Source organism: Canis lupus, chromosome 34 (assembly GCF_003254725.2).
Source record: "Canis lupus dingo isolate Sandy chromosome 34, ASM325472v2, whole genome shotgun sequence".
Lineage (NCBI taxonomy): Eukaryota > Metazoa > Chordata > Mammalia > Carnivora > Canidae > Canis > Canis lupus.
This window is the reverse complement of record NC_064276.1, coordinates 37,445,412-38,453,714: the sequence shown is the minus strand read 5'-3', so window position 1 is coordinate 38,453,714 and position 1,008,303 is coordinate 37,445,412. Positions and strand designations below refer to the sequence as shown.

Genomic DNA, 1,008,303 nt, shown 5'->3' with positions numbered 1-1,008,303 from the left:
TGCGGGGAGGAAGCGACAAACGAGGCAAGGACTCGTGCAGGCGGCGTCAATCAGACGGATGTCCCCATGGAAGAAGAAGTGGAGCCTCCAAAAAATATATAAACCAAGCCAAGAGAACAAAGAGAAAAAGAAGGAGGGGGGAAAAAAAGAAAAAAAGAAAACTAGGTGCAGCGACCCAAAATCTGAAGCTTTATGGGGAACGGGTGGAGGAGGGTGTTTATTTGCTGCTTAGAAAACCATGACAAAGTCCCTCTGCTGAGCGAGATTTGGAAGAAAAAAGAAAAAAAAAATTTTTTTTTTTTTAAACAGATGAACAAGCGTCCAAAAATGAGCCTCAAATGAGGAGGCTTCGGTCCCGTGAAGGAGACTTGGCAGTTGTGCAAAATGAGGAGCCTCCCTCCGTCCTCCGTCCTGCGGAGTCTGGTCCCCCGAGATGCTCCCGCACCGTGCACTGGGGTGCAAGGAATCTGGGTGAAGACGGAGCCCTGAGCTTGCACACAAAGGCCCGCCTAGTCTCTTAACCCAGGAGTATCCACCCACCGTGAGCTTCCAGTCAGACATCACACACCAAGCAACCGTTTCTCCCACTTTCCATCTCCCTCCCCTTTGTTTCTGCTTTCAGTGTATTTCTTTTTATCTCCTTGCTTTCTATCACTTTTGTACCATGGAACCGCCCAGGGGAAACGTGGTTTTAATTAATACCCAGGCATGGAAGGAATGCTAGCTAGGCCTCTCTGAGTAGGGTCAAACTTTTTGAAAGAAAGGTTTTTCGGTTGAAGTTTTAATGAGACCAAGGGTAAGTTGGCAGATGTGAAATCAGAAGTTGTTCTAGACGGACAAGAAAAAGGATTGAAATGAAAGAGAATGAAATAGGAAGCAGAAACTGTTCCATCCCCTAATTACCGTAAGCACCGAAGACCAGAGGAAGCTTTTCTCTAGCAGATGGAGAAAACTGGGTGCCTTGCTTTACCACCCAGCCTTTCAAATAGAAACAAAGGAAGGAAAAGAGAGAAGTGTAAAACAAAACAAAACAAAAAACTCTATCAGATTCTTGAAATTATTTTGTAGGCGGCCTCCTGCAGGGTAAAAGACTTGGAGGTGCGTCCTTCAGGGGAAAAATACTAGCAAAATATTTGAGGGGATTAATTTCTGCAAGAATTGGGGAAAACTCTAAGTAAGATAAGAATCCCACTCTCTTTTGTTTCAGTTTTGCTAAGCATTCAGGCTGAGGCAAACATGATCGTTAAACCTTTATTAATGTGAAACAAAGAGATAAAATCTTAAATGGTGTGAAGCCCATAAACTAAAAGAAGCAAGAAAACTAGACCGAGGCCCAGAAGATAGAGAGATGAGGAAGCTTTCCTAAGGGGAACCTTTGAACTTTTGGCTGAAATATGAATGTTTGTGCTTTAGATAAATGGGAAATGCAAACTAAAGCTGGAAACCAAAAAGATCTGGTTAGTTCAAATAAAAAAGCTTACCTTGCCTGAAATGTTTTGGTCCCAGAAGATAATTACGTTCATTTTAGGTAGAGACAAAGACTCACCACCTGATTTGTATCCCCATTAATATCTCAATCACCAAATCTACTTAAATATACTTTTTAGTAGGACTCACGGCCCGTTGTGAATCAAACCTTAGCTCATGGGCCTGTGAGCATTTTGTGAATTTATCCAAAGGTGGATTTTGACTAATAAGTGTTTGCTTTTAAAACTCTTTAAAGCCATCATTAATTAATGTTGATAATGTAAAGCACAGAGAGAAACCTGTTTTTTAATGTTTTATAGATAAAACAGGTTATTATATCAATTGGACATTACAAGTTCCTTTTACGCAATAGAATTTAACCTTGCTGTGCTAATATGATTTTTATTTAAGATTTCGTAGAAGATTATATTGGAAAGGATTATTTGGGCTGGAAAAGACAATGCTGTTCCTTCTAACTTAAAACCTCACCGTAGTGAAGATTTCATGCCACATTCCAAACACTTACGACATTACCTGTTGCTAAATCACTGCATAACAGAAGCAAGCAATAGTTAAACAGCCTCAACAAATTTAGTTTTGGAAACTAATTTCAGGCATGCTCCTGCAGACTATATCAAAGTTGAAGTGAGATTCTCGAGCCAAATTTGAGCTTTAGCTGTGAACATTGTGTTACAAGATTGCTCGCTAATCCAGCTCAACGAGGCAGGACAATCTTAAAGATACAGATCTTTGTCCTCTTTTGTTAACAACAACCTATAAGTATTTATGAAGTCTATTGTACATATTTTAGAAGAGGTCTACTTGAAATTATTCAAATCTATAGCACTCTGATCTTTTCTACAGATTTGAGGTGGGTTGAAGAGTGATTAGTTATGCTTTTGGAAAATGTCACAACTGCAGATTCTCAGGTAAGTAAAATTTTCATTGGAAAAATAACCAATTGTAGGAAATAAGCATTCACATACATTTCTTATTATTACCAGCCCCTACAGAGAACACTTTAATAGCAAAATTAAAACAAAATTATATTCTCCTGGAGCCAGCAAATGACTTTTGAGAATTGATTCTACAGAAACAACACATGTACGACATTATTCATTATAACAACAAAAGTTTGGAAATAACATAAAAGTCCACCTATTGGAGACTAGTTAAATTAATTATAGTACATTCATCTGGGATGTACTACATGCAACTGTAGTTGTAGTGGGAGAAAAATAGAATGAACTTTCTGTAAACAGTTTTGAGAAATATGAGATATACAAGGTGTACAAAAAACAAAGTACAGAATAATGTGTAAAATAAGAGGAGATATGTTTATGTTTTTTGTACATGCATAAATTGAGGGGAACATAAGAAACTAACAATAGTAGTTACATAAAGGGGTGCTCATATGTATCGATTGGACTGAGGAACAGGGGCAAAGGAGACTTCATTGCATAATTTTGTTTTGTTTTCTTTTCCGTTGGAAGGCCATCTTAGTATATCACCTTTTTGAAAATTAATTTATTTCTTTAGACTTTTTAAAGTAATCTCTACACATAACACAGGACTTGAACTCATGACCCCAAGATCGAGAGTTGCATGCTCTTCTGAGCAAACCACGTGCCCCTGAAAATTAATTTTTTTTAAAAAAATATATATATATTTTTTAAATTTTTATTTATTTATGATAGTCACAGAGAGAGAGAGAGAGAGAGAGAGGCAGAGACACAGGCAGAGGGAGAAGCAGGCTCCATGCACCGGGAGCCTGATGTGGGATTTGATCCCGGGTCTCCAGGATCACGCCCTGGGCCAAAGGCAGGCGCCAAACCGCTGTGCCACCCAGGGATCCCTGAAAATTAATTTTTAAAAGGGAAAACAAATATCAGATAGTACCCATTAGGTGTAAAGACTTAAAGTTTGAAAACTTATTCTGAAGTTGAATAATCTCCCTGTCATTACTCCAAAAGTACTAAAGTTCACTATTAGGAATTCCTGCTAACCAAATGTGAATTCTGTCTATATCTGTTTTGAGTATAAAGATCCATAGTATTTGAAAATAGCAGATAAACCTCCTCACACAGATGAAATTCATTTTCATTTCTAAGAACTTTGAGGTCCCCAGTAATAGAGAAATTGATGCATAAAATATAGTGTATTTTATGCTAATGAATTATCCAAATTTTCTACAGTTCACTATTCTTTTGCTGAAAATACTGTGCAGTGGCAAGTACTAATACTTTAATTCTATAATGGCTTGAAGAGGATCGTTCTTAACATAAATACCTTTGAATCAATCATAGACTTTCTTTAAGTGTTGCCTATATAAAATTCCTGTTATTTCCAATGTTTTTTGGGAAATTAATGGCCTCAATGTGAGGAACTTAATGAAAATGAAGAAAAAAAAGAAATTCAAATGACTCTGCTTACAAGTGTTTTGATTTTTTGCAGGAATTTATTTGTGTAGAAAAAGTTACTTAGCTGAGAAAGTGGTATCCAGGAGGTGTTGACAATGTGTGTATGACTTCTTAAAAATTAAGCAGTGTGACAGAAACTGCTAATCTCACTAATATTTGTGCACTCCATACATTTCTCAGGCTCCCTCGTGGTTATGTTTGTCATATGACTGGGTTCTGATCAATGAAATGTGGACAAAAGGGTGCCATGCTCTCTTTAGTTGTTGAGCTGGGTGGTTGGAGAAATTCCAACAGAGGACTTTAAGTATTATACCCCTCGGTATCAAGTTAGTAAAAATGAACCACGTTATTGAAAGATAAGAGATATGATATTAGGGCAATGATTATACAGTGTGTAATCTGTGAAACAGAAGCAGAAAGGGAACCTCCAGGTAACTCAGAAATAATTGCAGGCACCTACTTCCACCTCTAGGGCTGGGTGTTATAAAGAGGTTATAAAAGGGCCTCTAAAACCTCCACCTCCTGGTATTCATCTCCCTGGAAAATGGGCTAGACATAGAGACATTCACAATGAAAAGAATAAAGCAGAAATCATACAATGTCACTTCCAAGTTCAGGATAAAAAAAGAAAAATACCATGGTCTCTCTCTTGGCATGATTTCGTTCATCCTCTCTTGGGTTACTTACCTGGGGAGAGCCAGCTGCCAAGTTGTGAGGCAGTCTTTTAGAGAGAAAAGTTCACATGGCAAGGATGCAAAGCCTGCAAAACCACATAGAAGTTGGAAGCTGATTTCTCCCTCTCCCAGTCAAGCCTTCAGATGAGACCACAGTGCCTGCCAACAGTTTGAGTGCAGTGTCGTGAGAGACTTTGATCCAGAGGCATCCAGCTAATTTGTGTCCATATCGCTAATACTCAGAAACTGAAATATGTGTTTACTGTAAGACACTAGTTTTTGGTAATTTGTTATGTAGTAATAATGACAAATCCAGCAGGGAAGCAGAAGGGAACAGATGAGATACCAAAACTCAGAATGACCATATGTAATTTGGTTCTCAGTCCACTGAGGAGGAACTATATTTATGGTCATCTCTTAAAGGTGGGATGGACTCCCTCCCAATTATAGGTAAGATAGAGAAGCTGATGATACTCTACACAACAAGAGAATTTGAGAAAAAGCTTATTACTAAAACAAGGACTCCTGGGGAAAGAACAGCATGCACAAGTAGGTCCGTGCTGACTTGGATGAGGCAGGCGGAGTGGGCTGGGCCTTTAGAGTGGCTCCAGTATTGGGATTGGGAAAAAGTTCCTGTGCCTGGGATGGAGATTTGCAAGGTTTGAATTCCTCACCAGTGCCAAAGGAGGAGCCACGCTCAGGCCTTCTTGTTAGCTTGTTCAAGTGTGGGGCCAAATGGGAAAGGGGGAGTGAGGCTTAAAAAAAAAAAAAAAAAGAAAGAAAGAAATCAAATATCAAAAAATGAAATCAGACTTTATTACAACATGTCTCCCAGCTACTGATTACACCTCAGGAACTCAGAGGAGGGATTTCAGGAGGTGGTACTCTGACCTCTTAACAAGGTGCAAAGTTGGCAGCAGCTGATACCCCTGAGACACTGCAAGTCCAGTCTTGAGGGTGACAAAACATATTTGAAGGTTGTCTGACTGCTGCTCTTCAAACCATGCTGACAGGAAGAAAGAAAGTCTCTTCTCTCCTTTTCCACTTTGCAAAGCCCCTTTAGTGCTGCTATAAGCATTGCAGGAGACACCATGGAAGGATGGATTGGGAGCAGAGCCCATACCCAGAAGACTGCTTACCTTTGTCATCTCAGCATCTGTGCACATCCTTTCCCACATTTTAAACCTCTGTAGCAACTTCATGCTTCTGCATTTATTCCAACGAAAATACTTTAACCTTCTCTCCCAAAAGAGAAGACACGCACAAGAACATCAACATCACCCTATTGATTCACTGGTCAGGTTAGTTCCTCTACTGGTCCAATGATAACCCTACCTCGGATACTCTATAACTACCACAAAAATAAAAGCACTAACCGTTGTTACCAATCCTGATTTATAATAAGAATGTAATGGAAAAAGAGGGAAAATAGTGCATGCAGCAGTTATTACTAAAGTCATTGTTTCTGTAACAAATCAGAAGAAAGTTTATAGTTACAACTTATTCCATTACCTGCTGCGTATTCCTCTGACCTCAGCCGGTATCTTTGCCGCTTATGGATATTAGGCTGATAGAGTGACTCAAATCTTTATTCCTGAAGAATCTGATGCCTCAGCAATTCTATCTTTATTGCATTTCTGTAGTTTTCCATTAATTTTTACCATTAGAGATGTATGGGCTAAGAGGTAATCCAAAGAATCCACTTAGTTCCAGATGTAGTCCTCTCTGTGCCCCGTGTAGAGCAGCAGGCTAATTTCTCCTTGATAATCAGGGTCAGTAAAGTATGTTCCTCTTTGACAATTAATTCAGTGATATGAGAAGCTCACAATGGCCAGATGGCAGTCTCAACTTTCAATTAAATGGAACAGTGGTGACGTACCCTGATGGGAACATTCCTTAGTTCCTTGGGAACTGAGATCACTAGATCAGAAAAGTCCAAAGCTTCAAAGATGGGAAGCAAACTTTTGCAAAGAAATAATTAGGTGTACTAGTGAGACGAGCTATTCATATTTCTCCCTCCTGATTCTTGAAGCCATACATTCTGATGTTGGAGAAACAGCATCGTATGTATTCAAAACATAGACTGTAGGCTGTAGGAGAGCATTGAGTTTTCTTTCTTCATGCAGAAATTGTTTCCTGGGTCACCTGGATGGCTCAGTGGTTGAGCATCTGCCTTAGGCTCAGGGTGTGATCCGGGAGTCCTGGGATCGAGTCCCACATTGGGCTTCTCACAGGGAGCCTGCTTCTTCCTCTGCCCATATCTCTGCCTCTCTCTGTGTGTCTCTCATGAAAAAATAAATAAAATCTTTAAAAAAAATTGTTTTCTATGTCTGAAATAACGAGGATAATATTTTTAAATTTTTTATTGTTCCTATTACTGTTAACACTATTACTATTACTGTTGGTTAACTTTCTTTCAAAATATTGATATTTCAAGTAGTTCAAAGGGTTTCTTTCTCCCTGTCCAAAAGACATGTTTCATTAAAAAAATCAGAGGACTATATATAAAATCAAAATTTTAATTATGCAGAAAATTAAAGTCAAGTTTTCTTTACCTTGATTCCTCTTTTCCTCTTATGCACAGTATAATTTGTTTCTTTATTATATGTGATATTCCCAAATGGCTTATTAACTAAAAGAATAACTGTATGATTGCCAATTTTCTTTTTCACCATATTACAAACACATTAAAATATGACCACATCTTGAAAATCCACTTTTTATTGGTACGTGGTTAGACTAAAGGTGGAAAAAAGACTTGAGAATTCCTCTTTCCTGCTCTGTAAATATACCAATTGAACCAGGAAAAAAAAAATGTTAAATGGCAAGTGCAGCCCAAGCTCTGTTTATTGGATGGATGGCTTAGCATGAGTAACTGTGAGAGTTCTCCATACTACAGTATGGCTTAAATAGCTATAAAAAATAGTCCTAAATATTATATAAGTCCTCTTTGATATAGAAATAAAATGATTCTTTAATGATTAAGAGGGGAAAAAAGACTACTAGAATACGGATTGATTTCAATGACTTCACAAGTCTTATATAACCCACCCAAATATTACATAACATTGGTCCTCCAACCTTCTTCGTATAGTTTATATATTTGAGATTTCCTCAATTCAGCATTATTTTTTCCACTAAACATACAATTTTATCTACTAATGTAACTTTCAACATCTTCCATTCAAACACTCCATCCAGTCTGTGCAACGGGCATGTTCATTATTCCCCCTGCCTTATTCCGTTGCCTTTGGGGAAGTGGTTTTATCCATCCATATGAAACGGATAGGACTACCTAGGAAAGGAAGGCCTTGCCTCCATCAATAGAGGCAAATTCGTGACCCAAAAGTACCAATTATAATTCTTAGCAAGGAGAAAATTATAAAGCCCCGCAGGCTCTAGGCCTAGAGCAGCTGAGGGCCAGCTTCTTCATTTCATGGAAAGTCTGTAGAGTAAAGCAAAGCTGAGACATAAAGTGCTCTGATAACCCAGAGATCATGACCTGAGCTGAAACCAAGAGTCCACCACTTAACAAACTACACCACGACAGGTGCCCCTACCAAATTTAAGTTTAATGAATCATTACACAGTTGCCTTCCAGGTGCCTTTTTACCAACACCAATTAAAACAAAGATTTTTTAAAAGATTTTATTTATTTATTTATTTATTTATTTATTTATTTATTTATTTAATTTATTTACAGCTAAAGCTGTAGCAGCTTTAGGCTCTGCCCATAGCCTTACACATCTCAGGTATGTGAGCCACGTATCCAATTTTCCTTAAGCTGGTTTCAGATGGATTTCTGTCATTTGCAACCAAGAATCCAGAAATTAAAGCTTTCGCTTACCACCCTTCCACTGCTTATTTCTTCATGCCTTCTAACTTCCATTTTAGAGTATTCAGAAATGCAGTGGAGTTCTGGTTAAGATGGCGGGATAGTAGGAAGATCCTATGCTTCCTACTCCTTGCCTCATCCTGCAAACGCAACTGATACATATCATATCATTCTGAAAGCCCAGGAAATCGATCTGAGGACTGAGAAAACAAAATGCACTAGAGGGAGAAAAGAGGGCACACTGTGGAAGGTAGGACATGTGCAGACATGATTTGGGGGAGAAAAGAATCACCAGTGCTATGGAAGGGACAGAGCCCTGATCAGAGAGAGAGAGGAGAGAAAGAGAGAGGGAGAAAGAGAACAAAACATAGGGCATTGCACAAGAAAAACACTTCCCCAATTGACAAGGAAAATGAAAGGGGCTGATTTATTGCAAGTTTTCACAAGCAGTGGAGCTCAAAGAATAAAGTTTTAGAAGTTGCCCAGTGGAGCCTGGTGGGCATAGAGGTGCTCCTATGGAGAAGGAGGGCAGAGGCTGGGGATTGTGCAGCGTGATCTGAGAATCCCTTGGGTCAGACTGAGAGACACTTCCCCTTCTTGGAATCCATCTGGGAAAGGTGGCACTGCCTCTCCGAGGACACAAGTACCAGTGGGTACCATTGATCTATTAGTATATGAGCAGAGATACCTGCTAAGGGCAGGTAACCTGGATGCCAGTTTTTTTTGCTGAGCTTTACCATAAACTCCAAGCCCCTGTGCATTTGTGCAACTGCCTTCTGGGACAAACTGGTCCCAGTCACGGTGTGGCAACACCCTCCACCAGAGGATCAGTATGGGCCTATGCTGGGCTGCGTCCATAAAGTTTATTAGAGTTTGAAACCCAGCTGGCATGCCTGAGACAAAGCACAGGAGTATTGCACTTGGCAAGCAGACAGTTGGTTCAGACACAGAGGGTGAAGACAGGGATCTGAGGCATACCTGGGACAAATGAGGAGGAAATGGTTTGCCCTTTTGTGAGGAATTCCTCAACAACAGCAAGCTCAAACTGCTCTCTCCAAGGAAGACAGCAGGCTGATCCCATCACCATCCCCTCACCCCTCCACCCCAGCCCTACATGTTACCATGGATGGACTGCAGTGAGCAGCACTGTGTCCCATGGTGGAGCTTGAGATACTACAGCAAGCCCTCCCCTACTGTGCTCTTCAAGTGCTTCTGAACTAGGGCAAGTGTGTTTGACAGTCACAGCAGCAGCAGCAGGCACCTCCCCCAGAAGAGAGCCCCCTCCACACACCAAGTCTACTGACCAGAGAGTGCTACAAAACTTAAGCTGTAGGGAAAATAGGATCTAGCCTCTTCTAACAAGCTGACCAAAACACACTTATTTAAAACTCCCCACACACTGGACAAGGTCCAAACACTCCCAACTGTAGGCAAAGAGAAACTCTCCACAGAGGTGACCTGAGGAAGAAAGCAGCCAAAATACAACAGCAGAGTGCACACCACATACACCAGAAACACCTCCTGAAGGACCAGGCCCTGGACAGTACGGGACCTTTTCTTAATATTGCCATTACTCTCAAAAGCAGGAAACGTAACAGACTTTACTAACACAGAGAAGACAGAGACCTAGACAAAATGTCAAGATGGAGGAATTCACCCCCCAAAAAAGGACAAGAAAAAGTCATGTCCAGGGATCTAATCAAAACAGATATAGGTAAGATGCCTGAACCAGAATTCAAAACAATAATCATAAGAATACTAAATAGGCTTAAGAAAAGCATAGAAAACACCAGAAGACCTAAAAAGAGATAAAATACCTAAAAACCTGTCAGGCCAAAATAAAAAATTCTGTAACTGAGATGCAAAAGTGACTTGATGTAAAGACCACAAGACCACAAGAATGGAAAAAGCAGAGGGACAAATAAATGATATAGGAGATAAAATTATGGAAAATAATGGAGCTAAAAGAAGAGGGGAAGAAAAATATTGGATGATGAATGTAGACTTAGGGAACTCAGTGACTCCATAAAGTGTATCAGCATTCATATCCTAGGAGTCCCAGAAGAAGAATAGAGGGAAAGAGGGGTAGAAGGTTTTTCTGAGCAAATTATAGCTGAAAACTTCCCTAATTCAGGGAAGGAAATACACATCCAGATCTAGGAGACACAGAGAACTCCCATCAAAATCAACAAAAGCAAGCCAACACCAAAACATATTGGAGTAAAAAATTTGCAAAATAGAGAGATAAGAAAAGAATCCTGAAAAACAGCAAGGGAAAAGAAATTCCTAACCAAGGGAAGACAAATCAGGTTGGCAGCAGACCTGTCCATAGAAACTTGGCAGACCAGAAGAGAAACGTATGATATATTCAATGTGCTGAATGGGAAAAATATGCAGCCAAGAATACTTTGTCCAGCAAGGCTGTCATTCAGAATAGAAGGAGAAATAAAGAGTTTCCCAGACAAACAAAAGCTAAAGGAGTTTGTTATGACTAAAGCAGCCCTGCAAGAAATATTGAAGAGGACTTTTTGAGTGGGAAAGAAAGACCCAAAACAACAAAAGGCTAAAGGGAACAGAGAAAATCTCCAGAGACACCAACTGTACAGGTAACACAATGGCACTAAATTCTATATTCATCAATTATCCCTCTGAATGTAAATGGACTAAATGCTCCAATCAAAAGACACAGGATATCAGAAAGGATAAAAAATTTTAAATTTAAATTTAAATTTAAATCTAAAAAAGCACAAGATCTATCTATATGCTACTTATAAGAGAGTCATTTTAGACCTAAGAACACCTGCAAATTGAAAGTGAGTGGGTAGAGACCATCTATCATGCCAATGGATATCAAAAGAAAGCTGGAGTAGCCATGCTTATATCAGACACACTAAATTTTAAACCAGACTGTAATAAGAAATGAAGAAGGGGACTACATCATAATAAAGAGATCTATCCAACAAGAACATCTGAAAATTGTAAATATTTATGCCCCCAACTTGGGAGCACCCAGATGTATAATTAATAACCAACATAAAGAAACTCATGAATAACAATACAATAATAATAGGGGACTTTAACTCCCCACTTACAGCAATGGATGGATTATCTAAGCAGAAGATCAACAAGGAAACAATGGCTTTGAATGACCCACTGGATCAAATAGACTTCACAGATATATTCAGAACATTCCATCCTAAAGCACCAGAGTACACAGTTTTCCCGAATGCACATGGAACATTCTCCAGAATAGATCACATGCTGGGTCGCAAATCAGTTCTCAATAGGTACAAACAGATTGAGATCACATCATGCGTATTTTGAGACCACAACACTATGAAACTTGAAGTCAACCACAAGATAAAATTTGGAAAGACCACAAACACTTAGAGATTACAGAACAGCCTGCTAAAGAATGAGTGGGTTAACCAGGAAATTAAAGAAGAAATATAAAAACATACATGGAAGCAAGTGAAAATGAAAACACGACAATCCAAAACCTTTGGGGCACAGCAAAAGTGGTCATAAGAGGGAAGTATAAACCAATTCAGGCTTATCTCAAGAGGCAAGAAAAGTCTCAAATATACAACCTAATCTTACACCTAAAAGAGCTAGAAAAGAAATATCAAAAGAACCCTAAAGCCAGCTAAAGAGGAGAAATAATAAAGATTAGGACAGAAATAAATGATATAGAAACAACAACAAAACAGTAAAACAGATCAATGAAACTAGGACCTGGCTCTTTGAAAGAATCCATAAGCCAACTTATCAAAAAGAAAAGCACGTACATAAATAAAATAATGAATGAAAGAGGAGAGATCACAACCAATGGTAAAGAAATATGAACAATTAAAAAAAGAATATTATGAAAAATTATATGCGAATAAATTGGGCAATCTGGAAGAAACAGATAAATTCCTACAAACATGTAAATTACCAAAATGGAAACAGGAAGAAATAAAGATTTGAACAGACCCATAACCTGCAAATAAATTGAATCAGTAATCAAAAATCTCCCATCAAACAACAGTCTAGGGCCAGGTGGCTTCACAGGAGAACTCTACCAGACATTTAAAAAAGAGTTAATACCTATTCTTTTCAAGCTGTTCCGAAAAATAGAAACAGAAGGAAAACTTCCAAATGCATCCCGGACCAGAATTACCTTGATTCCAAAATCAGAGAGACTCCACTAAAAAGGAAAATTGCAGGCCAATATTCCAGATGAACATGGATGCAAAAATTCTCAATGTAATACTTACACATTGAATCCAACAGTCCATTAAAAGAATTATTCACCAGGATCAAGTGGGATTTATTCCTGGGCTGCAGGGGTGGTTCAATATTCACAAATCAATCAATGCGATACAACACATTAATTTTAAAAGGATAAGAGTCATTTGATCCTATCAAAAGATGCAGAAAAAGCATTTGACAAAATACAGAATCCATTCTTGATAAAACCCTCAACAAAGTAGCAATCAACATCATAAAGGCTTTGTATGAAAGACCCACAGGTAATCATCCTCAATGGGATGGAAAACCTGAGAGTTTTTCCCTCTGAGGTCAAGAACATGACAAGAATGTCCAGCCCAACCACTGTTGCTCAATACAGTACTAGAAGTGCTGGCCTCAGCAATCAGACAATAAAAAGAAATCAAAGGCATCCAAATTGGCAAAGAAGTCAAATTTTTACTCTTCACAGATGACATGATACTCTATGTAGAAAAACCTGAAAGATCCATCAAAAAGTTCTAGAACTGGTAGATGAATTCAGCAAAGTTGCAGGATACAAAATCAACCTACAAACATATGTTGCTTTCTACAGACCAACAATGAAGCAGCAGAAACAGAAATCAAGAGATCTATCCCATTTACAATTGCACCAAAAGCCATAAAATACCTAGGAATAAATCGAACCCAAGACAGGAAACTACAGATGCTAGAGAGGATGTGGAGAAAGGGGAACCCTCTTGCAGTGTCAGTGGGAATGTGAACTGGTGCAGCCACTCTGGAGAACAGTATGTAGGTTCCTAAAAAGGTTAAAATACAGCGACCCTATGATCCAGCAGTTGCACTACTAGTATTTATCCTGGTAGGGATAGATAGATAGATAGATAGATAGATAGATAGATGATAGATAGATAGATAGATGATAGATAGATAGATAGATAGATAGATAGATAGATAGATAGATGATATACGGCTAGAGATAGAGATAGAGATATATGCAATGGATTATTTGACATAAAAAAGAATGGGATCTTGGAGTGTTTGGGTGGTTCCATCAGTTAAGCGCCTGAGTCTTGATTTCAGTTCAGATCATGAACTCAGGGTTGTGAGATCCAGCCTGGCATCAGGCTTCATGCTGGGCTCAGAGCCTTAAGATTCTCTTTCTCCCTCTCCCTTTGCCTATCCCTGCTCCTTCTCTTAAAAAAAAAAAAAAAGAAAGAAATCTTGCCACTTGCAATGATGGGGATGGAGCTAGAGTGTATTATGCTGAGCGAAATAAGAGAAAAAAATCAAACACTGTATGATTTCACTCCTATGTGGAAGTTATGAAACAAAACAAATGAATGTAGAGGAAAGGGGGGGAAAAAGAGAGGGAAGCAAACTATAAGAGGCTCTAACTATAGAGAACAAACTGAGGGTTACTGGTGAGGAGGTGGGTGGGGGATGGCTAAAAGGGTGATGGGCATCTCTCCTTTGTCGGGGAGAAAAGTTGCGGAGGTTTTCCCAATGGCTACTCTTTCTATTGCCCTGGCAATTGCACGTAGGGCCTTTCTGGCTTCCTCCTGTGAGAATCTGGCAGGGCTCCTGAGGAAAACCCTGCAAGCGTGTGCGGTCTTCCTATGACTCTAACTTCTGGAGGTCTTCCACTCTTATGCGAGCATGCACTAAGCCTCCAGCAATTTCTCAATGATATTGTTGAAATGTTCTTACCAGTTTATGAAGTTCATTGGCTTCTACTCCAGGGAAACAAATATTTGCTGATTTATCTCCCTGGATATATCTGACTATAGCTTACAGGGTGGATATCTGCCCTGTGTTCTCCACGTTCTCTCATGTGTCCAACCTCCAGCCCAAGTAACTTCTTCTTTTAATGGCCATTTCTCATTATTCTTTTAAATCAATTCACAGCATTAAAAATCTAGCTACAAAAGTAATTCATCTTCATTGAAGATATTTAGAAAATACAGATGCAAAGAAAGGAAAATAAAAATCAACCACAAATTCAACATGCAGATGCAACAACAGATATATTTTGACGTCTATACATCTAGGAGATTTTGAAAGCTTTTTAAAGCCATAATTCATTTATGTAGCATCAAGATATACTTTGAATTTCTCCCTGGCCTGGGCCACATGCAGATGCTTGGATCCGTTGTCTCAATATCAAATGACCTCATTTGGCTGTGCAGATTGGTCCCAATGGCTGATCCTGGGCATCTCACCTTGGGGGCCTAGGCTTGGTGCACATACCCCACCCCGGTAAGCCTATGTTGGGAGCTACAAAACTGAGAGCAGCCAACAGAGGGCAGTGATGCTCCAGTCTGCACGGGACAATGTTTTACAAACCAGTTTAAGAGACTGGAGACAAAGGCAAGCCCAATGTGGGTCCTCTTCAGGGGACATTTTCCGTTTCTCTCTCTGCCTGGGGTTTAGGCCCACTTATCAGGGGAGGAGCCCTTAAGAAGGAGATCCTGGACTTCCTGATAATGTGAACATTGGGGTTTTAAGCAAATAATTAACATGAAAAGCTTTGTTATCAATTTTCTCCTAAGATTAAATGGGTCACATTTATAGTTTGCTGCCTTTTTTTTTTTTTTTTTACAAACTATACTTCCATTTATTTTTATTTTTTTAGCATTTCTAAAGACTTCTAAAAATTAAAACTATGCCTAGATTCATACAAGCTTTTCTGATTTTATAAATTCATTCAAAAGGTTAAGAAAAAAGAAATGAGGATAAAGGAGACTAGGAGTTTGGTTGTGCATTAACTTAGGGACCTGATGTGCTCATGGACGGTCAATGTCAACTTCTCCCTCCAGGGTCCATTCATCCTGAATGCCAGTCTTCTAATGGGATCCAGAGATTTCTGGTCCTCACTGCCCGGCTCTGTCTCAGAAGTGTCTACCAACAGGATGAGCAGGGATAGAGGAAGGGGAAACATGCCATACTACTATTCTCCACAAGAGCCAGTATTATTTAGTTTGCAAGCTAGGCTACTGTAACAAAGGGACCTCGGATGCTCCAATGAGATAATAGTTTATTCCTTGCTCATGTAAATAGTCCAAATGTAAAGCAGATAGTCTTGGCCTTGTGGTCATCTCTGCCATGTTTAGCTCATGGCTTACGCCTCTGCACATAACTCAGGGAAGATGCTCCAATGCTTGCCATTTTCCAGTGGAAAGGGGAGCCTGTGCCCAATTATTTTTAGTAGCTGACTCAGAGTACTTGTTTTTTACATTTCCTTAGACTAGACTCTGTCATGTGGCCACCCTTAACTGCAAGATATCTGGAAACTATAATCTTTAGTTGGGCAGATATACAGCCACTTAAAACTTTATTGCATGGAAAGAAGAGGATGATAATAACAGACAACCAAAAATCTGCTACAGATCTCGATGACATCCCAGGCTTCACCAACACCCAGTTGCTTATTCATATCAATTATATCTCAGACTTGAAGTGTAAGAAAAGAAGGAAAGGAAAACAGCAGTAAAGTCATGATGTTCCTCCTATTATCTTTTTATCTCTTTTATATATATTAGATGAAGTAACACATAAAAAGTATTCTGAAGGTTTCCATGGAGAGAATGTTATATGTTACAGCTGTTTTGTATCAATAGTATTATTAATATCGATATAGTAGGTTGAATTATGGTCCCTATATATTCATTGCCACAACTTTGTAGGAAGATTTTTATATTCCTACAATTGCTACAATTATAATTGTGATCCATGAAGGGCCTCCCTGGGAAGAGTATACATAGCAACCCTGTTCATGCTATGCTTGATCAATGTGACATGTGATATGGGCCACAGCTAAGCAGAACCTTTGAGAACTATATGACAACAGCATATCCCAAATAGGGGCTCAGGCTCACATCCAACTCATAGTGACCCACAGTTGACATGAAATCCAAGTGACTAATAAACCCTTCTTGTTTGTTTTAAGGTACAGAAACTGTGAGATCATCTCTTATTTCGAGGCAAAGCTGATAAATATGAATGTTATTTTATATGAATTTGGAGCCTTAGAAGACGGTACAGGGAACAGTGAGGTAGAAATAGTGTAGAATAAGATAGTGACCAAAGAGACAACGTAGAATAAGAAGAGAGGAGCATCAAAGATCATCAATATGTAGGGACTGCAGAAAGGTAATGAATACCACAAAGGAATCAGAATGAACAGGCTGAAACATTGTGGAGGGACAGAATGGACACCAAAGTGCTCCTCATGGGAGCTGACTAGTCAGTCTTTTGTCAGAACAACTTAAACACCTCTAATTATTATAAGAAAAGAAATGTGATAGGAGGACTTAGGTAGATACAAAACAATTAAAAGGGGTAAAGTCAGAGAAGGCCTTACCCCAGGGAAGCAGGAAATTTCCACTGCTGCCTGGGTCAGGAACTGCCAGGAATTGCTGCTAATAGTCACAACATTTTATACACATGTGTGCAGAAGCCTTTGCACATACTCACTGATTTCACAGGAAGGATCACTGATTTTTGCTTCTTTTCTGTCTTTCAAATCTTGAGCAAATTTTCTGTATTACAATGTAAATTACTTCAGCACTCTGGTGGAAAGGGAATTTGGGAAACACAGGTCCTAGAGTTTCTAGTTGCAACGCAAAAGGGAAAAGAATAAAAAAGGAGACGTGATGAATATTTGTTAACAAAAAGCAAAAATAACAAAATAAAGCAAAAAATAACAAAATTTCTGGCACAAAAACCAAAGGAGAGCAGGATTTGAGAAAAAGTGCCACTGTTGCCAAATAATCTGAAGAAATGAAATATGGTATCAAATGGCAGGTGGCAATTAGAATTATGAACTCGGCAAGGGAGGTAATTAGATATTTTTTCCAAAATAATTGTAGTGAGAAGTTACACACAGAAGTCTTATTTCAGTGATTGACTTCTACTTCTAAAAGAACTTTGGATAAGGACAGAAACAAAGAGGTGGCAAGTTCCAGGTAATGCAAGATCAGGAAAAAATAATGTTAAGATGGTACAGACTCAATTATATTTCAGGCATAAAGGAAGTAACAAGTGGAGAAGAAAGAGTTGAAGTTACCAGTGAGAGACTGAAACTAATGTAGCAAGTTCTAGAAGAAAATGTTTGGGCATAGGAATCAGATCATAAACAATAAGTTCATGTCGAAGAGAAGGAGGGATGCCAACAACTTTTAAGGTGTAAGGGGAGGAGATAAAGAGAAGCATAATTATAGATAGCCTTAAAGATATGAAAAAGAGAGTTTAAGGAATTTATTCACAAGTCATGTCTCTTTTATCAATAAAAAGAAGGATATGGTCATATGCCTATCAAGGGAACAACGATGAAAAATGGATAATTCACAGTGCTGGTGAGGACACTTAAAAACTGGAATCTTAACACATTATTGGGAGAAGAATATAAATAATCTATTTTTCCAGCAATAATATGGTAATTTGGATGAAGACCCTTATATAATTTAAATATAACTAGGCCTCTTTGTCAATCTCTGCTCTTACCCTGAATCTATCCTGAGGACAGTCTAGCATTCTTACAAAACCCAAAAAGTCAAGAAACTAATTCTAAAGGCACTGATGAAGGAGAAGAAGAAGAAGAAGAAGAAGAAGAAGAAGAAGAAGAAGAAGAAGAAGAAGAAGAAGAAAGAAAAGAAAAGGAAAAGGAAAAAGAAAAAGAAAGAAAAGAAAGAAAAGAAAAGAAAAGAAAAGAAAAGAAAAGAAAAGAAAAGAAAGAAAAAAAAGAAAGAAAATGGGTTGTATTAATGAAGACAGCATCACGTTCACACTGAAAAAATTCCTCCAAATCTTCTGTCTTGGGAAAGGCAAGGAGAGTTATTAGACCAATCTTTTAATGCCTCTTAGATTTATCACAAGTCTTGGGGATTTTTACTATAAAGGAAAGGAAAGTCACACAGTGTTGACTACTCCCTTCCCTTACCATGCTGGAGTCCTCCAATGTCTCAAGGTCGAAGGATGGCCTTCGTTATCAGATGTCCAAGACAGCGTCTTCTCTCCATGTTAATAAGCAGATTGTCCAGGCAGACAACTAGAACTTGATGGGAAGCATATCTAGTGGATGCAGAAATTGACTTGAGAATTTTTCCCTTATCATCAGACAAGTTCATAGTCCTCCTTAAAGGGCTGCGGGGCACAGACTTAAAAAAAAAAAAAATCCTAATACAGTGCTTACTCTATGTCAGGAACTCTCAAAACTACTTTATATGTGTTTAACTCAGGCATTTCTCTTTTTTTTTTTAATTTAAATTCAGTTAGCCAACATACAGTACACCATTAGTTTCAGATGTATGTTCAATGATTTTAACTCAGGCATTTCTAAAAATAACCCATTGAGCTATTTAGTATTATGATCTGCATTCTATAGATGAGGAGATTGTTCCACAGAAATGTTAAGTAATCTGCCCAAAACTGTATAGCTAGGAAATGCTGGAGACTGACTTCAAAAGAAAATGAAAAAAACTTTCATCATTGAAATTTTAAACAACATTCAAAAAAATAACATAGTGGGCCCCTATGTACCATTCAGTTCACTTCAAGAACTGCAAAATTTCGACTGCTCTTGTTTTATCTATTTATCCCTACCATTAATCTTTCCCTTTCCTTCCCTTCTTTCCTTTTCCTCACTCTTTCTATCCCTCTTCCATCTCTCCTTTTTTTTATTTATTTATTTATTTTTTTTTTTTATTGGAATCTTTTAAAGCCAATCTTAGGTATCACATGTTTTCCCCATTGGAGTTCCACATAGATACCCTTCACCAGCTGGTGTACCCCCTCAGGTTCTGTGAGTGTAGGCTAATACCTTACAGCCTCTTCCCTTTAGTGGAGAATTGCCTTTGACAAAATTGGAGTTACCTTGGCAAGGAGACTGTGCCTCCCATCACCACCCACTCTCTCCTCCCATCCCACTGCACACACACCCAAGTAGGGGAATAACCTTGGCTGATCTAATGACTGACTGACACATGCATTCAAAAGTTTCTCCAGAACTACTTTGGACATCATGTAGAAGCTTGTCTCTAGCTGAGGCCACATTCTTACTTAGCTGTTTTTCACTGGCCTAGACTGCTTCCCTCATTCTCCAGTAGACACTCGCCCATTGTTTTGAACAATCATGTGAACACAAATCATTGTTCTAGGCTCTGCTTCTAATCTAAACTAAAATAGTTAATACTAAGAGTTGTGCTAGGAAGCAGACTTTAAGTCTGGAATCTGGGGTTGGATCACTTACAGTTAGGTGGCACAGAAGACCCAGAGATGGATGGGAGGTAGAGTATTTTATAGCAAAGTGATTGCTAACACTTTCACCTATGGTTGACCAAGCTTATGGGAGGAGATGCAAATTCCTGATACGCTCTCTCAGGAATTTTAGAGGTATGGGATTAATGGCAGTTAAATACTGTGGAATTGGTGGCTATTGCTAAATGCCATTGACATACTGAAAAAAAAATAGATATTAATGTATTGATAGGGAAAGCGACAAGTTCAGATCCATTAATCAACAACTTAAAGCTAATTGTGAGAATCAAGGAGCCTTCTTGACAGCATATAAAGAAACCACTCATTTGCAGCTGGATACAGACAAAGCTGAAAATGAAGCATAAGACTTAATTTTTAAAACTTCAGAAAAGGCTGAATTCACAATTTGAGTCTCCTATCACCAAAGTCAGAGTTTTGATAGAGAACTGGAATTCTGAAACTTGCGGTAGAAATGTCTGGATAGATGTTGAAAATTTTGAATGCTCAGATCCTCGGAAACCTCTTGGTTCGTTGAATTGGCCCCTTCTTCCTATCGGATTGTAGAGAACCCCCTTCCCATGCTTAAAGATGATGCAGAATGAGTCCAGTGTGTTAGAAGACTACTTACGCTCAGCTGAGGGTAATTTGTCAGCTCAGCTGAGGGTAATTTGTCAGCATTTAGCATAACGCAATTGAAGAAGTGCTGGACTTGAACAGGTGGGAAGAAATTGTACACCAAAATAGCTGTAGGATGTGGCTAACATGTATGCGTGCAAGTGTGGGGAAAATATGCCTGAGTGTGGTTCCCAGGAATGATGAATGGGGTGGGAGTCAGGAGCTGGGGAATTGGGGGTGGGGCAGTGAGTAGCAGAATATAAAATTGGACAAGTGAAATTTTGTTGATATTGGGGAACATCCCCACGATGCAGAATTTATTATTCTGGTAAGATCCCCAAATGATGGTTCTAGTTTACTGGTGGGTTATCTTTTCAAAGCTTGAAAAAAGCAGTGTTCCCTAATGAATGAAGTAAATTGTGGAGGAAAGAATCTGAAGTGTTAAGTGAAGTCTTAAGAAGTCTTAAGGTGTTAGAGTATATCAACTATATAAAGCTAAAAGATATCTACCCGTTGACCATATTCCTTAGGAGGGCCTGGAGGACACTGTCCATCAAGTGAAAAAAAGAATGCATGGGTGAAGGGTCACTAGTATTATTAGGTAGGAGATGTGGGCTTTCCTAGTAGCAATGGAAGTGGGAGGGTGATAGGTATTGGAATAGGACTTGGGAGGCAGCATTTAGCCACCGAAAAGCAAGGTAGATGCAATTATTTTAATGAGCAGCAAAGTTAGAATATTGGTTAGTTAAATCGACTAATTTAAAGGACTTTATGAAAATGGTTCAGGAAACATGGTTCCTAAGGGTCGATATTGATGGGCAGCCAATATAAAGTTCGAGCTTAATATATACAATCGATATGTAAATATATAATCAAACAGTTCAAAAATGAATGACCAGAAGGTCAAGATCAGCTGATCTGAAAGTTCTAATTTCATTTCCAATTTTCAGACCTTAGCCAGCACTCAGATGCACAGTTCATTCATCTAAAAAGAGGCCTCTCACGAGGAATAACTCAACAATTTCACAACAAATGTATGCAGTCGTAATTCCTCTGTCATTATCCAAAGCGACCTATGGCTATTTACTCAGATAAACATACACTAGGAAAAGAGGAATGCCTACATGTTTTGGGGACTTTTGGCTACAGGGTATGAATTTTTTGCTGGACCCAGAGGTCCATCATGGATTCCCCCAATTAGAATAGGAGATCTGGTTAAGGTCCATCTTGTAGCTGGGGCAATAACCCAAGTGGCGATAATTTCCCCAGTCCTGAATGTAAAATTAGAATGTATATACCTAGCAATTTGAAGATCCCACATGTTGGTTGACTGAACTTAAACTAAAATCTACTGTACTAAGAAATTCTCATCATACTCCCCATCTAATTTCCCTGGTTGGCTACTGCAAAAACTGGACGGATCATGGCAGATGGCAGTAAACTGCTTCAAATTTACTCTGTGGTGGTAGCACTAATCGGTGCCGTAGCTGCTGCACCAGCTGCGGTATCTTCCCAAGGTAGATTACCAGAGCCTCTAGCACGTGGAATGAGTTCTCCAGTCCCACCAGGATGAAGGGTCAGAGGCAGTATGCATTCATTGAATGGACAACAGCGTATGTTGGTGGTCTTGCCCCAAGCCCATGCTAATTCGCACACCCTCTGTCATACTCTAGTATCAGTAGATCTACTTGGACCATATAACCCCACAAACACAAAGACATTAGAGTTATCTGTGGCAGAGGACGATGCTCTGGGGAACTGCTGGTAAGCAGGAGAAGCAGAGTCCGTGCGTAGACCCCGACATTCTGGATCTTGGTCCACGTCATCTTGATTGTCAATCTATTTGCTCTCAGTTCTGAATTCACACATTTGCCTGTGCTGCTTTAAATAACTACCTTTTGGAAGCTGGCACGAGAGCCTTGTCAGTTGAGGGCACCAGAGAGACCCTGCAAGGACAAGGGGGTGTGCCTCCTGCTTCCATTGGCCCCAGTAGGAAGGCTCCTGCAGCGCATGTCATGTCCCAGGGCTACTACAGCCTGTGAGGCCTTCGCTAGCCTCGGCCTCTGGCAGCACTTGCCTCTTCTCCAGTGCCCGGCTCCTGCAGCACACATGGCCTTGTCATCGCCCAGTGGCCAGCATCTTCCCCCAGTATCCCTCCTTGGGGAGGAGCGTGGGGACTTGTGCGAAATTACCTCCAGTCAGTGCTGTGAGTAACAAAGCTGTCTTTAACTCCAGAGTCTGGTGTTTTTCTCCAAGCTCTATGAATTTGTGGCAGGCTAATCCGTTAGCCTACAAGGAGGACAAAATATCGAATGCTTCTCAGTTCCTGACAGAGGCCTGGATCTCATCTCTGGGGTGGAGTGGTGAGACTCTTCCCTTGTTACTTGATCTCAGCCCCAGGCTATACTGGATGATCCTTATATTTGCTATTTCTATATTCTGTTAAGTTTTCTCACTTCTTACTAATCAATTACTCATTATTCTAATCCTTCTGGTTAATAATTCTTTGTATTGCGATCCCTGGGGGGCTCAGCAGTTTGGTGCCTGCCTTCAGCCCAGGGCGTGATGCTGGCGTCCTGCGATCGAGTCCCACGTTGGGCTCCTTGCATGGAGCCTGCTTCTCCCCTCTGCCTGTGTCTCTGCCTCTCTCTCTCTCTCTCATGAATAAATGAATACAATCTAAAAAATATATAATAATAATAATAACTCTTTGTATTAAGCTTTTCCTGTTCCAATGACTCCTTCATTTCTTTCTTTTAATAAGACTAAGACGGATATGCCATTTGCAAAAGAAAGCTATGCAGCACTTACAACAGTGCTGGCAACACTAGCAACAGTCCCCGGCATAGTACTGGACTCTGACCCAAGAACATCAAATAGCCATGTAGTAAAAACGATCTATCTTGGGTCAGACCCATCAAGTCATAACATTGGGCAAGCCTGACAGCAATCTCTTGTAAGATGGAAGTGGTATGTTGGGGATCCCTGGGTGGCGGCTGGGGGCATGACCCTGGGGTCCAGGGATCGAGTCCCGCATCGGGGTCCCCGCAGGGAGCCTGCTTCTCCCTCTGCCTGTGTCTCTGCCTCTCTCTGTGTCTCTCGTGAGTAAATAAATAAAATCTTTAAAAAAAAGAAAAAAGAACAGATGGCTCAGACCCCCAGGCCAGCTGCAAGGGTCGCTCGCATTAACAGCTATCCCTCAGCCCTGTGGGAGGGGCTCTCCAATGCCAGCTGTTGGAGGAAGAAAGTTAAAGCTTGATTCATGATGGATCGTCTTGGTATATGGCTGCAAGTTGAAAATAAACTTTCTAAAAGTGCGTCCCCTACTCAAGAACGGCCCTGAAAGACAGACGGAAAAGGAGATGGACTGCAGGGCCAGAACCCCAGGCGGTTCATCTAGCCGTGCACTTGGTGTGGAGGCGGACATGGTCCACAGCCAGGGCCCACCTGGAACCTTAGGCAGCGGTGAGTGGGGCAGCTGTTTGGTCAGAAGTTTGGAAGGAGCATGACTGGAAAACTGGGGTCCAGGAGGCCCAGGAAAGAGGCTCGTGTTTAGGCCTCTGCGCGTGGGTGTGCAGTGTGAGCATCTCTGTACTGCATGCTGACGGCTCTCTCACCCCCTTTATGCCATTTGTCGCTCAACCTACCAGATTATTTGGTACTTCCCAATGTCTCACATTTTTCGCTGGACTGCTTATGTGGGGTATTAATTAACATGTTCATCCACACCCATGTTTTTGCAGTAATCTGGCAAGAGACCCAGACTTCATTAGATCGGCTTTGCTTTTCTTCTTCTCTCTCTCTTCTTAAGCTCTTCTTAAATAACCCTAACATTTATTATTTTTTTAGGAGTGGCGAAATGGTGATGTTCCACTTCTAATACTCCTCCTGAATTTGCTAGTTTTCATTCTTCTGTAAAAAGAACTGCCATCTTTTTTGGTGGGAATATTCTTAAATACAATCTGAATAGAGAGGATAGAATAAGTAAATGTTTTTTTCTTCTTTTACTCATACAAGTTCCTGTCTTAGCAGCCATCAAAGCTGCCCAAGGAGTTTCTTTTTTAATATAATTATGAAGTTAGGGATTTGTATATATAAATTATATTTATATATAATCATATATATGTGTGTGTATATATATGTGATATATATATATATATATATATATATATATATATATATATATGACATTTTTTGATCTAGTGCAGTCATTTCCTTGTTTTGAATTTTGGATTTGAACCCAGGCAGTCTGGTTCTTCAGTCCCTGATCTTAAACAAAATGCTAGAATGAAACTGCTTCCATCAGAAATTACCAAATCTTTTTGTGATGGGGGTAGGGGGTGGGGAGTGGGGAGTGATGTAGTTGAAAATTGCATCTGTTTGTAGCTAGTTCTTAAAATGTAAACTTAGAGAAAATCATTCCAGGGTTCTCCATAAGCCCCACTTCCACCTGCACCTCCCAAATTCAAAACCACCAGGCAGCCGCTAAAAGCCTCTTTTATGGCTTTTTGTGTTCTAGAAGCTTACAGCCTTAACCCAGATACCTACTTTATAGATTCATAGCATGCAAGCTTTGCAGATATTCTTTTGAAGTTTGCATTTATAAGCCTTTGTATACCAGGCTCTGTAAATTTCCATGTGACCTGTCTGAACTTCTTGAAGACAGAGTGTGAACAAACATTACAAGCTTTTTGTGAAAGAGAATGTAGGCTCCATATAAAAAGATTTTTCCCAAATCCCATTAGATCTCCTTTCACCATCCCTGTTCATTCTCACAAAGTTTCACTCCTCTTGGTTACTCTCACATCTGTCTCCTCTTCTACTTTTGCTTCACTCCTCCCTCCTCACTCCTCCCTCCTCCAGAACTCCGAGTTTCTCAAAAAGTCCATTCAGTTCACCAAGCCCACTCAGCATAATAAAAGGCTGCTGGCTGGTGGAACAGCTTTAGACAACAAAAGCGCCAAAGGCGGGGTTGTTAGCTACTTTCTTTGTTCTTTAGAATGCCCCTGGGGAGTCCTCAGTTTATCCAGCTACACTTCAAATTATTTCATGACCTTTATGACTTTGGCATAGAAGCTCCTCTTCTGGGAATCTAGCCCAATGAAGTAATTCAAACTGGTACAAAGATGTTCATTGCAAAAATTATACAATAATAAAATTTTATTACTTTGTAAGTGTCCAACAATAGGTGGATGATTAAATGATGGCATTTATTTATACTAGGTTATTAAGGATTAGTCATACTATACTCTAAAGACAGACAACTTTAATAACATAAAAACTCTTAAGATGTACTCTTAAGTGATTAAGTATAAGCAAAGTAATATCAGTAATAATCTGAAGAAAATATGACAAACTATTAGCAGTGTCTAAAAAACATTAACAATGATAAACAGCATTAATTTCTGTATTTACCAAATTTTCACAAATGGAGAAATATTACTTTTATTAGTAATACACATCCACATGTACACAGACTAACCACAAGAATATAAGCCTGTGAATTGATTGCTGAGGATTTTTAATGTCTATAAGATGTGGATCCTCTGAAGGACAATAGTCCACAGAGAATAGCTGGGGCTTATAGAGCATTACAGTTTGAAGATGTTTCCAGATGAAGTCAAACAAAGTCAAGATCTGGGAAAGATAATGAGAGAATGGAACTGACATCTCCTGGCCTTATGGTAGCTGGGATATAAGAGAAAGCACCACACACACTGGAGAAAAGTAACACTGAAATTGAAGTTTTCTTTTTCTTTTTTTTTAATTCCTAGATTTTTGTTTTTATTGAAGTTCGATTTGCCAACATATAACACCCAGTGCTCATCCCATCAAGTGCCCTCCTCAGTGCCCATCACCCAGTTACCCTGTCCCCCCACCCGCCTTCCCTTCTGCAACCCTTTGTGTGTTTCCCAGAGTTAGGAGTCTCTCATGGTTTGTCTCCCTCTCTAATTTTTCCCACTCAGTTCTCCTCCTTTCCCTTATAATCCCTTTCACTATTTCTTATATTCCACATATGAGTGAGACCATAAGATGATGAAGTTTTCCATGGAAAATTAAGGTAGCACTTCTTAAATTGCAGTCATTTGGGATGGTTGCCATTTCTACTTTCTATATAAACTGCTGGTTTTTTATTTCAGTATTTTTCCTTAAATCAACTCACCAGGCCGCGTGGGTGCCTCAGCTGACTCAGTTGGTTAAGCCATTAAGTGTCTGCCTCCAGCTCAGATAATGATCCCTGGGTCCTGGGTTGGAGCCCACATTGGGCTCCCGGCTCAGCGGGGCATCTGCTTCTCTCTCTGCCCCTCCCCCCTGCTCATGCTTTCTCTCACTCCCTTGCTTGCACTCACTGTCTCTCAAATAAAATAATAAAATTTTACAAGAATAGATAAATCAACTCACGATCTCCTTTTTTTAAATCAAAGGGCTTCCTTTAATTTTGACCTAAGCAATAGCATGTGTGCAAAGATGACTCTGATAACATATTTTTCTAATAACATTTAAAATGTAATTATTAGAATTGAACTATTTATCCAATGAACAGCCTGAAAGCATCTTTGAAGCACTACTTTAGAGAAGGAGGTGAAGAGAACTTTCTCTGAAGGGATTGAATATACAGAAAAAAATAATTAACAATGAAATGAGACTCCAAAGAGCAAAGTGAAAGTTTTTGGGTGGCAGTCAACAACAAGAAATTGGGAGAGAGGTTGGGGTAGGTAGTGTAAATCTTCAGATGAGAGAACAGAGAAGAATCTACGTTTTGGATGGTGCTTGAGTTTTAAGATGAGAAGCATGAGTGAAATCATCTGATGTATAAGCATTCATCTTTGGCTAAAAATTTTAAAAAGGAGAGGGGCACAGAAAGAGGAAAATTTGGGCCTCAAGCAATAGGAACAGATAGTGGTACCCGTGGTGGACCAACCTAGAAGTGCATGATACATTTATAAATGGGGAGTGTGTTGGCCAACCAGGCAACACTAGGACCTGCAGATATTGTTGCCATAGGGAGAGGTAACAAGCAGAAAAGACCTTGCAAGCACTGAATCCAGGGTAATGTTGGGGGAGCAGACTTTTAGTTACCAAGGTAAGTGACACTGCTCACTTGCAAGATAGTGAAGAAAAACCTGATCTCACACGTGGGCAAAGTAAAAAAAAAAAAAAAAAAAAATTCAGTCTCAAATATTTGGGTTTACTTGTACATATATTGAAATTAATATTACTTTATTACATTTGGGCATCAAGTAGATATAGCAATGAAATAATTATAATAACAGATACTTTGTTAAACATTGACGGTCACTATTCTGTTTATATCCCTGAATAGTATCTTATTAATTCCCCTGAGATTAGGAAATTTGCCTGTTTTGTTTCCTATATCTTCAATGCCTAAAAAAGGAACTGGCACAGAATAGAGGCTGAATAATGAGTATTTCTTATGTGACTGACTGATGGAATGAAAGAAGGAAGGAAGGAAAGATGGACGAGTATTCCAAGGACTTGTCTTGAGCTTTGGTGGGGGGAGGGGAAGAGAAGATAGAGTAAAGCAGAGGTATCAGGGATGAGAGAAAAGTATCCAGGATTCATGGTGGGACATATGAATCATAAAGATTCAGAATTCATGAAGGATATAATTGCCTTGGTTTTTACTCAATACTCAGCGCTAAGCACTATGCCATGTGCTTTGCAGATGTTCAGTAACTTTGTTGACAGCTGTGCAATGAGATACAACTAGTAGTTCTAGCCATTGCATTCACATGAGTTCATACTACCTCTATCCATTTTTCTTAAATTGGGGAAGAAAAGACTTATTTTGCAACTTAATCTAATAAACTGCCATCAAAGTTAAGCGAAAAGTTACACAAGGATGGATAGGGTGACAGATGGGGTTTGGGAAGTTCTTTGTTGAACTGCAGTTGAACAGATATAAAAGGCAAGGTTTTTTCCCCACACAAGACAGAATTAGCTTTTAATGATATAGGGACAGTGCCTAAGTTATTATACTTGCACAGAAAGAAATTTTTAAGAATTTTCCTTGATATAAACTTGAATATCTGGTAGGATGTTTAACAGTGTTTTCATACACATACGTTGGTATATTGCTCCTTATTAATTTTCCCTTGAGATTTTTATTTCAAAATGGAGATGAGGAGGCAGGTAGTAGATGAGGATAAAAGAAAAAAAAATTAAGCTACAGAGGGGAAATTTGCCAAGCTTTTGTGTTCACAGCCTTTATAACTCTTAGAATACTTTATATTCTTCACTTCTATTAGGAGAGACGAGATTTATCAGGGGCAGTATTAATTGGTCCTAAATATCCTCATATATTCTCTCCTAAATTTATAAAATTCCTGATAATTATAATAACATACAAGATATCACCCAAAATTCCTGACTGAGATTGTTGGATAACAAGGGATAAAATTTTCAACTAAAGTGTCATATTTATAGAGGCTTCTTTTCATTCTCTGTTTTCTGGGTAGGAACAAAGGACTGAAGAGCAGTTGTAGTTGCACGTCACACCATCTCCCTGTGATTCATGTTGTACGATGGGAGCTCTGTAGACACGGCCCTGGGAGGGTAGCAGAGAAGGAATGAGTTTGTGTTTAGAAGTCAAGGATAAACACATCTGTCGTTCGCCAAACAATTTGAATTTTTCCTGAAAACTGTAATACAAAAGCTCTTAAAGTAAACCAATTTTCCACTAGTTTAAAGGGGAAATTTTATGATGTGCTCTATCTCATTCCAAGGTCACCAAAGAATGTTTATAAATAGAAGACATTTCAATTAAACAGCAAAACAAGCCAATATAAATCATAATAAAAATTTTTGAAATTAAATGCAGTTTGTGCTTAAACTGTGCCCATGGTTTATTTCACCTGCTAATAAAGGGAGAGAAGAGTTGATGGAAGATGGTGAAGAAGAGAGTGTGGAGAAAGGGGTGCAAGCAAACGACTCATTCTTTGGCAAGTGTATTCTTATTCCATTTTAAACCATTTTTTCCTGGTCTTGAGGCTCATTATTATTTTATATAAAACTTCACTTAAATTATAGTTCAGGCAAAAAACTTTAGGACAAAATAGAGCAAAAATGTTGAGTGCAACAAAACATGTGAAAATAGCCCAAGTTCACAACAGAGTGAAAAATCGAAGACGATCCCACCTCTGAGTTCCTTTTGTGGATATCCAAGCATAGAGCACAATTCAAATTCGTTCATATGATATTCTCTCACTAGAAAATCTTGTGATAAATAAGTTGGTGTGTCTTTGCCTGAAACCATAGTGTCAAGATTATCCTTTCATGTAGAAAATTTATTAAAAATTATTTAAAATATTTTTGGGTTAAGAAAAGAGTTGTAACCCTGAAAAAAAAGTGGTTGTCTGAAAGTGGTATAAGTTTTCAAGGATCTTAATGATGAAAGTAATTAACTGAATAGTCGCTCCGCGTGGTTAAGGCTGTAGTTTTCTACTAACTTCTTTTCTGGATTCCCATTTGGAGATGAAAGAGAAAAAGACTTTCTGAAGCCATTCGCAGGGCTGCTGAAGCATCTCTGCTCAGATTTTTGCATCTGGAGATAGATGCATATACTATGAGACATCTTCTCATCCTGTTAAGCAGAAATCTTGAAAGAAAAAAAATCAGGAAGCAAAAACAGAAACTGGATTTGAAAATGCCAGGTACATCTTAGGCTCCCATTTTTTAGAAAGATTTTATTTATTTATTCATGAGAGACACAGAAAGAGAGAGACAGAGACACAGGAGAGGGAGAAGCAGGCTCTCTGTGAGGAGCCCAATGTAGGACTTGAATCCAGGACCCAGGGATCATGATCTGAGCTGAAGGCAGACGCTTAACTGCTCAGCCACCCAGGGGCCCCTTCTGCTCCCATATAATATGACAACAGACGTTACCGCATTTGATACGGAATCATAACTTAGTCTTATTCTATCCTAACTTACTGTTTGTGTTAGATGTCTACATAATGTTGGCTTTCACCGTAAGAATATTCCTAGACATAAGTGGGGTTCTGGGCATTCACATTCCCAAAGCTCTTTCATTAAAAAAGGTTATTTCTGTGATCCTGTGCAAATTACCTAGCTTCTCAGTGTCTCAATTTTCTCATCTATAAAATGAGATGAAAATTTGTATTTCCCTCATAGCAGAGATAAGCTGAGGGAATAGAACGAAGTTTTAGACCTGTGCCTTGAACAGATAATTATTGTCACACACCTTCTACCACAGCAAGAACAATTCTATTTTACTTATTTATCCATGGAAAACTCAACTTCTTTGCTTAATAGCTAATTTAATAGTTTAAATGCCAGAGTTAGACTGAGTTGAGTCTTTATAAAAGCATGATTATTGGTGATAGGCAAGACACGCAGAAAAGATACAAATGATTGGAGTTATTCCAAGTATTCCTTTAGGACGCACCTTAGGCACTGGACAGACCAACGTAATTGGGGGTGCAGAAGAGACTAATCAGCTTCAAAATGAGAATCTTCTTTGAGTAAGTAAGTCTCTATTTAGCCCTTTGGCCATTATTATGGATTATTTGTGAAACTAGAAGGCAGTAGTGGTCATCCAGGGAGCGTTACGGGGCCCTCACCAAGCAAAAAGTGGCTGTTCTACAAATTATACCAGTGGTTCTCAACTGTATCCAGGGGGTCCTTTTTCAAATAAAAATTTTGTGATACTCTTTTTATCATGCGAAAGTTATATTTGTAGTTAATACAACCTATCTACACAATAATAAAAGTCAATATGTTTAATGTAATATAAAGGAAGAATGAGAGGAATACAATTCATGAATATGTACTCCAATATGTAAATATCCCACCAATTTGATTACTAGAATATATAATAAAGTGTACAAATGTTTGCACCTGTGTGTGCAATCACTGTGAATGCTGCAACTACTCATACAGGCTGATGAAACATGTTTTAATACCAAATCAAGGATTACAACTAGGAATGTCATTGTGAATTGCAGCAATGATGAACGCTCTCAGCAAGGTCTTCAATGTAATTGCTTTGTTGGAAAATTCAGTGTATGTTAAACTTGCAAGAAATATATTTTTCAACACATAAAATGAAGTCAGGTTTCTGGTTAGATTATTATAAAGAGATTTTATATCCATGGAAACATTTGGTGGGACATTATAGGGTCTTATATGATTTAGGACAATTTTTTGTTTTGCAGAACCTCTAACCCTCTAGCCCTTTTCCACCCAATGAATACCAGTATCATCTACTGATCAATGTTGCAAACAACACTAATTCTCCCCCTCCCCCCGGAATATTTCCAAAACATCCCCTAGAGGGTAGTACTACCTCCATGGAAAACCACTGGTTTATATTCAGCAGATTCCAACCACAATTGCTATTAGGGGAGTAGTAATCAGACAGACAAGAAGTATTCTCTGAAGAAGAGATAGTGCCAAAATAACATAAGTACATTAAAGGGATTAAAGGATCTCCATTTATCCTCACTGCCAAGAATAAAAAGGAACTCCCTACTCTGTGCTGAGGTGTCATCTTGGAGAGGTTTCTGGAATGGCAATAGGTTATCTGAGAAACCAGGATTTTTTACCTAGAGAAAATGAGGCCTAAGAATGTACCTTAACTTACTACATAAGACTACAATTTCTCCCCCATTTCCTATTAGGTGAGGACTTTGGTGTTCCAGACAGCTTAGCTCTGCCCCCAAAATATTAATTATCAGTAGTGTGAAATGCCTTAGGGGAAAACACAAAGGCTAATTAATTGCAATATTGGGACCCCTGGGTGGCTCTGCGGTTTAGCACCTGCCTTTGGCCCAGGGCGTGATCCTGGAGTTCCAAGATTGAGTCCTACATCAGGCTCCCTGCATGGAGCCTGCTTCTCTCTCTGACTGTGTCTCTGCCTCTGTCTCTCGTAAATAAATAAAATATTTTTAAAAAATTAATTGCAACATTGAGAATTCTTGTGAGCTAAGGGAGAACAATTTTCATGAAGTTATATGTTGCCAGAGGAGATGTCTTTAGGAGATGAGGATATGGAGCCAAGAAAGCCTAGCTGTGAAAAGGGAAAAAAAAATTTTTTTTCTCTTGCTAATCTACCTCTTGTCAGTTTAATTTGCAGCCCCCAGATACTGAACATAAGAGGGTAGAGAATACATTTTTTTTTCTACTCTACAATAGGTATACTAGCTAGAGGAAGCTGAGAGCAAAGAGGATTTTTGTTTGTTTTTGAAGATGGAAGAAACTTAAACAGATTTATAGGGTAAGGGGAAAGGGTCAATATCAAGGAAATTGCTGAGATAATGAAAAATGGAGCTGATCAATGAAGGTGCATTCCTTGGATACACAGCAGGATGAAATAGGAATCCATGGTAAAGGAATTGCTCTTGAATTACAGGAAGCAGCAGCCATGGGAGTTAACCAAAGTATTTGGGGATTTGAAATCAATTGAAGGGAAAACCTTGGGAATTCTTAAGTTTTACTCAACATATGTAATAATTAAATTTGAATTATACTCTGAGTAGGTCTTCAGGGGGTTATTAACTTATTAAGTAGTTTCAATTAATTCTTCATACTTGAATTTTTTATTGAACTTTGAAATGAAAGTTTAACAGATATAAATAAAATCATATACATTGTAAAATTTTAGCTCAAAAACTTTTCACAAACTGAGTAAACCCCTATGACCACCGTCCAAGTCAAGAGACAGAATGTTATGAGTACCCCAGAAACTATCCCCTTGCCCTCTTCCAGTCACAGAGGTAACTATTAATCTGACTTTGAAATCATAGAATAGTTTTTAATGTTTTTGAACTTAATAAAACATATGGAATCTTACGGTATATACTCTTTTTTTAATCTGACTTCTGCTAACATGTTTTTGAGATTTGTTGTGTATGGTTGTAGTTTTTTAAATTCTCATTGCTGTATAGTATTCCATTGTGTGTGTATATATATACCCCCAATGCATTTATCCATTCTGCTCTTGATTTGCATTTGGATAGTTTCTAGTTTGAAATGTTAATAATGTCACTGTGAACATTTGCAGTCTTAGTTTTTCATTTATACACTTACACATTTCTGTTGGTATACACTTAAGAATAGAAATCTAAAGAAAGTTGGGTATTTTTACCTGCCAAAAATCTGTTGGTCCATTTTTTTGGCATGGAGAAACAGTGACATCTGGTGCATGAAATAATGAATTTCAGGTCTTAGTATATATTTGGAATTTTTAAAGAAATCTGTTCTCATAGGTAGTCTAAAGTCTTATAAGAATCCATATGTACTTTGAGCTTACAGTTCCTACTTTTAATATTAAAACTAATACAAAATATATTTGCTTTGAGCACTTAAATTGAGAATAAAATTCTTGAACCCTTTTAAATAATCGATAAAACCAAGTAATTAAACCGATAAATAGATTTTGGAAGAAATGCTATTTTGATATGTACTAATAATAGCATTTTTAATGCAAATTACTCCCCTTAAATCTGCCACACAGTGAAAGATTTTTAGGGTTTATGAAGTACATAATTTATTTTCTAACCTAAACCAGTGAAACCGGAAAAAATGCACATATATAATATGTTTATAAGGTAACAAGAAAGTAAAACTAATCTATATATTGAAATTCTTTAAGATTCAATTAAGGAATCTCTCCTTTAGTAACTTTTCTTTCTCTGCTGAAAAGACTATTTTTTATTACATTATGTGATTAGAAAACATATACATGCATGCCATTTTAATTTTATATTTCTACATGATTTTGCTATGACACAAAATAGGGAGAGAGGTTAGGTATGTCATTTAAGGCTTTATTTTGATTGATCTCTAGAGTTATGGAAGGATATAGTATAATTTTCTTTCTTGACAATGTGAAGCTCATGAGCAGTTTTATCTCACCGAAACTTAATGCTTTTAAACACTTACTCCAGAAATGCTTATCACGATCTTTTATCTGCCAAGAATATTAGCTAGTGGAGTCCTGGATTAAGTTCTCTTTCTGACCTCTTGAAGGCCTTCCTTTTCTTCTTTTCTTCCTTCTCTCTATCTCTTTTTAATATGAGAGAAACTTGAGTAAAGTTAAATTCTGACAAAAGTACCCGACCACTGAAGAAACTGAAGATTCAGGAGAGGATTGGTATGATTAATGGAGCAGAGAAAGTAGAAAAGCAAGGATGGAGGTCATAAACTTTAGTTAGGAGGAAGAATGGCTTTCTAATTGTGTCAAAGAAGAAGGAAAAAAAGAAGGGAGAGAGTTAAACAATGAAGTGGCAGGAAGTCAAGGAAGATCTGGCTGGTGTTTTCCATGAGGTAATGATGGAGACTATATTCTAAAAGTGGCATTAGAAGAGATATGTTGGTAGTTTGAAGAAAGTGAAGAACGGCGGCAGTAATTGTTGACAGTTGGAGGAAGTGGAAGTAACTAGAGGAAATACAAAGGACTCCTGAGGAACCCCGAAAGCCCAGCTGAGGAAAAGATCTTGAATTTGTAATGGTGCCAATGATCAGCTGTGCTCATCAAGCAAAACTTAGGCAGAAGGAGGATAGGTGAACTGACCTGGGTTGAGTGTTTTAAAGAAAATATGTAATAGAAGACAAATGGGCCCGAGTGATGGGTCTACACTATGATTCTGGAAATATTTCATGGAGTTGATGTGGATCTGAAGATAAGGGCTGTTTTACAGATAGATTACAGATAGGTATTGATGGACGGAGAGAATGTTGGTGACTCATAAGTACTTGGAAATTAAATGAAGACAAAGTGTTACAGTAATAATGAAGTAGGAAAGTTGATAGGATGAGGGAAGTTAAAGTCAGAAAAATTGTGAATTTATGACTTTATAAAGCATTTGCAATGATAAGTGAGGCAGGATAGTGTGGCAAATGTGAAATTGGGATGGAAGTCACTAGAAGTTAGAACGTCAATAAAATGAGAGGCAAAGATATTAGATAGACATTGATAGATAACCAGAATAATTGCAGAACTTAAGGAAGTTTGAGTGATTTTATGAAGGCTTTAATAAGTGAGGGACAGTGATCAGTATGTTAGTAGATGAGAATAGTATTGGTAAGGATAAAAAATAACTGATAGAAAGACATTAATAATTTGCAAAAGAAAAAAAATTAACTAATTAAGGAGTCTATAAAACAGTCTGAATTTATAATTAATAAAATAACTGTAAATTAGAGAAATGAGAAATGAGAAACCATTTATTTTGCCTATGAAATCAGCAGAGATTTAAAAAAATAATTGTCAAGGTTGTAATGGAATAGATAATGAGTGCAAAGTTTAAAACATATTAAGAAACAATTTAGCAATATTGACTAAATAGGTATCAATGAGTTTTAACCAAGTACTTCCATTTCTGAGAAATTATTATAAATTAATTGTACGAAGTCACTACAGTGCTATTTAAAATAATCAAAATTGAAAAGCATCTGAGTATTTAACAAGAGAGGAAATGCTTTTCATGTAATGTTAAGTGGAAAAGTATCTTACAATGTTTTGTATACGATATGATCAAATCATTTAAAATCAAAACCTGTGCATATAAAAAAAGATTGGAAGAAGATATCCTAAGAAGAAAGAAAAGGAATGCTTTATCCCTTTTATCCCAAAAGAAAAACATTTTCTTTTGTGTTTTTAAAAATTTCCCCAATAAGTATTTTATTAATATACTGGAAATTTAACTTTTTTAACAGTAGAACTAAGCACTAACAGCACCATCTACAACAAAAATTCTGAGCTAAAAATATAAGAAAAAACAAAAATAGGTGTAAAACATATAAATACATAAAATAAGGAAATAATCTAAATTTACGTTCTAATGGTATATGTGCTGCCAATGTGAGCACTACATTCTAATGGTATATAAGGAGAATTTGATAAATTGATTCTCAAGGAGTAAATGGAACAGGAAAATATATACTATAAAGTTTAATTTGGTAAAGCCTATTTTTAAGTATAACAATTTTAAATATTTAGGCCTTTTGACACAGTAATTCCTCTTCTGAGATGTTAACCTATAAAATTGTTAGAATGAGTGAAAAGAAACATTTGTAAGTCTGTTTATCATAAGATCTTTTCTAATGGCAAACTCCTAGAGTTGATTGTTTTTCTCTGAAGAACGGTTAAATAAATTGTGCTACGCGTGTGTTATGGAATGCTATGCAGGCACTAAAAAGAATGAGATGTGGTATGAGACATTGGTGAAAAAGATCTCTAGGACATATTGTAGGTAAAAAACAAAACTATGGTGTTCTGGGTTCAAAGGAGTATTAGACTCATCTTCTTGCTGATAACAATTACAAATCTGGGGAAAACATTTGAAATAAGATGGTTCAAAGACAACCAAAATCATACAGAAACTGGCGGGAGTTTGAACTGTGGAGAAAGGGACCCCATGTAGATTGACAAAAATTTCTCTGTTGAATCTCCTTATTCTGAATTCTGAAAATTCCGGCTGCATTGATCTCCAATCTGTCTCCTCAATTTAGTAAGAGTATTGGACTCTTCTGGGGTTTGCCTTCCCTGTGCCAAAATTTAGCAATAACTTCCAGTCAGATGGCCAAAGCCATGATAGGACTCATCTCATTTGTTTTCCTTTTCTTAGGGGTCACGGTCCTGTGCTACCTTTTGCCCACTATCTGAAAATACCTGTTTTCCATAATTTTTCCATTTTCTAGTTGATAGCAAGAGGTAATCCTAGACTGTCCTATTCCCTCATGGTCGTAAGTAGAAGTTTCACCTAGAATTTTAGATCCAGCAAAAATATCTTTTGAAAATGAAGGAAAAAATAATATACTTTCAGAGAAATGGAAGCTGAGGGAACCTGTTGCTGGCAAAATATGCCGTTGTATAAGAAATGCTAAAGGAATGTCTTCGGGCTGAGAAAATTGATACTAGCTGGGAATTCAGATATACAAGAAGGAATGAAGAATGCTGGAAATACAAGCTACATAAGCAAATATAAAACCTTTTATTCATTTTCTTAAATTCTTTAAGTCATAAGCCACTTAGAACAAAAGTAAAAAAATACATTGTGGGGTTTATAACACATGTAGAAGTAAATATATGACACAATATCGCAAAAGATAGGAGCAGTACAAATTCAATTTTACCACTGCTTCTTACATAACATGTGAAGTGACATAATAATCATTCAAGAAGACTTTGATTACTTACGGATGAATATGGTAACCTCTAGAGGTAGCATGACAAAAACCCAAAACCAAAACAAACAAACAAACCAAAAACCTTCTACAAAACTGTATTAGCTGAACAGCCAATAGAAAAGAAAATATGGGATATAAAAATTGTATTAACCCAAAGAAAGACAGAAAGGAAGAACAAAGAAAAGGAGCAAATAGAGAGTAAATACCATAATGGAGACAGTCTCAATTATACCAATAATTTGAATTCAGAGTTTATCGGACTGACAAAAGAGAGAACCCCAACTATTTGCTGGCTACAAGAGATCTGCTGTACATATGATGAAAAAGACAGAACACAAAAGATGGAAAAGATATACTGTGCAAACATTAAGCGTATGAAAGCTGTGTGCTATGTCAGTGCTAGGCAACACTGACCTCAAGACAAGGAGCATCATCAGACGTAAGAGGGGTCATTTTTATAATCATGAGAGTCCATTCATTGAGCAGAGACATACAATCTAAAGTGAACACACTTAATATTTAAAAATACACCAAGCAAAGGGTACCTGGCTCACTCAGTCGGTAGAGCAACTGACACTTGACCTCAGGGTTGTGAGTTCGAGCCATATATTGAGTGTAGAGATTACTTAAAAATAATATCTTTAAAGATGTATTTACCAAGCAAAAATGGACAGAATTAAAGGGAAAAATAGATAAGTCCCCAAAGCTGGAGATTTTAATACTTCTCTCAGTAATTGATAAAATAAGTAGGCCAAATATCTATGTAGATGATCACAGAAGATTTGAATAACATTGTCAATCAACTTGATGTAAGTTTCATTTATGAAACACTTTATCTAGTAACTACGGCATATACATTTCTCGGAAGAGCACATGGAGCGTGCACGAAGATAAATCATGTTGAGTCATAAAACAAATCTTCACGAATTTCGAGGTCTTGAAATCATGTTCCCTGTCCACAATCAAGTTAAAATTTAAAAAGTAGTAGAACAATGTGTATAGTCTAATCCTATGTATGTTAAACAATATTGATCACACAAATCGGCATGCTGTAAATATACAAAATATGCATGTGATGTATGTTAAAAAAAAACCTCTAGCAGAATAGGAGAATGAGAATGAAAGGCGATTTGAAGGGGAACATTGAAGCTTTATTTATATGTATTTCTTTGCTGTTGGATTACATTTATTCATAGGTCACTCGTGTATTTAGGATTGATAAAAAATAAGACTTGTACGGACAACTGGTAAAAGTTTTGATGTAGAAATAGAAGAATAGTGAGGAAGAACCTGCCTTACTATGAAAGGTTTTGAAGAGCTGTGGTTCTTGAGGTACGATAAGAGGAAGCAAAAAGGAGCTAAATGGAATAGAGTCCAGTAACAGAATTATTACATATGAGAATTTAGCAGATAATAGAGGGGGGCATGTGAATTTGCTGGGCAAAGGATGTAATCTTTAATAAATTGTGTCAGAAAAATTGGCTAAATGCTAGGGGGAAAAATTAGGCCCTGTTATAGTCTTTAGTCCTCTCCTTCACATACTTCTGGCTCTCTATTTTTGGGCACACGGTAGGACCGTATTTTATCACCATCTTTAAAGTTAGATACGGTCTTGTGACTTGTTTTGGCCAATGAGATATAAGCATAAGTGGGAGGTGTCATTTCCTGCTGGAAGTAATGTGTGTCTGTTCTTGGCAGTGGATGTGCAATTCACCATTTCCTCTCCTGCTGTTGCAGTGATAACTGAAGTGCATCTTGAGATAATACCTCCGTAAGCCTGGATCTTTAAGTGGCATATAAGCAGAATGTCCCCTACCTGCCTGCCTGGACAGGATGCACAAGGGAAAAGTAGATTTTTGTGCGTTTGCCACCATGACATCAACTGATTAACATAAAAAGTTATTATCTAGAATACTGGAGATATTTTAATAAAAACCTGAAATTCCTTACATTGGCATGGAGGCTGGGAAGCAGGTAGGGAAAAATTATTACTGGAGTTGGAATATTTCTTCATACTCTGCAGTAGCAAAACTTATCATAAAACTGTTGCTCACAAGGATGTGGATGACTGATTATATATCTAATGAACTTTTTGTCCTGGGGGAAAAGATTAGAAAACAGAATGATAGTTGCAAGCTTTGGCTGACATAACCTGAGTCAGGCAAGATATTATAAGAAAGTTAGTTCAGATAGAAATTGCCACTTTGTAAGCAGAAATGAAGGGGACTATAATAGAATCTGTGAATTTATAGATTTGTAGGGATGGAAGAGGCGACTACTTCTCAATCTCAAATAGTTGAATATAAAAATGAAAAAATAATTTAAACAACAAAGGCAGTGTAAAACTCACCTTTGGTTTATTTATAATTGCCCAATACTGGAAATAATTCAAATACCTCTCAACTATAGAATGGAGAACACACACAACTAGAGAATACACGGTAGTGTGTTGGTTCAGTGGAATAAAACTTGAGAGGCGGAAATGACAGATACAGCTTACAATGTGGATGGATTTCAAATGTGTTATGTTAAATGGAAGAAGTTGGGTTATGTGACATACATGCAAAAGCAATACTATAGGGACAGAAAGCACATCAGTGATTGCCCTAATCTGGGGGTGACGGGAAGACACAGAGGATTTTGGAGGGTGATTGAACTTTAGTTTTATGATGATGGTGGTTTCATGACTATGTATGTTTGTTAAAACTCACAAAGCCATACACTAAAGCCTCTAAAAAAAAGATAGACCTGACCATGTTTGTCAGTCCAAGAGGAGCCCTGCTTTAACCATTAAGGGCCCAGCCGGAGTGGCGGCCGTGTAAAGATGGAAGAAGTTAGCCTTGCCAGAGAGGAAAGACACTTTGCAATAACCATTTATGGAGTACCTATGATGTGCCAAGTAGAGCACCTCTACTAAAAACACTTACACAGAGAAATATTCTGTATCTCCAATCCTTACAGCATCCTGTGGAAGAAACATTGATATTATCATTTTAAGGAAACTGAGGATCAGAGATTAAATAACTTTAATTACTTAGATAATTAAATATTATCTAAATAATATTTAGAGGTTGCTTAGTTAGTAAGTAACAGACCCAAGAAAAGCTGTCTGTTAAACTCTAGCAGCTTCCTCCAAATAATGTAGACGGTAAAATGAGTGATGATAGAGGTTTTTAGGTAGGAAAAAGGGTGGAAGCTGAGGAAATTATAATGAGGAAATGTTATTATAGCAACATTAGAAGACGGAGCCATCTGTTGACAAGAGGGGATTAATGGAGATAAGTAAAGTTGAAGCCCTGAGTACAGTGGGGGAAACTGAAGGAGGTTGTGATGATTTTGACATTGTTCATTCTACTCTTTGTCCTAGTACCAGAGGGATGAGATACCATTCCATTCTTAGTTACGTTAGCAGAAGAAATCCTGCCGCAGGATGCAAGAGACCCACAATAGTATTCACTGAGTGCAGATTATCATAAGATGTGCAACTTGAGAGCCTCTTATTTTGCAAAGACCAATTCTTATCCATTCCCCAAGTCCCCTTCATTTCTGTGTTCTGTTTATAAAGAATATGTCATTGAAATTATAGTGTATTCCTGAGGGTGGGAAAGGAACTTTGAAGTATAAAAAGGAATCATAACTTGTAGATGACTGTCACACTAATCTCTGATGGATTGATTAACCTTGATTTCTCCCAAGTTCTTTAGGATCTCAAAAAAGAACTGGAAGACATAAAGTGTAAGATCATAATTGCAAACCCACATCTATATCATTAAGGAAACATAGGCTGGTTTCTGAGAGATCACTACTGGAAATTGTAACGTTCACGCTAGTTTCCTTTTCTGAAGGTACATATCATGGAGCCCTGGATATTTTCATGGTGGGTATGATGGGTGACATTTAATGTGGAAAGCATTAGGAAAACTTTCATAAAATAAGATTAAAATGATGCAAATAGTGGTAAAATGAATCTTAGAAATCATCTAGTTCAATTTTTTCATTTTGCTTATGGGTAAAATAGTCTGGATTAAACAATTTTCTTTCACTCATGAGAACTTGTTAACCAATCACAGCATACCTCTTAAAAACTTTTTATTAGATTTATATGTTCCTCTTCCAACCTCTTCTTATATTTTGCCTACAAGGACAGCACTCAGGATATAAAAATTAAAAGACAAAGTCATTTTGAATAGTAGTGGATGAAGGTATTTTAAAATATTATTGCATATGTAGAAGAGGTAAAATAAATTTCCCTCTACCCTTCTAGGTTCTTGGCTGAGAACTCTCCCCCAATCCCTCATTCCCAACACTCTGATAAAAAAATAAAGTAGCAGATGTAAAACAAACAACTTTAATAAAATGAATACCTGCTGAATACACAAGAGATTCCAGGAAAACTGAGTAACTCCCTGAAATGGCCCACAGCACCACCTTAAATATCAGCTCCAGCTAAACACAAAAGAAAGATGTTGGGTTGGGGGTTGGGGGTCCAGTTATGGGAGGTTATCAGGAAAAGCACACTAAACAAGGTTAAGGTTGTTATGCAGATTGAAATTGTTGTCTTCCTCATTGTTAAGAGTTTCAGATCTGGTCATCCTTTTCTTCCCTAGCACAGAGAGGGGGACATTTTGCAGAGATTTCCCTTATCGATGCACATGTCTCTTACAAGAGGGTAAATTCTACTAGGTTTTCAGAGCTTTCCTGCATCTGCAGTTCCCTAAAAATAATCAGCTCAAGATAATCCTTATGCCCAAGAGACTTTGGGGGAGGGTGGGGGGACAAATTCTGTCCTTCCTCATATGCATTCTACGTTTTGTCCACTTGAAGTGGCATATTATACTGGAAAGAATGTTGGGTTAGTAGTCAGAAGACAGAGTTCTCATCTTGCTCACTCTCTTCAGGACTCAGTTTCCTCATTTTACATCCCTGGTGACCCCAGAAAATAAAAATCCTACTGGTTTTAAAAAATACATATTAAAATAAATGAGATTTTAGATGGATAAATAAAAGCCCTTCTTATAAGTTGGATATAAAGAGCTTGAAAATTATGGAATATCTGTTCTGGAATATGTTTATGAAGAAAACAAACAACCATCAGTCAGGAATGGTATTGAGATATTTGGAGGGAAATGGATAAATCTGAGAGTCTCTAGCGGTTTCTTCTAGATCCATAGTCTTATGATTATGTCTCCAGTGTAGTAGGTGAAATATAGCTTAACACATGAATTCTTATCATTGTAGAGTTTATTACCTATAGGTTCATGAAATTTTACTGCATTGCTATTGGTTCACACATGTGCCACAGCATCCCAGAGGTGGTATCAAGGCTGGAAATAGACGATCTTTTGAACTTTTATAAGAAAATAATTTAAGTAGCGCAGCACGGAGTAGCCGAAATTGAGTATTTACTGTATTAGACCTGGTGTATTGGTTAGAAGCAGAGTCCTAAAATCATATTTAAAAGTTTTCAAAGAGAGACATCTTATCAAAAAAAAAAAAAAAAAAAAAAAAAAAACCACCTTTAGAAGTAAAAGGTTTTTCCTTTACACAGGAATGATAATGACAACACCACTGCTCTTTTATAGTCTCTCTGGGAGTTTTTCTCACCACAGCAGTTACAGAAGAATGAAAGCTTCGTGCCTTGGGAAGGCTGGGTTTTTATGTCTGGAGCTCTTCCATTAGGTCACACTGTTAAAGGAACAGTTCTTTCCTAAGGGAGACCTTCCCTGCTTCACAGCAGCCCCGTTTATCCTGCCTGCAGCTGCTCTGTTCCCTTGTACTCCACGCAGACCAACCTTATTAAAACAGGGGGAAAATGATTCTTATGGAAAGCGCATCACTGTTGGTTTAACCAGCTATTATAAATATAAAAAATATAGTTTGAGTTTTGGGGAAAAAAAAAGAAAATGTCTTACAAGTTGTATCTGGACATCTCCAGGAATGAAGAGGCATAAAAATAAAAAGACTGCCAGCTTTTGACAGCGTGGACGTTTGGCTTTCTCTTTTGTGGTGCAAAGGAAAGGAACAAAAAGATGATGCCACACTCCCTAGATTTCATGGAGGGAAAAACCCAAGGTACAAACTTCATTCTCATTTACCCATATGGCCAACACTGTCAGGATCCCCCCATAGAAGACAGAGGGACTAGAGAATATGATGACTCTGTGCACTTTTCAATTTTCTTTCTTTTTTTTTTTTTTCAGTTGTTCCAGGACCCCAAGATATAAAACACCATCTTGACTTTCTTCAGTGGAATGTCAAAGGGAGTCTCCTTTAACAGAATGCTAGTGCTTTCTCCTTGAAGCTCAGTGATGTAATTTCATCTGATCTTTCCCTTCTTTCTGCTTAACATCCAGGCTCTTTATAGAAGCCTAGATCAGACTCACAGATATTAAACTTAAAAAATATGTATATATTCCTTATTATCATGAAAACAACTTCCTGGCTTAAAGAAATATAGTGGAGGCATATGGCAACTTGAACATGTGCTCCAAATCCAAATCAGTAGTAGACAATCTTTCCTGAGCCAAATAGCTGTTGGACCAACCGACTGGGGTCCTGCAGAGTACGAGCCAGGTCTCAGCTCTTCCAGACAGATGAAAAGAAATGGTAGACCTTTGACCTTCTGGTTTTATGATCCCTTTGGAGACCAACGATGGAGAAAGCTATGAAATGCTGATAAAAATTATTTGTATTCTGGAGAGAGTTTGTTTTATAGAAGTCCACAAATCCCCAGGAGGATTTCCCCTGGGGGGAAGATGAATGTTCTTGGGGAAACCAGTTGGTCATCCCTATCCATCAGAGAAACCAAGCACATGGTATTGGTCTTTACTGACACTAGGGCTTGCAAAACACTGGCTTTTGAACAGAAGGGGGGTGCAAGGAGAAAGAAGTTTTTTTGTGATGCTTCCATTTGGGACTGACAGACTGCTGACTGATACATGCTAATCTCTTGCTATGTTTACTGTGGTCCTTGACCCCGGTGACAATGGTATCACCTGGTTGCTTAATAACAATGCAGGGTCTCAGGCCCCAACCCAGATCTACTGAATCAGAACCAGGATTTTAGCAGTCCCAGATGGCCTATAAACACATTAAAGTTTGAGAAGTCTACAGAGGCAGAAACAACTGTATCTCCCCTTACCTGTGGTATTATCACCACTAAGTTAGATTAGAAGCTATACCCAACTCTCATGGAGAAAATTAAAACCCCACCAATTATGGTTCTTAGCTAAGTAGTGCTGGAGGGGACTGATGAGCACATCAGGAGATAAATTATGTTCTCTCTCTCTCTCGAAAACTTTGTATTTGAACTAAAGAGTTAATAGATGATTTTAAAGAAAAAAGGTCACGGTTAAGAGTTGACTGAGTGGTCTTGAAGATGAAGTGAAAAAATTCTCAAAACAAAACAAAACAGAAAAAAATGTAAATAAGGAGGGAAATCATAAAAGATAAAAATCCAAGAACACTGAAATGCAAATTATATGGGTACTAGAAGGAGAAAGAGCAATAGTTAGAGAAGGAGAAATTACTTAATTTTATGAGCAGTAGAAGAAAATGGCCTATTCTGAAGCTAGGTTGGAGCCTGTAGATTGAAGGGATTGAGCAAATTCCACACAAGATTGATGGAGAAGAGAGATCAGACATTTCATGATAAAATCCCTGGAGCCTAAGAATAAGGAGAGTATTTTACAAAGTAAAGATGGGAAGAAAAACATTGCTTACCAAATTAAAAAATGTCAGATTGACATTGAACTCTTCCCATGAGCAGAAGCTGGTGGAGTTACCACCACAGACACCTGAATGTAGAGCATGCGATCCCCCCTAGGGTGCTGGCTTGTCAATAGTACCAAACCATCTCAGGAAAAAGTAGGGATTGGCTGGCTAGGGATGTGTGGTGGGAAGTCAAGGCATGCTAAGTTCTCATCTTATGGGATGGGAGGATGCAGTAGTTGGGGAATATTGTGTCTCTGTTGAGAAGAATAACCAGTATCCTGTTTTCATAATTTGGAAGATATATATGATTATGGTTGTCTTTAAAAATATGGCAATAGTTAGTAAATAGCTATAGAAAAATGAAATAAAAGTTTAAATTAGGGGAAAATAAGTAAAGAGAGAACAGTAACTTAAAAACAGAAAAAATAAGTAGAAGGACAGGGAAAAAGAGAAAATAGTAAAGTAGGAAGAAAACAAAGTCAGATGAAAGGAGAAATGTCAATTATAAAGTTATTACCTAAATATGAATGTACTGAATTTTCTCCTTTAAATATAGAAATGACACTAAGAAACAGAAATTGCAGTTAAGAAAACAAAACAAAATTAGGTACATGTTGTTTATAAGCAACAGTGATAAGGTGAAATATGATAAAGAAAAGAATAGTTGAAGAGAAATCTGTCAAAAACAAACAAACCCCAAAACATGCAAGAGGTGTAGTATTAATCAATCTGGAACTTAAAGTTAAGAGGATGAAGAAAGGCATGTTTTAGTGAATAGATGTACAGTAAATCTCTATGCATCAAATAATGTAGCAGCAGCAAAATGAATGAAACAAAATATTAAAAATGTAATGAGGGCCCAGCAAAAACAATTGCAGTGGACAATTTTAGATTTTTTTTTTTAAAGTATTATTTGAGAGAGAATGAGCAAAAGCTAGCACACACACAGGGTTGAAGGGCAGAGAGAGAGGGAGAAGCAGACTCTGCTGAGCAGGGAGTCTGATGCAGGGCTTAATCCCAGGATCTGAGCCAAAGTCAGATGTTTAATCAATTGAGCCACCCAGATGTCCCACAGTGGAAAATTTTAATACATATTTTTTTCCAGAAATTTAACTAAAAAGACAATGCATAGCCATAGAAAAAGCAGATAATCAACCAACTTGATTATAAATACATATATGTATGTATACCCATATATAACTTTAGATCCTTTATAAGAAAATATTTCATAAGCCAAAAAAATTGCAAAAACAAATTCCTCCCTGACCACAAAGAGAGATTTTTACCATACATTTTATAATATAATTATAATCCAATAGAATTAGAAATAAATAATAGAAGTTTACCTTGAAGCCCTAATTGCTTGAAAATGAAGGAATATATCTTAAATAATTCTTAGCTCAAAGATAATACAAAACCTTAATTACAAACTATTCAGAAATAAATCATGAGTTTCAAAAGCCTGTGGAACACTGCAAAAATACTCAGGGGAATATACTTAGTTTTAAATGTCCTCATGGTTAAAAGTACAAAAAAAGGAACTTAGTATCCAAGTCAAGGCATTTTTAAAACTAGCCACAAAATCAAAAGAAAATAGATGAAGGGAATGCTTAAAGCTAAAAGTTGAGATAGTGAAATGGGAAAAAAACCACAATTATAAATAGGATAAATAAATCCAAAACTTGGTTCTTAAAGGGCTCAATAAAACAAATAAATCCTTTAGAAGCTTGATTAATACATTCCTGATGGAATATTTAATAGTTTTTTTTAAAGAATAAATAATACAGGGCACCTGGGTGGCTCAGTTGGTTGGGCATCTGCCTTCAGCTCAGGTCATGATCTCCGGGTGCTGGGATGGAGCCCAGCATCAGGCTCCCTGCTCTGCTCAGCAGGAAGTCTGCTTCTCCCTCTCCTCCCCTCTGCCCCTCCCTGGCTTGTGCTCTCTCTCAAATGAATAAAAAAATCTTGGGATCCCTGGGTGGCGCAGCGGTTTGGCACCTGCCTTTGGCCCAGGGCGCGATCCTGGAGACCTGGGATCGAATCCCACGTCGGGCTCCCGGTGCATGGAGCCTGCTTCTCCCTCTGCCTGTGTCTCTGCCTCTCTCTCTCTCTCTGTGTGTGACTATCATAAATAAATAAAAATTAAAAAAAAAAAAAGAAAACAGGAAACCTCAAAACGGGCTTCCTTCTAGTTTCCTTCTATCTGGGAAAGAGATCTCTCTCTCTCCCCCTTCAAGTGCTTGCTCGATGTCACCTTCCCAAGGAGGCCTACCCCAACCTGCTACCAATGCTGCAACTTGCCCCGCATTCTTTAAAAAAAAAAAAAAAAAAAAATCTTTAAAAATAGACTAAATAATATATATTTGGAAGAAAAATTTGAGGACTATATGTACAACTTAGGTTTTGGAGAAAAATTTTTAGCCAAGATGGGAAACCCAAAACAACTAAAGGAAAGATAGACATATTTAGCTATCTATATGTTAAGATATATTGCCTAGAAAAACATGCCATCAACGAAGTTTATAGGCAAATTATAGAAAATAAAACACGTTTGAAACACACATGACAAATAAAAAGTTAATGTCTATCACACAAAGAACTCATAAATTGGTAACAGGAAAATAAATATCCCAAAAGAAAAATGTTAAGAATATTAAAATGCAATTCACAAAGGAGCACATCTAAATGATTACTCATCGCTGAAAATATCCTAAACAACCCTAGTAGTAGGGAAAATGCAAATTAAAAAACAATGAGCTACATTATTTTATATCTACCAGATGGTAAACTTTAAAAATAGTATTAACCTCAAATGTTGGTAAGCATGACAGGATAAAGCTACATACCTTGCTGATGGAAATGTAAAAGGTTACAAATTTTTTGGAAAGAAATATGGCAATAGATGTTAAATTTAAAAAATGTATATACACCTTTGATCTAGCAACCCTACTTTTTGAAATCTCTTCTGTAGAACTGAAAGAAAGCATTAGTATGTAACACAGTATATATATATATATATACTGCTTATGTTAAAAAAACAGAAGCAAGTAAATGTCCCTTGATATGGGTATGTTTGAATACAATTTTAAAGAGAAAACCTCTTAGTATGGAAAATGTGAAGTAAAATAGAGAGTAGATGGCATCATATAATGAATCCCTACAAATTCATAAATCATATCAAACAATTATCAACATTTTTTCCAATTTTACTTTATGTATCTATCCCTTCACTTTTTTCTTCTTGGAATATCAAAACATATCCCAGTATTATGTCATTTCACCCATGAACACTTCAAACAAGAATTCTTTTTAAAAAGTAACCACCACAACATTGCTATATCTAGGAAAATTAATAGTAGTTATTTAATATCTAATACCTACTTGGTGTTCAAATCTCCTCTTTGATTCAAAAGCGCTTTTTTTTTTTTTTTTTTTTTTTTTTAACAATCGGTGTATTTGAATCAGAATCCAAACAAGATCTACACACTACATTTTGTCGGTGTATTTCTCAAGTTTCTTTTAACCTATGAGATTTCTCTCCCTGGTTTCTTCATGCAATGTATTTGTTGAAAGAATTTGGTTATGTTGTAGCATTTTCTACATTCTTGATTTAGTTCTTTGTTTCCTAGTATGTTTTATTTAACATACTATTTAATTCCTCCCTTTTTTGAAAACTAGTCAGTCATTAGATACTTAAGGTCTCCAGGGTCTAGTTAAATTGTTTAGATAGAAATAAGTCATAGGTGGTGCTAAATACTTCCTTTGCATCACATTTGCAAGCATATAATATCTAGTTATGCCATTTTTCATGTTAACATTGATTAATTAGTTCAATTATGGTCTACGTGATGACCAACCTACTCTTTACCCAAAAGTATCAGCATCCTTTGATGATCATTGCCTAGATCCATGATTTCATTAGAGGTTTTCTGCTTGAAAACATTTGGAGCATCTATGCCATGAAGTAATATTTTGCAACTATTGCAAATAATAGAAGTTAAGGCTTTTATAGAGCTTATTTTGAATAATGTACTCTTCTAAGCACTCTGTATGTATTTATTATACCTAATAACAACCCAAGGAATTAGCTACCATAATTATCCCCATTTTACAGTTGAGGACTCAGGAACAGAATGATTTGCCCAATAACTACTGAGTGTTGGATTAGGATTCAAGAGAATGCAAAGAGAAAGATTCAAGAGTTGCACATAAGATGATTAAAATTTTGTGAGATAAGCTATGGTAGGTACATTTGCCTACATGCTTTTATGAGAAGGCTAAATATTACATTACATTATGAATTGGTTACATGGTGGGGGAGAGATGTAATACTGGGGGTGCATAGAAATGGAATAGGGGAGTAGAGGGGAAGAAGAGAGACAAGCAAAGAAACCCCACAAAAGACAGCTTTATGGAAACTTGAAGATAAAAGAGCATCTATGATAATATGTCTTTTATATAAAATTATATATGTATGTTTACAAATATATGCACATAACTACTTATGGATGTGTGTAGGTTTATATTCATAAAGAAATACGTTAATACACAGTGGCTAAATGACTAATGGTTTTTACCTCAGGCTGGGGGTTTTAGGTGATGTTTAATTTTTTCTTTAGCCTTTTATATACTACTCAACTATTTTACAATGATCGTGTATTTATATAACAACCAAAAAACAATAAATCTGCTTTCACAGCAGAACAACACTTTAAGAGAGTTGGGAATGAATATTACTTTCTAAGCTACTAATACATCAGTTATATAAACCACAAGTTCACACCCCTTGAAATTATAATTATGAAATACTTAAGGTAATAAATAGTTAACACAGAATTTGGGTCAATAGTAAAATTTCACTCATTGATGTTATTTATTAAAGATTTATCCAAATTCACGAGAGCTCTGAAGTATAGAATGGCAAAGAAAAGAATTGTCATTTTATTATCAGCTCCAAACTATTTACAACAGAGATAGCATCAGCCCATGTAGAACAATTACATTTATCATTTCACTATAGTTGTTACAAGAAAATGAGACCTTTATGCTAGTGTTTCTCAAAATGCAAGCTTCTGCATGTTACCTAAGACTTTATCGGTTGAACAAACTATCTAGGAGATTCTTATGTTAATATAAGTTTGAGAGTTACTGGGGTTTTTGTTTGTTTGTTTGTTTATATTTGTTAAGATTGTGTAGCACAAGTATGTTAATTTTCATAGTTGTAGTAATCCAGCCTGGAGAGAGAGATGACTGGTTTGTATCGTCATTTAAGAAATATTATATTTTTTTATTTGTCATTATATTTTTAGCTTTATTAGTCCAAAAGACTAAACATTCATAGATAATGCTTCCGGAGGTCTGAAGAAGTTTCTTCAAATATTGAGGACTTACACAGTCCCAGGCGGTATTTAGGTATGCTTAATGCATCATCTTATTCTTTTTTTAGCAAGAGAGAGAGAAAAATACAGAGAGGGAGAGGGAGAGAGAGAATCTCAAACAGGCTCCATGAGGAGTGCAGAGCCCCATCTGATGACCCTAAATCATGACCTGAGCCAAAATAACGAGTCGGCAACTCAGCCAACTGAGCCACCCAGGCACCCCTAATGCGTTATCTTTTGCAATGTACACGGTACACTTTTAAGGTAGTTATTCTTACCTTCCCTGAGCAGATGAGAAAATGGAGCTTTATTAGTGGTTAAGTAGCTGCTAGAGGAGGTTGTGGAGAGGATGTGAAGTGACTGCGAGTTGACCCGGGAGCTGAACCCTGGGAGGCAGAGGGAAGGTCCACACCGCAGCTGTTCTTGGAACGAACTGCCCCTGCTGTTTCTAGGGCTCAAGCAGTTTTCAAGGACGCTGCTTTGAGAGAGCGATGTGTTGCTGAACCCACTTAAGGCCTCTATAAACATTCCAGATTCTGGCTGGCGGGCACGGAGATTTACAGGACTTACGGCCACGCAGGAGAGGCCTTGTCTGTCAGGTCCCTTGTTTTGCTTCTGAAATCTGCAGCCTACTAATCTGTAGTGGTCTGCTTCCTTCTTCAGTCTCTCCCTGCCCTCTGTGTTCAGGGCCCAGTGTCGGATTTCAAGGACTCCCAAGGTTTCAGACCAAGTTTCAAGGTAGAGAGTAGCTCATACTTCTCCATCATTTGCCATAGAAGGGTCCTTAGATTCCTCTACCCACCAGTCTGTAGGAAAATGCTCTGGATGCGCTGTCTCTAGGCCCTCACCTACATTGGACAGTCTTTTTAATGGTTATTTGAATTTTATAGATTGAAATGGTTGGCTCGGGGCACCTGGGTGACTCAGTTGGTTTTGTGTCTGTCTTTGGCTCAGGTCTTGACCCTGGGGTCAAGACGGAGCCCAGCAACTGGCTCCCTGCTTGGTGGGGAGTCTGTTTCTCTCTCTTCCTCTACCTCTGCCCGCCCCCACACTTGTGCTCTTTCTCTCAAATAAATGAAAAAAAAAAAAACTTGAAATGGTTGGCTTACTCTGATTTGCATCTAATTTCTCTAATCTTGTCAGTGTATGTGTGCCATGTGTGTGCATGAATATATATGTGTGTATATATGTCTATATATTGTGCTCTGTAAGTTCTTTTATGCAACAACTTGGGGAACAAATAAATAAAAATAAACACTGTGCTTTCCCTGGGGTTGTTTCTGAATCCTGACTCCCTGCTCGAGGGGATTGCCTGCTCCCTGATTTTTCCACTTAATCAGGCTTGTTTCCTCCATCTCTTATTGAGTTGGTTACTAATTACATATTCTTGGATCTAGTGATGATGAGTCTTGTAGATACTGAAACGACTCAATTGGGCAGAGACTGTGGGATTCGCAGCCTGGCAACGCTAGTTAGTGTGTGTAGTAGCAGTCTTCTGTAAACTGGGATATTGGAACTGGGAACCCAACATTGGCCATATAGGGTCTTAACATATCCAGTAGTCTCAGTCAGAACCTCCCTTAGGTAAAAAGTCAGGAGAAGAGAACTTATGATTTTTCTCCTCTGGAAGAGTATTATCTTCTTTTTTTAAAAGCAACTTATAATTAGCAACCTCAAAAGCTTGGGCTTTGAATTACCTCACATGTGCACAAAAGCAGAGGGGTTGCAACCATTGGTTCTGGAGTAAGACAGACCTTGATTTGGATCTGGGCTCTACGACTGACTAGCTAGACATTAAAAACCACTGTACCTTTTTTTCATCCATAGAATGGTAGAACATCGTCATTCCTGCGTAACAAATTTCTTGAAGGCTCAAAAAATAACAATGCCACAAAAGATCTGAATAGCCAAAGCTGTCCTGAAAAAACAAAGCAAACCTGGAGGCATCATGATTCTGGGCTTCATGCTATGTTACAAAGCCATAGTCATGGAGACAGTGTGGTACTGGCACACAAACAGACACATAGATCAATGGAACAGAATAGAAAACCCAGAAATGAACCCACAACTATATGGTCAACTAATTTTTGACAAAGTAGGAAAAAAAATACTCAATGTGAAAAAGATCTCTTCAATGAATGGTGTTGAGAAAACTGCACAGCCACATGCAGAAGAATGAAACTGGACCACTTTCTTATACCATCCACAAAAATAAATTCAAAATGGATGAAAGGCCTAAATGTGACACTTGAAACCGTAATAATCCTTGAGGAGAACACAGGAAGCAATTGCTTTGATCTCGGCCATACCAACTTCTTACTAGACATGTCACCAAGAGGCAAGGGAAACAAAAGCAAAAATGAACTATTGGGACTTCATGAAGATAAAAAGCTTTTGCACAGTGAAGGAAACAGTCAACAAAACTAATAGACAACTGATGAAATAGGAGAAGATATTTGTGAAAGACATATCTGATAAAGGGTTAGTATCCAAAATCTATGAAGAGCTTATCAAACTCAACACCCCAAAACCAAATAATCCGGGTAAGAAATGGGCAGAAGACATGAATAGACATTTTTTCCAAAGAAGACACCCAGATGGCCAACAGACACGTGAATACATGCTCAACATCACTCATCACCAGGGGAATACAAATCAAAACCATGATGAGATACCACCTCACACCTGTCAGAATGGCTAAAATTAACAAGTTGGGAAACAACGATGTTGGCAAGGCTATGGAGAAAGGGGAGCCTTGTTACACTGCAGGTGGGAATGAAAACTGGTGCAGCTATTCTTGAAAACAGCATGGAGGTTCATTAAAAATTTAAAAATAGACCTACCCTATAACCCAGCAATTGTACTACTAGGTATTTACTCAAAAGATACAAAAATAAGATTCTAAGGGGTGCATATACCCCAGTGTTTATAGTAGCTTTACCAACAATAGCCAAGCTACAGAGAAAGCCCAGATGTCCATCAACTGATGAATGAATAAAGAAGTGGCCTATATACATAATGGAATATTACTCATTCATCAAAAAAAAAAATGAAACCTTAGAGTACCTGGGTGGCTCAGATGTTAAGTGTCCGACTCTTGATTTGAACTAAGGGCATGATCTCAGGACTGTGAGATCCAGCCCAGCATCAGGTTCCATGCTGGATGTGGAGCCTTCTTAAGATTCTCTCTCTTCCTCTGCCCCTTCCTCACCCTCTAAAAAGAAAAAAAAAAAAAAAAAAGCACGAAACCTTGCCATTTGCAACAAACGATGAGGATGGTGCTAGAGTGTATTATGCTAAGTGAAATAAGTGAAATATATGCTAAGTGAAATAAGTCAGTCAGAGCAAGACAAATACCCTATGATTTAATGCCTATTTGGAAGTTAAGAAACAAAACAGATGAACATATGGAAAGGGCGAAACAAAGAAAGAGGGAAGCACATCATGGGAGACTCTTAGCAATTGAGAACTGAGGGTTTATGGAGGGAAGCAGGTGGGGGATGTTACATGGGTGATGGGTATTAAGGAGAATTCTTGTTATGACGAGCACTAGGTGTGATTTGTAGGTGATGCATCAATAGATTCTACTCCCGAAACCAATATTACACTATGTGTTAACTAACTAGAAATGTAATAAAAATTGGGGGAAGAAAAAGAAGAAATAGCGATGCATGTAATGGACAAGGCACAAATCCTAGAATATGTTTAGAACCTAATTCATTATAGTTATTATTAAAATTAAGATTATTATTTCAGGCTTCTCATTGCCCCCATCATATGTAAGTCATTGTATTTTGTCATCATTTCAAAAATCTAACCATAAACATTTTTTATGTGAGATGGCAGAGATTTTTATTTTCCTTTTCTGTTTTTAACCTATAAGGAGTCCCAAGTAAAAAAAGGAAATACTCCTAGATTTTCTTCTTGAGTTATAACAGAGAGGATGGACGAGTATTTTTTTTTTTTAGTTATTTATGATAATCACACAGAGAGAGAGAGAGAGAGAGAGAGGCAGAGACACAGGCAGAGGGAGAAGCAGGCTCCATGCACCAGGAGCCCGATGTGGGATTCGATCCCGGGTCTCCAGGATCGCGCCCTGGGCCAAAAGCAGGCGCCAAACCGCTGCGCCACCCAGGGATCCCGAGGATGGGCAAGTATTAAAACATACACCCATTATTCACCTGTGGAGAAAGATGCTGGTAAGAACACAAAGAAAGAAGACCTCTCCCCAAAATGGTCTGAATGCTTTAGAGAAGTTCTCTCAAAGTCATTGTGAATATTAGTTCCTGTCCAGGTTAATATTAGACTTTTCATTTATAACCAGAAGGAAGCATTTATTAGTAATGCTTTAAAATATTAGTAATATTACTTATTTACTGTTAACATTTGTTAACATGCATTTATTGATTATAGACACAATACCTGGTAGTGGTGTTTTAAAAAGACAGAATATATAACTAACAAAATAAAAATTACTATATTTTAACCACCCAAAGATGACAAAATACATATTTATATTTAAAGATATTCATTTGTATGCCAGATAGTGTATTTGGAAAACCACATGCTCAGCTTTGGAGAGCAATTCAGACCCTTCATAATATATCTTGGTGAACTTCCTAAGTTATTACATGTAAGTAAACTTTATTTTTAATAGCCACCCAGCATTTCATCACATGGGTATAATTTATCTATTTCTATGTTATAGAAAATTAAGACTGTTTCTACAGTTTTACATATTTTAAATAAGACAAGAATATAATATTCTGGAGGGCAGATGCTTTTTCTATTCTGCAATCCAGCTAAAAATAACACTTGAAACTTAGTGGGCAAAAAAGAAATTAGCTTAATGAATATGCTGAATGAATAATGTCATACTGAGTATCTGTGTATAAAAACTCCATCTGTATTTCTGATTATTTCTTTAAATTATTTCCTGAAAGTAGAACTTTTTGACCAAACAGTAGGAGTTTTGTATCCATTCCTCACTATGCACTTGCCAGTCTCTTTGACTTTTAAAACATTTATTGGAAAAAAAGGGAAGTAAGTTTTTTACCATTCACATGGTAAAAATGTACAGGGCAGGCGGTGCCTGAGTGGCTCAGCTGGGTAAGTGCCTGGCTCTTGATTTCAGCTCAGGTCACGATCTTAGGATCATGAGATTGAGCCCTGCTTTGGGCTCTGTGTTCAGATTGGAGTCTGCTTGTCCCTCTCCCTCTGTTCCTCCTCAGCCCTCAAATAAACAAATGAATAAATAAAATATTTTAAAAATAGGCACAGAACAGTACCTCATTATATTCCTAAATACAACCATCTTTTTCAACTTTCCTGTTCATACACAAAAATTTAAAAATTACATATGTGATTTATATGTACTTTAAAAGATTTTTTCAGAAAAGTAGTATAATAGGTGGAAAATACCAAAAAACAAAAAAAAAAACAAAAACAAAATAACAAAAAACAAAAAACAAAAACCAAACCAAACCAAACCAAACAAAAACAAAACAAAACAAAACAAAACAAAAACACAAAAAACAGAAAGTAAGAGAATTAGAATAAGGAATTCAAGTATCAGTCCAGGAAGAGCAAGACCCAACTAGCAGACATACCAGAAAGACAGATAGAACATATTAATAAGATAACATAAACAAAGTCCCCAAATCTGAAGACACTTAGGACCCCTACTACACTTTCAGGCTAATTGCTCCAGTATTAAGCAATTATTTCCTCCATTACAGTTTGTACTATATTTAGCTCACTCATCCCTGTCAGTGCATAGGGGTGTTATCTCAGTACCCGGCCTGATAATACCCAAGAGTCCTTCTCCTTTCACCTCCCCCCCGCCCCAATCCTGCTGCCCTCTGAGAACTGTGTCTTCCATCCTCTAGTTTCAGCCACTCTCCACCTTAACCAGAGATTGAGGATGCTATTCTTCAACATTTTGTTAACTAGAAGGCTTCCTCTCCCAATGCTACCTGAAAAACATTTCAAAGACCTCACAATTTAGGGGGGCAGCCCGGGTGGCTCAGAGGTTTAGCCCCACCTTCAGCCCAGGGCGTGATCCTGGAGACCCGGGATCGAGTCCCATGTCGGGATCCCTGCATGGAGCCTGCTTCTCCCTCTGCCTGTGTCTCTGCCTCTCTGTGTCTCTCATGAATAAATAAATAAAATCCTAAAAAAAAAAAAAAGAAAGACCTCAATTTTTTTGCTTCATTCCAAGGATATCTACTTAGGTCTACAGCAGTAGTTTCCCATTATTTTATCTTCTCTACTACCAGTTGCTATACCTGGTTTCTAGAATTTATATACTGAAGACCAAGCCTAAGCAGAAGTCAGGATTGAACAACGGAGCATACAATTTAGCTGATGATTCCCAAATTTATATCTCTGGTCTGAATTCTCTACTCAAATCCCAAACTCAATTATTCAACTTCATCCAACTGTTTATTAGGCATCTCGAACTTATCAGGTTCAGAAATTGCGAACAAAATTGTAGGCATCATCTCTCTACCTTTGGCCTATTTTTTGTACCACTCTCTTCCTGATTCATAACATTCTTGCCACAATGCCTTTTATTACTAGAAAACATCCATTTTGTGACAAACTCAGGAACTTTCCGTTGTCTGTTCTCTCTGCCCTGAGGACTCTTCTTCCCTCAGACCTGGACTTGGCTGGCTTGTTCACATATCATTCAGGCCTCTGCTGTAGTGTCATATCCTCAAGGACTTGTCCCCAACTAAGTTAAATAAGGCAGCCCCTTCTCATTTTTCTCATTTTTCTCGACCCCACTATGGTTCATTTTACTCATAGCACTTTCATTACTTGAAATTTTATCTTATGTGTTTATTGTCTGCTCCTCTCCATTATGTACATGCTCTGTTAGAGTAGGGACATGATCTGTCTTCTTCATCATGTATCTCTAGGCAACAGGAAAATACAGTGTGGTTCGTGGTTGCCGAACAGTGAGAACTGTTTTTCAATAAATGATTGAATGATACAATCTTTCAATAAGTCAAATAAAACCTTTTTTTTTTTTTTTTTCTGTAGACTCATTGCTATTTCTTGGGTTGAACATTCAAGGGAGTAGTTGGTTTGTTTAAAGGCCACATTGTACAAATAGTATATATCTTTAATCTAAATTGAAGTGATAAAATGTGGCATAGGGGGTCTGAGACCTACAAAGGAAAAAGAAGATTCATATCTTCTGTTTCACTCTCACTGTATGGTTTTTCCAATTATAGCGTTAGCCTCACTTTAGTCTGTCCTATTGATAAAATTTATTGAGATACCCAATTACAGAATTATCCCTTCTTTCTGACAGCACACAATTCACAGCAAAGCCCTACTTCCTTGGACCTTGTCCAAAATCACTCAACCAAAATCCAAATCCTTTAATAATTCCTTTCTGGCATCCTCTAACTGAGACACCCCAGGATTCCTCATGATGCGTGTTCTCTCTTCAGGCAACCAATAATAAACCCAACTTGTTCAATTACTTCTTCTTGGGTCTTTGGCCGGAGGGCATTGTTACACCTGACAGCTTGTTACACCTGCTGGCAAATGGTAAAATCTCATCTATATCCAGGTAATTCCATATAAAGGGAAATTGTAGGATGCCTCTTTGGGTTACTTGATGCAGCAGTAATACACTATATGACTAAGCAGAGACCTACAGCTGCTAAGATCTGCTGATGGAAATACTTCTTCCTTTCTCTTAAAAGACCAAAAATCTTATATCTGAGGGCAGTGACACCCAAACTATAATGTGCATATGAATCATCTGGAGATCTTATTTTTTAAAAAATGTCAGTTCCTAGTCAGTAGGTCCCAGCAGGATCTGACATTTTGCTTTTCTAACAAGGTCCAGAGTAACATTGGGGACAAAATGTTGAGTAGCAAGTTTTAAAGGAACTAGAGGCTGCAAACTTGAGCTTCTAGTCCCCATTTTCCCTCAGTTAGGATGCTCAGATGACCAGATAGGTAAGATGTGAGTTGTGTCCTGAAATTATAGACTTTTCCTGATCTCCCTTCCTATTTTGGGCCACAGAGTGAAAAAAGATGGAAGTCTTTGTGTTAATGTAGAAGTGTATATATGTTTGTTTTCCAAATCTTTAGGTACAACCAGGAGCAAAAATATTTTGAGATTGGTTTGTTATTGAGTTTCTCTGTTTGGATCCCCCCAGCAGCAAACACTGAGACAAAATTAGAGGTTCAATAGGAAGGTGGTCCCAGGAAACACCCACAGGGGAGTAGGGAAGTCCAATAGAGGAGAGGAGGCCAATAGAGAGGAGGCCAATGGAGAGTAAATTATCAACCAACAACTGTTGGCAACTGGAGCTTAATTCCCTTGGGGAACTTTGTGCAGCCCATACATAGAATTATCTCGAGAGAGATAAGTTTTCTTTATTGGAAAACTTCTAAGGAAATTAATTTTTTAAATCATTTTTGTCCTGCCTTGATAGCCAGCCTATTGTGCTACAAGCCAGGGCAGGTGGGGAAAGCAGCCCTCCAGTAGGGAGCTGTACGTGTTCAGAGTAAGCAGCCTTCAGCTTAGAGGGGAGCACTGAGAAGATAGATGGGTGGGACAGGAACAGCAACCGCTCCTTGAGTTGGGGCCTTTGCTAACAGAAGCTGAGAAGTAATTCACCTCTTACCCTCAAGAAACATAGATGTTTCTGATCAAGAGAAGAACATGCCTGAAGCTAGTTCTTGTCACAAACAACCTTTTCTATTAAATGTTGACAGCAGGGCCTCCTGAGAGACCCTGAGGCATCATTGCAGATGGGTGAAACCTTTCTCTGCAGCTAAAAGTGCTCCTCTCTTCATCTGCGTCAGCTGGAACTGCGATCAGGTACTACCCATTCGGCAAATCTAACAAGGTGAACTCTAGGCGTTCTTTCCAAGTAGTCTATTGATCACTCTTAGTTCAGCTATTAACAGTATGATCATTCACACACTCATTTTTTTCCAGACTCCTTTCTCACTACCCAAATTGGAGAGGCACATGGGCTATGATTCAGTAATGATCCTGTTAGCCAACAGCTCTTTAACATGATCCCTCAGGTAATTAATCTTTCACCAAGCAATCTTCCTAGATTGTTCCGGAAATGCCCTTGAGTCATTTAAGAGGATGGTGTGCTGCTCCCCTTGGGCATATTCCCACAGCCAGGCTTGCGGGGGTTGACTTCAATTTTTACCTCAATCCATCCTTATGCTCAGATGCTGAAGACACCACAATGTGCAGAAAGACTGGGCTCAGGTCGTGGTGTTTCTAGGATCACGCTAAGGAGGAGGGAACAAGGGGTTGTTTTCTTTTCTGGCCTCCTCATGCCACTAAGGCATTGTACACTAGGCACCTTGGTGTGCTTAAACACCTCCTAGTGCTTGGTGCCGGTCACGTGCTCTAGAAGATCCAGGGAGAGTTATCCCTCACCAGATCCTCTATTTTCAAACTTGGTGAAGCAGAGCACATCACGGAACTACTTACTACTTCTTCTTTAACAGTGTCTTCAGGGAGAAGAGACTTCTTTCTTATATATGTAGCCAACCTATTCTGTTCCTCTTAGAAAATTTGCCTAACTAGTCTGCACCAGTTAAGATCCATTGCTGTGTCTTCAAGAACATCTATATTTTCACCATAGCTTCCTTTATTCGTTATAATGTACACTGATTCCTGTCCTTCCCTGACGTAAAATATTGAAGCTTAGGAAAGAACTGGAAGGAAAAATGTTAACATTTAATGCAACCTATCCTTGCATGGATGAGGAGGCCCGGAAAAGTTGTGAGTAAGCAAACGGCAAACAACTAGTTAGTGGCGGTTACTGGGACCTGAATCCAACATACCTGAGTTGCATCAAATGTCCTTTAAAAATAGAAGCTCAGTAGGTTGTAAGCACTTGACTTTTTGTCAGCATATGACACTTTTCATATCCTGCCACTTATTTATCACTGTTTGCTATGTTGTCTTATGTCACTGATGAGATTGTAAACTTTTTTCGGGTGGACGTTGTGTCTTCCTTATCTGTAGTTCCTTTTATTTTATTTTATTTTATTTTATTTTATTTTATTTTATTTTATATTTTATTTTATTTTTTTTAATCTTTTTTTTTTTAATTTTTATTTATGATAGTCACACACAGAGAGAGAAAGAGAGGCAGAGACACAGGCAGAGGGAGAAGCAGGCTCCATGCACCGGGATCCCGACGTGGGATTCGATCCCGGGTCTCCAGGATCACGCCCTGGGCCAAAGGCAGGCGCCAAACCGCTGCGCCACCCAGGGATCCCTATTTTATTTTATTTTATTTATTTATTTTATTTTATTTTATTTTTTTAGGTTTGTTTTTGTTTTTGTTTTTTGTTTTTTTAGTTCCTTTATTATTAAGCACAGTGCTTTGTCCTGGGAAACAGCTGGTGCTTACTAACTGCTTAACCAGTAAACAATGCATGAACGAATGAGTGAATGCTCCTTCGCTAGCAGTTATAAGCAATACAATTTAATTGGAAGAAGTAATGGGTGGTTTGGAGTGCCAGTTGTTTTGTAACATGTTACTTAAACAGCTGGTTAATTTAAAAGTAATATGAGTCAAACCAATGTTTTGTCATCACATAGACAAAAATTGGCTCATTAACGGGATGGTTCACTTTCCAGTTTGTTGTTATTCGTTCATGTAGACAGGAATTCATGGTGTTTTGTCTTTTTCCTAGATAAGGCAATGTTTAATTGGGTGATCTTGACCAAGTAAATTGAAATCTCCCTGGGTCTTCTTTTCTCCATCTGCTGAGCAGTATAGTCACCTCGGCCCGCTCATTGCCTCACAAGGAAATCGTCATGCCAGGATTTTCATAAAAGAGGATTTTATGGAGTGAGAGAGAGGACCAAATGGCTTAGTTTCTATCTCTTCCCAAGGAAGATTTTGTAAGTAACTCTCTTCTGATTTATCAACCCAGCTTTCTGTTAGAGTTATGGCAAGTTGTGAGTCATGAAATCCTCAGCATCATCCTTATTTTCACATCCTCATTCTTTGGGTTGATTCACTAAGTAATATGATTACAAATAAAGACACTTGATGGATATTCTTGGGTTCCATGGTTTGTGTGTTTCCTTGGACAAGTATCACACACACACAGTGAAAGTGAGAGAGATTTGCTTTAAATATCTTTAACCTCTTTGGTTATTGAATTTTATTTTATTTTTTTGGCCAGAAAAGAAAAATAGGAAGAAAAAAACCCCAATCATTGACTTAAACTGACACATAATCTTTTCTTGTGCATTTTCAAAAGGTTAATTTCTAAGATTGAATTCTAAAGGAGATCAACATATGATTGAAAAACCTAACATAGTCATACTTGATATACACCGGTCCTTTTTCTTCATGTCCTAAATGCCTGTTCAGTCTTAGTCTTCTTAAGGTTTCTCTGTCTCTATTTCCTCCCTCCTCTAAATTTAAGTATATATTATTACCAAATCCATCTTCAAAAACACATCTTTGATCAAATTCTCCTCAAGCACCTTCAATCACTTACAATTTGACTATAGCAGAAGTTGGACCACCTAATCCAACTTACTGTTTTTATAAATGGAGTTTACTATAACACAGGCATGTTTATTTATTTACATATCCCACCTAGGGCTGCTTTTCAGCTCCAGTAGCTAAGTACTCACCATAGAGACCGAATGTCCCACAAAGCCTAAAAATTCCACTATCTTGCCTTTTACAGAAAAAAGTTAGCTGACCTCTGGACTACAGGATAAAATAAAAACTCTACAGTCTGGCATTTATGGCCTTTCATAAATGGTAGTTGGTATGTAGCAGGTGATCAATAAAAGCATAATCTAGGTAAAAATTTATGCTGGAAATATATCCTGCACTATTAATTTCTAGCACAGTCTCTTAACTCCAGCAGTCTCTTGTCCTGTTGGGAGACATTGGGCAGCAAAATGTCAGGGCGTAAGCGCAGTCTTTGCAGTCAGACAAATGCCAGACAAATGCCAGACAAATGCCTGGGTTCAAGTTGAAACTTTGGTATTTACTAGCTGTACCTTTAAGCAAGTTGGTTTTCTGCATCTTGGTTTTCTCATTCTGTAAAATGACTTCATGGGGTTCTAAGAATAAAATGAAGTACACTTAAAGTACCTAATACAGTGTCTGAAATACAACATTTCACACTCAAGAAAGGCTTTTGCATAGTTTCTTGTCTAGTCCAGGAACTAGGATTGCCTAGAAGATGCGGCCTGTCAGTCAGCTTGGGCTGCCATTGCAAAGTACCTCAGAATGGGTGGCTTCAACCACAGAAATTTATTTTCTCACCACTCTAGAGGCTAGGAAGTGTGAGCTCAAGGCATGGGACAATCTAGTTTCTGGTGAAGGCCGTCTACCTGGCTTGCAGATGGCCACTTTCTCACTGTTGTCCTCATACGGTGGAGAGGGAGCAAGCTCTGTGGTATCTCTTCTTATAAAGACACTAATTCTGTGAAGTTAGGGGCTTACCCTTATGGTTTCATTGACCCTAATTATCTCCTTATAGGTCCTTTGTCCAAACACAGTCACACTGAGGTTAGAGCTTCAGTGTGTGAGTTTTAGGGGGACACAATTTAGTTTATAATACATGGCAGATAGAGGGTGGTGACTCAACCTATCCATACTTGGTGGACTCTTTATCATATCCCCCAATAGAGTGGGTTTCATCTTTCATAAGGCGAGCAGGGAATCCCTGGGTGGCATGGGGATCCCTGGGTGGCGCAGCGGTTTGGCGCCTGCCTTTGGCCCAGGGCGTGATCCTGGAGACCCGGGATCGAATCCCACGTCAGACTTCCGGTGCATGGAGCCTGCTTCTCCCTCTGCCTATGTCTCTGTGCCTCTCTCTCTCTGTGTGACTATCATAAAAAAAAAAAAAAAAAAAAAATTTATAAGGCGAGCAGTTGGTTTTCAAACTTTAAAACCATGTCATCTTTTGGCATAATATGACACACATATATAAATATATTTCATATATATATATATATATATATATATATATATATATATATATATTAAGCCACAAAAGTGTATTATGGGACTATAGATATAGTATGAGTACATTTTTTTTTTTTTGGTAAAAATACACAGAAAAGAGACTAGTAAGATATATGTCCAAAAAGTAACTGAGGTTATTGCCAACTTAATAATGGACAATTAAGAAGCTTTTTCTTTTTCACTTCCTGCTTTTTATATAATGAATATGAATTGCATATATAAAAATAAATATATGAATAAAACAAACTTAAAAATACATTAAAAACCCTACGTATTTCAAAAGTGTCCATAACTTGTTAGTTATTTAGTTTTTATTTAGGTGAAATTCCTATAACATAAAGTTAACCATTTAAAAGTGTGAATTCAGTGGTATTTAGTACATTCAAATGTTGTGCAACCATCACCTCTATCCAGTTCCTGTCCATAAGTTTTTAAAACAGCTTTACTGAGATATAATTTACATACCATACAATTCCTTCGTTTAAAATGCCCCATTCAAAGGCCTCTGTATACTTACAGAGTTATACAACCATTACCACAATCCAGTTTCAGAACATTTCCATCACTCCAATAAGATTCCTCGTGTCCATTTAGATTTTACTCCCATTTTCACTTCTAGCCCCAGACAAACACTAATCAACTTTTTGTCTTTTTAGATTTGTCTTTTCTGGACATTTCACATACATGGAATCATGATGAATTGTTATCTTTTGTTTTCAGATTCTTTCATTTTGCATAATATTTTTTGAGGTTCATCCATGTTGTAGCAAGTGTCAGTATTTCATTCCCTTTTTTTTTTTCTGAATAAATTTCATTGTGGGGATAAACCATGTTTTGTTTATCCATTCACTCATGAACACTTGAGTTGTTTCCACATTTTGCGTATTATGAATAATTCTGCTCCGAACATTCAAATGTTAGTCTTTGTGTGATTATGTGATTTCATTTCTATTGGGTAGTATCTTAAAAGTGGAATTACCAGGTTATATGGCAAACTTATATTGAACTTTTAATGAAACTGTTACATTGTTTATTTCATAATTTCGTTTTTCATTTAGACAAACATCAACAACTACATCTTTAGTTCCATAAATTGTGTAGCCTGAGTAAGTTTCTTGTGACTTCTTCTTCTGTTTCCTCATCTATAAAATGGGAACTCATACCATGGTGTTGTTGTAAGACTTAAAGTTAATATGCAAAACACTTAGAACTGTGCTGTTTCATAGAGTATGTCCAGATGTTGGATTCCAAGTTGAAAGTCTTACATAGACATAATAGAAAGCCATAGTAAAAACATAATTTAAAGACGTAACATAAATAATACAAAAATTTTAATTATTTACTATTTGCTATAGTTTTTTTTCAGTAAAATATACTTGCAGACTCTTCTATATTTTTAGAATTTTTTTTTAGCTAAATCTTTCCATTCCACAGCTTATTCCTCATTTAATGATCTTTACTTAGTTCTTCCCAAAGTATTCAACTTAGTTTTTATGTAAATTAATCTTCAGAGACATCAACTCTCATTCATTCTGTACTCATATATCATATTCATGCTTCCTTATTTTATGCTATTACATGCCTCAATCTTTAGAGCTGAGTAGCTTACTGGACATGAGAGTTCATATGCTGGGAATATTAGTAAGTTTTACAAAGTGAATGAATATTTCTAGTAAATTTGGTAGCTGATTGAAAAGAACTTGTAAGGACCTTCTACTTTATATGGCACTGCCTGTAGGAATTTCTATCAGTTGCAAAATTAAAGGAGAGGAAATACTAATACACGCTTAGCTCCACATTCTGCAAAACATGAAACAGAACTTGGCATCTGCATTATGCAAGATAAAATGAAGCAATATTTGTGGGTGATTTTTTAAAACAGGGGAAATATAATTCTGAGATTAAGAAATTGAACACAAACAAGTCTTGAGGAGGAAACTGTGGCTTTAAGTAATAGAATTATGTGTTAATTTTTCCTCTGCATCTCTATACTTTTCTCCATTAAAACTTATAAAATGAATAGCTATGATAAATGGATAAGAAGTAAATATAACTTATGGTTCCAACATTTAAAAAGCTTGGAAGTTTGCCCCCTTATCCTTATATGAAGAAGCTCAACAAATGGAAAATCAACCATTCTTCTTGAACCCATCGCAGGGCAAACTGCTACCCAGAAATTTGTAGCGATGGATAAATCCAGAGTTACAGCCAAGTTCTCCTCACGTAAAGTAGAAATAACTGGAGCTGTAAACTAGTAGAAATGCTTAAGTGAGAATGTTAATGAATTGGTGGAGGTTAGGTATAGACACGCATGAATATTTATAGCAGTTTTATTCATAATTACTAAAAACTAGAAAAAATAAAATATCCTTCAATAGATAAATGGATAAAAAGTGGGTGGTACATCCATGTAACAGAATACTACTGAGCAAGAAATAAAAGGAAAGGAATTCTCAAGCCACAGAAAACACCTGTGAATCTTAACTGCATATTGCTAAGTTAAAGAAGCTCATCTGAAAAAGCTCCATACTGTAGGAGTTCAACTGAATGTCTTTGGAAAAGGCAAAGCTGTAGTGACTGTAAGATATCAGTGCTTTTCTGGGGTTCGGTGGCGGAGGGAAATAAGTGAATCACAGAGGATACATTTAGGGTGGTGAAATTATCTGGTATAAGACTATAGTGGTGGACATATGACACTCTGCATTTGTCAAAACCCATAGAACTTTATAGCATAAAAGTCGAACCTTAATGGATATAAATTTAATTTTAAAAATTTTAGGAGGTTATAGTTTCCCAGGAAGGACTGCACACTGCGACAAGAGACTGTAACCATATTACGAATGTATGAAATAACCTCACTGAGGGGGGTGGGAGGGAAAGGAGCTGACCTCAGTGCTTTTGGAAATGAGTGGAGTCTGTACGACTAACAGCAAAGGGAAATGCACACAGCACTGTTCTCTAGTTGGCAAATTTTTTTCCCCATGAGAGGTTGGGTTAATAACCCTGAAATTTCTATACATGTATACTGGAATTGACCAGATACATAAATGAATGGTAGGTAGAGGGAGCCAGATGTCTCACTATCGGAGTATGAATGTACAGACGAGCAAGCGAAGGAAGCCAGAATAACCCATGTGGTAATGGATTAGAGATGACTAAACAAACCTTATAGTTGAACGAGATTGATATTATTACTTACAGAAATATTTATAGCTATGCGCGTATTTATGAGTTCATGTACACACCCTAACTTCCTTCCTTGCTCTGTCAGCTGTGAGGACCTAGAAACAGTGACATACTTAGTGCCCAGATCTTATTTCTAATACCATTCTCCAGTAAAAGGATCCAGCGTGGCTTGGAGAAACGGCTGATTCTAGGACTAAAGCCGGAAATATATAAGGCAATCCTGGAGAATCCAGTAGTGCCAAAAAAAAAAAAAGTGTTTAAAAAGAAAAATCGAAATCTACAATAATAAGGATATGTCAACGGAACACAGGAGCCAATTGAGAGAGCTCTCTAGGGCCAAGACTGAGGAAATCTGAGCAAAGTAGTTCTGGATTATAACACACCATATAAAATAAATATCCATAAGAACATATGGATATAAATGTTAAAAAGATGATGAATTTGAAATGAAGAAATAAATAATATAAAGCTATAGTAAAATTAGTACAAAATTTTCATACTATTCTCTCAAACTTTCTCATGTGGTGGACTGAGTATTTTATCTGAGTTTCCTAGTAGTCAAATCAGAGAATGAAGCAAGTTATAAGACAACTATAAATTAGTTGTTCAGAGGAAGGCCAGCATCTCTTGAAACTAAGATTCAAGGGGCATCTGGTTGGCTCAGTTGGTTAAGCATCTGCCTTCAGCTGGCATCGTGATCTTGGGGTCCTGGGAGCTGGGTGAGGAGTCTGCTTCTCCATCTCCCTCTGCCCCTCCCCACTCCTGTTCATGTTCACATGTGCTCTCTCTCTCTTTCAAATGAATAAATAAAATCTTTAAAAAATAATAAAGTAAAAAAAAGAAAATGAGATTCAAGAGAGCTTTCTTTCTTGGGTTTTCACACCATCTTTACAATAAAGATAATAAGGAATTTTAAGAATATCTTTCAGTATAGACTAGTTAATAGGAAATTTGTTTAATTAATTTCTTCAGGGACATTTATGATAGATAATGTTTAGGGATACTATAATCTCTACCTCTATAAAATCTAAAATTATCCCTTGTCTCTAAAAGATGAGATTTTAATTAATTTGAATTCTTGAAATCATATAGGTGGCAGAAACAGGCAAAAATTAAAATATTCAAAGATGACTTCAAACTTTATTTTCATGATCCTGACTTATTCCTGATAATCAAGAAATCGACTTGTTAAAAATACATATTTCCAGTTTTAATCCTGAGTGTTCCATGCATGTATTTAAGAAATAAGACCCCAACTGCTGACATGAATCCCTCCTTTTAATTTTATTCCATCCCATTGTGGTCACAAGCCTCTGTGTATCTCCAGTTACTGTCATAGCTTCATCTAAAAGCCAAAATGGTTCCAGATTTATTTAGAATAGGTTGTTTATAGATCGAAAGGCAAGTGTTTTCATCAAGTCTGAATTTTTTTCCTAAGATCGACTTGACTTTCTGATCTACAAGAGTTGTAGATCAAAGCTGTGAGATTGCCCTGGAAGCGGTCAGTGGGTGCCCTGCAGTGCTGACTTCCCTAAGACAAGCTAAGAGCCACTGGTGGGGTGGCTTACGCAGCATTAGGTCTAAATAAAAAACATAAACAAAAACAATCTATATTCACCCCCATGGACGATTGAAACTAGGAGGGCTAATTTGTTCCCAGTGGGGAAGAAACACTATAGGCTCCCTGCTCTAGGCTCAGTGGGTGCTTAGCATTTAACTCACCATGGGGCGTCCCATAGAAGCTGACCTGGAATTGTTTCGGAGTGAGACTACGAAGAGATGTCTGTGATGGGACTCTATAACCAATTCCATCAGATGTCACATTTAAGTCACATTACTTTTTTTTTTTAAGATTTTATTTATTTATTCATGAGAGACACACAGAGAGAAACAGAGAGGCAGAGGGAGAAGCAGGCTCCATGCAGGGAGCCCGATGCGGGACTCGATCCCAGGACCCCGGGGTCACGCCCTGGGCCCAAGGCAGATGCTCAACCACTGAGCCACCCAGGTGCCCCTACATTATATTTTAATGGCCATTCAAGTATTGTTTCTGTAAACAAAGCTGCTGCTCAATTTGCAATCCTTTTTTACTTGTAACATTTTGTCCAACATGAGAGTCTGCATCTAAGTAAATGATTGGCAAGTTGACTGAGACGACTTTTCCTCCTGTTGAAGGACCGAGACCTATATACACTCTTCACGGTGTAATTTAGTAGCTTATGATTTTAATTATTGTCTTTGATCCAATCATTTTGTCAGGTATCACACTCCAGTAAAACCCAGCCTTACCCTCTTGGTGTTTGTCGGGAGGGTATCATTCAATTTAAGGTAGCTTTATCTCCTATCAAAGCTTCAGCAGACACTTTGAGAAATGAATACTTCAAAGTGTGTCCTTCCCGTCATCAAACCTCTGTTATGGTGTGTTTTATTTCCAGGGGACTTCTAATATAACTCTGCTTTTTAAAGTTTCTTATCACTTGGGGACATATTTTCTTATTTCTTACCTGGGAATCTGAAGAGAACAAGGTAAAAATACCAGCTTAATCAGCAGCATACTAGTATAGAACCTAATTATTTATATTTAAAGCAGGTCTTTTTAAAATATTTACTGATGTGTAATAAACAGTCTGATACACTAGCTCACTAGAACGGTAGTGGGTGTTGTACTGCTAGCACTTAGGTATGGACTAGGAAAACCAAATATCAAACGTAGAAGGGGTCGTTAAATAACTAGAGTGGAAGGATAGCAACAGGCGTATAACTTTGAAAAGATAATTGGTAAAAATGTCTCCTGTATTGAGGGGACTTTTACTCACATCATAATTGGATTCCAAATATTATCCTCTCTTTCCACTTTTAGCAGGTTTACCTCCCTTACCCTCTTTCTTATATCATCTTACCTTCTCCTCTGTGCTAGCTACTTTTATAAACTTTCTTAGATAGTATTAATTAAAAAAACACCTTCTTCTGAACCTTTCCCTTCTTATTATTGCATTGTAACTCCTTTTTCATTCACCTACAGACACGGTGAAACTTTACCTCCTTTACTTTATTCATGTTTAAATCCTTCGCAATCTGTTTGCAATGGTTTCTGATTCATTATTATCTTCATATGGTCAGATCTCCTTATTTTTAATTTTTTTAAGAAATAACCTATTTTTTTAAAAGTCAACTCTCTCTCTCTCTCTCTCTTTAAAGACTTTATTTATTTATTAATGACAGACAAAGAGAGAGGCAGAGACACAGGCAGAGGGAGAAGCAGGCTCCATGCAGGGAGCCCAATGTGGAACTCGATCCTGGGATCCAAGATTAGGATCCCAGAGTTTAACCGCTGAGCCACCCGGGGCATCCATCAACGCTACTCTCAATGCGGGGCTCCAACTCCCAACCTCAAGATCAAGAATCAGATGCTTTAGCAACTGAGCCAGCCAGGCACCCCTGTCAGATTTCTTTAAATTGTCTTCTGACATGAGCTCTGTTCCCTGTCTGTGCCCCATCCCCATTTCCCACATGAAGTATCTCCTTTTTCTTCGCTTCCTGGTCACTGCTCTATTTTTTTTTCTTTACTAAACTGTTTTTGTTTTGGTTTTATTGTTAACAACAACTTTTGAGCTCTTTCTTCAATGTGTCCTCTATTGCCTGACCCTAACGTGTTGGTCTACTCTTCCCAGCCTTCTTCTCAATCTGTGCTCATCCTGAGTGATCCCATCTATTAGCAGGGCTACAGCACCCATTCCCGTGCTGATGAATCCAAAATCTAAATGGACCAGACAAAGAAAAGTTGGACTACTTTGAGAAGAAAAAGTGTACATTCTGAGCAATCAAAGCGGAAAGATAATTTTAGGCAGATTCTGAAAGAGCACTCCATACATTCAATTACAATAGATTTACTGGCTCTAGCTATTAAAGAAAAAAAAAAAAAGGAAAGCACTAAATTCAGAAGCTGTACAAGAAATAGGATCACTAAAATTAGGATCAAAAAGTCATCATAGTGTTTGAGAACTCAAAGATGCTCTCTCTTCTTTGGATGGAGCAGGAATTCTTGGCCTATAACTTCCCAGTAGCTTCTACTAAAAAACAGAGAATGACATGTTATGGAATTTTCTCGGTATGGTTGCTTGTGGTGTAGAGAGAGGAACTAGCAAACAATACCAAACATCGGGATTTCAGAATAGCTATAAAGTATGCTTTAACCAAATCTCAAAGAGGCGAAATGAGATGAGTAGCAGAGAAGTTAAGGTATTAAGATAAAAAAGGCCAGGACTTGGTTGCTGATTCATTGGGAGATAGATTAGCTACACTGCTTTGAAAGCAAAGCCCGAAAAAAATCACTTGAATCAGAAGTGGGTTTCGTGGGGTAGCAGTAGTTTGCATGGGGTGGGGGGGGGGCATATGAAGTCTAGCAACTCTTCATATTTTAAAAAATAAAGGCAAGTGAGTCCTCCGTGGATTCAGTAAAGTCACAGCAAGGGTTTACTAACAGACATAGTATCGGAATTCAGACTTCTGTCTTGTGAGCCATCATAACTGTTAGCCTCTAAAAAATGAGGAAAGCTTAGAGAAATTTAAGTCAATTCTTTGTTTGAAAATCACTTTAACAGTGCTTTGCCCCAACCAAGTAAATATCAACATTTATTAGACAAAATGTCTTAATTCACAGGGAAAACGGTACGTTCTCGGGTGGCTCCTTCTGTTCTGCATCCTGGAACCCGCCGGTCCAGCATGACTGGCCGCAGGGACAGTTTCCTCCTTTCCAAGTTCTCTAGATTTAGAGCTGAGATGCTTTGAAAATCCTTCATCACACATAAATAAACAGCCTGATTGCGATTTCCAAAACACTGAAAATCTTGGAAAAGAACAAGAACACCAAGTTTCTTTGAAGACTGTAGAGTCTTTGCTGGGCGGACCGCACCAGCTTAAGAGGCTGCTTGGCTCCTGCTTTAGATAACTCAGAGCTCATCTCCATTTGACAAATCAAGTACATTTCTCAGTTGAGATTATCTTTCTGCAGAACTTTCTTTCTCATTTAGCTTGGCTATTAGCAATTTAGAAACATTTACAAATGCTGCAAATGATCCAATTTAATTAAAAATACAATATAGATGAGAGGTATATATTGAATGAGATTTTGTAATAAAGGAAGTCAGTCTTCTTTTTCTTTTTCATAAAGGAAGTCAACCTTCAAATGGGAACGGCCCATTTCATACTCAGCCTCTGCATTATATACGTTGACTGCTATTTCCATTACTCCATCCTCCCGGCACAGGAAATCCATTGCTTGGGCGCTGTCTGAAGACTTAGAGCTTTAAGGCGTAGGCCATGTCGATTGGGTTTTGGTAGTTGATGTTGTTTCGTTTTGTTATGCTACCTGAAATTCCTATAAATAGAATATTTGGACAAAAAAACAAAAACAAGAGTCTGATAAAATTGCAAACATTTCTGGGAATAGCAAACGGCTTTTAGGCATTGACTTTCCTCATAAACTCAGCCGGCCCACGGCAATAGGAGTCTTTGGAGAAAGGAAATCATTTGAAAGCGTGACACTCGGGTTGTTGCAGACCAGGATGGACAACATCGTGCGACAAGAGACATACTAAAGAAAGGTATTAATTCCAAGAATAGAGATTTAAAAATAAATAAATAAATAAAAGCACCCTCTCTCTTCTGTGCACAGACAGACAGACACAGACAGACACGCGCACGGGCTATATTCAAGATCTCTGTTCTGCCAGGAAGTAGAACTCAGGAAATGCCAAGAGCACCATACGGATTAGCTATATCGTGGCTTAAACAGCTTTTATGGACTGACTTAGAGAGAACATTTTTCTGAATTTCAAATTATAGATAAAAATAATAAGTGCTTATGATATAACTGGATTATAAATTTTGGAATTTATAGACAGCATAAGTAAAAGGAGCGTCTTTTGGGTAATGCTTAATATAATAAAATTGTTGGACACCTGGGTGGCTCAGTGGTTGAGCGTCTGCCTTCAGCTCAGGGCATGATCCTGGGATCCTGGGATCGAGTCCCACATTGGGCTCCCTGAATGGAGCCTGCTTCTCCCTCTGCCTGTGTCTCTGCCTCTCTCTCTGTGTGTCTCTCATGAATAAATAAATGAAGTCTTAAAAAAAAAAAGAAATATAATAAAATTGTTTTTAGGTTTTAGTACCCCATAAGAACATCTCTCTTTGAAGAACTGGAAAGTTTTCTTTAATCAGATGATAAGAATTTTATCACTCTTTTGTTCTGGTCTCTAATAAATTCAAATCCGAGGCCTAATCATATTACAAATCTGACTCCCTGTTGATTTATATGCCACTCAACTTTTTTTTTTTATTATTTTGCTTTTCAATTTCTAAATAAGCAACCTAATTATAAGTGGCCTTAGCTCTTTTTGTTTTAATATGGTAACCAGGAGAAGAAAGAAAAGAAATAGAATGTTATTGTGAATGATGTATTACATGTTATATATATATATATATATTACCTCATTATTCCTCCCAACAGCCTATGATGTAGCGCTTCTCAACCCATTTTTATAAATGAAGCTCAGTTCAAACAGATCTGAAGTGACAGCATTGAAATTCAGACTTCTCTGTATATAACCATTTTATAGAAAAAGCAATATTCTGATAGGTCATAACCAGGGTACATCTTTCTTTCTTCCATATTTACATTTGAAAACGGTTTTTTGTGTCTCCCCACTCATTACTTGATCTGGAGGTTGCACAGCTTTTAAGTTCACTTTCAGCTTAAGGATGTTGTGCCCAAGATTGCGAATCCGAGAAACCACCGAGGAGCCGACACCGATGCAAGCACACAAGGGTCTATTTACAAGCTCGAGCTTGGGTCCAAGTGCACCCGACACAGTGGAGCAGGGACTTGGGCCCCGAGGTTAAGAGGCATCGCAGTTTTATAGGGGCCAGTGGCCAATGAGATTGTAACACACAGAAAGTTGCACAGTCATGTCAGTCCACACGCAGGTGGTAAATTGAATTACAATTTACCCTATAGTGACCGTTTGCACTAGCCTATCACTCTGGTCAGAACTGGTGCGCAGGTTTGGTGGGCACAAGGCAGGGTTTACATTCTCTGGCGGCTAGGGGGTCCTCATTCCTATATGAGCCCGTTTCTAGTAAGGGTGTGCTCAGCAGCCTGACTAGGGTGGGGGTGCCTCAGTTAGTACTGCTCTGCTTGTCCAGGGGTAGGGGATTTTTGTTAAATTCCTTGGGTCCCAATACTTTTGATTTTCAGGTGTTCCAGAGTCTAATCCTTCCTAAAACAAAGCTCCAAACATCCAACTAATTCAGAGTTTTTCTCCTGCCTCCCCTAAGGCCTGAGATGGGCACAAGAGTTGGAAGTGACAAAGCCCATGGCAGCTTTGTCACTCCCTCTCCCCACTTACTCTGTAGTTGGTTTCTCCAGAGTTTGGGAGTGGGGGGTCCTGATGAGGGATGGGGGTAGCAGGGCCTCTTTCGCAGCAGGCTTTAGTAATTCGTCTTCCCTTCCCCGTGTCCTCTTTGATGGCAAGCTTCCAGATGCTGGCTGACACAGGAGAGTCACTTTCTGGCTGGCTTCTTGAAACTTCACTCCTTCTACAGCAAGGCACTTTTCCAGCTTCTTCCTGTGGGATGCCCTTTTGGCTGGGGTCCATCAATATGTTTTAGAGCCTATCTTCTGAGATATCCATTTGGCATGAGGAGACTCACAGCAACTTGTTTCACAAAGCAGTTTGCTTCTTGCTGCCCTCTCTACCCGTCTTGCCATTCAAACCCGTTTTGCCATCTTCCCACCTTCAGCACCGTCTGGGGGAGGGCCAGGTGCCAAGCTCTATGTTTGTACAGACCCTAGGAATATATGTCAGGTTCTCCCAATAGCCAGCCGGAGGGAGATTTCCAGTGTCCTCCGTGAGACACTCCTGATATTGATGCCAATTGTCTTATTCCTTGTGACTTGTCTTGATGTGTATGAAGGGGAATACTTCAACAAGGCTGATAACTCTTTACCTGGATTAACCTCTTCAATAAATCTCACTGATAGTGCACTTTTATATAGCTAAGGGGTAGGGGTCAAATGCTGCCCTGAGGTTGCTGCCTTACATTGATCCCCCATAGATGCAGCTAACACCTTTCTTTAAAATGTGAGTTTTCTTTTTCAACATTCCTTTGGCTACGTGGGGTCTTTTCTGGGTCCATACAAATTTTATGATTATTTGTTCCAACTCTGTGAAAAATGTTGATGGTATTTTGATGGGGATTGCATTGAATGCAAAGATTGCTTTAGGTAACATTGACATCTTAACAATATTTGTTCTTCTGATCCATGAGCATGGAACGTTTTTCCATTCCTTTGTGTCGTCCTCAGTTTCTTTCATGAGCGTTCTATGGTTTTCAGAGTACAGGTCCTTTTCCTCTTTGGTTAGGTTTATTCCTAGGTATCTTACGGTTCTTGGTGCAATTGGAAATGGGATTGACTCCTTAATTTCTCTTTCTTCTGTTTCTTTGTTAGCATATAGAAATGCGGCTGATTTCTGTGCATTGATTTTATATCCTGCCACTTCACTGAATTCCTCTATGAGTTCTAGCAATTCTGGGGGGGAGTCCTTTGGGTTTTCCACATAGAGTATCTTGTCATCTGCCAGGAGTGAAAGTTTGACTTCTTTGCCAATTCAGATGCCTTTTATTTACTTTTGTTGCCTGATTGCCGAGGCTAGGACCCCCAGTACTAGGTTGAACAATGGTGGTGAGAGTGGACATCCCTGCTGTGTTCCCAACCATAGGGGGAAAACTCTGTTTTTCCTCACTGAGAATGATATTCACTGTGGGCTTTTTGTAGACAGCTTTTTTGGTATTGAGGTATGTTCCTTCTATCCCTACACTGTGGAGAGTTTTAATCAAGAAAGGATGCTTGCTGTACGTTGTCAAATGCTTTTTCTGCATATACTGAAAACCAAAGCTGGTGGCATCACGATGCTGGACTTCAAGCTGTATTATAAAGCTTTAATCATGGAGGCAGTATGGTCCTGGCAGGAAAAAAAACACATAGATCAGGACACCCGAGTGGCTCAGTGGTTGAGCATCTGCCTTTGGCTTAGGGTGTGTTCCTGGGATCCTGGGATCCTGGGATCAAGTCCCACATCAGGCTTCCCGCAGGCAGCCTGCTTCTCCCTCTGCCTATGTTTCTGTCTCTCTCTCTGTGTCTCTCATGAATAAATAAATAAAATTTTTTTTATTTATTTATGAGAGTCACAGAGAGAGAGAGAGAGAGAGAGAGAGAGAGGCAGAGACACAGGCAGAGGGAGAAGCAGGCTCCATGCACCGGGAGCCTGATGTGGGATTCGATCCGGGGTCTCCAGGATCGCGCCCTGGGCCAAAGGCAGGCGCCAAACCGCTGCGCCACCCACGGATCCCAATAAATAAAATCTTAAAAACAAAAAACAAACCCCATACATAGATCAATGGAGCAGAATAGAGAACCCAGAAATGGACCCTCAACTCTATGGTCAACTAATCTTCAACAAAACAGGAAAGAATATCCAATGGAAATAAGACAGTCTCTTCAAAAAAAAATGGGCAGCCATAGGCAGCAGAATGAAACTAGACCATTTCCTCACACCATCCACAAAATAAATTCAAAATGGATGAAAGACCTAAATGTGAGCCAGTAATCCACTGAAATCCTAGAGGAGAACACAGGCAGCAGCCTCTTTTACCTGGACGACAGCAACTTCTTACTAGACATGACTCCAAAGGCAAGGGAAACAAAAGCAAAAATGAACTATTGGGACTTCATGAAGATAAAAAGCTTTTGCACAGACAGTCAAGGAAACAATCAACAAAACTAATTGACAACTTACAACATGAGAGAAAATATTTGTGAATGACATATCTGATAAAAGTCTAGTATTCAAAATCTATGAAGAGCTTATCAAATTCAACACCCCAAAACCAAATAACTCAGGTAAGAAATGGGCAGGAGATATGAATAAACATTTTTCCAAAGAGGACACCTGGAAGGCCAACAGACACATGAAAAGATGCTCAACGTCACTCATCACCAGGGGAATACAAATTAAAACTGCAGTGAGATACCACCTCACAGCTGTCAGAATGGCTAAAATTAACACAGGAAATAACAGATGTTGGTGAGGATGTGGATAAAGGTGAGCCCTCTTACACTGCTGAGGGGAATGAAAACTGGTGCACCCACTCTGGAAAATATATGCAGATTCCTCAAAAAGTTAAAAATAGAGGTACCCATGACCCAGCAATTGCACTACTATGTATTTACCCTAAAGATACAAATGCAGTGATCCAAAGAGGCACCTGCACCCCAATGTTTATAACAGTCATGTCCACAATAGCCAAATTGTGGAAAGAGCCTGGATGCCCATGGACAGATGAATGGATAAAGATGTGGTCTATATAAAAAATGGAATATAACTCAGCCATCAAAAAAGAAATATTGCCATTTGCAATAACATGGATGGAACTACAGGGTATTATTATGCTAAGTGAGGGTTGCTAGATGGAGGGGGTAACTGGGTGATGGACATTAAAGAGGGCGTGAGGTGATGAGCACTGGGTGTTATATGCAACTGACGAATCACTGAACTCTACCTGTGAAACTGATAATATACTAAATGTTAATTAATTGAATTTAAATAAAATAAAATAGAATTTTTAAAAAATATGAGGAGTACCTATCACCCATTATTCTCCTTTTTGGGACTTTAGCTGAAAATCAGAGGCAACAGGACAAAACCATTTAACAAACACCCTTTTATACTATTTTTAGAGTTCCTAGCCTTTTCACTATGATATGCCGTTTCCCAAAATTCTTCTTATGTGGATCCACTCATATTCTTTAAAACCCTCCCTTAATCTGGAAGTTCAGTAGGACAATAAATATCTATGTAATAAAAAATAAGCAGACTTTATATTCTGAACCTCTGTTTTATCTCTATTGTCTTTTATGAGTGTGAGTTATGTGTTTTCTGCTGCAAATATATTGAATTGCAGCCATAGATTGTCAGAATGTCAGTATTTGCTAAATTCAATAATATTTCTATGGAAATAGTTGCAATCGAGCATTAGGGAATTTACCACTTTATTCTGGTTTCTTTCCACCCCGACCCACTAGTTGGTTGGTCAAAAGTGTTCTGCAAAGAACTGCTAATTGAAAAAAGATATAGATCTTACTCTTGGCCTTAGTGCTACAGAGCTGTATGAGGCTGGCAAATATGTTAACCTCCCTTCCACTCAGGGTTCCTATAATTAAAGACTCTTACTAAGTAATCTTTATAGCCACAAAAGGTTAACCACGCACATAGTGTTTCGATGAACCGTTTCAACGAAGCACTGAAATCTTTCTAAATAAAGCCAGAGCCATTGAAGCTGCTGACTAGAAAATCACCCCTGACTGATAATATGTCTGGACAAGCCATTATCCAGGATGGGTTGCTTTGATTTCAGTAAAGTGAAGTGCTAATCTAAGCAGTTAGTTCTTCTGAGTTCCCGGAGACTAAGGAGGATACATGCCAACGAAACAAGCACATTTACAGAGCATGTGATTCCCTAAACTGACAATGTATAGGGTATGTGTGTGTCCACAAGTTAACAAGTAATGTTATTTTTTTTAACAAATAATATTCTGACAACATTTTCACAAGTAATAAACTAATCTTTACAAATAGGTATGTTTCAAAATATGGATGTGCATCCATTGACGCCGGGGCAAAAACCAAACTCCTTGGCATGCATTACCAGGACTTCCATGACCTGGCCTCTGCTGATCCCTTTAGTCTTTACTCTTGCCTTGCCCCGACTCCTATTCTGTCCTCTGCCCATACTCAGCTTCTTGGTCTTGCTTGGAAACACCAGCATGTTTTAAGCCTCCACAGTTTTTCACAGGCTGTTCCCATTGTCTACTGTTGTAGTTACCGACTGCTGTGTTATAAATTATGCCAACACTGAGTGGGGGTCCTAGGACTTGGCAAGGCTTAGCTAGGTGGTTATTGCTCCACTGAGGTCTCTCACATAAACGTAGTCAGATGATGGCTGGAACTGGAATTGTCCGAGACTTGCCAACTCACATATCTTATTGCTAGGCTTGGAGGTCTTGAACAGCTGGTATCGGGAATAGCTGACTTCTTGGGAGTCTCTCTGTGTGATCTCTTGAAAAGGTTTCTTCATCATGGAAGATTTGGGGAGCTAGACATCTTACACGTTGGTTGGGCCTTCAAAATACATGTCTCAGTAGAGTGAGAGAGTCAGGTTATAGCTCTATCATCTTTAGATGAGCCTTGCAAGTCATTTATTTTTATTTTTAAAATTTTTTAATTTTAATTTTATTTTTGTTTTTGTTTTGTTTTTTGCAAGTCATTTCAATTCATTCTGTTGCATTCTATTCATTAGAAGTGAGTCACTGAGGACAGTCCATGTTCAAGAAGAGGTGAATTAGACTCCCTCCCTTGATGGAAGGAGTGTCAAAGAATGTGGATACGTTTTTAGACCACCACATGTACATGGCAAATACCTGTTATCTTTCAAGACTCCTCCTGATAGTCATCTTCACTATGAAGCCTTTGGATCATGACCATCCTCCACCTGTCTCCTTCCCTTTCTCAAATTGACCATATGCTCCACTGTACCTCTACTCTTCCTTGTACCCATTGCTATTACAATATGTATGATATCTTTTTTTGTATCCATATTAGTATATGTTTACTTGGATCTCATTCATTCATTCATTCATTCATTCATTCATGTCAGTTAACATACAGTGTTTCAGGTGTACAATATAGTGATTCATCACTTCCATACTATCTGACCTATTAAAATATACATTTCTTAAGGGCAGCAATTATTTCTATGTTCTCCTCTTTAGCTCATTTGGTTAAACCAGTGCCTAAAAAAAGGGGGTGGAAGATCCTTAATTGAATAACTAATGAATTGAATAGAAAATTGAATAAGAAATATGAGAACATATGTGAAGCTTATCAGTACCATAAATTTATTTATTACAAAGAAGATTTACTTTAAAAATAACGTTAAACCATTTCTTCCAATGCTAAAAGCATTTGGCTTGGGGCATTATGAAAAATTATCATTTGCTTACTATTTTGTTTCTATTGAGTAACAGGTGACTGAAAATTCTAAACTTATTTTTTCCTTGCTAGAAACATGGTCATTGAAAGCAAAGTGTCAAAGCAGATTAAGAGCTCGTGCTCTTAGTTTTGAGGCATTGAAAAAAATTAGAGTATAATGTAAAATACATTTATTTTTTTTCTCAGAACTTTAGTCCACGTTAATCTTGTAGATCCTTCAGTGCTGATTACTGTGAGAGCCATCAAAGATCCATAAAAGCCCAATACAATAATGGAAGAAGGAACTTTTCCAAGATGAATTTAAGATGTGATGGAATTGAAAATATAATGGTTAACTTCCTGGCAATTGTGTAATGAATGATAAGCAGAAATTAAGCAATGCACTTCTATTTGCTTTAGATTTATATGTTTGCCTTGTGGATACATGCTGGCCATTGAAATTGACAGCATTAATCTTTGGCATCTTCATTTCATTTCCTATATAAAAGCTAGTTTAAAAAGATCTTGCAACTCTCACCCAAATTAGTGAAAGCAAAGTTATTTATATTTAATTTTCCCAAGAGCCATACTTTTTATTGCGTATGTATTTCTATATTAATATTAGCATTTTGTATATTGAGAAATTTTTAAAATTGAATAGTTTACTGGCATATTTTGGCAACTCAAGATCTCTGCTGCCCGCAATTGCAATTGCATGGGGAATGGGTAATTACTCTTTAATAGTAGAAGAATAGTAGGGGTCACATTTGGCTCAGAGTCATAAGTAGCGTTTTCATTAAATATCACCCCGTAATCATTACTCATTGCACACTTTAGCCAGACAGCTGATGAGGAAGGACGATAGAACAGAGACATTGCCATCAGTAGGCAGAGCACGCACAGGCTCAAGAGTATAATTTGGTTCTACTAGTACTTGGAGACACTTACTGTCACATTATGCCACCCTACAACTAAAAAGAGTTTAGGGGATAAAAATTGTTGTTTAGGGAAAATGTGTGGTTGTGTGATGGCACACACTTCAAACTCTGTTCAAATAAAAACTAAGATAAATGAGATATTCCACTCATATTATTGTGACTTCAATGAAACTTAGGACACTGAATCCCACAATTTTATGTGTCTTCAGGCAGAACAGGCAATAGTGTCCTTCAGGTAAGTCAGGTGACATGAAGTGAGAGATATTATTGCCTAGTCATTACACATAATACTTGAATACAAAGGGAGGTAGAAGAGGGTTTTTAAAAATTTTTTTAAAAACATTTTATTAACTGCTTTCTCTGCACCTTTAAATATAATATAAAGAAAACTTTTAAACTGATTCCTGCTATTGTCATTTTGTACATTTTTAACTTTTCTGGTTTAGGAATAGCCATGACTGAGATCACTCAGTCTCATCATCAGATATTTTAATTCTAAATCCTTTGCTTATTTTGGGGGTGTGGGTTTATAGCATGAAAAACAAAACCAGAAATCCCACTGATCCATGTACACATGGTGTTCAGTGTCAGCACACATGGATGGTTTGAGATGATTTATCCCTTTCACAATCTCTGTTGACCGTGTTCCTTTCCTTGAGCTTCCCCACCAAAGCACACTCCAAAAAAACAGTGAGCACGTATGTCCAATATATCTCTCACAAAAGTTTCTGAGCCTCTCATTTCAGCCAAATTACTTCTCCCGAGTCCTTTCTATATAGAAATTCTCAAGTTGCTTCTGGTTACATTTTCATTGGAATGCCTAGCTCTCATGAGAACCTTCTGCTTCTTCAAAGATAATCTCAGAGGATGAGAAAAATAGTAAGTCCGGATATTTATTATTTGTAGTAGTCTGTGATTTAAATTATGACAAAAAGAGAAAGTCAGAATTCTATGAGATCCCTAAGAGGTCTGGGATAAAAACTGTTCAAAGAGAATAAAAGGATGGATAAGGTCATTTGTACGTAACAATATTCACTTGAAGCAATTTTAGAGGGTTTTATAAACTTGGGGGAATTTTTTTTCTTTTACTCCATGTTTTTACTTGTTTCTTATCTGTATGTTGAGTTAGACTGATTAATGTTTGTGTAATGGTTCTGGCCATTGGGGGCTTTCTTTCACTCTGGATGGGAAAAAGCAACAGGAAACAAGGCAAAAGATTCATTTCAAGAGTGGTCATAATTTGGAAAGTGACAGATAGTGAACAGACTGTGCTTGTCTCGTTGCCTTATCTATGGTTGTTCATATACTTCTCTTTTTCCTACCTATTGTTTGTTTTTAATTTTACTTCTGCCTTTCAGATGATCTTAATGGCTCTAAATAGTCTCTTTTTCACTTTCCCTTTATTTTGAAAGTTGTGAGCTATCTTATATAATGCATAAAAATGTACTGTCACTTAAAAAATGATTATATATACCTTGTATCAACATCTACACCCAGTGTTGAATCACAACTAGGTCCATTCTTCAATAAATTTACAACTTTAGTGGAAAAGTGGAAACAGTGAATGACTGAATGTAATGAAGTGTTATAGATACTTTAAAAGACCCATGCCTGCGTATAAAGAGTGAATACCAAAACAAGGCATAGTTAATTGTGTTCATTGGAGAGAGGAGGGAAAGGACAGGGATGCCTTCATAGATAAAATTAGAGGAGAGTCTTAACAGACCAATGAGTGATTGCCAAGTGAACAATCAAGTAGTCTAGAATTCTAGACAGAGAAGCTGCAAACCACTGACATGTGAAAAATCTTAGTATATTTTGAAATCACAAGTGGGATTGTGGGATGTAGGGCAGGGACAGGGCCTTAGTATCTTAAATTTTATCTGGAATATCAATCCTAAAGTTTGAGTAGGACAAGTTGGAGGCCAGAGTGACCCAATAGAGGGAGTTTGGATAATCCAGGAAAAGACTAAGGTAGGGATTAGGGAACATGAAAGCACTATGCAAATTTGAGTACTTTTAAAGAAGTATAATTTAAAAGAAGTACAACTTTAAAGAAGGATAATTTTCAAAAACTGTTGATTAATTGGACGTAGAGAGTAATGAAAGGAGGAGACAAGAATCAGCCCCAGGTTTTATTCTAAGCGGTACCATTTAGGTTGATGGTGATACCATTAGGTAAGATAGAGAATTCAGTAAAATTGCTCAGTAACATGAATTTGGATATAATGGAATTTAGGATTGGTTCTAATTTTCCTCCCAGGCTTAGTTCTGAAGCAGGGAAAGATGAGGGCAAAAAAATCAGGAGACAGGAAAGCAGAGCAGAGAGTAATTAGAAACTGAGTGCCTTGTGCTCATTTGAGATTTTCTCAGTGTATAGTCATCTATATTCAATATATGTTTCACTATCTTTACCTTTGTTCCTATTACAATTTTATAGCATAACTTTTTAATTAACCTTGCAATAATGTGACCTTGAATTTTAGCTGACACAACTTTTGGACACCACATTTGGTATTTTGGTGGGGCTCTACTGCATAGGAGGGGGATAGTGCCAAAGATGTTGAAATGAATTTTAATACTGAGTTTGTGGTGCTTGTCGTGCATGGAAATGGAACCCATTAAATAGGTATGTGAATACATATTGTTTCAATATCAAAACTGAGCTGGAAATGGAGATTTAGTAGCCATCAGCATATATTTGGTACTTGAAATCATGATTTTATATATATATATATATATATAGTGAGAAACTGACATTTTAAGAGTAGGCAGAAAAAGAAGAACCCACATGGAAAATAGGAAAAATATGATCATGATCAAAAGCACTTCAGGAGATCAAATGAGTGCAGAGTCATGGAAACTAAAACATAGGGAGTTGTTTCAAGAAGAAAGAAATGAGCTAGTAACAAATGACTAGAAATTTCCCCTGCATTTGATAATTAGGCAGCGATCTGTGGCCTTGGTTAGAGCCATTTTAGTAGCATTCTGGGGGTGGAGAGCTGATCATAATAAGAACTGAATGACGCTAACAAAGTCAGAATACTGAATGTATTCTTTCAGAATGTTTCCATGAGAAGGGCAGGATAGAATTTGGAGGCAGTTATTCAAGTACACAGGGTCACATGGTTTTAAGATGGAAGAAAGTCGAGCCTACTCGTGGTGCCAGCACCTAGAGGGAGGGCTGAGCCTGGGGAGAGAGAGAAGACAGACCATAGGACAAATCACTTGGATACTGACGAGAATTAGATCAAATGCCGGGCTAGCAATGTTGGCCTTGAAAAGGAAAAGAAACATCTCTTTCTCGAAGGTTAATAGAGAGGACATTAGATAAATTTGTGGATCAGAAGGAATCAGAAGTAAAACGGGACCTTGCCTGATGGCCTCCATTCTTTCAGGAGGGAAGGGTTAATGACAAACCATCAAGAGTGGCTCTTGAACGTCCGCTAACAACAACTCAAGCCTGGTTGACGTGTATTAGTGAGAAAGCTACCCCAATGTACCAGAGTGCTTTGTTTTCTGAAGCATCGTTATAAATACACCTTGTTGTCCTGATTACTAGAAGGAAGTGATGAGAAAAGGCTTGCTGTAAAAGGAACACTGGAGATGGGCTTCTGATTACAGTCTTGCCATATGTCCAGCTCCGTTATGCTAGACAAGCCAATTTAATAGGCTTCTCATCTGGAAGGGATACTTGAACTGAATGACCTCTAACTGTCCTTCCTAATGCAAACCTAATGTTATCAGTTTGAATTTCCACAAAGGCAACTAAAAAGCCTGGAGAAATGCATAAGCACCCTATTTAACATGTACGCCCATGCCATGCTGCAGACACCTAGTAGCCGGGGACTTAAATTAGAGCTTCAGGTTTAGGGTAGAATTTTTAATTTATCTTAAAAGATATTTATGGCCTTCCTACTTTGAGTCAAACACTGTGCTAGGTGTCGTGTGAATAAAAAGATGGATTAGATGGGTTTGGGTCCTCAAGGGAGCTTACAAGCCAGGAAAAGAATGGAATATACATCTTTCAAATGTTGAAACTATAAAATCGAAGACATGAAGAGACAATAAACGTTCCAGGACTGAGAATAACAACAGAGAGAGTCTTTGTTCCCAGGCTGTTTGTTAATTGCCACAGACATTTGCTGTTAATTGGCCAGGACATTTTCCAGTTCAGTTCACGTGATGTGCTGCTCGATCCCTCTGGTCTACTAAATCTGTCGCCACCATAGCCTGGAGAGATTCTAAAAGTATCATAGAAGCCTACAGAAATGTTACCTTCCTGCAGAGGGAATTGGTTTGGGCAGGAACCCATGAGCAGTTTAATGTCATTCAGCTTATGTCGTGTGTTATCCTTAAGCTAACTAAACTCTGCCACCAGAACCGGGGTTGCGGCTTGGGGGTGAGGATTGGGGGTTTGAAGGGGTAGTAATTCTATTACACTTGGCATGAACTCCTCTGCATATCTGCAAAGCAAATGAATTTTCAACACTCCCTCCCTCCCTTTTTTTCTTCTCTCCCTTCTCTCCTGCCTCTCTCCATCTCTCTCTTCTTTGTTTGCTCATGTAGTTTATAAATTTTTGTCCCAGTCTTACTCAGCCCTGTGCTAGATGATAGATAAAAATAATACGGTTTCTTTTCTCATAGAACTCATAGTCAGGAGAATAAAATACATATCAACAGTAATATGACGCCTTGGTAACTATTTGAAGGGTGTTGCGCAATAAATACTGGCGAGGAGAGAAGGAGGGGATAGTGGTCAGGGAAGACTTTCTGAGTTGAGTCTTGAAATACAGCTGTGTGCAGCTATGCGCATGTGCACTCACTTTCTTGGGAGAAGTTACCGCATCTGCAGAAATCCTGAGGCTAGAAGGCCACGTGGAAGAATTTGATGGAGCTCTGAGCTTTCTGTCCCTGCTCCAAATTGTAGATGAGAAATGGAGCTTCAATCCTACTTCTTTCACTCACCTGCCAAACTAGAGTTTATTCCTCTTTCTCTTATATCTTATCACATCTTCTCTACTCTTCAAATGATATTTCATCAAGAGACAGTCTCTACAATCATCCACAGGTCTCAGGACTTTGACTTCATCTATTTGTACTGCTCAAAGGGAAGAGAAGAAAGGGATCTTCTTTCTTTCTTTCTTTCTTTCTTTCTTTCTTTCTTTCTTTCTTTCTTTTTCTTTTTTCTTTCTTGTGTTGACTAAGTGTCTGTGTGCTATCACCGATTTTTACTATTTAGGCAGCTGATGGGAAGGAAACAGGATCATCATGAGAAGTGCCAGAAATTTGGAGAGGCCATAAGGTACAAAGAAGAATGAAAAGAATGAGACTGGGAAGGTAGGGAGGGGAAAGAGCGTGAGGTGCCTAGTGTGCCATTCTAAAGAGAATAGATCTTATCCTGAAGGTGGTAAAAGCCAACGAATATTCAAGGAGGGGAAAGACAGTTGTAACAGACATGATTAATCATGTTGTGTAGAATATAATTAAGAATTTGGCATTGCCCAGAGAGAGGTCTGGCTTTTGCCCTCAGCTTGGGAGTTCGTCTACTCAAACTTGAGAGAATTATCTTTGTTCAGGGTGGGGGGATGACCAGACCAGATCTTAGGGTGGAGCCAGTCACAAATGATAATCTTAGGGCAGGGGGTGCTTGGGTGAGGGTGAGAGTTATGTCAAAGAGACTAATTATATGATTTAGGATGGGGTCATGCTATATCATCAACTCCAAAACTGAGAATGACCACATGGATAATCCATCAATCCCGTTTAATGAAACTACAATGAAAACTCTGAATTCTTGAGTAAGCTTCCCGGGGTTGGCAATCTTCATGATTGCCCTCCATGGGGAGGGAACCTAGGAAGTTAACATCTGGAATTCCCCTGGACTCTGCCCTCGGCGTCGCTTCCTTTGATTTTAATCTCGAAGGTTTCCCTGTATTTAATTACAACCATGAGTATAATAAATTTCAGTGAGTTTTATGAATTGCTTTAGTGAAACTAAAGGTGGGAACCCCCCTGAAACTTGCAACTGCTGTAAAATTGAGGGCAGTCTTGGGGACTGTGCTCTCTAACTTCAAAGTTGGCTAAAACTTTTTGCGTATAGTAATTAAAAACACAGGCTTTGGAGTCAGACCTGAATATAAATCCTAGGTGGTTATTTTGTGATCTGTGTTACCTCTCAAAAAAGCTTTCTTTATGAGAAACAGATGACTTTGGTGCTTTGTGTCACCTCCCCTTGGCTTACCTTGGATTTAGTTCCATGTGAGCTCAGACTCAACTTTGCCCTGCTAGTATTCCAGCTCAAATGAGTGCTGTGTATTTTTTCTCTTCTTGTCTCTGGGCTCCCAGCCCTCAATCAATGCAAAAATAGCCCAGAGTCAGCCCTCTGAAAGGCGGGAGGCAGCGATAATACATGTTCCAGACTTTCGTATGTTGAGTGGTCATTTTTGGAGGGCATTCTGTTCGTTTCTCAGGTAGTCCAGCTTCTGTTGTTTATGGCAGCAATCATGACAATGCACCTGGTATTGGCTTTCCCTTCCCATTCCCTCACCTCTGCTCTCTAGCTGAGGCTTCTCTTGTGCTCTTAGAAGCTAACTTAAGTCACTATCATACTCTTGCTATGAAGATTGAGATATTTGCTTAAAAGCATTTTAATCCTTAGTAGATAAAGGCTGCTATTAGAAAGGGACATAAATCAAGATAGTAGGGATGAAGAGAAGGAGATTCATTTGAGAGAGTTGGGGGATTCATCTGAGAGTTTTTAAGATACTAGACGGGTATAGCACATGGATAGATGTGCTAAGGGATGGTGAGGAATCTGAGATGACTTTCAGAATTCTGACTTTGCCATTTTTTGAGGAAAAAGACTAAGAGAGAGGCAGGTAAGTGGTGGGAAACACTATCTGACATATGAAGCCTGATATTCCTGTGGGTAGATAAATGTAACCGTCCATTATGATAGTCTTTCTACATATCTAAAGCTAAAAAGACAGGTGGTCTAAAGAACAAATTACTGTTGATCCTAAGTAACCCTTGACATCATCAGAGAAATGTATATAGAATAGCGGTTACGAACTGGACCCCACAGGCCTAGAAGCATAAATGGGTTTTGTTTAGTCTGAATACTATTTCCCCACATATTGGGTTTTTTGTTGTTGTTGTTTGTTTTCATATATCTGGAATCATTTTCTAACTTGTTTTATATAAAAATCCAACACCAAGCTTACATTTCTGAATGACAATGCTCAGATGAGTCTGAATAGCGCGTCACCTTTAGAATACAATAAGCTCACTCCAATCAAACACAGGCCACACCACCTAGTCTACCTTTGAACTGGAGGGTCAGTTGCTATTTATCATGAAGGTATTTGTTAGTTTTCCTTATAACAGAACCACAGCACGCATTTTTGTCATATATTTGCTTCCTTGGAGGCATTTGTGATTGAAATCTGTGCAGAATAAGGGAGTAGAGGATGAGGGAAACCCTGGAGAAGCTTCCTTTAAGGGGAGGATTCTTCGGAAGAAGATCTAAGAAAGCAACCTGCACTGGCTTGAGTCGTGTCCCCTTAAAATTCATGTTCACCTGGAACTTGTGAATGTGATATAATCAAGTTAAGATGAAGTTATACTGGATTAGAATGGACCCAGTGAGAGTGAGTATTACTGGTGTCTCTTTTTAAAAAAGATTTTATTTATTTATTCCTGAAAGACAGACAGAGAGGCAGAGACACAGGCAGAGGGAGAAGCAGGCTCCTTGTGGGGAGCCCGATGTGGGACTTGATCCTGGGGTGACCCGGGGTCACACCTGGGCTGAAGGCAGACACTTAGCTGCTGAGGCCCCTGGGCGTTCCTACTGGTGTCTCATTAAAAAGAGGGAACACAGGTGTAGAGCATTTGACTTCAAAAAGAAGGAACACACAGATACATAGACACACACACACACAACACCATGTGACAGCAGAGGCAGACGTTGGAAAGGTGCTTCCACAACCAAGGAGTGCCAAGGATTGCCAGCAGCCCCTGGAAGCTACAGAGGCTGGAAACATTCTCTCTTAGAAACAGCCCCACTGATGCCTTGATTTCAGACTTCAGGCCCCTAGAACTGTAGAGAATAAATTTCTTTCGTTTTAAGCCACCTATTTCATGGTAGTTTGTGACGGTGGCCCTAGGAGACTAATAAGAAGAAGACGAAGAAGAGAAGGGATCAATAGGAAAGACTCCAAGAAAAAGAGTGTTATTATTATGATCAAATGCTGAAAAGTGGTCAAATAAAATAGAGACTGAGATTGTTGGAGGCGACCAGCAGGAATTTAGTGCTAACCTTGAGCGGAGCCCTTTCGAAGCAGTGCTGGGAGTGTAATCCAGGTGGAACTGAGCAGAGGGAAGAATATAAATTGAAGAGATGGTGACAAGGAGTAGATTCAAGAAGCTTCCCTGAGAAGGAGTTGAGAGTAACAAGACAATAGAGGCACATGGGATTCATGGGGTTCAGACAGCTTTTTTCAAAGATCCATACTTGTGCATTTCTGTGGTGACTGATTGCTGTGTGCCCCTGCCACTGCCCTCAGCACCCTTCTCTGGCATTCCTCAGGAGCCTGGCAGGCATGAAGGGCATCAGTGGGTTCTCTTGCTCTCTGACTTCTGATTAGGTTTGGACAATGGGAGGCACCAGCAGAAGATGAAAGGTTGTCCAAAAGTAAGATCAAGGCATGCATTCCTTGGCTTTCCTCTCAGTTGGGGTGATGGGTTAGCAGGGCTATGTTCTCCCCAGCTTTTGTCTGGTGGGCCTCTCCTACCACAATGGTTCTCTTCCTGCCTTCTGGTAACTGTCCCTTCTTCTTTCTCCTTCAGATTCTATGGAGAATGGAAAGCCTCACTTTCTGTTGACGGTCTCCCTTTCCCCTCTATGTTTTCTCACATGCCATCCATTCTTTAAAGGTTTTCCAGTTACCTCTTCGAACGTGTCACCTATCGGGAAGAAGCCCCTGCAGAAGATAACCCACAAGGGTTGAGACCATGATGAATATGCAGAGATAAATCCTGAGAAGCTGAGAAGACATGGTTTGGAACTTCTACTTACAGTGGAACCTTCACACTCAGGCACCAGAGTGATGGCCCTAGTGACACGGGTCAGATTACACAGTTGCTCTACCCCAGGCTCTCCAGGGACTTCCTGTGTTACTGGGACTGAATCTACAGCTTCTCCCACAGCACCGAGCCTATACAACCCGGTCCCCAGCAAATTCTCTGATCTGACTTTGCTCTTCCTAGAGCAAGACAAGCAAACTCACTCCCTGGAAGCTTTGCATTTACTCTTCCCTCTGCCTAGAATGTTCCCTCCCAGATACCAAAGTGAATCACTTGATTCAAGCCATTGCCTGATGTCACCTATCAGATGACAGCTCCCTGAAAATAGTGATACATATGTTATATCCCCAGGGATTACAGTGTCCAGATGATCATTTACAATAAAAAAAAAACACACACACACAAAATCAACTCTCTAAGGATGGCGGAGGCTCAGGGGCCTTGCTCACCTGGCTCCCCAGCTCATCTGGATACCTGTCAAAACATCCCCAACACCTATGCACTTGACCTGAGACTTCAGGAGAGGGCAGCCCATAGCTACAGAGAGGAGTTTTTGCTTCTAACAAGGTAGGAAGGCTGGAAAAAATAAAAAAGAACCAAGTGGGGGAGGGGCCGAGGAACTGGGCCAAGGGGGGCAGGGAAGTCCCGCTGGAGAAGCAGGAACTTTAAAAATCCTCCAGATTCTTCCTCAATGGAAAAGTGCTCAGCAGGGCAGTCAGGCAGGGCTGCAGGAGGGGCAGGGACGCCTCTATTCCCGGGGTCACCAGGAGAGGAGGGGCCCGGGGAGGGGGACCTCTGGGTGGGGGCAGGGGAGGGCACAGGACAGCGAGGACACTTTCCTGTGGGCACCCCTAAGCTGTGCAGGTCAGCCACCCTGCACCCCTGGAGCACCTAGGCCAGTGCAGACTGGCAGCTGCAGGTGGTTACTGGGGGAGCTGACTCCAGGGCTGGAGACCTGGCCGCTACCAGTGCTGTTGTCCCTCCTGGTGTCACCCTGTGCTTGGGAGGGGCGGGGCCCCCAGGGGAACAGGGCCCTCACGGGGTCAACAGCTCACCTGAGCCCAGCACCCGGTGGGGGTGGGGAATCCCCTGCAGATGCACACACCTGAGAGTCAGCACAGCAGCCCTGCCCCCAGAGACCAGCTAGAAGGATGGGGAGGAGCAAGGTCTCGACCAAACAGTGCTGGGAAGCTCCAGGGAGAGGGACTTACAGTATATAGAACCAGAGGGTACCCTCCTTTTCCCCCCTTTTCCCAGTATAACTCGTTTTTATATCAGACTAAAAATTTCCAATATTTTTTCTTTTCCCACCTTAACTACAACATTTTACCACCTCTTCATGTTTAAGTTTCTTCCTTTTTGACTTTCCTATTTCTACAATTACAGGTCCTAGATATATTTTTCACTTCTTCATTCCCTTCAATGTACTCAATTTAATTTTGGGAGATATACGAGATATGGGATTTTGTTTTGTGGTTTTTGTTTTCTCTGCCTCATTTTGTTCTATGATAGTGGAAGTTAATACCTTCTAAAACATGACCAGCACGCACCCAGAACCAAGTGGTACACTGGGCTGGTTTATTCTGTGAGATTATATTCTTTCTTCCTTCCCATTCTTACCCCCTCTTTTATCTCGTTTATGTTCTGGTGGTCAATGTTGGGCTTTCTACAAGTATTGCTGGTTTATATAAATTTGGGACTGAGCTCTTCTAATACACAGAACTTAATATACTCAGAACCAAGAGGATCACACTCTAGGACCCCTCAGGTAGACTACAGTCTCCCTCCACTACAACTTTGTCACCACCACCATCTCCCAGTGCCCTTCCTTTTATTTCTTTTCTTTTTTTTCTTCTTCTTTGGGATTCTTGGCCTTTTATTTTTTACTATTTTGTTTTAAAATTTGTTTTTCACTTTAGTGGTCCTTTTGTTTTATTTCGTTCTGATCTTTGTTTTCATTTTCTAGTCTCTGACTTCGTCAGAATCAGGGTGAAATTTACTTAGGTCGTGGTTGATATTCTTGACTCAGCCTGCTCATACAACCACTCTGCACTGAGCAAAATGACTAGAAGTAAGAACTCACTACAAAAGAAAGAATCAGAAACAGTACCCTCTCCCATAGAGTTACAGGATTTGCATTACAATTCAATGCCAGAAAGCCAATTCAGAAGCACAATTGCAAAGCTACTGGTGGCTCTGGAAAAAAGCATAAAGGATTTAAGAGACTTTATGACTGCAGAATTTAGATCTAATCAGGCCGAAATTAAAAATCAATTAAATGAGATGCAATCCAAACTGGAGGTCCTAACAATGAGGGTTAATGAGGTAGAAGAATGAGTGAGTGGCATAGAAGACAAGTTGATGGCAAGGAAGGAAGCTAAGGAAAAAACAGAAAAACAAAAGACCATGAGGAAAGGTTAGGGGAAATAAATAAGAGCCTCAGAAGGAAGAATCTACATATAATTGGGGTTCCAGAGGGCGCCGAGAGGGACAGAGGACCAGAAAGTGTATTTGAACAAATCATATCTGAGAACTTCCCTAATTTGGGGAGGGAAACTGGCATTCAGATCCAGGAGATAGAGAGCCCCCCCCCCCCCCAAATCAATAAAAACTGTTAAACACCTCAACATTTAATCATGAAATTGCAAATTCCAAAGATAAAGAGAAAATCCTTAAAGCATCAAGAGACAAGAGATCCCTAACTTATATGGAGAGAAATATTAGATTAACAGCAGACCTCTCCACAGAGACCTGGCAGGCCAGAAAGGGCAGGCAGGATATATTCAGGGTCCTAAATGAGAAGAACATGCAGCCAAGAATACTCTATCCAACAAGGCTCTCATTTAGAATAGAAGGAGAGATAAAGAGCTTCCAAGATAGGCAGAAACTGAAAGGATATGTGACCACCAAACCAGCTCTGCAAGAAATACTAAAGGGGACCCTGTACAAGAAAGAGGACACCCAAAGACACAATCCACAAAAACAAGGACTGAATAGGTATTATGATGACACTAAATTCATATCTTTCAATAGTAACTCTGAACATGAATGTGCTTAATGATCCCATCGAAAGATGCAGGGTTTCAGACTGGATAAAAAAACAAGACCCATCTGTTTGTTGTCTACAAGAGACTAATTTTAGACCTAAGGACACCTACAGCCTGAAAAATGAAAGGTTGGAGAATGATTTACCATTCAATGGTCCTCAAAAGAAAGCTGGGTAGCAAACCTCATATCAGATAAATTGGGATATTTAAATCTGGGATATCTTTTGGGATAAAGTTTATCCCAAAGACTGTAGTAAGAGATGAAGAGATGAAGAGGACTATATCATATTTAAAGGATCCATCCAACAAGAGGACCTAACAATCATGAATATTTAGGCCCCTAATGGAGAGCTGCTAAGTATATCAATCAATTAATAACCAAAGTAAAGACATACTTAGGCAATAATACACTAATACTGGGAGACATCAACCTGGAGCTTTCTGCAAATGACAGATATTCTAAGCACAACATCTCCAAAGAAACAGGGCTTTAAATGATATACTGGACCAGATGGATTTCACAGATATATACTCTCCTTCCGAAACGCAACTGAATACACACTCTTCTCAAGTGCACATGGAACTTTCTCCAGAATAGACCACATACTGGGTCACAAATCAGGTCTCAACCAATACCAAAAGATTGGGATTGTCCCTTGCATATTTACAGACCATAATGCTTTGAAACTAGAACTCAATCACAAGAAGAAATTTGGAAGAAACTCAAACACGTGGAGGTTAAAGAGCATTCTACTAAAAGATGAAAGGGTCAATCAGGAAATTAGAGAATTAAAAGGATTCATGGAAACTAATGAAAATGAAGATACACTGTTCAGTATCTCCGGGATAAAGCAAAAGCAGTTCTAAGAGGGAAATGCATTGTAATACAAGCATCCCTCAAAAAATTGGAAAAAACTCAAATACACAAGGTAACTTCGCACCTAAAGGAACTGGAGAAAGAACAGTAAATAAAACCTACACCCAGCAGAAAAAAAAGAGTTTAAAAAAATTCAAGCAGAACTCAATGTGGAACCGATCAACAAAACCAGGAGTTGGCTCTTTGAAAGAATTAATAAGATAGATAAACCATTAGCCAGCCTTATTAAAAACAAAAGAGAAGACTCTAATTAATAAAATCATGAATGAAAGAAGAGAGATCACAATCAATACCAAGGAAATACAAACTATTTTAAAAATGTATTATGAGCAGCTATATGCCAATAAATTAGGCAATCTAGAAGAAATGGATGCATTTCCGGAAAACCACAAACTACCAAAACTGGAACAGGAAGAACTAGAAAACCTGAACAGGCCAATAACCAGGGAGGAAATGGAAGCAGTCATCAAAAACCTCCCAAGACACAAAAGTCCAGGGCCAGATGGCTTCCCAGGGGAATTCTATCAAACGTTTAAAGAAGAAACCATACCTATTCTACTAAAGCTGTTCTGAAAGATAGAAAGGGATGGAATACTTCGAAACTAATTCTATGAGGCCAGCCTCACCTTAATTCCAAAACCAGACAAAGACCCCACCAAAAAAGGAGAATTATAGACCAATATCCCTGATGAACACGGATGCAAGAATTCTCAACAAGATACTAGCCAATAGGATCCAATAGTACATTAAGAAGGTTATTCACCATGGCCAAGTGGGATTTACCCCTGGGATGCAAGGCTGGTTCAACACTCGTAGAGCGATCAATGTGATTGATCATATCAACAAGAGAAAAAACAAGAACCATATGATCCTCTCAATAGATGCAGAGAAAGCATTTCACAAAATACAGCATCCATTCCTGATCACAACTCTTCAGAGTGTAGGGATAGAAGGAACATTCCTCAGCATCTTAAAAGCCATCTACGAAAAGCCCACAGCAAATATCATTCTCAATGGGGAAACACTGTGGGAGCCTTTCCCCTAAGATCAGGAACACGACAGGGATGTCCACTCTCACCACTGCTATTCAACATAGTACTGGAACTCCTAGCCTCAGCCATCAGACAACAAAAAGAAATAAAAGGCGTTCAAATTGGCAAAAAAGAAGTCAAACTCTCCCTCTTCACCAATGACATGATACTGTACATAGAAAACCCGAAAGTCTCCACCCCAAGATTGCTACAACTCATACAGCAATTCGGCAACATGGCAGGATACAAAAATCAATGCCCAGAAGTCAGTGGCATTTCTCTACACTAACAATGAGACTGAAGAAAGAGAAATTAAGGAGTCAATCGCATTTAGAATTGCACCCAAAAGCATCAGATACCTAGGAATAAGCCTAACCAAAGAGGGAAAGGGTCTATACCCTAAAAACTACAGAACACTTCTGAAAGAAATTGAGGAAGATGTAAAGAGATGAAAAAATATCCCATGTTCATGGATTGGAAGAATTAACATTGTGAAAAAATTAATGCTACCCAGGGCAATTTACACATTTGATGCAATCCCTATCAAAATAGCATGGACTTTTTTCAGAGAGTTGGAACAAATCATCTTACGATTTGTGTGGAATTAGAAAAGACCCCGAATAGCCAGGGGAATATTGAAAAAGAAAACCAGAGCCAGGAGCCTCACAATGCCAGATTTCAGGTTGTACTACAAAGCTGTGGTCATCAAGACAGTGTGGTACTGGCACAAAAACAGACACATAGATCAATGGAACAGAATAGAGAATCCAGAAGTGGACCCTCAACTTTATGGTCAACTAATATTCGACAAAGCAGGAAAGACTATCCACTGGAAAAGGGACAGTCTCTTCAATAAACGGTGCTGGGAAAATTGGACAGTTACGTGCAGAAGAATGAAACTAGACCATTCTCTTACACCAGACACAAAGATAAATTCCAAATGGATGAAAGATCTAAATGTGAGACAAGATTCCATCAAAATCCTGGAGGAGAACACAGGCAACACCCTTTTTGAACTTGGCCACAGGAATTGCTTGCAAGATACATGAAGGCAAGAGAAACAAAAGCAACAAAAGCAAAAATGCACTATTGGGACTTCATCAAGATAAAAAGCTTCTGCACAGCAAAGGATACAGTCAACAGAACTCAAAGACAACCTACAGAATGGGAGAAGATATTTACAAATGACGTATCAGATAAAGGGCTAGTTTCCAAGATCTATAAAGAACTTCTTAAGCTCAACAGCAAAGAAACAAACAATCCAATCATGAAATGGGCGAAAGACATGAAGAGAAATCTCACAGAGGAAGACACAGACATGGCCAACAAGCACATGAGGAAATGCTCTGCATCACTTGCCATCAGGGAAATACAAATCAAAACCACAATGAGATCCCACCTCACACCAGTGAGAATGGGGAAAATTAACAAGGCAGGAAACAACAAATGTGGGAGAGGATGCGGAGAAAGGGGAACCCTCTTGCCCTGTTGGTGGGAATGTGAACTGGTGCAGCCACTCTGGAAAACTGTGTGGAGGTTCCTCAAAGAGTTAAAAATATCTGCCCTACGACCCAGCAATTGCACTGCTGGGGATTTACCCCAAAGATACAGATGCAGTGAAACTCTGGGACACCTGCACCCCAATGTTATAGCAGCAATGTCCACAATAGCCACACTGTGGAAGGAGCCTCGGTGTCCATTGAAAGGTGATGGATAAAGAAGATGTGGTTTATGTACACAGTGGAATATTCCTCAGCCATCAGAAATGGCAAATACCCACCATTTGCTTCAATGTGGATGGAACTGGAGGGTATTATGCTGAGTGAAGTAAGTCAATCGGAGAAGGACAAACATTATATGATTTCACTCATACGGGGAATATAAAAAGTAGTGAAAGGAATTAAAGGGGAAAGGAGAGAAAATGAGTGGGAAAAATCAGAGAGGGTGACAAAACATGAAAAGGGGAGGGGCGGGGGGATGGGGTGACGGGGTGACGGGCACTGAGGGGGGCACTTGGCAGGATGAGCACTGCATGCTATACTATATGCTGGCAAATTGAATTCCAGTAAAAAATATACCACCTCCCCCCAAAAATGGAAAAATAATCCCTAGACTCTATTATCCTCAAAGTGAATCTTGTCCCATTTTTACCCCAAATGTCAAGTTCAGGACAAGTAAGGTGTCGTGGCCATGGAAATGCCTAGCTCAGGTCGCTAATGAGGGAGAATATAATTCATGTATGACCCCAACTGCTGCACCCTCAGAGACATCACATTTATGACAGTGCTGCATTCTGGGGGCCGCTCCAAGCACTCCTCTGAGTGCAACAGGGAAGCCGGGGCAGGCCCAATCCTGAGGAAGGTGCCATTTTTGGCCAGATAGCTTTGGCGCAAGGACTCCCCACTGACATTATTGAAGCCCTTAGAATTGCACCCTAATCCAAGACTCTTCCAGTTGACCTTCATTCCTTCCCTGTCTCTCTTACAAGAGTCAGGCTTACAGTGCCGTCTCTTGGCTCCTCCAAGCTCCCCTAGCCTCCTCCTCTCTTTCCGTCATAGACGCTCCCCCCTTGTAGATCTTCTCCACATTTAATCGCATCTTGCTGTCTGCTTCTCAAAGAACCTGGACTAATACGTAAAGGAATATTTTCCCTAGGGCCCATGACGTTGTCTCTTGCTCAGGTCTTTGCTTTTCTGGAAAGCATGTTGATGACAAATCCCAAGGTGTTCAGAAATTCACCACCCAAATCAATGAGTTCCAAAGAGGAACCTCCTCCCATATTTTCATGTAGTGCCATCATTCTATTTCTCTCTCTCTCTCTCTTTTGTCTTTCTTTCTTTCTTTCTTTCTTTCTTTCTTTCTTTCTTTCTTTCTTTCTTTCTTTCTTTCTTTCTTTCTTCCTTCTTCCTTCCTTCCTTCCTTCCTTCCTTCCTTCCTTCCTTCCTTTCTTCTTTCTTTCTTTCTTTCTTTCTTTCTTTCTTTCTTTCTTTCTTTCTTTCTTTCTTTCTTTCTTCTTCTTTTTATTTATTTATTTATTCATGAGAGACACAGAGAGAGGCAGAGACACAGAGAGAAGCAGGCTCCCTCCCCTGTAGGGAGCCCGATGTGGGATTTGATCCTGGGCCGGGCCGGGGATCACACCCTGAGCTGAAGGCAGACGCTCAACCACTGAGCCACCCAGGCGTCCCCATTATTCTATTTTCTGATCTTTCCTCACACGTCACATATTTCCCTTTTTTCCATTCCCGTGCTCCCCTCTGCCAGAGAAAGCAAAAACTCCACCATCGTTCCAAGCCATGGAATGTGTCTTGCATGCCTCCTTTGACAGAAATACAATACATCACCAACAGCTGATGGGGGAGCTACATATGTAGAACCAAAGCTCATTATTTAAAGTGTGTGTGCGTGCACGCATGCACGTGTAGGTATAAAAGGGATTTGTTGGCATTCTAGAAGCAGCAGTACAGAGAAGTTTGATTTAATGTGGCTGAAGTGTCAGGTTCTTGGCTCTAGTCCATGCTCTGCTAACAAACAGCATATGGCCCCTGACAGTTCCCAGTTTAGGGTTTTTCTTCTTCTCTCCTGCATTCTGGGTTCCTTTCCCTTATCCTCCTCGGGGGCCTCACTTTTAAATCCTTCCCTCCCTCTCACATGCTGCATCTGCTGCCTCTCAAATGAGTTCTTCTCTAACGCCTCTAAGCATACTTAGTTGTCTCCCATCTTACCAAACAAACAGATAAACAAGCAAAACTCAGAAGACCCTTCCTTCTGTACCTACCTCACAGGAGTGTTATGGGTGCCCTAGGCCGGCGTGGCTACCAACTCCACGTACGCAGGATGACAGATACTTTAATCTGTGTTGCACCCCCAGACCCTTGCTTACTACCTCGATCATGACAGAAAAGAAATAAATGATTACTGAATGAATGAATGAAATGAGGTAATACATGTGCTTTGGAAGATAATGCACGTGCTTTGAACGTGGTGCTCAATACACATAGAAAGGCATATATGATAATTAATTTTTATCTTCTTTTTGAGCAATCTTTACTAAACTATAGAACACACGCAGAAAAGTGCATGCATCATAGCACAGTTCAGTGGCTTTTCATGTGTTCATAGTTGCACAGCCAGGACCGAGATTAAGGAAAAGAGTGTTATTGGCACCCAGCACCCCAAAGTTCTCCATACTGTTCTCTTAAAAAAATATATACTCATTTCTTTGAGACAGGAAGAGGGAGAGAGAGAGAGAGAGAGAGAGAGAGAGAGAGAGAGAACAGGCAGGGGAAGGGCTGGAGGAAGAAGCAGGCTTCTTGCTGAGCACAGTCCCAGGAATCTGAGATTGTGACTTGAGCTGAAATCAAAAGTCAGACACTTAACCAACTGAGTCACCCAGGCACCCCCATTCTTCTTAAATTACTACAGCTCTCCATACACCAAGTATCTTGTGTCCAACTTCACTAACTGGACACTTTATTCTGGAAGTTCATCCCCAGTATTTTGTGTGGTTAATTCATTCTCATGGCTTTGTGATATCCTATTGTATGAATATACTCAAATCTATTTGCCAATTCCACTGTTAATAGACATTAGGGTTTTATCTCCAGTTTTTGGCGACTGTGAATCGTGCTTCTCTGAACATTTTTGAACAGGTCTTATAGCGGATTATATCCAGGGGGTAGAGTTGCTGGTTTGTTAAGGCCACATATTAAAATGCCTCCTGTAAACACTCCTAAAACATCTAATGAGGAATAGCAACTCACTCGATTCCACCCAAATAAGAAAGGTTTTATTGAAAAGTGCACAAATGCCACAGAATTTGAAAAAAATGGGAAGCTATCAAAAGAAGCCATACGAATTCACAAAGCACACACTTGAGTTTAAATAATTTGACATGTTATAATAGAAGCATTTTAAATTTTATAACCCAGAAGGTTGCTCATGAAGATGCCACTAAGTTATTAAGGGCAAATTAAATTGTCAGGGTTGTGTAATATACTTTAGGAAAAAAAATTATTGACAAATTAATATAAATCTTAATAAGTAAAACATTCAGCAATGTGGGGGTAACTTCTACCCCAATCTTGCTTTACTAAAGAGTCTAAATAGCTGCTATTTTATTCAGAGAAAAAAAAATACGACAATCTTTTTATATAATGAGGAAAAATACGAGGAACATTAAAATTTACTTTTAGCATATTTCAATTTTATATTTTCATATATTTAAATATACAGTTCGCAAGGACTTACACATAATAACCATTTGTTAAATATTATTATATTTATGAATTATGTAATTATCTTACATATAATATACACATAATGAAGTAGACGGGCTTCCATTAAAATGTGTCGATTAAATATCTATAGAGTGCACATAATGCGTACCACGTAAATTTTATCTCCCTGTACCCACATTATTAAAAGTTCTATTGGCCACCCAGTTCCTCACAGGTGATGAATTTGTGCTATAATCTTTATTCTGATTTCCACAGCGATATCCTACCTAGACCATTGGGGAAGTAATTACTGTTTTCTCTAGGTGCTTACATAGGTGACCTCGTGCTTTGTTATTCAACCTTCACGGAAATGTGTCATGAAGTGCAAGAGAGAACAGGACTATTATATTATTAGATAAGCATACCTGTCCCCTGGCTAGTTCAAAAGGACATTGTAAGAATTAATGAGATTATATCATTGAAGTACCTTTAAATACTGGAAAAATTCGAACTATGTAAATGGTTATGGCTTTAAAATGATCACCAAAGGTATATTTCGGGAGTGTGATTGTATTCCATTCAAAAATTATTAAGTCAATAAATTAGCTTTATAATGTCATTTTTACTAAATTCAAAGGGTAGAGTCTTGAATTAATTTAACTTTTGTGAAAGAGACCTTTCCTATAAGGCAGGATTCTTTTGGTTGCCACTTGGAAAACCCAGGCCCAAAAGAGCTTAACCATTAGAGGGAATTGATTGGCTTGAGTAACTGAAAAGGCTGGGGCTGGTATACCTTCGGCCTGGCCAGGTGCAGGGTTCAAAGGTCGGCATACTGAAATGACCGCTCTCTTCTCAGGTCTGCTTTCTCCTAGGTGACTGAGCAAATGTGGTCCAGAGCAGGTTCGGGGGGTTCTCAGTCCCTGGGGAAACCCCGGGGGGAAAGGACAGTGTAGAGTTCTCAACAGTTTTATGAAAACCCCAGATAGTTATTGGCCCACGATGGCAATGAATTTCCCACTGTGGTCGGGGTCAGCTGGGCCAGGTCCCAGGTGTGCCCGGAATCAGAGGGAAAGGGGCTGTCTGCCCACAGGAAGAACCAGTGCTGCCACCAGAGGACAAGGCTGAAGGGAACCCAGCAAGGGACCCAGTATCCTTTAGCCTAGTGTGTAAAGTATCCGTCAGAAAGGCCAAAGAACAGAAATTTGTCCACTGTAACCCCAGTTTTGTTTTTAACATTTTCTTTAAACAATGATTTCAGTCTTACTTATCTGAGGAGAGACCGAGAGCGTGCAGGAGCAAGGGAGTAGGGGGCAGAGGCAGAGGGAGAAGCAGGCTCCCCACGGAGCAGGGAGCCCGGGATCAGGACCTGAGCCAAAGGCAGACGCTTCACCGACTGAGCCCCCCGGGCGCCCCAGTTTTTAACGTTTCTTGAAGATTGATAAAACATTGAACAGTTTTGGCCTGAATGTCCTGCCCTTGGAAATTACCTCCTGGGTTTAGCAAAGCTACCTGCCAACATCTTACTGCCTGGGGGATGCGGAGATTGACACTGCTACAGTTCTCCCCAGCAAGATCGCCTCGGTACAGATCTTAGGACGTTGGGGACCCATAATCGAACATTCGGTGGGTACGTGAGGTGAACCGAATGACCCCGTCAAGTCTGAGCGCATATTGGCCAGGGACGCTGCGAGGTTTCAGAGAGCAAGTGACAGGTTAAACCTCCCATAAAGGAAAACCAGAAGACCAGTGAACCCGATTTTATTTGTAGAAGAGAATCTGTACAAATAAATAATTTAAGCGGAATTTAGAGCCTCAAGGGGAAAATTAAAGATCTTATAGAATAGTAGGAAAAAGTAACAAGGGCGAAGAAAGTCAAATCACACCAGATGTACTTGTTGGTGGGTCATTTGGATTTTGCTGGCGGGGCAACCCCAGCAGGAGGGGTATTTTCACATCGTTTAGCCGAGGCCACAGCAGGGATTAGGAGTTCTAGTCCCTTTATTAGAATCACAAAGTCATTAGAGGAGGCATGGGCATGTGGGAACTATTTATGGAAATAGTCAATGAAATGCTTGTATGACCACAAGAAGTAATGGAAAGTGCATGTTGCTTCTGGACACATTAAGAGAAAAAAAAACTGATTTATTTTGGCTGAAGAGAAGGAGTCAGGAGCTTCCCTTTGGAGAGGAAAACACGTGTTCCGGGAATGAGGCATGTGCTGGCAGCTTTGGGGCTCCCGCCCCAGCCTTCGACTCCAATTAGGCCCTTTGGCCCCTTTGCTAAGAGCGATTAAAATATTACCTTACAATGTTGATTGTAGCATATAAACTTGCTCCAAGTTTTTAAAAATCGCTTCTGAGGGGGGAATTTTGAACTTTTGGGGCTTCTGCTTTTCCTACCAAGGATTTCTTAATAATTTTTTTTTTTTTTTAACTGAGACACAACAGCCCTTGGTGATTCTGTAAGACTAACCTGGACCCATAAAATCTGCGGGCTCATCACACGGATCTCAGCACCCCCACGGCCCGGGAAGTGGGAGCTTCCTAGGGCGGCGTGGCCCGGGCTGCGCACCTGCCCGAACCGCGCACCTGCCCGAACCGCGCACCTGCGTCCCACCGGCTAGCTCGGCTCCTCTCCTGCCCGCCTCGTGGCCGAGGAGCCTCCGGGTCCGACCCTCGTGCGGGTGGCGAGGGGCGCCCACCTGTGGGAGCTGAATCCCTACTCGTGTAGGGGGGAGGCGGGCACGGCGGGGACAGGTGGGCGCGGAGTGGGGCCAGGTGGGCACAGGGGGCAGATGGGCACAGAGGGGGGCAGGTGGGCACGGAGGGGGCAGGCGGGTACGGAGGGGGGCCAGGTGGGCACAGGGGACAGGCGGGCACGGAGGGGGCAGGTGGGCACGGGGGGCAGGCGGGCACGGAGGGGGCAGGTGGGCACAGGGGGCAGGTGGGCACGGAGGGGGGGCAGGTGGGCACAGAGGGGGCAGGTGGGCACGGGGGGGCAGGCGGGCATGGAGGGGGGCAGGCGGGCACAGAGGGGGCAGGTGGGCACGGGGGGGCAGGCGGGCATGGAGGGGGGCAGGCGGGCACGGAGGAGGAGGGGGTGCCAGACGACCTGCAGCTGGAGCCATCCCGGGGGGCGGGGGGAGCCCAGCCGTCCCGGGGGAGCCGAGCTCTCCCCCCCAGAGCTGGCTGCAGGGCTACGGCCGTGTCCTCACCATCATCACCCAGGCTCAGAACCTCAGGAAATTCCTCGACGGCAACAATCAACAACAAGCCGTTGGATGCGGCCCAGGGGACCCAGGCCACGTGCTGCTGGTGCGAGGAAAGGCCTAGAAGCAGCCGCGGAAGGGGCGGCGATGGTGGCTGTGCAGGCGCGGGCTCAGGGCCGGAGCGCAGACTTCCGGGGCCCATTTGGTCTGCACCGCGCGGCCCTTGCAGGTGAAGGGGTGGGGGCGGGGGGAGGGACGCAGAGGGAAAGCGGGGTCCAGGTGGGGACGGAGCTGGCTCTGGGGACGCGGAGGGTGGAGCGGAGGATGCGCGTCCCCAGCGGGCGGTGCAGCGGGGACCCCAGGCCAGCGCAGCCCCGTCGCTCCTCGTTTCGGGGACCTCGCCTTGCTGAGCTCGGTGAACACGCGCGGGGGGCGGGGTGCCCCTGTGGCTGCGACCCACCTCCAAACACGCGCTGCAGCCGCCCTGGGACAGACAGTACCTCCCATTCATGCGGCACCTCAGAGGGCTTTTTTCCAAGCTGGACATGAAAAACAACTTGTTTTCATATTTAAGACTTTAAAAATATATATAATTTATTGATTCATGAGAGATACAGAGACACAGGCAGAGGGAGAAGCAGGCTCCCACTGGGGAGCTGGATGCAGAACTCGATCCCAGGACCCCAGGGTCAAGCTTGGGATCCCGCTCAACCAGAGGCCCCCCTGGGCGCCTCAAGACGGTTATTTTTATAGGAATTTGCTACAAGACTATTGAAGAGCCAGCCCGGTTAATGATAAATCAGCCTTACTGGGCTTGTTAAAAAGAAAAAAAAAAAGGTCTGCACCGTGAGACCACTCCCGTGGTGCAGCTGCCCCCCTGGCTCCCAGGAGTGGGCTCACCAGGCTGGCTCCTACTGACAGCACAGGCCAGGAGCGCTCTGGGGCAGAGCATGTATGGGGTTATGGGGTGTTACAGTGTGAGAAGAACACTTGGGTTCCCTTCCTGCCAACTGAGCCACCATGCACTCAGCAGCCCGAAATCACACCCGCTTCTTTGATGGGCCACGGGGTGCAGCTCGGAAATCCTGACCAGACACTGGATTCCTGGCGGGACTCTCTGCTCAGGGCCTTGCCCACCCACCAGCACAATCTGGGCCAGCCCTGTTTTCCTGCGGGAGGAACCTTGGGAGGAACCTTAGGTCCATGTCCATTGAGGCTGTTGACTGAAATCTCATCCAACCTCCGTTTGGTGTTGACCTCTGACTGCAGGAAGAGCCTGGTCCCCCCTGCGGGTGGGCTCCCCCAGGGAATCCCCTTCCTGACAATCAGCTGCCCCATATACCAAACCTAAGCGTGGAGTAAGATCCATCATATGCACAGATTCAGGGGTTATGCGGGTGATACGGCAGTAGGTGTCTTGGGGGGAATCACCTTAAAATCATGCCTTACATCAGGCAGGACAATACCTTTCCTTCACCTAAACGTAGTGGCCACATCTACAAGGGCCTGTAGTGCAGGCAAAGCAGCCATCCCTCTGCCGTTGACTCTGTTTCTACCTGCCGGCCTACCGCTGCCCTCCCTTCCCAAGGACTGCGGAAACTGCCAAACCATGACATGACAACAGGCCATGGCTCCCAAACCTTAGGGCGCGAGAATCCTCTGGCAAAACTCTTAGATTTGCAGCACTCCTAAGGTGCTACAAATCAACAGGTGTCAGAGAGAGCATTCCAGATAATACACGTTAGCGGTGCTTCCGATGTGTGCGGTCACGAGAACACCGCTCAAGACTGTGTAGTGATCTTGACCGTCTAGTGGCCCCTGTGCTACTCCTAGTCTGCTGTACACAGCATGTTTTTAGACTTGAAAACTAAGATTTCTGAAAATATTTGAGGACTAAATTTGAGATTCACTTTATCGAGTTCTTGCAAATGACAAATTATTTTAATGTAAAACAACTTTGGATGTGAGACATAAAACAGCCAAAAAAACCAAAAAAACCCACAAGCCACCAAATATCATGGAGAAATTGCTTCAAAAAAGAGTTTTAATGTTGTTTGAGTGTCATCATTGAAAATGTCATGTTTTTCATCCGCGCTATATTTTGTTAGGTTTACAGTAGGCATTGAGATGAAGCATCATGAATATTGACTGCATTTTGCTTTCATTCATGCATAATGATGATCATGGAGCAAAACATGAGGAAAAAAGTGCAGTAGATTGTGCACTCCGGCTGAAATAGACATTGTATTTTGGGATCATTGGTTAAAGTCTAAATGCAGAGTTAGAGTCTTGATTTATGAAGAGAAATGAGAAATGAAGAATGAAAAATAGCATCATCATAAGCAACACAGTCAAAAAGACTGCTTTTTTTAGGGAACAATTTTTTAGAATTACTCTGAACATAGGATTGTTTCATTTTTTCTTAATTACAGTGACTTCAGTTTATTCATATTTTACTTTCACAAGTCTTTCATCCCATCATTAAATTAAACCCTGTTTGTCTCTGGAAAGTATTAAACACTTTAAAGTAGAGATTTGTGCATTTCGACTAACATTTGCAATCAGGCAGGCAGTGAGTTTCCTTCATGATTATGCCTCTCTTTGAAAAACAATGTAGTGGCTACAAATTCAAATACTCTCTTTAGGAATTGTAATTTATATAAAATGCTTACCTTGTCTTACCTGGTGAAATGCCAATAAATCTTTCCAATTGCCATTAGCCGCAATGATTGCGGTAATAAATGAATATAGATATCCAGCATCACTTGTACTTACCCATTCACATAAACCAGTATAACATAAATTTATCACATTTTTATGCCTGCTAATTCTACTATTAGATAAAAATCTTGGCTTTTTAAAACCAGAGTTCTGTTTGACATCTAAATATTTTATATTATTACTGAACTTACTAATTTCAAAATATATGATAATATTTAAAGATCACCAAAGCACGTGAATTCTAAAACATAGTAATTTCAGCTAGTATGGTTGAAAATGTAGCATATATTAATGTGGTTTTTTTTTTTTTTTTTTGTACTGCCTTTTCATATAAATTTTTTCTGGAAAAATAATTTTCTTTTTCTTTTATTTTTTTCCTTCCTTCCTTCCTTCCTTCCTTCCTTCCTTCCTCCCTTCCTTCCTCCCTCCTTCCCTCCCTCCTTCCCTCCCTCCCACTCTTTCTTTCTCTTTCTTTCTTTCTTTCTTTCTTTCTTTCTTTCTTTCTTTCTTTCTTTCTTCTTTCTTTCTTTCTTTCTTTCTTTCTTTCTTTCTTTCTTTCTTTCTTTTCTTCTTTCTTCTTTCTTCTTTCTTTCTCTTTCTTTCTTTCTTCTTTATCATTATTATTTTAATTACATGCTCTAAAGTAATTCCTCAATGGACTGAAAGGGCAGATTTTTTCCCTCAAGTTCAGATCTTTCTTCAATATCTCCCTTAGGCATATGTCCCTTTCTTTTCTATTTCCTCTCCTCTTTTCCTTTTTGGTTTAAATTCCTGGGGTTTTGAATTTCACTGAGGTGTTGGAAGATAAAGGTGCTACTTTACGAAATTTCCATAATCTTCATCACCTTTCTCATCATCCTTATCACCTAAAAACAGCATATGATCTTCCTCTTATTTTATTGAGTAAAATCTAAGCTCTCACACATACACTCCTTCTGAATTTTTCTCCGCAACTCAAAGTATATTCGTATAGCCTCCTCTGCTTGCCTGACAGGAGGAATGCATTAATGCAATAGTATATTAATGCTAATGCCTTTGACTCTGGTCCAGATTCCAAATGATAATGTCTTTTCTGAGAACTGTTCTATCGCCACCTGCTTTTGGATCTTCAGTCTAACCACTAACTTTTTCTCTTCAGTTTTGTAGGAGAGGAAAAACAATTTTTCTCCCTCCACCCTTCTCGAGTTCTTGGCTAAGGTGCCCTATAATAAAAAACAGATTAACAATAGAAAAAAAAATTACATATGTAATGTATGAGAACCTCACAAAGATATGAGACTCAGATGGCAGGCAGACAATTGAGGCTTATACACCATCCTGAGCTCAAGAAAGGCACAGGGGTCTGGATCTTAAGTGGGGGGAGGTAATTTTGAGGAAGATGAGAAAAGGAAATATTGGGTAAAAGTTGCTCTGCCTTGCAGATGTCTCAGGCCAAAACAAACAAACAAACAAACAAACAAACGATAATCTTTGATGAGAACTCCCTTCCTTGTACAGGCCCCCTTTCTAATGTAAATTTTCTCTACAAAAGGGGAATTTTTACTGTTTTCAGAACTTCTCTTGTGCCTGCAGTTTCTCAAAATAGTTGGTTCAAGAGAATCCTTAATGCCAAAGAGGCATATTTTGGGTTGGCACAATCTGCTACCCTTCGGGTTATAAACACTCAAGCATCTCTTAAGTCTCCCACAAAGAACCAAGATTACCCCAACCTACTGACTCTTCATCCTGCTACCAAGTTTCCTTACAAGGGTAGTCTGTCTACATGAACTTTCCCCATTTCTAATCTTGAACTAACAATCTCTTGTATTCTGGCCTTTTTTTTTTTTTTTTTTCCTTAAACTCACACTTTCTTTCTAAAACATTTCTCTTTCTGGTCTTTTTCTAGTCGAATGCTACTCATTTTGATACTAATGACCCCATCCCTTTGGAAACTGTTTTATATAGGTCAATATCACTTTGATGATATTCTAGTATTTTTCTTTTCTATTATTTTATATCCATCTCTATCACTATTCTAATTTAGTCTCATTCACTTTTACAGTTTTATTTATAAATATCAGTGTTCAATTTCTGTATGTCGCCTCTATTCTATTCTCTTTCTCTTGGTAATTTCATATATGATAAGAACTGGAGATTTACTTCCTAATCGGATTTCTCTTGGCCTAACTTCTCTCTTGAATTTCAAAACCACCTCTTCAGCTGTTTTGTTGGATATTGCACAAGGATGTCCTGTCTGAATCAAAATTTCAGCTTGTCCAGGACTGCTACCATCATCATACCAGTAACTTTTTCCAGAATGGTGCTCCTTCCTGATCATCTTGATTGTCCTACTTCCCAATTGGCACTGGGAAGAATTCAACATATGCTGAATAAGTTACCCCTTCTCTATCAATGGATTTTGTATTTTACCTGTTACTTAGGTTTAAGGCCATTTTCTTGAAATTCTTCCTTACTTGACCATCAATATAAAGAGGCTTCTGTAAACTCCATCGTTGCAGTGTCTCTCGCTGTCATAAGTCTTCTTTCCTATTGTTTTTGTTCTCAATTGCTTATATGTGAGTCACAAGAAGGTAGGGAAGTTATATTACTTTGTTCACAAATTTAGCCTAAGCATCAAGAAGGTTATATGATATATAGTCAGTACTCAATAAATATATGTTGAATTGAATTGAATCAAGGGTTCTTTGTTCTTTTTGCATGGACAATTATAATAGACTCAGACTCTCTGCACCCACTCATTTCTCTAATTCATCCTACACATCACTAGGAGTCACCAACTACTGCTCCTCACTCTTAGTATAAAAAGTCTCACTTCTCTAAAGTATATGGCCCACTTTATCCTGCCTCAGAGCTATCATTGACCAAATTCCTGGTTATTTCCCAACATCTGTCCAAGCTTTAGATGCACAGAGTACATTTTTCTTTTCCATTTCAAATTCTTCCATCACTGCGAATACTTTACTATCTATGTGTATTGACCCTTCTACATCAAATATCACAATTTCTAGTCCACCATATCACCTTCCTAGGAATTCTTTAATATCTTTTGATTTGTTGAAAGCATGCAGTCTGAACCATTGTGGAGGTATTTCTGAATCTTTTAGTTTGTTCAATGTAGTTTTAGAAGTTTTTACCTAATATCAGAAAATAGCTTTGATAGCTTAAATGAGCTTTCATAATACTTTGGTTCCATGAAAATGGATTGAATACCCACAAGACTATATCTCTGTCTTTGTGATGTGGAAAAGAGTGTGATGAGATCAAGAAGCTAATTTTTAATCAGATTACAAATTACTATCTTAGTATATTGAGAAGATAATATTCCATAAATGATATTGCCAGACATTGTAGAGGACTGTGTTCTTATGAATAGCACTCCTGGGAAAAATAAATCATTTTTTTGTATCTGTTGCCAATCCATTTATGTTATACTTTGATCAGATTAGTAAGAGTTTATTTCTCATTTTACTCTTTGCATTATACCTAAATATAATATTATTGTAAAACATCACATTTTGACTTTTTTAAATAACTATGATACACCTTGGTCTTGCTCTATGCTCTAGATCTGTTTAGAAAAGGATATATATAAAATGGACACTATGATTTAGAGTCATGCTCGTGTTTACCTCTATTTCATTTCATTCTCACGGAATAGGATTCCTTTGACAATAAGCACAGTATGTTCCTTGAACTCTCCCTATTTCAACTATAATTTGCATGATTTTTGGTATCCCACAAAACAAACCCAAAATAATTTTCTTTTCACATTGAGTTATTTTCACTCATTATAATTGAATAAAGTATCACTTTGAAAATACGCACTCTTTTGCAGAAAGATTGGATTAGAAATGTTATCAGCAGATACTTTGGAAATGGAGCTCATATAACATTAAAAGCCATTACTTGTATTGCCACAGATGCAACAATTTGCATGTTTTAATTCTGATTTGATAGATTAACTACTAAGGTGAGTTGTTTAATGACTCCAAGAAAAAAAAATAAATTAAAATTAAGAAAGACTACAAAAAGAATAAAAGTTTTAATAAATTGGATAATCTTAATAAAATGGGTAGTTTTCTGGCAAAGTATGAATTGCCAAATTTTAATCCAAAATAATTTAAAAGATATAATTAGTACAATATAGGGAAATAGATAATATGCATATTTTTAATTTTATTGATTTATTCATGAGAGACACACAGAGAGAGGCAGAGACACAGGCAGAGGGAGAAGCAGTCTCCCTGTGGGGAGCCTCATGTGAGACTGTGGGACTTGTCCCAGGATCCTGAGATCATGACTTGAGCCAAAGGCAGATGCCCAACCACTGAGCCACCCAGGTGCCCAATAGATAATATTATAAAATAATTATTCCTAGCTTATCACTGGAGTGAGATGGCTTATTAGCCAATTGTTTAAAACTCCAAAAGACCTATAATACTTATATTATATAATGTGTTACATAACATAGCTAAAAGGAGAAAATTAGCTAAGTTGATTTTATAAACTAGAAAACCTTGATAGTTTTGGACTTGACAAAAAACAAAGCTAACTCTAGGTCACTATCATTTAGAAATATATATGTATAAGTTATACATAAAATATTAGCAGGTCAAATTCAGCTCTACATTAAAAAAAAATATCATCTATCATGAACAAGTACAGTTTATTCCAGTAAAGTATAGATGATTCAAGCTTAGGAAATCTATTAACATAATTCATCACTTCAAACTGTCAAGGAAGAGAAGTCTTATGATCATCCCAATTGAGTCCAAAAATATTATTTGCTGAGAATATCTCTAAGAAAACTCAGAAAGAAAAATGCTCACTTAAAATCATAAACAATATCTACTTTGACCAATAGCTCATGTCACACTCAATGTGAAATGTTTAGAAGACTGCCTTTAAAAATCATGAACAAGATAAGGATGGCTTTTGGTTGTCATTTCTAAAGGAAATATAGCTGGGATTCTGGAGTCTTCTAATCTCTTCCAATCAGCAGTTGCTGATATAGTTGCTACTGTCTACCCTAGTTTTTACATGTGAAATATGATAGCCAGGCAGACACCTTTTCTTATATGCTATGGCTTTAGTCATACTATCAGGGAAGATATGTGAATCTAAAGGATCAAACTTAGCCGGTTGTATGGTTTACCTACTAGTGAGAAGGGAGTTAGTGAAGCAGAAAGCCCCATCAGTCTCAATGTCATGAAACTGTTCAGATTAGATAAGGAAGAGGAGAAAGATATCTTGAGGACAGAGAAAAAAAAGAATTTGAAATGAGTGGCCCCTCCCAATTCATTTGTACTTATTTAACCCATTCGTCAGTCAGTATAGTCTTTGTTTTGCTGTGGTAACACGTTAACTCTGAAATTTTAGATACTTAAATGACACACGTTTCTCATTCATGCTACATGTTTAACAAGAGAATTAATGTGGGGTATTGCTTCAGATAGTTACTCAGGGACCTAGGCTGATGGTGGCTTCAGCATCTTGTATTTATATGATCTGACACACATGGCCTCTTCAGATGGCTTGGCCAGAGAAGATAAGGAATGGAGATTGCTCATGACTTTTCATTGTCTCAGTCTAGAAGTAATTGAAGTTGATTTCAATCACATTTCATTGAGTAGAAAGTCTTATGACCCTTTAGAATAGCAAGTGGGATATTTGTTGAGCACAAAATGTTGTCGACTGCAAGATCAAAACTAATTCTTTTCCAGTGGCCCTCAGACTCCAACCGCTATATGAATGAGATCACTGATCGTGATGGAAAAAAAAGAAAAATGGAGTGGCTGTTAGTTCATTTATTCCTTACTCTAAGTAGCTGTGCCCTCTCAGGTGTTACCAAAAAATTAATTAATTTGAAATGTAATGTAAATGTGAAATATATTCTATTCCGGTACCAAACAAGCCATATGGGATGTCAACATTATCAATAACACTGTCAAAACCACAGGTACTATTTGTAGTCACATAACAAATTGCCTCAAAGTATGTGGCTTAAAACAACACAGATCTTGGGGATTCCTGGGTGGCTCAGCAGTTTAGTTCCTGCCTTCAGCCCAGGACGTGGTGCTGGAGTCCCCAGGATCGAGTCCCACATTGGACTCCCTGCATGGAGCCTGCTTCTCCCTCTGCCTGTATCTCTACCTCTCTCTTTCTCTCTCTCTCATGAATAAATTTTTAAAAATCTCTAACAAACAACACAGATCTCTTATCTTGCTGTTTCCATATGTCAGGAATCCTAGTATGGCTTACCTGGGGCTTGTGGTCAAGATCATCACCCCGTGAGATTTGGATCTCAGCAAGGACTACAGTACTACCTGAAGTTCGAGGTCCTCTGCCAATCTCGCTGGCTGTTGGAAGAATTGCACAGATTAATAGCTGTTAAAAGTTATTACTTTTGTTCTGGGACTGATTGTGTGTTTGAAATTTTGTGGATGTGGTGCTAACATACGCTGACTTTGGAAAACATGAAGTTGGTAATGGAGTCTTGGAGCTGAAGTCATGTATGTTATAGAGGGTGTGGAGGAGTATTCTAGTTGTAGCTGCTAAATGAGAAGTCCAGACTCTACCCAGTGACCCTCTGTGTAGGATTCAGCAGAAGAAAGTTGGGCAGGTGGTGGTCGCTTATGTATAGTTAGGTAATTAAAAAGTATACATTAAGTGATTTCTCTGGCTTGAACATCAAATAGGGTTTGAAGCTTTAAATTTTATGGACCGAAGTGTCAGACAACTGTATATTGTTTTATCTGAATTGAAATTATACTACTTTTTTTTTTTGGCGGGGGTGGCAGGGAAGATGGTGTAGAGGGAAAGCACTAACTCTTTGGAGCCAGACTGCATGGATTATAATTCCCTCAATTAATGGATAAATTCACTAGAGGTAGCTACTTAACCTATGTGTTTTCTAATCTATAAAATGAGAATGGTACTAGCATCTACTAAATAGGGTTATATGAGGATCAAATGGATTAATGTCTGTCAAAATACTCAGCATAGTTCCTGACACATGGTAATTAATCAATGTTAGCTTTAAATAGGGTGCTAGTGTAGTCAGACAATAGAGCCAGTAATATTTTGAGAACTGGGAAGAGTCTAAGGGTGACTACTAGACTTAGTATCTAAGATGGGATAAGGTCACTTGAAATACTTCTCTGGCTTCTGAGTAATATCGAGCAGCATTTAAAAATGACTTTGAGGCTGGAAGAAAAAACTGGAAATCATTCACATAAAGATGCAGGCCATTTTCAGGAATAATCCTTAAAAGACAAAAACATCCAGGAAAAGGCTATAGACTCACAAATACATTGGTTTAACTCAGGGAAGAAAATGTGATTGGGAATGTGGGTTATAAGATTTAATATCTAAGGGTAATTGAAGCATCCCCACCCATACCTAGTGCCGGTTTAATCCTCAGGAAGAGTAACTTAGATGAGACACAAATACGAAATGGAACCATCAATCACGTTATCTCAGGCCAATGGCTTGGGGCTTGATTTTCTGTGGGAGAAATACTCATATCACAAGTAAAAGTGAATCTACATTGAATACTTTCTGGAGCAAGTTGGGTAAGAAACAAACAGATAAATCTTTCAAATCTAGAAACAAATTAAATGGATTCATTTGATCGTTTTCTTGCATCCTTCTTTGGGCACTCTCTTAAATCTTTCTTACCCCGGGCTCTTTGATTTCTTTCACTAGCATTTGTGACACGTGGTAGGGTAGGGCTTGGGAGAACACGAGAAGCCATGCAATAGCCTGGATGTGTCCAGAGGAAGGAGGAGCGAGGGCCACACTTGCCTATTGTTACTCTAAGCCTGGGACATAGGGCTCATACCTGGTCCATTTGTCTTCATCAGAGAAGACCTGATGAGAACTCGGATCCATGCACCAGTTGGAAGTGAAGGGTTATATGTAGCTTGGGGACTAACATGTACACAACAAATGTGGGGTGAGTTAATGATTTGTGGTTTTAGGTCTGTTCGGTCCTGATATCTTTCTTTGACCTTACAAATACTCACCATTTTCGGGTATTCGCATTGTTCTCAAATTTCTCCTCTGCGTGTAGAAGTAACACAATGTGGCCCCTCAAGATCCATTTCTGAATCTCTCCAGTACAGAGGTCGGAAAGTGAATATCTAAGGCAGGGGGGCCGTGTAACCGAGTGATGTGTAGGTGAAAGTCCCCAGGAGGGCTTCCTTTCATAACAGAAAGCAAACTGTCACTGGGAAAAACTCCTTCGCTCCTTGCCTTTCAGTCCTTTCCTTGGGGGGAGGACAGAAGTAGCCCCACAAGGGATGGGCTGCTTTGAATGGCCACGTCAGAGGCAACACGCCTGGAGAAGCAGGAAGAATGATGCACAGCTGCCAGGCTGAACTGCCCCCTTCCCAACTCCTTTCGATGAGCTTTTAGTTGAAGTAGTACAGACGTAGAAAAGTGCAGAAATCATGGGTACGGCACATATCTGTGTGGCCACTAATTGAATCAAGAAAGAGAAATTCATTAGCATCAGAGAAATCCCTGCCACGCAATGTACCGGTCACTAACCCTCTCCCCAAAAGGCCATCACCATTTTGACATCTATCATCATGGAGTAGTTTTTCCTGTTTTGAGACTTTACATAAATGGAATCGCACAGTATATAGTCTCTTTTTGAAAAATTAAATAGCAATGTGACTAGTACTTTTCTAGTACTAAATAAATGGGAATATATTTTTGAAGGAATAAACCCAAATGATAAAAGTAAGATATATGTTATGTGGTGATGATTACCATGGAGAGGAACTGCAGGGAGATAGAGTATGTTGCCAGGGGGGCCAGGGAAGATTATAATTTCAAATTTTCAAATCAAGTGGTCAAGAAAGATGACAGTAAGAGGGCAGCAAAGGCTTGGGGGCAGGCAGCGAGACCTAACCTGGGTGTTTGTCAGACTCCTCTATCAGAAATCACGTTCTCATGTACACTTAAAAAAAAAAAAGATTTTATGTATTTATTTGAGAGAGAGATGGGGGGGCAGGGGGGGCGAAGGGGCATAGGGAGAGGGAGAAGCAGAATCCCCGTTAAGCAGAGAGCTCAATGTAGTCCATCCCAGGACCTTGAGGTCATGACCTGAGCCAAAGGCAGATGCTTAACTGACTGAGCCATCAGGTGCCCCTTCATGGACACTTAATAACACATGATAACACCAGATTCTCCATAGGTTGTGGGAATAGACTAGTTGCCCCTTCTTGTGGAGAGCTTCTTCATCTGTCGCTTGGACTTTCATTTTTCATGACCAACTGATAGAATTCCCTTAATTAAAAAAAAATTAAAAAAAAATTTAAAAAAATTAAAAAAAAAAATTCCCTTAATTAGCACAAAGTGGAGAAAAAACAAACAACCCAGCCCTGAATAGGTCAAAAAGCACAGCATGAAAAGGAAGGACACATTGGGTCATCAACAAAGGGAACAGGAAGCACGTGACGTGCAGCCTTTTGCCTTCTCTCCTTACTTAAAGATGACCCCGTGCTATGGGTCGTTGAGTGTTTCTTTTGCAACCATGAGTGGAGGGTATACCCAGTGGATGATGTGTTCCCTTCCCTGCTTCCTAAGATGCCTCTACTGCAGCCCGGCCCCAGCTGTACCTCCAGTCCACATCTATTTCAAGTCTTCGTCTACAGCGCTGTCAGAGGGTCCTGGATGTGACCCAGCTCTCTGCCAAAACGCCTTCTCCTAGAAAAGAGCTTATGTGATTTTTTAAGGCCCTGGAGGTTGGTCTGTGCCTGCTCCTCAGGTGACCCTGTCCCATTCTGCCGCAAGCCCACCGTATTCTAGTGAGACTCATTACTCTGTTGCCTTCCTGCATGGTCTTCAGTGTTCTTCAATGCCCCCTCTTCTTTGCAACCCCCCCCCCCCAATGGAGGGAATGGCTGTGCCTGGCGCCCTGGCAGCTTTGCACACGTCTACGTAAGTTATGTGGGCAAAGGCTTGAGCCACACTCAGCTGACGCTTGGAAGAACACCTCGTGACCCCTCCAGGATGTGAGGACCAGGAGGCTTGTGAGGAGATGCTGTGAAGCTGCCTCTCACTCACCCCTCTGTCACAATCCCTGAGAGGCCTTTACGTTTCTCATCGCCTTCCAAGTTCTGGTGAGGGGGGATGCTTCCAGTCCTGTCTCTTTCAGACCAGAGCTGCAGACCATGCCACCAGTTAGCCGCAGTCTGGAATGGACTCCTCCACAAGGGGGTATCCCACAACTCCTACTGCAGTCAACAGCATCTTTTGCTTTCCTGTCAACCTTTCTTGGTGTGTAGCACAGACTCAGGGAGCTGGCACTTTCAGCTCTTCTTCCTTTCACTGTCAATGCAAGTAAGAAGCTCTCTGGATCTCCTTATATCCTCACGGATTGGGTCTCTTGGCTCTGTTGGTGTTTTGTGCTGAACCCATAGTTCCCATGATTCCTTCAAATCTCAACTCAGTCTTCTCATTGTGAAGACTGTCCTGTCCAACAGGCTGCCTTAAATACCCTTCTCTCCCCACTCTTATTATATTCTGTACACACCTGGATTATAAATAGATTATAGGTATCAATTCGGACATAATCTATTGATACCTGCCCTGTGTAATATCATAGCCACTAGCCAGACGTGACTAATGAGCACTCTAAATGAATGTAAAATACATACTGGAGTACAAATATTTAGTGTGAATATAAGTATAAAATTTTTATTGATACTTTAATGATACTGGTTACATATCAAAATATTTTGGATCTATTGAACATATTATTAAAATTAATTTTGCCAATTTTTTTTCTTTTTTTAAGTAGAAGTTTATTTTCTAGAGCAGTTTTATGTTTACAAAAAAATTTCCCAGAAAATACATAGAGTGTGTTGTATCTTCGCCTCTCTCAGTTTTCCCCATTATAATATCTTGCATTAGTTTGGTACATTTATTATGAGTAATGAACCAAAATTGATACATTATTATTAACTAAAGTCCTTAGTTTACATTAGGGGTCACTCTTTGTGTTGGATATTCTAAGAGTTTTACAAACGACTGGTGTCATGTGTCCATCATTACAGTATCATGCAGAGAAGTTTATCTGCCTTAAAAATCCCCTGTGTTGGACCTAACATTTATCCCTCTCTTCTAACCCCTAGAAACCACTGATCTTTTTACTCCTTAGTTTTGGCTTTTCAGGATGTTCTATAGTTGGAATCGTACAGTCTGTAGCCTCCTCAGACCAGCTCCTTTCACTTAGCAATATGCGTTGAAGTTTCTTCTGTGTCTTTTATGGTTTAATAGATCATTACTTTCTAACTTCATCCCATCGTGATTGGAGAAGATATTTTGTGTGATATATTATCTTTTAAAAATCTATTGACTTAATTTATGGCCTAACATATGATCTTTCTGGAAAATGCCCCATGTGCACTTGAGAAGAAGGTATATGCTCTTGTTGGGTAGAGTGTTCCATATGTTGGTTAGATCCAGTTAGTTTCTTATATTGTTTTAAGTCCTCTATTTCTTTATTTTCTGTCTGGTTGTTCTAACCATTTTTGAGAGTGTGGGATTGAAGTTTCCAACTATTTTTGTTGACTTGTCTATTTTTTCTTTCAGTTCTACTAGTTTTTACTTCATATATTTGATGGTATATCATATTTATGATTGCTATCTTCTGGCTTCCTTGAACCTTTTACTTTTAAAAATATATAACATTATTTAATATATAATGTCCTTCTTTGTCGCTTGGAATCGTTTTTGATTTAAAGGCTATTTTGCCTGATATTAGCATAGCCACCTCTGCTCTCTTTTGGTTACTATTTGTGCAGAGTATCTTTTTTTATCCTTTAATTTTCAATCTATTTGTGTTTTTAGATCTAAAGTGAATCTCTTGTAGACAGCTTATAGTTGGATAGTGTGTTTTTATCCATTCTACTAATCTCTGTCTTTTCCATTTAACTCAGAGCAGAAAACATGATTGGAAGTTTTCCAATCCTGTCACTTTAGTCCTCAGGAAGAGGAACTGAGATATGAGACAAATATCGTATTAAATCTTCCAATTCATGAACATGCGACATCTTTCCATTTGTTTGTGTCTTGCTTAATTTCTTATGTCAGTTTCTGTAGTTTTCAGTGCATAAGTCTTTCACTTCCGTAGTTAAGCTTATTCTCTAGTATTTTATTCCTTCGTGTTATTGGAAATGGGATTGTTTTCCTAATTTCCATTTCAGATAGTTCATCATTAGCGTAATAGAAATGCAATTGATTTTGTATCTTGAAACATTACTCAATTTATTTTTTAGTTCTAACATTTTTATTTATTTAATTTATTTTTTAAAAAGATTTTATTTATTTATTCATGAGAGACACGGAGAGAGAGGCAGAGACACAGGCAGAGGGAAAAGCAGGCTCCACACAGGGAGCCTGATGTGGGACTTGATCCCAGGTCTCCAGGATCACGCCTTGGACTGAAAGCAGGTGCCAAACAGCTGGACCACCCAGGCTAACATTTTTAATTAGAGTCTTTAGGATTTCCTCGATAGAAGATCATGTCAACTTCAAAGATAATTTTACTTCTTCCTTTCTGATTTTAAAGCGTTTTATTTGTTTTTCTTGCTTAATGCTCTGGCTAAAGCTTCCAATACTATGGTGCATAAAAGTGTGAGGAGTATCCTTGCCTTGTTCCTGATCTTAGAGGAAAAGCTTTTACTTGCTAACTGGGTTTTACATATATGGCCTTTATTATATTGGGATACTTTCCTTCAATTCTTAGTCTTTTGAGAGTTTTTGTCATTACTGAGTGTTGAATTTTGACTCTTTTTCTGGATCTGTGGAGATGATTATGCAATTTTTATCCATTATTCTGTTAATGTGATATATTAGATTAACTGATTTGCATATGTTGAACCATTCTCGCATCCCAGGCCTAAATCCCACTTTGTCATCACGTGTGATTCATTTTACATACTGTTGAAATCAATTTGTTAAGTCTTGCTGAGGATTTTTGCATGTATATTAATCAAGGATATTGGCCAGTAGTTTTCTTTTCTTGTAGTGTCCCTACCTGGCTTTGCTATTAGGGTAATTCTGGCTTCATAAAATACGAGTTTGAAAATGTTCCCTCCTCTTCAACTTCTGGAAAAGTTTGACAAGGATTGGCATTAATTTGTTAAATGTTTGGTAGAATTAACCAGTGTGGCCATCAGGTCCTGGATTGGTTTTTGTTGAGATGTTTATGATTACTGATTCAACTTCCATACTGGTTATAGATCTATTTAGACTTTTCATTCCTTCATGATTCAATCTTGGTATGTTGTATATTTTTTAGGAATTTTTCATTTCTTCTAGGTTATCTAACTTGTTGGTATATACTTGTTCATAGCGGTCTCTTAGGATCCCTTTTATTTCTGTGGCATCACTTTTAATGTCTTCTCTTTATTTCTGATATCGAGTCTTTTTTTTTCTAAGTAAGTTGAGTTACGAGTTTGTAAATTTTATCTTTTTGAAAAAATCAACTCTGTTTCATTGATTTTTCCTATTGTTTTCTGTCCTCGATTTCATTTATTTCTGTTCTAATCTTTATTATTTCTTTCCTTTTGCTTACAGGGGGATTAATTTGTTTTTCTTTTTCTAGTTCCTTAAGGTATAAAGTTAGGTTCTTCATTTGAGATCTTTCCTCTCTTTTTATATAGGTGTTTACTGCTATAAACTTGTCTCTCAGTGCCACTTTTGCAGCATTCCTTAAGTTTTGGTATGTTGTGTTTTCATTTTTATTTGTCTCAAGATATTTTCTAATTTCTCTTTTGATTTTTTAAAAATCCATTCGTCGTCCAAGAACATGTTGTTTAATTTCCATGTATATGTCATGGGCCTTTAAATGAATGCTTTGGCGTGTACATGGCTTTTATGGTTGGTTATTTTTAACTTGCATACCTGTGGCACATTTAGCAACTCTTTTCTTTTTTGCAGCATCCTGTACACATTTCAACTGTTATCCACATCACACTCCATTCTAATAGTTAGTTGCTCACACAAATGTACACAGCATCCTGGATTGTGACTACATTGAAAGTACATTCTCATCTAGTCTTCACAGCCTAGCTTAGTGTCTGGTGGTGTATGGGTGTAAGTAAATGTTTCTTGAATCAGCAAATAAATTAATGGATGTAAATATTTGTGTGTCAGGTGTATTTTAATATCCTCCAATCAATAAGAATGTGTGCCAGGAATAATTGTATGCTATAAATGTGGAGTTAAAAAATCCAGCACAAGTTTAAGAATCATGATGTTTTGAAAGGAGAGAGTGCCATCCCTGTCTTAACCCCAGGAGGTACAAGAAGGAATCCCATGTGTGAAGGCATGAATAACCCTTCATGTCAAAAGGTAATTTCCTACCATATCCCTAGAGCAGCTAACACAGGAATTGTCAGTTTTCATCCTATTTGCAACTGCTATATTTTATTTTTCTCTTCAAGGGCAATACGAATTTTGATAATTTTAGGGCTCTAGAGAAGCACCACATTTGAGCACAAGCCTCTGTTCTAATAAAGCAAGTAGCTGACCCTTTAATTCTCAGAATGTTGTATTGTTGTTTTGTTGTTTCCCTTAATGAAATAAAAGATTTTAGAAAATTTTTAGAAGAAGTTTAAGAGTAGACAGTGGGCTAGAGAGAAAAAGAAAAGAAAGAAGTCTGGAACATTGATATATATCAGTCACTTACTCATACTGTTCAGCCCATGGCAATCAAAGCATGTTTAAATTTGTAAAATCAATGTATGATATTGTATTTTTATTTGATTCATATTTCAAAGACAATTTGCTTTAATATTAATTTTTACATTTTTGCACATTTCACCTAATATTTCTATGCTGAAACCATCATAAGTTTATTTATTCTGGTTTGTTACCAGAAGAGGCATTTGTTTATGCCTGTTTATTCTTTGCCTTATGTTTAAGTTTTACGCGTCTAATTTGGCAAGGCTTTGTTCCTACTAATCATAAATAGAGATCCCAGGAATACCCAAGGAATTTAAACATGTGATGTACCTAACACATGCCATTTTGATGGTCAATCATATGATAATTCTCTCTTGAACCTGACCAGAATAATAGCATATTTAATACTATAAGAGAAATTAATGGAGGAAAACAATGGTTTCATCTAGGACCAAAATACTGGAATTTTTTTTTGACACCTTACAAAAATTTTGCCCTAATGGTTGCAAAATGCTTTCATATATTTTTTTCACACATCCTATTTTGTCTTCAGCTCATTATTTTCATCATAAGAGGTTCAGAGGGTCAGAGAAGTTAAGCAATTTCTCCTGCATCACTCAGCTCAAGTGTATAGCAGAGGTGCCAGTTGACCTCAGGTCATGCGAGGGAGCATTTTGTAGATAGTCTGTTAGGAATTTACCTGTTCTGTTCAGTGTGTGTTTTATGAAGCATCTCATTCAGCCTTGAGAAGAAAAGCAAATGCATCTGACTTCCTGGAACAAGCTAACCAATCCCTAACAATTAACAAATACCTCCATGCATAAACAGACTTTATTGCCAGCACTGAAGTAGCTGGCACTTGAATTTCCTCCAGATCTTTTAAGGCTTGTAATAGCAGTATTATAATGTTTCAGTTGAAGGTATACGGAGTCTATCTGCAGTAGCATTCTGTAATGGCATAGGGTCAACTATTTCTTTTAGGACTCCTTGTTAATCACTTTCAAAGGGTCAGCTCTTTACCATGATATCACTTCTGAAAAGTAGTGTAAAAAAGTTTTGTTTTGTTTTTTTTTGTAGAGTTCTCATATATGTTAGATTTGTTCAGAATATCAATAAAGGCTAAAATCACTATTACCTGGAGCAGTACTTCTGTGCCATATACCATCACAGGCCTTTGGTTGTAATTTGTCTCAACTGATGGTTCAGACAAATATTTTATCTTCCAAGCAAACTGTTTACGACGGTTTACCATGGTCTTATTTTGGGGAAATAGGATTTTTCTCTAAGGATTTAAAAAATATTTAAGTTTATTTGAGATTCATGAGGCTACTTTTTGGCTGCCTGGGTCCTAGGAATTCTAGGCCGTGTTGCGTCAAGGTTTGGATCCTTGGCCAGTCCACATACTCACAGAGAAGACAGCACCTCCCTAATGGGACTGGAGTGGTACCCATCCATTCCTCTGCGTGGGCACCCTCCTGACCCTAAAATCTTCACATTTTCCTTATTTCCTTGGGTGAATTGAATCCAGGCTCCAGAAGGGTCTTATTTTTAAGTCCAGAAGTAGCATTGAATTAAAAAAAAAAAATGTTGAGAGTTAAAGGATTAAAAAAAAAAATCCTAAGCAAAGAATTGGGGAAAATAGAGAGAAGCTGACTCCACGCGAGGGGGCAGGATGTGGGAAGGTTAGAGTCAGGAGACTGTGGGAAGCTTGGAGACAACTTGGGAACAGCGACCGAGTTAGATGCTTAGGAGATGTTGTTAGGGCGGTGAGTAGTAAGTAAGTGGTAACTTATGTCACTAAGCTTAGTCCAGCCCTGTGCTAACACCACACATCTCTTTCATTTTAGTAGCCTCCCACCACAACTACAAATGCAGCATTCTTTAGAACACAGTATTTCTCTCTCTCTCTCTCTCCTGCTTTCATCTTTTAAATTTCTCATTTGGTGTGATATTGGTGGTACAAGATTTCCCTGAGCATGTCTGGGTTCGAGTTTAAGACTGTTAAGAGTTCTATTGAACAGTTTACAGATATTGATTCTTAGAAAAGGTCAAAGCCTAGAATTAAATGGATCATATGACTATTCAAATAGGATTTATTTGAAGTTGTGATATGATATTTTTTGGCCTCTAAGAACATATCTCTATAGTTTTGTAGTCATGTAGAAGTCATTTGTGCTACCAGAGTTTTTTTTTTTTATTATTTCTAGTTTATTTATTTATTTTTACATTTGTTTTATTTAACTTTGATCTGCCAACATATAGTATAACACTCAGTGCTCATCCCATCATAAAACCCAGTTCTTATCCCATCGCTATCTGAGCATTAGTTTAAATTCTACTTTAGCCCAGATTGAGGAGTGCCTGGGAAGACTTCTAGAAGTCACATTGCCCCATATTTAGTCAGAGAGCACCAAGTGGCCTTTATAATTTGATTAGAGACTATTATATAAAGACAGGCTAGAGAAGTTGACTAGGAAATATGAGGTCATATTTTGAAAAACATAAAGCTGAAAAAAGATTTAGATTCTAATGGTACTCAAGCCAAAAGGTTTAGTCTGAAATATTAGCTGAAAGTAGGATCCTCTAGATTTAACCAGATGCTAGAAATGTTGCTTCAGGTATATCTTTACTGGAGAAATGAAACAATATACAAAAATGTGTGTATATTCAAACACAGATTAATATAAATATGTAATGTATCTTTCTATATTTTTGAATAGGGGGAAATTCCTATTGGAAATTCTGGTTTGGTTTCTGTTCAAGATTAGTTAGAACCCTGGTGAGCAAATCAGATGTATAAATTACAGTCCCTTGAGTAGCTATATCATTTAAACATTTTTTTAAATTGTAAAATATAATACACACTAAAAAAGACATAAAACACAAATATACAGTTTAAGGAATTATTGTAAATGCAAACATTTGTCTAAGTACCTCTCCGTTCCAGAAAGAGAATGTTGTTAGCACCTCTGAAACCCTCCGTGTACCCCTCAATTATAACTGTCTCCCTCTGAGAAATAACCACTAATCCAGCTTCTATGGTAATCATGTCTTTGTTTTGCTTTATAATTTTAACACCAAAGGCTGCATTGCTAAACAAGAGAATTCAGTTTTGCTTGTTTATGAAGATAATATTTTTTTGACTAGAAATAATTTGCCATATGAGGAAGCCCGGGTCATCACCACTTGGTGCTGATTAAGTCAATATGATATAATGACAGTATAAGAGGCAAAGCATGTTCTCCCAAACAAGCCTCGTTATGTCTTTATTAACAAGAAGTTAATAGATTTTTAAACAATATTCTCTCCCAGTTAGGTTCTTTTTCTCTTGATTCCTCCTTTTAATCTTACTGCTCCTTTAAAAATGTGGCTAGATGTAAACATGAAAACTTATTTTCATAATAGTTTTGTTGGTTTTTTTGTTTTGTTTTGTTTTTGCATCTTGAGCTATGTCTACACTCATGACTGTAGATGGTTCCAACCTTGACTAGATTAATTAAGCTAACTAATTGCTGTTTGTCTACACAACAGTGTGATTGGCAAAAGCTGGAGACATCGTTTCATTCAATCTTGCTGATGCCTGAAAGGGGGTGTTGAGCCATTTGAAAGAAAGTTGTGGCTTGGACCGCTCTTGGTACCATTCTGCCATCTCCTGTGTAGACCAGACTATTGATCTCATAAAACTTATGGATGTACTTCAAATTGTTTTAGTTGTACAAACCAATCTAAGAAGAGTTTAGCCCTTTAAAAAGTGGCTTCTGGGCATAGCGAGGCTAAGAGTTCAATGCCTCAGAGTATATGGGGCTAGTAGAAAAAAACAAAGTTATTTTTCTTCAGATCAAAAAAGACTAAAGGGACAAAGACTCCAACACATTAATAAATGAGACATGACCCTTTCTACTGATCCCAGATATTAAAGTTGCTTTTCCAAAGTAAGAGTTTTATTTTTCAAGAGAGACAGGGTCATGTGGGAAAGAATAAGATCAGAAAATGAAAGGTGATGTCACATCAGAGTAGTTATAATTAATAAGTGCTACTGGAAACACTGCAAGAAATGTCAAGAAGGTAAAAAAACATAATTTTAGATGACTATTGTAACTTAGAATGTTGTTTTCAGAAGAAAAAATATTTTCAAATACAAATTTGTATGTACCTAATTGAATCAAGCTCAGTTACAATTAGATTAAATGCCAAATGTACACTGCCTGATTTCAGGGCACATAGAATTAATCTTTCTTAGTTCATCATGTGAAAAAGATAAGTCACCGTATGGCCAATGTTTCTTCCTTATCTTGAGAATCATATGTAAATGTAACAAGCTTCAAGACTTTGTAGTATTGGAAATTAAAAATACATTCAAAAGTAGAATAATAATGGCTCCATATTTCCATCACCTACCCTCAAAATGAGCAACTCAGGATTGTTGATGCCTTACCTGGGCACCACGTCCTTTCCTTAGAATAACATGTCAGCACTTACTCCCAAATATATTGTTTATTGTTATTTTTATAGTTATCTTTGATGTCTGATGTTTGTAAAATCCTTTCTCTCAAATAATTATTCCATTTTTTCTTCTCTTGCATAATAGTTCTCAAACCTTAGTACAAGTGAGAATCATTAGGAAAGCATCTAGGATGGAACACAAGAAGATGCATTTTAAATACACATACTGAAAATTTTGATACTATTGATCTGTGGAGTCCACTTTAAAAGGCATGACTGGAGAAATTTATACTAGAGTTTCTTTTTTTTTAAGATTTTTTAATTTATTCATGAGAAACACACACACACACACACACACACACAAACAGAGGCAGAGACACAGGCAGAGGGAGAAGCAGGCTCCATGCAGGGAGCCCAATGCGTGACTCGATCCCGGGTCTCCAGGATCATGCCCTGGGCTGAAGGCAGCGCTAAACCACTGAGCCACCTGAGCTGCCCCTATACTAGAGTTTCAAAGTATTTTGGAGAAGTCAAAAGGAAAATGTTTCATGTGAAGGCCACTTTTAAGGGTTTTTTTCCTATGTTCATCATAAGTATTTAGAATTCATCAATATAACACTATTTGCCATTCCCGTTCATGATGATTCTACATTTGTTCTCAGTTTAAATGATTTTTAAGTCTGATGTAAGTAAAATCTAGATGTTATAGTCTCATATAAATTGAGGTTTTATCACTTCTTTTAGGAGATATTTGCTTTAGAAAGCCATTGTTTCTGATCCTGTCTACATTTGCCATGGTAATTATTATTTAATTTTATGAATTGCATTGCTGAAATGCTCTCTGGGAAGGAAGAAATAAATTTGGGTTCTCAGAAAAAAATAAACAGCAGCTAAATATAAAATAGCATTCCTCTTATTAGTTAAAGAAAAGTTAGAAAATTATTCTTCTTCCGATGGAGAAATGCTTGAGCGCTCTAGTTCCACTTTTGACTCTGCTCATGAAGAGAGACACAGAAAAATGAAAGTTGAGGGGAGAGGCTTAAAAGCCAAGCTAACCTTTGGTCAAAATTCTTGGAGTAGAAAGATCATTGTGAGGAACAGCTAATGATGTCTCCTTTATAAGTTGTAAGTAGGCAGGGGTTCTCACTAGGGAGATAAAAGATTTCCCTGTTCAAGAAAATCTAAACAGACATTGAAAAACATGCTCAGTGGGCATCAGATTTGGATTTGATTTTAATGATTTGGATCTCTGTTGACCACACATGTAAGTCTGACAGGCTGAGATGTGTGGTTACCAAACATTCCAAAAGAATGGAGAAATGAAACCAAAGATCAACTTTTCTGCCTGTAAACCACGCTTAAGGATTTGCCCTTTTCTTGACTGCCCATGCTGGCCTCCAAATGAAAGGGTCTTCACATGGGAGATTTAAAATCTCAACTTATTTTCCTAAATATCCCAACAGTGCACATCCTACTTCTCATCTCTGGTCTAGACCAGATCCAAACAAGCCCTTGCTTCCTGCTTTCACTAGAGATGTATTTCAGACTCTTGGAATCATGATTCTGTTGGTCCCCGCCCTTGCCTTGATTCCTGAGTATATAGAGAAAGGACAGTTCAGGAGGTACCTATGAAGGACAGTGCAGGGTCCCTATGTTAGCTCATATGCCACTTCCTGACACCCCCTCTCAGATATAGCAGAAATCAGATTACTTTGTGGAATGTTATGGTCCTCTAAGGGGTGTTCCACATTGTGGAAGGAGAAGGCCTTTTACTACTGGTCCTCGAGGAATAACCATTAGAGAGAGCACCATTTTCTGGGTAAACATGGTAGTTTCTCATCCTACATCATTCATTGGGGGCTCTGGAGCTTGGGGTATACGTGCACTCATGAACAATGGTATGGATATGCCTGTGGAAGAAGATAAATAGGATTGTTAAGATAGATGCTTCTATCATCTTTAGTCCTTTCTGCTTTTAAGATAAAGGTAAGTGTGGATATTGGAGGAAGGCCCAAAGAACATCTCACACCATGGCCTGGTGCTGCTTAGTGTAATTCTTACTCGATTACAAGTATATTTCAGATTCTTCTAGGTCATCAGTTATACAAATTATCTGGAAGTTATTAGTAGATGTAAAAGAAGATGTGGCACTGAAGGTTGAAGAAAAGAATGGAAAAGCAACTCATAATCTCCGTGGAAGCTATATTATGAGTAAACAAATGAAAGGAGCCATATTCAAATTCTATGGTGTTGTCTGGGTAGTTGTGCTATGAATGGGCCAGTAGGCAGTAGAGGAATACAGATCAAGGGATATGCTCCACTAGGCCATGATTTTAATTTCTAAGTAGGTGATTTGTTAATATAGCTGGTGAGTTACTTAAACAATGTCATCAAAAGCCAGGAGACATTTGGGGAAGAATACCCTAATTTTAAAGGATATGTGCTAAAGTATTTGGCTGTAGTATCATAATATGTGTGCGTTATATCCAAATAGTTTGTTGAAAGAGAAGGATAAAACAATGTGGAAAAATGTTAAAAATTGCTGAATCTCTGAAAGATGCCATTCTTTCAATGCTTCTGTGGCTTTGAGAATTTTGAAAATAAAAGTTGGTGAGTAAAAGAAATAATACAAATATATTTATAAATGTGAAGGTAAATGCCACATAAAAGAATCACAAGAGTTGAAATTGTCTCTGGAATCAATTTATCAATTTTATCTGATAAAAGTATCTGACTGCTGTTTTTCCTTATACTCTTTTTAGTACTATTTAGTTTTTAAACAAACTGAATACATTACTTTGACAAAAACTAAACAATACCCTTAAAAGGAAAAAAAAATCAAATAGGCAAATTGAGAGATCAGATTTCCAAATGCTTCATGGGATTGGAAAACTCATTGATAAATATGCTGGAAGAGTTTTATTTACATGTATAAGAGGAAAAAACCCCGCATCTCAGTAAAGAATACAATCACCCCAGAAGAGGATAATAGACATATGAGAGAGTAAATCAAAGGTGAAATAGAAGGAATCTGAGTGTCGGGAGAGGGGACAAGACTCTCTATGGCCACTCAATTCAATCTTTCTTAAGAAGTAATACAGGATTATTTATTCATGAAGAATTACATGATTGGCTATTTCACAGATTAAATGAAATCAGTAAATGCATTTATTGACTTACTATGTCTTAAAGGTCATTGTCTCTATACCCCTTGGTTTCTTGGATAGGCTGTAGGTGTCCTAGAAATCTAATTTACTAACTAGTGGTTCTTGTTGAAGAGACCAGATACTCTTAGGGGTAGAGGAGATACTTCACATTTTCTGATTGTAATGGGAAAATTAATAAGTATTCTAATGTTTGTGTTTTATTTTATTGTTGTTTGTTTAACAAAAACACGAGGTCGCCTGAGGGGAGAGGGAATCCTGATGATACTCTTCTGTGTTCCAAAGGTTATATCAATGTGCTTTTAAATGACCTCATCCTTGATCTCTTAAAAAAAAAGTGTAGTCTGGTGATAGCCAGAGCAGACACTGGACCCTTTAAGTAGCTTGGGCAGAGGGTGGGTGATAGGGCTAAGTGGTTGAAATAGTTTCTACATCTAAATTAATGAGAATTATTACCAATTTCAACAGGAAATTAGCCTTACACGACCAAGGTTTGGACCATTATGCTGCTGGCTATTTCTGAATCTTGGCACCAGTGAGTATGGGCTCCAAGTCCTCTTCATCTGCTCTGTTATTCTATTGCTGCTCTTGGTTGAGGTTCAGAGCTGCAGTTTCATCTGTCACTGATGTTGCCACATATCAAAGCCGGTAAATGTCCTGGAGTGGCCATCTCCGTATAGATTGTCAAAAGCTGCAACTTAGGCCTGAGCTGCCTTGGAGGCCAATTGATCCAGATGACTTTGCTCAAGATGGAGGAGAGATCCTGACCCAAATCAGTCTTTGTGCAAAAGAGAAAAAAATCTTTATTATGTTGGGCCGCCACCGAGACTGAGAATTTGGTGTATCTTTATTATGGCGGCTAGAAATGATTATCCTCATTAAATGCAATATGATTTGGAGAAAGAGCTGGAAGATCTCTGGTCCACAGTGAACCACTACAATGGCATTAGTGACTTCAGAGGCACTTGTGGGCTAAGGGTTCTGAGTTCTAAAGCAAGACAGTAGATTCCACTTCTGTGACTATCAGGTTCCTGGTTGACAGAAATAGGTGAGAGCCTTCAGCAGCTGCCACAAGTCAAGCTGTGTCATAAATCTGAGTTGTTCCTTAGAGAGGGAAAAATCACTAACTTAAGGATACAGAGAGGCTCATGAAAGATATTACTCTAGAATGTTCTTGTATGTGGGTCTCAGATGTCATCCTGAAGATCCCTGGAGAGGGGGGTGTGAAATGACAGCCTGATGTTATTTCTATGTGAAAAGCAGCTCATGACAGTCATTCAGTGTTTGCTCTCACATCCATTCCCAGCCTTCTTTTGCTCTGCTTTGTATTATAAGGGTTTGACCCTGCTGGCTTGCATTTAGTTTGGCCAATTGAAGGAATGGGCAGGAGATTGGAAGGCAGAGAAGTCAAGTAGCCAGTCAAGTAGTCAAGTACAGTTCCCTCCTACTCTGACTTGGGAGAGATTTATGGTACTGCCCATGCCTCTTTTTGTGGTACTAGTTTACCATTCAGTTCTTCCTTCTGTGGTCTCATTTTCTATTGGTATCCCTGGCTTCTGGGTTCTAATAATTCCTATTCTTCTTCTTCTTTTTTTTTTTTTAATCTCAACTACTCAAGGGGTGATGGTGGCTTTCTGCTGTTGCTAACTTAAAAGTTCTCTTATTACCTCTTTTGATTTTACATCTCTTGCAACACTTTTGTAACTGATTCCTGTATTTAAAAGTCCCCTTTGAACTACCTGCCAAAGGCTCTGTTTTCTTGATTTACCCTGGCTAACTTGGGCTATAGACCTTGCTTGAGGTTCCAGGAGCCAGGGCTAGATGAAGGAATGCATGGAAATGGACATCTAGACACAGGCAAAAAGATAGAGGGTGATGCCATGGGTTTGCAGGGGGAGATTTGGTAAATGGCAAAATGGGTCTTGGGGGAGGAAGATATCTTGTATGAGGTGCCAACATTTGAGCTGTTAGTGAGGAGTGTGCATACCCTGCATCATATTAGCCATGTTTCAGTTTTTGACTAGTTGTACTTGGGAAATCCTTAGAGTATCTAGCTTTTCTCCTACCAGCTCATTAGCAGAACATGAATCTGGGTTTCTTTCCTATACTCACTATCCCTCCTGGTGTTTAGGGGAAGACCTAGACCTCAGTAACAGGAAAGTTGTCTTTGGGATGGTTAGGTTGATTTTTTTTTTCTTTTAAAAAATATTATTTATTTGAGAAAGAGAAAAAGAGAGACAAAGAGAGAGAGAGAGAGAGAGAGAACAAGTTGGGGGAGATGCAGAGGACAGAGAGAGAAGCAAACTCCCCATTGAGCAGGAAGCCCAATATAGGACTCTATCCCACAACCCTGGATCATGACCTGAACCAAAGGCAGACTCTTGACTGATTGACCACCCAGACACCCCTAAGCTGGCTCTCTAAGGTCAATTTTATTTTCCTTCCAGATGGTTTGTCTTTTGCAGATGAGAAGGCCCATATACACATTCTGTCCCACTTGCTAGTAAAGGGATTGGACTATGCTTAAAGACCTCAGATTCAGGTTTACAAATGCAATTATTGAAGTGAAAAATAGAGACTAAAAAATAATTAAACTAATAAAATTCTCATTTATTTCTGAACAGTGAAGTATTTTTAAAAGTTAAATGTAATTAATACTGCCTATTAATACAATAAAGTTTTATTTATCAACTTGATTATTGATAAAACACAAAAATACCCTATATCCTACCGATAGTACTTTATAGGCTTAACTAACATTCATTTGTTTTCCAGATCATTTAGTTAGTGTTCCAGTATTATCCTTATGCAGTCACTTAGGAGCTACTTTAATTGGCTTCATTATATTTCTACTTAATCCTTCTGATATTATTTACTATTATTTTTCTTTAAGTGCATGCATGTGTTCATAAAGAACTAATGATGCCATAAAAATATCCTTAAAATTCAGATATCAGTTCTCAGATTTTCTAACCTTAAGTTTACTCTTCACACTGAACTATGAGCAAAAAAGAAAAGAAAAAGGTGAACATAAATGCCATGAACTTAAATTCGTTCTAAGCTTTTGGAGAGAAGGTATAAATTGGTAAGGAAGAACTTTAAAGACCAAACTGAAAAACACTCTATTTCATTGTAGCATGCTTCATTTCATGCATTTTTAAACTTAACCAGGGTGCTATGTACTCATGGTGGCAGAGATGTTCCAGGATTGTTTGTACAATTCCACTCAGGCAAACTGGGTCAGGCAAGGAGGCATGATTGAAATAACAAATCATTCAAGTTCTTTTCAATTCTTTCTCCTCTCTATCTAGTCATCTCTAACCTGTCATTTAAGGCCAACTCAAGAAATAGATATTGAGCTGTAAAGCATTCCACTCATCTCAACACATGCTTTCTGCTAGCATGTGCTCCCTCTTCTTTCCTTATTAAGATTTGTACAAACTAAGTCAGACAAAAGGAAGTGTGGCAGGTGTATAGTCAAGCTAGAAGTGTGTATAATGAAAACAATTAACTCTCACCTACAACCACTATGCATAAGTACAAGGAGTCAGAAAACACTTTAGATAATTGGATATTTATGCTCTCTTGGAAGCTGATCCGAAATAAAAGAAATAGGAAACCTTAGAAGGGTTGGCATTCCTATAATGTCATAGAAATGTTCGCTGGGAGGACTTTAGGGAATACAATGAAAAGACAATTTTTGAAGTGTATCTGCTTTAGATCAGAGCTTCTCAAGTTTTTAATGTGTAAATGAATTACTTGGGGATCTTGTGAAAAGGTGTGTTCTCATTTGGTGGGTTCCTGGGAATTCTCCAGATCTTCCTTATCTAATAAGCACCCAAGTGTGCTGATATTGCTGGTCCATGGACCATTTTTTTGAGCAGGAAACTTTAGACCATGTTGACCATTTCTGGTTTGCTGAAACACTGAGCTCCTCTAAATAGTTACTAATATTTGTATTTTGAAAAAAAAAGGTATTGCCAGCAGTAAATATGTCCAAAAAATGGTGGTTTTATCTGGATTAATGATGGTGAAGGGCCAAATCACGAGCCAAAAGTGAACTTTTTGGGCGAGCTTGAGTGACAGTGAAATCAGCTTCTGAATCTGTTTTAATTCGTATGAAGATAGGTCTGCATTGTTTCTCGTGTCTTTAAGTGTTGAATTATTCATTTGGATGCTTCAGAGCAGCTCTCTATAAATCAAATGAAGAGAAATGAATTGGGAATTATAATGGTGAGAAATTCAGAGCTCCTACTTGATATACCTGGGCACTCTCTCAGTTATCTTTCTCTTGTTCTGACCAAATCATTCCTAGTGATTTAACAGCACCTAAATTTAGCCCCAGAGACTCTTTCATTATGGTATGTGATTTTTAAGCTCTGCAATTTTAAAGCCTTGTCAGATGGATATTAGAGTCAATTTTGAAATCTCAAAGTGCCATGTGAGGAACCTTCTAGAGAAGGTTTGGAATGGTTCATCCAGATGCTTTTTCTCTGTTAACAATGTTGGATTAATGTGGTTGTATCATAACAATGGTTAATTGTGATGAAAGTATTTGGTCCAACTCATTTTAGAGGAACATTTTGTTATTCCATCTACTAGTAATACAGTGGTCTCCCTCCTTCCTCTTAACACTATTTGGCATAGGTAAGTACTGAAATATTTTGTACAGATGAATTTCATTCATTCCTGTTGATTTTCTACTGATAAATGGTTCCTGATTATTAAGGGCTAGAGATTTATTTTGTTTTGTTTTGTTTTAAAGATTTTATTTATTTATTTGAGAGAGAGAGAGAATAGAGGGAGAGGGAGAAGCAGACTCCCCTGAGAGCAGTGAGAGCCTGATGTGGGGCTCCATCCCAGGACCCTAGGATCATGACCTGAACTGAGGGCAGATACTTAACTGAGCCTCCTAGGTTCCCCCATGGGGCTATAAATTTGACCAAAACCCCTAATACACTGATTAAAGTAGTAAGAAATTGAGCACAGTGCAAATTATATGTAAAGCTTTAAAAGTAGATTGAAATAATTGTCAATATAATACAAGTGATTTATGATATAATTGATACTGCTTTGCCTTGGGGCTCCTGGGTGGCTCAGTTGGTTCAGCATCTGCCTTCGGCTCAAGTTATGATCTCCAGGTCCTGGGATCGAGCCGCGCATAGGGCTCTCTGCTTAGTGGCGAGTCTGCTCCTCCCCCTGCCTCTCCCTACCACTCATGCTCTCTCTCTCTCAAATAAATAAATAAAATCTTAAAAAAAAAAAAGAGATGATGCTTTGTCTCACAAGATTACTGTGAGGATCAAATAAGACACTGTCTTTGAAAGTGATCTGTAAAGTATAAATGGTATTTCTGTCTTAAGTTTCACTTCCTGCCAATCTATTTTACATAAGATCACCAGATTAATCTTCTTTGAGCATCACTTTGATTATATCATTTCTCAGTTCAAATTCCTTCAATGCTCATCCCCACCTTCTCATCAATTAGGTTTGGCTTCCCTTGGCATTTAAGAAACATCATGCTGCTTTTCTAGCCTTATCTCCAGCTGTTTCCCATGTTTCTTACATCTCAAGGCTATTTGGTTAAATCACATATCCTGAGTTCCTGGACCACATTTTCCAATGTCTCCTGGACAGCTCCAACTGGTAGTTCCATAGTGGCCCTAGTATCAAACATATCTAAAACTAAGAACATAAGCTTTTTAATACATACTGTCCACTAAGTTGCCTAAACCAGAAAATGGGGAATTTTTATTTTACCTGCACCTCTCTCTAAAGCCCATCTTCGACTAGGAATGGGCAATTTTTCCTTTACCTGCCCTTCTTCCTCAAGCCCATCATCAAATGCTACCAACATCCATTAATTCTCTGATATTTTTTAAACCTAATATCTTGTAGTTCTTCTAATGAGAAAATATTTATGAATCATTTGCCATGTGTTGGCTGTTGTATCAGTTTCATATTATTGCCGTAATATGTTGCCACAAACCTGGTGGCTTTAAACAGTACATTCATTATAGACTTCTGGATGTCAGAAGAAGTCAAAATAGATCTTCGTAGGCTAAAATCAAGGTGCAGGCTAAACTGTGTTCCCCCTGGAGGCTTGGGGGTTGAACGGCTCCATTTTCTTGACTTTTCTGGCTTCTAGAGACCATCTGAATTCCTTGACTTATGTCCCTCTTCTACCCTCAAAGCTACCAATTACATTGTTCCTACATGCCCTCTGTTGTCTTACCTCCTCTTACTGACTCTCTTGCCTCTTTCATTTATAAGGACCCTGGTGATTACATTTAGGTCCCAATTGTATAATCCAGGATAGTATCTCAAGTTTCTTGGTTTAGGCACATCTGGAAAGTCACTCTTTGCACATTAGGTAACATATGTACAGCTTCTGGGGGTTAGGACATGGCCATCTTTGAGAGAGGCTTTATTCTGTTTATCATAGCTATCTTCCTAAGCAGCATGAACATAAAAGTCAATATGATGATACAGTCCCTGCCCTCAAGAGCATCAAAGACAAAGCAGTTAAATGACTGGGCAGCTATAATATACTATAATTACTGTTATGGAATTATAATAAAAGCTATCAGAAATCCTTGGGGATCAGGGAAGGCCTTGGAAAGAAGTGATATGTAAGACATGATTAAAATTCCATTTGAGACTCTTGTTACATTTTAGGGTGGAGGATAATGACACTAAATAAGTTTGATACAGCCTTTTAGGGTCCAATAAAATCAATCAATCTGATTCCTTTTTACAGTGGTGAGCAAATTGGCTTATATAGATACTAGTTATGCTCCAAAATTATAAATACTGGTACTGTATAAACATATTATATTCATATACATAGTCTTTATGTATATATCATATGCCATCCAACAGATAAGCAATAAAGCTAACTAGTATGTGCGAGACACTTTTCTATGGGCAAAGGGGGAGAGCAAAATCATACACAAATTCTGCTCTCTGAAAACTCACGCTTTTGAAAGGATTCAAGACTTGGGTATAAATATTCACAAAAATATGAGGCAGAAAGAAATGACTATCATAAGAACGATACATAGTATAATGTGTATAAAGGGCTGGAAAGAAGAATTTTGAGCTTTAAAGAAAGCAAGAAAGACTTCACAAATGATGTATGATTTGAGCTGGAGTGTCTAAGGATGGGTGGTTGGGCTTTGGCCATGTTGGTGATGAGAGAAAACATAAAAAGGGGCACACACTACACTTTGCTCCTATGTAGGGGACAAAATAGCTCCTGTTGGAGATCTTTGAGTCTTTGAAACAGCAGTCAAAGATATGTGAATTCTAATTCCAATTTCACTTCTACTGAACAGAATTATTCACGCACTTCTATTGCTCTCACCAGGTATTCAGGAGGATTTCTCCTGCAATCTGGTGAGGAAAATATGTAGAAATAAATCACATACTTCCTTGTTAGAATGGGAAAGATTAAGAAATTCAAAAGAGGGAAAGTATTCTTACTGAATATTTTCTGGAGAGAACAGTAAAGTTTATAGCTTTGGGAAATTATTTCATAATAATTCATTCAGTATATATTGAGCACTGACTGTAAAACCATGTGATAGATAATATAGAGAATACAAATATTTTAAGACATAGTTCCTATTTTTAATCCATCTGTTTTGGAAGAAAGAAAGAGATACTGAGTCCATTGCAAAACCATGTGATTCATATTACATGGTTAGGATTTAGATCAGATCAATTTTAGTGGGTCTGATTAGGCTAATGCTCATGAATTAGAGAATGCCTCAATATGACCTTTAAGAATAAGCAGGATTACAATAGACTGAGGAATGTACACAGGGCTAGAGGGAGGGTAAATTTGTAGGAATGAAATTCAGACCAAAAAACGCAGCATGTGCAAAATCATGGAGGTAGAAAAGTCAAGGCTTTTTCAGAGACTGTACATTGCTATTTTTGTCCCTAAATCAGAACTGAGCAGTAAGCTCAGAGAATACAACTGCAAATAAGACAGTCCCTGACTTCAGGAGTTTATGTCCTTGGGAAGGGAACAGAGAAGCAGACAATTACAGTAAAGCGTGATTTATGTTGTGGCTGAGATAAAACAGACTGCCCAGCTTTAACCTAGCCTGGAAGTCGCAAAGACCAGAGAAAGCTACCCAGAGGAGGTACCATCTAAGGGAAGTCCTGATGGATGATTTTGAGTTGGCCAAGTAAAGAGAGGGAGGATGGAGGAGTGTGTGTAGAGAACAGGGAGGCCAAGAACATGATGCATCTGAGGAACTTCAGAAAGTTTCTTTGTATTTGGAATCCAGGATTTATGGGAAGAGGATGAGGAAGCCTATTGATGTAAACAGCAACTGGGTCATACAGGATTTTGGAGGTTAGGGAGGAGGTTGTTTTAACATCCAGATCAGAATGGTTGAGGATCAAAACTACGGAAAGTCAATGAGGATTAATAAGAGAATACATATGAGATAGATAAGAGATCCATGAGAGAAGATCCCCAGAAACCCGATTTATTAAGGAAGGGTTTTCCCACAAGAAGTCACTATGAATGTATTGCTATAGAGGAGTGATGTAGTCATACTTAGGAATAAAGCCAAGGTGAGAAAGACAAGGTGGTACATCAAAGGAGAAAGGATAGAACAAGTTTGCAAATAGAAAAATAAAGGTTGGGGTCATGGAGGGCAGAGGTGAGGGAGGAACTTAGGAAACTTAGGATCTGCAATGAGCTGTTCTTTTTCAAAGAGGCTAGTAGAGACAAATGTAGGTAGAGGGTAGCCTTTGTAACGAAGTCACCTTAGCTGGGTAAATGCACCTTGATGAGTCCTTTTACCTGATGTACAGAAGAGAGGTTAGATGATTTGGACAAGATATCTAAGGCTGAATCCTCATAAGAAAGAAACAATAGTATGAACCTCAAATCACCTCTCCACTTTTCTGTTTTGTTGGTCTACGCGGCGAAGAAGGATATCATATTTCCTGTAGGTGAACATAGTTCCCTTCACGTCAAATGTATGTAAATCTATAGTTTGACAATTCTTGGGTTTGGGTGAAAATAATTTTCTGATTTAGGAGAGGGAAAGCAAATGTAGTTTTAATAATGGATTTTAACTGTGGAAAATTCCAGGGGAAATTGACAAGACTGACTCTTATTGATGATTATTGTCTTGATTGCTTCTTCCCTCTTAAGATTTTTCTCTGTAAATAATGAATTCTTTAGCTTTAGCTCTCATTATCAGAGCTCTCAATCTTTCCCCATGTTTCCCCATGTAGTTTTCATAGTCTTTGAAACAAATATATCAGCTTATTTTTCAAAGAACTTTTTGGTAGCCAGGAGAAAAAAATACTCATAGTTCTCTCTCCTTAACACGTGTGTTCACATCTGCTGGACAGTCCAATTCTTTCCTCCTTCCCTTCCCAAAAATGTTTTGTTGGAAACTGTGCACACATTGCTAAGCTTTTTTGTTTTGTCTCCCAAGACACTGTGTAGACGATGTGCAGAATGGCAACCTGATGTAGACACAAGATAGATGAATGTTAAGTGGAGTTGGGCCGTCAACTAAAGGATTTCTCTATATACAGTCTTGCTCACATGGTACCCAATTAACCTTTTATCACTTTTTAAAACATACAGAGCTTCATGGCATGAGCTCATTCATCTTTGCTAAAAGCCTTCGTGGGAATTTGAACAAAAGTAGTTTCCATTAAATTTTCTTCAACTCTAATGTGCAGCCTTTTATTACTTCCTTTTAGGTTTTTCTTCTCTCTCTCTTTCTCTCTCTCTCTCTCTTTTATTAATAGCTGTTCTTAGGCTTTTTAAGGCTTAGAGTGAAAAAGTATAGAAATAAGTCATGTAGCAAAGTGTGGGCCCTGAGACTCAATCTCAAAAAAAAAAAAAAAAAAAAAAATTATGGCCAGAGAATCAGAGATGCAGTAGGTGTTTTGGGCAATGGATAAGGAAATTAGTCAGAGTGAAATCAGGTCTCTCAAAAAAAGAATCAGAAGACAGTCTACTCTATTGCCATACAATTTGGGAAGAAACCCACAGCCACCAAGAAAGATACCTAGAAGATGCCGAGACAACCACTTGTCTTTAAGACGCTGTACATGGTAGAAATCCCTGGCAGCACTACGGTGGCCTCTACCAAGCATTTGGTTTGGGTCTCTAAGTCCAGGAGCAGATGGAGGCATAACTCCTGTTGTTGCCCTTTCCTGACTCCAATCTAGACCAAAATACTCAGCCACTAGAGTTCTTTTCTTGCTGCTATTTTCTGATTATAGGACTCAGCAAACTTATTATTCTTAAGCTATTTTGATATTGAGTGGCGGTTAGAAACTAAGGTTATAGATAGGAATATTGTTTATAACCCAAAACCCCGTGGCGGCGCACGTGAGAAGACTGGGATCCTAAGCCAGAGGACTTTCCCCTCACTGGATGGATAATTTTAAACTTTTTGGCAGCTTCCTATTTGGAAAAAAGATGTCACAAACTAAGGGGGAGGCAGGTTTAAATCACAGGCCTGTAAGAAGACAGGCAGAGGTCGTGACCGTGCACTATGGTTTAGTTACCATCTTGCTTTTCTACAGTTTTGTAGATTTCAATGGCTGAAAATAAAATGTTCTTATCTTTACAATAAAATGTGTCCATTTTATTCAAGTCTGAAACATATCAAAATCTTGACTTGTTCGGGATAAAATAAAGCTAACCTCCTCCTTACCTGTTATGACAATTTAAATTTCAGATGGAGCAAAGATTTAACTATAAACAGTGAGGCTGTCAATATAGAAGAAAATTTGATTAGATTTAAGTTTGAAATAAGGAACATCTTTCCAAGCAAGATACCAAATCCAGAAAATAGGAAGGAAACACCGATACATTTAAATGCTAAAACGCAAGCATTTCTGCCCTGCACAAAATAACAAAAAATTCAAAGGAAACTTGAGCAAAATTATTTGCAACACACATGACGAAAAGTACTGATTTTATTTATCTATAGACAGCTCTTATAATTCCATAAGAAGAGATTAAAAAACAAATAGAAAAAATATACAAAGTAAAGGAAGACATTTAATATAAAAAGAAATACAATGGCTTATAAGCATAAGAAAAGATGCTTCACCTCAATTTAAAAATGCAAATTAATACAATAATGACATTTCTTTTATGTTAAAATGGAAAGATTAAAAAAGTGATAATTACAATTTTGGCCAGAGTAGAGGGAAACAGGCACTCGAATACAATGTTGGTGGGAATGTAAATTTGTATAACATTTTGAAAAATAAGTCAGGAAATAGTAAAAGAAAGAAAGAAAGAAAGAAAAGAAAGAAAGAAAGAAAGAAAGAAAGAAAGAAAGAAAGAAAGAAAGAGAATATCTTTTGTTCCAACCTGTCCATTTATAAGAATTATTCCTTAAATGTACTTCCACTCATGTGTACAATGTTCAAGGATAACATTCCATTGCTTATAGAAATTTCTGTTTTTCTCTGATTAACAATGATTTTTTTTTGTTGCTTTTTTTTTTACATCCTTCCCAAATTCAGCACAAGAATTATAAAAGTTATACAAATCACACTTTTTTTTTTCACGTGATGGAAATCTGTCAGATACTTTATCACTTTCCATTTTATTCTAGAGCCGTCTCTCCCTGGGTCCCCAGCGTCACATGATGAAGCTGGACTGATTGTTTTCTGGCTGTCTCTCATCAGACATTCGGGTGTTCCCTTGATTTTTCTCCAGGATCCATATCTCCTTGGACTAATAGCACTGCATTCATATTTTGCTTAGACATAAAATTATAGGTTGATCATAATTTCTCCTTAAAAAAATATGAAAGCCTTTATTCAAGGCATTTATTCTTATGGCTTCCAGGGCTGGTGTGGAGAACCCCTTGTCTTCTTCTCTGGAAGCTGTGAGGAACTTCTCTTCTGATGTCCTGACATTTCATGACGGTGGGGCTTGATAGGATGCTTTTTCTAATCCGTTATAGAAGGCAGTTGGAAGGCCCTTTCACTTAATAAACTCATATCTTTTAAATCCAAAACATTTTTATGTATTATCTCTTTTATTACAATCCTTTTTATTTTATTGTAAAATCATAACAGTGGTACAGAGAAAACTTATGGAATAAATGTTTGGTTGAAAACATCATCATAAGAGAAATATTCTGGAGAGAAACACTCAGATTAAGAAATAGAACTTTACAAATCACCCTAAAGTCTTCCCCAAGCACCATCTCAGTCACATCTTCTTTCCTCTCCTATAAATAATCACCATCTTGGGGGCTTGTTATCCACCTTGCTTTTCTTTATAATTTATCACCCAAAAGTACTACCCTAAGCAGTAATTTTTAAGTTTAAGTTTCTTTTAATTTACATATTATCCCACCATATTTTTTAATTTATTTGTTGAGGAAACCAAGAGATGTAATTGGTAAAATGTTCTGTAGTTTGAATTTTGTTGATTTCATCCCCATGGTGTATTTTAACCTGTTCCTTTGTTGTATTTATTTCCTGATTGATGGACCTACAGACTTCATTGGATACATTTTGGGGTGCAAGACCTCTTCAGAGGTAATGTTCAGAGTTTCTATTCAGGACGCACATGGTAGCTGGTTGTTTTTTATGATGATACCAGCCGTTGACACTAGCAACAGTTAGATCCATTAATTCATTAGGAGTGAGAAAGGGTGCAACTCTAATACAATGATTCCTTATTTTATTAGCTGAAATAGCTTCTATAAAGTGTAAATTCTTTTCATCCACTATTTGGCTACTTAGTTATACAGTTCATAGAGGAGTAGTAGGGCAAATTCTTTAATGCTTCTTTTTAGTTATCAGTTTTCCAAACAACGAGTTGAATTCCAATTATCCTCCGTAAGTGACAGAAGAATTTGCCTTTAAACAATTACTAAATTACGGATTTTAACTTGATTTATTTTAATTAATGGAAATTATTCTTATTGATGCTCAAACTGTCTTATCTTTAGATAGTTAGATAGTGAGATATGAAAGTTGGCTTCTGAGTCTTTTTTATGTATCCAAAGAAATCTTTGACAAGATGTTCCATGTTCATCTTGTATAGTTTGTCCCCTGGTTTTCTCTCTCTCTCTCTCTCTCTCACTCTGTGTGTGTGTGTGTGTGTGTGTGTGTGTGTGTACCCATGTGCACACGTGCATAGGGAATGTCATTTCAAGACCACGATCTGAGCTCTGGAGATGCTCTTTGCTCCAGGCTTGGTTATTGTTTGCATAACATTTTTAGTGTTTATTCTAACACTTCCATTTTAAAATCCAAACCATGGGGTTTTAACTTGACCTCTTGTATCTTGCATCAGAATATCCTTTCTTCTGCATTAAGATGGCTGGTTCTCAAGACAGTGGAGATGATAGAATTAGCAAATCACAGTATTCCCCATGTTATGTAATTCTTGTTGTATGGGTTAACAGTCTCAGGGCAGCAATAACACTATTATCAAAACCAATATGATGACTATAATGATGGTTTTTATGTGTGATTTCCCTATTCTCCTCACATTTTTAAAATAGTTGTACCGTGTCTACATTGTCAAAGCATAGAGCTTTCCACCTTACCCTCATTTAGTCATAGTTCTTTGAGCAAATATATATTATTTGCCCATCACCAGTCCTTATATCAATGTCACCATTCTGCTTGGCCAAGGGTGATGGTCTGTTAAATTTCTCAGGAAGTGTTCATAGGAACAATATTACCTGTGCTCTTGAATGTCGATTAACAGTTTGTTGTGGCCTTCATACTTGTGTCCTAAATAAAGTTAGTTTATGGCAAGATATAAAAATCATTGGCTCACATTCTCCTTTCTTGAGCCTCTTCATATGCTATTCAATTTTCTTCTGGCATAAAGCATTGTTTTCAAAAAGTCTGATGGTTAATTATATTATGGGAGTCTCCATTATAAGAGATTCAGCCTTTTTAATCTGGATGTGAATGCTCCAATAATTTTTTCTTTGATATTCAATAATCTTCCTAAATATGTCTTAACAGTGGTCATTTTAAATGTTTTCTCAGATACTGAGTGCACCTTTTCAAAAAATGTAATTTTAAATATTTTTCTATTATTGAGAATGTTTTCTAATAATTGTAGTTTTTATTGTATTCACTCAGGCTCATTTTGATTTTCCTTTCTGAAGACTCCACATATACATATGTTGAGTCTTTTTTGTCTTTTTATTTGAATCTTGAATTCTTTTTCTTTTCTGGATATTTTGCCCTTTTTACCTTCTATTTCTCTTTAAGTATTTTTTAAGCCTTTTAAGGCATTCTTTGGTCTTGTGTAATTTAATCTTTACATTTGAAATCATTCTTTTATTTATAAATCTTTTTTCAGTTTTGTTAAAGCATCTCTTAACTTTTCAAATTCTGATTTATGTTATTATTCATAGGTTGTATTATTTCCTTAATATCTTTTAGTTTATTTAATTTATATCTTCCAAAAATGTTTTAGAACTACTTAGCTATTATCTCTCCTTCTATTCTTCTTGTTCTGGTAGGCTTATTTTTTTTTTTTATACCTTTTATATTTTTATGAGGGTTAGGGAAAGGAAAGAAATAAAGACATGTTCTCAATCCACAATATTTAATCAGCCCCGTTTTCTTGTGGATTATCTTTTCTTATTGATTTATAGAAGCTCTCTATCCAACTCAATAGTTAAGTTTTTATTAATTATACATATTGTAAATATTTATTTTTAGTATGTACCAGTCATTTCAAAATATTATTTAATTTATTGAGATTTTCATTTCAATTTCTTATTCTTTCCTTTATGTTATGCTGTTTTGTGTTTTGTTTAATAAATTCTTTCCTATTCCAAGGACATGGCAATATTATCCTATGTGTTCTTCTAAAACATTTAAAATTTGCTTCATATTTATAGTTGCAATTTATGTAGGATTAATTTTGTATATAGTATGACACAGAGAGCTGTTTCCCCCATATAGATAGCTGAAAAGTTTATCCTTTCCTTTTGATGTGTAATGTTTAGTATACACCAAATTGCTCCTTTTCCTTAGGTCTGTTTAGAAGTTTACTATTATTCTTCATTTGTTTCTTTTGAATTGATACTACTCAGTTTTAATGACAGTAGCTTAATAGCGGTAGGTGAAATAGTTGCTCCTTATTCTTTTGCTTCAAAAGATTTTGGCCAATCTTGACCTTTACCCATCTAAGGTCTAAACACAAACACAGAAACAAACATAATCTGTGGCAATTTTGATTAGAATAGCTTTAGATTTATGGATACATTTGAGACTTATTTTTATTTACTTCAACTTTCTCATAAAGCAGATATCTAGTGTGCTTTCATGGAACATGTCGAGAAGAATTTTAAAAAAACAATATATAGTGATCCCTGGGTGGCTCAGCAGTTTGGTACCTGCCTTGAGCCTAGAGCGTGATCCTGGGGTCCTGGGATCGAGTCCTACATCAGGCTCCCTACATGGAGTCTGCTTCTCCCTCTGCCTGTGTCTCTTCCTTTCTCTGTGTGTCTCTCATGAATAAATAAAATCTTTAAAAATACACAATATATACATATAGTGACCCCAACATATATATGTAGGCATACACATTTGCACATGTTTGTATATGGACAGAATATTTGTAGAAATAGGTATACAAATTAGCAACTGTCAGTGGGGAAGGGGGAGGGGAGAGGAGAATTGGGATCTGAGGTGGGAAGGTTTTTTACTTTTCACTATAAAATATTTTATCATATATGGGTTTTTTTTTTAACCTTGTGCATACTTTTTCTCTTAAGCAATCCCATTTGAAGACTGCAGTTGAATGGCCTATATCAGCCTCTTAATTATGACAGGTGATTGTTGTGAGAGTTGGGGAAAATACCATAGTGACAGAAGCACATTCTGTTTCCATAATTTCTTTCATTTAATAAGCACCAGTAACTCAGAAACCTCTAAATAGGGGTTCTATTTTTTAATGTATTTTTTTAAATAGGGGTTCTAAAGGTAATTATCCCAATTTTATTACTCAGGATGACTATTACATCATTCAAATATTTTAAGTGGAAGAAAACAGTCTTTAAATTTATCTGATAATGTCTCTTGTGCTATGTGTATAGAGAAAACGAAGACTTAATCAGTTGCTTGCTAGTAATTAAAGAACAAAGGCTATCATTTTTCTATCATTGGTAGCTCAGTGACTCATAATAATAGATCCTTAATAAGTGTATCTAAAAGTATTGATAAGCTTGTGAGGGTGGTATTACTGGTTTGTTATGGGGTATGATACAGAATCTAGGATATAGTTAGTGCTCAGTAAATGTTAGCTGTTAATTTTCTCAGTATTATACATACTATTTCTATTACCATTGTTCCAAAACTTTGTCCTCAGCCTGATTCTGCAATAGTATCTTTTTTAAATTATCTGGGTAAAAATAAAAAAAAGTATGTTTATCACTTTATTGGATTTCATTAGTCTGGGATGGATAGAAAGATTTCATAACCTGGAAAAATGTGATGAATCTAATGAGGTGGAATTTAATAGTATCCAATATCCTGAAGATAACACTCAAATGATTAAGGACAGGATGAAGGCATAATTTGCTCAACAGCAGGGCGTGTGGAAATTTTCAGGAGTTTTTTTTTTTTTTTTCTTTTTTTTTTCAGGAGTTTTAATAGGGAGTAGGTCTCAATCTAATGGCCACCAAAGAAGATAACATTACGATAAGTTATATTAAAAGAATACAGTTTCTACAATGAGGAGATTGTTAATAATGCTGTATTAGATAGGGATCAACCTATACCTGAAGGATTTATTATATACAATCCTAGACATCACACATCTTAAGAAATACAGGCTTGAGAGACTATTAAAAAAAACTAGTGATCAGAATGGTGAAGACTAAGCTATTTTGTATTAAAAATGGGAATTTTTCTCTGAGAAGAAAATGACTCATGGAAGATATGAGGGTTGTCTTCATATTTTTAAAAGGAAGTCATGAGATGGAGATTTTATGATTTTTCAAAAGAAAAGATAGAATAACAGATGATTATAAGGAAGAAATTCAAATGGTCTCTAAAGTAACCACTTGCTTTAGAATTGCAGACCAGTGGTGTCGTGCAGTAATAAGGTTCACAACCACATTTTGGGACTGTGGTAGAGGATTAAGGAATCAGCTAAGTGGCTGGATCAGATGAAATTTAAGCTGGATATTTCATGTTTGATTTATTTTGGCATAGTGTGGTGTGGCTTCAGATATGGCTATATTTATTGTTGGGAAGGATTGTCACACACCTGTGTTTATTGATGGACTTGGTCAATAGCATTCAACTAATATTGCTGTGAACTCAGCCAATACTGTTTTATGTTGACTATTTTGAGCCATATTAAATAGCTAAAACAAACTATTGTATAATGATTTGGTATGCTGAGTAGTACAGAAGGAAATCTGAATAGCTTACGTGTTTAAACCTAGTCCAAGTATGGCAATAGTTGTATTTTATTGGTAAGTGTTTAACATTAAGCCTATTGTGTTTCACATTCAGCACATTGGCCCATGGTGAAAACCATTTATTGAATACATGAATGGCTAATTCTTCCCATTGCTTAATGAGGATGCTAGCTGATAGCTTGCCTGAGGAATGGAGGGAGCCAATTCCTAAGGCGCAACTTCTTTAGATCCCCTGGACACAGTCCCCACAAATTCTGCCTTTAGGAGAAGAAGGCATAAAGAGCAATGGGAGTGGAAATGCAAATGGGGGTGGTGGGAAGGTCTCCTCTGGTACAGAGGAAGTCAACTCCAAGACTGAGGCTGAATATTTTCAGGGAGAGAGAGAAATGTTTTAAGGGGATATTCAAGGAAATTCTCCTGAATTGGGGGAGTAGGACGTATTTCAAATTATGGCACTCTGCTGGAAAATACTGTATTCATGTAAACATTTATAGAATATATTTGGGACTGCTTTTTGAACTCAGAAATAACATTCTGCAACCTGTAAAAAACATAGTAAAAATGTAATCATGTAAAACAACATCAAACCCTAGAAAACATCTAAACCTTTTTGTGGAATGTGAAATTCTTTGAAGGTTGTTTGGAACTGTTTACTTGGTACTGATGGCTCTGTGCGGCCAGAGACCAGCAAAACAGTGACAGTTCTTTTATTTAGCCACTTGGAAATAATGATCTTTAGGCCATATTTTGGGAAATTCTATGATGTCTTATTTGTTTAACTGTATTCTTACCCGGGGCTATGTACAGATGAGCGATGCCCACACTTCACTCAGTCCTCCCTGCCGAGATCATTATTGATTAAATAGAACAAGAACAAGAAATACATCATTCTAGATTTTATTTTTCTTTGTTTCCAGGGACACAATTTGAACGAGGCCTGGATCAAGGATTAAATTCATTGTCTCATCCTAAATATTATTAATCTTATTCTCCAAGGACAATGGATTATGGCTTAAAGAGATTTATTTAAGTATCCTCTCTCTCTCTCTCTCTCTCTCTCTCTTTTTTAGAAGTGGCCGTACATCTCTACAAAAAGAACTATTTGGAGGCAAAAAGTCATTAATTTAAAGTTGAGAACTTTTTCTCCCTTTTTTTCCTTCCTCATTTCTTCACTCATTCCCTTTTTTCTCCTTCCTCTTTCTTCTTTCTTCTCTGACAAGCTGTGCAATAAGTGAGCTCAAGTCCCTGAAATTTACTCTCCAGATTCTTTCCCTGCATTCACCAGAGGTGAAGAGACCATAAACTGTCATTGTTTCCATCAAATTGGACCTATCACCACATGTGTGGGCAACACAAAGAAATTGGAAAGGAACATTTATCTTGGAGATGTTTTTGTGTGTCACACAGAGAAGGAATTATTTCTGAGTTTAAAAATAGCCAACACAACTTGGAAAACACGGTAATATTTATTCATGATAATAAACGTGTTTTAATGAAACCCACGGATGTCCAAACACAAACTGAATCATGACACCCGATGGCCTTTTTTACAAAAACCATGACATATGTCCCAGTAATTTGCTAAATGAGATGAGTGCAGGAAAATGAATCAAAAACACTAAAATTCTTTTAAACATTCCATCTAATATAGACATCAACCCTAGACGTGGCATTCTAAAATGTTCCCTTTTCCTTAACTTCATCTGCTGAGTTTTTGTTACTATACCTTTACACATTTCTTTAAAGCTTTAATTGTTATCGTTCGCTTCAACCAAAACTGCTAGCACTTTGGCTTGACCTTCTACAAAAGATTAAAGTCTATAACATTAGTACAGATGTCGTAAGATATACAGAGTCATTTGTAAATGTGTGAGTCTGAAAGGGCCCTCACAAACATCCAATAAACCACGTACCAAATAATGTGTATATATATATATACCATGTGGTATATATGACGGTTGACTAGAAAGAAAAACGATATACTTTCTAACTTATGTTTGTCTCTAACAACTTCAGACTCCTTTTAAGTTAAATTTACCTATTTGGAAAAAAGTTAAAGTTTGTTAGAGATTTAAGTTTCTATACTTAAATACTATTAAATTTGATGTCTAAAAGATTCTTTGTTGTTTTCCAAAAATTCACCTCACTCTTTCCTAGGAATAGTTTGGACCCATTTGCTGCCATACAAAAATCAAACTGAATGCCAGAAGAGACCTTTCTAAATAAGATTTTCTTACTGGAAATTTGTAACATGGTCATCCTGTTGTATCTTTTCAATTGAATTATCAGGATCTGCAAATTTAAAAGAGACAATAAGGTTGATAAGTAAAACTAAATCCCAGGGAGAAAGGCACTTACACCCTGCACACGGTTAGTCCAGTCTGTGTACTCCATAACCTTTGTCAAATGGAATTGATTTCTGGCCTGTGTACAAATACATCAGAGGGCCAGAATAGAGTCAAATCGGAATGCTTTTGAAAGAGAATCAAGGTGGCTACCAAATGTTTCGTATCAGCAGGATATTTCTTTAGAGGCTTCTGTTGGAAATTTGAAGTGTATGGTATCATATCACGTGCAGGAGAGGTATAAGGCTGTTGGAGAAATTCCCTTAGTTTATTGACTAAAAAGCCAACACAATTGTCTTTAACAGTAAAGCTTGACAAGATAATTAAATGAATGATAACAAAATCTCAGCAGGGAAATGCCCATTAATTGAATTTATTTGGGAGCATGTTTTCACAAGTATAGCCAAATTATCTAATTTTCACTCACATTAAAAACTGATAGTCTATAACAACTAATTACTAGAAATGAAGAAAAAGGCCAGTACTTTGAACCAATAACACAGAAGAAAACAAACATCAAAGGATTGCCATGATATTTGACAGCTTCCTAAAAATTCCATTCATCGTTTTGCGCTTTGAAAATCTTTCAGTGAAACTCGCCAAAGAAAAAAATCCCAGTATTTTCTATGTAGCAGTGCCTTTAAAGCTGAAACACATTTGCCACTTTCTTTGCATCTTTTCACAATATTAGTATGTGTGTCAGTTTGAGTATGTCAACAGGTGAAATAACTGAGAAGAATATAACAATTGAGTTTTGGCATTTCTTTTCTGTAAGAAAATTAGTGCATTGTTTTTCTCTTTTGTTTTACATATGGTAACTTATTTTAAAAAATTTGGTTGCAGTTTTCATGTTGTACAGAACTAAAAAATCAGAATTAATGCATCATTATGGTCAACTTTTAAATTTGAAACGAGAAATGAAATAATCTATACTCTGCTCAGATTTTCCTCTTTTAGCTGCTAGCATGATCTCTCCAAATTCAAATTGGATAGTTTTAATGCTCGAGCAAATAACTTTCCAATTTTCATAAAGATAATGATGAACCTTGTGATACATCTGTAGCAGTCAGCCAGATTTTGTTCAGAGTCAACATATTCAGTAGAGATTTAAAACTATGAAATCTGTCACTTTCATATTTCTAACCTCATACTCTGGAACAACTTGAATCTGGCGAAAAACACCTGGCGATAATTTTATTTGATAACAAAACAATGAAATAAAGTCCATTTTGACCTAATGTTTGTATAAATTCTAAGCAGCCTTGACGATCTGCAATTTGATCTGAGGGAGGAAAATCTGAATTAATAAGGAATGCCAAAAATATTCCTTTAATTTTGTAACTTACTTTTTTTCTGAAGAAAATCGTCTGAATAAATACATTTTAAAGATATTGGTTAAAATTTAACAATATTCAAAATATTTCTTACATTTAAAAAGTATGTTTCAGCTTTAAAAACAGTTCTTAATGTTCTGTTTATTGTGGGAAATCATTTTACACTCAGAAAACTAGCTGCTGTAATTATAAAACTAACAACTAACACTCATTCACAATGACTTTATCACGACTTGAGAATAATAATAAAACCTAGAACTGCTTTTTTTTTTTTTATCTTCCACAAAGTTGATACTACATTAATTTAGAAAAAAGACCAGGACTATGCTTTGTTTTCCTAAATCATTTCCCTAAATTAATATGACAAAGATGTCAGTTATGGCATATATAGGTAGATTGATAGGTAAATTTAGAGCAACAGATATGCAGAGAGAGATAAATATGGCCATCATTAAGATATAATAGAATGCTTGATTTTGCCAAGTGAAATAATGTACATGAAAGATTTCACTCATGTCTTATTTTGTTGCCATTTCTATTTCTTTTTATCTTTTGTTTAATCAGTATATTAAAAGACAGTTTTCGGATTAGCAGTATTTCAGATGTTAAGCAATTCTTTGTCTTGGCTCACATTGGCAGTTCACAGTCGAAAAGCACAACCACGTCAGGCAAAAACTGCATGTAGACCGCTCTGGGTTTTGAAGACTTTTTGTTTCTCACAGAGATTTTTATTTGAAGTTATAGAGTAATATCTACATCTAATTGATAGTTAATAATTGGGAGGGGGAATTACAACCAAAGAAATTCCTTGATAGAGAAGGTTTTATCTTTTAGTGTCAGCTTAATGTCTTGCTCGGCACTTTTTAATTCTCTTAGGAGGATAACTTTCTATCCATTACTTTGTGATAGTTTAATCACCCTTCTACTATGAACCTAGCTCTTCTCATTCCATGAAATATTGCACATTTATTTCCAATAGAGCTTTTCTCTGATGATGAAAATTGGAACCTGTGTTTCTAACTGAAAACAATTGGCACATTTTATTTCTACGACACTTGCACATAAGAGATATTTAAAAATACAAAGCTAATACTTTCCATGATTCCTGGGCTTATAAATTCATAATGTCAAAGTTTCATCAGTTTCATCTTAGGTGCGACTTGCCTTCAAATACACTTGTGTTTTCTATAGAAGTTACCTACGTGTCTTCAAAAACCCAACTTGGTCTAGAAAAATGACTCTCTGAGACAGTCATGTTTCTTTTGTTATTTAAAAAAAAGACAAAACAGCAATAAACATTTTAGCTCTTTAATGAGCAAAGATCATGTCTCTTAGCATTGGACTAATAGTCATTATCCAGATTATCTTTATTTCACGCAATGACCAGTGACATGGCCAAGATGTACAAAGTTGTTTCCATCAAGTAGTATACAATTTTTTTTTGTATAATAAGCTTTCATTCTTGAAAAAGAGTAACTGAAAAGAAAGGTTTCTGTTACTGCAGTTAGTTTGTCAGAGAAAGTTCTTTGCATTATCTTACAAACTATCAAAATTGCTAGTCATCTGAAAAAATGTAAAAAAAAATCACATAACTTTAGTCTAATAGAAATATAGTACAGGTAAGAGAGAAAGTATTTATCAGGATGTGCTCTTTAAGTCCATCTCAATTTTTTTTTAATATAAATGTACATCTGATTACATATACAAACATTTGGAAAGGTCTGTGATATACTGTTACTGGTAAACAACAGGGGGATGAAGAGTTTCCTGTGGTCTTAAAGTATTCATTTAAAATCACACATACGTGTAAGACTAAAATCCTCCAGGTGTTGACTCTCCTTCTAGGTTCTGTATCTATGTTGTACTCTACTGAGATCGCGTGGGTAAATTCCAGTGAATGAACCTCAGTGAGAAAGATAAGTGATATGAGGAGGGACATGACTGTATATTGAATTCTTATTAGTAAACATTTTGTCATGCAACATGAGTAAATCAATTAACTGAGAACTGTAATCAGAGTGGTAATTTGGGGCATATCCTCATATCATAAAAGACTGTTGCAAGTAACTCTTTGGACACACTTCACCTTTACCAAAAGGAACAAAATACAGAATAACAAAAACCACAGCAAATTATAGATCCTGTAACACATGTCCAATTAGGGCTGTATTTCTATAAATTATTTAGACTGGAATGAAAAGAACATTAAAAACACAGGAATTTTTTTCCTGGGATTCATATCAGCGAGTATTCACCACTATACCTATAGTTTCTTCAAATACCTTTAATAACTAATTCTTCCTATTATCAAAACTACTGTGAATTATTTACTTCTAATTACTTTTGCCCCTTAAAATCTTCTTTAGGTTTTGCCAATTGATAGAGGAAGCTTCTATTAAAGACTCCAATGGGATGAGAAGAATTTTAATTACGGCTTAATCAGCAGCACAGCCACCAAGCATATAAATTATCATGCACATCGTGCTAAAAATATCCAGTTTCCTTTATCCCCACAACTTTATACTGACAGCACTTATGTGATAATGTTGTACCTGCCAGTCTTTAAACTTCTTTGTTTTACTGGCAAATTTCAGCATGAGCCTCTGCTAAGGCCATTAACAGCATTGGTGCTTTGTGTACTTATCCAAATATGTAAATATGGTCTACACAATAAAACGGCTCCAAATAAAAACTGGTGAAAATTATCTGACATTCCATTGGTGTGTCCCTTGTGCATATTCATGGTTGTTTTTTTATTTTTATTTTTTATATTTCAGACATAGTTCTTTCCCGTTTGGTGTTCCACATGCCTAATTCCATTATGTAACATAAATCTTCAAAAAATTAATTCTTGAATGTGAATGAAAAAGTATCATTCAGAACAATTGCCTCAAGCAATTGAAATTCATTTTTAAAGTTGATTTGTGTATATATGTACAATTGAATTTTTTTTTTCAAAACCCCCAAAGTTCTTGATATGTATATTCACATAATATTCCTCCTTATTTAAATAGTAAGAGTCTTGTAGGTTGAAAGCCAAGGAATCTTCAGTAATCTTTTACTGCAATCCATCAAAAAAATAGAGTTTGTTTCTCTTATCTGGCTATACCCTGGTTGTTGAATGTGAATGGGGGTGGGGGTGGGGGTGGGGCAGAGTATTGTTCTGTCCTCCGGTGAATGTGTTGAATGTGTGTAAGGGTTGAATCCCTGGTATAGTGTTGGGGATCATTGTGATGGTGTTGGGTGTCATTAAGGGAACATCATCAGGTGACCTCCTCATAGCTAGTGTGTAATCTGGGGGGCAGGCGGTCCGAAGAACCACCTCATGTGGATGGATGGACTCACATTCATGATCCAAATCAGTGTGCTTCATTTGGAGGGACATGATCTCCTCTTCTTGTGCGTGGGTCAGATCGTTGGTAGTAGTGCGCTGAGGGCTGCATCTCCTGTGAACATCGTGTCTCCTCTTATCCTTTTTGTAGTATAGGGCTGCAAAGGCGAGGATGTTCAGAAACAGCAGGGAGGCTCCAACTGCAATAGTGACGCTCAGCTCTGTGGAGTAGTCCCTTTGATCCACTGAAAATGGACTCGGTTGTTGTTTGGGATCATCCTGCTTGGCAGTGGGAAATGCTGATGTGACAGGTACAGAATTCTTTCTCGTAGGTCTGAAAGTGATGTCAGTCGATGGCACTTTAGTTGTTGTCGAGGTATACTGGGAAATGTCATTGAGATTATGCAGATGAGGTACCAGCTCCAACCAGAGGTTCACCTTATTGGCTCTGTAATGTTCTTTAACTCTTGGTTTTAATCCAATATGGAGATAAAGTTGATCTTTCTGGGAATATCTGGTCCATGCTACTTCTTCAAAGCGGTTGGGTTTGGTATGGATGAATTTCGTGTCTTGAGGGACTGGTTGATTTGGGTCACTAGGAAAGAAGAAAGCACTGTAAGAGCAAAATTGTTTTAATTCTTTTTCTTAATCAAAATAGTATTAGCTTAACATCGGACTGAAGAGGTAACTTAGCAAGTCAGCAAAGCCTTAGACTGTGTTTTAATAACAATTGGGGTCAATTTAAAAATATAGATCCAACTGCGGGCAGTTTAGATGGATGATAATGTAATGAGAGTAAGAGTCACATTCTTGATCTCTTTGTCCATTTGGGATGGGCTACTATCTACCCAAAGATTTTAAAATTCATATGTGTATGTATTTCTCCTAGGCAAGCTAGCAAGGATGGGATGGAATAGTGTGGTAAAGATTTCAGTTTTGGAATTGGAAGATGAGGTTTTAAGTCCTAGCACTGCTACATACTAGACATATGAATATCTACCTGAGGCTAGGCTCTCATCACCTCAGTCCCTTATTTGCAAAATTGATGAGCAATGCCTGACCTGTCCACCTAACAAAGAAGTTAGAAGGACCAAAGGGTAAACAATACATTGGAAAGCACTATAAAATAATCATCACTACTAAATAATAACAAGTCTTGTGTAATAAAAACCACAAAATAAATTTAATTATTGAGTAATCCAACGGGGGTATTAAGTCTTCCTTTTTTTTTTTAAACCCACTATTCTATTTTTTTTAAAAGAACTTTTTAAAAATTTATTTGAAAGAGCACAAGCAAGGAGAGTAGCAGAGGGAGAGGGAGAAGCAGGCTCCCTGGTATGATGCGGGGCTCTATCCCAGGACTTCTGGATCATGACCTGAGCCAAAGGCAGATGCTTAACCAACTGAGCTACCCAGGCACCCCATAAGTCTTTCTTAACAAACTTCTAAAAAGTAAGAACTAATAAAGCAACGATTTCTGAAATAGCACCATGTAGAATTTTGAATAAAGAAACCTAACATGTTATTGGCATGAACTTATTAAATTAAATCATTTGGACACAAAATTTGTATTATTTTTTAACTCTTACAAGGATATTTTTATTGAATTATAGAAAACTTCATTCATTAGATACATACCCAGTTTTAGCAAAATTTGTCCAGTATGTCATAACAACTGCACTCAGCATCACATCATTTTTGGAGAAATTGCAAGGAAATAACTCTGTAGGTCCAATCATGGGGATTCCTAGTACGTAGGGAACTTCATCTCCATGAGCTGCATCAGCCCAAGCTGGAACCTGATCTGTTTGGCAATGATGGTAAAAGGCATAGAAATATGTAGGTGAACCAAAGTTTGAGTGAAGATCTGCTGTAGCTACAGCTGGTGCCACCCACTGATGATCTGTAAACAAAGCCAATAATGTCTTCCTTCTGGTTTCAGGGTTATGACGGTCAGCCCAGTCAGTGTACATGAATTTAATGGTTTCTCTCAAAACATCTTTGCCTTCAGGATATCCATATAAATTATCAACAAAATTGGAAACGGCGAAGTCAAAATCACTAGCTGATATGCCATCATCACTATCTACTATGTTCTCAACAAATTTTAACCCTTCCCCTTGGTTAACTCCTAACATTATATCATAGTTGAGAAACTCTCCTTGCTCCATCAATATCTGAGGGTCATCTGGTATTACATCGCCATCAATCACGGGTCCGAAGGCTATGTGGTATCGTGCTGGTTGAATATCTTGGTCAACAAGTTCTTTGTAAGGCTTCTTCTGTAGGCATTCCACTAACTCTACTGTATCTGAAACATTGCAACCAACTTTTGTGGCCAACATTCTAGCATATTTTGCAGGTTGGAAACTAACAGCCCAGCTGGAAAGGGCTGTTCCGCTTTGAGCTATTGCTCGCTGAAAAAGTCCTACGGGAAGAACAACAAAGAGTTTGAGATGACTTTTGAATAACATTGTGGTAAAACAGTAACATCTGATTTTTTTAGGTGTGTATATAAAAACCCATATACAACTCAAGAAACAGGAAGATAGAGACATTTTTGTTTAAGAGAAGGTACATTAAGTCATCCCCAGGGTATAAGGAGTCGGAGAGGTAGACTAAGTCTCATGCTTTGAATGGCAACTGTTTTAGGGATCAAGGAGGCAATAAGCAAGGAGAAATGGAGAATGTGTAAATATTAGTGGTACAAAGTCCCAAATATTTTTTTTCACTCAACATATAAACACCTAGGTTATTATAAAAGTCAACCAGATGGGTTTTCCCCCCTTTACTCTTCATTAGACTTTGTATTGTTTTTTGAGAATATTTTTTCCAATTTGGCTGCATGTGTCTTCCATCAAAATGGCTCTGTATGTTTGTTTTATTCAGACTTACTTAAAAAAAAAAAAAAAAGAATTGTTGGGAGCTTACATAGCTACTGGGGCTGGGGATTTGCTAATACCCTGGGGATGGCCCTGAAGTCACACAGAACAGAATATCACTTTAGACATACTCTTTCCAGCTCTTCATGTCAGACATAGTGTGCTGAATATTCATCTTTCAGAAGAAGACATAACATTTGAAGTGTTTTCACTAGGTTAAAGGAAAAACCATCAGCAGAAGGATTCAGTGGGGGAGGTGGGGTTGTGTGATTTAACTTTTTCCACTGTTGAATGTGCACTGCTATATTTTATCATAAAAGATGAAAAATACATGGTCCACTGCTTTTAACTTAATTGCATTTAAGAATTATAAATCATGGTCCCATATGCAGTTTGATAAGAGCTGCATGCCATTCAAATTTACAAATGCACTTTATCTACCCATTAAGGTATTTTCAAACAAAATTCTTGTTTTAAAAACATAATTGGTCTATTTTCTTTTAAAAATTATACTTATTATCAATTTCCAAATATAGCTTTGTAGTTCAGTTATTTAAACACATGCTCAATTATTCATATGTGTTAATGAGATAAGAATTCTTTTCACAAAGGTGCTAAAGCAGTGTCTGAATTAGAAGCAAAGTTTTAGATTTTTCTCCAAACATGTATATGTACTCAAAATGTCTATAATATGCTCCTAGATAATTCTAAAAATATTCAAAAAGTCAAACAGTACCAATTAAATTTGTTTTGGTTTCTGACATCTTTATGAACATATTTTTAGTTTGCCAGAGCAAAGTATGCTAGAGCGAATGATATAAATACAGATAATTTTTAAAAAATTATGTGTGTGTTTGTTAACATTTGTTCAGAGAAATATTTTACTAATTACAATTAAAATAAACCTGGAGGTTATTTCCCATTTCAGGGGCTCAATGATATTAACTAAATATACCAAAAAAGATGTGGCAAAGATGCACGTCATATTAAATGTTGTCTGAGATATGCCGTCTGGATAGTATTGGAAAAACCATATATTTTATCATTAGTGAAAATGCTTATTATGTGTATTCAAGCTGTGGCTGACTCCTGGTATATATGGGGCTAAACACTGCTGCAGCTCTGGGGGGTTTGTAGACTTAAATCTGCGTCTGTGTAGGAGACAGAATTAACCTGATGATTTTAAGGTATCTCCCGGGCATCTCCAGGTAAAAATCAAGCAGCCTTTTTTGTGGAGATAAGCTTATGACTAAACTAAATGTAAGTCCATTTCTCTGGTCCCACAAGGACAGAAGAGTGTGATGGAATGTTATATTTTCAACTGTTGGCATAGCAATTGGCCACTGTTTACCAAAATATCAACAGATGAAAGCAATGCTAGCCAATGAAATAATTGGTTTATCTCTTTATCAATTGCTAGTTTTATACTCGTTGACTGGCTTTGGTGCCCACTTTTGCTCTACATTTAGAAAAACTTCTAGAATAAATAGGAAGAAATAACTTTTGAGATCAAGTGACCCTATGAAGTCTGAACACATTGTCTAATGTTAACCTACGTAAATATTGGCACTAGTATAGTCTTCAGCTAGAACAATATAATCTCCTCAATTAAAAAAAAAAAACAACAACAAAGTTTGCTATTTCAAAATAAGTCACTTCATTACAGACCAAAATCTCTATATAATTAGGAATGTTCTTATATGTGTCATTTTGTCATCTCAAACCAGAACTCTACTAACACAAATGAGATGTTACATAAACTATAATATAAATTAAGTCTATGATAATATATGATTCTCCAAATATATATACTCATTTAACGATATGCTGTTCTTTAGAAATTCCACATCAGTGTATCTTTGATACTGAAAATAAATATTCTATGTCTGATGCTCATATCATAAAACTCAGTCTTACAAATCGACGGGGTATACTTCCTATATATAAAATGACAGTAAAAAAGCAGAAAACACTAAATGGTCTATGTTGATGTGTATTCTCTATCTCCCTATCTATTATGTACAATGGAGAAAAAGTATTTGCTTTTGCAGATTTTTTCCAAAAAACCCACTTCTGTTCTGGTGGATATTTCAAGTTAATAATGAATGCAATTAGGATGAGTGACTTAAATTCATGGTAAAATGGGAATTCATAAAAATACCCAACATGATGAGCCTTGGGCAGGCCTTGGGGAAAAGGGTGTCAAGGCCAGAAAATGGAGACAAGAAAAATATTTCATGGGCTTATGCAGCTTCAGTACTTCATGCTGCTTTAAAGCCAAGCTTTTGGGGGTGGGGAGGGGGGGAATAACACTTTTGAAGTTGAAAAAGCACAGATTCAAACCTAATTTTCCTTTTAATGAAAAGCTCTACTAGTGACCTTGATGCTTTGACAATTTTGGATCATGCATGCAAAATAATCAAACATCCATTCTGTACTCAGACAACAAGTGAAAACCTTGTTTCCGGACAAACCAGCTTATGACTGCCTCCTTATCTTTTTACCAGTAAAAGGTTTTACATGTCTATTGTCTTGAAAATAGATTATACACAATCCTTGCATTTAGAAAGAACCTGTCTTTGATTTTTGATTACTGAATAAACAGAGACGACAGAACTGTGAACATCTTTGATTTTTCCCCAAAATCACCCTTTGAGAGGAAAGAAAAGTAACTGTAATGCTAACTATTCTGAAGTGTGCTTGAAAGGGCATCCTTACCAAGCCCCACAGGAGACAAAGAAAAGAGTTTGACGAAAATTGAAACATGCATAGAAAAGCTGAAGAAACAAAATTTTAAACAGTTATTGAGCTCAACCTAACACTCAGTTTGAACAGAGAAATATATACAGAGCATCACATACTACTGATGGTGGTGGCATGCAGACACCAAAATTGTCAAAATTTGCAACCTGCATAATACCTTTGGTTGAATTGCTCCAACGGTTACCTTCAGAATAATGGGATAAAGTCAGCAGATTGACACATGAACCCCCAGCGCCAGATCCAAAAACAGTGATTCTTAAGGGGTCACCACCAAAGAATCCAATGTTCTCACTAGTCCATCTTAAAGCCTGTATGAGATCAAGGAGTCCATAGTTTCCTTTTGCAGCCTGATCCCCTGTGCTCAAGAAACCTGGAAGACCAAAATGAAAAGATATCTTAGAACACCTTTTTGAGTTGACATGAATCAAATAGACATTCAATATAAATAGAATTGAAGCATGTGCTCATCAAGGTGCGTAGAGTCCAAGTTCTTTTTTTTTTTTTTTTGAGTCCAAGTTCTTTAATAAAAAAATTACTTCCCATCAAAATAAAAGAATATACTTTAGGAAGAATAGTAGCCACTGAAGAATGACATTTATCTTCCCCAGTTACCCAGGTAAAAAACCATCAGCAGAATGTAACAGAAGGTAACAGGGGGCAGGTAAAGAGAACGAAAACATCCTATAAAACCTCAGGAGAGACATACTACCAGCCAGGTTACTTGGAGACATTCGGGATAGTACCACAGGGCATACGAGAAGGTGCTTTTGCATAAAACACTGTGTCAGTCCTCAGGGTGCTCATAGTTTAACATGGTTGGAATTTAAGAAATGGGTCACAGAGTGGCAGGATGTGAGGGTGAAGAGCAGGGGTGTCTTTTTTTTTAAGATTATTTATTTATTTATTTATTCATTAGAGACACAGAGAGAGGCAGATTCACAGGCAGAGGGAGAAGCAGGCTCCCTGCGGGGAACCTGATATGGGACTCAATCCCGGGACCCCAGGATCACGCCCTGAGCTGAAGGCAGACACTCAAAGGCTGAGCCACCTGGGTGTCCCAAGAGCAGGGGTTTCTAAGGCTTGTGCATAAAATTATATGCAACTCTGCACGTAGGTGTCTAAGTGCATTTTAATCAAAGATGGTCCAGGCTTAAGAAAGAATCACTGTGTTAGAGATAATTTGAGACCACATTTTGGAATACCTGATATGCTAAACTGAGCATATTGGCTCAATTAGAAAATAACATAGACTAATTGGAGGTTTTTGAAAGGTTCAGACTCATATACCTGGGATGTTTAAAGCTCCAGTTTTACAGTAAATCTGATGATCAGGAGGGATATATGTTGCATAATAAAAACAAAGTAGAGAAGAGGTTACAGGGATCTGAATTGACAGAGTGGTAAAGGCAATTGAAAAAAAGGAGAAAACATTTTTGTGGCTCTAAGAACTGAGTGACTATCTTTTAATATTTTTTTTAATTTTTATTTATTTTTGATAGTCACAGAGAGAGAGAGAGAGAGGCAGAGACACAGGCAGAGGGAGAAGCAGGCTCCATGCACCAGGAGCCCAAAGTGGGATTTGATCCTGGGTCTCCAGGATCGCGCCCTGGGCCAAAGGCAGGCGCTAAACAGCTGCGCCACCCAGGGATCCCTGAGTGACTTTCTTATATGTGGAGGTTGTTAGGGAGAGAAGTAAAAGATATTACTTTAATAATACTTTAAACATATTCATTCATTTCACTGACTTAATAGCCTTTATAATACACTTATTATAATTTATAGAACAAATATCTACTCTCACAAATATCTACTCTCTAATATATTTCCACATTTGGTATAAATGAGAAGATATAAAGCAATTCATAAAAGATTCCATTTTATTGACTATTCACATATTGTGTAGAAAATATTTAGAGACATATGACATATAAATTGATTATTTTCATGGATGTAATTTCCAATCTCACCATGTTTAGAGAACTATTTTTTCTTTAGATATATTCTCTTACTGCAGACCCATTATAGAAACTCAACATAAAAAAGTATAAATTGTTTTGTTCAATTTGAAATACACCTTTATTTTTTGAATATAATTATTTTATAACTATACCAGGAAGTCAGTTATATTAGTGATAACAGTATCTATCAGTTGAGTCAATCAATCTATACTCAAAATGAATATAGGGACAAGAAATTCTTTAGGGTCATTGTAGGGAGCAATAGATGAAGACAAATCTTGAATAATTTTGAAAAAAGAAAGGAAGAAAGAAAAAGAAAGAAAGAAAGAAAGAAAGAAAGAAAGAAAGAAAGAAAGAAAGAAAGGAAGGAAGAAATGAAGATGATTAGTCATTGTTTTCCTACAAGACCAAAAATTCTAAGAAACAAAAACATGATCTCTAGTTCACTGTGTATGTGCATGTGCATGTGCATGAGTATGTGTATGTGTATATGTGTGTGTAGAACCCTGGAAATCAATCACCTTTGAGATGAAGGTTAACTTTTAAAAAATAGTATCCAAATGAATACATCTTTCTGGTCATATTCATTACTTTTAAAATTAATCTACATAACAATTTAAGGAATTTTCATGGTATCTTCTTACAAAGAAGCCCTTTCAGGAGCACCTGGTTGGCTTAGTTGGTTAAGCAGCCGATTCTTGATTTCTGCTCAGGTCTTGATCTCAGGGTCATGAGATTGAGCCCCTTGGGTTCGTGCTGAGCATGGAGTCACCTGAGATTCTCTCTCCCCCTCTTCCTCTGCTCCCCACCCCCCTTATGTGTTCTCTCAAAAAAAGAAGCACTTTCAAATTCTCAGTAGTCATATAATGAGAGCATATTAAAATACAAAACAAAAACATGACAAAGAACTCTTTTAACTTTACTTGGTATTAAGTGAATTTTGGCGTAAGACAGAACCATTGGTTTAAATTCCTTAAGGGATCCATTACAAATGTTTTGATCTATAAACATGGACTGATGGCATTAACCCTGAAAACAACATTATAGAAGGATTATGGTGTGTTAGATACAAAGGACTCTTGAAGGATAAAGGAGGTATAAATGTGTGTGTGTGTAGGATAGAGGAAGAGAGAGAGAGAAAGAGAATGAATGAGAGAATGAGAGCACACTCTAGGTAGTTTATTACCTAGATTTCTATATCACAAATACATTCAAATAGAAATTTGATTTCTGAATGTAGCTCATGCCACTCAGTGCAAACCCTAGGATTTGTATTTAATTCCTCTTGAAATAATATTGAGTAATTCCAGTAATATTCAAATGAATCTCTATATTCACACAAAAATTGACTTCCCAATAAAATAATCATAATTCAATATGTAGCATGTGGAGAACCATAGTAATAAGATGATTATCTCTACTGTAACTAAAAAAAAAAAAAAAAAATCCACTCTAAAAATCCAGTTTTAGTAGCACCATTTTAAGCACTCTGGTAGGTTGGCCAAATAATTTTGTGTTGATATAGCAAACTTGTGAAAGCAATTGTCTGAAGAGCAACTTCTACTTTATATATAATTTAAAGAAATCTTGTATCATTTTCAAGAAAAAAACTTTTTGAACCAAATCAATTCAATTCCAAGGTTGCACTATTAAGTCATAGCATGGAAAATGGAGCACGTTTTCAGGTAGAAGATATTGTCCTAGGCTTGGAGTGTCCATGCTACTCTGTCAAACTTCATTTTTACCTTTCATTCCTGAGTTTCCTTCACTGTTGATTTTTATTTCATGTGTATGCTGTAGTTTTTGTATCTATGTCATCTATCTATCCAGCTATCTCTCTCATTCTATCAATTTTTTCTCCCCATGTTTTGCAGCCAACCTGCTACCACATTGTTTGGTGAAAGCCTCAGGCTATTGGCCCAGGTGCCTGCCAACTTGGGCAGTGATGGCCGATTTCATTAAACAAGGGAGCATGTCTAACCCAGAGGCAACCAGAAAATTTGTGTTGAGCACTAGTACCAATATCATTGTTTTTCTTCCAAACCACACAGTTTACAGGTCATATTATGGCATCTATCATCTATCTATCTATCTATCTATCTATCTATCTATCTATCTATCATCTATTCAACTAAAAGCAAATGATCATTAGCATGAACTCAGAGAGCCACTATGAGTTTTACATGAGAAAAAATAATAGATGCCTGCTGCCTTTGTTAAGGTCAATCAATCGATCATGTCTATCTTTTTAGACCTGATAAAGTAATACTATACGCTGGTATGAATTCTTTGTTTTCTGATGCTATATTCAAGCAAAACTTTGAGTCTCGGCCAAGGGAGAAAAATGAGGAATGTTGAGCAAATCATGGCCTTACAAGACACAGTGTGCTAATTACCCAAGTGATGTGCAGCATTCTTTAGATCTAGCTGTCCAGTGAGGTGTCATTTAAAGTTCTTTTGAAAACTGACTTAGCTGCTATGTTCTTAATAGCAGAATTATTTCAGGTCACTCTAGCTGGAACTTTACATTGGATTGTTCAACTGCAGTCCAGCCATGGCAGAAATCAATTTTACAAAGATCCTAAAGTGTTGCTTACCTTCATGATTACTTTGGGAACAATTTTTTCCCTTAATGACACTTAAAGTCTTTCTCTATAGTCACTCACTGTATCTAGCCTCTCCTGACCTTCATGTATAAGCTCCTACGATATAATCGATGTCCTGATGCAAGGACACATATTTTGTAAGACAGAACAATAATGATGACAAGATCTTCTCTTCTGGGGGGGATAGCAAAAGAACTTTCCAGAAAACAATATTCAACTATTTAATTTCCTTGACTCATGAATATAGAACCCTGAAAAAATGATTACTTTGAAACTCATGGTAAACTTTCAAAATTCACAATTACAAGTATGCCAAGAATTATTTCAGTGGCTCATAATACACTACAATTCTCATTTGACTATGTGTTCAAATGGAATTTATTTAATACCATTCTTCCCATCTAAAAATTCATCCTATTAAAAAGCGTCTTCAATCATTGTTTTTCCTACATGGACCACTAGTCCTACTGATCTGATTAAATTTACTGAGCAGGTTTGGCATCAATTTGATGTTTACCTAATCTGGCAAGTAGGATTACTTGCAGGTGTTAGTGAGTAACCAAGCAACTGAACATGGGCTCACAGGCCCTTGGAAGGGAAAAAATCAGATCAGGCGTAAAATAAATTGGCAAGGGGAAAATAAATAAAAATAGATAATCACTGTAACTACGTATTGGTTTGGGCTACTGATGTCCACCAAATTCAGATTGGCAGACCAGAAGGAATGTGAGAGAAGCTAAGTTAAGTTGTCTGGCCGCAGCCCTGCAGCTGATTGGTTGATCCATTCTCTAGTCAAGTCTCAGTATAACCACATAGACAACATGTTTACAATGTAAACCAAAAGAAAAGCAGAGTGCTTCTCAGTAGAAAAAAGGATTTAAACATATTCAGGGAGGAAACTGAGACTAGGAAAAATGCAGACTGTTTATACTTGAGATTACATCTAGAATATCAGAAATTGAAGATGTCAGTGATTGTGTACTATAGGTGCTGTACATGTGCTTTCTTTTATGTGGGGGGCAGATTTGAATGTCTGTGCTTATGGTGTTTAATATCTGAAAGATTATATATATATATTTAGAGTTCTCCGTCTGTGTTCATGCTATGAAAAAGTAGGAAAGAATCTTCCGTGTTTATCAATTCTGTTGCCTAGATACAGGTGGTTGTGGTTGGTCTTTGAGGCAAATTGATAAGAACTTCAAAGCAGAGGCCATACTGAGCATTAAAGGGCCAGCCTTGCAGACATGAGACTTTGAATGATAGGTAGGCATCCTTCTAGGGACCTGGGACTACAGATCAGAAAAATAACTCATTAAGGATTTTGCATCTTAAACATAAAAGGATTGAAAAATGTGGGATTAATATCTCAAATTCTCCCAACTAAAAATCCAACTGAAAAGACCATGTGCTGACTCTCCTTATCTTCTTAGCCATCAAATCCAGTTCTTGCTCTGTGCTCTGTCTCTATTTCCTGCCTTCCACTCATCTTCCTGACTTATTCTAGGTCTCCTCTTTTCTTCTTAGACTCATGAAATCCTTCTAACTAGTCACTCAAAAAATAGCAAACAATTCTTCTATTTCATCACCAGAATCAAATTTTGAAAGATATTATCTTCCAATGATGGACACTGAAATATCGAAATAACATCCCTATGTTAACGCACATTGGACAGTTTCCCTTCATTACTCTTTGAGTCAAGATTGTTTAAAATAAGACGGTTTAAAATTCCTCAAATTGGACAATTTGGGGTCTGTGTAGGGAAAAGAACACACATAATATCATTTAATTACCCATCACCTCCAGTTAACATCCTTGCTAATGTGTTCTCTTGAGAGCTCTTGTTCTTCTTTGAAACAACAAAGGATAAAGTCAAAATAATTTCCTTTTTGTATGTATCCTCTGGAAAAAAAATTTACTCTCAAATGGTTGATCTTTTAATATCATATAACTTGGCAGTATTTCCAAAATTTTATATTTTCATACATTTATCTATTGATTATCTAATATCTATCTATCTATCTATCTATCTATCTATCATCATCATCATCATCTACCTATTTATTTATTGTGAGATAATTTGCTTTTTAATGGCTCATCTTTGGGAAAAGTAAACTGAATTACAGGCCAACTCCCCTGATTGCTGACAGCTGGACATGGGGAAGGTGAAAGTGACTACTAACATTCCTGAAGAGAAGATACCAGTAGATGTCTCTCTATTTTTCAACCCCCAAATTTCCCATATTTTTGTCATTGCCAAGGTAAACAGATGAGATTGATCCTTCTGTATTATAGCCAATGCTGACATTTGTGACTCCTTCCCCCATAAATAGGAGTGGAGAAAAAAAGACCCCAGTTTTCTTAGCCTCGAATTGTGTTCATTTTTCCAATTTCAAGAATGGCCCAAGACACTAGGGAAAAAAATCACTCCCAACCCCGGATCCCACACCATTATGCTATTTTTCACTCCAACCTGAGGCTGTTAACATTCACATTTCTTGGACTGTGTGTCAAGAAACGCTTATGGAACATTCCCTGAATTAGGTTATTGTGTACTTCCTGCCTATTTGAATCTGGACAACAGACCTGGTATCAAAACTGACAACATTCCTGTGCTTTCTGAATAACTGTTCTCAAGGAAGCGAAAAACGAGAACTTTCCTTTCTGAAAGAGCTACTTAGAGGAAAGAAGTCACATTGTTAATTTCTAATTGCTCTGATTATGCAGGAATGTGTCTAATGATTTAAAAACATAATTTGCTTCAAAGCATGGCATTCAGGGAGCCACAGTGGCTACCATATAAGAAAAATCTTCAGCAACTACATAGTTCAGAACTACATAGCTTCAGGAGCAGTAAGGAGTATAAAATATTACAAATATCTATCTAATGCATATTTCAGTCTCTCTTATGTGCTCCTGTTCTAAGATGTGTGTGTGTGTGTGTGTGTGTGTGTGTGTGTTGTAATTTATCACTTGTATTTATAATGTGTTCATTTTCTTTATTTTCTCTGCCCTGGATGCTTCACTGTACCTGCCCCCCTCCCCCAATGGCCATTCTGTACATATTTTCTGAATAAAGGCGGACGTTAACGTGTTATGATTGTCACAATATGGAGATCAACAATTAAACTTTCCAAATGAAGGAGGTCTCTGTGTCTTTCTTTGATGACGGCAACAAAGTAGGAATTTTGGAGCCTCTCAGCAGCCAATCTGTTTGGAAAAACATAGAATGGTGGTAGCATCCTTACGAGGAGGAAACTAGGGCTGTCCTGGGTAGGGCCCTCCGGAAGGGAGAAGAGGACACACTGGCCAGCAAACTGACCCAGAATATGCACCCAGATTGTTGGCCTAAGAACACAATGTTTGAGAGACATTTGAGATTCTCTCAGTAGGTAATGTTATGAGAAGAGCACCAGACTTAGCAGGACAACTTGGGTGTACAAGCAAGTTGCTGTGTGAGTTAGTTAGCCACTCGGAGCCCCAGCTTCCTAACAGACAATATTAATAGTAGTATTTGCCCTATGGAGTTCTCATAATTAAAAGATAGCATCTTGGTACACAGGGTGGCTTAATATATGTTGGGTAAAACTCCTCTGGTTTTAATCAACTAAATTTGACCACCTATTTTCAGGGCCAGTGAAAATCACCACCTATTTCATTAAAACTATTTTCCTAATCACCACCTATTTCATTAAAAACATTCTTCAGTCTTTACTGAAAAAAATGAATTTCAAAAGAATTAAAAAATTTCAATCACAAAAAAAGTTAAATGTATGTATATAAACAACAGGGTTAAATTTACCACAGAGGTTTTTATTTTAATTTAATTTTATTTTTTAAACTTTAACAAAAATAATATTTTTAACGTTTATTTATTTATTTGGGGGGGGCAGAGAGAGAATGGGAGAGAGTCTTAAGCAGACTCCATGCTGAATGTACTGAGTGCAGGGCACGGAGCCCTACATGGGGCTTGATCTCACAACTCTGAGATCACAACTTGAGCTGAAACCAAGAGTTAGATGTTCAACTGGCTGTGCCATCCAGGAGCCCATTATTTTTATTTTTATTTTTATTTTTATTTTTATTTAGTTTTATTTTTTTTAATTGTTTTTAGAGAAGGAGAGAGAGAGTGAATTGTGGGGGAGAGGGCTGAAGGAGAGGAAGAGAGAGAATCTTAAGCAGGCTCCATGCCCAGTGTGGAGCACAACGGGAAGCTAGATCTCACAAACCTTGGGCCAAAATTGAAAGTCAGTCACTTGACTGACTGAGCCACCCAAATGTCCCAATTATATTTTTTTATTTTATTGAAGTGTAACTGACATACAATATTATAATAGTTCCAGGTGTACAACATAGTGATTTGGCTTTTGTGTGCATTACAAAATGATCATTTCAGTAAATCTAGTTATCACCCATCACTATGCAAAGTTAATACAATATTATTGTCTAAATTTCCCATACTATACATTACACCTAGATACGACTTATTTATCTTATAACTGCAAGTTTGTACTTGATCCCCGTCAGTCATTTTGCCCAGCCCCTAGACCCCCTTCCCTCTGGAAACCACCAGTCTGTGCTCTGTCATAGAGGTTTTGAAATTGTTCTACAGGCTGTAGTTGGCAAGACAATTAAAAATACGTATGTCGCCCTCTAAATTTTAATTGGGTAATGAGGATATTTGTTATGACATAAACGCATTTAGTGAATCTTCTTAAGTGTAGAAAGCATATTTGTGTTCATTGTAGATAGTTCCTTAGAATTCAACTCAAACATTTAATTGGGTTGTATTGTAATACGAATAGTTTTATAAGCCAAATTACTGTGATGATGATTAAATAGCAGACATTGAGCTTGATTTGATCACTCAAAAACTATTTTAGAATAGTTAGCAAAATGGTTAAAACATCATAGTAGTACTTTTTTTAGATATAGAAGAAAATAGCAGAAAAAGATGAGTGATGAATAACTTTGACTATTACAGACGGCAGGAGTCAACTGCACGTGGCTGAGACCTGGGTGGGAAGGAGAGATGTTGTGTTCTTCAATCCCACACCAGCTGCCCCTGAGAAAGACACAGCTAATAATAAAAAGAAAAAGAAAAAAAAAAGAAGGGTAGGAGATAAAGTCTGGGTAATGAATAAGCTTAACTAATTAACTTAAGACAACTTAACTAATTTCATAAGAATATTGACCAAATAAGATTGTTTTAAATATTTTATTTCTACCATAGCAGGATTTTTTGAGAAGATAAATATTGTCCTAAGGTATGACTAGTAAAATCTGATAGTCACTAAACACTTCTTTCATTATATTCTTCTCTATTAAAAGCTCATCTGCCTGATTTGGCCATTTTAAGACTTTCTATTTTTGAAAACTTCCAAATTACCAAAACATTTCATAAATAGTACAAAAATTTACCATGCACTTTGTCATCCAGATTTCCATACTAACATCCATACTAACATCTTCCTTCCTTTTTCCTCCCTCCCTCCCTTCCTCTCTCCCTTCCTGCCCTCTTTCCTACTCATTCTTTCTTCCTTCTTCCCTCCCTCCCTCCGCTTTATCCTTCCTTCCACCAGCTCTCACTCCCCTCCCCCTATCAAATCTGGAATCACATGTTGAATTTAGTTTTTCACTTAAACTCCTTAATTGTAAACGGTTTTGTTGGTCTTTCCTTGTTTTTCTTGACCTTGATATTTTTCAAAGAATACGGGTCAGTTATTATGTAGAAAGTCCCTTAATTAAGATCTGTCTGAAATTTCTTGAGGATTATATTTCCTCAGGTTATGAATTTTTGACAAAAGGACCATAGAAGGAATGTATTTCTCAGTTCATCAAAACAAGAGCTCACAATGTTGATTTGTCTCAAGACCACTTGGGTAAGGTGGTAATTTTCCATGTTTCTTCAGTTAAGTTACTATTTTTCCCTTTGCAGTTAATAAATTAAAGGTAGGCGGATTATGTTGATCGTGGGTACATGTCCTGCTTCTTACCATACTGTCATTGGCTAATTCTGGCATCTTTTATGATTCTTATCTGAAACAAATATTAATTTCATTATTTACTTTATTCTCAGTTGGAATTGGCAGTAATAAAAATATTTCCTTTCTCCCCAATTTGTATTCATTCATTTACTCATATCATTATGGACTCAGAGATTTTTATTTTATTCTAGGGGCTATCATCTTTTCCTTTCATTTATTTTGATGCCTATGCTATCCCTTATTTGCCAGTAGGATTCCATCCATGGTGGCTGCTATGTCATTTTGACATGTCTCCATCATCTTTGGGCACATCCTCACTTCTCATTATTTTATAAGAAACCCCTACTACTTTTGGGGTCTTGGACCTCCCTTTGGTTAAAATTTTTGAATAGTCTTTTCATATAAAAAGCAATAAAATTTTTTCTTAGTAATTGTGAAAATTAAATTTACAAAGTAATTTAGTAAAAGTAAATTAAGATCATGAAAATTAATTACTAGAATGACAAAACATTTTAGTAATTATAAAAAACAGAAACAAGCTTATCCTGGAATTTTGGAATAAGGGATATCTCATTTGTGAAAAAGTGTCACATAATAAGGTTGAAACCACTAATCTGGAACAATACTAAATAATGTCACCAACACCACATATGAAGTACCAACACACACCACCACACACACAGAAACACACATCTACATACCAAACAAAAATGATGGCAATAACAAATTTGCGACTCACCCTAGCTAAAGATATTTTAATGCCTCAAAATATACAGATTATGGGAAGAACATGGTGACATGAGTTACCTACAGTGAAAATCTACAATATACAGTAGCCAAAGCTACAGTATAAAGAAAATTACACTAAACTACTTCCTAATAGATCTCTGATGAAACTTGAATGAATCCAAATTTTCCACTCTCAAATTTTATTTTTTTTAATTTTATTTATTTTTCACTCTCAAATTTCAAATTACAAAGTTGTCTGTGTTTTCTTTTAAAATCAACTTTTCCCAGGAAGTTTCAATTAGTGATTCTTAAAAGTTTGTGAACCCTAGATTAGGGCCATATGGCATGCCTTTTGGAGCAGCTGCTGAGTGTACATAAAGGCACTAGAACGGACTCCAAATATCCTGAGGCAAACCAATCCCAGAGACCAATGTGGTAGCACCAGCGGCTGGCCTCGGGTAATCTCATTTACTAATGCCGAAGGGATATATGATAGGTTTTACTTAGATGTTAGCAATAAATCCACCTAATATTGAAAATTGGAATGACTTTTTGAGTTGTACTTAAGCATAAGTAACATGGGGATGTTGGCCCCTGCAATCCATCAGAAGTGTTGTCTGGAGCCCCAAATCTATTGCTGTGTTAATCTGTGAAAGCTCACCAAGGAGAAATTACTCATGCAACTTGGCCTTCAGTTGGAGAAATTTTTCAAAAGTTTTCCTAGACCAGCAATTCCTACGGTAGCTAATATGGATCTTCAGCTCAGAGGGTCATGGAATGCTGTTCCATAGTGAAGGAAATATTGAAACAAGTAGAAGGTCAATTTAGAAGAAGCAGTGATCTGAATCTCCCCCAGGGTGCCCTCACATTAAGTTTGGATTTGTAATTGAAAATAAATCTTTCATGTCTGGGTGACAAGTCTGAGGTCCTGTTCTGGGTGCAGTTTTCACTAAGCATTATATTTTCCAGTTTGAAGCCACTGTCCTTTTCAGCTGATTTGACCTGCAATGCCACAGTAGGATGTTGGCTGCCAAGTGATTAGCTATTCAAGAAAAAAGTGAAACTAATCTCTGTATTAATATACATGAGGTGAAATGAGAAAGAATCTGAGACTCGAAGGCATGGAGACCGATGTTACAAGCTGTGCAGTGAGGCATACTCCCCCAGATCCAGTAGCAGAATCAAACCCCACAGAGGAAGGGTGACATTTGGCAGAGGTGGTGCAGGAGACAGCTGCCGTGGGTTGAAGTGACAGCTTGATTTTCTAGCACTTTAATGGAAAGAGTTAGTCCTTTTGCAGAATAAAAAAGAGCATCCTGTCATTACGGCACTTAGTAAAAGGCATACAAGTGCAGGATTCAATTTTTTCCTTTACATTGAGGATTGGAAGGGCGCTAGAGTGAAGAGAAGGTGTGAGATATCCTGCCAGAAGAACCTGCAGGTTCTTCTATATAGATAGAGAAAATATAGATATTTGTTGATCTATAAACCATGTCTATTATCGCATCTATAAAGGCTACGGAGGAACCTTTATATAGACTTTACCTCTGTTAGAAGTATTCCTTCTTTCTCTTAGGGAATCAAATAATCATGAAGACCAATTATTAGCACAAATACGAATCTTTTGACAAAAACAGGTCCATTCAATCCACATTTGGTAGATACCTACTCTTTCCAGGCACTCTGCTAGCTGCTCAATACACAAAGTCTAGTAGGACCTGTCCCCTGTGCTTCAGAAAGTTAGGTTTCATGGTAGGTACCTACCAAATACAGAAAGAGTGTGTGAGAAAGAGTCCCTGAACTCTACCTGTTTAACCAGAATCTCTGGCGGGTGGAATATGTACTTTTAGCAAGTGGCAAGGTGTTTTTGCTGCACACTAAAATTTGAAAACAGTAAGAAATTGGTTGTGGATTTCTTTACTCAAGCAATTCATTACATTGTATATATTTGCTCTTCTTTTTGCTTTACTCATCAACTATTTCCATATAATTCTGTGTTACAGGATGATGATGACGAAAGTTTGGTATATGAAACTCTCTACACTTTTGACCTTTTCTCCAGACTACCTTTCATGCATCCGTAACTATCTAGACAACCAAGGGTATTTTCCCATGCTAAAACTAGATCTCCCACAACAACAAAAAAATGATCATGCAAGGCCTATTCTAATATACTTTTATTAATTTTTCTTGCAGTTAAAAATGATTAATTTTTATTTACAAATAATCCTTATATTTCCAAAGGAAAGGAAAAACTGGACTTTAAAATGTGAGGCAATAAAATATCTAATCTCACTTTTAAGGTCCTAACAACTTTGGGGGAAAAAAGCTCTCCTTTATAAACTAATTTTATTATTTGCTTTGCTAGGAAATTCTTTTCAGAGCTGAAATATCTATGTAGCTTAAGCCAGTTTCCTTTTGTTCTGTGCTCAGAGAAGATGGAAAACATCTGGCAGGTTCTTCTGGCAGGATATTCAAGGAAAATCTTTACTCTTCAGGCAAAATAATCCAATTCCTTTTTGTCTACGTTGTATGGAACTATTCTCCAACTCTTATACAAATGGATAAATTGCATAATGGAGATGGGTATTTGTTGATCAGAGCCAAGTTATAGTAGTTTAATTTGCAATTTCTTTGAATAAAGTTAATTATAACAAAAGCAATGTTAATAAATTCTACAGAAAATAATTTGCTTTTTAGGTTTTTCAGCTGTTACCCATGCCAAAAGAAAATGTAATTATGCAGGATGCTAAGAATTTCTTTTTTAACTTATCTAGGAGGAAACACTGGCTTGTAGACTGCATCTGACCAGCTTTTACCAGGTGCCATAGGGTTTCCCATAAATAACTTCATGGTGAGGAAATCATCATCGCACAAGGGAGGCAGCCTGCACAGGTGCCTTTTTCTAATTTATGCAACGTGCCTTAGGAGTTAGAGGCCGCCGCCAGACTGGTCCACAGCAAGCTTCTGCCAGTTGTTCAGCATTGTCTTTGTGGGTCAACAGGCTTAGACTCTTCTAGATGTTGAGAGAAGGCCATTCCCACCGTTCTTACAAAGAAAAAATACAAATAATATATTGTATACTACAAATTGGTCCAACGTTGAATGAACTTCGTTTGAAAAGTTTTCATTTCTTCGTAACCATTTCTGTGAACATTTTAGAGTTCTAAAATTAGCAGCTTTCTATTTTGTATGTAGCTTCCTTTCGTTTTTGTTTTTGTGTTTTTTTGTTTTTAAATTGGAACTAGTGGATATCGCTCTCATCTAAGATGAAGAATTCCACAAAAGCAACTTGGTAGGCTAACTCTAAGTTTGGCAAAGGAGCAAAGCTCGATTTCCTACTAAGCTGAACTAGTGTAATCATACTGTACTCAATGGAAAAACAAAAAAAAAATCCCTTTCTTTATTAAAAACAGCATGTCAGATTCTGTCCAGAGAAACCTTGCTCACATGAACAAGTAAGGCTCTGAGGGTAGAAGGGGTGATCAATATTTGATTATCTGTATATCCTAGGTCACAGCTGCTCCTCTCCCTGAGCTGGACCATGGTTCTTAAATTATTTACAATCAGAAGGAAGGAACGTTAACTTCTCAAACTCAGCTTGGAGGCCTTGCACCAAGTCTGCTCCACTAATATGACCTCCTTCTCCCTCTTCACTTTCAGCCTCTTTGATGCAGCCTCGGCCGACTTTTCTTACTTTCTTTTCCAGAGTCTTCCTCCAGGCTTTCAGTTATGCCAGTGTCCTTCTGCTTGTGCTTCCTTTGCCATATTAAAGTTTCCCTGTATCAGATTCTCATTCCTCAAACGATCATTTTTTTTTCTTTATAACCTTTTCCCCTGAATAAAAATAAACCTTTTATTTCAAACCAAATAAATAAAAACAAAATTCAGTTAAAAAACTATATATGGAATATGGAATAATTGAACAATTTTTAGTAATGCCTATTCTATTAAAATAACAATTAATAGTAATGGTGATTAGTCCTATATAATATGGCTAGAATCTATTGAGAGCCTCACACAATACTAGGCACTTTGGTTAAGTACTTTGCATACCACATTTCATTTAACTTCTATAATAATCCTGAATAGTAGTTAAGAGTTCAAAGTCATCTAGTGAGTTAATGGCAGAGTAAGACTTAAGGGCTTTGCTCTGAAAAAAAAAAAAAGTATGCATTTAATATTTTGATAATGAAGTACGTCTTTATTGTATGATTCTTTTTTTAAGCAAAATATTCGTCTGCTAGAGCAACATAAAAGGCGGACTTTCCCTGGGCTTCTAAGCACCTCTCTTCTGAACACTTAACATTTTCTCCCTTAACAAATCATCCAGCCTACATAACCTCCTTCTATTCCTTGATAATATAATCTTCTCCTTTCCATAGGTCACACACTGGAACAAATGTATGATCCATTTGTGACAATGAAACACAGCAGCCTCCTTCTTATAATACAAAGGCATAATCAGAGAGGAGAAAAATAACTAAGCAAAAAAGGAAAGTGAGAGAAAACTACTCTGGTTTTAAACATAACTGAATGGAAAATTTGTCTTTCATCAAAAGTATTTCCAGGCTAATGACTTGTGGTTTCTTCAGTCTTCATTTAAGTAGAATAGGACTCACTTTTCATAAAGGAGGTAAGTGGATAAAGTACTCATTCAATTCTACATTAATTTTAAAGGGAATGTGAACTAGCTCCACTTGATAGGAGCACTCAGCTCAAAGAAAGCAGGCTGTCAGAGTTCCTGGGGACAGAACTGTCTAGTCTTATTTCAAGAAAGGGCCATGTTCCCTGGTCATACAGCTCAAAGAGGTGGGCACTGGATCCTGGCCCTGAGGGCTCTATTCTTCATCATTTCAGACCATGTAGTTGGAAGGGAGAGGGGGTGGGGGTGTCTTAATTATATTCAGAGCATTTAGTTTAGTTCAATGGAAGATTTACTGGAGCATGTGACAGGCACAGCACTAGGCACTGAGTTTCGAGAGGCGTAGAGCAATCACATTTTAATGGAAATGAAGGAAGAAATGGCAGTTCTTAACTTATTGCTCTCCATAATGGAGCCATGACATGACATAAAAGATGAGAGAAGGGCAGTATTACAATAGGAGTGTTTTTTAACATCTAGAAAATAAGACTTCAGGTGTGCGTTATCTTATTCAGAGTCTAAGGCTGTAACATGAAGAGACAGATACATGGGCACTGACGCAATTGCTGTATTTCCTTTAGGGCTCCTTACAACCCCCATCTGAATGTATGTAGGGCCACTGCGAATCTCCTGGCCATGGAGGTGGGGGGTCAGAGAAGCAAGGATGCAAGGGGCAAATGACAGTGTGGAAGTAATAGAAAGAACTCTATTATAAACATCGTATATAGGATTCTAGAGTCGACTTTTGGTTCTTAGCTCCCACACTATGATCTGAGATACAATCTTTATATTAAAATTCTTTATTTTTTAAAATTTTATTATTTATTTATTTATTTATCTATCTATCTATCTATCTATCTATCTATCTATCTATCTATCTATTTATTTATTTATTTTGCTGCCAAAAGCTTTATTGTCTCCATTTGGTCCATGGATTGGAAAGGGCTCCGGGATACTTGAGAATTCTTTATTATATAATACAATTAGTGTCCCTAGTACACTTCCTAACAAATAGCAGGTACTCAATAAGTGCTTGCTGAATTGGTGACCATACATATTTACTTCAGATAATCTTTAATCAATTTTTTTTAATTTTTATTTATTTATGATAGTCAGAGAGAGAGAGAGAGAGAGGCAGAGACACAGGCAGAGGGAGAAGCAGGCTCCATGCACCGGGAGCCCGACGTGGGATTCGATCCCGGGTCTCCAGGATCGCGCCCTGGGCCAAAGGCAGGTGCCAAACCGCTGCGCCATCCAGGGATCCCTACTTCGGATAATCTTTATAAATAATTATGTGCACAACTCTTTCCCACGTTAGGCTGTAAGTATTTGGAGGAAATTGAGGAGAGAGAAAAAGAATTCATCTTTGTATCCCCTGCCAGTCTGTGGCACACAGTAGGTCACATTTTATAGAAGCGCAGAAGGTATTGTCGAATCTGGGTACCAGTTCTCCTAACCCCCAGGGGAGCCTTGGCTCTGCCATCCCCTCACTTGCTCCTCATCTAGGTGAGCTCCACTTACAAATCGGAAGGTGGAGCTAGAAGCCTGGCATTTACCAGTTTGGAAGCTGGACTAATTGTGCAGTGATCCACATCCCTCGCTAGCAGGGCCAATGGGAATGAAGGAGGCCTGCCTGGTCTGCTTATTTCCTTGTGCATGGACAGAAGCTAAAAACATGTCCTATGGATCATTTTTTTTCAAGAATCCATAATTTACATACATCACACATCTGCAAATTTTCAGGCAGCTTTATAGACGCTCTCAGCCCTAACTCAGATGGGGTTAGATGTGGAGCAAAGCAGAGGAGGAGCCATCCCTGGAGAGGTTGACAGGGCTCCTCTTTCACAGCCGGGGCGGTTTCCAGCTGAGATGGCTGTTAGTGACTTCGGAGATAGTGGTAATGGCCTGTTGGCTTAGGCTCCCTATCTCATCTCCGAGCTGGGCTGCTTGATTGGTGAATGATGAATGCAACTGGGTCTGGCTGACAGCTGTCTACTGCTGAGGGGCTAGAGATAACTGTAAGTAAAGTTAAAAGATGGGAGAGACTTCTCAGCTGCACTGATAAAATCATTTAGATGAGAAGTCTGAGTAAGAGGTGGAGTCGAGAGATAGCCAGGACCAGAAAGACTTGTCACGGAGGCCCTCCACGAGGGTTTTGGGAGACAGACTCTTAACAGAGGAAGGGAGCTTGGGTTTTTCTCTCAGACACTGAATATACCTTCTGCCAGCTAAAGGCGGAGAAGCCACGTTAGGAAGAAGCTCACTGAGTGGTGAGCCCATTGAGGTCAAGGATTATTTCTGTAGTTTTCAGGTGATGTGGACTCCTAGTGCTAACCACAGAAGGGGCTCTGGATCCACGACTTGAACTGCAAACGGCCACGGTACTGTCAAGACTAGAGCATCACCTTCGATGCTGGCCTCTAATGCCAAGGAAACAATGACAACTCACACATTTTACTGACATTAGAAAGAGACACACGCAACCTTCCCTACTGTATGACTCACAATAATTCAGAGAATGCTTAAGACGGATCAGGGTTTAGATTTGGAAATGCTCCAATTAGATAGGCTCTTCTGCTATTGGCTCTTAAGAATTATTCTCTTCTGTATGCCTATCTGACCCATAACAGAACAAGGATAAGAATCCATGGGCATTTAAGTTGGATTAGCTCAATTACTAGTCATTTCCCTACAATAGACTACCAGTGCTCCTTTTGGTTCTTACTGATCCCATCCATCAGTGTGGACATCTGCTGATTATCAAGAGCCATTTTCCCCCACTGCAAGTGACTTAACCACCCATTCATTCCTGAGTGTATTTCCTCCAGGATCCAGAAAAGGATCTTGTTCAAAATGAAACGAGGGTCATCCCAGTGAGTTTAATCGAAAGCATGTCCTTGCTCACTTTCCCCATGAAATTTCATCTGCACGTAGAAAGCTGGTTTTGCAATGATCATCAGATGGAGTTGAAGATAAGATCCTACATAGAGCAACCAACACAGTGAAAGATCAATTACTTCACTTTCATGAAACTCGACTTAGGTAAAATAAATAAGCGAGAGTGTGGTAGGGATCTTGACATCTCTTTTAGACCTTTCTGCTTTCTTCTAGCCTCAACTGGTACCCAGTGCTGTCCAGGGCCAGCGCTACTGTTCTCATTCATAATAAATTTGTCTGGGACTACATAACTAATCTCATGAATGACTATTGAATGTGTAAGAGTCACCTAACGGGGATCCCTAGGGCTTGTCCCATAATGGGCACCCAATAAATAAATACACACTCCAGTGAATTGTAAATAGGCACAATTTTGTCAAGGCTAAATTCTCTTATCACCTTTGATATTAGTCTTCAAGTAATGCCAGTTAGGTTCCATATCAGATATCATATTAGATTACCATATCAGGGAACATTTTCACGTAACAGGGGACTCTTGGAGACGTCATTCAGGCCTGGGTATAAGTTTAAGAATATGAAAAGTAGTTGGGCAGAGTTTTTATTTATTTTTAATTTTTTTTATTTTTTGGGGGGAGGCAGAGTTTTTAATAAAAAACATACATTGATCAATTTGTTCTTATAGAGAATTTACAACACTAACTTTAGAAAACACCTGGAGGTTTCATCCATGATATTGATAATATTTGCTAATACTGGGGAAAATTGGAGAGCAATTTCATCATTGCTTTATAGTTTTTGTAAAGTTAATTATATCTATATCTGTTTAGTTACCATTGTATTTAGAGACACGATTTATTGTCTTCATGGTTTTTAATTCCAGGTAAAAACTAATAAACGAGGAATATTTTTCCAAATGATACTGATGAAGAAAAAAACAGAAGAAGGGCGCCTGGGTGGCTCAGTCAGTTAAGTGTCTGCCTTCAGCTCCGGTCATGATCCCGGGGTCCTGGGATCCAGCCCCACACGGGGCTCCTTGCTCAGTGGGGAGCCTGCTTCTCCCTCTCCCTCTGCGGCTCCCTCTGCTTCTGCTCAACTCTTTGTCAAATAAGTACAATTTAAAAAAAAAGAAAAAGAAAAAGAAAAAAACAGAAGACCATCATTTTAAATCAGTTACCTATTAATATTCAGTGGCTATTGGCAGTACGCTCTCCCAACAGTTTTTAGAATTGGCCGAGTGGAATGCCTAGTATTGAGTTCATTCGTGTTGCCCTTCCTCGCCATCTAGACAGAAAGCTTAACATGTTTTATATATTAAACAACAGAAACTATGTAGGAGAATTAGTTTCAAAAATAATAGAGGTAGTTGCTTTTTGAATTAAAAATCACAGACTCTAAATGCCACTTTGGAAAAAAATGAGTGCTATTAATCTACCCTTCCCAAATGGAACCCGGGGAGATTAAGCTGCTGTTGGCCGCACATCTGTTACACAAAACAGCTGCATCAGAGGGTATAGATTAAAATAGAAATAGATTGTGTAGATGCTCTTGTGACTCCAGAACATCCTTATAAAACACCTAGTCACACACCAGTCTCCCTCTAATTTTCTAGCAACAATTTAAATAAATACAAGATGTCAGACAATAGTCCCAGTTCAGGGAAAAAAGGGCTTCAATTCCACCCCAGTTAATTGAGGCTAGAATCATTCCTGCAACATCTATGGCAATTTCACATTGGTGCACTTCAATTAAGGAATAATAAGAGTGCAAAGTAATTTATACTCATAGATTAGATGTCGTCTGTGAAAAATTACCGATTAACTCAAAGGCGGCCTCTGGAGTGCTCACCAAGCATTTTAATGGGGGTCTCTCTGTCACCTCTGGTCCTAATATCTGGTCAGAAACTAGCAACACTTGAAATGTGCCTTTTAAAAAACTCAATATATGGGTCTCACACAACTGTTTCGTAGTATAATCAGTTTTAATCATCTCCCACGTTTTCTATTATTTTGCCTACACTGTTTTCTTTTATTTTGGTACTTCTGGATTTACTTAGCATTAAAGGACATTTTCCCCAATAAAGTAGCAACAAAAAGACATTTTTTGGATAACATTGTTATTCAAATGTTCTGGATTGTGTTTTCACCTCAATGAACATACATAACTAACTTTCAACAATGAGAAAATGCGGTGTTTGCAGTAAAGAGAAACCAGATTCTTAATTACTGTTTTCCTCAAACTCAAATTTTAAATCTTAGTAGATGATCAGCATGAAGAAAATTTTGTGCATAATATGTTAAACTCTCCTCGAATTAAGCAGGAGGATTACCACTTGATTATCGGTTCTCAAATCAGTACTTTCTGAAGTGTCTAGAGACATGGCTAAGAAACAGTAAATTAAAGAAAAAGAACTAAAAATAGCTTTATTGAAACCATCCCTTTCTATTCTTGAGTTATTATCTGAAGAAAAACAAACTGAAACATAAAGAAAACTCACATTTATTTCATTAGGAGAGAAAATGGTCCACTTAGTAATTTACTCTTAGAGACAAAAGAGCAAAATTAAACACAAGTTGAAGCAAGATGACCTTTTGCTTTTCCCCATGATGATGGAAATGTCAAAGAGTTGGGACCTAATAAAGTCAGGAAATCTGTGTCCTATGGTGAGCTCTACTGCTTACTAGTGGTATGAATTTTGGCTGAACGTTTTGACTTCTGTGAAACAGGATTCTCTGAAGAATGGGACAATACCTCAGTAGGTTGTTGTGAGGATGAAGTGTATGAGCATACGTGGACTCTGTGTAGTAAGGGCAGTTGTCATTTCTGTAGGGTACTGTTCAAACAGGACACCAGAATAATTTCTAATATATTTCTGAGAACCTGAGGCATTTCTATCTGTTTCTCTCTGTAATAAGTATTCCGTGGTCCTTTTTTTTTTTTTTTTTTTAAGAGTAAGGAATCACATATACTGTAACTAGTGAGCACCTGCAATACCACCAGCCTAATAGGACTTTTAGAGGACATATTAGGAAAGTAAAAAAAAAAAAAGTTGGGATAGAAAAAGAGTTATAGAAGTTAGCTTTTAAAGAGATTTCAAGAAAGAAAAGATCTAGGCAATTTAAAAATTAAAAAGTTAAATTTAAAAATTTCTGCATTTTATAGTCATTAAAATGTGGTCCTGCCTGTGTTTGGTTTAGAAGTCTTGCTTTGTGGCAGCAGTTTATTTATACTGCTGACACTGTTTATTTAAACCTGTCATTGCCAAAGTGACTAAGTCTCCAGCCTGCCCACCCACGAGCCTGAAAAGTTAAGGCTTTAAGTTAAGTTCTTCTGTGAGTTCTGGATCTGGGAAGACAGACACATTTGAAAGGAGGATTTCTTGAAGCAAAGGGCTATCAAAGCAATAGGCAAAGGGCATAATATCTTTTGAGAAATTAGAAATATTTGTAAGTGAATTTTTAAATACACCAGTGGCATGGGCCTGTTTAGATAATTCTATTGAGCTCTGCAAGATCTGTGATTAACAAAGGTATGTGATGAAACCCCAACATACACTCTCTCAACTTCCTTCGAATAACAAAAAACACAGAGAGAGATAAACAGCGTGAAAGGACCAGGAAGTCAAGGCTGGGAGTGATATTTAATAAGCATCTTGGAGGACTTAGAACTGATGGTAAAGTTGATCAAGCTAGATTTGATTTCTTTAACATCTGTAGAGCACATGCAGTGTACCAAGCAACCTAAGCAATTTACAAATGTTGACTCGTTCAATCCCCTAATCCTATTAGGTCAGATTATTAAGTATTATGAACATCAGCTCACACCACTGGTGAAGTAGTAGAGCTTGGATTTGAACCCAGATGCTCTGACTCCAAAGTCCTCTCAAAACCACTCTATTCTGTAGCTGTGGGAAATTAGATTAAGGATTACATTGGGAAACAGTTGCTGTGCTGTGCTGTGGACACACTCGAATTGATGAGAATGTGTGTGCAGGTAGGTTTATTGTTTTAGTACCTGTCTCCCCTAAAGACTCAAATCCTTGAGGACAAGGGCTATGTTGATTTTGTTCCCTTATGCATGTCAGGAACAGGAAGGTGTTCAAATAAATTTTTTATTGGTAGATACATATATACCTGAAGGATGGCTACAAAATGGCTTCCAAGGATTCCTGGCTCAAAAGTCCAAGATCAACACCTGGTTGAGCATCTTTCTCTCTATTGCATGAGAATTGCTTTTTGCAGTTTTAATTCTCAATTGTTTTTTAATCATGAAATCAGTAAACAAAAGAAAATTTGGAGCCTAAAAAGTAAAACAACAAGAATAAAAACATAAAATAGAGAAAAAAATAAATCACTTGGTTCATACTAGAAAGAGACATCATAAATTAGGTCATGGGATAAGAATTTTAAAAAGATAGAGAAATATCAAAATTTCCAGTAAGTAACATGATTAAAAATGAGCCTGGATGGCTCAGTCGGTTGAGCTCCTGACTCTTGGTTTGGGCTCAGATTATGATCTTATAGGTTGTGAGATCAAGCCCCTGGGGCTCTGGGCTCAGGGCAGAGTAGGCTTGAGAATCTCTTCCACTGCCCTCGCCCTGTACTCAAGCGCTCTCTCGTGCTCTGTCTCTCTCTCTCTAAAATAAATCTTAAGAAAACTTTAAAGTTATTAAGATCGAACTTTATTCACCTCCACTTTTCTAGGAGGGAAATGAAGAAAAAAAAAATATTCAGGGGGGAGGAGCAAGATGGCGGAAGAGTAGGGTCTCCAAATCACCTGTCTCCACCAAACTACCTAGAAAACCTTCAAATTATCCTGAAAATCTATGAATTCGGCCTGAGATTTAAAGAGAGACCAGCTGGAATGCTACAGTGAGAAGAGTTCGCGCTTCTATCAAGGTAGGAAGACGGGGAAAAGGAAATAAAGGAACAAAGGCCTCCAAGGGGGAGGGGCCCGCGAGGAGCCGGGCTGAGGCCGGGGCGAGTGTCCCCAGGACAGGAGAGCCCCGTCCCGGAGGAGCAGGAGCTGCACCGACCTTCCCGGGGGAAAGGGGCTCGCGGGGAGGTGGAGCAGGACCCAGGAGGGCGAGGATCTCCTCGGGTTCCCGGGGACACTAACAGAGCAACTGCGCGCCCAGGAGAGTGCGCCGAGCTCCCTAAGGGCTGCAGCGCGCACGGCGGGGCCCGGCGGGACCCGGAGCAGCTGAAGGGGCTCGGGCGGCGGCTCCGCGGAGGGGGTTGCGCGGCCCCGGGAGCAGCTCGGGGGGGCTCGGGCAGAGGAAGAGGCTCCGTGCGGAGGGGCCTGCGCGGTTCCAGGAGCAGCTCGGAGGGGCTCGGGCGGCGGCTCCGCGGAGGGGGCTGCGCGGCCCGGGAGCGTGAATCCAACAGCGCAGGCCCCGGAGCACAGGGCGCCGGGACACAGCCCAGGATCCCGCCTCCCCCGGGACAGGCAGAGGCCGGGAGGGCCCAGGACAGCGAGGACGCTCCTGCCCCAGCTGAGCAGATCAGCGGCCCCGCCCGGAGCCTCCAGGCCCTGCAGACGGAGTTTCCTGCCGGAGCTGAATCCAGGTTTCCAGAGCTGCCCCGCCACTGGGGCTGTTCCTCCTGCGGCCTCACGGGGTAAACAACCCCCACTGAGCCCTGCACCAGGCAGGGGCACAGCAGCTCCCCCAACTGCTAACACCTGAAAATCAGCACAACAGGCCCCTCCCCCAGAACACCAGCTAGACGGACAACTTCCAGGAGAAGCCAAGGGACTTAAAGTACACAGAATCAGAAGATACTCCCCGGTGGTTCTTTTTTTGTTGTTTTGTTTTGTTTTGTTTTGTTTTGTTTTGTTTTGTTTTTGTTTTGTTTTGCTTTTTGATTTGTTTCCTTCCCCCACCCCCTTTTTTTCTCCTTTCTTTTTCTTTCTCTTTTTCTTCTTTTTTTTTCCGTTTTTTTTTTCTCTTTTTCTTCCCTTTTTTTTTTCTTCTCTTTCTCTTTTCTTTGCTTCTTTCTCTCCTCTCTTTTTCTCTTTTTCCCAATACAATTTGCTTTTGGCCACTCTGCACTGAGCAAAATGACTAGAAGGAAACCCTCACCTCAAAAGAAAGAATCAGAAACAGTCCTCTCTCCCACAGAGTTACAAAATCTGGATTACAATTCAATGTCAGAAAGCCAATTCAGAAGCACTATTATACAGCTACTGGTGGCTCTAGAAAAAAGTATAAAGGACTCAAGAGACTTCATGACTGCAGAATTTAGAGCTAATCAGGCAGAAATTAAAAATCAATTGAATGAGATGCAATCCAAACTAGAAGTCCTAACGACGAGGGTTAACGAGGTGGAAGAACGAGTGAGTGACATAGAAGACAAGTTGATAGCAAAGAGGGAAACTGAGGAAAAAAGAGACAAACAATTAAAAGACCATGAAGATAGATTAAGGGAAATAAACGACAGCCTGAGGAAGAAAAACCTACGTTTAATTGGGGTTCCCGAGGGCGCCGAAAGGGACAGAGGGCCAGAATATGTATTTGAACAAATTCTAGCTGAAAACTTTCCTAATCTGGGAAGGGAAACAGGCATTCAGATCCAGGAAATAGAGAGATCCCCCCCTAAAATCAATAAAAACCGTTCAACACCTCGACATTTAATTGTGAAGCTTGCAAATTCCAAAGATAAGGAGAAGATCCTTAAAGCAGCAAGAGACAAGAAATCCCTGACTTTTATGGGGAGGAGTATTAGGGTAACAGCAGACCTCTCCACAGAGACCTGGCAGGCCAGAAAGGGCTGGCAGGATATATTCAGGGTCCTAAAGGAGAAGAACATGCAACCAAGAATACTTTATCCAGCAAGGCTCTCATTCAAAATGGAAGGAGAGATAAAGAGCTTCCAAGACAGGCAGCAATTAAAAGAATATGTGACCTCCAAACCAGCTCTGCAAGAAATTTTAAGGGGGACTCTTAAAATTCCCCTTTAAGAAGAAGTTCAGTGGAATAGTCCACAAAAACAAAGACTGAATAGATATCATGATGACACTAAACTCATATCTCTCAATAGTAACTCTGAATGTGAACGGGCTTAATGACCCCATCAAAAGGCGCAGGGTTTCAGACTGGATAAAAAAGCAGGACCCATCTATTTGCTGTCTACAAGAGACTCATTTTAGACAGAAGGACACCTACAGCCTGAAAATAAAAGGTTGGAGAACCATTTACCATTCGAATGGTCCTCAAAAGAAAGCAGGGGTAGCCATCCTTATATCAGATAAACTAAAATTTACCCCAAAGACTGTAGTGAGAGATGAAGAGGGACACTATATCATACTTAAAGGATCTATTCAACAAGAGGACTTAACAATCCTCAATATATATGCTCCGAATGTGGGAGCTGCCAAATATATAAATCAATTATTAACCAAAGTGAAGAAATACTTAGATAATAATACACTTATACTTGGTGACTTCAATCTAGCTCTTTCTATACTCGATAGGTCTTCTAAGCAAAACATCTCCAAAGAAACGAGAGCTTTAAATGATACAGTGGACCAGATGGATTTCACAGATATCTACAGAACTTTACATCCAAACTCAACTGAATACACATTCTTCTCAAGCGCACATGGAACTTTCTCCAGAATAGACCACATATTGGGTCACAAATCGGGTCTGAACCGATACCAAAAGATTGGGATTGTCCCCTGCATATTCTCAGACCATAATGCCTTGAAATTAGAACTAAATCACAACAAGAAGTTTGGAAGGACCTCAAACACGTGGAGGTTAAGGACCATCCTGCTAAAAGATAAAAGGGTCAACCAGGAAATTAAGGAAGAATTAAAAAGATTCATGGAAACTAATGAGAATGAAGATACAACCGTTCAAAATCTTTGGGATGCAGCAAAAGCAGTCCTAAGGGGGAAATACATCGCAATACAAGCATCCATTCAAAAACAGGAAAGAACTCAAATACAAAAGCTCACCTTACACATAAAGGAGCTAGAGAAAAAACAGCAAATAGATCCTACACCCAAGAGAAGAAGGGAGTTAATAAAGATTCGAGCAGAACTCAACGAAATCGAGACCAGAAGAACTGTGGAACAGATCAACAAAACCAGGAGTTGGTTCTTTGAAAGAATTAACAAGATAGATAAACCATTAGCCAGCCTTATTAAAAAGAAGAGAGAGAAGACTCAAATTAATAAAATCATGAATGAGAAAGGAGAGATCACTACCAACACCAAGGAAATACAAACGATTTTAAAAACATATTATGAACAGCTATACGCCAATAAATTAGGCAATCTGGAAGAAATGGACGCATTCCTGGAAAGCCACAAACTACCAAAACTGGAACAGGAAGAAATAGAAAACCTGAACAGACCAATAACCAGGGAGGAAATTGAAGCAGTCATCAAAAACCTCCCAAGACACAAGAGTCCAGGGCCAGATGGCTTCCCAGGGGAATTTTATCAAACGTTTAAAGAAGAAACCATACCTATTCTCCTAAAGCTGTTTGGAAAGATAGAAAGAGATGGAGTACTTCCAAATTCGTTCTATGAAGCCAGCATCACCTTAATTCCAAAGCCAGACAAAGACCCCGCCAAAAAGGAGAATTACAGACCAATATCTCTGATGAACATGGATGCAAAAATTCTCAACAAGATACTGGCCAATAGGATCCAACAGTACATTAAGAAAATTATTCACCATGACCAAGTAGGATTTATCCCTGGGACACAAGGCTGGTTCAACACCCGTAAAACAATCAATGTGATTCATCATATCAGCAAGAGAAAAACCAAGAACCATATGATCCTCTCATTGGATGCAGAGAAAGCATTTGACAAAATACAGCATCCATTCCTGATCAAAACTCTTCAGAGTGTAGGGATAGAGGGAACATTCCTCGACATCTTAAAAGCCATCTATGAAAAGCCCACAGCAAATATCATTCTCAATGGGGAAGCACTAGGAGCCTTTCCCCTAAGATCAGGAACAAGACAGGGATGTCCACTCTCACCACTGCTGTTCAACATAGTACTGGAAGTCCTAGCCTCAGCAATCAGACAACAAAAAGACATTAAAGGCATTCAAATTGGCAAAGAAGAAGTCAAACTCTCCCTCTTCGCCGATGACATGATACTCTACATAGAAAACCCAAAAGTCTCCACCCCAAGATTGCTAGAACTCATACAGCAATTCGGTAGCGTGGCAGGATACAAAATCAATGCCCAGAAGTCAGTGGCATTTCTATACACTAACAATGAGACTGAAGAAAGAGAAATTAAGGAGTCAATCCCATTTACAATTGCACCCAAAAGCATAAGATACCTAGGAATAAACCTAACCAAAGATGTAAAGGATCTATACCCTCAAAACTATAGAACACTTCTGAAAGAAATTGAGGAAGACACAAAGAGATGGAAAAATATTCCATGCTCATGGATTGGCAGAATTAATATTGTGAAAATGTCAATGTTACCCTGGGCAATATACACGTTTAATGCAATCCCTATCAAAATACCATGGACTTTCTTCAGAGAGTTAGAACAAATTATTTTAAGATTTGTGTGGAATCAGAAAAGACCCCGAATAGCCAGGGGAATTTTAAAAAAGAAAACCATATCTGGGGGCATCACAATGCCAGATTTCAGGTTGTACTACAAAGCTGTGGTCATCAAGACAGTGTGGTACTGGCACAAAAACAGACACATAGATCAGTGGAACAGAATAGAGAATCCAGAAGTGGACCCTGAACTTTATGGGCAACTAATATTCGATAAAGGAGGAAAGACTATCCATTGGAAGAAAGACAGTCTCTTCAATAAATGGTGCTGGGAAAATTGGACATCCACATGCAGAAGAATGAAACTAGACCACTCTCTTTCACCATACACAAAGATAAACTCAAAATGGATGAAAGATCTAAATGTGAGACAAGATTCCATCAAAATCCTAGAGAAGAACACAGGCAACACCCTTTTTGAACTCGGCCATAGTAACTTCTTGCAAGATACATCCACGAAGGCAAAAGAAACAAAAGCAAAAATGAACTATTGGGACTTCATCAAGATAAGAAGCTTTTGCACAGCAAAGGATACAGTCAACAAAACTCAAAGACAACCTACAGAATGGGAGAAGATATTTGCAAATGACATATCAGATAAAGGGCTAGTTTCCAAGATCTATAAAGAACTTATTAAACTCAACACCAAAGAAACAAACAATCCAATCATGAAATGGGCAAAAGACATGAACAGAAATCTCACAGAGGAAGACATAGACATGGCCAACATGCATATGAGAAAATGCTCTGCATCACTTGCCATCAGGGAAATACAAATGAAAACTACAATGAGATACCACCTCACACCAGTGAGAATGGGGAAAATTAACAAGGCAGGAAACAACAAATGTTGGAGAGGATGCGGAGAAAAGGGAACCCTCTTACACTGTTGGTGGGAATGTGAACTGGTGCAGCCACTCTGGAAAACTGTGTGGAGGTTCCTCAAACAGTTAAAAATAGACCTGCCCTACGACCCAGCAATTGCACTGTTGGGGATTTACCCCAAAGATACAAATGCAATGAAACGCCGGGACACCTGCACCCCGATGTTTCTAGCAGCAATGGCCACGATAGCCAAACTGTGGAAGGAGCCTCGGTGTCCAACGAAAGATGAATGGATAAAGAAGATGTGGTTTATGTATACAATGGAATATTACTCAGCTATTAGAAATGACAAATACCCACCATTTGCTTCAACGTGGATGGAACTGGAGGGTATTATGCTGAGTGAAGTAAGTCAGTCGGAGAAGGACAAACATTATATGTTCTCATTCATTTGGGGAATATAAATAATAGTGAAAGGGAAGGGAGAAGAAATGTGTGGGAAATATCAGAAAGGGAGACAGAACGTAAAGACTGCTAACTCTGGAAAACGAACTAGGGGTGGTAGAAGGGGAGGAGGGCGGGGGGTGGGAGTGAATGGGTGACGGGCACTGGGTGTTATTCTGTATGTTAGTAAATTGAACACCAATAAAAAAAAAATTAAACATAAAAAAAAAAAAAAAATATTCAGTATTCACAATCGTGTGTAGCTCTTAAACCTGTTTTGTTATTGTTAGCAAGTACAGAGAGGAGGACAGCTCCTGTTATCTTATTTATTTAATTTAATTAATTTAATTTAATTTTATTTTATTTTATTTTAGCTCCTGTTATTTTAAGTTGTCACCAAATAAGTCAAGAGAGGCCATCTGAGTTGTAAAGTGGAAGGTGTGGCACAAACACCTTTTGGAAATTGGTGGGAGTGTGGGGGCAGAAGAGAAACCCCTGAGGAAAAAAATGAACCCCAGTTTCTCCCCAGGGATGGAAAATTCCCTTAACAAGACATAATCCACCTGGATTCCTGAGTTAGGGCCAAACAAAGGTGTGGAAAGAGCCTTATCCTTTTATATATACCTGATGCTTGAATCCTTACTTTTGTTTCAAGATTAATGCAGGTGTGGTATATATTCTGAGCTTTGAATATCTGAGAATAAGAATTTTGCTGCAAATAATATCCTCAGGTCACAATGTCTTTGCCTAAAATTCTACGGATGCTGCTCTGTCATCTTCTGGAATGAAGTCTCAGAGACGGGGGCAGTGATTTTTTCCCTTTCTAGATATATTATTGTGTGTTGGTTCTGTTGTTTTTTTTGTTTTGTTTTGTTTTAATTTTTATTTATTTATTCATGAGAGACACAGAGAGAGAGGCAGAGACACAGGCAGAGGGAGAAGCAGGCTCCATGCAGGGAGCCCGACGTGGGACTCGATCCCAGGACCCGGGATCATGACCTGAGCCAAAGGCAGACGCTCAATTGCTGAGCCACCCAGGTGCCCCTGGTGCTGTTGTCTTCTTTATGGACTTTATTTTGGGGGGGGGGTGCTGGAAAATGAGAGTTTGGATTCTCAAGCCATCTTTTCAGCTCAAAAAAATTCTTCCACAATATATTTCATTATGCTTCAATTCTAATTTTTATATCTTTCTTAGAAAACTCTTCTAAGGCTAGCTTTCCATATTTTTAATATCACACCTAGTGTTTTCTCCCTCCTTATTTCAGTGCTATTTTCCTTTTTTTTTTCTGTATTATGACTAAGCTTTTAAAGTATGACCTCCACATCGATGAATCGACATCAATCATTGTGAATTTAAAATCTGCCATTATTATTTAATTCTCTTGATATCCTTCCTTATCTCACCACCCATTTTTTAATATCAGCCTGCTGCCTTTTATTTCAATCTGTGTTCTCCAAGTTGATTTATACCTCTGTTTCAAAGGTAATGTATTATATATTCTAGGAAAATGTCAAATTTCTAAAATTATATTCTGGTTTCTATATCATTTTCAGAGGTCTGCTTTATTTGTAGAATGATACCTTTCTCTTGCTTGATAATATTTTAAAGCAGGAAATATATATTTTTTTAAATTTTTTGGTGTTTTCTTTTTTTTTTTTTTTCCATCTTGAACAGGTCTAACGTATTTAGACCTGGAGTTTGTTAAATTACAAGTTTTGACTTTTCTTAGTTCTCCTCAGTCAACTTTTCAACTGACAAAATTCCCTTCTTAGGTCTAACTAAGACTGATTAGTTGGTCAATGTACACTTTCTTTGACCACGTTTTTAGCATCTACAATGTTATGGGCTCTTTTTCTGCCATGCTAAACCACATAAAAAAGTCTTAATTATTGCATTAGCCAGGATTCTTTTGTAAAAGAGGGAAAATTAAAAAAATTAATCAAGCAAAAAAGATAACAATAATAGAAGGAATTTATTGGGACATATGTTGAAATAAACTAAAACTAACTGGCATCAGGCACAGTTGAATACAAGGGTTTCACTCCCACCATCACGGCCCTTTTTGCATAGTTCTAGATACAAGGGGTCAAGAAAAGATCAGTACAGGACAAACACACTAAACCCAAAGATGTAAGTACTCAGATTTAAGCAGCATACCATCATCTGCCTTTCAGCTGTAGGTATGAAATAGGTATTAACCAGCTACCAGGTAGATAGTCAATGATTGGAACCAAAATATTTTCTACCCACACTATTGAGTAGCATTTACACAGTCAGTGTAGATAATATTTCATTTGAGGATCAGTAAAGAAAATTAAAGAGAAATTGGTAGAGAAAAAAGAAAGAAAGAAATTGGTAGAGAGAGAGAGAGAGAGAGAGAATTATCTGCATGACTGAGAATGAGTTTTTATCTCTAAAATTATTTACTACAGGGATTGGAAAACAAATATAGACAGTATTATTTTGCATTCTCTGTAGAGTACAAAAATATATAGTTTATGAAATTGGATTAGAAAGTCATAAGAATAAAATAAAGCCTGCATTGAAAATGGAGTCTGTAAAGGGAAAGAAAAACTTTGGAAGCCTCCCTAGGATAGATAATAAAAGGACAAAGATACAAAAACAAAGAAAGAACAGAAATTAGATATTGAGAAAATGGCTCTGTAACCTTAGAATTATAGATACACATTCCAGAGGAAGGCATCATCAGGGCAGTTACAAAGCACGCAATTAGGAAGCACAAATTACCAAAGGGGAAAAAAAATATATCAAGTACAGGGATACTTGTACTTGATTTAAAAACAAAACAAAACAAAACAAAACAACTGAGTATTCCAATGGGCTAGCATGAAAAGATATGAATAGATAGATACCTAGTTGAGCAGAATATTATAATCACAAGGATAATTAATACATCATACTGTCAACTATACAGGTAAAAAAGCTGTCCACAAAGGAATAAAACTCTGACTAGAAACTGACAACTTGGAGACATAAAATACCTGGAGACAACAGAAAAGGTACTACAGAGTTTTCAGGGCAGGATATCAATTTATGGCTTAAAAATTTTATCCTAAGGGCACCTGTGTGGCTCAGTGAGTTGTACGTCTGCTTTCAGCTCAGGTCATGATCCCTGGGTCCTGGGATGGAGTCCTATGTCAATGGTGTCCTTGTTTAGCAGGGAGTCTCCTTCCCCTTCATCCTTCTCCTCCCCTCCCGCCACTTGTGTGCTCTTTCTCCATCTCAAATAAATAAATAAATAAATAAATAAATAAATAAATAAATAAAATCTTTTAAAAAATTCTCCTAACATAAAAACAATGGGATGATAACTCCATGTATGCTTGGCTCAGCAAATAATGCCCATTTTGTAAATGTTACTTAAAGATGCATTTTACCTGACTGATGAATTAAAACTCAGAATTTAAAAATAGGGAAATTGTATCCCTAAAGGACTAGTGTAATGTAAAATCGTTAAACATAATTAATATTCTAATAATTGGAGATTTGGGTAGGCAAATGAATGAAACATAACATATTACTGAAACAAGATCTGTATAAGCCATAAATAAAAAATAATGCAAACTTTTAGGTCTAAATACATAGAATATGTTAACAAAGCCTTTAAATTGAGACAGCAGCAAATAAAAATGAAGATAAAGTATTTGAAATCTCCAACACTAAATTGGGAAAGCAGAAAGGATTTTATTTACTTGTTGACTTTACCAATGAATTGACTATAACATTATTCTAGAATTTCTTCACAGAAACCCATTAGAATGCAAGTTCCATAAGTTTTGTGTTTTTGTTACTGACATACCTCAACTGCCTACATTTCCTGCACATAATAGGTGCTTAATAAATATGGGTTGTATGAATTAATGAACTTACTTTTAGAAGCACAGTGTATATAAATATGCGTTTACTTTTGTAGATTTGGAAATATTGTACTCACTGGGAAACTAAAAATAAACCCACAGAATCCATATAATAAAAACAAGGATCAAAAAAAAAACAAAACAAAAACTCAAAACAAGGAAAATGAAGATAACAGCCAGAAATTACAACCAAGATAAAACAACAACAAAACAACTAAAGCTAAAATGGGGAAGACCAAGAAGAGTAGCAATGTTAAAAAATGCAAATGGGATGAAGATAAAGAATTTTGACCAGTTAGGAAGGAAAATCTAAATAAATGTGATTGCAAGCGACACATTAAAAAAATGTAAAAATCAATGATGAAAAAACTTTGTAAGGTGAATACAAACTAAAAGCAATCACTGAGGGTGGCACTAAATTTTGACACAGAAAAGACAAGAAAGAAAATATGAAATGACTTGATTTTCTGTTTCTAAAGAGGGACTTTTTTTTGGATCAGAGTTATAACCTGTAATGAAAATAGTTGTCATGAATCTTGTCATGAACAAGCACCCAATAGAGAATATAAGTTCTTTTCAAGCAACTATGTCATCGTTACCAAAACTGATTATACAACAGGCCTTAAACTTTTATAGATTTCAAAAAGCACGTTAATAATTTTCATTCAATTATTTATTACTATTTATTGAAGACCAGCACTCGATATTTGTGAGCCAGTATTTTCCAAGTATTGTTAATATATTAGTGAATAGCACAGACTATTCCCTGACTTCTTGGATTTTAAGTTTGGGTGGGGGAAAGACATGAATAAACAAATAAGCCAGTAAATATATTGTATATATCAGATGGTGGAAGGTAGTATATAAATAAAGAAGGCTAAGGGGAATGAAGGATGATGATTTTGGAAGAGTTCACTTTGTTGCTTCCTTTTTGCCGGAGCGGGGGGGTGGGGAGGGTGGTCCTTTTTCTCAAACCTATGGGGGGTTTGGGCTAATCTTAGTTCTGCTATTTAAGACAACACTATTCTGTTTAGAATTAAGCCTTTTATAATTTTATATAAGCTTTCTGACCATAGCATGGAAGGTAAGTTAACAAATCCACAATTTTAATATGTAAGTAGCAACCATAAATCCTATTTGTAGCCACAAAGAACTAAATCGTTAAAATATCCATATCCAGCCTATTAAGGAGGATTTTCCATTTTTAATTAAATCAGTTTCTCTATTTTGTTTCCTCTGGGTCTTAGGAATCTGACCTTATTATTATGCATCTGACCAGGATATTATAAAAGAATGATTGGGTGACATGTACTTGAAAAGTGGTTTGTTAAACCACTGAGCTAGAGTCCCATTATCTCACATGGATATAGAGGAGTACCGAGGTGTGAACACGTAACTGTATTAAGGAGTGTGTGCTCTCCTTTGTTCACTTTTCCTCACACCAGACTCACTGAAGTTAATTATTACCACTCCCCAGGACAGAGGTCTGAGCCCAGAGGAAAAGTTCCAGGGAAGGGCTGTAGAAGGACTGGGAGTTATATACTTTACATGTTCCAAAGGGGCATAAGGAGGTGACACTTCTTACTCAATTCCCTGTTTTGCTGGGCTAAATGTTCTCATGAGTAGATTTCTAAATGAATTTGAAATTCATTCTTCTAAATGAAGACATCCTTAAAACCTCAGGACATGTAAAACTTTAGGGACAAGGTAGGGAAAATTCAGGTCAAATGCTCTACGTGTTGGTTTCATTTTATGCCAATACTAAAACAACAACAAACAAGCAAACAAAACACCTAGCTATCATTAAAACAGTGAGAGCAATAATTTCTTTTTTTTTTTTAACGAAACCCAGAAGGATAGGATATAAAAACATGCATGAAAGAGAAGAAATGTGGAGGGAAATTATTTTAAAATTCAAAATATAAGATAATTTTGGGAAGAGAAGATTTTTCTTATATATTTTTAAATTGAGGTTATAAACTGCACAATTTTATTTTACATTAATTTGGTGCTAAAAGCATAACTGAGTGATTTAGTGTGGAATGACTAAATTTCATATTCTTTTTATTCATATGGAACTTAAAGTAGGTTACTGAAAAGAACTATAGAAAATTAAAGTTAAATGCCTACATAAAGGATAAAAGGAAAAAGAAACTATATGTCATTATGTCATAGGCACAACCAAATATAAGCTACAAATTAGCATATAATACTGAGTTGTGATAAACACTGAATTTGCATTATTACTAAAGAACTTAAAGACTAGGGTGGTAATGGTGACTACTTTTCAGAGGTTCGGGATTCACTAAATGCCATCTTCCATGCAGAACTCCCTCTGTTGAAATTCCTCAATTTGCTAATCACTTCTACGGCTCCAGAGGATACGCACCTCAATATTCCAGTATTATTATGCCATAAAATCAGGGGATGTGCAACTTCATGATTCTATAGAGGATTAACCCAGAGGGAAAGGCACTGTCATTTCTCCTGGAAGAGGTGCTTCCGGGGTGGAGTCCAAATGAGAAAAGAGTCAGGTGTGGAGCATGTGAGCAACCACCAGGCCAGCTTAACAGGAGAGCAACATCCTTGTTTGGGTTCTGGGATGATAGAAAGGCATGAAAGCCCCAGACTTTGGGAATCATGAAGCCAGAGACACCTGGATTGGGAAGAGCGCTACTGTGCAGAGAAGCTGGGAACTACGTAAGGCAAGTCCACTTATTTTACTGTTCGTTCCTCCAATACCAGTTCTGTTGGTGGCCTGCAACCTTCAGCCGTGCAGACACACTGCCTTGAAAAACCACAGAAGAGTCTATTTTCCAGAGGCTTATGCTCCCATCAGCATCTCCTGTTTGTCATGAGCTAGTCCTCCACCTCTTAGACTCCTAAGGCCCTAATTTTCTCACCTCCCCTTATAAATCCTTCCTCAGCAAGCAGATCTCCATTTGCAGGCAATAAATTGCAAACAGTTTCCTTTGAAGGACTCAAACATCGATCAAAAATGAAATTCCACTTGACTAAATATATATCTTTAAGCACCTACTCTTAGGCACTCCGGGAATACAGAGACAAGTAAGATCCAGTCTTAGCAGGTCAATAAGGAACACAGACTGGTAATAAAATATAGTATGAAAAGTAGAACAGACATCTAATTCTGGGAAACGAACAAGGGGTAGTGGAAGGGGAGGTGGGCGGGGGGTTGGGGTGACTGAGTGACGGGCACTGAGAGGGACACTTGACAGGATGAGCACTGGGTGTTATATTAATGTTGGCAAATCGAACTCCAATAAAAAAAGTATACCAAAAACAAAAAAATAAAAAAGAAAGAAAGAAGAGTCGAACAGTAGAAAAATCTAGAAAACAGAGCAGTAGCACAAGAAAATCTAAGGAAGACTTCCTAGAGGAAATGATATAGCTAGTTGTTGTGGAATAATAATAATAATAATAACAACAAAAACTGGCATTTATTAAGTATTTTCTATGTTGTTGGTAGGAGCCATATTATGAAGGATCATATCTGTCACTCTGAAAGCTTATCTTCTAATCTTACACCAAAGTTCAATGCAAGGCTTTAACGTGCAGGGGAGAACAGGAGGTTACATGGATCATCTATCTAGTTGACAGCAACATGAAAAGTACATTGGGGAAGTATAAGAGGGAGGGAGGACATTTATTTGAAAGATTATTGGATTATTCTTAGTGTGAAATGATGGCAACTAAAATTAAAGCCTTAATAAGAAGGGGGAAATAGTAGCTGTTTGTTTGTTTTCTATAATAATAGTTTAATCTGTTATTCTTTGAGGTTTATTTGTGCAATATCAGGGATTACACCTTCACCAAACCAAGACATTTTTGAGAGTGAAAGGGGGCATTATTAACAACGACATCTAGAGAGGTGGTGTAAATAAACCAAGACTATTCCAGGTAACTTTTCAAATTAGTTTTGAGAAACTCGTGGTGGACTCACAGAGGTCATTTGGGGGTAGAAAGGACAAACATATCAGAATGTCCAAGGGATAAGTGGTCAACTTTTAAGAACTGCCCTGTGGAATCCTAACTCAACATACTTTTTTGGAAGATAGAGGGCAGATATGCAAAATTTCCCAGCTGTGACTATGAGACAAAACTACACCACACGTAGCGGCCTCCAGACTTGCTCTGACAACTAACTTTCTACGGAGGTGATTTCTCGGTGTTTTCACCTTTCTGTGGCTCTAGTTTGCTCATCCTTTGGACATGCACCGATTCTCTTTGAGCTCCTAGAGGGACAGAGCTAATAGGGCGGGACAGTCCATTCGCCTAGCTGAGCTGTGACTGTGCTGGCAGAGGGTTTCACAAAGCTCCCCTTAAGGCTTGAGCAGTGTAGACATTAGAAATGGGTCAGCTGCGCTTTTGGGTGTTCCTGCTGGATATAGCAAATTGACCCTGAAATGAAAGCAGAGAGATCAGTGTTTCCCTTTGGATTCAGTAAAGAACTTCCTGCCGTGTAGATTAGGGCTTAAATTAATTTTCATAAACCAAGAATATGCTAATACCTAAGATATTTTGCTATGTTTTATGTCATTTTTAATCTGATTTCTGTAGTTTTCAAAGGCATATTAGTGACGATAGTAGCAGTGCCTGCCATTGTTGCAGAATTGGAAAAAAGAAAACTATAAAAAAATGAAAAGAATTATCACCCATAATTTATTCACCTTAATATCTACTGTTAAACAAGACAATTTCTTGCACCTGTGTGTACAATGTGTACAACTTTCATGTGGCTTTTTTCACTCAACATTGTATCAGAAATAATTCCCTATGCCATTAAAGTCACTTCAAAATGTAATATGTAATAACAGGATTACACTTTGTCTTATAAATGTACTATCATATATTAATAATTTCTCTATATTTGGATGTTTATATGGATGCCAATATTTCATTAAAACCATGAATGCTGAGGTGAATGCTTTTGTGCATAAATCCTTTTTTTCTGTATCCTGATCATCTTTAGATTTTTCAGTAATGAGAGTACTGGGGAAAATTCTACTCATATTTTAAGGCAGATATAATCTGTGAAATTTCTTTCAAGAAAGTTTATATCACTTCACACGCTAATACCACTGAATGTTGGATCCATATCATTCTATTACCCATAGCACCAGGTATTATAACTTTTGTAATCATCTCTGATAATTTCATGGGGGAAAATATCAGCTCATTTTCTTTTAATCTGTATTTCTTAGATTTTTTAGTGAGGCTGCAAATTTTCTCATGTTGTTCATGAATACATTTAAGCTTCCTTGATTGAAATTTTCCCAGGAAAACACTTTTCTCAATTCTCAGTCATCTTTTGAAGTTGAACATAGTGTTTTTTCAATTTCATACTTCCTCTCCAATGATAGATGGGTCTCCTAAGGCTCTTAGGCTGTGCACATAGTGGGTGTATATATTGAACAGGGTGAGAGCCTTATTTGCATCTCATTATATTTACATGAATGAACATGTAACAGTTTCACTGGTTAGAAATTCTTCTAGAAAAATGTATCTGGAGACAAGAGTGAAATGGGGAAAAATGTATCTGGAGACTATAGTGAAATGGGGAAAAATGTTTTGATGACAAGGATTTAAGGACTTTTCTGAACTTCTTTTATTTATCAATTTGGGATGAGTGTGTTCCTTGTGAAATTAGTATTATACAAGAATTGGAGGCTCCAGTGTATACTGTTCAGACAGGAATGTGTAGACAAATCTCCACAAACAGGCCAATAAACAGTAACAGTAACAGGTTTATGTAAACCAGACCTAAGAAATCCTTTTAAAAGTGACATCACATAATCACAATTACAATAAAATGGAAATTTATTCTATTCTTTTGATTTCTTCTAATGGAATACTTAAATTAATTCACCAAAATTCTGACAGTATTTTAAAGAGATTTAGGAAATCCTACAAATGCATATATCTGTTAGGCTTTTGTTTTGTTTTTGTTTTTTGTTTTTTTGTTTTTTTTTATGCATTCATTAGCAGAAAACTTTCACTTAAGGAAAAGACCCGAAAGAAAATCTATTATGCTTCAAATCAAGCTACTAAAAGAAACTTATCATTTGAATTTTATTAATTTGGCATTACATAATCTGACTTTGTTGCAAGTTTATAAACAAAGAGTTTGAGGCAAAGGGGCAAGGGAATAGGGTGCATGTATATCATGAGCCAGGATGGATGGATATCTCAGTCTTATTTTGAGATGAGGAAACAGAGATTTACCCATTCTAGAAAACTTACACAAGATCTCACAGTTAAAAAATGGCAGACTCACAGTTAAAACCTGCTTCTGCCTGGCACCAAAGCCCATGTTCTTTCTAGTTCGCTTTTTTGTCTCTTGGTATAAGTCCTTGAGGTCTAGTAGTTCTTTTAATTTTTTTATTACTTCTATATGATGGGAGCTCTGATGACCTATTTGTGTGGAAATGAAAACACAGAGAGGTAAGGGATTTGCTCAAGGTCACACAGCTGGTAAGCAGCAGAGGGAGGAATCAATTCCAGGCAATCTGATGACTAGAGTCTGTACACTGAATCGCAACACAGCACTACCACTTGACACGCTAGGAGAGTAGATGGAACCAATGATCTTCAGTGGAAATATGACATTACAGCTTAATTTCTACCATGTGACACCCTCCAGGAGATTATCAGTGTCTGCTTTATAATCGATATAATGTAACAGTTTATTTGCATGATGAATATTTGTACTATTTCTTGGTTCCCACAGAAAGCTACTAGACTAGAAACACCATGTTATTATCTCGTCAATGGATTTGTACAAAGAATGCTTATTTGGGGGCAGGACATACTCAAAAGAAGAGCTGCGAAAAGAAAGCATGTTTCATGCTAGAGTTTGGAATGGAATTTTTTTTTCACCTAACGTAGATAAGGGGCAGCTGGAATTTTATCTGCAGGAGCATATTATTGGTGGAATTAAAATGCAACTATATAGTTATCCTGTGCTGAATAGCATCTATGCCACAGTTATTTTCTAACATATTTTAGAAATTTCCAATTCCCCCTTATATGCACAGTGAAGAAAATACATTGGCATCTCTGGTTCTGTTTCCTTAGCCCCTATTGCATAGTAGTATCCTGCAAATGCATGCCTTTGGGGATTAAGGTAAATGGTTTATGCTAATAGAACCATGATTAGACTCATAATTGAGCCAAATTCTGTTATGTGGAACTTCATGCCATTTGATTTGCAAAAGTTGTTCCATCTGACTTTACAGGAAGATACACTGATGATCTATCATTTTAATTTCTTTCATGAGCACTCACTGGAAAAAAGTAGGAAATGACGAGGTTGTTTATTTGTTACAGTAGTGCTCCTCCAAAATCAAATGAACAAAGGTAATCTTAATTTCATGAATCAATTATCTTAATAAATACTCCCATAATTAACTGAGGAATTCTCTGTGGAAAAGCCAATTGAGAAATGATTTCAATATGAGGAAGTAGAAAGAGACAAAACACAATAATTCTGAGCTAATATTAAACTTCCTACCACCATCATATATGGCATAGAGACGTTCCTAAGTATATGTACAACTATACTTCAAATATCACGTAAGCATACGTAATGTGCAAATTGTCATGTTTGATTCTGTTATTTGGGCTCATTCAATGGCCATTTTACAGGCAACTAACCAACTTAAATTTTAATACATTTGGTATAACTGCATAGGACAACCACATCTTAGATTATGCCAACATTAATTTCTTTCTCCATCTCTGTACTTAAAATATAATTCCACTTGGATTAATTTAATAATGCTATTTAATAAGTATTTTGAAAGATTGTTGGAAACCAGGGTCCTACTACCAGACATATTTGCCACCAGACATCTATTGATTTTTAAGACATTTTCTTTGCCTTTTGTGGTCACAGTTTTCTCATCTGTGAAATAGGTTGAACTAGATGAATTCTGAGGCTTTTTTTTTTAATAAAAATTATACTGTTAAGAAATATGCCTGCACTGATGAATTGCAATGTGATCAAAAGTAAAAATAAAATAATTCTATTAAGAGGTATGACTACTGTGTGCTTTGAAAAATCAAGAAGAGATTAAGGAATAGAAGAGAATTGCGGTTGAATTCCTGTTGTAACTCTGATGAGCTTTGTGACCTCCTGAGTTTTTGAGTCTTCATCTGTAAAATGGAGATAGTAGTAAAAATAAGTTGTTTTCCCCTAGTAAGTGCGAAAAGTGAGAGAATTCTCAGGTGGTTATGTTTTAGTCTTAAAATTTCACAAGATTTTGGTTACTATAATGAATCCATAGTATTTGAAATTATCTAAGTGTTCATTTAGCTACTTGTACAGGTAATACGCATGGATTTATGCTTTTCACATAAAGTCTGTGTGAGCCTGGTAGGTAAGTACACGGATTGTTCATTCCCATTCATAAATTCAAGTAAAGCCTATGAAGCTAATTCTCATTACTCTTAACAACTTGCCTATTATAAGCTTCCTAGATCAGGCCTAGGATTATTTTTAATATTTGGATCCCTAGAAGTCAAGGATCCTATCTCTCCTTGCTTTCATTTCTTGTGTACCAGTGATAAATAATCAGGTCTTTAAGCTATAGCTTCATTAAACTACATATGCTACTTTGCAGCTGGGACAAATGGAAAAAGTCATCACCTCCAGAAGTGAATAATTCCCTGAACTGCCAATTTGGATGGGATGACTATAATCAGGCAGCCTAAGAAATAGGTGGAATATTCACAAAGGAATATTTCAGCAAGTCACTTCTTCATTTTAGTGTTGTTTTAAATTTTGGTCGATGGTATATAGCCCTTTTTAAATTGAGTAACAGACATATAGCACCTGGTTCTTATGTCATAAGATACTTAAAAAGTAGATGAAGTAACTATAAAATTCAGTGCATCATGAGTCTAGTAAAAGTTAAGTCCAATAAAAACTAGCCTAAAAGTATCTTATGCATAGATTGTCTGTAATAGCACCCCAATGTTATAGCAAAACGGAAATCTCACACAAACTAGCACTTAAAATTACCACTTCAGTGTCATGCTAATTGAATCAGGAAAAAAAAATAAAACAAAACTCTAGAGAAAATCCCTCTTAAATAATGACCTGTTTAGTTCTTCATACTGAGTTCTTGCATTGTGTGAGAGATGGATGGTCACAGATACACCTAGATAACCAGAGGGGAGCAGCTAATGGTCCATCTCTTCCCTCTATGAGTCCCTCTCTGATGCAGTATGTGCCTTTAATTAGAAACCATATACATTCTTGGCATCTACAGTTATTTCCTAGCTGTACTCATAAAGAACTTCCATGCTTTCTTCGTAGCTGAGATGATTCCAGCCATCTGTCTCTTAATCATCTCTTTGAACATATTTTGATGATCCAGGGGATAATTAAGTCTAGGTGGCCAGTAGTGAGTTTTAATTTTGTTTCATAAAGGAAACATGACATTCAGTATAAAGGAGAGAACGATATAGAAATTTTGATCATGTCTGCACAAATTTTAATAAAATAAGATCCTTCTGCTCTTTTGCTATATTTCACATTGCTATTCCTGTTCTAGAAATCGTTTCCTTGACTTGTTGAATATACTTTGCTAGTCTAGAGTTTAATTATAATGATACAAAACAAAAGCAACCCCAACTACCAAAAAAAGTAAAGACATTTCATAGTCTTAATTATAAACCTTGCTTTTCTCCACCCTCATATTTCTGATTTCCAAGAATAATCTAATAGCACAGGGATAAACCAACAGTACAAGGCATGTTGTATCACTTTGGTTATCTGTGTTACAAGTTGGGTTGGGCCAGATGCTGGCCATTGAATTTTCTCCTTCCCTTGCCTACCACACAAAAAAATGAATTCCCATCAAACCCTAGGATAGGGTTCCCTGAAAGGGGGTTTACTGGGATTTGAAAATCCTCAAAATTCCAGATATATATATATATATATATATATATATATATATATATATATTTTGTCTGTAGAAAAAGGCCATATTTTTCATTAAAATTTCAAACGAGATTCCAAACTTTTGTATCTGGATTACTTAAGAATATTATTTTATAACTAACATCTCAAGCTACACAGAGAGCTCTTCCTAATTCAGGTATGGAATTAATGAGATAAAAAAGACAGTTGTCTTTTTCTGTTCTGGGAGAGAAGAAGTGGGCAGGAAAGACAGGAAGAGCCCATGTTGAACCCAAAATAAAAACATGGATTATTACTCAGAAGGTTCGGATTTTCCTTTTGATTTAACCCATGAGAAGCTCTCCAAATTTGTACTTATCAATTGTTCCATCTTGGCCTCAGATTCCTGGTCTCTAAACAGAGTGTGTTGGGTTACATCAGTGATGTTCAAAGCATGTTTCATGACGTCCTAGGGGCTTTGGGAGTCTGGAGAAGTATTTTATGACCCTCCCAAGACGAAAAACTAGTGCAAAAAAGCCCAGTTAGCTTCATGCACCTCCTGAAGAGAAAGGTAAGAGTGGTAGAGGCCAAGTAAGGTCTAGTATATAGATTTACATTTTCAAGCTAACAACTCTAAATTCTGTTAGATGGTTCCTTTGGATGCTTACACCATTCCTTTTTTGGAGATGTTGCAATTGCTCAGACTTCTAGGGGAACATTTATATACAGTATGGTAATTATTAGTTTACAGTTCTATTTCCTCCATCGGATTGTCAGTGACTCAAGAAAGGCATTTTCTCTTGCCCGTCTCTGGAACGTGAGAAGTAGTTGTTATACAGGAGAAAGATAAACCGAAGGTGAAGGACAATAACTGGTACAGTGGTATGGAAGACGGATTCAATGTTTTTGAGTCAAATAAAAGACAAGCAGAATGTCAGGACTGTCACGCAGTGATTGTCTATGCAGTGGGACAGAGAGAGGGGATTAAATTTGAGAGATAGTCAAGAGGCATATTGCTTATGACTTCAAGGCCAACTTGGCCGGAAAGATGGGGGAGGAGGGTCCAAAATAACTTTCAAATTTCTGTATTGGAGTGTCATTAACCAGGAGAGGAAATACAGAAGGAGGAGCAATTTGGGAGATAATGATGATGACTTGTTAAGTTATGGTCATATTACTGGGGGTGCCGAGCCTTGTGGCCCTTTTGTGTCTTTGGGTGCCCTTTGTGATTTAAGATGCCAAATGTGGGCAGCAGTCAGCAAAGTTTGAGAAACATTTCTTAAAGAAATACTCATGAGATAGTCTGCTGTCAACAAAGTACTTGTTCTCAACATAGGATACATATTTAGAAGTCAGCAAAAAGGCATCTGGCTGTGCACAATAATTTGAGAGTTGCCAGTGGGCAGGTTAGTTGAAGGCAGGTGAGTGGGTGAGATTAAGCAAAAGAAAAGTGAGAAGGAAGAAACCCTGGAGAATACTCACAGTAAGGGATAGACAGAGGAAAAGGAGACAGGAAAAGAAACTAGGAAAGTATCCTGAAAGCGAAGAGAGAGGACCAAGCTTCTTAGGAAGCTAATTGGGTGTGATACTTAGGTTTTAGGCCAAGAAAATGACATAGATTTGAACTTTCCCTGTAGGAACTTAGCATCAAGTACCAAAACGACACTGGCCACTTTCACAATAAAGATAAAAAGCATACTAGGCACACTAACTTGGCCCAAAGGGAGAGTAAGATGGATAGAGCACATATTTGGTTAGGATGGCAAGGGTAGGAGGAGATGTGGGAGGTGGTGCGAGGGATAAGAACAATGTGAAGTTGTCAGCTCTCCTCTGATCAATGTGAGAACCCTGTGAGCAGAAGGGAAAGTATTCTCAGTGATTTACAGAAGAGATATATAAAACCCCGGAGCTACTCTCTTCTCTGGTGGCACAAAACATGCAAGAATCAAAGCAAATAAATCAGATGAAATGTGAGAATTGATTTTGAAAATGTGAAAAAATTAGTGGTACACTTCAAAAAAGTAAAGTACCACCTCAGAATAGTAAAAGTAGAAGAAAAAAAAAAGATGTATTTTCAAATAAACACTTCCATTTATATCAATTCAACAACTCCATATGGTAAAATAGATACAAACGGCAGCTAGGATAGTCTAATCAACACCCGGGAAGAAATGGATGAACGAAATGAGCCAGTGGTGTGCGAAGGGAGATTACATTTACATGTGTCTTGTGAACCTGAAAAATGGAAGAGAATTGCAAACTCAGAGCAAAGAAAACTTTGCTTGCCCAAACAGGAATCTTATTTGGCCAGATATATTGACTGAGTTGCATCTAATGAGTTCTTGTGCCAATGCAAAAAGGACTCCGAACCTAACCTAGGAACCTTTCATCCTAAAAATGATTAAGTGAGAGAGAACCGTGTTGATTGTCAAGTAGTGAGTTATTTGCTTTGTAAGCCACATATTACCTCTGTTTACTATATGAAATAATGTGTGCATTGATTTGGGGCGAGGAGAATCCGCTCATTTCTAAGTCTTCTAACCTTTAAATTAGATTAACTTTTGCCTACTGAGTCTCCCTATAAAGTAAAAGAATGAACTCTTAACCCTAAAAGTCCTTTGCTAGTTTGAAGTATTCGCAAAATAAAGTATGGGGAAGAATGACACAATCTGCCTCTGTTATAGCTATCTAAGCGATTTCTAATAAAATAAATGCTCGCTGCATAAGTTAACATACCATAAAATCAAGCAGGCTGTGTCTGTGTATAATACATGTATGCAATAACCCATTAATGAAAGACTTACGATTGAAATTATTTGAATACTCGTGTCTAGTCATCTCAAAATATTAAAAGATTTAGGGCCATAAATTTAAATTTATAGGGGGTTGAATAGAGTCTCCTCAAAATTTATGTCCCCTGGGGACCTCAGAATATGAGCTTATTTAGAAATATGATCTTTGCAGATATAATTAGTTAAGATAAGGTCATACTAGTTTAGGGTGGACCCCAAATCCGGTGATTAGTGTCTTTATAAAAGGGAGGGGCATTCAGACACAAGCATGCAGGAGAGAAGCCATGGAAGCAGCGCAGCCAGAAATTGGAAAGATGTGCTGCCAGCCAAGCAACACCAAAGATTGCTGGGAGCCATCAGAAGAGGCAAGGAAGGCTCTTCCCTAGAATCTTAAAAGAGAGTGTATGGCATTGCCAACAACTTGATTTTGGATTTATATCCTCCAGAACTTAGAATAGATTTCTGTTTTATTTTATTTTATTATTTTATTATTTATTTATTTATTTATTTATTTATTTATTTATTTATTTCTGAGAGAGAGAGAGAGCAAGGGGAGGGGCAGAGGTGGAGGGGGAAGCAGACTCCCTGCTGAGCAGCGAGCCTGATGGGGGGCTCAATCGCAGGACCTTGAGATCCTGACCTGAGCTGAAGGCAGACACTTTACCAACAGCTACCCAGGTGCCCCACATTTCTGTTGTTTTAAATCACCTCGTTTGCAGTAATTTATTATGGGAGCCCCCCTCCCCTGCAAAATGAAATACTATCTTCGAAAAAGTGGTTAGGTATGTTTATATAAGTACTGCTTGCTCAGAAATCTGGCTTTAATAAACCTCAAGGACTGTTCATGACGCCCAGAAGTTGAGTGACTTGCCCAAGGTCATTTGGTACATGTGTCTTTGTTGTCACTGGAACCCAAGACCACCAAGTACTTGAAGTCTTTGCGGTAGTCACGGTCTCTTGCTGCCTCTGACTTTACGAGGATAATTCTATAGAAAAATGACTCCAGTAAATTCCACTGTCCGTCAGGAGGAGCGGGCCAAGCGCTCGTGCTGATGGTTTTCGTGATTGGAATGCAGGGCAAACAGCCCCACACTCTGCCTTATAAAACAAGCTAAAGTGTCGTCTGCTTCCTCACCTCATCATTTCTAGAATGGTACTTATCTTTCAAGCCACAAAACAGTGCTGATGCCAAGGCCATAAAAAGTATTATATGGTTCCGCCTGCCATCTTTTCAAGGTGGGCTGGCAAAGCAGAGGACCACAGACAGAAAAATGGAGTAATAAAGTTTAAATAGTAGGCAATAATATTAATCTGCTGTGCTGCAGTGCCGATTAAGAGATTGAACCAACTCCCTGCAGTTCTAATTGGATTTTCCTGTGTTTTCTACAACCCTTGGGGTTCTACCCTGATAAATCCTATTTTTGCTTGCCATTTATTCCCCGTGAATGATTCTATGTAATGGACTTAACTGTAAAAACACACAAATGCTTGTATTACCATAGAATATTTCGTGATTTTCTTTGTAGATTGCTGGCATGTGACTTTCCAAAAAGCGAGTAATTAGGGCACTGAATCGCTGGGCTAATTGCTGCCTAAATATTTCATATGGGTGATAAGATAGAGGGCTATGGCTCAGGTACTGAGAAAGCACAGTCACGTAAAGTGATGTCCTAGAAAACTGTATTATGTTGACACTAGGAAGATAGAGCCATACTTCGTTATGGGTAATATCTGAGGCAATCAGATGTAAAATGAAAGAGGAATAAAGCTTTCTGTATACACACGTCGAAGACATTTCTCAAATCTGCAAGATCAGTTTTGCATGGTCAATTCACTATTTATTTTGATTTAAATTCAATTGGACAACATATAAATAATGCTATCTTTGTCTAAATTTGTCTTCAGGTGTATGTATGTGAAGCCGAAGAGTACTTTTGTCAGAATATTCTAATCACTGCTTGGTTATGATCCCAGTAACAACCATTTGGCTCCAGTTATAAAATATTAATTGCATATTCCCAGGTCTAGATCAGAGATGGAGAGTGTGTGGACCAGCGTCTCAGTAGGCGCGGCTCTTCAGAAGATCTCCATACTGATTCACACCCAAAATTCTGGTTGACTAGGTCTGCTCAATTTGTCTGATTTTATCATACGACTAGTGATGCTTCTAGTTACTTTCGGCATTGCTTTCAGTGTTGGCTTAGTGTGGTACCTGGAACCCCATACTTCCGGTGATTTGTTCAGCAGAACCTCCTGTAGACAAACTCTCCAACTCAGTAAGTTGCCCACGTTTTCTGCTTCAGAGTCTGTGGACAACATCTCTGTTCTCCAGCTTGTGGTGTTCTGCCCCTCAGACTCTGTGGACATCTTATTCCTGACTGCCGGTCACTGTTGCATCATCTCTGTCTGCCACCGAATCCATTCTGTCTTCTAACTTCTTCCTTTGACTCTCCTCCAGATGGCTGCTCTTCTGACCTATGCCGTCATCTGGAAAAACTGAACTGGAGTCAGCAATCCTGCTTATTTGCTGATGGTGTGTCTTGCTTTTATGCTGTTTCACCTGACCCAAACGTCCTCCGACCCTCCCGGTTTCCACTTCCAAGCCCGACCAAGGATTTCTAACGATCCATCTCAACAGACATTTATGAAGCATTTGCCATGTGCCAAGGCATTGGACCACTGGGGCTTCGAGAGTGAACAGGCACTTGTCCCCATTTTCAAGGAGCGAATGGCCTGTCAGGGTAGATCGGTTCTGTTGTACTCCTACTATGTTATAGGAGGTTTACACTTAAATCTCACAGCTGTGGGTTGTCTAGGTGTGACTGACTTGGTAGTCATCCGGGAAGTTTGCTAAAATGTCAAGGATCTGCACTGCATTCTAGATTTGTTGCGTCAGAATCTTCACGAGTGAGGTCAAGGAATCTGCCTCAGCAAGCAGCCCCTAGGACTACGTGATTATGTAGCAGATCATCTGAGGAACCTGCCTTGAGACATACTCTCATAGCAACTCTATGGAGTTGGTTTCATAATCCTCATTTTACAGATGAAGTTATTGGAGAGGAGTGGCAAGGTATGTAACTTTTCCAACTGAAGAGTGGAAGAAGCATGAACCAAACCCAATATATATATAGATTGAAAACCCCTGTCATTTCTACTCTACTCCTTTACAGAGCCTCTTATCTGTGGGTCCTTGATTCTCCTTCCAGAGTGGTCTCCCAGACAATCTGTATAATAATATTAATAGCTGGTATTATGGACAGCTGTGATAGTTAATTTTAGGTGTCAACTCGGCTGGATCATTCGGTGCCCAGACCTTTGGTCAAATTCTATTTTGGAAGTATCTGGGAAAGTATTTCTGGACAAGATTAATTTGAATCATACACAGTTATAGTAGACTGCCCTCCCCAATGTGGGTGGGCTTCATCCAATCAACTAAAGACCTGACTAGAACAAAAAGGCCATGTAGGAAGGCTTGACTGTTGACCTGGGATGTTGGTCTCTCCTGGTCTTTTGTCTTGGACTGAAACACTGCTTCTTTTTGGGTCTTGAACCTGCTGGCATTGGGGTGGGAACTACACATCAGCTCCTCTGGGTCTCCAGCTTGCAGTTTGCACATTTGGGGGCTTCTCAGCCTCCATGACTGCATGAGCCAATTAATCTCTCCTGTTATTTTTGTTTCTCTGGGAGACCCTCACTAATGAAATAGCATTTTCCAGCATTTTCGAAAACAAGGAGCCATCTTTTTGGATATCCTGACAAGTTGCCTGAAATAAACTTGGACATTTCATACTTATTTTAAAGAGTATGCACTGAGTGTGAACAAATATGGCAGAAAATGATCTAGGTCAGAATGAGTCACCAGCTGAACATAAACCAGGATGGTTCTGTCAGAACCAGAGCATCATCCCGATCTTGACAAATGGCAATAACAGCCCAGAGGCAATCCTTGCACTTTAGGGAACTGATGAAATGCTCTCAAACAATAGAAAATGGGCTACTGTCAGCCGGATCCCTGAACAGAGTGGGAGACCTGGAGAATGCCAAGAACCAAGAAACTACAATTACAACGGAGCCCGAGAGGGAAAATAAAGCTTGAGCAATGTAGGTGACGTATCTGATGCAGGCTCAGTGTGCAACGCCTCAGCTATGCGGTTCTTGTACGCTGCTCTTCAGAGTGGTCCTGTTTTAAAGGGTCACTTCAGCTCCCATCCAGGAATTTTCCAAAGATGAGCACATCTCGTTTTGAAGGAGGTCCACAGCATGGACCTCGGCTCCGATACTACTACGGAGTAAGGGTCTCAAGGACATAAGTGCTGTTTCTTGGAAAAGCTAGTCCTTGGATGTGTTGAAAGGCAAAGAAAAGGAGGAAAGATTTTGGTCAAACTAAGAAAAACTTATAAGACTGAGTGGAGTAAGGCAGTACTGAACTTAAACCATTTCTGATAATCTCCTTCCTATTCCTTAATCTCCCTAAGGAAAGATGATGCCGCAATACTGCAAAAAACTACCGGGAGCATTTTTATTATCTGTCTTAAATCCTCCCTAATGCAATTTTACCTTATTACTCTCGGGAAGGTAAGGGGTGGTCAATGAATGGCATTAGTCATAGTTTTCTTGGTAAGCTATATTCCCCTGGTGGCAGATTCTATTACCATGAATATTCTCATTTTAACCTTGCTTGATTATTTAAAGGGAACTTAAGTGGTATGGATTCAACTCGTCTAAAGCATTAATTTTTCCCATGGAAAAAAAAATGGTGTAAGCCATAAAAGAGCTGTGAGAGGGCCAAAGACAATTTTCTGAGGAAATTATTCATTGACTTAATTTACTTTAAATTGCAAAACTCTGCTTCTAAAGTTCATTTATCTTCTGGCCCGGGCAAACTTATGAAGTAGGTAAAGTCTGTCTTCCTCAGCCCTCCTTACTCTTCAAGCTGGCAATCTTTCGGTCCCCGACCCACATGATGCCTCACATATTTATATATGTGGATCCTGGATTGTTGTCATTCTACCTCCCTTGGGCCTGGCATCCCTCCCGCTCTGTTCTAACCTCTCACCCTCCACCTTAACCTCACAAAAGTTTAGCTGCTTTGTTTAAATTTTTTCTTTTTAGGGTTTTTCCTTTCTGCTAGGCGAGGTCTAACTAACCTGATAAACAACTTAATGTGTTAATGGAGACTGTGATGGTTTGAATTACATCCCTGCAAAAGATAATGTTGAAATACTAACCCCCAATATCTTAAGAGTGTGACCTTATTTGGAAGTAGGGTCTTTGCCATCCAGTTAACATAAGGTCACACTGGGTTAAGGTGGGCCCTAAATTCAATATGACTAGGGTCCCCATAAAAAGCAGGCATGTGAAAAGAAAACACCATGAGATGTCAGAGCCAGAGAGTGGAGGTATGGCGCCACAAGCTGAGGAATACCTAAGGCTGCCAGATGCTGGAGAAGACATGAAAGGATCCTCATCCAGAGGCCCTGGGAAGAACATGACCTTGCCAACACCTTATATTCAGACTTCTAACCTCTAGAATGTGAGAGAACAAATTTTTGCCATTTTAAACAACAGAGTTTATGGCAGCCCTAGGACACTAATGCAGAGTCTAACTTGTTAAAATGCTATGTCTCTCTTTTTTTTTTTAAAGATTTATGTATTTTATTTTATTATTTTATTATTTTAAGATTTTATTTATTTATTCATGAGAGACACACACAGAGAGAGGCAGAGACACAGGTAGAGGGAGAAGCTGGTTCCACGCGGGGAGCCCGACGCGGGACTCAATCCCAGGACCCCGGGATCATGCCCTGAGCCGAAGGCAGATGCTTAACCGCTGAGCCTCCCAGGCATCCCAAGATTTATGTATTTTTAAAAGAGAGAGAGCATGAGTGGGAGGGACAGAGGGAGAGAGAGAATCTCAAGCACACTCTGTGCTGAATATGGAGCCCAAGGTGGGGCTCGATCTCACGACCCTGAGATCACGACCTGAGCCAAAACCAAGAATCAGATGCTTAACCGACTGTGCCACCCAGGCGCCACAAAGTGCTATTTCTGAGTAATTTACATATGTTTATTATAATAAGGCCTTCAGTAGACAATGACACAGCAGATGCAATACTACCAATGACCTGACTGGTCAACGGGAAAGGAATTTTGAGATGGAAAGGTGTGTGTGTGTGTGTGTGTGTGTGTGTGTGTGTGTGTGTGACATCCACCGGCTACACACAGATTCTGATTTCTGACCCAGCATCACAACCTAACACTTAAACTATCCTGTGGGAATTCAGTTCCTAAATATTGCAAATACAGAGAAGGGCATGGCAAGGAAGGTAGTTATCGCTGGCAGAGTCTAAAGTATCAGGCACTTTGGTATATCCTTGCTCCCTCCCTGCAGCTGCTCCACAGACAGTCTTCTCTGTTGCAGGAAGGGGCACTTCCATCTACCCAGTTGCTCAAGGCCAACATAACTGGAAGGTGGAAGAACAGAGACTTTTTTTCTTCCCCTCAAATCCCTAGCACTTTGCACAATGCATGGTACAAAGTATGTATTCAAAAGTGTTTGAATGAACGAATGAAATAATAATCAGTCTAGGAGCCTGAACTGGCTTATCCTTGTGACAAGGAGTCACCATTTGTTGTGGCTTCATGTGTTGGAGGACCCTATGCTCCTTTGTTTCTCTATCCCAAGGTTCCATGAAGCCTTTCTTAAAAGAAAAGCTTAGGACACAGATCCATTTGCTGATGGCAGGATGTACAGAAGGAGGTATTGGGGAGCCAGTGGGAGGAGTCTGGATTCTGGCCTCAGCTCGGCTGCTAACCAGACCCAAACCTGGACAGGGCACAATTTAACAGGAATTATTAAAGAACACAGTAATGCAATTGAAAGTGGATCGGAAACCAGTAAAATTGGATTTCTAATCTCAGTACTGCCAAAAACTCACCCCATGGGGTTGTCATGACTCTCCTGTGGGTCACATTTTTCTCCTCGGAATATTAAGGAGATTTGACTATTTAAGAGGAAGCAAGCATAAAGCCATTTGGCTCTGTGGGGTGAGGGGGTTTGGAAGAGTGAAAGGAATGGAGGGAGGAAGGTTGTCACGCTGGGAGGCTGCAGTAGAAAAGATAAAAACACCATTTTATTTGGAGCCAATGATGAGTGTAGAAATAGTTTTCTTTTACTGTCCTCAAGTATATTCATCGGCAACACACTGCCCTTCTGTTAGATTTCCATGGTTTTGTGTGACCTACATTTGCTGTAATGTTTTACTGACTGCTTCATTTGAATTAGCTGCTTTTTTTTACATGCCTTCAAATGCCATTATGAATCACTGAAGCTCAAGACCATCTATCACGGTTACAAGGCATATAAAAGATGACAATCATCAGTCAAATATCTTCACTCTGCCTGAAACAAAATTTTCTCAGTACAAAATAAATACTTTCCCTCCTGCTGGATTAGCTAAGATTTATACTCCTTGTATGCAAATAGTCTTCAAAGTTTCAGATGAAGGAAAGTATTCGGTGTCTTGGCTCAATCTTAGGCAGGAGATATAATTTTAAATAGGTATTTCTGCTTTGAGGCTTATCCACAGCTTCTGGAAGTGTCACATTTTTATTAGTGGGACAGCACATGGCATTCTGTATGCTTAAATATTTCTCCAAAAAGTTCTTAGCTTATGTCTTGAGCATACCAGGAACCTACATTAGATGATGGCTAAATCCACCCCTAATTTTGTTTCATAGACCAAGAAACATGAATAGGAAAATATAAATTGCAATATATCATAAAATTATTGAATTTTGGAACTGGAAGAAACCCAGGATATGTTCACTGTTAAGTCATTTGATGATTTGAGGCTCAAGTGTAGAGGGAAACTGCTAATTAATAATACTTGGACCTGAATTTCAGAGGTCTTGACTTTGATTTGAGCTCCCTGTCAATTCCATCAGATTCTAATAGTTTAAATAAGCATAATAGAAACTGCTTGTTGCCACTGAATATTTGATTTTCTCTTTCCCTGATTTTGTTCTCAGTATCAATGCATCCCACCAAAAAGCTGCATTCTCCAGGTAAGTTTTGAACAATAACATTTAAGTGTAAGAGTTTGGTGCATTTTCTAAGACTTTGACATCTTGGACTAGAAGATGGCTTTCAAGGAGCCCGGGCTAGGCTTATAGAATCATGGGCCCTTAGTAACCACAGGTCCATCCTACTTATCATCTGTGAACTTATTTTACTTGAGAAATAAATAATCATCTATTTTATGAGCAACTATTAGTTTATAGAGCTAAGACCAATTCTAACTGTATACTGTGCTACTGCCATGCTTGAAACAAAACAAAAGAAAGCAAAAAACTTTCTAAAAACTCAGTAACTGGGATGCCTGGGTGGCTCAGTGGTTGAGCACCTGCCCCTGGCTCAGGGCGTGATCTGCGGTCTCAGGATCGAGTCCCACATCAGGCTCCCTGCCTGGAGCCTGCTTCTGCCTCTGCCTACGTCTCTGCCTTTCTGTGTCTTTCATGAATAAATAAAAAAAAATCTTAAAAAAAAAAAAAACTCAGTAGCTGGATGTTTTGGAATCTGCCATTTTGAATTAACAAAAGAGGCAGCTAGGTTTGTCTCAGAAGAGACTAAAATGTGTGCCCATAAATATGTTAAGTACTTATTAGTACGATTAATAGGGACCACTGTGACTGCATGGCAAAGAAAGCTGAGACTTCACTAAAAGCAGTCTGTTTCTCTAAGATAGTTTCACAACAATTTACTAAGCATTTCAGAAGAGCTAATGCAAACCCAGGTAAATAATTGCATAATACAGAAACTGGATACATGGCAAACACAATGAGTCTGATGAAACAGTGAAAATCGTGGGAATGTTTAAATTCTGAAGACATGACAGGCATTGTTAAATTTCATTTCTGATAATCTGGATTCTGATTTGTGTCTGTAAAAACAAAGTGCAAATATTCTAAAAGCCACAAAACTGTAGCTAATAAACTAGAGTAATAAAAAAAAAAAAAAAAACCTCCAGAGTAGGTCAAAATCTTCCAAGTAACATTGTCATAAATGATTTATTGTTAAAGTGCTAAATAAAATGTTTTACATATATTAACTTGCTAATCCTTAAAAAAGCCCTTTCCACAAATAATTGTAAATTAGCTATGATAAAATAGCATCACAAAGCTGGTGCTTCTTTCTTGAATTTGAATCTAAGAGAGAAAAAAATCAATAAATAATCAATCAATCAAAGGGAGACAGACACTATGAATCATCACTAGCAAATGTAATAGTTTTCAAAAGTAAATTGTAACTTTGAAATTATGCACAGCTTTTAATTCAATAGTTCTTTTAGAATTTTATTCTAAAATGTTAAAAAAATGACCTAAGATTTAGAAATAAAACAGAATGAGTGTAGTTCTTTTCAGTGTCATTATTTTAACAGGCACATTGGAGGATTAAAAAATTATCCAAGAGAATGTACCTAGAAGTCTGATGACAGAGTAGACACTGTGAAATGACATCTTCGCTAGTAGATTTCTGTTTGGCAGAAAAGGATAAATCCAAAAGCTTATAATTTTATGGTCCAATAGCACAGTTTGTTTTTTAGTATTAGCAAAACCACTTAGCCTTCTTTGATGGAATATATACATCTCTGCTCCTCATACGCTCCTTTGAACCAGTGTAATCATCGTGACTCTATTATTAATAAGGTGAACAAAATCTTATATGAGAGTCTATTTCTTAACTTTTGATAAAGTATATTTTAACAGAAAAAAATGAACTAGCACAGTTCAGCAGAATTTATTAGCACCAAAAATTGCCTGCCACCCAAATGGTACCACATACTCCAAAATGTAAACCATAATTATTTTGGAAGTGGGAGACTTATCAAAATATATATTTTTTCATATTGTTTCTTGTAGGATGAATAACGCCCCCCCCAAAGATACCCAGAATTTGTGAATATGCTACTTTACACACGACACATGTAATATTAGATAATAATTGTGTTGCCTTAAGATACTACCTTTGAGGTAACTTGGCAACTATGGAAAACTAATAAACTTCTTTATATTTAAAAATGCCTTTTGTAATAAAGCTGGTCAGGGGAGTATCGTTTAGAGCCTCAACATGTGAAGTAGAGGTTGGAAGGGAGAAGGAAAGCAATGCGAAGACTTGGGACTTGGTCTCAGCTCTGCTAACTATGAGCCAGGATACCGAGGATCTCATTTTCTTTGGGCCTCGAGCTCTTTTCGGCTTTTAAATCCCATGACATTTCAGGGCCTTTAGAAAATTTGGCCGTCAGGGAAAATATGCGGTGGTTCCCCCACTACCTCTGCTAACACCGGTCACCTTTATTAATCGTGTCCACGATGCTCGTTGAAGGACACATTACTTTATGCAACAGATATTTGTTGTCCACCTCCTGCGAGCCAGGCACTCCTCAAGGAGCTGGAGTGACAGCCGTGGGGGTGGACCCAGGACCCTTAATGTTACATAGATCTTGACAGTGGAGAAGAGAGAAGTACACGGGGGCCAAATAAGAGATAAGCAGGATACACTTAGATGGCAACACACGAAACGAAGGGCAAGTGACATATAAAAACCCAGGCTAGTGTGTGGGGAAGAGGTCGGGGAGTATAGACGGTACCAGTTTCATGGAAGTGATATATGAGCTCAGAGGTAACTACGAGGAGGGAGCCTGACATGTGACGAGCCAGGGGGAGAACATTCCAAGAAGAGGCAACACAAAGTCCCCCAAATAAGAGTGACCTTGGTGGGTCTATATGGAAAGAGAACTCCAGGGGGTCTAAGACATGGTGATCTAGGGCAAGGTGGAAGGATCTGAAGGCAGAAATGCAGACAGACAGACAGCCAGAGGAGATGCCCCAGGGAGCGACCATGTCCCCTTCTCCAGAGGGACACTACGTCTACTCAAATACACACGTGCTGTCATCTGGGTGAACCACTCCAGTAGGCATGTACTTGTGGGTACCAGTGTGTGGCGGAGTGATGCCCTGGGGAATGCAGGGTAAACGCTGGTCCTAGGGCGCACACGTGGAGAGAGGCAGCCAGCCCCACGCTGCTCTTCCCAAGTCCGGGCCGAGCACCGCAGGGAGGGCCAGGGCTGCTGCAGGCGCAGGAAGGGATGAAGCCAGGACTTGAGAAATCATCAAAATGAAAGTAGCAGCCCCTCAGTTAAAAACCTAGAACTACCACCACCTGCCTGCATCACTAGGCTGACACACCCCCTGCTCCCTGCTGGAAAATGCTAAAGACCCTCACAAATGCAGAAAAGGCAAGAAAGAGGAGCAGGCAGTGCCTTTAAGTCTGCTGCGGATTTCCTCGGGACCTTTGCTGCTTGGATGAGGTTCTAGGCCTTGTGCTTAGTCCCTCGGCTCTCATGATTGATACACGATCCTTTACCTTTTTCCTGCACTATCTTGCGGGGATGGTACACCTCGGAAGGCAACACCTGGGGAGGCTGTCAGATTCATAAATGCAGGCTCCTGCAGGCCGGCTGTGTGCCAGCAACGTCGGAGGGGGTTACGGGACTTTCCGGGAGGGTCTAGACTAGCTGATCCCACACTTGGCTCTCCCAAGTAATGCTGATCAGATTTAAATCTGGTCTTTGGAATGGGGTCATGTCACCTATAGCAATGGTGAATCCTCTACCGTGACACACCATTAGTCTCCTCTTCTTGTGTGAATAGATTCACTGTTGAGCTGTGGCAGCAAATCAGATCTCCCGCACACACACCCCCCCTCCACCCCATTTCTGCTCTTTGCTTCACAGGCTTAGTACAAACTTTGCTAAAAGAAATACAGTCGAACCTGACTGACTTCAGCTAGGTCCCCCCACCTCCCACAGGCTCCTCTCCTTCTGAAATGAGAATACAAAGTCAGGCCGATGCTCTCCTTTGGGTGGTCATGCAGGAAGCACAGAATTGGAATTGAATGCTATTTTCATGATCTGGAAATAATGGGGAGCGGATGCCTTTTTTTTTATATATATCATTCATTCATTCATGTCCCCAAAAGGCATTCTTAAGAAGTCTCTGTTGAAATAAATTGATTCGCCTTTCGCTAAAGCTTTGTTTTAGAATGTGTCAAGGGGTTTGAAAAATATAGGCGGTATTCAAGAAAGCAAAGCAAACACATGCAATGTTTGCATTATTTACCGATTAGAATTTGGCAAGCAGCTCTAGTTTGCATACATTTGAATTAAGAGAAATTCATTTGTACGTCTCTAGCAAGAATATTAATTCAACGTTCACGAAGGCCTAGAAATGTGCAGATTTCCGTGCTTGGCGCAATGAAGGGTTCAGAGACGGGCAAGATTATGGTTTGGTGAGGCACCAGACACACAGAGAGAATTATTAATAGTTATGACAAGTTACAAGCAAGTGTCTTTGGGGACGGTCACTCCTGCCGTCTTCCTTGAAGAACATTATGAGAAAATGATCCAGGAGTGCAAAATATCCTTGCGGTGGAAATTTCTGAGAGCCTGTGGCATCCATGTGTAGGAACCATATACACTTGGATTATAATAAAATTCACTCGGTTCACACACTCAGCTTGGCAAGAGAGTATGAATCGATGTCTTCGGAATAGAAAAAAATAATCATTTTATGTCTAATTGAGCTGAGAACAGAACCGCATTCTGTCCAGATCCTTGTGTATTTGCTGGGAAGATATATATTGAGCACTTACTACCTGGCGGGCCCGGTGCCTGTGGCTGGGGAGCCTGTTGCAGTGCTCCCCTAGGGAGGGCCTGCGTAGGGCTGTTGCACCAGGAGACGTAACTGAGGGGTGCTCTGGCCAAGTACATTATCTGTATTCATTATTATCACTTTGTTCCGAGACCTCGCCTTCTTTTTTTTTTTTTTTTTTTACCTTTTTAAAAAGTGTTTAATTCCAGTTAGTTGACATACAGTGTTATTTTAGTTTCAGGTATACAATATAGTGATTCAACACTTCCATATATCACCCTATGCTCATACAGACAAGTGCTCTCCTTAATCCCCATCACATCTTTAACCCACACACCCACTGGTAACCATCACTTTGTTCTTGATAATTAAGCCTTTTTCTTGGTTTGTCGTTTTTCTTTTTTTTTCTGCGCAAACCTAGATATTATTTTTATTTATTTATTTATTTAATTCTTTTTTTTAATTTATTTTTTATTGGTGTTCAATTTACTAACATACAGAATAACCCCCAGTGCCCGTCACCCATTCACTCCCACCCCCCCGCCCTCCTCCCCTTCTTACCACCCCCAGTTCGTTTCCCAGAGTTAGCAGTCTTTACGTTCTGTCTCCCTTTCTGATATTTCCCACACATTTCTTCTCCCTTCCCTTATATTCCCTTTCACTATTATTTATATTCCCCAAATGAATGAGAACATATAATGACCTTGCCTTCTTCATCACAAAACAATGTAGAGTCCTCCTGTATCCCCCGGATCTCGCAAGGCTCAATATTAATCTACTAGGTCTGAGCACCCAGGTAGTCCTTATTTACTGTTCCTACTCTTTTTTGGACCCCGCCAAACCCTCGAAACACAAGCACCACTCAGTTTTAACATCTCACCACTCCAGAAGAAGAGAAAACAGAAAAAGGATTCTTCATATCCTTTCACTTTTCTCCCAAAAGATAAACCGGCAGGGTCCCTTGGGGCAGGGCGGGGTTGTGTTAGCCCTGGTGACTCTGATGTATATGTGTTTCCAGTGTAACTTTGAGAACAGTCCAGGGTCTGGGGAAAGGGAGGATAAGGCAAGTGTGCAGGAGATCATACCCACACTCCTAACTAGAAATAGGCTCTCTTGGATAATCTAGAAGGTTCACGCCAATTGAGTATTTTTTTTTTTTCCCCAGACCCACTAGGTCTCTGAGGGGAAATACAGGCACACCTCTGCCTTCTGCAGCCTATCAGTTTCGCAGAGATAGGAACATACGGTGCTGCCTGGGTTCTAAAGCTCTTTTCTTCATTCCACACAGGTCTTCTGAATGCCATTTACGATGAGAAGTCCAGCAAAGAATTTGCGGCAGAGAAGAGCTTAACCTACATTATTTACCAGGAGAGGCCAAGAAAGCCTGAGCAGCTCCATGAAGTCACTCCTAGAGAGCAGTGACAGGTTTCCAGAGCAGTTGGAAATGCGAGTGATGAGGGGATGAGTCTACACACAGGGTGCTTCTTCTTTGTCTGGGGCTGGGGTCCCGGTGGAGAGGAGTGATAAGAACTCTTGAGCAAATAAAAGGTTTGAGGGGAAATCTAGGAGTCACAAGAAGTGGTGTGAGGTGGAAGATGGGCTCTTTCCAGAAAGATGGAAAGGTGCTCTGGCTAAAACACGATTTATGATTTTTGTCAAGGAATGGCCCTACTTCTGGGGTGCCTGATAATGCCTCTTTGACCTGCACCTGCCTTCTCGATCTTGGAGGCTGAAAGCTGATGTGAGTGCTGAGCCACCACCTGATTTCTCTCCTCTTGCCACAGACAGAGAGGTGATTAAATGAGGAAAGGAATATGGCTTTAAGGCCTTTGGAACTCCCTGCTCAGGGGATGATCTGTGATTATTTTCTTCATTGAAAATCAAATCGTGTGCTCTTAATTTTTGGCCATATGGTCAAACAAGTATGGTTATCATAGCTGGAGAGTTTTGGTAGACTTATACAGGCTCTAACAATTGAGATATTTGCTCAGTTGCTCCATTTGTTTTTTTTTTTTTTGTGTGTGTGTGTGGGGGGGGGTGGTTCTAGATTGAGCAAATGAACCACACAATTTCCATATCCATTCCATCTATGTTGTTTAAAATATTTAATAAAAATAATCATGACTATAGTCTGTTGGGCACTGGGTACCAGGCACTGGTCAGAGGCACTTTGCATGGAGCTGCCTCAGGGATCCTCACAATAACCTTCTAAAGTTGAACCTAGAAGTTCTGGGACACGACCTTTAAAACTGTAGAGTCCTTCTCTAGAATATAGTGTGGAAACATTAAAATTAAAAGAGCACACATTTTCTAATCAGAATTCAAGTGCTACTGTATTTCTTAAATATATATATATATAACTTAAGGCCACTTATCTCAGTATTCTTTAAAATGCAGAATCATAGAAATTAGAAAGAAGGACAAAAATTCTAATTTATACCTTTGATTGATTTAGTTATCATTTTGCTCCTGTAAAACTTAACTTCCAAATGACTTTGTTAACACAATTTAAAAAGAAATACAAAAAAACTGTGCACAGATACTGTGACTGGAGACTGAAAGTCCTGAAGTATTGAAAACTTTAAAAATGATTGTCATAATAAGCATTAAAATATCCTTTTCTTTTCTCTTTTCTTTTCTTTTTTTTCTTTTCTTCTTTTCTTTTCTTTTCTTTTCTTTTCTTTTCTTTTCTTTTCTTTTCTTCTTTTCTTTTCTTTTCTTTCATTTTCTCCCTTCCCTTCCCTTCCCTTCCCTTCCCTTCCCTTCCCTTCCCTTCCCTTCCCTTCCCTTCCCTTCCCTTCCCTTCCCTTCCCTTCCCTTTTCTCTTTTCTTCTTTTCTTTTCTTTTCTTTTCTTTTCTTTTTTTCTTTTCTTTTTTCTTCTCTTCTCTTCTCTTCTCTTCTCTTCTCTTCTCTTCTTTTCTTTCTTTTCTTTTCTTTTTTAAAGATTCCATTTATTTATTCATGAGAGACCCAGAGAGGCAGAGACACAGGCAGAGGGAGAAGCAGGCTCCCTATGGGGAGCCTGACGCAGAACTTGATCCCAGGACCCCAGGGTCACGCCCTGAGCCCAAAGCAGACGCTCAACCCCTGAGCCACACAGGTGTCCCTAAAATATTATTTTGAGTAAAAAAAAATCCAGCTACTTTGACTTTTCAATGTTAAGTGAAGTTAAAGTTTTCATCGAGTACTAAATTTGGAGACTTGTAGAGACTAATTTGAAAGACGTGCTGAAGTAACAGTGAGCAATGGAATTGAAACATCTCCCTTTTCTTTGTGAAAATTGCAATGATATAATATTTAGCTTTAACCTCAGGCTAATTGTATCCTGAAAAGGGAATACAACAGAATCGATGTTAAATCTTCAAGTGCTTTGTTTTGAATATCGTAGTTTTCTAAAGAGGGAAATTCAGTGGATTTCCTAAGGGTAAAATTACCGCAATTATATTTTCATGTCACTTGAGATATTTGTTGAACACAAAAAAAATGGCTTTTTATTTGGAATTATATTGAAATTAATACAAGTGCCACGACGATTTGCTTACTATTTGTGTCAAGCACAGTTACATAAATCCCCGATCCAGAGACTTTGCGACCACACCAGCACGCGACCAGTGTTCTATGTTCCATCTCTGCCAACTCATTGCTGGCTATCACATTTAAATCCTTCTTTAATAAGCCCCGGCAGGCTAAAATATGATATGTGGAGGTGGGTAATCCAGAAGGACTTACAGGTGGCATCTAAAAAAAAAAAAAAAACCTGTTTGAAGTTTAGTTAATATGCATCTTTATGTTTTTCCTGCCTACGAATTCAAAAGTTGGAAAGTTGTGGTAGATGGCACACCAAGCTGTCTTAGAGATGAAGGCGTGCCCACATTAACAACCAAAGTCTTCATCTCTCAAGCTTTTCTGGGTATTAGTCATGGAAACACCACCATCTCCTGAAAATGTACCACGCATGGATACAAATCCTGCTAATCAGATTACATTTTTGCTTCTTCCTGAGCTTAGGCTGCCTCAGAACTTTCACCCCAAACTTCATTATTTAGGGAAATAAAAAGAAAAAAAACCTACCTATGCTTAGTAGAGCAAATACCAACAGAATCTGACACACTCCACCGAGACCACAAGGACTTCGGTTCCCATTCACGGATGAATCTATCTTATGAACTAAGCCAGTGATTGATGAGCTAGAACCTTCAATAAAGAGTTCTTTACATCAGCAGAAACACAATTAATCTTTTGCTTAATTAAATTTTAAGTTAAAAAATTTTTTTTTGATGGGCAAAGAACAGTTCTCCTTTTGGAAACACGTCAAGAGTGTTCTGGAATGTTAAAATACACTCTGATTCATTGTCCTTGAAGAACAACAAAACTACTCTGGCATTAGAGGTTATTAAAGATTTGAGCGAAAGATATGCTAATTTTGTAAACGTAAAAAATAAAAAAAAGAACAAAAACCCCCACCGCTGTGAAAAAAATGAGAGATTTGGAGAAATAATTCGTATTTAATTAATAATTACTATCTGATTTAATTTGACTTACGTGGATGCCAGTCTGTTGTCTCCTATGTTTAATAGAAAGATATAAAAATGTATTCCTTATAAAAATGAGTTCCTTTCCCTAAAAATTTTAATATTAATGCCTTGAGAAAAATATCTGTACCATCGCTATAATTTTCAAATGACTCTAATAGAAGTTCTATATTATGTGAATCAAATTATACTGACTTTTTAGGAAATTTATTCTGTGTCTGTGTTGCTATGGGAATTTTTTTTTTTTTTTAATAAACAAAGATTGTATTAAGTCTCTAATTGGGATAGAATAGCCACGACTCTTATCATTTGATCCTAGATATTCTGTAGAAATACAGTTTTAAAAATCGGCCTCTTTTAAGATCCTGCTTCATTGACTACAGTTCCACACCTGACAGGCCATATGCATGCAACAGGGCATCTTATGGTGGTCATGTTGGAGAAGAGGGGACGGGAGGGTGCGCTCTGGTCGTTCATCTATTTCCTTCCTACGTCTGGTGCCCTGCTGGATCAGATCTGTATCTGCTTTCTGCAGCTGCAGCAGCATGGCTCGTGATGGAATGACAGTGCCCAGGGCAAGAGAAGAAAGTCCTGAGACAAAACACTACAGGAGACCATGTTCTCCATGGCTTCCTTGTCTCCTAAGATCCGCCAGCCTCCAGCTGTCCAAGAACAAATGTGCAGCTAACTAATCAGAAGGGGTGAATGCCTCCGTGCCCCCCCACCCTTCTACCCATGGCAGGACTTTCCAGTGAGAATTCTAAACATCTCTCAGCAAAGGAAATCCTTAGTAGCAACTGGAATAGTAACCTTTGCTGGCCTGCACAGGAAGGAGCAGAAAATTCCTCCTCCTGTCTAGGTCTCTGCAGCATGAGGAAGTTTCTACTCGCCAGGGATGTGGGTTGGTGTGTAGACATGGCCAAGAGCTCCAATAGTGGGAGAAGAGATCTGAAGAGTGTGTTCAGTGAGCAAGCGCTTCATACAGACATAGCTGTTCAGTGACACGTTCAAATCTGTCCAAATAAACCCCATAAAACTTGGGAAGCAAGTGTTTTCCCTTTGATGAGAAAACAAAATCCAGAAGTTCTAACAGAAGGTAGGGGCGATTTGCATGACGCGTTTCCGCACTCAGCGAGGGCTCAAGAGCCTGCCCTGCACCACTCGCGGGCGACTCCCTGACTTGGGTGAGCGCTGACCTCTATTATTACTGCCGCAGATATTTATTCTCGAGTAACAGATTTTTGGATGAGTCACACTCAGGTTCTCTTCTACTTCTTCCTCACAGTAACACCAGCACTCTTCATTTGCATCCCTGTTGCCATGGAAAAATGAACATTCTGAAAAGCAGGCAGGATTATGAGTTTAAGGCAAAGTCTAATAGTAGGGGACAGAGAGGATGCAGGCTGGAAGCACACCACAGCTAATATTACAGAAAAATGCCAACTTAGTAATGAGAAAAAGAAAATAGAATTCCGTGGCATGTCTGATAAATAAGCCTGTAGATGAAATGCTCTGTTTCAAAACTCTTTTCCAGGGTTTGTTTGTTTGTTTGTTTGTAGAAAAACACCCTCATGCTTAGGAACAAAGGAAGCATGGCATTTTCACCACCTGGTGCACCGCTGGCAGACACAAAGGCCATTGTGCACCCAACAGCAGATAATTGGATTCCATCTACACTGAACCTGCTAGATCATTAGCCATCTTTTCATTTGGAAATAGAAATGGCTATTTAAGAGAAGCAGGAAAAAAAATGAAATACCAAACTCTCTGCATTTAGTTTATTGGACAAGAGGGTTTGTATTTGGATCCAGGTCATTTTATCTCAAATTCATCAGGTACTATGGGTAATGTGTATGGAAGATGTGTTTCGGGAGGTGGTGGTGGGGGGAAGATTTAAAAAAAAAAAAAGGCTGAGAGACATCAAGGGATAGGGACATGTCAAGATAGTGAAACAAGAAGAAAGAACTGGTGTTAAGTGTTAAGAAAAAAAAGAAGAAATACAGAGAAAGAACTGGGAAGTGAAGGAAGCATAAAAGACAGAGAGAGAGAAAGAAAGAGAGAGAGAGAGAGATCAAAGAATAAGATGTAGAGAGGGGGATATAATTGGAAAGAAATTTGAATCAAAAAAGAGAACACAGAGAGAAAATTCCTGCCTTTAACAGGACTTCACCCAAAGGCCTTGACAAATTGGGTAAAGTGGGACCATGGAAAGAAGCGAGAGCGGTGGAATGTGACCATCATCTCAGACTCATTATCTTGTCCATCGGAATGAGGCTCCTTTCCTCGGTGCCCTCGCCCCCACGACACAATCTTTACTGGGGAGCACCTGGCAGTCCTGATGGGAGACTTTTCTAACTGGGAAACCACTTTCGGTGTCGTCTTCTCCTTTTACAGTTAAGCTCTGAGAAGAGCTTGAGCAGCTCCTGACATCTCGATCCTTACATCTGGTAAGATCACATCCGATCAGATGTGCGGTCCCTGGATCTCCAGGCTGCCACTGTCACCCCCAGCCTCGGGTGAGCAAGCTGTTGGCCACCTGCCATGGAAGGGGAGGTGATGCGGTGCAGCAAGGGGAAGGCGGACCCGACAGGCAGGAGACCTGGAATTATTCTCAGCAGTGCCACTAACACAGAGAACAAACCCGAGCCGATTTCTACCACCGGGACGTACACTCGTGTAGATTCTGAGGACGTTATGGCTCTGGGGTGAGAAGAGAGGCTTCTTACCCCATGCGATTGGAATATGCGCACCTGGTGGCTAAGGCCAGTGATAGTGAGGAGGCCTAAGAGGTCTGTTGAGGATTTATTTTATTTTATTTTATTTATTTTATTTTATTTTATTATTTTATTATTTTATTTTATTATTTTATTATTTTATTATTTTATTATTTTATTTTATTTTATTTTATTTTATTTTATTTTATTTTATTTTATTTTATTTATTTATTTGGTCTGTTGAGGATTTAACAATTTAACAGCTGAGAGGGAGGTGGGAGTGAGATTTTAGGCCCAGATAAAAGCCCAGATAAAAGGAAAGGGTTGTTAATATTACTACCTTGCGACGTCTCTAAGTTGAAATTAATCTTTCCTCAACATTTACAGACCTTTCTCTGAAATCTATCCCATTGAAGCATTCAGCCCTTTCTACTATGTGTACCAGTTGTTGACGTTCACACCTCATCTTGTCTGCTAGACTGTAAGGACTCTCGGTGTAGAATCTGTCTGGTTAGTCTTAATGCCTCCATAGAATCTGGTGCACAGGAAACACTCAGCTTACATTTGGTGTATAAATCACAGAAATAGTCAAGGAGGTCTGTTTCTGGGACAGGATATATAAAGACTTAAGCTATGACTTTATCTCTAATTGTATTGCTAATTTTGAGGAAATTGAGTTGAGAACATGGTATTCAAACCTTAGAAATTGAACGGCCAGTGTCTGAGTCATTATTAATAATAACCGTGGAATTGCAATTATGTACTAGGATCTTTAAAGCAGTTACCTTTCTTCCTTGAATTAACACACCGAGCCAGCCGTTCTTGTCTCCATTTTGCAAGTGAGGGAACAGGGAATTAAGTAATTGGTCCAAGGTGACACATTGAGGAAAAGGCCCAGGCAGAGGGCCTGAATTCACATTCAGGGTGGCTGGTGCGTTAATTCTGGACCCAAGGCCCCTGCTGGTCAGACTGGGAATTATGAAAGTTTCTCTTTTAAATCTGGGACTCCAGGGAGGGCTCTCCACGTAGAGTAGACCACAAAAGGACAGGAGCAAGGGTAAAAATGCCAGAGTAGCTTGACTCTAAGTGAGGGCTTGGGCTGATCTTAAACTCCTATGGCATTTGCCTCTTCCTCTGCAAATGATACTACTCTGAGCATAACAGTACTTCCTCCATGGCTGATAAGTACCTTTTTGTGTTAAAATGTGATGCTTGAAAAGCTCCTAGATCGGTGTGTGGGCACATAGTAGGGACCTCAGTGCATGCCACTTGAATCTGAATTTCTGCAGAGAAGTTGAATGGTGGGATTTGTGGCACCACAAGCATAACGTGGAAATCTTTCCTCAACGTTGAAAGCACTTTCTCCAAAATCTGTCTTATTGAAACATTTACCACTTTCTACTCTGTGTCTCAATTATTGTCGTTCACGCCTCAATATATATCTGTGGTTCGGAGCACAAATTCAACACTCCTCCTCTCCAGCCCTAACTGCAAGGCAAATCTCACTTGATTGTCATACTCATTCATTGACACAGTATCTGCCCAGCAAGAGGACAATCCTGAGAGGAGCTCTTCTCAATTTTGAGCCCTTCTAACCCGTCCAGATTTGTTTCTCTCTGCGAGTTAGTGCAGAACAACTAGAATTAGAAAATACTGCTTTTAAGAAAATATAACCTTGAGCACATATCCACCTTCACCGCTCATACTATTACCACCACTACTACTGGTAGTAGCTAACTCTTATGAACACTCCTACTGAGTCACACATTGTCCTAATGCCTCTATGTCTTATTTCATTTAATCCTCAAATAAACCTATGAGATATGGACAATTCTTATCATCATTTTATAGATGAGGAACCCATGGTTTATATCCCTTGTCACAGAGGTACATGCTCTCGGTGTAGCAAGGGTAAATTGACTCCCACAAAGCTGTTCCATAAAATCAGCCTAATGATATGCAGTCCAGCATGTGATCACATCAGAAAGGATTCCACACACATTACCTTTGTCATTAGATAATACCCCAGGGGAAGGAACTAGATAAATATGGGCAGTAGATAAATATGATTCAGGGAATGTCTCTTAATTACTATAAAGATAAAAGTAATTAATGGATACATAGCCAGTCTTACTATTCATTAAAAAATACAAATAAAAGATCTCATATTTTTAAAATTCTCAAATTTGAAAATTTAAGTAATAATTTTCAGTGTTGGGAGTAGTGTTGTGCAATGAGCATTCTCATATTCTGGGAGGAGGAGTATAAATTAGCATATTTGTAGAGGGGAAATGTATCAAGAGCTTTGGACATTTTCATACTCTCTGATTCAATGATTCCCCTTCTAGGGATTTATCTCAAATAAGTAAATCACACAAAATACTTATATGTAAGAATGTATATCATAATATATTCAATAACACAAAGTTATGGGTAGCAACTGAAAATACAGACTCAAAAGACATCAGGGTTCAAATCCCAATCTACAGTCACTAACTCTTTGACCTTTGGGAAGTTTATGTCCCTAATCTTCAGTTTCTACTTCTATATAATGGGACTGTGTGTAAGACACCCTGTAGAATATCTGACATGCAGTATGTGCTTAACAAATATTAGCCATTTTATTTTTATTTTCTCTATTATCATTATTACTTTTTAACCTCAGTGTAGAGCAATGTGGTATGGCTGTATTGTATATAATCATCGATTTAATGAAATCTTGTTTTTCAAGATTAATGATATTTAGAAGTGATAACAATCAACGAAGTGACAAATGTACAGGACAAAATCACAGGAATTATCACGATTTTAAAAATTATATAGTTCATAGATAATATGTGTGCATGTACATCTATATGGGGCAAAGGGAGGGAGAGAGAGAAACAGGATCCCAAGAAGACTCCCCACTGAGTAGGAGTCCGATGGGCTCTATCCCACAGCCCTGTGATCATGACCTGAGCTGAAATCAAGAGTCAGACACTTAACCAACTGAGCCACTCAGGTGCCCTGGACTAAATATAATTTTAAAGCAGTTTTCACAACAGATTATTTTAAACCACACCTCCTGCACCCACACCCACCCCGCCCACACACACACACATGATGATGGCAATTGTTTTGAAGATTGCAACTATGGATATTTGTGGAATTTTGACTGCCCAAATCTATTTCTATTTCCTAACAGCAAGCTCATTGTCTTTAGGAAAGGCACATTGTCCTCACTGAACAGTCTACCAGGATTGTATTCCAGTCCCCAAGGAAGAGTTGCGTTATCGAAGCCAGACTAACTGGGTCCTCCTTTATTAGAATTTGAATCTAGAATTGAGTAGAGCAACAAACAGATTGAAAGTATTTGGAATTCATTCATCATGGTATGATTCTCTTGACCATTCTGTACCTAATGTAAACTGAACCTATAGTTCTGCTTTCCTTCTTCACCAAGTTGATGTGGTCCCTGCAGGTTTCCAATTTGGCTCTCTAGACTTCCTGTGATTCTGTGGCCTCGCACTATTGTTTCAGTACATTTCTGTTTGCTTAGGGTAGCCAGCGTCGTCTTCTAGGGCTTGCAACCAGAGATCACTTCACTTGTACTTAATCTACAGTCTTAAAGAAATGGCTAGATGAAAACTCATAAAGTTATTAGTTAATAGCACAAATAAGTTAGTTCCAAGACATATAGAGATTTTGGCTTATCATTAGAACACAACATATACGGTATGTTGTTGAAATTTATCCTTGTCCTTTCAATTCTATTGGTTAAAACTGGGTCCATAAAACTTTCTCACCTTCTGTGGGCATGGCCTACCCAATATTTCAGATATAAATCACAGCTAAAAAGGAGAGTGATTTTTTTTTCTGCCATTCATGTATCCCTCATAATAAGAACTGTTACAAAAGACTTTGTTCTAAATAGACAGAATGAAGTATTCGTTAAAACCACAGACTCTGGCACTTGACCACCTGGGATGGATTCCTACCTCTCCACTTGCAAGCTGAATGACCTTGAGAAAGCTACCTAACCTTCAGTTTTCTTCAGGTGTAAAACTGAGATAATAACAGTTCCTACTCATAGGGTTGATGTAAAGATTAATAAAGTCAACATACTTAAAGTACTTTTAGGGTAGAGGCTGGAATACACAAAGTTTATGGACAAAGGGGCATAGAACTTTTTAGAATAGGAACCTAGAAATAGCCTGTGCTATTTGTGCTAGGTATGTGGAAACACATGTCAGTCTAGGGAGTATGGAGCAGTCCCATGGGTTAAGGGAAGAGAGTCCCAGGAAAGAATGAAGGAAAGAAGGCCATAACACATCCTTCTCATTGGCAAATAAAAAACCCCCAAAATTTATTGATTGAGTTCTCTGTGGGAAGCACTTTGGGGAGCACAGAAGACTAAATAGCTTTCCCCAAGAGCTTATAGGCCAGTCACAAAGACAAGACAAAAAACACATAAAAACTGAGCAACATATCATGGCAGGAGCTACATCGTCTGCATTATGGTGTATTTCTGGGTGCCTACTTCAGTGCTAAGCTCCGAGCAGGCACTTAATAAATGGAGACAGAATGCATGCATAAATATATCTGCCCCGTTAACTTGCTGAGAACAACATTCGTCAGTTATGACATCCACACAGAATCATTGATTCCTACAAGAATTTGATCTTCTTTTACTGGCATCTTCAATAGGACACCAAAGCAACTGCTTGCAAAGGCAATGTAACCTGAAGAAATTAGTCATCAAGCAGGCAAAACACCTTGTGACTTGGTCTAATTTGTTTTTCAGAACCTAGATTTAGAGCGCACGGGTTTTCTGTATAAGATTTTGAATTTTTAAAGATAAAAATCCTCTAATGTGTTTCAACAATCCTATTACAGCATATCTTTTTTAAAATAAATCAATTTTTTCAAGTAAAGCATTTTTTTTCAATAAAATAAAGCATTTTTGTTTTCAAATAAGGCAATTTCTTCAAAAAAAAAAAAGCAATTTTTTTCACCCTCTGACACTGTCAAAAACAAAACATATATGTCTGCTCTGGATCTACTGCTATGTGGTGAATGCACAACAGTGTTTCTGGGGTTTAGGCTCAATAGACTGAATGAAGTAGAAGTATTGTTGCCTTGGAATAAGCCACAGTCATTTTTGTTAGTTTTAATAAACTTCTGTCTAACAGCATACATGACATTCTAATGGATTTCATTTGCAGAATGGAATAAGAGAAGAAAAAAGAGAGAAAAGAAAGAGAAAAAAAAAAGAAAAAGAAATGGAATAAGAAACCCACTTGACATAAGCTTTCTCGGTAAGCAAATTGCCCAAACGTTCAGATTATATTACTTGAAGACAGACCTTCAGAACTGGAAAAAAAAAATCTGAAAGCCCCAAATCCTGGGAGAGAGCATTTAAGTAATCTTAATGATTCTACTTCTTGATGCTTCGTCACAATTATAATTTTGCTAAGCAGACAACACCTGTCAGCACTTTCTTCATTGCTTGACCAAGGTGGCCTGTTCAAGCAAGTGTATGCACATCATCACACGACGTGTGATTTGTAGTTTCATTTTTGGCAAGAGACACACACTTTTCACATAATGACAAGTCAGAGAGTTGCAAGCCAGCCTCACTCTTTGATCTCTGCTGTCAAGAGCAAAACTGAGAAGCAAAAATAGCTTTGCTCATTTGTCTTTTGCTTATTAGATGTACGATTTGACTAACAGCTTAAAAGGAAGCGTAGCTGTACCGCTCCACTACGTACTAATAAACAACCACATACTTTACTTTGATTACTTCATTTCCCGTGCATAACAGAGCAGTGGTTGTGACAGCAAATGCTACTTTCTAGCAGCAGGTGTAATTTTGATAAAGCAATAATACTTTAGGGAGATCACTATACAAGTCTGCTTATTTGCATAGGAAAATCTCCTTACAGTAAACTCGTTGACACCAGAAGGTGGATTGCTAAGGAAGACTAGATCCATGAGTGGGCCAGACAAGCCTGGCAACTTTGCGGATTCCTTTCACAATGTAGGCCATATTTACCGCATGCAAAGGCTTCTGTTAAGTGAAGGAATAAATGTAATGTATTGGGTGCATGCGAGAGAATAAAAGATATTTATTTGTTGTTTAAATATAAAGATACATTTATATAAGATCCATAAATATGAAGTATGCAACTATATTGATATATAAATGACATAGAAATTTTATGAGTAATGTATAAATTAAGATATGGTTTTAAATATATGTTATACATATGCATATGTATTTTTATATATGTACATAAACAGAAAAGGGAGAGACTCCAATAAAATCCCAGATATCAGAAATTCCTGCCTCCATTCAAACTCGTAATATTTGCCTTTGGAGAGACAGATTTCTGGAAAATTAGTTGTTTTGGCTACATGAAGCATCAAAAATGAGATTCCCTGATGATTGTACGTAAACAGCCTGTTTAGACACGAGGGAAGGGATTCTGAAGTGTGTGGTAACAGTGAAGTGATGAGATGGGAACTCACTTAGGTAATAGTTATAAACAGGGAATAAATGTGCACACGTGTGCAATCCAGTACTTGCATGTAATGAGGAAGAGATTTCTTAAGTGTGTCTATGTGCATACATGAATATCTTAATGGTTGGAAAAAAATGACCTTAGTGAACATAATCCATATTAAAAATGTCTGATGGGGCAGCCTGGGTGGCGCAGCAGTTTAGCGCCTCCTTCAGCCCAGGGCGTGATCCTGGAGACCCGGGATCCAGTCCCACGTCAGGCTCCCTGCATGGAGCCTGCTCCTCCCTCTGCCTGTATCTCTGCCTCTCTCTCTCTCTGTGTCTCATGCATAAATACATAAAATCTTTAACAAAAATAAAAATAAAAATATCTGATGTTTTTTTAGTTAAAATATTTTGTTAAACTAATTTCATAGATGTAGAACAAAAAAACAAATGCATTTCTCTGAGGACTTAAAAAGTTACATGTTTTCATCTTTTTTTCAGATGAAAATTTAATCATTTGATGACCTTTTCTAATACTGTGAGTTTTACAATCGGGTGAGTGGCAGCTAATCAGCAGGTTTATTTTCTTTGCTGTTTAAATTGTGCAAAATTTTGGTAAGTGCTATTTCTGCCCCGGGATTTGTCTTTCTGTAAAAAAAGAAAAATATGGAGAAAATACTGCATTTGAAATCATAAACAAAAGAGCCTAAAACTCTTACTCGCCATGCCACTTAAATATAACTCAACACAGTGGGTAATGTGCCTTCTAAATCATATAATAATTCACTGTTAAAAACTGAGTTGTAGCACAGTGCTCACGTGTTGTACCTTTCTACTCTTAACTCTCAAGTGGCATCATGTTCTCATTTATTGAATGCCCCTGATATTCAAGTCACCTAGCTGTAAATTGGCTTCCCTCCCAGCCTAATAACTTGGAGACTTTTTTGTAAAACAATTGTAATATTAAAATTCAGACAAGTGACCCAAAAATGGCCCTAGAGGGCAGGCCTGCAATTTCCTGATTTGCACTTTCCTTATTCCCTCATTTGTTAAGTTTCGCGACATCAATTTTTATACTGTTGCTGTTTTATCCTGGCCAAATGGTTGTTGAATTTTAATGAACTGTCTCCCTTTGACAAATGAGTTATTGTTTGATATATTACATTAGGGATATAGAGAATAAACTACTTATGGATACTAGATATTTGGATAAAATACATTTACATAATACTAGACTATTAGTGTAATGAGTTCTATTAGTTGTGAAAAAGACAATACACAGCAGATTTTGAAACATGCTGAAGAATGATGGACGTATACATAATTTAAATCCCAGTACCTCAAACGAAATGGGAAGTATTTTCACATTATGTAACTTGATTCTTTCCCCCTTTGTTAAGGTGCTAGAGAAGATTTTGCTTTCATGAAATAGATCTGAAGGATGGGGAAACTTTTCCTGATTATCAGCAATTACTCAAATAGGGTGTCAGTTGAATTCACTATTAATGAAATGAAATAGGTGTTGAAGAGCAATTTAAAAGGTGGAAAACACTACAGCTATGCTCCCTTTCCCCCTTAATGCTTCCATCCCACTAGGGAAAAGTGGTATTTTTTTCCTCTCATGTGAGGGCGTAGGGCTTGGATTAAAAGCACTCTTTGCTCCGTGTCTTCCATTCAGACTTGATTTCAAAATAATTTACCCAGACACTGTTACAGTAAAGGAAAATGGTTCAAGCAAACTCCCACATATTCAGGAGCTAACGGACCCAAAGGTTCAAATACCCACACTTTAAAAATATTATTATATGCTAATTATGTGCATGATCATGAGGCACTTCAAGATTCTGAAGTACCTTTCTCATCATTGTAGAAAGAGGAAATTATATTTGCTATGACTTTAATGTTAAGTATATGTACGTTCTTTTATTCTAGCTATAGTGAAAACTCACATACTCTAAATATAATAATTTTCTCCCAACCAGAATATTTAATTACCATTAGTATAAGGTGGTGATGGAGAACGCTGCTGGCTTTTTGAAGGGAACTTGAGTTCATTCTTCATTCTCTCGCTGACTGGCTTTGTAAGCACGGGAGAGCAGTCAGGACTCTGTAAGCCTCAGTTTTCTCATCTGGGAAATAGGATGACCAAACTCACAACTTCCTATTTTTGCTCTGAGCTTAAGTAAGGCAATGAAGATCCAATATGTAGAACATGGGATGAGTTAAATACTATTCGTTGCTGTTCTTGTTGTCATTTGGGACTGGGGAGTTAGTCGAGAGGAGTGGTTAAGAGTGTGGAATTTGGGGGCAGACAGATGGTGCTCCTATCCTGGTCTTGTTATTTCCTTGCTGTATGATCTTTGACATTCATTTAAGGTTTCTGATTCTGAGTTTCGTCCACAGTAGCGGGGAGCTTGCAATAGTTCCTATTTCATAGAGTTGTTGTGACGATTAAGTAAGATGATACATGGAAAGTGCTCATTGTATTAGCTGAAACATAGCAAATACTCAATGAATGGTAGCTCGTATTTTCGATGTTTTAGTTGTTATCTTTTTTTTTTTTTTACTTTTATTGGCTATTATTTTATATTTTTCATTTCTCCAAGCATCTGGGTGAACAGATACTTATTTTATTCAAATTCGAATATACCATATTTCATAAATATGCAAAATACAAAACTTACCTTCCTACCATAAGAATGTAAAAGAGACTCCACACAACTCTCTTGAGGTCACGAAATAGCAAAAGAAAGGAGTGAGAGAGCCAAAGTGGTTGAAGCTAAATGTAAAACTAAAAGCGATGGGACTGTATAGAACAGCAGGTAGGGGATAGGCAGAAAAAAAAAAGCAATTGTGACTTTGTTTTGGGAAAAGATTTTTGGAAATAACATTTACAGATACCTCAAGCACAAGGTGTAAATGCACATATAACGTGGATGTTGCAGAGTGTTTTATGGATCATAGTCGCTTGGGGCCTTTGCAATGACTGTCTTTTCTTTCAGAACATTAACTCTGCTAGTTTTGTTAAAATAGTTTGTTTTCTGTTTTATCATTCATTCATTCCTTTTATTTATATTAACAATGTAAGATTTCCGAGTTCACAGTACACATTTATTGAGTGCTTACTATGGTCTGGATGTTACATTAGGAACTAGAGATACAGTAGAGATTAGAAGTCCCTATCTCTTCTCATAGAGGTCACAGTCTACTGTGGGAAGACGTGGACACAATGAACAGAGTCCAATATAGGGGGATTGATGCGGTAAAAAGCATAAACATAGCAATTATATTTCAGCAGATTTTTTAGCCAATTTCTATTAGAGGCCACCATTATCGATATTCTCATTTTTCCTTCCTTCCTTCCTCCTTTCCTTCCTAACTAGGCTCCACACCCAGCATGGAGCCCAACATGGGGCTAGAACTCAAGACCCCGAGACCAAGACCTGAGTCAAAACAGAGACTCACACACATAACTGATTGAGCTACCCAGGGGTCCCTGCCAATATTTCTTAAATGTGAACTCCATTCACGTACCATTACTTTCCCTTTGTACTTTTCAGTAATTATTTTTAAGTGCCCTTAAAACTCTGTAACTTTTCCACAGAGTCTAATATTTATTCTCACTACGTTGTCACATACACACTGGGATCCACTCAGATTTGACCGTTCGTTTATTCAATAAAACTTTGTTGAACACATACCACAGCTGAATATGCTGAGGCCTATTCTTTACGATATGAACAACGGTCCATTGATGTTTCTATGTATATTAATTTTTGGTTTAGTGGTTTTTGTTTGGGGTGAGATATAATGAGTATTTTAAATCATTTTCTTCATTGCCAAATTCCTTTTATTTATATTCACAATGTAAGATTTCTGAGTGACAATAATTCTTACAATTTATTCTGGGTAAACGACAAGTAATCTTTTAAACTTTCTCCATCTGTTTGATCGCTTATTACTTTGTTTAGTGCCTTTTGACTTTCATATTTTTATATTGAGCATTGGTTTAGAAAAGATGCTAAAGATATCCTTCTTTTTTTAAAAAAAATATGATCATTTATGTGCCTTTCTCATGAGTTGCTATGGGGCATGATTTATTTTCATTCAGGATCATCTCTGAATTGCTCCCTGACATTCAAGGTTGAGCTTTGCCTTCAACTGAAAAATAATAGTTCACATACGTTGTCTATACACACAGACAGGCCATTTGTAAATAGGAGGAACACTGGCTGCTCTCACCGGGAGGCCTTTCACTTCAGTTCAGCCCAATATTCAAGACACAATTCACAGGACCGAGGCAAATAATGAAGTAACTTGAAAAGGAGGAGTATTCACACATTTTTTTTCTGTTTTTAGTTCTGATTTATGGTGATGGGCTAAAATTTGAAAAGACTTCTCTATCTTTTCTGCTGATTCTGGAGATGGGCTTAAAATCTTTGAAGGCAGCGTAAATTATGAATACGTGCACATGTGCAAGGGAGCAGTGACTTAACGTGGAAGTTACAAATATGTGTTCCCCTCCTTATTGTGGTGTTTCTTACCATTTTTCTCCTCTATTTGCCTTTTCTTCTGCCCTTTCACCTCAACATTTTCTTCCTCGGTAAGTAGCTAGTTAGGATTTATTCACTCATTCATTTTTTTAGCAGTCGTTATTGAAACACCTTTTAAATTTTGCACATAACCCTATGGTAGAAGATGCAAAGAAAGATGAGATTCAGATAGGTGTTATGTGCAAAGGAGCTCAAAAGAACACTGAATACCTAACTCTGCCTGGCTGGGTCAAGGCAGGCCTCAGGAAGAGGGGAGTTACTTTGAAGGATGAGGACAGTTTGCCTAATAAGGATTGGGGACAGAGCTTTCCAGGCAAAGGTGGCCGCCTGGAAAAGAGGTAAGAAAGCACGTGGTGAAGCCCACGTGAGTACAGGTTATGTGTGCTAGCAGTGGTGGCAGGTGAGGCGATGGGGTGGGCAGGGCCAGTGTGGGAAGGGCCTGCAAGTCCGGAAGGTAAATAGCAGGTGATGGAGAGACACTGATGGGCTTTCCGCCCAGGAGTGGTAAAGTCAGATTTGTATTTTATTTTATTTATTTATTTTTAATTAAAAAAAAAAAAGATTGTATTTATTTATTTGAGAGAGAGAGAGAGAGAGAGCATGAGCAGGGGGTGGGCAGAGAGAGAGGGAGAAGCAGTCTCCCCGCTGATCGGGGGAGCCCAAGGACCCTGGGATCATGACCTGAGCTGAAGGCAGACGCTTAACCCATTGAGCTGCCCCAGATCGGTATTTTAGAAAGATCTTTCTGAGTGTACCTTAGAGGATAGGTGAGAAAGGGGTTGGGGAGAGGAGCAGCAGTGTGACTGTGCCAAGGAGATTCAGGAAGTCTTGGGGAGGAGATGAGAAGTGAAGCAAGCCTTATAGGATTAGGGCATGGACCTCCATCTTCTCAGCTTACATTCTTCCCTCGACGTGGCCAGGCTTTCATTAAATGTCCTACTGCCTCCGTGAAGCCTGCCTGCCCTTACAATCTTCACGATGAAGCCACTCCAAGGCACTGAATGGGTTTAATTTCTTCCTATTCAGAGGATGGTTTGTGGGCCAGCAGCACCTGCGTCACTTAGGAACCTGTTAGAGATGCAAAATCTCAGGCGTCTGAGTCAGTATCTTAGTGAGGTCTCTAGGTGATTCGTATGCATGATGCATATGAGAAGCATGTTTCTCAGTTCTCTATGCCCACACTGATTTTTTTTTTTGGGGGGGGGGTGGAGGGGGTAGAGTGGTAGTTTCTATGCTCTGCTTCTTTTGACTCCCCCAAAGCGCATAATAGTGTATCCTGCAGGTGGGCAGCAGGTACTTCCTAGTTGATTTATTTTCAAAATAAGGATGTTACTTTAAATGATTCAACCATTTCACTTTAATAGACATTTATTGCAACTGGGAGACCAGTTAAGAGATTATTGCAATATTGTCTAGGTGACAAATGAAGTGCTGCATTACGGCAATGATGGTAGAGATTAAAAAAAAAAAAAAAAGAAGAAGTGGCAATGGAAAAGAAATACATAGAAAGAAAGATCGGTCGGTTTGATAATTGCAAATATAAAAAGTGAGGGTGAGAGGAAGTATAGGATGTGTGGGTGAGGTGAGGACATCACCTACTGATTTTACTGGCCAACTGAAGACTGGCTAGGATTTCAATTGTATCCAGACATTTTTTTTTTTTTTCCCTACATCAGTCTTTTTTTTTTTTTTTTTTTCCTTTGGTCAATAAACATTTTCTGAGTTGGTACCTTCTCTAGGGCAGGCTCTCTCCCAGGTGTCGTAGATAAAAAGGCTCATCTGATATTATTTGTTCTTTGACCTCAAGGAATTTACAGTCTAATGGAAGAGATAGAAAAACAAACTGGCATCTAGGAGGGCATGAAGGAAGAGCTGTGATAAAGGGAGGAGCCAGGGGCTACGTGGCCCGGAGGAGGAGTCGTAACCTAGAGTGGATGGTCTCAGAAAACGCCTCTCAGAAGAAGGGACTCCCACAAGGACCCCTTGAACCTAACCGATAGCCAGGTATATATGCAAATACTCTGGATAAAAAGAGATGGGGGGGGGGGGGCTTTCATGCACAAAGGAAACCGAGGAGGGGAAGGCCTGGGAGCGAGAGCGTGGATGGTTTATTCGGGAAACTTCTACTGTTCCACGCAGCAGCAGCAGCAGCAGGCTGTGCCAACAGGAGGCTTGCTCTGTTGAAAAATTCAGGTAAATGATGTTATAAAGTTGTCACCGATCTGGTTATTGCAGATCAAGGTACACAGTGATTTCTGGCAAACCGTGTCTCTTGCAAGGAAACCACAGCAACTTAGTGTTAGCCTCGTTCCTTGTCGGTAATGAAATAAATCAGATTTAAATCTGTTTTCTCTGCACTCCAATCACTTGTTAGAATCCTGCTGATCTTTCAAAAACCATTTAGATATCTCGTTTTGTTTTGTTTTGAAAGAAGCCGACCCATATTCTCTCTCCCTTTCCTACAGTTCCCAAGTTTTTCTCCCTCATTCTTCAGGGACTGCCCTTTAGCTTCCTTAAAGTCTGAGGCTTCCCCCTGCTTGTGATCTCCAGGAAGTCAAGAATATGATCTTGTGCATCTTTATAAATATCTCAGTTATGGACATCATGCTTGGCAGAGAGGAGGCCTCCAAAGAGCGCTTTGATGATCTCAAATCAACCGCATTTTTAATGCCTGACCTAGGTGCGTAATTGGGGATGAAGGTGAGAGTTACCATCCTTTTAAGAATAAAATCAGAAGTAAGTCTTTTCCCCAAATTTGCTTCAGATGTATAAATCATTCGTAACGTAGTACTGGGCTTCGAGGGGGAGGAGGGGGAGACTAGCCATCTGTGACCTCTCACTAAAACCTGCAAAATATCTCTGGACTCCAGCTCTGCTTTGGCCATAATTGCATGACACTCTATGAACGGCTCAAAAATAAATCGGCACTTTGTTAATTTTCTTTGTTAGCTCGATGCGATCACTCAGCTCGGCCAGTTTCCCACTGAACTTGGACAACAGGGAAGAGGAAGGAGTGATAAAGCCACAGACTCTCTCAGTGGCCGGCAGGCTCTTGTGGTGACAGAAGGATTGGCGGTGACACGGTGTCCTTGCGATCTTGCCCTCCTCTCCCTAATGTGTGCTAACAGGCGCTCTCATTGTTGCATCGTGTTTAATTTTTCTTTCATCTCTGGCTCTTCCGTGACTCCTCTGCCTCCCTACTCAATTGAAAGAAGGGGCTGCGTTTCTTTTCCTATAGCAATGGCAGCAGGGGGCATAAATAGGGTTTGACAGCCCTTTTATTTTATTTTATTAAAGAAAAATAGATGGTCTCACTGAATCAGCTTGGGATTATATTGCTATAATTCTGTCTCTGTTTTTGGAAAGAACATCCCCCCCCCCCAAATCCCGGGCACCATACATGATTAACTATGAGCACAGATCAAAAGCCGTCACTACGTGGGTTCTACGGAAGGAGGTCACGAGTTCAAACAAGTGTAGTGGAGGGTGGCTTTGTGGACGTGGCTCCTTAGAGATGGATTTCCAAATTAAAACTCTATTCTTAAAAAATAAAATAAAATAAATAAATAAATAAATAAATAAATAAATAAATAAATAAAACTATTCTTGAGCTCTTAAGGGCCTGTGAGAAAGGAGAGATCACCTTTGGATAGCAGTTTGAGGGTAATAACCTCCAGAAATGTTCAATGTCTCAAGAGTGCAAATATACTCATTGGTCTAAAGCAGGATATACGACTCTGGTTTTGCAATGGACTATATGCCTGGACATGTCCCCCTTCCTGCCCAGGGTTGACCAGGTATTCTTTAAAAATATACGGAATAAAAGCTGTAAGCTAAAAATACACTTATACCATACTAACCCTTCTTCCTGCCAACATCTAACATGTAATACTAAGGTAGCATAATCTCTGTCAGGGACACTAAAAACGTCCGCTTGGTATTTGACCCCGGCGAGGTATACATCAGAACCTGAATACTGATGTCTTTCAATATTCTATTGCAACCCTACACTGTATTTCTTTCCCCCCGAGTGCATCGCCTTCTCGATGCACACATCCCGTTTTACCTATTTTTCCCCTGCAACTTCTCATTTCTCTCAATATTCTTGCCGATACTCATGGACCTTGGAATCTCATTTTGTCTCCAGAATTAAAAAAGACCCGAGGTAACCTGCTACTAACCAAGAAGTCAATTTAATCCTATCTAGGCTTTAACTAAGGTTGAAAATGCCTCTGGTGAGGCAAACAATTCATTTCAAAATAAATATGGTGTTTCTTATGTCATAATGTTGGCCCGGCGATTGGCTATTTGAGGAATCCAACGAGAACCCTTGATTTATCACTCTGATGATCGTAGCCTCCGGGGGCATTAATAACCTGCTGACTTCAAAAATAAGCAACAAAACAATGATGTGGTAGGTAAAATGAGTTTGAATTATAAATTCTTTATAGTCTTCCCGGATATATCACAGAATGGTTTTATAACCTTGGGAAAGTCACTGAACCTCTCTGCACTTCTCATCTCTTTAAAATAAAGATAATGACTTCACCTTATTGCCTAGTTCAGTGATGAAGGTGGGAAGACTAATAACCATAAAAAGCACATCGGGCTTTCTGCAAGCCAGACTCAGTATAAACATAAAGTATTTATGAAAGAGAGCACGCAAAGAGTTTGTAAATGCAAAGATGAAGTTTTTATCAAGTGGCTTGGAAAAAGAAAACACATAGAGTGAATAAATCACGTCTTGAGACTCGTTTTCCGAGGTGCTCCTGTGTCCACCACTTCCCCTGCGCTGTTCGTCAAAACGAAAGCCCCGAGGGACTCTTTATGTCACTGCATTTAGCATTCAGCTCGGGCTTCCCATGGCCGGGCAAGTGAAATACTCATCTTCTACTTTAAGCACCAGATTTACTGCTCCTAATGGGAGATTTGCATTTGTTCTAAGATTACAAATAACAATTATGCCAAAGCAATTACTCTTAACCTCAATTTGTAGCTCTTGCTTGCAGCAGGGCGCTTTCATCTGTTCCATTTATTTTCATTCTCATTTTGGCCTGGAGGTATTTCTAAATAAATCAATCACAGGAGATGTTGGAACAGGTCTATTGAATAACACCTAGGCTGACTACACACACTGTGTGGAGAATGGAGAAAATTATAACTATAATTCAAGCATACTTCAGGGGTCAGTTATCTGAATAAATCAAGGCAAAAAACTTTTGCCCGAGATTAGCTAGTTTGCTCTCCTCTCCACTGCATCCTGGAGGTGCAGAGGCGGCCTTTTATGTGGCAAACAAGAGGCAGGTAATGCACCGCCTGTTTAGAGACCATGTGTGAGTGGGTCACGTGGTGTGAATGAGTTGTCTTTGACAATGACGATGACTGGTAGAGATCACGAATGATGACTATCATCGGTGTTCATCCTTATTATGAACTTTCTACCGTGCCAGGCGCTAGGAAGCACTTGCCCACCTGCTTCCCATTCTTACAGATGAGAAAACTGAGAGGAGGTTTGGGTTTGCTCTACTGAAAAATATAGGTAAAGGGAGATTAAATTCATAAAGTTAGTGAGTGGTGGAAGGAACAGTCCATCCCGGGTCCGACTCTCACCACCTCCGGCTCCTCTGTTCTCATGGTGAGCCAGACGCTTCACCGAGCAGCACTGTTGTCTGGGCTGTCTGCACATCATGGTCAAGGACCAATTCCAACATGAAGAATAAATAAAAAATTTATGAATTGTGACTATGCTTCTGTGTCCATTCTTGGGACTACTCCTATTTCTTGAGAAGATGACCCAGAGAGACATCGTGAGTAAATGATTATATTTTGACTATAGGCAGGTATAGTTGAATTTAAAAATCTTACATTTTTCTTTATATTGAGACTTGATCGTCAAGGGACCATCTTTTACTTAGTATACAAATGAGTATTCCTCCTAAAAATGAAAAGAACTGTCTTCCATGAACTTCAGTAATGTTCTCCTTTGCTGAAGACACTGACTTTCATTAGTGATTTCTTCATATTTATCATACATGACATATACGTCAACCCAGTAATGGAGATGGCAAACAAAAGGATCAATCACCCATTATATGGGCATGATTTCTAATTGGAATACTAACTAATGTTAGGTTTTTCAGTAATTATTAAAATTTGGTACTCTGCTGAATGATTTCCTAAGGTAGTTTTTAGTTAATTAATTATTTATTTATTTTTAAAGATTTTATTTTATTTATTCACCAGAGACAGAGAGAGAGAGAGAGAGGCAGAGCCATAGGCAGAGGGAGAAGCAGGCTCCCCACGGGGACCCCGAGGCAGGGCTCCATCCTGGGACTCCGCCCTGAGCTAGGGGCAGATGCTCAACCACTGAGCCACCCAGGAGCTCCCTAGAGTAGCTTTTTGAAACAAGCAAACAAACAAAACATAAAATAGGTACTTAATATAGGAAATTTGGGAGAAAGGAAATGTGAAAAAGAAGGTGAAAAATAACATATAATAACTACAGTTGGAGGAAAATAATGGGCCGACATATTTCTTTCTAAATTTTTATTGAAGATTTTGATAAGGAATTGTTTGTTACTGAAGCTAAGTGCCCATACAGCCAGAAATTCTGAAATAGTTTCCAAATTTTTAGTGTCTTACATAGACAAGGGCACAATTAAATTATAACAGCATATTTTCTAAATTAACTCGGATGTTCTAAAGAGCATCACTTTAAATTAAATATTTGTAGCTTGTCAGATTATAAAAAATCTTACTCTAGGCCTTGATCAGATAACGATTCTGTGTGTTCTATTAAATCTAGCACCTCCCAATTAGCAGCATGCATGGGTTAATTCTTGGAGTTAGCAAAACTAAGGCAACTTTCAGCTGAGGCAAGTCACACATGACTAGGAACTCTCTTTTCTGTCCGAGTGTAATATGTCTAAATTATGGCCAAATTATATTAACCGTGAGTGTCTGTGAGTGACAGTATGATTGCATGCACACATTTGCATTTAAAGATAGATGCTTTTGATCTTTAGGTCTAATTAAAATGGTATTACTGGCCTCTGTCCTTTTCTTTTTGGACAGCAATCTGTAGTTATTCACTGTTTCTTCACTGTTCTACACTTGAACACACAGAACAATTTATAATCCTTCTAAAAAAAAAATTCAGAGTACTAAGCCGTACTGGTTCTCTCCTTCCCAGGGAGGCAAGAACACTCAGTAGAAAAAAAGTAATCTTACATCTGGCCCACAGAAAAGCTATTTACTGTAAATGCAAATTTCTGTTGTTCTATATCTTAGGGTAGGAACTTTTAAAATGCCACTGGTGATTTATTTCATTTATATCTATGCATAGCTAGAGGTGACAAAAGACAATAAACTTTTAAATATTTTTGGAAGATTTTTATCGTAAAAGTCCTGAGTGTGTGTGTACATAACGGAATTAGGGAGATTCTTATTTGACCATTTCCTATATTTAATTGATAGATATATGTTAAATGAGGCTCCGTGGGATGCTCTAAGGTAAAAAGTGAAGATTATTTTGCACTAAAAAATATTCAATGGTATGTTCCCATCTCCCAACGTGACTTGTAAACTCTACAGTAAAATATATTATTCAAAACACCTGATATCAGAGCCAGAAATCTGGCCTGAAAGCAACTCGTGGATGGATGGATGGCAAGTCCAAAAACCCTCCTAATAATATATTCTTTGAACTGCTAGTGGATGTGGATTTAATATGGAAAACATATGCTCAGTGGATGAAGGGAAGAACAACTTTAATATTTTCACCATGGGTGGGAGAAGAGAAATAATCCCAAAGACACTCTCAGCGGCAATCACATGGGTGGTGGCCGTGACTGAGTTGACAGCCCTGAGCTATCTCTAACATGCAGCCACCCAGGATTGCTGGGGCTCTTCACAAGGATTATGTTGGGAAAATATTCATCCTTTTTAAAAAAATTTATTTACTTATTCATTAGAGACATAGAGAGAGAGGCAGAGACACAGGCAGAGGGAGATGCAGGCTCCTGCGGGGAGCCCGATGCAGGACTTGGTCCCAGGACCCCGGGGTCATGACCTGAGCATCTGCTCAGTCACTGAGCCACCCAGGTGCCCCTATTCGTCCTCCTTTGAGTCTTGTTTCCTTCACTCTGAAAATGGTGGGAAATATGTGTGGTACCTCACAAATCTTTTAAAATAATTAAATATTGGGACACTTCATAAATGCTAAAGCCCTCTGCACATGCGAGGTGAAGGGGTGAATAGATGCCACAGGGTTCTGGGAGTGAAATTTTATGATAAGTTTCCATGCAAAAATCCATGCCATTAAAGTGTTTGTGTGTGTGTGTGAGGGGGGTGGTTTAAAGGTGGGGAGAACTTCATAAAATATATTTAGCATGATAGAGAAGGCTTTGGGAAAAACTAAGCATCCAAAGATTCAAAGATCTGAGTTTAAATCCTATCTAAAGATTACATTGGAATTTGGGGCTTAGCAAGGAAATTGGGGAAAGGTTATTATATTAACCAGAACGATGAGCTTGGCAGAAAAATTAAAACTTGAGGGGAGATAAAAAGATCGAGTTATATGTGAAATATGAGCTTCTCAAGGTCACAAAACTCAGATCAAGCGGTGGGAAAACCAGTGAGAAGGAGAGAGTCCTGGGACTGTTGAAGACCTTAACTAATGTGACTAAATGTTTCACAATCTGGGAGTAAAGTAATATCTAAAAATTCAAAGTCCCGAAGTATGATTTATGTGCTGGTATTACGAGAGCTCCATGAAAATGCTTATGAACTCATTTTACCCAATTTTATTAGTGGCCTCACAAGGAAATTAAAGACTTTAATATTTAATTTTTCAACATAAAACATCTTTCTAAAACACTAAGTGAGTTATTAGAAAAGGATAGAAACTAGTTTAAAAGCTCATATTCTAGATCAGAGTTCTCTTTGCCCATAACGTAGTGCGCCACTATTTATTTTTGAACGGCAAATCCTACCATTGAAAAGTGATAACAGCAGGAGCATAGTCAGGATAATAGATACAGCAGGTTGTAGCCTCAAATTCATTTTGTTCATGATGCTTTCTAATTCAGCAGCAAAAAAGAACAGTGTAGGCAAATTAAAATATATAGTAAGTCTTTCAAAGCCCATGTTTTCCACACAACTTTCTGATGATTACCAATAGTGACACCTGATTTTAAATTATTTTTCAGAGTTGCGTAAGACATGCATTTAATTTGTTGGCAGATATACTTGACTTATTTTATTATTCACAAAAACATGGCATTTCTATACATTTCAAACTGAACTTTTTTGTTTTGTTTTTTGATTTTTTTAAAAAAGAGAGATGTGACCTTAGAGGTTTGGTCATGTATTTGCCTGTCTATTCTTTCCACAAACTTACTAAAACCTTACAAAATATCAAGTATTGAGTAAACGGCTAACGGAGTTCATGACTGGTATTCCTTAATAAGAATGAAAGTTTTTGTTTCCCATGTGTCATGTATGTGAATACGTAAATAAATGTGTAGGTAGGTACGTTCAAGTTCAGAGATGCTTCGGCCATCCGACAAGGATACGGAATGCAACACGTAATTCATTAAACATTTGAGTTCCTAGAGCAACAGACTACATTACTGAGGAACCAAAATGCACATAGTATAACATTTTTACTGGTACTACTTAAATCTTTTCTCTAATTCAGATGATCGATCCAAATGTCCCTTTAGGATATTGCCCAACACTGCAGTCACTGCTATGTACATTACCTGACACCAGACTTTTGAAACAAAAAGAAAATTCCATCTTAGGAAGCAAGAAAATTTGGTGCTTGCTCTCTCATGTATATAATTCAATATATAGCTGAAAGGTATAGTGAGTTTTCCTACTCATCCATTCCCTTTCAAACCTTTTTTTTTCTTTCATTAGAACTACAACAATTTATGAAAGAGGTCTGGTTGAAGCACTTTCCTTCCTGTCAGCCCCTGGGCTGGTGATGTAATACAATAATCCATCATGGGGCCGGGGGAGCCCCCTGATGGGTTACAGCAGTGGATCATCGTGTGCCACTCTGCTCTGTAATGCACCATTACTGGGGCCCAAAAGCAAAGTAGCTTTGAAAGAACTAAGAATTCCAGGTAAAGCTGTGTGTATATATATATATATATATATATATATATATATATATATATATTTTCCCCCCATTTTAAGGATGGTATTAAAGGTTGGAGGAGGTGAGAAATGTTGATGGACTAATTCAACAAATTTTAAAGTGTCACAGAAGAGGAAACAGAAAAGTTCCCTAGGTTCTGACCCAAATGGAATTTACTTTGCATATTTTAAGGAAACAGCACAAGTTTGATCAGAGAGATAGGGTTTAGGAAAGTCCACGTGAATGATGGTGAAGGGTGACAGTGAATGATGAGTTCACAAAAGGAGAGAAAAGAAAAAAAAAAAAAAGATGACTTTCTAACCTGCAGAACGTTGATGCTTTTCTTTCCAGTCCTACCTGGAAAACATTCTAGTCTAGCAGACAGAGATGCCCTGTAGTTAGTAAAACTTCATACAGATGGCACTTATCAGCGAGGATTCTCTTTGTAAAGTTTGATCTCATCTGCTCTCCATTTGAAGATGAAGTTTCAGAATGCTTGCTTATAATGCATGGCTAGGAGATGGTGGATAAAGGACGTGAGCCAACGTCTCTGGACCTGAAATCCAGCGTGGCAGTGTACAAGGAGAATAGTCTGTATATATCTACCGCTTAGTGTCAATAAAAACCGAATTCATACCCTTAATCCGGTGACAGGTGAAGAGCAAATACAGATCAAAAGTCATCTATTTTCTTTCCTTTCCCTCATCTTTATTTAATTACATGCCTTTTCCTTGAATTATAGGCCATTATAACATCCTAGATGTGAACTCAGAGAGAGCTTGGATATTCGCAAGATGTTAGAATAGCCACAAGGATGCTTAAAATTTGTCCCATTTCTTAGTGGTAATCCATAGTCAGTCTCCATACCCATTCTCCCATGGAGGGCAATCTGTTTCTTTCCTTCTTCTTCTTTTTTTTTAATCTAATTGTTTCTTAAGGAAATTGCAAAGTAAAATTTACCAGAACAAATAAAAAGCCTTGAATATATTCAAGAAATCAATCGTATAATACAGAATTGGATATAGTTCAGTTGATATAGTTGACCTTAAAAGGCAGAACAAAAAATAATGGTTTCATTGGTCACTGGTTTTTTGTTTTGTTTTGTTTTGTTTTTTTGAAACTACAATCCTTTTATAATTCCATGGCCCAGGGAAGAGGTACTATTAGTAATATTTTCCATCTTGGGTAAAAATGTGGTCACGTCAACCTTCCTCCTATATTAGTAAACCCAGTATCGCCACCCCATGCCTCCCATCCTCCTGTCCCTTTGGGGGGTTCGGTTACTGAGACTAAAGGGGTCATCCTGTCAGTTACTTTGTTAATGAATGAAAAACCCTAAAGTAATTGCTTTATGTGAATGGCAACAGCTTTAACTAGACTTTATAGTCCCATCAAACTCAATCCATACCTGGATTACTTGATGTGTCTCTGGATGTTTCATTTGAACAAATAAAGAATGATGTTAGAGTCTGGAAACCATCTAATGTTAGGAAGACACGGAAAAATTTACTATGTAGGGCCAATGAAAGCGGGACAAAAAGAACCAAAGAAGAATATGAGTACTCTTATTTGTATTTGTGAGTGAGGGGTAAAAGTAGTCATGTGTATAAAGTCACAGCTAGCGCACATGGGTCCAAGATCCTGGGGGACCAGACTGTCCCTCAATTAAAACAATAAGTTGTCTAGAAGGAGGTCGGTCTGCTTTTTTTATATGACTTCTGAGGGACCAACTGTGCTTGTTAAATCAAATGGTAGAAGATTCCTGTGTTGGGTGGAGATTTGGACCAGCCATGTAAGGTCCTTCCAACTCTAGAATTCCTGATTCTGTGGGAACAGATGGAAGTTGAGGCTCACAATGATGAAACCCTTGAATCATACGAAAATGACTTTTTACACAAGCAATATAATCACACATATTTATCAAACACATAATAGGTACTCAATAAATATTTTTCTTCCTTGATTCCTCCAGAAGTTTCATGTAGACACTATCTAAGTCTTTGTGAAGTCCAAATAAAATACCCTTTTCCTTCCTGAGTAAATATCGTAGTTTCTGACAATATCTGTGTGTCTGACAGTGAGTTATGATTTTCAGGTGAATTGTTTGGGTTGTTATTGCATTTCTAAACTATGACCCATTGCCTGAATATCATTTATATAGTTTTCCATCACAGACTCAGAGTTGATTTCACAATGCTTTACTCAACTGAGTAGAAAAAGGGAAAGATAAAGAAAACACAAATCTACATTATCAGACTGTTAAAAAATGGATCACTATTTTCTTCGTGAAAATAGAAGTAGCTATATATATAACATATGCTTATATATTATATATTACATACGCTTATATATGTATAGAAAGTGTTATAATTGATATTTAGTTAACAATTGTCCTTCAGGACAATAATTCTCGGTGTTGTCACATTGGTTCAAGAAGGGAATTTTATAGATAACAATAAATAGAATATTTTACTAACAACTGATTAAAAATCAGAGAATTTTATAATTCTGGAATTAAAATATAGCAATAACAATAACATTCCACAGAGAACTTTATACCCTACAAAGTACATTCACAAATATTCTCTTTTAAAGGATAGATAAGAGAACCAGATTATAGTCAGCAGGAGTATTGGGGTAGGAAGTGACTGAGGTAAAATGCCTTGTTTCCAAGCAGTGTAGGCAGGGGTTAACCTGGGAATATAGTCCCTAGTATAGAATATAGTATCTAGATAGAATATATATGTGTATAGAATATGGTATAGAAAGACTAAATGGAAAAAAAAAAAAAAGAAAGAAAGACTAAATGGGGGAGGCATGATACGGGAAGTCCTGGCCCAGGCAAGTAGCACTAATGATGGGAACAAATGCTATTACAAAAGCAGAAACAATCAGATGCTTTCACCCAGGGGTAGGAGTAGGAACTGGGGTGGCAGTGGAATGGAGGGAAAGTTGATTATCACTCTAAGAAATTGAATCTATGTGGTTAAGAATATTATATAACCATGGAGAATAATAAGAAAATAACAGAAAACAAAACAGAAAAAGGAAAGATGGTTTTGAAGATTTTTTGGATATAAAAATAATAATAGTTGCTCTTAAGCAATACTTACTAGGAAACATTGTTTTTAAATGCTTTACACCAATTAACACATTTAATCCCCACGAAAACCTTACATGGTAGATATCCACGTTGCCATGACTTCAGTGAAGTTAGAAATGCAAAGATTGTTGTTTTAGAATTTTACATTGGCTGACCAAAATAAAACATTTTTAGTTCTTCAAGACACCATTGTTAAAGATGTATAGTATATTATACTGGGATGATTGAAAGTGATTTAGCATCGCAATATGTGTAGGGTCAAGTCTGGAATTTAGGAAGGAGGTGGGAGTAAATATTTGGAGGAAAAGCAAAGTGTTCCCTGAAAGCTTCATGCTTTGCAGTCATCTCCTCCAAAATACATCACAAAACTATAAGAATGAATATGCAGAAATGAGATGTCAGCAACTGAAAAAACACTATCCTGAAAAGAAATATGCAAAATAAAGATTTTTTTTAACCCCTGATTTTATGGTAAATAAGACATTCAGTAGTGGAGGATTCCAAACAATTTTAATAGCAGAAGCAGTCTTTAAATAACTGATTACTTTGGTCAAATGTAAAATGACTTTTTTTTTTGAGTGGGGGGAAATCTGGGTATTTAGGAGAAAGGGAAATCAGGAACTATAGGTCTATAAACTTCCTCACAAATGGCTCAGGAGAAAAAATAAGACAGAGAGAAAATGCAAAGATGGTAAAATATTAACATCTGGAAAATCTCAATGAAGTTTTTTTTTAAGTTTTTTTCTATAATTCTTAGAACTCTTCTATACATTTGAAATTATTTTAAAATACAAATTAAAAAAGAAAAAAAAGTCATGGTTTGTGTTCGTAGAGCTTGGTGTGTGTGTGTGTGTGTGTTTCTATCTGGGGATCCTGGAGCTGCATGAAAGGAAAAATTCCAAGCTAAAAATAAGGGAACAAAATCAATATGTGTTTTGCATGACAAAGAAAATCCCGTAAGAAATTGATTTCATCTGGCCCATTCCAAGTACTTATGAAATAGTATTGCTATGGTTGTAATGCCGCATCTAAGAATAAAATCAATCCCCCATGGAAGCTGTCATGGCATCCTGTTAAGTGCCTGCTGAAGGGGAAGCATAATAAGTATAGTTGAATAGTAGTGGCTAGTGGGTAACTGCAGAAAAGCTCATTGGAATTTCAAAGGATAAGGATAACAGGTGAACACTGACTTTGATGACTATCCTACAAGTTAACTGTGGAATCAGACCAGCAGCTTAACTCAATTAACACATCAACCCCAGTCCTAGGGAACGGTCCCTTGGGTCCCTTGCTGCCTCTACATTTTTCCTTTTCTGTGCAATCTTTGTAAATTTTCTTGTCTCTCCACCTCTCTTAGAGAATCCATTCCTTATTGTTTTTCCCTTTTCTTTTCTGTCTCCTCTAACTTTGTACTAGATCCTGCTGGTGTCTCTCTTATCCATTCCTGTCTTTATAATCAGAACAAACAGAACAAAAATTGAGTTGTTGCCTTTGGTAACTATAATGTAAGCCTCAATGTTTTATATTTAAAGCTGAAGTTTGAAAATGTTTCTTGTGATTAAACCACCCTCAAATGGTTATTTCCTTGGATTTGGCCCTTTATTGATTTTTTTGGTTGGTTGGTGGTTGAGTGACCCTTAATTTTCAAAAATGGATTGAAATTTAATAGTCATCATATAAGGATAGATACCAAGAGTAAAAAATCTCTCAAATATCTTATTTCATACCTGGCTTCAGAGCACCACGCGTCCAGAGAACCGTGGGTAAAGAATACATCTTATTCTATGGTAGTGCGGTTCCCCAGGAGCTAGTGGAGCTATTTTTACCACAGATACAATGGTACCCAGTGTATCCTGGATGAATCTCAGCCTGGCTATTCCTGAGTCGACTCAGTGGTTATTCAGTAAAGAATTCTCTACCCTACAGAAAAACAAAATTATATCTTTCACGTATATCGTGAAGACTTCAGAAGCAAGATTTTATAAAGGGAAGCCAAAAAAAAAAAAAAAAGATGAGGACACCTAGTATTTATGAGCACCTGTTTCCATGGCCTGGATTAACATAGAAGGTGATGGGAAAGGCCTGAAGAGTGAAGAGGGCTGGTTTATAAGGTGGCTTTCAGGAGCTCAGATATGAGCCCGATGTCAGTACTGAGCAATCCATGATCGTCTAGTTAATGGCTTTTTCAAACTATAGTACATATCTCCCGTCCTGGCTCCCTTCATCCCCCTCCCAACTCCCCAGCTCCTCGCCCTACAAAATACATGCACACCCACGTAAGTAAATACTGTTCTACTAGGTGTTTCTCAAACACTGATGTGCACATAAATCACCTGGGGAGTTTGCAAAAATGCAAATTCTGACTCCATAGATCTGAGACGGAATCTGAGATTTTGCATTTCTAATAAGCATCTAAGAGTGCCCAGGGCTTCCAGGGGGTAGACCACCATTTGAGTAGCAAGGCTTTACGTTGCAATGACTTTCTGGTGCTTTTCTACTTTAGATTGTCTCTAATGTTTATGTGATTATAAATGTTGTCCCCACCCCCTTCTCAAATGTATAAACTATTTGGAATTTGGTTTCTACTTATATTTTATCAGCACATATTATACACTTTGGAAATAAATAAAGGAAGCTTCATTAAGAATACAATTGGGAAGCCCTGAAGGGAGAGCTCTCACATGCCATCACTCAGACCCTGAGCAGCAGAAAGCTTACTTTATATACCCCAGAAGGAGGAAGAAAGGATTTCTCCTTGCAACAGTCCATTCAATGAGAAACTGCCACACTTAGCCAATAGGACGTCTTCACCACCTTGAAGTCTTTGAAACAATCCCTCCCAGCTTCCTCCTTCGCTCCAGAAAAGCAAGCCCCTCTCTTCTGTTCTCTGGACTTGCCTACGATTCACCACACTTTGTTGTGAATTGGAATTCTTTGCTATTCCTAAATAAACACGTTTTGATGACAAATAGCTGGTTTTTTTTTTTTTTTTTTTTTTTTTGGTCAATAACCTAGAGGTCCCCAGAGTATCTGGGTGACTCAGTGGTGGAGCAACTGCCTTTGGCTCAGGTTGTGATCCCGGGGTCCTGCGATCGAGTCCCACATTGGGCTCCCTGCATAGAGCCTGTTCCTCTGCCTGTGTCTCTACCTCTCTCCCTGTGTCTCTCATGAATAAATAAATAAATAAATAAATAAATAAATAAATAAATACCTTTTTAAAAAAATGACCTAGAGGTCCAGATGCATAGTAGGCATCCAATAAACACATGTTCATATAAGTTCCACTTTAAATTGTATCACTTCACACAATCTTTGAATAACTTTTTTTTTTCTTCGCACAAGAGAAACTCATGTGTGAAAAGCTGATGGTTAGTCCCTTAAAATAAGAGCAGAAAAATACTTGTTATTATTGGAGGAGAGAAAATGCACTTAACAAAGTCCGTAAATACAAAACATAGTGTTGTTCTTTGTCTAATCTTAATGCCATTTAGACATAGCATTTTATTCATCACAGATATTCTCTCCCACTTATAATCCTCCAGAAGCCTGACGATAGAGGGACTACTGCGCGGAAAATGTGTGTTCTACTTAGGGCAATGGTAAAGAAGCAATTTTGATGAGTGGTATTACAATCTTAGATTGTTGATTAAGGCTAAAGAGTTTTGAAGAAAAATTATATAGAAGTGAATAAGAATGTTGTAAGGGGAAGAAAGGAAAAAGAAAACCCCAATGTAATCTAAAAAAATATTTACTAACATTTATGACATTTTTCCAAAAGCATTGATTTCTTCTCCCCCCCCCCCCCATCTTTAATCTCCTTTCAGAACTCGGTCTTTGCTTCTTCCTTATGCTTGAAGAGGTGGATGGAAATCATGACCATGGCAATCTCTTTCCAGGAGGTGGAGGGGGTTGGGTTGGGAGTAAAAGTTCTCGGGATCACTTAGAGGTAAGAGATATTTGCAATCATCCAGTACAAACATGCAAGTAGAAATATGTATAAAGGTGCAAGTAAAAGTGTGTGTGTGTATATAGATATATATGTATCTCTCTTTATATGTAGATATATGTCATGCAATTTTTAAAAAGCTTATTCTACTTTCACAATGAATATCTAACATTTTTTGAGTGCCACCAATGCATTATGCATTTTGTCTCTTTTTATTTACTTTTTAACGGGGAGAGTGGTTATGTCAACTAATGCCTGTGGGGAAACTCAAAGCATAGTCATACTTTTTAACAGTATGTCTGAATTATCTAAACCTATTAATGACAGGAAAGAAATTTTTAAAGAACTTTCATCAAACATATTTAGTAATATTACTTGTTATGCTTTTTGAGAAGCAAACGCATGCATATTATATAAATATGCAGTGCATTGTTTATTTTTCTTAATATGCTAATACACAACAATGTGAAAGAGGAAAGAAAAAGGATTTTAAGATTACCAGTTACACTGGTCATTGTGTTTGTGTCATCCATTTAATAAGCATCTTGTTAAGAAGCATCCTTGAATATAAATGACCTAAAAATCTTCACAGTATTGTGGTCAAACGGGCTTTGAAATAAAATATCCATTTTCTCTCCAACACACCTCCAGGTCTACTGCTCACCAAGTGTTTTTTAAGTTCCTGTGTTAACGTAATTTGTAATTAAAATACAGGGCATTTCCATTTTATTTAAAGAACATAGAGCTTAATTTTTTAAATCATGTTTAAAATGAATCCTTACACATAATAGTGAGATATTTCTATGTCCCCGCTCAAGTGGTACTCTAGTGTAGAAATAATGTAGTAATATTAAAAAAAAAAAGAAATAATGCAGTAAAATATAGTTTATAATTCACTTGGTCAGCTAGCTTTGCGATTATGTTGTTTTTGATGATTTTGTTTTAAATGTTGGCATTGATTGTGTATTTTGTGCAAAGCTCAGACTCCATTAATATTACCATAGCACACATTTTCAAATTTGCTTATTGCAAACTATATTTACCTCTTAAGTATGAGGACCTCCTTAAGTGAGATATACCCCCTCAGGTTTTATATTTAGACTATCCTAATTAACATCATTCTTAAAACAATTATCTTTGATACGCAGGTACCAAATCTATGTAATTCATAACATAATTTTACATGAAAACCTCACTCTGTTGACAGAGGAGTAATTATATAAAGTCACCGAATGAAAGGGGTTTCTGATTTTTGGTAAATGTGCTGCTGAAGCGAGCACTAAAAGGGGTTTTTAAATATCCCATTTAAATTAAATCATCTTATTTTTATTTGGGAAACTAGGAGCATTAAAAGAACAAAACAACAAAATAAGCCTCAAAGAAAACCCTGGGTGCTCTGGACTAAATTGCATCATTTCTCCAAATTCATGTGTTGAAGCCCTCACCGCCAGTGTGATGGTATTTGGAGACAGCACCTTTGGGAGATGATCAGGTTAGGCTGAGGTCATCGGGGTAGGACCCGCATGATGGGATTAGTGTTTTTGAGAGACCCCAGACAGCTCTTTTCTCCCTCCCAAGCCCTCTCCCCCTCTCTTTCCCTCTCCGTTCCCCACTCTCCACTTGTGGACAGAGTGAGAAGGTGGCCAGCTGCAAGCCAGCGAGAGGACCTCATCAGAGAACTAAATTGGCTGTGAACTTGATCTTGAACTTCCCTGTCTCGAAAACTGTAAGAAATAACTATCTACCCTTTAACCCACCCCATCTGTGATTATTTGGTTATGGCAGTCTGAGCTAAGATGTCAGGCCACCGGGATGAACATGTTTCTGGGAGTCCAAAGACCCTGATTGAAATATTTCCTAGACAGATTTCCTGGAGAAATGAACTGTTCTGGGAATAGCTGTTAAAAAGGTTTACTACAGCATTAAGGCAGCTGACTGGCTTCAAAGATTCCTGAAGTCAAAGCCAGCAAACAATGAGTTTGAGCTGCCATAATGACACACAGGGCTTAGAGCAGAAACAAAGCAGAGCGTGATGCTAATTATTAAAGAAAAACAGTTTTTTTTTTCACCAAAGCTACTACCATTGCTCTTTATGCCTTGACTGGTTAAAGCTGGTAGGTCTTCCCCTCAGAGCCAGTGTACCATGCTACTTAAAATAACCAACATGTGCCCAAAATTTGGCCTCCTGCTGGTTTACTTTGTCATGGAAAGGGTGTTCCAAAGCATTGTAGCCAGATTGTAAATGAAGACAGAAACACTTGTAAGGACAAAAAAATTAAAGGAATAACTTTCTTGTCTGTAAGGCTTATAAAAAGGGATTTCTTTCAGATTTACTTTGCTCTCTGGAAACCCTGGAAGGTCTTCTTTACATTACCAGGAAAAAAAAAAAAAAAAAGCGAACACATACATACTCTAGTTCTTGCTGTCCTCGTTTCTTTATTCATTTTGATTTTGATACTTCCTTATTCACTTTGTATGCTCTTGCTTATTTTTGTTGCAATTTATGCCATATATACGACTTCTATAATATAAAGCAACTCTAGCCAGGGAGACATTTCTTTTGTCTGAAAATAAGAACTAAATGGAGAAAAAAAAATCCATTGCATCCTAAGTAGCTATGTTATTTGACATATCATTGAAACCTGAAAAACATACCAGTAAGATTTTCCTATATTGTTTAATGAAAAGTTTGCAAGCATATTTTCACTGTATATTGTTCACAAATGCTTCACTGTCCCCTGATAAATGGTCTGTAGCAAATCTCTAAAATCTTCTTTTGCAGTACTACAGCTTAAAAGATTCATACCATCAAACACTGCACCTCAAAGGCTAATGTCTACTCTCCAAATTTCAAATACTGGAGCCTAATAAAAATTTAAAGAGTCCGAGCTTCTCTCCAGGGAGCATCTGTCAAGCTTCTCTTGAAAGAAAGAAACATAAACAGCCTCCACCTAGTGTACCAATGTCTTGTCTTTGAGAAAAGACATAGTAAGGGCAAGTTTTTTTAATAAAAAAAAAAAATCCAAGTTATGCTATTTGATGTTAAAATGACAGACTTTTGATCTCTCAATAACTGCGGAACAAAAATATTCCAAAATTATTGGACTTATTTAGGAAGGGAAAATGAAAAAAAAACATATTATTTTATGTATGGATATATGACATATGTAAAACACATATGTACACACAACACATATATAACAAACCTATACAGGACACACAAACATATGCACACACATATATTCTATTTTGGGGACATTGCAGTCTCTTTTTAACTGCTTTCATCGTCAACTTTCTGCACAAAGTTTGATTTATTGTGTTCATAGCTGTATTTCATTAAGTCATGGCTGCCCTGGAGACAAAACAAAGTTCATTTTAGTTCAGCAGCATTTCACATTTTGCTCTCTTCTCAACACATTTCATCAATTATCCTTCATTTACACTTTCTGGTTCAGTAAAATTCCTTGTAGTAATATTCCTTCATAAAAGCCTGATCTGAAAAATCCTGTGTAGAAAGGACCAAACCACTTACTTTATGTCATCTACAGAACAATTTATTTGAGGACCCGGAGCCCGAGATTGGATTGGAAAGACTGCCACTTGCTTCGACAGAAACGCAATCTCATTTTTCCATTATAGCATATTAAAGTGTATTTTTACTATCGCCCTAATAAAGAAATTTATTTAAAATCAGTTTAATATTGGAGATCTTTATAAAATGAAGCACAAACTATCTCTTTTGTAATCCATCTTCTGGCCAAGATGCCTTCCACTGACTTCTGCTTCGAGAAGAAAAAATACCCATCTTAACTAAAGGTACTTCTAGATTCCTTCTCGATTCTGCAATAACCTAACATAATTCAGTAAAGAGGATTTACCTTCAAAATTTTCCATGGGCCACTAACCACCTATGGAAATGAATCACAGTTACATATTATATTGGTTACATTGTGGTTCCTACTTTTGTAAATGTCAAAGACAATAGAAAACACCTATAGGAGAAAAAAAACAAAAAACCCAAAAAACCATTGACAGCCATGTTGAATTGGCCAGCATCTGGAAAAACAATGACTGCTTTAAGGCGAAAAAATTCACTCAAATCATCTACATTTATAAATTCAGTAGTTAAATCATATCCATTCATGGTTTCTTATTCAAATTATTCTGATAATTTGATATAGACAGACATTTTAAGCCAGTGTAATCTAGTACTGTTTTATTCATTATTTTTTTTAATTTTTTAAAGGTATTATTTATTTGAGGGAGAGAGTGAGCAGACAGAGAGAGAGAGAGAGAGAGATCAAGCTGGGGGAAAGGCAGAGGGAGAGGGAGAAGCAGACTCCCCACTGAGCAGAGAGCCTGAAGTGTGGCTCGATCTCAGGACCCTGCGATCATAACCTGAGCCTGAGGTAGATGCTTAACCACTGAGCCACCCAGGCGCCCCCTACGACTGTTTTAAAAATAGCCTTAAAAACGACCATTTGGTAATTGAAATTTGGTAACTGAAATGCAACAATAAAAAAACATAGAACAATGTTTGAGTAAAAATTTAAAATCCCAGAGGTTCAAAATGCAGCTGATTTTAAAGAAAAACCTCATGCTACCACATATTGTGGTTTTATTCTGTGATGCTATGCCAGTTTTAACTCAATTTAAATTTAATAAAATCACAAGCATTTCAAAGATTTTTTAAATCGTAAAAAGTTAAGTATAAATATGAATATGATTATTAACTTGTAGAGTTGACATTAAAGGTGAAGGAAGGAATGGTGAAGACCTCTAGCCAAACTATACGCCATTTTCAGTGCGACTTGCTGAAGAGCATCCACATTTCTACACCTGTGGGTATTTTAAATGTGTGTGGAAAGTATCTCCATGTTTACTTTCACATTTTTTTTTTTTAAACCGGAGTGAAATAGAAGTTAAAATCATCCTGGAAGCATAGCCTAGCTTACATTAAGTATACTCATCACATTCACCATTGTTTTATAAAATGCACCTGTCACAAGTGTCAAAATTATAAATTGTGGTAAGTTCTATGACGTGCTGAGGAAGACTAATAAGTTAGTGACATATTAAGGTAAACCTCTTCAAGGAGGTGCCATTTAAACTAAGACTTGAAGATGAGGAAGTCCACTAATAGAAGAGTCGCGTTGCCCATACCAAGGACCTAAGCTGGTGCTTTAAGGCTGCTTGGGGCACAGCGAGAGAGGGAGATGAGAGAAATGAGGTAAAGTTGGAAAGTTGGCATGGGCTAGATCATACAAAACCTAGCAGAGACTGAAACAGAATTTGTATTGTATTCTGAATGCGTGAAAGGCTATTGCAGTCTCTCTCTTTTTTTTTTAGATTGGATTTTTAAAAATTTAAATTTGATTAGCCAACCTACAGTGCATCATTAGTTTCAGATGTGGTTCAGTAATTCATCAGTGGTGTATAACACCCAGTGCTCATCACATCAAGCCCTCCTTAATGCCTATCAGCCAATTGCAGTCTTAAATGCAAAAGAAAAAAAAATAATTTGATAAACTTTAAGAGATGATCATACAGGCTTATGCACAGATAATAAGGTGGTGGTGGTGGCATGTGGTACACAGAAGTAAATGGTTTAGGATCTTCATTTATATTAATTATCTGGATTTTCTTAGTTGAATATGAAATAAAAAGCAGCTTTCCCGTAATATGGTAAAACTCACAGGATGCAGTGAATACTATGTGCAGGCCTGAACGGTAGGTATATCCTAATATATTTGATAAGCAAAGTACCAATCATCTTTAAATTATTTTGCTTCATTGAAATTGAGAACATCCATTCTCCCCTTCTGGTGAAGAATCCTAAATACGCTAACTATGATTCTGAGCGTATATTTACGCATATAGACAGGCAGGCAGATAGATAAGTATATTTTACATATAAATTTTGCTATATGAATAGTGTAAGGTACACTTGGGACAAGTAGAGATGAAATGTTTAGTTCTGCCTTTTTTTGAAGATTTCAGAGTTTTAGTTAATACTATTTATTTCTCACGACTGTATTTTGCAATAAAGAAGAATATAAAATTCAGACCTATTCTGGTTGGCTGCTTTTGCATGTGATTTGTGATTAAAGCCTTTTCACAATGTTGTGACACGAGAAGGTGTTCGGGGACTTGTATTCTTTCCCTCATAGCCATTTTCATTTCTATTCACATTATGAGGTCTCCCCAAAATGCTAATAAGTGTTCATAGGATATTTTTCCTCAGCTAACTTTTAACTTAGAAACGGATTTCTGAAATAAATATTTTGGTCCATGTGTAATGTGGGAATCAGTTAAAGAGCTGACGATGAACTCTTGACAATTTGAAATACTCTAGGAATATCTGGATCTCATTTAATACACAAATGGTTCAGCAACATATTTGGTCTAAATCAGTCAAGCAGCTCTTAATGCCAAAACCTTTTTAAGAACTAGGTTTCACAAAGGAAATCCATCAACATAACACAATGATCTGAAAAAGTCTGTACCAAGCTGTGCTTGTTTTCTGAAGGCTGTAAGGGTTTACAAAGAACAAATATTCTAGAGACTCATGGAAATATAATCTGTCTGCGATAAGTTCTCATGAGAAATTTATTTGGGAACATAAATATGTTCTAACTTAGAGGCCTGAGGACAATTCAACTTTCCAGAGAAATGTAAACAAACATAAACTATGATGGCGATGTTGGAGGAATTTTGTTAAAAAATGGTGCTCATGACTAGCATGTTCAATATGACAGCAACCATTCCAGCCTGCAAAGGTTGGCAGGAGGCAATAAAGGTAAAAAGTAAAATTTTAAATTATTAACAAGCATAGATTGATAAATCAAGAGATAGCAGTCTTTCTATTTAATAACCTCTCTGTTTGATAAACCCCTTTTTCCAAGTTTTAATACAAAAACAGCTTTTTAAAAGCTGGTTAAAAGTGAGAGTAAGGAATTAACTTCTTTTATATAACTCAGTCTTTCAAAATGAAGATCGCTTTTGTTGTTCTCTATGTGTGAAGGCCAATTGTCGGCATATGACACTGCAGCCCAGCTCTGTTAGACACACGCACTCAGATAAAAAAAGAAAGAGGGAATTAGGTGAGCAATAGAGATGTTTCCAGACTTGGAGAAAAACATGTCTATGGCCAAGGAATTCAAGGGTGGGGGAGAGTTCTTCTATTAGGGGAAAATGCTACTAGGGACAAATGCCCAGCCAGACCAAGTCCCATTAGTTTGCCAGGACTGTGTCAAGTGGCATAACTGATGTGACGCAGCGATAACAGACAACAGAACCCATTTTTGTTTAGAATTTCGATTAGCAAGAACTGGATCACTGACTATTTAATCTTTTCTTATGCCATTGCATTTTCCGATATTAGAACTTTCTAATCTCTTTCCATCTACAGTTTCGACTCCGAAGAGAACCAGTGATCTGCCATCTCTTCCCGTATGTGCCTCCTCAATCTCTGGAGATTGGGCATATCCTCTAACTACAGCCTTCACAGCAATTACACAAGAGGCCTCAGTAGGCACATAGTTTCATGTTTTGTCGGGCTGTGTGACTTTCCTAGTTCCGACTTACCTGCAGCCCATGCTCCCAGCATAACCCTGGGGACACGGAACTGGCTTTGAACAGTGGTTCTTAACCAGATTTTATCCTATAGGAGACAATTTACAAGGTCTGGACACATTTTCAGTTGTCACAACAGAAAGGCTGTATAAGTCAGGAATGCTGCTGAACATCCTGAAATGCACACCCCCCCCCCCCCAACAAATAATTACATTGGCGCAAGATGTCAATAGTACTGAGACTGAGAAGAAACTGCTCTGGGGGCATTTGTTTGTCAATCAACTGTGCTGAAACACATGACTCTCAATATGAAAAAAAGGGGGGGGGATTTTTTTTTGCAGGCGTTAGTAAATATTTGTACTTAAAATATTAATACGTGACTCAATTTCTGATATTTTAGAGGACTAAGTTTATATTAATGGATTGTCCAGACTACATATAATCCAACTTAATAGCTGTGTTCCTTCTTTTATATTTTTAATTACATTGTGACTGTTTTGCTCCTCTTCAGTTCCAGAGTATAAGAGGATGGGGGAAAATAATGCTTTTAAGTTTTCCTGGCAAAAGAGTAGAGATTATCCATCAATAAGGATTAAAAGCTATCCATATATTGAATAGCTAGGTCTTGAGTTTATTTACAAGGAAAGACAAGGTCGTAAGTCACATTTGACAGCATGCAACATCTGTGTAATTCAGCATGTTTTCCTTTTTCTGCCTAGCTGTTCAAAAGCTCTCGAATAAATTTATTACCCAACCTCTGCGATCTGCTTATCCAGGTTTCTTGTAGTACTCAATTTTGTTTTCTTTAGTCTCTATTCTGTTTTACCATTACCTATCAGATATTGTTCTAGCTTTGACTTGTAAATCACTTCAAATATTTTTAGAGATCCTTGGGTTAAAATTTTTGAATTCTATTCAGTTTATCAAATATTTGTTCAGTGCCCATATCATCTTAAGAAAGTGATAAAAGTTTTGAAGGTCATAAACAGAAGAACCAAATTGTCGTCACACTGAAGGATGTTTATGATTTGATAAGCTGCTGATAAGTATTAAACAAAGAAGAAAAGCTAGAGAGGAAGAGAGACTAAATACTCAAAATCCAGGAGTTACTCCTCTTTGGGAAGGAGTACGAAGGCTTCGGGATAAAGCAGGCTACTGAAATGTGGACTCTTTCCAGGTCGAGATGTCAGAGGAAGAAGATATTTCAAAGGAACAGGACGAGAGAAGATGAACATTTAAGAGAAAACAGTTGTTTGGGTGACAAAATAAGCATTTGTGTCGGACACTGCTGGTGGATTACTCAGTGGTTTTGGCTGGAGCATGACTGCGATCCAGTTCTGACCAACGGAATCAAGGGTGAATTTAAAGCCATCCTGAAAAAAAAAAAAAAAAAAAAAAAAAAAAGCCATCCTGGAAGTTTTTCCTCCTTGTTGAATATAAAAGTCTGAGTGCTAGATGAGGTCATGACGGCTGGATGAAGTCATACTTTTACAGCCTCCTTGTTCCCTGGGCCCTTGCAAATAAACGTATTTGAAGTGATGACATAATCAGATGGGATCGGGTCATTAATACACATAGAAGGAAAGTAGGGAATCACGTCAGAAAGAGATTGAATACTATCGTAACCGGTTTTGAATGGTATCCTTTGGCAGCTTGTACTTCATTTGGTAGATCTGTAAGGGTCCATAACAACAGAATAATATAACTGTGGAAATATGTAATATAATAATATGTGCTTTGCTGCTGTGTTGTCTACACTTATACTGGGGTCAGGCCCTAGAGTAGGTGCTAAGTAAACATCTGATGAATAAACAAAAGGATGAAACCACACAAATAGTTATTATAAAGTCATCAGCAATGCTCAATAGCTTATCTTTTACCTCTATTTAATAATAAGTCCTACTTGAACTTATAACACGTATAAATTTCTTACAACACGTGTAGAAGTGTAAATGGTGTCTGTTATCAAACAGATCTATATACTTAAGTGGGAGGACACAATTAAATACTAGTAGATTCGGTTATGCTGTTGAGAATTAATTCGGTTCCTTGAAAATGGATTCAGAGAAATAAAGGCGAGAGAATAGGAAGGAAAGGAAAAACTATAAATGTAGGTATAAGCTTGTGGCAATTGGGCATACATTTCCAAATTAGCAAAGAGGAAAGTGTTGCGAATTTATATTTACTTATTTATGCACCTGCAGAAGTACCTACGTTTTGGGAATAATTACTTATACCCTTCCACGTCCACAGGCAATGTATGGCTTCTATACGAATGTATTATCTGGGACATATTATGTCACTTTTGAATGTAGTCTCAACTAGTGAAACTGAACAGAAAACCAACATATCCCTAAGAGATACATTTTTCTAAGTTCTTCCTGTTTTATTTTTTTAAACCAGAAAAAGGATGCAACGTCTACAAGTGGGAAAACACCTATACGCCTTAATCAAATTGGAGAATAGCTGATGTTTGTCACTGACAAAATTAAAAATTCATTGTTCAGTTTAGTAGCTTGAAACCCTGTTATGTCACATTCTTCACTGAATGACACACATTCTTTTGTAGAAGTGCTCTGCTAAAAGCACACCAGAATGTTGGCAATTGGGGCATGCAAATTTGTTCTGCAACTAAGAACAAGAGGAGGATTTAGAAGCTATTTTAATTTATGTGGTGGTACATTTATGTTTAAAGTACAATAATATTCATGTCATTATCATGTATTATTCATATGCAGCGTTTGAAGTAGAGGTCTTTCCAAATATATTAAGAAACTCTTATTCACAATAATCTAATTAATTCCTACACCTCCCTTCCTCTGGTTTCAGCAAGTGTGAATCTTTGGGCTGAATTATATCACAGACTATAAACTGGCACCTTATGGGCCAGATCAAGCCAGCAATGTGTTTTGCTCACACGGTGTTTAATTTTTAAAAAATTATTTGCCAGAATCTAAAAATAGAAAGCTATGCCACAAAATTCAGATTCCCAGCCTCTTTTGTAACAATTTGCCCTAGATCAGGGCCTCTGTGGTCTGATTTCACGCAGGTCCCACTGCACATGACTTGCCTTGTCTTGGCCAACAGAGGACTTCTCCAGGCACTGGGAACGTGCATGCGTGCTACCCCTGACGTCCTGGCACACACAGCCCAATTCAATTTGATTGTCTGTGGATTTAGCACGAATAAAAAATATTGGTGACAACAGAGTGAACGCCCTTTCTGTACCTGGGGATGGATGGTAATGCTGATCTCAACTATCAAGTGGGGTTCATTGGTTATGGATATCCATAAACCATCCCTATGAAAAAGGTTTCCAGTTCTATTAAAAAACATGTTTTTCACCCTTGTTAAAAGACGTTTCCATGACATGGATTTTCTGTTTCTCCTGAACCTGCTTTATATAAATCCTACTAAAGAAAAGGGTGTACTATACGTTGCGGATGACTTTGTTAAAAGGTCCACTTTGTAATTCAGATTTGTGTCAGTTATTTTATATAAATTTTTATTTGAGTCATCCTAAACATCCAAAAGGATTTGCTTTTGATTTAAAATTAAAACTACTAACCCTTTTGTTGATGTCCAACATTTACGGAGCAGTTACTATTGGTTATAAAATTGTACTGATTGCTTGATAGGCATTACTTCATTTAATCTCACAAAAGACATAGGAAGTATCTGCTATTATTAATCCAATTTTATAGGTCGAGATTAAATAACTTCCCTAACGTCTCAAAGTAGTGAAATCAAGTCTTGAGGCCAGTTTTGTTTGATTTCAGAGTCACATTCCTAACTGCTGTAGCCGTGGGAGAGAAAGATAGGAAGAAGGAAGGAAGGAAAGAAGGGTGGAAGGAAGGACAGAGTAGTGGAGAATAGAATAGAATAGAATAGATTAATAGAGTTAGTTGTATCTAGGTCATGCATATATTAATGATAAATTTTGATTCTGAAATTTTCCGTGCAAGGTCCTTCCGTTACAAGGTTTGTGTGTGTGTGAGCCCATGTGTGCACGCGTGTGCATACATACTAGAAATGATATATTTTTCCTTACTGTGAAATTTGATCAAAAAAAGTTTAAAGGCACTGCACTATAGTCTATTGTCTCCTCCTACTAGAGCTTATAACATTTAATGAAATTATACTCATATTTCAGGTGGATGTGGAGTTTAGATGTAAACATCTTTTTTAAACACATTATGTCCCATAAGCATTACAATGCAAAAATTCACAAATATGTATTGTAACTTTACAGACTAAGAACAATGGTCACACCTTAGAATTTTAGGGCACTGACTAGTCTTATAAAAAAGGGGGATGTTATTGGAACAGAATCAATGTGCTACAAAATGCAAGTAGCAATGTCAGAGATTCAAGAGATTCAAGGCCGATGACTCAAAAAAAAGTGTGATGTAGGTTTTGTCAATGCCTTTTTGTTTAACTGTGTTGTCTAACTGTTTTCTTTTAAACACCTTATTTCTTCTGTGGATACAAGGTAGACACATTAATCAGGTGACATTGTTTTTATTCAGCTCTGTAGATGTTATTAATCAGTAATTAATTTCTGTTGTGAAGAATTTGTTATCAAATCCTGAACTCATTTCTTTCCTTTTTATAAAAGATTTTATTTATTTATTTGACAGAGAGAGAGAGATAGAGAGAGCACAAGCAGGGAGAGGGAGAAGCAGGCTCCCCACTGAGCAGGGAGCCTGACACGGGGCTTGATTCCAGAACTCCCGGATTATGACCTGAGTTGAAGGCAGATGCTCAACCAACTGAACCACCCAGGTGGCCCCTTGAGCTCATTTCTGATGGAGAAAAATAGACACATTGGAGCCTGACATAACTGACCATATTGTCATACTTAAGCTGTTTCCCTGGGATTGTGCCAAGGGGTGTGTTGCAGAGAGGCTTTGGACCTCGGTGGTTTCCATTAGCACCTTGCAAAGTCAACTCTGAATAGAGAAAAGTGAGTTTTGCTCTAACATCAGTGTTTTCTGCTGGCTGCTGCATAGTGAGGCTCCACAGCCACGGAGTCCATTTGGAGCAGAGAGATTCTAGGGGGCACGTCTTGAGGGAGCTCAACGGCATCATATGTTGGAGGAATAATAATTGTAAAGTTATGGCCAAACATCCCTCATTGTACCTTTGCTTTATCTTCCCTTTGGTTTCATAACTTGGAGCTATTTTATAAAACACAAATTTCCCAGCAGCTAATGCTGGTTACAGTTTTCTCCATACTCCAGGTAGCCGGTAGCAGTTTGTAAATCGCATATATATGCAATATTTTTTATTTTATAAATTATTATAAAATTATAAATTATAATTATAAATCATTTTATATCAATGTTATATAAATATGTGTTATACTTTATATATTATACATTAATATGTCATCAATGCATATTATTTATTTATTTATTATTTGATTTTATTTTAAAATTTTTCTCATATTATTGATTAAAATAAACGCATGTACATTTGAAAGTTACCAACAATTTGGTATGGTGCATAAAATCATGTGCACCTTCTCCGGGTCACTAGTTCAAAGGCCATATAGGGCTCCACTTGATCCCTTTCCTAACTTTTAGACTTCTTTCTCTGTTTTGGCTTCTTGGCCCTTCTTTTTCTTCTTAGAACAATACATTTCTGTTGGCAAATTGAATTAAAAAAAACAATAAATTTCATCCCATTTTTGGAACCTCGCTTGTATTCTCTTTGTGTAGAATATTCTCATGCAAGGCGTCCTGTTTCCAGTGTGCCTAAGTACCACTACTTAAAAACACAGAAAAGAAATCTAGGAAATTTGAATACTAACATAGCCTGTGACTCAGAACTTCCTCATCGAGGCACATATCCATAAAGAAATACATATGTGTCAGATTAAACGTATCATAAAAAATGATCAGAGCTATGGTTGCTGTAATAGCAAACAAATAAGAAGCAAACAACCTGGAGACAATCCAAACGCCAATAGAGAGCAGAATGGATAAATACGCCATAATGGGCTCACACACTGAAATTTAATACAGAACATTGAAAATAAATGAATAGGCACCAGCCTGGATGCACATCAGAACAAAATGTAGACTCACAAAAAGCCAGTTACAAAAAACAGCTCGTTTTATTTTTTGGTAATATTTTAAACATGCAAAATAAGATATTTTCAGGTATACATGTGTATGGTAAAATCATTAGGAAACTAAAATGACAAGCACACATTTCAAATGGTAGCAAATTCTAGATGTAGGGAGAAGGGAGGCGTTGAGATCAGAAGGGTACATAGAGGCTTCGGATATTTTCTTTCTTTTTTTTTTTTTTTTTTAAATTTTTTTTTTTTAATTTTTATTTACGATAGTCACGGAGAGAGAGAGGCAGAGACACAGGCAGAGGGAGAAGCAGGCTCCATGCACCGGGAGCCCGACGTGGGATTCGATCCCGGGTCTCCAGGATCATGCCCTGGGCCAAAGGCAGGCGCCAAACCACTGCGCCACCCAGGGGTCCCGGATATTTTCTTTCTGAATCCAGATTTTAAGGACCTGTGTGTTTTAGTTTTACATATGCAGTATATACATGCAATAAATAATATAATAAGAGTATTAAATAATAACTTTTTTTGAACTTTCTTTTGGTTTTATTTATTCATGAGTGACACAGAGAGAGACAGAGAGGCAGAGACACAGACAGAGAGAGAAGCAGGGTCTGTGCAGGTAGCCCGATGTGGGACTCGATCCTGGGACCCCAGGATCATGCCCCAAGCCAAAGGCAGATGCTCATCCGCTGAGCCACCCAGGCGTCCCTAAATAATAACATTTTTATGCATGCAATATTTTAAATTAAAACAACAGGCCATCAGTCCTTTTATATTCATCCTGTTTTATTTTCTTAGAGCTTATCACTATCTGAAATTACTATACTCATTTATTGCTGACCCATTTATTGTTTGTCTCTTTCCCTTTCCCTCCTGGACTGTGGGCTTCATAGAGGCTGGCACCTGATCTCTTTGGCTCAATGCTCAAGATAGAAGAGTGCCTCAGACCTAGTAGGCACTACATATACTTATCGGGTATTTTCAGGAATCACCAGCAGATATGTTATACAAATTAATTGTGGAGCATTGTTGGGGAGGGGGGACATTTTTAGGTATATATGTTTCATGCTCTTCCTCTTCAAGTTCTTAGATTTTAGGTGGATTTGTTCAACATTACTTATCTCCAGTGAGTCAAACCACTTTCTCTCATCAAACCGACTTTCTTGTACATGTACCCATGCTCTTCCTTGCAGAGCTGCCCATGGACATGTGCGACTTTTTTTCCCCCCCAAAGGACGCATTTGAATTTTGGCATTTAATGAATCCTAATGTGACAAGATGAAAGATTAGGAAGTGCTTCAGCAACCCTCCTCTCATCTATTCCATCACTGGGTAGGAAAATTACTCATGAATTTCCTAAAGACTATGATCCTATTCCTGTTAACTGCCTGAAAAATAATTTGCTTGTATTAAAGGAATGTCTTTTTCTTGTTAATTTCTTAATGAAAAACAGTGTAGAAACTATTACTTAAATGGCACAGAAAAGCCTGAAGTACTTAATTACCAAAGAAAGACCAGAAAAATGTTAAGTGAAGTGTAACAACAATTATAAAATGAGCCAAGAAGCCATTAAACAACATTTAACATATGTATTTTAAAATTTTGCCTTTACTCAAATGGTACTACTTGGCTGTTTAATTATTTTAGAAATAATAAAGGATAATACTTTAATGTAGAAATTAAAAATAAATTCCTAACATCGTTCTCAAGAATTGAGTCATTAGCTAATATAATTTTTCTTCCAATCACAGAGTCATAAAAAATCCTTAAACTTTTGGCTCTACAATTTATAAACACTTATGGAAAAAAAATAACCTAGTTGGGATGATTTCTTCCTCCTCGGTTCTTTCCTCAAAATTTAATCTCTGTAAAACAAACAAATAAAAAAAGAAAACAAAACAAAAAAACCCAACCAAACAAAACAGAACCCTGATATTTTGCTTAAAAAAGAAAAATCTACAAGCTAGAAAACTGAAGGAGGTAGCGACTAACCAAGAACAATCATGAATTTTAATGTTCCAGAGAGGAGGAGCATGACCTACAGTAATGAGAAGTAATAGGTAAGTCCGGGTTACTGGACCATATTTCTTAGGTTTGAATGGTATTTCCACCCACGCACAAGTTATATGACCTTCAGAAAGTTACTTTCCCAACGAAAGATGAATGGATAAAGAAGATGTGGTTTATGTATACAATGGAATATTACTCAGCTATTAGAAATGACAAATACCCACCATTTGCTTCAACGTGGATGGAACTGGAGGGTATTATGCTGAGTGAAGTAAGTCAGTCAGAGAAGGACAAACATTATATGTTCTCATTCATTTGGGGAATATAAATAATAGTGAAAGGGAAAATAAGGGAAGGGAGAAGAAATGTGTGGGAAATATCAGAAAGGGAGACAGAACGTAAAGACTGCTAACTCTGGGAAACGAACTAGGGGTGGTAGAAGGGGAGGAGGGCGGGGGGGTGGGAGTGAATGGGTGACGGGCACTGGGTATTATTCTGTATGTTAGTAAATTGAACACCAATAAAAAAAAAAAAAAAAAAAAAAAAAAAGAAAGTTACTTTCTTTTTGCCTTGTTTCCTCATCCATAAAATGGGTATAATAATAATAGTACCTGCCTCATAAGATTTTGAAGGTTGAATGAAATAATACATATAAAATACTTGAGACACCCCTGGCATATAGTATACGTTTTACCACTACCTATATTAAATTGAAACTGAGTGTAAAGATTAATTTATTTGATGCTTAAGTTCTGTGTGAAAGAAATGATAGGTACCTTACAAAGTATATTAGCTAATTCTAGTCAGTGAATGTGTCTAAAATAAACTTGGAAAATACATTAGAAATAGTCAATTTAGCATAAAATTCATCTGGCAAAAAACCATGGATCAATTTGATGCTTAAAGTCTTATAATAAATCTTGGCTTGTCCAAAATCAAACCTCTTCAAAGTTGGATAAAATAAGTAATATATAACAAAGCACCTTAGAGATATAGCTACTATTTCTACAGAGGAGAACTATCTGGTCAATAGACGGAGAAGACAAGTCACAGTCTAGGAGAAAATATTTGCAGAAGACATATCTGATAAAAGACTGTTATCCAAAATGTAAAAAGGAACACTCAAAACCCAACAATTAGAAAAGAAACAACACAATTAAAAAATGGACAGGAGTCCTGAACAGCTATCTCAGTAAAAAAGATATATAGATGACAAGTGAGCATATGAAAAGATCAGGGGCTTGTGAATGACAACAATAATGAGATATCACTACCCACTAATTAGAACAGCCAAAATCTAAAGCACTGACCACACTACATGCTCACAAGGATGTGGATCAATGTCAGCCATTGCTGATGCAAACTGGTAAGCCACTTTAGAGCACAGTTTGACAGTTTCTGACGAAACTACAGTACTCTTCTCCTACAACCCATTAATTACGGTCCTTGACATTTACCAAAATCAATGGAAGATTTATGTCCACAAGTAAATACCTGCACACAGGTATTTGCAGGAGCATTATTCATAATTGTTGAAACTTGAAAGCAACCAAGATGTCTTTCAGAGGTAAATGGATAAACTGTGGTACATCCAGATAATGGAATATTATACAATGATTAAAAGAAATGAGCTTTCAAGCCATGAAAATGCATGGAAGAAGCTTCAATGCATGTTACCAGGTGAAAGAAGCCAATCTGAAAAAGCTGTACATCTTTATGATTCTGAAGGGGAGCAAATATGCCACCTTTGGCATATTACTTATTTTAAATTAAAGTTACTTGGGAAATATCTGGGTTAAGAAGGGCCCTCAGACTGTCCTTCTCCTCCTGGAAGTAGAAACTAAATCTCCTGTGCGAAGGTATCCTTCCTATACCAGGAGAGTAGAAGGGATCCTTATTGTCAGAGATTGGGAATTCAAGGATGAGAAGGCTGCTTAAAAAAATCTTGCTGCTTCCTCACTTGTTTACCACCATAAGTCCAAACTTCTTTGTCTTGTCAATTCTTCACGAACTTCTGTTTTCTTGGCCAAAAAGATACAAAAGCTGCCTATCTTGGTCACTTCTTGGATCCTCCTATCTTTGAGTTTCCCATATTTTTTTTTTTCTCTTGTTAATCTATTTTGTTAATTTAATTATTAGACCGGCCAAAGAATCTAGAAGGGAAAAAAGGAAAAGCTTTCCACCCCTATAATTTTAAACCATGTGACAGTCTGAAGAAGGCAAAATTATGGACACAGTCAAAACAGTGGTGCCAGGGATTATGGGCGCAAAGCACAGTGTACTTTGGGGGTAGTGAAACTATTGCATATGATACTACAATGATAGATGCTTGGCATCATATCTTTGTCCAAACCCATAGAGTGCACAACACCAGGAGCAACTCTTAATTAAACCATGGACGTAGAGAAATAATGATGTGTCAGTGTATGTCCATCAGCTGTAGCAAATGTACCACTCTGGAGCAGGATGTTTGTTTACCCAAAGTTGCACATGTGTGGAGACAGGGGTTAATGGGTATCTTGTGTGCTTTCTGTTGAATTTTGTTGTGAACCTAAAACCATTGAAAACATGAAGTCTATTAATTAAAAAAAAAAAACATCTAGCATGTAAATATAAGCTATATACGGTAAGCTATATACGGTAATGTTAGTAGAATACAGAATCTAGTTTTTCTGAACAAGAATTTGAAACTATGCACAAAAGCACATGTGGACTATATATTCCTTAGCAGGATTATAAAACAAGTAGAGAATGAAGTTCAAATAACTGAACAAAAATGTTTCAAATTTGCTGCCTGAATTAATTGAACAACTAGATGATTTAATTGTTTTACCATCAGCAGCCCACTCTCCCTTTTTTGTCTTTTTATGAACAGCCGAAAATAAATACAAATTTATAATTAAGCAATATACTCATTATCTTATAAAAACACTTAGAACTACATGCAGAATGAAATAAATCTTAATCCAAGAGTAGTAAGAAGTAGTAATAGTAGTAAGTAAAGAATAAATTGTAAAGTAAAAACAATGATTTCATTCATTGTAAATTGCAACTTAGAGTTCAACCTTGAGCAGATAAAGAGCAATCTTATTAAAAATAATTTGCATGAATTTTGACAACCAACATTTTTTTCCTCGTAACTGGAAGCTACTTACCAAGAGACCCTAAACAGTTTGGACACCATATGTACAAATAAACCTATTATTATCTTTCTAGAAATCAGGAGCTGGTATTATTCCTTTCTGCTCAAGAAGACTAGAGGGAATGATTAACTTTTCAAAATCTAAGTTTCCCCACATGTAAAACAGGTGAAATGATTCAGAGGTATGTATATTTTTTACCCAAAGAAATGTCAAAATTAACATGTCTGTACCGATTCGTTACGTGTCTTTATTTGTTATCCCAAGGCATTAACTGACACATAGTATTTCTGGTGGATCAAAGTAATAGTCCGTCCATGTAGGAGTTTTAAAAGTTGTTTCATATCCATGACCTCATCTGGGATTTCCAATGACCCAGCAAGGTTGCCAAAGTAGATAGTATTCCCATCGAAGAGACGAAGGTGAGGTTCAGACTTGGTAGACTTGGTATTGCTCTCCCAAGGTCATATGGCTATAAGTGACATAGAGTCTAGATTAAAACCCAGACCCCTAAACCAGTCCTCTTAACTACAAAGCGTTTTCATTCTTAATGTTAAAGTCTGTTTAAGCAGCCTTAGGAAACGGGGTAGTTCATATCTACTTATAAATGTTTGTGTTTCTCTTGCTGGTATATTTCATTTTATTTTCAATTACATAAAAAAACACATTCCAGGAGATATTATTCAGAGAAATATCATTTAGAGCAGTGTTTTTCAAACTTTATTCGATGGAACCCATGTGTTCTCTGTGACTCAATACGTATTCTAGAAAAACAAGACTTTATAGTTAAATTAGTTTGGGAAACCCAGCACATTAGCATCCTCTGAACCGTCGATGTACTAAGCCCTGCAGTGAAGTTGCCTATTTAGCTTTGTTACGTAGCCTTTGTATACCTATAATATAACCTAAGTTGATTTATCATCTTCTTCTCATGGAATGAATTAATGTATAATTGACTTTGGAACAGTTTCTGAAATACTTCTTAAAAGAAAATGAAATGAAAAACAAATCACTGCAGTTTTTTTTCTTTAACTTTCCTTTTTTCTAGTTAAAGCCTTGACTCTGCTCTGGGTTAATGAGAATGTTTTCATCATCTTAAGCACTCAGCGGGCAGGGCCTGGATGTTAGTCATCCTCTTACCTCCTACTAACTAAGAATTGCTGGACACAAACTGGTAAGCTGTATATGAGGACAATGATTCGACAGACCTGGGTTGAGTTGCTATGAGTAAGGTGCTATTACATTATGAGGAAAACTACATTCATGACCAATTTGTAGGGATTTTCCTAGTACTGAGTAAGTAAATGATGAAGAAGAAAGATTACAGCTTTAACCTTGAGATATTTCTCTTCTTTTCAGATGAGACTACAAATGCATTCTGTTCTGATGGGGAACAGAAAAGAGCCTGTAATCGTAGTTCCCCTGCGAATCCCCAGCTTGAACAGGGGAAAACTAGTTCCACTGTTGACGGGATAGCCTAAAATTGCGCACACGCGCGCACACACACACACACACACACACACACACTTTTTAAGAAAGAGAAGCCCAAAGGATCACCGCGCTGGGGCAGTGTCCTGACTGAAGAGTACGTTCATGATCGAAAGCATGGAAAGCAAGTGGATCTCAGACACTGAGTACAACATTCTCCGCATCGTTCACAGAATGTCAGGACTAACCTCTAACCTTCCGGAGGCTGCAACTTGGCTGGGAGCTGACATAGGCAGACGTTTGTGGAACAAATGCATGAGTGTACGACTGATCTTGCCCTTTTTGGTACAATCCAACTAGTTTTTCCATTGGACCATAGCGTGAAGAGTACCTTCAGGTGCAAACTCCTACTGTTTTCTTCTCGTAGTTTGTTTGCCCTGAATGAGTTTGCCAGAGAATACCCCCTCACCAAGAGTCGAAAAACGGTGACTTCATGCACAATAATGTGTATCCTAGTTAATCCTCAGGCGTGGGGTGCACAGAAGGAGACCTGCAGGGGTAGATCACTGTAAGCTCTGCTCGTGGGAAGTCTGAGCCAGGGCCCCAACGGCCGGTTTGGGTGCTGTTGGGGTCACGAATGGTTGCCCCCCCATTGGTAGTACTTGATTCTAGAGATAGTTAAGGAGCCTAGAGACCTCAGCTAACGCAGGAGCCCAACTCCCTGCCCTAAAGCCTCAGACAAAGCTGCTGTGAAGACCTGCCTTGACCAGACATATTTTCAAATGGAGGAGAGCTAGTTGAGTCATGTCAACTGAGCTGTTTTCCCTGAACCCAGAGAAAAATGTCAAGGAAACGGTATGTCTCCTCTGCCTCTATCAGAACCCCCTCCCCAGGTTTCTCTCAATCAGATGGTCTGTACGAGGTGTGCGTTTCCTAAAACGTTGTATCTGGGTAATTTTCACTGTTAGAGCTATGTTCCCGTGTCTACCCCCAAAAAGTGCAAAATTTCCCCCTAGATTTTATCTGGCTTTGCCACCTCACAATTCAAACACCAAATCTGTTAATTCCAAGACACACTAAAACAGGTTCATGAAGACAGGCTTCGGTGTTCATCTGCCTATCTCAAAGTGGAGGTAACAGACGCCGGTAACATGACACGTATTGCTATGTGCCTTCGTTTTCCTGTTCTGAATATTAATGTGAACATCCCACCAACACATCGGAGATATGCTTTTGTAGCTTACAGACATCCGCCCTATCCCATGAGTTGCAGAATATTCAGTAATTGAAGACTGTCCCAGTCTTGCAATTTTGGGAATTATTTCAAGATTGAGCAAAGATCAAAGCCCTCTGTGTGTGTGTGTATAGCTTTAAACGTATTAGAACAGAAATTAAGCTGTACTTGGTGAGAAAACAGAAGGGTAGAGTTTTAGAATTTAAGAACAATGGCCTGTAAATTATAGTCGCTTTTCACTTTATTGAATTTTGATTTTCTTTTTTTTTTTTTTTTTTTTTTTAATTTTTTTAAATTTTATTTATTTATGATAGTCACATAGAGAGAGAGAGAGAGAGGCAGAGACATAGGCAGAGGGAGAAGCAGGCTCCATGCACCGGGAGCCTGACGTGGTATTCGATCCGGGGTCTCCAGGATCGCGCCCTGGGCCAAAGGCAGGCGCCAAACCGCTGCGCCACCCAGGGATCCCTGAATTTTGATTTTCAATGATGCTCTAACAGTCGTTTATTTCTTCATCTCACCAGATTTGATCTACGTCTGAATCTTAGAAATGGCTTTTTCAGAAGCTACTTAAAATTTAAAATCATTAATAATTACTTAGTCAAGGCAGTTCATCTTCTGTATTTTTTTTTTGCTACATACTTAGCCATAGGTAAACATTAATTTTTATTCTAAATGAAGCTAAAGCATCCAATGACCACAGTGACGATTGCTGCGCTGGCTCTCGTATTCCCTGCCACCCGATAGGCCATATTTTGAATCCCTTTCTGTTCCAGAGAAAATCTGGAAGTGACAAAATAGCCTTTTAAAAGTCAAAACAGAACTTTAAAGCCATGCATCTAGAACCAGAGTAAATAATGAAATATAATTGGGTTATTAACAGAAATCATTAAAACCCTCTGAATGTTAGAAAAATATTTGCTTTAAGCCACATACTGTCTAGGCAACTACCACTCTCCTCCAAGCATATTTAACACTGTTTATCTTGAACCACTTTACACCTTAACGTCATCTGCTTATCAGTAGGATGTAAAAGAAAATGATCCTACTGCAGGTTCTAGCTAACTGTTCCCGATTTGATTTGCCAAAAAACACAAAAATAAAAGTTTTGCCTCATCCACTCAGTATTTTCAGACATTTACTTAATAAATGATTTATAAGATAAAGGTTCTGAGAAATATAATCTGCATGCAATCGCCTCAAAAATGGTTAACTTAGGAAACGAAATGTCTGATTAAGACGCATTAGAAATCTTAAGAAACAATAATGTTACATGTGGGACGGTGGGAACGATAGCTATTACAATAAAGACATTAGGGAAATGGTTTTAATGATCTCAGAACTTTGGCAGAACGTTAAATTGCCTTTTATTCTGGATCAGAAGTAGCTGCCATGGCTTCTCAAAAGAGAGAAGAACTAGTAGGCCTCTGCGCGGAGGGCTGCGGCCAGGCCAGGAGAGCAGCCAGGTGTGTGGGGGCCCCTCGGGACCTCGCTTGCTCTCTGGGAGGCAGAAGCAGACAGACCCAGCTCTGCCTCCCCCTGGGCCCCCACCATGAGGCCTGCCCAGGACGCATGTCACCGTGGATGACAATGGGTCCAGCGCCCACTGGCCTGGTGGCACACGAGTTTTCCCTCTGAGGCGCCAGGTCACCTACCTACAAGCTGCAAGCTCCTTTGGGGCCCTGTGGAAAGAGCAGGATAACCAGGCTTCTCTTACTACTTCATACCCCTCAGGCTCTTCATGTCACGTCACGTTGGGGGCCCACCGTAGGGCTGGTCTCTCAGCCTCTTCGTATAAGGATGACAAGGGCTCAATAAAGGCACATCTCATTCAGGTTCACAGAGGAATATAGATTTTTTATTTTATCCTCACAGTCTTAAATGGAGATATCATTTAAATGATAAAGATTCCTTAAATGATTTCTTGAATTTTTTCAAAATTCAAAAAAAAAATCAAATCAAAAAGCTAAGGAAATTGCTTTATGTGCATGAAAGTATTGAACTGATAACCAGACATATGGGCCATGCTGCTCTCCCATGTTGCTCAGCTTTACCCTTAGAATTTGTAAAAGTGCTCTTGATTTGGGGGCACTAGGTGGTTCAGTCAGTCAAGCATCTGACTTTGGCTCAGGTCATGAATCTCAGGGTCCCGGGATGGAGCCCCGCTTCGGGGTCCCCACTCAGCGGTGTCGGTGGTGGGGCAGGTCCACCCCGCTCATGGGCTCTCTCAAATAAATCAATAAAATGTTTAGAAAAAAAAAGCAGAATTTTTGGTTTTTACCTCACCAATTCCTTATGTTCTAGTCACTCCTTTGTGTTCTGCAAACTGGATTTCTCAGCCACCATTTTTTTTTTTAAGATTTTACTTATTTAAATATGAGAGACACACAGAGAGAGGCAGAGACACAGGCGGAGGCAGAAGCAGGCTCCCTGCAGGGAGCCTGATGTGGGACTCGATCCTGGGTCTCCAGGATCAGGCCCTGGGTCCAAGGCAGGCGCTCAACCACTGAGCCACCCAGGAATCCCCAACCACCCATCATTTTCTATAATGATCTTTTTGATTCTCTTTTTACTCTGTTACTCTTTGATTTCTGTTTTTTAACCACAACCATTCCTTCTTGGTCTCAGGATTACAGTAAAATACAAGTTGTCCTCTTCCTTCACCCATCACCTTCAAGATTAAAACTGAAGAGAAAAAAAAAAAAAAACAAAAAAAACCAAAAAAAAAAAAACAAACTGAAGAGGAGGAAGGCCTTGCCTAAGAACTTACTGTCTCAGACTTTATTGGTACTGGCTTCGAAGCTTCGTCAGGTATAAGAAAACCAAGAATGCTGCCCAGGTCTGTTTCCAAGTCTTATAAAAGCTCAAATAAAGGAGTGTGCGTGCTTGGGGTGTACGGTGGGGCAGAGATTTAAAATTTGCACTGTTTTGTGTGATAACAAGATAGATTCACTCCGTTGTGAGGAAGATGGCCTTGCTAATTAAGAGGGCAGGCAGGGCAAGGTTTTCTCTCTTGGGATTTGACAATCTGTCCCCATTAAGCTATTGCTTCTCTTTGGGAAGTATGTGAATTCCATCTCACAGTCAGAACAGTAATTCAGAATGTCTACAGCTCACACTGGAGGGAAGAGTTTCAGGGGGACTCGACGGGGAGGTCTTGTTCACCGAAGACTATTTTCACCTCACTGAGAGTACCAAGGCCGCGTCCCTCATTCTCCATCTCTTTGATACCTGCAATTTTATGATTTATAAGAAATACATATGTCATTTCAGAGGCCCAAAATATAGTTCTCATGTGTATTTGGTTTTCATCCAGGGCTCCTAGCTCCTAAAACACATGGGATCTCCTGTGATAAGAGCAATAAAGGTATCTACTTTCTTGCTTTTTAATTAATCAATCAATTAATGAAAGGTGTCTTCTATGTTAATGGTGCGACTTTTGTAAAACTCTTGGGTAACCTAAGGGTGAGGGATTGAGGGAACAACCCCAGGTAATTCGAGGGTTGAAACTTTCAGTTTCACCTCCTGACCTTTGAGGAGGGGGAGAGAAGCTGGAGGTTGAATCAATCACCAATGGCCAATGATTTAATCAATCAGGCCTATGTAATGAAGTCTCTATAAATAGCTGAAAGGGCTGGGTTGGTGAGCATGTGGAGATACGGGAGATGGCTGTGCCTGGAGGGGACACGGAAGCTCTGGGCACTTACTTCATACCTTGCCCTTGCATTCTTTCCATCTGGCTGCTCCTGAGTTATATCTTTTCATGATATAACTGGTGATCTCGTATATAAATGTTTCTCTGAGTTCTGTGAGCTCCTCTAGCAATAATCAAACCCAAGGAGGAGTTCCGGTGAAACTCTGATTTACAGCCAGTCTGTCAGAAGCATAGGAAGCAGGCTGGGGCTTGCCACTGGGGTCTGAAGTGGAGAGTGGGGGACAGTCTTGTAGGACTGAGCCCTTAACCTATGGAATCTGATGCCTGCTGGAGCTATGTGTGGGAGAACCCTCTTCCCACTTTGGAACTGGGCCCAGGAAACCCTAGAAGAACACTCTACCCTCCACATCTCTCCCAACAAAAGTCAAAATTGTGCTGGATTCAAAGGGCAAAACCCTCTAAAAATTGACTGACAAGTGACCTGGGCATTAATTGACACTGAATTTCTTAGACTTGGAACTTGTACTGTTGGGAAGAGGGGGATGGATCCTGAAGGAGAGATTAAATGGATGGAGTTTCCTAAAAGATCATTGGAAATTTCGATGTTAAAAGTTAGAAAGACATTTTCCCACAGAGGCTCGACCTGAAGATAAGGAAACGGGATAGAATCTGGAATTGTTTATGACCTGTGAAGGTTTTAACTTCTTGGCTACATATGACTCCTTCCTCATCCTTTAATGTCACTGTTAGAATAGGCAGTTACTTGGCTTTAACAGGATGCTTGGAGACCAGCAAAAGGAGAGTCATGGGTAGCGACTGGGAGAGTTAGAGACCTGTCCTGGCAATACTCCAAAAGCAAAGCCATCAGAAGCCTGATGGAACCAGACAGGCCCAAGACAGAGAAGGCCAGAGCCCCTGACCATGTGAAGAAGAACAGGCATGAAACCCTGTTCTCAAAGAAATCCCCTCCCCAAGTAATAAATATTCTACTCCCTAGTTAACAACTGTTAATAAAAGATAGACACCCAAACCCTGGGGCAAACAGCTCTCCCCTGAGCTCCAGCTCGCTTACTCTTCCACCTCAAGAGCGCACACTCAAAAAAAAAAAAAAAAAAAAAAAAAAAAAAAAGAGCGCACACTCACTTTAATAAACTTTCCTACTTGTACCATCGGACCATTGTGTCTGGTCCATCCTTGAATTCTTTCTTGTGAGGGGAACAAGAACCTTTGGTGACATCCTGAGAATGGGCTGGAGGAAGGCCTCAGGGGCCAAGGGTCTCCTCAGTCCACCTGGCAACATTACTGACCACATGATCTCTCAGGAAATTCTAATGAGTATATACAATCCTTGTTTTCCTATTGAAAATCAAGGAGTGGGATTGAGCTGATATGAATAGAAGAACTGAATTAATTTACCATCAGGTGGGTAGAGCCTGAGAAGACCACGAGAATCTATGGCACCCAGGAATTTACGACAACCTTGGGGAGGGCACTGGACTTTCCACACATCAGGGAGTAAAGATGGAGCCTAATTTACCTGTGGCCAAAGGACAGAGTGATCCTAGCAGATTTTTGAATCCCACGCTTAGTAAACATTCCCCTATAACTGTCTCAACCTCCATTACCTGGATTAAAGCAATCTCATCCACACCCTTGGAAGAGAGCACTGAATCTTATACCTGGGACATATTCAGTCATTTGTTAGATGGAATTTCCCAGTTGAGATCACTTAAAATAATCTCATTACTAAATAAAAAACAGAATCCTTTTGCTGACACCCAAGGCAGTGACTGAGTCTACTCCGAACACTATTAAGCCCACTGTGACTGGTAGAGTGCCTTGATCTCTGGGAAGTGCTTAGTAAATGTTTATTGATGATTAATCCAAAAGGTTCCAGAAGCTTTACAGGAAGTTATAAACAGACTGAAAAAAAAAATCCATAAATCCCCCGAGACAGGGCCAGTCTCACAAGGGTATTCAAACTGTTTTTTCTGAAGCAGTTTTAGAAGAAAGGAACCATGAAAGGAAAATTCTAAATACCCTAATTTTATGATATGGGTTTGCAAGTGCATTCCGAATGCCAAGTATTCATATAAAGGGCTTGTCTCCTTTTTTTTTTTTTTTTGGTTTTAACTTCTCTGATCCCCCATTTTAGTATGAGAAATTTCAAACAGAACATTGAAATAATAGTAAAATGAATGTTCATATGTTTACTATCTAAATTCAACAATTGTTGATATTTTGCTATATTTGCTTGCTCTCTTCTCTCTCATTTTGAGAGGAACATGCCTTGTCCACAACTAAATCAGTGTTCATCTTCTAAGAACAAGCATATTTTTCCTTTGTAGCCATGATATCATGATCACACTTAAAAATTCAGCAATTCTGCAATATCATTCAATGTTCAATTCACATTCAGATATTCTCAATTGTCCCTAATATGTCTATTATAGCTTTTTTTTTTCAAACCAAGATCCAATAAATCTTTCCATATTGCATTTGTTTGTTATGTCTAAGCATCCTCCCACTTGCTTTCCCCCAGTACAGTGACTTTTTGAAGAGACCAGGGTGATTGTTTTGTAGAACGGCCTACACTTTGGATTTCTCATATTGTTTCTTCCTCATGTTTAGGGACCCGTTGCTCTGTCCTCTGTATTTCCCATGAACTGAAAGTTATATCCAATGGCTTGGTTAGATTTAAGTGCAACAGTCTTGATAAGACTACTCTACGGGCAATACTTTGTACTTCATATTACTCCAGAAAGCACATAATCAGCTTCTTCCACTGTTAAAGAAGTTAAATTTAGTCTCTTGATTAAGGTGGTTTCCACCAGAATTTTTTCACAAGTAAAGGTTAGTTTTTCCATTTGTAATTAGCAAGTAATCTGTAGGGTAATATTTTGGAACCTTACGATTGTTCTGTTAACCACCCAAACTTTCATATGATGGTTTCAGTACCCATCAGTAATCCATTAATAGAATCAATTGTTTCACTGGGGATTACTCAGCACTTTTTATTATTATCATAAACACAGTTAAGTGACATCCTAGAGGAAGTACAAAAAGGAAGCCAAACCAATAATAGAAATGTGTTTTCTTGAACTCATTTGGGAGCCTCCAGATCCTCATAAAAATAAACAGATAGCAGATGGGATATGTTGAATACATTGCAGAACATATTTGTTTCTATGCAAAAGATACTTGAAAATTAGTTAACAGATTTAAGTAAGTTTGAAGAGGATAACCTTCATAGTTTGCCATATACATTGTGGTGGTCTTCATTCATGTTTTTTTTTTTTTTTTAAGAGAATCTGAAACAGTTTGATAAGCATGCTAGAATCACCTAACAAGAAACAAGAAACAGAGGTGGGGGGATAACTCAAACGGTAAACACCTTGGAAGTCTGAATAGTAAGATTGTAAAAGTAGGTTTAATTAGAAAGACCAACTGGATCTTCAAAAGTGGAAAGAATTTCTTAATTTCTCTAGTGCAGATCATTTCAACGCTGTCAAAATTAAGAATTGAATGAGTACAAAGGGCTGGAGGCTCCCTGAGTAATTAAGAAGCACAACTCATCTGCAGATCTGAGTTTGTGAGTGAGAGTTACCCAAGTGGTTTTGTCTGCTTGGCTTCACAAGCTGATTTTCTATCCTATGATTTGAGATAGAAATATGAAATTCTCCTCTATTGTTTTTTTCTGAGTAAACATATATTGATTATGTCATTAGCAAAACATACAAAATCATAAAAAGAATAACAATGTCCCTTATTTACTCCTTTTCAGGTATATTCTTTACTGATATTTTATTGTGCATCATTCAAGACCTTTTCCATACATGTATATTTTAAGAAAAATACAGTGATGCTGTTTCACTGTTTTTATAATTTGCTTTTTCATCTAATGTATTTATGGACATCTTTTTCTGTCAATAATATAGTTTTATATTAGCACTGTAATGACGGAAATTATCACATTGTATAGATGTACTACAGTTTACTACATAATAATCTGTTGAAAGTAACAGAGAATTGCCAGCTTTCACTGTTGTGCACGATGCAACAGCGATCATAACTGTATTTCAATTTTTATTTAGTCATGTGATTTTCTCAAAAGTTCTAGAAGTAGAATTGCTAAATTGTACTACGTGCGGTACATTCTAATCTACTTGTTGCTGCACATTTAGCTCCTTGGTTAATTCTGTTTTGTTCAAATCTGACTATTTAGTTTTATTTTGCCTAAATGTAGTTTCTAGAACGTTTTAGCATATATTGCTTTTCAGCTTCCATAAATCTACCAGAAAGCTAGATATGGCTTCACCCTCAATTGTCTAGTTGTTTTGTAAATATCTTTAGCCTTCCAATCTGAGGCAAGTGGAGTTCTATACATCTCCAGGCTGCCAGGTGGTTTATAGCGATGATAGCAAATCTTACACCGAATTCTTTCACAAGGATTGACTGGTAAGCAGACACAAACATCATATATCCTTTTCTTGTAAGTTCAAGACAGCTCTCTCTCTCTCTCTCTCTGTCCTGAGAAACTTTAGAAAAAACTGTGAATGAAAACTCCTTTTCTTTTACATTCTAGGCAACTGCAGCACCGGAAGGACCAGCCAATTTTTGAGCTGGCTCTGGCAACAAAATGCTCCATGAAATGGGACTGACATAGTGCTACATGGAGGTTCAGATCTGGAACACAATTTTGAAAGTACTGAGATGTTGGGTTTCCTGTGTACCAATACTTGCTTAGGAAAGGGCAGTGATGTCCCGACCGTCTTTCCAGGCAACAGTGAACTTTAAACACCTGTCATTTCACTATGTCGATGTCTAACATCCTTCATCCTGATTGGCGAACTTTCTGGTGTTAGTTTCATCAATAATATGTGAAGTGCTTACCTTGGGATGTGGATTCCTGATGAGGGCCTTTCAGAGACTAGGGAACAGTTTATCTTTTATTTAAACAGTCACACATACACACATTTGCTTTTTAAAACCTCTAGTTAAATTGGAATATACACATTCCCACAATTTAACTAGAGTTTTTAAAAAGTAAATTATCTTCAGAAAGTATAACTGTTATTGCTTCTATTAACATTATCACTATTATTCCCATTGTGCAGATGAGAGAACTGAAGCTCAGAGTTTAAGTAACTTGCTCCAAATCCTACAACTAATATGAAAAAAAAATTATGTCTGTGTAAATCAAAACTTGGCTCTGGGCTTTCAATATCCACAATAAAGAGGTAAACACTGTGGGTTATGTAGGTTTCATGGCTAATAGAAGAATCTGGAGGACAAACAGGAATACGTGTGAAAACATATATAAAAATCATTTTGGACAATGTAATAGACAATGCACTTATTGTTAATAGTTTGAACAATGCAGAGATGTTCCCATGGATGATTATTTCTGCTATTAGCCTTGGAGAAAGGCCAGGGTCTCCTGCTATCTCCAGGAGGAGTTAAAATGCATGATGATGCTTAAAAGCTTCTTGGTGACCTGGCTTAATAAAGAGATGAAGCTTAACAAATGAATGATTAATATATTCATCACACTATTTTTTTTTCTCTTCTTAGGAAGAGGGTATGATGAAGAATCACATGAAGATCTTTCTCAATATATACCCTACATCCTCATGACAATTTTTAAACTATTGTCCCAGAAAGCATGTGGCAGGAGCTGAATGCCGGACGCTACAAAACACAATTTCTACACAGTAGTTTCAGAATAGGTATTCTCTGCTATTCACTGAGGGCTATTCTGCAGGCCCTAACCTTTCAGTGTAAAGATAAAATTGTTAAACTCAGTTTTTATTGTCTTTTCTCATTTCTCTTCTCCTTAGTCCCCATTTTCCTGTCTTCATGAATGACAACTCTGCTGACATATCGTCCTGTCCCTTTACTTTACTTCTTGTTGGCTGCTCCATCTGGCACACCTTTCGCCAGGCTGTGGCCCAGCCACCACCTCCCAGCTCTTTCTCTTATCTCTCTGTCCCTTGTATACCACAGCACCCGACATACCACAGGTTCTCAAGACTGTGGAATGAATAAAGGCACGAAGGCATATATTCATTTTTATATATTTATTATATTTTATCTGATCCATTTGGATTTTCCAGGCTTTACAGCTACCAGGAAAGGAACAGATTTTGGTTTGGACACTGGAAAAAGATGTAGGGGCATGTGGTGGGTCCACCACCCAGTAATATGACCTTAAGGAAGTATCCTCTGCCCTCTACCCGGCAATTGTGCACAGCAATCTAGAGACATTATTTACTCTAAAATTACACATGATTTTTTTCATTAAAATTTTGTATTTAAATTCAATTTCATTAACAGAGAGTGTATTATTAGTTTCAGGGACAGAATTTAGAGATTCATCAGTTGCACATAGCCACTCTGGAAAATAGTGTGAAAATCACACATGATTTCTGAATGGCAAATGTGTGTTGGGGTAGACATGGAAAAATTATACTTAAGACCTGTATAACTTATATTTAGATATTTTATGAAGCACCTTAGTTCCTTTATTTTTGCATGTTTTTAAGCAATTGTAATCAAATACAAATATTTCATTACATACATAGTGGTATAGACCGACATAGTTCCCAGTCCTAGGCTTAAAGGTAAAGTTCTACTATTTCATTGGCAAGGGTCCCCTCCCAGCCAGTGGCACAGCCGATGTCTAGCCAGTGCAAATTATAAAAATGTCAAAGTCCTCAACGAACCTAACAAGACCATCTTAATCTAAGTGCCATATCCACCTTGATTGCTAAATTCACCTTTGTGAATTTAAGAAAATTCTCATTTCCTAAGGATATATGCATTTTCAGCTTCACTTAACACTTTTTATTAGTTAGATTTAGTGAATTAATGAATGTGTGCATTTGTGTGTGTGTGTGTGTGTGTGTGTGTGTGTGCGTGCATGTGTTGTGTACATGGTAGGGGGTGTGTTGAAACATATTTACGAATCCATTCCATACCACAGTCTGGGATTCTTATCTCTTTAAATTCTAAACCCCAAAATTGGTTGTTCGGGCCCCACTACTTCTACGTCTTGAAGGTACAGGATAGAAAATTTTCCTGGCAGCCTAAGACATCTAAAGCCAAATGAAGGCTTAATAAGGAGTGGAAAGTCATCCACTTTTACATGACACTTGTCGGCTTGTATTAGGTCTCGCATCTCCAGATTTGACAGCGGGCTAACTATACATGCTTGGACATGTTTGAATTGAAGATTGCTACCTATAATGTCTAGATAATGACCTCAAACAGATGCGGCATTCTTTTGCTCTTCCCAGGACAAGGACACACTCTGAAAATAAATTTGTCTCTAATTTCCTTTGTTTCCCATTTCTATTTTGATTTCCTGAGCCTGCTGTATTTGGCAGGCAGACACATTTTCCAGATGAGGCTGTGAGGAAGGCAACAATCAGGACATGCTTTATGATGTTCTTTTCAGGTTGCTTTATGCAGCACCATATCTAAAGAACCCAGCCTTCCTGAATGTCCAGGCAGGTGGCTCCTTTATGAAGCCCACTGAAATAGCTCATCCCAAAATGGACAAGTTACAAGCTACCAACTGAGCAGGTAAAAGCACTGCACTCTGAGTTCTCTGAGGTCAGTCAGTTTGACTAAATGTACAAAGACGAGAACTACATGGACTTTGGGGCTGCTTTTAAAATGGGTCAATAAATAATCACCATTCAATCAGAACAGCAGTGGAAAGACTGGATGTATTCAACAGCAGTAAAATGGAGTTGAAAGCTACTTTCTTTCCATTTAACTGAGCTGTTGTAAGGATCAAGTGAGAATCCAAATAAAAACGTTTCAGAAGATGTTAAATGTAATTCCTATCTATCCTCCACATTATCTTTTCCATGATTATTTTAGTATTTTTTGATGACTCCAGCTGGAGAGAAGCTAGAAGTAATATTTGAGCTATTACCCTTTTGTAAAATTATTATAAATGAATTCCCTCTTAAAAAAAAAAAACAAATATAGGATGGGTAGGAAATTACTGGCTCTCAGGTCAAGCTTGTAGATGTAGTTGGCCAGGAATGGCTTTTCATTTTAATGGAGAGTTGTCATCAAAATTAAAAATTCAGAATAGTTCCAACAAAAATCTTGGATTTCTCTGCTTTATTGAGAAATTGGGAAATTTGGAAGCAACGGTTTTTCTTTTAGCACTAATTTAGTCATTCATTCAATAATATTTATCGAGGTTCTACTATGTGCCAGGCACATTTCTAGGTATTCAGAAGATGACAGAGAAAGATCTGGCAAAAATCAGCTAAAAATATCAGCAGCTGCTTCTGTATACAAGTACATGCTCTCTATTTCATCACAACACCGCCCCCCACCCCCCGTCCATATCCTGAACACCAGACCTACTGTACTCATTTCCTTTACCTGCCTTGATCCCTGTGAACACTGGTGTTCGTGAGGCCTGTAATACACTCACAGTTTACTCATACACACCTCTTCTCTAGAAGGAGATATTTAATGGGCCAAATGTATCCATGACAAATAATAGTACATGAGAGGTTAAATTAGAAAAAAAAATGCTGTTATTAAACTCAACTCAAGCCTCTATAGAGCACCTGCTACACGTACATTCTTTAAGAGGGTAGTCCTGGGGATCCCTGGGTGGTGCAGCAGTTTGGCACCTGCCTTTGGCCCAGGGCGTGATCCTGGAGACCCGGAATCGAATCCCACGTCGGGCTCCCAGTGCATGGAGCCTGCTTCTCTCTCTCCCTGTGTCTCTGCCTCTCTCTCTCTCTCTCTGTGTGACTATCATAAATAAATAAATAAATAAATAAATAAATAAATAAATAAATAAAATTTAAAAAAAAAGAGAGGGTAGTCCTGGAATTGAGCCTTGAAAGGAGTGGAATTTCCACAATAGAACGTGTTGGGGGGTGGGGGGCGGTGCATAAGGGACACGTCTGGGTAAGGTGAGAGAATGGAACTGTTCAAAAGTATTGAAGAGACCAGCTTGGCAGGGGCATGGGACAAGGGAGGGAAGCGCGCTATTTCACAATACTAGAGAGTCAGAAGGTGCAAGTGCTGCTGCCACTCTGTTCATAGAATTAGCTATTACAGGTAAACAAATACTCCAGAAAATAACAGAAGGATAACATGGAATCAAGTGGTTTTAAGATATTATGGTTATAATGCCTGAAGAATAGAAAACGAGCACACACTTGGATTATGTGGTTGTTACTATACTTGTAAAGCTTTAAAAAGGGGGGAAACAGACGATTGAGAAGTTTTTAAATGTCTACATTATTTAGGCCCACATAAATTCCCACACTCTTGGGCATGACTGAACCATTTAAATGAGATTTCTCACACAGTACTCCAACCTATTAAGCTTGATGAGTCATCATGATGAAAATATTTATTAAGCCCTGGCTTCCGTCTAGGAAGTATTTTTAGCTTGTTCATGTGTCAAGCTTAACCTCTGAAATCATATAATTCCCATGACATTTTTGGAAAGGATGGTAAGATATATTGTATGGTATATGCACATAAACTATATATAACTATATTACAAATAGAGTTTAGAGCAGTAGTTAAGGAGTTAGAATGCCATGCTAGCACATGACATTTTGTAGTTCAGGAGAGAAAACTTCTAATGTCTTTGGAGGCCAAGAAATCTCCTCTTCATCAACATTCAATTTATTTATTTTATTTTAGTAAGTACTGTGTAAATACCATGTGCCTGATGCTAGATTAAGTACAATGGAAATGGAAGCTTAGAGAAATCACAGAACTTGTCCTTGAGGAGCTCATGATTTGCAGAGGTCTCGTTTTCCAGTGTGGCATTTGCGGAGGGTTAAGGGAAAGCAGAGTATCTCATTTTCTATTCTCTTCTCAGTCCCAGGGTAGGGCATGTTTCCATTACCAGCAGTTGATTGACTCCTAAACTATGTTAGCAATTATGGTGGACACAATTAACGGATGAAGAATGCATTAGCACTTCATAGTTTGTTAAGAATTAAATCTGATATCTATTTAATCTTGTCCCGTACAGCACATTGGGCAGAAAGGGAAACAAAAAAATAATAATAAAAATCACATCCATTCGCCACCTGGCTCATCTGTACCTGTCACTCCACTAGACACTTCATGGACATTATAATTTTTAAACTATGACCCAGGTCTGTCAGGTTGCAAAGTCTATTTTCTTTCCTCTTTACACTCTGCTCTGGCGCTGGCCCTTAGCAAACTCATAAATCTATTGGGAGAGGCAAGGCTACCACACACACACAAAGCAATAAAAGAATAAACTGAATCCAGTTCTGTGCCCTTGATTTTAATACCAAAACAACAAACAGCAACAAGAGAAATAACAAAACTAGTTCGGGCAAGGGCTTACGCGGCAAAGCAGGAACATAGGGCTCCATCTCTCCATCCTGGACCTGCGGTTGGACCTTAGATTTTCCACCACCACTTTTTATGTGTGACCTTGAACAGTGATGTTGCTTCCCCATCTACCCCGTGGCAATAATACCTACTGCACTGTGAGAATTACAAGTAGAGGTAAAGCACCTTCGTCTGGTGTCTGTCCCAAAGTAAAACCTCTATGTTATTCAATTCAAGAAGTTTTTTTTTCTTTTTTTTTTTGTTTGTTTTTTGTTTTTTTGTTTTTTTTTTTCCCCCCTGCCTCACATTATTTGACTGCAGTGGTTTCAGTCAAGGTAACTGGTGACAGCTCTCTTGAAACAACCTCATTCCCTATGGCCCGAGATTCTAGTTTCTCTTTTACCTCTTTGGCTACTCTTTGATTTTTTTTTTTTTTCAGGGTTCAGTTTTAGGCCTGTTTCTTTTATCACCGTATACTCTTTTTCTGTACAATCTCATGTACAACCAAGAGTGACATATACATATATATTCCAACAACTCCGTAGGCGACATTTCAGACTTTGACTTCCCATTGAGTCTCAAACTGGATTATGCAACTGTCTATTTACTTGACCAGCATCTCAATGGGAACATGTCCACATCTTGAACTCCCTACATCACACTGACGCCCCCAGTCAATCTTCTCTTCCACTACTTTCCTGTGCTAGTAAATGGTACTCCTAGTTGTTCAAGCCAGACAGCCAGATGTCATCTTTCCTAGTCCTCATTTCTTTGTCCCCGTGTATCAAATTGATTGTTAAGATTCTCACAATATATTTTAAATACACTTTAAATTAAAACTTTGGCTTTTTCTCCTCCCTCATTGCACTCTTGTGCAAGCCAACTTTGCCTCCAGACTGAACTATAGAATTTTATATGCTTTTTATTTTTTGATCCAAGTCATCCTACACATAGCCATTAAAAAGTTCTTTCAAAACTGAAAATCTACTCATATCATACCTCTACTTTAAGCCCTTTAATGGGTTGCTATTGCTTTTAAAATGAAGACAAAAGTCTTAATCTTTGCCTACACTGTAATCTGCCACTTAAGGATGTCTCCACCTTCACCTCATACCATTTATTCTCTATAACCTTCAATAATCTTCAGCTAGACTATGCTTTGTCAAGTTCTTCAAATGCACCAAGTCGCTTCCTGGGTCAAGCTTTTGGTACCTGCTATTCCTTCTACATCTTTGCCCAGTAAATTGCTGGTTAAACTGTAAATTTTAGTTTAAACTTTCTCAGAGTAACTTCCAGACTAAACTTGATCTGTATTTTTTTTACATGCTTTCACAAGAACTCTGTTTCTACTTCCTACAATATTCATGATATATTACATACTATACATAATATATAATGTATAATATACTTGTTTCTTTTCCACTTTCTCCTGAATATTGCTTCATAGAACAAAAACTATGTGGTTTTATTCACCAGTGCCAGTTTATCCCCACTCTCTAGTACAGTGCCTTGTACAAAATAGATAGTCAATAAATATTTGTTGATGGATTTTTTTTTATGTTCAACAAATGGTAGCAAACAAAGAAAACAGCTGGTTGACCACAATCTCAGCATTGATGACTCACAGGCAGAAATCTTTGACTACCGTATTATATTGACTATATAGACTCCCAGCTGTCTATCACCTATAATTCACCTATTTCTCCTATAATTCAGAGCAACAAATATCACTGCTCTTTCTACTCAGGTGACAATTATTTTTTTTCTGCCTTTTATTATTGGTTTTCACTTCCAAAACCTGCCTGCAAATAGTTCTCTTTACTTTGTGATTCTCCATTGTGAATCCTGATGAGATGCCACGGTATAAGAAATATACTTGGTCTTTGTACATGGTTCATGGGACAGAGCTCTCAGAATCTTTGGACTTTCCTGAGTGATAGAAGTGTCTTTTGTTATTTATAAGGAGCCCCTTTTAAACACATCTGAGTTTATACCAATGAAGTGACTTAGGATGGGGTTGATCACCAGAAAGACGAGGTGTTTAGAAAGTAGAATTCTCAGATCACCCACCAACTTTTGGGAAGGAATTGGGGGCAGAAGAAGCTGGAGATTAAGCTCTATAAAAGTACTGAACTACGGGATTTGATGAGCTTCTGGGTCATGGCAGTGGTGAGAGTGGTGCACTCAGAGAGGGCAGGGAAGCTCCATGCCTCTTTCTTTAAACCTTGTCCTATGTGTCTCTTCCATCTAGCTGGTTCTGAGTCGTATCCTTTTACAATCAATTATGAAATATTTCCCTGAGTTCCATCAGCCATTCTAGCAAATTATCAAACCCGAGGAGGCGATTGTGAAATCCCGATTTATAGCTGGTTGGTCAAAGTATGGGTGAGAAAGTGAACTGGTGATTGGCACCTTCAGTGGGAGCAGTCTTAAGGGACTGATCTAACCAGTAGGATCTGATACTATCTCCAGGTAGACAGTATCAGAATTGAGGTAAATTAGTAGGATACCCCGTCGTTGTCAGCTGAAAATCAAAGAACTGCTTGGTGTGGGAAAATCTCTACATATCTGTTATCACAAACACTGAGAATAGAAGAGAAAAAGAATTTTCCCTTACAGTTGGAATCTACACTAAAGAGCCTCATGTTAGGTGAATTTACCTTAAGGTAAATTGTCTGTAGTTCCATTTCCCCACTACTTAAATGCGTAACCAGTAGCATTTGATGTTCTCATCCTTAGTGTTTTCAAATTGTGCTCGAATATTAGTGATTGTTTGAATACAGTTGATCTTTAAACAACATGGGGGTTAGGGTGCCAAAAATCCACCTATGACTTTTGACTCCCCACCAAACTTAAATTTCTAATACAGTTGACCAGAAGCCTACTGCTGACCAGAAGCCTGATCACATAAACAGTCACTTAACATAATTTGTGTATATATTTATACTGTACTCTTACAATAAAGTAAACTAGAGAAAAGAAAATATTATTAAGAAAATCATAAGGAAAAGAAAATACATTTACAGTACTGTATTTCTAAGGAAAAAAAATCCTTGTATAATTTGAGCGATTCAGTTCAAACTCCTGTGTTCAAGGGTCAACCATGTATGCTTACTATCTTGAAAAGCCTTCTCCTTATCACTTTTGAAGGATGAGGTATTTATTTGTGTTTATTTATCTATTTATTTCTTTGTCTTTAAATAACATGGTGCTAAAACAAATTTTCTTTATACGTCTTTAATACAAAAGCTACCAGTGTATGCAGGCATGACAGACCCAGCTATTAAAAAAAGAAAGAGAGAGAGAGAGAGAGAAATCTTCTGTTATTTAAAAACCATAAAATAAGCAAGGCTAGGAACGATTTTCCACGTGAGGGCAAAGCCAGAGCAAGTGATCTTTGCTTTTGGAGATCTAGTTCTAGGTTTTGGCTTAAAAACAATGTCATTGTTAAATCTGAAGGGCAAATTTGCCACATGATAATCACGAGGATGTCGTAAATTGCATTCTTCCCTTCTCCCTGAAGAGGTTATTAAAGAACAAGAATTATTTTGAAAATGTCATCAGAGAGATGGAAAAAAATAATCTTCCCCTCTAGGTAGAAGATAATAAAAGACTAAGGGATCCTGGTGGATTTTTAGCTAACAGAGGGCACAAGCCTTCTTTCAGCTAAAGCAAGAAAGAACGCAGCAAGGTTACATTTCCTTTGTATGACCCTGCTATTTTTATGTTATGGTTATTAAACCTTCATGCTCAAGCTCTTATAGAACATGCAGAAAGCCAGTTTTCAAAATGGGTTAAAACTTTAAGTGAAAAATTTTACTCTTAAGGAGGTTACCTCCTGAAAGAGGAAAAATAATTAGTTGCAGGTGATATTAAATAACTTAGTGTTTTTACGGAGATTGAAAATGGGCAATATCACTAGGCTTGGGAAATATGTTTACTCACTTTTCTTTTCATCTATTTTCTTAATTCCACAGGATGTTCCAAGGCAGCATGATCAAGAGCTGGCCCAGAGGTGAAGTGATTTCAAAGAGGGGAAAGAGAAGTCTTTACTTACAAAAGATGGGAAAATCCTATATAAAATAGGGTAAAAGAATAGACGGAGGAGAGTGTGAGTATAAATTAGAAGCAGGAAAGTCTGCTTGATTTAAAGAAGAAAATGACAAGTGCAAGAATAGTGAGTTTGGTTTTTCATATTTATATGCACATGTAGGTCCAGCTCTTCAAAGGAAAGAAATTAGAAACATATGTTCAGGTAGTATATTCTAGTTTATGATTTTGTCCCCATAAAATCCTATGTACCTTAGATGATGGGTGCTTTAATATATGGGTGTATAATTCTCATTGTGTGAGATCTTGGAGGTGTAGGAGTTGTTTATATTTGATGAAAAATTCAGTGGTGAGAACTGGAGATTGAGCATCCAGAAATGAATCTATTCAGAACTAAATTTCATCCCCCTAGCTAAGGAACAAAGCTTTCTTCCTGTTTTGTTTTGTTTTGTTGTTTTTCTTCCTTCTTCTTCTTTTACTGTGCTGAAAGTCTACCTTAGAACTAATTTCTAGGGCTACTTGAAGCTCAAGCCCCAATCGCTGATTGCATTAATTTTATACACTTGCCAGCTTGTCTGGAATACAAATGTGGATCAATGTGGCCGTGCTGCCCTGTGCTGTGCACACAGCATTTTCACACAAAGCACAGGTCACCTTGTTGGGTGAAAGTGTGTCTGGTCAGTGATCTCAAAATAAAATGCTGCTGTAGACAATAGCACTCTCAGGCACACTCATTCCACTCAGGACCTATGGACAGAGGGGAGGCCAAGTAGAGTTGAAAAGGTCAAGTGGCTCTCAGGCGGAACTCACTGCTTTTGCTCTTTCAAATGCTGTCACTAGTCTCTGCTCCCAAACAGCAAAAATAATGAGCATATGTGCTTGGCCTGAACCCTCGATGTGTTACCAACTGGAGGGCACATGCAAGGCTACCCAGTTGACTCTAAAGGTATCATTCAAATTGCACTTGAATTTCTGTGGCTCTGAGGCACTTCCTAGTGCATAAGTTACAGGAATTTGAAAGCTTCAGACTATTTAGATTACTCAAGGGAAAAGCTAACATAACAAGGCCTGTTGCTCTGAAGATTCAGATACATTGCAGGTCAGAGTCAGACACGTTGCAGGCCGACTAACGACTGCGGGGCCCTATCTTACCCAAAGCCGGGAACTTGGGCAGCCTAGTGGTATGAAGTGAAGCCTGGATTCAGAGTTAAGTAGATCTGCGTTCTAGTCTTGGTCTAGCACTTTTAAAGTGTGGTGCCTTGGTCAAGAAGCTTGATATTTTGAGGTTTAAAACTCTACCTCGTGGGGGTTTAAATTTCCTCTATCAATTCCACCTCCACTCTGGAGGAGGGAGGAGATGGGGAGAGAGAGAAAGGGAGGAAGAGATCTTTTTTAAAACTGAAACACGACCATGTCATATCCTGCTTTAAAATCTCTCATTATTGGGGTAACTGGGTGGCTCCGTAGGTTGATCTTCCAAGTCTTGGTTTTGGCTCAGGCCCATGCTGGGCTCCACAGGGAATTGGCTTGAATTCTCTCCTTCTGCCCCTCCCCCTACTCATACTCCCTCTCTCTCTTTCAAATAAAGAAATAAATCTTAAAAAAAAAAAATCACCAATTATTATTCAATACCACAGGATAAAGTTTAAATTCCTAAAGAAGCTAAAATGGGTCACTGGTTATTCTCTAGAGAGTCAAATTAATAAGTGATTCAATGAGATGACTAGGTAGGTAGAACTAATAATCATAAGACAGCAGTTTTTGAACACTGGCCTGTACACTTGATGTCCTGGTGCTTCATATCATCATTTCATTTCATCCTCACAACCACATACTTACCTTTAATGCTATTCCTAGCTCTATTTTGTGTTATTTGGAATCTAGTTTCTCAACGTTTGTTACTTTTAATGTTAATGGACATTCCATGAAATATCTAGGCATCTGAACCAGTGGTTCTCGAACTATGGCTACAGTATTTCATGAGATAGAGCTATTATTTTTTAAAAGGTTTAGGATTCACACTAAGAAAAACTAGATTAAACAGAGATAAATAAGTTTCTTTATTACAGGAACTTCCTGACTTTTATTATAAGTTGGTGCTCCACGAATGTCCAAGGGAAACTGGGGTGCTACTTACATCATATGACAAGGAATTCTTTTTGATTGAGCACTTGTTGAGATGTATCAGTACTCCACAGGACACAGTTGGGGAAGTTCTAATTTAGATAAATAAATCCTAGAACGGTGAGTCCTTGGCAAATATTCCCAGAGCACTTTCAAAGTCACAAAGAGCTTGCTACCACCTGAGGATTGGCTTCTAAGTAAGTCATGTAGTAATCTTGTAATCTCTCTAAGAAGAAATTCTTGTTCTGAAGCAGTCTTAGAGCCCCGAGCAAGAGCATGTGGTATAGAACAGAGGATCCTAATGCAAATCCACAGAAAAATTAGGCACCTGACAAATCTTTCCCAGATCCATGCGAAATTAGAATATTGTCTAATTTAATGGATTTGCACAAAATGTTAAGGCAAAGAGGATTGAAAAAGAAATTATAATAAATCCAAGCCATATAGTACTACGAAGTGGTTAACTACAGTGAGGTTAGACCCATGTGTACTGCTGCAGGGAAACGAACTGAAGAAAGCACGTTCTAGAATGACTATAATGCTGAGAAACATGTGCATTTAGAAAGACATAGAAATGACATACAAAACACGCAATGGTGTCGGCTGAAGATGAACCATGGGGTTATGAGTTGTGTGGGTGAAGGAAGGCATTCAGTTTTACCCTAAGAACCTTTGTGTTATTTGAGATTTCAGTAACTGGCATGCATTACTTTTGTAATAATTTTATTTTAATTGAATCATACATATTTTAAGCATGAGGAAAACAACGTATTCCAGTTATTGTCTTTTCCCATGTCCTTTGCCTTACCTAGAGATGGAATATCAATTATTATTGTCTTTTAAAAGATTATAGAGAAGACGATTGAGAATGCATAGGGTTATTTACTGTAGATTTTGGAACGCATCAGGCATTGCTCACATCCAACTATGTACCTTATACAAGCCAGGGGTGTGAGTGGGAAAACCCACAGCGTTGCTTTTGGTATGGAACAAAAGACCCCCAGTACCTCACTTTGCATTCCACATGTATGTAAGTTCTTTCCAGAACTTTCCAAATGCTTAGAGATCTTTTCTTTCTTTTAGATCACATGGGCAGGCGGACACGAGAAACATCCTTCTTTCTACTCCCCATCCCACTCCCATGTGCTTGTTCAACATCTAAAAATCCTTCAGGAATAAGTTCGGAGTTTTACTCCTTCATGAAATGTTTCCTGACTTAGCTCCTTCTCCACCACAAGTGAATAAATTATACTTTTAAAGACTTGAACCTTAGAACTCTTCAATGCATTGAAATTATTATATAACCTTAATCTTATCACTAAATCATATACACTTTAAAACACATCTTTATATATTTTTCAATTCCCAGAGCCTGCATACAGCAGGGTTCATAGTCAGTGTCCAATTATAAGTGTTAAGAAAATGGATGGGTTTGGTCGTGAAGCTCGGATGCAATGTGAAAGGTACTATAGTAAGCTCTCTGAGGGCTCTACGGCTGAAACAGGCCCAGATGCTTCCTCTAGGAAAGTAAGTGACATGTGTACAAATAAGTATGATACTAAGAAAAAAGTGATTAGAATCTGAGAGGAATTTAGAGAAAATGCAGTTCTCTTTGCCCGAAAAAAATTGCCAAACAGTGGTAAATGGCCATTTGCGAATTTTAAAAATTAAAGTAAGTTAAAAGAAGAAAATTAGCAGTTTCAAAAGTAGATGAAAAATCAGCAAAAAAAATAAATAATTATTAATGGCACGACCTTAATTATCAGAGAAAGAGAAAGGGGGAAAAAAAAGGAAAACATTCCTTGCGAAACAAATTTATTCATTCCCTGCATAAAGGATTTCTTTGTTCCCTTTGAAGCCAGATTAGAATCAGTTCCTGAAAGAGAGTGTTGGACTTGAGTATGTGTTAAGATTATATGTTAAATAAAGGGCATTTGTAATGTCTCATAAAATAAAATAATCTATGGAAATGAAAGTAATAGAGTTTCCTTCTAATCTTTGGTTAAATCAATCACATCTTTTGTAGGGGTTTCAGAGCTTCCAAGCTGGTGGGCTGCAGTGCGATAGTGTGTTGCAAAGAGATTGCAGGTATATTAGATATTGACCTCCTGCAGCCCTCGTGGCCATTCCTCACCAGACAGAAGCAGGCTGGTTCATTTGTCCTAGTGATTTTCCTTGTGTGCTATGATATAAAAGACTTGAGAAACATTGATCTACTGTCATTTGAAATCTTCATTCTTTCACATGAACCAGTTTTTTGATAAATGCCTATTATAGATGTAATTGAAGAGAATGGCAGCACAACAAAATAGGACATCAAGTCTAAAAATTAATGATCATTAAAAATTCAAAATTATCTATGTCCTTAAAGAAGTGACTTAACTTCTTTCATCCTTAGTTTGCTTGTCCATAAAATGTATAAAATAATATCTGCCAAGCTTATTTTCATATGATTTTTACAAATATTAAATAAAATAAGGGATATTAAAGTGCTTCAAGCATTGTGTATTATTAAATTATAAAGTTGTCAATGGCAGCTTACACTTTCCCCTTCTATGGAATAGAAATCACTTTGTATATATAATTTTGTTAATTTTTTGAAGAAATGAGAAAATATTATAAGTGACAGTCATTCATGACTAAAATGAAATTTGACTGGATTATGGCTCACCTGCCTTCTATTTCAATTGCCATTATCCAAGAATATTTGAATTCTACACTTGCACCAAGTTTAAATTGAAATCCAAAAATCAACATTTAGCTTTCTGGTATGTGAGTCTACAGTTTCCAAATTCTATTTTTGCTCATGTATTCCCAGAATATTACATGTCTCAATTCATTGTGCACTCTATGGAGCTAGTTTTCATAAATGTACGATGGTAGTAATGTTGAGTTTTGATGATGATGATGGTGGCGGTCGGTGGTAACAGTGGTGATGAGGATGGTGATGATAAAAATCTCTTACTTTTGTCTAAACCTTTGAATTGTCCAAAGCCCATAGCATTTATAAAAGTGAATATACAGGTTCCATGGAGGCTATTAAGTTTGAAAATTGAGGGGTTAAGGATTTTCCTTTTTATTGGACTTCCTAGAGGTTTAATATTCCCCAGAGGTTTTCACTGTAAAATTTCAGAAGATAAATGGCACATACAGAATTCTCTATGGAAACATTTCATTCCCTCACCCCAAAGCATCAAGTGGAATATTAAGTAATTAGTGGAATATACTGTATGAATGATGCTGTTGTCTAATGAATCGACACAGAGAACCTTAGCGCTGGAGATGACCATGGTCTCACGTCATTCAGTTCCACAGCTTCACTGAGCAGAGGGGGCTTTGAAGATCGAAGAACTGAAGTGACATCTTCAGGACAACACAGCAAATTAGTGGTAGAGGAGAAATTATCCGTCCAATCTTCTAAATCTAGGGCTATGACTTTTTCATTATGTCATCTGGGACATAGGAATAGCCCCAGGCTTCCTTTATTTCTGTCCAGTGTTCAAGTTAATCCTGCTACCCTTTCCCTTATCACCTAGTCCTAGACTCTCATACCTTTCATTTCTTGGATCAGAGATTCAAAAGTTATCTCCATGACCTCTGGGCTCGCTGGCTTCAAGGACTTCTCCGTGAATCATTTATCTTTATTTGGATCCTGTAATATGGTTTCGTATATCTGTTTAACAGATGAGGAAAACAATATCCAGAAAGTAAGATTTGCTCAAGGTCAGGCAGCCATTAGAGACATGAAGAACCAGGATTGGAGCCCAAGCAATGCCTGATAGCTAAACCTATTTTCCCATGTGCTTTAATTTTTACAAAATAATGGCTATCACTTATGGAGCTTAAATGTCAGTCTTTGTGCTTAACTAAGTACTTTAGTGATCTCATTTGATCTTTCGATTGGCAAACTGAGTAAATTCTGGTGATTAAATCACTCTCCGTGGTCCCAGAACTAGCAAACAGCATTATAGGATTTGAACCCAAATCTAACTCCAGGTACTCCTCTACTTCATACTCGGTTGACTTTGGCATTTAATCTGCAAATAAGCAAAACCCAAATCATAGGAGACTCCACAATCTTGGGAACACTCTAAATGTCAGCGTGGTCAATAGTCCTTTGCTAACCAGGCAGCATGGATGTTCCCATCAAGGTTTGGAAAACCGAGGTTCTGGTTCAACTTTTGCTTTTTTTTGTTGTTGTTGTTGGCTTTATAATATTGAGTGAATTACTCTGAACCTCAATTTCCTTGCCTTGTAAAGGAGAATAATGATGCTTCCTATTTTGTAAAATGGTTCTGAGACCAAGGACTCTGGAGAGCCAGAGACGATCAGGGCTCAGGAGTCCTTATGGTGTGAGAGGGGGAGACTTAAAAGATTTGTGGGGAACCTTCCAGCTGGGGTAAAAATGGGCCACAGGGAGACAGATGCATTGGCAGGGTACCTCTGCTCAGGTGGACAATGATAACAGCACTTCGCAGGTTACACAGAAGTGCGTGGAAAGTACACGGCGTAACACAAATTTGACAAACACAACTAGAGGCTATGTGAGCAAAATCATGTTTCCCGAATTTGTAATTTAAGAGGAAACAGATTTCAAAAGAACGGAGTCATGTTTTTTTTTTTTTTTTTTTTTTGTGGTGTGTTTTGCTTTGTTTTGCTTTGTTTTTGACAGATTAATTATTTGTGTGACTTGGTCTAGTTGATACTGAAAGCCTCATTGAGTGAGGCATCAGCTAAACTGGTATGAAGCATCCACTTTACAATATTTAGAGTACTCCTGGGAGTTTTGGAATTGTTTATATGCTATTTTAAAATGGAAGATTATGCAAAATGAGAGAAGAGATCATTTTTACAACTTCAGTCATATTACTAGGGGCTTTATGTTGATATTTGTAGATTGGTATTTTAATGAGTTACATAAAGTCTCCCCCTTAATGTTTATGACATATGGTTGTTACTGCAAGCTGTGTTTCTAGGAACTTAAATGCCCTAAAAGCCATGTGGGTAAAAACAGCCAGGAAACACAGCAGTTTGGATCACGTGGCATAAAAACCAGAGCCTGTACATGCACAACACGGAAAAATTAAAACCAGTGCCTCGGTCTCAATAAATATGATGCAGAGATATATTTCTGTTACATAAGAGTAGTCCCATTTAATATATGTTGAATATTCCTAGCTAATATTTGTACCACTCAATCTAAAAATAGAGAAGGAGGGGGAGATGAAGTTGGAGAAGAGAGCTTCTGGCAAAATGATAAATTATCTCTATTAGAGTGGCACCTACTACTGCTGGGTGGTAGTTAACTTCTCTCTGAGCTGATGCTATAAATCCTGATTTCCAATGATTTATAGTATGACTATAAAAGGGGCTGATACAGACCCTTCCCATTTTCAGCCTTTAGGATTTAAGTGGATTCATGCACGTTCAGCTACTGATAATACAAACCTAACTGTGCTAATCAAGATATCAGAAATATTTTAAGGATTATTGTTATGTATATATTATATGTTTATTAAATATTAGGCACATAAGACGTGTACAGGTCATTTTATTAAATCTATACAACAGGTCAATGGCAGAACTGTCCTTTGCATTCACATTTTATTTTATTTATTATTTTATTTTATTTTATTTTATTTTATTTTATTTTATTTTATTTATTTTAATTTAATTTAATTTAATAATTTAATTTTCTTATTTTATTATTTTTGTATTCACATTTTAAATAATAAAATTGAGGCTCAGAGTGGTTCGTGATTACTCCAAGGTTGCACAGCTGATAAATGGCAAGGGGAGGATAGAAACCTAGCTAGGGTTATCCTTAGCTGCAATTGTTTAGCTATGTACATGTTAAGCTCATTAATTCTTGTTACCAGATCCGAAACAACACAGGGCATCTCCAGTGGCTGTCACTAAAACAGTAATTGTTACAAAGCCCTTGAGATAGAAAGGGATTTAAATTTACTCTAGATAAGGGAGGCAGGAATGATAAGAAAGTTGTCCCACCACAACATTTTAAATCACATTTTACTGATGCTTTCCAGTAATAAACACTACAGTAGAATATATTTGAATTGAATAATAAATAGTATGTCTCATGAAACTTTGTCTCATTTTGAAAATAAAGCCTATCCTTCTTATTTGCATTGCTTTTACCTTATCATTTTTTTTCTTCAGAAGCATTTGAGGCTCAAAATCACTGTATGGCATTGATTCTTTGAAGACCAGCTTTTTGAAAGTATCTGAAACTAATATCCTAATCTAGTGGCATGTGAAAATGTGTCTTTTGGAGCTTATGTACTGTTGATAAGCAAATGCTCTTAGGAGTGATGCATCCAAGTGAGGAAAAAGATGTCAAAGCACTCACTTGTGGTATAGATTATAAAAAGTAAACACCAAAAATCTTGTATGAGTGGTGAGATTATTTCTTTTTTTGACGGTTCTCATATTCTTTCTCTAATGCTTCTATCCTATAATAACATTAATATTCCTTGAAAATGAGATGCAGAAATTATAGAGGGTACTATGTGCATGTAGGCATATTTTTATATACACTTTATGAAAATCATACACAGAACTACATGCTTATGTTTAGCCGTACAAATGCTGTGATTTGTATCAAGTTGTTTTGAGGATCAATTCAAAGAGAAAAAGGCCAACCCATTAATTCATTTGTTCACTGACTATTTATTGAGTGCCTACTATATGCTAACCAGTGTGCCATATTCAAGATTCATCAATAACAGGCCAAAAATAAAGAATAAATCATATTTGCATGACAGGCTAACATATCTTAAAAATGTGGTATTATTGGTTTGTAAATAAGAACTTCTAAATCAATTTGCTTTTGTCTTCTACTGTTTGAATTCATCATTTTAATAGAGAAGCAGGAGTAATGAGTGACATTTTAGAACGACTTTTCAATACAACTGAAGATATAAAGTACATTCTGCATCTGACTTGGGCCGTTAATCTGTGTCATGGATCTATTGAACAGTGAGCAGAACAGAGTGATATTAGCAAATATCACAGAAATGGCATTGGGTCAAAAAAAAAAAAGAGAAATAGGACTTGCAATGATCAGTTCAGAATAGTCATAATACTGACTTCTCCCACATTTATTTTAATGATTACCTGCGAGGAGTTCAAACTCTATTTTGTGAATTAATTCTCATATTCATAACAGTTTTCTGAAGTACAAGGGAGTTTTTTTAACTTATAGATATTGTAATAGAGTAAAAGAAAGTTTAAATTGATATTGATCTATTTCATTATCCAGGTGACTTTATTTTTCAATTGGAAAATTTGACCTTGTGAAGTTCCTATATACGAGCTACCTATATATCAAAAGGCTTAGTTTTCATACTTCATTTACAAATCTTTCCAAGCCATTAGGGAGTTTGCTAATTCATGTATCAATGGCTTATATATTAATTTGGCAATTGTTCAGATATTACTTTGTGACATTTCTTGGGTCCTTCTATTAAATTGCTGTTTGTCTTATGTATCAACTTCTCACCTACATAATAATCATCTTGCTCGCTGGGTCCTTCTCTTAGAACAGGAGTTGAAAATTGGTGATTCTAGGACTGGGTTCACTGGTAAATCTAACAGTACATGTATTTGGCGTAGTCTAATATATTTTTATTTAGGTTTAATATGCACAGAATTTGACCCTTGTTTCATTACATAGTTCCCCTGTAAGTTTGCATGTGGCACTCATTTATTTAGTTCTCATTTAATTGGTTATTTTTAGTAATGTAATATCACTCAGGAATCGGTCTCCCACTTAAATCATAAGACCTTAATAATAACCTGTATCCAATAATTCATTCTTTTCCTTCCTCCACCAAGTACAATTACCATTCTGTATCCCTTGTGTTCATCAAGCCATTGATTTCCTTTTCCTGGAGTCTTATTAAATATGTATGTATTTATGAAAGGTAGATTTTGTAACTTTAAACTTTACGAAAAGATAAAAAGGCTAAACGAAATATTTGGCAATTCTATTTTTCATTTAATATATTGTTAAGTTTCATTTGTATTTTGCATATTAAAATAATCCATTTGTTTTGGTCACAGTGGGTTTAAAAACACATGAAATAGCTACCACCATTTAGAGACTGGGAGAAATCCAAAGTATCTCTTAAAAATCTGAAGTTCTCTTAAGCAATGTTAAGTTCTGGAGATATTTGGCCCGAAGTTTTACATACAATAGACCAGAGGTAAGAAGCAGCTACTACTTTCCCTTGGGACTGTGCTTTCCAGGCCACACCATTTGCTACATCCCACCCTCTGTCCATTTCACTACCTCACCTGGAATACAAGGGAATATGAGTTGGTATCTCCTTTCTTAGACTGGAGATGAAAATTTAACAAAAGCAATACCTAATCCTTAAGAAAACCATAAAATCTCAACCCTTTATAATAACTTTTTCTCAAAAAAAAAAAAAAAAAGAAAATTAAAAAAATAATCTGCTCTGGTTGACCCATGAGGACAAAGTTACAGCTTCTTAGTGCCGGGTGGTGCCCAAGCATGTACAAGAAAGACTGACAATAAATATTTCTCAGCACTTGCCTTGGGTGTTTCTGAATGCGACCTTTAAAAAGCAGCAGTAACTATTTACCAAAAGCCAGAAAAGGATTGTTCTCTGGAATAATGTATTTCTTGTTTAGTGCTTTAAATTTGTTTAACCTATCCACATTTTACCCTAGGTCTCTCTGGGTTAAAAGAAAATGCTCCAAGGCTCTATGTTTATATAGTCAAAATATATTGAAAAATTGAAGTATTTGTCCAGATAATTTAAGCAAAGAATCATAATATTAGAAAATAATTCTTCGGTCCAAATGACATATTTGGTAGCCTACATTAAGTAAACATTTTTTATCCCTAACTATTATTCATTTGTGCTCATCACAAGTGCATCACCATCCTTACTCCCCATCACCCATTTTGCCCACTCACCTCCCATCTGCTAACCATCAATTTGTTCTCTATAGTTGAGTTTCGTTTCTTGATTTGCCTCTCTCTCTCTTTTTTCCTCCTATGCTGGTTCTGTTTCTTAAATTTCACATTTGAATGAAACCATATGGTATTTGTCTTTCTCTGAAGGACTTATTTTGCTTCGCATAATACCCTCTAGTTCCATACATTTTGTTGCAAATGGCAAGATTTCATTCTTTTTTACTGCTGAGTCAAATTCCATATACACATTGCGTGTGTGTATATATAATGTATATATATTTTTTCCACATATATATTCATATATATACATATTATATATATATACACAATGGAATATGTATGGGCATATTCCATTCATCGGCTGATGGAATGGAATAGGCCCATTCATCAGTCAATGGCCACTTGGGTTGTTTCCACAGTTTGGCTATTGTAGATAATGCTACTCTAACCATTAGGGTAAATATATCCCTTTGAATTAATATTTTTGCATTCTTTGGGTAAATATCTAGTGATGCAATTGCTGGATCATAAAGTAGTTCTATTTTTAACTTTTTGAGGAAATTCCCTATGCTGGATATTTCTTGAGTATTTACTACATGCTAGGCATCGTCCTTGGGGTTGGTGTCATAATAGCTAACTCTCTTTTGATAACAATCATTAATTTTTAGAAAGTACTCAAACCCAAAGGAATAACGCTTGAGAAGCTAATTAGAAAGGAATAAAACCATTTGTTTTACAGTAGTTTCAGGTTTTTAGGCTTTTTTTTTCCTAGATGTTGGATAAGGTAGTATCTTACCTTATCTGAGAAAATAAAAGGAAATAAACATCCCTTTAAAACAGCCAGACAGAAATAAAACCAAGATACAGTAAAAATGCGAGCAACCAAAGTGAATGCTGTGATTAGTTCATGTGGGAGGTAGAGATGTGGAAAAGAAAGTACAAATCTACAGGGAAATGTAGCACAGTATTCGATGGAATAGAGAATTAAATAACTACAAATCAGGGAAATGTTCACGCAGGAGAAGCCACCCAAGTGAACATCTGTAGTTTCAGGCTTTAACAAGTCGGGGAAGTTCTGTACTGGGAGAAGGTTCTAAAAATGACAAATCAAGTGCTGCGTACCACTCTGAAAACCAAAAAAAGTGGAGCATTCCACGGAATTCAATGAAGGCGGTGTTTTAGGTTTTTGTAGTTCTTGAACATGTTTCTAATTCACAAAAAGGTCTTTGCATTTTTTCTCCCTGTTCAATCGACCAAGGGAGAAGCAGTTTAGGAAACTCGTGGACAGCTTCTGATTCTACTTCAGACATAAACGCTACGGCCTCAGCAGACATGGATCCACATTTAAATTTCAAAGGATTTGTTCCTAGAGAGTAACACCAAATGTAACCTGGGGAATGGATTTTTAGATGCTTAAAATATCTTCACATCTTTGCTTATCATAAATATTCTAATAAGGTACAACCCATTAATGGCTAATACTTTTTTCCACCCTGGATAAAAATTCAAAGAATCCAAAATAAAGAAGGATAAAAGAATATTTTTAATATGTCAGTTTCTTTATGGAGTCTTAAGGTCAGCCGGGAGAAAAATGCCATCAAAGGAAAGAAGAGATAACTTTTTTTTTTGACAGAGTAGGACAAATAAAATGTTTATGAAAATTAGGTGACTTAGTAAAATGTGCATGGTCAAAAAAAAAGAGGATGGAGTCCTTCTAAGTTAGGAACAGAGAATAAAAATTCAGAAGCAACTTCCAAAAGCTGTAATGGCCAACTGACAGCATACGACAGCGACTTCTCAAAGCTGGTCAAATCCACATTAGAAAATGATGTACAAGAAATAATGCCCAGTTAATAGAAGGCTGCAAAAAGATATGGGAGGGGGGAATACTTTTGAAAGTTTAAATAAGGAGTTTTATAATCTTAAACAATTTCTCCAGAAGGATAAATCAGCCCCAACGTACAATCATGATAGTTAAGACCATTAGAAGATACTTATTTTAAGATTATGTAATGCTATTAGTCATTCTTCATTTCTCCCTTTCCAAATCAGTTATTTCTAAAAGCTTAGCCAAACAAAAAACAAAACTCATGTGTACACACACAATGCGCGTGCACACACACACACCCCTGGATGAATCTCCAGAGATTGAGTCTGAGTGAAAAATGCCAAACCCAAATCTCAGTTACTACATGATACTAATGTTCCTGAAATGACAAAATTATAGATTAAGGACAGATTAGTGGTTGCCAAAGGGTAAGGAGCAAGGAGCAGTGGAGCTGGAGGGAGGGGGGTGTGGCTACGAAAAGGCACCATGAAAGGCCCTTGTGGCGATGGAATTGTTCTTCATCTTGACTGCATCAACATCAATATCCTGGCTGTGATATTTTACTGTAGTTTTGCTATATTATCATGGCAGGAAATTGGTAAGGGCAACAACTATCTCTTAACAACTATGCATATCTAGCATTATCTCAAGTAAAACATTGCATTAAAAAATACAGTGTTACAGCAATCGTGGCTGTTAATTTCCTTGAGTAGGTGAAATGCAGCAAAATAATTCTTAAAGATTCTAACATCAGTTAAACTTATTCTCTCATGACCCTAGTTGTGAGACTTTGGCCAAATGATCTGAACTTCTTGAACTTCATTTTACACATTTGTAAAAGAAGACTAACGATTCTTATCAAGGATTGAATGAGATATCTGTGTGTGCGTGTGTGTGCATGCGTGCTCATGTGTGAGGGATAGATCTGGTTTTGTAAAAATCATTTTATTTGAGTATAGTTGACACACAGCGTTACATTAGTTTCAGGTATACACCACAGTGCATCGACTTCTCTCTACGTTATCTCGTGCTCGTCACAAATTGTCACCACACAACACTACACCAGTATCATTGGCTCTATTCCCTGTGCTGAGCCTTTCATTTCTATGACCTACTCATTCCATACCTGGAAGCCTGTATCTCCCACTCCCCCTTGTCCCTTTTGTCCACTCCCCGCCCCCTTCCCTCTGGCAACTATTAGTTTACTCTTTGTATTTATAGATCTGTTCAGCTTCTTGTTCGTTTATTCATTTGTTTTGTCTTTCAGGTTCCACATACGAGTGAAATAACATGGTATCTGTCTTTCTCGCTGCAGTACTATTTACCATAGCCAAGTAAGGAAGCAGCCTAAGTGTCCATCAAAAGATGGATGAGATATTTTAATGTAAACATCTCATCACCGCGTCAGGTACAATTCAGATTCCCAATCGATGGCAGTTATTGCATTAATTTCAGGGATTCAAGCATCCTAGGCGAAGACTAATCCTCTACCTTCTTGAGCAGATTACCAATGTGACCCAGCCACATTTTGTGGCCATGGAATATTGCGCCCACTCATACAATGCTCCCAAACCAACTTCACTGACATATATACTCAAGAGGAAAACAGCAACCGACAATCTCCTCAGTAGATTGAAGACACTTGCCCAGAATGAAAATGATCTGGTGTCACTGATTTAAGTGAACAGCAAAATCCTTTGATCCAAACAATCAAGCTAGAAACTCCATTTCAATTCCTCCCCCTTTGCACCTTTCACACAGAGTCAAAACTTAAGTCTTAAAAATGAGACTTTCTAACATACTTTTTGGTCTCTCCTTTTCCTTAGCTCTACCCTACTTTCCAAAATACAAGTTAATTTTTTTTAAACCCATGTTCATGCCATAGCCTCCTCGCCAAAATCTGTGAATCTGCATTCTTTTCCTTTTTTGCTGCTGGTTACAATTTGAGAACACTTATTACGCTGTTCGTCATCTCCCACTCTTGCACAAGCCATATCTTAAAAACTCCGATCAAGTAATGTAATTTCCTAATCAAAAGACAACTTTGCTAGATTCACACTGGCTCCAGAATAATTTCTGAACTCCTCACCATGGCAGTTTATACCCTCTATGATCTGCACCTAATTTCATGTTATCCTTCTCAACACAATCTGCGATCCTGCCAAAAGAAACTGTTACCTCCAACTCTGCTGACTCGCACATCTTCACAAACATGAGTATATGATATGTCTCCACTTCTTCACCACTTACAAAAATCCTACTCACTTGCAAGATGGCACTCCTCCTCCCTGAAGTGCCTTGTAATCTGAGTTAGAACAACAAAAACTCTCAGCTTTCTACGTACCATTACAGCTCATCAAATATATATTCATTCCATTATTTCCTGTATCCTTTAGATTATATTTAATTTTCATGTGTCTAACTTGCATCATGTCATATATTGAATTTTTAAAATAAATATTATAAAATACTCAAAGACACAATTTATAGCTAGTAAGACTATCTTTCAATTTCCAATAATGCTCCATGGTATTAGATACATGCAGGATACTCCGTTCTAAATGTTCAACAGATATTTTTTGAGTAAATAGGTGGATGACTGCACACATCTGTATCCTTCTACAAATATACCCCAGTGCAATATATCTAATATATGATCAGTAAAAGCTGAGTAAAACAGCTTTGAGTGAAATATTATCATAATATTTCTAAAGTTCACATGGTAAATTTGATTGAAGTATTGCTATAATATTTTTGAAGCTCAAAAAGCCAAGCCATAGAACATGGATAGAGGGAAAAATAACCAAGCAACTGCAGAAAAAATAAGGAAATAAAGACTAAAGAAAGATGATTTGTAGCGCTGAAAGAAGAAATGAGAAGCCATTGTGAAAGACTGTGAAATGGAAAATGGTACTAAATATATAAGAGTAAACAAAAGATAAAGTGAAATATCATTACGAGATGCGAAGAAACAGGCAGGTGTTTTTACACTTCTGCCTTTACTCAGAAGATAAACTAGGAAATGTTACCAATAACCTACATGTAGGAAAAGCAAAATAATAAATATAATAAATATCAGTTGTGTGGAGTGCATAGAATTAGTCATCACGGAGAAAAGAGAAAAAGAAAGAAGTTATGATCTGGTCATTTCCCTTCAGATTCTTAGAACGTGTGTATGGAATTTAACAGGTAAACATACAGCTATGCCATTCAGTACCAACTATATTCCAGAACATTGGAAGTGAGGGATTTAGGTCTGATTCTAATAGGTAATGATATATATTTTTTTTAATTTTTATTTATTTATGATAGTCACAGAGAGAGAGAGAGAGAGAGAGAGAGGCAGAGACACAGGCAGAGGGAGAAGCAGGCTCCATGCACCGGGAGCCCGACGTGGGATTCGATCCCGGGTCTCCAGGATCGCGCCCTGGGCCAAAGGCAGGCGCCAAACCGCTGCGCCACCCAGGGATCCCGGTAATGATATTTTTTATGTTATGCACAGCACTTCACCATACCACTAATACGCTACAACATAACAAAAGGCCTATTTTCAAAGGCGTATTTTCTTATAAAATGCAGATGGGTTATATTATTTTACTGTATCGTAACAGCATATTTGAAAATTGCCCATTCACCACAACATTTAACTGCCAACTCCCATCATGGTGTTTAAAATAAAATCTGCCCCAGTTCCAGACATTCAGATGAGACGATGCTCTGGCTCCTGGTGCTGATCCTTCCCCACAGTAAATTTTTAATTTGTGGAAGAGGTGATATTCGGATAAGCAGGAATGAGTCTTTATCTGTAAAATTAACCACGTTGAAATATTTTTGAAAGGATTTTTAAAATGTTAATAGCAATTATTACCCCCTAGAACATCCCCTCTCTGCAGTCCAAAAATTTTTGAGCAAATTGCTTTTTATCTCTAATCGGTTTTATGCTTAATCAAAACCTTTCTTAAAACATTTCAACAAATGCGACACCCTAGGAACTTCCATGTAGAAAAATGAAATGTTACTCACTAGGACTAACTTCCAATGCAAATAAACCAAATGTCAAAACAGTGTTGAAGTTAGAAGTACAACCGCAAGCTGCGAAAAAGATTTAGAGATCTTCCCGGGCCCCCATTTATTTTATAGCTGCCATATGAGATTTTATTTCTGGATGAAAGCTGCATTGATAAAGAGGTTTAATTGTCTGTCAGTGTGCCTTATGGTGAAGTTGCTTCATTTACTTCAAGCCTGAATCTCATTACCAGTTCAATTCTCCAGGCTCCTCTTCATCTTAAGGCGGCGCTTAATTAGTGTAGCCGCGGCGATGAAGGCAAACACTGCGAATCTAATAGACTATTGATTTTCTATCCTTAAATGGATCGGGCACCGTTCAATCATGATATTAGCTGTCCATTAGCTGGAATCCCCCCCCCCAATCGGCTGTCAACACCGTCAAGGCCACCCAATCACCCAATCCACAACGAGGTAGCACCTGCAAGTGGGGATTTCTTTGCAAACCAGGCCTAAAATCCTCCTCTCTCTATTTTTTTTCTTCAGAGGAGCTTCTATTCCTATCATCATTTTTTTCTTATTTAGCATTTGAATAAGGCTTTCATTTCCTAACAACTATACCACTTGGAAAGAGGTGTTTGCTTTTGAAAGGTTGATTGTGTTATCTGCCGACAAGCCATAATTTTACTCAAAACTAATTCTACCCCTTTTCCACATCTGTAATATTTTGAAAATAATCTGACACTATAAACAGTTAGAACTTGTCAAAGCAAATAGATCCTTCTAATTTTAGCAAGAAGATCTTTATTAATTTCTCCTGTAGTTTTAAGAGATGATTATCATATTAAAAAGCAAAAGGGGGGAAACGAAGATTTCACTCCCCCCACCGCACAGATACACAAACATTCTGCAGTTCAACCAAGAGGAAAAAGAGACTGACTGTGATTTTGTGTTTTTAATTGCATATCGACATAGGAGAAATCACAGTGAGCAACACCTCTGTCATCGAACAGAATGGCAACCACAAAAGGCCTTCAGAGGGTAGAAAGTCTGAACTTTTGCTTTCAAATTTAGAAACTCCTTATTGTTTTTTTTTTAAAGTTACAGGACATATTATTTACTAAGCTACTCATTGTATAATGAAAATGATGGTGGCCATGCCCTCCGTCTGAAATGCCATTTCTTCTCACACCTTTCTGACACGCTGAAGTTTTATTCAAGTGCCATTTTCTCTGTGAATACCCTCTAATCACCCCGGTGGACACAAGTGAATTTCTTTACTAATCTCATTATCTATTTTTAGTAGGGCACTTCTGATATATACTATGGCTCATGTAAAAGCACTTTTCTTCCCTTCAGGGCAGGTAATATGCATTCATTCATTCATTCATTCATTCATTCAGTGAGTGAGTCAGTCATTCTTTTAGTCATTCATCCATTTGATAAACATTTACTATTAATCTATAGCGTGGCAGCTAGCATGCTAGGCCTCAAGGAAAAATAGATAAACGACATACACAAGTCTGTTTTCAAGAAGTTCATAGTCCAGTGAAGGAGGTAATGTGTAATTACAATATAGAGCCATTATAATTAAAAAAAAAAAGTGCTGATATTTATTGAGAGCCTACAATGTACCAGAAACTAAGCTGTGCATTTTGTACACATAACTGAATTTAAAATCCCAAACTATTACAAGTAGACTATCATTGTTCTAATTTTATGAGTAAGGAAATCAAGGTCAAAGAGGGCTAAGTAAGTACCTGTGTTCACATCACATAGTTGATAGAAGGTGAAAGTGGGTGGCTTAAAAACAGTCATGCTTTTTGCCTCTTACTTGCTGTCCAAGGGAATCTCTAGAAGTGTGATGGCCTCGTATTACTCAAATTGGGATAATATACTGTACTTTCAGGTAAAGGGATCGCTACCCAAATGGAATGCTGAGAAAATAGACATAGTTAGGAGTGCCTAGTAAACCAGGAGAAATGGAGGGGGGCACCTTCTTACCCTTCCAGGGATTTTCAAGTGTTTTTGGCAAGAAATGACTTTTGAACTGAAATTGGGAGATTCTGAAGAAAGAACAAAAAATAACTTTTTGATATAAACCACAGCTTGTGTACAGGACTGGTGGCTTGAGAGGGGATGGCCATTGGGAGAACCAAGCTTAGAATTCAATATGCCTGGAAGCCAAGATGTGAGAGTCAAGAAATTGAATTGTAAATCAGGTAGGTATGGCCAGATCCTGAGGAACCTTGTATGCTACACTAAAGAGGTGTGACTTCATTCAAAAGCATTGGGAAGCAGAGCCACTGCAGGACTTGAAACCGAGAGACGAGATTAGCTATGCACTTTTGGAAGATGATTCCAGCAGTGGGACAAAGCTTAATAAAAGTATGTTAAATTAAATTCATGAAAATAATTATACTTCACGGTGGTCATAATAGAATAACTGCAATTAGAATAAACCCTTTTAACATCAGAATTTATTGATTCATGCAAGATGTGAGGCCGTTAAAAGATTCCAAAGTTGCATTCCTGTGGCATGGCAAGACAGAAACAGCAACAAGAGCCTGCGGTCACATTGTGGGTTTTCATTTCTAGCAGAACCCTGGAAAGCTCAAGGAAGATTTTTCTTCGCATTTTTTGTTCACAAAGAAGACAAATCCCACACTCAGTAAATGCAAAACCTGAATAAATTAAATTATATCTTCCACCCACAGAAATGTCTAAGAGTCAACATGGGTCATAGCAAAGGTTTAAGGCACATCTTTAAAGATGATGTATCAACCTTGACAGTTGCCCTGAGATGTTCCTGACTCAGCAAAAATGTCAGAACTGCATCCCATCCCATAAGTGAACATTGAGAAACACTGTAACTTTTGGAACAAAAATTCATTGCCTGAGATAATTAGCTCTACAGATATTTTCAGAGCTTATCATTTTTTGAGATACACAAGCTGCCTAACAATACATTTTCCTCTCACAATAGAGCCTATTTCATACTAGCATATTCTTCTGAACTTTTTACTTCTGAGATTAATTAAAGCCTTCTTTCTTAAGTTCTTCACGTATTGTATTAAATAATTAAATTGATGGCATATATACTGCAAGTTAGAATAATCAATGATATCTATGACTAAATAAACTTTAATCATTTTCTTTTTTTAAGATTTATTTACTTATGGGAAGGGGGGGCAGAGGAGAGGGAGAGAGAAACCAAAGCAGACCCCACTCTAAGTGTAGAGCTGGATGTGGGACACAATCACATGATACTCAGATCAAACCTGAGCTAAAACCAAAAGTTGGATGCTTCAACCAACTGAGCCACCCAGGTGCCCCAAGCTTTAATCATTTTCTGTGGCTGTTTACCCAGATATAGAAATGTATTCTCTCCTTTAATCCCAGAACTCCATAGACAGCCTTCAACAAGAACTAGTAATGTTACCACATATTTAAATGGAATCTGATGTTACACCTAATCAATGAATTCAGTTAAGTTGAAGAATATAAATGTAATATTCAAAAATCAGTAGTGCTTCTGCACACTAACAAATTATCCAAAAAAGAAATAAAGGAAATTATCCCTTTTACAATAGTATCAAAACGAATAAAGTACCAAGGAATAAATTTAACCAAGGAGATGAAAGATCTCTACATTAAAAACTCTGAGACACTGATGAAATAAACTGAAGAGTTCACAGAAAAATATTCACTGTTCATGAATTGGAAAAATTAATATTGTTAATATGCCCATATTACCCAAAGCCATCTATAGATTCAATATAATTCCTATCAAGACTCCAATGACATTTTTTTACAGAAGTAGAAACTTATGGAATCACAAAAGACCCCAGATAGCCAAAGGAATCCTGAGGGCAAAGGAAACTGGGAGGCAGTGTGGGGGGAGTATCACATTTCATGATTTCAAGCTATGTTTTACAGCTAGAGTAATCAAAACAGTATAGAATTGGCATAAAGACAGACCAATGGAACAAATTTGAGAGCCCAGATATAAATCTCAGCATATATGGTCAACTAATATTTGACACAGAAGCCAACAATACTTAATGGAGAAAGGATAGATAGACAGGAGGGCCTTGGTTAAGTGCCCGACTCTTGGTGTAGGCTCAGGTCATGATCTCATGGGTAGTGAGTGAGGTCACATCTCCATGCTCAGCAGGGAGATTGCTTAAAGATTCTCTGCCTCTGCCCTTCCCCACTTCACACACACACACACACTCTCTGTTTCAAATAGATAAATAAATCTTTTTAAAAAATAGAGAGAGAGAAAATAGTCTCCAATAAAAATGGTGTTGGAAAAATTGGATATTCACATGTAAAGACTGAAAGCCATATCATATACACCACTCACAAAAATTAACTTGAAATGGATTAAAGACTTTAAAATTGAAAGCCATAAAAGTCTTAGAAGAAAACATAGGGAAAATGCTTTTCTTTGTCCTGGACATGATTTTTTTTTTTGTTATGATACCTAGAACAGAAGCAATGGGATAAAAAATAAGTATAAGTGAGGCTATACCAAACCCAAAAAACCATCAACAGAATGAAAAAGGGAACCTACAGAATAAGAAAAAAAAAATATTTTCAAACCATACATCTGGTAAGAGATTAATAACCAAAATATATAAAGAACTCATAAACTCAATGGCAAATAAATAAATAAATAAATGCCCCATTTTAAAATGGGCCAAGAATCCCAATAGGTATTTTTTCAAAGATATTAAAATAGCCAACAGGTACATGAAAAGGTGCTCAACATCACCAATCATTGGGTCACTAGGGAAATGCAAATCAAAACTATAAGGAGACATCTCATGCCTGTTAGGATGGCTAAATTCAAAAAACCAAGAGGTAACAAACACTGGCGCCAATGTGGATAAAAGGGCTCCCTTGTGTACTCTTGGTGGGATTGTCAAGTGGTAGTCACTAAACAAAACAAAACGCTATGGAAGTTCCTCAAAAGGTTAAAAGTAGAATTACCATACGTTCCAGCAATTTCACTTCTATGTATGTAGGTATGTATGTGACACAAATTCACTATGTTGAAGAGATACATGCCCACATTCACTGCAACATTATCTAAAATAAACAAGACATGCAAACCACCTAAATGTTCACTGACAGATAAACAGGTAAAGAAAAAAGTGGGATATATACACAACGGGCCATTATTTAGACATAAAGAAGGAAGGAATTTCTGCCATTTGTGACAACCCAGATGGACTTCGAAGGCATTTTGCTAGGTGAAAGTCAGGGGGAGAAAGACAAATACTGGGCAACCTAATTTAGATGTATGTAGAATCTAAAAGAGAGAGAGAGAGAGAGAAAGAGAGAAGAGAGAGATCAGATTTGTGATTACCAGAGGTGAGAAGGTGAGGAGGAATTGGGTGAAAGTGGTCAAAAGGTAAACGCTTCTGATAATTAAGTACTGGGGGTGTAAGTTACAGCATGGGGACTAGTTAGGCTGCTGTAGGATATATTTGAAAGTTCGGTGAGAGTAATCCTTGAAGTTCTCATCACAAAGAAAACAACTTTTTTTTTGTATCTATATGAGATGATGGATGTTAACTAAACTTATGGTTTAGTTAACATCCATCATATACATACTTCAAAATATATGTATATCAAGTCATTGTGCTGTGCATCTTAAACTTATACAGTGCTGTATCTCAATTATTTCTCAATAAACTGAAAGAAAAAAATCTGAATGAATGAATGAAAGAAATCTGAGCCTATGGAAACTGTAAGCATATTTTTCAGGTGAAATCAGGGCAGTTAAAAAAGTGCACTGCCAAATAAAAAAATGACCACCCTCTCCCACTTCCTCCCATGTATGAAAACCTGGAGATTATAAACAAACAATAAACACTGCAAATTAGCATAGGCTCTAGCGTGGCCTAGATCATGATCTGTTGTCTACAGCAGAAAATAATATTTGCAATTTAAATAATGTTTTAGGTATAAGTTACTTCAAAATGCATACATGTGGATTTTTCATATTCACACCTCACTACATATTTATGAGATTTGAGCCAGATGTTTATCATCTTCAATTTGTAGATAAAGAAAGCTGTTTCCATGGCAGAGCTGGGATAAAAAGTCCGCTTCCTAACTCCTACTGTTTTCCCTTGGACATCACTTTTTGATTTATACAGTTGTTTGTAAGGGCTGCTTTTGGTTTTAATAGAAATGTCCAGTTTTAATAAAGTAATTTATCTTTAACATGACTAACTATCAGAATTTCACAGCAGGGAACCCGACTTAGTTGATATCTTCATTTTCCGGCATTTTCACTCATTTAATGAGATCCTATTTAAGTTAACAGAGCCAAAGTTTCTAATATATGCATAAAGGCTCCTATTAATGAATTTTCTAATGGCTTCTGTATTTTGAGGGGATTACTCTCTTTTTGGGTCTTCATTATAAGACTCATAGGCTCTATATTCAGTTCTTTAAATGGGATGCGAGTCTACCTATTAATAGCTTTAGTATACCATACTCTTGCTACTCAGAGTATGACTGATTTATGGCCCAGCAGCCTTCGTGAGATTTGGTTAGAAATGCAGAGACTCAGGCTTCACACTGGACTGACTAAATCAGAATCTAAATTTCAATAAGATGCCCAGGTGATCCGGATGCACAGGAAAGTCTGAGAAATACTGTTCCGCACTCAGTTTAAATGGAGTATCACTGCTGAATAGGACTACAGAAAGCAGACGCCACCAGACATCCGACATTTATATCTTCTTATTGTCCACCATACTTGAAAAAGCACTTGAGGTAGCTAGTTTCCTGAATTTGATAAAAATGTTCTCCACTGCACCTCCTCTACCTCCAGCAGATAATCTGCTGGGTGGGTATAGAGGCACATGCACAAAAGCATACATATATTACATAAAGAAAAAATTTATCATGCCCATAAATACTTCGACTTTTCTCTCATTTATCCTAAGAACAAATTTTGCAGATGTGCAAAAACTATGAATTACAAGATGTGAAATCTAGATAATCAAACATGCTAAGTACATAGCCATAAATGAAGGAAAAATGTCTGGGGAGGTTAATGAAACTCTCCATGGACACAGGCTCAATCCTAGATAATCTCATTAAGAGCTTTACTGCAAGTAGCAACAAATTAGCATCATTATGAAGGCGATTTGTATTTAAATTTCCTTTTATTTTTCCTGTGACTGTGTCTGCTTTGGTCTGACATTTATGGGGAACTGGTTTGATTTTATCAGGTGAATGTTAATACCACCTCAGCAAAGAAAGTACTTGGAGGAGAGAGAAAACGGCTCATCCAGGCGCATGCTTAGCGCTACAGTGGTGAAGTGGTGGGCAGTTGCTGGTGACCGCACCACTTACCCACTGACTATGAATCACCACCTTATTAGGGGGAAGTGGTGTGGAGTGATAATGAGCGGGTGTCCTTGTTGCTAATTAGAGCTGTGCCACCCCTCTGACCACTTCCAGCAGCACTTGATCTCTCCATGAAACTCCAGGAGCTATTTCAGTTACTCTTTGTAACTGCTTTCTTTGTAAACTCAGAGCAAAGACTTTCTCCATTATGCACTATGTTTTTATTCACAGCTGGGTACGCTGACTCCAAAACACTACATAATTGTGCCCCATGTTCATATCCGTTGAAATAATTTGGGATTTAATGATTGACTATTCAAAAGGTTGAGTGAGTGACTGGGAGAATGATCTGTTTTTAACACAGACTTGATAGAAATGACTCACGTACTTTATATTAATACATAAAAACAATTCTTTGCAGATCCAAATCCAAACAATTTTAAAAGCTCCCTTTTGGGCAATGAATATTCCATCTGACAATCTACGCTGATCAAATAAATTGAACAACTGCCAAGTTTTCACTTTGGTGCTTGGTGTGTAGACCATCCAAAGTTATTCACATCCATTCACTGATTTTTGCCCTGAGGAATAGATATGAATGATTTCTAAAAGTGATTTGAGTTCTAAGCAGAGCTATACTTGAAAATCTGAATAGTTACAAAAATGAAATGATTAAGCCTTTGAAATTCCTTGCCATGAACGGAAATTTCCCATCTGCTTATTAAGAAAACATTCAGAAAATTGGATAATTATAATCATTTATATGTAGCTAGCATCTTTCTACAATGGTGCTCATAGACCCACTGTTTCATTAACCCTCAAATCATTCCCAGAATGGAGAAATGAAATCCCTTCGAATATATGGTGGCAAAAGTCATTGGTTCAAAAAATCACACACACGTACACGCTATTTACTTACTGACTTAATTCACTCCAGGATATTGTTTCCGAAAAGATGTTATTTGCCTTGTAAGGTATCACCTCTGAAAGTCTCAGAGTTTCTAAATACCACTGTCACTGAGGTTTCTACAAATGCAATCACATTTTAAAAAAATTCTAACAAATATTCTCAATTAAGATGAACAATGTTGAGAGTGCCCACCGAAGTAATAGATTTCAATAAGTTGTCTCAAAAATGATCACTGCTAACAAAAGCCTGAATAACACAAAAAAGACTAGGTGGTTTTTCCTGGTTTTTCCATTGTTGTTAAGTTCTGTTATTTGAAAAGTCACAAAATATTGCTATAAACACTATCTCAGCCAAGGGCTCGTTCTTCATGATCTAGGTATTTATTTGGGAGTTTCCACATTTATAATTTATCCATTTTCAACCTGACCTCCTATCTATTTTTGTAAAGTAGAGATTTAGTTATATCATCTCTTGCGGTTGTCTTCCATGATTCCTATCATTCCAGTTAGGATTGCTTCTGAATAAGGCTTACGGGTAATTTTTAAATGCATATTTTCTCTCTATGCACGAAGGAGATCTCGATGTTAAGCTATTCTGTTGGTATTAACATCTATTTATTAATCCTTATGTATTAGTCGATTAGATGAGCTGACTGTCATCTGGAAGTCTGGATTTTAAAAGAAAGCAAGTAAATCTGGATAAACGAGTGTGATTGTAGAACTGGCTTCCTTAGGAGTCATTCTCAGGCACAGACTGGGGGAACCATGCCCTCTGCTCACCTGCTCACCCATCAGTATTTGAGGGTGTGATCTAATTTAAAGCAGAGACATAAAATACTGGTGCCACTGTGTTCCAAAACATTTTATTGATAGGCTTATTTATCAAGAGTTCTAATTGTTGGCACAATTTGAGTTTATCCATTCATAAAATTAATGTTTCTATATTAATGTAAAATTGAGAACCTCCAATGAACCGGGGCTTGTACTAAATGTTGATGCTATGGTGACAATATTACATGGTCTCTGCCTTCAAGTATTTGTAGTTTACTGGGGACCCCTCAAAACCACCCTTCTCATTCCTTCTCTTTGGGAGTGGAGGTGATGAGAATAAATGCTGACCTCCCAGCTTTGCCATTCAGACCTCTATGTATTAATAGACGTTTACTTCAGTAAAATTTCCAAAGAACTGCACATTTGGGTACTTAGAAATTAATAGAGCTAGATACACCAAATAATTCGAGAAAAAAAATAGCATTCCCTAATTGCATGATTGGGTCTTTTTTTGTCTTCTAATTTGAGACTATTCTAATCTAAGGTCACTGTGAATGTACCAAACTCTGACATAACCCTTGTGATATTCTTTGTGACCCTTGTGGTCATAATATGTTTGCCATCCAAGTTCTGGGTGATGGGATTCTGGTGCTAAATGCAGAAGAACCATTTGACTTTTAATGCCCATGCCCTCTGAGGAAAATTTATGCAAATAAGTCACTATGTGTCTCATTTTCTTCAAAACACCTACTAAATTTCCCTCAAAACCTTCCTGAATTCAATATCTCTTGTGAAAATATTTATTTACTCTCTGATTTGTTGCTGCAAAAAATATAAACATTATACAGATAATTAATACTTCATGCATGTTAGGAAGTTTTATACTGTTAATGTATACAGGTGATATAATTTGTTCTTGATTAAATCAGCCCAAGTTGCACGAAGGACCACTCAAGGGTCACCAAGGGAGAGAGAGGGAAAGACCTAATGTGTGAGGCTTCCAAATATTTCCCATTAACTGTTTTCATAACACTAGTTCCATTTTTATCTATTTTATTCATTCAGGATCCATTAAAAGTGTCACATGAAAAACTACTACTAAAAACGTCTGAAAACTGATTTCTTATGGGTGGTGCTTATGGTAGTGTCTATAAAATATCACACACACACACACACACACACACACACACACACACTATATGTGTATATGGGCTCCTGCACGGAGAGTGACTCTCCAATCCTGTGTATGCAGGCTGATTTAGCATACATCATTGCAACTTCTAGTGACTTTCCAGGAAGGTAATCTATAAGCTGTGTAAGGACTACCCTTAATTTGATTTTCATTGGCTACTTGTTTGTTACCAAAATTAGTTTTTCTTCTTAAGCTTAATCTAGCTCCATACTGTTGTAATTTATTTTTCACAAAACACCTTTAAAACTTTTACTTTTGAAACTTCCTCACCAGGTTCAAGATCTATTTTGTCCATTTTTCAGACTCTGTCCAGTAAGTGACCCTTATATATTATCTTATATCTGTCACGGTGATGGGGAAGAAACAACATGACAAGGGTGCTGAGGCAGGAAAGGCTTGTCTAGTCATAAATGCGCAAATGTCCCAAAGGGCTCCAGAACCTTTGATACAATGGCGTGTGCCTGATTGACTCTCTTTGCCCTTTCCCCAGGGCAGAGAGAAATGGTTGGGTGCGAGAGGCCAATCTTTGCTCAGCCTCAGCCTTCTGATTCTTCCCATTCTCATTAGTTTTCAAAAGGAGGGACTATTGCTCACCTAGTCTCAAAGCTGCTGAGATTTTAAGTTACAGTGTTTGTGATTGGCTCACCACACTTCCTTTTATTAGATGAAAATATATACTCAACTCATTTGTGTGTGTGTGTGTGTGTGTATGTGTGTGTGTGTGTGTGTGTTATGCGTGGAGCCAAGGAATGTTGAGCAGAAAAGCAATTTATTTTCTCTGTAAACACAGAGGGAGGATATTTATAGATGTTTAATAGGGTATAACAAGGGAATCCTAAAGAATAAATAACAGATATTATTGTTTATACTCTCAGGGCATATTGCCTGAAAGAGGGAAGAATCAGGCTTTATAGGTTTTACAATGACAATGTTTGAACGATTACCAAATTACAGCTAAATTATGAGACAAAGGATGTGAAGATATTTGTGATATTTTTAAAGTAACTTTTCCAATATACGTCATAATTACTAGAAATTATAACTTGGCTTTACAATGAATGATGGAAACTACTGAATTTTAGGATAAGTAAGTGAAAGCTAAGCAGGAATTGGCCATGTGTATGTTGCTACATTAGGAACCATGATCTCTAAGAGAATACCTGCCCTTAAGATTTTTATAATTTAATAAGAGATATTACCATGTAAATAAGAATGGAGGAACAGGAGACATGGACGCGTGCCAGAAGTTAATGCAGATTTTCAGGTAAGAGACAAATGAACATGAAATAAGAATGCATCTGAGAGACTTTCAGATGGGGAAATCTATTTGGATGTAGAGAGTGACAAAGATGAAGGACCTAAATATGATCCTCAAATTTATTCTTAGAGTAGGAGGTGGATGGAGTCATTCCAAGAGACAGGCAGTGCATAAGGATAAGCAGCTTTGGTGGAGACTACAGGGAGGAGAGAACAATGAGCTGAGGAGGTTAAGGCTCCTTGAGCTGATATGTTAGCAAGAGTTCTGCAAGGAGATGCTCTGTCAGCAATTAAAACTATCTAATCCAATCATCTGAGATGTGTCTCTGGACAAATGGAACTTCCACAAAGACACTTAAAATGACATCTTCTCTGTTCTCTATTAATGTATGCATTTACTCAATAGGTATTTATTGGCTGTCTTCTAGGAACCAGGCGCTCTTTTAGCTATATGGAGAGGATCAGAAGAGACCTGGTAACCTTTTCTCATGGAATTATAGTCCAACTGGAGGAGGCAAACAACAAATAAGTAGATAAACAAATATATACAACGTGAGAACAAGTGAGATGCACTGAAGGAAAATAAAGGGTAAAATAGGGAGACGTGTTTTTGATTCGGAGACATCCTTTCTGAGGAGGTGACATCTATTCTGAGACCCAAAAGATAAAAAGAAATTGAGTATTCAAAGATTATTTTAGGCAAAGTGAACGCACATATCTATAGATCCTGAGGCCCATAAGAGTGCGTCAAGTTTAGGAATGCAAGAACAATGTGGTGTGAGATGACATTGGTAGATTTGGTAAGTTTGCAATGCAAGAGACCTCTAAAAGGAGTGCTAAAGGATGTGTCAAGTAAGAAGCCAGTTTTGTCCAGTGACTGGAACAGGGAGGGAAGTTTACAAAGAACAAAGGACTCCTTTGAAACTATAAACGTTTTTCTGATTTGCATTTAACTGATATTACTCCTCCTCCCATTTTGAAGCATCTCAGTTAAATGAAGCAGAGCAGGAGTCCACTGAAGAAAATGCAGGAGTCATCCTTCACCAGATAAGTAGATGTGCACTACAAGACAAGCAAGGTGAAGTCCACATGAACTCTGTTGTGGTAGAGAATGGGGAAGCATTGTATTTAGAAAGACTAGTCAACAAGGAATGCATATTTTTAAGATCTGTCATTTCAGATGGGGATACAAAATTTTATTTGCTCTTTATAAAACAAAACTGGTAATAGCAATCTTTAGGGTGAAATTATTGATGACCATACACACCTCAACTTCACCATTCACAAAGAGCTCTCTACACAACCATTTATTTCTTAAAATAATCTAGCGAGGTAGATGTTACTATTATTATTTTTATTTTATCAAAAAGGAAGCTGAGGCTCAGAGAGAAGAAAATTTCTTGGACATTACACTTGCAGATGAATATAGTCCAGATACTACTAAAATCCCACTTTCATTCCACGGGATAATTATGCTTTATAATGAAAGCTTCATGTAGAATTTCCCAGAGAGATTTATTGTGTATTAATAGAAAGTGTAACCTTCAAATGTGAACCCAACAAAAACAAAACCCAATGGATAGCTGTTAAATCTTAAAAGGCAAATGGTATAAGAGTAAGCCTCAATTCCTCTGTGGGAAAACAAAGGCATAATGCCATTGGAAGGACTTAGGTCATTGGCCACACACACTTCCAACAAGCTGCAAAATGGTAACTTCACCTTGTACCTACAGGGCCTCACAAGAGATGATGCATCCTTAAAATATAAATTAATTATAAATTATTAAAATATAATTATAATTAAAATATAAATTAATTATAAATTAATATAAATGCTTATACATATTAGATGGAAAACATTCTATTTATGAAATATATATTATTTATATAAAATATAAAACATATTTATATAGAATTATATAAGTCATAAGATATATATTATTTATATATAATTAAATAACTTAATATAAATAACATATTCAAATATAAATAATATATATTATAAATACATTTATAATATTTATATATCATAAATAAATATAAAATATATCTTATATATAATATATAATATAAATATCCTTATTTATATTTGTGTATCCTTATTATATTATATAATATATAAATATGTTTATATATTATAAATATATAAAAATTTATATTCGTGTATCATTATATATGAAATTTATATATAATTATATATAATTTAAAATATATTATACAATGATACCAATAATGTATAAAATAATATTTAAACATATTTAAATAATATGTTATTTATATTAGATGAATATATAATATGTAGCTATTATATTAACATTATATAAATGTATGATATTATATATAGATAAATTCCTCAAGTTAATTTCAATGGGAAACAGAGTTTCCTTACTTAAATTCCAGGATCATAATACTAAGTTTAATTCTATTGCTCTCTCTAGAGGCATGAGAACACAGAGAGGAAAGGTCATTGGTGAGAAAAATAAATACGTTTATGAAATACTTGAGAATGGGTATATTTCAAGGGTGAGAAGAAACAAACTTTATCTTTATAATAGTAGATACTAACTAAATTAGTCTGACATTGGCTACAAAGATTGTCTAATTATTACATGTAAACCAATTAGCAGAAAAAAATTGTATTCGAAGTGTGGATAATTTAGTTATAAGGTCAAATTTGAAAAAGAGGCAATCCCAATCAAACACATACCTTAAATAAATGTTTCCCATGGTTTCATTTATATCAAACTGGCTAACGTGCTGCATTAACCTACTGATAGGCATTAGCATTATTGATGAATTAGTGTGTGACTATTAATTAGTTTGCTTCAGAAAGACAAACTACTGTTTTAATTTGTTTTCTTAACTACACTCAGATCTGCCTTTATTTCCTTCCTCTAACCAGTATCTCGCCTGTCGCTGGCGTATGCATTTGCAGCTGCTTAGTTGGAAGCTGTACCTCTAAACCGCTCTCATCGCCTAACAGGCTATGTGGGATCTCACTTATTAAAGAAGGTACTATTTTGAAAACATGTATCCTTATTGCTTGCACTTTTTAGCCATAACTGGATTCTGGTATCCGGTTAAATTTATTTCAGATAATATCTCTTCCTTTTCCTTCTTTTCTGCAAAATCTTGTGTGCTGAAAATCAGGCTCCACGTTGGCACAATGCCTTTCTGGTTAATGCAAATAAATGGAAGATTGTATTCCTTTAGATCCCTGATGTGCCAGGCAAGGTTAAAGCTTCATTCTCATAAGAAAAGTAAGCTTTTTAAAGCTGTCCCAGGGTTTGATTTATTTTCTGCAGTCACTGTTGTTAGGTATGGTCCCTGGGACTGGCTAGCTCAGGGGAATAACAATGAGCTGCGGGTCTGCTCCCTTCTAGAATCCTGGTACAGACCCCGGTCATCTTATAATGACTCAGAGAATTTAAAGACTTGATGGATTAAAAATTGGGGGAAGGGAGCTAGACCACAGATTCGAAGTTAGAAACCATGGGCCACATTTGAATTGGGAAGTGTCCATAACTTCTGAATAACCATAAAGCTGAATGTTCAAGTTCTCTTTAGGGACACCACGACTGGACTCACTATATATCTTCATGAGATGACCAGAATTGCCGTGCATTAAAGTGCTTATGTGGCAACAGAGACCCACTTTCCTCTCTGAAGTGAAAGAAAAAAGAGAGAGAGGGAGAGAAATGCAATGAATAATGTCATTTTTTGGTTTGTCTAAAAAATGTGAAACAAAGACCCACTTATTGGTATCAGTTTCACTTAGTTTCTTTACATTATCAGATGGTAACTTATCTTGATGATAGTTCTTAATGGGAGGCAAGCACAGCTCTTAGAGACCTATGGAAAAAAGAGATGTATTGAGGTCCCCAAATTCTCACATGAGCTCCCACAACACTTCCTCTTATGATTGCTAAAAAGACAACAAATCCTATCTGTCATACGATGGTACCTGTCCTCCATTTTTTTTTTTTTTTTTTTTTTGGTGAATTTACTTTCTCTCTCTCTTTCCTTTCCTACTTGTCTATTTTCCTCCACTGACCCTCTTGCCTTGGTTTATCTCATGTGTCTTTCCCCAGATCAGAGTTTCATTCTTTCATTTGCTAGTCCACTATTCATACAAGCTCGGAAGAGTTACCTGTTTTGATTTCTTCTGAGAACAACTCCACTTTATGTCACATATTCATGTGGCTACTAGGTACCTGAGGAGTGCTTTGCACAAAACATAGTAATTTTAATGACAAATATTATATAACATTAAAATTAATTTTATTTCTCTCTTCATTCTTATTTATATTCAATGCATTTTTATTTATAATTATAATTTAGATAAACTTTTCTATTCTATAAGAGACTTACAAGCTCCAAGAGGGAGAATTATTTTTCAACTAATTTATTCCAAGACTTCCTTAGTACAGTATTCTTAGATTCAATTAATTTTTTTTTGGGGGGGAGTTGGCCATATTTGAGGAGGCTGATAATAGGACTGGTATTATTAAAGTCTAGATGGCAGAAAGAGGCAGAGGAACCATCGGTTAGTAATTAATGAATTAGAAATATCCTTTTAAATATATTTATAAAGTTAACTGAAATTAGGTAAGCTTCATAAGGTTTCATAATATCTTAAAGGCAAAAGAACCTCCCCTCAAGCCCCTGCAAACCCACAAATGTATTCCTTTTAGAAAACCAAAGTTTAACACTTTCATGAATATGTTTTTCCAGTTCCCAGGGCAAGGAAAAATAAATGATTCAATGAGCTACTGTTAAAGGATGATATTTCTAGATTAAAAATGATAGTAACCACAGCATGATCTCTTTGTTAGTTTTAAAGAAGAAAACACTGTGAAAGATCAAAGAATAGTTCTGCATCTAGCACGGTCCCTGGCTAGATACTATACTACACTGGCTAAAGAATGTATTTCTGCAATAGGCAAAGAGCGAAGGCAAGCTTATTATTAATGTGAGGTTTCCTTTAAAGTAATTGGAAAGTATTTCCTATCATCAGGTGTAATTAAACATAAATCACCCAAATATTTTTTTTTTAAATTTCACAGAGAGAAAATACATTCTGCAACTGTTAAATAAATCTAGAAGCCACAGGAAGCACTGGTGACCAAAACACAAAGCAATAAAAACCCATAGCTGTTTTAAAAGGTTTAACTAGACATGACCACAACCGAAGCCCCTGAATCATCCATTTGCCAGATTGATTAGGGATCACCACAAATTTCATCTTGGCTTCACAACTCCAGGTTAATTTCCTTCAGGCACCTGGTCAACCAAGATCAATCATTGCTCTGGGCAGGTCAGAGCTGTCTGGAAAAGCACAAATCTACCTCACTGCCTCAGCACTCTACTTCCTCCGGGTACGACAGCTCGTGGTCTAGCAATGTTGCAAAATTATCCACAATCGTGAAAATCAGGAGGGAAAAGCAAGTGTTTTTGAAAGCTAAACATTCTTGCTCTAACTTTAGAGTGAGGAAGAGTCACCCGGATGGGACAGATGAGGGCCTGACATGGGCATTTCGAACTAGCCCCCTCAAGAGATCTATGCTGCTGGTCTGAGGACCACGCTTTCAGTAGAAAGGGGCCAAAGATCACTGAGCTTTCTGGAAGATTGCTGTAATAAGCCAAAAAAAAAAAAAAAAATCTTTGTTCTCTTAAATCTCCCTGAGGGTCATGTACAAATATTGCCAGTCCTCTTAAGGTTCTTGTCCTTATGTGCTCCTATATTCCAACTGAATTCTACTGGTTTGGTGATGGGGAATTCCTTTTAGTTTGGTTCCCAAATGACCAACTCTCATTCTGTATGAATTGATCCGAGTGTATTTCTCCCTGAAATATCTTTGTGAGTCTTTCTAAAGCTATAAACAATTCCTTTTTTTTTTCTTTTAAGATTTTTTTTTTCTTTTCAGATTTATTTATTTGAGAGAGAGAGAGAGAGTGAAAGAGAGACAGAAAGAGAGAGCTCATGAGCCGGGGGATGGACTGAGGGAGAGGGAGAAGCAGGCTTCCCACTGAGCAGGGAGCCTGATGGGGGCTTGATCCTAGGATCCTGGGACCATGACCTGAGATGAAGGCAGACACTTCACTGAGCCACTAAGGCACCCCAACAATTCCTTTCTTAAGTAATTTTGTTTTTCTCTTTTTTTTCTATTTAAAATTCTAACGCAAAATTAATTTTCATTAAGTATATAGAATATGTTGTTTCTTACACATAGGAATGCATGCTCTTCCCTTAGAATAGGCAGCTTGACTTCTCCCCACGTGGACATTGAGTCTATCTTTCATGCGTAGAATTTTTTTTCTTTATTCCTCACTTCAGAGATGAATGCATTGAGTGGATGTCTATGTTATGAGACAAATGATGGCTGGTTCTTAATGAAAAGCACATCTTTATCTATTGGATAGCTTTTTGGTTGATAAAGAGTTAACGTAACAGATTAAATAAAAGTAGTGATAAATCTAGATATAGTGAAGGCACCACTACAAGAACCTGGGTCCCCCACATATTATCTTGAAAGAAAAAGAAATGACCTGTTTATACAGTCTCTAAGGCAAATATTACATAGCATATTTTGCTCTGAATGCATTTGTGACTTTGACATAGAAATTCTGGATGCCTATCAGTGAGAGAATTACTTCTTGAACTTAATTGGATTAAATGGATCCATTGCGCACTCCATGTGAATGCTGCCGAGCTCTCTTGAATGATTTATTGGTGGCCTCACCCTTCATAATAAGAATAAAAGTGCTGTTGAAAGATCTTTTAGATCAATATATATTAATTTCTTCTTTATTTTTTTAAGTAGAGTTTTCTTTTACCCCAAAATCTCATAAACACAAAGGGTAAGAAATATTTTCAGGTACTTGGGAAAGACTGTGTGTTTATAAAATTGTGCACTTCTTTGAACTTATGAAAGTCTGAATGCAAATATTTAGATCCTCTCTTATTCTTTTTTAAGATTTTATTTACTTATTTGAGAGAGACAGAGATCATGGGAGAGAACACAAGTGAGGGATGGGGAAAGGAGGGAGAGAGAGAGAAGCAGGCTCCCCACAGAGCAGGCTCCACTCAGGGCTAGATACCAGGACCCCAGGACCATGACCTGAGCCCAAGTCAGGAGATTAACCCCTGAACCACCCAGGAGCCCTCATCCTCTCTAATTTTTGAACAAGCCTGCTGTTTCTATGGACTCTGGACAACACGTCCTCAAACCTGCAGGATATTCTGATCAAGTTGTAGTTGAAAGAAAGAAAGTTGTAATGAAGTGCAGGCTAGAGGAAGAACCACATACTGAGAATGGCTAGATAAGTTTCCAGGGAAAATATTTTAAGCAAATGGTACCCAAAGCAGGTTATATGTTTATTTATGGGACAGACTTCCACATCTTCCATTATTTTCTGAAGTGAATGAATGCTGATCATGCTCCAGTCCCAGGAACTATATGCATTTAAATTAAAAATCTGGAAACTACAGTATGCATTGAGGTGGGATCTATTGACTGTGTCAGTAATAGCAGCGTTTTCATTTTTCGTTTTGTAATAGAAGTCATTGTGTGTGTTCAGGATGGATTCTCAGTCTTTATTAATCTCAGCAGTGAGAGCATTTGGGATTTTAAAAGCTATTGATTTTTTAAAAAGAGATCGTAGTCCTATTCTGTGTTATCCTCAACTTCTATTTCAAATCTGTCATAAAATGGGTATCCGGTACAGAGGGTCTGGTGCTTGGTGGTGCATTTTAGCCTCCCTCTTTAATATGTCTGGGAAGATTTGAATACTAATTTAATTTTAAGGAGTTAAAAAATCTTGTTTTGATGAATGATTTTCCCTATTCCCCTCCCAGCCCCTTCTTTTGACAATTCGATAAACAAGGTGCTGGATTGTGATAATAAAGTTTGCAAAATAGACATTTTTAACATGTCTTTCATTTGCATATTCTCTCAAGGCCTCTAAGTAATCTATTTTCCCTTCTAGTCACCTTTTTACTTTCACTTGCCTCTGAATCTTACTGCTTTCTCTCCGGAAGTATCTGAACCCCTGTTGGCCCCTGGAATGAATTGCTTATTCTTCTTCAAATGAACCATTAACTTATGTTATTAATGTCAATACGAAATGAATCTTGAAACAAAATGGGTGTCTTTTTCCATTACTCTAGGATATTACTTTCTTTTACATCATGACATTATAGGGAAAAACACAAAATGTAATGAATGCTAAATATATATCATGTAGTAAAACCTATTAAAACTTTGCTTGCATTCGTAATGATTTAAAAGTCTCTGCCCTGAGCAGCAAATGGTACCAGACTGCAGGAATACAAAAGCAAAGCTGACACACACACAAAAAGCCTTCCTGGGATGGAGAACCCGTTTGCTTTCTTTCCCTGTTATGTAGCTGGGGATTAAGAGAATTCCATACATCACCACAATTCTCACTCACAACTATTCAAATGAGAAAAGAATGGCAATGGATCCACAATCAATTATGAAGAGGATTATAAGAACGTGGGCAAATATGAGCATGCTAACATTAATTTTGCAGTGACTTCTAGGTATAGCTGTGGCATAGAACTTTCATTATATTTAAAGGTCAGGATATAGAGTCATTAAAAATCCCAGAGAATGAATGTATGAGAAGATCTAAAATTCATATTTGGGTTTGGCTTTGAAGAGTGGGAGAGTAAAGGAATGTTTGGTAGTTAAATCTCGAAAAACTTGGTAACAGTATATATATATATATTTTTTTTCTTTCATGCTATCTCTGTCGTTCAGGATAATAGAGGCATTTTATGCCTTTAGCAATTTATGTATGCATTGACAGTTTTGTAACTTTACATTTAACTACCATAAAAAGGTAGATCAGCTTGTTTTTGCTATGCTAGATATAAAACAAAATGGCCATAAGGAGATTGGTTCTTCAAATCCCCACATGATTGTTAAAAATGAAGACAAAAACAATGGTTTGTCTATGAAAAGAAAATAGTGTCTTTTAGAAAAAAAATTCATATCATATGCCCAGATTAATTACATTGCGATGCTAAAAGATATTCTGAATTTTGTCTTTGAGGTTGTGTAATTACACAAAAAATTATAAAATATAAATAATTTCAAAGGGATTTTGCCAAAATCTTTTGACTTATAATAGGAAAAACAATAGATTCCTATATTATAAGTTATCTTGTTATATTTTTCAAAATTTATTTCAAATAAGGTAATACTTTGAATTTTGAAAAATTTTGAGACTTTTTTTGGAGAATAGGATGTGGGAGAAAAGACCATGTATTATACCACAAAAGTACAGAGGCTATAAAACTTTTTGCTTTTTAATGGCAAGGAAGAAATAAAACTTTCAGTATTTTCAGATGACATGATATTATATATAGAAAACCTGAAAGACTTGCCCCCAAAATTGCTAGAACTGATAAACTAATTCAGTAAAGTTGTGTCCTCGAGGCAAAGGAAACAAAAACAAAAATAAACTATTGGGATTGAATCAGAATAAAAAGCTTCTGCACAGTAAAGAAAATAATCAACAGAACTAAAGGGCAACCAAAGGAATGGGGGAGGGTATCTGCAAATGACATATCCAATAAAGGATTGGTATCCAAAATATATTTTAAAAAACTTATAAAACTTAACATCCCAAAACCAAATAATCCAATTAAAAAATGGGCAGAAAACATGAACAAATATTTCTCCAAAGAAGACATCCAGATGGCCAACAGATGCATAAAAGGATGCTCATCATCACTCATCATCAGGGGGATGCAAATCAAAACTACAATGAGATTTCACCTCAGTGTCAGAATGGCTAAAATGAAAAACAAAGAGGGCAGTCCTGGTGGCTCAGCGGATTAGCGCTGCCTTCAGCCCAGGGCATGATCCTGGAGACCTGGGATCGAGTCCCACTCGAGTCCCTGCATGGAGCCTGCTTCTCTCTCTGCCTCTCTCTCTCTCTCTCTAATAAATAAATAAAATCTTTAAAAAGAATAACAAAAGAAACAACGGGTGTTGGTAAGGATGTGGAGAAAAGGAATCCTCTCCTTCTTTTGGTAGGAATATAAACTTGATGCAGCTACTCTGGAAAACAGTATGGAGGTTCCTCAAAAAATAAAAAGAGAACTACCCTACAACCCAGCAGTGGCACTACGGAGTATTTATCCAAAGAAAACAAAAACAGTAACTCAAAGAAATATATGAACCCCTATGTTTGTAGTAACATTATTTCCAATAGCCAAAGTATGGTGGAGTGCAAGCGACTATCAGTTGATGAAAGGATGAAGAAGAGGTGGTATACAAATACAATGGAATATTATTCAGCCACAAAAAGAATTAAATCTTACATGGATGGAGCTAAAGAGTATACTACTAAGTGAAATAAGTCAAAGACAAATACCATATAATTTCACTTACATATGGAATTGGAGAAACAAAACAAATGAGCTAAGGGAAAAAATAAGGGGACAGGTAAGCCAAGAAAAAGACTCTTAACTATAGAGAACAAACTGCTGGTTACCAGAGAGGAGAGTGTGGGGGGGATGAAATAGGTGATCGGGGTTAAGTAGTGCACTTGTCACGATGAGCTCGGAGTGATTAAAATAAAGACTTAAAAGAATTTTTTTCAGTTTTCCTTCTCAGTTATTTTATTTTATTTTATTTTATTTTTTAAGATTTTATTTATTTATTCACGAGAATACACAGAGAGGAGAGAGAGAGAGAGGCAGAGGGAGAAGCAGGCTCCATGCAGAGAGCCTGACGTGGGACTCAATCATGGGTCTCCAGGATCACCCCCTGGGCTGTATGCGGCACTAATCCACTGAGCCACCGGGGCTGCCCTTCTCAGTTATTTTAAATAAGTGTATGGCTTATATTGTTCATATAGAGTTCCAAAATCTACATTGTTTTCTGAATTTAACATTATGCTATATTCACATCTCTACAGTTCTGCTAAGGCTTTTTATCCTGTCATGTTGCAGACTGTCATGAGTATTTTTACATACATGACTTTTTTTCCTTAAGAGTGCATATTCAAATTATTAATAATTAAGTTAATGTCTCAAGATCAGGAAAAAACTAAAAATCACTTGTTGAACAATCACATATTAATCCAAACCTGTATATATACATATATAAACATATACATAAATGTGCTTCAGTGAATATTTATGAAAGGAAAAAAGTGATAGCAGTTGAGCTAGGCGATTGTGAGATATTTGGTACATTTGGTCAGAAAGGACTAAGTCTCCACTATATGTATATTTTTGTACAAGTTGACTTTAAAAATCACGAATATTAATGATTTTACCCCCAAATATGCTCATTTTTATCAAAAATAGTTGACAATTACTATTGTATTGGAAACTGGAAGACTATTTTAAACAGTCAAGATTTTTCTTAACTCTGGTAGGACCTCAAATAATGTGTGCTAAAAATTATGAAAAAAATACATTGATTTTGAAAAACTGAACTTAGGTTCAGATAAATTTAAAAATCTATTTGCTGATGACAAACAGGTATACTAGCTATTTCACTTTTCAATAAGTTGTCTAGCAATAAATTAAAATTAAAACTTTACCAATTAGAAGTTTAATTCAAGGAATAAAAAATGATAAAAAAAAAAAAAAGTCCTCACTCCTTTCTTCCTCAGGCTATCTTTCCTTCGTACTCTGTAATTCTCTGCCGTGGAAGACAAAACACAAAGAATCTTCCCTCAAAATGTTAAGAATCAGACACAATGACCGCTATATACGTAAAACATGGGAGGTACCTTACAGGAGAAGAGCTACGTGCTATGAAAATTATCCTGGAGGAGATGCTGAGTATCAGAGAAGAAGAAAATTTGAACAAGTCCCAATGGATAAGAGCCAAATCACTTGAAGAGCCTATATTTTGCTCAAGAAATGATTTGGATCATACTCAATCTATAAGATATAACCTCACAAAAACATATTTGTAAATGAGTGATAATAGAAAGAAAATTCAGTGAAGCAATTGAAGGTCTAATAATGCCCTTTTTCCTAATTTGAATTAGGAGTTTTTAACTGGTCTATTCTAAGAAGTGTGTTTCCCCCAACATTTCATTTGAAAAAATTCCAAATACACAGCGAAGTCAAAAGACTACAATAAGCATTCACAAAACAGCTACACCTAACATTTTATTACACTTGCTTTATCACATTTATCACATATGTATTCATCCACCCATTCATAAGGAGCAATTTTTAAGAAATAATTTTTATATATTTATAATTGTAACTTTCCTGAAATTGAATTGCATTTCACAACCAATGTATATGTTAAATATGATAATGTTGTTTTTCTTTCAAGGATTGTTTCTAATGTGGTGGTGATTTTTTTAAAGGGTTAATAAATGAGAAAACAGTTTTAGTTTTGACAAAAAAGGTGAATTATTATTTAGTCATCCAATAGAGTTTTTTAAAAAGAGATATTTCACGGTTTTTAAATATTTGGTGTTAACTTTAGCAAGATTTCAAGACGAAGCTCATCATTCCAGTATTAAAAACATGAATCATGTTTGAATTACAGGGGAATAGACTTTTATAGCATATGAAAGAGTGGAACAAAGATTACAGGAAGAATTTGGAGCATTAAATGTCAGGAACAGTATTTTCTCAGGGAAGTTATTAACAGGGTGACATCCCTATCCTTTTATTTAGGCCAGACAATCTTTTCCATTATTTTTTAATCTTTGAATACTGATAAACACAACCATTGTAACTCCCTTATTTTGGTTTTCTGGGTTCTTTTGTATTCTGAATTTTTAGAGAACAAAGAATATGAGAATATGATTTATACATTCAATCTCTGTTGATGCCCACCCCCCACCTGATTTTTCACTCTGTACCATCTTTCTAGAAAGTGGAAAGAAGCATGCTGAAAAAAATAAAATAAGTAAAACCTGGAGAAAAGTCCTATAAGAAGATATATAAACTTTTATTATAATCTATTCATAAATCTTCTTGAAGAACTACTTAGTTCTTCGAGTTATATTATTCAAGTTATATATATTCAAGTTATATACAGGTTAGTTATATTAATTGACGATAGCTGTAATGTAAGTGCGCAGTCTTAGAAAAACATGAGATACTCAAAAGGAGAAAACTTAAAAAAAAAAACCTGTGGTTTTGGAATTTCTGTATTAGTACTCAATTATCTGAAATTGTTAAGGAATCTGCTATTTCATGTAATTATTTCTTCCCACATCCCATCCCACACAAAAGTACTAAATTAAAAAAAACTTCTAAAATGTGTGAAAAAAAGTTCCTGCTTTATCAGATAGTGAATTCTAATTGCAGCTTAATGATAACAGCTCAGCAGAAGCATCAACTTTTCATATTCACCATACTGCAAAAAAAATACAAAATTACATTTTTCCTTCAGAAGCTGTTTATCTTTCCATAAATGAATAGTTTTTAGGCTTTTTGTTGTTACTTCATTTTGTTTTGTTTTGCTTCATAATGTACAGCTGATATATCCCTGACCTCACTATGTGGCTCTTGGTTCTCTCTCCTCATTCCCATTGGGAGAGCCTGGTATTAATGGCCACCATCTTTCCATCGGTTCCTTATCTGCTGTGCTGATGGGGGGAAAACAGTGACCAGAGTATCAGCATTAGGTGGAGAATAGGAAGAAATCTTCTGAAGGCTTGAGAGTTTTTAAAGAACGGATTACATTAGCATCAGTACATGAACTCTGACATCCATTTTAATATTCAAGGCTTAAAATCTATATTTTTAACTATGTTCCAAATAGATAAGATTTTAAGGAAGTGACCTCAAAATAGGGGGTGTAACTGAATATTATAAATCAAATTCTAAATCTCAGTTATGTGATTTCAGAGAACGTTGAATGTTAGGTTGTCCTCGATTTGTGATGTATTTTTAATTACAAATTTAATCATAATAGTTGATACTGTTGATTCCCAACTATGTATGAGGCACTGTCTCCATTGCTTTCTATATAGTGACACATCTGTTATAATGGACAGGGGAGTTAAAAGCCTAAGTATGCACATTTTATGGATGAAGAGAGGGAGGCAGAGAGAACTGAGACGACTGCTGAAGAGGAGTCACCAGTTAAGCGCGATCAATCTGGATCCAGAATCTACAGGCTTACCCACTCTGTTATACCACGCAAATCTACGTTAACCCATGCATGTCATGGATCTGTTATTTTTCACTTAAGACCATAATCTATGTTCATTAAGGAAAACTATAAATAAATAAATAGAAAAGAACATAAAACACATGGCCAGAAGTTTTTCCATACACATGAAAATAAACTGTTAATATTTTGGTGCACTTTCTTATTTTTAAAACATTTCATAGCACTTTAAAACAAAGCTCCAATTATATTTTGTGTATATTGTATATCCTTTCATTCAGTTGACTATGTTTCAAAAACTCTTCCCCAATCTATTTTGTAGTCTTTTTGATCATTATATTTAATAATGATCATTTAATAATATTGGCGGGTATTTAATAATTATCAGTGGAATAACTTGCCACCATTGCTTACATCCTGGCCTAATTTTAAACCAAAAGTCACAGAAAAAAAATGATTGCTGCAGGTTGAAAGTATCTACCATCTTTCTTTTTAAATGGCTACTTAAAAAAAAAAAAATGAATCTCTTACTGGCCTGATGACCTGTTTTAAATAAGAGTTTAGGTAAAAGAATATTTATATTTTAAAAAGAATGTTTGGATATATAAGGATGGAGGGTTGGGTAGTCATATCAAGAAAGTATTGGTAATATATGGATACATCTCATAAAAATGTGTGGCTTGCCTGCCTCATCAGAAAATCCCTGACTTGAAGTTTTTATTAAAGTCGCTTAATATTTTCACTTTAAATAGAGAAACAGGTACAAAAGTATAATTTGAATAATAAAATATATTTCTTAGACCCTCATTTTAGTGCATATCACTAGTCATAATGATAATAATAATAATAATAATAATAATACTGTGGCCATCGTGCATTTTTCAATATCAGTCTTCCAGCCTACACAGCTCATATTAGACCCCTCAATTGCTCTCCGGTATGGGCTAAACTGGGAAGCAGAAAATCCTGAAATTTGATTAAATAATTCGAGGTAAGTGCTTATAATTTAAGTATCCCCTTTTCCCCAAGTCATAAATAAATAGTATGTATGCCTTTGCCCTCTGATCACACCAACATGGAGCAATGCAGACTTTTTTGTTTCTCATGCAGTTTACAACTCATGGTTAAGTGTGTAGCAGAAGGATGCAGCCTACCTACCGATGAAAATGATCTTCAATCTCAGCAGCCCACCCAATACAGCAGCCAGATTTCTGGCATTTAATTGCTACAGGAACTATAGGAAAGGGTTAATTTATTCTGCCTGTTGTGACTGAGCATCTCTGTTTTATCGGCTGTATATTTGGGGATGTAGGCAGAGGTGAAATAATTTTTGGACAGAAATTATGCCAACAGAGTGAAAAGAATCCGAGGTAGTACATGGAGAGTAACACAGGCTTAAACTAGATTGAGCCCCGCATCTGGCTCCGTGCACAGCATGGAATCTGCTTAAGATTCGTTCACCCCCTGCCCCCTTTCTCTTCTCAATAAATAAATAAACTCTTTTTTTTTTTTAAAAAAAATAAAAAAAAGAAGAAATCCAGCTATTAGAAATAAACATTCTTTTTGATTTGTAGGGTGGGAAAGGGTTTTGCAAGATTAAAGAATGATTGAAATGAAGTTCCTCTTCAAATAACACAACGAACATCATTTCTAATGTAAAACAGCAGTAAACAAATTGCCAGTCCTTTCCTTTTTCAGATACTATGATGCAAAACCGGGAAAGTAATTTCCAGCCTTAAGCTGAGCTTGTGAAAAAAGAACCAGAGTTCTGTTGCCTAGGTTGGAAACAGCGATTGGGATTTAAGTTTGGCCCTTCCATGACTCCAGAAGGTAAGTTCTTTCCATTAGGCACGACTTTTTAAGTTTGCTTGTTTGAAATGTCATATGCATTCTTGTGAAGAGGAATCCTATTTATATATGGATAGGAAAACAAAATTAAGACAACACAGAACTTCAGAAACCACATAGTCTAAATTTCTGCCCAGACCTCTTCCGATGGACGATTGATCACTATTGATGCTTTAAATAAGTGTGTTTTTTAATACTTTAAATAAGTGCTGTCGAATTCCTCTCTTTCCTCATCGAGCAAATTGTGCTCAGTCAGGACATAACAAAACGGGGTGTTTTTTACACTTTACTCCAACGGGAATGAATCTAACACATGCTAGTCATCCTTTTCCAACATTACGTGCTATGCAATTAGGAAAATGGCCTTTCTTACATATGTTGCTCTCCTTTGAAAACCTCACTAAATAGTAGCTCTTTTTCTCAAAATACGATGGAGTCATCGTATTAGATTTTAAAAATATTTTACTGAAGAGGTTTTCAGCAGTGTTTTCTCTCTGTACACGGAAGTCTTTAGGTAGCATACATATGTCTATAAATCATATACAGCACGAATGCTCAATGGTTGGGTTTTGTTCCTCCATCCCCACCTTCACTGCCTCAGCTTTAGGAAATAGCCTTATGATTCATTAGAGAGTAACTGCACATCTGTGAGATTTTTCTGGCTTTTCTCTCTAGAGACCAAATGTTTGCTATTTTGAGCTATATAAAATAAGCCTTCCTTACGGGACGATTGTTAACAAAGAAACAGAGCAAAGAAGACAAAGGCCTAAACACCCCAACTTTCTTTATGTTACGTGCCTATTATCTTAGCATTTGCAACCATCTATAAAATTACTTTTATCTGATCTATTATCACCACTTTAGAAAGTCAACTGCTTCCCTTAAACAAGCTTCACTTCATAACCGAGTTAGTGAACATGTTTTTACAGATTTCACTGTTCTACTAGGGCACTAGACCCTTGTAAAGTTTGGGTATCCAGGCTGATGCCTTCCGAGTAACACTTTCTGAGCGTATAATGCCTTATTTCCTCCAACAGTATGTTCTACATAATCTCATTTTGAAAATGGGAATAGATATGTTTTTCCTTGGGAAAACAACACAAAACAAAACTATTTTTTTTTTCTGTAATTTGTCGCTTGATGTGTCAGTGCTGAGTTAGCAGTGAACTGAGCATACAAGGTACATGAAGTAAACTCTCTCCTGGAAATCAGTTTAAAATGTCATAGTTTGAAGACAGTAGCTTTTGTTAATAGCTGCGGGGAGTTCTGTAGGCTAACTGTTCATAAGAGGCATACCCAGAGCTGTTGTGCATAAAAGCAATTTGAATTATTTAGGTCCCACCGTCCATGATTTCTTGAGCTGCCAACCATCTCCTGGCCTCCTCAGGGAAGTGGTGGTGCTCTCTCGAAGCAAGGGGCAGTGAGGAGAGGGGACACTAGCCTACTCCCCATCTGAAATGCACAGCCAGCTAGGCAGGGGAAGTGTTATTAAACAAGAAATCTTCTTGACTCACGTGTTTGATTGTTTTGGTTTAAAATATTCTCTGCCCTCCGCCAGCCTTCTCCCTGGTATTTTCTCAGTGGGTAAGGTAAATATCTTATGCTATGAAAGGTCTTTCTCATCAAAATAGAACTTAGTAGTTCCAGCTTATCAGATGAGATCAGAAGCTACCTGCTATAAAGAGAGCTGAGAAAGGTATATTAGCCCTAGACGGAGACTCTCTCATGGCTACACGTGCAATTACGAAAGAGAGATGCGCAGAACCATTTCCCAAAACATGTTTGCTGATAGAACAAGTCATCCTGAAGGCAGTTACGTTATTTTTTGATTCCTCGAATACATGAAATAGTTTAAATATGTATCTCTAATCTTCCCCAAACTCTGCCAGAGAGGTATCATTACTTACAATTCACACATGTAGAAAGAAGATATTAGAAATCGTAAATTGATTAGAATCACGATCATACCAGCTAACGAAGGCTAGGCGTGTGGCTTGGACCTTGAAGTCTGATCTCCTCGACTTCAGTGTGTTTGTTTCTTCCCTACTACCATGTCTTTATTTTTGAATCCTTAGAAACTTCACTTTTTTTTTGTAATTTTTTTGCAAAAATTACACGTGGACGGAAAACCAAAATAATCTCAAAGGCCTTTATAGTTCTAATGTGGGATCTCAGCAAGACCCACTGAGACCCTATTGAACGTCGTGGTCAATGCAAAACAAATGCTAAGCTCGTTCACTGGTTCAGGGCCACACTCTCCTGCACCCTCTCTGCAGTTTCAAGAGAGGAGGTTTTGTGGTCTCTGAAACTTATATTATTTGGGAAATAACAAATAACAAGAAAATAACAAAAATCAAAACCCTAACTTAGTTACAAAATAAATACTATTTAGAATAGAAAAATAAAGGGCACCTGGCTGGCTCTGTTGGAATAGCATGAGACTCTTCATCTCAGGGTTGTGAGTTCGAACCCCACGCTGGGTGTAGAGATTACATAAACAAATAAAAGCTAAAAAAAAAAAAAAAGAAGAAGAAGAAGAAGAAAATAAAACACAACAAATACTGAGATCTTGGGGATTCAGTATTTCTGAAATGTCTGCCAGCAACACCGTTAGGCAGATGGTTCATGAACTCAACCGCCCCTCTCAATTTAGAACATCGTATGCCTCCCAATAACTCTCAGTACTCACAGGGGCCTGTGCAAATAAGAGGTCCTGAATATTTAGCTTCTTTAGCATCATATAAATTACTTAAAGCATGGATGACTCAAATGGACTTCAGTAATATCACAAGTTATCCCTGGTAATAAATCTGTGGGCTGGCCACCTTAAATCCACAACCACAAATTGTTCTACAGACACATACACATGCATGCATGTGAGCATAAATAGAAACACACACACACACACACACACACACACTCATACTTTATGGGCCCAGGGGGTGGAGGAACTAATCCTAACTCTCCCTGGCAGCTTCAAGAACAGCTTCACAGAAGATAGGACAATTTACATGGATTGCAAGAGATGCATATGAGTTTGTTAAGCAAAGAGAACATAGAGAAGTATTTCCAGTTGAGATAAAAGCTTCGGCTGAACATGATGGAGTCTGTCTGGGTCTTCTCTGACCCATCCGGAAGGACTGTAATCTGGCGCAGATCTAGCCATTGTGAATTTTCAGAGAATCTCACTGCTGTGTGAATAGTGATGGGAAGAAGGCTAAAGCTTTCTACGTAGATGCCCACAAAGCAGCTAAATGAATAAAAGGAAATTGAGTCTAAAGATTGAAGATTAGACTTAAATATGTTCTGAAACTTAGAATGGCATTGCCTCTATCACCTCTAAAACCAATATGCATTTGAAAGGAAATTATTCTTAAAATTATAAAGTATTTTGTTTCAAGATCGCTGGGCAAATTTTGGACACAAAATATATATGGCAGACAAATAATATAATGTATAGTATGTTATATGTAATATAAATTATAATTTAATTGAGTTAGCAGTTACAAGCTAATTGAATGGTACAGTGTGGGCAGAGATATGTAAAATAAAGTGCTGTTGCTTAGTTTAATTACTATCTCAGATGCTGTTACACCCACAATGATTCTTCATACAACAATGTAAAGTGTATATTCTCAGTATAAATTAGCTATTTCTATGCATGATTTGATATTGATCAGATTAACCAAACCAATGAAATTAAGATCCTAATAGCTTACTTTCAGTTCCACGGAAGCTTAATATCTAAATACTGGTATCTATAAGAATCAATAATCCACATATAGATTATTTCTATGTTCTCTTTATTTTCATCTCTAATGGTAAAAAATTAATATCTTGTAGTAAATTTTATTTTTCTCCTAAGATATTCCTTAATACAAATGCTTACCAGTATTTGTAAAAGGTAAGAACTAAGGGAAAAGTCATATTAATTTCCAGAAATGTCTACTCATATGTGGTTCCATTCTGCCTTTAATTAGAATGTGTAACTCCTGGACAAGTTACACGCTAGCATGAGTATCAGAAATAAATTTTGTGACATTTTCAATCATGTCTGGCATTTACTTTAAAGGACCGCTTAATCAAAATTGTGTCTAATCTGGGGGCTCTGATTATCATGTAAATTGATTTGCTGTTTACTGATTGATTAAGGAACACAATCAGCCAATATTAGGGGGTTTTAAATCATTGTCTTCGTGTAATAACTTATCTTGACAGTATACATCTTTAAAATAAATTATTTTTTTTAATTTTTATTTATTTATGATAGTCACAGAGAGAGAGAGAGAGAGAGGCAGAGACACAGGCAGAGGGAGAAGCAGGCTCCATGCACCGGGAGCCTGACGTGGGATTCGATCCCGGGTCTCCAGGATCGCGCCCTGGGCCAAAGGCAGGCGCTAAACCACTGCGCCACCCAGGGATCCCTAAAATAAATTATTGATTATATCTTAAATTCCCTAAGATCCTAGGACATGGAAATAATACATTTTCAAATATTAATAGAATTGTATGCATTTTTTAGACAAGTTAAACATTTAGACTCCTGTAAAAACACCCTTTAAATGTCGCTCAAATTTAGGATAAATATTCATGGTAGATTCTGTACTCTTCTGTCAAATAGCTTACAGCTCTTCTTACGTCTACTAGCTTCACTCCAAGAGATATCAGGGTAGCTAAACTTTCTCTGGTTCTAAGGAATTCAGGAATGGCCTTGGTTCAGGTGAAGTAATCTTGGGAAGCCCTAGAGTGATGGATGAGGTTGGTTCGGATTTAAGTGGACAAGGTAACCGTTTACGCTTGCAATAATACTGTGCATTGTACAATCCTAAGGTTGATTAAAAGCTGCTGGCTCGGGGGTAGGTGATATCTGGGCAAGGCTATGTCTTGGCCTGCTTAACTCCAAGCCAAAAAGGAAGCGTTGGCTAAAAGGAATCGTTGCATTTTCAGAAAGTATGATGTGATCCCTATTGAGGATCATCCGCAACCGTTTCCCCTAATGATGCCTCACCGGGAAGCCCAGGAGCTTACATCAACGTTCATCACAGGACAACGCTGCTAGTTCTCTGCTGTCAACACTAGGATGGTGCTGACCTTATTTTCTATCACTTACAAAAGTAAACTGTGTGTCATTTGCTCAAAGTTAAAACACGAAGTTAAAACCACGTCTCATCCTAAATACAACTTGCATTTTGTTCCATATTTTCAATATGTTTTTGACAAGAAAATAAGGAATACCCCAGAAGTCAAACTCACTTTTTTCATCTTTCAATTGGTTATAACTATGAGAAACAGCTTTGAACTAAATATTTCCTTTTTCATGTCTATGTTTCTACTAAAATAGATACCATTTAATTAGTGTGAAAATTATAATCATGAGCAACACCTAAACCATAGGAGCTTAATCATAAATATTAGCATGCCATCATCTTTGCCAATAGGAAATGGGCAATAATGGTGATTCATAAGATCTGGTTAATTCTCTTTATTTTTCCAAGTATTTAAACAGAGCTAGTCCTAGAGCAGAAGCATCTGAGAGTTATGATTGACACTTCCAATCCTCCATTTGGAGTCACGTTGTTTTTTGAGATGCTCCATCTACACTGGCTCTAAATAATGCTACAAACATTCCCAGAAGAATCCTGTTCCTGACCTTTCCACTGCTTTCAATTTGATTGACACTTTTTTTTCTGCATATTGCATTCATCTCTGCTTTCTACTAGTTTATTGGTTAAACCGATCTTTGCTTTTAAATTAAGTGGGACCCAACAGTTTACTATTGCTTCAATCTAGGCCACATTTACATTTTAAGTCAGCATATTATGAACGCTTTAAAAAATAGAGGTTCTTATTTTTTTTTCAAACTACAAAGGATTGCTTTGTTCTTTCAGCTGCAGGTTTTGAAAGATTCTGACTACCACTTTTAATTTTTGGGGAAGAAAGTCATCAAAATGGATGCTGTGATGACCAGACGTGTGATTCCGGTGAGTGTGTCAGCTCCACCAATCACATCCCAGAAATTTCAGTGATACCAGTAAAATTAATCTGAGCTTCTCATTAGCATGAAATTAGGATTGCTATACTTTCAACCAAATGTGAAGAAGTAAATTAAGGTTTTCACGAAGATTTCCAAAATGTTGAAAATAATCTTTTAGGCTTCACTGCTACCTATACAGACTTCCAGAAGGAAGACAAGTGAAGCAGAGAATAAGTGTTTTAATCCAAAGGAGTGATTTCAAGGTCTAGAATTTTCTACCAGTGGAGGAAATGACTTTAGGTAAATTTAATTAGCTCTATGCTTAAAATATACACTCTTAAACATTCATCCTGACAGTATCAGGTGCTCTAGAGTGGCCTCCACATCTAGGAATTCTGAAATTCTATCTTTTAAAAGTTAAATTGAGATATCTGCAGGATAAATCTTAGTTAATCTGAATGAAATAAAATACTAAAATGTGTAAAAGTTGCACATAAACTTTATAATTATTAGAACATTGTTTGGTATTAAAAGAATGTCCTCTGTACCCCTAGTATAACTTCACTTCTTTTCTTTTCTTTTTTTTTTTTCATTTGAAAAGAAAAACAAAACAAAGAGATGGATTTAAATTTTTTGTAGGTCCAGCTTTGACAGCCAATGCTTCTTGAATGCATTGTATCTAAAATTTTTATTTTTTATTCATCTGTTATTCTCTTGAGAATCTAATTAAATAGTTGAGTTATATATTTTATGTTAATATTATACAAACATAGCATAGAGAATTATTTAGGTAATGAAGCTATTTGACACTTGGATAAAATTCCACGCCAGAAGGCAAATTTCATTCAGTCACTCACTTTATTAATAAAGGGAATGTAATACCCTTTACATTGGGAGCAGCAATATATCTTAATGTCATCTTCAGTTTGAGTCATTTTTGTTTCAAATACACTTAACCAGAATGAAGACTGAATAATACCAGTAGCTTCCCCATAGCTATTCTGGCTATGAACTCACTTTGGACTCCACGGTCAATTCCTTCTGTGGGGCTCCCAAACCAATACTTGACCCTTTATGCTGAAGCAGCCACACCAGTACCCTCCCCTCACCCACAATGTCCTCTTTGTCTATGCCTGCCCTGGACTGCAAATACTGTGGGAAGCAATTAGACAGCTCTACCGAGCCAGCAGCATCCACACCGGTGTTGCCGCATTTCGGCTCAGACCTCAGCATCGTAGCACAGGCTCTATTTTGCCATCAGTACCCTTGATGTGTCTACAACTTTCATCACTTTATCATTGTAGGTTGTCAACGTGTAACTCCTGAGTCTACATTTTCCAATCTCGGTTTGGATGTCCTAGTGTCATGTGTTACATAACCAGCTCAGAATAAACTGTTCGTCATTGTGCCAAAGTCAGTTTTCCGCTGACTCTCTCCGGTCTCTCTATAACAATGCCATCCTTCAGTTCATCCAAGATCAAAACTGCCTTCTCCTTTGCTGCTTTCCCCCAAGGACATAGTGTCTCTCTTCAGGATTGGAAGTCCTCCTATTATACTTTCTGGTTAAGTGATTTTAGATAAATCAGTGATTCTCGAATTTCTCATTTGTAGAATGACAAGAGTGAGCCAACTACCACTCAGTGTAACTGTGAGGATTAGATACAATAATATGAAAGTGTTTTTTTCTTCCCCTAGACTTACTTTCCAAAGATGTTATATTTGTCCATTTCTACAGCCAAGTAGCATAATTATTTTTACTTCTGTGTTCACAACCATGCACCTCGTTCATCCTTTTATTCATTCGGATCCCTTCCACATGGAATGCTCTTTAATCTCTGCCTATCAAAAATCTTTCTTGAAGTCATTTCATTGCCAGCTCCTTCAAAAGGCTTTCCTGATTCTGTAACCTGTACGTAAGATACTTAAAAGCAGAAAATTATTTCTATATCCTCAGAAATTCTTAGCATGGTTTCTCTAAGAAAGAATAACTAAATAAACTGAGAATATTTCTTACCTGCTTGCCAGACTTATATTTCCATATGCCCACCTGACACCTTCTTAGAAGGAATAGCCTATTCTTGCCTTAAATTCCGTGCAAAAAAACCCTAAGCTTTCATCACCTCTGCCTTCATTGATTCTATTTCCTTACATACCTAAATCTTTTAATATTCTATGAATATTTCTCTGTCTTCCAGGATCAAAAATTCAGCTGCCTTTAACAAAATTCTGATCAAATATTTTAGTAACAGAAAACTGAAAGCTGCCTCAAGTTCCTGTTACTCTTCCACATGGTCACCAAGAAATTAAAAACATTTTCCTACTTAGACTTTCATTTTTAAAAAAAATTTCAAATCTTAGGCATGTCCTTTACTCTTGATGAGTACAACTTCATAGTAATTTATCAGTTTATATATTTAGCCATTCCTGACATTCTAATAACAATAGTTTTAAATTAAAGTTCTGATATTTAATATACAAACTTTTGTATTAAAATGTCAGGGATTGTGAGGTGCATGCTATGAATTATCTGGCAAATAATAACCAACCACAATCCATAGCTACAGTCCTTTGTCTTCAATTTAATAAAAAAAAATCATAGGCAGAATATTCTATCTAGCTTTTTTTAAATTCAGCTTTTCACAGTCGTATTTCTCTTTGAGAGTTGCAGAAAAAGTCAGACTTCCAGATTGCTTCTAACCACCTACCAAGTCATCGGTTTTGCTCATTTGTCCATATTTTACCAACACCACAGTAACAATATTTATGTCAATGATCTATTACTATATGACAAACTCTACAGTAAATAATGTACATTAGCTGTCTTATTTCATCCTCCTAAGCACCCTATAAGGCTGTTCTATTGTTGTTTTCATTTTATAGATGAGGATACTGAGATTCAGTGATGTTTAAGCCACTCAACCCAGATCATTTAACTAATAAGCCTTAGGCCTAGAACTCAAAACCTGGTCTTCGGCTTCCAAATCTTATGGTAATAACCATTCTATTATATAGCTTTTTCAGAAATAATAAGACTCAGGTTCAAACTACTTTCCTGTAGCTTACCTGGCCCACTAGGATGGTTATATATATATATTTTTTGTATCTTCTCTTGATCTCCAGTGCAGAAGCTATCTAGACAGTTGTACCACCAGTGAGCTCCCTGCATGTGCTCCAGTTTCACTTCTCCATATACTACTATCAACTCAACTGGTTGGATTTCTCCTCCAATCCAACCTTAACGTACTCCCTTGCTCCAGAAGATGTATGTATAGATAGTAAAGGTCTTACTTTCACCATATAGAAGAAGAAAATGTATGATACACATGTGGGTAGGTACCTTTCCTATCATAGCCTCCCTCCAAATTCTTCATGTGCTATATTTATACTAACAGGAAGTCTCATTAATTACTTTTTAAAATGTCTCCCAGGATATTCCCTTCTTTGTCATTCCCATTATCACCACTGGTCTGGTCACTCTGATAGCCTTCTAATTTGTCTCTCTCATCTGTCAGGGTTACATCTCCAAGACACTACTTTGATATATTACATCCAGGATCATAACCTTCAGGACATGCTTTCAGTTATTTGGCCTAGCATCCAAGGCAATAAGTTCTTCCCAAGTATTTAACCTTACTTCACCATGAGGTTCTGCTACAGATAACATATTACTTACTCTGTGCCTTATGCAAAGTTGCATGTGTTCTGACTTTTATATAAGGCTTTTCCTTACTTTCTCAGAAACATTAAGCCCCATTCTTTCTACGTCTCCAAAGCTAATACAAGTCTCCCGTCTTCCAATGTGATCTTCTCTGCAACTCCATATCCTCCTTGACTTCATCCCAATATATATGTATATATAATAATGTATACAATATAACTATATTATAGTTGCTATATAACATAACTATATTATATTGCTATAACATATAGCAATAACTCTTTTCTCCCAACCAACTCATTTTTTTTTCCCTAGCTGGCATGTGATAGGTGTAAGTAAATATCTAGTATCACATCACTCTATCTACCATGCACTTTAATATGGAACATACTTGTTCAACAAAATGTTTTTTAGTTTGACATTTCACATTTAAAAACTAAAAAATGTGTTTTTACCCCATCTATTATCTTAGATATATATCTCGTTAAAAAGTTTAAAAGAAGTGGAATTAGGATCCATTAAAGTAAACTTGTGGCTGGGATCATTTCTATATCAAATATAACTTCTTTTCAGGTATATCAATGTTTTCTAATTCCATAAAATTTTTAAAAAGAACTAAGAAAGCCTACAAGTAAAATGAATGTAAGGTAAACATTTCTGATAAGCAAATAATGTTTTGCTAATTCTAAGTGCAAAATCTACTTAGGTTCAAATCAGTCACAAATGTGGTTTAGAAATGAGGGTATATAGGTAGAGGTCAGAGTATCTAGTAACACTGGGTTCATGGCAGCAGCCTGGGACAGACGAAGCTTGCCAATAGATGTCTATGTATTTCATACAATATTTTCATTCCACACAACTTTTTTGCTGTGCCACCTAACTTATGGTCACCATAGGGCCCCCGACTACTTAGAGTACCGTACAGTGCTGTACTGCATAGTGTACTGTATGGTACTGTATAGTGAACTTAAAGGAGCTCTAAAAGGCCATCCTATTCAGAAACACTTTTCCTCTCAGCTATTTTCAAGGTGCCAGAAACGCCAATGCCAAGAGCCCAGTTAAAATGCAAATGCACATACATTGCTAGAAGGAATAACACAAGGGGGAAAAACGTCCTCACACCTCACCTACTTCCCAGTACTGCCTCGGGCCAGCCTGCTGAGAGGAAATCCAATAGAGCTTCAAAGTAAAGGACTAGAATGTGCTATTCAGGTCTTTTGTGTCCTGATTCTCAAGATCATTTTCTGAAGAACATTCCACATTGACGTTCTTTAATATTTGTCTTTTTGCATTTTTCCCCAAATGCCCCAAACTATTTTCTTCAAATAGACAGATGCAATGATCCCATTTCTTAAAGGGTGTCTGAGGGCAGAAATTTGGGGGCCGGGCACAAGTCGTAACAGATGACTTAAACTCAGCAATGGAGCTGGTCTGCACAGGACGTATAACTTTGAAATTTCTCTGGTAGAACACTGCGTGCCCATTAATATAGAGGAGACGTGGGAACAATTGTTTTCACAGAAACCTACTTAGATTTGCCTACCTTAACCCAATGAAAACTTCATCTAACTCAGTAATGTTACTGAGAAGAAAAGTAACACTGACTTTCCACAAGGGCTTTTGAGTCACATTTTCTAAACAAACAGCATTTAAACTTCTAATACAAAACAGAAGAGAATCAATTCTAGATGTTGAATTTACAATTATCGATATACTATTCTTAATACTCAGTAGAAGTAAAAGTTACTTCTGCTTCGACAATCAGTAACAATACACTCTCAAAATACATTTTAGTTTTACTAAATTCCCATTTGCACTATGATTAATTTAATGGGACTTGGGAGGTAGAAACGTTGATTTATCAAATTTATTCTCTCAGCTGTAGAGAAAAAAGATCAAGATTTGCCAACTCTGACAACTTTAAACACAGCATCATTATTTACCTATTTTCCTTTGTGACTGCGTTTTTTTCCCCCCTTTATCTGAAGTAGTTACTTAAGGCAACTTCTTCCAGTGAACCAGAGAAATAGTTATAATATTTATTAAGGAAAAGAACTCAGAAATACAGGGAATAAAAAGGTTTTAGATTAGGTGTGTCAAATAAGTTTCTTTGTGTTATTACTTTTATGGCCAAGAGCATCACAATCTGAGGAAAACACATTAGTGTCAGTGAGAATATTTGAAAAATTTACTTCCTATCAAATCTCTCTTCTATCAAACATCAGAACAGTCATTTGAACAGATTGCTGGTTCTGATCCTTTGTGTATAGGTCAGAATTTCCCACATAAACAAATCATTCAGGTATGAAGTCCTGCCAAAACATACCTTGCTCCTAGCAAGGACCAATTTAACTTTATCACTTAAAGAAAAAGTATGTCACAGAGACTTGATTTTACCTCCAGATCATATAATCCATCTTTACTAACAAGACACTACTTATTTTACTACATTAGAATTATCCATGACCTAAAAACAACCAAAATAGTGAGATACACTCTCTATGAGAGAGACACACACACACACACATACACAGATTTGCTCCATAATCCATTTAAAAACTGAATTTAGATGGACTTGACATAAGAGTCAACAGCAAAAGCTAATTAAGACACTTTTTAAGGGTTTGGAATACATTGGAATAAATTGACAGATTCCTTATGCATATTTGAAATAAACTGACTGGACGTCAAATATCCTATCTTGATATACCTTCACTTTTTTTTTTTTTTTTTTGAGCTGGACAATTCTGAAATTAAAAAGAAAAAAAAAACTGTCCTAATTTTTAAATTACTTTAGTTACTAGATTATGCATTCTAATTGAGGGGAACAGAAGAAAAAAAAATAAACTGTCTCTGCAAATTTTTTTTTTTTAGGGAGTCCGTGAATCATTAGTCTAAGAATTACTTGTGTAGTGGTGAAGTTAGCATTAAGTCTGTTGTTAGCCCTTTGAAGATCTCATTATGCTCTTTTAGTTATTCAAATCTGTTATTATGCTATCTAGTTATTCAAATTTGCTTTAAAATTACACTTTTAAAAACTCAATTTTAAATTTTGCTTTTTTCAATCTACAATATATCCTAGAAACCATTCTTTATATTAGGATATTTCTCAATATTTTCCATGGTTTCATAGTACTCCGTTGTATGAATGTATAATAGTTCATGCACACTGTGATTCCTGAGAGATTATCCATGCTCTCTCAGTTTTCTAATCTATTTGCAGAGTTAGGCAGAGTAGTCTCGTGATTTTTAGTTTTTTCTTTTTTAATATATCATAAGATATATCTTGCTTCCTTTTATTTTTTATTGTCCTCCTTTTCTTCAATCAAGGCAGATAGTGGTTCAGTTAATTAGTTGATGTTTCAAAATGCCAAATTTTCTATGTGCTTATTATTTCTACTGTTTTTCCCTTTACTACTTAATTAACTTCAATCTCTTTCTTTATTTTTTTCCCAAGCTTGATTTGTTGTTGTGTTTCTACCTTTTTGGGTTGAGAAATAAATTAATTTATACCAGTCTTTCATCTTTATTGGTACAAATATTTAAGGTTATGAATTTTCCTCTGTTCACTGCTTTATTTGTATCACATGAGTTTGAATACGTGATATATTAGCATTAACTTTTGAAAATTATGAAATTATGGTTTGTATTTCCCTTTTTCCTCAAAAGTTGTTTAATAGAGAATTCGAATATTTCAGGTAGAACAAGCTTTTTTATTTTTTATTTTTATTTTTTTTAGAACAAGCTTTTTTAAATTAGTTTTTAGGTTTGTTATGTTTTGATAAAATGTTGATATTATTAAAGCTTTATGTAGCACACTAAAGTTTTTGTTATAACCCAATAAATGGTCAATTTTTATTAATGTTTCAAGAGTACCTGAGAAGAATGCCTATGCTCTATTACCATGATGTAAATTTCAATATATATTTATTATATCTACCTGATTATGTTATTTTGTTCTTCTATTTCTGTCATTTTGTCCTTAGAGAAAGAATGACATATTAAAGTCTTCTTTAACTTTGCCATTTTATTTATTTACTTTAAATTTTTCTTTATTTGAGTATAGTTGACACACAATGTTACATTAGGTTCCACTGCACAACCTAGTGATTCAACTTCTCTATACGTTATGTTATGCTCACCGCAAGTGTAGCTACGGTCGGTCAGTAAGCATTGCTATTACAGTATCTTGACTATTCTATGCTGTGCCTTTTATTCCCATGACTTATTTATTCCAAAACTGGAAGCCTCTATCTCCCACTCTCTTTCACTCATTTTACCTCATCTCCACCCTGCCTTCCCATTGGAAACCATCAGTTTATTCTCTGTACTTATAGGTCTGGTTCTGCTCTCTGTTTGTTTATTTATTTATTTGTTTTTTTTTTTTTAAGATTCCATATGACTGAGATCATATGCTATTTGTCTTTCTCAGTCTGACTTATTTCACTTAGCATAACACCCTCTTGGTCCATCCATGTTGTTGCAAAGATTTGCCATATTATTTTAGATCTGCAATACTAGAAATTAAAATGAAAGAGCTATGTCTTTCAGAGGAGTTGCATGCCCATATGTTAAGGAATTTCATGGTATTATCCAACCTTATCTATTTCTTAACTCACCCTGAAACATCTCCCTGAAATGCATACTCTAATATTAAACTCCCTTGGCGTGCCTTTTCCGACCACCTTACTGGTATATTTTTTATTTTTTTTTTAATTTTTTTTTAAATTTTTTTTATTTTTATGATAGTCACAGAGAGAGAGAGAGGCAGAGACACAGGCAGAGGGAGAAGCAGGCTCCATGCACCGGGAGCCCGACGTGGGATTCGATCCCAGGTCTCCAGGATCAACTTCCTTGTCCAGAAAACCCACTTCATCTACACCAGTTGCTTCTTCCTCTACCTTTTTCCTTTAGTGAAGTCTTCCCTATCCACTTAAGAAGTGAATTAGTCCCTCCCCTCCAGGTTACCAAAAGCATCATACAGGGTTTTACTTATGCACTTATCATATTGGATTGTAATGTTTTATTTCCTCCTCTACGAGCAGTAAGCTCTGTGAAGGCAAGCTTCTTTACTTTTATATCTGAAGAGTCTTATACAGCAGATGGCACATAGGAAGCTTCAATGATTATTTGGTAAGTCGTGAATCAATTAATTCTAAGAGCCCTGAGTGTTTTCTGAATGCCATACCCTTAACATTTCACACTTACTTCTCATAATCACCCTGACTTCCTCTAATACAGAATTTTTTATTAACTATTCTACTTGCTATATATACAACTATACATTTACATTATACACATTACCATGTTGGATTGTAATTATTTTCCTAAATATCTGCTTCTAAACTAGATAAGACGCTCTTACTGAGGAAACTTTCTACAGCCTGGTATACAACCATTGCTAAGAAATTGTTGGATGCATAAGTGAATGAATGAATAAATGAATTAATAAGATAGGTACTATTGCTAAGACAAAGACCCTGGTTGTTGTTACCAGTATCTAATGTAAGGTTATACTTAGGAGAAAATAAAATAAATGTAATAATTATTATACATTATTATCATACTAAAATTGTTAAACTAGTAGCCAGCATGTTTTTAGTATATATATATTAATAGAAAAGGCAGTTTTTAAAGTGATTAAAATAACATAGTAGAAAATAATTGTTTCTGTCCTGATAAAGGCAGTGATTTCAGTGATACTTACATTTTTAAGAAAAAAGCAGATAGAAAATTAGTTTTCTTCTCTGAACAATGAGACCATGTGAATGAATGATACAAATGACATACAGAAATCATTCTAGTTTCAAGGGTCTGTGCTATAACATTCCAGTTCATACAACTATTGTTTTCCTTTCAAGGAATACTTTCAAGCCACTCAATTATAATGTCTTAGTTGATATTTTAGTCAGTTAGAACTTTTAGGAAACAAAGATTTGAGAAATGTTGGGATTGTTATATGTGAACAATAAGAGGCCCACTCTACTTGGGCCAAGGAGGTCACTTAACAGATATTGATACAGAAAAAAATCAATTTCCATATAGAATAGAATGCCACGTATTGAAAATAGAATTAATAGGAAGTTCTTCAATCTTAAGTTATAGGCCTTAACACTTGATAGTTACAAAATAAGCTTTTGGGATAAAATTATCAGTAATTTCTCATTGTCCCACACTCCCAAACTTCAAAAGCTTTCTAAAAAGTCAATTTTCTTTTAAAATTTTTAATCACTCCATCTAGATCAATGAATCTGAATCAAGTTGAAACTCCTAATAGTGTTAATGATTCTATCCTTCTCTAGAAAAGCTTTCTTGTCCCTTTTCCTTCACATGTACTCCTAAAAGCCCATGTATAAATTAAAGAAACACATTGAACTAGTCTTGTGGAATATCTAGGCTTCCAATTATTTCCAAGTAAAATTCAGAGAGTTGACTTAAGTCAACAGATGGTTTGGGGCTTGTTTAAAGAAGAAATTATCTCACTCCATATGTACGCTTGTGAGATGTGCAATCAACTGCTGCACTTTTGCACATAATTTCTAGAATTCCATTTTAAGAAAAATGCATCCAAAGAATATTCAACGGAGAACAGGTAACTTCAGTGTTTCTTCCCCTTTTAGAGCACCAAGATCTTATTAGCTTACCTTGCTGGTCCTTAGTAAACAAATTGGCTTGCAGCTGCTGCTATGTTGATGTTACTTTTATCTTAAATCCTTTTAATTAATTCTGTTGATAGCTATTTTAAGCTTTTTAATTAGCTATACTCATAACTCTGAACCACTGAAGCTAAAAACAATTCTTTGTGTCCCTTTAAGAATTAAACTAATCACTTATGCAATGTTCTTCTGAGACAATTATTTCATATGGGTTGACAATACTTCTTATATTGGCAACCAGGAAGGCTGATATGCTTTATCCCTCTGGTTCTACTCTTCTTTTTGGCTGGCCCTTCTACAATGCATTTACCAATTCCACTGGCTTTCCTCGGAGTGTAATGACTTTCCTTGTACTCTGTTAAAAATATATCCCCACAAATCAAGAAGAAGCAGATTCAGACTAAGTGGCTGAGAAGATTTACATTCTATTGCTAACCCAGTTATTACTCTGCTGAAAACCCCATAGCATCAATATAATGAATCCCTCAAATTCTGCAGCAAGCACAATTTTTCTTCCCAACCTCATTGGCTCCCAACTTTCTGCTTGACCTTTTACAATCTGTGTGCGGCGGAACTTCATTACAACCTTTTAATGATGCACAAATGGCACACAACACCAAGGTCACAGAAGATCCCAAGTGAAAACTTTTCAAACACCACTAGAATAGATATTGAGAACTCATTTAAGAGGCAGACTAACCTTATGGAGAAATCATATCTTAGGATTCAGGATGTTTCCCAAGGGCTTAGAATGCAAAATATTGACAACGTGGTAAGTTAAATACCTTCAAAAAACCTCTTTTTAGAAAAAATGAACCTGATTTCTCAAGCTATATAAAAAGGCTAGGGATCCTAAATGGCTCCTTTGGTGTCCTATCTCAGTACTGGAAGGATAATAGCTTTAGAATTCCAACCCAGACAGGTTTCGTTATATAATTCACAACATTGGTGTAAGCTCAAGAAGCCAACACTTTTATATATTTTTTCTTATCAGTTTGAGCCAGAAAAAAAAAGCACCTCCAAATCCCATTGTAAAGTAAGTTAAGAATGTGAAAAGCACAAAATTATAGCATAGCTCTTCACATGATTGATTGAAAGTGGAGGAATCTTGAAGGCCTAGGAGCAAGCAAGTTGAATTCAGGAAGGAATGGGATGTGGTAAGAAAGAAGAAGGGAGAATTTGATTCTTACCAGTAATCTCCTTCAGGAAGAATGAATATTTGCTTGAGGAGGAAGAGAGTAAAAGGAAAGAGCCTCAAGAAAAAGCTTAGTTCCACTTGCTTTAAAGCTTATTGCTCAAAGAGAGAGTGAAAGAGAACATATGATCTGGTTCTCTTTTTTGCAATTTTAAATCACTTGCAGAGTTGGTTCCCGTTTTCTCTTTTCCTATCCTACCTCTTCTTCTTCTTTCTCTATTTTTCACATCAATTCAAAAAGTCTAAGTTATACTATACATGAATGAAGCTGTGTGATCTGCTAGCATATGAGTTGGAGAGGACTGTCCAGGTTTAATCGGAAAAGGGGAAACAGTCCAATTCACTGCTCCTCCTCCTACTTTTGTCCCCCAACTCAAATTTTTATGATAGAGTATATACTGAGAACCATGTGAAAACTAAATGAAAAATAATGGAGTCTCTGAATTGAAGACACTCCCCACCCCCCCCCCCCCCAATCTAACATTGGTAGTATCATGATGACCATACTCGATGCCTAAAAAACGCCAAGTAATTTCTACGGGTGCCTCTCCTCCAGTTCACACATCAAGCAGTAGTTTTATAGAGGGCAAAGATGGGAGTTCAGAAGCCACAAAAACTGATTCTAAACTCATGAAGGCCTTGAGCCCTTAGATGCAGTGTGTACATTGAAATAAGAATGTGGGTTATGTTGCCAATGCAGCGAAGTTCAAACCTCCAGCTCAGGCACTTGTTAGCCATGTGAATCGGGCATAATTACTTCTGTGTCTCAGTTCCTTCCTGTCAATTTGTAATAGCACACAGAGCTAATCCATATAGAGTTTCTCGCACAGAGCTTGCTACTTAATGGATTTTCTTTAAATGGTAATGGTGATCGTCATAAAGCATATGACTTGACTCAGATATTGCAAGAAGTCATGGATGTTCATTTTCACCAAGAGGCTCGATAAGTTAAAAAATGACTATCAGCTTAAAGAGCAAGAATGGTTTTCTGCAGAAAAGGCCACCTGATTTGGTTTAACACAGTATTTTATGGGGAATAAAACTAGGAATAGAAGCTGATACATTTTTTAACCAATCCAAAAATTTGATTACTTAAGTTTCCCCCACACTCCCACCAAAACCTTTCTTTCACAGTAAGCTCCATTCTTTGCCATTCCTTCCCATTGGCACTGAAAATACTTCTATACAGCATTGTAACACACTATCTTTTCCATGCAAAATTGCCTTTGAGGGCCATGACGACTCATGGCTTTATTTCATAGTCTAAGTCAATGCTTAGTGATCCTTTTACTAGATTAACTAGCTGAGCTAGCCTGGGAAGAAATACTAGATTGCACCATTTACTCCATCAGGCTGTCTGCCATAGGCTCTGGATCCTATGCAGTATGACTGCTGGCAGCCTTGGTAGTGAGCACAGATGGAGAATAATTGAGGTGCTCAGTTAGCACCAGGCACATTGTGAAAGCTCGGAAAAGTATTAAACAGCAATGGGAAACTGTTCATATTCTCTCTTCATACAGCTGTTATACACATTTGTGAATATATTTGTAGCTGAGATTATTCACATTTCATCCTCAAGCCTGCAGGGTTAAACGTGAAAGACCTGGCATTTCCTTTAAGAGTCCTCAAAATCTTGTCCAAGAAAATGCTGAGCTTTTGGCAATAAAAATTATCTATAGACGAGGATATCAACAAATTAATTCTTTATGTATTTCCCCATTGAAATTTACTGCTTCAAAATCTTAAGAAAATAGTTTTGATTTCTGTAAGTAAGACATTTTTTTCGTAATAACTATACAAAGTACATGCCCACTTCTAAACTATTTTTACATACACTGGCAGAGGTAGGTCAGGTAAAATTAATAATAATAGATTTATTAATATTTTTGTTAATATTTAAAACATATGCAGGTTGATTTATGACAAAATCTTTAAGTTGTTTTTTTTAAATTAGTATTCATCTATTTACCTTTGAAATCTTCAACAAATATATGAATATCTACTTACTGAGTTTCAGACAATTTGATGGGCCCTGGGAAATGGCAAGAAAGAGGCAGGCTGATATACATGAATCTCTCTATTAGTGCTGTAACATGGGACTCCTAATGCTCTTTTCCAAAATCTGTAAAAGTGAGATTCATCTGCAATGAGATGGGAAGTGTGTCCAATTCATGCACTTTTATCTGATTTAACTGAAACAGGTACTCTTCGGTACAAATGCTTCACTTTGCCATAAAATTTCATTACAGAAGGTGTCAAAACGGTGTACCAGTAAATGGAGTTAAAGAAGTTAAATTTTCATAACTCTAAAAAGTCAACTGTGAAAATAAAAACTGCCTCTCTAGCTAATTCCCCATGCACAGACTGCTTATACATGAATAATAATACAAAAGGCTCTGAACTCATTCACTTGACAAAGGAGGCATAAAAAATACTGGTAAATATATTCTTACCTGCCTTGTTACCACTTGCCATCTGTATTGTTACTGCATTCTACAGTCACTTCACTGCAAATGTAAAGAAATCATCTTAGCTACAACTCTTTCTCTCAAAATCACAATCAATGCCCTGGGATAATGCCAATCCACATCTTTTACCCTTCCTTCCACATCCGACTTCACAAAGATGCCACTTCAACATCCAACACCATCTCCTGTTTATTGTACAAGAGGTAGAGGGACTGAGCAAATTAAAGGAAATTGTTTACCCTCCACAAGCAGAGCCAGATCCATAATTATATACTCAGGGAGTTCAAACACTTCAGTTCCCTTGCCTGAAGATGCTTTCTTGGGAAGGTCACCCGTTTTGACTGAGTTATAAGAGGGATGCAGATGGAGAACTGAGAGGGGGAAAAAAAAGGGACTGCACCTGGCAAGTCAGATAACCACAACCAACTCTGAAAAATCAATAGTAGGTGTGATAGATGGTAGCCAGATTGCCCTCCCACCAACATCCACACCAAGGTCATGGTAGGATCAATGTCACTTTTAGCCAGAGCTGGCTTCTCGTGGTCAAGATAATATATGTGGAAGTTTAGAAGATTTTATGGAAGGGCATTCCTCAAATCCAGTTGCCAAGCAACTCATTTCTATGCCCTGTGGCTTCGTGAAAATTTTCACGTGTCTAGACAATTACAGTTTTTACCTTTCCCCCTGGCCACCCCTAGACCTGGGACAAGATTGCTAGCATGGGTTACCAGGAGTCCCTGCTGCCATATTTGAGGTTCATCACCATGTCCACAGGTGCTGGCTTTTTTTTTTTTTTTTCTTGCTAAGGATTGTAGCAGTAACCCATGTCTAATTACCAGGAGGTTCCCTCCCTCCTACCAAAAACAGTGCCCTGACAGATCAACACCTCTAAATTCTGTTGTGATAAAAAAAAAATACCTAAGTTATGACTTACTTCTCTTCTCCGCTAATTACAATCTAAGGGCAATTTAAAACCAATTAAGTTCTTAGGTTTTCTTTCCCCGGTCTGCCATTAATAGGCCCTGAATTACGAGAATATAAGAAGCTGTGGAACATCAATCTACAGTCACAATACTTTCAGTAGAATTGTCATGAAATCACGGAAGGATAACGAAATGATTGGATGTAATTAGGCGGGAGGGAAATAGGACCCAACTCAAGACGTCAATCAGTAAGTAATTAATCTTAAGGTAGAAAAATGAAAAAAAAATACATATACGTGCCTTAAAAGCCATTTTATAAAAAAAAAAAAATCTATATTCCCCAGAGGAATGAAAGCAACCAAAGATGAATTAGAAACTCTTTATTACTAATTTGATCAAGTTCATGTTTACCATAATAAATGACAAGGTTTTTCAATTTATTAAAACCGTCTGAAAGGAGAATGGTTTCCTTTAGTCTGAAATGTAGCACTTGAGCTTACTGCAAATGACATACAGAAATTTAATGCTTTATTAAATGTTTCATGACAGGAAAATAAAAACAGAAGTGGCCATTTATCTTTGAGGAGTGACTATAAAAATCCCATTATATATCCCATTATATATACTGGTCTAAGAGAACGTCTATGGTGAGACTTTTGAATTCTTCTTTCTGTTGGAAGTAAAGCCTCCTCCAATGAAAGGCTTATGATTTACTCATCTTTTAAGAAAATTATCACCCTGAATTAGTAGGAAAGAGAATCCAAATAGACTATTTGCTTAAATGACATGTGACTGATAATAACTTAATATGACCTATAATTCAAGAAAGAGAAAAAAATATTCCTAGAAGGAAAAAATTAAAAAAGATCTTCCAGTTCAACTTTCTTCCCATCCATATGAACTGCCTTCAGAATCCCCAGAACCTAAACTTGAAAAAGAGAGAAAGCAAACCCATTCTGCTTTTAGTAAGAAAATACATTTCAGAGAATGAAACACGAAGTAGGGGGGCAATCACAGACATGAAGAATCGCTCAATACCCTTATATACCTATGAAAAATACCCAAACGCATTTCTGGATAAATAGGCTCTGAGATGGCAGGGTTAGGGCTTGATTTCTGGGGATAGACCTGTGCTCCAATTCTCTTGCACAAATTACTTAATTCATTTAAGCTTTAGGTTCCTCACCTTAAAAAGAAGGTAATAATAGTATCCGCTTCATAGGGATGTGAGGATTAAATCGTAGAAGAGTCACATATAAAGCCCTGAGCACAATACCTGGCATGTAATCTGCTCTCAACACATATTAGTACTTACAGAAAAACACAATTTATACTTAGATTCTATCGGGACAGATACAACTGGCTGTAACCTACTTCTAACAGAGGCCAACAAAGCAAATTCAATGTCTGATTTTGCTGAATGGACATACCTGACACTAAGAATGTTGTGATTTTATTGATAACATTAAGAGGCAAAAAGTCAAGATTGGGGACAATGAATTATTGATGACACTTACGGGATGCATATAACGTGCCAAGTGAGGTTTAACTGTTTTACACATGTTAAATCATTAAATTCTCGTCAAAAATCTTGAGATAGTTTCCGTTGTTGCTTGTCTGGCTATCCCACCAGCTGTGTGAGGATGGGGATTATGTTTTAGGAGCAGGACAGAACAGAATACGTGGCATTCATTTGTTGCTTACGAGCTGTGAACTGAACACATGAATGAATCTTTCTAAAATGCCCCAAATCTTTAATGTTTTCACACATCCTACAAGTTAAATCCAAATGTTTCCTTCTCCAGATTTCTCTCTAGCTTTATCTGCCAGAGGCCCACAATTCTAGCTGTACAAGACAAGTCACAGTTTCTTGATCTGATCACAAATTCATGATCAATGCCTTTTTTTTTTTTCCCTTGCTGCCGCCTAAAATACGTTTCTCCTTCCAATGCCTACTACCTTCCTCTTCTTTCTCGGGCATGTTCAAATACTGCTTCTTGAGTGAAATTTTCTCTATTTTCTTCAACAAGAATTAATACCTTCCTATTCTGTGTTGGCAGAGCCATTTATATGCCCTTTGGTCCATTTGGTGTTCATTTATTCAGTGCCCCCATGTTAAATGTCAGTGACGACCACCAAGCATTTTTAGACACTGGAGAGAGAAACAGGCCTTGGAGAAGTTCATACTCAGAAGAGTGAGCCGACTTGGTCAAATGCAAGTGATACAGGCAGAAGATGAGCAGAGTAATGGGGCTTGGAGTCAAAGTCTTGGAAGGCCTTCTGGAAGAGGTAGCTTGACATTCTGAGTTTTGACAGGCAAGTCAGAGATTAGTCAGGAGAAGTCAGGCTCATTCCAGGAAGGAGACACCACAGTGGAATGGCAGAGGGTGGCACACAGTTTGCAAATTGCAACTAATTTAGAAGAGTGTTACTTAAAACTGTGATCCACCACCTCACTGGCAGACTGTCTGCGAGAAATAAAATCAGAGATTGGGAGTAAGCGAACAGAAACATTTATGGAGAGTTGACCCTGCTGTGACAGGAAAGCACCAGTGGCCTCGCTGTTGCCCTGAATATGGTTAGGTCAGTTCTTGTACTGTTCAACGAGGGCAGCCAATCCCATGTGGCACGAGCACCGTACTTGTCACCTGCAGGAGGCCCATGGACGTGTCCACTTGGATTAGAAGCAAAACAGACAAAAGCAACAGGTTGTACAACCCAGTTTGAGAAGCGCTGATTCAGAACGCCTGACGCACAGCAAGATGGGATGGCGAAAAACCAAGAGAGGGGAGGGAGGGCCAGATGATCAAGGGAACACGTTTATTATAGAATTCACTTAATCTATCCTTTAAGATCATGAACTCTTTGTCGATGACTGAGTTTAACTTAGGCAACTCTGTATTCCCCACAACTGTCCAGGTTTGTGCTGTCGAATACTTTTGAACACTGTTTGTGCGTGTGTGTGCCTTCCTGCATACTGACAGCCCAGTTAGGTTCCATGCAGCAGTGGGGACTTTTGTGATGCATTCGTCTAATCTGTCATTTTTCCACTTTGTTTGGTGACTTAGAGCTCCAAGCTAGCACTGGGGATAGTATGGCCATGAAATGGACCCTGTCTCTACTGTCAAGTTGTGTCAGTGGACACGGAGGAAGGAGCCATACCTGTAGTTCACAGTGAGGTCATACTTCGAATCAATTAGCCTCTAAAAGTTCCAGTGATCTGTTCGAGACTGCTTAAATTTCAGAAAGCTGTTCAGATTTGTATTGAACGGGACAAAAATATTTAAGAACTTTGGCATTAATATGTTCCCTATATCGAACATTTCAGAATTTTCAATAATACTAAAGGAAGGCAAAAATTCTAATCAATTTTAGGCAATGTTGTGAATTTTCTTTTCTGATAACTAGACACCCCAGGAAAAAGCAGCAAAATGAAACAAAGGAGGAACTGGAGAGGAAAGGTTGGGAGAGAAAGACAAAGCTTAGGGAACAGAAAAAGAGGTTATAGACAGATGGCTCCAGGGGGAGAAAAGACGAAAAAGGAGGGGCCAAAGCCGAGAGGGAAACAATTCTGTTAGCATTTGGAGCTCAATGATCATTGAGCTTTACCCACGCCCTATTGTTCTTTTTCCATACGTGAATCCATCAAAAACAATGACTTCAAAAGTGTACAAAGGTTTACTTGGAATGGTTTCAAATGAATAGAAGTCCAGGAAAGCCAGCTGAAAAAAAGTACAATCAATTAAGATGTCAAAACTGCATATAAATATGGAGCCAGTTTAAAATGGCACATTTAGAGTCAGTAAAATTGTGTTAAGACCATGAAGAGAATAGATTTAAAAAAAAATAACAATGATCACTCATCTTTTGCCTCACAGTTTACAAAATACTTTCATTTTCATCCTCATATTTGGTTATCATAACAACACCGAGATCTGGAAAAAAAGCAAGGAATTTTACTCCTGTGTTATTGATGAGCACACTGAAACTCAGGGATGTTGAGGAATTGGCCCCTCATTACATGATATTAAATCCTGAAGGCAAGAGACCCACCCAACTTTTTTAGCATCAACCTCAGGACACTTCCTTGCACACCCCGCCATCCTGCTACAAGGCAGCGTTGAGCTGATGAAATGCAGTAACTCTACAGAGTCCTACCCGTGCGCTTTGGGAATTGCACAAGGATAGGCATGGAGCACAAATAACCCCACTCCAAAATGGTTCTCCCCAGATAAGGCAGCAATTAGTTAGCTCTGAAACATTACTGCCACATCTGTTTCGTCAGAAGCATTTTTGATAGAGTGAGCCTTGCTGCTCCTCGCACAAAGCATTTGGCAATGCAATGCAATAATCCCTCCTGATGAAGCCAAATTGGGGGATCTCCTCAGAAGCCTACTGATTGTGAATTTCGTTGTCAAATCCACAGTACTGAAAACCTCACAGATCTCTGCCATTAATATCAGTGACACAGATGCTAAAACTGTACACCCTCTAATCGAAGCACCCAATTACCTCACCTTTATCCTACTAAGGGCTACTAAGATGAGAGTTTAAATAAATGATACAGTGATATGTTAGCCTCAAGGCTCCCCATCACATAAATTTGGTTAGTTCTGTTTGATTTTTATTGCCTTATTAAAATATACCTGTATATCACCCTACTTAATGCATTGAAATATGTGCTATAAAAATGCAGCCATTCACAAAAATGTATTCAAGTTGAAAAACGAGCAGGTCCCAGAGAACTTTGCTTCATGGTATTTATTTATTTATTTATTTATTTATTTATTTATTTATTTCATGGCTTTTTAGAGTGTTGATGCTTATTTATCATAAAGTATGCATTCTAAAATGTATCCCTTGCTTAATTAGAAGAAAAGCCCATCAATTCTCTTGTTAACTCTTCAATGAAGTTCCCAGAGAAAATAATTAATATTCTTACTGAGAAAAAAGGAAAAGTCTGCTATCAAAACATGCTATCAAAAGAGCCCAGAATAATGTCACAGTAAGTCTTACACATGTATTACAGATTAATGCACTGAATAACTGTGCCCCTATCCAACACATGTCCCCCCCTTTGGCCCAGCTTGAAACAATACTCTCATTTTACATTTCCCACCTGGAACATTCACAAACTGGTTCATAGGAAAAAAAAATTAGCCAGTGACATCTCAATATGAGTGTGAGGCTGCAAGTAAAAGAGGAACTTAACATCTTACTGAAGAGTTGCTTGGAGTTTGTGAGCCTCGAGCTAAGTGTTAAAACAGATTATGCTACATGAAAAACTAAATTTCTCCACAGAGGAAGAGGATCTTTATTGGCACTGGAAAGGCAGAGAACCCAAGTGTCTGGAGCTATTACTGTCAAGCACATAAATCTACATCTCTTTTCAATAGTATTGCATTGCATCTTTATTCAGACAAATGGAAAATTCTATCGAGCCAAAGCATAGGAAGCTCATCTGTCTGCCGAGGTACACTCTCCATCTGGGTGGGTGGGATAAAAACTTTATAACACAAAGCATAATTCCACAGTCTTTCCGAGGCTCTCACAGAAGTTGATGACACTTACTCTCGAGGAACATTTCCTTTCATTAGTTTGATCCCATTAGTTCTCCCCTTAACCCCAAGTTCCATGATTATCCCCTCCCTTCAGTTTTTGTGACATGCCCTGGTTTGTAAGCTTTTCAGTCCCATTCACGTCCTCCAATCCCTGAAGCTTCTTCCAGGCATCCGTGTAGAGTTGATTGCCGTACATAAGGGTAAGAGGAAGTCAGAGCCTTTCTGAATTGATTGTAAGAAATCTGCCTTGCAGCCAGTGAAGTCTGCTATAGCCAATGCACACAAGGCAAATGGGAGCTCTCTTCGGCGCAGGTGGTGGCTGACCAGCACACAAAGGAGAGACGGGAACATCTCATCAGCAAAAGCCCAGACTTGGCAACCCCTTGAGAGGGGACGTGCCAAATCTTCATTTAGTCTGTCTCTTAAATTGGGGCTACGAAATTGAATCCACTTGGGACTCTTCACAATTCAGCACCATAACACTGTTTAAGGCACCTGCAACTGGAAACCAGCTTTAGGGGAGTCACTTGACCCCATGAATCTTGGTTACTTTAGCTCAGAAAACATCCTTTAAGAGTAGAATCTCTAGTTTCCTAATACCTGGAACCCCAATATGTAACGAGCAGCAGCAGAGCCAGTGTGGTAGAACGAGAAGGTGGGGGCCTGGAGGCCCTCCTTCTTGGTTTCTTACGTCCTGCACTTGGCCATGAGGGAAGTCTGAGAAACATTGGATTCTCATAGAAGTTGGTCTGAAAACTCTGGGCTTGGCAATTTCATACACCCACCACATCCTAACCTCCTGTGAAATGCCCCTGCGGTTCCTAGGAATTGTACTGACCACATGCCTGCAAGCAGTACCAGAGGCATCCCTTGACAATGCTTCACTGGTTCTAGAATTCTACAACCAAACCTCTCCCAATATCTGACCTCTCAGTCCAGAGCTCTCTCCTCTCTGCCTGGAGTCCTCATGATCCACTCAGACACCCGGACAGCAGTAACACTTCTTTTTTTTTTTAAATTTTTTTTTAAATTTTTTTTTCCAGCAGTAACACTTCTGACCCTTAGAGCAATAAATAGCTCTAGTCCCCGGTTCACCATTAGAGCTTCCCTCCTCCCAATTCAAGAATGCTCCTCAACATTTCTTTTTTTGTTTGTTTGTTTGCTCTTGAATATTTCTGAGTTTACTCTAAAGATACTATGAGCTGAGTAAAAGAAAAATAAATCAATAAACTTTTGGTGAGGAAAGGGCCAAATAGCTGGGGTGATAAGGTTCCAGTAAAGGCCAGGGAAGGCCCTGGAGACCAACCTCATCCTTCAAATCACAGCATGGCCTCCTCTCTGCACCACGTTAGCTGTCAAACCGAGCATTGCTTATTTTATGCAAAATGATGCACTGTTTTCTAATGGTTTATCATAGACTTTCAAGCTGTGATAAATAGTAGGTCAATCTGATCCATAATTATGCCGGGGAAAAAGCAAAAAAAAAAAAAAAAAGTTTCACAATCCAAATTTTACTGAGTGGGACTTCACTCTTTTCATGGTCTTCAATGTAGGGATCAGCTAAAAACACGAGCCAAGTGTGATTTTTCAGGGCATTCCAAGTAGCTACCCCCTAGTATCAATGCCACAATAGCCTATAACAGCGCCCACACTTTGAATTCTACTCACTGACCTCTGGATCTAGAGAGCTCTAGTGATTAGTCTTTAAAATACCAGGCTATTCTATAACGCAGCTGTACGTAGAAGTATTGATCATTTTTGGTATAGAATTCAGCATGTACACCTATATGCATAATTTTTCCTATCCCTTTTCATAAGGGCTACGAACGGCCTCAAATTGTTATTTCAAACTTTTTTCTTCTTCTTAATACTGAGCAGTGAACCTAAAATACTCACTTTTTCTCTTGAAAGTATTTAAGGTAACATAGCCCTCTTTCATCATTCTTAACTCCTAAATGCATTATCCTCTTCTATTTCCCTTTTACTCAGAATCCTTCTATCAATATCTTTAGCCCTCACATTAAGCATCATATTGATTATCTAGCTTTTCTCTCAATATGCTTAAACAGTTCTCTCGTGTTGGCCTGGGCACATCCATCATTCTGTATCCTCTTTTATACATAATGAATAATCGTATTTACATACTGTCCAGTTCCAACGAATTAAAGCACTTTAAATTACTTAGGGGAAATATGTGTAATCAATTCTGACAGCATTTCTGAGACAGGTAGAAGCAAAACACCATAATCCATTTTTCCTAAGTAAGAAAGATGGCACTGGAGATAGGGAATTAGCCTTAGGTCGCGCTGTCATTTTCCAGTAGTTACAGACTGACATTCAATTGCTGGTCAAGTCTGTTAGCTCTCTCAGTCCTGCTCTGTCCGTTCCCCCTGCAGCTCTCCGGGTTCAGGCCACCTCGAGGACTGCCGTGCCCAGACTTCCTACTGACCTCCCGTCCCCAGACTCTCCCTGCTTGGATGCTGTCCTATTTTGTCCTGTCCATTATTGGCAGAGGTGTCTTCCTGAGGAACTTCTCTGATCATACCACTTACTGGCTCATAAACCTTCAATAGCTTCTTATCACCCAGGAAATTAAATTTAACTTTTCTTACACCAGCATCTGAGGGTGTCAACCCAAACTTTTTCAAATATAGCAATGACTGCTCATATATACTCTCATACCCTACTTGACCAACGCATTACTAGCTCTTCCCTGAAAGCCTCAAACTTTCCCACTTCCAAGTCTTTGCCTATGCCCCTTCGGATACTCAGAAACGCTTGTCTCCTTTTTTTTCTGATCTGATCCTGTCACTTTGTTCTTTGGGGATCACTTTGAATATCTTACTTCCATGAATTCCATCCTGGATCTGCTAGCTGTATGTAACCTATTTTTTTTTTTCAAAGGTGCAGAAAATTACTTGCCTTTTGGCATTTGTGATCATCTAATTTACCTTCTGTTTTGTTTTGTTTTTAATCACTTTTCATGGAATATAAAATAGTTTTTCAGGAATATAAAATTGTTTAAAGCAATAACCGTTTGCCTTATATTTTGCAAAACCTTCAGCGTTACTTAGGGTCTATAATTACGTTTCTAATAAAAATTCTGTATGTATTTATCTTGAATTCATTAATAGTATTTCATCATACTCAATGTATCCTATCCTCAAGTACTATTTTTCATTACAATTCATAAAATCATCATTTATCATTGTATTCTCTTTAAATTCTTGAACTCTATTTTTCTATATCACTGTTGTTGGCTCCCCTTTTTAATTCTTAATTAATTAAAATTCTTAATTCTTGCATTCCTTATGGATTAGCACATGCATTCCATTGATTGGTTCTTGTTTCTTACCCTATATGTATACCCTCAAGGAGAAATTCTTTTTTTGATAGCTCTACCTTGTGACACATGACACTAACCTCAAGGTTGTTTGTTGTTGTTGTTTCAGCCCTGATCATTCTCTGTTGCCTTGATTCCAAATGACTGCTTAAAATTTCTGCTAGGATGTCAATTTATATGTAACTAAACTTAGTACCTCTTCCTCCAAGATTCCTTTCCACTATCTACACAAATGACTTCACCTCCCTTTGGCACATTAGGCCAAGATTTCTTCTCTAAATCACCTAATCAATCTGATCGTCTTCGTGTGCACGTGGGGAAACTAAAGCTTAGAAAGGGCATTCAGTGAGCCAAAATTACACGACACAACTGATCTGCAGATCAAGTTAATACTGAATCAGCAGCCCATCTGACAGGATGTCTTAAAACAGCCCTATGAAATTTGTCGTGTTTAGAACAATAATGTTGAGAATGACGACTCTCTCTCACAATGTTCTCTTCTTGAAGATACATAAAAACCATTTCTTTCCTTGCTGAGTTCTGAGAATAGATGGGTTGCTTCTTTTGCAATGGCTTTAGTTACACTTTGTGTGACAAACTTGATCATATCTCCTTACTGCCTTCTAGAAAGTTGATATTCCAGTTTTTGCCCACATATAGCAAGTGTGTAAGACCTCACAGCATCTATTTTTTGAACCCTAGCATTCCTTTTGGTTTTTTCCTCCTTTCTTCTTTCTTTCTTTCTTTCTTTCTTTCTTTCTTTCTTTCTTTCTTTCTTTCTTTTTTTTTTTTTTTTTGGAGAAGGGGGTGGAGAGGAGCAGAGGGAGAGAGATAGAATCTTAAGTAGGCTCCACGTTCAGCACAGAGTCCCACACAGGGCTCAATTTATCATGACATGAGCCAAAATCAAGAGTCTGATGCCAAACTGACCAAGCCACCCACGTATCCCTCCCTTTTGATTTCAAATTACTTTTTCCTACCAATGTTTTCCTTTCACATAAATTTCATCAATTATCTGTTTTAAAAAAATAACTTGTGAATTATATCTATTTTTGGACTATGTTGAATGTTTTAGGTGAATAAAACAGAATAAAACTATAAAATATATAAGTAAAATAGGATAGAGATTGAACTAGATATAAGGTCTCTAGGCTCCCAATAGCACACCATGACTTTTCTGGTCTTTCTTTTCTTTTCTTTTCTTTCTTTCTTTCTTTCTTTCTTTCTTTCTTTCTTTCTTTCTTTCTTTCTTTCCTTCTTTCTTTCTTCTTTCTTTCTTTCTTTCTTTCTTTCTTTCTTTCTTTCTTTCTTTCTTCTTTCTTTTTCTTTCTTCTTTCTTTCTTTCTTTCTTTCTTTCTTTTTCTTTCTTTCTTTTTTTCTTTCTCTTTTTTTGATATGTATTGCTGTGTACCTGTGTGTGTGTGTGTATTTAAGATTTATTTGTATATATTTGTATTTGTATATATATTATTAATATTTATTTGTATATCCTTCTATCAGCTTGCAAAATCCCCAAGGACAGAAATTGTCTTAAAATTTTTTTGGCAACTTTCTCAAGCAAATATAATAGTATGTGCATATGGCAGCAACTCAATAAGTGGATTTGGATGATTCTCAATCTTACTAAATCCTAACTCATATCTCAATTCTCAGTCACCATCTCACTTATATACAGAATTGTCTGTCTGACCTTGGCTAAAACTGTAATCCTTTACTTGACAGAATAGATATGTAATCTTAGGGTTTATTGTAAAATAAATTTCTATTAATGGAATCTGGTCTTCTCCCTAACATGGGGAAAATGGAAAAATATGCACTTCATAAAAGTATATAAGGCAGCCAGTATTCAAAATTAGAGCAACACAATAATGTTTAAATGCACATTAATATTCAGAGTATTAGCGATATTGTTTTGTGCTTAATATAGGCTAAATATTGAAAACATAGTAAGTAGAAAAGTATGAAGAATCTCTGCTCCAATGAAATCTATTCTATTCTTTTTTTAGTACTTCTTTCAATGTGAAGGTAGAAATATTTAAAAATTTAGAACACCCACCTATTTATCATCAATGACTATCTTAATAATTATACTTTTAAATTCAAGGTTGACTTGGTTTTAATTTTTCAGAAACTTAAAAAAAAATCCTTCCAATACACTACAGATTTCTTAGATACTTACTATTAGCTCCTATCAAATTTGTTGGATGGATGATAACTGCACTAAATAAAATTAAGGAATGAAAAACCAATACCTTGTTTAGCAGTGGAATCCACCCCTGATACTTCACAAACATATAATTAACTTGACAACGTTGTTGCTCTTCACCTCAGTATTAAAAAAGTAGGCAGCATGAGTTAGGGCATGACTTATGAATTAAAGTACGTCTATATTTCTTAAAATATAATCCTTAGGAAACAAATACTTCCAAAGTTACATTGAAATTATTTTCTTTATTCCATGTAAATAGAGAAAAGCATGTTTGTTGCACCTACCAATATGGGCTCAAACACAGAAACAGGAGGTACACAGAGTCCACACTGGGGCCACTGTACCTATTAGATTACGAGAGTAAATCCCACACCTTCTGCACAGCCCCATTTCTCATGCACTGATGCAGAGCTACAGGATGCATAAACAAGCAGACAAAGCAAAACAATTAAAAAAAAGAAAAACCTTTTTGGCTTCCATTAGAGCCAATAGTGCCTGCTCTTAATAAAGCAAGACAAAACACATTATACTACCAATGTCCAATTTTCCATTATTATTTAAAGCACAAAACTCCTGTATTAGAGTCCATTTGAAGAAATACTATTCTCATCTTCTTATGTATAAAAGCAATTTCAAGTCACTGCTAAATTATATTTAAGAAAATAAAGTGCGGAGCCTCAATTTTTCACATGCTTTTGCAAAAGAGTAGGAACAGTTCTTATTAATGTGCTTGCAATAAATCTCACACATATTGAGATAGCACCTTTTCTTTAGGTCATTTTTGAAACACTGAGAGTATAATGTTCAAATATTCTCCAAAAGGCATGCAGTTTTTACCCTAGTAGTAACTCTACATCATGACGTCTTTTTGTCAGACTTCCTGAAAGTAAGAAAATCTGACTTGAGATCAGAACTCTCGTTAGAGAAATCATTTCAGAAGACTAAAAAGCCTGCCTTTTTTCAATTGATAAGAAAAAAAAAATTTTTAAAAGCTTAGCTTTTCCGTACTTACTCTCTGCTACACAATTTTAAATCACATTTGCAAGTAGATTTATTCAAACACCTTCAGTAAAATATAAGATAAGGCATAATGAAAGGATAAAAACAGAAGTCTTTAAAGACATTAAGATACCATTTAAAATAATGCTAGTCTGCATTACAGTTTTCTCAAGACAGTGTGTAGGCTCAAATGTGCCTGCTTTCTAAGTAGTGGGAACAATGCTGATGCTAAGTCAATCCCCACCAGGAGTAGTGTATGATGGGCACACTGGTCTTCATTATGGGACAATCTACACACTGGTTAGGAGGGCAGTTTAGAGATTCAAACAGACCTGGGGTCAAGATTTTTGGTTTTGTCACTTATGAGCTGTGTGACTTTGGCAAATTATCTTACCACTCCAAGTTTGTTTCTTTATTTCTAAGTGCGCATCACGTAAGTATTTATTTACTAGAGTTAATCTGAAAATTAAATGAGATAATCTATGCTGAGAAACTTAATTATCAATTTTCGGCTATTTTTATTAGCATCATTTTTCATTAGCCACAATTTTGGGGGAAAAGTACCTAAGTGATCTTTTTCAGTCGAATGGGAGTTTCAACTTTAGTTTCTTTGTTTTCTTGGCTTACTAACTGTGAACTCTTGGATAATTTATCTGAAAGTCTCTAAGAAGAACCAAAGCAATAAAATAGAAAAATAAAAGTCTTTTCAGCAAAGGGTAATAGAAAACTATATACCCACATGGAAAAAATCAGTTTCAACACCTACTTCACACCATATATAAAATTTAATTTGAACATTAGCCCAACTGTAAAGTCTAAAATACTAAAGCTTTTAGAGAAAAATGCAGGAGGATATTCATATGATTTGGAGCTAGACAAGAGTTTCTTAGATCTACAATTGAATAATAAAAGTCCAATAATCTAATTTTTTAGATGAGCAAAGTATTTGAACAGACCTTTAACATGAAAAGATAAAGGAATATCCCATAAGTACGTGAAGAAGTGTTCAAAATCATTAGTCACCAGGAAATGAAAATTAAAACCACAATGAGATACCACTACAAATGCCTATCAGAGTGACTAATGTTAAAAAAAAACAAAAAACTGACCACATCTATTTTGGTAAAGATGTGGAACGATTCCAACTCACACATATTGTTTATAGGAATTAGAGATGGTACGGTCACTTGGGAGAAATCTCTCACAGCAATTTTATTCCTAGGTATTTACACAAGTAAGATAAGAATATATGTTTATTTAAAGAGTTTTACAATAATGTCCACAGAAACTTTATTCATGATAACCTCAAACTGTAAACAGCCGGGGTGTTCATTAACAGGAAAGTGAGGGCGCCTGCCTGGAAGAGCACAGGACTCTAAATCTCGGGGCTGTGATTTCAAGCCCCACGTTGGGCGTGGAGTCTACTTAAAAAAACAAACACAAAAACAGGAGAATGAAGAAATAGACCATGGTATACTGGGACAGATACTACTCAACAATTAAAAGGGTGGAAATAGTAATAGATATATGAATGTTTGCTCTAAAATTCTGTCAATCTTATTGACATTTGGAAATTTTCATTAAAAAATTGTTGAAAAAAAATGAAAACCTTCTGATGTTCTTTCATCTTCTAAAAAAGGGTAATTATAATTACTACCTAAAAGTGTTCCAGAGATAAAGTGAGACAATGACATCTTAGATAAATGTTTTGCAAATATGTCTTCTTGCTCTGTGAGATGCCAATTCATTTTCTCAGGGGTGGCCCTTCATGAGTAGATGTTTTACATTTTGATGTAGTTTATCAATTTTTCCTTTTATAATGAATGAATGAAGTGGTCTGCACAACACTGATCTCCAATGAGCGTTGGTTCTTTCCTCCTTTACTTCACCTGTGTTCCCCGTCAGGGTCACAGGAAGCTCCGTTCAGAGGAGTCTCCAATCCACTTAGATTCTCCACCCTTACTTTCAGCTCCTCATCCTCCTCTACGTGGTTGGCAGTCACTTGCTGAGAGTTTCCTCTGAAGGATATCCTTGACGTCTCCCAGAGACAGACCTTCTTTTCCCTCGGTCCTCTCACAACACACGGAGCTCATCAGTAGATCCGAGTGGACTGTCGGCCTCTTTGGGCCTCCAACCCCTTTTCTCTCAAAAGAGAGAAGGAGCCAACAAAACAAAAACAAACAAAATAAGGAAATGCAAGAATGCAGTGGACCACATGTCACATGAGAGTCTCCTGAATGGTCAGGAGCCGATGTCAACTGCTCTGGAAGGTCAAGGAGAATTAGGACAGAAGAAAAAGCCTTTGTATTGTGAGACTTGTGAATACTGACCCTCAGAGAGATCATTTTCAGGAAAGTGGTCGGAACCTCAGAGGATTGGCCTTATTTCTATTCTGGGCTTATCAATAGCTCAAATTCAACAAACTTTCTAGCTACCGTTGCTGCAATATGAAGGTCCTGCCTATTTTGCTTCAGTTTCTCACATTCTTAAGCAGAAAATTGTTACCTCTCAACGTTCCTTATCTTCCCAAGCACAGGCGGTCACAGGCCTACAAAGGCACCATGGACACAAATGATTCCAGGCTCATGGCACCCGCACTGCCAGGAAGCCGGGCTGTGTTTGTTGGTTCTGGAAAGCACTCTACTGCTGTTTTCATTTTTCAGGTGTATATATTTTGTCTTTTGCAAGGAGTAAGCTCCAATGGCTCCACCAACTTACCGAGTGCAACTTACCGGATGCCTTTTAACGCTTCATCCTCAAAGGACAAAAAAAAGTCACTTGGAGCCAATGGACAGGCTTTGAAAATACAAATATCAGCCTAAGGATCTTAGTTATTCCCATAGATCACCTTTCTTGAGGTAAAGTAATTATCTTAAGGATCTTTAGGTAAAAATTATGAGGTAATTGGCACTGGAAGCTGGATGCCTCCTTTGTAAATGACCTGCTTCTGAGGGATCCTCTCTTGTTTTCTGGTACCCGAGGAGTCTCATACCATATGCAGCAACTTCGGTCGAAACTACAGCTAGCTAAGAGAATTATGTTTACATTCACAACAAGCAATTTTTGATGCTCAAGACTATGATAGGCTGTATGGAGCCTATAAAAGAAAAATGCCATGTGTCCTTTACCCAAAGACTTGTGTACATGATACAGGTTCAAGGACAATTCAAAATGCAAAATTAGTCAATTTGGGGTAGTGTGTATATGGACAGAAAAAGATAAAGGGGGCTGGAGTACATTTCCTTAGTTCTCTAGGCTTCCTAAAGGAAAAGGAAGACCTCTTCAAGAATGTATAGGGTTAGGGGGCACCTGGGTGGCTCAGTTGTTGAGTGTCTGCCTTTGGCTCAGGTCATGATCTTGGGGTCCTGGGATCGAGTGCCACACTGGGCTCCTCGCAGGGAGTCTGCTTCTCCCTCTGCCTGTGTCTCCGCCTCTCACTCTGTGTGTGTGTGTGTGTCTCTCATGAATAAGTTGATAAAATCTTTTTAAAAAATGTATTGAGTTGGGGTATCTGGATGGTTGAGTCTGTTAAGCATCCAACTCTTGGTTTCCACTGGGGTCATGATACCAGAATTGTGAGATCGAACTCCCCCTTGGGTCCCCCATTCCAGCTCCATGCTCAGTGGAGACTCTGCATCCCCTGTCTCTGTCTCTCCCCCCTCTTCCATACTCTCTTCCTAAAATGAATCTTTAAAAAAAAAAAAGAAAAGAATATGTAGGACTTATGAAAAGTAACCTGGACACTCAGGAAAAGAAACGTAAGAGATTTAGGATGGCCGCAGACCCAGAACATATTTTTTTCCCCCCAAACAAATCTTTAACTCTTTGTAGTAGCTATTTTTAGTTTTTTGGAAGAAAGGGATTTCCTTAAATTAACCAAAGATACCGCGAGGTATCCTTAGAGGTAATATTCCATAACATAAGGCACAGGTGGGAGCAACCTGAACAGTCCTTGTAGAAGAAAGATAAAAAGAAGCTTGGCATTATTAGTTAGCCCTACATGATGCAAAGACCATCCTTAGGATGAGTTACAGAAGTGGTTCACTGTGGAGAATCTTTTTCTGAAGTATTTCAAGTAGGGTCCATTTCCCACATCACAAGAAAGGCAAAGGATATAGTTTAATTCCTTCCAGATACGGTGAATGAGTTGAGGGCCAAGGGGGAGAGGGAATGGCTGACACCTCAATGAATCCGCTTAGAACACTGAGTGGAAAAAAACAAAAACCAAACAACAACAGCTGTCCACTAGCAACGGAATAATTAGACATTGCATTTATAAAAATGTCAATTGTGACTAAAACCTAACAGCCCAGTGGGGATGGTGAAATTCCATGAGTTGCTCATAGAAGCCAAATGAGATTTACAGAGTTAAAGTCTGATGAGAATTACACTGTCCGGATTCACACTGGCTACCACATTCTCTCTTTATTACCTTATTTTAGTTAATATTCTTCAGGAGGCTTCATGCCTCATAACATTCTTTGAATAAGAAACATAATTTTCCACATTTGCAAATGTATTTGTGCCATAAAATTCATTCAATATATTTTTATCATTACTGGAAGCATTAATATCAGGCATCGTCTCTGCCCTTACTTTTTGCATCAATAATTCCTCCTTCAGTCTATTAAAACCACAGTCCTCATAACATCCCTCTTTAATAATGTTTCATCACACTGTCGGTTGTGCTTTGTTATTGTTGGAATTACCACCCAATTAATGTGCTCAAAACCACTCTCTCAGCCTCCATCTCTGGCTATTAATTACTCTTTTCACGTGTTCATCCCGGAGGAAACAAAAGGTACAGCAAATGCAGAAAATAGCACTAGTGACATGTTCACCCTTAAAAACCGTATTGCCCCAAATCCACACACTAAAATCAAGTTTAAATAAATAAATAAATAAATAAATAAATAAATAAATAAAATCAAGGTTATCCTCAACTAACAACTTTAGCTAATATCCAAATAGTTTCACTTCCTATTTCCTCATCGTACTCACTAATTCATAGCATTCTGTGCGATGGCGCTGTCTTAATATACTTGTCCTATGAGCTCTATGCAATTTTTTATGATTTATGTATTTAGAGGGCACACGAGAGAGAGAGAGAGAGAGAGAGAGAGAGAGAGAGAGAAGGGAGGGGCAGCAGAGAGGGAGAGAATCTTTCAACAGACTCCCCACCAAGCACAGAGCCCCATGGTCACCCTGAGATCGTGACCCGAGCGGAAATCAAGGGGTGGACGCTTACGTGACTGAGCCCCCCAGGGGCCCCATGAGCTCTCTGCGAGGGAGCCTTTGGCTCAGAGGAGCATACATTGCTCTCACTTTCATCAACACGGTGATGTCTAACATCAAGACAGAGTTTTTTCAAACTTGGTCACTCCGGTGGAGGTCACCCCCTTGACGGGAAGCTGGCACACACGCTTGTTCCCCAATGGAGCAGAGGAGAGAAGTCATGTCTTACAACACTCGGTCTAGAAGCTGAGAAGGCCCGTGGAGCGTGAGTTACAGCTGGAGGCCTCTTTCCATGAGGCCAGGGGTCACCAGGGGGAGCTGGTTTCCACGTGGCTCCCTGGGTGCTCTAGGCACCCTCGGCGTCCAGACTGGTGGCATTTGATTGAACCCTCCCCATGCTTACCCAGGGTTGGGGCTGTCCTGCAGGCCACTAGCTGCAGGAACAGAACACCTGGGGAGAGTCAGCTGGGGGTGAGGAGGCCTCACCTTGGGAGGACAGCAGCCAGGAGGTGACCCCCGTCCTGGTGTCACCTGCACTGAAACCACCCACAGAAGCCGGGCCATGGTGGATCCCGGATCCCCTCCCTGGGGGCTCTCACTGCTGTCCCCAGGGAAGATGCACTTGTAACAAGCCCCCCCACCCCCACCAGGTGAGGCAGAGGCCACCTTGAGCAGGCTGAGGCTGGGCCTGGCCCCCACATCCTGCCCAGGTCCCCCCCCCCCAACCCCAGGGCGAGCCACTGCTTCTGTTGGCCAGTCTCCACTACCGTGCCCTGCAAACCTCGGTCCTTCCCACCAGCCTGAGGCTTCAAGAATCTGGACCCCTCACCACCACCCCTCCCAGGGCCTGGCCCACACCTACCGCCTGGCCACAGTGGGAAGCAGCGCATCCAAGGAGGGTTTCGTGGCCCAGCTTGACGCCGTTCACTACTTTCAAGGGATGAAAGAGAGGAAGCAAAGGGCCTGTGTTCACCCCTCAGAGAGGCACAGGGGGGAAGGGGAAGCCCGGGGGGCCTGGAGGTGTCTGACTCCGGGGCTGAAAGGGTTAGTTAGGGTGATATTCTGGTCATAGGGCTACGGCCCGACGCCTCAACTACTACGATGATTCCAGGACAGGACAAAGACCAGCCCTTGGCACCTGATGCCCCAGCCCGTGTCCTCTGCCTGCACCAGGCTGCCTCGCTCACCTGATGCTGTTGTTAAGTTAGTGTGACTCCGGGGAATATCATTTTTGCCAGGTTTTTCCTCCCTAACATTGTAAATCTCATTTGGCTTCCATGAACCACTCACAAGACCTCCCTGTCCCACTTCACTGTTAGTTTGGGGTCAGGACTGGACCCCTTTATGCCTTGTCTAGTTCCTCTGCAATCACTAAACATCTAGGGTGTCCTTACCATGCTTTGTTAGTGAGGGTAGCAAAGGGTTTCTGTGGAAGTAGGAGTCTGGCTCCAAGTAGTGCTGAACTTGCCACTGGGGATGCCCCATGGAGTGTCAGGCAACATAAGACCGAGGGGGTCACCACTGCAGTTGTGCGGCGCCTCTGCCCTGGTTGGACTCTCGGCTCTGCTACTCTCTAACTGGGTTGACTTCGCCTGTGACTACTTCAGCTTCTTGTGCTTCTGTCAATAAAATAAGGACTTGATTCACACAGTTGTCACGAGCATTAAATGAGTTCATACTTGTACTTAAAAGAGTACCTGGCCTATAATAATCACTACGTTTTTATTATTTTTTAAAGATTTTATTTATTTAATCATGAAAGAGAGAGAGAGAGAGACAGGCAGAGGGAGAAGTAGGCTCCTTGCAGGGAGCCCGACGTGGGACTCGATCCCGGGTCTCCAGGATCACACCCTGGGCTGGAGGTGGCACTAAACCACTGAGCCACCGGGGCTGCCCTGTAATAATCACTAAATAAGAGTGTGTTACATAAAACTGAAATGCACAAAAAAGCCCAAGCCAAGAAGGGGAGAGAAGGCCCATGGCACTGATGTCCAGATGCCACTGGATTTGTTCCCTTTTGTTTTTGGAGTCTGATCCAGGTTCTATTTGCTAGGGTTCTATAGCTGATTAACAATTAAAAAAAAAAAAAAAACAAAAAAAAAAAAACAAAACCCAAACCCCAAACCACACAGTATTTATAACACGGAATTACTGTTTTGCTGTCTTGCATAAGTTCATGGATTGCTAAGGACACTCAATAATGAGGGGACACCAAGTCTGTCATGGTTGTAAAGGGATCCAGGACCCGTGTGGCTGGAGGCCCAGAGGGTTGCAGGACCCCGAGGGGCACAGAGTGGAGACGAGCTCATGGGGAGCTGCCAGCCGGGTCCCCAGTCTGGGGGACAGGTGCAGCTCCGCGCTGCGGGGGTGGGGGGGGCGTCTGTGGGCACCCAGTGGGGCAGGCCCCAAGGCAGCAGCCTCGCTCGGGGCCCGGGCGGTGGCCTACGTGGGACAGGCTGTGGACAGCGACGGGCCGAGCGCTTTGGAGCAGCCTCAGGTCACAGCAATCATCGAAGGGACACGAGACCAGAAACACGCCCGCTCGCAGGTGTCAAACGCGGATTTTTCTGTTCCAATGAGTTAATAAAAGGAAAGTGGCGCCTGCTGGGTTTTGCGGTCTTATTCATCTTTGCATTCAAACATGCAGCAGGTGCCATATACCAGTTGGATTCTCATAAGGAATAAATGAGATAATTGAGGCGGGAAAAAAAGGTTGGTCAAGATGTAAGATACGTAGTAGGTGCTTTATCCGTAACGTTCCCCTTAATGGGTGGTGAGGTCCCGCGACCTGCGGTGGCCTACTTCTGAAACCAACACTGCCACCCTCGCGGCCTTGAGGTCGTGGTTAGCAGGGCCTGCTTCCCTCCACCCTGTAACTGTGACCCAAGCCTTCGTATTTAAAGTCACATATATTAGGGTCTTGCTTTTATTTTTTTAAAATCCACTCTCAGCACCTGCCCCTTAATTGGTCTGTTCAGACCATCCACAACTGAAGTCATGACTGCTTATTGTTGGGTTCGTAGCTGTCTGCCTTCTCTACTTGTTACATTTGTTCTTTGTTTTCTCTCTGCGCATCCCACCCCCCAATTTTTACGCCCCCTCTGGTTTTATTTTTATTTTTTTATTTTTTTATTTTTTCCCCCTCTGGTTTTAAACGAGCATGTGAATGCTTGTTTTATACAAATTAACTCATGATGGTGATCCTTGAGATTCATGTACAGAACCACATTCCCGTATCGATTTCATGATTCAAAAAAGCGATAAAAGTCAAGCTTTTAAAAACTCATTTTGCAGCAAAACTTGACCCAACCTGAGTTTATCTGGGGGCAAAGCTTGACCTGAACTAACATCGCTACCCCGTACAGTATGAATATTCGTATGTTTTGTTAGAGAAAAAAGAATAATGTAATTGCTATGACATTAGTGCAGTCCAGTCTCCTTAGTCATATTTTTTTATGGACCATATGTCTTCCAAAAACCTGAAAAATGTGAAATTCTGAAATACCTCTTGCTCCAAAGGGATTGTGGCCCTGTGTAAGTATTTATAACCTTTCCCCGTGAACCCTACCTGCTAGCTTTTTGTTTTGCCCGTTAGTGGAGCTGAAGAGCACAAAATAAGAAAGAGAAGTAGCTCTGATAGGAAGAGGAAAACCTAAAACAAATCCAAAAGTTGGAGGAGAGAGCGTGAGAGAGAAAGGTTGGAGCTGTAGAGAGAATACGGAAGATGAATTTTAGGAGGGAGCAGTTGTCAGAAGGAATAGTTGTTGGGAACACCACTGGGTAATAACGTTTTTCGGAATTCCTTCTGGGTGTTCAGGCTATGTGGAAACCTTCGCATAGGCTTATGTTGCTTTAAAGGTTTAGCGAAAATCAATTTCTGTCTTTAGGGGGTTCTTTTTCTCTCTTTCTCTCTTTTAATGGACCTGGACCTCACTTAGCCAAGTTCTATTTGGCTTACCCTCCTAAGCTATATTCTTCTTGAACACTTAGGACTCCATCAATCCATCTCTTGTACACAAATGTCGCTTAATAAGTGCCTTTAAATTATGCAGTGTGGCACTACTTAGTATAAGAGCGGTACACGATATAGGGAGAGGGCAGGATTAGGGACGGAGAGTCTTGTAACTTGGCTTCAAGTTCCGTCTTTGCTGTTAAAAGCTGTGTAAGGGAGGGGATCTGTGTGGCTCTTGGATCTCAAGTGCAGAGAGTTGGGTTAACCACCAACTCATAGTTCATGGCACGTGGTCACGACAAGTATTCTAATGCTATTTATTATTCCTTCCTTCCTTCCTTCCTTCATTCATTCACTCATTCCTTTTGTCTCCTTAATCCAAATTCCCCCACCTCATGCTCTATTATGCTGATATACGACCTGAGTTATGCTTGTAAAATATGTAATAATGTTGCATGTTCATCTATTCTTTATTGATATGGCTAGTGCTTGGGATGTAGTCTACATTTTAGCTGAGGGTTTTTTTTTTTTCCTTTTTAAAAAAAATCATTATTTTTAAGATTAGCCACAGTGGTTGTATGTATACATAGGATATTAGAGTTTTAAAAATTATCTCCTTGGGGCGCCTGGGTGGCTTGGTTCCTTAAGTATTTGACTCTTGATTTTTGATCAGGTTATGATCTCAGGTTTGTGAGATCGAGCCCCGAGTCAGGCTCTGCACTGGGCAAGGAGCCTGCTTGGGATTTTGTTCTGGGGCCCCTGGGTGGCTCAGTCCATTATGCATCTGACTTTGGCTCAGGTCATGATCTCAGGGTCCTGGGATGGAGCCTCACATCAGGCTCCCTGCTCATGGGGGAGTCTGCTTGCCTCTCTGCTCCTCGCCCCACTTGTGGTCTCTCTCTCTTCCTCTGTCAAAGAAATAAAATCTTAAAAAAAAGATTCTCAATTTCCCTACACCTCCTCCCACTTCCCCCTCTAAATATATATATATAATATATATAAATATATATATTATATATATATATAATTTCTCCATTAAAACTTTGTTCACTTATTCATCTGAAACTATTTATTAGCATCAAATACATTCAAGGCACAATAATGGACACAGTCTTTGGCCTCTGGGAATAGAGAACTAAGCATATAACTATATCTGAAAAATATTTTTCATTTTTCTACTGGTTTCAGTTTCTAGGAAAGAGTTTGAAACCACTGATAAAATAGCCTCTTTTCTCACCTAAAAGAAAATATTTCCCACAAGATACAAGTTGCTCTTTGTGATTTTTTAAATATAGTTTTGTGTAGCTCAGTTCTGCTGTGTAGCCAACATCATGGCAGTCTTATAAATCCTTCTCTCCGGTGATAACCTCTTCTCTAGAAAGGCTAATCAGGTTTACACTCCTATCAGTAGTGCCCAAATGTGGCCACCTTCCCACATCCTTAGCAATCTCGATAGTTATTCACTTTTCCAGTTTTTACCAGCCTGATTGATATAAAATGCCTTTTTGTTGTTATAATTTGCATTTCCCCCCAGCTACTAGTGAACTTACACACCTTTTTATCTGCATATCCATTCGGGCTTCTCTTTTGGCACTTTCCTTTTCTAAATACTTTGCCCTTTTTCTCTTGGAGTCATTGACATCGTTGATTTGAAGGAGTTCCTAGTATATTCTAGATAACAACCCCCTTTGCCCCTTTTAAATGCTGAATACATTTTTTGCCATCTTGAACTGCCATCTTTATTTTAGCTTTGTGTATAATAGCCTTCATTGGACAGAGTATCTGAATTTTCTTGTATATGCTTTGTGTTTTTGGTTATGCTTTTTGAGTCATGTAGAAGTCATACTTTCATAACACTAAATCAAAAGATTATAAACTAGGTATTTAATGATTCTGTATTGGTGTCCTCGTTTGGAAAACCTAAGTTGGCCTACATGCTTGTTAATCAGGTTTTTCAAAGTTACATTCCTAGAAAAATCTGCAGAATTTTATTATTAATCAGAACTGAGAATGTAGTTAAATTGAAATAATATGGGTAAAGCATCTCTAATTCCAGGCCCACAGGAGGCATTATACTAAGTAGCAGTTACCAATATTACTATGAGGAGAGGTATTACTGGCCAGAAAGAACCAGAGGAGGAAAGAACAGTGTGGGCTCATGAAAAACAATGGGCGTGATTTGGAGATGGACATTTAATTTTTATTTGTTTGTCTTATGCAATCAAATGCTGAGAAAATGAAATGTGCTTATTTTCTCTCTTAAAGATTTCTAAGCGAAAGATGCCACAAAATCCAAATCTCAGCACTGCAGGGCCAACTACTTAATGACGGCTGGATTGACAGCACAGTGGTGATCTTATGTTGTCAATAAGCAGATAAAAGGATTCAAAGAGCCATTGGTGTTTTCGAGTTGATTTGTGGTGATCCTTTGGTGGGCAAACTGACTTTTACCAGCCCTTTCAGTGTGTGATAGAAGACTTCAGATTCTTGCATGGCTCTGAATGATAACTAAAATTTTGTTTTATTTTATTTTTCTCAGAAATACCCTGGGGTGATCTATGGAGGGCCAAATACAAATGACTGTCTTGTGTACAAACAGCAAATTTTTCTCAGTGGGTATGGAAAATGTAACTCTGTGAGTTGTTATATATGTACCATAAACTTCAAGTCCTCCCAATCCTAGCCTCTTTCTCATTCCTGAAAAAGTAATCAATTCTGCCCAGAAGATAACCTATTTTCCTAAAGAGAGACGTGGTGCTCCTAGTAATGCTCATTACCAGTAGTACTCATTTAACAGGCTAACGTTTACTGGCAGGAATCCTGGGATCTCTCTCTATTCCCCCAAATACCCAACACTCCAATCCTCATACCCCGCGGATACTTCAACAATATTTGCTGATTTACCGATGATCTATGCTCTACTGTGGCAGTTTACCTACGGTCAAGTCCGAGTCATTATCACAGGGATGCTAGGAACACCCAGGGAGTGATGAACTTCTGCATGTGGTGAACAAAGAAAGCCCCTGCTGCCCTGTTGGGATGTTTGCAGTAAAAACCCGTTTTCTCTTGTCTCTACATTAGTAACCACGTGTACTAACCTGTGACTTACGATGTCAGGAGTGTGTCTCATTTCCGAAGTTTCTACATGCGATGGGTGGTACACAAGGAGTGTGGGGAGAGGTGCTGACCCCCCCCACCCCGGGTGTTATTGACAGTTGGCTCTTCCCACGCCCTTCACATCAGATCCGCAGCAGCTGACTGCAGGGCCTGTCACTGCTACCTGTTTTGCCCCTTCATCACACAGTCAGCATGACTTTTTTTGCTCAATCAAACTTACCCTGATTCGGATTGTTCCATTGGAGTGGTCTGGCTGCTGCTGCTGCTATTTCCCAGCGATTAACATAGACATTACAGTGCTCCAGCCACTCGGAGACTGCAGCGGCACAGCCGTCCTGGACGGCGGCCCCCCAGGGAGATCTCAGGCAGATGGCTGTTGGCAGAGGGCTCAGGATTCAACAGCAGCGCCTCTCCACGCTGCGGTGATGCATTTCCACCTCAAAGGAACTAATGGGCATTAATCCCCTGGAGATTTCACGACACTCGGTCTATGCCTTTCTACCCATATCCCATTCCTCAGCCTTGCAAACAGCAAGCAGATGCCAGCATTATAGAGGCCCGGGAAGAGGGGGCTCCTAAGCTTACCGAAGAGTCTTCTATGGACCTTGGGAGAAGGAGCCTGTCTCCAAGCAGACTCCCACCTCTGGCAGACACCAGGTTTGGGATCCTGGAATCCTTTGATTTTTTCATCTGTATATTGAACATAATAAACTTAACTCACCGAGTTTTGGGGATAACTGAATGAGATGTTATATAGATTGCACGGAGCAGATTCCTGGCACTCAGTAGATGCTCAGTAAATGTGAGCCGCAGCAGGGAGCCACACTGGGCAGCGGCATGTTGCCTCTCTTACATTCTTTTTTTTTTTTTTTTTTTTTGCCTTTTCCTCTATATTCATCAATAACTCCCTCTCCTAGTAATTTATGCAATTCCTCCATATTGACTAGAGCTTCCTTCTAGATTTTTTTCTTTTTTAAGCGAAATTGTAATTTAATATACTATATACATCAAAAGCGCCCAAATCCTAAATTATAGCCTAATGAACTTTCACAAAGTGAAAAACCTGTGACACCAACACTCAGATCTAAAAGAGACCACTAAAAAATAAATAAATAAATAAATAAATAAATAAATAAATAAATAATAAAAGAGACCACTAGCAGCACCAGAAATCCCTTTCTGCCCCCTTCCAGGTCCTATAAGATTCTGAAGTGCAATAGCAAGTGGGAATATATTAGCAGATTCAAAAGATCTTGAGACGCTTTGTACCAGGGACAAATGATATGTTATATGTCAAATGAATGTTCTTCCAGAAGAAAATCTAGACTCATAATTTCCCCAACCTGTGTCTAGCTCTGCCTTAGTACTCGTGGTCAGCAGTATTTCATCAACTGACCTCACGACTTCCACTCCAGAGAGTTCTTTTCTGACTCTCCAGGGTCCATATTCTTGGCTGTTTTTAAAAGATGCCTCATCTCCCTACAAACAATTCCATAAATGGTATCTTAGTAATGGGAAATTTATCCTTCTAGAGGCGAGATAACCTACTGCTGGCCAAAAATGTTGGTTTAATGGCATTCATTAGAGATGCATTCTGATGTGAGACTGTTAAGTCATTTAGAAAAGAATTTAAAAACCTCTAACCATCAGGATCTATTTCGAAAACAACTCTAAGATTTTTATGTGGTGTAAACTTATATTGGTGCAACCCTAGCAATTTAGTTCTATTTGAGGTAAACTCAGTAAGAATGACTGAAAAATCTAAATTTTAATTAATATGACAATGCATATATAATTACTAGCCTGTTATCAAGGAAAGGTGCTTCAGAAGAGAAGTCTGAAAGTTCTAAAATTAGCATACCGATTGTTTGCCTGTATATGCAGATTTAAAGTACTTCGAAAATTAGATACTACCTTAATAATCATGCTTACAGTATTGGTTTTTTCTGTAAAAAACATTTTCTACTTCACGAGGAGAAATATACATAAATTTACAAAAAAATTTCCTATCTGACTTATGGCAAATTGTATACTACTTGAATCTGAATAAAGGAGGATTTATTATTTAATTGACCTTAAAATAAGAGAAATATGAGAACTATGTGTCATTAGAAGGGAAGGCAGAAAAATGGAAGTCCAGACATATTTTAAGAAAGGATTTCCAGCATATGATTTCAGACAAGTAAATGAAAATAATGTGTTAAAAATCATACAAGCCCTGAATCTCCTTGCTCCTGTATTTATAGCTTTTGAAAAATTACATGTTCATGTCTCCCTTCTTACCTTGCAATTCTGGGATTTTCGAAATTGTTTTATGTCACTGTGACAATCATGTTAAATTCCAACTCAGCCCCAGAACAAAATGCTGTGTAAAGCAAACTGAATAAACAAAGGGAGAATGCTTTATTAGGGTTGAGGAGAGACAGGAGCTGCCCACCTGACTGCCAGGGCGCGCTTGGCAGTCAAAAAAGGTCTGTTCTAAGTTGAAAATCAACCAAGCATTCATCAAGAAACCTAGAGAGAAAATGGAGCATCAGAAATTTGTCAAAGGTGGCCGACACCACCACCTACTAGCCATCTGCAGAACACCAAGCAATGGAACCTATAAAAGTAAGAGGAAGATAGCAGAGAAGGCCCCCCTCAGTCTTGTGCCAACCAACCCAACTAGGTTGGGATTCTCATTCCCAGATCTGCCTGTGGGTATTGCTCTTGAAAGAAAACATCCAAAGACCCATCCCAGGACCTAGAAATAGCCCTTTCTAGAAACTCCTTCATCTGGACACTCTTGTTTGCAAGTGGCTGAAACCCAACTCAAACTACCGCATGCAAAAAGGGAATAAATTATCTCAGGTAACTAAAATTAAGAGAAGAGCTGGACTCCGAGATCAGGAACGAGACATGCGATGACCACTGGATCTCTCTGTTTTTCCTAATCTCTCTTTCAGTCTCTCTCAAGCCCATTCGCTCTCTCGCTCTCTTTCTCTTCCCCGACCCCCTGCTTTTCTCTGCAAGGACTTACTCTCTGATCTGCTTTACCCACAAGGCTGGAATCCCCTTGGCTGACAGTTTCCAGGCGCACATTTTCACCTGAATGCTGAGAGGAACTGTCTTTCTTCTCTTAGTTTCTGTTACATTGCTTCCAAGATTATTGTATTCTGTAGAATAGTCAAGTTGAGATTAAAATATACACATAGGCATTTTTAGAAGACCAAGACAGAATTTCTATCGCATTGCTTTCTCCAGAAAACACAAAACAAACTTTCTTTTACCAACACCATCGTTTCATTAAATGAAGGGATATTTTTAACTCTAAAGGGGAGAGCTTTGTAACCTCAAAATAAAGGACAGTTTTTTTAAATGGAATATATTTAACTTCATGAAAAAAAATTATGAGATTACAGTTACTGTTTTTCCATTTCACCCATGAATGCATAATCACTGACCAGTATCAGTCCTTGTAAATCCCTCTTTGGAGATACGGGGAGGTAGAGACCACTGCTTTTGGGGACCTACAGTGTGCACGGATCCCTCTCCCCACACAATCCTGTTTTAAGTTTCTTGTCACCACTGCCCACTCTTCTCAATCCATTAGCTACCAGAGACCAGAGCCAAGAGAGGTTCATCAAAAGCAAGAAATCAAGGGAAAAAGAACAACAGAGGGGCAATGATTGAGTAAAGAGATACACACAGCGGTAACGTCAGTTATGGGAAAGGAATGGAGCTTGAAGGGGATCAGGATATGACACCCCGTCCAAATAAGCCGCTTTCACACCAGTTTTATTTTGAACTGAAGGCATTTGAGTTCCTGAAATCACTTATCTGCCTAAAAGCAGAGCTTCCAAAGGAATTCAATTGCCATAAATCCCCTGCCCCGAGGTAGATCATAGAGATGGCAGGTGCTGAGAGGCCTCTCTGACCTCTTCTTGGTCCTGAAGCAGGTCAGAAGACCCTCATGGGAGAGGTGCCCTCCCTAGACCCGTAGGAAAGGAACATACTATTTCCAAAGTTGGAAGAGACCTAGAGGAATCTGAATGAACAAGCCTTGCTGCTTCCCCTGGGGTAGTGCCCTTAGCTCCTACCTTCTGTTCTGTTCTGTCTTGTTTTTGTTTTTTTTTTAAGATGTTATTTATTCATTCATGAGAGACAGAGAGAGAGAGAGAGAGAGAGAAAGGCAGAGGAAGAGGGAGAAGCAGGCCTTGTGCAGGGAGCCCGACGTGGGACTCGATCCCAGGACCCGGGGATCACACCCTGAGCCAAAGGCAGACTCTCCATCGCTGAGCCCCCCAGGGGCCCCTCCTACCTGCTGTGCTATCACGGTTTTCCACCACTTCTCACTCTTCATCAAACCTGGAATAAAAACGCTCAGGCTAACCATTTCCGCAGGTCTTAATTTCCTCATGAAGGCTCCTGTGTCACATAAAACTTACATTAACTAACTTTGCATGCTTTTCTCCTGTTCACCCCCTCTTTTTATCAGTGAAATGTGCAGACCCAGCCTGGGACCCTAAGAGCAGAATGTCTTCCTCCCTACATGTGCTTCATCTCTTTCTGGAGTAAGTCCTTTCCATCCTTTTCTGTCTTCCAATCTGCTACACAACATAAAAACATGGACCACACCCCTAAATCTTGGCGTTTAGTGCCAATTAAAGGATACAAAATTACTTTCAAATTCCAAATATTCATGTAAGAATATGGATGCTAATTTGCTGGTATTGTTTTCTAATTGCATTTTACCCGTCCCTCCATATATTCATAACCATAACGAGGTCTTTAAACTGAAAGTTCTTCTCCTCTGCTAGAGAGCATAACCCAAACTGCTTCACTGAAATATATTCAGTCATTCAACAACAAGCCAAGCTTTCAAATTAGCATTTGCATTAGTGAATGACTCAGATATAATATAAAATTAATCCTTTACAAATTTATACAGGCTTCCTCAAACTGTTACTGTAATAGATTTCTTTATGAAAGCACATTTAATTACATCTTTTAGGAAGAGTAGTACATCAAGACCTAGACATCAACGTTTAAAGAATTAGGTAAAATTGCATTTTTAATGAGAAAAAGAATTTAAAAAGTAGAAAATAAAACAATACTAAAATTATTTACATAATTTCCAATCTTTAAAAAGAGCTGGTACAAATTCCCATCAATCACTTGCAGTCATTTTTGGCAGGAAAAAAAATTCGTCCTTCCAAGGCAAAGCAGCTTTGCTCAAACCTCGAGTTAAATTTTTTCTCTTTGACCAAAAAAAAAAAAAAAAAAAGAAAAGAAAAAAATCAGATCATATTCATTTTACTTCCTCAAGCATTTATTACAGAGAGAATCAATTAACAGTAAAGTTAATTACAAACTATAAAATTGCTAATTGAGACAAATTACACATGATGGCTTTGCAATTTGGGTAAATGACAGGTTCGGATGGATGTGTGACCTACAAACTTATGTTATCCAAGATATTTGTCTTTTTAACAAAAATTTCAAGAAGATATGTGCATTAAAATACCAGTGGAACAGAAGCTACCGTAACACAATATATTACAGCACAAAATTCAGTAACAGGAAGTCTCCAACCTGGAAGCTTTATTACTTCAAGTTTTAGGAGCAAGCCATTGAACATTGTTAAACTCATCATATACAATCTAGTGACAAAGACCCTGAGGGCTGAGTTACAGTGAGAATCAAGGTTTATTGTTCGATTGGTTTCTATCATGCTTCCTATTCTCCAGTTATTGTTACGGTTGCAGTCAATCATTTGCACTAGTGCATAACTATGTAAACAGTTTAGATCAAATACTAAAAGAAAATAAAGCTCTTTGGAGTTTTTCTTTTTTAAGAATATTTTTTAAAAATTTATTTTAGAGAGAGAGCGAGAGTGCACACGAGTGGGTGGCAGGGAGGAACAGAGAGAGAGGGAGACAAGCAGGCTCCCCACTGAGCAGGACCAATCTGGGGCTGGACCCCAGGACCCTGAGATCATGACCTGAAAGAAATCAAAGAGTAGAACACTCAATTGACTGGGCTACCCAGGCACCTATGGAGTTGTTTTTTTTTTTTTTTTTTTTTTGTGAAAACTAACTTTTCCCATTCTCCTAGTAGGAAGTGATACATATTCATTGTAGAAAACCTAAATGAGTAAAAAGAAAAACGATCACAGATAATTTGACCATCCAGGGATTCTCACTGTGAAGATAATGGTGCCTTTCTGTCTACCTATCTCTAGTTATATTTGTATATTTGGAAGTGTTTACCTGCAACAGAATAGTATCACACTGTACATATAATTTTGTAAACTACTTGTATAGCATATAGATGTACTGGTGACACATTTCCTTGCTTAACTTCAACAATATACATTTTTTTTACTACTACTTGTATATATGGTGTTATTGAATATACGATTTAATTAACACTCCATTTTTATGACATTTGAAAGTTTTCTTTTTTGATACTATAAACATCATGATGGCCATCATCCTTTTAGCTAATATTTGCTTATATTTAGGACTATTTTTCAGTTTTTCTTTCTTATATTCCAAAATGAATTCATATATATTTTTATTGGTTTGGCCCTATCCTTAAAAAAATATATTAAACTTAATAGACACACACACACAATCCACATTGTATGGGATCTAAATTATACATAGGAGTATTTGGCTACTTTAATTAAAGATAATATTCAATTCTGTATTTCCTGGTCTGAAAATGAGGTTGCAGAGGAAAAGAAAAAGTGCAGAAGCCAATTAGCATCACTTGACTGTTTCATAGACTTAAATGGAGAACTCTGTGTATGTCCTCTAAAGGCAATTTTAATTTTGTTTTAAGAATGTTTTTTAAATGAATCTAGAAACTGCTGTCACTGCTTGAGACATCACGTAGAGCCTTCTAAATAAGCCCATTCTAAAATGACTACAAACTGTACCAATCTTTATGATTTCTGCTAAAGATACGACTCATATGTATGGTTCTCAACCAACTAGAATACTTTGGCAGGCTGTCAAAGAAATGATACATGTTCCAGAGATTAAATATACATATTTGCATCATAAACCTGACTTTGAATAAAATGTTCATGGAGCAACCATAGTCCTCTGTTAAAGTCCTAGACAACAATGAAGAATAAACAGCTTTTCAACAAATACAACAAAACAGCTCTAGACCCAACATTAGCAGAAAGAAGAGTGGAAAAACAAGCTAAATAATGTCTTAACACTCTGAGCCCATGATCTATTCATCTATTCAACTAAATTCATCCTTCAATAATTAGTATAGTTTCAAGGCCCCTAACAATAGGGTAGCAGATGACAGGGTTCAGTACACACTACTCCCAAATCGGGCAATTTGGCTCATTGAATTTTTTAAGCTGGAGGAATTTGAGAGATGACATGTACAGAAAGGATTTTCTGATTTTTCCCTGAAATGAGTAGTAAAACTCTCATGTAAGAGGTGCTCTCTCTATACCCAAAGAAAAGGAGCATCCTTGAATCCAAGACACAGAGATTACATTGAATTTATGATTAGATATTCAAATATTTTTTATATATAGCCTATAATTAGATAATAGATTCTGTAAGAATATAATGTGTGATTTCTAAACTGATGGCCAAAAATTAAAATAATGGCTTAACATATTTTCATCTTAAGAACTACAGAAATAAAGAGCAAACATGTAGTTTAGAACAATAAAACTGCCACTCTAAGACATAGGATAAGACTATGCTCTTTTCTTTGTGAGAAGTATGTGAGTTCAACTCACAACTCAAATATGTGAGTTGGTGGAAATTCTCTTCAGCTACTCAGTTTGTCCGCCAGCCCTGTCCCTATTATTTACCATTTTCGCTTTCACCACCTCTCTGATAGACTTGGAAATGAATTATTTTCTACTACCTTTGCCTCAAGAACAGTGATCGCCATTTATGAAGCCTCTACTCAGGGTTACGTACTATGCCAAGTGCTTCATGTGGTATCTCACTTGATTGCCATAATAAGCTTAAGAGGTAAGCTAATACCTTCATTTTATAAATGAGCAAATAGAGGGTCTTGCTCTGGGGTGTAACACTCGTGAACTAGGATTCAAAATCCTACCTTGTCTGTCTGGCTCCAAAAGCTGTATCTTTTATGACATTAAGAGATTAAAGAGAGGGATAAAGCATGGTTGGTCTCTCTCCTCTGGAAACTAACGATTTCAGGAGTGAAGGTAAAGAGTGAAATGCAATCATATGGAAAGACAGCAATTAGTATTTAATAAAAGTATGCATCAAGTGTATCAGGTGAGGGGTATGTGATTATTTCTTCTTAAAGTGGTAACCTACAAATAAGGCCTTGAACAGTAAATGGAATGTTGACAGATGGTGGAAAGGGAGAAATGATACAGATGGGCTCAAGGACAAGTTTGCCAGATGTAACTTAAACTTAAAACGGAAAATCTGAAAAGGTAGGTTGGGATGATATAATACAAAGTTTAGTATGTTAGTAAGTTTGGTGTTTATTATGTAGCACAAAAAATAATAAATCATATGTTTACACATTTATGTTGAACAATGTGGCTTACTTATTTTTAAAAAAAATTATTTATTAGAGAGAGAGAGAGAGAGAGAGATCCTGCTGTCACATATGTAAGGGGAAGTGCAGAGGGGCAGGGAGAAGGGGGAAGCAGACTCCCCGTTGAGTGCAGAGCCTGACACAGTTCTAGAAGTCATGAACCCGAGATCATAACCTGAGCTAAAATCAAGAGCTGGATGCTAAATCAACTGAGCCACCCAGGCACCCCTGGATTACCTATTCTAAGATGTTTCAATGCTATTTTTATTTATTTATTTTTATATTTCCCATGGGGCTTGAGTTGCTTTAAACTTTGAGAAGCACTGTTAACTATCTTGTTAATTTTTCAATATTTAAGATCTTCAATAGTTTCACTTTGCCTAAAACATGTGGCAGTATCAACCATATCTTTAGAAAACACTCATCGAAGATGAGGTACTATGATTCCTCTGCCTTATAGAATGTATTTGAGGCATCACATAGTCTTGAATTCTTTTATTGTGGAATTTTAAATGCTGTTCAATTACCAATAATACTAAACAATTGCTAGATGACCTTGTAGCTAATTCAAAGTTTACATCATTGCATTGAATTGATATTCCTAAAGATAAATTCACTCACTGATATAATTGCTTCTGGGTTACTAAAATACTATTATCTTAATATTATAAAAGATGATTTTGGCCAATTTTGAGCATATTGCTCTTAAATTCAACTGTGTTGTTATTTTGAGGGGAAAAGAGGTATCTGTAAATCATGCAGCATTAGAAAGTTTCAAATTCTTCACAATGAAATACTCACAGGGCAAGGACTGCTGGAAATAAAGAGTTTAGTCAAGAACACTCAAAATTTGAAGTGCCTGTTGTTATCCTCCCCAAATACCTTTAACCAAGAATTGGACTCATTCAATATGCATTGCTTTGTGGAAAATCTGGAGGAGTTATTTGAAAGACTTCACCTGTCACGTGTATCACAACTTAAAGTTATTCTCATTTCTGAATTTAGTATCCTCTCATATTTTTGCAAAAGTTGTCCTTTATATTTGAAGACAACAATTTTGATGCATTTATTCCCCATATATAAAGATCAATACAGCACCTGCTTTCCCTCCTCACTATCTGGTTCACTTTTACTGATCTAATCTAAACTTTTGTGCTCTATTTGGTAATTTATCATAGCAGATTGTGCTACCCCCAAATATGTCACTTTGGGTTATGGTTTATTTTGAATTAAAAGTAATTGAGAAAAAGTAGATACAAAAAAATAGCTTTCTCCTTCTTCCATTTGCCTAAAAAAAAAAGCTATATATACATTTACACCTCAAAGCAGGTGTCTTTTGTCTCCTTTCTACCAAGAAAGACAAAAATTAGTCCTCAGAGAAAACTTTAGACCCTATCAGCTTGGAGAAAGAACCAGAGGAATCTATATAACAAACTGTACTTATTAGCCTTATCTTTGCTCTTTGAAGCAGAAACTACTTTGCTTTGTCCTGTCATTTTTCTACAGGTTTACCTTTCTTTGTTGAAGATGCTGTATAAAGTGGAATTCTAAGCCACCAAAACAATTACTCATTTTTTTCTCTGGGTATTTTCCATGTATTCATGTATACTTGTTAATCAACTTGTTTGTTTTTCTCTTATTACTTTGTCTTTTATTACAAGGGTTTCAAATAAGAGCTCAGAAAGGCGATGGGAAATTGTTTTCTCCTCTACAACAACATATCAAACATCCTCAAAAGACTGAAGAAGAGCCCTTGTTTAATTGTTAATTGTTATATCCAAATCTAGCATCTCTACTACATCCCTTGAAAATGATATCTACAATTCCAAGCTCATTATAAAAAAAAATTATTGAACATTACAAAGATCTGTACAAGGGAGTAGACCACCTGTTGCTCTTATCTTAGAGCTGAGCTATGATCAAACTTTGACCCCAGTTTCTTTGAAACTGTGATGATGAAGAAAGAATTGCAATCTTTAAGTAGCTGACTCCAAAGCTAAGAAGCTAAGGTAAGGATTGTGGGAAGGACTGGAGAACTCCTTCACTGGAGGAGAAATGGTAAAGAGGAGGTGGACTAGACAATAGACACCTAGTAGTGTTTGTCAAGAATGAATGATTGGAGGATGCTTTGTTACATTCTGCTAATTACTCTGAGAGAAGCTGAGGATAAGGGCATGTGGCCTTTGAGTAGGAAAAGGTATTTTCTCTGAAACCCATGAGATTTCCCAGACATTCAAACTGAGACAGACAGGAGAGAGAGAGAGAGAGAAAGAGAGAGAGAGATGAAATTAAGGGACTGAAAGTAACAACTAGAGAAATGGGCCTCATCAAGAATGGAGTTGGGGTAAATTCTTTTTCTGTTTACTGGGCAGTAGGGTGATGAGGACCTGGTATTGCCTGAGGCTGGGGTATAGGTAAGGGAGGGAAGTGGTGGGAGGACCATGGGTGTACAGGGCTGTGCCAAGCACAAGCTCAGCAGCACAAGCTAACTGTCATAATAACCTAACGGGAGAACTTGAACAAGTTCCCTTAGTTTATACCAGATGGGTCCTTGGGGACTCAGAGAAGCACTGAAGGATGCTTTGAAGAGAAGCTCTTGTCTGACATCTATCAAAATTTGGCATTTAAAGGAAATGCCACCTCACTTTATAGTCATAGTTTGAAAAGGTCTGGAAATCATTAGAACCTACTCTATACCATAAAATTGCAGTTTTTCTTATATGACAAAATAGAAGTCCCAGGGGAAAAGAACTTTTGTAGGTTTTGTTCGCTGAGGTAATTTGTGCTTAGACCAGTGTCTGGAACAGTATGAGCTTCAGTATATATATATATATATTTATTTCACCCTTATGATAATTGTGAAAGGAGACATCAGAATCCAAAATTTACAGATGAGGAGATAAGATCTGGAGAAGTTAACAGAACTACCAGGGCCCTGTGGTTTCAGAGAGGAAGAGAGAGAAGCAGAGTCCAGACTTGAACCTGGATCTCTTCATTGCACACAGCTACAGCCATTTCATCTCAGCAGTTATGGATCCAAGGAACATAACCTAAAACTTTGATAATAAATAGAAGCTTTAAACTGCAAAGCTAGTTTGCATTTTGCATTTATAGCTACTGTTCTGAATTGAAACTCTGAATACAGATACTTTTTTTTTTTTTTCTCTTAAGGGTACCAAGGAAATTAAAATAAATGGGCCACATTCACTAATGTGAAATTGAAACCATTTTCCCTCTAGTCAGTTAAAAAATGAAGGCACATTATACAATACAGCAAAATAGGATGGTCAAAGGAGGGGAAAAGCCAACAAACACTAAAGCCAATTTATTACTCCAATAAATGTCAGGGCAGTAATTGTGCGGGATGTGGATTAATTCTGGAAAGAATGGATTTGTGTCATTCTTGAAATATAAATATGAATGCTTTTACCACAGAGTTAATAAAAGTATGTTGTCTGCAGTGACTGGTAATTGATGTGAAACAGTTACCTTTACTTTATCCTGTAAATGGCAGAAACAAAGCTTCCACTGAGGGGGCTATTCACACGTAAATTGTGTTTAATGGTTTCCTGTTAATGTGTTCTATTTTTATAATGAAAGTCTAGCCAAATTATAGGAGATGCTCTTAACTCCTTTATTGCTATCAAATTGAGCAGTAATTGAATCAGGCAAGAAATCCCTTTTTGACCTTGAAGGCTGAGATTCAGATTTTACCTACATGTCCCATCATCAAATTTGAGAGAGATATGGTATTAATTTTTCTAGCCTCTTATTTTTTTACAGCAATCTAATGGCACTAAGTAAAATGCTTTTGAATGGAAAGTGCAATGAATCATCAACAAACTCATCCATTTGCATAAAGAAGCAAAAAATTTTGAGGAAGGCAAGCAAACTTTAATTCACAAATTCAAGTTTTTCATTTAACATTTTACCTTCTATAAAAGGTTGAACTAATAAGCAGTTCAAATTGTTATGCAAAATCTGATATAGGAAAGATTGTGACTACATGTGGGAAGAAACGTGGTGTATGGAACAGATAATACTATGTGTAGATGCCTTAACAGAATTATTCCTAAAGCATTTAAATAACATTTAATTTGATTGAAGAGTTTCATGCCTTTGTATTATGTTGTAAATTTAAAAAAATAAAATAATATTTTGGAAAACAGTGTCTGTCAGTATGTGGGTTGAACATGCTGAAAGGACCTTCCCTTTGTATAACTTCAGTGATTTTCAGGAGAACATGATTTACAAACAATTGGCAAATTACAAGCTACATTAGACAGATCTATCCTCATTTTAAAGAAGCAAACAGCTAATTGCATTCATGCTCATTTGAACTTCAAAGACTGAATTGGCCTTAAGCATCACAGAATTGGTTCTCAAGGCACCATGTTTTGATTACAAAAAAATTTTTGAAGGCCTGTGTTTCAGCCATCTTTAAAGCTGTCATTCTATCATATCCATAAAAAGCTGATTTAGTGGGGGAAGTAGTTCCCTACTAACTTTCCCAGAAATGTTCAAATTCCTCTAGCATAGTCACTAAGGTCCTTTGTAATCCCAACCTTCTCTAACCCACTCGGGTAGCATCACCCAGCTCTGTGCCCGGTCCTGTCCACTCGGTCACATCTCTCTTACCTTGCTTGAGTCACAGATGCCCTCTGCCTATGGAAGTCCCACTCATCTTCCATGCTCACTGCCCTCTTGATGAAGGACTCCCATGACTTCCTTCTGTTGCCTGTTAGAATGATTCACTTCTACCTTTCTCTATTCTATGGAACTCAGCTTACAAATACTACTTTCATTTAACCCAGGTATTTAGAAATCTCTGAGTCCTCTCATTACCAACTAGATAATAAGATTTCTTTTTTTTAATTTTTTTTAAATTTATTTGTGATAGTCATACAGAGAGAGAGAGAGAGAGAGAGAGGCAGAGACGTAGGCAGAGGGAGAAGCAGGCTCCATGCACCGGGAGCCCGACGTGGGATTCGATCCCAGGTCTCCAGGATCACGCCCTGGGCCAAAGGCAGGCGCCAAACCACTGTGCCACCCAGGGATCCCGATAATAAGATTTCTAGGAAAGCAAACTATGTACACGGAGTTGTTAAGAGTTTGGGCCCAGACGTCAGAGACCATGATTCATGCTCCGATTTCACTAATTTCTGGCTGAGCAAATATGGCAAAGTTATGTAACCTCTCTAAGCTTTTTTTTTTCTTTTCTACTAAAAAATTATAGTGTGTATCTCTTAGGTTTTGTAAAGATATAAAGAAATCATGCAACACAAAATGCATGTATCATGGTGACTGGCACATAATAAATACTCAGTAGCTGTTATATATTTTATTTTATTTTACTTTAAAGATTTCATTTATCTATTTGAGAGAGAGAACAGCAAGAGAGTAGAGGGAGAGAGAGAGCATCTCTGAGCATAGGGCTTGACATGGGGCTCAATCCCATGACTCTGAGATCTTGACCTGAGCCAAAACCAAGAGTCAGACACTTAACTGACTGAGCCACACAGGTGGCTAGATCTTTTAATTAATAATCAGTAGTATCTTTCATAATCAAACACAGTAACACAGGGAAGATGCTCAATACTCCTGGATGAATATCTGAATAAATTAATAAAATTGAGTCAATAAAAAGGAAGAAAAGGCTGTAATTTAAAAAGGAGTTTTCAACTCAACTAAGAACATTGAGCATCTAGAACTGTGGAAGGACCCTAAGTTTTATGAAGAAAATTAGTTTCCTCATTGGGTCGGTGATTACATAGGAAGGGTATACCTCTGTCCCTTTGTCTTACATCAATCTGAGTTTCTCCCTAACTCTGCAAAGTGCTATCTGTACTATAGAGTGAAGATCAGTATTTTGCACACATTTGGAGCATGCTCTCCTCCTCTAGTGATGGGCATGCCTGTATAAGCAAACCTGAGCGCCTGCCTGAAGAGCCAAGAGGGAATCACTTCTGCTATGGGGTTAGGAAAAGAACACAGATGCTTTCTGGAGCTTACAATATTGATGGGATTATACATATGAGACTCTGGGAACCTGAACAAGTAGTTATTTCATTACACTGAGCAATGCTTTGCTCATCAAGTTGGTATGCTAAGTACAGAGGACGGCACGTACACATACATCTTGCTGGACGTGGATTCTGTGAACAGGGATATCAACCTCCAAGCTAGGGTCATCAATATGCACATGATCAGCTATAAGCTATCCTAAGGTATAAAGCAACATGTGCCATAAAGGAGGGTGAAGCAAAGTGCTCTGGGAAGTCACACTCCAGACAGATTTGGGAAATGTTCCACAATGAAGCGCTTTTTATAATTGCTAATTGATAGGAAGAGAGTCATAGCATTTGAGAATGGGCAAATGGTGTGATTCAAATCATAGAATGGGAAATAGTAACTAGTTTAGGTTAAAGCATGGGACTTAACATGAATGATGAACATAAGAGATGCGTATTAGTCTGCTAGGGCTGCCATAACAGATACCATAGATTGGGTCATTTAAACAATGTTTTCTCACAGTTCTGGGGTCTAGCAGTCCAAGAGGAAGGCATCAACAGGTTCAGTTTCTCCTAAGGCCTCTCTCTTGGGCTTGTCCATGGCCACCTTCTCACTGTGTCTTCATATGATCTTTCTTCTGTGCAAATGCATCCATGGTGTCTCTTTGAGAGCCCTTTCTTATAAGACCATCAGTTCTATCAAATTAGAGCTCAACCCTAATGACCTCATCTTAATTTTCACCTCTTTGAAAGACATATCTCTAAATACATTCATATTCCCAGATACTGGGAGTTAGGGCTTCAATATATGAATTTGGGAGGGATATAATTCAGTCCATAACAAGGTGAATAGATCAAATACAGTAGAGGCTGGATGGCAACTGGAAAGAACTGAAAATCTGTGATCAAGAGAAGGACACACAATTAGAACATATGATTTAGATAGATCATGTCTGTGTGTGAGGTCTGTAGGATGAGAAGCGATTGGACAGATGTTTTCAAATACAAACAGCCAATGACCTGATTAAAGATAATGCCACTGGGGGTGGAAGGAGGCGTATACATATGGTAGGAAATATGAGACAGAATAAATAATGAAAACAAAAGTAAAATTGATTTTGTTTTTGTGACCAAATGTCTGTATACTAAGGGCCACAAAAAGGTAAGAATCTTGAAGAGAATAGAAATAGAAGCCTTGAAAATAGAAATATAGTCTCGAGGAGTAGAAAGAGATCCTACAGCAAAGTATGAAGTTAGGGGAGGAAGCTTTCACAACGTCAGTGGGGTCTTTAAAATTGTATATGAGGCAAACAAGAGCAAGTCTGAGAAAGGTCATTAGATTTGGCAACTGGGGAAATATCGATAATCTTATCAGTCTAGAAGAAAGCGGGGTAGGTTATAGAGGAGATGAAGGAGGAAGCTGGCAAGGAAGTTGAACAGCACAGGGAATATAAAAACAAGGTCTTACATATAGTAGAAAATGCAATAAAGTTTACTTTGTTAAGTATTTGGTCACTTAATTTTTATAACACCTTACGAGGTAAACACTATCATAATCTCCAACATACAGATGGAGAAATATGACATAAAGGTAAAATATCATATTTAATGTTACATAGACAGTAAATCAAAGAGCTAGATCTGACCTCGGGCATCTAATTGCATAATGCACATATTTCATAGTCATTTTGTTTCTCTATGTAGATTTGTTTGATGGTAAAAAGGAATTCATTTGGGGTGGCAATTCAAGCATGAGCAATTTCCTGTGGATAAGACTGAGCAAAGCATGTGTTTGTGTGTGAAAAGCTGAGAGTTGTATATACTGAGACTAGCACAAATGCAGCAGAGGGTTTATGTGAGTGCTCATCAGAAGATATAAAAAGGGTCAAGTTGAAGGAATAGATAAAGTTTATGCCTTTGGACTTTGCAATACGAGTCATTTCTTAAATGAAAGAGTCATATATATTAAACTTCATGGGTACATTCATCCAACAAATATTTATTGAATCTCTACTACATTCCAGGCACTTAATGCTAGAATTCTAAAGATATGATAGGAAAAAAAAAAATACAGAACTGGTCCCGGAACCTATGGATTTTCCAGCTAGAAACACTTTCAGGGGCCGTCAGCAATTTGGTAAAGAATGGAGTTAGCTATTTGATATCAGAGGTCATAGATTATAATAAAACTATCTTTATCATTAATGGGACACACAATTCAAGGAAAGTCATTACACCTCTGATATCCCAGTTTGTCCATCAATGAAATAGAGATCAAATTATAACGACTTTTATATCTTTGAATAAAAGGTACATTGGAGAGGTGAAGCAATATTAATAAGTGAAGATAGCATATAATACTGTTTAACAATAAGAAATCTTCATTTTATTTTCATTAGGGAAATATTAATTATTGGATTTGACCCAGGCAGGCTTGTTATTTTAAATACATTCAATAATCTTTAGAGGCTTTTATCATTTTCTCCAGAAGTAATAAAACTATAATTTATAAAATCAGAAGTTAATTAAATAAAAAAATCTTACAGTAAAATGATGTCATGATTGAGATTTAACAGGAGCATAAGGTAAGACATTGTTATGACTCCCGCAGTATCCATACTCGCCCACACTTCTCCCTCTTGTGATGCAGCCTTTTACTCTATTTAAACAATAGATGCTAATACTTGGAATGAGTTGTTGTCTGACTAAATGCATTAAAGTATTTCTGCATTTTGAAATCCTAATGAGTATTATTCCATTTTAAATGGAATTTAAAATGGTATATCATTTTAAATGGTATAGTAGAACTATATTTTTCTGGTTGCTTATAAATTAGCATCTTTGTATTCAGCAAGTAACAAACTAAATAGAAGAAGCCTGCATAGATCACACAGAACCTTCTTCTAAACTAATTTAATTTTAATATAGTTGCTATTATTAGTACAGAAGACACCAAGGATATCTTGACGTGAGCAGAGCACTTCTTCAGATTTGAACACTTTGGTCAGTTAATTAAATAAGGAAATAAGAAATGCATAAAATTTATAGATGACGCCAAACACGGAAGGATAGCTGATATGAGAAGTAACAGAATCAAGATGCAAATTTATCCTGACAAATACTAACAAGCTAATCCTAAACCCAAGCTACTGGTAATGCAGTGAGCGGTTATGTTTTTACAAAGTTAACTGTAGGAGCCTAGCTTGGTAGAGAACTTTCTTAGCAAAAATTTATGGAAGAGTGTTCTGATAGTTTTATTAACCATAGTTTTAAACAAATGACATTAAACAATATTAATACAGACATAATAATAACAAAGCTAACAGGACTCTTTGGGCTATGGGCTCCAGACCATAGAAAGTGATCATCGCTTATGGATCTGGTGCTTGATTCAATTCTGAGAAACATATTTTAACTGACACTGATAATCAAAACCTAATTCCATAGACACAGAGGAAGAAATTGCAGAATTGAATGTGAATTATTTTAGGTCATTTATAAGACTATGATTCCATGCAAAGTATAAGCTATTGCAGAGCATGCTTGTATCAAACAAATCCCATTAAATACAGTACATATAATCGTTGATTATATAAAGTACTTCTAAAATCTGAGTTTCAACAAAATTATTATCTTGATAAATTCCATTGTATAACAATACCAGCTCTTATCATATTAACTCAGAGGAAGGCATCTAATCATTTAGGCTTTACAGATGAGAAAGACGGATATGTTTTTCTTTTTCTTCAAGAGTCTTATTTTCCATTGGCTTCTTTTTAACAAACCTTATTTTTACACTGAAATTTACAGAAAGAGATATGATAGAGTTTAAAAATATTCTTTATGCATTTTTGTTGGAAAAGGTATCTATTAGGTAAAATAATCTTTTAAAATTGTTTTCAGGCTAAGCAGGAATTGGAATATAAAATAAAGGCTTTTCAAAATTCATTTTGTTTTAATGTACATCTACTCCATAATTCAAAGCAGTACTTCTCAAATTTTAATGTGCATACAATATACCTGTAGATCTGGGTTGAAATCTCGGATTATGCATTTCTAGCAAGTTCCCAGGTGATACTGATGCTGCTGGTCCACAGACCACTCATTGACTAACAAGGATTTAAAGAACTGTGTTTTTCTGTTATTGATCATTCTGAAATAATTCTTGCTAAACATATCATGTAAAATTAAAGAAGTTCTTTTCAAAAACGTACAAAAAAAATTTGAAATTTTCTGTTCCTTGAAAGTCCTTAGCACTCACTGCTGACGCTATTCTTCTAAGTAATGTCATTATTTTTCCTTTGAAACATTGAGGCCTTCTTCCCACCTCCTCTACCTTAAAGGCGAGGCCCTTCCTCCGTAGAAAGCCCACCAACTTGTCTCTTATTCAGAGATTGCCATTCTAGCTTCACTCCTCCTCAATTCCCTGCTACTTCCTTTGTTATGTTATATGCTCTTCTTCATAGGCCTTTGAGGTTGTCATAGACTGAAAGTTTGTGTCCTTCCAAAATCCGTATGTTGAAATCTTACCCCAAATATGATGGTACTAGGGTAAGGGATCTTTGGGAGGTGACAAGGATGATGCCTTCGTGAGTGAGATTAGTACCCTTACAAGAGTTTCTAGAGAACTTGCTTCTTCTGCTTTGCTCTTCATTATACGAGTTTGTTAGAGGGACTTGCTGGCACCCTGATGTTGGACTTCTAGCCTCCAAAAACTACATTTCTGTTATTTATATACCACCTAGTGTATATAGTATTTTGTTATAACAGCCTGAGCTAAGATAGAGGTCTTCCATATACTTCTCTAATCTTCTTTTACTAAAGTATTGATATTCTGTGTTTAAATGAATTACTCAAAAATCTTTATCCCAACCCACCTTAAAATCCTGACCTATAAAAGAAAAAAAAAATCACAAAACAACTTCTTGCTATGAACAGTCATACTTCTGACCCAAACAGAGCCATGAATGAGAAAAGCTGGGGCAGCACCATGCTGCATACCTCCATTGCCCCTTGAAATTTCTTTCCAGAAGGTGATGTAGAACGACTTCTCACCAGACAGCAAGTTTAATGTGAAATTCACTGTGGTCTTTAGCACTTTTCTGCTTCTGGGGAACACATATTCATGGTCCAATTTCATACCTCCTTCTACCTATTCGTGGTTTCATCTAAGCCAGCAGTTTTCAACTGGCAATGCCACTGGAATCACTTGGGAAACATTTAAAAAATGCTGATTCTGGACCCTAACCTCACTCCCAGAGTCCCACTCCATTGAGAGTGGCCTGAGCATTAGTATTTTTAAAAATATGTTTAGGTGATTTTATAAAATTAACTCATCCACTTTCACTCCAAACTCCCTCATTTTTATTTCTAAGGCATCTTTTTTATTCATGTTAAAATATTTCTTCTTCATAAGGCTTTTTCAACCCCAGCATTTTGGACACTTGGGATTGGATAATTCTTTGTTGTGAAACAGTGTTGTGGAGGCTCCTCAAAAAATTACAAATAGAACTAAAATATAATCCAGCAAATCTACCTCTGAGTAATTATCTGGAGAAAGCAAAAACACGAATTCAAAAAGACACAAGTACCCCTATTTTCACTGCACCATTATTTACAAATGCCAAGACATGGAAACAATGTAAGTGTCCACTGATAGATGAATGGGTAAATAAGTTATGATATATATCACACGTGTGTGATAAACACACACATATGGCATATGTTATATTATACATAATATCCCACATAAATATAATGGAATATTATTCCATTATAAAGAGTAAAAAGGAATAAAATCTTGCCAGAATGATTGGGCCTCGGAGGTACTATGCTAAGTAAAATAAGTCAGACAAATACCATATGATCTCTTATATGTGTGCCTGTATCTTTTTGAAAAAAATTCAAGTAAGTTGCTGCGAATTAGGTATGGCAGTAAAATAATTCAAAATAGGAAAAATATAGAAGTAATTTTTTTCTTACATTGATGAGCAACTTTCTTGAAGATTTACTCCCCATTGAAGAAATGGAAGCTGGGAATTTGCAGTCAGGGTATTTTTTTTTTTTTTTAAGATTGTATTTATTTCTTCATGAGAGAGACACACACACACACAGAGAGAGAGAGAAAGAGAGAGAGAGCAGAGGCAGAGGGAGAAGCAGGCTCCATGCGGGGAGCCTGATGTGGGACTGGATCCTGGGACTCCAGGATCACGCCCTGGGCCAAAGGCAGGCACTAAACCGCTGAGCCACCCAGGGGTCCCCAAACAGTCGGGGTATTATAGATGAGAAAGAATGAGAGGAATTTACATCAGTGGACCAGGACACAAGTGCAATTTGTTGGTCCGACATCAAAAGAATGGCACAGTAGTATTTATACGTTTAGAGATAAACTATTTAAGGCATTCATGCAATGCTTTATTATGATCCCTGCTTGAATGAGTTTTTAAACATCTAGCCATATTATTAAAGAAAACATCTGTTAATTCCCCAAATTAATAACTCTAGGAAGCCATGCAATTACCACATTGTTTAAAGTAAGTTTTACTTTTCTTTTGGAGATGCCATTGTACATTGAAATGTTTTGTCCTGTGTACTTATTAGTGATACATTTTTATTCTTCAAGGGTGAATTCAATTCTTTGGAATTAGTTAAATGTCAATTAAAACTACTTTTGTGAATAAAATACTGATCCTGCTGGGTAATACCAGCTTCAGGCAAAAATGAGGTATAACTAGAAAGTAAATTGATCTCTTTGTCTTATAAATTGGCTCAAAAGGCAAATAAAGAGGTAAACTCCCAAAATGTTATTAGGATTTTAAAATATAAAGTGGAAGTAGTCAAATAAAGATATTCTTCAGCTATAACCCTTGAAAATTTTTATATTCTTTTAATCAGTTTTAATTCTTTAAAATCAGTGATTTTATTTTATTTTTTTAAATATTTTATTTATTCATGAGAGACACAGACAGAGAGGCAGAGACACAGGCAGAGGGAGAAGCAGACTCCTTGGAGGGAGCCCAGTGTGGAACTCGATCCCGGATCTCGGGATCATGCCCTGAGCCAAAGGCAGACGCTGAACTGCTGAGCCACCCAGGTGCCCCCAGTCAGTGATTTTAATTCTTTTTATTATTTTCTATAAAACTTCTATTATTTACAGTATCTTACTCTCAGTAATTTTTTCCATTAATATAAGATGTACAGTTGAAATTATATTTCTAGCTATTTATGACGTCGATTCAGAGATGTCAAAGGTAAGATCATCTCTTAGAATTCCACTAATATTATCTCCAACCAAGTCCTTCAAATGAAATTCAGTCTCAGAATTTTTAAAACTCTGCTGGGTAGAACTTGGGGAGAAAATGTCATCTTAAAGTTTTCTTCAAAACTCCACGAAATCCCTTTTGGGGCAGAGTGTTCTTGTGTTCTGGGAAAACTACCAACCAGACTTTCTATTATGAGAATATGAAGAAGCCAAGCTCCCCCGAAGTGGATATACCTAGTCAATTGTATCTCTAAGGAGTTCGACTGTTCCATTAGGTAACAAAGGTTATTTTATGGGGCAAAAAGAGTTGCATTGCATCTCTGGAAATAATGACTCCTACAGAGACAGGTTCCTTAGCATGGAGACAGCACGCTCTACGTCTGAAGACTGCTGGTGGCCCTTGTAGAAGTAATCATGTTTCCTTTACTGGTGTGTACAGCCACGGAGAGGAAATTAGAGGCTGAAGATCAGCAGCAGACTATTTGCAAGAGACCTTTCATAGACTGTGTTATGAGTAATCACACTTTCAGACTTAGGCGATAGCATTCAGAGTGCAGTTGGAGGGCGCATATAAGTGAATGATGTTCCCTTCATCTTTGTCCAGAGCTGAGAATCAGACCAATATCTCAGGGGTCGGCTGCACTGAAATCAGTAGGACCGTTGGTGTTCCAAGGGGAACTGTGGTAGGATAGGCAGTGACTCCCTGATGAGAATAAAACGGTGTGAGTCGATTTTATTCTGAACACATGTCAGTGTTCTGGGGACTCTATGAAATAATTGGACTATAGGTGGCTAATCCCTGGTGGGCAGGGAAGGGATGAAATTGTCATAATTTGGGCTTTAATAAAAGTGATATTTTTATTTCATACACAGAGTCGAGTGAAGCCTGACTTTGAGATCACACTTTGACATTTCTCCTTAACATATTTTAGCCGCCTGCTAAAGAGAAGTCGTAACATTATTAGTTCTTCCACTTAAACACTCAAGGCACACAGAGTTTCTTTCCAAAGGTGTAAGAGTGTGCCTTAAACTTAGATAAATTACATGTAAATGGGAAAGCTGCCTCTGAGGTAGGAATGTTCCAAATGCAAAGTAACATGACAATGGAGTACCTGGCAAGTGAAATATCAGTGGATGCGTTGCAAGGGATAAATACTGTCCTGAGTGGGTGGAAAGCCTGCATGTGCTTCCTCCTAAAGAAGTAACACAGGGAAAACTGTTATCCTTGTTGTACTTCACTTTCCCCCTGCATCAGATGAGTACAGTAAGGGTACCCACCAGGATGTTTTGCTGATCCCCTCAACGGATCTCCAGTATAGCTCGATCCGTAGAGGAAATTTATACTCATGGTATTATGTTGCTCACCAGGACATTTAGTTGTCAAAGTATATTTTCAATGGGCAAGGTCTTGGCTGAATCCTCATTTAGCGGGAACAGCATTGAAGGAACTGTAGGCCCCAGTTCTTGCTCTGGATTTCCTGTAGCCTAGTTCCAGTATTTTACTTCACTGGGATATAAAAGTCTCCTTCTTAAATTAGGTGGTTGAATTAGGTCAAAATCTTTTAAAAATAGATTTTTTTTGCCCTCCCCCCTTTTTAAGGTCTTTAATTTTCTTCCATCTGCAAAGTCCCTTTTGCCACACAAAATTAACATTCACAGGTTCCACAGACTAACAAGTAGGTAACTTTGGGGACCATTATTCAAGCTACCGCAGGAACTAATCACATTATTTTATTTAACTGCAAAAGTGTGGGTGACAAATGTAGCCCTCGCTGGATAGTCACTTGGCAGAAATAACCCTTCACTATTTTTATTTGTTTGTGCTCTGGGGGAGTTATGCTATGAGAGGTAGCTATGGTGTAATGATTAAGAACACAATCTGGAAACTTGGGCAAGTTAAACTTGCCATGCTTCAGTTTCTTCAACTGAAAGAGGGCATGATTATATTACCATCCTCATCGGATAGTTATGAAGAAGGACAGTGCTTAGAACAGTGCTAGGAATATAGAAATCTTTCAATAAACACACTTAACCAGGACCCATTTGATAGCTCAATTGAAGTAGGATTTGAGATCAAGAGCCTCACTCTCTTGACCTTTATTAGCAATTCTCAGCAGCCACTGAAACCTTAAGGTACTCCGAAAAGTCTAGAAGCATAGATTAATAAAAGTCACTGTAATATTTGATTCTGGATGTTCCATCCAGCATAAAAGTGCTATGGCTTTTGAAACACTCCAAAGATGGAGAATCTTATCAATTAACAAGGCTCTCCCGTGTCTCCTCTGCTGGATCACTTACTTCTATGTTGGCTACAGGATAGGTTGCTTCTCCATTATACTTTTGTATGAAAGTACCCTAAAGCCCCATTCTAAGATAATGAAGTTTTGTTATCATTTATATCTTACCCACTTCTAAAAATGATTTAATGCAGTTTATTATACATTTTTATGGCTAGGACCTCTCTTGTGAAACAAAAGTTTCACAGTATAATTACTTTGCATATAAGATATATTTCATCCTATTCCATCCCCCCCAAAGATGGATATACCCTACTAAATTGATTTCCCCTCTCACTAATATATCACAACCCACTATTGGAAAAACATTCCCTTGTATGGACTTGGGCTTATATTATATCTTGTAAGTTTTTTTTTTTTTTTTCCTGAGGAAATTCCTTGAAGGAATTCTTGGGACCCAACTCCAAACTTACTGAATCAGACGTTCTGGGTGTGAGACTGAGACTTAACAAACACTCCAGGTGATTCTGATGCACTAGAAAGTTTGAGAAAACCCATTTCTAGAAAATAACATTTCTTTGTTATTACATATGGGATAAGCACCTCAAAATAGAAGTAGAAATAATTTAAGACATGTGGAATGGCAAGAAACTATGGAATTGCTATGGAAAGTGTAGATGCCCAGCCACAACCACCAAATAAAAGCAGAAATTAGAGATTTTCTATTGACATCAATTTGTGATCCTAAATTTTACTTTCAATTAAAAACATGACTAATGCTTAGATTGATAGTGTACTCTCTTGGGCATTCAATACACATTTGTTGATATTTTGGAACTAATTAAAGTCTGTTATGATTAAAAATAAAACACAGAACAGCCTATCACTAATTAGGGTCATTTTGGAAGACCGATCAATTCACAGTCATCTTTTTCTTAGTCCTCACTTCATTTATGGTAGAAGGTTCTTTGCAGCCATTTTGTACAATGGGATGGCATGTTTGATTGGTCCAGGGGTAGCATCTGACCTAGTCTAGCTCAGAATCTCCCTTCCAGGAATTTGGGATTGGGATTCATAGAGATTTATTCATTCTGTCTTTATGTAGCTGAGCTTGAACCATATAAATTCAGGAGCTAAGGAGTGGCCTAGTTTTCTTCCAGGTGCCTTTGAATGAGAGAAAGCTGGTCTCCAGAAAGAAGGGGGAAAGGCACAGAGAGAAGCAGAAAACTCTATCAGGCTCTAAGTCACCGGGTGCAGTTCCTTTCTTGGGAACAATGGCATTCTGGCCTTTGGGTTTCATGATTCCTGAATCATCTTCTAATAAAACCTCCTTTCAGCTTAAACTAGCTCTGCTTAGTTTCTCTCACTTGCACTCAAACGCTGCAAACATTCGGCTGCTTGCTAGATAATTTTTAAGAAGTCAGGAGTAGCAAAGATAAATTCTTTGGTTCATGAAAATCCACAGGATGAACATGAAAGAATGGGAGATAAACACAAACATTAGAAACTTTCACTTAAGGTCCATATTATTTTTAAAAGTATCTAATAGTATTTGAAGGTTTGGTGCCCAGTTCCTTTAGCTTTATCTCTCTCTTTCTGTTTCCTCTATGCAGGGGTAAAGTTTCAGGCATTTCCTCCGGAAAGCTGTTGATGTTAGTCTAGCCTCTGCTTTGTATTATTACAATTATTTGACAAATAATTATTACAATTATTTGACATTTGTGAAGTGCTCATGGTGTTCCCAAAACCGTTCAGAATTTAAAAAACAAAAATATCAGTCTTCTTTAGGGAAAGCACTTGTCCCCAGTGACAACCTAAAGCCAAGAAATTAGATGCTGGTAGAAAGAAATAAAGGATTAATGCTGTCACATAATTTTGCATATGTCTTTGCGAAACAAAATATTTCAGTGTAAAAGAGGCATGCATCACACATGACCTCAAAATTTTGCCATCAGATATAAGATAGAGAACTAAATTTTAATGGATATTAAAACAGAGTTAATATGTTACTAATTAGACTTTTTGTTTTTTGTTTTTTTTTTTTTGCTTTTTCTCAAGGCTAAATATAAAAATTTTCGCACAAAAGAATCTCTCCCTGCGTAATATCTACCAACATATCAATTTATGTGTTTCACTATTATTTATTTATTTATTTATTTATTTATTTATTTGAGAGAGAGAGAGAGATAGAGAGAGAGCGCGTGCAAACACTCGAGCAGGGGCAGAGGAGAGGGAGGAGGGAGAAGCAGACTCCTTGCTGAGCAGAGAGCCTGATGCCAAACTAAATCCCAGGATCCTGGGATCATGACCTGAGCCAAAGGCAGACACTTAACCAACTGAGCCACCCAGGTGCCCAAGTGTTTTACAATTTTTCAAGTGAAATATGAAACTCATTTTTTTAAATTTATTTTTTCCATAGAAGTTAAACATCAAAAATCCTTTATGGCAATCTACTTACATGATTGAGCAAAATATTTACCTATAATAATATGAGACAAAAAAGTACTTCTCTTAAATTGGGCATATATGTCTGTGTGTACCCACATGCACACGCACACACACATGTTACTACTAAATTACTGAATGAAAATGCTGTGCTACTCTTAGTTGGCCCTTGGATTATATACATCTACGGATATTTTACTTTGAATAAGGCCAAAGGATTAAAGAAAATACTGTCTGGGATCTGCAACTCCATCTACTGACCAAAAGTTACCATAGCATTCTTGGGACGGACACACACACACACACACACACATTCTCTCTCTCTCTCTCTCTCTCTCTCTCTCTCTCTCTCTCTCAATGTTTGACCTAACTCCTAGTAGCTCTTTTCATTTCATGCTATAATAACTTGTCTGCTCTGTGCAAGAGGCATGAATCATATGTCCAAATTTGATCTGACATTATGCTGCAAATACAGTTAGCACAGAATGGACCATTTAGTGCACACATGGTATACCCTTTGCAAACCAAAAGTAGCAACATGAAAAACTAAATGAGTGATTTGCCTTAGCCGCACATAAGTGAAACCTTGGAGCACTGGATCTTTAAGAAAGTTTGCATGCTCCGCAACAAAATTTAGATATTTTAATGAAAGGGTTATATCACTGAATATAGGATCCAACCGTGTGTAGACCACTCATTTTGAGTCTTAAACTGTCCTAGTGACATCAAAATAATGAAAATGCCTGTAAAGTGTCCTTCTTCTGTTTATTTACATATTTTAACCAGAAACAGGAGGAATAATAAATGATAATGAAGAACCTTTTGTCCGCCAGGGATTGAATAGCCTCTTGTCTTATTATAGTACACAATCATTAATTTTAATTGCTTCAGATTTGTAACCCACATGGATAGAATTAGGGTCCATTCCAAAAGGTGAGAAAAATAGACTAAGATTGCTGTATAAAGAAATATCTTCCAGGCTATTTTTTTAAACAAATAAGCACAAAATTGGCTTAAGGGCTTAAGATAAATATTTAGGTTCTTACGATAATTTCAGACTATATATAGGACATTAATATATTCTTATATTTCTGCAAAAATTAAAGAATATATTAAAAACTAACATAACATACCCCTAGCGTGTGCAAAAGCTATTCATTTACTGTTTAGCATAAAAAAAGTCACCACAATATCTATTTTTGGAAAAATTCATCATCATACTTTAAAAAGGTAAGCCTGTTTTACTTATGCAAATAATTCGAACATGGGACATATGTGTTTGATTTTTCTGCCAGTTAGACCATAAATAGGTGGTTTATTCTTGAATCACTCAAAAGAAAAAGAAAAAGCTACCAGTGCATTTGTTGAAATCAGAAATTTCTTAGCCATGAGGGGGTGCCCACAGCTTAGTGCTGACCAGACCTAGGCACAGCTTCAGGCACTGAATCATAATTATCCAGCACAATGTTTGTCCATTTGGGTTCTGACACATTATTGAGTGGTAAATCATCTTAATGGATAATGACCAGATTTTTTTTTTAAAATAGAGAAATATGATTTAAAAGACTAGAGTTCATTGCACTGATAAAAACAAATATGATTTTGTGAAATGTATATATTTTGTGTGTATTACATATGCATTATGTGTATTTATTTATGAGTAGTCTACAAACATACATACAAATAAATATACATATGTATAAACAAACATTAACAGACATGATCATAAATATGTATATTGGATGTGTGTGTGTGTGTGTGTGTGTGTGTGTGTGTGTTCTGGGAAATGATCAATTTGTTTCGGACTATAAGTTGGTGGCAAAAAGTCAAAAATGTTTGCAAGTCGCTATTCAAGTGAGAGCAGCTGCTGATGCTAGTCCTCATGGCCAGTCAGGGAAAAGGATATGGGCAGATGTTGGCACACTGATTCTCAAAGTATGGCTCTCAGAACATTTATTAACAGTTTCAGCTGATCCTAATCCCCACTCCAAGCCTACTGAACAAGTATGTCTGTGTTGAGCCTCTTCATGTAAAACTGGTTCTCCACGTAAGTCTTCTGTGTTCTGCTAATTTTGGCTTATTGTACTAGACACCATCTCCACACAAAGACGAGGCGTCTAGAGCCTTCATTATGTCCAAAGGAAGTATTTTTTTTCTACTTTATATTTCCTTCTAGATCTGTGATGTCCAATATGGTAGCCACTAGTCACATATGGCTATCTAAATTTAAATAATTGAAATTTAATAAAATTAAGGAATCATTTCCCTAGTGACAATAATCACATATCAATTGCTCAAGACACACGTGGATGGTCGCTACGTTACTAGATAGTGAAGATATAGAACAATTTTATCATCGCACAAAGTTCAATTGGACAGCTCTGCTCTAGAGGTTTTCAGTTAATTATAGAATTTGGTGCACTATGCTTTGACATTGAATGCATTCATACAGATCTAGGCTATTGAATCATATACCATTTCTCAAATGCATATAAGACACAGACAGTATATTTTTATTGATTTTAAAGTTATTTTCTGTTAAATTTATATCAATTATTAAGATTTTTTAATATTTCAAAAATAAACACATGGGTGAGGCAGGGGTAAATAGGTAAACATAGCAGATTTTTAGGCAGTGAAACTACTCTGTATAATCCTATAATGGTGGACTCATGCCATTTTACATTTGTCTACAATACCATGACTACGCTATAGACTTTGGATGTAAACTATAGACTTTGGATGATAATGACGTGTCAATGTATATTCATCAGTTGTAATAAAAATGTATTACTCTGGTGTAGTATATAGATAATGGGGGGAAACTATATGTGTGGAGGAGCTCAGAGATCTAGGAAAAGCTTTGTATCTTCTGCTCAGTTTTGCCATGAACCCAAAGCTGCTCTTAAAAATCAATCAAGTCTATTAAAAAAATGAGTATATGCTTAGAAAAATATTTTAACAATAAAGTGTTCAAAAAGGATTTTTATATTCTAATATCATTTACCACTTTATAGGAGAAAATAAAATTAATGTATTTTATTAGAATAAAATATTTATGAATATTCATAACTATACACACACATTTCATATCAAACAGCTGTGAGTTGTTTACTAATTTTCCCTTTAAATTATAATGACATTATCTCAAGAAGGCACATACTGCTTGAACTGCCATTATAATCAAGTTGCCAATAGAGTAAACAACTTTCATGATACTAGATGCATCAAATAATATTCAGAATAGATTAAAACCCTCTGAAAAATAAAACTTTAAGGCAATGGAACATTGTAAACTGAAATTGTTATGCAAGTCATAACAGCAAATAAGCATTTGCATGCTTATTTGCAAAACTTTTCAAACTAGTTGCAATCTCAATATGTTTGTATCAACAAAATATATTTTTCTATAAAGGTACTGTTAACCTATCCCTTTTTAAAACTGTTCACTCAGGCAGCCCGGGTGGCTCAGCGGCTTAGCGCTGCCTTCAGCCCAGGGCCTGATTCTGGAGATCTGGGATCGAGTCCCATGTCAGGCTCCCTGTATGGAGCCTGCTTCTCCCTCTGCCTGTGACTCTGTCTCTCTTTCTCTCTCTGGGCCTCTCATTAATAAATAAATAAAATCTTAAAAAAAATCTGTTCACTCATGATAGAGAAAGTAAAGAGAATAGTCAACAGGTAGAGTCTAGATGAAAGAGAAAGGTAATATAAGCAGTACATGGAGAAAATTGTTAAGGTTGCCTCTCACTCTAAAAACTTGTTAATAATGGAAGTCGTATTTTCCTGAAAGTATAAGAATATAGTTATCCAATGGGATTTGGTGTGGCAGTCATTTTTGGCTGCCTATTTTTTTTTTAATATTCTATTTATTTATTTATTCATGAGAGACACAGAGAGAGGCAGAGACACAGGCAGAGAGAGAAGCAGGCTCCCTGCGGGGAGCCCAGTGTGGGACTGGATCCCAGAACCCCAGGATCACAGCCTGAGCCGAAGGCAGATGCTCAACCGCTGAGCCACCCAGGCACCCCTTGGCTGCCTATTTAACAGCCATTTTTACTTCTGGCTTGTTAAGAGAACCCATCCCCCACTCTCATCCTGGGTAATGTACTCAGCCACTGAGAATGGATCATGATCATTCTAAATCAGTTTTGCCCTTCTATTTTTCTATGTCAATAATTTGTTTAGAGTTGAGCTGGTGAACCAGGTCTGCCCGAAGAGAAGTAAAATGTAACGGAGAGCTGGAGTGCCAGAATGGTTCTAAGACAATGCTCCAAGAGGACTTGTTGGTGTGAGGATCATGGGATGCAAAATGAAAACACTGAGCATGGAGGAAGGGGAAGTTGGGAGACAAGGTCTTTTTTTTTTTTTCTTCAAAAATTCTATTTATTTATTCACAAGAGACACACAGAGAGAGGCAGAGACACAGGCAGAGAGAGAAGCAGGCTCCCTGCGGGGAGCCCAATGCAGGACTGGATTCCAGGACCCCGGGGTCACAACCTGAGCCAAAGGTAGATGCTCAACCACTGAGCCACCCAGGTGCCACGGGAGAAGGTCTTTGATGACATAGTTGAACTGCTTGCTACACTTGCCCTGAGACTACAAATTCTCGGGCTTCTTTTTAAATGTCCTTATATTTTAAGCTAAGGTGAGTGAAATTTCCGGTTACTTTTGGCTATACATATTCTAACCATTACAGTGGATGAGATTAAGGATATGCCAAGTAGTGTTAAAGTTACACTAGACTATAACTTGACTAAATGCATCAATATAATTTTAAAAAGAATGTGTCAATCATAAAGGAGGTTGCTCCAACATGGAAGTGCAGAAAAAGGAACAGAGAAAAAATAAAATAAACCCTGACTCCCTATTCAAGGACTGCATCTGGAAGGGAGAAGGTAATAGATAAGCATTATCATTATCTAGGATACATGCATTTTCAAAACAGAATTATTGGTATATGGAAATCGGGAAAGTTGAGCAGGGAACAAAGAAAGTAAAGGAGGAAAGGTTAACTTCTGCCTGGAAACTTGTGCTTCCAGAAAGCATTTTTAATAATTATTGGAACAAATATTAATATTCCTTGATAGGCAGACTTATGCTAAAAAGGTAAAGTGTTTCCACTTTGATTTTTCCAGTTAAAATCAAAGCAACCTGCTTTTTTTTCTTCATTTATCCTAGAATTGGTTGGAAAATGTGGCTATGAGAAGCCCTGCAAAGACACAGCAGGTTATTATAAAGGATTGACGAAAACACGGTAGAAGAGAGAATAAAAAACTCTGCACTTTTACCTCATTATAGAGAATGAGCTTGCCCCTAACTCAGACAGAATGCTTATTCCACACAAAGAACAAACATTTAAAATAAGGCCTGCCATTTATTGTAACTTTTCCAACAGAGAAAAGCCAACTGGATGACTTTGAGTCCCAGACCCCTGACTGGAGCTATCAGACTAGAAAGATTATACTTTATGGACTTGTTCCTGTCTACTCCACTGTTTGTGCCTCCAAATCCTTTAAGTATTTGGAAATGAAATAAGAAATGGATTCTTGAGTATATGAAACTACATTTCAAAAGTGGGCCTATTCAATAATTGGGTATCTTTCTACCTACATGGTACAAAAAAGTGACGTTTCCCAAAAAAGTAGCTGTGCATCTTTATTGTCGCTCTGGTCACATTATCTGAGTAGAAACTATTAGCTTTAATAAAATGGAAATATAATTTAAATTATTGGCATTGATAAGGAAAGACATTCGGAACATTTGACAGTAAAGCCATGACTAATTGACAATCTCATTAATTCTCAAAGCAAGTGAGAATTAGGAAGTAAGACCTTCCTTTGCTGATAAAACCAAAAAGAATTATTAAGTCATTTGCTAAGTCCAACTGAATCACAGTATGGCATATTCTCAATACGACAATACAATTATAAATAACCACTGGGCAGAGCGGGGTCTGCACATTGCTCTTTGCACAATTTTTGGAGGATAAGGCACTGAATGACTTTTATTGGTGAAAATAAAGGCAAAGGTGATGATGGTGGTATTGTAGATCAAATCATTCCACTAAGGTATGGGAGGGAACTGTAAACAGAGAAACAAAACATAGGACAAGCCATGGCAATTTTTATGGACTTTTGGATTCAAGCCTTGATATTTTTCATATTATAATTATTTCCATATTTTTGTCAACCCCTTTATATTGAGATTGGTGCCAAACAGAAATTAAATAAGGACATGAAATTCCTTTTCCAACTGCAAAAATTCAAATGGTGATCTCATTTTCCCAACTGAGGTAGCATTCTCACAGTTGATTCCCTCAGATTTAGATTTCTTGATTCAATAACAGGGCCTCAGTGAATTTGAAGTAACATCTGAACTAATTAGTGACAAGAACAATTTGACTTATTTCTTTGTCACAACTGCCATGTTAAAGCCCTGACGTCTCTGTGTTGGGCTGAAGAGGCAGGAATTGCATTAGACCAATCCTCAAAGAACGTTGGCAGTGGCAGCAGGGATTTCAGGAAAATTCGCTTCAATTTTCTGTATTACCTACTTCTAACATCCACTTTCAAAATCTAGGCAGTTTTGCCCAAAATGTTGTTTGCTCAACCTTATGGAGCTGTACAAAGTGGGTTTCAAAGTAATTTCATTGCCTTTTATCTTTCCAAATATTTGTAATTTTTTCCAATCTTTGCTTATTTTGACTGAAGCAAAATACACTAGAACAGTAAAGGAAGGCTTTGCCGAAATGTCATTAAGGGATCTGCTCCAAGACTTGAGTCATACCCGTAATTCCAGGGCACAAATACTAAGGAAAGTGCTCTAAGGAAGATTGCTCACTGACCTGCTCTGTCATGCTCGAGGACCACTCAGGCATTTGGTACTCTGGAGGGAGGAATTTGTCTGGCCATCGGATAAGTGTCCACTTAGGACCAAGAGAACTGATTCCAACATTTAGACCCTATATTTGTTTGCTAGGGCTACTGAAACAAAGTACCACAAGCTGGGTGGGCTAAAGAAAAGAAATGTGTAGCTCACATTTTTGGAGGTGGTAAATCTGAAATCAAGGTGTAGGCAGGGTTGTTTCCTTCTGAGGGACTGTGCGGGCAGGATCTATTCCAGAACTCTCCTGGCTTGTAGGTGGCCGTCTTAGTCCCAAATCTCTTCATATCGCCTTGCCTCTGTGCGTGTTTGGCCTGGTGTCCAAATTCCTCTTTTTGATAAGGACACCTGTCATATCAGATCAGGATCCTTCCCTACTCTGTATGACTTCATCTTCACTTACTAACTTAAAAAAACAAAAACCAACAAAACAAAGCAAAACATAAAATTTACTAACTTAACTTTCGACTAATTACATCTGTGATGATCCTCTTTCCAAACCACATTCTATTTCCAGCTCTGAGGTACTGAGGTTAGGATTTCAACATATACATTTGGGACGGCACAAGTCAACCCATAAGGGGCTCTAACATTTCTTTCCAAAATCACGTTATTACCAAACGCACAACTTTAGAGCTACCTAAATTTTCTTGAGCAGATTCATTCAACTTATGGGAAATACGGAGATATTGTGTCAATGACAGTCAAAGGGAAACTTTTCAAATTCTTTTTTTGTTGTTGTTGTTTTTCTAACACAATTTCTACAGAAAAAGGCAAAATCTTCTCTATCAATTATCTGGCACGAGAATGGGTTCCTGCCACCAAGATAAAGGTTCTTTTGTCCTGAACCTTTTCATCTTTGCATGGCTTCTGGGATTCAGGACAGGCCGGGATGGAGTAGGAAGGCTGCCTACATATTCTCTAAAAGAAGGGGGCTGATCTCATCCTGGAAGGCTCCAAGCTTTGCAGATGTTGACTAGCTAGTTCAGCACAGAAAGCAGAAAGGTTCAAATTTCCATATTTCTTTCTTACTGCAGATGTGTAGACAGATGAAAATTGCTGAGTTTATAGAGGGGATGGCAAGCATGTTTGAAGGGTGATGCCAGACAATTTTGGACCACACGAGCCAGAAGATAGATTTGGGATGATCTAGTCCAACATTTCTCACGCTGAATTTTGTGGAATTCATAGTTGTTGCAGAATAAAAAAGAATGCTTTGATCAGATAAGTTTAATGAATGCTGGGCTAAATAAATGTAAATGGTTTTTTTTTTTTCCCCAGAGGGTTTTCAGTATTTAAAAATGGCAAACGTGCATTGTGCATCTCCAAGAGAGATCTAGTACTCAGAATTTCCTACATTTTTGTACTAACAAACTTTTGAAATTTCTTGCATTATTTTCAGTGAGCCAATATTTAGCTTACTAGCATTAGCATTCTGTAGAACCTAGTATGGGCTACCAGTGTGGTCTCATTCCCTTGTTTTCCATATGCAGAAATGTAGACTCTGAGATAAAGTCCTCAGGAGGGAAGTCCTACCACTACAATCTCTGGTTATTTGGCCAAATGAAGATACACGATGAATTATCAGAGCCAAGACCCAAAGCCAAGGTCTTAACCCCAGCCAGTGACCTTCCACACTGCCACAGGGCCTCTCCACAGAACTGAGCACTCTTGGGGGCTTCAGTTAAGATTTGATTTGCCTCTGAGAAGATTTGCTTATTCAGAAGAACCGGAACCATCACATTGTTTTGTTTTTAGTTGAGAGACCCATACTAGTCCTGAGACTTCTTCTAGTCCCACAGTGTCAAATCTGAAGATCTGGGACGTAACCTGGGAAGTTTGTCCAAAAATTCAGTTATTTATTTTACAAGTATTTATTGGAGCACCTTCTGCAAATAGAGCAGTGAACAAAGCAGAGACACGTTTTGGTGCTAGTAGAATTTCAATTTTAGCAGAAAAGAATTTGACTTAATAATTAAATTTAATAGTTAAATTTTAATAATGAATATTTAAAAATAAATGTAAATTTATTTAAAAATAAGTAAAGAGATAATATGCAACACTGTTAAATACTTTGACACACGGAAAGCATATTGATGAGAAGAAAATCTTGGGAGGGTAGGGGCTTACTTTGGGTAGTCATTGGATCTGCTCTATGGAGGAGACCATAAAACTGGTTGAATTGCCACATGAATGAGGAGAAGGAACCTATCATCGAAATTGGTAAATGGGAGACCCAGGCAGAAGAACGGCCGGGCATGGCTTCTGGTGGAGACATACTTAGCATGAGTCCGACACTAAAAGAGGCTGGAGCACAGACACCAAGGGGCAGAAAGAAAAATGGGCATTGAGATCCAACTCTTGAGATCCCACAAGAATTTTGCTTTGTTAGGTCCAAGAAAGACTCAGGGATCCGCCTTTCAAATAAAGATCCAGGTGTTTCTGATTCAGGAAATCCACGAAAAGCACTTAAAATTTTGTACTGATTCTTTGGACATATGCTAGACTCAACACCGAAATACAGAAGCATCTGCTGAGTAGAGAGGGACCACTGCTCTCCTCTCACGGCCTCTATATTTAGGGCAACTTGAGAACAAATCAACTGATTCAGGGAAATTTAAAGAAAGGGTGATCTATAGTCATGTTTGGTGTAAAATAACTTACTAGTGTCTGTAGTACATGCCAATTGGCTATGCTCCTGTCATGCCCAAGTAAGACCAAGCACAGGTGTCCTCCCTACTTTAGAAAGTTCCGATTATGACGCTTCACTTTCACAAGAGACCTACATTTGTACCGGTTTTAGCTAAGCAAAAGATACCCAACATTTTTCATACATTTATTTATTTATTTATTTATTTATTTATTTATTTATTTGTTTATTTAAGAGAGAAAGAATGAGAACACACAGGGGATGGGCAGAGGGAGAGGACAGAGAATTTCAGGTAGGCTCCAGTCCAGTGTGGAACCTGACTCAGGGCTTGATCTCCGGACCCTGACATCACGTCCTGAGCTGAGATCAAAGTCAGATGCTTAACCCGCTGAGCCACAAAGAGGACTTACAGTTTTAGGGAAAAAAGGCAAAAAGTAAAAATACTGGTTGGGATTTGTTTGGCAGCAAGCCGTGAGAGAGGAAGTATGAGGCAGGGTGGTGCCTCCCAGCTCCTTCCCCAGGTACTACCTCAGCATCAAGACACGATAGCTTCTAAACATGTCTGTGAGCATCTGTGCTTTATCTCAATTTATCCTGTGCATCCATTAGCCAGATGTGTCCGTAAGTTATCAGAAAGGCCTAAGAGAGGTTATTTGGGGGGCTTGGGAATGCTAAAGAAAAATTTTCCATCTAAATTAATGGTAATTGCTTCTTTGCTTTATGCCATTTGGCTTATGAAAATTTTCATAGGAATGCCCGATTTTCAGATAGCAGGGGAAATCTGTAATGTTAGCTGCCTTCAAATATGAAGGGGAAATATAAGAAAATTGACAATACTTACGGCAAACATGATAAAACGCTTATCCAAAATAATAATAAAAAACAGAAGAACTGAATTACATATATTTTTAAATTTAATTATTCTGTATTTGGTTTCTTTTTTTCTCCAGAAAGAATAAGAGCAATAGAAACAAAAATGTTTTTACGAGGAAAAAGTAAAGTTCCAGTAGTCTTTCCACTGTTCTGACACTATCCAGTATCTTTAATGACTGCTCACATGTTACTCATTTTGTCTAGCGACCAACATCTTTGGGTGCCATCCCGCTGCCGTGTAATAAAGAAAAGTTTGGTGGTGTCAAGGGAATGTAATGCATGATCCAAAATTTGGAATATATACTTTAAAGTAAACGGCAATCAAAACTTAACTTCAAAAAGAGTGTCTGGTATTTATGAGGTGCTTAACTGTTCTAGGTACGTGTCAGCACTGTTCCCGCTGCAACTCACAGCAGCGCCAGAGATGAAAACTGGATCAGCCTTACCAATATGACAGGTAGCAGTTTGACTCAAAAATTGATACAGGGTATGTCTGGCTGTGATCATCAATCAATTCATTCACTGCTTATCATTTCTAAACTTTCTTATTCTCTCGAATGATCACTAATCCTTCACCTGATAGAATTAACTGCCCTTACTCTAAATTTACTATCCATGACATCCTCCGGCTTCTTATCTGTGGGCTCTTCCTTAGCTCTATGGACCAGGCATTTAAAAATACACGGTGGAGTTAGAATGACAGCAAAGCTATTGGATTTCTTTTTTTTTCCCCATTAGCCATATTTTTCTCCCTAAGAAAAACAAAAAACAAAAACAAGGAATAATTTAATATAAAATTATTCAATTTCTTTTTTCTTTATTCTCTTAGATAAGGCTTCTTAGCATGTTTCTCAGCAAAATTATCTATTTCTTTTAATCCTCAGAAACTTGAGAGTCTCTTTCTTGGCATTTACATTTATATCAAACCAAAGAGTGGCATACGTGAATGGTTAGCTAATGGTTAGAGAGCTGAGCTTTAGTCTCAGTTATTTTACCTTATATTCATGTCACTATACAACATGTCATTTATGTCTAGTTTTCCCATCCATAAATTAAGGACGCTAATATCTCTTCTCTATCCTTTACACGTTTGAAGTAAAAATCAAAGCAAAAACATTTTTAAAAATGAGTGTGAGGATATTTCAAAGATCATAAATGTGGTTCAAAAGTGTCAGCTATTGAAATCATGTTACTTAAAGCAAAAAAAAAAGCAGCATGGCATTTATTTGATTTTCTGCATTATGACACTCATATGTGTATGAGTCTAGTCAACATTTGTTAATCAAAAAGAAAATGAATGCTTATAAAATGCTTTGAAAATTAAAGAGTGCTATATAAATAGTGTGTTATTGCTAGAATGTGCTTATATGTAAGAAAATATGCTTGCCACCATAAAGGACACAAAGAGGTATCCAATGCAAAGAACGGACACTACTACCTAGGTGTGTTAATTTTTTTTTTTTTTTAATAAAGGAGAAACCCAAGAATGTTAAAATAAATAGCACATCAAACCATGACCTTAAATAGCAAAATAAGAAACAGAATATATTATTTAGCCAATGCTACTGAATAGTAGATGTAACCCACTGAATGAAAAGATTCTTGCTTTCATATAATATGGAAAGAGCTGGAATTACATGATCCATTAGTAACAACTGGAGGCAATGACCTAAACTTTTTCACAGTTTGTGCTAATACAACTTCGTATGGAAATATATTTGGTCAGCATTCCCACTGAAGATTTTACCATTCTATATTTTTATTTTTGCCATGAAACCATCCAAACACTATCAACTGAAATTCTTGCTGAATCTACAACAGAATGATAAAAGTAAAATAAGCTAAAATAAAATCAGTTACCCTAACTTGCTTGGTTGATGATCTAAATCACTGATTAGCCAAACTGGTAAACATAGCATTTAGTGCTTTATATTTAATCCTCGATGGTTTATACTGTAGTTGTTACTACCCAAGCCAAGGAAACTCTGAGGTGTAAGTCATCAGCAGCACGACTAGAGATTCAGAGCTGAGCTTCAAATCAAGTTTTATAGGATGACAATCCCTACGGCCTCAGCCCATTATATATTCTGAAATACAGGCTTAAATAGAGATAGGATATAACTGCATAATTAAGTATTCTATGTAGATTTGCATATAATAAACTTAACTGTATTATAATCATTGAGAAAGTGTGGACTGGAAAGAATATACAGATCAAATTATAAAGAATTTATTTCTTAAAAAAAAAACAAATTGTTAGGAAATAATTGATATTCCTCAAAATAAAAATGGAGCAATCATAGTACACGAACATTGGAGAAATACTCACACTAATATGAAATACCTCCCACCCCCACCCAAGCAAATTGAAGCAGGGGTGTCATTTTACATATAATTTAAAAAAAATGTATTCTTGATGTTGGCAAAGATGAGAAGAGTCTGGAACAATATGGAATTATACAACTTTTTTTTTCTGAAAGTGTATCAACATTTGCATTAATGTCTTTATCTTTTGATCTAAAATCTCACTCATAGGTATATATTCTAGGGAAACAATCCGACAAGAGTGAACTATATTCCCAAAGATGTTCATTAAGGTATAATGAGGAAAAAATAGAAATAAACTAAATGTCAAACAAAAGGGGAATAGCTGAGTAAATTATAATGCATCAAGCCAGTGGCATTTTGTGCAGTTATTAAAAATGATAAATATGAAGACTATATAGCACATGGAATACTTTTATGATATAATGGAAAGTGAAATGAGATATAACATTTTATGATTAAATAATAGAAAATAAGAATTAAAGGCAAAAATAACATGATGGAAACGTGAAGAACACATTTCAAAATGATGTTATTTTTGTTCAATGTAGTCTGGTAATACATCTTAATTTAAGATGTAATTTAGGATGTATTAATACATCTTAATTAATACATCTTATCGTCACACCTTCCCTATTCAGTCTAGGTCCTATGAGTCATTATTTTAATAAACTCTTACATTTAATAATCTTCTGACCTTGTAGTTGGTACCCACCTTGTCAAATCTGTACTCTGAATTTTATTCCTTCCCATCTGTTGATATCTCCTTTATTTTATATATATATATATATATATATATATATATATATATATATCTATATATATCTTTAATTTCTCCCTCTCTAGTGGATTATTCCTATCGACATTTAGCATGCCCAGGTGTCTCTCTAATCAAACACAGTAACCTCTTTGATACCTCTCCTTCAACTACTACTTTACCTCTTCCTCTTTACAGTGAAGTCTTCTGAAAGAGTTATCTGCATTTACAGTTTAACATCCTTCCTCAGTTCTTATTTCCCCATTCACTCTTTATTCTATATTTAGATTTATGTATTTATTTGAGAGGAGGAAAGAGAGAAACAGAGAACATAGGGGGAAGAAGAGAAGGAGAGAGAGAATGCTCAAGCAGACACCCCCCCCCCCCCCCCCCCCGCAAAAAACCAACTCAGGGCTTAATCCTAGGATCCTGAGATCATGACCTGAGCTGAAGTCAAAAGTGGGCCATTTAATGGACTGAGATACCCAGGTGCCCCTCCATTCACTCTTTGATGCACTTCCATCTGACTTAATCCTCCCCTCCCTACTTTCTTTTGCCCATCGTTGATCAGTGCAACAGTTCCTGATTTCATCAGTGTCCTTCATTGTCAATTAAATTGGATACTTTTGGTTTTCATTTTACTTGTTGTCATTCTACTTGATTCTTGGGAGTATGTGCAAAGTTGGCCATTTCATTAAAAATCTGTATTCCTTTAGCTTCAGTGATAGAATATTCTTTTGATATTTCTTCTTTCTGACTGCTACTTTTTGTTCTTAATTTGATGGCTCTTCCATCTGTACTTAATCCTTAAATTCTAGAGTCCCTCAATGCTAGGTATTAGGCACTCTTCCGTTTCTCTATGACTTTATAGGTAATTCCATGCACTTTCATGACTATTTAGCACTTTCTTTTCATTTTAACTGCCTATTCAACATCTGCCTTGGATGACTCACATATCTCTCAAACTCAAAATGCCCATAACTAAACTAAAAATTTCCCTCCCAAACTATTTTTCCTATATATTATTCATCTTAATAATGCCAATCTATGATCAGTTGCACAGCTGAGGTCTGTTATCTACCTGTAATATTTCTTTATCACTCATCCTTCCATCCAATTAGTTAAAGATGAAGATAAGCCAATGTCACAGTAGGCTGAAGAAGACATGTGGTTCTTATTGGTATTGTCTGATCAGGGCTTGCATAAAGCCAGATCAGTGAGAGATATTATAATTACCAGAGTCAATAAGTACCATTTATTTGTTACTTGACTCATGACCTTTTAGACCTTGCTTCGTCACTCATAAACATTGATATTGTTGGTACTTTCTCTTCCCTTGGCTTCAAGACAATTTTCACTTGGTTTTCCTTTTTTTTTTTCTTTTTTTTCTGCTCCTTTCTACTCTTTTAGCATGCTCATCCTCCTTCAAGCCACAAGATGCTGACATTCCACTAAGATTGCTCCTTAGCTCTCTCCTTTTTCACTTGATATTTTCTCCCTATGTGATCTCATCCATGCTCACGGATTCAATTATCATCTAGTCACAACTGATTCATGCAATTATACCTCTAGGCAATAATAGTCTTCTGAGTTCCATATTTGTATAATCAACTGCCTACTTTACATTGCCTTCTGGGTATTTCAAAAGACATCTTAACCTCAGCATGGCCAAAATTGATATGCATGATTTTCCTTTCCTCACTTTCCCAGAGTCTGGACCCTGTCTATTGTTCCCATTCTCAGTAAATATCACCATTAGACTTCGAGGAGTACAAACAAGATCACTAACCTCATCTTTGACACTCTCATCTTCCAATATGAAAAAAATTTAATTTTTGCTTTAAAAGCTTCAGTGGCTGCCTATTTCATTTAGAATTAAGAAACTCCTTAATGTGTTGTACATGATCCTACATGGTCCAATCTCTATCCACCTCGCCAACTCAGATAAAGCTCTTTTTCACTTTTTGCACTCTGGTTACGCTATTACACTGCTCTATTGCCTATCCTTTGCCCTCACATCACTGAATCTGTGCACATGTACCACCCCCTTCCCCAGCATCCCCATTGGAAAGCATTCTTCCCTTATTTGTCTAACTGCCATCTGGTCATGCTTCAGATTTCAGGTGAAGTGTTATTTTCTCAGAGAAATCTTCCCTAATGTACTTTTCAATGTCATATAGCCCTGTCATAGGTTCACATAGCTTGGATATCTTTCTATTTTAGTGTTCATCACAGATGTAAATACATGGGTTTGTTTGTTTGTCTCTCCTCCACCCCGCTAGCCTGGAAACTCTACAAAAGAGAGACTTTGACTGTATTTTCTCACCGTTATATCCATAATACCTGGCATACTGCCTGGTACATGGTAGATACTCAATATAAATTTGTTAAGAAGGAATGCATGAAACAATGAATGAGTGAGTTTCTTTGCTATAGTGCTCAGATGATTGAGTTTAGAATACTGTGTTAGCACCTGGATACAAATCAGTAAAATGACTCTCTCTCTCTATATATATATATACACATATACACATATATATATATGTGTGTATATGTAAAATCAGTAAAATGACTCTCTCTCTCTCTCTATATATATATATATATACACATATACACATATATATACACATATACATATGCACACTTAATAAATTAACAAATGGCTAAAAAGAATCAAATTAATAAGAGGCTGAAAATGAACTTAGTAGGAAAGATGAAAAAACTGCCAATGTTTACTTGAGAAAATGAGTTAAGAAACACAAAAGGTCCTGGATTCCTTAAGGATACATGTCAGGGAAAGAGTCATTGGCTTATAGAATCACACTTTTAGTGTTGCCCAGAAAAACTACTGAAATTAAGAAAATTAGAGAAACTGTCTCATAAGAAGGCATACTTATGCATGTTGGAGAAGCAGTAAAACAATTACTAGAGTTCATAGCCTTTTAAAGTGGAAAAAAGTAATGAGAACCAGAAAATCTGTGTTTTAATCCTAACTACTATTTTCTCACAGTTTGAGTAGCTTAATCACTTAAATATGCTGACCATGACTTCATCGTATGTCTTCTACAATAGTTCTAAAATTCTGACTCTGTTATTCCAGAAAAGTCTTACATGAAATGAAACTATAAACTATCCAAAGGAAGGGACCACATTTTACTCACTGCTGTACTCCCCAGAGTCTGGCATGGGATATTCTGCTAGTAGGCTGTGCTGTTAATTGGTTGAATTGTTTATTCTATAGTATATCCACAAGAATATTTTGAGCGTATAAATCTCTTATAAAAATATATGCAAAATTTTATGGTAGGTTGGATGTGCATTTTTCTGGGAGGGAGAAGAACAAAATCTTATAATATAGTCAGATAAGAGAATTTAAAAAACCCGAATGTAGAGTTATTGAGTGTTTATATTATTTCCAGAGCTCCTGTCGCACTCAATGTATATTACTCAGTTGGGATCATCCTGATGTATCACCATCTACCCCACTTTGTAGAGTAGTCAATCAAAATATTTCTTATGGATTCACCAATTGTGTACCAGGGGCTGGGGATACAGTAGTGATGACCAGATTTAGAAACAACAATGAACAAGATGTATTATTGTCCTCGGGAGACTTAATTTCTAGTGGAAAGAAACAGTGAATAAACATGCAAACTTAAGAAAATCAGCCCTAGTGACATAAATAGAAAATAGCACAAAAAAGAGAAAGGATAATGCGATAGAGAGTAGCTGCAGTGGGAGGGAGTTGGTTGGGTGGTCAAGGAAGGGCTGAACATTCAGAGTAAAAAGGGCACTGGAATACGAGTCAGAAGATACCATCTCTAGATAATAACTTCTATTAGTTGTGCAACCTTGAGGAAGTCAGGTACTTTCTCTGTATCTCCACTTTCTCATCTTTTCAAAGACATTCTACATTTATTTTTCACACTTCAAGTCTTTTTTTTTTTAATTTTTTTTTTTATTTATTTATGATAGTCACAGAGAGAGAGAGAGAGAGAGAGAGAGAGAGAGGCAGAGACACAGGCAGAGGGAGAAGCAGGCTCCATGCACTGGGAGCCTGATGTGGGATTTGATCCCGGGTCTCCAGGATCGCGCCCTGGGCCAAAGGCAGGCGCCAAACCGCTGCGCCACCCAGGGATCCCTATTTTTCACACTTCAAAGAACTACTACACTTTTAACTTTTTGTTGGGATATTCACCTTCCTTGGAAATCAATAAGCTTGCCATTGTGCAATCAGTATTATCCCATTGTTTACATAGCATCAAATTGCCACCTTCTTTGGATCAATAATTCTTGTCCTGTCCTTCTATCCCTCCCATAACCGCTTTCCCCAACCAACTACTGTCTGATTGGAAAGGAAGGAGGCAATTAGGAGTGGAGGAGCAAAACGGGAGAGATCTGGAGGAGAACTGAGTTGAGCCTCATCCACAGATATTCATGTAAACTCATTCCTTTACTCACCCCGAATCCCCAAATTGATGAGACAAAAACTAGATCATTTTTAGCAGAAGGTATGTAGAAAAAAAACAATGGACGTATCTAAAGAATGGGAAGGTATAAACATACTCCTCTCCAGGAGTGAGCACTCTATACTGCTGACACCACTTCAAAGCCCAGCCCTGGGTATGCATAAATTCCATTAGCCAATGTTCTTTCTTTTTCTAGAGAAGTGTGACCATGAGTCACCACTATATTTTTGAGCTCATTGAACCTAATCTTAAATATTCAGGGGAGCCTGTGAGAAGATCATTATTTGTTCCTGAATCAAAATAAGAGAGGAAAGCCTAATATTTACAATTTACAATCCATGGCTTTACTTCTAGTTTCATCTAGGAAACAAGACTAGACTATAAAAATCAAATATATGTGTATAAAAAAAAAATGCACACAGGCTGACAAAACGTAAAGTAGGGCCCGCCCTCTGGAGTACTGTGAAACAAAACATCCCTATCTTTACCAACACAGATTCTTCAAACTTTTAAGAATGAGGAAGCATTCCTTCTCTGGAGTCCTTGCAAAAGTAATCGCCTTTTTTTTTTTTTTTTTTTAACTTTGCGAGTACTTTATCTGTACCTTTCTTAAAGAATTTTCCACTCCTCTTCACCTTGAATCATAGATTTTTAAAAACACACTTTAGTTCTTCACCGAGCTCTAATCTTAAAGGTCAGGATTTGTGGCTGTTTTACCTCTTTTCAAGAGATTTTATTTAAAGCCTCGCATATAGTAAATGCTTAGTAATTGTCAGATGAATGAATGAGTCAGAGTTTGAGGACTCATTTAAATAAAAGTACACGTGTTTTATAAAAAATATCAATTGTGTATGAAAAGTCTTCGATGTTTCTTAAGCACGGTGGAAAGAAAAACAAACATGATAGCTCTCTTTTAAAAACTGAATGATCACTCTAGAACACCACAACTTTCTTTCAGGAGTGAAGTAAATCTTTCATCAAATACCCTCCTAAAACTTTACAATTTTATCTTTCAGCCTCTCTTAATCCTAACCGCACAATAAGACTTTTATTAACTCTAATTGCTCTTTGATCAGACTTTTGATTATTTACCCTGAGGCTACATTGTAGATTCTAAGTTGTTCTGCACAGTGGTAATTACCATATGTTTTCATTAATCTAATTCTGTTAGCTGGCTGTTTACGGAGTGGTCTTAGTGTCAATCAATTATCCTGCTAGCCCAAGCATCAAAACAATTAGAATGGGGTTTAGTTCTCAAGGTGTAGTCATTAGGGTATTTTATTACACATTTCCAGCCTATTAGAGGGTAACCAGAAAAAGACAAATAGGAGATTTTCAAATGCAGCTTCATCATCTCTACTAAGCATAGAAGTGCCAGGCACTCATCTAGGTGGCTAACATGATCAAAGGATATGGGTCTTGGGAAACATTATTAAACATTTGAAAAATGAAGCCATGTAGATCTAAGTAAATGGAAAAATAATCGGTGCGAATTGACATTTCCTTTCAAATACCCTGGAAACCAGACTTTTCTCGTCAACACACAAATTGTCTTTCACCACACCACTATATTTGCTGGTCTCCTAGCAGTATTTCTTCAAAGAAATCCTTCAGGTGCTTGAAAAAAAGTCAAAACATGATTTTATTCCTTAAAAATGAGTTACCATATAGTTATTCACGACCCTTACAGAGTTCCACTGATTCCATACGCATCTCTCCGCGCGCCTCGTTTCACTTCCCTCCGTTCCGTCCTCTGTTCCCTCATCAAGCAGTCCCTGAGCACATGCCTCCTGCTGCTGAAGACATTGCACGAAAAGGGAAAGACAACTCAGCTCTTGCGCCAGAGTCTTGTGGCAAGAGACCAAAACAGGGAGCCTGTGCCACTCACGGGGCAAATGTCACGCTGCACAGCAACACCAGCCTGATCAGAACTACCAACTCTTACCGAGGTACCAGCATTTTATCCCATTTTCCTACAATAACAAGAATTCATGACATTTGTTGAGCACTTCCGGTATACCAGAGACTATTCTAAAGACTTAAGATGCATCGGGTCATGGAGCCTCACAAGAGTTCTGCGTTGGCTGTTCGGAGATATCCTCATTTTCCAACTGAAGAAACTGAGGCACAGAGAGGTTGAATAATTTACGAAAGGCATTCAGTTAATAAGTGACATTTCTGTGCTGTAAACATGGAGCTTGTGCTTTTATTTTTCTTTAAGGTTGTATCTATTTATTCAAGAGAGACACAGAGAGAGAGGGGCAGAGACAAGGCAGAGGGAGAAGCAGGCTCCCTGCGGGGAACCCGATGTGGGACTCGATTCCAGGACCCTGGGGTCATGCTCTGAGCTGAAGGCAGCAACTGAGCTGCCTGGACACCCCAGAACTTGTGCTTTTAAACCACTCTTCTCCAGTGGTTCTCCAACTCTGCAGTGCACATGAGAATCACCAGCGGGGTTTGTTAAAACGTAGACTGTCGAAACACGTACCTGTCCTTAGAGCTCCTGGTTCCAGTAGGTCTGGCTGGGGCCTGAGAATTTGCATTTTTATCAAATTCCCAAGAGATACTGATGCCCTTAATCCACAGACCCCACTTTGGCAACCATATTTCAAACCGCCCCAGTCTCTCAAGCCTCCTGTCCGCCCCCGTCTCACCACTACTCTTCATTCTCAGCAGGGAAGCTCACCACCTCCCAGAGAAGATGAGGCTCCAGAAGTCAAATTTCTCCCATTTCCATTTTCCCACCTCCTCCATCCAATTCAGTGTTATCACCATCCTCTCCCATTACCTCCTGGTCTTCCATATATGTGAAGGTTTGCTGTTCAAGGTCTATTCTGCTAAATGCGGACGCCATCACTCACACTCCTTTGGGAACTCATTTAGCCAGTCCTTATGTACCAGTAGGTCAAATAAACAGGACTTACGTATCATTAAAACACACCTTTTTTTGTATCCTCTTGTCCCTTTACATTCATTCAGTGGAGGAGTCTCTCCCCATCACCATCACCACCATAAAAATCCAAACAGCCCCATGACTTCTCTGGTCACTTGTAGGCAGTAGAGAGAGCAGATCACTTTAAATAATAAATAGAGTATCACTAACTAGTAATCCAGTCCTAAATAATAATCAAAACTCTGAACTTTCATCCAAGTAGAAGCTTCTCCTACAGCAGGCAGGAAGATCTCCTGCCATCAAGGATAGGAATATGTTAGTCTGCTCTTACTCTCTGGTCTCTTACTAGGAAAGGGAAAGGGCGACACGCTTACTTGATTGACGCTGTTTTAAGATGCCTTATGCTCTCTAGCCCTCTTACATGCTGGAAGCGGATTCTTCTTTCTTCATGGGGGACATTTGTAGGATCTTCAGAAACTCCTCAGCTGAGCACTTTCTGCTGTAACTCTCATTCTGTGGCCAACGAACTGCTCCCTTTTTGGCTTCTGACTTCCTCTGTTGCAGTCTATATCTGGTCCAGAGGTCATCCTTACACATCCTTGGCCCTGAAAAACTCTTGGAAGGTACTTTCTAGATGTGAAAAGGAGGGTCTTAACCTTCTTGATGTGAGTTGGGTACCAGTCGTCTGTCCCTGTGATGGGCAGGCACCTGTATCATGGCCCCAGGGAAGCCCAAGAAACCTAAACTGACATTTCTACAAAAGAATCTGGTGCCTCACTTTAGAATTTTACAACTCCTGTTTCTCAGTGTTTTGGGGGAGTTTTACACATAGAATTCTGTTACAAAATTATTCACCACTTTCTTGTGCACTTATTCTCCTTAATCAGCTCTTTCCCCTGTGGTGTGATAACACACTCAAATTAAAACACACTAAAACACATCATTTACTTCCCCTCTCGGCATCACGCCTCTCTCTTTCTTTCCAGTCAAATCTCTCTTTTTCCATTTCTTCATGTTTCAATCACTCCCCATCCCATCAAAATTTGATTTTAGTCCCTCTCCCTCTCTCAAGGAGGCCAGTGACTTCCTAGTCTTGCTCTTTTCTATGGATGTTTTTCAGCCCTTATCAAAGTTGACTTCCACTGGCAATCCATAGCATAGGCAATGCCCTTCCTGGAATCTTTCTTTGACTTTTGTGACTCTGCATTTCTCTAGTTCCCTTTATGGTTTCCTCTCTCAATTCCAAGACTTCATTTCTTCTTGAGGACAATTCCACAAATATTAGAGTATGTACCCCGGTCTTTGCCTTTGACATCTTCTTGCTTATCTCCTCTTCCTAGGCAGTTTCACCATTCACCACACCATTGCCAAGAACTCATAAACTGATGTTCGCTAGCTCTTCACTTGCCATCTCCAATTTAACATGTTTAAACTACCAAACTCCAAACCCACGCTTCTTCCTATATTTTCCGTCAATTCTCCAGTAGCACTCAATTCCTCCATTACCTCTAGTATTCAGTGTTTCATCTCACTTTTTAAAAAGGAGAAGTCGCAGGTAGCATCAGCAGCAAGAACTACCATTTGTTGCACAGTAATTATGTACCAGGCGGGTATTTTGTAGATAAGGGCCCTTAGATTCAGAGGCTGAATAATGTGCCCAATATAGAACTTTTAGTTGACAAGGTCAGGATTTGAACCCAGATCTCGATGGGTCCTCCTAGTCACTAGGTTATGCTGTGTTCTTCTAATAGCTCTGGCATCTTTCCCTTCTATAAATCCTCAACTTTAATTCATGCCTCATAGCTTCAGGTAAACTCCAACTTTCTTTCCATTATATGCAAAGTCCTTCATTATCTGGCTTTTGCATCCCTTCCTACTTAATCTCTTCCTACCTACCCATTAAAACATCTGGACTGCAGCCACACCGAACGTCTTGCATTTGGATTCAACTCTCGTTAAAATGCCTTTCTTTCTATCTCAAATGCTCGTCACCTAACAAATGACTTTCCTCTGTTCTCACAAAGCACTCTGGACATCTTTTCTTGTAGAACTTACCGCAGAGCATTACATTTAATTTGTCTCGCCCTCCGCTAAACACAAGTGAGTGTTCTGTTGGACTCTAGCAAAAAGGACTGCGTTTTCTTTATCATGGGTGCTCAGTAGAGATCTGTATTATTTAGAGATCTGTATTAGGAAAAGCCAACCTTAATTGTTCCTACCATTTTACGTATCAAAATCTATTTAAAAAGAGTTCAAAGAGAAGTTCTGTCATAAATGAAACACAAGATATGCATCTATATTTAATACATTAAAATGACTATATACCTAACGTAAAATATTATAGTGATATAATAGGCATTAAAAGGTTTTATTTCATAATTAAACAGTTTTAGCACAAATATCCTCATCGTGCTTCATGGCACAGGACTCTGAGATTTCTAATAAATTATTGGGCAATTAGTTGGGATGAGTCAAAATTCCCTTTTGTAATGATTTGTATTTTACCCATAGGCATCTTTCTGTACAAAAGTGGTGAAAACACAAATCAAGTTCCCAAATTTTTGTAGCAACTGTAAGTTCTCTGCTGACATATTACATTTTAAGAACATGATTTCTACTGACTTAACATCATAGAAAATTGGTACTTCGGAGACTCGTCACTGAATCCAGCCCTGAAGTGCCTATAGCTTAATCCTAAAACAAGCTCACTTAAGTCAAGGATCTTTGGGACAGACTGCTCAAGGGACAGCCTAATTCTTGCTCTAGTTTTCTCTATGTCATCTATGTATTAATTTAGAATCTAAACTATCTACTTTTTAGATAATACTAAATATATTTACTAATGGTATTTAATTCTTGGCTTCTATGAATAAGGATTATAATAACATTTGAAGAAATACCCTACTTCTCCTGCAAAATACATTTGCCAGTTATGTTACTTACAAACCCTTTGTCTGGCTTCGTACAATAAACTCTATATAAAATTTAATACTAGGATGTAGTCTGTCTTCCATATGAACTAGTGTGTATTCCTTTATCAAATAATTAAAATCATATTGTACGGCATAACGTCCTTGTGTTTGACAACAGGAAAACCAAAGCCTCTTAAAATTTATATTTGGTTCCCTTTGTTTAGTCACATTTTGATGTTGAAATTATCCTCAATTTTATTTTCTTTTAGACTGTGAGATAAAAATGAAATGAAAAGTATATATCAACAAGCTGACAGTAACAAGAAGTTTTTAAAATGTCCTTACATATTTGTCTCATCCAGTCAACAATCTGGTCATTTCAAAAATTATTTCTAAGTAATTGTAGAGTATTAGGGAAAGTGAACACATCAAAGTTCACACTGTAATAATTTTGCAGAAAGCCTAGTGTTCAATAAAGTATTCATTGAATATCTTCTGGATATAAAGGGTTTTTTTTGTGTGTGTTTGTGTGTATGTGGTTAGTACACCTTATTACAAGTGTCAGTAAGTATTGTGTCAAAGAATTAAAAATTGTCACTCACTCATTTTTCAAAGCTATTGAAATTGAGGATATCTATAAACATATAGATACAGAAATAGAAACAGAAGTATATCGTATATCTAGTGTTAAAAGAAATTAGATTGAACTACATTTGAAAGGCAAAAGCCCAGTAAGCATATAGCATATGTCGCAGGTAAGATGGCAATTCAGAATTCAGTCAGTATTTAAAGGATGCATTTCTGTAAGGGGAAGTCATGCCCTGGGTGGTTCCTAAACCAGAGTTTTAGATATGGTGGCCATGACAAATGAATGTCATACATTTTATGACCTATTTTTCTAATATTACATAACTGAAAGTCTCCAAGATGTTTTCAAAGATTGCGGAATTTTTAAAATGTAATTTTACACTTGATTTATTTATTTATAGGAAACACACAAGTGTGAACCACTCAACTTTTAAGGGACAAGTGAATGTTGAAAACTCCAGTAAGTTTCATATCACATTTGAGTTGTATATTACTGGGGCACACGTCACCTGCCAGCAACGCTTGTGAGGCCCTGACCCCTGGCTTCATTAGTATAAGAAACTTGAACTTGAATGTGTTCTAATCAACTTTGCTAGTTTGGGAATACATAATCCTAGGGCTAAGGCTTTATGCGAGGCATCCCAATGTCAAGTTTTTAAAAAAGAAAAAAAAAAGTCTTTAGAGAAATGGAAACAAGGATGAAAAAAGATGATATATATTTACAGAACCTTTGTATTTTTTTTTTTTTTTTTTTTTGGCTCCTATGAAAGTAAGGGTTCATGTGGCTGGTGAGTTCACAGCCAGGATAAGACAGAAGGAAAGGAGATAAAATGTTTCTCGGAAGGACTGAGGGCAACAGTGGACTTTGAGAGCAAGAGGTAAGGGTGACGAAGAACATGCTGAAGGAGACAGAAAGTCAGTCAACATTTCTAAGACCCTGAACTCTATACTAATATGAAAACTTAAACAGAGGTTATAGAGAAATCTGGGGCCACTGAAGAGTAAAAAAAAAAAAAAAAAAGGCACCTGAGAGGATGTCAAAGCACAGATTGTGACAAGTCTTGGTGGTAAGGTCACCAATACAATACACTAAAGGTCACCAATAAATCCAATGTAATACAATTGTTTGGACAAATACAATAAAGACCCATCTCTATGTAAACTATTTCAAAGAGAAAGGATGCCAGTGCACCTGTCTCTGGAGTGCGGGGGGTGGGGGGGGGCGGGGGGAGGTGCCCGGGATGGGGCCTGGGAGGGGGCCCGGGCCCTGCTGCGCCACTTGCTCCCTTGGCCGCTGCTAGGCCTCCAGGCTTACAGGCCATGGAGAGCACCTTTTGCCCACTGTGCTTACAAGGACTCCATTCCGGGGGCTCTGTCGCCATCCGGCCACACTGGTACCAGCTCCCATCCAGGGCCCCCCGGCGAGCTTGCGTCTCAGTGAGCTCCACTTCCACGCTGCTGCCCCGGGATCCTGCTGTCCTTGACCTTGTCCTGTCGTTAGATGTTAAGTAGGACTTGTAGGCAAAGGTGATGAAGCTATTCCAGAACCTGTACGATTTGTTTTTTTTTTTTTTTTTCTTTTTAATTTTTTAAAATGTTAGTCTTCATGTACTGGAGAGATTCTGGCATTGTTAGCAGTTCATTCTAGACTTTTCCCTTTGAATGAACCTACATGTTTGGAGCACATCGTCGCTGTGTTTATCTTGCAAAATGCATTGTAGTTCTTCAAGCCACTTTCAATTTGGGGGCTTACCAAGGTCTACTACTGAGACGGCAATAGAGCCACTATTTAAGGGAATAATTCATCTCTTTTATATAGTGTTCTTTTCAATTTTTGTCTTTTTAAATCTATTAGATTTTCAAGGTTGATTCTGCGAAACAAATAAGCATTACAACTCATAACGTCTGCTTATTACTAACCCTGATAATACACAACAGATGGAGTCAGTGTATGGAATATATATGCTTTCAGCAACCACTTGTGGCATCTTAACATTCTTAAATTAATATCAACAGGTTTCCATTCTTTTATGTAATGTAAAAAACAGGTAGTACAAATAATTCACATATTCTGTTGGTTTATTTTTTAATTATTTTTATGTCCTTTGATAACATAACTATTTCTGATGCTAGCCCGTCTATAATTGAACTTCCACTTCACAACAGTATTACAAATCAAAACAAATCATTCACATATATATTTATCTTGGCATCTTAGATTAACTACATGTCATACACTTTTTTGATAAAAAACAAAAACAAATAAACATACTATTATTACTAACAAGGTGAATGAAGTGAGGTTTGAAATGCACAGCTTTGGACTTTTTACTTTTTTTTTTTTAATTTATTTTTTATTGGTGTTCAATTTACTAACATACAGAATAACCCCCAGTGCCCGTCACCCATTCACTCCCACCCCCCCCCTCCTCCCCTTCTACCACCCCTAGTTCGTTTCCCAGAGTTAGCAGTCTTTACGTTCTGTCTCCCTTTCTGATATTTCCCACACATTTCTTCCCCCTTCCCTTATATTCCCTTTCACTATTATTTATATTCCCCAAATGAATGAGAACATATAATGTTTGTCCTTCTCCGACTGACTTACTTCACTCAGCATAATACCCTCCAGTTCCATCCACGTTGAAGCAAATGGTGGGTATTTGTCATTTCTAATAGCTGAGTAATATTCCATTGTATACATAAACCACATCTTCTTTATTGATCATATAGTAAGTATGGGATGGAGGGAAGGTGAGGTTTAAGGCAATAGATCACTGTCACTATTGTTATGGAAAGGGAGAAGAAATCAAATTCCAATGGAAATAATCTTTATCTCAAATATCAGCTGATGCCATCCAAAGTCAAAATATTTCATTCTCATAAAGAAAGTAAGGTAAATACTACTAAATTGTACAAAATTAAAGCATTTGCAAGATTACAAGCCCAGGTAAAGATGGATAATTGTACTGTTTTTCCCTCCCCCAAACATCTACATACATAAATATGCATGTGTATGAAATAAAATATGTGTACTTAGGGGTTCCTGGCTGGTTCAGTCGGTAGAGCATGCGATTTTTGATCTCATCGTCTTGAGTTCCAGCCCCATGTAGGACATAAAGCTTACTTAAAATGCATAAGCAAAAAATATGTATTTTTCAATACTTAGTTTTTTAACAGTGTCAGTATTGATAATATTTACATGCACAACAGCAAAATATGTCATGTTTTCTCTTTTGTTATTTTGCTTAGCAGTTTTTTTCTTTTTTTTTTTTTAGGACATCAAACACACCTTTACTTGAGGGCAATACAGATATTTGTGTTCAAAAATGTCTTAAAAATGTGGCTACTTAATGAAAGATCCTAAAGGAAAAAACAATCTAACAAGAAAATTTGAAAAATTTCTCCTAATTGAGGAACACTTCTATCTTTGGGATGCTAATGGATGTTCCACAAAACAAAAGGAAAACAAATTGTGATCAAACAAATTTGGAAAATGTGGTTCAATAAAGATAACAGGGGTTCTTTACTGCAAGACTATCTAGGGCTTTAACTTTGCGTTATACATTTTCAAGGTGAGATTGGGGACAGCGTACTAAAAGCCTGGCACCATTTGACCACAGAATTATTTATTCAGAGAATACCTATCAATAAATTAAGAAATACATTTGGAAAACAAAGTTTGAAAATATAAACCAAGATGGCAGCCTGCTACTCTTCAGGGTTGTCTCACATAGTTTTTTACGATTATGCATGTTCTTACTCAGAATGGTCACGCAGATTTCGTATCTCGACAATTACCACAAAATCCAAAATTTTCTCTAAATTTGATCCACGTGATTCTCAATCCCATCTTCTTGAAAATGTTTACTGTAACTCAAACATTATTCTTATTTTTTAAAAGCCGTAGCATAAAATTCCAAAAAAGTAATTATGTGGATTCAAGGACATACATGTATAAGAGAATCATAAAAAAAAAATCAAATCGCCATATGCCCTTTTTAAAAATGCATTTAGAAAGAACCATTATTAAAAATGAAAAGTCAGCATTACAGGTGGTTCACACAGCAGGGCAAATTCAGAAAGTAAGAGGAATGTATTTCAAGCCTCCACCTCCTACCAGGTGAATTCCCTACCCAGGGTGCTATCAAAACGTGCTTTGACATCTGACCACCAAAACCGTGAGGTTTATAGTCTTTTTATTCCGGTACAGTGGAAAGAACACTGATTTGGAAATCAGAAGTGAATCCTGGTCTTGGCTCTGCCCCTGACTACCTCCCTGGCCCTAGGCAAGTTCCACTCTCCCTGAATGTGCTCAAATGTAACATGTCCGAGTTGCGGCAGACAATCTGGGGGTCCTCTCGGCCTTCTCCAATTTCAGTATGGTAACGAGAGGAACTGCAGGATTTTGTGTTCCAATCACTATTCAGAATACGTAAAACAATGCCAGCCTAATGCTAAAATTTTGACTGCTTCTAGCAAATAATTGTGAAAATGAGAAAAAGAAAAAGTATCTCTTCTGGGAGGGTAGATTGTAAAAGGTGTCCTTTCTGAGAAGATTCAACAGAAAAAGAAAAAGTCCCATTTGTTGGGACTATTAACAAACAAGCACTCTTTCTCCAGCTGATGTGGCTTGTCCAGCAGGGTTCAAGCTGATGTCAGCATCCAGTCTTCCCTCTACTCAGGGCCCTACACAACCATCTGGGCAGCCTTCTGAGGGCATCCTGTTGACTCATCGAGATCTCATTTTGGTATCATCCCCCTTTTCTCTGTCTTACTTTTATCTCTCTCTCTACAGATCTACAGATAAATGTGTCTAAATGTCTCTAATAAAGCTCTTCTCTTGATTTCTAGTGACTGACCTCTTAATCTGCTTCTCTACATGCCTGGCCTTCTATAAAGTTTCCATTTCCTTCCTCACCTAGTCACTTACCATTCACTCCTAAATGCACTGGAGCCCTGGGTTGTCAAGCCTGCCTACCTCCACTCTGCTCATTTTTGAACTGATAGTCAAACCCAATAGACACTTTCAAGCCTTATCTTCTTAATTGATCCCAGAATTCAACATTATTGGCTATTTTCTATATCATAAAATCTCTCTTCCATTAGTTTTGGTGATAATACCCTGTCCTGTCATATCATCTCTATTTTTTACTGCTTTTTAAGTATTAATGTTCTCCAAATCCTATCTTTTGTCTTTTCTTCTTATTCTATAAAACTCTTTAAAAAATACCCTATTCAGAGATCCCTGGGTGGCGCAGCAGTTTGGCGCCTGCCTTTGGCCCAGGGCGCGATCCTGGAGACCCGGGATCGAATCCCACGTCGGGGTCCTGGTGCATGGAGCCTGCTTCTCCCTCTGCCTGTGTCTCTGCCTCTCTCTCTCTCTCTCTCTCTGTGACTATCATAAATAAATAAAAATAATAATAATAATAAAAAAATAAAAAATACCCTATTCATATCCAAAACTTCAAGTTCAATTACATACTGAGGATTTCAAAGCTAAAATCCAGATCCCTTTCCTGAACTCCAAACTCCTACATTTAAGGAATATATTTAATCACCTTCTGGAAATCTCCCAATCATGTTAAGCACAAAAGCATGAAATGGGATTGGTCCTTTTTATTTTCTTCTGTGTTTTCCTTTACCTTTCCACACTATCGAAGACATACCTACATTACTAGAGTAATTTATAAACCTACAAAAATGTTACTTGTGAGGTCTTAAAAGTTCTTTAATGAGCCCTTTTTCTAACTACCCCTTTTACCCCACCACTCAACTCGCTGGCTCCCATCCCTGTGTTCGTTAAAACCATACTCTTTTCTCACCTCAGCTGTTCTGATTGTACAATTGAAATGATAACTCTCTCACACAGCTGTGGCATGAGTCGGATGAGATAATGCGTTTAAAAGGCCTGGAACACAGCAAGAGTGCAATAAATGATAGAATATTATTATTGCTGGAATTATTATTTTTATTACTAGTAGGATTATGAGGTTCCATAAATTGTAACTCGATCATAACTACCACTAACTTTATTTCCTATAGTAATAATAGTTTAGGGTTGAACTCAATCTGATTTACTAAATTAACATTTTTCAACGGCTACATAGCAGTGAAAGGGAAGATTACAGACTAACTCAACATGAGAGATCCCAGCTTAATTTAGAATTGTAGACGGATATGGTATACTGAGCATCAGCTTTCAAAATTTTAATTGAAAGCACCCTTAGGCTATTCTATATCAGAAGAATAACTTTGTAGTTACTGAGTCAAATCCAAGAATGCGTTTGTTAGTTAATGAGACTAACACACGCTTTGGTATTAATAGAAAAGTTCCTAGTGATGGCATAGCAAATTCTTTATCATTTCAGAACTTTAACCTGTGGGACTAAATTTCCCTAAATTCTTGAAAGAAGAAATGACTATTTAGGAAATGTTTGAGCCACTCTAGCATGTGTTTCAGAATACGAAATCATTTTCAAGTTTGTTCAGGTAAAAGCGAGCACTAAAAAAGTCCAGGCTGAAAGCTTTGACTAAAATGTGACAGCCCGTGGTAGAGGTTTCACCAAGGGTACATTTGGGTGAGTAAGCCCAGGCTGAAAGGGGTGTTTGACTTAACACATCGTATTGTAGGAGAGAGGGTAAAATGCTCCTTTCATTGGGTTTCCAAGGTAAGATGGTACCTGACTAAGAAATGTAGTGACCCTTCCCTACAATGACCTCCAAAGACACAGAAAACAAAACATCCCAACTATGCCTGACACATCAGTTGCCTGCCTCTGGGAGGAACTCCTGCTAACTTTTAACTGACGTAAATTAAACATATGTGCATATACATATATCGTCCATATACACATATTTTTATATATAGTTTTTATTCTGAACTTCACCTTGTTGTAAACCCAGACCATTTCCAGAGTCTGATCTCAGTTTTAAAAACTCTTTTCCCAGTTAAAACTGTTCATGAACTGTGTATAAATGTTCAAGGCGCTTCAGAACAGCTTATTGTTTTTGTCTCCCTGTCACTTTCTACTCAGATCAGCAGAAAGTTAAAAAGTAAGAAGCAAAAGAGATAGTTTAAGGAAGATCTCCATGGATGACAGAGCAGTGGGGGTCACTTCTGGGGCTCAGAATAGCTGAGCAGACAGCAGAGTCAGCCCCTGTTAAGGTTTAAGGCAGAAGTGGTTGATGAGGCTTCTTTCACTGGGGGTAGCTTGTGAAGTTCTTTTCTTTCAAAAGGGAGGAAGAATCATCACAGGCCCGAATCCTCAGACCCTCCATTTATCGTGGAGTCTAGCCTTCCCCTGTCTGCATCCAGGCTGCCATCCCCATCTCTTCTGTACTCTGAGTCCTCTGTCCTGTCATAGGGTTTTCTTTAGGTTGACAAAAATTGCACCCACCTTATACTTCATATCTGTATCTAATGGCCTTCTCTCTCATCATCTTTAGTAGCACACAAAAGTGAATTAATCACATGTGTATATATTCCAACTATTACAGATGACTCGTCTACTTTGTGATCTTTCGAAAAATAGTCTACTTGTACAAACAGTATTTTCATAAAACTCCTACATTGCCCTGAGATGCAAGGGGAAATCAAATTACAATATATTGGGATCCCTGGGTGGCGCAGCGGTTTGGCGCCTGCCTTTGGCCCAGGGCGCGATCCTGGAGACCCGGGATCGAATCCCACATCAGGCTCCCAGTGCATGGAGCCTGCTTCTCCCTCTGCCTGTGTCTCTGCCTCTCTCTCTCTCTCTCTCTCTCTCTCTCTCTGTGACTATCATAAATAAATAAATAAATAAATAAATAAAAAATAAAGATAAAAAAAACAAATTACAATATATTGTGATTGGTAAAGTTGGGAGTAGATTAAAATTCTCCCTAAATTCAAGATGTGCTACATTATTTTTGGTGTATGTTCTGCATACTGATTTTTTGAGGTTCTCCTTTAAGTATTTCCATCAGATGATATTTCTATCTACATACAGAGCCCGTGGACACTTGACGGGATGAGCACTGGGTGTTATTCTATATGTTGACAAATTGAACACTAATAAAAAATAAATTTATATAAAAAATACATACAGAGCTAATATGTCTCATAAAAAAAAAGAGCAAGAAGTAATGGGGAAGAAGATTGGCTGGGAAAAGTACAGATCATTAGACTGATAGATTGATTAATTGATGGAATTTATATTCTAGTTCATATAAGTAATGTAAAGCATATATATGAAATATCAAAGAATCACAAAAGTAGAAGTTAGGTTGGCAAATTGGTTCACAAAACCAAATCCAAATGCTATCCATAAAACCACACCTAAAGAATGAACCATAAGAATATTAAAAATAAAAACACTGTTAAGGCTAAATCATCCAAATTCAATGTGAAGACAAGGAAGCATACTATAAATTTTGGTGGTATTTCAGACATTGACACTGCAACATTGATGATCCATAAATATATATTAAAGATAGATAAAACATGAGAATGTACAAAATGAATAATATATTTACATACATAAAGAAAAAAAAACTTTTATAACTTAAAGGGAAAATAGAAACATTAGAATAGAGGTGAAAAAATAACTTGCCTCACTGTCTATTTTAAATCTGAACATAGAAGGATGCAAAGGATGTGAAAAACAATTAATACATATGTGTAATATATTTCTCCTTATATAATTTATAATTAAAAGATATATCTTATGTCTTTTAAAAAATCTTCATGCAAATATATGTAAATATAAAAAATCTAAATAAATCTCCATTGGTAGACAGTTCGTAGGCCACATTCTCTAAAACCCAACACTGTAAAAATTAAAATTAGTTACAGAACTGCAACCTTTCCAAAATCCCCTGAAATTAAACAAACAAAAAAACCTCCATAAAGTCACTGCTGCAGCCAACGAGAGTTGAAAATTCCATTTAGATATTAGTAAAAAAACCCTGTCACAGTGAAAATACTACATACTGAAAAATTGAAGCATGGTCAAAGATTTAACTTTAAAATTTTATCTGCAAGTGTTTTATTATTAAGCAAAAAATCTTAAAAAATAAATTGATAATTCAATAAAAGAAAAAAAAAACAAGGAAAACAGGGAAAGACATGTGTTGCAGTAAGTAAGTTAATGAATTATAAAGCCAAAAAAGATCAGTGAAAATAATTTGACAAAGTAATAAAATAGACAGACTTCTGGCCTTATGTAATATTGAGAAAAAGAAAGAAGAAAGTATAATCTGAAGAAAAAAGATACAGAATCTGAGAAAAAGTTTGAGAATGTGATATACAAATCCATGTAACCTAACACAAATCTCAGTGAAATGATGATTTTCTAGATATATATGGTTAGCCAAAATCAACCAAAAGCAACAACAACACAAGCCTTGGAATATCAATAATCACAGAAGAAACTAGAAAAATTGGCAAAAATGTTGAGGACCAAAATGGCTCAAAAGCAACTTCTTTCAAACTTTTAGGAAACCACTACTTTTCTGATGTATTAATTATGTAGGAGCATTTAAATGAGAGTACTGATTGTCTAGGGACTTAAATAGTACAGCTTTTACTCTGTGCTAAAAAATCAGGGGTTCTTCAAGAAGACATGCATGAATATTAGGAAACATAGCAATATCTGCTTCAGATCACATTTCTTTCACTTGTCACTATTTGACTTTAACCCACGAGCTTCCCCAACCAAAAAAACCACAACAATATTTCAAAAGTTCCCAATATACCATAGCTATATCTAAAATATAATGAGCTTCGATATTTAAATATGCATTATGATCTGTAGGGTTTGAGCATCTGTTTGGGGGAGAAAATTTTCATAATATTGCCTTTTTTTGCCTTAATGTAGACAATAATTAATTAGTGTTGGTCTAACCAAAATAACTTTTCTATACAAATAAATAACACATTTGTTTCTCTCAGAAAGACATATACTTTTAATGTTAAGATACTTAAAAGATTTGTGTTACATAATATTTAATTCTCATTAAATGACTTTACCCTTCAAATGATAATTTTTTGGTAATTTTATGGCATTAATCATAGTTTTATAGCTATATCTCTAATATCTTTTGTTATTGATAGCCTTTCACACAGAGGCCTAAAATCATCATTTCATGATGCTCACCAGATTATCAACTCATTGAAAAATATATCGAGCTCTGTAGGAAATAGTGAATTTTCTGAAGAAAGTCTGCCATATGCTCAAATCAGTGGGAAAAATGAATATTCTCATCCCCATAGAAATCTGTAAGCTGTTTATTACTATGCAAGATTTTACAAATGTTCCTTAGGATTCATGAGCGAGAAGATTATGTTTAATGTTATTTATCAATAAGAAGTTTCAATATAATCATGCTTTATTTGGAATAAAATAAATACAACTGAATACAACTCTTTAAGTGTATTTAGTATGTAAGAAATATTCAGAAATATTCAAATAAACAGTGAGGACCTCCATGTAGGAATTAATGTGTCATAAAATATAGTTTAATTGAAAATATATAAAATACATTTTTATAGGATAGCAAAAGCTACAAGTAATATTTAACTTCTTTTAAATTGCAACATTAATAACTTACAACTAGCTTATTACAAAAGGAGGAGGAGGAGGAAGAAGAAGAAGGAGATAATGAAAAGAATAAAGGACTTTTTGGCCAATTTCAGATATTGTTATTTTCTTTCCTCAGTTCACAAGTTGGCTTTGTTTTGCTTCCTTTGGTTGTAGAATACTGTTATGAAAAAATTCTGAATTTTTGTCTTGATTTACCACTAATTTGCTGTGTGACCTTAAATAAGTCTCTTTTCAACTCTGTTTTTAATCTCCTTGTTTCTAAGAAGAGCTTAGACAAACCACATGATGTAACAATGCATTTAACCTCTGCCCCATCAAGTCACTGTTCTAATAAATCCTTATTTACCAAAACGGTCAGTGGACTGGATTTGACCTACTATCTAAATACAGCACACGGTTTGTTGACTGTCGTCCTAGATCTTAAGTTTAATGATCGATTGACAGATGATCATTTTATTATTATGCTTCATAATTTTCAAATATTCTTACATATCAAGTACTAGATAATACATTTAAAAATAAATTAAAAATGTATCTTGGGATAATTGATAAAATATTAATAAGACCTGTAGGTTAGATAATAGTATTATAATAAGGTAAAAAAAAAAAAAAAAAAAAAAAACTCTACCTCATCAAATTTGGGTGATTTTATTTTAATGTCATTCACATCTCCATAAGCTCTAGAAGCATTTTCTCTGTAGCTTTATATTAAAAAAGAAAATTAACTTCACTAGTAAAAAATAGAACATTAATTCTATTTTTTGTTAATAATTGGCATCACATTAAATTTACTTCCATCTGATAAGCCATATTTATTCTTGAGCATCCTGAATGGTCTCTAATTGTGTTAACAGTATTGATATATGTAACATAAATGGATTCAAGATGAACTATTTGACTAAACATAAATTAAATGATATTAAACATTTCCAACGTTGTTTCTCTCATTATTAGATCGTATCTTGACAGCTATAGAAGAAACAATTTTAAAATAGTTCCTAATACATTCATATGTTAGTAATATTCTTCTTGAACTATTTTTACCTGAAAGCTTAAGTCAAGCAATTATTCTCCAGTTTCCTGTTTATATTTCATATTCCAACCTATCAGTCAAACTGTGATTATGCCCAGACATGATGTCACACCTATCTATAGCATTATTTGATTGGCAAGGAAGCTGGTTATACATGAAACTGACATCATATCTCTGCATAATAAAGCATTCTTTTGACAGTGTATTTGTCATGGACTCTTTATGTAAAAACCAATTAGAAGCTGTTGTTTTTATAGAATTTTCCAGGTACTATAATAATCTGTATTTTTTAAGGGAAAAAAATGTAACACCTCTTTTCAGACATATTATAAGTATCTTGAAGCACATTTGGAAAAGTTTGCTGAATGCCACACACAATGCTTTACCTTTTTCTTTTTTTTTTTTTTAATTCTAGAGAGAACACAGTATTAATGCTATATTCTATGACAGAGTCAGCAAACTATGGCTCAGAGGTCAAATTCAGACCACCGACCATTTTTTTTTTTGAAGTCTATGAGTTGAGAATGGTTTTTATATTTTGAATGGTTGAAATCATTCAAAAGAAGAATTTTATTTCATGACTTGTGAGAATGATATACAAATCAAGTCTCTGCGACTATGAATAAAGTTTTATTGGAACAGAGCCATGCTCATTGTTAACATTTTTAGCTATGGCTACTTTTGTGCTACAATGGAAGAATCAAATAGTTGCAGCCAAGATCATATGACCTGTAAGGCCTACAACATTTATTATCTGGCCCTTTACTGAAAAACTTTTCAAATCTCTTCTCTATGGTGGTTGATACTACTGATGTAGATAATAAAGAATGCTATAGAATGCACTGATGTAGATAAACCGATGTGGGTCAGATGTGATTCTTGTTTCTTTTTTTTTTTTTTCATTGTGACTGTATCTATTTGTCATCTATATTTTTAAAGCTTTTTTAACATTTTAATTCCACTATAGTTAAAATACAGTGCACTATATTAGTTTCAGTTGTACAATATAGTGATTCAACAATTCCATACACTGTTTAGTGCTCATCATGATAAGTGCACTCCTTAATCCCCATAACCTATTTGATTCTTGTTTTTTAAGAATAATAGTTTGTGGAAGATTAGTAAGGAGAGCAAAATTCAGCAACAAGCATATACATTTCTTTTATTTTTCTCTTCAATAAATTATAGTAGTATAATGATGATAATACTTTAAAATTTACAAATTGTTTCCATATACACTATTTGTAGTTATAAAATGTCTTTCAGATACTTCACTTATTGGCAAAAAGTCTACAAGTTCATCACCAAGCTCTTTTCCTTTACCATTTGGCCTTAGGGTATCTTTGGTGGCCATGACCATATGATTTTTTTCCCTATTTGGGATAGTTTTCATAGTAAAATGAAGAATCATTAATAATTGGATCATAAAAACATATATAAATTGAAACAGACCCAAGCAATTCAAAACTGTCCATCATTAACCAGGATATCATCCTAGTTTCACACTCATTTTGATAACAATTCTAAAAGTTAACAAAACTTACTTCAGAGAATGACAGTGCATTTTCTTTTTTTTTATAAAACTCTTTCTGTAAGACAATAAGTGCACTTTTGTTTACACAAAGTGCGTCTTGTGGTAAAACAATTTTAATAATGATAATAAGATTAGGGTAAAAATTAGGTAAGAGAACCTACTACCGTAACCTGATTTATAAATGTGAATTGCTTTCTTTCGCAATCATATGATTAAATACAGTGAATTGCCTCTAGAAAAGAAATTTTAAGAACCTTAAAAAATACTTACAGTATTTGAAATATACTTAAGTAAAAAATAAAGTGAAGGGTAACAACAAATACTTATGGTCTTTCTGATATAATAAACATATATATGCTCTCTATAACCAAGTCCATGTGATTGTAAATAAAGTCTCTGACTTCTGAGAGGGATGTCATAGAATATCATGGCAGCCACCTGCTTTGTAGCTCACCACTGTACCTATTATGACATAGATTGCTGTTCAAGCCTCTTTCAATTGCTAGCAATATAAATCCAACTCGAGCACACTTAAACAAAAATAAGGTTATTTATTAGCTGATATAAAGGAAAATCAAGGATATCACCAGATTAAATTGGACAGGATTCAAGAATCAAACCATGTCCCAAATATTCTTGCAGGAATTCTCCTCTTGTGGACAATATGGCTACCAGTAGTTCCAGGCTTACATTTTCCATCTCAGTGACTCAGTGGAAAGAGTCAGACCAAAGTCTGGGACTTAGGAGACTCACTGGCTCTGATTGGGACGTGGGCCCATCCATAAACCTGTCTCTGGGGGGTGGAACAGACATTGGCTAGGTCAGGGCCACATGCCCATCTAGGGTTTGTACAGAGGAAACGACATGCCTAAAACATGTGGAATGGGAAAGAGGTGTTTTCCTAACATACCCCGATGCCCCTGCCAAAATAGTGTCATTAGGTAAAGAAAGGAAAATCAGGCTAGATACAAGGTCGGGTGTGACAGTAGAGGCCCATCACAAAATACCCTTGTTTACAGACACATGTACTTTCTACTCCACTGTGCAGGAATCATCCTGGAGAAGAATTACATAAAATGGTTTAACATTAAACCATGGTGAAATTATGTGAATACATAAAGACATGCATTAAAATGTAAAAAATGCTATGAGATACCACACAGAATACAGAGAATGATACTTGCTCTCAAAAATGTTACCACATCTTGGGGAAATCAGGGTGGCTCGGTCATTTAAGCACTGTGATTTCACCTCAGGTTGTGAGATCAAGCCCGCTGGGGTTCCAGGCTTGCTGTGAGGCCTACTTGGGATTCTCTTTCTCCCTCTCTTTCTACTCCTCCCCCCCTTAAAAACAAAACAAAACAAAACAAAAATAGTTACATCCATTAGGAAGAGAAGAAATAAGATCGCCTATGCTGTGGCTTCAGTATTATTAATATAATAACTAATACCACTAAAAATGCCAAGCAAAAGGCTTAGCCATAGTCTGATTTTATCAGACAATATATACATATATTGGACTAATTTCAATAAACTGCAAAACCACCACCAATTTTCCAAAGAAAATTTTCTAATATTTATTTTTTCTAGTTAGATGGAAATATAGTTCCCTTTAAAATCTAGTTTTAGGGCAGCCCCAGTGGTGTAGCAGTTTAGTGCCACCTGCAGCCTGGGGTGTGATCCTGGAGACCTGGGATCGAGTCCCACGTCGGGCTCCCTGCCTGGAGCCTGCTTCTCCCTCTGCCTGTGTCTCTGCCTTTCTCTCTCTCTGTCTGTCTCTCATGAATAAATAAATAAAATCTTAAAAAAAAAAAGAAAAAAAAAAGAAAAAGAAATCTCCTTAAAAAAATAAAATCTAGTTTTATAAATATTAACATGTCTATTTTTTATTATTGAAGACCTCTTAAGAATAAGTTTGAACATGAGCATATTTTTTTAAACTGTCCTTTGCATAAAAAATATATATTTAATAAAATTAAATTTACAACATACACTAAGCATTCCAATTCCAGATAATTTTTAACCCATGAAAAAATATTTTATAGTTCTCAGTAATTGTATTTTTATGTCAGCAAATGTTTACCTAAATATTTGTAAGTGAAGCCAAACTTGGCTAAATAAAAGTCTTACATTCACAGAGACAAATTTTTAAAGTATTTACTAATTGGTTCCATTTGTTCAAAGCAGCCTAAAAGTTTAGCATAAATGACTCTGTTAACTATTCTTTGGAGCATTTTATAGGTAATAGAGGAAAACAATAATTTTACCAAATTCCCTTAATTTTCTTAGTTACAAAAAGATATCAAGGCTCAATATAAAGTGGTCATATGGTCCGAACAGTTGTTTTAGCCACAATAACAACACAACAACTCTTTGTATCTCTCCATTGCTAAGACTTAATAAGCGCTCCATTGAAGCATTTTCCAGGTCTGTAAACAGAAATCACTCCAGAAGCAGATGGTTAAATATCCATCAAAAATCAGAAGATGAAATTTATTAGAAGCCACAAAAGTAATTGATCCAGAAATGCATGACATAATGATTTCCTCCTGACACCTTCAAGTCTAGTGACACTCTGGCAAATCTACTGTGATAAATTTTTATAAATTCTAGTTTTATATAATTTTCATTTTAGGATTATCACAATGTCACGCTTCACTTTCTGACATAATATTATACAGATATTCTCTAGTATTTTTTAAGCTGAATGTTTATAGGATGCATTCACTTTTTAAGACTTGGTTTTACCAACTGAAGACTATTTCACAATTCATCATATTTAGTCTGAAAGCAGTAAAGACAAGGTTTCAAAAGCACAATTCAGATGCCTCTTTTACTTCAGAGTATATAAATTGACATTTATAGCCTTGATTATTAAGAAGATTTTTCTGAAAATATAAATAAGCAGAGTAGGACTTACAAAATGCCCCAAGTCATATAGGAAGATAAATCTTCCTAATTATGTTTTATGTGCAGTCTTGCTCTTTTCTACCCTGTAGATTAAGAAGTCTTATATTTCTTAAATATATTATTTGTGCTAGGAGAGAAAAATGACTAAAGGCTGCATCATACTTAATTAAAGCACCCTTCTTTTGGCAGCCAATTATTAAAAAAAATTAAGAATATGCTCAGAAAAAAATATTTATACCTTGAAGATTTACAATTATAATAAAAGACATCTAAAGACATCTTGTCCTTATTTAAAGGGAACTGTATGTCTGGAGAGAATGTGCTAGGAGCTGTTTTTCCAAGTGCAAATTCCAAGGACTGATTATCTAATTGTTTAGCTTTTTTTTTTTTTTCTTTCTGAGTGATTACCTTTTTATTTATTTATTTTTTTTACAGGAGTCGACTACAGTTAAAAGAGTGAAGAGAACTGTCCACACATAGAACAAACTAGCATATAAAACCATGATTTAAAATTTTTGAGCAAACTGTATCTTCCATTTTTAAAAAATGTTTTTAAAAACACACTAATTGTAAATTTTCCCAAATGGCCTTATTTTAGCATGAGTCTTTCTGGATTGCCACTCCAAGCCAGTTTATTGTAACTGACCAAAACTTACGGACATGGGATCACTTTAAAATAAAACTATGGGAAGAATCAGGATGGAAAACATTAATTTTTAAGATTCATAAGAACAGGCACTAGAGGGATGCCTGGGTGGCTCAGTGGTTGAGCATCTGCCTTTGGCTCAGGGCGTGATCCCTGAGTTCCGGGATCAAGTCCCACATGGGGCTCCCTGCATGGAGCCTGCTTCTCCCTCTGCCCATGTCTGTGCCTCTCTCTCTCTCTCTCTCTGTGTGTCTCTCATGAATAAATAAATAAAATCTTAAAAAAAAAAAAGAAGTGGCACTAAGGTTTCCGAACAGTTTAAGACAAATATGTAAATATCCATGCATCTGTCTACACCCACCTTTTGCCTTCTCTCATGACATAACCATAAAACTTTTCCTACCTATGGAAAGTGTTCTCTTGATATCCTGGTCTTATTCCCTCCCACTTTTTTCAAGGACCATCCTTCTCCTGAAACTTTTATTTCTGTGCATTTACTCGCCCATACACTCCTACCAAGCAGATTGATTTCTAAAACTCAGATCTTTCTTCTGTGTTGCAGGCAAACACACCTACTTCTGGTCTTCTCCACCAGACCTGTATGGACATATAGAACATCTGCATGTTCTACAGATGCCTCAAAGTCAAACCTTGACACATCAACAGAACACACGTTGGATAATCTATCATTGTCCTTGCAGTAATTATAAAATCAACAACTAACACTTGGTTAGTTGTGCCTGTGTTATGTGCTTGATATTCCTTATTTAATTTCCACATCAGCCTCTCAGGTAAATACTCTCATTTTGTAGATGAAATGAGAATCTGGAGAATTTAAGCAACATTCCTAGTGCCAACCAACTCTAAGTGGTGGATCTGAGGTTTAAAGACAGGATTTACTGAAACAAAATGTGTGCTCATAGGACACCTCCCTACGCTGCCTACTATCGCCTCAGAGGGCCATAGATGTTAATGATAAACTTTGAAACACAGTCCCTCATCTCAACTTGACGCCACATGTTGGGCATTGAAAAGCAAATGAACCCAGTTACCTGTTCAAACTTTTAGTTGCTCAGTTTCTAATACTAATAGATAACTACAATTGAGTAAATTGGTGAAATCATTGCTTTTTTAACTGTCCAGATAGAGTGCCTCCACCATTCCGGTTCACTAGATACCTGCTGGATTCTTTTCATTTATCCGTATATTCCAAATGTAGCAATGAGTATGAACGTCGAATACTGGCACTGGATGTGTCAGCAATCATTATATTACCTAATACACTATTTTTTAAACATCCATTCTCTTCATAAATTTGTCTTACATTAAGCAGAAACAAATTTTAAGTTGCTGCTCACGTTATTTAACATCTGTATTGGATACTCTAAGGCAATTTTCTGTGGATAATTTGAAGATGTTTTGATAAAATGACTTTTTGGGACGTCTGGGTGGCTCAGTGGTGGAGCGTCTGCCTTTGGCCCAGGGCGGGATCCTGGGGTCCTGGGATCAAGTCCCGCATCGGGCTCCCCGCATGGAGCCTGCTTCTCCCTCTGCCTGTGTCCCTGCCTCTCTCTCTCTCTCTCTCTGTCTCTCATGGATACATAAACAAAATCTTTTTAAAAAAATAAAATGACTTTTCATCCATAACAGCCCATGTGCAGTACACACTGTGAGAAAAGCATAATAATTAAAAAAATAACAATTATGAGGGTTTATGATGTACCATGCATTGCGATAAATGCTTTATATACACCTTCATGATATAGTAAAAGAGTTAACATATAAAAAGTGCTAAGGACGATGCCTGGCGCATAGTAAGGACTATAGAGATGTTTATGACATTATTACTGCTCTTACTATTATTAAATGTGGGAATATATGAATCTTAACAATCTGTGAGAGGGCTGCCACTGTTGTCCACATTACGCAGATAAGTGAAGGCACTTGCCAAGGGTCACAAGACTTGGGTGCACCATTATCGAGGACCAGGGCACCTGACTTTAGGTGCTGCTCCCCAGACGAGACACCGAGCTGCTACCTAAGTTGAATTTTCCTATCTAAAATGAAGTGACCATTAAACATGTGATAACCATTTAAACTCACCAGTGTAAATTTTAAAAAGGACCCATATTTCACCTGTCATAATGGCAATGATTAAAGACAATGTGAGTCTCGGTGAGATGAAGCCTGTGCACAGGAAGAATATAAGAACACTTAATCTTCCTGCAGGGCAATTTGTGATAAATATCAAAGATCCAACATGTACATAGCCATCGATCCAGTAATTCCACGCCTAGGAATCTGCCCTAAAAGACATGATCCAGGAAAAGCACAGAGGTAATTTATGCATAACCAAAGTTGAGAACTAAGCTAAATATCCATTAATAGGGGGATAGGCTAGGTAAATGATCACAAGGGCCACGTGAAAGAGTGTGACAAAAGTCATGCTGTAAAAATGCTTACTGATAATGGAAAGGTTCATAAACATTAAACACAAATGCATGCTACAAAAATATTATATAAAATGCTACCCTTTCTGTGAAGAACACAATAGATATCTGTATATAGATGCACCCCTAAATACACACACAACCATACAGAAGCCCTTACCTAATCCACAAAAGGAATGCACCCAAGTATTAAAACGGTTATCTGCGGGGGGGGATGAACAAGTTATTTTGGTTTATTGGCTAAAATTTTTTGAATTGCTTACTTTTCTTTAGATTCAGTGACTATCTGAATCAGTGACTATCTGACTATCTGACTTCTATTATCAGACAGAAAAAAAATGTTCTTTTAAAAATCTAATTTAACAGAAGGAGAAACATTGAGCGGGCTTTTTCCTATTATGTGAAAGTGGGTCTATGTGGAAGAGGTTGGTGACATCTCTAAGGAAAGGGACAGATGACACAGACACATAAATATGTACTCAGCATTGGTTTATGGCACCAGGCAAAAATCATATTGTGTTTGACTCAAAGTTGTCGTGCCAAGACCCACCCTGACAGCCCAGAGATGCTTCCCTTAAGAAGTACGGTCTACCCTTATACGGAGACTGCAGCCCATCCTTGTCCTTTCCTTACAAATGCAACATATAGAGTGGAAGACTGACAGCTTGTTAAAAGCTAATTAGGAAGAGAAGGAAAAAAGCAAGCCTTGTGCAACCAAGTGGGTACATTTTTTTCCCTCAATTACGCTGAAGACTCAACATCTCGTAAACGCAAGTGGGGAAAAAAGTAAATTTATATACTGAATGTATCATGTTAATATGTGTTAAGAGTCAAATCTCGGATTCAGAAAAATAATATATGTGTAGAATAAACAACTTTTCATTGGCATTGAAAATATGTGCATATTTCTTACAAGGGAAAATGGCATTCCAGCTCATTAAATTATGTCAAGAATCATAGCTAAAACTCAACACAGACTGTCACCAAGCATCACACAAATAATATGGCATGGGCTGGCAGCTGAGTACTACAGACTGTGCAAATAATGACAAGGAAAGCCTTTATTTCCAAACCACTTAGTGCAGATTCCAGCCAGCTCTGTACACTCCAGAGGCACTAACATTATGCACAGGGAAATTAGGTTTACACCCACATCAAAAAATGTATTTGTTAGGATAGAGGTGTGGGAGGCAATGCTGCTAGCTGCACAGATGCAACCAACGTCACCGGAGAGAGATTTCTGATTCCTGTTCCCACCACCCCCTCCGAAGGGAGCAGAGATCTGATGAAAAATACCCATCTATCGCAGAATTTCTGAAAGACTGCTGAAATCAAGCAGATGAGGCATAGATTAGAGTCCTTCTATCAGATCATGTTATTGACTTTCAAATCAGGTCAAATGAAGCCCAGATTGGATGAAAGCAATCCAATCAAATTTCCATTTAAGTCCAGGTAAAGGGGGCTTAAGGATCGAAATTATTCAGAAAGTGGCCTCTGTCTCATTCTCACCTCACCATCAAAGTTTGTCAAATATAAGGTTACCCAGAGAACTCTCAGACAGAGCAACTGAAAAGCTTTGGTTAAATTCTTCTCTTTATTATATACACATATATTCACTTATACAAATAATGATTACTCAATAGCAACCCTGGACAACAAATATGAATTTGGCATGGCCATTTCTTCCAAGGAACTAACAATCCAGGAGGGTGAACAACAATTTGAAACCAGTGGAGCGGCTCGGTTGGTTAAGGGCCTGCCTTCTGGCTCAGGTCATGATCTCCAGGTCCTGGGAGCCTTCGGGGGGGAGTCCACTCCTCCTTCTCTCTCTGCTCCTTCCCCACCCCTGCTCTTGCTCTCTTTCTCTCTCAAATATGTAAATAAAACATTTTTTTTAAAAACGTAAATAAAATTTTTAAAAAATACAGTGCATCAAGTTGTTAATCTGGAAAGCACTAGAAAGGAGCAAGGTGTAGTCAAATAGCAGGGGGATGATCGAGCAAGGTGAAAGACTACAAGGGACTTCCACAACCTTCCAGCTAAATTAATATTGGTAATAAGAAGACTCAGTGAGACTTGATGGGGGGGCATCTTCCTTTCTAGCTTGAATCACATCCCACTTCCACTTTAGCCTTGCCAGCAAACCCGCCCCCCCCCCCCCCCCCCCCCGCAAACAGTGAACGCCCTAGGTTTCAGAGAGGGACAGACGACTGCTAACACGTCAACCCAGTCAACCTTTCCAGGACCAGAAGGCTCGCCTCCCAGATGCTCTGTGCAGCCCAACATGGAGCTTTAGGAGATGCCGCAGAGAAAGGTTTCCACACATTTCTAGGGCCCGTGTAAATGACACTTCAGATGAAAGTTCCATTTTTGTCCTTTTTTTAATAAGGTATTTTTCTTCCATAGGCTCATTCACAATTCATTTTAATTGGGCTCAATTTGGAATTATCAAAAATAAATTATGAACATACATTATCTTACAAGGACCAATTGCCTCTATAATGGGGATCCAGTGTTTCTTTCCTGGGATATTTATTTTATTTCCCCTGGCACAGAGACCACACCCTTCCATTAATATCAACTGGACACAAAATGGTGTTTTTAAATAAGAAATGATGGAATGTTTCAGTCCCTTATTTTGTATTTTGCTTTTTCTAATATCGGCTGGCATATTTATATATGTCTGTCAAATAGTTGCTTATTATCTGCGGTTCCTGTCACTTCTCTTGGAGAACATAAGCAAACATACTTATTACTAATAATGTTAGAAAGAGATTGATTTTCCTCTGTTTTACTACTTAGTGAATAATTCTTTAGCAGCTGCAAAACATTAAATGTTAAGTAGAAATACAACATTGATTTCTGAAGTGGTTCTGGAATAACAAAATGTCACAGCTTCACACTTGGAAAGCTTTGTTGGGCTCTTTAAAGGCTGTTCTCACTTTTACAGGCAATAATAGGAGATGTGAAAAAAATCAGATGGTAGGGAAGGAAATTTGTCTGTAAAATACAAAAGCACAAACCACCCCCCCAACCCTAAAAACCTGAATTCCTCCAAAAAGCTTAAAAAAATCGGTTCATTTTCAATTTCTTAGAGTGCCCATCCATACAAAGCAGAAGACACAAAACGTTACCCACCTCAAGGGCAAGCAGATACGCTAATATCTGAGGAAGGAAAAAGAGTTCAAATATCATTGCCTGCGAACGTTCTTTCACTACAGTTAATTTCTAGCCTCAGGTGTCCTCCTGAGTTGCCTTGTTTTTCTCATGAGGGTGGCACCTAAAGAAATGTCTAGTTCTGAAATCCAAAGAAAGAACACTCAGCAAGGATCCCGTTGCGGTTACAAGAAGCAGAGCAATGTATTAAGGTCCTTTTTTTTTTTTTTTTTTTTAAGGTCCCTTTAAAAAAGTAATAAGGAAGTGCTTCCAAAGGAAAAATGTTTAAGTATTTTATGTCTTTTATTACTTTCAGGGGCAACCAAGATGCTAAAGTGTCAGTCCAAAAAGCGAATTAAGAGAAGAAAAAAAAAAACACTTTTAATTAAATTAATATATGAAAATTTAGTTTTACCTCTAACGCCCAGATCTGTATCATTCATGGTTGCCTTGACTATGACTATTTTTGTAGAAGATTAAAGTCAGTCATGCAAGGTAATATTAGAAGTTGTGATAAAGTATGGGGAAAAAGGGGAAACAGATACAACTCGGCTCTCACAGGCATGTGAGTTTCACATCTCTTTTGGTCACGTTTTGCTCTTAGAGGTGAAATTTTTTTCCCCCCTCTAAATTAGAAAAAAAAAAAAAAGCTATAAAACTAAACCTTGAATTATTAAGCCATGCTACACTTTCAGTAATTCTTGGTGCTATTCTGAGACAAGGATATGCTGGAAATACAGTAAAATCTGACCCACGTGATAATCACCTGAGTCAACCTGAGGCATCTCACCCTTATCTTATAACGGCTCCTATGATGGCCCCACTGAATAATACACTTGAGGTTCACATTTCTTATTCTACTTCGAACCAACACCATGAGAATGAGTTTCTCTTTCTGGTGTTAACTTTAATGAGTTAATTAAGCAGACGTGACTAAACTTGACCTGTCATAGCTCTTGGCTTTAAAAGAGTAGAACAGTCTTTACAAACTGCCAAAATATGTAATTTCATATGTATAATTCCCCACCCACCCCCTAATATTCCTGACCATAATGTTTAGTCAATGAGAAGGTGACAACGACATCTAATGAGTAGCGAAATGGTCAAAATGGGAGAGGCAAAGTCTAAATAAATGCATTGAATGCATAGTTAGCCCCTGAATAATCCAAAGATTATCGCAGAAGGACAGTTAGCTCTAACTCCGGCTTGTTTTCTGTTGAAACAAATGAAAGAAAAATTATTTGAGAGCCAAGGGCACACAAGTCCGTACAGAATTTTTTTTAAATCCGTCTATCTACCTACCTACATCTATCTACCCACCTAATCTCTATCCACTCCTCTGTCTAAATAAGCCCTGGAAAGCCTTTGGATTTTGTTTATTTGAACATCTAGCATAATAATACATTCTGATGTGTTTAATGTAGTGCATGAAGTGAAAGTCATATCCAGTCAACCTTTTAAGCCAATTGTTTTGTTTTAGGCTTCAAACCATGGGGAGGGGGGTCCAATATGATGATCCGAGCTGTCATTCTAAAATATTTAGAGATGGCTGATTCTAATTAAGCATATCAACTCTGATGCTTGACTTCAGTGAGACAAAGGGTGCCATCAATTTGATAAGACTCTGCTAAGCAGAGTTTAAAATTAATTCATAATTTCTTTTATGTTTGTCATGTGTTGTGAAAATGAACTGCCATTCAATTTTTCATAAGCCATGCACAAGCGAAAGATTTAATTTTAGGCAGTGTTCTGGAAGGCCTGGGTAGTTTGGGGAGCAAATTATGATTCCATACTGTGATCTTAGTATAATTGGAACAGCAAGCAAAACTTTCTGGCACGCAGATATTGACATTCGCTCTCAGAGCCTATACACATTTAAACAATTAGAGAACTTCCACTGTTTTCTCCCCGTAATTAAACCCTGAAAGCTCCTCAAAAGCCCCGTTATCAGATTATACCAAGTGTAACATTAAAACTTTTAAAATTTCCTGTAATTATGGAAAATGTGGTGAGACTTGTGAAGTTTCAGAAGCAGGGAAAGTAAATGGTGACCATTGAAGCCATATAGTCAGTATTTGGATAATATAGTAGAGGTTGGTATCATTAGGAATGTATAAGAATAAGCAGCTGGGTGGCTCCAAGAACACCTGGTTGATAAATACACACAGAGATTTAATAATCTTAAACTGTTTAAGAGAATTATGTGACTACCAAGTGTTATCTGGGGAGAAATTGTGAGGCTACTTTATGAAATCAGGAAATAACAGGATATTATTGGAAGATCTCAAGGAATTTCAGATTGGATAGTCCGTCTCCCTAGGCACAAGTGTTCTCAGATGGGTCAGTTTTCTTCATCCTTGTTGCTGGGAGCTGGAGTGAATGCTTCATTTTAAAATTTAGTTTGTTCAGATAGCCTTTTCAAAATGGAGCACATCAAATCTGCAGTTTTAAATAGATGCTAACAGTTTTAGGACGAAATTCAGGAAAGATAAACTCATGTTGACTGAGCTAATGGGTTCCATTATTTCCTCCAATGAGAGCTAGGTAAAATACAGACCTAAACCAGAATCAACAAGATAAAACTACTGGAATGTGAAACTTTTAAAAATGAGTTTTAATGTATTCGTGGCCTTATTTGTTTATTTTTGTTCCTAGACCGGTGCTTGAAACATAAGTTTCAATATATTTTCGTTGACTTCACACAATGTGCTTTATGTTTAAGACCAAATAATCTTTTTGAATTCAAGAACCACTTCTAAAGCCCTGAGATAAATATCATCCAACTTCTTTTAGATGATAAAAATGGACTGGATCAGGTGCTTTAGACATTTGCAAGGCAAAAAAACAAAAACAACAACAACTCAGTAATATTCCAAAGGTGACAAAGGCATATGTCACGATTATTTGGGCAAAAATTCAAAGCAAGAATTGAATTCTCTATTAAAAGAAACTTTCAAGGAGACTTTTTTTTCATTTTTAATATCATTATAGTTAGACAAGAAAAGTGAATATGAAAGCAAAATGTTAAAAACATTTTTCTGCCAGCTGGAAACCCTTATGTCTGTTTTGACAATCCTATCACACATATACAGACTGTCACAAAGGGAAAATCTTTCAGTTTCCTCTCAGGAAGATCATTATGAGCCTTTTTTATTGATTGCTTCCTGTGGTATGTATAATCCTCCTTGTGGTTTTGTGTTATCCAGGAAACCTGTTGTGTGTAAACAACCACAGGTGATTAGCGATCAATGAATGATTTTAACCTACGAGATAAATGCAATAGGACGTGGACCTTCATGTTAAGGGCTGTTTAGTTTTCATTCCCTACAGATTTAACTTGATTCTTTTCAGCTGAAGGGAGAAGAACATGGAAAATCAATGTTGCTGGTTGAGGCCAACACAGTTGAGCTCTGCTCACAAGAACTGTTAGATAAACATTTCTAGTTGAAATTTTAAGCTATAGTTTAGACAGTAATTTTCCTAGTATGTGCATATTCGACATTTTGGGGGTTGCTTTTACAAAATATCCTGCTAACAATTCATTGATAGAAGCCCATTTTGTATAAGGCACACAATGCTTCCCTAGTGTAAAGAACAGTGAAGGAAGGTGCAGAGAGGGCCCAAGGTCAAAGTTACTCAATGGTCAAGATTAAATAGACCATGACGATGTTGCAGTTTTATAGTTTTTGTGGACATATCTTGAAATCTAAACCTCTTAGAACTGAAAGGAATCTTACAGATCACCTACTGCAGGAGTGTCCATTACCATTGACCCCTGGACTTCCTTGGACAGCTTTTTTTTTAATTTTTTAATAATAAATTTATCTTTTATTGGTGTTCTCTTGGACAGCTTTTTAAACATAAAGATTCCTGGAGTTTTCTTCTAGATATATTCAGTCAGAGCCTGTGGAGGCCTGGCAATCTGAACTGTAAGAAGCTCCTCAGGCAGAGACAATAAGATGAAAAGCAACAAGCAAAAGAGTATGAACAGTAAACATATCTTAGCAGAAATAAAAGATTAAAAGGGCATACTGTGTATATGTTTTTTCATGTGCTACACAAGTACATAAATACATTGCATATTTTTGGATGCATACGAAAATTCTTTACGCTAATCCTTTCTTGGAGTAAGACTTACAGTCCAGTGAGGGGAGAGATTCATCCTATTTATCTATAACCTTTTGGTTTGGCTTGTATTTCCCTTGTGCTCCATATCACTTAAAAAAAAAAAAAGGAAATTTCACTTTTAAAATTTGTTCCTCAGGCCATTGCATTGAGCAGCTAGGATTGGGAAACACTGACGTACTCATTTCACGCCCAGATATTATCCCCGATTTAGCTGGCAGGTAAAAGTTGCATGAGGTTTAGCTCACCATCCCTAAACTCTGCTCTTGCCACCAAAGACCTCTTTCATAAGTCACTGATGCTGTGAGCTTCTGAGGGGACACTTTTTCTTAGCACTTGCCTCTGCAGAGGTGATCAGATGGGATGCAAAATAGAAAAGGAGAGGTAGGAGACTTGTCCAATCTAGAAAGTATTTCTTCCAGGCCTCCTGTCAAGCTATGGCATTGGGGAAACTACCCTAATGATTAATTACTCATTTGGTGCTATTTCTTAAAAGTAGTAAGTGTTCCGAGACCTTCCTCCTTTGTGCTTCCTTGACATTTTATACGTAATAGTAGTTTCAGCCACGATGGCTAAGTTACACTGCAGTAGCCAAGAACTCTGAAGTCTCAGTGGCTTAACACAACAAATAAGTATTTTTTTTGGTTATTGTACATGTCCAGCTGCTCATTCTAGTAACATGGCCACTGTGGCTGAGGTCCTCTGAGGAACCTGAGCTTCGGTGCTCAGCCTGACATGGGAGGGACGGTGGTGAGTCACTCTGGTTCTTACATTTTCTTCACGTGGAGACATTTTTGGTTACATTTAATCAGTTAAGACTATTCAAGTGGCCACACCTCGGGGAGTATAATTCTACTCTGGATTCAGAAAGAGAATCAGAATTCTTATGCATTGCACTAGTGACTACTCAATTGTATTCAGAATTGTATGGCTTTTTTTTTTGTTTTTTTTTTTTTTGTTTTTTTCTGTTTCCTGTGCTAGAAAGCAAACTCCTTGAGGAGAAGAATCTTTTAATCATCGTTGTATCCCAGTGTTTGGCAATTAATAGATGCTCAATAAATATTTGATAACTTAATGATTGATTTATGTTTAATTATTTTTAGTGCTATATTTTCCTAGAAGGGTTATTTTTAACACCAAAGCAACAATATTATTAGATCACAGCTACAAAAATAATATCAGATTTTGGAATGTTAACAGAGCAATTTAGTAATGACTTTGTAAAATGTAAACACTGACATACATCTTCTTAATTGACCAGAGCAACTGCTTCATTTTATTTGATGAAAGACATTTGTCCCTACTACCCTATCTTGGGCTAACCGCATTTTGACAATATCTCAACAGTACAGAGATATAAATAAATAGTTATAGATGATATCTATCATAGATAGATTGCTATCAAGGGTATAGAAGCTATTAGTGGTTCATCTCTAGCAATTGCTTACTAAGGGATATGGCACAGATAAGAGCAGTCACAGATTATATGCTTTTTCCTATATACTAGCCCCATCTCTTCCTTTGCATTCTAATTTAAGAAAAAACTTAGTAACTTTGGATATTTAATTCTCAGCAGTAATAAATCACTTGCAATATAAAGACCTGATCCAGGTATGCCTGCTGTTTGTAATATCACTATTGAGAACTTGTGGATTCTGATAAATCACATCTCCCAATTTAAGCCACTACTACAATTCATAAAGTCTACTGATTTTGTCCTGTGAGTCAGAACCTTTCTTCACCGTATATATCTCAATACCCCTCGTTGGTGGGTGAATTATTTCAAAAGCTCAGTAGTCAGGAATTCAGTTTATAATTAAAAAACAAAACAAAACAAAAGGCACCCGAGCAGCTAATGTAGTCACAGACCATTAACCAAAGGTTATGTATTCATAACTAATAGTTTACGCCCTTACTTAGAGTCAATGTATCCTAAATTTGCTCCTATCTCTAATAATCTCATTGGTCTTGTGCTCATTATATGGTCTGGGCTCATTATATTCCTCTGGAATCAGAGGAAGCAGATGGAAAAGGAATAAAGAAAGTTATTAGTTCCAAAATCTGAAAGCTTATCTTACAAGTAAACTCATAAAACTTGCATTATATTTCTATGTATGTCCCTGTATTCACATGAGTTTGATTTTAGATGATTTTACATGCTCCTGTAATTAAGAAAAAAAAAAACTGTTTTATTTTCTATTGCATTTTATTTTTTTTATTTTTTTATTTATTTATTTTTTTTCTTTTTTCTATTGCATTTTAAACCAAGAAATATATTAATCCAGGACAGATCTAGTAAAACTAGAGTCATTTCAAAATCTTCCAATTTGTTGAAATACTCACTGCCTAACATATGATGGCTGAATTCTGAAGCAAGAGTACCAAGGTTTGAGTGAAAACCTGAGGCAAGAGTCTTCCTTTCCAGGCTGCCATGCTATCACCATTGTGATACAACAAAATAAGGCATAGAAAGAATGACAGAGTCGATATACTAATTCATGAAAGCTTATGCAAGTGTTGTTTTAAGAGTCTTTTCTTTGATCTTGTGATACCTTTTCAACTGAGAATTTCAATTTAAATTTGGTGAAAATGCTGCAGCGAACACCAATAACTATGTCCATGGGTTGCCATCTGCCATTTTAACTCTGGTCATCCACCTAGGTCCACAACAGTGTCACTGTGCTTAGATGTAATTACCCTTATAATGCCAGAATAAATGAGAGAAATAATTTTTATAGTGTTTATTAACCTGAAGTTTCTAAACTCCTGGTGTAGGGACCTGAAATAATGCAAATTAAACACAGTGTAATAAACATGAAATGCATGGTACTTATTAGGAAGTGTAGGAGGCAGACACCTATATGGCCATGCTTAAGATGAAAAATGATGCCCTTAAGGAGGAAGCAAATGTAGAGCCTGGATTTATAAACTACAAAAGTAGAACAAATGAATGAAATGTATAAAAACGGCACAAAATCCAACCACTCACTCCTAGCCTATTTTGTGAGAGCGGTTACATATGATTCTAGATCTAGTTTTTGCCGTAAGCTGTCAGAGAGCCCACCCAGCACTGAGTAGACACAGCGAAGGGGGATTAAAATGCATTGACTATCTATCACAAAGCTGAAATACTATATTTTTATCCTCAAAACCTTGATTCATTATTACATTTATACTTCAAGTATATGAAGTTGGTATAATTACCCCCATTCATTGTATTAAACAGCTTAAATATCCTTCATGAGAATTTGAATCAAAGTTCATATTCTTTTGATTATAATACATAGCCTGAGGAAGACCAACTTTTTTCTTTAAAGAATGAGATTTCCAGAAGCTTCCTTTCAACAGAGGCCTCTGCTTAGAAAATTTACTTGTATGAAAATATTCCTGTTTTAAGTATTTTAATCATCCTGATAGCTGAAGTTACCAACTTTACTGACATTATGAGTACTCCAGACCTTGAGGGAGACCTGATAAAAGTAAATGAACAGGGGTTCACATTTGGCAAAAAAAAAAAAAAAAAAAAAAAAAAAAAGGGAAACAAATGTCTTTCACATTGAAAGTACTTTTGAAAACTTAAAAACCACTGTCTTAGATTAGGGTTTGGCAATTTTTTACTGTAAAAGTCCAGATACTAAATATGTTGGTAGCTTTGAGGGCCACGGGGTCTCTTTTCAACTACTCCCTGCTGCCATTATAACACAAAAGTAACCATAAGCAATACTTAAATGAACAGACAGGGCTATGTTCCAATAAAAGTTAGTTTACAAACACTGAAATTTAAATTGCATGCAATTTTGATTGTTTTTCAACTACATAAAAATGTAAAAAGGGTTCTTAGTTTGTGGGCCATACAAAGCTAGGCAGCATCGTGGATTTGACCTACACGGTGGATTTTACTATCTTTACATCTAAGATAAGATGATTCTACTCTTAAAAAATAAAATCTCGTGTTAGTTGCAGGTGAAAATATTAAACATTTGAAAAAAATAAGATAAAAAAGAGGAAACCATTCTTTTTACAGGGTTAATAGTAATGTGTGAATCCAAAAATCTTTATGAAGTAAATGACAATTTTGCACAACAGAATCCATGTCTATGAGAAGTTCTGGCAACTAGTTCAATGTTTTCCCTGAGGTATTACTCTTAAAAATATGCTTAAGAAATTTTAACTTGCTCAGAACAGCATTTGCTGAAGGCTTTACACTGTCCATGGGGATAGATAAATCTTTGGAGTCTGAAAATCTGCATTAGTCATAACCTTCCCACATGGTATAATTCAATATTTTCTTTTAGTCTACGAATTCTAATAATTTTTTTTGTGTCCTGGTTACTAAACAAAGCTTTGAACACTAACAGCTGGTTAAGAAACTTAAGCACACATGTACACACACCCAAAACAAAACCTCAAACTAATTGGTCCATTGAAAACCTAGTTTCTGGTTTTAACAGATTTTTTTTTTTTTTGGTCCGAATCAATTTAATGAAATGTATGTGAGTGGATGTGTGTTTGTGTGCACTTACGCATGTGAGCACTATGTAGACTCCATATTCTCATAACATAAATGGAACCTGCCTCTCTGAACTTAAAGGGACTACAACTTGGCTAACTTTGTGGAGGAGTGGCATTATTGGATTTTTTGTTTCTCTTGGGTTCCAATAAGACTAGCATCTACTGACCTTTAGGGCAGGTACAAAAATCCATATTTTCATGCCAGACTGCATAAAAGAAAAGTTTTAGATTAGACTTTTACTATTGATTCTTGTCCCAAGATTTTTAAACAAGAACCATACCTCTCATTCACTAAGTTACAGCTTAATCCCATCTCTGATATTTTTTAGCTGTAAGACCTTAGGCGAGTCTCTTGACTTTTATAAGACTTGGATAGTTTAACTGTAAATTAGCTGATGTGGGCAAGATCATGAAAAGACTTGTGTGCTCGACAGCTAGTTTGTATTTGATGCAAAATGACGAGGCAGTGGGGTTAAAAAGGAAAAGAATCCAGAACTCTTGGGAGGAGCCCAGAGTTTAAGGGCAATGGCTTGTCTGAAAAATTTGCTTTGCTTATGAATGAGGTCTAGGACAGACCAATAACCACTAAGCCCCACTTCTCCATCTGTATAGTGGCAATAACAGTATTTACTTCACAAGGTTACTATGAGCAATGAAATCCTGAAAATAAAATTTACCTAGGAATAGGAACTGGCCATAAGCCTTCACTAAGTGTTGGCTCTTTTATTGGAAAATTCACCCCAGGCATGCATAATCTTTTATCTTTTAAAGAGATATTCCTGAGCTTTGAAGTCAACTTCATCAGATAATTAAACAGTGATGTGTTGGTGGCAAAGCTATAACCTCAACCCTTCCTGTGGTTTGATCTTTACCTAAAGGTTAATTTTGTGATCAAGACTGATCCATGAAAAAAAAAAAAAAAAAGAAAAAAAAAAGAAAAAAAAAAGAAAAAAAAAAAAAAGACTGATCCATGAAGAGGTTTTCTGGAGAGAGAAAAAAAAAAAAAAAAAAACAACTTTGAGAATACTGATTAAAAACAAGAAAACTGTAACTTATTTACAGAGTGTGCTTTTCCAGGATATAAAAGATAAGGGGAAAAGCTTCATTACTGGGAATAAAGATAAAGTATACAATGTGATCTCTGCTGCAGAAAGTGCTCAAAAGCTAAGCAATCTAATGAGAAGTGAATAATTGTTCAAAGTAATTCTTATCCTTCATTAAAAAGAAACTTTTTGAGTTTTATCATAATATTAATGCAATCTATAGTTAGCATATAATCAACGAAAATATTTGCTTATAATTCAAATGCATATCGGTAGTATTTATATTGCTCTTCAATTTTTCTTGCAACCTCTTCATAAAACAACAAAGTAGAATGAAGGACTTAGGTATTCATCGTTTTATTTATCTGCCACAGGTTGTAAAATGTCTCAACTTTTTCTTTCACGATTCTGGTAAATCGTTAGATGTTATTTAAAATTGTTCATTTATAGATAGTTGCTTTACTTGTGTATGTTTTTTTCTCTAAGGACATCGGAAGGTCTTAGAAAGTGACTCAATGCCTTCCGTACCACCTCCCATACCGAGAACAGTGTCATACGTTATTCAGGTTAAACATCTCTCCTTCAATGAATGAAATATTTGTTTATTATATTGTTCTTAGCAAAAACATCCTTACTCGATTACATTATATACTTATAAAAAAAGACTGAGATCTGACAAGTCTCTTGAAAGAAAGAAAATCTATCAAAAGCCAACTGAACCTTTGAGAATTTGGTGAAATATCTGAGATGAACATTTAGGGAGTGCACTGAGAGTCTCCTTGATGTCACTCTGAACACAGCAACAACCTAGTCACTGCCTAATGGGATTTGTGTCTACACTAAGGGAAAGTAAATAATATCTCACAAGAAAGCTCAGTTGATTTATCTGATAGTCATTATCGTCTCATCATATGTTTCTGAAAGATGAAATAGAAAAGGCCAGAAGGAGCAATAACTAATTACATCAAATCTGACTCCTCCTAAGTGCTTGAGGTTCTCCCAAGCACCAGTAGGTCTGAGTCACCTGCAATTCTGTGGCCAGTTAAATAATCTGTCTCAAATGCCTGTTCCCTTTATTCAGCATCCAAGGTAGCTATTTTTCTGCCCTCTCTTGTCACTTCCTTCCCAATGCCCTCTCTCTAGAATCCCCATCTGTAGCCATCAAACTCTCTTCATCCACAGTTCCTTTTAACTTCTCGTCTTACCCAAATCGTGTTCTACTGCGAGGTGCTCTGCTAGCGAGGCTCATTTCCCTCTTACTTCAAGTCCCGTGAGGGCAAGCACGTCCCTTCTCTCCGCAATGCGGCTTCCAAACCACCGTTCTTCTGTGCCCCTTTCTCCTGCCATTTACTGAACTTATAAAGACTTCACCATCTGCTCCATGGTCCTTTCTAGTCTAAGCTCTGTAACTGCCCTGGATGACTCCAACGTCCTTCTGGAAGTTGAGTGCGTTCCTTCTCATGTTTTTGAGCATTGATTTTCAGGAGTTCCATTCAATCAATCAATGACTCCCCAAGATGCCAACATTTTGCTCATACCTGGTGGCTCTACTACCGGTCCCCAGGCTCCTTGAGTTTCCTTGTCACCTGTCCTCAAGATTTTGTTGTCTGGGACTTCCTGTGATTCTCTGAGTGTCCTCCAAATATATCCCACACCAGCCACCTTGAGCTTAAGTTCATTTCCCTTGCTTTCAGGTGGCTCATACCAAAAGAACCTTCGCAAAGACTCCCACACTTACACATCAGCTAAAGTTATAACACAGCAGCTCCCCGAGGCACCCAGTGTCGGGATGAGTCACATCTACCTGACTCATCCTGCATGCCTACCAGTCGTTCGCCGGTCCTCAGCCAGTTACCCAGACAGCATTCAAGAGCGCTAACCTCATTCATTCTCCTTAGCCTGGAAGAAATGTGAGGAAACCATCATTCTCATCAAAGTCAATGACAAAAAACCATTTTCGTAGTCCTGTCGGTTTAGCAGTTTCGTTCCCTCCACCCACTGCCACACCCCCAAAGAATCCGTTCACGCACACATACTAGGGTCACCACGGGTGATGTTACTATCTCAACGGTTCTGGGACCTGTAATATCACCGCTGTTTTGTCTTCTTAGTCTTCTCCCAGATTTAATTTGTAGAAAAATCTGATCACACTTTTTACATAAGGATCACACTTTCCTTTTCTCTCACAGATCACCTAATTGAGGACGAGTTTATTTTCTGACTGGATAGAACTCATTGCTCACCAGTATACTGGAATTAATCAAAACACACTAACCTATTTTTCCCTATATATACATAGTTTAGTAATAAATAACAAAAAATGATATAGGAAGAGGAGTTATAGCCCAATTTGTTCCTTATGAATCAACTTTAAAAAAAAATTAAGGACTAACCTATTGCCACAACAACATAAATCAATTTGAAATAGTACTACTTTTTGCTTGATAACAGCAGGAACAGAAAAACTCATTACAAATAACTGGAAAAAATATAAGCAAGTAACTTGTCTAATATTGACCCTATGTACCCACATGCTCACCCAGACACAAATGCACTAAAAAACAAAACAAAATGAAGCAAAACAAAATCTACCTTCGGGTAACAGAAACCAATTCTTCCATTTGCTCAGGTGAAGAACTCTGGAATTATCCTGACTCCTTTTTTTTTTTTTTTTCCTGTCACATCACTCATCCTAACTATGAACAGATTATTTTGGAAGTATCTTCAAAGACACCTAGAATCTTAGCACTTCTCACTCTTCTCAGTGTTACTATCCTCCTCCAATGTACCATTTGAATTATTACAATAATTTCTCTTTTTAAGATTTTATTTATTTATTCATGAATGACACAGAGAGAGGCAGAGACACAGGCAGAGGGAGAAGCAGGCCCCCTGCAGGGAGCCCGATGTGGGACTCAATCCCGGGACCCTGGGGTCACAACCTGAGCCAAAGGTAGATAAATGCTCAACCCCTGAGCCACCCAGGTGCTCCTTACAATATTTCTTAACTGGCCATCTAACTCTTCTACAAAGAAGGCAAATTGATTCTGTTAAAATATGTCAAGTCCTGTCACATGTCGTTTCAAAACTCTCTGTTCTACTCAAGCATAGCAAATGGTAAAATTCTTCAACAACCTAAACGTCCATATGGTATTTGGATTCCTATTCTCTGACCCTATTTCTACCCACTCTTTTCCTCATTCATTCTTTCCAATCCCTCAGGAGTTAGTGATGCTCCTAACACACTGGGGATATACTTCTGCCACAGGGCCTTTGTATTTGCTGATTTCTCTGCCTGGAATGCTCTTTCCTAGATATTAACAGGACTTGCTTACTCACTTACTTCAAAGTATGTCTTTAAATATTTCCATACTGAAGTCTTCCATGGCCGATCAATTTTGAAAATACTATATGCCCAGCTCCCCCTACCTCTGCCACCCTCCATACTCTCTAACCCATTTCCGTACTGTTTTCCTCCAAAGCACTTCTCATCTATAACAAATTTAATCTGCTCTGTAGTTATGATGTTAGCCTCTTGTTGACACTCTTTAAATAAAACATAGGCCCTATACAGGTGGGGTATTGCATTTGTTTTGTGTGTTGTTTTATCTTGAGCCTCTAGAATGATGCTTGGGATATAATCAGTTCTTGTTTAATATTTATTGATCAGGTATTTGAATTCATTTATCAATCCATCACTCACAAGAGAAAAGAATAGAGGCAATGGATGAAAAAATGTCAGTACAGATAAGTAATCATAGAGATCGGGCCTACATTCCACAAGTATACTGAAGTGAATGCTAAGGTGTTATAACAATGGATAGTTCCACGGTGCTTTATCATGTATAAAACACCTCTGCACACACACACACACTCTCCGTAACAAAACCACGTGAGGCGAGGATTAGCAGTATTTTCATTTTATAGATTGGAAACAACATCATAGCGCTCACCAAGCAGATTTTAAGAAGCAAGTCACCTTGAGTGGTTGAGCAATGCTATTTCCAGGAGACCACATGTCATTGCCTCTACTACAGGAACTCTCTAGACCTTCAAACCATCTCCCCAATTTGTATGATGAGAGCATGCTTAAAAAAACACCGTTACTTTCTATTACGAAGATTGGCCATCAGAAGCACCAGGTAAGTACAATTGAATTAACGCTCCATTCTCCTACTTCAGAGTTTGGAGTACAGAAGGCATGGTCTAAACTTTATCCTCCTTTCTTAGATTATCTCATTCTCTCCTGCTTCCTCAGCTGAGGTGGAAGAGCTATTCACTGACTTGTATTGCATTACCTTAAGTACTTAAATTTCATTTTCAATGAAACCCTGTTTAATGAATATTTATGAGTATGTCCCTGCAGTGTTCATTCAATGTGTAGACTTCCCTTCACAGCGGGCTGCAGTTTTACATTTTGCTTTTTATTGCTAAAATGTTAGCCATACAAATCTATGTCGCTTAAGAAATACGAAAATAACAGTTCCTCCCTCTAACTGGAACATTTCCACTAGAGTCGCCCAGTGCAGCCCTGATGGTGCTCAAAAATAATAAATAATAATAATTAGAATAATCAGCCCCAACCTGAAGTAATATGCAATTTGCATTTTTGATAGATGACATTGAAGTATAAATCTCCCAGGAGGTGCAGAGTTTCCTAGCTAAAACATTCATCATTTCTAAAAGCATCAAGTGCAGATGCCGGGACAGATCGTCTCTTCTCACCATGGAAGCACCTGCTAGTTCTCTTGTGATCAGGTGTCATCGGGGGGAGTCCTAAGGAAGAATTAATTTAAACGAGCTTACTGGCTAGACCTACACTTTGATAAAAAGATTTGTTCCTCCCAAAAAGGAAACTTTCAGTTGCTCTTTTCTCTCTTTGCGTAAATGACAGTGATCGTCTATAAAATATTCCATTATAACTGCAGAATCAAAAGTCACATAATTCCCATCCACTCAGCAAAAGGTAACTCCAATTAAAACTCTCAGTGGGTGGTCTGACATCTGATACCGTGTGGGCAAATCTGACAACCTGCCATATACTTTGAATTCCTTTAAGGTGAACATACAACTTAGCTGGTAATTTGCAAGAAAGAAGAATATGCAGGAGTGTAAAATAAATGACACCAACCATATGGTGCTCAGATTGTAAACCCCTGATGACAAGAAGATAGCTGATCATCTTGCAACTGTTACAAGTTTTTCTTCCATCTGAAGCCATTGTGAGCCATGGAATTATGCAAGGAGCATTTTGCTCCTCTCCAATCAGAGGAAAGTAAAAACTTCATGAAACTTTTGTGCATGAAACATGAAATAAATGGGATGTATCTAATTTGCCAAGTTGATATAAAACCTCTCGTTGGGATATGTAGAACTTGACTTTCACAAGAAAATCTAGTTCTTTAATACGGAACTCTATAGGAATAAGGTTCGTAATAATAATTGACCTCTTCTTTTCAAATTCGATTCCCCTCTAAAGTTACTGGACCCTCCTGATTGTGAGTACCTCTAAATGCCTCTGTGTTAATTGTAGAGAGAGAGGAACAAGACAAACATTAAGTTGAAAATCAAGGCAAAAATCATATTATCTGTGAGATTTAATTCAATTCAACCAACGTTAAGTACTTTTATGTGTCATGCACTATGTGATATAGTCCCTGCCTGTGGGTATTGTAGATCTTAATTATTCCAATAAGTCTCTGAGGTAGGCATTATTAATATTATTTTATTTTAACAGATGAGATCATTGAGTTTCAAGAAGTTCAAGTGCTTTGTCCATGATTGCCCTCTGTGATCATGACCACTCCGTAGGGGTTCACAGCATTCTTCACATGACAAAAAGGGAAGTTATCAAAGTTTAACTGGCTTCCTGAAACAGGCTATGTGGTGATTCCAAAGAATAAAGGGTCAGAATGCTCTGTCACAACTGTGTGACACTGGGCAAATTAATTAACTTGCCTGAGTCTCAGTTTCCACATATAAAAGGAAAAGAACACTATCCAATTCTTAAAGATTTATATACTTATTTGGGGGCGAGTAAAGGCAGAGGGAGAGATTCCTTCAAGCAGACTCCCCACTGAGCACGGAGCCTGATGCGGGGCTCAATCTCATGACCCATGAGATCATGACCTGGGCCAAAACCAAAGGTCAGACACCCAACCGACTGAGCCACCCAGGCGCCCCTCCAATTCTTAAGGTTAACATTAGGTAACTTGTAACTAAGATGTCAAATCTATATTTGACATCCTTCTATATTCAGTTGTTTAGAATAACTCCTCCTTGGTCACAGTGACAAAAATAAATAGTGGAAATCCATCTACACTGGGTATACTCTGGGAAGTCTGTGTGTGATCCTGGATGCCCTCTCCTACTCTTCCTCTCTGGGAAGAGCCAGGAGTAGCACAGTGAATGGCGGGAGATGTATGTACAGTAGTAACTGACCACGTCCCCGACCCCCTATAGGTAGTTGAGCCTGGGTTGGGCTCAAGGGCAGAGAAGGGGAGAATTGCAATTTGATGGGATATTTGAGCTTTGACAGTAGACTATGCTAGACTTGAAATACTTAGAATGATAAAATTCATTAGTTCACAAAATGTCTGGAAAAGCTATGAGGAATGTTTTAATGATGGGGAGAAAAAGTGAATCGTCAGAGATTATTAAAAGGGGAAGAGGTAAGAAAGACTCGGTTGGCTTTTTTGTTTATCCCCAATCAAAATCAACTCATGCAATAAAACAGTAATAGAGCCCTCATGACATTTTGAAGGTGGTACTGGGTTTCCTTGAGGTTTGGTAACACCAGCTCAAGGCCTATCTTAGTCGGGACTGATACCTGCACTGTCTCTACCCACCCGCCAAACACAGTGTCTTAAAATTTCGAATATGGATCTGCTCCTGGACCTCATGGAGCATGTAGCCACATATACATGTGGAAAGTAAAAGAATATTACAGGACACAACCAAAGATAGTATGGGTGATCAAAACCTCATGTGATCAAATAAATGAAATTCACTGGGTGCTAATGTAGAAAGAGAACTGTTTTAATGTGGACAGACTCTAGATGGGTGGTCCAGAATGCGGGACATGTGAACATATAAAACATGGAGGCTTATTTGAAGCAGATTATTCTCAGAATTTAGGGGGAGATAAGGTTGGGATCAGTCTGTGCAAATCCCTGCAAAACAGACTCAGGTGATCTTTATTCTCTGAGAGGCTACAGACGGTTTTTTTTAAATTTTTATTTTAGGATTAGAAAATGATGAAGTAAAGCAGTAATATCTTAGGGAAACTAGGATTGGAAACCTAGCCTTTTTCTGAGGCTTCATAGTACACTTAAATTACAATTAGTAAAATTAAAGCATCTTTTCCAACTCTTTTACAGACAGAATAGTCATCTTTTATGACACAGTTCTTTGTTTTTTCACAGATAACATGAAAACAAAAAAATCCCACACCACTTAAAGGATGAAATTATACTTTAAAAAAAAGTCTTTAGACCTGAAGATCTAGAGGTATTTCATTGCATAGTCACTTGAAATTTTTTTCTTAAATGGAATTAGATTATAGTAAGATCTTAGAGTTTTTAATACAGCTTGATTCTAATGAAAATGACAGCACTAAAATAAGAATGAATGACAGCTAAAGAAGTTTTGAATGACACTTATAATTTTTGAAAATTTTTGCATCCTAAGTGGAATGGGAGAAATCAGAACAATGACATACATGCTATTTTTAAAAAAAGAAATACATTTTTAAAGGTACTGTCATGTTCTACTTCTTAATCTGGGGCTCATTTATTATTGTGCAAACTATGAATATATATTTTGCACCCTTTTATATCTGTGGTATATTTTAAAATATAAAATTTAAAGATAGAAATGCTTCACCTTTGTCTCTTTAGAACATATTTACAAATATGTATTTGTCAACAGATCCATTTTGGAGGGAATCTAATATCACCCCCCCGTTCCCATTGCGCAGATGGGCTTTGCACTGAAAGCAGGCTTTCTTTATTTTTGTTCCACATCAAGAATCGGGACCGTAAGGCCTCCACTTCTCCAGTTTGCAGGAGGTGGCACCGTGGTTCTGTGAGGCGGACTGCTAAGGAAAACATTTCAGCAATAATGGTTGTTACTACCCAAAATTTGGTCCAGGTAGATGCCTTTTTAATTATTCTGACTTGGGGAAATAAAAAGCAGCTGCCTCAGAAATTTCTCTCCTCCTCCTCGAATGCATTGAGGAGGACTTTGTCAATCATGGAGTTCCCACTCTGAATTTTTTTAAATGAACTTTTTCTTTTTTTTTTTTCTTAAAAATACTGTTAGTCCAAAACTCACATCGAAATACCAACATCGTCAAAAAACCTCCATGGCTTACTTTCATGATCCACGTGCAGCTTTCTAAAATGTCACCTTTTAATTAAGTACTTAAAATGGATTATATTATTAACATTTACAAAAGGGAATTTTGTGGTACAGTAAATAGTGTTGTAATTAATATCTCTGGCTTCCTCCTCCTTCCTCTAGCATCCTCCCAAGAAACTTCCAAAGTTCTGGCCCTTAGTGTGTTTCTACATGCTGTGTGGTCTTATTTCTTTTTTAATTTTTAAGAGGAATACCAACTTGTCAAAGAGAATTTCCACAAACCAAAAACAAAAAATTAAAAATAGTTTTGTTGTTCTTCTAGAGGGGTGGGGGTGCAGGGAGAGAGAGAGAGCGCGCGCGAGACAGAGCAAGGCCTCGCACAGGGCTTGATCCTATAACCCTGAGATCACGACCTGAGCAGAAATTCAGAGCTGGACACTTAACTGACTGAGCCACTCCGGTGCCCCAAAAATAGGTTTTTAAGGATCATGACACTAAATATTTCTAAAGCAATTCTGGATAAGATTCCAAAAAAAATGTTTATGAAATACATGGAGTACATACTTAATTTTCCAAATAATCATGTCATATTTGAACCAGATGATTACCTCAGTTTTCACTGGTCTGTGGTTCTTAAGCATTTTTGCCCATACACCTTCTAAAAGGGTATTTTAAAAAGTATATACTTTTATACATTTAACATCTAAAATGTTTCCTCATAAATTTAATTTGAAAATATATGATTTCCAATATACCATAAATATTGGAAGGTGAAAAGGATTGAACTTTAATTTGTATTTAGTTGATTCTAAATGTCACCTTATTAATAAGCACCATCATACAATAAGTAGTTAAGATATTTTGCATTGTTCCTTTTTCTCTTTGAACTTTTATTTCACTTCTTCCATAACACTTGCATTTTAATGGAATATTTTTTTTTACATATGAAAGATCCTCTTATAAATTTCTTCCAAAAATATGTATATAAATAAAAACAAAAAATTTCTGTGATCATGAGAATCCAAGTGTCAGTATTTTCCTTCAAGATTTAGCTTTTGTATTATTTTATTAGTATATATTTGAACAAAATGAATGTATTTTGATAATTACTAAACATAAAAATAAAAATGTTTCTTAATGAGATAAATGACCTTTGTTTCTCAATTAGTTCTTGTATTCATAACTGAATTTTTATCTCAATTCCTATCTATTTTAGTAAGATAGTATTCAACATAAATTTAATTATTAGTTTTTATTTTTATATATGTTAGTCCTAAAAAACCTAAGTTACATATATAAGAAAATGAGAATCTCAGGAGTTTTGTTATAAAATACCATTCAGTTCTTTGAACTCCTTCCAAATTATGTGCCAGAAATCACATTGTAATGTATAATAAAAAATTACTGTTAATGATCTCCTGGCTGACAACTCAATTAGCATCACCTTCAATTTTACTGAAAAGAAAGAACTTAAAATTAACTGACTTCTAAAGGAGTTTTTTATTCAGCCATTTTCTTTCTCAATACAATTACCAATATCCTAATTTTTTTTTTGTTTTTGTTTTTGCAACTGAATATTTTTTTTGTTTTTAATCTTTTATCAGATATATACTGAAGATTTCCAGGAGCTGGAAGAGGGTGATTATATCATATATTACTCAGAATACTTTACAAATATTTCCTCAAGATTGCTTCATCTTGGAAGATGTTTAACCTATCCCTGATATTTTTATTTATTTATTTTATTATTTTTATTTTTATTTATTCGTAAGACACACAGAGAGAGGCAGAGACACAGGCCAAGGGAGAAGCAGGCTCTCCCAAGACCCTGGGGATCACGACCTGAGCTGAAGGCAGATGCTCAAGCACTGAGCCACCCATGCATCCCTATCCCTGAGATTTTTAAGTCATAGACATCAGTAAACTTTAGGGGGTGAGAGAAGGATGCCATTCTTCATGAAGTGCAGCTATAAAAGAAGAAAGGGGGCACAGCATAATACTTCTACCACAAGCACATTCCCAAGCCAATCCATCATTTATTGGTTAATACAATTGATTGCTAGTGAAGATACCCAGTATTAGAAAATAAGGCAAAATTGGTTAGCTGTTCCCAGTAAAGAAATGCCAGTACTTTACTCAAATCTGCCATCTTCCCTCTTCTGAGAAGAAACTCCATAGTCTTAAAGAAGTGTGCAAAATTTATATAAATAAACCATCTTGGAGAAATTTGGTCAATGCTCATGAAGGATGACATTTTAAATAATTTGATGAAGGTATAATAGCTTTTATAAAATATGATTTTAATTTTTTAAATTTAATTTTTTTATAAAACATAACTTTAATGTCTTTATTTCCTAGGTTAATGCCTCAATTTTTGAATGAGAATAAATATGTTTGAATGCATGAAGAAAAGTGCCTTTTTTAAAATTTGAGCTTTATTTCTTAAAAAGTCAACATTATATATGAAAATGTGTTGAGAAATAATTAGCCACAGCAACTAAATTGTGAGTTGATTGGTTTTAAAATGAATTATGTAGTATTTGTAAGATGTTTAATTTTCTTATCAATTCAATTGGACTGCATTTTCAATTTTAATAATTATGTGGGAATTATAGTTAACTTAAAATTACAAAGGTAAAGTATTGTGCTTCCATACTGTTAAATGTTTTAAAAAATGCATCTCCTTAACATCTATACAGAGATTTTATTTTGAAGGTACTATTAAATATATTAAAAAATAGTGAATATAATTGCTAAATTAATTATGATAAGAAATCTTCGTAAATCAGTTGGCATTAACAAGGATTATTTAACATAGCAACATTAGCTTTAATATATCCAAATCCTGGTTTCTTTTAATTATCTCACCACATCAAATTGCTCTGCAAAATCTGTAGAATATGATTTGTAAGATTTTTATTGGTCGGAATTTTTCTCTTGCTCATTTCTCTTGCTCATTATACTGTTACGGGTTAATATCCATAAATAAGACCAGACATAATTAAAATAATTAGATAAAATCTATGCCACTGTGATAAAAAATTTACTATATGAAATTAAGTATGAATTAGCCCTTGCTAGATAATACAACGCTCTGTAGTTTATTCATGTTTTGTCTAAGTAAATCATACTGTATTTTTATTGAATTAAACCCATAGTTTTCCAGAAAAGGAAATCAATATGAAATCAAAACGGAAAAGAGATGTACAAAATCAAACTTTAAAATAAACAGAAAACTAGAATAGTATGTGTATGGTTTGATACAGTAGTTATTGGAGTATATATTTACATCATTAAAAAAAATAAAACAACATTTTTGCTTCTAACACAAAAAGGTCTCAAACCCAAATGCCTGCAGCGGCCAGAGACATAACGTAAATATGAAGGTGTCAAGTACACATTGCGGGGAATGGAGCTTTCATGGTCTGTCTGAAAGAGCTAGCCATTTCTTAACTACAAATAGTTGTTCCCAGAGTTTCCCATTGTTTAATGAACAACAAAAATACGGAGTTTTAAAAAATGTAAAATAGTCTGCTTTTCAATATTGGTCACTGACTCCAATTCTTTTTAAAGTACCATGTAAGCTTACCTTGAAGATGGCCACTCTAATTTCTTTAGGCCCTATCTGTACATAACACTCCCCCACAATGGGCTGGCACAAGTGACACTGTGTCAGCAGCAGACATACCTTTTTATAGAGCCGAGGCCCACTTCGTGAGCACGTGAACGGCACAGTCACACAGGATCCTGTGCTTCAAAGGGCCTCAGGTTTGGCTGAATGCTGTGCTCTCCTCATCTTGAAATTTATAATCATGGTAGAATGTGGGGCCTACATTTTTATTTTGCACTGGCCTTCACAGAGGACATAGCTGGCCCTAAATAGGACTTGTTATCTCGGCTTTCTGGCTACTGTAAAGAGGTCCAGGCTGCTCTGCTGCAGAGGGGCCTCACAGAGGATCACAGAGGCCTCTGACTTGAGGGAAGAAGCCATTTTAGGTGTGAATCCCACCCAACTGTTCAGATGACTGGAACCAGGAGACCATCTAACTGAAAACACATGAGAAGCAGTGAGAACCACCCAGCTGAGCCCAGCTCAATCACAGAATCATGAGACAGCTCAAAAAGTAAATTGCTGCATAAGCCACTGCATTTTGGGTTGGGTTGTTATGCAGCAATCAATAATCAGAAGAGGCACGATGTTGGCTATGCAAACAATGTGCCCATGGGTCTCAAGTTCGTGACCTCGGATCTACTGGCCTGTAGCCCACTGACCTCCAGGATTGATTGGTTATCTAGAAAATTTTATCAAAATATCATTTTATTTGGGTGTTTTAAATTATTTTATTATCTTGATTGTATTGTTTAAGGGAAGAGTTCTGAAAATACATTTTATTTTTCTTTTCTTCATATTGAGCTATCTTACCATTTGAACTGATATTAGACAAAAATGAAAATATGAATTAAATTATTTAAAATGGTTACTATAATTTGCTGGTAAGTTAATATATATTTGATTAGCACATGTTGCCAATTCAGTGTGTTTTTGTTTTTATCTGAAGACAATGACTTTCATTGAAATAATTGCCTCATTACTTAGTCATTCCAAATCTACCTCTCACAAATATATGTCTAACAAGCCATCAAATTCTCCCCTGAGTGCCCAATTCCCCCCTAAAATCTAAAGTTATTGCATTCTTCCAGGAAACAATTCCTCCAAACCTTTAGGCCATGTACTTTAAATCACTCATTTGACGATGCCGTGCAAACAAATTATTAAATAATTCTCTTTGAATTTGTTTTACTAAACATGCAACTGGAGGCATATGCCTGAACTGTATTTATATCTTTTTCTTTTATCAGTCTTGACAAATAACTAATGTTTGCTTGATCCTTTCCATTTGAAGTCCAAAGAGACTTTCTTAATGTAAATTGATCCAAAATATATAAAAATAAATATTTAGTTCTTTATACAACTTGGTTTATATTCCAAGTCAAAAAGGAAATCCATTTCTATATTTTTCCCTAAAGATTTCTGGTTGTATTCATTTGGATCAATGTGGCTGTTTCCTTACAACATTATTTTTTAAGTGATAAATTTAGCAAATCATCAAGGAAAACCACTATCAAGACATTTTAAATAAGACTAGGAAGTGAGTAGCACCACCCTGGTTTCTAAGGCTCTGAGCTTGGCCCTGCTGTAGCTTTTGGTATAATGCATTCAGAGTGGCACAGGGGAAAATGTGCTGCCTATGATAGAAGACGAGTGTTAAGTAAGGTTAGTAATGCCCCTGGGGTTTGTTTCAGTCAATCAAGTGATTCAAATAACCCCACCTACTACAATTAGTAATGATCAACAGCACTTAATTCGTCATGATGTCAATTTCTGATACCTGTATTGTCAAGGTTTTTATAGAGATGAAGGAACGCCATGGTGAGAATACACACTAGTTGTTAAGAGTCTTCAGTTTCTTTTCTCATCTTGACAGTCACTTACTGTATGGTGTGGGACAGCTCATAAAATTCATACACACGTTAATTGCTTCCTTCAGTGAGGATAATGCAATCCTTTTGGAAAAACACTTTGATAATCTCTTAAATGAACTGAAAATTCATATTTATAAATCCAATTAAATTTGAGTTGCTGAGCAATGATTATTTCCTGTAGTAAAATAAATGAGATTTGATCACAATCAAAACAAAAGACATTCAGCCTTTAGACTGATGAAAGAAAGCCATTTTGAATGTCTCCAAACACATTGCCAGGATCAACTGAACTTAAACACAGAAAAAAATAAATAACTAAAAACAAAACAATAGATTACTAAAGTTAACTGCATTATTTTCTACTGTATATACATTAAGCATCACATTGAAATGGAATCTGTTGGTATGAACTCTATGTGAATTCCAAGTTGCTTTGAAGGATTTTTCAGGTTGAACTAATTTAAATTCTCAAGACTTGAAAGCATCTTAGTTGAAAAATAAGTCAACAATAGATCTTGAAATTGAAATACATATGCTGAAACCCAATTCATTTTTATATTATATTCCTTGAGTTTATAATTCAATATTTGAAACTACAAGCTTCTAATTTTAAATATGTTTATGCATTTGTCAACCAGATATAAAGTGCTAGAACAATGATTTTCAGACATTGTTCCCTCCTTGCATCTCTCTCTGTTATTCAAAACAAACTGAAAATATAAAATGTTGGGAAGCCTGGAGCACTTAATTCTTCCTTTCCTCAATAATCTTTCCTCCTTCATTTAGGTTGCTATTAAATGAATTTGTGAACAATTAAAAATCTACAGTTTGGTCTACAGATCGGCAAATTTTTGAGAATGTGAGATGACCTAGTGGCTCCTAGTTTGAATTTGGGAGGGAGTAACATGCCACAGGAGATGGCACGTATATATTCTTACAAGTTTGAAGATGGCTGAAGATGAAAGTAGCAAAATCAGTAAGCTGTTAGGTGTTATGGAAGAGCTGCTCCTTCAGTGGAACAATCTGCTCCAGTTACATTGAGTAATCCTTCTACTAGAATGTGCCTTCTGGTTTTCTTGTGTCAGAAGATCTAGCCCAGATCTAAAGGGAACAAAAGGTTAGAGTTTTCAACTCTAATTGAGATTGGTCATACTTGTCAAATGAGTACTCTCAACGGTGAAATAACATTGATACTTCCACTGTCTTTCTAATACACTTGCTTTAGGAAGTAATGAAACATGCAATTCAAAGGATCATTCATTTGGCATTAAAAAAATAGTCATAGACTATATTTTTTTTTAATTTTTTTTAAATTTTATGATAGTCACAGAGAGAGAGAAGAGAGAGAGGCAGAGGGAGAAGCAGGAAGCAGGCTCCATGCACCGGGAGCTCGACGTGGGATTTGATCCCGGGTCTCCAGGATCGCGCCCTGGGCCAAAGGCAGGCGCCAAACCGCTGCACCACCCAGGGATCCCAGTAGTAGACTATATTACTACATAGTAGAGTAGTACCTTGAAAACCATTAGTAATAATTCAGTATTTTAATTTCCATTTCCTCTTAAAGTACTTGTATTTAGCTTCTCTTTTCAGACTGGAAGATCAGCATCGAAACTGCCCACATCATAAGGTTTGCTTCTCATTTCTCAATGTTTCATTTCTACTCTGGGCAGCTTGCAATGTAGGGTCCCTCTATGAAACCTAAAAACATTAAATGGCATCTCATATACTTGTTTGATTAAATAAAGTTATAAAGCTCTTGAGAATCCACATTAACATTTTTAATTTTGACTGAATATCTTCTAAGATTTATGCATATCTTAGTAAAATTATTAATTAGCTGTTATGAAAGAAAAATTAGTCTTTTTTAGCAAAATTGTTCATATTTAATAGCTATGTATGTAAGAGAAAAATATTTTCTGTTTGCGTGTTTTTCATTTTTAGTTCAGTAGAAGATAAAATCACAGGTGAAATGGATAAGTGATTAGCCATGGAAAGCAATATAGGAATCTCAATATTTTATTTATTTCTATATTTTATTTATTTACATTAAATATATATTTATATTTATATTTTAAGCCTTTCTAGGGAATTAGAGGCAAATCATGATCTAGTTAAGAATGCAAACTTTAGAGATCCCTGGGTGGCGCAGCGGTTTGCCGCCTGCCTTTGACACAGGGCGCAATCCTGGAGACCCGGGATCGAATCTCACGTTGGGCTCCCGGTGCATGGAGCCTGCTTCTCCCTCTGCCTATGTCTCTGCCTCTCTCTCTCTCTCTCTCTCTCTCTCTCTCTGACTATCATAAATAAATAAAAATTAAAAAAAAATGCAAACTTTAAAAATGGCTGGCTTATTCTAAATTCTTGATTCTATCACGATTTGAGTGATTTGGACAAATCGTCCTATAAATCCTGTTTCCTCTTCTATGAAATAGGGTATGACAAACTGACTAATAAAGTGGATGTGACTTAAATAACTTAAGTAAATTATGTAAATTACCTTGCACGAGTCTGTCATAGGATAAAAATCCAACAGAATTTCTTCTGCTATATCTTTTCTGATTTATACTTGGAAAGGAAAATATGAACATTAAACTCGAGTCTTTTTCATAATATGCCCTTAATGTTCTAAAGGAATAAATACCTTTCCCTTAAATTTACTGTGGTGGACAAAATACGGACTCCACTAAGATTTCCACTTCCTAATCCCCAGAATCTTGAATACATAGCCTTTACTAACAAAGGGGATCTTACAGATATGATTCAATTCAGCATTTTGAGATGAGGAGATTATCCTGGAGTATGTGGATGGACAAAGTAAAATAACTGGGGTCCTTGTCAGAGAAAGAAGGAGTCAGGAGAGTGGGAATCGGAGGAGATGTGATGAAACAGGCAAAGATCAGAGAGAAGAAACGCCATCTGAAGATGCTAGGCCGCTGGTTTTGAAGAGGGATGAAGGGGTCACAAGCCAAGGAATGAAGACAGCCTCTAGGAGATGGGAAAGGCATGGAAATGTATCTCCCACCAGAGTCTGCAAAAGGAGTACAACCCTGCCAACACCTTGATATTTGGACTTCTGATGTCCTGCAAGATTATGAACTTAAGTTGTCTTCAGCCTCTATGTTTGTGGTGATTTGTTAAAGCCTCAATAGAAAACTGATAGAATCAGTGAAGACTAGAAATGAATTAGAAGAAGATTGCTCCATAAATTTTAAAAATTCTGTTGTCTAATATTTTTAGAGATGTATAACAAGCTACAGAGAACTGTGATGTATCTGATAAGTAGGTCATTTCATGTTGTAACACATCAAGCAGCATTAAATAAATACAGTTAAGATCCCATGCAAAATATAATTTAGAAGTTACAAATCACACATTGTGATAGGTAATAATGTCTTATTTATATTATAAATAATTTAAAAATTTACTATAATTGACTGAATATTTACTATGTCAATAAAACAAACATTTTTACATATGTTATTTCATTTAATTCTGGAATCAACCCTTAGAGATAGGTGTTCATACTGTAGTTTTATGGATAAGGGGCTAAATCTATTTTTTTTAAGATTTTTAAAATTTATTTATTCATGAGATACAAAGAGAGAGAGAGAGAGAGAGGCAGAGACAAAGGCAGAAGGAGAAGCAGGCTCCCCTTGAGGAGCCTGATGTGGGACTCGACCCCAGGACCCCGGGATCATGCCCTGAGCCAAAGGCAGATGCTCAAACACTGAGCCACCCAGGTGCCCTGGTAACGGACTAAATTTATGTTTAACTTGCAGAAGGACAAACAAAAGGGAAAGGATTTGAACCATAGTCTGTTGATTTAAAATCCCATGTCATTCACAAAAGATACATTGAAATAAGAGACCAAAGAACAAAAACAGAAAAGACAAAACAAGAACAAGAGGTTGCTCTGCGAGAATTTTAAAGTGCTTCCTTCCTGACTTCAGATGATATTTCAACCTGTCATAGAGATGAGATTTCTTGAACAGGGTGAAGGCCATCAGGCTCCCCATTTCTGCCTTACTTTTGGTCTGAACATGTTTTTTAATAGGGAACAACTGACCCAACCATCAGTAGAGAACTCAGGACTGGCAGTTTAGGCCAGAGCTTAGAAAAACCTAGAAGTAAAAAAATATATATGTTTACTTTTTAAAAATTTTACATGAGATTGCTTTGGTATTCAATTTATATTCTAGCTCTTGCTATTTTCTTAAGAAGTGAAGAAACAATGTCTACATAAGAAATGGAAGTAACATTAAACTAATATTAAATTAATATTGATTTTGTGCCTAGTCTTATGCCAATCAATCACTATCACATATAATATTTTGTGTATTTTAATGTTCCCATTTTTACAAAAGAGGCATCCAAGCCTTACAAAGTTTGTCCATAATTACACAGTTAATTTAATTCCAAGTAGGACAAATTATTTTTTTTCTAGTAGGACAAATTCTAATAGTCACGATAAGGTATTGACCCAGAAAAATATAAAATAATCCAAAAGATTATTCTCTCCTTATACTCTTCCTTTATGATAAAATCCATGCACTTGCTCTTCATACAGTGAGGCAGTAGCTGGTTCTGCAAATTAGGTCTTTAAAAAAAAAAATTTTATTCATTTATTCATGAGAGACACAGAGAGAGAGAGAGGCAGAGACACAGGCAGAGGGAGAAGCAGGCTCCATGTGGGGAGCCTGACGTGGGACTCGATCCCGGGCCTCCAGGATTACACCCTGGGCTGAAGGCAGGTGCTAAACTGCTGAGGCACCCAGGCTGCCCCGAATTAGATCTTTCATCTCTAAATTTGGCCCTACATATTGTCATATAGATTCTCAAATCCCCTTTTCGAGTGCCTTACTCAGATTTTTTTTTTTTTTTTTTTTTTTGCTAAAACTAGTTTTTAAGCACTGTCTATCTTTCTTCCCTTTCTAAGTTATTCTCATTTAATTAAATAGCATGCTGGAGGGATCCCTGGGTGGCGCAGCGGTTTGGCGCCTGCCTTTGGCCCAGGGCACGATCCTGGAGACCCGGGATCGAATCCCACATCAGGCTCCCAGTGCATGGAGCCTGCTTCTCCCTCTGCCTGTGTCTCTGCCTCTCTCTCTCTCTCTCTCTCTCTCTGTGACTATCATAAATTAAAAAAAAAAAATAGCATGCTGGAAATCAGCTTCTTCTGCAATTGTAGACTGAAGTTGGGGCATTAAAACAAAAACAAAAACCCAGCACCTAAATTGTCACAAATAAGTCTGCTTTCCTGCTCTCTGCTTCCTTTGACAGTTTGGTCCAATCACTGAAACCATCCAGAACATTTCATTTGCTCTTATCTTCAAAAAAATTACGTTTATTAAAGTTTTTCAGATTTGTCCTCAGCATTCTTGAGGAGGCAATGAGGCCTCAACCTCACAAGAGTAGGATATCCTTCATGGATAAAGTGAAACATTCATTCTATATTATAACTTGATCAACCTCAAGCACATTTATGAAAAGATAGCCTTATCTCCATTTTCCATATATTTTGTGTAATCCTCACTAAAATACACATTTTTAGGCTCTGCAAAAAGAAAAAAAATAGCATTACAAGAGCCATTCCACTGAAACTGCTGTAGTGAGAGTCACCAGTGATAAACTGGTCATCATATCCAAAGACTTTCTGCAATTCTCTATTGTCACATTATAACAATGCTTACAAAGACTTTTTCCGTGTATCCAATTATTTTATAGTAAATACAAAACACCTGACCCTTGAACCACACAGGGTTAAGGGGTCTGAATCCCCCTCCCACAGTCAAACATACACCTACAACTTTTGAGTCCCCCAAAACCTAACCACTAATAGCCCACTGCCGACTGGAAGCCTTACCTATATAGCATAAACAGTAGCTTCACACATATTTTTTTGTGTTATACGTATTCAATATTGAATTCTTATAATAGAGAAAAGAAAATGTTACTAAGGAAATCACAAGGAGAAGAACGTGCATTTAATGCACTTCACTGCATTTATGAAGAACATTGTGTATAAGTGGACCCGTGTCGCTCAAACACGTGTTATTCAAGGGTCAACTGTAATTAGACGGCGTTGTAATTAAGTGCCTCCCCTACGTACTTCCTCAAACTAGAGCTTATTATTTCTTTGTTCCAATGTCTCTCCACTGATGGTGATCAACAGGTGGACGGGTCAGTGATGAACAGAATAGTTCTAGGATGCCACAGGTGCATTTTACCAACTGGGTTTAGAGATCCATAATACAATAGATCCAATGTCTTCAATACAATGTTAATATCTTCCAAAGTATGGGATTTATCAAGGTTTTAATGTATTTCATATGGGACCTTAACTGTCCTTATTTACTGCTTTATGTTGTGTTGCAACGTGAAACGGCATAGCTATCAGGTATCATTACAGTTCTCAATAGCTCGCACATTAAAGTCAGTAATAGTGAGGTAGCCGAAAGGCAACTGGGCGCAGAAGTAAAATAAGAGGAAAACGTAAGCATTATGATTCTTGGGGGAAAAAAAAAATTAAAAGGTTAGTCAGGGCCAGAATGAAGGAGCAGTGGATGACAAGTTACATGACGTGAGCCTCTTAAACTGCAGTCCCTATTGCTATTTCTGACACGTCTCCTCCAATTCACAACAGTATCTGCGTGGTTTAACAAACAAAATGGGCCTTCTTTACTTTCTTAGTTTAAATAGATTGTATTACCAAGGGTGGAAAATAACTCTAGAAGTTACCCGGTTAGTTGTAAAGAATCCTTAGCAGGAGAATATATACATATATATTATTTTTTCTTTCTTGAATCATCTCGGAAAATGCTGATAAGTTTAACTGGATATCATTCAAGAGCAATGAACTTCCTGCCTGCAGAAGTAGACTTCAGTCTACTGATCTGTCAAGAGTAAACAATGTTTTTAATGTAAATTTGTTTAATCTTGACATCCATGTAGACAGCTACCTTTGAAAATGAATGAATTAATTACATCTCCCGTATGCAAAGGTACTGGTTACTCCTAAGACGTAGGCCATGAAATTTGAGGTTTTTCTCCAATTGGAAATCGATTTCCATTGATTTATTCACACACTCTTACAAAATACCCCTGGAGAACAGAAAAAAAATGCATTTAAAACTGACAGGTTGGGGTTAGAAGTACAATCTATAATCACGGAATGGAGTCAGGTTAGCCAGCTCCCAAGAAATCCATGCCTGTGATCCGGACCCTGTGAATATGCTTCCCAAACCAGCTTATCTAAAGGCCAAAGTTGAACTGAAGGCCTAAATGATTTTAAAAAGTTACAAGTAATGCTGTTAATAATTCCGTCAATTATTTTAAAATGCACAAAGAGTATACGTCACCCGAAGTAAAATCTCACGCCACATCCAAATACAGGCACACCATCTAACGGACATCACCACAAACAAGGCATGGCATTCTTTTAGCTTAAAACAAAGTCAAAACACATAAACTTGAAACAGTTATTGATTGATGAAACAGTGATCTCTAAAGCTGACCGAGCATTAGTGCCCAGGGCCTGTAGCAGGCAACTCCAATCGTTACTCCACTCAACCTGGTGATCTTGTGGTTATTGATTCATGTTTGCTTCAATCTCTCCCTGTCTCAATGACTCTGTGCTTCCATGCTTTCACTCGCACAGAGCAATAACCACACACACACACACACGAGCACACACACACGAGCACACACACAAAACTTCTGTACTTTGTACTTTGGACCATAAAGGTGTACACCTGAGCGGATGACACTATCTCTCTCTCTGTCTCTTCTCCTTTTCCTTTTCTCTACTCGGGTAGCCTCCATGTTGCTGCCTCTGGGGATCAAGAAGGCTGCCCACAAGTTAGGCAGAGCCGGTAAGTCCTACTGGCTTCTGCTTCACAAAGGCCTAAACCTTTTGAAGAAGAGGCAATGGGGAGAGGAAGGGTTGGAGTGGAGCACAGGTTCCTTGGGACCTGAAGGTAATTTGCCCAGGGATTTGGGAAGGCGGAGAAGTCTGTGGCTAGCCCTGCGATGGGAAGTGAGCCACGGGTCAGAGAGCAATGAGAACTCAGGGCCGGGTCTTTGGGTGAACCAGGGAGGCAAAACCACAGACCCAACATATGACCCGTTCATTACCATAAGGAAGCATGGGGGCCACCAAATTTCTAGAGGCCACTTTGGCTTGTCAGTGAGAATGCTGGTGGCCACCAGACCTGACAGAGGTTTAGTACCACAACCTTGTTTTGATCATACCACGTAGGTCCCCTGGGGCCTGGCATGAGGGCGGCCTCAGGAGAGGCCCCCAGCAATGAATGAGGGGGGATTTTTCACTAAAACCAGCACCAGAGGGGTTCAGTTTACTCTTTCAATCTTTTAAAATACATATTCTTCTGTTCTAAAAGAGCAACAACAGCAATTTAACTGACACTCCTCATGTAAATCAAGAATCACCTCCTGGTTAGACGCAGAACGGTCTTGATAAGAATTTTGTAAAAAAAAAAAAAAAAAGCACCAAGCACTTTTCTTTGGCTATTACTGACTTCTTCTGCTTGACATACTTTTTGCATGAAGTGAAATGTGGCCTGTCCTTGCCAGAGTAGATAATAGTACCTGGACTCTAGCCAGTGTAGCTAGAATGTTGAGAGAGGAGAACATGTCAGCATTCACTGCGAGACTCCCCCAGCTGCCTCTGTCAATGCCTTCTTATCTGTCTTCCTCACTCCTTCCTGGGCTGTCAGCACTGAACCTGGCACTCAATGAACTGCTCTACTGCTACTTAAAAAAGCTCGGCTAGAAAATCATGTGTCTCTTAGTTCCCGTGATCATTAGTTTGAGGCTATAATGAACTTTTAGTCCTATGGAAAACACTAGAATGTGGCCTCACAGCTGTTCTTCCCATATGCCAGGGGATCTGAGGTCTAAATAGTAAATTCGAAAGAAAATGTATTCCAAATGCAAGCCACACCTTTTATGCAACCTTGCAAATTGCTTTCGCTCTTCCACTTCTCTTCTACTTACTCTATCTCCTTGGTACATAAACTGGAATTCTTTCACACATGGATTCTTTCTTACAAATTCTTTTCTGTTTCTCACTTGAAGCAGCACTGCTCTGGGGACATAAAGGAAATGTTCACAAGTGTTAGCAGAACTACATTTTCCTGTCTGCCATAGCTTGAGTGAATGAGTATTCTTTGTCAAAGAGAAAGAGGGACTGGAGGATGCATTCTAGTTGCTGTAGACTCCGGGAGGGGCTCACCTCACCGCTCCAACCTCTACATTCTTTCGTTTCATGGTCCTTTTTAATTGAAAAGATAGTAATGTGCCTTAAAAGAGGTTTTCTATACTAACACAGAAATTATAACCGTGCAACCTATACTATTTTCGTTTGGCGAACTGCCTTCCTCCTACGTGTATACGTAATGCAATGATAGTGTATTATGAAGCCCATCATCCTCCCTCCGCTATTCGTAATACTCTGATTTTTTCTTCATCAAAGTCCCTCCAGAAGTCAGTCTTAAAAATCAAAATTTTAGGGGCACCTGGGTGGCTCAGTGGGTCAAGTGCCTACCTTGGGCTCAGGTCATGATCCCAGGGTTCTGGGATCCAGCCCCGTGCCAGGCTCCCCTCTCAGCAGGGAGCCTGCTTCTCCCTCTCCCTCTGCCTGCCCTTCCCCCTGCTTGTGCTTCTCCCTGTCTGTCCAATAAATAAATCTTTTCCAAAAAATAAAGTAAAAATTTTAATGATCACATCATATGCAATTCTGTTTATATGCCCAACTTAATAATACAGAATTTACTGACTCCCATTTTGAATTTGGAGCCTACAGATTGTTTCCGAGGTTTTGCTGCATAGATGCTGCTGCCCCGAGAAGTACCACAGCCGGAGAGCTCTGATGGATGCACGAGGCAGAGACCAGACACTGAGCACATATGATTTATAAGGCTCCCAATCACTGTTCAGGGTGGATACTCTCAAGTCTGTTTTACAAATGAGGGCACTTGAGTCTCGTAGAGGTAAAATACTTCCCCAAGGGCACTCAGTGAGCATGTGGCAGAACCAGGATTTGAAATTCATATCTATCTGACTCCAGACCTCATTCTTTCTCCCCTATGTCTAGAGCTCTTTATTTAGTGGAATTTCCCCAAGATATAATCCCAAGAGTCGAATTGTAGAATCAAAGAGTGTGACTACCTCTATGGGCCTTGTTACTTACCCATCAATGAAAATAACGGTGACAAAGAGACAAGAAAAATTATGTGCAAACCTATTGTCTACCTTTCCCAAAGATCTCACGCTCTTTCGGATCAGAAGGGAGCACTGCCGGGCTCCCTTTTATATATCTGAGAAAATTATATGCGGGGAAATTTAGTGATTAGTTCATATTTCACGCAGCAGATTTCTTATGGTTTTGTGAAAAATATTGGGGAAAATGCTGCTCAAATTTAGCACATGGTAAATAAAATATTACGATCATAGAAGACCTAGATATTTGTTTGCAGCTCTATTGGCATAGATGGAATTCTTAGTAAACAGAGAAACACATATTTAATCTGTGACTAAATAAGGGGCCTTTGTGTAGCAAAAATTAGAGGGGTCCCTTTAACCAGAATAAAAATAAATGTCAAGGAGACAAAGGGACGCTTTCATGGTTTGAGATACACTATTATTATTATGCCTTTTCAACAAGTATCAATGCTCTCTCTTCCCTTTCACTGGAAACAGTGGAACCTTTGCTGAACTGACAATCAGTTAGAGCCAGTCAACAGACACTGCTTTAGGTCACATGGCACCAAGAACTGTTGTTGCCATGGCGACTGCACTATGATAAATTAGCCTGTCGCCACTAAGTATTTGGTTTGCCTACATGCCCTAGAAGGTGCCGTTTTGATATTCTCCTTGACAGTTTTGAGCTAATCTCTGATTCAACCTTTTCAGCAGGCTTGCTAACATTTACATATATTGGGGGAGAGTAAAAGGAAATTAATATTTTTCACTCATTAGATACATGTGTCACTGTTTCTGAATGATTATCACAGTGAAGGAGTATTTTTGCATTCTTAGGAAGTTTGATCATTGTTTCAGAAGCCCTTCTCTGCAAGGTTAATAGGGATTTATTTCACCTCTTAGATACTTATGTATTAGTGTCACTTAATAATTGAGATAAACTACTAGATTTAGCAAAACTAGAGAAAAAAATGTTAGCTATAAAAGCACTGGAGCTTGTAATAGCTTAAATAATTATTTTTCAAGAATTAGCACATTTTTATTGTTTAGGGGATTACTTCCTTAATAAATTCTGTGTCGATATTATAACAGTTTATTTTCTCTCTAGAGGTTCAATGAGTTTGGGAGGTGTTTTTTTTTTTTTCTTTGTCTCTTATACTTAAATTTAAATTTGATACAGTTCATTGATATTGGCATGTGAAATGTAATAAAACATGCCACGATTCCAGACAAGATTTATGAAAACTTAATTAACATTTAGCAATTATGTATAATATGCTTTCAGTTTACAAGGTATTTCACATAAATTTTCTCTTTCACCTTCAACACTCCCTCACAATGTTATCACACCCACTTTACAGATGATGAAGAACGATCAGAGAAGATAAGAAAATTGTCAAAGTTATAATGACATTAAAACAGCCCAAACTGAAAATCAAGTATCTGACTCTGAATATAGAATCTTTAAGCTACTTTGTTACCAAAATAATCATCTCTATTTTTCCCAAGCAGCCATATAAGTATTTACATAATACCCACGTTAGCTGAAAGCATCATATATTATTCATAAAAATTCAGTAATTTTAAAATTTTAAATCCAGTGAAATATATATACTTAGGTTGCATGTAAATCTGCACACACCATGTATAAAACCCAAATAAAAGGCTATTAATGAATACAAGCAATTTAAGGAATTATCTACATTATTATCCGCATAATTTTTCCTGGATGAAATAAGAAAAGAAGAAAGAAAAAAGAAAATCTCTGTGGAGCAGAGTAAAATAGTGGCAAATTTCAAATTTTAGACTTAGAATGACTGGAAGTGGGGAATGAAGGCTGATATTCAGATAGTGGCAGGAAAAGATTACATTTCTCCTCCTGTGTTCATCAGGGTTTATCTCATTCCCTAGTCCATGTTTTTCAAAGTATATTTATTCCATGGATAAGTGACACAACCTGTATCATCGGAGGGCCTGTTAGAAACTGCAGAATCCGAAGCACCACCCCAGCCCCACTGAACCAGAATCTGCATTTTAGCAGGCTCCCCCGTGATTCGGCACATTCCCATATTATTCCCACATTTGAGAAGCACTGCATCCGCTGGAACCTTCACTAACCGTCAGGAAGCAAAAGAGGAGACATACAGACCACCAACACCGGTGGTCTCAAGTGCCTGGATCAAGACTACAATGACGTTCGGGTTTAATGTTCCGAAATCTCTCACCTACCCCCTGACCTCGTAGATGAGACAACAATATCATCCATTTGCAATAATCAGCATCTTCAAGCGAATTGATTGCTCAACAGTGGAGACTGAACAAGTGAGTCTTGATGTGAGATAATAAAGTCTAGGATGTCGGGGACTGTACCTGGCACAAAACCACACACACACACACACACACACACACACACACACACACACTTTAAATTAAACTTTGTTAAGGCAAAGTCCCAAAGCATGCAATGCTTTGTCTGGGCAAGTCCTACGATAAAGGATGATCTGCAATGCAGGCCCCTGGGAGCAATTTGTCAACAAAAGTATCTGGAAGGGAACTGAAGACCAACAGCCTGTTAGCCTTGTTAACTAGTCAAGCCCAGGGTTAAACCAAAGTTTGCAATGCTTCTCTTTCCCAGGTGTCGGATGCCAAAGTCTAGGCTTTTACTCTATCTTAATGAAGCCTCCCCTGCTGCCCTCAATCAAATCCTTCTTGCCTTGAATCATTCCATAAGGACTTCCTGACTTAGTAACTAGCTAATAGAACAAAATGCATATGCTAGTCATTTCCTAAAAATGAATAGTATTAATCCTGGGAGACAACGTCTTAATTCAAATGTGTGCCAGTAATGGAAGAATGATCCATTTTCCCTTTTCCACTCACTGGTACGAAGAGATAGTCTGTGATAGTTGAAACAAATGGTGATTCTTGAGGCCCTGGGCTGAAGTTCCTTGAGTCTGGCCGGTTGATGTTATTGCATTTTAATCTTTAGATTAATTGATAAAGCTAAAACAAAATCTCTTCAGCCTGCCAATAGTTCCCATTAAAAATGTTTGTACAGACATTATGTTAACAAAATTAAAAATGAAAGAAAAGTAATTATTGCACAATTCCACTATTCCTACAAACCAAATGATTTCTATTTTTCTCTATTCCTTCTCTTCATTTACAAGCAATATCTATTTTTTAAGAATATAATTTCAGTAATGACATCAATACCAATTGTCCCTGACTTTGCCAGCCCCACTAGAGTCACAGATAATCTGCTGCCAATAGGCTGCCTTCGGCCTGGTTCCAGAACCAACTCTACACTTCAAACCCAACACAGGCAGGTGGTGTTATATTGGTGGGTGTGTGGCGATGGGGACAGAAATTATTATCCTCCATTAAATATTTAGGCTGTTTAAATTTTTATGTATAATAAATAACTGTGAATGCTTCTCATGTCATTTCCCTTTATTTTGAGTTATTTCTTTAGGATAATTTACCACGAGTGTGATTATGAGGTTTGGAAATGCAAACATTTTTGGAGTCCTTTAAATATTATGAAAATGACTTTCAAAAAGCATGTTTTGCTCCATCCCTGAGGGTTGGACGTGGAGGTGGACGGCTGGCATCGGTAAGTCAGAAAAACCGCCCACGGGGTTCTACTGTACAGCCCTGAATTGAGAGTAACTACAGAGTGTGATGTTTTCACTGCACACTAGTCTGGGTATCCACATTTAATGCTTTTTGCCCCCCTAATTTAGTAGATATAAATATTCCCTGATTTCTTTACTATAGTAGCTTTAACTGACATATATTTATCAATATTTCCATAGAATGTTCCGTTTTCTCCTTTTAGTTATCTAGTAGGTGGAAAGGTGAAAAATAATTGAAGCAGCTACAAGTTACACCTTCTCTAGGATACTCTTCTTTTACTGTCAGTCCCAACACTTTATATGGGATAAGAAGAGAGAAAATGACTCAGCTTGAAGACAGAAATGTCAAGAGGTGGGGAAGAAGAGTGTTTGTCCTTGGTGCTAAAGGAATCATCTGTGGAATCTGGACTCTGGAGGTGCCATGAATGTACTGTTCTCCAACAACTGGAAGGAACAATACTTATTGAACAAGGTGCCTCAAAGTCAGAGGGCATCACCCAACAGTATGTTTCGATGTGAATAATAAGGGCTTGCTGCGAACAAACAAGCAAACAAAACCCCAAAACTACAATAACAACAGCAATAACAAAGGCTCTTCCACTTAAATATCCTTTCAGAAAGTGAGCTGAGAAATGCAGGTGGTGGCATTTCTTTATAATGAAGCAGAGCTCTAGGCTTCCTGGGATTTGAATCTCTCCTGCCTGCTGAACCCGACCAGGGACAATAAGAAGAAGATAATTCCTGCCACCAATTCCACTCCTTTGGGTTATAATGATGACTAGGCCCGGACAATGGGGAACCCCTCCACATGCCCTCGGGGGGAAAAATGACAAAAGCTATAGAAGAAAATAGTTTACAGTTTGCTTAGTATTTCAGGTTTTCAAAGACCTTTTCAGGCAGTTATTAATTAATCCGAGAGAGCCTTCGAAAGGTGGACATTCTCAATATTTCATAAGAAGAAGGAAAAAGAAAGGAAAGAAATGTAGTGCTACAGAGGAAGCAGACCCGAAATAGCCCAGAGAACACAGTGGCTCAGTGTTGGGAATGATGGAAAGTAGAGTCATAATCCATCACAAATCTGTTCACGAGAAGCGATAAGTTGTCTAGACAGATGGTGGTGCGGTAGTATTTGGGAGCAGTTCGGGGCAGTGGCCGTCTCCCTTTCACAGCTCTGAGGACCACCACAAAGTAGGTGCGTAAGTTCCATGAGGCGTTGAGTGGCGTGAAGCAGAGCACAAGACACACATTGGTTCCCTGCATGCTGGCGGGGCCTAACGTGGCAGGGAGCAGCTGTCAGGAGAGGTGGTGGATGGTGAACACGACACTAAGACGCAGAGCACTCGGGGAGCTTGTGCAAAGCGCATCTGGGCCGAGGCCGTGTGCTCTTAAACACCTGACTCAACCTCTCTACTTTGGAGTTTCCGAGTCTATAAGGCAGTTGGTAGTAACTAGAGGATAGATACTGGTTTTCCAACTAGTCAGGATGCCTCTGTCTCCTCACCCCTCAACTAGAGAGCAAGGGCAGTGGGAGCCAAGTCCCTAGCATCCCTCCTCCCTTCGAGGGGTCTTTAATTCCACGACCTGTTTACATTGCGGAGTTCAACGTCCGTGGTGTTCCACGGGAATACACTCCTCGTGACGAAATCGCGAGGACCACTCACACACCGACGGGAGAGGTTACAAAATGTTTGTACAGACATGTTAACAAAATTAAAAATGAAAGAAAAGTAATTATTGCACAATTCCACTATTCCTACAAACCAAATGATTTCTATTTTTCTCTATTCCTTCTCTTCATTTACAAGCAATATCTATTTTTTAAGAATATAATTTCAGTAATGACATCAATACCAATTGTCCCTGACTTTTATTTCTGTTACGGCAGGAGTTCCCAGAGCGCCACAAATCCTACCGTGTCAGGACGTCATCTGGCCGCGGGGACGGGCAACGCGCTGAGACTTCCTTGCAACCACAGAGGCACATCTGCCGGAGCAAGTGCTGCTGGATCCAAGTCTTCTGTTATTTTTACCAAACATTTTTGTGCTTGCTCGAAATGCCCCCAGTGATGTGCTCCGCATCACATCCATCGTCGCTGGCAGATGTAGTGTCACAGCCGGCATCCAACAGGCCGAGGTGTGCCCCCCCCCCCCAGGGCCACACGAGAGGTACGTCTTCCTCTCTTTTCAAGATTTAGGATAGCACTAGGCCAGGGATGGGAAATGTCAGGAACACATGCCATTATTCCCCTCCGTCGCCCGCGGAAGTTATCCCTCCAGACCAGAGCTCGCTCGCTCTCACTGAACCAGCGTGAAGCTTTGGAATTCTCCTCAACACATGGCTCTAAACGGGCAGTGCAGATGGGGGTTGGAAGTGAACGTGAAGTCTTTGGCTCTCCTCACCTTAGACTTGTTTTAACAATTGGGCTGAAGTTGCCAATTCAAACTGCACAGAGTGGGAACAAAAAATAACCAAGAAGTCTGCAGTGTTATTCATCTCTCAAAAAAAAAAAAAAATCAGAGAATTTGAAACTTGTAGGAATAGATCTCAGCAGGCCTGAGACCTAAGTCTGTTATAGGGATGGTCCAGGCGGGAAAGGGGGCTTAGGCAGGCCCACAGGGAGATGCTGGGATTGTGATGGGATTGTTAGCAATCACTTGCAGCGGGCAGCAGCCAGAGCTTGCCTTTACTGCGAGGAGGAGCGAAGGGGGTTCAAAACCCCATGGGGAGCTAGAAAGGGGAGCTTTTCTAAAGGTCTTACAGGATTGTCATCTCAAGAAAATGGCGGAAGCAACAGTCCTGGGGTCTTTATGGGGCCTGGAAAGCCGGAGCGGCTTGGCCTCCTCACGGAGCGCAGTGGTGCCTCCAGCTTTGGACAGTCTGTGTCCGCAAGCTCATCCTTCACCTACCTGAGCATGGCTCACTCTTGTTCTGCACCTGTTGGTGTTTTTCTGTCAAATGTTATCACCATGATTTTGTTGACTACCAAGCAGCACACAAATGCAAACGTGTCTTTAGATATAGATATAGATATAGATATAGATATAGATATAGATATAGATATAGATATAGATAGATAGATATATCTGACTATAAATATATATAGTCAGACCTGGTCCAAGGCATTCCCTCCCAGAAGAAGTGATCCAGAAGCAATGACAAGGTGTGTCATCACACCTCCCTCCAGCTGCAGGCTGAAGAGGAAAACATTCTGGGGGCCTGCATGTCACACATTTGGGCTTGTCTACTTGAAAGCTAAATGGAAAAAAAAATGCTATCTACTCCCATATAAACAACAGTCCAGTGCAGCCCGGGTGGCTCAGTGGTTTAGCGCCTGCCTTCAGCCCAGGGCGTGACCCTGGGATCCCGGGATCGAGTCCCACGTCGGACTCCCTGCATGGAGCCTGCTTCTCCCTCTGCCTGGGTCTCTGTCTCTCTCTCTCTCTCTCTGTGTCTCATGAGTAAATAAATAAAATCTTAAAAAAAAAAAAGTCCATTTACGAGACAACAAAGAAAGAATTAAGTGAGGCGCACAACAGAAAAGGTGGATGTTACACAGAAAGAAGCAGGGAGAGAGTCTAACCATGTGGCCGTAGGAAGAGCTTTCTTACTCTCTTCACGTTTCCAGGGTAAAACAATGACTTACATGTCTTGGCCTAAAAATAAATGTTTGTTGGACTGGAAATGAATAGAAGAGAGAGATGAAAAGAAAAGGAGATAGAAAAAAAAAATTAGAAGGAGATTTTTACAGCATACTTCTTTTATTTAAAAAGGCCACGCAATAACAAATAACAGGTAGCTCCTAAAGGAACCCATAAGAATTTATATGCAGACGAAAAACCTCAGATAGTTGGACTTTTCAAAAAATAAAATCGGCAGCCTAAAGTCGCACAAGTTGAATATATTACAAAGTTCTTGAAGTTCAAATTGTACTTCTATATAGAAGACCTTCAATATTTCTTGGGAAAGTAAATTTCTACTTCAAAATAAACTTTGTAGCTACCTGAAAATGAAAAAAAAAAAAATAGCCTTCTGAGTCTGTGCTTGGGGGGGAAGAAAGGACTACAAGTGTTTTAAAGCCAACTTCTAGAAGGCACATCAGGCTTTGAAAGGATGTAATAAAAGATCTCCTTACAGCTCCCTGAAATGTATGACAGTATTTCAAGGAATTTGGCTGAGACTGACACTGACTCTCATTTGAGACTTTAAAATAGAAGACAAACTGTCCTAGCTTTCAGCAACTGCTTCGTTGTTTCAGAAGGGATATACCCACAGGTATAGTGTCCTACCTTCTCCTCCAAATCCTTTACCTGCGGTACAGCTGCCTGGATGAGGTAAGCCTGGCCTCACCGATAGATAATTCTCACTTTTTAATCACCTCTTCCCAATCTGCACCTGCCATCTGTCCCTTCGAGCAAGGAAATATGAAAACGCAGTAGTAGAGAGCTTTGCTTGCTAAAGGATTTAAAGAAACTTGTTTATATTTTATATAAATATTTAGATCTATGTTTTTTTAAATAGTCAAAATACAAAGATTGAGTCATTCTTTATCGTGCAAAAGGTTTTTATTATTTATTTATTTATTTATTTATTTATTTATTTATTTATTTATTTATTTTTTAACATAAGAGCACGCATTCCCGAGGTCAAATTCCTCATCTGTCCAGGCCACGATTAACCCTGACGTCTCTGGTTCCTTCACTCCTCTCATTCCCTCAGTAGCCAGGTCTGTTCTCTCTCCTAATCGTCGTCTTTTCTACATTTCAATGTCTTCCCCTTACATCGAATCACCAATCTCCTTGATTGTTGCAGATCTGATCGGATAAGGCCATAGTCCTCCTAAAAGCCCATCAGTGGTGCCTCCCCAAGCCCCGTCCCCAGGAAAACTTTCTGATAGACCATGCAATGCCCTTTCTGACCTGGCCACTGTTTCCTTCATGAGGCTTTTCTCTGTGCTAAGCGGGTGTAAAGGTGGAAAGCCTAGACCTTTACACTGAGTGAACATCTGCACAGAATGTCCTGATCCACCAAATCTAATTTAGGGGGTAAGCCCTAGAGTTCTTATAGTATATTTATTATAGCACTAACTGTGGTGCTTTATTTGTGTTTATGTGTCTTTCGCTATGAAAGCCCTTCAGGGTAAATATGGAGACTTATGCTCTGTTTCCAACACCAGAACAGTGCCCGGCGCACAGTAGTCACAAAACACACATTTGTGACATGGCTGCTCCTGATATCATCTCTAGACTTGATGTTGTGGGTTCACGGAATAGTCATAGTCAAATACAACTAAAATCATGTTCTCAGCTGGCCTAGAAACAAGCCAGAAGGCACTATTCCATGCCTACTCTATGTTTACCTCAATAGAAACAAACAAACAAACAAAAAGAGTAAAGCTGTCCAATCTGTTGAAATATCCAATGATCAAATATGAAAATATAGCTGCCAGAGGCTTGCCAGCTTTAAAACTGTGTGGAACAGCCACTGGTTACTGAAAGGTCATACATAAGAATAAATACAATCTTAAAATCTTCCATCTTTTGAAAAGCAAGTCTATATACAAATAATTCCTAGGAATCAAGCTGACCTATAAATTTGAAATATCACATTTTTCTTTACCCTTATACAAATTCTCTTTAAAATTACATTTTTTTTTTTTTTGTGCCAAGAGTCTACTATTTTATTTCTATGTCAATCCTGAAATCCTCACACATCAAGGGGAGAGGTGAGGACATGGGTGAGTCATGTGTCCATCCCTGTGGGAAGGCCAACACCCCGGACAGAAGCTGAGATCCTCTAAACCCACTGTGTCGTGGGTGGGTCCTGAACAAGAGGAGGAGGAAAACTGGGAGACTTGGAAAAATTTAAAGACAAAGTACCCAAGCCATAAGTAGAACATATGGGGTCCTGCAGACTGGGAAGCATGAGAAGGTTTCTTTAAAAAGTATAAACACTGATTAGGATAATCAAATAATACCCAGTCAAGGGCTATCTGAATAAGGAACTGAATTTCGGATGCCAAGCAAAGAGCAAAGCTGTCATAATCAAATCTACACCAGAAGATCTGATCATTAGTTTTTATTCTAGCTTGTCATTAAGATGACTTAAATATAAACGTTGTATTTTAGACAAGCAAAATGTATCTGAAGTTTCAATATATACTGTGTAATGTTGTGAGACAAATGGCTCCATCTCTGACACAGCAACTGCAATACGTCCTTCCGATTCAGCTCGGATTTCTTGAAGGACAGTGCGGTGATTCTCGAAGCAAATCAATAAAATTCTACAGCATTTTCAGGCCTAGTCTACAAAAAGAAATTAAGCCCCTTGTGTAAATTCAGATCATTTCCCAGTTTAGTTTGCAAAATGAAATGATCAATTCAAAATGTCTTGAGTACCTTGAAGAGGGATACCACTCTTTCCTACCTCAGTTTTGCAAAACAAAACCCTTTATCATTTTGCAGGGAACCTGAGAAATGAGGATCTCATTTAGCTAACTTTTATATACAGAATATGCAAATTTTGAATAAGCAAAATAAGAAATATTCTGTAGGGGGCAGCTAACAAACAGAATCAATTCCAAAATGAGATTGCAAATGGGTTTAAATGTAATTTTATATTATTCAAATCTAAGACGCAATAGCAAGAAATGCCAAACCTCTGAGAGAAAACACATTATTTTTCAAAATCTGCACAAACAGCAACAAAAGTACCATACTAGCTTCCAAACATTTTGTTTCAATTTCTTTTAGTTATTGATTTCAGAAGGGAGTCTATGTATTTACTGTGCTTCTCTCTTCCGTCCCCACGTGACACCGTGGGCCACAGCGATACCTGCACATCTTAAGGGAGCACTCTCACGTGGATTCCTACTGTGTTCTCCGTCATGGGGCCATGCGAAGCCCCGGAGAAGGCTTTCCTGGGAAGCCAGGAGAAATGCATCTATACTCTAGATTCGGATGGGCCAAATGACATTAACTGAATATTTTTAAGTCAGACGTGAAAAGTCCTAAGAGAATTTCTAAGGAGCTTTGCTTGAATTCTGCACCATAGACTTGACAAGCACTTGCAAAAGATACGAATTTGGAGTCAGAAGACAGTCTTAAAATGGGGCTTTTGTTAGTGATTGCTTTCGTGACCTTAAAATAGTCACTTCATAATTACCTAGTTCTCTCTGCCACAAATACGGAGGATATATCACGTGCTCTCCTATCAAGATAAAACGCTAAGCAAATGATAATTAAATCTGAATTGTCTCACTGATGTATTAGGATTAGTTTATTGGTCAAAATGAACGCTATCCTTTCTCAGTGTCAATTCTATCCCCAAATCTTTGTACTTTGCATGTCTGTCTTCCCTTGAAACTCTGAAGATCACAAGATAGTTTGAGATTTGGGTCGATAATCCTAAGTAAATCTTGTCTCTTAAAAATGAGAAGTTAGATTGCCTCTCTCCCTGTACCTATAGTTATGAAAACCTACACGGAACAGAGATGGAGAGAGAATTATTCAAGACCATATTTAGCAATATAAGGAAAGTAATAAAAAAGGATTCATGGGGAGAAATTCATGATTTTTCAAAATCCATTTTTGTTTATATTTGGCTAGCCTTAATCTGGAGATAATTAGTTCTCTTCCTCTGGTTGGTTACCTGCGTTTGCATATAAGCAGGACAAATGACATTAGGGTATGTTCACATGTACAGTGTAGCAGATGTACTCAGAGCAACGGCCCGGCTCTGAGAAGGTCCAGATGATTCAATCATTTGAGGCTGTTGGTATTAAAAAATAAAGTAATGCCAAAATTGAATTTATAAAACGTGGACATATTTTAAAAGTGTATGTTTGATAAATTAATGCTTATAATACACGGAAAAATAGAATACAATAAAATTACAAGGTCTCCTCTTAATATTATCTCTGCCTTGAGCATTATCTATACTGACCTTTTTAAAAAATACTTCCAAAAAGCTTTGCCCTTTTATCCTCTGTGCTTGGGTGAGGAGGGAACACGAGGAGAAGATCTACCAGCTGCTGAAGAGCCTTTGGCTGGAGACGATTGAGAGGAAATGGAAAATCTGAACACATGATCTCTGATGAACTCAGTGGACTGCATACACATCATTTTATTTCCTTGTTTATATGCTGTATAATTAACTTATGTAGCTATTTGATATCCTTAAGAAAATTGTTGATCTTGTTAACTTGACTCAAGTCAAAGGAATGGAATCAAACACCACGTTAAAAAAAGTGTAATTTAGCCCATGCTTAAGCAAACTTCTGTTAAGGGACATTTGGTAAGTGTTTTAAGCTTTTCAGGCCTTATATTCTGTTGTAACTACTCAACTTTGCCATTATGGCCTGAAAACTGTCACAAGGAATGTAAAAGAATGTGCATGGCAATGTTCCAATGAAACTTTATGGAAATTAAAATTCATGTAATTTTTACCAGTAACAAAATATTCTTCTTTTGATTTTTCTCACTTAAAATGTAAAAATCATACTTTGCTTAGGGGCTATATAAATCCATGGCAAGCAGGTTTGGCCTACCAGCCATAGCTTGTCAGGCCCTGGTTTCACCTAGCCAGTCCAGTTTGACTAGGAATTGCTAAATGGTGGTCAAAGTTCACTTACGTTCTCAATTAGAGTTTCAGAGAAGAAACATATTTTAGGCTTATTCAAAATGTTTCTGAGAAAGCATTTAATTATTCTACTGATGCACATCACTTTGGTTTTTTTTTGTTTTGTTTTTTTTTTTGTTTTGACCATTTAGTTTGAAAACTTTTAATGTGTTCTTTTCAATTGCAAGAATCATAAACGCAGACTCTCTTCCAGCTTCTGAATCACGTTCAGCAAAAATTTTGTTATTTGGGACTATCCTTTATATTATGTAAGCTATGCCCTCCCAAACCTCTAAAGCTTTCTGCTTCTGCTAAACTAACCAAAACCCACAGTTTGATGGAGATTGGGATGGAGGCACTGAAGGAAAGGTAGAAGGAATGGGATTGGCTCCTTGTCAATATTATTTTGTTAAAAATTTCAGAGATGCATATGTCTTATCATTCTTTCTCTATGCTTAATTATTTTAATAGTTAACCTTTTCAAATAACTCTATTATTTTTGGAAACAACTGACTTCTTTCCCCATTGATCAAACTTGATTTTTATTGCTACAATCACTTTCAATGTTCTCTTAAAGCTCTATTTGAATGACTCACAGGACAATTTCATTTTTTCTTTTAGGTTCGGTATGCTCAATGTCCTTGGATCTCTCTGAAAGTGTATTGATTGTGTGGCTGATAGTATGTTTATTACAGTGACTATTTGTAGTTGGTGCCTTGTCAAAGGAGTATGCCACCCTACTACTAAAAAAGGATTCACAGTTCACGGTGACAGTTTTACAGCAGAAATGAGTAAGTTCCTAGTTAACTGCAGAACAAACAAAATAAGCAACAGCACAAAACAGACCACAAAGACACACAAGACAACAACACTATGAAACACAAGGAACCAGTACAAGTGCTCCCCAGACATAGCAGCTAATTGTATTGTTAGAGGAGCTATACATACACTAATATCAATGGCCTCCTGGCTAATGCTTATTAACCAGCTTTCTGGGAAGAAAAGCCCTGATTTACAGCATTTGCTGATTTCCATCGTGTGAATATTCCCAACTGCAGCCCATTTTAAGCCACCAATGTGCCATCTTTGAATGCAGAATTGGAAAAAGATGCATGCTTTTGGCTCTTCTTAGTTTCAGCACATCAAAGTATATACTGTACTAAGAAATCAGAGTACTTTTTCTGCTCATGTCTCAAAGAGAAACTGAAAAACTAAACTTCCAATGTTTACTTCAGCAAAATGCAAAGTAAAAATGTACAATGAAATATAATTGCACCAAAAAACAATAAAAATAAAATCCTCTAAATGATTAAAATATGCCAAAATATTGGACTTAAAACACATCTTCAAGATAACTTACAAATAAAGGTCTTGACAGTTTACATCTTTTAGCAAGATTTAAAGTTGTTACATAATGAGAGGGAAATTTAGCAGAGAAATGATCATTTATAAATGTCAGCTGAAGTTTATTTTTAAGATATAACCTTTTGTTAGATATTTTTTCTATGTTCATGGCAACTCAAGTATAATCTCAAAATGCATTTCTTTTATGTATGACTTTTAAATTCATTTTTCTCCCCAATATTAACTTTTTACAGTACACCATGGCTTTTATGAATGCAAATCTGATTGATTGCAATGACTCATGTAGTCTAAAGGGGGCAAGAACATCATGCTATTCTATTAATATCGATTTGTAACATGAGTGGTAGATGTTCGCAGCAAGGAGAGAAAAAAAAAAAAATCTATGGCTTCCTTATAGAACTGAGTCCCTAAAGCTTATCCAGTTCAGTGAACAAGCTTTCCTCTTGTAAGATATCTATTGTTTATCTTGGTTTCTCTATTAGAGCAAGAATGCTTTACTTGTTTTACATTCAAATGAGAGTATCAGTATGACATTATACCTAACCTAGACATAATGAGATAGAAATGTAAATTGCCACTGGATTTAAGGTACACAGTCTAAAAGTAAAATCTCTTCTTAGGATGAGCCGTGCCTGGTGGTGACTGAAACTATCCTTGGTAGCTGAATAACTTATCCAATCTTCAATATTCAGATTCAGATTCTAATTTCAAGGTTCTCCAAAGCTGCAGTGGGCATCAGCCAGGGTGTTTGTTTAATGAGAGATCTGTAGCACCTGAAGAAGGCAACAGAAATGTAAAAAAAAAAAAAAAAAAAAAAAAAAAGGTACCCTTCAGGAGGAGATTCCAATTCCAAATCTTACCTCAATTTAATGCAGAGGTTATTATTTAGGAAGATAGTGGGTGCTCGACGATTTTATTACAAAAGCATCCAGGTGTCACTCAGGTGATGACCTCTACTAGGGTTGCCAGAAGGAAAAGTAATAGAACTGAATCTTGGGGGATCTTGTTATGAGGCAAAAAAGCCAAGAAAGACGGTAAGGAATTTAAAAAAGTGAAAATTGAAAGAGTGAAAAACTACAGGGTCAGTGGAATAGAGCTTCAAGAAGGTAGTAGCCAATTGCAGAAAATAAGTAAGATAGTTGCTTCTGGATGAAAGAACGCTGATTCTGACAAAGAAGACCCGGGGGCCCGGGAAAGAGCTTTTGGTAAAACATCAGAGTAGTTTATTGTGAAGATCTGATGGGATATGTTTAGCTGTAGGCTCGAGAATCAAGGCATTTGGGGAACACCCATCGACAGTCCAGTTCAAGCAGGAGGAAAAAGGAGTGTGACAAAGAAAGGAGTGTTTGAGTAAAATGAGAGTTGAGAGTCACAGTCTTTAGCTAAGGGAGAAGGTGACTTTCTGCTAGGTGAGAAGGGAGGTTGGGAATGATGTTAGATCAGAAGGCTGGATGGAGAAAGCTGGAGATTTCAGGGCTGGATAGCACCTTCTAATGAAGAATGCCAATGTCTGTTGGGTAATGGGAACTGCGATCAGAGACTGGAATGGAAAGGAGAATGAAAAAGCAGAGGCAATGTCAGAGAATTCCTAATGGAGACATTGTCTTGTAAATCAAACCAACACATGCCAGATAAAGCCCTAAGTACTAGGGAAGTAAAATGCCTTCCCAGGGCATGAGAAACTCACTCGAGCAATCTCAAGAACTTGCAACACTAGAGATGCAAGTCTACCTCTAGGTTTTTCAGATACCTCACAGCAAGATATTCAGAGGACTCAACTTAAAAGAAATGACCTATTTCCCAGAACCAGGGAGACTTTTATTCTACATATCATAAGTCTTCTTGCTCTCAGAAGGGCCAGCCTGACAGTAGTTATTGGGTTCTATATAGAGGGAGCAAAATAATGCTCCCCCAGTGTGGACCATGCTCAAATCCCAAGAACCTGTGAATATGTTACCTGCATGGCAAAAGGGACTTTGCAGATGTGATATGCAGATGGGCCTGATCTAATCATATTAGTTCTTTAAAAGACTGTGATCAGAGAGAGATACAAGATGGAAGCATAAGCAAGAGCAATTCAAAATGAATGTGGGATGCTCTAGAAACTAGGGACGGCTCTAGGCTGAGAAACCAGACACCAGCCTTACAACTGCAAGAGACTGAACTCTGTCAATAACCTGAAAACAAAACAAAACAAAACAAAACAAAACAAAACAAAACAGATTTTACCCTAGAGCCGGCAGTAAAGTATGCAATCCTGCTGGCACCTAGTTTTAACCCAGTGAGACTGCGTTGGACTTAAATTTAAGGTAACACATGTGTATTATTTTAAACTGGTATATTAGTGGTAATTTGTAGGGCCACAGTGGAGAGCTAATATACTATATATGCTTCTGAAGTATCTATGAAAGCTTGTCTTTAATGAGCACCAAAGAATGAGAATCCATTTACCTAATCTTCCAGGAGATTGAATGATTTGGATACTCCTTCTCCCACCCCCAAAACGTGCCGGCTATCAAAGACTTTTATCCCTATAAACCTGGGTCTCTGGAAATGAATTACACTAGGCAACGAACTAGCTTGAATGCCTTCCTTCTTCCTCTTGGTAAGCCCGCTATTCTCCGTTGGTTCCCCAAGACTTCCACTCAGATTTCTGCTAGGTGGTGTGATAGATGTTGGCATCCAGTAGGATCAGACTAGCTATATATTATTACTGTTGCTGCTGAATGATTATTACTCCAGTGACCTGTGATTGTGTTGTGACGGAAGTCTATACCAAAGATAGCTTGTCATAAAAGAGAAAGCAACCGATTTATTTTGAGGGATTGGGGATGGTAGTAAAGAGGAGGTGGAGGTGCTCCATGGGAATCCAGTGAGTAGTTTGAAAGTTGCATAAAACAGCAGGACATTTCAGACAGATGTAAGGGTACCAGGAAAGGCACGAAGAAGTGAAATGACTCTGGTTCCTTCTCATTCATATTTTGCATCAACGGGAATCAAGGGTGTGAGTGGCAGGAGGCCAAAGATGTGGTGAGATAAATATTCAGAGTCCATATCATGCAAGACTTGCTATGACATACAAAGGAGTTTGGGATTTATAAACACGAGGCAAACTACTACAGAATTTAAAGCAGAGGGAAACAAAATTGTATTTATGCTTCTAGGGCTGCATGAAGGACGAATGGAGGTGGGTGAAGCAAGAAATACAGACACAGGTTAGGGGTCTATACAATAATGGTCATGCAAAAAATAATTAGAGCCTGCGGTAAAGGGATAGACACAGAGTGAAGATCTGAATGTGCTTTGAATGTGCATGATTTGGTGACTTTTCCTAAAGGGTGGTTGAGGAAAAAAGTCAAAGATCATTATTAATTAACATGGTCATCACCATAATCCATTTTTGCTGGGTCTTTATGGATGCCTGCCACTGTGTTAAGCAGTTCACTTAGGTTATGTCAAGTGACCTGCACAATAATGCTTGGGAAAAGGCGTGATTGTAACATCCCTTTTACCAATGAAAAAAACTGGGATTTACTATTTATTTATTTATTTATTTATTTATTTAATTTTTTATTTTTATTTATTTTTATTTTTAAAACTGGGATTTAAAGAGATAAAGTAACTTTTTCAAAGTTACACTGTTAGCAGCAGACCTTAGAACCCACCTACTACACAAGCTTTATGCTTAGCCGCTATGTCACTGCCTCCCAAGGTTTACACCCACGTTACTGGTTTCGGTGACTGGGTGCACGGGGTTATCATTCATTTAAAAAGTAAAAAACAGAAAGATGAATAGCCAGAGGTTGGAAAGATATTCAGTTTGGGACATGCCGGGTTTATAGCGCAAGAGACATCTAGGTGGAGGCGTAAGGGCTCTTGGATTTCTGGATCTGACTTCTCAGAGAGGTACGAATGGCCCATTCCCGTTTCTTGCCTGGTTCTCATGCCGGGTCAAAATTTAACGTAACTAGCAGGTATACAAGGGGCAGGAAATACACAGCCATACTACAGATTAACTTCAGATATTAAAAATAATAATAATAAAGCTTCCTCCAATCTCCAGGATAGTGTAACATCGCCACCTACCATGGTGGCTGTCAAGGGCAGCAGACCTTGAGTCAGCATGAAATGTAACCACAGGGTTAAGGCTGTAGGTTTTAGGCACTCCTCACCTCCTCTTCGCCTCTCTTACTGAAGTCACCTTCCTCTGCAACTTCCTGTTTTCCTGCCCTGTGGCTCCTGAACCAAAATTGGGATAAAGAGCTCGGTGAGACCCTTTCAGTGTCCAGCCAATTGACAAATCGTCCCAATATGTAGTTCTAAAAAGGTTATTTTAATATCACGTCTTATTTTTCACTTAACTGTCATGTTTTGTTCGTTTTGTCCTTTTCTGTTGCTGACCCTTACCAGTCTGTGGGAAGGTGCACACTTTTTGAGACTTCGTTTTCTCATCCGTAAACTGGAGTAGCTAAGGTTTACCCAACTGCACTATTCTGAAGGTGAGAAGGAAGTGATGTACAATGAATACGCGCAGGAAAATCTCAATCATGTTTTTTTTCCACTCTCCTTTCATCTTACCAACTCATGTTTAGAAAGAATACAGCAGGGATCCCTGGGTGGCGCAGCGGTTTGGCGCCTGCCTTTGGCCCAGGGCGCGATCCTGGAGACCCGGGATCGAATCCCACGTCAGGCTCCCGGTGCATGGAGCCTGCTTCTCCCTCCTCCTGTGTCTCTGCCTCTCTCTCTCTCTCTCTGTGACTATCATAAAAAACAAATAAAAATTAAAAAAAAAAAAATAGAAAGAATACAGCATATCTGGGGGGTGGGGAAAAAAGCTGCATAAAGTGAAAACAGAGGACAGAGATGAGGAAACTACTGGAGGATATGACACAGAGATTCATAGAGTAGTATGTGTTCACAGACCCAAGCAGAAAAGGGAAACTAATATGAAGATACAGAAAAATAAGAGAATTGAAAAAAAAGGCATTTAAATATTGTCTGGATATAAAATATACCTAAAAGAGGTAAATACTAATAAAGTAAAAATGACCTCTCTCAAATATCAAGCTTCCATAAGAAATAAAGCCTTTTCATTTATGTGTTTAAGTAGAACAGTGATTCAGGTAACTGTTCCTTCCCTGTGAAGCCCACTTCCAAAAACATAATTGCTCTGACCTTGGCCATAGAATATGCATTTGGCCACTTAGTGCACTTTCCTGCACATTCGTTCATCAAGTATTTATTACTCACTGCAAGGTGTGAGGCGGTGTGCAGGAAGCAATTTTGTCTTTTCTGCATGATGGGCATTATTGTGACTTGATTAGGACAGAGCTGGAGGGTTTATTTAGGGATAGTATAATTAGATTTCATTTGAGCACTAGGTATTAGAAAGGCTCAACTTTTCTAAATTTGAATATGTTGGATTCGAGGAGTCCCCAGGATCCCTCTGTGGCAGCCACTCACACCCACCGTCCCGGTAAATTTTGAGATCGTGTTGGGGAGGTGGGTGAATGGCCCTGGATGCTGGCCAGAGGTAAATCACCCCCATTGTTCAAGGTCTGTGGATATTTCAGCTAGGCAAGACTGGATTTGGGAATGTTGGAGGCAGAAATAAAGGTCAAAGGAGGTATACAGGGGAGGAAGGATGTGCTGGGCAAAGGGCAGAGCACACCTGAAAAAGAAACTATTTTAGGTTTGGGCTTTCATCAAATGAAATTCTCTGAAGGGGATTTGAAAACCCTCTGCTCTATAAATATCTTAAATGATTTTCTGATTATTCAGGTAACTTGAAAATCCAACAAAATACCACATCAAGTTAAAGAGAATCTAGGGAGATATTGTTATTAGCCCACAATGCTCCCAGCTGGGGACTGAGAGATCAAGGTACGTATTCCTGGTCTCCATTATTTAGGCCACGACACCCGATCAATAGTTGAGAGAATGAGCAGTGTACAATATGACTATTGTGTCAAGAGAGTTCATAGTTCTTCTCTGGCTCTACCTGTCAACCTTTCCAACACTTCTGCGTTGTGTGGAGCAAGTGGTCTTGTGTCATCCTATTTCATCATGGACCTAAACATGGAGGGAGAAATGGTTTGGTTGGAAAAAAGCTACTTAGCAGTAAAGAATCAACAGAGGAGGGGCCATGTCTGTGGGTCCTCACTGCTCTCCTCTCCAGTCCATACATTATTTCCTTCAAGATAAACACTCAATGATGAAGGATTCAATATTTAATTTCCTTCTAGTTTTTTTTTTCCCCCAAGATCATGTAATTGAACTCTCATTACAGGTGTAACCAATTCTTTTTCAATCTGTAGCTGAAAACTGCCATAGCACACAGATTCCGACCATATTTTAATGAAGCCTTTTATTAGCACAGTGCCTTCTATTGCCATGTGTGAAGGAGCTCTCAGATTTTCCATTAGAGGCCACGCTGTGGATGGGTTTATAACTTGGAAGTAAACCTTTTTGTCAGGTTGAAATAGGGCAAAAAGGTTTTAGCCTTAAGAGTACTTTGTTATTTCATAATAATAAATCAATTTTCCTTCAAGATCAGAGTGCAATAACAATTTTCTTCCAATGCTATATCCTTGTATTTCTCCAGGTTTATATAAATGACCACCTTTCACACATTTATATCTCCAAAAAGCATTCGTTTAGGGTCAGGAAAGAGGGTTCAAAAGTAAGGCAGGTGAACGTTTTGTGCACCATGCTAATGCAATATCCATAAAGGCCAGTTCGATTTTGCACTGAGACAAATCTCTGCACTAGAGGCGCAGACTGTGTCTCGGATCCAGGCAGGCTCTTCACAAATGCATTCTGTTGATCACCCAGGAGTTAGACAAATGTGTGTGGGTGGTTCTGAACAAACGTCCCACCATTATCTGAAAAACAACTGAGAGGGGAGGTCCTAGAAATGAAGGTTAGTATCATGGTCCAAACACACGAGAGAGAGTCCCCTGTGTAAATGATAATACCATTGCTTTTATAATTGTGTTTCCTCTCCCCGTCCGGGTTAATACATGCACAGTCTTAAATAGAATGGCTTTTGATTGCAGATTCCTACCCTATGCTCTACAGCTAAGTGGGGTAACTGAAAATGATTACCGGATCACCAGAAAATGCTCCAGAGACCAAACGAGTTCATGTGATTTTACCTAATCAAAGACACACACACACACACACACACACACACACACACACGGACAGTAAGCCCTTTATTTTTGGCAAAATCCCTACTGATTTCCACAATTTGACACATTCTTTCCTATGTCTATGAGCTTAAAGAATTTAAGTGTGTGGGTTTTTTCTTTTTTTTTTTTTTAAGTCATTCAGCTTCGGAATTGGTGATGGTGCTTTTCGACGTATAAATTCATAACACCGTATCTCTTTTGAAGGATGTGTATTTTATTGGATGCATCTGAATTAAACAGCTTTCTCAACTAGCACAACTAGTTCTTATTACCGCTGTTGGCAGCCAAACAACTATCATAGTTGTTGCCAGACCTTATGTTTGCTGTGTTCTTTTATTCCTTTTCATGTATCACTGTCTTTCAGTCTCAACCATCCTAGCTACTTTCTTTAATATAAATTGGGCAGGATTTTAAAACATCATTTAACAACAACAAAAAACCTTTTTACTTCTTGACAATCTAGAGGAATGGATTCTTCTAAAAGGAAACAGATTGCTTTAGAAACGGCATGTCACAACTAAATGGTCATGCCACCGAACTTTATACTAAGAGGTATTAACCCCTTGGGATTCCTACACTGACCTCTATTTTGCTCTCTTTGTCACAGTCTTCAGTAAAGCAGTGGCAGGTAGCTAGCCAGGAGCTACAGTTATGCAGAAAGAAAGGGCAGGAAAGCAAGATGGCTGCAAAGATGGGTAATCCACCTGCCAGCAATTCACAATCCTCCTCCCCTCAATAACCATCTTGTCATACTGCCTACAGGCAAAGCTCCTTTTGCTTATATGCAGCTCCGAAAATTATGCTTATTATTGCCATGATCTCAAAAAGGCAAATTATTATTATTATTCATTCCCATGGCCTACTTTCATACTGAACAATTATGACTTCAGATGAGAAATAACAGTTTCATATCAAAATGCTCATACATTTATGGAAATACATAGCTGTCATTCTGCATAAAATTAGAAGCCTTCAATTTTAGTTTCAAAATCATTCTACATGCAAATAGTGAACACAAACAGAAAAAATCTAGAGCGGGTTTGAAACGTACTATTCTACCCTAATAATCGAAAGTTTCCAGCCAAAACACTTAATTAACAACTAAATCATAATAAGCCTGTCTTTGTGCATGTCTTGTACATGGTAAGCTGTCAGTAATCCATATGCAAATGACAAATAAGGTAACAAAATGAGGATCTCTGAGTCTTGGTTTTAATTGGGACACTGCGGAGTTGAAATACTCCAAAAAACCCAATGTCCTCTTCAACACCTAAAGAAAAAAAACTATACTGGTATACAATCGGGGGGGGGGGGGACACATATTTCACAATAAACGTTCTTCAATCTATTATTTTAGGTGGCGTTCTGGGGAATCAAACATTCATTTGATTAAGTTGTCATAATATACGTTTTTTATGTATTCAAAAAATTCACGTATACTGAAATGAGCATAATGTAGAAATAGGTTCAATACTCTATCTCTGATGTTCAGAAGCATTCCAGTATCTTATTTTGCTTTAGGATCTCCATTATTAAATCAATTGTTATTGGACTGGATGGTTTAGATACGCTTATAATTGAGAGTCCCAGGAATAAAATAAAGAGGGTATTGTGGTTCACAGAAACTTTATTCCTTGCCTTATGTACGTGGATCATGTACACTAACATGTGCTACTGTCACTTACAATAAGAATTTTCTATAATGCTAAATATTTACATTATTTTAAGAAATGGGATGCAGTTAGAATGTCAGTTAAAAGACAGAAAGTTGTGACTAAAGTTCCTAAATTATCTCCTTGAATCTAACCCACATTTTGGTGACAGTGGTGGTGATTTGTTGTGGTGGTGGCTGTTGTGTTTGTTGTTTTGGATCTTCTGAGTAAAATTTTTACAAATACAGGTTGGTTGGCAATTTTAAAAACCAGTTATTAATATAATGATAAAACTTGAAATGATTGCTTTCGGAGCTGGTTATTTTTAGAAAGCAAAAACTATGTTTCACTAGTATATTTAGAAAGTGATTGTGTTTTAAAAGTAACCACGGAACATTAGAATTAAAATTATCCTCAATTGCAACATTATGTATTGGATAGAGCATCGAATAGGAGTTGAGAGACAGGTTTCTGTCAGAACTCTGCCTCTAATTAGCCGTTGCCCTAAAGCAAGTCAAAGCTTTCAATTTTAGTGAGATGGAGAATGGGAATTGGAGGATGGTTTTCAAGACTTTCTCCAGCTCTAAATATAAAATATTTATTTGATGTTTTAGACAAAATTTACCAAATATTCTTTATCACGATCACTATGCTAAAAACGTTAAGTTCATATTTCGACAAGATTTTATCTTTGCATCAAGTGCTGAGCTACGATGGTACAAGAATTCAAAAAAGACAAAATCGTCTGATAACCTGTCTGAGGTCTGGATTCTGAACTGTTTAGGGATTCCAGGGCCATTATAATCCATGAAACAAAACTGAGGTCCGCCCTCCACCCAATTAAAGTTTCTTAATTGTGATCAAGTCCTAACAATAAGAGAGGTATGTATCTCACTCTTGAATGAGATCTACAAGTTTTTTTTAAATAAAAAAATAGACATTTAAAGATTATAAAGAAATGCACTTTGTCCCAGACATGATGAAAGAGTTATGCCTTAAAAAAATTAATGGTAGTGATGAATTTTGATTAACATGCTGGAAGCTGAAAATCTCAAGACTGACTCTGGTGACGAGGAAACAGAAATATTTTGCCTCTGACACACTGTAAAATCTAATCAAAGAGCCATATTTTTTAAAAATCCATTTTTTTTCTTGAACTCTCCTATATCTAGTCTATTTTATAGTATGAGGGGAATCATAATGGTGTGATTGCAAAGGCTTGTGGTGGGTTGATGGTTATTTTTATTGGTTTCAGTGGTCTATGGTCATGCACGTGTTATATTTCCCATGGAGTCAGGAGGCTACTTTTTCCCCAGGAATTTCCTGAGTTGAAACACCAGGCTGATATTTATATAACTGAAGTATTTCGTCCATCATTTTGATTTTTACACTAATCCATATTTTAGATTTTATTGACAAAATGCATTATTGAAATTATTTTTGGTTTTAAATTATTTTGCCTTGTATACAGCATAAGGACTCAGTTTATAATTTAAGAGCTATAGAAATCCCGAGGACCAGAGAAACGCTTGCACTTGCTCCCTGTTGAAACCTTTTTGTCTTTGTGAAAAAGGAAAAATAGTGACTAAAAAAATTGATGAAACAATTAAAGATGTAGAATGCACAGTAGGGTATTCCTAGTATTAAAGATGCACTTTTTTTTGTCTTTTTCTTTTTATATCTTAACATTTATTTTTGTATTTAAAAAGTAATATTCATCTAACAGCAAGTTTGAGGAGTAAAGGATGGAGAACAAAAAGTACTCATGATCTTTCTTTCATAATGCATATAAATCTTACAACTTTGAAGCATTTACTTTCATTTCCTTTTTGTAAGTGTCCTATTACACAGTATAATCAGACTATTTTTATAGTTTTTATGCTGGTATTTCATTTCACAGTATACAATAAACACACTGTCATGACCTTATAGGATTCAAGTGACCATGGTTTGTAATGCCTGCTTACGAGTCGGTGTGGATGTACCATAATTACCTAAATATTTTTCCATTGATGAGCCTCTAAGTGGCGTGAAATACTTCCATCTTGAATAATATTGAAGCAAACATCCCTACAGAGGTATATTGTTTTCATATTTTGGATTCTTTCCTCTTAATACATTCTTTGTCAAGGAAATAATAACAAATAATGTTATCATGTATATGGTTCCTGATACAAACTTCCAATTACTTTCTACAAAAGTTTTACCACTCAAAATGCAACTGACAGTATAAATGACAGTATTATTGTTTAACGATTGCTAATTTTGGGGTTGGAAATAGATCTTTAATGTCATTTCAATTTATATTGCTTTAAATATAAGAAGAGTTAATTAGTTTTTTTATAGATTTATTCACATGTTTTATAATGCTCACTTTTGGTCTTTGTCCATGTATCTGCTGGGTGCTAATATATTTTCAGGATTTATGAATCCTTTAGCTAATAAAAATTTGTATTGTTTTTAATATTTTCTGAAAATGATCTATCAGATAATTAAAATTTTTTCCTCCTTGTGTTTTCTGTTTCCTTAGTTTTCATGTTCAGCAGTTTAGAAAAATTCAAAGTGCATAACTGAATATTTAGTGAATTGATAATAGTGAAATTATAAATTGTATCTCTTCTAGATATTTATCGCTTAGCCATCTATTGAATGACCTTCCTTTTTATCCATGATTTGCAACGCTATTTATTACACTTAACATACAGTTTATCAAATTCTTATCAAATTCTTATATATAACAGGATCTATTTCTAGACTAATAGCACTATTTTTTTAGTTTTACAATACATCTTAGAATGTTTTCCTTTCCTTCAAACTCTAATATGGTAGTGACAATAAATGACTTAGTCATTCTTCTCATTTCTCTATCATGTACTATATCTAGCACAAGCACTTTGAATTTCACTTATAAAAAGTACTTCAAAGGAGCTGGACAGATATATTTGTGAAAAAAAATAACAGAATACAAAGCATGAGTGTTGTTTTAAATCATGTGTGGAGATGATTATAGAAATTATATTAAATCATATAACTGAGGGCAGGGACCAATGTACAACATAATTTCACAGTGAAACATTAACACTCACTAGAATCCTCAGGAAAGATCCTCAGAATCCATGAACATCGTGACAATTTACCTGAATCTTACTGTATTGGTAGATCATTAGATAATCTGATTTTAATTCATATGGGATAAAAATATATACACAGATACAGATAGAATCCAGGGTCCTGCGTATATGCACATGTAGTATGGGTGTAAAAGTTTCAACTCATTCCCAAGTATGCAGCATTAAGTAACCTATCAGTACTTCCCATCACTCACTGCTACCAGTGTATTAGCAGTACAGAAAGTGTTATATTTATCTTTCTTACATGAAGATCACTATGAACAGATGTAGGGCACATCATAAATCTGAAACCATCTATATTCTACTGTGCCTCATTACAAATAGTGCATAAAGATAAAACTTTAAGACTAGGACAGGTGGTTTGAGCATGTCCAGAAATAGAAATTAGGCTTTAGGAAACAAATCATAAATAGCAGTTGATGTCTTGAGTTTTCTAACTAATTTTCAATTTTTAAAAATTAAAAGTATTTCCCTCTGCTCCAGAGAATTCTTATCAATTACAGAATAGAGAATTCCTAGCAAAAGGCAATGTAAATTTATTATTTTTAAATGTTGATTTAATTTATGAGAAAGAAAACCTCTTTGGATTACCAAACACATTAATAGTTTTAAAAATGAGCAAGGAAAAAAAAAAGCATATCTACTTATAAGACCCAGCCACAAAGTAATGAAATTTAAGCAAAGTCCAAAGAATTTATATGTCCAGTAATGGTCTGCCTACAAAATAATACTCTGATACGGTCAAAATATTTTAAAATACAGTAGCAAATGCTTCAAGAATCAGTTTACCTGGAATTATGTTTTTGGCCAAGTGGCTCCTCTTGATGCCCCAAAGATGACAACTATAAACTCTGGGAAATGCACACAACTGTCTGAAGACACCGGACAACAGCTGCGAAACAACAGATTCTAGAGGAAGATATGCACATCTTTGGAAGAATATCAAAGAACTTAGAGTCTCCACACCATATAATTCATGATGTCCGCAACATAATCCAAATTACATGAAAAGAAATAAGAAACATGATCCATATTCAATAAAGAGACAACCAATAAAGCCTGATTGTAAAGTGGCCCAGGTGTTGGAATGAGTAGACAAGGATTTTAAACAGCCATTGTAACTATGCTCAAGTATGTAAGAAAACTGTGGTCTATATTAACGCAATGATACATACGTCAGCTGAAAAACTCAAACTATCAAACAATGAACCTGTAGAACTGGAAAATGCAATATCTGAAATAAAATTTCGCTAGAGTTAACAGTAGATTGAAGATACCAAAAGACTAAGTGAATGTGAAGGTAGATTAACAGAAAGTATCCAATCAAAAGAAAAACAGAGAACTTGTGGGGAATCGGTTTACCCGGACTCTCAAACGTTTCTGGGGCTTGTACACTGCTACAACCTCATTAGCCAATAACATGACAAGTGGGCCACGAGATGTAAACATGCATAAAACTATTGGCTTAGCAATTCCATTTCCAAGAATTTATCCTAAGGAGCATAAGGCCCTTGAGAGAAAGAGATGGCATTTTTTGTTGTTGTTCTTTGCTGTATCGCTAGCACTTAGAAGAGTGCCTGACACATAGTAGGAAAAATAAATAAATATATTTGAATTAATGAAGGAGAAAAAGGATGGGTAAATTCATAAATGTATAAATAAAAAATAATACAGGAATGTGTGTACAAGGATGCTCACAGCAGTATGGTTTCTAAAAAAAATAAAATAAAATAAAACTAAATACCAAAAGATAGATATTTGATTGTATGAAGTCTAATATATTCACAGAACTAAATGTTCTTCATATTAAAAATGAGGCAGATGGGTAATCACAGCTAAGGAAAAATATCCATGATCTAATGTTTAATAAAAAAAAGCAGGTTGCAAAACAGTATATACATGTTATATAGTTAATAGAGTGAGATGATTAAAACCTTTTCTTTAAAGTTTAAAAATAGAACCTATAATAAGACAAAAGACTGCTAGAGTCATTCCTGTATGACCACACCTTATTTTTTATTTCAAACTACCTGGCTTATTTGGCCCCAAATGATTTTTAAAGATCAAACACATTCTCAAAGGACAAGCATTTGCTAATACTCAGGATATCCAAAAGGATGTGTCACAAATTCTGAAATAAATTACCAAGATGTTTAAAGCAAAGATAGCATCACTATTTGTCAGTCACTTATCTTAGAGACCATCAGACAGTGGAATATCTACTTTAGAGACAAAAATCCTAGGTTAAAGTCCCAGCTCCACTATCAACTGACCTCAGGAAAAAACAAACAAACAAACAAACAAACATACCATCTCTGCCTGGGTTTCTCATCTTTAAAATAACAGCTACAAGGTAATATTGTAAACCTTATGAGTTAATATAGAATAGGTAAGGCCCTTAAAGCAGTGCCTGACACATGTTGCTACATGAGTGCTAGTCATTACCTTACCGTCGCATTGCAAGTTTTGTTATCATAGCTTTTATTTTCCAATTTTTATGTTAGGATAATCTTAGACTTAGTAGAAGAATTGCAAAAATAGTATAATGACCATAGATCCTTCACCCACTTTCCCTGATGTTAACATTTTACATAAACATAGACCATTTATGAAAACTAAGGCATTAACCTGCGTGCATAATACTCACTAAAGTATGGAATTTATTCAAGGGTCTCCAGTTTTTTTCCCTAATGTTTTTTTTTTTTTTTCCCATTCAAGCATCCATTCCAGAACCCTGCATTTCATTTACTTGTCATGTCTTCTTAGTCTCCTCCAATATGTTCCTCAGTCTTGTCTTTTCAGACCTTGACCCTTTTGAAGAGTAACGTCAATTACTTCATATATTGTCCCATAATTTGAGTCTATCTAATGTTTCCTAATTATTAGACTGAATTTAGATATTATTTGAAAAGATATCAGAAAGGTGATGTGCCCTTCTCAGGGCATCGCCCTGGAATTTATCACGTATTTTACCACTGATGTTAACCTTGACCATTTGGTAAATGTCGTGTTTGTCAGGATTCTTCACTGTAATGTTATTTCTCCTTTTGTGATTATACATTTGGGGAGGGAGATACTTTGCCACTGCAAGTATCTAGTTTTTGTTTAGACTTTTACTCACCAGTTTTGGGATCCATCAGTAGATCTTGAGTAAAGCAATTATCTCTTTGGTGTTCCAATGGGGATGTTCTATTTCTCTCATTCCTTCCACATTTATTCACTGCAATTCTTCTGTAGAAAGAGCTATCACTTCAACCCCATTTATATATTGATTCACTTACGTATTTGTGTCAGTATGGACTCATGGGTATTTATTTTAGTTTGGGGGCATAATCTAAAAATTTACTTATTAAAAAAAATAAAAATTAATAAAAATTAAAAAATAATAAAAATTTACTTATTGATTCATTTATTCTATGTATTTGGTTATGCTATTTATTTTGTTGCTTAAATTGTTCCAACTTTGGCCACTGGGAGCTCTTTTAGGTTAGCAACTATGCCTTTTATAAATCCCTTCCTTATTTTTTTAGTAGTTTTTAGTTTTTGATAACTCAAGATGCACCAGGTATACCTTATGTTTTCCTGCCCAGCTCTGTAATTGTATAATAGTTTTTATTTTTATTTTTAAAATTTATTTTAAGAGCTAGAGAGTGGGGGAGGGGCAGAGGCAGAGGGAGAGAGAGTATCTCAAGCAGACTCTACACTGAGTGTGGAGATCATGACCTGAGCCAAAATTGGGAGTCAGATGCTTAACTGACTGAGCCACCCAGGTGCCCAGGAAATGTATAATAGCTTTTAAATCACACTACTTTTAGCAATGCTCTATATTTCTTTTATAATAATGTAAGCCAACAACATCCCTCTAAAAATCTCTAGTTATTGTTGACTTTGAGTCTCCTCATTAATTAACTTGATCCACGCAAATTCCTGAACATTATTTTTAGTTAATTAAAATTGATTCTTGCTAACTTGTAAAAATAAAATGAAACTGCCCCCAAATTTTAAACTATCAGATACAGATATTCGAAGGTTGAGTTATGAGGAGGAAAGAGTAGTTTGTAGAAGTGACTTAACCTATTCTGATGCAATGCACTGTCAGAATTACCGATTTCCACAGCCATCATAACCTACTGTTCAAAAATTATACATCTTGTTTCCTCCAAGAACCCCTACTAACTTGACATTTCTTAATATGCCCCTGCCTTCCAGGGGAATCAATTTGATTTTTCAGCTTTTTATCACCATTATTATACTTAGAATGCCATCGTATTCATCAATCAGTATCTTCAGTTTTAAATTTTTCTCAAAAATTTTTGAGAGGCTTTTAAGGTATGTGGTAAGCTTTAAATCTTCCTACCTACCACTGCCTGACCTGTCCTAAATGCTTTGTAAGTGTAGCCTAAGTTTTATTGGGCAGTTAGATTCATTTACAAACATATCTGAGGTTCTACTTGCTAATCAGATGAGAATAAAAGTCTGTCATTAGATTAGGAACTGAATTGAAACCCTGAACTCTCATTAGAATTTTACAGAGTCAGAAGTTTTCTTATATTTTAGGGACTCTAACCTGTTTAATATTATAAAACCTATTGAAAGCATAACTACAAAAAATTAGGCCATTATTAGGACTCTCATTTAAAAAAACAGTGGTGCATTTTTTTTGTTTAAAATTGTGTTGAATAAATAAAAAATCTTGCTGAGTTAATTTTCATTTGCTAGTACAATGTTCTGTATGTTTATTTTTATTATCATATTATTACCTTGTATTTGCCTTGCATTTCACAATTTATGATAAATGGCTTTTGCATGTATTATTACCATCCGATGCTTCAAACAGATCTTTTTAGAATGCAAAACGAGTATTTTTATTACATGCATTCTATAAATGAAAAGACTAAATGTGAGAGAAACTCGGTGCACGGTTCAGAGGCAAGAGTTGAATACAGATCCTAGGAATTGAGGCTCCAGACTCAGATTTTGCCTCACAGAGTGAGGTTTGTATGACGGTAAGGGGGAGCTGAAAGTCACTGTCATGTGTACAACAGACAATTACCAAGGGCTCATGAATTTCTATCCAGCCTGTCTTAGTCCCCCTGGGCTGCTGTAACAAAACAGCACAGATCGAGGGCCTTATAAAATGATACATTTATTTGTCACAGCTCAGGGGGACTGGAAGTCCAGGCTCAGGACTGCTGCTTGGTCGACAGAGAACCCTCTTCCAGGTTGCAGACTTCTTGTTGTGTTCTCATGGGGAAAGGGGCTGGGGAGCCCTGAGGCATCTTTCATAAGAGCACTAATCCCATTCATGAGAACTCCACCCTCATGATCTAATCACCCCCAAAGTCCCCATCTATTAATACTGTCATCCTTGAAGATGAGGCTTCCAAAGTGTGAATTTAGGGCGGGCCGGGGAAACACAGACATTCAGACCAGAGTGCTGCCCCACCAAAGCACACATCCCAGTGGTTGCCAAACACCTTCTGTGTTATTCTTTGTGATGGTGATGTCCTGGATGTCAACGTCAGAGAGGGCATGAAGAAGTAGGAGGAAAATTTCTCGCTTTGCTCCAGGAGTAAACGAGGGAGCATGGTTTATACCCTCAGTATTGCTTTGTCTTTGAAAACCCCAGCCTATGACCTGCTAAAGTTATTAGACATGAGTAGTTATATTGCCTGTAGTGTACATACTCCCTACACACCTCAGAAGCCACTAATTTAAAAGGGCAACTTTCTTAGGAATCAAGGTTTTCTTTGTTTGTTTGTTTTGTCTTTTCCATCTGTAATCAGATTGCTCCCTCCTTTCCATTACTTTTCAAAAACATACCACTAGTCACAAGGGGAATGATCAAGGAATATAGGATAAATCTGAAAATTTATTTTCAGCACATCCTATTAGGTAGTCTCAAATCCTTACCTTTATAAGAGTGACATCAGCATCATGACAGCATGAGTCATCATTCCCTTTGTCTCTCCCCTTTAAGGCACAGGACATCCATAGCCCTGCAAAGGATCCTCTGCGCAGAACACCAGGACTCCCACACCACACATCTGTGAATGGGTGGAATGGATCTAATGGAGGTGCTAGAACCAAGGGAAGTCCAGGAGCAGAGGACACATCCTGCCACCCTGTCAACCTCAGCAACAGGGGCTAGGACCCTGACACTTGATGACCCTGGCAGTGGTGGTAGCCTCTGTGACACCCTACCTCCTCTCACGATGATGCCAGAGACCCCATGACCCTGGCAGTGCCCCCCCCCCCAACCGTGGCAGTATAAACAGTATAAACTATTCTAACCCCTCTGGCAGATGGGGTAGAGGGTGGAACGTGCAGGCTCCTGAACGTAGCCACAAGGCAGCACTGGTAAGAGAAACCAAAAACTTGTGCTTTAGTGCCACCTGCTGGAAAACAAAAGGAAGGCCTCTAATTGCCAACCTGTTGAACTATTAAAACCAAAGTAAGCAAAACTTTACCTAAATAAGAAACATGTTTGCTGCTTCAAATGCGCGGGCAGAGAGACAGCTCATCAAACATCATTAAAAAAAAATCATGGTAATACAGTATCACAGAAGGAAAGTGACAGGTTCTCCAGTAACTAAACTCAAAGTCATGGAAGATTGCGATCTACGTGAAAACATTCAAAATAGCTGTTTTGAGGAAATGTGATGAGCTATAAGAAAACTCAGAAAGGCAGTTCAATAAAGTGAGGAATGAAATTAATGAATAGGAGTACTTTACCAAAGATACTGAAATTCTAAAAGAAGAACCAAACAAAAATCTTAAAAGTGAAGAACTCCATAAATGAAATTGAAGAATGCACCAGAAAACACTGGAAATAGAGCAGATTAGATGTTAGGTAGATCTCAGGTAGAGCAGATCTGTTAGGTAGGAATCTGGAAATGATTCAGGTGGAAGAGGAGAGAAAATTAAGATTTTTTGAAAGTGAAGAAGCCCTGCTAGAGCTATCAGACTCCATTAGGAAAGCCAACATAAGGATAATGGGCATACGGGAAGGAGAAGAGAAAACAGGACAGCAGGGGCAGGGAGGGCGTATTATTTAAAGAAATAATAGTTGAGAATGTCTCAAACCTGGGGAAACAACTAAATGAGCATATAAATCTCTGAAGCGAATAGATCACGTTGCTTTTGCAATGCAAAAAGACCCTGCCTAAGACACATTATAATTAAGCTTTCAAAAGTCAATGATAAAAAAGAATCCTAAAGGCAGCCAGGTGGGAAGTAGCAGTAATGTACAAAGGCACTCCCATTAGACACTCAGCAGAGTTCTCTGTAGAAACTCTTAGGCCAGGCCAGTGAACAATGTATTCAAATTATTCAGAAAGAAAACTTGCCAGTAAAAAATACTTTATCCAGCAAAGTTATCCTTCAGATACGAGGGTGAAATAAAGGCTTTACCAGAAAAACAAAAGCTGAGGGAGTTATCACCACAAGGCAAGTCTTACAAGAAGTGTTGAAAGGAGCTCTTCTAGCTAAAACAAAGAAAAACCAAAACTGCTAAAATTTTCGAGTAAGGCAGTAAATAGCTAGAATCAGAAGACTGTAGCTCTATTTTAGAACAGAGGGTTAAACTTTGTAGGATAAAAGCGAAAGGAGAAAAAAAGTGTTAAAATAACTATAGCTAATGTGACTTGGTAACAAACTCATAGCATAAAAAGGGATAATTTGTGACAACAAAAATATAAAAGGGGAGGAGGGACGCAAGGGAACCTATATAAGTAAAAGAAGACAAATCGCTATTGGCATAAAAAACACTATTTTATCCATAAGACACTTTATGCAAATCTCATCGTGGCAACCACAAAACAAACATCTGGAGCAAAGACAGGAAACAGAAAAAAAAAAAAAGAAAGAAAAGAAAGAAAGAAAGAAAGAAAGAAAGAAAGAAAGAAAGAAAGAAGAAGGAAGGAAGGAAGGAAGGAAGGAAGGAAGGAAGGAAGGAAGGAAGGAAGGAAGGAAGGAAGGAGAAAGAAAGAAAGAAAGAAAGAAAGAAAGAAAGAAAGAAAGAAAGAAAGAAAGAAAGAAAGAAAATCAAGCAAATCCTCATACAAAAAAGACCCCACTCTACTTTGCAAAATTTATGATTCCAAAGTCTGCAATCCAAGAAGCAGGATATATATCTGGGGAAAGAAAATACCGTGTCTGAATCCAGGTGATAATAATTTTATTTTTTTTTAGTATAGTTGCTACACAAAGTTACATTAGTTTCAAGGGTACAACATAGTGATTCAACCTCTCTGTACATCGTGCTGTGCCTCCCACAAGCGTAGCGACCATGTGACACCACACAACACCATTACAATGCTATTGACTATATTGCCTATGTTGCCTATGCTGCATCTTTCACTTTCATGGCTTATTCAAGTCATTCCAAGTGAGCAGCCTGTATCTCCCAGTCCTCTTCACCCATTTTGCCCATCCTCCCACCCCTCCTCCTGGCAACCATTAATTTGTTCTCTGTACTTAGAGGTCTATCTCTGTATTTATAGGGACTGCCTTTTGTTTGCTTGTTTGTTCACTCATTTTCTTTTTTTTTATATTCCATAGTTGAGTGAAACAATATGATATTTTTGTTTCTCTGATTATTTCAGTTAGCATAATGTCTAGGTCTATCTATGCTGTCACAAATGGCAAGATCTTATCTTTTTTATGGCTGTGTTATACTTCTGTATGTGTGTGTGTGTGTACCACACCTTTCCTTATTCATTCATCTATCTAACGACTTTAGGTTGCTTCCATGTCTTGGCTATTATAAATCATGCTCCACATTCTTACCAACACTTGTTATTTCTTGTCTTTTTTATTTTAGCCACTCTGGCAGGTGTGAAGTGATAGCTCATTGCGGTTTTGATTTGAATTTCCCCAGTAATTAGTGATGTTGAGCATCTTTACATGTTGTCCAGCCAGGGTATCCCTGCACTGAGCATCTTGGGATATCCTGGCTTGTACTCAGGTGGTGATAATTTTAAAAGATGAAACTTCTATAGATGACCAGGCCATGATAACTTGAATGAGAGACAACTTTAGAAACATTTGCAAAATATAGGAGGACCTTTTACTAAAATATATATATATATATTTTATACATATAAAATATAAATATATATATATTTTATATATATAATATATATAATCTCCACAATGAAACAAAATAAGAATTTAAAAATATTTCTTATTCTCGTTTCTTGTTCTTATATAGATAAGAACAAAAAACCATCAAGAACTACAAATAGCTCCATATCTTAAAATAGTTTATAGGCAACGCTTTGAATAGTTAGAGGTTAATTTTCATGATATTGAGAGAAAAAAAGATTTGAAAGCATTCTTTAGATTAAAAGTACAATATTTTAAGATTCGCCACACATGCATTCCTGCATTTACCAAGTTGTTATTGAGTTCCTTCATATGCTAGGCATTGTTGACCGGGGGTCTGGGGACATTTCATCGTGTACACAGTGGGTGACATCATGTCATCAGACTCTAAGAACTGGCTCGAGTCTCCTTTCACCTGCTTTTCCTAGATCCTCTCTGTCTCTCTGTGTGATCAAGAACAAAAGACAAAGCTGCGGGAGGATGAAGGGAAGTTCCAGACGTTATTCAAATGAAAACCCTTTGTGCAGAGATATAAACTACAGATACTTAGTGAGATTATAAGCTTTAAAACTCACTTCAAAACTTAACATTTAGAGAAGCCAAATAGAAACAGAACACTAAAACCCTTGAAGCAAGCTTCAGGGCCTCCGTGGGAAAGAAAAGCAGTCATTCTGATAGCCCTGAAGCCACTTGGGCTCACCCCAAACACTGAAGATTTCTGTGCACTGGGGCCTCTGTTCAGCCTCAGGGAACTAAGGAGCTTCAGGAGGGCAGACACACACACACACACACACACACACACACACATCTGGTGAAAGAATTTTCTACAGTAAAAGTAGCAGAAAAATAAATTCCCTAAAAACACAACAAAGCAAAACAAACAAACAACAACAACAAAAAAAAAACAATAGCTGCTTTGCTTAGCTAAGACACCACTGGACAAATCCAGGGGTCACTTGGGCGCCTGCCCAGGGCCCTGTCTGCCTGCAGAGATAAAGGGAAGGTGGCAGAGGTACAGAAGGCCCTCGGTGCCACTCCCGCTCTTCTCCTTCTTTTCATTCAGCTCCGCGGCCTAGCTCGCCTGCGTCCCAATCCCAGCACAGGCCCCGTGGAGACACACCAGAGACCCCCTATGGCCACCGGCTCCTTCATGTGAACAGCTGGTGGGCCAGTGGGTCAATCGGATTGGCCTCCTGGCTGCGTGGCGTGGATGAGGGGCCCACCTTGTCCCCCACCCTCTCTCAGGCCATGAGAGGGGCCGCAGCCAGTGCCCCCAGCCGCCTTGCAGCTGCTGGCACCACCTCACCCCCGGCCGGTGCGTCACCCAACCAGGCTTCATGTATTTCGATTACAGACCAGAGTGTTTGCAAATGAAAGGTCCTGGAAATAATAAATATTTCATATTTTATTTGAATATATTGAAGTTTGAAAGCTTTTATATCCTACACAGTGTCCTGAACGTTCCTGGATGAATCAAGACAGCAACTGGGCATTCATAGTGCCTGGAGCAGAAAGGCAGGCACGCAGCCATGGCTTCTAGACCTTTCTTCTACCAGATGAAAAGTAACAAAAGTAGTAACATGCAGGCTTTACCCAGTCAAGGACTTGCGGGATAAGTTACCAAGACCCTGGTCCCGCCATGGCCTATGATGTCACTTCTGAGCTTCAGGTGTCACACATATGTTTGGCTACTGGTAGGGCTACACGGTTCTTTTGGAGAACCAAAAACGGTGATCTGTCTCCAACTTGCTTTTGATTGAGACTGAGATATGTCAATTCAAGCACCACTTCCCGAGACCCTCTTATGGGCCAGGTATTTTGCTAAATCCTAGGGAAACAAAGATCAAAAAGATCTTCCTGCCTCTGGTGGCTCCTCAATGTAAAATCCTCACTGAGTAAACACAAAATTTCACTCTCTCCTTTTACACTGTGGGCTAATATAAGAAGCATGAGGATTGTTTCTGTGTCGTTTGGAAAATGATATATTTTCAACTACATTCCAGCCTGATACGATCTTCAATTTAGAACCAGGTAAGTCTCTTATCCTGGGTGCTCTTTTTTCTTTCAAAAAACAAAACAAAACAAAACAAAACAGAGAGCAACACCAAACCAGTTCCCATTTTGCTGGAACTATCAGAAATTCTGAGTTAAGTACGAAATTTTGTTCTCTAAAACCAGCTTGTAAACCTTTGTGTCTTTTTAGGTGTTTTTAATTTCTCCAATTGCCTCAAACTAGGCAAGTATTCATTCTTTCAACAAATAGTCACCACCTAGTTGAAGTGTTTACACAATTGCTTTAAAAGCTCAGATTTAAAATAAGATACAAGCATAATGGCAAAGTATAAATATGCAAATCAGTCACGGGTCTGAAGAGACACACGGTCACGTGTATCACAGTTCCTACGGTTATTTAATACAAAAATAAGAATCTCCACTAAAACCTCGGAGGACTTGGACTTTCTGATCATCTAGCATGCTTCGCACACCGAAATGTATTTGTACTGGTCAGCACTTCCTCTCTTCCAGCCTCTAGATCTATTGCTGAACATCACAGCTAGCAATGAAGTCAGCCGTGTCTAGAATAAAAGACTTTCTTTCAAATGTGTGCTCAATTTATCTGAATCAGATGCCTCTGGCGGCTGGAATTCTCGATACAGACTGAAATTGTAATTTGTTCTCTGTTAAGCATCTGATGCAAACAGCAACAAAAACACCAGTCAAAAGGACAATGAATTAGAGCCTTGTTTGCGATACATATGCTATAAATTATAATAGGAATTATATATAACACATAGTGTATATAATTAATTCCATTAGGACCAATTTAACAAGTGGGGTGGGGGTAGAAGTAGAAGGAAGTGCTTCTCTCTTGTGCCCATTCTAGGGCTCCTTCTCCCACACCCGGGATTTTCACCGACATGGTCAGGTGAGCTTAATGACCTGACCACCAGCAAATGTGGCTTCCCACAGACTGATGTTTTCATTCATTTCCTATTTAAAAAATAGAAAATAAAGTGTCCTCTTAAGTGTAGTTCTTGGGTATGGATTTAAAGCAGACCTTCATATTTCCTATAAACAAAAGATTATAGGTTTCTAGTGTCCAGGGAATAAGACCAACTAACATTTTCCATAGGCAATTGGTTAGCATACATATGAAATCCTAAATATGATCATATCACAAAGTTAAGGATTGCTTATCATTTTCATTAAATTTATGGATTTTCTTTAGTAGCATTTTTATATGTAGAACTAGTTTTAAGGGCATATATTCATCTCCATGTTGAGAAAGCAGCTCACCTTCATCAAATATGAGCAATCACTAATTGAAAGGAATTACTTTTATTTCTTCCCAAATCTGGTTGCAATTTTAATAGCAGTGCACACTGCTGCCATTTAAACTAGAAAGTTCATATTTAATGCTATTCACCATTTATCTGCACTTGAAAAACAATAACAGTGTGGCCAAGTGATATCCTAGGCCGTTGGAATTAACTTTTCTGATTTAGTGCCATGTTCCTTAAAAGTCTGAATTATCAGTCAGTAAAAATATGTTCAGAAATATGAAAAATGACATTTACGTGTAGAAGATGGTATCTTGTGCTTTTTGAGAATAGATTGATAACTTTTGCCTTTCAGCTCAACTGAGGGTATTTCTAAGGTTTTTCTTTTACTTCTCTCTTTGTGCTCTCTCTCGCCCACTTCTTCTCCCCCTCTCTCTCTTCATACTTTGAAGAGAATACTATGGGTTTAGTCCAACTAGGAACTATAATACCTCAAAATGTGGTCAGTGGAACACCTGTCTTAGATCCCCTGCACTGCTTGCTAAAATGTAAGTCGTGTCCCAACAGAACTACTGCATCATTTTTTTTTTGGGGGGGGGGGGCGGGGGTGATAGGACTCCAATGGCTGATATCCCTGGTGAAGTCTGACAGCCACAGCCCACGTGGCCACATGTAGAACTTCTAAGTAATCAGACCTTGCCTGATATCCAGTTGCATCTCTCCTTTCACCACAACGGGAATCATTCTATATTCACTCAAAGATGTGGAAACCACCACTACGAGGGACACGATGCCCAAGTGCATTGTTATTCACCAATAAGTGAGTGGTGGCTGCTGTGACTCTGTGATCTACTGTATTCTAATGACTCGAAAACAACCTGAGTAAACTCTATATAATGTCATATATACCAGACTCTCTGGGTAGCTACAACAGCATTTTTTTAGCCTCTAATATATTGATAAAGCTATAGTTGTGGATTGAACATATACGCACAAACAATTAAAATATTATTGACTTCTATATCTTCCCTTAACCTCTTGGTGACCCAGCTCCCATGGTTCTCCAGTCACCTTCTCTATTTATTGCCCAGACTCACCCACTTCACTTACTTCTCCCTGCACTCAGTCATCAGACCAACAGAGTTCTGTAACTGATGAAAAGTTTAGGACTTTCCAACCGCTGCACTTTCACTAACCGCTTACCAATTACTGATGTAAAAGAAACCACAAATACGAATCGGATGGCATTTACAAGTGCAATTGGGAAATATTAGAAAGTTACAGTTTCACAATGCATATGAGAAAGCTAAGATATGTATATAAGATCTGGACTATTTTTTAAAAGATTTATTTATTTGCTCTAAAGTAAGAGAGAGAGAGCAAGAGTAGTGGGAGGAGCAGAGGAAAAGAACCTCCAAGCAGACTCCCCACTGAGCACAGAGCCTAATGAGGGGCTTGGTCCCAGGACCCATGAGATCATGACCTGAGCAAAAGCCAAGAGTCGGATGCTTAACCAACTGAGCCCCCCAGACTCCCCAAGGTCTGACTATTGTCTATGTGAGGATCAAGATTTTAAGACAGTAGCTTTTTTTTTTTTAATGGGAATAGCCACATAAGAACATTTTCTAGGGATACAGCTGGTCTACTTAAAGCAAGAGCAACCCTCAGTTCAAACAAATTCATCAGTGACCCACCTCACTTTAAAACGCATATACAGACATTTATGTATTCTTAATAAATGAATCTGAAATTTCTCAACCTATCATATGTCCACATCACTCTGCCTTTTCAGGTGATTTTCCTAGGGTCAAAGGTGTCCGCATTATTAAAATTGAAAAAATAGGGCACCTGGATGGCTCACCAGTTAAGTATCTGCCTTCAGCTCAGGTCGTGATCATGGGATCCTGGGATGAGTCCCACATTGGGTTCCCCACAGGGAGCCTGCTTCTCCCTCTGCCTATGTCTCTGCCCCTCTGTGTGTGTGTGTGTGTCTCTCGTGAATAAATACATAAAATCTTTTAAAAATAAACATATAAATAAAACTAAAAACTAATTTAGGGCAGCCCCGGTGGCTCAGCCGTTTGGCGTGGCCTTCAGCCCGGGGTGGGATCCTGGAGATCCGGGGTCGAATCCCATGTCGGGTTCCCCACAGGGAGCCTGCTTCTCCCTCTGCCTGTGTCTCTGCCTCTCTCTCTCTCTGTGTCTCTCATGAATAAATAAATAAAATCATAAAAAAAGAAAAACTGATTTAAGTATCCTCTCAATCAGCACCATGTAATAATGATAAACAACCTTTGTTCACAATGTTCGTAATAAGTAGTTGTCTGATAATAGTAACTAATATTTTAATTTACTAACAAATAATGAAGTGAGAAAATAAACCTGCATTGCATGTTTCTTTAATAACTGATACAGCTTTTTTTAATTTCTGGAAAGTAGATTCATAATATATTTGAAAAAGAACGATTCATAAAGCAAATTACCATAAAAACCAATTACCTATAAAGATAAACAAAAGCCAGAACCATCCTAGAATTGACGCATATTGGCAGGGTCAGTAATCTTGTGCAAAGAATTTTAGATTAGCAAAAACAGAAAAATGCACTTTTCTTTTTTTCATCTAATACAGCCTGCTTACTAGATGTAGGCATTCAAGCTATCAGCCATGATTGCCTCTACTTTCTGGTTAGATACAGGGAATTCACTTGTGGCTAGGTTAAAACTAAATTTGGGAAAAACACATGACTGACTGCTCTTCTGGAATCTGACAACATCTCCATAGATTTTGGTCCAGAGAGGGTTACGTTTCAAATTCTATTTGACACTTTTTATATAAATCAGTTTTAAGGGAGCTTAATTGATCACAAAATGACCTTAAAGTGCTGCTCAGATCTTCGTAGCAATACAGACAGACTGTACTGTTGGAAGACGGTTCTGTGACTAAACCATGAACATTCAGGGATCACACAATCAAACAACCAAACATCATTACAAATGGTATAATTTTCTAAGTCTTAGCTCTTCTCCATTTTTACCTCTCTCTCCTCATAAAGTTTTAGAAATGTTGCACATCTTTCTGGAATAAGTTAAACCCTATGGTGTCTAAGTTCAGGAGGGCGGCTATCTCTAGACGAGTGCTATATAACTACCACCACCACTGCCACCCTCGTGGATATTCTTCAATCAGAAAACATGGCTTTACTGAAAAAGAGGTCTCTTCACCAGCTATGTGTTAACACAGGTACTATATCCTCTATGAGATTTCTTTGCACCTAAAACCAACAAATCAATTGGACGCTGCTGAGGTTTCAAATTCAATATTGACTACAACTTAGTTAAGATTATAAAATCAACTCTATGTAAAACAATTGCCAAAAATTCAATTTCTAATATAGTTTTACTCGCAATAGATGATAGTAAACATAGGACCAATGTCTCAGCAAAACATCATTATGTTCTTTCCCCCTCTCATTACCTATTCTTCATTCATTCATTCATGTACAGAGCAATATACATTTGCTAATATCAGTTATGTAATGTAGAAAAATAATCACTATCTAATTGCTGTCATTACTGTTTTCAACTGCCTGCCCCACCATTAGAAATTGTCAAAGTTGGGGTGTCTGGCTTGCTATTCAGTAGAGCATGCAACTCTTGACCTCGGGATCTTGAGTTCAAGCCCCCCATCGGGCAGGGAGCCTACTTAAAAAAAAAAAAAAAAGAAATAGAAGAAAGTAATTGTCAAAGTAATGAGCGGCCTTGTTATTTACTTGCAGAGCATTCTGCAAAGATCATCCGCAATCATCCTCTCAAGCTATAAAATTACCCTGATGAAGAAAAAGATGTCAGGTCCAAGGGAAAAAAAAAAAAATATGCGATAGGTGTGTGGTTCCTTTAGGGAGCTCTATCACTGGTGCAGGCCTCATGCTGTTAGACGAGTCAACTGAAGATGAAGCCTGCCGTACCTTACTTCTCTCAGACTCCAGGCCTGCATGGCTAACAACATAGGGCAGCTCTTACACATTTTTCTAATCAAAATTGTGAGGTAAGGGTTTCGCTTTCTAAGATATTAGCATTTGGTTCTTTGCCATATTTCTTCCCCCCCCCAAAAAAAAGCCATCTCTCTTCCAGTGTTAAATGTATAGTCATCAAAGACTTCCTTCATGTCATTTACTGGGATGCATAAATAATGGCTAACCCTTGGGGTTATCCTTCCAAGGATCATCTATATTTCAAAATATGAAAGCTCCATATTTAAGATTCATGAAAATGTTTCTAGAGTCTAACTACCTGGATTGAAACCCCAACTTTTCTATTTTTCCACTTCTTAGGTGGGCTACCTTGATCACATTCCTTCACCATTCTGCACCCCAGGTTGTTACCTGTAAGCTTGCAAATATAACAGTACCTCTCTCATGAGGATGCATTCAGGAAAAAAAAAATATATATATAAAGCACTTAGAATGGTCTTGTCACATAATATTCCAATAAATGTGGACTATTATGACGTCTACATAAGAACTAAGCACAGCAGATGAGGTTGGAGCATTTTGGAGGTGAGGAAATGTGTCTCCTAAAGACACTGAAACAACAATAAATAACTGATCACATAATATACCTGGATTTTAGGTCCTTGGGAAATCAAAGGGCAGAAGGTAATTTAGAAATTAAGGAAACATTTTTATGAATAGTGGGCTATGTTAAGCTTATTTTACATAAATAATAAAATTTATAAATATAACCTTTATTGTGTTAATTCTTCACTTTTATTCCTCATATTGATGATGCTTCCCATATTGATTATATTCCTCATATTTATCATGAGGAATAAAAATGAAGAATTTATTTATTTATTTATTTATTTATTTATTTATTTAAAATAAACTTAAAAGACGTCACCTAATATGGAGTAGCACTTAGTTTTGACCATACCGAATTTATAATCTTACTCTGGAATTAGTACCAGCTAATTATACCGTTAAATTGAGAGTCTGATCAGAAATAATTTAAACAAAGTTTCACTAGTTAAGCATCATCTATATACTTTCTGTTATACTTGCAAAAGAGTCTGATAGCAAGACATCAAATCATATCCAGCCAAATCCCATGTAGTCTTTTTACTCTCAAAAGACGATTCAGACTGCCTGAACTTCTTTTTTCCATCTCTCTCCTACCACTCACATTCTCAAGCCTCTTTACAAATAACTCGTTACCAGTAGAACTTTTTTACTTTAATAGCCCCTTAATGGGTTAGTGAGCTGTTGTGTGCCACTGCTAAAAACATGGAGATGATACCTGCCCCCAGAGCTGACTAGAAATATTTAATTATACCTGCATTTCGGTTTTAGTTGTTTTCATAAACAAGGCCTAAGTCTACTCAAATTTTTCATGGCATGATTATAAAAATAATGGCAAAATAATTATATATTTAAGATAAACAGAAAAAAGCTTTATTTTTGCACCCTTGCCTCTCCAAGAACATTCATATTCATTCATTCTTTTTAAAAATAAAATGTTTTTTATTATTTTTTGAAGACGCCAAGTAGTCTGAAAATTCAAAAGTTAAATGATTCCTATAATGGTTTCCTCTTCGTGTAACAGTTTTGGTAAAATTGCCTTATGATAAATAAAGATTTTGCTTAAGGGAAAGAAATTTGTCATCCCTGATGTAAATAGATTAAAGACAATGGAAGATCACATTCTAATTAAAAAAGTGACAGTAAATGATAATCTACTAAGCAAATTGCCAATATTTGCATCTATTAGCTGTCACATCCATGAACTAGGACAAATTTATAATATGTTACTTATACCTCATTTCTAAAATGGAGACAAGAGGTTATTTTTCCTGTCATATTTAATGCTTGTGAGACTACGGAGTGTAATATCGTATTTCATTAACACGATGCTAAATTTTTGCATTTAAACAAGCCATTCAACAGTTTATCATTGGATTGACAACTTTATTTATATCAAAGCAAATGGTTAAATTTTTCCTTTCTAATCATAATTTTTCCATTTGAGACAGATGATTACTCTTCCAATTTTCCTCTCCCCACCATCATCCAAATATCAGAAGCAGCTATGTCAGGTTGTACTTTGGGTTTGAAGGGAGAATTATCTATGTCTGTTGCAACAGGCTGATCATTTTTCCTTCATTAATGATGAAGATGAAGATGAATATTAATGATGAATGATGAAGATGAAGGTTCATCGATGGCTCATGGAGTTCTCTTCAGCCCGAAGACTTCCAGACCTCATCTTCTAGGTTTCAGTAACAGGGTCACCACCATTCTGTGACGTGCCAGCCCTGCCAGGAACACTGTTGAGTTGCTTACAGCTAAGTCAAAGCAGGGAAGTCCCTCTAGCATCTTGAATTTTATTTTTGGTTTCAGCCTGAGTCCAAACACTGAAGGGAAATGGAAACTCACGTGAAGCCATAGCCATGAAATCAGCCCATGTGCATATTTTCCCTTTTCTTCATTCTGGTCATGACTGAGGCTTATTGTCTATTAAAGATGTTCAGAATGACTTCATTGACACAAGTTCTAGCACATTCACAATGAAATTAATTGAGGAAGTAAATGCCATTATATACTCTTGTACTCAACAGGATTTTATTGTAGATAGGACTTAGAAAAAAAAGAAGCATTACTTTGTTTATTAGAATTCTGAAACCTAAAAGTAAGCAAAGATTTGCTGCTGCTTTGCTGATATGAAAGATGATAATGAAGAAGCTTTAGGAAATGTATTATCCATTTTGGAGAAATCTGGATTAAATATGAACCACAAAGAAAGACAGGTATATGCCATTGAGAAAAATATAAAGGCACAAATGAAAATGTTTCATTTTACATCTTGAGCTGAAGCAATCTGGCGTTTAACTTTTTATAGCTTTCTAATTTAAAAAATGGAATGTGTATACAAACAGATAAATTAAAATCTACAGATAGGAAAATAATGGAAGGAATAATGTTTTCCATCGAGCTTCCCTCACATTGCTATCGGAATGACTTTTAATTTTAATTACTAAAAGCTATTAATTCTTACTGGCTCATATAGACTAACAAAACGAGCTTTCATCTATTTCATACCTACCATATGTCACATATTATATTAAGCACTCTGTTTACATTTATTAATTCATTCCAGAAATATGGAAAAGATTTATATTATGGGTTCAGGGACTAACTTGAGCAGGGGTTAGAGCAGTGAGCAAGGCGCAGAAAATTTTTGTACCCACAGACCTGAAAATCTGAACATTGGGGGCCCAGAGAAATTGAGTTAAGTTGGGTATCCTGCCAACAAAGTTATCTAGGATCTCAATTACTTTTACTATTAAAACATTATTGTATAATCAATGCATTATAGTAGTGAAGCATTTCTATAAACAATACTATGGAATACAAAATAAAACACTACACGAAAAGTCACTGTTATTAGTCTGATGTGTTCATTTCTGAATGTTTTTCATGCTTGATTAATACAAATAAATGCATCTTTACCATTTCTAAATGTATACAATTGTGTGTATTATGTATTTATTTTACTTACAAATGCATTGTATTTCTCGTTCCTTATCAATACACACAGATGTAGCTAATTATTTATATGAAGGGGTTTCTTTTATCAAATAAAGGATATTAAATAAATTATTATAAGTCGGGACGCCTGGGTGGCTCAGCGGTTGGGCCTCTGCCTTCAGCTCCATGATCCTGGAGTCCTGGGATTGAGTCCCACATAGGCACCCTTCATGGAGCCTGCTTCTCCCTCTGCCTATGTCTCTGCCTCCTTCTCTCTGTGTCTCTCGTGAATAAATAAATAAAATCTTTAAAAAATATATATTATTAGTCATGTCCATGATTAAATATTTCCAACCACATAAAAGGATATAAAATTAAAAGTTCAATAACACACACACACACACACACAGTCTCCAGTCTCTCATCTCACCATCCTAAAGTTTCTATTTTCATTTGTTCTGTTGGCACTCATTTTAATTTTTATTATTTGTTAAATACTGCAATTATTATAGTTGTATAGTTACATTATTATAGTTGTATATATACAAGTTATTTACACATATACACCAATCACTTGACTTACCAACTCCTAACAGTATCTATTAACTTATCAGTATGAAAAATAAGGAATTTAGTAAGAGACTAAAACACTATCTCCCCTTCCTCTGCATCTCTAAGCTCTATATCTGCTATTTCTTTTATCATTATAAAATATTTTTATCATTATAAAACAATGTGTTGTGGTTGCCACAGGACTTTAAGATTTTTATACTTTAACTATTTTTTCTTGATTTGCCCAAGTAACATGTCTATTGACTTTATATTATGAAAGACAAGAAGAAATACTTTTCTTTCAAACTCTCATTCCCTTTTTTAACATCCAGTTTGTTACTTTATAATTATTATTATTTTTATATCGTCAAGGTTTAGTGTGCATTTTAAATTTGGGGTTATAATGAAGTTTTCAATTAGCTCTGGCAGTAGGCTAACAACAACAACAACAACCACCAACCAAAAAACACTAAAACAGATCAATGGTATTAATGTATTAATCATATGTTATGACTGAACGATAGAGAAGGACACATAAGCCTATATCATCAAAACTTTGCCCGCTCAACGAAGATGTCTAAGTACTCTCTGGCTGTGCATTTGTGTTCATTTTGGCTAGTAGAGGCATCTAACATGGATTTCTTTTACAGTCTTAAAAGCTTCTATCCCACAGGCCTGACCCTTGAATGTGTCTTCCTCCTTAGCAATGTGTACATTTATGTCATATCAATGGGTAAGCCCTTCTTAATATTTTAATACAAAGCAGAACAGGCAGGCAGACATTAGGGAAGATCCTTCTTTAGGAATAAGGTTATAATTAATTAAAAATATTTACATTTCATCTCCCTAGAGAGCAGTTCTCTTTATAAGAGAATAGAAGGCTGAGTGCAAATATCCCTGCCTTTTGGAATTTTTAATGAATCAACCTGATTCACACTGCTCACAAAGACAGTTTTCTTTGCCCTTTTAAATTCATTTTTAAAAAAGATTTTAGTTATTTATTCATGACAGACACACAGAGAGAGGCAGAGACAGAGGTAGAGAGAAGCAGGCTCCCTGCGGGGAGCCTGATGCAGGACTCAATCCCAGGACCGCAGGATCATGCCCTGAGCCAAAGGCAGATGCTCAACCACTGAGCCACACAGGCGTCTTTCAAATGCATTTTAACTAACGTACTAACGACACTCACTTTTCCTCCTGCTATTATTATATTTGTATCTCTACCTTGATTTATTAATTTTAGAAAATATTTTTGATTATAGGATGAAATAATCTTTCTAATCCTCAATGGGCCACAAAAGGAAATTTAAAAGTAGCTAAAAATTGTCAGAAATTTAGATACTCAAAAAGCACATCTAAATAATGCAAGGATCAAAGAAGATATCATAATGGATATTTTTAAATATCTAGAACTGGATAATAATTAAATATTATCTATAAAAATATTTGGGACACATCTAAAGGTTCATGTTAAATAATGAAATATTACTAATGGTAAATACAAAATAAGAAAGAGAAACCAAAACTAATGAATTAAAGACTCTAATAAAAAATCATAAATATAACAAAAAAACCCCAAATAATAAAAAGAAATAGAAAGTAAACATAAACTATAACTAATGATAATGAAAACAAGGGAAAGGAAAAAAAATGGTGAGAATTAATTACAGCAAAAGTTGACTCTTTGAAAGATTTATAAAATAAACAAACTTCTAGCAGTTTTGATTAGGAAAATAAAGAAGAAACACACATTTTTAAAGATTAGGAATAAAAAGTAAAAGTGACTTGGTATAACTGAGACTTGGAAATATCAAGAGAAAACCAACTTTATGCCAAAAATTTAAAAATTTGAATGAAATCAAGTTTACTTACTATATGTGTTCCATATGACATTTTGAGAAAAATTTTCAAATATGTAAACTAGGAGACCCAATCTCGATCTATATATTATCCAGTTCAACTCCCTAAATATACAGATGAGAAAACCGAAACCTAGAGAAGAAAATTCAGTTTTTTAAAAAATTGTATTTTTTTGAGAGAGAGAGTAACAGCGGGACAGGGAGGACCAGAGAGAAGAGGAAGAGAAGCGGGGGGGGGGGGCAGAGTGAGAGGGAGAAATAGGGAGAAGCAGACTTTCTGCAGGGAGCCCAAGTTGAGGCTGAATCCCAGGAGCCTGAGACCACGACCTGAACCAAAACCCTGTCAGACACTCAACCGACTGAGCCACTCAGATGCCCCAAGAAATCTCAAATTTTCAATGGGGCGAAGCTGTTTCAATTTACTGATTTATTTACTATATCAATGGATTAAAATATGTTACCAAGTGCTTCTTTTATTGTTACCTCCCTAATTCACATTCCATGACAGTATAGTTTCCTAAAGAGTAAAATAAGAGCCCTTCACCATGTTTTGCACGACTCCTACCTGCAAGGAGGTCTCTGAATGCAATGGGTGTGGCCAGCTATGGGTACAAGGAAACTGACTAACAAACAAGCCCAAACAACTTTGCTAAATCATAGTTATATATGCTTGGGAGACTAAGAAAATGAAGGAGGCCCCAAAGCAAACCTGTTCGAACACAAACAGGAAGACAGTGACTTTATTAAGGTAGAACTAGATTGTAAGCTCTTTGAGAACTTAATATAGTTTTCATAGTGTTAGTTATTAGGAAGATGCTCAAAATACCTCATTATTTTACTGTCAAACTAGATAAAATACCAAATCTCTTGAACTGAGAAGATTTCCTTCCTTTTCTTGTTTCTCTTTTCTTTTTATTCTGTCCCTGAAGTATTTCACACTTCATTGCTGTACAAAGCAAGGCAACAGCAACAACAAAAGAAAATTAAACCATACTGAAATAGAACAGCAAATATACATATTCTTAATAAGAAGAAAAACAGCCTTAATATATACTATGATTTTTCTCCAATCCAACACTGTAAAAGGCTTTCCTGTAGACAAAAGCTGTACAGACATTTTCAAACTAAGACATGATCCACGATTTCAATTAACCACTGACATTACTAGTGTGGTTTCTACGGTTGAGAAGACATGAATAAATGATTTGAAGATCATTTTTAGACCTAGAATAAGTATTTTGCCGGGATGCTGTAGTAATGAAAAATCCAGAGCCACTCGTATGAACTATACATGCAATTTAGTACTAATGATGAATAAGGAGTCTCATATAAAAATTTCATTTGGGCTCAGTACTCAAAGGTTTGAAACTGGCATTCCAAATAAATGAAATCAAATAACGCATGAGTTAAGAATCATCATGGGAACCATCGACGCCAACTCCTTTTGATATTAAAGTTGTGTGTTTACAATGGGATAACCAGTGTTAGAAATCATGACCCATTTTAATCAACCACTCTGATAAATAAGAGAGTTCAGAAATTGGAAACCTATTCAAATGGCAGCACTCCCTGAAGTAAATCAAATCTTAGCATTTTTACCAAGGCCCCACATAGGCTTGATTGCTAGATTATAATTTTAAAACAGAAGGTAACTGCTTTTTCAGACCCTGAAGAAGGTATCTGAAATTAAACATTCCAGAACAGGAAATGACAGATCATTCTATCCTTCTGTTTTGTCTGGTGTATGGATATAGGAAAATATATGACTCCGTCCAAAGCAGAGAAATCTGACAGAGCTCATTTTTCTTCACTCATGCATCTTTTAAAATCCAGCACGATATTGTCCTCTGGGAATTCAAAATGGAAGAGAAGAGGTTGAAAATCTCTTTCCAGGCTCACTGTGCATGTGGAGATGATAACAAAGAGGTAATTGCAAAATGAGGTCATTGAAACAGCAAGATGTAAAAAAAAAAAAAATTTTTTTTCACAGACATGTTGTTTTTGCATGCAAGATAATATTGAGATTTATATGGATTTTTTCATAATTTTTCTATTATTAACTCTTGGTCATTGTTGATTTTTTAAAAAAATTGTGTGGGATAGGGAATAGAGGGACCCTGAAGTCATTGGATAATAAAATAAGAAAATAGTAACATCCTGAAGCTACTCAATATAGATCAATAAATAGAATCTATTTCAGAGGGCCAGTCTTTAAGTATTTTTATCTCTTTTCTCCTTCCAAGGTGGCAACACAATTTCCTATGATTTTTTTTAAATATTTGTGAGTTCCTTTCAGAGCTTGTTAAATATTGTTATTGCCAATTCCAAAAGTATTTATGTTGTACCCACTCTATAGGATGGAAAAGAGGGGGAGGCAGAAAATCAGTCAGGAAAATTGGACGTTGACTTAGGTTTTGAAAAATAAATGATAAAAATATCAAAGACAAACATGGGAGAGAGTTTTAGGTCAAGAAGACCTTGTATAGACACTGAAATTGGCAGAAGTTCAGACATCAAGGCATCTCCTCTTTTAAGATATTGGTCACAAATAGTGTGGGAGTGCCAAGATCCCAGGCGTCAGCAGTCACTGGGTTCAAATTTGATCAACAATAAAATTCGTGTCCAAATTATCATGGCTCTCAGCTTCCATCTGCTTAAGTACCCTCACCCAAGGCCCACTTCAAAGCCCTTGGTAGTTATCCTTACATGTTTCCAGAATGTTTGCCAGTAATTCTAACATGAAATTCTCCTTGAGCTCAAGAGGGAGTCCTAAATAATAAGAACATAAGCTGTATGAAGAATCTTGGATTTTTTTCTTTCTTTCTTTCTTTCTTTCTTTCTTTCTTTCTTTCTTTCTTTCTTTCTTTCTTTCTTTTTCTTTCTTTCTTTCTTTCTTTCTTTCTTTCTTTCTTTCTCTTTCTTTCTTTTCTTCCTCTTTCTCTTTCTTCTTTCTTTCTTTCTTTCTTTCTTTCTTTCTTTCTTTCTTTCTTTTCTTTCTCTTCTTTCTTTCTTTCTTTCTTTCTTTCTTTCTTTCTTTCTTTCTTTCTTTCTTTCTCTTTCCTTCCTTCCTTCCTTCCTTCCTTCCTTCCTTCCTTCCTTCCTTCCTTCCTTCCTTCCTTCCTTTCTTTCTTTCTTCTTTCTCTTTCTTCTTTCTTTTTTTCTTCTTTCTTTCTGACTAACTCCCTTGGAAAATGCCAAAAGAATCTTTTCTAGATTCCCAAGTCCCCCCTGGGTGCTTCAGGAGTCAAGGCCCTATCAAGTTCTGTGTGGAAGAATGGTGACTCCACTGCAATTTGTCCGTCCCTGTGAACTTGGGCACCGAAGTTCATCTTACACCGAGTCTCAAAGACAATCATGAAATTGTATTTGTCAAGTTCTGGCTTTCGGGTGATATTTGGATCTCATGACATTTGCTTCACACTCTAGTCCCACTCCCTTGACCTCCATGTAACAAAACAACTCTCATTTTATTCAGACTCTCCTTGGAACAGTCTCCATGCATATGGATTTATGCAAATAAACTCCAGGAAAGATCATCAGCCTCTTAGTTTTTGCAGAGCTGGTTTTGAATCCCAGCTTGAACCTGGCTGTCACACCTGCCGCATACAGACTCATTTCTCCTTTTGCTGGACAATAGCTCCTGACTACAAAGGGAGTTCTTGTTGGCGAACACAGTTCCTAAATAGTGATTTTGTGATCTGTAGATAAGCAGGTAATTTTTACCTGAGAGACATCTGCCTTATAGTCCCATTTCCACTATATGACTACATAAAATTTTTAGACCTTTTGAAAGCACGATTATGCTCAGCTGCAAAATAGGAGTAACTCCACCTATTCCACAGGTAGTTGTAAGGATTAAATGAGATGGCCTAAGCAAAGTGCAGGGTACAGTAGATAATACGTAGTAAAAGAGCTACAAAATGCTACTGATTCCTTATTAGTTATGTGACTATAACTACTACTGCCATAGCCAGAACATGCTGCAATAATAGTCCCGAGAGGCGAAGTCTCTATAACATTCAAAAAGTAGCTTCTGTTTTTGATCCATCCTAAGAACAAGAGGCTATACCCTTGACAAATACCCCAAGATGCCTCAAGATCCCATACTGGACCCAACTGAGTAACAGAAATAACATCTTGACTTTTTTTGCTCTCAGTGGATAAATAAGACCTGGTGGTAAAGATCCAGGGAGATGAAAGATTCTGAACAGTATCATTCTGTTATTTTTAATAATGTAATGGGGGAACTTAAATTACATGGTTTCTTAAATGATAGGGATGTGGTGGTATATGGTCCCAATCTACAGCCCAGGCACCAGTAGCGATACAAATTAGAAAAGATTTGGCATATGTATTTATAGAGTTGAATTAGGATGTTGCCTTGCCTCTACTGGAGGGGACTGGCAATACTCAAATTTATCTAGAATTTCATTTAAAAATAGTTACAGTGTTGCTTGACATTCAAATTAAGTGTGTCGAATAAAAGAAGTTTAGTGAAAGTGCTAGTGTTGGCAATTCTCTAAACGACCATGGTCATCCTTTACTTTGCTTACGACATGTCTCTTGGTTTGTGACTCTTAGGAAATATTCCAAAATGTGGCACATCTTGGAAGACTACAAGAATACATTATGTTACCATAGAGGCATCTAAAATTAATGTTTCAAATATGTAGGGCTTACTGCAGAAAACTCCTTTGCCAAGTACATAGTCTCAACTTTAAAAAATCAGGAATATTTTGTTATTAGTTGGCATCTACTTCATTTACCAAAACAAGCATCTGTAAGATAATAGGGTACAGCTCTTTGTAAAAATTTAAGATATTTTCATGAATATTTTAACATAATTGTATTTTTATTCGGACATACACACTTGAATGACAATATGTAAGCATTCTAAGAAAAATAACTTGAGCATCAAAAATGTTTTCATGTTATTGAGCCCTTCAGAAGGGTCAGCTTTAGTCAGTAACTTGGCATCACATACAGAGGACTACATTTTAAAATATAAGTTTTTAATACCACCACTCCTATAAACACCATCATCAACCATTAATAATAATGGTTTTTAAAATATTCACCCACATTTTGGAAAATAGTGTTTGTTAAACAATCTAAAGTGACAAACTTGTTATTCCTTCCTTCAAACAGTGAAAAATGTGGGATATTATGTCAATATATAACAGGCAAATTGTGATACTTTGTTCTACTGAAAATAATTCTTCATGAGTTTGAACAAAATATTTAGTCTCTTTTGTTCTGGTTTTAGATCTTGTAATCACAGTGTATATGTTAAAAAGCAACCTGGTGGGGATCCAAGATTCTTTTTGTTTTTGCTGTTGGTCTTGTTGACTCTCAAAGTCACTGGATATGAGTAGGAAGGTAGCTTAATCTTGCTGAACCTCATCTTAGCAAAATGGTAATAATGCCTTTGCCCGTGTCCCCTCTGTTTTAAGACTATATATATTTTTAAGCCTCAGGTCAGGTATCAATTTCTCCGTATCTTTCCCCAGTAAATAGCACTTTCAATGCTAATCGACCCCTAAACTTCCTAATTTTTCATAGTCAATGTTTTTTTTAAAAGATTTTATTTACTTATTTGACACAGAGAGAGAGCACAAGCAGGGGGAGCAGCAGGCAAAGGCAGAGGGAGAAGCAGGCTCCCCACCGAGCAGAGCCCGACCTGGGGCTGGATCCCAGGAGCCTAGGGTCACAACCTGAGCAGAAGGCAGATGCTTCACCGACTGAGCCCCCCAGGGGCCCCTTAATCAGTCAATAATCTTGAGTTAACTATGCACATTCTTCTTTGGCTGTCACTGAGATAATAAAATAATGAATGCAGACATTGATTTAAAAAAGAGTTAAATAAGTTATTCATCATCTTATAGCTAAATTAGCTCTGGTTATGAGTGAGTATTACATAGACACAGAAACTTAGAACAGATTCATACTCACATAGCCCACCTTTTTTTCGTTACAATTTCCATTACTTTCCTATGTTCTTCATAGGAAATGATCTTCCTGGGAAAAGCCAAAAAAATAAAGCTTACAGTTGGCCTTCTTGCACTGTTTTGCTTTTTATATATTGAAATGGAAGAATGGTTATAAGACATTTAATTTAGTTAGTAAATATAATTTGATTAATTAAAATGAATGCCTAAGTAGCTATCATTTTTAAAAGCTATACTGATATATTTTGTAAAGAAAATAGATATTTGAATTATGGATGGAGGTTTTTTTTTTTTTTCCCATATTAAAGGTACAGTTACCTAAAAAAAAAAAAAAAAAAAGAAAAAAAAAAAAAAAACTAACATAAAGTGATAAAATGAGACTGGATATTTGAATGGTAAAATTTACCTCCTTTTTTTTTGTTTACATTTCTTAAACAAATGATCATTATAATCATGTGTTTATAATTAACATTTACAAATACATTAAAGACAGTATTTTACATATTGAGTAAAAATATTTAGGGTATAATGATACATTACAATATGAATATATTTAATTATATTATATTAAATATATATTAACTATTATATATCAATTATGTAAAAAAGATACATCACCATCAATAGCACACATATTTTGGGGCACTGAGTGACTCAGTCGGTAAAGGATCAGACATTTGATTTTGGCTCTGGTTTGATCTCAGGGTTTTGAGATTGACTCTGCCTGGTGCTTCCTGCTTAGCAGGGAGTCTGCTTCTCTCCTTCTCTCACTCCCTCTGTGCCGGTCCCTCCACTTGTGAGCACTCTCTCTCTCAAATAAATAAATAAATCTTTAGAAATAATTTTTAGGAAGTAGACACATTTTGATAACTAACTTGTAAAAATGATTATTTCATTAATTTCAACTGTTTTTTTTTAAAAAAGATATTATTACTGATGCCCCTGAGTTCCTATCACACTGTCAGATTGATTATTTTGATATTTATCAAATATTTGATAAATATGATATTTATCAAATATTTATCAATAATGTGATATTTCTAATGGCACTAAAAATCTGCAGAAATCATGAGGCTTATATAGTCTGTCTTTTTAAGTAATGCAAATTTTTAAGATTATACTAGTTTGTCAAAAGACATGTATTAAGTACCATGTCAAAGAAGGTAAAAATGCACCTAGTAAATACATACAAGAAGTGTGTCAATCTAATTCCATCCATTTATGAAATTCAGCTACCCATCATGTTGCAATGCTAATATGCGATTTTCCTCACGTTAGACACTCTATTGTGTATTTGTTATATTTATTTTATATTGGATCTAATGTTAGATCTATTCATTTGAATACAAAAGTACATCGTTTGAAGAGGCAACTGGATTTGGAAGAAGAAGTCATTAAGGCTATTATTTTAAAATGTAGTTACCACTGGTCAAAAATCAGGTCATACCGTGTCTCCTGACTTCTCTGGTGTGCTGAAACTATTTCATATGAAGTTCATACCTAAACTCAATTTTTCTCTTTAAGCCCCATAAGCCTCAGCAATGGGAGCATTACGAGATATGAAAGAGATAAATTATTTCTCCGCTCTACAGACTAATTTGCCACCAACCAACCCATAAAGGTATCATTTGTTGCTATCCTGTCTACAATGGGACCACCACGCTGACAACCCATACCTAAAATCTGGGGAGAAATTTAGGGCATTGCCTAATGAGATGAGTTGCTTGTGATTACAGTAGTGTTTTAAAAAATAGAATCGTGTGCAAAGTGAAGAAGACATGGATATACATGTGCAGAGGACCTGGTGCATCTCTCCTAAATCTGTGACCAGTGATCATACTGAAATAACAATAATATAGGCACAAATAAACTCGCTTGAGACTACTGGAAACATCTTTATCTCTGTGCTTTATCTGTATCGGCGCAATGAGATTAAAAACATGACCTTTTTCAAAGTAAAGTGATATTGCTCTTATTTATAAAAAAAATTACCAAATAGATCTAGTCAGGTTGTTATTGATAAGTTCAAGAATATAAAAGGCTTTTATAAGTGTAAGCAAGAACACTGAACTCCACTGGAATACAGAAAATGCAAAGAAAGAAAAGGCAATTTCTTATTCGTTTTTACCAAACCAACATGTTACTGATTTATAAGCTTCACAACTTCACAAATGTGTCTCACAAAGAAATGATGCCATAGAACAATTTTACATGAACAGTGATGCAAAAGCTATAAATGTATTAATAATAAATAGAATTAAACAAGATATTTAGTGAATAGTGTAGAGGCTGCTTTTAGGCAACAAGCTTGAGCGTTGGAAACCTGTGTAATGAATGTAAAAGGGCCCACAGTGACTTAGAGGCTGAATGCAACAAGCCCATTAGGCAACGGTCCTCAAAATATCCACAAGCCCGAGCTGACCAATTCCTATACCTTTTACCTTCTCCCCTTAACCACAGCCTCCCACCACGGCCTCCAGGTGGTCTCTCCTTTGCTATCTTGCCCATTGCTCCCCTGCAGTGTATTCCATAAACTTTGACCTCCTTGGTCTTGCACTGAGTGAATTCTTTTACTGCTCTGTGCCGTGGGCCTCCGCCTGATTGGGTCACCGCACAAATAGTAGGTCATGACCAACAGATTGGCCTCAGAAAGACAAGGTTAGTTAAGTATTAGAAATTCTCTATAATTCACCCCAAGACACAGACTCATTAGGAATCTGAGGAAGCTTTCAATTCAGTATCTTGTACTCCTAAGGGACCCTACCACTGTGGCTGTTCTTTACCATTCTGAATAACTAGTTACTTTCAGGGCCTTTCAAAGTGTAGAAGATTTAGGCCCTACATAAACTGGAAATACTCTAATTTATCATACTAACAGATATAAAGGGGGGAAAATGCTAAACAAAATCATATTGCATCTGATAAAATTTTAAAGCTATTTTTAATGACTCTACACATCAGAAGTGGATGAGTGATTCTTTAACATTTTGGCATGAGTAGGTTATTATGCCGACCAAACGACTGAGTCTATCCTAATGATAGCATTCTTGAGGCATCCCTGAAATTAGGCACAACAGAAGGGTGATCCTTCTTTTGTTTAAATCCATACCACGAGATATAAATCTTCAATACATTCACAATTTCTTATTGGGTATCTTCCAGGTAACTGGCATTGTTTATGAAGTGGATAATATTGTCAGTAAATAGACCTAGATCTGGTCCCAATTTAGTTAACAAAAGCAGAGAAAGGAAGAGATAACATTAGTGATATTTTCAAATATGTTGGCTGTTTACATGGAAAATTTGTTATTAGAAAAGTTATTAGAAATTATAAGATTATTCTTTAACATGGCTGGTTATAAATTACCTTAGAAAAGTAACCATTTGTAACATATAATTTAAAAAAATAGTCTCAAATATGCCTGTAACCAAAAGCATAAAAGTCAAGGAATAAACATAACCGCAAATTTATACGACCTAGATATACATGTCTATTGAAATAAACATCAAAGAATTGAAAATAAGAGAAACCTTATTGTTAGAGATGAAGGACTCGACATTCTAAAAATTGTTTATCTTCATTAATTTAATACTTTCATTGACTACAGAATAAATAAAAAGCCTATCATGAATTTTAGGAGGTTGGATTTGATGAGATGTTCTAAAACTTGTTGGGAAAAATAACATAACTAGGAAAATGATGAACAAAAATAATGGATATGTGTAAAGAAGTCTTGACCAACCAGATATTAATGCATAGTATAACACTAAATAGGGAAGCCCGGGTGGCTCAGCGATTGAGCATCTGCCTTTGGCTCAGGTCATGACCCGGGGGTCCCTGATCTAGTCCCTCGTTGGGCTCCCTGCAGGGAGCCTGCTTCTCCCTCTGCCTGTGTCTCTGCCTCTCTCTCTGTGTCTCTCATGAATAAATAAATAAAGCCTTAAGAAAATAAAGCTAAATAAAAATACCATGGTATAAGCAATATCAAAGTTTAAAAGACAAACAGAGCAGAAAAAAGAATCTGAAAGAGATCCAAGAGAATATAAAAGGGACATCAGGGATCTTTATATCCTTCGTTATATTTTTTTTTTCCTGGATTGTTTCAGTTTTCTACAGCAGGTATTACATGGATATGTAGTATATATAATTAAAGCAAACACATTAATCTAGAGACGATATTAAGCTCGGATAAGTATATTTCATTTTCATATATATAACTCTATTACATTTGAACTCATATACACTTGGGGGTGTCAATGAATCACACTTCTGAAAGAATACATCTATTAAGTGGAAATTTTTCATAGTCATACGTTCTGGGAATTCTATCACAGTAGAGGAACACAGAAGTCATCTGATTTAGCTGTCATAATTTTACATATGAAAAAAGAGCCTCAAGTAGGGGAAATGAGTTATCTAAATCCACACTAAAGGCTAAAGCCAGAATAAAGATCATTTCTAAATCAGCACCCTTTCCATTATATCACACTATGCTCGTCCCTGCTCCCACACTGTTCCATAGGGCTTGACTAGGGACAAGTAATTAGCAATGGCTTAAGCAGTATTTTAAGACAGCAGGGAACTCATACCTACCTGACACTATGCTAATCCTAAAAAGAACCTCCCACTCTGCATACCACAGATTCTATATTAGTTAAATGGTATGAATTTTCAAACAAACTTCTAGTAACATATGAATCCCACCTGTTTGTCCATTGTTCAAACACACTCGGATGAAGGACCCACTGTCACTCTGCAGTCTCTTGCTTTGCCTAATTCGTTGTTAATTCAAATGCCTGAGTGTCACACAGAGAGTTCTGGTTTCTTGATAAGGCGACCAGGGTTTCTCAAACATTTTAATCCCTTAATGTCTATCAACTTTAGTAGAGACTTACAAAAGTGACTAACCAATGTGAATTAAAATTAAGTGTATATCTATCTGGTACCAAATATAAAGTCGTTCAAATGAAATGGTGTCTATCAAATTGAAGAGAAAAAAAAAAAAAAACTTTAACACTTCCCTGAATGCAAAAACAACAACAACAACAACAACAAAAAACAAACAAAACAAAACTCTTTTCACTCTATGGCAGTTACTGTAAAGCTTATATAATATATATTTTTAAGAACGTCTATAATTTACGGAGAATTGATGGTAAGCAGTATATAAAATCATTACATATGTCCTACGTCTCTGATGCATTTTAGGTTATGGACTCTTCAACTAGTTTCTCATCTATATATGCAACTCTCCACTGCCTGCTTCCCCCATGCACACACCTTGGAAAATGGCTTTTCAATTCTATATGAATTTTGTTTAAAAAGAAATCAACTGCAGGTAATTATAACTAATTTTAATATCAATAGACACCTTTTAATCTTACAACAGCTAGAAAATAGTCACATCTCATTAAAACCCAATAGGAGGCAAAACAATCCACATTAAGATTAAACAAAATATCAGTAAAAATAGAAGAAAAAATAGCTGAGAAAATCAACAAAGTATTTCAGACCGGAAGATGATGTTTATACTTCAATAAATACAGGCCAGTATTCTAGAAGGCTTATTGGCTATTTTAAATCTTCTCTTTCTTAGCCGTTTAGGGGAAAATGGCATTTTTTTTTTTCATACTGTTAAAAGCAATGGAAAAATAAGACATTTTAGCATTCACAAAGATGACATTTGCAGTAAGAAAAAGAAAACCAAATATAGTTTTATATTATTACTGCCTTGTGAGATAAATGACTGGAAGATTTCTAAATATTAAAATTCCTTTGAAAACCAGTAGAAAGACCAGTGAAATTGGGAGTCTGGTGAGCTGACATGAGGATGAATTATGCTCTCCTCTATAGGATACAACCTTGAGAGAATGATCTGACCTCTCTGAAGTTCTGTCAGAGACTATGACACTTACTTCATAGATGTGGGTGGAGGATTCAAGTTATTAATAGCTAATATTGATTTCATGCTTACTGTGTGCCAAGCACTCTTCTAGGATTGTTAGCCTCATTGTTTTATTAAATTATCATGACTACGTTAGATATTACAACGACCACTATTTTACGGAAAAGGAAAGTGGGATTAAGGTAACAGGCTAAAAGTCTTCCAACTAGTAACTGGAGAATTTATAATCTAAATCTGGGTGATAATGACTCGGGAAATCATGTTCTTCCATTAACAAGATCGATGGCACAGAGTAAATGTGCATTCAGTACAGGAGAAACTAATACACATGTTTGTTGCTAACTTCCTTCATTAAACCACGAGCTCATGGTGAGCAGAATACTTTTGTTTATTGAATGACTGTCATTTATCTCTTTGACATTGTATTTGCCTGACCTGTTTCAAATCCTCACTAAATGTTTGAATTATGCAAGTAAAGAGCACTGCATGAAAGTTTTTCTCCTATTATTCTCACTGGTTGAACGAAAGTAAATTATTTTTAAGGAAATAATTGGTAGAGTTACCTTTTATCATTTCTAAAAAATGTGCCCATGCAGCTAAGGATGGATTTTAGAAAAATGTAAGAAAAGGTAAAAGTGGGATGAATTCCATAATATAAGAAAGTTTTACTTTTTCTACATACTTACAATTTTATAATGAAAATCTTTTTTTGGAGCACCTAAAATAAGACAATAATATAGCTCTTAAAAAACTCCTCATTGGAATAAACCACTCTCTTTGAAGATAACATTTGTAATACAGCTGGTAGCAGTCATGGTGGGAAACATGTATTTGAAGAATTGAGGACTTGATCAAAATGTCTGTTTTCCCTTTGTGTTTAATTTGCATTTGGTAAGTAATATAAAAACCCTACCATCTTTAAGATGTGAGAAAAATGCATTGGGAGATCTAAGTAATGTATGAACAGTCTTTCTGGCAAAAAAAAAAAAAAAAAAAAAAAAAAAAGAGCAAAACAAAGCTATTCATCAGTTGTCATCTCAGAATGCAATCCCAAGATATCTTTAAATAACCTTCTCATTGCAGTATTTTTTTAAGCAAGAACATATTTAACTGTCTTTTGAGAGTTCATCTTTTCAAACAGTTGTTCTCTAAACATTTAATCAGATAAAGGAAGACATGTTAAGAGAGGCACCTTTAATATATATATTTTAAGGCGACTACTATGGAATATTATTAAGCAGTGTGGGCAATTTAACATCTTCCTTTCTTGTGTATAGACAGAACAGTAGAAAAGAAAAAAAAATATTCACTGAAGGAAGGCTTTAAAATTTTTCAATTACTGATACTTCAGGGAGATATTTACTAGAGTGGTTCTTGATTAATTTAGACAGAAGGGCAATGTTTCCCCACTATGCATATGGCTATTAGGAGAGAAGTTTCCATCTAATTTAGTAACACATAGAGGGCAGAGGAATGTATTGGTGTGAGTTCAGTGATGCTGACATCTGGAAAGTAGAGAGTCAGATTGGGGTAAAACTGTGAACACACTTAACTCATTTTATCCTTGAGTAAATGATTTAAGCTTCCCAAGTCTCAATTTCCTCCTCAGTAAAGTAAAACATCATTGGTCTCTCCCTAGTAGGATGCTCTATGGCTGGGAATAGTTGTGCAAATGGGAGAGGATGGCATAGTGTGAAGTCACATTCCCCATCTCTCCAGCTAAGAGTCCTGAATGTAGTAGCATCAGGAGAATCAAGACATTTGCAAGTTTGGTGGGACCTTAATGAATATTTCTAGGCTTGGGTCCATTGTATCCCCTTCTCATCTTCCCTGATCTCTGATACCCCAGGTAATCCCCGTCTTTGTTTGTTTGTTTGTTTGTTTGTTTGTGGCAGAGGGAGAAGCAGACTCCCCGGCTGAGCAGGGAGCCTGATACAGCACATCTGAGGACCCTGAGATCATGACCCCAGCCCAAGGCAGAAACCCAGTGACTGAGGCACCTAGACATCCCCCTATAACTATGTTTAACTCCCACTCTAAATTACTTGGGAATGTGCCTCTCAAAAATATCCCTGAAAAACCAGGGCCAATTTGCCTTAATCTGAGAGCACTGAGCCCTGGATCATCTATTAATTTGCCAAAAATGCACCCCAGGAAGGCCACAGAATCTAACACAGTAGGGACAATTTTTTTTTTTTTTCTGTTCAATGAGTTTTTACTTGGCAACATTGGATGGAGCTTCAAATGGAGAACTTAAACATCTAGAATTTAGAACAAAGAAACCACTTTTTAAAAAGAAAAAAAAATCACTCCCTTTCACAGAATTTCAACCTCTGGCTATCACTTCACTTCTGTTTCTTCTCACTTACGCTGATCCATCGTCTTTGCTGTGATTCCATCTATGTCTATAGGTTTTCCAAAGTTTCTATGTTGATAAGCTTTATTCTCCAGTCTTTCTCCTTCAGCAATTTCACTTGCACCCAAGACTTGAGCTATGCTCTCTGTGGATGCTGCCCACATGCACATCTTCAACCAAAAGCTCTTTCCAGAACTACAGATCAGTGTTTACTATTTTTATTGGCCATCTCCGCCTCACTATCTCATCATAAACTTAAATCAACAAGCGTGTTAATGACTGAACTCATCCCTCACTTCCCTGGAACAACCTTCTCCTGTCCCACAGAATTGAAAAATGCCAAGATAGTCCTGATTTCGACTATTTCAGGTGCTAGGTACAAAATTTCCACAGATATCTTAATGGAAAAATATGTTCCCATTTGAAAGGAATGAAATTAATGATCCTCTTATAATATTACAACAAGCAGTTTTATGGGCTACTATGAAGTAATCACAATTGATTAGTATTTGATTTGGGATATACAGACATAACTAACGTGGGAGAGTTTTCAAATATGTCCAAGAATTTTAGAATTGCATAGATACTAAAAAAAAGTGGGGAAATATAATTATAAACCTAATCGCTTTTATGCTCACAGTGTGAAATTCCATGGTTGTAAGTTTTAGAGTGAAGCATCTATGATACTCATGCAGATGCTGCAAGAAATGAAGTTGTACAGTTAAGTTGAAGTCAAATTGTGAGAATTTTAAAAATTAGGTGGGGCATATCAAAAAACTGTTTCATCTTTGGCTTCTCCTTCCTCCATCTATTCTTGAGGTGTTCTGTAATGTCATTCACAAGTGACAAACCCCCCTCCTTTTCATGCCCACAGTCTTTTTTTTTTTTTTTAAAGATTTTATTTATTTATTCATGAGAGACACAAAGAGAGAGAGAGAGAGAGAGGCAGAGACATAGCCAGAAGTAGAAGCAGGCTCCATGCAGGGAGCCCGACGTGAGACTGGATCCCAGGACCCCAGGATCATGCCCTGGGCTGAAGGTGGAGCTAAATCACTGAGCCACCCAGGGATCCCCACCATGTCCATAGTCTTAATGCCTCCTCCTACCCTTCTTTGCAGGAACCATGCATTCTCTTCCTCATTTCCCACCATTATGTACCTAGTTATTATCTACCATTATTTTCTTAATAATAGTCCAGGCACATATTTTTGCTTCAAAAACTGTCACTAGATTTCCAATCTCAATTTGTCTGTCAACTTCAGTATTAAGACACACCCTAACCAAGTTTTAATTTGTAAAACAGCATGTTAGTTAGGCTGGAATCTGCCTCAATTTGTCTCTGGGCTCAAATATCCACATGAACCATTTACTAGCAGTGTGAATATTTCAAGTTACTTTTATTTTTCTGTGCCTCTGTTGCTTTTCAGTTAAGTGGGGAGAAAAAATAGTAAAGCTATTAGCTACAGCCGTAATAACACATTTCCTGAAATGATGCACTGATTTTATCAGCTCATTTAAACTTTCTCCTCCCTGATTGTCATTTATGTTTGGGTTACTTAAACATTATCCACACAGCCTAAAGTATTTGTTAAGAGGGTAGATATCATGTTAAATGTTCTTACTGAAAAAAAAAAAGGGGGCACATTAGTTTTTAAAGCTTCTCAGAGGGTCTTCGGTGTCTTGTCACGCTGATGACTTGACCAAGATCATCGCTGGGTAAAAACTCATTGTTTTAGAATATGACAATTTTATACACTGTGAAAATTCTAAATTGAAACTAGGCAAAAAAAAAAAAGTAACAAGTGACAGACAGAGCAATGACTATTGTTTTATATGATTTAAGTTCAACGAATTAAGAAAATGTTGATGGATTTTCTTTTCTATTCACATTAACCAAAGGTGAAGTAACTTACTGGCTTGTATCCTAGTCTGTTAAAAAAAAAAAAATTGTCATCTGATTCAAGAAGTTAAAGAAAGAATACTGTGAAGGTTTAATTTTCTCTTTAAAATTCAATTCCTGATAATATGAAATTAAACTAAGAAAAATGGTTTCCTGAACAACAACAACAAAAATAACACATATACTCTAACATCTTGAACCAGATGAATATATGCAGAAGAAAAAATATAGTTCAATATCAGTAAGACTTTTCATGTGAAGCATCAGTCAAACTAGACTGCTTGCACATCATATTTTTATTCGCACACTCTCAGGATTCCAAACATAGAGACAATTTCACTCTATGAGTATAGAATCCATTGCCTCAGCAATCATAAGTCCCATTTTTTTTCTCTCTCTCTAAGCAATTCAGAAGTTCTTGGAAATATTCTGAAACTCTACCAACATCATTAGCCTCTTTAAAAAAAAAAACACAAAAACAACAAGTTCCATGGAAAAGCAGCAGTGAATGATTCATTCATTCAGCAAATATTTCTTGAAAGGTTCTTGTATGACAGTCAGGAATTTAAGGCTGGGAATCAGCACTGAATGAAGTAGACAAATCCCCAGTTCATATTAAACCTACATTCTAGCAGAATGACTTTATGCCTAGGGTTGACAAAAGTTATTTATTTATTTATTTATTTATTTATTTATTTATTTATTTTTAAATATTTTATTTATTTATTCATGATAGACACAGAGAGAGAGGCAGAGACACAGGCAGAGGGAGGAGAAGCAGGCTCCATGCAGGGAGCCCGATGTGGGACTCGATCCTGGGACTCCAGGATCACGCCCTGGGCTGAAGGCAGGCGCTAAACCGCTGAGCCACCCAGGCTGCCCCAAAAGTTATTTATTGTACTAAATCAAGAACTTAAGAGTTCAGTGGGATATAGAATTACTAAGCAAATTTTTACTTGATAAATATGATGACCTAAATCAGTAACTGAATAAACATTACTGGGGTAAAAGCGAACTTTCAAAATAAAATATTTCATGAATTTGCAGTTGGCCAAACAAAATAAAATAAATGTAAATTATCCAAAATATGATAGATTTAAAGTATCCAAAATTTGGGGTCATACCTATTTTATAAGGCTGTGTACTTGGCTAAATCTGACGTTAAAACAGATAAAAATAAAATTTTGTTCTTACATAGTATATGACTAAAATATGTCTTTCCATTTTTCCTGGTCAAACTAGGAAGTTAACCAGGTGATGCGTAATTTCAAATGTTCATACTAAGTGAAATGCTCAGGTTAACTTGGCACTATATAGAGGGACAAGCTTTGACTTGGGAATCAAAAAATCTGGCTCTAGACTCAATCTTCCCATCATTCCCTATCATTTACCTGTGTAGCACTAGTTCCTATTTTGTCAAATCAAAGTCAAACTAGTAAAAAATTTTTTCAGCCAAAACCATCTTAGTGTCCATCAACAGATGAATGCACAGAGAAAATGGGTCATATATATATAATGAAATATTATCCAGCCTTAAAAGAGAAGGAAATTGTTTTGCAACAACACGGCTGAACCTAGAGCACATTATGTCAAGTGAAAAATCAATCACAAAAGGACAATACTGTATGATTCCACTTATTTGAGGTTTTTAAAACAGTGATGAAAGCTGAGACTAGAATGGGGTTACTAGGGATGGGCTGGGAAAGGAGAATGAAGAGTTGTTTTTCAATTGGCATACAGTTTCAGTTACGTAAGATGAATTAGTTCTAGATATTTGTGGTACAGTATAGTGCCCATTGCATTTAAAAAATTGATTAAGATGGTAGACCCCATATTAAGTGTTTTACCACAAACAACAACAACAAAAATGGGACACAAAGGAACTTTCGGAGGTAGTGGATATGATTGACACCTTGAGTGATACCTTGATTGTGGGGCTGGTTTTGTGGTTGCATTCGTATGTCCGAACTCATCAAACTGTATATAATAAATATGCCCAGTTTCTAGTATACCAGTTATACCTCAATAAACCTACTCGAAGATGTAAGTTGATTTAATGACTTTTCAAAGTATATAAAAGTTTCAGGTCAGAAATACCTGTTGTCTTGAATTTCACTCGGTCTCTCCGTTCCCTTCCCATCTCCCTCTTCTGCATGGAAACTCACTAGAGCTACACACATACATTTTGGCTAGTTATTCTTTCAGATTTTTCTGATTTGCCACAGTTAAAAAGAAAAATGACTTAAATGTATACTAATGTATGCCGGGAAAATGCTCTGCAGTAGAAAGAAGTAATTAGCACTTCAATATATGGATACAAATGTAGAACATCTTATACAGTGGAATTTGAATTTGAATGTTCAGCATGTCACTGAGTTTGTTTTTCTGTGCTGAGCTCAGATAACCAGAGAGTCTACCTCAGGTGACAGCTATTCCTTTTGCTCAGCATATTGTACATTAATGAATATCATTATGGAACAAAGGCTTTTCAGAGTCTTCAGATACTTTTATAATAGACATTCTTTTATAATTCAGATTGCCTCAGAAAGAATGGAAACTTGTCTATGTTTACTGTCCTGAAGCAGATTTTCCTTTGTTCTAAAATTTCTATGAGACCATTTAAATATAAGAAACTTTTAAAAATTAATAGGAATATTATTCTAAAGTATATGTATGATTTTACTTAATTTTAAATGCGTTAAGAACTTAAAAACCTGCTTTTGTCTTCAAAAAATAAACTGGTTATAGGATGAGCCAGCAAGAAGGTGACTTAAAAATGAAATGGAATATTCTTAATTTCCTATTTCCTATCACTTTCAGCTATAGTTTGGGGAACAAGAAGAAAATTGTTTGTTCAACATACATCTTTTGAATTATCTGGTCCATTGTATAAATATGTTAAGAGGATTCAAAAGTTCCAAAGCAGTAGTTACATTTTTTATGTAAATCTATTTTAGATGATTTTCATAGCACACATTATGGTGTTTTTCAGAAATAAATACCGTGTTACCCAGCAGATCGATATAGGGCCTTTAGATCAATCTAGCAAGTATTTATATTCAGGATCCCTTCTTCCATGTGAGCATTATCATTTTGCTGACAGCCTTTAAAAAATCCAGACAAGAAATGTTCACTTTAACTCAAAGTTACATGAAATGCTATACTGTCCTAACTTTTGATGCCACAGTCTAAATGTAGAAAAATCATGATACAGGGATAGTGATAAGGATTGGAAAACTCTTCTTTCTCAGTGATGAAGGAGATGGGAGTCAAATTTCAGAAGTCTAGAAAGTTCTTTCATAAATCATAATACTATATTAAGGTATAAAATTAACAAGGCCAGTTGAATTTAAATTTCCTAGAAGGAGTTGTTAAAGAAAATTCCATAAAACCATAATTTCTTTCCTTAAGTTTAATTTTTCCATTGGTGAGAATGTATTGTCAGGACATTACACCATTACACATTGTTCTTTAAAAAGCAAACTTATAAAAAAGAAAAAAAAAAATTAAAAAAAGGAAAAAAAAACAAACATAAAATCCTCCACCTTGCATGTAGAGTGAGATCTATAAATCAAAAGACCATTATTATTACTGTTATCATTGGAATAATAATTATTACTTCTATAGTATTAGTTGTAGCAATAACACAAATAGTAGTTATGGTAATATGGTACTAATCCCAAAGGAGAAGTAACTCACAGTATGACTAATACTTTAAAATTCTAACATGTCTTATAATAATGTTATAAGACTCTTAAATCATTAATGATTTGTCACCATGGTTAAACTTGATTTAAAGTCATCATAAAGTTAGGGTTATACTCCAAAACATCTCGGTGTCTTTAATATCCCCTATAATCATGACGGTATAGATTATGTGATGGGTTTATCTTAACCTTATAAAATTACTTATCTTACTGTGAAGTTACATTTTGAGGCTGTGTGAGGATACCTGGTTTCAAGGTCCAGCTCTAGCAGGCAAGAACTATCAGTGGAGGTATCCTTGCTAACGTCGCTGAGTCTCAGACATCCCACATACAAAGCAGAATGGAATTAATGCATACCTTGCCAACTGTACTGAAATCTTATAAGATTAAATGAGATAAGAACTGTGAAAACAATTCATAATGCCAAAGCTATAAGCAAATACGTTATATTTATAATTCCTTAGGTCTATTGAGCTCGATTTATTCTCCTGTTCTAAATTTCTCATATCCAAGATTCAACAAGAGACAACTTCTTTTACTCCCAGAAAAAAAGGTCTTATGATTCATAACTTTAATTCAATATTAAAAACTTCAGGTTTGGGGGTGCCTGGGTACCTTAGTTAAGTGTCCAACTTCTGATTTCAGTTCAGGTCATGATCTCACAGTCCCGAGATCAAGCATCGTGTTGGACTCTGCCCCTCAATGTGGAGTCTGCTTGAGATTCTCTCTCTCCCTCTCCTGTTGCCCCCCCATCTTTCTCTCAATTAAATAAATAAATTCTTTAAAATAAAATAAAATAAAAACTTCAAGCTTTATGTATCTGTTGCATTTACACATTCTTAGAGATAGATGAAGGAATAGATGAAAGAATATGTGTGTGTAAAATGGTGAATATATTATTTTCTGTTTATTTATATATTACATACAACACATGTATTACTCAATATATACTATATTTTTACAAAAATGAATAGTCGGTTGACTAAGATCATTGACAATGAAATGTCTTCCCAAAGAAAAGATTTGGACTTAAATTCTACCGCAAAATTAAACTATCACTCCAAGAAAATTTAGCAAGGAATTAAACCGTTCTTTTACTGAGAACCTTTTCTTTTTGTCTATGCATTATCAATACTTAATGGTTTCTTGGATGATATAATAATGAAACAATAACCATATATGAAGGTGCAGCAAACATTTATAGCAATGTTTTTTTTTAAAGAATATTTACAATGCTCAGTAATTGAAAAATCACTACCTACTTCAAGAGAAACCACAGTGATACAAATAGCCAAATATAGTAGAGAAAGGTCTACTTATTAGTAAAAATATTTCCTCCTGTGACATATTAAGGGAAATTATTAGCTCTCAGAACATGCAGGTATGCATCCACTGGCAGCATAGGGCAGCCTACCTACATTCATTGTCTCCAGAGCAACGAATGACCTTTATTCTGGTTTGCTTCTGGCACAACACAGGGCATAGGGATGCACTTTTTCTCAAGTGAGACACACAAGATTTCTTCCTTGTTCATCCTCTGATCAGTTTGTAGATACACTTTGCCTTTTTGTCCCGTTGGTAAGTGAGAGGGATTAAGCAGAGGTAAATAAAGTTCACTGTAGTAAGAGAGAACATGAGCTTTGATTCATGTATACCTGGCTGTGATAATCAGCACCACTTCCTACTTCGCTGTGAAGGTAAGTAAGTTAATTCTCTGATGCTCAATTTCCTCACTTAAGTAAATATATGGTGCCAGAATTAAATGAGATAAAACGCATAAAACTTGTAGCATGGTGTTTGGAAAAGACAAGCTCCCTGAGGGGTAATCACTGTTGTTACAGAATGTAGAGGAATTTTAGGTTATTTGGAAATGTGAAAATTCACTAAACAAATAAGCTTTACTTGAACAAATGGAAAACTCTATCCGTTTTCTATAGAATAACTCAACATGATGAAAGGTGTTCTTTCTTAAGTAAACATTTAATGCAATCCCAACAAAAATATAAAATTTTAAAGCTAGATGAGTGGATTCAAAAGTTCACATAGAAAAAATAGTACAAGGAGAAGAGTCAGAATTTTTCTAAAATACAGAGGAATAATGGACAGAGATAGCTATGCCCAACATCAAAATATATAATAAAACTACAATAAATAAAACTACAATAAATAACTTTGACATGGCATATAGATACAGAGTTATTCTAAAAGATAGACCAGAAAGTCCAGAATATGAATGCACGTGTGACTAAAATACACATTTGTGATATGAAAAGTCAGCATTTTAAATTAGAGGGAAATAGATAAATTAATCAAAATGACATTGGGTCCACCATTTGAGGAAAACATGGCTTTGAGGGGAAAAGCTTGATCTTTATTTTCTATAGTCTAAAGCAAGTCTTATTTCCTATATACCAAAATAAATCCTAAAACATTTATGTTAATTGCAAAATAAACCATAAAAATAGTGAAAATTTTTAAAAATTACTTATAAAGTATTATTTAAAAATAATATTAGACTGATTTAAACTTTTTTTTAAAGATTTTATCCGTTCATGAGAGAGAGAGAGAGAGAGAGGCAGAGACACAGGCAGAGGGAGAAGCAGGCTCCATGCAGGGAGCCCAACATGGGACTCGATCCCGGGACCCCGGGGTCACGCCCTGGGCAGAAGGCAGGTGCCAAACCACTGAGCCACCCAGGGATCCCCTATTAAACTGATTTAAAAGGACCAAATGAGGTGTGTGGGTGGTTCAGAGGGTTGAGCATTGGACTCTTGATTTTGGCACACGTCATGATTTCGAGGTCGTGAGATCCAGCCCCATGTCAGACTCCATACTCATTAGGAAGTCTTCTTGAGAGTCTTTCCCTCTGCTCCCCCTCATATGTGTGCACTCTCTCATGAATAAATAAATAAATCTTTAAAAAAGACCAAATAACCTTGATTTTTGAAGGCACAGAAAATTGAAACCATAAAGGAAAAAATGTAAATTTAATAAAGTTGTTTACTATTTATATAAACTTTTCTAGCAAATACTGGTCTCAAACTGAGGCATTTCTTTTTGCAGGAGTAAAAATACAAAAATTGGCATAACTAAAGACTAGCATATAATAGAAGATAATAATCCTATAGAAGATAGAAGATAATAATCCTCAATAAACAACTGAGGAGGGATGATGTAGTGAAATATGGAAAAAACAATACACTGAATAGGCAACGTAAGGGAAGTTTTTTCCAATTTTAATAGAATGTTGTATACGTGTTGGAAGAAACATGAGAAAGTTAGTGCTGCAATGGTCAGGAGAAATCTCTTTCTTTTAAGAATAAAGTAGAACATAGACCAAGCTGTATGAAACTATTGAGAATTAGTGATGAGTTGGCCATTCTAAACTAAATAAGAAAAACAACAAAGAGAAAAGGGAATCTAAGTATTTCTGTTCAAATTATGTATGTATTACTTTTGAATTACAAGAAATGATGTACAGCTGTGACATGCAGCAAGAATCTACAGTAAGTCCCTGAAAATTCTAGATCAACTGTTGTCAATTTAAAGATTTGACAAATTTGTAAATATATTTTTAATTGATATGAAGTGGGCTAGACAGTCACGCAACGCATGGCACTACCATGTAAAATGAAAAATTGCTCTATTTTCCGCATGACAAAGGAAACGACAGTTATGACACTTTGTACAAATATTATACTTCTTTTTTTTTTAAATATTATCAAAGCTTTTATTCTATTTCAGAAAATGGCATTACCCAATGGCAACGCCACTAATGGTGTCTGAGACACCAGTACAATACACCAGTATCTGTCCGCTTGCCTTTGTAGTTGTGTGGTCACAGTGGTTGTACTCATAGGGGAAGACATATGAATACTTCACTATGTCTTGAAGCGTGATCCTGATGCAAAACTTGCACTTTGAAACACATATTTCTTTAGAAGTTACTCCCCTTTTATCTCCTTTCTTAGTTTATAGAAAGAAGATTGGGTTGTTATATATATTTTTTAAAAGGTATATGTAAGTAGGCAATACAACACTAAACATGACTTTTTTTCTAGGAAAGTTAGGGTGATCACGAACTTTGGCTTTTAAGGTAGATATTGGGACTGACCAAGTTGAGAACTATAACTCTAGATCAAACCTGAAATGATCTGTCTATTCCTATTAAAGAAGGCTCGTGGTCCAGTATATTCTTTATTCATGTTACTCTGCATCAGTCTCCTTGAAAGTTCTGAATTTCAATCCTCGTGCAGAAATAAAAGTAAATACAGATTTCCGGAATACAAGGTAGACATGGACTAGTTATTCACATGCTCCTCCTAGAGTGTTTGCTATACTGACCAACATTTAGAGTCAATACATGCATCTGACAGTTAATTCATCATTAGTATTAGTATTACTTCTTTATATAATGCAAATAATAGACAAATAACACTAGCATAGATTGCTTTATGTTCTAGAAAAATCACATTTTTCCTAAATTGTAAAAACTAAATATCACAACAGAGGGTTTTTTTTTTAAACAAATTGTGTTCCATTTATTACATGGATTAGATTTCTTCAATATTTTCTAGCTACACGATGTCATCATATTTTAAAAAATAATAAAGCAACCATGTGTTCTAAATAGATGAGTAATGTCAATCTATTTTGTTGGAAAGGACATAGAAATGAGATTCATATTTTAAGAGCTATATATTTTCAAGAGGCTCATTTCATAAATAACTTGCCTGTTGTGCATTGCAATTGATGCTGTAGGCATATCAAGCACTAACCTATTGTTTATTATAGACCCATTTTGTCATTTTGATGGTACAGATTCAAGTATGGCAATCTTCTTTCCTCTCTCTGCTTCACTAGCTACATGACTTCCCTTGGCTAAAACCGTACCGAAACATACACTTGAATGTCATAAGTTATGACAGCCTGGGAGCTGAATGGGAATCCTATTAACTGACCTATGAAATTAGAGAATTATAAATCTTGATAAGTCCAGGTTGGGCTGTATGCATAGCTTACCATATTAAAAAGGTACCTTTCTAACATGTTCAGATAAGTCCAAGTGAACATAATTTAAACACAGGGAAACATATTGATAAAATGATGTGTATATATCAACTCCAATAATTTTATAACCTGCTAAAAATCATCTGGAAATATTATGAGCACTCAGCAGGGCATCTTGGGAAGAATTAACTATTTGCTGCAGGTAGAGAAGAAAACATCATAGTAGCTTTTAAAGAGCTTTAGATATATGATTTATGTTCAAGGCCAAATTTTAGGTAAAAAGGGCTGAATATTAACTGTTAGAACATAAGGGGGCAGAAGAATAAATGGAAATCTAAATGAAAAGGATTTGAGAAAACAAATCAGTTAAAATCCTCCAAGAAATTCAAACCCTGAAAATCATGATTATTTAGATTATGGAAACCCAATAATTTTCCTAATTGTTCTCCTCTAGTCCAAACCTCTCCTTTCAATTTGTAGAGTCTTTTTAACCAAGTAGAAACCTCTACTTTGATACCTAATAGGTGTTTTAAACTTGATTTCCAAAAGGGAGCTCCTGTCTTGCCACCACAAAATTGTTCTTCACACCATTTTCTCCTTCTGGGGATTTGGAAACTCTCTCTTGCAGTGGGTAAGGACAAAAACCTTGAAACCATCTTGATTCTTCTAATCCATCCCTCAATTCTTGTCAGCTCTGCTTTAAAAACATGCAGAATCTAGCCACTTTTCACAGCCTCTACACTTACCACTCTGGTCCAAACCACCACCCTATTTTGCCTGGATCATTGCAGTAGCCTCTCACCTGGTGTCCTTGTGTACCCTCTTGCTCCTCTCCAATCTATTCTCAACACAGAAGCCAAAGGATGACAGTTGAAAAGTAACTCAGGTCATGACATTGTTGCTCAAAACGCTTCAATGCCTTCCCATATTACTCAGAAAAAAAGAAAATCACCAAATCCTTCTAGAGGTAGCTTTACATCACCTGCCCCCACCTACTCTCCAGCCGTATCTGACTCACCTGCCGTCTGAGTTGCCATTTCTTGAACACTTGAGTCCCTCTCAGCTCATCTCCCTAGCTTTTATTTTTTTCCTTTTCCTAAAACACTCTTCACCCAGATATCTCCATCAGGGCTTTATTGAAAGCCTTTTCTGGCTACCCTCTCAAAATCTGCTATTCTTTTTCCAACTTTCCCATCTACCTTCTATGATGTATTTTCCTCCTTAGCACCTATCAGTATCTAATGCATTATTTTACTTTGTTTATTGCTTTTCTCTTCTCACTAGGATAGGAGGCACAACAGGGAAGAGGATTTTGCCTCTTTGATTTGCTGCTGTGTCTCTGGTATCTAATGGCATCTATCATGGAAGAGTATCCTGTGATTATTAGCTGGGTGAATGTTGAAGAGCTCTTACCACTTGAGAATCACCTGCCTTTAATCACAAAAAGGGAAGACCTCTGTTTCAGGTCACATACTCTCAGCTCCCCCTGCCCTCCCTTTTAAAAAGAGTCTCAGAAGCTTTTAAAGGGTCTACAAAGTGGTTGAAGTCTTGAAAACTGTGACAAGGTTCATACTGAAGAAAGAAATCTGCAATGTCAAAATTAATAAATGTTTCAATAAGTGTCTACATGATATGACAGCAACTCAAATCATGCCATTGCATATACATATAATGAAGAAGTTCCAATCATAGAAATGAAATAATTTTAGCAAGCTCGAGATCATTAAAATTATAAGATATCCTTTAATTTTCTTTTGTTTAGGCAAGTGAAATGTTATAGTGTGGGAAATGGTATGATTTTGTTTGCTTTACATTTTTGTGCGGCACAAAAAGACAATGTGGGGGGTCTTCAGGTATTGTCTTTTTGCCGCCCATGCCTCCAAATTCTCTTCACAGTCAGATATATCTTTACTATTCTATTCCTCTCATTTTCAGTTCTAATAATAATGTACACTGTGCCATCACCTTGGATGTACTGACCCCCAACTCTTCTGGGCCAGCTGACTCATAGTCCATTCTTTAAAATCCTGCTCAGGCATCCTCTTTCCAAAACAGTTTTTCTAGCTGACCCCCTGCCCGACTCTAAGATAATAGGACCAATTTGCTTATTTATACCTCCTCGCGAGAATCCTTACTTCAGCTTACAGTTCTTATAAAATCTGCATTTTTGCCTCCATCTCCAAATTCATTCCTTACCACTTTTCTCCTGCTATATTATGCTCAATGTCACTGGTCAGCCTTCTGCAGACTAATTACAATTTAAGAAACTTGGTCCTCCTGGGTCTTCACCTTAGAATGCTGTGTTGCTGGATATTGGAATGGCTGGCTCCTCAGAGCTCAGCATCCATAGCCCCATTTTAGTGCATTACTTAATCTAAAGTAGCCTTTCTAGCTTCAACTCTGAGCATCATTGTGCTTTATTTTCCTCATAGTACTTATTAGTCTCTAAACATAATTTTTTGGTGTATTTATTCCCTATATACCTCTTCCTACCCTAGTCTAGAATGTAGTCACTATAAATTGGAAATTTTGTCCTGATTCTTATTTTAAGAACCAACACCTAATAAGTGATAAATAAATACTTGTTGAATAAATGAGAGAATGTATATACCAGTATAATTTAGAAGTTTACATGTCCTTTTCACAAAGAAGTAAGATTCCTGAAAACAGAAAGACTATGGCTTACTCCTCTTTATCCTCAGTGTCTACCTGGGGTAAATTGATAATTTAGTAATTATTTTTCAAATGAATGAATCCTATTAACACCTCTGCCAGAAGATCTTACTTTCAAAACACTGAAAATTCGATTTTACAAAGTATTCAGATGGAACCTCAGAATAAATCTCTGAGAAATCAGACACATGAAGTACAAATGTTGCCTTAAATGACCATGGCACCATGGCAGAAACAGTAATGATCCATCACATGTTCTATTGCTTCCCTATGTTTACTTTGAGTTGAGGCAATGAAAAGGCTGCATGCAATTCTGTGATCTTCCTCTTCTTTGGGAAATGTATTGAGATGGCAGAAACATAAGATCAAGACCAAGGCAGTCTGAGTTACAGAAAGGTCACATGGAGGACAATTGATCAAGAGTGTCATCTGTATCTCCAGAAGAATTTTAATGAGAAAGAAGAAATTTTGTCATATTAAGCCACTAATATTTTGAACTTCTTATTCCTGCAGAAGAATTTAGCTTATTGTAAGAGACAAACATCCTTCCATTCACAACACACATACACACAATATGTACTTTTTGTGTAAAAAAAAATACTACATTTTTACTCTAACTTAAATTGCATGAATTTGTCAGTTCTGTGCATTGATATGATCATGGGTTCAAGTATATAAGAAAACTAGGAGATGAGCATCCATCTTAAGTGCAGTGGGGGTAATCTTGCCTATTTCAGCAGAGCTGTGATTCAAATGCACTGCATTTTGCTCTACCACAGGCAAATTTAAAAAGCCAAAACCACAGATTAAGATCAGGCTCTCTCAGCTACCTGGAGAGAATACATTATAGTAGAAGATTGCTAATCTTTCACCTGGGACACCTCAAGCCTTTTAGGATCTGATAGAAAAGATGAAAATGAGGAGTATGATGTTTTCAATTTTACCATTCTTTGTATCTAATCCTCTCAGATCTATTTCTCATTAGCGGAGGACAGCATATCAAGTACCATGTAAATAAAAATCACATTGAATGGAGATCATCATCCAACTAATTTGGCTGGGAATTTCCTGAGCTTTGGAGAACAGGGTATAAATATCAATTATTTTTGACAAATAAAAGGCTTTATATTTTTGGGAAAAACAGAATAAAAGAAAATTCCAAATACAGAATACATTTTACTGATATTAGTCACTACAAAAATAGCAAGGCTGAACAAATGATATAAAAACCATAATCAAGTTGCAATAGAGAGAAATGTCATATTTTTACATTTTTTCCTATCACAAAATATGAAACCCAATATTTTCTATCACTCATTATCATCATGGCACTTAAAAATAAAGGTCAGACTTTAAATATAGCTTTAAAAAATAAAAACTAATCATACTATCAACATTTTAAAGCATTCCTTAAAAATGTTTTTTTACTAAAAAGCTTTCTCAGTCCCTTTCAGCAGAGTATCATAGTCTGAAATGTAATAAAGCATAATTTGAATTCTTATGAAGTGAATGAAAATGAGGAATATTTTTAAAATAGAGATCTTAATTCCTCCACTCTTACATTTGTTCTTTAGTTGGCACAGTTTTCTGTGCTCTTCTCTTGGGCACAGTTTGAGGAGGTCTAAGTGGCTATTTGGGCCTACTTTAAGACTGCCAGATTGTTGGATGGAGTTTTTATATATTCACAAAGCTGAAAGAACCCATAAAAAGTTTTGAATCTGCTTTAAGAATATCATGGTGTTTGAGGGGGTTCCAAGATTGAGGCATAGAAGATCCTGAACTCACCTCCTCCCACAGACACACCAAATCTACAGCTACATATGAATCATTTCCCTCTGAAAAAGATCTGAAAACTAGATGAACTGCTCTCCACAACAAAGGATTAAAGGACCACACTGAGAAGGGTATGAGAGGCAGCAACACAATCTCAGCAAAAAAAAAATCCTACTGCTGCCACTAGGGCCCACAGTAGGGAGAAATCTCATCAGTGGAGCTTTCCCTGGAGGAACAAGGGGTTGATGCCCCACAACAGGCATACTAACTCTTGGAATCTGTACTGGAAAGATGAGCTTCCGAAAATGCCTGATTTAGAAAAAAAATGGGTTGATATTCTAGGGACTTGAAGTGCTATAGGAAACTGATTCCCCTTTTAAAGGGACCATATATGGCCTGACTCACCTAGGGATCCAGAGCAAAAGCATCAGTTTAAAAAACTCCTAGACTGTATTTGAAGGAGATGCATTTGTTGATCTGGGGGCACCTGCTGGATGGGCAGGAAACAACTAGGGTCTCTCCAGAGTTGGAGGTACTGGTGGATGCTAATTGTGTGCTCTCCACTAACCTTGCTAGTACAAGGGAGTGCACTCAGACAAAGCATTTCCTACTGACTTGCTAGGATAGGTGGGGGCAAGCAGTCATTTTACTGTCCTGATGCCTTGCTGAAGCTGGAAAACATGGCAGTTGCAGTGATTCCCGATTCCCCTGTTCAGATGGTTGAACACAAATGGTCATGGCATTCTCTTGCCTTAAAACCAGGGTTGAGCACATGCACACCGAAAGAACACTTGCCAGCAACACTGTTGAAGTTTGTGGGTATGTGCAGCCAAGGCATTTCCTGTTCCCTTTCTGACAAGGATAAGCATGCCCTCTCCCAGCTACCCTGCTAAAGTCTAGAGATATGCACAAACCACCCTGGGGATGCTCCATGTTCACCTGGTCCTGGTGGCAAAAAAGGCTGACTCAACTCCTGAGCTCCAAGGGACTATAACATTTGGGAAAAAGTCTTGGTAGGCCAACACACCCAGGATACTGTATAGACAGTAAACTGAAACATGCCCCCAGTCTTCCTGTGAGAAAGGCCTGGTTACTTATCCTGGAGCTTCAGCCTGACAGACAGACTTCAGGTTTTCCATACATCAAGATGGAAAGAAGTAGCTGTTTCACCTAATACACAGAAACAAACACAGTTAGAATCAAGCAGATTGAAGAAACAGAGAAATATGTTCCAAATGATAGAATAAGACCAAACCTCTGGAAAAGATCTTAATGATAAAGATAAGTAATCAACCTAATAAAGAATTCAAAGTAATGGTCATCAACATGCTCACCAAACTTGGGAGAAGAATGGATGAACACAGTGATATATATATTATATATTATATATATATATATTTTTTTTAAAGTACCAAACAAAAGTCAGTGAAATAAAAAATATAATAATTGCAATAAAAAATACACTACACGGGTTCAACAGTAGACTGGATGAAGCAGAAGAACAAATCAGTGAACTGGAAAATAAAACACTGAAATCCATACAGTCAAAGCAATAAAAAGAAAAAATAATTGAAAAAAGAAAAAAAAAATGAAGATGAGTTAACACACCAATAGAAAAATATCAAGCAGAATAACATTCTCATTATAAGGGTCCCAGGAGGAGAAGAGAAAGAATAGGGCAGAAAACTTATTTAAAAAATAATAATAATAATGGCTGAAAACTTACCTAATAAAGGGCAGGAAACAGACATTCAAGCCTAGAGCATTCCAAATAAAATGTACCCAAAGAGATATACATCAAGACACATTATAATTAAAATGTCAAAACTTAAAAATAGAGAATCTTAAAAACAAAACAAAACAAAACAAAAAAATTATCATATACAAGGGAATTCTGTAAGGCTATTGCCAAATTTTCAGCAGAAACTTTGCAGGCCAGGAAAGAGTGGCATGCCACATCAAAGTTCTAGAAGGAAACATTTCCACCCAAGAATACTTTACTCTGCAAGATTATTCAAATTGAAGAAAAGATAAAGAATTTTTCAGATAAGCAAAAGCTAAAGGAGTTCGTCAACACTCAACTGGTAATGTAAAAAAAAAATGTTTAAAAGAGACTTCTTTAAGCTGAAAATAAATTAACAAGAAAAACACACAAAAGTAAAAATTTCATTGCAAAAAGTGAATATATAGTAAAGGTGGTGGAGAAGTCACTCATAAAGCTAGTATGAAGGTTAAAAGACAAAAGAAGTAAAATTAACTAAAACTATAATAATTAATTAAGGGATATATAAAATAAAAAGAGGCAAAATACAACACCAAAAATATAAAATATGGGTGGGAGGAAGTAAAAATATCAAGTTTTGAAATGTGTTTCAACTTAAGTTCCTATCTACTTAAAATAAACTGTTATATAAATGGCATGTTACATGTGAACCTCACAGTAACCACAAAGCAACAATTTATAGTAAACACACAAAAGAAAGTGAGAAAGTAATCTAAATATACCGCTAAAGAATAACATCATACCTCAAAGGAAGAGAAAAAAGAGAAGAAAGAAAGAGAGGGTAGCTATAAACTGATAATAGTACAATAATACTAGGGGACTTTTAACATCCCACTTACATCAATAAGCAGATCATCAAGACAGAAAATAAGAAAACATTGGCCTTATTTTTTTCTTTTCTCTCTCTCTCTCCTTTTAGAAAACACTGACCTTAAATGACAAATTAGATTAGATGGACTTAAGAGATACATACAGAATACTCCATTCAAAAGCAGCAAAATATGTATTCTTCTCAAGTGCACATGGAACATTTTCCTGGATAGATCTACAAAACAAGGCTACAAAACAAGTCTCAATAAATTCAAGAATACTGAAGTCATAGCAAGCACCTTTTCTGAACACAAAGGTATGAAAGTAAAAATCAACTGCCTGGGAAAAAACTGGAAAACTCACAAATATGTACAAATTAAATAACATGCTACCCACAAATCCTGGGTCATTGAAGAAATCAAAGGGGGAGGGGTTTTAAAAATAAGTAAAGACAAATGAAAACAGAGAAAAGATGTACCAAAATCTATGGGATGCAGCCAAAAGCACTTCGAGAGGAAGTCCTAGCAATATAGGCCTGATCCAGAGCAGGAAAATCTCAAACAATCAACTACTTAATATAAAAAAATCTGTTGTATTTCTATACACTAACAATGAAATCCAGAAAACAATTCCATTTACAATTGCATGAAAAAGAATAAAATACCTGTGAATAAATTTAACCAAGGTTAAAGACATATATACTGAAAAAATATAAAGATATTGATGAAAGAAATGAAAGAAAACACAAATGAAAATATCTTTCATGCTCATAGATTAGAAGAATTAATATTGTTGAAATATCTATTCTACACAAAATGATCTACAGATTCATTGCAATTGCTCTCAAAATTCTAATGGCATCTTTCATAGAAGTGGAACAAATAATTCTGAAATTTGTATGGAACCACAAAAGAAAGGGAACAGTGAAAAAAGCAATCCCGAGAAAGAACAAAGTTAGAGGTATCATATTCCTGGATTTAAACCTACACTACAAAGTTCTAGTAATCAAATAGTATTTTTTGTCATAAAAAGAGACACATAGAGCAATAGAACATAATAGAGAGCCCAGAAATAAACCCATGCATATAAGGTCAATTAATATGTGAAAACGGAATAAAAATATACAATGGGAATAGGATGATCTCTTTAATAAATGGTATTTGTTGGGTATCGGTGGTATACTGGTGAACATTGCTATCTTCCAATAAACAGTATTGGGAAAACTGAACAGCTACATGCAAAAGAATGAAAATGAACCAATCTCTTATACCTTATACAAAAATTACCTCAAAATGGATTAAAGACCTGAATGTAAGACCTGAAACCATAAAACTCCTAGAAGAAAACATAGACAGTAAGCTCCTTGACGTTGGTCTTAGAGATGTTTTTTGGATCTGACTCCAAAGTTTAGGGCAACAAATGTAAAAATAAGCAAATGGGACTACATCAAACTAAAATGTTTCTGTATGGCCAAGGAAACCATCAACAAAGTGAAAAGGCAACCTGTTGAATGGAAGAAGATATTTCCAAATCATATATCCAATAAGGAGTTAATGTCTAAAATACATAAAGAACTCATACAACCGTGTAACAAAAAACTCCAAACAATCTGATTGTTACAAAATGGGCAGAGGATCTAAATACACATTTTTTTTCCAATGAAGACATACAAATGGCCAATAGGCACACAAAAAGCTGCATAACATCACTAATCCCTGGGAAATTTTAATGGGATATCACCTTACACCAGTGGATGGCCATCATCAAAAAGAAACAAATGTTAGCTGTGTTGAGTACAGGTAGGAAAGGGATCCCTGATGCACTGTTGGTGGGAATGTAAACTGGTGCAGTTACTATGGAAACCAATATGGAAGCTCCTGAAAAATTAAAAATAGAATTACCATATGATTCAGCATTTCTACCCCTGGATATTTATCCAAAGAAAATAAAACCACTCATTCAAAAAGATATACACACCCCTGTGTTCATGGCAGTATTATTTTCAATAGCCCAAGATATGGAAGCAATGGTAGTGTCCACTGATAGGTGAATAAGTAAAGAAGGATTGTTACGTATACGCAATGGAATACTACTCAGCCATCAAGAGGATTGAAATCTCGCCATTTTCTACAACATGGGTGAATCTTAAGGGTATTAAGCTGCATGAAATAAGTCAGAGAAAGACAAATATGTATGATTTCCACTCACGTGTGGAATCTGAAGAACAAAACAAACCAACAACACAAAATAAAAACCAGACTCACAGATACGAAGAGCAGATTGGTGATTACCAGTGGGGAGAAAGAATGGGGAGGGTGGAATGAGAGCACGGAACCAAGAAATACAAACTTCCATTTATCAAATGAATAAGTCAGGGGGCTGTGATGGACAGTCTGGGGAAATATAGTCACCAACATGGTTTTCACTTTGTATGACGATAAATAACAAGTAGACTTATTGAGGTGATCATTTTGCCATGTGTGCAAAGGTAGACTCACTAGGTGATACACCTAAAACAAATAGAACACCGCATGTCAATTATACTTCAATAAAATCTGTAAAAAGAAAAAAAAGTGTATTCTGGTATTCAATGTTAGAGAATGAACGATATTTTTAGTTACTTATATTAGCTATATTGAAACTGCTCCCAATGTCCAATAAGAGAAAAATCCTCAAACCAAAATATCAGTAAACAATATCAAATCATACTCCTGATGCTAAGGAATATTTTGACTTTACTATCAGTAAGTCTTCATAATGCTAAGTGGTGACCCGAGGGAGTCACAGTGACCATGGTCAGTCACATGATCTAAAGGAGTGTCAGAAGAAAACAGCAAGACATATATTTCTAATTATCTTTTATAAAAGAAAAACAAAGAAATCTAACTTTTCTAACACACATAGAATGACCACGAAAGCCTTTCTTGAGTATATGAAGGAAATATGTCATTTAAGGGCACATGTCATATAAACTTGTCATCTATGGTGCATGAGGACTCCTGAGGGCAGTCGGGACATTGCCTGGCAGCCTCGCATGCTGCCGTTGTTGCAAACCATGCTGCAGATTACATGAGCCTGCGCAGGTAGATTTATCATTTGTGTCATCTAATTTTAATAAAACTAGCACTCACTGGGCACCAGTGGCTTCAAAAGATTCCTGCAAACAAACCACAGACTGAAGGTGTTGCAGGTACCAATAAGTCACAAAAAGGACAAAGCCGAAACTGTGTGTGTGTACGTGTTAAGAATGAGCTCATAACCAACTCGATTCCAAGGTGGAAATCATGACAATTTAATCATAATTGACAAGAATTCAGTCTTCAGAACTGTCAGGGAGACTATTATATGGTTTTGAATATATTATGATAACATTGAACTTCTCCTTAAATGTGTACTTTGGTGTCTTTGTAAATCATCTTTTTCAGCTCTAATAAGTCATTAAAACTAAACCTTAAATGATCTTAGAAACAGTCTTCCAAATCTCTGGATAACAAAGTGTAAAACTAGTATCTTAAAAATGATAAGGCTTGTTTAAGCATACAGCTTTAAATTTAAAAGATGTGTTTAAAAAGATGAGTAAGCACTCAAAACTTGTGTAACATTAGGAGTCAACTACACGGCAATAATTTTTTTTTTAAAGACGAATAAGGTAAAATAACCATTATTTTAAAGTGCTGTTTTGCCTTCAAAATTTCTGTCTTGTGTATTTTTTTAATATATAATCCATTAATACCATAGTATATGGAATATAATTTATTAATATATTAATGAATTGAGGGTTCTTGCTTTAAAAATTCACCTAACTGGTCAGTATAATCAAAAAAAAAGAAAGTAACTCCAGTCTGAAGCTGTACTTTCCAGTAGGTAGCCACTCTCCACATTAGACTATTGAACACTTGAAAATGTGACCTGTGTTATGAAAGAACTCTATTTTCTATTTTATTTAATTTTAGTTGACTTGAAATTTTAAAAGTGGAGCAGTGTCAAGTACTCTTTTCTGACACAACTGTATTATTTTGGCAGGACCACTTTAACTGTTGAAATGTAGTAGCTGAATTGAGATGTTCTATAAGCATAAAAGTATTTTAATGAGTGAAAAATGTGTAATGTTCCATTAATAATTTTATGTTGACTCCACCTAAAATTGATGATATTTTGGTTGAATGGAATATTAGGCTCAAGAAAATATTTTTTAAAATTAATCTTGTCTTTCTTTTTACTTTCTTTAATATGGCTACTATAAAATCTAAAATTACATGTATGACAGCATTATATTTCTATTGGACATCTGGCCCAGAAGCAAAGTAGTAAATACGGAGGTTTCTAAAAGGAATATTTAAAGAATAGGTCTATAAATTTTGTTAGCTTTCAAGACTAGAATAATAGATCAATTCTTTAACCTATAAATGGTACACAAATACACACAAATTTAACATAATGTGAAGATACTTTTTATTGGGATTTATTGAGCTTAATGCAGTTACTGACATAGGAGTTAACGTCCATATTACATTATAGTTACCCAATTTTAATTCTCTTTCAGAAAAATAGCAGATATTTTGCTTCTCTGTAAAAACTGAACCCAAAGCAAAAGCCGGGAAAGAGCAAAGAAGGATAAAAAAGCAAGTTGATCTTTTTAAGAGAATGACAGAAAGCAACAAATTTGGGTTCTTGACCATATAATTCCATTTTAAAAAACTAAGTAAATTATCCTTTCCTCTTAAAAATAGCAGATGATCTGGGCCAACCACAGAAAAGCTCTTTTTTATGAAAACCCACTGACTCAGCCTTCCCATACTAATGGGTTAACAAAGTAAAATAATTGGTAGCTTTCCTCGTACAAAACAAATATCCCATTAGAAAATTCACCTACAGAACACATAGCATGGAGACCCACCTCTCTATGTAGCTTTGTTTTCCATCTCCCCTGCCCCCATGTGCTCTGTCTCTGGAAGATCCCTCTTGCTGGACTCCAGCGACAAGCAGAGGGGAGGCAACCCACAGGTAGGTGACTGCAGGTAAATAAGCACACCTAAGGATGACGATGACTAAGCGTAAACAACAGGAGTTAGCAGCTTACTTTTAAGCAATTCATCATAGAATTCGGTTTTTATAATTGTTCCCTAATATGAAATCCCACGTTAGAAATTTCTTTTGAAAAAATTGGTGCTTATACTACCTTCGATTTCTCTGAAGAATTGCCATGTTTTACACCCGTTCTGATAATAAGAAATAGAGAACTCTTGGTAGAGTTTCCAGCTCAGAGTGCAAATCATCAACTCTGGAAATGTTTTGAGATCACGTTTTTTTGTCTTTGCCAGGACTTCACTTTTCTCTAGACTTGATTCATTGTTTATACCTGACCATAATTTTATTGTATACACTCTCATAACCAGTTACAAATACTTTCTAGACAATGGAAGGGTAAAAATATGTAAGATTATTAAATATGTAGTTCATTGCCTTTCTAAATAGTACAATGATATAAATTGCGACAAAATATCATTAAGGGAATATGTGGACAGCACTCATTTGAATGCAGAATAACCTGGGACTAGGGAAAAGTTACACATGCCTGTGGTCCCTTTAAACATTTTCTAGAAAATAAACCCAAATATGAACTGTAGACTAAAAACTGTCTGCTTTGCTAAATATTACACGTTGGCTTTAAAACAGAAGGGTCAAAAATACACTCTGAAAAACCTATTTCTTGTTAACTTAAAGCAGATACATCTATGGTATATTTCAAGGGAAAACTAGTTGGGCAATCTTTTTATTTGTATTTAAAAAAAACATGCATATTACTTAAAGTTTATTATCATTCAAAGTCAAAAAAACTTAATTCTAGCATAATTAAATGACAAAAAATCATTACATATTATTATTATAATTTGCCACATCTTTTCTGTCAGAAAAAATGCGGCTAATTATAATCATGTTAACACAAATATTTTTAATAATTTATTTCTACTTGAGTATGTTACATAGTCTCTTAGGATAACTGAGTTTTATAGAAAAGCTACTTCTTGCAAAGCTCAAATGCAAGAAGCTTGCAAATACGAGGACAGAAATTAGTATTTCTCTTAGATGTGTCTCTTCTCAGGAATATGCTTCAACTCCTAAGAGAAGCCTTAAACGGTGACTTTGTCAATACATAAATCAGTTGAGAAATACAACTTGTCTTGTATTTGGAAAGTTTTTCTAAAAAATAATTAAATCTATAGTCCTAATTATTCTCTTAGATAAAATGGGTGGATGTGTGTGTAATCAATAGCCAAGTCTAAATTCTCTCACCCTAACCGCAACCCCAACCTCTGTGGCAACAATCGAGCAGCTGTAATTAAATTCAAAACAGGTGAAGTAAAAAACAAAACAAAACAAAACAAAACAAAACAGGTGAAGTATCAAAAGGCAAAATTAAAGAAATTACAAAATTGTTTCTCCCTTGACGTTACAAAATAACAACCTTAAACTGAATTTCCAAACAGATTTCACAGCCCATCCCATTCATAGTCGATAATAATCCTTTCTTTAATATTGTATAGATTTTAATTCGAAGACTTGTGTCTCATCATTTCCATGTTTATCTAACGCTCTTGAGCACCAACATTTTCACTCATCATATGTTACACGAAAAACAGAATAATGCAACTCATTAAGGAATGATAAATTCAGAAACTGCTACTCAGTTTGAAATAAATTACTGTTGTCATGCATTACAGCCCCAGTACCCAGGGCATTTCCCCAGAGGATCGAGGGGTTTTAGTGCTACTGCTATTGGGGGCTAAGTATTGCTACCACCACCAAGACCTCACCTTATGTATGTGGGATCAGACATGAGGCCTGCGTGCACGTTGTTAGTACTCCTTACTACCCACATTCTCTCTATCAATCGCTCCTTCTACCTACTTTCTACCCTAGGATATGAATATGCTAAAAAAGGACAAAGTAAAAAAAAAAAGAATAGGACAAAGTGAATTAACTTGCATGTTTATTGATGGCTCTTGAATTATGTATGCAGAGCACACTGCCAGTCTTGAGGATATTTGAAAACTGAAATTGTATTTTTTTTTGTATTTATTTTCTAGTTTGGGTGGCAAGGCATCTATGATAGTAAGCAGTTAATACATGCAAAATAACAAGCGGAGCTGGTTTTATGCATGCCAAAGTCAAGGGTAGGCTGCCCACGCTATGGAGGTAGATGGAAGAGGTACATCAAAATGGCCTGAGGTAGTTTCGTAGAAGGCAGGGCGATAGCTGGGCTATGTAGATTGAACAGGATGGGTACATTTAGCAAGTGAGAAGTTGGAAATGATCCTGGCAGGCAGGGAGGAGGCTACCCTGGCTTGAATGTAAGGGACTTTCCAGAAACTAATAGAAAATACAATTTGCTAAGAAGAGAAGCAACATACTTCAGCAGACCTAAAATGGCAGGAAAAATCTGGAATGGGTCCCAGAGTTGGTGAGAAATATTTAGAGATACAGAGCACAGGGAAAAAACAAAAAAACAAGAAGAAAACTGGTAATCTGTTACGTTTTTAAAGTATTTTTAATGTACTTCGGCACGTAAATTTGGATTTGGAGGCCCAGGGGTCAGCTGGAAAAGCTGGTAACCAAGGAAAGTAGTTAGGAGCAACAGGAATAGGAAAAAGGAGACAAATACAAGGTATTTTTAAAAAATTGAACTGTGTCGATTAAAAATAGAAAGACAAAGGAAAAAGGAACAATCTCCAAATGTTTATGGGAGTAAATTATTCAAGAAGAACCTTAGAAAGAGAAAGGCATGACAAGGTGTCCTGGCAGATGAAATTGCAGCATATTTTTTTAAGACAAAGTAGTAAAAGTGGATGGAATATCAAAGATCATGGCACTTCGTACGTCATGGGAAAGTGAGAGGAGTATGGCGTTGGGTTTCTTATTGAGGGATCATCGGAGGGAGGAAAGGATCATTTAAAAACAAATTACACTAAAAGGCAAAATCCAAGGCCTCACTTGGTTTGGAACAAACTGGAAAAAACCTGACACTGATGAAGAAGATAATCCTATCTCCCTTAAAAAAAAAAAATCAGATGTGTGACTAACTTATAATACTGCATGGCTTTTCTGGGCAACTTAGGGCAGGTGAGGGTGAAAACCGTTAATTGCCTCTGGACAATCCTATAGGTATACTCTCATTCAATAGATCAATAGTGAAGGGCTAGTCGCTCCCCAGGGATCCTTTCCCTGTGCAGGTGTATTTCACAAACCAGTTTTGCTTATTAAATTCAAATAGACAATCCTGCCTTGTTGTTTGTGGGTGGTCTGTTTGTTTGGATTTTTGCATTTTTACCACAGTTGCTAGTTTAAGTGGCTTATTGGGCTTCTAATTTTGCATCTTTTGAAACTATTTCAAAATATTTTGTCTGTCTTTTAATATTTAACTTGTAAATGCATGGGGGAAAACAAAACAAAACAAAACCCATGACTATGCTAGCCTGAGAGGTACAAAGAGGCGTTTCCTGAGGCCCTCATTCTGCATTTAACTTCCACAAATATTCTTTTTTCTTAATACCCTGATCCTTTTGGAAACACAACTTATCAAAATTTGTACTAATAGTTTTCATTGGTTTGCTTATTGTCAATCTTCCGTATGTACTGTGGAATCCAGAGAGGAAGGATAGAGTCTGATTTTTTTTTTTTTTTTAACATTGTGAACACATGGACCCCCAGCTACTGGGAACCTATATTGACACTTATCAAATGCCTATGAATTAATGAATGAATAAATGAATGACAGAATTAAGATGAAAAGGAAATTGATTATCTTTTTGTTTATGGTTTGTTATCTGCAGGCTTTTGAGTGCTGGAAAATAGTTGTCCAATTCTGGATCCAGAGAACACCTTGACTAGGAATGAGGGAAATTTCTATTCTATGTTCCAAGGTCTGTTTCCAAATGACTGATCTTAATGCCTCAAGAAAATCATAAACCACAAACTCCCAACTTCCTCCCAGAACTAATAAAAAAACAAAACAAAACTCCTTTCTAGGACAACTAAGAGCTTATATAAGGCTATATTAATAACATGGAAAGACAAATAAGGAGACATTATATTATTACAGTCTCTTATATTGGCCAGTCTCTGGAATAATACAGATCATATTGATTCATACTTTTTCAAAATAGGAATTCAAAAGAGCTCTCCATAATACTGGTCCAATTCATTCCATTATTAAAAGATGTAAGATAATTAGAAACAAAATAAGTCATAAGCAGCTGTGGTAAAAATGCAAAATGTTGTCTTGATTCATTCCATTCTCATTCACCGACTATTGGCAAAATCTCTATGTTGCTTTTTGTATAAAAGACAGATCCCCATACTCACCTGAGTCAGCCAAAGCTCAGCTGGTCCTCTAATCTTCTATGAGCAAAATATCTGCCTTATTCACAGACTTTCCCAAGCATCTCACTTTAATGAGGCACTAGCCACGTTTTTTTGTATCCATAGCAGATTGTCAACTTTGATCAACGTCTGGGCCTGCTCGACACACGTTTTGAAATGCAAATCTAATCATATCACTTATCTGCTCCATGTCCTATCATTGTTTCTCATTGTTCTTAGAAGCCCTACATCTTTGAGGCGACACTGCCCAGCCTGGTGCCTATTTTCAACCATATCTGCCATTGTCTACCCCTTGCTCCAAGCATTCTAGCTGGGTTTGCTCAGCCCCTTCAACACCACAAACTTCCCTCTTCCTCTAGCTTTCACCCAGATTTTCCTCTCCTCCTGAAACTCCGCTTCACCCTCCACTCAACGACCATGTTGGATTAGTACCTATGGACTGCTCAGATTCACATTAAAGTCATTCAACACATATTTTCTGAGCAAATCCTGTGTGTCAGGGACTAATTTAGGCTTTGGAGAGCCAGGCAAACCAAACATAAATAGGAAATAACCAGGTATGATTACAAAGAATTTTAAAAAGGACATTGGTTGAACATGGATGGTTGCTCTGAGAAAAGACGTTCAAATCAAGATCAGAAGAGCAACAACTAGTCCCACACAGCTCTGGGACAGAGGGAATAGCAAGTGTACAATATCAAAAATGAGAATGAGTTTGTTGTGTATAAAGAACAAAAGATGGCCGGAACTGAGAGGAAGAACATTTTGAAATGAGCTTAGATACCGGTATAAGAGGTAAGAACACTGAGAGATATAGATACATGATACAGATTTATGAAAGGTTTTGTTAGGTCAGGGAAGGAGTTTGAATTTTATTTTAAGTGAATAATGGAAAGCCACTGGAGGGTGGTGAGCAGAAAGTGGGCTGGTATAATTTATACTGTAAAAAGATAATCTGATTTTGCTGAATGGAGAATGGATCATAGGCATGGAGCAAAAGTGAAAGAGGAAAATAACATAAGAGGTTCAAGGAGCCTTAGCTTAGCTTGGTAAAAGGGGAAATGGAAAGACAGAGACTGATCCAGGATGCATGTTGGAACAACTCAGTAAAAGAAGCTGAACTGGTTGTTGAGTGTAGAGAGACAAATGGAAATCTAGAGTTTTTCCTTGATCATCCAGAAGGATGGCAGTGCCAATGCCACCAGCACAGTGTTGTGTCCAAGAGAAGACTGCCTGGGTTAGAAGCCTGGCTCCACCACTTAAAACCATTTGACCCGAATGCCTGCAAATAAGATACTTAACCTCTCTACTCACGTGTTTCTGAACTTACAAAACTGGGAAAATGACAACTCTACCTCTTTAGATTTATTGCAGAAAATTATGAATGCAATTAATATAAACTGCTTAAAACAGCTTTTGGAATCTAATAAACTCTCAATGAGTGTGACTATTATTATTATTGCTATTGTTGCAATTATTATAATAACCTAGATGTAGAAGATAATGAAAACGTACCTGTGCAAATCAACATGTTTTAGCCATTAAAGTTGAAATATTCCTACGTATCCCCATGGAGATGTTGACAGGCCGAAGTATATAAATATGGGGGCACCTGGGTGGCCCCAGTGGGTTAAGTGTCTGCTGTAGGCTCAAGTCATGATCTCAGGATCCTGGGATCCAGCCCCATATATCAGGCTCCCTTCTCAGCCGGGACTCTGCTTTTATGATAGAGTTTGGAAGTCACTTAGAAGAGATTCAGAGCCATGCATGAAGTCCCCTAGGAGGATATTGAAAAGGAAAAGGAAGGGAGCCAAAAAGTCTGCTTAATGGCATTTCAGCATTTAGAGATCAGGGTGAGAGAGGAGGAGTCAGGGACGGAGGCTGAGAAGGAGCAGACAGTGAGATAGGAGGCAATCCCGGGTGATGCCAAGCAACAGCATGCGAAGGAGGGACTAGTTCACTGTCTCTTATTCTATGGAGAGATCAAGTAAGTTAAAAACAGAGAAGTGGCCAATGTAATCAACAAACTGGAGGTCCTCAGGAACCTTGACAAGGCCTTTCCCAGTAGAATACGAGAAATCGAAACTGGAATGTCACTTTCTCTGAGAAACCTCCTCTGAGTGTCTAGGAAAGATTAGCACTTGTCATTTCCCTAGTACTTATCATCCAGGTAATTGTAAAGAAAATCGACTTTACACTAAATCATTATCAACGTAAAAGATGTCATTGTATAATTATTCATTTATTTTCTATCTTCCCGAATGGCTAGTAATCTACTGGATAGCAGGGATCATGCCTGTCTTGTTTTTCACATTATCCTTAACAACTAGTAGAATGCCTGATATATAATATTGTTCAGTTTATACTGAATGAATAAATACATTAATGAATAGTTCTACACGTGACTGTACCAAAAACACATTTTTTTTAAAAAAAAATGAACTTCTTTTACTTAACACCTATGTTAATTGACCTGTTTACTTTCAGATTATTTCTAAGTCGTTGGCATAACTAAATAATTACTTTTATTGCAAACCATTTGAAATCAGTTTGGAAAAAAGCAAGTGGAATAAAAATAGTTAACAAATGGTTTACTTTGCTCTGTAGCATTATCTGTCCTAAGTTTCTTTATTCCAAAGGATAAACGATACCTCTACTCCAGTAGCTCATTTTAGCACTCAATCTAAAATTGATTACGATCCAGCCCTTATTAAAACCCAGTTGATATAAGATATTTGAGAAAATAAATCTATGGACCAAGTTAAACTGTCCATTGCTCTCAATTGGTTTTTAGCTCTATCCTATTATAAGTGAAATCACCAAATATCTTCCTCGAATTGCATTTGGTTAGGTCTTTGTTGAAATGACACTATAGAAATTGTGGGCATTTATTATTATATCCTTGGCTATTGTTGAAGGTTAATATAGGTAATCAGGTATCGAGAATATATCTGTACCTTCTAATGACATCAAAACTATCACGTGGTTCCAATATTGTTCATTGTTAAATAAAAACAAGCCATATGATAAATTTTGCTGGAGTACACTACGAGAAAAAGCTGTGTCTTTTTATACAGATTAATATGTATATTTTCTTTATCTGATAAGAATAATTATGAAATTAAATCCATTATCATTTTTACCTTCCCTCTAGGAATTGAAATATATATTTATATTCAATTCTAACACATATTCATGGCCTAAGTTTCTGTATCTTTTCTCTATAGTATATGTATTCCTATGTGCAACCTATATATGTGTGCTTTTGTCACATATTATCTCCACTTTTCTGAAGCAGAAAGAGTATGAATAAAGAGATACTGAAAGAAAGTGCTTCTCTCTTCCCTTCAGTTAATCCCAGAGACAAACTACTTTTCATGATCTTGCTCAAATAAAACCAATTCCATGAAGACATTTATGACTCCAAGGACAGCCTGACTCGGTCTTCTACCTCCCAAGAAAACATTTGGATCATCTTATAAAATTTAATACTTTATTACATACTATTCTCAAATATATAGTCACATTTAAAGATTTTTTATTTGTTTTAGGATTTAGAACCAAACAGAAATTAAAACAAAGCAAAAAGAAACAAGATAGAGTAAATACCAATAATAATGTAAAACATTGTACCACTTCAGAAATCAATATACTTTTCTCTTAAAAATCATAAGCATTTTTTAACCAAATCTCCTTGCTGCTGGACTGCTCAGATTCAAATATCTCAACCACTGCATCCATAGGGATCCATCTGATAGTTTATGCTTTTTAAAATTATTATAAATTATCATAAAATACAGAATAAAATATCAACTATTGTTCTCTACTGAGTACTCTTCCTCTCAATTAGATTGAAAACTGTCTAAAGATAAGGACAATATTGTTCTTACTTTTTGGCCTTCATAGAAGATGTATGCTATTGGAAGCAAGTATTATATTTCTGATGACTGACCACCAGCAAAGTTATATTTACTCCTGTCACCTGTCTAATAATACTTGAAGCATTACCATTGGGTAGAGAATATAATTATAAAAGTCACCAATTCTCTCTAGCCATTTCTAATAGAATAAAAATTGTGTTCATTAACATTGATATGCTGTAAAGTCAAAAAAATTTAAAAATGCTTGTTTTAAATGATTTAGCTCTAAACAGCATTATAAAGTAAGTGTAATGCTTCAAATACAGTAGATGCACTTCAATTTTTTTTTTTTCCCAGAGAGGAGTGGTATAGCCATTAGATTACTAAGTACAGCATTAGACTCCTAAAATTTGTCAAATCACATGAGCTAGAACTATGAAAACATAATTACCTTCAAAATATCCATATCAAGATAAAAGTAACATTAAATTTCCATCTGATAAAAGCCTTGTTTACCTAAATTAGATTTGAACAGTGGTATAAAACTTTTTCATTTTCTCTAAAAATAACTATTAAATTTATTCTAAATTTAAAGAGGCAGTTGAGACACATTTTTTAACACTAAATTAGTTAATGTATTTTTTTTTTCATTTCTGAGACTTGAAAACATATAATTTGGACAGTTTCTATTTTCAAAACTGTTAATTGCACAATATCTCATCCTAATAGTGAGCAATTTATTTCATATTTCCTTCCACTTCTTGTCCATAAGCACATATGTTTATCCCACTTACAAGCATAATATTTAATATTATTTCCCTCCTTTAAGGACATATAATCAAAACATTTCTCCCTAGGTTTCCATTACAATACTTTTATTAACTATGCACTATAATTGTTAACACAATTGTTTTTTTATATACTTTAAGGAACTATGCAAGAATATGCTAAATAACAGAGATGAAGAGTTAAAACTGGCTGAAGAAAAAAGAATGTTTAAAACCAGAAGTGAAAAAAAGTCTAAATGTTCACTTGGGTGTGTGAGACTGAATGAGACACAGTTACAGAGACCTCTCAGATGACGCAGGGTAAGTGAGATTAACAGGCATAGACCTGGAACCCCTCCCCTTTTTTCAACCTTTTTAGCAGCTTTTCTTATGATCATCAACAGCATTTCCAATATTATAACAGTGATAGTCTATATTACTACTCCACAGGAAATCACAAAAGGGTCTCAGTTGACAAAATAACCCCCACCCGTCCCTAGCTTTGTTAGAGCAATGCTATAATAGGAGGTATATTTTCTTCTATGCCATTTCTACGCCAGTTTCATTAATGGAACAGTTCATTGCAGTCAACGAAATCTCTTTTGCAACATGAAATACTTTAAACTGGAATCTTGCCTCTAGATAGCTGTATGAATTTTATTACTAACACATGATCACATTTTTACTTATTGCTAAAACAAACAAATAAACAAATAAAACCTGTAATATTTCTCCTCTGGGATGGCAAATTCAAATCAACACTAATTACATTACCTGTTTCAGACATCTTGATTTTTTTCTGCCGGTCTTCAGAGAGCAATAGTCTTGTAGTTAGCCAAATTATACATTGAACCCCCAAATTCATATCCGTCACATCAAAGCATCCAAATCAAAGCACAGCTCAAGATTTTCTCTAATGTGGGACCAGATCTTATTTTCTACTAATTTCCAGCACTCCCAAATGCAAACTAAACAGCATTGCTTTTGGATCCCATTCCCAAGAAGCCTCGGCTTACCTTGTTACTGTCAGACAAATTATTAACAACAACAAAAAAGCCCTATAGGCTTTATTGTTGTAGGTCTCCTACCAGATGAGCTGCTGATCTGGTTGTGGTATACCACATATGCAGAGTGTGCTGAAACAAACGGTTCCATAACTTATTTCTCATGAATTACTTCATTTAAATATATTTTCACAAGGCCCAATGCCTGTGAAGACATTTCAGGAAGACAGTGACCAGGATACATACACCAGGATACAGAACTAGTGTTCTAAGATGTACTTAAAAATTTCACAGAGTTTTGTACTTTATCAGGTTGAGGGGTCTAGAAAGGAACATCTGCTTCTTGATGCTGATTTTTAGTCTATGATGTGTTTAATAGCAACAAAGGAACCAACTGAAAGTGAAATCCTAAACGGCAGTAGAGCAGAACAAGTATTTAGCTAGCACTGAGAAAATCATCCATCATCAACACCAACTCTGTTTACCATTATACAGATCAAGCAATTGATTGGTTTCTTCATTTTGTAGCTAGTTAGTCTATTGTCCTGCAGTTCAGTCATTTAAAGCATGGTATTTAGTGATAGGATATGAACGTACATATAGGATTCAAATTGAATCAAAGTCAGGCCTTCATCAATTCCGAATACATTAAAAAACAGGCAAAGTTTTATTAATGGAACAGTTCATTTTATGGAATTTTACTTTATGTGAATACAACTAATAACAGAGTGAGGCAACATAAGGTGTGGCTAAAGGATTTTTTAAATAAAATAAATATGTATGATTAAGCCCTTGAAAACACTGTTGTCAGAATGTGGCATTTAATTTTAAATTTTCAATTGGCAAATTGGTCACTGTTTCAGGATTTTCAACTTGAGAAATTTAGAAAAATATGAGAGTAACAATAAAAACAACTGAGCTTAAATAATATAATTAAAGTCAAATTATTAAAATATTGAAAATTCTCACATTAAAGTCTTGCATAAAAACCAAAGGAAAACATTGATATTTAAAATTAAGAAGATGATTATGAACATCTCTATACATCTTTCCAATATACAGTTTTCATTGGTGGGAAAACATTCATTCCTGCCCACTGAAATTATAAGAACATTTGAAGAAAAGCCTGATTAGACACTGTGTGGAACTAGCGTGTTTTTGGAAAATGTTACATAGGTATTTTACACCTACATTTGCCATTGTATATCTGTTGTCTACCATACTTCAAATTCAAAATAACAAAGTAGAAAAAGATCAAGATTTCACTTTGTATTGCTAAAATATTTCCTTCCCCAAGACATACAAACCTGACTGGCTAAAGTTATTCTTTTTTTTAATATTTCGAGATTGACACGAACATAGGCTTATAATTACATAGAAGGGGGAAAAAACAATTTTCAACGGCCAAAATATATGATATGAACAATTATTAAAAAAGAGAACATAAATCAAATTCCTTTTTCAAAATCTTTTAAAGAATGAAAGAATGAAGTGCCTCTTTGTTGCAAATAAGAACACAAATTATATGCCTTTAAAAAGTGTATAGTATGTGATAAGACTTTGAGAACAACTAAGATTAAAAAGATAAAAATCTTTTGTGATAAATTCTACTCTTTTAACAAATACTCTTAACTAAAATAGCATAATAAAGGTGCTTTATTAAATGATAATTTTACTCCCAAAGTTGTGGCAATACTATAAATATAAACTTACACAAGTAAAATATCAAGTTTATCTTTTAATAATGGGTTATTACATAAAGCAATATGCCTATTTCAGAGTACTTGATGTTATTTCACAAATAATATTTCTCTAGTTTCCTTCTAAACCAAGGCTCTCCAATTTGATTTGGTTTCACATATGTCTACACTATTGACTTGAACTCTTTATCACCTTGTGAAATCAAATAATCAAATAATTCAGGGTAAATACATTTAGACAAATATATCTAATTATGATCTGACATATTTTTTAAAACTCAAACCTATACCACAACAACAACCATTCCCCAAAACCAGTCCATATGCATATCCTCGAAGAGGATTATAAACTTGTTTCTAAACTCATGTCAAATTTCAGGTCATTTTATGGCATTGTAAAAAAGAAAAGTAGAAGGAAAAATGTGTTCAGGGATTAATTCTTCTTTAGACAGGCTCTGCATTTCACAGGGTTTTAAAGTGAAACCAGGAAAAACATTACTCAACAATGTGAATAATTTCACTACCTTTCACTTTCAAATTTTAAAATCAACCCTAGCTGTCTTCCATCAAGCAATTTATGGACACTTATAGAATTTAATGAAAATATCAAAAATTTTGGTTCAAACAAAGTCAACAAGCATAGAACAATGAATGAAACAAAGCAAAGCAAAACAAAACAAATCAAAACAAAACTATCACATACTTCATGGATTAATGGTGAAAAGAAAAGAGACTTCTTACCAAGTACCCCAAGTCGATAGTTGACTGTGATGACGATCACATTGCCATAGCTTGCCAAGACACTCCCATCATATAAATTTCCAGTACCTTCCATGTATGAGCCACCATGGATATACACCATCACTGGTTTGGGACCCCCACTGTCCCGAATATCTGAAAAACAAATGGTTGGCAATTGTCCTTATCCTCAAAAAACACACATCATGAAGCAGAGAATACATTTTCCATTTTAGGGACAAAAGAGCATGATTTTAATATAGTTCTTTAAATTGCTGTTTTGTTAAAGTGTTTCTTCAGCAATTCATATTACGAGCTATTGTGAAAAGAGCAATAGATATTCACTGTTTTCTGGCTAAAATTTTGTTAAAAATTATAAATTGAATTACAAAACTTGGACAAATTAAAAATGAGTGTGAATTTTAGTGCTTTTTGATCAATTTCTAACGTGACAGTAGAACAAGAAAAAATGATAATGGATCTTAGAATTATTATTTTTTTGAATGTCATAGACCTCGTATGGAATTTATAAGCCATATGCTAAGGACAATGTTATCACTGCTATTGTGAATAAAACACCTTGTTTTTCCATTTCTTATTTACTATAAAGGTTGTATTGAATGCATCATAATTAAATTGAATAATTTATGCTCTAATTTGTGAACATAATTACAACACTGTGTTTTAGGTTGCAAGAAGTTTTGTTTCAACTATTCAAGTACCAACTGGCAGATGAATGTTTAGGCAGTAAAGTCTGTACTTTTGTCGTTGATGCACTTAGGGGACCGTCACTTAAATAATCTTTTTAAGTTGAGTCTGGGTTATCAGCTCACTCCAATGACTCTACTCTCTGGAGAAAAAAAGTAAACTAAACTATATTTTTCCCTCTTTGTGTAATTATTGTATTCTTCTTAGTCCCACTTTGGCTCTATGATTTTGTCACATAGACATGAAATAGAATACTATTTCTATTTCTATAACACTATTACTAACTATATCTATACAGCTAAGCCCAGATGCAAAGTGCTCAAATTTAGGATATTAAAGTATCTTCTACAGCTCTGACTTTTAATCAACTGTGTTTACTTTTCTAAGATACTTTGCCCGAATTTTGTAGTTTTCCATAAGGATCTAGAAATAGTATATAAGGGAACCACAGATAATTTTAATTGGTATTAAAAATGCCCTATTAAGAAATAGATGCTTAACTTTATATTGGCAAACATTGTTTTAACTATTGAATTTTGAAATATTATATATGTATGTATATGATGATGAATGCATACATATATAAAACATTACAATTCTATTAATAGTCCATTTTATCTTCTACCCACAATTGAAACTAAATTAGATGAGTGTATTGTCTTTTTGTTAATGCCAATATTAAAAAACATTTAAAAGTATAGTTTTGTTCCTTTGCTTTTGACCTTTTTTATCAAACTTAAATCTCCCACATCTTTACAATTGAGGTTTCAGTTTTCAGAATGGACTAATATAATACAAAATCATTAAAAAAAAAAACTGGTGATTATTTGGATGCTGCTTTACATTTCCTGTGAAAAGGGCGATTATTTTTTCTACTGTAATAATAAAATACTTTCCTTATATTAAAAATTCTATTAGGATCAGGAATTGCAGCTCAACTCATTTGTCCAGATTCTCAAGTTAGGTAAACAGCTCATTGCAGAATTTAGAGACTTTTTAAAAGGATTATTTTAAATTTGACTTAATACCAGTATATATATTTACCATAATCCCCTCTCCTCCCTCCAAGGGTGACTTGAGAAGAGTGTCTTAGCTTTTTAAGTGATGAGAGGAGGATACTTTGACATAGAAACTATCCATTAGACAGAACTACATTTAGAAGTAAAAACTAAATTTATTTTCTTCTTACATCCTTGGGCGGGAAAATGGTATCCACTCATTTGTAAAGATTTGGGGGCTTGCGGAGAAGTTAGACTTACACAGAGAAAACAATCCTTTTGACATTTTTAACTGTTCTCCATTTTTAAATGCCTGTTTGCTACATACAGTTTTAGCTTATTTTTCTAGTATGGCTGGCAACCGAAGAAGCAATAATAAATTATTAAACTGAAATCATTAACTGACTGTTCACAGCAGACACTGTACTCTGCTAATTGTATGCTTGTAGGTAGCACAGAGGGAGGCTGTTTCAGAATTCTTCTTTAATTAAAATTACATAGAATTACAAAGCACCAACTGTGAACAGTAATGAAATCTTGGTAGAACCGTTCTGTTCACCTGGAAAACAATACAGTCACACATTGAGAAGACTTGCCACATTTTATATCTAATAACAGAATGAAGTGGACTTTGTTGGGAAACAGTGAAAATATGACAATGCATCTTAGGAGCTATTTTGTGTGGTATCTATTTTTCTTTGAAAATTAGACTTGAAAGAATTACTGACAGTTTGGGCTGATTCTAATTTCCAATTTGTCTTTTCAAATTTCTCAAAGATTTCAGCCTTGTTTAAAAACTTAATATACCAAGCAGTTCTTTTCTAGAAAGTTATATAAAATTCTAACAATGTCTTCTGAACACTATTTCTTTTTGCTTGAAGTAATCGTGAAGCTAATGATATAGGGGTACTAATTATCAAAATAAGTAAAATTCTTGCATATAACAACCCTTAAAATTGCTATTAAAGTTTAGAAAGATGTCATATTTCTATTATAGGATAATTGGAGTACTATGATAGTGTTTTATCACAGAGGTCAATCCTAGACTTAATTTTCTTCATAGTATACAGATCTTTTTGATGTAAATATAAATAGTAAATAGCTTAAATATAATATATGAAATAAATAGTAGTTTAAATTGCATCTATATTTACACTGATTTGAAAAAAAACAGAATCTTATAAACTAATATATAGCCTACTGTTGAATATCATCTGCTAATGCCATCACTTTAAAAAAATTAGGAACCATTATATCTTTAGTGCAAACATATTAGACATACTTTAGTAATTTATGATGAATTTATTAGAGCTAAGTCATGCCTTTAAATTTTGTCTCATATTTTTTTCTCTATAAATAAGGTGGATGTCACCTAAGATATCTGACTTTGCCTAAGCAGCTGCTACAGACTTACTAAAGTTAAAACCACTCTCAGAGACTAAAACACTAGTTCAGGTACAGCAAAAACAGAAATGTTCATAAAGCATGTTTATATTTTCTATTATGTGTATTTTTTTTAGGCTTTGTCAAGCATCTAGGTCTCTGAAAAGAGTGTGATGGTAATAGGGAAATAATACACTGATGGTTATTGTCCTTCTAAATATTTTAGGCTAAGAATGTAAGTTTTTCAAGTTAAAAAAGTGATAGATTTGGGAACTGGGTAGTTGTCTCTATTTTAAATTTTAATAACTGCTTTATCTTTCTTTCTGATAAACCAAAATTTTAAGCCAAGGTAGCAAGTGTCAATAGATCTAGAGTAATTAATGGGGATTTATTTGTGCCTGACAACAAGGGTTTAGAAATCACAATTCCTTTTAATGGTCCTAATGAATAATTATTAGTCACATAAGTCCTTAAATACACTTACTGGTTTCCATTTCCTAAAAAACACATTAAGTTAAATATTTCTCTGATATATTTCAGGATATTTCAAGATATTTTTGTATCTCGCTTTTCTAATTCTACCAAACTCAGGTGACAACCTCCTTACAAACTAGCAAAAGAATATAGGAGTGTTGGCTAAATATAATCTTAAGTCAAAAAACATACAAAAATCTATAAGAGCAATTTTAAAAAAGTTCTATTTAGAATATAAAGTTGCATTTGGGTATTGAAATATTAATATTAAGATATTCTCAGCACAATTTTAAAAATTAAAATATCTCTTAAATTCCCAAAATAAATTGGCAGAAATGTAGGGTGTTGCTTTGACCCATATTTATCACTTCAGATTAGTCTTTTTGAAACTATGGAAAAAGCCTATGAAATATGTAGTTTTTTTTGGTTATTATAAAAAATGAAAAGTGATACAATTGTGTTTGGCCTAAAGATGGCAAAAGAATAACAGTAGGGACATAAAGAAGAATTAGAAGTATTGAATACTGCTCCCCTAAGAAGCCTTGGGTGAGTTTCAGTGAATGGTGGGCACCCCAGTCAATGCCTCTGGTAGCCTCTGAATGCAGTGGCTGAGATAGGGACCTCAAAACTGAGAAAAGGATTGGAGTTATCAGGGAATAACGGAGAATAAGTAACTTGATTTTTGACTAAAGTAAAAAGAGCAATTTACCAAGTAGTTTATATGTGTTGTTTTATGTCTAGGAGTGATATTGATTCATAATTTAGAACAAATTAAATATGAAAATTGTCTTTGGTTTTTATTCATGCTCATGTCTACAACAGAGTTATAAAAGGAATTGAAGTTGTTCAGACCTTTCTACAAAGGTTTTTTTTTTTTTTTTTAATCCTGAAGAATATTTGAATTTATCTTCCTTCTCTTTGCTGTTTAAACAATTATCCAAAAGGACAGCCCAGAGGAATGAACTCGACTTGAATTGATTGCTCTTATATTCTACACTTCTGAGCATTTAAAAATATTTATTGATTTGATAACTCTTGTGACTGACTGGCTTAGTACTTAACCTGAATACTACCTGCCAATTTAAACACAGGTTTAGTACATTTTTAATGGCTATTTAAAAATGTTAAATGTGCTTCTAAATGAGTAGGTAAAATAGATTCACATTTATAGGGCTTAGCTCACTATGGTGGCTCAGAGGTATCTTTTGTAAACATGTAAATGTCTTACTTGATGCTATTTATCAAAAGAAAAGAACTACATTAAATCTGCAATCAAAATATTTTTTAAATAGGAAAATTATGTATACTAACTTTGTGAGTACTTTCAGAAAATTTAGAGTTTGCAAAGCTACACACTAAGAAGTCCTTCATACTTAAGTATTATTTAGATAACAAATACCTAGTAGTTAAGGATTTTCAGAGGGCTCAGCAAATCTCAAAGCCCCTGAGTAGAAGCAGTCTTCTTAGAGCTGTGAGAACAAAGTCAATGAATGTCTTGAATGTTTGAAAACTTCTGATTATTCCAACAATTATTTTTTGAAAAACACAATTAACATTTTGATATTATACATTTATTTTTTAACTATTTAGCATTCAAAATGATAACTCTTGGACAGCTACAATGATTTATTTCAAATATTAATGACTGCTTTGCATTTAAACTTTAATTTTCTGTTGGGGTACATGGTAAATATATTTTTAATCAGAGGTCATAAATTTTACTTAATCAAAATAATTCTTAAATGTTATAAAAATATTAACAATATAACTTTTAAGCTTTCAATACTTCACCTCTATAATTTTCTTTCTTTTTTTTTTACCTCTATAATTTTCTACAGTGAAGTCGTTAATTAAATATATATCTCAATGAAAATAATTCAAGTTGTTTTGTAAGGATATATTCATTCATAGTTGTAACTAATATAACTAACATTTCTGCTGACCAGCTTGTAGATTATTTTATTTTGGAAAACCATTCTTACTGTATTATTGATATCTTTATGAGACTTAATTTCTAGGGTGCTGGGAGTTACTTTTAAACCAGGGATAACATTACTTATCAGAAAATGATAACATTTTCTGAAATGATAACATTAGTCATTTCTCTAAGAATCATAACTAGGGTAGCATTAAAAAGAAAAGTCCTAATTGGAACCAAGGTGAACTGAAAATATCAGAGGGCCCCTCTGGATACTCCACCTAACACCAGGTAAAGATACACAAAGGAATGAGAAATGTCAAATCAATCTAGCAAATACTTACATGTACAGAATATATCAGAATTGTATGTTATAAGAAAATTAGAAAGAGAAAACAATTTTGATATTAGTGAAGTAGGGAATATTTTATTGCTTACAGCAGCAATGTTTCGAAAATTAGAACACTTCCACTTGCCCGTCTAGAAATGATGTACCTTTGAAATGAAAGGATATCCATCAAATCTTCCCAGAGTACTGAAGTGATTGCACAGTGTTTACCATAGTTATCTAAATAGATAGGATGTCTTTCTTATCTACACAATTGAATTTATTTATATAATATTTAAGCAAATCAATAGAAAACATTTTTTTGTCAGATAATTTATATTGCTCAAGAAACACTTTATATCAGCTTTTAGTTGTCTTTCATTTTATTGGGCATGGGGTTCTTTTTAAACAAATACCAAAGGTTAAAAGGAAACACATTTTGATATTGGGTAAAATATTTACATAGATTAGAAAACATGCAGAATGGGTACAGAGAGACTACAGGGGGAAAGATTGTTAGTTCAAAGAATATGGACAAATTTCAGTCAAAACATGGGATGAAACATATCAAAAGTCAGTTCAAGAAAACAAAAAAAATGCCCCTCTTTCTAAAACATTTTAATGGTTGGCATCAAAATGTAAAACTTAACATTCATTTCTTTTAAAAAATTAAAAATGTCTATTTATGTGTAACAACAAGCAAGAAGACAAAACACATCAAAAACGGGAATTAAAAACAACTCTTCAAAAAAAGACAAGAAGTAAAAAAATAGAAAGGGGTGGAAAAAGTGATTGAGGCCCTTGTCATGCAAATAGATTTGGTGGAAAAAAAAATACCTTCATCTTCAGCACCGTCATTATCACCTAAATCATCTGTCTGTTTCTTTGTAAGGGGACCTAGGATTGAGAACGGAGAAATAGAGGGAAAAAAAAAAGACAATTCAAGAATAAACAAGACTGAGGGGAAAAAAAAAATCAATGTAAATACTAAAATTTTCAAGGGTATTTCCAAAAAGAGCGGGGAAGTGATTAAGTCAAAGTTGATTATCTATTTTTTTTAAGAAAAAAAAAGAATCCCTTTCCCCAAAATATCATATAGAAGATTCGGTTTGTGAATATATCCAGCATAAAAAAATACATTATGGTTTGAAACTCAAGTCATAAGCAAAGGAAATGATATTTCTTTTTTAATATCCACTGCATACAAAAAAGTAAACAGTTTTAGCTGAAAGAACTTAATTTATTCAGTGTCTTTTCTAATTTGAATTGGTGACAACAATAAAGAAAGTAGGCCAAACTCATCTTTAATTTGGGACAATATAATAACATTAGAGAAAACAGAAATATGAACACTTTTAGGGTGTTTTTTTCTTTTTGCTCCTAAATTTTTTGTAAGAGCATTAACACTTGGATTTTACACATTTTTATATCATACATTTATCAAAACTGTGACTTTTTAAAATTACTTGTCATTAAACAAATATTTCCCCATGTGTTTTAATTAAATATTAGCTGTGGATTTAAGACATTTGCAACCTGCACAAAAGTATGAACAGATAATCTCAACACTCTGTAGAGCAAAGGTACCATCAATAGAAGTCAGTGTTTACTTATTAAGTTAGTTACAGAGTCAGGGCTTACATTTCATAAGCAATTTAGTAATATAACAGAATTATGCCCTCAAGCAATTTCATGTCCAGTATAGTTATTTATAAAGGAATCATGTTTTAGGATAATAATTGTATTAAAACACTGTGAATGTCTAATAAATGTTTTATTATACTTAACAATGCTAATTTGCTAAAATAAAGGAGCACACCAAAGGGGAAGTCAAAGGCCATTTGAAAGTAATTTTAAGTGTCACATAATAGACATATTCCGCACACACAAAAAGCAAGTGAAGCCCCACATTTCTTTTCATTTCTGCAACCATTTAATTTGTATGACATTTCATAATCCTCATGCAAAAAGCAATCATTACAAACACAGGACACTCAAGTTAAAAGACAGCCAAACACAGCAGTAAGCAAGAGAATTTTGTCATGCATAAAATAACAGTCATAGAAAAAGGAAGGGGGGGAAAAAGACCGAAAGTCATGTATTGATTTCAATAATATAAATAGAAAAGAAGCAGGCATTAACTGTAAGCATATTTCTTAGGGAAGGATTATTAAACATTTCAAGAAAGACTTCTGAGTCTTTTCAGCGATTACTGTGCATTATGTTTGTAATTCAAACTATACCTATTATCAGAACCCTCAAAGAATGAAAAACACCATCCCAGAAAATGGAAAGGAGAAAAAAATAAAAAGAGACATAGTCCAGTTATGTTTCATCAGCTCAGAGAAACAGCCTTGAAAGATAGTAGTAACTGGCAAAGATCAAAATATTGGACATGGAGAAATTAACGATGTAACTGAAGGGACCCGTTGACTACTCAATTGAAAGGTCATCATTTCAAGGTCATTCCAAATATAGACAGAGGAGCTATACACAATAAATTGAATGATACACTTTTATAGTCACTCTTGCAAGCAATCATTCCATTAAGAGAAAACCTAGACGAAAACAAGTCTATGTTAATTGGAACTCAGTCACAAGTTCACAGAGATCTACATTTCTTTAATATGACCCTGCTTGGTGCAAAAAATACCCTGAGTGTTACTGGATATCCATGCAACAATGTTGCTACATTTCTGAAAAATAGAGATAGTTTTTATTTGAATTAAAAAAAAATCACTGTATCAAAAACTATACTTGAAATATTTCCAGTTTTAAAATATCATGCAAAATATTAGGCTTAGAAAATTATGTTTTCAAGCTTTTTATTTTTCTTTAACTACTGTAGGCAGTAAATGAACAGACTTTAACACATATGATTTCTTGCATTTCTATTTTCAAAGTTGCTATATGGAAGTTATAGTTTGATTTACTGGTTAGCAACACAGATTTAAATGCAGTGGTGGTTATTTATTGCTGCCCAAACCACTATCTACTTTCCGGTTTTAGTTAGATTACTTAATTTGCTGAATTCTTGGCTCTATTAAGAAACTGCTAGCGTTAAGTTCAAAACATGTTTTTTGCTGAGTCAGCAGTTCACTAACTTTTGGAGACAGATGTAAAACCCATTACAATTAAATTAAGTCACTCCTGTCACTTTGTTCAGGCCTCTTTTGAACAATTCAGATGAAGTGTCTTTCTTTCCTGTCCTAGGGTACCCAGGCAATTTACAGGACTTCTTGATGAAATCATTCAGGTTCTACAGTCACGCAGGCAGTAGTTTTACATATTTTGCACACACACACAGAATTGCTGGTTCTTGGGGCTGCTGGGTGGCACTGTTGGTCAAGCACCCACTCTGGGTTTCTGCTCAGGTCCTGATCCCAGGGTCGGGAGATAGAGCTCTGACCTGGGCTCTGCTCTCAGCCTGGAGTGTATTTAAGACTCTCTATTCCTTTTCCTCCTTTTCTGACCCTTCCTCCCTCAAATAGATTTTAAAAAGAAGAATTGCTGGTTCTTGGGTCTGCACAAGATGTAATAGTAAGAGAATTTTTTATTAAAACATGATCTGCTTCTTGTTTGCAGGTGGGACACAGATCTCAGTTGCTATTTGACTCTGGGTCTGCATAAGTAGGGAAGCCATGGAAACGATACTGCATATACAATGAGACAACTCTTCCATGGATAGAATGGTTGAATCACCCTTTATGCTACATTATTTATGATCACTTTTCCTACTCAGGAAGCTGCATGCCTCTTAACTTTTGTGGGATAATAATCACAGACATGCCCAGTATGGAACAGCTCTACTGTAGTAAATCTGGAAAGTTAAAAACAGATAGAGATATTCAGCATCATAAATAGATGGGGACATCATTATCTTAGAGAAAGATTAAGTCAAATTCTCCCAACAAAAGAATTTCACTTACTGAATACTAAATAAAATCTCATTATTGTATGATATTAAATTGTTCCCACAGTATGGGTTTCATAATTCCTGCATCACTGGGCTGGGTTTTCTTAACATCGAGAGTTGTTTACACATCTGATTTTTTGAAGATTCCCCGGGAAGAAGAGGGCTGATAACAGTTTTTGGCAAAAATGGTTATAAAAAGAAAACAAACCACCAGATTTCCTTGATCTCATATGCCTAAAGGCATAGGGAACAGATATTTGAGAGTGTCCAGCATTGCAAATTGAAAATCTCAACATTGGTTTCTCTAAGGAAGCTTCCAATAGAGTAAACATATGTTTACGGTTCACAGAAACCGATGCCTACATGATCTCAAGATTCCTTATTCCCAGGCTGGAAGGAAAACAACCATTGCTTTGAGCTCCCTTCTTTCTAGGAGATGAGCAACTCTAGGTCATTATTAGTTTATTCTAAACTGACATAATTTGATATAGTTACTGATGTTAAATTTTTTTAATTGAAGGAAAATATAGTAAGAAGTGACTGTCATTAATTTCCTTATGAAAATTAGACAATTACATTTTAGAGACCATGTATTTCCTATAAATTGATTAACATTATTTCCCCAAAGGGTAAATAAAATCATTTATCCTTCAGCAAAAATACACAGCCACGATCATTAACAACATTCCAACCATAGCTTATGCTTCTTTTAAACTACAAACAGTGCATTTTCAATACTAGCAGTTTAAATGGGTATCTTAAAGCACCAAAATATAAAGTGAATGGGCCCTCTAAAACCTGGAGAAGTGATTTATTTTACCTTGAAACTCTATAGGATCTGTCCTCCTTGAGGAATGCACACATAACTCTCATTAGAGTTAATAGGAAAGTGGACCTCATGTCATTTTGAAAGGGAGTGAGAGTAATTACTATATTTTATATCTCCTATAGGCAATAAATAGATTCAGTGGGGAAACAGCAGGACTAGGAAGGTAAAGGGAATTCCTAATCATGAAGGTAAAGGGAACTCCTAACCATGAACTCTGAACTCATTTAAATCCCAAAGAGTTTCTTTGCCTTTAATATAAGCATAATTCAAAATGTTGGCCTTTACAAAGGACTTATGATGCAGTCTTATATTTTAGGATCTGACCACAGTGCCTTTTATTTTTTTAAAAAAAGGAATAAAAATATCAGCATTTCTCTCTAGTTAACCGGAGAATAATTATGAGGCCTCGAAATAATTACTATCCACCCATATTAATGCCGCTTTTTATCATTCTCTTTGATGAAGGGCTAATATACTTTAGGTCTCAAATACATTAGAACTGATTATAAATTCCTTCATTATGGGTTCAATTCAGCAGAAATTATCTGTACTTTGTGTCACACATATCTGCAAAAGGCAAGCAGGTTGAGGGTATTATTAGCTCCTGACTTAGGAAGCTGGCCATGAGAAATGTGTCCTTCTTAGGAGAACAAGTCTTTGAAAATTTTAGGATTATTTAGAGCTCCAGGCTCCTGTGAGTTCCATTGTGATAGGTGAAGAGCCCTGGCTAATGACCTTGCTCTATTCTTTCCCCACCAGACTTGGAGGTAAACTGACTCCATGGAATTCCTAAGGCTATTTCCACAGAATGGGGAAATTTAAGGATGTTGCCATTGGAGGCCATTTAAATCTTTTCAGGAATATTCTTAGTCTTTAAGAAACTAGAATCAATAATGTAAGAATCTAATTATGTCTACTCTGGGTGGAAGACAATGTCAGAATTCAGGACATTGACAATAAAGACAGTAGTGTGTTACTGTATTTGATTTTTTTCCAAATTGATAAACATTAAAATACAATGACTCAAAGAAATCAGTTATCACAACAGCTGGAGTTGTTAAAAAGGTAGTAAATTTTACCTATTGAAATTTGGTGAATTTTATATAACTACAATACACAACTCTTGAGAATACGGAAATGAGTGAAAGTGACTGATTCAGAGTAATACTCATTAATTTGATATTACTATATTAACTAAAGATTATCACACTTTTTAAACCATCAATTGTATGAATAAAGAAATCATAGCTGAAAATAATTTTCTCAATACTTTTTCTATTGTGCAATGTCACAAATATGCATTTTGAGAAAATAAAAATATAATGCAAACTGCTGTGATGAAATATTGGAAGCAAACTTCGAGAGAATTCATAGTTTTTAAAGAATCTCTATCTGTGTGAATTTTGGTGGCTCTACTATGCCCTGCATGATGTTTGAGTATCTTTTCGGAGAGCTACCTGTTTAGGCTAGTGGTTCAAATGCTGTAGAAAGGAGCAGGTTCCAAGGGTATAAAAGCAGCAGACATGCTCTTTGTTTATTTTTGTGTTAGAAGAAAACACCTACGTGAACAAAAAACAGATTCAGTTCTTCAGAGGCAGAGCACGCTTAAAACATGACTTTTAGGGAAAAGAAAATTTGATGTTAAGGTCAGGAAAAAAGGAAAGAGAAATTTTGGATCCAATACATTGAGAAGAGCTCATTCATATTAATAAGAAAAACAAGTTGTTTTTTCATAAAATTATCTTTATTACAATACTTTGAAGTCAAAAGCAAATCCTGTCTAGAACAAACATGATAGGATCTGGGGAAATATTTTTAAGTAGATAAAAAGTAAGTAAAATAGGCTAACTCTTAATCTGAGCATCACTAAATTTGCACAAGCTCATTATTTTTTTAACACTACATTTGTTTGATTTTTTAAAAAAATGCACATGCAGTATTTTATAGCATGAAGAATGTCAGAATAATGCCCCCTTCTCATTTGGAGCAACGTAGCTGTATGTTGTATAAATCCTGTTGCACACTGTGAAATCATAGTCTCCACTGACCTGCCTTTCCACATATTATCCAGAGATGTGCCTGCGTATGGTGGGGACACAAGTGCCACCAGATGCTCAGAGCTCTTTCAGTAGGGCTTGAGGACTGAGATGGCACCAAGAGTCCAAATTCCTTGGCGTGGCTGCCAGTATTTAGTCGTCCAGCTTTTCCAAATATATATTATTCCAGATCCCCAGTGTACATGGTGAGCAACACAAGCAAGACCCTAGCCCTCATGAAAATTAATCTCGTCAGATAAAGAGCCATTAAGTAAATAATCACACACAAAAACACATATTTACAGATGGTGTTAAGAAAAAAAGTCTTGGTGTTCTGAGAGGTTGTGCAAGGTGACCTAGCTGAACCTAGGAGATCTTCATTGAGCAAGTGCAATATAGTCTGAGGCCTGAAGCATAGCTCCATTCTAAGCAAGCAAAGAGGCTGGGAATGGGCAGGTAGGGTGGAAAGAAGATTCCAGCAAGAAAGGCCCTAAAATTAGAGGGAGTCTGGGGTTAGTGAGACTGACAAAGGGAAACAGAGAGTAACAGGAGATGAGACTGAGGTGCAGCATCTCTAGCCTGTGGATTTTTGTCTTAACCCTAAAATCAATAGAAAGGCCTTTAAAGGGTTTGTGCACACACTGACAAATTCTTCCCTATCTGAATCTTAAAGAGAAAATCAGAAATGGGTGAAGTCACTCCAAATCACAGGGCAGAGAATATTTTACACAGAAGCCTGCGTTATATTCTTATCAGATGAAAATAATTTCATTAAAAGAAATTAGATGATGGAAAAAGAGTCTATAACTGTTCTCTATTCCTTGTTTGCAAATAAGATTAATATCACCAAAAAGAGAAATCTAAGACTCCAGCATATCTAAAATTTTATGAATATCTTAAAGTTTTTTATTAAGCACATATTTAAAGTTATATTCATTTTGCTTAAAAATTAACAAAATGAGAATTAACATATCTTAAGTACTCTTATATTCAGAAAAAGATAGATATTCTGTAGATGATTTTTACTTGGATATCAGCCCCCTTCTCAGCATAAATGGAATGGCCACCAGGTCTACTTCAAGGTGAGTTTTACCTCCCCTATAGGTTTTACTTCCAGAATTATAACTTCCCTCTGCTTCTCCAATTTTATTCCTGTCATGTTCTTCCAAAACTCTCTATTATTGGCCTTGTCTGTGGCCATATTATCACGTGCCTGAATTATTGCACTAACCCCATAGTTATTGCTCCCACTGTCATCTAGACTCTAGACTGTCTCCCAAGCCATTTTGTATGCCATAGGTTTTTAAAGTTGCAGATAATAATAGTGGCAAACCCAAAAAGAAAAAGATTTAATCACCATCAGCTAAAATGTACACACATTCAACTCCTTCTAAGACTAAAATTGCAAGCGTTCCAAGGGAACAGGAACTCAAGAGCGTATACAAAAAACTTGTACTGTGAATTTTAAAATAGCTATAACAAGACAGATGAAAACTAAATATAGTTTAACACTCATTTTGATGTTTTAGAAATTCATGAGCAAAAAAAGATTTTTTTTATTCAAAATGGAAACAAGTCATTTCAATTTTTTAAAAAAAATGCAGTTCAGATTAGTGTTCATTAAACACCATTTCCATTGTTTCATTACTTTAAAATTTTATACTGTTTCTTTATTATTTTAGGCTAAATGACCCAGAGTGAACCGTAAGACTCTCCTCAATCTTTCCAGATTTTATCTCTTCATTACATGGCTTTACAAAATACATCTCTTCTGAATTCTGCCAAATATTTAAAGAGAAACTAATACCAGCCTTTCTTAAAGTCTTCCCCAAAATCGAAGAGGATGGAATGCTTCCAAACTCATTTTATGAGGCAGCATTACCTGATAGCAAAGCCGGATGAGCACACCACAAGAAAAGAAAATCACAGGCCAATATCTCCAATGAACATAGATGCAAAAATACTCAATAAAATATTAACAAACCAGATTCATAAATACGTAAAAAAAATCATATATCATGATGGATTGAGATGCAAAGATGGTTCCGCATTAACAAATTAATTAATATGATATATTGCATTAACAAAATGATGGCTAAAATGATCATCTCAATAGATGTAGAAAAGGCATTTAGACAAAACATTACATATTTTCATGATAAAAACTCTCAACAAACTAATACACGGAGGAAATGTATCTCAAAATAATAAAGGCCATATAATAAGTCCACAGCTAACATCATAGCCAATGGTGAAATGACGAAAGCTTTTCCTCCAAGATCAGGAACATGACAAGGATGTCCATTCTCAGCACTTTTATTCAACATAGTACTAGAAATCTTGTTCAAAGCAATAGGGGAGAAAAAGAAATAACAAGTGTCCAAGTTGGAAAAGAAGAAGTAAAATAACTTCTATTTGCAGGTGACATGATTTTATATGTAGAAAATCCTAAAGACTCCACCTAAATACTGTCAGAACTAATAAACAATTTCAGTAAAGTTGCAGGAAAAAAAGATCAATAAACAAAAATCAGTTGTATTTTTATAAAAATGAAATATCAGAAAGAAAAATTAAGAAAATCTCACTTAGATCAAAAAGAAAACAATCTCACTCAACATCAAAAAGGTTAAAATATGAAGTACTAAATTTAAGAAGCAAAGATCTGTACACTGCAAACTATAAGACCTTGATGAAAGAAACTGAAGAGGACATAAATAGATGGAAAGATATTCCATGTTCATAAGTTGAAAGAATATTGTTAAAATGTCGATGCTATTTAAAGTGATCTACAGATGCAATGCAATCCCTCTCAGAATTCCAATGGTGGGCAGCCCTGGTGGCTTAGCGGTTTAGCATCGCCTTCAGCCCAGGGCGGGATCCTGGAGACCCGGGATCGAGTCCCATGTCAGGCTCCCTGCATGGAGCCTGCATCTCCCTCTGCCTGTGTCTCTGCCTCTTTCTCTCTTTCTCATAAATAAATAAATAAATAAATAAATAAATAAATAAATCTTTAAAAAAATTCCAATGGTGTTTTCCACAGAAATAGGACTCATAATTCTAAAATTTGTATGAAACCACAAAAGACCCCATATAGCCCAAGCAATTCTGAGAAAGAGCACCAAAGCTGGAGGCACCATATTTCCTGATTTTAAACTATGTTACAAAGCTATTGTAATCAAATCACTATGGTATTGGTATAAAACGTAGACACATAGATCAATAGAACAGAATAGGGACTCCAGAAATGAACCTAAGCATATGTGGTCAATTAATTTTCAACAAAGGAGCCAATAATATAGAACAGAGAAAGGATAGTCTCTTCAATAAGTGATGCTGAGAAATAAACAAAAGAATGAAACTAGACCCCTATCTTATATAACACGCAAAAATAATCTCAAAATGTATTAAAGACTTGAATGTAAGACATGAAATCATAAAACCCCTAGAAGAAAACATAGTAAGTGAAGTCCTTGACATTGGCCTTGGCAATAATTTTTTGGATTGGATACCAAAACCAAAAAAATAAATAAATAAAAATTAAAATAAATAAAAATTTTAAAAAGCAAAGACAACAAAAACAAAAATAAATAAGGGAACCGCATTAAGCTGAAAAACTTCTCCACACCACAGAAACTATCAACAAATGAAAAGGCAACCGACAGAACTGGAGAAAACATTTGCAAACCACATATTCAATAAGGGGTTAATACATAAAATATACAAGAAATACATACGACTCTGTAGTAAAACAAAACAGAGCAAAGAAAAAAAAAACAACTCAACCCAATTTAAAACATTCAAAACTTAACTAGGCATTTTTTCCTAAAGAAGACCTACATATGACCAACAGGTACATGAAAAGGTGCTCAACATCACTAATCATTAGGGAATACAAATCAAAACCATAATGAGATATCATCTCGCCTCTGTTAGAACATCTATTACCAAAAGATGAGAAATAAGAAATGCTGATGAGAATCTGGAGTAGAGCAGACCTTTGTACATTGTTGATAAGGATGCAAACTGGTGTAGATAACAGTATGGAGGTTCTTCAACAAGTTAAAAATTGAACTACAATATGATTATGATTTAGCAATCCCACTTCTGGTTATATATCTAAAGGAAATTAAACCATGATCTCGATGAGCTATCACAGCAGCATTGTCAAAATAGCCAAGGTATGGAAACAATCTAAACGTCCATCAGCAAATGAATGGATAAAGAAAAGGTGGTGTATATATACACAATGGAATATTATTCAGACTTAAAATTATTTCACTTTTAGTAACACGGATGAACCTGGAGAACATTAAGTGAAGGAAGCTAGATATAAAAAGACAAATACTGTACGGTATCACTTATATGTGGATTCTAAAAAAATTAAAAATAAGAAAATAGAAGTCATATTCATAGAAATAGTAAAAAACAAATGCTTGCCAGGGTCTGGAGAGTGGGTGAAATGGGAAGAGATTTGGGGGGAAAGTGTAAAAACTTTCAGTTATAAAATAGGTAAGGTCTGAAATGTATAACATGGGTTACCAAAGTTGATACTGTTGTACTGTATAATCAAAATCTGCTGGGATGTCTGGGTAGCCAGTGGTTGAGCATCTGTCTTCAGTTCAGGGTGTGATTCCAGGTCTGGGGATCGAGTCCCACATTGGGCTCCCTGTATGGGGCTTGCTTCTCTGCCTGTGTCTCTGCCTCTCTCTGTGTGTCTCTCATAAATAAATAAATAAAATCATTAAAAAAATCTGCTAAGGTATACAACTAAATGCTCCCACAATAGAAAGAAGAAGGAAGGAAGGAAGGAAGGAAGGAAGGAAGGAAGGAAGGAAGGAAGGAAGGAAGGAAGGAAAGAAAGAAAGAAAGAAAGAAAGAAAGAAAGAAAGAAAGAAAGAAAAGAAAGAAAGAAAATAATAAAAAAAAAACAGAGTACATCTTTTTCCATTGCGAGTCTTGTCACTGTTGCACAAAAATGACCTCACCCTCACCTCTTGTATGCTTTGTCTTATACAGTTGATTTCTTAAAGTTCTAGCTACAGTCAGCTCACCTCAAAGAGGAGGAAAGGAGGATGATAAGAATAGGGAACCTCATCTAATATACCCTGTAAATATTTTTGCATATTGAGAAGAAGGAGTACTGTTGTGTGTTTTGGCCTGAACTGTTGTCTTCAAGATATGAACTAGAGACAGTTCTATAGTGCTCAGCAAGACCTGACTGTGAAAATATCTTACTTCCTGGACATTACTAGATTTTTTCTCCATAAATAAGATAAATAATTTGAGCCAGTAATTTTTTATCTTTTTTTTCTAAGTGCGTCTCATTGGGAAATAAGTCAGTAAGGTCAAGACCTCTACTGTTAAAGTCCTAAACGAGCTAGACTGTGTGTGTTCCCCTGAAGTGACACTGGGACAGTTTCCAGTCTCAAACATGTCTCTCCTCGCTAAATATCTCGTCCTCAGTGAACTATTTCATTCTCTTTCCTCCTTGCGCATTCAATTCCACATGGATTGATTCTCCCTTACCATGCAATCTCCTGTGCTCCCTCCTGCCTGATACAATAAATAATAAGCTTGCCTGATACAACAAATGATAAGTTTATTATAAAAAAAACCACCTATGAATCCAGTGATTATATGCCCAGAGTCATAGGATGCTATAGCTAGAAAGGACCCTACTGACTAAGTCCTCACAGTCCTCCAAACTCCACAAATCCTCAAAAAAAGTGTTAACTCATTTTTCTCAGGCCCCAATGCTGGTTAAAAGCAGAGCTTAGTCTAGATTTCAGGTTTCCTATCACTTGATCTCGTTAGTTCCTTTACCTTAAGTCACATGACAAAGACAAGCAGAGAAAAAGGGGAAAAAAATGAATGTGAAGGTATCGGATGTAGCATAGATATCTTTTAAATAAACAAAACAGGGCCACCATCATTATAACTATAAAGCCTTTAGTACTCCTCTAACCAATATTTTACTTAGATGTCATTGAGGTTAAAATTGAAATAAAAATAAATATTTATAGGGGCGCCTGGATGACTCAGTCAGTTGGGTGTCTGCCTTCACCTCAGGGCACGATCTCAGGGATCGTGGGATTCAGCTGCAAGTTTGCTCCCTGCTTGGCGAGGAGCCTGCTTCTCCCTCTTCCACTCTCCCTGCTTGTGCTCTCTCTCTCTCTCCCTCTTTTTCAAATAAATAAAATCTTAAAAAACAAACAGATATTTATAGAAATGACTTTAAAAGGGAAAAACAAAACAAAACAACGGAGTTGGAATAACAAAGATCCTAGAGTTTAAACCAAATAAGTAAAAAGTTATTAAAACAATTTCCCAGTACTATATATTGCTAAACTGAATGATGTATGGAATAATTAAAGTATGAAAAAATTAAAGTAATCAACTTAACTTCAAAGAAAAACCATCGCTAAGGGGAATAGATGGCTGTAGAGGCTGATGACAGTGAAATGCTCTATAGATCGGTTATACGACTACCGTCTAGAACCTTGAAGTCCCTCTACTCCAGCACTTAAGATGCTTTGGCTCTAACCACTCCTTGGGTCCCCTTACTGTACCATAATTAATGTTTGGCATAGCAGGTGCTCCCAGCACCCACCTAGAGTGCTATAGGCTGATATCCTTCATAACTAGCAATTTTAGTATTTTAATATTTCCTCTAGATTAATTTCAAAGAGATTTCCAAGCCTAGAGGTCTATAACTCTAAAATGTATTTCCTAAAATATATACTAACATTACTTAATATTGTGACTATGTTCTAATTGGTCAGGAAACAGCTCTTTCATGTGTTACTTGTATAAACTTGGACATGTATTTTTAACTTCATAAAATCAGGAACACAGTGCCACTTCACCCTCAATATTGTTATAATAAGAATTCAAAGTGCCTAGTAAAGGGCTTAATATAGAGATGTAAAATTAAGTATTTGTTCGCCTTTCATGTTTCTTTTATTTATTGCCTCAAATCAAATCTTTAAAACATATTCTCACACACAAACACACACCCGTCCACTCACACATGTGCCTCCTAGTGCAATATGTGCTGAACAAAAAGGACTTTAGAATTAGGCTGTTCCTGCTCAGCTATTAGTTATGTGATTTTTGTAACTTTCTTAACTCTGTATTATTCAGTTTCTTTAAATGTAAAGGTGGACAATCTCCACCTAACAGGGCTATGTTATAAGGATTTGAGATCATGGACATGAAATACCTAGTTTAGTGCCTGATGTATAAAGAGAGTACAAAAATAATAATGATAATTATCACCATATTGTCTCAATGTAACACTAATTTGCTTTTAATATGTACTAATGTCTAAAGTAGAGATATCGCAACTATTTTCACTGAACTTATGTATTTGACCCAGTCCCCCATTGCTTAATGTAGAAACATTTAATTAAAGTCCAATATTTCATCATTCTCCCTAAATAGTCTATTACCAGAGCGTTCTGACAAAAAGGTAATTATGGTATTTCATACTCACTTTGAAAAGTATTGAAACAAATTTACCAGACTATTCCTCAGAAGATAATCGTATGTATGATTTTTGAAGTCTCCTGAGCGCCAAGCATCCTAGAAGGTGCATAGCAATAGTTATAGCTATATAAACATTATTTTCCACCAATGATCTCCAGGAAGATTATGTTCAAGTACTTCTTCATGTAAGAATAATTTTCCTGCTAGTTATACATAACTCCACATTTTGACAAGGACAACTTGGTAGAAAGAATTTTTCTGAATGAGTCATAAATTGAGCATCTATTTTTACATGTCTAGCATATAATGAATTTTCATATATTTTTAATTATAAGCCAAGGAATATGACACAGTAATTAAAATGATAGTTTCTAAAAATATGCTACCTGGTTTCAAATCCTGTCTGTAGTTACTACAAGCTCTGTGATCTTAATTTCTCTGTCTTCATTTCCTCATTTGCAAAATAAACATAATTAATCACAGTACCTCCCTATAGAGCTGATGTAAGAACTAAATGAGTCAATTTACCAAATGGCTTACATGATACAAAGTAAACGGCCAAGCAAAGTATTAGCTATTTCTATGAGATAGGCAGTGATTATCTTCATTTCATATCTTCGTGTTCAAATGGAGAACATGAAATTTGAACCTCAGTTTGGGAAATAGAAATTAATGAACTTGTTCAAAGAACCTGATGCTATGTTAACCACTCCACAAGAAATTTTTAAAATATTTATTTATTTATTTGAGAGAGAGAGCACACAGGGTGTGGGGGCTAGGGAGGAGCAGAGAGAGAGAGAGAGAAACCCAAGTGGACTCCATGCTGAGCGAGAAGCCAATGGTGGCTCAATCTCAAGACCAGGTGAGATCTGAGCCAAAACCAAGAGACGGATGCCTCACCAACTGTGCCATACGGGTGCCCCAACTACCCCATAAGGATTATCTTATTGACTCCTCACAACTATTCCAGTCTCAGAATTATTATTCCATTTGTGGGGAGATTGGGAGGGGAATCTGGGGCTTAGAAAAACTGTATTTTTCCAGTATCTTCTATCTAATAAGTAAGGAGCCAGGATGTGAGACAAGTTCTATATTTTTCTGGAATTCACACCATTAAGACTATTCTGTGGGGATCCCTGGTTGGCTCAGTGGTTTAGCGCCTGCCTTCAGCCCAGGGCGCAATCCTGGAGTCCCGGGATCGAGTCCCACGTTGGGATCCCGGCATGGAGCCTGCTTCTTCCTCCTCTGTCTCTGCCTCTCTCTCTCTCTCTCTCTCTCTCTCTCTATGTCTATCATAAATAAATAAATAAATAAATAAATAAATAAATAAATAAATCTTAAAAAAAGACTTATTCTGTGCTTTCATAAGGTATCATAAAATGTCAATAAAATTTACAGAGATTAATAGAAAAGCAGTTAAAATCTAAGAGTGTTTTAATGGGATACACACACACACACACACACAGTTGTGTATCCATACATAGCCATAGATCTATGTGATGTATATACGTAGATATGTATAGTTGAGACTCTAACCACTCAGAGTAAACTTCGCTGTTAATTTTTTACATGGCATTAGGTTCGCTGAGATGATGAAGAAAAAAAATAGAAATGAAACAATTACAAATGTGAGGAAGTATAAAACCATGCTAGGTAACTCTTTTATGGTATGAGGAGAAAAAAAAGCAAGGTTGTGGATACAGAATTCAACAAATAAAATAAAACGACGTGCAAGTAATATGCTCTGCATTAGGACCAAATCTTATAAACGTCTCGTCCCTAACATTGGGTAAGTAGGCAGGGCACAAAACAGTCTAGAAAGGGCAGGAAATGTGGTTTGTTCAAATGGAGAACATGAAATTTGAACCTCAGTTTGTTACTTAGTCCCAGGGTGTGGGCCCCAGGCCCCTGCCCCAGACTGTGAGGCAGTTGCTCATGCAGGAGCCGGAGGCCTCAGCAGCACGAGATGGTTCATTTCAGAATGACAGCTGTCGGGTTCTCAAGTAAGAGCCCAAATTAATAACACAGCTGGGTTCTAGTTGGAGCCCTGCCACTTAACTAGATGATAAAGTATAAGACATTGTTCAAGTCACTTCATATCTCTGAGCCTTCCTTCAGCTGTAAAAAGGAAGGCGATGTCTTCTAAAAAGGAAGGAAGGGAAGCTGCTGTAGAATCAAATAATATGGTGTTTGTGAACACACTGCAAACGTCTTTCATGTGTAATACGAAAGCTTTATATATTATTGGCATTAACTGAGCTGCAAATAGTTGGGGACTGCTCACTATAAATGTCAAGACTGACCAAAGCACTGGCTGCATCGTGTATTCAAAAGAAGAATATTTACATTATCTTAAAGAATAAAGCCCATGTATACATTTTTTTTTTCTAATTAAAATCATCTTGCTTCCGTAGGTGCCTATCAAGAACACAGGTTCTGGAATCAGGATCCCTGATGTCACACTCTGACTCCACCATCCTCCCCATTGTCAGACATTTGGAAAGTCACTTGACAACTTTGGCCTCCAATTTTTCCATCTGTAGATTGAAGACAGAAATAACACATCTGGGTGGCTCAATCGGTTAAGCATCTGACCCTTGATCTCAGGGTCATGAGTTCAGGCCCTGCGTTGGGCTCCGTGCTAGGTATGGAGGCTAAAAAAAAAAAAAAAAAAAAAGAAAGAAAGAAAGAAAGAAAGAAAGAAAGAAAGAGAAAGAAAGAGAGAGAGAGAGAGAGAGAAAGAAGAAAGAAAGAAAGAAAGAAAGAAAGAAAGAAAGAAAGAAAGAAAGAAAGAAAGAAAGAAGAAAGAAAAAGCTCATAGCATGGTTTCTGAGATTGAAGGTGGTAATATATGTGTAGCTCTTGAACAGCGTCTGGCATATTTTAAGGGTCTATTAAAAATTAGTATTAAAATACACTAAATCCAACATTTAGAAAACTATATTAATTGACAAATTGCAAGAGGAAAAAAAAATAGGTATTTCCTTGGTGCCTTGAAAAAGTAAAGGTTCTGGATGTAATTAGTAATATGTTTAATATTTAGCCATTATAGATTTGAAATTGATTACGAGCTAATGAGAATTTTAAAAACACTTTCTTTTTTGGCAAAATCTCAGGTCTGAATTTGTAGCATTAGAAAAAAAAAGTGCAGAGAATTTAAAAGCAAAATGCCATAGCAGCTCTTTATTTCCATTGTAATAATTACTCGTTAAGGAGAGAGTTGACAGGTTTGGGATAAGCTAGTACATCTAATACTTTATACTTTTAACACACCAAAAATTTTTGTAGAAGGTAAAAATGAGTGCAAGAAATAGCTGCTTGAGAGTGATTCCACTCACAATGTGACTTTAAGATGCTCAGTTTAAGAGCACCTGCAATAGGAAACATGGCCACTGAAAGCTTACATCCTATGTTGTGCATGGATTGTGTTTTGGGAAGCCCATGAGCAAAATTAAGGTATTTGATCTCCAAAATATAAACATGTGATCTTAAAAGGGGCTTATCTCTCAAGTATTTAATGGTTGCTGGATTATAAGAATCAATATGGGATAAGAGGCTCCATGTTTTATTGATTTCTCCTTTCCTGCATTTTCATTCTTCCTTTAAGCTATTAAAATGCCTCAAATCAAGCTACTTTTTGTAAGATAACCCGGAATAATAATATTTATCAAAGATAACATATCCAATACTAGTATTTTGCTATTGGCAGTTAAGATTGCCTTTGAAGAAAAAATATTTACTTATATAAATATGAAAACTTTTGCATTTGGTCTCTAGTATTTTTACAACGAAAGCACTTTTTAAAAAAAATATATAGAAATCACACTCGATTTTGTAAAATATTTCACATTTAGATAAACAGCCACTTCTTTAATATTGCAGAATTTTTATTCTAATATAGAAAGCTAGAAACAGCTGTATTAAAATTTAAAGCAATAAAAAAATATGCGGGGATCCCTGGGTGGCGCAGCGGTTTGGCGCCTGCCCTTGGCCCAGGGCGCGATCCTGGAGACCTGGGATCGAATCCCACATCGGGCTTCCGGTGCATGGAGCCTGCTTCTCCCTCTGCCTATGTCTCTGCCTCTCTCTCCCTCTGTGACTATCATAAATAAATAAAAATTAAAAAAAAAAAAAAAATATGCAATTGACTTTAGGCAAGAGATGTGTTTAGAAATTTGCACATGAATCAGTTTCTAAATTTGAAATACACTAAGAAAGGCTACAATGTTGGCACCCTGTGGTGAATTATTTGGATAAATAAATCCTTCTTATAAGAGAATAATCACCCCAATATGTGTTTTCTAAGTTACCATTACTACATTTTTTTCCTTTGAATGTGGATGCATCTGTATTTATTTAGTAGTAAACTCACCCCTTCTGGTTCATGTTAAGAAATAGTATCTAATGTTTTAATTGCTTATAATGAGCTCATTTATCCTTTGTGATTCACCTAAAGATAATTTCGCACTGAGAATGAATGATTTTCAACATTACTTTGTCGAAATGGAAAATTTGCTTCTGCGGCAGCTTAATTATTGCAGACAATTTTTTATTAAGCGGAAGAGCAGTGACAAAACTCATAATAGGACAGGTACATAGAAAAGACTAAAATGGCTCAGCATTAAAAACAAAAGGAAAGAAATAAAAATGAATAGATAGAAATATTCAGGACAATTACATTGTGCAAGATTCAAAGCAGAGCCCTTTCCCTCATGACCCTCTCTTTGTATTTAAACATATTTTTCAGATTAATCCCTGTAAGAAAATCAGTAAAATTCAGTTCTCTAGACAGTGCTTCTCCAACATGTGTACATTAAAAAACAAAAACAACAACAACAAAAAAAAACTCAGGGATCTTATCACAAATGACAATTCCTATCGCCTCTTTCCTTTGAGATCGCTCAGGGCTCAGTCTAGAGTTCCTCTTCTCTTGAGATTGTTCAAGGTTCAGTCTGGAGTTCAGCAAAGGAATGATGAATGCGTTCTAGGAAACGCACTTTGAGGAAAACTTGGGATCTAGCCCCCTTTCCTATTTGGGGGATTTTTGAATCTTGTCCTATTTTAATTCTCACTGAGGAGAAAAATGAAAAGGTCTACATGGATCTAAAATCGACAACATCGCGTACATGCTTAGGATACTTAGGTACCACACACACCAGCTAGAAATACCCATGTGACTGACATGGTGCCTCCTCCTTGAGAAGAAAATACCTGGAAGAAACACAGTGGCTTATTCCCAAATAAAGCTTTATTTTGTGACAATACTTTAGATGAGAGACAGATTAGATAGATGGATAGATAGGTAGATGAGTGATCTGGATAGATATGTTATAAACACAGGTATCCAAACATATACATCATACATATGAACCCATGTATACATATATAATAATACATCTACATGGCATTGACAGTAAGAAATGGCTCCATCCCTTTGCTTTAGTATTTAGAAATCTGGGCAAGAAATAACCTCTATCTTGAAATATTTCGCATCGTATTTGTTTGAAATGTATTTAATCCTGAAATAGTTTGGATTCTTTGAGGTTCACGTATTCCCGAGCAGACTCACCTCACGGTCTCATAGAACAGGGATGCATTGTATGTGTAAAACTAGGGCTGGCAGGAAGAAACAGCTTTTAGACAAAGCAATGAACTCGACCTGAAATAGTTCAGAACAGACTTCTAGGAAAAAATTAAGGAATGTCATGTAAGGAAGATGTAAAAATTATCAAGGAATATCTAAGGGGTATAAATGTCAAACAGTGAGAGAAATATGCTCCCAGAACATAATGAAATAAACAGAAGTATAAAAATACAATAAGAACATAGCACAGTGATCTAAGGGTGGCGGCACCATCTGTGTCCTGGGAAAAGAGGGATCGCTGGCCCCCTGCCTAGAGTGGGAGCCAGGGAAGCAGGGAAGCTTTTGAACTATTCTGGTGAGAACTAAAGTCTTACTCGTTTTGTCTTCAAGCCTGGGGTATCCACATCTCTCTCCTCCTTAGTGTGTGTGTGTCTGTGCGTGTGTGTGTGTGTGTGTGCATCTCTTTGGGCGCCGACGTCCCCTCTGCTCCGTGTGTTTAAGTGCGTGTGAATTTCCGTCTAGTTAAGCAGATTTCATTCTGTGGAGTGACGTCATTCACTGTTTTGTGTGTCCATGGCTCTGAATATATGAGATCTGCCCAACTGCGTCTTGCTGCTTCTCTGCATACCTGGCTCTGCTTACACGTGCCCCTGGCCCAGGGCGTGCTCTTCTCCATCTGTTGTATGCATGTCTCCATGTCTCCACTTAAGGGACACTCTTTCTCTGTTCCTGGGTGTCTTTGGTACCTGGGGTCCCACTCCCTGTGTTCCTCGGTGGGCCTCCGTCACTGTATCAGAGGCCTGACAGTGGGTGTCTCAGCATCTGGGTTTCTGATGGCACGGGTTCTGGGTTTCACATACATCCTACATGTGTCTCCTTCTCTTTTTGTGCCTCTGGGTATGGCCTATGTGTGTGTTTTTCTTGCCTGCCTGCTCCCATGCGTGTGAGCATCACTAAGTGAGCGCCCCAGGGCGTCCCTCTGTGGGGCACGCCCGTGGGAGGCTGCACAGAGGAGAAGCTCCCATGACACACCCTCTCTCCAGCCCAGTCTGTCAGGGGAGAGACTCAAGGACATTATCTAGTCTTTCATTGCCTCCAGACAGGGCTACGGCTAACATATTCCACAGAGAGATGTTAATACTCATTTTCCTTACCTTTCCTAATATATTCTGTTGACACTCAAGTTTTACACATAGATTGTCTATTCCATGGCCTAAATGTCGCTAAGCCTTATTTCCTCAGGTACAAATGATGATAGAGGAACAACTTTTGTAGGACTGGCGTGAAAATTACAGAAGTAAAGTTCCTAGCACATTACCTAGCACATAGTTGGTGCTTCATCATTCTATGACTCTTATCAGGGCATATTTTTAGGTTAAAATTTTGTTGAAAAGTTGAACGCCTTTAAGGAAAACTGCTCTATAATCAATTGTAAGAGAGATTATTTTATGCAACGTCCCTACCTTTTAAAAATATGGCTAGAGGAAGAGTATAGAATGGACCTCTTCTAAGAAATATTAGGACAACTTTTTGGATGGAAAATACCTTAGGATATCTGTTTCTACGCTTTCAGTGGCCTATGGCACTAATCTAGTAGCACTAGATTATGTACAACCGTTGATCAATTAAAATATAGCTTGAAATGACAGCCAGGGCAGGAGATAATCTATTGCAACCTCTTCCTCTGCAGCAGGTAAGGACACTGAAGGGAGGAAGATTGAGTCTCCACGACTTGTCCTAAGTTATAGACCCCGGAGGCAAATGTGCTACAAAATGTCACACTCCTCAGGTTTATAGTCTATGCTGTTTCCAGTGTGCTTTGCTACCTGCACTGTGGAGTTAAAACAAGGTTGTTGTTTTTTTTTTTTTTTTTTCCATTTAATCATATCTATTGAATAGGTAATTCATTCACAAAGTTGAAAATATAAATCAATAAATACAAAGGGTATTGAAAAGTCATGGTCCATCTCAAACACTCTTAGCTCCCTCCCCTGTGCCTGCCCCATTCCCACTCTTTGGTTTTATGTGTCCTTTCCATAGTCTCTACACAAATTCAAGGAAATTATTTATACAGACACAGCAATTATAAGCTATATATGTATTTTAATTTCTTCTCTTTTTCACATAAAAGATAACATTCTAAATTCACTGCTTTGCCCCTTTCTTTTTTTTTTTTTTTTTTCTTTCTTTTTACTCAACAGTATATCCGGGAGATCTTTCTATATCAGTAGATGAAAAACTTCCTCATCTTTTTTATAGCTGCACAGCGATTTCAGATATTTTTTTAAAGAATCTAATTAGTTGTGAACACTTAAACCGAGGGGGAAAGAATAAAGCTTAGTAGAAATATATATATAAGGTTATATTGAAAAGTTCCCATACCAATTTTAATTGATGGGTGGTGAGGAACCGGCAAACAGAAGGGTCAAGGCAAACTTTGAGCACACAGTAAAAACCATCTGGCCACACTTGTTCCCTTTCCTGACCTCCCAAGGGCTGCCTGAGGCATGGAACAAAGAGATAAAATATCTACACTTATTTCACTTTTTACTCTCAGGGGCAAAAATCCATAGAATACAAACATTCATAAAATAAGAGCCGTTAGGAGGATCTGAACGTTTGGAAAGAATGCACTGCTCAAACTACCATTTTAAGTTGTAACTTTACCAACTCACACACATATACACGTAAACTCAGTTTTTCTTACAATTTTCTTATGGTTTTATAGTAAAACAAATGTCTTGCTGAGAACTTCTTTTACTATAATTCCATTGTCTTTACTACAGTACAATTAATTTGCTTATCTATATTATTTCAGGGAATTACAACATTTGAGTGCCTATAAACCTGTCAGGAATGTTGTTAGGTGTCATATGTATTTGCAAGATCCAATCTTCCCCAATTGCCCCATGGCAAAACAATTAAATTTATGGCTGATTCGCCTTACTCATCTTTATCCACAATATACAGTAGATAACAATATGCAAAGATAACTAAAAACTTCAGAAGCCTTCCTGAGAGTAGAATTGCTTTTGTGGGGTTCACGGTAACTAAAGGAGAAAGGAGAGGCAGATGCACCTACTCTATCTCTTGCCTGTTGCCCAGTGAGATCTCAAACTTCTCTTAAATCTCAGAATGAGTTAAGGGTAATAAAATAAAATTATCTTAAGTTCTTTGTCCATGACCAAGTCACATAGCATTGTTTAGGTTTGAGCTAATAGTTTATTTTATGACTCTACTAAGAGCATGGGTGTTCAATCTACTTTACATCTTAAAAAGATTTACTTTTTACGAAAACACTTCAACAGAGATTGCTTCACTGTTTTCTAAGCACTTTGTAATCAAGGGCTAATGTTCCTGTTTTATAAATATATCCATCTTGTAAATCTAATCATGGAAACACTGGAAGATAATCCATCCTGTCTGAAGTCACATCACTAACTACTGGTGGCAACTCTACTGTTCAAGTTTGACCTAATGTTTCTCATGGAAACCATCCTAACCCATCCTCAAATCCAGAAATGAATAATTGGCCTTGATAAAAAAAAGTAGTCATTGAGTCAGTCCAAAAATGGGGATGATAAAAAACCAAAATGGCAACTAAAATACCCATCAACGTTCATCCATCCAGAGTGGTGAACAAATTCAGTCTTGTGCAATTGTTAAAATGAATTCAATAGATCTATATGTTCTGACATTAAAGTTATCTAAGACATATAATTAGGAAAAAAAGGGAAATTTCATAATAAACGAAAAGCATCATCCCATTTATATAGAAAAAGGATTAACCACACAAATGGTTAAATATAAAGAGACATTTCCTGGAAGGATATCCAATAAACTACTGTGAGCTGTTTTCTCTAGAAAGTGAGCATAGTATGTCATATGGGGAAATAGGTGGAACTTTGTACTTTTTCACTTACACTCTTAATGTTTGCAATTTTTAAAATCATGAATATATCATTATTATCACTTAAAGTCTCATATGTTCAGGGTTTTTAATTTGCTACTAAAGTTGGACAAGTCAAGTAAACACTCTAGACATATCTTTAAAGTCTCCTTCTCTTAGATTACTCATTAGTCTTTGAAACTTTGACTTTATTTGTGCCAAAATCTATTGACTCTTTGGATAAATATTTAATTTCTCCAATTAATTAAAAAGCTAGCAGGGAGCTTAAACTACAGGGATAAATGTACTGGATTTTTACCTCATCAATAAAATAGCCACTCAGAATGACATTCTGGTTGGATTAGCAAGAAACATGCCATTGTCTTGATTACCAGTGCATGTGACATTGAAGGTGCCAATGGGCAATTGAAGAGTGTATATATTTAATGAAACCTTCTCAGAACCTTTAGAGCCTTCCAGTTATTTTCACTTACCACAGAAATCATTTCAGCTGATAAACTACTGAATCTGATTTGAGGTTCATATTTTAGACCTAAGTGTGACATTTTAACTCATTTGTGATCCCAAAAAGCATATACATAGACATGTATGCATGTATTTATGTATCCAGAGAGAAACATGTAAGAATCACCACTAAGTACGTGAACCACGTGACACCAGTAGGAACCGTAGATTAATACATTCTTTAGCTCACATTATTATGTAGGGAAGTTAGAAGCACTGCAGCATGAATTAAGGACAAAGTGTCAACCTTAAGTTTAAATATGGACTTTTCAAATAAAAAGTGATAGATTTCATGAAAGCTGTCTAGAAAGTGTTTTGTTTTTTGTGCACATGATTCTGAAATTCTATTCATGTATTTTAATTCTCTGACTCACAGACCTTGTAGGTAAACGAAGAGCAATTTTTGGCAAAAAAAGAAAGGACAGAAATTTTATAAAATGGTTATACGAAATTATAAAATGAAGAGTCAGCTTATGGACAGTTTACATAATCTTGCAAAAATTGTCATTAATGAGGGAAAATTAGGAAAATATTTTTTATTATTTTACTCCATTTTCTGCTACTCATCTGGACGGTAACCTGACACATGGGACCTATATAATAGCTTATGGGTCTCCTCAAAATCTCCTTAAACTGAAATGAAATCAGTTTAATTTTATAATTTTTGGTAATATGTAGATTTATCTTATGTCCCATAATAGTTTAAGCCACATTAATCATTCCTGTCATACCACTTTCAGTTAGCTTGATGCTCATCTGGTTTCTCCATTAGATTTTGAACATCTGTCAAATTCATCTTGATACCTGAAGTTGCTGCCCAGGGTTTGGCCCTGCCCAGAGTTTGGCACATTTAAGAAACTCAGTAAAAGTTTTTTTAAATAAATAAGGGGTGGCAGGCAACAAATATTCTAAAGATTCCAGTGACTCTCTTCTCTTTATATAAAATCATTACAGGTGCCATATACTATAATTTTAACTGATATTCAGAATGTTGATCCTGAGGATTTTCAGATACTTATATAAAGGTAAAAATAAAATTGAAGCCAAATATTCAGTCTGTGTTCACTGCAGTGTACTTACCAAGAGAGAAAAAACAAGTAATATTTCTAGAAAGATTATTTTAAAAGTGCTAAAAGAAAATGAATATTTGAACTAATATCTAAATAACTAGAAAATCAAAACTCAAAGTTTCTGGCTTATCAAAATCTTATTGTTTCTACAATCTTATTATTTCCACAGAATATTTATGTAGAATATGATTAGTTCTTATTTAAAGAATATTGTTATATAAAATATTTACCATTTTAATGAATAAAACATTAAATGTGATGTTAGCCCATTCAATTGGTTATTGTATTAGTGATATATTAACATGCATATTAAATTGCACACGTTTCCATTGCTTTTACTACACAAGAATAATTTTACCACTGTAAATTATTAAACTATGTCATAATCTTTGATCATATCAATTAATTACCCATATTATTCTTTGTAAGGTAACCTTAAATTCTAATTTTGTTCTTTTTTTTTAAAGAACATGAAGTGATTTAAGTTGCTTATTGAATAAACATCAACTGCCAGTTAAAAATGATTTTGCCATCCATTTTTGGAGCATTAACTTCATTGTTAAGAAAGGAAAGGCTGAGAGAAAAAAAATCTACTCAATAGTGATATATGGTTTTCCTTACAAGAAATATGGAGCTTAAATATTGTCTTTGTAGAGCAATGTTAAGGTTGCAGAGGAACTAAAACGAATATTAGTAGGGAATAATGGCAAAAATTCATTTTTAAGAGAATGACAGCAAAATTCATTTTTAAGAGCAATATGCTATATTATTCATATATTCTTAGGGAAAAGATGGCAAATTTATTGGCTTCCCTCTGCCCCTATCCTCTGCCAGAAAGAGCCATCTGTAATAAGATGGAAATATTGGCACACACAAAAAATTCACTTCTGTTTCCTAAAACCATTGCCTAATAAAGTCTGCTGCATATTTCCCAAGGCTCTAGTCTTTTCCACTTTTCAACAGTGATAGGGATACTGAGGTACTTCCTTTGGGCAATTTGTCGTCTACCTTCAAACTAAATAAGAGATTTCCCCAAACTAGAAAAGATAAAGTGGATCCACATGAGCAAAACACTCACATTTTTAAAATATGAATGTGTAATCACAGGCCCTGAAAAAGTGGTAAATAAAAATAGACACTAAATAAATTGTATGCTATTTTAAAAATACACCTTAGCAACCTCAGTCTCTATATCAAAAATGGCCTTTTAGCGAATAGAGATGAACTTTAACACCTCAACTGAAAAGTGAATTTGATTAGTGCTTCCTAGGATTGTACTTCTTAAGAATGTACTACTTAGGAATGTATATAGGTAAAGTGTTGGTCTTTTAATGAGATGATTATTCCTATTATCAGACATAAATGTGCTAGATTTTTCCTATATGAAGTAAATACTTGGAGAAGTTGTATGAACTCTTACAGAACAATTTGGAAAAGAGTTTTGGAAAATAACTTCAAAGCAGTCATTTTAGTGTTCAGAAATAAAGTCTACCACTTACTTACAAATATTCACTCCAAAATCCATTAGACCACTACTTTGGGTATTCAAAATACAGTTGAACCTTGAACAACACAGGTTTGAACTGTGTGGGTCCACTTATACATGGATTTTTTTTGATATAATAGAGCACTATAGCCATATTTTCTCTTTCTTATGATTTCCTTAATAACATTTTCTTTTCTCTAGATTACTTTATTGTAAGAATACAGTACGTAATAAAGAAGACATACAGGTGGCCAACAGACATGAAAAAATGGCTCAGTGTCACTAATCATCAGGAAAATGCAAATCAAAAACACAATGAGATACCAGAATGGTTAGTATCAACAAGACAAGAAATAGTACGTGTTGGCGAAGATATGGAGAAAAGGGAACCCTCTTGCACTGTTGTTAGAATGTAAACTGGTTGCAGCCACTCTGGAAAACAGTATGGAGGTAAAAAAAAAAAAAAAAGAAAGAAAGAAAGAAAGAAAGAAAGAAAGAAAGAAAGAAAGAAAGAAAGAAGAAATACTATATGATCCAGTAATTCCACTGCTAGCCATTTAACAGAAGAAAACAAAAATGCTAATACAGAAAGATGCACGCATCCTTATGTTTATTGCAGCATTATTTACAAGAGCCAAGATATATAAGCAACTTAAGTGTTCACTGATAGATGAATGGATAAAAAAGATGTTTATATATATATATATATATATATATATATATATATATATCACATATATATTATTGTTAAATATTAAAAATAAGAGATGAATAAAACTGCAATTGTAACTTTATGTTTTAGTGCATATAAATATAGTTCACACACACTATACTTAATGGAATATTACTTAGCCATAAAAAGTTATGATATCCTGCCATTTGTGACAATGTGGATGCACCTAGGGGGTGTTATGCTAAGTAAAACAAGCCAGACAGAGAAAGACAAATATCCTATGATTTCACTTATGTGTAATCTTAAAAACAAAACAAAACGAACAAATAAGGAAACAAACAACAATAGCAACAAAGGGAGAAGCAGATTCATAGAGAACAAACTAGTGATTGCCAAAAGGAAGGGGAGTAGGGCTTGGGCAAAATGGGTGAAGGGCATTAAGAGGCACAAACTTCCAATTATAAAATGAATAAGTCACAGGGATGAAAAGTACAGCATAGGAAATATAGTTAGTAATATGGCAATATACTTATTGTGGTGAACATTTTGTAATGTGTGCAATTGTTGAATCACTTTGTTGTACACCTGAAACTAATTGAATGCCATATGTCAACTTTACTCCAATTAAAACTAAATATATTTGAAAAGAAAATCGTGCATAATACAACATACAAAATATGTGTTACTTGCGTATTATCAGCAAGTCTTCTGGTCAACAGCACACTACTAGTAGTTAAGTTTTGGAGGAGTTAAAATTTATAAAGGGATTTTTGACTGGGAAGGCCTGGTGTGCCTAAACTCTGTATTGTTTAAGGGTCACCTGTATAGTCAGTGTTATGGTTGGGATAAAATCAAATAAAGCTAACATTTATTATCTAGTATATTCTGGACACTGAGAAAACAATCTTGCATGAATGGCCTACTTATGATGCACAATAACTTTAAGAAGCAGGTACTGTTATTACCCCTATTTCACAAGTAAGTAAACTGATACATCTAAAAAGAATTAAGTAACTTAAGCCAATAAGTGAAGAACCCGAATGTACAGCAGTGTTATAGGGTTTTTTTTTCTTTAATTGTTTTGAGTATAGTTGATACACAATGTTATACTAGTTTCAGATGTACAACTTGGTTATTTGACAAGTTTATATACTAGTTTTAATCACTATCACTGCCTTCTAAGCTATATAGATACTATATTTTGACTGAATTTTATTTTTAAAAATTCGAATTTATTAGCACCCATCTGTGTGATCTACACAGTCCACACAGTTTGCTGGACTGGATGACAAGATTTTAGCAGTAATAAAGTCAGAGGCACAGGTTTGGTCTGCGTTCAGTTGATATTGCCCCATGAAAGTCTATTTTATTGCTATTGAAACCCATCTATCCAACTTTCTCACAGAGTTATTTTTCAATGAATCATGAGAAAGGATCAGAGAAGTATCTGCATTGAGCTTTCCAAAAGCAGCCACTCTTATTAGAGAATCACTAAAGGGTCACCTGTATTATTTATGTATAAAGGAAAATAAACATATAATGACCACATCACTCATGTTGCTTTTCAGGGGAATCTGATATACCATCAGGGAATGATCATATATAAGGGAATTCTTTTTTAATCATTTAATTGGCTTTCTTCTTTCACATTTAAAATACTAAAAATGTTGGGACGCCTGTGTGGCTCAGCCTTAGGGCCAGGGCGTGATCCTGGAGTCCCAGGATTGAGTCCCACGTTGGGCTCCCTGTGTGGAGCCTGCTTCTCCCTCTGCTTGTGTCTCTGCCTCTCTCTCTCTCTCTCTCTCTGCCTCTCATGAATAAATAAATAAAATATTTAAAAAATAAATAATACATAAATAAAATAAATAAAATACTGAAAATGTGACATTCAAAGGCAATTGCTGAGAAATAGTCAAATAAATGGATGTCCCCAAACACATAGCTAGATTAGGTTGTCAAAACTAGAACGGATTGAACTTTTTCATCAATGTCAACTGATTATATTTATTAACAGTAAGGAAACAAAATCTCTTCAAGTAGCTAATATCACTAAATATTAAAACTAAGAAGAATAAGACTGTAATTATCTCTATTTTAAAAAATTTTATTTGTTAGAGAGAGAGAGAGAGAGCACAAGCATGGGGATGGGCTGAGGGAGAAGTAGATGCTGAGTGGGGAGCCGGATGTGGGACTCTATCCCAGAACCCCAGGATCAGGACTGGCGCCAAAGGCAGACACCTAACTGACTGAGCCACCCAGGCACCCCTGCAATTATAATTTTAAATAAGCCATGATTCTTTTATTTTTTTTATTTTTATTTTTTTTCAATTTTTATTTATTTATGATAGTCACAGAGAGAGAGAGAGAGAGGCAGAGACACAGGCAGAGGGAGAAGCAGGCTCCATGCACCGGGAGCCCGATGTGGGATTCGATCCCGGGTCTCCAGGATCGCGCCCTGGGCCAAAGGCAGGCGCCAAACTGCTGCGCCACCCAGGGATCCCAAGCCATGATTCTTTTAATATATTTTACCAAATGTCTCATATAATCCATATTAATGAAATTTCATTTATTGTCATTTTGTTTATATTTAGCTTAGGGGCTTCCTAAAACCAGTTGATATAGTTTACAAGCAAAAGGATACAGTAAAATATGACAATTTCTCAGTAAGTATTGTTTGGTACCTGCGTATTTGTAGGAAATTGCAGGTATTTTGAATTTCATTCATTTGATGGTCAAGGAAGAAATTTAGTTAAGAAAAATACAAGTGGGACCTCTTCACCTGGATGTTTTTGAGATGAAGTGAAGGGAAAGGAACCTATAGGAATAATACTGGTTGGATGGACAAGGTAATGGTGCTGGTAGAAACTGACTATAATCCACAGTAAAGAACTCCCAGCAGAAAACCTGAAGTAGGTAGACAAGGATTGATGTTTTCACATCCGGGTGCTACTATCTGTAATGATTATCCCCTGTAGCCTCAGTCCTGTGCAGCCCTACCTCATGATCAATGTCTCTTTTTCTTTATCTTTCCCTTTATTTCATGACTATGTAATGATGCTATATTTTTTGATGACCTAAGTTAAAAAGAAAAAAAAAAGTGTTACTCTAGTTTTGTTTTTGCTACTTTGCATTTGTTAAATGTCTTATTGTTTTTAAGGTACCCCAGTGTCCACTCACATTTAATTAACCTCAAAATTGTATGCTGTCAGAAGTAATAATTTGCTTATCTGAAATTACACAACAAATAAATGGTGATGCCAAAATGAAAATCCAACATGAAACCAATAAGGAGAACAATGTACTGAGAACTAGATACTGTAAAAGGAACTTTAAATGTGCAAATTTGCAAAACCCCATTCAAACAGACAGGATCTCAACTTTATGATGGGAAAAATAAGTATCATGGAGATTAGTACTCTACCCAGGTCATCGAGAGGCAGAGCTAGGATTCAAATCCAAGTCTGTTCAAATCCAAAGACTAAAGTCTTTTTTTTTTTTCTTTAAAGATTTTATGTATTTATTCACAAGAGACACACAGAGAGAGGCAGAGACATAGGCAGAGGGAGAACCAGGCTCCCTCTGGGGAGCCCAATGCAGGACTCGATCCCAGGACCCCAGGGTCACGTCCCGAGCCAAAGGCAGAAGCTCAACCGCTGAGCCACCCAGGCTTCCCCAAAGACCAAAGTCTTAAGGGAGAATAGAATATTTCCATTAAAAGATTATATACATAAGAAGAAATATATGTATTTTAAAACTGGTAATATAAGAGTAACAAAGAATATAAAGATATAAAATAATTTAAATTATATAATCTGAATATGTAATAAGTAGTCATATTTCAAAGATTTATGTATTTGCATTTTATATTTTAATTATAAATGCAACACAAATTTAGAAAACCTAGTAGTTCTTGTAAATATTCAGAAAATGCAAGCATTTTTCAATTATGTAAATTTGCATTGTGATGAGAAAGAGATGGGCAATTTAGGAGATTTAAAAAATAGATTTTATTTACTTAAGATTGCACTACTTGGACACACTGATAAAAGTTTAAACAACATTCTTAATTACTGAGGAAGACTCAGCAGTAAAGGACCAAGCCTGAAAATCTTTCAAAACTAGGAGATACTACATTAAAGGAGCAGTGAAAAGATGTGAATGGGTTTAAATATTGTAGCAGTAAGGAATATGTTAAATCAATATAAGATAAGCCATATTGTGTGTGTGTGTATGTGTGTGTTGGGGGTTATATTAGAGGAGTTTGAGTTCAGGACAGTGGATTAGATAAAAGCTAGAGTCTCTCTCGCTTCCCACATATTTAGATATTCCAAGAAAACAATAGAATAAAACTGCCAATGTACTTAGGCACACCAAGGAATCTTGGAAAGATGCGGTACAGGTTGGATTGAACAAAGAAAGCACTATCAAAATGTCCACAGAAAACTATCACAAAAGTGGGTTCAGCACTAAGAGAGGACCAGAAGTAGAAGGGAGTCCTGAGAACCCACCCTATAGCTATTTGGGATATGACAGTTGCAGCAGTTGGGGAAACCTTAAACAAACCAGAAAATAGGAGTCACTGTCCCTTAAAAACAAACAAACAAACAAACAAACAAACAAACAAACAAACAAGTTGAATTATGGAGTTTGTGTTGAAAAGATAGGATAACTGGGCAGCTGAAAGTTTAGAGGAAGACTAGGGATGGCCACGGGCAGAAGACTGGCTACTGAAGCTCCCTTTCTGGCAAGATGCTCTATTCTTCCCCAACACATATTTCACATATTTCTATACCTATATGAAAGGAGTAGAGAGTCTCCACCTCTACTCCTTTTTGTTTGAGCCACTAATGTTTCTTGCTTTGTCTATGTTAAAAGCCTTATAAATAGGGTGATCGCACATTGAGGTTTGCTTGTACCAACATCAGTTTATACCAGTAAGTCCCTCTCCTGCTTAAAACCCTCCAGTTTCTTCCAATCTCTTAAAACATAAAAACCCAGACCATTTACCACGGTCCACATGCACTGCTCCCTGAAGGAAACTCCTATTCTCCACCTTCCTTGCTGTTCTCCAGCCATACTGTCCTTCATCATCTTTCTTAGACATGCAATTATACGGCACCCTCATGACTTTGCATGGGCTACTTTCCCTAACCAGAATGTTCTTTTCTCTTTTCCTCACGCGACTAACTCTATTTTCTAATACACCTTAAATACCAGTTCTATAGAGAAGCTTTTCTCTCCCAAAACATCTAATTTCAAACCTGAGTCACTGTCACGTTACCATGTTTTTTTCATAGTACTTATCAACTTCTGAAATCATCATACACATTATGTATGTGACTATATGTGTACTTTAAATGTATGACTCCCAACTGCAATGTGAAACTGGATGCCTTCTAAAAGTTCATTATTTGATATACAAATTGTGAAAAGATGATTTTTACTTCAGGATAATAAAAGTATTCTTTCAAATTAAAAGAAAAAAACTATTTATGGTGAGAATACCTTACATTTGGTCAAAAACTTTAATATCCACATAAGAAAAAAATGGAAAGGAGCCAGTAATTTTTTAAATTTTTTATCCCTTTAGATTATTGAAAAACATTTTTGTGTGAATAATAAAAATGTACCATGGGTTTTGTTCCCTCAGAAATGATCAGTATATTAATCAAAGGGAATTACAGAATTTTTAAAAATAAGATTACATTTCTGTAATCTTATTCTTGGTTACATTCAAGACTTATTCTTATTCAAGACTAATCTTATTCTTGGTTATTCTTGGTTACATTCAAGACTGAAAAGATTGCAAGTTAATCATAGCATTAATGTTAAAATTAAAATGCTTAGCCATTTGAAGGTATGTATATATATAAATATGTGTGCATATATATGTACATATATTTTAGAATTATAATATTCCATTTCCACATCTTCTTAAAAGGAGTCTATCCTTATAATACCGTAAGTACAAAATAAGTTTGCTTAACAAATAGCAAAATTTATAAAAATAAAAATCAAGTGTAAATACTTTAACTAATAAATCTAAAGTTGTTATCATATTTTAACAATATTGAGATCTTGGAGCATAGAGTCTTAATAATTTTTCGAATTTCAGAGTCCTGTTAAAAGCTCAACAAATATTTGAAAAAAAATTAACGGATGAATGAATGAAGCTCCAACTTTCTGTTTACTATTTTATTATTTTAAAAGTACAATGTCACAGGCAAATCTTGTACGATTCAAGTTCTCAGTTTTTTCCTTGAGTATTTATTCACTCTGGGAATATTTCTTTTGCTCCACCAATAAAAAATTAGTGAATTTATCACTGCTTTCCAGTAAAAAAAAAAAAGAAAAGAAAAAAAAACTACTTCCTCTACAGTTGTCTAGAATTATAATATTCCTCATGCTCCAGCACCCTAAGTATCACATCTGCTTTTCAGTTTATAGGTTTGATTTTAAATGATGACATACAATTGCAAAAATTGAGATGAATCACAAAATTAATAAAGTTCTTCATTTTCTTTTCAGTTTAGTTCAACAAACTTTTTTTTTTTTTTTTAAAGAACTTACTAGGTACAAAAATGTGCTAAGCACTTCCATATACTCAGAGATCTCATTGTATTATGGAAAGATAGAAATGTAGACGGTTGTAAAATCAAGATGTTTGCAATAAGGGATCTGAACGTAACAGCAAACCACTATGAGAAGGGAGAGAAACAGGAGATTAGATTTCTCTGTGCAGTCTCAGTAAAGGCTTCTTTGTAGAAGTGCATTTGAGATGAAACTTGAAAAATCATAGAGACATTGAGAAGTGAAAAACCACTGGAAGCTGAGGATACAACTTGAGCAGGAGAGTGAGCAAAGGATTTTTACTTTAAAAATGAACTCCAGGTTCAGTTGTCAAGGACTCTGTTATTGGTAGTATGTTTTCTGATTCATAACCTGTCCTAAAAAGGTTGAAGAGTTTTACTATAAAGGTTGAAGGGCTTTACATGGCAAAATGACAAAAGTAGGAGACACTCTTTTTCATTTTATTGAGCGTTGATAAATGTTCATTGCATCACAGTTCCTTTAAAAGCCTTATATGGGAGGAACATTGCCATGCCCATTGCACAGGTAAGGAAATTAAGACTTAAAGAGGTTAATTAATTTGTCTGAGGTTATATATCTTGTCAGCAGTGGACTAGATCTGTGATTCAATTTTTTTTTTTTTCATTCCAAAGCTGTTCTCTTTATCATTACACCATACTTCCTCCCACAGGAATTAGGAATCCATGGGAAACAACCCTGAACTAGAATTTTGGATATATTGCAGTAAATATTGATTTAATGTTATACTCCCAAAAAGTAAAATATCAGGAGGTAGCCATGAAGTAATTAAGATATTTATATATCACAACATAGGTTACAAAATTTTAAAATGATTAATTTTAGGAAGAGCAAAGGATAGGAGTTAGGAACATTCGTTTGTACTCTACACTTTAGACCCATCAACAATTATCTGTGGTTACAACTTCGGGCAAATCAACATACCCCTTTGGTTCCAAGTTCTTTAAACATTTTACTTGTACAATTATCTTACAATATGTCATTATTTCTAACCAGCCTGTGAACTCCCTGAAGAGCATGCTTACTCATTTTCGCCCCAGCACCACACATTTTCCTAGCATGTTCAACCACAGAATGGATGATGGAAAAATGAAAAAAAAATATTTCTTTATCTGTAAAATAAGGACTCACTCCAGTCCTCTCAAGGTTCCCACCAGCTTGAGAATTCCCAGTATTAGGGTATACCACTTCCCAGAACCCCAGGAAGAGAATATAGCTTCTAAGCTTTGTTGTATCTTTGGAACACATCACAAACTAGAAAACTCCATTAATTGCTTTGAGCTTTGAAAATTGTCAATTTTGTATATGGAAAACATAAAGAACATTGAAAAGAAAAAGAAAAAAATATTGGATATTTTTCTAGTGTCTTGTATGGGAAATGCCACCTTTTTAAAATATGTCCAATGGGGTGGATGAAGGAAGAGTGTAGAAATAGCCAAATGACTCTGAACTCTTCTTTTAGGTAGATGAAATCAAAACCCATAAGACATTCCTTTTTTATTCATTCACTGGCATATGGATAAAAGAAAGTTAAGTAGATGAACTCAACCTTGTACTTTTTTGCCTTTCCAATCTGTATCTCTCTTCAGCTTAGAGCCAATCTCTAATCCTGCCCTCCATTATTTGTGCCAGACACTGGATAAATCACCATAAATACAAGATTTTTGAGACAAAGACCCATTTCTTAAAGAGCGAAGCACCCAGAAGGACAGACAGCTGCATGCACAGCATGTATTACTCCATACATATGTGTGTTGTCATGGGAGCACATGATGAAAAGTTCAAGAGAGGTTCCTGAGCTGAATATTGGGTTCTGAGGAGGAGTGTGACTGGCAGGAAACACGGGGCATACTATGTGTGTTTGGAGAGAATGTGGGGAGGTGGAGTGGGGTTCAGGAGGCATAGAGGTTAGAGTCACTTGAGCATACACTATAACTCAAGCAATTGTAGAGGATGAGGAATGGGCCAGGTCATGGCTACCCTTGTAAACCATGTTAATTCTGTTGGCCTTTCTCTTGGAAGAAACCATGAACCACTGAAAGATTTTAGGCAGAGGAGTTTTATGGTACATTTGATATTCTATCAGTTGTGAAAAAAGATAGATGCAGTGGAGGGAAGCTCACTGTTAATGCCTCCACAACTCTGCCTCCAAATTTGCACTTTCTGGGTCCTAAAGATTCTCAAATGGAATGGAAAACTACTTAGATCAATCAAAATGTTGGTTTTGGTTTTGGGGTTGTTGTTTTGTTTTGTCTGAGACAATAATTTACTATTTTTGATCGGCTATTATATATAAGTGTGTGTGTGTGTATGTGTTTAAAAGGAGGAAAACTAATTAAAATATAAATACAATTTAATAGAATTTTCATTTTGATACATAGTGCTAGAAAGAGCTAATTAAAAAGTGACCTTGAGGGACTCCTGGGTGGCTCAGCAGTTGACCATCTGCTTTGGCTCACATCATGATCCTGGGGTCCTGGGATCAAGTCCCATGTCCGGCTCCCTGCATGGAGCCTGCTTCTCCCTCTGCCTGTGTCTCTGCCTCTCTCTCTCTGTGTCTCTCATGAATAAATAAAATCTTTAAATAAAGTGGCCTTGAAGAAATATTTAGCATGTAATATATAAGGTGTAAGTTGATGAATGGTGACCATTCTAAAGTTTGAGTATTTTTTTTAAGATTTTATTTATTTATTCATGAGAGACACACATACACAGAGAGAGAGGCAGAGACACAGGCAGAGGGAGAAGCAGGCTCCCTGTAGGGAGCCCGACGTGGGACTTGATCCATGGTCTCCAGGATCACATCCTGGACTGAAAGTGGCACTAAACACGGAGCCACCCGGGCTGCCCCTAAAGTTTGAGTATTTTTTAAGAGTATCCTTGAGATCAAAGTCTTCTCAAGACCCTAGGAAGCAAATCTGCACAAGAGTATTTACTGGGATTGGGTGAAGGGGCTATTCATCTATGCATTAATAAACTGCTCAGTGCATTCATTCAATTGCAATTTTTCTCTCACTTCCTGTTGAACCATCTTTAGTTGATGACAGATAAGTAAATTCATTCTCAATAAGAGAAGGACAGCTTCACAGCAAACATCCCTGTTCTCCCATAGTAACAATCAGATATTCTGTAAGAACTCTCTAAATAAGAACTATTATTTTTTGGTCAAACTCAGGTATTAGAAAATCAAATGATTATATACTGGCCAGCTAATCTCCAGTTTCTAAAGGATAAAATAAATTTTATAAGTATTTCATGAATACAATATAAATTTGAAAGAGAATTTGAGATAGAAAAAAATAGAAGTCAGTATAGAAACTTGTTTCTGAGTAATATCTACTTATGAAATGTTGAAATTAAATGAGAAATTTAAATACAGTTAATTTTTAAATGTTCAAAGGAAACTGTAAAAATTACTATTTAAATTACAAAAATTTAATTACTCAAAGGCATAAAGTAAAGTGATTATGGATGGAATTGCATCAACTGTGAAGGCTGTTGAATTTTGACAAAAGACTTGATTTTTCTAAGCTAGTTTCTGGATCTTGAAACTATCACTTAATTAGAGGAGAAAAAAAGAAACTTTAAAACATAAAATTAGAATATCAATGTGTGCCTTCCTCTTCCAAATTGAATGGGTGAGTATTGCTTACTCTGGATCCACTCTTGTTTACTTAACAGTGTACTTACTTGTTAAAAACAATTGCATTATTTAATTAATTAGCTGGATAAAGTAAACCAAATAATACATTTATCATGGAGAGATCTCAAAGACTCAGTATTAAAAACTGAATAATTCTTTAGGACTCTCGTTTCTCACTTGTTTCCAGTAAAAACGCCTATTCCTTTTGTAAATACCTTTGTACCCTCCAAGTCTTGGCCATCATTCCCTATATGTAAGAAAATACTTTTTAATCTAAGTATAAGCCAACTACCAGTTTATGTTCTCCACTATTCATTCGCCAACATATGTTCAATGCCAATTGGTGCCACGTATGAGCTAGAGTCTCCTTATTGCAAGAAGCAAGCTATAAATAAACTTGGTCATCAAGTGTGGGAAATCCCTGTAGGCTTATCCTATTGCTTTAAGTACCGATTTCACATTTCTGGTTCAGTGTCTATTAGAAAACACATGTTCAACACTGAAGGAAAACACACCAGCCCCTTCTTTTGTTTTTCCAGGTTATTATTTCCACATGATAATTACACATTAAACATCTACAGCCACTTATCATTGAAGTTTTAAAGTACCCTCGCAAGATAAACTATAATTACTATTTATCATTACTGATCTAGAGAACGGAGCACCAATGAAGGAGATAATTTTAGGGAGTGATGTAACAGATAACTTTGAATCAAAATTTCAAAATCATTATTTTTTTTAAGATTTTTATTCATTCATTCATGAGAGACAGAGAGAGAGAGAGAGAGAGAGAGGCAGAGACACAGGCAGAGGGAGAAGCAGGCTCCATGCAGGGAGCCCGACATGGGACTCGATCCCTGGTCTCCAGGATCATGCTCTGGGCGGAAGGCGACGCTAAACCCCTGGGCCACCGGGGCTGCCCCTCAAAATCATTATTTATTGAAATAAAAATTTGATAATAATCATTTTTTCAATTAATCATGAGTTACTGACACTATTTACACAAGATGAGAATTATAAATAACCCTTAGTTTATACTCTGCCTTAATTTATAAACTAATTTCTAAATTACACAAATGGAAAATGTTTATTATTACTTGCATATGTAAAATGTGTTATCCTTTGTTCCTTTCAATGTTCTTTCAGGCCAGTTCCTAACTTTATAAATTGTGAATTTTTAGCTTCAATACTACCCTGACTCCTAGAATAATTCTGCGCAAGGTTCCTGCCCTACTATGTGACTTAACCTGATTTCCTTTGTTTCTACTCCCATAAAATGAAGAGGTAGTAACATTATAGGGCCATTTTTAGGACAATCTATAATGTATGTAAGATTACAAGCACACAACTAACATGTGGTCATTGTTCAATAGTAAAATATAATACTATAGCTCCTGCTACTACTACAATTACTAATATTGCTACTAATTCTAAAAATAGGAGGAGGAAGGAAAATATGATGAATGAGAAAAAATATAAGGAAAAGAAGGAAAAGACAAACAATGAAATTTTAAGTGTTTGTGTGTGTGTGTATATGCATCTATATAATATGTTTGGGGGAATCTGGGTGGCTCAGTGGTTGAGCATCTGCATTTGGCTCAGGGCATGATCCCAGGTCCTGGGATTGAGTCTTGCATCAGGTTCCCCACAGGGAGCCTGCTTCTCCCTCTCTCTATGTCTCTGCCTCTGTCTGTGTCTCTCATGAACAAATAAATAAAATCTTTTAATAATAATAATAATAATAATAATAATAATAATGTGTGTCGTGGTTTACAAAATAGAAGATTTTCTCCTCTTCCACGAAGGCTTTCTATGCCACTAAAACCCTGAGCATGACCTATCCCCAAAGGAACTAAATGATGGAATTATCAAGGTGATGGAAGGGGACCCCTGACAAAATAAATATATATTGGAATAAAAGGTGCTGAAAGGAAATGGAAGGCATTCTACCTTTTTTCTCCCACTGAAGAAGATAATAACAGCATGTGAAACAACTTCTCTTGCTATTCTTACCGCATGACCTAAGTGTACAGCTCTGCATGGGATCAGTGGTCATTCCAAAACCCTAGTAATTGGAGGAAGGTGGACAAAGTTACAGTTATAAGACTAGACCAATGGAATTTATGGCTTGAAGAGAGTATATAGAATAGAATTCTCTGGAGCAGGATGCCATTCCTACCAACATGCTTGCTGGCTCTTCTGGGTTCTAGAGAAAGGAGAGGACAATAGGAGGAAAGATCCCAATTCTAAGACAAGGAATTCCACTTCCTTTCTCTCCTGTAGTCTTACCAGCAAATCTTCTCTCTCTCTTTTTATTTTTTTTTTTGCATGACATTTTACCATCTTTTTAGAAACATTATCAGTTTTTTCTCAATCTACTTAGACCGCCATGCAGAAATAGCTCATGTCTGTCCAATTACCTTTTATTATCAAGTCAATGGAATTTTCCCTTCACATTATTTTAGATTCTGACAACACATTGTTCCATATATCATTCTCCAGTAAACTTTAGTTTTTACTGGATTTCTTTTTCCTTTTGATTCTCTTTAATCCTCATGAACCAGAAGGAATTCTGTGAGCCAGAAGGAATTTCATCCCTAAATAAACAGCCTCCGTCATACAAATGTATGTGTACACACACATCAACATGTGCAGTTTCTGGCACATGTCTTCACTTATCCATCTTAAAACTCTAATGATGGACATAAAGATATTTTTCAACTGAATAAGACAAAATTTATTCAACAAGAGACATCACACGGCATCATGTGGTGCTATAAAAATAATTTAAATGACTGATGGCTTCATTGACATAAGGTAATAAAAATCATTTATTCCAGGAAAACTGTACTAAAATAGTTGCTAATAAATATATATTTTGAGGGACTGGAGAACTCTATATTTCTATTTCTATTCTTATTCAGAAAATTGTGCTTTAGAGACAAGATGTAGAAATTGATTCATTTAACTGATGAATGACTGATAATTAAGTCATTTCAACAGAATTTTACCAAATAGTTTTCCAGATTACATTAATTACGACTACTGGTAATTTGGGGTGGCCTAATCTATTGTTGGCATCTCTAAGTATAAGAAACCCCCCCTGAAAAGTGAGCTAGGAAGTACTTTTTAGTCTTTCCACCTAACCCCTTGGGGCCACAGGAAAAAAAACTTACATACTCCATGTGGCAGCCCTTCAGGTAAGTCAAGGCAGTCATGTTATTCCCCCCTGGTTCTGCTGTCATTTTGCTTAATCAGTAGTCAAATCTCATAGGGGGCAGCTCCACACTCTTTCGATCATGCCCTCTGAACTGAGTAGAGTCTGTCCACCTCCCTCTGCAGGGACTGCAAAACCTAAGTTAGATCCAAGCAGGTAGAGTGTAATTATCACCTCTCTCTTGCAAATTAAGTTTCCAAAATGTCACTTAAAATCATACGGTGTCCTTGATGAGCACTTTCCACTTTTAATCCATATTTAAGATTCTACTGTAATCTCAAGACCTTTCTCATAATGCATCCCTGCTAAAATTTCCCCCATTCTAACAGTAAGTGGTTTTTTATTGTTACTGTTCCTTGCTTGTTTGCTTGTTTTGTGCCATTTGTTTGAAACTCATCTGTGAGAATACAAAAATTTCCCAGGCAATTTCAAAGAGTGATGATACTTAGTGAAAATCAAGTTTAAAAACAACATAAGAATAGTGCTTTGTATTTCTTTTTTTTGGGGGGGGGCGGATAATTTTTTTAATTTAAATTCAAATTAGTTTACACGCAGTGTAGTATGGGTTTCAGGTGTAGAATTTAGTGATTCATCACATACATATCACACCCAGTGCTCATCCCAACAAGTGCCCTCCTTAATGTCCATCCCCCACTGAGTCCATCTCCCAAGCTACCTCCCCTCCAACAAACCCTCAATTTGTTCTCTATATTAGGAGTCACTTACGGTTTCCTCCCTCTCTGTTTTTATCTTATTTTTCCTCCTTTTCCTCTATGTTCATCTGCTTTCTGTCTTAAATTCCACATATGAGTGAAATAATATATTTCTTTTTCTCTGACAAACTTATTTTGCTTAGAATAAAACATTCTAGCTCCATCCACATCATTGCAAATGGCAAGATTTCATTCTTTTCGATGGCTGAGTAATAATCCATTGCATATATATACCACTTCTTTATCCATTCATCAATTCATGGGCACTTGGGCTTTTCCATAATATGGTTATTGGTGCTAGTGCTGCTACAAACAATGGGGTACATGTGCCCCTTTGTATCCTCTGTATAAATACCTACTAGGGCAATTGCTGGGTCATAGGGTAAGTTCTGTTTTAGACCTTTTGAGAAACCTCCTTACTGTTTTCCACAGTGGCTGCATCAGGTTGCATTCCCACCAACAGTGTGTAGAAGAATTCCCCTTTTCCACATCCTCACCAACAACTGTTTCCTGAATTGTTTATTCTAGTCATTCTCACTGGTGTGAGGTGGTATCTCATTGTGGTTTTGATTTGTATTTCCCTGATGATGAGTGATGGTGAGCATCTTTTCATGTGTCTCTTAGCCATCTGGATGTATTCTTTGGAAAAATCTCTACTCATGTCCTTTGTTCATTTCTTAACTGGATTATTTGTGTTTTGGGTGTTGAGTTTGATAAGTTATTTATAGATTTGGATACTAACCCTTTCCCAGTTATGTCATTTGCAAATATCTTCTCTCATTCCATAGGTTGCCCTTTAGTTTTGTTGACTGTTTCCTTGTCTGTACAAAACATTTTGATCTTGATGAGGTCTCAATAGTTCATTTTTGCTTTTGTTTCCCTCACTTCGAGAGTAAGAACTTGCTATGGCTGAGGTCAAAGAGTTTGCTGCCTGTTTTCTCCTCTAGGATTTTGGTGGTTTCTTATCTTACATTCAGATCTTTCATCCGTTTTGAATTTATTTTTGTGCATAGTGTAGGAAAGTGGTCCAGTTCCATTCTTTTCTGTGTGGCTGTCCAGTTTTCCCAACACATGAGAAGACTGTCTTTTTTCCATTCGATATTCTTTCCTGCTTTAAGATTAATGGGCCGTACAGTTGTGGGTCCTCTATTCTATTCCATTGATCTATGTGTCTGTTTTTGTGCCAGCACCATGCTTTCTTGATAATTACAGCTTTGTAATACAGCTAGTAGCCCAGAATTATAATGCCTCCTACTTTGCTTTGCTTTTTCAACAGTACTTTGGTTATGTGGGGTCATTTCTGATTCCATACAAATTTTAGAATTATTTGTTCTAGCTCTGTGAAAAATGCTGGTGTTATTTTGATAGAGATTGCATTGAATGTGTAGATTGTTTTGAGGAATATCCACTTTAAAAAATATTTACATATTTATTTATTTGAGAGGGTGCACGAATGAGGGAGAGGGACTCATGGAGAGGGAGAAGAGAAGTAGACTCCCCACTGAGCATGGAGCTCAATATAGGGCTCGGTCTCACTATCCGAAGATACAACTTGAGCTGAAATCAAGAATTGGGTGCTTAACTGACTGAGGCACCCAGGCACCCTAAGTATTATAGACATTTTTATCAATATTTGTTCTTCCAATCCATGGGCGTGGAATGTTTTCCCATTTCTTTCTGTCTTCTTCATCTTATTTCATAAGTGTTCTATAATTTTCAACATACAGATCTTTTACCTCTTTGTTTAGGTTTATTCCTAGGTATCTTATGGCTTTTGGTGCAATTGTAAATGGAATTGATTCCTTGATTTCTCTTTCTGCTGGTTCATTATTGATGCATAGAAATGCAAATTTTCTGTATGTTGATTTTATATCCTGGGACTTTGCCAAATTCATGTATCAATTCTAGTAATTTTTTGGTGGAGTCTTTTGGATTGTATACACAGACTATCTTGTCCTCTGCAAAGAGTGACAGTCTGACATCTTCCTAGCTGAGTTGGATGCATTTTATTTCTTTTTGTTGTCTGATTGCTGAGGTTAGGACTTCTAATACTATGTTGAACAAGAGTGGTGAGAGTGGATATTCCTCTAGTGTTCCTCATCTTAGGGGAAAAGTGTTCAGTTTTCCCCGTTGAGGATGATATTAGCTGTGTTTTTTTGTTGTTGTTGTTTTGGTTTTTTTTTTTTTTGCATATGGCCTTTCTGATGTTTATATTCCTTTTATCCCTACTTTCTTGAGGGTTCTTATCAAGAAGTGTGCTGTATTTTCTCAAATGCCTTTCCTGTATCTATTGAGAAGATCATATGATTTTCATTCCTTCTTTCATAATTGTGGTGTGTCATATTGATTGATTTGCTGAAATCAAACCACTCCCATAGCCCAAAAATAGATCCCACTTGATCATGGTGAATAATCTTTTTAATGTACTGCTGGATTTCATTAGCTAGTATTTTGTTGAAAATTTCTGCATCTATGTTCATCAGGGATATTGGTCTGCAATTCCCGTTTTTAGTGGGGTTTTTGTCTGGTTTTGGAATCAAAGTAATACTGGCCTCACAGAATGAGTCTGGAAGTTTTCCTTCCATTTCTATTTTTTGGAACAGCCTCAGAAGAAGAATAAGTATTAATTCTTCTTTAAATGTCTTGTAGAATTCTCCTGGGAAGCCATCTGGCCCTACACTCTTATTTATTGGGAGATTTTTTTTTTATTACAGATTCAAGTTTTTGCTGGCTATGGCTTTGTTCAAATTTTTCTATTTCTTCCTGTTTCAGTTTTGGTAGTTTATATGTTTCTAGGAATTTATCCATTTCTTCTTGATTGCCCTATTTGTTGTCATATAATTGCTCATAATTTTCTCTTCTAATTGTTTGTATTTCTGTGGTATTGGTTGTGATCTCTCCTCTTTCATTCATGATTTTATTTATTTGGGTCCTTTCTCTTTTCTTTTTGACAAGTCTGGCTAGGGTTTATTAATTTTGTTAATTCTTTCAAAGAACCAGCTCCTAGCTTCATTGATCTGTTCTACTGTGTTTTTGAGAATTTCTATATCATTTATTTCTGCTCTAATTTTAACTCTTTCCCTTCTTCTTCTGGTTTTAGGCTTTATTTGTTGTTCTTTTCCCTGCTATTTTAGATGCAAGGTTAGGTTGTGTATTTGAGACTTTTTTGTTTCTAGAAAGGCCTGCATTGCTACATACTTCCCTCTTATGACTGCCTCTGCTTTGTCTCAAAGGCTTTGGACTGTCATGTTTTCATTTTCATTTGTGTCTATGTATTTTTTTAATTGCTTCTTTAATTTCTTGGTTAGCCCATTCGTTCCTTAGTAGGATGTTCTTTAATCTCCATGTATTTGCCATCTTTCCAAAAGTTTTCTTGTGGTTGACTTAAAGTTTCATAATACATGATCTGAAAATATTCATAGTATGGTTTCAATCTTTTTGCACTGATTGAGGCCTGATATGTGACCCAGTGTGTGAATTATTCTGGAGAATGTTCCATGTGCACTCAAAAAGAATAGGTATTCTGTTGCTTTAGGATGAAATGTTCTAATATATCTGTTAAATCCTTCTGGTCCAGGGTTTCAATCAAAGCCATTTTTCCCTTGTTGATCTTCTGCTCAAAGATTTTTTCATTGCTGTGAGTGGGGTGTTAAGATCCCTTACTATTATTGTATTATTATCAGAGTTTCTTTAAGTCTGTTATTGATTTACATATTTGACTGCTCCCAAGTTGGGAGCATAAATGTTTACAATTGTTAGATCTTCTTGTTGAATAAACCCCTTTATTATAATAGAGTGCCCTTCTTCATCTCTTATTACAGTCTTTGATTTAAAATCAGTTTATCCTATATAAGTATGGCTACTCCCAGCTTTCCTTTTTTGTCCATTAGCATGATAGATAGTTCTCCACTCTCTCACTTGCAATATGGAGGTGTCTTTGGGTCTGAAATGAGTCTCTTGTGGGGTTGCCAAGGTGGCTCAGTCTTTTAAGCATCTCACTTCAGCTCAGGTCATGATCTCAGGATCTGGGGATCAAGCCCTGTTTCCAGCTCCTATGAAGCAGGGAGTCTGTCCTTCCTCTTCTTCCTCTGCCCCTCCTCCCACTTGTGTTCTCTCTCTCTCTCTCAAATAAATAAATATAATATTTTAAAGTCTTTTTAAAAAATAAATAAATAAAATGAGTCTCCTGTAAGCAGCATATTGATGGGTCTTATTTTTTTATTCATTCTGATATGCTATGGGTTTTGATTGTAGCACTGAGTCCATTCACATTCATAGTAGTATTGAGAGATATGAATTTAGTACCATTATATTACCTGTAAAGTCACTACTCCTGTAGAATGCCTCTGTTCCTTTCCAGCCCTTATTGCTTTTTTGGTTTTTTTTTCCCCCACTCACAGGGTCCCCTTTAATATTTCTTGCATTGTTGGTTTAGTGTTCACAAACTCCTTTAGTTTTGCTTGTCCTGGAAATTCTTTATCCCTCCTTCTATTCTGAATGACAGCCTTGCTGGATATAGCATTCTTAGCTGCCTATTTTTCTCCTTCAGTGTGTTGAATATATCATGCCACTTTCTTCTGCCCTGCCTTATTTCTGTGGTCAGGTCTGCTACTAACCTTATGTATCTTCCCTTATAGATGAAGGACCTTTTGTCCCTAGCTGCTTCCAGAATTTTCCCCTTATATTTGTACTTTGCAAGTTTCACTATGATATATCTTGGTGTTGACCTGTTTTTGTTGATTTTGAGGGGAGTCCTCTGTGCTTTTTGGACTTAAATGACTGTTTCCTTCCCCAGATTAGCAAGTTCTCAGCCATAATGCTTTCAAATAGACCTTCTGCCCCTTTTTCTCCACTCTTCTTCTTTTGCTTCTGGGATTTGTAGGATATGGATGTTACTGCACTTTGTGGAATTGCTGAGTTCCCTATGACTATATTCATGATTGAATAGTTTTCTTTCATTCTTCTTTTCAGCTTCATTATTTTCCATAATTTTAGCTTCTATATCGCCTATTCATTCCTCTGCTTTTTCCATCCTTGATGTGATTACATTCACTTGATTTTTTCATCTCAGCTATAGCATTTTTTAGTTTGGCCTGACTACATTATTTAGGTTTTTCATCTCTCCAACAAGGGTTTCTCTGGTGTCTTCTATGCTCCTTTCAAGCCCAGCTAGTATTCTTATGACTGTTGTTCTAAATTCTTGTTCAGATATATCTGCTTGTATCTGTTTTGAACAAATCCTTGGAATTCCTCCATCTTGTCATTATGTCTAGGTTTCTATCTTTTTCATGTTATGAGAGCTCATTATGTTTCCTGCTTCTGAGAGTAATACTATATTAAGAAAGGGTCCTACACTATCCAGGGCCTGGTGTTTCATGAAATGTTTTTGGTGTATGTTGTGAGCATTTTCCTTTTTTCTTTTGGCTGCTCTTTCCCACAGGTCAATCCTCTGCAGAGTTCCTCTTTGCTTGCAATGGGAGTGTCTGGACCTTTAACTAGGTATGCTTTGATTTCTTCATTAAGATAAACTTGATTTAAAAAAATAGAAAGCCTGACCCCAAAAATGAGAAAATGAAATAAACAAATCAACAAATGAACAAAAACTATGAGCCTGATTCCAAGAAAAAAAATAAAATAATAAAATAAAATAATTTAAAAATTTTTAAAATTAAAAAATAATAATAACATTAAAAAAATCCTGGTCCTATTTCCACCAGAACTGAAGCTAATGTTTTGGGTCTATGGTCAGTAGCCTTGATGAATGCAGGAGGCCTGCATTGGTCTTCTAAGGGATAGGACCGTTGCTCTGGTTCGCAATAAGACCTGACCTTTAAAGATGCCCCTGCCAGGCATGGAGGGAGGAGTAGTCTAAGAGACTCCAGCCTCCCCTGGAGACACTGTGTTTCTCTCTGAAGTCCCATGGTGCTGGTGAACAGGAAGGTAGAATCTGGTCTCACTTCACCCTCTTGTCCCTTGAGAGGGGAATTGTGACCACCATTGTTCAAGAGGCTCTCACAGAAAAGCAAACTCTCTCTCCTGTGTCCCTGGCCATCAGTATGTCCAGAGCCACAAGTTTCCTGTGTTTTATGTCTGGCCAGCAGCTAGGACACAAAACAACAAATCTTAAAGGACCCTGTGATGCAGGGACCTGCTTCCTTCCAGGAGAGCCTCACGGTACTGCGCCCAGCACTGCTTTACCCCAGAAAAGCAGTCACTTGCCTATATGAGTGTTCAGAGTTTCTGGGAAGCACAGTGAAAAATTGGAACCAAGTTATCTGCCCTCTGCATGTACCTCTGTTCCCTGCTGTTGAATGGCTGTTCAAATGGCACGTGGCAGGCCTTTTGTCCTTGGAGAGGCAATTCACCCTCGTCCAAATGTACTCCAGGAAGGGGAACATTTTCTCCCCATGCAACTCATGGGATCCCCACACCACAGCACCTTGTGCAAACCCTGTATGCTGCTCTCTTTCCTGCTTTCTTCCACTCTTCGTGACCTCTTTGCAGAAAGGTGTCCCACCCTTCTGAGGCACTGCAGTTTTTCTCTCCCCTACTTCATGTCTCTGAACCTTGCATCTGACTCGTTCTCTCCCTCCAACAGTGCAAATTGTTTTTCTTAATCTTCAGATCAATTTCCTAGTTGTTCAAAATGATTTTATGTTGCTCTAGCTGTATTCCAGGGATGAGGAAACCCAGGGTCCCTCTACTACTCCATCATCATAACTCCCATCCATGTTTTATATTTTCTTAAATGCAGTTTCTCAGACATTTGTTAAAGTATCGGGCATAGTAAAGATGTTCTTGTAAATGTGTAGATATAAATGGCTATCTACCCATAGGAAACAATGAGTGACTATGCTTGATGTGTAAAAGATAAAGGAGTGTGAGTTTGCTTCTGTTTTTAACATTATTGATTCTGTGTTCCCACTTCTGAAAGTCTTTGTCTTCTTTTACATATTATTATTTTCCCTCTTTTTCATCTAACTTTCTTCCAATTTTTGTGCTCCCTCTTCAATTTTTTTCTTCCTCATCTCCCCCACCTCTCTTTTTTTTTGTATCTCTATGATACATGAAAGCAGAGTTTGCTGGCAAGAAGTTCAGGAAGAACAAGTTGAAGGCATGGGACAATTCTATTACCTGTTAACTAATATTAAACTCTTTAAGCTATATCATGTATATAAATGCAATACAGAACTTCAGAGTATACAAAACTTCATAGTATCAAAAGAAAAAAAGCGCTTCATACATCTAGAAAAAATTCAGAATGAATGAGAAATAGAGGAAGGTAAGTTAAAAAATATTAAATGCTTTATCAAACCAAAACTGTAATTGTAATATATATCTAAAAACCCAAACCATTAATTTCTCCCTCATTTTTTCTTAAATTTCCAATTTTATTCAAAAGGACCTGGATAATATATTATTTTTCCCTACCCCTTGCATATTATCTGGCACATAATAAAGGCATGAATAAATATTTGTTGGAGAAATAAATCCACAAAAGAGAATATGCATTTATACAGTCTTAGTGGAGGCTGGAATATTAAAGGAAAAGGAGCTTATCTTACATCATGTGCTGGAAGAGCAGTCATTAAATAATCAACAGTTAATTATTGTCTTTATTAACAGTATAGGAAATATAGACAAGTTTTCTCACCACATAAGTCTAACAGATTGGGGGAAAGAGAAAAAAGGAAGTAAGTTCCCCAAACCTTGCCCATTTTCCCATTTACTTATTAGCAGCTAAAGCAGGAATAGGTTGTGGTCTGGAGAAACATGAAACCACATGCCTCATGCCTGCCAAAGATGTGTGTTTGTGTGTGTGTGTGTGTGTGTGTGTGTGAGAGAGAGAGAGAGAGAGAGAGAGTCATCTAGAGACATATTCTCCTATTATTTGGAGAAATCTGTGATAATTATTGAAATGGATACCCTATCATATCATAAAACAAGTATTTGGAGTTTCTGGTTCAATGAATTTAACCCTTTCCTTTCCTCTTCCTGTCATGTTTCTCAATGTGTTCCAACCCCACCCCAAACTTTACCCCAATCTTGGCAGAATCAGACTCAAGAAACAAGCAGTCACTTTTCAATGTCTAAGTTACTCTCTCCTAGTGAGCTAAAGCACTTAAAGAGATACATTAACTTTCAGGCCTCTTGGGTGCTATTCAGAGCAATGGTTTATAACAGTTAATAATGTATAACATAACTAGAGAATGCCTTAGGCAGGCTCATTGTGTAGTAAACATAATAAAACAGTTTCTTTTTAGTATCAATTGGAAGTACATTATTTCCCCCACCATTAAGACATAGTAAATGAGTAAAAAGATCACATCATTTGCATATCTTGTATAGCTATGGTGTATTTTATCTCATTTATATTTTAATCACTCACACTCTTTGTTGTTCACTTTTTTATGTATAATCCTTTTTAAAAGGTACAAATATTTGTTTGCCTCACTTTTATGTGCATCATCACTTTTATGATGGACACCATGTTTAGCAACCCACCGTTAGAGGGAACTGCTTTTAATTTTATTAAAAAAACAAGAAAAGTGCCTCATTATCAGGGAAGGCAAGTTAGACCCAGCACCTTTGCTTGTCAGAGAATATCATTCTCTGGGGTCTACTGTAACACTGACCTTCTGTTATTTCCCTTCTAGTCAAGGGAGTCACTTCTCTGCCTCTCCTCTAAGCTCAGGAACACCCAAGCCCCCCTTGGCTTATTTCCAGTCCTGGAGAAATAAATAAGTAATTAGGATTGAATTGGAATAATGCCTGAATATTACTGACTAATATTACAACTTCTTGCCCATCCGTCTCTTCTAATCCTTCAATTGCTTTCTGGTATTACTTCTTTGCTTTGAACTCTGAGAACTAGATGTCACTGTTAGCCCATTCCAAGGATTTAATCAAAGACTTTGATATTAGACTGAGCATTCTTTTTAAAAAAAATATATTTTATTTGTTTATTTATTCATGAGAGGCACAGAGAGAGGCAGAGACAGAGGCAGAGGAAGAAGCAGGTCTCTGTGGGGAACCCGATGTGGGACTTCATCCCAGGACCCCAGGATCATACCCTGAGCCCAAGGCAGCTGCTCAACTGCTGAGCCACCCAGGTGCCTCATAGACTGATCATTCTTGGCTCATTATTCGGTTGGCCTTCTGTCACTGATTTGTTCCTGGTAAAAATCTCCATTATCTACCTCAATTAAGAAGCTTAAATCAGAGAAAAAAAAGTGTAAAGGATATAAAAAGAGCATCTATCCAACACACACAATAGTGGCCAAAATCCTATTTGGGCACTTTGCAAAATTTGAAGCCACCAGGCTAGAAGGAACAATTCTAAAGGAAATTGTGATCATTGAAAAAGTCTATTAAAATAATCAAGAGCCCCATGATATGAGAGATGTGATGATCTACTTAATAAGAAATCTCAGAAGGTGCTGCCCAAAATGAAATAGCCGTAGTTAAAAGGTGGCAATGTTTCCTCAACCTTTCCAGTTGACTTGCCTCATCAGAACCCTCTCAGCTTTGCCCCAGTGCAACTGCACTTTTGAGTCACACTCGATTGTTGACACTGGCTCCCTGACATCTTACCTATTGCTCCCTGTCTATCTGTCAGTACCACTAAGTGCAGCTTATCTGATCAATCTTTCCTCAAGGTTTGGAACCCCTGCCAACCTGCAGGGAGACAGCCTCTCACTCTTCAATAGAGAGAAAACAGTAGGTCGCCCCAATGGACTTTGAGTAGCCTATCAGAACGAGCAACTCAGGTTTTTGGTTTTTTTAACATAAGGACTGCAACTCAGGATTCTCATTATATGCTAATTTGAGTATTAAAAATTATTGCAAACTGGCTTATATTGTTTATATGCTGATTATAAAGAGAGAAAACATTATGTCAAAAAGGGCAAGACTGAGTCAGCATTCAGCATTTCTCAGTGTACTGCACAAAATGGCTGGGAATGAAGTAGAATTTCCTATTTTATTTTACCCAGAGGCTACCAAAAACATTTCCTCTACAAATTGTTATAGGCCCAGAGTTAAAGCGGCACGATTTTAGGTAGCTCCAGGTAAGCATCTGTTAATTGCTCTATTTTGCTGACTTGAATATCATGATTTGTGTAATGCCAACACATTAGTGAGTTAGAAATTTTAGTTGCCATAATTGTCATTTGTTATTGTATTACAGCAAAATTGGCATCTCAAAAGCTGTGATTAAGGAAAAAAAGTGAATAAATCATTCTATATGCTTTTTATCTGGTTTGGTTTAATATTATCAAGGTTTTCTGGATCTTACAGACCTATGAACTTATCTCTATCATTGATGGTTTTAATAAGTAGAAAAAATGTATTAAATAAAACTAAGTTTAACTGAACTGCCTGCTATATATTCATATAGTACAAAGAACTATACATGAAGACATGGTCTGGATTTATGTGTGGATGAATAAAACACTGAGAGATTATATAAATAAAATTTCTTTCTTTAACTCTGTTCACTGCAGGAAGAACTTCTGAAGTAAATCAGGAACAATGACCTGCCACATCTTGGTTAGAATCACTGTCACTCTGAATTTCTAAAATTGTATGAAACTGCAGCCACTGTGGACGACAGTATGCAGGTCCTCAAAAAGTCAGAAATAGAATTACCCTATGATCCAGTAATTGCACTATTCGGTATATACCCAAAATACGAAACAGTAATCCAAAGGGATACATTCACCTCTTTGTTTATTGGAGAATTATTTACAATAGTGAAATTATGGATGCCGCCCATGTCCCTTGGTAGATGAATGGATAAAGAAAGATGTGATTGATGATGATAGATAAATAGATAGATGATAGATAGATATGGATATAGATATACATACATGTATTTGTACAAAATGTATAATGGAATATTATTCAGTCATAAAAAGCAATGAAACCGGGGGGCACCTAGGTAGCTCAGTGGTTGAGCGTCTGCCTTCAGCCCAGGACCTGATCCCAGGGTCCCAAGATCAAGTCCCGCATCAGGCTCCCTGCAGGGAGCCTGCTTCTCCCTCCACCTGTGTCTCTGCCTCTCTCTGTGTCTCTCATGAATAAATAAACAAAATCTTAAAAAAAAAAAAAATCTAAATATTTCCTCTAAGAATCTGTATCCTTAAAAAAAAAAAAGCAATAAAATCTTGTCGTTTTCAACAATCAGGATGGAGCTAGAGGGTATAATGCTAAGCGAAATAAATCAGTCGGAGAAAGACAAATACCACATGATTTCACTCATATATGGAGTTTAAGAAACAAAACAGATGAGCAAAGGAAAAAAAGAAGAGAGGGACAAACCAAGACACAGAGTCTTAACTATAGAGAATAGGCTGATGGTTACCAGAGCGGAGTTGGGGGTGATGGGGGTTGGGGATTAGGGAGGGCACTTTATCATGATGAGCACTGAGTACTGTATGGAATTGATGAATCACTATTTTGTATACCTGAAACTAAAAATAACACTGTGTGTTAACTATACTGGAATTTAAAAACTTAATTTTAAAAAAGATATCTGTCAAGCAAAACTAAAATACACATCCTAAATTTCTTAAACTTGTATCACATCTGTGGGGGAAGATCCTGGAAGCCACTTCATGAAACTCAGAGCAAAATACTGACTAACCACAAACTGAGTTTTGCCCTTGATCATTCTCTCAAGAAGTAGAGAAAAGGAACTGAGATAAACAGGTACCAAGAGTGATTTGCTTTAGCACAGAATAAACACTGAGTTACTACCCAAAAAATAAATAAAACCGTGTGAAACTATTATGGTTTCAACAATGTGTGTTTAGTTATTAGCGTATTTATTCAATAGCTATGTCAGAAGTTTTTAAACTGCTCAAAAACCTGAAGGGTGCAAAGATAAATTAGACGGGCATTTTCCATTCAAGGATTATAAGTGAAATCAAGGAGACGTGTATACAAGCAACTGTAATTTGAGGTAGGAAGTGGTAAATGCCTTAAGAGAAGTAAAAATAAAGTGCTATGGGACCTCAGAGCAAGAAGACTGAACTCCCAACTAGTCAAGAGAAGGTTTTATATGAATATAAAATTTTAAAGCCACTGGCAGAACGGCACACATGGCTCAGAAATGGATCACAGTATATTGTGGAATATAATGGATCACAGAGGAGGTATTTCAATTCATATGAAAAGAATGGTCTAATTTAGTAAATGGATATTACAACTGATTCTCCATTAGAAGAAAATACATTGGATCCCAGTCTCACCCAATTCCTATTGATTAAAGGTACAATTATAAAACAATAAAAATCTCAGAAGACATTTAGGAGACTATATACACAGCCTAGAAACTTTGAAAGTTTGTTATAAATAAGATAAAAAACTGATGCCTGGAGGCCTTGGGGGTTGAGCTTCCTCTGCCTTTAGCCCAGGGCGTGACCCTGGGGTTCCCGGATTGAGTCCCATGTCGGGCTCCCTGCAAGGAGCCTGCTTCTCCCTCTGCCTGTGTCTCTGCCTCTCTCTGTGTGTCTCTCATGAATAAATAAATAAAATATTTTTTAAAAAGCCTACAAGTTAGGAAACAAAAAATGAATATATTTGCTACATAAATATTAAAACTTCTATATAGAGAACTATATCTTAAGAAGTTAATACATAATAGACTGTGAAACAAACACTTATAATGCAGATAATGAGAAAGCATTATTATATTTAACATACTAAAAGCTCTTAAAACTGATAACCAAAAAGCTGACATCTCAGTTAAGAATCAGGCCAAAGAATAAGAATAGATAATATACAGAGCAAATCAAAATGACCAATAGATACATGCAAGTACGGTGGCCCACTCAGAGAATGAGAGAAATGCAGATGAAGGTACTGTTGAGATAGGAAAATTTTCTCATGCAGATGGCATTTGGTCAAAAGCGAGATAATGCCTAACATCCTCCCCCACGTAATAGAAATGTTAAGTCTCACAGACTTCTCAAAAAGCAATGTGAAAGCATGTGTTCGACTTAAAACACATAGACCAGTGATCTCACTCCCAAGAAGTAAAACCACTACTATATTCAAGAATGTTCATTGATGTACTGTGTTAGTAGCAACACTAGAAAAGAAGAAGTGAATGCCTGTCAGTGAGAAAATGGTTAAATAAGTTGTGGTTTATCTTTGCTGAAATGTATGATGAAGTTATTTTTTAATGAGTCAAATCTCTATCAGCTGATATGTATGGGTTTCTGAAATGAACTATTAAATAAGAAAAATCAAGATGCAGAGATGTATAGATGAAATATTTCTATTTTGGAAATCAAAGTTGAAACTCTGTGCATGTGCAATTACATGAATTAAAAGAACATGGAAGAAGGCAAAGTAGAATGCTAATACCAAGATCCTAGGGGTGTGTTTGAAAAAAATGGGTGGTGGGAAAGGAGAAGAAATTGTGGAAGGTAAAAGAAAAATAACACTTAGTTATGGACTGAACATCTTACAAGTATCTATGTGCAAAACTAAGAACCCATAATAAAGGCACGGAAGCTAGGAAACCACCCTGCATCAATGGGGCACCCAGTGTGACAGCCATGGGAGAGGACCTACCATGGTGTCAGAAGGAATCCCCAGTTGCTGATTCAAAGTTATTTACCACTTTCCTAGGAAGGAAAAATTGAGGGCTGATATCAGAACCTACAAAAGCTTCACTTAGTTAGCTACATCTAACTGGGTATAATAACTGTTTGGTTGCCTTTTATTTTCATGTAAAAATGGAGCCCAACTAGAAGAATCATTACAAATATAAATGGAGAAAGGGCTTTTTTGATGATGTAAGGTTTCTTTCAGTTGAAGTAGAAGAATATGTTACAGAGAACAGAAGGAGACATTTCTGGAAAAATTCATTTAGAGCACAATTATGGGAAAGCCTGGCTGGCTAAGCATCTTGGACTTCTCTTGTAGCCTGAAGGACTGCGAATAACACAGTAGCAGGAAAGCTACAAGGTCAGTTGGATGGGGGGGTTGGGAGCAGAGGCACAAAATCACAACTTTAATTTCAAATAACATTTTATTTTATTCACTGGTCAGAAACTTTCAGCAGATTTTTTTTTAATTTCCAAAATACATAAAATTAGAAAGCCTAATGTAATAAATTCCCATATATCCGTTGTTTTAATCTGCTTCGGCTGCTATAGCAAAACACCATAGACTGGGTGTCTTCACAGAAATATATTTCTCACAGTCCTGGAGGCTGGGAAATCTAAGATCAACTGGCCAGCTGATTCAGTTTCTGGTGAAGACTCTCTTCCAGGTTTGCACAGCCGCCATCTCCCTCTGTCCTCATGTGCCCCCTTCTTGGCGCATGCATGCATGTGGAGAAAGAGACCTCTCTCCCTCCCTTTTCTTATAAAGACACCAATCCCATGAGATTAAGAGCTCACCTTTACAACCTCATTTAATCTTAATCACCTCCTAAAAGCTCTATCTCCAAATACAGTCTTGTTGTGGGTTAGGGGTTCAATGTGTGAATTTGAAGGAAACACAGTTCAGTCCACAGAACTCATCATTCAAGTTTGATAAAGATCAAGATTTTGCTACTCTTTTATCATATAACCTATTTCTTCTTTTGTTATAAAATATTTTAAAGGAAGTCTCAGGTATTAGATCTTCCATACATATAAGCTTCAGTATATAATTTCCAAATATATGGGGTTTTATTTACGTAAGCACTTGACTATTCCACAACTGATAAAATTAACAATAATTTCTCAGTATAATCTAACAACCAGACCATTTTCATATTATACTAATTATCTCTAAAATGTTATTTTTTGTTGCTTTATCTAAATCAGAATATAAACAACGTCTGAACATTACTATTTGTTGTTATATATCTCAAATTTCTTTTAATATAACTGTCTTTCCTCACTAAACTTTTTTTTTAATTATTAAGTCAATTGAGACACTGAGTTGTATTTCTTTCAGTAGAGTGTCCTATATTCTAAATCTATGTATTTTATTAATGTAATTTAATTTGCCCCTCAACCACCTGTATTTCTTGCAAATCATCAGTTAAGTCTATAGACTTCATTAAATTCAGGTACAATTTTTTAAATAAAGAATATTTAAGTGATTCTATATAGTTCATTTCCCAGCATTTCAGGATGAATATGTCACATAATGTCGGTTTGTCCTGATTTTAATGATTCTAAGATTGAACAGTAGGTCAAGACGGTGACATCTGATTCCTCATTAATCTTTCATCCAATGGTTTTATCTATTGATGATTACTTCATTTGGTATTGAAAAAAATGTTGATTTTTCCTAGTTGTATCATCTTCTGTAGCTTATTAACAGAATTCTTTTCTCATCAACTCTTAAATGTTTAAGGAGGTTAGGTACTATTTTGGGCTAAGATTTGGACAATATGTTTGAATATTTATTGTCCTGCCCTAGTTATATCTGTGATAAAATTATTATTTATGGGCAGCCTGGGTGGCTCAGTGGTTTAGCATCACCTTCAGCCCAGGGCCTGATCCTGGAGACCCGGGATCGAGTCCCACATCAGGCTCTGCATGGAGCCTGCTTCTCCCTCTGCCTGTGTCTCTGCCTCTCTGCCTCTCTCTCTCTCTCTCTCTGTCTCTCATGAATAAATAAATAATTTTAAAAAAAGAATTATCATTTATTTTCCTACAGATTTATTCATTTATTCATCAATAAATATTTGTTGCATGCCTACTATATACTAAGCCCAGATGCATCAGTGCACAGAGATCAAAAAAATTCTTACACTAATAAAATTATTAATGAGACACAGACAATAAGCCATGTAAATAAGTAAACTTCAGAGTATTTTCGATGGTGATACATCCCCTGGAGGAAAAATATGGTAGAGAAAGAATAAAATGTATTAGAGGAAAGGGGTATTGCCATTTCATATAGCATAATTAGAAAAAGCCTCATGACATGATTATACTTTAGAAAAGACATGAGAAAATTAACTGACCACATCATGCAGATACTAGAGGAAGAGCATTTTTTGTAGAAAAAAACATTGAAATTCACAAAGATCTTAAGACTAGAGCATGCCTTAAGGAAGAGTAAGAGAGCTAGTATGGCTGAAGCATAGTAAAAGAATAGGGGGTAGGTCGATGACTCAGAGAAGCAACAGGAGCTAGACTTTGTAAGGCCTTGTAGCCCACTGTGTGGGTGTCAGCTTTTATTCTGGAAGGAACAGAGGCCATGGAAGGTTTTGAGGGGAGGAATAACATGATATAACTTATGGCTAAATGTAATTCCTGTGGCTGTTGAATTGAGAATAGGTCTAGAGGATCAAGGACGGGAAGGAAAGTATAATCCAGGTGAGAGATGATGGTGTTTGGTTCAAGAGATCAGGTTTCAGATATACTTTAAAGGTAGAGCCAACACAATTTACTGGCAGATAAGGTATGGGATGTGAAAGGAAAATGAAAGTCAATGGTGATTGCAAATTTTTGACCTGAGCCACTGGAAGTTTGGAGTTGCTTCTAAGAGGAAGAAGACCAAGAAGCAAGTGTAGAAGGAAGAACAGTTTGGGCATGAATATTGAAGTTTGAGATGAATATTGGATACTCAACTAAAGTTGAAGAATATGAAGAAAAATATTCAAATCTGAATTGAGGGAGAGGCTTATAGCAGGAATTTAAATTTGAGCATCATAAATTCATAGATAATAGATAATATTTAAGGCCAAGGGTCTAGATGAAATAAATAAGGTAGGAAGTATAGCTTTAAAGAGAAGAAATTTAAGGATTGAGCCCTGTAGCATGTACCCATGCTGATGGAAATGATCTAACAAAGGTAAGTGGATGGTGTTACAAAAGGGTTTGGGTGAGATTTTCTGAAACAATTCCCAGGAGCTGTCAAAAGGCTAGGGTGCCCAGTATACAAGTCAAAGGTTTGGCCTTTCTTGGAGTATAAGGGCAGAAATGGGGATGGATAGTAAGTAGAGGGGGGAGAGTGGACGTTCTCTTTTCATTGCTTCTGTGTTCTCACTGACATAGGGAGCAAGGTGATCAGCTGAGAGCGAGGACTAGAGAGGAACTGTTGAAGATCTGAGGAGAGGAAAAGTCACTAAGAAAGGAGGAAGGAGAACGAACAGAGAAACTGAGATACAGTGACTGGCAGCCCCGTGAAGTTGGTAGTGTATGTGACTTTTCCTGTCAGGTTTGCGGAATATGTAGGCCGTCTAAACAGGTAGAATTAGATATTAATAGGATGAGAAACAAAAGTTGGTTAAATCGAGAACTGTATTTCTGGGTAGGATTGAAGAATAGGTAATGTTTGGAGCATTGAGGGGGAAAACAAGGTAGAGAACGGAATGCTTGAAGGCAAGATCCTAGAGGGATTTCTGCTTAAGCTAAGGTATAGGGTGCGCCTGTAGGAGGGGTCACTGATAACAAGGTGGAGTGCAAAAGAGGAGAAAAGTCCAGGAGGCCAACAGTTTACATATTACAAATTGGGTATGTTGGAACCCCTGGGTGGCGCAGCGGTTTAGCGCCTGCCTTTGGCCCAGGGCGTGATCCTGGAGACCCGGGATCAAATCCCACGTCGGGCTCCCGGTGCATGGAGCCTGCTTCTCCCTCTGCCTGTATCTCTGCCTCTCTCTCTCTCTCTCTCTCTCTCTCTCTCTGCGTGACTATCATAAATAAATTTAAAAAAAAAAATTGGGTATGTTTTCCATTTAAGAGACATCAAGTCAAGAATTCGAATCTATATTTTTAAGACACCAGGGAACATTTGTTATTTGCTTCTCAAAAGCCTGGCAGGAGGGGTATTCAGTATCTTCATAACCCTGGGAAGAACTTACACTTATGGATGAAATTTTGAGAATCAGGAAAATACAAATAGAATGTACATGGTCCCTAAGGCCTTTACCAGTTGGGCAAAGAGACTGTCATTCTACACTTGTCCCAGACCGTTCTGTCCAGCTGTGCCAAAGCATTCACACGAAGACAGAGTTTTTAAACAGCATGCGCCTTGGGGTGAACACATGATTCAAATCACAGCTCCAAGATTTTCGAGATGTATCAACTTGGTCAAGTTATTTAACCCCTTAATCCTCAGCCTCTTATCTGCAACTTAGGGAGAGTAAACTTAACTTGAAGGATGGTTGTGGGACTCCCATTAGAGAACGTCCGCAAGGCTCTAGCATAGCTTCTGGAACAGTGATTAGTAGCTATTATTATATTTCATTTCCAAATCTCCTTAAATGCTCCCACCTCCATGACTTTGCCCCGGGTGTTCTCTTTTAGGAACATGGTCTTTGTCTGTGTACAACAGAGTTGCTGATTTGCTTATCTACACTGTTTATGCCTCCACTGAAGACTGTCTTATCAGCATCCGATTCTTTACACACCAGACCCTCACTCACAGAGGTAATTTAGTTCAGGACTGTTTAAATGAACCAGATAAATGGATGCGACATGCCCGCATTTAGGGAGATGTGATAGTTATGCTCACGTGCTTTTACTTTTACAATAAATAAATAAATAAATAAATATATATATATATATATATATATATAGCAAATAAAGATGGATCAAAGTAAAAGCACTTTGTGAAGAACTAAAAAAATCAATAAACAAATATTGGATTAAATTGACAGGTTATGACGGTTTTGCCTATTTTTTTTATGTATATTAGATAATTGACAAAAATGCTATGTGGTTTTATGACCCTCCTTGGCAAGCAAGAGTGAAAATGTAGAATATTTAATCCATTTGAAATTGGATCATGTCAAAAAAGCAAATGGTCAGTCCTTGCCCTAAACATTCTTATCACCCAGTACAGTCCTGTTACAGGGCAGTTTGCCCCTATTTTGGTCATCTCGGGATCATAGTTTGAAATTCAAAGCTACACTTCCACAGTTTTCAGCAAGAATTCAGTTTCAAGGAACCTATTTGTCACATGTTCAAACACCTGGCCTTTCGGTTGTTTGTTCTAACATGTTCTTCTGGAACTAATATGCTTACTGCGATTTTTGCCCCAAATGCCATACTTGAAGTACTTCTAAAGCACTGTTCTTTCTCCAGGCAGTTGAGTTGTGCTGAAATGTTCTAATGATCCCAGGGTCAAGTATATTACAAAGAACTTTTCTGGCTTTGAATTTTCTTCCACACATCATAACTCTGTTGGAATTTAGACCTCAATGTAAACGGCAGGAAGACCGACATTTGCATAAAAGGATTATGCCCCATCCAAAGAATTAAACTACAGGGAAGTTGATTTATCTGCCCTTCTATCAGAAGAAACCTCTACTAACTGCTATTTCTGCAGTGTACAACAATAATTAGTGTGCATAATGATTCCTTTGAGGCACAGAAGTGCATTCTGAATTCTCAATAGATATAAAATTATTTTGGTACATATCCACTACTACTTGTACCACACTGTGTTCTAGTTCTTAGAAAACCGGCAAATCCCATTCATTCTGTAAGCTAATGTCTTGTTAAGTTTTGTTAAGTACAAAAGATAATACTCTGACTATGCCAAGGAAATTCGTTTTCAATCTTAGTTCATTGCAAACCTCCAATTTGCAGAGGCGATGCCATCCAGTGAAACGCCCTCACCAGGAACTTCATTACCTGAGTTTAAAACAAATATAGGAAGCATGAAAGTATTGTCTAAGGCATGAGAAAAGTGTTGGCGTGGTAATAAAATAGCATTAAGAATGGAGGAAAATAAAGTCACAAGGACCGGACAACACGAAACAGGCCTCGGCACAAAGCCCAAGATAATGAGCAAGGCTCCTAGAGGTAGAAGGAGAGAATAGGTGTGCTGAGGTGAAGAAGGGCAATGGATAAAGATTAGTTTGGTACAAGGCAGACCAGGGCAGGGCAGGTTCCACATTCAGGAGACCTCTGATGGGACGACAGAGTCAACTCACTGTAGCCTGCAGACTTCCAGCTGGACCAACTTCTGACCAGAGCAGAGGAAAACAAAGGGCAGGAGAATGGGGATAAAATTCAAGTTTACTTAGTTTGGGCATCGTTATTTTCAACCGACCATCACTAGACAAAGCATATACAAAAATTTACCAAGAACATTTCCACTGGCCAGTTTATTACAATTTTTGAAGTTGTTATTATAGTATGGTTAGCTTTTTTTTTTTTTTTCTTTTTTTACAAACGGAGCTATTCCTAGAAAATCAGATACTGAAGGAACACTTCATTCTGTTTTTAGTTAATATGTAGTGGTCATGACGCACAGTGACTATAATGTTTAATGGGTTATAACAATCTTTTGTTGGAAGAGAAATGTTTTGAACATACACGTTACTATCAATTGATTTTTGGAGAAGAAACACAAGTCAAGGGAACGGTGTATTTCAAGTGGAATAAGGATCACTGGCATTGTTTCAAACTGGAAAGCTGAGCTTTTATTTTGGAGTTTGGGGGTGGGGGTGTCTTTTCCAGTTAATTAAATCACAAGTTATTGGTCTGTATTAATTAAATTTTTCAGGACTATGTCAAATTCTCCAGTTATGTAACCCGATGTAAAATATATGATGTTACATTTAGAAGAGATCCTTAGTGATCTTTCAGTCAGGACAATCTTCTTTTCTAGATGAAGCAACTATGCCGAGAAAGACAAACTAATCCACTCTGGGCCAATAGGGCTCCTGATGTATCTGTTCAATAGTGTTTCGAGTAAATTATTTGATAATAAAGAAAAATGACTTTGTAGATCTAGCAGGCTGTAAATCATTTTTGGTTTTCACTGTGACTTTATGCCAAGTTTGCTTTCTAAATCCTCACAAAAAGATGCTCAGATTAAAGAGAGAGAGAAAGCAAATGAGAAAAACATTTTTCAAAGACACATTGCACATTTAATTCAATCATAGGGTTTTCTACCTTATATTTTTACCTTTGCTTTTTAGTCTTTGACTAATCAGAACAAATTAGGCATAAAATAAAATACAGTCTACTTAAGGTTTTTCTTTCTCTACTATAGCATTTTTGGTTTCCTCAAGAAAAAAATAAAACAGAAGGACTGTAAATGAATTAAAAAAAAGGGGGGGAGTTGAGGAAAGTATGCACAAGAGTGTGACCAAGAAAAGATGAGCACAGATCCAGTTAGGTGCCAAAACAGGGACTGCAGACAGAAGGAATGAATCCACGTACCAGAACTTTTGACTCCAACTGAATGATGCCCAGGTATTATATTCACTTATATATGATAACATCAACCACACAGAAGATGCTACACATATGCAAGCAAAACATAAGCATGCATTTAAACAGACCTGTTTTTTTTTTTTTTCATTCACAAAAACTCAATCATGCTCTATGCACATCATGACTTCATATGTTTTGCAATCACAGGGCCACAAATAAGCAGGATTCTATATAACCAGGGGCAGCACCAAGGGGTAGCCACCTCATTATCTCAATTAGCCTTTTCATGCCTCAATCCAAACTTCTGCAAATAAATAAGCAGTCTTACTCAAACAGTAGACTTGATCTACAAATGTAGCTTTCAGAGGTTACTTAGACACAAATCTCTCACTCTTCCAACTGTATTACGGCCAAAATCCTCTCCTTTATGGAAACTTTGGAGTTTCTCCCGATGCTTGCTTTATGGGAATTGTAGAGGTAGGTTAAATCACATTCATGAATAGTAATGTTAGGAGAGAGGAGCTAGGACTTTGGGCTAATTCGTAGCAGACCTGAACTTGGAGTGTACATGAGAATTCAGGTCCAATAAATCATGTAGCGATGTATTTATCATAGTAAGATGCAAGCTGTTTTAAAGAATGGAATTCTTGCATAGGTATGGTATAAAAATTGGTTTCATATAGAGAGGTCTGGTTGGTCCTTGTCCTGGTTCCTTTAATCTTCTGAAATTTCCTGAGTGATAAAAGTACCTTTGTATTTATGGTGCCCCTCCTCTCATTCCTGTTAGATTTCCTAACTAGGTGATCATGGAGGGCCCCATGGGGCACACCAGATAGTTGATGCTAACAAGGCATGTTAGGGTTAAGAGCCAGCCATACTAAAAAGACCAATCACAAGGTTTTGAGCCATATATCTTCACCTAGCTCCAAGGAGATGAGAGGGGCAGAAGATGGAGTTCAACGCTGTTGGCAATAATTAAATTAATTGTGCCTAGATGAGGAAGCCTCAATAACATTCTGGATATGAAAGGGTCACATGAGCTTCCTGGTGGAAAATACTCTTTGAGCATTGTCACACATCAGTGCGAGGATGGTAACTCCTGTGTGAGAATGATGGTAGCTTCTAATTTGGAACTCTCCCAGCCACTGCTCCATGTGTCTCTTCTTTGGCCTACATAAGGGACAGGGTATAATCAGATACTGCTCTGGCCTCTGCGGTAATCTTGCCCACATGTCCTTTATCAAGCAAGTGAACTTGCTTCAGTTGCTGTGGTTGTTGGCTGCTAATAGTTACGGCTTCCCCTTTCTTTGGAGAATTGTATTTGGGAAAGCAAGAGCCACCTTGCCCAAGAGATTACACTGTATCCCTGACAGGTCCCTCCCCCACAATGGACATGTGGGACAAAAGGCCATCCCTTCTCACCTCAAGATGGGGCCAGCTCTGTGGAGAAATTAGTGCTCCCAGGGCTCCTGGTGGAATCAGACTGAAGGTCAGCTCCCACTAAGACCACCTTGCTTATTAGCTTTATCTCCTACCCCAGCCTGCTCCCCTCACGCCATTTCTTGCATGAGCACTTCTTCAATAATCACCTCTCCAAGATATTTCCACCTCAGGCTCTACTTACTTATGTAAATTGAAACACAATGGATAAATTAGCCAATATATGAGGAATTGTATTATTAATAATTTTTGTATCTTCTAATCTTATAGTTGATATTTTATATTATGAAGGAATCCTCCTATTTGCCATTGCTGTAAGAATGCTAATTTCTTCCTTGCCTTTAAATGGAAGACAAGTGAACATATTTTCATATATTTTAAGTACTGAGTAAGGGTCAGACATTATACTGGGCACTACCACACTGTATGTGTGCATGTGTGCATATACACAAAATCATTTCATTTCCTCCATCATTCCAAGGGATCAGCCATCTTTATTTTATAGAAAAGATAAAAAGCTCCTTAAGGTCACAAATATAGTGAGTCGGGGACCTGGGGATCAGACACAGGTCCAAGTCCTAAGTTCATCATTTTTCTAGGGGACATGTCATTCCCTCAAATGATGATATAAATGCTATGATCTCTATCACTGTGAAAAATATTGAAGCATATGTATAAGCTAAAGTCGTGACACTTTTTCAATGCCACCTCTACTTTGCATGCATCTCTATTTATTTTTATATTTATTTATTTATTTATACTCCCACTTGTTCCAAAAAGCCTTTTTAGATAGTTCAGGTTAAATTGGCACATTTTTCTACATCTATGTACAAAGTACATGTTACAGCTAATTCTCCACTGCTAAATACAAGGAATAATCTAGAGCTAGGTAGGCCATATATAACCAAGTAAAATTCATTTTTAAGAGTAATAGTTTCAACTTATAAGTATTTAATTAAGAGATGAGCATTAAATGCTAATAAAAATTATTTCAAAATAATATTGGATGCAGGGACACCTAAGTGGCTCAGTGGTTGAGCATCTGCTTTCAGCGCAGGACTTGATCCTAGGGCCCAGGATCGAGTCCCACATTGGGCTCCCTGCATGGAGCCTATTTCTCCCTCTGCCCGTGTCTCTGCCTCTCTATCTCTGTCTCTCATGAATAAATAAATAAAATATTTTTTAAAAAATATTTGAAAAAAATAATATTGGACATAAAACAAATTTATTAGCTAGACAGAAAATCATTAGAGTATTATTTCTCCTCTAACTTTTAAAGTATTTCCAAAAACTGGTAGCAACTGATGCCAATAATATGAATCCTAAGGGGAGATAGCATGTGTAAATATATATATTATATATATATATATGTATATAAAATGTGCCTTATATACTAAGAATTACACCAAACTAACATGTATATGCAAATTAAATATTTCTAAATCATTTTTAAAGACTTTATTACTAGCATCAGTATTTCATACTACCATTATGATACTGGTAGTAACATGGGACAATCCTGGCAACAGCAGAATCTAATGCACAATGTGTCTTAAGAGTTTATACACTAAGTTTCTGAAAGTATTTTCTATCTGGCTATTTATTTAATAGACATGAATCATATTACACCCAGAGAATAAGACCTGACATCTGAAAATCTGGATTTGAGCTCCTATTTTAATGTTTATTAACTTTTGTCATTCAATCAGGACAACATGCTGATAGTTATTTTCACATACTCCAGAAAATTACTGTGGAGATGCAATGAGAAAACGTATATAAAAACACTTGGTAAACTTTCAAAGGCGAGTCAAATATCAGACACTAGTGTTATCAGTAAATAACTAGTTAACCTAGCCACGATAGATTCATATGGAAAAAGTCTTTTACCACTTACATTGAGAAGAATTTAGAGCCACCATGAGAATTACTTTTCAGATCTATGTCAATATCCCAACACTGAGTTACAACTGTTTTAAATATGTTTCCCAGACTTATCATGACCACATTTATAGACAGGTAGATGTCTTCAAAGCTAAATATTCTAGATGAAAAGTAAAAAGCATAAGGCCCAGTAGTGTTCAGTAGTTAATGGGTGATCTTACAGGAAAAGGTGCATATATTTTTTCTAGATGCTGTGATAATATGTAGACATGCCCAGTTGCCATGAGGCTAATTCCTCATATCCATCCTTTCCTCACTCTCCCTCTCTTATTTAGATGTGGAAAGGCAGTCAATGCTTATGCCAAAATGAAAAATTCAACCAGTTTCTTCTCACACATATTGAAGAATAATTCTGAGGAAAACCCATCCTACCATTGCATTCTCTTTCCAGAAGCTGCCACCAAGAGTCAAAGATTATTCTACACATACTAGGTGGATACCATTTCCTTCATTGTTACTTCCACTTTTCCATGTAACCAGATATAATGTTCTTCTTGTGAAAATAGGAAACCCAGCAGCAAAAGTAAATCTAAGGAAAAAAAAAAACAACTTTTCTCTCTTCTGCACTTGAAATTTTCTATTACTTGTACACTTCAAGATGGAATATTTCTTCATTCTTACAATGAATGTAAAACAATGCAGTTATTTCTACATCAGTAATATATCAACAAATAATATGCTTTGGGGTTCTTAAATATATGTTTTCAAGAGAAAGATGATTTTGTTTTATAGACTTCGTATCATACCCCAATGTTTGCACATATCTTAAGAATATTCCCTAAATGAATAAGACTGTGAATTGCTTTGGAACAAAAAGTATATTATTTTGTTTTTGGATACCCAGTCTTATTCAGCAGGTAACAAGTAAATCTGTGTCAATGAATGATTGAGTGTGTGAAGAAGCATCTCCTAAAGGATTTAGAAGGGATTGTGAGAAGGCATACCTTTGAAATTAGAATGGGACTTTCCCTTGCCAATCAAATACAGCACTGACAAGTCATTCTTAGAGAGATTCATCCATCTATTCAGACGTTTGCCAAATAATTGCTGAAGGCCTACTATGTGCCACATTCCACTGTGTGTGCTAGGGATGACATGCTGAACGAAAAGGTATGATCCTTGTTTCTTGGGGATTACTTACCTTCTACTGATGAAGACAGAACTTAAGCGCATAAATAACTATTATTACATCTGTGACTATGAAGGACAAACTAAAATGCTTAATAAGTGTATATATAACAAATCAGACTTAATATAGAATAGACAGTCAGAAACAGTTTTCCTGAAGAGTATTTAGACTCAGACTTGAAAATAAGGCAGAAGTAGGTAACTTAGAGGCAGCAGTATGTGAAAGTCCTAAGGGTAGCTATAGAGAGGGGTGAAGGTTTTGTGGCCAGAGCCCAGTGAGTGGAAAGCCGTGTATTAAAAGATGAGTCAGAATTGCTAGGAAGGGAAGGGCTAGTTGTGGAAAGTCAGGTAGATTCTAGGCTAAGGATTTTAATCTTTATCTTGAGAATAATGAGAAAAAATTGAAGGATTTTTATAATGTCCCCTTAACGAGATCAACTTTTAATGGATGAGTATAAGCCTTCCATTCCTTCTGCTGCCTAGGAATCAGAAAAACAAGACATCAACCCTCAGGGAGCAAACTTTACAATTACTTCCATAACCCACTGTCTAGGACAATGCTTTGCTTAGAGGAGGCGTTCAGTGAATACTAGTTATTTTTGACTGAGTCCAGAGCCCTGGTTGCAAATCAGTTGCCCGCCTTGGATAAGCGATTACAGTATTCTGAGTCTCCATTTCTCTGTCTATAAAGTGAACACATCTGACTTATAATTGCTCGGAAATCTCTTTTAATCTAATTTAATAGTTCATGATTCAAAAAAGCCTTTGTCAAAAGTAAATAAATAGAAATCTGGCTCTTTTCCCCCACCGGAGTAGCTATGTCCAGGTAATAGGTAACTAAGCCACACAATAACTGTCACATTCCATCCAAACATCTAACCTTATTCTTGGAGAGCCCCATAAATGCCTGCCATGTGATCTTGGGCAAGCCACATAATATCATCTATAAAACAAGATGTGTGGACTCAGTGATCTTTAAAATTCCTTTTTAGTCCTTAAATAATGCACATTATTTTCCTCCCTATTTTTATCATTGATGCAACTCAGGCAGTTCCAAGTTTGCTTGAATTGATGTCTGTTTACAATAAATAAATATCCAATTCTTTGCCGTGGGGGGAAAAGAAAAACTTTAGATGTACTTATATAGACAATAAGATCATTAATTTATTTAATTAAATTAACCAATTACTAAATGTCAATCCAATTAGGCATAAACTAGATAGGATCTCCAAGGATTTACTGCCTAAAGAAATGATATTTGGCAACATATTTGGATGAGTACATGAAGATAGGGAAGTAAAAATATGTTCTTTCAGTGCATAGAGAAAGCTGTTATCTGCTTCCCATTTTCCTTTTCCCTTCATTCAAACCGTAATAAGGTCATTAGTCACAAGCAAGGCAACTCTAAGCACAGAAAACATGATAAGTGCTGAATTATCAAGTCACTAAGTTCCATAGACATTTCACGGTAGATGCAGAGAACTGCCATTGTGTCTGCTCTTACACAGGGCTCATCTGCCCTGGTCAGGAATGGGCCATTAAGAATGCATACCACTGATCCAGCTGTACCTCCCAGTTTCAATTTAGTGCAAGGAAAGACAGGTGGCCTGTTAACAATGCCGGGAACATCTGGAGTTGGTAATGTGGACAAAGAGTGATTGATAGGACTCTGCTGAAGGATAGAGAGATTTTTAATTGGTTGGATGGTATGTGCAATAGCGGATGGAGATCTGTCAGTCTCATCCCAACAGAGCAATGAAGACAAAAGAATAATAACAGCCACTTCAGTGCCACTGCTGATTAGTGGCTTCCACAAGCGACCAAAGGCTGGAACATGCATAGGGAAAAGTAAAAAAAAAAAAACAAAAAAACAAACAAAAAAAAAAAAAACAAGAATGTGAGGCACATGCACAGCAAAGTTCAATGGATTACAAAACTTGGGGTGGATTTTACTTCTCTGGGCAAAAAATGAAAGGAGGTTCATATTTTATAATGGTGGTAGTAGTGATGATGATGATGATGATGATGATGGCTCTTCACTCCCCACTTTGCCTAGTTAAATCCTACTTATCTTTTAGATCTTAACTCAATTGTCACCCTCTACAGAGTCTTCCCAGACCTTCATAACAGGCTTAAATTCTTCTAAAATAAGCTCTCATCTCTCCGTCCCTTTCTCAGCACCTGCTCTACTGAGAAAGTATGCTTCTATTTGGATCACTATTCTGTGTTGTAGTTTCTTTTCACTCAGGTATGTGTCCCTATGGGCAGATAGTACATCTGCTTCTGCTTATCATTGACCCCCTAGACCTACACATAGTGTTTGGGGGCTCAATAAATGTTTGTTTAAAGGAAAAGGAAAAAAAATAAGGGAAAAAATCTTTGTACACCTATTGCTCAGCATCTATTGTCCTGATGTGTTCTATATTTCTCATCACAACCCTTCAAGGTGAGTCCTATTATTTCCATTTCACAGAATCTTGGAGAATGAAGCCAATGGTCAAAGGTTTCATAACTAAAGTGGGTGGAACATAGATACAAACCTGATCAGTGAGGACATAGTTCATGCATTTTCCACCACTCCTTATTATATCATCCTGCCTCTTTATGTTAAAGCAATTTATCTTCCTAACTATATTAAGTCTAAAAAAATGGTGATGCTACAGTATTCAGAAATCTGACATAGTTGACAACAGCCTCCTTTGACAGGTTTTACTATATTAAACATTAAACTTCTAACAAATGAAATCTGTCTACCTCTGAACATCAGATTCTGCAGGCAGTCAAAGAAATTGTCTAGGCTGGAGTTAACACTGAAGGAGAGACAGAAAACCTACCCAGAGACTCAGAGTTCATTCTTGAGCAATTTATACTTCCTCCTATCCAATGGCCCAATCACAGGCCAGCAGCTTGCTGTGTCTCTTTTATTTTATCCCCGGCACCCCAGCCAGGAAAAAACCTTTTTCCCTAAGACACAGAAAACAGAATGTTGGCAATATGGCTTCAAAGCTGGAAAAAAAAAAAAAAAAAAAAAAAAAGTAAGAAGAAAGTCTAAAGAAAACAAAGGCCTGTTTTCTTCTCAAGTTCTGTGTTAAAGAGAACAAAGATATGAGTACTTGCTCTGATATATCTGATAGTACAAAGTGCTAACATGAAGTATCATGAATAATAAGCAGCTATTCAAAGAAGGAAATATAACACGATAGAGTAAATGGTGTATTTATCCCTTGAGCTGATGAGTACTTAGTCACTATGTACTCATAGTACTAAGAGAACTATGTTCTCTTACGGAGAACATAGTTTACACTCCAGGACAAGCTACTCAGGATTCTACACATATCACCACTCCTCGTTACATATGGGCATGATTTTTAAATATTAAAGCTGTTATCAAATATTAATGACAAAAATAAATTAAATTTAGACTGCAGAACTCAACTGTTGCCACATATTGCTTAAGTGTAGGTTTATTATGAGTCTTTAAGGGTCGATAGCTGAGAAGTCCCATCTGGAGAAGTGTCTCAGTAATAGTTGTATATAAGTTTTGGTAGACGCACCGTATTGAGGGAACCAAAAGATGCCCTGTATTGATCCACAGTAGCAAAGCCGATGCTATTGTAACATAGGTCTAGCCAGGCAATTTCTACAGTGAAGTTTTGGGGGAAGATGTATTTAAATACAAATATGCTCCAATGATTTTATAAGTATAATACAAACGACCCATCTGAAATCTAAAGAAGTAACTTATTCAGAATATTATTAAGTGTATTTTCTGTTTTTCTTACATCAGAGATGACCAATGGGAACAGGTTTCTAAAATCTCAACTAAAATGAGGAAACCAGGTATTTCTTTCATGAGAACAGAATCACAATTTTTGCCTGCTAGCAAAGGAATGTAGCACAAATCAAAAGTGAAGAAATGTATGCTGAACTCAGGTAGAATTTGTTACACCAATATGTCATATAAAAATTAAATCTTGATTTCCTTATATGGTCAATTATGTTTTCTGAAAGAGAATATGAGTTTAGAGCTATATCCTTAATATATCTAGTCATGAGTCCTTAAAGAAATACCTTAATCTTTGTGACAGTTTCCTCCCTTGTAAGAAGGGAATGTGCTAGCTACCTAAAAAGATCACTGAAAGATTAAATAAGAGATTGTGTATAAAATATATGTAGCATGTAGTAGTATATGTATAGCGTGCAGTGGAAGCTTGAAAACATTTCTCTCACTTTCTTGCATTAAGAAAAACAGTATTTTGGAAAAGGCATTAATTACTTTTAATCACTTGGGATGTAGAAAAAATTCCATATTTACTACTTGGTACAGTGACATTGGTCCTAATTTTTTAAATATTTTTTATTTATTCATGAGAGACAGAGAGAGAGAGAGAGGCAGAGACACAGGCAGAGGGAGAAGAAAGCCCCATGCAGGGAGCCCAACATGGGACTCGATCCCTGGGACTCAATCCCAGGACTCCAGGATCACGTCCTGGGTGGAAGGCAGGTGCCAAACCGCTGAGCCACCCAGGGATCCCACATTGGTCCTAATATTAAGAGAGAATCTCAGTTCTTCTGTCCTCTCCCTCTTAGTCCTCAGGGTCTCTGTTGATGATTGCTTGTCCTTAATTTCACTAAAACTGTCTGCATCCTTTAAAAGGAAAATGGATATACTGTGCATCCCTAAGAAGAGATAATATAGTTATCCTTGGAGAGAAGGAAGTAGAACAAAATTCTGGAAGAAGAGAGAGAAGGAAGAAATAAATCATATTACGGAAAGATAGGAACATCATAGAATGAATTAAGACATCTCTGTGACTTGGTTGAGCTCTGCTTACTCACCAGAGGACCTAGAGAGAGTGGAGTAAGGATGCTGGCTTCTAAGAATGGAGCATGATCAGAGGCAGGCAGTATATATGGATACACACTCAAGTATCTCAGGGACAGAAGCTTTCTCGCTTTTCTCAGCCATAAGCATATTGGACTTTCTTAACTAGATCACGATTATGTTTTTATGAGCTGGAAAGTTGTTGTAAAGGGACCACAGGAAACAGAGTAGACGCTAATGAGCTCAGAGTCCCTTTTGTCTAGCACATACTAGGCATGGAAGAAGTGTCTGCTGGTCCAAGAAGATCACCTGCTCTGTGAAGGCACTGGCTAGAACTTATTTATACATTACTCAAGAAATAGTTGTTGTTTGCCCGCTATGTGCCAGACATTGTGTTGTGCACAAGAACACAGTTGGTGGCCACTAATGAAGTCAAGCAGCAAGTGAATGGCTTATGACTGCGATGATTCTTATGACGTTTAAGATGCAATACTTATGTACTAATAACTGTTTTTAATAAACTCCGTTAGTTTATAAAGTATTGACTTAGTCAATTTTCGGTGTATTCAGTCATTCTTATAACTGAGTGCATGACCATATACTGAATTTTCATAAGTCTACTAGCTTGTTTTAAGATGCTAATAGTACAATGTATGTTTCATAAGGTCAAAACTGTTTTTCTGTAGGTCTTGAAAGTGTCACAGAATATAATAACAATCCTTCCTGATTTCGTATCTCATCGACTCTTCTTTGGTTCTTGTTGGTCAGTGCTGTTCTTTAGCCTTTACCTCTTCCACCTTACGTATACCGTTTCTAGTTTTTGAGAACAGTTTATTCTTCCCTTTCTCCTTTAATTCCAAAAGCTGCCATCATCCAAGAATTAAACATATAGATGCTTCCTTGCCTATGAACTGTAGTATGAAGCAAAAGAAGCACATTTTCGTTTTAGACATCATTGCCTGTCACCGTAATTTTGTTTTCCATGTTTTCCAATTCTTAAACTTCAATGATGTTTTTTTTTCTTCTATTTTTACTTCTATTCCTTTATTTCTCTTTGCCTAGGATTCATTTTCTTCTCTCTCTAATCAGCATTTCTTGGGAAAGGAGAACTGCGTGAAGGATTAAAGAGAAGCTGTGACCAGGATACTGGTTTATATAGCTCATAGTGGCAGGTCCTGACTTTATCTACAGAGCCATGTTCATTCTGTGCCATGTGCAAAGATAATCCATTCTTTAAGCACTAAACTCACCTAAGAAGGTGATGAAAGTGGGAATCCAGTGTTAAAGAACAGAGAAGTTATACGTTCTCAATTGCTTCTACTGTATGATTAAGCCAATATAGTATAAAACCACTGAACTCCTTCCAACTAACTTGTTCAGCTGATGCCCAGCCATTTCAATTATCCGGCTTCCATGGCAGCCCCTAGGGGTAGCATTGTGTGTTGATTTACCTACATTCATGTTTTATGTGTTTATCACAGTGAGTTGGACCCATCAGGAGAAATGAATTGTTTTTGAATCACAGCACTCTCTTATCAGACTACACAACCAGAAGCCAACGTAGATTTTTTTTCCCTGTGTTTTTTTTATTTTTTTAAATGAACAAATTAAATTAGGGAATATATAAAAAAAGCAGCTGCAACTACTTTATCCCCACTATATTTTAAACTTTCCATTAGAAAGCAAGTCACTGTTGTATCATTCTGTTCGATTTTTCTTCTGACCATCAATCCAGAAAGAAAGAATTCCACCCAGAATTTAGGAATTTCCATCATCATTATCAAGACAAGCAATGCTGAAGTGTATTCACTATCTTTGTTTTCTTAACAAAGACTTTATTCACGAGGCTTCTTGCTTGGAAGTCCAGAACCATCAGGTAGAGAGTCAGCCTTTTTTACAAAGTAAAAAATATTTTGACCAGACATTCGTATTTTACCGTTTTCCAAGTAGAGTCATTTTTTTCCCCTCTGCCCTTGCCGTGATGTGACATTTAATTATGGATTCCCCAGAAACCTTTCCCTGAGGTCTTTTACATCAGAAGTACCTTTTCCGGGAGGACTCCAGTGGTGTTTTTCATCATGACAGCAGCTCCCTATGGCTTAGCTTGCTATTAAATCCTGAATTAATATAAGCAAACCTCTTCTATTGACAAGATAAACAATGTTTCCCTTTGTTTTCCAGAAGATCTACTAGGCTGGTTGTTAGAGCCAGGACCTTTGGTAGGTAGCCTTTTGTATAAGTTAAAACATTTACCCATACACATGCTTTCCATCTAACCAGATTTCACAACCTCTATTATTGCACATCCTCAATCAAAAGAGTGCAATGGTTCTGCATCACCTACCAAGTAAAGTCTAGACCCCTAGAAAATGGCATTTCTTAACAAATATGTGTTAAGAGATCTTCCCTTTTGATCAGATAGATCAAATAGATGCTAGATAGATAGATAGATATTGATAAGATTAGGTAAATGATATTTCTAGATCTATAATTTTTCCCCCTTACCGCACAATGGAGGCAGGGACATCTACTCTTTGGGATACCAAGATTCAGATTCAAAATGTTTTTTTTTTGTTTTTTTGTTTTTTTTTTCTGGCTATCACCAGTTAGCACTGGCATGATTTTGGTATTTCATATATTTCTTTAGCCATGCTACTAATGTAAAAGTGTGCCAAAAATAGCAAATATTTCAAATTTGTATCTCTTCATTTTTGCTGCTGATGCCAAACATGCAGAATAGAAATAAGGCAAGAGCAGATATATGGTCTGATTATATCTTTTATAGCAAAGCATGTTTTTGCAAAGCATTTGTATTGTAGAGGTAAAGATGCTCCAAAACATAATACTAGCAAGCTATTCCAGGAACATTCACCATGACCAAGTAGGATTTATCCCAAGAATTTGAGAGTTGTTTTTATTCAGCTAATGTAATACATCATACCAATCAAAGGACAAAAATCCAAGGATTACTTCAATATATGAAGAAAAAGCATTTGAAAAAAATCCCATGTCTCTTCATGATAAAAACACTAAAACTAGAAATAGAAAGGGTTTCCTCAACCTTACATAGGGGATCTATAAAATACTCAGAACTAATGATATCATAATGACATCATTTTAATTGGCAGGTCCTGACTTCATCAACAGAGCCGTGTTCATTCTGTGCCATGTGCAAAGATAATCCATTCTGTAAGTGTTAAACTCACCTAAGAAGGTGATGAAAGTGGGAATCTTGTGTTAAAGAACAGAGAAGTTATACATTCTCAGTTACTTCTACTGTAAGCACTTAGTAGTGCTTTCCCCCATAAGATTAGGAACAAGACAAGCACTTTTGACACTTCTATTCAACATTGGCCTAGAGGTTCTCACCATGACAACTAGGCCAGATATTAAAATAAAAACCACCATATTAGAAAAAAATTAAACTACATCTATTTGTAGATAATCTATCTTGTTATATAAAATTCTAAGGAATCCATTCAAGATGTATTAGAACTACTAAATGAGTAAATTTTGCAACCTACAAGACCAACATAAAAATACCTTGTATTTCTGTATACTAGCAGTGAGTAATCAGAAAATGAATTAAGAAAACAATTCCTTTATAATATCTTCAAAAGTAATTATAAAATATTTAGAAATAAATGTCACAAAACAGTGGCAAAACATACTCTGAAAATTAAAACAAAAATATTATTGAAATAAATTAAAGAAGACCTAAATAAAAGGAAAGACATCCCATGTCCATGGGGTCAGAATGCTTAATATTGTTTAGACAGGAGTGATTTCCAAATTGGTCTACAGTTTCAATACAGTTCCCACCAAATTCCACCTATTTTATTTATATTGGTGAGTTGGTCCTAAAATTTATATGGAAATTCAAGGGACTCAGGAAAGCCAAAATAATCTAGAAAAAGAACAAAGTTGGAGGACTCAGAACTCCCAGTTTCAAAACTTACTAGCAAGCAAAATTGTGTGGTTTTGGCTTAGGATAGAAATATAGATCAATGGAATAGAATTAAGAGTCCAGAAATAAATTGTCACATTTCCAGTAACTGATTTTTAACAAGTGGCCCAAGTCAATTCAATGGAGAAAGAATAATTTTTTTCAATTTTTTCAACAAATGGTATTGGGTCAACTGAGTATTCATACATAAAAGAAATGAATTTGGACCCTTTTTTCACACCTAAATGTAAGAGCAAAGTCTATGAAACTCTTGGAACAAAATATATGAGTAAATCTTTGTTGACTTTGGTTTGGCAACACCTCTTTTAGATGACACCAAAAGTGCAAATGACACCAAAGAGAATTAGTAAATCCACACCAAAGAGAATTAGTAAATTGGATTTCGTCAAAATTTAAAACTTTTGTGTTGTGAATAATACTAAAAAGAAAATAAAAAGACCATCCACAGAATGCAAGAAAGTAATTATAAAGATGTATCTTATAAGGAACTTGTATTTAGTATATAAGAAGTTCTCTTACAACTCGATAATGAGAATATCGAAAAACTTTATAAATGGGCAAAAATCTAAATACATCTTTTTCTAAAGAAGATATGCAAATGGCCAATAAGCAGTAAAAATGATGTTCGGCATCATTCACCATCAGGGAAATGCAAATTGAAACCACTATGAAATACTGCCTTACTTCCACCAAGATGACTGTAGTTGAAATGACAGATATTAACCAAGGTTGGTGAAGACACAGAAAAGCTCTAATCATCATCACCCGATGCTGCTGAGAACGTAAAATGGTGCACCCATTTTGGAAAACAACCTGGCATTATCTCAAAAGATTAAGGATAGAGTTTTCATATGACTCAGCACTTCCATTTTTAGGAATATACGTAAGAGAAATGAAAATATGCATTCCATGCAAACTCTTTTACATAAATATTCATAGCAGCATTATTTATGATAGCCAAAAGTAGAAGGACTCCAAAGTCCATCTACTAATAGATAAATCAAATATGGCATATCTATGCAATGAAATATCATTTGGCAATAAAAAGGAATCTAGTACTGATATGTGCTACAAATTGATGAATCCTGAAAAAACTGATAGGAAGTCAACAAATTAAATATTCTATGATTCCATTTATTTGAAAATGTCTAGAATAGGCAAATCCATAGTCACAAAAAGATTAGTGGTTGCCTAGGGCTGGGGAGTTGGGAAGGAAATGGGTAGGGACTGCTAATAGATTTGGGTGTTTTGGGGGGTAATGAAAATGTTCTAAAGTTGACAGTGATGATAATTACACAACTCTGTGAATATACTAAAACCACTGAATCAAAAGCTAAAAAAGAATGTGTGGCATGTGAATTATATCTCAATCAAGCTGTTACATTTTTTAATATGTAAAAAATGTGAGCAGGGAACCTGATTTGGGGCTTGATCCCAGGACCCAGAGATCATCACTTGAGCTGAAGGCAGACACTTAACCATCTGAGCCACCCAGGAGCCCCCATTTTTTTTAATATTCTATATTAGCAATCATGTTACAGTACAGGAAGTTGTCTTTTGATAACTAGTGTATAAACTCAGCTAATACAGATCCCTACTATTCCTCCAAGCAAAAGAAATCTGAGTTCCAAACAGATTCAGAGTAGATTTTGGCTGTTGTACTTATCAGATGATCTGCTAATTCAAATAGGTTTGGTTTAGTAACATGGCTATGATTTGAGAGATTCTTTGTAAAAATTAATAGCCATTTTAGGGTAGGCAAAATGAAATCATAAATAGGTCCTCTGATTTACTGCTAAGCATTAAAATTTCAGATAAGCTTTACAATGAGCCATCTGTGCCAACATTGCTCATTATTAAACAAGAATATTATGCAAATGTTTATAGTACTGATTTATCAATAATAAGCCAATACTAAGGTATATGTACATGCAACATACATAGGAGTATTCCTACTTTGAATTCACAATTATATTGTAGATGAATTAAGTTGAGATTGTAAAGTTATTTTATAGTTTAATAAATGGTTTACTAGCATCTCTAAATATTTCAGAAGTACATGAATTTCCAAGTGAAAACTCATTTTGGTAACCTAATGGCTTCTCTCTCACATTGCAGTCCTCCCCACACTCCCAAACCACTCCTCTGAAAAAAAAAAAAAAAAAAAAAGAAGTCTCTATGAAGTGAGAAAGAAAACATTTTGTTCAGAAATAAAACAAAAGGGAGAAAGCTTAGTCACAAGCTATAACTATATTCTAGTCTATAACTATGTTTCTTGGTTTTCATTTCTCCTCGATTCCTTTGATATTGGTTTTGCATACCTGTCTGTAAATCATGTTCCCTGGATATTACACTTCCCAGCACATTACATATAAAATATACATAATGAATTCACATGCTTTTTCCAAGCTCAGTGATCACATTTGTAAGGCTCTGCAGGGAAGAAGCGTGGGGTACAGGAGAAACTTCCTCCTCCTTCGGCCACAGACGTCACTGAGCAATTTCACCATGGACAAGGCAGGGGAAAGAAAGAAGGCCAAACACCCAAGGAAGTGCAACCACCTCCATGTATGAGCACAGGGGGAAAGAAGGAAGGACAAAAAGAAATGAAGGTGGGTGGAAAGCATCATCAATTTTATGTGTTGTATTAAGTAGCCAATATAAAGTTTAAAAATAAAGTTGAGTTTCTTTTCACTCTATCTCCACAATCCTTTTTCCTTTTTTCTTTTTTTTGGTTTTGTTTTTATTTTAATTCCAGCTAGTTAACAGTGTTATATTAGTATACCATCCAGTAATCCAACAGTTCCATACATCACCCTGTGCTCATCACACGTGTCCTCCTTAATCCCCCCAACACCTATTCAACCCATCTTCCCACACCCGCCCCCGATCCATCAGATTTGTTCTCTATCATTAAGAGTCTGTTTCTTGTTTTGATTCTCTCTCTCTCTCTCTCTCATTTTTTCCCCTTTGCTTATTTCTTTTGTTTCTTAGATTCCACATATCTCTAACCTAGGGCACCCACTCCCTTTAGTCCCTGCCTATCTTTCAAACCGTGAGGTCTTCCATTTTTTCTGTGCTTCCACCCGCTTGGTGTCTGCCTGAGAATGAAGTTTCTAAGAGCTACTCCAAAGACCCAAACCCCCCTGAGGGAGAGCATGCAAAGACAAAATATATTTCTATAACGTGTATGAATGACACACAACACAGGAAAGCATTTTTGAAATGCCACCTGTAATTGGAAAAACAATGTTTCTATGTAAAAGATATTTTTTAAAAATCATGTGGACGTCACCATTCCCCAGTGCAATATGAGTCAACTGTGGCCCTGAGAGCGACAGGTCTAACTGAATTGTCAATCTTTAATGTCATTTCAAGACCCTAGAGCAGAAAATTATTATACAGCCTCCTGTGAAAAAGGAATAACAAAAATAGCAAAAGCAAATTTCATCCCCAAAGGGACTCTGCTCCTCTCAAAACTTATCTCTATGCAGATTTGAGACAGGAGAGTTGGCCTGGTGAGCAAGGACTCAGCCAGCTTGAAAACAAGCATTCTATGCTGCAGAAGAATCAAAAGTTAAATATAATTCATGAGCCGGTAAGAAATTTTAGTCCTTTTATAAACTGGTAAGAGGAGTCTTCCTCTTAATCCTTTGAGTTTTATTTGCAGCACTCTGGGACGTTAAGAATTGTTTCATCAGTAGTTTACATGTCTTGCTCTAGTTCTGCAATGAAATCGAGTGGCCAGAGATGAGCTGGGAAAGGAGACATTTATTTCACTAGCTCCGATGTGCAAGACCCATACATAGAAAGGGCATGACAATAAGTTTCCATGCATAAAAATAACAAAATATTCACTCTCTCGGTCCAAAACTGTGTGGACTTTGGATTTTGGCTATTATTTCTTTCAATAGCAGCTGGAATTTGAATAAATGATCTTTACATTTTGTATCTAATATGTATTCCTAATCATAAGAACATGGAAACTGAAAAAAAAAAGAACATGGAAACTGGAATATTCATACGATATAGAAACCAGTAGATCTCACGCAAGCAAACAAAATTCATTCCCTTTATCAGAGACCTAGCAGACCCCTATTTGCATAGCTTGATTTATAATTCACAAATATTGTATTAAGTCTATTGTATTAAATCTTAGAGGGAAAAGAAAAATCTTTGCAAAAAAGGATATGATACCATGTTAATCATACAGAAGGAGGTCTGTACATAATCTCAGGGAAGGGCTATTATTTTATCCACTTTACCATTGCTGATACCAGCTGGTCTAACCACTTCCAATCAGAGTTCAGAAGGAAACCCTTACAATAATTGGTTAAAAATATTAACTCTTGCAGGGAAAATTCCTACTGAGGGAAAACTAAGAGAAAATTGCTTTCTTAAGGGTAAAACGTGATTTATTCAGATGGCTTATTAAAATGAATTCACTATCCTTACGGTTGAATAATTATCTAGTAAAATGCAGAATGGATGGAGAAACAGCACACCTATCACTTTAGAAATATAAGGATCCAAAACTAAAGCATCAGAAATTGATGGTTCAAATACATCAGACCCTAGGACCTCCAAAGTATAATACTACAAAACAAAATATTATTCAACAAAAGCAGCCAAAAAGGGGATTCTCTAAAGTTAAGAAACACAGTTATAATCTGCTCGCTGATTATTTCTGTGGCAATAACAGACATCTAGGGCGTTTTAAAGATGTACTATTTAATAATTAAAGCATAATCAGTAAAATACACTTGATAGGCTGATGGAAGGAATTAACACTAGGTAACCAGCAGCTATTTAGGTTCTATGCTCATTCACTAGAATTAGTACCTCTAAATAGAAAATGCACAATCTGCCCAAAAGCAATGATTTTTTAATTTCTTGTTGAATGTGGCCGAATGAACAACTCTTCTGGAGGATTTAGTACATAAATACCACCATCCCCCCCTACCGTGACAAATGTCAAAGGACATGATTTTGTTACCTTTCAGACCACACGTATTTTGGGACCTTAAGACAATGAAGTCACTACGAGGAGCTCTGCATGCTAACAAACACCGGCAAAGAGAGACAGCAGGCACGAAACAAGGAACTGGAGAAGTAGAGCCATAAACACGCACCAAGATTTCAAGGTAAAGTTAGGAGCCTCCTGGAATCGCTCCCAGGTGAGAGAGTTTTTGCACGAGCTGGTAACATGCCTGCACCTCCCCCTGTACACCTGGCTGTAGAAGTAATACAGCCCCACTCCCACCACCCAGGTGCTCTGCTCAGGGGGGTGGGGAGGTCGGGGGGACATGTCACCCTTCCTCCCTGACAGTACACCTGCGGAAAGCCACCGTAGAACAGGAAACAAGGATCCCAGAGAAGGGAAAGGAGCCAGTGAGACCATGCAAAGGAGTTAAGCCAATCGATTCCAGTGACAATTCAGAAGCCCTAAATGATATTTCCCCCTCTAAAATGCAATGCCCCTATGGAATATACAAAGATTAAGAGCAACCATTCATGAAGGTTTTGCATGATTTTTGTTTGTTTGTTTTTATTTATTTATTTTAATCTCTATTCTAAATGCACTTATAACTCAAGCACCACCTGCTGGTTCAGGACTGGATCTTCCCACTTAATGACTGCCAATTTGGTCAGCATTCGAATCCATCAAGAAGGCAATTCAATTTTTCATAGGGATAAATAAGGCAAGACAACTACTGATTTTTTTTTAAATGAGCCAACCTAAAGTTTTGCTAAGTTTTAAAATTAGCTTTATGTTTCCAACTCACATTTAAACCCAAACTTACTTTTTGGTGAAACATTAAAAATTCACTACTACAGGAATTGAAAGATAAGTTATTAATCTGAAAGATATAATAACCTATACACATAATATTGACATTTATGTCTGTTTCTGTGGTTCTGCGTCAATACCCTCGTTAGCTACTAGGTTACAAATGTTGTCTTGCTAACGTTTATTTTTCTCGTAATAATACTTTTATGATAATATATGAACCTTTCAGCATCTTAAAAGAAATAACCTGTGGTCCGTTTTAACCACACGGACGAAATAAAAATCTAACAATAAAAGCCATTATCCAATGAAGAAACTTATAGAAATGACTCCCTGTGATTTAGCTAGTTATCTTTTCCAGTATTTCAATAATCAAAAAAAAAGTATATTATTGGAGAATGTGTCTTAGAATTAGGTCACTGAATCAATTTTGCATTTGTTTTAAAAACAGTCATATTTAGCGCTCTCGCAGAAAATCAAACTAAACTGAAATAAAAATAACTGTTTCCAATGTAAGTACTCAAAAAATAGTTATTTCATTAATCAAAATCAAACACCACCACTCCCCAGCCCCCCGCAAGTACTGCTGTTAAATTTTTCTAATGTATTAAAAACCAGCTATATGCAGCACTTCCAGGCATGGCCTCAAAGCCTAACTAGTAGCAGAATCTTAGGGCTACATTAACTGTGTATCCTAGGCAACCAAGTAATGGCTAAAGCACCACAGTGTTTGTTTAAAACGTGATGTGGAAAGCAATCAGAGGAGCTTCCATTCCAGGGAAATTCCTTTTCAATGTAAGCCTCACACTGCATTAGAGTGGTGTTATTTGCACCATTATAATTAAGATTGTGTCACCATATTCATTATTTTCAAGGGTTTGTAACTGAGCTGTAAAAAATTAGTCATAGTAATTAAAAGACAGAAAACATCTAGTTATGCTAAGATGTCCTACTGGGGCATTTAGGGTCCTAGTGAAGGGGATTCAAGCAATTTAAATGACAGACAATATTTTATCTTAACTAGTTTAAAATACTATCCTAACCACTGATAAATTGGAGGTGTGCATAAGAATGAATGTAAACAGTAATTTAGTCTGTACTTCTCTTGATAAAAACATACATTAGCTATTCTTAAACCATAATGATTATTCTTTTATGATTTTTATTGAGTTAATTCCTCAGGGAGTTTATCTTTTGACTAATCTGTTGGCAAAGAGCAATACGGTCATTCCAAAAAAAAAATTCAATTTTTGTTTTTTGAGTACTTCAAGTAACCAACGCTGATGTAAGTAACTAAATCCACGTTATTTTGCATTTTTTGCTCAGACATTTATACGCCTACATAAATTATAGGAGCCGGATTTTCTTCTTGATGTGTTTTTTTAAACCAAGTTTAGTGGTTTTTTTTTAATCAGTTTTCTTAAGTAAGAAGGAAATATGTTTCATCTGCTGTTTTTCAGACTAAAGAAAGAACTTGTTTTTTTAAATATTTTTTTTAACAAAAATAAACTAAGTTGAGGTTAAGGGAGAAGAAATAACGAAGCTTTATTAAGAGCCTGCTGTAATACTCGCACATGCTATACATTACATATTTATTTCATTTAATCCTCTCAACATTTCCGCAGGAGAGGTAGCACGTGCCCATCTCACAATGAGGAAACTCACAATCCTAATAGGACCCAGGATCCCAACCTCCTACATTTTTCATACTATTTATGCATCTCTGAAGTAAAGATGTAAAAATTGAACATAGCCCATCTTTTTTTTTTTTTTGAACATAGCCCATCTTATATTTAAATGATTTCACAACATATTAGGAACAAAATTATAGAGTACCTCATTTCTCCTTTCAGTCCCCAGCATGCCATATTTAATTAACAAATGTATAAAACTCATCAAACTGTAAACTCAACAAGAATGAAATGAAACTAAGAATTGCAAAAAATTTCCTATTTCTTCTTACCGCTGTCTAGTAATAACACGAGCTAAATTATACATAAAATAGTACTGAATTCTGCCAAAGAAAAACAGAAATTGTCATCTGAGACTCAGTGTGGCAGATACCGTGATGAAAATAGTCACAGGTTATGTGTTAAAATTACTCCACGGAGCTGCTTCAAGAGACAGAACCGCTCACTCGCTGGCCAAGGACCCTCAGGGTGCATATCATGGCTTTGAGGAAGCCTTTTCCAAATTTAAACGGTTGCTTTTTTTTTTTTTAATTTCTAAACATATCAACTACTGTTTGCTCAATTATTTTCAAAGAGAATAAATCAGAGATCTGATTGCTCAATATTTTCAAAGATCTTATTATTTACTCCTGATATCAAAATCTGATATTCTTATAAGTAAGCTCTGAACATTTTTAGCTTTATACTTTTAAAGTCTTTTTAATAAATTCAATATTTTGATTTTATATTGGAATATTTGAGAAAATGATAGAAAATATTTTTTTTATTTTCCCCATCTTTTTCACTTGCATAATGTTGATCAAAAAAGAAAAAAAAAGAAAGATATGATTTAACCAGTGTCCCCATTTCAAATGGAGAAGTCAAGGGAAAAAAATCAAGGCACCTCCCACTATAGTCACGACCTGTTGCTTTTGAACACCTGAAATGTGGTTAAGTCTGAACTGAGATGTATTATATGTGTAAAATAAGCATTGAATTTCATATAACATACATAAAATCTCATAAAGAATTTTTACATTACTTGTTGAAATGATACTATTTGGAAATACTGAGTTAGAAAAATATACTGTAACAATTTACTCCACCTATTTTTATTTACTTCTTTTCACATGGTTGATAAAAAATTTTAAGTTACATACGTGGCTGAACTTTGTAGCTAATATTCTATTTATTTGGGACAGCACTGTGTTAGACAAAGCATGAGACATGGAAGTTTGGGTCTGAAATCAATGATATTACCTACAAGATATTTCCTAAAACATTATTTTTTTACTGTTTCTCTTATACCCTAACATTTCTCATAACGTTAATAAGATTACCTCTTATGCAAACATATTCATAAGCATGTACACATATTTTACTTTTTTGTTCAACGCTGCATTTTCAATATTTAGAATAGCATCGGCCAATAGTAGGTGTTCAATAAATAATTGTTGACTGTATTGTAAACCAATATTTTGCCAGCGCTGAATACTATTCAGAGTTAGAAGGCAAACAGAGGAGACTGTGCCTCCCAGCCTCACACAGAAATTCTAAGTCCCATAAGCGAAATCTTTGAAACAAAGAGACATGCAAATGAAACAAGTGAAAAATGTGACTTTTGAAATATTTATAATATAGAAATTGGCAATAAATAAGAATTGTATATGATTAGATCACAGAACCACCTATGTAGGAGTCCAGTGATGTGTACATTTGTGGGCAACCTGGAAATTTAAAATTGCATTCACCTTTAAAATATACAAACATGGCTATAAAAGATATTTGTAAAGCTTCCTATCTAATGTCGTTGATATTTTCCTTCGAAAGTCAAAAAGTTCACTTGCCAAAGTATACCTTCCATGAACAGCAGAAACTCCAAAGTGCAGATTTGCATTCCATCAAAGACATTATGATAAATTAAGAAGAATCATTAGGAAAGCTCAAATATTTTGCATATTACTTCACTGTGACTTCAAGCTTATGGGAATGTGTGTATTTTAAGCCGCCCACACAACTTATGTCCCTGGGTAAAAAAAAAAAAAGTGAAAGATTATAAAAATCTTTAGATACCAAAGTCTGAAGACTTGGGAGAGATGGAAACAGAATGAAGTTACTGTAATCCCCAAGGAGTTCATGGCCCACAAGAAGTCCAAGAAATCTAAACACAGAAATAAGATGTCTTAGCTGGGGCAGGAACCCTTGACCTATTGCTGAATCTGATTACTCAAGAAAAAATGTTTTTCAGGACACCTGGGTGGCTCAGCCAGTTAAGCATCTGACTTTTGATTTCCACTCAGGTCAGGATTTCAGCCCAAGTTGGGCTCTGCACAGACTCTGCTTCTCTCCTCTCTCTTTCTCTGCCCCTCCCCTCTATTTGCTATCTCTCTCTCTCTCTCTAACAAATAAATATTTTTTAAAAATATGTTTTTCAGAGACTTTTAAACTTTAAAAATGCATGTACTATGAGTTGCTCAGAACCTGAAAGAATGAAGAAGAGGTACATTGTTTGGTGGCTCTGAGTCCAACGGCTACTTTAAGAATCCTAGCTCCCTCAGTGTGTCCTTGGGCAAACATCCTTCCTTCAAAGCCTCTGTCTGCTTATTTAAAAATAATACAATAATCGTGTCCCCCCCCCAAAACAGATTTCTGTGAATTCATTTGAATAAAACCCTAAGAAGTGTCTACAGCAAATTATCACAGACGTGGTCGCTTGAAACATGAGAATCTTATCCTGTCGATTTTGGAGGCTTGAAATCTGCAATCGAGCTGCAGGCAGGGCCACGCTTCCCTGGCAGGGTCCAGAGAAGAATCATCCCTTGCTTCTTCCCAGTTTCCGGTGTCTCCCAGCAATACACGCCGTTCCTTAACCTACAGCTGCTTCACTCCAAACTCTGGCTCTGTCTTCACATGGCCTTCTTCCCTACATGCATGTGCATTTCTGTATAGTGTCTCCTTGTCCCAAAAGGACACCAGCCAATGGATAAAGGGCCCACCTTAATCCAGCGTAACTCATCTTAACCAATTACATCTATAAAGACCATGTTTTCAAGTAAGGTCATTATTTTCAGGTTCTGGGTGGAAATGAACTTTGGAGGGGGAACTATTCAACCAACTACAGATATTTAACAAATTCTAAAGCTCATGTGGCTTTAAGCAAAATAAGAGAAAAGTCAAAAAACCAATGGAATGTAAAGAGACAGTCACCTCTGCTATGTATTATGTTCTCGTACATACATACAATGTCTACCGAGACCTACCATGTGAAAAATATAATTTTCCCATTTTCCAAAATGTGCCTTTAAGTGAACTTCTACTGAAGTCATTGTTTTTGTTTTTCTTAGGACTTATATAGTCTAGCCACATCTTATCCATTTTTCACTTAAATCCTGACACTAAGTCTAGCAATTTTTCTCTCCTACATGTGTCTAACATCCTTTTTCACTTCTAAGTCTACCTAACCTTAGCACCAGTGTGAAAAGAATCGCCTTTAAAGCAGCAACTGTCTCAAGACTTTTGAATTGTAACACAACCCACTGGGGATTAATTTTTTAATTTTTCACATTTTTGCATGATCAGTAAGCCATCAGTGGCTCCCCATTTTTTTAAAGATTGATTGATTGATTGGTTGGTTGGTTGATTGATTTGAGAGAGAGAGAAGGGAGAACGGGCAGGAAGGGCAGAGAGAGAGAGTCTCAAGCAGACTGCTGAGCAGAGGGCTCTAACTCATGACCCTGAGGTCACAACCTGAGCTGAGATCACACCTAACCTACTGGGTGGTTAGGTAGGGTTACCCCCTCTCCATTTTTTAGGCAGAATCTAAGCTCCTCAACCAACTGGAAAGACTTTCCTGATATGATCTGCTCACCCATCCAAATACACTTTCTTTTAAAACTAAATGAGAACCTCAGGCAGCCTGGGTGGCTCAGCGGTTTAGCGCCTGCCTTCAGCCCAGGGTGTGATCCTGGGGACCCGGGATGGAGTCCCACGTCAGGCTCCCTGCATGGAGCCTGCTTCTCCCTCTGCCTGGGTCTCTGCCTCTCCCTCTCTCTCTCTGTCTCTAATGAATAAATAAATAAAAACTTAAAAATAAATAAATAAATAAATAAATAAATAAATAAATAAATAAATAAAAAGAGAACCTCATCTTCAGGAAGTCTGGTCCATTGGGTCAGTTGCCCTCATTCACTTCTTGTTTAGTAAGGGAAGTAAGTATACAAATTCCCTTTCAGCAACACCAAAAAATATGCAGAATAATTCTGCCTTAATCTCAAAAGGCACTTCACATTAATGTGCCAAGGTAGGAAGGGTTTGTAAGTGCATGAGAAAGTCTTCTCCGAATGGAGGATAAATACTTATTTGATGTGGGCAGTGGCCACATACACCAGGTGTTGATGCACTTGTGGGGATAAAAGACGGGAAACTGGTCGGGCAGCAGCGAGGCTGTAAGGTTAGAAATGGACTTTCACCAAAGTGAATTTTAATTGCAAAAAGAATATTCATTTGGAAATATCCAGCAGATGGTGAAAGGTAGGCTTGGACTGTGTCAATAGAATTTCTAGAAGATCAACTGAGATGCTAAAAAGAGATAAAACTCGCATTCTAGATGGTTGGTGATGGGCATAAATGGAAGATACTAGAAAGACTATTATTTTTAATGAGTAGCATTGGAAGTTATGTTTCATGAAAGTTTTTATATTTTTAAATAATTGCAAAATACACATTAGTCTGCAAAGAAACATTTGTTTTTGCACCTCTCCCCACCCCCCGAAAGCCAGCTTTGTATATAACTGTATATTATCTTAAATGACCTGGGAGCGGTCACTCGTCACTTTGAGTAACTGACTTGGTGCCATGAATATTTATGGTCCCTGGATCTGCTACGTCCTGGTAAATCTTTCCCCCGGATGTTTCACTGTTACTTTCTCCTCCCAAATACGGATATGGGCCTTCACAGAATTGAGGAACCACCCAAATCAAGGAAATCCCCAATATTGTTCTCAATGAAGAGATGCTGAGTAGAAAAGTTATAAATTTTTTTTTATTTCTTTCTCTCTCTTCTTTAAAAAAAAAAAAAAAATCCCTTGATAAACCACCAGAAAGTTTTCTGACTTTTTTTTTTTTTTTTAATAAGGCAATGGAAAGCGAGTTGCTTCTGAAGCAAGGAACATAACTTTTATTATCCCTATTCCCTGTTACTGACTGTTATTAATTTTAAACTTTTGTTGCATTTTTCAGGTAATAAAAAAAAGCAATAAAGTAGTCCTTTAGTACAAACTGCAACACTTGTGGTCTGTTTTAAAAATCAAACAGGCTTTATAAAGGAAGGTAAAACTACCTACGGCTCCCAAGATAAACAAAACTAGTTATAAACCAAATGGAGAAAAACATGGTTTGTTCATTCGATAAATATTTGAGAGCTTGCTGCGGACAAAGTTTAGGGCAAGGCGAAAGGCTATAAGCCATTCACAACACTGCTGTAGCCTACCTGAGAGCCAACGAAAGCTCAGAGAACCAGGGCGCAACCATCACAATAAAAAACAACGTCAATCTATAGTCTTTTATATTGTTATTACTTTATAGCTCCAAATAAAAATATGAATTATTTCATGTAATATTCATGAGAGTCCTGTGAGGAAAGATGCTGGAAAGACGCTGCCAACACCATTTTAAAGATGGGAAAACTGAGGTTTAAAGATTAGTTACCTTCATGTCATAAAAGTGAAAGCACTAAGAATAGAGCTCATGACTCTTTTTACCCTTAGTCTGTAACTATTCTATCTCATAATCAGGATGAAGAACAGACATTTCACACTTGGCCACAAGTTCCAGACTGTGAGGAGTATCTGGAGAAAGGAGGAAGGACACACCCTGAAGTGACCCCCAATAAGTCAGGCTGTGAGCAGTCTTCTCTCCTTGAGAGTGGACACAACCAATGACTCCCTACTGCCCAATAGAGCCTGACAAAAATGATTTTACTCTCTTGATTTAATGACGTGATGCCATATAAGGACTGAAGCCTGACGGATTCTCCCGCTGTCCCTGAGGAAGTAAGAGGACGTGCTCTGAACCGTCTAGGGAAAGGGTCGCACGACAGGGAGCAGGAGGTGGCATCTGGGAGCCAAGCGTAGGCCCCAGCCAACAGCCAGCAGGTCAGTGGAGGCCTCAGTCCTACCACTTAAGGAGATGGATGCTCATCCCTGAGGACCTTCGAAGCTTATCATTCATTCCCTGGTCAGGTTTCTGATGAGAGTACAGCCATGGGCAGCATCTGAACCGTAGCCTAGTGGGATCCTTGCAGGAAAAAGCTCAGCTCAGTTGTACCCGGACTTCTCCGCCACCAAAAGTGACACAGCAAAATGTGTGTTGTTTTCAGCATCTTGGTTTGTGGGGATTAGTGATGCGCCGCAGAAACCGAACACAGCACCTCTCTCTTGGCCTGGATGCTACGGCCCGAGCCCTCTAACTATGCAACTGATAAAAATAAGTCAAGGGATATTTGGCGAAGGAAGTCTACTTTAATCATAAAAACAAACATGTTTTGAGTGCTTAATTTTTTTTAAGCTAGGCATTGCGGAAGATCTTTGTACACAAGGCAACGGAGTTCAGGACGTTGGAGCGCTCCGAGGCCCAGTCCTGGGACCCCTTCCCTCCTCTCTCCTCACTCACACTCTAAGCCAGTGTTTTTCAACCCGAGTAATGTGCAGTGACTCTTGGGTTTTGAACAAAGATAGAAGCAGGAACAAAATAAAATTTGTCATACGTGGCAAGATAAAATTACATGAAATAACACATCTTTTTTCCGGTGTGTAGTTTGTGCATATTTTTGATGTAAAATGTTGTCTTAAGTGTGGGTAGTGACCAAAAATATTGAGAAACACCACCCTCGCTGATGTCATCCTGATTCACAGTATTGAACAGCAGCTATACTATGATGGAGTCATTTTATGTCAATTTTATATCTCTAGACTTTCTCTCTTTTCTCTGAACTCCAGACTCATTTTCTGACCGCCTGCTGAACAGTTCCACTTGAGTGAAGAATAGGCAATTCAAATGTATCACGTCCAAAATCAGACTCTTGACTTTCTCTATGGACACCGATCCATCCCCCCATAGTCTTCCCCATCTCAAGTCAAAAACCTTGGGGTCACTTTGATGTCTTTGTTCTCTCCTACTCTCTATAAAATTATCAGCAACCTTGTCAGTCCCTACCTTCAAAATATATCAGAACCTGACCATGTCACACCACTTCCGAACTACCACTTCACACTCCACCACCTGAATTATTGTTTTTGAAATAAATGCCATGGCCGCTCTCTGCTTCCATCTTTGCTCATTTCACTCAGTCTAGTTTCAAGGGAGCAACAGTGATTTCCGAATTAAATCCTTACCTCCTTTCTCAACACCCTCCTCTGAATTTCCATTTACATTCCATATTTAACCTACTATAATGCACATTTATTTTTTATGTTTGAAAGTAAGATGTGCCTTACTTCTCTGTGGGGACGACAGTGGTCTTTACCTACATAAGCTTGGACATAGCTGTTCATAGGGCCATCACTTTAATCGACTAATAGGCATTGTTGAAACATCTTGAGTTTAATGTCTTCAAGAAGCTTCCACTGTGATTTGACATTGAAATTAGAAGTTAGTGTGGGTGCAAAAAGACAGTGGCAGACCAGCATGGCCTATATAAGAATCTTTGTCTCATTAGGATTAAATGAAAAAAAAAAAAAGATTAAATGAGCTCCTTAAATAAATACAAAATAAAAAAAAAATTGCACTTGATTAGAAAGTATGGTACCATAGTTTACATGGAAAGCTTCCCCCCCCCAACGTATGCATGGAATAACAATAAAACTAACCCTCAAAAGTGTCTTAAATTTGATGCTATTTGGTAAAAGCCAGTCCTCATAATGTTCTACAAGGCCCTTTCATGCTCTTACCCTTCTGATACCTTTCTGAACTTATCTCTGAAAATTCTCTCCTTTGCTCACATAGTTCTAGCTGCAATGACTCCCCTGCAGTTCTTTGAATATGCCGGGAACACTCGTGCTAAAATCTCTGCCTCTGCAGTACCTTCCGGCTGATATGCGCCCACCGCACACATACCTGCACGACTCATTAGCTCACTCCTTTCAGGTCTCTACTTAAATGCCATCTTGTTAGAGAAGTCTTCCCTACATAGCTTATTTAAAACACCTCTGCATCTCTCAAATTACTTTTTCCATATTTTGTACTTTTCTTATTCTTTTATTTATTGGCTGTCTTTCCTCCATTACAAAGCATCATAGTGCCTGGTATACAGTAGGGGCTCTTAAGAAGCTTGAATGAGGGACGCCTGGGTGGCTTAGTGGTTGAGCATCTGCCTTTGGCTCAGGGCGTGATCCCAGGTCCTGGGATCGAGTCCCACATCAGGTTCCCTGTGGGGAGCCTGCTTCTCTCCCTCTACCTATGTCTCTGCCTCTCTCTCTGTGTCTCTCATGAATAAACAAAATCTTAAAAAAAAAAAAAAGAATTTGCTGAATGAATAAGTGAGTAACTAGATCTTCACAAAAATCTTATGATAGTTACTGACATTATCCCTGATAGTGATAATATTATTGTTCTCCTTATATTGATGAGGAGAGTGAAGTACAGAGAGGTTAAGTAATTAATTAGGTCGAGGTCTCACAGATAGTATACATGGGAGGCCTTGGGTTTGGTGTGTCTACAGTGAACCTTTCCTAATTATTGTCTCTCGCGGCTTAATATATGAGTGCAGGTCTGAGGCCATTTATGAAGATAAAGAAAGAAAGCTTGTGCAGAACAATGACTTTCAGAAAGCTATCAAGAGCTTGCTACTGAGATAGCAAAGTCACCCCAGCCATAGGACCTAATTTGGGAGCAATTTTACAATTAACTCTGTTATTTTACTAATCCTTTAGGGGTGCCATTGCTCAAGGTATCTTTTCATTCGAAGACATTTACTATTTTGTAGCAGATCCTGGAAAAATGCAAGGACTCCAAACCCCTAATTATTAAATACTTAACTCAGGTCCACTGGGATCTCTTTTTTGCCCAGCATATATTCACGACGTCCATCAAGTCACAGCAGCTTCCTACTCAGCTCCAGTGCATGCCTGGTACTTCTTCCTGGCCAAATGGGGGTCACTTTTCCAATCTGTTTAGATGATTAAATGACTATGCAGAGTGAAGAGCAAGCCATGCTTTAGTGACTACGATATTGCAGAGATGATGCAAAATTATTTTATAATTCCTCTTGCAGCAATAAATATACTTTATTGCTTTTAAAATCCTCTACTATCTCTGGGTCTTCTGTAATAATCTGTATAAATAATTACATCAAATTTATCTAGTATATTTTGCCTTAGAAAAGCCTATTTATTGTAAAGATTAAATGAAATAATTCATAAATACATGAAGAACTGTATTTTGCACAGTATAAGTACCCTGAACTCATTATTATTATTATTATTATTAATTATTATTATTATGTGTTATTATTATTATAAATTATTACATGCTTATATTTTACTTTAGAGTTTGGTGACCAGAAATGAAAAATTCGGAAGTAGAAAGTAAAGAAATGATTATGTACCACTGAAACTAGAGTTTAAAAAATAAATAAATAAATAAATATTTAAAAGATTAAAAAGAAATTATAGTTTATTTAGAAAAAAAATAAGCTGTGCTATTTATGAACACTCAAAAAACACATCTTTTAAGAATGAAAAGACAGACTCTCTTCACTCACATTGTCTGCCTGTGTACCTGGCCCTTTGGTCAAATCCTTCTTGTTTATTCTTTAAGACTATGATTAAATATCATTTCCTTAAGGCAGCCTTCCTGATCCCCAAGATCAGATCAGACATCCTGGTCTGCCTCTCACGCACTTCTCTTCCTTCCAACTGTACTTCAATATCATTAAAATTAATTTCACAAATAGTTATCTCCTTCGCATTGTCATATGCTCCTTGAGAACAGGTACAAAGTCTTTGTTTATCCCTCCATTTCCAGATCTTAGCAGTATGTCTGCTATCTAGTAGGTATTCAATAATGATATTTATTTAGGGAATAAATTTAACTCTGTTACCATTGGCTACAGGGAGACTCAAATGGAAAATCTAAAAGACTAGAGTATCCAAAATATATTTGCATAAAAATATAAATAAAACATTTAGTTTTGCTGTGTTTTCTTCTTAGTGAAATTAACTTCCTAATAATGTGTGGTATAATGGGAGTTTTGCTGTTTTTGTTTGCTTCTGAGCTGAAACAAAATTAAAAAGTCATCCACCGTCTCTTTTCATTTATAATCTCTTGTTCACTTGGGTGGCTCAGTTAGTAAAGTATCTGCCTTCGTCTCAGGTCGTGTCCTAGGGTCCTGAGATCTAGCCCCGCATCGGGTTAGTTGCTGGACAGGGAGTCTCCTTCTTCTCCCTCTGCCTGCTGCTCTCCTGCCTGCGCTCTCTCTCTCTCTCAAATAAATAAATGAAATTTTTAAAGAAAATAAAATCTTTTGTCTCTCCTAAGCAAATTTGTGATGTACTGGAAGCTGGCTCTGCCCATTATGGAGGTGGACTTTTGATAAGTAGGCTAGAATTTTCTGGAAGTTCCTATTGGATAAATTGTCCTTCCATGTTAGATGGTCCCAAGGCCCATTCACAATATAAATTAAATATAAATATAAATAATATAAATATAAATATAAATATAAATATAAATATAAATGACCTTTGGGTCACCTGGATAAAGGGACATTGGAACTTAGCTTCAGACAAGTTATCACAGATACTTTTCAACATGAAAACCATGTTTAAATTTGGATCTTCAATTTAGTATGCATAGGTATCACTTGAGAGTTTATTTTAAAATAAAGATTCCTGGAGGTGTCTGGGTGGCCGTTAAGCACCTGGCTCTGGATTTCGGCTCAGGTCAAGATCTCAGGGTTGTGGGATTAGCTCTGCAACAGGGGAGTATGTTTGAGGATTCACGCCCTCCTTCTCCCTCTATGCCTCCCTCTGCTCATGCTCTCTCTATCTCTCTCAAATAAATACAAAAGTCTTTAAAAAATAAAATAAAGATTCCTGGTTACTATTTTCAGAAATTTTGATTTAACAAGTCTGGACTACAACTCAGAAATTGGCATTTTCTAGAAGCATGCCAAAATCCACAACCACAGTTTGAGAAAACCCTATCCTAGGCTATAGAAAGGATGTGTGTGTGTGTGGATAGATAAGATATGTACATATATATGAACACTTTGCTATTTTCAGTATTTCTCATTAACCTCTGTCCCCAGCATAAGCCTCAGTACTTTCTGAGGAAAGCTCCAACATCAACTCTACGAGGTTATTTACAGGAGGACACTGGCAACGGACCCTTTTGACTCTCCCATATCTTTCTGACAGTATTAGTAAAACCACCGTCCAAGACAATGACTTGTCCCAGAAGGCCGGCTGAGATGCAAACTCTCCTGGAAGCAGCTACGCCATAAGACATTACTGAGATTTCTTCATTCTTTGGCATGAATTAATTAGTGTGTAACTAAATGGTGTCAGGAATCAGATACTGAGCAGATATTTTAGATTTTCAAAAAGCTTAGGTAAACAGGAAGATGCAGAAAGGATTTTTAGGCAAACAAGAGACCAGAATGCGTATACTTACTAAGAGGACTAAGACCAAGAAGAACTAAAAGAAAGGAAAGCCAGAGATGGACAGAAAACTTTGCTATTTTCAAGTTACCTAGGGCAATCCTGACTAAAATGAACCCATCCATCCATCTGCCCAACCATTTATACTGATATAAACAATATCGAACAAGTGCATGGACTGAGCCTGGAATGGTGCTTTCTTTTTTTTTTTTTTTTTTTTTTTTTTTTTTGTGGGAGGGGGGGATGATCAGAAGGCTGAAAGACATAAATGGTCTCTGTCCTCATGAAGTGTCCATGCCAGCCTAGTCAATCCTCAGGGCAAGGCGAATAACAGAATGAAAAGTGCATCTCATTGTATAAGTTACCTTCAACTGTGGCTCAACAATATAAGGAACTAATTAATTTTAATGGTTCAAGAAAAAGTTTTTTTCACATTCAGTTCCCTAATCTTAATGCTTACACATTACTGCATCGTAAAGGAAAACTTCAGTATTATTACAAGCATTTTTTTGATAGTTAGTAAAAAGTATTTTTAAAATTCTTACATCTTGCCATCTATTTTAGAAACAATTTGCATCAGATAGAGCCATATAGTGAATGGGATCACACAGGCAAGCAATGCATCTACTGGCTCATTCAGGATAGTCACTGACTTGAATCTAATATGTGAGAGTCGTATCGACATGCATTTTCCAGAGTTACAGATTTTTACAACTGAAAGGAAGTTTTAGAAATTTATTGTATATCTCTCTCCCTCCAAACCGAGACCCATTCGTGAATTGTGAAATCATCGTAGTGATCTGTGACCAGCATTTCTTTTGAGTGAAATAGCATAGCGTAGCAGAGAAAATAGAGTCACAGTCTGCACAAAGGGTACTATTCTGGGAAACATGTTTTCAGTTCTTAACATGCACTATGTATACAGTGTCACCATGGAAAATGTGTTACTATGGATGACAGCCTAAACAGTTTGGAAGCCACTGGTCAAGTGCTGTTACATAGCAAGCTGGGACCAAACCTTCTAGTCTCTTACCTGTCATGTACTCTCCATATTATCCGGCTTGATGTCCTTTTTTTTTTTTTTTTTTTTTTTTTTGTAAAAATGGAAATGAGCAACCATGCAACCATCGAGTCACTGTATTTCCCTTAAGTGATCTAAACAGCTAAATAAAAACTATGTAATTGTAATTTTTTTTTCATAAAGCTTCCAATTGCATTAAATTCCGGCAGAAGATGAAATAGCAATTTGAGACCAGATTACATCAAACTCTATTAAGAGACTTTATAAAGTCTAAGCTCAAAGTCCACCGGCTCTAAGGGTTGCTGGGGCACCATCACACTGCACTGTCTGGCTGAAGTTTCTTTTCATTAGATGTTTCCTTAATGAACCTCTCATGACAATACAGTGCAGGGATGGGCTTGGAAGTGGTTAAATACCATCTGCTGAGGCTGGAGTCACTTAATAAAAAGTAACTTGCGATGGTTGCCGGAGGCGAAATCAAATACTGGAAATGCATTCAGGTGCTGGGATCAAAGGCACGGTTTCATTGATTAATGTGTCAGGATAAGCGGTGTGAGGTGGTCCCCTCTTTTCAGTGCATCCAATGTGCCTTCGTTGCTGTGATATCTTCATAAAGACACATAGCGATTATTCACCTTGGAGGAGTAGGCAATAAATGAGTATAGAAGGAGGAAAAAATCCTAATTAAAAGGCCAATTTATCAAATAATAATCTAAGCTACATTATACTTCACCCTGATTGCAGTGTTCTCTCTTGGACTTAAGGATACATTTGGCTCCCAGCGACGCTAGAGCTCATTATAATCATCATTAAAATAACACTTTTCTCAAGCCAGCAGGAGTTGGGTGTCTTGCGGAAACTGTGCATTCAGCCCCTGGGAAGAAGGAGTATCAGACAAGTGCATCAAGTGATCCCTTGGGATAAACCTGAATGGGCTCTGATGAGCTCCAAAGGGGTGCCATCCCAAGGTCTTCTAGAGGCAAAGACCCTGCTGCCTCTTATCTCCTATATGTTAGTAGCATACAGGCCCCTGTAAGAGAGAGACTAGAGTTTAAATAAGTCACTTTCTTACAAATTATATAGTGGTGCTTCAAACTGAAAGGCAGACATTACGTATAGATGGTATATATTATACACGAACAAAAATTATCCTATTGATAAGCACCAGTGTATTTAGGGAGTAAAAGGAATATATCTCCAAAATGTCCCCCTCCTTCTAGAAAATAAGAAATATTTTAGTCCAATCCAGAAATTATAAAGATCCACAAAGAATCATTCCTTTAAATCCCTCTTCTACACCTTCAAAGTCGTTGTACCTACCATCTTATATACAGTCAGTTTAGACAGGAAACCAATAAAAATGTAGACTCGTTCGATTTTATTTTGCGAAAAAACTCAAAAATCTTATGTTAGTGGGAGAACTGTTTTATGAATATCGCTGGCTATTGTAAACATGTTTATTAGGCACATTTAAAACCCTTCCAATAATTTAAAATACAATTGCTAACTTTATTTAAACGTGTGTGGTTCAGAAGAGTTTAAAAACAATAAAAAAATAAATAAATGTTTTGTTAAAAGAAGTCTGAAACCCTGTTTTCCTAGTGTCATGATATAAAAAATGCCGTGAACAGGACAAGGATCTTTTCTTTTTTTTTTTTTTCTTTTTTTTTTCAATTTAAACATTCAGCGGAAGCAGCGTGTGGAACAGTTTATATATTCTTGACTAATGAGCTATCTATCTGCAAAAACGATGGATGCTACTTGTTTAAGTAATTTAATTTTTCTTAGCAATGCAAAATCAGGAAGCATAATAACAACTTCTGTATATCATTCGATGGGCAAAGAACAGAGAAAAGTGAAGTCAAGTTTGTTTGTAATAGAAGGGACACAAACCTTCCTCCCAAATAGCTCACCTCGTCCCTTTTTGCTGTCTTTATTCTATCACGGTGCAAAGTAAGACTCTCAAACGTCAAAGCTCTTTAATGAGTGAGATGAATCACACCATGAAAATTATTCTGCGATTACGGACTAGCTACGTGCTCCTGGGCAAGCATTTCACTGTTTCCAAATCGCAGTTTCCTCATCTGGAGATCTCAGTATAAAACCTACACCACACTATACGGATAGGTGAAAGGCCAAAAACAAACAAAAAAACTCAGCATAGTGGTTCGCTTATATTACACACCTTATAAATTATTATTAAGTACAGCCGTAGGAATATGTCCTTCCTGACCGGTAACGGTTCACTTTTTAAAGCTGCTTGAAAGTGGGAACCAAATGGCTCAGGTGGTTCTTAACAAAAGGGATCTGAGAGGAAAATGGCCTGCACTGCTCTGGGCCCTCACGGTGGTCTATGGCTCACTCGTAGACTCACGTGGAGGTCAGCCTTGGGCTCAGCGCCACTCCACACCGGATAAAGTACTGTCCCCGCTCTGGGGAAATACAAAGGGCTCAAGACATTGGGTGGCACTTGACAGCCTCGTGGCCAGTCAGGTCGAGTCTCTATCCTCACCCCCTTCGGGAAGCGGGGCTGGCATTTCATGGGGACTCAACCTCACCTCGGTTGGCCAATTCCAGTAACGAGTATAAGCAACCAGCATCCTTAGTGGGTTCCCCTAAGAGCACAAAGAAGGTAAGAATGATGGAGAGACCCACACCTGGCCAGAGAACAAGTCCCTTCAGCCTCCATTTTTTTCTTTTAAGCCTTTGGCTGACCTGACCCTAGAAATACAAAAATAATGAGCCTTCCTGCCTTCAATGCATTCGCACAGGAAACACAGACACGCAGCAGGTGATGGCTTCAACACCTCGGGCTTCATCGGGGACTTCCTTATGTTCCAGGTTTCAACTTGGGAGATTAACCTCCGGGTCTCTGACTGGAAAAGCAAAGGCGCACTGATTTTTCCCACATTGTTCTCAGAAACAAACTAAAAGCCCACTGTTGGTTCTCAACCAGAAATCATCTAAATTTTAATATCTATAAGGTATTATCCTGAATCATTTCTATCCAAAAAGATGGCCAGTATCAGCTCAACGACACTAGCTACCCAGCATAAAGTCAGTGTTATTTGATTGTCTGTATCTCATGAGTTTATATTTTTCCTATTTCTCCAATATGGCAATCTGTGCACCTCCTTGTTTGTGTAGCTAAAAAATGAATAATAACTAATGTATGAAAAATGGGAATCTGAGTTCTAGAGTCTCAAACTTGAAGCCAGATGGTCAAATTTTGCCCATTAGAGTATTTAGTTTCACTAACATAATACTTTAAAATATTAGTTTTAACTTGAACCCCGTAAGCGGTGTATGTGCTCCCAGGTCATCTCAGGAACCATGAGTCCCTACTTGCGCAGGGATTACCCCAATTTGCTCCTTCAGGAGACTTGATTGGTTCTTGTTACGTTTGTAAGTCCACTAAGCCTGAATTTGATGCCTCCAAAGTATACATTACCTCCAAAGTGTCTCAGATATAAAGGGACTTTATTGTTAAAAGAAGCTCAGTTAACAAAAAGTTTACAGATGCAATTAAAAATTTAATTATTAAAATTTCATTAACAAAAGCCCTGCTTTTCAAGGCATTACACTTGTGTGCTGTGGGCCATTCAATGGTCATTGCAGGCGTAGACTTAACATTCATAAACCAACTTTTAGAAAATTAAATTACTTATAAGCAATACTACTCACTTTTAGTAGGCAACAATTGGAAATAATTTAGAAACATTGTATTTAAAACTTGGTTTACATATTGAATGCTGAAAAAAATTAGACTGTACTAGATAGTCAAGTAAAAAGGAAATAGATCCAGGGAAATCTATGCAGAGATTTTTTTTTTTAATGTGAGTAGGAATATGGATAATAATAGAGTATTAGATTAAATATTAAACATGGCAGTAATGAGATTCCAGAATTTACAATTACAAAGAAGTCAAGAAGGGCAAGCTGGGCACCTTGTTGGTCCTTTTCTATTTTATGTATGGCTGGTATTTTCCACGATAGCTTTAGTATGTTCATCTTAATTTTCTTACGTTGTCAGATTAGATATATATCCATTCACTTAATATTTGGAAAATCTATAATTAGTTGTGTCTACCTAGTGTCAAATTTAATTAAAGAGATGTCTATCACCAGTTTGGCACGGCATGAAAGCAAAATTAATGTCAGATGGACAAATATTTTAATTTTCAACGTGCAAGTATTGAGTTAGGTATCTATACTTTTGAAGTCTGTCATAAGACCTTAGTTTTAAAAACATTACAAAAGTACTAAAAACACAAACAGTTTTAAAAAACATAGACCCCACTCTCAAGGAAACCACTGTTAACGATTTAGTGCATGTGCATCTAATGTTTTGTTTTCTGTTTTTCTAGATACATGTGTGCAGTATCCCAGATTAGTTATCGGTCCTATTAGCAAATACCTAGGATCTCCTGATCAGTGCATATACTCACGGCTACAGCTACATACGTTTTGATTATTTGAGATTTTTGTGTCTCCAACATATAGAAACTAGATTTTTCAATAACTACATGCTGTACAAATATGTTAAAAATAAAACAATACCAAAATACAATAGAAATCACATTATTGAGAACCCTGTTTTTTAAAAAAATTAATATACTGAACTACTCATTGGTTTAAATATAAAGCTTTTTTTCTCAAGTGCATAAAGCTTAAAACCCATATATTTGAGTGCTCATCATCATTGAGATATGTGTGCCATTATCTAACTTTCATCTCTGAAATATATTCAAGTGCTTCCTGTGTGATCATTACCACCCCTAGACCCATGTGAGGCAGACCCCTGGGCCCTGCACTTTTGTAAGATGTCCAATGGCTCCCTGATATCCTGCACTCTTCAGGGGACAAGGAATCTGCTGAACCAAGTGGCTATTTTCATCTTCTGTGTACAGTCCATCTTCTAGACTATTCTCCAGGTGTTTAAGACTCTGAACTTTCCAGACCCGATGGCTCCTGAGCCCAATACAGGACCTGTGCAGGCCTCTTTCCTATTCCATCCTCCTGAAGGTAGAACTTTCTATGAATATGTATCTCCCTAGATCAGAAGGTTGGCCAAGACACAGCCTTTTGGGGTTGTGTCTTGTTGTGGAGGGGCTTAGAGTCTGATTTACTAGAGGTAAAGCTCTCGTGTGGCACTGAGCCTGGGGTGGAAAGGTAACAGATCAGGCAACGGATGAGGGGACTGTTCTTCAGCCAGGGTCTGGTGTGGAAGTGCAAGAGTAGAAGAAATCTGAAACCAAACCTGGAATTCTATGTCATTATGAAAATATATCTATAAGATAGGCCACAAGTACATACTTAACAGTTTCTTAACATACTTTACAATTTTTTAAAGACTTTTTAAATTTATTCATGAGAGAGGCAGAGACACAGCAGAGGGAGAAGCAGCTCCCTGCGGGGAGCCCGATGCAGGACCCGATCGCAGGACCACGGGATCACACCCTGAGCCAAAGGCAGATGCTCAACCACTGAGCCACCCAGCCTCCTCAACATATTTTACAATTTTTTTTTTTTATATTTTACAATTTTTATATGTCTTCTCATACCCTACAAAACATTTAAGGGCTGGACTATATAATTAGTGCTCTTAACTTCAATGTAAAACTGATGATCAAAACATAACTTCTTATATAACCGCTAGTATAAATTCCATCTGATGGTAAGGAGCTTTACCCGTCACTGTTAATTAAAACTGTGCTTTGTCACCTGTGATGTTCCACTTATTACAATAAAAGTCATTAATTTTTGAACCAATAACAAATTACAAAACGTAATTGCAATGGCTATTTTATTTCTAAGGATAAGTAGCAAAATTGCCTTAATATTCAATGATGTTGAGGTGATTTTTTAGTGTTGCCACATCCCTATCTCACAGTTCATTGGGCTTAGTATTAGCAACAGGCACGCTGTAATTTTTTCAGTTTTTTAATTATATTTAGCCATTAATTTAACTCTTCTATCATACATGAAAGAAAGCATAACCCTGTTTGCTTTCTGATTGATGCATATGGTTATAACATTTACATGTAAAACCTTGTTATCTATTTTTATTCTTAAGATTCACATAACTGGGTACACATCAGGAAAGGGGGATTCGGTCTCTTATTTATTTTCTACTTACATAAAGGATCACATCTTAGCCGTAATAATAATATTTCTGCTTATAGAAAAATGTACAAGACACTCATCAAACTGTTATCTTGCTTATTCTTCATTACTACTTTGTGAAGTATATTATTATTACCTTCATTTCACAGATGAATTCAACTGAGGTTCATACAAGATGAGGAACATCCCCAAAGTCACATAGCAATTAAGGGGCAAATTCTCAGACTTTAAATCCCACGTTCTTTACTAGAACATCATACTTCACAAAAATCATACCTTTTGTTGCAGACAACAATAAAAATTGGTAGATGCACAATACTGACTTCCTACCCTCTCCAAATCAGTAAACAGATCATAAGATATCTATGGAGGATAAAAGATGGGCAAGACATACTTTTTGCAACCAGGGAGCTTACCTACTAATGCTAAAGCTGAGATACACCTAAGCCAAATTGCAAAGAAACGGATAAATGTCCCAGAGAAGTGCAAGGCATCACAGATGCTCTAAGGAGGGAGATAAGATTTCTGAGAGGAGTAATCAAAGAAAAGCTGTGGCTTAATAGGAATAGTGAACTATGAGCTCAGCTCTCCAGGATGAATCAAGGTCAAGAGGGAGAAACCAAAGTTTCAAGGTGAATGAAATGGCATAAACAAAGGCTTGCAATAGGAAAAAGAGCCTGTGTGTGTGTGTGTGTGTGTGTGTGTGTATGTGTGTGTGTGTGTGTGTTGCATATGTCTAAATCTAGGTTTGTACCTGTATCTATAACTATGTCTACATCTCTAGCTATATGATCTAGATCTATATCTATAGGTAAATATACATTAGTTAAAGCCTGTTAAATCGTATGGCTGAAAAGACAACTGATCTACTAAAAACAACTAGCAGCAGATTTAAAAAATAATCAAATATATTTTAACCTGTCAGAACAACACTGGAAAAAAAAGATAGTTAAAGACAATGTTACCAAGGGATGGAGAAATCCAAATCTTAACACATTGGTGGTAGGGGTGTAAAACAGTAACTGCCTGAACATCTTTGAGCCAGCAAATCTAATTCCAGGAACCTATGCTAAGGAGACAATTGGACAAGTATGCAAAGTTATATGAATAAGAACATTTATTACAGCAGTGTTTGTAATGGAGAAAATTTGAAAACGGTCCAAATCTTAAGCAAATGAATTGTTTAAATAAATTACAGAACATTTACTTCTAAAAATGATAGATCTATATGTATTAACAAATCCTCATTATATTGTTAAGTAAAGAAAACAAATGATGGAACAGTAAATACAGTTTGCCTGCATTTAAGTAGATAAAATGTACTTATGTATGCATAAAAATATATATCAAATCATAAACAATATTTATTTCTGAAAATAGGACTACAAGAAATTTTCAAATTCTATTCAATAATAATATCGCTTGAATATTTGCAAGGAGTGTGCAAATTATTTCTAGTTTAATTATTTGAGGTTTAATTATTATATGTTGTCATAGTTCATAGCATATAAATCTTACCAAACTGTACTGCATGAAAGGGATAAATTACTCAAATAATCCCAACCTCATTTAGATTTTTTTCCTTGGTTATATTTAATCTTCTTGAGATCACAAAACAACACTACTACAACTGATTTTCCTAAGGCCTACATACCTTGAATACAAAAGAAGCTTTTTTGTGGCCAAAATGTCCAGAACAGCATGGGCAGATTTAAAGGATAATGCTCTCAATGGAAACTACACTCATATAAGACAAAATGAAAACAGGCTAGGTTTTCTCCATGACGGAGTAATTATTCCATTCAGTTTCATGACAAAAAAGCCAAAGTATTTCAAATAAAACTTTCCATTTCCTAAGTTTATTCTTGGGTTTTCTATTTTCTTCATCTCTTCTCCCTAAGAAAATAATCCCTCAAATCACCTTTTAATAAAATTTAAATTAACCATTTTCTTATACAACTATAAACCCTTCTTAGGATTTCAAAAATTTTAGGTATCCTTCAAAGCAACAATACGCATTTTTGCTTGTTTGAAATCCATTACTCAAAATGGAATCTGCCAAGTGATAAAGGTATTTTCCCTGTTTCTTCTTTTATTTGGGGAAAGAAGAAAGAAAGAGAGAGAAAGAAGAAAGAAAGAAAGAAAGAAAGAAAGAAAGAAAGAAAGAAAGAAAGAAAAGAAAGAAGAAAAAGAAGAAAGAAAGAAAGAAAGAAAGAAAGAAAGAAAGAAAGAAGAAAGAAAGGAAGGAAGGAAGGAAGGAAGGAAGGAAGGAAGGAAGGAAGGAAGGAAGGAAAGAAGGAAAGAAAGAAAGACAGACGAAAAGCACATCAAGCAAGTAAGAAAGAAAGGAAGGAAGTAAGGAAGGACGGAAGGAGGCAGGACGGAGGACGGACGAGACTCATAGAAAGAAAGAAAGAAAGAAAGAAAGAAAGAAAGAAAGAAAGAAAGAAAGAAAGAGAGGGAAGGAAGAAAGAAAAGGAAGGAAGGAAGGAAGGAAGGAAGGAAGGAAAGAAGGAAGGAAAGAAAAAGGGAGGAAGTGAAGGAGGGAACAAAAGAAGGAAAAGAAGTTCAGAAAATAAACATCCTAGTACCACTGGTTGCTATGAAAATATTTTCACAATGACCTATATATCAAAAATGACAGGCCCACCCAACTCCTCACAGCATATTTCACTGTGGATCCTGAAAATTCATATGACATCTTTCCAAACTTAGCTTTAGGTTTGCCACTAGATTTAGGTCACAAATTCTCCTAGCTTCTATTATTTCAGTAAAAAAAAAAAAAAAAAAAAAAAAGTTTCCAAAGAGTGTTAGTTGAAAAATAATATTGACTTGTACATGCATATGTCTAAGGTTGTCAGTGCCTTTTTGGGATTGATAATGCCTGACATCACAGATTTGAGAGAAGACGGCCTGTCAACTGGAATAGTAAAAATCCCATGCAAAGTAATTTTTCAGTAAAGAAAGCTGTCAAGATTGAAAGCACCTTGACTGGTATTGATTATATGGTAGCAGGAGTAGAGTTACCTGAGCAAATGGTAACTGGCTAACATGTTGAAGATACAGAGAGGATAAAACACGATTAAGTTCAACTCCAGTGGAACAGTATACACACAGTTTGCTACCACTTGGTGAAAGTGTTCTGGAAAAATGAATACCTACCCATCACCGCTCTTCGACAAATAACCCCAAGGTAACATGCACTTTCTAGGGGCATTCTAGCACGGAAATGACCGTAATTTTCATCATCGTTAAATTATTAATAATAATCTGATTGAGTCCTCCTACATCATGGGGAATGTAAGTAGGCAAACTGTCCAAAATAATTCAGAAAAACTTCCACCACAACACAAATTTCTCTCCAAAAAAAAAAAAAAAAAAAAAAAAACCCTTGCAGGATTATTAAAGTTATTATCAAAATTTGCAAGATTTTAGATACTAGTTCCATCAGACCTCACCAGTGAGTCTCTGACTCATATAAATTGATCTCTCTCATAAGTGAAATGATTGCTACAACTGGTATGAGCACTTTTAAAAAGTGCCTCTATTATTTACCTCACTGAGCAACAAATAATTCCCAACTGGCAATGGAAAGCAGATAAATTATTCAGGTTGAACAAACTCATACATACTAAAATGGCCAATTCTGACCATTCTTTTAGACAATGAAATCACCACGCCACCTTATGAAGAATGGATAACGGCTTTTCCTGGTACGATTGAGGACATAATTATTGGAGGGACAATGTCAGACATCAGGACACGCTGCCTTGTGCCAGACTTACACAACATCTTCTTCTCCATCGCTTATGCCTCCCAAACCAAGTTTTGCAATGGCTGACAATTACGCTGTGTCCTCACAAGTAACTGAAGCTTCTGCATCTGCTACTGCAGGTAAAAAATAAAAAGCAGGCAATAACACAATATGTGCGTGATTTAAGGAACAGCTCTGCCACAGGCTCTAATTGCTCTCAGGATCTGAATTGGCAAAACCATAAGACATTCAACAAAAGGCTCTATGCAGGTAGGCCTATAAAACCTAATTATTTCTCACAAAGCAGACCATTCCATTTAAAATAAAAGAAAGCTATGAGCAATAAAGACCATGCCAATAACAATTAGTCTTCTACACACATGATTAGACTCAGAAAGATAAGGAAGACTGTAAATTTAATGCCGAATCCCATATTTCTGGAGGGGTTCAATATTCTGTGCTAATTATGCCGAAAGACCTCGTGCTACTTAAAAGTACGTAGATGGCAAAGTACGACAACATCTCCACGGATTCGCTGTTAACTCTTAACATTTAACTCTGATATTGAAAGACACTTGGATGTATAAATTCAGGCTTTTTTTTTTTCCCCTTAGTTTCTTAAAACTATTTTTAGGAATGGTTTTAAGCCTTTGCCAACTGTAATATTTACTGATATGTACGTAATCCAGCATTTTACAGAACTTAAAAAAAAAAAAAAAACTTTACTAAGGCAGAGAACCCTATTTTATAGAGGAATTAAAATGAATTTTTAAAAATCCACCCAGTAAATAAAGCCAGTGTAAAAAGGGAAGTCAGAGCATGGAATTCTATCTGCTGTTTACCAAATAGTTTAAAAAAAAAAACTTATTTAAAATGACTGTGCAATAGAAGGCAGAATGGACCCATCAAAATCCAGGATACAAACGTTTATGTGGAATTTCTTTATTAAGTGGAATCGCCATGCCTCTTCTAAGTAGAAAAGATTTGTTCTTTCACATGGCTTTGTACTAATTTGGTTCTGCAAAGGGTAGTTTCCTACTAGCATGCAAATGTAACTTCAGTTAATATAAATGGAAGTTATCTACACACCACAGCTGTGCAAAATACCAAAGTTGAAGTTATTGGTAGTGTTTAATGTATGTTATTATTTAAAAAAAAAACCTTAAGTAATATAACGCCAAGAAAATTCTAGATGTATAAAGCACAAAGAGGAAACACTATCTTTGCCATTAGGATGGGATGGTCAGGAAAGATCTTTTTCTGTTGGACCGTATTTAATTTGTAAATGTTTATGGCCTTTGTGAAATAAAAGAGAATCTTACTGGCATTCGAGTAATACTGCTTGAAAGAAAACCATTTTAATTTTGTTTCTGAAATTGTGGAATAAGAAAACAAGTAAAAACAGTTTTAAAGCCACAGGGAAGCAGAGGAGTCTTTTTTTTCCCCCTAACTGCACAATAGTTAGTGTCTCCATAGAAACTGATGGCATTGCAGTAAAGTGTCATCAACAAACCAGGGCTTCTAAACTATACACAAGTATGTTTCCAAAGACATTGAAAAACACATGTATATGTCCTTCCCTCAAATAAAAGACGATTATTAAATCTTTGAGGAACAAGAACAACAGCTCAAAAAATCATATGGCGGCCTCTCGATGAAACTAAATTCTTTTTTGGTCATTATCTTATTGAAAGACCACACAGATAAAAAGGCAAATCCCTTGGATGTAGTGATTGAAGACTTCTTTGCAGAATCTTGTCCTTGCAAGTTATTAGTTATAATTATACTTGTTTATTTTGCCTTCCTAACAAGCACCAAGAAGGTAGGGGCCATGGCTAATCAGTTCATGACCGATTGCCTAGTCTGGAACTTAGGAGACATACGGAAGTTCTCGTCCTGAAGTGACCTCTTCCCCAGCTCCATCCCATCATTGCCATGCCCACTTTTACCCCGACTCTTGATCACAACATTTGAAAACAGGTCTTAAATACTGACCTTTTGAATGCCAATGTTTTCATACCATGAGACAGAGGCACTATGACAGAAATCATGAGTCCGTAGTCTAAGGGCCTTGAATAGCCCCCAATTTAGTCTCATCTCTTGCTAACTAGCTACGTTACCAAAAGCAAGTCATTTATCTCCTCTGGCTTTGGTTACTCAAGTGCAAGAGGCTTGCATCACTAAGATTTATTCTAGCTCTATTATTTGGGAAAGGACGGAGGGTATGACTCAGGGTTGAGTCTGAATCACTGTGTTCTAATTTGGACTTCAGAATTCCATATTCTAAAGTTGAAAAGTCATATTAACTATCGCGTATCGGTTTCCCGTTAACAAGTTACCACAAATTTCAGTGGCTTAAAATGCCAGAAATTCATTATCTGACACTTTTGGAGGCCAGAAGTCCAAATTCAGTTTCACTGAGCTAAATTAAGGTGTCAGCAGGGCACCTTTCTTTCTGGAGGCTCTGGGAGAATCACTCCCTTGCCCTTTAAAGCTTCTAGAGGCTACTCTTTTTCCTGGCTCAAAGCTGCACCATCCCGCCTTCTCCTTCCTTCTTCACTCCTTCTCTGACCGGCTCTCTTGACCCTTGTGATTACACTGGCTCCACCCAGCTACAGACCTCGTCTCCTGAAGATACTTTAATCACATCTGCAAGGTCCCTTTTGCCATAGGACAATATGAAGTGACATATTTACAAATTCCCCTGATTGGGATGTGGGGCCATTATTCTGACTACATGCTTCAGAAAAATGTAGATAAACTGTAATGGGATTTTCTGGCATCGCTGTGAGCTCTGGATTTTAAGATTTCTATTAGCCACTCCCAAACACACACATTAGCACTCCACCCTGGCTTCTAAATAATTGGGTTGTCTGGCTTCAGTCATAGCTTTTCTAGAAAATCTTTTGCACACAAAAAAATAAATGTGACAGAAATCTTTGGAGACTGGATTGGATCCAGGTAATAGTTACACTTCAAAAACACAAATGAAGGTTTCTGCCTGAAGATGGTTCATCGAAGAGGAGAAAACAGGCGTTTCATTATGTACAGACATTATGAAAACTCTATGAAAATACAACAGAAGTTCTGCACTCAATGCAAGAAACTCATTATGAAAACATAAACCACCACTGTTCAGCTTTTTTCAAACAGTCTTAATGATGGTGGAATTTATTTGTTTCTACCTGTAGAGTACAAAGTACATTACCGTAATACAGAGGTCTGGGTATATCTTCTCACCTCGAGAAAGTCACAAACAAGGGTTCACATCTCTAACAAGGCAGTTTTTTGTAAGATTTAATTAAAACGAACTAATCTGGCTCTTTTGATTGCTTTTACAATTATCTTGTATTTTTCCAAGAAATGGAACATTATAAAAAGTAAGGGAATATAGCACTTCTACAGTAGTGATTAACATGACTGCGTTTACAAGAATTTTTATAGATATACAATTAACAATAATATTTTAGTATATTTCCCAGGAGCCTGTGGTTTTTGGCATTTGGGAATACATTTCATTTTGCTGATTTACTCCATTGCCCATGTCTTACCCAGTTATTTCCCAAAAGATGAATAACTGGCTATGCAGAGTCTCAATCCTTCAGATAAAAAGAATGTAAATTTGCTCAGTTTGGTAGGTGAATTAGCTCTTTTTAGCCACAAAGGTCTGCTTAATAAATTAGTACTACTAAATGGTACCTCTGTGACCAGCAAAGTTCCTTTCTTTTCTTTTTCTCATCTTATCATCCTCTAACCTTCCATCGGTGGGCAATTTTCCCCCCACTGGTGGGAGAGAATTCATTTGTTGGGAGACACTTTACAGTGTCTCTTATTAACCAGTCTTCAAAAAAATCGCCTGCTGTTACTCCTATACCTTTCTACATTATTCTTTCCCCAAGCTTTAGGTCATAGGATACTCTCTAATATTATAATTCCCATTTTCACAAATGAAAACCAAGAAGTCAAGGCCACAGAGAGTACGTGGTGACTCAGTACTGGAGACCAGAACTCAGATCTGTGACTTTAAACCTATTTCTGTTGCTTAGTTCATGGAGACAGGAAGTTTACATTTATACTCACTGCAAGAGCAAAATATTTCAAATACTCCACGAGAAAGCAGAACAGTTTTTACTTCTGCCCTGGAAAAATCAGGCCATCTGGCTGCCCTCATGACACATTTGAATAAGAATATCAGGTTGAAAATTTAGGTCAAAGCCAAGAAAGAGAAAAGCGCTTGACAAGAGGAGGCTAACATATTTAATGTCAGGTTGATTTCAGATTTGCCCTAAAATTGAGGGATGTACATTTATAACACTGGACTGCTAATGTTCAGTTTGGATTCTTTTATCTTATGTTCAAACTTGGTAAATCATCGTGAAATTTGGGCTTTGAAATGGAAAAATAGGTAAGGTAGATAGAATACAGAATTAAATTAAGATAGAGGCGATGCCTACTTTTTAAATCTCTCCTTTCTCCTAGGAAAATGCTTATTCATATTCCAGGAAATAAAAAAATGGAGCACATTATAACAATTAATAATCAAGCTACTGAAAATATCGATGGCGTACAGCTCTATGGTGCACAAGTTGCCATTAAGTTTTAAATCAGAGTCATATATGTGTCTGTTTTAAAGGAAGGCTTTGTAAAGGTGGTTTTGTTTTTATTTTTGTTTTTTTAAATGAAGTATCCCATACTTTTAAGGCCTTGTCCTATTTTTGGAAGGGAAATGTATCTTAGTATCCACACCATTAGCAGTTTTGATTACAACTATAAATGAAAGAGGAAAGGCTAGAAGGGTGTATGTAAAAGCAAAAAAATTAAAACCAGTATGTTACAAGTTACAAGTAATGCTACTAGTCCAAATAAAAGAAAATTTAGATTAATTTTATATTAATTGCCTTCAATTAATTAGAAGCAGCATGGTGACAAGTGATATGACAAATCTTACTATTATTAAGCTAAGTACACATAGGACTGCTGAAGTAATTCTACAATTCCAGTCAAAACATGTATTTGTCAGCTTCACTGTATGATTAATTCATCTAAAATTGTTATTTAGAACTGGTTTAAATAGGCTTTTGCCTTAATTTTCTCATTTTTACACAAGACAATGAATAGATATTCGTAACATTGGCTATTGCAAGGATTCAATCATTGTTACGGCTATGAAAAAATAGACCAGTAAGCTATGAAATGGTTTTGCCATGATTAAGAGGATGGAGGGTTCTAGATTTTTGTTGCTAAGAATTCAGTTTTCTTTTTCTTTTTCTTTTTTTTAAAGATTTCATTTATTTATTCATGAGAGAGAGAGAGAGAGAGGCAGAGACACAGGCAGAGGGAGGAGCAGGCTCCATGCAGGGAGCCTGATGTGGGACTCGATCCCGGGTCTCCAGGATTATGCCCTCAGCCGAAGGCAGGCAGTAAACTGCTGAGCCATCCAGGGAGCCCAGAATTCAGTTTTCTAATTGCACTATGTCCAACAGTTTTCCCATTTCATCACCGGCATTCTCCTAACTCCAAAGAGGCAACTAATACCAACAGAGAGCAAAGTGAAGGCTTTTTGAAACTAATCATTCACTCAGTAAGGAAAGCTTGCCTCATGTGTATGGGCAGCAGAGTCAGAATTTCAGACTTTTTCAAGAATCTAGGAAAAAATTACCTAGCAAAAATCTTGCTCTTTGAGGACATATTTCTCTGTATGTTCCACAGGGCATGGCATACAACAAAATATATAGTGAGAACTGAACAAATATTGAACCCAGCTGAATCTGAAAAGCAACTATCATTTTAAGGCATCTTGCCATCAGTGGGTGAACCCTTACACATCAAAAGGGGATATCGCTGTTCTCCCATTAGAAAGTGCATGAATCCATTAGGTGACCAGAATCTATTTAATGGAGCGGTTTGGGAGGTCTCTTATTTCTCATCAATGGAAGAATAGGTATATGGAAGAACACCTGAGCCCTGATTTTGTTTTCACTTGCATGTGGGGGAAAAAAAAATCTCCCACTTGATATTTTAAGATTGCAATGTGATGCCTTTTTTTCTGAATTTCCATTTCTTAGAAAAACAACAACAGCACCCTTCTCATCAAGTAGCATTTATGGATCCTCTAAATAGTTGCAGAACCAAGTACAAGGCTCCACAAATCAGCAAACTTCTGCAACAAAGCAATGATTCTCCTAAGGATGTCTAGATCTGATAAACTAAAACATGAGAAGGCAGAAAGAAATGAAGCAGACAGAAAAAAAAATTTTTTTCTCAGCTTTTTAAGCCTTATCTTAATTCTTTTAGGACACTGGTTGCTATTCAATGCACTGGAGTGCACATTTACAAAATGGTCCTAGGAATCCGGAAAAAAAAATTAATATGCCACTAAAAAAGTGAGCAATTAATCCTCTAATCACAAAAAGGGCCCAACCTATAAGGGAGAATTGGCATAAAAAAAAAATGGATGGAGAATCTTTCTCCCTCTCCTTGTCTAACAAATAACATAGACATTTGCATGTTGTCCTCTTAACCTTATTTAAAATTTTCATAAAGCAGACAACAAAAGATAAAAGGGTCCAGCAATTCATTTACAATCATCTGTATCATCACTAACCTATATCGAAATACTGTATGCTAAATACTCTGCATGCATTATTTATTTATTTCTCACAAGAGGTCTTGTAAGGTAAGATGTAACTGTAATTACATCTCTTTTTTTCTTTTTCTTTTTTTTTCTTTTTTTTTCCCCCTCTTTTCTTATTTGACAAAGAGAGGGCACAAGTAGGCAGAAAGGCAGGCAGAGGGAGAGAGAGAAGCAGGCTCCCCACTGAGCAGAGAGCCCAATTTGGGGCTCCATCCCAGGATTCTGGGATCATGACTCAAGCCTAAGGCAGACACCCAACCAAGTGAGCCACCCAGGTGCCCCTCCACTTTCTTTTTTAACAGAGGTAGAAACCGAGGCTTAGAAAAGTAAAATAAAGTGCTTAAGGACACACAGAATGAAATATTGACCATAAAAATAAGACTTGAGCCCTGCTCTAGCCCACTTCAAACCTTTGCTTAACTCTGATACGGTTTTTCTATGTCTATCCATGAAATTTTACTGTAATTAAAAAACATATCTGTAAGTTGGCAAATAGGAGACAGCACAAAAATTAAGAGAAACACTTAAATTTCTCCGTGGTCAAAACTAGTAAAGGACCAATACTTCTGATTATATGTTTTGGTAATTACAGCCAGAAATAATACTTCGGGTCACTCTGAGGCCACAGGAGACTGTCCACTTTCAAGACAAACCTATCGTTTTCCATCACAACAAACCTGTTCCTATTGACTGAGTGCTTCTGTGAAACACACTGCTTTATTTAGGTGTCCACTTCATGATGTCTGCAGAAGTCCTTGTAGGTGAATAAAGACTGTGATGCAATCATGCGGGTCAAGACACAGAGACAAGCATGAAGGAAGATCAAGAGAGAATGTTTAGGGGCGCCTGCTTGGCTCAGTCAGTTAAAGATCTCCCTCTCTCTCTCTCTCTCTCTTTTTTTTTTAATATTTTACTCATTTATTTGAGAGAGAGAAAGAGAGAGTGAGAGTGAGTGAGCACAAGCAGGGGGAGCTGCAGAGGGAGAGGGAGAAGCAGGCTCCATCCAAGGACCTCAGGATCACAACCCAAGCAGAAGGCAGATGCTCAACCAACTGGGCCACCCAGACCCCTCCCCAACTCCCCCCACCAAGCCGGCATCTGACTCTTGATTTTGGCTCAGGTCATGATCCAGGGTCATGAGATAGAGCCCTCCCTCTTCCCTCCCCCCACCCCCATCTCACCTAGGGTTCTATCCTCAGTGAGGAGTCTCCTGGGGCTTCTCTCTCTCCTTTTCCCTCTGCCCCTCCCTGAGTTCAGCAGAGAGTCTGCTTGGGACTCTCTCTCTCCTCTGTCCCTTCCCCCCACCTCACCCCCAAGTAAATAAATAAATAAATAAATAAATAAATAAATAAATAAATAAATCTTTTTAAAAAGAGAGAGAGAGAGAATGTTTCAATCCTTGGTTGTGGTTATTTCTGGTGACCAGTTGCTCCTATACTACATCACTGTCCTATTGTTCATTCTCTTCTTAAAATGTATAATCTAATAGATTTTTTTTTTTTTTGGTAAAGTGAGCTGGAACTTAGTTTTTTTTCAGGGATCAGAAGGAATTGCAAATAAATGGCTATCACATTGAGTATTTCAACATATATTGGACACTGTGCCAAACTTTCTCTAATGCTCACAGGCATCCTATGTACAGGGATTCCTGCCTACACTTTACAGATAGAAAAACTGAATGAAAGAGAAAATTTGCTCAAGGTTTTACTGCAGGAAGTGATAAACACAAGGTTGAATTAAGCTCAATACGCTTCCCATGATAGCGGCTTGGAGAAAATCTACTATCAAGTAGACTGTTGAACTAGTAGCAGGTATCATATTTAAAAAACAAAGCAAAACCAAAACTTTTTAAAGGTAGCATACTGGTGCAAATAGCAGTGGAAAATCACAGCATCAAAAGATTTGACTATGAGGCCCAGTTTTGCCAGTAAACTGTATCAATAATCCAGAACAATAAATGGATGGTAATAAAAGCCCAAGTATGAATGTATCTCTGTGGGTGGTACTGCTCTTGAGGAGGATTTTGTAGGTCAGTCTGGGAACCTAACCACCATTTTCTACATAAAATGTGTTTTTTTTTTCCAAGCTATTGACAAAGAAGTGAATGTTAGAACACAACCTCTTTGAAACTTGGGGACTGACTGTTCTAATAACGTTCAGTTTGATAGAATATTTAAAATTACAGTCATATTTTCAAAATACGTCTAGGTACTGAAGGTAAATATTTTTCTCTTTTTCTCCTGAAAAAGTAAATTACCTTAAAATGAATTCTTTATTTAGGCCATACAATGTATGATTTTTTTTATTGACTAATTAAAAAAAATTAGTAAAATCTGATAAATCTAGAAATTTTCAACATCTCAATTATCTGTCTACAGTTCGGTGGAGGGCTGCCAATAAAATATACTTCCATTCTCCACCTTTGGAATTTTTATTTAATATTCTTTGGAGCAATTCGTTGTGCAGATCCTGTGGGTGTATTGTGTCTCAGTCAATAAACGGCAACACAAAAGTACCTATGCAATCTTCTGATCAGAAGCACTGTATAGTACGTTGTCGGCCCTAAGTTAATAATCTTACTTTTCAATTCCCAATCAAGCAAATAATGTTTTCAGTGGTGCCTATTCAATGTCAGGTTTTCACTCTAGATACCAGAAACTACACACAAAAACAGTCTTATTTATCCAATCCGTACACTCCGACAGAGGAACAGAAACTTCTGCAATGTTGCCTCTCTAGTAGCACAAAACAGTATAACGAAATGTGTCCTGCTGAATTAATTCATCCATCAATTTAGTTACAGCCCTCAATGATGTACCCATAGATGTGCCCCATATAACAAACCACCCTGAGACTTTAAATGGAACCTTGCTGCAATTGGTCACAACCCTTCAGCACCTCATCCCAAGTGTCCAGATCATTTTGTTTGTTTAGCACCTCGAAAGTATGTACTTGTCATACATTATGTAGTGTTTTATTTGGTGGTTCATCTATCATATCTTTTTTTTTTCCTATCCTGCCCACAATGGATCATTGACTTAAACACATAGAAGGATAACAGACAATTGATTGGATTTCATTCAGAGCACAAAGAGAAAAGCTACTGAGTTTCATGACAATTGCAATCAGCAGCAATCAATGTGTATCCCCACAAAATCTCTAGTAGGGCGGGTCTATCTCACCACTTCCTACTGATACTTTAGAATTTGGTTTCTTCTGGACTCTGTGTGCTTTCCAAGGGCTGTTTTTTCCCCATTATTTTCTTATATCTTCTTATGTTTGACAGTGTGTTGTCCTTAAGCGTGTTGTTCTACTCTTCCTCTACAAATTTCATCCTTAGCATGTATTAAACCAATACCTCCGTATTAATAGTTTTCTAATCATTTTTATCTTGTTCTGCATTCCAGTACTCCCAACTTTCTCTAATTCTTTTTAAATGCTTCTTAACCACATTTTCCTGTTTTTCTGTTCATAAATTTCCATGCCATCTTCTCCCTGCAAACATTACCTGTGATTCTGTTACACAGCTAATTTTGGAAGGAAAACAATTTATTTAATTCATGCTTCTAAATTCAGGGGAGTAAGGGTTAATATGAGCTAAAGTTCTAATAAAAGACGAATATAACCAGACTGTCAAAGTGATACTTGGAGAGGGAAATTCTCTTCAATAAATAATTTAATTTATAAATATATTGATATTTTAGGTGACTTTTTATTCAGTGTTTGAAGTATTGGTCAAGTTTGAGCTTGTAGTTTAGAACCTAATATTTAGAACTAAATATTTTTTACTAATTAGAATAAGCATTTCGGGTGAACCTTTTGATGTATATCAGAAGGTCAGCCTAAAATTGGGTCTGCAGATGTTTGCTTTTCCAGCCCAACTGGATTTGAATACTTGTGGGTGGGTCATTTATTGTTTATTTCCCCAAATACTCCATATTCTCCTTTGTTTTTCACTCTGATAACATATTTTCATGCTACCCAGCTGTCCAGGAAGGAATTTGTTATAATGGCAAAGAGGTAAATTTTTTAAGTCCTTACTGGAAATACAAAAGTACAAGAGGTAGGTAAATTTTATTTTAGTTCCTCCTTGAATTTGATGATTAAAACATATGCCCAGTCCTTAATAGGACTGACTACAGATGATCCAATCACCATCCAAAATATTGCCTCCAATAGTGCAAAATCCTCAACATTTCATCTCATTTTGCTTCAAGATGTCAAATCACTCTATTACTTTTTTTTATCAAATTACCTTAGAAAGATTCCTTAGCCAGCTTCTCATAATTCTTGTTCTTACTCTCACTTACAGTGTATTCTCAAGGAAATCACGTAACAAAGTTCTCTAGGCCACAAATTTGTACCACGCGAAACAGCAAGGATACTTGATTTGATTGAACTGTCCCACTGGTGGAGAAGATATTTGTGTAATCGCCTCTTTCTGAAATCAGTCACGTACTTTTGACTCCATACAGTAGCCGTTAATGGGAAAGTGACCTCTCTTTATTTCTATCCATGTCCTTTCCAATGCATTTAACCCTGTTTACAGAGACTATCTTCACAGATGTACTCTGAGGATTAGAGGTAATGCAGCTAAAGACTTCTGCGTATCTTGCAAAAAAAAAAAAAAAAAGTTAGCTCTTAAGAATAAGTATTATCATTTTTGTTCATATTAAATTCAAGGAGCTCATCTTTGCCTTCAGGGCTCTGTAGCTTTCTCTGCACTTCCAAATCTCAGCTATCAAACACATTTCTAAAATACTCAATATAAAAGTTAAACTAGAACATTACCAAGGATTTTCGACACCCACTGCAGATATTTGATAAGTCCAATCTTACCTGTATAATTTAGAGAAATGTGATTGAAAAGTCATATTTTGCACTTATATAGTATCTTATATTTTCAAAGACATAGCTGATCACTGGCTTTATTACATTGCAATCACGTAGTATTTGGGGGTTGTAGAGATAATTGTCAGCTAATCCTTATACTAGAAAAGTGAGTGTATATCATTGCTTTTAAAAAATAATTGATTAAAAATGAACTTCTTCCATGCACTGAGAAGTGATAAATGCCAAATAAGGTTTATAGCTTACTCCTTTTACACCTGAAAAGACAGTGACTACCCATGAAAGTGAGGTAATGACATCTACCAAGTTATTATCAGAACAATCTTCTTCTTCAAACATTAAAGTACTTAACAAAATATTAATTTTCTTTTTTTTAAATATTAATTTTCAATGAGGATTTCCTATTTCTGGCAACTAAATACAAGGGGAATTATGATGTCAGAATTTGATAGAATAGATAGTACATTGAATCTTATTTATACATTGAATGTTATTCACTGATTATCGCCAGCAGAAAAAATATATTCTACTAATTTCTGATATATTAAATCAATAGTATGCAAAATATTATGTGTACCTCAGAGCAATAAAATTAATTTTGCACTCAGTTACAAAAAGATGCATTGTGCTTGACAATCTTGGCTTTCACATAACAAAATCCTTCCACAAACGAGGATTTAACTTGTATTTAAGTTACTATAAAAGTCAACAACTCTCTTTCAAAACTTTTCAATAGTGAAAACATTTCACCGGGAATATTTGTCATTGTTTCATTTAGTTTTATTTTGGGGGCAGATGAATACTACTCAGAGCCCAATGTGGTAAGTCTAACATATGATCAAGCTAGATAACACCACTGAGGGTCAAAAATGTGACACAAACCATTTGTACTGATTTTATACTTGATCCCAATGCAAATTCTGGAGAGGACTCCAAGGTGCTTTCTAATCCTTAAACCTTATTTATCTCTGAGTTGATATTTGGGTCCCAGGTTCTCTCACTTTAAGTTAAAGATACATATTAGACACCCACAAACCTAGATCTATTCTAGCTGGAATATACAGGAACATAATATAAAATTCTTGGCTGCAAGGACCTTATTTTTCATATATGGACACAAGAATCTCTGGACTCCTGAGTAAGACTATAGAAAAGACCAAAAAAAAAATTTTAAAGGGTCAATTTATAATTAAGTCAATTTATAATTAAGAAAGAATTAAAATGGGTGCTAATTTTGTAGTGAATGCAATAAACACAGGGTATGGAAAGAGAGGAGGAGAATGGAAAGAGAGAGAGAAATGGAGAAAGAGTGCATTGACTAGAATCATTAGAAAATCTTCAGAGGTGGAAAGATCTGCACTAATCCTTGGGAAAAAAAATGAGCTAAAGAGGGGTTGAGAAGAAAGGAAAAGAAATCATCCAGATGAGAAAACAGTATGAGCAAAGGACAAGAGAAGGAGTACTACCTGTTATTTCAAGTTCCCTTCTCAGAAGCCAACAATGGCTCTTGATTATCCTTTGAATATGATTAAGACTCCTAATTACAGACCTCAAAGCTTCCTCACCCCCCATTTCCTGGATTCTGCAGCTAATATTTATTAGGCATATCAACTTAATATAGTCTACACAGAACTAGTACTTTCCCTTCCACAACTTCTGTAATGCCTACAGCTTCTGCTGAGGCACTTTCCCTAAGGTACCATAACCTGTTCAGCCCATACTTCAAAAGTGGTTTAAACTCACATCTTTCTGCCTTTGGCGCTCTTCACTACCCACACTTGGCTCTGATCTCCTCATATACAAAATTAGTCAGATATCTATTTTTATGCTTCATTGTGCTTTTATTCTTACATGCATTCATTGTTGCTGTAAACAGAAGCAGAAACCATGTCCTTCATTAACTAGATTAGATTATGAGGTTCTTGAACCATTTATATACTAGGGATTTCTGTGGAATCCAGAATCAGAATCATGGACTTTAATCACACACTTTACATATTCATTCACCAAAAAGTCACTGATAACTGTGAGCAAAGCACCATATACATTTACAGTATATAGTATTTAGACCACAAAAAGGTTTCACTTTAGTGGAAAACTGAACTGTAATTCAGGCAGTATGTGAAAAATGCCAAAGGAGGTGATTTTGAGAACTGAGAGCTTATTTGTAGATGTGTTAATTGAGTTGAATCCATAAATAAGAATGTGTCTGAGCTGGAAAATATTATAACGCCTAGAAGTGAAAAAAGATGAGATTCTAGGAATGAGAAACAAAATACTCAAAGGAATGGCATATGTAAGTCATGGTGCAGTTGGTGAGGAGCCTAGTTTAGTTGGAGCCAAGGCTTTGTGAATATTTTATAACATTTTATAAAAGCCAATCTGACTTGGACTCATGTGAGAAATGTTATTTTATTTATTATTTTTTAAGTATCTATCACCTGTAAAATGGGTCCACTCAGCAAGGATTCTGGAGTCATGCCTCCATTCATGACTCTTACAGTAACTAATAGACTACTATTTGGAAAGTTCCAAGTCTCAGTTTCTTCAACTATAATCAAAAGAATAGGAGCACCTGGGTGGATCAGTTGGTTAAGCTTCTAACTCTTGATTTCAGCTCAGGTCATGATCTCAGGGTTGTGAGATGGAGCCCTCCATCAGGCTCTGTACTGGATATGGAGTCTGCTTAAGATTCCTCCTCTCCCTCTGCCATTCTCCCCACCTACCACTCATGGTACCTCTCTCTCTTTCAAAAATAAACAAGCAAAAAGAACAGAAGCAAGCAATTTCTTCAAACCTCTCAATGTTTCCCACTGTAGCATTCTGTTTACTTTTGTTTGTAACATTAATTCTAATTGATATTCTTTCTATTTACTTATCTTGTACCCATTCTTCAAATAGAATAAGGATGGGAATCATATCTATCCCTTCCACCTCTATATCCCAAATGCATAGTTTACTGGAGATACATTTTGAAAATTATTAATGTACTTTTCTAGTGTACATTTTTTAGAACAGGTTTTTGTTTATTTGTTTATAGTTCATTCAGACTACCTAAATGAATAGGACAAAGTAGAATGGGAAGATTAGAATTTGTTACAGATACAATACAAAAAGAAAAAAAAATCAAGATAAAATTCAGCTTTTGATATTCAAAATAGGATTTTGTAGTACATATGAGGCTTTCAAGCCCGGCCATTATCTTGAGAGATAATTGTTAAAATCCCTTTGGTTCCTCCTTTAGCATATCAAGAGTCAGACTTGGCAGGGCCAACAGGAAGAGACCATAGGACCAAATCCCACTCTCCTTTATCTGGAAAGGAGGAAAGGAAAGTAGAAGAGCCATTTTAGCAGGGATGTGTCTTGAGTTTCCCAGATCTGTCTGAATATAGGGAGGGGCATCAAGGAAGTGGGAATAAGCTGAAGAGCAGATTGGGCTTCTACTAGCCATCTATCATTACTCTACTCTCTACAATGTTGGGAGGAAGCCACCTCATGGGCTACTCCATATTGTCCTACAATACATCTAACTCTTATACCCATGGACACAGGAGTGGCCAAGCAAAGAGAGGCTCTCCAGCTTGATTTTGCCTTCTTGCAAGCACAGTCCCATATGGTCAAGATATTGAGCTGAGAACCAGTAGGCCTGCTCTGTGGTCTACCAGGGGAATAGAAGAATAGAGGATTCCAAAGCAGGAGATGGAAGTGAATCAGGGCATAAAGTAGGGTCTGACTTTCTTGGAACTGAATAGGGAGAAGATAAGAAGTCAGAGCAGATCAAGGTCTATCAGGGCAAAATGTAAACTGTACTAGCTGCAGATGTCAGTCATAAATAATCGTACACCCAAGTGGAAGGTACAGGGATGAAATGTGACAACAGGACAGTGACATGAAGCCTGAATTTTCACCAAGTCTTATGCATAACACCTTCCCAAATATTCCCCGACATCATTCTGGAGAGAAAAAAGACCTTAAGAAAAGTTCATTTCAGAAATTAGTAGTGTCATCCATGAGATTTTGAGGACTAATTCTGAATGTTTAAAGCAGATTGGACACTTAGTTAACTTCTAGCCAGTAGAATAGTTTTCCTACACATCCAGTTAGAGTAAGAGTCAAACCATGTGACTTGTCTACAATATCTTTAATAAATGGTGTTTGGCATATGTTTAGTGTTTGATAAAGGGCTTTATTTTAATGACTGAAACAACTAAAGGACTCTCTAAATAGCTATGATTCTTTGATTCTAGTGTATTGCAAAGATTAAGAAGAAAATGTAAATGACCTTTTAGCTGCTCTCCACTGCACAGCCACGTAGCACTCCATGGAACACAAAATCCTAAAGAAACAGTATTGTTTTGGTAGGCCAAAATCCAAAGCCTAATGAATCATTAACTTCGTATAAGCTTACTTAAACTTACTACCCCAGGAGAGCAAATGAATTAAGAGGATCTCGTTGCCTTCTCAGGAGCCATTAACAAATCCCTGTGTCAGTATGTAAGGAAATCTCCAGAAGATAATCACTAACATTCAGAGTTGGCTTAGCAGTTCACAAAGCATGTTCACATAACAATATGTCATGTAGCCTCATTTAATATATGTAGAAAAGGGTTTTGCAAAGTCAAGCCACATGACCAGCAGTGTCTCACTCAGATCTGGTCTGGGTCTACAACCCAAACAAATACATACGTTCCTAAATGTATAAATTGCAGAATGTTCTCAGTATCAAGCATTTTAGATACTAGCATGACTTATTACATCCTCTACCATTCTATTTTGTTTTAGACCTTTTTTAAGGAATTAATATTTCTTGAAACTTAAGATTTTATTTTATTTTTTTATTTTATTTTATTTTATTTTATTTTATTTTATTTTATTTTATTTTATTTTATTTTATTTATTTGTTTAATCAAGATTTTAAAACCTAGTACACTGGTATAGAGCAACAGCTCTCAGCAACAGTGGTTGTATCCATTAGCCTGTGTTTCGTTTGTCTAATTTAGGAGTCTCTCTCCTTGATTGTTGGGCCCTACTTGCTAAATGTTCTGCATTCAAGAGCAATCCAGTAGAATGAAGAATTATCCTACATTTTACACAGCTTTCAAGTACCTTGCTGGACATACATAAACAAGAAAATTATGCATAGTTACTGAAGCTCATATCTTAACTCTTTTTTACATATCGATATTTCAATATATTTTATTTTTTCACAGTTTAACATAAAAATGCTTTCTCCTAAAATACAACTATTTTAGAAATGCAGAGAAGTTGGTATTTTATTTTTCAGAACATTATCAAGAGTTCGGTTGGCATATAGGAAAATCAGCTGACTGACAGGAGAGCTGCTCATGGTATTTGAGTCCCCAACGTGGCATACCTGTATCTGTCTGCGTTTTAACCTTTTCATTTTAATAATCCTATGTATAAGCATAAGAATCTAACTACTTGAACTGGCTTCTAGTGAAGCCATGCACGTGCATTTATATAAATAGATATCATTATTAAATTAGCTCTAAAACTTGCATGTGTAGGTAGACAATATCATCTATCAAGTTCATTTCAGTATAATTAAAAATCCATTACGAAAGATTTCATACAAACGAGTTACTGGGTCTGATCATATTGAGAATTACCACTTCAGAGGAATTCATCATGGTTCTACAAGCATATAGTTAAGTCCAAAATCCAAGGAAAACGATCTGATTATGGATTTCACTTGGAATTTCTTTATAAGGACAGCAGATATGACATCAGACTACCACTGTCCCAGCACTACACACTTTCCCACCCATAATAATCACTCCTTCTTGACACAAATCATTATACCACACACACCATTAAGATTTAATATGAGGTCCTTGAGTGTATTTACATGCAGGATATTGAGGTTATTGATCTCATCTAAATGGCTGGGAGAAGCATGGGTAAAGCAACAACATACTTCTGATTAGAAGTTTACAAAAATTTACATAGGGATGAAAACAAAAAAATTAGCCATCCTTAGGAAATCACCAGGGAGCATAATTTGGATTTAAAATTTTCAAGAGTATAGTAATCTGACTTATAAAGAAGTGCAATTCAATAAAAATAAAGTTAAAAAACGCATTTTGAAATGAAAAAAAGGAGGAGAGAAACTAAAAGGAACTTCTACTCATTACACTGTTGTGATTATTTTGTTTTGTTTTAGCAAATACTTGGTGTTCACTTCCTCATTATAGTACAATATTAAGAGAACTTTGAATTCGACAACTCAAGAATGAGTTCAAATTTCTTCAGCTTCACAGTTACCTCACTGTTGTTCCAGAGTTATGCTGTGAAAAATCAATTGTGTACTGTGACCAAAAGAACAAGTTCTGGCCCTGAGTTTTAAGTCTGTGTATTTCCTTATAACATGTTCTAAAATTTGGTGATAACTTGCTCGTCATTAGCATCTCCACATCTGAACATGTTCAATGATTGCTGGAATCTGCTGTGCCTCTTTTCCTCCTTCTTCCTTTTACCTTTTATAGATTGATACGGTCTACTCCCCTCCCTTACACACACACCTCATGAGTTCTAATCCTCTCAACTAAGTGAGTATTAATTTGGTTTTAGTCAAATGATGACATCTGAGGCTGAGAAATCAGAAATGCAGGGCATTTGGGTGGCTCAGTTAAGTATCCGGCTTTTGATTTTGGCTCAGATCATGATCTCACAGTCAACAGATCAAGGCCCAGGTAAAGGCTCCACGCTCCGTGAAGCGTCTGCTGAGTACTCTCTCTCTTCCTCTGCCCCTCCTCCTGCTAGCATTCAATCTCTCTCTCTCTCTTTTTCTCTCACTGTAAAAATAAATCTTTTAAAAAAAAGAAAGAAATGGGAAATGCTTTGTCCATGCTCACATTAAGCCTCCTCATCACAGTTACCTTTCTGACATAGCATATATAGAAAGCTCCAATCTCTGCTTTGGAAGCACCCATGATCACCCGATCTTGATACTTTCAGGTTGACTTACTGAATTTCCTGGATTTGAGTTCTTTTTTTTTTTTTTTTTTTTTTTTTTTTTTTTTTTTATTTATTTATGATAGTCACAGAGAGAGAGAGAGAGGCAGAGACACAGGCAGAGGGAGAAGCAGGCTCCATGCACCGGGAGCCTGATATGGGATTCGATCCCGGGTCTCCAGGATCGCGCCCCGGGCCAAAGGCAGGCGCCAAACCGCTGCGCCACCCAGGGATCCCTGGATTTGAGTTCTTATCTGACACAGCCATCTTCCTGCTCTATCAACCTAGAGCTCACCATTGTGAATCATTGACTGCCAACCTATTTCTGATTATTGGGCCCTAATATCCTCTTTTCTTCAGATTCGACATCTGCCTGGTAGCCCGTGTTCTATGCAGGGAGTGGGGGAGGACAGTAATACCTATTAGCTTAAGGTCTCAAAATGTTTGAGTAGGAATCTTGGGAGCATTTTTACCATAGTGTTTAGGACACTTTAAATTATTGATGCAGTTAAGACACACTTAGCACTTAATTTTCTTAAGGTATTAGTAACCTCAAGCCACATTGCTCATAAAACCTGGGAGTATGTCCTACCTATACATAAAAAATGATTCAAATCTGTTCTCTTCTTTTCCATGGGGTTCTTAATCATTTTGTCTCATAATGAGTAATTACCAATAAGCTTCACTTTGTGTCTATTATAATATTGGGAGCAACTTATTTAAATTGATTTTCAACTGGAGTAACTACTAGGTATCCTGTAATTATCTTTTATGTAACACAAACCATACATTATTAAATGAGTCTCCATTATTAAAGAGAAAAGCCCTTGGAAGATCTAATAATAAGGGCTAACATCATGGAAAGAATCATCTGGCACCATACTGGGACATAGAGGATTAAAATGGTTACACAAATTAAGTTCTATCAGTATGAAGTAATGTATTATCTACAATGCAAAAGAACTTTATTAGAAATAATAACTTCTGAATCATCAGATATAGGGCAAGGATTATTTACCTTTAAAGGCTTTAGAATATTCCATTGCTCATTTGATTAAGGTTTAGAATAGTTTAGTTATGATCTTAACTACTATGACCAGGAAAATAATAAATTGAGATGAATAAATAATCAATTAAACTATATCCAACTTTCAAATTCCAAGTATCTTCTCCATGACATACTTCATGGGAAATTCTATGGGTAGCCCGCGTGGCTCAGCGGTTTAGCGCCGCCTTTGGCCCAGGGCGTGATCCTGGAGACCCAGAATCGAGTCCCACATCAGGTTCCCTGCATGGAGCCTGCTTCTCCCCCTGCCTGTGTCTCTGCCTCTCTCTCCATGTCTCTCATGAATAAATAAATAAAATCTTAAAAAAAAAATAAATTCTCTCTATGTAATCTTAAAAAAGAAGCAAACAGCAATCTGATTCAGTAACTGTCATTTCCAATATGCTCTAAATGGGACATCAAATAACCTCAAGGATCTAATTGGACTACTTTAGCACATTTAAAAAACTGAGTTTTTAACATCACAACTATATTTTCTGTTGGTCTAGTTCTTCAAAGCCCAGATGCTTGGAAAGCTAATGGCTTGCCTATAAGTAAATTAGGGCAATAAACATCTTTCACATCCTATCACCCAGGTATGCTTCAGACTTACACTATTGTGAAGACTTAGAAAGTACACTATGTAAATTCTGACTTTGAACTTTCACATTTATCCTTGGTAAATGTGCTTCATCTATTTCCTGAGCTCAAAGTGCAAAAGAACTGGAAGGGCACACTGATCTAGCCAAAACACATGTTGCTGGAAATTTGTACATGAATGAAATCTCTGAAAAACAAATCATATCTTAATTGCACTAGAAAAAAAAAAGTTCTGCTTAAAAAGACACTATTGTGTCTTCAAAGCAAAGAAGTCTTTTGAAAAGCTAATAATCACACCCAATTATTATCTGTTTTGGCAGGTTTGCATTTTAACACACTGAATAAAATAAAATACTTCCATTATATAAAATTAAGTAATGATAATAATATCTTCTATTTGCATATTTTGATTAAAAAAATAAAAACCACCAGCTTTGGAATTGACTGGATCTTGGTTAACTCAAATTCTATAAATAGTTACTAGCAAGTGTCCTTAGCTTCTGTTTCTTCATCTACAAAATGATGACAATAGGCATCTCTTAAGGTTGAAATGCTAATTACATTTGAAAATATTTGCAAAGTATAAAGCATAGTACAAAACACCCCCTTATGTCAACTTTATAGTCTATCCTGGGCCTTCATATATATTATTTTATTTGATCCTATCAACCAAGTAAAGGGAATGACCGTGTCTTAATCGTATGGACAGGAATCTAAGGTTGAGTAAGCACAAATTATTTACTCACAAGTAAGTAGCTAGAAGTTGAGTAATTAAAATAGTTATTGCCATGGAAATAGAAAGTAAGGGGGGAAAGGCCAAGGAAATATTATTTTGAATTACTACCTCTAGGTTATCAAACCCAGTATTTTTTCCCATTCTTTACCTTTTACAAGTCCCAGCAACAGTTATTGTTTTGTCACTAGGAGATATACCTCCCCACTCCCTCACCTAGAGTTAATTCCTCATCCTCACTTGTGACAGGCTGGGGGAAGCCTAGTGGGACCCGGAGAAATTTCAAATCTACTCCCCAAGAAGGTATGACCAGTACTCACTAGGCATGGTGTTTTCAGACATACAGTACATGAAGCAGTATTAAATCATGGAGAGAGGGGAGGGGGAAAGGAAGGGGGACTTGAAATTATAGGGATGATCGTTTCTTCCACTGAGGACACAAGGGGATAAAAATGAAAGAAAAGCAAATCAAATGAAATCTCTGTATTTTAAAAGGAGCAAAAAATAGCTGCTTATACATCATTTATAAATACATGCCAGCTGCATATTAATACTAAATGGAAGGAAGCAAAATTTAAATTTATTTTTGTAAAACTAACCACAAATATGCATGCTGTATACAGAATGCCCTGTAATGAAAAACACAGCTTTAATCTCTGTCAACAGTTGCAAGAACAGCAACTTATACAGGATGACAATTTAATAAAAATCTTTAAATATTCTCTCATGGTGGAGCAAACTCTTTAAATTACAATAGCTTTGCTGGATTTTTTTCAACTAAAGAGATATCTAAATTTGATATGAACCTCGGGTTTTAACATCCGTGTCTTGCCAGTATATAATTCATTGACACCTCAGGCAGCAATTTAAAAGACCTGATCTCTTAAATATGGAGAATCATGGCATATGTAGTAATAGCTACTGTTATTCTACATGGGCAGAGATGATGTCATAAATGGAATCATTTAATGAAAAATCTCAAAATAATACTAACAGTAACAGGTATCATTTCTTGAATTTACTATATCAGCCACTGTGTGAAGTGGTATATATACACACTCCCATCTAATTCTTTCAAAACCCTATGAGGAGAATATTACTATTATTATCACTATTTTGAAAATAAACAACTGACCAAAGAAGGTCTAAATAAATTGCCCACAGACAGACACTAGTAAATGGCATAGTCAGGTTCAAATTGGGTCTAACAAACTTCACAGCCCACTTTCCTACGAAATAGGGTCTAAACCGTCTCTCAGGTCTTTGTGAGTTCATTTCACATAGTTTTAGAAGTAAGGAGGTTGACTGGAGTAGTTAAATGAATTTCCAAACATCATAGGAAACACAATATTGAACACTCATTGAGCATTTATTAGCACCTTACTGAGGGCATTACATGCCTGGTGTTTGACAACGTCAGGCTGAGAGGTAGGTTCCTGTGAGGCAGGTTACTGTCAATATTCCCATCCTCGGTGTAAGACTCTGGTGTAGAGAGCTTAAATAACTTGCCTTGATGTTCCATCAAGTAGTTAGTTACTGGTAGTCTAAGTCCAGAGCCCAAGTGCTTAATCAGATCATTCAAATGCTTCTTATTCAGGGAGCAACCCATAAAAAAAAAGGTCCAGAAAGACCATGTACATCTCACCCTGGGAGGTAGAGAGTGCAGAGATGCAAACCTCAAGCACATCAGCAAGGGAAGGTTGTAGAGGCCAAGGACAGATTCATCATGCCGACTCCAGAGGACTGACTGTCACGAAAATACCTACTTACAATTACTGATAACAGCTTGAGCCACAGAAATATATTATTTAGAGTGACAGCAAGGAAGCATCAGTGCAAATTCATCCTTGCTTTAGAAGAGTGAGAACAGCTAAGAGTCAATTATTATCCATCCAAACATCAATCTTCTTCTATTCCCCTTTCATATCCAAACACTGACCATAAAGTCATTTTGTTACCTTGGCTTGGAACAAAGATTTCATGTTTCTATTTCCTTACCATATTAAAAAAAATAGTGCTCAGCATATAAAACAACTTCTGTTTATCTCATCTCACAGAGCAGAAAATGCTGCATATAGTTTGAAGAGAGAGTAGTTTGAACATATACAAAGTTAACAGCCAATCCTGTCATCATGTATTTCATAGCCTAACAAATTTCAAATAAAAATATGTAGCTTAAATCCCTACTGGTAAACATTATTCTCGTGAAAAATATTGTTTTAACATGAAGCAAACGGGCAATCTTTAAGATGAATTGTTCTAGATTTTTTTGTTGTTGTTTCTTTTTAATATAGCCTGAAGCAGAAAGAAAATCTGGCCCAGTTTCCCATGTTTCAATTTCCAATTCCAAGGCATCAAATTGCTTACGTTGGAACCAGAAAGGGTGCATTTATTTCAGTTCTTGGCTCAGAACATTCTCTGACCTTATATATATCAAGTGTATACATAATGTAAACATGTAAATATATATTTTTTATATAATCAATATATGTGATATATAAAAGTCCATATATATGTAGATATTAGTCAGTTAGAAGAATGTTCTGATAATATATATACCATATATATATATTCCTAAGTTATATATATTTTTCAGCCCCCAACGTTACTTCAGTTTCCTTACCCTAGTGACAGAGGTCTGACTGGACCGAAAACCAACTACCTCCCCCTTCAATTACTTGCCATCAACATCTTTCAAATGTATGCTGGAATATTTTTATTCCATAAAATAGTCATAAAATAGAGTCGTTGAACAAACACAAAGATCATAACCTTGATTCATCCCGCCACTTGACATTCAGGGAATTAGAATTTAAAATGAATTTAGTTATTTAGAATCTTAAAAATTTGCCACCTTTAATGTCCAGAGAACATCGGCCTAAAAACATGATGATTATATTTAAAGTTTATTATTATTTATTATTTATTTTAATAAAAATTTATTATTATTTACTTAATAATAAAAAATTATATTATTATCTTTCACTTTTGCATTTACTTTTAGGATTTTTTAGAACTCTGACAGTGGTGATTTTTTTATACTAAATGCATACTTCTGATCATCCCTAAAATAGCATCTTCTTTTTCAAATCAATGCTAGGTTACTTTTAGACAAAGTATTTTATCAATAAGCAATATACAAAGTAAAATTTCTAAAAAAGCCTGCAGCATATTCACACAAATTATCACAAAACTCATAATCCTGATAGGGAAAAAAAAAACAACACAAAAGCAAAAAACTTTTAAAATCTCATTTTCCATGCAGGAAAATCACTATCCTCATCTCTTTTCAGTCTAGCCTCAAAACGTTTGCTATTCCAAACCATTTCCCTCTGACTCTCCTTCCTCTTTTTCCCTTGGCCAAAATCTTATATACCTTCCAAGTATTAATCCAATATTTTCTCTTTTATAGAACATGCCCTGACTTCTTCTCTTAATCATAATTAATCATTCCCTGAGCAAGTACTTTGCAAAGAAATTCTGACATAAAACATGCCGTCTTGTTTAGGACCCAGAGCAGGATTCAATGTCTCAGCGATCCGCGGTCAGTATCTAGTCATGGTGTTCAAACAGTTGGTTTCTCATGGTGTAATGATTACAAAATCAGAGGCAGAGACTATCTCAGGCATTTTCCTGGCTCCTGGCTTCAACTTTAAGAATATAATAAATCCACTCTTGAAAAAGTCTGTCCTCTTTGAGGCCAACACATTTTATTATACCATCTTTTACTCCTTCCTCAAATTGTTTCCTCTACTGATCTTCGTATCTTCCTGTTTTTATCTTTTACTAGTTCTGATGAATCACATTTTCTCTGACCAAAAACCTCAATAAATTCATTTGCTACTTGTGTTTCATCAACTCTAGATTGCTTCTAAAATTTAGCTGTATATAATTTGCAATCAGGCTACATAACATAGCACAATGGAAATCTTTGAACTGACGGACTGGGTCAATCAATACCAACTGGTGGTTTCCAGAGTATTCTCAAATTCAACAACATACTTAGACCAAATTTATTTAATTCCCAGCTATTCTTGCTCTACTTCACTATATTCTCTCCCAGTTAATGGAACCACCCAGTTATCACAGGCTTTTCAACTCCAACATGCTATAAAGCAACAACACTCTCCTAAACAGTTTGAAAATCTGTCCATCTTCCCAATTCACATTGTCAATGGCTTGTTGATGGGCCCCAGTATTTCTCACAAAGATAAGGTCTATGGTCTCCTAGCTAGAATTTCACCTTCAAGATTTTTAATCTCTTTTCCATGATGTTGCCAAAGTGATCATTTTGAAATTCATATCTGACCACATCACTATCCTAACAAAAAATTAAATGAATGGTTTTCATTACCATGAGAATGAAGACTAAGTCTCTTGGCTAGTGTACAAAGTCTTTTAAAATCTAGCCTCAGCATATGTTTCTAAGCCTCATCTTCAACCACGGCCTCTACTTCTTTATTTATAAGTCACTATAGTAATGGTGAACTATTATAGTAGCCCTAAAACCTCCATGGCATGGATCTTTCCATTTGGAGTGATTCCAGCCTTTTTCCATCTGATAATTTCTACTGCTCCTTCAATTCATAGGTCAAGAATCACTTTCTTTGAAGTTTGCCCCAGTTCGTCCATGGCTTCATGGTAACTAAGAAAAGTAAGTTCCTCCTTCTTGGTACAACCAAAGGCCTTTTCTTTTGCCTAGTCTGCTAATTACTTCATTACTGTTTCTTACATACCTCCCCTACCAGTCTATGAGTTCCTTAAGAGCAAGGAACCATATCATTTTCATCTCAGTTTCCCCAGTATATAGAAAAAGTATTGATAAATAGTCGGCATTTAGCAAATGTTTGTTGGATGATACATCAGAGTCTCTGTGAGAATGAAGTGTTCTCACCACATTAAAGGCCTGTGGGCACTCAAGTTGACTAGATATATTTCAATTCAGAAACTGTTTCAATAGCTGATATCATAATTGCTTCCACATATAGCAAGATAAGGGAAAAACTGAGGAAATTACACATACACAATTCCACTCACAGAGCTGGTCATAAATAAAAAGTTGTACCAGAATCTGTATATAACTGAAAATTAAGTTATATTACTCTAGGTCTTTTTGGGGAGAGGGGGTAGGAGGGAATGGAGGCTGAAAATAGCTGTTTGGCATCACAGAATGAACAGAAATCTGCAATCAAATTTAATCACATCTCAAGTATTTGTATATGGCTCTCAATCAATTAATGTTTTCAAAGTTCAATTTCTGAACCTACCAAATGTGGACATTAATGCACAATGAAAGGATGATTGTTAGGAAGATTATGTAATGGTTAGCAGACAATGTCTGGCTGATAGTAAAATTGTCCATTTATAGTAGTTTTTCCCATGGATCAAAATATTTGTATAGCCATATCAATATTTCTATCTATATTAATTTTTAAAGATCATATGTTCAGAATGCATAAGCTTTATATATCACAGTTATATAGTTATCAAATCTATAAGGTTGTCTGTGGGCAACAGTATTTCTGTCCATCTCTGAAGAAACTGTCCCAGTTCAAAACAAACAAACCAAAAATGTTGCTATAGAAGTAAAACTTAACTTCTCTCTTCAATTTAGAGGCAACTTGAAGAAATTGCCAATTTATAGGCAAATTTAAATGGTAAATTTAGGGGCGCCTGGATGGCTCAGTGGTTGAGCATCTGCCTTTGGCTCAGGTCATGATCCTGGGGTCCTGGGATCGAGTCCCACATCGGGCTTCCTGGGAGGAGCCTGCTTCTCCCTCTGCCTGTGTCTCTGCCTCTCTCTCTGTCTCTTATGAATAAATAAATAAAATCTTTTTAAAAAATAAATGGTAAACTTATTAATAAATTAAGACATATGCAAATGAACCAATGAAAGCAGACAAAAGCAATATGAGATGGGTGGAGTAATATGCAAGTAAAGCTTAAATTTTGTAGATGTTTCTGGACTAGTCTGGATGTTGGAAAAATATTCCAGCAGATGGAAGATGGCTCTACCGTTGGGTCTGGTGGAAGACCCCATTCCATATATTGTCTGATTTCCTAATCGTATAGCTAGATGCGAATCTTGGTCTTCAAGTTACCTTTCTAGCCCAGATTACAGTCAGCCGCCTTTCACTCTACTGATGTCTGGACATCTGTACTCCTGCTCTGTTCCCTCAACAAAGTACTTGTTTGATGGCTACAGAAATATTCTGGGATCCCTGGGTGGCTCAGCGGTTTAGCACATGCCTTCGGCCCAGGGCGTGATCCTGGAGACCTGGGGTCAAGTCCCACATCGGGCTCCCTGCATGGAGCCTGCATCTCCCTCTGCCTGTGTCTCTGCCTCTCTCTCTCTCTGTGCCTCTCATGAATGAATAAATAAAATCTTTTAAAAAAAGAGAAATATTCTTTCTCTGGGCCTTAGGTCTTTTGGTTCTCATTCTGTAGGCTTCCCCTTTCTTGGAAATTTAATATCCTCTGAACAGCTATGCATGCTATGTCACATGACTTCTACTCTTCCCCCCCACCCAATTCATTTTTAAATTATTTCAACACTGATAAAGCATCACTATTTGCATGGTATTATGCTAGACAATGGGGCTTGGGGAAAAAAGAGAGATACAAACAAATGAAGACATGTTCTACAGTTCTAGGACCCAATGTCTAGTCAGGAGAGAAACATGAAAACAAGTAATTATAAGAAAGCATAACAATTGCTTTGTTAGAAGTATGTTGAGGTGTGTAGTGAAAGTTTAGGCATTCTCAACGCTAAGGGTGGATATTCACTTAATATCTAGAGTTTATAGTGACTACTACATAAAATAAAAATAAAAATTTCATTTGAATTATTTGCAATATGTAAGTTTATATGAAGAATGCACCAAAGGTATACACATAAAATCAGTCATACATTTAACATGTTACCTTTACCTAGAAACACACACACACACACACACACACAAATGCTATATTAACTGGAGAAGACAGCATGTGTAATCTCTATATTTTAGCAATTATTGGGGGCTGAATGGCTACTGTAAGGGCCCAAGGCCCAAGATTTCAAGCCAATCTACCCTTCTTGGTAGATTGGCTTAAAATCTTTATATGGGATTTGCATTGATTTAGAATATCGCAGGGCTCTGAACCCACCACCAGGCTTTCCCCATAAGTCCAGTTTCAATCTGTACCCTATTAATGTTCAGTCCTATTGATCTGCCTGTTAGCCTGCTCAGATTCTACAATCTATCGGAGGCATCACTACTTCGGTTCTCTGGCTGTTTGAAAAGCAAGGAAGACCAGGAGAGCCCAAAACTCATTGGAGGTTTCTCTTTCCAGGTTCCCTTTGTTACCCTTTTTAAAGTTGAACTTCTTTTTTTTAGACAATTATAGATTCACATAAAATTGAAAGAAATATTGAGAAAGAGCCCATTTACTCTTTATCCAGTTTCCCCGAATGGTAACTTCTTGCCAAGCTATCGTATGATATCACAACCGGGATACGGATATTCATGTAATTTATTCAGATTTCCCCAGTTCACTTGTACTTCTCTGTATGTGTGTATTGCACATGTATGTGGGCATGTACATGTGAAGATGTGCGTTGTCATGTGTGCTTGTGTGTGTATATGTAGTTCTATGCACTTTTATCACATTTACAGGTTCCTGTATCTTACACTAGAGTCAAAATTCTGAACACTTTCATCACCAACATGACCCCTCATGTTGCTCTTTTATAACCACAACCTCTTCCCTCTTACCCCCTCCCACATTCACTCCCTCTCTAGCTCTTAGCAACCGTTAATCTGTTCCGCATTTCTATAATTTTGTCATATCAACATCTGACATGTTAAAATTGACATATTAAAATTTGTCAGTTTTATATAAATGGAATCACATAGTATGCAATCTTTTGGGATTGACTTTCTTTTCCACTCAGCAGAATTCTTTTGAGTTTCATCCAAGTTGTTGAGCGCATCAATAACTCATTACTTTTTATCTCTGAGTAGTATGCCATGGCACCTACTATTGCTATATCTTTTACAGCATAAGGACATAAGAGACAAGATCGTAGGCTTTTGCATCAGGCAAACTCAGGTTCAATAGTAAGCTATATAATCTTGGACAAGTCACTTAACCTTTTCCATGTACACACCTTTTTTTTTCCTGTTTTAATGTTTTGGTAAATATTAAATTACATATTTACAAAATATGTAGCTTGGTTCCTGATAATAAATGGTAGTTAATAAAGTGCTAGCAGCCACCAAGAGTAAAAGAATTGGTTAAAACTATTGGGTAAAGTGCTACCCTTCCTACTTATAATCACATTTTTTATTTATGATGGTTTGATTTTCAGAGGAGTTCTTCCAATTAAGGATTTCTTGGAGCTTTATTTTGTTGTTTATTTGTTCTAATAAATTGCTCAGTTTACTCTACTACCTGAAGCTCCCAAATGCATTAAAATGATCAGTTCTGGAGATTGAGCTGGCTGGTCAAGTGAGAGAGATGTATGTGTAATGAAATGGGCCTACCGATTCTGGCATTTTGAAAATCAGCTACTTACAGGACCAAGAAAGAAAAAAAAATAAAAAGTTTTCTATTGACATTTATCCATGTTAGAATAAAAATATTTCATTAGGAAATATCCACATGGACATCAGTGCAATCATTTCTAAGCACTTAATCAACAGGAAGAAATCCTGATTAAGGGATTTCTTCCCTTTTAATGAATTTCTTCCCTTTTACTGCTTTTCTCCTCCTTTACACCAAATCCCAAACTTTGTATTCTTAAAGACCAACAGACACCATATATAAATAATCAATGTATTTTACAAATTAAAGGCATATATGTGCTAATCAAAATGTCTGGTCTTGGCAAGATAGTAAATTTTCTATTATGTTTTTCCTATCACAATTTAAATTTTTTTAAAGAAAGAAAAAAAATAAATTTTTTTAAAGAAAAAAAGACATGAAGATGTAAAAGCATGGAAAAAAATAGTTTTTTGTAATAATAGAGTAGATCTCAAATCCCTATTTACAAGTTCCTGGGAGCCAGAAAATGTATCCTAATCTGGATCATTTTCTCCAATTTTATGAACCTGTGTCTCATCCCTACTGGGACTCTCTAAATTCTATCATGTCTCATTTACCATAAAGTGGGAAAAATAATTTTAGGAAAGGTCTTGACACTAGACATTTTAAAAGCTATTCTAATAATTAATGGGCTTCCATCTTTAATACAGTATTGTCCTAATTTATCAGTAATGGTTTCTTATGCAAATAAAGTCATCCATTCATTTCTGAAAGGATAGTCTTTTATTTCTTTAAGAAATGTTCCTATAGCATTGGATAACATGTTCAGAATTTACCACATTTTTCCCCTATAGGGTTTCCTCTTCAGCCCAAGATATAACATAGTGATATAAGTGCACAAACTTTGTAGTCATCCAGACATTATTCAAAGCTTAGCTTTTCCAGGGCTCTGTGACTTGGGTAAGTAAGTTATTTAAATTTCTTAAGCCTCTGTTTCCTCATCTGTAAAACTGGGATAATAATGCAAATGTGAAATTCTTGGTTCACAATAAAGGATCAATAAATATTCTTGATGTGAGAAATAAATAATTTATATGTGAAATAAGTAAATATTAGACAAGACCATTCTACTATTGATTGCTTTTATACTTTCTTTCATCTTTTATCGAAATCTGCCAAAAGGTTATTTTGTATATATTTTTCATTCACCTCTTATCACTCCAGAAAATGAAACATAGATATTCAGACTTAGCATAGCTCTTCAGACACTACTAATTATTAGCTGATTACACATCACTGAAAACCAACAAAACAACAAAATGGGTATCATAGTCATTTGCAGACTTTATTCTGATGCCTAAGTAACTAGTTATGTGACATCAACATGTTGCTTATCCCCTCTAAGCCCCAGTGTCATCTTGTGTAAAATGAGATACCACTGAGTTTATAGGGTTGTTCTAAGAACTAAATGCAATAATGTAGGTAAGATAGTTGACACCATGCTTGATACTCCCTTCTTTTTCTGAAAAATTTGTTTTTTAATATTACTATAAAAATTATAGTCAATAGGTAGGCTACCATAACTGACCAGACCAGTATTTCAAAAATAGTAAGATAGACTATATTTTAATGCCTTTTCTCTTAATGTTTACCCTAATGCTCCAATATTGCTTTCAGAGTAAATGCACAAGGATCTACCATAGCAAATGGGAAGACATTATCTTCCTCTATGTGGATGACATGACGCATCCTTATATAATAAGGGTCACATCAGGAGTGACTAGTACAGGTACCTAATTATTGCCAAAGGAATGACTCCATATGACTCACAGAAATCACTGTATTTGGAGACATTCTTTACAGTTTGGTCATTACATGTTTTGGCAATTTATTTTGCTCAATTACCGAGGGGTACTTTTCATAGCATCAAGAAAATGCCAATTTGGTCACGTACAGTTATTCTATATTATTCATGAGAGAAAAAAATGATACTGATAGTGTAAATCTTTGAATTACACATAAAATTTCCTAAAATCTCCATTTAATCCTTTAAAGAAAACCTTTATCTATCACAAACCAGCTCCCTTGTCACACCATAACAATTTTTAAATATATAACTCGAGTCATTCCAAATTCCTTAATTCTGAGATATCAACTGTTTACTGACAAGGCAAAAATGAGCAAAACCTACAGTGAGTCCATCCAGGTCTGTCTTCTTCTCAAACGTTCCCTGAATAATGAGTAATACGTAACCACATGGGCTATTATATAGTGACATGACCTCTATTTTTCAGCAAGGATAATAAAACAAGACAGTTGAAAGAGCTACACTATGAAAGGTGCTTAAATTTGAGGATAAAACTACAAAATACTTATAAATATGGTAATGAGGTAAATAGTGACTAGGTTTGATTGAAGTAACATAACTTAGGTGAAATAATGAAGTGTCTTAGGTAGTGGGGAGGGGAGGAAAGGGAAAGACTGTCTTCTAAGATGTAACAGGCCTCTCTTTGGCAATTTACATTTAATCATTAGGTCAATTCCGTCCAAGAGGTATCCCCAGCATCCCATTGTAGTAATGGAGCACAGAGGTTCTCAGAGGTACAATAACTTGTCCACAGCCATGGAGAACTCAGCAATATTTAACCTCCTTGTATCCAAGGATTTCTGCATCATCAGGTATCAGAACCGACTCATCTGTAAATAACGATCTTATGCAAGTCACTGAAGTATTATTTGGGTCAGTCTTTATTCACTATAATAGTCCTTCTGTGCTAGCTCACAGGTATAGATTAATAACACGTGAATATTTCCACTATTCTCTGTGGAAGAAGGACAGCATATAAAACTCAAGTGTGAATATGCTAAAACCTGAAAGACCAGTACGACTTCATAACTACAAACAAATTATTCCTTGCTTGTTTGAATTCTGCTGGGCTCTAAGTCCTCATCCTCATCCAAAATATCACTTTATGTACAAGACTCTACAGTGGAACACTGGCCTCTAGAAGACCCATATTCTAGTCCCAGGTCTTTCAAGCATTAGCTAGTGTTTGCCCTTGGATCAGATACTTAGAAACACTAGAGGCCCAGTTTTCTCACCCATGAAATGGGATTTTCTATCTAATTCATAATGCATTATGAGGAGGAGCAAGTGAGTAAAGTATGTGTGACAGTGTTGGGAAATTGAGCAAAAAGCAAAATGTAAGAGAGAAATATGGTTACAAATCTAATCTTACTTAGGTCTTCTCTCTTCCAGTGTGGTTATGGTAAATGGTAAGGTAAATGATCCAATTCTACATTATTTCATTAGAGGTTTTATGCTACTTCTTCCACTTGCTAGGAATTTTGTCAGGGAAACAAAAGTCTATTTTCCCAAACATATTAATAGCCACATATGTATTTAAGAATAAATGGTATAGGTGTGAAGCATGCACTAACAATATGCCATCCCTCAGACAATCCAAAAAGCCAAGGTAAACCATTTTATAAGAATAAAATTAAGGAATCTGCCATTATATTCTATAAAGCTGTTTGCTATCTCTGATTCTTAGCTACATAGTAAATATTATAAGTACTTATGGGAGTACTTTTAGAGTGCTTTGTTTTCTTTCTGTGCATTGGGATTTATAGTACAATAGATGCTTAACTTTTGGCCTTTAGTTTTATGCTTAGAACTTCTGACATTTTAAATCTCAACACTTATGATTAACATCTTTGCTTTACGCCAGAAGCTAAAAACTGAGGCCCCTGCATATAGTAACACCTTTCAACAGTCACACACTCCAGCAGTTACTAATTTTCCAACCCAGTACCTGAAGATGACATTTTGATAAATATGCAAAGGACTTTCTGAACTATTTATTAGTTCAGTATATGAAAAAGTACACCTTCAGTAATGACATTTTGTTTCCAAAATAACTTCATATACTTTGTCCGGTTTTTTTTTATTTTTAAATTGAGCTACTTATGGAATTTCTGAAAATATCACAAATAATTCATAATTATGGCATACTTCTAATTCTCATCTCTTCACTCTCAAGAGCACGATATTTTTTGAGTCCAGTTATTTTTCCAGAAAGAAGAAACTGTCATGATAACTTTATCATCCTCCTGGAAATGAATGAGGTGTGTATCACTCCTCATTCTCACTCTTAGTTAAAATGAGACTAAGGAAATTTAAACTTATCTCTGTCAGCCTCAAGAAATGGGCCAGTAGTTAACATAAAAATGAAATGGATTTGGTAAAACGACCCAGTACTCTACTCACTTTCCCTGCCACATCTGAGATGTAGAATTAATAGTCACATCACAACACCAAGCATTTTCTAAGCTTCTTCTATGTGCTCAGAATAATGATGATAGTTTTCAACTGCATAGAAACCAAGATCTGAGTCAAAACTATCAGTTTTACTAAATCAGCTGATACTTTGGATTTATCTGCTTTTTCCTTATTTATGGGAAAAATCAACCAAAAGACAGTTTTGAGAAAAAAAAAATCATAATCTTACCACCATAATAAAAACAATGTATCTTTTTAGTATGTTAAATTTCAGGTATACATATGCATGCATATTCCTCACATAGCTTTCATTATATTGCAAACAAAATTTATATTTTGTTTTGTTAAAACCTGACATCACTTGATTAAACTATCTGATCCAAGAACTACATGGATCAATAAAGAAATGTTATAGATACTATCTCACACTTGCCCCAGTATTTGAATGGTGAGGTTTGTTTTTGAGAAGCACCATTGAGCAGAGGCATTTGGTCCTGTTACAAAGCTTACATTATAGTTGAAAAGTAGTTACGAATTCTTACTTGTAATCATTACCATAGTCCTGGGGAAGACCTAGAAAGAACCATCTGATCCTGAAGTCAGAAAGAACGATGCTATGCATTGAATTATGTCTTCCCAAATTCATATGTTGAATATGACATAACCCCCATCATCTCAGAATGTGATATTATTTGGAAATAGGGATGTTACAAAAGCTGTCCATTAAGAAGTCATTCTAGAGTGCAGTGGGCCCCCAATCCAAATATGACAGGGGTCATAAAAAGGAAGCCATGTGAAGAGACAAGATACTGACACAGGGAGAATTCCGTAAGAATACTGGAGTTAGGCTGCCAAAACCCAAAGAACGACCACTACCTAGATCTTTTCTTAGCACCTTTAGAGGGAGCATGACCTTGCTGACACCTTGATTTCAGATTTCTAACGTCCAGAACTGTGAGAAAATAAATTTCTGGTAGTAATCACCAAGTCATCCGGCATATGGTACTCTGTTGCAACATCCCTAAGACACTAATACAAAAAATATATTAAAATATACCACATTGCCCTCTACATACTCAACAAATGTAACACCTTCCTAAGAAGTCTTACTGTCTCTTAAGTCCCTTCAAGTCATTATGCAAATTGCTACCACACTGTTCTGTCTTAAAATAGGAATGCAATAATTCCAGGAATGTAAAGTGGTGCAGCCTCAATGGAAAACAGTATGTAGGTACCTAAAAAAATTAAAAATAGAACTACCATATGATCCAGCAATCCCACTTCTGGGTTTTCTATCCCAAAGAAATAAGAACAGGATGTGGAAAAGATATCTGTACTCCAACATTCATTGCAGCATTATTCACAATAACCAAGATCCAGAAACAACCTAAGCGCCCATCAACAGATCAACAGATAAGGGAAATGTCATATAAACACAACAGAATATTACTCAGCCATGAGAAGGAGAAAATCCTGCCATTTGCCACAATATGGATGGACTTTAAAGGCATTATGCTAAATAAATAAACCACTTATAAATGGTCCCATACAATCTTTGTCTTTTTTGTCTGGATTATTTCAAGTGGAATCTAAAAAAGTCAAACTCATAGAAACAGAGAGTAAAAAAGTGGTTGCCAGGCCTGGATGTGGGGAAAATAGGGAGGGATTGGTAAAAGGATGCAAACTTATTTTTAAAAGCTGTAAAATGAAAAGGTCTAAGGATCTTTGTATAACATGAGTGACTACAGTTGATATACTGTATTATATAATAGAAAATTGCTATGAGAATAGAACTTATGTTCTTACCAACAAAACCCACAAATATGAAAGGTAATGGATTAAAAAAAGGTGAAATCATTTTTTTCAATGAAACTCAAAATGAAAATAAAGTATTACCCGTCCCAATTTTTTTTAAAAAGTAATTATTTCATTACATAAAATAACTGTTATGACTTCCTCACGTTGATAGGAAAAAATTAAACATGGCATGCAAATATAATGATAGCTTTGATATTCATGATGCCTTACTATGTGCTATGCATGGGGTTTAGTCATATCTATTATATCCTCATAGCATCCATTTGAACCAAATATTAGTATTTCAATATTAGAGATGAAAAAAGGATTTAGTGAGGAAGTGAATTGCTAGGATCATACCACTAAAGAAGGGCCAAGCCAGGTTGTCACTCATGGTTATCATCCTCTAGGGCACGCATAGTGAGCCTCTGTCAGGAAACTACAATAATTGGAAGTCCTCTCCAGATACAGCTTCTATATATGCTGTACTTCAATATTATTTCTTCATTCCGAGCCATCCTTCTCACTGCCCTACCTGCCATCCTACACACTCACTTCAAATTACGTGCCTTTTAATTTAATTGTGTGTGCGTCCCTCTGCGTTACTTCTACTAACACCTTGTTTTTCTTTTTTCTTCTCCTGAAAGCCCAACCAAACTGCCAGCTATCTTCCAATATCAAGATTTGGTAATTATCACTTCTTCTGTGAAGTCTAGTTAGTTTCTTCTTAGGAAAAATTTGAGAAACACTGCCTATATGCTGAATTCATGATAATCTGGAAAGATGCCAATTATAGCATTTCGTCAAGTATTCACAAGCCTTTATCTTTCTTCTAGACTATAAGCTTCTTAAGGAAAGCACACTGTGTCCCTAGTACCTACAGCAGATGAAAAATACATATTTGTAGATTATATAAATGAATGAATGAGATAAAACATTATTTTTAAGCTTTACTGAGGCAAAATTAATAAATAAAATTGTAAGACATTTAAAGTGCATAACTCAATGATTTGATACACATCTGTATTGTGAAAGGACTCCTGTCTTCAAGTGAGCACATCCATTTCCTCACATATTTACCTTGCCTTTTTTCTTTTTGATGAAAATATAATGTATTATTAAATTAAGATGTTTTCACGGTTCCAAGTGTTATCTATTACAAACAATGCCACAATATTTGTCCTAAAATGTAAATCTTCTTTCCCTTTCCTGGATCCTCTCTGAACTCAAAGAACACAAAATCCTCTGACCTCAGCATAACTGCTCAATAAATGTGTTAAATAAATGTTGAATCGTAAGCATATTTCCCAGAACATATGGAGTACTATTCAACAGTTAAAATGAATGAACTAGACCTATATATATCAACACTGATAAATGTAAAGATATAATGATAATGTTGACAGATAAAAAGCAAGCAGAGAAAGTATATGTAGTTTTCTATGTATGATGTGGTTTAGATAAAAATTTGAAATGCATAATATTTTATATTTATGATCAAATATATATGCATGTATGTAATTTAAAATGCATGTGGTTGACAAATGCCAACTTCTCGAGAGGAATGGAGAGTAAAGGGACAATAAGGAGGGAATTTATCCATATCTGTTATGTTTTATTTCTTTTTTTAAGATATTTATTTATTCATGAAAGACACCTAGAGAGAGGTAGAGATACAGGCAGAGGGAGAAGCAGGCTCCATGCAAGGAGCCCAATGTAAGATTCAATCCCAGAACCACGGGGTCACAACCTGAGCCACAGGCAGATGCTCAACCACTAAGCCATCCAGGTGCCCTGTTATGTTTTATTTCTAAAACAAGAAATCAAAACAAAAAAAAATCATGTGCAGAAATAAAAGATCTAAAGTCAACGTACCAAATATTGCCAATTTATTAAATCAGGTTGGGAAATGCATAGATACTTGTTTTACTGTCTTTTGAATATTTTACTTTTGAAATAGTCCATAACAAAGTAAAAACAAATGATTTAAAAAGTGTAGCATCAGGCTAGAGGAAAAACGGAAAAATCAGTATTGGGTAAATGCCATAGTAATGATTGCTACAGAGAAGACTCACTCCTGGATTCTAAAAATTAGTGGGCAAAAAATGAGAAGAAGTAGAATGCTTGCATAATCTCAAAGTCTCTTCTCCAAGATACTCATTTTCTTTAAGATCTTATTTTTGTAAGTAGTCTCTACGCCCAACATGGGGCTCAATCTTGCAACCCTGAGATCAGGAGTCATATGCTTTCCTCTCTGAGCCAGCTAGGCACCCTAAAGACATTTATTAATTACAAAGGTAAATATAGTAACTCTACAGTAGAGAAACACAGCAAACACCATGCTATGCACATGTTCAAGGTGGATAACATCACCAGTGAGAAGACCCAAGGGCATCACAGAACCCTTGGTGCTAGGCACCGGATGCAGTGTGATTTTTCCCATATTCTTGCCAAAAATGTGTAACTTCATCCAAGTCATAAGAAAACATCAGACAAACCTAAATTGAGGAACAAACGTTCTATGAAGGAACTGACTGGCATTCTTTTGACACTTTTGACATTCTTCAAAAGTGTCAAAAATTATGAGAGACAGGAAGAACTGAGGAAGTGTTGCAGATTGGAATGTGCTAAAGAGAAATAACTAAATGTAATGTAGGAACCCGTACAGGATCTTTGCACAGAAAAAAGAAAGAGAAAACAGGCCAGCTTCAACAAGCCTCCACAGTTTACATAAGGGGAAGAGGATTTAGATAATGTATCACACTAACGTAATTTTCTGGTTTCATTTAGTGTACTATGGTTACACTACATGTTAATATTAAAGGAAACTGGGTCAGGGATATTGGGGAAATCTTTGTATTGTTTTGACCATGTTTCTGTAAGTTTAAATTAGTTATATTTCTAAATGTAAAAAAAAAAGTGTGAATGCCTATTAATTCCATAAATTTATCCCAATGAAATAATCAGAAAAGTCCATAAAGCTATATGTGTGTATGCGTGCATGCGTGCGTGTGTGTGTGTGTGTGTGTTCCATTGTGGCATTGTTTAAAAAACTAAATTGGAAATAACCTAAATACCCAACAAATAATTGTTACCTCCATAAAAAGCTATACGCAGCTATGCAAATTATATTTTCTTTAGATTTACTGACATGCAGAGATGTTTGCAATCTGTGGTGTAAAATAGCAAGATAAAAAACATATAGAATACAATGTAATTATTACTTTATGTGCATGTTCTTTAAATTTTTGTATTTCTAGTCCAAAAAGTTTCTCTTTCGAATATATGCAAAGGAATTGATCTTGAACAATATACAATAAAATGTTAACATTTGCTCTTTATGTGAGTTAGGATAACGTGTTTTCTGTTCATTAATGTGTGTTTTTAATAGTTCTAAGTGCAATTAAAAACGAGGTTTTTACAATTCAAGATGTTCTGGTGATGGATACCATAAAAAAACTACTATTATAACATTGCTCATTTTTATTATAATTTTAGTTATTATTCATTCAAATGTAGACTTTTTAAAAAATTTGTCACTGGAGCAGAGTTTTCACCCTCAGGATAGCAATGAATCTATGACACATCCAAAAAGAGAGGGATCATTTTCAAAGAAAGTCTGCATCATCAAGAGAGTTCCTGTTAGGGAATGATTGATCTGTTAATCATATATCTGTGCAGGAGAAAAGATCCTTAAACTCTGACATCCTCTAATTACAACAAAACTGTATTGTTTCTAACCTAACACAATTTTCCTTCAAAAACAGTAAATTGTTTTAACATGAATACATTAAGCTTGCTTTCAACGACCTTCATAGTATAACTTTTATCTCTTACTAAATATAGTTCATTTAAAATGATACATATTTTGGTCAGAGCTTATGGTTTGGTCCAGAATCACATCATTGCGTCCTATTAATAGGAAACTGAAATTTTAAAAAGAAGATCCTTAAGCTTATGTTTATCTATGTCAATAGAATATGACTGTCAAAGTGGGAAAAAACTCTTCTAACTCCTGCAATGTTATGATTTTATTTATCAGGAACTCAAAGTCAAGAGACATTTAAGAAAAGATTTGGGACTAGTGTTTCCAATCCAGGCATGATGCTTTTTTTTTTTTTTTTCCCTATATTACAATGTGCGTCCTCAATGAGTACCAAAGTATGGTAACGAATGAATTCACCCATTAACCACCTGCAGGGCTACATAGATGAATAATATTGTCAGTCTTTGCCCCCAGGTGCTCCTGGAGAAGAGGTCAGGCAAGTAAACAAAACACTTGGGCAACACTCTCATTATAATATCCATGGAAGCTAGAAACTAATACCAATTATGAATCCCAAAATGTGAATCTAATGATAACAAACCTCATATTATGGAAACAATATACCAAAAGGATTTGGTCACTACTATCCTAAATCTTACTTATGGTTTATTTTTTTCCCTTTGCACATTGGGAAATGCACTCACCACACTGGTAAATGTAAATGCTTTCCTTTAAAATACATGTCTTAAAAATAATAATAATAATAATAATAAAATGAAATACATATTTTTAAAATTTTTCTCACGTTGTTCTAGACAGTATTATTTCTGAGCACATACTTAAAGGATTTTTTTTTTTGGTAAGGTGACTCGAATAGACGTAAGTTAAGCACTGTTTACACATGTTGGAGTCTTCGGTGTCAATTATGTAAACCTTGTCACTTCAGCAGAAATAGAACTACACATTTATTTAACACTGATCTTCAGAATATCTAAATGCTTTGACAGGTATGCCATTCCACCACCTTTGTTTGACAAATGCAAGAAGATGTACTCGGCGAATGTTTTCAACCTCGGTTGGCATGTATTTAACAAATATTTGTAAGAACCAACCATATGCCCGTCACTAATACTGAATATTTGATGAGCGCTGAGATGTTGAGATGTGCAAGTTGTGGCTTCTGACACTGAAGAACTCCTATGGCACTGGGAATCTAAGCAGTTTGGTAAATGTTTAAATGGAAACAGTATGAGAGGGGGTGCCTGGATGGCTCAGTGGGCAAGTGTCTGCCTTTGGCTCAGGTCATGATCTTCAGGTCCTGGGATCAAGCCGCACATCCGGCTCCCTGCTCAGCGGGAAGTCTGCTTCTCCCTCTCCCTCTTCCTTCTGTTCCTTCTCCCTCACTCTCTCTCCCTCTCTCTTTCTCTCTCTCTCTCAAATAAATAAAATATTTTTTAAAAAAAGAAAGAAAGAAACACTGTGAAAGAACAATAGATACTGCAAGGAGTGTGATTTAGAGGGAAAGGCATTAAACTGTAGAGACCCTTACATTTGGGCTCATACACAGACCTCCTCTCTAGTTGAATGAGCTTACCCTCCCTGCAGCTCAGTATCCTCATCTATGACATATACACCCGATGGTTCTACCCATCCGGCACGGTGGCTCTGAGACATCCATGTGAAGGTCTCATAAAAATGCTTTATCCGCCATGGATGCTCAATGACTGGAAACTTCCTTATCCTTTGCCTTAGGATCACAGGACAGACAATTGCTAATTCCAAATAGTGCTCATTTTTTTAGACTATTAATGGTTCCCTTACCCCGGGTGCTCATTTCTTTTTCATAGAAATGTGATGATCTGGCCATACTGATTCTGTAAGACTCTCCACGTTTAATAAAGTGATTCTGTATTTCTAAAAACTAGACACTGATTCCATTTAAGTGTTCACTTCCAGAAGGAAGCATCTAAGTTTAAAAAACAAGAGATGGTGGACGTAATCTATTCTAAATTAAAGATGTGGTGAGCTTTCAGGGAATTATTGAAATTTTTCAAAAGTTTATTTTAGGTCTAACTGGGAGAACAGCCCTTAAAAATGTACTGATAAGGATTTTAAGAATTTTGTTTTTGCCAAAAGATATGATTTTTATTATTCAGGAAATACTATTTTCTTAGCTAAGATATGTGCATAATTTAGTAAGAATCCCGTCCAATTGTTTCATTTTGTGAAGAAGTACATTTTTTAACAATTCATATTGTTTTGGCACAGAAATAAATTACAGTGCTGAAAAGGCCTAGAATAAATATAATGACAGCATACCTCATGCTGAATACTCCTCCATCTTCCCAACGGTTTGCTAAAGGGGAAAAACACCTAAGAAATACTTTTGCAGTTCTTTCAAACAATGCACTCCTACTCATCAGGCAGGATTCCTTTGGGAAAAAAGACTGCTCAAAATGGAAAAGAATGGCACTGATTTACAGATTTGAAACGGATGATTTTCAAGGAACTTAGCTTTCAGGAGTCCATGCGATCATTGCTCTACACTTGAACATTTTCTGGTCCTGACCCTATCCAGACATTTGAGTACAGAAAAGACAAAACATTCAGAAATGGAGCATGTCGAAATAGTTCCCAGCTCTACCAATGCATTTCTAGTCATCTTTCAACTGCAGCTTTTTTTTTCTTTTTTCCTGATTCATTTGTGGGTGGTTTTAACATCTCTAGGAGCTTCTTCTGTTCAGCAGAGTTCTTTACAGTATCTTTCCAGTGCTATTTATTTATTTATTTATTTATTTATTTATTTATTTATTGGCACTGGTTTCTATAGACGCAAGAACTTTCCTTTTCACGGCATATGAAATTATTTCTTTCCACATTTTTTTTGTTTGTTTGTTTGTTTGTTTGTTTTAAAAAGGGGGGAAACTTTTTTAAGAGTTGTGTTGGTCCTATTTTCTTCTCTAGTGTTCTGTGAGCAACAGAGGCATGTCTCAGGATTTCCCTTCCACTGTAAAACCTTGATAAGTCAAACAACTAGTGCAGGTTAAAATTGGCCCAGTGCCATAGTGCAGTACTCCCTTAGCTGATTTCCTTTCTGTGGTTTCAGCTGCCCGTGGTCAACCACAGTCCAGAAGCAGATGACCCACTTGAGTACCCTTAGAAGGTCAATAGTAGCCTAACATTATGTCCTAGCCTAATGCTATGGCATTGTGACAGCTCATCATGTAGGCATCTCACATCATCGCAAGAAAAAGAGTGAGTACAATCCACGGAGATATTTTGAGAGAGAGACCACATTTGTTTAACTTTTGTTACAGCATATGGTTATAATTGTCTTGTTATTATTATTGTTACTCTCCTACTGCGTCTAATTTATAAATTAAACTATCATTAAGTCTTTATGTATAGGAAAAGACATAGTATATTTGGATTCAGTGTTATCTGCAGTTTCAAGCCTCCACTGGAGGTCTTGGAATGTACACCCCGAGGACGGAGGGGATCCTGCTCTTTTCTGCCTTCTTTCGATAACCAGATTTTGCCCCAATAGCTGTGATAACTGAAACAAGTGCTCCGTGGATGTCAATTAACTTTAATGAGTGATTCATTGTACAATGGAAACTACTTTGCATTCCCTCTAGATGCTTTCACTGTGTGGAAAAGATAAAGCTCAATTTAGCTTGGGGCTGACACAGTGAAACATAATTCACCTGCCTCCATTGTTTTCAAGTCATGGAGGTTTCTACAGAATGGCAAGAATGACACTCATTTTACTAGAACATATGCCGCATTTTCTCTTGCTATATATTTAGGACAGATGACCTACATAAGCCAACAGAATGCCAGAGGAGGAAACCTGCTTATCTGTCAAATAAATACAAGAAGTAAATCCAGAACAGAAATACATGATTTTCAGGCATCCTACTTAATACGCAATATTGATATTGAGGTGGGGGCCTACTGTTACAAGAAATTTTGACAAAATATAGGACCACACAAATATATCCTCTAGCTAAAAACAAACGCAAGCATGCAAATGATGAAGCAGTGAAGAAAAGACACCCAAAAAAGGCAGACAAACAAGCTCAGAAAGTCACAAATAAATAGCAACAATACATCAAGATTTGAAGCCAGCAATGCTCTGAAATGTGTGAATCAGGGATCAAAGCATCACAATGTCCCCTTTATATAATAAACCCAATATGTTAGCTGGCAAAGAAGACTCTGTGGCCCAAGGCTATTTTTTAAACTGCTGCTCTGGAAGTTTCTAAGTGCTAAATGATTCTGGTCATACTTACTTGCTTTTTAAATGACTCCCACATGGTTAATATTTCTGACATACCCTTGTATACGCCAGGTAGATGGTTATGTCACGCAGTGATTGTCATTTCAGCTCTCACAAAGAGTTGACACTTCAGCAAAAAGAGGAGTCAGCAAATAGAACAGACTTAGAAAGCTCCACTTGCTTACTTGAAAAAATATATATATAGTACAAACACATTTTCTTTAATCTGCTTTGGTTTTAACGGTTTATACATCATCATCAAATATAATATGAGAATAGATATATCTTAATTTGGCTCTCTTCTGAACTCTAAAATTTTTCTATATTTGTGTTTTATGTTTACCGGATATTTTATTATAACTTTCACTGGTTATTGATCACAATGACACTAATAGTAGGCCAAGATTCTTTGGTTAAAATATAAAAATAGAGGCAACAGAAGGGCTCATCAGCCTAATGACACAACCTGAGGCTTCAAGTTCCCGTTGTTATATTTCTCTATTGGAGCAAAAGAACTACAATAGTCTTGTGCCTCTCTTCATAGAAGCATCATATAAGGCTACCTGGGATATTTATTCTCTTTGAATTAGTTTCTAACTTTATTAAATAGTTGTACAAACATTTGAGAATGGACCTCCATCCCCTGCATGTGTACATATCACATAGATGGAGTAAATTACAATGCACATTATAAACCACAGAGATTTTATGGCCCAGTGGATTACTGGGAGCCTCCACTTAGATACCACTGTGTAATAGCACTAGAATCAGCACCATGGCTTCATACAGTGATAGAGGACCCTGTGAGGTGGGTAGCAAGATTAAAGCACAAGAAAGTCTTAGTTTAGTTTTGAACCAAAGCAAAGTAGGATGAGCATTTTGATACCTTCTTCACTCTGATTTTTGCGGGCTCTATAAGAGGATACACGACTGAAAGTAGACATATCAGAAGCCATCTGATAAAATGGGAGTGTTCCTTGCTATTTCCAAAAAAGTTAGAGTAATAATGATATTTCAGTATAGAGATTAGACTAGGATGACCCTAGCCTGTAAAAAGAAAAAAAAAAAAAACTTAGATTCTTTTAGGTCATTATCCTGGATTCCACCCTAAGAATACAGACTGTTTATTTCTCATCAAAACTTGTTTGTCCCAAGTGACTTCTCTTTCCATAAAGTAATTTATGTAATTACACCCAACAGAGAGTCAATGAAAAAGTATGGTAGGTCATTATAGCTTCCTAATCACACACCTGGTAGCAACAGACCTAAGGAAAATGAGAAACAGTGGGGTTCTGCAAAGGCCAAGATCCTCCTGATTGCTAAGAGTTGTATGATGTGATATCTCAGACTTATGGTATAAATACGTACACCCACAGCATCTACTAATGTATACATTGTCACTGCATCTGCTAAGGAGCTTTCACTTCGACATATAAGCTATGCCCCTTTTCTTTCCTTAATTATCTACTTTATTGGTAGGGTTTATAAAACCTCATTTCTTTCAATCTCCCCTACTAGATTTTGGTGAAAGTGTCTATGCACTTTCAAACTTAGGTTTATCAATCCTGTAGTAGATTTAGGCATACATCTGCTGTCCTATTTATCAGCTTTTATAGAAAAAAAAAACACATGAAATCATAAGAAACTTTTGGGAAGAACATAGCCAACAAGGACTATCAATTGGTACTTTTCAAAATATTGACATCCATTATTCATGGCTCCCTCTTTCAGAAAAGCTTTGGTGTTTTTATTTATTTACCTACTTATTTAATGTTATTGAGACTGAAATGAATGGACCTGGGGCTTTGGAGTGAGTGGGATAATTCTAATATTTTTAGCTGGAGGCAAAATATATGCACCATATTTTAAAACACTCTAAGAATGTGAATCAAGTTTCCAACTAATGATTTTAAAGAGAAGGCATTTACACTTTAAAAGAATAAACTCAAAGCAAAAAACCTTGTATTAGCAGTCCTCACTACTCCCTGACACCCCATAAAATGACAGTTCAGAGCCTTTGAAAGAGGCAAAATCGTATAATAATGACAGAGAGAGGGAGAGAGCAAACAATAGTATTATTTTGGAAGCTAAATGCAAACAAATAAAAAGCAAACAAACCCAAAGACAAACAAACAAACAAAAACCAAGAAGTAAAGTTGCTAAGAAAGTTGATTCCTAAATTGGCAGTAGAGAAGGTAAAAAACCAATCCAATTTGCACTACAGAACTCCAAATGTCCCAGGAATTGGCAACACAAGTAATTGGAAGGGTGGTGAGTCCAAGTCTAAAAAGAGCAAGATTGTTTGAAAGTCGATTTAAGAAGCAGAAGGATCCCCAGATACCCTCATCGTCAGGACTTAAGGCTTCAACCTGAGATACCATGAAGAATGGGACTCAGGAGTCAAACACCATGAGATCCCAAAGCTCCCGTGTCATACAACTCCCTTAGTAGTTAGATTATTAAACCACATGTTTTAAAAATAATAAAAACTCTTTTTCTCATGGTTTTCAAGCATTTTTTTACATTTGTTATCTAATGTAATCATCACAATTGCCTCCAGTAGGTAATGCAAAGTAGTTTTCTCTATTTTTAAATGAGGAAGAAACTGAGGTAAAATTAATCAACTCAGTAGTTGTAAAACTTTTAATAGTGGCATCCAAAGTCTTCAAATCTCAGATATCTTATAAAGCTTAAATTATCCTTAGATCTCTTCCCATAGTTCTACTTCTCCAAGAAAGTGATTTGCCATCATTGGTGCTCATAACAAACCTTGAGCTTAATTACAATAACCAAGTCCCAAAAATTCTGATTGAGGAAGACTAAGGTGAGGTCCCGAATAGCTAAAAAATAAAGAGCACATTATTCTAGTGATTCCAGTGCAGGTGGCGAAGGGGCTATCTTTTAATAAATACTTTATTAAATATTTTAATTTTCACCAGAGCAGGAGTCAATACAACTGGATCATATTAGCCAGCTTGCACCAAAAATCAACAAAATGACCCCGAACCCAAAATTAACTAACGCTTTTACTAAAAGACATTCTTAAGGGTGTGTTGGGAGATATGAGGAACATCTCTGAAGCTTTTATAAAAGTTCTATAGAGGATATTTTTCCTGGACAGGTAAAAATAATGCAAGGAACACTCTTCAGAATTTAGGACAAGAAAAAGAGAATAGTGATCCGCTCTAATTAACTTGGAATAGTCCTTCTTTTTATCAGTGCCCCTTTTTATCTCGCCTATCAGGATGTTCAGAACTAAATTTAATATAAATTACCAAGAATTAAGGCATATGTACTTTTCCACCAAGAACTCCTCCCTCACACATATTCATATGAGTCTGAACTGTGTTATTTTAATTGTCTTATTATACATGAATTTTAAAAAGCTATCTTAAAATCATGTGAGAAGCAGGCAGGGTATAAATTATAAATAAATATACCTGAGAAATGTGAAGTAAACAAATTCATGCAGGAATAATTTCAACATGAAGGAAGAACAGGGAGCTAGAGATTTTCAGTGGTAGATTTTTTTTCAAAACATAATTCTTTCAGGCACAGTTGGTAAGTACACCTGTCATATATGCTTCCAAAAATGTAGCTCAAAATGATAACACGTTGAGAGAAAAATAAATCTTGGGAATATAAAATTCATTTGTTATAACCAGTTTTGCTTACACTCTCTCAAAATAGCCATCTGTACCAAAGTGTGTACATAACAGAACAACTTGCTACAATATAAAAAGTTCATATATATTTAGACCTTGGAACTTTCTAAGGGATTGAAAACTTTTCAAAAAGCACCTTTCATTTCTGCTTCAAAGATGCTACATGTGAGGGAACAGGAGTTGACTTAAATGAACAGCAGCTGTTTAAATAAATCCTATTACAATGTGGTCAGTCCTATTTTTCTTTTCTCTCTTTCCCTAAAATACTTAGCTATCCACCCTCCTTCCAAGATCCTCCCTGCCTTTTATTTAAGCACTTGCTTGGTGCTTTCTGTAAGCAGATTATTTCCTCTGTGCCTTATAAATTTTAGCTCATTTAATCTTCATAGCAAACTATAATGTAGGCAAAATGTCCCCAAATTACTTCACTACTGTGGAAGAGCTGCGACTGGAACCCAAGCAATCTGGTTCCAGCATCTGTGACCACTGCATACACTACTGATTCTAAGGCAATCTCTTAACAGAAAACAAAAACAAAACAAACAAAAACAGTGCCATGTATTAACTCCTCACCTCCTACGTGAATTGGGATATATGTCTATCTGGACTTGCCATTTCACACAAAATGCCTGAAGAATCTTCTCGCAGATATTAGACACCTATCTATAGATGCTTACTTTATTTTGAAAAAAATAAAAGAAACTTCTTCATGATGTCTACATGGTTCCTCAATTGTAAGATATTTCTTTTATTTAATAATAGGTTTTAGGGAAAGGAGAAACACAATATCAAACATCTATGTCAATCACTCAACTTGAGAAATAGTAAAATGTTAAAAGAAAGAAACTTAGACTACCCCCCCAAAAAAAAGTGTAATCCTTAAATCTCTTCTTCTTTTTATAAGTTTCGCCTTCTATTTTGTTATAACAAGAATCTGATCTATATATAGCATTTTAACTGCCCTGAATACTACACAGATTAAAAGAAATAAACAAATTTCTTTTAACAGTTAGAAATTATTCTTTCTACTAAAACCATCTTACCTTATGCTATTCGGGATCCATGTTTTAGAAGATGTCACTAGTACTGCTGATGTGTTTAAGGTAAAACATTTATTCAAACATACTCTCGTACAATCCTCCCAACATTTTTTTTCTGATAAAGTAAGGTAGGGAAATTAAAGTATAAAGAGTTTACAATGCCATCTCAGTTCAAGGTGGGAAGTTAAAATATTATCTATCTAGATTTAACTCTCCCAAACATGATTGCTCTGACAATCTGCTGCCATGTAATAAACTACACCAAATATTAGTGGTTTAAAACAGCAATGACCTTTAGCAGTTATTCATTTTCTTCAAAAATCCCCAATTTGATAGGGCTCAGTGGGGAGGATTCAACTCTGCTCTACACAGCATCAGCTAAGGTAACTCCATTGGGCTGTGGAATCCACTTCTAAGAAGATGCTGTCATATGGCTGGTTAGGTGGTAGCACCTGCTGACCCTGCTAGGGTTGTTGGCCAGGACCTTTGATTCCTGCCCATCTGGAAACTCCACTGAGCTGCCTGGGCTTCCTCAACAACAATGTTCCTGGACAACATGATCTCTGGATCTCGGAAGGTCCCAAGAGACCTATGAAGTATCTCAGCTCTCTCTGCCTCAGTTGTTAAGCCCCAGGGTGTCACAAGATTAGATTCTGCTAGAAGAGTAAGTCACTATGGGCAGCCCAGACTCAAGGAAAGGGGAATAGGACTTCACATCTTCATGTATGAATAGCGAAGAATGTTCAGCTATGCTTAATCAACCCTATCAATATGTAAATTGGACCTGATGTCTATAGAAACGCTGTTTTCATTTTCTTGAGCTAAACAAGTTGATGATAAAGTTTATATAAGAAAACAAACACGCGAGGATAGCTAGGAGGTCTATAGATAAGAATAGTAGTGGGTACCAGTCCTACTCTATATGAAAACATACTCTACAATCTTGCAATAAAAACTATAGGATGCTGCTCCAATGGAATAAAATAAAAGACCTAAAATATACGCAAGAATATATGGAAATTTAGTGTATACTAAAAAATACTACTTAAATCATTGAGGAAAAAGACGTTCTAAACAAAATATGTGGAGACAAGTGGGTAGTCATTTTTAAAACAATCACGTTAAAGGGTGCTCAACCTCATGATCATAAAAATAGAAATTTAACCAAAAATGTGATACCATTTCTAATCTGTCGAATTGGTAAAACTTCCTAAGTTTGGAAACACACACAAAGGCAGAGCTTAAGAAAATGGTAAGTCTACAGATTGCTGGTGGGAGTGTAAAGTATACAACCACATGGAGGGGAAATTGGTAATATCTTCTACAACAAAAGCAATTCCGCTTCTAAGAATTCATCCTGAAATAAACCTCCAAAACTAAAAACCAATATATGCGAAAGGTTATTCATTTTGTCATTATTTGCAAAGGCAAAATAGGAAAACCATCTAAATGTCATCTGTGGAAAACAGATTTGAGTAAAAAATGATGAAAGAAAAGTATGTAGCTGAAAATGAATGAAAAAGATGTCAATGAACTGAATGTTATATCCAAGGTGTATTATTAAGTAAAAAAGCAAACTGCAAGAGAGTCGATAGGTATTGTACAGTAGGCCACCTTTTGAATAAGAAAGGAGAAATACAAAATGAGGCTGTGTGTATGCACACAAACACATGCACATACATATGAATTTGCTTCTTTTTGTAAAAAGAAATTAAGAAACTGATTTTCTTTCTTTGCAGATGAAGGGAATTATTATGGAACAAAGATTTGAGTATATGTTTTCAGATAGTTTTACCCTGTGGACCATATAAATGTTTTACACATTGAAGAATTAAATTAAAGAGGATGGAAAGAGGCAGATCATCAAATTCAATCAAAGCACAAATGTACTAGACTGAAGCACCTTGGTTGCTCAGTCGGTTATCAAATAAATAAAATCTTTTTTAAATTTTTTTTATTTATTTATCTGAGAGAGAGAGAGAAAGAGAGAGGCAGAGACACAGGCAGAGGGAGAAGCAGGCTCCATGCACCGGGAGCCCGACGTGGGACTCCATCCTGGGTCTCCAGGATCACGCCCTGGGCTGAAGGTGGTGCTAAACTGCTGAGCCACCAGGGCTGCCCAAATAAATAAAATCTTAAAAACAAATAAAAACAAATGTACCAAATCTATCTATCAAATGTACAGCCTCACTGCACAAAGAAAAATAAACATTTAAGTAAATTAAACAATTTTCTAATTGTACACCTTCAGAGTATCTTAATGAGTATATATCCTAAGGACCAAAAGAACTACAAGAAATTTCTTTTTTTTTTTTCTTGCTTTTTAAGATGAAATTATGTTTTCATTTGAAAACTCACAGATTGCTAATAAAGGCTTATGATTCCCATCATTGCATTCAGCAAATACTTATTGACCAGGTCTTGCTTATCAGACACCAGAGATGTAAGATTAAACTTTTAACTTCCTGGGCTTTCTTTTGGTCCTAGCAGTGTAGATGTGATCAAAAACGAACTCTCTCTCTATGTTGAAAAATAGAATGAGTACCTAATTCTGATCTTGTAAAGAACTGGTTTTCACCCTGAGAGAATGAAAATACAAACACAGAAGGTGGAAAGTTGAGAAAGAATCCTATGGCATTGCATCTGAATTTGAGATAGTAACGCGAACTCGACATTGCTTTTTAACTGCTTTGTTTAGGTATAATTGGCGCACAATAAACTGCAAGTACTTAAATGTATAATTTGGTCATTTGCATTCATATTCATCCCTCCCCACAATTTTCCCATATTCCTTTATAATCCTTCTGTTTTATATCTCCTCTCTGGGCCCCCTCCGTGCACTCCTTGCAACCACACATATTCTTTCTGTAATTATAGATTAGTTTGCATTTCCTAAAGTTTTATATAAGTGGAATTATCCCGTATATACCCTTTTCAATGAGAGGAGCCTGGCTTCTTCCATTTAGCATAATCATTTTGAAATTAGGCAGTCACTTACGGTGTTGCTTATAGTAGTAGTTTTTCTTTTTTCTTTTTTCTTTTTTTTAATTCTGAGTGGTTTTCCATTTTATCAATATTCCACAGTTTATCTGTTCACCTTTTGATGGACATTTGGGTTGTTTTAGATTTTTGGCTAGTACAATTAAGGCTCCAAGAACATGCAATACTAATTGTTTCATGAATACCACATGCTTTATTTTCTCTGGGTTAATTACTTAGGAGTGGAATGATTAGATCAAATAGTATGTGTCTGGGAAGATTCTTAAGAATCTGACAAACTGTTTTCCAGAGACAGTGTACCATCTTAACATTCCTCGCAGCAATATACAACAGTTTCCATTCTTTCACACCTCCCACTGACTTGGCATGGTCAGTCTTTTTCACTTTCCAGTCTAATACGTGTGCAGCGGTATCTCATCGTTGTTTTCATTTTAATTTCTCCAGTGAGAAATTAGGTTCAGCATCTTCTCATGTGCTTATCTCTAAATCTTAGGTGAAGTATTCAAATATCTTGACCAGTTTTTGTGTTTTGGTTTCTTATTATTGCATTTTCAGATTTTTGTTATACGCCCTGGACATAAGTCCTCTACAGACATATGATTTGCAAATATTTTCTCCCCATGTTTGGCACTTCTGTTCAGGCTCTTAACAGTGTATTTTCATGAACAGAAGTTGTACATTCTAGTGAAATCGAACTTACCAATTTTTTTTTTCTTTAAGTCAGGTAGTTTTAATTCTTCTACTTTTTCTTTTTCAGAGCTCCTTTTGGCTATCCTAGTTTCTTTGCATTTCCCTATAAATTTGCAAATCAGGTGTTAATGTCTACATACAAAAAAAAAAAAAAAAACCCTGCTGGTGTTTTTATTGGCATTACATAGAATCATCATTAGTGACAAAACTCACATCTTAACAATACTAAGTCTTTTCACCAATGATCAAAGGATATCTCCATTTATTTCAGTCTTTTTCACTGTCCCTTAGCAATATTTTTCAGTTTTCAGAATACATATCTTAAATATCTTTTAGCATGTTTTGATGTTAAACATGACTAGAATTTTCCCCTATTTTTCTAGTTTCATGAAGCGGAAGCTGATGCCATGAATTTGAGATCTCTCTTCTTTTCTAATATGAGTTTATTTTTGTAAATGTTCCCCTATATTCTGCCTCAGAGGCAGTCCATAAATTCTGATATATTGCATTTGCATTCAGTTTAAAATACTTTGAGGCAGTCATTTTTATCTGATTTGATCCATATGTTATTTATAAGAATATTATTTAGTTTTTGGGATGCCGAGGTGGCTCAGAGATTAAGCTTCTGCCTTTGACTCAGGTCAGGATCCTGGGGTCTTGGGGTCGAGTCCCACATCAGGCTCCCTGCATGGAGACTGCTTCTCCCTCTGCCTGTGTCTCTGTCTCTCTCCCTGTGTCTCTCATGAATACATTAATAAAATCTTTTTTTAAAAAAGAATATTATTTACTTAGAAATATTTTGGAACTTCCCAGAGACTTTTCTTACTGGTTTCTAATTTAATTCCATCAAAGTCAGGAAACATACTTTGCATGACTTTAATTTTAAAATTCATTTAGGGGGCACCTGGGTGGTTCAGTCAGCTCAATGTCTGACTCTTGTTTTCCACTCAGGTCATGATCCCGGGGTCCTAAGATTGAGCCCCATGTCGGGCTCCCCACTCAGCGAGGAGTCTGATTGTCTCTCTCTCTGCTCCTCTCCTCATTCCCTGTCTCTCTCTCTCTCTCTCTCTCATAAATAAATAAATAATCTTTAAAAAATTAAAAATTGGGATCCCTGGGTGACGCAGCGGTTTGGCGCCTGCCTTTGGCCCAGGGCGCGATCCTGGAGACCCAGGATCGAATCCCACATCAGGCTCCCGGTGCATGGAACCTGCTTCTCCCTCTGCCTCTCTCTCTCTCTCTCTCTGTGACTATCATAAATAAATAAAAATTTAAAAAAAAATTAAAAATTAAAAAGATTAATACTCGCTGGGACTTGTTTTGTGGCTCAACATATGGTTTGTCTGGGTAAATATCCTGTGTGCAATTGAAAAGAATCTCTTCTGCTCTAGGTTGGGTGGAATGTTCTATATATGGCCATTATATCACTCTGGTTGTTAGTACTGTTAGTACTGTTGTTAGCACTGTTCACTTTAATACTTTGGGATAATTCCTTCCCTGGGCCTCTGATATTTCCTCACATGCATCCTCTAATCATTGTGCGGAGTACCTGAGGGAGGCCTTGTGAAGATCTCGGGGCTCTCTCACCTCTGTACGCCAAAGCCACCTTGACTTCTTGGACTCCATCTCTCCAACCCTGGGACTTGGTTAGCTTCTATCTGGGTTTTTCTTCCCTATGCTGTTGTCCAGAACTCTCCCAAAGCAATAAATTGGGATGGTTGCAGGACTCGCTTTGCTTGTTTCCTGTTTCTTTGGGATTGCTCTCTTTCACTATTGTCTGACATACATGGTCTTATAACTCCTTGTTTCATATACTTTATCTAGTTTTATTTTGTTTTCTTTTTGGTTATTTTAGGCAGGAAATAAAGCTAGTCTTTGTTATTCATTTTGGTCAGAAGAGAAGTAAACTTATGACATTTAAAAAGAAATACATTCCTAACAGTTCACTAAAAGCATCTCAATCAGAGGGTTTTTTTTTCCCCGTAAATGTTCAAATAATAATATATTTTCGACTTCGCAATTCATATGATCTCTTTTGCAACCATTCTACCATTGTAGTATGAAAATGGCAACAGATAGCATGTAAACAAAGGAGCATAGGTGTTCTAATAAAATGTTATTTACTAAAATAGGAAGAAGCCTGGATTTGGCTCACAGGCTCTAGTTTATCCACTTCTGAGCTGGATAAATGCCATCCCACATCTCAGTGGTCACATATAATGGGCACTATCTTCATGAAGTCTCCAAATGTATAGTATTTTTCCCCCAAAATCTATAGCATTGCCTATTAGTAGTATATCCTGACCTTACTTGCCTTCTGGTAGAGATAAACAACATCACCTAGGTAATATTCTTACTAAAAATGTCTAAACTGATTTAACAATGAAAAAATAATCAAACAAAGATTGAATGTGAGTGACTACAAAAAAACACTTGGAGTGGACCAGAAAGAACATATCAGCAGAAAACTTTTTCTTGGTTAGATACTTTATTTGCCATGTCCTGTCCCATTCACATTTAGAGTCAGAATGCAAATATAATGAAAAAATTCTAACTCAGAAAAGTATCTTATATCAAAGATTCAAGCTCAACAATAATACTTCCCCCATCCCTACAGCACTCATGATCCTTTCAGCATTCCTATTTGGCACACAAAACAGACCAGGAATAACACAAAGGTATAACAATTACTCATTTTAAAGTTTTGATTTATTTTTCTATTTTTATAAGCACCTCTCTGTTCTTTATTCAAAAAATAAAATCTCATAATTCATTTTATATGAAATAATTCACCTTTGGTAACAGCAAATATGAATATGATAGAATTCAAAAGTATGGATGGTATCAAACCTGGAGCAAAGTTTGGACTTTTCATTAAATTCTCACTTCTTAGAGTTTTAAATATTATTATTATTATTATTAATAGTTCTCCAATTTATGGACTATTGCCTTCTGTGTGTGGTAATACCTTTCTGCACTACGTGCTTATCTTCTATCAGTTCAGAAAGGAACTAATGCCTATAATTAGTACATGAAAATTAATACATGAAAAAAAATTCCTCCCTCCAAAGCTACTCTGGCTACTTCTCACAATGTTTTCACAGGAGAAATTATCATATAACCATGAAATTATAAGTCACATTTTAAAAATCAGTATTTCCATAAAGAAAATTTCTTTCATAGAGCTTCTGCCTCTGATAAAATAATTTACTACTAATCAAACAATTTACTACTACCAGCAAGGGGTCTCAGTTAAAATTCTCTCATACTTTCTCATTTAATTACCCATGAATTGTGTAGCAGGTATCACTGTCATTTTACAAAAGAGAAATAACAATATCAGAGAGATTAAAGACTTAACATCACATACTTAGGATAATGGAAGAGAACCGTTAAAACATAAAAGCAAAATATTTAGAAGAATATGATCTCAAATTTTATTTTAAAATTCCTTATATCTATTTTTAATAATTCTTATCTGTATCTTTTCAAAAAATTTTAAAGATTTATTTATTTTTTTAAAAAATTACTTATTCATGAGAGACACAGAGAGAGAGAGAGAGAGGCAGAGACACAGGCAGAGAGAGAGCAGACTCCCTGTGGGGAGCCGGATGTGGGACTCGATCCCGGGACCCCGGGGTCATGCCCTGAGCCAAAGGCAGATGCTCAACTGCTGAGCCACCCAGGCGTCCCTCATTTATTCAATTTTGAGACAGAGAGAGGAGCAGAGGGTGAGGGAGAGAGAATCTCGAGCAGATTCCCCACTGAGTCCCACTGAGTGAGTGAGCCGAACTCTGGGCTCAACCCCACACCTCGAGATCAAGACCTGAGCTGAAATCAAGAGCCGGAGGCTTGACTGACTAAGCCACCCAGGTGTCCTTGTCCTTTTAATTTTAAAATGATTTTTGCATAACCTTTTAAAATTAAAGGATAAAATTAACATCTGTCTACTGAAGTTGACTGAACCATCAAACTCGTTTTATACTCACTTCATTTCACAGCCACAATTACACTTTCTCAGCCTGGAACATCGAAACAGAGGCACAGCTAGGCTTTTTCAGCTTTGTGGTTAGTCACATAAAAGAAATATTCTGACAAATGCATTTCCCCATTTATTCATTGGTTAGAAGAAAAAAGAAAGAGAGAACTTACTGATGAACATGAAGTGGCATAAAACCCGAGTTTTATCCTAAATTAAAAAAGAATTATACCTCATATTTTAGATTTCTGGAGGATGTAGAGAAAGCAAACATCTCTGCTAAAATCTACAGATATACCCACTACCGTATCTCTTCAACTGCAGTGAGTACTTTACCATCAAATTTCACAGCTTTTTACTTCCAAATGTTGAAAGGTAAGGAACGAAACAGCGTCTCTGGTGATTTTTATCTGGGTTCAGGGGGCTAAATCCAAAACAGATACAGAGAAGCAAAATCCCCCACAGAAGTTTATACCCTATGCACATACTATGGTAATTTGGCACCAAAGACCATTTTCATCGTTCTACGTAATAATATAGCAGCGTCTTCTCACCCATAACTCAATTCTGTATTTTAAGACATCACAGAAATTTTCCTGAACTCAGCTACCAGAGAACAAACACCTGTGCTGTCTAGACATGCTTCATAATGTCACAGTATCGCAAAATCTTAACCCAATTGTCTTAGCCTGTGAAAGCAATAAGGATCATAAAAACCAAATTTTGATTATAGTGACAGCCTTAAGTAACTAAAATGTCATTAGATTAGTTCTTTAAAATACTACTTCCACCATTTCATAGTAATAAAACAAAAGAAGATCAAAAACTTACATCTGAAGGAGTGGTGGTAAAAATAATTTTCTAAGGGCGCCTGGGTGGCTCAGTTGAGCATTGGACTCTTGATTTTGGCTCCGGTCATGGTCTCTGGTCACTGTCTCCAGGTTGTGAGATTGAGCTCCAGCTTCTCGGGCTGTTTCTTAGGCGCTGGGCTTAGTAGGGAGTCTGCTTTTCTCACTTTCCCTCTCCCTTTACCCCTCCCCCTGCTTGTGCGCACTCTCTCTAAAATAAATCAATAAATCTTAAAAAAAATAATAAATTTCTATATGACTCACATCAAGTGTGTATCATTCAATTTGCATGTTATTCAGAGGTCAATTACAAGCTATTATGATCATTATCTTTATGTATTAAAATAGTGAAACAAATGAAGGAGGACGTCAAAATTATTTTTAATATTTTAGACTGCATATTTTTGAAGATATTTCATTATAAACTGTTAGATACAGTCACCAAATCATTCCATGTATAATATGCTAAAACATCTTACTGGCCTCTTTAATTATTTTCCTTGACCTTCAGATTATGCAGCTAGGTGAGTCCCTACACAGCCAAGTTCATCCCTGGGAATAAAGAGTTTTCGTATCACCCAGTGTCTGCTGTTCAGCCAAGGTAACAATTTTCTTATGAATTTATCATTAGGTTACCTCTATTATCTTATTTTATTTACTATTAGACTAATATAAAGAGACAAGCAAATTTCCTAGAATTTCTACTTGTAGTACTTCTGTTTGTACTTAATTTTATTTTTTAAGAATTTCATTTATTTATTCATGAGAGACACAGAGACACAGGCAGAGACACAGGAAGAGGGAGAAGCAGGCTCCCTTCCCTGCAGGGAGCCCGATGTGGGACTGGATCCCAGGACCCCAGGGTCATGCCCTGAGCTCAGGGCAGATGCTCAACTGCTGAGCCACCCAGGCATCCTTTATTTGTAATTTAAATCATGAAGTTAACAACTGATATTTTAAAATATTTTTTTATACAGCTTTAGGCACAGCACTGTCAGGAGACACCTAAACGTCCTCTATTACCTCTTTTGACTAGAAATCATTTTCATCCTAATTCTTTATTTTAGATTTCTAATTTTGTTTATTATAGTATCTCCTGTGAGGCTTATTAATGGCCTCACTAGTGTGCAAATTCAAGAGAAATATCTGGGTCACTATGTTATCCAGAAGACAACTTCCATCCATTCTTAAAGTTATGTCAGGCTAACATTAAATCCCCATAGAACTATTTTCCAAGTAGTCCCAGGAATGAACAAAAAGTTTATAATAATCATATTCTGAAATTTCAGATCATGAACCTAATCTTCATGGCTTAAAAATTTTTAGTTATAACATAACAAAGAATGTCCCAAAAGTATAGAGTTAAAAAAGAGAGGCGGGGGATACACTGAAGATGAGTTATGAGGAGTGTTCCGGTTCATAAAACAATACAAAGTTAAAGGAAGGAAGGAAAAGAGAGAGAGGAATGCCATGGAAAAATTGTGAACGTAGGGAAGACACTTAATTTCTGAACCTCAGTTTTGCAATCTTTACAATGGTTATAATGTCCTTGAGGGATTTATCACAGCCTTTCAACTCCTGCACCTTGAGTCTTTCTCTGGGGCTCTGAAATATCCCCCAGTGAAATAGAAACCACTTCATTGCTCTATTACTTATGCAGTGGAAAAGGTGGTTGATAGCATTTTTTTCCTCCCCCCTTTCTTTTCTCTTCTGGCACCACTGGAAATGATCCAATGTGAAGTTCTATGCAGGAATACACCGCTGAGGTAGGCAGAATCACAGATAAAATTGATGTATGGCATTTTTTCCCCTTATAGCCACTGAATATACTCAACTAGTCAACAAATGAAAAAATGTCATGATTAAGTTCTTTTCTTACTGTTTACTTAGTAGACATATAGGAACTAAGGTGGGCAATTCACCACATACCACATTAAAACAATTTGGAAGCTGGGAATAAAAGCCTGCCACCCTTGATGCCTTGTGGCAAGGCCAGTAAGTAAACCACAGTTCTCCTCTGCTTCGAACTGTACGTCAGAAGCCGGCCCAATGTTCTCGATCGCTGCCTTCTTCCATGCTTGTTTAGTAACAGACTCAAGTGTAAAAGAAGTCGATAGAAATGTGAGTCTCCTTTTATTAACATACGACTCAGTCCTTTCAAAAACATGTCATCCAATTAACTCCCCCCAGACACAGTTGCTAATACTTGGCGGGGGGGGGGGGGGGGGATGAATGCTATTTCAAGGTTTTCATTGATATAAAATATGTTTTCTAATTTACAATGAATTAGGGACAAACAGGGCTAGGCCAGGCTAGGTAAGGGGCCACAGACACAGGCTCACAGAAATCCCCAGAATGCCAAGATGTAAGGAAACCAGAGATAAAGGAGCAGGCCAGACCACCTTGCCTTAGGGGTAGGCAGGGAGGGTGTCTTGTTATGACATCCTCTGTGACCAACAGAGAATAACCAGACCCCAAAGAAGACCTAAGCCATTAAAGATGTTCTCACCAGTCCTAACTCAAACCAGGACGGCACAAGAAGCTCAAGGCCACAAGCTTCCCAGTCAGTTCTCCATAGAAGACCAACCCTACAAGCGCTCAGTGGCAACCTTGTTGGGACCCCTCTCACTCCTGAGAGCTCTCTCTGTATCTTTACTTAATGAACTTCTATCCCTTTACTCACTCTCCTGTGTCCACGAGACTCCGTAAGACAAGAACCAAGCTCTCCTGTATCAGTAACACTAAAGATAGAAGTTTAAGATAATAAAGGAAAATCATTTTGAAATATAGAAAGAACCCAAACAAAGAGAATTCTAATTTTAGTCAGTTCCTTGAGTAGCCTGGTGAGCATTCATTTCCAGAAAAGCATCTTCTGAAGTCATTTTCTTCAGAAATAACTTATTTATTCCTAATATGAAAACAGTTAAGACACAGTTATTTGTGATTGCTTTTCTTTTAACAAGCAGGAAAAAAAAAAAAAAAAAAGAAACCAGACTTTCAAATTCAAAACAGAACAGTGAAATAATAGTATTGCAACAGTGGAGCGAAGGCTCTACTTCCATGCCGTTATGCCTTATTTCATATTTACTAGAGAACTAGTGAGAATTGATAGTAAACAGAGTTCCCTTGTCCTTACCTGCTGAGGCAGTAACTCCAAAGATAATAACTCACTATAAACTTAAATTACTTAGCATTTCTGAGCCACATAAACAAAATAAAATAGGGGCGGCAATACCTGACTCACAAGAGGACGGAAGAGAGTGGATGGTGTGTGTATAAGAAGGAAACGGCAGGTGGGAACACACGATAACCCATTACCTGTTAATTTTCATGGTATTATGTGATTATTAGTGTTTTTAGGCAAAATAGATGTTCATGGACTCTGTGAAAAGCAAAATAGAATTTTACTACAAATAACTTTATTTTTTAAAGTGTGTTATAGTTTAGAGGAGATCCAAAATTAGGTTAACCTATCCAGGCGTCATAGTAACATTCCTACATGAGGTGGCCAAGCACTCTCTTCTGGTCTTCCCCACGTCCACTTGGATGCTCTCTTGTCATGTCAAGAGCTCCTTTATGGACCGGACCGTGTTTCCTCCAGCCCTCACTTTCAGCCCCTCCTCTGTCCCATACTGCTCTATCTTACTTCACCTCATGTTGGGACCATTATAGGAAAAAAAAAAAAAAAAAACACCTTATTGCTCTGCTTGTAGACCAACTTTCTCACTTCCAACTCTTCCCACACCCTGAGGACAGAATGATCTTCCTAAAGCATAGTTCTTGTTAATAATAGTTTATTTACTATTATTATAAATAATAATAAATGAATTATAAATGCACTAACTAAAATAATACTTAGTGTATAGTGGAAAATACAATTTTAACACAGGGATGATTAAATGAATCATGGTACATTCTGCCTCTTACATATGTATTAAAAATTAGTAAGAAAAAAAGTATACAAAATTACTGGGGGGGAGGGAAATATCATTGTCAATTCTTAACAAAGCAAATTGCTGAATAACATTTCCTATGTCACCTCGTTTTGTAAAAGAGTAAATGATATATTTTATCATATGATAGATATTTGAAATATGTATGGAAAAACACATTATATGAGGCACAGTAACATGGAAATATATTTAGGTTTATGAATTTGTTCACAGTGATCGCATCTGTGGGATGAGATGAGGAACAATGGGGGAGGAGATTTTATTTACTCATTCATTTCTTTTATTCAAGATATCATAGGCAGTTTTACTTTTTGTTGTTTTTTAACCATATTTTTTATGTATACTGTCAACAAATTATCTAGTGAGATTAAAGAAGTCAACAGAATTCTGACTTAATGTTTTGTCCAGCACTATATTATTTGCCTTTCTTATAAAACAGAACATGTATTTCTTTAGTGATTTGAAAAATTTAAAAGCCCATGATGTTTTTAATTAAAAGCATGGATTTAGGCAAGGTTACCTTTATTGACAGATAAAGGCTTGAGCAGATCGTCTTCATTCTAGTAGGGAATTATTTAGACAAGTTGTCATTTATCACACCATCTCAAAGTTCTTTTAAAATGGGCAACAGAACAATGTCTTGCAGTGTTATTGCGAGTATAAGCTAATATAAGTGGATTATGCATAAGAGGTTTAACAAGCTATGGGGGATCAGAAAGGGTTATAAGAAAGAAAAAAATCCAGCCCAATATACTCTCTTTTTTTATAAATATTGTACTGTTAAGTGAGAATTATAAGAATCAGAAAGTTTCTTTTTGTTGCTGGCCCTAGAAGCCTAATTTTCTTCACCAAAAAGACTTCACCAGACATCCTTTCCTCACAAAAGCTGTTTCTAGTAGCTCCATGCACTAGGCTTCCTTCATCGCTGGCAATTCCCCCGCCTATCGCTAGAGATGTCTGCAGAGAACCCGTGTTACCATTTCTGAATGCTATGGTAAATGTTTGAATTACATACCTCTTGAGTTTCCCCTCCAGGTGTAAGCCCCTGGGCTATAAAGTTCCTCTTTTTCAGGAGCTTACAAAATCTCCCATTTCCTAAGATTAACTATAAACACCCATCTTGTCACTTACTGTTATGAAGGCTGCACATATGTGTATAGATATGATGTGGCCAAGAGCACACAGTGGGGGAAACTGCCCTAGGGAGGAATCATTAGCAATGCTAAAAGGACAAAGGGACTATAGTCCAGTTAGCAAAGGTGAGTGTAGAAACCAGATCAAGCTCCAGAAGTTGGCAGAGGCCAAACCATGGAGGGTATTATACAAACCCCAAATGAACACCGCAGAAGGGTTTTTAACTAGACTCGGTGAAAGGATGATCAAATAATCAGGTTATGTTTAAGATGTCATGCTAAGATACCAGTTGTGGCTGCGGTATTAAGAACAGATTGAAAGAAGCCAACGAAAGAAAGCTCATGTCAATCCTTGGCTCACAGCCCTTCAGAGATTCTTCATCTCAAACAGACTAAAAGCTAACATCCTTAAAGTATCCTACAAAGCTTTCTATGATCTGCCCTCCCTCCCCCATTTCTCAGATTTTAGTTCCCACAAATCTCTTTCATAAATATATCATGGTTATCAAAAGTCAAAGGCATTTTAACTTTTGGCCACTGAAAAAATTTTCTTGAAGCAAATTATAGACTCCTATTGCTCCGGGAGCAGTACAAAAGTAATCTCATCTCATCCCTCCTAGAGAAGGCAACAATGATAAAGACCACCCTTCAAGGCAAAACCTGTGTAGTCATCTAAAATCCTGTCTGCGTACCTGGTGAACCTGCAGTATTAGAGAAGCACAAATGTCTAGGGCTATTTTCCCTGCCTCTTTATCTCAAGAGAGGAAGACTGGACAGTGGGAGCCTAGTCAGCTATAAGAAAAGTCCCAACTCCTTGAGGCAGGGCACGCAACTATTCAAGCACTGAGCTTGCATTCAAGTGTCTAATAATTGATTGACTGAATTCTCTGACCGTCACCTGAACATGAAGCATAAAATGACAAGAGCTAAAAGTAAACCAAGGTCATTTTTTTTCTGCTGCACTTAGTTTATGGCAATTCTTTTCATGTGTGTATATATAGACCATCAACAAAAGCCACCTCTTCAGATAAATAAGCTCAATGATGACTTTAGGCATTTTCCACAACACTAGGATGTACCAAATTTTTGAAAAGGAAGCAATATGACATTCTTTATTCCTTAAAATTTCATACCTACGTTTCCCAGACACTCTGGGGAAAAAATGAAGCAGAACAAATGTTTTTACAACCACCAGCTGGGAAGCCCCACGTTATAACCAAAATATCGAACAAAATTCAAGAAGCACTAAGTGATATGTTCATCATACTAAACCCATTTCCATTATTGCTGCCCTCAGTAAAATGAATGTGTGTGTTTGTCTTGTTTTTTCTCTAACAGTAAGATACTTCATTTCCTACAATCTGAAATCCTCTAGACAGGCATTGCAGATGCATCTGAAAACAAACTTCTATGTTATCAGAAAATCATGAAGATTGAAGGCTGCCTCCAGCACTGCTGGATTTAAAGTTATGGCAATATTCCCTTTATATACACCATTTTCCAAGGGTTTAGAAAACAGCTGTAAAAAAAAAGTCTGCTCCTGGATCAAGTTTTGTAGGTTTAAGAAAGGAGAAAAATATTAGAGTTTATTGCAAAATAAGAACATTTTAAACTCCATCTTGAAATTGTAAATTCCAAAAACATAATTTTTAAGGTCTCTGTGCCACAACTTAATTTTAATACGTAACAAAAGAAAAATAACGACCAGAAATTTATGAAATGACAACCCATACTCACCTATTTGGAATGCACGTTGGAAAATAACTTCAAGTAAATAACTGTCATTCCAAAGTAGATTTTACTCCTAGTTAGACTGGATTTGCTCTGTTACCATGGTTATACGTGACTACAAATATATATATATACTTTATTGAATTGTCAAATGATACTATCCTTTAAAAATTACTCTGGAACAAAACCCAACGTTTGTGAAGTACAAAGACAGAAGTGAAACCATTGTTCCTGGTAGCATTTCCTTCTTCCTCACATATATCCATCAATTCACACAAACACTCACCTACCCACCGCCCCCCCCACGCACACAGACATGTAGGTACACATATATCAAGCACAGTCTTCTGTTGCTTTTGATTGTTCAAGACTAAAGAAGAGTTAAGTCCCAAAATAAATGAGGAAAACAAAAACCAAAAAAAGGAAACTTCGAGATTTTTTTCAATCTACACATGAAAAGGATGGACCAATTGCATCATAAGCAATCTTTCTCAAAACAAGAAATCTATATTCTCCACGTGCGAGATCATCTACCAGCATGAGTAACAGAATAGGTCTTACTCAGTGATCATTTAATACTGGTAGTTGCTTATAATAACCATTTGAACCACACATTTGATTTGAAATAACCACTTTCAGAATGAGTTTGTCTCTCTCTAAACGTTCAAATCTACAACTACCTACACAATTACAAACCAGAAAGATCACTGGGAAGGCCAGCTTGCCACGACACCTCCTTATGTCCTGAGAAAGCAACTTAACTACTGGCTCTCATCTTGGAATTTTCTTTGAGGCTCTCCATCTGGACTAACTTCCCCTAAACCACATGCCTTTTCTCCATTTCCTAACCATACTCTTCAAGTTCCATCCCAAGAGTCTCCCTTTCCAAACTCCAACACGTTAGTATTTGCATACAATGTTAACCGGGGTAACAAAGTCAACAGGCTTAAGGCACTTGAAAAAAAAAAATTAAGCAAAAGGCATGTCAGAAGAATATTGTTCTACGTTAACTTGCACTAAAGGAACTTTTAAAAAACACTGGTGCCTAGTAAGAGATGTCCTGGAAGATGTAATAGACCTGCAAAGGACTCACCTTCTTTCTGTGGAAGAGAAACAATTCTGAAGAATGATAATACCACATAAGAATTATGTTAAAGTGGATTACTGGGGGGAAAAGGGAGAAATCTAATTATAAAAGGGTCAGTGGGATCTGCCTGAAAGGGATGTACTTGATTACTTGATTTTGGGGAAAATGCAGAACACTGTCATCTACACATACTTTAATAGCAATTTATTTATTTCTTAGATTATATTCAGCTTTATTTTGAAATGGCCTTTGGTTTCTAGCTTCTTAAATATAGTAGACATACTCCCAAGTAAAGAAATTCGGGTAAGAATGTGAATAATTATATTTAGGGATTATAGAACTTCATATTCACTACTTAAAAAAAAGATTACTGTTCACTGTTCATGATGCCATTAGAAGGAAACATTAGTTCTGCACCTTGAAAATCTTCCTCAGACTTTGGAGAGAACAGCAGCCATTTAAGCACTTCGGTGAAAATACTTTTCTCCTTGTCTGTGTAGATTTGGTAATACCTTCCAAAATAGCTTAGCTCCCCAATTACACTTGACTGGCTGTGCCTTTGTTCGCTTTCTCAGGCATGTCTCATAAGTAACTGAGAAACATAGTTTACTCTAAAGTCATGCATTTTTTCTCTTTTCCTTTATCAGTAAAAAAGAAAATCATTCTCAGATAATTCCTGCCTTCTTTAACCTTCAGCATTTTTTAAGTTCTAAATTTTTGGTATGCAGTATTAAAAAAAACACCTTTCTATAAAGGTTAGAAAAAGAATTGATTGAATTTTCAAGCTTTTTTCAACTATAATTATACAAGTCTGATAAAGTCTGAAATAGAGATTGATTTCTTCAATGTTTTAGCACAGTCAAGCTTTTTTTTTTTTTTTTTTTTTAAGCAATGAAGGTACAGATGATTAAACCAGCAATATTAAACAAGATGTGAAGGGGTTGGAGATAAGGGATTAGTTATGCATACATGATTCAAAGGGAGTTGTCTAATAGAAACTTGATATACAACTTGCTAAAAAGCCCTTTATCTAAGGATTCCCAAGTTTCAAACAACCTTTTACTGGATATTTTATAACCCATTGTTACATGGCTCTTCCTTTGAACCTAAATGATGATTTTCCTTTTTAATGGTAACAAAAGCTAAGTCTGAATGAAGAATATTTCTTTTTTAATTTGAGAAATATTTCTTAATTAAAACATAATTGTCTACTGGTCATTTTGCTATTCTGGAAGTCTAATTCTTGGGAACATAGAGATGGTGTTTGCCAATCTAATTAACATTGGATCAACCCCAGTCTGGGAATTTGGTCCAAACACATGCACAAAGAAATAATTACATCCTCCTATCTAAAAGACTCATTAAAAAAAAATAAAAAGGCAACAAGATATTCTACAACTCAGGTATGTCCTTCACCGTTGTGATCAAATTAAAGAATAAAGAAAAAGAAAAGGATTATAGGAATCTTGAAATTGCTTATACAGTAAAAATGGTTATTTGTGTAATGTTCTGCAAAGTGCTTTGACCTTATGAGAAAGCAATTAAAATATTACATTCGGGTTATTACTACAAAATTTTAAAGTTACATCAAGCCCCAAACAAGTGGTTTTCTTAAAAACTGAAGACATAGCATAAAGTATCTCAAAGGTGCATCCCAGTTTTATTTGATAGAAACCACACAATGTTTTACGTATGGACAGAATATATATTTAAGACTTGTACTTTCCTTATGTTCATATTTACATGGATTTCTTCATTTCTAACCAAGCTCAAGGCCAATACATTGCTCAGTGTAGCTTGGATGCTCAATGACTATTGTCAAAAGGCAAAACCTAAGGCATTTTCACATGAATTCCAGGCCTAAAAAAATCTGTAATAATCAAAGAATAAGAGGGAGGTTTTATGTGTGTGTTTCCTTTTCCCCACCTGAGTGAGCGTATTTTAAGGTAAATGCCAAATGACATTCTCACATCTATAAACAGGAACAGAAAATAGTCTTTACCACGAGGAGCACGTTATTGAGCAAGGTCATCCCAGACCTGAGGAATCTGAGCCCTTTCAGATGACCAAGGGGCTCCAGGAAGCTTGCTCACCCAGGAAAGCCAGGCTCAGGTAAGTAAAAACTGTTTTTTACTGCCTAACTCACCATGCAAATGATAGAAAATGAGAGCAATATCTGTCAGGAAGAGAAACAAGCATTCACATAAAAGAGAAAAATACAGAGAGAAGAGAGAGGTTCAATGGACAAATACTGGAATCAAGTATAACTGCAACAAAAGCCTCACAGGAAGACAGCAGATTTCAGCCAATGCATACAGATTTTCAGAAATGATTTCTTTTGCTGAACAGAAAACAGGAAATTAGAAAGAAAAAGTCTCACCTGGAAGAAATGTAGAGCCAGCTGTTTGAATAACCTAAAGCATGAGTGCTTGTGAGAAAAACCTATGCAAAGTAGGCGACATGTACCTTCCTAAAGATTAGGAAAAACTCAAGCTGCTGTTAAGAAAATCACGAGTGAAGTAATGACCTTAAAAGTAAGAAGTTTTGTACCAAGAGCAAGAGTGAACCCAACGAACAAATGAACAAACAAACAAAATACCCAATACTAGGTGAGACAATGCAATATGCAAGCAATAAACATTGTGGCTCTGAGATCAATATGCTAGAAAATCACGAATTGCAAACGCTTCTATATAATGTGTTCGAATAAAACCATGGGAGGTCAGCATAAAGAAAAAAGGAAAAGAAGACGTAACTTTTGATGACATGATTTTACTCAAGAACCAGTCTTATGGAAATGTTTTTGTGTCTTTGTCAGTGACTTTCAAGAGGTCCCCAGGGAAATATATCCACTGGGATAGCTTTGCCATTTTGGCAACAGCTAGGTTTTGAAAATGAAGAATAAATTATGAATCATAAGCACAGTCTTAGAAAATGATTTGAAAAGTCAACAGTTATAATGGTCAGTTTAAAATCTCTGAAAACAAACTGTATGAACCTGTATGACAAATTTGTAAGCTGAGAACAAAACTAACAAACAAACAAACAAAAAACCCACAGCTGATAAAACTATTTCCAAATAATGAAGCTGTCTGTCAGGGGTCAATTCTAGAATAGCTGAGGGCATGTGGTCACACTGGCGTATATCCTTGGGAGAAAATATGCTAAACATTAGGTCCAGAAACAAAAAAACAAAACCAAAAAAACTTAGCTATATATGTCTCTGAAAAAAATATTAGTAAGAACCTTTCATATACATAAAATAGTCTTTGATGTAACGAATTGTTCTGAATACCTTTTAACTTTGAAAAACTGAGATTCAATTTTCAGAAAAAAAAAATTCTACAAAGAGCTAGTTAAATTTTAGTGTTCTGTCCTTAAAGAAAATCTCCGAAACTAAAAATAATCATACTTGACACAGTGTATTTGAATAAGTTCCTTTCTTATAAAAAATTAGTTATTTCCCTTTACATTAAAAAATTATCAAAATACAGACACTAAATTTTTACTCATATTAGGAAATCCTAGATGATTTTTATTTTTCCTCTTGTGATACTAACATTCATCCTGTAGCTGCACTGACATAAATGGTAGCAACTAATAAAAATCAAATAAAATCAAATCATTCCTTAGTCACATTAGCCATGTTGTGAATGGTTGATAGCCACATGTGGCTACCACGTCAGTCAGACCAGATCTAAGATACGTCTACGGCTGCAGAAAGTTCTATTAGCACCAATCTACAGGCTGTACACAGAGATGAAACTTCATACATTTGAATGTACTGTTGATATAAACGCTAATATAAATTCAATTACCAAAGCTGTATTTCTAGCTACAAAAAAAAATTAATCATGCTAAATTTCAAAGATGTTTCTATCATCTTTTATATTATAAGCAAGTCATAGTCTTAACAGGTTTATTATAATTTTGTATTGAGTTTTCAAACTAGTAACTCTGGTAAAAGTCATTTGATTTGTATCTGTGGACCTTTTAAAAATATTTCTTTTATTACATTAAACATTCTAAGATTTTTCTAGGCAGATTTCAGTGAATAGGTCAGGCAGGTTGGATGAATACTACTTGATTACCTTATTATTTGATTAGTTAATAATATCTTTTATTATTTCATCAATAGCTAAGATATACATTTGTTAGCTAATTCATAAATAGTGCAAAACAGGTTATTTGATAAATGGTTCATGAGCTGTAGCTTGAAACAATCATGTATTTTGTGTCTTCCCAAAGAAAGTAGGGACAGACCAAGATTTTCCCCAAGCATACCACACCCACTTGGAAATATGACTTGGGAGAAGATGAAGAGGCATGAGTTAATGTACACATATCCCCATTTAACCAAGGTTCCTGAAACCAACAAATAAATCCAAATTTTTTATTCAACTGTACCAGGGTGGCGTTTTGGGTCATAAGCATATCTGAGGAAGGGTGGGAGTTGGGGCAGGGGGGTGGGCATGGAGGCATGGTCTTTCCAATATCCATAATCACAAAAACTCGTTCAAAAGAACTTGTCCACCATCTCAGAAAATGGTTCACATTACCTTATCTCCAAAACCCATACCAAGAGTATTTTTCCTAATCTACATAATGGCTTTATTTTACCCCAATCCTTCACCATTCTAAATCATCTGTCCATTTTTCTACAAAATTAAGAAAAGGGGTGGGGGAGTGGCACTTTTAACAGTAAGGTATCCCCAGTCCCCTGATGACTCAAACTCTATTTGCTAAATGCTATGTAAACATAATAGAGCAAATCCAGAAAGTTGATGATTCTCTAATTACTATCAGGGAAATGGTAAGTGGGTAGAGTTGAGAATATTTGACTCACTCATTCTCTACATCTGTCTACCCAGATTGACATGGATAAAATCTCTGACAATTACTGTAGAGTTCAAGAAGGTTCTCGCTGGAATATATTGACCGTGGTGTCCTCTCAAGCCTTTTATAAAATTATATGGAAGCCCCCCCCTAAAAAAAAATACAAATAGAGAGCATGAATAGAATATGAAAGAAAATTATAAGCCTTATCATCTTCTTAGTTAAGAACAATCAGACGACTTGTGAGCTATCAATTAATCTTGAAAACACTACCATTGGTTACTTAATACTCAATGTTCTGTTATAATTAATTTAATTAATTAGCCAATTGATTGAAATGGCTTCTGTTTGTTCTTACCGCGCTGCATTGCATCTCACTGTGTTGCATTCCTATTTGTAAAGTATCTTACAGTACATTAGCTGATTTAAATTATTCCCAATGAAAGTAAGATATACCAATATTATACCACAGCTAATTTATTTAAATTGGTATTCCAAGTCTTCTTAAATATAAAGAAAATGTATTCTTAATTCTTTGTAAGACAAGGGAGCAAGCATCTGCAAAAGTTTAGCTTCTTGTAAACAGGGAAAAACAGCAATCGTGGAATGACAAGAGAGCTTTTAAGCTATGACAGGATGGCATTTAAGCTATGGCAACAAATGAAACAAGCTCATGCTACCTGAAGTCCATGCATGAACTGAAATCCTCAACTCATCCTCCTCTCTGGAGTTCTTGGGGAGTCAGCGAAAGAGTCAGGAGAAAATGCAGACAGACATTAACCTTTTTATCCACTGCAGTTCACTTTGTTCTTACAAGGAATCGGAAAACATGAAATCTGGAAATGACTCTAGGGGTCATGGAACCTGAACCCTCATTTCACACAAGTGAAAACTGAGGCCCAGAGAGGTGTGACTTGCTCAAGGTCACACAACAAAGCAAGGACAGAGCCAGAATAGGACACCCTGTATCCAGCGTTCTTTCCACAGCTGAGAAGCAGACAGGAAGCTGGAGGGTGGAGCACATTTCCCCCTTTTAACCCTATATAGTGGTTCTTCCAGCATACTGTTTTTCCTTTAAAGGAAAGAAGAAAGAAAGAAAAGAAAAGAAGAAAAAAAGAAAGAAAAGAAAAGAAAAGAAAAGAAAAGAAAAGAAAAGAAAAGAAAAGAAAGAAAGGAAAGGAAAGGAAAGGAAAGGAAAGGAAAGGAAAGGAAAGGAAAGAAGAAAAAAAAGAAAAGAAAAGAAAAGAAAAGAAAAGAAAAGAAAGAAAAGAAAGAAAAGAAAAGAAAAGAAAGAAAAGAAAAGAAAAGAAAAGAAAAGAAAAGGAAGGAAAGGAAAGGAAAGTAAAGGAAGGAAAAGGAAAGGAAAGGAAAGGAAGGAAAGGTAAGAAAGAAAGACAAAGAAAAAAAAGAAAAGAAAAGAAAAGAAAGAAAGAAAAACAAAAAAGAAAGAAAAGAAAAGAAAGAAAAGAAAAGAAAAGAACGAGAAGAAGACAGAAGAAAGAAAGAAAGAATACCGACAGACAGAAAGAAATCCCGCAAGAACGAACGCCCGAGCCCAACAGCAGCCGGCAGAAGAACGAAGCAGAAAAGGAAGAAAAAGACGAAGACAGAAGGAAAAAGCAAGGAACGAAACCAATAAGAAGAAAGCAAAAAGCTAATAGTGCTCCTTATTGCCAAATATTTGGTACCTTTTAAATAGATATTAATGGGACTTCAGGAAAATGTAAATATTTATAAGATTTTTTTAAAAACAACTGATCAATTTCTTTTTTTTTTTTGCTTTTTTATATTAAAACTCGTTGCAACTCCTCAAGTTCCTTTGAAATTCCTCTCAGAACTCACTGTTCAATTTCTTATCAGATAACACAACTGTAAAGGCCTATTAACCATTTTCTTTCCAAGCGCCAGCCTCTTACAACATCAATCTAACCAAAGACAACTGCCAAATTAATCTTCCTAAAACAGTTTTAATCACGTCATTCTCTTATGCACAAACATCTGGTGGCTCCCCTTTGCCTAGCAAATTAAATGTAAAATCCTAACACTGGCATTCAAAGTCCTTCACAAAATTCCCAATCAATCTTTCCTTCCTGATGCTCATTACTTCTTTCCCAGCCCAACTCCAGTCATGTGACAGTCACGCCTTCGCTCTTTCCCACCTCCACGCCTCTCTGGGCCCTGTTTTTTTCTTCTTGATACATTGTCTCCTTCCATACCTCCCCATCACAAGTCTGCATTATCTCAGGTCACCTTAAATCTTTCAGGTCACCTAAAAATTTTCGGATTGTCCACTCTCTAAACTCATGGAAAACACATCCATGGTTAGGTATCATCCCTCCCTCCAAGACTCTGTTTTTCGTCTTTCGTGAAACTTACCCCACTCCTTTACATTTACATTATATAAGTAACCTGTCCTAACCCAAGCTTTCCTAAGCTCTTTGATGACACAGTCAATAGGCACCCCTGCTGCCCACATCAACTCGGCATTGTTGACTTTCTTGTTGACTTTCAGAAGATACAAGAAGCATTTAACTTTCACTAAGGTTAATCTCCACTGAGGTTTTATGTGGGAGGCACGGTAGAGGCTGGCCACCAACATGGACATGGCTAACAAGGTGGACTGGGAGGAATAAATGTCATATGTTGCTATAAAATAGTGATGAGACAGGCTGCTGGCATTTTTGGCTTCAGGAATAGTCATAGTCTGGTTCTTCATTTAGCTTAACTTCCCTGGGACTCAACCCTCCCTTGGGTGTAGAATGCAGTTAGAAGCTCTTTTAACTCTTTCAGTATAATTAGTGCACTGAAGAAGTCATTTGTTCAATGATCTGGAAGGCAGCGTGCAGCTCCCCTAAGGCTTGCATCTGTTATTGGGCAGGAAATATGGCAACTTGCTGTGTTTACTAACTGGGTCAGTTAGTAACTTTGTTCTCTTTTCTATTTTTCAGAAATTCCCTAAATAAGTAATTTTCCTGTTGGAATCGTAATATGAAAAGTGACCGGCATGATCGCTGAACAAACGTAAACTTCGGTTTCCCTAAAATTGCAAATGAGTTGGATTATTTTTAACCTCTCTTTTGCTCGGGATTATTTCTCCTCTTCCAGCAGGTCAGCATCAAAGAGCAATTTGCACATTCTATCATGCTCTGATCTTGCCAGATGTTCTTGCCATTGCTTTAGATAATTTTCTACTTGATGTCCCACATTCTGTATTCTCAGGCTCTCTCTGAGGTTTATGTGGTTTTAATGAGCTAGGTGTAGGAGTCCCAGGTAAAAGCCTCACCAGTCCCATCTGTACTTCTCCCAGCGAGCGATGTGGCCTCTCTGCTTTCAAGTTCTTTGGGTCCATTCCCCTCCCATGCAAACAAACATAGCACTTGATGTGAACAGTTAAATAGCTGGAAAAACAGACGGAGTCTGTGCAATTGGCCTCATATACATTCTTCAATCTTGGCTTGTCAATGAGAATTACACTCACACAGTCTATGGCAGTGGGTGGCCTCTTTCTGAGAATAGTATTATGTACCCTATTCATTTCTCTTTTGGAAATCTAGAGCTATACACAGCTCAAAAATGACAGCAATAGGGAAATTTTAGTGCAGAAAACGCATCATCTTTTTGCTCCTCTTTGGTAAAATGTGAATGCAGGATTTTTTCAGAGTATTTGTGTGCGTGTGTGTGTGTGTGTGTGTGTGTTGATGAAATTAATATTTTATTTGAACATGCTACAAAGGTATAAACAGTTTTTTTAAGCCTTCAAATTGATAAGGAGCCGTAAAGAGGACGGTAAATTCATTCCACATGATTAATTTTTGCTGGAATTTTCACAAGCTCATCCCTCAAGTAAATCTGGAAATATGATTTATTAACAACATCGCCTTCCTCTGATCCATGAAGTCTCCAATCTGCACTCAACTTTGCCGGTGCCTCCTTGCTCACTGTCCACCCCTCACCTGAATGAATTCCTGAATTTTTATTAAGATGCGTAACATTTCATCCCACTAATGACTTCTTTAGTCTTAGTCTCCATATCTGATTATTTATGATTTGCCTTCATACTAGATGGTAAGTGCTTAAGCTCAGTGTGTATATGTCTGTGTGCGTTACTAATGTGCCCAGACTGGATTTGTATTCCAGTATGTGGCATGTAGCAGCCCACAAGGTAAATGCTCCAAAAATACACATTGAATTCAATCAACATGTATTTTCTGAGTTACTAGTGTTCTGAAAAATTATGTTCATTTGTCTAGTCATTAATACAAATCTACATAAATTATGCACCTGTCTGTTCTTTTTGGCAATTTACATTTCGCTAGATGATTTTGCTTTCTTTCCAGTTGACAGTTTGTGATTTGCTGTCCATGCATATCTTCCTTCTCGTTTCCAAGCTTGCCCCAATCAAAGGTAGGTTACAGAGCTATGACTCTTTCCTCTGTCTCGTTGCCACACATCCCTGTCACCTGCCTCTGTCTTGTTCTGACATTCTTATCTTTCCCTCAAGTTCTGTTTTTAAAAGATGACTCAGTAAAATAAATACATATATGTGGCATTATATTCAAGAGTTTGCCTTAATCTGTCATTTGAGAGATTAAAACTTTGTTCATTATTCCATCTTGTCCTTCTATTTGTTTTCTGGAGCTCCCCCTCCCCTTCTCTCTTTCTCCTTTGCCATGGACACTTTCCATTTCTCAGACATCATTTCTTTATTTTAATTTACTCTCTATCCTTCCCTCCCTTCTTGAGTCCTGGTGAAGAAGCTATGTTAGAGAAGGCTGGTTCGGGTTGGTAAGGACAGCAGGTCAAGAAGGAAGGCACTGGGCAGTGAGATATCCTAGAGTCATCCTACACACCATCCCTTCCTCAGCCCTCCCAACAACCAGCCAATACCCCAATCCTACTGAACTGGCAAAAGACATCTCTTATCCTTCATTTCCTCCTTTCTACTTGCCAGCCATTGCTTTGAGTAAGGCCCTCAGGGTCACTGAGACACCACTGCAATACTCTTCTACTTGTCTCTACTTTTATTTTTTAATCCATAGACTCTATCATTTATAATGTCGGAGAGAATATTCTATAGTGTTCATCTGATCATGTCAAATCCTTGCTTAAAAATTTTAATGATTTGCCATTACCTATATAAGACCTCCAAGCTCCTTAGACCCAAGATCTGGGACTGCCCAGAGCTCCAGGCTTACCTCTCTGCTCTCCACCTGGCCAAGCCAGCTCCCACCTCATCCCAGTACATACTCTCCCTCAATGGACAGACACTACTTCCTCGTGCTTCACAGTCCATTTCAAGTAAGATCATTGTGACAAAACCTTCCTCAATGGTTCCCTCCAAGATAGAACTGTCAATTCCCCCCTTTGGGCAGCCTCCTACCATGCATAACCTTTGTCTCCTTCCCTCATAGCACCTCTATCATGTGTTGCTTTAGTGGCTAGGGACACAGTCAATAAAGCTAAGCTACTTGGTTTTAAATCCTGGTTATGCCACTTTCTAGCTATGGAACACGTACAGTGTATATAACCTATCCGTGCATCACATTTCTCATCAGCAAAGTGAGGATATTAATAGTAGTGATTTCATACAGTTTTTGTGGGAATTAAGCAAGCTACTATATAAAACCCTTAAAACAATGGCTGGTCCTTGATAGGTATTGCATAATAGTTGCTTACCCCTTATGAGTAAACACCACATCTGGTTGTTTTTGTCCTAGTGTCTAGCATAGTCTCTAGGCCATATTAAATACTTCATAACCATCTTGTGAGAAAATGGACAAATGCATAAAAATAGGAAAAAGAGAAAAAACGATCTTTTGTTTCCCCAAGTTACAGCATTTTCATTGTTCCTCTCAAATGTGAAGGGGACTGCAAGGGTACAAATGCAAGCGTTCATAGTGTTTTAGTTGAGAGTTTTAATCGAACTTTCCAATACACACAGAGGGGTTCTGTTTTACTATCTCACAGAATTATATGAACATCAGTGGGCATGCAGCATGGGGAAAACACCAGCAAAAAAGGAAGCGGAACTGGCTGTGTAATTTGTGGGGCCCGGTGCCAAATGAAAATGTAGGATCCCTTGTTCAAAAATAATAATGAATTTCAAGATGGAGACAGTGGAACATTTAAGTATGAAGCCATTTCTCAGCACAGGGATCAGTATGCCTGCACAGATCGCCCTCCCATGAAGCCATCACTGCCAGGAATGTAACACTGTCTCCTCCATCCTCTATGCAATGTGTTTTGTGACACAAATCTGGTCTATGTTACTGCTGGATTCACCTCTTGCAACTGGACTTGTAGCACAGAGTATAGGTCTGTAATGCTCTTACTTACCATCCCTCTCCACCCTGAACTGCCCTGGATCCAGCCTCCACTGTCCACTAAAAAAGCCAATGCCTCTCCATTTATCTCAGTAACCTAAGCTGCCCATTATCTGTCAGGCTCAAAATGCTCCTTCATTTATCAACCATTGATGGGCACCAACCATGTTTCACAAGCTCTGCCTGTGGTCTTATATATACAATAACGTCTCATTTTCTTGTTCGCCCCATTTTATAATGTGATTCCTGGCTTTCCTGGGGAAAGCCGGTAGTTGTTAATATCTAATAAGAGAAGAAAAGAACAAAATGACCCTCTGGATAAATGTACAGGTAATGGTGATTTGAACCAACTAAAGGCTAAATCATAAGCACAGACCACTGGAGGAACTATTTCATGTTATATAGAAAATCCCTTACACAGATCCAGTTAGGCCTCTTCTTAGATCATCTAGTGCTCAGGTTCTTCCTGTTTATTAACCCCAGGTGACATGCCTTAGCAGAAACAGTGGCAAGAAGTCCCATTACTGAGGTAGATGGTGTAACAAGGACAAAGAAAGTAAAATAATTATAAGAGAAGATATATTTGTCACAGGAGGGAGATTGGGGTTAGGTAAGAGGAAAAGGAAATTAAATTAGAAGGTGGGAAGGGAAAATGAAGCTTCTGGCCTGGAAAAGGAAAATCATTCTCTGTGCTTCTATTACACAAATGCGTTGTTGGCGTCCTGTATTAAAATATAAATTCAGTGCAGAGGCAATAAGGCTGGCAGTAACATGCACAGGCAGAGAGCCAAGAGCCTCGGCTGTTGGCAGCCACTCGGCCCTCAGGGCCCTTGCAACAGAGTCCAGGTTATATCTGTCAGACACTGAGACACTGAACATTGTTATTTCTTAGTTAAGGCCTCTGATGTTGGCTTTGAAATTTTCTTCATTTTGGGAGCCATAAACAAAATAGTGATTGTGGAGCAGAGAGGAAGAGAATATAGTCTTCCTTGCTCTGTCTGGTGAGAAATGATAGCAGGTGTAGGGTCGCTCAAGTCAATGCGGATGGTGGGAGATGAAGGCTCTCCCCAACGACGTACATTGTTTCTTAAGGCTGTTTAGGTTTTCAATGAATATTTATTGGATCCCTTGGGAGTACTGGGGACAAAGCAGCGAAGAAGAAAACTCTTCTGGGGCAGACAGAGAGTAAATATGTAAGCACGTGAATGAACAAGATGATTTCATTTGGAGATAAGAACTTAATGAAAGAAATAATCCTGGGTATGTAAAAGAATACCTGGGTGAAGAGAGGTTACCCTAGCAGAGCGTTCAAAGTGGCATTTTGCCAAGACTTGAATTATAAGACTTAGACAGGCAAAGAGGGAGACGTCGTATATGCAAGTTAGAGAAAAGCAGCGAGTTCAAAAGTCCTGAGGTGGGATAGAGACTGGAAACCAAGACGAGACCAGCAAGGCCAGGATGCAGACAGGAAGCGGGAAATAGAGGGCAGGAGACCGCGGACGCGGCAGGGGTCACCCTGGAGGCTCTGACAGGCCACGGAGCCCTACGTTCATTTTAAAAGCAACAGGAATTCTTCCAGGGACGGAGAAAGGGGAACGATGATCTGATTTCAGACTTCAAAGGAGAACATCCCACTGGCGGCTCAGCCCACGTAGAGTGGGATTCGGGAGCCGGAAGGGCAATGGGAAGACCTGGTCTGAGGCTACTGTGGTAACTCGGAGGCTCCCGATGAAGATGAGGGAGGCGGAGAAGGAGAAGGTGCACAGGGTGGAAGGATAATGTCTGCAAGGCCCCGAGCACCAGGGTGGGCGCCGTCTCCACCTCCGAGAGGTCACCTTGTGAAGAGAGGGGGTTGGCCTCTGCCAGGGAAGCCCCATCAGCTTCAAAATCAGTACGTGAGGGGCTCACCTCAAGCAGTCAGGATCCACCCCTCCTGCGGCCTCAGTTACTCAGAATATAAAACTGAAAAAAAAAAAAATTCTTGAACAAAACCTATATATTTAAGCTGTCATCCTGCACACACTCTTTTTAAGCCTCTTGGTTTTTCTCTCACAAACGAGTATTTTGTCTGTGGGTTTTTGAAATGTGGTTGCTCCGTCCTCCCGCCCCGACAGCGTCAGGCCCCTGGGAAGCGGGCAGGGGTGTTTGTAAAGTCCCCAAAGCAGGAGCAGGAGCGGGGGAGGACTGGGAACCCCAGCAAAGGGGGAGGAAACATCGATACACACGACATGCCCCACCCCCACTGACACAAACACACATTTTATTTTATGTTTTTAATTTTTTTGATTTTATTTATTCATGAGACACAGAGAGAGAGGCAGAGACCCGGGCAGAGGGAGGAGCAGGCTCCCTGCGGGGAGCCCAATGGGGGACTCGATCCCAGGACCCCAGGGTCATGACCTGAGCCAGATGCTCCACCACTGAGCCACCCAGGGGCTCCCACAAACACACATTTTGAATAAACACAGAAATAACCTGGAGTAAGTCAGTAAAACGGCCCCACGCACCACACACCGCAGGCCTATAGTATTTGTTCCTGGGGACCCACCTCAGGCCCAAGTTTCTAGCACAAAACCTCTGAGCCACAGACACGTCTGCCGTGTATCCCCTCGCGCCCGCTCCCCGCCCAGGCCACTCTCCTCCCTGCTCCTTTCTGCTCCTGAATCCACCGCCAGAGGGTTAGCAGGTGCTCGGAGGGCAGCTCCCCGGAGCCCTTGAAGCCCACCTGGGGCCCTGCGCACCTGGGGCCCTGCCCACCTGGGGCCCTGCCCACCTGGGGCCCTGCGCACCTGGGGCCCTGCCCACCTGGGACCCTGCCCACCTGGGGCCCTGCGCACCGGGAACCCTGCGCACCTGGGACCCTGCCCACCTGGGGCCTGCGCACCTGGGACCCTGCGCACCTGGGACCCTGCCCACCTGGGGCCCTGCGCACCTGTGGCCCTGCCCACCTGGGGCCCTGCGCACCTGGGGCCCTGCGCACCTGGGGCCCTGCGCACCTCGGGGCCTGCCCACCTCGGGGTCTGCGCAGGACGCGCTCAGCAGAAGCCCGGCCCGTGGCTGAGGGGCCCCGCAGCTGCCGTGTCAGTGGCCAAAGCATCCCCAACCTTGCCAGAGATTTCTACAGGTACGATGCAGGTGCTTCTTTTTTTTTTTTTTTTTTTTTTTCTTTTTTAACAGATGGATAGAAAGTTTTAAAGCACTGATTCTTGGCAGAGCAGCTAAGGTGGGCTCAGGCACAGGGTTGACATAATTATAGTTTTGGTTATGCCCGATGTGTTTTATTCTGATGTGCATATTTTGTGCTCCACAGACATTTAAAGATTTAATTAAATGTTTTATTATAGGGCACACGGTGCCAAAGAGCAGCACCATTACCTTTCGCTCCCCCCACCCCCCAGAAACGGCCAGCTGCTCATTTTGTTCGGAGATTTTATTACAAATAAGGCTTACTTTCACTTTTCACTTTTTCTTTCACTGACACGGCCACCAACGGAAGGTCTGATTTCCCGTTACCTGAGGGCTAAGGTGGCAAAGGAAGCACCCTGAGGGCGAAGAGGAAGTGTGTCTGTCCTGGCCGACTGAGCCTCCAGTAGTTTAGGACATGGATCCTTTGCCTACAGTAGGCTCAAGAGAGACACAAGGAACAGCCAGGTAGGAAATTTCAGGCAGTGCCTTCTGGACATTGAGCACAAACCAGAGCAAAGAGACAACACTAGTGAGGGAGGGAGGGAGACAGGAAGGGAGGGAGGAAGGAAGGGAAGGGAAGTGAGGAAGGAAGGAAAGAAGGAAGGAAGGAAAGGGAGGGAGGAAGGAAGGGAAAGAAGAAAGAAAGAAAAGAAGAAAAGAAAGAAAGAAAAGAAAGAAAGAAAGAAAGAAAGAAAGAAAGAAAGAAAGAAAGAGAGAGAAAGAGAGAAAGAAAAAAGGAAGGAAGGAAGGAAGGAAAGAAGAAAGAGAAAGAAAGAAAAAAGGAAGGAAGCAAGGAAGGAAGGAAGAAGAAGAAAGAAAGAAAGAAAGAAAGAAAGAAAGAAAGAAAGAAGAGAGGGAGGAAGGAAGGAAGGGAGGAAGGGAGAAGGGCATCACTCTGATAGTCAAAGATTCTACTTAACAACAGTCTGAGGCCCCGGTAAACATTGTACAAGGTATTGTTTGTTTGTTTTTTCCCTCAAAACGCCTTTGCTATACTGCACAAGTGGCCAAAGGTCTTTACAATATAAAAACAGAAAAACAAAAAAAAAACAAAAAAACAAAAAAAAACAAAAAAAAACAAAAATAAAATAAAATAAAATAAAAAAATAAAATAAATAAAAACAGAAAAACTACTCATATCTCATCCCTGGCCTTTCAGATCAAGTTGGAATACAAAATAATTTACATGATCATTATAGAAAAAAAATTCTATTTAGAATTCAAATTTATAGATATTTCCGTTTTCCTTGAAATAAATTCCCTAAATAAATGACTGCCAAGCTTTTTTTTCAAAAACAAAGGAAATCTCCTCCCCACCCCGTTTCCCCACCTCTTTAAAGAAAAAAAAAAAAGTATCTGGGCAGTACCGGTGGACTGCCTATATGTGTAAGGAATGGAAGCCCAGCTGCCCTGGGGGTGTTGGGTTGGGTGAGAATGTGGGGGGGGGATGCAGGTGGGAGCCTGGGGGCAGGTCCACAGGGGCACTGCTGGGCTGCTTGGCTGCCTCGCTCGGAGGGAGCTCAGAAACCTCGGGATCGCCTGGCCTATAAGTTACTCCTATCATTTCCTCCTGGTGAAAGCTGAGGCCTGAGCTGCTCAGGGCCTGGAAAGACGACGAGCTGGGGAAGATGGTGAGTGGGAACTGAGCAGGAATGCAAAGTTAGCCCTAGCCATAGGCACCCCTCTTTCCGGAGATCCCCTTCACGGGGACATACCTATTCCTGAGAGGCCCAGGAATCCAGATCAGAAGAAGCATGCATGTTCTTAGCGTTTCTACCCAGGCCTCCCTCTTCCTTTCCTGGGAATAGCTCTCTTTACAAATGCTTCTGATCCACTTGGCAGGGTTACATTAGTCCTCATGTCATACCTGTCCTGCATTCGTTATCCCTCTATCCCCTTAACCTCCTTCCACCTTCCAATTTGGGAAAATTGGAAAGAAGATTCTAAAAGAGGAGCTCTGCAGGGTTGGTTTTTTTTTTGTTGTTTTTGTTTTTTTGTTTGTTTGTTTTTTGTTTTTTTTTGAGAAACAGAATAGAAAATCTTTCGGGAGAGAAAGAGAAGAGAGGGAAAGTGCTTTTGTATCACCTTCCTAAGACTAAGCGACAACAAGCCATTTCCCTTTGTGGCCTAACTGCTCTAAAAGTCTTTGCCTCAGAGAAAAGAGATGAAAGGAAAAATGAAAACTTCTTTTTTTTTTTTTTTTTAGTCCTGAAATGAGGAGCAGAAAATTAAGACTGTTGATTTTATGATTTTCCAAATCATAACTATGGCTGCAGTGACCCCCAACTCCTTTTATTAAGATTTCTTTTTGTCATTGTTTAAAACTAATTCTTGCAACATTCTACATGCTATAATGAAAATTAAAGGCTATAATTAAATTGGCCTAATGCTATCATTACACAGATACCAGATGAACAGATTACGGCAAAGGAATAGGTCTTAAATTTTAAAAAAATATTTTAAAAAGAACTTTGTTCAATTGTCTAAATATGACAAATGAAACAGTATTGAAAACCAATGCTACTACAGTATTAAATTGATAGGATCTTAATTGTTACAAAAACCATATTTGCATGTAAGCAACCATCTGGATAAAATGTTTAAAATTCAAGGAAAGTTAAAAAACCTGAAACTTTTTGTCACAGAGTCCAACACTTGCATATTTAAAAGTATCTAAACTAATGCATAGCATCCTATCTTGGTAGAAAAATACTTTAAAAACAAATTAAAGAAACTTCTCAGGAAAGTAGAAAGAATCTATTTCTGTTGGAGGGCCTGAATATCACATTTCAGTTCTAACTTGAAAAGGAGTCCCAGCATTCTTAGGAGCAGCCATGTGACCTTGGGTAAGTTATTTAACTTCAATAAGTAATAATTTTTCAATGTATATAAAATGAGTATAATGATAACATCATTTTGAAATCTTTCTGGGGATTCAGTTTAAGAAATTGGAAGTGTGCTTAGTGTTCCTCAAAAATTCAGTCCTAGGACGCCTGGGTGGCTCAGTCAGTTAAGTAGCTTCCTTGAGCTGCCTTCCTGGGATCCAGCTCAGCATCGGGCTCCCTGTTCATTGGAGAGTCTGCTTCTCCCTCTCCCTCTGCCTGCTACTCCCCCTTCTTGTGCACTCTTTCTCTGTCAAATAAATAAATAAAATCTAAATTAAAAAAAAAAAACAAAAAAAAGAATTCATGTCCAACCAGAATCTCAGAATGTGACTTACAGATTAAATCGCGTTACCTTAAAATTCATATGTTGAAGTTCTAGCCCTGAGTACCTAAAAACGTGACTTTATTTAAAAATAAAGTCCTTACAGATGTAATTAGTTAAGATGAGGTCATTAGAATGGACTGTACCCCATCTGATTGATGTCCTTATAAAAAGGAGTAATTTGGCAACTCAATTGCAAAAAACAAACAAACAAACAAACAACCCAACTTAAAAATGAGCAGAGACTCTGAATAGGCATTTCTCCAGAGAAGACACACAGATGGCTCACAAGTACATGGAAGGATGTTCAACATCACTGATCATCAGGGAAATGCAATTGAAAAACCACAATGAGATACCACCTGACACCTGTCAGAGTGGGTAGTATAAAAAAGACAAGAAATGACAAGTATTGTTGAGGATGTAGAGAAAAGAGAACCATCATGCACTGTTGGTGGGAATATAAATGGCACAGCCACTATGGAAAACAGTAAGAGAGCTCCTGAAAACAATAAAAATAGAACTACCACACAATCCAGTAATTCTTGCTTCTGAGTATGTATCTGAAGAAATGAAAATTGGAAAAGGTCTATGAACCTCTATGTCCACTGCAGTATTATTTACGACAGCCCAGATATGGAAACAATGCAAGTGTCCATCGATGGTTAAATGGACAAAGAAAATGTGATACAGACACACACACACACACACACACACACACAGAGGAGTACTATTCAGCCATAGAGAAGAATGAAATCTTGCTATTTCTAACAAATGAACGGATCCTAGGGCATTGTGCTAAGTGAAATAAGTCCAAAGGGAGAAAGACAAATACTGTATGATCTTACTTATACATGGAATTTAACAAACAAACAAACGAAACAGCCTTAGAGATACAGAGAAGAGATTGGTGGTTACCAGAGGTGGAGGTGAGGGATGGGCAAAATGGGTGAAGGAGGTCAGAAGGTATAAACTTCCAGTAAGTCATGGGGATGTAATAGCTGATGACTACAGTTAATAATACTGTCTTTCATCCTTGAAAGTTGCTAAGAGTTAATCCTAAAAAAATTGTTACTCTGCATGGTGATGATGTGAACTAGACTTGGTATGGTGATCACTTCACAATACGAAGAAATATCAAATCATTATGTTGTACACTTGAAACAAATGTAGGGTTATGTATCAATTGTACCTCAGTTTAATAAACAGATTTTTAAAGGGGATAGTTTGACACAGACACACGTACAGGGAGAATGTCGTGTGCAGAGACACAAAGAGAAGACAGCCATCTGTAAGCCCAAGGAGGGAGACCTAGACCAGATTCTTCCTCCCAGCCTTCAGAAGGAATCAACCGGTCAACATCTTGACCTCAGACTTCCAGCCTCCGGAACTATAAGCAAAAATCTTCTGTGTTTTAAGCCACGCAGTTCACGATACTTTGTTAGGGCAACGCTAGCAAAGTAATACGATGACCTTATTTGGAAATAGAGGCTTTGAAAATGTAATTAAGATAAGGTCATACTGGATTAAGATGGGCCATAAATGCTGTCACTGGTGTCTTACAAGAAAGCCATGTGAAGACGCAGAGACATGGGGAGACACACAGGGAAGAAAGTCCTGTAGTAACAGAGGTGGAATCAGAGTGATGCAGCTACAAGCCAAGGAATGCCCTGGACCTTGGGCAACACCAGAAAGCAGCTCAGAGAGAGGCCAGGAGATCCTCCTTCAGAAGCTCCAGAAATCATTATCCCTGTCAACTCCTCGATTCTGGACCTCTCAACTCCAGGACCGTGAGACACTAAATCTGTTATTTTAAGCCACGCATTTTGTGCAGTTCCTTACAGCAGCCGTAGGAAACTAATACAGGAAATGTTACATGAAGCACTCTGTCCTCTTCCAAATGGTTATAAGAAAATTTATTATTCGAATGTATGCATCCCCATCTAGTCCAGAAATTTAAGATCATCAAATCTAGAATGAGTTCGTATGACTGCACTAGCGAATTTATATGCTGGTGTGACTTTTGAAATTGGTCACTTCCTAGACTATTTCAGCACGTACTACCAGGACAGGAAGGAAAAAGAACATTCACAGGAGAAATCTTAAAAGCCAAAAGATGATCAACAAAATCTGTAATGCTAAGTAATACAGAAATGATTTAAAGCAATCATTTTGTCATAATCACTAAGCCAGTAGCATGACCTAGATGTGAAAACAAAACATACAGGAAAGATATTATTTTTTTATACATTGGAGAGGGAAAAGAAAAGCAATTTCTACGCAGGATTTATTTTGTGGCATAACTCTTTTTGCTGGTAACATAAGTCTTAAATGTTTTCGACTTCAAGTCCAGTTTCTATAAGAAAAAAAGGTATTTATTTTCTGGAAAAATTGAGTTGGACAACTATAATGGTCTTTTAATCATCTGCTCCAGAGGACTCTCTCTGCCTGTCAGCAAACAATGGCACAATTGATGCTGTTCTTTTAAAACTTTACAACCCTTTAGATCTACTTCATTTCAGAGTTCCAAGTTAAACTGTTTAGGTTTTAGAAGACTTAACCACATGTGTCCAAGTCTCCTAATTCAAATATGGAGCCAAATCTTTGGTGCAATCTGGTTTCCCATTCATCTTCAAACCCCCAAATGAAGCAGATGTGGTCATCATTCCAGTATATAATGATTTTTTTCTATTAGCAAACTGACCACCAGTTTCATTTTCTCTTCCATCTGGGACCCCACACAAACAGATCGTTGTTGTGGCTGTTGTATGGTTTTTATTCCCTGTTCGCAAATAGTCACCTCAGAGGAAATATAACTGGGCACCAACAAAGTATTTAACTTTAGACAAGATACTTAACTTCTTTGGTCCTCCATGTCTGCATTTGTAATATGGTAAAAAAATAAATAAATAAAAAATTTAAAAAATTTAAAAAAAACTCAGATTGTTATATTAAATTAATAATGCTAAATTCTAGGACAAATTTTTTAAGTTTTTTTAAGTAATCTCTACACCCAATGTGTGGCTTGAGCTCACAACCCCAAGATCAAGAGTCTCACGCTCTACTGACTGAGCCAGCCAAGCACTTATTCTAGAAGAAACTAAGAGCTCACCAATGTTAAATCTATCTCCATTCCCCTTAATATCACACATCAAACAAAATAAAAACAATCAGATGAAAACAGAATCCCACTACCACTTCTACCCGTGGATTTCTACTCATGTGCTCTTCTTAGCATTGTTAATTTAAATTATCTGTTTATGCTCTTTTTAACCCAAAGCCCCCAACTGTGCACCAGATCCCATATTTCTATAAAAATGTCATTCTAGCAGTCTATCATCTTCAATATTTTTCATTGTTCCCTTTTTACTATACAAGCATGTCTTTATTTCTTTCATCTTAGCCTACAGCAACAAAACAACCTATTTTCCTTACATTCCCATTTTTTCCCTGATCCTTCTTATTGCAAGACTTCTTAAAATAGCCATTTATGCTCAGAGACTCCAAATCTCCCATTTTCTCTTAGACCCACTCCAGTGGTCAGACCCATATACCCCACAAAAGTTCCTCTGGTAGATATGATCACTCTGTCATCACTGTTTTGATGTATTTTCCTAGTTTCTAAGACAACAACAACAAAAAAATCTTGGTTTACCTCCCATCTCGTACATAACACTTTTTCAGTGTCCATTGTTTTTCTTTTCTTCTTCCAGCCCTCTTAATATTACCCTAGATGGCAAGATCTCATTATTTCTCATGTCTGAGTAATACGGCTCCATATATACGTACACATATCTCTCACATCTTCTCTATCCACTCATCCATCTATGGACTCAGGTTGCTTCTATATCTTAGCTATTTTAAATAATGCTACAATAAACATAGGGCTTATATGTCTTTTTGAAGTAGTGTTTTTGTTTTCTTTGGGTAAATTCAGTGGTAAAATTATTGGATCGTATGATAGTTTTGTTTTAAATTTCTTTTGTGGAAACTCCATACTGTTTTCCACAGTAGCTGTGCCAATTTGTATCCCCACCAACAGTGCACAAGGGGTCCTTTTTCACTACAATCCCTGCCAACACTTGTCCTTTCTTGTCTCTTTGATACTAGCCACTCTGACAGGTATAGGGTGACACCTCATTGTGGTTGTGATTTGCATTTCCCTGATGATCAGTGATATTGAGCATTTTTTCATGTGTCTGTTGGCCATCTGTATCTTTTCTTTGGAAAAATGTTTATTCAGGCGCGGCTGCCATTTTTCAATTGTATTATTTGGGTTGTGTTTTGCGCGCGCGCGTGTGTGTGTGTGTGTGTTTTGGTGTTGAGTTGCCAGTTTTTTATATATTTTAAATATTAACCCCTATCAGATATATCATTTGCAAATACCTTTTCTCATTCAGTAGGTTACCTTTTCATTTTGTTCACTGACTCCTTTGCTGTGCTGGCATGACCTCTTTAATAAAAGTCAGATCATTCTGAATCTCACTGCCTCTCTCCCTTTACCCTTTCCAGATATACTATAGTGCTAGTTGTTCCCTACCTACACAATGCAGACTTTCACCTTTAATGCCTTTGTTCTAGCTCTTTACTCTGCTCTTGGAGAAAGTCTGGAGAGAAATATTTCTGGAGAGAAATATCCATTTCATCTCCTTCAGGTCTTCGTTGGAATGAAGACTATGCTAAATGTCTTATTTAAAATTACTGTCATCCTTCACTCCAGCACTCTTGATCCCCCATACTCTGTTGATGATTTCTCATCTTCTTAACTTTAGCTGTTGATTTTGTTTATTTTCTACAATTAGTCTCCACACACTAAATGTAAGCCCCAGGATGTTAAGGACTTTTTTTTTTTTTTTTTTACTGCTGTTATCTCTGGATCCTAGAGCATTAATATCATCAGCACAGAGTAAGGACTCAATAAATATTTGTTAGATGGATAAATTGGTTAAAAATGTGTAAGCAAAAAGGATGGGCACTATGGAACATAATCTCCTTTTCTCCTTTTACACACATTAACAGTGGAAAGAGTATTGTTATACACAACTAATCAGGGAAAAAAATCAGTGTCTGTGTTCAACAAACAACCAGATAGACCCTAAAGTTGTGGAAAGGCTCTTGAATGAATTCCATATTATCTCAGGAAAAGACTACTAAACAGAGAATGTAAATGTAAAATAGTTCATGAAAATCAAGAATGAAATGCTCAAGAAGTAAAAAATTATGCAAGAGCCAACTATTAATATTCATTCTAACTTTCTGTACATTAAAAATTGGGGTATATGAAAAAAGTAGGTTAGCAATTTCTCACCACTGCAGAAATGAAAATCAATTCTGTATTCATCTCAAAAGAGCTATATGCAAATAGTAGTCAAAGTGCGGGAGAAACACAAAGCTACACAACTCTAGGGCATCCATGAGCCAATCAGTTTGTTTGTGGATTCTCTGGGTCCCTTGTTCCTCCTTCTCATGTTTATTGCCTAATATTTGACCACTCTTCTGTTTGTTGGCAACTCTCACAAGACAGCAAACTAGAGAAACAAAATGAAACATAAGCAAATTAAAGCTATTCCTGATAGTAGCCAGGAGAGATATGTTGGGATCTTGGTCTAGACAATAAGAAAATTATCTGTAGGGTTTTAGAATATTCACAAAAAGGATATTAACATGTTTTCTGGAAATCATTTGCTACCATGGACTTGACCCAATTCAATTAAAGCAAGCATTAAATCCATTTAAAATAGAGTCAACAGGAGAATAAAAAGAATTCACAATATATTTAAGAGGGAAAAAAAAGAAAGGGAGATCAAGAAGGTAGAGAGATATGAGCCTCTGCTATAGAAATCTCTAGAAGAGGTAATGTAACATTATGGTAATGCATCTGATATTAGCAAGAACTAGGACCAAACCTAACTACCACTTACTAGCAATAGAAAGCAGGTCAGAACATTTAACCCCAGAACCTACTTTCTTATTTGTAAAATAAATAGTAATATCTTTTCTACATCCAAATTTCAGTTTCAGTCACATGTTATCTGCCTATTTGGCCCGGTGTTGATATCGTCATCCCATTTTAAGCACGCATCTTTCAATTTTGCAAGATAAAACCCTGAAGAAATATCTAGAGAGTAATTAACATATGGCTAAAACTATCATGGGAAATATAAAAAGATAGATTGAAAAGTGCAACTGGGACCTCTTTTAAATGAGAGGAAGCCTATTGATAAAAATGTTTTTTTTTTCTTCAACTGCACAGGAAAATATTATAAAAGCTCTATTTTGAAACTATAGCAAGGCAGAGTGCCTGAGTGGGGACAGTCGGTGAAGCATCCAGCTCTTGGTTTCAGCTCAGTTCCTGATCTCAGGGTCATGACATCAAGACCCACTTCTGGCTCCAAGCTGTTCACGGAGTCCGTTTGAGATTCTCTCTCTCCTTCTGCCCCTCCCACTCACTCTCTCTCTCTCTCTCTCTCTCAATTAAACAAAAAAATCCTTAAAAAAAATATTATAGCAAGCCATCTCTTGGAGGAAGTAAAAGATTTGTTCCTGTTATACAGACAAAAGTGGAGAAGATGGTTTGTTCTTTGTAAACTTACTTGAATGCAGTAAGTTCCGCAGGAAGAAGGATCTTTGTTTCATTCATTACTGACTCCCTTGAAGAGTACATGATTTAGGCAATTAAGAAATAGTTTTGGATTTACACAGTAAGTGCAGATTTTAGTGTAGTTGGCATGGGGTGGGGGTTCATCTGCCTCAGAAGGTGACCATCCGCAATTTTTAAAAAAAGATAAATAATAACAAATGAAAATATCTTTAACACCTGTAACATGCAACACACCTATTCTTATAGTTCCTGAATCATCATTTATAAACTTCTAGAATTCTGTTGAAGAATTTATAATCCATATGCAATAGATGTTGCTATCTGTGTAGATATTAAACGACTAGTATTTTCTTGAATTAAAATAATATGATTTCTTGAAGTGACCAAAAAAGACTCTCTATGATCGAGAAGAAAAAAAGTTAAAAGTTTGGTGGCGGGGGAAGTTACACCTCTGCTTAAAGTCAAGCTCTAAATTTTAGTTTTGTTTAGTTTTAAATAGGCCATTTATATAGAAAGTTACATTTAAAATCTTTGTTATTTAGACTTTGGGGTAACATACAAATAGCTAGTAGATGAACAAATATTATTTAATAATAATAGTATATATTAAATACCCATGCAAAATAATTTTTTAAGCTGCTTAACAAAAACACAATAGATTTAGACTATACACCACACAGACTGAAGTATCTACAGATTTTATCCTCAAGCTAATTAGAAATTAATTCAAAGTTTGCCAAAGTAAATAGCACAACCTAACACAACTCTTTGCCAACTCTCTCATATAGCCGATGGAGCCAACAATCCAAAGAACAATGAAAAAGAATTTTCTAATGAAGCTATTTTCCGTTGAAGTTATATGAGAGGAAAGGTCACTTTCTCGCTTACTAGCTTACCTTTTTGGTATCCTTCTCATTTCCTTGATTGTACATATTTTCATGTATTATGCTCTATTTATACATTCTTCAATAGCATCTTTATTTATGACTTTGTGAATCAACATCTTTGTGATAGGAGGTGAAAGTCACTTAGCTAATTACACATGCTTGATAAGCTGCATAATAATAACCACTGCAGTACTGTACATTAGTTGAAGGCATGTAAATTACTGCAGTTATTCTCATTTGGGGAAAAACAAGAGATTGTGTTCTAGTCGTTTAAAACACTTTGTTCCCTCTATATCCATCTTCTCAAGTAGAGTGTGCTTTGAACCCAAATTGCAGCATCAATAATAAAACAAAGGTCAAATCCCATTCTACTAGTATGGCCCAAGAAATAAAAATAAAAACAAAACCAAACAAAACTCAATTTAATGCAAATACTCTGATCGGCAGTTGAGAATTCTGTTGTATGAAGCTTTTCCATATAATGCAATCCTCGTAAAACAGAACAGTTTAGACATTCCCTGCCCCACAAGGATGTTGTAATGAAATCTGACTTGGTCCAGCCAGATGAGAAGTGCAAAGAGAGATAGAATGTACAGCGCTAGAATATTAATATGACTTCTGTATGAAGATTGGAAATTCTACAAAGTTATGAATAAGGTCAAAATAACACTTAGATGATTTACTGCCATAGAAAATCATACTCTCCTGTGAGTGATTTACTGGATGTTATATAAAAATGGAGTGTGGACAAGCTACATTCAGATGCAAGCTTGCAGCTGTCAGTGTCTACATTTGCTCAATCTGGCTAGAGGATGATTTGAAGGTTGATTTAATTGTAGCTTCTGAATCATGTTCTTCCCTATGTTTTAAATTGTTTAACATAAATACAAAAATGTTAAAGTAATTTTAAGACTGTAAACATTTAGGATAAAAATCTGCAAAATCTCATTCTTTTCTGGAAGAGGAACTGAAAATATAGACTATCTGGGGGGAAAATACTACTACTTAATAACGGTAATCGCCCAGCAGTTATGGCAAATTTACCCCGATATGAGAAAGTTCATAGGGCATTCACAAGTAGCTAAGAATAAACAGGCAAAAAACTAGGTTTGTGACTGAACTGATCAGTTTTAAGAGGAACAGAAATCGCTATCTGGAGAACAGGGTTCAGAGAAAAAATCAACCAGTTGGCAAGGCAGCATCATTTGGGTTCCTTGCGGGTAGTGTCATAGCCTGAGTATCTTTTCCTCTAAACACCAACTCAGAGCAGAGATTCAATTCCTGTTGATGCCACCAGCACCAGCACACAAGGCACCACCAATGAGGTTCGTCAACATCATCTACTCAGCTACAGCTCTCCTTGATCATCTTTCTGTTCCTTGACAGGCTTCAAGAAATTCCAAATATCACCTAGCCATTCACTTCCCAGTATCAGCAAATCATCCTGAGGGAGAATATCTTCTTCCTCTGCAAGCTTTTCCCCCATTTTTTATTTCCACTTTTATACATACCTCCTTTTCTACATATTTTCTTGCCGGGTTTTCTGGCACATTCCTTGGATATTCTTTTTACTGAAAAATGAATAGAAGACTAGAAAATAACATGGCGCTCCATCACAGACCGCCGGAACATGCAACACCACTATCTAACTTAATATGCTCCTGCATTTACTGAGTGCGAAAGATCCCCGATTCGTTGAGCCTGCACATGCAATGGAGACATGTTGATGCATCTTCTCAGAAGTCATTCGGTAGGAAATGGAAATTAGGAACCCATTTCTACCTAAATATACGTGCTGTGGAGGAAAAAAAATGAGTAGGCACAGGAAAAAAAATAAGAACAGATACACTAACACACATAAACAAAAAGAGCGGCATGCAAGCATGTAAAATATGTCTACATGCCAACAGGAAAAGCCATGCATGCTACCAGTACACATGAATCAATATCGTTAGAACTTAGAATAGAAAAGAAAATATAAATTTATCTCCCTGCTTTTCCTGCAGTAAACTCACCATCCTCAGTTGGAACGTATATGTTTAAATATAGGCAATCTTCGCTCTGGTCTTGTACGTATGAAGAAACCACATCCAAGTTATTAGTAAACCACACAGGAAGCATGACTTCTGGCAATCTGCCGTCAATGATATTCTGGGGACACACAGGAGCAAACTGAGTTGCATTCCTGATATCTGACCAGGGAGATGGTGGTTCTGGAGGCTGAAAACGATGTTCCCCTGTTGGTGGGGCTGCATATGGAACCCCAAGAAATTGAATAACAGGTCCCAAAATTTCGTTATTGAGCTCTTTCTTAATCCCTCTTATCTTGCCGAAGTTGGTGGTCACCAGTGGGTCTGCATCATCCAATTTTTGTGAAAGCACATGGGCAGCCTGCAGCAAACATCCCAACGCGCAGAGAGTCAATGAGGCACCCGATCCCCTGTGTACCAAGCATGCCATTATTGCCCTCCAAACATAATTTGGCCACATGCATCTGGGCAGTGCCATGGTCCCACATTAGTTGTGTAGTTGTCTGGTTTCAGCGAGGCAAAGGTATTTGTATCCGCTTGAGAAGACTGTTTAGTGGTAGCTCACACCTCCGACTTCTTCAAGTCAAGCTCGTCAAGAAAAGCTCAGGAAGCTCTTTCCGCAGCCAGTATCTCCCATCGATTTCACATGGATTGAAGTAACATCTTCAATCATCACTATTTATCAGACCATATCCTATTGACCACTCTGTTTTCCATAGTAGCAACGTGACAAGAGTGGCCATTGACTGTAGATTCCCCTCTTATAAATCAAATCCAGTTAGCGGCAGGTCTGCATCCTAAAGAAAATGAAAATAAATCATTAGAACGAAAAAGCTAAAATAGACAGAGCGATAACTAGATGTTTTACAAGCTACAGAAATACATACACAGCAGCTAGAGTCAGGTAAGTTAAAAGCTACCATAGGAAAATGACGGCTTGATGTGAGATGACAAGTGAAATAACTGATTATTACATTATTGAGAAACGTGCCTGCTGACTTTATACACGTTTAAGTGGAAGTGGACCTTGTCAAAATATACGGTTTTAGGAGCATTTCACAGTACACCATCTTTTCAAAATGCTGAAGGTTATATGTGAAATTGTCCTTTTATTGACAGTCTTCAATCACAAGGAACCACAGAATTAATCAGCAAACATACTAAAAATTAGAATTTCAAAGCAGAAAATCTTTTGAAAATTATCAGTAGGAAATTAGTGGAATGTAGACAAACTGTAAGAGTGGAGATATATATATATATATATATATATAACAAAAAGACCCCAATCCTATGCTATATAGAAGAAAACAAAGCTAATGCTAGAATAAAAAAATTAATCCGAGTTCAGCTATGATCATTTAAGTGCAAATATCTTGTAAGTTCAACCTCCTTGCTGTTTCTCAAAAGTTTGCATCAAGTCATTGGATATAGGTCCCTTACCCTAAATTAAGATTCAAGACTTTAAAAGATAAAATGGCTTTAGACAAATTTTGAAAAAGAAACAGAAAGTGGCATCATTTTTTGCAGACTAAAGTTTTTTTTTTTTACCATCTAATGATAGCATTTTACAAATCAGTAAATCTGCAACACAAAAATTAATTTCTACATCAAAGATAATATATTTTAAGTTACAAATTTTGTTTTCACTACCCGCTAGAGATCAAAGGAACAATAAAAAAATAGAGGGCAGTAGTTTTAGAAAATAATCATACCTAATCACTGCATCTTGCATATTAATAACACTAATAGAACATCTCATACTGTTTACCCAGTTCAGCTTAAAACCCATCAGGATAAAACGTAACACTCAGGGCAATGCAATTCACGGTGTAGTCTTACTTTAACTCCAAGATAGCATGCAACTCGGCAAATTCATCTTTTCTTGTTCAAGCAACCTTTTAAAGTGCTTACTTTGAAAATAATAGTGTTGATTTGTATTACAGATGGTTCTATCCCTGTCATATTATGAGAAGATTCCCGAAGAAGTGCTGGTCTGGCAGTGGGGCGGCCCTGACTTGGTGTTATTGAAAAAGAGATTGTACAAACTATATAGGGCAGCAGGAGATTTGGTTCAGGCCCGGTGTTCCTTCAGCTCTGAACAATCCATCACAAAAGGCAATAAGGAGATAAATGTCTTTCTTCAAGAATCCTTCCTTCTGTGTTAATTCATAAACCTTTGCTGTGAAAGCTCATTAACATACAAAAGACAGGCTTAGACCCAGCCCATTCCTGCCTTGGCACTCCAGGATGGACTGAGGATTTAGCTACGCAAACCCATTTCTGCTAAGAGGACGCTATACGTATTCTTGTGCAGAATCACAGTGGGCCACAGCATGACTGTCTTTCCCAGTCACGTTTTGGTGTTAAAAAGCATCATGTTGACACTCAAAATAGAGTCCCTGTGGTGGCACCTTAAAAGTCTCATCACCCTTTTTCATTCAGCCCAATTTCCAAGTACAGTGATTTCCACAAATTCCTTCTTTATACATTTGGTATCTTATTTGTAATAAAAAGTACTTGTTTCATTATTAACAAAATAATGCTCCTTTTTGTACTCGCAAAGCCTTAGCCGTGTTAAAAAGAAAGGGGCTCCTGTCTCCCACTGATGTGATACTTTGTTTAACACAGGTTGTGAAGAATTAGAATTCTGCATGCCATGGTGAATTTTCTAATTCTAATAATGTTACAAAAATGAGGTCACAAAAATGTCCCATTTTACGCCAGCTCACTCGTATGGGGAATTATAGTATTGATCCCAAAGATTTTTCAGAGACTTTTGTTATAATAATAACAGTTGTCTGAGTCGAATGTAAAAATATGGCTTGCTTAAATTAATGACATTTTAAATATCTATGTAAATAAGTCTATATATGTCTTCATATATACACACACACACATATATGTATATATATGTCTAAATATATAGTCTCTCAAATTTGTTGGCAGATTTTTTTTTCCTATTTATTTAAGGTGCTTTATAACTGTATGCCAAACCATTAGCTTTATGCATTTACATCTCATTTGCAATAACCCTATAACATGGGTTCAAGAGTTACCCGCTTTTTACTGAGAGGAACTGAGACTTAAAGAAGTTAAACACCCTGCCCGAGGTCTCTCAGTGAATCAATAGGAGCCCAATGGCATCTGATTTAAAAGCTGTCCTCTTGATCAGTGCACCTGGTAACAGTCTCTCACTGCACAATTAACACTTTTTAAAAAATTGATCCTAGTGCACTTAAAATTGAATTGCAAAAGTGTTTTATGTTCCTTCAGAAGCACAGAGTCTAAGTAAATACTCCAACAATTTCATAGAAACAGAAATTTAAATGGATTACCCTGTTCTTACTGAAAGTTTAGGTTTTATTTTGTTACCTTTTTTGCTTTACATTTTCTACCTTTTTGTTTTACATCAAATGCAGCGATTGGTTGTTCATATGTGTTTACACAAGGTTATGCTAAAGTAATAATGGGTAACAAAAAATTCCAACTTCCTAATAGCCTAAATGCCCATTAATAGATATTGATAAATGAATTACGATATATTCACAAATTAGAATCCTATACATCAGTGGAAATAAAGGACCCAGACCTAAATATGTCAACTTAGATAAATCTCAAAAGTTTTAAATAAAGTGAGTTGCAGGGATGCTTGGGTGACTCAACGGTTGAGCGTCTGCCTTTGGCTCAGGGTGTGATCCCTGGGTCCCAGGATCGAGTCCCGCATCGGGCTCCCCACAGGGAGCCTGCTTCTCCCTCTGTCTGTGTCTCTGCCTGTGTCTCTGTGTCTCTCATGAATAAATAAATAACATCTTAAAAAAAAAAGTGAGTTGCAGATCAGAGACAGTAAAATGTTATTTAAATAAAGCATAAAATATGCAAAACGAAGCTATATATTATTCACAGATCTCATAAATATGTAGTAACAGAATACTTGTCATTCCTGGATAAGGAGAAAAGTGTATGAAATTACTCAAGCAGTTAATTAATTAATGCTATTAATTAATTGGTAATTAATTAATTGGCACTATGAATTATAACCTGTGGTGAGGCCTTAAAAGACCACAATTAATTAACTATTAACTAGCAAGTTTTATAAATCTAAGATTTGACAGTGTCAGGTGACACACACATACACACACACACAACTACATCTTCATTATGCAAGTGTATTTTTCCACGTGTTTGAAATATTTTATAATAAATATATTAAAATAACAAGATCAGAAAACCTTATTCAGCAGGCCAGAGAAGGAGGGGAACCTATCAAATCATACAGGACTAGCTCTGTCAGACATTTCAGTTTGCACAAGTACGAGTTCAAAAAATTTCTCCCTTTGGGTTGCAACATGTGTGGTCCCACTGAGAAAAAATAAAATTAAACATAAATAATATTTTAAAAAGGCATCAAAAATGGCAATAGATTATCTCACTTATATTCATTTATTATAATCACTGGAACTAGTTTGTTCCTGAGTAACCCAGACCAAAGAGATGACGCTGGAGAGAGTAGAGAACTTCCTGGAACTTCACATAATCATGGTGGGTGGCACATTCATCCAGTCTTCTACTCACTCAACAAACATTTATTGGATATCTACAATATATAAGCTAGTGTGCTTGATGTTCTGAGAGTACAGTTGACTTTTTGCTCCTAAGGAGTTATAATACTTTAAAGGGATAAGTCACAGTAAAAAAAAAAAAAAAAAAATTGTCTCTAATGCATGTTGAAATGTGACATGTGTTCAACAAATAAATGATGAATGGGGAAGTGGGAACCAGCACGAAGTTTGTAACTAACTCATAACGTGACGGAGCCTCCTATGTGTCTTTCAAAAAAGTGTTACCTATTTATTTTCTATCTTGCTTTGTTTTTGTTTTTTATTTGTTTTATTGTTGAACCCAGTTCCCCTCACTACTGAATTTCTTACTCAAGGGCAAGGATTTTGTTGTTTTCTTAGTAATACTTCATATCAACAATAAAATCTATTTGACAATCCTTATATAATTCAGGCAAACCTCAGCAGGTATGGACTTCTCACCAGAGTGGTGTGGAGCTTGCCCAGTGCCATACAATTGATTGTTGTTCTTTGCCATTGTTATGTACTACAAAGTCACTGCAAATACCAAATTACAGAACATAGATCCATTGCTCCTAGGGAAATAGCTGGAAGTTATTCACATAGTTATAAATTATAATCTCAATTACAAATTAAACAGTTATAAATGATTCACATAGTTGCAAATTATAATCTTAAACCCTAAAAACAATTCATCCTCCTAGACTATTTTCTCTATTTCACAAAAGAGAAAACAAGGTTCAAAAGTGCTAAGTGACTTGTCTGAGGCAAGCCCACTAACAGATGCCAGAGTTGGGATTCAAAGCCCGTCCAACTAGCCCCAGAGCTCCGGCTTCTTCACTGCACAGCTCCACCTCTCCCATTTCTGTCCTCTGTCCTTCTCTATAGGAGAGCGGAAACAAGGAAGCAGGGTATCTCCTTGAATAATCTCAGCTGAAAAAAATGCTCGTAGGTCAACCCAAAGTTTTTACTCTTCCCGTATCTATCTGTGAATGACTGCAGAAGCACTTGGGTATGGACTTTGGGGTTACAAATAAATTTTAATAAATAAGCAAATTTGAAAATACAGATCAAGGAATAATGAAGATTGGCTGTATTATCCAAAAGTAAGTAATATTTTATACCTACGGGGCTATGACTCATTTTGAGGTCAGAATATATCAACCTGCCCCAGTGCTTAATCATAATCAGTGGTTTGAAGAATTGGTTTTACTACTAATAATTTAATAATTATTGCATTTACTAATAACTGGTTTCAGTGGACTGCAGTGTTCTCAATGGCCAAGACCACCCATGTAACTGGAATGTGCTTACGTGACCAGCTCACTATAAGAGAATCTGAGCATCAGCAGACGTGGGGATTCCTATACCACGATGTTTCACATGCCTACCAGAAGTGACTTGGAGACAAAGACTATCCTGTGTGACTTGCAGTAACAAAACAAAGAAGCCTGGTCTGAGATGTCCAGAACCCATTCAATGGATATCCTTCTCCTGTTGTTGCTCTCTCGTACTGTTCCCTGTAACCAAGCTTTCTAAGGAGTATAAAATATTTGAGTCCCAGGAGTCCTTTCTGTACCTGAACACTTAAAGGAACCAATGTATAATTAAGGGGTATTAGTAAGTACTTAAAAATAGAATGAATAAACAAATGCAACAGAAAATGCTGTTAAGACTTTAGAAGACAGGTCTACTTCTAGTTAACGGATTAGCAAAGAGATTTGAACATGGATGGTCTTGGAAGAGATCCCAGTCAGAGGGTAAATTCTAGAAATATGGAAAGGATATGGAGTGGATACTGTAGTGCTCGATCTCCATGGGAAGAGCTCACATTCCAATGACTGGTCCACACCAGTGTAAGGCCTGGCTTTCTTGTCCCAAAGCAGACCAACTCTTCCGAGGGGCCACCCTGGGAAAGGGTGCAGAGGGAGGCACTGACTGTGATTCCCTCCCTCCCTCCCAGTGGCATGTCCCAATAAACTTCCTACAGGTAAACCTCCATCTCAGAGTCTTTTTTCCTCTGCCCTGGGAAACCCCGACCTACAACAGAAAGGAAAGACACAGCAATGTTTGAGGAGGGCATGGTTTAGTTTGGCCAGAAGTCAGAGTAAATGAGGTTCAGTAAATGAGACTGAAAAGGCAGGTTACAGCCAAATCAAGCAAGCCCTTTATTAAAAAGCTAAAGAGTTTGGATTTTATTCACAGGATGATAAAAAGCCATTAAATATTCCTAACAGGGGAAGAATATTATCAAATTTATTCACAAGAAAATTAAGCTGGCAATGCTGTGGAGCAGAGATCTCCAAAGCACTGTGCCCATACCTTAACCACAAGATGACCAGCTGAGAGAAGGAAAGTAAATCCTGAGCTACGTATCATAATTTTTTTACATAAAGCTTAAAGGTAAAGAAATGAAGCTTTGCCAATGTGAATATATGGTTTAAATACCAGCATCTCCGCGTGGTTGTGTGATGCCTATAGCACTTGAGATGTTCTTGGGAAGGTGTACAGTCTATAACATGGTGGGTTGGCCAACGGAGACAATTTTGTTGTTATTGTTTCTTTCCAACCGTATGGTGATTTATACTAGAGTTAACATCACTGGTAACATCACTGGATAAGTAGATTTATATGTTTTTCATCATGTTGAAACTAAAGTAACTGTCACAGAAAGGACTGCTGAACTAAATGCCTCTCAAAAGATAAATTTTTGCTAAAGGAAATACTAGTGACACAATCATAAGAACAAGAAACAAGCAGACATGAAACTTCTCCAACTTCTAATACAAGCTCTTCAGCTACATTGCAAGACCCAACACCACAGCTATCTAATCACATGCAAAAACAACAAAGATTTTCAAAACATCAAGAAAACAATTTGAAATACAGAGTTATATGCATTTCATGAACTGTGAACTGTGCCCTTAGAATCTCTACGTCTTGGGATATTAATGAATGATGGAATGAAGGCATCAAGATTCAAAAGATACTAAAAATACTGATTTTATTTTTCTCATCCTTTAATGTCTATTTGGAGTATGATTTACAATCTGATAGAGATATTTATGTAGGATTTGCATGTAGATATTTTATACTTTTTTGGTTTGGTTATTATAAACCTAGGATTGTATAATCACAACAAAAATGTGGGGACCATTACCTTAGTGAACTAAATGGTGAGAAAGAAACCAGAAACAATTTTATTACCATGTTCAACTTAAAATATAGGCGAATACACTACATTTATGTAAAAATAACAGCAAATTAACATTATCATCACCAACTATTTGCCAAGCCCTGTCCAAACCACTTCACATGTCTCATTTAGTTCCCACCACCAATTTACAAGCCATGTACTGTTATTTGAGAAGAGGAAAATGATAATTTAAGTGGTTACATAACTTTCCTAAAGCCTCAAAGCTAGGGAAAGGCAGACGCAAGAAACAAGCTGAGGACTGCCTAACTCCAAAGAACATCCCTAAAGTTTTATGAAACATGACATTTTGCTTTGCTCCCTGATGAGACCAACTCAATTAAGTCATATGTTCAGTTTTAGCATTTGAGGAAAGTGAAACACACAGGACACTAACAAGAGGAAAATAAAAAGGCTGTTGATCAGCCTGCTGGGGTTAATTAATAAGCACAATTTAGAGCATCTCCAAGTATTTTGGTATTGAGACTTCTTCCAGCAACATTCCATAACGTAGGCCAGAGTGAAAATGAAAAAAGTTAGGATTGGCGATAAACAAGTCAAGAATGTTAGAGCTTCAAGGAGCAAAGGTTATGAGAAGTGGTAATTCCATTGTTGAATAGATAAACTGCATCGAGGTAGAAAGGTAAGTCATACCGGAAGGGTACAAGGAGAAAAAGTAAGAAACAGAACCAAGGATTTATGAAGGTTTACTCTGAGATGGGAACATCAAACTTCAAGGGACGCCAGAGGCCATGTCATGGCCCTACCACCATGTAGCTATTGAGAACCACTGTGGCGACAAGCTTATTCTTTCATAATCACCATTAATTAATAACTTGATTAATAGCTACCACCAACTGAGCACAGATTGAGGCCAGCCTGTGAGCTAACTGCATCATCTCATTTAATTGTCTCTAAATACCATGAAGTAGAGATCATTACCATCTCTTTGTAACAGATAATTAAATGGAAGATCAGGAACACAAAGCCACTGAAACATTTTTCAATAAAACAAGGCCACAGTTTTATGAACCTAGTGAGTTCTCACAAATAGAAGGAGATAAGGCTTAAGAATTAATGGACTCTAAAGATAAAACCTGCCCCCTTCTCAATTTTTTTTTCCAGAGCATCCTTTTCAGAAAAAAGAAGAAGAAGAAGAAGAAGAAGAAGAAGAAGAAGGAGGAGGAGGAGGAGGAGGAGGAGGAGGGTAGGTTGGCTTCAGTCGATTCCCAAACTTAACATCCTCTCCTCCAAAGAAAATATAAGCAGTTCTATTTGTTTTTTTTTTCTCCTTAAGCTACTTCCACTGTAAATGAATCTCTCCAGTGATGTAAGAAAATAACAGAGAGAATACATTATCAAGGAGAAAAGGCAAACTAAAATTTGACAGTAACAGAAGAAAAAATTTTACCAATAAAATATTTTCAAGAGTAGCAAGGAAAAAACGAGGAGTATGTTGCCAAGGTTACACCCTTAGCCAACTATCTTGGTGCAAACACAAGACTACTGGAAGGCAGCTCACAGCACCGGGAGCAGCAGCCAGTGAACTGAGAGCCCAACTTGTTCACCAAGATCTTCCTCCCTAGAAAGTGTTCGCTTGGACAATGTTTGCCTGGAGGAACCCTAGTTAGCCTCCCCTGAAGCTTGGCTCAAATATCAGTACTTCCCTCCCAGATCCTTCCAGCCACAAAAACACTCCCTTCTCTCAACTCTCAAAGCACCTATTATCTTCTCGTAACTGAATCTGTAGTACTTTCGATCACAGTAATTTATAACATAGCTCTCCTCCTCATTCTCTTACGTTGTTCAGGGGTAGCCGTTGGCGAGGCCCACGTACACAAGATGGGCACAGTGCTGATTCTCATGGAGACTGAAGTTCAATGGGGGGGATGCAGTTTATTGAAATCTGTCACACAAATAACTATTGTCATAAATACTTCCCCAAGAAGGATGGATAATGCAGGGTTCTCCAAAGAAGATTTTTTTTAAGGTTTATTCATTTATTTGAGAGAAGGAGAGAGAAAGAGAGAGAGGAGGGACAGAGGGAGAAAAAAGGAGGGGCAGGAAGAGGAAAGAGAATCCCAAAAAGAAGATTTTTTTTTAAGATTTATTCATTTATTTGAGAGAAGGAGAGAGAGAGAGGAGAGAAAAGAGAGGAGAGAAAAGAGAAGGGACAGGAAAAGGAAAGAGAATCCCAAGCAGACTCCCCGCTGAGCACAGAGCCCCACGCAGGGCTCAGATCCCATGACCCCAAATTCATGACCCTGAAATCATGACCCAAGCGGAAACCAAGAGCCAAACATCTAACCGACTGAGCCACCACGTGCGCTTCTGAGGGGAGATGTAATGAGTCTGGACCAGGGTGGATGATCTTCCTAAAAAGCAGTTCTGAAGGACGAGTAAGAGTTAGCAGGTGAAAATCAGGGGACGGACGGGGGAAAGAGAAAGCCCAAAATGCTGTGAAGGGTGGGGCTTTTCAAGAACAAAGAGTGAAGACTTTGAGGGCAGGGTAGGGCGTCATGCTGGAGAGGAGCTGACCGTTCAAGAATTTCCGGGCCATTTCAGGAATATAAGATCCTATCCCCAGTATGATTAGAAGAATTATAATCATGATAATGCCATAAATAGGTTGTCCTTAGTCTTCGAGAATAACCCATTCATTTATTACATTATTTTTTATCAATTAACCCTACCCTCAGCTGTTATCCATCTGTAACGTCTGATCCCTGTAAAGGCATTACCTTAATTAGAGTTACAGCAAGAGACGGTAAGACGGAGAAGAGGTAGAAACAAATTAGAGTATAATAGAAATTCCTCAACGTGCAAGGGCGTACATGGATGGCCATGCAGACTGGTAGCTAATTCCACTGCTGTCTGGCAAAAAAAAAAAAAAAAAAAAAAAATGGGATTCTGAGATGCCGTAGTTTTCCTGACACCACAAAGAAAGAGATATCAAAGTGATAATGTTTCCTTCTGCATTCACATCTGAGTATTTCTGCTATGGCCATCATTACAACTAATGGCTGAATATCGGAGACCAGACCTTCTTTTTTTTTGCCCTAGAGGTGGCTGAAACAAACCATCTAACATTGAACTGTATAAAATGACTTTTACTTCCTGTATACTTTGAATTCACACTCAGAATCTCTAAGTATTAAATCTAAAATCTAACTTAATAGTCCTGACTTCCAAGCAAACAACAAGGTGAAAGGGTAAGAGGGACAGGAATTCATAAGTTCATAAGACAGGATGTTAAAAAAAAAAAAAAAAAGTGTGAGCAACAGTTTTAATGTATATGTAAAATACTGCAGGACATATTTTTAAAACCAATTGGCGACCCTGTGATCCTTTAGAAGAAAATGAATAATCACTCAAGAGCTCAGGGAAGACAGCAAGGTAGGGCTGATTACTTCCCTTGATATTAAATTGATGCTTTTGTCTGAAAGGGGCCACTTTTGGGTCACAAGTCATTGCTTCCAGAAGCAACTTAATTATGGCTGCCACCAGCTTTACGGAGAAGAGAGAACAATCTAAGAGCAGTGCTACATTCTCAAGTCGCTATCTAAGCTTATTTTTGTTTCTAGTGAGTTGCTGTGCCTGGGAAGAGTAGAGAATTGCCATTCCTGGTGCCCTGCTTAATTAAAGTCCTCTTTAAAAAAAGCCCTTGTTGCCAGAGAATAGCTACAACTTTGGCAGAGGCAGTGCTAAGTTTCTCGGTGTGGCCCTGTGCCAGGCTGTGTCAATCTTGACCTCTTGGAGGATGATTAGCAGAGAAGGGGTAGTTAAATCTTTGTGCCCATTCAGTCCCAGGCTTCTGCTGGAATTGGCAAACACTATAGTGACTATTGTTTAAGGAATAACTGTCTACTAGGAACTGGACTAAGACCACCAACTCCTTTCACATAAGGCACCAAACAATGATAATGGCTTCCTGTCACTCCTGACCCGGCTTAGAGCTTGACCAGTGCCCCAAAGGGGGAAAAAAACATTACACTTGCAATATTCTTCAGACGTCCACGTCTTTTCTTTTCCCTTCATATTACAGTTCTATTAGTACTAGTAATCACAGAATCCCCAAAAATGCTCTATTCACGGACCATGAGCAGCATGGCGATAAATAAATATTTGCAAGAATTTAACATACATGTGGAACGTTAAGTTGCTCAATGAATTCACCATTTAAATAAAATTGACTAGGGAGCTCAGAATTATAAAGCATTAAAAAAAAAAATGAGAAAAGGGTTCGAATAATGGCCCAAACACCAAACTTCATTGTAGTTTAAGACTCACTGTCTATGTTCTAAGTGTTTGTAAATGTTTGACTAATTTTTTCTCCCTCCAAAGTTCCTTGAGCGATCACATTTTCTTCATGGCAGAAAATAACTCTAATGCACGTTTTGGTCAATTACAACCAGAAATAACCCTATTGTACTTGTACGCCTTAATAAAATAATTTATCAAAATCTCTTTAAAAACCTATAAATAAAAATCGCTACAAAGTCTCAATTATCATTTGTCTCTGATTAAAATTCAATCTTTAAATATATTCCTTTCTACTTTTGGAATTTTGCATATGTTGTTCAAAAGAACAACTGACTGATGTTAAGGGAAAAAAAGGCAAAAATGAAGAGACCAAGGATGAAGCAAGAGGTTACATATTTAGTTGTTAACGTCCAAAGCCCTAGAGCCCATCTCTTCACCCACTTAACAAATATTTATTGGTTACCAGTTATGTGCCAGGTACGGCTTTGAAACACAAGACAAAAACCTTGCAGTCATGGAAGTCACACAGACTACTACTACTGTGCTGTTTCAGTGTGCAAACTTTTTTACCTCTGTATCCTCAACAACTGCTCAGAGGTTATTACTGAAGACCGCGGGTCTGAATAATGGGAAATTTTTATATCAATACTCATGATAACATATGCATTAGGATACCTGGCATAGTTAAAGACATAAGGAACCCAGTGATTGTTTTTTTACCCATAAAAAAAAATGATAGATAACACTATCACTTTGTGTAAAGTTTTAGACAACTAAGTAATACAGATTTAAATCACAAATGACAGATGCACCGACTTGAAGCATAATGGTTACTGAAGTGAACCTTGTAGAGCTATGGTTAACTATTAAATGGCTCGAGTACCGTTTTTAGGTGTGAATATTGTGACAACTATTAGTCAATGCCCTATGCCATCATCACTGTTTTCTTGGTGAATTCTATCCTAAGAGGAGTGGGTATCTTACGGGAAAATCTTATCTCAGTGAAAATTCCAGGTTAGTTTTTTTTTTTTTTTTATCAAAACAATATTCATTGATTTCATGGGTGACCTTGCTGATTTTCCAAGCACAGTGAGTGCCCCCATATGACAGTATGAAAGTAGTCACCAAACTATTAAAAAAAAAAAAAAAGGCAGCAAGAATTTTCAATTCACCATGAAATGTTACAATTAACCTCTTTTTTTCTATGACTCAACTTTCACTGGGTGCTTCCAGGAAGAAAAAAGTACTGTTACATTTAAGTGATGACAAACATCTGTATAAAAGAATAAGTTAGTACATCAATGGGATGTTTGTTTCAAAAAAAGGAAGTTGTTGAGGCACATATATAAAACCTTCATATCACTGCCTGACATCTCCGTTCTTTTCAGAATATGACTATATCATTTAGATACAGACAAAATATAAGAAAATCACACTCTAAGAAGATATCTGCCCAATATTCTATCTGCTTCCTGACTTCTGTCCTACTTCTCCCCACTGGCGCTACCAAATAAACAAATAAGCAGGCAAACAAATGCCGGCTTACTTTCTAAATTATGTCAAAAATTAAGCAGAATTACAGGTGCAGGTAAATTGATAGAGAAACCGAAGCACCACGACAGCACACCCAAAGGGACGGCATGGGCTCCTGGGGTAGCTCTAGGTGCAGGCGTACCTGCAGTCAGAGAAGACCACAGACAAAGAAAAGCCTACTGTGTGACCTATCACAAGGGAACCAGGATCATCAGGATCATGTACAAAAAGTGTGACTGGGTACACAGGTGAAATACTTAAATGCTACAGACACCAGAGAAAAGTGAAAAAGTATATATGCTTCAATTCTAGGAGTCAAACCCAACCAAGCTCATCAACTTAAAGGCAGGTCCTAAGATGTCAACTGCACTTAGTAGGTCTAGTCAGTCTCAGGCGGGAACTTTATTTCCTGGGACGGATCACTGTGGTTTTTGATTTTACATCTGTAGCAATAACTTAACTTGCTTTTGTTCCAAAATGAATTTCATGCTCAACTTGTTTTTCTTAATTAAACTTCCTTTAGGAGCCCCTAATATGTGTATTATTAAAACTCATTAGTCCCATTGACGCTTGCCTGTGGTTTTTTTTGGCTACATATTCATATATTGAAGTGTTCTGTTGCTATATATAGGAAGAAAATTAAATAATAAATATGAGGACTTGAACGTTTTATGAGTGTCAGGATGAGAGACTGCCTGCAAGGCCCATAAGGTTTCACACAAAAGAGGCATTACTGCTAAAGCTAACATGCTGACACATCTCTGATCTATAAAGTCTGCAGTAATGGCAGCAGTAAAGCGTGTTGCCATTGACTAGAATTTCTCTTACATGCAACGGAAATAGGCACAGAAGAGATTATATTGACTGTTATAAAACGAATTCATATAAAATCCCCCAAAAGTTTAATGTCTAATAATTTCAAATCCCTGAAGTGATTTACTAGTTTTCTCTGACTTCACTTAAGCTTGGAGTTAGTAATCTTTCTGTCTCACACAGGTTTGCTACCAAATAGGTGGGGTTCTTTTTTTTTTTTTTTTTTTTGGTGGGGGGGGGGTGGGAAGAGCAGAATTTTAAAGGTAAAAATACTTCATATCCTTTCATAGCAACATAGTGATGTTCAACATCATTAACGTGATTCCATTAATAACAAAGCCAAGAGAATCAAGTATGTTACTGTTGAGGAATCACTCTTCTTACAAACGGTTGAGAATGGTAGCTACATCAAAATATTTTAAATTATCTTTTTAAAAGGTATTAAAAAAATCAAAAAAATAAAAAAATAAAAAATAATAAAAGGTATTAAAAAGGACATTCTAGATTCATCATGAATGTTCACTATTTTTTTTTAATTTTCTGGGCCTCACAAATTTAAGATATTAAAAAATTGAAATTTTAAATTAACCAAAACTTTTGTTTTATTTTGACATTTCTCAAGAAAGCAAAAGAGATGGAAAATCTACGGTTTTGGATGCCATGTGTTAAATTTCAATAATTCATGTAAAACTCTTGCCCTTTTCATTTTACTTTCAATTAAGAGGCTTTTCAAAAAAAAAATGAATTAATGTAGAATAGTATGTAACTAACTGTATTTAATCGTTTCAAAATCATAGAAAGAAGCCGCAGGAAATACCTTCACTCCTACTGAATGTTAGGTGAGTTAGAACACATGGAAGGCTTTTGAGGGGCAGGTGCAGCTGTCAAACAAAGCTCCAATGAATGCAACATCAGTTTTTCTATAGTCATGAGCTTTGGGGAACCCAGTGCTATTTCTTGTCACATACCTCAGGAACTGGGTTTGTAATTTTCTGGGGGAATTGAGAGCTTCCATCCCTTCATCCAAAACTACGACATGTTATGTTACTCTGAATCAAAAGTGGAAAAGCTGATCAAGACCATCCTGCTTTAATCATCTTAACCAAAAATATGTGTTTGGATAAGATAGAGGAAGATGTAATGAATTTTCTAAGTGAATGCTCAAGTTTTTCAGGAGTTCATAGAGTGATCTGCTCTCTTGGTAGAGAGGATTTCTATAACTGGGTACCTTGGTTTTGTTTATTGGCTACAGTCTGAAAAAATTCTGTGGTGTGTAATTTTACTTTTATCTCCATCATTATTGACCTTCCAAAGTGGATCTACTACCTACAAAGTCACCAGAGTTCTGTGCAGGAACCGCTTACAGAAACCAAAGAGTAAGACAAAGTTTCCCCTTTTCTTTTTCCACTGGTGAAAGAGAATAGAAAGTATTGATGATTCCTGACCGAGAAAAATAGCACTCAGCGGGGACAAGGACACTTTAAGCGGAGTCTTCTGCTTAGCACTATGGCGAATGTCATGACCACCAGCTCAATGGTTGTGAAATATCCGAATTAACTTTTAAAAGTACCTTCTTTCTCGTGTTTCATATTCTCCATCTACCTTTGTACCAACGTTATATTCTCTACTAGCCCAGAAGGAACAACTCCAGCTCACCTCCCATTCATCTTCATTAAATATTTACTGTCATCATTTAATGTTGTTATTTACCAGCTAACATTTTTTTTTATTACTTCAAACTTTGAAAAAAAAGATGTTCACTATCATTGAACTGTGGGGCTAAGATCAGTGGCTAGAATGTACCAATACACAGACCATCCATTCTTCTAGCTCACCCTGCACATGAACCACGTGACTTAGAGCTGCGTAAAAGAAAGGCAAATCTAGCCTCTCAGATTTCTCCCTGAAACTAACAGTTGGGCTTATAAAAAGTAGTTTTCTATTTTTTGTGGCCTTTAGACAAGCTTACACAAAATCTGAAAAAAAAAAAAAAAAAGGAAATACTTAATTTCTGCACCATAGAATTTTTGGGAGAAAAGTTTTCTATTTTGCTATTTCCTCTTAAAAAGAAAAAAAAAGGAATGACACTGTGCTTGTTTCAGAACTCAGATTTAGGAAACACATACATACACGAAACCGGGAAGAAAGTTTGGCAAGGCTCCCCTTTTAATATACCAGGATGTCTGATGCATTTGGAATTGCTGAAATAAGTAGGGGGATGATGAGTGCTTCAGATGACACTGAAGAGTGGCCTTTCATGAATTCACACATAATGGGGAGGCTTCAATGTTAAGGCCATAAAAGTATCTCCATTCATATCCTAATCTGTAAACAGAAACCCCTGAAAAGATATTTGATGCTTTTCTTTAAGAGATAAAATTGGATTTAAAAAAAAAATCACTATTTTCTATCTTAACAATTATCTAGGTCCATTTTATTCTAAGGGATCTTGATGTCTGAAGCTTTAGGATCTAACGAATTGGCCTTAAATGGGAAGAGCCAACTAAAATTATAATGCTGAGGTGTCAGAAGGTACTAAGGGGTGGTGGGGGGGGGGAGTAATTCATTAATAGATAGTTAGATACCTACTTAGATAATAGATATTTAGCCTATCTAGGTACACATTCCAAACCCATCAGTCCATCTGTGACTGCTCCTGCTCGGAACCCCTGTGGGTCCCCAAACCGGTTCACAAGAACAGGCTTTTTTTTTCCGGATTGCGGAGCAACTTTTAGTTTCCTAAGTCCGTGAACACCACTCATTTGAGGGCCTCATTGTAATCCTATGCGCTGACATTGATTTTCCCCCTGCCAATAGGGAGGAGGGCCTAAAAAAAAAAAAAAAAAAATAAGAGAATAAAAAAATAAAAAAAAAAAAAAAAAAAAAAAAAAAAAGGAGGCAGGGAGAGAGGGAGGCAGGGGTTGGAACGGCCTGCACGGGAGGCGCGCAGAGGTCTGCGAGGGCGCGCGGCGCGGGGTGGGGCGAGAGGCCGGGGCGGGGGCGGGGGCGGGGGCGCAGCGCGGGGCGGGGGACCCGGGGCGGGGGCGGGGGCGGGGGCGGCCGGGCTCCTCCAACTCCCACAAAGTTCCCCGGCGCCGGGTTACGCCGAAGTCTTGCAAGTGGATCCCGAGCCCCGCGCGGCCGGCCGTGCACCTCGGCGTCCCCCCGGGGCAGGGGCCCTGCAGCGCAGCAGCGGGCGGGGAGGGGGAGGGGGAGGGGGAGGGGAGGGGAGGAGGGGGCGGAGGGGAGGGGAGGGGGGCGGAGGGGGAGGGGAGCCAGGGAACGCGGAAGCGGCCAGTGTCCCCGCCGCCGAGCATCCGCGGCCGCCCCGGGGGGAGCGCAGCCCGCACAGGCGGCTCCGCGGGCATCGCCGCTCGGTCCCCGGGAAGTGCCGCCCGCGGGAAAGCGCGGGGCCCGGGCTCGGCCGCCGGAGGTCTCGGGTGCAAAGTTGAGGTCCGCCGCCGAGCCGGGGCCGGGAGCTCCGACCGCCTGCACCCGCCCGCACCCCGCCCGCACCCCGCCCGCACCCCGCGACCCTCCTGCACCGCGCCCGCACCCCGCGACCGCCGCCCGCACCCCGTCTGCACCCCGCGACCCCCAGCACCCCTCCTGCACCCCGCCTGCACCCCGCGACCCCCAGCACCCCGCCTGCGCCCCCCTGCACCCCGCGACCGCCAGCCCCCAGCCTGCACCCCGCCCGCACCCCGCGACCCCCCCGACCCCCCGACTTACCCTCCCGGAGCGAGCCGCGCAGGCCCCCTGGTCCTCCCTTAGTGCCCCTCCGGCCCTTCAAGGAGACACTTCCTCCTTCCACTTCGCCGTCAAATTCAGGCTCGATCGGTCCAAGTATTTATCCGCTTCTAGACGCTTTTTCTGCTTTTTTTCCCCCTTTTTTTTTTTTTTTCTTTTTCTCTCTCTTTTTTTTTTTTTTTTTTTTTTTTTGGATCTTGAGCCCTGGGGATTCTTGTAGCAGAATTCAAGACGCTTCCTTTTTCAATTTATTTTTCTTCTTTAAGCAGCCGCAATCCCAGTTTTTGCAAAACCACCACCACCACCACCACCCCCCCACACCTCCTTTTTTTTTTTTTTTTTTTTTTAATTCACCCACGGACACTTCCAAAACGTGTCGATTGATCCTTTTTTTCTCCCCAGATGAAACCACGATCCAGGATTCTCGGGACCCAGAGCCACCACCTCCATGCAAATCCGACCAGCAGGCAAGAAAATACAAATGATCAAACAACGTTACTTCTTTCGGCTGCAATCAGATAATCCTACTAATCCAATAGATTTATCTCGATGGGAAATTGACCTCGAAAACGAATCCCTGGCGCCGATGTCCAGGGAAGCGGTTTCGTGGCCCCGTTCGGGTGACCGGGAGAACTGTGGCTGCTTTCTTCCTTCTTCTTTTTTTTTTAAAAAAATCTTTTTGGATTCTGGGTGCACTGCTCGCAAAAAATGCCGAGGACCCTGCTTTTCCCCTAATAGAGGTTTCTACTCCAAATCGGTGCAGGATGAAAAATGGTACAAAGGTACCCCTAGTGGCCAGAGAGGATATTGCAGGGAATCTCACTTTTCTTTTTTTTTTTTTCTTTTTTCTTTTCTTTTTTTTTTTTTTTTTTTTTTTGAATCCCCTCTCCTCACCTTTCCCCCCTCCCCCTGTAGATAACTGGCTGCTCCAGGAGTTAGAGAAGAAGAACGGAGATGAACATGAATAGTATATGACCACTTGAAAACATCGTCTGATCTTTCTCCTTTGTTTTACTTTAAAGACTGAATCTTCTGTGCTTCTGTCTCCCCAGTCAGTATTCCATATTTTTTTTTTTCCCAGCAGAATTTTCCCCAATGGCATTTAGTAGCTAAAATGCCAATTTGGAGCAGCTAGTGATTTCAAAGCAAATGCACTTGTTTCCTGAATAACTACAGATACTCGGAGAAACCCTATTCTTCCTGAGATACGCTGCTTTCAGAAAAAAAAAAAAAAAAAAAAGCCTAATGTTTTGTTTTCTTTAAGGTTATAGGATTATGGATACATATTTTTAAAAAAAAATCCCTTCTCATTTCAGACTTTTGATATTCATTCAGCAGAGCAGACATGGCTACTGTGAGCCTGTGGTCAGAAAGCAAGACCCCAGGGGTCATTGCATAGTCCTCAATGCTGCTTATCTGAACCCTTTGCAATTCGATCATCTCAAGATTCCTACTAGCATTTTTGAAAGGTTTTAGAGAAAAAGCCAATGCAATGAATTTCAAGATTCCACTTTGGTAAGCAGTACTTCACAAACTTGACTGTGCTTACCAGAAACCAGGGAATCTTTCAGATGAGGATTCTGGTCTGGTAGGAAGAGAAGGGATGGGATTCAGCATTTCTAGCAAGCTCTCTGACCACACCCTGATTATTAGGACTTAGTCAACTTGGGAAGTTGAATTCACTTCCATGAGTGGGTGCAATGGCCGCAAGGACTCCACCATCTTTTTTCTTTAGAGGGCTTAATAATCAAGACTTCTCAGTGTATTGAACTGTTAAGGAGTGAAGAGACCTTCCTCCTATTACTGGTTTTGTTATTAATGGACTATGTGACTTTGAGCAGTCACTTTTTGACCCACGGCCAATTTATCTATTAAAACTGAAGAGTAAACCAAAATAAATGAACAAACGTACCTGGTCCTGGATGGGAGACTCAATGTTGTAAATTAATTTATAAAATTAATGTAATTATTATTAAAAGCCCACTATAATTTTTCATGGAACTTGAAAAGTTAATCTTAAAATGTGTTTGTGGGAGCAAAGGGTCAAACCTGTCAACATAATTTTATATACAATACAATTAAGAGCAAGATATGAACAACTTCCATATTAACTATTAAGACAATAGAAAATGACAGTAACTGAGGGCAATGTAGCTTTGGTTCAGGGATAGAAATTTAGTTCAATGGAATAGAATAGGGGGCTCAGAAATATATCCCTGAATTTATGGAAACTTGATAAAGAACAGGTGGCATTACAGAGCAGTGAGGAAAAATTAATTATTCAGACGATAGATTAAGCATATGAAAAAAGTATAATTCACACCTAAATATGTATTTAAGGATACTGAGCAAAACTTAAAAACCTCATAGAGATACAAAGCTTTGTGATTTGGGGTAGACAGGAATAGAAGGTTTTACTAAACATTAAAATAATAAAAATTAAATCTATAAAGGAAAAATTTTAATTTTGATATATTAAAATTAAGAATTTTTGTGCATCAAAAAAGTCAAGGCATAAACCGACAGAAAATATTTGCTTTGCATATAACCAAAGAGGGATTAGTATCCAAGTACATAAAGCTTTCTTACAAGTCTATAGACAAAAAAAAAAAAATAGGAAAATATGTGCCAAGATGAATAGTCAATTAGCATAAGAGAATTCTCAACGTCCAATAAGCATCTGAAAAAGATATCTTAGTTACTAGAAAAATACAACCTAAAACGATGAGATACCATATCACAGGTATGAAACTGGCAAAAATCTGTAAGTCCAGCAATAAGAAAGAATGATGAGAATGTGAAGAAACCATGGAAAGCATATTAGAACAATTTCAGAGAGCAGTTTCAAGATAACTGATGATTCTCATTTCTTAAAATCTAATGTCTCTACTCCTATGTCCTTCTCTTCACATGTACAAAAAATATCCATTACAGAATTACTTGAAAGAGGAAAAAAAAAGAAAAGGAAGAAAAAATATAAACACCTTTGGATAAATAAGTGGACAAGTACTTTTTGGAATAGTCATACTGTGATACTAGAAGCAATAAAAAGAAAAATGAATGCACTATAGCTACTTGAACTAGCATGAATGCATCTCAAAAGTGCAATGCGAAGCAGCAACCATAAAAGTAGGTTGCAGAAAGATACCTGTGGGATGATACCATTTATGTAGCAAGTTTTAAAACATGCAAAAATAATTACATATATTTTGAGCATATGTATATGTGGCAAAAGCACATAAACATCCACGATAACGATGAACCTGAAATTCCGGGTAGAGGTTATCTCTGAGAATTATGGAGGTTAATGACATTGGGATGACATTCCGCTTGAGCTGAATCTTCAGTGCTTTATTTCTCAGACTGAATCTTGAGTCCACAAGTGTTTATAATATTACATATGAATTGTGTGTCTGGACTATTTCATTAAAATGAACTATTTAAACTAGATGACTTTCATGAACCCGTTACAGTATCCGAAAAATTTCTAATTAGAATACATATATGTAGAAGTGAAAGGAAATAGTATGGAATTCTGAAATATCATAATGTGCTTTCTTTTAAAAGTATGTGGTACCTTTTATTTCTAAGAAGTAGAAAGGGATCAATGCTTATTTACTTCCATAATAGGTATGAAAATTTTCAGGGAGCAGACGAAAACCACCACCTAAATGAGAAAAGTGTGGTTGAAATAGGGGGAAAATGTAATCCTCAACTAACTCTTTCTTGTATCTTCCTTTGATCTCACATAGCGTAACCAGGTCTCTGAAACTGTAAAATAGGTAATGAACTGATCATGTTCAGTTCTGACTGGTTAACTGGAAACCATCAAAGCCAGGGTAGCCCTAAGCCAGCCAAACTACAATACAAAAGAGAATTCCTCCAGAATATTTGAAATATATACCTAAATTCAAATAGGGAGGTTTTGTTGATATGAAATATAAGAACTAGAAATTTCATTTCAAAATCATTAAACAGTATTTTTCATAATTCATTCAAAATTGGAGAAGATATCAAATATTAAGAAAAAATATTTTAGAGCCCAGTATCAGAAGTAAAATGAGTTGGGTTAGCAGTTAATACCCCTCAACTCACATTGGACTCAAGAAAGATGCCTGGACACATCATCAATCAATTTTCAGAACAGCATTCCTAGGCAATAGCCAAAGCAGCTTTGTAATAGACACAGAGAAGGGGCAATTTAATGTCCTTCAGTGATAGAATAAACAAGGGGGAAGAAGCAAATTTAATATTTCCAAAATTTGGAGAGGTTGACATATTCTTTCAGCAACCACTTATTGAATACCTCCTACTTGCCCGGCGTAGTGCAAAGCATTTCACAAGACAGTTTTTTTTTTTTTTTTTTTCACAAAACAGGTAACATTAAAACAAATCACCACCACAAACCCTTCGTTAGCTATTGATAATTCATTTGTTCACTGGAAATGGTTAGTAGATATTTTGAATGAATCCTTCACCACCTATGTTGACAATGAGATACTGGACACTAATATAATACTGAAGGTGCATTTTCAGTGTGCTTAAGTCAAACTGATGTGACAGGTTAAAGTAGTCAATGAAGGAAGAAGAGCAAAACAAGAGGCAAGAGGATGAGAAGGTAAAGGAAAGGAAGAAGACTGAGCATAAAAATACGAATCAAACTCATTTCTCTCCCTGGTGATTTACTTTACAGACAAGACAGAAACTTACTCAATCTGTGTATCCCCCAGAGTAAAAATGATTAGTGAATGAATGCCTTAATAGATCAACGTGTGAAGCTAGTTGATTGCAATCTCTATATTGGAAACAAATGCATTCTCTATATTGGAAAGGCTTGCTAATATAATATCTCTTCAGAAAATGAAATTAAGAGAGGAGGGAAGTAAAAAATTACTATGACTAACAATAATGGGAAATAAAGGCCAAGACTGGGCAAATTTGAGTGCCAGTTGGAATACGGGATTCCAATTTGATTCTGACACTAAAATTTCAGCTCTGCTGAAACCTATGGTGGAATTACACATCCTATTTTGGTTTCTGCACTTTACACAAACAAATGAAAAATGATTGATTAATACCAAATGGATCTTGTAAAGAAATGGCATAGTTCTACTAAAAAACAGATGAGAATGCATTTAATTGTTGCTTTTAATACAGAAGTCATTATGAAAAGAAGGTTATGATGGGTTTTTTTGATAATTGATATAACAGCACATCTTTCGTGACCAGGTCAAATCAATTAAGTTCTGCCTGTAGTAAACATTTTAAGATGTTATGAAAGACTGGTGGTCTATGTCTGAAAAGAAGTAACATAAAATACTGTAAAACAGATTTTCTAAAACAAGTCTTGGGAAAATATATTCTTCTACCATCTTCAGAACTCCCCTGATGTACCCTCATTTTAAGTGCTCAAGACTTGAATCTAAATGAATGGCAACTGGGAATTATGAAAAGCATAAAAATAAAAAGTATTGCAACATCACAGGCCTAACTACTGCAAAGGTAGCTGTTTATAAAGAGGTTCTCTCTACAGGGAAGAATCTGCTCAGACAATCCTGCTTAATTAGAAAAGACTACTTAAAACACTTGACTGATACTGAATATTTCAGGTATGTATCGGGAGAACACACCTGCTTGCATGCTAAATTTACCAGATGCATTTTTATATTTCATGGTTTGAAGACCTGTAATGGAAACCAAGGAAGTAATGATCAAGACTAGATATTTTGGGATGAGACTGTCACCTAGAGAAATGGGGCTTCATGAAGATTATTCTGAGATTCCAAAACATATTTTCATAGTTCAGGGGTCAAAGTCAGAAATAATCTAGATTTTTGAAACAAATTTAAATCATTTTGAACTCTTAAAAATTTCTGAATTTTAGTGCTATTATACTAATAATTAAGAATCTGTTCTGTTTCTTTTCTGAAGAAACACTTTTTTTTACATCTATGTATTTAATCGGTACAGTTATTCCTTACATGAAAATATGTACGTTTCCAGGTTCAAAGAGTTTAGCTGTTAATAGATTACTACATTATTATTTTACACAATATTTTATTTTAGAACACAGATTCTTATATATTTGTGAAATCAAATAATATTTATACTGACCCTCTAATAAATTCATAGCAGACTCTCTATTATAGCTGTTTTTTTTTATTATAGCTGTTTTTAATTCCATCGTACCATGATTGATTTTAATACATTTAAGAGTAGCCTACAATTAGTTAAATTATATAAAATCATAATATTTTGTTAGTACTGAATAAATAAAACCAGAAAACCATCCTATTGTACAGCATCAAGATTTATTTTATAATACTAGTTTATCTGAATCAATATTGCCAGTATTAGTAAAGTTTACTATGAACTGACTTAATTATGGAAAAGTCACATGAAAATTAATGATCTGTAGTTCAATCTAGAAAAAGGAAGACTTCTGTTACATTCTAATACAGTGTCATTTCATTGACTTCACATACATGGGTTGGGTACTCTTCGTTCTCTGCATAGGATTTTATGCTAATTACACAATTAAAAGTAAACACTAGCCTGAATTTTCATTATTGTTCAATTAGTTATTTAATGAGCATCATCTACCTATCCCAAAATATTTAGTTTCATATTTCCTAAAATATTAAGTAAAGAAGACCTTTAAATTACATCTTCAAAAAGAATGGATCTCTCTCTTCTCTCAATCTTCTCTCTCTCTCTCTCTCTCTCCTTATATGTACATGTGTTTGCTTCTCTTTCTCTTTGACTCTCTCCGTCTCTGAGAATCTCTGAACACACAAGTCCACCTCTTTAATTTTTTATCATTTACATCAAACTAGAAATTATATACAAATGTTTCAAAATGATAAATTTTCCTAAAATCACTTGTATTTGGTTTTAGAGCTTGCTTTTTGATTGTACATGAATAAAAATTATTTCTGATGACCTAGAAACAAAAAAATAGAACAAAGTAATCATATAAGAATGATATATTTAAAAAGAAAGGTCAAACTGTATTATCCTCAATGCATAAGAAGTTGTTCAACCTTCCAGCCATCCATTCTCAAATTCATGACTCTCAGCCTAAGCACTGTGGCTTTTCCGCTAAAGATTTCCCAAATCTTCCCTAGATTTAAGTAGGTTATTCAGAGAAAACAATGTTTAAAAAGTTCAAATAAAGATTTGTTATGTCACAAAGTTGATACATTTCGGACAGATGGTTTACACATCAGCAGAAAATTTGTAAGATCAAAGGAAAGTATAATTCTTGACTATCTGTAGTATATTAAATCTAACAGTTCACATCCTCATCATTTTACAAATCTGATAAAGGATACAGGAAAAATCTTACGGCTGAAATTAGTTTTACCAGGACTCAAACTAATCATTAGAGTACATTTGAACTGTGGCCCAAAGAACTGCAGTTTTATAGTCTTTGTATAAACTCCACAGATCTCCTTTTTTTGTATATTTTTTATTGGAGTTCGATTTGTCAACATACAGTATAACACCCAGTGCTCATCCTGTCAAGTGCCCCCTTCAGTGCCCATCACCCCAACCCCCCACCCACCTCCTCTTCCACTACCCCTTGCTCATTTCCCAGAGTTAGGAGTCTCTCATATTTTGTCACCCTCTCTGATTTTTCCCACTCATTTTCTCTCCTTTCCCCTAAAATACCTTTCACTGTTTTCTATATTCCCTGTATGAGTGAAACCATATGATTGTCCTTCTCAATTGACTTACTTCACTCAGCATAATACCCTCCAGTTCCATCCACATTGAAGCAAATGGTGGGTATTTGTCGTTTCTAATGGCTGAGGAATATTCCAATGTATACATAGACCACATCTTCTTTATCCATCATCTTTCGATGGACACCGAGGCTCCTTCCACAGTTTGGCTATTGTGGCCATTGCTGCTAGAAACATTGGGGTGCAGGTGTCCCAGCATTTCATTGCATCTGTATCTTTGGGGTAAATCCCCAGCAGTGCAATTGCTGGGTCGTGGGGCAGGTATATTTTTAACTCTTTGAGGAACCTCCACACAATTTTCCAGAGTGGCTGCACCAGTTCACATTCCCACCAACAGGGCAAGAGGGTTCCCCTTTCTCCACATCCTCTCCAACATCTGTTGTTTCCTGTCTTGTTAATTTTCCCCATTCTCACTGGTGTGAGGTGGGATCTCATCGTGGTTTTGATTTGTATTTCCCTGATGGCCAGTGATGCGGAGCATTTCCTCATGTGCATGTTGGCCATGTCTATGTCTTCCTCTGTGAGATTTCTGTTCATCTCTCTTGCTCTTTTCATGATTGGATTGTTTGTTTCTTTGATGTTGAGTTTGATAAGCTCTTTATAGATCTTGGATATTAGCCCTTTATCTGATCTGTCATTTGCAGATATCTTCTCCCATTCTGTAGGTTGTCTTTTAGTTTTGTTGACTGTTTCTTTTGCTGTGCAGAAGCTTTTTATCTTGATGAAGTCCCAATAGTTCATTTTTGCTTTTGTTTCCCTTGCCTTCATAGATGTATCTTGCAAGAAGTTACTGTGGCCAAGTTCAGGAAGGGTGTTGTCTGTGTTCTCTAAGATTTTGATGGATTCTTATCTCCCATTTAGATCTTTCATCCATTTTGAGTTTATCTTTGTGTCTGGTGTAAGAGAATGGTCTAGTCTCATTCTTCTGCACGTGGCTGTCCAATTACAGATTTCCTTTTGCTAAATAGGAAAAAAAAAAGCTAAGAAAGCAAATAACTAAAGTAGCCAAGGCCACACCGAGGTCAGTGGCACTGCTAGATGAGAAACCACTGTACCATGCCACTTTAGACTTGGTTTTTTTTTGGTTGGTTGTTGGTATTAAAGTGTCATTATCCTTAAAGTATTTGATGACAACCAAATTTCAAAATTTTCAGTTAACAAACAAACAAACAAACAAAAGCACAGCATTTAATAGACTTAATATAATTAGCAAAATAATGGCCCTCCAAAGATGTCCACATCCTAATCCCTGGAATCTATGGATATGTTACCTTACATGACAAGAATGACTTTGCAAGTATGATGAAGGATCTTGAAGTGGGCCCAATGTAATCACAAGGTGCCCTATAAAAGGAAGACAGAAGATTCAGAATTAGAGAAATAGATGTGATAAGCAGAAATCAGGGGCAGATAGAGAGAAAGAGATTTGAGGATGCAATAGTCCTGGCTTAGAAGATGGAGGAAGGGGTCATAAACCAAGAAATGCAGGTGGCCTCTAGAAGTTGGAAAGGTAAGGAATGAATTCTCCTCTAGAGCTTCCACAAGGAATGCAGCCTTTGCCAATCCACTTTAGACTTCTGACTTCCTGAACCACAATTTAACAAATTTGTATTGTCTTAAGCCACAAAGCTGTGGTGATTTGTTACAGCAGCAAAAGTAAGCTAATGCACTTAGTTAAAAATATTAAAACTAGTCTAGGAAAAATCAATTCTCTCCAATAAAAACATAATATGTGCTACATATGCAATTTTAGATTTTCTAGTACACACTTTAAAGAAAGGTGAAATGAAATTTGCTAATATATTTTCTTTAGCCCAATATATAAAAATATAATCATTTGATATGTAATCACTACTGAAAATTATTAATAAAATGTTTTATATTATTTATAAAAGTCTTCCAAATCAAACGTATATAATTGGATATCTAGGTGTCTAGAGCAGATCTCAGTTTGGACTGATTCCACTTCAAGAGCTCAGCAGCCATATATGGCTAGTGACTACCATAATGGATAGCACAGCTTTAGACTGTAAGAAACAAATTAAAAAGAAAACTCAGGGATCCCTGAGTGGTGCGGCGGTTTGGTGCCTGCCTTTGGCCCAGGGCGCGATCCTGGAGACCCGGGATCGAATCCCACGTCGGGCTCCCAGTGCATGGAGCCTGCTTCTCCCTCTGCCTGTGTCTCTGCCTCTCTCTCTCTCTCTCTCTCTCTCTCTCTCTGTGACTATCATAAATAAATACAAATTTAAAAATAAATAAATAAAAAGAAAACTCATATATTATTATATAGATTATTCTGATATTCTCTTACTTAGAACAGTCTAGTCTAAGAATCACAAAGGCATCTAGAGAAATCAGGATGTTTACAGCCAGTTTTCTAAGAAATGCACTTAAGAGAGATCAGAAGAGGAATAAAAACAAAAGAAGAACATGAAAGAAGAATATGATCACCTAATGATACTGAGTTGACTGATGTTTGTGAAAAATGCTAAGGATAATAGAAAAGAAATTTATCCAGTATTTTCAGAGCAAAAAGATAACCAGGTATAGGATAAGAATGACATTGCTTGGGGCCAACTATGTAATATGAACAAATGACCAAGAGAAAAGCAAAACTATTAAGCCCTAGCTTCCAATTTCTCCATAGAGAAGAATGATGTTTGAACTGGAAAAATATATGATGGTGAGAAAATGGTAAGAAAGCCTGAAGGTGATTTAAATTAGTTTTAAGATTCCAGATCCAAATCAGTTACCTAACAGGATACTAAAAATACTTGAAGATGTGTTCTTGGAACTAATATCTAATATCTTTGAGTCACCATGGGAAAGTGCCATGAAAATTGTTAAGTGTCTTGGTTTTCAAATAGAATTCCAGAAACTGATGCTTACTATTCTTGACATTAACTGAAGTTCTAGAACCCATGTATGGGTTCATATGTATTCACTAACTGTATGACAAATATGAATAAAATCTTTTCACTAGAGTTATAGGAATGGCAGATCAAAAATGTAGTTTGAACTGTTTATATTGACTTCATGCAAGAACCTTTTAGAAAAAGACACTCATAGGGGCACCTGGGTGGCTCAGCGGTTGAGCGTCTGCCTTTGGTTCAGGTCATGATCCCAGGAGTCCCTCATTGGGCTCCCCGGAGGGAACCTGCTTCTCCCTCTACCTAGGTCTCTGCCTTTCTCTCTGTGTCTCTCATGAATAAATAAATAAAATATTAAAAAAAGAAAACTCATAATTTTCTTCCAGACAGAACTGTGAAGTATAGGCTGAATGATGTAGTTGAGTAGATCCTTTGAAAGTTGAACAATCGTTCTTCTGTAGCATCTGCTGAATGTTCTTTGATGTCCACTTCTCTTTTCCCTTTTTGAGGGTTAAAGTTTCTGAAAGAAGTTGTTTTGTAATCAAGCCTTTCCATTAAGCAAATTAGTCTAATGATAGGTATGAATGAGATGCTTTAATAGGAGCCTACCTTAGACCATGGACTTTTAAATAGATTACTTAAAGCCATTAACTATTTTTGGAATTATGTTTTTCAATGATGCTTTTTCAAACTATTTCTAAATAAGGAGTTTGATATAAAGTATTTAATTGGTAAACTTTAAATTGAATTTTAATTCAATTTAATCAAATTTTGACATCCAAATTCCCTGTCCTCTATTGCAATATAGAAACCAAGGTCTCTTTCTTTTTAATTCACTCACTGATATAAATATTTCTATTTAATTAATCAACCATATTTTTATCAAAAGGTATTTCTTATTGATAGTATTTAATTGAATTACAAAGAAATTTGGGTTGTAAATAGAATAGTTTTAATAAAAGCTTCAAAATCAATCTAAATTTAAGACCATTCAATACAACTCAATATCAATCTTAATTTGGGCTGCTGAACATAATTTATGTTCAATTTTTTGAACATAAAAGTTCAAGTGAACTTTTATGATGTAATGGCAATGCTCTTTAATCTTTTTTAGCTCCTAATCCTGGCAAAATTAGATAATCTTTCTCTATCTTCTCTCTCCCCAAATATATCAGGAAGCAATATAGCAGACAAAATAATAATGGTAATAATAATAGTAATAGTAATAAAAACAGAAAAGAAAATCCAGTCTCAATATAGCTTGTCTCCCTTTTCTCTTGTTCCCCCCTTTCTACCTTATTTTTAATATACATATAAATAAACTATATATAATATAGTATTAAATATTATATTAAATATATAAAATATTTTAATATACATATCACAAAATATGCATGACATACAAATAAGGATATATATATTTCCATGTGGTTATCACAAACACTAACATTTTTACATACTTCCTTGATCATAAGGACTCTTGAAGGCACGAAGATTTAATGATCATAACAACAAAAATAATGTCAATTTTCATTTGTTTAATGCATCTTCTGTACTTGGTTCTTATTCTTATGTATGTCTTTCAAGTTTGAAGGGTACATATAATTTCTCCCATTTTTACAGAAAACAGAAACTTAATCACACTAAATGTCCTGCTGCCACTAACAAAGGATTAAGCTAAGATTGCATTCAAATTTAAATCCAAGCTTCTTGTACTTCCTTTCACTGTGAAGGGAAGTAAGCTCAGAGCTGAAGAGTTTGTACCCTGAAGAAATGACTCAGTGCTCCGGAGTTCATATAAATGGAATGGTCAGTTGTAAGGACTCCCCAAAACAAAAAGGGGTCACCACTGGGTAAAGGGATGCCCCATGCACCTCTCAAGAGGCAGGGAAAATGCCAAGATTGGGTTAACTTCAGTCACCCTGCCTTATATAGGGCCGATGCTGCTGACTGTTCTGGAGAGCAGTAAAGGATAAGGGTGTTCCATTGTAGCAAGACACCATGGTGATTTCACCCACTGGGAAGGCAAAACGATGTACTGAAGTGAGGGGCTACAAGAGAAGAGCATTGCCAAGCTTTCAACTTGGGAGCAGTTAGCAAAATCCTCTTTAAATGACCAGCCCGTTGAGAGTAAACATTTACCCAGGCTGCTGCAGCCAACACTCTGGTTTGCTAGCCGAAGAGTTGGTTTCTGATTATTTAGGAAACGGTGCTGCCTAGAAACCACAGGCAGGACCAACACTGAAAGATGTAGTCAGATGCACCAGGAAAGTGTGATCCAAGCTGACTACGACCGCAGAAGAGCCAACTAAGGTTGAAGAAACAGATCATAGAGAAGAAGGTAAGAGCAAGATTTTTTATCCAAGAACAGCAAATGACACTGGTCTTCTTGACATGGACCCAAATAGGTTCACATCTGCATGGTTCCTGCCAGCCTCCTCACTGGCCTCCACTCCCCTCACCCGTTTTTTTTTTTTTTTTCAATCTATGCCTCACATAGACACCAAAACCATCTGTTTATAAAATAAATCTCGTTGACACACTTCTGTATTAATTATTACCAGGATTAGTGGTTCTTACCACATTTGCCCACTAGAATCGCTTAAGGGGAAAAGTGGTAAAAATACCAGTGTTTGAAGGGAGGTGGGTAGGGGTGGGGCTGACTGGGTGACCGGCACTGAGGGGGCACTTGATGGGATGAGCACTGGGTGTTATTCTATATTTTGGCAAATTGAACACCAATAAAAATAAAATAAAATAAAAACAAATAAATAAATAAAATAAAAAATAAAAAAATACCAGTGTTGGGACCTGCCTCTCTGATCCCTACAAATCCATTAAATCAGAATCTCTGAAGTTAGTGCTAGGTCTCCAACATTTTTAAAACACTCCTGAATGGTTCTTACATGTAGCCCAAGTTAAGAATACTGACCTTGAGAGTATATTTTAGATGCCACATACGAATATTGAAGCTTTTTAAGTGATATGCATAGGATTTGCTATCAAATGGATCTGGATTCAATTCCTAAGTATTTCACTTGCTCATGACACTTGACTCCCCCTGAGTTTCTCTTTCCTCATCTACAATATGGAAATGGCTACAATATGTGTGGAAAAGCAGAATTATCTATTTCCTTCCATCTTTATTCTTTTCCCTATTCACTCTGTGTAAAGAAAGATCCTTTAACACATGTCTAAGTTTGCTATTGGGGATGACCGGGATTAATAGGAGAAAGGATTGCTGCTTTTGAAAATACTCTGTTAAAACATCACTACCACCAACAGAAAACCAAACACCTAACCCTACTCTCCAGAACTTTGCAGCATACGATGGATAGCAGATCCGTAGTATTTCAACTTAATACATGCTCAGAGTGAATTAATAACTCAAGGAAACATCGTGGGATATAGGGTTACTATCACTTTCCAATGAATTACATAATGTTCAGTAATATTACTTCTTCTTTTAATAAAACTCATTTTGATACATTTTGAAAGCTGTGGAGAAAACAACCCTCATACAGAGATTTTTAACTCATTTCTAGGTATAGGAACTTGAGCCAAGAAAAGTGTGACCTAAGTGTGACACTTCCATTACATCACCAGAGTCTTCATGCCAGGGGCATCTTTGATATGAGATTTGCATACAATGAAGCACTTTTCAGCATAGGTAATATCTTCCTTAAGAATATCAATCATTCATAAAATATAGTTCATGAAGTACTTTAACATATCTAATTATATTTGAGTATTGAAAGAAAAACTTTTTGAAGGAAGAGAACAGATAATATTTGTTCCTTTTCATGATTGAATAAATTGGGGGAAATTGACCTCCTTATGGCCACTCAGCGCTTTGCTACATGTAGGAATCAGACCTTGGACTTCCAGTTTAATTTCCATTCTAATAGCACATACTGCTGTTTCTCCTAAATTGGCAGAAAGATCTCAGATAGCCTATTCTTGTAGCAATCAAAATGCTTTGGTGGAGGTTGTTTTCAACAACAACAACAAAACACATGAAATTGTAAGCAAATATTTCAGGTAAAAACGGAGCTGATACAGTAGAAGGGAAAGAGGAAGAGGACCAAGAGCCCTGCCCACCATGCTCCTCCATCCCCATGGGTAGCAGGCCCCACGGGGGCAACTTGCAGCACCATTGGACAACTATTTGCTGTCTTTATAGATAAGGAACAAAAGCCTCAGAAAGCAACTGATTTGGCCGAGAAGCTCACCTCGTTAGTGACTTCATGTCTCTTGATTCCTAATCAAATCCTCTTTCTCCTGTGTTATAATATCTTCAAGGTCATGTGGGTATAAATAGCCTTGTCCACTATCTCTAAGTTGCTCACCTCCCTTCCTGTCCAGCCATCCCTCCTGCCATACATTACTTCTCCAGATGAGCTACACTACATGTGGTTTTCTCATATCTATCAAGCCTTTTTTTTTTTTTTTTTTTTTTTTTTTTTTTTAAAGTAGGCTCCCTGGCCCAGTGTGAAGCCCAACCTGGGGCTTGAACGTATTCTCCTGAGACCAAGACCTGAGATGAGATTAAGTGTCAGACGCTTAATCACCGGAGCCACCCAGTTGCCCCTACCATGCCCTTTATTAAGCATTAGACTTCTGCACATGGTTTTCTCTTTGTCTGGAAAGTTCTCTCTTTGAATGCCCTCTTTCTCAACCTATTCACTTTTTTAATTTCCACAGATTCATCAAATCTGATTGAAGTCAGCACTGACTCTAGAGACCCCTCCATAACATTACCCACCAACCCCAGCCCTCAATACCGCCCCTACCCTACTCTGTCTCCCCCACTCCCAAACTGAGTTAAGTAGCAATCTTAGTTAACCGATGCTTTTCTTTACCTCTTAACATACTTGTACTTTCATTAATTGCTCTTTGAGGAGAGAGTCTTGACTTTTTCTACCTTTATTCACCTTTATTTTGAAACTATTCAGTGTCACAATAAACAAGAAATGCAAGAATGAATAAATGCTATTTTCTAAGTAATTTCTTACAAAGAAACATGAATGTAGGACAGTGTGGTATATATTCCAGGAAAGCAGGCCTCACTTGAACTTGCTGCATATGCTATATCATACTGCCAGAAAATAGGGCAGCCATGATCCTCAGCAACTCCAATTTGCAGCTCTAGAACTTTCTGTTACCATGGCAGAAAAACCTTGCCAGATACCTATAATTAAACAATCTAATTCTTTATTCATAATTTTGAACAGAAAACCAGAAACAGCAAGCATTTAGGAAAACCAATAGCATTAAAAAGGAATAACAGATAAATGGGAAAAGAAGACCTGGTAGGGAAATATATTTAAAGAAACAAATATGTACTTTAAAAGTCAACCTGTTATTCTTTTTCTTTAATAAAAGTTTATTTATTTATTCATTCATTCATTCATTCATTCATTCATTTATCTATTTATTCATGAGAGACATAGAGAGGTAGAGACATAAAGGGAGAAGCAGGCTCCTCCCAGGCAGCCCGATATGGGACTTCATCCTGTGACTCTGAGATCACATCCTGAGTCAAAAGGCAGATGCTCAACCACTGAGCCACCCAGGCGTCCCTAAACTGTTACTCTTAAAGTAGTTCAAGGGACTGCTATCTTAAGGAAACCAATAGGTTCCTCTAAAAACACAACTAAAAGAAAAAAGGTTTTATGGAACTTTAATATTGAAATGAAAAATGTAAATAGAGGCTCTGAGTAACCAAATGCACATGGGCTGCAGGATAATTTATAAACTGAAAGATGAAGTAAAAATAGCTCCTTTAAGAATGAATACATAATGGAGAGACATTTATATGAAGGCTCACAATTCCATGTTTCCCCCTTAGTTTATTTTACTTATGTTGCTTTTAAGGAAAAGTTAATATAATAATTTTATTAAAATTACATTTAATAAAGTATTTTCAAGTTGTTCACAACGCTATCATAAAACTGACTGGATAACCCAGTACATTATTAGTGTAAAATACTGTTGGTTGGAGAATAATTTTACTGTACTTTTTAGGAATCATAATATTTCCATTGTATTTTTGCATTTTTTACCTCAGGCAAAAGTACTGAGAAAAGAAACATACAGTGTTGAAGAAGTAAGTCCTGGAAATCCCTTTTCCTTCTGAGGCTATATTTATTCCCCTAATTTTTTTAAACAATTTTTTGTTTAATAGTTTTGATTATTCATGAAATATCTTAAGTTGTTATTTGTAATAATTTAGCTTCAGGATTATGATGTCCAAGAGATTTCTTTGTTTTGAAGGAAAATATCTCCCTTTCTTCTGTTGGTGAGTGCTGGAGGTAAACCTAGACCAACAATTTGATTTTCTCTTCTATGGATTAACAATAACCCAAAAGAAGAAAGACTCACCTATGAAAAGATGCTCATTGCAATATAATTTATAAGAGCAAAATTAGGAGCAATAAAAATATACAGAATTAATAAAATATTTAAGTAAACTATGGTAGGGTACTTAATAAACATTATTAGATTACATAGCAACAGGGAAAAATGTTCAGGAGACAACTTAACTAAACACAACAATATTCAGAATTAGATTTGTGCTCCTATTTCAATTACATAAAAATGTCAACATTTGAAGAATTTTGAACAAGAACATAAAAATTTTTGTTTTATTTGAATAAGATTTTTAAAGGGAAAAACAGAATTTTCCTTCTTTTCTATCAGTATCTCAAATTTATGGAAATTAAGAGTACTCCAAAAGAAAATTGATTTGGTTTTGAATTACATACACTCAACTCTGACATCAAATAGGTGTCTTGAAATTGCTGAATCTGCCTTCTCTACTTCATCTCTATTCATTTTATCCAAGATGACCATTTTTAATGTAGATATAGAAATTTCCATGTATACCACTTCATAGTTTTCAAAATGCACATACACACACACACACACACACACACACAACTATTCAATTCTCTTAACCATGATGCAAGGTAAAAGAGATAAGGAAAACCAATATTATAAAAGAAAGATACTATAGATATAATCATCTTTTTCAATATATAAGGATAAAGGGTTTAAATGAATTTAAGATCCCACGGAGGCATAAAATGAAACCCATTTCCAATCTTTTCTTCTACATTAGTGTCATGTGATGACACCACCTTAAAAAAGATAATTCATTATGCATTTAACTTACAAAGGATACATTTCTTTTGCGGGGGGGTTAAAAATGCAGGAAAATTTTAGTTTATCACTGTTTTTTTTTTTTAATTAGAGTATAGTTAACACACGATATTACATTAGTTTCAGGTACACACGTCTCTTTATCTCATGCTATGCTTATCAACATCCCCATACTTTATGCCATGTTCACCACAAGGGTAGCTACCAACTGTCCTAATGCAACACTATTACAATATCATTGATTATATTCCCTATGCCGAGCCTTTTATTCCTGTGATTTATTTGTCCCATAACTGGAAGCCTATATCTCCCACTCTCCATCACTCATTTTGCTCATCCCCCCACTTCCCTGCCCTCTGGAAGCTATCAGTTTTTTTCTCCATATTATGGGTCTGATTTGTATTTTGTTTATTTATTTGTTTTGGGTTTTTAGATTTCACATATAAGTGAAATCATATGGCATTTGTTTTTCTCTGGCTTATTTCACTTAGCATTATACCCTCTAGGTCCATCTATGTTGTCACAAATGGCAAGAACTCATCCTTTTTATGGCTGAGGAACATTCCATTATATGTACACCACAACTTCTTTACCCAATCATCCATCAATAGTAAGTTAGGCCGCACTCATAACTTGGCTGTTGTAAATAACGCTGCAATAAACATGGGGTACATGTATCTTTTGAATTAGCATTTTTGTTTCTTTGGTAAACACCCAGTGGTGAAATTATTGGATCATATGGTACTTCTATTTTTTTTTTATTTTTTGAGGAACCCCCATACTATTTTCCACAGCAGCTGTATCAATTTACATTCCCACCAACAGCGCACAAGGATTCCTTTTTCTCCACCTTCTTGCCAATGCTCATTGTTTCTTATCTTTTTTTTTTTTTTTTTTGAAATTTTAGCCATTCTGACAGGTACAAGGTGATATCTCATTGTGGCTTTGATTTTCTTTTCTCTGATGATCAGTGATGTTGATCATATTTTCACGTGTGTGTTGGCCATCTCTACGTTTTCTTGGGAAATTTTTAATTCTTTGCATTTCATTTGTTCTTAAAAATTCAGACATACCAGGCAATATACCTAGTCCTAGAAATAAAGAGATGCCTAAGATACAGTCCCTTCTCAAAGGATTTGCAGTTCAGAAAAGAAGACACCCAAATAAATAAAGAGGCATGAGTCAATGTGATAACTGCTGAGGCAGAGATATCAATAATACACAAGCAAGGAAATGTGGACTCATTTGTGGGGTGCCTATAAAGAGGAAGTTTTGGGCAAATAGTTAACAAAGACTGAATCTGGAGGATGAGTAGCTGGTGTAAAATGGGCAGAGAGTAATAATATTTTAGAAAGTAAATTCTTTTTCCAAAGTTAAGGATTTCATAAAACTTTATTAATGGGTATCACTAAAGAATCCAATTTTGCAAGCACTATTTAATTCCCAAATAATTTAGTCTTGATTTCATATGGTTTGTTTAATTATACATGTTTTGGTGACCTGCTAACTCATATAAGGAAGCAATTTGTCTTAATGCTAAGGTTATAAGCTAAAGTTATAGCTAGGTTATAACTAGGTTGCTGACCTAGGGAAGGTCAGTAATGCCTAAAAATTAAAAGCCTAGAGGAAAAGCCAGGGTCTGTAGCTTCAATATCCATCCTCAAGTCATTTCTCACTGAAATCATGACTCATGAAACTTGTGCTTCAGGTAACCCATTTACTAACCAGACATGTTGATGGATATTTTCAGGATCTCTTTAGATCAATTTGAAATGATAAAGCACTATTGTGTAACAACTAACACCAGCCAACTCTCATTCCCATTAATTGTAGGCTTCTATCTCTCCATTATACCTCAACCTTTATAGGCTATTCTTTACATAAGGCCTCTATTCTTAGCCCTTCTTCTTTCTCTATGAATAATTCTGTTTGTTTTAGTTTGAAGAGGATGAACACAGTGAGGGATTAAATCTCTATTCATAATAAATGGAAAAATCAGTTTGATTCACCAAATTCTAATACGCCTAAAACAGCTTTAATTGATATTGTTTTAATTCAATCAAAAGAACTGTTCCTCAGTACATACATCTATAGTCCTAATAAAATTCTCATTGCAACATCTGCTTCATCTTCACTCCAACGAAATCTGCTGAATTGGAAACTGTCAGGTCTGTCAGAACACTTCTTTCTGTCAAAGCTCCCTGGGGGATGGTATAAATCAGTTTACCTTCATATGGTAACAGGTATGACCAGGAAGAAAAACCATGTCTCAAAACCATGCTTCTGGAACCACTCCTTTTTTGTCTATGGTGACAGATATCTTATAACTGTCTTCTATTTCCCTTGGCTAAGTAATAAATCTACCTCTTTGGGGAACTGCCTGTTTCTTCTACCACTTTTTAGGACCTACCCCCCTCTAGGCCCCTCATAATTGTTACAGGTTGTCATCAGCTTTCTGAATGCACTCTAGCTTCAACAAAGTAGAATGAGTAGAACTCAGCAGTCCAAGTCCTGGAATTTAGTAGAGTTTGAAAAATAAAATTTTGGTGCTTGGCTCTCAAATGCCAGTAACTTTCGGAAAATCTCCCTCTTCCCATTTGCATGCTGCCTCAATGTCTGATACTTGCTTTCACCTTCACATCCACTTCATCCTCCACCTATAAGGCAGCCAGTCTTACTCTAGTTAGTTACTTGGGAGACCTGGAGGTGACTACTCTTGTATTCTTCATCCAGCCACCTGCCCTCTTCCTCATCCTCAGAGGGCCCATTTCCCAGGACTGGTCATACTCTCTTCTATTGCCTTCCATCCTCACATTGTTATAACCTAGCTTGACGTCCCCTCTAGCTCTGCCCCGTAATCCTAGTGTGTCTCATCCTCTTCATCCGGGATTTCCCTTTTGGCAAGAGTTGGCCCCATAATTCTTTCCACTTAACACTTGACCCCAACTTCTTTTGGACTATAAGCTACATGAAAACAGGAAATTTTGCTTAGCATTATATTCCCAATGTCTGAAAAACAGAAGTAGCTAATACATATTAATTGAGTGAATGAATGGATTTTCTTCAGAAATTCCTGTTAGCCTTCTGGCCTCTTCATAAGAGATAATTCTGGTAAAACAAGTTGAAAGAATTAAAGCAATAATAAATATATCCTTCAAAATAGGTGAGGCAAGTCTATAATAACAACCTTAAAATCTCAGATTGTTTATAGCTATGAAGATTGATTTTTTTGTGCATGCACATGTTCAACATGATTCAGTAGATATTCTGGTCTTTGTGGTTATTGAAGGGTTCAGGGAATGAGGGTAGAATTTCGGTATTTCGGGTATGCTGCTATCTCTTCATGAGTCCAGAATTCACAAAGTGAAGGAGAGCCTGAGAATTAAACACTGGCTCTTAAATATTCAAACAGCGTTATCTATTAACATCTCTTCATATGGACAAAATAAATTATATGGTAACAAACTTCAAGAGGTCATGGAAGTGTAATCCTCCCATGACGCTAGATAGAAAAGAGAACTGAAAGTCTTAATGAGAACTAGTCATGTTTAACACAATTAGTAAAGTATGATATCCTTAAATATTCATTTCTCAGTAAGATCAGCACAGTTCTACGTAAATATCTTTTTACTTAAACAAGAAAGATACATAGAAATCTGTATTATTTATTATTAATCCTATATCCCCATTTTTTTCTTCACTCAGGTCTATAAAGAGCACAGAAATAGATTCAGAGATGTTTAAAGAAACCTATGCAGGATTCCTGGGTGGCTCAGTGGTTGAGTGTCTGCCTTTGGCTCAGGGCGTGATCCTGAAGTCCTGGGATCGAGTCCCACATCGGGCTCCCTGCATGGAACCTGCTTCTCCCTTGCCTGTGTCTCTGTCCCTCTCTCTGTGTCTCTCATGAATAAATAAATAAAATCTTTTAAAATTTTAAATAAAAAAAGAAACCTATGCCTACAATAGGTGGAAGGTGTGATGAAAAAGCAAACTTTTGAGGGGAGTATGGCTGGTATACCCATATGTTTATGAGCAGGAATGAGACCGGTGTGGCTGCAGATGGTAGAGTAGGGGGGCTTAGGAGATGAGATCAGTATGTAATACAGGTAGATCAGTAGAATTTCAATTGCCATTATAGTGATTTTTGTCTTTTATCCTGAGTGAAATGGGAACCCCTTGCAGGATGTCGAGCATAAGACAAGAGTAAATCTTCTTTTATAAAGATTCAATCTGTTGCTTTGTTGAAGTGGATGTAGAGGGGCAAAGGTAGAAACAGAAAGACCAGTGAAAAGCCTACTGCAGAAATCCTAATGGGAAATGTTGATGCCTCTAGTTAAGATGACAGCAATGGAAATAAATTTTGATTTTAGATCCAAAAAGATTTCCTGAATATATAAGGGTGTGAGAAAAAGAAATGACCCAAGGATGACTCCAAGGTTTGTAACCTTGTTGCATAACATTATCACATTTTCAAAGATCTTTGTAAAATATAAATCTATTTGAGGGCAAACAGATACAAGCAGATTGGAGAGAATCAGAAGTTCTGGCAATGCTAGGGATCCCTAATTAGATTAAGTTGTTGCTTTTCTCATCTTTTCAGCGATATAACTTTACTACTTGGTGTAAATAAAAGTCTCTTGATGGTCGATAAATTTAAATCATTCCTTGGCTTTTGGTGCACATTCACCTATATTTAACTTCCCTTAGCTTTCCCTACAGAAATAAATACTTATTTATTCAGAATCTCTCATGCATTGGCTTTTCAAGTAAAGATAGAGCATCTCTAAAAGACCAGTTGAGGTTTTTCAACTAACAAGTGCATGTACATTATCAATAATCCCATGTTGTTTGTGAATTTCTAACAATAATTCACTCTGAGCAGGTGCATTGTGTTCCATTATACAATGTTTGAGGATTGCAAAGCTGCAGGCTTGTGCTGTAACCAGCTCATGTCCTCAGATGACCCAGATCGGAAACAGGCTTCTCTACCACTGCAACGTATCATACCATAGCCAGAGTGATTGCAACAGTAGATTCCCCATCATGTCAGGTAGTGAAAGCTGTGGGTAGAGTAGGCTTTCTGTGTATGTGGTGTGGGCAGGTTGTAAAGAGAAAGATTTCAGATCTGGATTTGTTAGGTAAAGTTTATTAGATATCTGAATCAAGATGTCCAGAATGCAGTACTAATTTGTATCTGCTAATATGAATCAGGTATTCAAAAGAACTCAGAAAAGAGATATAACTTTGAAAAACTATGGCATATTGATGCTATTTTCAGCCATGAGACTGGATAAAATAGCCAAGAAAGTGAGAGTAAAAACATGGAATGAGAACCAAGAATGGAACCTCAGGCCACTCTAGTGTTAAAATGTCTAGTTGAAGAGGAGTAAACCACCAAAGGAGACTTAGCAGTGAAAAGCGAGGGTCGCTGCTGAGAAAATGAAGTCAGATGATGCATAAATGCTCTTCATAATTGGTAAAGTGCTACATAAATTTACGTTTTTGTCATCTTTACTGGTCGAATTGAGCACCCTTACAGCATTCTCCACTGCCAAGACATACATGTCTGCACGCATGTACACACTCTGATCCTGTTTACTTCTCTCTAGGATGATCTCTAATTGTATCCCCCACATTCCCCAGCATCTGGTCAAATTGCACTGGCTTTCGTTCCATGACCATGCTTCTCAATGGTTCTCCTTTATTCTTCAGCTCACATTCTTACTGCTGCCTGGAATGTCGTCATACTTCTCACTCTTTAAAAAATCCAACTGTGTTGACCTCCCATGACCCACCTGCTTCAATCCTTTTGCAACACAACTTAAAAAACTGAACTATTAAAACATTGTTCTGCAGTGTTTTGTAGGCTTCCACAGATTATACCTTATACTATACTTGTTAATGTACCTGTTTCATCTCTCCTGCTGGTTGGTTAAATGTCTTATAGACAGAGGTCTTAAATAATCTCTGTATTTCTCATGGCACCTAATTTAATGCTTAATATGTCATATGGGCTCAATAAATTTTTAACAACTCAATGAATTAGTTAACATAAAGTAATGCATATGTTTATTTTGAGCAATGTCACACTTATTTTGCAGAGAAAAATCTTCAACTAATATTTATCTTATGACACAGTACTTGGTCTCTTATTTCAATTGATTTTATATTATTGCCAAACATATTTAATGTCTGCTATCATATTTTCTAAGTGGAAAGTGGAAGTCTAATCCAAAATTTAAGACCTGCAGAAAAGCTATCAGTGACTTAAACCTGGAGGGTCCTTAAACAATGAAAAAAACAAAAAAACAATGTGTTGATTGCTTTAAAATCACAGGGGTAAATAACCAGTTAGCCCTCCTTTACCCTTTCCTTCTTTTCTTCTCATTTTGTCTTTCCTTCCGTCCCTTCTACCCCGCCTTCCTCACCCTCTTCTTCCTCTTTTACTCTTTCTTTCACTCAACTTCCTTGTTAAAATTGTACAGTTAAATATCCCTACACAAAAAGTCATAATGTTCAGATTTACTATAAAGCTGACCCAGACAAAATAATGTTATCACTGAGGTCAAATGATAATATACTTTAACGTTTTCATTAATGACCAGATGTATTCTTTTCATGATGGAAAGTAATATTTCATATACTATTTTAAAATCCATTAATATTTATCTCTAATTATATAATTTACATAAAATCATTCTAGCATTTGGAACATAAAACACATATTAAGCTAAAACCTTCCTTTAAATTTATATCTAAGTTTCTCTCTGTATCTTTACCTCTATATCTACGCAGAGAGAATTTCATTTAAAGTATCTACTTGTGGCAGGGATCTTCTACTTCCAAATAGGATGAAGAGAAATCAAAACATCTTCTCTACCATCAAAAAATAAGGAAAAACTAAGTAAATTAAAAATCATAATATTCTATGTGGTCAGTGAAGCATAGGAATCCTTGATAAAGCAAATTCCAGACAAGAACGAACACTTAATAAGTGAGCCATGAGCACAGTAGCTGCCACATATTGGGTTAAATGCTTGGCTGGGCAGACACACAGTGGGTCTGCCACAGAGTTTTCAGGGACAGGTCAGAATCAGCCATGATGCCTCAGACAACAATGTAGGAAAGGTAGATTGTATACATATCCTGAAAGAGATTCAAATGTCTATAGTCTGGGTCATCAATTCTTCCCTCTTGAATTTTTCCAACATGGATTTTTCCAAAAATGCAGCTTGGATGAGAAATACAGTGTAGTATTTCCACCACCTTAGATTCTGGGGCTTTGCTAAGGATAGATCCACATTTAATAAACCCAAATATCTGAAAGTGCAAACTCTTTCCTCTGCCTGAAAGTTAAGGTGAGGGAATACTCTTTCAGCATCTTTGTACTTTGAGTTGACCCGCTATGTCACCCATACCAATTCATTTTTTTTGAATTCTACATAATCCTGATACCAAAACCTGGCAGGAATATCACAAGGAATAAAATACTAACAATCCTTCTGAACATAGATGCAACAGTAGTTGACAAAATATTGACTGGTGAATTCAGCAACACAAAGAAAGGCCTTAACTTGTAGGATTTACTGCAGTAATTAAAGAGAAGTTTAACAACAACAACAACAAAAATCATTCAATATAATTTATCAGTTAAAGGTCAATATTACTTTAAAAGGTCCAGGGGCAGCGCCTGGGTGGTTCAGTCAGTAAGCATCTGCCTTCCACTTAGATCATGATCCCAGGGTCCTTAGAGCCTCACATCAGGCTCCCTACTCAGTGAGGAGTCTGCTTCTCCCTCTCCCCCTGCCCCTCCTCCTGTTTATGTTCTCTCTCTTTCTCTCTCTCTCTCTCTCTCTCTGGTAAATAAATGAAATATTTTAAAAAATTAAAAACAAAGGTTAATGCCATATAAACATCACAATTGATGGAAAAAGAACTTTATAGAATCCTATACACATTTGTGATTTAAAAATACATATAAGCAAGCCAACAGTAACAGGGATTTTTCTTGGTTTGATAAAGACTTGTACCTAGAATATCCTAAGAAACCAAAAATATATGGATAAATAGCACATTAAAAAAGGTTCAAATATTTTAACAGACCACTCACTAGAGAAGACATATGAATGACTAGTTAGTATACATAAAGGTCGTCAACATCATTAGTCATTAGAGTTATACAAGATAAAACCACAAGGAAATACAATTTAAAACGGTTACCATTAAAAGGACTAAAAATACCAAATGTTGGCAAGGGTGTGGAGTAACAGGAACCCTCATACACTGCTTATAGGAGCACAGACAGATTCATCTATTATGAAAAACAATTTGGCACTTTTTTATAGTTACACATTGACCCTAAGAGCCAGAATTCTACTCCTACTTACGTAAGAGAAAAATTCATAGCAAAAATTTATAGGAGCCAAAAACTTAAAACAAATTTAAGTGCCTATTTTCAAGAGAACAAATAGAGAATGCTATTCATTAGAATAGCATTCATCAACAAAAAAGGAACAGTTTACTGATAAAGTCAACAATCTGGGTGAGTCTTTCAGACCCAAAGAAGCCAAACATATCATTTATGTTGAAATTATTTCAGTATTGCCTAATACTCATCTATACTAATCTGTACTAATCTATACTAATCTATAATCAGTACCGATTAGTGTAATTATATACTAATAGGTTAGTATAGATTATATTAATGATCCTAAAGATTATATTAATCTCTGATTAGTATAGATTATTAATCATGCTAATGCTTAGCAATATAGATCTATGATCATTAAAGTGTGATTACATTCAGAAGAGTAGTTTCCTGGGATGTGCAGGTGTTGGAGACTGACTAGGAAAAAAAGCACAATAAGAATTTGGGGGATAACAGAAATATTCCATTAGGGATGGCAGAAATATTCCATAATGGAGTATTTTTCTCTCATATGATGGATTTTAACCTCAAAATCACCACCACAGCCTGAAAACAATAACGAGTTGAACTTCATTGTTGATTCAGTTCTAAACAAACCTACTTCTTAACACTTTGAGTCACGCGAAAAAACTTTAGATGGGTTTTGTTTCTCTTCTTAAGTACTTTTAAATTATCTTTCATTTTTAGCTTAGGAAACTAATGTTAATCAATTATACTTTTTGAAGCTTTACAGAATTCTAATTCTCAGCATGGTTTTGGAAATGAAGTTGATTCTGCGTAAATAGGTAAAAGTTAGTGGCTGGTGTCACCATACGGCAGCAATTGAATCAACTGCTAAAACAAGGTAGTAAAAAATAAGCTTCTGAGAATCAAACAAGTTGCAGCTCTCAGAAGCAATCTTAATCAACTTTTCTCTGCTCTCTCTTGCTACCTCTCTTTCATGTACAAACAGCAACCAGTTATGCCCAAGGAGGAAGCTTAGTCTCCTTTCCTGTCTAAAAATCAATGCTGCCCGGCTTATCAGCCAGCAGAGGGCTCAATGAATGAATTCCCAGGTCCTTACAAAATAGCTAAGAGCACCTCTGCTCCTTGGCTTTGTTAAACATGTAATTTGCCTCTTAAATCTGCATAGGCAGTGGAGATGATTATTCTTATTAGTTGTTAAACTTAACCACTACTTATGCTCATTCAAACAGTCCTCTTTTCACTTGTCATACGTATCCAACTATTCACAGGCATTGTTAGTACCGGGGTGGACAAATCCTTGGATTTTAAAGTTGAAAGTCATCTCTGAGGTCATTCTTTGGAGATCTTTCATTTTTAAACCTCTTACCAGACTCAACAGTGCTCCTGACCAATAACTGGATAACTTCTTGCTTGTGGAAAGGAGATGAGCAGATATCATTTGTGAGATAATGTATTGCTCACATGCACAGTTCAATTATCTGATGCCAAAATATGTTTTGCTGTAAAATCTATTCATTAATCCTAGCAATTCTCTCCATACCTATGTAAGTTAGTTCCACTCCTCATCTCCTGGACAGTCCTCCACATATTTACAGCTTCATGTCAATTCTTTGGATTTTGGTATCAGCTTGGAAAACAACCTAATTTCCTTTCCCACATATCTATATGCAATTAGTTCTCTTTTTTTTTTTTTTTAGGTTTGTTTCTCAATGTACTAGTTAAACGTGGTGATCCCCATCACTTTAGAAATTTGGAATTGCAAGGTTAACCCTCCAAGTATTTATAATTTGGAGGTAGAAGAACCTCCGAAGTCAGGACTGGCTTTGTGACCTAACCCAATGCCTCTCAAATTTTCATGCGTATTGCATTACCTGAAACCTTATTAAAATGCAATATCTGATTCAGTAGTTCTGAGGCAGATCCTGAGAGTATGCATTTTAAACAAGCTTCCATGCTACTGGTCCACAGATCACATTTTGAGTAACAGGATCTAAATAGAATTTCTTATACAGGTTTCATTAAATTTCAAAAATATAATACGCTTTTCTACACTACTATATTTTATATGAACACATAATTAAGGCAAAACATTAACAGTAGTATGTGCGTGCACGCACACACACAAACACAAGTGATGCTGTTTAATGCAAGAAAAATGTAGAAAAAAGATATTATTATATTACCTCTCCACTACTAACAATTATAATTTGGTGCATGGATGCTTTGAGCTATGAAAAAAGATATTCTCTCTAGTTATCCTGGATAATATAGAGGCCAATAATTGTTCAAAACTTGTGTGGTAATTAAAACTACCATAACTTTTCTAACCCTCTACCTGTTAATTAAGTGTCTAATTTCCGTAGGCTTCCTTTCCTCCCTGCTGGCCGGCTCTCACTTTTACTATCAAAAAGCCTTCTCTCCATTTTCACAAAGGTGAAAATGAATTTATTCTCCAGGGAATTAGGCACACATACTACAGAAATTTTCTCATGTGTTGTAGACATGAATATTCCATGGTGAGTCTAATTCAATATGGAATAAGTAATTTTTTTTCTCTTCGAAGAAAAGGATCACCTGTTACTTAATAGTCATCCTCTTATGGCTGGCTTACAAATTGTATCCTCTGTCATTTTGGATACATTTGTTTTACCTAGTTTTCTACTAATTTACTAATAGGAATTATAATAATTTATATAATTATATAAATTGTTATATAAATTATAATTACTACTAATTTGCTATAGCACCTAAGAACTATATGCAGAGATTTTATTAATTACAACAATAAAACAGCTACTACTACCATTTACTGAGTGCTCATCTCATGAAAAGTACTATCATTGTTCATGCGTACAGAATTCTAAATAAGTAAGTATAATTGAGAACATTATACAGATGAAGAAACAGAAGTTGATAGACGTGAAATCACTTGGTTGGGGGTTACTTGAGCAGTAAATAGTTAAATTGAGGTTTGGAACCAGATAATTTTGGCTCCATGATCACAAAACAACCCTGCCTGTCTTTGAAATTTGTTTCATATTAATACATAATAGTTTTCTCTTGAAGAAAGTAATTATAGCAATCTTTAAAATTGGGAGATTCCATCAAATGAGATCCAAGCATAAGTAAAGGACAAGAGGATCTTTTAAAATGTTGAGTATCCTCAGAGCATAAAAATAAGCCTTCTTAAGATCAGAGATCACAAAAAAGAATTTTTCAAAAACGCTTTTTAAAAAACACAAAACACTTACTCTAACAATTAGCTTAAGCTAGTCAAATCTTACACATAAACTAAGTGGCAAAGAGCATCCAACCAATTTAATGAATTCATAATACAGACCTTAGCAGAATTAAGAGCTCCTGGGTTTAGTTTAAGTTAACATTGACTGGCTTAGCCCTGTGTTTGTTTTTCTGCAGTTTTTTTGCCCCAACATGCCATGATCCTTAATTTTAATTCCTCCAACGCTTGCCATTTCCTTTGTAAATCTTTTGGTAAGAACTTGAAAATTATACTTCCTATCACTGGACTTCCTTTACTTTTGTAGTCCTCACCTCCACTCATCTTCACAACTCCAGCCCACTCATTCTGTGACCCCTACACTATAAAAGTCATCGATGAGGGTGGGACAAACGTGATTAGAACTAGAATGACCTTTTTCAGATAAAGTGATAGGACAGTAAAAGAAGAAATCTGATTAGATCCATAGAAATGCTTGAGATGAGAAAAGAGAAGTCGTCATATGTAGGGAGGAAAAATTAAGAATGTCAGAGAATTAAAATAGAAATGCATTCTTTACAGAATATAGCTATAAGTGACTAAATTATGGTGCATCTTTTAATGAGTCAGAACTTCTCAATGTCAAGATGTTTCATGACAGAATTGCAATTTGCATTGCATTGTTCAAGTCACTGGTCTAACACTAATGTCTGTGTTAGTAAAATTAACTTCACTAAGTAGTAGCATAATGGCCTCAAAAAGACTTTGCAGGGCTCTTTCGTCTGGGCTACCACCATGTCATCCAAACTGAGGAGGACCCAGAAACTTCAGGGCCACAGGAGCCACAGCCACACCTGCAGAGACAAGCACCAGAACCACCCAGGATACCTGGGTAATGCTTGTGGCATGCATCACCACAGGACCAACTTCGACAAATATCACCCAGGTTGCTTTGGAAGAGTTGGATGAGACATTACCAGTTAAAGAGGAACCAGAGGGATGCCTGGGTGGCTCAGTGGTTGAGCGTCTGCCTTTGGCTCAGGTCATGATCCTGGTCCAGGGATGAGTCCCGCAGCAGGTTCCCTGCAGGGAACCTGCTTCTCCCTTGCTTATGTCTCCACCTCTCTCTGTGTGTCTCTCATAAATAAATAAATAAGATCTTAAAAAAAAAAAAAAAAAAGAGGAACCAGAGCTTCTGCCCAACAGTCAACCTTGATAAACCATAGACCTTGGTAAGGGAACAGACATGGGTAAAAGCTGCCAAAAACAAGACTAGAGAAGCTCCTATCATTGATGTGGTGTGATTGGGCTACTACAAAGTTCTAAGATGGGGGGTGGGGGTGCCGTGTTCTGGTAGCTTGAAGCCAGGTGGAGGGAGGTTCATTAAATGCTAACAAGTGCTTTTATTAAAGAAAAAGGAAAAGGAAAAGGAAAAAGAAAAAAGAAGAAAAGATATTGCAGGTTACAAAAGTGGTTTTTAGGTTTGTAAAGTGAGAATTTAGCAAATGCTTTCACTATTTTTTTCAATAGTTTTAGAAATATACTTAAATACCAAGTGGCCATATGACAATTATGGTGACTCCCAGGTTACTTGCAAATTTTCTGTGATGAGTGTGTGGAAGGGGAAATGTAAGGTAAATATCTAACATAATTGTTACTGATGAATTCATTTAAGTCCTTTCTTTAGTTTACTCCCTTATTCTATTTGAACTTCAGTCCTCTGTGAAGACTGATGGAGGACATAATAACAAGAGAAGATCCTTCTTTGGCATTTTTGATATGCATGTGTGCCGAAATGTGCTGTCCATCCAACTGTGGCAGATATTGGATCCCATACCTTATCAAGGGCAGAAGAGAACATCATGGATGATTTTTGCTCTAAATCTCTGCATGTATTTATTAAAAACAAAATTATTTCCATGTTCATTGTCCAAATATAATTCTTATTCATATTTAACCTGGAAAAAATCTTCACTTGGGAGATTGCTAAAGAAAAATTTACAACAAATTGCATTACTGTACAGGACAGACACCATGGATAAGTTCAACTGGAATATTAAAAGTCAAATCTTAGGATTCAGGACTCCTTTCCAGCTTTCAGAGTCTAACTCAAGTGACACAGATCCTCATAATCTCCTCATCACCTTTGCATTTCGAATACCATCACCTGCCAGTGACCTGTAGAATTCATCATTGAGGTAGAAGATAAGGTTATGTCACCAATCATGGCCCACTGGGAAAGGTTAGCTTTTTAGAAAAGACTATGTGACTGACTTCTATAATAGAGTGAACAGTTTTGGTAACTTGCAGGCAGAGGAAATATGAGTATAATTTACAAAGGATTGGCTGTCCTCCAAATCCTAAGGGTTAACATTGTCAGCTGGCTAAACTTGGTTCAGAAATATGCACGGTCATCTTCCACCAGTAATATGAGCATCATAAAGAACTGGTGCAAACAATTTTTATCACAAGCATTGCATGATTTACCATCCCTCCTGTAAATAATTTAATCTAATAAAAAAAGAGGAAGCATTGTTTTCATTCGGGGAGAAAGTAAATTCTAAGATAAAATGAGAGGCGACTTTTTCATGGACACAAGAATATGGACCGGTAAACAGAGGGAAACAGCCTATATGGCTCACTGACACTACATTAAAATAGGTATACAAAATGAAAGATATTATATATCACTTTACTTAACCAAAATTTGAAATGTTTTCTTTTGTCTTTTGCTAAGGAACATTTAGAGCTTGTAAGTAGGCTGGAATAAGACTCTAGAAAGCAATCTTTCATTTATTCAGGAAACAGATAAGTATAAGTAAAAGAAAAATCCTGATATTCCTTTCAAACACATAATTTATCTGGATTTATTCTCTACTTGTGTGAAAGGGGGATAGTTACAGACTCTTTGGTTCCACAACGAAGGTGAACATAATTTTAGTCTTCACTAATAAAATGTGGTACATTTAATCTAACAGAAATTCACTGCTAGTGGTTTAAAAAAATGTCCAATGCATAACATGGTTTATCACAAATCTTTGTTTGAAATAAAAGCAATTGTGGTAGGAAGGACATAATATATATTCATGATTCTCAAGGAGTCACGATAAATTAGTGTTTATCAAACTACAATGTATGAGCCATTAATTGGACATCAAATAAATCTAATGGGATGTGGTCAGGTATTTTTTAATGGTACACAGCAGAATAGAAAAGAATATAATATGTTGGAAGGTGCTGCAGTTAATAAAGTAAGAATCATTTAATGAGGGGCCCCTGGATGGCCCAATGGTTGAGCGTCTGCCTTTGGCTCAGGTCATGATCCCTGAGTCCTGGGATCGAGTTCCGCATCGAGCTCCCCACAGGGAGCCTGCTTCTCCCCCTGCCTGTGTCTCTGCCTCTCTTTCTGTGTCTTTCATGAATAAATAAATAAAATCTTTTTAAAAAATCATTTAATAAAATCTGTATTTCATGCCATTTACGTACACATAACAAACTTCTCTCTATATTTATATATATATACACATATATATATATTTATTTATTTATGCATGCACACACATGCCAGTATGTTGTTGTATATTGGATCCTAATATAAAATCAAACATCTTTTTATAGGCCTTGGTCAAAAACATTTGAGAACTGCTTCAATAAATAATATTAAATCCTGTTTTTTATCATTAAAAATAAATCATATATTGTACCTTTCTTCAGAGAACTGTCTTAAAATTAACTAATCATCATTAGGTCTACAGGCAGATCATATTATATATTATATGATTTCTATAATCACCACAGAACCATCACATGATCCAGATGGAAAAGTTTAGGTGCTAGTATTACATAAACACTCCACTTTTCAAGCACAGTTTTCAGTTTATTCTAATTTCCTCAATACTTTCACTTTCTTATTATATTAAGGAATGCAAAATTTGAAAGTCTAGCTCATATAGGAAGCATTTAAAAACCATTTTATATATATTTTTATATCCTAGCTTGACTTAGTCAAATGTGCACAAAGCTTCCTTGATTTATCGGCCAGCCAATTAATTTTAGAGAAGCAAGATAGATTTATAGATCCCATTTGACAAGGTGATAAGCTATGGGGTCCAGAGAAATATCAGTAACAAGGTGGTTGCAGATGTGAAGTGAGGGGACAAAGGTGTTTCTAGCAGGCCTTATTCTGGAAGAAGGAGAATAGAAACAATTTCAAAGAACTTTTTGAGCTTTTGACTGTTGGAGAAAGCCGTGTATGAGTAAGTTAATAAATTAAAGAACTACTATAGTGGGAGAAAATGATTTCTGAGTGGGAATGAAACACTATCGACTACTCCGGGGGATAGAGCTTTTGGGAAAAAATTAAAATGTGCTCAGATTTTGTTTTTATAAGCCATTCAAAGGAGACATCTGGTCTCCTTACCAAGACTTCTGTTCCTGCCCTTTGTAACAGAAATCATGCTCCTTCCTGCTGGCCCGGAATTGTAATCAGACCACCTTCATTTTATATAGACCCCAAGAGAGTACTAACAACTTTTGACTACTGATAGCTTGGGAAGGCTTCAAACCACTAATCCATTGTCTGTAAGCACTTTATTCTCATACCAATGCCATAAACAATCTAATTCTGTAAAAGCTGACACATAATACCTAGTATGAAGAGAAGAACTTATGTTTAGTAGCAACCTGAGGAAAAATAAGTACATAAAATCAACAAGGAAGCATCATTATGGCTCATCGGAGATCTGGGACTGCATATCTGGATATAATATTGGATAAATTGAGAAAATTGAGGCAATAATGGATCAAAAGTTATAACACAGCATTTTTGTGCATCACAGAGACCCTTTAGGGAAACCCCCGCTCAGCAGTGAGTTCATTTATCAAAGGGATAATGACCCAAAAACATTCTTTTGGAGACAGTATGGAAACTATTTCCCTTTTAAAAGAAAGGCACCTGTGGAACTAATTAGGATGAAGTACTTCCTTCAAAGTATGGGCTATAATCCTGTTGAGTGAATACAAGACTATAGGTTAGAATGAGACAAAACACAAATGACAGCTGATGGTGGGGTGGCTTCTAGTACAAAAATAAGATTTGGAGAGATTCACACTGATATTCACTGAGATATTCACAGGAGAAAATAGTTATTGTACCCAAGAACAATTTAAATAATTCAAGTCACTCTAGCCCCAAATTCAATTAACAAGGGCCGCCAAAGTGGATAAACCTCCCCTGAATGCACATCTTACTTACAGATTCAGGGAAAAGTTCTGAGAAGATAGTTTCCTCTGAGAAGTAAGCTGGGGGCTTACACGAAGAGGTTACATTTTTATTTTATACCTTTTAATTTTGTACTGTCTACTTTTTCTAAAGCATATTGATGCATTAATTTTAAAATATCATTTAAAAAGAAAGAGTATTGCTCATTACATTGAGGACTGTAAGATACTTAAGTATTTTCTTTATTCAAGATGCAAAATAATTGTTTGCAGATTTGTATACATTGCTCAACTCTCTGCGCGTAAGTAAAATAACACGTAAAGGAATGATATTGGACATTTGTTATCATTCCATTGTCAGTTGAACAATAACGCAGAGATTTGATAGCACAACCCAACTGCTGAGGCTTATCATGCCCACGCATAACAGAGAGAGGAAATATAATGGAATCATGCAACTATAGCCTGACAAGAATCAGGGACCTTAGCAATCTAACGAAATCTAATTTATTTGCATTTTTCTTTGATTGTTACTCTTGTGAGAAACCATCAAATTTTACTTAAAAATTAATCTATTTATCAACCTCGCTTAACTATCTCCATTCTTACCTGACAGAGCTTCAAAGAAAGCCATTGCTCACATACTTTCTCAGTTATTAGTCCTCTGGGATGTACCTTTGTTTCCATCTCTGCCTTTACACTACCTCCCAGACTTCTGTTCATCTTTGACAATACAAACTTTGCAGTGCCAGCAATGACCATCCTGTAGCAAATCTAAAAGATAACTTACACTCCATCGTATATTGGCCTGTCAGTATGACTCCACATTCTTTTTTTTTCTTTTTTTTTTTTTAATTTTTATTTATTTATGATAGTCTCACAGAGAGAGAGAGGCAGAGACACAGGCAGAGGGAGAAGCAGGCTCCATGCACCGGGAGCCCGACGTGGGATTCGATCCCGGGTCTCCAGGATCGCGCCCTGGGCCAAAGGCAGGCGCCAAACCACTGCGCCACCCAGGGATCCCTGACTCCACATTCTTGATTATGCCCGCCCTCCCTCCTACATCTCTCTCTTCCTGGTTTTATGACAGTGCTCCTTCCTGTTCTTCTCCTAACGCTAGGGCCTTCTAGGTTTACCCTCTCTTCAAAGTTGGGATTCCTCAGTTTTCTTTTATGGACCCTTTCGCTTTTCATTTTATAGTCTCTTTCTGGATTGTGTCATGAACTCTGGGCCTTCTTTTGCCACCGACATACTGAAAATTTCCAAGTCTATATATCTAGGTCAAATCTTATTTTAAAACTAGTTTTCTAACTGCCTGACACATACCTCTATTTGGATGTTTCACAAGTACTTTAAACTCAGTATATCTCAAACTTGACTCAAGGGATTTCTTCAAACCCAATCCTTTCCACATATCTTTTTTTTTTTTTTTCAGAGAATGGTACCGATAACCACTTTGATGCCCAAGAAAATATGGTGCTTCCTGAGACCTTTAATCCTCATCCATTATATCCAATAAATTACTAGAATATACAAATTCTATGACATCTACTTTGTTCTCTGTCCTCATTGCCACTTCCTTATCTCTTACACAAATAAATGCATAGCCCTCTGTCTCCCTGCCCTCTGTTGCCACTTCTCTCTAAATCATTCTCCATATACCAGCCAGAGTAATAAACACACATTCACAAACTCATGGTACTTCCCTACTTAAAATCAAGTTAAGAGTTCTCTATTACTTTTCAGATAAAGACAATGTCCCTATTATGACTTAGCACATTATTGTGACTTATCACACTCACACCCAATTCCACATTCACACCCAATTCAACACAATACTTCAGTCCCTCAAAATCATTGTTACTCAATTATATCATTTTCCTACCCATGCTTTGGAATTCTCCACATGTCTTTTTTTCTAAAACACACATGTTTGAGCTCTCATGCCTGGTTGATTTCTGTACACCACTTAGATTTCAGCTAAGATATTATTTACAATGGGAGGACTTCTCTGATCTCTATTTCTCCACTCAAGTCTTTGTTTACTGTCACTCATCAATGTTCCCCTGTCAAGTAATATTTTGTTACATTTATCACAGTGATTTATAACTCTTTACTTGTCTCTAAGCTTCACGAGGGCAAGGATTGCATCCATTTCCTTTACCGTTTTATTTCTAGCTTCTAATGCAGTGACTAGCATAGATTTTTTAGTTCAATAAACATTTTTAATTTCATATATAAATTAATGAATCATCATCATCAATCTTATCAATGTCTTATTCTCAGAAATCCAAGGTTCCTTGGCTACTCTTATAAGAATTTCATTTATGATATCTGACTTGGTTTAATATATTTTAGCCATGTTTCAGAATACATGATATGCTTTCCACTCAAGGAACACTTGTCAAAGTCATGAAGAATTTTCAAAACAATTGTCCAAGAACTGGTTTGATGCTAATGTACATGTTCCTACGTATATATCAGGAGTTCATCTACTGCTTTAAAAAAACAGAACACTGCTGGCAAAGAATCATTTTCTTGAAGAAGCTCAAAGTTTTTTACTAAGTTGTGCCAGGGAAGCCCCACATCCAGTGACAGATTTCATTAGCAGTACATCCGTTTTTGCTATCTTTGTCGATCACTGTTAAGTGCTATGCTAATAGACAAAAGTAGAAAATCAGAACATATGCTGTGAAATTAGCTGGAAGCTATATAATAACGTTTTGTTTTTTTGTTTTTTTGTTTTTTTTCTGGATGAAGAGTTCTGGTTCAAAGACATAGTTTCTAACATTTTAGTGTGCAAGGAAAACAACCAATAATGGATATTTCAGACAGAATTAAGAAATCAGACAGAATTAAGTTAGGTAATATTCTCACCTAAGGTGTGTAAAACCAGTGTAGCAAGAGAACTAGATAAAATGCTGTAGTAAATACTGAGTTTTAAATACTGAGTTTTTCTTCAGTACATTCTACTAGACCATCTACTGCAAATTAAGAGCTGAAGACAGGTCATTTGAACATGATGGAGTAAAGTTAGAAGAAATATTCAGAATTCCAGAGATAATTAATACCAGCTACAACTATTGACATGAAAGGATGTATTCTATAGTTATTAGAATGGAAAGGACAATAGACATGTAGCATGTAATGCCAACTTAGAGTATTAGTTGATGTATTAAAGACATCTTTAAATTAAAGGGCAATAGTATATAAAATAACACTTAAAGGATTAGACATGAAACTAAAAAAAAAAAAAAAATGGGGGACTGAATGAGGGTTTCTAAATAGAAGACCTGATCTAACAAAACACCCAGTAGCTCATCACTTACCTCAGATCAAAAACAAAAACAAAAACAAAACATGGCTCTTCTTTAAAGGAAGCATTAGAAGAAAACTGAGCATCTGACATTTCTCCTCCCCCAGTAAAAAGGCTGGCTTATTGCTGTTCACCATAAAGAGAAAGCTAATGATCAATTCTGTCCACATTCACAGAACTTCTAGGAAACCCTACTTACCTCATTTCTAACCACTAAAGGTGACCAATGATTAGTGGACATTTAAAGAAAACGAGCAATGTGGAAAAAAGTAAAAGGTCAAACCAAGCAAACAGAAAAGTGAACTTCAAAAGAGAGAAAAGAATTTAGAAACAGAATAAGATTTTTTAAAGTTTTCACTAGTATCTGGGAAGATCTAGGAAGACATTGCATGCAGAGAAAAAGTAGTGGATTCAACAAAAATGGACTAATAAAACCACAAGATAGAATTCTTAGAAAAGGTAAAATTTCCAAATTTTACATAGGAGACATCAAAATCACATTTAAGGAATATTCTAGAAAGAAAAAGAAAAAAAAAATATATATATATAAAAGATGAAATAAGAGAAAATATGTAATGTAAAGAAATGTGTCTAACATATTTCAAAAATATGTCAAACAAGAAAGTCCTTTGTCTGATTTGCCAGAGTTGAAGAATGAGAGAATAGGGGTAAAATTATCAAGGAAGTATCAGAAGAATTTCCAGGCTGAGTGATATGACCTGTCAATTGAAAAGGCCCATGAGGTGCCCAGCAAAAGGGGCAGCTGGGGGACTCAGTCATTAAGCAGCTGCCTTTGGCTCCAGTCATGATCTCAGGGTCCTGGGACTGAGCCCTGCATCAGGTCTCTGCTCAGCTGGGAGTCTGCTTCTCCTCTCACTCTCCCTCTGTGCTCTCTCTCTCAATAAATAGATAAAATCTTTAAAAAAAAAAAAGTGCCCAACAAAAATAATGAAAAAAAAAATCTAGATCTATCTATGTAAAAATGAACATGAAGTTCAAGGGTGAGATCACAAATTCTTTTAAAGAGAAAAAAAAAAAAAGGTCACCCATGAAGAAACAAGAATTAAACTGGATTACAGTAATAACAAAATTATGAAAAGAAAGAGAAGAAAACCTTCAAAGTCATGTATTGGATTACAAATGAAAAAAAAAAACAGATTTCTATGTAAAATGAAACTATTGCTTGTTTATGAAAGTATAATAAAGACATTATTAGAAATGCAAAAATCAGGATGTTTACCATTCTTATTTTCTTTCCCAAGAAGTTAATCTTCCCATCTACATATGATTATTGATACCTTTGTAGTTTCAAACAGCATAGGTAAATCTCCATTTCAAATGCCACGTATCATCGACAATATTTACTGATTCCCTTTTTTGCAGAATGAGAAATTATATTAAGGTTCCCACCCTCTCCTCGTCCTTTCTTTGGCTCTACCCAAGCTTTGATAGCCTTAGATTTACTTCCATCTTTACACAGTTAGATTAGTTCCAAACTTTTAAAGTGAATAAATATTATTACTATGCTGCTGTTGCAGCAAATGTAGTTTGTCAGAACCTTGAGTCACATACTGGGATTATATTTCATCCCCTAGAAGTCCAATACTTCCAGAAGAAAAATACCTTCTTGTGTCATTTAGAATGAATTCTCTTTAAATCTTCCATACCAAATGCCTTTACCATAGTCTCAATTTTGTGCAATTTGGAATCATTCTTCATATTTTATAGATTCTTCTTATTACCCAGAGCCTTCTGTCCAAAACCTTTTGTCCTACTGCTCTCTAAGGCAGTGTCTGGCTATCACAGAGGAATGGCATGTTACTGTGCCTCTAAGTTAAAATCATTCTTTCCTTGATATTATGAATTCATCTTTCTTAGTATACCTTCTTCCTACTATAGCACATCTTCAATTAACTTTCTCAGAAGGCAAGATAATAGGAGCGGAAGGGTCTAAGCAGGAAGCAGGAAGAAGGTTGATGGTATGAATGAACTACACTCTTCTTTCATAGCAGGAAGTCAATGCACAATGCAGAAGTAGATTTTTTTTTATTTTAAAAAAAGAGATATTAATATATCATTTTAAAATATGCATCAGAAGATCTAAACACAAATATAGAAATAGTTGTCACTTGAGGATAGAGCCTGCATAGAGAGAGGACTTTGGCAATCAACACTTGCTTTTCAATGTAACTTGTAATTATTAGTGTTAGTCACCAAAAATTCCCAATTCTCTGCCCCCTGAGAACATGGCAGGACTGCACTTCCTGGTCCTGGTGAGATTGCATGGAACTATATTACTAGTCATGGCTAATGACTTGTGAGTGACAGTGGCACGTGTCCTTACTTCTAGTGGCATGTGACTGTAAGAGCCAGTACACGATTCATCACCCTCTCCTTTTTTTTCTCTGTAACATTCATCAGGATCTTTGGTGGCTAATCATCAGCCTGAGTACCAGAGTGAGAATTATGTTTCAAGCTATTCCCCTGACAACTTATGATATACAGCATGGACTAGAAATAGCCTTTGCTATTATGGGCCACTGAAATTTTGGAGTTACTTGTCACTGCAGCAAAAATGCCATTTGATTTTTTTTCACATGTGTATGACTTACTTTGATAAGAAGATATTTTAAAACATCAAAAGACATAGCAAGCTTCTAATTGGTCCTAAATAATATGAATATCATGTCTTTGTTAATGCCAAATCTAAAACTCGATAGAATGATTTTAATTCTTTTCAATGGGGTTCTTTCTCTGAGCTTCAGAACACAGAAAATTGAGTAATTATTTTCTCCATTCTCCTGAGGTGGTACATAAGTAGTATCATTCTAGAGGCATAAGACAGAAGCTAATTCCTTACATATAACAGAAGTCTTATGTCATCAGGGCTTAATTCTTCATGAAGCCCCAGTTGAGAAAGCCTACTTGGCCTATAGCTCCCATAAGGGGTACGGTAATTCATCGAAAGACAACTAGCCATGTTTTAGCATTGTTATACCAGAATAAAACATGAAATAATGAAAACCATAATGATTAAGGAAGAATCACTTTTCTGCTCTAATCTATATAAGGTACTAATTCTCAAACTTCAGTGGGTCCAGAGTGGGAACCAGAGATTTGCATTTTGACAGACAATTGAAGATAATCTTTAGACCCACTGGGAATATTGTCTTAATGTTTTACTATTTATACATCACAGTTCAAAAGATTGTTTACTTTGTCCCCCAAATTATCACTCAGTGATTAACTCAAGAAACACAGTAATAAAAATGGAAACTAAGATGAAGTCAAAATCACACTTAAAATAGAATTAAATCCTTATCGGGGAGGATTAACCATCACAAAAATTGACTGTGATTAAAACATAGCAGGAACCTGAGGTTATGCTGGTCATTTTTCAAAAGAACTCGGTGATTCATCAGATGCCAGCTGGATCAATGGCCATCTTCCCATTCCCAGAGACATACCCAGGAGAGGCAGATGGGATCATGGAGAGAGGGATTCACCAAGGCAATCAAATTTCCTGTGGCCCCAACACTACTCAAAAGGAGCACTCCAAGAAGCAACTTGGTTTCTGTTCTCCCACCTGATAGGGGGGGCACTGCCTGCTGCTGTCTAGTCACAGTGCCTTGCTTTGTAAGAATTCCAGGACCTGGGCTTCCTCTTTTCTTTTGCCACATGATTCTGCAAATCATTTAATCAGTTTCAGATTATGACAACTGACCTGATGACTGTGAATATATTCTCAGTTCTGCCAAAACTCATCTGTACATGGCCTCAGCTATATTGAAACCTCATGCTATATTTTGAAATTTCAAAAAACTGCCTTAGCCATTTGGACCTTCTGTTTTTCCTAGTTATTTTGATAACAGAAAACCAAAGGCTAGCAATGGTTGCCGGAGAAACTATATTGAAATGTGAGCAAGTATTAAAAATATATGAAACTGTTATGAAAAACAGGTCTTGTCCATCATCACAAAAAGAAGCGAGTCGTATACTGGTGGTGGTGACTGCCCAAACTGGCTTGACCATCTCACTCCAGTTTGGGCCTCTCATGGCTTTGGTAGCCTAAACACAATCCCACTTTTATATTTTCCCTTCATTTTACATCTCATTAATACTCAAAGTACCCTCCCCAGTTCAGTCCTTTGTAGCCTGAGGTCTAAATGTGGTAGAGAATAAGTTAAACATTTCGTGGAAAGACCAAATACACATTTTTTAATAAATAAGTTTCATTGTGCTGCTGTGTCACAAAGCAAAACTTATCAAGTAACCATGGAAAAAAGTAATGTTGAAGGTAATACAAGATATTTTTCATTATAGCAAAACATGCCTGTGTATGGCAGATTTTCCTTGAGCGAGTGGTCTTTCCCATATTAGTAACACTAAACTTTATACATGATTATATTTCAACTTTACTTTGATCTAAAGAAAACCAGAGTCAAATTTAGTCTTTTCCCACACTTTCCCACTTCATTAGTGCCATTCATTTGCATCCTTGTGAGCAAAACTCTAATATTTTTTCTACTCTTATTTTCTTTTACTCCATTTTTTTCATCTATTCATTGTTATTTTGTTAAACTGTATGTATTTTTATGAGATACCTCAAAACATAATGAAGCTAAAAGAAAGTGTAAGTAAGAAGCAGGCAATAAAGAAAGATAGAAAAGGAGATAGAAGAGGAAATGTTATCTATAATGTGGATGAGCCATGAGGAAAACTCAAGATGGTGGCATTGCTGCTTAGAAAGCAACTCCTGGCCAGCTGAAACAGACTCTCTTACCATGTCCTGTGATTGGTCTTTTTTCACTAAGATAATGGGAGATAGGAGTATACTTTCTGAGGTTCTTAAGTTAAGAATACTTTGATACTTTCAGTTTTTACGAATAACCTAAGAGTTGCCTACTAATAAAAGCATTAGTGGTTAAGAAAATTTGAATTAATTTATTACTCAAGTCAAAGTGTGGATCAAAGCTATGTTGAATATCACAGGGGTGGAGAGTTCCACAGGAGGTGGGCAGGGTAAGAGCAGGAAATGAGGTTGAGAATCTGAGTTTCAGATCGAGGCAGACTTGGATTTGAATCCTTCCTCATGGTATCACCTTCTGTACTTATTGCCCGAGCCTCAATGTCCCTTATCTATAAAACAAGATTAACATAGCATCTCCCTCTTCATGTCCTTTAGAAATTTAACTTGAGACGAAGGCATTAGAGAACTTAGTATAGAATGTTTTCTATTCACTTTATTTGATTTTTAATTGTGACAGTTTCTTCCCCAAAAAACTTGAGATTTATAGAGCAGTTAAGTCATGCATACAAGAGTATAGTTGAGGGTATATGTAACAAATGCCTTGAAGGTGACATATGCAAAGTGTTATGGGGTAAAGGGAACAGAGAGAAAAATGATCAAAGTCAGAGACCCAGCTGTGGGGTCAGCATGAAAAAAAGCCTCTAGTGATTTAAATGAAAGGCTACCTAATGTGTTCGAGAACATATAGTAAAGCTACATCAAGACTCAGGTGGAAGGACAAATTGGAATAGACTGTACAATTTCAAAGTAAAATGAAAATGCTATCGAGAAGAAACTAATAATGAGAACACTGCTTTTGCAAAGAAATCATTCTGTGAAAAGTAATACGCTCTTTATGTTGCCACCAATTAGGATATGATGCTACATTATGGCTCTTCTCATAACAACAGAATTTACTGTAGAATTAATATGTGCCAGAAGTCTTTTAGATACCTAAGAATCATGCAAGGTAAGGATTCTCCCCATTTTCCAGAGCAAAAGGTGAAGTTTAATATGCTTAAATACTTTGATTAAAGTCACTTAGCAAATGATGGCACAGAGATGCTTCCTGGCTACAGAGTCCATGTTCCAAAGCCTGTGCCCCTCTCACTATCATCCTTTGCAGAATCTTTTTTGATGCCTGGGTCAAAAATGTGGCTTGATTGTTTACATGGAGAGTGGGCCCCCTCATATAGGATTTTACATTAATTCTCTGAAAAAAGGCATAATGGGAATTCAAATAAATAAGGATACAGGCTTTATTTTCCAGAAGAACCAAGTGACACCAACACCAGCAGTGTCTTATACAAAGAGTGGCTGCCCTCACACTCATGGAGTAACAACAAACTCAGGATTTTCTGTTCTTCTAGTGATTACAGATCTTGACAGTGTGTTAATTGCTATGAAGTCTGCTAAACTGGGAATATATCTCTGTATGTTCTGAAAAATACAAAGTCCCTAGGTTTGGAGAAAAAAAAAACAGGAAGAAAGCAATATGTAAGCAAAGAGAATAAATGATAACTTTCCAATGTTTCCTTTTTTAAATTTTTTAATACTTATTTAATTTGAACTATGACAATTTCACATGGCTTTTCCAACAATGGCTATGCTCTAAACAGAAACTGAAAATAATTCAGGCTACCTATAAAGATTATCTATTAATTATCATTATGTGATAAAAATGGCATAGTTGCCATAAAGCATTTCCAAATAGCCAAGCATAGGGAAACAGATATTGAGGCAATCTTGCAATTAAGAGACTATCATCAATGGAGAAAAAAAAAACAATCAGAAAGAACTTTTCAAAGGATTGTGTAGTATTTATTAGAGCCACTTTCCATGGCTTTCCCTCTCCTGGACACATTTTCTGATCCTACTGTTGCCACGTTGGACCACGTGACTTGTGCTGGTCAATGAATCAGGAGTAGCTGTATAAAATGTCACTTCCAAGTTCGAGCATTTCATTATTCGTTCAAGATCCCCAGAGTTCTCTATCCCTCTATCCCACTGACTGGTTGAGTCTGATAGCGGCTGCCCCATCAAGCGGAGTTCAAAAGTGAGGGGATGCAGAACATAAATTTCAGTCAGTCTGCAACAGTCATGAAGCATGAGGGAGAATTAAATCTTTGCAGGTGAAAGTCACTAAGATTTTGTGGTTGTGACTGTAGTTTATCCTAGCCCAGCACTGTCCAAGAAAAAGAAAAATGTGAGTCACAGATGAAATTTTGTTTTCTACTAGCTACATTTAAAAATGCACAAAGAAATAAGGTGAAATTACTCACCAGTCACATTTCAAGTGCTCAATAGCCACAAATGGCTAGTGGCTACTGTACTGGACAGAGCAGATTTTGCTTATCATGGTGATTCAGACAATACATAGTACCTAATTAATCACTAAGATTTCCTCAAGAAACATACTGCATACAAAGGACAAATGACTTGAAAATAGGAGACAGCTGATACGTTGTTTTGCTTGAAGATAACAATGGGTTATCCTAGTGGATATGTCCTCTGGGCAATGAGAAAATACAGAACAAGGAAAGCACAGGACATTAAGAATATAAATGTAGCTCTAATTATCCTTCACTTTGCTAGTTCCTGAAAATAGAAGAGTAGAAGGCTCAGCTATACCTTGAAAAATCCACAGTTGTTCCTCAAGAGACCAAATAATATAAAAGATTAAAAACAACAACAACAACAACAACTTTGAAAGACATATCTGAAAGAGATCACATCAAATATCTAGCACTCATAGGTCCTGGAGCTGAGAAAAAAAATACAAGCCATGAATACAGTTTTAAATATATCTGAAGTAATCAAGAGCAAAAGAAATGCAAGAACAGTGTGAAAGGTTTGGGTTTTTAACAAGAAATGATTATTAGTGACATTTGGAAGTATAGCTTTGGTGAGTTCATGAGTTAAGGGACCAAATTAGAGAAAATTCAAAAGAAATCTAGTGAAGAGGAAATTGAAGCAATGAATGGAAGGCAATAGTAATAGTATGAGTAGAAATGCACTTCTATAAAATAGAGCTCCATTTTAGCTTAAGAGCCCAGGGAAACTTAATAAGAGAAAACAGCCATTTGTGGGTCTGTGTGAAGCTAATAATGAAATGCAGGATTTTACAAGGAGATGAGTGGCATGAGGGCAAAAAAGAGCAAAGGACTTAGACAAGGATCAAATACCCTATCTGGAGGCTTAAAGGAATAAAATGTAAGGCAGGGCTTTAGATTGGCTGCCAATCAAAGATGAAATCTTTGATCTATTGAGAATTACATGTTTAAATAATTGGTTACCTTGACTTTGAATGAAAGAAAGCATGGGATTTACAGGTAGTTGTGAGTTTAGTGGGGAATAAAGGAAATGAGGACTTGACTGAAAAATAACATGATTTCTATAGAAGTATGTATGTTTTTTCTTAACACAAGTAAAAATGAATAAAATTTTTAGGAAAAATAAAAATGAATAAAAAGTCAATTTATCATATGAACTAGAAATAACTTAAAAAGGAAGAAAACTTTTTAAAAATTGAATTTTTTCTTAAAACTGAATACCATAAATGCTTGTGTTTTTAAATATCCTACAGAATAAGTAATAATATGAAAATCCAGAAATTTTTGGAATACCCATTACAGTACCATGTTATTTTGCTTACATACTATTTTTCTAAGTTTATACCAAGCCAAAATTCTTAAAAAAAAAAAAAGTCAAGTTTATGCAAGCACTATACTCTTGTATATTCTCACTTATTTTCTCACAAATATCTTGACATTAAGGTGTTTGGAAAAATAACAAGATCAAATAAAAAGTTATGAAGGCAAAGTCAATTCTCCAGGTTAATATATGTAAACAAATTTATGGAATGTATGTAGGTTTCAAAAATTGTCACAATAGATTAACACATAATTTTTGTAATACAGAATAGTATATATTAAAAGTGAGGAGCAGCGTAAGTCATAGAATACCAAAAACAAGCAAGGATTTTGTAAGAAAAAAAGCTTTGAAAGGTTCAAGCAATCTGAAGAACTGGAAGGGCATGTCAATTAAAGCAAATCCAAGATAATCAAAAATACTTTAAGAAATCTATTGTTTTAAGAAGAGCATCAAGCAGTGAAAATAATCTCAACTAAAACCAAAAAATATTTTAAATATAATTATACGCTAAGCAAACGACAAAGGAAAAGTGATGAAGTGTAAAGACATAGTCTACGAAGTAATTATTTAGACCCTATTTTCAGAATTAAAGCAAAAGAGCAGGCATTTGCTTATCATCAAATCAGACTTATGAGTAGAAAGGTGAGAAATTAAAGAACCAGCAGATTAACACCATAAGTGACAATTAACTCAATAATGTTTTTTCTGCTGATAAAAGACCAACACCAACAGCTCTCAGTCAAAAGTGCTAAATTAAGTAAAGATTATAGTAATTCTTAATTCATTCAGATGGTTAATATCTGGAAGTAATCCAACTAAACTCACCTCTGGAAATTACCCTCATAAATAGCTTTTGTGTGAGAGGGTATTATCTACTAATGTCCAGCTGGGAAGATTTCTCCCTTAGGAAAGTTTAGCCTCTTGTTCCATTCATCACCCGCCCCCCGGACCCCCCACACACGTGCTCTCTCTCTTCATTATCAGGGATGACAGCACAATGAACCTATCGGTGTCCTTTATTCTTTTCTCTCTCTCATGACCCAACCCAACATGGATGAGTGGAGCTAGCTCAGAATAAGGGATGGGCTCCAGGAACAGACGGAGTGAGCACAGATTTTTGGGGTCAAAATTATCCCAGATCCACCTAGCAATTTGTTTAAACTCTATGATGCTAACTTGTCTTATTTACCAAATGAGGATAATAATACTCACCTCACAGAGTTACTGAATATAAAGTATTCATATATAAAGTGTAAAGTATATATAACAATGCAGATAGAGTGCTTAGTATATCTTGGCATGTAGGAAGTATTCTTTCTACATTAAGTAATTAACTAAATTCTTTCTACATTAATTTCTACAAATTAATTTCATTGTGAAGATCTGAGACCAAATCCTGCTCTACCATTAGAAGCTCTGTGGCTCTATTCCTGAGGATATAGTACCTACCTTATAATATTACTGTGAGGATTAAATAAGTTACAATATGTAAATTGCTTAGATCAGTAATGAGCAAGTACTAAGTGCCACATAAGCATTATTATTATTATTATTACTAGGCTCACAATTCCTTTTTTTTTTAAGATTTTATTTATTTATTCATGAGAGAGAGAGAGAGAGGCAGAGATACAGGCAGAAGGAGGAGAAGCAGGCTCCATGCCGGGAGCCTGACGCGGAACTCGAACCCGGGACTCAATCCCAGCACTCTGGGATCATGGCCTGAGCCAAAAGCAGATGCTCAACCACTGAGCCACCCAGGCATCCTAGGCTCACAATTCCTAAGGGAGGTTATGGAAATAACAAAGTCCTGATGCATAGGAGTTTATATGTAAAGCACAGAGGTCAAGTTTTCTATAAAAACAGATACAACAAGGATGATCAGAAAAGGGGCCAAGAATTAATGACCCTAAAAATTAGTAAAGAACAAGCGATCAACCCATAGGTTCATTACTGATTCTAGGCTTTACCACTTTTTTTTTTTTTTTGAGAGTCACTACCACATGTAGTGTCCAATGCTCATAGGCATATCATAGCCACAAGGAGGACTGGGCTTTATAGATAAAATTTGTAGGGATGAAAGACTAGTCCTCCAGGGAGATCTTCAACACTTCTCCATGTTGATCTCTGGCTTCCCATAAGTCCCACATTGGCATTGCCATATATAGGACTGTGATATCAGAAGGCATCACTTCAAGTTTGTGGTGTTGTGCTTGATGCTTTTGTTCTCTCACTATATTTCAGAACCAGCTAGGCATGGGCTCTAATCTTGGTTCTATCATTTACCAACTTTGTGACTTAAGCATATTCTATAGTGTATCTGATGCTTCACTTATGAAATACCTGTCTCTCAGGGCCACTGGGAAGTTTAGGGATATTATATATAGGAGTGCCTGGCATGCATTCAGCAAGTGGTTATTAAACACTAGCTACACAGTGTCTTTATCTGATTTATTTCTTTGTCTCATACCATCAGAATGTGTTTATTCTCAATGCCTCTCTTTATGTAGTGGAGTAATTCTTATCTTTCTCTGGGCTAAATGTCCATAATGCCCTAAAACTCCTTAGGCTCTTGCACATACTGGCTTCTGTTATGACTTTTTATATCCTGGTTGCTTCTAGTACCCTCTCAATCCCTAGCTCTCAAGCTAGAGAAGGAGGCCTTCTCTATCAGCCAAGGTGGCCATATAAATGAAAGGAGTCTTAAGGTTCCTTGCAGCCTTTATATTCAGTAATTCTGGTAAACTTAATTCTATAAAAGCTTATGTTTTAAATTCAAGTTGGTACTTCTATGTATGGGTTACCTGAAAACCCATCTCTTTGTTTTGTTTTCTAGCAAACTACATCTAGCTGATGCTCCATGTATATTTTACATTAAGCTTTCAGTCTCCAACATGTCATCAGGACTTGAGAAATGTCCCATGTGCCACCCTCTGCTTTGCATTTCTTTCCTTCCACTTCTCATGGCAAACTTAAACTTGCTCCTCCAAACCAGATCATATGTCACCACCTGTGATACCCTCCTCAACTCCTCCAAACATCCTTGTGTTTCCATCTCTGTAAAAGACTGACTACACTGAATTATGATTTGCTGAATGTTTTCCTCACACTTGGCTATGTGTTGGTCTTTGAAGATAAAAATAACATCCTATTCATTTTCCTAACCCCAATAAACATTACCTTGTTGTAGCATGAGCTTTTAAAATTCTTGGTAATTAAATAGATTATCATTCCCTTACTTTAGTGAAATGACCACGTTTATTAATAATAAGGTCCCGCATTTGCGTAATCCCACCTCAACATAATTTTGTATCTATTCCTATCATAGCAGTCTAAGTACAATGGAATTCACCAGCATGTTAGAAGATTAAGTAGGATTTTTCCCAGAAATGTGAGGAAATTTAAATATTAAAAAATTATCTGTGCAATTTACCATAATAGATATAAGGTGAAACATACGATTCTTTATAGTATATTAGATATGAGATTGTATAATATGTTACATTTTATGTAAATCATAATCCATTCCTGATGATAATTACAATTCTTAATAATAAGGGATCGAGAATTCTTTTATTAATATGATGAAATATACTTGCCTGAAACAATAAGCCCACAACATGTGTTTAATGAGTTTACTCTAGAAACATTCCCATTAATGTCAGAAACAAGAGAGCAATGCCCACCCTTACACAAACTTTTTGTCATAGATAGGGAGGTACTATCCAATACAATTAGATGAGGAAAAGAAATACAAATTGGAAGGAAGGTGGTGAATGTATCGCTTGATATGGATATAATTGTTTTGTCTGGAAATCCAAAGATAATTAATGACAGTGAAAAATTAATTGCAAAAATCAATAACTCCCATACATGCAAAAAAAATCCAGTTACGTAGAAATAAATTACAAGAAACATGTAAGTTCTCTATAAGGGAAAAAATGTAAAACCTCTAAGGAACAAAGAAAATTAAAAGAAATAGAAACTATATTCTTGTCAGGGAAGATAGAAATTCCTTAAGTTCTTAGTATTCTGTAAATTAATCTATGTAATTAATATGCTTAAATAAAAATATTTGACAGAATTTTTTAAAGTTCACAGACTCCTCGAAAGACCACATATGACTAGCTAGCAAAAAATAAAGAGCAATGAGAAAGAACTATATTATAATGATATCAAAATATAAGGTTTTGGGATCCCTGGGTGGCGCAGCGGTTTGGCGCCTGCCTTTGGCCCAGGGCACGATCCTGGAGACCCGGGATCGAATCCCACGTCGGGCTCCCGGTGCAAGGAGCCTGCTTCTCCTTCTGCCTGTGTCTCTGCCTCTCTCTCTCTCTCTCTCTCTGTGACTATCATGAATAAATAGAAATTAAAAAAATAAAAAAAATATATATAAGGTTTTGATAATTAAAAGACTGATGTCCTTGCAGGGAAGTAGACAGGAAGAGGAATCAAACCAAGCTGAGTTGAAACCCTATAGATAAATCACAGATGAAAACTTAGCAAATGATCAATGACACAGGAAAAGAATGGCATTTCAAGTCCGTGAAGAAAATATGTATCATACAATGAATAGTATTATGACAATCTGGGAAACTATCTAAAAAAAGGTTGGATATAATCATATATTTTACAACAAAATAAAGTTCTGCTGAATTAAGTAATTGAATGTAAAATAAATAACTCAAATAAAACAAAATTTTTAAAACAATTTAGAGTGAGGAATACCTTTCTGAATTACACAAAACTCAGATGCAGGAGCATAAAAACCGATAAATAGGACTACAGAGAATTAAGAGATTCTCCAAAGGGAGGAAAAACTCCATGAACAAAGTCAGAAGATTAAAGATAAATGGAGGAAATATTTTCAACTCATATCACAGACAATGCACACTCATGTAGGTATAACTTTGTGATATGTGATTATAACTATATATATAAAACTATGATATTCAGTTACAGTTGTAAATTCTTAAATATAATTATGTTATATATAAATATTTATAACAATATATAACTTTGATGTAAATCATCACAAGACCCATCCCACTAAAAATAATGAGCAAAGCATATGGACTGTTTATCAAAAAAAAAATCAACAACATATGGCTCTTAAACATAGAAAAGGACACTGTATCCCAGTTATATTAGCAGAAATTTAAATTAAAACTAAGATGAGACATTTTTAATCCATTAGTTTGGCAAAAATAAACTTGTCTGCCAATATACTGCATTGGTGGCAGTGCCTATAAAAGTTGAAAATGCAGCTGGTGGGAGGATAACTAGCACAGCTTCAAACAAAGGCAGCTTAGTAAGATATTTCAAGATTAAAAATATATGTACCCTTTGATCTAACATTTTTAATTTTAAGTATTATTTATTTTTCATGTGAGAAAAATGATGCTTGTACAGGATATACACTGTGGTGCTTTGTGTTATTACAGAATTGTCCATCAGTGTGGAGGAGAGTAAATAAAATATGACCCATCCATATAATAGAACCCTGTGAAGGTTTAAAAAGAAAAATGTAATGTCATATAACTAATGAGGACATGATTGATAGGTGATTGATAGATGATAGACAGATAGATGATAGATAAATAGATGATAGATGATAGATAGATGATAGATAGATAGATAGATAGATAGATAGATAGATAGATAGATATAGATAGATAGATAGATAGGTGATAGATGACTGATAGATTAATAATAGATGATAGATAATTGCAGGAGCAAAATGGAAAACAAAAAAATGTGCATTATGCTTCTGACTCAAAGATACATTTTTAAAATCACATACATAAACACATATAGATGTTTAGGAATACATAGACCGTATAGGGAAAGATAAAAAGAAAACTGATCGATCACAATGATTATCCCCAAGGTTGAGGAAAAGGATCATTGGATGAGAGGAGACACAAAAGGTTAAATTTTCACTGTACATTCTGTTGTACTTTTGAATTTTGTACCATGGGTATACGTTAGATCAAGAAGATAAACAAAAAAAATTTTAAATATTTAATGTAAGAGGTATGCCTTCTCTCAAATGCTTTTCTTCCTACCTTTGTCCTTAGAAGCAGCCTCATACTTCTCCCCTTCCTTCTCTTCCTTCCCAGTAGCTTCAAATGTAGCCTCTCCTTTCTTTCTGTTTAAACACCATAAATCTTTGTAAGGGAGAACTTCAAAAATGCAAACAAACAAATAAAACTCTACAATTATTCCTATTGTTTTCTGACTGCTGTCTCAGTTTTTATTCCTCCCTTAAGAAAATGCTTTTAAGGGACACCTGAGTGGCTCAGTGGTTGAGCATCTGCCTTTGGCTCAGGGCGTGATCCCAGGGTCCTGGGATCGAGTCCCACATCAGGCTCCCTGCATGGAGCCTGCTTCTCCCTATGCCTATGTCTCTGTTTGTCTTATTTATTTATTTATTTATTTATTTATTTATTTATAATGTAATGTCATATAACTAATGACATGATTGATAGGTGATTGATAGACGATAGATGATAAATAATAATAAATAATATTTTATCAATAAATAAATAAATCTTTTTAAAAAATTTAAAAAAATGCTTTTTAACTACCTAATCCATGCCAAATACCATGTCTAATTCCAGGGACACACAAGTGAAAAAGGTCAAAGTTTGTGCTTTCATGGAGTTTGCAGTCTAGTGGAGGAGACAACTAATCAGACAACTAAAGGGACCGTGTGATAAGCCTCATACTACAGAATATACAAGAAGATATAGGAATTTGTAGAAGGAGCCCCTCACACACACTTTGCATGTCCATAAAGTGATTTCCAGAGAAAGTAACATTTAAGCTACCCAAGAAAAATGTCTAGGAGAGAACTGATCATAAGAATGAGTTCCAGTCAAGGAAAACAACCTGAGTGTAGACTGACAGGACAGAAAATCCATTGCCCTTTTTGAAAGAAGATGAACATGGTTAAAACTTCAACAAGGACATATAAAGAATTTGCTAGAGGATAGATATTTGAAAGTAGAGACTGGAGAGACAAAAAACAATTAGGAGATAATGATGGCAACCCCATCCAAATATGAAATATAATAATGACATGGATTTGAAAAGGGGGATAATGAATCGATTCAAGAGATTTTGAGGAGTTCAAATACAAAAATTGGTGATTGAATGGATATTGGAAGTGAGAAGGAAAAGGAGGTAAGAATTATTCAAAATTTCTTCACTAGAGCAACATAATATGACTGACATCATGCACTAAAATAAGAAATACAGAAAAAGGACTAAGTAATAAAGAAAATCTTTGAATTTAATATTCTATACATTATGTTTAGGGTGTCTGAAAGATTTCCCAGTGGAGCTTTCCAGTAAACACCTAAATATGCTGGTTGTAGCTTATGGAGATTGACCCAAACTGAAATGATAGATGTGAAAATTTTAACTGTAAAAGTTGAAACCTAAGCCATGGGAGTGAATGTAATTGCTCTGGGAAGTGCACAAAGGGAGAAAAGAAGAGGTTTTAAAGTAATGTTGTAAAGGAAACCACAGTTTATGGGGTAAGAGAGAATGAAATATCTGAAACAGTTAAGCGGGGGTGGGGGGAGAGAATAAGGAGCTTGTAGTAACACAGCAGGAAAAGGAAGAGGATATTTTAAAAGAGAAGAGAGTAGTCTGTATGCATCAAATACAGTTGAGGGGACAGATAAGGACAAAAATTAGCTCACTGGATTTAGAACAAGCAATTTCATCAGTGAGTTATGTGTGCAGAATTCATGATTACCTTGGTTGAGGAATGAGTGTGGGGAGTCCACCTAAAGACTTCAGAGCTCTCCCCTTCTAACTCCTGCATTCCCTCCTCATTCCTTCAATAGGCACTAGGAGCTCGCAATGGAAGAGCAAGGACAATTATAAGGGATAAAGAGGGGTCATAGGTAATGATGAAGGAGCCAAGACGTCAAGAAGGCCCACGATTCTTAATGTATATGTGCCTAACAACAAAGCATTGAGATACATAAGAGGCAAAAACTGACAGAACTACAAAAAAATAGAGGAATTCAGTTTTCTAGCTGGTGATGTAACACTCCTCTTATCAGAAATGGACGGACTCAGCAGGGAGATCATCAGTAAGGGCACCGTTGTCCTCAACAGCACCATCATTTAACTGGATATAATTGACATATACAGACTGGTTGACCCAATAATAGCATATTACATATTTTTCTCAAGATCTCATGGACCATTCACCAAGACAGACCACATTCTGTGCCATAAAAGACACTTTACCATATTTAAAATAATAAAAATCACCTAATGCCTGGTCTCAGATCACAATGGAAATTAATTAGAAATCAATAACAGAAAGATAGCTGGAAAACTGCCAAAATACTTGGGGATTAAGCAATATATTTCTAGGTAATACGTGGGCCAAACAACAACAACAACAACAAAAATCTCAAGAGAAATTTTTATTTATTTATTTTTTATCTTTTATTTTTTGGTGTTTAATTTGCCAACATATAGAATAACACCCAGTGCTCATCCCATCAAGTGCCCCTCTCAGTGCCCGACACTCAGTCACCCCCACCGCCCACCCACCTTCCTTTCTACTGCCCTTGTTCATTTCCCAGAGTTAGGAGTCTCTCATGTTCTGTCTCCCTTTCTGATATTTCCCACTCATTTTTTCTCCTTTCCCTCAAAAGACATTTTTAAATATTTTGAATTGAATGAAAGTGAAGATATAAATTATTAAAATTTATGGCATACTGTGAAAGCAGTTTAGAGGAAAATTTATAGCAATGAATACATGTATTTAATACGAAAGATCTAAAATCAATAATCTAGGTTTCTCTTTAATAACTGAAAAGGAACAACAATAACAAAGGACAAATTAAATTCATAGAAAGCAGAAGAAAAGAAATAATAAAAATTAGACCCAAAACCAAAGAAATCCTAAACAGGAAACCAACAGAGAAAACCAACAAAACCAAAAGCTGGTTCTTTGAAAAGATAAAAAAAAAAAAAAAAAAGATAAGCCTGTAGATAGGATTACTAGAAAACAGTCACAACACTAAATGCTGATGAGGAAGCAGAGCAACACGAATTCTCATTTATTGCTGTTGGATATGCTAAATGGTACAGCCACTTTGCAAGGGAGTTTCTTATAAAACTAAACATATTCCTATTGTATAATTGTCAGTCATGCTCCTTAGTATTTACCCAAAGGAGTTGAAAACAGGTCCGTCTAACCTGTACATGGATGTTTATAGCAGCTTCATTCATACTTATCAAAACCTGGAAACAACCAAGGTGTCCTTCAGGAGGTGAATGGACAAACAGACTGTGGCACGGCCAGACAATGAGGAATGAACTATCAAGCCTTAAGAAGACACGGAGGAAACTTAAATGCATATTCCTAAGCGAAAGAAGCGGATCTGAAAATGCTTATGATTCGAATTACATGACACTCTGGAAAAGGCAAAACTATAAAGACAGTAATTAGTGGTTGCCGGTGGTTGGGGTGGGGAGGGAGAGATGAATAAGGAGAGCACAGAGGGTTTACAGAAATGAAACTGTTCTGTAGGATACTATAATGGGGGATAGAAGCCATTATACATATGTTCAAAGCAACATAATGAACACCAAGAGCGAACCCTAAAGCAAACTATGGACTTTGGGTGATAATGACGTGTTAGTGTAGGCTCATTGATTATAACAAATGTACCATGGGGTGTGGGATATCAGTAGTGGGTGAGGCTATGCATGTGTGGGGACAGAACATCAATAGTGGGAAAAGCTGTGCATGTGAAGGAACAAGGATTATATAGGAACTCTCTGTACTTTGGGCTCAATTTCACTATGAACTTTAAACTGCTCTCAAAAAAAAAATAAAGTTTACTCAATTAAAAAAAAAACAGCAAAACAGTTTATCCACTTTGCAGATTTTGACACATTTTGTTTAGTGGGAACATAGTAATTTAAAGGCATAAGTTAATTTTTCTCTTCAATACACCATAATATACTTTGATAGCAAATGTTTCCATAAATTTCTGTCATGCACTAATAATTATAAAACTATTGGCATTGTCTCAGTTCCATTAGAATTTTAAGCTTCCCCTTACTTCCAAAGCATACAGAAAAGCACAAGTATCTGTACTAGAATTGATTGCTAGGCTTAAAATAATTTAGTTTGGGTAAAAGCAGATGTTTAATTCTGTAAATTTGTAATAATCTATCATATATCAACTAGTAGTAACTGTGCAAGTTTTATGCTTTGTCCTGAGTTCTTTCCACATTTATTTCCAGACAGGACCTACAGCATGCATCCTACATATGATTTGTGAGAGGAAAAGCTCTCTGTGCTCTCTCTAGGGCCTTCTCATCTCCTACCAGGCCAGTGAACAAGATGAGTTTCTTTTTATAATGACAAGGCACAGAGATAATTCATCAACTGGAGAGCACAAACAATCCTTTATTCAGCAGAATGACAAAAGGTTATTTAGCTTCTGGCATCTACTATAGTTCTTGCAAGAACCAGACCCAAGAGCCAATATGATAATTAATAAATTTCCAACATCTGGGCAGTAAAACAATTTTTTATGAATGTTAAACAATGCCAATGCCAAATTAAAACCTCCCCTTCTTGTATTTATCTATCTGAACTCTTCACTGTACAGCCAAATTTGCCTGTGTTCTGGCTATAAAATGGGGATAGTGATGACATAGTAGGAAGATATTACACAATTTGGGAAATCCATATTAGTAACTGTCATTTAATCATATGGACAGTGATGATATCACCCTCTGAGCCTAATGGAGGGTAACCCTTGCCAAGAGTAGAGTATCAAGTTAAGTGATAGGTGAGTGATATCAATCAACACATTGAATAAAGGAGCCAAACTTAAAGGAAGAACTGAGAGTCTCAGTTTCTCTAATTTTCCTCCAGCAGCTGTTTTTTACTTTATTTCTTTTAAATAGAAAAATAATCTTGATTATGTGGTTATTGCTTACACAGATTGAGAAAGGCCACTTTCAAGTCTTAAAGCCTTCATAAACTAAGAAGCACCAGATCTTAGAATCAAACTTAGAGATCATCCCATTTAAACATTTACCCCTCCCATAGATTTCCCAACAAAAACAGTACATACTGATGGCTATGGCTGTACAAATTAGGTAATACATGCTATTAGGATTTTTAAGGAGAAATAAATGTAGGCTAAAGTATAAAAACATTTTACAAGGTAGAACAAACTGTAAATCATAAATCCTAGGTAGAATATATTGCAATTTATGAAAGTTTCAATAGATACAAATTGGAACAACATAACCTAGAATAAAAATGGCAATTTTTAATTGCACTAAAATAGATTTGCAGGGGCACTTGATCATGAGATCAAGTTGCAGGTTGGACTCTGCTTGGTGTGGAGTCTGCTTGAGATTCTCTCCCTCTCCCTCTGCCCCTCTTCCTGTTTGCTCTCCCTCTCTCTCTCAAACAAATAAATCTTAAAAAAAAATGATAATAAATAGAATAAAACTGATTTGCAAAAGGAAGAATTTGCTTGAATGAATGAGGCCTCTCTTTGTTGCTTAATGTGTTTAGTATATATGAGAAACACCCCATCCCCAACTTTGATTGGAATCCACACTAAATCTTTACGCAGAAATTATATTTTTGGATGAAATTATTCAGAAAGTATTGACTTTGAAGATCAGTTAAAATAAACTTGTAATTGTCTGAGAGAACCAGAAAATTCAGACGTGAATGGTGTTTTCCAAAATGGCAGTGATACATACCCCAGGTGATTAATGGATGATGCACAGGATTGTAAGAATATCTTCATAACAGGGGTTCATGACCAAAGGAGCTTAGAGAGCAATGCTCTCAATTGACAAGGTTTAGTAAGGTGCACTATGCAGTGAAAGTTCTAGGTTATGTGATAAAACCCCACAGACTATAGTTGGAAGAACATTCATTCATCTCTTCATTCATTCAGTGAATTTAGATTGAACCATATGACACTATGAGTATTTGATTATATACGACTCTAGACAAATAGCAATGTATTTAATTAGTCCAATAGTTATCAAGTGTCATATGCAAGGACCACGTATCTGTTGCAAGAAACACAAAGATAGTTCTACCACCAAAAGAGCATATAGATTTATAAAATCTGTACAGAAATAAATATAATATGCTAAACTCCCACAGTACTGTGGAGAGGAAGAGTGAATAATAAGGCATGGCTCTAATTTTGGGGGTTGTTACTTTTTTTTTTTTTCTAAATTTAAACACCTGACTTACCATCTCGTGCAAATTTCCTAATACTGAAGACGATTAATATTTTGCTCAGACCCAACAATTAAAAGAGGGAATGGGGACACTTTTATCAAAGTTCCACAAAAACAAAATGGCACGTGCTTTGGTAATGGAGCTAATGGGTAAGTGAGAGATTTAGAAAGATGCTGTGAAACATGGCTTTATTAAAACCTTTTCTCTGTTTGATTTCTAAATAGGCCCCTCATAAGCCCATAAAACACTCGGAGTATTTGACCAAAAAAAGTAAACATTAAAATAAAAATAAATGTCTTTTCCTAAGCCATTCAAAATCTGTTTGATTCATTCCCCCAAAAAAATAAATAAATAAAAATTGAAACAAAAACGTTCAGATTCAGGTAATCAGTTTTGTCCAAAACAGCAAACAGTGGCAAGAAAGAGCAACTATGGAGCGCCTATCTGTGCCTACCAATGTGAAACTTCATGTCTCTCTTGACTAGATAGATTGCCTAATTGTTAAGCACAGTCATTGAGATGAAAGCTATATTTATTTGAAATAATTATCTAATTTTAACTCCAATGTTAGTGATTCTAGGAGAAGCCTTCAGATGAAGCCGCTTCCCTGTTCTCTGACCTCATTTTATATTGCTTCCCAAAGAAAAGCGCCTACGATACAGAGCTTATGTGTTTTTCACCTGCCACAATTTTTAGATTTAAAATGTTTAGTTTCTTCCATTCATCATACTTGAATACAAGAAATAGATCTCTAATAATAATCCATATTATTCACAAGCTATTAATGGAATGCTAGGTCCAGCAACCAAAAATCCCACTTCTTTTTTAAGAATCTGCTCATGAAATACAAAAATATTCCTCTCCACACTGTCAAACTGCCCCTCTGCATACTCACGACAGCTCTCAGCTCCTTTGCTCTGTACAAATTAGCTACCTATAGGTCTTTTTGCCTCAGTAGCTTAAGAGCTAATACAAGTTCATATCTTATTCATTTCTGTCACTCCATAGTATCTAACAAAGCCTTTTCCAGATTTGGCATGGAATAAATGTATGTTGAATGAAACTGCGAAACATTAAGAAATAAATAGCTTACAACAAATAATAGCAAAAAAGGCCCCAAACAAAACAAAACCAACAAACAACAAAATCTATCCTTCGCACAGAGACATAAAATAAACTTTAGGAGCAAATGATGATAAACTAAAACCATAATCATAATGGAGCAAAACTAGAAGCTATTTAAGTCTGCTTAAAGGATTTTCATCCCTTAAGTAAAGAACTTACCTTGCTACATTGCTCTATATACAAATTCCCATTATGGCTGAATGTGATTCCTATCAAATCCATTCCTAGGACTAAAAACTCTGTTTTGTGTACTGAAGTCCACTTCCCTGTGCTTATCTCCTTCATAGCATGGGTCATTTTAACATTAAAGTCAGATATTTCTCACAATTCTTTTAAAGCAAATCCATTCTCCAAAGAGTAAGTTTTGATGAAAAACACATCAATGCAATCAATTAATGTATTCAGAGAAAAAGAAAGTAAATTATGGTATTTTTAAAATTCAAACAAAGTTCTACATGAAATTTATATTTTCATGTAAACTATGATTTCTTATGTTTACAAATTTGCCTAAAACTTTTATAACTGCTACCATATAGATATGGTGTTTAGTTAAATATCTTGACTTACTGTTTGCTGGTGAAAATAAAAATATGAAAAATCCAGTAACGTAGAAATATTATTTATAATTTAAATATATCTTTGAGAGTAAAAAAAAAATTGACTAAAAGAATAGCAAATCCACAAAGATAGGATAACAGGAATAGTGAATGGTAAAAACTTCAAATAGGATGAAAATGACTTTTAAAATCTTTCTTCAAAATATCTAAATGTTGAAGTAACAAGATTTGCCAAACTTATTTTTGTAGCCATGGTTTGGCTCAGCCAGAGCTGAAAGTTATATTAGAATGTAACTTTGTGCCTTGTTTAGAGTGGGGGGCCAGAGAGGGAGGGGAACCTAACTATTAGAGATATTTGATGAATTTCCTGTCTCAAAATATTCTTTTCTTAAGATTTTATTTATTTATTTGAGATAGAGCACAAGTGGAGAGGGGCAGAGGAAGAAGCAGGCTCTCCATGAGCAAGGATCCCAATGCAGGGCTCGATCCCAAGACCCCAAAATCATAACCTGAGCTTAACTGAGTGAGCCATCCAAGTGCCCCTCAAAATATTCATAAATATGGGCCTATGGGAAAAAAAAAATCTGACCTATTTCAGAAGCACCATATTTCTGATGATCTTGGGATGATGGATCTATGAAGTGAGAATGTTAGGAAGGCAGCAAGCCTCTCAAGGGAATTTGTGGGAAAATGAGTAAGAAGACATCTGGTGAAGACAGGCTGGTTGAACTAGAGCTACAGGGTCAGGGTGTCAGAAGGTGCAGTCCATCCAAGCCTACAGTTTAGGCTGGGCTCGACCCCACCAGGACTCATACTGCCTCCTTCAATCTCACCCTACGGCAGTCTGCCCTAGAGAGGAGAGCTCGATATGACTAGAGGACTGTATTCCTGCGGGGAGAAAACTGAAGAGCTGTGGACTTCTCCCTTAGCAAGCAGGACACGAACAGCATATTGAATAGCTCAGGGAACTGACAAGTACCCCACAGCTCCAGCATAGAGTCACAGATGAAAGCAGGAGTAGTGTGCTCCAGAGGAGAGGAACTATAAGCTAAAGGAACCCGGATGGGAAAAATCATGCATCCCTGCCCAACTCACTACCCTCTGGAACACTCAAAGATAGAAAGATGTCCCCATAGTTGTATGACCTAAAGATGCTAGGGGACATTGCAGATTATACAGGAAAACAGCCCTGATTAATTTGTTTATTCATGGCAGTTCCCATAATCTCAAAAGAGACCAAACAGAAAAAGCCTCTAAACAAACCTAAAATCACCCAAAAGACATTAGGATCTGTGAGAGAGAAAAAAAAATAATCACATTCTTCATAACATGATTCACTAATTCACTGATCAAATGTTTTGAGCCTGTCTATAAAATGACAGAACTGCTGATAATAACACTAAAAATTATGAACCAAAATTACACAGAGGAAGAAAAGGCCAAAGCAAAAATAAGGAAGGAGCTACAAAGCACAAATACCCTTTTCCTTTTCAGCAATGATATGTTAGCCACTAAAAGTAGACAAAAGAACACTAGAGTCGACCTCACCGAGGAAAGAGCACAAAGTATTCAGTTGTCTTGATGATAGACTTCTACAACACGCTAATACTATCACTACCATTTATTAGGTACCAGATAAGTACCTCTCAATGTGCATCTACTATTTCATTCAACTAATGAGGTAGCGTGAACACACTCTTTTTACAGTTGAGTAAACTGAGCTGTGGTTAAATAAATTGCCCATGATCACAAAACTACATACCCAACAAAAGAGCCAGAAATCATGCCCAGCTCTCTCTCGCTTTGAAGCCAATGTCCTTTCCAATACCAACACTTGCTGTCATTAGTAATCTGAAAGTGTCAGAAAAAGTGGACCATAATTGACAGAACGCAGTGTTTATCGTCATAATTAATTTTTAGAATGCAGATGTGTGTGCGTGTGTGTCTATGAAAGCAAGAAAAGATATCATGTATTTAGAAATAACTTTAGGGGCGCCTGGGTGGCTCAGTCAGTTAAGCATTTACCCTAGGCTCAGGTCATGATCTCGGGGTCCTGGGATCAAGCCCCAGTTCTGGCTCCCTGCTAGCAGGGAGTCTGCATCTCCCTCCCTCCGCTTCTCCCTTTGCCCCTCCCCATCACCTGTGCTCTCCCTCTTTCTCTTCTCTCAATAAAGTAAATAATTTTTTTTAAAAAAGAACTTCATTAACAAAATATATGAAACAAAATTCCTACACTTACAAAAATAATCAACAATTATTTGTAAAATTCACTAAAACAGATAGTTAATTGCTAGTTTGTTTAAGGCCAATATATCATGATGGAAATACTGGAATAGCCTTTCAACGGCAATCCTAGAATTGAACCATATTATCTCTTATTGGGTGGTTAATGACCATAAGAAATGGAAAATTCAGCTCAAATGACAACAAAATTTAGTTTGAAAGACAAAGGGCAATTGTGGTCTCATTTTTTTTTTTAATTTTAATTGGATGGATTTGATTGTCCTTTACCAACCATGAAAAGTTTCCTCAATCAACTCCTCCACTCTCAGTGTGACAAAATGATAAGGATGCCTCTTACAATCTCCTTCTATTCAGAAGCATAGATTGTGTGGCTCAGAATAGAGTGAGCCTGAGGTTAATTCTTTCTCATCATCAGCAAACACATATTTATTCCCTACAGTGGAAGTGAAAAATTTAATCCAAAAGAATTACTTCCCTGCAGAGAGGTGTGAAGTAGCAAGTTTCAGGGACCCAATTCTACTTCAAAACCTCAGTTTCAGCCTGAAACAAGTAAAGCATTGGGCACAAAGCAGAATAAAGATGGAAAAGAATATTGCATATTAAGACAAAGAACTTAACCTACAAAACAGTTTGAAAAAAATGAAGTTTTACAACAGAATTTGAATGTAGGATCTGTGGCATTCTTTTACATTTTGATCTTTCTTTTGAAGATTGGAGTCTCCTCCAAGAGTTTTTCTGAATGAACATTAAACACAATGAATGACACAACTGAAAAAAAAATAGTATAATGCAAGAGTGCTTTGCTTTAGCATCTATGTGCTATAGAATCCTTGACAGTCTGGTAAAACCTAGAATCCTCTTCCCAGAATAATATTTTAAAATTCATGTTAAAAACACATAGAATTCCAAAGGAACCAATCAATCCTACACTCATCAATATTTTAAATTAATCAAACATATAATAAGGCATTGTATGTGCATATGAGCACATGAAGTAAAAAAAATATATAGTAGCAGGTCAAAAAACTACCGTTAATTTCAAAATAGAGATCACATAAAATGATATTTTGAAAAGTTTGCAACAACTAGAACATGATATAGAAAGTTTTTAATTTCTGTAGTTAAGTCACAGTTAGAGCTATACCAGTGTGTCTGTTGTCTAAATTCCTCATTAGAGGAAATGCTACAATTCAGTAGAGGATACTGAATTTGTCCATGAACTCTTGGGAGTTTAAAACAACAACAACAACAACAATTCTGGAATAACATAATAACAAAATAAGTTAGACGTAAAAGCTGCGGAAAATTTTATTCAACCTCACTTTGTTAAAATCTAAAATATGTAGACTCTGACGAGAAGAAACTTCCTGGATATAAAATGGTAACTATAAGCTTTACTATGTTGACATCCAAGAATTCAAAACTATTTTCTCTGAAATGTATGCTTTCAGGAGACATTTGGCTGGCTTAGTCCGTAGAATATACAACTCCTGATTTAAGGGTTGTGATTTCAAACCCCACACAGGGCATAAAGCTTACTTTAAAAAAATCCTTGCAGAAAAATCCTTTGCCAAACCAAAAGATAACAAACATCATTTTGATAATAAAAGGTATAGTAAATAAGCTGGTCAGAGTTCAATGTTTATCAGAAGCACCCTTTATTTAAACAAGAATAATTTTTTATTAAAAATTATACCTTTTAGGGACAGCCCAGGTGGCTCAGTGGTTTAGTGCCGCCTTCAGCCCAGGGCGTGATCCTGGAGTCCCTGGATCGAGTCCCACGTCGGGCTCCCTGCAGGGAGCCTGCTTCTCCCTCAGCCTGTGTCTCTGCCTCTCTCTCTCTCTCTCTTTCTTTCTCTCTCTCTCTCATGAAAAAATAAATAAATTTTTTAAAAAATTTTATCTTTTAAAAAATTAACATATATATTTTAAAAAATATATTCATTGATTTATTTATAAAGACATTAAAGTACCTACTATGTGCCAGTAGTTTTATCAATACCTAGTGTCAGTTATCATTTAAATTGCTACTATTCATTTGATCATTCTTTAAGTAAATATACATGAAAGTGCTTTCATGGCAAGGTATTATTTGAATGTTGCACAGCAAGAACAACATAAATGCAGTTGTTTTGTTTTGTTTTGTTTTTTTCCCCATGGAGCATATATTATAGCAGGTGAGAAAGACTTCAAACAAGTAGTTATTTCAGCCATTATTTAGTGATTGCACTAAATTCAACAACAGAGAGGAACATACTGCCAATGAGACTGTATAACAAGAGTATCTTGAATGGTTGGGGAAGGCTTCTGCGGAGCTGACTTTTTCACTGAGCTTTGAAGAATATGTGGTTACCCAATGGTAAAGGGAAACGAGATGAGGTTCAATGGGTACAGAGGACTTTCAAAATTGACAAATGCAATGTGCTGAAGTCCTGAGGCAGAAAGGTGTTTGGTATAGTAAAAGACACTTGGAAGGAGAAGAGCACAAAATAAAGCTAGAAAGGTGGCAGGAATTAAATTCCGGAGGGCACCATGGACTACATCAGACATATGATCATCTTCCCAAGAATTATGGGACGCCCATGCAGAGTGCTAAGTAGGGCAGCAAGCCACAGGACAGATCTGTGTTCTTGAGAGTTCACGTTTGGCTGCCACGTGGTGGCTAGACTAGATGTAGGTTCCTCCGTGAGAACCTGCCAACGCAGACCTAATCCAGGAGAAAGACGGGAGTGATGTGAATTCAGGTTACAAGCTGGAAATAGGCCAATCCAAGGCAGATTCAGAAGTTAAAAGTGCTAACTTGATAAAGGAGATAGAAAGAGAGAGACGTTCAGCCTGATTCTGTTTTCTGACTCAAGCAGTGGCTGAAGAGGGATACCATGTACTGAGACTCAGCACACGGAAGAAAGGCTGATCTGAAGGGAGGGTGGGGCACACCAGAGGAAGATACACTTTGTTCAGGTACAGACTTGTTCGACAGGAGACATCTAGGAGACATCCAGCTGGAGATGTCAAGCAGGCTCTTGGATTTCTGAGCCTGCCGCTTAGAATTGGGGCCCTACTCAGAATGTATCTATTTAGGAGTTTTCAGTCTTGAGGAACTCTGGAAATAAATAGTCACATTTTAGAGGACAAGCCTGCAGGGAATTCTAAAAGAAAAATAAAATAAAATAAAATAAAATAAAATAAAATAAAATAAAATAAAATAAAATAAAATAAAGTGATAGGAAGAAAAGATAAGGGAAAGAGGAAGTGGCCAGTCAGGTCAAATGCTATTGAGAGATCAGAATTAGGAGAAAGGAGAGATGATGTATGGTGACATCGAGGTCTGATCAGTTCTATTTTGGTGCAGAGTTGATGTGAAACTCGATTGCAGTGGTTTGAAGAGTGAACGGAAACGGAGAAATGAAAACAGTGTAAACAGGTCTTTCTTAACCTTGGGCTGTGAATGGCAGCAGATCAGTGCAGAGAGCAAGTGTGAGGTCAAGAGACTTCAAGGGTCCTCATACCATCAGAACATTTGAACTGCAAGATAAGCACTTTGCAAACTCCTTTTTTCCCCTTTTTGAGCCATATTTTGAATTATTGAAGCTGATGAGAAAATGAGTTTGAAATAAATTTCACGCAAAGGAAACAAAAACACCACTTCTGGAAATGCTGAAGCACACGATAGCACGATCTATCAGTTTAGGAATCTTGGAACGTATTCCACACATTTCCTCATGAATTCACCCAATGCTCGATATGCGTGTTCTATATAATGTACAAATAAGCAAATACGTGGATCATGCTCAATAACTAGAAATAATATTCCCTATAGTCTACAGATGAAAATTTTGAAGTGAGGTAAAAGGATGATTCAACGAAACAAAAGCAAAGTCAGAAACTGCATTGACCACTGATAGTTGTCAAGATCTTCTGGAAGCAGGAATTATTGGTAACTAAAGTTGACTATATTTCTTATCATCAAGATTAATTGGCAGTTTATGACAGATATGTGTCATTGTAGACCTCCTAATTAACACATTTCTCATGTTGCTATTTTCCTATTTTGCTGCCAATAATTCAAGTGTGTTGTTTTTTTTCTCTTCAGCGAGCAAAGAAACAAAGTGTCTTCAATGAGGGATAATAAGTGATGGAGAAAGGAACTCCAGCCAAGGTTCCCTTCAAGATATGCATTCAGAATTTCCCATGAAAGATATCATAAAGTGAAAATTACCAAGTATCAGATTTACAGTGCTGTTCCCTGTAGCACCTTTGGAAATGGCAGTTAAGTATTTCAGGATAATTAGAGACTGGTAAACCAACAAATTAATAAACTATCCCCAGGTGGCCACGAAAAGATAATGTGGTTCCCACAAAGTGACAAGCATTCCCAGGGAGAATGGCAGGCACTAGGAATGTCTGCTTCTATAACAACTTTGTAGGCCAAATTGATCAACAGTCTTAAAATATAAGTGAAAATAAATGGTTTAATTCAAAAAGTAAAATCTTTTACAAATTATTTTATATAAAACACATTTATAGAAATCTTTCTTATGGACAATTTTGCTTTTATAAATTATCAGATGACAAGAATAAGCCTTTGCACATTATCTCATGCTGTTCAGTATTTGGCTTGAAGCCCAGGAGAGGGTCATGCCTTTATAATGATGAAAATGCAACTATAAAACAGCCAAGGGATTTAGAAAGTGCAGCTGAGTGACGAGAAAATGGGCTTCCTTCCCTGTTTTGCACACAGTAGGCAGTCTGCAAATATTTGCAAATGGATTTGTTCTATTTGTTTACATACTGCCTCATATATACGTACCTGATAGGCTTTACCCAAGATTCTAAGTATCCAGGTTGTTATATATGGATCTTAATAGCTGTGAAGCCTCTGATTAGTCATCTGATGTCTTTAGGTTTCAATTTTCTCATTTGTAAACTAGGGTTAATTATACACATACACATGCGTATACATATATAAATCGCATATGTCACATAGATGTATGTTGATTATATATGTATGTGTATACATATGCTTACACACATATCTTCTTATATTAATTGTGGGGGAGAAGGAGATTCTTTACATAAGGCATCATAAGTCATGAAAGGTCTATAAAATTATATAATTCACAAATATACTGCAATCATTTATAATTCAGCTTTAGTTTACAAAAATACAAGTCTCCAACACCTGGAAGTACATTTTTAGCTTCTATTGCTAATTTGATCACTGCTTCCTCTAAATGTTTTAACAAGAAACCCCTTTGTGAAAATCTTATAGGAACTTATAAGTTCTGCTGGAAAACAGAATATCAATTAAAATTCAGTGATATGTGCCATTTGCGATTTCTCTTTCCCAGTTGTTGTACACTTAGTATTTATATGCTGCACCAAATTATTAATACCTCTTCTGCAGGTGACTGATTTCATGTAAAAAAAATCCCTACATATACTTTTCAGTATAAAGAATATAATAAATATTTGGCATAACAAACACACAGATGAACTTAAAACATGTGTGCACGTGAGGAAAACATTAGCTAAAGTATGTAGTTCTCTTGTAAAAAACAAAGAATCACGGCAACATGAGAATAGTAGTTCATATTCTCTGGAAGCATTTATTAAATACATGGCTTGACATGGCACAAACCTCAAATCAACTTAATTTGTGTCATCTAAGAGTTCACACATGAATAAAGGTATCACATTTCATTGAAATTACTCCTCTAGACCTGGAGATTTATTTATATACTTTAGAGGTTTGAGACATAAGATACTCTCTCCCCAAGTCTCTAGGAAAATTGCCAAGAACTAGACTTTAATGTTTATGGCCAAAAAAATTAATAATCACTTCAGAACACTGAAGAATAGAAATCCACTCTTGATAATAGAGTTTGATTGCTGTCAAAATGAACTACTCACCACTTGAAACGTTTAAACTTGCAAAAATATTTGTGGAAAAAAATTATTACAGCATGCATTAAAATATAAAGTCGTAAATGTCTAGCAACCTCAAAGTCTAGGTCATGACAGGTATTATTAAATCAAGAATGAGTGAGAGGATACAATGTTGGGATCTACCATGGAATTGCAAACTGTGGGTCCTCAGGCATGATGTCTTATTATTTATAAGGCCAACACTATACTGAGGTATATGAGTGCCCTGGGTAGGCTAATAACTTGGAACTCTTCCAATCAATAGTCTTTAAATGATTGTTCAGCACTTATTTAATGAGCTAAGGAGAAACCAACTTTCTTTCAATAAAATTTTTATATCTATATTCTTTACATTATGAGGGTTTTTCTTAACATGCACCAAAAGTAAAAATAAATTTTTAATATGTTTGGAATTATCTTCCATTTTTCATGGTTTCCCCATCTGTCAAAACTGGACAAAAATCTGTCATTAAAAATCACTAATAACAGTAGTAACATAAGTGGAAGATAATAAACAGAACTACTGCAATATGATAAAGGAGAAGTTTTGTGGGAGAAGTAGACTCTAGGTTTTGTTTTATTTATTTGTTTGCTTATTTTTAATATTTTTTAGGACCCTACTACCTAATTATTTCTGGAACCTGTGGAAGTATGAGGAGAGTAAGCTCTCCTGGGAGCTTGTAGCAAGGGGATTAAACCCTAGCTGAAGAGTTAGAGAAGGCCTCTCCACAAGGGTTTTTAAAGGAATGATCCTATTTAGTTTTGGGGGAGGTCTTAAGAAAACTGGCACACACCACTCTGCAGTGTGGGAATTGTAAATTAGTGCCAATTTAAAAGGAAGTGAGGTGTTAATCAGAGCCAATGCCTTATAAAACGTGCCCATCTTCTGACCAACAAAAGAGTATGTATTATTAAAATTACCAGATATATCATTATATGCATAAAGATATTTATTGCAACATTGTTTATGTAGACTAATTTTTTAGACATTGTAAAATAAAGCAAGAGCACACAGTTAATCAAGATCATTATTTTAAGCAAACGTTTAAAACAGTTTAGGATACTTAGGCCTTGGATACAGATTTTTTTTTTCTAACACAAGTTCATTTTATGACTGACTTGTAAATTGTCAAAAGTTCTGACCAGTTCATATTCAAGATTTTTCCAGATTTTTTTCCAGATTTTTCCAGAGAATGAATGATTCAAAGACAGTTTCTGTACTTTACAAATCATTTTGTGACTGTTTAATAAATTTATTGTGCATTAAAAATTATATTATGAGATAGATATATATATGTATGTGTATAATTTTAAACCAAGATTTTCAGACAAAGTGTCTCAGTTATCTTATGAGTAGATACTGCTGGTTTATCGAGTATCTATACAGGTATAGCATAGGACATAAAGTGGACTCTGAAGAAACAATGACAAAGTCAGAAAATATCCTTTGTGTAAAGAAAATGTATTTATGATGATTTGTGGGGAACAGTGCCCTCACACTGTGGTGTGGGAAGAAGTGCCTTCTTTCCCTACCACATTAGAAGTAATGGTACTCTATACTAAAAAAAAAATTAAAGAATAGAATAAGAAAAGCTGAAAAAAAGCTGCTGGTAGATTAAAAGAAACCCCAAGTCTTCAAAATTTCAGAGTTGGATTAAGAAGGGATTTAGTAATCAATAAAGATTAACAAGAACTCTAGTTAAAACAAGAAATCATATTTCTTATGAAATTTTACTCTATTTTCTGTTTAAATACAAATAATATTAATTAGCCATACCAAGTTATTTTTATATACTTTCATTAAGAAAAATCCTCTATTCTTTCTCTCCACCAGTCACATTTATATTCATATTCCAACCTCAAAATCAAAGCATGTCTGCCAATTGTGATGAGTTAACACCAGAAAAGCTAAATATTAATGTGCCCGATTGAAGATCCATGTAGTTAGTCTCTCCATTGCTCATGAGTTCAATGTATCTCAGATTTTTCCATGTCCGCATAAAAATATTTATCTCTTTAATAATCCAAATACCTACTTAGTTCCAATTTTCTGCAAAATAAAGAAAAATAAAGTTTAGTGCATGTGTATACATCTTCAAGTTAGTCCTGTTCTCTTGCAGTATATGCTGTCTTTTTAATGAATATAAATTTTAATACTCTGTATGCTTACATAAAACTACATTTTTAGTTTTTATTAGATGAGGAAATATTTATTGATCTAACATTTACCTGTCCTCAATATCCCAAAATACTCTAGAAGCTGTCTACTCAAAATACAATTCTTGAACCAGGAATATAGGCATCACTTAGTAGCCATCATGCAGAAATGCAGGCCCAGTCCAAACTTCCTGAATTAGAATCTTCTTTTGGACAGGATTTTCAGGGAACTCATCCATACACTAAAGTTTATGAAACACTATTCTGAGAACTTTGGCTACTACTATAAACTAGAAATTACTAAGATATTTTACAACAGTCTCATTCACCAGATTTAAGGTAACTATTGATGGACTGCTAGAAGTAGTGACGATTATGGGTTAAATAAGAAAAAGACATTAAACAAAGTGATGTGAATAGAGGCCGGGAGTTTATAGATTGAATTTTGCATAGATGATAATTTACTACAGCTTTAGAAAGAATCTGCAGTATAACAAAAATTTTTAAATGAAGGTGCATCTAATTATAGACTATTTATATAATTAATAGTCAATTAAGTGATTCACTGTTTATTGCAGTGTATCAACTTAGGGACTGATGAGAGTGAAGATGAGGGATGAAAGAGTGTGTACTCTATAAAAGCTAAAACAGACACTTCAGCTTATGCATCTTTCTATCCTAGATGCTCAAAATTATACAGGCACAAAATAGGTACCCAATAAAGGACTGCCTGAACGAGCATAGGGAGGATGAAGACATGGTCTTTATTCTCAAAGTTGGGTGATGAAGAAAGAATAGAATTCTATTAGAGAGAAACGTAAGAAGGGGCCTAGGGATATGAAAATCTAAGCATACTTGGTAACAACAAAATCCATAGAAGTTAAGAAGAGAAGAGAACAAGAGCACAAAGAGATTTGTCTTGTAAAAAAAAAAAAAAAAAAGATGTCTAGAACTATGAACTTTGTAGGTATAAGGAAGCAGTTAATTTTGCAGCCAGAATCTGCAATATAAGAAATAACAAAATGGCAGAAAGATAATAAATAAGTAATAAAACTAAATCTTCCTAGAATTATTTGAATTAATTGGAAATAGGAGAGAAAACATAATGGAGACAAAAATGGAGGGAGCAGAAGAAAAAGAGAAAAAACAAGTGAGGCTGAACCAATGCCAAATCATGACATTTTTCCTCGTCTTTAAAATATATAACTGTTTAAGTAAAAATCATATTATTATATTGTGGAGTTTATAGCATATGTAGATATAATATATATGACAATTATATCTAAAAGGTGGGAGGGTAAGGGTACATAGACCTATATGGATTCAAGTTTTCTATGTTTTTGTGTCACTATAAAGTGACACAATATTAACTCTAAGCAGACATATATTGAAGAGGTATATATTTGAATCCCTAGAGCCACTACAAATAATACAAAGAGATTTAGTAAAAAACACTAACAAAGAAATTAAATTTAAAAATCTAAAAATATTTTAAATAATCAAGAAGGCCAAAAAGAGGGAAAAAGGAATCAAAAAAAAAGAAAAGAAAAACAGAAATATAATAAAATAATATTCACAGATCAACCGTAATTCCTACATCAAATGATAATGGGTTACACTTCCCAATTAAAAGGTAGAGTTTACCTAAATATATAAAAAAGAGACTCAACCAAATGCTAGCCACAAAAGATATGCTTCAAATATAAAATAGAAGCATACAGAAAAATATACCCTGCAAACAATAAGCATAATGGGGATTTTCCATTATATATCAGATAAATGGACTTCAACTCAAAGGGAGATACACAATAAGTATATCCACACATGGATACACTTACTGGTGATAAACGAGTTAATTCATCAGGAAGACAAAGCATTCACAAAGAAATTTGGGCCTAATAAGTAATCTCCAAAATGCTGAAACAAAATGAACAGAATTAGAGGGGAATATGGTCATTCACACAATAATAGTTGATTTTGGTACATTTTTCTCAGATTATGGGGAGAAACTAGACAGGAATTAAGTAAGGCTTATAGGTGATCTGATATTTGTCTTCTTATAGAGTCTGCGAATGAATACAAGGTGCCTCAGTTTATAAGTTTAGCTTTACACTCAAAGACGGGATGTTGTTTTTTAACAAATATATACTTAGCACCAACAATTTCCACTAATTTCAAAGCATCCTCTAAAACTACTTCTTAAAGTAACTGATTTAAGAGACTACAATATATCTACCAAATTCCATTGAAACGTATAATTTTTTTCCAGATTGACTAGAAAGATTCCTACATAAATGCATTTAACGACGAACCTTTTCAGGAACTCAGAAATGATCTACCGTTCTATTTTACATTGACTATCAGTGTGTGTAGACTGGTATGCAAAACAATTTAAATAAATAATTATTTACCTTCATTATTAAATATTGAAGTTTAATTTAGAGAATCTGAAAAGATACACACTCCATAGGCTGAGTAAAGCAGCAGATTTAATGTTAAAAGCAGTAAAATATATATATATATATATATATATATATATACACCACGGGCAATGTCCTTGCTTATGACTGGAGACTTATTCTTTTTCTATCTTTTTATTTTTTTATCATTCTCACACATGACTTCATGTTTAAAGTATATCATTCCCTACTATTTATTTATTTATTTATTTATTTATTTATTTATTTAGATCCCCTTCATCCCCTTCCCTCCCTGTCCACTTCCGACCTCTGGCAACCACCCATCTGTTCTCTATCCATAGGAGCTTGCGTGTTGTGTTTTTTAATTTCAGATTTTTTTTTTTAGATTCCACATAAAAAAGAAATCAAGCGGTATGTGTTTTATTCTGCCTAACTTATTCACTTAATATAATTCCCTCAAGCTTTACCCACATTGTCACAAATGTCAAGGTTTCTATTTTATGGCTGAATAATATTCCATTGTACACACAAGCCACATTCTCTTTATCCATACAGCCACTAATGGACATTTAGGCTGTTTCCATATCTTGGCCATGAAAGCACACGTAATCTTTTCAAGTCAGTGTTTTTGTTTTCTCCAGATAAATCTCTAAAAGTGGAATTGCTGGATCATATGGTAGTTCTCATTTTAAGATTTTGAGGAACCTCAGTACTGTTTCTCACAGTGGCTCCCAGTTTATAAAAGCTCAACAGTGGACAAGGGTTCCCTTTTCTCCACAACCTCACCCACACTTGTTATTTCTGGTCTTTTTCATAACAGTCATTTTAACAGATATGAGGTGACAGCCCATCAGGGTTCAGATTTGCATTTTCCTCATGCGAATGTGGAGCATGTTGGACATCTCTTCACGTACCTCTTGGCCATCTACATGTTTTCTTTGAACAATTTGTTTTAAAGATTATATTTAGTTATTCATGAGAGGCACAGAGAAAGAGGCAGAGACACAGGCAGAGGGAGAAGCAGGCTCCATGCAGGGAGCCTAACGTGGGACTCGAACCCGGGTCTCCAGGATCACACCCTGGGCCAAAGGTGGCACTAAACCACTGAGCCTCCCAGGGATCCCCCTTTTGAACAAATTTCTATTCAGATCTTCTGCTCATTTTGTAATAGTATTGTTTTTTGTTTGTTTTGTTTTCAGTTTGCTATTGAGTCATATGAGAGCTTTACGTATTTTGGATATTAGTCCCCTTATCAGATATATGATTTTACCTTCTCTTATTATTGGTGGCCTTTCCATTGATGGTTCCTACTGCTGTGCAGAAGCTTTTGGTAGATGTAGTCCCCACTTACTTGTTTTTGCTTTTATTGCTTTTGCTTTTGGCATCAAATTCAAAACATCATTGCCCAGGCCTATATTAAGGAGTTTGCCACCTACATTTTCTTCTAGGAGTTTTATTGTTTCAGACATTATATTTGAGTCGTCCATCCATTTTGAGTTCATTTTTGTGTATGTGGGAAGATACTGGTCCAGTTTCATTCTCTTGCATGTGGCTCTCCAGTTTTCCCAACACCATTTATTAAAAAGACTGTCCTTGCCCCATTGTATATTCCTGGCTCCTTTGTCATGATTGCATTGACCATATACATACGGGTTCATTTCTGGCTCTCTATTCTGTTCTCTCTATTCTGTGTGTCTGTTTTTACGCCAATACCATACTGTTTTAATTACTATAGATTTGTAAGAGAGTTTGAAATCAGACAGCATGATGCCTCCAACTCTATTCTTTCTCAAGATCACTTTGGCTATTTAGGTTTTTTTCTGTGAATCCATACACATTTCAGGACTATTTGCTTTAGTTCTTTGAAAAGTGCCATTGGAATTTTGATAAGAATTGCAACTGAATCTGCAGATTGCTTAGGGTAGTATGGGCATTTTAACAACTTTGACTCTTCCAGTCCATGAGCACAGAGTATCTTTCCATTTATTCGTCTTCAATTCCTTTCACCTTCTTGGTTAAATTTACTCCTAGGTGATGGGCACTGAGGAGGGCACTTGACGGGATGAGCACTGGGTGCTATACTATATGTTGGCAAATCAAACTTCAATTAAAAATACATATATAAAGCAAAAAAAAACCAAAAAACAAAAATAAAAATAAATTTATTCCTAGATATTTTATTATTTCTGATGCAATGGTAAATGAGATGTTTTCTGAATTTCTCTGATAGTCTGTTTTTAGTGTATAGAAACAAAACATAATTTGTGTTTTGATTTTGTATCCTGCAACCTTACAGTTTTTGATGGAGTCTCTAGGATTTTCTCTATACAACATCATGTCCTCTGTAAATAGTGACAGCTTTATTTTTTCCTTTCCAAATTTGGATCCTTTTTATTTATTTTTCTTGCCTAATTGTTCTGGCAAGGATTTCCAGTACTATGTTGAATAGACATGGTAGGAGTGGGAATCCTTGTCTTGTTACTAACCTTAGAGTAAAGGCTTACAGCTCCCCATGTGTATAGTATTAGCTGTGGCTTATCATATATAACCACTATTATGTTGAAGTATGCTCCCTCAATACCCACTTTGCTGAGAGTTTTTAATCATAAATGGACGTTGAGGGATACCTGGGTGGCTCAGCGGTTGAGCATCTGCCTTTGGCTCAGGGTGTGATCCTGGAGTCACAGGATCGAGTTCCACATCAGGCTTCCTGCATGGAGCCTGCTTCTCCCTCTGCCTGTGTCTCTGCCTCTCTGTGTGTGTGTCTCTCATGAACAAATAAACAAAATCTTTAAAATAAATGAATAAATAAAGAAATGGATGGATGTTGAATTTTGTCAAATGTTTTTTCAGCATCTATTGAAATGATCCTATGGTTTTCATCATTTTGGTAATGTGGATAGCACACTGATTTGCAGATGTTGAATTATCCTTGCATTTCTGGAATAAATTCCACTTGATCATGGTGTATGGATGATTCTTTTAACATATTATTGAATTCAGTTTGCTAATATTTTCTTGGGGATATTTGCATGTTTATTAATCATGGGTATCGGCCTATAATTTTCCTTTCTGTGGCATCCTTGCCTGGTATTGGTATTGAGGTGATGCTGGCCTACACAAATGTGTTTGGAAGATATCCCTCCTCTTGTATTTCTTATAAAAATTTGAAAAGGAGGAGTATCTGGGTGGCTCAGCTGGTTAAGCATCTGCCTTCAGCTCAGGTCATGATTTCAAGGGTCCTGAAATCAAGTCCTGAGTCAGGCTCCCTATTCAGAAGAGAGTTTGCTTCTCCCTCTCCCTTTTTCTGCTCTCTCTTTCAGTCTCTCTCTCTAAAGTGAATAAATAAAATATTTTTTTAAAAAGAGCTTGAGAACAGTTGGTATTAATTTTTCTTTGAATGTTTGGTAGAATTCACCAGTGAAGCCATCTGCCTACACTTTTGTTTGTTGGGAGGTTTCTGATTACTGATTCAATCAATCTCTTTACTAGTAATTAGTCAGCTCAGGTTTTCTATTTCATCACGATTCAGTCTTGATAGATTGTATGTTTCTAGGAATTTATCCATTTCTTCTAGGTTGTCCAATTTATTGAAGTGTAACTGTTCATAATAGTCTTTTATAATCCTTTGTATTTCTGTGCAATCAGTTGTGAAACTTCCTTCCATTTACTGATTTTATTTACAGTCCTCTTTTTCATTAGTGAGTCTAGCTAAAACTTTGTCAATTTTGTTTATCTTCTCAGAAAACCAAGTCTTAGTTTCATTCATCTCCTCTATCATTTTTTAGTCTTTATTTCATGTATTTCTGCTCTAATCTTTATTTATTTCCTTCTACTAACTTTGGGCTTCATTTATTCTTCTTTTACTAGATCCTTGAGGTATAAAATTAACTTATTTATTTAGACTTTTCTTGTTTCTTGAGATAGAAATTTATTGCTATTAAATTTCTTCTTAAAATTGTTTTTACTACATCCCACAAAGTTTGGTACATTATATTTCCACTTTCATTTGTCTAGTGGTATGTTTTTTTATTTCTCTTCTTATTTCTTCTTCGAACCATTGGATGGTCAGTAGCAGGTTGTTTAGCCTCCACATATTTGTAAGTTTTCAGATTTTCTTGGTATAATCAATTTTTAGTTTCATACTCTGGTGATCAGAAAAGATGCTTGATATGATTTCAATCTTCCAAAATTTATTATGAGTTGTTTTGTGGCCTAACGTATAACCTATCCTGGATAATATTCCATGGACACTTGAGAAAAATGTGTACCCTGTTGCTTTTGAATGAAGTATTCTTTATGTATCTGTCAGGCCATCTAGTCTAACATGCCATTTAAGGCCAATATTTCCTTATTGATTTTCTGTCTGGATGACCTATGCATCAATGCAAGTGGGGTAGTAAAATCTCCTACTATTATTGTATTGCTGTCTATTGCTTCTCTCTTTAGGTCTGTTAATATTTGCTTTATACATTTAGTTGCTTCTATGTTGAGTGCACAGATGTTTCTGTATGTTATATCCTCTTGTATCCTCTTGTCGAACTGATCGTTCTACCATTATTTAAAACTCGTCTTTGCTTCTTATTATAGTGTTTGTTTTAAAGTCTATTTTGTCTGATACAAGCATAGTTACACCAGCTTTCTTTTGGTGCCCATCTGCATGGAATATCTTTTTGTGTCTCTTCACTTTCAGCACTATGTGTGCTATTATATCTAAAATGAGTCTCTATATCTAAAATGGTGTCACATTTTACATCTTTTTATTTTGTGTATTCCTTAACATTATGATTGCTATCTAGTTATTTTCACTAATTTGTCTTTTAAGCTTTCTACTAGCTTTATAAGTGATTAATTCACTACCTTTAGATATTCACCTTTTCAGTGAGTCTTATTCTTTCATATGTTTTCTTGTTACTAATTAGTACCTTTTCTTTTTAGCTTAAAAAAAAATCTCTTGAACATCTTTTTGTAAGACCGCTTTAGTGACAATGAACACTTTTAGCTTTTGCTTGCCTGAGATGTTCTTTATCTTTCAATTCTGAATGATAACTTTGCTGGATAGAGTAGAGTATTCCTGGTTGGAACGTTTTTTGTTTTTGGTTTGTTTTGTTTTGTTTCCAGCACTTTATATGTATCCTGCCACTCTCTTTTGAACTGCAAGGTTTCTGCTGAATAATTTCCTGATAGTCTTATGGAAGTGAAGCGGGTTTCATTATATGTAACACGATGGGTTTTTTTTTTTTTTTCTTGCTGTTTTTAAGATCTTCTTCTTGTCTTTAACATTTGACATTGTAGTTATTATGTCTTGATGTGGGTCTCTGGCTTCGTCTTGTTTGGAACTCTCAGAATTTCCTACATCTGGATGTCTGTCTCCTTCCCCAGATTAGGGAAGTTTTCAGTCATTATTTTTTCAAACAATATCTCTGCCCCTTTCTCTCTTCCCTTTCTCCGTTCCTCTGCAATGGGAATGTTAGTGTATTTGATGTTGTCCTAGAAGCCCTTTAGCTATCTTCACACAGCTTTCTTCTTTTTGCTCATCTTACTGGGTGCATCCCACTGCCTTGTCTTTGAGTTGACTGAACCTTTCTTCTGCTTCATTTAGTCTGTTGCTGATTCCCTCTAATGTATTCTTCAGCTTAGTTATTGTATTCTTCAGGTCTGTGATTTTGGTTCAGTACTTTCTTATACTGTGCGTATCTTTGTTGAAGTTCTCAAGGTGCTCATCCATTCTTCTCCCAATTTCAGTAAGCATCTTTATTAACATGATTTTGAACTCTTTGTCAGATAAATTAGTTATTTTTGTTTTATCAAGAGTTTTTCCTAAGGTTTTCTCCTGTTTTGTTTTGTTTTCATTTAAAACGTATTCCTCCATTTCTTCATTTTTCTCAACACTCTGTGGTAGTTTCTTACAGAAGATCAGTCATCTCTCCCAATCTTGAAGTACTGGGCTTGTGTAGTAATTCAACCTTGTCCCAACTCTTTGCTATCTCTGAAACTTTTGTGTTTATCCAAGCAGCCTATTATATTTGTAATGGCTTCCAGTAGTTGTGGATGTGCCAAGACCTGTCAGTGTCCCTTAGGAGGAAATCTGAGCACTGAGATTCAGGCTACTTGGAAGCCAGACCCTCAGGCAGCAGCTTTTAATGCAAATATATACAGTCCTACGGAACTGCAAGCATAAGCTCCCTTGGCCAGGTGATCTGGCTTTGTTCTCTAGGTGACAACTGCAAAAACTGGGGCTCAGTCTGCTGCCTCGGCAGTGCCCTTGGGGTGGCAGCTTGCCAAGAACTTTCTCTCTTAAAGCACAGAAATGTAAACTCACCTCCCTACCACTGGCCCTACAGCCAGGTAATGAAGGAGCATGCCCCAGAGAGCTGCAAACACTGCAGCACCAAATGTAAAAACCAGGGTACCAGTCATATATAAGGCTCCCTCCTAAGAGATAGTGGTGTTCTGAAATATGGCAGAAGGAGAGTGCAAAGATAGTGCCTGCCCTCCAACGTCTCTGAGAGGATTATGATTTGCCCCTAGATGCATATTTAATTAGAAGCCTGTCCCTCAGAATTCAGTGATGATGATTAGTTAATAGGTCCTCTTCATAGAGAGACAAGCTCCAGGCTCTGTTGCCTCTCACTGTGCTCTGGCGGTACTAGCTATTTAAGAACTCTTTCTTCATTGGTTATATAGTCTTGTGGGACCCACAGGCATAAGCATCACTGGCCTCCAAAGCCAAACAATATAGAAGTGGCCCCTGGAAGCAGCTGCAAAAATTGGAGTGCCAGACAGAGGTATGAGCTCCTTTCTGGGCAACATCAATTATTGCAGTCCCATGGGACCAGGAGCTCAAGCTCCCCTGACCTTCAGAGCCAGACAGTCAAAAGGTATCCCTTGAGTGGTAGTCACAAAGATCAGGGCACTAGTCAAGTATAAAAGCTTCCTTCCAGGAGATACCAGTGCTCCAGAGCACAGAAAAGGGACAGCATGAATATGGCACCATTCCATTTATGATAACATCACTGTGTGAAATATAAAGAAATAAATTTAACAAAAGATGTGTAAGATCCATGCAAGACAATGAAAACCACAAAACACTGCTGACAGAAATGAAAGTTCTAAATAAATGGAGCGATATGACATGTTCATGAATTAAAAGATATCAATCCTCCCAAATTATTCCATAGATTTAATACAATCCCTAATAAAATCCCTGCAGCCTTTTTTGTAGAAATTGAAAGCAGATTATAAAATTTATATGTATATACAAAGGATCTGAACAGCCAAAACAATTGACAAGCTGCTTATAAAACTTACATGAAAATGTGAAGCATTTAGAATAGTCCAAGTAATTGAGTAAAAGAACAACCTGAGAGGATTTACACTATCTGACTTCAAGAGCTCACATAATTCTACAGTAATCAAGGCTATATGGTAGCAGCATAAGAATTGAGAAATAGATCCATGGAACAGAATAACAAGCCCAGAAATAAATTTCCATTTATTTAGTCATCTAATATTCGACAAATATGCAAAAGCAACCAAATGAGGAAAGCCTTTTCAGGAAACAGTGTTGCGATAACTAGATATCCTTATGGAAAAAAAAAATGACTTCAGACCCTATCTGATATCATGCATAAACATAATTTAAACCATATATTTAAATATAAAATCTAAAATTAGAAGTTGTTAGAGAAATACACAGAATGTCTGTATAACTTGGGAGTAGTCAAATGTCTTAGGTAGGTCACAGGAGGCAAACCAAAAAAGAAAATAAAAAAAGTTCCACACATCAAATCAAAAGTTCTACAAAAAAAAACAAAAACAAAAAAAAACCTAAGAACATAAATAAGAAAGCAATAAACTGAGAAAAATATTTGTGAAAAATATGTGACAAAGGACTAGAATCCAGGATATATTACAGAACACTTACAATTCAATAATATAAAGAAAACCAATTTAAAAATGGGCAAAAGATCTGAAATAAAACAATTCTCTGAAGAAGATACACAAATGGCCAAGAAGTACATGAAAAATTGCTCAACATCATCAGTCAGAAGACAAATTGAAAATTAAAACCACAATTAACCAAATTAACCATAAATTAACCAAATTAAACCCACTTACAAGAATGACTAAAACTAAACAACAACAAAATACCAAACACACATACACACAACTAGTAATACTAAAAATTGACAAAGATGTAAAGGAATTCAAAAAAACAGAAATTAGATGAACAGGTTGAAAACACACATAAGCCACCAAACAGACAAGTCTGGATTTCATAGAACATTTTGTAGATCAATGTTTACAGTATAGAAGAATACTGTAATTGCTGAATCTAGGAAGTGATTATAGGCAAGTTTATTATAGCTATCTTTCAACTTTTATAAATCTTTAGAGCTTCCAAAAAAGTAAAAAATAAGAATATTAACCCCAAGGAAATGCTGGGGTTTTATATATTTAAAGTAATCATTCATTATTCATGTTTTAAATCTTTTTCTATGTGTATTTGTTTTATAGAGTAGTGGCTGAAGATCTAAATTCTTGTGGTTCACTGCCTGCATTGTAATTCCAGTTTTGCACTTGCTAGTCGTGTGGACCTGGACAAGATAATTAACCTCATTATACCTCAATTTCCTCATCTATAAAATATGAATAATAAGAGTATCATTTTCATTTGGTTGTTATAAGTATTGAAAGAGCTTCAGCATGTAAGGCATTTACCTTGCCTGTCACAAGGTAAATATTTGAAAACATCAGCTTTTATAATATTATTACGTACATACTTAATTCATGCACATCACTTGCTCCATATATATTTGCAACAGACAAGAATATACAGTAAAGTTGTTGAGTAACTAATCTCCATTTTTATTAGCAGGTTCAACTGATTAACATAAATTGCAGGTTGTTATTAGATGCTGAAATTATGCCATTTTATATTCTTTGGACCAGGGAGCATGTAAAAATGAATCCCTTTACTACTTAGGCAAAATATGGCACATATCCAGAAGGCAGAGACTCTGGTTCATACCTCGTAAACACGCCTGGGTTGAATTCTCAGACAAGTGACTCAACAGCTGCGTAACCTGGGGCATGATATTTAATGTTGCTGAACTTCAATTTCTTCATTTGTTAAAATGAGGTTGATAATACCCATAGGCATATATTGGGGAGTAAATGAAATTTACTATAGGTAAAACTTTAGTACAGAGTATGGCATATAACATAAACTCAATAAGTGAAATTCTTATTTTTTTACTATTTGCGAAATACTCATTTATGTATGATAATATGATGCTTCAGGGACCACTGACAATGACCTGCAGCTAGAGGATAAGGATAAAGATCCAGAAAGTTCCTCTGTCAAGACTCCTAGAGAGATATTCATATTTGCTATGTTAGAATGTCAGTATTCCAGGTTTTAAGCCCAAAACAGAGGGTTGCATTAACGCAATGAATTTTCAGATATAGAAAACTGTATTTGCATTTTTACTAAGTTATTTTTATAAAACAAACCAAAAGGCTGTGTAAGTAATTTGCAGAGAGAAATATGAAATGACTGAAAATTCCTGAGAAATATAGAAGAATTATGCTTAGAACACTATAGTTCATATGAATATTGTTTGAATATTTTATTACTTTGAGTTGGTATCATCTTCTTGGGTAATTTATTTGCCTCTCCAGAATTTAAAAATGAAGTATATTTATCTTGAGAGGTGTGAATGCATTTTTTAAAAAGTCTGTGCATTTTACTACCAACAACAAATTTGGAAAAATACCATCCTATTGTCTAGTTGCTTAGTGCAAAAAAATCAACTTATTCATGCAATCATTTTCTTTAATAATTCAGTGCAAATAGTTTAATCAGAGGTTACTGTTTCCTTTATTCTTTGGTATTCTTTCAGCCTTTTTTACTTTTCTATAGGCTCTCAGATACAGTGAACTATTATATTTGCTATGAATTCTGGTTTAATATGTTTTAAAAATCTTCCCTTGTCAACCATATTTCTTATTAGGTAATTATGTCTTATTCACCACTATATTCTAAACTCTTTATAATTTAATAATTTTAATAGAAACACAAACCAGCTATAAGCACACTAATTTTAGCCTTGTCCAGAAAACATCCAAATATACAGAAAATCCTACAGTAACAAATGCTATCATTTATAACTTTCAGCTCTTTCTGCAGTCACATATTGCTTTAATGACTCGTAAGAAGTATACATGTATCAAAACAAGTTAAAATTCTATAACAAGTTGAAATAAAACATAAAATGGTGAGGCAGTAGTGATTAAAGTTAAATAGTTTCTGAGATTCTAACATCATTAGAAAGAAAACTGTAGTTACTGTTTAATGTTGGGTACTATTTTGGCAAGTAAGAATGTTAAAAAATTTAAGTATAATACTGAAAAAAATAGAAATATAAATGTAAAATGTACAAAATAGAATAAATAAAATGTCATCAAACACAAAGCAGGAAAGAATGAAAAAGCAACAAAACACACACATATACACACAAAACAACAATAAAATAAAACAAAATCTTGTAATTATAAAATACATAGTTAAAAAACAAGAAATTCAATGAGTCAAAAACCACAATGAATCTACCTTAAATAAATTCATCAGTTCAGAGATAGAAACTCTTGCAATACATTAAAAATGACAGCTGTATGCTATTTTAAAAAGAGACAACTAAAACATAGAGAAAGTATAAAAGAAAGGAATTAAAAAGAAGACATTAGGCAAATATTCAGAAAAAGAAGCTGGTGCAGTTATATTGATTTCAGAGAAAATACAGTACATGGAAAAAAGAAATATTAGAGAAAAAATAAGTCATTACATAATGATAAAAAAGAACAATTCACTAGAAAGCCATAATAATATTTCATCTTTTTGTTCCCAATATATTGTTACAAAATAAATTAAAAACCTTGAAAGATTTACAAGGAGAAATTAACAAAAATGGAAACAGAATTTGTCAATTTTAACATAAATGTCTTAATATTTGTCAGAAAAGAACAAACAAAAACAATATTAGACATACAGGCTTTAGAAAAGACAAATAATTTTATCTAATGAACAAGTAGGAAACCCTAGCCAGAACAATTAGTGAGTTAATATTAATTCAAACCCATATAGAACATCTACGAAAATTGTGCAGAAAGCAGCTCTTAGCAAACACCAAGGGACTGAAATCATACAAACCACACTGCAACAAAATAACAAAAAATTTAATTCCCAGTTCCCCTTATCATGGTTTGCAAATTTGTAAATATACTTTTAAATAATGTATGGGTCAAAGAAAAAGTCATAAAGGTAATTACTAAATATATAGATTTGAAATGATAAATGAGAATGCTACCTATATAGGTTTTGTTGGATATATCTACAGCAGTACTAAGAGGCATATTCATAAGCTTAAATGCATATATCAGAAAAGATTAAATTTGTAACTTATGATGTTAGGAATAGTTTTAAGAAATAATATTAACTTGAAATTATTAAAAGGAAGAAGATTTTATTTGAACAGAAATTCAAATATATCCCAATTAGTTAAAATGGAATAAATCAGATATTTGTTGTTAGTAAAGAGACAGAAAACAGAAACTCTAAAACTGAAAAGGGCACTTTTGCTCAGGTATGAATCTTCAGCAGGAAACAGCCAGCCATGAGTGTGGGAGGATAAAATAGCGAAGAACAATTAGTATTATATTTTTGCTTCCCTCTTACCACTGCCTAGAGCTAAATAATGCCTGTTCTAAGAGCCTCAGTGACTCAGAGCCCTGGGCTGGGTATCCAGGAAGCACAGCAGGGGGGTACAGGAGCCCTTTGTCTCTAGAGGGATAAAAGATAGAAGGGGGACTAACAAGCTTTATGAAGTCTTTTCTCCACAACCTTTGCTCCAAATCCCTACACTGGTTAAATACAATCCAAGGTTGTTAGCTTTTTTGTGCAATGAACCCCTTTGATAGTCTGGTGAAGCCTATAAATCTCACCTCAAAATATCAAAAAATACAGTAAATAAAATACAGCATTACAAAGGAAAAAAGTCAAATTGAAATTCAACCATCAAAACATTTTTTAAAACTCTCGATACAGCACCGTGTATGCTTTTTAAAAAAGTAAGGCATTAAATATGATAGCTGCTGGCTAGCACTGACTGTAATTCCAAAATAATAAGCAGAAATAAGATTGGAGGTATCTCCAACTATAAACGGCATGAAAACATCTGTGATAGCTATCACTGAAAACATCTGCGATATATACGGCAAGAACGTCTACACTTATTATTTAAAGAAATCTTAAAATTCAATGAGATTATAATAGACCAAATGTGATTTTGTTTCATATATTCATGGGCCCCCTGATCTGATGTTTTCTCCTAATACTGCTTCTCTGTAAAAGAGTGAAGCCTTGACCGGAGCATTTATTCTGTGGAACAAGATAGATTTTCTATGAGTTTGTGTTGTTTGGGTTTTGTTCTCCTTGCTGTGGTTCACCCACTCCCTCACTCTGGCTGCCTGGGGCTATCGGGGCTGTCATCTCAGCCATCCACATGAGGGATGCCCAACCAGCAGGCGATACTCCCAGGGGCAAGGAGTTGGGGGTAGGGGATGGGATGGGGGGAATGGCTTTCCCTGACCACCCTCTCCAAAACAGCCTCCAAGAGAAACATTAAAATTCAACAGATCTCATTCAAAATGCCAAGGGATTTAGTACATTTTTTAATTGAAATTCCTGTGTGATATTCTAAGGAAACCGAAAATGTTCCTACAATCCACGCAGACAGGAAAGCCTATACACACACCCCAGACAATTCTGATTGAAGCTGTAGAGATGAGGGCAATGACGGCTAGGAGTACAAAAGATAACCCAAACCAGAAGAAACAGCAAATCCATGTGGGGGGGAAAAAATCACATATAATGAAATAGTGCATTGCATGATAAGTTAGTAATTTCAAAAGTACTTTCGGACAAAATGTAAGCTCTACCTCACGCCTTATAGAGAAGAAAAATTCAGGTGTGTTAAGTTTAATTATAAAAATGAAAATATAAAACCACTAGACATGTATAGAGATTAATGTAATCTAAGCATAAGAAAGACATTTCCATATATGCCCTCAGAATTTAAAATTACACATAAATATCCACTTGATTTGAGTACAAACAAGTGAAATATCATCTAACATCATCAGAAAGACCAATGGCAATTTAGAGAGGGTGGAAAGGGATTTGAAAAACAAAATCCTTATGTTTAAATTTTTAGGAAAGAGATAAATAATAAAAAAAGACCTCAGCGATTCATCCAAGAAATAAAAATGACTAACAAATGTTAAAAAAGTGTTTCATCTTATTAACATCAAAGAAATGAAAATTAAAGTACCAATGAAATTTAATTTTGTCACTTATCAAAGTGCCAGAGATTTTTAAATTGAAATTTTTCATGCTAATTAGAGTGTGATGAGATGAGTGCTTTCACACTCTGCTGGTGAGAATGTAAACTGGCATAATAATATTACTGGAGAGCAATTTGGGAGTGTCTTCCAAGAGCCTTAAAAATCTTCATATATTCTAATTGAGTATTTCAACATCCAAGTAACTATTTTTAAAATTTTTTCAAGATACATAACAATGATCATCACATTATTACTTAAGATAATAAAATCCTGGCTTCAGAAAATACCTGACGATAAAAGACCAATTTAATACATCACGATACACCCGTATGAAGTGTTATATACAAAAACATACTTGATTCAAAGAATATGTAGGGACATATATATATGGTTCTCATCAAATATTAGATGAAAGAAGTAAAATAGAAAAATTTATTTAAAATGTGATCCAAAGTACATAACATAAAAAAAAAATCACTATCTTTATGAGAAGGCCAGAACAAAATAGACCATATTGATAATAGCTATTAGCTCTGCACAACAGTGTATGTGTAATATTTAATTTCTTTTTCATCTTTTCCATGATTCCTACAACCTTAGAGTCAGAAAAATAATAAATGTCTTAAAACAGGAGGTACTCCACTGCAAATATTTCTTTAAAAAAATGATTTTATTTACTTATTCATGAGAGACACAGAGAGAGAGGCAGAGACACAGGCAGAGGGAGAAGCAGGCTCCCCCAGGAAGCTTGATGTGGGACTCGATCCCTGAACTCCAGGATGAGGCCCTGAGCTGAGAGCAGAGCTTTACCGCTGAGCCATCCAGGCATCCCGCAAATATTTCTTTAGTCGTTATGAATCACTAGTGAATCTTAACAAGTGTGGAAAAAAATGAATTTTTTTATATAAAATTTCACTAGTAGTGCATATGTTTAGAACATAATTACTCTGTCATTGGGAGCATGGATTCTGGAGCCACACTGCCTTGGTTTAAATGTCAGCTTTCCATGCCCTAATTTCCTTACCTGAAAAATAAGAATACTACTACTAGACTAATAATAATGACACTAGTAACTATCTCAAGGCATATTCATTAAGAGTTAAATAAGTTAATACATGTGAAGTATTTCGAAGACCGACACATAATTAATACAATACAAGGGTTGGAGTACGCCCAGATGCTCACGCACACGTACACACGAGCTCATTGTGCTCATAAAACACTAATTACTCAATTACTCAATTGATCTTGCTTTACTTCTCTCTCGTGATGAACAAATGAACTAAACAGTTTGGAGTTTGGCTGAGGTCTAGGTAGTTTGAGAGATTCCATAGTTACTAAATTCAAGTAACATCTATTGAAAGAGCTTAGAGACCTAGATAAGTGATTGACTAATTAAGTGGAATAATTAAAAAGCAAGAACTATCACCTAGCCAAGTTATCTAGAGATTTCCTATTGATAAATTGGAAAATTTACTACATTTACTACAAATTTAATCAGACTAAATCCTCTTGATGTCCTTGACGGGGTAATTATGTAATGAGATACGTAAAATAACTGCTATAAATTTGTCTTAGTATCTATCCAGACCCCATCAGTAACATCTTGGACCTGTTCCTCTTCCCATAGTCTCCATCAGTTTATTTAAATCTGAGTGTTTGTGTGTGGAGCGTCACCAATATAGCTGGTTCACCCTTACTATACTTCAAAACTGGAGAATGGAAAGTGAACTTTGGTTTATTTCACATTTTCTGTTCAGTGGAAGTTAGATATTAATTTCAAATGGAAACCTATTCTTCATTTCTCTTCCAAGAAGCAAGTCATGCATTTGTCCTCTACATCACTTTAATGTCATTCATCTGATTCTGAGTCTGCAAATCCGTAATGTAATTCCTAGTTTGCGGCCAGCCTTGGGATTCATATGCTTTACACATTTCAATCGTACAAAATGAAAAAAAGAAAATAATAGTGGGTCAGAGAAGAGGAGTTGCCTTACGTTCATACAAAAAAAAAAAATCTGTGGCAGCACTAGAATATACTGATCCCTCTGAAACAACTCTTGCATCTTTATAAGGATCTTTTATAATAAACACCCTACAACTCATCCCTCACTTCACATATCCAGGTCAGATCCCTTTCTAGTTCTCTTTAGTTGCAAATTGAGTTGCAATTTCCATCACTGCCCTCTACTTGACTCCAGTCTGTCTCACTTTTATAACTTCTCTGTCAACTTCACACATACAAAATAAACAAATAATAAAAAAAATTAAAATACAGATGACTGTGTGTTTATTACCTCAATCTTAAGCCCACTCTCATATCATATCAGATCTTTTTTCTTCACTGAGACAGATTTTTCCCTGTCCCCTATGGTTTTGACAGTTCCTTCCCCATCCCAATCCCATGCCCTGTAGTCTTGACTGGGCTGTCAACCATGGCTCCCCACCTATACCTTGTCTGTGATCTGGAGCAGGAACATGGCCCAAAAAAGTCAAGCAGAGCACTTCTCTGGTTTGATATCCAAAACCTGGGAGTAGAAGAGTCTTTTCCCATGAGGTTGCTAAACTGAGATGAGTGGAATCTAGACATCTCAGTGACCACAAAACTAATGATACAGCATGAGGGACCCTGACTGTCATAGCTGCAATGACTGACCCTCTGGATCTAGCTCTATGGAAGCCAGTTTCAACCCTGAAACACACAAGTATGAAAGTCAATAAATTCCCTTTTTTACTTGTGATATTTTGGGTTAAGATTTTATTTATAATATCAGTTCCATCTTCTCCTCCTTCCCCTCCCCATTTCCTTCTTTATTTTCTTACTTCCTTTGTCTTCACTCTTACCCAAGGCTAGATATATATTCACCTGTCTGGATTTCATTCCATCTCCTGAGGAACTTTACCACACCAAATCATTCCATCATAACCTTTATTTTCCACGTCTTCAAATGATGCCTTCCAATTTTGTGTTTTTTCTATTGCATGCAAACACATGCAGTTCCATGACATAATCCTGACTTACTTACTTCCTTTTCTTTCTGCGTTCCTTTACAAGTAAACCTCTGGAATGTATAGTCTATACTTGTTTACTCCACTTTCTAAACTGGTTTCAACCCTGCTTACTCTCTTGAAATGCATTATGCAACAGTCAAAATAGACATACTATTTTTTCAAATCCAGTTTTCATTTTTCTATCTTTGTTTCACTCAATCTCATTGTTGATTACTAACTCCTTGAAACTTACTCTTCCTTTGTCTTCCATGCTTCCCTTCTCTTTGCTTTTTCTCTTTTGTCATTCAATCACAGGTCCTTTCAGGGGCTCCCTTTCTTTGCTTATCCCTTAAAATGTATCACTATTTAGTGTTTCATTCATGGCTTCATCTCACTTTCCATGGCTTCATTCCCCCCCCACCCTTCATCATATGTAAATGAAATCCATGTCCACGTTTCTAGTCCAGACTTCTCCTGAATTTTGAGTAATATACCCAATTGGCTGCCAATGCTCATTCCACATAGATGCTACACAGATACTTCAACCTCAACAAATAAAAAGATGAATTTGCCAAACTCTCTCCCAATTTGTTCTTCCTTATCTTGGTCAATGTTACCACCATCTATTCCCACCACAACTTTGACTCAGATAACACCTTAGATTTCTCCCTCTTTCTCCAACTCAATAGTATATGGATTCTATGTTCTACATGTAAATAAATAAATGTTCTATCTCTTCCCCACCACATTTGATATTTTATTTTTGGCCTATCTCTGGTAAAGCCCTATTCATTTACCCTCCATAGAGATGTTAGAATGACCCTTCAAAATATAACTTTATTTTTCCACTCCACTTTAATGATGGATAAGGCATATATATATTTACTAAGCATACAAGAACTTTCATCTTCTAGCCCTTCCTACTTTTTCAGTCTCATTCCCATCACCTATGATAACCACTTATTACACAGTTCCCTAGATGCTGGATGCCTTTAGGTCTTTACCAATCCTATTTATGCTTCCTGGAACCCCGACTTCAGAGACAAGCAGTCTCACAAAGATCCAAAAACCCAACAGTTTTTAAATAATTTTTCAAGCAGTCAATAAATAGATTTGTAATTATGTATGCAGTTATCTTGCCTAATAATTTTAAGTCCTAAAAGCTGCAATATAAAGCTTACCCAAACCTTTCTTCCACTACAAACTAATAGATTAAAAATCATTTTATACAGCTTATTAGAAAATTCTGACTTTTTGTTAAAATCTTCCTAGTAACCTATATTCAACTTTTAGTATTCCTGCCATCTTTAGAGGACAAAGTCCCTGCTCAGGCTGTGCTCTGCTGGTCAAAGGGAGACATCAGCTTATTTCTGAGTTGAATTATGTCTTCCGGCCACATGGGGTTTTTGTTCTCTTCTTGGCCTTCTCCTTAGGTAATTCTCTAGCTTATCTCACTCTATTCCCAAGTAATCAATATTTATGAGACACTGGAGGCAGAGAACTACAGTCATAAAATATCATAACACTATGTCGACTTCACTAATTTCTCAGAGAAGAAAATGACTCCCTTCCTGCTTTTCATCCCATTAGCTGGACTGAACGCCAATCCTTTTAAAGCACAGTGCTTGTTTAGTTAATAAATGGACCCAATTAACTGATTTCTAACAACATTTAGCAGTTGGTTTATTTTAGAAACTGTTTCAGATACAAAGATTAAAGCATTTACAACACTTTCAAAATTTTCTAATTTTGCTAAGGGTAACATGCTCAGTCAAAAAAGATGAAACATACACTTGAAGAATGACTAGTAATAATTTTTGTTCATTAAGTAAATCAATCACTCATTAATGCATGCTGCAAATATTTGTAAAATTTTCATCATATATCAGTCATCATGTAAGGATCTGAGGAGCTTGCTCCCAAAAAGTTTTGTTCTAATACAGTCAGTAAGCAAAAATTAGCATAGCATATGAGATGTTTTACTTTTGATCAGCTCATTCTAATTCCTACATTTTGTTGGAGAAATAAAACCAATAATGAACAACTCTACATATTTAAATGGCAGGTAAGTGAGTTGTGAAATCATATGCTAAGTAATGAATACATAAATACATACACATACATACGTGCAGAGGCTATAGTTATCTCACATAAAGGATTTTATTAATATCAAAAAACAACAAATTCATTTAAGAAAAATTTTAAAGCATTAGCACAATATGTTACATATGTAAATGGCATTGACATTTACATGGTCAAGTTATTGCAATAACATTACATTTGCATGTATCTTCCATTTTTCATAAATTTTAATAGTTGTAGAGGTGATCATCTGACAGTTTAAATTAATTAGTAAATAACAAAGTGTCATTATTTTCTATCCTTTTTTTGAAAATTGATTAGCCAGAGTGTAACTTCATTTTAGTAAATTTGATTCTGCATTTTATTAAGACTACATGTAGGGGTGCCTGGGTGGCTCAGTCAGTAAAGTGTCTGTCTTCAGCTCAGGACATAATCCTGGGGTCCTGGGATCCCAATTCTCCTTCTTCCATGCCCCTCCCCCTCTTCATTCTCTTTATTTATAAATAAATAAATAAATAAATAAATAAATAAATAAATAATAAATAAGATTACATATAATACTAGAATATCAGAAACCATGTTAACTTGCTATGCATAACTTATCCCATTTCATGAGGACACATAACAAATTATGTGCATATGCATATAAATACACAACCAAGGAAAACTGTGACAATTAGTATGCATATATTAATCAAACCATATCAGATTAACTCCTAAAATATTATATTAAGCAAGTGGTTCTCAAGTTTTTCTGTTCTGTTCTTAAAAACAATCTTGACTATATAAGTTGTATTTTTTATGGGTGGATATATATTTATATATGTATGTATCATCTATATCTATACTTACATGGAACTATCTATATCTATGAAGATAGATACATATTTTTTTAGGGCGCATATGGGACCCAGAGGGAGAGGAAGAGAGAGACAAACCCTAGTGGACTCCATGACCAGCGTGGCTCCTGATGCCAGGCTTAATCTCACAACCATGAGATCATGACCTGAGCTGAAATCAAGACTCAAACATTTAACCAGCCATTCAGGTGCCCCTAGATACACATATTTTTAAGAAAATTAGATATATTTTTTAAGAAAATGAAATAGAATTGTTTTAAAATGATGTAGTATTCCGCAGAATATGTGGTACTTTTCCAATCTATGTATTGCAGAATAGTTCATAGAACAAAGTATTAATTCAGGTTTATTTTGTTTGTTTTCATGTAGAAGAAGGACAATTCTTTTATAAAGTACAGAGGACTCTAAGTCATGCTAGCTGGAGACAAACTAAACTTCAAAATAAGACTCTGATCAAGGAGGAGAAGGGGCAGGTGATGAAGAAGAAGAAAACTTACACCCAGGACTAAACTTCATCAGAGACCTGGCCCAGGTTAAGAATACATTTTACTTCTAGTTTGTTCTAGGTTTGAGTCTAACAGTGGCACTCTTCCTGTTGCTACTAGAAGAATTTTTATAAGCAAAAGGCAAATTACCAGAGAAACCAACATTCTTAATTTCGGAGGTAGGAAATCTGCCACCTCGTTAAAGGGAGTGCTGCGTTACTAGCCCCCTGGCATCCTGACAGCCATAGAGCACACAGCAGGCTTGTCCTCCTGACCAGAAAAAAAGATGCTGAGAAGCTGACTTAAGAATACTTCTTTGGGGACTCAATAGCTAATGCACACAGTAAAAGACAATAGGAATTATTGCCCAATGCAAAAAAGAAATATATACTTTATTATAAAATAGTCCTACTTACAAACAGACAATTGCAAGTGGGAAAATTGAAGAAAAGGAGTGACATAGTTTTCTGGAAGACACCATGTTGTATCAGTATCTGAAAGGAATGGTACTCAAGGTTCAAATTTCTTAAGTGGCAATTATTTCACTAAAGTTTCAGGTGTATGATTTTTTCTTCCTGGAATTCAAGGTCCATATTTGAAGGTCAAGGCAGAGAACGCGGAGTATATTCTAAACATCTTTTCTGCAAGTCAGCATTTATAGAATTTCAATGATCATTTTTCACAGTGGAGAATTCATCTCTACTCTTAACCCAATGGCCAATATCCAAAATGAACAGAGAAAATAATGCCTTCTTTGAAGCTTTGCTTCATTATTCTAGGGAGGCCAGGTGCTCCTTCTGAAACAGTACTGATTTTCACTTTGCAGTAATTATAAATACAACTTTCCTTTTTTTTCAGATTTATTTATTTGAGAGAGAGAGACTGAGAGTGTGTTGGCGGGGAGGGGGGGGCAATGAGAGAGGGAGAAGGAGAGAAAGGGACTCCTCACTGAACAGGGCACAGCCCTGGCTAGATCTCAGGACCCTAGGATCATGACCTGAGTGGAAACCAGGAGGCAGATGCTCAACTGACTGAGCCACAGGTGCCACAACCATTTTTTGGTTTTTGTTTTTTAATATTTATTTTACTTTGGAATGGCTTAAATTCTCAAACTTAAAGACAACATTTAAATTTTTCATAGGCAATCTTAATGTAAGGAAAGATAACAGGCCTTTCATGGATTTCTGTTGTGTGTTTACTGACTCTTGGGCTACCAAGGATTTGGATTTCTCATTATATGAAAAATTCTTCATACTACATACTTGAAAAATAAGCTTTATATTTAGCAGACTTGCTTCCTCAGTATATCTGTCTTTTGTGATATAAATACTAGTCTTTGACATATTGTGTTTTGATAGAATTTGCAATCCAACACTGTTTAATTATTCATGATGAGTGATCCATCAAACAAAAGATTCCCAAGAGGACAGATAAAAACAACTTGTTATCTTATTTGGGCCAACAACTCAGAGTTGAACAGAAATGCCTTAACACTGAATAAACAATGGATTTTTTTTTTTAAGTTGATGATTGAAAATGCTAAGAACAATACTGCAGGCACAATAATTAAATTCATCATAACTTGTCTTCTTGTGACATTCTTTATGTGTTCAACATTCCAGGTAAGGACTCTTCTTTCCTTAGTAATAATAAAAGAGCAAAATATTAGTTCTTAGATAAAAATGTTGAGTAGAGGTTAATTTTAATAAGTCCAAGGTGGTTGGCAATATTAATAAATTCCTTCTACCCAAGGCATGGGTATGCTAGATATATCTACAATGCTGGATACTGGAAGTTCCTCAAGGTTAACTCAAATACAATTTGCTAAATGAAGCTATTCTCCATTTTAAGTATTTAATATAATTCCTAGCTACAAATTTTACTCTTAAACATCCTTTCTGGGCAAAGGACATCATTTCCTGTATAGCTCACATATAAACGTTCTATATAGGGCAAGATTTAGTAGATAAAAGAATGAAATTATTCAAAAAGACATTATAAATAAGGAAAAATAATAGAAAGGATAGAGATTTTTCTTTTTAAGAAAAAGAAGAAAAAGAAAGAAAAACATATTTTGAAGTTTGTAGTCACATTTTTTAAGAGATCTTACTACTGAGCACAGTAAGAAGCTAAGCTTTTTCAAATTTATCTTCTACACCAGTGTAACCAGCATCCTGTCTCTGTGCTTAGGGAGTAAGAATGCTATGTTCTTTCTTTTGGATGTAATTATCTTTTCTTAAAAGAAGGATTGCATGTTCCCCATGTCCCTAAATTCTATGATACCTCCACAGTTCTCTAAATATTTTACTTTGGTGAATTTTATAATAACCCGAAACACTTCTCCATTAATAATCAGACTGAATTTCTGGAAGCTGGAATTCATTACCTTCTTTCTTCGAATGTCAACACTACTAAAATTTGCAAACCTGCCTACTTCAGCAAAGTTCAGGTTCATGATCTCTAAGCAATCATAAACTTATCTATTTGGATAGGAAATTTCTATAATCCACAGGAATATTAGATATAGATACAAGTTAGAAACATTAAGTGTATTTACTCTTAGCTTTGAGTTCTGAAAAGCAGCATTAAAAACAGTCACATTGAACGCTCAATAGAACAAAATCAAATAATGCTGAAATTCTGCCTTTAATGAACTTTAGACATATTCCCTTAAGTTTATTGTTCTGGCTTGATGATGTCACTCCAAAATTTATATGTTGAAGTACTAACCCTCTAGAATCTCAGAGCGTAAACTTTCTTGGAAATAGCGTTTTTGCAGGTGTGTTATGATGAAGCCAAGTCATACTACACTACACTAGATAGGGGCCCTAATCCAATATGACCTGTGCCCTTATGAACACGGAAATCTTAAACACAGTCACACCCTGGAGAGAATACCATGTGAACACAAAGGCAGAGAGAGGGGTGATGCATCTACAAGCCAAGGAACACCAAAGATTGCCAGCAAATCACCAGAAATTAGAAGAGACCCATGGAACAAACTCTCCCTCACAGCCCTGAGAAGGAATCAACCCTGTTGACTCCTTGACCCCAGACTTCCAGCCTCCAGAACCTTGAGACAATTAATTGTTACATAAGCCACCTACTTTGTGCTACCTTATTGTGGCAGTCCTAGAAAACGAATATATCTACTATAGATTTTGACCTTAGCAACTGTCTGATTCTGAAGTGCTATTGGCTCATTGTGAATTTTTATTTTAATGGATGTGTTTCTTTGTAGTCGGTCTCCTTCACATTTCTGCCACCTTCACTGCACGAGAGTCATTTCCTGGAAATTGCCTTTATTTCCTTGGGGCTGACCTGAACCAACAGATGTATCCCAAAGTGTAATGTCTTCCCTCAATAAATTGCTGAAATGACAAGGGCTTGTATTCCTTTTTCTGGAGATCAACTTATTCTTTCACTTGATTTTTTTTCCTAGATAAAAATGTACAATTCTTGTTTGCTCATTACAGATTACATTAGTAGTGATGAGCTAAAGACTCCTCAGTGCAGACTTCACCTTTGTTTTAAGTTGTGTCATCTTGAGATACCTCCCGCCTACTCTAAGAAAGGCATTACCTATAGAATTAGCAGTATTTATTATTCAAGAGCAAACTGTACTGAAGGCTGGGCTGGAGAGAGGAAGATGTATAAACAAGAGTTTTAACAATTAAGAGGTTCATAATCTGACATGGGAGACTGATACATAAACAACTAATCAAAATATCCTGAGCTCTGTCTGTAAAAACTGTAGTTAACATGTTATAGAACGCTTCTTGTTTTCCATAGACTGTCCTAAACACTTAGAAGTGTTATCTATCTCATTTCATCCGGTAGCAGCTTCAGGAAACGGGTACTGTTATTATTCTCACCTTACAGGTGAGCAGCAGAAAAAATACAAGGAAATTGATAAACTCACAAGGCTCAAAAGTGACAGAACCAGGATTCAAAGAGACAATATCATGCTTTAGTCCTTATGCTATAAGTGCTATCTGTATTCGGGGGTAGAGAAGGAGGTCAGGAAGATGTAACAAAACTATTTAAGCTGAACCATGGGCAAATTTGGCAAGGAGATAAAAAGATGGATCTATCTGGAGGAAGAACTCCCCAGAAAAATGATAGAAGGCATGGGCAATCAGAAGCAGTTCAGTACAGGAGCTGCTGATGACAGATTGAGGTGTGGTGCAGAGGACTAGGAGGGACAGGAGATGGAAGGCAGAGTGTAGAATATGCTCGTGCCCTGCAAAGCAGTTTGTAATTACTCTGTACAAGAAGGGAATCTTGGGACACCTGGGTGGCTCAGAGGTTGAGCGTCTGCCTTCAGCCCAGGATGTGATCCCAGGATCCTGGGATCAAGTCCCCATCGGGCTCCCGGCAGGGAGCCTGCTTCTCCCTCTGCCTGTGTATCTGCCTCTCTCTGTATGTCTCATGAATAAATAAATAGAATATTAAAAAAAAAAAGAAGGGAGTCTTCATTGGGTTTTGAGCCTATGAGAGACACAGCCATATCTGAGCATTAGATGCGGCCCTGGTGGCTTGTAAAAGAAGGTGAGTCAGTTCTCAAGTTGAATCTGTCCACATCACACAGGTGTCTGAGGGATATTTTCAAAATGGTTCAGAAGATAAATGATACCAATGTACATATATATAACTATAAATAAAAATAAACACATTTACAATTAATATTGAAGAAAAAGGGGTAAATTGTTAACAGTAGATGAATCGGGATAAAGTATATGTAAATGCCCTTTGTACTATTTTTGTTTGGCAACTTTTCATAAGTTTGAAATTATTTCCAAGTAAAAAGTTTTAAAAAGCACAGAATTCAGATGGGTGGTTGCCACAATCTAGGGTGAGGAAGAGAAAACAGGAAGAAATCGCTTAGTAAGAGTTTTTTTACTTTGGAGTAATGAGAATGTTTTAGAACTAGATAGAGGTGGTGGTTACATGACATTGTGAACGCACAAAATGCTACTGGATTCCTTTGGAGGAAAAAATAAAAAGAAGTATTTCAGAGTATATATACCAACATTTGGAAGACTTCATTTTGCTTCACAAATATCCCCCAAATGCCAGTTCCAATCCAGCTATCCTAGGAATATTCTCCTGAATCTTTAAAGGTTACAGGTACAAGTGCTACAAGAAGAATTTTGAAATGCCACAGTTATTAATTGGCTAACTAAATATACAACAGCCTACGTAACGGGACTGCTTCCCCAGCTACCATCGGAGAACGAGAGGCAACCATCAGTATAAGTGGATGTAGCAAAACTGACAGTCAGAGAAGTATTGCTATGTTTCTCTTGGCCTACTCCTGATCAAAAGCCTGGCTGGAAATTTTAAAAATTGTTCTCTTTGAAGAGATATTTTAGTAACTATTTAAAGATGCGTTACCTATTGTCATGTCAAGAATAAATTACTGTAGTTTTGTGTAAAATATATGCAAACCAGTAACACTAGAAAAACTGATTACAAATGAAGACTTTGCAAAAAAGTATAGTATATTATTTAATAAAATACTAATAAAACAGCGTTACTTTAAGTTTCGATAACACTTTTTATTTCTTCTGAATACTTTATCTCACCTAACCTGATAACCTTATGACGGAGACAGAATATTATATTATAAAGCATTTTTAGAGACACCTGGGTGGCACAGTCAGCTAAGCAGCTGACCCTTGATTTCAGCTCAGGTTATGATCTCAGGGTCCTAGAATCAAGCCTTGCATCAGGTTCCCTGCTCAGTGGACAATCTGCTTAAGATTCTCTCTATCTTTCCCTTTGCCCCTCCCACCACTTGCTCACTCTCTCTCTCTCTCTCTCAAATAAATAGGTAACTCTTTTTAAAAAAAATTCAGATTAAGACCATACATCTAGGGATCCCTGGGTGGCGCAGCGGTTTAGCGCCTGTCTTTGGCCCAGGGCGCGATCCTGGAGACCCGGGATCGAATCCCACGTCGGGCTCCCGGTGCATGGAGCCTGCTTCTCCCTCTGCCTGTGTCTCTGCCTCTCTCTCTCTCTCTGTGACTATCATAAATAAAAAAAAAAAAATTTAAAAAAAAAAAAAAAAAAAAAAAAAAAAAAAAGACCATACATCTAGTAGTAATGGAATCCAAAGTGCTTTTTTTTTTTTACCATAACCCAGTTATACACCAAATCAGATCAGTTCCTCCTCAATCAGTTCCAGTGAATTTCCATATTACGCACTAATCTTTAATTCAATTGCAGTGGACAACATTCAGAAGTTTTATATCTAGTTTTTTCTACCATGATATGAAACTGCATTGACAGAACTCCCTTATTATAGGTACACAATACAGCACGGTGACTATAGTTCACTATAATAATGTATTATATACTTGAAAGTTGCTAAAAGAGACTTTAAATACTCTGGACACACACACGTACACACACACAATTATGTCAAGTGATGGAAGTGTTAACTAACCCTATTATGGTAATCACTTTTCAATAAACATGTATCAGCTCATCACATTGTACACCTTAACTTTACACAACGTTATATGTCAATTATATCTCGATAAATCTGGAAGAAAGAAAAGAAAAAGGATTCTGAGACTCTAAGTGATGGTGGAGCCTAGAGATGGAGGAAACCTGGATATCTGAATGATTGCATGGAACAGATTCTTCACTGACTCATAATGAAATGTGAATGAAAAATAAGCATCTGTCTTCCACTCAGGTTATGATCCCCAGGGTCCAGGGATCAAGCCCCATGTCAGGATTCCCACTCAGCTCAGAGTCTGCTTCTCTCTTTTCCTCTGCCCCTCAGCCTCGATCTCTCTCTCACACTAATGAATTTTTTTTAAATCTTGAAAAATAAATAAATAAATAAATAAATAAATAAATAAATAAACTTTTATTGTATCAACCCACAACTGTGACCTAGGTAGCTATTTACTAAATAGTGACTATGTGCCAGGCAGTATCCTAGCTGCTTTCCCTTACATTATTTCATTTATCTCACATATACAATGATGACTTTGAGTCACTATGATATGCAGCACATGGCTTGAAAACAATGGCAAAGACAGTAATACTCGCTGGGGGCAAGAACACAGAACAAGGGCTACTCTCATATATTTCTTGTATAAATATTAGTGCTCATAATCTTTCTAAAGTCAAAATGTGAACAATTTGTACTAAAATTTAATCAACTGCACTAAAAATTTAAACAATAACCTTATCTTTTGACTCACTAGCTCCACCTCCAAAAAATTTACTATTAAATACCTAACTTCTGCATAGTAAAGGAAACAATCAACAAAACTAAAGAACAACCTATAGAATGGAGAAGATATTTGCAAATGACATGTTTGGTAAAGGGTTAGTATCCAAAATACATGAAGATCTTAAAAAACTCAACATCCAAAAAAACAAATACTCCAATTAAAAAATGGGCAGAAGATATGAACAGGCACTCCTCCAAAGAAGACACACAGATGGCCAACAAACACATGAAAAGATGTCCAACATCACTGATCATCAAAGAACTACAAATCAAAACTACCATGAGATATCACCTCACACCTGTAAAAATGGCTAAAACCAGCAACACATTAAACAACAGGTTTTAGTGAGGATATGGAGAAAGGGGAACCCTCTCACACTGTTGGTGGGAATGTAAGTTGGTGCAGCCACTCTGGAAAACTGTATGGAGATCCCTCAAAAAGTTAAAAATAGAACTACACTATGATCCAACATTCTCACTACTGGGCATTTACCCAAAGAACACAAAAATGCTGGGGTCCCTAAGTGGCTCAGTCAGTTAAGCAGCTGACTCTTGATTTCAACTCAGGTCATGTTTCCAGGGCCATAAGGTCAAGCCCCATGTCAGGCTCAGTGCTCAGCTGGTAGTCTACTTGAAATTCTCTCTTTCCCTCTTCCCCTGCTCATCCTCCCGTGTTCTCGCTTTCTCCAAAATAAATAAATAAATCTTTTTTAAAAATACAAAATTACTAATTCAAAGGGATATATATGTACCCCAATGTTTATAGCAACATTATCTACAATATCCAAGTGATGAAAACAGCCCAAGTTTCCATTGACTGATTAATGGATAAAGAAGAGAAGGTGTATATATATATATATATATATATATATATATATATATATATACACACACACACACATATACTTATATAATAGAATATTACTATATTCTATTCTATAGTAATATAGATATTACTATAGAGAATATAGTATGATTCTATTTATTTATATATATATACACACACATATATAATAGAATATTACTTAGGAATAAAAAAGAATGAAATCTTGCCATTTGCAATGACCTGGATGAAGCTAGACAGCATTATGCTAAGCGAAATAAATCAGTCAGAGAAAGACAAATACCAGATTATTTCACTCATACATGGAATTTAGAAACAAAACAAATGTAAAGTAGAAAAAGATAGAGAGAGAGAGACAAACCAAGAAACAGACTGTTATAAAGAACTAGGATGGGGGATGGAGGAAATAGGTGATGGGGATTAAGGAGCGCACTCATGATGAGCACTGAGTGCTGTATGGAAGTGTTGGATCACTATTTTGTACACATGAAACTAATATTATGCTATATGTTTACTAACTAGAATTTAAATAAAAACTTCTAAAAAGTAGCAATTGGAAAGATGCATCATCCACTCATGGTAAAATAAAATAAAATTTCATTTAACTAGTAAAAAAGAAAAAGAAATACCATAGGTATACGTAGAGATATATGAGGTCATCCATTGTAGCACAAACTATGATTATAAAAAAATTGGAACAACCTAAATGACTAACAGTACACATATATTTAAAATAATTCTAATATATCCATTTGATGAAATCTTATGCAGCCATTAAAAGTCATATGTTCCAAGAATAGTTAATGATGTGGAAAAATGCTCACAAATAAATTCATGTGTCATATACTAGATACAAAATACTTCAACTTTTCAAAAATAGGACTGCAAATAAGAAGATGGAGAGGAAATAAACCAGCATGTTAATATTAATTACCTCTAGATGATAGGATTAGGAATGGACTTATTTCCTCCTTTATATGTCTCTATTTTAAAGTGTTATATAATGATCATGCATTATTTTTCAACTCAAAATATATGTTATAAAAATAGAGAAGGCAAGGAATTTTCTAACCCATTTTTTAAAAGTTTCTACATAAACTTGTTTAAAATTAAAAAGCCCTGATGTTTAAATCTGTAAGCTCTATTTAATAGGAAAATTCACTTATGTGAAACAGCTAATTCCCTGATGATGTTAGATAAGTGAGGTGTTATTACAGTATTTCTAAAAGTTGTCTGCCATCTGTGAGTTTATTTTTTTAATTTTCTGTGGTTTTTCACATCTAAATTTAAAATTGTTTTCACATATAAAGATCTATGACTTATGGTGATTTTTTGATAGCTTACATTTCTCCAGTTTTTGGTTCCACCAAAATTATTCAACAATAAGCTCCCTCCCCATAATAACTGAAAAATAGTTTCTCAATTTTACAGACAAATCACGTAAAGGCAGAGATGTGTTAGTATACCTAGAAAACAAAACAGGACACTCCAGGACCTGGAGACAGCATGGTATCACCTTGTACCTCAAAACAGAAGGGAATATTTGCCCCTTAGGAAGTCCTTAAACACTACTTCAGGACTTTTTATTTTTTACCTTTTTTTCCCCAGTCTTTTGCACACCATGGCTCATACACAACAGTATGGTTCTTCGATAATGGTGCTCACTTAGCCTCAGGGCCAAGAACTCGTTAAGTATCCAAAAAAAGATGTCAGGCTTCATGGCAAAGAGATTTTGGTTTACGTTTTCCACTGGTGTGTGTCAGACACCTGGAACAGTGCCTGTATGCCATAGGTGCTCAATGAACATACGTTTCATGTGTTGATTAGACAACCTGAAGATGATGACGAAGCTTTTCTCTCCAGTCAGCCATGCATCACCCTCACCTCATTTATCAGCCTTCTCTAGAAACTCGTCTATTTTCATCTCTTCATTTATAATGGTTTTCTTTCCATTAGATCCTGAAGCTATCTTATCTCCATTTTTGTGTGATCCCGACATGGGATCTAGGTCCTACACCAACGACTCACAAGTTGTTGACCTCCAATGACCTCCTTCTTGACATGTATGATATTCTTTTTCTTGTTTTATTCCGCCTTCTCTGGAACATTTTATACTGTTGGTGGAAGATTCTTTTCTGAAACTTCTTTCTCACTAGACTTGGAGGCACTCACATATTCCAATTGTATGCTCTACCACATTTTATTTTCTGCCATTTTTTTATCATCCTCTTTTCCTCAGTCTGACATGGGATTTGTACAAGATTTAGCAGTCATCTTTTTAAGCTCATTTCTTTGTGGTTTCCATTCAAAAAAAGCATGGCTTCATCTCTCACCTCTAATTTAAAACATTCCCTTCTATAAATTCCATCTTGTTCTTTCCCTATGCTCAGTCAGAAATTTCTATTTGACATTTCCGTTTGAAAGTCTAGCCTTTACATCAAAGTTGACTAAACTAAATTTGTTATCTTTCTTTTTTGTTTGTTTGTTTTACAAATCCCTTTCCCTAGATTACTCCTGTGTTTTTGTATGCTAGGTTGAGGTGTTTCTTGGCTCTCTGCTTCCCTGGTAGGTCTTACCTACCAAGATCTTTCCCAAAGTTTATATAAGGTTGCTACAAGATGAGTCAGTTGTCCTGCAGAGCTCCTTCCTCCGAGAAGTTCTCAGGAACAAATAAAATCAATTATTCATTTTTTTTCCCTAAGCATTCTGTCTTCAACATTGGCTCAGTCTACAAAAGCCAGCATCCTCTGTGATGCTGTGTCAGTTTCCTGAGTTACAGGACACAGCACCCTGCAAGCATGGCAGCAGGCCAGTTAATTGAACAAAGCTTAATTATGCACTGATAAGTATGAAAATCCTAATTCCTCTGTGGAGAAATGACTAAGTATATTATCGGGAAATGGAATTATGAAATGTTTCCAGATCAAGTTAAGGATCTACTGGTGAATTAATAAAGAATTAAGCTTCGAGAGCTTACCTTAAGTAGAGATTGAGTGAATTGTGTTCATTCTTTGAAACCTATTGATTTGCAAAACCAATATCTCACTGCTACAGGAGGCAATCCAGAACTGAAAATAATTTAGAAAAAAAAGCTCTAAAGATAAATAGATCATTTGAAGATTAACCTTTGCCATTAATGGCTCCTGAAAAATGGGCTGTCCTTATCTATTCAATAATCATGTTGTTCATTAATTCTTTGTGTATGAAATTGCAACTGATGGTCCAGGAAGTAGTTTCAGGAATAATATGCATTTATAAAAAGTAGTGTTAGATATTAAGAGATACTAAGAATTTGGGGTCAACCAGCAATCTGACTCTACAACTTAGTTTTCTGGGAAAATCTGAAGGATTCTTTAATTTCTCTAAACCCCAGTTTCCACACCTGTAAAATGAGAATAAGAAAGCTAATTTATAGGGTTTCTATGTGGATTCGAGATAACGTATAAAACATGACTCTCTATAGTATAGTACTGTCAGTAAAGGATATCTGTTATTACTTATGCAGCTAGGAAGTACGAGCAGATATATAGTAGCAAAATGGCCCTTACATCTTAATGCCTAGAGAAATAGTTCTCAAGCTTTTTGGTCTCTGGACATTTTTCTGGCTCTTGAAGAATTATTGAGTGCTGGCATATCTCAGAAATATTGTGGGTTCAACTCCAGATATCACAATAAAGTAAATATCACAAGAAAATGAGTCAAGCAAGTTTTTCGGTTTTCCAGTGCAAATAAAAGTTATACGATACAGTAGTCTATTAAGTATGCCAGAGCATTATGTCTAAAAAATAATGTACATCTTAATTTTAGAATACTTTATTGCTAAAAAAAATTATAACCATCAAAGCTTTCAGTGAATTGAAAGCTCATGGAGGGTTTGCCTCAGTTGCTGAAGGGTGGGGCGGCTGTGGCAACTTTTAAAAACAAGACAACAATGAAGTCTGCCACATTGATTGACTCATCCTTTCACAAACAATTTATCTGTAGTATATGAAGCTGTTTGATAGCACTTTACCCACAGTTGAGCTTCTTCAAAATTAGAGTCAATCCTCTAAAAGAAACCCTGTCACTGCTTTATCAACTACTTATGTAATATTCTAAATCCTTTGCTGTCATTTCAACAATCTTCACAGCATCTTCACCAGGAGTCATTTCCATCTCAAGAAACCACTTTCTTCACTCACCTACAAGAAGCAACTACTCATCCATTAAGGTTTTATCATAAGATTGCATCAATTAAGTCCCATCTTCAGGCTCCACTTCTAATTCTAGTTCTCTTGCTATTTATACTACATGCGCAATTACTACTTTCACTAAAGTCTTGAATCCCTCAAAGTCATCCATGAATGTTGGAGTCAACTTCTTCCAAACTCCAGAAGAATATTAATTTGTTAATATTGATATTTTGACCTTTTCCCATGAATCACAAAGGCTCTTAATGGCATCTAGAATCCCTCCGAGAATGTTTTCAATTCACTTTCCCTGGATCCATCAAAGGAATGACTATCTATGGCAGCTATAGCCTAAAAACAAAATGTAGTTCTTAAATAATAAGCCTTGAAAGTCAAAATTACTCCTTGAATCATGAACTAAAGAAAGGAGGTTGTGCTAGCATCCCTGAAAGCAACACTAATCTAATTGTACATCTCCATGAGAGCTCTTGGAAGACCACAGTCAATGAGCAGTAATATGTGGAAAGGAATCTTTTTTTCTGAGCAGTAGGTTTCATGGTGGGCTTAAAATATTCAGTAAACTACGCTGTAAGGAAGTGTACTGTCATCCAGACTGCATTGTTCCATTTATAAAGCACAGGTTGAGTAGATTTAGCATAACTCTTAAGGGCCCTAGAATTTTCATAGTAAATAAGCATTGGCTTCAAGTAAACGTCACCAGCTGCATTAGCCCCTAACAAGTGAGGCAGCCTGGCCTTTGCAGTGAGCATATACTTCTCTTCAGCTATGAAATTCCCAGATGGTCTCTTCTTCCAATAGAAGGCTGTTTCATCAACATTGAAAGTCTATTTAGTGTTTCCACCTTCACTTTTCATCTTAGCTAAATCTTCTGGATAACTCACTGCAGCTTCTACATCAGCACTTACTGCTTCATCTTGAACTTTATGTGATAGTGATGGCTTCTTTCCTTCCATCTCATGAACCAGCCTTTTCAAACTTTTCCTCTCCAGCTTCCTCACCTCTCCCAGCCTTCACACATTGAAGAGAGTGAAGCCTCACTCTGGATTAGGCTTTGGTTTAAGGGAGTGTTACAGCTAGCTTAATCTTCTATCCAAACCACTAAAACTTTCTCCATATCAGCAGTAAGATGTTTTGCTTCCTTATCATTCATGTGTTCACTGGAGTAGCACTTTTAATTTCCTTCAAGTACTTTTCCTTTGCTTTAACAGCTTGACTAACTGGTACAAGGACCAAGCTTTTAGCCTTAGCTTTCAACATGCCTTCCTCGCTAAGCTTACTCATCTCTAGCTTTTTATTTGAAGTGAGAGATGGGTCACTCTTCCTTTCACATGAACACTTACAGATCATTGTAGAGTTATTAATTGGCCTAATTTCAATACTGCTGTGTTTCAGGATATAGAGGCCCCAGAGTGTGAAAGACAGGGGACCAACCAGTCAGTGAAACAGTCAAAACATACACATTGACCAAGTTTGACATCATATATGGGCCCCCAATCAAGTACAATATTAGCATCAAAGATCACTGATCAGCTTACCATAACAAATATAGCTATGAAAAAATATGAAATATTATGAGAATTACCAAAATGTGATGCAGAGACAAAATGAGCAAGTGCTGTTGGGAAAATGGTGCAGATAGACTTGCTTGAATACAGGGTTGCCAAAAACTTTCAATTTGTAAAAAAATGCAGTATCTGCAAAATGCAATAAAGCAAAGTGTAATAAAATGAGGTATGTCTATACTCCAAAGAGTTTTTCCTGTATTTGGGATAAATATATGGGTATTTACCATAATGGAAATTAAATTTCAAAAAATTTATAATATTTGTGTATTCCCACATCTTTAAGTAACAATAATGAATCTACTGTATATTAACAGTATATTTTATATAAAATCATATTTTTAAAAACAAAAATATTCGGTGAGAAGACTAGTATTGGTTTACACTTCTGTAAGCGTCTTTAATGCTAGGCTTAACGTAAGACAGCTGTATTGCCAACTTCGATGATGGTGAAGACGACAATGGCAATAACAATAACAAATGAATACTAATCAAGATAAAATTCTAGGCCGTGATACCATCAACATCTGTGGTTAAGGTTGAAATGTGGAACTGGAGGTGCCCAGTGTAAAATATCATAAGAAAATTACATCAGCAGGAGTAATAGAATTGTACTGAATAGATTGGAGAAAAAAATAGAGATGAATAAGGGGTTTTAAGGGCAAAGGAAACATGGACTATGAAAACTTCTGAATGCAATTGGGAAAAAGCATACTCTGGTTTATATTTTGTAATGATTTGTTTTCAAATTATTTAGAATGAATAATGTTCTACTGAAATCTTTGAGCAAGATAATCCTTATTAGTGAAGGTGGAGTTGTAATTATTCAGAACAGTTAATAATACCAATGTTTGGGGGTACATACAGAGTCACAGACCACCTGGAAAAAATTCTAGCACTCCCCAAAGATCTTCAGCTTATAGTTTTGGAATGACAAATTTCTTCTCAGAGCTAGATTTAAGCATCCCAGTGGGACTAGGGTGAGGTGGAGATTATGCCTCTCCTACATAAAACAATTGTGCATGACCAGAGTTATAAACAGTCCTAACAGAAAATGTGAGAGATGAACGAGGGATGGGTGGAGGAAGTGAAGAAATGGATTCTGAATTTTGAACAGAAGCGCTGGGTACCAAACTTATTGCTGGAGTTAAACCTCAGAAGAACATAAACACCTCTTGGAATTGTTTTGGAAACACCAAGTTACCAACTACTGACAGAAATTTAAGAAAAAAAAAAAAAGAATAGATAAATGTCAATCATTTGAAGCAGAGAAGAGGTAGTACTAAAATGGTGAAGAATAATCACTGCATACAAAATAATATGAAACAGGGGATCCCTGGGTGGCGCAGCGGTTTGGCGCCTGCCTTTGGCCCAGGGCGCGATCCTGGAGACCCGGGATCGAATCCCACATCGGGCTCTCGGTGCATGGAGCCTGCTTCTCCCTCTGCCTGTGTCTCTGCCTCTCTCTCTCTCTCTCTGTGTGACTATCATAAATAAATAAAAATTAAAAAAAAAAAATTCAAAATAATATGAAACAAATAAAATGATGGCAGAGACACCAGTAGGAAGTTGTTGTCTTAATCTGGGAGTACAATAAATAAGGCTAAAGATTAAAGTCGCCTTGAAGAAAGAGTTACCGGACTTGGAGACTGGGTATGGGAAGAACACAAAACCAGGGGAGGAAGCGGAAGACGCCAGGAGGAGTGAATTGGTGATCACACTTGGAGTGATTAGAAGTGACCTTCTAATGAAATGAACAATCCAATGAGATGCATGCAAAAAGGGAGACTCAAATCGAAGGGCTAAACTTATAGGACTTTCAAAATAAATGAGAAAGAGCAATAAAGGTGGTTGAGGAGGAAATGGTAAAAGCCTAAGGGAGAAACCTGAGGAAGAAAAGAGTAGTTTGAATGACAAAGGGCAAGAAAAGTATGAACAAAGAGTGTCATGGGTACATTGTTTTGCAATGGAAATGCAAATACATGTGGAGTATTTCACCTATGCTGGCTACTCTTTCAGGGACTTCCCATCAATGTTACTCAAAACATGGCTAATGGACTACTGCCATTCCGAGAGCTATCCTCTATCAGTCTACGATGCAACCAGTACAAAATGAGAGTAAGCTTTAAGAAATGTTTATAGCAATTTGACATTTAATTATAATTTTTATTTTTAATTTCCTTATGGAAAATGGTCCTTCCATTTCACCATTGATAGTCTGAGAAACACCACTTCACATACTTTATCCGATTTATTTCTCATAGCTATTCCATGAAGTATTATTCTTATGCCCACTTTACAGAAGACTTGAGGCACTGAGCAAACTCATACAACTATGAATTATTTAAAAGAGATTCAACCTATATTTTAAAAAATAAAATAAAACAATGAGTGAAGAGAAAAAGGAAGGAGAAAGAGGGAAGGAGAGGGATTTTTCATACAACATTACAGTATACTTTCAAGATATAAAGAAAACACTTGAGGAGAGAAATTTTCTAGTTTCCTTTGTGAGTATGTGACATGCGGTGTGATAATAATTGTGGATCAAATCACAAATATTTATAGAACAATCCCAAAACCAACTTGAATATTAAAAGGAAGGTATTAATGCTAACTTGTGAGTTATTATTTTTCTTCCTCAAATACACACTAAAAAATTACTACTACATGTATGACATGGTTTTATGAAAGAGCAAGCACTGGGGCCAAGTGATATTCTAACTGGGTGAAATTAAGTAAGTTAACAACTTCTCTAAGCCTCAGTTCCCATATCTCTATAATGGTCACGATAATAGAATCTTTCCCATTTGAGAATTAAGCGATGTGATCCATGTCAAAGATAGCCCAATGTCTGGCTAATGCAAGAACTTAAAAAATGAAAACAGAAACACCTGAGGTGACAGGTACAAGTGCACCCAGGAGCCTTTATTTTCACAAAGGAACTAGAAACCCATACGGTTAGCTAGAGTATAAAATTCCCCAAGTGTTCACTAAAAGCTCCAGCTGAATTTGGTACTTTACCATCCTTTTAATTCAGAATCAAGGATTTCAGCCATGCGTAGACAGTTCAATCTGTTTGATTGATTTCCTTACATCAAAGCTCATATAAGTGTTAATTGCTTGGAGTTGACTGGGAGATGTATCTGACTTGCTTGTAATGGACCTCCTTGGCACTCAATAATTTCTAGAGTAAACTCCTGTCTCTCCCTACTGCTGTCTTTCTCTCTGGTCCACCGTTCTCTGGGGATGCTGTCTAGATGTCTCTGGGTAACCTCCTAAGTCCCTGTCAAACCCAACTCTGTAAGATGGTAACAGAATGAGTGGAATTATGCTTTAGGTCTAGAAAGAGAGAATTCCTAGGCAGCTCTTTATATTGTGGGAGCATCAAAGTCACCTGGAGCTAGTGTTTATCCCCTAAAACTGTTTATACCTGAAACCTCTCTTTTATTGTCATGTAGACACCAAAATATCTGGTTACAACCAAATTAAAATTATTTACCCTTTGTAGATCCAACTTTTGCCTGGGCCAGGAAAATAGAAATGTGTAATATAGACTATATCTCACTTTTAGCAAACAATACAATGCAAAAAAGAAAAAAAAAATACAAACAGCCAACTGCTTACCCTACTGATAAGTACTTCCACCTCCATTGGTCCCCAGGAAAACTCAATAAATCACACCTGGGGTTCTTGAGCTCTGCGGTAATATTTGGGTCACATCATCCAACATTTTAATATTTCAATCTTAACTAGTTGAACTGGTACAAGAGGAAGGGATGCCAGTGTTGGAAAAGAAAAGGATTAGAGAGTACTTTCTTTGACTATTCCTTTTTTTTTTTTTTGTCATTTTTACATATGTCTGTTCTCCTAAACTAAGCACTAAGCCCCCTTAATTTTCTGGAGGCCACATTGGTTGTCTTAATTATGAAACACATTGGATCCTTTAACTCAGTGTTGTTTGTTTCTTTCCTTTGATCTGCTTTCAGCAATCTTAGGAATATTTCACAAATAACTAAGAATACCTATAATACACTGTTATAAGTCCAAAGGATAATTATAGCACATAAAAATTCCTACATGATTTATAGAAGTATTCCAACTCTGATTTTTGTAATCAACACTTACTGCCACAGTTTCTAGCCTACATTAGTTCTCTAAATACGTGCTAATTAATATGGTAATTAATAAATATTGATTTTTAAAATTACTGTTTAAGGTATGTATTTAAGAATTCTTATTGCAAAAAATAATTCTGTGTTGCCAACTTTCATCTACATTTGCTAGAAAAATAATTGCTTCTCACACAATATTTTTATTTTAAATAAAAGCTCAAAAATTCCCAATAACCTTGGGTAATAGCTTTATAAATAAAATCCCTGATTATAATTGCTTTTTAAATAAAATTAAAATATGTATGTGACACCTTTACAAAGAGTGCTATTATGGTGTTTAACTCCAAATTATTTAGGACTTGCTCTCACTCAAACCTATTATAAGGACTCTCTTGAAATGGGTCTGTATATGGCTTATCATTAGAGCACAAAATTATCATAAATATAGTAATGGTAATAGTTTTATTTTTCTCCTTTAAGTGCAAGCAGATAGTAATTTCTTCAGAATATTTCAGTTATGAGGGAAAAATGTGAGGAAAGAAAACTCTGCCATAATTTCCCATGATCTTATTTTCAATAAGAAATTAAATAATATCTCACTGATATAGAAGCCACCTATTTGTTAGTCTCTGCTTACCACAACAAACTCAGGAACCAGAAAATTAGCATGTAAGGCTCTGATCAACCAAATAAATGTCATAGAGTTTATGTGTCAGTTACCAGAGAGCTGTTAATACTTCTTTCCAAGCCTACTTGCTATGACATTCATATACACATACATGAGGGGACACACACACACACACACACACACCTGAAAGGACTTGAGGATCTGCTTAATTCCCAGCAAAGTGGAAACAGGAAATTAGGATTGTGGGCGTGGTTAATTGAAAGACATGAAATCTGTTCATTCACTCATTAAAAAACTACATAGTTAACTGAGATATGCAATGAGATGAGCATTAAGAATAAAATGATGAACAAAACAGACACTACTATAGGATCAAGTAGTTTCGTCTACTGGAGGAGACATTCATCAGTAATCTCATAAATATACAAACTGATGAAAGGAACAAAAGGAAAGTACAGGAAACCATAATATTGCAAAAGGGAGCAATATTGGGCACACTTAAGACTTAGGAAGTAATTCCCTGATGAAGTGACTTTTGAACCGAAATTGGAAGACAGGCATAAACTGGATGAAGGGATAAGAAGCATTCCAGGGGAAAAGACTAAATGGCACGTAGGAAGGCTCTAAGGTTGGGGCTGGGGAGGGGTGCCTAGTCCAAGTGTCTGAAAGAAGATCCAAGTAGCTGGAGGGCAGAAATCATGGAGTGATGTGGTGTTTGGCAGAGTAGGAATGGCAGGGGATCTAGGCACGACACATGCACAGGCTGGTGGGCTAGGATAGGAATTTGGGTTTATCCTAAGAACAATGGGATGCCATTGAGAAGTAGACAATAAGGAAGGAATGCAGAGAGTGTGCTCCTGAATCCAAAGAAGAAGGTTTGTGGTTTGCTTTGTTTTTGTTTTTGTTTTTTGTTTTTTGTTTTTTCCAAAAAGAAGGGAGGTCAAGTGAAGAAAGAACTAAAAATCAGGGATGCCTGGGCAGCTCAGCAGTTGAGCATCTGCCTTTTGTCACAGGGTGTGATCCCTGGGTCCTGGGATCAAGTCCCACATCGGGCTTCCTACATGGAGCCTGCTTCTCTCTCTTCCTGGGTCTCTGCCTCTTTCTCTCTGTGTGTCTCTCATGAATAAATAAATAAAATCTTTAAAACAAAAAAGAACTAAAAATCACAATGGAGCTGCTATCATTAATGAATGTGAGAGCTCTTTCGGGGAATCCAGTAGAAGCACTATTTGAGTAGTGTGGCAGCCAGCATTCTATTGCCTACCTGACAGTCACTGTCCTCTTCTTTCTTGTTGACAGAGCCTGTCTCTTACCAGCGAGGCTAAAGATGCCAGAGCCCCACTTTATCAGCCTCCCTTGCAGCTAGAGAACCTGTTCTAGCATTGGCCAGAGGAACCTGAGTGCCCTCTGCTGATGACTTCTTGAAAGGTTTTTCTTCCTTAATGAAATGTGAAACTTTTCGCAAGTCCTATGTGAAGACAACCCCTCAGAACAGCTGTAGCTCCCTTGTACCCATGAGAGAAAGCCCAAAAAGATCACAAAGCATCAACAGCCCTGAATTGTTGAATTAAACATATAGTCTCTTCTTATACAGAAAAGTAAATCTTCATTTTTAGGTAACTTTTAGCCGGGCATTTTGTAACTTGCTATCCAAAGAATCACAACTCAATTAAGTGGATTAAGAACTGTCTAGGTGATAAAGAACTAGAAACTGAGAGTTTAGACAGCTCTTGGAAATGACTGAAATACTGAAGGATGGGGAAGTTGCTGGATCTGGAGAGATGGGGAGAGATTTGCGGTTTCTGGTTTGACTTGGTTTGGGTTTTGTTTGTAAGAGAGGAAATAGTTGAATATATTTAAGTGATGATTGGAAGAATCCAATATAAAGCAGAAGATGCACAATACAGAAAAAGAATGATCTTCAGGGTGAGCTTCCTGAGAATGAAAGCAGGAGGCGGCATGTTCAGCTCTGCAGGACACTGGATATCGCTCCATCTTTCTAGAGACACTTCCATATTTATATGTGTTTATTTATTTACGTGTCATAGACACTCTTGGTTTCCTTCTTACCTCATTATCAGCTTCTTCTCACTCTTCTATGCTGTTTACATCTGTGTTGGATCCCTCAACATTGAGGTAGACTCCAGGGCTCAAGCCTTAATCCTCTTCTTTAAAGTCCTCTCCATAACATTAAATATCATTAATATTAATATACTGACGACATCTAACATGTATTTGAGGCCTTAATTTACCACCGACTGCTGGACTATCTCCTTCATATGTCTACTTGTTCGCCTCATGGACACCTTAGAACTCTTGATTCTGTAATTACCACCTATCACTCCCTCCAACTTCCCTACACCGTCACCAACACATACATGCAAAACACATACATTTCTTCTACTTACAGGTTTTAACTCTTGGTAAATGCCAATCTCATACACGTAGTTGCTTAAACCAAAGACCTGGAATCATCCATGATTCCTCTTTCTTCATCATTGCTAACTCCCCCCAAATGCAGTCAACCAGAAAACCTTAGGGCCTTTCCTTCCACATATCCATATTCAGTCCACTTATCTCCCCATGACCTCCACTCTGGCCTAAGCCACCCTCATCTCTCACCAAATGACAATCTCCCTGCTTCTACACTTGCATGCCCACAATTCAATCGGCAGGTAGTACCAAAATTGTCTTTTGATAAATACAAATTAGATCAAGCCACTTTCTCATTGAAAATCCTTAAGACCTTCATATTACATGTAAGTAAAATTCAAACTCCTTAGCATGATCTACAAAAACCTAGAAGAAAAAAAAACAAAAAACCTAGATGATCTGGTCCTGCCCATCTCTCCAGTTGCATCTCTTCCTCCATATCCCTTACTTATTTCATTCGAACCACACTCCTATCTCTGCTTTTGTGGACACTGCCCCTACGAATACCAGCCCTAGAGTTATGTGGTACAACATCTGCACGATAACATGTAGTGACCTTGCTTCTGGGCATTGATGTCCTCTCTTTCTGGCACTATTCCCTCTCATCTCAGAATGATCTGACTCAGGTCAAACATCGGATGGTATCTGACTGCCAAGTGTCTGCCTCTCCTCTTCCTTCCTCTGCGCCTTGGAAGGATGACCTCCCCTGCTTGCCTCACCTAGACTCCCTTATCTCTGAATTCTGCTAGAGTGTCCTGATACTAAGAACTGCTGAAAGGCTAAAAAACAGGAAGACAGAGGTCAGGGTATTACCCACTCTCTCCCTCCCTAGGGTCCCCCCTGCCAAGCCACTCTTTAGACAGTGGCCAAGTTTCCCCATGACCACAGTGCATGTTAGGGACATGACCCACTGTGCTATAGCTACTGTTTCTTCCCACCAGGCCCTGGCAAGTAACACCACTATTTGTTTGTCAGACATAAAGGTAAAAATTAATGGATTACCACTGTTGTCATTATCTGGGTGATCTGCCATCTCCTGCTCATTCTCCTTGCTAAGCCCACACCTCTGTGAATGGCCCCTTCCTTACACCCTCTTCAAATGAACGCTTTTGGGTACGTTGAGTGGTATCTGGAAGACGCAATAGCTATGATCATTGAACATTTCCTATAATGCAGGCACTATTCTAAATACATTACTTATATTTAATCTTCATATTAATCCCATTATAAAGGTCTTTACAAATGAGGAAAGTCAGAAACTGTTGAAGTAAACTTCTCGGGGTTATGCGGCTTATAACTGGTAGTATCCAGATCTCAGTCTACATTCTTAATCACCGTGTAATACCACCTCCCAAAAGGCATCTTCCCTTTCCACCCTAGTAAAATCTGCCTTTTCCCACCCAAGCCACTGTGTTTCATATCACCTGCCTTATTCTCTTCCAAGAACTTATCTTTTTTTTAATTGCCAACTATATTTAACTTGTATATGAGTTTACTGTCTCTGCTATAGAATGATAGCTCCATGAGACCAAGAAAGTAGTTTGGCTTGTTCACATCATACACAACATCTAGAAGAAAGTTTACATAGTGTAAGTATTCCACAAAGCATGACTTTCATTTTAATGGAGCAATAAAAAAATGTGAATGTGAATGCTGGCAAGAAAGTTGACCAAATTTCTATCTGATTTCTTTTCTTTTCTCTATAAAGCAGAAAGAGGAGTCATCTGCTCATAGTGAGGGAGAAGTGAATAAATCACGTCTGCCGAAGGTAGAAAAGTTGAGCTGCTCATTACACAGAGGGGGAGACCAGAGAAAGGCTAGATTGTGCTGAGGGCTCAGCTGTAGTTGGGCAGTGTGAATTTAAAGTGTTCCCAAACTTCCCTGTTTTCTGATTTCCTCCAACAGTGCTCAGCTGCCCTGGTGCAAGCACAAAGAAAATAAACCCTAGTGGAATCAACCAAGAATGGGGAAGAAGGCTGCTGATCTATAAAAAGCACAATGCAAAGGTGTAGCCATATGAAGCCATTTAGTGTGGAAGAAAATCATCTAACATACCTCAGCAGGTTCTAAAAGCATTAGTGTATTAGTGCAAAGGATAACAACTGAGCTCACCACATGGGGAAGGCAACAAGCTTAGAATTGGAGTCAGTTCTGCCATTTACTAGCTGTGTGATCATTGGCAAATTACCTAATCTCTCCAAGTCTCCGATTTCAGTTCTATAATTTGAAACACGTATGCTTTCCTTGAAGAGTTGTTTTGGGCTTGGGAATTAAGCTTTAATTAAGCTGGGAAGGTCATACATATGTAAGAGATAATTCTACCGTAATATCAGATAAAAGAAAAGGTACTGATTGACAAAAACCCATGATGATTCTTCATATGAGCTTTTTATATATTTCCTTATAGTTTACATTTCTAAAGCAGCAGAATAAAACACCAAAAGCAGGTTTTTATGATTTTAAAAACCATAAAATGTAATGTAGATGTATATATATGTGAATATTTGTGTGTATATATGTGTATATGTGTGTAGGTGTATGAAAAATGAACTAATTATCTCAGTGTGATCCTGAAGCCTACATTTGTGAACATCTAGCCTTTGAAGGCAGGGAATATAAAGAATGATATGATAAGAGTATTTTCAAATTTTAGTCTTTCTGATCATTATCCATTTTCATTAAGGCAACCAAACTGAAGGAAGTGAAAAGAAGAATATATATTTTTTGGTCTTGGACTTTACTTTCACAGAATGGTAAGAATCAGGGGCAGGCAGTTTTTAAAGACCAAAGTCGACACATCTGCACTTAAAGTAACAGTTGTAATATCCAGATCATAAATCAACTATGCAAAAGTCACCTCGTCAAGACGGGAAGAAAAAAATGGCAGAAGTAAAGGTGGAATAAATGTATACCGGACTTGCATGAAATTACATCAGTGGCTCATTTAATTCAAGCAGAAGCCTAAGTTTTATCTTCCATTTTATGGATATTAGAGCCTATCCACTTAGATGAGCAGCATTACCTGCTCTCCTTCTGCTACACGGACAGGTAGCCACAGAAATCCATCAGTCGTTTTATCTAAGCATACAACATAATATCAAATATGAAATGGATTCTATAATAACCTTAAAAAAACAAGCACTGGACTTTCTGAAAAAAATGTTTTAAGTCGGAGTTTTATAAACATGACTGTAATTTTGAATTTCTAGAACCTTCATATTGTAATGTTGCCAATGCTTTTAAAAAGGTGCCTGTACGCGCTCTATTTTCAAACTGGATTTTTTGCAGATTTTTTCAAGTTAAAAAATATATAGATAGATATCACCAAAAACAAACTGACGCATAAATTATGAGCAAATTAATACCAGTGTCAATATAATCATATATAGCTTCTTGCCCAAGAAAGTATGTTCACTGGTCAGTTAAGTGAGTTGTTATTTACAAAGTGGCATGCTGTCAATGAACGAGTATGAGTAGGTATAAATGATCTATTTCAAAATTGCACTACCTTGAAAGAATTTGATTCTTTATAGCATTACAATTTTCAGTGCTTAATGGTTATGAGTTTAACTTGCATAATAGCCTTTCCACTGAGAAAATACAATGAAATTGTTCACTAGAAAAAAATTTATAACCTAACAGTAATGTTTATACCTTTTTCCCCCTAAAGGAACAGAAATTCCTAAATTGAGAAAAGTAAATACTGATGAAAGTTGGAAATTAAATATGCAAAGTCCAAGTCTGGAAGTAAATTTAAAAGATCTGCTATAAACCAGCAAAAATAGAGCACTTCTACATAGTCTATACAGAGACTTGAGGCCAAATCTTATGGATACTGAAAATACAAATATATGTCACTTACTCTTTTCTCCCTTCTCATTAAATGCTTTCCTAATTAGCAAACAATGTTTAGAAAAATCTCAAGGCAGTGGAAATCAGGATAAAGTTGTATAACATAGTATTGGGAGTAAAGCACAGTTTCAAAAAACAATGATTTAGTCATAAAAAGCTTCATTTTATCTTTTCATGAGTACTGTGTCATCAAAGAGAAAAAACTAAAATTTGGCATTCAATTTTAAATCTTGTGTTTCCACTTTAAAATTCACAACTAATTGCCTCCCCTAGAAAGATAAGTGATGCAAATGCTTTATTATACGCTGACTTCAAACCACTCTATCATTTCTTCTAAACTCGTTACATAGACTCATAAAGTTATATTTTGTTAATCCTGAAGGTTTCTGGCTTAATCAAAGGTGTGTGTGTGTTTTAGTGATTCAACCAAGTCATACTATAATTAATCTGGCAGACTGTAAATTTTAAAACTTGTAAAACTACTGCTAGTAGCCAAGTTATTAATATCCTTACATTCAGGATCTCTTGGCTACACAGTCTTCCAAAGTGCTTATCATGAAATCTTATAAAACTTTGACAGAATGAATCAAGCACCTTTCAAAAAGAATATAATGTTTTGAAGTTTCAAATATAATCATGAAAATAATATTTTATAGCTTTTAAGTCTAATGTTAAGACTTACTAATTACCGAAAATATACAAGAAACCTGAAATCAAATTTAAACTCTTTGATACAGACATATGTACACAATCATTTATGAGGTAACAAGTACAATTATAAAAATTAGTCTGTAGATGTCTATCCTCCCTTGGATTACACACACAGAATGGATAGCTGAATGTAACACATTATTTTTAGTTGGATACAAGAAAAATGTAATCTACTTTATTAAAAAGAAGGACTAAACCAAGTTAACACTAGAATGAAAATAATTAGAAAGAATTAGATGCAATAGGATTAATATTTCAAAGGGAAAAATAACCATTTAACAAACTTTAAATACAACTACAATAACTCAATACTCTTCATACATTCAAAATCCCTTCTGGTTCTTTATAGACTTACGATTTTCTATATTTAACAATTTTTAAAGCAAGAGTAAGTTGACAATGTACTCAACATAAATCATTGTATGGGGGAAACCCGGTAACAGAATTAAGCTCCCAAATGTTGGCATTTTTCCAACCTACAAGGACATTTTCATTCCTCCAAATTTAAGCTAATTGGTGTTTACACATATTTTTACATAATTTGAATGCAAGTGTCATGATTTTGAAGTTAAAAGGGATAAGATGCACCTCGACTTTCTATAATACAAATTTCTTGAGGTTTATTTCAGAATACTAAGATTAATGTGCAAGGCATCCAGGCGTTTACATCACGGCCTGGTAGTTTAATGGATTTAACATACACCTCATATACATTATTCTGGAGGAGCATGAAGAATACTTTTAACAGTATAAAATAAACCTCAGGTTCTCCAAATACGTGGAACCAGTACATTTTCCCTTGTGTTTACATCCTGGTACCCATATTTCATGGGAATAGAAGCATAAAGCATTTACTCAACCTCAAGGTAATTCCCTTGTATAGTTTCCTACATATTTCTCATTTAACTCCCATTCATCCTGTGGATTAAACTCCATCCACAAGTTCATAACCATTTCTTAATACAATCTTAAAAGTCAACAGTGAAGAAAATAAAAAAATAAAAAAATTTAAAAAAAAGTCAACAGTGAGCCTCAACAGGTTTGGAAATTCATTCTCTCCAGGCTTTAAACCAGTGCTCCCTAAACAGATCTTCTTTAAGAACAAAGTAAAGAATGTAATGTGTACTATGGGGAAAAAGGGGGTTTTTCCCTTCTGCAAAGAAACTTTGCTGCCTACACATCAAACAGACCTCAAGAAGTTCCTACCTTTCCAGGACTTCTCAGAGCCTACAATATGCTAATGTGTATTGCCAATATCCAAAAGGGAGTATAATATGCTACATTTCCCAAACATCTTTGACCAAAGAAACCTTAGAAAAATAAATATAACTGAAAAACCATGTTTCTACTGACTGTAAATTGGAAAATGCTGGAAAATTTCTCCAGGTTAAGTCTATTTTTGAAGAACTTCAGAAAAGAGAATTCTAAAAATGTCCACATAGAAACTATGGCTTTTACTTTTCTTGCTAACATATATTACTCTTCTTAACATTCCCTCTTCTTAACATTCAAGGAAGAAAAAGGAAGATTTTAACTTAACCCCCAAAGGCAAGTGTACCTTCATTTTTTCTCTGTACTGAATCATTTAATTCCTTTAAGCTTTCATCAGAGGTCCCATTTTCAAACTCTTTAGTCACTAAATGGTCCCTAAATAATCCAGTTTGTATATGACTTTCTTAAACATGGTAACCCTAAACTTGGAAAAAAAAACTATAAAAATAAATAATTTTTTTCTCAATGATTCCTAATTATTAGGAGATCTCAGGATCACGTTAATTTTATTTTTAAATAAGAGTTTCATATTATACACTGTTTAAGAAAGACTGCATACTGGATCTTAGATCCCAGGAGTCGTGGTATATTAACCCAGAATCTGGGGAAATTTTTCTTTTTTAAAAAATTTTATTTATTTATTCCTGAGAGACACACAGAGAGAGGCAGAGACACAGGCAGAGAGAGAAGCAGGCTCCTTGTGGGGAGCCCGATGCAGGACTTGATCCCAGGACCCCAAGGTCACAACCTGGGCCAAAGACAGATACTCAACCACTGAGCCAATTTTTTGATCAAAATTTGATCAGAATTTTCTGAAGAAAGTTGGAAAATCTTTCATTTGGTTCTTTCTTTCATTTCATAGTTATCTTTTTTTTAATTTTTAAGGTTTTTTTATTATTTTGTAATTTGATTGAAATCCATAGTGTCAGAGAAAAAGTGAGGGGAAAATAAGCAAATCAACACAAAAAAGTTGATAAGCAGATAATTTAACCCATCATGTCTTACTAGAATCCAAATAAACAAGGAATTATCACAAAGTGGAGCTATAGGAGATAAAGATGTAATTTGTGATAATTTTTATATAGTTTTAGTAGGAAAGACAACATATATAAGACACATGTTTTCTTCATCACCTTATTTAAACTCTACTCCTATCTTAACCAGGAAATTCGATTTCTGTTATAGAAATTTTACTGCACAAAACATTTAAGAATCTGGGATATAAGATTTTCTCCACTGGCAAATACATAGGGGTTTGGTTTGGAAATAGAGTCCAAAGGAAGAAAAAATATACTGTTAAAGTGAAATTTTCTCAAAATAACCAAGTAATCAAAATAACCAAAGTGATCTATTTGCTCAAGAGAAAAATACACCCATATGCATCTGATATAACCCCAAACAATGAATCTTTGAGGAGTAAGCTCCTCTCTTTATATTAAATCCGTAGTGTTAAAAACAAAGTCCAAAATACCAAACTTCATCATCGGTGGGGATTAGATATTTGGGAGCTCAGTGTAAGGGCTGCAATTGAGAAGGAAACAAACTATTCAACTGGCAATTGGTGGAAAATACAGAGTTGGTGGTGATGATGATGGCAATAGTTGAAGAGTGAGTGATAACAGGGAAGGCCGAGTCAAGGAAGGCAAAGATGGCAAACCAAAAAGCAGCAGGATGGTAGCGCAAGGGTGTGTGGTGGGCTTGGAGGAAGGTGTGATGAGTAAGGGGTGGTAATGATCAAAGTAAAGGGATTAGCAGAAGCCAAACCAAGACTAAAGGTGTTGGGAACAGGGGGAGACAAAGATGGTGGCTCTCACCTGACACCTGGCATATTGTAGTCTGGGGGAGCTTTACGGGGCATTAAAAGTGAGTAGCCAAACAAGTGGCTAAGTCCAATAAAACTAAATAAAGAGTCAAGTCAGAGTAGGAAAAGCCAGTTACAAGCTTTGAACCAGAGAACACAACTGGGATTAAAAATAATGTCATATCCATCAAAAGTCCCTCGTAAAAGGGAGTGCTGGATCAATTCCAATGCATATTTTATTGCAACTTCAACTGCCTTTCACTTATGTTCCTGAAAAAGCCTTATCTTCCCTCATCCCACCTTAAAAAGTTTCTGATCAGGGTGCCTGGGTGGCTTAGTCACTTATGCATCCAACTCTTGATTTTGGTCATGATTTCATGGTCATGAGATAGAGCCCTGCATCATGCTCCACGATGGTGTAGAGCCTGCTTAAGATTCTCTCTCTCTCCTTCTCCCTCTGTTACCCCCCTCTCCCTCTCTCTCTCTCTAAAAAAAAAAAAAAAAAAAAAAGGAAAAAAAAGGGCTTCTGATCGTGGTAAGTGATGGAGTCCGAGCAATAGGAGTGAAGGTAAAAGAGTACCTATTGCCACAGTAAGCGCAGCGGCATTGGAGGTAATAGGTAATGCCAGCAGCTGAGAATCTGGTTGCAATAACTGGAAAAGCAGGAGCTGAGAAAAATGTAAGTACTTTCTAGACAGATCACATCTTAAGGATCTTCTTTAGGTTTCCCACCTTATTTCTATATCCAAGAATAGAGTTTGACAATCAAATATGTTATATGGTGTATCTTATTGCTATTACATGCTATGTCAGTCATGCAGGAATCAGAATCCGAACCAAGGAATTTTAACAAAGGAACCACTGATAGAGGTGTAGGCAGAGTGAAGGCAACCAAAAACGAATGTTTCAGCACCCAGAGAACAGCAACTGAAAGAAGCTGTTTCTTGCCCTAGGGCAAGATGGGGAAAGAGAAAAAAGTGTTCCTGAAGTACAGTTAGAGCTGGAGGCATGGACGCATGACCAGCCCAAGTGGTAGTCATGGGAGGATGCAGTCACTAATAGAAACCATGGCAAAAAATTAAAATTAAAATTAAAATTAAAAATAAAAAAAAATAAAATTAAAAAATAAAATTAAAAAAAAAAAAAGAAAGAAAAAAACCATGGCACGTGGTGGGAAAGAATGGCAAAAAAATTACCCACTCTCTCTCCTACCCTCCATCCCTGCCGCTGACTAGCATGTGTCGGATTTAAACCGGAAGCTAGCTGTCAAGGCAGCCTGGTGAATGTTCATCAAAGTCAGCCTTCCAGGGCACAGAGCAAGACAGAGAAAGGGAGAATGTAGATCTGGGTGGGGTAGGGTCACAAACAGATGATAACTAGTAGATACACGACAGCATTACTGGGACAGAGTTAAACCATGCCTAAAGATGAATTCTCCTGGCCACAAAAATAGAATACTCTCCATGTGTCTTGCCGATAGCATGAAATCCTTGAATTACAAGAGCTAGAACATGAGTGGTGGGAAATTCAAAGTCATTAAAATATATCCCGGAACTCCTATGTGTGCCATGCATTCTTTGCAAAGGACTGAGAGCAACTAACCATAGCAAAGAGAAAATGTGTAATGAGTAGCCGTCTTAGGTTTGCTTCTAAGTGCTGTGAAATAATTTGAATATTGAGAAATATATCTAGATGCTTTCATTAACATTTTGAGTAGCAGCAATGAAAAATTAGTTTGCTTTTAATGTTGGTCATTTAAAACTGATTTCTAGGGACGCCTGGGTGGCTCAGTGGTTGAGCATCTGCCTTTGGCTCGGGTCATGATCCCAGGGTCCTGGGATCGAGTCCCATGTCGGGCTCCCTGCATGGAGCCTGCTTCTCCCTCTGCCTGTGTCTCTGCCTCACTCTCTGTGTGTCTCTTATGAATAAATAAATAAAATGCTAAAAAAAAGAAAGAAAAAAAAACCTGATTTCTTTCTCAGTGAGAGCTATATAATAATTTTTTTTTTTTTTTTTTTTTTTTTTTTTTTTTTTTTTTTTTAGTAAGTGCTAGGTGGCTCAGTCAGTTGACAGATAGCTCCCATTTGGGCACGATCTCATGGGCCTTGGGATCCAGCCCCCGTCAGGCTCCACGGGAGTCGGCTTAGGATTCTGGCCTCTGCCCCTCCTCTTACTCACATGTGCTCTCTCTCTTGCTCTTGCTCTCTCTAAAATAAATAAATAAATCTTAAAAATATATATAATGAAAATAATAATAAAAAGGGAGTTTTAGACATGCTGAAAAGCAGGACAAAAATAAAGGAAGAACAATAGGGTTAGTAATGGAGATCACGTATTGTTTGAGTTTGTTCTTATCTTTCAATCAAGTTAGTTTCTGGATAATAGTTACAAAAAGCAATGCCAATTTGGTACTGGTGTTTCTTTCTGATCCCAAAACCATTATTTTCTCTTCATACTATCTCTCCTTCATTTAAAATGTTATTACCCTCCTTCTTTGATGAGTGAATGGAATAGACTACACTACACTTCTCCCTAAAAATGACTGTCTTTTATTGAACTGTTGCTAACATATAACAAAATAATGTTTCAGTGAGCATGGGGTTTTTATACATATCTATACTATTTTAAAAGAGGAATCTGACTTTGTAACATAAAACACCATATATTTAAAGTGAAAATAACAGCTTAAGAGGCTAAAGGATTTTTAAAAATAAAATCAACTTTCCTATGGCAGATGATGGCAATAGAAGGAGGAAGAATGTGAGACGTAGTGGCTTACACTCACAAAGCAGTTAAAGGCTTATGCCAATTTGTGAAAACCATGCCATATATGACATGGAGAAAACTATCAAAATTATTTGACCAAAAAAAAAAAAAAATCCATGGAACAAAAGAGGTAAGTCATGGCTACTGAGGATAGTCAGGAAACAAAACTATTTTCCGTGGGAGCCTTTGTTACTACTTTTCTAACACTTCAATGGTTGAAAGAAAATCAAACTGCGAAAACTTACTGCCAGTCCAATGAGCCCTGGAGGATTTGTCACAAATTTGGAACCTGAGTGGCCTCAAGCTTCACAGTTCTGATCCTCAGAAGTGACAGAAAGCAAAGGGACCAACAGAGAAAGTGGAGCATTAGCTATGCAGAATTGAACAACAACATATTTTAGATTGTTGGGCAAACTTCAAGCCACCTTTTCAGTTTTTCATTAGACCAAATGACCAAATAATTTCCTCCAAAACATGTGCTATACTTAGGAGCTTACAAGGAACAAGCACGATTTTGTAGCTATTCATAGGTAATTGTAAACTTACTCTTGCCCGGAAGAAGGCTTCTTAAATACTGAAAATTGCATCAATAACTAAAAGCAAAGGAGCTCTGCAACTCCTTCTAGAACTATTTCATATGGGATCATTTTACTAAAAACCTAAAAAAAAAAAAGGGGGATAGGAACATTCAAGTAACTTAGGTCTTGGTCCCAGAGAAATGATGAACATCAACAGACTCTTTGAAGTATATATATAGCATGCAGTTAACTGTGACCACACGATGCTCTCTATTCCCTGAATGCTGATATCCTCGCTAGAAAAAATACTTTGGTTTGTCTCCACAAAGAACAAAAGTGAACTAGTTGAAATGTTTATTTAAACATGTCTCACTCTAAATCAATGTTTCTTAAATGAGGCCCATGGATCTAGACTCACCTGGAGTGTTTGACTAAAATGCAAATTCCCAGCCCCCATACATAGGTAATTCATATGCATGTGAAAATTTGAAAATCACTGCTACAAAGAGATCATGTATTATTTCAGGAGCAAGAATATGAAAATTAGGATCTACTTTTCTTTGCTTTTGATAACTTTAGAAGATTTTAGGAAATGAATGGAAACTTGAAGGAAAAACATTTTGAGTAACTCAAGTAGGCCTAAAATTTTCTGATATGAATCAACAATGATAAATTGCTTTATTTTCATAATTCCCCATCCTACCTGGTCTTACCATCTGGTTAAGGATTTTGGATTAAAGTTGATTTTAGAATTCTTTGCAATTGAGTATTTTCTACTTCTTTGGAAGGAAAAAATCTAATAAGCTTAAATATCAATCAGGATGTTAGCTGATTCTTAAATATATTTAAAAGGACCTCATTCTTTTAAATTTCTTCATTTTGCATATTTTAATATGATACATTAATCATAATATAAATCAGAAATCTCTTAACACTAAACAATTAATTTTATAGACATTTTTATTTAAATAACTCTTTTCTACAAATACAAATTACACCAACTAAACCAAGAGCTTCCCAAATGCAAAGAATCTTGATCTATTTAAGAAAATTTCCATTATGCATAAAGTGATATGGAAATCAATGTTACAGGAAAAGTCCACTTAAGTATATAGGAAGAAGGAGCAAAATGATCACTATTTAAAGATAAAATTGCAATCCCCAAATTGAACATGATTAAATCTATATAGAAGAGCTCAAGAACTTGGTTGGTTATAAACTAAACACTCAGCATATAAATAAAATCTTCCTATATGCTAAAAATTAGGTGAAAACAAAAAATAGATGTTCACAATACAAACAAAACCACAAGGTGCTTAAGAATTGCACAAGAAAACTAACAACGAAGTAGACATTTTACTGAAGGATGCGAGAGATCTGACTCTCTTATTTTCCTTATTAAACAATTAAGTAATGAGGTAAGACATATGGGGTCATTTTACTAAAAACCTAAAAAAAAAGATTAAAAAAACCTAAAGATAGCATCCTCATAGGGCAGGGCACGGATCCAAGAGGGGCGAGAACAAGGTGTCAGACCCGCAGGGTAAGAAGTTGTGGGGAATCAGGAGACGAGCAAGGTGAGGAGGGCATCCACGGAGGGGCCAGCGCAGACATGAGATGTTAGAGCCCACACTGGATGAGGAGGGTGTTCATGAAGGGTGGGGGGTCCAGTGAGCACTCTCGGGGCCCAAGAGGCATAAGGAAGGCGTCTATGCAGAGGAAGGTGTGGTGGCAGCAATGGGAGACTGGTTTCACACAGGAGAATTGATCAAATGAAGAAATAATGTGCCGAGAGCTTTGCTTCTGATTAATAGATAAGAAACTTACAAATATGGAGGGACGTCTAGGGGGCTCAGTGCCTTTGGCTCAGATGGTGATCTCAGGGTCCAGGGATTGAGTCCCACATCGGGCACCCTGCAAGGAGCCTGCTTCTCCCTCTCCCTCTGTCTCTGCCTCTCTCTCTGTGTCTATCATGAACAAATAAATAAAATATTTTTTAAAAAGAAATTTACAAATATGGAAAGGGAGAAAACTAGAACGGATTCTGTGCTGTCTGATTAGAATTTGAATTGTTAACATAAACTCATTGCTTTAGATAGAAAGATACAGAAATATTGTTGTAAATTTGTGTAAAGGTGTATTCCCCAGCTGTGTCCATTGAGAAGCCTAAAAGGAGGGACACTCCAGTAGTAGCACCTAGCGCCCAGATCCTGGCTTTTAAATATTATTTTCCTCTAAAAGGACACAGTCACTCCTTCAGTATGGTAATTACTTTTTTTTTTTTTAAACTTTTATTTATTTATGATAGGCACACAGTGAGAGAGAGAGAGAGAGAGAGAGAGAGAGAGAGGCAGAGACACAGGCAGAGGGAGAAGCAGGCTCCATGCACTGGGAGCCCGACATGGGATTCGATCCCGGATATCCAGGATCGCGCCCTGGGCCAAAGGCAGGCGCCAAACCGCTGCGCTACCCAGGGATCCCTGGTAATTACTTTTTAAGTACAACACCAAAGGCACAATCTGTGAAAGAAAAAACTCACAAGCTGGACTTCATTAAAACTAAAGACTTATGTTGTGCAGAGCATTCACACTGCCAAGAGAATGAGAAGACAAGCTACAGACTGGAAGAAAATATTTACAAAAGACATACCTGATAAAGGACCATTACCCAAAATATACAAAGAACTCAACAACAAGAAAATAACCAACCAAAGTCAACCAACCAAAGTCAACAACAAGAAAATAACCAAACCAGGTTAATAACAACAAGAAAATAACCAACCAGGTTAAAACATGGGCCAAGGACCTTAATCGGCACCTCACCATAGAAGATATACACATGGCAAATAAATACAGGAAAAGATGTTCCACATTATAGATCATCAGAGAAATACAAATTAAAACAAGATACTACTCCATACCTATTAGAAGGGCCAAAATCAGAACACTAACACCAAATGCTATTGAGGATGTGGAACAATAGGAAGTCTCATTCTTGGCTGATGGGAATGTAAAAGGATGCAGTTACTTTGGAAGATAGTTTATCAATTCCTTACAAAACTAAACATACTCCTACCATACAATCTAGCAACCATGCTGGTGGCACTGATCCAGAGAAATTAAAAACTTGGGTCTACACAAATGTTTATAGCAACCTTGTTCATTCTTACCAACACCTGGAAGCAACCAAAATGTCCTTCAGTAGGAGAAGTAGGACAGTAGGATAAACTGTCTTACATTCAGACAGTGGAATATTATTCAGCATTAAAAAGAGAAAAAGCTAGTAAAGGATGGGAAAAAAATTTAAAATGAAAAAAAGACAATCTGAAAATCCTACATATTGTATGATTTCCACTTTATAACTTTATGGAAAAGGCAAAACTATGGAGCCAGTAGTAAGATCAAGAGACATCAGAATTCAGTGGCGAGGGAACACTGAATATGCAAAGCACAAAGGATTTTTAAGCCAGTGAAACTATGCTGTATGACACTACAATGGTGACCAGACATCATTACCCATCTGTTAAAATCCATTGAATGTACAACACGCAGAATTAATTCCTAATGTAAACAACGGACTTGGGGAAATAATGATTTGTCAACATAGGTTCATTGATTTTAACAAATGTACTACTCTGGTGGAGGATGTTCATCATGTGGGAGGTTAGGGAGCCCACGTGGCTCAGTCAGTTAAGCATCTGACTCTAGATTTCGGCTCAGGTCATGATCTCAGGGTCGTGAGATCCAGCCTGTGTCCGACTCCATGCTGGGCATGGAGCCTGCTTAAGGTTCTCTCTCCCCACCCTCTCCCTTTGTCCCTCCTCCACTCTAACATTTAAAAAAAAATGTGGGACGTTATATATGTGTGGGAGAAGGCTAAATGGGAAATCTGTATACCTTCCACTTAATTTTTCACTAAGATTGTTCTAAAACTCAGCCTATTTTATATATTTTTTAAAAATTTAAAAATTTTATTTATTTATTTGTGAGAGACACACAGAGAGAGGCAGAGACACAGGCAGAGGGAGAAGCAGGCTCCATGCAGGGAGCCCAATGCGGGACTTGATCCCAGGACCCCAGGATCAGGTCCTGAGCTGAAGGCAGACGCTCAACCACTGAGCCATCCAGGTGCCCTTCAGTTTATTTTTTATCAAAAAACTTCAAGCAAAATAATTATTTACCAAAAAAGGAAAACAAAAACCTTCCAGATATTGATTTAATTAGATTTGTCACTAAATATGCTGTACAAATAAAAACATTTATATATATATTATATATTATAAATATTTTATATATTTTATTTATTACAGGTATCCCCCACTCTTCAAACGTTCACCTTATGGCAACTCACTGATATGAAAGATGTGCATTAGTACCTGTGTTCATTAACTGAAAGGAATCTGAAGAGGACTTTTGCTTTTAAGAAAAATGGTGAAAGTGAAAATAATATTCAGCGTTTGTTTTGCAGTGGGCCGTCAGGGAGGCAGCACGTACTGCAGCAGCGAGGGCAGCCCCACCAAAGCTCCTTCCCCAGGACCTACACCCAGCATCAAGCCACAGTGAATTGTGTGGGCATCTGAGCACTCCCTCTATTTGTTTTGTGTATTCATTAGCAAGATGTATCCTAAAATATCAGAAAAGCCTACAAGAGGTTATTTTTGGGGTCTGGGAACACTGAAAAACTTTTCCATTCAATTAATGGTAATGTTCTTTCACTTTATGCTGTTTCAGCTTACAAAAAAATTCATAGGAATGCTCTATTTTTGGATAGCAAGGGAAACCTGTATATGTATTTGCTAGATTTTTGATAAGAAAATCAGCATGGCTAAAACCAGATACTAGCTTCCTACTCGCCCAAAACAGCTCTTTTCCTTAAAGAAACAAAATGCAATATAAATAACCAAAGTAGTAATCATAAAATAATAAGGGAAAAAAAGGAAACCACTCTCCCTGGAGAAATGCTTGCTTGGCTCCAGGACTGAAGAAGTGAAAGTACAAGATTAACCTGGAACATCTAACTGTGCCAGAAAGGAAGGTATTACTCCAGGCATGATAGGGCCATGTCAAAGGATCTCAAGATCCACCCTAAAGTGCTCCTACTGGCCAAATACAAGACAATCTGAATATGAAAAGAAAAAAAATGAGAACAACATAACACATTTAAAAAATGGAATATCATGAGTACATCCTGATAAAAAATATAGTTAATTAATTGAAAGTTAGCTGGGAAGTACGCAGTGTTAAGGATCTCCTTCACAATAATTATTAATTACAAAGGGGAAAAGAAGAACTTTACAAGGAAAAAAACTGGCAAACATCACCTTAATTCAAATACCATCTGTGAGAATGCAATGAGAAGTGTGTAGCATCGCGTCTGTGATGTTCCTCCCAAAGATGCATGCTTTAAACATGAATAAACGCCAAACAAACCCAAACTAACTGACTACCAAACAACTGCATCGTAATCCTTAAAAGCACCAAGTTTATGGATTCAGAGAAAGATTGAGAAAGTATATCAGATTGAACAAGGTTAAAGAAACATGGCAACTAAAAACATGATTCTAAACTGGACCCTTTTGTTATCTATAAGGGACATTATTGGAAAATTGACAAAAACTAACAGGGACTGAGAATTAGATGGAGTCATGTATCAACTCTAATTTCCTGATTTAGATGGCTACAGGAAATGTACACTAAAGTATTTGAAGGAGAGATGGGTAACTTTCAAATGGCTTAGGGGAAAATTAGGCATTTGTATTCTGCTTGCAACTCTCCCATAAGTTTAAGATTGTTTCAAAATAAAAAAGTCTTTAACAAAAAATTATTTGAAAAAAAAAATTGATAAACTGGGTTCCTGATTCAGGAATTCAACAGCACAGAGATTATTTAAAATCTCCTTGGTTAATAAAATTCTAATAATAGTATTTTTAACTTAACAAATATCCTACATTCCATCTGGAAGAAAGAGTGGACAAAAAGGCGAGAAAATATTTGAAAAATAAGACTAATATGCAGGACCTGTATTGCTTTATATTAGAAACATTAGAAATATATAATAAATTAAAACAAAATGGCATTTTTCCAAATAAACAGATTAATGAAGCTGAAGGAGTCCAGAAGATGCCAGTACATGTCAGTATTTTGTATATAATAAAGAAAACATTTCAAATTACTACAGAAAGATGGGCTCTTCGATACTATTATTTAATCCTTATACCGCACAACAAAATAAATTCTAGGTGACATGAAAATTTAATCGTGAAAAACTCAAAACATAAAACTACCTAAAGAAAATGTAGATTAATATACATGTAATTTGGTGTCACAGAATCTAGGCTTGATGTTGATGAAAAAACCATAAAGGAGATCTATATTCCCATAAACAGAATAAACAGACAATAGATTAGAAAAATTAGGCAAGTCTCAAAGATGGAATTCATTTGGCAAATAAATATATTTTAAAGTGTCTAAATCATTAATAATCATAGTTCAGACAACTTAGGTGGTAAAAGAGAAGATCACACCTAAAAATGTAATGTCCAGTCTCAAAGAGGGCACAACAAACTTTTTTGCCAGCGGGATTACATATGGCCACCACCATTAGGGAGGGCACATTGGGAACCCGTACTCAATGGACTGAAAACGTGCATATCCTTCACCCCAAGCATTCCCCATCAGGAAATGTCCCTAAGGAAACATTCAAACAACTGTGCAATGCATATGTAATGTTTCTTGCTGATAATGGGGGGGGGGGGGACTAGAAACAACTTTATAAATGAAGTAATTAGGTGTCAAATTATGTCATTAAAACAATGAGCTAATAATTATGTCATCTGGTATTGGACATATAAATATGATAAGTAAATATATGAGAGAGAATTAACAGATCATCTTTGTATTTAAAAGAATTGGGGGGAGGACACCTGGGTGGCTCACTGGGCTGAGTGGCTGACTCTTGATTTCTGCTCAGGTCATGATCTCAGGGACTCGGGATGGAGCCCTGATTTGGGGTCCCTGCTCAGCAGAGAGTCTGCTTGAGGTTCTCTTTCTCCATCTTCTGTCCCTCCTTGCTGCCCTCTCACTTTCTCTCTCTCAAAAATAAAAAATAAATCTTCAAAAAATAAAATAAATTAGAGTGGATGTGTATTTACACACACATTTTCAAATACTATACACACACACTCTCTCGGGAAGAATTAGCAAAATAAAATCAGAGAAAGAAAATAGGTAAAACGAATTATACCAGGATGATAGGATTCTGGGGTTTTTCTTTCTATCTGCACAACTATTTCTTTTCTAATTGTGAGAAGATGAGTATGTGTTTCTTATTTAATAAAAATAATAAAAACTATGAAAGTTGTGGGGAAAACAATCTGAGAATTCATAAGGAGGGAGAAAATTTACCCCAAAAAAAAGTTTAATTAAAGAAGAAAGGAAGCATCTAAAGAATGTAGTTACTTTAATTTTTTCATATTATACATTCTCTTCATATTTTGTATTATAATATCTGCTATACAATTTCCATGTAGCAGAACCACTTAGTTACAAAAGAACTGTATAACTGATAAAAATCCAATATTGTATCTTTAAAATGGCAAGTCGTTGAAAGCAATCTTGTTATAAATTTTGACATTACTATGTGGTGTATAATATTTTTTTTGTTTTTTTTTTAATTTTTATTTATTTATGATAGTCACACAGAGAGAGAGAGAGAGAGAGAGAGGTAGAGACACAGGCAGAGGGAGAAGCAGGCTCCATGCAGGGAGCCCGATGTGGGATTCGATCCCGGGTCTCCAGGATCGCACCCTGGGCCAAAGGTAGGCGCTAAACTGCTGTGCCACCCAGGGATCCCTGTAGTGTATAATATAAAACTAAGCAACCAAAAAGAATTAGCAATAATATTTGATACATATTTTCTAAGACAGAATTTAAATCTACATAATGATAAAATGTGAATTACTAACTTATAGAGAGAGCAGTTGTTTCTATAAAATTAAAAATGCTTTTATGATTCAGATAATTAAACAAAATAGGAAAACATTCTTTTTAAATATAAACAGATTATTTAGAGAATTGAGTTGACTATCACATCAAGAACTATTTTTTTTTTAATTTTAAGATTTTATTTTATTGGGGGCACCGGGGTAGCTCAGTCGGTTAAGTGCTGGACTCTTGATTTTGGCTCAGGTCATGAGATCTGCTAGGCCCCCCCAACATCAGACTCTGGGCTCAGGGCTCAGCACCAAGTTTGCTTGAGACCCTCTCCCTATCCCTCTACTCCTCCCCCTGCACTCTCTTTCGCTGTCTTTCTCTAGCTCTCTCTCAAATAAATCAATGAATCTTTTTAAAAAAGAGAGAGCCACCCAGGGACCCCATATCAAGAACTATTTTAAATAATTTTCACTAGTGAACTTTGAAATGATTAATACCTAATACAAAAAGGTAGATCATTTTCGATAAAAAGTAAAATAACACCAAGTACCAGTTCCAAATAATGGATCCCCAAAGTCATCAATTTATACTCACAAAAAGTCTTAATTTTAGGGTGGTAGGAGCACATGTTGATATAGACATGCGTGGAATTAAAACAGACAGGTGAAATGCTGCAGTTTAATCCATGACAACAAAAGAGATTATTCTATAGAAATTCCAAGAACATATTTGTAGACTTCAGAATAAACCCTTGGGTTTTCTTAGATCTCTATCAAAGTGCATTGGACTCACTTCAACTATATATTTTAAGGTGACGTAGTCTTTGTGTTTGAACCATTTAATCATATTAAATTCTAAAGGATACAATTATTATTTTCAACCATGTAACTCCTCACCCCTCATTTCCAGTCTTGATTCCTACATGTCCTACCTAGTATGATATCCAAGTAAGCAGTAGACACGTGGTTTGGCATGTAAGTTTTCACACGGCTTTTCTTATGCAAAGTCTCAAGATAATACCTGACAGGGGTCTGTTTGGGGATCAAAGACAATATTTTCTTCATTGAATCAATCATTTAGAAATTTAGAAAACAAAAAGAAATGTGAGTTAAAGAAAATAATTCATGGCATGGACGAAGACGCTCCTTGGTGCACTGTTTGTCCTTCAATGACATCTCTGGAGGGTGGGCTATCATTGAAAGAACAGAATGAAGTCACACCAATGAAGTGTCACATATTCTCTACCTGCCATCTCATTTAATCCTCCCATGCTATGAGGAAAATACTTTTATTTCCATCTTATACATGAAAATGAGGCTCAGAGGGATACGGAGCTTGTTGAAGGCTTATAAATTTGGGGAACAGAATGCATGTCTTGGGCAAGTTTCTTTGCTTGGTTCCTTGGTGATCTAACCCAGTCTCAAAGCTCAAATACCATCTGTATGGAGACAACTCCCAACATCATCCAAACTCCAGCCTTAGCTGCTTCCTTGGTGTTTAACCAGGCGTGCTCTCACGGTAGGAATTTGGCACTGACTGTTCCCTCCACCTGAAGAGCTCTTCTCCCCGGTGCACATATGGCTTGTTCCTTTACTCCCTTTAAGTCTTTTCCAACTATCACCTGTTGGTGAGGCTTACTCTGACCAATTCATTTTGAATTAGAAATGATCTCTTCAGGCCCCAACATCCCCCACACCCCTTCTCTGTTTTACTATCTTCACTGTGGCCCTTACCGTCTTTGAACGTATTGTAAAAATCACTCACTCATTTTGTTTATAGTCTGTTTCCCCTAAAGTAGGATGTCAGTTCCATGAGTACAAGGGTTTTGGTCTGTTTAGTTCACTGTTGTCACCCAAGAGCCTAGAACTGAGCCTGGCACCATAAATACCTTCAACAAAATGAATGAATCAAACTAACTTGAGATTCTAGTCACTATTGACTATCAATCCTATCTCAGCACACTTCTCCTTCCTTCTTGTCTCTCACTAAGGAAGACTCTGCCCTAAGTTTAAATATCCCTGGATTGATTATCACAAATTCTATAAACATCTGACTGTTCAATTGCAGTGGAATCCTCACAAAGAAACACGCCAAGTCTTTGCCAATCCAAATCACAATATGAAAATGTGCTCATCCTTCACTGAATTTTTATTAGCCATTTTTTCCAAAGACTCCCATCTTAATGTCTAAATTCTTTATCCTACAGGAACCTTAGGGAATAAGAACACATGAGAAGAAGAACGAAATAAAATAAATGTAAAATGGTGGAGTATGAAAACAAAATCTGGTGAAAAAAATAGAATGAAAAATAAATGCAAAGATAAACAGGAAAAGTATTTACAAAAGCTTCTCAACAAGGATGTATGTCCATGACATGGAAATTAATTTTTTAAAGTCTGTATTGTGAAAAAAAAAATCTACAAAAGCATGAGGAATAAGAATAAAAGAGAAAGGGTAGAAGTCCCATCACCTGAAAAAAAAAAAAAAATAGCCTATCAAACTGCTGGTAAAAGGTATTGCAAACTTTCTGGAAAAACAAGCCAATTATCTGTCCATGAAAAGCAGGGTTAAGAATGAAAGGCAACAAACTTTCATTGAACCCACTCTATACCAATGTATTTCAAATTTAGTAACATGCTGATGCTCAAAGAGGTTAGTTAACTGAGACCATAAAATGGCCAGAAACAGAGATCGGATTAGAAACCATATTTACCTGATTCTAAAGCTCAATGCATGCAATTAAAAAAGCAATACCGGGATCCCTGGGTGGCGCAGCGGTTTGGCGCCTGCCTTTGGCCCAGGGCGCGATCCTGGAGACCCGGGATCGAATCCCACGTCGGGCTCCCGGTGCATGGAGCCTGCTTCTCCCTCTGCCTATGTCTCTGCCTCTCTCTCTCTCTCTCTCTGTGTGACTATCATAAATAAATAAAAATTAAAAAAAAAAAAAAAGTAAAAAAGCAATACCTTTTCTCTGCTATAGGTCAAAGCAAAACTTTTTGGAGCCAAATGGCAAACACAATTGGGAAAAAAAAACAAAAAAACAAAAAACACTGTCTACCATACTACCTATCCTGAAAAATCCCTGCTTTTACTTGTCTTATTAGCCCACTCCAGGACCCCAATAACTGGTAAACTACTCTTCTTCGGAGACTGAATTCAGGTGCCTTTCCCTCCTACTATTTTTCCCCTTGTCACATTATCACTGATCATCACCTGCACTTCTCAAACACAGCATTTATTACCCTGTCTATGCAATCCTACCGGCAGAGGTTGAGAGGAAGTCTTCCAGTAGCATGGAACAAACCACTGGGGGAGGCATCAGAGTGGTCCAACAGTCTTTCAAACATTTACTGAGAGCCCACTGGGGCTAAGCTCTCAATCTGCTTGATACTTGGAAGACACAGCAAAAGAACCACAAGTCCTCCTGTCTTAGTCTATTCAGGCTATTATAACAAAATACCACAGACTGGGTGGTTTAAAAACAACAGAAATTTCTCAGTCTGGAGGCTGGAAATCTGAAATCAGTGTGCCAGATGGGTTCAGTGAGGGCCCTCTTCCAAGTCACGGACTTCTCTTTGTCTCCTCACATGGAGGAAGGAGCAAGAGAGCTCTGTGGGGACTCATAAAATCACTACTCCCATTCCTGGGGACGACACCACTTTCATGATTTAATCACTTCCCAAAGACCCCATTTCCTAATACCATCACATTGGACACTGCAACGTCAACATACAAATGTGACGGTGACAGTGGGGAGACACAAGACATTTGGACTAGAGGGCCTCCCTTTCACGGAGTCTGGATAGGGCGACAGAAACAGAAGATGATGGGCTGCAAAAGCTCAGGGCGGTATTTGAGATGCCAGCCTTGGCCATGGCACAGGGCTGGGAGGGAACCGAGGCCAATAAAACATCCAATGCTAGGGCAGACATGGTGACAGGGAAGTTAGAAGCAGGTACAATCACACAAAGACAAAGAGCTATCGTGAAGGGGTGCCAAGACCTCAGTAAGGCTCAGGGTCACACGCTCGGTCAAAGCACCTATTTACAGAGAATCCAGCAGATATCCATTTCCTAAGTGGAGAACAGCAAAATAAGAATGAGGTCTCAGAAGCCAACCAAAAAGTCAAATTATCACTAACTTGGTGCATCTCCAAATTCCAGAGCTCTTTATGAATCTATGTCATGTCCTTGCACTGTCTGGAAAAGGTGGGATTTTGCTACAGCTACAGCTCTAGCTATTGCTCTATTTACGTTAGCTTTGGGAAAGAACTGCAGAGGCTAGGAATTGGGGGTGGTCAACACAGATCAGGGTAAAAAGTAAAGTTTGCATTCATTACGCTTCTAAGTATTCATCTGCAATCCTGCCCAATCATGAGCAACCGTAAGAAAAAAAAAAAACCTGACAATTATTCAAAATATCTAAATATTACCCACAACAGTCCTTGAAAGAGAATTATCTGTGCTAATAATAAAGAAAAAAAGAGAAAGGATGGGGAAAATGTGGACAGGGCTAAGTTAGGATAGAAAACAAGGTAAAAAGTAAAAAGCAGCAGAGAGTAGAAAGAGAGACAGAAAAAAGAAACATCTCTTGCCCTTCTCTTCTATAAACCATCTGTGAACCCGTGGATTTCGTTGCCTCATGGCTTTAGTAAACATGGTTGGGGCCGCAGCATGGGAAAGAGGCCTACTCCAAAAGTTCTTCACTGGGGTCAGACTTCATTCACCCTCCTGAGGACCATGTGACACAACAGATGTGTGCTAAAGGATGCAGCAAGCCACCAAACAAAACAGATAGATAATAGATAGATCCCAATAATGCAATGCTAAATTCTGGGTCACCAAATCACCCGAGTGAAAAAAAAAATTAATGTACTTCCCGTACATTGTTAGCTGTAAAATATACAGATTTCAGTCCTTTGCTACTTCAAACTACATACTTAGATAAATTGATGTGAATGTGATATAGAAATAGAGTGCTTGGACCTCGGGATCCCTTTCTGTGAAGCTCATGGGTTTATTATTTCCAAGCGGAGTCGACCACAATAATCACAGCTAGTTAATACTTATTTTATTTATGTCTCCTTAGGCATCAGGCTCTGTTCTGAGCACTTTACGTACATTCTCCTTTATTCTTCATTACTGTGCTATCTACCCAAAGGAAGAGCTCCCCTTATCTTCCTTTATAAATGAGGAAATCGAGGCATAGATAATTTGACTGTAAAGTTAGGATTCCTAGATAGGCCCCTGTTACTAAAAGACACATGCCCTGATTCCCTCCACTGCCCGACTCCTCTATAGGATGGTGCCTTCTGCTCTGTAATATTCAACAGTATCCTCTACTCATATAGAGCTTAATAGTATATAAAATGCCTTTTCAGACTCTGATTTTGACTCATTCGATCCTTACAACTATGCTATAAAACAGGCAAGGCTATGTTGTCTTTCCCATTTTATAGGTAAAAAAGATTAAGACTCAGCCTGGTTAAGCAGCTTCCACCAATCATCAACACATGGCGCACAAGTTAGAACTTATATGTACATGATCCAACTTTAAGTCCTAAGCTCTAACCACTAAATCAAGCTCTTTCCATCCTTCTTCCAGAAACAAGCAAGATTCGTCTTCATACTGCTAAATTACTGGTTGAGGACTAAAAATAAATAAATAAGTAAGCATCAGGAAAGAGATATAATGCCTGCCAATGGCCTTAAATAATCAGCCCTCCCACCCCTGCCATCTAATTAGATTTAAATAGCAATCCCTATATTATAGGGAGCTATAAATTTGCCTATTTTGCAGTTGACAAAGGATGTTTCACTGAAAGCACTGCTCGAAGGTCCAGAATTTAACCATATACCATTGAGTTACTATAATTATTTGGAGGAATGTTAAATCTAAGTTTTCGAAATCACCCTTTAATCACAATTAGCTTGAAAACAAATGCGGTTCTCGTTCCAAATGTTCTCACTTTGTTTGACAAACATTTGAGTCAAAGACCAAGGAGAAGTTTTGCTCACTTTGCAGTTTCCTCCATCAGTGCCCCTGGTCTTCTTCTGCACCTTATTTGAGCCCTTATTTCAGTTTATTTTTTAGGGGTTCTAAGTGGATCTCTTTGATAGGGTTTTTCATATGTGGGTCTTAGGGCGTCTCCACTGCCCTGTCCTAGAATCCGCTTCCATATCAGACTGTTGCTCATTGTTTATCTTTTTAGGTCCTACCCCTTCGGCCTTCTCAACACCACTTGCTCCACTTTTTGTGGTCCAGCTCCAACAAATCCGACTTCAACGTGAGACGTTGCTCCCTAAATCTTCCTTCTTTGCCTCCCCCCTAAAGACATAAATGTTCGGGTCTTTTTCCCCTCCAGGGTTTTACTCTTAATCACAAGAGAAAAATAATAGAGGGGAAGACAGAACTAATTATGTTACACAATACACAATGCTTCTTCTAATTTCTTATCTAAAGCTCCTGATTTCCTTTGAGGTGGCAAGCTAAGCCTCCATGTGCCCTCTGCTAAACAAAGGATGGTGGTAATTCTGGGAAGATTACAAAGAAAGGACCACGGATCCCTTAAGTTCATTGGTACCCTCGCTGCCTGGGGATGGCTCCTTCTCTGGTCTAACTCAAGGGGAGCCACTGAATCATTCCAGGGCAGGACTGGATCTTCTACGCACCCTGTCCCCCGCCCTTGCCTGGCTTCTTAGGGACTACCAAGCAGACTACTGCTACAAACTGAATGTTTGTGGGTCCCTCACCCCAATTCATATGTTGAAACCTGATCCCCAGTGTGATGATATCTGGAGGCGAAAACATCAGGAGGTGATTAAGTGAGGAGGATGGAGCCTTCATGAATGAAATTAGTGCCTTTATAAGATGCCCAGGGAGGTCTCCTCCCCTTCCTGCCATGCGAGGACACAGCAAGGAGATGGCTATGAGCCACGAAGTAGGATGTCCCCAGACACTGAATCTCCTGGAAAACTTGATTTGGGGCTTACAGCCTCCAGAAGTATGAGGGGGAAAATGGTGTTTCAGTTGCCCGCCGATGGGATTTTTGTTATAGCAGCCCAAATGGACTAAGACAAGTAGGATACGTTGTCTCCTTTGTCACACTTCAATCAATGTTCAGGCAGTCTCCCGGGTCTCAAGCCAGTGATACGGCTACCATGTTGCTGCCAGGCAGAGCTTGCAGACAGCAGTGTGAGAATGACCATCTCGGGTCCTACATGCCTCTCTCCTCTCTGGGCTTCCTGTTCAAATAGGTCACATCTCATTGCAAACGCAGTATGGAAATACCACTGAGGCACTTTGGGGGCACCCTCTGTGTGCAAAGCTCATGCCTTTGATGGTGGCCTCTGATGGTGGCCTTCCATACCACTACCACTACTGTTTTCTCCTTCATCTTCTTCCCAGGGAGAAGAGGTATTTTTCTCTCTTCTTGCCCATGGGGTGGACAGATCAACTGCTATCTTTAGGGACAGGGCTTCCCAACTGATCTCCTGTCCCTGCACAGCACTTCTCCAGACATCTGGGGACCAAGCGTCCCTGAAGAAGGGCTAATCCATGCTTGCCAGACTCCTGGCAGTTGGCAAACTTTCTATGTCCTTTCCTCCCTAATGGTACCTCTTTCCACACTGAGAAGTACTATTTTAAAAATTTACATAAAGTAGACAGATGCATGGATAGAAGAATAAATAGAAAGGCAGAACAAGAGCAGCCCAGGTGGCTCAGTGGTTTAGCGTCTGCCTTCAGCCCAGGGCGTGATCCTGGAGACCCGGGATTGAGTTCCGCATCAGGCTCCCTGCATGGAGCCTGCTTCTCCCTCTGCCTGTGTCTCTGCCTCTCTCTCTCTCTCTCTCTCTCTCTCTCTCTCTCTCTGTGTGTGTGTCTCATGAATAAATAAAATCTTTTAAAAAAAGAAAAAGAAAAAAGAAAGGCAGATCAAACAACCAAAAGATAAACAAAAATGTGGCTTTGCCTCAGGAGGCCAATGTGGATACCTCAAGTCCATGGGCAGGACACCTGATCAGTCATTCCACATGCCCCCAACTCCCCTCCCCAACCACTTTCCTCACAAATGGCCGAGATACAGGCTCTTCCTAAGGGGAGCAGTCTGGCTGGGTGGCAATGCAGGGAAAGAATGAAAGACTGTTATAAAGAAAGAAAGATAAACACCACCAGAGTCAAGTGCAACTAATCTTCACTCTCATTTTCTCCTTTCCATCTGCAGCACACACCACAAATAATCAAGTGCTTTCTCGAAGAGAAGGACTGTTACACGGACAGGAACCTAAAAAAGCATTCCTTGCCGACATTACGCACTACGGAGTTTATTGTAATCAGGTCAGTGAAGTGCCATTCCGTGAGCCAGTGGAGATCCTTTTACTTTATAGAACATTCTTTCGTGTGATTGTGCATAAGAAGATACACCTGATTCGATCAGAGCTGGAGGGGGCTGAGGAGTAATAAGAATAAAGCCCTTTTGTTTAAAAGAACTATAGCCATCTGCCTTTCCAATGTTTTTATGATTTGAGTTCGAACTTGTCGAGACAAAACAACTGAAGACTTAGAAACCTCCCTTCCAAGAACAGACAGCTGGAATCAATACATTTCCCTGAAATATCCTTTCAGAGTGATAATTAAGAGAGTATCCCCAGGACTGTATGCATTCGGCTGCTCCTGCATGAGAAAGGTCAGGGTGCTAATAAAGACACGTGCCTCTTTTTTCTTTAGGTGGACTGATTTTTCCAAATCAGGGACCCAAAGGGACCCAAAGACAAGCTTACCCGATGTCCCTACAGCAATGCTTCTTCTACTGGGTTACAACAAATACTAGAGCAAATAGGCACGTGCATGCGTGCATGTGTGTGTGTAACAGAGACAGAGAGAGGGGAAAGAGAATGTGTTTCAGTCCTGGCATGTGCATCTCAAGAGTTTTATTCTTCGTCTTTATTTTTGGTAGCATCATTTACATTACAAAAACAGTAAACTGGCATAAGTTTCAAACACACCAACTTGCTAATAGTATTCTCCAAAGGGACAATGGCAGGATCAGAGAAAATGCCTCTTGCTCCAAATACAATTTTACATTTTGAAATATGATTTACTTTCTGGACTGCAGCCAGGCAATTACCATTCACAAATATTTCAAGTGGGAGAAATGAAGTGGTTGCTACTAGTCCCGTAATTTGGAATCGCCGCTAACAGATTTTACATATCATCAACTTCTCTGCCATTCTTTTTTAGAAAATACAATAAAAATCTTAATATTTCTGCATTTCAACCCTTATTGTTAGCTTTGCTGATGCTCGAGACAAACCGTGTAAGTGGCTCCGTCTGGTGCTGCTACTAGTGTTAGTGGTTTTGTTTTGTATTATTCACGATCACAGATGTAAACCAAATTAGCTGGGAAAGGCGCGTAGAAGCCCACAGGGCCTGCATCACCAGAAATGTCTCTTGGGATACAATCCCACTTGGAATAAAATGAGATGAAAGGTGACACCTTTCATGATATAAGAATAGATACACTATCTTCCTTGGCCTTTTTTTCTTCATTTCCTATACACCGAAGGAAACTGTAGAAGATAAAAGAAAAGTCATGTTCACTAAACCCTGGCCAGAGCCCCTAAGAAACTACTTGAATGATGCTCCAAGAAACTACTCAAGTGCTTCTAATGGGCCTCTGAGTCCATCAGTCACCAGCCCAAAGCTCCACTTTAACCCACAGCCCGCATAGCAGTAATTAGAGCAAAAGTGGGGTCGTAAAATTTGCGTTGCAGAAGGCATCCAAAGGCTGCAGAAGAGCATTTTTGAAAGGCGCTGGGGAAGAAGCAGGCAAAAATCTCCTTCCATGGCTGTGATCCATAGTTGTCTCCAGTGCCCCCTCTTGCAGGATCAAGTCCTATCCAAAGACGGCCAGTGCTTGAAAGGTAGGCTCCTAGGTCAGTGGCCACAATTAAAGCCACGGGGATCCTTCTAAGGCCTTCTGCAGGATCTCCCCTGTCGATCTCGTCCTCCTTTCCGCCCAGGAGGCAGCACATCCTCCCTGATAGATTCCTCTAAAACACAGCGTATCCTCTCCCGCCAGCCAGAATGTTAATGCATTATCACTCTGTACACTGAGAAAACAAGTGACCATATGTAGCCTATGCCAGCAGAGCTGTAACTGTGAAGAACAATGGCTCTGAGTCAACAACAGAATTAAACTACTCCCTCTTATGAAGCTCTTCTGAATATTTTAAGTGTTGCCTTGAAAGTGTGGGATTATGTGCAAGCATAAACATTAGCTTAATGCAATTTTTTGGTTCGGAATATGCCAGAGTTTAAAAATCAGAATTGGAATGCAGAAAATAACTTTGGTATAAATTTATTTTTTTTTCATGTGTGATTAAAACATGATTGAAGAGGCATACTTTATGTATAATTAAAGTTGCTTTGTAATTAAGAGATTTAAGCATGTATAGAAAATGATACAGCTTAGTTTGGAGATTTTACAAAGGCGCCTATTAAACACTCACTCCCTAGCAAGCCTATGACTCAAATGTTTTCACATTCTAATGCTGATAGAGTCCTTGAATTTTTTTTTAAAGCTGCCAATTTCACCATTTCTAAATGCTTTATCCTTCCTTCCATGTGTTAATAAAATAAAAACAGTCCCATCTTCCCCGCATTAGCCAAAACAGAAATGTAGAGCATCCTATATATCTTCATTTCGACGGCTTGGGGGTGGGAGGAGAAAAACAAGGATCCTCAGGATCTTTGAGACAAGGTTTGCCTTATTTTTGCCTTCTTCACTGTGCCCAGCAACACATGGCATATCAAAAGTGTGGGATAAACTGTTATTATTGAGTGAGCAGAGAACGTGTTTGTGTACACGTGTGGAGGGTTATCATGGTAACAAGAATTCTCTGAGACATTTTTTTATGTGCCAAGCCAAGGTATTAAATACATCATTTCATTTAATCCCACAAAGCCCTACAAGGTTGACATCATCAACCCATGAAAAAAAAAAAAAAAAACGTGAAGGTTACACGGAATCACACATGTTAATACTATCTTAGCAACAGGATCACCTTGTGGGCTAAAGCGTGAGAGGCAGAAAAGTTTGCCCCATTCTTGTTTATTTTACAGTCCTTTTCTCACAACGCAGCTTCTCAATCCCCCACCTTCTCCAGGGATTGCCTCTTGTCCTCCCTGTGGGACGCTAAAGCATCCTTCTGGTAAGCAATTGGCATGAACCAAGGCTTCATCTCATTGGCAATGGTCCTGCTTTTAAACTAATATTCCTGGCCTTCTCCATCAATACATTTCTATTTTACACTTCATTTATGTTAGCTGAGCATCACATGGGGAAGGAAAAAATTCAGACAAACATACTCACACAAATAAATATAAAATATATATTATATATGCAAACATATTATGTATATATACATATATATAATGGTTTTGCAAGCTTGAATATTGCTTTAGACTTAAAGGATATTGCAAACTTAAAGATGCCCTTTATACTGTCTGTATCTCCCTAACAGACTACCCCAGTCCAGGGATTGGGCCTTCTTTCTGCCCTATAGTAGCATCATCTCACTCCCTTTTTCTTTTCAGGCATGCATGGTAAAGAAAAGGCCCCATAAGAGGTGGTCCTGGGAGGTCTCATGGTTCTTTGGAGTTTTAGAGAAGACAGGTGGGGGAACGACATTCTCCACTGAATACTAGGACAACACCCAGTGTATTTCTGACCAGCAGAGTCAAAATGCACTGAATTCACGAGACATTGTGACCATGTTTATGGAGTTCTATAGAAAACATGCACATGGTCTTCTAACTGAGTCACTGTCTGCTCTCCAGGTGCTGGTTATTCTAGGCACTGATTCCCAAAATGAGCTGCTGTTTTTTTTTCACAAAAGGTGGCTCCAAGGAGAGTTGGGAGGGACGTATTGATTTCATGTTCAATTTAGTAGAAACAGAGGAATATGTCTCACTTGAAATTTCAATTCTTAGGCCATAGAAATGTTATAATTTTTAAAGTAATGATGAGGGTGGTCACTGGGTGTTAAATGACAAGTTAGCACCAGCAAGAGCCTCTCTCTCTTAAGCAAATGGGACATTTTGATTATAAATGTCCTGTAATCAGCGCTTCTGAAAAGACTGATCAGAGCACAATAGTGGAAGGGAAAGAAGGTGTTTTGGGCAGCAGAGTGTTTCCAGTATATTTTGGGCAGAGGCCACCCAGATAAGAAAACAGTACCTGGAACCCTGGGTGGTGCAGCGGTTTAGCGCCTGCCTTTAGCCCAGGGCGCAATCCTGGAGACCCGGGATCGAATCCCACATCGGGCTCCCAGTGCATGGAGCCTGCTTCTCCCTCTGCCTGTGTCTCTGCCTCTCTCTCTCTCTCTCTCTCTCTCTGTGACTATCATAAATAAATTTTAAAAATTAAAAAAAAAAAAAAAAGAAAACAGTACCTGGGCAGACTATGAAAAGAAGAATCTCCTTGCTTACTGACAATCAATCAGTGATCTCAAACTGATTTCGTATTAATCAGTTATATTAATAGGCACATACTCAGAAAGTTATATTTTCCATTTCAAATAATTTGTTCTCTGGTAAAATGAGTTTCTTCTGATATGAGTGACGTGAACAGTGTTCCTAACAAACTGCTTATCTCGAGGTAAATATATAATTGACACTTGTGATTTGCAGAAGTCCTAAACCAAACTACTAAACACAGAATCCGATGTATCTTTTCAATAAGCACCTCTCTTTTCTACAATAGTACTTCCTAATGTGGGTTGTCTCATTTACTTATTTATTTTACTTTTGAAAAAGTCTTAAGTGATCAATTACCTCTGCTACATGTCATTTTCCTAATTTTTATTGCTTTTCTTTAAGTAATGCTTTGCTCTCTTTTCTCCATTTGTTCACACCCCAATCTCTTATTTTTACCAAATCTTTCTAAAAATAAAACACCCTTCTTTATGACTTCTGTCAATTATCTCCCTGTATTTCTAAACTAATAATTCTATAATCACATATATGTGTGATGCTGATATACGCATTACTGTCCTGTATGTAAAACTGATGCATGAAAGTATTACATGACGATTGGGATGTTTTGGTCCAAGTTCAGTCACTAATAAACTCAGCAAGGCATTTCTTATCTTGGCCTACTTTGTCACTTGCAAACTGAAGAAGCTGGCCTAAAATTGACTAAAAAAACCATGTTGGTCCTTTCAGCTTCTCACATGGAAACATTACTGGATATTTATTTTAAAATTTTTTAAAAAAGGAATTATTCCTTTTTACAATATGTTTTACATATTCTCTAGGGTCAAAATTATGCTTTTCCCCTTCGGTCATAAAATACTGATTTCAATGTGACTATAATCTCAACACTCTATTTAATGGTCTAAGATTATAAACCATTAAACCATATTCTCCATCTTAAATACTAGTATCATGGTTATTTTTCTCTTCTTGATTTTAAAGACTTATTTATTTTTTTTAGAGAAAGAGAGAACAGGGGAAGGGGCAGAGGGAGAGAGAGAGAGAATCTCAACCAGACTCCCCACTGAGCAGGGAGTCAGAGGCAGGGCTGGATCTCAAGACCCTGAGATGACCACCTGAGCTGAAATCACGAGTTGGATGCTCAACCCACTGAGCCACCCAGGTACCCCTGGATATTTTTCTAGTAGACAAAGTGGCCTAGATAGAGGATTAAAAAAGTCTAATTAATCAAATTCAACAAAAATCCACTTACTTTCAGCTATATTATGTATTCTATACTTTAATTGTATTAAACAGGAGCTTTGAGAATATCTAGCAAAAAAAAAAAAAAAGAGTTGTCTTCATGCTCTAGAAATCAACTCACTTTTATGGCAAAATAGGTAGGCGAGAGGCAACAGTGTTTTCTTTGTGGTGACTATACTACAATGAGAGAAAGGAGAGTGGCATACCTCTGGAGAGCTTGTTATTCATCAGAAAGTAAGTACCCAGCTTTCTGGCCACTTAAGAGCAGTGGCAATTTTCAAATACAATACAGAGAAGAAACACTGTTGTCTGTGGAACTGCACAGTAAGAACTGTCAAGATAGATCCACAAATAGTAGCATCTGACTGATCCAACCCAAGACTCCTCTTCCTTTTATTCATATTTTTTAATCGGTGGTATGTGGTTGAGTAATGATAAAACAAAAAGAAAAAGGAAACTTCATTTTTACCTGCCAATTTTCTCTTGCTTTTTACTGATGACTTTCTTTTTAAGCAGAACATTTATATATAGTGATAGTTAATTCCTTGTGTAAGTTTTCTTTGTTCTTGATGGAAAATGCATTTTCTCCTTGCCTCTTCCCACTTTTGCGTGCTTTATTTGGCTCTGATTTATTCAGTAATCTTTTTCTTCCAGTATATTTGAGGAGAAGGGTCCTAAATCCTAACTGCTCTGTTGACCCTTCTGCGTTGCTCACAGTTGTTTTAGAGAGCAAATAAGATACGTGTGTGCAAACCTCCCCAAACTGTAAAATCTTAAAGCCATACAATAAACCTTAAAGCTATACAGTATCTATGATATATATTAAACTGACTAGTTTAAAGTGACACCTCTCTATCATTACATGTTTATAAAACAGCTTAAATACATATTAGTATTATGGACATTCCTTATTAACAATTATCTTTACCCTAAACAGGTCCGAGAGCCAAAAGACACATTTAATTTCAGTTAGTCTAACTATACATTTTAAACATGGAAACTGAGGCCCAGGGAGAGTAAATGAATTGTAAAAGTGAAAGTTACTAGAAGAGTCTGCTCTATAAAACATAGGTCTCTTATTCCTAGTCTTATGCTTTTTCATGTTACTATCATCTATTTAGAAGACTAGCTATACTTTATATATTACAAACTAGGAAGGGAGGTGGAGAATACGAAGGGATAGAATTAGACTCTAATCATTCTGTCTAAGAATTATGTAGCAATCTCTCACGTCCAAATGCTTAACGATTAATTAAATAGTTGGTTAATTAATAATCATTACTGCATTAGCTCGCTTAAAAAACGAGGACACGTGTATCATTAAAATTGCCACATTTCATTGATTCTGACACTTTTTTTGACCTTTAACATCTTTGAAATCAGGATGTACTTTATAATTCCTATAGCCAAGCAAGCAGCAGTGGAGGCATAGCTGCCATTAACTTTGTACGTAAAACTTGGTTGTGTTCCTCTTGCCATAACCAGACAACCACTGCTCTTGACACTTCTAGACAATTTAAGAGAGAAATATGAGATTGTCATCTGAAAATTTTCAGTCGCCACCTTCTGTAATAACAAAACACCAGCATTAAACCTTTCAGAAGGTATCAGCTGCTTGGAATAAAATGCTGAAGACGATCATGGAGCACTCTTAAGAAATGGCATATCACCAACACATAGAGACTATTGTCAGAAAAAATATGAATATTGATGGCTCTGAGTCAGAAAAAAAATGATTCAGAAGAGAATCTAAATAGAACAAAGGTTTCTTTTTGCATTCTTAAACCAACATATTTACTAATATTATACTTTTTATATGTGTACAAGATTGATATAGAATAAAAAGATACATCTTTTAAGTCTAGGTTGTTTGTTACAAAAGCATAAAATAAAAATTTTAAATGGTAGGAAAGAAACATCTAATGATTCAATCGAGGTGTTTCTTCTTTCAAAGGTGTACATAAAATCAGGATATGTCCTGTAACCAGGTGTTTCTTAGTTTTGATGAGACACAGTGTATCCGATATATAATTAACCATTTCATACTCTGAGAAAAGTTTTAGGAAATTGCAATATCTAGGGTCAATGCTGTGAACTAAAATGATTTCACAGTGGATGTCGAAGTATGAGATACTGCCCAGGTCTAGAGGAGAGAAGGTCAGAGAGACACCTACTTAGAAAACATGCTCTCCCAGGGGTCTTCACTTGATTCAAGAGTGCCCAAAAAAGGTGGATCTATTTAAAACCAAACTTCACTATGCTCTCACTTTCAAACATACTTTCTATTAAAACAAAAAGAAGCAGCATCGGTTTCTGAGCCTAAACACAGATGGAGGTACTAACTATCATTTTACGCTTGATTCAAATATTAGTTCCCCTGGAGGTGAGCAGCCCGGGGTCAGAGGGGTTTGCTGTGGCACAAATGGCTTCAGGCGTGGAGCTCAGAAATGGAGCACTGGCAACAGAAAGAGGAGACATTGAAAATGCACTCTAAAAAGCTGGCGGTTAACCAAGAAGATAGCCTGGGCCCATCTCGACATTTGCTTTGAAATAAAGCGGAGAGATCAAATCCATTCTTTTCTAGCTCATGGTTCTTTTACGTGGTGGCTTCGGTGTTAAAGTTTATATTTGCCCATTTACACTGGTGAGAAAGTTATTGGATAGTAATGAGATTACAGAAATTCTTGGGCTATGGAGGGGGAGGGTGAAAAACAACTTCGATCTGATCGCAGAGCAAAATACGTATAATGAGTTCAGTTTATTGATACTTTCTCTGCCTTCCCTGCCTTAGTTTACCATCAATCTGTGAACTACAATGTTTTTCTCTATCAAAATGATTCAAACACCGCTGATATCCCCTTTTCATGAAATCCTACTGCACATGTTAATGGGAGCAAGACTCAGCAGTTCATTGCACTCAATATTGCCTAATTTTTTAACATAGATTCATTCATTAAGGCATAAGACATTTATCTAGTGATGTATGATAGCATGTTTGCACATGCATACCTACAAATACATGTACATTCTCCCTCCTTCCAAATATAATTTGAAGCACAAATTATCTATGATAAAAAGCCCCAATACAATAAAATCTTAGAGCAAAGTTTAAGTTAAAAACACAGATTCAAATAATGAGCCAGGGTAAAAGGAGATGGTTAAGAACCCCTGTTCAATTGAACACAAAATTGGCTCTGTGCTTCCATGAAGTCAGACAAAAGATCGAAAATAAAGCTTTCCTTGTTTAAAAAAAAAAAAAAAGACTCACAATGTTCAATGAGAGAGACACTCACTGGCATGTGAACCGAAAACCCTCCCCTAGGCCTTCCAAGGAAACAGTTATCAAAAGCAGCGAGGTCATTTTAATCTGGGCATAACTGACATCAAGTCCTTCTTCGTGAGAGTAATTGGCAAAAGGGTTCAGCCATTTTTCACATTATTCCTGAATTATGATGATAAGATCATGTGACAAACACAATCTACTTAAAACAGAAACAGTTTAACTGTGGTTATTTTGTACAATATAGGTGTAAGTTGAAAAGGTAGGGTTTTGGATTTAGCATAATATAGTACTTGAAATTTAGTATAATTTAGTGTCTGTAATTCTTCTATCCAGGTCCCATTCCTACATTTTCTGAATCTCCAGGCAGTAATTTTTTTTTTTAAATCTCTGGAACTTCATGAGAGGAATCATTCTATATCAGAAACATGCAGCTGACACGTATTCAGTTTATGTCCATGGATTCAAAGACTATGTAATGCGTGTGTGTGTTTTCTAAGATAAGTCTTCCATATTATAAGAAATGTAAGGAAGATAGAGCATGATGTTTACAAAACACCCTATTAGGTACCCTGGGTTACAGCCATTGCCTCCTTCCTCCCAGTTAACAAAAGCTCTGATTTTAAGTATGGCCTTGCCATATCCACAGGGAAAGGAGACCTCTCCTCCAGCCCTAGGGGAATGACCATGCTTGATCAAAATCCATCAGTCAATGCATCACCTCTTTGCCACTGATTCATTTAGGAGTGGGATGTGTCATAGCTTTTGTCAATTAGGCATAAAGGGAAGTCTACTGAAACCTTCCAGAAAAATTTCTCCTTCTCATTTCCATAGAAGAAGACTGCTACTCTTTGCCTTGACTGGGGCTGTTTGGCTCTCTAGTAGCCATACTATTGATCTTCTCTCCAAGATGAGAGCCAAGAGAACAAGGGCAAGTTTGTCCTAGAGCCCTGACATCTATCTCTGAACTGCTGAGTTAGCTGACCCTGGACCTGCAATACCTCCAGAATCCGCGTTTTATGAGATAATAAGTCTTTACTCCTAAAGTCTTTCATTGGGTCTTCTGTTAACTTGAAGGCAAAAGTTTCTTAATCGACACCATATTTTATATTTCTATATTCTACACAAATCTGAGCAAATATGGGCATTAAATAGATTCATAGAGAATGAGTGACAAGGGTAAAAAGCAGGGAAAAAAACAATCAATCAGACAAGATTACTGGCCATCGCAGCAACGTTGATAGGTCTTTGGAAGGTAGACCTCTTCTCTATAATGATGCCCAACGGTACGCCTTTACCACAGCGAGGTAAATAATTGAGTAATCTAATTTTTAAAAATATGTATTTACTTTAGAGAGAGTACTCACACAGATGTGAACCGGGGAGGGGCCAAGGGAGAGGGAGAGAATCCCAGACGCGCTGCTGAGCCCGGAGCCCACTGTGGGGCGAGGCTGGACCCGACCCTGAGATCACCTCCTGCGCCGAAATCAGGAGTCAGATGCTTAACGGACTGAGCCACCCAGGCGTCCTTTGAGCAATCTAATGTAGTTGCTATGGCCTGTGTTACCATAGGTCTACAAGAAATTACCTTACCTGATGCCATTACTAGCACGTGCAAGCATTAGAAGGGAGTGTTGAAACCACACTCACATTTTTGTCTTCTTTGACGACACATCTCACTATCGACCACTACCTAATTTATAAATACGAATAGCAACCTTTATTGCTTTCTTCAGTAGATTGAAGGAGATGGGGTGCTGTCTGTCTGTCTCTCTCACACTCACACACACACACACACACACACACACACAAACGTTAGGAAGAGCAAGATGCCCCCATCCTGCCCAGCTATTTCCCAACGAAAATATCACCCAGAAGGATCCAAATCATTTTGTTAATATTTATAGCACGTGAAAAATTATATCTACCCTCTTTTATGACTGTTTGCTTTCCTTTTTTTTTTTCTTGTTCTCCTTTCTAAAGTATTTAGGTGAATTTCACATATTATTTTATCCTGCTGTAATGGTAAACACTTGTAGTTTCCAACTGCACATCCACTTCCCCTTCTCTTATCAGATTCTGATTTTCTTCCAGGTACTGGTATGCCAGTAATAAAATACTAAGATAAAATACTTAAAAATAAAAATATGTATTTCCCAACCTTTCATGTACCTGGAAGTAGCCATTTCACACAGTTCTGGCAGTGATAGGAGAATGGAAGTCTCTAGAAAGAATGTCCACATAACAAAAAAAGAAAATGCTCAAGGAGAAGGCTTGTTTGGCCCTTTCTTCTCCTCTCTCTCTCTCTCTCCCCCCCTTCTTTCTTTCTTTCTTTCTTTCTTTCTTTCTTTCTTTCTTTCTTTCTTTCTTTTTCTTTCTTTCTTTCTTTCTTCTTTCTTCTTTCTTTCTTCTCTTTCTTTCACCTCTTTCAAGAATCACATAAAGAGTCTTCTACAATTTATCAAGCAAAAACCAAAAAGATCCTCACCACCACTGCAACACAAAGAAACAAAGGAAATGGGAAACAGGGAATTGTCCCGTTCTGACTTTGGGCAATTGTTGCCAGTTGAGGCAGATTTTACCTCTGAGGGCATTTGGTGATGTCTGAAATAGTCTTAGTTGTCATAACCGGATGGGTAGGGTGTGCTACTGGTACCTAATGAGTAGAAGCCAGAAACATTACTAAAACATCCTAAAATGAAGCAGATAATCCCTGCCCCCCAATAAAGACAAAGGCTTATCTGGCCCAAATGACTATAGTGCCAGCTGAAAAATCCTAACCTAGAGCAGTCTTGTCATGTTTCTTGGGCCTAGAAAGCAGCCACAGAAGCAAGAAGCACAGCAGCGATCCTAAGACCATAAGGAGAAGAGCACCAAGGTGAAGAAAGAAGTCTTATTCTTTGACTAAATGTTTATTTAAGCAACTGTCTCTTCCTGAGTTTTTATTGTGTGAGATAAATAAACCCTTATTTGCTTAAACCACGGGTAGCCAGGTTTTCTGTTGCCTCAGAGCCAAACTGTATTTCTAAATAATACATTTGTCATTCACTTATGGTCCACTTTATGTTCAGACATGGGGTTAAACATTTTGAATAAACTGATAAATCAGGTACAGTTTGGTGTTTTTGTTTTGTTTTGTTTTGTTTTGTTTTTTTTACCTCTGGGAACTTACTATCCACTGAGGAAGCCAAGCATCAGGCCAAGCAAAGGTGGGCTGCTCCTGGTGTAAACAACACATTGTGGGAGCTCAGAGTAAGGATTCAGGAATGAAGCAGGATGGGGCAGGAAAGAACACTCTAAGGAAATAAAATGTTCTATCCTACAATGGGAGGGGGGGGCAGGGATGGGTGGAAGCCATCCTTGAAGAAACATTAGTATAAATGGAGTTCAGAAGATAAAATGTCCTGTACTATTGAGGAAAATAACAAGTAAGAGCCTCGTGAATGAAATAAAGAGTAAGTTGGGGAGGAGTTCTAGGTGGAAAGTATTTTAATCTAAAAAGTAAAGTTGGGGAGTAAATTGTACAAAGAATAGCAAACCATCTGCATTCGAGACACTAACATTCAAGCTATAAGGAACGATTTGGCTACTGTTAACAAGAGATTGGCAAGACCAGACCTGCGTTTTAGGAAACAAAATAAGTGTGGTGAACTGGACTTGGAGGATTCCATCTACAAATAATTAAAATATGACTGAGGAATCATATCTTCCTGTTTACAATCTAGTAAGATGGAAAGAGACCCCAAACCTCACTTCAAAACACTTTAAAATGTGACAAAAGCGTAGTGTTGAGCTGTTGTGGCCTCACATCTCACTGTTAATGCCAATTGTGTTTTGCTTACAGAAACCACAAATTGGTTTCCGTTAGGTAATTCATAAAATAATTCCTTTGTTTAAAGAATTTAAGAAAGGATTCTAGAAATAAACGATTACAGTGCTTTGCTATAAATGTTCAAAATTATTTGTTTCAATAGGTGGAAACCCAGAGAGGCATCTGTCAATCACGCCTAAATCTGTATCAGTCCTACCCCACGCGCAAAGCTGTCAATAACTTGTATGGAAAGGAACTGTTTTCACTCAGAGAGAGCTTAGATTTATATCCGTAGTCTGTAGTCACAGCTATTTAATCATGCTGTAAAAAAAAAAAAAAAAAAAAAAATCCTAACTAAATTAAGGAACTTTGAAGGAAGATGTGGATCCTGTCCCTGGATCACCGTGCAGAAATAATAAAAGTGGGGGAAAAAATGAAACGTTCAGAGTTGGAAGAGACTCCAGAAAGTCAGGGAAGTCACCGGCCCTGCCAAAGGGTCCTGGAGGCTTCCAGCACCGCCCCCCCCCCCCCCCCAGCATCTGGTGGGGAGCCCTCTGCCTACCTGCTGCGAGGATACATTCCAATTTCCAAGCAACTCAAACGTACACATTTATGCCCTACGGAACCAGAAGTGAGAATTTTCACAAATGAAGCCCCCCACGGGGATGCAGGGAAGACTGCCAGAAAGGACTCTGGGGGTGAACGGAGGGCACGCGTGGAAGGAAGGGGAGCTCCAGAAGGCTGTCTTTACCCCACACTGCAGAACCCTGGCAGAGTCTGCCAGAAGACCGGCTCCCTCAATTCCTGCTTCTGTTAGGAGGATTGCAAAGACTAACCGTAGGAGAGCAGGCTTCCAGAAAACACTTACTTATTTTAATCAGACCCTGTAATCAGAAGGCCTGGCTGATGATTAACTTCCACTTCCTCCGACCCTCGCTCCATCCCCCAGCAGCGCAGGTAGCAGGCCGGCAGCTCCTTCTCGGCCGAGGGCGACGGCAAACTTCATGTTTTTGCACTTAACGTTTACTATTTTAAATATTTGCCCGGCCCTTCGCTTCTGAGCTCCTTTAGAGAGCTGCTCTTCCGCTGGGCTGCAACGGCTGACGGAATGAAATGCCGCCGAGACCTTTTTTTTTTTTTTTTTTTTACAGCTTTCACCCTGACACACAGGTACCCACACACCTTTCCTTAGGGATATTTCCCTACCCACGATCCTACTTCTAATCAAGCACGACCCATGCATGCATGGGTGAGGGCTGGATGCATCGTGTCATTTTTCAGATGCAGCCTGAGAATTCCCTTAAGCAACCCATCACCCACTGGAGTGCCAGCATTTAAAAAAAAAAAAAAGGAAAATGAGACTAGAAGTACCTAGGAAAATGCAGAGTGACAGACACAAGGCTGAGTTAGCTGCGCGGATCCCTGTTCCCTAAATCCTGCGCGGACCTCTCTCCCTCCCTGGTCCTGCAAACGGAAAAAAGCAGCGGGGTGGCGGCGGCGGGCGGCGGGCGGCGGCCACCTGGAAGGGCCCCGGGATGCGCGGTCCCCGCGCTTCTCGCACTCCTGGGCTCCCCGCAGGTGGGCTGCTTTTTTTTTTTTTTTTTTTTTTTTTGCTTTTTTTGCTTTTCTTCTCCACGTCTACTCACAAAGCCTGGAGCTGGACGGCCTGGAGCCCCGGGGGACGCCTGCACCGTGCGGCCGGGCGCCCGTCCCCGGGGCTTCCTCGCGCGCCCCCCACCGCCCCCGGGGCTCCGCGCTGGGCTGGGGCGCGGGGGACCCGGCTCGACCCGAGCGCAGACCCGGGAGCCGCGCGGGGCGCCGCGCGGGGCGCAGCAACTTTCTCACCCGGTGGAACTAGGAGGCGGGAGGAGCCCCCCTCGCCCCCCGCCCCCCGCGGGCCAGCCGGGGACCCCGGGCAGCCTCCCCCCTGCGCGGCGCCCTGCTCCTGGCACCGCGTGGTGCCCCTCGGCCCCCCTCGCCCCGCGCGCAGCACCCCCTGCACCTGCGCGCCGGCCGGGCCTCGGGATGGAGGGCTCACGGCGCCGCGGGCAGGTGCGGGCAGGTGGGGGCAGGTGGGGGCAGGTGGGGGCAGGGGACGGGGGGGGCACGACGCGTCTGCTCCGACAGCGCCGGGGGAGCAGAGTGCAGCCGAGCAGGGACCCCCACCCGCGGCGCGGAGCGCGGAGGCCCCGGGGATGGGGGCGAGCCTCCAGCCCCCCCAAAGGTCGACTGCGAGGACGCGGCCCCGGCTCCGCGCACCCCGCCCCCCCCCGCACCGGGCCGGCGACCCTCCGGGGAACGGGAATCCGCTCAGCGCGGGGCCGGCCGCCGGTTCTCCTCCGCGGGGGGCTCTCCTGGGGTGTTGGGGCGTTTTGAAAGGAAAACCAGCGTCGGGGAGGCTCCAGGACACCCCCACCCGGCCCCGTAAGGCTAATGAAACCACCCGGTTTATTAAAGTTCGTCATTTTTATTAATTATTGTCATTACCATCGCTTTTGTGTTGGCCGGAGGACGGAGGCGACGGCGTCGGCCCCGGGAGCCGCCCGCAGCAGCTCTCCAGGGCGCACTATTTGTCCAGGAGGCAGAATGGGTTTCCTAGGACGGCTGGCGGGGGGCCGGGAAACTCGGCTACTGGGCCGGGGTGGGGTGCGCGGGGTGCGCGGGGTGCGGGGGGAGGGGGCAAAGCGTTCGAGCTCGGGCAGACCGTTAAACCTCCAGCCCCCCCACCCACCCCCGTCGGCACGGGAAGGGGGCTCAGCGCGCGGCGGAGCAGCAGGGCAGGGCCGCGGGGCTGGGGAGGGGGCGGGAGGCGGCGGCGGGACGCTCCGGGGACCCCGGGTCGCGGCGGGCGCGGGGGTCGGCGGACGCACGAGGCTCCCTTACCTTTCTCTCTAAGCCCCGTTTGCACCTGCTCTGCAACCATAAATACTTCGTGATGCTTAGTGTGCAGCCAAGCGATGGCCGAATGTTAAGCGATCCTTCGCGCTCCCTCCCCTTTTGAAAAAACCGGCTCAAAAGAATGTTAATAGTGTCCTCGTTATCCATCGGCTCCGACACATGCCGCCCGGTCGGCAGGAGAGGCGAGGACCCGGCGCTGGGACGCGCATCTGGGTATTTACATCTTACGCGGCCGGAACACACACACATATACACGTTCTCTGCATCGAAATCCAAAAAAGAGGAGCCCCGCGGATGCCTCCGGGGAGGGAGGGGACGCGGAGGGGAAAAACTTGGCGAGCCCAGTACATCCAAAGATCGCTTATCAGGAGCCACCTGCTTCGATGCGCAGAATTCCCGAGGAGATTTAGAGGGAGAAGGGGGAAAAAAAAATTTTAATGAAATACCCAAAACACACACTTGGAACTGGAAGACGCCTAAGACGCGTGGAAATGGAGAGGATGAGACGATCTCCCGAGGGTGCAGATCCGCCCGCTAAGTGAGCAGTCGCCTCCAAAGATCACGGGCGGGGAGGTGGCTGCAGCTCGGCCCTGCTCCGGTCCCCGCCGCCGCCGCCGCTGCTACCTGTAGACACGCGCACACACGCGCACACACGCGCGCACACACAGCGCAGCCCGCCCTCCTCCCCCCGCCCCCGCCCCCGCCCCCCGCTTTGCGCTGCTGGGTGCAGGAGTCGGAGCCAGGCTACACCCGCGTCCCGGACCCCGTCCCGCCGCCACCCCTCCTCCCCCGGGTCGGGGCGCAGCATCCCCCGTCCCCGCCCTGCGCGCCACCCCCCCTCCCCCCGGCGCAGGCCGCGGTCGCAGGGGTGCGGGGTGCGGGCCCTCCTCCCTGCCTCCGCCCGCGGCCGCCGAGCCTCCACCGCCCGCAGCCGCCGAGCCTCCACCGCCCGCGGCCGCCGAGCCTCCACCGCCCGCGGCGCTCAGGGCTGCAGGGGCGGGGGGGGGAGGGCTCCGGGCGTCACGCGTGACGTGCACCGAGCCCCCCGGAGCAGGTGCAAGGGGACCGGGCCGGGCCTCCAGGCCTCGGCGTCGCCACGCTGCCCTCCCGGCGCCGGGGCTCGGCCACTGAGAGCTCACGGTTGGAGGCCGAGCCTCCCAGCGCCTCCTCGGGGTCTGTCCCTCGGCAGGTGTCTGGCCACCAAGTCCCCCTTAGTGTCGGCGTCCGCCAGCCGGCGGCAGAGTGGGCTCCCGAGCCCCGCAAGGTGCGGGCCCGACCGTGGGCACGGGGTCGAGGAAACGCCACTGCTCCGGCCTGTCCCCCCGGCTGCTCCAGCATCTTCGCCCCCGAAAGGGGATTAAAAAAAAAAAAAAAAAAAGACTCATCATAGCTAATGAGCGCTGGCTTCTGCGACGGGAGGGACTCCTGCACCACACTGTTCACACTGTTCACACCTACCCACCTCCCGATCCGCTGCCCCCCTCCCCCCCGGGGATTTCTAAATGCCACTGAATTGGGGGCCAGGGCCCTGACAGCCCAAGCATCAGGGGACTCGAGGGCGAGGTGTAATGATACAAAGAAATCCACCAGGAGAGAAATCGCTAGGAAAAAATCAGTGACGCTTAGCCTAGAGAACTGGGTTTTTTTCTTATTGCAAAAGCGCTTGCTTCAAGTTCTCAAATCTCCCTGTGTATTATAATCTGTGAAATGTAGGTAAAAGAAAAGGAACTTTAAAATCAACGCTTCCAACGCAGTTGCTCAGAAGTATCACTCACTCGTTAATTAATTAATAACACTAAATAAGAAACCTAGAGTTCCAGCACAGGTAACCAGGTTTGTAGAAAGAATCTTCAAGATGGCATATCATTCCTTCTTAGAAGGAATTTGGTACATTTTGCTGACAGTTTTAGCATTCAGTCTGTCTTGTCATTGTTTTTTCTTTTTTTTTTTAAGTCACCTTTAGTTGATGTGTTGACAAATAGTAGATTTCACTATTGCTCCTAGGAAAGTGAATCTCATCCAACTAAAACATGGGGCTGATTCGTGGTGAAAGATCTGCCTTGCCCCAGGCTGTCTAAGTCTACATCCTATGAAAAACTCTCTGAAATTTCTAAATTCACTGGAATTTTCTAGGAAAAATGAGAAATGAGGATCTATTCCAGTATCAATAAAAGTGCCTGATTCAATTTCTTCAACTTTCAGGAGGCTACACAGCTGAGGTAGCCTGATACCAGGCATCATTTTAAAAACTGAAGAATCCAAAAAAAAAAAAAAAAAAACTGAAGAATCAAACTTTTTAAAAAGAAATAAAGATAATGTAATAAAACTGATTGTAATTTACAAATATAAAGTTCTGTATACTTTCTTGTATCCCAAGATTGTAGGGATCACTTTCTAAATGCATCAGCTGAGGTTACTATCAGAACCCTAAGGGAAAATAGACTGAACGTTTTTCATCTCTAATATTTGGTATTTATGGTATGAGATTAATCCTAAATAGGTTCTATTGTGCTTTTTCATTATTCTTTTCACAGCTACTACACTTTATCAACTGGGCACTATTATCTCATTTTTATAAGTTAAGTCTTACCAAAAAATCCCAAGAATTCTAACAAAATAGAATTGCCTTATAAACAGCACTTACCACAATCTGTGAATACAGGCAAATGAGCTACACTCCCTTTGCCCATCTTTCCCACTTTCTCAATCAAACACCCTGAGGGAATCGACCCACCCTATATCATTTGAAGCCAAAAGCAATGAAAGCAAGAAGTTTTGCTTTTTATGTTTTTCTTTTGTGGGTATGCAGTTAAGAGCTGGTACTCTGGAATCAAATTGCCTGAGATTGAATCCTGGATCTTCACCAACTTTGTTATTGCCTGGTTTGTGTTACTTAATCTCCCTAAACCTCAAATTCTCCCTCTGCAAAATAGAGATAATAACAGTACCTACTCCATGGGAATATTGTGAGGATTATCCAAAATAATGCATGTAAAGCGCTTGACATGAGTAGGTGATTTTTCAGTGTTCACTCTATTTTTAGTGTCTATGTGATGTCTTTTCTGATTCAAACACTAGTATACGTAGCGATATTTGGGCTTTACACTAAAAGCTGATCATGAAATTTGGATGCACACGTAGCATGGAAGCCATTAGTGGTTACAGAGTAATTGCTAGACTCTCCCAGCCTTCTCTTTTTCTTATGGTCCTGTATCTGTGTTCTGTGACCCAATTTTTGTATAGGGGATCATACTAAAGGTGAATAATGAGATAGAAAAGAAAACATTAAACACATGAAAAAGTGATGAAGGCACCAATAAAATGTAGGAAATTGAATCCAATTCATAGTGTGAACTGATCATGTGATCTTCTAGGTTGTGCCATTAACTGGGCTCTAGTTTGCTGCCTTAAACCAGTCAGATACAGTTTGGAATGAATACTAGAACTTTCTGTACCGTCAAATACAAACAAAAAACCTTGTGAAATTTCCCCAAACACATCTGCTCATTTGTGGATTGGGAAGGAGATCCTAATATAACACATAAAGTATTAACATTTTCTGAAAATATTGGCTCAGAAGAGCTAATCTATTAAGTGGGAAGGGGTAAAATATCACTAGAGGAGTAGTGAAATCACCTTTATATGTTTATGACCTAATTGTCATGATGGTAAAATTTTCTTTTCCAGAAAAAAAAAATGAAAATACTGGAAAAGAAAGTTAGGCTTGAAGGCATACATTATAGTGTTATTTTCAGATACCTCAGTGCAGTAGTATATAGACTCGGTTTGCTTTTAGTCCAGAAAGTCATTAAGTGGGAACATCTTCTCCCCCAGTAGATATATATATATATATATATATATATATATAGAGAGAGAGAGAGAGAGAGAGAGAGAGAGAGAGAGAGAGAAATTAAATGGCATACTCTCCTAAAGTTCAAAAAAAAAATGCAAGAGTATTACTCATTCTTTGGAAAATCCCGAAGACTCATAGCAGGAGATTAGCACTTTTTTTTTTTCTTTTCCAAGGGGCTTCAGAAGGAAAAGTACTAATAAAATATCATGCTTGGATGAAATTTTACTTCAACTTTCCTCATAAATCATATGTATTTTACTCAAAATGGGCTAAAAATAAATAATATACTGTGAAAGATTTTATAGGGGCAGTAGAAGTTCATATTTCAGCTCTGAAAGAAATAAAAAATGGAGCTGAATAATCTGTCAAGTTATGGCATTTGCCAAGTATACCACCTGCACAGCTTCCTGGCTGTTTTTTGTTATAACCTAGACAAAAGATATAGATGTTATTAATGCAGAAAAGATAAATCCTAACTTTTAAGAGTACCAGCATAGTCTGGTTGTATGTATTATCTATTTGGCCACAATCCATCTGGTCTCCAACTCTATAGTCTGTCCACAACCAACTCTCCATCCCATGCAGTTTATACAGCATGGCCAAATTCATCTTTTTTTTTTTTTTTTTTTTAATCTAGCCTTTCCCAAGTCAAACCATTTTTGAAAATCCGTAACAAATCTGTAATTCCTATCATGTGAAATACAAACTTCCTATCCCAGGATCCAAAGTTAACTCTCAATTCTACACGTCTTTATTCAGCTTTCTCTCCCACGACTACTCTACCTAATCTATTTCCCCTAAAAGATGTAATTCACTGGTCTCCAAGCCCAGTTCTCAAGATTTCTTCTCTTGGGCTAGCCAAATCACCATCTCTACCAACTGAACTATCAAAAATACTACCTCAAAGATTCTTTCAGCCAGAAATTATTTTCCCTAACTCTAAATACAAGTAATACGTATCCCCCATAATGCAGTTGCACAGTCTATCTTATGTTACCATTATTTCTAGATCTTTTGTTCCTCCTGACTTATTTACTGGGTACCTAACAATCTCTCACTCCAGGACCTTTGCACTTACCATTCCCTCTGTCCTGAACTCTCTTTTCCTCCTGATGGCTATATGAGTCCTTCTCTCCTATAGATCTCTGTTCAGATGTCACTTTCAAAGGTTGTCTTCACTGCTATCTAAATAACATTCTCCTCATTCACTCTGTCTCCTTAACTTGTTATATTTGCTTCAGTATACTTATTGTGACCTAATTGTATTTATTTATTATTTGCTTCTCCACACCAGAAGGTAAACTTCATGAAACCAGAGATTTAGTCTGTTTTGTGTACTGCTCTGTGCCAAATACCTAGAAGTATACCGGATGCATTATGGCGCTTTATACATACTTAAACAAATGAATAAATGAATGAATAAATGAATGAAGGTGGTTAATTTGATTCACTAATAGCAATTTTGGAGGCATGATTACTGACTATCTCTAACGTCAGCCAACAATTGCACATAAAGACTTAAGAATTTGCTCAGATGTTCTTGAAAGACATTTCTTAAAAATATATGTCTTACTTAAAATACATTAAAGCCGTAATTACAGGACACAGGCCCCACTTTTTTGAGATAATGTTTAGAATGGGCATATATTAGCCCCAAATGTGTTCATAAAGCAATGATACTATACCATACTTTCAAAAATAAGCTGGTCGTTTAAGGGCCAATGATACTTTATTATGTATGACTTAGATTCTGCATTTGCTCATTTCCCAGATTTTAATGATTTTAAACTGCGTAATCTAGGTAATGTTCTTCTTCAAAGGCTCTAAAATTATTTTTTGATAATTATTTAAAAATTTGAAATTTATAGGAACAGTGATAAAAACCTAAAATGACCTTTATAATATAGTATGTATTTGGTTCTTAAACAAGTCAAGATTGCTTTGTATTATTGGGTAAATGAATTCTCACTCACCCATCCTTTCAGTGCCTGTCTGTACTTATTACCTTATTATTGAAGGATCAAAAGGATTCTAAACACTGTGTTTCTCCACCTGTACAGTGTCTCTGAGGTAGGATCATACCTACATGATATGGTGACTTTGTGTATAATATAAAAAAGACTTTCCAGAGAAGGACATTCCAAGCAGAGGAGCAACATGTACAAAGGCATGAGATCACTTGAGTGCAAAATATATTATTAAAGGCAAGCAGCTCTGTTTAGCTGGAGCATGTGAGGTCTATAGGGAGTAGCAAAAAATGAACTTGTGTGTAAGCAGGGTCAGATAATGAGGGGACTTTAATTCAGGCAATGCAGTTTGGATCTGACCCTTAGTCAGGGCCCCTAGTGGTGTGTGATCACATTTGCTTTATAGAGAAGTCTGTCTGTAGGTAGCAGCGAAGGTAGTGGATTGGAAAGCAGAGTTTTATAAAGCCAAGAGGCAGGGAAGCCAGTTATGAAATTAGTGCAATAGTATACGAAAAAGATGCAGGTGGTTCAACTATGCAGCAATAACAAAAACAACAAAAAAGTAATTTAGAGTAGTGCATTAATACAAGAAAAACTTAGAAACTAACTGGCTGTGGAATGTGAGAGAAAGTCTAAAACATTTTTTAAGCTAGGTAAATGGCACTGTCAATTATATGAACTTTATGAAACAGGAATATTTTTAGTAAAGTTATTTCAAGATGGAAAACTTAAAACACAGTGGTAAAATTACTAGATCCAAGGCAAAATAGTTTAAACTTGAAACTCTGTCCTCTGATTCCAATTCAATTAACTTAACACTGTTACACATTATCCTCCTAAACTTAAAAGGTATTAATAGATATGAGAATATGGCTTTCAAATACTCAAGTTTGTAGTTAATATGAGTTCAGGAAAAAACTATTTCGGCGGAAGATTACTGGTCAATGTCTGAAATTTAGGCATTCTATATTGTTAATCTAAAAAGAAGGTGGTTTTTTTGATGTCAAGAACTGTGTAAAACTTCAATAAACATAGAGGGGAGGGGGAAAGAATGAGAGAGGGAGAGAAAAAGCAGAGAAAGAGAGTAACAATCCTAGCTACAGCAAGAGAAACAGAATTGAGGATTGAGCTTTCCTGAAGACAACCGCTATAAAGTCAAAGATCTCTATAAACCGTGGACATAACGCCAAAAAAGCTACGAAAAGGTCCTTTAAAGCAATCAGCAGCATACAGATTCTTTTAGGGAATACACACACACAGAAGAGGAATTGCGCAAAGAGACTTCTCATTTTTGCAGGTATTAGCCTGGGGCCAGGAGGAGTCAGTGTGATGAGAAAACCCGTGATTCCTTGGTTTGGGGAATCACAAGACCGAATCCAGGGGAAACTGAGAAAGAGGGAAAAAAATCTCAGAGAAGATAAAATAGACATGCAGGAGATGCTCAGCTTCTATCTGCCCACATCTTTGGCTGACCCCTAAACCACATCCATGTGCAAGAGATTCATAGTAGCTCAGTTAAAGAACTTATTTGAGTTAGTATTGGAGTCATTGTCCAAATCAGATAGTTACCTGCTAAAATAAAAGAAATAATACTTTTCGGAAGAAAAACAATGGAACTCAGAGTTTCCATAACTTAATATTCATATAATTCAAGATGTGATCCAAAAATTATCTGACGTACAAAAATTCAGGAAAATAGAATGTGCTCTTAAGAAAAAAGAAAATCAGCTGAGACCAAATCCTGGGTTATCTAAATGTTGGAATGAACCAACCAGGATTTTAAAGTAAAAAGAATATACACTTGCAGTAAGTAAAAAAAAAAAAAAAAAAAAGGAAATTTTTAAAAAAGATTTATGTATTCATGAGAGACACAGAGAGGCAGAGACATAAGCAGAGGGAGAAGCAGGTTCCTCACAGGGAGCCTGATGTTGGACTCGATCTCCAACTGGGATCATGCCCTGAGCTAAAGGCAGATGTTCAACACTGAGTCACCCAGGCTTCCCCAAAAATAAGAAATTTAAGCAGAGAAATATACATGACAAAAAGAACAAAAAGGACATTCTAGAACTGAAAAATATTACAAATGAAAACTTCACTGGTTGAGTTTAATAGTGAAATGATGGAAATGACCATAGAGTCAGGGAACTTGAAGGTAGAACAATAGATATCAGCCAAAGAAAAGAACGGAGAAAATTGAAAGAAAATAGATGGTATAAGCCAATCTTAAAAGGAGAACAACAGAATGGAGCCAAAAAATACTTGAGTAATAAATGGTAGCTGGAATTTCGCATATTGCCAGTGATACACAAAATGGTGCATCCACTTTGGAAAATAGTTCAGATTCTTAAATGATAAACATATACTTACCATAGGACCCACCAAAGCTACTCCTAAGCATATACCAAAAGAAATGAGTGAATAGGTCCGAACAAAGATTCCTATACAACATTTGTAGCAACACTTTTCCATAATGACCTCAAACTGGAAACACACTAAATACTCATAAATGATGAATGAATGAACAAAGCGTGTTACATCCATATTTTTGGAAACTACAAAGCAACAAAAAAGAGCACAGTATTATAAAACACACTACAGGAGCACCTGGGTGGCTTAGTCAGTAGAATGGCTGAGTCTCGATTTTGGCTCAGGTCATAATCTCAGTGTCCTAAGATCAAGCCCTGATTCTGTCTCCATGCTCCTCAGGGAGTCTGCTTAAAGATTCTCTCTCCCTTTCCCTCTGCCCTGTCCCCAGCTCACATACACACACACACTGTCTGTCAAATAAATAAACAAATAAATCTCAAAAAAAAAAACCCATATGCTACAAAAACAAATCTAAAAACATTATGCTAAGTGAGAGAAGTCCAACACAAAAGACTGCTTGCTTTATAATATTACTGATAAGAAATTCTAGAAAAGGCAAAACTATAGTAATGAAGATCAGTGGTTGCCTAGGGCATGGCTGGGTAGCTAGTGATGGCAAAAGGTCACAGGGGAGCTTCTGAGACAAGTGGGAATGTCTATACTTTGATTGTAGCTGTGATTCTTTTTTTTTTTTTTTTTTTTTTTTTGTAGCTGTGATTCTAAGCCTGTACACAATTGCCAAAATTCATCAAACCCTACTCTTAAAATGGAGAAAATTTATTATATGTAAATTATACCCCCAGAGAGCTAAGTAAAACGAAGAAATGGTATGTAGTTGAAAAACTAATGTGAAATCATGTGGGAGATTTTGCAAATGAAGCAAAGGAACCTGCACTTAGTACAGTTGGCAGTAGGAAAAAAATGTAAGCTTCCTATTTATTAAAAAAAATTTCATGCTTTAGAAAGATTAATCTAACAGCAGAATACATGATAGACTAGAAGAGGAAATGATAGGGGCTAAGAAATCTTTCTGGGTCATCAGGTCAAACCTTACATGGTAGCAATTGGAATGGAAAAGTAAGTATACATCTGAAATATTTCAAAAGGAGATACTAATTATTTGGGATATTATTCTCTAATAAAGGAAAGAAATTAAAATGTTGTACATGAATGTAAAAATAAGATAGGAAAGCATTTAGCCAGAAAACTTTATCAGTGTTTACCTGTTGAGACAGAGCGAAAAATTACACATTTTATTTTCCACACTGTATAGCTACCCCACACCGAACAATTTATTTCTATCCCTCTCCATGTATGATCTTTCTTAATCCTCACCACTAAATGATGAGGGGAGTGGACTAACCCTCATTTTAGAGATTAGGGAACTGAAGCCATGTTTAAGTGAACTGTGGAAGATCATGCAACTAAAACACAGTAAAGCCAGGTTCAAGCTAAACTCTGGCACAAACTCCTTTTTTTCTTAGCCTTAGACTCAATTGAGAGAATAGATTCTCAGTATCATCATACACTGTAATGAAATCAAGAAAAAAGCAAACTGAGAAAGCACCGTTGAATCTATCAACATTTTTGCAGGAATCAGTGTGAAGAGAGCAAAAGGGGAGCCCTCTGGAGTTAAGAAGACTAATCAGAGAATGGATACGTAGCGGATATAACTTTAATCACCTAACACTTTTGTCAAGACTTTCAATGTTCTTCCATCTTTATAGTAGAAACAGTGACTACCTTTCAACATAATCGACTCTCTTTAAAATGCAACTGACAGAAACTCAACTCAGGCCCAATTAAGTAAAACAAGCAAATTCCTGAGAAGCAAAAACCATAATTTATTGGGTTATACAACTGAGAAGTTCAGGCTGTATTGAACTCTCACCATGACTGTATCTAAAGGCTTTACCTGAGGTCATTAAATTTTTCTTTTACCTTTTCTTCATTCATTGGCTTGCCTCTGCTTTGTTTTCAGGCAGGTTCTCTTCATTCCTGGGACAAGATGCAACTCCAGATACTACCTTTCAACCTGGCATTTTCAGAGAGAATTGCTTTGTTAACTCCAGAAAGAAATCTTATGAAGGACTTGAAGTGGTTTTGCTTGGATGATACATTCCTTTCGGTCACAGGCAATGGAGCCCAGGACACACCAGGTAAGAGAGCCCACCAAGATTTACACAAGTAGTGGAGACTGATGTAGGAAAAGCCTAGAATGGTTACCAGAAGAAAGGTGAAAAGCCTTTCCGGGCAGACCTACTCTATAGTCATGATGACGGTTTGCCACATGCTGCTCCTAGTTTTTTTCTCCCGTTAGGTCCTTTCCAGTTCCTTCTATCTAGCAGAAGCAGGTTAGTTATTGCAAAACCACATCTCATGCTTCCTAATTTCTGAGTCTTTGTTCAGTTTGTTTATGCTACTTTGAGTTCCTCCCCTAAACCTGCCTGATTAAATATAAATTCTAGAAGCTAATGCATTGCATATATTAGGTGTTTAATGAATGTTCATTGTAGGGAATTGTCTAAGTAATTCATTAGACATTCAGGAGACAAGAAGATACACAGGGCAGAGTCACTAACCTCAAAGAGCTTTGATTAGGAGGTTAGAGAAAACACAAATAACCAAAGTACGAAACAAAACAATGCACTGAATACATAAAAATAAAGGGAATTCAGAGTGGGAAAGGATGAAGCGTATCTGAGAGAAGGGGGAAATAGATTTCAGCAAAGGCTTTGTTTAAATGCAAGTATTTGATTTAGCTCTTAAAAGTGATCGAAATTCAATGCGTATTTATTTGAATTGAGTAGATGAAGAAGTGAATGAGCGAGGTATAAGAAGAAACAGATAAAGCATTTCAATTTTAGATCATCTATAAAGAAAGATTAGTCTGAATTCTAAAAGGTAGTGGAGTCAAGAAATGACTTCTTTATTTCTTTTTTTTCTTTCTTTTGTTCCTTCCTTCCTTCCCTCCTTCCTTCCCTTCCTTTGGTAGGGAATTGAACATATTTGAAGAAGAGGAATATTAAATAGGATATACCAAATTTATTAAGAAAAAAAATGGTTCAATGTAAGATTTTGGTCTAGAAAAGTAGAGGATGGGGAGCCTGGGTGACTCAGTCATTAAGTACCTGCCTTCAGCTCACATCGTGACCTCAGGTCCTGGGATCCAGCCACAAATGGGGCTCCCTGCTCAGCAGGAAGCCTGCTGCTTCTCCCACGCCCTCTGCTGTTCCCCCCATTTGTGCTCTCTGGTTTTCTCTCTGTGTCAAATAAATAAATAAAATATTTTAAAAAAAGAAAAGTCAAAGAGAATGAGATACAGAAAATAAATGGAATTTTAAAGGCAAATCTCTTAAGAAAAAAAAATAATCTTAAATAGTCTTAGGAAACCAAAACCAAACAAAAGATTTTATAGGAAAATACCTTTTTTTAAATGATAGGCTTAACTTTAAAGTGGCAAACATTAGTTCAGATTTTCCTGTTTATAATGGATTACTGTGTTTTGTTTTAAATCTGTTCGATGGTAATTTATGGACTACATAAAAGTAACAAAATACTTCCTCATACAATATCTAGTGCCTATTTCTTAATAATCTACTTCAGTCGAAAGTTTAAAAGTGTTCTTCCAGTCATTTATATATAAATAGAGGTGTTAAGTGTCCCTTACAGTATTAGGAAATCAATATAAATATTTAACGTAAAGGAAAGAAGAGATGATTTAAGTATCTTGGGATTCAAGTTGGAGACAATTGCCCTCTCACATTTCTTTCTCATTTTCTCTGTTTCAGAGAAATAAGAGTACTGTCTTTGATACCTAAAATGATAATTATAATTTCTAAATTCGTGAAGCCGATCGCCAGCCTCTAGTAGCAGGTTCATATTTATTCTAGTGCTCTCACAATGGGAAATGCGTTAGAACTGGATGTTTGTGATGTCATTATGAAAAGGAATCTTAGGCTTTACCTTACCATATCCTTATATGCTAAGATTTTCATTTATTTATGTAGCAGCCCCTTAGAACTAACTAGAACATTTTGGTCACTAGAAGGTGCTAGATATTTGCCCCTGCAAATACAGGGAGGTGATGTAAAGCCTAGAAGGATTCTGATAGAAATTTTCTCTTGTAAAGGTTGCATGTGGGAGGAGGAACCACGTAAAATGTAACTCAGAAGTTGTTAGACTTGATGAGTAATGTGCGTTGAAGGGTCATTTCATTATTCTGGGTCACACTTCATTTTTGTAGAGGCCAGTGGGATCTGTTCCCTGCTGCAATTTGCTAAGAATTACAGATATGGCCCTCTCCATCTCTATATGTTCCTAATAAAATGCAGTGTGCAGAGGGGGAGGGAATGTGGAAACAATGCATTCCCATGAATTATGTTAAGCATTTATTTCTCAGCTCATCTTCTACTAAACACCTCTTAACACCCTGCCTGGTAACCAGACTTGATGATTTGCACACTGGCCCCCTACAGGTCTAACTTCATTCTGTTTTCTCCTCCTGGAGCATTCCCTTTTCATGCACTTCCTTCCCTTTATCATTTCATCATTTCCAACCCAATATTCTCAAGACAAAAAATGTGAAGCTCAGCTCAGATATCCCCTCTTGCATGAAACCTCCTCTCTTTTCCCCTCATGATGAAAGTAGTACTTTTCTTCTGAACTTCTCTGGCACTTTATACCCTCATTGCAGGCATCCCTAAGTGATTCATAGTGATTTTTATGTGTTCCTCATCTACCCTATTGGAAAAGTGATTTGCAGATTCTTTCCCTTTTTATTTTATTTTTTAAAGATTTTATTTATTTATTCATGAGAGACACAGAGAAAGAGGCAGAGACACAGGCAGAGGGAGAAGCAGGCTCCATGCAGGGGGAGCCCAATGTGGGACTCGATCCCAGGACCCTGGGGTCATGACCTGAGCCAAAGGCAGACGCTCAACCACTGAGCCACCCAGGCATTCCAGATTCTTTTCCTTTTTAAAAATTTGGCACCTGAGTTATCATGCACATGTAAATACTGCATAAACATTTTTGAATACATAAATATATGAAAATGAACAATAAATAATATAAAAAATAAATGTGTTAGAAAGAAGAGCGATTAAGAAGTTGTTATAGCCATTCAGTGGTGTTCACACCCTTAAACCAGGATGATGGCAGTATATACTAGGGTAGTGGCAAGTGGAAATGGATGAAATGGAAATTGTGAAAGCTATCCAGGAGCTAGAATTGATAGGATGTGGAGAAGAAGGTGAGGAAGAGAGAGAATTCAATATTCTTTCCAGATTTCCTGCTTGAGGAAATGAGCAGTTGATTGTACCATTTACTAAATAGAGAATTCTGAAGAAATAGCAGTACCAGGGGAGGAAAAGAATTCATTCCATTTGGATACGCTGAATTCTAAGTGCCTATGAAATCCAAGTGGATAAAAACAACTAGGGATTGATTATGGGTCTGAAGTTCAGGAGACAGTGTGGATATACATGTTGGAATTGTCAGCAGGTGCATGGTGATTGGAGCTGTACCAGTGACTGGGAAAGATCACTAGGGACAGTTAGTAAACAGGAAAGAGAAGAGCCTAGAATAGAAGAACAACAGCATTTTAGAGTCCAGGTGAAAGAGGAACCTGGAGGCTGAGTAGTGGGTGGCTGAGGGACAGAGGCGTAATGAGCATCAGATCCTGATGAGAGGGATCAAAATGAGGACTGAACAGAGTCCAACTGGGACATCGGTTTCTCCAGTGGAAATGGTTTCTGTGGAATATTCAGAGCAGAAACCAGACTGAAGTGTGTTGAATAGTCAGTGAGAGGAGAGAAAATGAAAACAGCAATTACAGAAAATTCATTCAAGAAGTTTGTAAAGATGAGGATAGAGATAGATTTGTAGCCTAAGAAGGAAATTGGGTCAGAGGAAGGGCTATTGTTTTTTGGGCTTTGTTTTTACCATTGGAGAGATTATTTTGAAATGTTGATGGAAAGAAGCTAGTAGAGAAGTTCAGGCTGATGATCACAGAGAGGGGGAAGATTGCTATGGTTCTTAAGGAAGGCAGAAGGCCCTGGAAAGTAAAGCTAAGAGGAAGGATATCACCCATCTAACAAGGAGATGAGTAGATACAGGTAAACTTGTAGATTTCCTGGGAAGTCAAAAGAGTTTCTGCTGGATGGTTTTGTTTGTTTGGTGATGCGAGATTCAAAGCCAGCTATAAATTGTGTAAGTGTGTATTGTAGAGCAGTATTGAACATCTGAAAGGACCAAACAATCAATATTTTAAGCAGCATATGTATACATACTTAACAGTCATTAAAACTAGAAACTAAATACAATGTGATTAATAGACATATTCAAATTCCCTGTGTGTGTGTGTGTGTGTGTGTGTGTGAGTGGACTTGACCATTTTACAGAATTAGGTTTGTAAGGCTGCAGGTAAAGAACTTAATGCACAAGATTTGCCATCAAGAGAGCTGAGATGAAGAAATTAACATACAGGGCAAAAAAATACAAGGATGTTTGTACGATCTTCACAACAATCCTATGAAATAGGTACTATTTACTATCTCCCCTATATCTCTGAGGAGACTGACGCACTGAGTTTAAAGAACTTGAAAAAAATTTGAGAAGTCATGAACTACCACAGAATGAGCAATTGCTGGGATTAGGATCTGTATTTACCTCTATCCTAAGCACATACTAATTATACCTTTGTGGTAAAATCTCCTGCATTATTTACTGTGTACCATTATCTAAGTTGTATTACTGGCCCTAGTGCTTATTCATGTTTTTAACCATACACTGTTTACTATGTACAACTAAATGGAAATAAAATTGATCTCATATAGATTTCTGGTCAAAATGGCACTGAGAGATCAATGTTTAAGGGGTTCCCCCTGCATCAAATTTATATCAGTAACCAAATATATTTTTAATATGTTAAAAAATGTTTTTTTTTAATGTTAAGGAATTAACAATTTAAAACCAGATTGTCCTCCACAGCATGAGTGGGCCTCTTCAAATCCACTCAAGGCCTGTGTAGAACACAAAGGCAGAGTAAGCAAGAGAGAATTATCTCTCTTTACGTGATTGTCTTTGAGCTGGGACACCAGTCTTCTCCTTCCTTCAGATTCTGACTTGGAGTAGAACTTTACTATCAGCCTTCCTACTTCTTAGGCTTTCAAACTCAGATTGAAACCATACTGTTGGGTCTCGGGGTCTCCAGCAAACCTTGAGAGTCCTCAGCTTCCATAATCACCTGAGCCAATTCCTTATAATAAATCTATGTACACACATATATACAGGGAGACAACCAACATTCCATTGGTTCTGTTTCTCTGGAGAACACTAATACAGCGGTGCTACTCAAAGACATGATAAATGTCTCCACTAGTTCAAAATAGAGAGAAACACACAGTGGTAGGAAGGGTGAAGGCCCCAGGCTGCTGGCTTCCAGGTCTGGAAGAACTCAAGAAGCCAGGAGGAAGTCAACTCCTGCAAACAAAGAGACTCAAAGTATTACCCATACAGCCAAGGACCAGAGCCAGGTTGTGTTGTGACATTAGGGATTGGAACTGATAAAAAAAAAAGAGTGACCCCTACCTAGGTCTGCTTCTGTGAGCAGGTCAAAAGGCAGCTGTGCCACCTGGACGTGGGTCAAGCCATTCTCTGGCTGGGAGATGAGATATGCAGTGTTGCTGTATATAGAGCAAGAGCTCCATGTTAGAGAAATGAGATCATCTCTGGATTTAGAACCCAGGGAATAAAGAGACCAATAAAATCACTTGGGAGAGGCAACGGGCTGAGACAGACAGACAGACACACACACACAGAAAGCAACTCCTCAAAAAAAGGCTGCAAATTAGTATTCAAAAAAAAAAAAAAACCAAACTATTATTTGAGAAAATCAATTAACAAAAACTACAATCCAAGAAACAAATTCACTCACGGTAATTGAAAATAACAGAGCAATCTAAAAATCACTTTAACCTAAGTACATTTAATATTATCAAAGAGATAGAAGAAGAAATGACACCCATAAAAAACAAAAACTAGGAATCAAAAACAGATATAAATGAAGAACAGAAATGTATGAAAAAATAAGTAGTCCTGGAAGAAAATTATAATTACTAAAAACAACTAAAAAAAGAAAAACTCCAGACTGGAAAATTTCAGAGGCAGTATTGAAGACTTCACCCAAAACATAGAAAAGAAAGAGCAAGACAGCAAATATTAAATATTGAAAAAAAGCTCCAGAGTCTGGCACTTTTGCCTAGGACATGGAGACATGGAGAGTATAGTTCCTACCCTGAGAACAAGAAAACGCCTGACAAACTACAGAATCATAACTTCTCTTAAACCCATGAGACAGTGAAGTTGCGTGAAGTCAAAGGAAAGTCAGGTTTCTCCAACAGAGACAGGACGTGAACACACATGACCTGTGGTCCAGAGTGTGAGAAGAGAAAGAGGTGGGTGCCAGGTGCACACAAGGGGGTGAGAAGAATTCAACTACAATGGTCATAAATTGCTAAAGGCAATTCACAGGAGAACACACTGTGTGGGAGTCCAGACACAAGGGGAATTTGCACCCACTTACCCGTCTCTTCTCTACAGGCTTCCAACGGATGCTAATGAGAAAGAGCCCTGGCGGGGTTGGTGACTAAAGAAAGCTTCACCCAGTGGTGCAGCCCTGGAGGAAGGAAGAGGTCCTTCTTGTAGGAAAAGCTGGAAGCACCCCGCCCCCCCAAACGTAGATGCCAGATCCTATGGAACAAAAGCCACTGAAGGAATGGCAGCAAAAACCATCACCCCCAGAGCAGGCTGAAGAAGGCCCATCGCCCCTGGAGATGGATAGAAGATAGTGGGGGGGGGGCTCTCCATTGCAGATGATGCCAGCTATAAGTGTGACAGCATACTGGCATTTCTTCCCCTCTAATGTCATATTGTAGATCTTTTGCTCTTTTTTAAAATAAAGATTTAATAATGCATAAAGCTGAATGACTTCCTGGGCAATGTAATTTAAGTTTAGCGATCAAGTAAAGGGCCATATCTTGCCAAGTGATGTTGTTCTTACTCTTTAGGCAATCACCTTCTTCACAGCTGCTGTATAACCCCTTGGGCTTTTACTGCCATTATTTTTTAAAAAATTATCAATAATTTTAATGTCAATGACACAATGACCGTATACCTCATTATCAGCCTGCAGACTTATCCAAATTTATGTGTTCTGTGATGAATATGAAAATAAAATATTCCTCATTGTTTCAAACATTTGCTGGAGTGTTTTGAGAAAAGTATATTCTTGAACCACCAAAGCCTTGATCCCTCTCTGAAGAAGATATTGTACTACTGCTAATGTGACAGTGGGCCACGCTTTTCTTCAGACTCTCCCTAAATCCACCTTTAATAGAACTCCAGGTACGAGTGATGACCTCCCCATGTCTTCCTCCGGTGGAGAAGAAATTGGGCGTGCTTACAGGTCTCTCACCATTATTTCAGCCTCATCATTCATCATATACAAATTGCTGGATTGTTTAGGGATTAAATGAAATAATGAGGTAAGAATTCAGGATTGAACTAATATCCTACAACCACCGACAAAAAAAAAAATTGTATTTAAGGACCATTTTTATCCAACTTCAATGCCCTCAATAGCTTCTTCATCTTATCGAGCAGCTGGGATTACACTTGAAGCTTAAAGAGCTCAACAGGCAAATATTTTCCTGGCTTTGCCCATAGGGAGAAATCACCATCAACCCCCAAATCCTAAAGCAAACCACACCTAACCAACATAGCGAAAGAATCAGGAATATACCGTCTGCATGCTGAATCTAATAGCCACATCTTCCTGAAATGCAGCGTCAAAAACTATCATTATTAAGTATGTCCCTTCCCACGTTTAACTTTGGCCACTGGACAAATGCAAGACACCGTAGGACACGACTTTGTCAATCCCATTATCCATACACGTCAGTGGGCTCTTCTTTTCGACTCAGGTTGATTTTCCTTTCAGTTAATCCTGGGACTCTCTAGAATCCTAGTTCTGTGATGAACATATTTATCTACACCTTCTTCACGCAGTGTTTCCTCAAGCCTCCTCACACTAACCAAAACCAAGCCAGGGCATAGCCTCCCTGGAGACCAGCCAAGTACCGCCTCTTCACACTCATACACCTTGGTTCTGTTACGTCCGAGAGCAAAAGGCACTTTGGCACTCTCTTAGCTCACCATTGCTGCCTCTCCATGTATTAACTTTTTTTCTTGAGTGCAAAATCTTTCTTCATTTGATGTGTGATTTTTGGTACCAATTTTTTTTTTTCTGCTGTCACCCAGTGACCTTCTGATTATTTCTGTTTGTTGGACATTTGGTAAAATGGCTCATGATTTTCTTTTCCATTACAACCCTTGCCACCATCATAGAAATCTTCAACTTTTGCATGAACAGCCTCCAAGATTCTTACGAATACGCGCCATAATTGAAAGTTCTAGAACAATGCTATTTTCTGGCAACTACCAATAAGAGTATGGAACTTTAAAGCAAAAATCATATACAAAGAAAGGAGATTACTTTTTCTTCTTTTAATATTGCCAAAGAGACTACCTTAGCTCTATAAAACTGCCCCACAGCTGGACTGTACGTGTGTAAGGTGCACGTAGCAAGGAGTAAGCTTTTTTAAGGTAACCATCTATGTGGAAACAGGTGAAGAAACAAAAGGATTAGTATAAGGTAAGAGGACACGTGGATTTTAGAAAAAGCCATAAACAGTTTTCAAAAACAAACCCCTGTCAATGTATGGATGTATATCAAAACCCATAAGTGAGCACAGTGTGCATGTGCGCTCCCTCTTGCCAGGTGCAGGGGATAAGGGAAATGGTTCTTTGCCAGGCCCTGGGGATCCTCTTCCTCCTCATCTGGTGCTGCCATCTGCTGACCTCTTCTGCATCTCACACTTTCTATGTCCCGTATTAGATCGGAACCAAGGTTATTAATTTTAATAGCAGAAAATTCTCACACTCCCTGGAGAGAGCTGCCTTACATTCACATTCTTTGGAGGCTTTATCAGTGGTATTTCTATAACCTGTAGCTACTCCATTGTCTGCACAATTCTGGGATTTAAGAAGATTTGCTCTTCTTGCAACAGCTCTGAAAAATGCCAGCCACAGCCACTTATTGCCTGGGAATGGCCTTTCCGCTCTGCACGCTCTCTTCTCTGTGCCTTTTGACTCTCTCTGGGCCCCTCTGAACTGTGCGAGGGCGTAAGAGGCTAGCTTATTAAGCCTTCTGGCAGGAAGAGGGCAGTTTGGTCCATTTCTGTTCAACAAAATGTTATTGGAGCTTCCTATTTGAGTCCCACCTCACAAAGATCCCTTTCTGCACAGAAAACGTGGAGCCCTGATTACTTGATTGCAACACCCGATATTACTTCCAGCCTCCCTTACCCAGGTTGTACCGCTTAGCTGTTTGTGCTTTCTGGAGACTCTAGGTAGAAATGCTTCTGTGGAGGGAAAAAAAAAAATACCACAGTCTTAGAGTACTTTTCTGGATGATTTAGAAGAGCAAAATCTGACTTTTTAAGTTATGTGTATGTTTGAATCACTAAAATACTAAAATATCCTTTCAAAAATCACATGGTTTAGTCCACATGCGTTCTTAAAAATATTTTACCCCCAACCCCACCCCCCGGTGAGTTTAGGGCAGATTTTCAAATCTGTTCATGGAGAACCATGAACGCAAAGGATGGCTGGGACCCGTGCATTTCCAGGTACAATCTGGGTCCTGCTTCATCCTATCATTCCTGGGTCCCCCTCCAGATCCACTGATCACAAATGCTGTGGAGAGAGGCCTGAGAATCTGCATTTGCAACCTGCTAATTAGGCGCTCCTTAGGCATGAAGTTGAAAATCAATGTGCACATGGAGGCTGCATTAGTTAGCTCTATGCTGGCTATGCATGAGCATCCTCTGCAGAGCTTTTAAAAAATACAAATGCCTGTCCCAGACCCCAGACCCATAGTGACTCAGAGTCTTCACAACTAAAGCTTCCGAAAGCTTCTGATAGAGAGCTCAAGAATGTCTGCATTAGGCAGATACAGATTTTATTGATTGACAATAACAGCTGTTATTATTAAATACATGCTAAGCAGACACCTAGGTGGCTCAGGTCACAATTCCCGGGTCCTGGGATAGAGCCATGCACAGGGGCTCCTTGCTCTGTGGGGAGCCTGCTTCTCCTTCTGCCTGCCACCCCCCTGCTTCTTCTCTCTCTCTCTCTCTCTCTCTCTCTCTGTCAAATAAATAAATAAAACCTGGGGATCGCTGGGTGGTTCAGCAGTTTGGCGCCTGCCTTCAGCTCAGGGTGTGATCCTGGAGTCCCAGGATCGAGCCCCACGTCAGGCTCCCTGCAGGGAGCCTGCTTCTCTGTCTGCCTCTCTCTATCTCTGTGTGTCTTTCATGAATAAATAAATAAAAACAAATAAATAAATAAAATCTTTTAAAAATAAATAAATAAATAAATGAATACATGATAAGCAAAGTGCCTAGCACTTAATCCTCACCACAACGCTGTGAGTTTGGCAGTACAATTACACATTCACTATTGTTGCTGTTTTTCAACACGTAGCTTGGAGAGCCTGAAGGATTCACACAGTGAGGGAGTTGTAGGAATGGGATTGGAATGTGTTCAGTCTGACTCTTAAGGGCTGGCCTGCTCTTCTGGACTATCACACCGGGCCAGGCCTCCTGCTATCAGTTTGTTTGCTTTGAATTTAATGTATTTATTTGCTGCTATCAGTTTTTTACAGCTGCCATTTTAGATGTTAGTACAGATTTTCTTTCCTCGGTCTGCTTTTCTCCTTTCTGGTTTCAAAATTAGCCCGATCTTTCTCTGTTGTGGCTCTTCAGCTTTCCTTTGTAATTGTTGATGTAGAATGAATTCCCTGAGCTACCTAACTAGTATGCTGCTCGTGCCCAGAGCGTTTTATGAGAGAAGGAGTCTTAACTATAATGTTTCATGGCTTAGCTTATTGCTAGAGAAATGGTCTTCACCTGCAATAGAAATATTTCGATTATTACATTTAGTCCAATACACCAGGCGAGATGCTTCACATGTGCTCCTTTAACAAAGTTCTCTAACTCTGGTTTACCTGTTATCCTATATTGTTGTAATGATATAGTTAGACTGTTTTACCAGACTATGAACTTTCTGATAAAGGAGGTGGTGTCTCTTATTTCCACATGCCCAAGGATGGTAGACTGAAGGAAGGCCATCAGAATAAGGCATTGAGAAGCCAATAGGGAGGCCTGGGTGGCTCAGTGGTTGAGCGTGTGCCTTTGGCTCAGGGTGTGATCCCGGGGTCCTGGGATCGAGTCCTGCATCAGGCTTCATCTGGGGAGCCTGCTTCTCCCTCTATGTCTCTGCCTTTCTCTGGGTGTCACTCATGAATGAATGAATGAATAAATAAATAAATAAATAAATAAGTAAATAAATAAATAAAATCTTAAAAAAAAGAAGCAAATAGTTCTGTGTACCACTTATACCACCAAACTTCCACCATATGTATGTATACACATGACTTAATTTTGCAGAGCTCTGACTCCTTTGTTTGTAGCAGGAATAATAATGTCTATCTGTTGTGCTTATTCAAGAGAGGTAAGAGGGATAATAAATAATAAATAGCTTTGCTAACAACATAGCATAGTATGCTAGAAAGTGACGGGTACAATAGAAATGAAAACTGTGGGGCATACAGGGCGTAATCAGTTGTGACAAGGAGAATGAGTTAGAATAACATAGGATGGTCAGGTTAGAACTCAGTAAGATAGTAATATTTGAACAAAGCTTGAGGAAATGATGAAATTAGCACATGGATACCTGAGAAAGGAGTATTGTAAGCAGAGGGAAGAGTCAGTGCAAAGACACTAAGGCAGAAGTGTGCCTGGTAATGTTTTAGGAATAGCTGGAAGCCAATGTGGTTAGAGCAGAGTAAGAGAGAAGTCAGAAGATCAGTGATTCTCAAACTTTAATGTGCATAAGAATTGTCTGGCATGAGGAATGAGATTTTGCATTTCTAAAATGCCCCCAGGTAATAACAATGCTGTAGGCCCATGGCCTAGGCTTTGAGTAGCAAGGATTTAGATGACTCTCACTCTGAAGAGTGAGAAGGCAATCAAATTGTGGAAGTATGATATTATCGTGACATGGTAGTAAGCACTCAGTTGAGGCTGGAGTCATGCATTTAACGCAGTGTGGTTATGTGTTTTCTTCAGTCACATTCAGCTATACAGAGACAGGCGTGAAGCTGGCAAAGAGTTGGGTTTAACTAAGATGGTAGGGGATCCCTGGGTGGCTCAGCGGTTTTGCGCCTGCCTTTGGCCCAGGGCGTGATCCTGGAGTCCTGGGATCGAGTCCCGCGTCGGGCTCCCTGCATGGAGCCTGCTTCTCCATCTGCCTGTGTCTTTGCCTCTCTCTATGTCTATCATAAATAAATAAATCTTTTAAAAAAATAATAACTAAGATGGTAGTTTTGCCCTGATGAAGGGAGAGAACCCAATGGAATCAAGCGTGTATACAGGAGTTGGTATAGTGATTAACCACAGGATTTAATATGGGTAATGACATAGCCTGGGGTAGTTGGTGGGAAGTCAGGCAGGCCTTGTGGCACTTCACACTTAATAGGAGATGGTCTTAAGCCATAGATACCAAACATGTGATCTCACCCTTCATAGGGTCAATGGTTCCTGCGATGGGTGGTTTCAACAGTTTAATGGAGACAGAGCCCTTTCAAAACCACTTGCACTGAAGTGTCAGTGATGTCAGGAAGTCTGTAGTGATGATGCATAGATGCTGCCTAATGCTCCCCACACACACAGTAATACGCTATCCTGTTAAGAAATGAACATTTGAGCTTTAGAAAGTATCTCATGCTGCCTTTTTATTTTACCTTGCTCATCACTGTTTCAGTATCTGCTGTCCATAACCTTCAATTGAAGGTTTGTTTATATGTAATCATGACAGCAGGTAAATCCGTGGCTGACTCTTTAAAACTTACTTAGCCACCATTGCAAAGACTTCCTGCTTATCCAAAAGGAAATCCCAAGTGCTGCTGAGTTATAAACTATTACACAGAACTCTTTTCTCCTTTGCTTTATATCTCAGTTTACTTGTTTTTCACCTTGCTGTCTTGTTTCAATGCTGGGATCCATTCTAGTTTTGATTTTGGCCTCTAATTCTAGGAGATTGAACATTTTTCCTAATCTTCCACTCATCTTTAGCATCTAGACCTTTTCTACTGAAGATTTTTCTGGGTTAGTTTGTCCCTCAGGCCTTATTATTACATTGTTTTTAATTAGGATTCCCTGAATCAGTTACAGACCCCTCCTCTCCTAATTCTCATTTTCCTTAACATCAGTAAGAGAAAAGATCCTATTAATTCCCATTGCTCTCTCCCTTCTTTCTTCTTTTCTCCCTTTTAATCTCATTATTTCCTTTTACATAATACATGCTACCCTTTCACACACACACACACACACACACACACACACACAAATCTCATTTTGCCTAGACTTTAATCTTCCTCTTTTCCTGTTGAAGAACTAATCAATTACAACATGAGGCTGTAATGTTCAATCCTCATTTTATCCAGGCTTGTTCATTTGTTTATTTCAAGTGTCTACAGGAAACAAGTCTCCATGATAGAAAGGAAATGGGCAGAGGTGATGCTGTGTGTGCATGTTTTCTCCAGTTGTCTTCAGATTTGGACCAAAGCCTGAGGTTTTAGGATGCCTGGTCTCCAGATAGCCAAGCTTTACTGTAATAAGCAAATTGTACATAGAGATTAACTCTAATAGCTACATCGGGAAATAACATTAACTCTGCAATTAAGACAAAAACTTTATATACACGGAAATGGAAGGGTTCTTTATGGAATCATAACCATTTTTACAACTGGATGGCACTGAGAGATCTTTCAGATAAATCCTGAAATGAGAGAAATTAAATATGTTCTTATCTATATATGCGATCACCTCCATCACTTGGAGGAATCTTACTATAAGCCATACTGGAATGAAACATGAGTTTCATGAATTCACATGTGTCTATTGATAAGGCCTTAAAACATTTACATCTGACTCTTTTGTTTCCATAACACTTGATTCCCATCTTTATTACTCTGCTTCATAAGGTTGTGTTGAGGATGGAATAAGTAAATATGTAGCCCAGAGGAAGCTCTGTATAAGTCTCTGATATTATTCCTCATCATTAGAAAGGACAGTATCTTGGAAAGGGAATATGAAGATTCTATTCCGGCCATTGCAAAAGAGTATCTTTAGTGATTTATCCATTAGTGTCCAGAATTTAGTCATTATTTCCTTTTTGAAAGGTTGATCATCTCCCCCTGATTACATCGATATTGCCCAGTTTCTGGATCTAACAAGGGTGGCAAACACACTTTGGAGTACAGTAAGTTGGCCCATACCACCAATCCTGCAAGGCCACTTGCCTGATGATTGTGTCCATGCTAAAGCTCTTCCATTTAACACACATTTCTTGTTCACTTGCCTGCTTTCTTCATTAGATTCTGAGTTCCCCAGGACAGGAACCAAATGTATTTATGTAGGTGTTACCACTAGGCAGGCGTGTTCTTCTTATATCCGAATAGAATTTGAATGTTGTGCTGAAATATAAACATCTTGAAGTCAAGGTTTATATCTCATTTATATTCGCAGTGCTAGTTTGTAGTGTAATGCCCAGTTCACAGCAGGCAGTAAGTGGATGTTGGTTGCACCTAACTAAATAAATGTTGAGGTTCTCTTATGATAAATCTAGACAATTTTCAAGATGTAATATCAGGGTCTCATAGTGCTCAGTTGATGAAGGCTCATTGGCACAATAGCTCACAGAAAGGAGCTAAGTTCATCTTTTTCTTTTTAAATAAAATCAAAACCATTATACACAGATGTCCATTATTTCATCTTAACAATTAAAAAGAGGGACACCTAAATGGCTCAGTCAGGTAGCCAACTCTTAATTTTGGATCAGATAATGATCTCTTCCTCTTCCACTGCCATCCCTCCCTCCCTAAAAAAATAATAATCAAATTAAAATTAAAAATATAGAAATGAAATATGTTTTGCAACTTTTTTTAAGAACAAAAATTTTCTTACTTGTTTCTATAACAATAAAATGGCTTTTACATGTCAATGATTCCCTAAGAAAATAAAAGTAAGGATAATCAAATGATATTTTACAAACCTTTAGTGAGTGTTGGAGCACCAACCTACCCAAAGCAAGGTCTGCTTGTTTCATAGTTTCTGTGCAGAACTGTGTTTTTGCACAGGGAGGAAGGACTGGTCATTTTTTAAATTGATTACTGTTTCACACCATAGATTTTTTTTTAAGATTTTTTTTTTTTTATTATTTGAGAGAGAGGGAGAGAATATATGAAACAAGGAGAGCTTGCTTTGACATGTTGTCCCAAATAAAAGATACTATGATAGAATGATGGTTCCTCCGAGGATGTCCACATCCTCATCCCAGAACCCTACTTGGAAAAAAGAAAATGCAGACGTGATTCAGTAAAGGATCTTCAAATGGAGAGATTATCCAAATGGATCCAATGTAATTACAAGGGTCCTTATACAGGAAAGAGAGAGAAGAGTCAGAGTTAGAGAAGCAGATATAACAACAGAAGCTGAAGTCAAATTGATGCAGCCATGAGCCAATGAATGCAGGCAGCTTGTTAGAAGATAGACAAAGAAATAACAGATTCTCCTCTAGAGCTTTGAGGAAAAAAAACATAGCTCTTCTGACACCTTGATTTTAGCCACAAAAGACCCATTTCAGATTTCTGATCCCCAGAAGTGTAAGAAAATAAATTTGTGTTAACTTTAAACCACCAAATTTGTGGTAATTTGTTACAGCAGCAATAGGAAATTAACACAGATACTATAATCAAAATTCAGTTTTTGGTGAAAATGTAAAACTAGGCTTCTGGGTCCTGAGAGGCCCCAAGAAGTCCAGGCAAAATGGGAATATTGAAGTGATCTTACTCATAGGATGGACCACACAGGGCATCCTAAAATCAAAGTTCACAAGGGGCTAAAAAGGTGCTAAGGACACATGGTCTCCTAGAAGTAGTCCAAGAGGTATGTGTGAGAAAAGAAAATGGGACATTTAACTTCAAAATTCGCCCAAGTGTGTGATTCTTGGCAACAGTTATATACAATTTTTCCAAGAAATAAGGAGGAAAATGACTATTTATCAGCTAGAATCTGACTTTATATCATATAGTTTAACCCACAAACATTTTGTATCTAGTATTTAATTATTGCTCATCAACCCCCATCTTGGTTTGTCTCGAACAATGCATTCCCACTTTATCCTAAAGTTACTCCGTCCTGATTTGACCCAAGTTCAGATGAGCACATAAAATAGAGCAGAATTGCACAGTTAGGATTTAGCAGGTCAAAAACTCAGGGAAAACAACAAAAGATCTTGAATTTTACTTTCAAAGAAATATGTGTGAATGAATATGCCCAAATGATAGTGTATCAACCTAAGCCTACGTCCTTTGTTATTGACTTTTCATATATAATTACTTTTGCCTTTACCTATGTAAAATACAGTGATTAAAAGTATATCTTTGAGTCAATCAACTTTGACCAATACCTTGCTTATCTGCCCTTCCAGTTACTTAACACATCTGTGCTTTAGTTCCATCGTCTATAAAGTAGTGCTAATGATAGCATCCAGCTCAACATGTTGTTGAAAGGATTTAATGGAAAAAATAGATTTAAGACACTCAGTAGGGTTTAACTAAAACTCAATTAAAGGTAGGTAATATTAGTTTTATTATTATTATTATTATTATTAAACTAATTCATTCACATCTAACAACTATTCACTATATTCTAGAAATCAATTTGCTAAACAAAAATGTGTACGATACATTTTATCATAGGAGCTTAAGCTATAAACTAAACGTTATGATACTAACCTCTGACAGGTCTTTCTTGCCTTTAATCTAATTACCTGTCCAGGTGCAAAACAAAACAACAACACCAAAAGAATATTTAGAGTGTTTGAATGTTCTCTTTGGAAAATTGTGAGGTGTTTTTTTTAAGTTCAAACATATTTTCCTTCTATCCTTTCATCAGTTATTTGGTGATTTGCCAATATGAACCTCATAAGAAATGCACTAGATAGACTTATTTCCTAACTAGTCTGCATTTTTTATGGGCCATTTTTTATACTTCTAACACTATATGCATGGATAATACTGCAGGTTGCTCTCCCCAATTAAACTGTTCCTTGATGAAAGACACCATCTTATTTATCTTGAAATATAGTATATATTAGGTGCTCCACATGCTATGTGATTGAGTAAATGAATGAGAATTATTTAAAAAATAAAAGTCAGTTACTGTATTCTGAGCCCTAATTGCACCTAATTCCTCAATGGTGAATCTATGATTTAAGTTCTCCAGACTAACCAATAATAGATTTTGCATTTTCTATTACCTTCCCAGTAAAAGATATGTCAAGGGTACTGACCGATGGCTTAGGGCTAGACTAACATATTGCTTACTGCAAGTAATATATAGAAATTAACTGAGAATCAAGAATTCTGATTTTATTTTTCTTATTAGCTCACTATATGTTAAGACTACAGGCAATCAATATTTTAATCATTCCCACCATAAAAAGTAAAGTAATAGGTTTTTTTCGGAAAAGGGCCTATCTCATCCCTCTTTTCAAATAACTTGACCCTTCACCCCCCACCAATTCTGATAGGTCAGATTTGACTGGATTGCTGTTCATCATTTTGAATGGTCATACTGTGGCTTAACAGGGAATAAATCACACTCTAAAGCTGATAGACTTTCAATACGCAACCCAGTGAAAAAAGGATACATTTTCACAAATTACACTGTAAAACTGTTGGGCTATAGTTTCCAGGGACATGACTTATGTAAGTAAATGTATGCATATTACAAAGAAAATTAACCAAAAACTATCATAATCTATTGTCCAGTGCCTATTAAAACACTCCATCATGAAATGTCTGTGTACAATAATTTATCTTTATAGGATTTTACAAAAACCCTGGGGCCAAAATATTTCAAAATAGAATTATCAGGGACACCCGGGTGGCTCAGTGATTGAGCATCCGCCTTCAGCTCAGGTTGTGATCCCAGGTCCCCGGATCGAGTCCCGCAGGGAGCCTGCTTCTCCCTCTGCCTATATCTCTGCCTCTCTCTCTGTGTCTCTCATGAATAAATAAAATCTTAAAAAAAAAAAATAGAATTATCAATGACCAATACAAGTCTATTTTATTTAATCACCCAATCTGTAAATTGCTGTGTTGGAGAATCAGCAAGCATGCAACAAACTTGCTAAGTAGAGAGATTGGAAAGTGAAAACCTTTGGGTAAGGATCTCCATTTGGATAGAGAAGAAAGAAACTATGGTTGTTAGCAGCAAAACACATAAAACTGCACGTGGTCGGCTGCATAATAGACGTTAAGAATGCCAGCTATTTAAATAACAACTTTGAAAGCATGTTAAAAGGCAGCGGAAATAAAAAACTGTTTCCTCCTTTGACAACTACCTAGACCACACTTTTCTTGTAAAAACAGTAGAGGATATGCCGCCAACTAAAATGAAAGCTTTGTTTCTCCTCTTTCGCATATGGCCTCTCAATTGATGTATAAAATATTTTGGGAAACAAAGCATAAAAGAGTCAAAATTACCAGGTTGATTTTGCTCTCAAAAACAGTTTTCTTCCACTTTTTGTGTAGTCTGCCAAGCTCATCATACTTTTGGCAGATGTAAGGCACCTCTTTTGAATCCGTTTCATGAAGCTGGTTAACGCTACTAGCAGCCACTGTTACCTGGCAATACACAGCCGAGGTTTTTATTATTTCTATTAATCAATGAGGTGAACTGACATTTAGAATGTGCATATAACTGGTGACTTTCCCCCTGTAATCAAAAGATTTTAAAGGTATTTGGAAGATGTTTAAGAAGGACCCTGATTCGTTAAGAGTCAAGGATTTAGAATCAAAATATCTTAATTGTTTCAGTGTATTAAAAAGGACAAGCTTTCCCTGTAAAAAAAATAGGTAAGAAATTATTATTTTTTTTACCTTTGAGTTCCATGTATGTCCTCTTCCTTCTCCTTATTCCCCCCTCTTCCTTGTCTCTCTCTTACTCTCTTTCTTGCCAAAATCCTTTAAAATTTAAAATTCCTTAGCTTGCGGGCTACATCTGGCCCACAGGTGTCATTTGCTGACGCCTGAATTAATTCATTCAGCGACTCTTAAGTGATAAGGCCACCACCCTCATGAAACCAGCTGAAGCAGATGAATGAAAAAGTAGTCGGAGCGCAATGTGTGTGGTGCTGCGATGTTGTATGGTTTGCCACACTCAACCCAGACATTGAAAGTGAGACAATTTGTGATAAAATGGGTTAGTAGAGGAGGTGGAGATTAGAAGTAAAAAATTTCTAGGGAGAGAGAACAACCTGTCCAAAGTCCTAAAACAGAAAGACGGAGTTGGTATAATTGAGGAATTACATGATTGTACATGACTTAGAATTGTGAGAACATCGGGGAGGAGGGTGGGAGAGCCTTGGAGACAGAGCTTGCGATTATAAGCCGTGTTGAGTTTAATCAAGGAGCCAATGGGAAGGCATTAAAACAATTTAATAGCAATATAAAGTGAGAAGATTTGGATTTTAAAAATAGCCCTTTGGTTGCAAAGAGGGGATGAAGTTGGAGAAATTCAAAACAGGAAGGAGATCACCACTTAGGAAACAGTGGCGGTGAGACATGGAAAAGTGTAAGTAAAATTGAGTAACCAAATGTGGAAGGACTCAGGTTAAAATCCCATTTTAAAGTCACTCACTCTCTTGGCATCTGAAAAACCTGAACTAATGATATTTCCTACCTATTTATCTTAGAAAGTTTTTGTGAAGCTTAAGTGAAATGATGTTTATAAAATGACTTAGCAACTCTCAAGCGCTATACTTTTCATTATTAGGATTATTTAAGTTAAAATTTTTACACACAATAACCTTGATAAAATTATACCTCGAATAACATTCAAGGAGGAATGGATATTTGCAAACCCTATTTTATCTTTTCACCTAAATGTAGAGGCTCAGAATTTGCTCCAGCAAATCCTCCTGGTGGTTTGGGGTCTATCATAAGCGGATTCTAGATATCTAGCCCCCTTGTAGCCTCCCTAAGTTTACTTTAGAACTGGAAAACCTGCAAATTAATGATTATCTAAAAGTATACCCCAGAATTGCTAAGGAGCACTGCCTTTGTTCAGATTAGAAAAGAAATATCATAACTGTTTAGTATAAACCTCCAGGGTATCCAAAGAGAGCAAAGAATGGAACTTCTTTGTTTGGAACAAGCAGAGATTATTTTTTTCCTTCGGAGAGATAAGGGGAAAGGAAGGTGAGGAGGAAATAGGGGGCAGTGAAGAGAGGGACCTAGGAAGTAACTCCTGCATGGGGAAGCAGCCAGGAGAGGAACCCACAGAACTACAGAAATTTCGATCTTACGGTGTTGACTGCATGAGAGACAGAGACTACTCCACCTTTTCCCATTACTCAGCTTCTTCCACACATCAGAAATACCTTAGTCATGCCATATTTGTGGATATTTTGTGAGAAGCGGATGTTGTAGTTAATGATTGTGGTTGTGGGCAGAAATAGGCAAGGGAGTTGCATTTTTAAGAGAGAAGAGTGTGGAAATAGGAGGTCCAGTAATAGAGGAGGAGATCATGAGAATTCAAATCCCCTGCATATCTGAAGAAAGTTCGAGAGAGTTTTGGATTTGGATAAGTCATGGAGATCAATTGAGGTCTTATAGACAGTTCATAGAACTCCAAGGAGCAGAGGGCTTCTCACCTGATGCTTTGGTTGCAGATTATTATGGATTATCAGGAAGCCTTGTTTCAGGTGACCAACTCTACAGCTAAAAATGTTTGCAACCACCTACTGATGTGGAGCGTTTAACGATAACCAGCTACTAACGCCACTGAATTATGAGAGTATATATTCTTCATACTTAGTAGTAGTAGTACCATCTATTAAATATCTAGATAAACTTCAAGTTTCCTGTGAGCCTATGCTTTGTTTTTGAAAATTCTCTATTTTATCTCTTTCTTCATATATAAAAGTGTAAAATATGAGAAATATATGGATTTCTTTCCATATAATCATTTGAATACTACAAATATGAAGCAACATTTATATGACTTCTGGGAAGAAGATATTAGTTTATTCACTGTATTGATGGAGCAATGAAATGAATAAAATATTAATAGCTAATGTAACTCAGTGATGTTCTAAGAAGTAGTAAGCTTCGTAGCCCTTTCTTGCACACTGGAACTACAAACCATCTTTAGCGCATAGAAGATAGAACACTGGACTAAACCCATGGTTTAATTACCAGGTCTATGAATAGGAAGCTCTGGGGCCCTGAATAAGTCGATTTGCTTCTCTGAGTCTCTGTTTTTCATCTGTAAGATGGATTGTTGAATATAATGATTTTTAAATATTACGATTCTAAAATTGTATTTCTTTTGTGAATTACAATGGAAAGACCAGAAATCTGCTATGTGTTTATACTGTTGTCATCGTGACAGTCAGAAATTTCTCTCAGCATCTCAGAAATTCATCGTTATATAGATGGAATCACTTATTAACCCTTGCAACTCTTAAGATTATAAAATAACAGTTGCAAGGGATCTCGGAGTGCATTCCATTAAAATTCTACTTTGGTACCATATGATCAATATATTTCAAAGTTGTCTTAATTCTAGAACATCTCCCATGACAGAGAATTCATTAATAATGACATCTATGTGCCTATTTGCTGTAACAGGTCCTATGACTTGTTCGAGACATTTGTTTTGATGTCAGTTTAAGATGATAACCGTTAGAGACTTTACCGTAAAGATAATGAAATGCTCCTCTCCTTCTTGCTCTGTGATTATAGATCCAAAAAAGGGTGCTGTTTTCTCTTTTTTCTCCAGTTCATTATCTACCCTGTTATTTTCCTTTTATTTCTGATTTTCACACATGCACACACACACACACACACACACACACACACACACAGATTCTTCCCAACAAATAGATAGAAGAAATATCGTGCCCCAGTAAGTAGATCAGTGAGGTCATATAATGCTAATATGGAAGGAGCTGGCTTCTCTCCATCTATACATAACAATGCATGGGCAGTCAGAGCGAGATTCATGCTCTTTAATTTTTTGTCACTTCTAATGCAGTAGCAGATCAAAAACAGGAATAGGCATTTTGGTTTTAAGATGACATTGACACATCGTAGGCATTTGTCTTAAGAAAAATTTGTAAATAACATGCTCTTACCTTGACATGGATGGTATTTTGAATACCAAACAGCCCTTTTTTGAGTACAGATTTGCAGCCTTTATTCCTGAAAATATTTCAATAACTATAACTAAATAAAAGGCTCAAAGCTCAATATTCTCTCTTTCTCTCTCTCTTTCACTAACAGAAAAATGTTGAAAGTGGACTCATCGTTCAATATGAGAGAGGTGCCAAATGAGTGAAAGAACCAGTTACAGAGAAGAAACAGTAGAGCCTGGGCAAGTTGCCTAAAGGAGCACTTAGGTTGACCTTCATATTGGAATTGAAAATGTGAATTATTTTCTCTTCATTTTTTTTCTTCTGGATTCTAACAATAAAGACAGTCTTTAAACTTGTGTTGTTTCGTGTTCTTTTATCAAGGCAGAAAAAGGCAACAAGAGAGCAGGCTTTCATGTCAGAAAGCCCAGCACTTGAATCCAAGTACCACTACTAGTTATATGATCCTTCTGAATATACTTAATCAGTTTAATTTCCGTTTTCTCATTGAGAAATTAATTATGAAAATAATTCTCTTATATGGTATTATGAGAATTAAACAAGAAAATTACCTATAAATGTTATGCTATGTACCTTGTACAAAGGCTTTTTTTAATAAAACATATCTATTATTGTTATTTGAATATACTGAGTACATATATTGAATTTGCGCATATATATTAAGGAGCCACTAAATAAAAATAAGAGGCTAAACTCTTAATGTTTGAGTTTATAAAGCTTCCTCTCTATTTTAAATAATATGAGTGAACAAATAGCTACTATATATGCAAAATTATGTATTGGAATAAAAACATGTATAAATTGAGGTAGTTCTGTATGTTTAGAACTACGGAGTTGTAGGATGGTTGAGTTTATCATATGTTGCAAAGTCTTTGGATACATAGAACATGAGGCCAAAGAACTTAGTTCAATTTATTTAAGAGAATAATTGTTTTTAAGTGGCCAAGACAAAAATCAGATAAATAATTTATGCTGGATATCCTCTATTTGCCCCTTCACATCCTTTTCCTGATCTTCTCCATCCTGGTCTATAACCCATAAGACCAATTTCATTGTTTATATTTACTGTTTCTCTTGTTCACTGACTTTGGCTTGAGTTCAGCCAATAGCAAGTACCAGCAGGAGATTAAAAAGAAACAGGAAAAAAATTATCATATAAAGAATTAAAAATCTGGAGGATTGGGACGCCTGGGTGGCTCAGTGGTTGAGCGTCTGCCTTTGGCCCAGGCTGTGATCCTGGAGACCCGGGATCGAGTCCCACATCAGGCTCCCTGCATGGAGCCTGCTTCTCCCTCTGCCTGTGTCTGTCTCTGCCTCTCTCTCTCTGTGTCTCTCATGAATAAATAAATAAAATCTTAAAAAAAAAATCTGGAGGATTTATAAATCTTGATATTAAAACATTTTAAAAGCTACTGTAATCATGTGAGTGTAGAAATGGTGGAGATAGACTAAAGATCAACTTAATAAAATAAAGTCCAGAAAATATGTATAAAATACACACATATATGAATTTTGCTAACATATGAAGTTACTTCAATTAGAAAAAAAGAGCTTTGGTTTTTTCTTTTAACAAATGGTGTTTGAACAATTGTAAATTTCTATGAAAACCAAAATGGACCCCTATTTTCACTCTACAAAAATTATTTTTAAATGAATCTTAGATCTTCTGTAAAACTGGAATCATAAAGCTCCTACTAGAAATTATAGGAAAATAGTCTTATAAACATGGGGAAGGCAGAAATTTCTCTCCTTTTTACATGTGAATGAATATATGCATTCAGAATGAAAATTAAATAAGTTTTAAAATGCCAAAAGTACTACAAGCATCACAATATCAAGGAAACATATAGATACATCATTAATTATCTTCTTGGCATATTTATATAATAGTTTTTCCCAAATATTTTCTAGCTGCAATTTGCTGTCTCAAAAGACAATTTTTGCAATATTTTCTATAGGGAAAACTCAAAGATAATTTAGACTTTCCTCTATTACAGTTGAAAAACATTTCTATTTTTTTCTTTTTAGACATTTTTTTCAGCTTCACAGATTGTTATTGGTAATGTCATATCAATTTCTAGGATTGCTCTTAAATTTGGGGAAAAAAATCTCAGTTTTATTTAAGACCCGCAAGACTTTAGAACATTTCAAATTTTCTTGTGCAACACCTAATCTTAAATATTCTTTGAAATGATAGCATGCATTAACAATTTTGTCAAAGTTCTCATTATGTGCACATAATACAAGAATTTTGTTATCTCCATTTATGTCATCTTTTATAGAAATGCGTAAAATGTATAACTTGATTTAACATTTTCTTGGAAATGCATGAAACTCATAATTCTAGTACTTACGATCCCTTATATATTCTTTGTTTTTCAGCTTTATTGAGGTATAATTGACAAAACCAATATATATTTAAGGTGTACAAAGATTTGATAAACATACACGTTGTGAAATAATTACCACAATCAAGATAACTAACACAACCATCAATTCATATATTTACCTTCTTGAGTGGGAGAGCAAAAAGGATCTACTCTCTAGCATATTTCAAATATGTAATACAGTATTATTAACTAGAGTCACCATACTGTACATTCGACCACCAGAACATATTCATCTTATAGCTGAGAACTCTTTGACCAGTATCCAATTCCCCCGTAACACCTCCCAGCCCTCAGCAACTATCATTCTACTCTGTTTCCATGAGTTTGACTCTTTTCAATTCCACATATAATGAGATCATATAGTATTTGTCTTTTTGTGTTTAACTAATTTTACATAACACACTATCCTCCAAGTTCAATCCATGTGATTACAAGCGGCAGACTTTCTTTTATATGGCTGAAGAATACTCAGTTGTGTGTGTGTGTGTGTGTGTGTGTGTGTATTACATTTTTTTCATCCATTCATCCATCAGTGGACAGTTAGGTATTTTTCAATATCTTGGCTATGGTAAAGAGTGCTGCAATGAACATAAGAGTACAGATATCTCTTAGAAATAGAAATTTTGTTTCCTTTAGATATTAACCCAGGTGTGCGATTGCTGGATCATACAGCAATTTCATTTTTTGAAGGATTTCTATAATGTTTTCCATCTATTATATTTGCCATAACACTATCATAGTTTCCAATGTATATTCCCACTCACAGTGTACAAGGGTTCCATTTGTTTCAACATCCTTAGCAACATTCATTATCTCTTGTTTTTTTAATAATGGATGTCCTAACAGATGTGAGGTGATTTTTTTATTGTAATTTGATTTTCATATCCCTGATGATTAGAGATGTTGAGCACTTTTTTATTACTTGTTGGATATTTATGTCTTTGGGGAAAATGTCTATTCAAATCATTTGCCCATTTTAAAATCTTTTTTTTAAATACTGAGTTATGTGAGTTACTTATACATTTTGGATATTCGCCCTTTATCAAATATATGACTTGTACATATTTTCTTCTATCCCATTGGTTGCTTTTTCATTGAGTTTGATGTAATCTCACTTTTTTGTTTGCTTTTGTTTCCTGTGCTTTGGGTGTCATATCCAAGAAATCATTGTTATGACCAATATCTGGAAGTTTTCCCCAATGTTTTCTTATAGGAATCTTAAGTTTCAGGTCTTACATTTTTTTCAGCTCTTACATTTAAGTCTTCAATCTGTCATGGGTTAATTTTTGTGTATGGTGTAAGATAAAGGTCCAATTTCATTCTTATGCATGTGGATATCCAGTTTTCTCAACACCATTTTTTAAAGGAAACTATCTTCTTCCTATTGTATACTCTTGCTGTCCTTGTCACAGATCAGTTCAGTGTGTATGTGTAGTTTGGCTTCTGGGCTGTCTAGACTGTTCCATTGGTCTCCATCTGTGTTTTTATGCCAGTACCATACTGTTTTGAATACTATAGCTTTGTAATATAGTCTGAAGTTAGGAAGTATGATGCCTCCAGTTTTGCTCCTCTTACTCAAGATTGCTTTGGTTATTTGGAGTCTTTTGTGTTTTTATATTTCTGAGAAAAATGCCATTGGAATGGCATTGAATCTCTAGATTGCTCTGGATAGTATGGATATTTTAACAATCTTAACTTTTCTAATCCATGAACACAGGATATTTTTCCAACCATTTGTGATTAATTGCTTTCATCAGCGACTTATTAGTTTCAATGTAAAGATCTTCTACCCCTTTGGTCAAATTTATTTCTAAGTATTTTGTTCTTTTTGATGCAGTTATAAGGAGGATTGTTTTCTTAATTTTTTTAAGACTGTTCATTTTTAGTGTAGAGAAATGCAAGTAACTTTTGTATATTGTTTTTCTATTCTACAACTTGACTGAGTTCATTTTTTACTTCTAATAGTTTCTTGGTGGAATCTTTAGAATTTTCTATACATAAGTTCATTTCATCTGCAAATGGTAACAGTTCTTCCTTTCTGATTTGGATGCCCTTTATTTATTTTTCCTGCCTAATTTCTCTGGCTAGGACTTCCAGTTCTATGGTAAATAGAAGTGGTGAGAGTGGTATTGTGTATTGTTTTTAGGGGAAAAGTTTTTAGCCTTTCTATGATGTTAGTAATGGGCTTACTTTATGTGGCATTTATTGTATTTATTATATGATATTTATTATGCTGAAGTATTTTCTTTGTCACCTAATTTATTGAGGGTTTTTATCATGAAAGGATGTTGAATTTTGTTAAATGTGTGGGGATTCTTTTTGCCATTTATTGAGATAATCAATGGTTTTATCTTTCATTCTGTTAATTATTTATTTATTTATTCATGAGAGATACAGAGAGAGGCAGAGACATAGGCAGAAGGAGAAGCAGGTTCCCTGCAGGGAGCCCGATGTGGGACTTGATCCCAGGACCCTGGGATCAGGTCCTGAGCCAAAGGCAGACCCTCAACCGCTGAGCCACCCAGGCGTCCCCCTTCATTCTGCTAATGTGGTGCATCACATTTATTGACGTGTTGTAGCCTCCTTATATATCAGGGATAAATTGGTGCTGGTGGCAAGACCAAGGCCAAACAGAGTTGTTATAGCTGAGCCCACAGAGAGACAGAGCAACTTTGAGATCCATAGCTATGACTATGGTCTGCAAGCCTGCCAGCTAGACATGGACCTCCTCTCTTGAAATGGCCTTCTTTGGTTTTAACACCAGAGGAGCTTCCTACCTAGATCCAGAAAGCACTTTTTTTCTGTGGATGGCTGACACACTATTGTTGCTACAGGAGGATACAAGCTGGGGATATTGTATTCTACCATCTTTCTGATGTCACTCTCTAGACAAAGACTTCTTAAACACAATTTAAATTGGATATACTATAAGGAAAAAAATTGATAAATTTTATTTCATTAAAGTAAAAATTTTGAACACCAAATGTACCTTTAATAATTCTTTTACAATGTGTCTGCAACAAATCATCCCATTGCATACTTATTAAATATCTTATAATCTTCTTTGTTAATTATACTACAATAAAGCTGGAGAAAGAAGGTACCACTAATAAAACAGTCAATCTACAGATAAGGAAAATATATTTTCAAAACACACATCAGAAAGAGAACTCATATACAAAAATATAAAAAATTATAAATAATAATAAAGAGAGAAGTTATTTTAACAGTGGCCAAAAGAAATGTAACCTGGTGCAGCCACTCTGGAAAACAGTATGGAGTTTCCTCAAAAAGTAAAAAATAGTACTACCATTTGATCCAACAATTGCACTAGTAGGTATTTACCCAAATAATACAAAAACATTACCTACAATAGCCAAACTATGAAAATAGCCCAAGTGTCCAATGATAGATGAATGGATAAAGAATTAGTATTTATTTATTATATGTATTTATTACTCAGCCATTAAAAAAAACAATGAAGTCTTACTATTTGCAATGATGTGGATGGAGTTAGAGAGTATTGTGCTAAGTGAAATAAATCAGAGAAAGACAAATACTATGTGTTTTCACACAAATGTGGAATTTAAAAAACAAAACAGACCAACAAAGGGAAGAAAAAGAAAGAGAGAGGCAAACCAAGAAATAGATTCTTAACCATAGAGAACAAACTGATGGTTACCAGAGGGGAGGTGGGTGTGGGGATGGGGATTAAGGAACACACTTGTGATGAGCACAGGGTGATGTATGGAAGTGTTAAATTACTATAGTGCACACCTGAAACTAATACAATACTGTATATTAACTATTGGAGTTAAAATTAAAATTTTTTTAAATGGTCAAAGGACTTTAATTTTCATTTCACAAAAGATACAAAATGGTCAATAAACATGAAAAAAAAGTGTTTACACTATTAATCTTTAGGAATACACAAATTAAAATTACACTGAAACATCATTCTACACTTTGTAGGATAAGTAAGACTTGAAAATAATAATATAAAGGTTCGCAAATTTGTGGAGCAATTGAATCTCTCATCCTTCAATGGTATGAGTATAAAATGGTGCAACTGCTTTTGAAAACTGTTTGAAATTTTCTCATGGAGTTAAACATAAATCTAACCTAGGATCTAGGAATTCTACTATTTACCTAAGATGAATGAACAAATATGCTTATACAAAGACTTATATAAGAATATTGATAGCAGCTTCAATGATAATAGCTAAACCTAGAAACAACCCAAATATCCATCAAGAGGTAAGTGGATAACAAATTATGATATATTCACAAAACAGCACATTCCTCAGGAATAAATATGAACAAAGTGCTGGTAATTTCAACAACAGGAATAAATCTCAAGAATATTATACTTAGTGAAAGAATCTAGACACAAAAAAAGTTCATACTATTTGATTTTATTTTATGAAAGCTAAGAACAAGTAGAACTAATACACAGTTTTACAATAGTTCTTGATTACCTCTCAAAGGTGTTAAGCTGACTGGAAACAGCATGAGAGAAGTTTCTGGAGTGAAATTATCTTTGTCTTTCCTGGAGTCATAGTTACACAAGTTTATACAATTATCAAAACTCATCAAACTAGGCATAACTTTTTACATAGATCACGTCTCAAAAGTGACAATTTATTGAAGACTTAGGTAAATTTGAGAAACGCAACGTGGTGCACAAATAAAGGAGACAGAAGGGACTTGAGAGCAGGCAACCGTGGACAATGTCTAACATTTGTGTGAAAGGGAGGGAAGACACATGGAGAAAGGAAGGACAGACAACATGAGATAAATGAGATAAACCATCAATATATGAAAAGTGCCCACCAGATTAAAAAGAAAAACTAGGGGGCACTTTGGTGGCTCAGTGGTTGCGCATCTGCCTTTGGCTCAGGTCATGACCCCAGGGTCCTGGGATCAAGTCCTGCATCTGGCTCCCCACAGGGAGCCGGAGCCTGCTTCTCCCTCTGCCTGTGTCTCTGCCTCTCTCTGTGTGTGTGTCTCTCATGAATTAATAAATAAAATCTTTAAAAAAAGAAAAAAACTGGAAGACAATGAAATCTTATCATTATGTACAAAAACTTAGGATTAGAAAAATAAAGTAAATGGTAAATAATGAATAAGATCTAACTAGGAGATTTAGAAACAAGGGGCCCCTTGAGAAAGTATATAGAGTATATAGAAGTATAATGAAGTCCCAGTAGCCATTTTCCTGACCAATTCTAGCTCCAAAGTTAACTTTACTCTAGCTTTAAAATCTGTGCTGAGAGAAGAATCTTTCAATTCTGACAGAAAGAAAGGGAGGGAGAGGGAATGATTTTCCTTACTTTTATATTTTTCATGTTGTGAATACTCAAATACATTTTTTAGCGTTTATAATTATTTTAAGCAAAAATATTTTACCTTTTTCTTGCCAGTCTCTCACCACAGTAAGTCACTATATGGTTATTTATGCTAGAATGGATATGTTAATTTACTCATTTGCATCATTTATGATACTCTTCCCAGAAAGAGGAAAACATTTTTACATTTGATTAAACACACCTTGTATGATTTAATAGCAATCTTTAAACTTATTCCTCATCTTGGTATTATTTTCTAGCAGTTCTGCTGCCCTTGACCTCTTCTATGTAAAAAGTGCAAAAAAGATCTTCAGCAGCTGGTAAGGAGAACTGCTTTATATTATTGTCATAATATGTGCGTGGGTCAATTTTCAGGTATAAAAAAAATATTTTAAATAAAAGATTCTTTGCACTAAAATAGGATTCATTGCTTTAGTTTGATTTCTCTTTTAATTATTTAGATTTCACCTTGCCTGTCTCTGCATTACTACACTGACTCAACATAAGTCAAACTTTACATTTACACATATATTTCCTTTGAACTACATAACTATTTGCATTAGCAATTACTTTTGCACTGCTTGTGACATTTCTTGCAATAACCCTTAAAATATTCCTTGAGCCCTATATTTATTTTTCCTGCTTAAAAAAAATAGTTTCTTTTATCTAACATTGTCGTCAGCACATTCAGTATTACTAATAGTATATCTTCCAGTACCTTAGCCTTGTAGATCCTTAATCTCCTCAAAACCAATGACTATATCTCCTAAGATTTGTTTTCGTGTATACTTGGTCCTGACTCCCTCTGGAAAATGAAATGCATTTCTTCTCTGTTTCCATTGCATCTTGTATAATACAATGGTAATCATCACACTAAGTTGCAATTAATTATATGTTAGTTTCCACTGTTAAATGTCAACAACTGAAACTATTTAATTTATGAAAATACATATTCTTAAAACCATATAGAATTTTGTCCTTTTATGCCATTTTTCCCATCCCTTCTAAGTTTGCTTTTTGTACTCAGGGTTACAATTCTTTTCACCTCCCTATTTATCTCAGTCATGCTCCATTGTATTACTACTACCTAACCTACATACAGTATGGCTAAAGGGAAGAAGTAAATAAGATATAGGAAATGCCACCTCAAGAATAGGTCCCTACACAATATGATTGCGATGAGTTCACTATAGGTAGTGGTCCACAGTGTTTTAGTTTCAAAAACTTATCTGTTTGGGTTTTATAAATTGAGGGTACTCAAATTAATATCTACAGCTATGTAAAATTTACATTTACATCAATGACTATAACTGTTCTGGTATCTAGAACAATGGGGCCCAATACTATGGATAGGATAGATATTCTGACATCCTATTGGTGGATCTTTTTATGCTGAAAATGCTATGAAGCTAGACATCCTTGATGCTGCTGCTCACAACAATAATAAAACAATCCATAACCTTTATTTAGCATTTTTGTGAGTACCAGAAGGGTTCTAAGTGCTTACCATTTAGTCCTCACAAATTATGTGATAGGCATAATATTTCCTCTATTTTGTAGACAATGGAACTAAAGCACAGAAGGGGGCAATGTAGTGAAGGTGAAATTTAAACCCAGAAATTTCAGCTTCAAGTTCCATGTTCTTAATCACTATGTCAAATCATCGCTTAATTAAATATACTACCTTATGAATTGGATTTGAAATGAGGGAAGGAGACACAAAATATGAGGAACCCATTTTGCTGAAGTAGATTATGGCACAGACGGTTTTATTTTGTAGTTAGCACTTCCAGACTTGATATTTCTCTGCAGTGGTAACAACAACCTTCCTATTCAAATAGAAATGATGTTATACTATGGCCTAAGAGTTGTTGCTAGATGCTCACTGGAGTCTGCTTCTCTAGCCATCTCAATTACATCAATAACCACTTGGTGATAAACCATCTTTTCCATAAACAAACCAGAAGAGTGCCGGTTGCAGTTCCTGGCTTCTATTCAATATTATGATTTGTTCCAGAAGTGGGAATAGCAATTGAAAGGAGCTGCAATAGCAAGAGACAAGATGGGTGTCTTCCCACAGAAATTTCTGTGGGACTGGTAGCAAAAAATGGATTAAGGATACTGCTTTCCTACCCAAATTTTTCCTATGTCTAACTAGCCACCTTAAGTTAAAAGGAGGGATGGAGGACCAAAAGAAGTAGAAACATTAGATGAAACAATAATTTTTAAGACTACTGGCTATCAGGAAATGAAGGACAATCCCTGACAAAGTGGGAAAAAATGATGTGGAGTCTACAATTGCTTCAGCTTACTGTTATGAAGACATTTACAGCCAGTTTCCTTGGGGAAAGTTGCTGAGTCAGTACCTGTTAGATGTCCTGATATAAAGAGATGAAACTGAGAGTCTAGGGAGTTAACAGGAATGACTATCAAAGAGAATAGAGCTGCACAAATAGAGTATTCCAGAGATCTTTGGAGGATCCCCATCAAGTATTCAGCTGAGTGTTAATCAGAACATAAGTAAGGAACACCGATGACTGAGGAAGAAAAAATTAAGAAAAAAAAATTAAAAAATAATAGTGCCCAACAGTCACATAGGGCTGGAAATAGTGCTGGTTCCAACAGCCAGATTGGATAGCCTCATCACTCACAGGGTATTGTATAGAGTATTCATAAAAACCTTGCCTCAGTAGCAGAAAATAGTTAGCTCTAGACTGAGCAGAGTCCTGACTAGCAAACCTCAAAAGCAAGACCCAGAAAGATCAAAATCTTTCCAAATAACTTTGCATCCTAGGAGAAAAAAAAATACTTATAAATTGTTCATGATCAGAAGAATTGATATTGTTAGGGACGCCTGGATGGCTCAGTGCGTGGGCGTCCGCCTTCAGTTCAGGGTGTGATTCCAGGTCCAGGGATCAGAGTCTCACATCAGGCTCCCTGTGAGGAGCCTGCTTCTCCCTCTATCTATGTCTTTGCCCCTCTTTCTCTCAATCTCTCTCTCTCTCTCTCTCTCTCTCTCTCTCTCTCATGAATAAATCAATAAAATCTTTTTAAAAATTTTTTAAAGAATTAATATTGTTAAAATGTCTATACTATCCAAAGCCATCTATAGAGTCAATGCAATTCTCATCAAAAGTCCAATGGCATTTTCACAGAAATAGAAAAAGAAATCCTAAAATTGTATAGAACTACAAAATATTCCAAATTGCCAAAGCAATCTCAAAAAAGAATGAAGCTAGAGGTATCATACTTCCTGATTTCAAACTCTATTAAAAGCTATTTTAATCAAAACAATATGG

The 1,008,303-nt window shown here is 37.0% G+C and overlaps 1 protein-coding gene and 4 long non-coding RNA genes across 14 annotated transcripts; 2 read left to right on the top strand and 3 right to left on the bottom strand.

Annotated features, from left to right (window-relative positions):
- Positions 1 to 105,456: 105,456 nt before the first annotated feature.
- LOC112645978 (uncharacterized) lies at positions 105,457 to 129,457 on the bottom strand. Of its 2 annotated transcripts, none has more exons than XR_007408122.1 (5): positions 125,321 to 125,509; positions 114,207 to 114,660; positions 113,581 to 113,685; positions 112,441 to 112,538; positions 105,457 to 105,688 (listed from the first exon to the last, which is right to left on the bottom strand). It is a non-coding gene; the product is annotated as an uncharacterized LOC112645978 (long non-coding RNA). The 2 variants fall into 2 exon arrangements; XR_003127387.3 differs by lacking the exon at positions 125,321 to 125,509 and adding an exon at positions 128,949 to 129,457 and having other exon boundaries at positions 105,458 to 105,688.
- On the top strand, positions 127,597 to 152,308 carry LOC112645979 (uncharacterized). Its single transcript, XR_003127389.3, has 3 exons — positions 127,597 to 127,696; positions 128,961 to 129,540; positions 151,970 to 152,308. It is a non-coding gene; the product is annotated as an uncharacterized LOC112645979 (long non-coding RNA).
- NLGN1 (neuroligin 1) lies at positions 147,372 to 965,309 on the bottom strand. Of its 9 annotated transcripts, none has more exons than XM_049105692.1 (8): positions 965,125 to 965,309; positions 790,018 to 790,829; positions 789,514 to 789,573; positions 593,048 to 593,107; positions 586,405 to 586,557; positions 158,737 to 158,949; positions 154,573 to 155,362; positions 147,372 to 153,529 (listed from the first exon to the last, which is right to left on the bottom strand). In XM_049105692.1, the coding sequence occupies exons 2-8, from the start codon at positions 790,508 to 790,510 to the stop codon at positions 152,707 to 152,709; spliced, it is 2,592 nt and encodes an 863-aa protein (XP_048961649.1). In that variant the 5' UTR covers positions 790,511 to 790,829; positions 965,125 to 965,309; the 3' UTR covers positions 147,372 to 152,706. The 9 variants fall into 9 exon arrangements, with proteins under 9 accessions (XP_048961649.1, XP_048961648.1, XP_048961647.1 ...); XM_049105691.1 differs by lacking the exon at positions 965,125 to 965,309 and adding an exon at positions 964,651 to 965,116; XM_049105690.1 differs by lacking the exon at positions 965,125 to 965,309 and adding an exon at positions 808,144 to 808,940.
- Positions 965,310 to 974,706: 9,397 nt separating this feature from the next.
- LOC125754336 (uncharacterized) lies at positions 974,707 to 977,608 on the bottom strand. Its single transcript, XR_007408291.1, has 3 exons — positions 976,670 to 977,608; positions 975,984 to 976,115; positions 974,707 to 974,887 (listed from the first exon to the last, which is right to left on the bottom strand). It is a non-coding gene; the product is annotated as an uncharacterized LOC125754336 (long non-coding RNA).
- Positions 977,609 to 983,347: 5,739 nt separating this feature from the next.
- Positions 983,348 to 997,604, top strand: LOC118353272 (uncharacterized). Its single transcript, XR_004811946.2, has 2 exons — positions 983,348 to 983,569; positions 997,397 to 997,604. It is a non-coding gene; the product is annotated as an uncharacterized LOC118353272 (long non-coding RNA).
- Positions 997,605 to 1,008,303: the final 10,699 nt, after the last annotated feature.

What these genes read in the sequence shown, in the direction of transcription:
- NLGN1 (XM_049105692.1), bottom strand. Translation starts at nt 790,510, where the DNA reads ATGGCACTGCCCAGATGCATGTGGCCAAATTATGTTTGGAGGGCAATA. An exon ending in TGACGGTGCTGAAGATGAAG is followed by an intron (nt 586,558 to 593,047) that starts GTATTTTTTTTT and finishes TTTGTTTTTCAG; the next exon opens with ATATTCGGGACAGTGGGGGT. An exon ending in TTGGAGCAATTCAACCAAAG is followed by an intron (nt 155,363 to 158,736) that starts GTATTATGCAGG and finishes TTCTTCCCGTAG; the next exon opens with GACTTTTTCAGCGAGCAATA.